Here is a 1,103,981-nt window from a genome sequence, read left to right on the forward strand (position 1 = left end):
GTGGGTGGCAGCCGATCCCTTTCCTTTTCCTCGGGTTCGCGCGCATACCGTTCGCTCGCTCGCGTCTCCATCGCATCGGCGAGAGCCCACCTCGTTCCCTCTCTTACGCTTCGTGGATCTCCGCTGTTTTCCGCGAGTCCCTCGAAACCAATCGCGAGCAACGAAACTCTCCGCGCCCGAGTACCTACACGTTACAGTATATCTCGAGTTTCCTCTCGATGGCGTCCGCGGACGATTACCGAGGAGGAAAAAGTCGCGGTAAGAACTGGCGTGAATGTCGCGATTCTACGGGATGTTCGTCGCGCGCGGCGAACAGTCGATAGAAACGTGGAAACGTTTGATTACGCCGCGTGGGCGTTAAGAGATTTCACGACGTTTCGACAAGATTTTACTGCTTCCATATTATCGCGCACTTTACGATCCTCCGGCCCGAGTTCCGTCTACGGTCCACGCTCGCGATTGTCCACCTGGATGTGACCGGCCGATGTTTTTCTTCCATTTTCTCCGCTCGCGTCTCCTCGTCGCGTTACGACAGCGATCGTGTTATGCGATCGATTACAAACTGAGAGATCATCGTCGATCGACGTTGCGTTATCTTGCGAGAAATCGCGAGGAGGAGAGAAAAAAGTCTCCCTGCCGCGAACTTTGCCGCTCCGGCGGGTTTCGTTCGTGTCTATCTGACGAAAAACAGCAGAAAAACTGGAAGGAAGAGGCAGTACAAAAGAAAACGATGGAAGGAGAAGAAGAAGGAGGAGGTGGAGAAGAAGAAGTCAGAAGTCGTTTTAGCAAAAAAAGAAGCAGAGAAGAAGCTGGTTCGGCCGGAGAGACGTCGCGCGATGCTCGTCCCAAGATCGAGAAGCAGGGCGAGAACGAGCGGACGGGGTCGAGGGGGCGGTTATTATTTACAGCAGTCCGTAAGGCGTGTCACAATGGCATTGCGGGTTTCCTCTTGAAAGTCCGACAATACGAGCGGGATTTATGGAAGAAACTTTCAACAAAACCGTCAATGGGCCACCCTCGCCTACGAGATGGTTTACCTAGCGCATGGGAATGGGCACAAATATTTTCACCATAAATTCTCCTTTTTATCCGCCTGCGCCCCTTATTTACAGTCGTTCTGACCTAATCCATCCCCACCAGCTCGCACCCGGACACGGATACCTTCCCTCTACCTGTTGTTACGACCTACGACCTCGTCGATGTTAACGTTGATGTTGCGACCGGCCGAAATTCCTCTCGCGAATATCCTCGTCTCGCTCCCCTTCACGCTTGTTCGTCGCAAATATTTACGAGCCGATCGGATTAAATCCGGAAGGAGACGCGGAGGACGCGGCTTATCCGGCGACGGCTACGGCGATTGCCGGAAACCACCGGGTAAAAAGTAAAGCGAGCGATTAATAAACGGAATGCACATCAACCCTTTGCACTCCTTTGTTGAGTCACACTTGACAAAGGAAAAAGGAAAATGCAAGTGAAATGTGTTTTGATTTGTATCTGGTTCTTCTTTGTATTTTTTAGTTGAAAACGAATACAAGTTCCACAAATATAAATTACAACAAAGTTTGAGAGCTAAATATACAGGGTGTCTCAGCCAAAGCAGGCCACCTAAATGTCTCTATAATAATGACGCAACTGTAAAATTTGGTAAAATTGACTTTTTATTGTGTTGGCGGGCTCTCAAAAATGCATTTACTAGATGTTTGTAAATCGACATAATGTAAACCGAGGCTGGTATTTATTATTTTATAAATTGAAATAACTTAAAAGTTGCAATAAAAACCCACTATGTCTATAAACTACTCTCATAGAAGAATTAAACCGAATCTTCAATTTTTTTCAGTTGTGTCATTATACTTCCGGAGCAGCGATATCTCCTTTATTTTTAATGGCACGAAAAATATTTATGGCATAATTTAAATGGTATCAAAGGAGGAATATCATAGAAGAGCAATTTTTTGGCCGCATATTTTTTCATAGTTTTTTCGAAGGTCATCGTTATTTTTTTTTATCGGACACACTTATTCTTTCTTACTCCATCTTATAGCGGCTGAGAAAGTACATTTGAATATGCTTAAGTCATTAACAAGATCGAAAAAAATAAGTTCTCCTGATAAAAAGTAACGATGACCTTGAAAAAACTATGAAAAAATGACCGGAGAAAAAAAATTCTTCTTCTACGATGTTCCTCCTTTGATACCATTTAAATTATGCAATAAACATTTTTTTTGTGTCATTAAAAATAAAGGAGATATTTAGGTGGCCTGTGCTTTGGCTGAGACACTCTGTATTTATTATAATTAGTAAACAAAATTGTTTAAAATAAGTAGCAGTCAAGGAACTGTCCCTTGAAGTAAATTTCATATGAAACACTTGAAATAGCAGGGAGTTTTTGGCAACAAAATTGGAAAATAATTCGGAGAGCAAAGGATTAACTCGTTGCCTTACCATTTACTTTACGGTTTTAATGACTAGACCTTTTCTTGTAGATCTTAATTTCCTAAAAAAGGAGAATATTGATTTAAATTGTGTGCTTATACAATCAGTAAAATAAGTCTCCATTCACCCCTTAAAACAGAATAACTTTTTTATAATTATACCAAATGACCTGATGTTTTGTAAGCAATTGGAAGCATTGGTTTACGAAATGATATGCAAAAAAGATTTTCCATATAATTATAATTTACAAGGTTACATGCAAATCGCTACAACAATGCTTGCAATTCGCTGTCTTCAAAATTTTTTCGGTGGTCTTCCACGTTCTTCGTTTCTCACGTCAAAATCGCCATTTTTGAATTTTTTAAACCACTCAAAGCACTGTGATTTACCAAGAGCGTGCTCGCCGTAAGCTTCGACAAGCATTCGATGCGATTCTGCAGCAGTTCTCCTCAAATGGTAACAGAAAATCGGTGCTGTCCGCAAATCGTAGTTTCCAGACAGAAAATTCGACATGTCCAACGCTATTAAAAACTATGCTGTTGTATGAAACTTGTATGGTTGTGAGTTGAAAATCTTTGTCAGATGTAAAAACAAGAAAATGGCGTCAATGATGCGGTTTGGCGGTAACTATATTGACAGCTAGCGCCATGTATGGGCAAATTCCGGTTTCATACAGGGACTGTCCGGAAAGTAATGCGACCACATTTTTTTTGTTAAATCTATTGAACATATGAGTACAAACCTTTAAAATTCTTCAAAGTAGGATCCTTGGGCGTCGACACATTTTTTCCAGCGCGATTTCCATGCTTCGTATGCTCCCTGGAAGACGTAGTACCCTCGTCGCAGCCTCGTCGAGCACTTCCAACCAAAACTTTTCCGTAGATTACGGGGAAAACAGTAAACGGTACTTCTTAGTTAGATCACAACACTTCCTCAACCCTCGTGCAGTCCTGACTTGTCTTCCGCCGACTGCTTCTTGTTTCCAAAAATTAAAAATGTGCTAAAAGGATGCCATTTTGAAAGCGTGGAACGCACCAAAGAGGCTGTGACGAGGATACTGCGAGAGGTTCCAAAAAACGCCTTCCAGGGAGCATACTAAGCATGGAAATCGCGCTGGAAAAAATGTGTCGACACCCAAGGATCCTACTTTGAAGAAATTTAAAGGTTTGTACCCATATGTTCAATAGATTTTATTTTAAAAATGTGGTCGCATTACTTTCCGGACAGACTCTTCGCGAGTCGCCATGACGGCGAAGCGCGATTTAGATCGGCCGGTGGCGATTCTTCCTCTGTTCTGCGACGAGGAACGCATCGTAGATGTTCTCGCGAGGGGGGGATCGGTTACGGGACGCGAAAGTCGCCGGACGGAGGAAGTCGACTATTGTGGAGGTCCTGGGGGATCGTTGGGCTCGTTGGGATCGTTGGGACAGCGCCCGCTGTGCCGAATGTTGACTCTCGGCTGCGGTCAGCGCGACAAAAACCACCCCTCGATTCGACACGCACCCCTGGGCGCCCCATCAACCTCCCGGGTACCCTTCGGGACTCAGGCTCGTCTCGTTCGGTTTGTCGCCCCGGACCGCCGCATTGTTTTTCCATCTATTTCCCCCATAAAATCGCTGTAATTTTATAATTCGCGGAGAAAAACACCGCGGTGGAGAGTAAGCGATCCGGGCTCGTGAGAAAACTATTCGCCCTCGACGTTCGGAAGGGTGAAAGAGCGTAGGGCCCGGAAGTCGGGGTTCGTCGCGTCGGGTCCTGAAAACGTGACGGTGCCTAAATATCGGCAGTCGGCGGCCGTCCCTGCGGGGGCACCTCCGATTTCACTGTGCCGAGGCCAAACATCTTTTCATCGTCCGGATAAAGTATGGGTTCGCCTCTATTCGGTAACGAACCGTTAACTCGACGTAAATGGCCGAGACAACCCTGTCACGGGGGGCGTCTCTCGTTGTTGTCGCTCTGCGAGGAGGATCTCTATTTGAGAGTTTACACCCGAAAAATGGTCTTTTCATGGATAACTTCACGCCGAGTTTGCCAGCGGCGACAGAGCCTTTATTCGGCGTTTCTCTCCGGTGCTCCGTGACGAGGACAATGTTTGCGTTTCGCGCGACAGAAACGTTTGTTCGGGGGCGTGTTGGCTGCGTGTCGTCCTCGAGCGATTCTCTCGAGTCACGAGTCACGCCGCCTTCGGGACCTCCTCGAAGGTGTCGGTTGATTCGTTCGCGACCGGTAGCGAGAAAAAAAAAGCGGCGCGGCGGTGTGACGCGAAATCGCGACCCGCGACTCGCGCGATGTTCACAAGAAGCGTAGTAACGTGTGTAGCGATGTCTGCCGGCGGTGGCCGAGCGGCCGGGCGGCCGACTATTACCGCCGCATGAATATGAATGAGACCGGACGGACCAACGGAGGAGAGAGGAAACCGAAGAGAGGAGGACGAGAGAGCCGCGCGGTCTCGGTCTCCCCCCCCCCCCGCTAGCTGCTGGGGTACGAGTAGAGAGACGAGAAGGAGAGTACTATCCACGGGAGGGAAGAGGGAGGAGGACGCCGGAGGACGTGGAAAGGGGTACGGGGGAGAAGGAACAGGGTACCGGGGGTGACGGAGGGGGAGGAGAAAGATGGAAAGGGCAGGAGAACGCGCGAGGACCGGCATTCAATTAGTCTCCTAGTAATTAGCCGGGAAATCTTCAGCTTTGTCGGCGAGATCCTCTTCCGACGGGATTGCCGAGACCTGCCCGCCGGACGAAGGAGCGGAGGAGCACGGGGGGGGGGGGGACTGAGAGACCGTGCAAGAACGAGTCCGTCGCCGAGTATCGCGAGCGGATCGCGCGCCGCGCCGCGTGCACCCAGATACACAACAGCGGACGGTCCAGTGCGGCGTCCTCGCGGTCGATACCCGAGGATCGAGCTGCGGCGAAGAACGGAGCACCGTCTCGACCGATCGAGTCTTTGAAAATAGCAAAACGGCAACGTTCTAGGAAGGTCGACCGCATTTTGAACGATCGTGACAACAGCTGCCAGGCGATCGAATCTGCGGACTGGAGCAGGGTGTCCTACGAATCCGGGAATCAAACGGTCGTAAACGAGAAGAGGTCCGTGCGACGACGTAACCTTGTCCAGGGGTGGTCCTACCCTCCAGCATGGGTGGCCCCCTAGCTTTCGTGTATCGCGACAAACCTAAATAGGTATTTACTCGCAGCAGCCCACTCGTTCAGCTCGTTCGGCTCCGTCCTCTCTCTCTCTCTCTCGTAGTCGGTCCTCGCGTTACACGGATTCGACGAGGTTCGTTGCACAGGCTCTCGAGCTGCGGCGGCTGCCACCGTCGCACCGTTGTTGCCAGTAAATCACCGCTAAGGGCTGCTAAATAGCGACGCGCTCTCTCTCTCTCTCTTTCTCGGCCCCGGTCTCGCTTCTACCCGGCGTCGAGGCGTGTCCGCGGCTGTGTGTGGCCTCCTGCCTTTTCGGATAATTCGATGTCCGGTCCCGAGACGTCTGTCCCCTCTGCCATCCGACCGTTTCGACCGTTTCGTCCCGAAGCATGTCCATGTCGCGGTCGCCCGCGCTTCCTGTTCCAACCGTGAAACGAGGCTCGAATCGACCGAGAACCGTGCGAAATCGCTCCTTCTGGCCCGTACTACGACCAGACCGATTCTACGTAGACGAGTCTATCCTCCATTTCTCTCACTTTCTCTCACTTCTTTCTTCTTTTTCTTCTTCTCCGGTTCCACACGGGGCGAGGCGACGCGATCGGGTCACCGCGATTCGACCCTCTCCGGGTCGCGAGAGTCGCCGTGGGAAACGGAATTGTTCTGTCGGAGTTCGAATCGAGATATATGTACATATATTTAACAGTAAACCTATCACCACAGATCGAAATGACCGGTTCCAGATTTTTTATTTTACTATTATTGAAATAAAAAAAAATGTGATTTTATAAGAAATTATTGTATCTTATTTAGTACAGCACGTATTATAGTCAAACCTGTTTTTGCGCGGTAGATAGGAACAGAATGAAAAAAACCGCACAAAAAAATATTTACAAACTTCATAAATAGAGCTATAACAAATAATTCTTCGCAACATATTAAGGAAATAACTTTTTTATGCGGTGGAGAGGGACCGCAGAGAGGAACCATTTTCAATAAAATTTTCGGAACGTATACATATGATTTATACGAGTTGACCAAACGCATCTTTTAAATTCTCGTTATTGTTTTTCACAATTCCGACCAAATGCGTTTTTTCAACATATTTTTTTACACGTCATTTACTAAACTAATTCTGCTAGCCTTACAACGAAATTGAAGTCGTTTGGTCCATCCATAAAAAAGTTATTCTGATTTAAAGTGTGTGTTCTGCCCCTAACTGTAATTGAAACATAATTCTTGTATTCAAAATGTGAAGTAAGAAGGGGTGGAATATAATTTCACGATATTGCTGAGGATCGTATGAGGATTAAGTACGCGTACGACGGGTCCAGGTTCGAAAGAAATGAGGGAGAAACGTCTCGTTACAGATGCGTGGTAATTTCCAATGATTCGCGACGAAACGTGCGGGGTGCGGCCCGTGCGGGTCTCGCAAGTTCCCATGGCTTTGGATTACCGCGCCGCATGCTCGTCCAATTCGGTGGAGTTTCCCGATTTCTGTGGAACCTGATACCCATGCGAAGGGTCGTCGAATCAAGATATATCGTTCTCGCGATCGACGTGGAAGCTGGAGGCAGCAGGGGACGGGTGCCGGACCACCATGCGGCCCGATCTCGTTCGATCTCTGTCGAGGGTGCGCAACCCTCGATCTTTCCATCTCTCTTTTCCAACGACGAACGCGAACGTTTCGAATTCTCCAGTGAAGAACGGCGGAACGGCGCGCGACGGGACGATGGAACGCGAGGCCCTGCCGTTTGCTATAATAAATATCGGCGGATACACTTGCGCGGCGAGTAGGCTGGTGCCGGTGGTGTCGCATCCGTGCGGCACGTGCGTCCCATCTCGTCCCTCGATCCCTTCGCAGATGACGCGCGGTTTTTATCGACGACGACGCCGGCGACTGTGACTCTCGTTCCGTGGCAATCGTCGATCGCAACGAAAATTCTCGAAACAGGAGGAACGGGCGTGTGTCGACCGGGTGGTGTCCGGTCATCGGGAAAATGTACTTTAATCTCGTCGGTAGTAGCAGCAAGACGACGCTGCCACCTCGGACCTTAATCCGTTACGAAAGACGTGACTCCGCGGTTTCGCGTCCCTTCCGCAAATTGAATCACCGGCGCGACGCTGCGCTCTCCGCCGCACCGCTCTCCGTATCGATGTTTACGATCCGGAGAGCGGAAGACCGCGTTCTCCCCGGTGCTCGCAAAACAGGCGACCCCGCATCGATGCATTATTTAGCCGTGCCCGGAGGGAAAACGATCGGAACGCGACCGGACATTCGTCGGGAAATCGTGACCCCGGGATTGCGCCGCGCGTAATCTCGTTTCGCGCGATTCCTCGTGCTCTCCTCTTGGTTTTCTCGTCGTCCGATCATCCGAACAGGTACCTCGCCTAGCCAAGACCAGCGAGCACCATCGATCGAACAGTTGAAATTGCTGGACCGGCTGCTGATTTCCAGCGAATGGTTTGGCTAATCCCCCCCCCCCCCCCCGTTCACGTGACGCGTAACGCAACTCGTAACTCGTAACGCGTGACGCGTGTCACGAGCGTGCCGAGCCGAGTCGGGATTCGAGAACGGGGAGGGTGTCAACGAACACACCAGCGACACTTGACTCCGCTTGTCCGAAATTACCCCCTCGGAGAACAGAACGCGGGAGAACCCTCTCCTTCCTCCCCGTCGGCCGATTAAACGGCGTTGCTCTCGCCTCGTTGCCCTCACCTATCCCTGATTACGGTAACGCGCCGCGACCCACGACCCGCATCAATTTCACAGAGTGGTCGTTACAAGCTGATCCTCGCGGTGCCGAATCTACCGATTACTCGGTCAGATTTTTCTTTTAATTTATTAAGCACCGCAGACTCTTCGCTTACGGAGAAAGGGAACTTTTTAGAAAGTGAGAGTACAGGTGAGACCTGCATTAAATAGCTTACAGTCTTTGAAAAATGTATACAAGTCGCAACATTAGGTTCCGCTGTGAACATGTAGACATTTAGGGGTAGTTGGCCTTGTGATCGGATTTTTCTCTTATTCAAACTCTTCAAACGCGTCTTTGAAAAAGGAATGGATTTGAATACAAGTCTCAACATTAGGCTGTAAACATGTCGACATTTAAGGGTAGTCGGTCTCGATCGGATTTTTCTTGTATTCATATACTTCAAACTCGTCTTTGAAAAATGAATGGCTTTGAATACAAGCCTCAACATTACGTTCTGCTGTAAACTAGGTCCATTTCGCATACAAAGAAAAATTAATGTTTTTAGAAATAGAGGGCACAGGCGCGTCATGAATTAAATTTTGAAAACTGAACGGCTATGAACACGTGGACATTTAGGGGTAGTCGGTCTCTATCGGATTTCAGGGGAACAATTGACGAGCGTCGACGAGCGATGGGAGGCGGCGTTTCCATTAGCCTCGGCCGCGGCTTTGGAAAAACGGTAAGAGCGTTGTACGGGTGTACAAGTGCGCGAACACGGGGGTAGGACGTTCCCGTTCGCTTTTCGCCGTTCGCCGGCGAAGTAAGCCTCGGACGAGCTTATTATTTCGGCCGTTAAGAAAATAAACAGAAGGCAGGAAAACACGCGAGGACCGGAGCTTATGCGCGGGGGAACCGACAGAAATTATAGTCGGTCGAGCCAAATGGCTTGAAAAATGCTCGACCACAAATCAAGGTGCCGGTTCGTTCGGCGTGGGAGCCATCTGTCGGTCCGTCGCCGCTTCTCCGTATCGTACGGACGCGCCTATATCCGCGTTCACGTACATACATACACCCACCCGGCCCGTACTCCTAGGCGGTATAGAAAATTATATCTCTGTGTACGTGTACACGTGTACGGCCGACTATACATATATATGTTTTTTGTTATTTTCCAGGGGCGGTCCCCGAGCCGCCGCCAGGGGCGCTATTTCCTCTCATTTACTTACTGGAACGTGTAATTATCTACGCCGCAACGCCGAGCTCTCCCTTCTGTTTTCCCTTGGCAGCTACCTTGCCACCTCCGGAGGAACAAGAACAATTTCCTCGCGCCTCCGCATCACCGACCACCCCGCCAACGCCGATTTTCCGTCGCGTTCCCCACGATCGCAGAAACCGTTCATTGCGAAACGCGCTCCGATCGTTCGATTATTTACAGTTTTTTTCGTTCTCTACACAATTGTTCGATCGCGTCGCGACGCCGAGACGCCGAGACACGCGTAACAAATGGAAGCTTATTTTCTTGCGTCGATACAGTTTCAAGCAAATCGAGGGAACAAATGACGGCGAGGTCAACCTATTGGCCGCGATTGCCGTTGCGATCGATACGGAGAATAGAAAACGTCGTGATGTCGAGCGAATACGGAAGACGCGTCGTTTCGGTGTCCGAGCGTATTGGTTCGGCGGAGTTGTCGCAGGGATTTTCATGCAGGTTATCGAATGGCGAACGGTGGATAGCTGAATTGTGCTTCCATTGATGTCGTCTGAAATCATTCACGTAAACACATCTCGTGTTACGCGAAGTACGGATACACGAATAAACTCGAAATACGAGTGGGGAGAGAGAAGCGAAGCCTCGGGCTGTCCGTGGAGCGGAGAACAGCGGAGAAGCAGAGTCATGGTCGCGCGGTACAGGATTGCCATATAACGACCGTGTTGCACAGTCATCCACACCCCGCACAACACTCCCTGTAATCACGCTGAATCGAGAACCGCGAGGAATACCTTGCGTCACTGTCCACACGCAAAATCGTTACGTGCTAATTAACGTTTCGATATGGTGCCGCGTCGAAGCCTCGCTGCCTCCAATCAGGCTAATTGTGTTGCGATCGTTTTGTTTCGCGGCACTCTCTTCCTTTCCCCACCACTATGTCCTCCTCCACCCTTCGTTTCGTTTCGTTTGCAACGCACAAGTTCCCCCACCTCTTCGAATCTCTTTTTCTGAGCGTTTGCTCCCACCGTTCGCGAGAGGTCTGCCGTCCCACAGCGAAGCAGTTGGTCCTAAAGTCGACAATAAGTAAATATACAAATTTTTGTGTAGGTAAAATTGTTGCGAATGTATTTTTTTTCGTCGAAAGTCAATCCTTTGTCCTATTAGCTAACCTTTTTCGATCAAAAATGAAGGTCATCTTGAATTTTGATTGAGGCTATCCCTCACACGTTCCTCAGGGTGATAATTCACACATTTCCGATTTTTACGTACCGTAGAATGATTGATCTCTGATATGTGATACTATGTATAAATGGATCGAAAAATCGAAATAAATTCCTCTCATCGATCGAATTTCTCTCAACGATTTATAAACGTATAAACAATACGATTTTAGTCGATGAAATACTTGTAATTCCATGACTTTTTTCTTTTTGGTTATAACAGTTGGCGTTCCTGGTGTAGAGCAAGAATCGATGAATTATTATCCAGCTAGCACTGAGACATCTCAAAGACATCTGCAAGACGCCTGCCGCAACACATTCGGACGTCTGGAAGACGTCTGAACGGCTCCAGAAAGTCTCCTGAATGTCTTGTGTTACAAAACGTTCTTTACAGACGACTTTTAGACGTAGTTTAGGCGTCTTTTTATACGACATCTCCGAAAAGACGTCTTATTTTAGAACGTAAGACGTTCAGACCTAAAAACTACGTAAAACAGACGTCCGGATCACTTATGCGACTGTTTCCCAGGAGCGTATGAGGGTCAATCGCCCAAGAATAACGCTGTACGCAATACTGTCGGCTTTTCGGGCCGAATACCCCACTGCGTGCGTCCCATACGTCGCTATTGGTAAAGTTTCCGGATATCTACAGATTCGGCCTCATCTCGAATCGACCGTATCCTGCATCCGGTGGTAGACAGCTCGGCCATTTCGGCCAGAAGTCCGTGTCCTTTTTGCTAATACATATGTACAACCCGTGGGGATGGTTCGCGGGACGAATCTCAAGGGGAGCGACTAAAGAAAATGAATCTTTTCGCTGCGTCCGAGAAGAGAACATCGTTGAAGGGAACGTGAAGGTCCACATATGCCACATCGTCGAATTCGTTTTCTTATGAGCTATAATACTGTTGTAATGAAAATATGTAGTCCCACTTAGTATAATAAATCTTCGATGACCTTTAGAATCCCGGAAGAAGTGACGTTGAGGCACTTTTGTTTTAAAAATCACCGAATACTCTTTTCCTCTGGCCTTTGGAGTTAGAATCATTGGTCGAGTTAGAATCATTGATCACTAGACAGCGGATTTGAAAACATTAGAAGAATTTGGCTGCAAGGGAAATCTATTACGGCTTGAAAGCATACATGTTCTATCAGGTGTACCTCAAGGCTCCCACCTCGGTCCGCTACTATTTATAATTTTCATCAATGATTTGACTACTATTTTTCAATATTGTAAGTACCTACTATTCGCAGACGATTTAAAACTCGTCTGCAGCATCTGGTCCTACGATGATGCTTCCAGATTACAGGCAGACCTAGATCGTTTCAGTGAGTGGTGTTGCAAGAATAGTATAGAACTCCAATGGAAATTCCAATTGAATCGATGAAACACTGAGTTGTCGGCAGATTTTTGTCCAAAGAGATCAGTTTCTGGCCCACTGTGCGACGACAGGAAGGCTGGAATGATTCGAGAACGACCCGAGAAATCACAGAAGGCGTGTTCCGATTGAGAGTCGTGAACTCTGACGGGTCGAGCGGTCGTTTGATTGTAATTGGCGACGGCTGGTGTCCGCAGCGAAGCTGGGATAGATGGATCGGTCGCCTTCTCCCGCGGGAGTTGGCGGCTCTCGAAGTGGTTGCTTTCAAATTATGAAAATGGACTGGGACAAGAAGCTTCTGGTCGGTGCGTTTCGATCGAGGCTTTCGCGAGGAAATATTCTCGAGCGAGCCGAGAACCCCTAACAGTTAACGAGAAAGCCGAGTCGACTGATAGAGCCACGAAGACGCGAAGAGGAGAGGATGCCTGTGGTCGCGCGTGGTCGCGTGGCGGGCCGCTCTACGCCGCGGGATGGTGTACGCCATACGCCGCGCGGTGTTTCCATAGCGACAAAAGCCCGCCGCAGATAGGTCCGAGCCGAGGGAGGGTGCGCGACGGATAAAAGTCTACGGATGAGAGATAAATGTAATGTAACGTAATGTAATGCGATGTAACGAGGGAGGAGGCGTAGCTGGGATCTTGGCAAGTGGCGTCCCATTGTGCCCCGACTAACCGACTCGGCCCAAACAATTTGTCGGCGCGTGCGAGACGACGAGCCCCCTCTTGTCATCCCTAGGCCACCGACGCTGCGTATTGCCTCTCGCTTCCCATCGCTCCTTCTCTCGTCTCTCTCTCTCTCTCTATCTCTCTCTTCGTCACGCCGCGATCTAACGAGACAAGAGACGAGGAGGGACGACCGATCTCTTTTACGGGGTTGTTTGCGGACCCTGTGGGCGTGTACGCGTCATCGTACATGCGCGTCCCGTTCTTTTATCTCCCGAACAAAAGCCGGATCCTCGGTCCCGAGGAATCCTTTCGAACCGTCCCGCGATCTTTAATCCCTTCCCCGATAGAACCGTGCATAATCGGTGACTGCGACACGGTGCCATCGCTTGTAGAACCCTTCCCACGGTGAACCGCTACGCTACACCCGGCCCTGACACGATTCTCCGCGACCTTACGGAAAACGCGCGACAGGTCGTTTCGGTGACACGCGTCGCATCCCCGATCGCGTAAATCAACGGGTTCGTCGACCTGTCCCGCGAGGGAGCTCACGATTCCGCTGAAACGGGATAGTCCGAGAAACGATCACTCGGACTCAACGATATACCGACGCTGACGGAAAATTCCGCAATTGATCACAGAAGGTTAGATCACTGAGTCAGAGATCTCTGGCATTGTACAAGCCGTGTCCTGAGGAGTTATTGTGTAATTGTTCAGCTGATCAATGTTAGCATGTTTGACAGGTTGAAAATAATATAACAGTATTTTAAAATTATTATTACTATTATTATTTATTATGAACGGACCGAGGTCCATTTACACAAATGTTTACAATAGAAGAAAAACTTAACATATAAATTACTAAGAAAGGACATGCATAAAAAAAACTGTTGGTACAAAGGTATAAGTTAATCCTGCGTAATTTTTCTTTGAAAGTGTGTAACGACCCATTAAAATAATCAATACTATTATATAGAGTGTTGGAGTTCGCAATATAATGTCTGCGAGAGCAGACAATGTTTCCAGGTTGACTATGTTTAATATTGTGGAGTAATCGTGATCAAAGATTGACATAGGATTATTAATCTTATGAGAACAAAACCTGAGAAAATGCTGCACACAATATTGAGTACCATACCATTCTTGCAACACCACTCACTAAAACGATCTAGGTCTGCCTGTAATCTGGAAGCATCATCGTAGGACGAGATGCTGCAGAAGATTTTTAAATCGTCAGCGAATAGTAGGTACTTACAATATTGAAAAATAGTAGTCAAATCATTGATGAAAATTAGAAATAGTAGCGGACCGAGGTTGGGAGCCTTGAGGTACACCTGATAGAACATGTATCGGAGATGACAGGCAACTGCGCATACGCACAATTTGAAAACGGTTTGTGAGGTAACTTTCAAGTCAAATGCTGCAAGCTTCTCGATTAAAAGGGAATGATTTCTATTGTTGCGCGTCTAAGAGGTGCCGCGAACCAGGTAGCAACGGTATATCCACGGTGTTCTCGATCGAACCGCAGAATCCGGAATTATTTCGCGAGGACGGTTCGCTCCTCGCACGCTCCGACCTCTCTTCTGCTTTGATGTTCGTTTTACGAGCAACCACCGCGGACCCTGTAATTCGCGCGGCTTTTAAATTGCCCGCGGCAGCTCTCGTAGACGGTCGGACAGCTGCCGCGATCCGATCCGATCCGATCCGTATTCGATTCGATTCGATTCGATCCGATCCGACGGTACGCGTAACCGATGCGAGATCCCGCCGCGTCCGGGTGGCCCGCGAGACTCGACTCAACTCGGTCCGTCCTGCTCTCGGCGAATTCGGATCCTCCCTCCGACGTCTCGGGAACGAGTTCGATGGACTACCGTGCAGTTTCGGAAAGGTAAATATTCCCCAGATGGAACACAACTCGGCACGCGGCGAGAGAACCTCCTGTCTCTAACGACCTCAATTATACTTCGCTTAGGGTGATCCGCGACTCGATGATTGCGGGGACAACCTCGAGTTCGAGCCACCCTGGTCCAAGTTTCCTCGCAGGATCGTCGTCGTTAGCGCGGTCCCCGCTCGCAATTTAACCGTCATTTTCGCGTCGCAATTTAGTGGTACCTTTCTATTCTCCGACGTCTTCGCCGCTCGAAATGGTCGTCGCCACTCGTGATCGTTGTCGTCGTCGCGGTGCTAACCACGCGGAAAATAGGTTTCCGATCGTTCTTAATTGGAAGCGAACACGTCGAACACATCGCCAAGATCTCGGCTATCGATACATCGACCGAGTCGTCCGCCCTTTCCGCCTGTTCCCGCGATCAGACGCATCGACCAGAGGCTAGGCTAATGCCACCTCGGATTCGTGTTCGATTCCCGATCGTATCGACGCCGAAAAGGAGACCCAGGCGGCGACCGATCGCTTCCGATCGCAACGCTGGGCCCCGTCGAGACGATTCGCCAGGAAACTCGGCCCGTTCGCTGGCCGACCTCCGCTAGATCTTTATCCGAAGCGATAAAGTTACCGACCGACACGCGCGGCTACACTCGTCACGAGGGGCGTGCGGTTTTTACGACGACACGGCTACGAACTATTTAGATTCCGAACACTTGTAGATGGTATCGGGATAGCGTCAGGTAGGCACCGATAAGCTCGACTAATTGTCGGGACGTTCGAGGTTCCTCACTGATTCTCGGGACCGGCCGGGAACGTGTCCGAGCCGTAAAGAGCGTGCCAGGTCGTCGACGGAACGGGTCCTCCGCTCTCCGAAACTCCTTGTGTAGGAGTTTAGGGAGACGTGGGAGCTCGAACCTGCGCCGAGAAAGTCGTAGCTGATCAGCGGACGGCGGATCTTCACGCAAAATATCAATTTTCTACCTGAATTGAAGTTTATTTTCTGTCTTAATTCAGTATTGTTAAATTCGTTTGATGTTATTACCGTTTTCAATTACACCTACTCGTTTTTGTTGTAAATCATATAGATCAGGTCTTCCTACTCTCCACACGTATTGCGACGGACTATTCCAATCTGTTAGACACGATCTGCAGTCTTTCCAAGATTCAGCGTCGCGCGAACCTCCCCTCGTCGTCCCGACAGTAACGCGGCGAATAGATACCTCGAAGCGAGCTCCTATGTATGTATGTACGGTGGGGGTACCTACCGATAAACTTAAATAGGACCTCCAGTCGGATTTCAAAGTGTTCCTTGTAAACTCCTCTGCGAGTACAACGCGAATATTTCTACACGATCGAGCGCCTTTCCATAAGTAACCGGTACACTCTCCTCTGCGAGACACTTTGTAAGATTCGTCTCTGACTCTCCAACTCGACAAGGGTCGGTGCAACAAATCTTTGATTGATCTCGATCCATCGGAGCAATACGCAACACGTCCGGACGCAGGAACACAGAAACCGAACCTGGGGAAGGACGAGAGTGGACGTTTAGGGTCGCGAACGAGTCCGCGGAGGGCAGGTTGCCACGGTGGAGCGGGTAGATCGGTATTGGTAGGAAAAAACGGGACTCTCGGGCTCGGACGGACGCCGGAGAAGACAGGAGGAACGCTGGCGAGCGCGAGAGGGTGTACGAGCGGGCGGATGTGTCCGAGGTAATTGAGGCTAGGGGTCATCCGGGTCGCAAGAGTCACGAGTCACGAGCGAGCGGCCGCGAACAATGCCGAGAGAGGCCCTTCTTCTCGTTCTATCTCTTCTTCTCCACGTTGCTTTCTCTGGCGGATCCCTTCTACCGCGCTGGCTCGCGCGGCTTGTTCGTCTTCGTGTTCGTCGTCTCGCTCTTCCTTCTCCTCCTGCTCCTCCTCCTCTTCTTCTTGTTTCCGCGGAGTCGAAGCGATACCGACGAGAGCGGCGAACGGCAATCGGCATCGGTATTGCTCCGCGTCCCTTCCATGCTTATTAGACTCGATGCTAGCAACCGATTAACATTGAAACGAACGTGATTTATCGTTGCGGCATGGTTACGGACGGCCCAACGATGACCCGCGAGATTCGTCCGGGCTCACGGGGTCTCGCGAAGAGAGAGAGAGAGAGAGAGGCCACGGCACCTCGAGCCCCACTCGACTTTGATTTTCTCGCGGGTTTCCGCCGAAACGCGAGGTCGGGCGAGATCGCGTGGTCTCGTCGTCGAAAGGACAATGGCGACGGTAAAAGGAAAGGCTGGACCCGCGCGGGTGGGGATAAAGGAGAGGTCTCCCACGCCACGAACCCCGGACGGGGCAATCGAAGACAAATTAGCGTTGCGTGATGCGCGTTGATTCTCTTCGATAGCGGAACAACGGACACGGTTACGTACACCCGATCGACGTTGCGAGCCGAGCCGGGACCGAAACGAGGGCGAACCCAGAGGAGAAACGGCGTGACGGGGGAAGGGGGACTGACACCCCGAACAACGGCTGTCGTGCCGCAACGTCGACGGCCCTCCGCGTTTAACTTCCACGAGAGATCGCTCGAAGAAGTGCCTCCTCTCGGCCCGTCTCTCGTCTCTCTTCCTTTTCCCACAGCAATTTCTGCTCCGACGATTTACTTCCCCAGTTCTATCCGCGAGGCTCCTCCGTTCGCATTTGGTTTTCGGTATTTTCGGTATCCGAAAGATCGCGTCGGCCCCGACTCGGAACCACGCCCGGAAGCCTCGAGAACGTCGGGCAAATTGAATCGAACCGCGCCGCGACGCCTGCCGTGCGAGAAGCGTCCTTTCGAGTTAATTGCCGGCAGCGACCCGAGGCGAGCCAAACCGGAGCGCGCGTCTTACCTTTACCTGCAATTTACGTACCACCGGTCTCTCTGGATGCGTGTCCTCGTTGCTCCGAGGGTTTCGTTCGAGCCGCAACGCTTAATTAAACACAGCGCGCAAACGAGACCGTCCCGGGACGAGAGAGCGAGAGATCCTGCTCGTTTCCGCTCCGGAGAGCGATTTACTCGCGTTTACTGGACGCGGGGCTCTCCATCCTCGCCGAAAGCGTCCACGATCGAAGGAACAGGCTTCGAAAGGACCGACCGGACTCTCGGAGTCGAAGGATGCTTGTTGAGGTTTGCTCGCTCGCTCGCGGGGCCCCGTGAATTATCGGGTTCCTGTTAGTTGCGTGCCGAGTCTTGCACACCTAGGGCGAGCGGCTCTTCTCTCCTCGCGACAAGACAATTGCCGCGCTTCCTGATATAGTTTGCGCCTCACCAACTGTAACGGACGGAAATTCTTGAACCCGCGTCGCCCGGTAACTCTCTTTCCTTTGTTGCGCGACCTGCCTTCGTTCGGTTCGACTCGCCTCAGTCGCCTCGATCGCGCCTCGCTTCTCTCCGGTTCGCCACGTCTCGATCCACGGCACGGCGCGACGCTCTACGGCGAAGCTCTCGCGTTCTCGTTGCTCGTTTTCGCGAGATTTCGATTGGGTACGATGTTTACGTAACGTCGATCGCTTCGCGGGAACGTAATTTACGTAATCGATCGCGCATCAACCGATCTCGTCGCGTCGCTAGCCCCGACAAAGGATCGGCCAAGGATACCTCTTTTAATTTAATTAAATTTTTTCAAGATTTACGGCCGGATAATTACGGGGCGAACGCGTCCTCGATCGTACGCGCCCCGCTTCTTATCGAGACGGTTTACAACGCTCCGAGCAAATAAATTACACGACGGGCGCACCGTGAACGCGGCCCGCTCGCCGCTCGCCGCCGCGCGCGAGTATGGGAAAGGCGGGGAATAATATTTCGATTCGAGGAATAAGCGAGGTCTAATCTCTTATTCCCCTCCTATCCGTGGCACGCTCCCCTCGCGTTTACCAACGGATACGTGACAGCTTATTTCCCAAAAGAAATGTTGCCAGAGGCTCCCCCTCCGCAAAGAGCGTAACGCGAGGCGCGAGGCGAGGCGACCCGACGCGACGGCAACGAGCTCGTTCTATCCGTCCGCTAATAAAGTTACACCCAACTTCATTTGCCTGTTACGTTGCCACTTGGCCGAATTAGATGGAAACGGGAAAACGAGAGTCGGCTCCCCCTCGACAACTCTCTTGTTATTATCGGTTCCTCCGCGTTTACACGACTTCTGCTCTCGCTCTCCTCCCGTGTCCGAACCTCGGAAATTCGGAGCACGCGTCGAGCCGTGCACCCTCCGCGCCCCGTTTAACCCCTCGAACGGGCTGCGCAAATCGTCGACTTGCTTGTCCGCGTCCTCCGAGTGAGATAGCCCCGGCGGGGGTCGGGTCGGAGCAGATCGAACGGAGAATCCGCCGCGAACGCGGGCAATCCGGCCCGATACGAAACGATCCAGGTAAATCTTGGGGGTGTCTCGGCACATCCTCGAGTTTACCGAGAATTTCGCTGGCTGGAAAATGGCCGAGGGAGCAGGACGGAGCGGGACGAAGCGGGGCGGAGCGGTGCACCACTCGACTCTCCAGACTCTCTCGTCTCTCTCTCTCTCTCTCTCTCTCTCTCTCTGGCGTTTCTCTCGCTTCGCAGCCACGGTACAATGGGATCGATATCCCGCTGGGGGATAAACCCCATAAGCCCCGGCATCTGTAGGCCACCTGCAGTCGAACGTTTCGTCACGGACTGGTCGCGCGTTTTCCCTCTGTCCAGCGAGAACCGGACCAGATTCCAAATATTTGGACGGGTCTAGCCGCGACCGCGATTCTCCTCGGCGCCTCTACAACCGATGTTTCTCGAGGACTCTCTCGTCGAAGCGATCTCGCGATCGCCGGACCGATCGATCTTCCAAACAGATCGTGATCGATCACGTGTCCCGCGACAACCGAGATTACACCGGAAAGTCGAGAAGCTCCCGAGAGGCTCCCCTGCGCTCTTTTCCCTCGGCCGAGTTCTCCGTAATCCTATTGAAAAACGTCGCCGGGCGAAAAGGCGCAGGTCAACCAGCATTGTTCGGCCCCGTCGAACAAGTCGAAATATTTTCACAGCCACGCGCGCGACTGTCGTCAAACTTTCGGATTAGCCTGCGGAACGATCCGGAGAGCCAAAGTCGGAGCCGTGAACGGCGCTCAGAACGGAGTTCGGCTTTTCTTCGCGCGATGTTCACCGGAATCGGTGCCGATACACCACCCAGCGTCTAGACAACGCGGCGATCCGTTTCGTCGCGAAACAGGGGAAACGAGAGTTCCGTTTAGATCGGATTTACGCGACACTCGAGCTGCGCACTCGAAGCGCCGCCGTCGAAATTCGACCCAGAGCGCACCGCTTCTTCTCCGCTCCTCTGCTCCGTCCGCTTGTTCTCGCGTGCACGACCTACCGCGCGTCGTTAATCGCGTCAAGAGACGGCCGACTAGAAAAATCGAGCCTCGTTCGGACGTTGATGGGAGCTCGTCCGAGGACTCGCTGTCCATAACCAGTTCACGTCGGCGGCTACGCGGATTTTGTGGTTCTCGCGGCTTGGTCGAGAGAATGAAAGGGAGAGAGAGAGAGAGCGAGAGAGAGGAGTTTGTGTTCCTCCATGGCGCGCGTTCATCGAGCCCCGTAACGTATCCCCGGCACGGTCGTTGGTAACGCGTTGGCAAATTAATTCAATCAATTAATAGGCGCTTAAGCGGACGAGAGAGCGGCCTGGCGCGGCGCAGTTCACCGCGCCGCTCGCCTCCGCTCGCATCGACGAATAAGCGGGCCTCGGTGGCACCGCCGATATCGAAGTCACCCACGCGAAACGATGCCCTGTGGTTCGCACCTACGCGCACTCGTGCATCCACGCGTATCTACCACGCCGCCACCGACGCCACCGCCGCTCTGTTTCGAGAGCCAATCGATACCGGTGCCATCCTTCGCCACCGCCATTTTATTTCGCGGCAAGCCCTTTTTCCAGCGACGCGGTCGCCCGGAATCGGACTCCTCTTCGCTTTCCTCGTTGGGCCTATGGCGCGTTACTCCCACGGGCAACTTGGGCAAATGCCCAGGGCCTCAAGATCCCAGATCCAAATTCTACGTTTTTCTCGCGAAGTTATTTAGTCGGGGTCAGGGGCCCCGAAATTCTACTTTGCTCAAGGCCCCAACTAGTTATAACGCGCGCTACTGCCTTGAACACCTTAAAATCGCCTGAAGACAGACTTCTCGAGCCTAGACACAGTATGTTCAACGAGGCGAGGCAGCAAACGTAGCCACTCGGGTTTGAACTGAAAGGTTCACCTTCTCGGATCGTCTCGTTGCAGCGACCGGGGACTCGTGTCACATATACGTCCGCGAGGAGCGAAGGAAACGAACCAGTTTCGCGGCGATCGAACGCGAGCAAGTGGAAAGACACCGAGGAAAAGCGCGCGAGCGAGGGGCGGCGGCGGCGGTTGTTAGCGATACAGAGACGCGGGAGGGGAGCCGTGTTCCACGACACGCAGCGCAATCTAAACGAGCGATCGGGATCGGGATCGGGATCGAGATCCGATAATCGAGTTGTTGGCACCTGTGGCAGCGGACATAATTAATGTCGGCTAGGTGCTACCGGCTGCCCCTCTCCCCGTGCTCGGGCTGCTCGTTAATTCCCGGCGGGACATTACCGAGCAAATTAGGCAAGCCAGGTATCCTTCTCCTGCTCGTTTCCGCGCCACTACCGGCGAGCCGCTCTTTCGCTTCTCTCTCTCTCTCTCTTTCGACTCTCCCTTTGTCTCTCTCATTCTCTCTGTCCTGTCAGTTTTTTCGTCTACCTCGCAGCGCGAAACGGTGAATAAAGAGGACGCGAGTCAGGCCAGGAAGTGGGCGTATCACCCTCGGCTTTCCAGAGACGCGTTCTACGGGCAGAGACGAGACAGAGACGACTCTCTTCCCGCATTCTCGGGATCAGGATCGGCCACTCGTCCTCCGCGGTAGATCCGCGTGCCTCCAGGCTCTGCTCGCGGTACCAACCACGGAAAACTGGTGGCGATGTTTCGTCCATCGGTGGGAACGCAACATGGGTGGTAGGTTTAACCCCTTCGGGAAAGACGAGGGGTTGGTAGTCGATGTAACTACGAATAAAAATGATTTTCTAATTCCAATTATCGATCGTAAATGTTGACTATCAAATTTATAGATGCTTCCGGCGCTACCGTTTCGATCGATTACTAATATAGCAATTTTGCTAAAAATTTTACTTCTTTCCTGACGTTTCGGTTCCGTTTTGAACCTTCATCAAAGGTGGAAACTTGCTTCTAAACAAAAATATATATATAAATATAAATTTCAATGATAAGCAATGAATTTGTAATCATATTTGGTCTGGGTTCGTACTTGCTATAATAACTTTATAATGTAAAAATGAACATTGAGAATTGATGTGTGCCAGTTGCTGGTTTGAAACATACTAAAAGTGACTCAAAGTGACCGTATCGAACTTGAACAAAAACTGAAAACATTGAAAAACCAAACCTGTAGACACACTAGTTTGAATACATCCATCGAAAAATGATTTTTGCTTGAAATCAAATACAAATAATATTATAAATACTTTAATGAAGACGTATAATTATGGCGATTTCTAAATATACTATTTACGTGAAAAAATTTACGTGAAATGATGTGTAGCACGTTAAAAGAGAATTTTTTCCGCGCGTGGTATCGGAAAAAACACAATTTTCTCGAAATTGTGCAAGTTTGACGAATTCTTTCGAGGTTAAAAAACGTTCGTACCACAATCTCCATAATTATCTCATATTCTGCAAGGTTTCAGCTTTCGTTTAAAAAAATTTCATCGCTCTATCTCATTTCTATCGAAAGTTCTTTGATTTCGACACAGATTTCGTCGGTTTGGCCCATAGTGCGCCGTCGAGAAGTGACTAGATATCCTTGATGGACCTTGAGGGTGCTCCAAAAACTCTGAAGAGTCACCAACTTCTGGCACCACTCAGTGGTCGCTGGAGACACCGCAACACTTCAAAGAGAATCCTTGTCCCAACCAAGTGGTTTAATTATTTAAATAACCGAACTTCGGTATACGTTCCGAGTTATAATAATCTAAGCTGATCACGCTTGGCGATCCACCCTGTAAATCATCTTGAACCTGCCAAGATCATTAAACAAGAGAAGAAAGATCAGCATGGTTACTGTTTCTTGCAATTGGTGCCAACAATTTTGATACTGCAAGAAATACGAGCTGCTTCTTTCTCTCCGAAGCTGGCAACGACGTTGCATTCGAAGGAGCGCGTTCTTCTGAGGGAAGCGCGTTTTTCTCGGAGCAAAAGCTGGGATACCCTGGAACACGCGAACTCAAGACGATCCATCTTGCCGTTAGCGTACAGGTTGGCCCAGAGTAGGCGTGGATTCCTCTAGATTTCGACGGAGGCAGAAAGAGCAGTGCCCCGGCGATCTTAGCCCGCGTCTAGTCGAAGAAAGACCGTGGTCGCGTCGTTCGTGCGTTCGCACGCAACCGGCTCGACTGGACAAGGCTCGCCTCGTCCGGGCTAATGACTTGGTAATGCCTTTTTTATTCGCGTCGAAACGCTGCCCGTTTCCCCCTGCGAATCCTTGCGAGCGTGTTCTACTTCCTTACCTGGCTCCGCGTTGCGCTCCGGAGTCGTAGTTCCGTGGTCAGCCCCCACCGCTTACAGCTGCTCGGCCCGAAGCTTCATCCCCTAATCGCGCGGTCGGCTCGTGGATCGCGCTACGACGCCGTTAAACGCGGGGTATCCTGTTCTCGGTTAACCGAACCGCCTCGCGGAAGATTTTCGGTCGGCTTGTCTCGAAGGCACGACCATGGCCCCGTTGCTAGCACCGGTTCTCATCAGATCACCGAAGTTAAGGGGCTAGTATAGGCTCGGGTTGTAACTAGAAAATAACTAGAATCTTACTAGAAAAAATGGGTTTGCGATTTTTCGCTTGATGTCCTTATACGAGCAAATTTTGGGCTGGTCATCCCATCAGTCAAAAAAGGCTTTTCTCCTAGATTTTTACTCTACTTTGGGCCCTCGTATTATTAGATATAAACATAATCTCGTTAACCTCATGACCAGAGCATCATGCGGTGAAAATTTGCTCGTTTAAGGACATTAAGCGAAACCGCGCAAACCCATGTTTCGACCCATTTGTCTTGTAAGACTCTAGTTATTTTCTAGTTACAATCCGAGCCTATACTTATCCCAGTGATCGCTCGGTGGAAAAGCCGGGGGTGGCCCAGGGCGCTTTTTCGCGTGTTGTTGACACACAGGTGGTTCGGAACCCACCTAATAAACAGTAGGTCCAACCAATATAAAAGATTAAATGCGAACAGGCCCGAATATCCGGCCCGGTGTCGCTGATATGGAGGGAACTCCGAGGTGTAGCATGCCTCCCCCGTGGAGGATCGCCAACAATGAATGTCTCGAAGGCAACCTTGCCCTCGCGCGGTGGATCACGAGGAGATTGTGGAGAGGGAGAAAGTCGAGCATGACGAACCAGCCGATTAGGCTCGGTACAAGAGTTTATTAGGGTTTATGTACACGGGAACGGCTTGCACAGCAAATAGGTACTTACGCGTCTTCGCAACACAAGCATCAACGATATAACGCTCTAGACTAAGGCTAACCGCCTCGCGGCGATGACAATCGTCGATCAAGCTACCGCGGGAGGTCGCGAGCCGCGCTTCGGAAAAATCACGTCCGCGAACGGAGCGGATCTCGCCTGGTCGTGTCTCGCGTCCCCCCGCGTCCAGTACGGATTCGAAACATAAATAACGATAACGATAACGGTAAGTCATGATAAGGAAATATACAACTTATGTTACACGAACGATGTCGACGATACTACCTAGACCTGTAAATCCACAGCTATATATATACCTATATACATACATTTCGGAGTTTCTCCGTGCGTCGCATCGTTCGAGATCGCGCGCGCGCGCGCGCAATCTTCGCGTGACCGACTCTCCAGCAGCGGCATCTCGACGCTCTCCCGATCGCGCGATCGTTCTCTTCGGTCCGTGGAGGGAGGAGAATAGAGGTGCGAGACGGAACGCAATGCGGCCGCTGTGGGTCGTCGACGGATGATCCGATCGACTTGCTTCGGTTTCGGAGGTGAACACGGACGACGAGGAGAAGGAGAGGGAGAAGATGTGGAGAAGGAGAAGGAGGCGCGGAACAACGCCGGCAAATGGTCCCCAGGTTTTCGAGCCGATCGACGGTCGGCGACGACTACGAAGGCGAGAGGTCCTGCGCGTCTCTGCCGAGGCTGTCGGTCGGCGAGGGGGTTGTCCTCCTCGCGGGCGACAACGAGGAGCCTTGCGGCGTCGAGGACTTCGGGGCGACGGGGGTTGTGTGATACGGGGAGAATCTGTGGTGCGCCAACGCCAGGGCGGAAGGGTAGAGTGGTCGGGGCGCGGCCGGGCTTGTGCCCGGATTCTGCGAGCTCGATCCTGCCAGCTGTTGTTGTTGTTGCTGTTGCTGTTGTTGTTGTTGTTGCTGCTGCTGCTGGTGAGCCGCGGCGAACAGTGTCGGCCCTATCGACGAGGCCCACCACAGGTGGCCCAATTGCTGCTGCTGTTGTTGTTGCTGCTGCTGGTGTTGCTGCTGATGGCTGGTTCCCGCGGGCGACGCTCCCGGGTACACCAGTGCGGGACCCACCAGCTGAGCGTACGGGCTCACGGCTACCGCTGCCGCGGCTCGCAGCAACATCTGAGACCGCGCCGCCCACAGCGCCTTCTCCTCCAGGCTGAGATTGCTCACCGCGCCCGCCTGCAGCTGATCCATCTCGAACGGAAGTCGATGGGGAAACCTCAGCGACTGCTGTTCCGCCAACATCGACTCCATCGTCTCCCTGAAAGGGAAGCTGCTCGATTATGCATTTTTTTCCTCGATCAAGAGCACCCCGGCGCGTCCCATTCCGCGGTTATCGAGAATGGTTGTTCACCCGGCCAATAGAATGCATCACCGGAGGTGTGCGAGAACCCGAAAATGTCGGGTAAACTATTCCCGAAGTTTTTCGGTAATCTCAATATTTTCTCTCTCGAGAGAGAGAGGGGAAAGCAATCTCGTCTCGTACACGTCTAATAATCACGCGAGTATTAACCCTTTGCTGTCGGAGCTATTCCAACTTGGAAATTAAACATTCCTTCAGGCATGGAATAATTCCATTGTATTTAATTTTCTTCATTTTATGAATATGAAATTGATATATGTAGTATCTCGTACAATACTTAAATGTGTAGCAATCGATTAGACACAGCAATGTACAGTAATTTTTAATGCTGACTCTGAACCACCCCTCAACTGCCAAGGGTTAACAATGCGGATACTTGATTCGCGTATACACGGTTCGCGGATTCCGCGTACACGTCGAAAGTCGTAGCGTCTGAGAATTTCCAAGATTTACCTCTCGAAATCGGTGAGCCTGGACGAGTCTCGGAAACCCTTGGCGAACGGGTTGCTGTCGATCTTAAGCTTGGTGATCTGCAACAGGAAGAAGACGGGTCGATTCGTGGGGTGGACTTGGCAACAACCGTGATTTCGTTGATCGCGAGTCCGTTCGATCTAGCCGGGGGCTGGACAGAGGCAAACAGAGGCTTCGCTCGAAAAATTACGTCACCGAACGATAACGACGCCTGTCGGGAAACGAGCGGCCTGGCCGGGCCGCGCGGCCGTTTCGAAACGGTTCGTTCCATCGATCGGGAGTCAACGGCTCGTAAAATTAGAAGAAGGCGGGAAAACGATTCGTCCTGCAGGGGGATGGGGAAGCCCGAGGGAGAAGCGGACGGGAAGGGCGATACCTCGTTTACGAGCCATCGAAATCGTTGTTCCGATCGCGCGATCTCGAAACCGACGCGCCGCGACGCGAGGCTGCCGGATCCTCGCGGAAATCCAGCCTAAGTCGGTCGTTTCGCGTTACCCTGGGGCCCACCCACGACGAGGAACGACGAGGGACGACAAGAACCGACGAGACGCTGCCCGACGGATGCACAGGTGGCCCCGATCAAACCAGCGCCCCCAATTAGCAGCTGGGTGTCAAGGTCCTTGCCGGCGCTTCCGCAAAGGTTCCTCGAGGCCTCGACTTTTCCTTTTCGAAGCGAGCGTCGGCGAGCCAACGCGACGGGCAGAAATCTTCCGGATTCCAGAGAGGAAACCGGGAAGTCGCGAGTCCGGTCTCGCGAATCTATTCGCTCTCGGCGGGACCCGATGTTTTCCGAACCGGAAGGTCGCGTTTCGTCGCAGAAGCGAGCCGCGAGCCAGAAGTTTATTTGTTCGGTAAAAGGAGCCGCTGTGCTCCTCTGGAAAGCCGGAATGGAGAGGTCAGAAGAGGGGAAAAAGAGGGACGACAGAGTCGGTGTCAAGTGGGTGGTCCAATTACCCTACGGTTTCGCGCTCACGAGCAGCACGTGCAGCCTGGTAATAAGACTCTTTCCTTCAAAGCCGAGGCTAAGCCGCGCTAAGCCTGGAGCTGCCTCGGTTTTAGTTACGATTCCGCTGACATCATTAGCCAAACATCTGGCCCACCTCCGCCGTCAGCTATGTCCTCTCGTCCTCCTCGTCCGCCGCCTCGTCCTTCCCGTCGTCTAGCTACTTCCACGACGATCCGTTCCTCTTTCCTTCTCCCTTTCGTTTCCTTTCTTTTCCGTTCTATTCGGTTCGGCTGCGAGTCGACCACCGGTGAGGCGCGAGGCGCGAAACGTTACTTCACCCTTCACCCTGCTCCCTTCGTCGCCTTCCGGCTTGGCTCCGTTCTCTTCTCTCGTTCTCGTCCCATTCGCCTGCTCATTTTACGATCGCTCCCCGCTACCGGAGCGGTAATATCGCAGCCGGCCGTGTCGCGTCGCGCCGGGCCCAGCCGAGCCGAGTCTTTGAAATCGACCCGCAGTACGGCCGCGGTCGCAACTCTGAACGCGAAACTCGCTCTCTTTGATATCGTGCAGCTTGTTTTGTCCCCGCGGGACTCGCCGGGCCGGGGAAAAGCGGAGCGGGTTCTCGTCTGTTTGTCGCTTTTCTCGCCACTGTCCCGGACGGGTTACGTATCAATCGTCGGCGGCCGAGCGACGAGCGTCGATTAATTTAGAGACTCGCGACGCGTCGATGCGCCTCGCTTCTCGCAGCCGCGAACACCACACTCTTTCCGGGACGAAGGGGAGAACACGGCTGGTTCATGGGGATCAAGGAAAAACCGCTCGGGGAAAATTGAGAACGCCCTCGAGTTAGTCGAGGCGGGGACGACCCTGTGCGTCGTCGTTGCGCTCCGGCTAGCCGCGAAGAAGTTATACGATTTCGTTGACACGGCTCGACCAAACGGTTGGACCACTTCCCAGACCGATTTACGGCGTCCACCGTGGACGCGCAGGGTGTTGCTCGCCGTGATAAATTTGCTCGCGGGCCGTGCGCGCGGCTCTCTTCTCTCTCGGTCGATGCCAAACCATGGTCGGCAACGAATAAATCGTTCCAGCCACTGACCGCGAGCCGCCAGATATTTTACTCGGTATCCTGCGGGATACAGGGTCGGGATAGCCGAGCAGACGTCGACAAAAAGACGTTCCAGATTTTTTTCGTGACTCGCGGAGATCGCTAAGGTGCGAATGCACCAGATACTTATTGCTACCGTTTCCTTCCGAGCAAAAACTCCGACGTCCCTCCTGTAACATGGTACTCTACTCTTACAGGTAATTCTAAGTTTCTTATAACGCGGTACGAGTTCATCTGATTTGCATTTCTACGCCGATTTGTAGCCCCTAAAAGATGGGCGTGAAAGAGTTGTAGGTTTACGTATAAAAAGTGTAGGCGTGGTACAATCATTTTGAAGCTGTCCTTGGACCGTGTTATTTCAGCTTAAAAATCTTCCGATCGAACCACTAACAGCAGAATTTTCTTAACTGATCATGCTTCGTGGTCCACCCTGTAGGTGAGCTGGCTTGTTCGCAAATATTACAAATATACAGGGCGTCTCAGCTGAAGGAGGCCACCTAAATATCTCCTTTATTTTTAATGGGATGAAAAAGATATTTGTGGCATAATTTACATGGTATCGGAGGAGGAATATCATAGAAGAACAATTTTTTTTCTCCGGTCATTTTTCACCTTGTTAATGACTTAAGCATATTCTTAACATATTCGCTACAAGGTGCAATAAAAAAAATTATTATAGTTTTCCCAATAAGAACCTTGAAATTGTTCCTCTACGATATTCCTCCTTCGATACCACTTAAATTATGCCATGAATATCTTTTGTGCCATTAAAAATAAAGGAGATATTTAGGTGGCCCCCTTCTCAGCTGACATACACCCTGTATAATATATAAACAACTTACTGTCCGCCGTCACAACGGCGTTTACACGTGTCACTTGTTAGTGCATTCGCAGCTTGAACGTCGGAGAAGGTCGCAGCCGGAAACAATCGGTGCCGATCGCACACGGCGAAAGGAAACGAGAGGTCGTAAAACCGAGAGAGGTTTTTCGGCCGCGAGCACCCGAGCCTGTTCGCGTTCAATGTCCTTCCGAGGCACGAACTAATTTCCTGCGGACGCGAACAAAGAGGGAATCGGACGGATCGCGCGGGACAGGTAGCCAATTACCTTCGGACTGCGGAGCGACGCGCGACGATGAAAATTGAGAGAGAATTTGCGAACGCGGTGGACGACGGAGTTCCCTCGCGGGACAGATCGGTTTCACGGACCCCAGGGAAGAATTTCGCTGGGTCGTGTTTCCGTCGCGATACGCGTCGAGCCGTGCGTCCCCGCGTACGCCTCTGCTTCCTCCTCTCTCTCGTCGTCGGCGTTCTATTTTCGCGCGGCGCGATTTTTCTTTCCTCCCGTTTCGATCGGCACGCTGCGCTGGGGCCCTTTCGATCTCTCTGCCGAACTCGACGAGAAAACAGAGCGTCGCGCGCGCGCGCGTCGCTTTCTCCGCGGAAGCGCCACGAGCAAAATGAAACTTTAGGTAATTGAAAGGGATGCTTTCGCACCCGGCTGGCTGCTAATAATAGATTTAATAGAGACGCGCGTGCACATCGGGGAAGGGGTCCCGTGGCGGGCCACGCTCGGTTCGCTCGTGCCACAATTTAGTGCCCTTTGCGCTAACCGTTGCCACTACCGCCAACTCGGTTTCACTCTCGTTTCGTTCACCCACTCTCCGCCATTCTTGTCGGTTTCGTCGACGATACGTCGATTCGATGATCGAATCAGCGAATCCGCGGGTTCCCGCCCTCGACCGTGGATCGTTGCACAAAGGAAATACGCGCCGAAGCGGAAGCCAACAGTCGGCAAACACGCTCGTGTGCGTGTACTTCGCGGCGAGGAAGGGTTCCGTCTCCCTTCGATGGTCCCCCCTCGAACGCTCCTGTCTCATTCGAACGCGATTATTTATGTTTTCTTTCGTTCGTGCGCTCCGACACCGACGCCGTCGCCCGCAGCCAACTAAAGCCATCGACTGCCTCTTCTTCCTCCGCCTCATCCTCCTCCGCCGCTACTTATGCTTCTGCTTTAGCTTCTGCTTCCGCTGACGCGTTCGCGCGAGACGCCTACTCGCGATACCTGTCCTGTCCTGTCCTCCCTCCCTCCTATCTCCCTTGCTTTCTTATTCTTCGTCGTCGTCGTCTTCCTCTTCTCCTTCTTCTTCTTTGTCGCCGTACTTCGACCGCCATTCGATTTCGAGGTGCACGCCGACGCCACCAGTTTTCTCCCGAGATTTACGAAACGTGAAACGACTTAGCAGGCAGTTGCTCCCGTTTCGGCGGCGAGCAGCTAATTAGCCCGACTATACGGGCGCAAACTGTGTAAAAAGATAACGACCCGCCATTTATTGCCGCGGGAATTTTCCGGCGCGATGATCGCGATTACGATTACGCGGCAATTACTCCCGGGTTCCGCTCTAAACGCGTCCGTCGGGACAGGTCGTGACGACACACCAGCTGACGTACCAACTCGTCATACTTTTATGAGTTTGCTGGATCCAACGAATTGCAACCAGTTGTTTGATTTGGCCGATCCCACGCCCCAACGACTTCTGTTGCCGAGAACCGTCTCCGTTTCGCTGACTGACCTTTCGCGGATCTCGATTCGATCCGTCTTGTTACGCGCGTCATTCGAAACCGCGGAACCGGAGTCGCAGGCAACGTCAGCGCGAGCTACCAAACAAACCGACGAAACTTTAAACGCTCTTAACGATCTCGAGAGAAAGAGGTGTTCCCGTGACGTTTATCGCTCGTCGTTCGACGTCCGCCGACCGAAATTTACGAATCCCTTTCGAAGCCGTTGGCACCCTTCCAGTTAACCGCGTCGTCCCTTTCGTTCCGGCACGGCGTGAACGCGTTCCTTCGAAACAACGTTCACCACGAAATCGAGTCGATCGTTTTTCGTCGTCGAGCGATTGTGTTCTGCGGCCAGCCACGCCTTCCAGAAATCTTTCGACCGTTCCTCCGAGGGGTTGCTGCACGCTACATCTCCGGCCCGGCCGGTTCCCGAATCGGATAACCGAACGCGGATACTGTGGGACCTCGATTATACGAAGTCTACATTGTGCCAACAAATTTCAAATTTAACCTTCCACCCAAGATAAAATTTCATCCATTTTTGTTCTACACTTTACATCAACAGATTGCCTCCTAGAAGATAGCCCCCCACTGGTTGAATTAAATAATTTCAACAGTTGTGCTGAGTTTGTGCTACATTGTGCTCGAATGTTACAGCTATAATATAATGAATAAGACTAAAAATTGAGAAGAACGATTTTTTGAGTAGCCCCCCAATTCTTTCAATTTTCTCAATTGTGCTAAGTTATGCTTAGTGTTCTCACATACAAGGGAAACTGTATGTCATTTTTGGTTTAAATATTTTGAATGTCAATTATTAATTTACCATAACATCTACATGGTATACAAGCAAGTGTGATGTGGCTATGGGGGACGGGCTTTCATTCACGTCTGAAAGAAATGCATCTCATAACACCACATAACAGACACGACGAAGTCAATCGTTTCATAATATGCAGGAAACGTAAATGGGTCACTTTTCACCTTGAAGAACGGTAAATAGCTTTATTATTTATTTATTTATTCGGAAGGGTGTAAAAAAATGTTTGGTCTTGGCCTATGGCGGCCAATACGCCTATACGAATCGAATTGATAAAGATCTGTGAAAAAAGTAGCCTCGAGATTGACGAACCTTGAATTGACCTTGAATTTCACTGTCAAATTTGATTTTTCCTTGCGTGATGCGTCGAACACAAGCAACGCGATTCTATTATTCGAAGACTCGTGTTTCTCTGTTCAATTCGGATAATGTTCTATTGTGTTCTATTGTGACCCAACAACTTTCCGCTCTTCGGCTCGGTAACATTGAGGTTCGGATAACGGAGGCTCGCGAAGAGGAGCGTCGAGGAGCCGCTCGGAAGAGACGACATCGCCGGCGATAAGGAGCTGGCAGAACGGATGGAGGAATAGTTGCGACTGCGACTGCGACTGCGAGCGAGCGAGTAGGAAAGAAGGACGGCAGTTAGGTTATGAATTATGAGGCGCGGGGCGAGAGCGAGAGGGAGAGGAAGAACGAGAGAGAGAGAGCGAAAGAGAGCGAGAGACGAATCGAGATGGCTTAGAGGTCGTTACGAGAGAAGTCGGTAGGGAGGCTCGAGACAAGACGAAGACAAAAACCATCCGCAACGATACGTAGTAGCTCTCGCGCGCGACTCGGAAAAAAAGCTTGGCCTCTGCTAAACGAGCGAGCTCCTCGTCAACGACGACAACGACCGAGACACGATGACTGAGAGGGAAGACGACAACCCCGAACACGATAACGACGAACGATGGGCGACGAGCGAGCCGCGACCAATCGCTTTCGAGACGGTCGATCGAACGAGATAGCGAGTCGTGTCCGAGACTCTCGGCTCCGATTCTCGCGAAACCATCCTCGACAATTTCATTCTGACCGGCGAGCAAACAGAGGAGCAAGAAAGGAAGGAAGGAAGGAACTAGAAGGCAACAACAAGATTTAGGAAGAGACACAGAGAGGGAGCCGGTCGAGCCGAGTCGAGATAATTGCCAGGGCATCTCTTCGCACCTCATCATCGTCATCAACGGCCGCCTCGTTCTCTCGCAGTTGTCGCGCGGTCGACGAGGGTGGCTAACCGGACCACCCGTTAACGCTTTGAGGCGCGGTCGATCGGCACCGTTTTCTCCTCATCGGAGAGAGCTCGGATTCTTCTGCGTTCGTTCGCTGGAAGCCGCGCAAAACGAGTACGGCTCGCACATTTTTCTCGTCTCGCGGCTGCGAGAAAAGGGGCGAGCATTGTCGCGAGCAGAGCGGCGAAGGGAGAGAGGAACGCGTCCGTCGAAGAGATCGGAGACGCACGGCACCGCGACGCTCTTGGAATGCGAACGAACCTCACGTGCGAGCCGGACCACACATGAGGCGCCTGCTCCTAAACGACTATCGTAAAATACGATAATGCTCGTCGTTCTCACACCCCGAACCGGGAATCCGAAGCTGAACGCGGCGCGAGCGCAAGAAGAATCGTCGCTAAATCCACGACTCTCTCGCCGGTTACTAAATTGTCCAGAATTACCAAACGACGCGGGCAACGCAAACGAGCGGGACAGGTTCGATCCTCCGGGAAGCAGAACGATTATTCCAGGAGAAATTGCCCGGTCCCGAGGGCGCGAATGCGTCAGAGAAGAACCGAAAGAAACGGCCAGAGACAAAGCGGAACACTTACGAGCTGATTCTGATAGGCGGTGACAGCGGTGAATATGGCCTCCGGGAATATGAAGGTCTTGTGAGGCTCCTTCTCGAGGTCGGTTATCGGCTTCGCCGTGCCCGAGTCCGGTCGCTTCACCAGATGGATCCTCGGCTGGTATTTGTGCATCGAATTCAGCACCAGCTGGAAAACGACAGTTTCCGTTTGTTAGAACGTAATGTTAATCGTGCCGTCGATGGTTTTCTTAACGCTGATAGGACAACCGACCAGACTTTTTGATATTTTCCATAACTATGTTCAAAAATCTAGTTGGAGCAATTCAAGATGGTCTAGCTATTACAGGGTGACAAGAAATAACGGAGTTAAACATTTCTTATTATAATTCTGTCAAATCGACGAATTTTGAAACACCAAATGATAACAACCATAACATAGACCTTTAGTCATTCATATATTTAAGAAGTTTCGAAGTGGCCACCCTTTGAGCCGATTCAGAGGCTCGAACGTGTTTTGAAATTTTCGGAGAGAATTTACAGGCTGTCAATGCATTATTTTCAACCCTTGCACTTCAATTTATGTTTTGCAATAAGTGTATGTATATCAACACTAAACCCACCGAGCCTTAAAAGCAACTGGTACATGTTCCCTTATAAAAATGACAAGATTGACGTTATTTAGACCTCGTGCAGCTCCTATTGTAGTATGTGTTCCACTAAACACATCTATACAACCATTTCTTATGAATTTAATTTTATTACATGGATAATCATAAAATAAAAATGCTGAAACCGGTCATTTCGACCGGTGAGGGTAGGTTTAGCGCTAACGAGAGCAAAATTATTGGACCCTATCCAGAATCTCCATCACAAGTCTAACACGATATTGTACGGCGAGGAGTTGAAGAGAAAGTTTCCGTTTCTCGCGATTATTATTTTGCACAAACATCCACGATAAGGTAGAATTGTGAAATATTTTCCAAAGCGAGTGTGGCGTATCGATGTCGTCCCCGAAAGGTGAAATAGTTCTAGGTTCGCCACCGACGACGGTGGGTCGACGCGACAGGACGAAACGGAAGAAAAAGTCAACGAATTAGGAGCACACGGTTGCTCTCCAGCATTCCCGACTAACCGCTCGAAAGAATCGCTTTGGCTTCGTCTGGCAGCGCGCAGCACTCTGAATACCAAATGAGCCTCGCGAAGAACCGCTGACCCAATCGGAGGAGTTCCTATTTACGTCAGTCATCCGATGAATTAAGGACCCTGCTGCCGTTGTTGCTGCCGCCGCCGCCTGCCACTGGTGCCGATGGTAGTGGTAATGGTAGTGGTAAACCACGGAGTGGCCGGCGTCACCGTACCAAAGAGAAACACGCGAGTACGTAGAAGAGTCAAGCGGGCAGCGACGCAAAATCACGCGGATGAAAACGATATCGCGGAAAGCAGCAGCCGCCTTGATGCTCGCGGGAATCGAATTGGAACGAATCGAAAATCGGCGTGGTTCGAACCGGTCGCGACACGCCCGATCGATCCGGTCTCGAATCAGAGGGACAAAGATACTCACGTGGCCGTGCCTGTCCATGTCATTGTTGGTCAGCTTGACTTTCTCGAAAGAGACGACCTGCTTTCGTAGCTGCTCTCCCGTAAAAGGCGAATCCGGGTGGACGTAGAGGCGCGCAGGTGCCGGAGGATCGGCTTTCCCGGCCACCAGCCAAGAACTCCTGTGATAAGCGTACCGATACCGCTTGTTGTCCACGGGCACGATGTCCATCAGGACCGCGTACCGACTGTCCGTCTTCAGCCCGTTGAACGACACTCGGCAGGTCGGGAACATTCTCCTGCGAAAGAAACGAGGTGAGAACGGCGCGTTAAAGCTCGCGAAGCGAAACGGATCGGATCGCGAGAAGCAACGTTCCTCGTCGGGTTGGTCGGTAGTGAGCTGGGTCCGGTGAGCGGAGTCTGAATCGGACTGTGAGTCGAAGAAGAGTCCCGAGGAGAGGTACGAGGAGAGAGGGAGAGAGGGAGAGAGAGAGAGAGAGGCCCATTCCCTGGATAAAGCGGACGGTTGAAAGCGGATCGTGCCAATTTTAGGGTTAACGCGGTGACGGCGAGCGGTGTCGGTGGCGCAGTGGCGCAGTGGGGCAGGGAGGGTAGCTGGCCGGAGGATCAGGCTGGCGCGAATGTTTTGCCTCGGAGGCCAAACATTAATACCGTGTCGGGCCCCCCGCTGCTCGACCACTAAAACGCGGGGACACCCGCCGATCTTATCTACGTCTTCTCCTCGGTCCTTGTCGACTCGGTATGCATTCATCCCGCCAGCGCCACGAGTGTGAGTAATGCTTTTATTTATCAAGCCGTCCTTTGTTAATGAATTGAACTCGGCTCGCGGGAAAAGGTGGCCCCTTCGATCCACCACACCCCACCTCGTTCCGTCCCGTCCCGCGATTCCTCGCTCCCCGTTCACCACCGCGTTCACCTTCGTGTTCACCCCGACCCACCTCGTCCGAGAGACCGAACGCGCGCGAGCTTCTCTTCGTTTCTTTCTCCGCGAGCACCACGGAAACCGGGATTCTTTTCGTCGACGCGATATCTCGTTAAGGCTTCTCGAAAGCTTCGCGAATTCCCGCCTTCGGGAACGTTCACGCCCACCTTCCTCTCCGCTCTCCGTTCTCGTTCGGCTCGCGCGCACCTCGGGACCGCACCTCGAGAGAGACCGAGAGAGAGAACTTGATCCGTGGGCAAGACCGCGACGCGGCGATGGAGATGGGGATGAAGATGGGGGGTTTCGGGGAACGGGGGATGGGGATGCGACGAAGGAAAGAAGGCCGCGCGAACCGACGGGGGTGGCCCCGGTTCTGCCCTTCGGGTCTCTGCAAATAACAGCGAAGAAGGGAGAAAACGGCGGGAGAGGGGGCTCCGTTTCGCCGTTTTCACGGAGGGCGGTGGCGAAGGGTCGCGCGGAGGATCGAAGAAACGAGCCACGCTAAGTTGACGGCCGAAGGGAGCGACGAGCAGCGTCGCGACGCAGATCTAATTACTAACGCGCGACTAAGCGTGCAGTGGGTAGTGGAGATCCCCTTCGGGAGACTGCGAGAGCTCACGAGCTTCCGAGCACCGTGGAAGAGTCGGGTATGTTGCCTTTGTGTCGCGTACACTCGGCTACGAACCGCACCGAGCCGCACCGAGGCGGGCAATTAGGCGCGCGTTCGCCGCGTCCTCGTTCTCCTCCTCTCTCCCTCTTTCACTATCGTCCCACCACCCTTTTACGCTCCACGCCACCCGCTTCGCTTCCATTTCCACCCCCGGACACAAGCCGCCCCGCCATCCCTCTCCTCGATACGCCTCTAATTTAACCGCCGAGACTCGACGTTCGACCGCGTCCTAGACACGCGATAATTATCTCCGCGGTCCCGATTACCAACTTTGCCAACCATTTTGCCACTATGATTTCGGCGACAGGAACACGCGGCTCGACTTACTCGCTTACGCCCTGCAGGGTCGGACAACGTTGACCTTGTGCTTGAAACGCGACGTTTAACCCTTCCCGGTCTCGATGTTTCCAAACGTGAAAATTTCGGGTTGCGCTACTTTCGGTTTCTACAGTTTTGCGGGATCGAGCCGAGCCCCCGACTAAACAACCATAAGGAAATTAGCAAAGTCAGTTCCCTCTTATTTCTACAATCCCATAGATGGTAGTAAAGGGTCCTATCATTAAATTTCAATGACCTTACAATGTGTCGTCAAGGTTACCACTGTGGATAACATTTCCCTTGAACGTTTTTCTCGGTCGGCTTTAGTTTGCCAGATAATTGCAAAAAACTGTACTGGTAAATGATCTAGGTTCTGTGATAGGTATAAATCAAAGCTGGGCAAAAATTTTATTGAAATAAAAATTTCGAATAAAGTGAGCTTATTCGTGTGAAAAGTCTTCGAATAAATCCTTCAAATAATTTTCTGCCAGGCCGACGAAGGCGTCGGTAGCCGTGGCAAAGGGCTGCAATAAACAGTGCCGGACAACCCGACGGCCAGTCAGGTATATCGGTGTGTAATTCAATTGCAAAACTTGTTTATTTTTCATAATTTTTTCATGGAACTGACTCCAGCTAGTTCGTGGCGTTCTTCCGATTAAAATGACACTGAACTCGATAGAATTTCGACTGTGTCTAGCGGTTTTATTCGTAAAATTGGATTTGAAAGACTTCGAAGACTACTAGACCACTAGACAAAGTCCAAATTCTATCTACATCTCTGGTATAAATACATTGTATATGAAGTAAGGGAACCAAGGTACCTAGAGGAGAAAGGAGAAGGAGACAGCCAGAGCCAGATGGCTACAGTAAGACGTGGAAATATGGAAGAAGGGAATAAATATTGGAGAAAAGTGGAAGAGAGTATGTGCATGATATGCGAGAGACTCCTGGGGAAGCTGAAGCATGTGGCAGAAGACTGTGAAGGTGTAGAGACAATAAATATAAGTATGGAAAAGATGGTACAAGATAAAAGAGCGAGAGATATGGAGTAGACTGGCTCAGGAGTATCGAGAAAAAACAGGAAAGAAATAATCAAAAGGAGTAAGAGAGAGGCAATATTACATGTAAGACATTAGGATAGATTAACATTGATTATAGGCAATAAGGTATAGAGTATGGCATGGGATATGGATGAATGGGTAAAAGAATGGATGGATGGATGGATGGATGGAAGAATAAGTGACATAGGAGAACTGTAAACCAAGTCCAATTTCTTGGCCGCGAGGACGAAATAAATAAATAAATACTACTACTGTACTGATAAATGCATGGGTTAGGTCACCTTGACAGCATATCTCAAGGTCATTGAAATCGGGGAGGAGGTAGCACATCGACAAATGGATTTGCAAGTAATTTTTACCACGTTTTTATTAGCTCGCTTTCTTGTTTGTCTGTTTGTCCGTTCGGTGGCAAATTTTGCAATTGATTTTAAACTAACTTCCTGATGAGCTAGAGACTTGAAATCGGTTACATGTTTTGTGAATAACGCGTACACTAAAGTCAACCAACAAAAACTGTAAAGGGAAATGTTATTCAGAATGACGAGACCTTGACAACAAATTTGAAGGCAATTGAAATCTGATGGGACGGGGGCCCGTTTCTACAAGTTCACCCGACAGATTTCTACAGAAAATTGTAGCGCGACGGTGTTGTAGGCTGTCGCAGCTCCTCGAAGAAAAGTCAGACAACGAGCCGTTTCTCCACAAAAGCTGCCTTTGGAACGAAGAAAAGCGGGCGGAAAATCGAAAATGTGTTTTCTGCTGGGACTCTCGCGTGTTCTCGATCGCGGGTACAGAAGCGGTCTCGAGGTTGCCGGGTTTCCGCTCTGAGCGCAGCGGCCCGACTAATCGACCGAGGCTCGATACAGCAATTTAACCGGTCGTCCGTCACCGTGCGAGCTTCTCCGTACACCTCTTTTAATTCCCGCCTGGTAATTTCTTGCTCGCGTGCGCGGATCTTTCGAAATCGAATATTGAATTCGAGACAGGAGTTGCGAAACGAGACGTCCGAACGTAGCGGAGCAGAGCGTCGAGAGAGAGAGAGAGAGCGCGTCTTACCTTCCAGTCTTGGTGATGATCATCTCGGTGCCCAGCTCGTTGAATTTGTCCCACAGATCTTTCGTCTCCAGATGACAGACGACGTGTCTCAGCTCCTCGCAGTTGGACCGCTCCTGAAGAAGCGGATTGACGGGCGACGCGGCTTTTCCGCTCGTGCTTCCGGTGTCGTCGGTCTCCGGATCGTCCTCCGCGACGATCGACTCCTGAATCGACGGGGCGCCGCGGACTATGCCGGACACGCTTGGCTCCCTTTCTGAAACGCACAGAACGCCGCAACCGTTTAGAACACTCGCGAGTTTCTCCTTTCGGACGGAATCGCGAAGTCCGTCGGCGTCGCACAGTGCGGCCGCCCTCCGGAGATGTCTTTAGTGTATGAAACAAATGCCGGAAATTTAAAATTAGCAGAACAAACGGCAGGAATCACGTTTGCACAAGTGGCAGAGTTAGAGAGCTCGTCGAAGAACTCACGCGAGACCTGGCCCAATCAATTACTGATTTTCTATAATCAAGAACGTTGTTTTGTGTCCTTTCTTTAAATTTTGAATATGGAAGGTATCGAAGAAGGTGAGGAATATCCATTTGTCCTATTTCTATAAAGAGAAATTTCTATAAAGTCACTGTGTTTTGTGCCCGTGCGAAATCAATACGAGCCGGTTTATGTACTTCTTTAAGGCCTGGTTTACGTTGTATTGTTGTCCACAAGAATTTAAAAGTTGTTGCACACGTCTTGTTGTTACTGAGAGCTCCAATTCAGCTCGAAATTGTACTGCATTTTTCCTTTCCTTAGCTGTAGACCTCATTAATATTGAATGTTGTCTTTTTGACTATTTTTTATTACTACCTTTAAGAGTGTATGACCGATTAGTTTTCTTAGCAATTGCGCGATTAGAGCAGCCCATATCTTTATAAGCATCGATTGATGCTTTTTCTTCACTTGTTAGTACTTTCCCTCTCGGCATTCTCATACACGTGAATCAAATTATAACAAACAGGATTTCTGTGAGTTCTAAAACTAATACTTTTAGAATATTCGCAGTTTTCCGTAGTTCTCCGCTCATAAGTGACTTTATAGAAACTTCGCACTTGTGTTCTGCACCACACAGAAAAAAGTCGAAACAAACGTAAATAGTAAATATGTATGTATAACGGTCTAGAGTGCGCAGTCCCTGTATCCGAGTGTCTAAAAGGCACAAGACCAGATACGATAAATCAACAAAAATGGTGATATTTTTAAAATATCTATGAAAAAGAAAAGATGACTTTATAGAAATTTCGGCCACTGTATTTGTGATCAGCGTGAAATTTCCTATAAGAATCCGTCAAGAACAGACTTTTGTCCACTCCGACCATAAGAACGCCGCACTGTGGCATCGAGGCGGTGCGTTTTCCGTCGACGTTAGTACGCTTCTAGTCGGTCTGGGTCGAAATGATCGAAACGCGTGTACGGAAAAACGCCGTCAGAAGAAGGGAATAACGACCGATAAACCGATGCATCGTCGGTAATTAATTGTTGCATAGTTATCGAGGCGAGAGGAAACGTTCTCGGGTTGCGTGCCGGTAATCTCGAAGGTATCTCGGTATATTGAAAGGTTTCCAGCTGGAAGCGGTAAACGCTACGTAAATACAGACTCGGTCGGCCGGCCGCGAGAATCTGCGGGGATGTTTTACGAGTAAAACTAGCACCGTCGAAGAAAATTGCCGTTATCGCAAGTGGTAATTCGTTGCTAATGCCCCGCTCGACGCGATCCAACGCGAGAAGAGGCGAGGCGAGGCGACGCGACGGTACACGAGGACAATCGCGTCGATTTCGTCGATAATTATCGTCGGATAGCGGAGACGGGGCTTGCATGAAACGTAATCGCGGAATCACGAAGGCGTTGTACACGCGGAGAGACAGAGAGGAGAGCGGTTCGCGGATTCGTTCGCGGCTACCGACGCGGGCGACGCATTTCCGCGTCTTCCCGACCAATTGGAATCCTTCGATCGGATCCGCGATATATTTTCCGGTGGATCTCGAAGTCAACGCGCGGACAGCCTCCCGTCGAATTCATTCGTCACAGTCGCGAACGCTCGTTAGGAGTCGCGAGACCATGGGAACCCTGAAGCCTCTCCCGCGGCAGATCGCAATCAGCGGCGTTTGCGTAATTAATCGATGCCTCGCGATTTTCAAGGATCGTTTGCTTCCGAGCTCTCGACCGATCGGTCCGTCTCCCTTTCGCTCGCTCGAGAGCCGCGGCGCAGATAATAGCGCGACGCCTACGGTAGCGGCTTCCAAACGATAATTATATAATTATCCACTTAGGACCTAGCCGGCTTCTCTCGGTTTCACGGTCTCGACGAGTTTATCGTTCTGTTTTAGTTCTCTATCGCGGTCCGAAGAATTTCGAGCGAACTGATTTCTTCGGGAGACTCGCGCGATTAGCTCCGTACAGCACGGAACCGACACGACAGGTGTACGCGACCGATAACTCGAAACGATCGCGAATAAATGAATAATAAACACCGGGGAGAGCTCTCGCGCGCGAGATTCGCGGCGTCGATGCCTCTCCACGAGCTGACGCGTATTTCGCTTAACAGCACGCTTAAAAATTACTTTCGCTCGTTAGGACGATTCTGCTCGCTCGCCGTAGGGCCCGGAGGGGAAAGGGATCGCGCGGCCGACGGAGGAAGAGAGAAGGAGTAGGCTTAGTCCCGCTCGGGAGGTTACACGTTGTGTCGGGGATCGTCGGACCGCGAGACTGGTCGCGACCGATTCTACTGTATCGGGGATTTCCGCGCGAAGTCGTCGGACCGCGACGGATCTCGGCTAATTGGTCGCTCGACGGAGGCTCGCGCGATGTGTGGTCTAGCATCCGCGTATTTTTATTCGACACGGCGAACGGCGGTGTTAAACGACTGACGAAACGGATGACGAGTCGCCGCGCCGGAACGATCCGTGGCTGCGCGTCTGTCGGCCGAGCCCGACTTTCGAGCAACTTTACGACCGACCTCGTCAAGTGAGTTACGGTTGTGGGCGAGCGTCGCAACGCCAGCAAACGCTGCAGCACGCCGGTAGCGTCGGTCTGAGCCGCGTCCGACGCCGTCGGATCAAAGACGAGCACCGGGACAGATTGAAACGCGTCCGCCGCCGAATGTCCTCCCGCGATCTACGAGCCCGACGGCCCTCCACTATCTTGCTCTCTGCTCTACCCGTTTCCGTCGATTCCTCCAGATTTCCCTCCGAAACGCGGCATCGAATTCGCGCGCGGGTCTCGCCTTTGATTTCCGGTGCTCGCGAGCGTCTCTGCTCGACGACGGCGACAAGTTTACGAGCGGGAGCGCGAGTTACGCCGCGCCGCCCTCAGCCTGTACAGAGCAGCAGAGAGATTTTCAAACGTCTCGAGCATCTTTCGAGCACCGGAATTTCAAGCAGCGGAAAAACTGTCGCGCAAGAGCTGCGCGCGGAGCTCGATCCGTCCACGGTCCGTCCGGTTGCGCCGAAAGCATTAAGCCGTTATCTGATCGCGACAGAGTAGCTCCGAACGATCGATCAGTCTGTCGACAGGTAATTAAAAGAGGCACCTTGTTTGTTCGCGAAACGTAAATTAATCTGGCCGTGACGAGGTGTGTTTTTTTTGCGGGCCGCTCTCGATGGGACTTCCACGCGGCCACCTCGCGCCTCTTATCGCCGCGAAAATACTCTCTGATCGCGGACTGATGCGCGCGGAACACGTCCGCGAGACGAGTCGGGAGCAGATCGGGTCGAGAGTTTTGTGAAGTTGAAGATTTCGGAGCTAGGTATGTAGTCAGGTTTGTTAGATATGACTGTGGTAAGGCGGTACGTGCTTCGGAGAAGTCTGGATCTACTTACAAGATCGTTTAACAATGATTACGTAGCAATATACTCGTTGGAACTTTTGGTTTTTGTTTTGTAGCGATGAAAAACTGTGGAACTGAAACTCATTGATATTGACTTGGATTGGTAGGTGCGTATTGAACTTGATCCAATCGTGACTGGTCGGTGCATTCCGGCTGGCCGGAGCGGCGCGGATCGTCGACGCGTCCACGCACCGGAAAAGACATCGCGGCGATATAATTTTTCTGTCGTTCGCGGCGAGCGTCCGCGTGTTTGACGGGCCTCGATTGGTTTTACTCGAGTAACGGCGCACGATGTAATTCCGAGCTAGCGAGCGAGCGAACGAACCATATCGCCTCGTTCCACGGACCATACGCTCTCGGCTCCTCGGCTCGGTTCGGTTCGGTTCGGTAGTGGCGCGGACTCTGCACGCCTCGTGCGAAACGTACGTTTTGCGCGTCTCTCTTATTGTCCGAGACTTCCGGGAAAGCTTCCTTCGCTCGATCGAAGCACCCTTCGCTCGATCGGCGTTGTCGTGGTTGTTCGGTCGACTCGGAAATTATCCGGCGACGATACAAAATCGTCAACATTCGTCGTGACAAACCCGAAAACGATTTGTTTCCCTCTATCGGTTTTATCGGTTATCGGTTATCGCTTATCGGAGCATAGCGAATGTTTCGAGAACGCTCTACACTCGAAACGAGAGGAATGTTTACCGGTTACACACCGGAGAAACCCTCGAATCTCGGACGTGTCAACGATCGTTTAAGCGAACTGGTTCAGAGGCCAGGTGTGGGCGCCCACGAATTCCTATGTGGGTCGACGAGCGAGGCTCGATCGCTTGGTATTCGGCGAGAACCTTCCGATTTTCAACGGAGACGCAGAGAGAAAGAGAGAGAGAGAGAGATGCAATCGATTATCTATGAATCGCAACGAGAAGTGCCTGCAATCTTATCGACGCGACAGATCGAGTTAAAATTTCCGACGCGAACCGACGAAGCGCAACAACGATGCTCTGCTCGACACGAACGCGATGGGACACGGTCCCCTTTCGATCGGCCGGCGAGCGAGAAATAAATCGCGAGCCGATTGAACGATCAACGGGATGGAGAGAAGGCGAGACGATAAGGGTCGTTACGGTTTCCGGTTATTTCGAGGCGTTCCCCGTAGGTCGGCCTCGGCTACGGCCTCTCGGCCTCCTCCATCTGGCTCCGACGAGTTAATCGATCCCGAGCCGATTCCAACCGGTCGTAACTTCTGGCACGGTCGACGCGGCGTGTCGTAGTTCCTCGCTTAACTAAGTCATTGGCTATTTATTACGGTTGACACTCCGACGAAACCCAATACGCTGGCGTGACATTTTTTTCGTGGTTGGTGGCCTCGCGTGAAAACGAGCTACCGTTCGCGCCGCTCCCGGCCCGTCGCCCCGTCGAAAAATCGGGAATATCGAATCTCGCGATCTCGATTCCACGCGTGATCCTTGGGACGCAGCGAAACTGGATGCAACGTCTGGAAACGAACTAGAAACTAGACGACTCGTTCGGACAAACGAAACGACCACTCGCGAGAAGATATCGAAGAGAATCGGACAACCCATGCGATCGAGAAAGGGTCGATCTTTCGTTTACCTCGAAAGAAGCGGAACGACGACGCGGAGCTTCCTTTTTCGAATCGGCGAAAGAGGGAAACCCGGGAGGGCACCGCGAGAGGGGAAAAGTTTGTTGTCGGTGAGCGAGTCGCGCGAGGCAGCCTCGGAATTAACGATTTATTTAACAATTTGGAATTCGCGAACCGCGGTTTTCGCGACGCCCCGGTCCATGGTGGGGGGGGGGCGAGGCGGCTTCTCGAGGCCGGAGGGGAGTAAGAGCGCGTGTCCAACACACGTGCACGCACACGAGAGCCCGCTGGTCGATTCATCGCGCCGTTTACCCAAGTTTATTTGGGAACGACGGTCCGTTTCCGTGGGTGAATTGCACCGTGGCCAACCGTAAATTTCGTCCGCGGTAGAATCTTCGTGGGCGATTATTCGCCGCGGGCGTCCAAGATACGCGATGATGAAACCAAACACCGAGTCGAGTCGAGCCCGAGTCGAGCCCTAGTCCGAGTCGAGTCGAGTCGAGCTCGGTTCGGACGGACGTCTGGCTGAGCGAACCAGCCACGGTCGTTTCCAGAATTCCGATGAGACACCTCACCTGATCGCGCGAAACGGCCGTTTCGCGCCCGAGGAATTAACGCCCGGTGAAATGACGCGCACCCGGAGCGACTACTACAAGCCTCTCGAAAAAAAACATCGCCCGTTAAATCATTCATTAACAAAAGGAGCCATCTCTCGAGCCTCTCCCCAAAAACCTCCTGTTCCCCTCCTCTTCCTTTTCTACTTTTCTCCTCGGCTTCTTCTCTCTCGCCTCTGTCGTCGACTCGCGTCCTAGCTCGGGACAAAAAGAATCGAACGGAAATGGTTTTCGCGGCGCGATCGCGCGTTCCCGACGCGCATCGGGGAACGGTCGACGACGGGAAATCTCGTCCCGGACAAATGTCCTTTTTTCTGCTCCGGAAAAAAGAGAACGAGACCGACGGGGTAGAGAGAGAGAGAGAGAGAGAGCCGGACAAAAACGGTCTCGTTCGACGGGTTGAACGGCGAAGGGAGAAAAAACCGGGGACCGACGACGTTTATCTCGGTAACGAGCCCGGCAACTCATCCGTCGCGTCACGCTGCTGCACTGCGATGTATTGTTTTTGTAATTCGAGACCGTGTACCGTAATCTTTCGAATCGTATCACCCACACGCCGGACAACCGTTAACGTTTCTCGCCACTGCCGACCGAATCTCGGTTGTTCGTCGGTTCTCCCGTGCCGGTTTGGTCGCGCGTTCCCTAATTTTCGGAGTCCGTTGGCTAACGAGATTCTCGGCTGCGCGACGCAAAGGGAGAACTCACCGTGCTGATGCAGCTTGCCGCCGCCGACGGCCTGTTGCTGCAACTGTCGATGCTGATGAGGCTGCTGGAGCTGTTGCTGCTGTTGCTGCGGAATCGTCGGTGACGTCGGGGTGGTTTGGGACTGCTGTTGCTGTTGCTGCTGTCGGGAATCTCGCGCCATGATGGCCGCGATGCTAAAGTCGGTGGCAGACTGGCGGCTCGACTGGCTGTTGCAGTTGTTGTTCAGATTGTTCAAGAGGCTGCTGTTCGGCGATGGGCTGGAGCTTTCGTCGCCGTCGTCGCGGGTACAGCCGGGCGACAGGCCGCGGCCGGTGGATACCCCGGAGGCGGCGGTGCCCTCGGCCTGCATTTTTCGCCCAAGAAACAGATGTCGAGATTCCTCGTCGTCCTCCTCGCCACCGCCGCCTCCTCCGGCTCCTCCACCACCACCACCGCCGTCACCGCCACCGCCACCCCCGAACGAAGACAGCGTCAAACCGTTTCTCTTCCTACCGGCGAGACCTCGCGACTCCAGCAACATCACCTCGCCCTCTACCTCTCGCGACGCGGCCCTCGGCTCACTCAACTGTTGTCGTTGTCGTCGATTGCGGATCGGTGTGTCGGTCGGCGGGTGTCCGAGACAGTAGTCGGTCTATCTACGCTCTTCCTGACGGGACTCCTCGACATTCTCCCGGAAGATCGCGGTCTCCCGTTGTCGTCGTCGTGATGACGGTGGTGGCGATGGTTCTACTTGTCGTTTGTCGTCTCGTCTCGATGGACGTGTCCTCTCGTCTCTGGTGAAACACGCTGTTGCTGCTCCGGATGATTTTCGGCCGATGAATCGAACGTACGTCGAAACGAACAAGAAAGCGACTCGTCGCGACGCGAGACGTCCCGTTACGTCGAGCCTCGAGGTGCGCGGTGTAGCGCGCGCATCGCGGCGACACCTCGATACGCGTCCAACTCTCGAAGCGCAGCAACTCGTAGCGACACGGCGACGAAGACGACGGAGATGCACGCGCACACCTATCAGGAGAAACACTTGGTAGTCCCGTTCAAAAACGCGAACGAGTCTGCAGGCGTCGGGACGGCACTCTGTCGCGGTCACGAGGACAACGACGACGACGACGGCGACAACAACAGGACATTCGCGACGTCTCTTCGAGGAGAACTCTTCCGGCGGTGGAAGAGAGGGAGCGAGAGAGCGAGACGCGCGCGCAAAGATCTTGATACCGGCTCTTCTCGCGTATTCGGTTCGATGCGTCCCGTGCACGGTGTATATGGTGTACACGACGCGTCCCGTGTCCCGAGCGTCTCGAGTGCCGAGTGCGTGGAGAGCGCTCGAGTCGAGCGGAGAGCGCGGACAGAGCGAGAAACGAGAGAGCGACCGGTTGCCCGACAGACTGACCCGCGCCACCGGCGGTCGGCTCCTCGTTTCGGTCCCCACCCCCGGCGCTTCGCGGCTCTCTTCTCTCTTCTCTGGATCGAGGTACGAGGAGTATCGAGGTACGAGGTACGCGCGCGGTACGAGGCGCGGAGCGGCGACCGGCGGCGGTGGCGGTGGCCGAGGGTCGCGCGGGGCTACGGGACGTCGACGTCGACGCCGACGCCAACGCCAAACCCAAACCCGGTGCCGATGCCGAAGAGCCGAAGCCGGGACAGAGCGCGCACCACTCGACACGGGGTGAGAGACGACCCGAAGAGGGAGAAAAGGCGACTCTGCGGTGGTTCGGTAGGCGGCACCCTCCGGCCAAGCTCCGCCCGAACGATCAGCACCCGGCTCCGCCCGCCGCCTCACTCCTCCTAGGAATTCATCGAGAATGCCTCGACTACCTTATTACCACTGCCGTCTCTCTCTCTTCCCCTCTCTCAATCCCACCCTCTCCCTCTTCCTATCAATCGCCCCTTTCCCCTCGCTTCTCCTCGCCGCGTTTCTTCTCTCGCGATCGCCAACCGGCAGCCAGCTGTCTTCCTAAGCGGGTACACCCGCGTACGGTCTCGCGTACGTACGCTTTCGCGGAGCCCCGCGTCGCCGGTTCGATTTGCTTTCTTTCCGTTCTCTTTCCTCGCTTTCCTCGTTGATTCCCGCGGTCTTGCCACACCGTATACCGATCTCGCCGGCAGGGTCACCGGTCACCGCGGAGGTTGCACCCGTGTTGGTAGCGACGATGGCGGTGGTGTCGGCGGCGCGGCGCGGGTTCCTACGAGAGAGACCGTGTGTTCCCCTCTCGCAGATCCCTTCCCTCTTTCTCGCGAGCACCGCTCGTTCTCCTCGTTCTCCTCGTCCGACTCGCGACTCGCCCCATCGGAACGTCCTCTTTTTCCCCGTCCAGGTTGTTTCTTTCGCCACGGTCGGCCTCCCGTTTCTCCTCGGGCCTTCGAAAGCCCTCTCGCGCGCGAGCTCCGCCGCGGACGAGTAACCGAGGAGGGTGGTACGACATTATGGTTTGGTACGAGGCATTCGGTCGCCCGGCAGCTGCCATTTTTTCTTACCAGAAGGGAGGGGGGCAATTGCTGACAGGGACCGCTTTCCTCCCTCCGACACCCGCAGCATCCGTTCCGCCATCGCCGCTGTCTCTCTATCCGTTTCCCCTGGATACCGCTGTTTTCGCGATTTTTTCCCTGTGTCCTTTTCTCTTTTCCCTTTTCCGGTTTCCCGTTTCCCGTTTCTCGCCGCGACCACGTTAACTCGATCTCTCTCGGTAATCGGCCTCGGCAAAACGAGACGAATTCGACGAACGCCGATATCTCGCCGGGGAAACGCGGGGATCTGACCGAGAACGAAGACAAGCACACCGGCATCTCGCCGGTGGTGCGCGCGTTCGAAAATGAGAAGCCGGCCGCGAAATGGCGAGGCTACGCGCCGCGAGCTGGGAACGCGGGCAGATTGCTCCGGATATTATTATAATAAAGCAGGAAATTGCCTGTGCCCTGCTAAATACGTAGGTAGCGATACGCGGGGATCGCGCGCGATATCATCGCGGCGGATCATTGTAATTACACGGTTTAAGATATACAAAAAAACCGACCGCGATATTATTACGAGTTAGAAATTTCACGCGATTCAATTCCGTTATTATCCGCGAAAGATAAATGTTATAATTCCCGGGGGAGAGCTGTGCCAGAAATGAGCCGGAAACCATGGACCGACGCGATCGCTGCTCGATCAACGAAACCCCCGTCACCCCCCCCCCTCTCCTTGTTTTTTCCCCCCGTAACGAAAACCACCGACCGTACTAATCGCAATGCTCTTCTTTCAGGCCTCTATACGACCACGGTGGTGGCAATCGACGAAGCTCCGTCGATCTCTCGAATGAAAATTTCAGCTCCGGTTTTGCCGGCCATGGAGAGCTCCGCGCGAACCGTCAAAGGGAAAGCCAATGCCGATGTCGAAAGCATCGCTTCCGGTCGTTGCAGCCCTTCCCGGCCGTGGCGCGGTTTTTTTCCAAAGCAACTGCCTCGCGCTCGCAAACGGTTACGGCCGACGTTACGATCAGGTGAATCCGTTTAAATACTCGCGGACCGAGGGAAAACCACTTCAAAGGATCGCGTCAAAGCAGAAGCCTTTCAAGACCCCGAGCGACCGTTACGTTACGAATGTATCTTTAGATGCGAGGCTCCGCTGCCGCGAGCGCTGCCGCGGATCTGTTCGCCGAGGGGATATATTTAGTTGATGTTTAAATGCGCCCCGCGTTGTTATCGATATCTTTCGGCGGAACTGTTCACGCCGCGTCATCGATGTCTTCCGAAACGAATATGTACACAGCAGGTTCTCGCTTATTGTCGATCAAATGTTCTCGTTCGTTTCGGATTTTGCGGAGCGAGTACCTGCTGCGAAATCAAAGTCGCGGGAGGAAGGGACTCGCGAGTTGTCCATATCGATGGGACGGACCTCCCGACTCCCAGCGGACGAGTTCGGGCCGATGGCCACGGTTTGGCCGTGGTTCGCTCACGGGGTTGCCGCCTCGTTTGGGGAGAGCTCGTAATCTGCTTAGTCTGACGCTGATCCGGACAAATCGCCGCGCGGTTACGCGGCACTTATTCTCGTCTTTCGTTTGATCGCGAGGCGCGATCCCTCCGGTTCTACGTTTTGTCGTAGGAATCTGATCGATGACGTTGCCGATCTCCCGGTTGCTATCGAAACGCTCGTCACTGTCCGTGCTCGCCGAGCGCTTCACGTTGGGAATTGTCGCCGAGAACGCGCTCTTCTCGCGAGTCTATCGGAATAGCGAATGGAGATGTGTATTGAGAAGCAGTAAAAAAAAAAGAACGAGGCTCGTATCGATAGCCGTATTCTGTGTGTAGCGCGAACTCGGAACTTGACGGGGCCGGGGCTGCCCAACCGTTTACAAGATTCGCAGTTTCTCTACGCGACGTTTACGTTCGGCCCGTTTCGAATATTTATGTCGCTCGCGATTTCATTTTCTGCGAGCGCTCGCTTGATTGACGGCTACCGAGCTCGCCGGCTCGGCGAACCAAACCTCCCGACTTCATCCCCATATTTTGACGCGGCTGACGCTTAATGCCACGGCGATGTTTAATAATATCGCGAGGAAAGGTTCGCGTAACAAGAGCCACACGGCTCGCGTGACCGATCGGAACGCTTGAAAATCGATTCGACGATCTCTTTGACGAACGCCGCGCCAAAACGCCATCACTATGGCTCGAGGTCGCCTAAACGCGGACTAATTGTATGCTCGTGGTGTTTTCTGAATGTTCAGCATTAATTACAAAATTATCGGTTTTTATGAGTCGTTGAATTTCATTCTGGTATTGCTCTTTTAGTAGAATGGAAAACTACCCTCGTAAGGGTGGTTTATTCAAAATCTGATTGTAACGGGTTATCCAAAAGTACCTTCAGGATGTTGAATGGGAATATCTGTAAAACGCCATGTTTGTTTCTTGTCGCTTTCTTGTATTTCTAACCTGCAATGATGGACAATTTTAACAATGGAGTCGCATACGATTGAAGAGCGTGTTGAGAAGTTGTTAAAATTTATTTTGAAATCAGTGTTCCGTGATTTTTTCGGCGTATATGATCGTCCACTAGAGCAAACAATTCGAAATTTGGTTAGAAAACTTGATGAAACTGGATCTGTTCAAAAACAGCTCGTTCTAATGAAAACGTTGCTGCTGTTCGTGAAAGTGTTGCTAATGACCCATCATCATTTCTTCGAATTGATGTCTGTAAACGTGGTCGATAATTAAATAAAGAAACCAATAAAATTACAAATAGTATGTTTTTTATTTAAAAAAAACTTCCTGTAGTCTATTTTGGATAACCCTCTGCTTAAATAATGTCGTACAACTAAGTATATACCCTCGGAACTTTATAGTTGAAGAATTATTGTTAACAAAAGTTAGACGAATGTCATTACGTTACCTTTACACCGTTTTTGCTACTATTCTCCAGGCAGCAAGTTGGAGCGACGATTTTTTGTTCGTTTATTTCGAACCACTGTGCGCCTCCTTGTGCGTGCGAATGCTTCGAAACGATCGAACGCGCGCGACGACGGAGAAGCATCGGGGAAAGCTTGAAGAACTCCCGAGGGACGAATTTTTTCCGCTTCGAATTTATAAAGTGTTCCCGAGCTTGAAGTAATTTGCGCGACTCGTGGGCTACGCGGCAGGGCGAGGCAGAGCGAGGCGAGTCTTTCTAAAAGCACGAGGAAAGATGAACGTTAATTAAAACTCGGTCCGCTCTCCACCTCGCCAATTTTCTCCGAGGATATCTCTTGAAACCACTTAATCGCTCGACCGCAGAAGTGCCACCAATTTGCCGGCTATACGAAGCGTAGGTTTAGGATTGCCGTGGCGAAGGTGCGACGAGGAGAGACAGAAGGAAGCGACGTCGACGGCGGTGGCCGAAAGAAATGGGTATGATCGCAGTTGGCAACCAGAAGCAGAACCAGAACCGGATAATCCTGAAATCAATCGAGGGGCACGAACGCCTATTAGACGGCGGTTAACCGTAAGCCGAATCCCGCCTCGGATCGTCGTCCAACCTTTCTTAAAAGTCCTCCGCTCGCTTAATTTCGCGCCGTCCGAAATCGTTCAACTTTCGAATAGGGCACGCGAACAAATCCGACAATAATTTCGCTCGGTGAACGCCTCGAATATTTAGCTTCGAACCCTCGATAAGCATGATCGACAGCTCGAATATCTTCGAGACATTGTTTCTACAGGTACCCGAGGTCATTTGAAGAAACTTTTCCCTTTACGAGAATGTTCTCCTCGGATTCGTTAAGGAGTTATTCGCGAAAAACAGGGCTGACGAATAGGGCGTTGGCGATAGGCGAGCTGGGATCCGTCCACTGTAGCCGCGGTGTGATTGGCCCGTGATTTTCGTTAATAACTCCTTAACGAAGCCGTGGAAAACGTTTCCACAAAGGAAAAAGTTACTCGAAATGACGTCAAGAGTCACCTGGATATTAATCTCAAACGAAATTGTCACTCATGCTTTCAATTCCTTCTTATAAAGATGGGTGGAATTTTTACCCCAAGGAACTTATGAGCAGGGATGGAGTGAATTGTTATTTTTGTTTCCAATCAGGGTGATTTTTCACAGTAGTTCGTGATTTTTGTGATCGCTTTTGATTGCCGGAGAGCATAACTGTTCTTCGACCGGGCACCGACGCGCGACATTGAGATTTTGATACCGACCACGCGATCCAATAGGCGTGTATGCAGATTGATCGATCGAGTACGTGGAACGATGGTCGGATTTCGAAACGGTGGTTTTTGCAGGTTCAAAGTCGAGACGCGGGGGCTTTTTTGTCGAGGGTATCGCGCAGAAACGAAACGAACCCAACCGAGGAGGGGCGAGAGAATGAGAGAGAGAGGGAGAGAGAGGAAAAGGAGAGAGAGGAGAAGGAGAGAGAGGACAAGAGAGGAACGGGTATACCGTGGCGTGGAGGCCGTTGCGTTATCCCTCGGGACGAATATGATGTAAATAAATGATGAGCTGCCCTTAAGGGAGTGGATGCTCCCGAGTGAGGGTAAGAAGTGTTATGAAACATAATTAGCGGCCGCCGCCACCGACTCGCGATGATTACAGGGCGGTGAGCAAAAGTCCTGGTGATGGAGAAGGGAGCCGATGCGGGATAGATTTCCTGGCTGGCTACGAGCTACCTTCTTACCTTCGTAACTCGCGCGTCCGTGTGCACAGACGCGCCTCTCGGGCCTCGCATGTGGTCGCCGACCGCACACCACACGTCGCTTGCTTGCCGCTCACCAAGCAACAAGGAGCAACAAGGAACAACAAGGACCGAGGGTGCGGTTGCACTCGATTCGATTTAAAATCGCATGCGACGCGCACCTACAGCCACCATATTTTTGGCAGCGAAATGGCAGACAACAGAAAATGTAGTGAATAACTAAACTTTGATATTAGACATTTTACGAACCATTTTATCATGAAACTAAACCTTAAAACTAAGAATCGTACGAAAGAGAAATTTCTTAAAAGGGAAGAAATAAGAAAGAAAAATATAGTCTACTTCAACTATTCCTGTATACGGTAATAAATAGACTGCGGGTCTTTGTGCAAAATAAAAATGGCAAATTATATTAGATGATTGCAGAAGTTCGTGCCCGATTTTCTAATCGTAGAAAAGTGTGGTGACCATATCTGTGGTTGCAAGGAAAAACGCCGCATGTCACAATTTTTTAAAAATTGAGTTTATGCATTCATTGAGCTTCGTAGTATAGGATTGACGTATTTACCAGAAAAAAGTCATGAAAACAAATTCTAAAGACTTGAAAAAATAATGCAATTTAACCGATTTCCTATGTCGAAGCATTAGTGATGAATAGGTTAAATGGCAATATCTCGAAAGTGAAAGTGTGTGACACATGCGGCGTTCTTCCTGACGTCCACAGATATAATTGAAGGGGTGGATGGATAAAGGTGTCAAGTAACAAGTTGTTTGTTTTCTGTAAAAGAGCTTTTAGCGAGGTGTGTTGTCCTTTTTTGATGAATGAAGATAATAACACAAATCAATTACAAATATATATGTATACAATTGTTATGGCTCATCTCTAATACAAAAGAAGATAATAATCAACGTCAGTCATCAAAAAAAGAGAACATATTTTGTTAAAAACTCTTTTACAGAAAACAAACTTGACACCTTTATCCATCCACCCCTTCAATCGATTAATAAAGCTGTATTCTTGAAAATCTAACCATTGAATTTTATATTCAAATCGGGCACGAACTTATGCAATCATCTGATACAACAAAACAGGAGCCAACAACTGTAATTTAATTCTTTCTTTCATGATTTCAATCAGCAACACACGTTGGTATTCGAAATTCTTTTCACCTGTCCACTGCTTTCGCAGTCTAACAATAAGTTTCGCGTGGGTTAATTATTTACTTGGTTTTCGGCCATTTTTGGTTGCTCGTGGCCCACGGGCGTACCTGTTCGCGTCGCACGCGATCAACAATCGCGCCCAATGCGTGTCGGTTCGGTAGAAACGAGCACACGCTTTCCGCAGCTAAAATTCCGAGTCTGATCCGGAGTCAAAGTCGGTCTTTCCGCTATCGAACTATATACACCCACGTTTCGCCTATGCTCGAGAGCTTTCCTTGGACGTTCGACCGGGCAATTTCGCCGTTCCGACGCACACACTCGAAAAAGCCACGCGCGAACACACTACAGCGGGATTTGCACGTACAACGCTAACCGCCTACGTGCCGGCCTACACAGTGGCGTCGAAGCCTGCCTCTCGTCCACCAATTTTCCACGTTCCACCGTTACACGCCGCTCGATCCGCGCGTTCCTTCCTCCTGTCGACACGGTTTCGGGAAATCGTCAATCTTGCAAGCTCCGCGTTTTTCAACCGTTCCACTGCGGATCGCTCCGACGCGAAACGTGCCGATCGAGTGGCGCAGAGAACGCGACAACCGCCGCACAGTGGGCAATTTGGTCGAAACTCGATTCAAAATCAAAGAATTTTCGATAGAAATGAGGTAGATCGATGAAATTTTGAAGTGAAACTTCTTTGATGAGGGTTACGATTTTCTGATGTTACGGAAGCGATGTTATTTTTTTTAATTAAAGCTGAAACATTGCAGAATATGGGAAAAATAGGGAGATTATGGTAAGAACGTTTTTTAACGTTGAGAAAATTCGTTAAACTTGCACAATTTCAAGAAAATTGTGGTTTTTCCAATACCACGCGTGGAAAAGATTTTTTTTCAACGTGCGACACATCATTTCCCGTAGATTTTTTCACGCCGATTTCAAATCTGGTCTCAAAATTTGCCTACGACCTCAGGATATTGCAAAATCGATTTATTGAAATTCTACACGTTTAACGAATTTTCTCAATGTTAAAGATCGTTCTTACCATAATCTCTCTATTTTTCCCATATTCTGCAGAGTTTCAGCTTTAATTTTTAAAAAATTTCCTCGCTCTACCTCATTTCTATCAACAGTTCTTAGATTTTGAATCGAATTTCGACTAAATTGCCCACTGTGCGCCGTCGCCGTACACGTTTCATAAAACAATGGGAAAAGTACTGTGCAAGGATTAACTCTTTGCTTGAGTTAAGGTGCAAGGATAGTCACGTGACAAAACTAGCAGGTAACTAGAATCTAACTAGATTTTGGGTCGAAACATGGTTGCGGGGCGCGGCTTTTTGTCCTTATTTAAGCAGATTTTGGGCGGTTAAGGATATTCTGGAGGTACAATGGGAGACAAAAGTACGAGAAATTCGAAATCCATTAATATATTGGCAATGAAAACCATTCATGAGTATATATTTTCTTTTTTGAGTGTCTAGTTGCGTTTTTTTTCGAGGTTTAAATAGGGTTTGAAGTGGAATTTTATGAATTCTCCATACAAACTCTGGTAATTGCATTAATTTAGTAAGAATTATATGTTTTGTCAAATTTTCAAAAATTTTGTTGCGTTTTTATATACCTCTAAGGAACATCCTTAAATGAAGGTTAAATGCGGAGCGCTCGACAAATGATTTAACGAGATTATGTTTATATCTTTGTTTTTTTATTAGTTATTTTACGTCGCACTTAACTGCCAGGGTTTTTTCGCGACGGGATCTACAGTTTTTATAAGGTGGGTTCCGAACCACCTTGAGCACCACAGTTTAAATGGCACATGGAATATTTCCAGAGGTGCCGGATGTCTATACTTATCTAATAATATGAGTGTGTCCAAAGTAGAGGAAAAATCGCGAGAAAAATGGCCGCAGATTGCAATGTATTTTCCTGTCACTAAAAGACTTTTTTCACTGATATGATGACCAGAGCAAAAAGGTATTCGGTTCGAAGGGGCAAATGTGGTGACAGGCGAACAAATTTTTTCGAGGTCAGGGAAGTTTTTTTAAATGAACTGAGAAAATGAGAAGAAACATGATTTGAGAAGAATAAATTTCTTTCGACTACAATAATTTAAGGAAACGAATTTGTGTGGAAGCAAACGCGTGAATTTGGCCCGCATAAGGGTGAGTTCATTTGCAAAAAGCCGAATACGATCTGCAAAAGGGTGAACATGGAATGCACAGACCCCGTATCGCTTGGTCGGGATAGAAGAGGGGAAGTGAAACATGTCCATCTCGAGAAAGAGATTGGAAAGCGGTCACACCTCGAGGATACGCCAGTGCGCCGCCTATTCTGTACGTATATGTACGTAAAGTTTAATGGTCACCGGGTATAGTAATTGGTGGCAGTGCTCCGCGAGCCACTATCGGCCGTCGCGTCGGGTAGGCGGATCCTCGATCTTTTTTCAAATTTAACGATCGGCCGTTGAAACCATAGAATGCGCCGACCCCTGTGTTGCTCTCGTGTCGCGACGGATCAATTTACGTGAAAACAAAAAGCAACCATAAAAACCGAACGATTGCACGTGAAACGTTCTCGAGCGGGCGTGCGGGCCCGCTCGGCCAGGTTGGTCGGGCGCGCGCGATTCATCTCGGGCCGCGCGCTGCGCTGTTTTCGAGGCGATGCAATTTAACGATCCTAAACGCTCCGTGAGAAGGAGCTCGCCTAGCTATGGAAAAAGAAGACTCGATCGAAAGGAGGGCGAGTCGAAGGATCGCGATACGCGTAATTTATTAGGGAACGTTCGCCGTTACGTATACGGATCGGTAACGTTCCTGGAGATCGTCTCGTCCCCCGCATCTCTCGTTACCCGGAGATGTGTGCTCGCAAATTTTTACGGCACCTCGCCCGCTTAAGGACTCCTTATCCGAGGTAAAAGTGCGTTACGGTCGCCGTAGAACCGCGCGATCGACCGTCCTAGATACTCGATCCCGAAATTGAGAGGCTAACTCGAAAATTCCTATGACATTCTTTCACGGGTCACCGGAGCCTGCAACTTGTCAGCAAAATAAAATATGTTTGCATTGATTGCAAGACACAGGAGCCAAATAGACATTTCTTTCTTCTTTTAATTACCTTAATTTCCTTGTATAGTACTCGGATAATTTTTGTTTACCCGGAAGACCCGAAGCACAGTCGGGACTCGCGCACCTCTGCTTCTTCCACATCAGTGTTCACGCAGTTCGCATGATCAAATACAAAAATGTTTCAAATGAGAGCATCTAAAAAATGAAAAAAGAGATATTTCTTCTTCTAGAAAATCAGTCACATTGACATTATGAGAGACAGCAAATATTTTTTTGCTTCACAGCATCGTAGCTGATGTCAGGACGAATCCAACGACCTACTGTGTGCCGCGGTTTCGAAAAAAGAAAATGCCGAATGAATCGAGAGAGGAACACACGCGCGGAGGTTGGCCGGAGGACGGGGGCCGGGATCGGAGGGTAAACTCGGGGGCGTCTTCCGTATAAGTATGAAGGGTAGCGGGTTCGCGATGTGGCGTGGCGCGTTGTGGCGCGGCCATTTGGTATGCCGGGCAACGCGACAACATGCTGTGTTATCAGAATTATTGCTGTAGCTCGCGTTTCTAACCAATACGAAGTTAATGCGGCGCGTTAACATTCGTGGGGTGCGCTCGAAGGCTCGCATCCCCGCAAGCTGTGGCCGAACTATCCCGTTTCGGAGGCCGTCCTCCCGCTCCGTTCCGTACCGTTCCGTACCGTTTCGCTCGGTTCCTCTCTTTCTTGGCCTGGCCTCTCGTTCCCCCTGCATATTGCTTTCGCGCACGTACGCATATGTCGCCGAATATCTTACGTAAGGGGTTGACTCGAAGCCGGTGTGTTTCGTCGGCGAACCATCACGCAACCAAGCCGCGGCAAGCCGCGCCGTGTAGCCGTGTCACGTGCCTCGTATAGCCGAATAAACTTTACCAACTATTGAAATTGTCCGGCGAAATTGAGTCGGTCCGGTAAAAAGTTGAAATCCGAGGAACGACGGGGGTTCGATCGAGGGGAAGATCGAGCCTGGCGGAGGATTCTTCGAGAGGAGCAGTTCGAAAACTCGAACCGTTGAACATCGACCTAGTTCCCGGTTCAGCCCGAGAGAGTTCGCGGTGGCATATTCCCCGAGTCGCGGAACCATTCCCGAGTAACGAATCCATTTTTCTCGTGGCAATATCGGATCCGATATCGCGGCAGTAAATAGCAAGGATATTATGCATCGGCCTAATAACGATCGTAATAAACTTACGAGCTACTTTATGGGCCGACCGCTGCCGGATGCTTTCGGCTGTTTGGACAGATGACGCGAATCGTAAAAATTTCGTCGATTTTATTCCGCCGGGGTCTCCGCGCGTCTTCTCCCTCGCCATGCGCCTCTTCGACGAATCGATCGAATTTATCAGCCGACCCACTGTCCCGACTTCGCTCGATAAACTCGAATCACCGGCATCACTGGGGGAATAATTCGTCGAGCGATTTTCAACGGTGTCTTAACCCTTATAACGGTCCGGAAGCATTTCGAGCTCAGCTAACGCCGCGACCAAACTATTTTTCACGAACAGGAATTGTGTACTGAAGATTTTTATGTCATGGAACAAAAACAATCATTACAATGATAACATTAAAATAGGGACGCACGTATTGCGGAATTTGGGAACAGTAAAAAAATGAGTCGGCGTTGATAAAAATTGTGTATGTATATCTTTCATGTGTCTTTCATGCGTCCTCCATGCCGGAAAGGGACATATTGCCGATTAAATGACTTCAACCTTGCTGGCGTTCAGTTTTCTCGAAACTCGGAAAAATTGAGTTCGAAGAATCACGTGGAAAATTAAGTCTTAAACCGAACGTAGTATAATTTGAATAAATCAATGATTCCAATCAATCATTTGGGTTGCACCGAATAGTGTATAAAAAATTGTATAATTCTACACTTGCAAATAAAATAGCGGCACTGGATTACATCCGCCACGAAACAGAAGAAGTTTCCTACGAGACATTTTTGTATTTAAGACAATTTTCAATTTGTAGATCGGAATAATTGATAAATTGATCTGAAATAAATAAAAATCATACTGAATTCTGTGGAGTTTTATATTACAACATTGCTTGAAAATGTTCAAATAAATGCATAAAGATCTGCAGTCCGATAATCACGTCAACAAAGAAAGTTCTGGTTGAATCAGTGTACAATTCTACGAGTAGAGAGGGCGGGAGAAGGAAGAATCGGTGAAATTCGTTCGATCACGCGGCCCGGTAATAATCGAATTGCGACTCCCGGCGAATTTAAGTGTCGGCGGTCGTGTTTAATTCGACGTTTGTCTCGGGCTATCTCTCGGTGAGTCTGCAATTTCTGTGGACGTTACGCGGGGCACCGCGCGTACGTGATGGTTCACCCGGTATGCAGGCAATAATTCTGACGTTGTATCACCTATCGACCTAAGTATTAGGCGGCGGCCGATATAATGACCTATCTAAGGCGAAATAGAAGGGTACAGAGACGCCGCGGGAACGCGCGTTATTACATGCTATTGGGAACTAATTTGAATCAATTTACTTTAGGTGGCCTCTCTCTCGGCGCACTTTCTTAAGTCCGACTCGCGTTTAGCACTCGCGCGCTCGGGCCGGAGCGTAGCCGGCGCACACCGGGCCCGCTAATTCGCCTTTATACTCGGATACTTGTTCCGCGTTTCCTATAAGCTCGATTATTCGCGGCGAGGCAACGCTTTCTCGTCCGAAGCTTGGAAAAACGCCGAGGACAAGGGGGTGCGTATGCGTACAAAAGCGCAGTTTCGAGGCGGAAGAGCGCGGCGGTGCAGCAGCGGTGCAGAAAGTGTAGCAACGCGGGGTCGCTCGAGGATCGTAAAGCCTCGATTCTGCACGGACGTCGATTCGATCTCTAATCCGTGGATTAGAGGCGTCGCGCTAGAAAAAATCGCAACACCGATTTCATTAAATTCTTCACGCTTCTCCCTCGTTCTCTCTCTCTCGAGCCGCCTTCGGTTCCCGTTCTCGTTCTCGTTCCCATTCCCGTGTTCCTGTTCTCGTTTCTATTCCCGATCCCGGCACTCCCCGCGTCCCTCTTCTCGAATCGTAAATCTCGCTATCGGAGGATTTATTGCCTTCGAATCGGGTTCTCTATCGCGTCGAACGACTTATCGCGTTTATTCGCGTGCTCGTTTAGCTACGTGGCCTACGTGGAAGCCGCGTACCTGCCTGTCGATGTCGATGAACGAGCGACGACGCGATCCAGCCCGCGGAAATTTCTGCTCGGTGGCGTTCCGCGCGTTCGATAACCTCTGAGAAATTTCAGAGAGCCGGAGATTCGAAGAGAGAGTGAGAGAGAGAGGAAGCCCCCGTTGAAACTGCAAAATTAATTGCGTAGATAAGCGTGACGGTTACGCGAGGAATCGCGCGTGCCTCAGGATCGGCGAGGAACGGGGATCCACGGTGGCACGAGTCAAGGGTGCGCCAAACGCGCCCTTCGTTCACAGTTCGATTCTCCACGGGGATCGGGATCAGCCGGTAGCGCCCCTCTCGCTCGTTCTTTCGCTCGTAAATCAAGGATTAAGCCGGATGCGTGTAATTCGCAGCAGTTTTAACCGTAAACAGTTTAATCTCGGTCGCGAGTCGAAATCGTCCACGTCAAAACAAGAGATTCTTCACGCCGAGCCGCCGCGCCCCAAGGATTTCGAATGCCCTCCAAAGGGACAACCTCTTTTCCTGGACGGAGGGAGAGAGAGACCCGGGAGAAATAGTTAGCGAACACAGAAACCGTGTAATGCGCGGCTTAACCCTCGAACGGAGGATCCTTTAGCCCGTTTCCACCCACGAGACTCGGATTGGTACTCGAGTTCACTCGGTTACGTCCTAAGCAATTTAGAGAAACAAATTTTTAAAGGTGAAGGAGAGAGCGATCACTAGATGCGGATGCATTCATAGCAAAATGGAGTGGATGAAATAGAAAATTGTTGAAATATTTTTCAAATTGAAGATGTCAATATATGATTTCTTCTCTATTAAAATGATCAAGGGAAAAAATAACATGCAATTTCGTTTCTATTTTTTGCAATCGATGCAGACAATTTTTATGTTGCATAAATATCCGCGGTCTAATGATCACAAATTGGGAAGGTGAAGTATGTCGCCTTGAACGACCTTGAGTAATTAAACTCACTGAATTCCTAGTGAAAGGAACTGTGATCGTTTAATACATATGATAATGAAAGAGACTATCATCGTAGGTGTTTAAAAAGGGGTGGTTCCATTGAAAGGATCGAGGTGATTTTGATATCTCTACAAAAATAACGTGAAAACAATAATTTTGATTGCATCGTGCATTCCATGTCTCTTCAAAGAGAACAAAGATTAGTAGTCCAATCTTGCTGAAATTTTGTATACACACTTACTTCCGAGGACAATAAAAGTACAAAATAAAGCATATAAAAAAAACTTTTCAATGACCACGTTTATATTAAAATGCAGTAAAAAGGAGAAACTCATTTTTTTCATGGTTCTCCATAAGATACCGAATCCAGTTGAATGATTAATAACATTCTTACCCAAAATTTTAAGCAATTAGTTCAATATTTCTTCTGTTAGGAAATTAGTGTCGGAATAGATAGAAAAATTTATTATAAATTTAAATAAAATCATGACACTAGTGACTATAAAAATAATTTAGTTCAGCGCCCCACGCTTTTATTTTTATAGTCACTAATGTCATGATTTTATTCAAAATATTAAATTTTTCTATCTATTCCGACACTAATTTTCTAACAGAAGAAATATTTAACTAATTGCTTAACATTTTGGGTAAAGATATTATTAATCATTTAACTGGACTCGGTATTTTATGGAGAACCAGGAAAAAAAATGATTTTCTCCTTTCTACTGCATTTTAATATAAGCGTGGTTTTTGAAAAGTTTTGTTTTATATATTTCTTTTTATTTCAACGACTACTTGGATAAATATAAAACCAATTTCTTTTTGATTGTACGAATAGATGAATAATTAAAATTCATGAAACGCATCTTTAAAATAAATATTTCCGCCCAGATTTTCCTTTCATAATAGCTACTGCTTAAGTGACCGTCATTACTCCATTCTCTCATACTTCTAAGAATATTCGAGAGGAAGCATGGCGGCGCGGCGCGGCGTCGAGAAAGGCAAATTAGTGTTTTCGTTACGGCGAATGGTCGAGTGTTTTCCTGGCTCCACACGGCGCGGGGCAAGTGTTTCGGATCCACTCGAGCTATCCTCGTCGTAAGCCTCTTCAAATATTACGAGAACCCCCGTCGCCGTGCTCCGAAAAAAGGCTTTCCGTGGCTCCGGAACATCGTCGAGAACAACGTAACCGGCGTTGTTGTTGCTTCGACAACTACCGTCGACGAACAAGCCGAGAGAACAAGACGTATCGCGTTCGTCGTTCGGATGTAGAGTCGACAATCAGTTACGACGCAGTTAACAGTTTATTCGCGACGTTTACGGAAGTCGCTCGTCTCTCGTCGCCACCGCGAGAAAAAGGAAGAGAGTCTCGGTCTCTTCGGACGGCGAAGAGATCTCTCGGAGAGAGAGAAAGAGAGAGAGAGAGAGCGAGAGGTGCTCAAAGAATCTCGAGGAGCACGAAAACGTTGTACTAATGGTATGCAGAGTTTCGAGTTGGGTCGCTCGTCAAACCGGAGAGGTGAAATGTGGCTTCGAGACCTCTAAAGCGTATCTGATCCCGTGGCAGTACGGTGATCCGTGAAACATCTTGTTAGCTCGGTATAAACGGATAAAAGGAACGTCTGTGGAGAGTAGCTCCCATGAAACGAGAGACTGTTCGTTTTGCTCAAACGGTTTCACGCTACGCCTCCTAACGATATTTATTCCGGCGAATGGCCACCTCGTAAAATTATTTATCGACGAAAGAAACGTTTTAACCGCGATCGCCCTCCCACCGGCGCGTTAGTTTGTCGCTGGGAAACGCTATTCGATCCGCACCAGCGAATATAATTACGACACACCGTCGTGGAAGCGCGCGTCTCGCGGACCATTCGCGATGCCCACTCGCTTCCTAGAATCCGCGAGGGGTATACTCTGCCCACGGTAGTAATCGTCGGACAAACACTCGTCGCGATCGCAACAATCTATCGGACTTATTATTAGTCTATCGGACTAAACATTTCGTTCTCATATTTCCATGTCCTCGGAGTTTTATTGGATCCCGTGGTGAAGCGATCGAACACAAGTTCATATAACAATTACTGATAGTTAAGAATTGTATAGAAATTCCTACATTTTTTGCACCCCAATATATAATACAAGATGCCCAAAAAATATATGTCCTTGAAAGAGGGATAGCCGAAGTGTCGTTTGAAGAAACTTTCTCCTTTTCGAAGGAGTTATTAACGAGAAACACAGATACGGACGTTGAAAACTATTTAACAGTAAACCTACCACCCACCGGTCAAAATGACCGGATTTTATAAGAATTGATTGTATAAATCTCTTTAGTAGAGCACGTATTATTACAGGAGCCGCACAGAGTCTAAATAAAATCAATCTTGTCATTTTTACAAGTAGATTTCCAAGTGACTTCCAGTGACCTCAAGGATCACCCTCCCGAAGGACGTGTATCACCCTGAAGATGTCTGATCCAGAGTGAGTAACGCGGGTGCGTAAGTCCTGGTGTCTCATTGTGGACGATCAGACAACCCTCGACGGTTGGTCATCCATCAATTTTCGTCGATCGACGGCGAACCGCTTGCACGATCACCGTTGCTTAATATGTATCCGCTTCCAACGACAATTTTTCTTGTTTCGTTCGTGGCGGAGCGAGCGGATCGTTCGGCGATAGCAGAGAGATAGAAAGAATCGCGACTCGTCTCGCGAAAGGTGTTCGGGGATTCTGAAGAGGGGCGAGAGCGGAACGTCAGAAGCGTTAACGTTCGAGGCGTGTGCGTGGCATCAGCGGACTCGTCGGCGCGAGATATCGGGCGTATTTAGAATGCATCGGGCTTTCTAGAAGGACGTATCCTGCTCGTTTCGTTTTGTACTATCCTCTCCTTCATTTTTTGTTTGCCTTGATCGGAACCCCGTCGGCTATCGGCCGCGTAGATCGCGTATTCTGGTTGCGCGGTGCGTCGATCGAGTCTAGATTGGTGGCAGAGGAGTTTCCAAGGTGGACGAATCTGTTCGGTTCGACCGCGGATCATTATCCGGGAAAAAATGTTTGCATCTTTTATAAGATGGATGAGTCACTTGAGAACGTTTTCCTTGAATAATTCTTAACTCGATTCTTTCGATCTTTACACTGTGTCAAACTGCAGCTACTCATCGTTGTCGTGAATGCATAAAATCCGCAGTCTACTTGTGGTGGTCGCGGTTAAACGCGCGGGGCCGCGAGGGGAGGAAGAAAGACAGAGAGAGAGAGAGAGGAGGTAGAAAATCACGTGAGCGAGTGTGCGTGTGGACGCGAGGTTGGGTGTGCGCGAAACCGTACGCGAGACCAAGAAAGAAAGAGCGAAGGCGTGAGGAAGGTAGAAGAAGAGAGCGCGAGGGGAAGAGAGAGAGAGAGAGAGAGAGAGAGAGACACCCGCGCGCTAAGGAGGGTGGGCTGACGAGTGGCAGGTTGTACCCGGAATACCCACCGCGGTGCTTCGCTCAGTGGGGTCTCCTCTCTTATTCTAAATGCTGGCGAGCCGAGAAGAGGACCGAGCCGATGTTATCTTCTCCGCTGGAGAGGGATAAAAGCTTAAAGGCTGCAGCCAACTACGATGATACCACCGGTATACGAGAGTGTCAGAAGGCTTGAAGCCTCGAAGAAGGCCTGCAACGTATGCTCGCTACGAATGGATATACCGAGTGGGGCGGAGGGTGAAGAAGGGTGGTGTGCGCGGCGGTGACTCGGACGAGGGAGCCCAAAGCGAGAGAAAGAGGTTTGGCCAGATTGGAATGCGGTGACCGGCAGGCTGCGAAGACTCCGCGCCGCGCCGTGCCACCGACAGAGAACGACGAAGAAAGAGAACGCTAGGAACGAATGGCCTAACCTTGCGTTACCCGGCTAACACCGGGGGACACTGACGTACCCCCCGCGGAGGAACGCGCCAGCCTAACTCATACACCTACCGTGTCTCTTGCACCTATGCTCGTTCGAGCGATCGTAACCCAACGTTCCGTGGCGCGAGGCGAGAGACCCTAAACTCTAAACTCTGCCAGGCCGGAGAACATCTCGCGACACTTTCCCCTTTCTCCCCCTTCCTCGCTGTTCGCGTTCTCTCGCCGGAAGAGATAGCGCGAGCCGATTCGAATCGATCGGAATCGATCCCGGTCGCGAGAAGAGAAGAGGGGAGCGGAGAGCGAGAAACGAGAAGCTACGAATAGGCTGGGACTAACATAAGAATCGGCGGAGGCGGTAGATAACGAGGATGATGACAGCAACGATGATTTAATGCCGCGCGCAACTTAATGACCGAGTTGGGCCCTCGGGCCTCGACGTTATTCTTCAGGACCATTCACAACACTCGCCGACCCTGCGCTCATCGTGCGACCCCCCGCGGATTCCGCGCGGAGCTTAACCCCAACGTGCCAATTCATTTCTCCTCCTGCCCGGCATTAGGCTTGGTTTATGGTAGCATTTACAATTATAATCGGCCCATTCGCTGCCGATAACCAACAAGAAATCCACGAAACCTGAAAGAGGTACGAACGACCGTGTCTCGTTCAGCTCTCTCTCTCTCTCTCTCTCTCTCTCTCGCGGCCACCCTTCCACCATCTCCTGCGACTCTCGGTTCCACGTTGCTCGCGCGCTGACCGTCCCTCGCAGCGATTTCGATTCGATTCGTTCCGCTTGAACGGACCACCCCCCCTCTCTGTCTCTCCCCTCTCTTTCGCTCGCTCGACATAAAAATGATTCTCGATGTTTCCGTTGAAGCAATAACCGCCGCTTGGTTCGGGGGATCCAAAGGAATCTATACCTCGAAGAGCGGGTCCCTGGCCGAGTTCGATCTCGATCATCGATTCAACGCGATGAACTACCGTGACGACTCGGCGAACGTGTGGGCCCCCGCGTCACACAGGGCCAGAAAAAAAGGAAAACAAACGTCCGGGGGAGCGAGAAGAGGAGGAAGAAGGGTCGTTCTCGAAGAGGAGAGACGAAGGGCCGGCCGTGTGAAAAGACTTCGGGCAGCAGGTGTCTATGAATTCGAGGAGATGAAAATCTCGCGCAGGTATTTATCGCTCGAAAACCGAGACCACGCCCACACTTCGCTGCCCACAAATCAATCGAGAAACGACAGGCTATGAAACGGCGAGGGACAGCGCGCGGAGGGAAACGCGATGCGTCGGCGTCGGAACGAGCAGGGCGAGGGTCGTCCTCGTCGCTTGTCCTCCGTCCACCGCCGCTCCAGACGACTTCGAAAGGGTAGAGGAACCGGGGGGGACCACCGGGTGGAGAGGGGAGGCGAATCGATTTGTCAAGTTTCGAAACACGGCAGTCGATTGCACCGGCACGACATCGATAACGCTAACGAGAATGACGCGCGATGGCGTCAGAAGCGACAGCCGTAGCCGCGGGAAAGGAGCCACGGACCCGCTACAGTTCCCCAGGACAACGGAAAATCGTATCGAGAACTTTTCGCGTGTTTTTGCTCCGACAAATTTCGGTATCGGGCCTGTTCCCGTTCCACCGATGTCCGAGCGAACGGGCCAACGGACGAACGAACGAGCGAGAAAGGCAAAGGCGAAGCCCGCTACTCGAGCGTGAATCGAAAAACGAGCGAATCGAAACGAATCGAATCGAATCGTCGTACCCAATCTCGCATTGTATACGAGCTACGGGACTGCCTCATTTGTCGCGTTAATAATTATAAGAAGGTGTGACCCTCCTTCGCACGCTACACCTACGGACAGGCGCATTTATAAATCTCGGCTTGCGAGGCTCCGACGTTCTCAACCGTCCAATCTCGTGCTGATTTCGTGAAAGAACATTCACAAGTTGATTCTTTCACAATGAATATATCGTTTTAAAACACGATCCAGATTCCCGACGCTAGTCCCACCGATCGACGAACATGAATAGCGGATCTTTATGCAAAATAAAAATTGTTGGCATCAATTGCGGGAAACCGTCGTCATATGTGAGATTCTTTTCTTCTTTAACAATCTTGATAAGTTCAAGACAATGTATATCGACATCCTTGAATGCATTTTAATACGGAGTTTAATAATACAGCTGGCTCGATCGATCGCGTCGACGATCCAATGACACCCTTTTCCAACGGAAGCGTTTATAAACAGCGAGCAGAGCAACGCTGGACGACCAATCGTCAGCTTTTGTCGCCGTGATCGACGCTCTCACAGTCTCTATGTGTCTCGAACGTAAACGTACGCTCTCGGGGGACCGGGTTGGGAACCTCTGTGCCTTAGGTACGCGCGTATAGAGCCCTGAAACCACGGGGGGCGACGTAAACTAACCGCCGGTTAATTATTGTCCTCTCGCACGGCGGGCCCGGAATCCCTCCTCCTCCTCCTCTTCTTCCTCCAGTGTCCTCCTCTTCCTCCGCCTTTTCTCTTGCTCCTCGATCGTTCGCGAGAGAGAAAGAGGATTCGCTTTTCTCCTCCGGTGAACCCCTTCCCCGAAAGCGAATGGACCACGAATGGGTCTGACACGGGACCTGCGCGACGGTGAATCGGTGCCACCGTAGCCGCAGTACCGACGGAAGCGGGGAACGATGCAGGAGGATCTAGAAGAGCGAACAGGAGAAAAAAATCTTGGGGTGCAACGGGGGGCGATGGGGGGGAGATGGGGGGAGGCCGGGGACGGAGGCGCGCGAGAACTCCCGAGGGCCTGCTAAGGACCAGAACTACCGTGGTAGCATTCAATTAGCCTCGCGGCATGTGAAATATTATTGTCTGGCTCGTTTCATACACTCGATTTTTAAAAGGGGAGAAAGAAAGGCATTACGCCGACCTCTTAACATATTTCACTACCGAATCGTTCTCTCCCCCGCCTCTCCGTCCCGTGTTCGAACCGTGTTTCCACTTCCACTAACTGGAACCCCGGCTGACCCGCTCTTCTCTTTCATTTGGTCGCATCGATCCACGGATATTCTTTCGATCGTTTTTTTCGACCGTCGACGATCTCCACGTCGACGGTCCCAGTGCGGATATCGTTCCCGTCAGTCGAGATTGTCGTTTCCTCTAATGGATCCAGGATAATTGAAACGATCGATTGCCAGACAGCAATAACCTTGCCGAGCGAAACAGTTCCAGTCACGAATCTTGTCGTATCGTCGGAATATTCGTAAACGCTCGGGGGAAACATCGATCGCTGGTTATATTCGAGCCGAGTCCTCTACGAGGTACAAGGGAAACCGGCGACTTTGCGAAACGCTTTGCGCGTCTTCCCGTAGCTAGAGCTCGGATAGCTCTGCTGCCATCTCTGGCCGCCCTTCGCCTCCGCGATTGACCCATCGTTTACGGATGCGCGAGCAAGCGCACAAGCTCCTCGTTACTCGGACGGAGTCCCGGAGGCTGTAAGATCGAGTGGCCAGAGTTTGCCAAAACCGCGAGAAACTATTTCATTGTCAATGTCGGCGCGGGAGCTCGAGAACGAGACATCGGAAAACGAGCGGAGCCAAGACGGGACTTCCTGCTGTCGTCCATTAGTCTCGGAAATAGTCTTTGCCGCGAGAGGATTTGTGCGGTCGTTCTCGAGTAAATATTCCGAACGGAGAAAGGGAAAGAGAACGGGGAGAGAGAGGGAGAGAAGAGAAGCGAATCGATTCCGAGCATCGGTGTGCTCGGCGAACGCGTTTGCAGGGATTACCGCGAGCGGAATCCTTTTTTTCAGAGCTCTGTTCGCGAGAGACTAGATGAGGCGGGGTGAGGCGAGCCGCTCCGAACAAGAGCGTTCCGTTCGACAACGATGGACGGAGGGTGCGGGCTGAAATTGGCGAAGGTAACCGAGCACGCGGGAACCTCGCGACAGGAACAGCGTTGCCGTCGAGTTGTCTGGCTGATTTCCTGCTTCGAAGCGAGCAGACTCGTCCCTTTAGCGATTCCCGAGGGATGGCGGGAGGTTAGGGGTGAGCCGGTTGAACGGTGCCTGGAAACCGAAGCGAGGAAGGGGGTGGCTTTGGGGGCGGGAGTGCTGATGGCGGCCGAGCGAGAAGAGGAGAAGGACCGGGGACGCGCGCGCGGCCGCGCACGCCAAACAGACCGAGGCAGAGAGACAGAGAGAGAGAGAGAGAGAGAGAGAGAGAGAGAGAAAAGGAGAGAGAGAACGCGCCGAGCGTCGGACCGTGTAATTGAGTCCCGTGCGCGATCGCTACTTTATCGACCCCCTTATGCCTACCCCCCTTTCATCCTTCGCTTCAACCCCTTATCTTCTCTTTCCCCCCGACGAAGCCGATTCCTTGTCTCGCTCGACAACCGACGCGCCACCCTCCAACTCCATCTTCCCGATTCTCCACCCAGCCGTCTCACCCCACAGAATCTTCCATCTTTTTCGCGCGACGACGCCCTCTGACACCCACCGACGCACCAAAGACGTCGTCTACGAGCACCGCTATCGCTACGACTAGGGCGACGAGGACGACGACTACGACGATAATGACGACGGTCGGGAAACAGAGGGTGGCGGTCGAGGAAGGTTCGACGCTCCGAAAATTGATGAAAACGAGCTGCCGTTGTTCCGCGCGATTTCACTCACGACGTCTTTGCCGGCCTCCTCCTCCGCGATTCGATCCGTTTGTTCTCGAACAGATGCAACCGAGTCCTCGGACGAAATCGAACGGACCAGGAGGAGGAACGCGTCTCTATTTCGGGTGCGGGCCGGCCAGAAGATCGGGAGAAGGCTGTGCGCCTTCGAGACGGGTAAATATTTCATTGAACTCGTTGCGGGAAACTGTTATTTCAATAAGGTTATCGCAGACAATCCGTCCGAAGAGATTCGCGTGTTACACGACGGTTCGCATCAACGAGTCGCATCTATCTTCGATACGGTTCCGTGCTCGGTAAATTATCTACGAAGTCCAAGTATATCGGAGTCGAGAGTCCCGCTGAGACTCATCGGAGCAGCTTTATTTAGCTCCGGCCAATTCACACCAAAGATGAATCTGCCTCCGCGGCCGCCATCAAGCATCCCTGGCAGACAGCTACGCGCCGTAAAATCCATACGTAGCCGGGCGTCACGGATAGACATATATCAATCCGTGCTAGACGTATATCGGTCTGTGTTTGGAAAAAGGTACGCCCCGCGAACCCGTCGTTCCACCTATGCGTTCGTACCTACATAGTCGAACTGCCAGACAGGTAGACGGACGGATCGACGGACGAACGGACGAGCAGACTGACGGACAGGCTGACGGTAAACGGCCACCGGGCATCGTTTGTCGAAACGTTTCCCGACCGCTTTTCCTTCTTGCCAGAATTTCCCGACGACACGAGAAGAGGAGCATCTCTTCGCGACCTCTCCACACACGACCCTCTCCCCTCTCTCTCCTGGATGGACCCTAATCGCCTGAACACGTGACCAAAACCTGAAGACGCTCTTGGATTTCATCGAACGTTTCCGTGGTTGTAAGAAAAACGCTGCGTAAATTTTATGCATTCATTCGGCTTTAGAGTAAAGGATTTACGTATCTACTAAAAAGAATAATGCAATTTAACCGATAACCTATGTCGAAGAATCAAAACTTTAAACGACAATATCTCGAAAGTGAAAGTATGTTACATGCGGCGTTCTTCCTTACAACCACAGATTTGTGATTCAAGGTTCTCAAGGTCGCCGATTACGAATCTGAATCTTAATATTTCTAGAAACGAAATCACCGATCCAAGATGGAGGATGGAAATGAAACCATTTTGTAATGAGTACCCAATCAAACAACAGACACGCTTCCAACGACAAATTAATTGTTGAGGATTTCGCCACGTTTCTGTGTGCCGTCTCTCCTCTCCTCTCGTCCCGGCGTTTACCTCGCAGCGGTTCCGACGACGGGCACAGGATGCTCCCTATCTCCGAAAGAAAGTTCGTTTTACGAGTTCCCCGCAATTACCGCGCGGGCGGCGCTCTCCCGCGATTCGTCGTGGATAGGAATTTATAGTTATCGTTATCGGATTCGCGTTACGCAAAGCTTAATTACTCTCGGATCGTGCTTTCAATGGGGCCGGCGTACTCACGAACAATTAACTAATTTTTGCGTAATTGCGCCTTGCCGGCACCACTCGCCTATCCCGGAGAGGAGAGAGCGAAGAGAGAGAGAGAGAGAGAGAGAGAGAGAGAGAGAAGAGCGAGGAGAAGGGTTCGGATGCCTATCTCTCATTTCCCGCGAAGCAATTACGGTGAAACCATGATGATTATTTCGAGGCTTTCGCCCGACGAACGATCGATCCTCGAAACAGTCATTAACCGATTGGAAGCGTACGTGCCCGCCACGGGAGTCGGGAACCAAAGGGTTGCAGTTGTTTCTAACGAAATGAAATGGATCCCCGTGCGCGTTTCGAGAGATCGACGCGTTACGGTTACGGTTACGGTTACGGATCGCCTCTCGTCGCCTTTCCCCAGCGTCCTTTCGCGCGTCTTCGCGACCCCTCGTTTCCCTTCTCTATCTCGAGCCGGGCTCGGAATCGGCGACAAAACGATCGATCGAACTCTCCGCTACGTGGAACAAAGAAAGAAATTCGAGAGGAACGACTCGCTCGGAGCAAACAGTTCTACGATAGGGAGAACAAGAAGAAGTGGAAGAAGAAGTGGAAGAAGAAAAAGAGAAAGGAAATTAAACCCTTCGGTCCCGCGAGATCCTTTAAGGTGGCCGATCCGCGTAATAGAGAAATGATTTGATTAAAATGTAAAGGAGGTCCGGACCTTCTGTTTGCGCATTTCACGGTTCGCCTGTAAAAAGCACGGGGGCTCTACCCGTTAGACAGATGGCAGTCGCCGCACTCAATGGCCTGAGAAATTGGATCGCGTTTTAACTCCCTTACGTTTTCAGCTCTCCGTGCTGCAGATACCGGAGTCGGTGCAACCGGCAACAAGCAAACCGGCAACCATTCTTGGAGTACTTTCTACGTGCCTACCGACCGATCCTAATCCCGCGCCCCGAAACAAACGGCGGAAACGTCGAGCGGACGGAACGAGAATCGTCGCCGCGCCTTTTCTTCTCTCCTCTTCTCTCTCCGTCTCATCTCTTTTCTTTTCTGATTGTTCCGGCGGCGCTCGCATACAAATATTTTTTCGCTCGTCCACGACCGATAGGGAAACGAATTTGAACGCGGCGGACGCATCGAGAAATGACCGTCAGCTGGACAAATTGCTGACAGAGGAAAGACGCGGAAGCACGCGAGTCGCCAACAACGAGAGCTAAGCACGCACACCCTAATTACACGCAAACCGACCGAAAGCAATCTCCTTTGCGACTCCGGCCAGAACTGTCCCCCGGGGATCGGCCGCAGCTTTTATCGTGGAAACGTTTCGCGAGTTCGCTCGTGCCGCTCGCCGAGACCAATCGAATCGAATCGAATCGCGTCGAGAGAAATTCTTCGAAGCAAGTAGAAGCTACATTCTCGGCGAAATAATGTAAATTACGTCGTATTCGCGAACGTAACTCTTGAAAAGATCGCTCTATTTTTTCAGATTCCGAGGTTCCTTACAGAGGACCCAGATTCTTCCGACGTCCGAAGTGTTCGAAAGTTCTTTTCTAGATCTAAAATTTAACATGTTCAATCTCGACGATACAAGTATAAACCAAACATCGACGAATTGAACAGGCAAGATCGAGCTGATAAGAAGACAGCGAGTTTCGTGCATTTATAACAAAACGAATAGGTGTAATTTGAAACGGTAAACAAATTAGAAGAATCCGAATATATACTGCTGTATCATTTTCAATCCATTAAACACATACCAAGAGAAAAAATAAATTTCCATTCAGAGATGAGTAACGAGTAAATTCAAGATTTTGATGCATTCACGAAGAAATTCGCTGCGCGAAATGAACGTAGAACAGATCGGAAAAACCGAAAAATACTGTAACGTTATTTTCAGCGTGTCCAGCTGCAATAAAAAACGAAGACTACGGTGCGTATCGTAACTTTTACGTCGCGAATCCAGCACCTGATCCTACATTGCAGTTCAAACGCGCCTTTCTGCGGGGTTACTAATTCCTCGCACTGTTCCGCTTCGGCCACCGGAGGATCGTCGTAAAGTCCCGACGGGTGTGTACCCGGCGGGAGTCCGCCGTGCAAAACCGTGGTGCTTCGCGAGCATACTAAACATTCGGAGGCCGCGAGAGCATCGGTAGCTGCGTCGTCGGCGGTTGACAATGACATCGACTTGCTCCGGCTTGTTTCTCCGCCGGTTTTCGCCGATCTAATGCCCTGCCGTGTCAGTACGCTGTCGACTTTACCGGTTTAACCCCGATTGCGCGCGGATGCTCTAAATAGTGGCTCCTCGTATTCCGCTCTAATCGAATGGAAACATCGTGCCCCCCCCCCGATCTCTCCTCGACGATCTCTCTCCCTACTTCGTTTCCTCCTCGAGGTTTTTACCTCCTCCTCCCCCTTCTCCCGTGAAAAGTAAACCCGGGAAAAGATGGGCATGGGCGTGAAAGAAAACGAGACGGGGAAACCGACGGGGGAGAGAGAGAGAGAACGCGGGGAAGAACGCGAACGCGCGGCGTGGGTGGACAATCCCGAGTTCTCCGAGAGCAGAAGGTGATACGGAGGCACGGTCGAACGATCGTGCTCCCGAGAATGGTAGGGATGAACGGGACTTCTGGTGGGAGCGCGGATCCATCCAGAGCGGGGATGAATATCGCTCGGTGGGGATGCCGATCAACGCCGAGACGACAGGGACGACAGGGGCGGCAAGGGCGACGGGGACAGAGGAGAACAGAAGGGAACAGAACCGGGGAGAAAGAGGGGGCGGAAGGGGGTGACGGTGGCGACGAGGGCGGGCGAACGCGGGCGAGGGGTGACAGAGGGGTCGAGGTACAAACCTGGTGGCAGCAATCACCGTGAGTGGGCGACACGCGCTTCTCTTCTCTTGGGTTATCAGCCTGATGAGCCACTCTCCAACCTCCTTCTCCGCTCGGCTTCTTCTTCTTTCTCTCTCTCCCTCTCCCTCTCTCCCTCTCTCTCTCTCTCTCCCTTCTTTTTCTTGTTCTCTTGCTGTGAATCTCTCTTCACGCTCGATTCGTTCGTGCTCCTCTTCCTGTTCCTGTTCTTGCGTTCGTGTCCGCGCCGAAAGAGACGAGAGGTTGGTTATCGGCGCACGGGAGACCGCGGTCGAAAGTAACGCAGGGCGACACTAAAATTGTAAATATTTCAGATATTATGTGAAACTAGTGCTCCAACGTATACATTGCTGTTTCGATCATATAAATATCCGATTTACTTGCGGTTATACTCACCAAAATGATTTTTCTCAATGTAACTTTTCCTTAGCGGGTTTCAACTGTGATTAATAAAACAAGTGAGGGCTTTTTGCCAGGACTTCGGAGTTTGGCAGTAATTGCTGATCACTGCAGTCGGAGCCAAAGTAAGAAAAAGCTATATATCGACTACCGGAGTCGGAGTCAGAGTCGGAAAAAAATATATCGACTCCGACTCCAACCCTGCCTCTTTTGTTCTTAAATCATTAATAGATTTATGTATACATAAATAAATTGCTAACATTCGATCTACAGTATCGACGTATTGAAAATGTATTATACCTCGGCACTATGTACAGGAGAAACAGTTAAAATTATGGTAGTAGTATTATTCTCTAACTACATATTCCCTGAAAGCGAGAAAGTAACAGTCGTGTTGTGTTGTATCAGAGTTATCTGTTCCATATTCCTAGACTTTAATACAATATTTCAACTATTTATTCAGTTTTATTACAACTCTTAATTAGTTTGAGTACATATTTTTCCAATTTGGAGAGTCAGAATCGGAATCGGAGTCGGAGTTAAGAATTTTGTCTACCGACTCCGAAGCCCTGCACTTTCTTCTATCTGGAGCTCTCCAATTTGATTTTTTAAAATGTAAAACTGATCGTCGCTCGAGCATGCAGTTGGCGTGCCTGAGTAAGTAAAGTCTCGAGACTGATGGACCCAAGTGGGTTCAAAGTCGTGTATCTTTTTCAATAAAAAAAGGAGAGGCTCCGAGTCTCCGGTGCAGTTGTACCCGCGTGTATCGACACACGTTGCTTAAAGAACAACCGCCTGCCGCTAGAATAACGGAAAAGAAAGACAACGACACCGACGACGACGACGACGACGACGAGTTTGCGAGTGGGCGAACCGCTACCCCCGTGAGCAGCATAACTACTCTACTTACGCTAAACGTCTGCTCAGAGTTTTACCATATGACGCTACCGATCGAGTGAGCTCGCTTACCGAGGGGCTGGTAACGATGGCGAGGGACGCGATGTTACCTCTGCGACATGCGGCACCGTCGTATAGACAGCACGGAACAATTTGTATTAAAATGAGCGCTGCCCGAGCACCGACGAGCGATTTTCCGTGAAATCCGTGGCCCAGCAGCCTCCAGGAAAAACAAGGAAAAACGCTTGCCATTCTCCGAACGGAAAAACAGCTCCGTTTAAACCGAGCTCGCGAACACGTAACGCACTCCCAAATTCCGTTCGCGTCGATTTCGATCAAAATTATCCCGCGGCAGGGTCCTTTGCACGCTTTCGGAGCAATTAAAAAAAAACAAAATTGTACTCGAGCTTGAAAGTGAAGGTCAAATTTTTTTTTCGATGTGGAAGTATTCACACTGACTCAGATTCCTTTCGGGTGCCTTTTTTCAGTCGTGAATCACCTAAACCAATGGTTCTTAACCGATGCTCCGCAACATTCCGCGAAATATATTAAATATATTTTGTACAATATATTTATTTTTACGTAAGAAGTTTTTGTTTGCTTTTTGGATCATTAATTTTGCTGTTCCGCAAATTTTTCATATAATCACAAGCGTTCCCTGACTTCAAAAAGGTTAAGATCGATGAATCTAGAAAGACTTTTCGCAACACCACCCATACCGTTTCAGATTGCTAGATATCATTTTAATTTCACATCGGTAGGTGGAAGATTGCTGTAACCAAGATCCGCACACGGCTTTTGTTCATCGATTTGCATCCACGCTGCAAGATGCTCCGTGGCTATGATTTAATTGCAAGATTTTTGCGATATCGACGCCAGCATGGAAGTAGGTGGAGGTTCGACGACGATACCATCAATCTTCCTCCGACCTCCACTGCGGCAACAACCTTCTAGCGACGAGAGAAGCTCGATCGGTGGAATCTTGCGAAAAGCGGTACAAGTCGAGATGTTGAAAACTTCAACTCTTGCGAGAACCAAATAAATCGAATAAACATTCAGCAAATAAAACATGTGTTTTAGAAAATGCATCGATTTCTACATTTGCTCTGACGCTACAATATTTTATAACAAATTCATATATTTAGTAAAAAATATGTGGATGGTGCACATATGATACTTGCAGTCGCAAAACTGTAAATTTAGTGTTTCAAGCAGAAACGAAGGTGTCGATTGCACTAGCAAGTATCTATTTTGCATAGAAGTAGTTATTTTATCTCATAAAAATTGATTTACGTTGAAGTCATATAAACTTTCATGTAAACAGTTATGTAGAAAGTGGAGCGCGAGTAATAGAAGGTTAACGGTTGTAAAATTTGTCTTTCCAGCATTGTGTCGAACGCGTTCGCGCTCGCATCGATCCCGCCAGGCATGCGTGAAGAAAACAGCGTCGACTTTTTCGCGATTACGCTGTACGGTCTCGTGGCTATCGTCACGAGCGAAATACACATCTCGGCGAGCGTGGAACTCGACCCTTAGGATCGTTCGAGAGTCTTTGTCGATCGGTCAAAATCAGATGCATCGGGCACGTTTGCCCCCTGCGGTTTGCTTCCATCGAAAATCCAGATCTGTACGGGGACGGATGCGACGACGACGACGACGACGACGACGAAGAGGACGACGACGACGACGACGACCAGTTAGATGTCAGCCGGGCATGTTAAACGAGTGTGCGTCTCTTGTAGAAGATAGAAGGGGAGAGTCCCAACGCGACGCACGCGTGTACGCGCGATCACCGACGGTGATCAATCACCTTCAAACTGTGGTCGTACAATGCATGTCGTGCCACCAGAATCTTGCCGCTCGAGAGAGCTATTGTTGCCACCCACGTCGCCTCTCGACTTCTGCTCGCCTGTCCACCGCTCCGCGCCACGACATTCTAGTTTCCATCGAAATTCGAGGGATCGGCCGGGCCGGTTGGTATCTCTACACCCTCGAACAAATTCTGCTGGTCCCTCGATCGGATCTCGCCCGGACATCGACTTCCCGCATGCGATTCGGATACGATACGTGCTCCCGATAGACGGAATATCGGGGAATCCGCGTGCGTGCGCGGTCACGGCTACCGTTACCGTAAATCCTGCTCTCCCGAATTGACCGATTCCAAATCTAAAGTCGGGATACGAACGTATAAATATGTGGGAAACGTCCCACCGGGAGATACCCTTCCGCGAGGGTTGTCCCTCGCGGAAACCCGCGATCGAGAGACGAATTTTAAAAGATTCGACCCGCTTCGAACGGGAAGAATGCCGCGCCGTAAAATCTGAGACAAACCCGGCGCTATCGAAGTATGATTCTTGGCTAAACAGTTCTTAATAGGTCTTTCAACAGCGATTTCAATTGTGTAATTGTGTAATATGTCGTCTAAGAATTTCGTTTGAGATTAGAATGCAATAGAAAATTTTAATGCTCTCTAAAATTACTAATGCTCTCAAAATTTTGATTCAAAATTCAAATGAACCAACTATGGTCATGGAAAATTGATCACTCATAAATAGCTGAATGCCCACGCTGGACACAAGCAACCACTTGTCTTCGCTTCTGTCACATATGTGCCGACAAAGCTCCCGTTCTGGCAATCAAAAAACAAATGTCACAGTTCGGAGTTACTGTACTGAAAATCCTCTGAACCCATTGCCCTACTATTTATCTTACGTTTGCTGTGATTGGAACTTCTTTATAGTTCATCATTTCCTACAAGAAGAAGAAGAAGAAAATAATTTGTATCTTTATGTTCTTCAACGACCTACCAAATTATTGCTGGATGTTACTTCGGTGTGGATGGAGCTTTAAAGAAGACGTCGCGCTTAGAGATCGCTCGAGATTTTAGAAACAGCCGCGATAGGCACGCGTGTGCCAGACGCGTATGGGAATATTCTCTGCGTAACTTCTGGTCCCGAGCAACAGACCGGAGGCTGTTCCGATCAACGCATATCAGTGTCTGGTTCGCGTTAAAACTAGATCTTAAGAGCTCGAAAGAAAGGTGAGCGACGCGTGCCACTTATCCGCCGCGTTATCTCTCGAACCCTGGCTGGCCGGATACATCCCGATGTCTATGGCTAGGCCAAAATAGGAACCGTGTATCTTAATGCTGCTGCTGTATGCTGTGGCACGCTCTGACGCTATCGTGTGTCAGAAGAAAAACACGCAATGCGTTGAATAATGTCTAGAATTGCTCTGACTACGCGACGGTGATATAATAAGCAAGAACAAGGACACATTCAGCACAACGTTTATGCTGAGACGAACCTCTTGTGGGTGTACCCATTAACCCCTTCCCCTACGATATCGTGTCTGACTCGTGATGAAGATTCTGGACAGAGTTTAATAAATATGTATGATACTAATATTTCCTTTAAACCGAAATAAAATTCTATTTTGGTTTTGTTAATGTACAGCCATTGAAGAATAATCATACAATAGATATACATTTTCTCCTTTTTCAGGAAAGTATGTGCATGTAAAACAAAGTAGACAAAGTATGTAAAATAAATCGTAGGGCAAGGGGTTAAGGCGGTGGACTCGTTTCCAGAATTGCAAGGGTGCGGGTGCGCCTTCTCATTTCTCGATAATGCAAAGATGGGGGTTTTAAGTAGTCAAAAGCGCTAGATAAAAGGTCAATCTAGGCCGCGATCGCCCTCGAAAGTCCTATTTTTACGTTTATGAAGCATAATTTGCCTTATTCGGCAGCATACAGCTGTCGCAGCTTTATGCAAATAGCTACATGCGTAGTTGTATGCTTCCGAATAATGCAAATTATGCCTCGTAACCGAAAAATAGGACTTTTGAGGGCGATCGCGGCCTAGATTGATCTTTTATCTAACGCTTTTGACTACTTTGCATTATCGAAAAATGAGAAGACGCATCACGCACCCTTCTAATTAACAACGATTTTATAATTCTCCCTTCCTCGATGCTACCCGAAATACACCGCGTGTACGCAGGCTGTAAAATGCAGATCGGGTCAAGATCCTGAGAAGACATAAAAGTCTATCCTGAACCATGTCGTAGCGCACAGGATGACGTCGCGATCGAAAAGCAGTGAAAGGAGAAGAGGGAAGACGTTGTTTGGTCGAAACAACGAACGGAAGGATTTGGAAAGATTTCGCGATAGAATCCCGGGGAATCGATGGTATCTCGAGGGGTCAGCCGAGAAGCAGCCCTCGATGACTGGGACACGGATCTCGCGCCATTAGTCGGTCCGGCAGTGGTTCCATTTGCCAGCGAAAACCAACGGAAACACGGGGGAGAAACGGTGCTGCTAGCGTGGACGAGCGTGGACGAGCGAGGACGAGCGAGGCCGCCCATCGTGCGTGGGACACCGCGTAAAAATGAGTTGTGTCAACGTGCGGCTCGAGGCCCCCCGCGCGGTTGCCACCAGGTGGTCAACTTGTTTTATAATACGTGCCTGTTCGTATACGGGCTTCTACGTGGCCATCTCTTTCCACGTGCTTCGGAATTACACCGTACCACCAACACCCGAAATTGCGCTCGATTAATCGCCGAACCTGTCGCGTTTCGCACCTACGATCGAGCCCGTCTTCGATCCCCGTTCGAAATTCAATTTACTCTCGGAACACCGTGCCGAGGTTTGTCTAAACCCACATTTTCGAGTTCCTCGTCTTCGTCTTTCAGTTTTGTAACAAGAATCAATATCGAACCAGTTAGACTGCGAATTTCATGCATTTATTTGCGTATCTAAGGGTATTGTTCTCAACTCGTTCAAATGGTTAAAGGACAACAGTCACTTGTGTGTGACAATGAGCTTAGAAAATGTCTAATACAGGAAATAGACGATTTAGATAATAGTTGCCGCGATTTAATCCCCGAGAAAGCTAATTATCTAGGAAAACGGATCGGAATCGAGATCGGAATTCCAAGAAGATATTCCGCTCGGAATGAAACGGGAGGAAAGGAGACGAGACGAAGAAGACACGATACGAGACAGGACTCGACTGGAGCGTAGCTCTGCAGCCGAGCGGCTCGCAAGTTTCGTTTCTCGTGGATGCAAGAATCGATTCGAGATGATTAGCGATAATGTCAAGGGAGTCCGGAGGCACGTCCGTGATGAGTCCGTGACCGGCGTACCCTCTGTGTCGGCGTGGTTAACTCGCTCCAGTACGTCGATACGTAACCACGAATCCACCTAATTGAAGTAACCACAAGGCGCACCGCGCCACGTTACAGGCCGATGCAATCGAGGAAACGAAACGGCTGGAAACGGGGAGGGGGAGAAGAGCGGAGAAGAGGGAAAGGGGGTAAAAGAGCAGCCTAGAGAGAAACACGGATGCTAGAGAAAGAGCGAGGAAACGGAAAAGAATCGGAGATATCCGAACGGTCGAAGAATCGAAGAGGTAAAAGAGCGCGGGAAGGAACGCGATCCGGCAAACTACGTCTACCGTTGGGCGACTGCCTCCTGTTTCTGTCTCTGTGCGGCCAGCGTTTCCGTTCGCACGTGCCAATTCCACCGGAGGATACCGACCATCGGATTCTTTGCGCGCGGGGAGATACGTCGATTATTTTGCGGACGCGAGAGGGAACAATAGGTGGGATGAGATCACGGGAACCCGCTAGGCCGAGCTCGGTTTTCGAAGAAACGTTACTCCCTTATGCATAGTATAAATATATTTATGTGAATATTTCGTTATACGTTTGTGTCTACATAGTGTGACACATACATGCTACTAAATGCCACACCTCTCTCTCTCACACACACACACTCTCTCTTTCTCTCTCTCTCTCCCGACTGGATACATGCGAGATGATCGTTGATTCTCGGCTCGATCTAGCAAAAAGCGGCTAGACTTCTCCGTTCCCATGTATATCCAGTTCACGTAACGTTTAAACAAATTTGCGAGAAAAACATTAGGCGGTGAATAGTCAGTTAACAAATAATATACGACGGTCGCTGAATAAATAATACGCAATCGTATCGACCAATAAGGAAGCGTTCGTTCCTTCGGTCGCTCGTATTTGATTTTCCACGCGGATAGCACCGCCCTGTACCGCCGGAATCGATTCGAATCGTTCCGAATCTCGCCGGCGAACTAAGTAGAAATGTGTAGTATTCGTAATTCGTACCCTACGCTCTGCCGATTGAATAGATCTGTTTGATCGGTCGATGAGCGGACTGTGTCGAAGCAGACGCTGATATGTACAAAATCAGATGCCAAAAGTCTTCGAGAGCAACGCGCGCTTCCGCGGAAACGTTCTCGTCCGGGGCGTAGCTGCTGTCTACAATTTCGGAATCGAATCTTTAGGGCAGACTCGAAAATATCTGTATGCTAGTTGACGTGTTCTCGTTCGTTTCGTTACTCGTTATATGCAGTCTGAGATATACGTACGTATCTATAAACCATGTATCTACGATATACCGTGTGTTTATACATTAATCGCTCGATCTCTAATACTGGTCTTGCTTCGAACAATTTTGTCCAGTACACTGGAAATAGAAAGGAACGCTCCGATTGTTTTTTTCTTTTTCTTTCACTTCCGAAAAGACCCGATTCTCGACAAACCCAACGAACGCGCCTCAGATCGTGATTCGCTTGATCCGCGATTACTAAAAAACACGAGAAACACTATTAGTATAGTACTAATCGTTACGACACGAGTATCGATGAAATTTTGTACGACACCGATCCATTCGATGAGTTTTCTTTCGTTTGTAGATGCACTCGGTAGCGAGAATTACAGTACGTGTAATTTAAAAAATTAGAAAATTTTTGTGCGGTTGGGCTTAACGAGTACCCGATCAGAATTTCAAGCTGGATTTTTGCGCGGCCTGTGTGGAATGTGATCGCGATCGTAACGTGGCAATATAGATACATTCGATTAGAGTCGATTGGAATTGTCGCGTTGATGCTAGCGGCTGTTTGCTTTTCTTCTCGACGATCGATCTTTCTTCCCCGAGAATGGAACCATAGAGAAGTACAGTCCCGGTTTTCCTAACAGTGCTGTATACTACGCGTTAGATTTGCCGTTCGTAATCGTTGGAACAGAACAACTTTGCTTTCCCCTTCGGACATGCATCGCTTTCGAAATAAATACCCTTTCTACAAGAGTGCACACTTCCTTTTCTTGACTGGCTCCGGAGGTTCGAGAGCAGCTAGTATGGCTTCGTCAAACACGTTCTTCAAGCCTTTCTGCAAAGTTAATGTAATATTTTTCGGTTAATTGCTCGTATCATCGAGAGCGAGTTTACATCACGCGATACACTATATGACCGGGGATGCATTTACTTGCGTGAGGGCACTGCATTCCACGTATTTCACCGCTTTCAACTCTTTGGCAAGCTTCTCTCCCTGCTCCGCCGATATTGGCTTCTGTTTATTTTTTGCCAATTTCTCGGTAGTGGTGCCGTCGTCTCTTAAATCGATCTGAGTACCAACAAGGAGAAATGGAGTCCTTGGACAATGATGCGTTATTTCCGGCACCCACTGAAACAACATAATCGTGTAATAAACGCTCTCCTACTACTTCCCGTAGAAGAACAGCTAATTTCCCATTAAAACTCAACCTTTTCCTTAACATTTTCAAACGACGAAGGCGACACTACGGAGAAACAAACGAGAAACACATCCGTTTGAGGGTAGCTCAATGGTCTCAGCCTATCATAATCTTCCTGACCTGTAACGTAGAGATGTGTCAATACTCTGAAATATTTTTGAGTTACAACGATGCTTACCAGCAGTATCGAATAATCCTAAAGTGTACGGATCTCCTCCTATCATAACCGTGACGGCATAATTATCGAAAACCGTGGGCACATATTCGGATGGGAACTTATTAGTCGTATACGAAATCAGAAGACACGTTTTACCCACAGCTCCATCACCCACTACAACGGACTTTATTGTCTGCATGTTGAATATTCTCTGTAGTATCTAGAACAGCTGTAACAAACGTACCAACATCTCGTAAGTAGAATAAAATAATTAACCCAACAGCTTCAGTGAAAATCTGTGCAATATGTATTTAGCTATTGATCGCTGAAAAGAATCAAACCAAAAACTGGTGTTTACTACTGACTAAAGTAGCGAGAAACACTTCTGATTTGTTTACTTGGTTGTTTGAACTGACAATTCAAATCAAATATTGTTTTATCGCATGAATCATGTGCGCGCCTACTTCGCCCTTAACCTACAATCACATAGTGGATTCTTTCCTTTAGACCGATCGAAACGATTTCAGTGTTTTCGTATTTATGACGATAATACGCGTACCGTATTATTCACTACATTTGTGGAAAGTTTGTGACTTAATTATTATGCTGGAGCAAACAGCGTATTAACGTATATACGAAGAAAATAGGATAATTACCTACAACTGTCCAACTGTCACTTAAAGGTTAAAATTGTAGCTCATACTCTTAAAACGCAGAAACTGAACAACTTCGATTATTTCGAAACAAAATAAAAAAGAATGTAAACAACATCTAACAGTCCAGATTTATTCCTCTGAACTATTCCACAGTGCTTCACATTTATCTTGGAATACACATTTCCCCTTTATACATACACTGATTCACTGTGCAATGCCCATCCTAAACGCCTAAAATCCGATACTCATGACAGCTCAAGGTGGCTCAAGGCTCAAGGTACGAAAATATATACGGAAAATGATAAAACTACGAAAACGTAAAAGCCGACGTATAAACTTAAATTTGGCATACTGTTAATAGTTTTATTGTTCAGACACGTAGACTATTGGGATAAATAAAAATACTAACCTTGCAAATATATGCACCAAAAAGTACAAGACCGATAAGGCTGCAGCTTTGCATCGGTGTTACTGTTATTGGTTGAATGTCACCACATTGTATTATACACTGTATTTATTAATAATCGGTGATCGGTGCCTTATTGAAATTGAACGTTTTACATTTACACTGATTTACACATTCGGAATTATGAATGATATATGATCAATTAGACATGTGGCGCCACATATTATCTGCAAGACTATACTAATTAGCCAGCAGTTTGGACGTTTTATCGTAGATGGCATAACAGATCAAATTTGAGAGAACAAGGTGAGTACACAGAGTGTCCTAAAAATGTTGCTCGTCCTTGAAAGAAGTAATTCCCAAGGTCATTTCAAGTAACTTTTGTGAAAATGGTCTCCATAGCTTTGTTCAGGAGTTATTAACGAAAAACACGGACCAATCAGAGCACGGCTGTAGATGAATAGGGCGTTGACGTTGGGCGAGCCGGAATCCATCCAGTGTAGCCAGTAGCCGCGCTTTGATTGGTCCGTGTTTTTCGCGAAGCTGTGGAGAACATTTTCGAAAAAGGAAAAAGTTGAAATGACCTCAGGAATCACCCCCCTCAAGGAAGTACAACCAAGTACAACATTTGTAGAACACCCTGTGTAGAAATAAATTAATCACCACATGGGATTTGTTGATATTGTTATCAATCGGCAATTCTGTTGCTTCTTTTACTTAAAAATTGTATATTTGACTAGAGTGTGCTCTTCTTATAGCTGACCCACTATATGTACATATAAATAGATTCACGTTTCCAAAAATTGTCAGTCACTCTCTGGAGCTTAGAGAAGCTCCAAAAACTCTGGAGGTTGAGAAACAACGAAAGTTATTGGCACTTTTAATCACAATAACCAATAATTTATATAATATTTTTCATTTTCTACTAATATAAAAATACAATTTAATTTATCCCCTGTGTCATTGTGTACAGTTTCTTATCTCATCCGGACGTATATTGTTTCAATATTGCACTTCATATCCTAGAACCACTTATTATCTCGCTTCAGGCTTTGAAAACGGTTGCAGCGAACCTGGTTGTACCCAAGACAGACCCAACGTTTTATTTTCTTCTTCTTCCTAAATCATTGAATTCATGAATCATTGAAATAAGTTAAATATGAATATGATTATCGTTTTTTACCTTAGGCTCGTAAATCTCTTGTTTGACAGGGTCATGAAGCTCGTGGTTGTACGGGTCGAAAACTATATAATGAGGATCGTTCACCATAGGTGGATCGTATACATTACTCAGACTTTCCTTCACGCATTTTTTAACGCGATCGCGAAACTCTTCAAAATTATTCTCTAATCTACAATGCAGATGCAATAAAATCATTTAAACAGATCAGATTTGTCTTTGCTAACTCGATACATAGTTTCTATACTTACAATATAGATGCTTCCTGGTTCACAGGAGTCATTTTAATGTCAACTTTTATGAGTATTTTCGTTATAAATTGTACTAATTGCCAGACTCTATTGTTTCTCCTCCATTCTGTGAATGCCCAGGAAGTGCACAACTCTCCAGACTCAGGGTCGATTAGAGGATGAAACATCGGTGTTTGAAACACGACTCTCTAATGTTTTGTGCACACAAGTTCAAATGGATTCCAGAAATGAATTATTGTATATTAAAGGAAAAAATGCTTACAGGACATCCGCCGTCTGGGAAATTTTGTGGCAATGTAATAGTGAATCTGAAGACACCTCCTTGATAGGTTCCTTGCCTACCGAATTGTACGCCAAACCACACTAACAGAAGACAAACGTATCTATTGAATGTAATAAATGTTTGACACTTTCATACGTGTAAGGAAATGCAACAAACAGTGAATTATACACATATTTACATGGAAACCATTATATAAGATGAAGTCAGGATAAGCAAGACCTAAGAACCAATTGATATTTGGCTTAAATAATTTAAATGCATGATCTTGTTCATACATGAGTCCATTCAGAAGAACAAATCGTCTCGAATTATTCAGTGTTACTTACACAGGGAATTTTGTGCCGATGGTATCACATAAACCCCTTTTAGGTCTTGGGAACACAACATCTTACTATGAAAAAGACAATCCCGTGTTAAGTGGGTTCTTACTGTACTTGCGAAGCTCTTTTCTTATCAGTACATTCATAAGTTTAACTTACTATTCGGATAAAATATTATATTCTTGTAAATAGATTGAGTATTCTTTATTGCTTTGCGAGACGGTAGGCCTGTCGATCATTTTTACTGACATGCTCAATTGAGAATCTCCGTTCGTGTCTAAAGGTAACAATTTCCTGAACGAGCCTTGTCTCTTTAGACTATCCTCTTTGTTACCATCAGCCTAACATTAACAAACAGATTATTTAATTCAAATATCGTTGTCAATCCTTTTAATCGAAATGAAGCGCGTATATACTTTGTTATTAATTACCTTTGTGCCCGACATGATGTTATTATTGCTATATAAAAGATGGCGAGTATTATCGATAACGACAGTTTCAAGTAATCGCAGGGCATCCCATTCTTCAACAATTTTTGGCAGATTTGACAGATTCTTCGATAGCAGAAACTAACGTTGAACGAGATACGACGTTTTCTTCGATTTTGTGGGGGCTAATTGCTCCATCTCACCGATAGGCGCACAACATTTATCAACAATGCTAGTCGGTAACTATTGTCACAAAAATCACTGGACCGTGGAAGGAAGAAAGAATATAATTGTTGAATATTTTACAAAAGTGGAAGAATTCCGGAGAGAAAATACTGGGTAAATAATCGTAGAAATCATCTGCGTTACGTATTCGAAATTTGTGTCAATGAACTGAAATTCGTACTCGTTGATAACGTGCCGGATGCAATTTTAAAATGGTAAAAAAAATGGTGAAAGAGTTAACGACAAATTGTAACTTATAGATAGAGGCAGAGATACTCTCTGATCGAGGCAAGAAATAAGAATAATTCACGGTGAAACTGAACACAAACTAAAGGTAGAATTTCTACGAGAACGACAGACAGTCGATAAAGAGGTATTGGATGCAACGAAGGCAAGGAAGATTTGCGCCGAATAACACGAGCAACGCCGACAGGTTCTCCACAATCTCTGAAAAAATCGGAATTTCCGTCTTTGTGAAATACATAAACGTTGATTTATCATCGAAGTCTGACAACTGTCAAATGACAAGCCCACTTCGCAGAATACACTCCAAAGATTGAAATGGCAGCAGAGATAAAGCCCGCTCCAGGTGTAAATCATGACAAATTCAGCACAAGCCGTAAACCCGTACTCTTGTCGAAATTGGAAGGATGCAATGACGATGTTAATGCGGCTATCATTATACCGCGGGAAGAAGGTGTAATTAGCGTTTGCGATGACAGGTAGATAGAAAAAATTCTGTTGATCATTAAAGTCTCGTGTCTTCTTAAACGTTTCTTTCAATCGTTCATGCAGATTCGGCGTTTTAATACATTTTTAATTACAATCGCTTTTCATCGTGCTATATTTTCATCATCAATTCTTCACTTTTCATCGTGCCATATCATTTTTCAGAACCGTTAGAGTTTGGCTGAAACGTGATTCTGGGCAATACTGGCCCAGCGTCTGTCAGTACATGGTTGCTGGTGCAACGTCAATGCATTACACCGTAGAGACTAGACAATTGTTCGTTGGGTTGGATAACGGAACGATAAATGTACGAAACGCAGAATTATACTATTTGCGATTTGCAACATGCTTGATACACATTATTTCCAGGAGTTCATTCTCGAGCAAGATTACAACCGGATGACAGCTATGCGCGAATATTCTGCGCATCAAGCAAGAGTCACAGGTGTTATATTTTCTCCAGATAACGAATGGGTTTTAAGTATAGGTCGAGATAAAATGTTTCAATTACACTGCTCGGAAAGTGGTCAGAAAGTGGGACATTATCAGACCGACGCGTGGTACACTGCGCTGCAGTATCCTTTCCTATGAAAAAGCATTTACAATATACATATCGTACTCGTAAAATCATTTAGAATTATCGTAAATGCATTGTCCTTAACTGGCACAGATTCGATGCTCAATCGAAGCATGCTTTTGTTGGCGATTATTCTGGACAGATAGCGATGTTAAAGTTAGAGGCTAACAATGTCACGTTGATCACTACGTTAAAAACGCATACAGGCAGTATTCACACTCTGGCATGGGATTCCGAGAAGCAGCTTTTGTTTTCTGGAAGTTTTGATCAAAGTATCATAGTGTGGGATATCGGAGGGCGTCAGGGAACGGCATACGAGCTGCAAGGACATCAGTAAGCGAACTTGTGTATGCTACGATGGTACCTGGACATGCGTTTTACAAATGTATATTTGTTTTCGCAGCAACAAGGTAACAGCGTTGTGCTACGCGAGCGCAGAACGCGTTCTGTTGTCTGGAGGAGAAGATGGGGTAATAGTTTGTTGGGACATGGCTGCAGGCAGGAAGGAAACCGCAGCATGGGTAGAGTCGGGCACGTGTCAAGTACGTATTTAGACTATTAATAATTATTCTACAATGTTATTCCGAGAATGTGTCAATACATGATAACACGGTTGGTCATCCAGGCTTGTGGTAGACCGTTTTTCTGGAATATCAAAGCAATGATGGATCAGCGACAACTAGGATTAAGACAGCATCATTGCCGCCATTGCGGTCGTGCATTATGCGCACGTTGTACAGCTCAACGTATAGCAATACCGGCAATGGGATTCGAGTTTGAAGTCAGGGTTTGCGATCCGTGCCACATACAACTGAAAGCGGCAAAGTGAGTAACACCGCGTCAACGAATAACGAAAAGATGAGATGGTTCTTATGATTTGACTATGTGCTTGTTACACAGCCAAACATCTTTAGCATCCTTCCATGACGCGAAGCATAACGTCGTTGGAATGGATCTCGATGCACCGAGACGAAGATTATTGACGATCGGTCAGGATCGTCTGATTAAAATTTGGGATATTTCTGCGCTCCTTCAGTGAACTTCCAAAAATATTCGTTTATAAGCAAGAAAACCAATCAAATCGTAAGATATATACATACATATATCTATATCTATAAAGGAAACTGTCATATTCCAATGTAAAAGCATACTATTCAGAGCCTATTTTTGTGATCATAAACTCAATTTGTTCGATTACAACCGAATGGGTTTTACACATTGCAATCCGAAAAGCTTGAGTCGTCCATAAAATGACTAAACATGAACATCACAGTTTACGAATATCTTATCTTTCTTTTCTCCGAGCAAAAGCATCTTGTATACTCGCCAATCAAAATAATAAATGTTAGCATCTTTTTAAATGTTCGTACGTCGATGGAATATCGAATTTATGAATTTACGAACGACCAAACTTCGTATGTATACATCACATTCGGGTTTTGTAATCAAACTATCCTTGGTGTTTGAACTTGTTATCACGAATTATTGTTTCGACTTAGAATAAGCGTGTACGCAGATTCTGTTACAATTCGGTTAGAAATTCTCGACGAGGATAGCGATCACGAACAGATTCGTTACCAGAACGGGAAAAGTATGGACAGTGTTCAAAGATTGACTGCATCGAATGTCATTTTAAGTTATTCGTTTATCAAGGAATCGAGGCAATTGAACAAAGACTATCGTTGTTCGGCTCGTAAACGACCAAGATCATTGAAAATTTGTTTGGCCTACGAAGGAACGATTATCGCGTCTCTATGCTTCTAGGAAACGCGATTGATCAATTCGCAATGGCTCCGATTCGGCGAATTATTTCAGGATGCGGCCGTGAATTTTGTGTATACGCGACACTTTTCGGGAACTATGAGAAATTTGTAAATTAGGACTATAATATAACCGCGGTGAAAAGTTGTAAAAAACGCGAGTCACTATAGATCCTAGTCGTTCTGTTCTATTTGTTATACTCCTACTTGTTTAATATTATTGCGTATGTAGATTCGTTTATCAGGGATTGTAGATTTGTTTCTCGAATTCTTCGAGCGGTTAAGTATGGGTACAAATTATGCAAAAGCGACAAAGTTTAATTCGTAAATGGTATTCTCGAGAAAACTCACCGATCGATCGATTGGTTTCCCGCGATCGGTGATACCGAGATAACGCGCTTCCATAGAAATACCATACACGATTAGTATACAATTTTTCTACACGTTTGTCACAACGAGAGAAACGCGACGTTTCCAATCAATTTACTTCTGTCTGATCGTTCGCTCTTCTTTTTCCAATACTCGAGCACTGCATTTCGATGTGAAACAAGCTGGTATGCATATCTTGTACCTGAATACGGTATAACTACTATTTCGGAGTAGCGTAGCGGATACAATTTATCTATCGGTTTCGTTGCTGAAAGTCGCAATAAACAGCAGTTGCGGTGACAAGAATAGCATTTGTTACTGGATCGCACTGAAATCTATATAAAGAAAGGGATTTAGCTTTAGATCGCGCGCCGTTTAAGTTGCTCGATGTAAAGATATGTAGTTGACGCAGAAGTATCTATATCGCAGCAAAGTCGTCTGTACTTTTTAGCGCAACCGTAATGTGTGATCCCAGAATTGTTTACGGAACGATATCGCATATTATACAGATTTTGTATGTTGCTAAGAGAATATATGCTTTCGGATAACATGATTATATAAGCTGCGTATTAAATACGTTATACCGCACACATACACGTACACACACACCCGTACACAGGCATATACACCGATATTGTTATACTCGTACCATTCACCGATGTTTTCTACATATAATATATGTATCTACTTGTCGAGAGGAGCAATATTCTAGGTATAGACGTAGGGTTCGATATTGTCCCGTTGCATAGCATGGATAAACCGATCGACTCCAAGAGTAATTTCGAGGCCCCCCAATTTCCGAATCCAGCATCCAATCATTTAATAAAGCTGAGGAGAACGAGCGCAGCGTGATACGCCATCGTAATTGGTACAGAACCAATACGAGATGCAGAAAACGGCGGATCGTCCGATTTGGAGTACTATTACTATTGTTAAATATATAGAAAGAACGTGTTTGTATATCTATGTAAAAATGATTTACTCGATCGTTGAATCGTGACGAGTGTAGCCTCGCCGATGTTGCTGTTGTTGCTGCTGTGGGATTCCCTCTACTTCCCCGTGTCGATGTGTATAATGTCTAAGTTACAGAAAAATCGCGATACACGTCTATATGTATAACGTTCTTCTGGAACTCGTAAAGAAATGAAAATATATTTTCAATGTAAACGATGTATGTACAAGGTCTGCCTGTTAATAGTTATTGGGACGGCGAGTTTGTGTTTGGCGGTGTTGCGATCTGCGGGGCGACTCGATCGGTAAAGACGAGCAGGTCGAGGCGCGCAACAGGTAGCACAGGTGTGCCAAGGTGCGCATATGTACTTTGGTGCGTCGCGACTCGCGACGATCGACGTCACGGGATCTAGGTAGATTTTGAGATCTTTCGACCGGGACCGGGCGATGTTGGACTCGGTTTTTGATCCCTTTAATCGATTCGAATTCCGATCGGAAGGCGGCAGTGAACGGGAGAGAAAGAGAGAGAGACAGAGAGGGGGAGACAGGTAAGGCACAGGTGAAGGAAAAGGAAAAGGCCTTGGAGGAGGGTGGCGGCGCGTAGCAGTCGGAGCCGATCGTGGTCTAAAGCTGCATCGTGAAGAGTAGGTTTTCCACCTCTGCGGCGCTCTCAGTCGCTTCGCTTCCACCTGGCACGCCCGATTCGAACCGAAGCTCTCCGAGTGGACGCGTTAATGTGCCGGTCACCGTGGGGCCCATCCTCCGGAACGATTACTGTTGCTTTTCGTGTCCCATTTCCTATCGTGGTGCTGTGCCGCCGCGGCTCTTTCCTTTTTCCACGTTTAGTCGCTTCCACGACCCGCCGACTTCCTCCGGCGATCCTCAGGTGTGTCACGTCGGTCATGAAAAGCGCGCTTTACGTCGCGGTCGCGTCCGAAGTGCAGTGCAGTGCCTCTTCTTCTCCTTCTGGCTCTTCTTCTTCCTTCTCCTCCTCCTCCTCTTTTCCTTCTTCTTCTTAATGGAGTGTGCCGACGTATAGCCGCTTTTCGTCGTGTTTCTCGTTACACGCACAGGTACGTCTGAAAAACCGTCTTCGATACGTTTTCCGTGTCATCCGACTTCATCCGTCGAGCGTTGCACGCGGTCGGTGCAATCTCAGGGCCCGAGGAATTCCAAATATTTCGCAGCTGTGCCAGAATGTTGTTCCCCTTTGCCGGGAGACGAGCGCAAATCGTTGTTTGGTTCGAGGCGAGATATCGGACGAGACGAGGCAACGATACCGCAGGCGCTCGCGCGTTGCCTCGTCAAGAGAGAAAGAGAAACGTCCGGGTCTCCTCCGTCTCTCTCTCTCTCTCTCTCTCTCTCGTGTCGGTGAAAAAACTCTTTGAATAGCGGTCACGCGGTCCCAGCCTTCGGAAATTTCACGCGTTCCACGGATCGTAATGACAAGGAACGGATCGTGGCATTCCAGCGCGATCCTACCGTACACCAGTACACGTACGCCAGCCGCCAACGTTTAAAGCGTGATAATAGGAACGCCAGATAAGCGGAACGCTCGCAGTCAGATAAAGCCACCTTTAGCCAACGCAGCTCGCCGGTGCCGTGCGATCGACCGACGTTAGAATGTTTACCAAACGAGTCGAGACACGAGCTGCTCTACGACTTCAGGCCGATTTATCCTATCCGCACGGACACGGAACGTGATGGTTCATTCAAACATTCTTCGATGCATTCGAATGTAGGTGTTTATACTATCAGATCGTATTGGAAATTGAACAAACAAAGTATATTATTATATACCGAAACGGAATCGTTCCGTGCCCGTATGCGGATAGCATAAATCGGCCTTACGGAGTTCGCGACACGCGGATTCCGCAAACATGCACACGTGGAAACCGGAGAAAAAATGCGTGCGAACCGAGCCCACGATCCGGCGCAATCCGTAGCCCGGAGAATGAAATTTCTATTCGATTATTCGGAGTAAAACTGGGATGCTATGCGAGATCAGATCACGCGTTCTCGCGTACTCGCTCGATCGCCCGTTGAAGTCTCCAGCGGCCGGTGCTGCATCGCCACGTCCGTTGCTTCGTCTACGTGATTTTCAAAGTCGACGACTTCGACTTCGACTTCGAGTCCAAAGATTCGACGACCCTCTGCCCTCTCGTGTCCGTTCGAGTAGATTCCAGCTAGCCGAGAGCGCGAAAACAGGCAGACGTTTTTGCGAGGGCTTGTCGTCACGGTTTACCGGAAGTGTGTACACAACCGATCCTCCGATCGGCCGTGGGGAAATTATAGAGGCTCTTTCTCTCTCTCTCTCTCTGTGTCTCGAGGTTGCCGCATCGCGAGCAAAAAAGAGCATAGCCATTATAGTAGTATGCCGGGATCGATTGGTTCGTCGACCGAAGAGTTACTCGTGCGAGCATAATTCGAAGCAAATCCGTCGTTGTGTTTCGCCGAACGAAATCGACGTCAGCGACGCGTAAACCGCAACCTGGTGCGCGATCGATCAATGCTCGGCTCCGGAACTTCGGGCTCGGCTTTCTTTCGATTCGAATCGATTCGGAATGCGATCGTCCATCTTTCCGGAGGAGGAAACGGGGACGACGAGAATAAGATCGATCGAGCAAACTCGTCGAGAGGATCGTCGACGGAACCGGAGCCGGAGCCGGAGACGTAGAACGCTGGCAGAAGCTGAATAACCCACTTTTGCGAACAGGTTTATGCTTGTACTGCTTCGACTGTAACGGTGATCGGTCGGACATCGTCGTCGCGCGTCGAAACGATTTTTCTCCGAATGGATAGATCGTCCCCTCGCGGCTAGGCCGTCTCCGATGCGCGTAACTGCCAAAGCCGAAGCCGAGAGAAACAGCCGAGCATGAGCGCGAACCGTGAACCCTAACAGCTCTCGCGTTCCTCGTCGATTCCTCGGCGATTTCTCGCTTCTCGGACGGGGAATCTCCGGCCGCCGCGCCGACGCTATTCTCTGAAAGACAAACATCGCAAAGATTTGTTTATTTCTTTCTTTCAGGCGGAGTGCCGACAACCACGACTTGAGAGATGGTCATCGTCACGCGGGTAAGTGTTTCTCTCACACCGGTGGGTTCGCGAAAGTTTCGCGGAGATCGTGCCCCGCGGTGTCTCTCCGGCGAAGATGCTCGGTGGGAATAATCTGTGACGAGACGCATCGCGAACGTACGCGAGGAAAAGGGAGACACGCGCGCGCGCACGCTCGTTTCTCTCGACGTGTCCGATGAACGATCGAGATTTTACGAAGAACGATTGATCGACCGTGTGCTCGATCGCGCGTACGCGCGCATGACTCCGAATCGGCACGCGGTATTCCGATGTCGGAGCCGACCGGTTCACCTTCGATCGCGACTCGCAATTGATCGTTCGTTGGCCGCGATTCGAAATATTTCCGGGAACGTTTTCGATCCGAGAGAGATCAATCCTACGGTGGAAGTCTTTTGCTCTCGTCCTCGCGAAGGGAACCGGCAACGAAACCGATCGGATCTCCGCGACGGGACGCGTTGTGACGCAAGGTGTACCGAAGCCAGTGGTCGGTTAATTAGGAGTAGTTAACGGTCCTTCATCGCATCGTGAATGCCCTGTACAGCGCGTTAGCATTTCGCGCGAGCGAACCAGCCGTCGTATAACGGGACGCGGATCGTTTTACCGGACAACGCGTTTCTACCATCGACTACTCGGCTCTATTCTTTCCCCGAGCGAGCACGCGTGCGAGCAAACTGCGCCCGGCTGCGTCGCCCTTTACCCTTTCCTCCCTTTTCTTCTCGCCGTGCCGTGGTTTTGTTGCCGAGGGAAACTGTCGCATGGGTTTCCGGCTCGGACAAGTGGGACAAGCATTTTCCCAAGGGAATGGAAATAGCCTCGTGTGCCACTCCTGTCTCTCGTGCAGCCGTCGTGTCGCGGCAGCTACCGAAAGTAAAATCACACGTCGAGATCCAGGGCCAAATCGGAGTTGCGCGCAGGCTCGGCTCGGCTCGGCTCTTTCGAGCTAACGAGCGGATGAGCTCTTCCGATGTTCCGGTGAGGTGAACAATCGGAACGTATACGAATATCAGACGCAACCTGTGCATTCGCGTAGAAGCGTCCGCGGAGCATAGGCTAGCTAGCTCAGGGGTTCTCATGCTCTCGGTCCGTTCAACTCGCTTAGGTCCATATCTCTTTGCACGTACGTTCGTGTCGGAGCTGCGATAAACGATAGGGGCGACCACGAGAGCGAAGCGTATTACGTTATAGAAGAGCAACGCTTCCCAGATGACCAACCAATGGCTAGTCTTTCTCTATCGCAGCTCCAACGCATCCTTCGTCGATCGACGATACGACAAAGATTAACAACGGCTTTGTTGAAACTGAGAATATCTATGGGACGCGGCACGAACGGTAAATACCGGGATAGGAGAAGGTGCAGCGTGCAATGAGCTCGCGTATGCCTAACGTTTATGTCGGAGCTGCGACAGAAGCTATAGGCGACGAAAGCTAATCCTTAGTTGGTCGTGTAGCGAGCGTAGCTCAGCTCGCTTCCATTGAAAGACTACGGGATGGATTTCTCCCGATCGTTTATCACCGCACCGGCATAAACGTGCTGTATCGCCAGCCGAGTATGGTTGACGATACACGCGGCCGGAACCGGTGCCGGCGTTTTGCCAGTCGCGGAACACCGGACGGAATACGGCCAGGGAAACGTTGAGGGAATTCGATGTTTCGTGAAAAGATTCGCGACGAAAGCGAACAGCGTACGCGATCCCTTTCCTCGGCGACGATAACGAGTGACGTTAAACCCAGCCGGAAGCCAGAGCAATACCCGTCCGCCCGACTAACTCGATTATCGTGTGCGCGAAAACGTCTGTCGAGCGACGAGGGACGGAAGACTCTCGTCTCCTTTCGTTTTCGTCCGATCGGTAATCGACGAGAGCGCGAACAAACCGCGAAACTCTCTGGTCCGAGTTATCTAACGGCCCGGGCTGTCGCGATTCAAGCCAGTTTAAGGTTTACAGTTACGGCGCGTGCTAACGCGTCCACCGCGGCTAGCTTTCGGTCGAATTCGGGTCAAGCTCGAGCGCGTTGGCCGACTAAACCGGTCCGCTTTACCCGCGCAAACCTTGACTTTGAGTCTGCTCGTTTAGGATCGCTTAGGCTCGTTTAGTAGGCTCGTTTAGCAGGCTCGTTTCGCGCCTCGATCCGTTTTCCCCAGGGCATCGGTTTCCACGTTAAGCCGTAACTTCTGCCGCGACGTGACGCGTTTTCTCCGATTGATAGCGCAACGGAGCGTTGCCGGCAGGCTGAAGCCCGAAACTGGGCCGAACGTAACCGATCCGGCCAAACAGGATCATCATCCGTGGAAAAATTCATTTGCAGGGGGACTACATATGGATCGAACCAATCTCTGGAAGGGAATTTGACGTTGCGATCGGAGCACGAGTGATTTCCGCGGAAGGCAGGCGCATTCAAGTGAAAGACGACGATAACAAGGTAATCGTTACCTACTTTCCGCGTTCGCTGCCGCCCGCCGTCGCCGCGTTTCTCGATTCATCGGAAAGTCGGCGGCGCGTGTTTCGAAGCGCGAGAAAGTGTGCTGCGGGCTGCGAACTGCCCGGCGATTTCGAATACTTTCGGAGGTAGCGAGGCTCGATCAACGAAAGCCGACGCTGACGTTCAAGCTCGCGCCTGCCTTTGATTCTGACTCTGCCGCTTTTCAGGAACAATGGCTGACTCCCGAGAGACGGATCAAGGCGATGCACGCTACCTCCGTGCAAGGCGTCGAGGACATGATCAGCCTAGGAGACCTCCATGAGGCGGGGATCCTGAGAAACTTGCTGATACGATATAACGAGAACCTGATATACGTGAGTGACCACCGTAGGTCCATCCGAGCGGCTCCACCAACCATGGTCGTGACACCGCTCTTTCCCTGATGCTCTAAGACAACTAGACTGTGGGCAACTCTGGATTCTACAGACAAAAATGGCTGAATAAAATCGTTTTATTTGGCTTCTGTTTCTTGCAATCGGAGCAGAAAAATTTTATTTGGTTGTTGCAGATGAAAATTTGATATATTATATCATTTTAAGATACAAAACTGGTCTTTAAAGTCCTATCTCTAGTTTTTATTCGACTACGTAATTTTACTTTTAACTTTATTTCAACATCCAAGTAATGAGGTTGTCCTGTATTCTGTATTCTTGTTTTGTATGTATGTAGCATGGTGTTTGGTCATAAAGTGGTAATTAATCTTGTAAGTTATAAATGAGAAACGCGAAGACCAATTCAATTTTGTACCGTGATACGGTTAGAGCGGTGTCACGACAGTTCCAGGTAACAAAAAGGATCGAGAAGATCTAAGGAAACGTCTTTTCCGCAGACCTACACGGGCTCGATCCTCGTCGCCGTGAACCCCTATCAGATCCTGCCGATTTACACCGCGGAGCAGATCAAGCTGTACAAAGATCGGAAGATCGGGGAGTTGCCGCCTCACATATTCGCGATCGGCGACAACAGTTACGCGCACATGAACCGATACGGCCAGGACCAGTGCATAGTGATCAGGTATCGATGACGGCGGTGGTGGTGGGTTTTTTGGGTCGCTTTTTTCCCTTCTAGAGCGCAGAATATCGATTGTTCTTTCGGCTGTATATACCCCATATATTTCGCCTTCTCGTGTCGTTGGATGAGAACGATTTGTCAAATTTACGAATGTTTATGTCTTAGCGGCGAAAGCGGAGCCGGCAAAACGGAAAGTACGAAACTAATTTTGCAATATTTGGCAGCGATCAGCGGCAAACATTCGTGGATCGAACAGCAAATTTTGGAAGCGAATCCCATCTTGGAAGGTAAAACGTTCGAGCGCGTTCGATAACGAATGATCGGTGATTCGACTCGATTCTCACGCGTTTCCAGCATTCGGCAACGCCAAGACGGTGCGGAACGACAATTCCTCCCGCTTCGGCAAGTACATCGATATTCACTTCAACGATCAGGGCGTGATAGAAGGGGCCAAGATAGAGCAGTACCTGCTGGAAAAGTCCCGTATAGTGTCGCAAAGTTTGGACGAGAGAAACTATCACATATTCTACTGCATGTTGGCCGGTCTGTCCAAGGAAGAGAAGCAGAAGCTAGAGTTGGAGGATGCGTCTTCGTACAAATATTTGACCGGGGTAAGGTCGCTTTCTCCTCCGCCTTGCTTTACAGGGTGACAAGAAATAACGGAGTTAAACATTTCTTACAATTAGTATAATTCTGTCAAATCGACGAATTTTGAAAAACCAAATGATAACAACCATAACATGGACCTTTAGTATTCATATATTTAAGAAGTTTCGAAGTGGCCACCCTTTGAGCCGATTCAGAGGCTCAAACGTGTTTTGAAATTTTCGGCAATGGGCCGCAGCTCTTCTGACGTCATTCGGTCCCACACCCGACGCAGAGATTTTTTCAGCGACTCGAAACTTTTATGACGTTGTTCGTTCTTCAGGGTGGGAGCATCACGTGCGAAGGCCGGGACGATGCTGCAGAGTTTGCGGACATTAGGTCGGCGATGAAAGTGCTCTTGTTTTCGGACGCGGAAATATGGGAAGTCTTGAAGCTGTTGGCTGCCCTGCTGCACATTGGAAATGTCAAGTACAGGGCTACTGTTGTAGGTAAGCTGTACTAGGGTTTATTCTTGTCAGCCACCGTATAACAGTTATCGTGGCCTGATTACAACGATTCTTCGTCGCAGATAATTTGGACGCCACCGAAATACCGGAACAGACGAACGTGAGGAGGGTGGCGCAGCTGCTGGGCGTGCCGGTGCAATCTCTGATAGACGCGCTCACTCGCCGAACGATATTTGCTCACGGTGAGACGGTTGTAAGTAACAAGTAAATTCTGCGTGGTTTCGTGGCTTCACGGGTGGCTTCTAGATCGAGAGAAAAAAGGCAACTACTATCCAGGAATATCGTAACGCGTGCGCAGGTCTCGACGCTGTCCAGGGAACAGTCGGTGGACATCAGGGACGCGTTCGTCAAGGGGATCTACGGCCGGTTGTTCGTGCATATCGTTAAGAAGATCAACGAGGCGATCTACAGGCCTAAGAACACATCCCGTAGCGCGATAGGCGTGCTGGACATCTTCGGGTTCGAGAACTTCAATCACAACAGCTTCGAGCAGTTCTGCATAAACTACGCGAACGAGAATCTCCAGCAGTTCTTCGTGCAGCACATCTTCAAGCTGGAGCAGGAGGAGTACAATCACGAGGGGATCAATTGGCAGCACATAGAGTTCGTCGACAACCAGGACGCGCTCGATCTGATCGCGATCAAGCAGTTGAACATCATGGCGCTGATCGACGAGGAGTCCAAGTTCCCGAAGGGCACCGACCAGACTATGCTCGCGAAGATACACAAGACCCACGGGACCCATCGCAACTACCTGAAACCGAAGTCGGACATCAACACGTCGTTCGGGTTGAACCACTTCGCCGGCGTGGTGTTCTACGACACGAGAAGCTTCCTGGAGAAGAACCGGGACACGTTCAGCGGCGATCTGCTTCAGCTGATCCACATCTCGTCGAACAAGTTCCTGCAGGCGTGTTTCGCCGAGGATATCGGCATGGGCTCCGAGACGAGGAAACGGGCGCCTACCCTGTCCACCCAGTTCAAGAAGTCTCTGGACTCGTTGATGAGGACGTTGTGCAGCTGCCAGCCGTTCTTCATCAGATGCATCAAGCCGAACGAGTACAAGAAACCGATGATGTTTGACAGGGGTCTCTGTTGCCGACAACTCAGATACTCGGGCATGATGGAGACGATTCGAATCCGTAGAGCCGGTTACCCGATCAGACACTCCTTCTCGGAGTTCGTCGAACGATACCGATTCCTGATTCCCGGAATACCGCCGTCGCACAAGGTCGACTGCCACGCGGCCACCTCGAGGATCTGCCACGCGGTGTTGGGCAGGTCGGACTACCAGCTCGGTCACACCAAAGTTTTCCTGAAGGACGCCCACGATCTGTTCCTGGAGCAGGAGCGCGACCGAGTGCTCACAAGGAAGATACTGATCCTGCAGCGCAACATCCGCGGCTGGGTCTACAGAAGAAGGTTCCTGCGGATGCGAGCCGCCGCGACGGTGGTGCAAAAATACTGGCGAGGTTACGCGCAACGGCAGCGCTACAAACGCATGCGAATCGGTTACATGCGGCTCCAGGCGTTGATCAGGTCGCGGGTGCTCTCGCACCGGTTCAGACACCTCAGGGGACACATCGTGGCTCTGCAGGCGCGCGCGCGGGGCTATTTGGTGCGCAGAATGTACCAGAAGAAATTGTGGGCGATCGTCAAGATACAGGCTCACGTGCGGCGTCTGATCGCCCAGAGGCGGTACAAGAAGGTCAAGTACGAGTACCGGTTGCACGTCGAGGCTCTGAGACTTCGAAAGAAGGAGGAGCGCGAGCTGAAGGACCAGGGGAACAAGCGGGCCAAGGAGATCGCCGAGCAGAACTATCGGGAGCGGATGCAGGAGTTGGAGAGGAAGGAGATCGAGATGGAGTTGGAGGACCGGCGCAGAATGGAGATCAAGAAGAATCTGATCAACGACGCGGCCAAGAAGCAGGACGAGCCGGTCGACGACAGCAAGCTGGTCGAAGCGATGTTCGACTTCCTGCCGGACTCGAGCAGCGAGGCTGCCACGCCCGCTCGAGAGACCTCCGTGTTCAACGACTTGCCCGCGCCGAAGGCGGACCAGCAGGAGATCATCAGCCCCGTGCAAACAGCCTCCGAGGACGAGGAAGACCTGTCCGAGTTCAAGTTCCAGAAGTTCGCGGCCACCTATTTCCAAGGGAACATCACGCACCAGTACTCGAGGAAACCGCTGAAGCATCCGCTGCTGCCGCTGCACACGCAGGGCGATCAGCTGGCCGCGCAGGCCCTCTGGATCACGATCCTGCGGTTCACGGGCGACCTGCCGGAGCCCAGGTTCCACACGATGGACCGGGACACGACCTCGGTGATGTCGAAGGTGACGGCGACCCTCGGCCGGAACTTCATCAGGAGCAAGGAGTTTCAGGAAGCGCAGATGATGGGCATGGACCCGGAGACGTTCCTCAGGCAGAAGCCGTCGCGGTCCATCAGGCACAAGCTGGTCTCGCTGACTCTCAAACGGAAGAACAAGCTCGGCGAGGACGTTCGACGGAAACTGCAGGAGGACGAGTACACCGCGGACAGTTATCAGTCGTGGTTGGAGGCTAGGCCCACCTCGAATCTCGAGAAGCTGCACTTCATCATCGGGCACGGGATACTGCGCGCCGAGCTACGCGACGAGATCTATTGTCAGATATGCAAACAGCTGACCAACAACCCGTCGAAGTCGTCGCACGCTCGAGGATGGATCTTGCTCTCGCTGTGCGTTGGCTGCTTCGCCCCCTCCGAGAAGTTCGTGAATTATCTGAGGGCGTTCATCAGGGAGGGTCCGCCAGGGTACGCGCCCTACTGCGAGGATCGGCTCAAGAGGACGTTCAACAACGGGACGAGGAATCAGCCGCCCAGCTGGCTGGAGCTCCAGGCGACCAAATCGAAAAAGCCGATCATGCTGCCGATCACGTTCATGGACGGGAACACGAAGACCCTGCTCGCAGATTCCGCCACCACCGCCAGGGAACTGTGCAACCAACTGTCCGACAAGATATCGTTGCGCGATCAGTTCGGCTTCTCGTTGTACATTGCCCTGTTCGACAAGGTCTCCTCGCTCGGCAGCGGCGGGGACCACGTGATGGACGCGATCTCGCAGTGCGAGCAGTACGCGAAGGAGCAAGGCGCCCAGGAGAGGAATGCCCCGTGGAGATTGTTCTTCCGCAAGGAGATATTCGCGCCGTGGCACGAGCCGACCGAGGACCAGGTGGCTACCAATCTGATTTATCAGCAGGTCGTCAGGGGGGTGAAATTCGGCGAGTACCGATGCGACAAGGAGGAAGATCTGGCGATGATCGCCGCCCAACAATACTACATAGAATACCACATGGACATGAACGTCGACAGGCTCTACACCCTCCTGCCGAATTACATACCGGATTACTGTTTGACGGGCATCGACAAGGCGATCGACAGATGGGGACATCTCGTTCTACAGGCGTATAAAAAGGTAACCATCGATCATGCTTGGGTTTAATAGCGAACGTACCGTTCTCTAAACCTTTCTTTTCGCAGAGCTACTATCTGAAGGAGAAGGTGCCAGCGTTACGCGTCAAGGAGGACATAGTCGGCTACGCCAAGTTTAAATGGCCCCTGCTGTTCTCTCGGTTCTACGAAGCGTACAGAAATTCCGGTCCGAATCTGCCGAAGAACGACGTCATCATCGCGGTCAACTGGACCGGAGTGTACGTCGTGGACGACCAGGAGCAAGTGCTCCTGGAATTGTCCTTTCCCGAGATCACCACCGTATCTAGTCAGAAGTACGTTCTTTCTTCTTTGAGAAAGATCATTCGACAAGGTCACAGTTGACTAACGCCTGTTTTCTCTCCCGTTTCCAGAACGAACAAAATGTTCACGCAGACGTTCAATTTGTCGACGGTGCGCGGAGAAGAGTTCACGTTCCAGAGTCCGAACGCCGAAGACATCCGCGATCTGGTGGTGTACTTTCTGGAGGGTCTGAAGAAGCGCAGCAAATTCGTGATCGCTCTGCAAGACTACAAAGCGCCGGGCGAAAGTTCCTCGTTCTTGAGCTTTCAGAAAGGCGATCTTATCGTGTTGGAGGAGGAGAGCACCGGCGAGACGGTCCTCAACTCCGGATGGTGCGTCGGCACGTGCGAGAGGACCAACGAGAAGGGCGATTTTCCCGCGGAGACTGTTTACGTGTTGCCCTCGTTGAGCAAGCCGCCCAACGACATACTGGTAAGCGTACGTTTCTGTGCTTTTTAGGCCGCGTTTCGCGAGAATCAACCACGTAGGATCGCGAAATCGATCGTCTTTTATTCGCAGTCCTTGTTCAGCATCGAAGGAACGGAGAACGGCCGAAAACTCTATCCGCAGCAAGTCAACGGAGTAGAACCTCGCGACAAGCCTCATACTCTGCTAGAGTACGCCATCGACCATTTCAGGCAAGTACTCGAACGAGTCTGTTCTAGTTGACCGACAGTGACTTCCTCGACAATGTTTACATCGAAGGAAGTCTATGTCCGTACGAGTTACCGAATAAATTTTTAATATCCTGCAGGACCCCGCCGAAGAGGACAATGTCCAAGGCGCTGACGCTAACGACCGCTCGACGCGGACACACCGACGAGCTGTGGCATCATTCGAGGGACCCGATCAAGCAACCGTTGCTGAAGAAACTAACGTCCAAGGAGGAGCTGGCCGAAGAGGCGTGTTTCGCGTTCAACGCCATGCTGAAGTACATGGGAGACTTGCCGACGAAGAGACCCCGGGTCGGCAACGAGTACACGGACCTGATCTTCGACGGGCCCCTCAAAAACGAAATCTTACGAGACGAAATCTACTGTCAAATCATGAAACAGCTGACGGACAATCGAAACAGATTGAGCGAGGAGCGGGGCTGGGAACTGATGTGGCTCGCCACCGGGCTTTTCACTTGCAGCCAAAGCCTTTTAAAGGTACGAGGAGCGAGCGTGTGAGCGTGTTCGCGAGCGTTAATGCTGCAACCGGAAACGAGCGTTCGCGTTTTTACACGGTCACCTTTTTACCGTTCCAGGAATTAACTCTATTCTTGCGGACGAGGCGGCACCCCATATCTCAGGACTCTTTGCAAAGGCTGCAAAAAACGTTGCGAAACGGCCAACGGAAGTATCCGCCGCACCAAGTCGAAGTAGAAGCTATACAGCACAAAACCACGCAGATATTTCACAAAGTCTACTTCCCAGACGACACAGACGAGGTGAGGCGTCTATTCGGTGTTTCGGCCGCGAAATCGTTTGGCAATCGCTTCACTCGAAACGTTCTCCGTTGCGCAGGCGTTCGAGGTCGACTCGTCCACGAGGGCGAAGGACTTTTGCCAGAATATCGCGCAGAGGCTGAACCTGAGGTCCGCGGAGGGATTCAGCCTGTTCGTCAAGATCGCCGACAAGGTCATCTCGGTTCCCGAAGGCGACTTCTTCTTCGACTTTGTACGCCACTTGACGGACTGGATCAGGAAAGCTCGGCCGTCTCGCGACGGTACGTCTACGCCATTTCGTCAACCTCGTTTATTCTCTTTCGAATGGCAACGATAATCGAAAATTCGATTTCTCCCACAGGTGTGCCACCCCAGTTTACCTACCAAGTGTTCTTCATGAAAAAGCTGTGGACCAATACCGTGCCCGGCAAAGATAGAAACGCCGATCTCATTTTCCATTTCCACCAGGAGCTGCCTAAACTGTTACGAGGTGAGACGTTCGGATGAATTTCACTTTAGTCTGGCATCTCGACGATCAATTTCGCTGACACGCTTTCCGCTCGTTGACAGGGTACCACAAGTGCACGAAAGAGGAAGCATCGAGGCTGGCGGCGCTGGTCTACAGGGTCCGTTTCGGCGAGAGCAAGCAAGAACTTCAAGCGATCCCGTGAGTGGAAGCGTCCCTATCGTAATCTCTGTTGTTGCTTCTACAAGAAAGTTTCGGCTAGGAGATCGTTCTAAATCCACGTTCGTTTTTTCCAGGCAAATGCTGAGAGAACTGATACCCGGCGATGTGGTGAAGGTACAGAGCTCCAACGATTGGAAGAGATCGATAATAGCGGCGTACAATCAGGACGCTGGTAAGTCGACAACCATCGATCGCGTTCCGTTAATCGGTATTCCGATTGATTACACAATTTTCTACGAAACAGGAATGAGTCCCGAGGACGCGAAGATTACGTTCTTGAAGATCGTTTACCGATGGCCGACGTTCGGATCGGCGTTCTTCGAGGTGAAGCAGAGCACGGAACCGAATTATCCGGAATTGCTATTAATCGCGATCAATAAACACGGAGTCAGCCTGATACATCCGCAAACGAAGGTAGTTTCGGATAGAGATGTCGAATTTAGCATCGAGCTCGATTGGCGCGGTTCGTTTCACGATCTCGTCTCGTTTCAGGATATACTAGTGACGCATCCTTTCACCAGAATCTCAAATTGGTCATCGGGCAACACTTACTTCCACATGACGATCGGCAATTTGGTGCGAGGTTCGAAACTGCTGTGCGAGACCTCGCTCGGCTACAAGATGGACGATCTTTTGACTTCCTACATTTCGCTGATGCTCACCAACATGAACAAACAGCGCACGATACGAATAAAGTAAACGCGATCGCGTCTCGCGTTCGAGTTGTCCCGCGAGGAGCGCAAACAACAGAGTGCAACAGAGTCATAGTAAACGCCGGAAGCAATTGTTCATCGTTGTTTTGGCAAACCGTTCTCCGAAGATCCGAAAATTAAACGACGCGGCAACGTGTATCGGTATATGTTTCTACGTAAACGGTCGCATAGTGTCGCGTCAACAGTATCGCCAACTTATACACGTACCCGTGCGCTATAATTACTCAGTGAACGCGGTTGGCGCCGCGTCATCTCATTCTCATACTCATCATCCGCTAATCGAACGCGTTTTCGTTGTTACAACAATATCCGTGGAAGATAAAAAGGACAACCGTGATGCACGTGTACACAAACGATTAGCTGAAAAATTGTATATGATTTATTTACAAATAAGATTTTCATATAGTTTTGTAAAATATTACTTTAATATATAGGAGATATAATTAAAGAAATTCACGCTCAAACGTACTTCCATCGTTTCGAGACAATTTTTGTCGTCGCTACAAACTAAAAACGATATCGATCGAAAGAGAGTATCCAGGTCGACGAACCGATCCTCCCGAAATTGAGCACTAAAACGAAATCTACGCACGGACGCACTTGTATTTTGACATTTATAATAGTAGTACATAGAGTTCCCCGGTGTAACGAATCGCAAAATGATTATTCGTTGATCATCCGTCCAATGATACGAGTAACGATGTAATTATTATTAAGTCGCAATTTATTACTGTGAATAAAGATAATCGTGTTCTTCAGGTACTCGGTGCAAATTTTAATCGTGGGTAAATTCCCATGGAATACATATACCGACATTCCTCTTTCACAATGGATCTCTTTGGGAAGACGATTCCCAAAGCGATCCTATCTCGTTTCCTGCTGCCAGATAATTATATTCGATGCTATCTGGGGGAAAAAGCCCGTACCGATTCGATCGTGTCGAGAAGTCGAGAAACAAACCGCGTTTAACCTAGAACTCCCTGCGCTTTCGTATTTCAATTTCACAAAGTTTCGTGAAATTTCACCGTGCCATCGGCCGTCGCCAAGTGTGAGAAAAATCGAGTTCCCCCTTGCGATTTCTGATCGCGGAGGATCTGGAAGTAACACAGGTCACCAAGCAAACTCTCCACTCTATAGAAATCTGTCCAATTTATTGTAAAACGTGAAACATAAGAGAGACAACAGATGTTTGTCCTTCGTCCTCGATAAGCCGATATGTTTTACCGAACTCGGCGCAACGCAGCGAACTGTAATCTCGACAAAACCGATATGCCTACGATCTCAATTCGTCGATCTTGCCAGCAAAATAAACTGAATTCGGACGATGAATTGGTTGAGAAATAATACTCGGATTGCCGGTATCTATCGCGCAAAATCAATCTCGGTATCGATCAAATCGCGTTCTCTCGCCGAAAATCGTCCATACGCCGTGCGAATACTTTCATCAAACTAATACGGACATTCTTCCGTAATTGCACGTAACTGTAGTCGCATGTAGAAATCAATCGACTCGGAATAAAAGACCGAGCGTCGTGGAAAGAAGAAAAGAGAAAGAATCAACGTTCGATTAAAAAAGGGATATTTTCGATAAAATCCAGAATAAAATATTTGTCTCGCGGAAGTAAAATCGCGATCGACGGGAATTCTAAAATTGATTAAAAGAATCGAATTACGATTTGCCGTACATTTCGACGGTCGATCGCGTCTGTCGCCTCGTCTCGTTATTGCCTGCGCGTAATTCGCTAAAGATTCACATTCGTAGAAAGCTCTTAATCCTAAAAGTGCTATAAATTATTATTTTCTCTCTGTGTAAATCTGTATCAACACTTAAAGCTAAGAGAGGCTACGGTAGGTTCGCGGTATCAACATAGGGAAAGGATACACGGCACACTGTACACGGATTTGGATTCGGATAGGTAGCATCCGCGGGAGATTGAACGACGCGACATCGGTCAGAGGGATGCTACGTCGTCTTTGTATTGTCTGAACGCGTTTCCGCGTAGTCGGCTCGAGGCAACGAGTCCTTCGCGATCGACGAACAACCGTTGTTCTCGATCGCCGGTCGATTGCTCGTGGAAATCGGCGGCGGCGGCGGCTCCTCGTTCTCCTCGGAGTCGGTGCTGTTGTTGTTGTTATCGTGATTGGGCCGTCGAGCACTGGTCTCGCACGGCCGGAAACTTTGGTGACGCGCGGTGCAATTGTCTAGGAAACATCAGAGACCCGGCTGGGGTGGCTGATGCGTATTCCAGGGCACATCCGCGATCGCGGGCGGCATGCTGGCTTGATTGTGCATGGCACGGGGAGCTCGCATGATCTCGTCGGCCGGCGGACAATGCGGCCTGGGACCCGGTTCCGGGGTGTACGTGAACGTCAATCCGGTCGCGTAGATGATCCCGTCGTTACGAACCAAGGAGACCGGCACCTGAGTCGGCTGCCTCACCCAGAGCCACTCGCCCCTGAACTGCGAGATGTCCGGAACCACGCATAGCATGCTCTCCTGACACCTGTACATGGTCTCGGCCTCTACGTCGCCGAACCAGACCTGCAGGTTCGGTGTGAAGTTGTCGCCGGTGAGCTCGAGCATCGCCACGTCTCCGCCGCCGTTCAAATGCAAACTGTGAACGAGCGGGACCGGAGTGACCGGCGACCTGACCGGGCCCATGCCCTCGAAGAATTGGTACTCGGCCTTGTCGGTGCTGATGATCGTCCAGCAGGCGCCATCGTTGATCATTTCCTTATTCGCCTCCTTCGGACACGGAGTCGCCTGGAATTGTATTATGCGTTCCTGCGACAAGCAGAGGTACATGTGGTCGGTATCCTTCATGTAGAATGCGCATTTGTGCAACTGCGAGACGGGATCGTCGGCCTCCAAACTGGCCATCTGCTTGTCCACCTTCCGGATGACCAAACGCGGCAGAGCCATTCCCGTTACCGAACACACCAGCTTCACCGTGCTACCATAATGCACGTACCCGTCCCGGACTTGGAACTCTTCCGACTCGCTCTCGTTGTCGTCTAAAAGATGTATCGTGAACGCACCCCACTGCGTCGAGCTCGCGTGGAAATTGCCGTTCTCCACGTGCAGGTAACGCGTGCTCACCGTTTGCGAGCGCAATCGGTTGAACAACGCGACTTTCGTCCCGCTCGCGATGCACAGGTCCGCGTTCTTCAACGACTGCTTCTTCTTCGACGGCTTCGAGATCACTTTGATCCTTTTACTGTGGAATACCCCGATGTCGTGCCCGCTACCGTAAAACATTTTCACGGAAAGCATAAAGTGCTTCCGCTTGTCCGAGTCGGATATGTACAATGTTTTCGCGGCACAATACTGTTTCCCGTTGTTCAGGTCCAGCTGCTGCATGTCCTGGTCGGAGTTGCCGATCCCGATGAATGCGCAGAGCTGCGCCGACTGCTCGCTCTCACCTTCACGGAGCATCTGCTCCTGCCGCATCCTCCATCCGTCCCCGAACAGGTAAATGCACGGCGGAGGACAGAAAAACCGTTTCTCGTTGCCGTATGATTTCTGCGCGACCTTCGCGTGCAGGATTACGATCACCATGTCGCTCCTGTCACGCAGATAACGCTCCATCGCCTCGCGCGTCAACCGCTGGTCCTGGTGATCCGGTCTGTAGACGCCGGACCCGAATCGAGGGTACACCGACATCACCGAGGTCGGCGAGGGAGGAGATTGCATTCCATGCGCCATCGCGGGCAGTCCGAACTGGTGTGGCATATTTAGTTTCCGCTCCTATTCCCGTTGCTTCAGAACCGTAAAACCCCAAGGTCCTATCCTTGTCGTCCTTGCATGTCACATAATTGCGTCTGCCGCTTATACCTGGAATAAATTCGATTTAGTAGACTCGTCCATTCAATCGTTTTATTTTCTAAAACAAAAATTGCTTCGAGCGTAACAGTTTGGATATCTGAAAAACTATGAGAGAATTCGTTTCGTGAAATTAGAAGCAAACATTCTAATTTGTTTTAGAAAGCCTGGCATTCTTCGAAGAATACGGTTCAAGATTATACGACCCAACGCAAGACAATACCATGTTATTAGTTACACGGGTTTGAATAGTCGCAGAACCTTACTAGTCTGCACGGTTAAAGCTTCGGCGTGAGAAAGATTTTTGTTTTTCACGATAGAAGATATAATTAACTCGAGCTATCTTTCTTTAAGCTAGCTGCCAAGAATTGCTAGTCTTAGTACAGGAAAGAGGAAATGCGCTTATACACTGTGGGAACCGAGTTGAGCTCATTTTTCCTGCATGAATTAAGTCACCCTCGTTCGTACAAGTTTACACAGACTACGTGTACGCGTGTGCCAGCATAAAGATGTTCTGTTACTACTTTTGCACTGCGTTTTCTATGCCGTTCTGAAAAGAATTTTAATCTACAAGCCAAACATTTCTTGGTATTAGGGATGCAATGAAAAAGTTTAGTTTAACGGAGGCATAGTATAAATGGTTGCACGAGTAAAAAAAATGGTGTCCATGAAAAAAACACTTCCTGGTAACATTAATTGTCCGACTACGGTTGCACGCGTGTGCTTCCAACTGTTCATTAAACGCTCTAAGAATAGAAACACAAATACATTGCATAGAATGAACCTGCAGCAGTGGAAATGTTTTACCAAATAAACGCTAAATCTTTTCGCGTTCTAAGCCTCCTAGAACAGTTGTATAATCAATGCTGAACATAATATCCAATACCGGTTCAAAAAAAAAGGGTATAAAAAGGTAAAGCACTCGAATAATTTATACAGACGTGTTAAAACCAGAGATTAAAAATTGTGTTTACTCCTATCTTACATGTTCAGTAAATATAATTCTGCATACATATGTGTATACATATGTATATATAAATATATATATATACATACATATACCCATAGACATATGTATATACACTGTACATAAGTATTAATTCATATATATATATATATGTATATATATATGTATATATATAATGTACATAAATATTCATATATATATATTTTTTTTGTATATATATGTTCATATACATATTGTATATACATATATATGTGTATATATAACGTGTGTTGGACGAAGAGAAAAGAATTAGAATTGTTTTACGAACGAAAAATTGACGCATAGTTTCCCATAAAAAATTCTAAAAACGCTAACAATCGTTTATTTACCTTGTCGGCACAGGAAAGGTTACACCGAATAAAAACAGGTTACGTTCTTGACACTCACCTCATTTTCTGTAACAATTGAAATCCGAGCATAGGTCCCAATGCATTTTTCAAATTGCCGTTCTATCACGAATATCGCACCGTTCGTCGATCTTTCACCATTCGCAAATCCTTTTGCGTCCTCGTCGAGTATTCTCCCTAATCCATTCAAAAAACACCTGTTCACTTTCCGAATTTTCCGAACAGTCCTGCCAACCGTTCAAAATGATTTCGCCTCGCCGCGCGCGCGCGCCACTTCAAATCCAACAGATGAACGCAATGTCCCGGAGCACCGCCCAAAATTAATTTCGATCCTCCAAGTTCCGCGAGCGATCGAACAACCGTAATCCTATCGTTACGAGCCTAACTATAATTCGAAAAAACCAATTCCCGGAGAGCCGAGCGAAACGGCAGAAGACACAACCTCTCCCGACGATACTCGCCAACCAACTAAGTTTGAAACGACACGTAGAGTTATTACTACCGCGTAAGTGGCTGTAACAGGCGCGTATCTACGAAGGACAGGGAGGCGCACCGAAGCGAAATCTTTTTCCCACTGCACAATTCGAAAATTTGTTCTTTTCTATCAGAAAAAACGTACTTGAAGGAAGCTCGTGAAGTTAAATAGAAATATTTTCGAGCAAAAATCGAGTACGCGAATTTCGTTCATTGTCGAGACCGTCTAACATTTTTCTTAGAATTAAAATTTAATTTTTCCACACGAGCAAAATTTTACGATTCTTGTACGATCGAAAAAGTTTCCGGGCTAATCTAGAAAAATTCTAGAAAGAATTCTATGCAAGTTAACAAGCACTCCGGTGTTTAGACGGTTTGTTACGCCACTGAGAGCTGCAGATTCTATTGTTTTAGTGTTGTACAATGGCCTGGTCGACCCAAGCGCCTCCAGTTTCCCCTCTTGTTCCCCACCTGACGTGAGCTATTCCCCTCTACCCCGTAGGTGCCGTGGAATTGCTGCCGCAAAAGGATGTTGGGGTTACCCTGGGGGGCGTGGGAAAAACCTGCTGTGGGAAAGAGTGGGTGGCCTCTACCTCACTTCACTTCACTTCTCTGATGATGACGATACGATATATACACGTCCCGGCTATAAATGTGTGCATGTGCCTACGAAAGACTCGAGGAAACACACAAATATATTTCACGTATTACGTTACGTGTTTGCATACTAGTCACACAAATATTCAAGAAATTGATACGGCGCAATATAGAACGATTGCGTACTAACAAACAAATCAACCTTCCGTGCGTTTATTCCTTAATCCACGTATACAATTGAAACATCTGTAAATTTTAGCCGACGTTCTTTCGAAATATTTTCATTTTAGTATTGTATTAAAATTTCACGCTTTTTTCCAAAATTCATTCTTATCTAATTAGATTAGAAAGTAGCTCCACTTTTATTCTGGCCCAAATATTTCCATAATATTATTATTGCAAGTTAGGTAATTGCTTGATCCCATAACGTGTAATTCGAGCGATCGTGCATCGAGGCACACTTTTACGAAAACCTCTACCATAACAGCGTGCCGATTAGAATGTAAATCATTTTGTAAGATATAACGGAACGTGTTTCACATTCGCGTATATTTATCATTTAGTAGAATTATCGATGCGTTTCGAGCAAATAATTGCAGGATATAACAATAATGTTATACTCTCGATCGGCGAATCTGCAAACGTCGAGTTATTACATGTACAGCTGCAAGTATTCTATCTTGTGAATGTAAATGTAGCGCGCGTAACGCGACGAGCGCATTGTTGCGGTGACCAGCTGACCGATGCGGTACAATGTCGATACGCGCAAAACTTTACCAATTTGCGTATTCGTTGATGCATTATAAGGTAAGCGATTCTTTGCACGTACTATTGGCATGTCTAAAGTCCGCCGGGAAGAAACTATTTTGATGAATAATCAGTCTTTCGATGATTTGTATTAGGTACTACTACTGTCGCTTAGGTTATGAAAAACCCTATTATTCATTATATAGCATGTAGTAAATATACAACAGATTTTACACAATGTAATCTGTATCGATAAAATACTGTTTTTTACAGGTACCTTATCAAACATAATGGGAGTTCACGGCCTTTGGCGTTTACTCGATGCAACAGGGAAGCAGGTTCCCTTGGAAACGCTCGAAGGAAAAGTTTTAGCCATTGGTACATTTAAAAATGTATATTTTATCCAAACCTTCTGTTATTTTACTTTTATCCTTTGTTTAACATAATTCTTTCACCCTGTAGATATTTCCATTTGGATATATCAAGTGATGCTAGGATATCAAGAGCGTTTTAGTAATCCTAAACCAAACGCGCATCTTATCGGATTGTTCAATAGAATTTGCAAGCTACTGTATTACAAAATCAAGCCAGTGTTCGTGTTCGACGGAGGTGTACCAATGCTGAAAAAAAACACGATTGTAAATATAAATTTGTTTACGTTAACCTCTACTTAACTATTTAAACAAACACAATCTTATATTCAAAGTAATTCAAAGAGTACAGCGTACATGCATTAATGAAACTGTACTTTTATCTCGACTATAATATTGTCTGTACATAATTGGTTTACCGTGGGAACCAGGTAGTGAGAAAAGAGGCTCTTATTCTTTTGTGTTCGCAGGCCTTACGCAGGAAACAGAAATCTATGGCCAAGAATAAAGCTTTACAGATGAGAACAGAATTAATAAATAACTTGATAAAGCACTCCGCTGTAAAAACAGTCCTTAATCCGGAAGAAGAGAATGTTAAAAATAACTCGACTCAGGCGATCTTGAGCAGCTTGAATAAGCAGACCACGGATGATATGTTTAAATTACCGGACATGCCGAGTACGAATCCATCGGAATTAAGTCCGGACGACGATTACGATTCGGATTCGTCGACAATCGAGCTGAGTCCACGGAAACAAACGAAATGGATCGGAAATATCCACAACGTGGACGTGGGTAGCACCGAGTTCAAAGCTTTACCACCAGATGTGCGCTACGACATCCTGACCGATCTCAAGGAAACGAGAAAGCAAAATTCGTGGGGTCGTTTACACGAGATGCCCGATGTATTTATTCATTTCGCAAAGTTAATCATTTCGCAAACGATTGTTTTTGTTTCTCTAAAATGTCTGTATCCATCTAGGAGTCACACCAATTCTCCGGCTACCAAATGAAACGGTTATTGAAGCGTAGATTGGTTCAACAGAGTTTAGAGTCCGCGGAAAAAGAAATGGGAGGAAAATCGCTGACGTTGGAGGAATTAGAGAAACTATTGACAGAACAGGGCGTAGACACTGCTAACCGAAACTGTAATTACCGTGTCGCGGGTGACAGTGAGACTAGACTGGTTTACATCAGCGGTATGTTCTTGCAATTTTCTAAAATCTTTCTATCGGCCGTGTCTTCGTGCTCATGAACTGTGTGTTGCAGATAAAAATGCATACATTAAGAATATTAGCAACAACAGTAAACCAAACGACCAAGAGGTTGTAGCTGATAAGGACGAGGCGAAAGAGCCAGTACCTGGCACCAGCAAAGATGTACCAATAAGCGAAAACATGAATGAATACCAGCTCGATGATGAATGGGATAGCGATGTTGAAATAACTGCTACGACCAAGTCTAAATCACCGGCGGAAGAATCGAGTAACGACTCGTACTTCGCAACAGAATGGAAAGAATCGCGACCACCATCTAAAAACTGTTTTGGAAAACACACTATAAACCCTGCGTTGTCTTACATGTTGGAGTATAGCGGATTAACGGAGGCTCAAATCCACACTCTTCTCGAGCAACGCAGTAAAGAAGATGGCAAGGGTTCGCGGGACACCGTAAAAACATCGCTGCAATTCGATCTTTTCGAAACAAAGAGCGGTAACAGCAAAGATAACGAAGACAGTAAAGACTTTACAGAAGTAGGTACCACAGGAGATATAGAATCAGTGAGTATTTCGGAAGTTGGGTTTTCCGAATCGATTGTACAATCTGATGATAACTTGTCGCCTGTCACGATTTCAAAAGCTTCAAAAATAGAGTCAGATGTGGTAACGGTAATCAGCTCAACGGATTCGGATTCGGATTTCATAGAAATAGCAGATGTACCGACGGTAGATTTCGATAGTAGTAAGATCAAGAAGAGTACTTCGCAGGCTATCGAAATAACGCTTAGATCCGATCAAACCATAGAAGATGATATGTTCGCGGACGTTTTTGGAGCACCGAACAACGAGTCAAAGACTGAAGAGGTGGAAGCAATGTCTGAAAATGTATCAATATCTAGTGAACCTTTCGAAATAGTGGAACAAAGATCTCCCGATCACTCAGAGATATTGGAAACCGCTGTTCTAGAGAAAACGATTGTGGAAACGATAAAAGAGAAGGTTCAAGATCCATCTGATACGACGAAAACCAACGACATTGAAACATTGCAAGTCACAGATAATGATACGGATAATAATAACGTTCAAAATGTAAATACACAATTGGAAGATATCGAAGAGGCAGATAGTACAGATGATGCATATAATTCTAGTCAAAACAATGCCGAGATTACATTGATGGATAATAATGCAAACACAAGCGCATGGATTACGGATCCTCCAAACGCGAGCCCTCTTCCAGTGAACGATGATGAATTGTTGTCATTGAAGGTATAATATCATTTGTCTGGGTTTATTTATATTATTCAGTCAAAACGATTGATGCGCTTTGCTTTTAGGCACGTTTAGAAGATGAACAATCAGAATTGGTAACAAACATCGGTAAACTGCAGAGGCAGGGCATCGATATATCGAAACAAGTATCCAGCGAAGCTCAGGTATAGTAATATCTAATATCAATTAATAGATCGCGGATCTATATGCATTTACGCCCAACATTTAAAAATTCCAGCTATATTTCCGAAAACTCCTATGCTCCAATTTGGCTGAAGTTTTTATGACAAAAATGTTGATCGCGAGAAGGATTTTCAGCGACTTGAAATAAAATTTTGTACCATTTCAATGTCATTTCCTACGTTACCAACACAGCTGCGGAATGTAAACAATTTTTCGGGTGATAGAAATTACAATGACCAAAGTTATAAGCTTGGATTAGGTTTTTAGGAAGATTTTATTCATTTGTAGAATATACATATTTAATAAACCGCAGTTATAACTGTGCTGGTAACATAGAAACGCCGAAAACCGTTCTCGCAAGCATGATATAAGTCAATTTACAAAATATCAGCTAATTCGGAGGTCCAGCCGTTTGTTTAAAATGGTTAGAGATGGAGATTTATATATAGATTCGCGATCTATCGGCGATTTAACAATGGAGTACAAAGGGAATCTGCTTGATCGACAGGAACTTTTACGATTATTCGGAATACCATACGTTGTAGCGCCCATGGAAGCAGAAGCCCAGTGTGCGTATTTGGAGCAAGTTTGTCTGACCGATGGCACGATCACGGACGATTCAGATATTTGGCTATTCGGAGGACAATGCGTTTACAAGAATTTCTTCGACAGTACCAAGAAGGTCCTTCGATATCGTTCTTGCGACATACAACACCACTTCAGTAAGCGAGACTGCATATTCTCCAGCAACAGAGTGAAACATACATACTTCAAAGTTCTAGAACAAGGAATAATGTTGTGTTTCAGAATTAACGCGCAACGAATTGATACGATTTGCCTTGTTAGTCGGCAGCGATTACACCACGGGTTTAGCTGGTATTGGACCCGTCACTGCCTTGGAAATATTAGCGGCTTTTCCGTCGGAAGGAGACAATTTACTGCAAGGTTTGACAAGTTTCCGTTCGTGGGTCGCGGCAGGCAGAGCCACGGGTCCTGGAAAAGCTAGTCTGCGAACCAAATTGCAGAACTTGCAAATTCAGAAAGGTGCGTATAATTTTCTCGAATCTAAACGGAGTTCTAATAAGACGAACTATCTTTTTTGCAGGTTTTCCGAGTGAAGCCGTCGTACAGGCGTACCTTGTTCCGAAGGTGGACGAATCAAAGGAAGCTTTCACGTGGGGCAAGCCGAGCACGTTGTTGCTGTCGGATTACGCGAAACAGAAGTTTGGATGGACCAAAGAAAAGTTCAACGAGATCATGAAGCCGATATTGAAAAGGCTGGAAGAGAAACAGGATCAAAAGTTTATAGATACTTATTTCAAACTGCAAAGCGCAGCTCTAAAGTCGATCGACGTGAATCTGAGCAAGCGGGTGCAGAAAGCTGTGCAACGGTTAAACAACCCGAACATGGAAGACGCGACCGAAAGCGTGGAAAGCGTAAAAAGCGCGGAGATCACGCGGCAACCGCTTCGAAAGAAGAGAGCGATCACGTCGACGGAAGCACGAAAGAAGAAAAAGGAGTCGGCGGACACGCGAGAAACAACGGATTCGAAAGCGGCCGAATCGGAAGTCTTTAATGCGTCCGTCGATAAGAAAAATAGTCTGAAAGATTATATACCGCAAAGGGAAAAAGACAAGGCAGAAGCTTTGAAGAAAAAATTGCACGCGATCGAGGTAGTTAGAAAGTCGAAGCAAGGATTGTACAAGACTAAGAAAGTGAAGCGTTGCGTAAGGAAAGTGAAAGAAGAGGCTGGACTTTCGGAAAGCGATAGCAACAGTTCGTAATACCAAAGTACAGAAACGCTGAGCATGCCGATCGTCCACAGCGAATACTTTGGCGAGAGCGTGCTATCGCGGAGCGGTAAGTATTATTTGTGTAAATAATTGAGCAGAAATCTCGAAATGTGTTTTTTCTTTTCTAAATAAATTATATTTCTATGACACGTGTTTGTCGACTTATTTGAGATATAAAAATCAACGACGCATCGTTGAACACAGGTAGCACTTACGCTAGTAGTCTAACAAGAGATGCAATGGATCCACCGAACGTTACGCTTCGGAATGGAGTATAATACACACGTTTCGGTTCAATGTTCCGAATATAGTATAGTTGGACGTTGTCGGTCGTTGTACATTAATTACATTGGTTTCAGTTTTTCTGGTAAACTCTATCCGTTTCGAATGACTATTCTATTAATACTTGTTGAACTTGCTAGCAAGGTATCTAGGAGTATTTTGGCAACTCGCTTGTTTTTAATACTTTATCTACAGGAAATCTGAAAACGTCTCCCTTCCGGTAACAATTCCGAAAGAAAGTTCTACTAGATCGCACAACTCGAGATATTTTCTTGATTGACGCTTGAAATAGCTATTGAAGAATTGATTAAAAAATTAAAAAGTCGACTTCTAAAATAATATTTAACACGCTCACAACTGCGCCCGCATGAAATGAATCATTTTTGTATCACCAGTGGTACATGCGGGCATGAACGTGTTAAATAACAGTCGGTATGTAAAGCGTTAACCGAATCGTTAACGTATCGAGCAACGACTGCTTTCGTTATAAGCTTCGTCTGTCGACGGATAAAACGGGCACGACGCGTATACATACATACATCATGATACTAGGTTCAGTTTCGTTAAATCGTCTAAAAACCGTCGGTTCTTCCTCGCCTCCGGAAATCGGAGACAGCGTACACCTTTCCATTTTGTTTCGACACTGCTGTAATCGCGCTTCCGATCCCAGAGAACGTGCTAACATTATGGCCAATATTCGACAAGTACGCCAATACGTCCGGTGGAAATTCTTTCTCGTTTTGCGCCACCATAGGAAACAACTGAAAGTTTCAAAGGTTCACTTTATTCTTCCGTTCCTGAAGTCCCATCTGTAAAACTTGTGTTTACTTACTTGATGATGAATTCGACGAGTATCGACAGCCTCCGTAATAGTCTTGTTCGCCCAAAGGTTCAACACCATCGCAATGGCGACAGCGGAAGTGATTTTAGTGCCACCCGCGGCGCCGATTACCAGACGAACCTCGCCCTTTTCATCGATCTTTCGAAAAGTTACAACAACATCGTACTCGCATATATATCGGAGAAGGGAAACGCTTTGCCGAATGCAGCGATACTTACAACTATCGTTGGACTCATGGAGCTCATAGGCCTCTTTCCCGGTCGAATGAAATTATTCTTCGACGGTGGAACATCGAAACCATTAGTTATATTCGGGGCACTAAAGTCGTCCATTTCGTCGTTGAATATTATTCCCGAGGACTTCGAACGCAGCATGGCGCCAAATCTGTTTAATCATAGTAAACTTTAAGACGCTGAGAAGGTTAACGACAAAAGCGTTTATGAGTTTACAATAGTGAACGTACACCTGGTTTATAGTGGAGGTTACCGATACAGCGGAGCCATCGGGAGCCAGCACGGACACGTGAGACGTCCCCGAATCCTCCGGCGCGACCGTGACAGCACCGTAGTATTCCGGATTGTTGTGCGTCTGATTGTCCTTGATCTTACTGCGAATCGAATCGGCATAGTCGATGGACGTCAAGTTCTTGACCAATGAGTCTAGACAGGATGATTCTATTAAATTCCATTCCACACCGATAGAGGAAATAGACGTCGAACAGTTAACACGTTCGCTGCCACCAACGAGTTATCTCGTAGGTCTCGTATACTCGTAGTTGGCGCTGTCGTAAAACATTTTATCGCAAAAACCGGCTACGATATAACTCGTATAATTAACAAAGCAATTAAAAATTATCTAAATTCAATATCTCTCCCATAAATACATGTTTTGTATTTTTATTTTACAATTAATTGATTAAGTTGGCGTGGTGGAACCGTTTTTGAAAATGTCGCTTTAAGGACACTGCTACAAGTACGCCATAAATTGTCATTTCGAATCGGATTCAAGTCGATCACGCCGATGCCGACAACGACAACGACGTCCCTCCGTTATCATAACATAATTGACGGCGTAACAAGCAGCAACGGTTTTTATAGGATGGAAAGAGTCAAGTACGTGTAATAGAACCAAGGAGACGCGCGAGAAGCACGCGACCCGTGTGCTATCAAGCATCATCAATTGATTGACGGCGCTCGGACGATAATTAATTATGTGACCGGAATCGCGATCGCTGTCGGTTTCGCGATAATTGAAACCATTTACTGTCGCGCGTCCGTATCTCCGAGCCGCCGTGCGTTAATTATGTCACAACAGAGAAACAATTACGAGCACCCGCTTATCGTTCCCGCTTATCTGGAAGCGGCTTCTATGCTATGTTCAAAGGATTACGAATTATTGACGCAGCTCGACGTCGACGACTCACCAACAGGCACGAACTCTGGATCGGCTAACTCGGTCCTCTTGGCGTAAGCCCATTTGAACGTTTCGACGAAGCGCTGCCACATAACACCCTGGTCGTCGGTGGGTACGATTCCGTTAAGAACATTCATAATGAAAGTTAGGATCGCTCCGGACCCCGGTGGAGGCGCTGTGACAACCCTCATATTCCCTATCTTCGTTTCGAGTGGTGCCGCCCACTTGACTTTGTAATTTCGCAGATCGTCCATCTCCATGATACCTTTCGCCGCTTTGATTTCCTCGATCAGCTTCTCGCCGATGGAACCGTTGTAAAATATATCCGGTCCATGTTCCGCTATCGACTTCAGCGTCTCAGCTAAACGCAGCCTTTTTATCCTGTCGCCTACCTAGCCACAGCAATCTTTCGGCAATCAGAATGATTTCGGTGAATCGGTGGACAGGAAATACTAGTTGCTCGTTACCTTCCACGTGGTGTTCGTAGCCGGGTTGATGAGAATCTCCACCAAAGAGCTCTGCTGCCGTATCAGTTTTTCTTTGTTGGACAAGTAAGTGGACAGGTAATCGTTCACGAGGTTCCCAGTCTCGCACAGGGCGATCGTCGGCTCGAACAAGTCGGACCATTTCAGCTTCCCGTACTGCTGATGAGCTGCCCAGTAACCGGCGAGCTCGCCCGGCACGGCTATCGCTAGGCCACCTTGTGTGTAGAATCATCCCCGAAGAAACTGTTAGATTTCGTTGACCGGTTCGCAGTTGAAATTAATTGAGTCTACACTCACTATACATACAGTGGCTCACGAAAGTATTTGAACGCGCTTTAGAACAGTATAACTTTTGTATTTATAATCGGACCAAACGACCTGATTTTTTTAGAACTTCTTTATTGGAGCTCGTAATAAAGATTTGAAGCAAGTGTTTTGTAGATGTACGGTAGTTGTACATATGCTGAACATTTCATCGAAATCGATTAACATACCCACGAGCTACAAGTGACGCTGTCCAACACCGAATTTGTTCCACAACTACTGTTGGGTGGTTCTTATAGAGATTTTCCCGCTGGTTCTGAATCTGTTTTAATTTTTTTCCTATACGCACACAGTTTTTGAGAAACATGACTTTGAAAAAGAAACATATTTTTCAACTTTACACAAATATTGTGGTGTTATTATAAAAGATATTGAATTGTTCTTTATAGCAAAAGATTCTGTAGACTTTCCCGAATACAGCGATATCAAATATTAATACATTATGATTGTTTGAACATGTTTAAACCAAACTTGACAGGGTGGCTTCTCAAGATAAAAGTCTGCTCTATCGAGTGGTATAGTTCGATTTTCCGCTGGACCCTTATTTTTCGAGACAAATGTAGCCCGTCATACCAAACAACTTTCGTAGGAACACTTTTTTGATAACGACAACGTTTTCCGAGCTCTCCCGCTGATCTCAATACAGCGGGACACCCTGTATATGGCGAGATAGCTTCAATTTAGCCGCTACTCGAAATGATACTTCTGAAAGATAGTATTAAAATGGACCCAGATACCGTTGCCAAGGATTACCAGTGATAAAATAGAAGATCACTCACCGAATTGTGCCAACGTAGCGTTGCCATCAAACATATTCTCCGTCGCTTTCGCGGGAGCCGTCTCTCGAGCATCCAAGTATTTCGCAGTCTTGTTTCGAGCGTCCCATATCGTCATTAAAAATCCACCACCTAATCCCATACTGGAAGACGGTGCGCGATAACGAGATTATTTTACCACTCTCGAATTTGAAATTTCAACGATTTGCCGACGAATTCGCTTACCTGTGCAGAGACGCGACTCCCTCGCACAAAAGCGCGGCTATCGCAGCGTCCACAGCCGATCCATTTTTCCTGAGGATACCCACGCCGATATGAGCGCATTCTTGTCCGTTCGTCGACACTGCAGCCTGCCAAACAAATTCAACGTTTAACTCTGCCCGATACATTTTCCATTTTCCACTTTACCTTCCAGTACTCTCCAAAGTGCGCGTCCGGTTCCGATTCGGATTTCTTCACGAGAAGCACGACCACAACCGCGATGATCACACCTAAAAGAATGGCGCCGATCACTCCTCCGATCAGGAGCTTCTTCTTTCTATGTGGTCTGCAAGAAAACAATATTCGATCATTGCTCCAAAGAAATTTCTAACGATCCGTCGCACAGTGTTTGACCCGAAAAACTGGCGAACACTGTGACAGCTCGTTATTTATGGACTCAACGTCATAGCATTACATGTACAAAATCGTTGAATTCGTGTTAACATCAGCTACAACATTCCGAGATAAGAAACATTTCAACGTTTAAAAAATCAAGGTTACCTCCATTTTCGGTCAAGAAATTTTTTCTTATTTTCAAATATTAATAACTACGCAAATGTTCATGGTGGAAAAGGAAAATGCGTTTATGATAGAAACATTTACACAATTCCCTTAAAACATTTAAAACTCGCTGACAAATGGATGACTACTGCTTCATGAGTTTATAAACGAGGAAAAAAGTGTTGATTCATGATTCCTCGTGTATTCAACTATCTCGGATAACAAAACTATAACGCTTCAGGCAACATTTTTCACGTTGACTTTCTGCCGGCATTTCTGGCCAAATACTTTGCGTCGACAAATATCGATTTTTCGATCGCCGCGCGCCGATTCGTTTGGACTACAGTTCTTATCGTTATCTTCGCTGCCGACTAAAATAACGTGAATAACACCTATTGCACAGATCGATTGTGCCGATTCATGGATTAGGAGCTTGAAATAGTTCGTCGGACTTTAATCACAATTGTTGATTAATCCGTCGATCTCAATGACGATTGATATTTCAGATAACTGCGGGGTATTCCGTTTTTTACCGTTATCCGATTGTTTTGCCAATCGAAGACAATGTAAGAATGCTTTGGCATTTCAAGCGACAGCGATAGACGTTTTCAATGCTTCAGACTGATTCGTAGATCTACCATAAAAAAAACGATGATCTAGGTAGGCAATGGAGTCATCCTTGGCATCGGCGAATCACATACCGGACAAGTGGTGTTGCAACGATTCGAATAAATGAAAATTGCCTACATAGAGGAATGCGTAATGAGTAAACAGAGTACGGGAATTAACCGCCGGGAATTTCCCTCTCTAATTCAACAACGTTTTTTACTCGACTATGGCATTATCGTCGAACAGAATTGCATTACCTATTTAGATATAGTTAATGTCTACATTCGAAGGACGTGGATGAGCAGTCCCATTTTACGCGAAGCGCCATGAAAAATTCGCGATAATTTTGCACGCAGTACCGCATTAAGCCGGGTCTTAGACCAAATTTTATTTGGGGTTCCTTTCTACAAAAATCATAAGTAAAATTCTGTATTTTTATTATTATTCATTTTCTTCTGTACCAAATCCGGAGCCCTCCGAATTATGTGCCTATCGGCGCGCCGTTTGATCGCAACGGTGAATCGACGCTTTTGGCACCTATGTATTTCCGTTGAAATTTAATCTAAACATTGAGTCTAATCGTCTATAAAACTTAGACGTGGCCATACGTCTTCGCAAATGGATCGTTGTCAAATATTTGCTGCGGTAGACTTCAGCATACTTGATGACTCGCGCACACTATTTACTATACTGAAAGAGGATCTAAAAGTCTCAACTCGCTGGAACCGTTTCTCTGTACGTTCGAGAAAAATGGCACGAAAATATTACAGTTAAACGATCGCACAGAGAACACGTCGAACACCGTGTGCGTGAATATTCATACGCTGCACAGCGCGTCGGGACAAGGTAAGAACAAGAACGCTTTCGCTGCGCGGGTTCATCGAAAGCGCGCGGTCACTGAATATAAATTGATTGTGTCGCGCCGCGATAATATTGGGTTTTTGATAACCATCGGAAAATAAAGATTGTTGCGCTGCAAACATCCAACACGTGATTATCGCGCGGCTATGATCTAATGACAATTGCCGTGACATGCAATCGTCCTATTAGAGCGCGGACACATTGTCCGCCGTCTTCTTTCTCCCGATGCCCCGGAACGAAAATAAAATAAACGAAACAAGTATCAAAGTGCCCTAATAAACAACGAGACTTCCCGTAACAAACTAGGTTTGTTACAACATATAGAACATAACCTCCTTGACATACCCTTGATAACCAGAGACACGAAAACGACGAAAATGTTCATTTCATCATAACGATCGCGCAAAATTTCACATAAACCGATTTTACGCCTGGAAAATCGACCAGAGCGTAATCACTGTGTCACGGAGCGAGCGAACGTCTTACGTTTAGAAAACGACCGTGAATCGTTTCGCATCGTCGCACCAGGTCGCACCTTTCGATTAGAACACGATCGTCTAACGTTTACGATATTTTCTATTAATTGAATAAAATTTCTATCCACTTCTGATCATGACGCGCGACTTTCTCAACGACTCGCGGAAACGCGAACGACAGTACACTATGATCGGTTGTTACCGAACATTATTGCGAGAAATAAAGAATAAAGAAATATGTTTACTAACCCGATCATGCTGCGCGTGAAAACACGGCACAGGAGAGCGCTCAACCTTGACTAAACGTTTCGCCAAGCCGATCGTTGTCTCTTATACGTACTCGTTACAATACAGATTCGACTTATTCATCCCCACTACTATCTTACATTTAGCGTATCAAATGTACCACAATTTCTTTGATCTCCATGATAAAGCGAAGCCAACCATCTCCTCGCCATCGGCTTCCGTTCTGTAATCGATGTACCGATCGATCACCAATTCAATTACAAGTTACAAACTATGTTTACCCAATCTTTATTACTCGCTACGGATATTAAAAAATTTACCGCTAATTATATTTCGCTACACACGTCGGGTTTACTACTGGTTTAAAAATCATTCACAAGATACGAGCCACGGTATACTATTTACAACTTTGATTTTTCCGCGCCGAACAATAATTGTGTATACCGTATCTCGGTTAGGGATTCGTTTATTGTTGCACTCTTTCCCGATAAGGGAAAATGTGGTAAAAATTACTTTAACACTGCACGATAAATTGTCGCGTCGCGAACATTTGAGCATACGTTGCACGCGTGTTTTTTTTATGATATCGTTTATTCGTGTTATTAATTCGATGACTTCCATTCTCCGAATAATGAAACAAGAAATAGAGAAAACTCGAGTCATTCCTCTTTTGAAATAGCGCTGGAAAAAAGAGTCGATTCATATAGGACGCGTTGCGTTACCCTCTACCGGCGACGAGCTGAAACTCGTCGTGCAGATGAGTAGCAATTGGTAGCAATCGCTTTGAAAAACGGGCAAGTCATTTCGTGCGTCTAATAGGTTCGTTGTTCTTTCGCAAAAGTTGAGACGATGTCAACCAGGTACGACAGGGCCATCACGGTATTTTCGCCGGACGGGCATTTGCTCCAGGTGGAATATGCTCAGGAAGCAGTTAGGAAAGGTTCCACGGCGGTACGTCCGTAAATCTAGCATAACCTCCTTCGTGTTTGCAGTACACTTCGGAGTGTTCATTCTGTATTTTCAGCGTTGAACACGCCGGTTTTCCTTTTGTACAGTATTTCGATGCCCAGTCTCATTTTATCGCTTTGTCTTTGACGAGTTCGTTTTGTTTATTTCAGGTCGGTGTCCGCGGCAACGATGTTGTCGTTCTAGGCGTTGAGAAGAAGTCTGTCGCGAAGCTGCAAGAAGAACGCACAGTCCGCAAAATATGCCTTCTGGACGAACACGTTGTGATGGCGTTCGCAGGTTCGATTCTAAATCTTATCGACGTTTGTTTACCGAGAGCCTAACCATGTTCTTACTCTTAGGTTTGACTGCGGATGCCAGAGTCTTGATAAATCGTGCTCAAATCGAATGTCAGAGTCATAGATTAACCGTAGAAGATCCTGTTACTTTAGAATATATAACCAGGTATATAGCAGGTAAGACAATGTATGATTCGTCTATGAAAAGAAGGCGCATGACGTCTGTACCTGACTCTGTACTTTGCGCTACACGTCTTAAAGATCCCCCGTTGTCTCAGTGTCGAAACGTGCCCCTTCTTTTCGTGAACGAATGGTTGTTACGTATTTGTTTGCGTGTGAATAGAACGATAAGCATGTACGATATTTCCAGGCTTGAAACAAATGTACACACAAAGTAACGGTAGGAGACCTTTCGGAATATCGTGTCTCTTAGCTGGGTTCGACTACGACGGAGTCCCACACCTGTACCAAACAGAGCCTTCTGGAATTTACTACGAGTGGAAGGTACATCCTTGACGCGATTTTTCAAAATTTTGAAAGCAATGTAAACAAAGCATTTGTTTCTCTGTTCAGGCAAACGCCACAGGTAGAAATGCCAAAACTGTTCATGAATTTCTACAAAAATATTACACGCCGGAAGAAGTGGCGACCGAGAAAGGTTCGATAAAACTAGCTATCAGAGCTTTATTAGAAGTAGTGCAATCTGGGCAAAAGAATCTAGAAATCGCCGTGATGCGACGCGGTCAACCTTTACAGGTATAAAATTTCGAGTATAGTTCGAACCGAGTTGATTTAGAAACATGTTATTTATCGCGAACCTATTTATCGTTGCAGATGTTAGATTCCGATACTATCGAAAAGTATGTTACGGAAATTGAGAAGGAGAAGGAGGCGGAAGCCGAGAAGAAGAAGCAGAAAAAGTGATGTCTCTGTAGCGAGCCGAGCTTTTGCAATTCATTCGTTGTTTCATATAAAATAAATACACAGTGCATAGCTAAAAACTGGAACAAAAATATCGACATTCTTTTTTTATTTATACTTTATAGCTGTGTCCATAAAAATTATGTATACATTTGCGTATATTTTTAAATACACAATATGAAATCGAAGCTGTAATGTACAGCATCTCAATTGTTTCTTATTCGTGCGTGCGATTCCAATGTAAACAAACAATTCCAGAGTTCTTAGAAAGAGATTTTTCTTAGTGAATTTCAATAAACCTACATTCTTTTGTACAAATTAATTTAATACAAATATATTTATAGTTCGAATAAGTGTCTACCACGATGGTTGAACAATTGGAATGATGGGAGGTTCCGTAGGGTTTCCCAGGATTTATTTTCCAAGTCAACCACCGCCCGAATCTCTTTGAAATCACCAGCGATATACATGACACCGTACATAACCATAAATAAGCTGACAATGCCTTGTATCAAGATCTGCAATAAATACATATTATCTCGTACTAATCATGTATTGTATGAATTAAATTCGACGATCGATTAATACTTACATCAATTGGCAAAGTAGTAAACTCTTGTTCCGTTATTCGTAAATAAGAACGATCTACGAAAATGTCAATAGTTAACCTAACATATATAAACATGTGTGTAGCTGAAACGTTAAATACGAAGGTGATACATACGTTGTGCAGCCGAATAAGCAGCATGCAGTATCGACACCAAACCTATTACCGTTATAAATCTATGTAATGCTGAAGCAGGCATCGTGTTTATTGTGACACCTCAGAAATTTCTCGCAAAAACAATCATCTGTTCGATACGAGTTAAACTGATCGCAACGCTTCAGTAGTTCAGTAGTGAAACGTACAACTAAACTGGACTTATGCGCGTGGGAACTGTCATTTTCATATACAACAAATGTATTTCTAAACAATAATCTAAACTTGAAAGAATAAACGTTCTAAATATTATGCTGTCTTTTTATAATTGTTTTAGATAATCCTGTAGATTATGACGAGCAAATGTTAAACTTCATTTCAGAAAACCAAACATTTTTAACTTTTTGTTATATAATCCTGTAGATTTTGATGAGAAATCCAAGTTTTCACTAATTCAAAAGTTATGCGTGTTTAAAGTTGAGCGATTTTAGACGTTTTGACAGATATGGGCGCCGCCATGTTACCATGTATTCAAATATCGTCCAATGAGGAAGGTTGGTCGAGGTTAGGTGGTTCTTGCCGGAATTTGTATCACGTCTTATGCGAAAAACGGCAAGAATTATACACCCCCTTCCAAAAACTAGTGTTTTGATGCGTTTCTCTTATGATTGTTTAATTTTCGGGGGCTGGAAGAATGCACTTCAATAATTACAATAGCGTTACTGAAAATAAAAAAATATGGAGAAGCTCTCGCTGTTGTTCTTGTAGCTACATGTGGATGTGACGCAATAAAAATACAACTACATAGAAAAGGTGGGAGATTTGAAATGTGTAATATTTATTCTGAAAATTGATCACAAAATAATCAAATACAATTTAAAATATCCTGGCATAGACGAAAACTATATCCACGAGCATAGCTTGAAACTTTCGCCGTAGATGGCGTCATGACGGTTCTTTTTTTCATTAGATTCACTATCACGTATAAAAATCAAATATCCATCACAACTGATCACAACCGTGACAGCTGACAATTATAGATTCGTATATTTCGGATTCCAAAATTGGCTGACAATTCGATACTAATGGAGATAGCGTTCAGTCGCGAGGATTTGAACACTTGTTTTAGGGAAAGTTACTGGTCGTTCCCATCGCTGTTTCTGTCACTGTATAAATGGTAAACAATGTGAAGTATGTAGCCGAAGGTAAACGTATCAAATTTGATCGCCCCTTCGCGTGTGCCGAGTTAAACATGTTTGTTTACAGTTGATAATCGTCCGAATAACAACAAACATGATGGATTACGAATTTAAAATGAAAACCCAGAAAGATCGAACAAAAGTGGAAGATCTTTTCGAGTTCGAAGGATGTAAAGTTGGACGGGGCACTTATGGGCACGTCTACAAAGCCCGTAGGAAGGAAGGGTTAGTGGGCTTTTCTAACCTATCTTGTAAAATTGCTCAGCGTATTATTGTCTTCTTTCGCGTTTTATTCCGATGTGTCTTTAACAGAAAAATTCCTTTCACGATAAGAGTATAAATTATATTCGACTGTTTCTGTTTAATCGTATCGTGGCACAATATCAACGTCTTTCAGACATTGTTTTCTGATTTCTCTAGTGTACCGGATGGCGAATTAAAATCTCGACCAGACACAAAGGATTTTGGTTTAAAACAAATCGAAGGCACGGGTCTTTCAATGTCCGCGTGTCGCGAGATTGCTGTAAGTATTCTCTCTTTGCTGCTCGATGTACGGAAAGCCTTCATTTTAATGGAATTTTATTTACAGCTACTAAGAGAACTGAAACATGTTAATGTGATTACTTTAATCAGAGTTTTCTTGTCCCATAATGACCGTAAGGTTTGGTTATTATTCGATTTTGCGGAGCACGATTTATGGGTACGTCTACATTTGTAGGGAAATTTATTTTGTTCGAGCAAACAAATCTATAACAACTTTATTCTAATTTGTAGCACATAATAAAGTTTCATAGAGCTGCCAAAGCTAATAAGAAACCTGTTATGGTTCCAAAGGGTATGGTAAAGTCTTTGCTGTATCAAATTTTAGATGGTATTCATTACTTACATTCCAACTGGGTGCTTCATAGAGATTTGGTAATTATCAAATTGTTCATAAGAGCACGATATTACTCTTTAGAATGACTACAAATGTTTATGGCGCTTCAGAAACCAGCAAATATTTTAGTAATGGGAGAAGGTAACGAAAGAGGACGCGTGAAAATCGCGGACATGGGATTTGCTAGGCTGTTTAACGCTCCTCTAAAACCACTGGCTGACTTGGATCCTGTGGTAGTGACATTTTGGTATAGAGCTCCGGAATTACTCTTAGGGGCTAGACACTATACCAAAGCTATAGGTATAGAATTCACGGTAGAACGGAATTGTCCAGTCGTTTTTCTTACCTTTGTCAATGTTACTTTTATTGTTTAGACATTTGGGCTATCGGTTGTATATTCGCGGAACTTTTGACGTCGGAGCCCATATTTCATTGTAGACAAGAAGATATTAAGACTAGCAACCCGTATCATCACGATCAACTGGATAGGTACAGGATGTATATTATTATACGAACGAATGTTAATTCTTTAGTACGAAATAAAATGTTGGAATTGATTGACACTCAGGATATTTAACGTGATGGGATTTCCTCTGGAAAAGGATTGGGAAGATATCAAGAAAATGCCGGAACATCCGACGTTACTCAAAGACTTTAAAAGATCCAAGTGAGTACCGGTTCGGAAAGTCTCGATCTAAATGGTGTCGAAAATCAAACTTCAACGTGAATGTCTTTTTTTCTCGTAGTTACGCAAACTGTTCTCTGACGAAGTACATGGATCGGCATAAAATTAAACCCGATAGCAAGGCGTTTAACCTGGTACGACGGAACTAAGTATTTCGTTCGCGTTTCTCGTGAACAGCCGACATTATGCGTTTCTTGTTTCAGCTGCAAAAATTGTTAATGATGGACCCCAATAAACGAATCACGTCCGAGCATTCTATGCAGGATGCTTACTTCCAGGAAGAGCCATTGCCGACGCAGGAGTACGTGTCTCGGCTTTTCGACGCGATTACGTTCGGTGTCTGTTTATCCGTCTAATATTTGTCGCATCGTTACAGCATATTCGCCGGATGTCCTATTCCGTATCCCAAGAGAGAGTTTCTAACGGACGACGACACAGAGGAAAAGACTGAAAACAAAGCTCGACAGAACCAACAGCAAACGGTAGGCTTACCCGTTCAATCGTCCCGACGGGTGTTCTCTCAGATTTTCGATAAAATTGCAGCAGCAGAATCAACAGCAACAAGGAAACGGTGACCACAACCACGGACAGAATGCGAAACGAGTACGGCTGAACGGTCCGCACGGGGCCCCGGAATTTCATCAGCATCAAAGCCACGCGATGACCCACCAACAGCCGCCGGGAATGGTTTACTCTACTGCCCAACCAACCCAGCCGTCGAACTTTCATCAACGTTTCTAAACGATCTCTCGATAACGAAATAAAACGATTCGTCGGTTGACTCGTTCGGTCAGTAGATTGCTAATTTAATCGATTACTGTATCCAACTAATGAGAAAGTCAACGATTCCTGTATATTCCATTACAGTATAATAGTAAAATTTTATTTATATATATACATACACCCAGATATACGCAATTTCTGCGTGTGCACTCGAAAAGCATCGTCACCTACTCATTTCCACGATTTCGTTGCGACGTCTTGCGAATTATTGCGATCTCTTACTGCAATTTCTGGGAAAAAAAGACACGAGAACCTGGAACGATTTTATCGAGGGAAGACCGGTCGAAAAGGGAATCGGTGGAAAGAAGCGACAGAGGAAGAGTGAAAATCGGCGTGAAACGAAAGAGAAAGAGAGAGGAGAGGGATACGCGGACGGAGAGAGAGAGTAGGTTTCTCTCCTTTCGCGGGGGATCGACGAGGAAGGAGTAAGACTGTGATTTAGCGGAGGGGGATTACGCATGCGCCGTAAATCATTTCGTAGCATCGGAGCGGTGTGTCGCGCGCTCCTGAAACGCAGTTTCCGCGAATCGGCGATCGACGAAAAAAGTGTGTGTGCGCGCCGCGTCGCGACGTCGCGTGCTACCTGCGTTCAGGATGCCAATCGAGCAAAGGATCCTCCGTTCGTCGCGTCGGTCAACCTGTTGATCGGACTAGTAATCTAAAGGTGAGAAGAACGCATCTCCAGGATCGATCGATATAGTCCTCATCGATTTTCATTTTCATCGGATTCCGAATCGTGTGTCCTGCCGCGCATCGTTCGCATCTGCATCCGCACTCGCATTTGTTTCCCTTATACGTCTGCGCGCGCGTTACTTTGTCCGCGATCCCGTTGACAAGACCCAGCTCGCAGAGAGTGTCACTTTGAATTTCAAACGAAGATACGCGGCCCCCCTACTCAGCCGAGCGTGTACCGCGCGCGTTATTTTCCATTTCGAATCGCGGAGCGTTTTCGCAACGCGTCCAACGATGAATCCTAATCGCGCGCGCGCGCGCGAGTACACGTATAATTAAGCGTTGCCAATCCTACCGGTGAGCTTTCCTACCTAGCGCTCGCACGCGCTGATCGGTTCAATTTTTTTTCACGATATCGCATCAACGATTCGCGTGCGCGCGCGCGCCTGCACCTTTGTGTCGAGGTCGCAAACGTCCGAAGAAAGTTTATAGTCGTAGAGCAACCGAGTACTTGCCGCATCGCGATTGCAAACATGCGGCGTTCAGAACTGAGCTTCGGGCCTCGCGTTACATAACTCGAAATTTAACGGCCGGTGTTTTCATTTCGAAACACTTTCGTTTTCGCGCAGCTTCGACCTTTATTCCGAGAGAAAGAGAAAGAGAGAGAAAGGGTGGGAGCGAGAGGAGAGAAACGAGAATTACAAGCCGCGCGAATATGCACACGGCTGGAGACGTCGACGAGCCTCATAGATGCAAAAGTAAAAGTAAAGGGGGGACGATCCTGACCACCGTGTCTCGCGACCAGTCGGGGCCATGACCACGTTGCGACAAGGTAACCACAGTTGCCTTCTATCGTCGTAGAATGATTCGAAATCCCCGGCTCGAACGATCAACGATCCATGCGCGCAGGTGTGTCCCGCCGCCGGTCCTTCCTCGATCGTGTCTCGCCTTCGAAATATCGGCGGACGTTCCTATGTACGAACGTTGAGACATCACTGGTCGAAAAGTCCTGGATAGAATCGCCGTTTCACACGGCGACGCGTCATACAGCGAGATAGAAAACATCCGGATGTCCCTGATCACGGCTATACATGGACATTTAGAAACAGGCCCCGTCCACGCACGGTTTTTCTCGAAACGGACCGACAATCGCGAAACGACGAGATACCGAAATGGCAGCGGGTCTCGCGCACGTGCGCTCCTACCGATCTCACGGCTACCAACGGAGTCCGGGGTCGCAGCTGCGCGATATCCATTTTCTCGGAGCGTTTCATCGAAAACTCGGCCCCCTGTATGCCCTCGACTTTGATCGTCGGCCGATTTCAGAATCCTCGCGCGTTCCTCTCCGTCCTCTGAGGAGGATCTCGTTCTGTCGCTTTTTCCGGGTTTTCGGACGTGGCGAGAGAGAAACGGCATTGGGCGACAGCCGAAACTTCTTTTGTCAGAAGTGAAAGACGTGGGAAGAGAGGAGAGCAGATAGTAGTCGGCGAGAACACGCGCGCGCGCTCGCGCGATTGAAACAGAACGAGAACGAGAGACAGAGAAGAAAGGCGAGGTCAACAAGGTACCCGATATGGTATCCCGTGTCCGCCGTGAGCGTTATTTCATATAGTATACGTGTGCCTAAATGCACACCTATACGACACACATGCTCAGGCGAATTCGTGCGTACGTCCACAATGGCTTGCTCTCCGGTTTGCCTACTATTAGCAGTCGTCGCGACACGACAAACCATCGAATCGCGATCGAACGCGCGCGCGCCAAGTCGTTTCTCCGTTCGAACTTGGGCGCGATCGCCGCTCGATCGCGAACGTCACCGAAATTTTCACCCTGGCGCCAAAACCTTTTCCTTCTCCTCCTCTCTAGTCTGTCGCGACTTTCGCGTCGGCTAACGTAATCTTTTCCGCCTAGACGTCGACCCACGCCTGCAACCGACGACGATCGATCTCGATTCCGATTCGTGTCGTTCGGTTTCTCGGCGGACGGTCGGGAAGGTAGGCGCGCTGGATTTCGTTGTCGAAAATCTCGTTTCCCGTGGTCGCGACCTTTCCGGATAACCGGCGGCAAAAGTCCGCCGCGAGAGCCCGTGGCCAACACAAAAAACCAGATCGTTTCGTTGATTTTTTCCTCGTTTCGATCGCGGCCTTCCTAAGATGGCCAGCGACCGTAATTGTAGACACGCGAGTGCGAACTTCGAGGTCGTCGGCAGGAACGACGATTGCAGGAAGCTCCGATGGCTTAGTACGGCTGCAGCAAGGCGTACTAGCATGAATCATTTCGTCCAGCTTTTATTGGCCGGTGCGCGCGCTCGGAATTATACTCGCGAATCTTCCTGCCCGATTCCGATTCCAATTCCGATTCCGACTTCGACTCCGATACCGAATTCGAATTGAAATCACGATCGAATTCCTCGTCCATTCCGTTACCATCTACGGGACGCTCGATGCTTCGATCATCCGATCAGCATTTCCGGTGACTCGGAAGATCAGAGCGACGGGGTTTGATCGACGGGAGTCGAATCGCATCCTTTCGAAGGAGAGCCTTTCGGTCTGTTTGCGATTTATCGCGGGTCTGTTTGCATCGTGGTCCTTAATATTCGAGAATCTATTTTTAAACGTGACTAGAGGTATGTGCATGCGTACAGTGACGCAATCCTATGGTCTTTCCCCCTCTTTCTCGTTCTTCCTCTCCCGCCCTTTCACTCTTACTATCTCGCGCTTTTTCTCATTTCCAGCTTCCTCTTTCTCTCGCCGACCGCCTCATCGTCGTTCCTTTCTTCCTTTCCTCCTTTCTTCTTTCCTTCTTTTCTCGGACCCCTTTCCCATGTTTCTACCACACTCTCGATCTCGATCCCGATCCCGATCCCCAATCTACATCTCGATCTCGGCAGGTGTTCCTCACGCGAAGTACGCTATTTTCTTCGGACACGAAAACCGTTTGACCGCGCCGCGAGTCGCACGTGGACCGCTACGCGCCTGTGAAAATTCGCCTACCGGAAACGGAGTGGATCGAACAGATACAGGATAGTCAGTTCACAGAAATCACCACTGGATATTGACAAAATTATTTTTCTACGGTTTTGAGCTTGTTTGGGGTTTTCATTGTTAGAATACAAGTCAGTTTTGTAATTTCGTCGAAAATGTTGATAACAAATAGCGATATTTGAAATCTGTTTTCGCAGATCCTTATAATAATTCACACAACTTAAACTATTCCTGTAGCTATAATTGTTTCCAAGATATTTTATAAAATATATCTTTCGAATGTACTTTTTTAAACATTAATTTCGACCTGATTTGCTACGTTCTGCAGGCTCGGATTGCGAAAGTCTAAACTTTTCATGTATTAAATCTCTAAATATAAAAATCAACTAATCGACTGCTTGACTGAAAGAAATTAATGGATAATTTAGAGGTATTAAGACTGAAACATATATTACAAGATCCTATATTAATAAATTGTTGTGATCGAACAAATGCCAATCCAATAACGTTCAGTCTAAGTTTGCCTAATCCGTAAAGATTATTAATTAAGGTTCGTTGGCATAATTCATTGACAAAGTTAGTTTTTGCTGGTTTGAGAACAAATTTTCTCCAGCTAATTGTGGCGATCGACCATTGTGGGACGACTCGGCTCCCCCGGTGCAGTTGGCATCGTTTCTCCAAGTTCATGAATTCCCTTCGCGTTTATTTTTGTTCACCGAAGGCGACAAAAGTGAAAAAGGCCGTGTCCATTACGGAACGACGAACGATGCGTCATTTTGTTTCGAGCGGCAGGTTTACTTGCCTCGATTCGCCTCGACTCGCCTCGCCTCGCGCACGGAATACAGAACCGGCGAGAACGTTTGTTTTTGCATCTTTCGGGAGGAAATTCACTCGGTTCGTCCTGTTTCAGGCTGGAGGCACGATTTCCACAAATGCGGTCAGCATGGACTCCAATGTTGGTCTCGACTATATCGTGGACAATCCCGATTACTGCGTCAAACTCGCTTCGGGTAAGTCCGAGACGAACAGCACACCTCCAGCAATAAAAGAGAGGGTAGAAATACACATTTCATTTCTTAACGCAGAAATTCTTAAAGCAAATGGGAAAATCAAACGTAGGAATTCAAGGAATTTCATATGGAATTTGCTATATAAACTTCAATATTGTGAATCTCTTTTTTCTTCTTCATTGTGTATCATATAAATTAGTAGACTGCGGATCATTATGTAAAATAAACAATGTTTGCATTGATTGCAGGACACAAGAGCCAAATATAAATTGTATTCTTCTCTTAATCATTCTCTTAAGCTGAAAATAATACATTTCTGTCCTTAAATATGTTTGATATATCCACTGCTTTAAATTGTACGTGGCCATTTTGATCATGAATGCATAAAATCCGCAGTCTAATAATTGGACTGCGGATCTTTGTGCAAAATAAAAATTGTCTACATCGATTGCAAGAAATAGAAACTAAATTCAACGTTGTTTCTTCAATCTAACAAATTTTTCAACAATTCTGTATTTCATCTACTCAATTCTGCTATAAATGCACGAAGATCCGCAGTCTAATCATAATTCAGACACAAACACCTCAAAAACCTTTGACACACTAACAAAATAATAAATTTCAGTTTTAAAAGCACGTGTAACAACTTTCCAGTACGGTCGACTCGTGAAATACTTGTTAAACGAAAGAAGAAAAGTGTGTTAATCGGTACAATACTGATGTAGAATCATTGTTAAAAGTAGAATAGTGTGCGTTGGTCATAACCTTGGTTAGGTCTCATGTTTCTACCCTCCCCTGTGCTTGATCGCGAGTCACATAACCGATCGCTGCGTTCAATTCCGATTTCAGCTTTGGACACCGCCTGTCCCTCGGTGAAGAAACAAGTGGTGGATCTGCTTTCGGCGCTTTGCGTGTACAGTCAAGATGGAAGGCAGAGAGTTATCGACACTCTTCACGCGTACCAGGTGCCGAGCACGTTCAGAACTTGCCAAACTCTCCCGAGGCCTTCCTTCGGCAAACACGAGAACGGTTCTCGGTCTTCGCTGACGCTCGTACGGTTCAACGAAATGTACAATGTACATACGCGAGCGCGTTTTCTACCACAGCACGGTGGGGTCGGAGTGAACTGGTTAGGACATCAGCTTGATAAAATAATTAAAAGAAGAAGAAGGGAGTTCTTTTTGTGATTTTTTAAACGTCAAAATGTATATTTCTTGTATGATAACGTTGTGGCTGACGTTAAACGAATCCAACGATACATAACATGATCTCGAGCCTACAAACAACGCTAATTCCAGCGGCTTTTCGCCAAATACCCCACTGTGCGTTGGGTAATTCGCGGTGTTGATACGCAGCCGCGACGAATCTCCCGGCTTATCGGATGTTGATGTTAATCAACGCGATACAGAAATTTGCGTAGAGCGAGGACGAGCGAGCGCGCGCGATAACGAGAACCGTCTCGATGTGGTTTCGACGAGGACGATGTTGATGAAACGACCGAATTTGAGGGAACGTTTGCAGGAACGCAAAGGGGAACGGTACAGGTTGCGGATCGTGGTGGACGAGCTTCGGAAAGCGACCGCGGAGGATTATCGGACAGGGCTGTTGGCTTTCGTCAACTGTTTGGTGATCTCCACGCCGGTGCTCAAGGATCGCATACGAATCCGCAACGAGTTCATCGGTTGGTAGTGCAAGAACAACAGCTTCCTCTCGATCCGTGAGAGGACAAGCGCCGATCGGAGAAACTGACCACCGGTCTTTTCCGTTTCAGGGCTGAAGCTACTTCCGGTCCTGAACGAGCTGCGGTGAGTACTCTTCGACGACCTGGATTCGCGGTATTAACTGATTAACAGCTTAACATTGTTGAATAATAAATAATAATGAACGTTACGAAAGGGCGCCTTATTGTACCCACACCTTCTCATTTGCACCTAATGCAACGTTAATGTCGCACATGCATCGAGCGCCGTACGCATCAAGCCAGAACCATTAAGCAATTTGTATATCAAGGATTGGTTGACTAACGAGCGAAGCATTCATTCAGCCTGTACAGCGCGCAGCAAATTGCATGCACTAATCCAAATACACTGGTGAACTACGTTATTATACATGGTTGTTATCATTTGGCTTTTCAAAATTCGTCGATTTGACAGAATTATAATAAGAAATGTTTAACTCCGTTATTTCTTGTCACCCTGTAAGACTATTTCATTCTCTCGGTGGCGTCTGTGTAAATAGTACGTGCAACAATTACCGCTACCGTCGCGAAAAGAAAAAGAGCAGGAACAATGGCGCGTCGGGGAAGTATTGCTACAAGAATTGTTTGCCGTCGTCAGTGTGGTGGAGGTTCGGTGATGTTACGGACGGGTACTGCTTATATGTACCAGGAAAACAGAAATTCAGTTTATGGATGGCCGAATTAATTGTACTAGTTACTTTAAATTAATCGAAGAGCAGATTCGGACTTGTACTAGAAGATTAGCTGGAGAAAATTTTATTTCCCAGGCGAGACTTACAAAAGATTCCTTTAGTACGTACCAAAAAACACGCCAATATTGATTGGCCAGTACCTACTAGAAAAAACATTACTAGTTTTGTTACGATCATTTTTTCCATTCGAAAAGATAGTGTTTTATAATTTTGTTTGTTTATAATTCAGTGAAACGAAACATTCTACTTTATACATATGTATGACGCTGTTGACGCTGTTTAAATTCCTGTTCTCATTCATTCTCATGGCGTCTTACAATTTTGTCCATCAGTGTATCCCTCTTTTCCGGGATACCGTCGCCATTGAGTCCCGATAGTTTGCACAGTCTGCAGCGTCGGTGTACGCATCACGATCCTGCGCCTGCCACGTTCTTTCTGTTCGCATTGTTGTGTAAACAATGGCCCGCCGAGCAACTGAACCGCAGAGGAAAAGACACGCGCGCTCGCGACAATTATTTGTGGCGAATCACGATGCGTCGGCTTCGCGTTCGTATCCGTTTCTTTGGTCTCCGTTTAAATCACTCTCTACACCACAGTCTACAGGAATAGTACGATCTGTCATTCCTCCGCGGGATGACGGCCGTGCAAACTATTCTCGATCGAACAAAACTATTCGAACGAGCCGCTTTAACCCCTCGCGCCCTACCATTTTCTTTACATCCACCACGATCAGAAGTTCGTCGTCGTTCAGAATTTCCCACAGGAAACGGAGAATTCCTATTATTTATATACAGTGGCGTACATATTACCCTATGGGCAACTTGGGAAAATGCCCGAGGCTCCAAGATCCAAATTCTACGTTTTTCTCATAAAGTTATTTAGTTGGGGTAAGGGGCCCCGAAATTCTACTTTGCCCAAGGCCCCAACTAGCCATAACGCGCTACTGTTATATATTTTCTCATCTGTTTCGTTCACAGAAGCGATAAGGTAATTCTCGTCTTACTAAATAATCTCCAATCATTTTTAAACAGTAGAATGGCGCCAGTCACCGGTGACCATCGATCGATGTGCTAATAAATAGAATTTCATTTCAAAATGCGTTTTTCTCCGATCTTCGCCGAAAGGGACGCAAACCGTGAAACGAAGGCGGGTGTCCTGCGAGAATGCTCGTGTGGAACAGCGTCGCGCGAGGAAAGGGGAAAAAGAAAACGCGAAACATCCGCCTCGAAGGCTCGAAGGGAGCGAAGAGAGCCCGAATTAACTCTTCGCGCGCAGTGCACCTGCAGCTGCGACTCGCGCCGCGACTCGCTGGAGATGCTACCGCGATCTTCTTCCGACGAGTCAGTTCTCCCGTGCAGTTACAGTTTCTCTCGCGGCCCACGTCCACGGTATCGTAAACGACGCATCCGACCGGCTTCCGATCAGCCTCGATAGTTTCGACTCGGACGATTTCGCGTCGCTGGGTAAGACGCAATCGTACGTGGAGCGAATTCGTCGAAACGATTTTCGATCCCGCGCTCCTTTCTCGACTTTCGCCGCTCGCCGGGGCGAAGGATCGTCGAGCCGCAACGAAGACGTCGACTATTTTCGGGCGTGCATCACGGAGACGGGATAATTCGGCTTCCCGTGTTTCCCCAAACTCTCCGTGCTGCGACGGAATTCTTTCCGGTATTCGGCCTCGCGTTGTGTTTGACACGTGGTCACCGGCGCTGTGGAATTCCTTGACAAAATTGCACTAAATTTATGAATGCAGGAATTAAACTAGATCGTCGTGAACAACTCTGATCCTTTCTGTGATTTAAATGGGCGGAGAACACGTAAATAAAATTCGCGTGGCAGTCACCGTGTTAACGAGACATCATCCGTCCTTGCTCTTCTCGTTCGCACGCGAGGCGCGCGTGCCGGTATATTAGATTATGAGGAACACGTATTTACGCTCCGGCCGTGTAAGAATAAACGGATAACGGATCGCACGTTCCAAACGGAAGCGACACCGATTCATGATTCTGTCAGGTCGCGCGGATGTAACGCCGAAGCGCGAACAACAAGTCTCTTTTATAAGCTACCAGGAAATCGAGAGATTCATTCGCGAAGAATAGGCAGAGAAAACGAGAGTAAGAAAGAGAGAGAGAGAGTGTGTGTGTGTGTGCGTGCGCGCGTGTGTGCGAGAGCGTGTGTAACAGAGAAAAGGAAAGCCGGGGCGGAGAAATTGAAATGCTAGAAAAGACACGTGCGTCGAGTGGGAGACGAAAATAGAGCGAACAACTGAGAAACTCGTAAAATGTACCGGGATCGGGAAGGTGACGGCGATTGTTCTTGCAGGAAAAGCCACGCTCCGGATCTGAGGGTTCAGCTCGACGTGTTCGACGACCAACGAGAAGCCGACGAGGAGCTGTCGAACCACGGGCCACCGGGGATCGACCTTTCTTCTCACGTGGACGTGTTCTACGCGATCCTCGGACAAGTAAGAGAGCGCCGAGCGCCACCAAACCGATGTCTAAATCCGTGGAAAGGTAAATCCGAGGCTCGTCTGCTCCGCAGATCGCGGACACCCCGCAAGAGATCCCATTCCTGAGCGTGCTCCAACATCTGCTGCGCCTGGACCCCAAAGACCCCGCCAGCGACCTAGCATGGGACACGGCGGAGACGTTGGTGCATAGAGCGACGCTTTTAGAAAACCGAGAAGACGCCACCAAGTTGCTGCGATCGCCCAGTCTCCAGGTAATTTTAACAAGCCTCGCTCCCTCTACTACTTTCCTCTTCCACCAACTAGATCTCGTTCCGTTAATCCTTCAGGGACGACATCAGCACATCATACTGACGAATATTTGAAAATTGATTGCACGTCGTGCTTTTATACTTCACCAGTTACATTCTAGAATTTGAACATAGTTATGAAAAATATCAAAAAGTCTAGAACACCAATAGAGTACAACGTCAAACATTACACTGGAGGTTTCTATGCAAAATAAAAATTATCTGCACCGATTACGACAAGAAAAGAATCATTTTAATAAATCGAGACTGATGCATTAAAGCTTTTACATTCTTTTAATTAGTGTTGTATAAAGCTCGAGTCCTCGAAGCTCCAGATCTCAGTCTTAAAGACTAAGTTTCTATAGAAGAACTCTTTATACAACACTACTTTTAATCCGTCTACCATTTTTAATCGCACTGCATAAAATCCGCAGTCTATCGGTCGCGACGATCGACCGTCGTCGCCTTCGAAGGGTTAAGAGGGCGGATTTAATTTTTAGGACTAGTGCGAGGTCTAACGATCCGGTGGACTTACAGGCCGTTTCTTTTACAGACGAATCTGTGCTGTCATTGTAGAGGCAACGAACAGTCTTGCGGAACGTCTCGGAAGGCGTCGCTGCCCGCGAGCAATTCGACGAGCAATCCAGCGACGGTGACGGTGACGAACACGTCGTCTTCCCCGCCTTTGCCACCTTTGCCGCCGTTGCCGCCCCCGCCACCGCCTCTCGATCCATCAGTGGCACCGAACTCGTCGAGCCAAGGCCGGTTTTTCACGCCACCTCCGCCTCCGCCGTTTCTTACCGCCAACGCAACGCAAGCCGATGCATCGATGGAACCGCCGCCGCCCGTGCCCCCGCCGTTGCACGTGGCCCCGGTCGCACGGGCGCCCACCCCCGAGCCGCCGAATAACCACGCGAGGCTGCTCCCGCAACAGGAAATACCCACCCCCAAGGCGAAAATGAAAACCATCAATTGGAACAAGATACCCAATCATAAAGTACCTATTACTACTGCTGCTCCTGCTTGCTCTCCTACGCGACGAGTCGCGTCGCCCGAGCGTGGGCCCCCCACGATTCTTCGTCCACCTTTGAAAATTCAATTTTCTCGTAACACGCGCGCGGTTGCGTAAACCGAGCTTCGCGACGTTTCGAGGGATCTATTTAGATTTATTTCGAGCATTTGCTTCACGCCATTTAGATCTCTGCGAACCGATGCGCGACCCTTGACCTTCCGATTACGCCAACGCCGAACAGTGGGTAAATTTGACCTAACTCGATCCAAAATCAAAGAACTTTCGATAGAAAAGAGGTAGAGCGATGAAATTTTTTTTAAGTTAAAGCTGAAACTTTGCAAAATATGGGAAAAATACGGAGATTACGGTAAGAATGGTTTTTAACCTTGAGAAAATTCGTTAAACTTGCACGATTTCAAGAAAATGTGGTTTCTCGAAATTGTGCAAGTTTAACGAATTTTCTCAAGGTTAAAAACCGTTCGTGCCGTAATCTCCCTATTTTTCCCATATTCTGCAAAGTTTTAGCTTTAACTTTTTAAAAAATTCATCGCTCTACCTCATTTCTATCGAAAGTTCTTTGATTTTGAATCGAGTTAGGTCAAATTTACCCACTGTGCGCCGGCCTTAGTTATTCGAGAGATGTACGTTTTCTCGTTGCAAATGATATTGTACTTGCGCGCAGGTGATCGGCAAGAGAAATATTTGGTCGCTGGTCGCGGACGAACACCAAAACTCTCCCATGGCGGACATAGACTGGGCAGAGATGGAGGGTCTCTTCTGCCAACAAGTGCCGCCGATGATCCCGGCCGCATCCTCTTGCTCTGCTCCCTACGGTGCCAACTCCGACGTCGAGAGGCGACGACGAGAACCGACCGAGGTGCGTATCTCATAAATGGTACCTCTGGAAACAAGATACCAAACAAAAATACGTTTGGGAACGAGTCAGTTAACCTTTCGCTAACAAATAATCGCCGATTGTTTCAGATCGCGCTGCTGGACGGTAAGAGGAGCTTGAACGTCAACATATTTCTGAAACAATTCCGAAGGTAAGAACGACGAGAGCGCGTTAACGTTTCGAGGTATTGTCACCGTGTGCGTTGGCTCGCAGTTCGAACGAAGACATTATTCAGCTGATCAGGGAGGGCGGTCACGACGAGATCGGGGCAGAGAAGCTGCGCGGCCTTCTCAAGATCCTGCCCGAGGTGGACGAGCTGGAGATGCTGAAGAGCTTCGACGGCGACAAGTCGAAGCTCGGCAACGCGGAGAAATTCTTCCTGCAACTCGTCCAAGTGCCAAAGTAAGCACCAGAACTTTCAGTGTGCTCTTCTATGGCCCGCTGCTTGTATTTCATCCGGCCCGCGGCATGATCTTGTTTTTTACATGAAAATTAAATCAAATTACGCGCTATTTAGTCCAGTCAACGAAAAGTTGTAGAGGGAAATGGAAGGAATACAATTTTTAACTTTGGGTCTTTGTTCGGACTAGTGAGGAGGTAAACATACTAAAAGTCCCCACTCCTAGGAGGTGAGCGGAGTGCAGGAGGGCACATAGAAGGTCCCCTTTTTCGGTTTCCGCGTATATCTCGGAAACTATGTATCCTAGCGATAAAACCATTCTACACAAAATTAATGCTGACAAAATGTGCCACAAGATTGATTCTATTCAGTTTTTCGCTATCTCGTATAGTTTCCGAGATATCCGCGCTCAAAGTTCACTAATAAAACTCGTATAAGCATTATGTAAAAGTATCATTTCATAATATAAAAAAATAAACGTTTTTTTGCTCTATGAGAAAATTACCCATTCATATCTTCATGTTTGCTACTTGGTCCGCCGAGCCTAAAATTTTTACAATCTGGCCCTTCCTAAGAAAAAGTTTGCCGACCCCTGTTCTATGGGGATCGATCATTACAAATTGTGCTCTTCTTGATCTTTCTTGCTCTGCCAAAGCTACAAGCTGCGCATAGAGTGTATGCTCTTGAAAGAAGAGTTCGCTGCCAACATGGGCTACCTGGAGCCGAGCATCAATTCGATGATCCTCGCCGGTGAGGACCTCATGACGAACAAGCCGCTCCAGGAGGTGCTGTACATGGTTCTCGTCGCTGGAAACTTCCTGAATTCGGTGAGATTCGTGCTGTGACATCGCTCTAGAAAAGATATTGACCGCGATCGTTGAAAATCAATGTACCGTAGGGTGGCTACGCTGGGAACGCAGCCGGAGTGAAACTGTCGTCTCTGCAAAAGCTGACCGAGATCCGAGCGAACAAGCCTGGGATGAATCTGATTCACTACGTGGCTCTGGTAAGGTACACTTCCTGCTCGTTTATCGCAGAACGGTCGATTAATCTTTCCGAAATGTTGCGCGCCGCAGCAAGCCGAGAGGAAACGGAAGGACTTGCTGGACTTCGCGAAGAGCATGAACACTCTCGAAGCCGCCACCAAGTGAGTGGATCATTTGAATTATGTTTTCGAACAACGAAAGCCGAAATATTCGACAATCACATTTGACCGTTGTGTTTCCGGGGACAAGGACCACCACGGAGCAGCTGAGCAACGAGTTTAACGCCCTCGACACGAAGATCAAGAAGATCATGGCGCAGATCCAGCTCGCCTCCACGGAGGCCGACATACAGGAGCAAATGGCGCAGTTCCTGCAGATGGCGGAGCAAGAGATGAGCCAGTTGAAGCGAGACACGGAGGAGCTCGAGACCGTCAGACGATCGCTCGCGGAGTTCTTCTGCGAGGACGCGAACGCGTTCAAGATCGAGGAGTGCTTCAGGATATTCCACCAGTTCTGCCAGAAGTTTAATCAGGCCGTCGCGGAGAACGAGAGGCGACGGATCCAGGAGGAACAGGTGCTGGCCAGGCGCAAGCAACGGGAAGAACAGCTGCTCGCCAAGAAACGATTGCGTACGGGTTCCTCATTTCTATTATTCGAAGTCGGCCACAAACTCTTGCTTGACCTAATTTACATTTTGTCCTTTACAGTCACGAATCAAGCAGAGACTCCGGCCTCCGAGTCCGAGTCGAACATACTCGATTACGACGCCCTCTTCGATCTCCATACCGGTTTGCCTCAGCGGAATTACAATCGTAACGATGCCAAGGTGGGTAAGCGACGCGCCTTTAATTGGGATTCGTTTCACTCGTGTCGTCTTTCGATCTTTCTCGTCGTAGATGAAAAGGTTGCAAAACGGAGGAATGACGTCCGACGAGGACGTCTCGATCGCCGGGTCGCCGAGCATCCGACGAAGGTTGGGCTCCTGTTCCGGCGGGACCATCGACCAGCAGTCTACCAAAGAAGATTCTACCTACTCGCCAGGTTTGAACCGCAATCAAATTTTAGTAAGTCACGTGAAATAGTCAGTTTCAGCGGTTTTGCTTTCTTGAGTAGACGTGACACCGAACGGTACTCTCCGTCGTCGCAGAAGCCGAATACCCTGCGAGGACGACGATGGCAACTTGATGGACTTTTTGAGGACCTCGGGACAGGACAACGCTCGCGAGAGAAAGTCATGGGGTAGTCTAGGTATAGCTGAATTTGACGATTTCGTCCTCGACGAATCGAGAAAACCGATCGCCTAATTAATTCCGTCGACAGATCGTTCGTGGGCGCGAAGAGCACGCGGCCAGTCTCGCAGGAGCGACCTGCTGACGGCCGACTTTTCCACCGACAGAGAGAGGCCGAGTTCCCCGTCGCCTCTGGTGGAGAACAAGCCCTTCTTACAAGAGGAAGAGGAGACAAAACCCGCAGGGTAACGCGATACAAATTGATTAACGCTCGCATTCTACACTCCTGAATAGAATTAAGTAAAAAACCAACATATATCAACAATTTGAAACAGAGCATCTGAAACTAGAGGTTTCAGGCTTTCAAACCATTGTTTAACGATATCGATACGGCAATTTTTGACGGAGTTATGATCACGTAAAGTGGGAGCAATTTTTCGGGTTCGCACAAGTGATCCCTTAATTCTTTTGAGCAGTTTATAATCGGATATTTCGTATGCATCAACCTAATGCTTATATGCTTATGTCGAAACAGAAAAGCGTGGCGACAGAAGATCGAGGCGTGGCTGTCGGAGAACGAGAAAGAAGATCGCGCGGGCGAACAGCTCCAAAGAAAAGCGCGACAATTGCACCAGGCGGCGAATCGACGGTCCTTCGAAGACTCGGGTAAGCGTCATCTCGTGCGTTCTCTCTATGCCCGATAGATACATACGGGTTTTCTGATCCGTAGAAAGCGAAGGCAAGACAAACACCCCCACCGAAGCGAATTCCACGCACGATCCATGCCCTCAGATATACGACTGGCGTCCATCGGTCGAGAAGACGGATGTGATGCGCACGATGGAGGCCATAGAAGGTTCTTTCGATGATCGTTATCCGAAGTTCATCTACGACAGTTCGTCAGCGAAATAACGTCCGCGTTTTCGTTTCAGAAGCCGAAACGCATCCGTCGCAAAAGGACAAATCTCCCTGGAGGAAGTCCAGCTTGAACGTGCAGAACAGCATGGAGGAGACCGACCCGCGATACTCGCGACGATCGAGATCGAAACTCGGAGGCACGGAGAACGCTCTCGCCTCCGGTACCTTGCAGGTTCGCCCATCCTCTTCTCCTTAATACAGGGTGACAAGAAATAACGGAGTTAAACATTTCTTATTATAATTCTGTCAAATCGACGAATTTTGAAAAAACCAAATGATAACAACCATAACATAGACCTTTAGTATTCATATATTTAAGAAGTTTCGAAGTGGCCACCCTTTAAGCCGATTCAGAGGCTCAAACGTGTTTTGAAATTTTCGGCTATGGGCCGCAGCTCCATTATTATTTGGTTTTTCAAAATTCGTCAATTTGACAGAATTATAATAAGAAATGATTAACTCCGTTATTTCTTGTCACCCTGTGTTAGTTATGGTTCGATCCGTTTGTAAGAATCCGTTTGTTTTCGCAGTCGATCAAAGAGGAAGATAGAAAGCGGAACAGAACGAACGACAACGCGAACGTGGACAGCCAGGACGAGTTGACGATCTACTTGCGGCAACCGTACGGCAGTTCCCAGGTCTCTGGCTCGCGGAGATTCACGAAGTACAAGCGGGGTCTGGAAGAGGAGAAGATCAGCGACAAGATAGAGATCGACTCCGACAACATTGAGACCCCGCCGGCGACGAGGAAGCTGTTTAGTCCGCCGAAGGAGGTGAAGCCGGTCGAGAAGGAGCCGTGCAAGAGGGAACGTTGCAACGGTTCCTTCCAGAGTCGGTGCAACGAGTCGACCAGGAACGCGGCCACCAAGACCGCGAACCATGGCGGCGGCAACAACGCCAACAGCGGAGACTTCGGCACGGGTGAGTAGCCACGCTCGACGAATTTTCCGTGGAATTTCTTCGCTCGTTACAATTAAACGATCATCGTTTCAGGTAACTTCGACCGGTACTCGGCGACCAGGAGAACACGGAGGTACAAAAAGGTGCAGGACTCGCCGGAGAAAGAACTGAAGCAGGACGCGGGTCAAGCGGCGAGTTCGGAATCGTTCGAGGAGAAGCCGGTTCAACGTCCGCACACGTTGCCGTTGTCCGAGCAGCCATCGCTGGACGTAGGGGCGGACGACGCTTCCGGCCACGAGCAGGACTCGATGTTGCGAGCCTGGCAGGAGAAACTGAAACGGCGCGAGGCGTCCTCGTTCGACATCGACGCCGCGCTCGCCGACATCGCTCGTTCCGGCGAGGATCTTCAACGATTGTCCAGGCCGATCGCGTTCACGCGCAGAAACTCGAGGTTGCCGGTCAGCCAACCGCCGCCGCCGGTCTTGGCGGTGACGAACACCGTGTTGAGCCCGGTGATGCAGGAATCTCGGCCTCGGGAACCCTCGATGACGGTCCTAGCGGAGAGAGCCGTCACCAGTCGCGAACGCCAGAGGAGCATGATCGATCCTAGTCAGGTGAAGGAGGCGATTAGGTTGACCAACAACCCGCCCAGTCAGGTGAACCAGGCTCGGAACAGTAGTACGGTGCAAACGCCTCGCGATCGAAGTCAGCTCTCGGACTCGTGCAGAAGATCCACATCCTCCGCGGACGGCGCGATGGAGGAGGAAGAGGACAGCAGCGAGGATCGAACGGACTCGACAAACGACTCGAAGCTGCCTAGAAGGCCGGCTACCAGCCAAGTCTTCGAGAACACGACCAGTGACAACGCGGATGGCAAAGGGTCGCAACCGGTGACGAGCAGCCCCGTGTTTCGAGGCAGATACGTGCCCGAGATCAGCGTCACGAGCTCCCCCGGGCTGCCCTCGAAGACTCGAGATCAAGACATGAACGACGAGGGATTCGAGGAGTCCCAGAGCTTGGTCTCGGAGACTCTCAGTCAAGAAACTTCCTCCGGCAATTACGAGACAGACACGCACGACTCCACACGCTGTTCACCGGCGGAGCTGCGGTTCTCCGCGAACGAGACCGTCCGCGTAGCTCAAAATGGCGACGAGGAAGACGTCCGCGCCAAAAAACCCGTCGATCAACCGTCGTTCGGATCGTCGATCAAGGGATTCGGGAAACGAGGAGGATCCATGAGGCTCACCGCCGAGAGGTCCAGCTTCCTGCCGAAACGAACCAACAGCGTGAAACGAGACAACGTGAACGCGAACGCAGCATCCGCAGCGGCGAACAATCAGTCGCGGAACGAGGTGGAGAGGTCGGGCTCGAGAAGTAGTCTGCGTAGCTCTAGGAGCTCCTTGAACAGCGCCACTTCGGTCAACACCGTGAGAAACTTGGTACCGAATCATGCTCGCCTGAGGACCTACACGTCCGCGATCCGAGCACTTACGAACGACCTCCGCAAGAGCCCGTCGAGCACACCCTTGCCGCCGAAGAACCTCGAGAAGCGACGAACCAACCCTCGCATCGCCGTCACCAGGATACCCGCCAGCAGGAGCAGCAGCAGCGGAAGCAGCGTCGGACCGGCCACCATTACCGCCAGGACGATTCGGAGATCTCTCGGGGTGAGTCAAATTATCGAGATTCGTCTAGGCAGCGAAGTAGGGGTTGCAATACCGGACTGAAAATACAATACCGGTATTTTTTCAAACGTTGTACCGGTATACCGGTATTAATACCGGTATTAGGAATTTTCACGAAAGTACAAAAACACAGTTGTTTAATAGAAAAAACCATTAACTAATTTATTGACTTCATACTTTTGAAATGTGATTGTAAAAATTATAATGCATCTATTGAACTGTCATTAAGCCTTGAATCTAGGTGCACGGTAGTGCACCAGCCAATTTCTCGCACTACCTCCTTTTACACGAAACAACTTAGCCGTTTTTTAGAGGCTTATAACTCGGCACTGGCGGCAGATGGAGAGATGTAATTTCGTACACTTGTTAAATGCTATCATGTCTCAATATTGACAAAACATTAATCTTCCAACATTAGTAGGTTCCGAGATATAGGACCTCAAAAATCGCTAAATTTCTCACTGACTGACTGGCAGATCATCGAAACCTTTTGGATACTTCCCATTGACCTACAAGCTTGAAATTTGGCACACACGGTATTCGGTATACCGGTATTGCAATCCCTACAGCGGAGCGTTGCGCAAAATAAAAATCATCTACCTGGAGTGGAATAAAGATGTATTTTCATTCTGAATATGTTTAACATACATTCAATTGTACCGTTTAAAGCTTCACCTACTCATTTCTGTGGTAAATACATAGAATCCGCAGTCTACCGACAACATGTGTTGGAATTGATGATCGGAGGTTCTAACTGTTCTAACTTTTCTTTCGAATAATGTTTGCAGGCATCGAGCGACGCGCCGAAAGGGAACAAGAGCCGAACGATCGGTTCGACCGGCAGCAGCAACGTCGGGAACATCGCGAGTCAACGATCGCTTCTTTCCCTGGACCGATCGAACATCGAGAAGCTGCCGCCCACGAGGAGCAAGTTGATTCATCCTCGAACCACCGCGAAAAGCCACGGTTTCATGAGACCGACGGCGGCGAGCGTGAACAAAGGCTCGAATCCCAACCTGCCCAGAAGCGTGAAGGGTTTGGTGAAATGATCGCGTCCGGCTCGGGGACGCTCGTCGAGATTCACGCTTCCGTTACAATTTTCATGTCGACGATCGTCGCTCGATCGCAGCCACGATTTAGGGCAATTTTCGTTTATATTCGCGCTCGGCTCGACGCCCTTTCAGTCATCCAAACCGATAGTCGACCGAATTTGCGGCCGTCTTCGTCTGGCTATCGATATTAATTATAATTATTCCTTCCAGTCCCTCTCGGGACGCATTTACAAGTATGTAATATATGTATAAGTGTACTAACGAAACGACGTGTACGACGTATGTAAGTTTCATGGATGATAGCACGCAAGTTGTAGGCCGCGATGATCGTCGGTGAATTAACGAGTTGAATAAACATAATTTAATTTTGTTCGACGCCCAGATATTCTCTCCTCCGTCGAACGAAATCTGTGTCGCTTCTTTGGACATATATTGACAGAACTTTCTACGATACTGGAATCCCGCGGTGTGGAAACAGTACTCTGTTTACCGCGCGTTCATCGGCATTACATTAACGAAACGATAAGTATCTTTAATTTTGTTCGACGCCAGATATTCTTCCCTCCGTCGAACGAAATCTGCGTCGCTTCTTTGGACATATATTGACAGAACTTTCTACGATACTGGAATCCCGCGGTGTGGAAACAGTACTCTGTTTACCGCGCGTTCATCGGCATTACATTAACGAAACGATAGGTATCTACATATGTTACACGACGCGTAAATAATGCTTAGGTACGTACAAAAAGGTGTTCGGGCTCGCGACAGTCAAGGAGCACGAGCACGATACTAAAATACTAGAATTCGCCTCTAATCTGTCGCGCGGACGGATCGCTGGCGAACGAGTCAACGGAAACTGAGCAAAACAAACGAGAGATCGTCGATTGATTCGACGCGAGTCACTCGAAACGAATACGCGTCCGGTCGTTTCGACGTCGGAATGACGAAACGCGTCGAATCGTTTACGCTTTTGCGTCTCGGTCGCGGAAACCGAGGAACACCGGACTCTTCGGCGCGAGGATAAACTCGAACTGTAAGCCGAGCTCGTCGTCCACGATGATCTCGAATTCCCGGATAATCTGCAGAAGAGAAGAGTCGAGTTATGCTTGGATCGCGTGTGACATTGGGTAACCAAAATAGTCCGCGTCGATTCTTTGGTCTGTATCTTTCCCGGAGGTAGCGACTCGCTCGCGCAACTACTGAATCAAAGCCGCGATTTTGATAAACCCAATTAGAATCGACACACGAGAAACGATAGAAGCGGCGCGAACATTCTTGGTCACCCGAGATGAAATCATAGAGATAGGAACCTTAGCCAGAATGAGCTGCAACGCGAGCTCGACGAAACGTTTCCCCGGGCATATCCTCCTGCCGGCTCCGAACGGTGCCACCAGTAACGGCGAATGGGGAGTTATGGGTTTCAGCCACCTCTCGGGCATGTACTCCGCGGCGTTTTTGAAGTTCTCCTCGCTGAGACCGGCGATCCAAGTGTGCAGTATCACCACGGTCTACGAAAGAAAAAGAAGAATCGGTGAGAACGCGTCTCTCTCTCTCTCTCTCGCTGGTCGTTATCCGAGCGGGGAAAATGATATCGCTGTCACTCACTCCCGCGGTAAGATGATATTCGTCGAGCTGAATGGGTTCGTCCAAGATCCGAGCGATGCAGGTTGTCGTGGGAATCACTCTGCCGGCAAACAAAGTCAACGAAAGTGTTAGCGGGTGAAGAGTCGAACGTGCCTAGTTTAGGTGGATGATGGAAGAAGAGTGCCTACCGGAAGGACTCCGTTATGCAGGCGCGCAGATACTTGGCCTTTCGCAGGTCGTCGACGGTCAAGTCGCAGCCGGGCGGCGCCAACGAGCACGCCTCCTCGTACAGTTGTGCTTGTACCTCTGGGTTGCGTCCGATCAGGTCGAACAGGAACACCAGAGTGTTTCCGAGCTGCGAAAATGAAATCGGGTAAGTATGCTTCAACTCTTTCCCTGCTTGCTCAGCAGCCTCAAAAATTGCATAAGATAAAAGTACTCCGGATTCACTACGCTCGATAATAGTGGCGCTAAAATTCATTTATTAATCTGGACAGATAACACTGTCCAACAGCCAAAAAGTATTTCGATTCGATGAAATTCTTACAGAGTTTTTCGAGCTGATTCCAAATATGTTCTTAATTTTTCTTCTGGGCGACAAGTTTTGGAAAATTGAGTTTTAAAACATGTTTAAACGATCATAATGTATTAATATAGGATATCACTGTATTCGGGAAAGTCTACAGATTCTTCTACTTAAAGAACAATTCAATATCTTTTATAATAACATCACAATATTTGTTCAAAGTTTAAAACTCAATTTTCTCAAAAACTGTACGTCTATGGAAAAAATTAAGGACATATTCGAAATCAGAGCGAAAAACACTATAAGAATAACATAGTGGGAATCGAAATACAAAAGAGAAGTTGAAATTTGTTGGACCGTGTAATCAGTAACGCGTTATAACTAGTTGGGGCCTCGGACAAAGTAGAATTTCGGAGCCCCTAATCGCAACTAAATAACTTTGTGAGAAATACGTAGAATTTGGATCTTGGATCTTGATTTGTGTTCGGGGCCTCCTTTTGCTTGGGGCCCCGGGCATTTGCCCAAGAGACGCGGCACTCGAGGCGCTGAAGGTCCGATTAGACTAAAACGATTAGAATCCCGAACATTTCTATTCAACGCGAATTTTCTAGACCTCGGATCTCACCGTGTGAATGCCGGCCGCGATGAAGTCGACGATGGCCGCCTTTTTGTCGCGTATGTCGAGATTCTTTTGTCGCATAATAGACTGGAAGACCGCCTCCACGGACTCGTCTCGGGCATCGTCCCGTTTCTCGCGAATGGTAGTCTCGACGATCTCCGAGATGATGCTGAAACGAAAGGATGCGGAAGCCGGTGACGTACAGGTGCAGTTAACCACCGCGAATCGGTCGAACGGTCTCGCACCTGTATATAGCGTCCTCGCTCTCTATCAGCTGTTTGTACGCGGACGTTGGCAGCAACTTCCAAAGCGGCAATCCGTAAAAGGCGTCGCGCGAGGCGGTGAAGTGAACCCGTACAGCTTCCGCCAATCTCGCGGTGGTCGTCATGGTTGAATCAGGCTTTAGGAAGCCGAGATGTCGACCCAGGATCAACGTACAGGTACCTAAAACAGAAAGAGATAGCACGATCGAAAGTAAAAGCAGCTGGCGATCGAAATTCGAAATTCGAAACGCAGACGGGTTTCCGGTCAGCTTACTTTCCAGTCCCATTTTGTAGGCGAGCTCCTCGAATCCCGTTACCTTGTACCCCGTTCGTCGACGACGAATCAAATCGACGAAGGAGTCGGCGACGATGTTCAACGCCGGGAAGAAACCAAGGACGGTGTTGGCCCCGGTCAGCTCTGACGTAAGCGCGGTCCGAAGATCGTGCCACATTTGCCCCTGTCTATCGAATTGTTCGTTTAAATCGATTCTTACTCGTGGGTGCTCGCGTCGGAGTGGCGATCGCGGGCCTAAATGATGCCGGGATACATTCGTCCGATCGACGAAACTACAGGATTGGGTCATGGTCGAATACACTGGTCGACGAAATTGTAAGACGTACCGTTTAACTCTCGTTATTGCGCGTGTGTATATTATAGATTCAACTCTGTGCACTCGACTGATGTTAATAAATTGCTAAATGTTCAAGCGTGGCACGAGATAATACATTCGATACCATGTGGACGAAACGGACAAGTCGTATGCAGATGAATTTGACTGCAGAATGAAGAGAAATGAAGGGAAAATACAATTGAAACATCAGAACAATTTAAGAATGTGATCACTAGACTGCGGATTTTATGCATTTATGACAAAAATGGACACGTACAATTTAAAGCAGTGGACATGTTACAAATATTCAAGGACATCAAGGTATTAGTTACAGTTTAATAGGATAATTAAAAGAGGAATACAATTTTTATCTGGCTCCTTTGTTCTGCAATCAATGCGAACATTTCTTAGTTTGCATAAAAATCCGCAGTCTAGTGATATTATAGTTTCGTCCACCGCCAGTGTAGATGCGCGCGACCTCGCGTCAGGCCTCGACCTCGACTCGGACGTTCCGCGGTTTCGGTCCGACTACTCACTCGTTGACCAGGCCGAGATTCGTGTAGCGATCGCGCCGCGTCCTCCGGTAGTGTGATATCACCTCCTGCGGAGGACGAAGCGGATATCTCGATGCTCGTCGAAGAACGGCCTCGATATCGGGTCGGGAGAACACCGAGATCACCGGGAAGTTCCATAGTGCCTCTTCCTTGCAGAGCGGCCCGTAACGTCGATGCAGATCTATTCTTGAATTAGAAACACAACGAGCTGAGTTCAAACATCCTATTCCCATCCGAATTTCCGGGGAACTTCGCAGGAACACATCGGACATCGTTCGGCGACCTTGTTGCTCAAGGTCCTCCTTACCTTTGTAAGCGTCGTGGATCTTATCCAATCGATAGCTGCCGAACCATGAGAATATCCACCTGGTGCCGAGGATCGGCAGCGAGTACGGGCCCGGCACGTCCGACACCGTTTTGCAGTTACTCTTACTGCTTCCCTCGTGTTTTTCCTCGGTCGAAGCTGTCGATCGTCGCAAAAAAACTTTACTGAAAGGTTCGACGCCGCGCGGTCGGAGGATCCCTCTTTTTCCCCTCTAGCGAAACTACGCGAGCAACATTTCGCGTTCGAGCTACGCCCAGACATTGCGAGAGGCAGCCTCGCGCATCCGAGACGAGGCTGCTAAACACGCTCTCCGGCTTATCCCTTTTGCTTGTACACTCGTAATGCAATCCTTGCGATGCAATCGTGGCGATTGCGTTCGCGCCGGACAATTGACGGAACACGCCAAATCGATTCATTTCGACGCATCTACGCGTCGCGTCGTCTTGCGTTGCAACTTACAACTGCAAAAGGGACTGCAAGGCGGAGCTTGTGTGGCGGCCTTACTCTCTAAAATTCGTTCGAGGTTGTTAAAGGTCGTATCGACGACTTTAGCCACAATGTACACCCTTGGAAAGTGTAACATAGAAAATTGACACTGGTTTCGTCTCTGCTTTTAAGTAACAGCGGTGTTTTCGCTCATCGTTGTTACGTTTCACGATTTCCGTGTGCGAAAATGATTCTCGATGGTTGCTACCGTCGTCTCCCACAATCGAAAGTGTACCACGCGCGCCGCAGCACGGGCACTAGATCCAAAGTGCCATGATTGTCTAGCATTGGCCGCCGGTGGGTCGTACCGCCTCGTGTCCTTGCGACGCAAATGCTAAAGAGACCCTCGAGGCAGCCATCGCGTCGCGTCGAGGATGTCTCGCAATGTTTGGACATAAACTTTGAACATAGTTCCACGGGTTTCGTGGCCGTTTGGCGCGCTCGTGCGAGCGCAAGAAAGTCGTTTCTAAGGTTGAAGGACGCGAGAACAGCACGACCTTGTCGCGCATAACCGCGAGCTCCACGCTTAGAAAGGGGACCATGACCGTAAGCGCGGTGTGCGGAGCGGCGCGGAGAGACGAGGCACCGAGTCGCTTCAAATTGAAGGTCAAACGCCTTCGAACACGCCTCTACGAGTACAATTTTCTCACTTCCTTTCTCTCTTTCTTTTATTCTTTCTTCGCCGGGTCTCGAACAGCCCGGCGCTGCGCGGCGCGTGTGCACTGACACTGACCCCGCGTAAACGCGATTTTAGAACGTTTTCGCGTTACACGGCTCTCGGTGATGTTCCCTTTCAAGTGGCCACTTGCGAAAATTCGTTCGTCAACCGGACGACGCGAAACTTGCGGAAGCGTGCACGCTTTTTTACTTGCTAGTGGCGCCTCGACCATTTCCGGTTCTACATTATTACTCGACGATAATTACTTGTTTTATTGACTCGCAATACGATCGTCTATAATTGAGTTATTTGATGATGAAGCGAGCTCTAAACTAAAAGAAAAAGCAGCTCGGACCGCAAAGTGTTGAGACGAACGTATTTGAAATTGATTACTTCGATGGAGCAGGTATTTTCAACGCGACTTGAATTAAATTTTTGAGATATGTTTAACTCACCATTTTTCTTGTGGAAGGCTCCAGCCCAGAACCACCAGGCGGGTCGATAGCTGGTGGCGAGGATCAGAACCGTCAGGAGCGCAACGGCGATCAGCTCGAACCAGGCGCTCGAAAGCAACATTTAGGAACGCTACGGCGAAATTCTTGCGTGAACGGTGGAATCGTTCTGTTTACCGGCGCACGGGCCTGTCCTTGTCTCGGCGATTCCCTCGATCCGTCTCGCGAAAGTGTCGTCGAACCAGACACGGCAAACAATCTCTTAATTTATAATCACGACCGTCCGTTATCGCGCCGATAATGAAAGCACGCCGAGAGAGCCGGGGAATCGGTTTGTTTGGCGGTCGCGACGATCCACGCGAAACGCGAACCGGAGAGTCGATCGAGGGAACCGCCGATCCTCGCATATCGCGAGTCACCGGGCGCGAACGATTTCTCAGCCTACACACACACACACACACACACACACACAGCTTGCGAGCGCGGAGTTAAGCGAAATGAAACGAGACGAAACGCGAGCGAGATGAGTCGGGATGCGCGCGAAGTCGCGTCACGCCGCGAATAAAGGCCGAAAAAACTGATGGGTCGCTGGTGCTCAGAACGAGACTGGCTCCCGACGTTATTTATGGACCGCCGTTTCTCCTATATAGCGGGAATACGTACAATGCGTATTTGCAACGCGTCGATAACGCGTGTCCCCGCGATGACCCGGCCGCTCCTGCATCGAGTAGCTAATCTCCGGAGCTGTTACACGGATCGCAGAGCACACGCTCTCGAATATTGTATACGTTGGTACGGCCGATACCGAGCGCGATACCCCCGGTATAATAGCGTGTTTCGTCGGCGTTCGTGCCGCGATGCCTTGTCGCGAACCGCGAATCGCCGCGAGGTGGGGCATTTCGCCCGAAAAACCGGGAAAAAACTATTCCAGCGTTATTTATAGGCTCAAGATTTGTGTTCACGTCGGCTACGATATAACCCTTGAGCTTTTATTGAAAAATTTCTTTTTTAACTTTATGTAATGAGTAGACTGCGGATTTTAGGCATTCATGACAAAAATGGGTAGTTGCGATTTGAAACAGTGAACAAATGAGAAACATTTAAGAACATCAATGTGTGAGTTCATTAGTTCAAAACAGTGAACAAATGAAGAACATTTAAGCACATCAATGTGTTAGTTCATTAGTTCATTAGTTCAAAACAGTGAACAAATGAAAAACATTTAAGAACATCAATGTGTTAGTTGCAGCTGAAGAACATTATTAAAGACGGAAAGAAATTGTTACTTGAATCTTGTTTGTTGCAGTTGATTCAAACAATTTTTATTTTGCATAAAGTTCCGCAGTTTAGTAATGAGGCTCCTAAATGTCTATTTTTTTGCTAGATCATAGAAAGTGGCTGAAAAGTGAGTGTTTGCTCGCAATCGCATAAAAATGATTTTTTTCGAGGAAAATCGTATGTTTTTTTTTTATTTTTTTGGAAGGGCGATGAATAATAATCAATAATATTTGTGTTTTATAGATGTACACAGCCCGTGCGTCGATAATGATAAACGAAATTGCTATATACCTATCTCAGCGATACTATTCGTACGGGACTAGAATGGTTCTTAAAATGAAGAGTGAATATTGAAGATATTGAATAGTGTGCAAGTGCAAAAATATAAATAACATCAATATTATTCGAGTACACGCCTAGGAATTACAAGTCAACACTTTTATACTCTGAATTTGATACTCTATCTATCTATCGAGAAAACAATTAATACTACGTAATGTAGCCCGTCATACCAAACAACTTTTGTACGAATACTTTCTTGATAACGACAACATCTTCCGAGATATGCTGCCGAGCTGATCTGATACTCATACAATACCGTATAAAAAAAATCGCACAAAAAAATCGCATAAGGTTTGACTGTATTATACCAATTTCGTATCCATAAAATTTCAATATAATCATAAGAAATAGAAATATTCTAAATCGGAAGAACTGTTTAATTTTCCAGATAAAATAGCTCCGAGTGCAAAGGGTTTATTAACTAATTGCTATTGCAAGACATAAGAACCAAAAAGGAATGATAATAAATGTGAAAAGAGTGTACCACATTACGGGCGAAACGTTCAATCAAGCGTATAGATAAGATTTTGTTCATTTTGTAATACTGAAAATGTACTTTCGTCATTTTCGGATCGAATGCCCACTGTGCCCATCGATGCACGATCGCGTCGTGTTCCAACGTTAACGCGAACGAGGCACGCGATGTCTATGCGCGAACATTCCCGAAAGAAATTCGAGAATGGCTCTCCCGTTTCGCACGGCAGAGGTGAAAAAAATATTTCCCGTAGACCGTCGAACCGTGCGAGCATCGACATCGAGTCTCGGTGACGAGAGGAACGAGCAACAACGATTCGGCAAACAGAGACTCGCGCAGGTCGTGTGGTGTGTACTGACGTCCGTGATATCTGGGAACGTCTCCGGTTAATTGTGTGCCCAGATAATGAGACGGCAGAACGTCGCCGCGTCGCTGCCGGTCATTCTAATAGCAAACAGCGATTAGGAGACGGCGGATCACGTTGGCAACCGTATTCCACGGGTCTGCTTTCAAAATTCAAAGTTGCGAAACACGAAGGATTTTCGAACTGGCTATTGAGTAAACTAGTCCCCCCCCTCCTAGTTCCCTCGGCAAATCAACCGCGAAATTCTTTCCCCCACCCGTGTGAATCCTATTGTCAGGTATCGTCCCTCCATCGCCGTTCGTTTCTCCCAAAATCGGAGAAAAGACAAGGAATTCAATTCGTAAACTTTTCCTTCGAAAGTGAAAAACTGCTGCGGGACGAGGCAGCATACCAACTCCGGCGAAAGTCGGCGCGAGTGTTTGCCGACTGATTATATCGAAAAGCAAATGTTATCCGTCGCGATCTTCCCCGACGCGCGATAACGAACGCGTATCGAGAAAGTCGATTCGCCTATTCGTCGAATGTTCGCGTGTGCACGATAAATCTCGCTCGAGATTTAAAAAGCTCAATAAAAAAGAGCAAATTTCTCGTTGATCGTTGACTTTCGCGTTACCAAATTGATACGTCCGCTAAAACATCGATTGCAACGTGTCCGGAGCGAATCATTTCGTTTTATCCGTTTGTCTGAGGTCTGAGAACTCGTGTGTGCGCGTCAACCGGTAGGGACGCGTTAATTTCACTTTCGAGATAGAGAATAACGGCTGGGATCGGTAGCGAGCGCGTTTGCTTGCTAGAATAGCGGATCGTTGGAGTATCGTTCGCGTCGGACACTAGCCCCGGATAATTTCTGTTAGCTCGGCGCGCGATGCACCGTGCACCGTCGAGAAACGTCCGAGGAGCCTCGCGAACCCGGAAACACGAGATCCCGTGCAGGAGAACTCGTATGAGATCGCATGACGAGTACGAACGAGCGGGCTACCGGTAAACAATATAATGAGGCGTTCTTGTACTTACAGGAGGGTGAACGTAGCTCCGGGGGACAGTTAAAAAGAGACACCGAACCTGGTCGTGGCCGTCGTTGATCGCGGATGGTGATGGTGGTAATGTTCGGGGCAATGATGATAATGATGATGATGATGATGATGATGTTGATGATGATGCTGATGGTGGTGATAGCGGTGTGGTGGTGGTTCGAGTGGTTTGGTGGTGGTGGTTCGTGGCGACGGTGGTGGTGGTTCTAACGGTGGTGGTGGTGGTGGTGGTGGTGGTAGTCGTAGTGGTGGAATCGGTACCGGTGCTAGTAGTGGTAATGGTGATGGCGCTGGTAATGGTAATGGTAATGGTAGGTGGCAGTGGTAGGGGGCAGGCGGTGGAATCGACCGTAACCGATAAGAAGAGAAATTCGACTGCGAACGAGCGGAAGGACGGCAGAACGGGAGAGCGGTTGACAGATAGGGTACGAAGAGCGAGGCGAAGTTCGATTCGCGAGCGTGTCGCCGCGTCTAACGGACGAGAGCCGGCAGAACACTTGGAGAGCGAGAAACGGCACGGCGGCCGGCGACGTGACGTCGAGTTTTTGAACGCGCGAGCGACGCGACGAGCAAATTCGACGAGCCGCGCGCGGCCGAGCTTCCAAACGAGCGTTAATTGCCGTTAATCGGCAGTTCGTCGTCGTCGCGCTGCGTCGACCGGGTGGAGATTCGATCGGCGGAATCGTGGATCCGTTTCGAATACGAACGGGGAACGGAAAGAAGTGTTCGGAGCGGATGTGAAGGGTCCGTGTCCGTCTCCGCTCCGCTCCGCCGTTACTCTCCAAGAGCCAAGAGGAACTTTATTATCTGTCCTGTTAGCTGTCCTCTGTTTACATGCGCCGACGCGCGGTCTTCCCCTCTCGCGCCGTTCTGGCTCCGGGCTGCTCCGAGCATCGGACTCTGAACGCTGATGCCCTGCCCTGCCCTGCCCTGCCACGCTATGCCTCGATATGCCTTGCCATGCCTCGGTCATCATGCCCATGCCGATCCTCTTCGACTCGCGAAACTGTCGGAGGGGGTAGTTTCGCGACGAGTGGGGAGTGTGGGGACCCGAAGAGAGAACGAGCATACGATACGCGGTCGGGAGATGGCGGTCGAGATCGCGGTTTCGGTCGCGGACTCCGCTTCTGCTTCTGGCTGCTGCTGCTTCTGCTTCTGCTCGTACTTCTGGTTCTGGTTCTGGTTTTACCGGCGAACGAATTTATCAGAGGCGATGCACCGTTGCCACCAGTTGCCACCTCGAGACAAGATTCTTCTCGCGATTGCACACGCTTTTCTTTTCAACCACCTGCGTGGCACGGCCTACGCGCCAGCGCGCATCCACGCGTTTTCTTCGTTCGCGATGAGAGTTCTTTGATGAACGCATCATCGCGAATTGCAAAATTCTTCGAGGCTCGCGAATTTCTTGAATTTTCCCCCTCGCCTGGGCAAAAACGAAATTCGAGGCGGCTCGATACAGCCGATCGGGCCGGGTACACGTGGCACACGTGGCACGCATGGCACGCCTTTACAAGAGTAAGGTGAACGCGGCCACAAAACACGCGCGTGCGAGTCACGCACACGCCTCTACGTTCTCCGCGCTCGACGTATCGCAGCCGCGCCGAAGATGATCGGCCGACGTTGACCAACCAGGAAGCGATCACGGATAACTGGTCGCTCGCCGGAATTCTGTCCGCGGCGATTACACGTTTCTGTGGTCTGTTTTAAAATTGGAATCCTCCTCGGAACTCGTTTAACGTTATGCCATTAAATCAGGAATTTCCTCGGCTCGACTCGGCGCGGCTCGATCTGTCCGAACGTGTACTTCCTGAAACGAGACGAGTCCCGCGGGAGTAACTTCGCGAACGGAGAATGCATGCATCGAATCCTCGAATCGAGCGGCGAATTGTAATTTGCGTCGATCGAAAGAACGCGTCTCCCTGTATGCACTTCTTTTATGTTACTCGAATTCGTCGTACACGGGGATGCCGGTGAAAACGAACGGCAGAACTTCCGCGAAGATATCGATCTTCGGATACAGACTGCGTCCGAGCCCCTCGATCATCGCCAAGCTGAGGATCACGCTGCTGAACGATCCGTCCTGCTTCACTTTGTGTCGAATCATCGCCGAGAATAATTCGTTCATAACCGTGGTCACGTTCACCTGAATCGATATGTTAGTTGATCTCGTATCCAGTTTCTCGAAAGAAGAGACTCCCGACAATCGTGGACGCCTCTTTCTTCGAAAAAAAAGGATCGTAGCGTTTTCGTGTTCACTTTTTTTCTAATTACGTTTGCCTTGCTGTTCAAGTGAGTGTCGACGATCCTTCGCAGCGTGGTCTTGAAACCTTCCGGGTCGGGACACACTTCCGAACTGTGCTCGAGAATGTGCTCCGCCGCCAGTTCACCCTGCAAGCATAAACCGATCGGAAATCGAAGAATCGGATGGAGGTGGATGACGACTAGACTGTGGATCTTTTCGCGAAATCGAAGTTCTTTCTTTCTTTAAACATTTTCGAAAGCTGAAGCGATTACATCGACGTTCGCGACATTTTTTAATCTACCTACCACTTTAGATTGCACATTATGTTTATTATGAATGAATCGGCAGTCCAATGATGACCGAGTACTACGTACTTACGTTACCCATCAATACGGAGCGGAACACGTCTCGAAGATTCCGCTGACATCGAGCGTTCAACGACACCACCAAACCGCAGTCGAGTATGATCAAGCGGGGATAGATCGTCCAGTAATTGCGACCGATAAGCTTCCAAAGCCACGATAGCGTTCCATCGGTTGGCTCGCGATCCGTCTCGACCAAGATGTTGCCGGGATGCATGTCGCAGTGTATGAAGTTGTCCCTGAACACCTGTTGAACGTCGTTTTCGTTTACATTTTCGTAGAATCGAAAGATCTGTTGGGTTGGCAAGAAAGTAATTTCGCTATTTTAAGGTGCAATAAACCCCCATTTTCTTTTTGTTCGATGATCTTTTCCCACCTTTCTGGTAGCTTCACTGCGCTCATAAAACTTCCGGTCCTTATCGGCCAAAAACTGACCCAAGTGCGATTTCAGGTCATCATCATTAGTAAAAGTTTATTGCTTGAACAAAAAAATTAGGTTTTATTTCACTTAAAATACCGAAATTACTTTCTTGCCAACCCAATATAACGCGACCGCCGATGCCGACCATCTTCAGGATCGTTTTGACCCCTATCTTTGCCAGCTTCTCTTGCAGCTTGTGGTCCTCGTATTCTAGGAAGTCCAGGATGGAGGCGCCCTCGTGGAAACTCTCGACGAGTATCTCTCGCTGCGTGAAGTTCGCGTAAGGTCGCGGGAAGACGACGTTCTTCTTCTCGGAGAAGTTCGCCGAAAATTGCATTAGATTCTTGGCTTCCCGATTCATGTCGACCTTGGACCAAAGACAAACAGAGATTACGATTACGGCTAGATAGGCCTAACGAGAGTGGGTGAAAGGGATCACTTGGTTTTCCATTATTTGCGAGAACTCGTTGATGCAGTCGGTCAGGCTGAGCCAATAGAACCTCGGCACGATGTACGTCGCGCATTTGCAGAGTCCTCTCATGATGCAGAGATCTCGTCTGATGCGGAGAAAGTGGAAACGATCGATTAGATCGCGTTAACATCGCGACGCTGCGATATCGCACCTCAGCTGATCCTTGATTCCAGGGTGTAGGATCTTAACCGCCACCGGTTGCAATTGTCTGTGCTGAACTTCAGCTTCTCCGTCGACCTCGTGGCTCGCCGCTCCATCTGAAATTCGTGTACACGATCCCTGCAATTTCTCTCGAGCGAGATCATGCTCATCGTATTTACCGATCAGCCCGAGGAACGATCCGAGTCTCAAGTATTCGGCAACTGTGGAAAGATACGGTGAATGAAAAACACAGAGGCACAACGTACGATTCGTCGATCTCGTCTGTCGGTTGGTCGGCTTATCTTACGACAGCGAAACTTTCTAATTTACTTTGAACGAACGTTGATATTCGTGGGTTTTGCGCTGCCTCGACGCGAGCATTCAAATCTACCCACGCCTTGTACACCTATCGGCCAGAGACGAGACGATTAGACGAACCAACGACACACGTCGCTTTGTCCTCGTTGCGCTGCGCTGCTTTTACCTGAGCGCAACATCCGGACCCGATTGGCGATTTGTTCTCGAACTTGACGAATATTTCCCTCCAACGCGATCCGTAGATCGACTTCAGCAACTGCTCCGTGTAGAACCAAGAATGCGGCGAAACGGTGCGCTGTAGCTGCGCCAGCGTGCGACAGATGTCTTCGGGGAATATATCTTTTCGCGTGGACGCCCACTGGCCGAACTTTATGAAAATCGGCCCGAGAAACTCGATACCTGTACGAGAGTTCGAACGCGTTTAGCGCGGACTGATTAACGCGTCGACCGCCGCGTGAATTTTCAGTGTTCCATACGAATTTGATGAATAATAATTATTGTAGTGTGCGAACAGGGGCCAAGTAGAAATTTCATCGTCCCTCTAATCATCACTGTCCAAAAATTCCAAAACTTTTTTATGTTTCCTAATTACTTTTGGGTGGTTCTTGTAGAGTTTTTTGCGCTGCTTCCGAATCTGTCCTTAATTTTTCTCCTAGACGCACAGTTTTTGAGGAACATGGCTTTGAAAAAAATACATATTTTTCAACTTTAAACAAATATTGTGATGTTATTATAAAAGGTATTGAATTGTTCTTTACAACAAAAGATTCTGTAGACTGTTTAAAAACATGTTTAAACAATCATTAAAGACGGAGATACACCACTTTTCCACCAATTTTTGAGGATATTTTTCAATTTATCTCAAAAAATATGGGTCCAGCGGAAAATCGAACTATACCACGTGACAGAGCAGACTTTTATCTTGAGAAACCACCCTTAGACCACCGCCAGTGGCGCTCTCCATTAGAAACGCCCGTTCTAATAGTGAGCGCCACTGGCAGCAACTCATGTTAAAATTAAAATTATTAATGAAGAATATAAATTTATATTTAGCTCCTGCGTCTTGCAGTTCATGCACAACTTTTTATTTTGCATAAACATGCGGAGTCTAGTTACGACAATCATTTTTAAGTAAGTCAAATGGTGACTGGCGACCACCGCGGCAGCCAACGTGTTAATAAAGTAATTTCCAACGAGAAAAGACGTTTCGTTGTTACTTTTCACAAGAACGCTCGGGAACGCGTGTTTGCATGTGACACGCGTCACCAAATAAGCAACAGTCAGTCCGAAAGCGACAGATCCTATCACGAATATTCTTGCCGCGATTAAAACAGCGTTCCGAAGTCCAGCAAAGAAATTGTCCTGATCCTTGGCCTTCTCCGCGAACATGTCGTTCTCCCGAAACAGCGAGCGTCGATCGGACTCGTAAGAGAGGATCAAAACAGCTTTGACGATCCGCTTCGAACCCTCGCAATTGATCCGCCTCATCGCGCTAGCGTGCCAAAATCGAATCGTGTCCATGTATTCGCGATTCGATTCTATCAATGGACAATGTTCCCGTCGATACCAAACGCGCCTTATCGCGCGGGTCACTCTCGAAAAGGTCAAACGAGAACCCATCGCTGGTTCTTGTGCATATACGGACGAACGCGATTTTTCAAAAGGCCTCCATTAATTAGGCTCACACTGGACACTCGAATACGGTTCAACGTTTCGTAGCGTAGACCGATTCATCGTGAATTCCGACGGAATTCCGATATCCAGTTACAGAACAAACTGTACGCGACCTTTCGGCTCATTAAACCATAATTCTTCGAATAGCTATGATAGACACATATTTTTCAATTTGATTCGGATTCAAGGAGCATTTTCAAGAATCGATTCTTCTTCTTTTTTTGTTCGGTGAATTTTCATGTTCGCGAGAACGTAGCTTCCATATCTGAACGCTGACGACTCCAGTAATTATCCAGCCGACTATGCCGAGCCTGTCAATGACCAAAACGGGAGATCCCTAGTACGCGACAATATTCACTCGTGTTATATCGCGTGAAAGATTATTTATTTTATGTATTTAATTTTTTTTTAAATTGTTTAATTAATTACCGCCGCTATGGTCGCAAGATGCAATGCAACTATCGGCAAGAATGATTTACACTTGAAGATGATTTATACTTGGGTCCAAATGAGAAGGTACTTAGTACTTGCAGTACTTGTTCTGCTCGTGTCGTTGCACATCAGCCTTGTTGTGAAGTCTCTAGATCACCCACTACGTTATGAATATTCACATATGTACGAGGTGACAAAAATTTGTAATTGTTTCGTCTTAACCTCTCAAACCGGTTTGACGTTTGTACGTCAACGTAACCTCATTACCTGTGGCGGTTCGACGACGTATGTAAATATCTACTCTTGTACCTTTCAGCTTCCTTTTCATTAATCTATATTGCACAATATAAACAATATTAATCTTTCAATATTTCTCTGAATACTACGAGCACATACGGTATTGTCTCAATGGTCACGTGGTCGGCGGAGTACGAGTAGGGGATTAGCCAATGAACGCATGCCGCTAGAGTCATATGCGCATAAGTCGGTTAGTAAGTACTTTCTTATTTGGACCCAAGTATAATTAAAATCTAAGTTTAGCGCCATTACAGGTAGCAGCAAAAGATTGAAACTGTTAGCCAAACATCTTTTATCAATTACTTCAAAGCTAGACCGGGGGGGGGGGGTTAATTGATTTATTTCGCAATGATCATTGAACGTCTTCCGAAGTCGCGCGGTGGTCAGTCACCGGAAGAGCTGGAAGTTTCGTCTCGAAATCAAACGAGGCATGACGTTCGACTTGATGCTTCGTGTTCGATTCTTCCTGCTCGCGTAGCTTTTCGCGGACGCGAACGCGCGCGAATTAGGGTGTCGAAACGTTGCGCGCCTGCTCGATTGCAGCAGCGGAACGATCGGCTTCTCTCGAGACTTGTGATTCGTCTCGGAAGTCGTCGATCGTTTTCACTGCGAGCATGTTTAGGGTTTCGGTTGTTTGGTAGACCGCCGAAGAAAAAGAAGAGGCTATATGCCGAAGTGGCCCCGACAAACTGTCGCTGAAAAGGGCAACTATAATGGCCTCGCATCTTCGGATACGAAGTCATTTCGTTACTACCTTGTCACTGTACTTGTCTGTGGAAATAGTAGCAGTAGAAGTAGTTAGTTGTACACATGGGCAGGCCTCGCCGCCCCAACGATCAGCGGAGATGGGCACATCCGCGATTTGCAGTAGCATTGCGAAAAGACCACGCGTGTTACATTAGTCGTTTTTGAACAGAGATCAAAGTTAGCGTTGCGGAGATACTCGAGATTTCCATTAACTTCAATATAGATTGTTTAAAGTTTAGCGTTGCGAATGAAATAGTCGCGATTCAGATTACATTTCATTTTGATTGCTGCTTGAAGCAATATTTCAGAAATAGCAATTTTATAACAGTTCGAAGTTTGTATGATACCGCCTTTTAGAGTTGCAGTAAATAAAATGCCACACTGCACTCTGATATGACTGCTCCTGATAACTCGCAGCCGTTGTGGCTGCCCCTGATCACTCGCAGCCGGTGCTGGCAGTCTTTAATAGTATCACCGATCAGACACTATTAAAGACTGCCAGCCTTATGGGAGTTCGTGTCACTCGAATATTTCGGTGTTCTCTTACGCCCTCTAAGATATATTCTGACTGGAGTGAGAAACAGAAGGCCATCGACATGATCTCGTCGGTGCAGAAGGCTACTGAGGAGATTCTCGTCGGTGAGAAGGCAAATCGTCACGGAACCATATTGATCATCATGAATTGTTACATTCTGTACCGAGCAGATATTTCAGACGATGTTGGTTTCAATATTAAAAGCAAAACTCAAGGACAAAGAATTCCGAGAAATATATTATATTATTGAAGCATAATTTTAGGAAAATCAACAATTCCTATTTCAAATTTTATACGAGACACCTCAGTTTGTAATTTCGAAACATTTCATAAACGAGAATTATTACCTTTCACTTTTTTATACATAAATGTTCCAAGAATCGATCTGGACAGAAATATTTTGAAAAGACTTTAATTTTTTGAATAAATTAATGCGTGCGAATGTTCATGGTTTAAAAGTTATCCTATATTTCGAGTTTTATTGTCTATTTTTACGAAAAAATTAGATGGCAAGGTGGTCAAGGAAGTGCTCGTCAACATCATTAGAAAAAGGAATTGTTATAAACATTAAACAGCCAGATATAATAAATTTATCTGTGAATTGTATCGAATAAATTAATGCGTGCGAATGGTATGGTTTAAAAGTTATTACATATCACGAAAACTATTAGCCACTTTGACTAAAAAATTAGGTGGTCAGATAGCCAAGGGATTGCTTGTGGACATCGCTGTAAAATAGAAATGTTATAAACATTAACCAGCTGGAAATAATAAATTTATCAATAATTGTCACGGCGATCGATATTCGGCAGAGTGGGGGGCGCCGCTCGAGCTCGGCTGAGTGGGGGACGCCGCTTGAGCTCGGCGGAGTGGGTGGCGCCGCTCGAGCTCTCCGTCAGTCAATCAGTCCGGGCGGGGGGGACCAGCGTGAGCGGACGTGCTGCGGGACCAGGAGCGCCCGGAGAACCGGAGGGACCAGAGGTGGACCAGAGGTGGACCAGAGGTGGACCAGAGGTGAACACCACGGCGATCGACATCGATCGATATTCGGCGGAGTGGGGGCGCCGCTCGACATCGATCGATATTCGGCGGAGTGGGGGCCGCCGCTCGAGCTCGGCGGCTAGGCGTGAGCTCTCCGTCAGTCGGGGCGGGGGGACCAGGAGCGCCAGGAGAACCGGAGGGACCAGAGGTGGACCAGAGGTGGACCAGAGGTGGACTAGAGGTCATCTACAGTTACCCTGGCCTACCTTCAACTGTTCATTCAAGGAACAACGGTAAGTTTGATTACTAATATTTTTCAAAGCTTCCTTTGTCTTTTCAAACTTGTCCTTCATACTTTTGAAATTTTCATCGAGACTTTCGATGAACACTATTGAGTCTTCTTCAAATTTATCAATTTTATTCTTTATAAAAATTACATTTTGAGCGTCCCACTCGTATGCAGGATTATAATTGCTCTTGTGAGCTGCTTCGTTGGTTGTTTTCGCACTCGTGTGCGGGGTTATAGTTATTCTCACGAGCTGTTTCGCTGGTTGTATTCGCACTTCTTTGCGGGGTTACAACTGCTCTCATGAGCTGGTTCTTTGATTGTATTTGCACTCATGTGCGAGGTTACAATTGCTCTTGTAAACTGGTTGTATTGGCACTTTTGTGCGATGTTACAGTTGCTCTCATGAGTTGGTTCTCTGATTGTATTCGCACTCATGTGCACGATTATAATTGCTCTTGTGAACTGGTTGTATTCGCACTTTTGTGCGATGTTACAGTTGCTCTCATGAGTTGGTTCTCTGATTGTATTTGCACTCATGTGCGAGGTTACAATTGCTCTTGTAAACTGGTTGCATTCGCACTTCTGTGCGATGTTACAGTTACTCTCATGAGTTGGTTCTCTGATTGTATTCGCACTCATGTGCGAGGTTACAATTGCTCTTGTAAACTGGTTGTATTAGCACTTTTGTGCGATGTTACAATTGCTCTCATGAGTTGGTTCTCTGATTGTATTCGCACTCACGTGCATGATTAGGTTTGCGCTTATGTGCGCTGTTATATTTGCTCTCGTGAGCTGGTTCTCTGATTGTATTCGCAATCATGTGCAAGATTATTATTGTGAACTGGTTGTATTCGCACGTTCGAAGTACTAATTCAGTCAAAGTACGCGAAAATGGTTACTTCTGAATTTCTAATTGTCCACTTCGGAACTTTTACAAGTCCCACTTCAATAAATTTTCAAATCTTGTTCAAAATTGGTATTCCTTCGATCGGAGGTCCCCCAGGGGCTCACTCACGGATGGTGCCGTGAGTGAGTACGGGGAGTCGCGTCCCCGGGGGTTACCCGAATCGCCTATAGGCCGCACCCGTGTGCGGGGTTAGTTTGGCTCTCGTGAGCTGGTGTTAGGTTGGCTCTCGTGAGCTGGTTAGATTCGCACTCGTGTGCGGGGTTTGTTTGGCTCTCGTGAGCTGGTCTTAGGTTTGCTCTCGTGAGCGGGTATTAGGCTTGCACTCGCGTGCTGGGTTCCGTATTGATATGTCTAACTATTATTAGTCTGTTTTAGGTAGAATACACCAAGAAGAGGACACACCAAGAAGAAGACACACCAAGAAGAGGACACACCAAGAAGAGGACACACTACGAAGGGCAGACACCAAGAAGAGGACACCACGAGAAGAGGGCAAACCAAGAAGAGGACATCCCGCGAAGTTTTAGTTTTATTTGCCGAGGGAGGTCCCTCAGGGGCTCACTCACGGATGCGGCCGTGAGTGAGTACGGGGAGTCGCGTCCCCGGGGGTTACCCGAATCGCCTATAGGCCGCACCCGAGCAAGTTGAGTAATTATTGTCTTAAATTCACGTTACTCGTTTTCTTGATTCCGACACAGCCTTCTGCTGTGTCGGACCTTGCTTGTATGCACCAGACCGGTTGGAGCCGGTATTCGGCGTCGATACATTGAGAGGGGTGGTTCATTGAGACCTGTTCACTCGTATTGCCATTCTCTCCGTTCGTAATCCTACCCACGTTACCTCAATGCATTGCGTTGCCTGGTGGCAGGTAGTTGGCAGAGAAATTCTCTGTTCGTCATCCTACCCACGTCATCTCAACGCATTGCGTTGCCTGGTGGCAGGTAGTTGGCAGAGAGATGGTGTTACGTTTGAACACTTCTCACTGTCCATTTCTCTTGGTGAGGACACATCGGGTATCTGCTCTGGCCGGGGCTGGTCTGCAAGCATTGTACGCGCCGCGTCACCTTCGAACTAGAGCCTTCTGCTCTGGTTCGCTCTTGTTTCTCACTTTGAAAGAATCAGAGCCTTCTGCCTGATTCGCCTTTGATCCCCCGTGGATCGGAGACTTCTTCTCCGATTCACACCTTTTGCTCCACAATAATTGCTCGACTTGCGTGCGTTAGTTGTTAAGATTGTATATCGTCGTTCTAAATATGTCGAGTAATTATTGTCTTAAATTCACGTTACTCGTTTTCTTGATTCCGACACAGCCTTCTGCTGTGTCGGACCTTGCTTGTATGTACCAGACCGGTTGGAGCTGGTATTCGGCGTCGATACATTGAGAGGGGTGGTTCATTGAGACCTGTTCACTCGTATTGCCATTCTCTCCGTTCGTAATCCTACCCACGTTACCTCAATGCATTGCGTTGCCTGGTGGCAGGTAGTTGGCAGAGAAATTCTCTGTTCGTCATCCTACCCACGTCATCTCAACGCATTGCGTTGCCTGGTGGCAGGTAGTTGGCAGAGAGATGGTGTTACGTTTGAACACTTCTCACTGTCCATTTCTCTTGGTGAGGACACGTCGGGTATCTGCTCTGGCCGGGGCTGGTCTGCAAGCATTGTACGCGCCGCGTCACCTTCGAACTAGAGCCTTCTGCTCTGGTTCGTTCTTGTTTCTCACTTTGAAAGAATCAGAGCCTTCTGCCTGATTCGCCTTTGATCCCCCGTGGATCGGAGACTTCTTCTCCGATTCACACCTTTTGCTCCACAATAATTGCTCGACTTGCGTGCGTTAGTTGTTAAGATTGTATATCGTCGTTCTAAATATGTCGAGTAATTATTGTCTTAAATTCACGTTACTCGTTTTCTTGATTCCGACACAGCCTTCTGCTGTGTCAGACCTTGCTTGTATGCACCAGACCGGTTGGAGCCGGTATTCGGCGTCGATACATTGAGAGGGGTGGTTCATTGAGACCTGTTCACTCGTATTGCCATTCTCTCCGTTCGTAATCCTACCCACGTTACCTCAATGCATTGCGTTGCCTGGTGGCAGGTAGTTGGCAGAGAAATTCTCTGTTCGTCATCCTACCCACGTCATCTCAACGCATTGCGTTGCCTGGTGGCAGGTAGTTGGCAGAGAGATGGTGTTACGTTTGAACACTTCTCACTGTCCATTTCTCTTGGTGAGGACACGTCGGGTATCTGCTCTGGCCGGGGCTGGTCTGCAAGCATTGTACGCGCCGCGTCACCTTCGAACTAGAGCCTTCTGCTCTGGTTCGCTCTTGTTTCTCACTTTGAAAGAATCAGAGCCTTCTGCCTGATTCGCCTTTGAACCCCCGTGGATCGGAGACTTTTTCTCCGATTCACACCTTCTGCCCCGCGATAATTACTCGACATACTTGCGTAATTTAGTATAAGTGCGTCGCTGTAAGAAAGGGAGCCAGAAGGAATATTGCATTCGTTCTGACTCCCTTTCGGGTCTCTTGTGCAGCAACCTCCTCGTGGTGAGACCTGGGCAATCGGTATTATCCTCTATTTGTAAGACCTTCTAGTGTCTTATGAATAAAGGATAATACCGAGCTAATAGCTGCACATTGCACATTTATAATTTTCGACACGATTGTATTAGTATCTCGTCTGTGATAGTATCTCGTCGGTGTCATTGATAGTTCCGTCGATAAAATAGAAATCTATTAAAGGGGCTTTATCATTGTACAAGTTACGTCAGGATAAGTTAGAGGGTGCTGTTAATACTCCAGCGGCATTGTTGACTATTCATATATTTGCAATTTGCAGATGTCAATGTCAAACTAGACTGGACTGACTGGACAGACTGGACAGACTGATAATATTATAATAGTGAATATAGTAATCTCACAATGTCTCATTCCAAAGGTACATTTATTGAAATTCAAAAGTATTCTAAATACATGTTGTAATTGTTTCTTTACTCATAAGTCAACGAATGCGTTAAATTTATGCGGCGGCGCTCTGAAAAGCTGTTTATCAAAATAAACAAGAACGATAGTAAATAATCGTGTCGGGTATCATTAGTTGAAAACATTTCCGAAAAGAAGACATTAAAACTTTCACTTTCTCGTTTTATGGTGGAATCTGAGCAGGCAGAAAGAATCACCACGGCAATAAGAAGATCAATATCGGTGATAAAGGAAAAGAGGTGTTGCAGAATCTCGACGAGGACAGTTTGGTCTTGCAACAATTTCGTGTCTACGCGGCCGAGTTAGATGACAAACACGATCGATTCGAGAGAATCTTGAAAATTGGTAGAGACATTACTATAGAGAGCAAAAGAATTATCTTTCTTTTACACAGCATAGACAAAGAAAGCATACAAGATAGTATATTGCAAGAGGCGAAAACAAGACTGCAAAATGTTGCACAAAATCAGTTTAAACGAATCGCGCTCGAATTGGAGAACGAGGATGCATATCAATACTTGAAAGCTTATCGCAGCAGTTTAGAAGAATATGTAGAAGCGTTTACTTTCTACCATTACTTGCACAGAAATCATTTGGAGGGCTGGTTAGAATTAGAAAAAATGATTACTTACACAGTACCGGATCAATCTGAAGTCAAAACAATAAATACTTTGGTCACTCCGTACGAATACATCTTGGGAATCGCAGATCTAACCGGCGAACTTATGCGTAGATGTATCAATAACTTAACGCAGGACACTGCTAGTTGCTATCACATGTGCACCTTTGTTAGAAATATGTATACAGGTTTCCTTGGCTGTACGAACATCACTAATAAAGAAATGAACAGAAAAATGTCCACTCTCAAGCAGAGTCTTTACAAAATAGAGAACGTTTGTTACACCATTAAAGTTAGGGGTTCCGAGATACCGAAGCATATACTTATAGAGGTGGCAACGGATAACTATGAAGAAAGCAATGAGGGTTACCAAGTGTATTAATCGCTCGCGTGCATTGTAAAATAATACAAATATTACAATTGTTTACCGGCTTGATTCGTTTACTGATTTAATAGCAGTTATTTTTCATCGTTCAGATAAGTTTCAATCGTGAAATTAATTTTATGCTTTCATCATTGCACAGCTAAATCAGCTAATCTTTTTTTGGAAATTATTTCATCTTTCAGTCTTACGCGTCTCACTCTGTATACGCACATTACTTTGCCCAACAATTATACAATAATATATTTATAGATTCAATAATATATTTCTATACCCAAGACCATACAAAATTGTTCGTAAAATATATATTTTTTGTGTATTCTCGACTTTATAACATAATGCAACACAGCGAACACAAACTATACTATTAAATTTATATAAACAGTTTCAAACTTGTTTTAATGTCAATACAAAAGTAGGTAATCATCGTCCCAGTCCCAGTCACTGTCACTGTCACTTTCACCAAAATGTTCGTTATAGTCTGAATATTCCTCTTCGCTGATCGGGTCATACTCAGATTCATCTACAGATTCTTCCTCAGAATCGTCTGCAGATGAATCTTCTAAATCTGACAATGCGTTTAACAACGATTGTGCTGTCCTACGACTTCGGTTACCACCGTTATTAGCTGCATTTGTCGGTTTAGGTGTGTGTTTGTACTCTTCTCTGTGTTCAGAGCTTATACGATAACACTTTGTACCATAACGACACTCTTTTCTGTTATCTGGAATATTGTAATCAGGATCCACGGGATGACTGTACTCAGCTTTGTGTTGTGCATTTTTCCTACATGGAAATAACATCTGTAAAACACGTTTCGCGATAAGAAAGCTAAACAAAATTACCTGTAACATTTCTCTCTGTATTTGCATTTCTCTCTATGTGTTTTAGATGTTGTATTAGCAGGCACATTCTGCTCGTTTGCTTGTTCCGAAGTGTGAGCATTATTTTGTTTCGTTGTGTTCGATGCCTGCATTTTATTGCTGTTATTGGAGCTATTATAAAGAAATACAACTTCATTTAGTACTGTTTTATCGGGAGATACTGAATATTAATATTAAAATTGGAATTGAACCTAGATGCATCAGTATTCTCGACATTCTGATCAGTTGATTCTATAACAGCTATACGATTTGAAAGATCCTCTTTGATCGTACAAATTTCTTCATTTTTTCCTGTAATTGTGTTATTATTATCTGTCAATGTGTCGTTTGGTACATTGTTAAATGATCGTGCATTATCTCCTTCTCCTGACTTTGAACAGTGCATTTTATCAGGAATCTCACAATTTACGTCTCCTTCCGCCTAGAGTCATTGACAGAAAACTTATGAAAATGAAACTGTATTATTAGCAAAACATTAACTTTATACTTTTCGTTTCATGGCGTTTTCCTTGTTAATTTCCATGGTGGAAGGTACAGGCACGATTTTAAACCAACACTTATCGGATATCAAGGAACAAATATCTCCTGGTTTAATCGACACAGTAGTACCCAACTTCAGAAGTTTCCATCGCGAAGTTTCACAAGATTTCAAGAAACACGATGCAACCTAATGCTAACAAAATGATACCTATAGAAAACTGTATAATAATTCATTTAATAATACGCACAAGATATCAAGTTTACGTTACCGGTGTTATTGTCATTTCATTGTTAGGCGACAAGTTGATAGTTGCCGCATATTTGTCGATTTGGCTTTTTCCTCGCTGAAATGAATTACGTGTACCACAATGACCGCACAAGGAATCAAATATTGACAAATTCTCTGAACGTGAAAGTTTCGCGGTTAAATTTTAGGCACAATTCTCCTACGATAACAAACACCACGTGACATCGCAGATGGATTCACGCGTGCGCGAAGAAACTTTTAAACGTAACGAAAATTTAAATTCAAAAGCGATCTCCGGTCGTTAACTAAGTTTTTTGAGTGTGGCGTTGATTCGTACTTACTTCAGTGGCAACGCTTCGTCCGATGATATTGTCACCGATTTGTAAGTTTGCTTTCTCCACCAAGTCGTTATCCACGCGAAGTATTTGTAATTTTTTCATATTTTCCGCTCATAAAATGTTTACTAAAATTTGACAACTGTTATCTATATTATAAGGCCGGCGACAAAACATGATTTTGTTCTGGCGATGGAGAAACGAAAATAATCGTAGTCGGCCAAGTGTGCAGCGCGATTCAAAATGGGTGTGTATATACCTACAAATATATGTATATATATATCACACTTTCTACTAAACATATTTGAACCATGGATATAGGTATATATTCCTATATCCATGATTTGAACAGATACGCTTTCAAATGTAATTTGACAATTTTGGGGAGCTGTTTGGTTAAGAAACGTACACAGAGGCGCTAACAATTAAAATTTTTTCATTTATAATTACAAAGAATGTACACCTTTACAAACAAATGAAGTGAAATGCGAAGAGAATTAGATATTCGATGCGATGTCGTAAAGCTCTGTGTGTAAGTGTCTCATAAAAAAGTCGTCGAGTAGGAAATGATCAATGAATTTTCCACTTATATCCGTGTGAATGTAATCAGCCAGATTAATCTGCCAATGTAAAACATAATTATCAAAATATCTTCTCGAATCGTTGTATGTATCTGTATCAAGCGAATAGCTACAATTATTACTCTTAATCGTCGTTTTTTAATTTTAAATACGTACGCTTCCGATACGAAGAAATCTTGTTCGCTTTACAGAATGAAACACAAAGCATTTATCCGCGGCAAGATCAAAGTATAATATATATATGTACATATATATATACATACATGCATTATACCGTGAACTGGAATAATGAAATAATTAATAGCATCACCGTTCGGTTCTATGAACTTCGATCAGTGCCAGACGTAAAACAAGACGCACCATTTATTGTATATATTATACATTATGGATCCGTTCTGCACACAATGTAGGAACATCATAAATCTCGAATTCGATCATAATTAAACACAGTTTGGTATTTAACAGGCCATTTTCAGTTTCAGTTCCTCTTGAATCATTCGCCTTATTGTTAGCACACGACAACGCGACTCACGACGTTTAATATAATTCTCACTTTCATGGCTTACAATTAGGTAATTAATTAGTATATCAGCATACACACGTATCACAGCATACCTCCGGGAACTTGCCATATTGTATAAAACGATTAATATTATTACATGCTCGTCATTCTTTAAAAACCAGACCGCTCTGTGTATAAAGTAACACGTTCGATAAAAAGTTCGTAACTAAAAGATACAGTACTTATGTATGTACAACCCTCCTTCGAATATCTTCAAAATCACGGTACCTTTTCGTTTCAGTGAAATTTCATAAATCATCGATTAATGGAACTCTCGTAACATGGAAACAGAATCTTATTAACATATACAGAAATGTTAAGAATACTTTATTCTTTACTATAATTAGATTGCGGATCTTTATTCAATTTTCCGTACTCGTAAATAATTTCATAGAAAAATAAAAAAATTTCGTTTATCGACCACAAGACGTTTGCTAGAAAAATAAAATAAACACACTACAATTAATTCGTGTTGGTGCGCGCATCTTCTTGCACTTAAACATTCTGTTCGTATAATAGAAGCTTAAAAATCCGCAGTCCAGTTATAATGAATCGCATCGTAAAGTAAATTTAACAAATTTTGTTATTGAAAACGAAGATATTATTGCTGTGACTAGTAGTTTCCCACAATGGAAATATTAATTCAGTTGATTGCATTCTTTTCTTTTCTAACAATGTTGAAACATTCTTGACGGATATTATTGTCTAGAAAACTCTGCTTAACTCATTCTTAATTGCGTAAGTCATATAGCTAGCTTGATTACCGTTTTACATCTTAAACTCAATTCATTTGTATTTTCCAGCTAAACGTTTCTGAAAAATGCCCATAAAAAAGGGTGCAAAATTTGCTATCGGTTTTAAGTCATTTCCAGAAAATTACAACAATACAAAATTGTTCTTACGTGTTGCATTACATATATATATTTATATAAATTAATAAATAGTATCGCCGTATGGAATATTCCGTTTGAAATACTGTCTATTATTAGAATATTCGATAACCATTTGTTTATACATTCATACCTCATAATACGTAGAGCTTTGTATCTGAAAACCACGTGTTTGCGTAAGTGTAAATCGTAACACAGATATATATGTATATGTATATTTATCCAAGTATATAATATTCATTGCAAAAGTCATTCATTGCTTTTAGTTTGATGAATCGAATTAAAAAGTACAATGTTTATTTCGCACGAGCGCAGTGATTTTGTAATAAATAGGATTACAGAATAACTTGCACTGTCCATTGATAATTTTCATCGATCGTTCGTTCGTTATTAAAATATGTAATAACATTTCGTAGCTCTCAGATACAAAGTGGCATTTTATGCAAAGTCCTCAACTGATCGTACACCTTCGATGTACTCATTATAGATTTCCAATAAAGCGAACAAGTTTCTTAGAAAACCATTCAAACAACTATGTAATAAAATAAATTAAAGAATCCGCCGTCGGAATCAACTAACGATTTTACTAAGGCAATTTAGTTTAAACGAAGAGACTACGTTTCCGGATTACAATTAACAGAAAATAATGTATACAGTAGGAATATTGAATATACGTTTCTACTAAATACCTCAAACACTTATAACTAACAACATAAAAAAATAATACTAACAAAACTTCAAGGGTGAAATATTTAAACTTTGAACCTAGCCCTCTTTTTTCTTGTATACTACTACTCGAGAAAAGAAATATATAGCCGATAGTAACGAGTATATGCAAATCAGAATACTGCTAAAAATATTTCATATTTACACATTCTTCTGACTGATTACAATGGTTGCATTTCTCGTTAATCTATATTGCAAAAGCATATGTCATTTGAAATCAAGTCTTTAAACGAATGCAATTCAATCTTAATCATATAAAAGTTCTTAATCATACACATAAGCATTTAGTATTAATATCGTTTGGTTCCGATTCTTTTAATTAACAGGACCTTATTGGAATGATATAGTGTACAGCATACAAGATCAAATGTATCTATGTATACATATATACATGTATACACAATTTACTTATTACTTTCGCTGAATTTTCTTACAAAATAAGTGTAACACTATCAAACTGAAATGCTTTCCACATGTAAACGAAAAAAAAAGAGGATGGAGAGCAAGAACAAATTATATGCACCAGGATAATCAACTTACGAAATAAAAAAACGGTGTCTTTATAAGCATTAAGCTATCGGATGCCTTTACGATAATTCTTTGATTATCCATCTTTAAACAGTACTGGAATAACTTTCACTTGGCCATACATAATATAAGTGACGATAATGGGTATATGGAAACTGCATTTTTGAGGACTGCAGTACACGCAACGACGGGACGTATTCATCTTCTTGCTTTGAATGCACATTGTTGATATCTGGTTCTGGCTATACTATAGTACCTCCACCCTCCACTGGACTGACAACATGAAGAGCGTTCCCAACTTGTCCTACTCCTGGCTGCAATCAAAAGTCATACAGATATTTACTATGGAAAATTGTTTTCGTTTGTCCGCAGAGAAGTTCTGTAATTACACAAGCAGTTTGAGAAAACGATTCTGAATTCTATCGAAGATGTGCGTTGAAGAACAGTGCAACGACGGCATATTAAAAGTATTCTTCACACTCCTAATTAGGGCTGTAACTTTCCTTCGAAGGTCGAAGATTTCGAAGTTTCGAAGATCCGCGATATCCGATGTCACCGAATTTAATAAAACTCATTAAAATTTTGTTTGCAAAGTATTATTCTTTAAGTACATTCGTGATATGATCCCGAAATTTATTAATAGAATGCAATCTTTTAAATTTAATTTAATTACGAAAAATCAACACGGAAACTTCAGTGTCAGTCACCGGTAACTGAAAGTTAATATTGTAAACATTTGTGTAAATGGACCTCGGTCCGTTCATAATAAATAATAATAATAAATAAATAATAATAAAATCGTGACATGGTATGGAACTCATAAGTTACAACTTCATACGTTTCGAAGACTTTGAAATTTCGAGCACTTGGAAGACTTCGAAGCTTCAGAACTTCGAAACTTTGGGAAAGTTACAGCCCTACTCCTAATCAGTGGTCTAAGATGCCTCGGCAAAGGCACGATCACTACGAAATCGAGCAAATGTAAATGTACTATACTACTCGGTCCAATGATGCAGTAAACAAGTCAGTCAAGAAAACAATATAAATTGTACGTACCATGCGATATCTCGGGGAAGATTCATCCACGATTCTCTTGCATCAGCCAAAGCATGGTATGGAACATTAATCTTTCCAATCAAAGTAAAAAAATATAATGCCCCACTGGCTTAAGAAACAAGCACAAGCATCTTCTGATATAAAATTATAAAACTGTCACTATAAAAGAAGCAATGCACACTATATATGTATATATGTATATGAAAATTATCACAAAAAATTCGAACTTGTTAAATCGCTATAACAGATAAGGAGCATTGGGATGTTCCGACAATAGAATCGCTTTATGCAAAGCACCAGGAAATTCGATCTAACTTTGTGAATTTAAAAAAACTGATGACTTAGAAATATAATTGTATAAACATGCCAAACATTGCAACCAATATAAAACTGTGGTATAACACAACTATTAGCAGTTATATACATGTGTGTCTGTAATAGACATATACAAAAAGTCCCAACTAACTCGAGCAGCTCAAATACATTGCTTATTACTGATAATAAAGAACAATATTAAAAGAAAAAAATGATTAGGTTTAGGGGGACAAATGTTATGATAATTCTGGTTCCCAAAGTTCTTATCTATTTTTTTCACGACGTTATAGGCTGTTGTATTTGCCTGGGATAATCTTGAAATTTCAAGAAATGTGACCTTGACAGAATTTTCTTAAAAATTTTACTGTTATCATTAGTAACCAAGATATTTGAGGTGCTCCATTTAGTTGGGACACCTATATGTGTATATGTGTATTAACAGTTTCGCCTGGGGCTTCTGCATTGCATTCTATATAAATTCAAGCAGGAAGCAAGCAGCAACGTTTCATTCAATTGTTTCGCTTTATTGTACAACAAGGCAATTCATTGTTTCAACAAAGGATTAAATGTCACATTATTATAATCTGGGACAATAGTTTGACTAAGTAATTCATTGACTTTCTATCCATTCGCTAAGCTAAGCTAATAACACTTTACAGGAAAGAAAGAAGGGTTTAAGGGGCCTGCCCTGTTACAAAATCTTATGGGGCGCAAACAATGTTACTTTCAATGATGCAAACCAAACATAAATATCTCCTATTTATAATTATACTAATGTACTCCTTCGATATTCGTAATGAATATATTTTGACCAGATGATCTTTAGGCACAGATATAAATGGAGGCTCGTACTATGAATGAATGTGCATCTCCATTTCTTATTGTATTATATGTATATATATATATACTATTTACTACTCGTGTATATATGTGTGCTATTTAATCGGAGTGAAAATCGTTTGAAAATTTTCGCGAAAAAAAACTTCAATTCCCTAGTCAAATTCACGATTGCATGCAAGATTAAAAATTCTACTTCTTAACAACACCCAACCAAAATTTGCGCATTCATAGTACTATCCGTCCGTACATTTCTGTAATTGATATGTAATACGAACTACAAGATAATGCTAGAAGGTTCTCAATATTTTCCAATGGCACCATTCATAATATACACTGCTTTGGATAAAATGTAAACTAGGATTTAATTTGTAAATATGAGAAATATAGGTAATTCTCAAATAAAAATCTATCAAAATCAGCACATATTGTATATATATGCTTAAATTGCATATGCATACATATATATATATACATATGCATATATATAACACACACAATGCCGCGAGGACAATATTTCTTAGAATACTCAAGTGTCAAAAAGAGCGTCCACCGCCAAATATAATTTATTAATGATAACAACAGAAAAATTGTCCAAAGCATCATCGTATCTTCAATTCATTTCGTTTGATAGCAATAATGATTGTATCTTCTTGTTCTACTTATATACAAATTGGAATTTGTCACTAAAGAGACCCTACTTCACAAAGTTGCGACAACAGTTGAAGATGGGTTACATCATAGATCGTTAGGTCGCAAGGAAGTAATATTGGTGTAAGGATTGCTATGATGGTGTGGCCTGTGCAGAGTGCTGCTGATGGTGAGAGGACCTACCATTTGACCAGGTCTTGCCCATGTGTAGACGTATCCATCTTGACACGCGGTTACGAAGCAATCTTCCCTAAACACTAACTCAGTCAATCTTTCATGTGCCAGCTTCTTGCACACCAGCGGCTCTAATACCGGGCACTGATCGAACCTAGGGCACAGGGCAGTTCCTATCAACCTCATTGAGTCGTCCATCACAGAACTAACCTTTTTATTCGCACCTACTAAACTTCCACTGACACTGTTCATATTACTACTCGCGTTCAAATTAGCAGCAGCCTTGTCGCCACCACTGTTTTGCATTATTGTGCTATTAGACGCACCACTACCTCTCATTGTGAGGCTAAAGTTCCTTTTATGATTATCACCACCTTTACGTTCACCGAAACCGAGACCAGCTAACCTTTGCGTCAACGAATTGACAGTTGATACTGCTGTATTTGTACTTGTGCTATTGTTACTACTTTCATTATTACCACTCGCGTTCTCTTTGTAATTAACGTTGTTCAAGTTATTGTGTTTAGAATTGTTTAAATGATGATTCGCCGTCGAGCCATTCCCACTGTTTACTGCTCCTGGAGTAGGAAGAATACCAGAACCAGCTACGGAGGGCCGCTGCTTTGTGCACATCGGCTTCTGTCTTAACTCGGCTTCGGTAATATCCCATAAACACAGCTGAGTATCCTGTGAAACGCTGCCGAGCCTGTAGCACGTGCCGCCCGAAACTCTCAACTCTGATCCACAAGAGTTTCTGTTCGAATGAACTCCTTGGGAAGTTGTCGACAGACGATTCGATTTCTCGCAGAAGTGATTGTGATTGTTGTGTGGCAACGTTTCATCGTCCGATCCGCTGAAGTCGGGATCGTGATCGCCATAGGACGTGGTGTACGGATCGAAGGCTACTACGCTTACCCAACTATGGTGTCCCTGACCTCTCGCTACCACTCTCTTCTCGTGGAAACTCCAAATCGTTACAAGATCGTCTTCACCTCCCATCACGACGTATCTTCCATCTGGTGACCAACATACACACAGAAACCCGCCGAAAAAACTTCTAGCCGAGCCCACTAACTCCATGGTGTTATACTGGAACACTCGTAGAAACCCGTCCTGCGAAACTACCGCTAAATTCGAACCGCACGGGCTGAAGGCGAATTCGTTTATACAACATCCTTCTGCACCTATCACCCATCTGTACAACGGATTCCTCGTCGACTTAGTTTTGCAGGTGTAAATAGCATACCCGTCTCCCGATTTGAACGACTGGTAGTGGGGTGCTGTTGTACCACACAAAAGTTCTTCATTATATAAATACAGCTGCCCAGAACTATGCGATACTAAGAAGAGGTTGTTGGAGCCAGGAACCCATTTTATGCATGTTACTTTGCTTTTGTCAATCAACCTCTGAAACAGTTAAGAATTTATATCACAAATGCAATAAAATCCTCAGTGTAGTATATTGGAAATCAACAGAGTCATTCAACAGATACATTCATGACAAAATCGGTTACATGATATTTAGAAAGTTATTAAAATTATTACAGAAGAAAAAAACCTCCTATTTGATTTCTGTCTGTAGCAATTGATACAGGAAGTTTCTGTTCAGCATAAGATTCTTTGGTCTAATATTATTAGTGGTAATTATCAGTGAACTATTATTATCATGTTTCAACACAGATAACACATTGATTTCAACAGAGATTGGCTAAGTGCTAACAGTGTTTACATACGATACTAGAAAATACATCAGTGTAGTAACACCGGCATATCATCCTGGCTTTTATCAGGGTTTATGATACTTTAAATAGTCCCATAACATTAGGATTGTACCAATATTACTTTACAATCTCCTTGTGCATTAAAAATTTCATCCAAATCAAGGATCTACTTTGAGTTATTGATATTTACACAAAATATAGATTACTTACATCTTCATTGTACAATTTGCTTAACTCCTTTTTTATCGGATCGATCAACTGAATTTGTCCTGTTGAAAAACCAACTAATAACGGCGCACTATCTGCAGTCGCTGTTGTCTGATTAAAATTGTGGCAAGTTGGATTAGTTCCTTTATACAACTTCTTGTCCAATGGCTTGTTTAAATCCACAGCCTGAAACATTTTGATTTGACAAATATTTAAATTTGTGAGATTTAAACATTATAAAGCATAAATGGCAATAACCGATTATAAGATTATTTCTCCCAAAATAACTGGCTGAAAGAGAAAAGTAAAAAAAAAAGAATAAAGCGATAAAGACTACATGTAATGATTGTGCATATCTTTTAGACAAATTTATACTTTCCTTATCATAATTGTATCAATCATTAGTAGACAAAGATATTTAATCCATTTTTAACCCATAAGAAAAAGTTATAATTAATGTTATCAAAATTAGTATACTTTGTATTGTCCAAAACATAGGCTGTTCTCCAATCAAAATTAGAAGGAGAAATAAACACACGGTTGTTGCAAGTTTCTTATACCATTTTGAAAAATTCTTTTGGAGTTTGAAGTCGACACAGATATGAGAATATACTATCAATTTATACTAACTCGTTTAAAATACTTAGACTCCCAAAATTTCATTTTCAAGAGTTTAAAATAGCTTTCAAGCGAAAAAGAAAATTTTCCAATTTTTTCAAATTTTACGGTATCCTAACCCCTCGTCGCGTTTCGTAGAAGCTAAAACGTTATGTTCGAGCGTTTAGACACTTGTATAGAGACGAAGCAAGGCGAATGAAATTTGACATTTGTTGATGTATAAAGTAAAAGGATTCTGTGTTAGGTGTGGTATTAGTCCGCAAAGATGGAGTCTCGATACGCGTTTTCCAGGTTATGTTTGAACGAATCCATGCTCGATTAAACACAAATACATTAGCGTAGGGTATTAAACGGCGAGAAAGCTGGTCCTACCTTTTTGACACCGCGGTACACGTAAACGTAAAGTTCCTTGCCGAAGTTGAAACACATTCGGTCACCGAGACCTTGCGTACCCGTGGGGTCCGTTGGGTCCGGTAAAGTTACGAACGACACCCGAACGGATGCGCTTCCCTGACTGTTCGTGTAGCCAACCCTGTTTGGCCTCGAATACTCCGATAGAGTCATTAGCTTGTATGTTCCTTCCCGCGTGACAAATTGTGTTTTCAAGTCCTCCTTCCCTCCTCCGTCCAGCTGCACAGCCATCTTACCACCAGCGGTACGACGGAGGAGCTCATCAGATACGAAAAAATCGTTCGTCCGCTTCTGCACTCCTGCACGTCCGTCAATACCCGTTCGCCCGGGTGCTCCGCGAACTTGTCAAACACCGTACCAGTACTCTACCGTTTCTCAGATACCTCCAAATAGTCCAGCTTACCGGTCCGATGCGAGAACACGGGTAAGGGCGCCTCGAGTTCTATATCGAAACTGCCCGTGCATTCGCGACCCGCAGCTCACGCTCCCAACCTCGTACAGCGCAACCTTCTCTCCACCGGACTCGTCGCGATTCACAATTTCTCTATTTCAGAATCCTGCATATCAAAATAGAAATACATATTATAGAATAGAATAGAATACTCCAGTCCAGCTTTGCGGTGACTTTCAGATACATTTGTCTAATATTTTACATAAACGAACAGTAAAATTTTTAAAAATACGCTCTCACAGGAATATTATATTTTCTGAAGGAACTTGAATCGTTCGTTTTTTCTTCCTACATCGAAGATTTGCACAAAAGTTTACCCGTAATTTAATACGTTCAATTTGAAGCGTTTGCCACGCTGATTTTTGTGCACAATACTTTTGTAAAATACCGAAATCGAAAACGATATTTTTAAATTCTTTCGATGTCTTTGTAGTCTAGTATTTCATAAATTATTTGTATTTGAAAGGCGTGAAACTTTTCTCGGATAACTGAAGTTGAATGATGTTCTCGGATAACTGTCGGAGAATTGAAGAATGACACGGCCCTGTCGGCAGCGTGTTATTAATGCGCGCGCAGCGTCGCCTGTTCGACTGAACTCGTTGGCTCCGAAGGCCTGTCAGGAACCGGATATTTTGTAAACAACCGAGGCAAAGGGTTAATTAATTTTGCCTACTTTTTTCTACTTCCTGCGTTTCTCTTCCGTTCGGGTTATCAAGAACACTTGTCAGTGCAGCTGTCACTGACTACTTTAAGCTCTGAACCGATCGTCTACCAACTAACCGGTAATGCCGAAGTTATTTTTTTTCATAGTATGATAAGCGAATACATACCTGGCCCCCAGTACACGTTTGAATGATATTTGAAAATCTTTCGAGTGTCTCCCGTTTTATCTTGCGTTTTGCAGATTTTTTCGAATTCCGATCTATCGAATCGAAATTAAATAAATGCCGTTACTTTAAAAAGCTCTGTTCGCTGCGATAAATTTATCCATCGAAATCAACGGTCACGTGACTTCTATGATATGGGTGTTCGCTTTACAGATTTCTTCCGGTTTTCCAAATGGCAATTAATCACTTCCCGTGAGTGCAACTGCGTCTCGAAATACTTGACAACATACCGATCGACGAGGCTCTGTTTCGTTGAAAGCAGAATTGCAGTGATCGGTAAGTGTACTAATAAATTTGTTATTTAAGTGGCAATTAAATGAGTGACAAACTATTAAAATTTTCTTCATCGTAAAATAAATCTAAAACGATTAAATTAAAAATTGTAATTGCATGATGAGTGTTTAACTTTGTGATTGAAATAATTGTTATAACATATATATATATACGTTGTAGAAATATGATTAGGCTATTTTAAGTTGCGTTTTACTTATATTATGCTTATCCGTGAATTAGAAAAGTTCGAATGAGTTATATTCAGTTATATTGCGGTGGACATTTTAAATTTGGCGCCCATAACCTATATTTTGTAAGCAAAGGTGTACGTATAAGTAAATATACGTATACACGTGTATTCTGTGTACAGTAAGATACCTGTGTTTATCCAAAAGTTGTGTACTTACCTTATCAAACGTGAATGAAGGTTCAGTGCATCTGTTTGCTAAATACATTTTTTGTAACTTTATAATTTATTTAGTTTGACATTATCTACGGATCAAACATTTTTTCCAAATGTACCTACAATGTTTGATTTCCTCATACTCGTGAGACACTGATGTGCACTGATCTGTGTGTGTGTGATAACAAAAACACGTGTTTACAAGTCTCGTGTATTTTTTCAAATCTCTATAAATACGTGTCGATAATGAATGTAAAAAGTTTCTTGTAATTATGGCACGTGGAAAAAGACCGGTTCGAGGTGGAAAACGGAAATTCAACCGGCACGACGTTCAACCAAAACCCAAGAAAGGCAAGTTTAACCTAAAAGAAGCTTCGTATGTTAAAGAACGCGATGTTAAAAACAGGGAAATTGAGAAGCGTAGGCAAATTTTGGAAGAGGAGAAATTAAAACAAGAAGAATTGGTAACCGATAGCTCTGACGAGGAAGATACGAATCCTTTGCAAGCTTTACTGTCCACGTTTTCAAACGTTAAAACGTTTCAAAAAACTGCTATAGATTCTAGTTCAGACAGTGACACGTCCGATAACGAAGACGATACTGTAGAACATAAGGACAGCAATGAAAATTTGGCAGTAAATTCCGATGACGAGACAAGATTATCCAGTCAGAGTGAAAATGAGGAGATTCAAGTCAGAGAAAAGGACGAAGAAGATCCTGAAACTGCTAAGGAAGACGCTGGGTATCTGAAAGACCCATTTGCCATTCATCTTCGAGATGATCTGAGTGATAAATTTTACGAGGCAGTTTCCAGTATTCCTCAGATTGTAGACACACACAAAATATCATGGCCTATCCTTCGAAATCTTACCTGTGAAATTCCTAAAGCTCCAAAGGATGAAAACGATACGAAACTTAAGCCCAAAGTTTCTATTCTAGAAGATAAACAGTACGCACAAAGCGGTAGCATACCTTCTTTGATTGAAACGGTAGATTGGGACAAATTATATATAAAAACACAAATTCAGGGTAATATTACTAGAGCTAATTACTCTAATATAAAGGATAATGTCAATAAAGATCCATCGCCTTTGACTCCTTTGCAAAAAGAATTATTTTCAGTAATAAACAATTATCAGGATTTATATTATCCTGAGAGGACCTTTTCCAATGCGGATCAAATAAGATTTCTATATTGCATGCACGCAATTAATCATGCACTAAAAACTAGAACAAAAGTGTTGCATCACAATGCAAAAATAGCAAAAGCTAAATGTACAAAAATGGCAGAGATCCCTGACGAGTACAGAGATCAGGGATTAGTTAGGCCAAAAATTTTGATAATAGTTCCCTTTAGACATTCTTGTTTAAAAATCGTAGAGTTGCTGATAGCCATTTTGATTGGAGAAGACAAAGGCGGTTCTGTGATGAATAAAAAAAGATTCATGGACGATTTTAGCGGCAATGAACTTGCGATGCCGAAGAAAAATCCAAAGCCGGAAGACTACGAGTTAACGTTTCAGGGGAACACAGACGACACGTTCAAAATTGGAATCTCTATCACGAAAAAGACTCTAAAATTGTATTCTGAATTTTACTCTTCCGACATTATAATTTCGTCTCTCTTAGGTTTGAGAATGTTAGTGGGAGCAGAAGGTGAAGAAGAGAGGGACTATGATTTTCTAGCATCAATAGAATTACTAATTATGGACCAAGCAGAATTGTTTGTAATGCAAAATTGGGACCATATGGTTCACGTTTTGAACCATCTACATTTGCAACCAAAAGAGTCGCACAAAACAGACTTCTCTAGAGTTAGAAGTTGGTGCGTAAATGGATGGACTAAATATTACAGACAAACGTTGATATTCTCAGGTATTCATATACCTGAAATTTATGGAGTTTTCAACAAGAGGTGCCACAATTATGCTGGAAAAATCAAAGTAACGAATCCTGTTGCTCTTGGATCTATTTGTCAAGTGGTTGTACAGGTTCCACAAGTGTTTCACAGGTTTGAAACTACGAGTCATTTTCAAGCTTTGGAGCAGAGAATGGAATTCTTCACAACGAAAATACTTCCTCAGTACAAAGACAGAATCATGAACCACACGTTGATCTTTTTCCCATCTTACTTCGACTACGTGAAGCTGCGGAATTATTTTAAAAAGGAGGAGTACAGTTTTGTACAGATTTGCGAGTACTCGAAGGACTCGAAAATAGCGAGAGCAAGGGATATGTTCTACCACAGCGACGGTCATTTCCTATTGTACTCGGAACGATTCCATTTCTTTCGTAGAATAAGAGTGAAGGGTATTAGGCATATTATATTTTATGCACCGCCCACGTTCCCCGGTTTCTACAGCGAAATGTGCAATTTGATGCAAGAGTTCAATCAGAATCCACGAGCAGGTTCCGATAGCAACATGACAGTGACCGTTTTATACTGTAAATACGATATCATGCAACTTTCTGCGGTCGTAGGCACGGAAAGAGCACAGAAGATGCTCAGATCGGATAAGTCTGTTCACATGCTCGTCACTGGTGAATGAGAGATCACAAGATTACTTGAGAAGAATATATTTTATACAATTATGTAAATATTTCATGCGTAATACATTAAACAGAGCGAATTTGATGGTGCTTCCGAAAGATACCGTTGACTGCTAGAATTTGTACCATTAACAACAATAAAATGTTCGTTCACATGTACAGTTCTGTTCAATTTCTTTATTGTACAGTTAGAAAATTACTTGAAATAAGTACAACTTCGATCGCATCTCCCAGAAACGATTTTCTCCGTACTTATCGCCTTATCGAACATATATCGGTACACAGTATCAAAACTAAAATCCTCGCGCGTGTTCTCGGAAGGTAATCAGAACTCGGATGGATAATCAAATTTCTGGGAGACGTGGCACTGAAAGTGTTAATAGCCTTTAAAAATCAACGATTACATGAGAGGTTTCATTCCTGAACTGGCAAGTTATCTCGAGAGCAACGTAATCTATAAATCTCCTTTTTAAATCGTTATCTACAAGAAAACGATCAAGTTCTTAGATATAACTAGACTGTGATGTATCGATAGACTTCCGGTAGGCGAAGTGTTATTGGATCTAATGTAACAAGTAGACTGCGCATTTTATGCATTCATAACAAATATGAATAGACGAAACACAAAATTTTGAATACGCTAAAAGAATCTAAGAATATTGTTACGCTATCTTCTCGATGGATTGAAATGATTAAAAGAGTTTAGAAGAGAACAATTCATTTTTTATATCCGATTTCTGTGTATCACAATTGTCTTAGAAAACTTCTATTTCGGATAAAGATTCGCAGTCTAGCGGTAAGCTAATAATGTAAAGTGGTTTCTAGAAAATTCGAATTCCGACGGAAATTTCGTCCGAGTTAAAATGGACCCGCAATCCTCGGGTTAATTGTTCGTTCACCGTGTACTGGAAACGATCAGGTTTCTCGTCGACGAACACTCGATCTGGTTCAACGTCAGCTAGATTAACGTATCAATGCTATTAACAAATTGAAATCAATTCGAACGCTACTCAGTTTCTAAGGAATCTCTCGACGATCGATCAATCGTTCCCCGGACTCGTGTTAGTAGTTAGGCTCTCTCTGGTCTCTGTGTTCGGATTTGTCGTGAAATCCCGCGGAGTCGACTCGGTCAAAGCGCTCGAGGACGTCGCCATGGTTGTTAGAATCGTTAACAAATTTTTTGGCGGCGATGCGGTGCTCGAGATGGTCGTGGCAACTTCCGGTTCCTTGGTCCGTTCACTCTGATCGGACACCGACCTCACCGTCACCTTTTCTAGTTGCGTTTCTGAAAGAGAAAAACGGTTTCAGATGTTTGCTACACGGTGATCGATCGTTTTCATATTTCTGGAGCTACACGAATCAGATAAAAGGTTGTCATGGTGCACAGTAGGATTTTACCCCTTCTTAACAGTATCTTTAAACGGTTTCTCTGTGTTGCGTACACGTACTCTGTTTCTCTTAGGAAATTATTAAAGACAAAGAAGTTCTACTCATTGTAACACTATGAGAGATAATTTTGTACTTTCAAATTCAAGTAGAGATATTTTACTTTGCAGAAAGATCTGCAGGCTAGTTATGCACAAGTGAAATCGTACTCTGGATCAAAGTGTGCTGTATATTTTGGCCTGCCTAGAGCTTCGAAAGAATAGTTTTACCGTTGACGTTGGAGGGGGTGGTAAGAGGGTTCAGTAATTTGGTATTGACGCATTCTGGTCTCGGCCTGATCCTGACAGTGGTCACGTTCACGTCTTTGGGGTCCCAGACGAAGGTATAGTACAGCGAGACCAGTATGGCGCCCATGCTAACGAATATTACGTAGGCCACCACCGTCAGCACGCGCACCAATTTCTGCTTGTGCTTCGACTCGTACAGCTTGTCTTTCCTCTCGTCGCCGGCGAACCGGATCTCGTTGCTTGCCTTATGCTCGCGGATACCCGTTTCCGGGTTCAATTTCTCTGAGTTCAGATTTTGAGTGCTCATTTTTCGCGGCAGCTGCATAATCCACCGCGTCCCCTCCGCGCCTCTCTGAACAGAGATTGAAAGAGGGACACCTCCAAGTATGTTACTGACGCGTTAACAAAAATTACGAAGAAATTCACAAACATATTCTATTCTATTCACTAAACATTCTTTCGATCTATCGGATTATCGTTGAAAATCCAGTTCGATGACCTTCGGATACGTTATCAAGGTCAAAGTCACGAGTAACTTTGCTTACGTTACAAAACAGTCTCTTCATTTCTATCGACGATACGAGGGAATGCTTCAGGATCGAATTGTTAGGTTCGAAAGGACACGTGTTACGATGCAGGATACTATAACCTTCGTGCGAGTTTGAACATCAAAAGTGGAAGCAGATATTATTCAATGAAAATGCATGTGTTTATGTATTTAGTCGCGTGGCGATGATGCATATGCATACATACAAGTAACGTTATTCGTGTCATCGACCTTGACAGGACACAACAAGGTCATCGAGACGATCAAGGTATGACTCTTTGTAAATAATTACCAAAATCCGAGCTCGGACCGCGACGGGTCGCCGGAAGTCATCAAGGGAGCTTCGAGGGAAACATGCCTGCATGGAAATTTCTCGAGGCTCGTGTATTTATATCTTTTCCGGATTGTTTATAGTAATCATCAACGATCAGTAAAGACTGCTTCGTGGCTCGTCCACAGAGAATGCTTCTGGAGGATATTTTCGTCGGCACACAGATCACAGAGCTCCAGAGATCGGATGTCGTTTTTTCACCATTTCCGAGTTCGTTTAGGTTGTCGCACCGTTACGAGGCTTTCGATCGAGAGATTGAGATAAAGAGAGGGGATAGAGCGAGAGAGGCTAGCTCACTGGATAGGGCGTTACCGCAGGAAAACTACAAGCTCCGCGAACCCGATGCAGAAGCGTTCCAGTTTCCACGGTTATGGCCGAGCAAACTACCCCAGAACCACGAACCGAGAGCTTTCGAGGCTTTCGAGGACGCGCCGCGACACGGAATTTTCCTTTTTGTGTCCTTACGAACTATTTCACAATTATATCTGTTCGTTTACTCGCGGATCAACCTTTCCCACCAACGGCCGCTGCTGAAAAACACACCCATTCGACGACATCGGCGCGCTTTCACTGCGCAAGCTCGGGAACCTTGACTCCGGCGTGCTTCGTTTCGCAAGCTTCAAGGGCTGCTCTCGACTTTACAGGATTCTTCGTCGCCGCCGCAAATGCCCTTAAACCGATGCTTCCGATAGCCTTATTAACTCACCAAGGCTCGCATCTATCGTGCAAACATTGCGAACGAAGCTCGCGCGCAGAGCTTTCAGCGAAGCTTGCAGAAAAGTGCGGAATTTTCAAATGTTCGATGATCTTCTCGCAAGGCCTCGCGAAATTCATTGCGAACAGGATTGACGAGGACAATCTTTGTTAAAGCTCGTCCGTAGTATGTGCTTTAGCAAAATACGATTACGGCGAAAGCTCGAGCTTGAGATTTGCGAATTTAACGATCATCTCCGTTTCGAGTTGGAAGGCTTCCGTAGAAGTGACAAAGAACCGATTAAAAATGTTGCGCAAGCATTTTACATAAGCTCGAGCTTGCGTACTGCCACGTAGTTGGCGCGAGAACGCGGAGCCTCGCCACAGGAACACCGTCGCTATCCTCCAGTGGATTTCGCAACGATTGCACCAGCCATTTTCCAACGTTTTACTGTACTTCATCAAATCAACGAAGTAACGAATTGTGTAACAAAGATGGACTCAGGATTTCAAAATTCCCGGTATCGATAACTGCGAGGAACGGAGTTTCTTTTTAAATACTATCTACTTATTCTCGAACGAGCGATAAAAATGATTAAGTGTAATTTAAAATGGTAAAAACATTAGAACAATTTCAAAATACTGTTATCTTATTAAGAAAGAAAATAAATGTATTTCTCTCCAGTTTGTTGCAAGTCAGGTAGAAAATTTGTATCCATTTTGGGGAATTAGCGGATAATCATCCAGGAATTAATTATTCTGCACAGCTCTGCACAGCTCTGGCAGAAAGTAAATGCATTTCCTACAGATGGAGCTGCATCCTAAACCAATGTGCACCATAGTCTTGCCGAAAGATCCATGCGATTTCTTTTTGTATTTTTGATTAACCTCTTGTATCCACATACCGATAATAAGGGTTGAACAATTTTCACCGATAGAGTGAATCTATATCTAGAATACAATATGCAGAAGAATTTTCATATTGGACATTTCAGATGGGACAACCCTTAATATTTATCAAAATTTTAATGTGATCGGCAAGTAATTAATTTGATTACACGACGAGTTATTGTCATACACAGAGCTAGGGGTTGCTTGCATTAGATTTTTCTGTAAAAGAGTGGGAGTAGTCGTGCAAGGCTCCGAAACATTTGGCGATGTGGGCGCCATGTTCTGAGGATGTGCATATGTCGGACGTTTATGATGCAGAGGAAAAATAGCCCGGCGGAACGAAAAATTCGTAAACGTTCGGAGGCCTTCGATTCGAGAGTAGCCGAGGCTCGTTGCACGCAAAGGCGGCGGCGCGCCTTTGTCTTAACAGCGTTGAAACGTCATTCTTCGATCATTCGGAGAGCAAACAGAGACTTTCGATCGAGGGGAAAAGAACGAAATCGTTTCTACTCTACCCGATAGTCTGCTTCCTCGCATTGCCCGAATCCTTCGCCGATTCGGATTTTCATCGCGTTAACCCAGAAGCAAATCGTTCAAATTAGATAAGAGTTAAAGAAGCCCGGCCGCCGAAGCGAAGCCGCGATCGTTTTTAGAAATTGCAAAATCGTTGTATCGATGCAACGTCGAGAGGAAGCCATAATGGATCGACCTGACCCTGTTTCAGTTATTACGCGGACAATACGGATGATCGTCGCGCGCCGATCCAACGGCGATCTTATTTCTAAGGTTTTAATCGCTGCTTTTCATCCCGCCCAAACCGGAACATTCCAATCTCCTCGAATTTTAGCTATACGCGCTGAACACGAACAAAAGAAAACTATGGTCACTCAAAGTGGAAATCGTGCATAATAAAAATGTTATTATTATAAAGGAGTACACATAGTCTAAGGATCTAATCCGGTGATTGCACGATTTTCACTGCGAGTGACTGTATTCCACTGTGAACATGAACGGGAAATACTGAATGGTTACGATGGTGAATTTAATGTAGCTTCGTGTGTGCGGTACATTGTATATTATACACGTGCGAAATCGTTCATTTACCTTTGGAATTCATCGCAATGTTAGCGAGCGCTCGGAACGGTGGGTTCGATTCCAGACGATCGGTGAACTTCCAGTTGCGCGAGGCATTTATGGCGAGCCGATTGAGAGACTCTTTTCTATTCGTCGCAAGATCCGATCGATCGATCAACGCGACTATTCCAACGGTGCTCGATAACTCCTCCCGAGACGACTTCGATCGGTAATTCCTAGCATCTTTAGCGGGCCAAATTTCCGTAACATTTGTCTCCTCGACGATCGCAGTCGTCTTTGTCCGTGGACTTACTGGAATGTGCTCTTCCTCCTTGATGAAACCCTGTGGTTCCTCGGCAAGAATGGTCGTAGAGTTCGCAACAAGGAGCGTCTTCTCGATCCTGGTTTCACTTTCGAGTCTCTCTTTGATCGAGTTCAATTCAGCGGAGTCGTGTCGCAACTTCCTCTGTTGCTCCATCAGAAACATCCTCAGTATCAGCAAAGACTCGTTCAAGTTTCCGTGTCGCTTGTTCAGCGGACTCTTGGCGTCGGCATCGTCGCCGACGATGCGCCCAGCGAAATTGCCGGCTTCTAAAGAAGGATCATCGGCCACCATGAAATTCATGTCAGGGTCACCTTCCAGGTGATTCGGCCGTCGCAGCAGCTTCGGGTCCGGCGGGACCCAGAGGAACAAATAGTACGCGCTGAGGACTATAGCCACGAAACTGACGGAGAACATGTAGGCCACTACGGTGACCAGGCGGATCAGCTTCTTGGGTGCTTTGGTCTCGTACAGGTCCGCGTTCGGGTCCTTCTTGTTGGGGTCAGCGGTCGCTGCGGCGGCGGCTTCTGGTTCGCCCATCCTGCCTCGAGTTTATATCGAATTTCCACGTGTTCCTCTTAGTCGGTCCTCACGTCTCGGTCGTTGTAGCATCCATCTTCTCGCGTTGGTATCATCGCGTGTGATCGACGAGCTACATCCCGGTGGAAAATTTCCAGGGAAACTTCACCGAATGTGCACGCTCGTCTTCGAGGAATCAGTTCGGGAGAGTCTAGGACTATTCGATAGTTCGCACCCACGGTTTAATCCATCAGTGGTCGATTTCAAATGATGCACCACGCACGTCGACTGCTCTTCGTGTGCCTCCAAACGAAGACGAAGACGCGTTCCGGCAGCGCAACCACGCACGACTGCAACTTTCCCGATGAACGTTCGTAGTAAAGCGCCCGTTCCTTCAGCACGTGTTAGGCCCGCGCAAGCGTCCTTACCCGGTTCCAGGCTCTGTGTGCGAATTCTTTATTCGCAGTCCGGTTCATCAGCCATCTCACCTCGACCCTTCCGAGAAGCCCGAGCAATTCTGCTCGTCGTCGGAAAGGTCGCTAATTTCCTTCCGATCGCTCGCGCGGAAAGCTCTCGCCGCACTGCCCAGCGGAAACTTTCGAATTCGCGTGATCGCGAGGGTAAAAGGATGCGTCAACGCCGACCGAATTTAATTCTTGCCGGCTGGTCGAAGCGGTGGTCTCGTCCTGAGATTGCTTCGACAACGTCTGAAAACGTTGCGCCAAATTTCGGTGTTGTTGAGAACCTTCGAATTCGGAGAACAAGAGGTCCGAGAACTTTGGAGTGAATCGTAAATTCGTGCGTCTCTTTTATGTATTACTAGACCGCGAATTTCATGCGCGCATGGTTTTTCTTGCGAGAATGTTCTCCGCAGCACGGTTAAGAAGTTATTAAGGAAAAACGCGGCTACGGCGGACGAGTTTTGTAGCCGCGCTCTGATTGGTTCGCGTTTTTCGTTAATACTTACGTAACAAAGCTGCGGAGAACATTTTCGCAAAGGAAAAAGTGACTTTAAATGACCTCAGGAATCACCCTGTTCAAAGGCAACAATTTTGGGACTTATATGTGATCAGTTAAACGAGTAACAATAAGTAAGAGAGTTACGTATGAGGAAACGTACGAATTTGTGAGTCAGCCGACGATATATTAGTATGTACCTGGAATCGCTGTTCTGGATTCGACGACGGCGAACTCGATGACGCAACGCTGGAATTTCGTGGAGTTTCTTCTGGTCGGGGACTCGCCGTGTACGACAGATTAGGGACGCGTTGTTGACTGCTCAATACTCTGAAAAGTTGAGTCAACAGGTCGTTCGAACCTTCGAAACAAGGTATCGGAATCGCCGATTGACTGTTTTGTTGAGCAATCAAGGAATTCAGTGCTGGCAACAGTGTCGGGGCGTAAAGCAGCACCGCTAATCTACAAACGATTAACAGCTATAAAGAAACGAACCGAGGTATTTTACTCCAAATTCATCCTTTTGTAAATCACATACATACAATACAAATTTGTTTTTTCCGGCTACTTTAACGTTATTCCGAAAGAAAAAATGTTATTGTACATATGTAATGATACTTAAGGAAAGGAAGGATACTTCAGGAACAATCAATTTTATTTGATTAAATTAATTTAAGGGAACTTTGTGGCAGAATTTGAAAAAGGTTGAATTTGGTTTGCGAAAGGGTGAACTTAGAACGCGAAATCTGTGATAGAATGAAAGAAATAAAGCGCTTAGGAACGTAGACGAGTGAAATAAAATTTTTGGCTCGAACCGCAACAATCGAACGGTCACTCCGTTCGGATCCAGCACCGGATTCGATAACGCAGGTTGCACCATCGGAGTGCAAGCGGTGTGCACGTTGCTTCTCGGTGTCGGCACTCTTTTCTGCGTTCGAACATTCTTCTGAAGCATTCTCATTAAATGCCTGGCCTGATCGTTCGTTAGACCGGTCCTCTCCTGTTGCAACTTTCGGAGACGATTCTCCTCGCGTCGCGCGAAAGTGTTTTCGAAGCACTTGATCCGCTTGATCGCGCGTTTCTCCGCGAGATTGTCGCTTGAATCTCGTACTATGCTCTCGGGATTCCGACCGGAGTCGTCTTGATGAAGTTTTGACTCCATCGTCGATGGCAATATCGACCCGTTAGCATTAAAGCCGCTCTGCTTATAATCCTCGTGTTTGACATTGGAGTCAATACAGCGCGACGTTTCCGGTTCGCGTTTCTCGTCGGACCTCTGGCAAGCTTCCATCAACGCCTTTTCATCGACGGTGGCACCGACGATCCAGATATACAATAATTAAAAACACGCCGCCGATTAAAACCGTAGGATCACTAAATCTCGAACCAAAGCACCTATACGCTAGTTCGTTCGACTTCATTCTTTGAAATGGAGCCTAGATATATATCATTCTCCTATTTTTGTTCGTTACAATGGTTTACATATCAGCCAACTCGAGATTTAACGATCCTTTAATCTTGATCTTAATTTTGGAACAGATTACATACATTTTTCATCGGAGCTTGTGGTTTCTGCGTATGAGCGGTGATCGAGGATTTCCCGGAACTATCGGCCATGTTGGTCGCGTCGCGTTTGTTTCCAGAGTCCAAGATAATGTTGTTGTTCGCGCGTAGACTCGTGCCCGTGTTTCCATTCGGGAAAAATTGATGAACTCCGGGCCTATGAAGCGTTTGGTCGCGTCTCGAGTCATGGGCCAAGGGTGGAGAGTCTTCTGGGAGAATCACAGCAACGTTGTGCGTCGAGCAGACAGCTGTGGAGTCATTGTTCAATATTTTTGGCCGGCACAAGTGGCTTCCGGGGTCTCTTATGGGATACACGTCGTTCTGCGAATTCTAATAAACAAATTTTAATATTTTAAATTTGTCAATCTAAAAAATTCCACAAAATCAAAGAAGGAAATGATGAAGAGAAAATAATATCCGCGAGCACAGTTTACCTGGAAAGTGTTCCTGCAGTTCCTCCAGTTCGCATGATCCACAGTCGAATCTCTTCCTCTTCTCGCATGATGCCTCCTCCGCGTGGAAACATTAATTTTCTCTCGATTTAGAGCGTCTTGCGAGCCAACGGTGGTCTCTCTTTGACGTCCCGACGAATTCGCACCGTTACACCCGTATTTCTTCGCGAGTGAGCATTCCTTCCAGTTCGTCTGCGACTCGGAAACATTCGATTCTCAAGTGTGCGTACAAAATGGGACATTCGAGAGAGATTAATGTTGGCATACCGTTTGACGTGGGGGAGCGGTGTTGCGTGGCATCAAGGGGAGCAGCATTTTCGTTCTGGTCAATTCTCTTTCCATTGCCGCGTACCTTTCTTCCATCTGTCTTATGTATTCCAACAAAAATTGGTCGGTTGTGCTTCTGTAATTCCACGAGATAAAAAGACACTAAACCTAATCATCGCCGGTTAAACGACCGGTTTCACATATTTTATTTTACAATTATTAAACATTTCTCCGTTGGACATGATGATACATATTTCTCTATTCAAGCACATGTTAGAATCAAATCAATTCAATTGCGTCAACTTTGTCAAAGCATTGATCGAAAAGAAACCTCGGGTCTGTGCTGTTTCTTAGATCCTGTGGTTTTACCATTTCTTAGATCAAGGCTTTACTTTACTGTATTTCAATTAATTCCCAAGATTACTCTACAAGTTTCAAGGGATTTTTATACTAACATTCGAGGCGTTCTAAGATAGGGATCATCGAGAACAATAAAGTTCAGATCAAGCGTGAACCCGTCGTTTCTGGAGAACGGAACTCTTGTCAGCTGTGCGGACGGTGTTCCCTGTTGCGCTCGGGTAGCCAAAAGTTGTCGAAGGCACTCGTTGCGTCTCCATTGTTCGCTTCGATCGTCCACTGACTCCAGAAATATCTGTCTTCCGAACATACTTGTAAATTTAATTGATACACGGGGAATTTCGTTAAGTTTCGGTAATAGTCGAAAGTTGTGTGCGTTCGTTTAGGCTATGTGCTGTCCATCGTTTGTTTTTTTTTTCTTCGTTTCGCCGGCGAAATTCTGCCTGCGAAACTTGAAGATCGCCGCGATCAACTTTCGACCACCTAGCGAGTCTTTTTACTGTTTCATTCGAGAGACTCGTATCATTTTATTCTTATCAATTCCTTTATCTAATCGTTGTTCGAAAAACCATTTTATTTATTTTATTCTAGAGATAAACGACGACCAGTCTCTGCAGAATGAAAATTTGGAAACGGGAAATACATTTAATTCCGGTTTAAATCGTTTTACTGAGTTGAAAATAACACAACAGTATGCGTAATTTCTCAATGTCCGACTCTGTGTATTTGCTCTTCTTCCGATTCAGCTCGCATTCATACATTTGGTATTCCCTAATCGTTAGGGGCTGACTTATTTTACACCATTTTTCTTGTTCTTCCCCTCGCGAACATTGTGTGTTCTTTCACACTCGAGCGGGGGAGCCAACTAGGAGTTGTTAGTGTTCCCGCGCTCCAAGATCTGCTAAATATTTACTAAACGGGCACGTATCTTGTCCGTGTAGCTTCGAGAATAGACCGATATTTTTAGAGGGGAATATCTCGGGCCTGATTATAACAAGAAACGCATATTGTTAGTGTTAATCGACTTTCGTTGTCTGACGAGTCTGCTCGTGCGATACGCGTCGTACACGCGTCCCATTTTCTACGATCGATTTTGTCTAGAAATAGGAACAATAGTTCGATATGTACCCGCGAATCCGAGTCAAGTTCGATATTCGGGTTTTATTTTTCAAATTTCTAATGTGCTACTCAAAAGCTGGCCGTCAATAATATTTTCTAAACCGACTTCGGAAAGAGGAGGTGGCTATTCGATTTCTAACATCAACAAATTATCACATTTTTTACATTTCTGTACTAATTATAACAACCGCAAGAAGACATTTGTCCGGGGCGCGAAAAGGGGGCGCCATTTTGGCTGTAACTGTGAGAAAAGTAAATACCCAATTAATAGAAAATTTGCTTTTATTAAAATTTAAATAAAATGATTTGATTTTTATCGAAGATAAAAAATATGTACCTTTATTTAAAAAAGGGGCGGCAATTTCAGAGCGGGCGCTGCAGGAACGTTTATAACATTATAAAAATTTAAACATATGTAAATAGCGTTTAGAAAATGTCTAAATATAAAAATGTTACTTCCCGTTCAAAATAAAATTTCTCAAAGCCTGCAGCAATGAAGAAGACTTTCGGATTCGTGTTTAGCCGATTGAAATCTATAAAAATGGTTCTTACTGCGGTTATCGAAACGCAAAATTGTTATTGAGTAGTTATAATTGTCAGATTTGAACCTGCGCTCGCAGTGGCTCGCAGTACATACACACTATCCCGTCGGTACGTAGCTTTGTCATGGACATTTTCATCTTCCGTGTCACGTGGCAGTGTATCATAATCGGTCACATACATATACAACAAAGTGGAGATTAGAGAATAAGGTCCGAATCGTTTTCGCTATGCGTCAGATGAAACGGATTAAAGTATTCCGTGACTGATCGGTCGGAAACTCTACTGCTGTCTGTGAATAAAAATACAAAGGAACGCTGACGCAGCTCTGGTTATGAAGGATGTAACAGTTCCGTTTTATCATTTGGTGCACATTGTGGAATGGTCAGTCTTCTCCGAAATCCGAGTTCGTCCGGTACGGTAAGTACCGTCAAACAAATGTCTGGACATTCTGTCACAGCTTGATCGCATCATTTCGCTGTCATCGTTGTTGGAATGTAAACATAACCTCTCCGCGTCGCTTCTGCTGCTCTATTTACGAGAACTTTAGACTTAAATAGGCTTGTGTAAGAGTCTCCATGCTCTAAGACGTTGACTGCCATGTATTACTCGAAAAGAGTCAAAGTGACACAGTCGATGGAAGCAAAACTGGAATATTAAAATTTATTATGGCAAATTTAACCACTCTGTAATTGGGTTATTTTCCAATTAAAACCTGGTCAAAGAATAATGGCAGTCAATGCATTCTTCAACAGTGGTTTTTAATCCGAGGGTTTGTTAGGGAGCTGTATTCTTCGATTCGTATGAAAATATGGACGACGAGGAACGCTTCGTGCCGATGTTGCTCGAAGAGAACATGGACTTCCCGAAACTGGAAACTGTTCCCATTGTGTCAGTTCCTCTCATACTAGGCGTGAGCATCGTATTATATGGAATAATCGGATATCTTCAAATGTTTTCCTATGGTATCACGAGGTTTCTTTCTTTCAGATCTGTCTAGAGATCACGGGAATTGTGTTTGTGTGCGTTTGGCCCGAGCAGCAGAACAAATGTGACACTTATTTTGTATATTTGTATCTTCACTGTGCCTACTGGTTGATAGTCATGCTAACGGATCACCTTCTCAAAAAGAAACACCATAGCTTGCGTGTCTACGGGTACCTCGACTTTTATCAGTCAACATATCAGAATATAAGGGCACCCCTGTTCATAACGTCATTGTGGGTCACGTGTTACTTACTGTTGGCCGTCGTTCTGCATCATACGCACAAAGGGAATTACGAGCAATACTGTAGAGCATCGGAGTGGTTCACTCCTTTAAATTATATCTTATTTCTAACAACGCTAGAGTTGATGATCATAGTGCCAGTATATGTACATTATATTAGTAAGTATACACTAGATCGTTCTGCAGGGCTTGACGACTGTTATAAAAATTGTAACGGCTACTTTGTTTCGAGCCCTGCCTGCTAGAAAATATGTGGTTGTACAGGACCTTGTGGAAAATGTGATTATTTTAATTTGTAGAAAGAGTTCTAAAGTTCAACCGTTTGCATCCGCCACCAGATGTCATACGAGAGGAATGGATGTCGTCTTTTAACCATGATAGTTACGGAGAAGTAGGTTACCACCCTACGAGAACAAACTTGGAGGAGTTGCTAGAGAAACAGGCAGACTTGATAAGATACTTGCTAGATTACAATGTTACTCTGAGCCATAGAATGATGTCGCTGGCAATTAAGCGTAGAGCACCGGAGGAATAAATTATTTATGGAATCTACTAACTTGTTCATTAATCAAACGAGTCGATCAAAGAAACAGAAGAGAACGATGAATCGAATTACGCCCTGGTCTGCGAGACCGGTGCGAAGGTTTAGATCAAAATAATCCGTATGTATATAAATCGTAAATGGTAAGACTTTTGCAATCTTCCCATGTTTGATTTTACACGTTTCACGTTCACCGCACCGATTGTGTCGTATTTATTAAAGTTCGTGTAACGTTCTATAATCTCTGTGATAAAAATGTATATGCGTAACTACGATTCGAATAAAGTATACATATATTTTTTGATTGTACGATAAATCGTCGTGTCACTTCACTGATGCAACAGCCAGTCAATACAACGGTGATTTCCTTGAAAACAGCGTTTACTCTTTACCAATACATTACAAAAGGTGGTGCGATGTGAGACACGAGAAATTAATTAGTTGATGTCTTGAAAAATGCTCCTGCTAGGCGAAAATGGATGCTCGATGCAACGATGGGACGTCAATCAACACGTGTATAATAATGCTTCTGTTGTATAATTTAATATTAACATTATAACACAAGTCTATATTTATACATACTTTTTTTTTATACATTTGTATACGTGTATATTCCTATAAATGCCTAATAATACCTATTTTACGTAGATGTAAACCCAACGCAATATGTACGCAGAGACCAAGGAGAATGTTTCAAAGCCTTACGCATTGGTCCGTTAATTAACGCGACGCAATTAGCTTCTACTGCCCACGGGACACCATGGAACACGGAAAATCGAGCACGGTTTCGGTGCGCGGTTTTCCCGGTAGAACGACTCGGAAACGGTCGCATTGCGTCGAAACAAAAGGGAGATACGTTCGCAGGAAAGCTCTACGTATATTCCGCCAGGCTTAGACTCGTTACACGCTATCGTACGTACGCTTTCTTTTTACGGTATATAAAACTAACTTACACGTATGGAACACTCAATTATACAACGCTATAAAACGTACAAGCTTGTACTCCGTCGAGATTTCCTAGACACTCATGATCGCGACGTTTCGCCTCGCTCGGAACGCGAAGCGACCGTATCTATCTATCTATCTATCAACGAGGTGGTGTCGACGACACAACAACTTTTGTTGTTCTCATCTCTGAAAAGTTTGTACTACGCTTAGGCCAGCCATTTCTGCTGTATGTGTGTGTATGTGTACGTGTGTGTCTGTTTGTAAAGGTGACCGATGAAAGCATACGTGCTCGATCCCCTGAGAAACTATTCAAGATGCGAAACGAGTTTTCATGGAAATTGCAAAAGAGGGCACATTTTTCTAGCAAGAAACTTTCTTTAAAGGGTCTAGCTTTGGCCTCTGAATGGAACTCTTTGTTTTCTTCTAGGTTGTTGGACCCTTTTGAGTAAAATTGGAAAGTAACCGTAGAACTACCGTTCCAGTCAGAATATCAGATTTAAGACTTTTCAATAACAGTAGAACTATCGATGCAGTTGGAATGTCAGATTCAAGACTTCGTAACGATACAACGAAAAATCGTTTCCGCTAGAAATTTGCGCCTGCTACTCAATTGTCGTGACCAATTTTTTTCTAGTGTATCTTCGATACAGTTACCGAGACGATCAAGCATTAGTACACAGTGCAAAAGTTCGTGCTCGACTTCGCATTACGATACACCAAGGAAACGGGCACCAACTATTGCACCGCAGCTAATACAAAGTACTTCAAACATCTCGCACCTTCGACAGCGTTTTCTATCGTTACAAGTGAGCGAGATACTCGAGGTGCTCGAACCTATCCTTGCACCAGACACGCTGTACGCGTTTGACGTATTACGTATGTACATGAAACACGTTAGTCCTTTTGTCCCGAGATTTTATGAACGTACGCCGAGTGTTCCTCATTATTGTCGTAACTAGAAGTATGTCAGACTTCTCGTTGAAAAACGAAAGGGCATTGGTTTTCCGAGAGGGAGAACTAATTGCGCGGTTGAAGACTTGCGTTCACGAAATGAAGAGAGAAAGAAAGAAGGAGAGACAAGGGCTACGCTTCCGAAAAGCCCTATGCTTCGAATTGGCTGAAATTTTGTAAATAGGTTCTCATTTTTTAAAGAAAACGATTGCGAAAAGGATTCCAGTGCTATAAACGTAATCCAAACTTGTAACTTCGGTCATTGTAATTTCTGTCAAGCGCTGCGATTATTTGTTTTAAAAGATTCTCACTCATTACGTTCGCGTGTCGGCAAGGTAGGGAATGACATCGAAATAGCGAACAATCTTTTTTCGAAACGCCGAGAATCCTTCTCCCAATCATTATTTTTGTTAAAAAAAACCTGATTGCGAAATTGTAGCCAATTCGGAGGGGTTTACCGAAAGTTTAACTAAGAAAAGAATTCCCTACGGCTGATCCGCGTGCTTCGGCTACTCGAAGATCCAAAAAGCGCTAAACCGAACGAGAGAGAAAAGATATCCATGATCAAGTACTGCAAAAGCGACCGGCCGTCGACCTCGATTCGCGCACGATCGTTTTTTCCGCTTCGATCGGCCAGCACGCTTTTCATCGCGTCAACTAATTGTAAGGTGCGGTCTAGACGAGGTTCTCGTTCGCTGCTTGTTTCACCGACAAATCAGAAGCTTGGTTTGACGAGATAACCTAAGATAGTATTTTTGTACTCGCGCACAACCATTTTCGAGGAAACTGTCTGATTCGTCGATGAATAGAGTAACAGAGAAAGAGAGAGAGAGAGAAAATTGTCGCGAATCGCTGGGCTCTTCGTGCGCGATGTGTGTGCTCTCTCCTAACGAGGACTCAAGGATTCTGCCCAATCGAGGATGGAATCACGCGTGCGTAGCTCTCGCAACGTTCCCGCTCAGCGAGGGCTACTCCTCGGCCTCCATCATCTTCAGCATCCTGACCACTTGGGCGTGCTCCTCGAGCAACCTCGCGAATTCTCCTCTCCTGGTCTCTGCCTCGACCTGCATTTGCTTGATCCTCTCTCTGGGACCTCCCGGACTGTCCATCGGTGTCTGCGTCGACGAGTTCTTCGAGCTGCTTTCGTTCGACAGACCGTCCATGTCCGAGTTCTCGCTCGATATCGAGTGCGAGTCTACGTCGTCCACGATCAGGCTGCAAAAAATGAAAACATTCGATCATTTGGTCCGGCATCAATTTTCAATAAGCCGTTCTTTTTGAATGTACTGAACGCGTGACATTTAGAGCCGTCAAGACAATTTATGAGACCAAAAATGGTTGGACAATATTTTAAAATACCGTTGTTTTTATTACTGAAATTATTGCACGATTTCTGGCTGCCATATCTCAACAAATCCAGTAAACTGATCCACCCAGCTTCGCTGGAAAGCTGAAGTGGTTTGATCCACTTGTAAAAATCCAATTTTCATTCAAAGCATGTGCCATCTATTATGATACTGACGGCAGATATTTCGCCAATTTTATTTGAATTTTGGTCACGTCCGAACTCGACGTTATAGGGCAAGGGGTTAAACACGTGTGAACAATGTTTGAAGCCAGTGGGAAGATAGCACGGATAGCACGCGTCCATCTTTTTGAAAACGATCAAAGCTACACGAGAGCTCGAACTTTTTGAATGTTTCCGACTCGAGTTACGGATCGAACAGATTCGGATTTCCCGGTAGGGAGGACGTAATTTTCGTAGCTGGTCCGAACTATCGACGTTCCGCCCTGCAGCATTGTAGCCGTAACAATTGTCGCTTGCGTCAATGTTACGTCATTGGTACTGAAGCACGTAGCCCCAGACAATGGATAACGGATCGAGACTATGTACGATTTTTCGCGGTCGTTTCGGTCAAGATTCTCGCACTTGCCCTTTAGGTTGGAACGCGTCGCGCGAGGGGATGCGAGAGGGGGAGGGAAAAGAGGACACTCGAAAATTCGGAAGTCTCTTGCGTCACGACCCGCGACCATAATCGTTCGAGCTGCTCCTTGTGATACGGCGCAGCGTCCCGACAAACATTATACCAGCCAACTGGACGAAACTATCGTTTGTTTTTATGTCTTTTCACTTCAAATTGAATCGAAGTCAACGTTTTAGTACATTACGTACTGGTGACGTAGTTTTAGTGAATAAAGAGTTGCGCAGTCAATCAATGTAGCAAAAAATTACGGTTTAGTTTCCGAGATCGTTCTTGCGCGAATTTTTGTACGGAGTATGTTTTGGAAAATATTTTTGTCTACTGATCGGAAATAAAAACTTGAAGTTGTTTATTAACCACATGTAGCTATGGTCCGAACCAAAAGAAATTAAGAATCATAATTTCTGACAAAACGGCGGCGTTTTGAAGTCGATTCGATTTTGATGATATTTTTGCATTGGGATATAATCGCGTTTATAGTGAGTGCAGATTTTTAAAATACAAGAGACCATGCAAAGTAGTAAGTACAGTAAAAATGACAAATTTTGTGATTCGTCTAAAAAGTTTGGTCACGAATGCGCAATGTAGGTACTCGTGAGGATCAGCCGTTATCTTTTCAGATGAAATTTTGGGTCCTGTCCAGATGGCTGCAACTTATTGCTAGAGACCTTCGAGAGAGCGCGTCCGTTATTTGTGAGCCAAACCGAATTGATAGCGCATCAGGATGATCATATAATCTGAGAATATCGACTGGCGCCCACGCAAACTTTTCCGCGGAAGTAGATTACAGAAAGGTCGTATTGGAAATTTACTCCCACGAAAATTCTGGAAATAACAGACTTCTGTTGCGCACGATTTGCAGTCGCGTTGCACTGTAGCACGCGTGCCTGCCACGATGCAACGAACTATTGCACCAATCGGGTATCGACGGAGAAACATTGATGGCGTTTTGCTCTTTGATTCGTTCCTCGGTAAATAACATTTTTCAAATAAGAAATTAGATCTGCGCGGAGCCCAAACCACGGTTTTACTATTCTATTTACCAAAAGCTCTGGGATATTTAATAATCATGCTGTACATGTTTGAAAATTCGATTACGTTATTATATTAGTGACTTGTTGGTTCACGATTGGAAGTGAAGTTGATAGATTTATTAAAAAATGCATAGTCATGGACCACAGGGCTTCAGAAATTATGGAATAATCGTCGGTGGATAATGTGTTGATAGCTGTCGATAACTATCGATAGAGTAAATAAACTGCCGATAGTCTTCGACAGCGACGACCGTCGACAATTGTCGATAACGTAAATGGACTATCGATAGTTTTCGACAGCGATAATCGTCGACAGTATCATCGATACTTCTCCAGCACTACTATCCAGTCAATTTACTGTTCCAGCGACGCGCTTTTCTCGTTTCGATCCCGTTTCGCCTCGTTCATCACACGGTTTTTTTATTTCCCCGCCGCCTTTCTACCGTGAAATCATTCCGGCGCGAGTTTCGAACGGTTCGAGGACGAAAATTGGTTGCTTCGTACCTAAATGCGCCGTAGATTTCCCTCCCCGACGTCATCTTGGATGTGCAACGTCAGCTGACGGTCCTGGAACAGAAAATTCGTTTCAGTTGTAGCCTTCGAACGAATTTCTAGATTGCTATGGCTACAATTTCCCGGTGTAGCTTTTTTCGCCGGTTTACGACGATCCACTTTAAATAGAAATTTCCTACATTAATTTCAAACTACTCATTTAATAAATTTATTTATTGTATGCAAAAATTCTCACGAAATTCGGTTTTCATATTTTTCAACCGTTCCAAACAGTCTGAAGAGACTCGAGAACAATAGCTGCGAGACTACGCAGCTATTGTGAAAGTTTAAAAGTTTAAACGACGTAACTTCCGAACTTCTATAAGAAAGTTAGTTTCGAATTTTTTCGTGTTTCGATGTTGTAAAGAATTTTCAAGTTTTCATATTTTGTCGAGGTAAAAAACAAGTCTGTAATCAAAGGATTCCCTTTGTGGATTTTAGAAAGCGATTTTTCGAGACGCGCTTCGCTACGTTCAAGTATAAAAAAAGATACAGTGTTCACGTTTTTTCCATCCCCTGACTGAACACGACCCCTTAATTGCGTTATCGAAGAGAAGGTAAAAGTGCTCGGAAACTTTCCGCTTACTGCTGTACATCGCGGCAGAGATTAATTTTTAAACTTTGACAAAGAATTCAGACCACCCTTGAGCCACGGTGGCGGGGTTCGTTTTGACCCGGCGCACGATGTCCGAACTATTATGGGAGTCGGCGGGAAATTAATAACTTCTAAACTAATCCGTTTTCAGCCTGAGACCCTCATACTTCTTTAACGAGAACACGAAGGCACGTCGATTAATGAAACAAAAAAATACAACGTTGTTAAAAAAGACTAAGTAATTGAAAGTTCTTTTGCTTTCATTAATTTACATATGTATTCAGTAAAAATTGTGGATAGGATTACATGCTACGTTAAAACATTCTTTTGAACATCATACTTCGAAAATTGAACTGTTCGATCGTCGAGAGTGCTGCGATAAGAAACATCTCACCTTTCGAGGGTTAATTGAAACGAAAGGGTCGACGATGTGTCTGGAGTTACGCAAAAAAATTGATCGATTTTCGATCGGGAAATTGTGTCCCGAGATAGACCGAATCGATCAGAGGTCGAACGCGAGGTGGTATGGAAAGGTGTAGAGCGAGGAAACGGTCACGAGGAAGTACGAAATAATCGTTATCGCGTATTATATCGAGCGTGTGCACGATGTGCCCTTTCTCTCTCTCTCTATCTATCTATCTCTCTTTTCGATATGTATGTGCTTGCTTGTTGTCTCGAAATAAACGAGGCGTCTTTTACGCACCGTGTCTTAACCAGAGAGGCGTGTAACGCGATCACGCATGCCTGGACAATCGAGCCACTGTAATCGTCTTAGCGCAATAGCCAAAATGCTCGTAAATCATTCGCAGCGGTCTTAATATCGTTGCCTCGCTCTCGAACGAGATGTTTATATTGCCTCGGCAACGACCAGCGAACCATTGCACGTGCTCCGCTCGCCTTCCGATTCAATGAAATCGTCGTTCATACTATTTATTCACCCCCGACGAATTTAGTTACGAATAAGACTACCGTTATGATGTACAGTCAATTTTAACCGTCCGTCAGCAACCTGGCTCGTTCATATCCGGTGCGGAACACTCTTGAATTGCTTTCTTTCGTTTTACGTATATTTAAATAGCGACTTCAATACGTGTTCCAGTACGCAGACGGCACGTCGATAAAAGGGAGGTTGAAATTCTACAGATTTTAGGAAAGGAGTTAGGAAGGAGTAATAAAAATCGTGCAACATCTACACAAGTTGAATCTTGACATTCGTCAAGACAAAATTGTTATAAAATCCATATTTAATTTTATATAAAATTTCTTTGACGCATCATTTAGTAAATGTTCTAAATTCGCGAGATTTACATTCACTTTTCGAAAAGTTGTATCATTTTACGGTTCGGCAGCGATCGTGTTGACAAAACGAACTCGACAACCGTGCGATCGCAATCGAAATCGACAGTTCGTAACGGGATTCGAACAAGGAAAACTGGAAGACTGCTCGCAGACGACACGTGCGAGTTTACGCCGAAGAAGGACACGGCTCGCGGCGTGAGTAGCATTTACACGTGCACGGTCGAGCGTCACATCCTCCTACGTCACGCGAGACTACGATAGCCACGATAATATTTTTCCCGGTAAAAGTTGCACAAGATCGTAACACTCGTGGCTCGTCAAATAGATCACCATCCCCTTGATCAACGTCTCGAGAATCTATACATATATCGACAAAACGATGATCGGCAGCGCGTAGGTAGAGCTGGTTGTTCTTTCTAAAATAGGAACGCGAACGCAAATCCGTCTCGGTCGGAGCCTTGGCCCCATAGAGCGGTGCTTGCGTCTCTTTCGTTAATAAAATGGTTAATTAAAAGCCACGTGGCTCGAGAACCGTCCAGTTAACACTGAGTGCCACGTCGGTCACATATCACCCACACAATCTTTCTTACCGAAGCGATCTATTAAGTGAAATTAGTTTTATCAGTAGACTGAGAGGATTTTATGAGTTTATGATAAAAATGGCTACGCACAATTTAAAGCAGTGGTCATATGAAAAAGATTTAAGGACAACAGTGTATCAGTTTCAATTTAATAAGATGATTGAATGATGAAACAATTTTTTATTTGGCACCTGTGCCTTGCGATAAATCTTAGTCTATCTATTCTTATATTATTCAATTAGTTTTCATTTTGTACGAGTTTTATGGGCATTTGTGTGGAACCTAACGAGTTACTAACCTATTTTGTTTCTTACTTCTAACAATGAAGAATGATTGTTCTATAATTTTTGACTTTTCAAGTTTAGACAATTTTCATTTTGATTAGAGATCAATTTTGAACTATTTCTCAGAGTCAGTGTACCGATGTCGGGTCCGGGAGGGTTAATTCAGTGTATCCGAAACGTCGAGTGTCGTTCCTGGTTTGTGCAACGCGAGGAAGAGCTTGTATCGGCAGAAGCGGTTGAAATCGTTGATTAGGAGTCGCGTGGTCCGAGCTGAACCGTCGAGATCTTAATAAGCTATCGCCTTGGGAATACGTTTGGCCGAGGATGACGACGCGCGGTGGCTAATTGCGATAATAAAAACATCTAGAAAGATAAAGAAAGAGGCGGAGAGAGAGAGAGAGATAGATGATTGGCTATTGTTTCGCGAGACGCGTCACCATATGAGCGGCGAGGCTACTCGAGAAAAGGTAAAACGCAATAGCAACAATGCCACACGGAATTTTCTTTATTCGGTAGAAACCGGGAATTGACCTTCGCGAGCCGGAGCGGAGAGGATCGAGCTCGAAGAACGAGAGACGACGACGACGACGACGTTACGAGTGGTTCGCGACCTTAGACAATGCGCGCGCGAGCCGCGGCACACGAGACACGAGACAACCACGAGCCGTGACCACTTCTTCTCTCCTCTAGACTATAGAGGGAGACAAAGAGGGCAAGAAAAAGAGACCTAACTCCACGGCGAGGGCCCGGCGGCGAAGAGAAAAGTAGCCCGGCCGACTCCTCGTATTATTACACCGGATAAACGTCAGAGCCGTTTAGAACCAGTTGCAACGTCTCCACTCGAGATTCCTGCGTCGATTTCCAGTCGAACATTTTCGCGACGGTGCGACGGGAGAGCACTTCGCTCTAATTGCATACCAGATCGCCTCGTCCCGTCCCGTCCCGCCTCGTGTCGCCTCGCCCCGTCCTGTTCCGTCTCGTTCCATCCCGTCTCGCCTCACCTCGGGATCAATTGGAATCCGAACCGATTTCGAGCGGTCCCGCTGCACAGTGGATGCGGCCGGACTTTGGTCAGACACGGGTCGCGCGGCCCCACCGGAAGATCCACAGATCCACCAAGACTATGTCTTTGAGCGACCGTGGCGGGAAATTTCATATCGGATTGTGTTCAACGAAGTGTCAGTGCACGAGATATTAATTGAAGAAGATGTTTCGAACGTCGACCAGCCACGGAATTGCAATCGGGGGTCGTTGATGTGTCGGGAGTTGACAGCGAATCTTCAGAATGCAAAATTGTCTCGATCGCAGAGAACCGATAACAATGTTTAACGAATCGAGAATAGGATAATATTTATTTCTGTCATAAATGCATCGAATCCGCAGAGTCTAGTCATGACAGAAAATTCCACAGAGGACGCGTTCGACTGCACGATTCAGTTTTCCCTCCGTACCTCGAGGAAAGACCAACTAACACAGGCTCATTTCGAAGACGCACCCTTCGCAGCGAGTACTCGGATTTCTTTCAGAACGCTTTCCGTTGTTGATACATTTCGTGGCGGGAAATTTCACGACAGTCGATACCCACCTTGGACTACCTGTGCACGGTTCAGTTTCGTCCGTGTGGCTCCGGCTCGGCTGCCGCGCTGCTGGCACAGATATATATGCACGTATGTATATATATTTTAGGTGTTTCCCGTCGTCGAGAGAACGGATCGAAGCGGAGTCTCGTACGCCGATGAGAAAACGGCAAACTCGGAGCGCGAGAGAGTAAATGGCTGAACGGTCGAACGAACAGAAACTGGCAGAGTCGAATCGAGGAGGCTAATTCCGAAAGGAGGAGGCGACGTTCACCGCTCGACGGATTCGCGCAGACTGATCAGCTCGGTCCCTCTATTGCCGCGCGCTACAACCTCGACCACAGGTTACCGCTCCACCGGAGAAGGGGATGCAACCGATAAACGTTTTATTTCGTGGCAACCCTCTCTTCCCCGCCCCCGCGCTCTCGTCATCGGTCGACGGTCTACGGCACTCTACGGTCTTTCGCTGTTTTCATGCACCCGACCAGGGAACGTGTGTTCGCCAGCATGTATCGATCCCGATCCCACAGCTATCGATCGACCTTGCCGATCGACCGCGCTTCTCATGCGGATTCTAGCCCAACAGAACCGGGAGTCGTCTTCGGACGCTTCTCCTCGGCACATCCCTCGCGATGCTGCACCGAATCGTCTCGGAATGGACACGGATCTCCTTGAATCATACCACAGAAGTCTTTTCATTTAATAATCTGTTTAAGGAGTCCTCCCATTTATTTAAATTACTGTAAGATTGCTTCAAATTGTACACGTATACATATAAAGTAGAGATCCCTCCGTCTGGTCTCCTTGAACCATACCACAGAAGTTTTTTCATTTAATAATCTGTTTAAGGAGTCCTCCCATTTATTTAAATTACTGTAAGATTGCTTAAAATTTTGCACGTATATAAAGTAGAGATCCCTCCGTCTGGTCTCCTTGAACCCCATACCACAGAAGTTTTTTCATTTAATAATCTGTTTAAGGAGTCCTCCCATTTATTTAAATTACTGTAAGATTGCTTCAAATTTTACACGTATACAAAGTAGAGATCCCTCCGTCTGGTGAACCAAAATTATCTGAATGTCGATAACAGTTTTCTCCACATGCTATATTTAGATTTTCCTCTATTCACCAATTTGAAAGAATCGGTCTCATCCCCTTTCGCGAATAGAACACGATATTTCGGGAGCGCGCATATTTGAAATATCGCGGCTCAGATGCACACGAAAATAATTGATCTTTTTCGGGTGGCTGAATCACGGGCCCGGAGAGCCGTAGGTTGTCGTCCGATGGAAATGTTGCACGGTTCGCCGACGCGAACAAGTTCCCGCGAAATTAGTTGCGCTTCTATTTCCGCGCTTGCTTCATTTTTAACTTTGGCCAATTATTCCCAACCGGCTGCCGAGTCTCCGGGCGATCGATCGGCATTGTCGCGGCTCGGCCCGTCATCGATTTTCCACGTTTTCCTCGGAGACAATTAACGATTGTCCAGTAATTGTTTTTCTCCGTGATTGTGCCGAGCAGCGTCACCCGGCCGATATACCCGGACCGAGGGAAAAAGTAATTTGCGATAGAAAATTGGATTACGCTCGAGGGAGCCGGCGGCCACTCTTTCACTATGTTACTCGGCCGCGGCTTGTGCGGCTCGGGGAAAACCTCGCCGTGCTGACAAACTTTCCGAAAGAAAGCCGACGATCCCGCCCGATCGTACCCCGAGCCGGATACAGGCAGCTTATTTCATCCGAGACACGGCGAATGAATCATTCCCGATGACGTTCGTGCCTCTTCCCGACTTTCGATGTTGCACGGATCTCGTGCGCAACGAACCTGCAGATTCATGGAACGCGAATAAACACGGAAAATCCTCGCTGCCTTATGCTAATTCGGCAGAGCCACCGTCCATCAAACGATCAATTACTGGTCTTCCTCTTCTTCGCAGTTCAGACAATCATTCATCGAGTCGATCGATGCCGCGAAGTAAATATAGTGAAGGTTCGATCCAAGAAAAACCCTCGGGTCCGTGCTTTTTCTTAGATCGTACAGAGTTCTACTATTTTTATTTGTGAAACCACTAAGTACAAAATTATATGAAAATGTCACAAATAGGTTGGCGAAAGTCTCACAAATAAATGATGAAAAATACAGAAGTCTTGCAATTAGATTTTTGTATTTTTCTGTTTCAGCGACGCACGGCAGACGTTTTTATTACTCGGTAGATTTAGCGTGAATAGATTCGATGAGGTGCTCCGAGTCGAAAGAAAAGCAGCTTTATCTCGAATTGCTCTCTAAATGGAGTGTTTTTGTTCCCTCTCGATAGCGGCCGTGATTCGGACATCATTTTCTCGTTTGGTTTATCTCTGAGTGAACATATTAACGCGTCGGCTGCCGAGCCAACTGCCAGTGAAATTAATACAAGACCGAATTCATTGTATTCGGTGAAACCAGAATTGAAAAGCGAGAATCTATGGTCGCGGATCTTCATGCATTATCGATGTTTATTACGGTGCCCATTATTTATGAGAAATATTTTGCCTGATAAATTGTATGTACTGATTTGATAAAGTAATCCAGGAAAGTTGCAACTCGCAGCAACATCCACAGTCTATTAATAATAAACAAATATCGTAATACATTACGAATATGCATATCGTGTTATGACAGCATTAATTAGGAGTGGCTCTCGCGCCGGTCTGGTGACATTATCTTGATTGACAAAGTCCGCGATGGTAATGAATTTTTCAATAGTAAACTCGCACGATAACACTGCCGACCCGTTGTTACGAGACCCGACGTCTCCGGTCATACGTTCCGTCTGGATCGTGATCGTTAGATCTTATCCATTCATAACAAAAATGAGTACGTACGCGAAGTCAGCATACTGCTCTACACAGTCTTCATCGTTGAAATACAGTAAAGCTTCAATGTAAGAGAAATCCTCGACTCCGTGCTGTTTCTTACTACAGCTCCACCATTTTTTGGTGACCGCGCCGAACGTAGAAAAGGACTGCGCGACGTCGAAGCCGCACCACGTACCGTCAATTAAACCACTAAATAATACAGTTCACATGTATATCGTGTTTAGTGTAATTTTAGTCTAGCAATCGCAATCATTGAATCGACGTCTGGCGGGGTCTATAGGTGATCCATGGATCACGAGGTTGTAGCGTGGCGGCGGATTTCAGGGTCGTCGCGAAACACTAAACGGACCAGACGAAAACCATACAGCTCCTGCGAGAATCCGGTGGTAAATTATTTCGGTTGGACGCTAATTTTGTCGTGGTATGCTTTGCCGCACAGAGAGAGAGAGAAAAAGAGATAGAGAGAGAGAGAGAGAAATCCGCGCGGTGGTTAACCACCGTCGCGCGTCGAGCTTCAAGCCTCGGGCCTGCACAGGTTTTGCATTCCAAGTTCACCCTTTTGCAAATCCAGTTTTGCTACAAAGTTTCTAAACAAATACGTTTGTGAAATATATATTATTCACGTGATTCCGACTCGATTATATGGACAATAACATCTTTTTTTGCGCAACAATAACTTCTCACAGAATGCCGTTGATGTAGAAAACGAATTAGACAAATTTGAGTTGCAAAAGGAGAGTAAAATCTGCAGCGAGCTGGGTTGTCGCCTCTTCGCAACGTTGTGTGTTACGCTCCGTGTGTTGTGTACGTCGTTCCAGGCTCATCTCGACTCATCCCGTTCTTTTCTTTCTGTTCGGATCTCTGCTCAGCTCGGCTCTGTTCAGCCTCCTTTTCTGACTCTCTTTGTCCGCCGCTTTCGGGGGCATTTGCTCGTCGATTGGCTCCCTATTTTCGCTCGTTAAAGTCAATGTTCAATGCACACGCCGACCCAGCCAGGGTCAACACCTCCCTGGAGGCTGAGAAAAGCTCGCCAGCGTGCTGTGCTGTGCCATGTCGGCCGGTCGCAATCCACCCGTGAAAAAAGCTGCTCGTTTCCATGGGGAGTCGAAAAACCCGAGCCACTCTTTATACACACCGTGTCGTCGTTCCCTGGTTCCAGCGTATTTTTATCCGGGGAGACCCCGTAACAACGCTGGGGGTGAGATCTGCTACTGTTCCGAGCCAATAACCTCTCAGTCGTTATCCCTGCCTTGGAATCCGACCGAAAAACTGAATGGGGTACCTCCTTACTCGACAGCTGATACAGATTGACACAAATTATCTGGACGCTGTGTATATGGTGCATAATTATGGCTAGATACTTCAGGTTCGTTAGTTGACACGCCGAATGCCACTCGGCGAGGTCATAAAAAATAGTACACTGCCCGAAATTAGCATAAAGCCACCTGATTTTGTGGTAAAATCTTATAATTATGTCGTAGTAATGAGAAGCTGACGCACTAGGATTAATAAAAAACACCATTTACACGATTACATTCATAGATATATTATTTATTTACAGAGAAACGTAAAGTTATATAGTTTAACAAAAAACGAACTGCGAAATTTACATAAAGCCACACGCTTTTTAAGTAGATAACATCAAGATTGTCGAAAATTTCTTCTATATTCACAAATTAATACTTAGTATAATTGCCATTTCTTCGAATAACGTCGAAAATTCGATTAGCCATTGATGAAATCAAAGTACGAAGAGTTTCTGCTTGGATGGTTGTCCATGCTTCGTTCATCGCAATCCATAATTCTTGCTTTTCTTGCAAGTATTCCCGAAAGATTTTCAATTGGGTTTAAATCTGGCGATATTTTTGTTGTCTAACCACTCCTTTGTTTGTCTTGATGCATGAATTGAGGCGTTATCATGCTGATCTAAAATGCTATCGTGCATCAGCTTCTCATTACTATGACATAATTATAAGATTGCACCAAAAGATCAGGTGGCTTTATGGTAATTTCGGGCAGTGTAGAACTATACGATCTAAGAAACAGCACAAACCCGAGGGTTTTTAAACGAATTTCAAGATGTTCGAAGAAAGAATCTTTTATATTATTTTGCTTAAAGACTTAGTTTTGCATTTATTATTGTCTGTAAAACCTCAGTCACAATTGATGAAGATTTCCTGGTACGGAATTCGCACAATTTTCGCAATAGTTGACTCGAATTCGAAAGTGGGTCTGCTCGACGCGGTTGGAGCTCGAATTTCTCTGTTCAACAATTTTCAGGAAACACGCGGAGTGGTTGGAAACTACTGTTGCAAAATATAGCGGATTAATTTTGTAACATACTCGTCCAACCAAACTGCTTTCGAACTGATTTAAAATTGCTTTCAGACGCGTGCGTGTACCGGCGGTCAGGTTTACGGTTTACACGAGAAAGCGAAACAAAGATTCATTTTCTTGGCTGATCAAATTAGTCCGCTACCACTGAGACAATCAAAAGACTCCGAACTACGTCCGACAAGATGAACGCTTGCCAAGTCCAACGAGCAAAGTTTTCTGTAATAAATCACATCGTTTTTCGACACTCACGAGACGTAACAATTGAATTTATAGCACTCTTGTTTTCTAACAGCTAGGAAATTCTCACGGACGCACCTGTGCGCGTTTCAAACATTATTACATACGTCCTTCACTTATTAATATAATAAGTTATTGTAATTGCTTTAGCGATATTTTGAATTCTTCGAAGAAGATTGAATCATCGCATAGCCTTGTATACGAGCTCGTGTGTCCGTTTACGAAAACCGCCGACAATTAACATAATTGTTTAAAGATAACTTGAATGCGTTCAGAAAACAATGACGTATTCTGTACTCTGTGCCAATACCTTCGTTATTGCTATTAATATAAATCTATTTAAAAATGATATAGTCTGATCAGCGAAGTCGCAAACAATTAACTCTTCGTCTGCAACCTCCGTTTGATCGAAGATTAACATTTGTGGATTTCTCCTTTGTTTTCTCCAGATACATGGAGCATTCGGTGGACTCGATCGCGTCAATGTTAGAACAACGAGACTGTGCTTATCGATCCTTATTTCGAGCATCGACCCGACGACCGTGTCGAAGCTGTTGTCCAGCAGAAAGGACAAGGTGCTTCTTTCTCGTCTCGGGACATCGCGAAAAAAGCATTCAACGAGCCCCTCCGGAGACGATAAAATAAATAAAACGGCACGCGAAAATAAATCGCAGCCTTTGTTATCTGAGTCGCGGTCTACGCCGAGAGATCGTGAGGAGTTGATAGACGGGTCGTGCGTCAGCGATAATGATCGTGGAACAATGTCGCGACTCCGAATCGGATCGGATCGGGGGCGAAAAGAGAGCCCTTGCGACGGCGACCGTTCAAGATGAGAACTGTCTCCGAGATAACTATGTGCGTCAATGCTGATACCGTATCTAATCTAGCTCTCCTCGTTTTTGCATAGATCGTAATCTCCGATCGTCGTGGGAAGACGTGTTCCCTTTCGACGTACAGAAAAATCCTCTTTCTCTCTTTCTCTCTCCTCGGGGGATGGTTTCTCCCCGAGGGAAACTGATTCCTTCGGTTCGCCGTTCGAATACCCGACCGCTCGTTTTCATTCTACAGTGGATCCAAAAAGTATTCGAAATTTCCCGGTCTCGAGAAATTGTCTAACAGACAGTACAACAAAAAGACAGTTTTTATTCCATTAAACAGTGGAAACAATCGTGCGTCAATTTTCAAGACGTCGTTGTAAAGGGGAGGCATGAATCCTCATTCACGAAACAAATTTTTTAATTTTATTACAGAGGTTTTCAATTTGTTGAATTTTGTGAGGAAAAATGGGTCTTCGATTAATAGTTCGTCCGCTACATCACGTAAAAATATCGAACTCTGGCCAGCCGGGGTGGGGGTAGCTGATTGTACGTCATCGACTCTCGGAGCACGAGTTGTCCAGGCCAGAATTAAACTAAATACTTGTTTAGGAGAAAGTTGTGCATGTTAGATATTAATGATTTAATTGATATAACTAGTTTCAACGTCTGAAATGATTTCTTTTCTCATCTTTGTCGAACTTTCCATACTTACCGGTCACTGTGCAACGCGCGCTGTATCGTTAGCTATACGAAGCCTTAAAATACGGGACAACCGTCGACCGACGGAGACCGACGCGACGCACCGTATCGTCGAAGCTATGCTCTCGCGAATGCGAATACGTCAAAGCCGTCCTTTGTCAAGGCCGTTGTTTCGCTCGTGAGACTAGAACTTTTCCGGATCGCCGGCTAAACGAACGAGATTGTTTCCGCGAACTGTTACCGATGGCCCTCGAAACCGTCCTCTCGACTACCATGATGCATTGGGTCACGACGATTTCCTCCCAGATTTTTCGATGACCAAACATAAAATTGGCACCGTATACTGTGCTGGACAATATACACCATTGGCGCGGTGTGTAATTTTTATGCAATTAATCCACAAGCGATTCCAGTGCGTTATACAGGATGGTCCACGCGACTTGCACATCTCGAATATTTACGTCAATTGTAACGATATGAACAAATGATATACAGTCGGTGTAAAAAGTGTTCGTACGCCCTTTAAAACAGAATCCCTTTTTTATAACTGTACCAAACGACCTGATTTTTTATAATCAATTAGAAGCATTGGTTTACGAAAAAATTACAATTCACAAGGTTGAATGCAAAAATAAAAAAAAGCATTCTTTAATACTTTTTTATTTGGGCCCTTGATGAAAATTTAAAATGTATGTTTTGTAGATCTATAGTAGTTACACACATACTGAAAATTTCATCGAAAAAATGACACGCATCGAAAGATGTACGATTCTGTGTATTTTTAAGCAGAAACTGGTCAAAAGCCGTGTAAAACTAAGATTTTCACCATTTTTAACTGCTTGTGTGTATGCTAATTGATTTCGATGTCATTTTCAGTATTGTATAACTAACATAGATCTACAAAACATATATTTAAAATTTTCTTTAAAGACCCAAATAATCAAGTTTTTAAAAATACTTTTTTTATTTTTTCATGTAAAATTATAATTTTTGGAAAATCTTTTCCGCGTATCATTTCGTAAACCAATGCTTCCAATTGATTATAAATAATCAGATCGTTTGGTACAATTATAAAAAAGTTATTCTATTTTAAAGGGCGTATGAATCCTTTTTAGACTCACTGATATACAAAAGTTGCATGTTAAACAGGGGGAAATATTGTGGTGTAAACATTTGTCATGTGCGTGAAGGCCTTCCGGACATTTCAAGGTCACCTTGAGTTCTTTAATTACAAGAACATCAAAATTTCGATAATATCTCGTTAACTAACATTATATTTATTTTAAACCGAATGATTTCGTCAAACACAAACGGAGGTACACAAACACAGTAAACTCACGTTAGATCGATACACGTATACTGCGAAGAATGCGTATATCGATAGATGAATAGACGTCATCCAAGTTATCAGCCACTCGATTAACCTTTTGCATACCACTGTTCCCAAATGGGAGCAGAACTCTGCTGATTTTTTCCTACGCCCACTGATTCTTTATTTTTATTTCGGATTTTTTTTATAGCACACCTTTATTACCGAGTTGCACGCAAGCAAATTTTCGATATCGACCTTTCGCTAATAACGTTACTAAAAATTGTCCCGTTTGTCGTTGTGTTTCTGTACCGTACAGTCGTCGTCACGTTGATTGCAATTTTTCCAATTTTTACCAACTAATTAACACTTACTTTTCTCTTTTTAATATTAGGTGTGCAAATAAGTTCCTTCCCCTTTTTTTCTACGATCATGACTTCTGACTGAAGTCGAATTACTTCTCAATGCTTGGTGCCATCTGAAAGAATGTTCCTTGACTTTTAAGAAGAGTCGAGATGACCGCTCTAAGAGTTTCCAGTCCTATGCAACAATTTGAAGCAATATGACGTGCGAGAAGCATCATTTGCGTCACTACTTCACTACTCTTTGCATTCCAGCTTAGGAAGTCAGCTGTTGAAGTTACTGAAATGGTTTGTGCGGCACTGGGAGAGAACGCTGTATCTTATAGAACTTGCAAAAAGTGGTACGAAAGATTTAAAGCCGGAAACTTTTATTCGGAATGCGACGATCGTTCAGGTGCACCGTGAAAGTATAATGACGGTGAGTTAGAGGAATTGCTCGACGAAAATCCGACCCAGACGCAAGAAGAATTGGCAGAAAGATTGGGAGTCATCAGACAAGATTTTATTATGTAACAAAATCTTGAATTTGGAAGAAAAGAGGAAAGAACTTATTTGCACACCGAATAGATAACTGTACAAAAATTTATCTGAATGCGAGGAACATTTAATGTACAGGGTGGCCCAAAAATCACTGGACCATTACATGGATTTAAAATGATCAGACGTTATTCATTACCACGCTTATATTAGCTTTCCGAGTTTTTATATGCGTCAATCTTGTAATCGAATTTTAAACCACTTCCCGATGAGCTAGAGACTTGAAACTTTAAACATAGCTCAGAACTGGATGACAATGCAATATTAAAAAACAAATTAAAGAAACTATATATAAAAAAACTATAATATAATATATAAAAAAGAACTTCTTAAAAACCACGCTTATATATTAACATGCACTAAAAAGGAGAAAATAATTATTTTAGACATTGGTGACTATAAATAAAAGGGTGGTGCGCCCACGAAGATTACGTCAATATAGTTTTGCGCTGCACGCTTTTATTTATAGTCACCGATGTCTAAAAAAATTATTTTCTCCTTTTTAGTGCGTTTTAATATAAGCGTGGTTTTTAAAATGTTGCTTTTATTTTTGTTCCCTACTGTTTAATGCCACTGTCTACAATCAGACGTTCCATACGCAGCAACCTAACAGAACGATTTAGTAACTCTTGGGTGACACGATAACGCGCAACATTTCTCCAAAATATCTCGCTTCCCCAAAAAACCCGTATGTGGCCCTCGAAACAGAAAATAGCCAGCGGAGGGTCTAAATGAAATGACGGAGAACCGCAACGACCTTGAGAAGGGCTGAGCTGATAGGTTTAGCTAAATTTAAGTAGCCTCGTTTCCTGTTTGTCTTCCCTCTCTGACAATTGCGTGGGCCGCAACATTGCCTTTTCCGGTGAAAGCGTTCCTCCTCGGCGAGAGTGTTCCACAGTCTGTGGACGATAGACTATAGACGAAGTAAATTGCGCAGAGACTGTAGTATCGGCCAACGGAAAAGGGACTGACAATAAGAAAACGAGACCTTGGATTCGGAACCTGACTCAACGCCGCAGACATTTGATATCGAGGTTAAGCGTTTCTCTGTTTCTCAGTTCCCTCGCATCGCATCGTCTCGTCTCGCCTCGCCGCGGAGAAAAAAACGGGCGGTTTGTTTCTCTTACGCGAAAATCGCGAGGGAAGCGAAAGAGATTCCTCTCATACCGAGACAACACTCGCACACAGTTCATAAATTCGCATTTCTTCGAGGCTCCTCGTCGATTTTAATGAATCGAAGCCCGCTCTAGCCAGAACATTGAACTTCGAACTTCTCTGGCAGCTAACCAGACCAATATTCTTCCTACGATTAATCCCTTACACTCGGAGACTCTCGCCGGATCATCGAACGGCTACAGTGGCTGTAACAAGTATTCGTACATCCTTTAAAAAAATTATTCATTTGTGATTGTTGCGAACTTTAGTACAGTTAACGAGAAGTTGTAGACGAAAATGGAAGGAACACAATTTTTAACTTTGGGACTTTATTTGGACTAGTTTTCCGCTTATATCTCGGAAACTATGCGTCCTAGCGATAAAACTATACTATACAAAATTAAAGCTGACAAAATGTGCCACAAGATTGATTCGATTCAGTTTTTCGCTATCTCGCAGAGTTTCCGAGATATTCGCGCTCAAAGTTCACTAATTGTGCTGAAGAGTTAGCTAGTCAAATAAGGCAAAAAACGTGAGGCAAACATTTCTTTTTCACAATTAGTGAACTTTGAGCGCGGATATCTCGGAAACTATGCGAGATAGCGACAAACTGAATAGAGCCAATCTTATGGCACATTTTGTCAGCTTTAGTATGTTTACCTCCTAACTAGTCCAAACAAAGTCCCAAAGTTAAAAATTGACTATTTGTGAAGAAGTGGGAATTTGTCTAGAATTGAACGACGATAAAATTGAACCAAACTGCTCGAGTTTTATCGAGACGTTGGCGTATAAAAAAGGCATCGTAAGATGTGAAAAATCTTTGAATTTAGTTTCTCACAATATTCGCCACTTTCTTTTGCACAAAGAATATAAAAATCTACAATAATCTTGCGATTGGTGGACAGAATCATTAATTTCTAAAAAGAATTGAAAGTGGGCACATGGCTATTGGCATAAGGGTTGAAGATTCAGGGGAGTTCACAGGCCCGCGAATGAACCGCGCAGGGCCGTTTCGAGTGTGTGGACTTCGACGAAAGTTTTCAAAAGGCTAAAGAGCTGTCGCTTGGGACCGATCGAATTGGAATTTCCGCACGTGGACGCATAACGAATTCTTCGGAGAATAAGAGTGCCGGGAATCCTTTCCGCCCGAGGCAGTTAGGAACATCCGGTCATGCCACGACGTACGCTGAAACTCTATAAGCTGCCGAAGAGTATTTTTGTCCGTGGATATTATCGATTGCATATACCCCTGATTCGTTCTCCCTCTTTCTCTCTCCCTCTCTCTTTAGAGCGCGCGCGCGTTTACCGCTAACGTACACAGCGGATCAAAAAAGTATTGGCACGGTTGCTTTTTCGACAGCGACCATGTAAACACAAAGAAGAGCACAGCCATGCCATATACGGTTTCTGCCATTCCATCGCACGCGGAAATATTGCGCTTAATAATTTATGATTCAACGGTATGGTAAAAGGTGCGAACATTCCGGGAGCAAAAACGTATTGGCACAGTTTTTATAGTGACGATGTCGATGGCACAGCGATACAATACAGATTTTCCACTATTTTTTAAACAACGGTGCTCAACAATTTATTTAAAGCAACGAAAAAACATACAATTTAGATTTAATGCACTTAGGTCCACGATGATCGAACTAAATATTGGACCCCAAAATTATTTGACTAAATGATTTCAAAGAGAATTAACTTGAAGGGTTGAACGATAAAAAAAGGCAGAAGATCCATGTATAATCGCTCGCGGAATTTGTGTCTAGTGTTTTCATTCCTTTCACTTGTTTATTACTTCTTAAATAATACGTCATCGGTATGTGGCCGAAGCGGTATATTATTTCTGGGCGCGATATCTAGAGCGTATCGATATACCACTACGTTTTTAATGCACGCTATCGCAAAAAGATGAGTGCGCCAACACTTTTTCGATCCATCGTGTCGATTCGCGTTTCTTTATTTTTCTACCTACGCGTGGCTTGGTCAAGAGATTCTGAAGCTGCTGAACGAGACGCGCGTGTATATCTTTCCCGTTTACAAATACACCGCTGTGCTCGCATAAATAATAAATTATTTCTTCGAGAACACGTCGATCGAAAATAAATTTGTACAGAGTATCGATTGCACTCTCGGAAAATTGCTTTGGGATAACGTGCGGGAAATAAATTTGTATAGAATATTGATTAAATGAGGCTACAAATAGGGCGGATTTTCTGCGGAAAATTCAGCAATGAGTAATTTTCTACATTCAGCGCAATAGAAGAACTACACGATCTATGAAACAGCACGGACCCGAGGGTTTTTCTTAGTTCAAGACTTTACTGTAAATATTTTTCCAGATTTTTCAAACAGACGGTTTCATTGGTTCAATGTTGCTAATCGCCCAGATTCCAAGAACCGTTCGTCTCGCGTTCCTCTCCGCCTAATCTGCGGAATGATCGCGGAACAAGGGTTGAACCGCAGTCCTAGGCTCGTGGAGTGTAATCCGCGAAAATTCTAGCCTTGTTCGGGGATCGATCGAACCGTTTCTAGTTCGAGAGGGAGAGAGAGATTCGGGAGGTATCTAGTTCCTGGAGGAAAGGCAGCCGGCGATATCGATCCTTGTCGCGGAACCAGAAGCAGGATATTTTCGAGCGAAGATCCCGGTCGATCTTCTCTCGGTGCTGAAATCAGATTAAGGGCGAAAAGTCTGCCGCGATCGAGCAGCTAAAGCTAAAGCATCGGCTGAAGCATCGGCTAGAGGCGGGTCGAGGCTAGGCTAGGCGAGGCGAGGGTTCAAACTTGGTAAATTCGACGGTGAGTGACGTGTCTCGGCAACGATTGTGATTCACTGCAATGCGTCACGGTGAATAGAGAATCTTATTCTTGGCCCCATCGACGCTCATTGTTCCCAGTCACCTACTTTCATTTGCCCAATTGTATCATTTGCTTCGCGCGTCATTCTATGGCGTGCCGCGGATTACGCTCTGCAATGGTGTACACTATGGTGACCAGATTCTCCGTCTTCGAATCCTCTTGCTCTCTTCTAACCCGTTGCACTCGGAGCTATTTTAACTCGAAAACTTCCGTCCTAGAATAATTTCATTCCATATTCATCATTTTTCTTTGTATAACTTTCAACAAGAGGTGTCATTTGCGGTTAAATTGGCCCGAAACTTCGTGACTGTTATTATTTTAATGCGGAACACAACCGAAAAATCTGTGATGTAAATTTTAACTCATCGATTTGACTAAAAAAACATCGAAAAATAACTGTTCACCTTGTTATTTTATCGGATTTTTACCACTGTGTCAATTTGACACCGAGGTACAGATTCAGTTCGTGAAATGAGGGATGTGTGATGGTTAAATCAACAGATCAGATAAATCTATGAATATGAAATTGATATAATACCTCATACAATATTGAAATGTTTAGCAATTGATCAGATACCAACATATTTAATAATGTAAACAATATCTTGAATAATGGTGCAGCAATTTTTGATGGCGATTCTGAGTCCTGAGTACTTCAAGTGCTCGACTGCGAACCTTTTATGCAAAATCAAAATGTACATCTTTATGCAAAATAAAAATTGTTTGCATTGGTTGCAAGACACAGGAGCCAAATAGAAATTTCGTTTTTCTTTTAATTGTCTTAATAAGCTAAAATTAACACACCGATGTCCTTAAATCTTTTTAATTCGCTTGCTTCTTTAAATTGTACATTCCCATTTTTGTCATAAGTGCATAAAATCGGCAGTCTAGTAATCTCTCAGCAGGTACCGGATTAAGTCGCGTGAACCGTCACGTGATCGGGTCGTGTAGCGTCATAGAAGGGGAAGGGCAGAGTGGGAGACAAGTCTTGATCTGGCGACACTGGTCTTGAAGCATAGAATACAGGAAAAAATGGAAGACTATCTTCTGTGCACAGGCCCTTATATCCAGTATAGTTAGCGGAAAGTTCGGGCAGTTTCGCTCGGCGTGCATGAAATTTCTGGTACTCTTCCTCCGGGTTCGAGCTCCTCGTAAATTCTCGATCGTTTTCCGCCTTGTACGGTAAACAACCGTTGGCGAACGCGCTCCGCGTCAAGCGAGAGCAACGTTTATTTTTAAGGAATCTCTTGGTTCCTCCTAGCCCACCCGCCCACACGGCTGAAAACTTCTTTCGCGAGTCATCGAGAGTTTTCCTAGCCGGCTGGTATTCCGTAGCATCACGTACTATAAATAGTTTAAATAATAGCGCGATGCCTTCGCCGACGAGGCCCCGGTTGCCACTGCAAGTACAAATTTTCCGCGAGAAGCAACATTTCCGGACCTGTACACAAAATTCTCGGTTCTCCTTCTTCCTGGATTTCACTAAAATAAAAATGTAAAACATTGTCTGATCGATTGCAAGCAGTGCAAGTGACATTCATTTTTTTCTTCTGACTAATTGAATTATTACAAAATAACAAGGCCTTGATCTTGTAATACTTTTCGGATGGTCTGTTATAAATAAAATGCATAGTTTATGATACTTTCGTTGACCATTGCGGTTTCCGATCGTGAACAGATATTTAATTCGTTTCGCATTCATCGTCATGTGACGCAGTGCGTGCAACGAAGCCGAATCATTATTTCTATTTCGCGACAGCAGCGGGAGCAAACGTTTGCTCTAACGGGCTGCAGTCGACGCTGACCCCTGGACCTTGGACGAGTTCATGCACATTGCGAAACGGTACAGTGAGTCGTCCGCTCCAGTACCATCTCGAAAATCGACGTGTTCGATGACTACTCGTTTGTACGCGAAATCGTATCCTGCGAAATCGAAGTGATTCGTTATTACTTTTTGGGGGCTGTCTCGTGTAAACGAGAATTTTGTACATGTAGTACATTATGTACTGGAATATACTGCACTTTACATGAATTAGATCAACGAAACTTATTCAGAAGCGAGAAAGGCATAAGTAAAGCACGTCTTTACGGTTTGAAAAATTGAACGATTCCATGAACAAACAAACAACGATTGCATAAACAAACTGAAATTGAACCGATCGTTCCTTGTGTTGAATTCATTTTCAACAGAATTTTTTAAAAGTAGAAATTAAAGTTCACTGTCCTCTTATTTTTCATGCGTCACACGTCTGTTGAAGATGGACATGTAAGTACGTCTACCCAGCAAAAGAAAAATTGTCATCTTTTTACGAAGATTTTACCTATATTCGACAAAAAAATCATCATCTCCGTCCAACGAATATGGTTACGAGTAGATTGCGGATCTTTTAATTATCTGATTAAGGTGAAACTAATACACTGGTGGCCTCAAATCTTTTTAATACCTCCATAAATGCATAAAATCCGCAGTCTGGTTATGATAATTGTACGTGAAAACTAAATGAGGGCTAAATCGGGAACGCCGAGGGGCGGAAACACGCGCCATGTAGAGGGAAAACTATCTTTCCGTTTGGTAAATTAGGGCGGCCCGGTGGGAGTAGACGCGGAGGATCGCGGAATGTAAACGGTATAAATTGATTGTTACGCCATTGGGTTGAGCTGTCAAACACGTGGGATCTCGAAAAAGCCCGCGAGCCGCGCGACCTACCACCGCCATTTTGGTTGTTGAGATATCGAAGAGGTTCTGATCTTCTCTCCCGTGTAATCTCGCTTCGCGGCCGCTCCCAGCAGCTTTCTCCGTCTCTTTTTCTCGCTGTGTGCGGCTGTTATTGCGAACGATTCTTCGGAACGCGAGCCGAACAAGGATAAGCTGGTAGCTTCGAGCGAACACGCTGGCTAATCGTAAAGGCGGAAATTAAAAGGCGCGAGAAGCTTCCCGGCTGAACAAACAACAAGAATATTCCTCCCGCGCCGTCGCGTGTCGCGTCCTGTCGCTCGCGATAGATTCTTTGCCCTGTCTCCCCCCTCTCTCACTCTGTCTCGCTCGCTCTCTCAGTTCTCTCTGCTCTCCGAACGATTCCTGCAGAGATATCCGTGTGTCCGACGACAAATACCAGCGGCATACGCTCGATATCCACCCTGAATCACACGTCGAGAGAGAGAAAGAGAGAATGAAAATAGGGAGGGAGGAAAAAAAATCGTTTCCACGCCTCTTTTCGAGAGAGCAGCTCGTTCGACGAAGTGGCCGGTTTACAAGATTTACAATTTCTCCGAGCGGAGTACGCCGAAATGGCGAGTACCATTGAACGGCTCGCGTCTGCTATTAAGATCGATGCTTAAAGCGGAAAGCTTTTAAAGCCTCGCGGATACAAGACTGCGAAAGAGATCGTGCCACGAGTTTTCATCGGCGGCTACAGACAACTTTACGACCGCTCGTCAAACGACCTCTCTCTCTCTCTCTGCTTCCCCCGCCCTCTCGGAACGATAAAAAATTTCGGGGAACCAACCCCGGAGATATTCGGAAGCTTGATTCATCCTCGCGTAACCGCGAACACCGTAATCCTCTCGTAAAAGTGGCAACGAACCGCGGATCTTGCCATCCCGGCGAAAGTGAACAATACACTTGCGGTTTTTAAGGCGACCTTCTATTTATCGCTTTTCGTAAAACTTCCCTTACTGCTGGCAACCCCTTGCCAGCTTGCGTTATTGTAGCGAGTCGGATAAAGTGCGATAAATTCGTTCCTATCCGACCGAAATCAAATTCCATCGGAAAATTGCAACAGGAGCGCTTGCATTTTAAAGTAACAGTTTTATTAATCAATTATATGCAATTGTCGACTAACTTTTTACGAGCTGGTAACTAACAGTTGTCCGTTTTTACTAAAATAATCCTGGAAATTGGACACCACGTTACAGCTAGCATTTACGACTATCCGCTGCTGTGTTTATCAATTTTTTGAAACACAATTTTCAACAGAATCTGAGTAATTAAAATGGCAAATTTGATACTCTGTAGAAAATCGCGGAGAGTTTCGCGCTACGAGATTTGCACAACTAGCTTGAAATGGCTGCCGCGGGTTCGAAAATGGTGACGACTCGATGCTCGCAAGTCTAATCTCTCTATCTAGCAATATTCGAGAAGCTTGTACACGAGCTACGATACGAACAAATGATTCCTGTGTCGTGTTATGGTTCGAAGTTCCCTGTGTTGACTTTATTAGTCAGCTACAAACGTGCGCAGTTTGACTCGCGGAAAACTAGTCGATTCGGTGAAAAACATATTAATAACACGTTGACACTGGCGTTGGTCATACCTGTGCACACTGCGGATGCGAAATAAAAATTATGGTAATTGCAAGAGACATAGGAAGCACATAGTAGTTTAAATTATTAGTTAACACATTACCGATCGGTGATTATTGCATAATTTTGAAAAATTTATGGTACATGGCTAAACACTTTTTAATGGAAACTTTAATAGCAACAGCAATTTTCATTGTCAACTAACAAGTCATCCTCAATAACGTTATCCAATAGTTTTCATTTAAGATTGCAATGTGAAAGAAAATTTCTATGCTTTCTTTTGGTACAGCACAGTTATTGAAAATCCTATTAATAGGCTTCCGGTAGGTAAAGTGTTAATTTACATTCACTTATTTACCACGATTATTTTATTACCACTTTTATATTAGCTTGCCGAGGTCCAGTCCGCGGTCCTGTCATAAGTTTGTCATTTCATCGACTTTAGATTAAAATTCTGTGGAAGTATTTTTAAATCGTAATTTTTAGCACTACAAGCGATTAAAATGTTTCACCTTACAAAACCTGACAAGGCTCTGTTCATTTAGATCTTGTGCAATTTTTATTACAATATGTGCTTGGATAAAGAAACTTATCGAAACAATTTCCATGTAAGCAATTTCATTATTTCAATACTTGTAAAATATAGAACCAGTCATATTTGACCGGCAGCGGTAAGTTTAATGTTAAAAAATCGATTTTTCGACCCGGTTTGCACGGGGTAGCCTCCTCGGTTGGATCAGAGTGAATAATCGAGCGTTGCTTCTTTGGCTGGAATAAAGAAATCCGAGTAAAAGACGAAGCCAAATCGCTATATCCGTGTAACAAAGCGAAAAGTCGATTCGCGTCCGAAAGCAGCATTGCGCTCCGCGTTGTTATCGTGCAGGGCGTGCAGGTGCAAAAATAACCTAACCGGCTCGGGTCTAGCTTGACCGGCGATGGAAGGTAATCAGTAGCGAAGCTCAGGTAACGAATGACGAGGGGAATCGTCATTGCCGTCGTCATGGTGAATCGATGACGAAGGCATTGCTTCGCGCCACCGGCTCGATAAACCCGCGGCGTACCTATGTATGTACATATCTATGCATGTAATGGAACGTCTACGCAAGAGCCTTCTCCCTATTTGGGACGAAAAATGATGCTCCATCGCGCCACGTTCGTGTCACGGAATCCGTTCTACTTGGTTCTTCGCTTTCACCATTCAACAAATTATTTCAAAATAAATAGCACAATTCAAAGAAATATTCTTGCATATCATTCCGATCAAAAAATGCTATATATAAAATTCCATATTAATTTAATACTATTTTAAAACAATTCAACATTCAAACATTCAATCATTCAATATTTCTGTTTTTTCAAAATTACTACAACATATTTAATTTACAGACGCGATTCAAATAAATCTTGAAAAAGATCCAAACTAGGATCGAAACGTTGATTTTGTTTGACAATTATAAACGATCGAACCGCTGCGCCGAAAACATTTAAAAATTTATTTTAAAACAATATTGAATTCTATATAAAATTTCTATAAATTAAATTTAGTTTATTCGGTTATTTTAATTTTAATAGTAATAATATAATTAGAATGTCTGCAGATTTATTCATTTATTCATTCACTGTGTATCTCCGGTTTCTATGTAGACATCTAATTTCACTTTTAAACAGTTTATTTTAAATTAGTGTTCTTCCAGCATGTCGCATTTCTGAGTCAGCTCAAAAATGTCTTAACAAATACAGGTAAACAATCCCATCTCCCATTTTACAAGAGGAGCGTAACACGTGCTAGAATCTAGCAGCTACTGTCGGTTCCCGTCCAAAGCCTAGATTCTCATTGGAGTGTCCGGGTTCTAGAGAACACGTTGTAGAAAATAAATTCGGGAAAGCGGAAAATTTCAGAGTGGGAGGCTGAGTCACCGGTGAATAAGGACCGACGGTTCAAGTCCAAGCCGAGCAACGTCCAAGAGACAAAATTGTCACGGAAAAGTTTTGTCTAGCACGGTGAATCGATGCTCGAACATTTAAGTCGGCAAATAAGACGGACGCGTCGACGTACAACAGCGGGAATAATATTTGTTCGTCGCGTTTTCGGTGGTTCTCTTTTTTTCTCTCGTGATGCACGCGAGAAACGCGAGACAGGAAACTCTGGAATTCATGGCACAAAGGTAACTCGGTTGCCCAATATTCCGAGCTGACGTCAGTGCAGGGTTGTTGGCGCCACTGTCCTATGACGTCATTAGGGGTGTATTCGGGGTGGCAGGCGGGGTGGTCGAGCGTCAGAGGCGTAGGGTTCAGAAAGCAGCGATAAGAATTTTTCCAATAACCTCTCCCCCGGACAAATGAAATACCTAGATTTTTTTCCAGCGCAAACTGGCTGATATTGTTACCGGTTGTTCCCGGCAAATATTATTACTCGCGAAACTCTGCGTACGCGTCGCAAACTTTCGAGCGGCCGACGCGCAAAGCCGAGAGCTCTTTCAACGTTCTCTGCTCGAAATTACCTTTCTGCCTGTTCAATTTGAACAGGTTCCAAAACGTTTACGAACAAATCAATTTTCTAAACGCGTGCTCTTGAATATGTATTAACAATTACGATCGTTTACCCTTGATATTGAACGGTAGGCTAATTTGGACCTGCGCCTATGTTCGCACCACCATGTGTCTTGGCAAAGAAAAATAGTTTGAGTATTATTAATGGTATCATTGATCGAGAATTATGCTTTGGGGTTGGTTTGACCGTGTATCTCTCGGAAGAGCAATGTTTACGGTGTTATTAGCGGTGCTAATTCACTGTGAATTGTAAATTAGATCCAACCTAGGCGCTAGTCCAAATTTAGCCGCCCCTATATCGTGCCGAATGAAATTTGTTAGTACACCAATTTTCACTGGACTGTGGATCTATATGCAAAATAATAGGCACTGCGTAAACATTGATTTTTCTCTAATTTTAATGCGTCGCTAATAAATACAATTATACTATAATCATAAAAATCGCAGCAATTTTTCACCAACTACAGATCAATTCATCTTTCAAAGTCTAGCTCATTCCAATTAAAAAAAAATAAATTATCTGTAAAATGTCTGTCTTTTTAAACATTTTGAAATATAGACGTATGCAGACTTTTGCGCCCGACTGTACGAAAATTGATTTTTGGGGATGCTTTGGCAATTTGTTCGCCGGGGTACGGACTCGGTTGATCGACTATGCTATTCCAGATGATGGAAAAAGCAGCAACGACGGAAATGTACTAACGTATTCGGCGAATCGAATCTAAGCAGCAGCCGCCGCCGCCCAGACAGAAATGCACGACAGCACTTCCACCATCGTGTCGCGAGAGATGAATTAACGGAGGTTAAATTTAATCGTGGCTTCTCGTTCGACGCTTTACATTGATAAGAATAGCTCCATTCAAGTCGTGAGCTGCCACGGTTTTCGAGAGCCACGAAATTATTCCTTATTTCCTGTTTATTTTTCGTGCTGCTCTCGATACGGAACTGCCCGTTCGTTTTAGATGGATCGATCGTAGGGAATCTCGCTGCTAAAATTACTGGCCCGATCCAACCAATTTCGAATTTCTGTTTCTGCTCCGCATTCTTAACCTGTGCTGCAGTCTTCTCCAAAAGTAGATACACGCTTCGATACACAAACCGTTCCGTCGGATTTATTCCATTTGATTCTCGCCGTTTCGTCTAAGATATTTCCTGCGTGGTTTAGATGTACGAAGTTTATCACGGATTTTTATGCAGAATTAAAATTGTCCAGGTCGATTTTCCGGGAGTTAAACGAAAATTTATTTCCCCTTTTAACACTGAACCTACCGAGGCTTAAAAGTAACTGGTACATGTTCCCTTATAAAAATGACAAGATTGATTTTATTTTGACTTTGTGCAGCTCCTATTTTAGTATGTGCTCCACTAAAGATATCTGTACAATAATTTCTTATGAAATTATTTTTATTATATCAATAATCGTAAAATAAAAAATCTGGAACCGGTCATTTTGACCGGTGATGGTAGATTTACTGTTAATAATTGTTCACATCAGACAATTTGTTCTAATATTCTCACAGTTTTACATTTTTAAATGCACGCATAGTAATGTAAAAATGGTTTTAAATAATAACTAGACTGCGGATTTTATGCGTTTATGACAAAAATGGGTAAGCACAATTTAAAGAAGTGGAAATATTAAAAAGATTTGAAGACATCAGCGTATTGGTTTCAGCTTAATTAGATAATTAAAAGAAGAAAGAAATTTTTATTTCACTCCTGTGTCTTGCAATCAATGCAAACATTTTTTATTTTGCATAAAGATCCGCGTCTAATGATAACAAAGCAATTTTCAGGAGCGGCTTGGTCAATAATATTTTTAGGCTGTATGTACTGTTGTCGACCGATTTGAAACTTCATTTTAACTTCTAGGTCGGTAAACGTTTCGGTCAGTCCTGATTTTTCTAGCGATGAAATTTCATCGGGAGGATACATGGAAAGGTCGCGTCGCGAAAGCTTTGCACAGAGTGTAACATCGTGAAGAAAATTATTGGCTGGTGTCTCTTATGCAGAGAGAGAGAAAGAGATACGCCGATATTATGAATCAACAGACAACTAGATACAGTCTCCCCTCCCTGGAACCAATAAGTCACGATTTCCAATTAAAGCTGCCTGTTCCAATACATTTGAGAGCCGTGTATCGTCGAAATCGCGGAGCGCCCGTGTCAGTCGGCCGCGTAACAACCGATTCATTGTCACCAAATTGTACCGCTTTATCCGCGCTTATTCATTCGTGCGATTCAACGAACTCGAACGAATGGCTTGTCATAAAAGTGGCAATGCTCCAGAAACGTCATCGCAATTAACCGGCGCGCACGAGGCTCCGCACCACTCCGGCCCGAACACGAGCCCGTTACTCTTCACCGTCCATAAATACTAATTTCTAATAGGTATGATGAATTTACAGCCAAATGGAAAACGTTTGGATCGAACGAGTCTGGCTCGACGAACGATCGAACCATTCATTTGCCAAATCGATCAACACCGTAAGATTCATAGTAGAGACAATTGATCAAATGCTAGGTATACGTTCCTTTGTAAGAGTGCTATCAATTCTTGTCATTGGAAAGAGGGAGCAATCTCACTTCAAGAATTTTCCTTTTACATTTTAAAAACTTCTAAACAAGGAACTGAGTCACATCGGCAAAATGTTGGCCGGAATACTGAATCATACAGGGTGTCCCAAAATGTTGTGCATATTTCCTTGGAAAGGGTGATTCCCGAGGTCATTCGAAGTAACTTTTTCTATTGAGAAACTGTTCTCCGCGGCTTCGTTTAGGGCTACATATTAAGCCGGTAGACTCGGCTTATGACTATTTTGCTATAACTAACATTCAAAAAGACTTTCAGTCAATTTAAATATTAGTTGATTATTGCCCAACTCTGGTTCAGACTTGTAACTTGTTCCCCTCACTTTAGACAAGTCTGGTCTCTGTAGCTCCACTCTGATTGGTCCGTGTTTTCCGTGAATAACTCCTTAACGGAGCCGCGTAAAAGATTTCCGCAAAAGGAAAAAGTTACTTCAAATGACCTGAGCAATCACATTTTCGGGACACCCCGTGTAGCGAGAAGTTTCCGAGCTCAGTTTTCCACTAATAAATTCTGAGAGACCGCTCATATTTTACGATGCAATGACAGGGTTCAACGACAAATCTTAAATGTACCAATCTCTCGACCAGTGCCAAAAGGATTAATCGGGAAATAATCTGCTCTACCCACGTCGAGGATGAGTGGGCGGGAGAGCCTTTACATCAGCATGTACAGGGTGTCACAAAATTATATGTCGTCGACACCATAGCGCGATTCTACACCCCCGATTTGGTCGAAAATAACGTAAGAAACCCCCCGCAAAATTGATCTTGAGCGTGAAAAACAAGGGAAAAAATCCAAAATTTCTTTTAAGGATTAAGATTTTTTAAATTTTTATACCAAAATTTTCCCTTAAGATTTAAGATTTTAGATTTTAAAAGAAAATTTTGCTATAAAAATTTTAGAAATCTTAATCCTTAAAAAAGTTTTGGTTCTTTTACCTTATTTTTCACGTTCAAGGACAATTTTGCGGAGGATTTCTTACGTCATTTTCGACTAAATCGGGGGGGGGGGAGAATCGCGCTATGGTGTCCACGACATACATATAATTTTGTGGCACCCTGCACAACTCGATTCGTACATGATGCAGCGAGACAAGCAAGGAGTTATTGTAGCTGTCTTCGGAGAGTGATTCTCGATGAAAAAATAGTTATTTGCGCGGAGAGTTGAGGTTCGTCGGGCGCAGAATCGGGTCGTGGAACGTCGTCTCCATCATCGAGATCGGCTCGTGACTGTTGGCTCGAAAATTCGAGCGAAAAACTCTCAGCCACGCTCGATATGAAGCAGCCTGTGCACGCTCCGACGCTTACGTCCGTAGTCGTGTCCGTATTCGTGTCCGTATCCCGCTTTCTCGGCGATTCATTGTCGGTGATACGCTGCACAAACGAACACGGATCCCTCTTTTTATTGTCGCGACGGCGTGACGTCAATTCTCTCTAATCTTGGCGCTCATTTCTGAAAATCATGATAGCGCCGACGACAGGCCAACGCGCGCGCGACACGGCCCGACGGACGTTTAGAACGATCATCGGTTTCCTGATTACGACCCTCCTCCGTTTTACAAACGATTTCGCCTTGCCTCGTCCCGCTCCGCCTCGCCCCGCAAGCTTTTCGGTTTAAAAACCTCGCAGCGCTCTTCGCCGGAGAGAAAAAAAGAACCGAATCTTCGATCATCTCAGATTGGAAACAGGAAGCTGGTAATTCCTTCTGGAGACTCCAATCATCTTTATTACGCGGAATCGATTAAACTTTATCATCAGTTATCATTATATCATCTCCTCTAACTGGATTTTCCTTTAAATTTCCTAACTCTTCCTCTTAGAATCAATCGCACAGCATATATTTATTACAGGCAGAGTTGGGCAATTTAATCAACGATTGACGAATAAATTTCTACTTCAATCGCTCATCGCAATTAACAATTAATCTCCTAGTTTAGTCGTTAATTGCGGTTAACGATTACATTCCTCTCAATTGCAATCGTTAATCGGATAATTAATTAATGATTAACTGCTGAAATTTTGAAATGAAATACTGAATAAAAACTATATGGACACTGGAAAAAATGTAAACTGAGTTTAGGTGTATTGTCATTTGGTCTATAATACAATTTATTAATATAATTTATTTTTCATCAACGATCGATGATCAACTTCATCAATCGATGAATCAGTCCCCGACTTTTTCGTCGATTTCTTTTTTCAATCAACGATTGACGATCAACTTCATCAATCGATGAATCAGTCTCCGATTTTTCGTCGATTTCTTTTTTTAATCGTACACATTAATCAATCAATCTTGATTAAAATGTTAATCGATTAATGCCCAACTGTGATTACAGGTAAGAACACAGGATGAGTCACTTAACTGCACCGCCAGAATTCACTCGTAACCCAGTCATTGCATAACCAAATGTGTTTCAAACAATAGTTCCTTTATATCGAGTGAGACATGCAATGTGATGATTAGTTTTTTAGTGTCTTGATATTTTATCGAGATATAAAGGCGACCTTGGAAGAATATTTAATTCGGAGTAAAAAAGAATTAAAACGTACATGGTGACAAAGTAATGGTTACTGAGATATTCTTCAGTGAAAGTTTATGGAACCTTCGACGTTTTTGTTTGTTTTTAATCATTTTTTGATGAAACTTATTTCAGCAACACGTGCGTGACGCTTTTCTGATTAAAATGCTACCCAACATGTGGCACTGTTTGAATCGTATTTACTTGTTTAATCCGCGATTATCCGATTTAGTCAGTGGAACGTGTGTGTTCGGATAATGGAGGTTGCACCGAATCGTGGATTAAACGAGTAAACATGATGCAAATTGTATCGTGTTTGGGCTCGCTTTAATCGGAGAAACGTTGCAAATCCATTAGCGAAAGATTCGCAAACAAATGATTAAAAATGAACAAGTTTTGTCATTATACTCTTCCACCGAAGATTCGCTGAACAAGTTTTATGAAACCCTCTACAGTATTTATGCCAGCCAAGATGGAGTCAGTGAATTCTTCTAGAATTCTCCTTATCCTCGACATTTATAATATTTCCAACTTTAGCTACACAGAAACACGTTGAACGCCATGTAAATCATATTTAACTCACTATTATCCTTCATCAAACAGTTGCGAGAGTTAAATATCGCTGCAACGAAGGATCGGAGATCTTATTTATAGACATACAATGTAATAAATAGACCGTGGATTCTATGCATTTATAATAAAAACGAGAAGGTGCAATTTAAAGAGATGGGCAGATTAAAAGAATTTGAGGATATCACAGTTTATTGGACTCTACATCTTAGAATTAAATTAAATCGTTGTTTTCGAAAGTGGTTAAAATTAATAACTATAGGTATACCACTTTCAAAAACAGATACTGTGATACTATTGCTTGCATTCGACGCGAACAATGTTTATTTCGCATGAAGGTCAGCAGTCTAATAAAAATATGTATCCCCGGAGATTTATTTTTCCAATTCGGTGGCCAATAAATTAATGTCAGAGGTTCCGTTACCTAACACGTCGTTTGCAAGCCTGAGGAGGGATCCAAACAGGTGAAGATAAACGTAGGTGGCATTTACGGCCTCCCAAACATTGCTACAAGTCGTCTTTTTGCGTCATCGGATCAACAACGAACGACAGTACGCGTCGTTAAAGATAGGAACGGGTTCTGGTAAATTAATTACAACGGCTTTGATTGCCGCGCGTCGCTCGCGCAAACACGATAATCCCCCGATTATTACAATGCATTCTCGTTTTCCTCGGTGTCGCGTCGAATCGGTTTCAAGGAAAACCCAAGCGTTGCAACAAAGAAGCCAGAAGAGCGATGGATGACGCGAAAACGTACGCGTTCATTGATGCTTTTATTATCGATTTGCGTGGTTGCTGTATTAACGACCGATATTACATAACGACAGCCAAGGTCGAGGTCCGCGACCGTTGTCTCTCGAAGGAAAGAACCTCTTCGGTTTTCTTCTGCGATGTTCGATCCAAGATAAACGTAAATGACGATCGCTATGTTTTCAGAACTCGCTGATCGGGAAAATTAACGCCTACGACCACGGAGATCCCATCTACGTATCAGAATCAGACGGAAACAACGATTCGAGACCATTATGTCACTTTAGGTACGTCAGATTATTTATCTTTTTTTTATATTCATATTTTTACGGTTGAAAATGATCGAAAAAACTTTTGAAAATTATATGCTATTCAAATATGATATAGAAGATCAAGTTCAAATATAAAAGACTCATATCAAATATAGAAGAACTGGCAACCCTACCATCTCGGTTTCCTAACCGATTTTAAATTTTTTAGGATCCGGGGAGGATTTGGCGAGGATTTCTTTTCGACGTAAGGATGACCAGCCCGATTTATTCAAATGCTAACATTTATTAACGTATAAGTATAGACAAAATAGGCATTGCGTGAATATACAGTACACAGTGCGTGCTACAGACATACGAACGTGCAGTGTGAATCGAATATAGGAACATCGGAGCAATGTATTATCTTGAACGATTAATTTTTTTTCTCAACGAGGAATGCAGGCGGAAACTCGTTCGCGAACTTTCCGCGATGATGAATGCACGCGCGCAGGATACGACTCGGTTGTTCGTCTCGTTCGTAAGTATAAACTCGAGCAATAATGCCTGGGCTAAATCGTATCGACTTTTTGTCTGGTTCGATGCGACCGTTCTCAGCTGAATAATTTCTTATATGCTTATTTTCCTTTGCGAGACGCGCCCTACATTATTTACGAGTTCCATTGTACCGAGCATAGCGTTCCTCGATGTCGGTCGAGTAATACGTCAGAAAGGACACGCAATGAAAGAAATGGAAATAGAATAAATAACAGGATGCGGCCGGCTACGTTTCTAATATGAAAATCGGCTCGGGACGAGGGATCGACAGCGATCCCTTGGATCCCTTCGATTTCTGACGCGTTACTCGGATCACGCTGCGCTTACAACAGATGCGATTCTCGATCACAAGATATAATTAGTAGACTGCGGATTTTATGCATTTATGACAAAAATGGGCACGTACAAAGCAGCGAACGAATTAAGAAGATTTAAGGACATCTGTGTATTAATTTCAGTTTAACAAGACGATTAAAAGAAGAAAGAAATTTCTATTTGGCTCCTGTGTCTTCCAATCAGTGCAAACATTTTTTATTTTGCATAAAGATCCGCAGTCTAGTAATTAGTATTTACTCTGCAAATTTCAATACAAACAATCTCGAAAATTTTTATTCGACCACAAATAAAGGTCACCTTCATTTTTCTAAATGTTGAAATGAACTTTTTATCTCATAATGTCGTAGCTGACGTTAAGACGAAGTCAACGACATATAATATCCTGATCTTGATCCTGCAAATAACGCTGTGATAATTTTTGCAGACTTCTTAGGCGAAAACCGTGGCGTGGACGAAGGTCAAACTGGACCACCGTGTCGAAAGCGATTGAGAATCGCGTCCAGTAGAACCGTAGCCTAACTAGCGCAATGAAATATGGGTGAAGTCCCCGGCAAACCAACGAAAATCGACGTTCAGCATCGATCGACTGGTTGCCGTGTATAAATTACCTATCGCCGACGATGAAATAAATAAAGGATGCGGATGACGCGAGGTTGAGGAGGAAGTGAGAGAGAGTGAGACAGAGCGAGAGAAAGCGAGTGAGAGAAAGAGATATTCGAAGCGATTGAAATCGGAGAACATTCAACGGGACTCGTACGTGATGGGCAAGTATTCATCTTCCTCTTACTCGCGGCGTAATGAGATGCGACCCTATCGATTAACAACGTCTCCCCGGGAACGATTACGCATCTTCGTCGCCCCATTCGAAACTCTCCTCCCCGCCAGACACCACCTCCTCGATCTTAGGCGTGTTCTCGATGTTGTTTTCGCCCCCGTGCGAATTTCCTTCCGCTCCTTGGGGCTCCTCGACGAACGGTTTGTCCATCTCGCCGTGCTCCTCCTCTTGCGCGTACTTCTCCTCGATCTAAACGAGCGAACGATTTCCAGATTTAATCCGTAATAATTAACGATTACAATTATAGTAAACGAGACAGAGATTCTAGCAATGTAAGCTCGAGCGATATTCGTCGATTCGAGAACTCACCTGTGACTCCTCTTCGACGATCGCCTCGTACGGTTCCGCCTCTCTCTCCTGATCGGTGATGTCGCTCTCGAGCGGATCGTCTCGGCAGCAATCGACATCTTTCACTAGCTCCGTGTCGTCGAACGCAGCGTTCACTAGCCTCTCCTCCTCTTCCTCCTCCTTATTTCGGACTTCCTGGAGGTGTTCCTCGACGATCATCCTCTGCTCCTCCTCCATTAAGGCCGCCACTCGAGCCTCTTCCAGATGCCTGAACAGAAAGAATCAATATTTCATCGCGGACGATCCGTAGACCAAACACCTGCGACTACGTAGGGCAAAGAGCAACGAGCGGGGAGTGCAAAGAGCTCTCTCTCTCTCTCTCTCTATTTGGAATTACCTTTCCACCTCCATTACTCTCTCGGTTTCCACCCGATCGGCTTCCGTCTTCTCTTCTTCGGCTTGCCTCTCAGCCGCCGCAGCTTCCTGGTCGCGAATCTCGTCGAGATGCGCCACTCGCTCCTGCGCCACCTGCAGAGCCTCCCATGCTTTCAACTCCTCCAGCTCCAGCTTTATTCTTTCATCCTCGGCCGCCTGCTTCTTCTCTTCTATGGTCCTGCGGTCAACGTTACACATTGCAGCTTTGCTTTTCGCCCACGGAACAAGTCTCCCTCAACATCTCCTGATTCATTCTCACGAGGGAGCATATTCAAGTTACGCAATTTTAACGATACTTTGGTCAGAGGTAGTCCTTAGATTAAAAATATTCGACACTTGTGTTTTTACATCGTTTAAGGTCGAAAACACATTTTATTAAATATCTTGCAAGGGAACCCAAGTGTCCGACTTCGATTTTGATCATCTTTTGCGAGACGATGGTATATATGGATCCCTAATGATGTCTGCGAAATATTAGATGCAGCTACTCAATAGTTTTAAAGATATAAACAATTGAACTTCCACGAAATTTGCTCACGAGTGTGGGTCATTTTGTTCTAAATGAAATATGTTGTAGTCCATGTGAAATTATGGAGGGGTTTAAGTCATCATTCTGCCGGTTTCGAATTTTTTTAGAAATGGCAGGCCTTCAAAGTTTTCAATTTTCGCCCATTTTGGCGAAAACGGGCCTCACTTACGAATTTTTATGTGGGGATCTGTTTGTCCGATTGAGCTACATGTTTTTCTGTTTTATTCGGAAAGGATTGGGCTATTACAAAATAATTTTCTCAACCTCGAAAATCAACTTTACAATGTCGAAAAATTTAAACAAATTCTTTTTTTACGTTTTTTCCGATGAGCGGCCGGAGCGATTGAAATTTTGAAAAAAATATGGTTATATTTCTTGAAGTTTCCCCTTTAAAATGTGCCGCTGTTCGTTTGAACAACATCTTGAGAATTCACTTACTTGGCCTGATCGGCAGCTTTGATAAGGTACTTCTCTATTTTCTCGATGGCGTCCTCCTTCTCTTGCTTCACTGCAATAAAAACGACGCTCGTCAACTCGTATGGCTTTTATCGCTAGAACAGAGTCGATCATTCGCGTATCGAGTAGTAAAGAATAGTATAGAATATAGAAAATCTGCGCGCGCGATCCGATTGTGCACCTTCTGAACGGACAGGGGATCAAGACTTTTACGATTGTTTTCGTGCGTCGACGGCCTCGATGGCGTACGAATAGGGGACACGTAATGTTACCACGTGACAGGACGTTCCATGCGACAACGAACAGGAGACATACTCCACAAGACAACGATTTTACGACCAGCACGACAACGATATAAATCTTACGAGTATACTCGCCCGATCAGCCATAACCTATGATACCTTCAGGGGTCGTTTGATTTCTATCATCGGCCAACATACCGTTCTTGTCTTCCGGCTGGCTTTCGGCCGCTGCTTCACTTACGGGCTCCGCCGGCTCTGAAGCTGTTTCCGGTGCAATCTCTACTTTCACTTCCGGCTCGGGTTCCGGTTGCTTTTCCTCTAGAACTGGCTCTGGAGCAGGTTCTGGAGCAGGTTCTGGAGCAGGTTCTGGAGCTGATTCTACAACTGGCTCTGCAACTGGCTCCGGAGTAGGCTCTGGAGCAGGTTCGGGTGCTGTTTCCACAACTGGCTCCGCAACTAGCTCCACAACTGGCTCTGGAGTCGGTTCAGGAGCCGGAGCCGGAGCCGGAGCTGGAGCTGGAGCCGCTGCAGCTTTCTTAGCCTTCGCTTTCGTCGCCTTCGCCGACTCTCTGGCAGGCTTCGGAGCCGGTTCAGGCTCTTTCACGGGTTCAGGAGCCGGTTCAGGCTCTTTCACAGGTTCAGGCGCAGGTTCAGCAGCCTTGACAGGCTCCGGTTCAGGCTCAGCCGCTTTGATGACTTCCGGTTCTTTCGCCGGTTTCTTCTCCGGCTCTGGCTCCGCCTCTTTCTTCGGAGGTTCTGGCTTCGCGCGGGTCGACTCCCGCTTCTTCTCCGGCTTCGATTCCTTCTCAATTTCTACTATACGCACTACAAGATACGGTACAACGTTGAGGATCATGCGGTTCATGCGGTCGACGGAGGTCGGCGTCGATGCACGTCTATCGAAATGAATGTTTCCAGTGGAGTGTTATCCCATGGGCAACTTTGGCAGATGCCCGAGGCCCCAAGCAAAAGGGGGCCTCAAACACAAACATTGAACGTTTCAATGGAAAAGACCGTCGCGTTCCGCGAACGACTGCGACAGCAGCAAATTAATGAGTGGAGCTCTCGCTGATTTCACAGTTACGCTGTCGATTAGACGTGAAACGACCCGTGGAACGATGAGAGGACACGTACCTTTCTTGAGCGCTGCCTCGTCCATATCAGGCTGTAACGCTCGCACTAAAATTGGTCAGATCACGTGAGAAAATTGGGTAAAACGAATGAAAGAAAGTGTGTTCGGGGCTACGCAGGTCTTTGTATCACAGAGAAATCTACTGACCCTTTCGCAGCTCTCTCTCCGTCATCGGCCCGTCCGGCGCTATGGGATACATGAAACATAAACGTTCGGTTAACGGGGCTACGGGATCGATGCACAGCGAACGATCGTATTACGCGCACACCCGATGGAACGACGATTATGAAATTAGTCGGTGATAATGTGGACGCTGTGGAAAAAGTGTGTTCGGCGACATGTGGCACGTTCGTTAGTTCGTTAGCGAATGTTAACACACCAGCGAGAGAAGCGAAGATGAGTTAGAGTGTTAGAGAAACGTCGAGTTCGATTGCTGTCGACGATGAAAGTCCCTTGTTTCCTGGATCATGACGCAGTGCGATCTTTGGAAACGATGGAGTCGACGACGAACCAGACATCCATTGTTCTCGTCTCGATGACTTCGCGACGATTGATCGATCGATCTGACCGAACTGGTTCGGCCGGTATCATCGTTGTCCTCTTCTCCGTTCGATGCGATCGCCGTTAACATTAATTGCGAGCCTTCGCTCCGTCGGTTCTGTTTTAGTCACCGAAAACCACTCAGCGTCGCTTTAGAGACATGAAACAAGTCGGCCGACCTGGTTGCTGGTACGCAGCGCACTCGACAAGCCGCCGGACCCAATTCTCCTCGCATCTATCAGTGGCGTACTTTAAAATCAAGCAGGCTCTTCCATTTTAGTCTACCGGCGATTATTCCCCAATTTTTCAAAATCTGTGCTCCATTTCTGAGGATATTTTAGTAGCTACATCAACGACAATAGTCAAGTTGAATGGGTACGCTCGTCCGGAATACCTCGAAGCATTATAAAATAAATGGCTACAAATTTTTAATAAATGTGAAATGGTCACTTTTAAAGCGTTTCGCTAACTAGACGATCTCCCTATAGTCCAGTCAACGAAAAGATGTAGAGGGGAATGGAAGGAACACAATTTTTAACTTTGGGTCTTTGTTTGGACTAGTTACGAGGTAAACATACTAAAAGTCCCCACTAATACCAGGTGAGCGGGCTGTAGGAGGTCCCCTTTTTCGGTTTTCCGCTTATATCTCGGAAACTATGCGTCCTAGCGATAAGACCATTCTATAGAAATTTAAAGCTGACAAAATATGCCACAAGATTGATTCGATTCAGTTTTTCACTATCTCGCATAGTTTCCGAGATACCCGCGCTCAAAGTTCACTATTTTTATTATTTGACTAGCTAACTCTTCAGCACAATTAGTGAACTTTCGGCGCGGATATCTCGGAAACTATACGAGATAGCGAAAAACAGAATCAAATCAATCTTGTGGCACATTTTGTCAGCTTTAATTTTGTATAGAATGGTCTTATCGCTAGGACACATAGTTTCCGAGATATAAGCGGAAAACCGAAAAAGGGGACCTTCTAGGTACCCCCCTGCACTGCTCACCTCCTAGGAATAGGAACTTTTAGTATGTTTACCTCCTAATTAGTCCAAACAAAGTCCCAAAATTAAAAATTGTGTTCCTTCCATTTCTCTCTACACCCCCCCCCCCCCCTTATGAGCATTCATTGACTGGACTACTACTGAAAACGTGAAAACCCCAGCCAAGCTCCCCTAGTAGACCCGATCAGATGATCCGAGATCGATCGACACAAACGTGACGTTAGCTCGCAACTTCGAAAACTTGTACGAGTGCTTCTATGCCCACCATAATCCATCGGTCCGGGAACTTTCGAGCGCGCGCTGTAAAATAGAGCACGAATAGAAGCTTACCTCGCAACAACGCACTCGTTTGCTAGCCGGCCCAGTTAATCCCCCGATTTTCGTGCAAGGGAAATAACTGACGGAATAGTCGACATATAGAATCAAGGGTACGTCTATTTTATTATCGGATATCTTTCTGGCATGCTCGAACAGATTTACGGACAATGAACTTTCGTTTTTCGGCATTTGTTTTGCGGCCGGGCGAGAACTGGTACGGACGGTTAGTGACTCGACGGTTGTTCGGAGGGACACAGGCGCCGAACGATCGTGCAAAATTTGTACATCTCTTCGATTTCGTCCGCGCCGGAAACATTCGCGGACTCTCTGGTACACCTCGGTAGCTGCGCGGCAGAAACACACACACGGTGGAGAACGGTTGTCGGAGATATTCGTGGTGTATACAGGTTTTGCATTCCAAGCTTGCCGGTTTCTGTGCAGATCCTATTCAGCTTGTAGCAAACCAAAGTTTCCGTTTTGCAGAGCAAATTCTGATCAAGTCTGGCAATCAATACAGGCAATATTTGCCTAAAAATCCGCAGTCTAATTATATTCAATATATGCAGTACAATTTTTCATCGGACACTTTGTAGCTTGGGAAAACAACTTAGACCTGCGGGTGAATTTTATTTACAAAAACATGGTGAATACGGTCCGTGGAGAGGGTGAAGTTGATTTGCAAAAGGGTGGCCAAGACTCCGAAAGAGTTAATTTGGACTGCAGAAAGGTGAATACGATCTAAAGCAGGGGCGACGAACTTCTCCGCCGGGAGCGACTGAACCCCCACTCTTCCACCTCCGTTCAGCAGCCAAGTAGAGGGGGTAAGCCGGAGGGAAGAGTGGGGATGGGAGCCACAACTGGCTCGCGAGTCGCCAGTTCGTCACGCCTGATCAAAAGGATGAATTTCGAGTGCAAAACCTGTATCAGAAACGGTAATTAAGGTAACGGCGCGGGGCGATCACTCCTCGGCGGGTTCCTCGTCCCCTTGATCCTCCTGTTTCGGTTTCGTCGGATCCTCGTACAGCTCTGGAACACGATCCCTCCACCCCTTGCCTGAAACGTTCAAAAAGAGCCGAACTGGTGGTTCTGCGATTTTTAGCTGCGTGTGCGTGTCCCGGTCGTCTGGTTCTGCCCGACACTGGAGTCCGCCATTGTGTAAAATCTTGCTCACGTTTCCGTTTCCGATTTTTTTCGTTCACACGCTGTGTATCGTCGATCGCTCCCGGTAAACGCAATTGGAAAAGAAAAAAAGAAAACGATCATGCGCAAGAGAACACGGAGCGAACAGATAAAAACCGGCGCTCTACGATACGTCTTCTTCTCAAAGTAGTCACAACGTGTAACAAGGTGAAGGGGTGGCTACGAAGGGCGACTACCAACAAAATACCAAAGGAAAAGAGAGCAAAAATAAAGAGAGAGACACTTGTTGTAAACGGGCCAGGAACAAAAAACAAGAAAATAACAGGAGCCAGCGCACAGCACAACCAAAAAATTTGTCAGACAGTTGCGAGTCAGTGGCATTCATCCCAAAAAAAGATGGCGGCGGCTAGGAAAAAGATACAATAGATAACGAGCGGGGGAGAGAAAAAGAGAGAAAGAGACAAAAATAACGAAAAAGAAAGGTGCACACAACGGCGTCACATGGCCGCTTTTATTTCTCCAAGAAAAAAAAGAACGTTCGCTTCGAAATATATATGTGTTTCGCAGGTGACGCGCGGGGAAGGTCAACGCCGAATAATTCGCTGTGTTTCGTCGTGTTTCGCTACTGAAATAAAAAAGAACAGAAGTCGCAGAGAGTGGACGTATGCAGTATTATTCGTAATTACACCCTCCTCGCGAGCGTTCGTTTCCACCCTGTGCCTCTAACTACGTGTTCCTTGTGCGGATTCGGTCGGTACAGTGTTCGAAAAGCGTGAATCGTTCGTTCGTGGCGTCGCGTCGTCCGCTCTGGTCTCGGTCGACAAAGGAGAAAGATTTCTGCGTGGAAGCGTTAGGGTGGTCCTCCGTTTTCAACTTTATCTTCTCATGATTCCGAATTGCGATACTTTGCGAGAAAGTAATGCAAACTTTGAAATTTCAGAGAAGCTGTTACAGTCTTGATCTAAGAAAAACGAATATCCCCTCCGCTGCCTCGATCGCCGAGGACCATCCTAGCGCGTGTACATGTGTCGGGTAGACCCGTGCTGTCCAAGCTGGAGTGCAACAACAATGATAAACAACAGAGACCGACGAGATAGGAGATCATGCTTGGCGTGTTTCGGTTCAAAAGTAAAACTGTGAAAGTAAAATAAGCCGAAAATAATAGTTCGCGTTCGAAGAAGCTTAATTTGTTAGACAGCACGGTAGTGAGAGACTGTGTGTGTGTTTGATTGGTCCGTGTGTGTGTGTCCGTCCAGGTAGCCGATCGTCGTCGTTGCGTTGTCGTTGATCGTTGGTAGCGTGACTACTCACAGGCGTTGGCAGCCGCCTGCCGATTCTTTTTGTAGTAGCTCAGAAAGTTAACGTCGTTCTTGATATCGGAGGGACGCAGATCGGCGACCTTGAAGTACGGCCTCCTGACGGACTGTGGATTACCAGCGACATACTTGACGCAAGCCAGCGTTCCAAAGTCACCTCTTTCCGGTACCTCGTACCAGGAGATCGGTTCCGGGTCTTTCTTCGCGATGTTCTTGCCCGACAGAAGACGACGCACGTAATCTCCGCTGCGCATACGCTCGGGCACGATCTCTTCCAAGAAGTCGCTAGAAATTCAAAAGGTCCGCGTGTTACGTTACTCGACAGGGACCGTATGGGCCGACCACGACGACCCGGCTTCAAACGGTCGTCGAAATAACTCGGAATATTTTCTTTCGACCGACACAGTTACGAAGAACCAAAATAACGCGCGAGAGTTCTAGGCTGTGAGACGGTTCCACTCGACTATGCTACCTTCGATCTCCGTTATATATCTGTTCTGGTATTGGCTTCTTGGCGGAAAGTCCGCTATTTATTGCTACACCAATTTTACAACGATTCTAGAGCCGATAAATTATTCTCGGTCTTCGCAAGCGTTCAACACGTTCGCTACCAGCGTTTGCTTCATCGCACGCTCTCAGCTTCAAAATGTTTTATTAAGTCACCGTCTTTATAAAGATCGAAATGATTTACCTGGAGGTCTGGAACGTGATGTATAAAATTGTACTATCTTTAACCCCTAGCACTCGAGTGGTAACTCAGAGTCACCATTAAAAATTGCTGTTCCATTATTCAATATATTGTTTATTTAGTTTAGTACCAGTGATTAGTTTCTTGTAGATCGTGATTCACTAAGCAAGGAAAATATCGATATAAATTATGTTCTCCAATAGCTGTATATTAACAAAACCAAAACAGAATTTTATTTCGATTTAACACCGGTTCCAGATTTTTTATTTTACACTTATTGAAATAATAACAATTATTTGATATAAGAAATTATTGTATAGATGTCTTTAATAGAGCGCGTATTACAATAGGAACCGCACAAAGTCTAAATCAAATTAATCTTGTCGTTTTTACAAGGGAGCATGTTCCAGTTACTTTTGAGGCTGTTAAAGGAAATTATAAATATACATTTTTATCAGAATCTGTTCACAAAAAATGAAAATAGAATGGAATTATTCTAATCTCCTAGTGCAAAGGGTTAAGCTAAGTCACGATGGCGGAGGCAATCGACAATAAGCACAGTTGAGCCACGAGCCTGCCTCGCGTTGTTTACGTTTGTTCCGATCGAAGTACCAGGAGTCAGGCTCGTGTTTCTTGGTTTTGCCCCAAATTTCTTACGACGAGTCTCACTCGATACAGTAGGTGAAGGTATTAAGTGGACTGCAAGATTGCGGACGTCGTGTGACGATGGTGGCGAATGTGTTGAACAACCGGAATTGCTATATCTCAGTTTCGAATCGCGGCAAAGGCCAATATCGGTGTGGGGTCGAGCGTTTGACAAGTATAGTGATCGATTGTAAAGGGAGAAATACCTTGCTACGGCTCGTGGGACGAACACGTGTACCCGTCGCAGAAGGGAATCCACTTTCGCGCGTATTTCCCTCGCCTCATCGTCAAAGTACTGCGAAGAAACACACACACACACGTGAAATATGTACGCGTCCAGCGAATTGTGTTAGCGCTGTGTCGCGCTCGCAGAGACCGATTAGTATTTATTATTCGATTAGTTCCATCGACTGTGACTCGAGTCATGAGAATTATTTATTCGTGAGAATGATTCAATAGCACCAGGGGAGACCGGGGTCCGTCGTGACGTGATTCGCATTTCCCGGACAACAAATCTGGCAACTTTTCAATGGAACCTGAGAATATTTTAAAACCACTGTACCAAGTTGACAGATTTGTTCAGAAAATTTCAATCATGTTACAACTCGCTCTCCCCAAGTAGTAGTAGTTAATTGCATATACATGGTGGTCCACGCAATTGTTTCAAGTCATAACTCCGTTATTATTGCATTTACGAAAAAATGCCAACGGAGAAAGATTCGAAGAGCATTCTATTTAAAGAAATGATGCAATTGTTAATTGCACATGCACTGCTGCATCTAAAAAAAATTTAAAGGCCTACAGATGTAGTGCTCTTCGAATCATTTATCTTTCTCCTTTGGCATTTTTTCGCAAATGCAATAATAACGGAGTTATGACTTGAAACAATTGCGTGGACCACCCCGTAGTGTTCCCGATTTCTCAATATTTTTCCATTTCTCGAGAAATGAGAAATAAGACTATATTTCTCGAGAATTCTCTAGAATTACACCGACTAGTATATGTATTCGTTCATTTCCGAAAATATGTTATAAAATAAAAATGAGATTCATAAGAATTTTCCTAGATTTAAATTTCTCGAGAAATACTGTAATTACTCGAGAAATGAGAAATAACCAATTATAAAATTTCTCGAGAAAGAATTCTCGAGGAGGAACACTAATTGCATACGAGAGAGAGAGACAGAGAGAAATATAGAAGATGAGATCGAGCGCCGGACAACAGCTCGTCCAGCGCTCGAATCGAAGTGTATTAATCTTGCACTCGTATTCTACTGATTCTGATTATGTTTGAAACAGACGACGCGGTTGCCGCCGATGAACGAGTGGTGACGGGCCAGGCGACCAGTCAGACGCAACGACCAACAGATCACGACGATGACGATGATGATGATGGCGGATGAATGGAGGCGATGGTTTTCCGGTGACATGGATGAGACGACTCGACGGGTCTCGAGTGTAATGGCCACGAGGTTAGAAGGCTGTTTTCGATACTGTGGGGAGGAAACTTACGATGCGATCCCTGGACTGAAGATACTTTTCCGTGTAGGACTCGGTCGAGGGCCTCCAGAGGTTCCGTATCCTGTTGATCTCGTGCGCGATGACGCTGGGTCGCACGCGTGCATGAACTCTTATCGGTATCAGGCTGCGGCTACTATCATATCCGCCGTGGTACACGGTATGGTAGGGCATGTGGATTACGGTCACGAGCCTTTTGTGAGCCACGTATGGCATGCGAGGAATGCTTCTCAACTAGAGGCACGATACTCTGCTTTACTAACACGTCGATCATCGACCGTCATCGGTCGCGTTACGTTCCCAGCAGCGGCGTCAGGCAGGAGGCGTCAAGGCGGTTGGCAATTAGCGCGAAAACAAGCGTGCGATCCTCCAAAGCGTGCCTTGTGCTCTTTGTAACGAGATCTTAGCGTGTGCTCCATAACTCTCGCCAGGTGGCAACGATGGCTGAAGCGGAGGCATTCCGATAGGCGACCAGCGAAAGCGTTGCAACGATGTTACGGTCAGAACAGGGAGAGGAATGGTGGATAAAGCGCAGGTCGATGAGCATGAGCGGCGATCGCGAATTAGTCGGAAAAGGGTCGTTGCGGTTTCTAATTGATCGAAGCGATCGGTGCAGCGAACAACAGAGCTGTATGTACAATGCGTTGCACGTTTTTGGCGTCGTCCTCGCTTTCAAGCTTTTTCGTATATACGGAAGAAGTAATTCACAGTTCAAATATCTACTCCATGAGAACATGTTTTAGGAAATTCAGCCTTCAGAGAGCTCAAGGCTGAAGTACCTGTTGCATACGTCGCAACGCATTGTACTAAACGTACAAACTTTGCTGTTTGCGTAAAGGCGAAAACACATTCACCCCTTGCCCTACAATCTATTTTTTCAGTGATTATAACTTTCTTTGTAGGTCGCAATTTCCTAAGAAAGGAGAAAATTTGTATCTATTGTATGACTACATGTTCTCCGATGATTATACGTTAACGAGACGAAAATAGAATTTCATCTCGGTTTGAAGGAAATTAATAACTAGACTGCTGATCTTTATGCAAAATAAAAAATGTTTTTATTGGTTGCAAGACACAGAGGAGCCAAATAAAAATTTCATTCTTCTCTTGATTATCTTATTAAGGTGAAACTAATACACTGGGCGCCATAAATTTCTTTATTACCACTACTGTTTTAAATTGTACGCACTCATTTTTGTCATAAATGCATAAAATCCGCAGTCTATTGATAACATACATATTTATTAGACTGTTCCGAGTCTTCATCGCGAGTCTGACCAGACATTGTAAGGCAAGGGGTTGATATATCGCTTCACGTGGAATCACTTGCTGTCGGGTTAACGCATCGCCCTTTGTTAATAACGGAGTGTGAAACCTCAAGTGATGCGACAACGCGGTAATTAAACTAAGAGAGAAATTTTATATGAAATAACAAAGGATGCTTTAACGGGTTACCATGGGTTCCTCGACAACTCATTAGACATTAGACGTTTTCCTCGACATTGTGAAATGGTCGACAAATGATTTGATCGACACTATCAAAACAGTGTCGGTCAAACGAGTTGTCGACGAACCCATGGTAACCAGCTTTAAGGGGCTAGTACACCCTCAGATGTAACTAGAAAATAACTAGAATCTTACTAGAAAAATGGCTCGAAACATGGGTTTGCGCCCAGAAGTTGTTTGACCTTATTTGAGCAAATTTTGGGCTGGGTGAGGGCTCATTCTAAAGAGGAAGGTTAGATGCACAGCGCTCCAGTCATGAGGTTAACGAGATTATGTTTATAACTAATAATATGAGAGCCCAAAGTAGAGAAAAAATCTAGAGAAAAAAACCCGCAGATTTCAATGCATTTTTCTGTCTCTAAAAGACATTTTTGACTTATGAGATGACTGGAGCGCTGTGCATCTAACCTTCCTCTTTAGAATGAGCCCTCACCCAGCCCAAAATTTGCTCAAATAAGGTCAAACAACTTCTGGGCGTAAACCCATGTTTCGAGCCATTTTTCTATTAAGCTTCTAGTTATTTTCTAGTTACATCCGGGGGTATACTACCCCCTTAACGAGGTAACGGCGTGCGATTCGACGTGTCGTGACATTAAATTGTGTTTCCGCCCGAAAAAGCGGCCGATCGGAATCGACGATCACGCGCTTGTTGCGTCGAGCGGTTTAGCGGTTAAGCGTTTTGCGGTTAAAAGCGGCATCGCGGCGAGCAAATTGCGGCCGGTCTCTCGGTTTCACTATGCGAAAGAGTATTGTGCGTTTCGGTACTTACCTGGATGACAGTGGAGAGTGGTAGGGCGATCGGTCGATCCTGCGGTCCGGTTTGTCGATCGTGTTTACAGAGAGACGATATTTTTGTGCGTTTAATCGATATTCGACGAGATTGGGCGAAATCCGGCGGCGGCAGGGGGACGAGGAGTCACGTGGGAAGCAGAATAAATAGAAAGAAGAAGAACAACACCTGGTTAGCGAGTTTTGCAATGATACAGAGACCGATCGTTTCCGCATTTCTTACATTTTCCTCTCTTTATTCTCTTTTCTGCAATATTACGTATATATGTCCCTTTCTGTGGATCGTCGATCGGTGTGCCGAATACACTTGATACAATATACATGTATGTGTGTCTGTGCGAATGGATGCGCGGTCGAACGATGTGTACGTGTGTGTGTATTACATTCGTAGAACGATATTATAGAGCGAAACGAGTTTTCCGTTTTCCCCGCGAGCAAACAATTTGGCCAATTGTCGCGTTGTGTGTCTAACGAGATGGCGAACAGTGGGTTAGTCACGGTTAGTGATTCGGTACTAGTGTTGTATAAAGCTCGAGCCCTCTAAGCTCTCAAAGCTCAGTCTTAAAGACTAAGTTTCTATAGAAGAACTCTTTAAGACTGAGTTCTGGAGCTTCGAAGACTCGAGCTTTACACAACACTATTCGGTACTCTCCCAGATCTAGATTCCACATCGAGATTCCAGATCATTCGGTCGGAGATCTCTCCTAGATCTACAAAGCGAGCGGTCGCGTTCTCACGGTGCATCCTCGGCCTCGCGCTTTCCCTTCTCACGACTTCGGCCAGAATCGCACGATCACGGCTGACCGGCACGCGCTCGCTCCCCTAGTTCACGCTGTGACAATTCACACTGTGCTCGCCTACGAATCTTTCCGCAACAAGAATCCTGTGCTTCGGAAATCGGAAAAACTCCTTTGTTTCTCGGAAAGTGTTTTACAGAAAGATCCGTAGTCCAACGACAGCACACTTTGCACGCCGAGCAAATATGTATTCGAATACAGAACGTTCGATCCGTGAAGCAGAAAACAATCCCACGCATACAATCCATAATCGGACAACGAGGCAAAATATTATAAAACGTGTTCTCTACGGTGGATGCGTCGAACAGGAGAGGGAATCGGTTAAAACTGTAGAAATTAATTGGTGTCGCGTTTGACGGGAGAGGCGCGATCGCTATCGTGCCGTTTAAGCGTTAAAAAATGAGCGATCTTGGACGGCACCTAATTGGATTAGCGAGATTAGCTTCAGAAAACGTCTAGATACATCTAGGGGGTACAGTTTCGGTACGATGCGTGTCAGAGATACAGTACAGAGACAATGTGCATGACAAACGACGGAAACCTCGATCCTGTCTGCCGACGACTCGCGATTCCGATTTTAGCGAATGAGAACGTGAACGTCATATTCAACTTTTAAAATGTTAACCCCTTGTAACTGGACTGCGGATTTCATGCTTGATAAAAACCAATTTGAGAGTGGCATTGTTCTCGACTTACTGAAATTAATTTTTATTCTGCATAAACATCCGCAGTCTAGGAAATCGTAAACGACAAGGAGGTCCTAATCGCAGACACAGAGACAATCGTAAGGAGTTTTAGGACACGGTCCATTAAAATTCTGACTGCGATGAACGCGCACAGATCCGCGGTCTAATTATAAAAGCCAATTAATCGAGCGTCGACAGACAAGAAGGGGGGCGTGTACGTTTCGCCGACGTGGATGACCTCCAAGGATTTCGAAAACGGTTCGCGCGATATTTCAACCCTCGACCGGTCGCGTGCCATCCGTAAGAATATTTCACGGTTTTCGAACAAATTAGTGTCCGACGAATGAACATTGACCGATCGCCGGTTGGTGCGATGCCCGTTTTCCACTTGGCTACTTCGATTGTACACGTAATTAACACTTTATCTGCCGGAAGCCTATTAATAGGAGTTCCAATAATTATACTGTACCAGAAGAGAAGTTAAAAATAATGTTTTACATAATAATACCAAACGAAATTGTATTGGTTCTCGATTTAAATTGCTGTCGAAGGATCTATTAAAAGATCCTTAGCCGTGGGCAGTAGATTTGAACAAATTTTTAGATGTGCTGGTAGATAATGTGTTAACATGTCGAAGTAGAGGACTGGCGATCGGCAACATTCGTTCGTGAAGCCTGCGGCGAGAACTGGACAACCACTCTAATTGTTCGAAAAAGGATCCCTCTGGGTCGTTTATGTTGGCGACTAATGTTTTTGCTATTTTGCTATTCTCAAGAATCTTCCAGAAGGTCCTGGAACACACGCATCGAAATGTTTGAAGCGTTAACAAGGGAGAAAATAAATTCAAGAGTGAAATTTCGCTTCGGAGCTAAACGACCCTGGTCGCAAACGTGAAATGTTGACACAAGTGTTGATTGGATGGATGCGGTGTTGGAGAAGATTTGGTTGGATCTCCGATCGGCGAAACGAAAGCATCGTGGGGGCCAAGAACGGGGTCGGGACACGTTTAGACGCGGTAGGAGAAATGGCGGTAACTGGTGCCACCAGGCAGACGGCCGGAAGTGCTGGTCTCGTATGAGGAGTGATAGCCTCCAGGACCGCCGCCGGACGATGTCCTAGATGACCTCTCGGTCGAGTACGATCCGTACGGTCCGCTCTCCCTCTTGACGACGCTCTCTTGGGTGTAGCTTGTCCTCTGCGGACGTCGACTGTACGGATCCGTCGAAGAGGAGACGTTCGACGAGCTGCTGTTGGTGTTGGTGTAGGCGTAGCTGTACTGCTCTTGGGCAGTCCTCAGCCCGGCTTCCGGATAGTCACGGACCACGTAATGCCGAGGAGTCTATAGATTCGGGTTACACAAGGTCAACAATTTGGAGATCAGGCCTCGACGGAGAACAAAACCACTCGTTTCCATCCCTCTTTCCGTTCGCGCTTCGCAGCCTTTCCCTCCCCAGATAGCACCGGACATCCTTGGCAAGACTCGTGGATGTCCTTGAGACTTCAATTTCGTACCTTCTAGGAATCGTCCATTTCTTCTTAGCACTTAATACAAAGATGGGGTTTGTCAGTAGTCAATAGCGCTAGATAAAAGATCAATCTAGGCCGCGATCGTCCTCAAACGTCCTATTTTTACGCTTGCGAGGCGTAATTTACATTATTCGGCAGCATGTAACTGTCGTAGCTTTATGAAAATGCAATAATAATGTAAGTTACACTGACGGATAATGCAAATTACGCCTTGTAAACGTAAAAATAGGACCTCTGAGGGCGATCGTGGTCTAGATTGATCTTTTATCTAGCGCTTTCGACTACTGAAAACCCCCATCTTTGCATTATCGAGAAATGAGAAGGCACATCCCGCACCCTTGCAATCCTACAAACGAGTCTACCCCGTTAACCCTTTGCACTCCGAATTATTTTTCAATTTTATTGCCAAGATCTCCCTACTATTTTAAATGTTTTATTTTAAATTTACTTCAAAGTACAGTTCCTTGACTGCTACTTATTTTAAACAACTTTATTCATTAATTGTATTAAATATAGCCTTTAAACTTTGCTGTAATTTATATTTGTGGAACTATTTCTTTTAAACTAAAAAATAAGAGATGAAATAAATTCAGGAAGAATTTTTCTTTCTCTGATGTCGAGTCACAGTTGGACAAAGGAGTGCAAAGGAGACGAATTTTCTATCATGGACTCGCGGACAAGCTCTCCTTTAGAAACGAGTCTACCCCTCTTACCCCTTAACTCTTTGCCGTGTCAACCGAAGCACTAATCAAAATTACTAGTACTACGATCCAAATCAAATCCTGCATTACTAAACGTCTTTGTCATCAGGTCTCATATCTAAACGTCTTTCGGCTCTGTTTTGACAAGTTCTGCAAACGTCCAGAGAACGTTCTGAGGATGGCCCCAGAAGATACAGAACGTCCGACACTGACGTACATAGAATGTCTCTGTGCTATTTGGGCCAAAGCGATTAATCGCACGAAACGCGAACGTTCTACTCTACTCCTCGATTCGGTCTTCGCCGAAAGTATCGTTGGGAGCTTGGATGTTGGGATAGTTTTCAAAGGCACCCTTACTTGAGTGCCATTTTTGTACTACCTATACATATTCCTACTCCCGAGCTCCCAACGATAGTCGATTCTGTTCTCCGTTGCGGAACAACGTGTACTGGAGAAGAGGACAACGTGTGTCACGGAACAATGGAACCGGCAGGGACGATAACACGCTGATCAACGAACGCTGCTTCGACGGATCGGTCTCGTTTCCGTTTAGTCACGGCTAAAACGTGGATTCTCCATTTTGATTCTGTCGCTTCGTAACGTTTCCCTACGGAACCGGACAGTTAATAACTAGACTGCGGATCTTTATGCAAAATAAAAATCGATTGACATCCAAATTGCCATTTAACTACTCAATTTGTGGCAATTGAACTAATTGAATAGCTGTTTCATTGAGGATATCGGAAAGACTAATGTGTCTACACGAGATATCATCGAAAGTGAATTTTCAAAAATTATTAATTAGAGCTGGAAGCGAAATTAATTAGAGCCTAAAGGCACATGGAACCGAATAAATAATTTCTCGGGTCAATTATTCGAGCCGTGTCTATCGAGGTCGCGACAGATCGAAGTGACATTTGAGTTTCATTCTCGAACGGAAATCCGGACCGATCGTCGGAGGAACGTTCGAAGGGATAGGGTGGAGAACGAGAACGTTAAGTACAGTTACACAGAAACAGCGGATCGGTGGATCGTCAGCCGTACCGGTCTTAGAACGGGGAGAAAAGAGAGTAACGGAGTATGTATATCGATAAGGTGTGTATCGCGATATCTATCTGTAGACACACAACGTGCGGGCCAATTATAAACGCGGAGCGGTACACGTATGCATTAATAATGTCTCCTTGTCGAGATATTCAGGACGCTCTCGGAGTGTAACGTTGAGCAACTGAACTCGCCCTTGCCAAGAAACACATGGATTACATTGCGCGATCTGCCTATGTCGTATATTAGTGTCCTTTGCTCGTGTGTCGACGCCGCGACGCGACGTGCGGGCTCTCTCGGTGTCTCGTTTCGACGGTAGCGCCTACCTCCAACCAGAAACCTTCTGCACCGAAGTCTCTTCTACATTCCGCCTCTGTCTTTGTGTTCATCTTCGCGAGCACCTACTCGTCTTCTGGCTATCGTTGTCGCATTCGCGGTTTACCCGAAACAGCTTTCGCTGAGATCGGGCCCGACGAGTTCCGCTTCTCCGAGAAGCTGGACGAATTGGTGAAACGAATTTCGAGAAAATTGAAATCGGTCGGAACACACAAAGTGTATCGAAAATCGTGGTCAAGCCGGTCGACTAGTGACTCTAAAATAAGCTCGGCAAAAATAAGCCGACAAAGAGGAATATCATTTTTTCGATTCACGCTTCATTTCCGAGAAGATCGAGTTTAAACGTCCGACGCAGGAAGTAGAATCGGTAGGTGATGGTCAGACGCATCAGTCGACTCCTATCGATTTACTCGAAAACGGAGCGTCGAGCGAAAAAATATTATTCCTTTCTGCAACACGTAGAGTCTCCACCCGACCGCTTGTTCCACGATTTCGGAAACACCCGGTGCATATACATATATAGCAAAGGAGGGAGAGAAAGAGAGAGATGGTCGAGGCGCGATTATTATAGTACCTACTCTCGTGGCCGGCACAACGCGCCCTGTCCGCGCGTTTGTTTCAGGAATGGGATCAGTAAACGCACCTTTGAAAGTCGAAGAACTTTATTTATCCGTCGCGTGTACAAAGATAACTGAAAATAAACGGACGCCACGCAAGCAGCGCTCGCCCGACATTCGGGATAGGTATAGTGATTGCATGGGAGCAACGCGTGCTAAGGAGGTACGAACGGTTCACGCGTGAAACGAACGTTCGTGCATCGGTGTGGAAAGAAGAAGCCTAAAGAGCTAGAAAAAGGCGACCGTTACGCGACTCCTAGCTACCAAGCGAGTCCCCGATGTTCCGAAGTAGTTGTTCCGTGAGACGAAGCATAATCGGATGGTCTTCCGAAGTCCCAGTGGTAGATGGACAAAGATTCTGTCCCGCCGATTTTTTCCGAGAGAGTTACGTTGGCACGGGGGGCGGGGCTTGTCGGCGAAACGCCCCTAGAATCGGTACCAAGTGGGCGTGTGGAGGGCCATTAGTATTCTGGTGCGACCGCTTGCGGGCGTGTGGGCGTGTCTCGAGGCTCCCGGCTGCCTGGAGAGCACGCCCTTCTCGAACACGTGGCCCTTGGTGGCCAGTTCCGTGGCCGCGTCCAGGCTGACCTTCGAAACGGCCCCGCCCTCGACCAGTTGTCGTTTGTGCTCCTCTTTGGCGACGTTCTTCCCACGCACCACGCCCTCCTTGTCCTTCAGGGTGACGTACTGATAGAACTCTTTCTTCGGATCCTGCTTCTTGCGACCCCAAACGGTGAACGGGTCCGGTACCAGGGACGGCCGCGGAACGAACGGTACCTTCTCCCACGGGAAGTAGTCCTGTTTCTGTAAATGTGATCGGTTCGGAACGCTCTTTTCGCTCTTTTCACCATTCTCATCTCTCGTATCTTCTTCCCCCTCCTCGACCCTCGACCTCCCCGACGCTCCTTTTCGACGTCTTCACTTCCACACCGATCCTCTCCTACCCACTCTCCCTCTCTCTCTCCCTCTCTCTGCTACAGGTTTTGCACTCCAAATTAATCCCTGCGCAGATCGTATTCACCTTTCTACACTCCTAATTAACACGTTCGCTGCCGAGCGACATTTACAAAAACGGTTCCACCACGCCAACAAATTTTAATTAACCCTTAGCACTCGAATGGCGACTCTGAGGCGCCACTAAAAATTGCTGTACTATTATTCAGAATATTGTTTACATTATTAAATATTTAGGTATTGTACGTGGGGTTATACCAATTTCATATCCATAAGAATTGTTTAAATCATGGGGAACGGAAATATTCTAGGTCGGAAGAAATGTTTAATTTTCGAGTGGAAATAGCTCCGAGTGCAAAGGGTTAATTGTAAAATAAAAATACAAAACATGTATTTATGGGAAAGATATTGAATTCAGATAATTTCTCATTGCTTCATTAATTACACGAGTTATATCGTAGTCGGTTTTTGCGATAAAATGCTTTATGACAAACCTAAACGCAAACTTCGATCTACGAGATAACTCGTTGTTGCCAATTTGAATTCCAATATCAAGATATTTGTTTCAACCCAGATCATTTTTGTTCTGTGTCATCTTTTTTACATTATGCACATCAAATCGAACCTGTTTTCTTATATAACAGTTGAGCTTTTTATAATTTATAACGTTAAAACTGTTTTGAATAATGGTATGGCAATTTTTAGTGGCGCCTCAGAGTCGTCATTCGAGTGCAAAGGGTTAACTCTTTTTCTACAGGTCTTATTCGCTCTTTTGAATAATTTAAACACGCATATTTATAGGACAACTTGATTGGCGAAAGGGTGAACTTGGAATGCAGATCCTGTATCGAACTCTCGTCTACTCTCGTCCGTAAACAACGCGTCCGGTCCTCGCTCGTCAAGGACACCTTCGGACAATGTCCTTGATATTGGGGAAGGTCGAGGGTACTGCTAGATTTTGATTTTCGGTGAGAGATGGTACAATCCCGCCGATGCAGGGCCGTTTTCATAAAATAGGTGGAATCAACTCTTTGCGCTCGAGGCTGTTTTAAAAACCAAACGTTGGTTCCACTGTGTTCGAGGAATCAAAGGAGGACTGCCCGGAAAGTCTGTCACGTGGCCTCGAATTTGGATTAGGAGAGATACTGCATTTATTTACCACAGCAACAGGTATGTTTTACTAAAAAACATACCTCTTACTCTCGCGTGAAGTTCAATTTTTTAAATTTCAGGAATCTCGACCAAGCCGTTTGGCCATTGGTTATGTGCTACGACTGGCTCGAACGATCGCAATGGCGCGTTCTACAGGCCGGCACTCAGATCCCAATAACCTTGAATTTACAACGTACTTCAAGGTCATCAAAATCGGTGGGCAAGGCCCTAAGAGATTGTCGAACTTTTTAACTTATTAAAAGAGGAATGTGTCCAAGATTTCGGAGAGCCGATAAAATCGAGTGATCGGGACATCATCGAGCGCCGATTTTCAAACGTTTAATCTCGCATCCGATTCGAGGTTTCCGATCCAAGATCCAACGCGTGGCCGCGAGCAGATCTAGAGCGATTTCTGCGTCCTCAGACGTTCCTCGAGAAAAAGCCTGGATATCGTTTCCGTTTCTCGGGTGTAAAAATAGCCCGCGCGTCGTGAATGGTGCAGGAGGAACGCGATGGCTGCGCGAGGCTCTCGTGTTCGAGGTTCGCCCCCGTGCATTCTCCGGACCCGTAGGTCCACGGAATCCCGCGGCAACCCTCTTTCTCGCGCCTTTCCACAAATATCGTTGTATCGGCGAATTCCTTGCGACGCGGCGCGACCGTTCTGAATCATTCCCCTAGAATATCGTTGGTTTCTTGCCGCCTCCACCTCCTCTTCCGGTGGATTCTTTGGCTTTCCGCGCGGTTGTTCTCCGTGTAGAACGCACAGATAATAATCCTTCGAAAATATCGTGTCGAAAGAGCGCGGTTATTTCGTGATCCTTCTCGTGTGGGTAGAATCGTAGCAGCGGCCAAACATACAGAGATACACACCGGTATGTCGAGATCTAATTATAGCCCCGGGGGAATCGAGAACTCTCTTTCTCTCCTTGGTTGGATGAGCGATATTTAATAAGACCGTTCGAGTTACATCGTCGTGTCTGTGTGGACTATTTCGAGCGGAATCGAGCAACGACTGAGAAACGTTCGCCGTAGCCGAACCAAACCGAACCGGATCGAATCGAAAAGAAACACACCGTTTGTCCGCGATTACTACGTTGGCGACAAGCATTAACTATGTATGCTCGGCAGAGAAATCACGGAAATTATGACATATGAATTTCCGTGAGTAATTCTGGGCCGCCGGTGGTGGGAGCGGACGTCGCTGGTAAACTCGTCAGCCTAAATTAGGACAGAGTAACGCAACACCGGCTCTCCAACCGGATCCCCCTCTACCGAAACGAGGAAAGACGGGAAAATTCTGAATATAAGAAGCAGGGTCGCGTGTCGCGGCGATTTCTCGTTGTTCCCGTGTCGATTCAACGACCACGGTCATTGAAATGGCACTCGAACTCGAACTCGAAGGCGGAGGCCTCGCCGAGAAATCTTCCGGGGCATAGTTTCGATCACTGACGGGGGGGAGGACCCAGGTATTTAGGTCGGCTTTCAGCTCCGCGCTCATTGATTCACGATCGACAATGGAGCCGAGAAGGGGACGCGCCGCTGCCAAAAATCTTCTCCCAAAAGATTAGCAAACGCTCCGGCTGAATGACTGTCGTTCGACGACTGTCAGATCCGGACCGGGGAAAAACAGCGAATCGAACACACACAATTTTCCTGTCGAAAGAGCCGGGTTAGTCGCGGCGGGTCGTGCCGCGGCTAAGTTTAACGCAACCGAGTCCCGGAAAATGGCTGCAACGCTATGAATAGTCCTCCCTCCGACTCCTTTGCTCTCTCGCGATCACTATTTATAACAATTTTCCGATTTTCGACCAGCAGAAACCGGCCTCGCGGAGAGACGCCTAGAGCTTCTCGCGCCTAGCGGCTCGTCGAGAATCTCTGTCGCGCTCGATCTTAAACGGCAGAATGCATTGACACCTGAAACACTATGTGCCGGCGGCACAGCTGCCAAACGCCCGCGTTATCACGGGCGTCAAGCCTGTGCCTGTCTCTGTGTGCGCATACGAGTACAAAACACGGGTTGAAAGACGAACAACAGAGGGGATGCTCTAGACCGGTGGTCTTCAAAGTCAAAATTCGTTTCGCGTTATCTTTAGACTGTGGATTTCTATGCGAAATAAAAATTATATGAAACGGGACTTCGAGAACCCAAAAATAAATGCATCCACGTTTTTAAATTCTTTCAAATTGCATCTACTACTCCTTTTGGATGTCTGATAATTAATCATTTCCATGATTCTATAAATACCCGTTATGGCTAGACTGCCGATTTCATGTGTTTATAATAAAAATGTCCAGCTGTACTAAATTACTAATATTTGTTACGTCTTTCTCAAATTTATCAAAATTATTGAAAGAAGAAACACATTTTAATCCAACTTCTGCTTCTCTTAGATGATGTAGATCATTTTTAGTTTGCATAAAGATCCGCAGTCCAAGTTATTACTCGATTCACGTGTACGGAATACAAAAATAGACCGGAGCATCGACGAAGCAAGCATTACACGTTAGTAATCGTGACAACGGTATCTTTCCAATGATATTTCGATGCACAACTTCCGGCAAAGTTTGAAGACCACTGTTCTACAAAACAGATCATACAACGGGGTGCGTTCCGTCCCTCCACACGGACGGATAACTCGTACCAGAGCTTGTTTCGACGTAGGTGCGTGTCAGATCCGTAAACTGGAAGTTGCAACGGTGCGGTTACACATACGAGTTTCTGTCGAAAACTTGTTAATCACGTACGGTAACCGTATTGATGCGTGTGCACAAGTATAGAGTAGACTGTGGCGGCGGTGAATCGTCTCGATAAATAATGCTCGCAATAGGTCCTCGATTTTTATTATTCGTAGAGGAGAGACACCGGGCGAGACAGCTTGTTCCGTGGTCGGGTGTTGTATCAAAACGGCGACAGTAATGGCGACAACGGTAGCAGAGCAACAAGTAATACAGTGGTCGGAATACAGTGTGGAAGTAGAGACTTCGAAATGCATCGAACTCGATCCGAGCCGACAGCAACAACGATCCGCTTTCGATCGAACTCGAACGGAAAAGCGTGTGCGCGTGTTCGACTGTGTGCGGCTGTCGTCGATCGATTTCGCGAACGAACGGCTGGTGATCGAGGCTTGTCAGTCCCTTTTTGTTTTCGTCGATCACCGGAGAGCCAACGTTTCGCCGTTCGACGACATTTCAGAAAACGTAACAACACACACGGTGTGACACAGCGCTCGGAGAAGTGAAAAATATCGAAAGCAATCTCAAAAGCGTGTGCTAGACAGAGGACAGTGATTTTCTCAAAAAAGAAAAAAATACAAAACTGATAGAGGAGAAAAACCCGAAACAAAGAATGATCGAGCGAACGAAACGTTGAGATCCCGGATCGGGTAGAGAGTCGTGATCGGGGGGGGGTTGGGGGAGGGGGCAACTTCGGTTAAAGTGTTTCCGTGTCACACGGGGCTCTTACTCGACGTTAGTGCCATCCAACAAAACATTATTAAGACATACTTCATCGCGCTCTTCAAATCCCGAATGTTGATACTGACCGTGACGCTGTAGGACGAGACGTAGGGCCTCGTGTAGGGCCGCCGGGTCGTGTAGAAGTCGCTCTCGTAAACCATTTTGCCTGTCGATGCTCTCTCTGTCGCTCTCTTACTTTCTTCTCGTCTCTGTTCGTTCTTCTGCTCGATTGAGAAATTCGCTCGTTCGTCGGTGATCGGATTGATTTTGGTGTGACTTATTTGGGTGTGATCGGGTGATTAGACGATTGCGGTGCTGTTCGAATTGGTGTAGCGGTAACAACACAACGTGCGCACCAGGGTGAAAGATCCGCTACTGCGGCCGCGGTGAAGGTTCGTACGGTTCTGTTCGTACGGTCTCCTTCTCTACTCTTGTTCGACTTCTACCGCGATCGCTTCTCACCCCACCTTGGTCCGTCTCTTTTCATCACGGGCCAAAAGAGAGAGAGAGAGAGAGAGAGAGAGAGAGAGAGAGAGAGAGAGACCAGTGGCTGCAAGCTCTGCTTTACCGTGATCCTCCACCGAGAGCAGAGACACCTCGCAGAGCATCGTCACCACCCCGATTGCATCATCTTCGACGCGCAACGCGGCCTGATGCATCGAAAGAAATAGAATCGTGTTAAGGTTGCCACTGGCCGCCCTCTTTCATCGACTTCCCACGATCCTCACCTTTTGATTCACGGTCCCTTCTGTGTTCCTCGATCTTCGAGGACCCTTGCGGACGCGTGTCTTCGCCGCCCGTCACTTCCACCGTCCGCAAACTGCTCCATTTTCTGCGTACTTTATGCGCTGGTTCAACCGCTTCCCGTACCCCACTTTCTCCATCTTCATGGTTACAATAATCTAGAGAGTCATCTACACTACTGTGCAAAAGAAAGAAGCACCCGGGCATATATTTAATAGAAAAAATCAAATATAAGAACACAGTAATAATGTATATTAATGTTTTCAGCGCACTGGTTCGATTTGATGCTGCATCAGATAGTAAGTTTTGAAAAAGGATTCCGCTGTTTAATTGAATAGTTCTGAGAATATATGTGTTATCGCGGATTATCTAATACTTCAAATGCAATAAATCAATCATTGTACAATACAATTTCTCCGTATAGATATTGTTTGTCATTATATCTTATAATTATACCGGATGCTTCTTTCTTTTGCAAAGTAGCGTGTAATAGTTGTATGTATAAAGTGCGCAATGGTTTTCTTGGAAATATACGAAATGTACAAATACACGAGGCGCGTCTTATACTTTTGTCCACCGGCGCAGATCCTTGACGACATTCCAGATGAAATAGAAGTGACTAACATTCGTGGTTAGTAGTTAAAGCGGTTATTTATAAGAGAAACAATCATCCGTTTACGGTTTCACCGTGTTTGCTGTACAGCTTCACGATTTCGTAGCCTCGTCTCGACACCCCGATGCATGTCGCTCCTTTTTATTTTCGTCAAACGATACACCATCGTTTCAATGGCGGCGAACCATGTCAAGGTGCTGGAAGAAGTCATCGAGTACGAACGTGCTTGAAAGAACATGATCGCGGGCTGCGATTGGCTTTTATTTTCGCAACGAATGCGCGCCGTGACCTTCGCGGCGACTCCATGCACCGGTACATCCCTAAATCGCGCTACAAAGTATTATAATTATAAACGTATGTCTTAATACCGTAGCTATACGTTGTATAGAGACATAACGCAACTTTGAGCTGTTTTCGTTAAACGTGGAAACGACACCGCCAACGTTAGGATTGTTTGTTTAAAATGGTAACAATAGACCGGATTGTCCCTACTGACATTCGTTCCGCAGCGGATGTCAGGCTGGCAGATCTCCAGCGATTTAGGCTAAATTCTTCGGTTGGAACCGATTCTGCTATTTCTTTGTTGCAAAAACATTAATGAACCCCTTGATTTCCGGGTGGGATAACCCGAGACTGCTCATTTATCCCTGCCCTATTGGGATTTAAGTGTCGTTCGTAACTGATCACTTGCCAAAGGAGAGCTTGTCCGCGAGTCCATGATAGAAAATTCGTCTCCTTAACCGTTTGCACTCCTTTGTCAACAGTGACTCGACATCAAAGGTATACAGTCAGCAGCAATATTAAGTGGACACTCTTAAAAATCGCATAACTTTTTAGAAATTGGTCCAAAGGACTTGAATTTTTTTAAGATGTTAGACCGGCTAATTCGCTAGGGAATAAATAAACAAAAATTTATTACGATTGCAATTGGTAGGAATTATACAAAATTTTAAAAAATGATGTTTTGTCAACTTTTTTATCTGGGCCTGTAACGATAATTTAAAAAATGCGTTGAAAATCTGCGACTTTCACCCTTAAGCTCTCCTCTTTAAACGTATGTAGCTCATTGCAATGTTGACCGATTTCCGAAATCTATAAAACGCATTTTTTAAATTATCGTTACAGGCACCCGCGACAAGTTTTAATTCGTTCGGAAGAACAGCGGCAATATCTCGAACAGATATTTTTGTAGCCTGCCAAGTCGAAGGCTATAAATCTTATGGAAGCGGACCGGAATCTATTCACGTCGTTCGGAGCTGTAATAAGGAACGATAGGCTATTAGAAACACATACATTCGTCTTCTAATATATTAGTTTGCATATCACAACCGCGCGAAGATAACGCATCGAAATGCAGCCAAACGTTAATGTGCAAATCATCCGTCCGAACAAAATTAAGGGAGATTCCCAATTTCTTTAAACCTTGTTTAAAACATACACATTAATAATCACGACGAGACACGACTAACATAATAATATAAACGTTGTACTCTGAATACTCTGAATTTTATATATATGCTTCAAGATTTTTTTAAAAATCGACTTTGCAACCAAAAATTCTGAAATAATTCACAGTCGCGTGTGCTATTAAGTTGAATGTTCATGAATTTTTTCGTAATTTTTTGTCGAGCGGAACGGAAGAAATAAAGCATAATTCATTAAAACTGTATTCACCCTATAATTAGCCTTGCGGTAGGGGTAGCGACTTGAAATTGTCACAGAGGGTTTTCTTTGGTAGCCCTATCGAATGATCCAACCAAAAATCAATCTTATTCGGCTATACCGTTACGGTATTCGGTTATGTGCGTAATTAATAATGTTCGTATTTCGGCTGTGAGGGCAAATTATTAAAAAGGAATCGCGTCGCGCTCATTTTTCAAGTCTTCCAAAATTGCATGGAGTAGACCTGACCATCGGTCGGTAATGTAGGCGCAACTTGAGTTCGCACGCTTCGGACTGTCATCGTCGACAGCGTGCAAAAGTTGTGGTACACGACTGTACACGACTGCTTTTCCCTGTAGCCCTGTAAGAAGTTTGCTCGAGCCGTTCTCGCGACGACAAAAGTTTCGTTATCGAAAACATGCAGGATTAGATCGTCGACGGCCGACGGAGAAACGTCGCATTTCATGAGAAGCGTTCGACGTTCGATGAGCGTGACACGTTCGGAAAAACGGGGAGCGCACATGTTACGAATCACAGCTGTCATTCCGGGAGAGTAAACAGAAAGGGTTCTCGTCCTCGGATTGCTCGAGACACGACAATGTCCGTAACCGAGGAACGGATTCAAGAATTGAACAAACGGTTCTTGGATTTCATGAGCAAAAACGAGAATGTGGAGCCGGCCACGAAAGAAATTTACGACGATCTCCTTGACGAGGTTCTGATGGGGTTTGTTTTCGACGTGCATCGTACCACGAAAACTGGCAGTTCCGATGTCGAGGAGGGCATACCCGACGACGAATCTTATGCCATTGTAGGTGAGTGAATCGAACAGGTATTTCTCGAAGGGGTTGCTCGCCAGGGTACCCGTTGCTCAGGTTATGTTCGTTTATTGTAGATTCCCCGGGGCTGGACGTGTTTGGACAGCACCCTGTTAAGAAGTCCCAAGAATGCAACTGCCCGAATTGCGACAGGGGAGTCGCGGCTTGTCGCTTCGCGACTCATTTGGAAAAATGCATGGGCATGGGACGGAACAGTTCGCGAATCGCGTCGAGACGTATAGCGAACAATTCGAAGGATCTCAGTAATTTCGGTGGCGTGATAAGCGACGACGACGACGACGTTGACTGGAGTTTAAACAATGACAAACGTAAGCGTAGGAAAGACCGCAACGGTATGAAACGGACGAAGCAGCAGAAGAATAATCAAAGAAACGGGGAGAACATGAACGAGCATGTTCACAGTAGCAACGAGAATTCTCCGTCGAATTACGAGAACATGTCCCTGGAAGACAAAAGGATTCTGTTGACTCAAATCTGCGGAGTGATATCGGAGCACACTAAGAAGTTGTGCACAAGGTCTATGCGTTGCCCGCAACACACAGAGGATCAGCGGAAAGAAATGAGAGCGAACTTAGAATCTGGCAGTAACGCTCAAACCGGTCAGGATAATCTTCACGTGGACGTAGATACCTACGAGGAAAACGACGGGCAAAATCTAAGAGAAGCTCTGGCGCGTTGGGATCGTGAAGGCTCTAGCCATTCGAGTCCTGCAGACTCTACGTCTACTACGTCCACGTCTTCGATCAGTAGGAAACGAGAAACAAAGACCAAAGGCAAAGGAAAGGGATCGAAACGTGACCGTGGATCACCCATTTCACAAGGCGACTAAAATGAATAGTGTATTTTATTTATTTTTTAACCATGTAAGCTGACTAATGGAAGAAGTTATCTAATAATAATGTTCCTATGCTTGTACAAAGCTTCCAGAATACATTGTTCAACCCAAGATGTAGCCAAACTGGTAATACCTTTCCAAATTCATTTTTCATTGATGTACAATAAACAGGATTCACAGTTTTGAAGAGTATGTATAGAGCAAAATACAGAACAACCGTGAAAATTGCAATGAAATCATTTTTTCAAGTTTAGAGTTTCTTTTTAAACTACAATACTCCTATCACGAAGTGCCATGCCATCACCCATCTTCAATTTAAGCCCTCGTGCGTTCGAAAATTCTTACGAATGCATATTTTAAATTTGGTTCATTTCTGCGCAATTATCTATCTCGTGTTTCTACGCACCTTTTTCATTAAATATTTGTTTCTGTGTTGCTTATACCTTTTATGGCGCGAAGTTTGAAAATGTTTGTTTCTGTACTGTAGCACCGACTCAGTATAATAGTAGGTAACAGCTTGAAAAGTTTCCTCAAAGATGTCGCCATTATTCTCTGACTAGAATTTGTTACTTGTGTTTGCTACTATTGTTATCTTGATTATCAACATATAAATCAGAGTTAATAATTGAATGTAGAAGTAAGTAATTATTTGTGTTCTAAAATAAAAGTTAACACGTTCGATTATAAAACAATAAAACGTTCTTTATTACTCAGTTGATGTTCTATATGTAATATAAACAGAGTTTATGTGTATAAAAGTATACACATGTATCAGAAAATCAAACAGCACAAAATTCTGTGCAACCAAACGAATATGTTTGATATCTTTTGTCCAAGTAAAATGAGAGAATGATTATGATCGATATATATAATTATTCAATTACCTCCATGGTTTGTGCATTTCATATGTAAAAGATAATATAAATATTGTCGAATAGCTTCGATAAAATTGTTTCGTTGATAGACAAACTGTACAATGAAGTATTTTGTAATCTTGCTAATGATATGAAGTACGATGATCAATCGGCTCTTACTGGAACTCTTGTATGTACAGTAGAACTATTTTGATAAATGTATACTTGTGCTAAAATTGCGATATCGATGATAACTTGAAGAATACCGCACACTTCAAATTGAATGGGAGCTTCTTTTAGAAAGAAATAACAAGTTTTAAATGCATCGCCTAGTGTCCACATAGTAACCATGATTATACTGAAATCAAAATAAAATTAATTACACGCGTAACGATTCGTTCCATTGTCCTGTCTCGCGAACAGATTTACTGCACCTTACCTCATGCCACTAGTTGACTTATTTACAAAATTACGGAGAAACTGGGGTACTCCCAGCATAGCTTCTGTTAATACTGCGAGCAATCCCATAAATTCAACGAATATCGGTACGTCTACTAACAGATATGTCACAACTCCTACCACCGCAGCGAATAGCAGCATAAAATCCAAATACGATTGAAAATCTGTCCATTTCCAAAAAAAATTTGCATCTAAATCTATTTAAATTGAAGTTTAAAATAATTCGTAAATACTACAATAATGATAAATAAAGCAATATTAAGATTAGAGTTTTTTTTATTATTCTTATAGTTCGAAACTTACCAGCGAATACGTGTTCTCTGGTTTTTATTATCTGATTTCTATTTTGTACACTGACACACAGTTTAATCATAATGAACATAGTAATGATCATAAATACACTTTGCAATAAAAGGGGGACTTCATAGTGTTTTCCGAACCTGCGAAAAAATATATGAACTGTTATCATTTGTTTCAGAATATCATTGTTGCTGTATAGTGTTATGGTTATTTGTTTGTCAAGTTGAGACAGAAAAATACAAACCAAAAAAAAATTCGTAGAGTGTTGGCTATCAGTAGTGTAAGACATACATAAAGGGAAAACCCTTCTGCATCTTCTGTTCTTTTAATTTCTCTATACTGTGGTATGTATGGTATAATACCACCGAATATAATTGCTCCAGAAGCAAGCCAGTTGGCTAGGTCTTTAATGGTCAACTCCCCATAAACATTATTCATTTTAGTGGAATGTTTCTTTTACCTACATAACATTTCACTATCTACAACTTATCACATGTGTGATGACTTAGGTTATACCACCAATAATTTTTACTGTCATATCAGCAGCGGATCGGTTAGATTAAACAAGCCCGTCTCAATTATTCGAACTCTGACAAACCCCATCTCGAAGTGTTACTTACAAAACAAAAAAGTGATTCACTATTCTAACGTCATCTCTTGATTCAACCTTCATTCTTGTTAACAATGCACAACAATTAACATACTGCGGCAGTAAACAGATATATTATATGTATACCTTCGAAACCCAAATAAGATATATATATATACATACATAAATATGTGCATATAAACGTATAACCAAACGCAATTTCGAAACCTTATCTAAATAAACATACATCAATATTTAATGGCCGACCGTAAACTAAGAGGAAAAAAAACACCCCGATACATATTTATAATAATATTGAGCGCTTAAACTGAATGAAAGAAATTGAAATTTCGTAACCAATACAAAGATAAATTATTATTTAATCGTTGTTTATTAACCGAAGGTGGCAAGAAAAATCAATAACCAAAACTTTATTCGAACAATCGTTTTATTCGTGTATACATATCGATGAAATGAAATTTATAATATGTAAATATATATTAGTTGTCACAAAAAGACGTTTTTGCAACGATACTATTTTTTCACCCAACACGTTGAATAAGAAATGCAGTTAGAACTGAGTCGAGTTACTTAGCAACTGAAAGTAAAACAATTTCCAGCAGGTGCACATATATTCACTGTGTATTATGGTTGTCAGATAGAAGTAAAAACGAACTGATTCACATGTCGGTAGTCAAAATTCACAGTGCCTGCAGTATTGTTCTCGACTTTGCGTCGATTTAATATGAAATAAAGCAACAAAACAGTGAACGAACTACCCGAAATGACGAAATGGAATAGAAGCGAAACCAGTCTGAAAAGTAGTGGTACGAATGTAATAAGGATGTAGAAGATGGAATGCATAAGACACGCACAGGGTAACCTGAAAATTTATAATACAGTCTATTTACGTATATAATTTCGAATCTTTAGCGTACAATCATAATGGGCAGAACTATTTCGAGCAACTGACAACGTACAACTCGATGAGCTCGCACTTACGGCGCGTTCTACTGGCAAAATGTGTCATCGACTCGAGAAACAAAAACTGTGTGACTAGAAGAAAGCAATTCTACAAGCAAATCGAATGTAAGCCGCATTTTACGAAGAGAAAGATCACGGATGATCTGATCGATCGATTAGCGTACGACACTTTACATCATCCAGCGGTAAATTAATCATACATATAACAGTCATTAAGTTGCATTCGATACGCGGAAATGTTCGTATTGTACCATTCCCGGCAATTTTTAAATAAGTATGATGTCAACTCAAGTCTACCCGTAAATTTTCGTTGTTATTGAAGAAGACAAAGATGTAGTCTTGAAACAAGATTTCTTTGAAAAAAAGAAAAGCCTTTTCAGGTTTCTTTACGTTTTCGAATTCTCTAATGAGTGTGTGTTTCGATTAATGAACAGGATGTTGTGCAACTGCATTACGATTCAAGATACTCGTGCCACGACGAGGACCAAAGGTATTCTCCCGATTGCTATGATCATGATTCGATTTGTCCACAGTCGAGTCTACTGCACGATCATGTAATTTGTTCAAGATCGCCAGGATTCAAACCGAATAAATACCAGACGATTCAAAAAGGCAATCACGACATGGGCGAACGATGTACGCGGACAATTTCAAAAGATGAGGATATAAGATGCAGGTGAATGGCAAGCGTATATTTTGTTCTCAATATATACATATACAGTAGCGGACAAAAGTTTAAGACCGCTCTATAAAGAAGACGATAACTTTTTTAATATTGTACTATACGATTTGAACTTTTTTGGGAAGCTAGAGCAATTAGTTTACTAAGGGATGTGAAAAGAAATTTTTTCAAAAATTGCAATTGATCGGAATTGTTGAAAAAATACTAAAAGTTGAATTTTTAACTTTTTTATGAGGGCCTATATTGAAAATTTAAAAGATACGTTTTGTAGAGCTGTGTCAATTAAACATATTCTGAAAATTTCGTCAAATTCGCTCGACGTTGCAATGAGCTACAAACATTTAAAGATGGTAAAAATTGCAGATTTTCAAGATTTTCGGCAATAAATCTTTAAACGTTTGTAGCTCATTGCAACGTCGACCGAATTTGACGAAATTTTCAGAATATGTTTAATTGATACAGATCTACAAAACGTATTTTTTAAATTTTCAATATCAGCCCACATAAAAAAGTTAAAAATTCAACTTTTAATATTTTTTCAACAATTTCGATCAATTGCAATTTTTGAAAAAATTTCTTTTCACACCCTTTAGTAAACTAATTGCTCTAGCTTCCCAAAAAAGTTCAAATCGTATAGTACAATATTAAAAAAGTTATCGTCTTCTTTATAGAGCGGTCTTAAACTTTTGTCCGCTACTGTATACATATGTATATTCTGTACTAATTTCGCTCGATTATATGTATATAGATACACGGAGGATTCGATATATTATGAAAGTATTTCCGATATTCGAACAACAAAAAATAATCATGTTTCGGTAAGATGTGACGAGGATTGCAAAGCAGCCCGCGTAACCGATAATAATCCGACCGGAAACCCGCAACATTCCGGAAAATGGGAAGAAGCGAAATATGTGAATTTTGTATATGAAATTACGCGCGAAATACTGCACGATCATTTGTATACTGATGATCAGTTGCGAGAGGTATTCCAGAGGCATATAGAAAAAAACAAAGAACATCTGAACGTGGTCAGACTTGCACCTCAATTTTTATTATTCAAATCAGAGTTAGACAATATTTAACCCCTTGCACTATCGAGTCAGACTCGTGATGAGTCTGATAAAATTCTATTTTGTTATATAAGCACTGGATAAATATATAAATATATAAACTTTCTACCTTTTCTAAGAAATTATGAAGAATTTCCACAATCACTGTAACTGTAAAATAAATTATAGTTCAAGGGGTTAATACGATTGTGATTAAAAAATCGGATTTGACGAAAGTCATTGTATTGTACAAACTTTGATTTAAATGTAATGTGTCTATGATTATTCGTGGAAAGTAACGTGCCGTCCAATCCTGTACAGAATAGAATGATGTTCGAAATTTATCAATTGAAAAACGCGTTGGACATCGTGGACGAACTGGGTGACGAAGATATCGTTGTTGAACAACCTCGACCGCCGACACCGCCGAAAGTTCTAGACGAGAATAAAGTTCTGGAGAAATTAATGTCGTATTGCTCGGACGAGAACTCCAACCGACGCCAATCAACAGCCAGCAATAAATCAGTAGTATTAGTCGATGCGAATCCTGAAATGATGTTAACCGAAAGAGATGTACTTACATCGCTGATAGAATCCGATATCAATCCGGACGATGCTCAGAAAATCTATAGAAGGCTGTTTTCTAAAAGCAAAGAATTTACTCACGGATTTGCAGACTTGGTACCGTCGATGAATTTTTTATGACTGAATAGCTTACGTAGTCAGCGTAATCATTCGTTATTAGCAAACTTTATTGTTCAGGTGAACACAACGGCACGATCGAATGACAGCGATGCAGAGAGTGTGAACGATCGACTTGATCCAACGTTCGAGGAAGCCTCTGATTCGAATAAAGCAAACGAACAAGAAAAAGGCTCAACAACGCAGGATCTTATAACACAGGCAGACAAAGATCTGCAAGTTTAAAGTACAAAATTATAGAGAAAATTCGAGCTTCCAAGGCAGAACGTGAGCGGAAAGATAAAAGTTGCGCTCGTGTGCAAGAAAAATATTGATTTTATTTGTTATAGTTCCTTTTTGATAGAAATAAGTTCTGCTATCGTTTTTACATCAGTTCTTCATCATGTTTGTACACGACAGTATCAACAGAGACAAACTATTTCGAAGAAAAATACAGATCGTAGGTACACATTATAATTACAATATATACGCGGTTCATTTCAACAATGTATATATACTATACATATATATTAAACGTATATATTACAATTATGAACATACGTTTACAGATTTTTATAGTACAGTTACCTCGGACATTGCATAGGTAGATGCTGTTTATGTTTGTGTATGCGTTGTATATTACACAAAAAAGTACAAATAAGTTATAAAACTAAAGTGGATGTTCTTCATTGATAGTACATCCGTCTCTTATTAGTATTTGTATCGTTCGAAATGGGCTAAAGCACTTTGTACTTAAATTGTACTCTTCACTTACAACAAATTATATATGCTTACGTGAAAAAAACAAAAATGTGTTTACAAAAGCGAATCGAGTATTGAACGAAAGGCAAAACAAAATATTGCTCGTTCCTATAAAATTGCAGTTATACTCTCGCGTAAATGACACCCCCCCCCCGCCCGCCCCTCAAAATAATAATAAAAGCTGCTATTAATTTTCTCAGCAGTAACATATAACTAAAAAAAAAAGATATCGTGTAAAAATAGACATTGTCTCTTCGTTCGTATGTAATATCACTAATCGTTTGCTACTTTGCAGTCCATACTTTTACTTTGTTCTGTGTAGCAACAAAACAGTCACTTTATAAAAAAAGTGTCTGTATTGTTCTTCATAACGTGCGTAATAAATTATTAATATTGTTATAGAGTTGACTGTATTAAACAGTTACTAATAGCAAAGAATCGTTTTCGGGATTTCCGCGAAACAAATCCATGAAGTGGATTCAAAAATAGAATTTAGAATTTCGAAAGAAAAACTACAGTCCTAAAGTCTGTTCCTTGAGAGAGGAGATACACATCGATGGTCACGATAGCTGACCATTGAGCACCTAACTCTCCGATTGCAAAAGCGAGTAGATAACTACTATGAATATCCGTGTAGCTCAAATCTCTTTCTCCGACCAGCAGGCTATAACGTAACTATAATATTCTAAAAAAAAAAAAATCAAAAAATAGATATTTTCGTTTCCTCATCAGCTGCCGTCTGACGCGTTCGAGGAAGAGTCCTGAAGTTCCGGCACATCAGGACCTCTGTTTAAAATGTTCAAGAGATCTGTTATATGAGTTATGGTAAAATCTGGTTGCGGATCTTCTTCTAACAATCGTGGTTTATCCGAGATTGGAATCCAGATTGTAAATCCGAAGCCCGCCTTTTTCCCACCTAAGTGAAAATAATCAATTCTTTAACGACGTTCGATGATAAAATTGGATAAGAAACATTTCAAGCAATAAATACCTAGAATATCAGTTTCTAATTTATCACCGACCATGACGCATTTCTCTGGCTTAACATTTAAAAGTCGGCAAGCTTTCGTAAATATTGGTCTCTCCGGTTTTTCGTACGGTAAATCTCCGGACACCAAGATAACATGGAAATATTGTTCCAATGATAATTTATGTATCTTTTCCCATTGTGCGTTCGAAGGACCGTTCGTGATCAGTCCTAGTCTGTACTTTATCCTCAGCTGTCTCAGCATTAAAATTGTATCTGAGGATAGCGCTAAATAATAATATCGAAGATACAACCATCTTTCGTAAACTCTGCTTGCTAAGTACGAGTACTTCTCGCCGAGTGCTTTACTCCATAAGCTTATGCGCCAAGTGTCCAATGTATAAACCATATTGTCAGGACACTTTCTAAACAGTTTCAAATATAACGTTGTAATCTTGACAGATACATCTTCAGGTATGCCATACTCTTCTGTTAGTTCCTCAGCCAGCTGTAGATAAATTTAGAATAGTTCTTGTTAGATGTCTGTCCAGCTCGGAAGATATTTCGAGCGATATTACAAGAAAATGATAAACAAAATACAAAGTACATACTAAGTATGAGCATAAGTATATATAAGTAAGAAAAGTATTGAATGTGGAGTTGACTCGAATCACTTAACTAAAGGTCTGGGGAAAGAAGAGGATACAAATGATCAGCTAGGAGATTAGGTCACTTAATTCAGTTTTGGATGATTACCTAGAAAATGCATTGATTCATTGAAATACTCGAGCCGATTAGTGGACACTCGAAGTGGCACCCGCGGTCGTTGCTGTAATCACAACAAAATCAGTTGTGCCAACAACAAACTTGCAATTAAACTTATCGCTGCATCTGCTACGCCATAAGATTGATCTAACATTAACAATTATTTTGGCACGCTCTAATCATTTCATTCACTGTAATTATTTCATTACGACAAATGCTGGAGGGATAATAACTTAAAAGAGAGAGAGAAAACATTTTATAAAACAAATCTATTTAATAAAAAGATCATTTGTTATTTTACACAATCACTGATCATACATAAGCATATTTCTTTCTTTTTCGTATATATATATACATATATATGTATACACGTTTTGAAACTACATCAATGGTAAATACATATCTAGTTCGTAAAAAATTTTAGTAGCCTATCGTTTTATACTCTTACAAGAAATATAAAAATGTGTGTCGTGAATCGAAAAGTGTTTTCAATATATCTCAATGTTCAAAGCCATATTCGATTCATATAGGTATTCATTAACTCCGTTGCTTGCCAGAAAACTATTTCTAGATATGATTGCTAACTAAATTTACATTTGAGTTACGACTGCGTACGGTTTCACAAAATTGTAGGCAGAGAGAGAGAGAGAGAAAGAGAGAGAGTAGCGTATAGAATTTGACGAAACAGAATCATTGAGAAACCGACCTATAAATAAACCTGCATTCTAAAGGATATTAAACAAAGTGTAAAGCTCGTGTTATTCAAATTCATTTCTTTGATCGTAAAACACAAATCGTACTTCCGTCTTCGCGGTAATTTTAATCTCCGAAAAGATGTTTTCCAAGCTCCATCATACGATGATTTCTGCAAACTGTCAAAGCTCCACATTTCTTCAGAACAGAAGCAACGTTTTGATCTGCTTTGACTAAATGGCATAAAAGATCTTCGAAAGCAGATTTCACATTTGGCTGGAGGCTTCCTATTTTGACTTTCTTAAGGGTCTCGATAATTTCCTCAGCCCAACCTGACTCTAGAGCGAACTGTGAGAGCCAAGGAACTACTTTCAGAACTCCAGCCATCGTTTGCATTCCGAGGAACCACAGTTCCATTATTTCCATCCATCGTTCTTTGTACGTTATAGAAACAACAAGTTCGGTAGGATCGTTGCTCTCGTCAATTATATAAGCATCCCAGAGAAATCTTATAGTTGCTTGAATATACCGACATATGGAGAAATCATTTTGCTTAATGCGTTTCGCCTGTTGCTTCAACAGGAGCAACCCCAGAACCGCTAAATGACCATGCAGAACTAAATTCTCTGGAATTTGCTTGAGCTCCGGGAGATTATTAAACATGAACTTCAACAAAGAAACGAACGTCGGCGACTCTTCTACTAGTTTCGGTTCTAATACGGTGATGTTCATTAAAACGTTGCAGGTAGAAATCATGGCTGCTCTTGAATCTTTCATCGCTTCTGACGCGTAAAGCTCTAAATCTTCTCCTTTTTCTGCTTCCTTCAGTGCCTTTAATCTCTCTGCTTTCGGCACTGGTGGTTTCTTATAATGGACGATAGTCCAGTGATAAGACAAACATTCGAATAAAATTTCCTCTTGTTTATGACGGAGTAGAATTTCCCTAGCATCCTCTTCAACAGTCAAGTAACACAGACCTGGTAGTAATAGTCGCAATAAATCTATCTCACTCAATGGATCTTGCGGAGCTGATTCTTCCAACGTTACTCCTTCATCGTTTTTGGCTTTAGCGTTAGTTTTAGCTTTCTCCGCAAGCTTCCTGTTTCGATAAGCGTAAAACGTATCGTTAGCGACTGTTAAAACATAAGGCAAAATCGCGTAAACCTGTGGACGCATGGCTTTGGTTTCTTGGGCCAGCCAGGCAGCCAACACTCTTATCACAGCGCAGATAAATACTCGTTCTTTCATGTCTGTAACGTCTTTCTTTTTTGAGGCAATGGTCAGGAAACCTATAATCGCAGAGAACGCTCCTTTCAGCGCTGTGTACAACGACTGTTTTTCTTTCTCTTCCAAATCCAGCTGATCGGTAGTGATGTAATTAAGAGAAATTTCGAGAATAACAAAGCAGGATGTAATTAAATCGACATTCTCCATGATAGTTTTACGTTGCTTGCCTTCCAGGAGTATTCTAACTTCGATAGATGCTAACTGAATCAAGAGTAAGAAAAAGATTTTTGGCTTCTCTTTGTCTGATAATGTCCATTCGGGACCCAGGAGATCCATCATCGTTGAAGCGAGCTTCAATGCTTGACCTTTACCAACTTTTGATCCAAGAATGTCCGACAAAGCCTTGTGGATGCTGGCTGGCCAAGATTCCTCTTTGGAAGTCTCAACGATCATATCTTTCCTACAAGACATCAACAAAGCTTGTAAAATCGTGCACAATTCAAATTTCCTTTGAGTGTGATCTGTTTCAAAGTCCAGTGCAATTTTATTTATAATCGTATGAAAGGGTGCATTGTCTGTTGCGTCCCAAGCTTCAGGGCCAAATCTTCCAACCAGCATAACCAGGATGTTCAGGGCCTGATCCGTTTGAAAACTGTTTTCCGCGTAAATATCACACATCTTCGATATCGCTTTGTGTTCGAGCAGAGTTTTCTGTCCTGGAGGATACTGCGCGATGTTTTGTAAACACGTGTAAGCTTCGCTGACAATAATCAACATGTCGTCGGCTGCGTCTTCGTCCACTTGAGAAACAATTTCCAACAATGCAGGCACATGGACAATCATATCTGGATGAGATGCTAGTTCTGGTTCCCCACAGAATGCAGAAAGTATGGACAATGCTACCGACTTGTATACTTGCGGAGGGCAGTCCACAGGAACCGTTTGAGTGGACAATAATGCTTTCAGAAACTTGGATCCAATGGCTTCGAATAACATCTTTTTAACTGCAGCTGTACAATCTTTACCATCCACCAATTTTGTAACCATGAAAAGTGCTGCAAACTTTTCCGAATCATTCTCGACAGTTTTTAATATGGCCACACACTTCTTCACACTTTCTGGAATACTCATTTTGGCAATTTACTTGTTACGATCGATACGATTAAATACTTTCTATTCTCTGTTATCCTCTAGAGCAATAATTCCTCCGACAAAGCCTTGACTAGCTATCGACTAGACAGATAATGATTTATTGAATAGTTTCAACAAGGTTTCACTGAAGATTGCATCTTTCACATGGCACAGCCAAAAGCCAACTGGCAGTACTCCCAGAACAAACCCCTTGGGACTAGCCTTGCCCTTTGACACACTCACTTAGCAGGATAAAAATAAAGCTCTACCACCACGAGCGTTATTCCACAAACGTGGCTACATTACCAGCCAATGGATTATTGCCAGTGTAAGGTTAATGACGCTTTTCAATCTCTTATAGCACGAAATGATATGCCAGCGCAGTTAATTATAGTATTATGCGTGTGTTCTTTTTTCAATTAAAAAGAATCCTTTACGTCGAGTCGAATTTGTCAAATTCTGTCGGAAACTATTTTACGCTCCGATAGGATACAAGAGCATAACCTTTTTCGTTAAGAGGCGCACTGCACACGAGTTTCCCGAGTGAGTTTCGATGCACACAGTACGCTCGAACTGGTATCTCAGGATCGTGAAAACCTTCAGTAACGTGCACGCACGCTTTTTCTACGTTATGTCGAGCGTCTGGACAGTACCAGTAGGTCGAAAATAACCGTCCGAGAGAAAGCTCTATATCAGGGAGTCGGCTCGTGTTACACAGAGGCTTCTATTTTCGTGCGATGTTCATATCCGAACGGAAGTGAAAAGAGAGTAGGTGCGAACATAATCGTCAGAAAGATTCTTCGAAATGTACATATACGTTGAAGAAAACAATAATGCAAAATATAGACGAAGCGAATGAATGATCGTTATATAAATAGACGCACATATTTCTCGGTGTCCTGGTCAATACATACAAATTTTACATACTGATCGTTCTCTTTTGTAAGTTATACACGACATTATTTATAATGTGTTAAACATACCTTTCGGCACGTTTGATTGTCGCCATTCCTAGTCTTGATGAGCGTGTTGTCCAAATCGAAAAACACAGCGCTTATAGATCGATTTGACGAGCAAAGGTGCTTCTTATGGAAAGTCGCCATTGTCATCGGTAAGGTGAATATGCTGTTGTTAATTCGATGATGCTTCGACGGAGAATCGCGCATAAAAACATGTGATGATGTTCATCGAACAACTCCCCTTCCGAGAATACTTTAGGAAGGGATATATGAGAATTATTTCGATAGTCGGCCGTCGCAACGGACTGTATATATCCGTCTTGTCTCGACCTAATACCCTTCGTTCCTGACCTTTTTCCCTTCCTTGATTTCCTTCTCTGATCATCGAACGAAGAGACATCTTTGATGGAAATGTAAATCATTGATCGTCGATAAACACGCGATCTAATTTTTTAGAGTCAACCACGCGAAAACTCTACTCTTACCAATAGAGTCTGTCAAAAAATATTTAAAAACTACTTTCCGCAAAAGTTACTCGAAAGATGAACACAAAATGAATTATACGAGTAATCTGACACTCGTGGAGAGACTGGACAATTATACAAGGTGTCTCAAACCATTCGTCCACTCGTATTAAAATGGGAAAGAGACAGTGGTTTTATAAGAAATCTAAAACGATTTTCTGACTTATAATTAGAATCTAAATTATCGAACCATCGCCCAATATTTTGTTAGGTATGAACGGGTAGTTTGAGACACCCTGTATACATCAGTATACATGGTGTCAACAACTATACTATTGGGTAGCAGAGCGGCCAGAGCCCTGAGGCAGTTATATTGGCGGGAATGTATCGAAATAATCTTACCGGACAAAAAGACTCCAGGACGTGTCTTACGAGTTACAAAATATACACAAATACACTTGTTATACATTCATTTTTCAGAATCAAATCATATAAATTTTTTTAAATTCTGCGGGGTGCTCAAGGAACCCCATTTCATCTACCCAATAGTAGATACGTTACTGTTTTTCCGCGCAGCGCCTCTAGCGGCCATCCATCGTACGAAGAATGTTGGGCACAATCAGGCACAATCGAAGCACTGCTGTCTAGTCAAGAAGTCAAGTAACGGCAGTGGCTCTGAGTCACTGATGCCAAGGCTGTGGTACTGTGGTACTAAACCATACCCCCACCATAGCCTACTATTGCCCCTACGTATCCTTTCCAACGCGCCCGCGCGCTACACTACCAGCGTACCTCTGCTGTATCCATAGAGGTACGCTGGTGAGTGTAGCGCGCGGGCGTGTTGGAAAGGATACGTAGGGGCAATAGTAAGCTATGGTGGGGGTATGGTTTAGTACCACAGTACCACAGCCTTGGCATCACTGCTCTGAGTGGATCCAAAGAGTGGTATTACTGGCACGATAACCAATGATTTTGGCGCAAAGCATGATTTAAATTGCTGAGCTCTGAAATTCTTGCTTTTTTATATTTAGGAAAGACAAGATTTTATTTAAAAAATGACAGCGGCAGCGACTACAGCCACTCTCCGCGAGAGCGATGAAGAAGTTGACGATTATAATCCACAAGCGAAATTAGTAAAAACTCTCGAGGTGAGTCTATAACCCAAAAGTAAATTTAGCATTTTGAAAGATGTATCTGCCAGATCGTATATATTATTCGCGAAGCACAAGAGATCTGAAGAACCGCTCAGTAAATATATTTACTTTCCAGAGGAATGGTATAACAGCAGGGGACATTAAGAAACTGGAGGAAGCAGGTTTCTATACTGTAGAAGCTGTAGCTTATGCTCCCAAGAAGCAGCTGATTGGCATAAAGGGTATCAGCGAGGCGAAAGCGGACAAGATATTACAAGAAGCTTCGAAATTGGTTGTTATGGGCTTTAAGAGCGCCACAGAGATTCACCAAACTCGTTCGAACATTGTGTTCGTAACTACTGGCTCCAGCGAATTAGATAGACTATTGGGTGGTGGTATAGAAACTGGCTCAATCACAGAAATTTTTGGAGAATTTAGATCAGGGAAAACGCAATTATGTCACACATTGGCAGTCAATTGTCAATTACCTATAGACATGGGCGGCGCTGAAGGAAAATGTCTTTATATCGACACAGAGGGAACTTTTAGACCCGAAAGATTAATCGCTGTGGCAGAAAGATATAAAATTGCAGGGGACTCTGTTTTAGACAATGTAGCTTGCGCCAGAGCTTACAACACAGACCATCAAACTCAGTTGTTAATTCAAGCCAGTGCTATGATGATAGAATCTAGGTATGCTTTGCTGATAGTGGACAGTGCAACCGGTCTCTACCGAACAGATTATTCGGGAAGAGGAGAATTGGCTGCCAGACAACTACATTTAGCTAGGTTCCTCAGAATGCTGTTGAGAATAGCCGACGAACATGGTGTCGCTATTATTATTACCAACCAAGTTATGGCACAGGTCGATGGTGCAGCAAGTATGTTCGGTGGAGATCAAAAAAAGCCAATTGGTGGTCACATTCTAGCACATTCAAGTACTACAAGACTCTATTTGCGCAAGGGAAGGGGAGAAACAAGAATATGTAAAATATATGGTTCGCCTTGTTTGCCTGAAAGCGAGGCTATGTTCGCTATCAATGCAGATGGAATTGGAGATGCTAAAGAATAATTCTATACTAATGCTAAGCAAAAAATATAGCATAAAATTTTGTTTGATAAAAGTTTGATAAAATTGAGTTTGAAGTATTCTCATATATCATATATATCATATCGAGCAAGTTGTGAATAGGCGATATTTCGAACTCATTTTTCTTGATAAAAAATGTCCTGTGGAAAAATTTCATTCCGTTTACATGTTTTATTACAACAAGTTCTACGACTTCTTTTTTTCCCTTCCCGATCATGGGAAGACCGTGAATATTGAAACGTCCTGTATATTTATTTATAATCAAAAACTGAGTCAGTGCCTTCCTTTCTATTTTTGTATATTGTATAATAAAGAGATTTAATAATATCAGTTACTCGAAAAAATTAAACAATTAATGATGGTAATCGCGTGAAATATAAGTAGAATTTAATGAAAAAAATATATGGTAATTCATTTCGTGTAAATGGTGTTATCTGTATAAATAAAAATATATATTTTCTACTATATAATAATAAAAGATATTGCGAATAAAAGAACAAGATTCTGTTTGTTTTCTAAATTTTTCGATCTGCGAATTTTGTTTATGGAAGATGTTATTTTCAAATCAACACGATAAAGATTGATAAAATTAAAGATAAGGTTCGTTGAAACGACGGACACCTGCGGACACCGCAGGAGGAAGAATTGGAAAATCGGGACCAGTTCCAGCTTGTCATTCCGCATTAGCCTCGGTAAAGTTCAGATTTTTTGCACTGGTCTTCACGCGGTAAATAAATAAATACTGTTCTTTCCTTGGATAGAGTATAAATACATAAATATATAGTTTCGGAACTAAATAGCCTATCTATAGAAAATTTTGGTATCTCTGGTCTCTGGTATGGCCAGTTACTTCGGGGGTTGTTTTAAATTATAAATTATAATGTTCCATTTGCATACGTGGGTTCTTCGCCGGCAAACGATCCTTTATAAAAAAATATTTCACGACTTTGCGCGACATTTTTGTAACGGTGTTCCTTCACAAAATAGCCATACTGAATCGTTTCCATGGAGAAGTAGAAAAATTAAACATTTCAATAAAAATTTTCATTTCTGGTAGGTTATGTGTTTCAAATGATTTCTATAACTGTACGGTATATGTAACAGTTCTATGGTATTTACAAATTCATACTATTTAGGGTTATTGAATGTCAGTGTTTCTGGCAACTCAGTTAACCTTGAACGCTTTTTTTTATAGAATTATATTCGTTTCAAAATAGAGCATTCGTTTAATTTTATATCAGAAACGGTTTTGCCGTCTACTTGCTCAGTTCGTTAATCGTAAATCGTAATTTTATATTTCAGTATGAGACACCTCTACACGAAAATGAGTGACGAGACTTCTTTATTTACTTTGCCAAACAACCAGCCCATCATTTTATTAGAATGCGAAACAGCATTCAACGCTTTGACAACGAAAGAGAAACTGTATGCGCATTATTTAAGCCGAGCTGCATGGCACGGCGGTCTTATTGTGTTTGTACAAACTTCTCCTGAATCACCGCTGTTATTCGCTCTTTTGCACAAAATTTTCATATCAGAAAACGTGGGAGAATTGAAAAAATCGGCGCTCGACGCCGGTGTTACCGAAAAAGAATTTGAGGTAAGTTCTCGACAATAAATTTCGATTTTATTTATGTACCATTAGTTTTATAGTCTTTGAAAATAGATGTATGTATGTACAGGGTGTTCGACAACCTAAAATTCTCAATCAACTATTACCAAACACCCTGTACATGTGACGAAAATCATAACTGATTGTAACACAGCGTGATAATGTCAATTTATCGTGTGAAAAATTTATAATAAATTCCACATATGTTTTCAGGGTTTCCTAGTGTATAATTGTGGTGTATTTGCTAACGGCGGTAACTACAAGTCTTACGGAGACAGTAAAATCATTCCTAACTTGCCCAAAGAGAAGTTTGAGACCATAATAAAAGTTTCTAAAGCGTACAAGGATAATCCTGATAGTATAACAGATATATGGAATAAAATTCAAGACATCACTTATGGAATACAAGAGAAGCAACAGTCTTTAGGCCTAGGTGAAAAAGGAATTACAACATATTTTTCTGCCAATTGTACAGACAAAGATGCCAATTTGGTCAACGAATTTATGCAACAGAAGGGATTAGAATCTTACAATGCGAGATGCTTTAAAACAGTAGCTTCTGACAACACAAATTCCTACGAAATCAGATTAGCTTCTGTGAAAACCGATGAGGATCCTAAGATTACATTGCCGGAAGAAACTTTCAAGGATTCGAAATTTAGGATCACACGAGGAGATTATAGCAAGCTGTTAGACGCAGTTGTCGATAATTTAGAAAAGGCGTCTGAGTATACCGCGAACGACCATGAGAAGAATATGCTGAATAAGTATATAGACCACTTTAGAACAGGATTATTGCAGGATCACAAAGATGGTTCTCGTTTCTGGGTTAAGGACAAGGGACCAGTTATAGAAACATACATAGGCTTTATCGAAACGTACAGAGACCCTGCTGGCCAGAGAGGGGAATTCGAGGGATTTGTAGCGATGGTGAATAAAGAAGTGTCCGAAAGATTTGCGGCTTTGGTGAATGACGCAGAGAAGTATATTCAAAAGCTTCCTTGGGGCAGCGATTTGGAAAAGGATGAATTCTTAAGCCCCGACTTCACTTCCTTGGATGTTCTAACATTTTCTGGATCCGGAATCCCGGCTGGGATAAATATTCCAAACTACGACGAAATTAGACAATCCGAGGGATTCAAAAACGTGTCTCTCGGAAACGTAATCCCCGCGAGTATGACACTGGAGGTGATACCATTTTTGTCGAAAGAGGATCAGGATATTTTGAATACCTACAGACTTCTCAGTTTCGAGGTGCAAGTAAGTTTGCACGAGCTTCTTGGTCATGGAACGGGTAAAATGTTAAGACAGCTGGGACCTGATTCGTACAATTTCGATAAGGGATCTGTGAAGAATCCCTTAACGGGAGAAGTGATAGACAAATTCTTTTTGCCAGGCGAAACATATGATTCGAAGTTTGGTCCGATGGGATCATCTTACGAAGAATGCAGAGCGGAAGCTGTTGGGATGTATTTGTGCATGGAGGAAGGTGTGTTGAAGATATTCGGACACGAAGGATCAAAAGCCGAGGATGTAATTTATATAAATTGGTTGATGATTTTGTGGAACGGCTGCGCGAGAGCTTTGGAAATGTATCAACCGGTTACCAAGAAATGGTTGCAAGCTCACTCTCAAGCGAGATACGTTTTGCTGAGAGTATGCCTCGAAGCCGGCGAAGGTTTTGTTACCGTCGTTCCTACCGAGGATGGGAAGAGTTTATTATTAACGGTAGATAGGACCAAAATCCGGACTGTTGGGAAACAAGCGATCGGAAAGTTTTTAACGAAATTGCAAGTTTACAAAAGCACTGGCGACGTCGAAGCGGCCAGAGAGATGTACGAAAAGTATAGTGAAGTACCTGAAACTGGAGAGATGCCATGGGCACGTTGGCGAGACATTATTCTTGATCATAAAGAACCTCGAAAGATATTTGTACAAGCGAACACATTCGTAAATGGTATTTACTTAATCGTTATTTATTTTTTTATGACAATTTTTCATTGTGCTAATTTGTTTGTTAATGTCAATCAGGTTCGGATGGAGTACAACTGAAGAATTATGAACCCAGTTTCGCTGGATTGATTCAGTCTTGGATGGAAAGATTCCCTTCTCCAGAAATCTCGCAAACTCTCATTGATTTGTGGGAAAAAGATAAGGAACACTTCACACTTGACGCTAACTAATTTGGCCATCAGTAAAACTACGCATCGTTACATTCTTCTTTTTTTAATTATACGTGCTGTAATAAAATACGTGTATGTATGAATGGATATACATACACTTAACAACACTACTAGCTATAGGTTTTGATAATATTCTCTTTTGGAATGATTTTGTAACGAATGAAGCATTTGAATTATAACATTTAAATTATACCGTAGTATTTATTTTCCAAACCAAAATTCTGACCTCGACCTGGAACAGTTTTGAAACAAATATACTCTCACCTAGAGATTTTGGATTTTTTTTGCAATTATTTCGACGAGAGGGAGAATGAGAGAGCGACACAACTGCGCATGTGCACTATTCGCCGAGTTGGCGGGAAAATCCTGAAGAACGTAGTTTACGGTGGTTTACGGTACAATATGGTGTCGGAAGAGACGTTAGTTTCGTGTTTCTGTAGTTTAGGCTGCGATGTTCCAGAAAAACTTGTCGTCGACAAATGTAAGTTATTTATTAAGTCAACTATTTTCATTATTAAATTATTGCTATCGTAATTTCTCGTGCAAATAGATTTTTACCAATGACTGCTTGATAAGTTCATCGACGAATAAAGTTGAAATTAACTTAAAATCTTGATGTGTGTCCATTGCTATTTGCAATTACTGCAATTCTTTGTGTTATTATATACGATTTAACATTTAGTATATCTTTAATATGTTTAAACTCGTCACTATCTTTTATAACCTAATACAAAGAAAAATGTAATACACACATAATATTCATATATATATTTATTATTCGTATAATGTTTCCAATAGTTGAATTATATGTATATATCTACGAAGTTATAAGTATTTAAGCTTGAACTTGAAAAAGAACATTTTCAATTAGGTCTTCAGCTTTGCCATGATTATGGCATCGATGAAGAAGCATTTGTTGAATTATGGATAGCATACAGTATTCCACAATCTCTAAATATTAATCCATCTCTCGATGATCTTGATAAATTTGAGAAAGAGGAATTAAAAAATAATAAGACAGACTCTGATGAAATGGTTCGACACGCAGCGTCAAATATGGAAATTGATGTACAAAGTAATGAAGAAATCATGTATCCTTTTGTGAGTTACAATGGAAATGTGTAATGCTCGATTTTTTATAATTGCTAAATGTTTTTCTTACATGGAACTGTCATATATTATTATAACAGTAACAATGTGTTAGACATATATAGTACTGGACAACCTGTTGTATCGAAGGTAAGTCCTTTTACTTCTAATTCATTTATTTTATATTTTTAATCACTTCTAATTAAGTATCCTTTCAAATTATGATAGATCCTCGTCTGATATGATCAAAAACTGTTTTAAAAAACTATATACATACGTAGTGAGTTACTAAGCATGATCAGCTTAGATTACTCTGCTGCTAGCGGTTCGATTGAACATTTTTTTAGCTAAAATAACATGGCTCAAGGAGAGCTTTAAAAAAATGGGTGTCAAAAAATTGTAGATTAATCTATAAAAGACTGAAGATGAAAAACTCTGGAAAGAAGATGTTGACAAGAAATTTGGTGCAATCAGCTTAAAGCTCTCTTTGAACCATGTTATTTTAGCTAAAAAAATTTCCGATCGAACCGCTAGCAACAGAGTAATCTACGCTGACCACGTTTCGTGACTCACCCTGTATAATGTATTTTAAACAATAATTTTTCTGTCGCTTTATACGAGGATCTACTGCATATTTTACATCAAACTATTTAAGGGATATTTATTATTTTTATCGCAAAAAAACGTAGGAAAATAATTTAACTGTTTCAAGTAATAGCAATGTTTAAATATATTTCGAAAATATTTCACTCTACATATTTACCGGCTACGATTGGAAGTAAGGCTTCAGATTTTCGGTCTACGCCGACCTATTGTTAATCTTCGAACAGGCTACTTTGATGATTTCAAAAGCTGCCTGTTCCCCTTATTCTCTCTTTCAAGAGGGAAAGGTCTCCACCCCTGTAATGGCCTTCCGGCAATGTTGCCAGATTTATGAAACTACTCGTTCGGTACGAGAAATATAAACTATTACGTAAAATACAATTGTTTCCATGGGATTGCTGCTAATTTTTGAAATAATTCACTCGAATACATTCAAATTTTTATAGAAATTCGCCGCGATCGTAGCGTACAAAACATTTTATCGAACTCCGAAAGTTACAACGAAGAATGATCTATACCAAAAACTGTTCTTCAGAGCACGATATGTGTAGATTTTCTTTTGTTACAAATTGTTTTCAATTTTTTCAAATTTGTAATGAGAAACAGCTGGTTTTCACGAACACGGTCGCTTGTACAAACAAAAACTCTTACATTTCCGTTACACGCGTATCGAGTTTATTCTACAGAAAGACAGTTTTTGACTAACTTAAAAATGGTACTAAAAATGATAAAAAGTTAGTAGGTTATCGTGGAACAATGCGAAATTGTTTTATGTATATCGTTGAAACAAGGACGCGTTCTATGTGGAACCTCAACCTTGGCATTGCAATGATTTACTCGCTTTGGCAACGCTGTCTCACATTCTTTATGGTCGATCTATGGTCTATAGTAGCAATGACGTAAGATTTCTACCTGTGAATCTAATTCTTCGTGAAACGTCCAGCTTTCCGTGTAACAAAAAGAATGTTCCTTAGCGCTGTATTTCCCTTGTAAAATACGTTACTTCGTTTCTTGAACGATCCTCAACTTTCGAAGTAGTACGATGAAGTTTATTGTTCATACGAACGTGAATAATTCTTCATTTTAAATTTTTCTACGATCTCTGTCGTCTGTTCAAATTTATTTCATTACAAAGAAAAATTGTTCTAATAATTCTATTATAGTTTCACAAGAACTGTTTACTGTTCAAAATTTCAACCGCATAATTAAACTCTGGAAGATGTTGTATAAGCCGTAACGGCTTTGTCGATGTATTTCAAACGCAATTACATAACATTAGTTGCATTTTTATTCGTAGCATTAATCAAATTCGTTGTGGATTTAGATTCGCAGTTTAATTTCATCATTTTCTAATCAGCGAAAGACTCGCAATCTAGTTGCAGCGTACGTGTTAATTAATCGTTTTCGTAGAAACTCAATTTCTTCGTGAAAATGAAAAACTAACAAAAATTTCAGCAAAATTACAACGTCACGTTGTCAACAGATCGGTTAGAGCGTGCATTGTAAATGAAAAATTCTTGTATCTGGTCGAGCTTACAATCGACGTCGAGCGTTTACGGTACGAGTGAAATTTCCGACTCGATTCCCAGGCAGGTGGTTTCTTCTCCCGAAGTGAAGCGTCGTTGTAGGATCTCGTCGAGGCACCGTAATTCCCGCCAGAAAAATCGTCCAGGTAGATCGCCGCCATTATCCCCACCTCTCTCGTTCCCAGTCTCCCACAAAGGACACGTTCCCGTGGAGGGGGATAGTGGGATTCGTTCTCATTGGCGGAAAAAAGATAGCGTTCCTCGTTGGAATCACGAAGGAGAGGGATTCTCCTTCCATCTAAGAGAGCTGACCAGATTTCTTCAAAGGGTACGATTTCAGTTTTCAAGGACCCAGACTCCATTATCATCCTGATGCGCGCGTGCGCTGTCTCTCTTTCTCTCTCTCCGAAGAATATTTTCGAGCTCGAAATGTTTCCCTCCGTCGCGTGCTTTTCCACGATCCTCGAGTTATTTGAAAAATCCGCGGCAGTTCGCGGGATCAATTATTCTCCGATATTCCCGCAAAAGATCGTTATATGTGTTCGAGTATCCCGATGGCGTCGAGTCGACGACGCCACGGACTGTCTGTCAGCGCGTCACGCGGATTCGGAGTGTATCGAAGTGGTTCGCCGGTTAGTTGTGTATTTATATGTAGTTCGCTTTCGTTCACTTTCGTCCGGGAATTGTGATATTATACATCGTCTTCGATTTCTCAGAGAATCGTTGGTGCGCGGCGGCATGTTGTAACTGGGGGGAAGTTGTGCGAGCCAGTGCATTACATCTTGAAACGGTCGACCGGAGCGTCGGCCATCATGGAATCCGATTTGTGTGAATTTCATACTCGAAAGTCATTCCGCCAATCGTACAACGCCTCGCGTCACGGCGGCGACCTGTTGCTGTTGCTACTGTTCGCTAACCGCCACTGTTCGCGTTTCTTTTCACGTTTTCGGCTCGGCTCCGCTCGGCACCGTAGAAACTATTGTCGTTTAGACCCCGTCTCGTGTCAAACGATCAAGCTCGAAGGAACGGGACATACACCACGCTTCGGGTAAATCTTTTCTTTTCCTACAATCGCGCGAACCATAGTTTCTCTCAATCATGAAACGATAGAAATACTCTCGCGCATCCGGAGAATTTATGGATAACCCGGCGCGCTATCTTTTTGTGCACATGTTTGCACGCGGGCTAGTGTGCGCGCGAGAGAGACAGAGATAGAGGGAGGGAGAGAGAGAGAAAGAGAAAAGAGAGAAAGAAGTTCGTAATTCCGCGTGTGTGTATATGTGTACGTGTGCGTGGACGCGCGCGAGTGCGAATGTCGTCGACCGTTCTGTTGAGTCCTGAGCGCGTCGCGTCGCTACAACCTGTTGCTTCGATCGTGTCACATGTTGCTGGTTCTCTTTCTCGTGATTTCTCACGCTAACTCTGTACCTTCGTTGACCGAATAATAACTCGGAAGGTAGTACACGAGATCGTCTCTCGAACACGAGATTTTTCTGCATCGTCTTCCCGACTGATAATACCTATTTTTTTCATACAGACGCGTATATACCAGAACAGAGCATGTATACATGTCTGACTGTGGGTAATGTGCGTACACGATTCTCTTAAGATCACATACGCGCGCGCGCGCGCATAATCTGTTTTCTTGATATTGGGTATTTAGCGCGGGTTGAATTTTTTCTACTAAAAAATCTCCTCAGAAAAGCGATGAAAAAATTTCGTTAAATGACTGTACATACAGTCTGTCACAAAAATCTACATACGCTTGCCTTTCGTGTATACGAGGTATGCTAACAAAGGCTTCGAGCGTTTTATGGCCATCGATTAGTCGAAACAAATCAAATTCGAAACATTTTACGGCGTTTCAACGAGAACAGGAATATAAAATAGTTTGTGGAAAGTTGCCACAGATTTGATCAATTATTACACCTGGTTTACAGTAAATTTCGAAATTAAGAGAACCGTCACCGTTCCCAGAGTTCGTTTCATTTGAAATAAACAAGTTATCCAACGTGCATCATTTTAGTTGTCTCTTATTAAATATGTGAAATTCAATAGGCATGTGTAAACTTCTGCAATCGATTCGGTTCTCAAGCAATTTTTTGCCGCGTTGCCTGTGGTTCGCTATAATTTATGAATCAGGTACGTTCCAGGCACTATCTCGCGTTCCACGAAATACACGATAATGAGACGATTAAATATGGTCGCTTGGTATACGCGAGATTCACGGCTGGTTGCATGTTCGTTGGAATCGCGCCGCACGGATACGAATCTATAATACAACCGTTGAATTTCTCGAGCTTTACTCGGTTGGGAAGATCGGTTCCTTAGGGAGTCGCTTGCGTCTACTAATTAAGTGCAATTGGCCAACAACGACGTACGCTCCCTCTCTTCTTTCTCTCCGCATTGGCTCGAACCTATGGTACTCTTCATTGATTTTGCACGCGTCGTGCGAAAAATTTGAAAGGCTCTCTTCTTCGAGGGGAGAGAAGAAAGGAAGGATCGATATATCGACGCTCGAACACCAATTCGAAATCTCCAACGGATTATTTCCGTGGTCGGTCGGTTACAACTGTATCTGGTAAAAGCTTCGCGTTATTTCCCACGGTATCTTTGTTGAGAACAGTGGGGCGAAAGATTGCCAGGGGCGGTTAGTTCGCGGAGAGAGGGATAGAAGGAGAAATAGTCTCTTCTCGGTGTGTTATTCGTCGGGCACGATCGGGGTGGGGAGGGGGGAGGGCAGAGAGCTAGCCTCGCGGTGATCGACCCAAAGTTTTACATGATCTGGTACAGCAAGTATCGTTCGAATGAATTTCCCCGACACTTCTGGTCGTCCCTTCGAACGAGACTTATGTAACGCGCGATTCCGTGAGTGTAATTGCTCGATACTTTTCTTTCGCTTGTCCTTCCAATCCGAAGTCCTTCAATTCAAACCATTCGTTTCTTTTCTCTTGTTTCCCGTTCAAACGAAAATATTTCGATTTTATTGCCTCTCAGGTTCTTCGGTTTACAAATAATTCCAACTAAGGTTGAAGAGTCTGAGAAACATTAAAAATGAAAATATTTTACTTCTGACAAAAAACGAGGAGAAAGAAATGTGAACGCGCAGGAGTTGATAGACTTGCTGGGAATATTCGGACACCTTTTTATTCGAATTTAATGGTATTGAACGCGAATTACAAGAAATGGTCTGAACTTGATTGAAATAATACGTAATAAAGGCGAGCGGCAAGATCGGTCAGGTTAACAACAGTTAACCCTCTTTATTACGATGAACTCCTGAACGCAAGCCACTGTGACTATTTATATTTCTCCGCCGTGGCGGTATCGGTTCAAAATCTTCCCTTGCGTTCGTTTGTTCGAGCCATTTGCCTTTCGAAGATTACCAACAGTCGGTGGTAATAGGTAACCGGCAAGGAGGAAAGAGCAGGATGCAAAACGTACCTGGATTTGCTGAATGAGTGAAGGTCTAGTGCACAGATGATCGAGTTGTGACTAGATCCACACTCATTAAGCACGTTCAGGCCCATACATCGCAACCTTACCGACGATATTCCACAGAAAAAAGAGTTGTTCACGCATATTATGCAAAATTGTACAGACCGAGCACGATGCAAAACAGATGATTCCATAGACGAGTATGAATGTGGTGCACGTTGAATTCCATTTCGTGACTAGATTCCTACTCGTCTACGGTGGTCCGTTTTTCTCTCGGGATTATGTACACGAAAATTATGATTGACCTTTCATTTTCAGTGACATAGTTCTACGATCTTTCGGCGGCGTGTATCTCATTTCGTGTCTTCTCTTTTTCCTTTCAAGCAAATTAAAAGAGCAAGAAGTCCGACACTGGAAGCAGGGAACGATAGTAAATTACGAGCAGTAACCCAAACTTTTTCACCATCGACGTACACTGCCAAAGCGTAAGCAAATATAACATCGAAGAAATAGATTTCATGATTCAATCTTTGATAAACCAGTTCAGATCTTTGCGTAAAACAACATTTTTTGATTTCTTTTCTTAACATAAAATCCGCAGTCTATCGCGCGGTTCGACCGAATATGTAACGGCATTAACGTGTGATCGAATTGATCGTAATAATGTTGTAGGAACGTGCCCAACCGTGCTCCGAGTATCAACGCCAGAGGCGGAGTTCTCCTGCACTTTGGCCGAAACGTGGAGGCTTGGAAGAACCAGAACGAGCACGATATATCGATCGGTAAAGCCGATAATCCCCATGTGCCGAAAGATGTGACTTACATGTACGAAATGTTGTCGAAACAAGGGGCCACGCTTAGCGCCAGTTGTGAAAGTTTCGGCGGCCGACTCTGCCACCTTTGGAACGAGATGGAGCCTGCTAATTCAATCGTGCGTTGCGTGAGAAACGTGATGTGCGTGAGCCAAGTAGCGTTTAGAACATGGGGCAGAATATCGACCTCGATCGATGAATCAGGCGGGAGGAAGATCGTTTTGTTGGAAGGTTGCACATCGAAACTCGGCAACAATGCGCCTGTTATCCGGTTGGATCTCGGCTGGACCAAGCACTATTCAGTTTTTCCGGGGCAAATAGTCGTGGTGGAGGGCACCAACACGACAGGGAACGCTCTGTTGGTGAAACAATTGTTCGTCAAGGGTTACGCACCGCTCGCCGAACCGCCGAACTTAACGGAAGACCTGAAAGTATACGTTGCGGCTGGACCGTTCACACCCGCCGACAATTTGAACTATCAACCCCTGTGGGACCTGATGGAACGCGTCAAGGAAGACGAACCAGATGTTTTAATACTGATCGGACCTTTCATCGACTACACGCACTCCGAAATTAAGAAATGCACCATGATGGACACTTTCCACGATTTTTTCGACAAAATTTTATCGAGAGTTATGCAATGCTTGCAAGGGTACAGGATTTGTTATTAACCTCGCAATGGCACACTGGAGACTCTCGGACAGAATTTTATAGTCTTGAATTACACATATGCCTAGAAGTATTATAGGGAACTTTTGCAGAATTTGTAGGAAGATCCTACATTTTGTAGTCCGAGAAAATAGCGTGCCTTTGTTAGGGTGAATATCGTGCTAGTACTTTCCAATTTCTGATTGCCATTCATTTTTACAATGTAGGAAACGCACGCGGGTCGTTGTTGTATCCTCTAACCGTGACATTCATCATGATCCGGTTTACCCGACGCCAGAGTTTACTATTTATACGAATAAAATTGGATCGAATGCTACGAATCTGTGCTCGATGCCGGATCCGTGTATAATAAATGTGGACGGTCTGCATATAGGGGTGACTTCTGTCGATATTGTCAGGCATTTGGGACAGCAGGAAGTATCGTAAGTTGAACGGAATGTTTGGGTCGCAAGAATTGCATCATCGATCGAAAATTTAATCGTTAATTCTATTAAGGGGGTAGACTCGGTCTAGGATTGCAAAAGATAAATCTAGGTCGCAACCGCCTTCAAAAGTTCTACGTTTACGTTTCCGAGGCGTAATTTGCATTGTTCGGCAGCATGTAGCTGTCGCAGCTTTATGAAAATAGCTACGTGTATGCGCAGCTTCATACTTCCGAAAAATTACGCCTCGTAAAAATAGGATTTTTGAGGGCGATTGCGGTCTAGATTGATCTTTTGTCTAGCGCTTTTGAGTACTCATCCCGCACCCCTGCAATCCTGGAAACGAAAGTCTACCTTCTTTAGTATACTTTAAGTTTGGTCTGAGCAATGCGACTAGAAGTTTAATACAGTATCTTTTTTAGAAACATCTCTGGCATGGATCGATTGGGTCGTTTAGCAGACCACGTGTTGTCTCAATCAACATTCTACCCTTTGTATCCACCTTTTGCTGGTTTGAACCTTGACACAACACTTTGGAAAAAATATGGTTTCTTCGAACAACAACCGCATATCATGATTTTACCCTCTGACATTAAATACTATTGCAAAGCAGTGAACGAATGTCTTGTTTTAAATCCGGAACGATTGCAAAAATATGTATACGCGAAACTGTGCGTACGACCGAACACCGACGGAAAATGGAATCCGAACAATGTATCCTGCGAGATCGCAAAAGTTTGAGAACTGATCGTTTTTATTTAGAATATAAAATTTACCTCTTTTACACAGTACAAAAAGTTTATTCTTATGCGGTTTTGCTCAGATTTGGAGTGCAGTTAATAAAGAGAATACTTGGTAGTCGATAGTTTCTGATTTTCCGTAATTTTATCATGCTTTTCTTTATTTATTTAATAACTTGAACGTTGCCCCGAAGGCTTTCGATCACTGCGACGGTGATGGAATTACGTTGTTTTTCCGTTAGAGGTTAGCACCGGATATACTGGTGGGAATGTGATTTTTGTCTGGTTTCGTAAACGTGTGATGGCGCCACACGCACCACAATCAGAATCATCGAGTTTTCTGCTTCTAGTGACTTGTGGAGTCGGCCATTGCTACAATATTTTTCTTGTGTTCAAAAATATATAAACGTCGATGGAGATACGTGCACGATTACCGATTTCAAAGTGAGTTGTACAATCAGTTCTTTGTATTTGCTTATCTGTTCCATGGTGTGGTTCCTTGGGGAAGGTAGGTATACAGGCATCGAGGATCTGCCAAATTTTGTTCCGCCATTTTTGTTACGAATTCGTTTACATGTCGCTGTGTATATCGCAGTTTTTGTTGCCGTTTTTTTAATGTCGTGGTTCATTTGCAAATATTTCCTCTAATCTCATCGCCATGTTCTCGAGACTCGAGTAACATCCTATATTCCCTGATTTCGGAGTTAGGTGCGCGGGTTTCACAACAAGGCTGCTATGGCCTTGATTTTTTTCGACCAAAAAAACGTGAGTTATGAAATCGAATGTGCGACGATAAACGAGAGTTCGAGGCTTTATTCTTATTCAATATCTCGCAATTTGTCGACTGATATATCAATAATTGAACGCACAATAAACTATGCGAACAGGTCCAAATATCCATTCCGTTTTTGAAAATACGTCGAATACATATATCGAAAGATTAGGATCTATTTTGACTCCAAAACATGTGGTTCGTGACGTGCGTTTACATATTGACATACATACTACACTACAAGCTACTATGTTCATGAATAAATGCTTCCAGGCTTCAATTTCGTCGTTTTCTGTAACAGTACAAGTCTACCACATATTGTTAAGTTAACGCCAGTGTTTTTCAATTTAATTCAACTAACTTGAGAATCTGCGATGCCAATGACTTTCATGTGGTTGTTGTTTAAATGTTTATTCCAATATTTTACATTGTATTTAAATGAATGCAATATATTCTTACAATTACTTCCGACTATACCGACCGATGTAACGAGTAACGAGCGAATTTCTCTATTACCGACCATTTGCCTACTCATTTTGGAGGATCCCTTCAATTCAACATAATCAATTAATTTACACTAGGCGTATGAGTATTCTGATTATATAAGTCCGAAATATAAAAAATGAGAAAATCGATTGTTTCTAGTAGCTCATAATAAAATATACAACATTCTGTGTCTCAGTCTACTTCATATTGTATTGGGTGTTCATTAAAATTCAGTAGTAACATTCTTCCAGCAAATATCTTATAATTATACGAGCATCAAAATGTTTACAAGCGAAACATTACTTAGAAACATGACATTATATAGGTATGTATTTCTTATTTCGACATTGGAGACTTTCGATAGTGTACGAAAGCTTCTTTAGCGAAATATGACAACCTTCCGAGCACATTCTACAAGTCACAGATAGGCATATCGATCCGTTTAGTTTGTAATCTACCTGCATCGACTCTAGTTGTAGTTTTACCGGACGTTTCAGTGTCATAAGCTTCTTATTAACGTTTCCTTCTTTTTCCAACGAATATTACCTGTTAGGAAGTAAATCGCACAGCGACGAGCAAATTACTTTAAGAAATAGATAAACAGGCTTGCAAAAGTCTTATGCAAATATCTTCTCTGATTGCCCGGCTCGTTTCCCGTATCGAATGTATCAGGAAATGTCGAAAATACGCAACACAGAGTTGCGTAATGATTCTCGCAACGGATAATCCATTCGAAAACATTCGTCAGACAATAGGTGCGCGATCGTGGTGTTGTATACTTACGTTCGCGTACTGAATTCGTGGGAGATATACGTTTCGCTCGATTCCGCGTTCACGTTTCTCAAATCAACGCAATTTCGCCACGGAGAGCCTGTTGCTTTAATTACGCGCTTCGTTTTTCCGTTCGCTTCGACAGTCGTCCTACCCCTTCACAATTTTTTTTTTCAGTTTCTCATTCGTTAGGCGTTAAACACGGTCCGCGCAAATTTTCCGTATTTCCTTTAGCATCCGATGTTGACAGCCGTCGCAGACATTCGATTAGACTAATCAAATAGACTGTTTGATTTTCCGCTTAGCATCGTAGCTATAGTCGGTAATAACTTTCGATTAAATAACTCTCGTCTGTATCGGCGGATTTCGCTTCTCGACGGTACGGAGAAATGGGATTGTCGCAACTGTTCTGCCAGTTTTTAGAATGGTTGAATTAACCCGACCGCCATTCTCGTTTCTCGTTTCTTGCCGGGTCCCGGTATAACGAGATCCACTTTTCTCAATTTTTCTCGTATAATTTTTTATTCGAAAAATCCGTGGAAGATAGTAAAATATCATATACATATAATAACATGTAAGTATATTGTTGATTGTTTTATGCCCCATTGTCGCTGTAGAAAAATGACAATCGACAACAATTACGTTAACCGGTTAAAGCAGAGGCCCGATGAGAGGGAGTCTAGTTGTATACATATGTATGTGTTAATATTTTTCTCCGAACTATTCTGTCCACACAAGTCTCTTCAGGATCGGCTTCTGCAAGTTGAATATGTTCCTTGTTCCTTCGCGAGCAGAGCGTGGTGCTGCTCCCGCAGACGAAAAGTTCGGTGTCTACGCCGGTGGGCTGTTTTGGGCGTGCGACGGCTGTGTGCAAAAACTGCGGCAGTCAAGTTCAAGGCCACCGGTCCCCTCCTCCTCCTCCTCCTCCTGCCGTCGGCCGACTAGCCGCCGCCTCCAGAACCTCCGCCGCCACCGCCTCCTCCCTCATCACCCTCTCTCTCCCTCCCAGCCCCTCCTTCCTTCGTCGTTTCACCAGCACAGCCACCGCCCCCGTCTCTCACACCCACGTAGCCTACCATCCTGATATATCTACACGTAGCACGCATAACGCCAGTAACGTATCAACGCAAACCCGGCCGCCGGACAGCCGAGTTCCGAGACGAAAGGGAAAGGGAAAGTGTTTTCGGGCTCGATCGATTCACGCACCTGCCTTTGAAAATTTCTCGCACCTACGTTCAACTCTGCTCCCGGTACATACAATAATTATGTGCCCGCCACGCGATAGCATACTCGATGGTCGCTATTGATTGATACCGCTTTAAAAAAAAAGAACGAAGAAAGGGAAAGCAAACGGTTTCAAGGTGACTCGATATACATATGTACGCTCCAGAGTTAATGTCCGATTTGCCGGGTGACGTTCGCGACCGATATCTTCTAATTATCTGTGCGGGAGGAGGGGGGGGGGGGATGGTAACAGCTGTGCTCAGATTAGAGTGACCAATGATTTCACTGTTTTGAGTAGGCTTTGCGATCCGTTACCGATATTTCGGTAACGTGGCGGGCGGTCGCCTGTGTGCTCTCGCTTGATAGCGATCAGCTGATACACAGAGCTGTCTGCGGTTCGGAAGGCTACGATGAAGTGGGTGGGTTCAGACCCGTGTTTTCCATGCAACAATGAACAAGTATAGGTTAAAGTAATCAAGTCGTCGTAGATTATAAAACTAGCAGGTCAAGATGTATTTCTACGATTTTTCTAAGATAGGATATCAAAGTTTTTATCGTTTATATTTAGCCATTTGGATAAACGAAGGCACGCGATAGATAAAGATTTGTTTATACAAGAAATCGTAATAGGACAAGGGGTTAAAGTCACACTTGAAATCAGCTAGCTCAGTTTCTCGGATTGGAGCAGCCGAGGGTAGTTTTACAAAGACAGTTTCTCATTCCGGCAAATAAATAATTCAGAATCAGATTCTACGACGTTAAAAACCCGCGAAACCATTCTGTTTCTAATGAATAATGTGTAATTAACAAAGACACGAATTTCGACCGTCTTTTTTTACGATTGTGGCCCACAATGCGTCGGTTCCGTGCTCGCGATGAAATAATTAGCAGGGTAAAGGCGCGTTTCGCGGATTCGTGGCAGTCGGTGTTAAGATCGGCTCGACTCGGCTCGCGTATTACCGTATCCTCGTCGTATCGGCCGTCAGTCGCGTACGGCTCGTCGCACCGTGAACGTCGTGTGCCAGGAGGTGGTGTGTACGTGCATATGTGTGCGCGCCCGCGCGTGCCTGCCTGTTCGTGCTCGGAGTTCACCGTACAGGGTTTTTCGTGAATCGTTTATGCTTTTCCCTTGTGGACAAAGTGCGGGAAAGAACGCGACAGTGTGTCCCCGTTCGTGTCAGTGAGAAATCGAACCATACCGATTACCATGGATGCCTGGATGTACGATGTGGTAAGTGGCCCCGTCGTCACATAACCTCTCTTCCCGTGTTCGATCTCGTGGCTTTGTTTACGTGCTGCGCGCGCGTTCTCAGACCGCTGCCGTGCCCGCGATCACAACGTTAATCGAATTTCCGTCCGGAATCGTTACCGTTTCCAACGGTAATGTTCGTTAGATCGACAAAAAATCGCTTATTCGTTTCTTCTCGTTAGAAAAAAACCGAATTTGTTTCCCGAGGAACAACTCGTCCTTCGATTTGACACGAACACGTAGTTTCGAATCGTAACGACTCTGGAAGTTTGTTTTTGAAGTTGTTTATTCTCGGCCATGAACAAAATATTACACAGAACGTTATTGACACGCTCCCTTTGCTAGCACTGTTCGTCGTTAAATATTTCATCGAATGCAACTTATCCTTTACCTGACAATTGATTTTATTAGGGGATTTTATTAGAAAATTCGAGTACTCAGATATCTGAGTATAAACCGGGACAAATATCCGAACTGACCCGAACCCGATTTTAGGATCATTTAGGACCATTTTGCGAAATAATTTACCTTGAGTATCTGAACGGTTCTCCGCACGTACATAGCAGTTTCAAATGCACCTGTGCGGTTATGTTCGGGATCGTTTGTTTTTCGATCGCGCCGGAATACGTATTATCTTTGCTCGCGCATCGTCACTCTGCGTTAGCGACAACTCGGTTGTAACGTGTTACGACGTGTCTGTTAGGTAACTTATCCCGCGACTCGCCGATCGTTTTTCCAAACCTGTCCGTTTTGAACCTGTTAACCGTTCAATACGCGTTCGGTGCCGCATAAAAGCGAACGAAAATAATCGGACAGTGTTGTTACATATTTTACGATAAACTGCACACGACACACGGTATAATCGATGCTCTTCAACGATTACTGGCGCGGCAGTACTATCAATGTTCTCGATAACTGTGCATAGTCTACTCCATTTGAAATTATCTACATCGCCTTCAAGCAGGTAATATCATACTTGTAAATTTTTTGAAACGGTTATATCTCCGATTATATATTCCGAAAATATTTTGAAAAAATTCTATATGGTAGCCGCGGAACGTCGCACGGTGTGAGATGTCAGCAAGCTAGCTTTACCGAATTAATAATGTCGCAGTTTTCGGACATTTTGAATCCAATGATACTTATTCGCTGCGCTAATGGGACGGTACTATCGAACACAGTTTCAAAAATGAAAAAATAAATAATATAAATAAGTTAAACAATGAATCAGAGTTATTTCTTGGTTTCCAATAATTTTTTTCCTTATAATTCTAATACATATTTATTAGTTCTTGAAAGATAATTACTATAATGTCTGCGGTTGTCAGGAAAAAATTTGGGATTATGCATCAATTGAACTTTACGGTATAGGATTCACGTATTTACCAGAAAAAAATCATGAAAATAAATTCGAAAAGCTCAAAAACATAATGCAATTTAACCGATGTCCGAAGATTAGGATTAGTGATGAGAACTTTAAATGGCAATCTTGAAAGTAAAAGTATGTGACATGCGATGTTCTTCCTGACAACCACAGATATAATGTAGACATTTAACGTACAGTAAGTAATAATTTTTTGCCTGTAAGAGAACATTCGATTTTTGAATAACTTAAAGATTCCTGAATTCACACACTGTGCGTAACGGATACGAATGTGTTCGATACATATATAAATTACAGCTTGAAATCGCCAGTTATTCCTCAGGAGCTGAAATATTGAACGACCACGGTAGAACGCGAATGCCGAGATGAAAAACTTGTTTGTTTTGATGAATGTCAGTTACCTAAACGGACGACTCGCGTCGAGCAGCAGCTTTTAGAAATACCTTTTTTCAATCGTTCCGAACATACGATCGTTTATTGGTGTATTTGCTTATTTCGCGGTATAACTGTAACTAAAATATAGGGTAAAATATAAGACCGATATTTTATTAAAGTATTTATAACGATATTTGTGTAGACCATACATTTATTTAGAGTAGAGAAAAATTATAAGGTCCGCGGCATTCGAAGTTACCTGTACTTTAAAATGCGGCAATTTTTAATTATTTGAGAATTCGATTTTTGAAATTTTTGGACACTGCGCGTCGGTTTCCGCGATAAGCGTCGACTCCACTTGAAACCGGAGCGGCGTGCTTCGCGGTGATTAAGATTCCGTTTAATGAATGCGTAACTGCCGCGAAGATGACTATCTATGCTCCGTTTATAATAATTCCAATTGTCTCGTGACAATTGACTTTTGCACGCGTCGACGATAACGGCCATGTTAATAATTTAGCGGCTATTCGAGCTTTCTCTTCAAAGATTCAGCGTGAATAGGACGACTTCGTTTTAGGGAATTCGTTGTACAAAAATCACTCGAAAATGTCATTCTCAAGACAATGAAATTTGAGTAGCTGTCGAGTAGACGCGGACTTTGCTATATCCTGATTGAATATAGATAACGTAATCGGGGTTATTATAAATGCTAAAATAAAATGAGAAAACAGTGTTTCCTTCGTTCAAGGCCGTATTCGACCCGGTGTAAATATTGGTTTTCTTGTCAACATTATAATTTTCTCGTGAAATATTTTCCGTCTTACCTGAATATTGTACTCACCTCTGTTCCATGATAATAGTAGCAGTTGATGAATTTAATTTGTCCGATAATAATATTTTTGATAATAATGATTAAAAAACTAGATTACGTAATATGGGGAAATCTCTGCTATGTCAATGAAATCATGCGCCTCGATTTTTTGCCCTTATACGAGCATATTTTGAGCTGCACAAAGGTTCATTTGATAGAGGAAGGTTCATCGCGGCGCGCTCTGCTGATCACATCAGTCAAAAAAGTCTCTTTGAGACAGAGAAAAATGCATTGAAATCTGCGGTTATTTTTCTCGATTTTTTCTCTACTTTGGGCACTCATATTATTAGATATAAACATAATCTCGCTAAATCAATAGCAGAGCGCGCCGCATTTAACCTTCCTCTATAGAATAAGCCCTCGCCAAGCTCCAAAATTTGCTCAAATAAGGACAAAAAATCGTTGTAGGGCATAGTTCCCCCTTAAATCTAAATGAATTGGAAGTTACCCGTATTAGACATACAGTGAGATGCAAATTAAATTATATAAATAATATGAAAAGTTATATAAATAATATAAATTATATGAATTTTACGAATTGTGTGTGTGTGTGTGTGTTCGAATGTATTCGAGTTATTATGATATCGAACCGTCGTTGCACCCTGAGAAATGCCGAGATTATGCAAAATGAAATTTTTCTTTAACGTGCCGGGGGTTTTTTGAAGTGGGATTACAATGTCTATTCATTAGCTATTCGTGCGCGAGTGAGCGAGAATCGTGTAACGACGTAAGCCCATAACTTGCGTGCATGGTGTCTGGCCGGTTGAGCGCGTTAAAGCGCTTTGACACGCACCTACACCCACGCGACACTGCTCTTACACAATTCCACGTGCGTAAGTCCTCCTCGTGGAAGAACGGCGGAACCGCGAATGTTTCAGCGACGCGTGCATCAAAGTGCACCGGAGACGACCCTTATTCTGCACGCTCTTGAAATCAGCCGGTGTCAATGTCAGAGTCAAATTGTACCGTACGACGTCGTATACACGAAACAAATTTTTCAAAATTATTCGCTCATCTCTACGGCGACCATATTCTCTCGGAGAAATCAGGAATCGCGTTAGGGTTTGACAGGATTTGACAAATGTTCTTGAAAGTTGTCGAACAGATTTCTGACTCCATTTTCAAAAAATTTGTAGACTTCCGAGCGTAAACTTCTGCGTTAGTTTCTAATCTTTTGATATCAAAGGTTATTGCTCGACCCAATCTTGGTTTATCAGCAAGTGAAGAAAATCCCGTTTCGAAATTTGGGTATCATCTTCACGAGTTCTAGCGCTTGAATCATGTTCTTCCTACATTTCGCAGACATTTTAAACGGTGTCTGCAACTGTGTAGCCTTTTTTCATTGATAGAGCACGCGATGCCAAATTGAATCTCGTCAACACCCTCTTTTTGATGTTCTTATTCAATTGGAAGTAAAATAACAATGCAAAAGGTTCTTAGACGATCGAGTAGTCTGAAAAATTTGAAAATGGCCGGGGAATGTGGCCAGACCTTGCAGCTCCGAGTTTTAGAATTTGAAGAAGTGGCTGTTCGTGGAATTCGCGAGCAAAATTTCGCACAGGATGGAGCGAGATACATGGAAATGGGAACTAGACGGAGGCGACGGAACCGGGTAGCTTTGACACTGCAACGGAAATAAAATGCCGGATTCCGGTGGGGAGGATTCGCTAGCAGTCGAGGAGAGCGAGACCGTTGAGAAAGCTGATGAACACGAAAACGAAAAAGAAAGAAAGAGAGAGAGAGAGAGAGATGGAAAAAAAAGAAGAGGAAAGAGAATATTCGTCGCGTGGATGCGTCAGCCGATATTTTCGGACCCTTTTGACTTACCTTGAGTTAGAGAAGCTTTCAAATCGCTCGGAGTCGAAGACTCGACCTCCGTTCAACCACGGACACTTGGGGCCTTTATGGATTCCCATTCGCGATGGCGGAGATGGATTTATTTTCGCGACGAACGCGCTTCACTTTCGTGCTATTTTAACCGGCAGGAACGCCGGGATCCTTTCGCTGAACCGTTGCGAATATCTCGGGCACAATGCTCGGCTTTTGCACAGGGTGTCTTTAAACAATTGATACATTGCATTTCTAAAGAATCACTTTAAGGATGAAAATAATTCTCTATTTATTCGCTGCTCCTCACGATCGATGCAGAACATCTTTATTTTATTTTTATGATATCTTTTTATCACAAATCTGACACGATAGTAGGGGTAAAAGGTCTCGGCGTTCTTTTATCAATTTTTAACTAAGCTTTCACTTGTTTGACCATGCCATTTGTTTGCCCGAGAAGTATTTCGGGACAAGCCACTATTATAAGAGAAAGTTAGGGGAGGCAGCGATGTGGAAGAACTCCAAAAAGGTCTAAAGATAGTGTAGGATCCTAACTAGCCGAGGCTCGCGATCCTGATCATCGGAAGCGTACGAAAATTGAGCAGGCTCTCGCGAGACTGAGAATTTGAGTGAAAGAATAGAATATAATAGAATGGAAGGGTCGTAGCCTCTGCGAAAGATCATCCCCTAAATAAACGGAGTCTCGAATTTGTTTTCTTCTTTTAAGTAGTTTCTGGGTGGGCGATCCTTCGTTTTTGAATGACGGAGTAACGCCGCTGATCGGCTTCTTATCAATGATGAGCACGGTGGGGGCGAAGCGTAAACGAACGTTGATGATTGGCCGAAGCTCACTGGTGCGCAGACTGATTTTGCGTTGAACGCTCATTGGTTAATCGTCGGCTTTCGGAAGTTTGAGGCTGCGAGACACGTTGGTGACGTCACCTGAGAGAGCCGGACCAGCCCTAACCTTGGACAATGCACGAAACGAGCAATAATCTCTTACGTGCCGTTTCCTTTATTCCCAGCGACTTCGTGCTCCGAAAGAAGTAAATATCCTGCGTCAGAGAACGAAACGGAAAGCGAATATTATTTTTGCCTCGATCCACTACTACGTATTTCCGTTCAGTTTTTCCCCGTTACGTTCACCTCGGTTATCTTCGGTCCTCGGCCAAAATACTTTCCTCCAAGTGGCCGAAAACAGGGTATTTTTAATTTTGATCACGAGAGCTTTATCTGCAAAATTCAATATACAAAAATTACAAGAAATTTCTTTTCGGTGTCGAGACGAATTCAACGACCTTCTACATATACCTTGAGCATTAATTAAAATCAATTGCAAAATTTGTACCGAACAAACAGACGGACAAACAAACAGACAGACGAGAAAGCGAGCTAATAAAAACGTGGTAAAATGACGCTGAAATAATTTTGGCCGAAAAAACGGATTTCCAGCTCAGCACGTGAGTCACGGCATTACCATACATACCGGCTCTCGTTTTTTATTGGATAAACTCGCTGTAAAAGCGGGTGAACATAGTCGTTACCGAAGCTACCTGGCCTTGACCGCGACCCAGGGTCTTCATCCTCGAGGAATCGATTCCGTTCTCTGAACTTCTAATTTTGTAACCTCCCACGCGTGTGCCCGTGCAATATTTCAACTTCGCGATCATCGTGATAATTCAGCGTCGCGACGACCGGACCGCACAATCGACTTGTTGCCAATGCGTGTGCGTGTGGCGTCTCGCGTAACCAGCTTCTCTCCTCCCCCGTTTTTATCGGGAATCAGTCTCCGCGGAGGAAGTAAACACACGTTGTAACGCGCAAGAAAATACGATGTCGGGTGTTCGGTTCTCGATACCGGTCTTTGATTTCGCGTTCCCACTCGCCCGTTATCAGGACTCGATTGCGTAACGCGAGCCCAGAATCAACGAAAGTATCGGCCGGCTTGAAATCTAGACGTACCACGATTCAAAAGTTCATTCTTCGGCCGACCCTTCGCGCTCTTCAATTTTATTAGCACGTTCAATGATCACGCCATTCCTTATCTAACTTTAGAACGCAATTTTTATTGCAATTGATTCGATCGAACCGATCGCTGTTTGAGTTTGTCGAATCCGAAAGGATTAAAAAAGCAATCGCAATGATAAATTGGAGCAACTCCATTTTTTAGTGAAACTGTACTCTGAAGTTCCACATATTTGTGTACAGGGTGAGTCTCCTAACGTGACGATCTCAAATACCTTGTAAGTTTCAAATAAATCTTGAGAAGGATCCAAATTAGGATCGACACGTTGCTTTTGTTTGATGATTAGCAAAATTGCTTCATAATTAGTAATAAATAAATAGACTGCGGATTTTTATGCAAAATAAAATTTTTCTAAGTCACTTGTAAGAAATGGAAGCTAGATAACAATGTATTTCATCTTTCAATAATCTTCACAAGTCGAAAATAATATAACAACATTCTCAAATCGATCTAATGCATTTACAATTTTGTTTTTTTCCCATTCATTTTTACCACAAATGCATAAAATCCGCAGTCTAGTAATAAACGATCGAACCGTTGCTTCGAAAGCATTTAACATTTATTAACTCGTAAGTTATTTGTTGTACAAAAGAAATGTTCAAAGAAATGCTGCGTGGTTCCTATGGGGACATACAGTGCTGCGATATGATTTTTGTTACTTCGATTTTGTATCGAGATATGGAGCAGTCACAGTTTATTAAATTAAATGCCCAATATTTTTGATCGAATTCGGATGAAGCACAAAATTCTGCGTAAAAAGAGTATTGACCTTCGCGTATCGTAAAGCTAATAGTTAACGAGATATTATCGAAATAATTTTCCATGTGTACTTATTCAAATTGAGGGTATCAGTTCCAGCACCTACTAGTTTCCAGGTAATAGCTATTATACATCTGGGAAATTATATCGATCATATCTCGCTAACTATTAGATTTATGGTATATGAAGGTCAATACTTTTTTACGCAGAGTTTCGTGCTTCCTCCGAGTTTAATCAAAAATATTAGGCATTCTATTTAATAAACTGAAGGCGACCTATATCTTGATAAAAAATCGGAGTAACAAAACCATGCAACAATTGGTTGAGCATTTTTTTTTTTTGCACAACAAATAACTTACGAGTTATTTGAGATCGTCACGTTACGAGACTCACCCTGTATATCTTCAATTATTTTGGAGTAAGAATTAAGCAATTTTTATTTTTACGTTTGAGCGGTTCGGTAAACCGAGTCAGAACGGACCCGGGCATCGGGGAGGGTTAAAAGCGCGGAACGGTTGATGTTTACGCAATTTCGGTTGCACACGCTGCTTTTGCCGCGTGTGTGGACATGTACGACATCGGTTACGACGCGATAGGACAAGCATTCCCCGGTTTACTTGAACACGGGACCGATCAATGCCGGCTTTTTCATCGTGGGCATACGAAGAAAGAGGGAGAGGGAAACGAGTTCAATTTCCAACAAAGACTCGCGATCGCGAGGGGAGCCACCGGTTGAAACGAGGCGAGGCGAGGCGATCCGAGTCGTCCGTTTCTTTTACTTTGACTCACCACTACCGGCCAGCCTTTTTTTCTTGCTTACATAATCGACCTGTTTTAAAAAGAGGTTGGACGAGTCTCGCCGCCGCGCACCTTGAGATTTTCGATGTCGCACGACTCACGGGAATCGCGAGCTTCCGCCGCGGCAGGATCGCATTTCCGTTCGATTCTTTCTTTAACCAAATACCGATGGCGATTTATTCAATGAGTCAACTCCGGAAATCGATGCAATTTGTTTGATGACAGTAAACGTAAATAGTTTATGTTGATTATTTCAATTCATTTCAGTGACTACCCAAATCCCAACAATCAGGAAAGTTCGTGCCTGATTCCTTTTTGTATTTTAATCCGAAAAGTTCTCTTTTTCACCATGTTTCGCCACACGTTTTATTCGTTTCCACAATGCATATACTATATTAATGAATGAAATCGAGGGAGATTTGTGGAGAACTTTTCGGGAGAAGTACCCACTGTTCCACGAGCACTGCAAGCTTTTCATCAGGGGTCAGAAGACACGGTGATAAACGATATCGGTGCTTACGAAATGTTGGGATACTTCTTCGAACAAGACTCGGTCTATACTCGGGAGCCCAAGGAAAAATTTATTTGTTTTTTATTTTATTAACTATGATGCACTTTACCAAAAAATCTGAAAAAATTAGAAGCATTGCTTTCGACAATGTCTCACTACAGAATTTTCAGAAAATTTGTATCTCTGAAACTTCTATGGGAAACATGCATTTTTTACTAATTTTTGGAAAAATTTTCAGTTTATTTCTAATATGTTTGCCTAATCTGAGAAATACACATTAATAATCATCATTAGAACCACGTTCATTCTACAATTCCTCTTGTGGTGGGGATACCGACTCGAAACTTGGTTGGTTTGCTCGAAAGGATCAATTCGCAAGCTCGCAACACGCGCGCTCGGCTGGCGCGGGCGCAGGGTGCGCTGCCGATGGTGGTACTTCCTGTTGTGCAGGTGAAATAATAAGCGCGATCGTCTCGATTGGGTAATTAAGCGCCGTTATCGCGATGGAACTAAAATTACGGGTGCGATCGATATTTGGGTCACGGCCTCCTCTAAAAACGGACAGCCTCCGCCGATCGGTGGGCACACACGCTCTTTTTTCGGGCGTACACGCGCGAGCGCGAAACCATTCGCGAAAACTCGGTTTGAAAGAGCGCGGCGGCCTTGATTTCGAAGACGAATCGCGCACAGAGGTCGCTCGCGCGCCGCTAAATAATACAGCTAACGGTTCCGCGCAACTTTCAAGGCACCGGGATCAAGTTCAATATGCTCCCACAAATCCTAGGCAATTCGAACCCTCTCCTCGTTAAAACAAAGTTCAGCATCGGTCGATTAAACGTTTCGTTACGGGGTAAAAATAACCCCCGAAATCGGAGTTGGTAAACCAATTGTATAAAACGTCTTGGAGAAGGAGCTAAAAGAAAATCAAAACGTAGTTTCGTGTTGATTAAGGATTTCTTTACCGACTATTTTGAAAACGCTTTAAAATTCGAAGTGAATTTGAAAACACTGTAAAAACAGAGGAGGGTAGATGCGAGGGATGATTCCTCAAGACAAAGTGATATCTCAAGTACTTGTCTTTTCCCTTTAGCGAGCCTCCTTATTTCATTTTCCAATAAAATATCGAATTTATAAGATTAACAATACCGACCACCCCAACGGATTTCGCCCTTGGCAAAGGGCTAACTAACTTCGTCAGAGAGAAAAGACCCAGGGGGAAGGCGAGCAGCGCAGAGGTGTGAGAAAGCAATAAAAAGATAAATTAAGAGGAGTATGTAACGAAGCGAATGGAGAGATAGAAGAGAAACCGGGCGAATTCTTAGGCTTCGTGGTCGCGGTTGGTCCCCCAGGATTCACGCTACAGTTCCTCGTGCGGGGACTGTCAAAAGCTGTGCAAGGAGGTAGCCGAGCACCGCCACGATACGGAGTAACCGAACACGAGGAAGCTGAAACGAAAGAAGACGCGAGAACAGACAGAACGAGAGACGGAGAGAAAGAGAAAACTAAAAAAGGGACGTATAGAGATGGAGAGAGAGAGAGCTTATGTGTCTGCTGTGGCCAGAGGGGAGGGTGTACGTTGCGCGCGACAGCGACAGCGATGGTTAGTGAGAGACGGGGCAAGACGATGATGCGGTAGGGTAGGGGAGAGGGGGGGCTCAAGGTCGCGGCAGTCGGCTGTTTCCGTCAGAGTTCGGGGGCTAAAACTGTGTTGGCGCGCGGTTCTGCGGCCTTCGCGAACACACGACTGCTTCTCTCTCTCTCCCTCTCTTTCTCTCCCCATTCTTGTTTCGCTGTGTCTCCGTCGCTCCCGCTTTAGCTAGCAGAAAAGTCAAGTTCAAGGCTAGCCAGATAGCAAGGCGCGCACGATACGTTCCTCTTTCTTTTTCCATTTCACGGCCGTTCCTTCCGTCTGGGTTTCGGTAACCGCTCAATCGAACGCCAGTGGAACGGGTTAGGGACAAGGGAACGGGACGGGACGGGAAAAAGGAGAGCCAGCGGAGTCGAGGCGTCCCGGTTACGCAATCCTCCTTTCTTCGCCGTTTCGGACTCTCGTTTTTCTTTTCTGGCCGAAACGATGACCGTGTTTGTCCCGGCCTCGGCCACCATTGTCTCTACCGCGCCCGGGAAAATGACCGGCGCCGGTTTTTAATTCTTCTGGCCAGGATGCCTTTAAAAACATCGTATCCAACTGTGCCCAGACCTCCATTCGAATTATTACTTATCAATTTTGTCAGCGCAGAGTGAATGCGCGTTTTAAGACCCCTACCCGATATGCAGTCGGCATTCTTGGAAACAAATTGCTTAGAGATAAGAAATGTCTATGTACTAACAAATTGTTATAAGTACTGTTCATTAAGCACAATGGTCGGCCTGTTCCTCACTTTCTAAATGACATGTGAATAATAGTAACGTTTAAGGAGGTAACTACTGGCTTTCAATGCCTGCTTATTCAGACAATTACCCTGGTTCATCCAAAAGTATCGACATCGCAAAAACAGCGAAATATGTATACATTTGTTTTGGTAAAACAGCATTTTTTCCTCAATTTTTCCAATTAATGTTCGAGTAGGTTAATTTAAGGATTTATATTGGGTTGGCAAATACATTCGAGGATTGATCGGACGATTGAAAACTAAAAAGACGGAGTTACGGAAGAGCTGGGTCAACGTGGACCCAGGCGCCGTCATGCGAGGACTAAGGCCATCCGCGTGTTATTGCGCTACGTCGTCGATTATGGTCGCGGACCATCGATATCCACGTATTAGCGCTGGCGCGCGCGTTCCTGTCAGTTTTTAATCTCATTAAACCGAACGTGGGAGCAGAGTAAGCGCCGTGACTACCTAGTCAAGTTCGAGGTCGACCAGACATGCTTCTCGATATCATTGCCTTTTTTAGTTTTCTCTCGTTTCCCGTCTGCATCGCTCTTCCTCCTTGCGGCCTCTGCTGGCTCCTGATATAGCGTTCGATAGAACGCTTGATATCCACTCCGTTTACTTCATACCCGCCGCGGCACTCTCATACTTGGCCTTGCAGTGGTTCAAAGGGAACATTTTAGCAGGAGAAAGTCATTCTCTTAGTATCATACTGTATCCTACGACTTCAAACAACATAGTGTATAGAATTAGGTCACCAATGGTCTCCGGTCATCGCCGATCGGTGGCTATCGCGTCGAACACTAGGAGGTCGCGCACAGTATTATCTCACGGTGCTTCATACGGTGCCAAGCTTCGCTCGTGTGGGAAGACAACTATCATCTATCGGGGAGCCAAGAAACAATACCATACTGCAGTGGTTCTTCAACTTATAGTCCGGGGCCCCCTCTCTTGGACAACATTTTCTTTGCAGACCCCATCCCAACCCTAGGCATTTTACGTAGTTCTTGAGACTTAATTTGAAACGTGAAAACGTGGAACATTTTGAACATTAAAATGATTTGAATGACCTTTTCTTCTTAGGAAAAGTATCTGGTAATGTTGTTGGGACATCTGCAAAATTAAGTCGAGTGTTGAAGGACACTGAGAGTGTGCCGGTATATCTTAACGGTCCTCTGTTCTTTGTCTGGTCTTTGTTCAAATTCAAAGAGGGCCTGAGTAATAAATTATGGGTCCACCAAATCTGTTTCTCCCGAGTGGACCCAACAGGTGTTCTTCTTTCCTCTAAAACTTTCTCTTTAGCTTCACTCCAGTTTCGGCTTGCTGACTATACAGACGGTTTCTGACTAGTTTTTCTTCGGTCGAATAAATAACAGATACTTTGAATTCCTGAGAGGTATTGATTGTATTATTGGGTTGGCAAATAAGCTCGTTCGGGTTTTTAGAGTGGAATAAATCACGAGAACCGAACGAACTTATTTGCCAACCTTATATAAATACCCATTTCCATTAAATGTCAAAATTCAAAATTGTTTCGCGGACCCTCAGAGGGGTCCGCGGACCACAGTTTAAGAGCCACTGCCATACTGTGATGAAGCTTGCATACGGTACTGCGACAAGATTCGCAGTTGGCAAGGAAAAATTTGTGAAAAGCGACATTTTTTCAATCGCTACATACCGTATTGAGGAGGCACGTTTACCGTGACGAGGCCAGACGAAACGTGACGAGGAGAGGCTCGGGAGGAGAAAGGGGGCTGCGAGAGGAGAGGAGTGGAGACGCGTCGAGACGAAACGCGAAGTCTAATAAAATCGATAACGCGTGGTGCGCCTCTTCGAGCGAGGAGGCTTTCGCCGTTATTCCCCTCGGCGAGTGGTCGCGCCGCGATTCACCGGGAATTAAAATGATACGCGCGCGCGCGGCCGAGAGATATCGTTTCGCAAACGTCGGTACCGGTCGCGATAACAGTGGGACGCCGGCTGCGAGGCGCGAGATCTCTCTCGACTCCTCCGGAGCTTCTTCTCTCGGCTCTACGGAGCTGCTCGCAGCCCCGCGCCGCATAAATCTTTCCTGTCGGTCTCCCTTTCGTATTACTCGTAAACGATCGCAACTGCATCCCGCAGAAAAGTCAGGTTCAAGGCTAACCAGATACTCCGCGTGCTGCTCTTCTTCCTCCTCCCCCCCTCCTCGGCGGCGTCGTCATCTCCTCCTTCGTTCCTCACCTCATCCCTCTACTCATCCTCCTCGTCCTCCTTCTCCCCGTACATTTAATATACGACACCGCGGCTCGAGAAGAGGGAGAGACACGCTTACGCAATCCTTTCACCGTTACTTTGTTCGCCCTACCTACCGTTCGCTTCAGAGAACCCCCTGATTTCAGCCTCGGAGTTTTTGGAAATTATTTCACCGAAAGGGCGATGGTAGAAGAAGGCGTGGCCCCCACTTTTACATTGCTAACATCTGATTCACCACTTGAACTCATTGGAATTTATCCTTAACATGTAGCAAATTAACCCATTTGCATCATAAGGAAGACTGAAGAATCTTATCATTAGTTCTTTGAACAATAAAAAGACGTTTCATTATATTTTGGTACACGCTAACCATGCAAATTGGTTAATCATTTCAATAAATTGGACGTGTTGATATCCTTGAACTCTGTTAACGCGTATTCTTTAAATAGTACATTCATAATTTTGTCACGAATGCATAAAATCCGCACTCGTCATACACAGCCAAGTGGTTAATAGCAAACACCGGGCTCGACCGTTTGACGAGTGCCGGGTCCGTCCCGGACGGTTTCACTTTTACCGTGGTATAGTAATAGCGCGACGTTGCTCGCCGAGTTCCAGCCTGTCCCGCTCGATTTCGCGAACGCGAGAAAAAAGGCTAGCCGGTCATAGAAAGTAAAAGGTATTTTCGCAATTGTTCGGAGTCCGGTTGCTGCTCCATGTTCCGAGAACATCGACAGCATACCGCGCGCTCGACCGGTGTTTTCTGAAGTCAATTCTAAAAATGCTTGCGGCGTTGGTCGCGCTTAAAAATAGCGGCGAAGGAAAAAAAAACTGCAGCCGACGACTGCAAGGCGGACCTGTCTCCCTCGGTTTTTCGGGGACGACGCGAATTCGGCTAGACTCCTCGCCGTGTTTCCTGTCTAAACACACCGCGTTCTATTCCCCCTCGATTCTCGACTTAACGGAATTTTGCTTTCATTCAGGTCTGCATGATGTCCGGCGCGGGCACAGAAGTCATGGTCGGTAACAACCGCACCATGACGAACATCAAGCAAGAAATCGAGAATCCCACGACGCCCACCCAAAACTACCAGGTCTGCTCACCGACCACCACTCTTCAACACCAAGATGTACGTATTTCTGTAGTCCTCCCTGTCCCGCGATAATTTACGTAATTTTCATTGTTTTTATTGGAACAAAATCGCACGTGAACTTCAAATACCAATAAATATGTTTGCGAAATCAAAATGTGAGAAGTTCAATCTGTGCTTAAGGGGGTAGACTTGTTTCCAGAATTGCAAGGGTGCGGGATGCGCCTTCTCATTTCTCGATAATGCGATGGGGTTTTTCAGTAGTAAAAAGTAGGGCTGTAACTTTTCCGAAGCTTCGAAGACTTTGCATTATTCGGCATCGTAGATGTCGAATTTTTATGAAAATAGCTACATGCGTAGCTGTATTCTTCCGGATAATGTAAATTGCGCCTCGTAAACGTAAAAATAGGACTTTTAGGAAAATAGAAAAACCCCAGCTTTGCATTACTATCAAGAAATGCGCATATTCCGCACCCTTACAATCCTGGAAAAACAAGTCTATCCCCTCAAGCACACTTGCAATGATTTTCTGATAGATTACCAATGGAAATGTTTGTTTCAGGCGATCTGTAGCAAGATCGAGATATCAACGGATTACGGGGGTGGCGGAGGCAGTCCTGGAAGTCCGGAAATGCATCATTGTTCGTCGACGACGCAGCCCTTAGGAACACCTGAGGTACGATGCTCGATTCGATGTGTTAGAATTATTTCGCCGTTCGTCAAACTGAGAACTAAATCTATGTCGTTTTAGGAAGGCGTCAAAGAGGAGGATATGATACCCAGAAGACTTTGCTTGGTATGCGGAGACGTGGCCAGTGGGTTTCACTATGGGGTTGCATCCTGTGAAGCGTGCAAAGCCTTTTTTAAAAGAACTATACAAGGTAAGATGAGTTTCTTCGCACTTATAAATATTCTCTTTTGAACCGTCTTCCAGGTAGCACCATTTGATGGATAATAATTGCTCGGAGCCTCTCTACCCTTAACTCTGCTGTGTTCACTTCAACGTTGTTCCTGTCTCAGGGCGATCGAATAAATTAAATTATCATTCACATTCGTCGGACGAAAAGTATAAAATATATTCACTTCCTTCTTTAAATCAAACTAGAACAAAAGGCTGATCCTTTTCTAAATTTTCGTGGTTATTTTGTCACAACCAACTCTATAGAATTATTAACAAAGAGCTATAGAATCAAAAGAAATTAACTATACATCGATTATACATTAAATCATCAGACTGCGGATTTTTATGCAAGATAAAAACTGCCTACATTATGTACATCTGTCTTCTCGTTTTGCATTTGGTCTACAAAATTTGTTATAAGTGCACAAAATCCGCAGTCTATTTATTACCGAGTGTGTACAGTGTTCAAAAGAAAATTGTCGTTAAGCCTGTGAGGTTGTCGATAAAATATTGCTTAATTAAATTGAAAAAGATTGCAAAACGCGCTTATTCGAAGCTGCTAACTCGTGTCATGGACGCTGGTGCTACCTGGGCAAGGACCATATATATTACGATAAAATAGCGAGTAATTTTACAGGTAATATCGAGTATACGTGTCCAGCGAACGGCGAGTGCGAGATAAACAAACGCCGGAGGAAAGCATGCCAAGCTTGCAGGTTTCAGAAGTGCCTTCGACAGGGCATGCTGAAGGAAGGAGTCCGGCTGGACAGAGTTCGAGGTGGCCGGCAAAAGTACAGAAGATCTACCGATCCCTACACCCCGATCAAGACGGCGCCGTTGGAAGGTGATTCTCTTTGAATCCTATTCTCTGAACCACCTTGTTTTTTAACCCTCGCAATACTGACAATCCTGCAGAAGACAAGTGTTGATGATCCTTCGCTTCTGCCGAGAACCAGTTTGAATCGAGTTTCAAGAATGGATATCATTTATTTCTGCATCGCTGATAAACTAGACTGCGGATCTTTATGCAAATTAAAAATTGTCCAAATCAATTGTAAGAATCATGAGACAAATAAAAATGATCATTCTTCCTTTAATAATTTCAACTAGATGAAGATAATACATAGCCATTCTTAACCCTTTACACTTGACGTTATTTTCACTTTAAAACCCGGACATCTCTTATTCAACCTGAAACATTTTCATTGTGCATACATGATTCTTATCGTTTTGTGCATATGAAACTGTACGCGTTTGTCCATACCACGCAGAGATTTCTAAGCAATTGGTTAACTATAAATAAATTCAGTAACGTAACAATTGTGTCGAATTATGGTATGGTGATTTTTAGTGACGCTTTAGAGTTGCTTTTCGAGTGTAAAGGGTTAAATTAATCCTTTTACTGTTCTAAATTGCATCTACTCATTTTTGTAATAACTACATAAAATCCGCAGTCTACCGATAACACCGTGTCCAACACCAAAGTAATGTTGCGTTTCGGTAACCAGTAACACGAGTATAAACATGAGTTGAACATCGGTAACGTCAAGGGTCGAGCTGGACCCGACACCGTGTATGGCGAGGGTTAATATCGGTAGATTCATGTAGAACAACATCGTGAATTGCAACAAGACGTACCTGATTAAATCTGGTTATTTTGTTGTTTCTAGCAAACATAGGGACAGGAGCTTCTAACGAAATAATAAGTAAGCTATCTCGGCTCCTCTCAATTTGCTTTATTGGATGGTGAACAAAAAAGAAAAGCGCGGTTGTTATTATTCTCGGCACGATAATTCTGTTTCCGGTTAAATCCGCGTCTCATATTCCCGTGCAAATGTGCGGAGACCGAAACGATAAACGGTTTTATATCTATTGCTAGATAATAAAATGCTGGAAGCACTGGCCGCTTGCGAACCTGACATGCTGCAAGTCTCTAATCTCTCCCATACCCTTGACACCGATCAGAGGATCCTCGGACAACTGTCGGATCTGTACGATCGAGAATTGGTTGGGATTATTGGTAAGGCTCTTGTTTGTGGCAATCAATATGCAGAAAAATTTTATTTTTGCATAGAGACTTGCCAGTCTAATAATTAGGATTTAAACGATTCTTGGATAATTCACATGTTCCTGTTGATCGTAGGTTGGGCGAAACAAATCCCAGGATTTGGTACGTTGGCTCTGAATGATCAAATGCGACTGTTGCAAAGCACGTGGGCCGAGATCTTGACATTTAGTCTCGCTTGGAGGAGCATGCCGAACAACGGTAGATTAAGGTTCGCTCAGGATTTCACTCTCGACGAGCGACTCGCGCGCGAGTCCCACTGTACGGAGCTTTACACGCACGTAAGTTGATTTGTTAATACACTCCTCAAAAGAATTAAGGGATCACTTGTGCAAACCCGAAAAATTGGTCCCAATTTACGTGATCATAACTCAGTAAACAATTGCCGTATCGATATCATTAAACAATGACTTGAAAGCTTGAAACCTGTAGTTTCAGATGCTCTGTTTCAAATTGTTGCTATGTTGGTTTTTTACAAAGTTATGGAGAGATGAAGACAACATTGTCGGTTAACAAAAATTTTGTGCAACTTTGGAACATCACACGGGGAGCAACAAATTTTTTTGATAAATCGCGTTAATATCATTTCGAAGGGCTATCTTCCCTGTGTAAATTGTGTGGTTGTTGAATATTGTGCGATTTTTTTTAGTCGAGTTATTTTTCGGGTTCGCACAAGTGATCTCTTAATTCTTTTGAGGAGTGTATGTTTTACGCTAGAAGTATACTCGTACGTTCGCTAGGATAATAATGTTTCTTTGTCGGCTCAGTGCATCCAGATCGTGGAGAGGCTGCAACGGTTGGGGCTGACCAGGGAAGAGTATTACATGTTGAAAGCGTTGATACTGGCGAACAGCGACGCAAGGTCCGACGAGCCACAGGCGCTCTACCGTTTCCGTGACGCAATATTGAACTCGCTGTCGGATTGCGTTGCAGCTGTGCGACCTGGACAGGCACTCCGTGCAACTCAAAACATGTTCCTAGTGTTGCCGAGTCTCAGACAGGTGGACGGTGTCGTCCGGAGATTTTGGGCGAGCGTCTACCGAACGGGGAAGATACAGATGAACAAGCTGTTCGTGGAGATGCTGGAGGCCGCTTACTACCGATGAAGCAAGGCGCGTCGACAACAAATATTGCTTCTCAAAACCACAACAAATTTCAAAACTGGAAAAGGGACTCTATACAAGAACTCTGTGTATACCGTTCGACGCGGACGGTCAGCGTTCCACTTACTCTGGCAACGAGTATGGTTTAGACCGTGACTTCAACACAGTCGTCGAAACTCGAGAACGGGAGAGTGAGAAAGAGAGAGAACGAGAGAGTGAGAGAGAGAGAGAAAAAGAGAGAGAAAGGAAAAGCAAATCGCGTTTTAGGGACGTAGGCAGGCACACGGTCTTTCGTTGAAGTAACCAAACTTTCCTTTTCGAGTACCCCTTTTACAGGTACGGAGAAAACTAAAACTTGATGTTATTTCAGGATAGGATACGGTATCTAGTCTCGCGCTAGGTATGCGTCGTCTTGTGTCAAGCGAGATGCTTTTTTTCCCTGGGGCTCTCGCTTTAGGATAGTTCTATAAACGAAAGTCTGTCCGATCCGGGCGGAGCAACCTACCAAATAAACAGAGCAAACAGAAAGGTATAGAAACGAAAGAACACGTACGTTTTCGTTTGCGCGCGTAGAGGACCCACCGACGCGCCGGTGTGGTCGTAAAAATCAAAGCGAGAAAAAAGGGAAGTGTAATTATACCGAATTGGTGGACGCTTCAGCCATATTTCGAGACAACCAGGGAATACTTTTTCGATGTCGATGTTCCGAGTATTTTCTGCTCGTAACTGCCGTTCGGCCTTAGTTTTCGAAATGTACGTGATCGCATTTTTTGGGGACTTTAAAATCACCCGAATGTCAAAGATTAAGACGAATTCAATGACTGGGAAAAACATGCTCGGAATGTCGACCTTGACGTTGACGATCACCCACAAATGTTATCATTATCTCCATATTTATTTCCTGGTATGAAAAAGTCACGGTGGAAATTGTGTTGCAAAGTTATTGTCACGTATTCGCAATTTTATTTTATCAAGCTTCTGCACTACGAGTTTATCATCCACAACGATCGCAGCTTCTTTGTCATTTATAATTTCCCAAACGAGAATTTCTATTGTTTGTATTCCTGTGGTTTCGCTAATCGCGTAGTATCGATGCCAGGCGCCGATGAAATGATTGTCGGATTATTCCAGCTTACGACATTTCATGGTGATTGAAATCGGTATGATGTCGTCCCCTCTTCCACCTAATTACCTAGGAAAAGAAAAAGAGTGTGTGTGAGAGAGAGAGAGAGGAAGAGAAAGAAAGAGAGTGAGAGTGAGTGAGTGAGAAAGAAACGAGAAGAGGAAGTAATCGACTGTGGGTATTTGACGTTACATACATATAGTTAGCATCGTGTTACCAAATGACTACCAGAGTTCAATCAAAAAAGAAAAGATTCGACGCGCTGGCTGCAGTTATTTTAGCCACGTCTTCTCTCCGGCGGAGGGGGGTCTGTCAATTTTCGGGGAGGACTGAGGGGAAAAAAACAGAGAGGACGGTGACTCTTATATTTTTCATAAATTCGTCGACGAGAGAAGAGTACGTCGTTTTGTACAGTAGAGTAATCAAACAAAAAGCTGCACGTTTTAATACCATCGAACTCGTATCGACCGGTGCGAGATGTAGAAAAGAAAAACCTATTGATGTGCGTGTAATACCGTTGCATTGAGCATCCATAGTTCTAGTTCGGCGAGGGAGAAAGAGAGGGAAAAAGGAGAGAGAGAGTGTGCGTGAGAGAGAGAGCGAGATGAAGAATTTAGTATGCGCCGTTGTACAAATCGAACCAAGTTGACGCGAAAATAAGAACTAAGCTGGCCAGTGAACAATGTAAAAAGGTTAAATAAAATTAAGCAAAAGAATGGCTGGATCGTTCTCTATGTCGGGCCATGCTGGTACTATGTTTTATTTGTTCCATGCTCGAAGGAATGATACCGTGCGTGGGCGTGAAAGACAAATTGTTTCGGGAAACGAAATCCCTGGCCTGGTCGCCGGGTTCTCTTGGCAAAGAGAGGAAGATAGATAGAGTAGATGAGAGAGAAAGTGAGCGAAAGAAAGAGAGAGAGAGAGAGTCAGAAGAAATTTAATTGATTGTTGAAATGATCGCGGACAAAAATGAGAGATGTTATTCGCGCGTGCCACACAGAGAGCGTAGGAGAATATATATTATATTATATATTATTATATTGTATGTATTCAGGGATCTTTATTGTCTAGTTACTACTGTTACCGGGACAAACCGCGGCGCACGCGGCCCCTGCGCATAATATATCGCTTTCCTCGAAGCGTGTGTGCGAAAAAATTGAAAATCGGTCGGACGTCGTCTCCGGAGCTGCTACTCACACGCAAAAATTCATTTGTTTACGAGGGACACGCTTTTTCGGAGCAAAATTCTTCAGCGAGGTTTTTCATTTTCGGTTCCCGCCGACTCTTCGGCCCGGCATTTCGTTGTTTCGCGGACGTATTCAAACATACAGAGAAATTCCACTGTCCAACTTTTGTTTTGCGTTCCGGTAAACAACGGATGGATCTTGTTGGTTTCGTGAAAATTAAATTTAAAAATTCTGAAAGTTGGATGCACTAATATTTTTCGAAATTAAATCTCTTAGGAACCGAAGGGACGAAGGAAAATGCTGTTTAGATTCGTGTTCATTGCATCTAGGTCTATGGGAACGATCCATCGGTTACCGAAACGCAAAAGAATAGTTGAAGTTGGACAGGCTTGTTGATAACGTTGTGGATAAATGACGAGATGATATTTTTATTGTAATTAAACGTTGAAATTCTGCCAACGAGCCGTGGGGTAGGTCGGAACCCGGCAGTTTCTGCGGATAGTCGTGTAAAAATGTTTTAGAGTGCAATAATATTAGGAGACACGCGACTGGGATGCATTGGTTCCGTCGACCGATCGGTCGCCACATCCTTTTCAGTTTTCCCTTCGTTTCTGTGTCCGCCTTTTCGGCCCCCTCGAACGTTCGAAGCTTTGTTTAACCTTCTTCGTTTAACAGAAAATAATTTTTCTTCGTCAAATCTATCGGCTTCGCATTTTTATTGACCCCTTGGTCGAAGATTATATACAAATTTCAACACAGATCCGTTAACACGTTGAGTGCCACGCGTATTTTATGCGTCCGCACGACTTTTATTTAGTGTATTCTTAAATAAGATCAGCGTTATTAATAGCGTTTAGTTAATTGATAATGAGTTTCTCATGTTACACTATAATCTAGTTAATTTCTGCATTAATATAATAGATCGCTGTTCAGTGGCATTAATTTTATGGCAATCATTTTTTACTAATCCTACAGCGTGTTCAACGTGTTAAAGGTGAATGTTGTTTTCTTCTTTTGAGTTGAAATAAAATAGACATGCGATAAATGTTATTCTCTTTTTTCTTCTGTGAAGTTACCAAGGAAAAAGAAGAATCGTAGCTGTGAACAAAATCACACGGCAAGGGGTTAAGAAAATTTATATTTTGGAGAAATGGTGGCGTAGGAATAGGTGCAATGACATCTACGTGAATTAGAGAAACAGTTTAAAGAATATATTGAACAAACTGATGAGTGGACTGCGGATTTTATGCATTTATTATAGAACTAGGTCGGCGAAATCAATACGATATTGTCAATATACTATTTTGAGTTTATTAAAACTGTTCAGGAAAGAATAAACTCTCTATTTGGTTCTTGTTTCTTATAATAGATACAGACTACTTTTATTTCGCATAAAGATCCGCAGTTTATTGATAAGCATTGGCGATGGTACTGTAGTTAGGAAGGTCAGTTTAACACTAGGTTTTGGGACCCGTCGAAATAACGGGTTCTTAAAAAAATTCATTTCTTTGGTTATATGTTATTAACACTAAACCTACCGAGCCTTAAAAGTAACTCTTGCATGTTTCTTTATAAAACTGACAAGATTGATTTTATTTAGACTTTGCGCGGCTCCTATTGTAACACGTGCACTACTGCAGATATCTATACTATCGTTTCTTGTGAAATCAGCTTTATTATTTTTCTAATAGTAAAATAAAGAACCTGGAACCGGTCATTTTGACCGAAGTTGGTAGGTTTAGTGTTAAGCAAAACGACTAGAAATTTGTAGACATACAGTCTTATTATTTTTATAAAGTAAAGAGAGTTTTTTCAATGCTCTGTAAACCTAGTGTTACGTAAGCTTTCAAATGCACCTTGTTTCTTCTCGTTGCTTTCGCATAGCCGGCGAGATTTGTCACAGATCTGTTTTGAGATTTTCCACATCTTTCTGGAGATCTTTTCGCGACGAGATCGGATCGACAGGGATGCAGACGGTCGCGGCACGATGTTACCTATGAAACGTTGAACCGTGCGAGCGGTTGTGAACGTTGTATTTACGGTTCACGGTGTGACGTGTTTCCCGTGTGTGACGCGCGATCATTGCGGGCAAGGAAGAGAGCCAGAAAGAGACATATTTTTACGGATCCTAAGGTGATTAGGTTGTATTGTTCACGACTTTAACGAGCATTTTCTTTGTGTACGTTTTATCGATTCGCCGTCAGAGGTAGAATCATAGTCTCAGGGTTTCAGACAAACAAAACAAACAACCAACAAATGATACAAATTTAGACACGTATAAATAGATAAGGCGCGCGAGTATATTTGTGGAGCAAAAGATTATAATAGTAACGATAATAATAACGATTATGATGCTGGTGATGATGATGACGAGAACGATGAGTGATGACGATAATGGTGATGAGGATGAGGATGACGATGACGTTGGTGGCAACAATAATGATAAAGAATATTAATATTAATATTAATGATGATCATGATGATAATAAAGATAACGATAACATGGAATGTACGAAGATGACTTATTACCATCAATTCGATGCGCTCGTGACAACAATGATTAGATAAGGTACAAATTACAGTGACTCCCACTAATGTTCGGACACTCTTAAAAACACCGTAACTTTTTAAATATTGGACTATGCAATTCGAACTTTTTTGGAAAGCTAGAGCAATTAGTTTTACTACAGGATGTGAAAAGAAATTTTTTCGAAAATTGCAATTGGTCGGAATTGTAGAGGAACATGTTTAAACAATCATTATGTATTAATATTGGATATCACTGTATTCGGGAAAGTCTACAGAATCTTTCGCTGTAAAGAACAGTTCAATATCTTTTATAATAACATCACAATGTTCAAAGTTGAAAAATATATCTTTTTTTAAAACTCAATTTTCTCAAAAACTGTACGTCTGGGAGAAAAATTAAGACAAATTCGGAATCAGCGCGAAAAACTCTATAAGACTCTTATAGTGGGTTCGAAATACTTTTTGGCTGTTGCACAGTGTAATTAGATCTATACCGTAGGTGTAGAGGTATTACTTTCGGCCAGGATTTCGGTGAAAAAATGTGAGGAGCCTCCGCGAGGCGTTACTTTTGCAAATAATTGGAAAAAATCGGTTGGTTAACAGAGGATAGGATCGATTATCCGGCAGCTTTGCTCGCCGGCAGCGATCCGACGCGGATCCATCGCCGGAAGAACGAGAATAATCCGTCGTGGTTCGTTAGGTACTGTGTAACGAGCGGGCGGATGGGCGAGCGGGCGCGCGACTATCTTCTCTCGTCTTTTTCCCCCGGATTTTTTTGCAAACGACTAATTCGCCGTAGGACGAACGGAAAAGTCTGCATTAATTCGAGCCTCGGGCGAACAAAAGACCGAGAGGACACGGTAGAGTAGCGTTGAAACGATTAAAGCGATAGCGCGGAGGCTCGGTTGTTACGGGAAACAGTGGAGAAAGAGACCGTTGAATGACTGCGAACCAAAACGTTCCTGCTGCTACGGCTACTGCTATGTACAACCGTTGCTGCTGTTACTATTACAGTGTTCTCTCTTTCTGCGGACGTGGGAGAGGGGTCCTTGTAAATAGACGACGACCACCCTTTGTCCCCTGCAATATGCCCCGTAACAATAAAAATCTCTCGCGGAACTCGAAGGATTTCGCGGACCACCTGTACACTCGCGTTCATGGCACTTGGCCAGCGCTTGCTTGGACACCGCGGCGTGCACAAGACGATGCGATTATGTGGCCAACATCTACAATCCAATGGACGAGGATCCCAACGTTAACACGCCATGTGCAAGCCTACATGGCACGCAAAATTGGTCCCATTTCACATCTGGTCTCAAAATTTGAAATCAACGTGAAAAAATCTACGGGATAATGATATATAGCATGTTAAAAAAATTTTTTCCGCGCGTGGTACTGGAGAAACCGCATTTTCTTGAAATTCTACATGTTTAACGAATTTTCTCAACGTTAAAAAACATTCGTACCGATGATATCGATGATTTGGAAAGCACACAAATCATATTTCTTATCTCAATTGAAACGTACATACATCTTTTTTATTTACAAAACTGAATTATCATGGTCGTGTCCGTCTTCACTGCACTCGATACGAATTCCTCGTTGGTCGCTGCAATATTCAAACAATCACAGTTTTACCATCCACAATGAATCAGAGACGAATCATCTAAAGCGAAAAACAGTAGATTCGTTACCTGCCGCGGCCCCCATCCTTCTCGGCATTGTAGAACCACCTAAAGCTTTTCTCGACGTCCGTATTCAAACTTCCGCGTTTCTTGGACCTGACGGGACCGGTTCGGGACCGGTTATCTTTCCGTGGATCGGGCCGATTGCTCGGAGATCCGGTAGCCGAGGCAACAATTCGTGGGATCACAATGCGACTCGAAAATTCGCTGTCTACCTCCGGCTTCCTCGAAACCGGAGGTTCTCTTATCTTGCCCCGATAGGGGACGACTTTCTGGATGCTCCGGTGAGTCGAGGAGCCGCCATCTTTTCGGTGAACCGGCTGCTGGCCGAGGGAACCGTCGCCAGGGATCTCGTTTCCCCGAATTCTATCAGTATGAACGCGACTCTGCACGATCGCGATTTTTACGTCGGTCATCTCTGGGTCACTTGTATTCGGAGTGCCGCGATACTCCGCAGTATTCTCTTGATCTTCGGAATTCATGGCAGTATAAACTAGAGGGGAATCTCCTCTGTTCCTCGCAATTTCAGTTCTCGTCGGAACGACGGAGCCCGATTCCTTTATCCCCACAGCGCCGGGAGTGACGTTCATAGTTCCATAATCTCGGATCCTGCTCGTTGAAAAATCGCTGCCGAACGGCGTAACCGGTGTATCGGACTCTGATACCGGCGATGTAATTGGCTGTGCGTCTTTCTCGACGATGGCTCCGGCCACGCTCGATTTACCCGCGACAAAACCACCGACCGCAGCCTCAGCCGCAACCGTAGCCACCTCCGCTCCTCGGAAATGATCGGAGCTTCCGTCTTTCGCGGAACCGACCGTCTCCTTTCCTACGGCTGCCATCTTCCCTCCCTGATGCTTGTTAACCGAATCACTCTCATTCAATGCCACGACTTTCGTATTCTGCCAGCTTTCATCTCCTTCGATAATAGCCCTAGCCGCCGATGACTCCTCCGAGGACATCGCGGTCGTCGAGATCATTGTATCAAAGGGTGAGGAGGCTGTTGTGTTGTACGTATTCATTTCTTGGTGCTGTTGTGTCGTAGACCGAGGGTCCATAAGATCATCAATTTTTGCGAAGCTTCCATCTTCTTCAATAATAGCCCTAGTCGTCGATGATTCCTCTGAGGACCTTGTATTCGGCGAGCTCGTCGTTGTATAAAAGGGTGAGGCTGTTGTGTTCAACGTATTGACTTCTACAGAGTCTACAAGATCATCTTCCTTGCCCACTACCGAACTATTAATGCTGTTTAAATTTGTCATGCTTCTGTCTCGCTCGATAGTTGCACCAGTTGATGATTCCTCTGAGGACCTTGTATTCGTCGAGGTCGTCGTGGTATAAAAGGGTGAGGCTGTTGTGTTCAACTTATTGATTTCTAGAGAGTCTACAAGATCATCCTCCCTGCCCACAACCGAATTATTAGTGCTTTTTAAATTTTTCAGGCTTCTGTCTCCCTCGATGGTTGCACCAGTTGATGATTCCTCTGAGGACCTTGTATTCGTCGAGGTCGTCGTTGTATAAAAGGGTAAGGATGTTATGCTAAATGTATTCATTTGTTGTTGTGTCGTGAGCTGATCCTCCTGCTGCGAGTCTTCGTCGATTCTGTTATTAGCCAGCTCGTCGTAGTTCTCGAATGTTTGATTATTAATGTTTTTGAAATTTCCAAAGCGTTTATCCTCTCCAATGCTATCCTGGCCCGCTAATGACTGCGTTGTAGAGCTTCCGATCGTGTTTACATCGAATGTTGAGGATGTAGCGGTGATTACAGATGAGTCGATAGGATTCGTAGAGGAATCCAAGCGTTCTCCGTCTGCTTTCGTTGCGCCCGAAGCTGCAAAGCTGATTACCTTCGGAGTATATGCACCAACTCGATTACTAACTGAATCATCGCTCGAATCGTTCTTGTCTGATGTAGAATTATTAAAATCGGTCATGTTTTCCAATCTTTTCTCTTTATCGATGCTGTTCTGATCCGTTAATGACTGAATTTTATAGGTTGTATGGAACGTTGAGGACCTAATGGTGATCGAAGATGAGACGATAGCATTGGTAGAGTAATCGAAGCGTTCGTCGTACGATTCCGTTGTATCAGAAGCTGTTAGTCCGATTTCTGGCACGCGAGAAGCTTCTTCGAGGCCGGGCGGGTTGGTTAAAGCAAAACTTTCGGAGATGTGATTCGTTTCTGTTGAATCGGTAGCTGGGGTACCGAGTTTCTCGGCTTCCTCTGGATCCTCTTCGAACTTATTGACGCTCTCGCTGGTAGAACCATCCCAACTGTCGAAATAAAGCAAAGAGCCAGGTCTGAGCCGTTCAACATACAGAATCAAGAATAACTAAGTAGTCGAAGATGAACCACGCTCGGGAGTGAGGAGCTACGAATAGTAATCGAAGTCGCTGTTATTTCTGGAAGTACTTTGAAATATTGACAGTGCAACAGTCGCGAGAATTTCATTCCTGAACTAATGAATTCAATCTAATAACTTTGAGATCGTGATTTAATCATAGACAAAACTATATACAGTTTATCTTGTAATGGAGCAGGATTATGAAAACGAAATGGTTCTATTTTGCTAACTTAATGGAGCACGGAGGATGACTTAATATTATAAAATTGAATGTACCTCGTTTTTACGAGAGTTTTGGTGCCGAGGGTTAAACGCGAAGGAAAATATTAACGGTAATTTAACCGTCGATTCGAACACGTCTTGTATATTTTCTGATACGAACCTGCCGGTGGTTGAAAAGATGGCTGGCTCCGTGATATCGGAGGGTTCCACGGTTTGAAAGTAAGCGACCGCTAGAATTCTGAAAAGACGACCCAGTTTCTCTCTTAAAATCGAGCCCTCGGGTTGCGCCCTTTCCAGGAGCAACAGTCTCCGCCAGTCGGAGCTCAAAGCACCAAAGGGCAGCTCGGTCACCGGGGATGTGAACTTGCCAATCATCGTATCGATCGACGGCAGGTTCTCCGGATGGACTTTTGACAAATAGTCTTCGAGCTCGCCGATATCGAACCGAGTGCAATCGACCGTCGACACTGTCGACGAACTTGCTCCTGTGAAGAGAAAATTCACTGTATAGTTCGTCTCTCTCCTAATTAACTGCTACGGTTTATCTACTCCTAATCTACGTTGGCTCGCAAAACGCTGAACCGACTGCCATCGTATCGGGCCAACGAAGTACACCGATCTTCGTGCAGAATTGAAATTTTTTCAATAATTTTAGTGAGTTTAAAAATGATTTCATTTCATACATCAACACATTACCGGTGATCGTTGCATAATTTTGAAAAATCTGTGGTACATGGCTAAACACTTTTTAATGGATCCTTCAATAGCAACAATAAATTTCATTTTGATTATCGAATTAAAATTGCTTCGAGTGCAAAGGGTTAATGTAAATACTGTTAATTCTCTTTTTTGTAGAATGTCTTCCAATTCGAAGGGACAGGGGTCACTTACTATGAAAAGCAGACACGATCAAAGCCAGGGAATAGATATGCACACGCGGAAGAACCTCTCGCATCATGATCGCTGCGCTAACTGATCGCGAGTCCGACTTGCATATTCTATTTCGTCGGGATTAGCATATTTTGTGAATGTTCGCGGATTCCTACGACACGTGACGAATTCTGGCAGGTAGTGGCACCTGTGACTATGCATGGGAGAAAGACGAGGTCGTCCCCGTTAACGCTAAACCTACCACGGTCAAATTAATTATTCAATTTCTGACGATTTAATTGAATAGCAGGACTGATGTGTCTACAAGAAGCGATACGGCGATATTTACTTCTTCTATTTTAAATTCCATCTACTGGGTAATTTACTTTAGCGATTCCTCACCGATCTCGATGACCTTGAAGTATCGTTAAAATGTCATAATTTTGAACAACTTTTCCCTTGTACATTAACGAGTCTCAGACTCGTGATAAAGATTTTAACCCCTTGCCGTACCTTTTCTTTTACAGTTACAGTGATTAGAACGTCTTTGTGCACAAAAATGTCGTAGAAGGGAAAAGAAAATGTATATTTTTTGTATGGCTATATTTATTTGAATGCTTAAATATTGATTACAAACCATTTCGTCTAAAATCAAACGCGTAAGACATTGTAAAAAACCTTCATCACGAGTCTGGCTCGTCAAAGTACGGCAAGGGGTTAACAAAGTCTAAAAATATGAATGTTACGCGTTTCTTTTAGATGAAATAAAAAATTTAGTTCGTTTGTAATCAATCTTTAAGCATTCAAATAAATGTAGCCATACAAAGATATATATTTTCTTTTCTCTTCTGCGACACTTCTGGGTACAAAGTCGTTTCAATTACTGTAACCGCAACGAAAATGTTACGGCAAGGGGTTAAAAAGCACAACGAGAAAGCATTTTGATGGTATTTAGGGTAGTATTTATCGTTCGATTCTCGGCGCGTCAACTTAATTTCCCGGAAAACAAATGAACTTTGGAAAACGCGGGGAACGGATTACTAGTGAAAAGGGAAACGGGCCGATAGCGCGGTTATCGGGAGAACACAGTTCCGAAGCAGAAGCAGAACAGCGAGTTGACTCATCCGGAATCAATCGCTGACTATGCAATGCAACCGGAGGGGGAGAGCCCGACCGAGCAGAAGAGGCGACGAGGAGGGAAGAAGCGAGAGCAATCGGGAAGGAGGTTGCGAAGGAAAGGAAGCAACCGCGCAGGTGAATGAAACGAGAGTAATGCAACCAATTAGTAAGAATTAGCATCGAGCCGCTGCCGGGCAGAGGGTTGAAGAGACGACGTCGGCAACGAATGAGAGTGGGGGTTGTAGATGGTAGAGAAGGGTAGGAGAAGAGTAGAGGGTTGCGCTGTGCACTCCCTCATCCCTTCGACTGTGCTTGGTGAAATAATTACCAGGCGTCTCTTCGCCCACTTCCACCGACTTTTCCCTCCCTCACTCTCTCTCTCTCTCTCTCTCTCTCTCTCTCTCTCTCTGTGCTCCCTCCTCAGCCGAAGCTGCCGTCTAACTCTTTCCCAGTTAAATGATTTCTCCGTGAAGCTTTCCACCGGGTAGCAGAGTGGTAGCCAGCTACTGCAGGCTCTCGCCGGCTCCTCCTCCCCGTCGCGGCTGCCACACCGCTACCCAAGAAGCATCTCGAGAGAAGCTAAAGTAATCCTGACGAACGATCAGAACCGTTGGAGCGTCCCGCTGTTCCCGCTATTCCCGTATTCCCGACACGAGGAACACTGAACGCGCGCTCGCGTTCCGCCCCGTGAACCGGCTAATTTGTTCCCTCTCGCGAAACAATGCGCGGCTAATCCGGACGCCGAGTAATCGCCGAGAAATGATAAGCGATGGGAGCGAATTTGTTTTCCCGGGGACTCGCCGCCCACGCAGTTTCCACTCGCGATTGATCGACCTTATTTGTCGATTTCCCCCTCCATCTCTCTATCTCTTCTCTAGCTCTCTTTCTCCCCTCCTCCAACGATGAACTCAATACTCTTAATAATCGAATTTCAGAACTCGGGTAAGAGATAACATAGCCGTGTGTTGTCAGTTGCAGACTGATCTCGCAAGATACGTACGCTCCGTGCCTCGCAAGTTGTCTCCTGCCGGGAATTCGAAAGGAATGCGGCAACAACCCGTCCAATTGGGTTATTCCACTCGCACTTTCGGTTCTAGCCGAATTATTGGCTAAAGTGTGTGACGTCACGGACCAACCATTGGCTGCAAGCGAGGGATCTCCTTTGCTCCTGTGCCGCCGTCTCGAGGGACAACTTGCGAGGCACGGAGAGTACTTGGGATCGCGAGTTTCTTGCGAACGGACGCGATGAAATAGGAATGGGAAGAGACACTGTGCAACAACCTCTCGCCGCCGTCTAAGACGGAGAGGGTCATTCGTTTCTCCAGGATGTACCCCTAATCCGTTCCGCAGCCGGCGAAATTGTTGACTCTAATAAATGCGAGACGCTTTGTTGGCCCGACACACGGAACACGGCTCGATAACAACCGTACGGATTGCTGCCTAATCGGTCGACTTCCGGCCGACCCTCCTCGCGAACTTGAGGGCGGATTCTCGCGTAACTGGTGAAAATGTCGGGTAGAAATTAGTACGTTTCTCCTTTGGTATGTAATTCGGTAGATTTGTACGCGGCGCGGATGCAGATCGAAGTTTCGATTCTCTAGGATCAATAGTTGACGAGTTATTGTCGCTTAAAGTTCAGCATTTTGGCAGATAAGGGCGCCGCCATATTGGCTTACAGCCCCCCACCTCGATCTAATCCTAACCAACTCGGTAAGCGGCGTGCGGCCATCACTACAAACCAATCTGTCAAAAATGTTGAACTCTGAACGACCATAACTCGTCAACCATTGATCCTAGAGGATCGAAACTTCGATCTGCATCCGCGCCGGGTACAAATCTACTGGATTACATACCAAATACATCATAATTCGTGGGAGAAAGGCACAAATTTTGAGTCCGGTGAAGTAAAGACCAGCCAAAATGTCGATTTTTGTTTTATTAAAATGTTACGATATTTCGAAGGAGTATTTTTGAGGTTCTATAAGTACTTTTATAAAGTACAATATAACAGTCGATTTTTTTTATCCGTTTACACCAGACGGTCCCCTTCAGTCTTACGTCATTATTTTGAAAGCGCATACTCCGACTCTCAGAAATTAATTTTTACGAACACGAGAGATATAAAAGTGTACCACATTTTTAGTCATTATTTCAGAACCCGGCTCTCCCAACAATCGATTTTTCTTCGCGCGGTTTTAGTTCTTGTAATCCCCGGAATATCCTTACAAAATGGTTTACGTAAATTCCGCGAGCATTAAGGGAGTTAGAGCGAGGACAAGCATACGCTGTCCGGCAATGTAAACCGATAAAACAACCGTGTAATTTCTTCCCGGATGTAATCTCTTTTACGACTGGCCTGTGGATGTTTATGCATTTACAGCACGTCCGGTCATGTAATATGCAGTAAAATAAAGATCTTAATAAAGTTTAGCAGTTTGTATACATTTTTATGAACCGAAAATAAAAGACAATTAGCGCGGGAAATAAAATAAAATCGCGTTCGCTCCTCTTTTCGCGACCGAGCGTTCGTGATTGCAAATATACAAGATAAACTGTATATATAGAAAAAACGTAGTGGCTCGTCGCTAAAAATATAAATGTTGTTCTAGATTTACCGACGATCCGGTGACCGCAAGATATTTAATTGACGCGATGAAACGTGGAACGGTGAAAACATCAATTTTGAAACCGTTCAAACAATTCCATCAGCGGCATTTACTGTTTTCGTCTAATCTCAAATTGACTGCAATCTTGATCGATTGTGATCATTTTTTGCTGTTGTATAGGTAATTTTTCAAGTATCGGATATTTAGTGAAATACTTCTTGCATGTTATCATAATTTTAAATGAAATAAGAAATATATAAAATATCTATTGTTGGCTCACGCTCTAAGAAAAACCTTTCTTTTTTTTATCACGCTTATATTAGCTTGTTTCCTTTACGATGAAGAGGAAAAATATCTTTAAGTCCACTCCAGAAGGGAGTAGTGTGGGACTCGAGGGATCAGATGGGCGGATCCTCCACTACCGATCACGCTAAGCGATCGTAGGGTTCCCACTCTGCGTATAATCTCCTACAAATCGTTTCGACGCATCGGCCATCAGGTCACGTCTTTCGCAGTGGGTATATGAGTGATGTGTACATGTATTCCAGTATAAGAATGGCACACCTGAAATGACTTGTTTTCAGGTAACGTGATAGCAGCGTGTCTGTAGTTTAATGAACGGGTCAGGCGGCAAGTGGCCAGGAAGAAATCAGATACAACGATGGATGAAGTTATCCCAATTAGCATGGCTCTGCGTGCACGCGTCATTTACCACCGTTTTATATTTGCAATATGCGCGATAAAGGTGTAACGCCTCGACTCGAGGGTCGTATCTCGCGGCAAGATTAATCGACGAGGCTGTTCCGCGGTCGCGACCAGGTAAATAAAGGGCTCGTAATTACTAGCTTAATCCGTATCATGGAACGATAACGGTTGTTTGTAGTAAGACGACGACGACCACGAAAGAAAGAGAGATAGAGAGGGAGAGGAAGAGGGAGGGAGATCGCGCAAGAGCCCATGAAAAACGCGATGGAGCGTTGCGGGACCCGAAGCCGAAGAAGCTGAATCCTGCGTCGAAGAGAGCGCGAGAGTTTGAAAGTTAAATTTACGAAAGGGCACGTTTCACGGTTGCGCCCTTTAAGGCAATATCCAGGGCAAAGTACGCGCTAGTAGGCCATTACAAAGTTATAATAGTACCGGCAACCCTCTTACGATGTTCGGAGCCCCGGCCCGGCCCGGCTCGGGCAGCGTTTTGACTTTAAAATGAAATAGTCGCCGCGACCCGCGCCAGTAAACGTATACAACGGAAGTTCCTGCGCTGGAGCCACGCCGAGAGGCTTCCACCGGGGGCCATTACACCGAGTGGAACGTTTTTCCGAAAGCCACGGTCGCCGAGTAATTCCTAATGGGCCGTGTAACGCCGCGGATTCGCCGGAACGAGCCACGCCGTCCATCGCCACCGCCGACGCCGCCATTCTAATTGGAGATCTTGCCTAACCAAAGAGAGACTCGCCAGGATTCTTCTCCTCCTCTTTATCCTCCTCCTCCTCGTCCTTCTACTGCTCCTTCCAGCCGATTCATAGCATCCGAAGTCCAACTTGTTGCCCGCCCGCATTCCCATCGAGTCCTAAAGTCTGCGAGAGACTTCTCGTCGCGTCGGCGAAAAGAAAAGCTCCCGATCCTTGCACTTTTCTACAAAATAGACGAGTCCACGCTGAAAAGCGTGTAGAGGAGAATGGGGCAACCACGATTAGCAGGCAATGATCGTCAGGACCATTATTATTATTATTAGACTGCTATAAATAATGTAAATGAACTAGGGTATGGTTATTAACTTAACAATACTACTACCGCACGCTCTTATCAACAGTCAAACCTTCTCCCACACTCATACCAACCTCCAACCTTCTCTCTTGCTCACACCAACTGCCTCGCAATAATTATTACCAATACTGCGGATCTTTATTCAACATAAAAATGTTTTACTAAGCTCGATGGCAATGTATTTCTTTTCAAAATGATGTGAACAAGTCGAAAGGAGTGTAACAGCTGGAAATCTCGATAGACTTCCGGTAGGTGAAGTGTTAAAATTTGACCAGTGTATGGCACTTTCAGGAATAGCTCTGTAGCTGGCTGTTCGCTTCGAATCCCGAGGGATAGTTTGAAACTCGCAGTCGCTGGAAGCCGAAACCGATCGTCTCGAACATCGCGTGTATGTATCGCGTAGAAACGATCGCGTCCGTCTCGGTTCTATCGTAACCCGGATAGACGGTTTCTCGAGAGGCAACACTGTGCTGCGAAGACGCGCGAGAATCCGGCGGAGTGGTGTAATCATCTTTGTTCGGTGTCGTCCGCGCGAATCCATTCTCGTCACGTCGAGACAAACGGGCGCAGTTGACTCTCCGTCTGAACCTTCGGCCCTCCGAGCAGCCCCTCGCCTTTCTTCGCACGGATAAGAAATGAAATTAAAATTCTCGGGGAGACTGAAACGTCACGTTCCGCGACTGCCGTCTCTCTGTCTCTCTTTTCTCTCTGTTGCTTCTCGCTCGTGAATCCGACGCGATAGCACGGATAGACTTTAGTGCAGTGTCCGCGAGAATAGAGGCGCCCACACGTTCGAGCTGCCCAAACGCGGCGAAAAGCCCTTTCGAAGAAAGTGTACCGATAACCGATATAAAGTCAACAGAACACCACGCGAGAAAATGGATTTTATTATATTAAATTGTTGTCCGAAGCAATTGTAGCTGACAGAGGAAAATGTTAAATAGAATCGTCAGGGTGTCTTAACATCTTCGTGATCGGTGGATGTTTAGTAGATAAGAAAATGGATCCGGGGGCTGTTGGATCGCTCGAAGATCCTTCCATTCGATTCGAGAAAGTTTCCGGCGACTCGGCGAAACTCGGCGAAACTCGACGAAACTAGCCGCGGCAAAAGAAAAATCGGGTCGAGGAAGGAAACGGGATATTTTTACGACGAGGAGTAGCAGTTGTCCTATTCCTCCGTCTCGGAAAAAGACGCTCCCCGACGTCTATTATTCCTACTCCGGCATTGTTGCGGAACCTGTGCTAGAAGCGAGCAAGCAGCTCCGAGGTCCGCCGTGAATAGTCATCCGCGGAAAAGGATTTCTCTTAATTTCCACGCCGGAGAAAGGTGACTGGGCGGACGGGAAAGGAGAAAAAGCCTCGTCGCCGGTTAATTGGAATCGCCGTCGCCGAACTTCGCGACCCCTCGACCCCGAAAACCATCGATAGCGCCGTTCTGCGACCTTCCTCTTCAGCCTCCAACTTCTTCATTCTTCCCTGGCTTCATTCGGCATGGCTCGCTGCCGAAAATCATCGGGAACCAAGCCATCGTCAGTGGAAACGACGACGAGAGTATAATTTAAACAAAATATTTTCATTCGTCAGGGAACAGAACACAGATAAGCAAAGATAATTAATTATTCAGGATTAATCGAGTCTAAAATTTGATCTAAAAAATCTAGATCCAGTAATTTGCCCTCGGCGCACTACCCTCAGGAGCAACGATGTCACGCCTACGAAATATTGAACATAAACAAGACATCAACTGAAATTGAAATCGAGAGCAGTTAAGCCACGCCCACTAACGACGATCAGTAAAAAATCGTCGGAGATACCGGCTCAACGAACGTCGAATGTGGACCAGGCACGCGTGGAGGTGAAGGGGCGTGGTTACGGGCCGCTAGAGCCCCGCGACCGAGTCTTTATCAAGCGGTAACCGTAGAACGGCTGTTACTCGACGGTTTCATTTCTTTGTTTCGTTGGCCGAACTGTTCCCACTGAATTGAATCAAGGTAGAAAAGCCTTCAAAGGGAAATTTTCGCAGGATCGTTGGTCGCGGTTCCTGAGGCGAGAGCGCCGTGTTTCTATTAACCGAAATAAAACGGAGGAACCGTGACAGACAGACAGACAGACAGACAGACAACGGAACGCAATATCGTGAGACCACCGCGGTCGAACGCCGTCGACGCGGAGCCTTCGCGAATCCTTTTCGAAGCGGAGTTCCGGCGTTAAGCTGCCTCGGGAAATGAATAAAAATTACATCCGCGACGACTCGCTAAATTTCTCGACGCGGCTACAAAAGCAATCTTTTTACTCGGCCGTCCGGCGAAAGATTAACCGAATCTACCAAACAAGAAGATCCTCCCTCCACCTCTCTCTCTTCTCCACCGCATTCCCCTCCCCGTACGTCGAACGAAGGCGAAACGAAAAGACCGACGCTCGACCTCTCGGTTTCTCGGTTCCTCCGCGGTTCAACGAGAAAATTTCAATTAATTACGGCGACAGGACGCGCGCCCCGTACAATGGCGGAATGCCGGCGTCGAGACGTAAACCGGCACGACGACGATGAAATCTTCCTTTAACGCAATCTCTCCGCGACGATCGTTAGCATCGAGGGGAACGTCGCTAAATTGTTGCTGCGTAGACGACGACGACGACGACGGCCGGGACGCAATATCCTCGGGCTGGCATTCTTGCGAAGCGCTCCGGGAAAAAGAGAAACGACCCCGCGGAAAAGAGCAGTCGGAATAATAACGATTCGCGGTTACCCTATTTCCGTCGCTGAAAGGAGCTACACAGAAAAGCGAGCGGAATAATACTTCTCCGTGAAGTCTTAAACTGTTGTGTCAACTATTGAGCCTGGTACTCGCTGTTCCTCCATATCGGCGAAACGAAAAATTCAAACGTCTTCCACAACCCCTTGCGCTCGACCTATTTTCACTCTAGAATACAATCGTCCAGAAATTCACTGGTCCAGAAATTCTATCCACTTCTTCATCGAGGACAAGCAAAAACGAATGCACTTTCTCACGTGCACGATACTAATTAAGTAAACACGTTACTAATGCCAAGACGATTTATTTTCTCTCGTAAAACATGTTTCTTTCTCGTAGCTCCAGCGAAATTCGATAATGGGTCGACCAAGATAATTTTTAACATTTTTACCATGCTTATATTAGCTTGCCGTGTCGAGTTGTCGTTGTTCTATGCGTCAAATCTTGTAATCGAATTTTAAACCTCTTCCCGATGAGCTGGAGACTTGAAACTTTAAACGTAGCTCGTTATCAAAGTGGGTTATCAAATCTGTTCAACGAAAAAAATGATCACATTAGTTTTGTTCACAAAAATCGATTTCTTGCGAAATCCTGAGGTCGTAGACAAATTTTGGGACCAGATTTGAAATCAGCGTGAAAAATCTTCACGGTCGCTCCACGCTTTCATTTTTATAGTCACTAATGTCATGATTTTATTTAAATTTATATTAAATTTTTGGGAGAACCAGGAAAAAAATTATTTTCTCCTTTTTTGTGCATTTTAATATAAGCTTAAAAAGTTTTTCTTATTTTTCTTTTTAAAACACCCCTTCATGCAGATTAAAAGCCTAAAATTTACCTGTTGTTTTCTCAGTTATTACTCGAGATATTCAGATGAACTAAATGCGAGAATGAAGCTGCGGGCGTGCTTTATTAGGTACAGTTTTCTAAGAATTTTGAAGCAGTTATTACGGGTGGGAAAAATTTGTTTCAGCCAACATTTGTCTTCGCCAACAACCGTTTGAGTGACCACCCTACAGTAAATCAAGAATAATGTTCCGTCACGTAACAACGAACATAAAACATTGTTAAATAACGATATTAAAATCGTAGGATTAACGATCGCGTTGCGGGATCTTCGTCCTGCGGAACGGACGCGAAAACAAGGGACTCGCGAAAAACGAATGGCATTCTGTTCCCCGCCGTTCGTCACCGGCGGTTCTTGCAGCTTTTTCCGTGGCTCGTCCTTTGGCGACGGTTTCAGCCCGGTTTCTTTCGCCGTTCCGAAACTTGCCTCGGCTCGTTAATACCTTCCGCGACCATAAATTCGTCGGGCGTGCTATTTTCTATCGTATGAGGGATGGCGTTTGTCGAACGGACGAAAATTCCCCCGGGTTTTGCTCGGACCCGTTAATTTCCACGACGCACGCGACTCGCGAGCCGCAAATCAGCTTTTTCCTCGATCCGCCGTTTTATCAAAGCGCGCGTGATCGTGCAGAGTTGCGTCATGTGTACGCGAGATTCAGGCCAGTGCAAAAGTTTTAATGGCTTTCCTATAACTAACTTGACTGTGTGTGTATATGTATTTACTTAATGCAGCTAGTTGATTTTATCCATTAGAACAAGCTCTCGAATATCTCTAAAATTATTTACAGTACCGGAGAATACTTCAAACGACAGTTGAATGGTATCGAGGGAAACGTGACACATCACTCATAAAGTCTCCGGTCTAACTAAGAAAAACAAATTTTTTTTTAGAAATTCCACTTTATTCATCAACATACTCTCCTTCAAGAGTGATGCATTCATTCCAACGCTTCTCTAACTTTTCGATGCCCTTTATGTAAAACGATTTGTCTTTGCTCTCAAAATAAGTTTTAAGTTATAGACCCAATACATGATACCGAAAAACCGAAAGTTTGGGAGATGTTGTAATTTTTTTGGCTATTTTTACTCTTTCATTATAAGAGTTAAAATATCTAATGTTACAGATGAAATATTCCTGAGAGTCGGTACACAATAACCGACGTCGGGACCGAGGGGTCGAAAGCCCATCAAAAGTTTCGCTGTTGCGACTAGCCTTGTTATTTTTGGCGGGGGAAGTTAAAGGCGATTTTCTTTCTATTTTCGTGGACCAATGGGACGGGAGATCGTTGACGGTAGGTTTTTGTCGCGATTACGTCGTCTGAGCGAAAAGGTTAATTGTATTTGTGTTGGTACTTGGCGTGTTAGGTTGGTAAGTTTGGCCATGGGGGTGGACGGGGGTGCGGCGAGGGTGGATCGTCACCGGGCCAAACGCCTAGGCGACCCTTCCATCTTCGGCGTTAGTAAGTTTGAACCGTTCGAAACGTTTCGTCCCTCGTTTGCATGTCGATGCCTGGCTGCCAGCCCGCCAAGAGCCGAGAGTCGTCGAGTCCTAGATCCACAGGACGATCCGTACGTGAAAGTTTAGTCCGCGCCCGCTCTCACGATGTAAACTCGGCGTCGAGCACAGGTACACGTTCCTCTTCGTCTCTCACTCTATCTATCCCTCTCCCTCTGTCCCTTTCACCCCCTTCGGCTCTCCAGGGTAAGCTCTCTCTCTCTCTCGTCGGGATATATACCGTAGGTGAGACGAGACGCGGTCTCGTCGGGATGACGCCTTGCAATTTCACGCGATTACCGTAAGGCTCTTCCAATTTGCCGGGGAACTTGGTCTTGGGCGCTATCGTCGCTTCCCGGTGCTCTCCTAGATCGATAGCCTGTGTCGTTTCGACGGCAGTTGCTTCGGAAACAACGTGACGCAAACTTCAGCCCTTCGGCTCAGCAAGGGTACGCGTGTGGGTCCTTGCCAAGGACTTCTACGTAGCTAGAATACTCAGAGACTGCCGGGACTCTTCGACTAGCTGCTCGAGTGGTTCGGTCCACGTGGCTATTGCTTTTCTTCTTAGTCTACAGGTTACCCTCGACCCTCCTTGTATGCTCCTCAGGTGAATAATCAAGAATTATCCGATCCTAAATACAATGCAATAGAATCCACGGACTGAAAAGGTTGAATTGTTCCCTGTTGGACTTGGACTGTTGAATATTATTGCAGATTCTCGAAGACTGTTGAGGACTGTTTTGAAGGCTGCAGAAGATTCACCAGGAGTCGGAAGACACACTGTGTCTTCGATGTGTCACGTTTCGGTTCATCGCTGACCAATAAGAAAACAGACTTGCCGATGAACAATTAAAGAACGAAAAGGAAAAGGCTCCGGATCGAATTCAGGTGGCACACCGTATCAGAACGTTCCACCGTTTCCCAATATTTCGCTACAACTATATCTGAGGGGATAATTCCTGCCCACGCAGCACCCGAGGAAATTCTTCCAGCGTAATTTCCCGAAAGTGGTGCAAGGGGGTTAAAAAGACAACGTCGCCGGAGCGGAGGAAATCGGTGGTGAACGGATGACGCGGCGCCGGACCCCGGCCAGAAATGATTTAAGGGTTGTTATCGGGAAACGGGGCTGCGGCTCGGACCGTCCGCGTCAGCGGGAACGTTCGTATCAAATTCGTAGGGTTCGGCCTCGTGTCCCTGGCCAGCCTGAACTTCGGGGTCGCCTGAAGCGTGGCTCGGTGTGTTCCCCGACATCGACCTCGTCCGACGAGGTTGTCCGACGGGGTTGTCCGACGGGGTGTATCTCGAGCAACCGGGATCGAGAATTTACCGGAGCGCACCGTAGCCGGTCCCGTTCCCGATCCGATCCACATTGGACGCGACGATGCTCCTGCGCGCGTGTCAGTGTCGCCGATGTATCGTCTATCGAAGCAGGTTCACGCGCGACCGCCTCGAGGGGCAATGGCGAGTGATGAATCGGTGATTAAGATGACCCGTCTTCCGTGAACGCGTGTCCTCGCAGCCACAGTCGAACGACCGATCTATCGATCGCGCTAGCCACTCTCCTGCACGCTCCATCTCGCTGCTCTTCCTGATCGATTCCCTCGCTTCCGGTCTGCGACCTTGCTTCTCAAAAATGGCTGTGCGCAGTCGGATGGGCTGGTCAAATCGTCAAACTGGTCTGTCTTCGTACCATTCGCCCAGATAGCACAGGACGTCTTGAAAACGTCCATTTTTTAGGTCTGAAAGTCTTACGTCGTAAAAAGACATTCAAGACATCTTGAATATCCGTCGACAGACGCCTTCAAGATGTGTTTTTGCTATTTGGAGACGAGGACCTCGCAGAGAACACCCTGTGGGAAGTTTCACAAGGGTAGTTATTGTATAGGGTAGTGAATCATGCTTCTTCTGTTCTGCCGAACAAAAAGTTTCGAAAATAATCATGGAATAGTTCACCCAAGAGGATACATACCTGTGATTTTATCCAGAATTTTTTACTGCAAACTCGATTGACAGAAAATTCCAGAAGCTCCAATTGCTGACTTTTAGCATTGCTCGATTTTCCTAATCGATTTCCTCTGTTTCAGGTCTGCGGATGTGCTTGCATTCGCATTGCTTCCCGAGAAATTAACCTGTCACGCTCTTCCAGATTTGCGTTATTATAAAAAAATCGTCGTTACTACAGCTTCCGCGATACACCGTGCGTATCAGATATGGGAGTTCGACGAGCCGTCGTCCTAGGGTCTTAGAACTGTAGAAGCCTACTTTGCCAATAGTCGTATAGGAGTTCGAAGGGCTGCTCCGCTCTCGAAGGGCCCGAGGAATGCGAAGTTCCTAAGAACTTGGGAACGATCTTTGGAACTAAAGTAGTTCCGGGGGTGTACCGAAGATATCTTAATGCGGACGTGACAGTTCGTTGATACTTCGGGACGCGAATAATTCAAATATTTAACTTAACCTCGAAACGGAACGATACTGTACGCTCCGTCGCGTCCGGTGCCGGCTCGATATTTTCCCAGGAGCGCCGCCGTGCCGCGCCGCTTCGAAAATATTTCTAATACTACTGACAGTGTCTAAAGCACGAGATATGCGTTTCCATAAAATATGATCGTTCGAGAAACGAGTCCTGGGCAGATTCCCGCGTATGAAAAAAAGATTGACTTCGTTCCCGCCGGATCGCTGAAATAACACGGTGTGCAGGCACGGATCGATGCGGGTTGTCACGGTTCCTTTCATCGAATGAAGGCCGCGGGACAACGAAAATGTCTTTTGAAATATCGCCGGAATGCCAGCAGAAATAGAAGAGGGGGACGAGAGGAGGCGAGAGAAGGAGAGAGAGAGGAAGAAGATAGGAGAAGGGAGCATACGATCCTCGAGAGTGGTCGAGCTGACAGAGTAACCGGGTTGGCAACAGCCTAGCAGGATCAACTGCTCTTCCGGTAAGGGATGCGTTGGCCCGTGAACTCGCCGATAACGCAGAATTATAGTCTCGGCTCTAGCCCAGGCTCGGGGGCCCAGCCTTTCGGCGGCAACCGTGCGACTCCCTGGAAAACGCCTATCACTGCACGTAGCGAGGCGTGAGCAAGGGGGCGAGAGAGCATCGTGTGTCGACTCCACACGCGTGTGTACCATTCTACCTAGATATACCTTCCACAGTCTCCAGCCGCCATTACGGTCGCCTTTGTCCGACCGGTGCAGCAACGGCGCAACCGTGCAACCGGTCTCTGTGCACCGGACTGTGCGTCCCCCGCCGGGATCGTCTTCGTTTTTCACCAACCGACAAAATTGTCCGCGAACTCCGAGCACCCGTGCACTCGAACGGTCAATGTTACTCACGATAATGCAACGATAACGGCGGTCAACCGGCCGAGAAGAGGGAACAGGCCACAGCATACGACAAGAACGGGATAACGACCTTCTGATAAGCGGATTCTCTCCATACGATAAAGAAACCGAAGCTTGCCGCCGTCTTGGGCTCGTAAACTGCACCCCACTCTGTCCGTTGCCAGACATTCGCATGCATACACGTTAGTTACTGTAGTGCTCGATAGTTGAAATAACTTTCTTAACAATTCGGTCGATGGTATCGAGCCGCACACACGCACAAAACAATTAAACAACTTTTGAACACAATTTTCTCTAGTTTAACATTAAACCTATCGAGCCTAGGGTGCTACTTTTCGAGGATTCGAAGGACTCGAAGGAAGGGAACTTCGAAGTGTGCAAAGTTTCGAAGTATTGAAGTTTCGAAGCCTTCGAAATCTTCGAATCGTATGAAGTTGTAACTTAATCAATCTTTTATCTGTGGTGGCGTATTTTTTTCGAAATGTAGGAATGTCTGTAATTGTATCAAATATAACCTAGCAGCGAAATTTCGAAGTTCAAAGCCTCGTGCTCTAATAATTCACTATGAAGCGCAGGTTCGAATTTTCAAGCTTCGAAACTTCGATTCTTATCTTCGATAGTTTCTGAAATCGAAGTTTCGAAGCTTCAAAATCATCGACCTTCGGAGGAAAGTACATATTATTATGGGACAAATTAAATTCATCAACTGCTGCTATTATTATGGGACAGAGGGAGTATGAAATAATTAAATATTTATAATTCCAATAAAATTTGAAATAAAAAATGTGAGACCGGTCACTAGCGGGTAGGTTTCGTGTTGATGAAAATGAAAAGTGATTTATTAGCGTTTTTCTCGCTGTAGGACCTACAGTCTAGACTGTTTCCTTGTATCGGGCATTGTCCGCGCGATAGAGACGCTTTCACCCGAAGGTTTCTTGCGAAATGGTAAGCGACTCGGTTCCTGACCGAAAGTAATTATGGCCGATGTAATTCGGCGCGGCGGCCGAGAGTCAGCCCTCCATTTAATTTCCTCCGAAAACGTCACGGACGCGGCGCGTTAGCACCGAAAGATGTTATCTGTAAGTTGCACGATAAAACTATACGCGGGGGTGGACGGCAGAGTGCACATAACGGTATTCCCAGCCTCGTCCCTTGGTCCGTGAACTCGGCCGTCCATTACTCGGATCCGCCATTAAATTTTCTCCAAAATTACTCTGTATAGATGAGTCGATAGTCGCGGGCAGAGGGGGAAGCGCCGTTAATTTCGCTCCCGTAAATTAAGGCGGTCCGCGATTACGACCGCACGCTGCCAATTAGACGATTCGGACTGAAGGAACGAACCTACCTCGTCACAGGGATTACGGAACTGTTAAAACGAGGCGAGCGAAAACTTTCAAACATTTTAAATATTACATACTCGTTCGCGAGTACGAATTTTACTAACTGTTGGAAGTAGACCATATCGAGTTTTTTCAAGAATTTAAAAGAGTTAGTTGACAGGAATGCCAAAGAATGTAATAAATATACTGCGGATCTTTAAGAATTTATAAGAAAATGGAGTAGATGAAATTCAAAATTTTTGGAAAATTTTCTAAATTGAAGATGTCAATGTACAATTTCTCCTCTGTTAAAATCGTGAAGGGAAGAAATAACATTCAGTTTGGTTACTATTTTTTGCAATCGATGCAGACAATTTTTCTTTCGCATAAAGATCCGTAGTCTTGGATATCCCGGAAAACGTTGTCGTTATCAAAAAATGTGTTCCCACAAAAGTTGTTTGGTATGACGGGCTACATTACGTAGTATTAATTGTTTTCTTGTGGGTGGAGTGGTGGAGGACATTCCAAGGTCACCTTGGTCAACATCTACAAAAATTCGATCCCATCATTTTCATAATCCATTGCGTCGTGTACCTTAAAAACTTGAATTAATCGTAACCGTTGTATCCGGAGGTGGCACGTACTGTTTCACATCCTTCGGTGTAAAACCGCGATTATTTTTGCACTAATAATTAGGAGGCGCGTCGCGTACCACGACATTGTCTGGAGCCGAGGCGGCGCGGCGCGCAGCGTCTCGACGCTAGGATCAATTACCTGTGACGGATGGAACAGACGGAATTCGAAGGAGATTTGCAGAGCGGGGAGAACGCGCGACGACGCTCTCGGCGATGAAATAAGTCTGGCAGTTCCGCGCCGTGCGGCGCGGTGCACGATACGAAACCAAAACTAATTTCCGCGAGGAAGTCGGCACGCGGAGACAAAGAGCCGCGAGAGGTAAATGAGAAGACGCGGAGGACGGAGGACGAAGGACGGAGAAAAGTAGGTGGATCGAGGTAGCTCGACAAATTACTATAATCAACCTCCGCGATGGAGTAACAATTACTTACACGTGGTGTCACTCCGAGTACCGAGGAGTCGAAGGGATCACAAGAACCAGCTGTGGGCCAGAGTATGGCGAACAGGATTGCCATCTGCGAGTGCCGCCAGGCCCCTTACCCTTCCGTCCTTCGCCCAGCTGTGCCGCGGAGCCCGCCTTTGCTTCCCCCATTCCTCCCACTAACGCTGACGCGTACCACGTGGAGCAAGCTAAAAGACCTTCCTAAGAGAAGCTTCCTAAAAGACCGTATGTGTGACCCAAGCCAAGCCGTCCGTGGCGTCGCGTGGAACAAAAGAACACCCTTTATTTTCCCTACCCGAAAAGTGGGGGAAGCAAAGGCGGGTTCTGCAGCACAGCTGGACGAGGGGCGGAAGGGTAAGGGGCCTGGAGGGACTCGCAGATGGCAACCCTGATGGGGAAAAATCCTCCCCGCTGACTCTGCATTACCCCCACCATTTCTCTGGCCCCTCTCCTCTGGTTCCTGTTGGATTATTAATAAGTTACCAGCACCATGAACTTATTGTTCATTCCAGATGAAGGTCGGGGGGCGGGGGCACAGTATGAAGTCATATCCACTAAAACCCCACCGATCAGAGGCCTCCTGGTTTCCTTCTTCCCCATCTCTCATGCCGGAGATTATGCGCTTCCGGTGACCGGCAGCCCCCCAGTTTACCTGGGACACAGTGTTTATCAGAACCGATTAGAGGTGCCATCGACAGCTGAACAGAGAAGACGATTTCTCGGAAGACGGTGTGCTGAGGTTGGTTCTGGTTAAGCAATACAGCACCCGTTCCGTGAACGGGCACATGGAAACAAAACGTAATCGCTTGGTAAGAAGGGTTGATCTAGGACCGACTCGATTAATTCACTCCGCCGAGCGAATTCACCGACACGGCCTTGGCGAGATCTTGCACCGATGAACGAGGGACATTGGTCGCGCCACAGACGAAGCGAGATAAAAGGACCACACGGCTGGAATAAGGTAGCAGAGCGATTCCGAGCCCGATAATTACGACGCGGTTGCGCCGCTGTCGAGGCGCCGCAACCCCTTCGATAAATAACGAATAATGCGCGCCGCAACGGTGTCGCGTAACCACCCTTGCTGCCGATAAATGCCGAGCTCCGGGGATCAGGACTAACCTGCGAGGGCTCTCGATATCCGCGACACTGCAACCACTCGGAACAAAAGTTTGTCTTTGAACTACGACGAAATCGATGCTGGGCGTCCGTTGCCCTGTGGGGCATTTAACTAGGCCGAAACCACGCCCACTCTGGGAAGTATATGCGCGGTATTGTCGTTGCAGTTTTCAGAGTCAGATTTTCACGAAATATTCGATCTAAACGAGTCGCGAACCGAGATCGCTCTATGGGGCACTGGCCTGGCTCAGTCGAAAAAGGGAGTAGCTAAACCACGCCCACTTAGGGCGGTGTATACAGAAAGTTATTGGTCTTTTCACAGCTAGAGTTTTCGGATCAAAATGGAATATGAACCGAGACAGCTCTACGGGACGCTGTCTCGGTTCCACTGAAATAGAGAACAATCAAGCCACGCCCACTCTCTGAAGAGAGTACAAAGTTTTTAGAGAATGTCGAGTTCTAGAGTGTACATGGGCACAGAGTATCCGCCTTAATGTTGCCCAGGCTCCACGGAATCAAATTGCAAAACTAAACCACGCCCCCTCAAGATACTCTTACACGAAGAAAATGAAGTAGCCCCGTCCTTCGAGCGTCTCCGTGTCTGCAGAGAGCTGCTAATTGGCAAAATGAAAGAAGAACGAGAGGCAACCTCTATTCCACGGGGCGTGTGACGTGGGACGAGCATTGTCGGTGGCAAACAGAGGCGGCGGTGCTCGATTTCCCGCGGATTAATCGCGCGGCCTCCGGTTCTTTCCGAATGGAACGACGACGACTCAGCGTACGAAAATTTTCAATTACGCGCATTTTGCTCGGCGGTGTCGACGTCCACGCGTGACACGTCGCCGGCCCCGCGAGGCGCGAGGGGCGGCGTCAGGGGCAAGATAAGGGCTGGAGGAAGAGGCTGGGGGAGAGGGAGCAGAGGCACCGTCGAAAGGGGACGTAGCTGGACGTTGGAGGAGGAGGATGAGGAGGAAGAGAGTGGGGGGGAGGAGGCAGGGGGTAGAGCGGTTTTCGAGAGGGTATGGGTTCGGCGTAGAGACAATAGTAGGCGGACAAAAGCGTGATATACGGCGACCCTCGGAGCAGTGGTATTAAAATCATATTTTTAAGCCCTCCATCCTACAGCCGCCTGCCGGACCGTGCCGGCTCGGGTCGAGTCGGGTCTCGTTTCGTCCTGTCCCCTTTCTCTCTCCTGTCCCGAGCCGGACCACAAAATGGCGGTGGATGGGTGGTGTCCCTCCGCGAGTCTCTCTCGCGCGCGCAATACCTCTGGATTTAATTGGATTCGTCGGCTGCAATTAATGTAGCCTCATCGGTCGCGGAAAGGTGTTCGTTCCGAAGAGCTGTCGATTTCTTTCTGCCATGTCGCCGCGTTTCGCACCGTTTTACCGCTCCCCCCTCCTCTTTTTTTTCACCGATTGATCCAAACGAAACGAATCATCGACGCGGGGACGCGAGATTTTCCGCCGGTTGAAAAACAGGCCGCGGAAATTGCTCGATTCGATTCCGGCGAAACAATTTAATCCGGTATTTATTCCGTCGAGAGCGCGCTCAATCGAATTCGTTTTGAACACCGATCGATCCCCGCACCGCCGTTATCGTTCTCGTTCCCGTTGATCCACAATCCACGGGAAAGTTTCTGATAAGAGCACCCGCCGCGCCGATCGAAATTTGTAAGAGCGACGGGCGGGGGGAAAAAAAGCTGTGCGGGGCTCGTGTCAAAGGTTCGAGTAGGCGGCGGCGTCCATTTTCATTTGGAATTCCGTGTACACGTCGCGTCGTGTCGCCCGGCCGTATCCTCGAACCGGCTGGTTTATTCAACCCTCCTCCAGGCCTGATTTGAAGTCCTTCGAAAGAGATGATACGCGCGAGGCTGGGCGAGATGCGAGCCACGAGCGAGGCCTTGAATGTGGCCCCGTCGCATTTGCACGCAGGCACGCGTGAAATGAACACCTCTCTCCTTTCTAACCCGCGACCTACCGCAGACGCGTATATTTCATCCCCCGCTATCATTATTTCAGCGAAGGAGCAACGGAGACGGCCGTGTCGCCGTCCGTCGGAGAGAAAGGAAGATGGATCACTCGCTCTTTCCCTTTGAGCCACCAAGAAGAGTCCCGGCTTAGTTTCGTCGCGGATGGAGGCTACGCGATTCACGACTTTCCGCCGCTTCCATCGCGTTCTCAGGGAACACGCGGATTATCAATTACTTTAGCCACAAACATCACGGTTTTCAGGTCTACGTGCCGCGACCGTGCATTCCCGCTCGCGTCCTTCAACATGCCACACGAATCTTCCGGCGAACTGCTCTTTTGAGATATGGAGGAACGGCGGACTGGAAGTCCTGGATAATCGCATTTCACTCGGCCCGACCATCGATGGATGAGTTACACTTTGTTTGCCCATAGGCGGCTCTCCTATCCCTTGTCCGTTTTTTACTTCATCGTATATACCAGAATATGTATACAGTAAAGTCGGGTTTATTGTCCAACAGCTTGTGTTCTGCACGGACAGTGATCGCATATCGATATTATTTTTTTATGACTGCGTCTACCGCGCCGCCCGCGCCGAGAGTTCGAAAGAAAGCCGAACGTAGAGAAGGACAGCATGACAGTGGAGTGGGTAGGCATTGGACAGTGATCGCGTACCCGATCCGCGGACAGGAAACGCGACTTTACTGTACCAAGATATGCCAGAATACTACACTGTATATTATACTGTTTATTCAAATATAATCGTGGGCATTACTGTTCTACTTTGTGCGATCACGAGCAAATCTATTCATTAGCGAAGAAGGTACCCTCTTCCTGCCAGTGCCGGATTAGTGACACGTGACATTGTCGGATGCGTGGGGAATAGCGTGGTAGAAGGGGAAGGTAGAGTGGGGACACAAGTCTTAATCTGGCGACTCTGAGCTACGGCTCACGTCGGCGCGAGCGTGAACACGAACGCGGATACACCTTGAGCTAGGGACTCGCGGCGGATGCACTTTGTCCGAACTTTTTAAATCTCGTCCCGTGTCGGCGTCCGCGGGCTAACTCGCAGAACGACCGAGTTTCGCGATACCGAGATGAATTTGCTGGTCCCCTGAACGTCGTTATACGTACTCTCCGCTCTCGCCCGTCCCACCCCCCCCCGCCGCCACTTTTCCACGTTTTCTCGCCTAAGTGTTTCGTTCTGTTTGTCCGTTTTGTTGTTGCCGGCCATCTTCTCTCTCTCTCTCTCTCTCTCGCAGGTCGCGGAACGACCGCCAGTTACGTCGAACCCTGCACGCCGGCAAACTTTGCGATCCCGCTCTCCCCTTTCTATTCTTTCCGCGTTTCGCCGCGATATTTCTGTCTTCCCTTGGCCCCCGCTCGTTACTACCCTTTTCCACCGTTGCGATTCCCGTCGAACTCGCAATTCCCCTTCGCTGGAACAACAAAATTTTGCGGTTCGCCGAGCCACGCTCCACCCTTCCGCCCTAATCGAACTTTTTAGAAATTCTTGCCACCGAGTTGAGGAAAAATTATCTTTCGAAGTCTCGTTGTATATTTTTGAAAAATTTTACCGGTTTATCAGGATCAAACATGCGATCTAATTAAGTCCATTATTAGTTCATTACCGTAGTCGGATCGCAACGTTTCAGTTCGCGTTCGACCGTGCAATGCGATGTAATTGCATGAAAAATTTTCCAAATTTTAATCACCACTCCGGCAAAAACACTCTCACAATTTCGAATTATAATTATGAAATAATCCTCTCGTTTCTATGTATGCGAAATATAATGGTTGTACATTCAAACGTGAAAGTTCCGACATCGTTACCGGTTGGAATTTGGAATAGAACACTGTCTCTGTTGGACTGATTTTTTTTTTCAACAGAGTTCCACCGACTCGTCACTATTGGAACATTTATGTTAATCCTGCCTCTTTTTTGGTGTCATTCATTGTCTCCAAATTTCATCCCCGAAATTATCGTATTATTTCTTTCTACCCCGAATCTCGAATAATCAACCTTTTTTTTACTGCATGTGTCTTGTGTTTCACTTGCTAGAATTATTAAAGAAAGATGGAAGTGTGTATGTGGCTCCCTCTTTTCTTTTGCAATCGATACAGAACATTCTTATTTTGCATAAAAATCCGCAGTCTAAACATGTCTCCCCACTCTACCTTCCCTTCCGATCTCAACGTTCCTCAATCGTTCCCGCTCTCTCTAACCGAAAACGTCGCGCGTCTCTTGACCGGTTTTCGCGAGTAAGTCGATTCGCTCTATCAACGGGATTCACGGACGCTAAACGTGAATATGTCGACTATCTATCAAGCTAAACTCATCTTATTATCATCTCACGCTCTTTATTATGCGTTCTAGTCAAAACGAGCTGTATTTTGGCATGTTACATCTCTTGTTTTGTACATAGTTCGTTGACTATTTCGAACGTAAATAAAGGTGAAGTTTGTTTCTCGATCGTAATTGATTGTATAAGAATGAATGATTTCGGCGCTTTAAAGCTGGGAATAATATTAGTGGTTCTACATTTTTTAAAGCTGGGAATAATATTACTGGTTCTACATTAATGTAGAACCTTGGGGGAATAAAGTTTGTTTCGACTTGAAATTACTTGTTCTACCCCTTCTAATCCGTACCATACATATTTATTATAAATCAACATTTATTTATTACAGTTCAGAATCTTCATCGTGAGTCTGTCACGATATTGTTGGGCAACGGGGTTAAAACTAGTACAAAAGAGAAAAATTCGCGAACCTGTCAAGTCCCAGTTTACTTGCCATTCGTGCACGATTATTCCAGTGAAAATTCGAGGTTAACGGAACGATCGCGCCAGATTTCTTCGTGTTTATCTCGGCGCGGTTTCAAAACAAGCGGGCGGTCAGTTTTGGAAGAGGTCGGGCATCCGATCGAACTATTTACTCTGGCCGGTCGGGGGTCTGGTTATTAAACGATACGCTATCGGCGCTCGGTGCGGCGCATGAAACGTATCGACGTGGCGCGTACCGTTGGTATATCGCAGCGAAAAAATCGTTATTAAAACCATCGAGTCAGGATAGTTCGCGTAAACCCAATTATGAACTCGACACGGCCAATTTCATTCCGTTTCCCCGGCGGATCGGGAAAAATATTTGAAACGCCGCCGCGCCGCGCCGTGCCGGTGCGTGTGCCGCGTCGTCCAGTCCCATCCCAGTATCTCTTGACCGGTGTAATTTTAAACCATTCGCGATAGCGATCGGTGGCCGATACACCGACACGATATGGTTCAACAATTGGCCGAGCCCCTGCGTAAATTGCACCGTCCCTGCGTCGCTACCGCTGCCATTACCACACTGCAGTTGCCGGAAGTGGCCGCGAAACCATTCGCAAAGAGTCGATATATATACATTATATATAAACTATATACATATGTATACTATATAAGGGGACAGATAATAAGAGGATTCGTTTACGACGCGTCGTAAAGTAGGACGAACGTTACCAGCTGCGGACCTCGTAAATATCAGTCGGCGGTGTGTGTCCCGGCTCATGAATTTATGGACTGGTCCGCGATATCCTTGATAAGAATCGGCAAGTGACCAGTCATCGCCTCGTATTCCACGCGCGCGAACCTCTACCACAAACGAGACATAGGAATAGACCTGACACCCAATGTATTTCGGTGTCCGTCGGTTTTGGGGCGTTAGCGCCCCACAGAGACCCCCCATTACCCCCCCCCCCATTCAGTATCAACACCCAACGTTACCGATAAAACACGATTTCTAAGCATTATTATCACGGTGGTTTCGAACTCGATATGTATGTACAATATGTATTTATCGTGAAATGCTTGCGATGATGGGGGATTAATGATTCACGAGTAGAAATTCTGTGAAGTATCTGGATCCTCGGTGATTCGCTAACTATGGAATAAAATAAGATATTGTGCATTTACAATCTTTGTATGGATGTTAAACCAGCAGAAACATCATAGGTGAGACTCAGTGTTGGGCAAAAAATGAATCAACGATTGACGACTAAATTTCTACTTAAATCGTTAATCGCAACTAACAATTAATCTCCTAGTTTAGTCGTTAATTACGGTTAACTTATTAATCGTTATTGAAGAACTAATTTTTTTCGACGTTTTTCTACGAGAACCTAAAAGTTACACTTCTTTTACTTACTCTTATTCTTATTCTCAAAAATGCAGTTGTAATCGGCGTAACTATAAAATAAATCGCCAGCCAAGTGGTCGGATGAAATTGTCTTGGAACAAATGGGCAAGTGGTTGTAGTCCCGGGTCGTAACAGGAAATCTCGAATCTCGAATCTCGACTAAAGCTGGCCGGGTAATCCGGGGACTATACAAACAACCACGGGGGACGAAATCGCCCTTAATTATATGCTAACGACCGATCTCGGTGAGTCGGGAAGAGGGGTGGTTTTGACTTTGGCCGGCCAAAGTCTTGCACAGTCAGTCAAGCTCGGCCAAGTTTCCGTCTCGACGCGGCTCGGCTCAGCTCGGCGCGACGTTACCACGCCAACAGCTTCAATTACCGAGAGTCCTTTTAATTAATTTCTATTATTAACCGTGCGACGACGCGGTACCGGGAGAGAAAAATAAAAGAACGCCAACGGTAAACCAAGAGGGAAACCCTCCGCGGAATGGAAGCCAACCCCGAGGCGGCTTGCACTCTGAAAGAAGTTGGGGGTGTCTCGCGTTCGGTACTCTCTGATTCAGCAACATTGCTAGGATTCGAGAGCAAACCCGCGGATTTATCATTATGCATTTATGCAGATAGAAATTAATATTCGAGCCCCTGCGCTGGCTACGCTTTTCCTCTCCCCCTGCGTATCCTTCGATTCGGTCGATCGAGATTTCGAAGAAGGGTAGACTGTCCCTTCGGGTTACCAATTTGTGAGTTTGTAAGTTTGTAATATATACAGGGTGACGCACCTAAGATTTACAGTCAGCCACGAAAGTATTTGAACGCACTTTGAAACAGTACAACTTTTTTGTAATTGTACCAAACGACGTTCTGTAAATTAGAAGCATTGGTTTACTAAATGATTTGCAAAGAAGATTTCCCAACAATTACAATTTACAAGGTTGCATGCAAAAATAAAGAAAGCATTTTTTAAAACTTTTCTATTTGGGCCCTTAATGAAAATTTCAAATATATGCTTCGTAGATCTATGTTAGTTACACACATGCGAAAAATTTCATCCAAATTGATTAACATACGCAAGAGCTACAAGTTGGTTCTTTACATCTTTCGATGTAAAGCTTTCGAGCGTGTCGTTTTTTCCTGCGTCCACCGATTCCGATGAAATTTTCAGCATGTGTATAACTAACATACATCTATAAAAAGCATATTTTAAATTTTCATTACAGGCACTAATAAAAAAGTTGTAAATGGTGCCTCTTTTACTTTCTCATGTAATTCTTAGCAATAGCAATTTTTTCAAAATCTTGTCATTTGGTAAATCAATTATTCTAATTGCTAAAAGAAAATCACGTCGTTTGGTGTGACCATAAAAAAATTATACTGTTTTAATAATAAAAAGGAAAGTGCCTAACGGATTTGTAAAAATCCCAAAATGCTGTAAACTTGAAAATTGTGAAAGCATTTCTCGCACTCTAAAATCTACCTAATGTTATTCAGTAGTTGATTGTATCTGCGAATCACGTGCACGATGTACAGGTAGACAGTGACCGTGTTAAAATATTTTTACGCCGCTCCAGCGCGTTGGTCCCACCGAAAACACGTGAGAAGGATCGATATTTGGGTATCGAGAGACACGAGTGAGTCTCCGGGCCAATCGCGGTTACGTTTCCGGTTGCAAAGTGGCTGGCCGAGTCCGGGACGGGCTCACGTGCCGTATTAAACATAAATTATTCTTGGTCGGCGGCGTTTTCACTCGGTTCTCGCCGCAACAGGAGAGAGCTGGGAACTCGGAAAGAAGGTCAGTAGTACTTAACGCGGCTTCATTTGGAGGATGGTGGTCGCGGGCTCCGCGACAACGTGATTAAACTTTGGTCCAAAGGGGTGGGAAGGGGTGGTAGAGCAGCCGCGCGTGCAAAACGTCCGGCTCTTTCGAAACTACGTCCCGCGGGGGTTAGCTTTCAAGGATACCAGGATCGGACCGGGCCGGGCTGGACAAGTTCTTTCGCTCGGTCCTCTTTAAAGCGTATTCATACGTGCCCCCGTATGAATACGAACGAGCGACGAGCGGAGAGCCGGCCCACCCTGCCGCAGAATTTCGGCCGGATTCGACCGGGACGCGAATAAAGGTAGCCGGCATAGACTGATATACAGGGTGCCGCGCACAAGTCTCGGGACAAGTCTTGCAAAGAAATGCATTTATGAAGAAATTAGTTGGGCAAAATATAAAACACCAAAAGATTTGAAAAATTCAAGAATGTTGCAACGTTGCTTTTAATGTTACAATGTCTATAAGGGATGAAATCAATTTTTATGCTTTTTCTGCTTCTCACAATCAATGCAAAACATTTTTATTTTGCATGAAGATCCGCAGTTTAATAATAATTATGTAATTATATAAGCGTAATTATATTATACATTTATATTAAGTACAAAGCCGACTACTGGCGTCAAGTACCTCCTTTTTTTATGTGTGCCACATGGCTTATTACTAGCGTGCGGATCTTTATGCATTTATGAAGAAATTAGTTGGGCGAAATGTAAAACAGTGCATCTGCAGTCTACTTATTACTGTATAATTAGTGTTGTAATTTCATCCGTTAAATAAATGTGAATAGAGCTCTGTACATCCACGCTTTTTATTCCGATATAAGGCGATGGCTCGGAGTCAGCTATCGCCGTATTTCGGATCAGGGTACCTATGCGGCTTGACTAGATGATCTAGAACCTAGAGACCTGGAAAATTCTACAGACATAACATTTACAAATATAGAGATTTCAAGATCTGGGGACCTAGTCCTTGATTTTAGAGATCTAGGCATTTAGAGTTCTAAAGGTATACAGACCTAAAGATTTAGGGGTTTAGAAATTAGGGTTCCGAATCGTGATTGTACAGATTCGAAAATAGAAATATAGAGGCACAGGAGTCGAAGTGGAGAGGCACAGATAGAATAAAGTCGCGCAGTCCCGCGTAAGTGGTTAACGAAAACCGTGGCGGTCCGAAGTTTTCGCGCTAATCCGAATTTACGGGCGTCCGTCGTTGCAAATCATGCAACCGGACCAGCCGCCTCCGGCGCGGCGGGTCAACTTATTGGTCGAGCATCGAGTCGTTCCATCCCCCGGATTACGATCTGTCCAAAACGCGTCCTCTTTTGGAAACCGATCCCTATCCGAATCTCACTTGATCCCCGTCCAGCGGGGTGGAAGCATGTTGGCAGCTGACACGTTTGTTTATTTATAGACGCGCCCTACGGCACTGCCAGCTCGCGATACATATTCCCTGCGTTCGCGGGAATCTCTTACGTTTATTCGATCACGTTACTCTCGCCTATGACACCGGTCCACGGGGAAGAAACAAGGGAGAACGTCGAAATTTCGTGTTCCTCAGTACGTAATCCGCAGACAAAGGTGATATTATGCACAGCCAATTCTCGTGAATACAGCAAGATAAAACTTCGCACAATCATTTCGACACTGAGCACTCTGACAGCGCACGTTCACAAACAACTGCGCGACGATTCGAGGCAAAATTTGAACTGTGTAACCATTTTGCAAGTATAAATGGCAAGACCATCGTACCACGGGTTTTAAAAAAAATACATTTTCGAGGTTTCGGCCACGTTTCGGCGATTCGGGACCACTGGTGGCGGTGTGGTTCGAGAGGAGAAGAGGATCGGTGTGTTTCGTTCGCGGACAGTCGGTCGTTCCACGAATTTATCGATTCGCTCGGTTCCTTTCCTCAGGCATTCTTGGCTGGCGAAGAGAGGTATACGGATTGTTGGAAGGTCGCCAGAAGGCCAAACGCTACTCCAGGTGGAAGGCCGGCGAGGGTTGCACAGAGAGAGAGAGAGAGAGCGCATCTCGAGCAAAAGATTCCCTGTGAAAAAGAGGGTAACGCGAGAAAGGGGCGAGGAAGGCTAGCCTGGAAGAGCGGTGTACTGCGGAGAGTGGCAGTAGAGCAACACAGAGAGAGAGAGAGAGAGAGAGAGAGAGAGAGAGAGAGAGAGAGAGAGAGAGAGAGAGAGGAAGACCACGAAATATTTGTCAATCGCGAGCCGGGAAGACCGGTCGGGAAAGTCGATTTAACGCCCGTTAAGGAAGCAATTCCTTTAAGAAAGACGAGCCTGGGAGGCAAGGGTGGCTAGGGGTGGCGCGGCCTGGCCTCCCCGGGATCCTCGACCTTCGTGGACTTACGACCTTTCACCGGAGAATCGCTTCCGTCCGCCATTATCGGCGGACGAATGGAACATCAATAACCAATTTCGTAAGACTAATATCGCGAAAATTAGTTTCCCGGGGTCCCTTTTCCCTCGTCCTTCTCGTTCCTTATACTCTCTCCCCTCCTGCTTGTACCTATAACCTTCGTTACAAGGTCTACGACCTACTCGGAGAGCCTCCGCCGCAGCTCATGCTTTTCTTAATGTCCATCCATCGGAGGAGCGATCGTGAATCTACTCTTTTATCGTCGATTCTCCGTGCCACGTTTTCCGCAGCTCTTCTTCTTCTTCCTTCTTCTTTTTCTGTTGTTCGGCCGCGAAACGATAATGCCGCTTTTAATCCGCGTCGCCCGGATTTACTCGCGTGAAATATTCGAGACAGTCGATCCTGCATCCCCCCCCCCCGGATCAATAGAACTCTCTGTGTTGTGATCGAAAACAATGCTAAGTAAATTTCTCAATTAATCCCGCCATTTTGTCGAGTAGCTTCCGATGGCTGAGACGAATCGAATGGTGGAGCAGCGCGGCTTAATCTATCTGAAAATAATTTAAATGGACTGTATTTATGTGTAGTTTATGCAAGCGAACAGACTTTTCAAACAATTGTTTTTGTAAATTTATTGCACGTTTACCGTCTTGTAAAATACACATATACAATTTTATTTGTCAATACAAATAATAATTGAAATTGTATTTGTAAATAACAATTAACTTTATTATCTTAAATAATTCTATTTAGACAACAAATAGACAACATTTAGACAACAAATAGCTTGTTATTTAAATTTTTATTGCCCAACACTGTGTACAAAATATATATTTTAGATTTTCACACTAAGGGCCCAAATAAAAAGGTTTTAAAAAATGCTTTCAACCTTGCATGCAACCTTGTAAATTGTAATTTTTGGAAAATCTTTGTTTGAGATCATTTAGTAAACCAATGCTTCTAATTTACGAAACATCTGGTCGTTTGGTACAATTATAAAGAAGTTATACTGTTTTAAAGTGCGTTGAAATACTTTCGTGATTCACTGTAACAACATTGAGTGAATACTTCCCGAAAAGAGGCTTCGCCAAAAAGATTTCAGCCGGTTTCTGCCAGGATAAGTAAAAATGGCGGAAGTTCCGTATTCCGTAAACAAAATCGAATGGAGCCGCCGGCTTAAACCCTGCCCTAATTTGGCGTGTACTGCATCGTATTTCATTTGAACCAGGGGGGATCCTTGACATCCATCTCCATCGTATTCAATTCCGGGCTGCGAACTATTCACGGGAGAATTCGCGATTCGTCCGGCAATCAGCGTCCACCTTCATCCCGGCGGACGATGATGGTCTCTCGTTCCGGAGTATGCGGCCGAAAAGGGAAAAAGAAGATCCCGGTTGGGAAGGTCCGCGTTTTCCGTCGGAGCATTTTCTCCCTGCGACGTCTACGGGGCTTCTCTTAATTATAAATTAATTATTCGTCGAGTTATGGTCCGATTCTCGGTTCCTTTCCCGTCGTAATTACTTCGAGATCGTCTGAACACGCTTGATCCCCCTCTCCAACCCCAACCCCTATACCCTCCTCTTCTTCCTCCTCCTCTTCTACCTGGGTACTCGTTTTTCGTTCCTTGATTTTTCTCCTCTTCGCTCTCCGGTATTCGGCGAACGTTCCAACGAATCTCAGCTTTTGCTCGGCCCGGGGAACCAATGTTCTTTCCCCGTGACGTCATCCTCGTCCAAAGAACGCCCACGCGGTTCGAGGCTCTGTCTTTTCAGGACCCGTCTCGAAACCAACGAGCAACGAATTCTTCATGCATTCCCCGTTGTTCGCGAGTAGACTGTACACTGTACACATTTATGCGAAATAAAAATGGTCTACATCAATTATAAAGTGAAACTTCTTTGCTGAGGGGGCTACAATTATCTAACGTATAGAATAGTTTGGCAAGTAACATGTTCACAATTAATTTACTAACTTTAAAGACTTCATTGGTGAACTTTTAAGATTGTAGAATGTAAAATGAAGCCTTGGCTACATTCCTATTTCAGTTTTATGCAGGTTTGATGCTTAAATTGTCAGATATTAACAAATTTTGGAGAAGTGGTATGTTATGTATGTCTGTCCTTGTCGCACAGTTCGACTCTCCTTGCAAACAGCCCGCGCAACAATTGTTAATAACTAATTGACCAGAGTTAATTTTTGAACATTTGCAATTGGATAACATATAATCAACCTCCAGCTACCATTACATGCGGTTTCTCATCGGATTTTGTTCCGACTGAAATATTTATAAACAATTATCCAAACCCTTGTTCTAATCTAACCTGAGAAATTTTGACAGGTGTCAAAAATGATCAATTTCAAGCGATCAGGTACAAAGGTACTAATTTTGAGTCCGGCAAAGTAAAGTTCACACCCCGTATTTTTTAAATTCTCAATACATATAGGCCCACAGAAGAACGTTGTAAAATGCAACTTTTAGTATTTCTTCTACAATTCCGATAAATTGCAATTTTTGAAAAAAATTCATTTCACATCCTGTAGTAAAATAATTGCTCTAGCTTCCCGAAAAAAGTTCAAATCTTATAGTACAATATTAAAAAAGTTATCGTCTTTTTGCATGTGTTATTAGATCTTACCTTGCGAGGGTTAAAATAGCTCCGAGTGCAAAGGGTTAAAGTTCCACAGTATTGCCAATAAAACAGAATCGAGTAGAACTACATAGAAAAGGGGTTGACGCGCGTTTATGGAGCATCACGGAGAAGACGTTTCGTGGGGGGATGTTTCTCATTTCCGCTTATAGAGGATGCGAGGGAGCCGACGAAACACGCGGACGGATTAAAATTCCGTTCATGTTAGGTTCATTTTTTGTCGGGACGGGGCGGTGTGCGGCGTGGCGCGGCCGACGTCGGCGGCGGCTATAGGGCGCACAGGGGATTTCCCGGCGGCGGGGAGGCTTGCATCTTAAGCGATTTTTATGGCGTGTCTTGCCGTGTAACCTAGTCAAGCCGCAAATTTATTTTCCGTTGCGCGGGAGATACGTTACGCTCGACAGTTTGTATTTTTTCACGTCCCACGATTAAAGCACGGAGCCGCGCCCCCGTAAATTGGATCGGTGGAGAGGGCCCATAAATTCGATTTCCACGGATTTAATGGAAGACGAAGTTGATGTACGAGCCGGCCCGACCCGGCCCTACGGCTGCTTTGCATACCTCCGTCGGCAAGCTACAAACATCAAAGGTCAGTCGCGAGATCTTCGAGCGCCGGCGAACTACATACTCGCGCGATAATGGAAGAAACAAGCCGAGGAGCGACAACAATGTTTGATCGACGACAAAGGGACACGCGCCTCTCCCCGGCGAAAATTGCGTTTCAAAGGAAAAAATGAAAGCGCGGGGACTGTGTTTGGCAAACCGAGTTACGCTGGAGCCTCCCACATCCTCGCTGCACTAATAGCGAGACAAAAGTCGTCGGGTAAAAGAATTTTCAGATGGCGGAACACTCGTCCTTTCATACCAAATCTTATTTATTCGGACGAGGCGCAACAACATTGACACGCTGCTTTAACATTTAAACGGCTCGTATATCTCTTCTTGACTGTTATTATATTAGGATCCTTTTGCAAGATGAAAAATTTGCGCATTAATTGCGGAGCTAAATATAAATTTATACTTTTTTATATTTTCTCACACAGTGGCAGCTACTCTCTACACTCCTTACTATGTATTATATTATCTTGCGCCCCACGTTTTTCGTTTTAAATCTTAGAAGTATTTTCGAAGCTATTAAAAATGCACAATCACTTTTCAGGACTATCTGTACGGGGTTAGGAATCTGTATGGCGCGAGGAAAAATTATTTTATACTTTATAGTCCGTTTTAAAAACGTGGTATTTAAAAAAATTTTTTGTTTACAGAGAAATTTTTATGAAAATCAATAAAATTTCACAATTACTTACGCAGTCAGAGTTTGTTCGTTACATTTTGCACTGAACACATGCATAGAGTACAATTACACCGCAGTACAGGGTTAACATTAGAATACATGTACACAGAGTGAAGGTTATGCATCGAAATAAATGTATCCATATTAATATTAATTTTCGTTTCTCTTCTGTGACGTTCCAATCACTGCAGCCGTCGAGAAAACGATACGGTAACGGGTTAACAACGTGTTTAAAATCCTAGTCGTTTGAATGCTCGTGCACAGGATGGGCGAACGGGAGAGGGAAGAAGGATGCGGAAGGTGGCGTCGCAGATACGCGTCGACGTGAACAAAGAACCCCACGGTAGCGTTACGTATGGCGGATACTCTGTCAAGTTTCGTTCGCGGAATCCTCGTTCGGTTCCTGCTCGTTTCGCGAGCCGCTGATAAGAAGGAAGATATAAAGGGGGCGAGATTACCGCAGAAACGGTGGTGGGGGGAGAGGGGTTAGAAGACGTGGAGAGAGAGAGAGAGAGAGAGGGGGTAGAGGAGGGGGCGGTGAGGCTCGGTTACTCGATGAAACTGAGTTTCCGACGAGAGCTCCGCGCCACTTTTCCTGCTGCTACGTGTTGCCACGAGCTACGGCAATCTCACGATTCCTTATTCATCAACGCCATCGGACAAACCCGTGAAATTTGCATCCGACACGCTCCTACGTTCCTCCGCCGTTTACACGCGGCCCTCGACCGACCCCGCTTTGTTTCCGCCCCTGAACGTCCACGGATTCTCTTTTTTGTCTTCGCCGATTTCTTCTGTTGCAAATCATTCCCGCAATCTCGAAGCTGCTAATCTCGAAGCTGTTAATGTAATTAATATACAGAGTGTATAACCCAAAAATGTTGTGCTTCCTTGGAGGGGGTGATTCTTGACGTCATCTGAAGTTTCCCTTATTTTTCCCTTAATATACACTCTTTTTTTTAGTAATGTTTGATAAATAGAAACTGTAAACAAAATATCGTGCATTTAAGGGTTCACAGGAATCATTCCTTCCAAGGAAGTACATTTTCGGGACACTCTGTACTTTCAGACTGTGCGGTACTCGAAGCAAAGTATCCGTGAAGCGGGAAGGAGTTTTGTTTACAGTTGCAGACTAAGGTATTGAATTCGTCGACGACAGCGAGGTCGAAAGGGTTGAAAGTTTGCGGAGGGCGCGGCAGAGGTTGTGGAGTTTTTGCAGGGTTTTATAGGGGGGAGTGGCGACCCCACGAGCTAAATAAAACCTGCTGGATCTTAGAGGGTTTGACTGACAGATTTGATTCCCCCCTCTGGCCTATCCCGAGGCTAGATTTGATCGAGTTTGTGTTCGTTCCCCTGTTTCCCGTCCTCTCTTCATCCCTCTCACTCACTCTCTCTCTCTGTCTCTATCTCTCACTCCGACGATTGTTGTCACAGCTACCCATACACAGTAGACGCGTTCTCGAGCGTGTCGTCGTAAGTAACATTTAAACATTTATCCGGACGTATCGTTCCGCGGAAAGTAGGGCGTCTCTCTTGATCGAAGAGGGATCCGATGGAACGAGAAAACCCGATCTGCCTCCGTGCGTCCCCTCGAGCGAGAATCTTTTTTTCCATCGGCGTTTCCCTCCCGCGAAATGTCCAAAGCCCCTTCTCCTTGAGCTTTTATAAATTTTCGATTATGCTAAACGATACTTTAACGGTCTCCCGAGATCATTCCGGATCATTCTGCTGACTGAATTCACCCCCTGATTTCCGACAACCCCAACACCCTCGTTTAGTCAGGAAATTGCGGGTGTGTCTCTTTGATCGTCATTTGAATGCGTTTGCGGGGCCTGTCATGCAATTTTCAAGTATATCCTCTCGACAGAGTTCACAGAATTATACAGGGTGGTCCACGAAACTCGCACTCCCTAAACGTTTCCGTTACTTCTTGTAGCAATATGAAGAAATAAAGGTGAATTCTTCTAGATCGAATAATAAATTTTATGATTTCGACGCAGGTTTCGATCATTTCTAGAAAACCAGCAAATGTGCAGTTAATTAAACATGCTTATCCCTGCGCCGAAATCATAAAATTTATTAAATATGAAGAAATGATGAACACAAAAATTGCACGGTGTAGACGGGGAAATATTGCTGTGTAAACATTTGCTATGTGCGCGAAGGCGTTTCGGAGGTTTCAAGGTCACCTTGACCTCCATATGTTTTAAACCTAGTTAAGGAGGTATTGTCAAAATAATTTTCAATGCTCTATTTCAATCATCTTCTTCGAATACAGCAAAATGAATTGTACTTCTCCCCGATTTTCATCAGAATGAATGTTCTGATGGAAAAGGCGAGGCTCATCCAAATGAGCGATGCTTTAGAGATCTCGACAGTTTTACTGGTGTATAGGGACATTCACAAAATCACGAATTAAACGGATTCTCCTGTAAAAGGGGTGAGCAAACGACACGCGATACGTTGCCGAAGCCCCTCATTTCCCTCATTTCTGGCTAGCTGTCCTCATCGTCTTTCGCCTTTTCTTCGACCTTCTCCTCCTCCTTGTCCGACACAACCCTTTCAAGTTGTTCTCGCAGTTTGGACGACGCGCTCGAGATACAGTTCATCGTCGTGAACAATGCTCGATTGTAGTTATGGACCAGGTTTTGCTTGAACAGCTCCAATCGCGTCGAGGTGTTCTGCAAACACAGAGAGAATTAATTTTTTGAGAAACCTTAGGAATATCGCGCGACTTTCTGTTGTTACTTCAGGACAGGTTTCCTCGTCGCCCGAGGCCGGCGATATGGTCGCCAGGATCCGCTGATAGAAATCCTCCACGTCGTCGCTGGAGCCCCATAATCCTTCAGCGTGCGTCCAGTAAACCAAACCGGCAGCCACGCCGCTCTTCAACAGGAACAACAGCGTTCCGCATAGTCTTTGACCGAACGTCTTTGGCGGCGGTTTCGGGGGACAGTCGCAGAGCTGTCGAATCAATTAATCAGCTAATTGTTTAATTAGTAATGTCATGTTCATATACTTTATCATATTAGTAGACTTTATGTGTTCATCACCAAAATGAAGACGAGAAAGAATTGACTAGCATTCAGTGGCGTGTTATAGCATGCCAAAATGTAGCCCAAAAGGGGGCCCCGAACACAAACCAAGATCCAAGATCCAAATTCTACTAAAAATTTTCATACTCAAACTCTAATTTGGGAAAATTCAAATATTTTGTATTTTTATGCAAAAGGTTTTCATGGATGAAGGAGAATTTATTTCACTCTTTATGCAACAATAAATATGTACATAGATGTTTTTACAATTGTTTTATTTTCTCCAACGTGAAAATTGGGATTAGGGGCCTCGAAATTCTACTTTGCCCAAGGACCCAACTATGTAAATAGTTATAACGCGCCACTGCTAGCATCAGTGTATTAATTTCGACTTGGTAAAGTTAATATTACTGTTCCAAATATTTTTCACATCATTAGATTTATTTAATAAATTATTTCAATATTGTACGAGTAAATTGCAACAGTTTCACATGGCCAAAATGGAGAAATCATGGAAATATTTTTAAGCAGATCCGAGTGCGACTGATTAAAAATATGCGTACGCTGTAAACGCGTAAATGTTAGCAGCCTACCCATGAATAATGATTTTCTGGAAAATGGTTTCATTGGTTCAATTTTCCTCGACGTTGTATTTTCTATTGGTAGCCTAGCGAACGAGAGCCGCGTGTCCCATTTTCGACAGCGGCGAATGTTTCGACAGTACGTTCCCGAAAAACACTTGAAAGCCGTGGCAAAAAAAAAAACTCTAAGCAAGCCCCACATACAATATGTGCCCACAGCACTCAAACGGTTAACAATGTTACGACCGTTTGTCGGGACGATTGATTCGCTGGCCTCAGCAGCTTATCCGGGTCCTGCGTTTATTACGTGAACTGCAACGCGCCGTTGTTACCACTTTGTCACGGTGACAGCGTTCGTTAGCGTATAACCATTCGAAATTCCGAATTCACGTCCGTTTCGCCAGCGAGAGAATACACTGTTCCCGCTCAAAAATTGTTTCATCGCTTGCTCGATCAACATTCAATTTGAATCCGTGCGCGGACAAAACTCGCGCGGATTCTTCGGCGTGCTTGAGCGGAATAAACGATCATTCAATCCCGGGAAAAACACGTTCCCCTAAGAATTTTTCGCGTCGAAACGTTTCCACGGAAACTCGTCAAACTTTTAAAAATAGTGCTTCGAGGAACGTACGAAGAATCGTTTAATTATTGGCTGTTGCAAAGCATGCAGTTGATAAAATCGGGTCCCATGGAAATCACCGACACAGATTTCTCCGACACGGTTTTCACCGACAACATTTCATTAATTTTTTATTAATTAATTAATTAATGTGGATGAATGAAAATCAGTGGGAAAACGAAATATGAAACAGAGTGTTCTTGAATTAATTAATTAATAAATAAAAAATTAATGAAATGTTGTCGATGAAAACCGTGTCGGAGAAATCTGTGTCGGTGATTTCCATGGGACCCGATGAAATCAGTAGACGCAATAGAGGTCAGTATTTTTATCGTAGCTTCTTTCTGTACCTTTTAAGAGTTAAAAACCTTCGTTTCTGATCGAGAACAACGCCATCGAAGAGCAACACAGCGAGAAACCTCCGAGTCCAGGTCTCCTTTCGGTGAGGAAGGGTTGGAACTAGCTAAACGCTTCGGCCTCGGTTCGTAAGGTCACGTACGTACGTGTCCCTAACAAGTACGCGAACTCGAAACTGTCCTCCTCCATTAGAGACCCATCGGCGCCGCCGTACCTGTGTACGCCGGACTGTCGGGCTAATTTCAGGTAAACGCAGCTACGTATCGGCTAACCAATTCCGTACAGGTGCTGGAGCACCGTTGCCATCCCCCTTGGCACGGCACGTCAATATCGCGCAAAGACAGCTCGTCGCTCTCACACGCTGATGTCAATGCTCGGTGCGGGTGCTGGCAACACACGGGAACGCCACGCCGAAGGTCCCTTGTTAACGAGTCGACGCAAACCCGGACGGAATCTCATTAATAGTAAATACCCTGTTTCGGTCGAGTAGAACCTCTACCCCGCCAACAATCCACGAGCCACTTCCCAAGGAAATCTCAAGATAATCCCGAGAAAACGCGCTTTTCCAGTTACCCTGTTTCGCAAACGCCGGAAAAATCGCAGACGAAAATCTGTAATCTACCAGGGGATGAAAATGAAATTCCTCTTCAGGGAAACTGAACTGGACGGTCGACACAACATGAGCCATTAGCCAACATAATTATGGGCTGCTCTTTATCCTTACTGGACTCAAAATTTGTGCCTTTTTCCTATAAATTATGATGTTAAAACATCCTCATCCCCAGAAACCCAGCGCTACCCCTAGCTGGTATCTTTCGAAAATTTTTGTTTTCTTAATCGGAAGATCCCTTATTTACGGGTTCGTTACCTTGGGAGGACAGGTCCTCTGCATATCCTTCCTGCTGCAGACTTTGACGGCGACGGGCCTAGGGGTCCAAAAAGGTGTGGATCCTTTTCGTGGACAGGGTTGGCTCTCGGCGTCGATCAGCTTCTGGATCTTCCTCGGTCGTACGCAGGTCTCCGGATTCGACAGGTTGATGGTCTGAGCGATGCACTTGGTTCCCCGCTTCATTTTCGACAGGTACGCAAGCCGGTGGAGTGCAGCTCGAAGGGGACGGGTCCTCGGCGAGGATTAGGGGGTAGGACTACATACACTCTGTAATATTCCAACACTTTTAAAAAGAGGAGACCTTAATTTTGTTAAAAAGAATTTTTTCCATTTTGGGTTCCATTTTGCTTTTTATCTGGGACTGTATCGAGCAAGATCAATAGGTAGACTGCGGACCTTTCGCATTTATGGCTGGTGGACATTTTGAAAGAATACCAAAGTACAAAGTAAGAGTTTTTCTTTATTTTGCATCTACGAAGTCTGTTCCCATTAAGAATTCTATATGAATACACTTTCTTGATATGTACAAAGATTGGAAACTGTATGAAGATCCACAATCTCGCAATAAATTGTGATTGAAGTCGCGAACTCTCCGATTATTATGCATGAAATTAGTTTTACGAACGTGTTAATAAATGAATAAAACGTAAATGTCTCTATGTTGCTTCAATATTTATGCTTGCACGTAATCCCATCAGCAGACAAGAAGGAAAAATGTTTGTAACAAAGCTGACATAATAAATACGCGTCTTTCACGCATAGTTAAACTACCCGCGTGTGCAGCGCTGCGAATGGACGCATGCGAGTTGGACGCGTCGCATAGTAAATCGCGGTAAATTCCAGCTTTAGTCGCGTCGGCGACGGCGGCGGGTCAAAAGACTTTCAATAAGGTCGGGTAGCATGGGGAATCAAACATCGGGTCCGAGCAATTTTTCCGTGTTTCGAGGTTTTGAATTTTTCAGGCTAGGGAAGCTCGCCGGTCCGAGAAAGGGCAATTTCCTTTGGCAGTCGCCGCCGACGTCGTCGACGTTCACATCGTTCCTGTGTTGCCACCGCTCTGCCATCGCTCTGCCACCGCGCTGCCGGTGGCGTTCCTTACAAACTTACGGAATTTCGAAAGATTACGTGCATTCACTTTGCATCGTATAACCTCCCTGGGAATAATTTATCGCGGCCGGAAAGCAGCGAGGGACGGGAGCGTCCTCTCTCTCTCTCTCTCCCTCGATTCTTGTGCACACAACACCCGAGGATTTTTTTTTCCGACGGTAAACCGACCGTGAGAGACCGCCACCTCAAATTTTCATCGTTTCCCCTTCAGCGCATGTCGCCGCAATTTTATCCGGTGCCGAATGATATCAAGGTTAGCTGCTGGCCTCTGCGGTGACACGCGACGATCTCCTCGGGACAACTTCAGGAGCGACGCACAGTGATCGATTCCTCGATTCTAAGTGGACAAAATTCAAATTTTTCGTCGTTGATATTTTTTCTAATGGAATGGGGTATTTTTTAATACATCAATCGATGCAGCTGGACATCCGTCATAAAAAAGTACTAACCTATTTATAGCGAAAAGTTAATAGTTCAGGAGATATTCGAATTTAAATAACTCTAAAATACCATTACTGTCGTGTACTAAGACGTTTCACGAGTAAGTAAACGCTAAACGTGTTCTCTTAAAAAATGATGTTGAAGTTCCAATAATTTTTGCAACTCGCGCATTCGTGCGCAACATTAAAGAAGCACGGCAAGAGCTATTAACCTCGTTTTAACCTTTCTATCATTGCAAATTTCAGTGTATCTACACCTACACGAACGGGTTAAATCAGTAATATTTTGCAGGGTTAAGCCTCTAGCCGATGGGAATGATCTAACGTTGTTGACGCAGTATAGGCGATTAATTTAAGAGCAACTCGGAGCAGCTCGCCTCTAGGCGCAGGTGTCCTCTGCAAATCGGTCCGTAGCGTCGCGTTGCGTCGTTCCTCGGGTCCGTTCGAATCCAAAATGATTGCGCCGTTTGCGAATGAAAAGTACGCGGCAATTAGACTCCTCGATAGGATCCGCCGCGCAATTTCGCCTCGGTCCTCCCGTACCGACTTCCTTTCTCTCTCTCTCTTGCGTGTTCATCGGGTGAATTAATGGACGAGAGAGGGCACGCTTATCAAACGGATTTTATCAATCGGAAATGCCGGTCGCTATTGGAAACGATATTCCTAGCGGCTTTGTCTCAGTGCTTTTTTTCACGCCGTCCTCTCCCTCTCTCCCTCTCTCTCTCTCTCTCTCTGCCTAGCAGGGCGGGATCCTCGGTGCGCTAAAGTTGATTTATTAACGTTTGATTTATTTCCCTATCGATTCGAAATGCTTTTACTACGGCGAGCAAGATAGCCGCGTGGCCCGTTCGATATACGGCGAGGCGATCGATTTTTCAACCCTTCGTACCCGTCGGCCATCCTCTTCTGCCATTCCCTAGCGACGATCACCGATGCATGTCCCTGTTCCTCGTAGATCGCCGGGCTCTCTCATTTACCAGAGTAATCGCGGCCATATTTTTTTTTTTGAAAGAGGATCTAAGGGCGCCGGTCGTGTCTATTAATAAGCATATCGAACCAGTGGGATCCGACGATAAAACGTGATGTATACCGGCTCGATTGCTCGAGCATCGCGTGGCAGCGACCGATACGAACGGCTCGCGGACAAGAACAAATCTCCTACGAAATATTCCCGGCGCCATCGGCAATTTTTCTTCGAGGTTGTTAATTAAGCTCTTCGCACACACTACCTTCGCGCTGCTCGAAATCTCCCATCGATCTTGCCACTGGCTCCGGTAAAGTTTATTCCAAATCAGGATCGAAAATAGCAGCTTGAAATAACTATATAAATCCGATAAGAATGCAGGCTGCCTCTTAAGAATTTTAGTGAGACGAAAATTGCGCAACGATTTTCTTACATTACACCCCAATCTTCCACCTCTGTTCGTCAGACAAGTAGAAGAGCAACTCTCTCCTCTGTCTATGAAGGAAGAGTGGGGATGATCAACCCCTGGCTTAATAGATCCAATAAGTTGAGTATAATACAATATTTTTAAATTCTTCAATCGTTTTTTAATAAATGCATAAAGTTTACAGTCTACTGAATTATCACGGATGAGGAAATGATTAGGGGATGATCCAATAGGTTGAGAATAAAATACAATATTTTTAAATTCTTCAATCGTTTTTTAATAAATGCATAAACTCTGCAGTGAAATGAATTATCACGGATGAAGAAATGATTAGGGGATGTGATCGGGTGAGATCGAAGACGCAGTGGTTTCTTGGACAGTTAAACAGTTTATTCAGATCGAAACTTTACGTAGTATATACATATGAGTTAGTAGACGATATGGAGTTCTGATATGAAATCACCTATACAGTGAACTTAAAATATAGTTGTCGATTTACACGGACCTCGCGCGTGCCACATGCTGATTATGTACATTCGTTTTGTCTCCAAAAAGGTTCATATGCGTGCACATACTTACACATACACACCACTCGCTCGCTTTTGCGGTTCCTACGTTAACGATATCGGAATCGCTTCGACAGAAAAACGGGTAAAGATACTAAAAAACGGAGGTGGAAACGTGTAGATCGTCTCAGGCTCTCGGCGGTACACAGTGAACCATTTCCTCGATCCAGGTCGCTTAAAAAAATCATTGGAACACTCTTTGGCGTCGAATTATTATCAAAGCGCTATTCACATTCACGCTTTTCACTAAAAGTATTCGGGCTCACCTGTCCAGTGAATGAACGTGGATTTTTATTAAACGGAAACACAATATTTATGATGAAACTTTGTGATGAAATTTGCGCTGTACGTGTACAGTTCGGAGCAAAACTGATCACGCACACTATGAATGGACCGAACGACTTCAATTTATCTGTACGGCTAGAAGAATTAGTTTATTACATTGTGAAAAATAATAGTAAATTTTTACAACTTTTTTAGCTGGGCCAATAATGAAAATTTAAAAGATGCGTTTCGTCAACTCGTATAAATTATATACGCTCTGAAAATTTCATTGAAATCGGTTCATTGGTTTACGAGTTATAAACGATCGAAAATGGTAAAAATTGCAATTTCGCCAAACCTTCAAGATTTACCACTTTTGATCGTTTATAACTCGTAAACCAATTAACCGATTTCGATGAAATTTTCAGAGCGTATATAATTTATACAACTTGACCAAACACATCGGTTAAATTTTCATTATTGGGCGAACTAAAAAAGATGTAAAAATCAATTTTTACTATTGCTTTTTAGCCATTATTTTCTTCTAGCCTTACAGCGAAATTGAAGTCGCTTGGTCCATTCATAAAAAAGTTATTCTGATTTAAAGTGTGTGTGATCAGTAGACTGCGGATCTTTATGCAAAATAAAAAGTGTTTGCATTGATCTTGTGTCCACAAGAGCCAAATAAAAATTGTATTCTTCTCTTAATTATGCTATTAAGCTGAAACTAACACATTGATGTCCTTTAATATTTTTTACATGTCCGCTTTAAGTTGTACGTACCCATTTTCGTCATAAACGCATAAACTCCGCAGTCTAGTGATCAGTTTTGCTATTAACTGGACAGTTCACCCTATTATAAGAGTCGCCAGATTGAGATTTGTCCCCTTCGACGACGCTGTTCCCCCACGCTTCCGCCACAGTCCGGTCACGTGACACGTTCCGGTACTGGCAGAGAGGGGGTACCTTTTTCCCCTGATCTGGCGACTCTGTCCTATACGTATGTATGCCTAGAAGTGCGTACGTGTATTTATTAAACGATCACAGGAAATAAATAACGGCGATCTCTCTTTCGGAAACCGTTCTCGCAGACTTGAAGTACATATCGTAAATCGGCAGCTGGATCGGGTGAATGTGTCACCGTGCGATGTTCCCTTTCGCAGGGATCGACGAAAACGAAACGTTTATTGAGCGTTATTTCGCGCGAGAACATTCGGCTTGCGCGCGTCGATTTGAAAAACGATTAGATCGGATCGGATCGCGACACCCGGACGTACAAGGAATTAGGCTGAGTTCGTCGTGGACGTGAGAAAACTTGGGCAATCGTGCAGATCGCGGTACATTTTCACTCTGTTCCAGTCAGCTCGATCTTGCAACAATCCCGAGTAATTTTTAGACTCAACAAAAATGTTCTCACCGCAGAACAATTCTCTTATTGCAGGTCTGTTACATTGAAAAAAGGACATCGACGAGTTTCATAAAAAATTTGTCACGTTTTCTGCATCTCTACGTCACAGTCGAGTGACATGTTTAGCAAGATGAGCAAAATTAGCCGAGACGTTGAATTTTGGACCTCGAGCTGATTAAAATCACAGAGATGGATCTTGATCCGCACAACAACCGGAAATAGCGATCGCGCGTCGATCAGGTCGCTTCTTGCCGCGCGGCAGCGCACAGTGGTTCAATATGCGACTCTAGCTGAGCTGAATTATTTTCGCTTCTGCTTTTTATAAACAACAATAATTGGACCTACAGTCGATTAATATTCGAAGAATAATCTGCACAATTTTTGGAAACTGTTCCTCGGAATATTTCTGCTTTTCTTTTCTGCTCAGTGCCGCCAGACCGGGGAAATTGAGGGGAATACGGCCAACTCCTCTCTGTCATTGCTGGGTTAGTCACGTGGCATTGCGACGCATGCACGACAGAGACGAAACGCGTCACGTGGCCAGGCCGTGGCGGAAGGGAGGGATGGCGTCGTAGAAGGGATGAGACAAGTCGTAGAGTGGGAGACAAGTCTTGATTTTTTGGCGACACTGGCTTTATTCAGGCTACCTACAACTCCTGGCAGAATGTTTCCGATCGGAGGCATTGATACGGATTTTAGAGAAGACATTCACAATTTAGAAGTGTAAAATCTACGGGAAATGATGTGTCGCATGTTAGAAAAAATTTTTTTCCACGCGTGGTATTGGAAAAACCACAATTCTCTTGAAATTGTGCAAGTTTAACGAATTCTTTCAAGGTTAAAAAACGTTCGTACCACAATCTCCATAATTATCCCATATTCTGGAAAGTTTCAGCTTTCATTTAAAAAAAATTTCATCGCTCTATCCCATTTCTATCGAAAGTTCATTGATTTTTACACAGATTTCGTCGGTTTGGCCCATAGTGCGCCGCATTCCGTCACTGGCGGCAACTCATGTCGGGCAAAGATAATTTTGTTGTTTTTCATTCTTCAGTTAGCCCCTTTGCATCTCCCATCAGTTTTAACTCAATGAAGTAATATTTTATACTTCTAAATTGTGAATGTTTTCTCTAAAATCCGTATCAATGCCTCCGATCGGAAACATTCTGCCAGGGATTGTATTAATAAAGCCTATTGATTCGTCCATTTGTAAATTTTGAAAAAATTAATCGATAACACTGCGGAAATGAATAATCTCGAGCGACGTAAAATTGTCGACGTAAACTTGAAATTGTTAGCTCACCAAGAATTGCATTTCGACTCAACGTGGAGCGTCGCGATCGCTCGTCGACCGTGATGTTCGATAGAAAAAGTGTTTTGTCCATTGATCGATTTATTCCCTCGATCATAATTCGAATCGTAAAGCGTGTCTAAGTTCTACGATGCGGGCGAGAGTCGAATTCTAATCGGCGAAGATCGTCGAGCGTTTCTGGGAAGCGACGACCTGACAAACGTCGCCGTTCTGAACTCTTTGGGGATCGAACGATCCTGTCTCGATCGCGTCTCGATCCCGAAGAAACGCCTGCCACAGCCCGCAGCTCGTTTCTCGGATCTCGCGACGTCCGGAACACGCGCGCAGAAATTCATCAACGATACATACTTCTGTACAACGATACGACATTAACTAACGAGCAACGACTTTTTCTTGTAGCTTATCATTGTGTCTGTCTGTCTGTTGTGTGTTAGTGTGTTCTTCATTTTTATATTCATGTTGTTTTGTTTCTTCGTTATCCTATTTCTTTCTTTTTTTATTCTCGCTCCCCACTTCTCCTCTGAATATACCGAAAGAAGAAACGCTCGTCGACGTTAACGACAACTTCACGTCTTGCACCCTTGCGATTTTCGATCTGATATACCCTCGCACTCCCTCGCGTGTTTCGCCCCCTTTTCTCTTCGTCAGGCCAAAAAATTCAGTCAATATCAATGATTAAATTCATCTTTCCCTCCTCAATTTTGATTTCCATTTTTTACTATTCCTCGAAACGTCTTCAATTTCAATTTCCAGTATTCCCTAATCGATTTTCATGATATGTAATGGAATAGGATATGTAATAATTGATATGAAATTGGTCGTTCAAGCTGATTGTTGAATATTTGATGCTGGTCATAATTAGTGAATTAAAGTGGAGATTTTTTAATGGGCGAATCTGGCCCTCGTCACGTTTCGCACGTTAAAATTCAGAGAAAGGGGACGACGAGAGAGAGAGAGAGAGAGAGGGAGGGAGGTAGAGAGGGTGTCTCGGACGAAGTTCGCGTCACTTCATTCTCCTAGGAATATACTTTGTCACTTTTCGTCTCTTGGTTTTTTTTTCTCGCTCCCAGTTTCGCCGTCAAGCTTCATGACTTCGCCGAGAAGCGTCACGTGGAAGACCGGTTTTTCTGACCTTATAAATTGAATTTTTCAGCCCCCGAGTATATAAAGGCTTCTCTTCGCCGAGCCGAGCCGGCCTCGCCTAGTCTCGACTCTTGTTTCTACCCCTCCTATTCCCGTTCGTTCCACGGGAATCGAATCAAATTAGGAGGGCAGTCTCGGTGACAGTGATTCATTCCTTCCTATCCTCCCAACGAGTGATTCGGATTCGGATGGCTGCCGCTATGAACACGTACGTACATTTATTTACAGGTAGTCGAGCTGTCTCCGCGCCACGGATCGGTGAAATACTGTTCCGAACGGCAAATAGTCGGTTTCAGTCGAAATCGTGCGTGGAATCTTCGAAAACAAAACATTTTAAATCATCCACCTGGCCGACAACCTCGTACAATCGAAATAATCGTTACGCTACAAATCTTTCTGCGTACTATCTTTCTCGAGAGCAAGCTACATACTTCTTCGAGCCACTAACTCGTTTCTCTTCGTGAAAGTAAAATCAAAATACCTTTGGAATCGCAAATCCTTCTGAAATCATTTTCGAGGACAAGCAGTTTCCTTGTCAGACTGATTCCTCGTTGCTAGATTGCGTATCTTCAAGCAGTTGCAGCAAACTTGAGTATATGAAATTGAAAATTGTTGAGAAATTTTTAAAATTCGAGATGTCAATATATAATTTCCCCTCTATTAAAATCATTATGGGGAAAAATAATGTGTTCGATTTACAGTGTTGCAGAATACAACATGTTTAACCCTCAACTGATAGTACAGCATAATAAAAATGTAATTCTGAACGTTTCTATTATTTTATGCATTACATAAGAATATTATAATCAAAGAAGTTCCTCGCAGTTTCGTATTTCAGTGAATTCACTTTTCCAAAAAATCCTCAGTTTAATTAATTCACGTGGCAAACAGTAAACAGCCTGTCCACTTTGAAATTGGACGCGCGAGCTTATAAAATATTTTATGCAAACCAAAGTGGGTTTAAAACAACGGTTGAAGTATTTTCACATTCGAGGAGATATAACCGAACGGACCACACATTTTTTCGGAGATCATTCGGCGTTACGTATGTAAAAACAAACACTTTATTCGTCGCGTCAGATTATTCGAATAAAAATCATTTATCTCGGGCGCGTCGGGCTACCGCAGCGAAACTGTGTAATTTCGCGTAACGGACTATTAAAATAGAACTTATGTAATATCCGCGCATCGAATAGTCAACATAAAAACATTTCGCTCGCGGACATTTTGCTGTCTATTTGAAATACTATTTCATCCGAGCTGTATGTCATGTACTATTTCAAATATTTTTTTTTCCTCTGGAAATTTTACCCATCTCTCGCTCGGCAGTGACGCGTCAGCGCGCGTGTTAATGGAAAATGTTTTTAAACCAGTATTTTATTTAACAGCTCCGATGGGCGCGAACCATCTGTCGGAGGACTCGAATAATGTTTCATTTAAAAGAATACCCGAAAGAACATCATTTCATTTTCGAAATGTTTTTGTTTAACTTCGCTGATCCGTTCCGGGGGCAATCTAAACGTTGAACATTTTCGAATGAAACATTTCATCGCGTTTCATAAATTAGAAGGGAAATTTCGCGAGATATTATGCTCCCTTGAATTACAACCGCGCGTTCCCTTCGCTCGATTTATTTTCGGCGCGAAAAAAAGGAAATATTCGAAATACAAGATTACAGTATTTTATTTGACGCGACAGAAAATAAAAATGGTTTATTTTATGCATCGGAAATGAATGGAAATATTTATCGTCCAGATTGTTAGAATAAATCTTTAAATCTAAAATTTTGTTTATCTCCGAACACCGGATAGAAATATGCCACGCGGTGGAGGGGATGGGCAATTCTCTTAGACCCTGAAGCTCCCGTTTTCTTAGATCACGATTATTTCGATTCTGCAGGATTCTCGTAGTCTCCGCTGTCAAAACGGTAACAGCATTTGTTATTCATTTCTGAACATTGTTAAAGTACATTTTCATACGCCCCCACACACAATCCGACCCTGTACCTTTTTACCACGTTTTTTGTTTGATTGTTTCACGTCGCTTCTTCAACTGCTATGGTTATTAAGCGACCCTGTACCAAACTCAAACAACCTTCTAGATTGTTTCTTTAACTTTACCAATAACCGAAAGGTTGTTAAAAAATTATTACGAAGAAAATCGAGTGTGCGAGGTGTTTTCCGAGGTGTTCTTCGAGGTACACTGCCTGCGAATCGATAATTCCCGTTCGAAACGCAACAGCCGCAGACGTTCTTATGGGCGTTGCAGAGAACAGAATCTCTTGTCTCGTCGCGAATATTTTTTCCGGCGGCGGGGTAGATTGATCAGCCTGAAGGGTGCTGTTCACGCCCCCGCGAACAACTCGGCAAAGTACCATCGCATTGTCTTTCGAAGGCTCGCCCCCTCTCCTTCTCCGGCCTTTCTCCGTTATTTTCGTTGGGTTGCACTCGCGACCGTACCATCGCGTATCTCCCTGCCGTTCCGCCATCCATCTTCATTCCAGCAACCGGAAGAGGAACGATAGGGGTTGGAGAAGGGAAGGGGCGCGTCGTTCGAGCATCTTTTCTCTTTCTTCGGGCTGAGACGCGGGTTTATTTACGTCCGTTCCAATTCGCCGATCGGAGCTGCTTTGCCATCGAGAATTCCCCGGCCCGCTCCCCACCGTACCGTCTCGTTTCAAACCCAGGGTGCACGCTAATATTCTCGATAACGATTCGGGCCTGGTCCGGGTCGCATCGTCGCTCGATAGTCGCGTTTTCCCGATGTATTACCGTCGCCGTTCGTTCTCGGATTTTTCCGCGGAGCATTTCGCACGGACGCGTCTCTCCCCTGAAACTTGAATCACGTACCTCTCTGCTGAGAAACACCGGACGGAGTTAACTGTGCCACCCGAATCTACTCGTAACCTACTTGTTGCGCCAGAAAATATTTCGAGCTGAAGTTGTTGGACATTATCCGGTACACACGATGTAACAATTAGCTCTTTTAAGAGTTCACTTTGTTGGCGGACCTTGAATTTCTATTTCATGATGTGGAATTCGAAGGAGCATTGAATGCCGAGTAAAAATGTATCAAGGTACATACGGGGTGGAAATTGTTAATTGCTAACGACCACGTTGCATGTCTTAATTGACATACAGGAGCTTTCGTTTGAAACTTTCTCTTATGTGATCAGTAGGTTATGAGTAAATTCGTGTGGTATAGTTAAGTGAAGCCACCTTGTATACGCGGGAGAGGACAAGGATCGTCGGATCGGCGGTCGGTCCTGGGAGAAACCGGCCCGAAGAGAAATCGAGGGAGAGAGAACAAAGTTTCTCATCGGAGAGAACTCGAGAACTGGCAAGTTTCCACCTAATTCTTCCGCGAGCGGATCCTCCGTCCGTGTGCTCTCCTCTCCGCGCCTCCTCCGAGCAGAAAGAAACAACATCCTGTCCGACACTACGAGGGAAACGCTCTTCAAACAGTTTCGTCGGCCGGGAAGTTCCCGTTTCCAACGCGGCGTTCGTTACGACGCGGGATTGTCTGTAAAATCGTCATCGTCTTGCAATTGACTTGTTCGCAGTTCGATTTACGCACGGATCATTAGAAAGGCGACGTCTCGGCTCCGATTGCACGATTCGACGCCGAGGAGGCGAATTCCAGGGTCTATACTAGGCTCGGACACGGTTTGCCCCGAGGGGCACTGCTCTTGCTCCGTTAAGGGCGGGACTAACGAAGCCACGTCCACTCGGGGAGCGTTTCTTACAAGTGGAGGGGAATAGACCGTCCTCTACCCCTCTCTGTATGATACTTCCTCTGAAAAGTTACTCTAGAGCAGGCGTGGACACGGTTTGCCATTTGGGACATTGCTCCGGCTCCGTTAGCGGGAGCAGCAAAGCCACGCCCATTGAAGGCGGTCTTTACACAGAGAATAAGATGAACAGTCTTCCATTTGTGATTCTGAATAGAGGTTCATCTAAAAATGTGGCTGTAGAACAGCCTTGGTTCTATAGAGCATCGCCTTGCCTCTCGATCAAGCCCAGTGAAGCCACGCCTACTTGAGTTATCCTACGCTCGAAGTACAACGTAGTCAACATCCCTTTCCTCCTCTGACGCTATTTGCGCCGAGACGTCGCCCTAGATCAAACATGGACAAAGATTGCCCCGTGGGGCAGGGCCCCGGCTCCGACTCAACTCAACTCAGCGAAGTCACGCCTACTCGAGGTATCTTACGCTCTAAGCACAACGCAGCCATCTTCCTCCTCCGACGTTATTCCCGCCGAGACGTCGCTCTAGATCAAAAGTGGACAGAGATTGCCCCGTGGGGCAGAGTCCGGGGTCTCACGAGACCCAACCCAGCGAAGCCACGCCTACTCGTAGCGTCCTATACGAAGTGAACCATATAGTCTTGTGCCGACGACGACGACGTCGAACTCGCGAGTGTCTCTCGTTCGACGAAACTTGCCCCGGGAGCAAATCGGAACGCCCCCGGGGCGAAGAGCGATTGCCTGGTCTAGACGCAGCTCTCTGGCAGCCTGTTCGCCATCAGTCGCCGCTTGATCGCCTCGCCGTCCAGACATTCCCCGGCGACGACGACACCTTGGCCGGCGCTCATCGCGACACCTTGACCGCCGCCAAGCACCATCCCCTGGCCCACCATCATTCCCGTCATGGGCATGCTCTGCAGGCTGGGTATCGTGCTTCTCGATGGTAACCTCAGCTCCGTCGGCCTCCCGGCGAACTTGTGGCAGAGCTCGTCTATGCTCGGCGTGGGCCCCGGCGTCACCCAGTGTCCTGGAGGATAGCCACCCGGGTAGCTCGGAGGACTCACTTCCACCAGATTGCCCTCTGCAACAGTCAACCGACAGAATGGTGTTTTAAGGGATTGGTTGGGCATCGTGCAGTGACCCCTCCCATAGTCCCTCCCCCGCTCCCTCTACAGTCCATTCCCCTAGCTCGTCCTCTACTTCATTCCCCAGACCCTCTTTAGTCCCATTTTCTGGTCCCATTCCTAGTCCCCTCCTTAAGGGGGTAGTACACCCTCGATTTGTAACGAGAAAATTACTAGAATCTTACTAGAAAAATGGCTCGAAACATGGGTCCGGTACGTAACGTTGTTTGATCTTATTTGGGCAAATTTTGGGCTGGGTGAGGGCTCATTTTAAAGAGGAAGGTTAGATGCAGTGCGCTCCAGTCATCTGATAAGTCAAAAAAGTCTTTTAGAGACAGAAAAATGCATTGAAATCTGCGGGGTTTTTTCTAGAATTTTAGCCCAAAATCTGCTCAAATAAGAACAATAAGCCGGGCCCCGCAATCCATGTTTCAACCCAAAATCTAGTAAGATTCTAGTAATTTGCTAGTTTTGTCATATGGCTATCCTATCGCCTTAACCCTTTTACTAGTCCCCTGTCTAGTCTTTTTTCTCTAGATTCTTCACTAGTGTGTGTTTTACTTGGCCCCATTAGCAATGAAAAGCAAGGCGGTCCACGTTCCAATCGCCCGACGCCACGAGAATCTTTATCGGAGACTTGTAGTGCTTGTCGTGCAATCGTTTCGCGCGTTTAGCGCAAGCAACAACCGGCGCGGTGTAAACAATCAACCGGGTACTGCGAACTCCATAGAGAACGAGGTGCGCGCGCGTTATTACAGGGAAACGTAACGGGGTGAACGCGTAATTAATCTAATCGCGGGATTCTATTTGTAGACGCGGGGCGCGTGTAGATTCTATTCAATTACCGCGGCTTACAAGGTCTGCGGGGCGCGCTCGTTGCACGATGCAGGGTGCAGGGTGCCGAGACGCCGCTGCCATATTTCATCGTCAACAAAGGGGATCGAAGCAACGGGCCACACGGGCTTGGGTCGCCCGGCTAGATGCGCTGCGAAAGCATTTTCTGTCGTTGCGGGTACGGACTCGACGCGCGATCGCGTCCGCTCCCGAGCGGAACCGATGCCATCGTCCCCGAGAAAACAGAGTACGGATACGATACGGCGCAGCGGCTCTCGCGATACTCTCGCGAACCCCCGAGAGAGAGAGAGAGAGACTTCCAGAGAATATTCCTAAATATCTTCCACCAGCCGTGGCGGCTAGGCTCCTGTCTCTATTTTTGCGGCGACACTCCTCTCCTCTCTCCTCCCCCCATTGTGTCCTTCTCTCGAACGCGAAGTGCACTCGAGCGGATGAACGCCGGCTTGCGATCGATTACGGTGCGCGTGCTTCTGAATAAAAAAAAAAGAGAACTCCTTCCTCCTCTCCCGCGTCCGCCATCCTACTCGCTCTCGAAATATTGCCGTCGCGAACCTTCCGCGCTCCCAAACTCGATCGAGTTCCTCGTTACGCGTTCGCGACCTCCTGTCGCTTCTTTATTATTAAGTTTCCCCGCGCTAAATACCCGGCCACGAACGTTAGCCAACTCTCGAAAATAGCTTGCTTGTCTACCGTCGAATGTAGAATGCAATATTCATCCCCTTCTGCACTGATAGGATTTTTGTTCGACTCGCACTTTTGGTGCCAGTCATTTTCATCCCCGTACCGAAGTTAAACATTGACGTCGACGGAGCTGATCACTGAGCTTGCGGGTAGCTATTTTGATAGACAGCTTGCGAACAGGAAGAACCGAGATTTAACGCGGATTCTATCGGATTAGATCATCCCCTAAGTAATGCAGATTTATCTTTCATAGCCGCTACACGGAGGAGTTCATGTATTTGAAATAGAAATGGGTTGGTGCACTTTAAAAGAGGAGAACATTAAGCAGCAAAATAAACTCGTATTCGTTTACCTGTACCGACTCGACTGGTTGGACAAAGTATATATATCACACTATTCCGCGGGAGTCCTGGCAAACGAGGGGAAAAAACGTTTCGGAAAATATCAAAGAAAATTCGTTTCACATATGGGACGACTTGGCACACACACAGTTTTTCTTTGTTTGAATTGAAAGTTTCCCGCGCACGCCCATTGTTCCCATGGTAACAATTGAATGTTAGAAATCGAGGAACGTATACGACGTTTAACATTCTATTGTGCGCAAAGCCATTTCTCACCTACTTTCCACGGCACGCGCGGACCGACTAAATAGAAGCTCTGGCGACGCGAAACTGCGAGTAGCCGACGACGACGACAACGCAGGAGGGTAGAATATCCGCGCGAAACAGCAAGTAGAACTAGGCCGACTAATTGTCGGCGGCGAGAGAGCCGCGCAAACCGGTTTCGCTAACCGGTGCCATAGCGGAAACTCGTTTTTCGTAGCTAAAATTGTATTGTTGGAGGTTTGACAAAATTTTTTAGCTAACTGTGCAGCGGAGGGGATTAGAAAAGGGGCCAGGGGAAGGATGGGGATGGTACTAGAGAAGGGGATTAGGAATGGGATGGAGGAGGCACCACAGGTGAAGATTAGGGGGATTGGGAAGGGGACTAGAACAGGATCTAGAGGACTGTAGGAGCGCCTAGAGGAGAGGACTAAAATGGGACTGAGGAGGGACCAGTGGAGGAGATTAGAGTTGGGACCAAGAGAGGGAACGGGCCAGGGATTAGGAAGGGGACTAGGGTGGGGACTAGAGGAGCGCCTAGAAGAGAGATTTAGGAACGCGATTGACGAGGGACCAGGGGAGGATATTGGAGAAACTTACCGAATTTATTTGGTATAACGTCTGGATCAGTTTCTACGGTTTGTTGCGTGTTCTGCAGAGGATACTGTTGGGGTGGCAGTTCGCTGAGTTCCGCTGGTTTTTCGTGCCGTGGTTTCGATACTCTGTCCCGTCGCACGCGCACCGCTACCACCAGAATGATGAGCACCAGGGTGACCAGAGCACCGACCACCACTCCGATCAGCGGGGACAGCGCGATCCCGGCATCTTGCCCTTGAACACACATAAATTCCAGGACGATTAGTGCGGCAGACTAACAAGGTTGGCGAGAGCTCGGCAGGCTGGGCGACGCGACGCTTAAACGACCGGCGTAATTAACAAATTCCGCTCGGTCGCACAGTTTCAGTCAGCGCCCGATGAAATTTACGAGGGCCTGGGGATTGACAAATGAACAACGGCAATTTATTTAAAATTATCACCGACGGTAATTAAACGATGCACGGGACCTGTAATAATCGGCCGACCGATCGGCTCTCCTCGAATAAATCGTAATATGTCCGTGCATTATTAAACAGGTAATCGCGGGACCGTCCAAATGGCGCGATAATAATCATTATGAACCGGCCCGGCAAGCTTTCCGAGAGACGGTTGTTCGCGTGCCACGGGTATAAAATTACCCGCAAGCATGAGCCCGCGCGCCAAATCCCTGTCGAGCAATTAAGCGGCCGGATTTTCTTGCGGTTCCTCTTCTTGTCCGCTACTTTGCGGTTTCTTGTTGCTCGTCAGCCAAGAAATCGATGGTGAAACACGATGATTAAAAGTACACAAGCTAAGAGCGACTTTCCTCACCCCGAGAATTTTCATTATAGTTACACGCCGACAAGAACGTACTTATTCGAACGCTAATGAGTCCTTACACCTTTAACAAACCTGCTGTGATATTTTCACTCTGGCGAACAAGTGCCTAAAGTACTAGGAGACATGTTTATTAACACTAAACCTATACCACTGCCGGTCAAATGACCGGTTTATATATTTTTCATTTCATAATTATTGAGATTATGAAGCTGCTTACGCGGAAATTGATTCGGTAAAATTCTGTATCTAAGCGCATATTGTTGTAAAAATTGCAGAGAATCTAAATAAATAGAGCCTCGTCATTTTTGCAAACTAAAACATAATCGCTTTTAGTTCTCGGTAGGTTTAGTTTTCACGCACGCGATCTTCTCGACTGGAATGTTGCTATAATTTGTACGAAACACAGTGGCAAAAATTCTAAAATAATTCACTGTTATGCGTACTATTAGGTAGAATGTTAATGAATTTTTTCGTAATTTTTTGTTGAGCAGAACGGACGAAATAGAGCCATAATTCATTAAACAGTGCCGACTTAAAACTTGTCACAGAGGGTGTTTTTGTTTCCGAACAAAAATCGATTTGGTTTGGGCGAATTTTTCAGCATCTTATTCTTCTTTGTAACCTGAAAAATCATCCCTGTAAAACCATTCAAGGAGGTTGAACTTGCAATGATGTACTAAATATCATCCCCCTCGTTCTACTTTCCATAAAAATTGGAATTTCCACGAAGAAGTAGAACGCACGTGTAAGGCAGGGTGTTAAATTCTTCAGCAAATTAGTTGCGCAAACTGTTGCGATCGCTGAGGGGGTTGAAGCCGGTAGCGCGAGGTATCAGTCGCTCGTGTATAGGGGTTGCTCGCGATCCGATTCCCTCGCGGCGCGTGGAGTTGTCGAAACGCTTGTCCTTTGATCCGGCAAAGGCTCGTTAACCGCGTAACGGTGCGGTACATATAAACGATGCGTGGAAAATGCCGGAAAACACTCGGCGCCCGGTATAATCGGGTTTCGGGAATGTTCTCGAGTTCCCCCTTCAGCTTTCACCTAATTTGAAGCAACGCGAGAAAGCGCGGCCGAATGTACGCGCGTACGTCTCTATTCTTGTTTCGCGCGTTGACTCGAGTGCTCTCTCCCTCTTTCTCCCTTCACTGTGCCTCTAGTTCTCCTTTTTGTTTCGGTCTCTCTCTCTTTTTCTAGGCAGCTCTGTGTGTATTAAATACCGCGTGTACACAGCCCTTTTTCTCACTTTGTCGCAATCAGACCGAACCAGACCGGAATCCATTGCGAAGCCGGCGCTCGCCCGAAAAAACGCAAATTACAACGAAGGATTAACCACACTGTAACCCATTTTTTGGATGATGATAGATAACAAAAAATACGTTTTGAATATTTTTCTGAATGATACAGAGTGCTTCATCACACTATATTTAATGCTGAAGAATCTGTACATATTTTTAGAAGTAACACGTAAATCTCAACATTGTTCGTCCAACAGATCCAGAAGTCACATCGCCAGATCTTAATGAAGTTCTAGACACATATTTCTCTTTAGCATCCATCGTTTATACTCGGGGGGTGAAAACAGCCCTCAAAGTTTGGAACAATATTTGGTCGAATATCTCGGTAACTATTAGAGTTAGAGGGGTAGTTCAAACGGGAAAGTTCTGTGTTTTTTAGTGAGGAATCCAACCGCGCAAACTGATTTCGGATATCTTAATTTGTTCGTGAAATACATTAAAAATCACACTTTTGCGGAAGTGTATTTCCTCCTTTGATCATCTCAAGACACGTCTAAAATAGGATAGCAATGTCCTTAAAGTTTTTCCAGTGTTGCATTCGATCTGCTGATTTTAGTCAAATCCGCAGTCTATTCATAAAAGATACACGGCTTCCGTTTCGAAGTACTACACATAGAAGCTACACCGCTGAGTCGGAAGAAGCTTGGGGCGCAGGCGCGCAAGATAATCAGCGGAAATTCTAGAAAAACGGGGTAGTTTCGCCCCTGGTCAAGTCCTCTGTGACGTGGTCGCGTACTCGTGGAGTCGAGAATTAAAAAAGGCTCGCCAGGGAAAGCTAACGAGCGCGGCTCGGCTCCGTTCCGCTGTCCCACTTAAATTGCCGTGCGAGTGGCGCACAGCTGGCCAGCTCTCGCACTGCAAGAAAACAGTTTTGTTAATTATCCGACGAAAGCAGCAGTCCCGATCCCACGCTCAGCCACTATCGACCAAAACTGCCGGTGAGAGAGAAAGAGAGAGAGAGAGAGAGAGAGAGGGAGCCAAGCTCCCCGAGTCCGAACCAGCCAAGAATTAACCCGAATCTTGAATAAATCGCAACCAAGTATCGTTCCGGAGCCGTGTTATTGCACGCCGGAATTCAAACTTCGAAATAACTTCTCCGGGCTTTTAGCACCGGCCACGCTTCAATCTCTCCCGTGGATATTTCCGCGAGGGAGAGTTTTTTCTTTCGGAATTACCGGTAAACACTGTTTCGATCCGCCGCGACGCGACGCGATGATGGTTCCCGGCTACCATTCGTGCCGGCTGCGGTTATCGTTGTCTTCGAGGACTGGCTTTAGCCTGCTTTAGCCTCGATGTTCTTCGCTCTATCCCTTAAGCCTCTCCAGCAGGATTATTTTATCCACGCTTCAGATTTTATACACACCGAATTCGTTATTTTTACACGGTGGTAATTAGACTGCGGATTTTATGCATTTACGACAAAAATGGGTACAGCTGCATTTTGAAACTATAAATAAACCCAATCTTGCTATTTTTATGAGACGACCTGGCAGTTTTAATTAGCTGGGTAGGTTTGGTATTAAAGAAGCACATTTTTAGTTACAATAATTAAGAATTGACGAACTCACTGCCGCGCAGTGTCGCCAGACGAGGGGACATTGAATCAATCATGTCTCCAGACCACTGTGCAACGAGTCACTCGAGTCAATGGTTTGTTACGAATCCTACGAGTGAATAAGAGAGAAAGTGTAAAAGGCCAAAAATCTTAGAAAATTGAAATCTTTACCACTTTTGGTCGTTTATAACTCGTAAACCAATTAACCAATTTCAATGAAATTTTCAAAACTGTATAATTCATACAAGTTGATCAAACACATCTTCGAAATTTTCGAAGATACTATACCGAGTATATACTATACTACTACCGAGCGTCGCGCGGGGAGGTGTAATGGTTAAATTTTTAATAGTTTATATCTCCTAAACGCATAGTTTTTTTTTAAAATTTGTTTTTTAATATTGCATTGTCACCTAGTTCTGAGCTATGTTTAAAGTTTCAAGTCTCTAGCTCATTGGGAAGTGGTTTAAAATTCGATTTCAAGATTTGACGCATACAACAACGACAACGACAACTCGGCAAGCTAATATAAGCGTGGTAATAAAAACGGAAATATAGAGAAGTGCTGTATACAATCACCTGTACATAGTCGCTACTCCGAACACAGTTCTAACAGGCTGCCAAACAGCCGAAGGACGTTGATAGGAGGAAGTGCGTGCGGCTCGCATCGAGTGTTCGCGCAAATTGCCCTTGACACCGCGTGTCAAGGCGATGGCTATGGAGTATGGTGCTCAGTTTCAATAAGGATCCAGGCGAGCCAGCTTTCAGCTAGGATCCGCTCGGCGTGTTGTAAGGCACACGCCGAGCGTAATGGCGCGCGTGCCGCCGAACGTTCCTCAGATTACGGCCAGACACGGAACGGGAACGGGACGGAACAGGGGACGATATAGGTGTAGAGCAGCGCGGGAAGGTGGGAAGGGGGTAGGAGAAGGCAGGAAGCAAGGGCACCAGTGCCTAGGGTGGCTGATTAAACCTTGGGTTTTATGGGCATTACGCGTCCCAGCGAAATACCTTGCCGCGTCTAAGTACACGCACACAGCCGCCTGACCGCAATCTATTTACATACATACATAAACACACCTGTATTATGCAGGACGCGTACACAGGACGATAGCTGTATACATATACTGTATGCTGTATGTACGCGAACACGCGCCGCGTACGTCCGATTCTCGCTCTAATTCCCAGCCGGCCTTGTCGAGCAATCACGCCTGGCCGCAGGAGCTGGTGAAAACTTGAAAATCTGACGAGCCACCACCGGAAGGTCCTCGGAATCCTCTACTCACCAACGGTCCAACAAGCTCCGACAAATCTAACCAATTCCGAAGGCAACGCCCGCTCTCCGACCACCCGTTAATTCCGATTTATCTCGCCGAACTGTTCTATTTAACCCTATTATCGTCCTCGTTGCTTAATATTTCATAGGTACAGATTCATCCGGAAGCTAGGAAACAAATGTGTATTGTTGAGCGCTCACAAGAAAGTCCCCGGGACGGCACACAGTGGGACCTCTCGTCCAAATCGGAGACAAAATCAAAGAACTTTCGATAGAAATTAGGTAGAGCGGTGAAATTTTTTAAAAATTAATGCTGAAACTTTGCAGAGTATGGGAAAAATAGGGAGATTATGGTACGAATGTTTTTTAACCTTGAGAAAATTCGTTGAACATGTAGAATTTCAAGAAATCGATTTTGCAATAGCCTGAGGTCGTAGACAAATTTTGAGACCAGATTTGAAATGGTATTGGAAAAACCACAATTTTCTCGAAATTGTGCGAGTTCAACGAATTTTCTCAACGTTAAAAAACGTTCTCACCATAATCTCCCTATTTTTCCCATATTCTGCAAAGTTTCAGCTTTAATTGAAAAAAAATTTCATCGCTCTACCTCATTTCTATCGAAAGTTCTTTGATTTTGTCTCCGATTTGGACGAAAGGTCCCACTGTGCGGCACAGAGGCAAGAGGGGTCTATGCTTCGGCCAATAGAAGGCGCGCTCCTTCCAAGCTAACCAATCGGACGCGCATTCTTGTTCCACGTCACCGCATTCCTGCCACGGACTTTCTTGTGAGCGCTCAGCGACACACATCTGCTTATTTTTCCGCTTTACACGAGAATCCCCCTTAATTTCGACAACAAACGAGCTTTCCGAGTGAGAGCTCGTGTGTCCCGAGTGTTCCCGAAATCCGAAAACACGGCGGAGAACACGTCGAGGGAAACACGAGGAACATCTCTGGAACGAATCTCATGTTTTATCGGTCGGGTGTTGCTTGCTATCGTGGCAGACACCCTCGCGAGGATCCACGCGGCGGATCGTACAGGAAGATCTAGCTAGGGGGTCTGGAGAACCGTCGCCGGAATATATGAGACGCGCGGCCCGTGAGTGACAGGAAAGTCCTCGAGATGGGCGTAAAAGTTCCTCGTAAAAGCACCGCGTCGCGTCCCGTCGCAACGCGCAGCGTGAGCGAGTCAAGACGGTTTTAGTCGGGAAGCTAGATGGATAGATAGATTTATTGGAGCGGGTACCGTGTCCCTAGGGCGTAGGGAGAGGAACGGGGCCGAGAGGAACGGGGGACGCCCAAGAGATGATAATAATTCCGGGAAAGACAGCAGAGTCGCGCGGCGTGCGCAACGGTGTGCGCGACGTGCCGGCAATAAGAGCACGATAAATTTGCACGGGCGATATTACCGATACAAATAATCTCGATGATGCTAGCGGCGCAGGAACACGCTTTGGCAGACACCGCGCCGTTAGCTGGCACGTTGTAACGATAATTCTCCGATTAATTACCGCGATTTAGCTGCGCGCGGGCCCCCGTCACCGTCGCTCGCGACCGTATATTCTTCGAAAGCGGCGACGGTTTCTCGTTAAAGTTGCACCGGGAGCCTCTTCCCGCTGGAACAACGGGGAAATATATTCGACGCGGCGCGTTTCACGACGCCCAGACACGGTGTTCCCCTAAATCAGCTAGATAGTTGCTCAACCCCCACCTCGAAGCAACCACTCCGACGCGGTCCTCAACTTGTCGCCTATTTTTCGGCCCGTGAGACCTCTGACCGGTTAATCCGAATCATATACGCAATGAGTTCGAAATGTATTTACAAATTGTACAATACTATAAGCCTAGACTAATTTTAACCTCTTCAGCCGTTACTTTTTAAACCAATGGCCATAAAAGGCGTTAGGTAGCGGCCAAGTTTGAATAATTTAGCCCTCCATGTAACTCTTTAAAAATTAAATAGCGTTCTCTTTTAAACTAATTTTTACAAACGCTTTTTTCAGTATCGCAAGAGGTATTTCTAAGCTAACGAACTTGGCCGTATTTTGTTCGATACCTCACAACTTTCTACAGCCATAGGAAGTCGGCTCCTGTTTGCAGGATGTTTTTGTTGGGTACTAATTCATCAGTAATAACTGTGGCAAGAGTTTGATACCAAGAACGTTTATTTTACATACCAGACTGGAAATACATCAGTTTAAAGTCCAACTTTGCAAAAACTAGGGCGGACTTACTCCACTGCACCTTATATCGACAAGGTATGAAAGTTTAATTGTTTATATCTTTAAAACTATTGAGTAACTACATCTAATATTTTGCAGACATCATGCAGGGATCCATGCACCATCTTCTCGCAAAAAATTATCAAAATCGAAGTCGGACGCTTGGGGTCCTGGCCTTGTAAGATATTTTTACATGATGTAACGTCTCCAAAAACCTTCAAAAATTTCTCTTCCAAATAAAACTTCCACAGATCTGAAGATTGAAGCCTCCTGTTTACACCGACACTTTGAAAATTGATCTTTGATTTTGTTTCACGAAGCAAAAGTCGGGAACAAGTTTTGTCATGTGAAGCACGGACATTTTGAAACGAGAATTTTAGATCGTGCACCTACCAAACACCAGAGATCTTATCGTGTCCTCTCAAACGGGACATTCAAATTGCCAGCCAGATATAGGATGTCCTCTTACAGGGGACAGTCGAGTGCAAAGGGTCAATTAAATGCATGGGAAATGAAAGTTTCATTAAGTCGGCTATGAACGAATATGAATATATATTTGGTTTTCGGGTACGTTAATACTTTAGTTTGATAAAAATTAAAAAATCAAGAATTTCGTAAAAAGATATTTAATTTAACTCTTGTTTCCGAGATGAATTTTTATGAAATTCTCTTGGTACAGGTTAAATCCTTGCAAGACACACGCTTCGAGCACGAAAACACCGCAAACAATTCCAGAATATTCGTTTCCTCAGAACATTTCCCCTATGTAGCAGGCAGAAATGAAAACAACAACCGAAATGGAAAATGTGCACGGACGAGATATGCAATTTTTAAAAGGAAGGCAAAGATAGATTATAACAGCGCACAGGACTGAAAAGTTTCGCTCGAGTTATATTGCTGAGCGATCTAAAAACAATCTCCGTGTACAAAGAGCTAGACACATTGCTGAACGATTCATTTGATCCATATTTAAACCGTGATCATTTTATAAAGGACTCGTTTGAAAACTAGGAAGCTCTAGTTTCATAATCCATCATTAATTTAATTCTAAGCTTTTTTCTATGTTGTAGAAAACGTTTATCTCGAGGATGCTGTACATTCGAACGTCTGTGGAAGCTTTGAAAATTTCTTTTCGTGATTGAAAGCACAATTGATTTGAAGAACGAAGCTTCTCTTTACAAGAATACCTTCAAAATTGGTGTACGATCTTTTTGAGTACTTTTATCGAGCTCTGAACGAGAGGTGTGCCGCCGGTTCTTCATTTTGCTCCACAAAACAGTGAATAAAAATCGTAGTTGAATGTTTAAGGAGTCGTTGTAAAGAACTCTTTAAATCTGTGGAAGTTTTGTTTAGGAGAGAAACATTTTTTAAAGTTTTTGGAAAGGTTTGAATTCGCTGGAGAATTATGTAGAACATATAATTTGACTAGTTGCAGGAAAACAATTGTACAGAAACGCAGCGTTAACACGTAAGGGGGTGGTAGTGATCATTTAGGCGAGCTCTCGGGGCCGTTGCGTTTAAGGGTGAAGGTAGGAGGGTGTGGGGTGTGGGGGGTAAGAGGTAAAGCATCCCATCCACGGGAGCGTTCAAACAAATGGGTTTCCCCGAGCGGCGAACGTAACCGGCCGGACGAGAACGGTCCCACGGTATTATGTTGGAGTCCACGGAAAGATTGCTGGTTCAAAGGCGGCGTGGCGGTGGCCGGGTCGGGGTTGGTCCTGTAATCACGACCAACCGTTTTCGCTTAATTCCGGACAGTATTTAGAGACGGGCTTAGGGCACTCGAGAATGGGTCGTTATGATACTTCCGGTTAGGCAACGGCTCGGCTCGGCTCGGTTCGTCGCACCGGTTAGAGGGCTTGGTTTCGGCCACTAGCGCCGCTGGCCAAACCGTTTGAGGAGTTTCCACGTTCCGCACCGCACCGGTTGAATTGCCGGATAACTAGTCTCCGCGCGACGGTATAATCTACACCCGGAATATATTACGCGTCACAGAGAATATTTCTTAAGGTATTAGCGGTGTGACTCGCCCTCTCGCTCTCTCTCTCTCTTTCTATTTCTCTTGCTTGCTCCCGTTCCGCGATAATAATCGTTTCACATCCGACGGGATCTCCGCTACCTCCTGTCGCTTTAATGGAATTTAAAGCAGCCTCTCGCGACCGTCTTCCGCCGCGGAACGATTCCACGAGAAAAGATTCATCGCACGGGCCGATCTTCCAAGCTGAACAACGCGATAAGCGATTGTTCTTGCTCCGAGACAGCTCTTACGGGATATCCGGCGATCAAAACGGATGAATCCTGGAGCCTTCGCCGATGCGCTTGCTAATCAGTGTCCCGTTATCTTTAACGGTTCGAATATAGGCGACCTGCATAGAGTTCCTTAACATTTCGATCGTGCTCCAATTTTCTTTTAACACGGCAGACGTCGAGCTTATTTTGTCTCAAGTTTCGTATCTATTTTTATTTAAACTCGGCTAGAAGAATATTTTCGCGATAGAGTCGTTCTTCTTGATATATTCGGTTAAATGTATCCTCTTGTAAAGTGTGAGAACTGCGGATCTTTATGCACCACAAAAATGTTCTGCATCGATTGTGGCGCAAGCAGGAATAAAATAATAATTGATTTCATCCCTTAATGACTTTGTTACGCTAAAAACAACATTACGATAGTTTTAAATTTTCCTAATCCTTTATTGTTTTATATTTCACCCAACCAGTTTCTTCGTAAATGCATAAAGACCCGCAGTTTAATTATAAGTACACATCTTTATGCAAAATCAAAAATTGATTTGTTTTCTTAATATGTTTCATAGCCTGAAAATTGTTGATGCTCTTAAATTCTGTCAATCTTTGTATTTATTCGAATCGCACCTACCCATTTGAGACTCCAATTCTTCATCTATGGGTGTCAATACTCGGAAGGTATTACTTTCCGAAGTATTTCCATGACATTTGCAAAAGTATGCCTGGCGTGCTTACAGTATATAATAATTTATTTATTTGCCTCGCTTGGGTGCAGTACATATATGCATGAATTTTTTGAAAATTGTATGCCCGCGCAGAGTGTTCGACTACGACCGGTTAATATTTCAACGGGTTGATTCTCAAGCTGAAATAAGACGGTGTAGAATCACCCCCCGGTATAGATACCTCGTAGAATCACCGGTTAAAATATTTACAGCATCGAGTATCCTGTATAATGCATAATCCCTCCTCTTTTTAGTTCACATACTAGCTAACCCCATGTACAATTTAAAGAATTTCTGGCGAGGGGATGCTAAAGCTTCAGTAGAACAGGACGACATGTAAAGGACAGGAGACAGAGAACTATCGTCATCCTTAACGGCGAACCCGCCTATTAAGGTGAACCAATCACATTCTGTACGTCAATTGCAATAAACTAGTGCAAAATAATAATTCTATACCTCGGTTGTAATAAATTGGAGCAAAGTAAAAATTCTATGCCTCGGTTGTAACAAAAACTGGAGCAAAATAAAAATGTTCTACCTCAATTTGTAACAAATTGGAGCAAAGTAAAAATTCTATGCCTCGGTTGTAACAAACTGGAGCAAAATAAAAATTCTGTACCTCCAGTGTAACAAAGTGGAGCAAAATAAAAATTCTGTATCTCAAGTGTAACAAACGGGAGCAAAATAAAAATTGATCTCCTAATGTATGTACTGTTTCGAGCTTTCGCTACTGATTTTCGATAAAATCTGAATAACTCCTATTACACTATTACACATCGTTAGACAGCGGATTTTATGCGGATTCTGCAAGAGTAAGTGTAATTGAACACAGTAAAAACATTGGAAGAATTGTAATATTATTTTCAATCTACTAAACATATTAAGAAAGAGAATATTTTACTATTTTCCTCCAGTTTGTTGCAATCTAGGTGGACACTTTTATCTTGCATAAAGATAAAGAAGAAACAAGACCGCTAATAATAAAGAATCTTTCTGGTTGGGTCTATAATACAAATGTATCCAAACCCAACGGCAAAACAAGCTGTACAGATCCGAAGCCACTGCAGAATGAAAAATGTACGATTCAGCATAAAGTTTGTAGGAGACGATAGTCTCGTTGGGACAGCGACAGACAGCAATATCTGAGAAACGGACTACAGAGAGAAGGAGAGAGAGAGAGGGAGAGAGAGAGCCCTTTTAATATCTCGGGTCCAGGGTCGAGGAAGTAATTCTCGGGCGGCGAGTCCCGTCTAATCCGCGGCGAGATCGATCGATCACCGGGGTACAGCACTGGAAAAGAGAGACCTCTCGCGTGAGCGTTTCATTAATTGAAAACGGCTGCCGGAACGTAAGTCGTCTTAGCCCGTGGGATGGACAGGGGGTAACATCGATTCGGGGTTAGCCTTACGTTCGAATTAATCCAGGTGAGCCGAAGTTAGATCTGGCTTCAGCTAAGCTGGGCTTTTTGGTGACTTAGCCGACCACGTGACACCGAATCTCCGTCTTAGCCGGGTACCGGATATACGTAGCCAGCAACCAGGGTATAGTAGCCTAACCGATCCGAGACGAGCCGACTTTCCCGTTTCGCGGGGGTGGGAAACGTTCGCCTAACGTTCGGCCAAGGTCCTCCCGGTAAATTCCAGCATTTGCCGGATGACCGGGGGGATTAGGGAACGTTTGCCAAAGGCTCGCTGGCTCGGGAGAGATCCTTCGACGACTTTCGTCGCGGGCAAATCCTCCGTCGGCTCCCATCGGCGGACCAACACGCCGAAAAACCACGAAATTTTTACTGCACGCCGCGACGAACGCGACCGCATCCGCCGTTTAGGAAGTTCGCAAAGCCTCGGACCACGACTACCCTCGCGGATCACGTTTTTTCCCCGCGGTAAGACCGATTAGCGATCTAAACTTCGATGAACTCGAGTTCGGGATCCTCGGCTGACTCGGCCCGAGAAAGGGATCCTGCCCCGAGGATCGACGGCACAAGGACCGGTTTATCTTTAGTACTCCGGCGCCAGACGTTTCTTCGCGTGGAACTCGATTAAACTTCCATTGCAACTTTTACGAGACATTGTCCGGGCTTAGGAGGGTGTACGACGGAGAGTCTAGCGATCTTCATTGCCCTCATCCCACTGCGATGGCCCTGCCGCGAACTGTTACAAATCGGTAATTGATTCGGCTTGGAGTCATTCGACAGCGGTTGCGTCAGTCACCCGGTTGTTGCCAGAGAAAATTGTCTGCTCAATAATCGCTCGACAATCGTGACTAGATAGTGGATTCTAACACACTATACTATAGTCCAGTCAACGAAAAGTTATAGAGGGAAATGGAAGGAACACAATTTTTAGCTTTGGGTCTTTGTTTGGACTAGTTGGGAGGTAAACATACTAAAAGTCCCCACTCCTAGGAAGCGAACGGGGTGCAGGGGTGCACGTTAAACTTAAACCACCTTAAACTGTAGGTCCCGTCGCTTAATAACCATAGCAGTTGAAAAAGCGACGTAAAACAATCAAACAAAAGGGGGCACGTGGAAGGTCCCCTTTTTCTGTTTTCCGCTTGTATCTCGGAAACTATGCGTCCTAGCGATAAGACTATTCTATACAAAAGTGAAGCTGACAGAATGTGCCACAAGATTGATTGAATTCAGTTTTTCGCTATCTCACATAGTTTCCGAGTTATCCGCGCTCAAAGTTCACTGATTGTGAAATAGAGACTTTTGCCTTATTTGACTAGTTAACTCTTCAGCACAATTAGTGCACTTTGAGCGCGGATATCTCGGAAACTATGCGAGATAGCGAAAAACTGAATCGAATCAATGTTGTGGCACATTTTGTCAGTCTTAATTTTGTATGGAATTAAAACTAACATAACCATTCGATGGTTATGGTTAGACTGCGACTTTCAATGAAGAATAAAACTTCCAGTACCGGGTTAGTCACGTGAAATTGCGACACGAACACGGACAGAGACAGATCGCGTCACGTGACCGTGGCGGAAGCGTGGGGGCGTAGCGTGGTAGGAGGGGAAGGTAGAGTGGGGACACAAGTCTCATTCTGGCGACTTCGGTGAAGAATAAACAACACCGATTTCGCCGTTATAAGTTACTGATTTATCTAACAATCTGGTGCAACCGATCAAAATGGTACACAAATAATGATGAAATTATTATTAACCAGTCGTAGTACCCGAACGAGCAAGATATAGAACGTTTTCCAGGATCGTTGCGGAGATCGTTCGCCGGAAACATCGATCGGCTGCGCGATGCTCGTCGCTTCCGGTCGGAATCGTTCGATAACGTCGCGCGTTAGCGTCCGCGATGTTTCATTGCGGCGTACATATACCGGAAACGCGCGTCGCGTCGGGTTTGATCGGGCTTTAATTGAAGTAACGTACGACGCCGGTTCGGAGCTCGGTACCCGCTTCGGGAATCGCGCGGGTGAGGAGGACAGACGTGTATCGGCGTTGGCGCTTGCGCCCACGAGATGAATTACACCGACGCGACGCGCGACGTCGCGCCGCGCCGCGCCGGGGTTCGATTACGCTAACGACACGCGTAAACACGCGAAACGGCACGCGCCAGATCGCTGCAAACCAACTGTCGTCGCTTCTCTGTTAACCGCGCGACCCGGCGCGCACTTGTGCGATACGAACGTGTCACGATCCGCGACCCGTTCCCGTTCCCTGGTCCCGTTCCGGCCCTGCGAGCCGGAATCGCGGAATTCGATTTTGCCAGCGCGTTTACCGGCCAAACGAACCACCCTCCATCGGCAATTTTGGCAGCCGCGGTTCGATGACCCCCGTCGTGTTTCGTATAATTTCATCCCTGTTTTACATCCCCCACCTCGAACCACGCGGTCCGCGGTCGACCATCGCCCGCTGATCGATCGGAAATCTCTTGAGGATCGACGGTTTACCTCGCCCCGTCTGCCAGAGTTTTCAGCAGGAAAAAATTTGAAATTATTATCGGCTCCAGATGCGAGTCCATCTTTGCTGAAGAAGCTCCTTCTTTGCGTCGCAAATTTTGATCGTTCATTAATTTCTCTATGATTTTCTATGATTCTATCATTGAAACAATTGGCTTGTGATAGCTAAAATATGATATAAATATTCTTCATTCAATTTTGTCGAAATGTCTTGCAGATACTGCATCGAGAGTTGTTCCTGATCTTGTTTTCGCTTCATTAGGATCATTCACCATTTCCAATATTAATTTATTTCTAAACATTACTAGACTGCAAGAAGTTTCACTTCTGCCGCGCGTGGTTGTGTTTTTTCATAAAAAAACTCTTTTATATTTATATTATTATTTATATTATTTCGGGCGAAGAGAGAGAGAGAGAGAGAGAGAGTAGCACGATGAGACAGGTCTGTTCAACTCACGGCTCTCGACCCACATTGGGTCCGTTTTTCCACTTTTTCATTCCGCTAAGGGGGGAGGTGACGTTCCTCCACTGTTTAACACGATCGACGGTCGTACCGTCTTAAGGGGGTACCCTAAGTAGTGGGGGAACGTATATAACAGATTTACTATACTAGTCTATAATAAAAAGTAGAGACAAATCAGGACGATCAGACGAGAGAACGTTTCTTTAATCAGGATTAATAAATGCTACAGACTCGTACCGATTAAGAGTCGTCATGGAAGGTGGGGCGTGTGCGTTGCTGAACAGTCGACCGCGTTCGGCTTAATTCCGGGGGGCTGGTTCGCGGAGTTCGAAAGAGAAATCTGGGCGAATCGATTCGGCGGCGTGCACGACACGCTTCCCGGCAATCCCTGACGAGGCGGTATCGCGTCTGAGGTTGAGGCACGTCAGCTGCATCGACTTCTCAGAGTCGTATCAGATTAGAGAGGATCGCGGGATTTCCCCCCGGAAGCGAGGAGAGGGCGCGTCGTTCTTTGTTCCCGCGACTAGACGAGACGAGAGACGAGACAGACTACGGTACTGTCCACGAAATCTTTTGCGGCTTGACTCGATTTCGGCAGCAACGATTCAACGTTATCGGTAGGTAGCGAGAAGCACGCCTCGGAGCCAGAGGATGGAACGTTCTCTCCGGGCTGATTCGATGGATCGAGGAATCGGTGTCGCGGTTTCGGGGGAGCCGAGGAGGAGGAAGGCATAATTCGGATATCCGGGAATGGTAGCCGTCGCTCGCGCGAACTCCTCCGGGGCACGGAGAATAATTTTGGCAAAACCGATTGCCCGCGGGTATTCGAATTAAAGCGAAATCCTGAGAGGGAGAAGGAGGGAAGAGAGTAGCAGAGGTCTGGGTCGCCTCTGCGTTAGATAAAGGGTTCCATCGACACTAGCGGAATTTCGGGAAGCGGATCGCACGATAATTGAGATTAGGGTACCTGGCCTTAAGCCTTTCCGTGGCTGCGACGATCGGCCAATCCCCTCGATAAGCGTTTATTATGGACGAGATTCTCAAGATCCGCGAGTATATCGCCCGTTGCCTTCTCCTCTTCGTCTCTTCCCTTGCCCTCTTCTATGCGTCCGTTCCTTCTCCCGTGACCCCGGAGCCCCTCTACAGGCCAATCCTCTTCGGGTCACGGAGATTGCGCCGGTAATTGCTCCTCGATTTCACCTACGTACACACGGCTTTCTATTGTTGCACATGAGAGCACGATCTCCCTCTCTCTCTCTCGTGTGTACACACGAGTATGGCTACGAGAGCGCGTGGAGCCGACAGATAGAGAGGGATGGAGATAGGGACGCGCTTCGCGCCGGCAATCACCGACCAACTCTCGAGACTGTTCCGGCTGATTGCAATTAAGAGGATACCAAACCGTCATCGACGTCGATACTTGACCGTTTCACATTAGCATCCGGAGAGCATCGTCTAGCTCGTAAAACGGATCAACCCTTCACTCGACCACGCGAGAAACGACCAGCGAGACTTTGCCGAGCATGATCGATCTCCTTTTCCGAACATACGTCACACAGTGAGCCGGAAACCCGTTTTTCCTGGCCAAATTTCAGCTCGGTTCTAGGACCAGGGTAGAGTGCCCCACGGGGCAATTTCGCCTCGGCTCGTTGGCCCCGGGAGCAAATCCAGTCGTTTCATCGTACGCTAAACGCGATAACGATCGATAAGGTCACGGGGGCCGGTTGTTTTGCGGGCAGGAAATTTCATTGAACGGTCCGCGAACCCTCGGGACAAGGGCGATTCTTGTTCCTTTTTGCCGAAGGCCGCTGGTTAACCCCTTTCTTGGGGCCGGTGCGTCGGAGGAATTTTTTTTCCGTTCGCTATACGCAACGGAACGAGCATCGAATTAAGGAAAGCAATTACAGATAATGGTCCCTACGGCACCCGCCGGCGGATCTGCGCGGATGTCGGGGGTGCGGAAGGGTGGGCGAAGAGGTGAAAGGGGACACGGTCGCGAGAGAAAGAAAGGAAGAAAGAAAGAGGGGTCGGGAATCGGGAGAGACAGAGGTAACGGTAGGGAAGAACCCATCCACGAAAGATAGGAATGTACAGGGTGGTCATTAAGCGGCCTGCGCCCTTCTCCGCCATCCCTTCCCACTCTCTTTCTCTCTGTTCAACCCTCGGTCTCGCTCTCCGTCGCTCGGCCGCTCGTCTTTTTGGACATTAAGCCGTTTCGCGTGCGGTAATTTTCCCCGGGTCATTTTTGCCGCTCTTCTTGCTCCGTCGTTAACTTCACTTAGCTCTGTTTACCCCCCCGACGTCATTTTTCTCTGCCCCCGACCACGGTCGCCAAAGTCTGCTACGCAGCACGTTTCTCCTCTCTCCCCCCGCCTCTGTATGTCTGTTGCTAGTCCCTATCAAAACGTGGGAGTTTTCCCCTTGTCAACTTATTTCGTCGCAGGTCGAACTACCCCGCTTTCACCCCTTTAGCATAATTAGCGTCCTGGCCTCTCTACCTCGGACACTGACCGTTCGATGCAATGTCTCACAAAAATTAGAATAATCGACGTGTGGATTCGGCTTCGTCCCATCGTTCATCCGTAATCTTGTTGATCAAGCGTATGGTCGAATTAATGAGCAAAACGTTTATTAAATTAGAAAGACGCAAATCATCGTAACAGATTCATTTCGATCTTCCTTCTCAATCTTATTTTTAACGATTTGTATGAGAACAGCGAATAACTTGGTCTCCTCATATAAAAAATTTAGAGAATTGTGTATGATTAAAAACAATGCGACTTACTATGGTTGACTTACCGGAACAATTACACCGTAATGTCCACGGTGTTCGTTCAGTTCCAATCGCAGCAGAGACATGAACATGGCCTAACCAGAAGAGTAATAACGCGTGAAACGGTTGGCGGCGGACACATCGGTTGATAAACCTCGGTGTCGCGGTCGTAGACGAGAGAAAAGTGTGCGCGAGAGAGATAGAGATAGAGATAGAGAGAGAGAGAGAGAGAAAGAAAGGGAGAGACACGGGCGTAAAAATGTAAACGATTTGTCGTGGTGAGCGGGTAGTGTGTCACTGGGTGACGTCGTGTGTACACGCGCGATCGTAAATATCAGCGTGGCGTGGAGTTTACAACGAGGTAAAACGGAGGGCACCAAATCAATTGTCAGTAAAGTGATTTACGGTCGCGGCGGCGTCTATCAATTTGCGAGGCGGGGGATGCGAGCGAGTAGAGCGAGCAGAGCGAGCGTGGGACGACGACGCGGGCGTAGTACATCGGCCTCGCCTAAGCGAGCCTAGGCAAGAGCCGGAGAGCCCTCGCCCTAGCCTTGCCAAAGCGCGAGCTACCAGCCGCCACGACTCCTCGTACATCAACTTCTCGACGTTCAAGAACAAACGACCATTACTTACCCCCACCTTCTACATCTGTCTCTTTCTCTCCACTTTCCCCACCCATCTCTCTCACTCTCTCCCTGTTTCTCCTTCCATTTATCCGGCTCTCGCAAAGGAAGGACCCCCGGCTGTCCCACCTTGATTTTAACGAGCTTTTCGATTAGCTCGTCCCGCAAGTCCTGTCGATTTTTAACCCTCTAAATGAACCATTCGGACACTTGCGTTTATTGCAGTTCTGTAATCTGTCTTTTGCTAATTTGCTTTTTTATCACGATATGAGAAATTCTCACCAAAGAAGGGCTTGAAATGAATGTTAAAATCATGACCATTATTTTCATCGTTATTCCGACATATATTGGGTCGGCAAGAAAGTAAAACCGAATTTCTTTATCCAAACGATGAACTTTAATCCATAAAATATTTTCTTATTTATTCTCTTTTGCAACAGATCATCGAACAAAAGGGAAAATATTATCGTATTCATTAAAGTTCATTGCTTGAATATAAAAATTGAGCTCTATTTCACCTTAAAATACCGAAATTACTTTTTAGCCAACCCAATAGCAATGTTTTTTCATAAATTACCTAGTGAAATCCTTTTAATCCTTCCGTTTTGAAACTTTCGCACACCGCTGTACATTTGACATGTGAGATGAGAGACCCGTGATGCAGCACGGTGCAAGAGCTCGTTAAAATCGAAGTCGGACAGTTGGGATCCTTCCCTTGTCAGACCGCATTTGATTATCTTTCGATTCGCCCTTCCGAAGAGAGAGTGAGAGAGAAAGAGGCGGTGGGGGATGGCTAGAGGGTGGGATCTGAGAGAGTCACGGCTACTTACCATTAAAACTCCCCTCGTTGGAAGTCGATCGGTGAAACGACAGGTTCCCTAATGAACGGGCCGAAAGTCGATTAGCGCGTAATTAGGACATTAGCTGGAAACTCGCGGCATTTAAATACGCCGGCTTCTCTCGAACCTCCGCGCACCACCCCGAAACCCACCCTGAACCTTTGCGTTCTTCCGCGTCGCCTTTTCTATCTCGGCGGACGATCTGGAATTTCTGGGGCGCGGCGCATTTCGCATTTCGCATTTCTCGGCGAGAACAATCAAATCTGCGTTTCTTAAACAATCAAATACATGCTGTCCTTTAAACGATTCATCCGAGCTACTTCTATACGTATTTATCAGTAGACAGCGGCGATTATGCATTTATGATAAAAATGGATTGGTCGAATACGAAATTGTGGAGACATTTGCAGAATCGATTGATGTTGTTATTTTATTCTTGGTGTAAGAGGAAATGTGCATTTTCCGTAGTCCACTAACGAGGGAAGGACCCCAAGTGGCGGACTTCGATTTTGAATCTTTATAACTACACCTAATATTTTGCCTACATAATTAAGGATCCATATACCATCATCTCACAAAAAATTATCAAATTCGAAGTCGGATTCTTGGGGTCCTTCCCTTGTAAGAAGTGTCTTATACAGGGTGTGCAAAAATTCCTTTAACATCCGGAAATGGCAGGTTGTTCCTGAGATATCATTCGTAGCAACATTTTCCTTTGTCCGCGGCTTTGTTAAGGAGTTATCAACGAGAAACACGGACCAATCTGAGCGCGACCTAGACGCGTGTTGGCACAGTCGGCCAATTGACAGTTGGCGCGCCGGGCCTACTAGGTCGCGCTCTGATTGGTCCGTGTTTTTCGTTAATAACTCCTTAACAAAGCCGGAACGCCACTTTTGCAAAGGAAAATGTTGCTTCGAATGACCTCAGGAACCTCGCATTTCCGGATGTTGAAGGAATTTTGAGACACCCTGTAGTACGGCACTTGATCGCATCTCTAGTTAAAAGCGACGTGAGGTCCCATTGTCCAGGATTCTCGAAGGAAACGGTTTCCAGAAGCGATCCGCGACGCTGCACCGGCTTGCAGTAGCGCAAGCCGGTCGCGGCCGCTGCCGTGCGACCTAAGTAGCGTGACGTACACACACAGAGAGCCGGAGAGAGAGTGAGAGAGAGAGAGAGATACTGGTAATGGGCGTGGTGCATTCGTCTCGGTGTGTTGTCTCGGGGGTGGCGATCCGTCTTGCTTACCAGCCCCGTCGCTGACACCACCCACTCGGGAGGGCCGGGAGGGAGAGGTGGGACGGGAGGAACAGCCGGCATCCGTTTCGTAGCCGGTTAGGAACCCGCAGCCGGAAACCCAGCAACGACCTTGCCCGCTGGATCCCCCGAACCGTTGTTAATCTCTGGGCAATCGGTGCCGGTCACTGTATCGATCAACGGTCAGCCTAACGCGGCCCGTTTCGCCTTGAACGCGCGTTCCTCGTTCGATTAAACTCACGCGTGACACGTGATTTTTCATTCTGTCGCTTAGCCTACCCTCCTCTCTCGACTCCGAGCTACTTTTTTTTTCCCATCCGTAGAGAACCGCCCCTCTCCTACGTAGAACAACGCAGTCTTTCGTTTCCTCCGTGTCTCAAGGACGCGTCGAACTATGCAAACGAGAGGGCGATTAGCGTCTGCTGCGTAACCAACACGTCGAATCCCGCCCGCGTCGTTATAGTCTTGCGCAATTGGTCACGCATTAATCGTCAAGCTGACGTCTCGATTTCCCGATTAATTGACGGGGCCAAGTGCCGCGCGAGTTTTCCGCGGTCCTCGCCACTCGCGATTCTTGTCAACGCCCGCCCGCGAGTTATCGATTGCGACTGTTAATTGGAAAATTTGTATCGTGTCCTGTCGCACTTACACTAGATAGTTGTCAATAATTTTCATTCCGTTCAGCAGATGTACGTTTCCACTTTTCGGTCCGTTTTTCTTACTCAAATGGACAAGTAAAAATTTGGAAAAAAATCAGACACGCAGCAGCTACTAGGATATATAAAACAGAATTTTTTCCGAATTTTTGGTCGAGAGCCGTAGGCGTAACAAATCGAAACAAATCGAAACGGCTCGCGGTCGTCACTACAAACGAATATGGCGGCGCCCTTACCTATCAAAAATGCTCAACTTTAAGCGACCATAGCTCCTCAACTATTGGTCCTAGAGGATCGAAATTTCGATCTGTATCCGCGCCGGGTACTAATCTACTGGATTACATAGCAAATACATCATAATTCGTAGGAGAAAGGTACTAATTTTGAGTCCGGTCAAGTAAAGTTTACGCTATTACCTTCTTGCTAATCTCGGTGAATTCCGATTGACGAAGATTGTTGGAGAAATGGGAAAAATGAGGAAATGGACGACTTACCGGTTCGTTTCTCAGCATCTCGATAGGTGACCTCGTGGAGGTAGACCGGCTTGCTTTGGCCCTTGGCGTTAATCGCGTAAACCGCGACGTGCACGCCTGCTTCAACGGTCGCCTCCAGTCCCGTCAGGAAGAAGCTCGGCTCTTCGGTGTTGGACACGTTGAACACTGGGTGCAAGCTCGGCAAGGATTGAACGTCGCCGTGGTACACCTCCAAGATGAATTTCTGGGGCAGGCCTCCGTCGTAGCCCGCCAAACACTTCACCTCCACGCTGGTGTGCGTCTGGTTCGCCAGCGTGCAGTTTATCACCGAAAACGGTTTTCCTGAAACCAGCGGGCGACATTGTTCAATCGTTATGGACGACGATCTCAAAATTATTTTTCTTAGGCATCTCACAATTAAAGAATTTAGGTAGTTTGTCGAAATCACCCAATTAAAACATAGTTAACTCTCTGGAGGCCGTCTTTCACCTCCAATCACTTTCTCTAACGACCTTACAATTGAAGAATTTAGTGAGCTAGTGGGTTTACGGCAGGGGTGCATAACTCGCAGCTCTGAGAGCGGCTCATGAGCTGACAAGCGACACGGGAGCCGTTCATGAGCCGTACCTCGGACGTATGGAAGGGGAACCATGTAAGTGTGTGAGTCTCACCCGCGAGACGGGAGAGCGTGTACCTACGTGTGCCAGCCAGCGGGACGCTCCCAAATCGTCCGGTTGTGCATGCCTCTGGTTTACGGGTTTAATATTTTTAATTTATTATACTTGTTAAACTATCTAAATTGATTTCTCTCTGACTCCATAAAAATGACCAAATACTTGGACAGACACGTCCCCATTATTTTTATACAGCAACATTTTTATTTTAGTCATTTTTAGTGCTCTGCAGACCCAGTGTTAATGTAATATGGACACGTGTATTATTTTAGAATGTGTCTCCTGTTAATTGTAATTAGTTGTTTTTTTAAGTAAAATGAGTGACGTACGTTTAACCGATCGTTACCTAACCGAGCCCATAAACGTTATTTAACCACGTACAATTCAGAGGAACGGAATTTTTTTACATTTTTCTAATATTGCAATATTGCCCAACAGTGGACACAGCAATGTCGAGCGCTGGACTTCGATCAGAAAAGCTAATAAACGAGTCGGGCTAGTAAAAAGTATTAATAACGTAAACCGGACGGAATTTTGCAAGTTACTGAAAATTTCGGCTCCGCAGATCAACCGTCGAAGTATCACGCATGGAAATATCACGGGATTAACGAGACCCGGTTAATAAAAGTGAAAAGAAGTGACTGGTTGGTAGAACGTTATTCCTGGAATAGGCAACAGGCGATGTTTGCTTGGGGAGCACTTCGAATTGCTCCCAGGGGCAGAAGTGTTCAAGAACGACTGACGCTTGAAAAAGAACAAACTTTCAAAGACTATCTATCTTGCTCTCTTTGTGTAGAGTGGCCTGAATAGGTGTGGTTGCTTTACTCTCGGCTGCAACGAAGCTGGGACGATGCCTCACAGGGCAATGTGTATTCACAAGTGTTCACAAGAAACTTTTCTTCGATCGGAATTTATAAAGTATACATAAAAATCGTGTGTGCATAAATACAGGGTGGGCCGGAAATCGTGGTACAACCAGGCAGGGGTTGATTCTACATGCGAAAATAAGTCGAAAGAAAAGAATAACATTTTTTCGTTTGGCAGCTCATTTTCGAGAAAATCGAGTTTGAAAATGCAGCGAATACACGTGCTATTGCATAGGAATCGAGTGCGCGTCTGACCATGATCAACCGATTCTACTTTCTGCATATTCTAAAGCACGCGAACCTGGCGGAACTTTAAACTCGATTTTCTCGAAAACGAGCCGCCTAACGAAAAAATGTTATTCCTTTCCTATCGATTTATTATTACATTGTATTCTCAATACATAGTGGATCGTAACATGAATGACCGTGGTTTTGGTAGGCGTGGCATCAATAGCAGTGGTTTAGTAGGCGTGGCTTAGTAGGCGTGGTTTAATATGATCTTGATTGATTATTAGTCAGAACAAAAAATCTAGCTTCTGAAATCGCGATGACTGGTTTCTGCGACTAATTTATTAAGTGGGCGTGGTCTCGTAGCTCCCAACGGAGCCAGGTAAGTGCTCCAGAGGGCAATCCCTGCTCTCAGCTATCCCAGACGACCCAGCTGAGCTATTTAAAGGCAAAACTATTCACTGACGAAACATCTAATGAAAATACAGACTCCACAGTCTCAAAAATGGACAATGTTTAATTCGAACTAAACTTGGCTTTAATAAACGGAGGCGCATCGTGTCGTGAACCATGCCAAACGTCGTAGCTAGGATTAATGCGGGCACAGGGGAAATAATATTCGCCAGTGATTTGATTCGACGCTCATTCGCCGACCAGTGGCCTGGCTACGCTACAACGATAATCGTTTGCGCGTTGAGAACGTTACGACGGAGTCTCCTCTTTTGCTCGTGTTACACTCGGAGTAAGAGAGAGAGAGAGAGAGGATGAGCCGGGAGCGGTGGGATCCGCACAAAGTAACCGTGGAATATTGCAGAGCGACCGACGGCGGTCGGGCTACGGCCGTCCACAATCGTAACGTTCTAAAGAGCCAGCCAAGACTGAAATCCTTTACGAAGCAATTTCACGCGCCGAGTCGTTTTAATATTCGGGAACTTCCGGAACGTCAACTTTTTCCACCGCCCACGCCGGAATCCGCGAAACCACCCCTCCGCGCACACCGCCTCCCAGACACCGATGATTCCTCGACTCAAAGTCGACTAGACTCGACTCCACAGTGGACTCGGAACTCTAATAAGCAAGGTGTTTCGCTCACAGGAAAATTTCAATTTTTCTGTCTCGCCGACTTGTCCCTGCGTACGGTTCTGTAATCGCTCCGTTTTTATCATCTCCTTGTTGCCTAATTATGCCTTTGTCACTTGGGACGTCCACTGAAAATTCAATTTTAGTCCTGTATATAGCATCAATCCCGCTATGCTGTTTCAACTGTGCCTAGGAAAGAATTGCGTGCGAGGAGGAACACGATGACCAGGTTAGAAATATTGTCAAATCGTGAATGCTGCAGATATATGCTAACAAGTCAATTGTCTGTAGGAATGTACAGTATAAATAGTCTATTTTAAATCGTGTCCACAATGTTAACAAATAGAACATATCTACTAACCATTAGAAAATCTCTCGAGCACGGAGCAAGGTGTTGGGCATCTTGTAAAAACGACCCTGAAGAACGCCTCTACTGTTTCTCACCGCTAGTCGTGTACCGCGAATTCCCGCAATTGTTAGCACCATCCGAAAAGCGGATAAGTAGAATTGCAGCGATTTCTGCAGTCTGCACCACGCCACCGACAATAAGACCGTGTCATAAAGCGGTTGGAAGTCGTAGGGTCGGAGGGTCGGGATCCTAACGGCTCTCTCGCATCGCGTTGTATGACATCGCATTGCATCGCATCGCATCGCGAATTCGCGAGGCATCCGCGTGCGCTCGACTCGGAAGCTGGCCCCAGTCGTTCTTGATATCCGGCGCGATTTTTGTTATCGCGCTGCCTCGTTTGTCGCTCTTTGTCCGGTAATATTTCCCGGGTACTTTGTAACCCTCGAAGGCTGCACGCTCTACAGGTTGGGGCCGAACGAGAGCGAGAGGAAGGGAGAGAGTTGGCCACCCCGAACGCGAGAGAGCCCCGCTCTCTGGAAATCAAGCTCCGGCTGGGTCCCGGGTGAAAAATGTTTGCGCGTCTACGAGTGGCAAGGATTTAGTGTACCGGGATAGTAATGGTCACAGAGATGTGTCCCGCTGTGTTTCTCTCCCTCTCTCTCCCCCTCCTTCCCATTCTCTCTTGGTCCTCCTCGTTCCCTTCGACCGTTCTCCGTCGCGTTCAATTCCGTCCCGTCGGCTCCCCGACTGCGCTGATGCAGTTTGCGTCCTATACGAAATTCTTTTCCCCTTCCGGCAGTCAAAGCGCGCCGTTGCAGTCGTGATTCGACGCGCGATGCACCGCGATGCAACCCCCGATACAGCCGCCTCCGATGCGCCGCGTATTTTTCTTTCCCACTCCATCTCATCGTTATTTTTTCCCCGTTCTTCCTCTTCGTCTCTCGCTCTCTTGTTCGAAATAAAATTTCCTTTCCCTTAAACAGACAGCGGAGCCATGCCGCGACTCGCGAGAAAATAAATATTGTTCGGCGTTTCCGTCGGCGCAGAAAGCGAATCTCTCGGTCGCTTTTATTTCGCATTGCGTCCTCCATGTTTCCCACACCCCTTTTCTCTGTCTCGGTCTTTGTTTCTTCTCTCGTCAATCTATTTACGCATCGTGCGCCTTGATACCTTGCCACGCTCCGCTGGCGGGTCCTTGGTTCGCGTTAATCGCAACCCCTCTCTTGTCTCCGCCGCCATCGCGTTTCAACGTCTTGATCGTTTTAAGAGACCCCCTTTTCCTTTATCGACTCCGAGCGTTTGTAATCAATTCCTCCGGCGGAATTGTAAGTCAGTTTGTGGATAGCGGTTCGCTCGGAAATTGTTGACTTTCTTACGCCGCGTATCTCTGTTTGTTCGGTCTGCGAATAAATTCGGTGCCTTTTTATACGTAGCTTTCTTTCGTGGGGGAAGTATACGAGATTATGCTTCGAAGTATTCACTACTATTTTGTAGTTTTCCTGTCTGGTTGGCAGATTATACAGAGTGTCTCAAAATTCCTTCAACTTCCGGAAATGGGAGGTTCCTGAGATCATTTGAAGCAACTTTTTCCTTTGCGAAAATCTTCTCCGCGGCTTCATTAAGGAGTTATTAACGAAGCCGCGCAGAACATTTTCGCAAAGGAATAAATTTCTTCAAATGGCCTCAGAAATTATCCCTTTTAAGGAACTACAAGTTTGGGACACTGTGTATAATTTGATAATGAAATCATTTTAATCTTCCCATCGTTTTGAAATGCACCCAGTCATTTCTCTCAATAAATACATGAAACAAGGTTTAATTAATTATAAGCTTGTTTCTGCTGGCATATCAGAAGGATTTCCACGCGAAGGATTCGGCGGAAAGCGAACGAGTGCGCCTGCAGTTAGTATAAAAAGATGTATCGAATTTTGCAAGGGTTGCGTTCTCCCTTCCGACCTTCCTCTCGCATCGCGTCGGTTCAATTTATTTTCATCCGGTCCGGTAATGTATGTACGGGCGCGCCGATTGAAAATCGCGTTCTCGATAAACCGGTCTCCTTCTTTTCAGCTTTTTCAGGCGAATAGCGGGCAAAATGGATTCGCGGGGCGGTTGCTTTGCGAATTTTTTTCCGTGTTCACGGTTCAAAGGCATTTCGAGCGGCCCCGCGTTGCGTTATTTAATTAACATCGGGGTTGGAACGTTGTAACAACGTTTCCGCATCGGTGATTCTTTTACTTCATTCCGATATATCGTATTGTGCATTCTCGAAAATCTCCTGGAAAAAATCAGCTCTCTGGGGAGAGAGAGAAAGAGAGAGAGGTTCGAACAATGTGCTCGAGACACTGTTAAATAACTGGCTTAAGTTTCTACGAGTTTTCTTCCATACAAGCCACGGCCGAGCACGATTTGGAAATAACTTTGTTTCGTCGAGAACATTGTGGTCTCTCATTTTCATGTCTCAAAAACAGAGCTGGGCATTAATCGATTGAAATTTTAATCAAGATTGATTGATTAATTTGTACGATTAAAAAAGGTAATCATTGAAAAATCAACGATCGATCCAATCGATTGATGAAGTTAATTGTCAATCGTTGATTAAAAAAGGTAATCATTGAAAAATCGGAGACTGATTCAATCGATTGATGATGTTAATCGTCAACCGTTGATTAAAGAAAGAAATCATCGAAAAATCGGAGACTGATTCTATCGATTGATGAAGTTAATTGTCAATCGTTGATTAAAAAAGGTAATCATTGAAAAATCGGAGACTGATCTAATCAATTGATGAAGTTAATCGTCAGTTTTGATTCCGTGTTTCATTTCGAAATTTCAGCAGTTAATCATTAATCAATCATCCGATTGACGATTACGATTGGCAGGAATGTCCGACTAATTTTATCTACGTTAACCTATTGGTTTACATTTGCGCACATGCGAATGCTGTCCAGTCACGGCATTAATCGTAGCGTGCCTATTAAACGTTAACCTCGAGCATATTTTTTATGGCCGTTTATGTATGTTTATCTTAATTCATCTCTCGACTTATTAATAATTGATGGAGTCTTGCCATTGGACTGCGGATCTATTATGCAAACATTAATGTTTGCCGGCTAATTTATATAGTTTTGTCCTGCCAAGTTCGAGATTAAATAAAAATCAACGTTGTTGACCCTTTGACTACAAAAGGCGAGTGTACACGACCTCATGGATAGGAATTGTCTGATCACGACCAACCTATTCTACTCCCTGCATACAACTATACAGGCTGTTTGCGAAATCGTAGTATAACCGGGCAGTTTATCATTTTTTGCTCTTTATCTGTTTAGTGAATCCTAATAAATTTTGAACATAATTAATTACATAATTTTTACTATATATATAAAAAAAACTGGAGTTTCTAGTTGCGTTTTTTCAAAGTTCGAAGTGGAATTTTATGAATTCTCCATAAGAAGACGTGTTAAAATGTGCATACTTTAAGTTGCTATAATTCTTAAACGGTGCAGTCAATCGAACCCAAACTTTGGTAATATTGCATTAATTTAGTAAGAATTATATCTTGTCAAATTTTCAAAAATTTTGTTGCGTTTTTATACATATACCTCCAGAACATCCTTATTTCGTATCAGAAATGTAGACGGGCGTGTACGCTGTGACAGCATAAAATCGTGGGTGTATAATTGCGCCCATAATTATGAAAGTGGTCCAAGTAATATATTGCTTATGTTTCAAGATATTTAAAGGAAAATGATATTAACACTAAATAAATTCCACGCGATATTGAAATAACAAGCACTATCTAACGGTTCATTTTCTACAATATCGAAGAATTACACAGAATCAATTTAGTTTCAAATATAATGTGATGAAAAATAATTGACGAGCTCATTTTTTCGAAAGTTTGACTTGCACCACTCTCGCAATTACGGGCGCAATTACCGCCGAGCGTTGAACAAATTTTTCTGCGATTTTCGCGGGAGAACGTCGATCGCGTTCCTTGGGAACAAAAGGCTCGGGCGATTGTTGTCGGCCGGCAAAATTCATTTTGCCGGGCAAATATTCCCGGCGTACGAACTCCGTGGGAGTTAACACGTGACTCGTTTGGTCGGCATCGGACGCGTATTCGTCAACGTCAATACGCTTTCGGCAGGTCGTCGCGTCAACGTCATTGTCGATCACGGTTTGCGGCCCGGGGGCAGAACAACGAGTTCGGGGATGGGAGGGGTGGTTGGTTTGAAAAAAAAGATGTGTAGGCGTGTGCAGGAGCGGACCGCGTCGCGTAAAATCCGCTCGGGGATTAATGTCGGTTTACCGCGCGATGATTGGTTGCCGGGGCATTGTACGCGGCCGCGATAATTCCCGCATATCTGTCAGGATTTTGACCGTGCGCGCGCGTTTCGACGCGTAAAAAAAGCCCAGGTCCTTCGGATAATTGGCCGGTGCTTGAGGAACAATACCGGGGGCTGAAGCCAGCCGCGTTTTCCCGCCGTTTTCTCTACGCTGCGCCGACTGGCCCTCGCGATCCCTCAAAGGGACGGAAAAAATAGAAATGGGCCGCGAGAGAACGCGGTTGGGGAAACGCGAAACAGTGCGGCGCAGTAGCGGAGCAGTGTCGGATATCGCGGTTAATCTGTTTCGAGTTTTGGTAATTAACGAGATATTAATTAACTCGCTTTGCCGCGATACCATTCCGCGTCCAAACGCGGAAAATAAACACGCTCGTCTGATGTTTGCCAGCGCAGTTACCGCGACGTGACGCGACTTTTCGCTAATTTATCGGCGATATGCTGCATGCTGTATATGCCACAGCGCAGTACGCTCTGCGTTACGCTCGTTTACAGAGCGACTCATTATTATTTGAAGCCAGCTGGAAAACGAGAGGCCCAGGTACGCGTGCCACCCACTGGAAGTGTTAAAACTTGTTTATTCTTTTTTATCCCGGGCCCTACTACATTGTTTAGTGGTTATAGTGATTAGTAGACTGCGGATCTTCATGCGAAATAAAAAATGTCAGCGTCGATTACAAGAAATAGAAACTAAATCGAATGTAATCTCTTTCCTGAATGAATTTAATAGAGGAGAAATCATATATCGATATCTTCAATTTTTAAAATTTTCCAACAACTATCAATTTCATCTACTCAATTTTGCTATAAATGCATAAAGATCCGCAGTGTAGTGATTATAAATTCTTCGTCGTGCAGAATTTCGTAGAGAGAGAAAGAAAGTTTATATTTATTTGATGATTTCTCCATGCACTGTACTTTATTTCGGTTTGAAGGAAATTAATGTCGTTCATATTTATTAGATGCTCGGTTCACAAGGGTCCTGTTTCAGACCGAGGGGTTAAAGTTGTAGAACAAGCATAATATTCTCGGAGTACACGAGTTTCCTTCGCTAAAATTTTAACGAAGTACAAGAATTTCTTCTGCTTTAGTTTGACTGTTTCGTAGTGTAGATACAGAGCCGCTCCACTCTACCTTCCCCTTCCGCGACGCTACCCCACTACGCTTCACGTCACGTGACTAATCTCGTACTGATGGAGATACTCGAGAGAAACAAAACACTATCGCGGGAATATGTAATACAGATTTCTGATCGGCATCGAGTCGTTTCGTTCCAGTGTGCGGGAACGGTTGGCGGTCGTAGCTTAACAATCGTGCGACAGGTTTGATTAAAGATCGCTTTCCAACTAATTGGAAGGATCTTTAGAGTCGGGACAATCTCGGTCTCGAAAGGGTAAATAATTGAGGCGTTAATAGTCTCGGTGGCTTGGTTCGGTCTCGAGGGTGCCAGGAATTCGACGGTTCCTGAATAATTTACGCACGGAGGACTTTCGTGTCGAAGTAGAGCTGCCGCCGACATCTATTCACCCCCTTCCTCACCATCGATCCGCTAACCTTCGGAATCCTGAAGCCGAGGAACGAGTACAGTACCTTCTTTCCTTCCGAATATTAGCTCCGACGGAAAGCACTGTCCATTCTTTAAAGTCGACTGTTCCCTGTCGGCCCAAATTGTCCTGACAAACCGCCCTCGTGTGTTACAACTTGCTGTACAATGTACCGCGAATGAAACAGCGAGTCCTGTGCCGCTTTTTAATTTCGTTATTTCGTGTTTCACTTGACTTGGCCATTTTACATATCTCGCTTATTTCTTATCATAGGAAAAAGGTCGGAAAAATTTTCCTGAGGTCACTTTATTCGAGATTTCAAGGTCATCAAAGTTTAAAAAAAGAAAACAATTTCAACGATGTGTGATATGTTGACCTTCGCGCGACCTTAAACGAGGAAATGACGAAACAATTTGTTTGGATAAATTGGATCAGTTTCAAATGAATATAGTATTTTATCGATAATTATCCACTAGGGATACTATTCTTTGACTTTTGCCGAACGTAGAGAAGGACAGCGCGGCTCGAGAGGCCTCGGTCGCCGAGAAGTGTAAACATCACCAATCTAAAACAAAACTTCTTCATTACTACGTTTTTATTAGCTCGCTTTCTTGTCTGTCTGTCTGTTTGTTTGTTCGGTACAAATGCAATTGATTTTAAACTAATTTCCCGATGAGCTAGAGACTTGAAATTTTAAACACAGCCCAGAACTGGATGAAAATGCAATATTTCAAAAAATTTTTTAAAAAAGCCTATGCGTTTAGGACATATAAACTATTAAAAATTTAACCGTTACACCTTATATTTTATTTTCAAAGTTGTACAGACACTGTAAAAAAAGTAAATGGGATTATTTACTATTTAATACTTCATTTCATACTTCTCGGTGACCAAAGCCTCTCGAGCTTCACGGTCCCTCAAGGGGGTACACCCGGCAGAAGTGGGGCTAGTTCTGGGACACTTACCGGCCAGACATTTGGGACATTTATCGATGAAATACTGTAAAAAGAATCGTATGAAATGGAAATATTCCAGATCGGAAGGAAAATATGGTATTCGAATTAAAATGTGCGAATATCGTAGCATTGATAATGAATCTGACAAGTATTTCTTACAAGAGGGATGGCGAGAGAGAGAGAGAGAGAGAATGCGCGATGGAAGGGGTTTGAACAGGCAGTAGTATCAGGAGTGAACAATCGGGTTGACGGCGGCTTCTCGGCGTGTTCGGGCGGTAAAGATGATTTCCGTGGAGGTCGGCTGGCACGCGTACCGAAGCAGCCCGTATTTTCTGAGCGGTTGATCCTTGCCGTGAGGTTCTCCTCGTCGCTTTGCCGCGTTCGGTGTTTACACGAGACTGGCGACGGTACGGGGCGTGCGGTACGGAAACGCGACGCAACGGGTCATAGTTTCGTAGCGTAAACAGGCTCGTTTCTGGCCTCAGAAAGGATTTTAACTCGATTTGGGTGACCGCCGGTCGACTCGAGGCGAGAGAACCAGGGAGAAGAGCGAGGGCTCGTTGAAGCACCGGCACGAAGCACTTCTCTCTCTCTCTCTCTCTCTCTCTCTCTCTCTCTCCCTTTCGGAGAGGGTGAAACGGGGTGACGGTGTGACAGTGTAACGTTTACCCTCGATCCGGTAAATACTCACCGGCGGCTACCAGCTGGAAGAGACACGGTCTCGCCTGTGTACCGACAAAATTGTCCGCCCAGCAGGACAGAGTGCCGTAATCCAGTTCGCTGGTCGGCGTGTACTTAAGCACGCTCACGCCGCTCGACTTCTCCATCGAGAACCGGCCGGGCGCGACCTCCAACGTCTCCCCGCTGTTGTTGAATTTCCATCGGAAATTGTGCGCCGGAGGATCGGCCTCCACCTTGCAGGCGATGTCCAGGGACTCGCCGCGAGACGCCCCCACCACGATGATACGGTCCTCCTTGCACACCGGCGCGACTGTAATCCACAGAATAAACCATCGTTAGTATACCTTCCGCTCTATACTTACATTCCTCGAAAAACAACTGGCCACGGGATGCTCCCTCCCCGAACCAGCTCCCACGGTCATGCATGTATATACAGAGAGGCTTTGCACTCGAAATTCACAATTTTGCAAATGACATTCACCTCTTTGCAAACCAAATTCACCCCTTTGCCGAATTCGTCGCGTTGCAAATCAAATCGACCCTTTCGAAATTCAAAGTTTTATCGCGTGCAACAATGGACAGATGTCAGATACTCATTTAACGGTATCGATGTGTGCGTAGTATCATTTTGTATCGTGTTATTTTATTCTCGTAAATGTGGCTCGATTCTCCTCGCAGGGAGAATAATGTGACCGGGTATAAATTTTGAAGGGGATACAGTTACCCTCTCTCTGTCTTTACAGGATTAGCCACGTGACCATGGCAGAAGCGGGGGATGCTCGCAGAGTGCGAGAGAGGTCTTAATCTTGCGACACTGTTGACACGTGCCTCGTGTAGAGAGTCACGTTGAAGTCCCCTGTTGGGGAGAGTCACCTGCAAGATCAAATTGATTTGCAGAAGGGCGAATTTAATCCGTAAAAGGGTGAATTCGGTCTGTGTAAGGGTTAATGTGGAGCCTGCGTAGGTTCTGCGAAGAATCGTGAGGAACTCGTGAGCGCGGGAAGACGATACACGAGCTCGGGGTTGGAGAGCAAAGCCCCATTGACGGAGGACGTAGCAGGACGTACGAGGACGTCGTTGGCTCGTTGGGCGAGGCAATCTTTGGGACTAACTTTGTCGGAGGGGGTTTGTCGACAGATCGGAAGGCATGTTGTCGTTAATGGGTTTCGAGGACGGGGTCGCGACCGTTCCGAAAATTGTGACGAGCCGGTGAGGGTGGATCCGGGCTGGTCGGCTGGTTGATCAACGTTCCAATCGCTTTTATTCGTTCGAGGAGGTTTGAAGCTGGCAGCTCTCAGCCTCGGAGCTCGCAGTAGCGCGTGACTCCCAGCAATGGCTGCACCGTTACGATGAAAATTGCGGCAAATGAAAGCTACAGAGAGCTCGGCCGCGGCGCGAAGCGAGGCGAAGCGAGGCAAAGCTAGGCGGAACGGAGAGGAGCGTAGCGCGGCGGTCAGCTTATTGCCCCGGTTTTTTTCCCTCCTCTCGACGGCGATAAACGTTCGCTTGTTTGCTATTCCTTTTATTTAGTTACCGCGCGCGCAATTCGGTAAATAGCAGTTGAAGTCAGGTTTCGAGTACAAAAGCGTCATCGAGTGCCGGGGCACGGTTCTTTCTCCGTTCGATAGCTTTTGTTCCATTCGATTCGTCGCCGCGCCGTGCATCGATTTCAAAACCGTCCGATCGCTCGCTCTAGCTCGATTCAACGCGCTGCAACTTGCGCACTCGCGTTCAACAGAACGAATTAATTCGCGCTCGCCCAGGCCGTCAAGTCCGGCGCAAATAAATACAACGGAATTCGCAAACAACCCCGCCGACAAAAGCTTCCACTGGAAACTGACGCGACGACGATCGACAAAGGGCCCAGAGCGCGCGATCCCTCTTATCAGGCATTTTCGCGACCCGTTGCCCTCCGAGTTTTGGCAGATCTTTGTACAACTGCATTTAAGCGTTCAAATATCCATACAGGGAATTTTTCTGTTTTCTTATACAATATATCTAAAATCCATTTCTTCTTGAACACATCTTGAATACATTTCTTAAATCAAACATACAACAAAAATAGCAAGAAATATAAATCCAACCATTCTTACGAAGCAATACATGCAAGTCACTTCTGATGCTTGGTATATATAGGTTTAAGGAAATTTCAGTCACCGGTAGCTGCGAAGAAAATCGTACGGCAAGTGCTTGAATAAATACTATTATAATTCTAGTGGTGTTGGTGCTTCGAGACTGCTCGAGAGAGCAAACATGCTCGGACTCGAAGGAATCGTGGAACGGAGGGAAAAAAAGCACGCGAGTTCGATGGTGCTTCGACGACAATGAGCTCGAGAGAACTCGAGAGTCGCCTATCCTACTGTGCTCGTCTCTGAACGACGTTCGAGGAGAGCGTGGGTACGTTTATTCGCCCGATCCTCGTCTCGAAAAATTGTCGAAGCACGTCTCGCAATTTTGTCACTAGGGAGGGAGGAGAAAGGAGCATGGAGAGTGGGAGAGAGAGAAGCAGGGAAGAGAGAAGAAGAGCACCTTCTTCCGGAATGAAATCGTTTCGCGACCGACGCGGAAGGATTGCCGGCGCCGTGCCGCGTTTTCCGCGCGATATATATATTTCCCCTCGTTCATCAGCCGTTCCTGCCACTGCTATCTATCTCCCTTTTGCATCCGTCTACCTTTTCACTTTGCGGCAGAAGAGAGATAAATAGACGGACGGTATCTTATCAGCCTGGCTCTGCTCTGTGCTGCTCTGCTATGCTCCGCGCGGAATCGCGGAGAGGACGAAAGAATTTCCAAGCGGAGACCAGAGGAGGCGATATCAACGACTGTATTTCGGGCTCGATTATCGGCCGGGTAATTTCACCGAGCAGAATGAGCTCGCGAGTGCCGCGGACAACCTCGTCTCTAGGCGAATTGAAAGACGTTGCACAATCGACCCTTCGGATCTCTTAACCCTTCGAAAACGAGGATGGTCGGTTTCTCTCTGTACATATTGTACGATGTTAGGGATGTTACTGTGTTGCGATTCTAGAAATTAAATGATCGAGTGCGTAAGTGTCTAATAATTTGAACAAACTGATGATTTTATGCATTTATCTACAAAAGATGACTGTTCTTCTTTAACGTTCTTAGTAAATGTAACGTTGCAGACATAATACAGTCGAACGCTCAAGCCGAAGCTCTAATCATGATAGTTAAGATTTTTATGCGAAATAAAAATTGTCTGCATTAATTAATCATTTCTCGCATTCTTAAATCATTTTTAACCGACTTCGAAAAAGGAGGAGGTTACTCAATTCGATCTGTCAATTTTGCGCCGCCTCCGAAAAGATTGTATTGTATTCAAGTTCATACTTTTTAGTGCGTTCTTTTTATCCTTCCTACAGTTTCCAGTTGCACCTACTAATTATTGCTATAAATGCACAAAATCTACGTTGTGTTATGATAGTATAGAGCAGTGGCAAGTCTCCGCGGTGTGTCTCGAGAAAAATGACTGCAGCACCAACAACCGCATAAATCTGTACGAGCATCTCAGCCGGCCATCATTCTCGCGAATGGTCTCGCCGATTCGCGGGAACTTTTATTCGATGAGCCGAAACGTTTAAACGATTCTCGAGTGTTAATGTTCGGGGTCCGTAAAAATTCGACGAGGAGGAGGAGGAGGAGGAGGGAGCAGTGAATCGTCGATGGACGTACATACACGGCGGCGTCGAAAACTAGCCTCTCGATATTTAACTGCGGCCGGTGACGGCCTCGTAAAGGTCGAGGAAACGAGCTGGGGATAAGCAGCAATCTCTCGTGGGAGTTTCTCGGATCGAAGCAAGCGAGAGAGACAGACAGAGGTTGGGAGACCCGTGTCCGGATTTAGTTTCCCGGTTATTACATCGTCGCGCCACGTCTGGAAATGACATTTGCTTTAGGCCATTCACGTCCGCACGGGGAAACGAGGTTTTCCCTTCTCGCGGTCGGGGATTTAAATCGATTCCGATCGAAGCTTTAACGAGAAAGTGCCGGGCCGAGAATTGCCAGATTTTTCGAGCGATTCTGTCGAGGAGCGACGAGAGGAGAGAGAGAGAGAGAGAAAGTGTGTGTGTGTGTCGCGCGCGTGTCTCTTCGTCGCGTCCAGTATAAACAGACTCGAAAATCGGCCGGACGCAACGGCAGCGCATGCTATTTTCTCTTTTTCGTTTTTTTATCCCCGGGGAAACGCGCGTTACAAAGCGGAATTTACACCGTCGATGGCAATTATCGAGGGAACGGCCGAAAAAATTCCGGAACATCAGAGGGTGCAAGCGAGCGACCGGCTTTATCAATCCCACGCGGTACGCGTCGCGCGTCGTGTCGCGACGCTTCCTGTCACGGATGATAATTAAATTTCATACGCGTCATTTAAAAGCGCGGGGAGCAGCGCCGCGGTCGCCGATTCTGATCGTTAATTTCGAATTACAGAGTCCGGCGCGCTGCCAGCCCCTGCGCCCGCTAATGACGAACGCAACTACACTGTCGCGCACGTAATTACGCTTCAAAATCGGCCGGACCACAATCGAAATAAGATTTCTCTAACCGGCACCCCTGTTTGCTGAAATGTCCGATTTGCGATGGTGATGTCAAACATTTCGTAAATAAATCCTCTTGGTCGAATTTCATCTTTTTTGCTAGTCTGTGGTCCGTGACTGACGACTTTTTAATGGATCCTTTCGATTGTGAACCAACAAGTCATAATGGGATTATCATATTATTACTTGTGTGTTAAATGAATGTGTTAAATCGTAATCCGTTCCTGATGTTTGAACTTATACCGAACAGGACGTATACCAAACCAACGTTTCCCATAAGAAGTAATGTGAAAATGATTAATCCGTTTTACTGTGATGACTGACTAACTCCTATTGATATTATATCTACTTTGATGGGGTTGTAAAATAATTTAAACACTGTTTAAACACATAAATAAAATAAAAAGAGATTTTATGATAGATATTTACAGTCGGTGTACAAAGTGTTCGTACACATTTAAAAAAACGAGTTACTTTCTTAAAATTGGACCCAACAACTTGGACCACAGAATAATTTTAACCGTACTTGCTATGTGTAAACTGTTTATATTACGTGTTAAAATTTGTTACTGTATCCCATGCTGCCAGAAACTAAACTGAACCATCAATCGTCGAAAAATCGGCGATTGATAGAATCGTCAATCGTAGATTAAGAAAAGGAATCATCGAAAAAAAAACACATAAAAGCACGTAAACAGAATTTGTATTATGGACCAAATGACAATACACCTAAACTCAGTTTACGTTTTTTCCAGTATTCATACAGTTCTGATTACGTATTTCATTTCGAAATTTCAGCAATAATCATGAATCAATTATCCGATTGACGATTAATAAGTATTCGTCAGTCGTTGATTAAATTTTTGCCCAACTCTGTCCTCGAGGTTGTAACGTGGGACACGTTAGGGTAAAGATCATTGGCGGAACAGAAGTAGGTTCCGGAGGAAAAGTGGGCAAGTTTGCAGGGAGCGGGTGATCGAGCAGGCTGCAGGATGACCATGGGAGGACAGTGATTCTCCGACGATCGTCTTTTAAATTGGGGATATTCAATTTGTATAGGGGCCGCGAGATAGAGGGGGCCGGGAATCTGACGGCTCCCGGGGCCGCAGTGCGGTCGGCAGTATGCTCGACGTAACCCGGGGAATTGGATATCAAAAATGTAGCTGGAACTAAGTACGCCTGAAATATTCAGGTGAAACGAGATCCTTGGGTGCAGCCGATTCGGAATAAATACGCGAGCAGGTTACCGTTCTACAGGCTAGAAGAGCTCGTTCTCTCTAGCTAGCTAGGTGGAGGTAGCTAGAGGCTAGGTCCTCGTTGCGTCCGGGTGAATAAGGGGGCTGCTCGTTAACGAGTGCCATGGAAAATCCTCGATTAACTCTGCCCGATTAAAATAAAGCACGGCCCCCGGGGCAGCTCCGGAGGTCTCCGGAGGTCTCCGAGGTCGGGGCGTGCACTCTCGTGACGGTGACGGTGACGTATACTCACACTTGACGCGAAAATGAAGGGGCTCGCTCCGCGTCTCGTTCAGGTCGTTCGTCGCCGCGCAGACATACTTGCCGGCGCTGCTCCTCGTCACGCTCTGCAGCACCAGGCTCTGGTTCGACCAGATTATCCTCGCCGACGCGTTGTGCGCCAGGATTTGATTCTGAAACCACCAATCCGACATATTACAACCAGTTACACCGCACACCAGTACTCACTTCAAATCCGAAGAACTGCTTTAGTTTACCGGATAATATTTCGCCGTCTGAATGTAAGAACTAAGTAACTTACAACAACTAAGATACATGAATATTACGCAACACTACTGAGCCAGTAATGTTATATGATGAATTTTCCAATAAACTTCACTTTTGTCATCAACTGTTCTCTCACATACAATTAAATGTATATAGTTGATTCCAATAAAAGTGAAAGTTAATAACGATTTACCAACAAGGTATATTCGTAAGAGTGGACTCAAGAACATATTATGACTTTTCAAATTTACCGCCTTACATCGATTGATATAACCTAGATCGGTTTCAAATACGTTTGTACATCAGTATCTTGACAACAAGCATGTACGACGCACGCAACACACGTGTCGCACATTTATCATAAATTTATATTCCCCAAAGCAAGTGAGTGTGTCTTTATGAACAATATTTCTTACATTAATTTCTTACATTCTTACATAATTGTTAAAATAAAATGATTAAAGGGAATAATAGTACTGAAATAGTGATTCCTCCTGCAATCTTTTTGGATGTATCAAATAATTATTCTCCTCCCGATTAATTCTTAAATTAATCTCTACCAAATACTGCTACTCCCATGTGGAAGAGTCATCTTTAAATCATGCACATGATACAGTAGCAGGTCTGCAGCACTATAATCCTATCGATTGTTTAGGAGACCACCGCGTAAAGCCTGGCTTTGTTGAAATATGTATAAACGAACCATAAAAACTTGAAAAAGATTAACCGGCGTTTTTATCGCGACAGCCCGGCTTCGATCAATTTACTTTCTGTTGTTTCGTGTTTAGACCGACTTTGCACGGCCAGATCCCGATCGCGATTTCGTTTCTCGTTACCGTGCAAGATGAATCGGCAATAAACGAGCGGCGAGCGGTCTCGCGACGTCCTTCTGACTGATTTCTCTGCTGGTCGCGTTATCACTGGGGTCATTCCACGCTAAATCGATCAGTGAAATTAAGGGGTAGCTTAAATCATGCTTCTCTGTTCAGAGGGGCGCGCACTCGCGAATTTTTATCTCGGAAACCATTCATCGCGAGTCGGGTTCATTCTTTTTTTTTTGTCATTGTCGAGAAGGGTTATCGGATCGTGCAAACATTTTTGTCGACTGACAAATTAATTCTGGAATAATGAAAATGATCGACCAATTCTTACGCTTGCCCTCCCGAACAATTTAAATATGAAACGGGCTTTTTTAATATAAAAATGACAAGATTGATTTTATTTAGACTTTGTGCGGCTCCGATTATAATACGTGCTCTACTAAAGATATTTATAGAATCAATTCTTATAAAATCTTTTTTATTATTTCAATAATTGTAAAATAATAAATCTGGAACGGGTAATTCTGATCGGTGGTGGTAGGTTACTGTTAACACATTACCGACCGGTGATTATTGCATAATTTTGAAAAATCTATGGTACATGGTTAAACACTTTTTAATGGAACCTTCAATAGCAACAGCAATTTTCATTGTGAACTAACAAGTCACCTTGAATAACGTCATGTAATAGTTTCATTTAAGGTTGCAACGTAAAAGAAAATTTCTGTTTTCTCTTGGTACAGCACAATTATTGAAAATCCTATTAATAGGCTACCGGTAGGTTTAGTATTAACAATAAGAAAAGGCCCCGTTTTCCCGAAAGGGTAGTTACAGACAGAAAGATAACAAAATTTATTTAATCACTAGACTGCGGATGTATATACGAAATAAAACTCAATTGCAAACCATAGAAGCTAAGTAGGAATTTCCTTTCCTCTCGAATGATTTGGTGGAATTGAAAACTTCATATTGCCATCTCCTAATTCTCCTAGCCTTCCTTACTGCTTCAGATTTCTTCCACAGTTCCATTTCATACGGTTGTCCCATCGAGGGAGATCGCAGTCCCGAAACAAATAAACAAAATCAAAGGAAAATAATTGTAGCAGTTTCTTTCCCACGCGTCCTCGGAAAGCTCTTTTTTCGTGGGGTGATGGAGGTACGTGGCCCTCGTAGAAGCGTCAGAATTTACGAGGCCTCGTCGGGAACGCGTTAAGACGACGCCCGAACGAAACAGGGGACCGTTTCGGGGTTAATGGATCGAAAGGCTCGGGGAGCTTTCCCTCTCGAGGCGAAAGTGGAGGGTCCGACCTCCCCAGGATCCGCGAGGATTAAAATATTTCGCGGTGGCGCACAGTGTCTCGTCCAATGAAAAAAGGATCAACAATTCGATGTGTAAGATCGACAATTTTTTTCTAAAATTGATACTGCCCCTGACTCTGTTTTTTAATTTCATTTGTCGAGGACTGGGGGTTACTCCAAAATAAAAAGGACACACGTACATTGTGTAGTTTCATATAAAAGTCGTGATGTTGCACACTGCACTGACAAAAGGCGAGTGGTCCATCAGAAGAAAGTAAAACACAACAGGATCACATGAAATAAAACATTATCGAAACTCGCTGAAATAAAATATTATTGTGTGACTCTTACGTCACTCCAACATCATTTTGATAGAATGAGAAAAGATATTAAAAGATTTCTCTTCAAGTTTTGAAAGAACATGTATATTTTTTTAATTTACCATTCAATTCAGATTTGTATTTCGTTAAGGTGCTTCACTCGAAAATCAATTAGTTTAAGAGTTACGACTTTCTCCCCGAGCTCCCATATAAACGCTGTGTGGCGGGGAGGAAGAGAGCGAGGGAAAGGAAAAAGGAGAGAGGGTGAGGGGAAAGTAAAAAAAAGAATGAATTGGATTTTATCGGTAGCGGGCCCGTCTGCGACACATCGCGATGGCGCCCCGCCGCCGCGCCGGAAGCCACGAGTAAACGAAAGAATTAGAGGCGAGCAAGAGAGCAAAAGAGCAAGAGAGCGGGACGAGGGCGCGTGGGTGGGCGGAGAGAACCCGAGCAAGCCACCGTGCAACCTACTCGACCAGAATACTGGCTGCACTCGTGCTCGTTAAACCTCCCTCGTACCTTCGAATTCTTTTCTTTGGCGGCGAGCCTGAGCTCTCGCGCCCTCGACGCATTAGTACGTGTACAGAGAGGAGGGGATCGGAGGGGGGATCTCCGAGGGAGAAAGCGATTCGTTCGAAATACAGCCGCCGCTCGAGGAGAACGATTCCGAAACGTTCCTCGTTCACGGTAATAGTTGTTAGCCGCCCCCAGCCGCTGCGCTGTACCGCGATGGCGAGCTTTATGACACGCTCGCGGCCCGTTCCGAGGCTGCCTCCACTTCTGCTTAAAACGATCGAGCCTCCACCGCGAGACTCCAACGGGAGTGTAGTCGTCGAACCTGTTCCGGTTGCCCGAGCAGAGTCGCCAGATTAAGACTTCTCTCCCCACTCCACCTTCCCCTTCTACTACGCGTTTGGTCTCTGTTGTGCTTGTGTCACAATGTCAATGTAACCTTTTTGTGTGCGAGAAGAGGATCTTCAGCGGATAGAGCCCCAACTCGAGCAAACACGGCTACAGGAAGGATTCCGAAAAAATGCGTCGTCGGCAAGGTTTGTTTCGGTTCGACGACGTAATTAGCCGCGACTAGGCTCAACTCGCCGATAGGATTCGCGACAGGAGAGAGGGATTAAACAGGGGGCTCGGTTGCGATCCTCGTTTAACCCGGCTAAACCTGATTAGCAGAAGGAAAGTGCTCCGTGTAGCTGATCCTCGACGTCAACGATCAAAGGATCAGCTCGCTTTCGGGGAAACTGTGCTCCGAAATCGAATTAATAACGCTAAACCAGAACCTGCGACGCGATCCTTGAGACGATTCGCATTAGCGCGCGCGCTCGCTCGCTTTTACAGGCTCGTTCCATGCTGGGGACATTCGCCATTTTGGTTCCGTGGATATCGATAGCTTCCTTGGTCAATATAATATTTCTCCGCGAATTGGACGAGCCAGAATTTTTTGGGTTGGATAGGGGTAGAAATTGCTCTCTGGGGCACTGGTCTCGGTCCGTCGGGAGCAGTAAAGCCACGCCTACTTCAACTACCGAACATAGAAAACATTTATCGTGGTCTTCAGAGGAGGAAACTTAGCCGCCGAACCTAATTCCGTCGGAGTAATGCGCGACAGATCGAACATTGTTTTTTCCCGAGGGGGTTAAGCTTCTCTTCTGGATCGGGCCGGACTAGATCGCTATCGGCGACATCCGATTACGAGGAATTCCTTCCCGCGAGGGCGTGTCCGACAACAAAACCTCGGAATATCTGGCTCGTCCAATCTCGCGGCGAACGGCTATCCGAAAGATTCATCGAATTTCTTCTCGCATTTCGATCCCGAAAGATTCGTGGCTCGGCTCTTCGGCCAGCACGCCGAAATTCTACGGGAATTCGGCAGCGGGTAGCCTCCTCTTTCGGCGTTCGCCGCTTCTGGTCGTCTCGGCGCAGACGGAGAAAAAATGCGAGCCGAGGGGCCACTGAAGAAAAGAGGCTAGAGGAGCTAGGAGAGCTAGAGAGCCGGGCGTTCATTCCGGTCAGACGGCGCACTGATTCCTTGAAAAATTGCCAACAACTCGTGGCCATCCTTCCATCCTTCCTTCCTTCCTTCCTTCCTTCCTTCCTTCCTGCCTTCGTTCGTTCGCTTTATCCCCTCTTCGTCACAGACCTCTCTCCCCAGTAGCTTCTTCTAAAGACGCTGCGGAAACCATCTTATCTCGCCTCCTCCGCTTCCTGCGATGGTCATCTGCTATACGTCACCATGATCACGCAATTAAAGGCCAATTTCCTTCACCTCACCGAAATTGCCGATATTTTTACACGGTTTTCAATAATAAAATCACACGGTTGATTGTGACCTCCTTCGCGTGCGAAAACACGGATTTGATTCGGTAACGAGTACTATACAGGGTGTGTAAAAAATGTTGTACTTCCGTGAACGAGGTGATAGGCTACGGATCTTTATGCAAATTATAATGTTCCCTTATAAAAATTACAAGAATGATTTTATTCAGACTTTCTGCGGCTCCTATTACAATACGTGCTCTGCTAAAGGTATTTACACAGTCAATTCTTATAAAATCATTTTTATTATTCCAATAATTGAAAAGTAATCAATCTGGAACCGGTCATTTTGACCGGTGGTGGTAGGTTCAGTGTTAAAATGAATATTTATTACTAGACTGCGGATCTTTAAGCGAAATACAAATTGTCTGCATCGATTGCAAGTAATAGAAACTGAACTGAATGTTATTTCTTCCCTTAATGATTTTAACAGAGGAGAAATCATATATTGACATGTTCAATTTTTAAAATTTTCCAACAATTTTGAATGTAATCCACTCAATTTTGCTATAACTGCATAAAGATCCAGTAATAACTTTTTCCTTTGCGAGAGTATTCTCCAGGAGTTATTAAAGAAAAGCGTGGACCAATCGGAGCGCGGCTATCACGTTTTATTCGCGTTTTTCGTTAATAGCTCCTCAACGGAACCACGAAGAAGATTTTCGCAAAGGAGAAACCTGCTTCAAATTACCTCAAGCATCACTTGTCTCAAGGATTACATTTTATAATGTTCCCACAATGGATTGTCGATAATCTGTCTGTGGAATTATCGGATAACCCGGTGACGACGTGGAAAACAGGAAAGTGTAGACGAAGAAGGTATCGGAGGCTTGATATCCGTGATAAAACGGTGATCGGCGTGTTCCGGTGGCGGGCGCATATCGAATGCCGGGAACGGCAACAATCCCGCGTAACGAGGCCACAATGGCGACAACGTTGCTATTCATTCGTCGCACGAATCCTAGCCGGAACACCACCACCGGGTAACCGAGCCACCCCCGCGCGGGGGCACGTTCCCGTTCCAGTCGATTCGACTCGGTAGTCTCGGGGAATAAGATCGCGGACGGGGATAAATAGCCCGGCTAGAGAAGAGAAGACGGCGTTCGTTCCGACCGACCGGGAACTATTATTCTTGAAAAAGCATTTTACCGTACCGGATATACACTGCTATAGCTGGCACGAGGGGATGATTAAGAAAAATGGCTAGTTACATACTCCGATAAAGTTAGGGGATCGATCGGCGCGAAGAACGCCGGCCCAGACTGAACTTCAGTCTCGCCTTTCGAGCGCCGGCCAATTAAAGTCTCGGCTAACTCGACGGCCGAGCCGATTTATTTATTTAATGTTGGACGGCGATTTAATACACCCGTTTTGTCCGATCGTATTGTTTCGATTGTATTTTGAGAGGCTCCGCTTTGAAAAACGTATTTATTTTTACATCATTAATCCTTTCGGACGAGAATTCGGTAAACAATAAGTTAAATTAAGAATGTACATCATTTTTTAGAATTGAAGGAGAGCTTCAATTTTTTAAATGAAATGCTTGTGTATAGTCCAGTCAACGAAAAGTTGTAAAGGGAAATGGGAGAAACATAGTTTTTAACTTTGGGACTTTGTTTGGATTTGTGTGTGTGTTACGGGGTATATATACTAAAAGTCTCTACTCCTAGGAGGTGAGTGCAGGGGAGGTATGTAGAAGGTCCCCTTTTTCGGTTTTCCGCTTATATCTCGGAAACTATGCGTCCTAGCGATAAGACCATTCCATACAAAATTAAAGCTGACAAAATGTGCCATAAGATTGATTCGATTCAGTTTTCCGCTATCTCGCGTAGTTTCTGAGATATCCGCGCTCAAAGTGCACTAATTGTGCTGAAGAGTTAGCTAGTCAAATAAGGCAACTTTTTCACAATTAGTGAACTTTGAGCGCGGATATCTCGGAAGCTATACAAGATAGCGAAAAACTGAATGCAATCAATCTTATGGCAAATTTTATCAGCTTTAATTTTCTATAGAATGGTCTTATCGCTAGGTCGCATAGTTGCCGAGATATAAGCGGAAAACCGACAAAGGGGACCTTCTACGTGCTCCCCTGCACTCACCTCCTAGAAGTAGGGACTTTTAGTATGTTTACCTCGTAACAAATCCAAACAAAGTCCCAAAATACGAAAGCGTGAGCCCAAACGAATTGATACGTATACGACACACTCCTCTCCAAGACCGCACAAGGTCAGACATGGTAGAAACACTATAAGGTAAATTCAGCTCTCTGCTGAACTCTAGATCGTTTGTACTCGACTGTCTAAGACTTGCGCTTGTTTACCTTCGCCGACTCGAATAGTTGTACGCAGTATAGAAGCAGCTAATCCGATTCTTTACCGTCGTTATGAAGTTCGAGAAGTGGAGGATCGCAGGAGAGGTTAAGAGGCGATCGCGCGAAGGATTCCGTTTCGCGAGAGCATAACTCTTGCTTTTCGTGGACGGTCCGTGCGCCGGTGATCCGTTCGGAATCTCTCATATCTTCTAGCCGTGCTTAGCTCTGCCTCGAGGCGAGCCAGTTCTCGGTAAGTAGAAGCTACGAGGTAGGAGCTCGTATCAGCGAGGCAGCGCGCGAAATTCTCAGCTCTGGTCTTTACCTCTGGCGAGCAACGAGCATAGAGCAGTCCATACGACGGAACTCGTCGAGCGAGCTAAAGTCTGAAATATCGTTTGCCGGGTGTATAACTGGTCGTTCGGCCGTAAACCGTTCGCGGAACGATCGGCGATTAGGCGATACAAGGTTTGGGAGAGTAACTGGCGACGAGAACGATCGGGCCAGCCCAGGGCACGTCGATTAACAAAGTCGTCGATAACGGAGGGAGTTCGGAGGTGGTCTCGGGCCCTGCCCAGAGAGCTGCCCGGCTACCGATGCTAAAAGTTTCCGTTTGAAGCCTGACATGGTTTGCCAGATGGGGTTGGGTGGGGGTGGTAGGTCCGTGGTAAAGGGCGGAGGGGAAAGGAGGGAGCCAGCCACCGGTTTTATGCAACGGGTCTAGCCGCAGGAAGAGGCAGTTGGAACGGAGCCCAAAAGCCCGGGAGCTTCATTTTGAGAATATTCGGAATCCGGAATAAGGGTGGAATTACTCGTAGCACGTGGTACGTACAACCGTGCCGGTACAATGGGCCACGGCATTGTCTCGCACGTCGCCGTTACATAAAGTAGGTGTTAACCGTCCTTTCGCGTACACCGCCTCACAACCACCCCTACACCGCCCCCTTGATATTCCGTGCACGCACCCTTCCAAGGTTACCTCCCTCGGAACCAAGTCCGACGGGAAATGGATGAATCCCCGACCCTGTGTCCCGCAGATCGGCCGATAGAGCCGCGGTGTCGCTGTCGTCGACACTGTCCTTCCTCTCTGCTCTCGTCTACCTCGTTCTCACTCGATCACACCTAACTCGATCACCTCGAATAACTTCTAAATTATGAGTTGTACGAAAGGATTATTTCTACAGATGTTGCTTGGAACAGTTGGAACCAACCAGTTTTTTAGTATTCTTTTGGTATAATACAGTTATTAAGAAACCTGTTAATAGTAATGAAGTGTAGAAGCGGTAAGAAAATTTTTCTCAAGCATAAAACCATCGTTGAAACGTTAAGTCTGTGACGGTGTAAAGAAATAACGGACCATCTTACTATCATTAAACAGAAACGAAAATATTGTTGGGTTGAAAGATAGCTCCGAGAAAGCAGCAGGATTAACCATCAACTTGGAGGGTTGTTCTGGTGGAACGAGTACTGAAAGGGTGGATGTTTTATGAGTCGAGTTGAAGAGGCTCCTTTCGCGCGGGAGTCCTAGAGTCGTAAAGTCTTAAAGTCCTTAAGTTTTACACTCATAAAGTTTCTAAATTTTAAAGTTCTAGAGCCTGAAAGTCCAGGATTTCGGAAATATTCGAATCATAGAATTACTCAAATTATAGAATTCTAGAATCCAAGAGGCCAGGGGCGTGCTGATCCTAGAAGTCTACTTTAGTATAGTCTACTTTAGAGTCTAGAGTCCGAGGATCTTAAGGTTCTAATGGTCGATGATCTTCTAGTTGCAAAACTTCAAAGCCCGCAGGTCTCAGAGTACCAAAGTCCCAAACTCTCTAAGCCACAAATTCTCAAAGTACCACACTGTCAAAGTCCCAAACTCTCAAAGTCCCAAGATCTCAAGATCCCAAAGTCCCCAAGATTCAAAGCCCCAAGATCTCAAGGTCCCAAAGTCCCCAAGATTCAAAGCCCCAAGATCTCAAGGTCCCAAAGTCCCCAAGATTCAAAGCCCCAAACTCTCAAAATCCCAAAGTCCCAAAGTTTTAGATTCCCAAGGTCCCAAAGTCTCAAAGTTCTAGAATCCTAGAGTCCAGAGACCTAGATACCTAAACTCTGTGGGTAAAGATCGCACAGTCCCCACACACAGAGGCTCCAAAGTCCCAGAGACCCTGAATCCGAAGGTCTAGAGCGCTGGTATGACTCGAGCAAACACCTGTCGCCCATAAACAAGCGTTATCCTTTTCGCCAAACTATTATAAACCCCGATGCCGCTGTTTACTTCGCCGCCACCAGGGATACGGCACAATTAATCGCAACAGCACGACACAACGGCGGTAGGAACGAGACACGCGCGACAAACAGTGGAAGATCGGGATAAAGACAAGCGCGTGGCTGGGGGTGTTCCCCCGTCGCGGGGGCGGCTGGGCGATAAAAGACAAACGGAAACGCTCGAGTTGGCTACAGGAAACGGTATCGTTCTATCGTTTCTACTCCGGCGGAACGACGAGCTGGAAAACAGGGGTGGAAACTCGAAAGGCTCGGGCGGCTAGAGACAGACACAAGGGAGAGAGAGAGAGAGAGAGAGAGAGAGAGAGTACGGCAGCAGCCGGTGGGCGGAATGGAAACATTAAAGTTTCGCAGTTGCCTTCTCAAAGCGGACCCGATGCAACCGGTTACCGATACGTCGAATCTCCGAACGCGCCGAGTTTTCCGGATTCCAGGGGCTCGGTGACTCGCGGAAACCTCCGCGCAGCGCCGAATCGACCGGAAAAGTCTCCAACTACTTCCGAAACGAACGTTCCCGCCGAGAACACAGCCTTTCAATGTTTCTCGTGCTGTGGATGTCCGCTGTGCAGACGTAAACGAGGACACAAAATTAATTAGCCGTCTTGGAACCAGCCCTAAGCGGATGGGATATTCGAAAACTGCCAAGGTCCAACTCCTGAGGCTGATGGATCGATCCCCTGGCAGAAAAATAGTTGGGGCAAAGAAAAACAGTGTTCACTGTTGATGCTTGCGAGCGTAACCGTGTCCTTCTGGATCTGTGGTCTCACAATATTTAACCAGCGTTTTATTCATGTCGCTCATTAGGGGTCAGAAGAGAACTACATTCCTCAAAAGAATGAAGTTTCCATGATCATAACTCCGTCAAAAATTGCTGTATCGATATCGTTAAACAATGGTTCGAAAGCGTGAAACCTCTAGTTTCAGATGCTTTGTTGCAAATTGTTGCTATGTTGGTTTTTTACAAAGTTATAGCGAGATAAAGACAACATTGACGGTTAACAAAAATTTTGTGCAATTTTGTAACATCACGCGGGGAGAAACAAATTTTTTGGATAAGTCTCGTTAATATCCTTTGGAAGGGCTATCTTTCCTGTGTAAATTGTGTGATTGTTGAATATTATGCGATTTTTTTTATTCGAGTTATTCAACATTGAAGTAAATGTTGGCTTGTTAACTAAAACTGGCTCCAGAGAGCGAAAAAATTATCGTAGAATCCTGCGCAGAAAAGCAATAGAAAGAGCGTTTCTTTCTCTTCAAGGCACTTCTTTTGTTTTTTCCAGGCGAACGTCAGATTGAAGCAGAGATTCTGTCGATTCTATTGAGCACCGCACGAACTCGCTGTGACAATTTTTTAGCTATGGCAGCTGTGTTTGAAGTTAGTGATTCGTAGAAATTACCGAGGACATGCGAAACGTTTACGGGGCCCGGTGACGGGAAGCCCGGACTTATTAATTTTTCCGGAGTGCCTCGACCCTGCCGAGGCGTTTAACGAAACTCCTCGAGCGGCTAAATCGAAGATAAATCCCTGGTCTTAACCGAGGCTTAACCTATGCTAAGCGGGCTGAACCCGGTCTCGCTCGCTTCGCCTTACGCGCAGACTCGTTCGAAGCCGACTCGCATAGATTACAATGCGAGCTTAATCGAGTTAGCGCCTTCTCGATGCCCGCGAACGGGTCCGTTCATCGATCCGAGCTCAGAATCGTCTCGTTTAATCGGATTCGAGTCGGGTATCCGTTCGACGAATCTCGACTAGTCTTCGATCGCCGCTAACGGAACCACGACTCATCCAATGGAATCGATGCGCAGGGTTACAACGATCGCAAACGATCCACCCTTTCGTCTTTCCTCGGTCGTCAAACCTCTGTCGATCACCTGCAACGCGGTTAAGCCGTTTCTTTCCAAGTTTGCGAATTTACTGCTCCGGAGATGGCTCAGTTAATCCTTGTACGCTCCTCGGGAATAGTCGGGAGAAAGATCCCGGGATAATCATCTTCACCCAATTCCGTTTCATACTTGAACACTCTCGCTGGGAATCCAACCACAGAAGTTCATTCAATCCCAGAAGAAAATCAATGTGATTTATGAAGTTAAAATTGAGAAGTTAAGTTATACACGACGTTGACAACTAATCAGCACTTTTCTATGTCTGGACAAATCAGTCTGTGAAATTATAAAACAAATTCTGGTCTGTCAGACATGTGTCAACGTCGTGGTTGATGCCGTGTCATTAACTTCAGCGATTTTGTATGAAGAATACAAGAAGTATCTTCTCAAAATTCAATTTGGAAGATGCACCGCATTGCTACGAAATTTGTGCCATTCAGCCCTCAGAACTCGTCAGTTGTTGGCCAAACACTTGATCACCGTTCTTCCCTGCCCCCCTACTCACCTGACCTTGCTCCTTGCAACTTTTTCTTGTTCTCAAACTCAAAAGACCCTTGAAAGATAGAAGATTTTAGACGATTCCCGAGATTAAGGCAAATGCGACGAAAAAGCTGAAGGATATTACAAAAGAAGCGTACCAGGACTGTTTCAACAAGTGGAAACACCGTAGGGATAAGTGTGTGCGTCGGGAAGGAGAGTACTTTGAAGGGGACCCACACATGTAACTACTAAACAAAGTACATTTTGTTTTATGACGTCAGTCCACGTATTTTTTTAACAGACCTCGTATCTGGAATCTTCTAACATCTAAGTTCAAGTGAAACGAAGGAAACGGGTCATTCGAACATTTTCCTTTGTTCCAACGTATCGAGGAGTAGCTCGCACAGCCATGCGAGTTCGAAGTAGTCTAGTTGGCGAGAGAAGCTCGTGCGACTGAAGGTCGTAGCAGGGGAAGAAATCTTGATCCGGTCTGTCGTTTCGTGCCACCTTCCCCGAGTATTCAAATGGCCTCGTTCCGAATCGATTTCGAATTATCTTCGGCGAACGGATTTCGCCCTCGGGGGATGGGATAAAAGGGAGAGTCTGTCGGTGTAATGGAGGAAATGGTTGAGAGACGAAGAAAAACTTGCGTAACGAGAGAGGGGGAGGCAGGGAGCCAAGAAGAGAACTAGAGAAAGGGGAAAAGACAGGGAGAGAGAGGAGGAGGGAGAAAAAAGGAGGGAAGAAGACCGCGGGAACTTTTATCGAGCAGCAGAATGCCTGGGCGGAAAACAAAGAACGATTTCGAGGGACGTCTCTCGTCCGATTAAACGGACGCGGCTGCATTTGGCAAGGTCTTCGACCGACTACCGGCGAGCCGTGTCCCGGTTTTATCTACTTGTTGGCTGTAACTCCGCCCGTGAACGATCCCCTCCGCGGACCACGCCGATCCCTTCGCTAATTGAAACACGCCGCTGCCCTCGCCGAATCACCCGCCACGCGAAAACTGAAACGGCTCAACGGGTCTACTCTGTTCTCGAGATTGCCTCGACTCATTTCGCCGATACTTACCACCATTGCCATAATACACCCCCGCGAACGCACCGGTTACGTGTAGCCTGACTGAATTAATTACTCATTTTTGTAGAAAACGATTGCCTAGCCCTGTATATTTAATGAACTATTGCGAATTAATTAGACGAACACCTGCTATCTTAGGAACGATTGCAAAATTAATGTGTCCACAAGAAGTACCTTCAGAAATATCAGATGATTGCATAAGTTTTCGTGCCGGATTTGAAAATAAAATTCAATGGTTATAATTTTAAAGAATACATTCTTTTCTAATAGCAGAAAATAAATGTGGAAAACGCGCATAAATGTAATTCCAATTGTAGAAAATAAATGTAGGAAATGTATTAATGTAATTCTAATTCTAGAAAAGAATGGTGACTATCTAATATCTTTTACACATGCGCCGTGCAGTACAGTGTGCGACATTTATGAAAATTGGCCACGAACTTGTGCAATCACGTAATATATTTTTAAAAATTCATAAATGACGATATAATATGGCCCCAGGAAATGAGATGGGTGAAAGAGTACTCGAAGCGGTGTTTAGAGGAGAAGACGGTAAACAGCAGACACAAGGTTTCTGATGATTTACCGCGCAGCCAGGCCGTCTCGCTCGGTTTTTTTTCGGGGCGCGTCGTCACCGTTTCTGTCTCCACCTTGCTGTCGCGTTAATTTGTCCAAGAGAGTCGGGGATTCTTGAACCAAACGCATTCGTTTTGTCTCCTCGTTAGCCGAGACAAAAGGGATACGGCACAAAAGATAACGAAACTAGCGCTCTTTTCATCCGGTCTGATTAAACAACTAAGCGCAGCCGCCGGTGCCGTTCCTAACCGTGGATCCGGCTCTGATAAGCCGTCAGTCTCGTTCTGCCGACTTCCCGCACCTCCGTAGCGTTGTCAATCCTCACAAAGGAGTATCAGAGTCAAAGGATCTCGGGTAATAAAGAATACCGCGTTATTGTTCGACGATCCGCGGAGTCTCTCACCCCCGAATCTCGAATCTCGCGCGTTCGAGCCGAGAGACGTTCGACGATGTTCTCGCGTGTTTTTACGGTGGCCCCATACCCGCGCCTCGCCTCGGCGCAAGCCGTGCCGAGGAGAGGATCTTCCTGGCCCTATCGCTCGACTCCGGAACGGATAAATTTGTAATAAAGACGGGCCACACCGTCATATCTGCGATCGTAAAAGTTATCGGGTACAGCATGAGACGCGCCCTCCGGTGACGTGCTCGCAATAGTAGAGAATCTATCCCGGTTTTATTCGCGACCGGGCACAAATCCCCCGAAACGATGTTTCGTTTAATACCCGGCGCAGCGACGCGCGGCGAACACGAAACACAGTTGCGTTTTGGACACCCCGGCTCATCTTCGAACTCCCCGGACAGAAAAAAATTTTCTCAGTGTTACTGTCAAGGTCATCGAAGTTTTTTTTATACGGGACTACATGCTAGGTCTACTAAAAAGCTATTTACTTTTTTTTGATTGTTAATTAGATGAAAGAAAAACGAAAACACACTCGAATTTACCTCCCGCAATTCATGTATTTTTTTCACTATTGTGAGCAAATTATTAAGGGTAGAGAAAATATTGTTTTCTAGGGATGGGGGTTGCAAGCCTTTCGGGTGCATGTTTGTTGCATTTTCGAGATCTTAAGGGTCGGAAAAGTCCCGTTGGTTTCGGGGGAATATTTGCGAAACGTTCTCGACCCGCAGTGCGTTAATTCCGGCGAGTTCCTGCCGCAGTGAAAAAAGCAAACAGTCTTTTTCGCAGAGAGCTGTCCGCCGTTAAAGTCGCGAGACTCGGAGGTCGGGAACGTTGTCGTTCGATCGGGTCCCGGAGCGCCTTCGAGCGGAAGAGACAAGCTTCGGGGGAGGTAAAAGGCGAGGTTGCTAGTCCAAATGATTCGAAAGAATTCCGTTGACCGTGGACCGGCTACACGATTCCACCGAAAATTCCGTTATCTCTGCCGGGGAGAAGAGCCCCGCTAGATCGAATTCTAGCGAAACGTTACGTTTTCCGGTGTACTCTTTCCTCTCTCTCTCTCTCTCTCTCTCTCTCTCTCTCTCTCGTTTCCTCTCGACTCCACCGTCGCGTCTGGTCTCGAAGGCGACGAGTTTAAGCGGAATTCCGGCACGGCAGCTCGAGATCGCAGCCCCCGACTGAAATTGATTGATGTACCGCCTGCCGAATCCGACGTAGCCCCCTTTTCCTCCCCGTTACACCTCTCTCTCTCTCACTCGCTTCGTAACCACTCCGCGTTTTCGATTCCTCCGAACTCTGCATTAAGTCCGGAGACTTGTCGAGCTCTCTCTCTCTCCTTCTTGCTCTCACCCTACGGCTGGCTTCAGGCGGAAATGCACTCGGCCGATTCATTGCGCGGAACCCCATTACCCTCGCCTGGTACCGGCGACCGATCCGTGTACAGAAGCAATAACGTCGATTTGAAAATCATATAACGGTGCAACCGTGCGGAACTTGAACTTTCGTCCATTTCCTCTCTTTCTCTCTGTCTTTGTCCCCCTCCCCTGCGCTCTTCGCGCCTTCTCTTCGCGCCGCTTCGACGACAGACAGTAGCGAATTTGTCCGAAATCAAAATGAATATTTCTGAGGCACAATCTTATATAAGTCAATGGATTTAAAGAAGAGGAGGATGTTTCTGATGTTGTCATTGCTCAGTTCAAGATTTGTCTCTCCTTCTTCGACGCTGTTCCCCCACGTGTCGCAGTGTCTCGTGACTAATCCGGTACCGGCAAATAGGGGGTACCCTTCTCCCCTGAATTCAATTCACCCGAAGAAGAAAATTGTACTGCAGCAGAGCTGCACACGATAAAAATTAATTCCGATAGAAAAACAAGCCCGAGCAGTTCACGAATAAAATACACCCTCTAAAATTACCAGAGAGCTTTTCTTGATTCTCCGCGAACGATCTCGAACAAGTTCGCCACTGTATGCCAAATGGACCCTCGACCTCGACCGCGGCCGTCGAGTTTCCTCGATCTCGCGACAGGGCCGACGCTGTACAGTGGCCCCCTTGAACGAGATTGGGAATTTTCGGAGAGGGCCCCGTGAAAAGCGAGCGGCCGTCCATTCGCCGGCAACGACGACGTCAAGATTACTAGCAGCAGTGAATCCACTCCGCGAGAACGAAACCGAGAGAGGGAGAGAGGAGGAGAGAGAGAGAGCATTTGATCTTTCAGCCTCTCGTATCTGGCTAGGTGGACGCGGAAGACATTAATAGGGTTCTTCCGGTTGTCTAGTCGGTCGATCCACTTTCAGGCGAAGAGAGACGAACTGCTTCGGGCTCGGCCGATTGGCTCGTCGATGGTCCGCGCACCTACAGAATCTCTCTATCTCTCTATTGTCCTCGTGAATGGCGGAGCCAGTCTAATCACTGTACCCCATTACACAGACTGTGTGTCTTTCTCTCTCCGCAATTCTTTTTTCTCCCTCTCTCTCCCTCTTTCTCACTCGACTAACCTCATACCCTTTGGACCGCGCGCATCCCTTTTCCCGAACCGTTTCTGCAGGCCCGTTCCGACCCGTTTCGCTCGTTCGCCAGTCTTTCTTCGTCTTTACGATCGCCATTCGAAAGGTTACTGCCGCCGGCAATAGCTCGAAGCGTTTTTTTAAGACCGATAGTTCGAAATCCTGGCTCGATTGCTACCCCGGGGATTGATTGCCAGATAGAACGTGCCAACGGCCTCTTGTAATTCCCAGGCAAGCCTTTCTAATCGACAGAGAACGACCCCGGGCTACGCCGCGGAACTTCTTCCGCGACAGCTATTCGTATTGCGAAATCCGTGGAAGAAAACCCGTCAGATGGGATCCAGGAACGTTCGAATTCATCTCGTCGCTTACATCCTCACGGACCAGAGAAGCTCTGGGATTTTCTGGAACACTAAACCTCTCTAGATTTGATGATCAGTTGGGGGCTCATAGGTCTGCACCTTGCGTAGTGCCAAGAACAGGCTCGTGGTAGTGAGCTGGAGGATACAGTTCCCCTGAATGCGGAAAGCGGACCAGCGGAGGTGCGATGACTCCGGCGGAGGAAATGAGCGAGATGGGTCTGTCGAAAGGCCCTGGGCTGTGGGGTTTTAGTGGGTATGGGTAGGGATTTACACTCCCAAAGAAAAAGATAGCACACGCGTGCTACAGGGTCTGTCCGGAAAGTAATGCGACCACATTTTTTTTAAAATCTATTGAACATATCAGTACAAACCTTTAAAATTCTTCAAAGTAGGATCCTTGGGCGTCGACACATTTTTACCAGCGCGATTTCCATGTTTCGTATGCTCCCTGGAAAGCGTTATCTGTAGCCTCTCGTAGTACCCTCGTCGCAGCCTCGTCGAGCACTTCCAACCAAAACTTTTCCGTATATTACGGGGAAAACAGTAAACGGTACTTCTTAGTTGGATCAGAACACTTCCTAACCCCCCGTACAGTCCTGACTTGTCTCCCGTCGACTTCATCTTGTTTCCAAAAATTAGAAATGCGCTAAAAGGATGCCATTTTGAAAGCGTGGAACGCGTCAAAGAGGCTGTGACGAGGGTACTACGAGAGGTTCCAGAAAACGCCATCCAGGGAGCATACGAAGCATGGAAACCGCGCTGGAAAAAATGTGTCGACGCCCAAGGATCCTACTTTGAAGAAATTTAAAGGTTTGTACCCATATATTTAATAGATTTTTTTTTAAATGTAGTCGCATTACTTTCCGGACAGGCCCTGTACGTAAACAGAACATAGATTCACTTTAGTTCAATGAGTTCTCAAACAGAGACGGAACGCGTCGCGTGACCGGGCGGAAGCGTGGGGGAATCGCGTCCCAGAGGGGGAAGGCAGAGTGGGGAGACAAGTTTTAATCTGGTGACTCTGCTTGTATATTTAATAAACAACGGTCTTCGTATCGATACAAGGAACACAGAACGTAACAGAGTTTCCGAAAACTCTGGTACATTTTTCGAAAATCAGCCATTCCGTTTCTAACGCGAATTGTAGTGAAAATTTTCCAACACATTTCCCTCGGTCGTCGACCGGCCGGGAACACTGTCGACCCAAGGCAAAGGAGAATTACTGGGAATTGCATTACTTATCGAACAATTCCCGATGTCTCGCGGACCGGCGTTTAACGAGAGCGGAAATCCACGGACTCTTCATTCGCTTCGATAAACGTAATTGCGCGCGTACCGAGCGCACAAAGACAACGAGGAATCCAGAGAGTACTTTGATCGTTTCTACCGGCTATGCGAATCCGCGAGCCTGCACACTGCGCACGATATATCGTGTAGACTTGATGTTCTGGAGTCGGGAAATGTTCGAGTTTGTCCTAGCACGCTGTTACACGTCGTAAAGCCGAGAACGAGATCTCGTCGATCGCCTTTGGGGATTCTCCAGTGTAGACACGATCGAGGACGGGGACGATGCAGGCGATGTCCTCTTTACGGTCGTCCCGCGCTCCTTCATTCTTTCCGTGACGAACTGCCGCGACAATTCTTTAAACGGCCACAGCTCTCCCAGGAATAGCCCGTTAATTTACTTGGATCGACGACTCGAGATCTGGATCTCCACGATCTTTACGAATCCTTTATCTTATTGGGTCTATAACTTAAAAACCGGAATTTTTTTAGGAAATTTGAGCGTTTATTAAAGAAAATCTTGTACAATTCTGTTATTCAGTGTATTGTCCATCGAAAGTTACAACATTTCCCCATCTTCCTGGCAATTTGTGGATGCCATCCCAAAAAAAATCGGTCATCTTTTGAATCGAAGAACGAATCGAGCCAATTTTTGATGCCTTGGACTGAAGTGAAGCGTATTCCGGAAAGTGCATTCTGCATCGACCGAAACAAATGGTAGTCCGAAGGCGTCAAGTCTGGACTATATGGCGGGTGGGGCAGAACTTCCCATCCGCTATTTTCCAAATCTTCCAAGTCTCTTCCAAGTCGCGGTGAAGCATGGACAATTGGACACTCCGATGCTAACACCATTTTCTCATCAAATTTTTATGTTTGCTTGTCCCAAAAGTTTTCAGTCGCTATAATATTTAATATTTATTTGCGTATTTTATTCAGGGCTACGAATAGCAGCTGTTACAATGACAGCATGCCACCGTAGCCTAATTAAGATCGCTCGAGCAAGTTGGTTCCAACAATTCTTATTAAATCAGGCATATTGTTCCTCGTAGCTTCGCCGCAGCTTTTTACCACCGAGAAATGAAAGGTAGCACACACCTGTGCTAGCATACCCGTGTCTTTTGGACCGCGAGACCAGCAGAATTTACCAGAGTACCCAGGTTTCAGAGATTACACGAACTACAGAAAAACTATTTCCCTTTTATTCCATAAACGACGTCGAGGTTTCGAGACCCCCGTGTTCTTCGGGACTGTCAGGACACATCTACCTCGAGAACCCTTGATTTCTCAGAGACCGGTAAAAATTTTCTTGTATACTGATTTTTGATCTCTAATCTCGTTCTCTTTCGCTCGTCTCGTTCTTCACGTTCTGGCGGAGGATCTTTCAGCGGATACGCGTCGTAGCTCACGAGAAATGCCGAGCAGAGCTCTGCAGAGCGGTGCAGAGCGGTGCAGAGCGAGAGTTAACGGTGGCCTGGCGGCAGCTGTTACATCGTAAGAGATTCCCGTCGAAATTGCATCTTAAAAATATGATCCGACTTCATTCCGCGGCAGCAGCCGTTCCAGGCCCTTCCTCGTCCCTATGAAATGCTCTCGGCCGGCTTTTTGGTCAGCTCTCCACGCCCTTTACGATTTACTGGATGCAGATCCAACCGGAATCTCGATGCTGCAATGCGCAATGGCCGAACCACCAACCCAAGATAATAATTGAACTTTTAATAAATAGAATCAATTAACCTTTCAATAAGTGACTTTTCAATCACTCAGCAAAATCTAGAATTTTCTATTACATTAACAGACCGCGGGTCTCAGAGAAATCAAAATTTTATGCATCGATTTTAAGAAGCAGGAGTGAAGTAAAAATTCTTTCTCTGTTCAATAATTTCATAATATATCATTCACCATGATTTTCACAGGGAAGTCGCCAAATCACCAGGTATGCCATTGAATATTTTACCACGTTTTTATTAGGTCGCTTTCTCGTATGTCTGTTTGTCTGTTCGGTAGAAATTTTACAATTGATTTTAAACTCACTTGCCGATGAGATAGAGACTTGAAATTTTAAACATAACTCAGAACTGGATGACAATTTCTTTCTAAATCTTACAAGTATATTCGTAGCTTTTAAAAATTCACAATCACAAATTTTCAGGACTATCTGCACGGGGTTAGGAACCTGTATGGGGCTAGAAAAAATGATTTCATACTTTTTAGTCCGTTTTAAAAACGTGGTATTTTAAAAAAATTTATTTTAAATAATTTCTACGTTTGGCTCGGTCTTTGAAGCTCAAAAAAATAGTGTCCGTCAACGAACTTTGCAACCGAACCTCCCCGAGGCTTTTGCAACTATAGAGGATGTACTGTATAACTATAATAACAACTGACATCGTAAACTACCGCTCCAGCCCGATATCGGCGGGAACACTGCGCATCGAGTGAATTAAATATCGTTAAATTGTTTCGGTAGCAGATTAGCCGTGTTAACTAACGAAAGAGCAACCCCAGTAATATTACCCTGCTAAATATTAAAAATCGTAACGCTCGCGATCGTGTTGCAGTTGCTGCGAGATCGATGAGAGCAAAAGGGCTCCGCCCTCGCATGAAGATCGCAGTGTGCGGATTACGCAGCTCGCGTTGTAAATAATAGAGTTTCACCGTGGCGCAGGGTTTTTGTCACACGCGGTGGATTCTTCTCCGCGAATCCTCGTGTGTTATGCGGACGTCGCGGGAATTTGTATAGCGTCCCGACGCGACGCGACGCTTCTGTTTAATAAGGTCGCGCGATAGGACAAGCGAAATGAAACGGTCTTCCGCTTCGAGGACCGTGGGCGAAACTTTGTTAAGAAACACCGACGATACACGGCTGCCTACAGAATTCTACGAGACTCCCCGCCCCTCCCCTCTGTTCTTAGAGATTTGGACAGGTTTTGTACTTACGTCGTGTATCCACGTGAGCTTCGACCAGGGCGGGTTCGCCCTTATGTGGCACTCGAAGTAAACGTCGTCGCCCTCCTTGATGTCTTCCGGGCTCAGCGTGGATCCCAGGTTCAGCGACACGATCGGCGGATCTGCAGGCAAAATAGAGTTAATTAGGGCCTGGGACCTTTTAACCCTCCGTTAATAAACCCGAGCGTAGTCGCTACCCGCTGCGTCCCGAGCTTGTTGCGTTCGAAAGTTTCCTAACAGCGTCGAAAATTTTTCTATTAACTCTTTGCACTCCAAGCTGTTTTAACTTCACCAGCCAGACGCATTTCCGTCGACACGGAATATTTCCACGTGTTTCTTCTTTGGGACGCTAATGAAACTCGGCGCTTTTAACTGATATTTCAAACTGAAATTTTCGAGAGAGTTTTGTTGACTACGAATGGCGCTAATGTCACCCTGGTTTTGAGATCTGGTAATTTTTGGTGGGGCCTCCCTGGACATAGAATTGGTATACTTGCAACTCGGAAAATTTACCTGCCTGTGACCTTGAATGACCTTGGATAATTATAATGAAAGGGACTATCACCTTGACATCTCTAAAAAGAATAACATAACAACGTTGTTGTGGTGTTATTATTTTTTTTTTTGTAGGTGGGCGCGTCAAGGACTTGTGAAGGTCGACTTTGATTTTTCAAATGGGACCGTATATTTTTTCCGCAACAATAAAAAGAAAGTACTACCCCTGTATGTCGGCAAATGATTACTTGAAGAGAAATTTTAATTTAAATATTGCTAGGTTAATCAAGGTGGTAACATCTGGCGAGGCGCTCTGTATAATAATAATGTACAGGATGATTCTGTGAACTGGAACAAGTATAACTGCTCCTTTTCAAGTAGAAATAGAAAAAAATGATAGAGGAAAAAATCATATGTCACAATACCCGTCAGGTGCAATTCTATGTTTACTTATTAAAGAGCAGTAACTTTTGTCCCAGTTCCCAGAATCACCCTGTATTTTATGTACAAATTAATTTAATTAATTTCTACTTCAGAAGACTGCACATCTCTCGTTTGATTGCAGGAATTTGTTCGTACATTTTTATTCGCATTCTTCTGCAGAAGGAGCAAATAAAATTTAATGAAAATTGTAATTGCCGTGAACATTTGAAGTGTGCACGTTGAAAGTAATGTTTTTTTCACTTGGAAAAGATCGAGTTTCTTCGCTTTGAAACGAATTTCAACGAAGGCCACTCTTCCGGGTGCTGTCGACTAAAAGTTTGTGTTCGTTATGCATTAAAAATGAAACGATGCAATAATATAATCACGGAAACCACTGTCGACGCTCTTTATCATTGTCTACAAGCATCTCTTGAGTAGCAAGTTGTCCTATGATTTATTGGAATGGTAAAACGAACCATTATTACTAAAATTATTATTTATTAGACTCTTTAGACTATTTTATTAGACTATTTTTTGACGTATAAAAATGAAATAGGTTTGAGAACATCTCAATAATTATTAGACTGCGGATTTTATGCATTTATGATAAAAATGGCTACGCACAATTTAAAGCAGTGGTCACATTAAACAGATTTAAGGACATCAGTGTATTAATTTCAGTTTGATAAGATAACTAAATGATGAAAGAAATTTTTATTTCGCACCCGTGTCTTGCAAACGCAAACATTTTTTATTTTGCATAAAGATCCGCAGTCTAGTAATTATTAACTTCAAGCCCTGTTTGGTGTAATACTATTTTACCCAGAGTTTGTCGCTTCATCCGAATTCGAGAAAAAATACTGGGCATTCCATTTACGAAATTGAAGGTGACCTCCGTGTCTCAATAAAATAGATACAATAAATAAAATAAATAAAAACCGTGGAACATTTGTTTTAAAAATGTTGTCGTACAACAAATAACTTCTTGTCGCTAGGCGTTCTCTCGCGGAAGACGAAGAAAATGGTTGACCGTCGAAACAGCGCACAGGCTCTCTTCGGTGGGCACTTCGTTTCCGGTCTGTTCCCGTGTCCACTTCAATTTGGTAAGTGGCCGGTCCGAGGAACGGTGCGCCAGCGATCGAGACTAAGACGACAGTCGATTCCGCTTTCCCTTTATCTTCGAAGTTGCCTCGCTCCGGTATAATTTAGTCGCGAGGAAACTCGGAAAGTTTCGGAGCCGCGGGAAAGCGACTACGATTGAAAAATGTTTAAGACTCTCCGGACAGGTAACTGCGCTTTAACAAATTTAAGGCTCGCCGACTCGGAACCGCCGAACTTCGTTTCGCCGCTGGTCGAAAATTCGCTTCTGTCTGGGCAAACATTAAAACACCAAGTATTTGTAGACATCAAACGTCTCGGTCCGTTGAAAGTCGAATGAAGGTGCATTTCTTTTTCGAGATGTGCAGTTTCGTATTTGATCTGTTCATTTTACCACGTTTTTATTAGCTCGCTTTCTTGTTTGTCGTGAGTACGTAAAGTCTGCTTCGGTAATTATTTAGAAAAGGGTGCTCCTCGTCGATTTCGATGTCCTTGAAAATCGTTGTCAAGGTCATAATATTGAAATCGAACTGAAATCTCGTGGTAAAAATCAGTGTAGAACGTCGTGGAGGTTTTGAATGCGAAGCGGAGCAGCCCTCGAAATCGTACGAAGCTTCGCCCCGTGTTGTCGGTCTTGAACCCGTCGTTGCCAAATATGAACGGGGCCGAATAAATTCCCCGGCCAGCCGATAAACCGGGCGGCTGGCCATCAGCCTGGGCACGGCCGGCTTCCGTGCAGCAGGTGTGTCCGGTGTAATAAATAAAAATAATCTCGTAAAAAACGTATATATTCATGGGCCTGTGATCCCGCACAGCAGCGCATGGCGCGCGCGGAGCACAGCGTTCCGCTTTTACGCGCGGCGATGAATTCGGCTGCGACGCCAACGACGCGTACCGACGCCTCTTCGAGCATTCCGGCTTTGCGGCTGGTCGCTTGATCACGCGAGCACACGGGGACACCGAATATTCGAGGCGAATCAAGCTAAAGTTCCGTTCAGTTGGCTGGATCACTCGCCGAAAGTCACGCATCAAAGCGAAGAGTAATTTCGAACTGGCTAGAATCGGTCGGATCAGCTTCAAATTGCTTTAAGCCGGCTCAGACAGCTTCAAATGAATTTATTACAGCTGGAGCAGCTTCAAATGAGTTTAATACAGCTGGAGCAGCTGTGAACTGGCTTAAGCTGGCTAGATAGCTTCAGACGGGTTTGAACAGTATCTTCAAACTGGCTTAAGCCGGCTCAGGCAGCTTCAAATGAGTTAAATACAGCTGGAGTAGCTGTGAACTGGCTTAAGCTGGCTAGATAGCTTCAGACGGGTTTGAACAGTATCTTCAAAGTGGCTTAAGCCTAATTCCAGCTGCTTCAGACTACCTTAAGCCAGTTCAAACTGTCTTAAGCCGGCTCAGGCAGCTTTAAATGAGTTTATTACAGCTGGAGCAGCTTCAAATGAGTTTAACACAGCTGGAGCAGCTGCGAACAGGCTTAAGCCGGCTAAGATAGCTTCAGTCGTGTTTGAACAGTATCTTCAAACTGGCTTAAGCCGGTTTGAAGAGCTTCGGATTAGTTTAGGCTCCAGGTGGATTAAAGCCAGCTGGTGCAGCTTCCAACTGGCTTAAGGAGAATTCCAGCTGCTTCACGCCACCATAAGCCGGATCGGGCAGCTTTTTAAATGGGGATTTGAAAAGATTCTCCTAAACCAGCATTAACTGTTTCGTATTTTTGTAAAGAGTAGCTATGCAGTCAATTTGTTAATTAAAAAAAAAGGAAGTTGCATACTTTTTTTTTATTTCTAGCTTGCAGTGACGTCGCATCGTTTGGGAACGAGGAATATACGAACAATTTTCGCCGCGGCGCTCTGGAAACTCGAAGAAAGGGCGAAAACGACGCCGGCTGAAGAAACAAACTGGCAATCCGAGCCGTTCCCCTAACAAGTACAGAACACAGCACGGTAATCGCGGACGAAGAAGAACTTTTAACTAGAATTCATTAGAGCCTCGTCAGGCCGTGTACCGGTATAACAGACATCCAGCATCGAACGTTCATACCGCGAGGCACGGGTGCCGAATAGCAGCTTCATTTTCGTCGCTATACGTTCGCAATTTCGCAAGCGGAGCAGCATAATTTCTCTCCATTAGCTTTCGAGAGCGCGCTCCCGCGTCTTCATTCTTTTCCGGTCGCAAAAGGAAAGACGGACCACCGGGTAGCAAGCGAGAGATAGATAGAGAGAGAGAGAGAGAGAGAGAGAGAGAGAGCCGGATGCCGTGGAATTATCTTAATCCGAAATGCTTCACGGAAGCTCAGTTTTTCCTCGGTCGGTTGCTAGCTCCGCGTGGGACCCTGATCTCGAAATTCTGAGAACCGCGCAGGCTAGGTAGGTCCTCGAGGAACTGCCGGCAGTTTTCCATGCTCCTTGTATCTCTCATTTACCGTCTTCATTAGTTTAATCATACCGGCGGCCCCCTCTTATCCTGTTTTCTCTCTTCGAGGAGAGTTTATTCTTCGGGCGTTCTCGTAGGATTTAATCGCGCGCCACGATAAATTTCCTCCCTTTCCGGGTGCCTTTTCTTTCTCTCTCCCGCCTCGCGTCTCGTCCAGAGATACGGAGAGAGAGACGGTCGGTCTTTCGAGAGATAGTATTAATTAGCTCGATCGCGTCTCCGCCACGTCCCCCTGATCCTTCCGTTGTTTTTTAACCCTCAAGCCGTCCTCCCTGCATCGTTCTCCCGTCCATTGTTTTTCGTAGCTCGTGTACCTCGGCGAGCAGTATTCCTCCTCCGGGATTGCAATAAATTCCGCCCTCCGCGTGCACACTCTTCACCCTTCACCGTTCACTCTCCTCTAGCCTCTCTTCGTCCCCCGACTTTTCATTTTCTTCCTCGTAGCTCGCGGATCGAGGCTTCGCAATGAGCGGGAAACGAAGCGCGCCCGTGCCACGAAAAAACATCGACTCTGACTATGACTCTCTACTACACGACGGTCAACGTAATTGGACACACAAAGGGACGTCGTTCTACTCTTCTACCTGGCCATCGTTCTGCATCGATGTTCACGATAATCGAATTTTTTCTCGCTGAATTTACTCAAGAATTCAATTCCCACTCTCCGACACTTGTCTACAGTATGGCGAAAAGTCGTTCAGAATTATGAGCTTGACAGCATACTTCAAAGCCATTCGAATCGTTGAGGAGGACTATTGGCTGCTCTTTACTTTACCGGACTCAAAATTTGTGCCTTTCTCCTACGAATTATGATGTAGTTGGTGTGTAATCCAGTAGATTTGTACTCGGTGAGTTTTCCATCCTCGAAGGGTAAGCCGGAAATAGTGGAGGCATTAGAATAGTGGGTATCGGCGGGGGCTTTCGCGAAATCGTTGGATGATCGAAAAGAAGATCGCGGATCTCACGAATCCATCGCATCGGCGCGGCTCGTCCGCTTTACGAGCCGTCCGTCCCCGTATGTCGCATATATATTTCTTTTTTCCACGGCCGCTTTACGATCAACCAGATTACCGAACAGGTTCCGTGTAGGCGCGCAACGATCGGTCCCGCTGAATTTCGGCAGTAATTCGCCGGAAATCCGGCCGGAGGCCGTTTTATTGTCGTTGTAAAAAAGGAGAACAGCGCGGTGAGCCTGTATCTCTATGTCTATGTGCTTGCGTCGATGGGTGGGCTCGTACTCAACGTAAAAAGGCTCGTAAATCGGCCGATTTCACGACGGGGGCTCGACGGAAGATGAGACTAGGAAAAAAGAGAGAGAGAATTGACGCGCGGCGTCCCGACGCGAAGTCGACGCTACACACCGGCCTCTACTTGGTTTACGAGGCTCGACCCTGGTGCGTATGCATGCATCAAGGAACCGATTGCGGCCCGAACCGAACGAGGAATAAGTTTCGAGCCCGGAATCATCGAATATGCATTTAGCGTCACGTGCCGATCGTAAAAGGCCGACCGAGGGACGCTGAACAAAACGGAGCTGAGCGGAGCAGAGCGAAGCGGAATCTTGCCGCGGAAAGATCGACGCCCAGAAGATAGAATACGGTGTCTGTATAGGGTGTCCGGCAAACAATGAAAAAACAACGGACAACCGATTAGGAAATAATTCTGAACGCAAAAGTGAGACGAATCTGAAGAATACAATCTTTTCATTTGACGTTCCGCTTTCGAGCAAAGGTCGCTGCACACTAAACCGCCCTACAACAGCACCGACCAGCGTTTTCAGTGGCGCTCACCACTATAACGGTCTGGGTTAGGTCGTTCGACGGGTTACGGCGCGAAGCTGCGAACGGCCGCGCTACTGGCGAGCGCCGGTGAAAACGCTGGTCGGTGCTATTGTGAGGCGGTATAGTGTGCAGCGACCTTAAATCGAGTTTGAAAATTCAGCTCTGATGCGTCTGACCATCATCTACCGATTCCACTGCTTGCTATACTAAAGCACGCGAACCCGACGGATTTTTAGACTAGTCTTTCTCGAAAAGAATGCGTCCAACAAAAAGATGTTATTATTTAGTTTCGGCCTCACTTTTGCGTGTAGAATTACTTCCTAATCGGTTGTCCATTATATGCGGGATACCCTGTATATTTATCGGCTACTTACAGACGATGTCGATCTTCCAGGATTTCTCGACGAACAGTCCCGTCACGTTCGGGTTCTCGGCCCTGCAGGTGATCGTCTTCCCGTGGTCCTCCACGCCGGGCTCGAACTCCACCATGCTCACCGTTCGGTTCTCCGAGCGCTCCTCCTGCGTGACAGATCAAATGCTCTCTGTTAGGCTACTCCTCCGAGCAACTGGCGAACTAGGTACTACGACAAGATATTGGGTTGTTCGGAAAATCTCCGCCGATGTTTGGAATAAGCGATAGAAATGAATTTCTCTCAACGATAACATTTACCAACAAGAGAAAAATTTTCAGTTACTTATAATCCTTATTCGTAACCAATACGATTTTATTTTATGACTCTTTTTCTTTTTGACTGTAACAGTTATGGTCCCTGTTTTTGCCTTTTCTATAGTAAAAAAAAAACATTAAATGTCAAAAATGCACTTTTTCGTTCTTCATTAAATTGACGCCAAACAAAAGCGATTGAAGCTATGTTCATGCTGAATAGATTCAAATATTGGCGCAAGCGTCATCTATCAGAAAATGTATAATATTGTTAAAGGTTTATAAAAATAATTCAATGTTCCTAGAGTGTTCTTGTGCCATCTATCGGAAATCGGCGAAGACTTTCCGAACAACCCAATAATTAGAGCAAAGTCATAATCTAAGGAAAACCCTCGGGTCCGTGTTGTTTCTTAGATCATGTAGGTCTACTATTTTTTAAGGACAGTGTTTTTAGTATGACAATTACAATAGTCGTTAAACGCGGCAGTTTCCCCGCGAAACATTTAATGTTTACCGTTGAAAAAGCGAGCGAGGCACATTTTTATGAGAGAATGGAGAATAAGTGGGAGAGGGGAGGATTGTCGCGGGGATATTTAGCCACGGCCAGCGTTGATCCCACGAGCGCGGGAAGCTCGAATGTTTTCGCTCGAAGTGAAACGAATGCGGCGTATAGTTTCAGTCGGCTAACGGCTGTACATTTTTCCATAACAATTGAATATTTCAGCTGCCTCTGAAAATCTTGAGGCAATAATGCGCCCCGCGTGCCCGTCGCGAACAAAATGGAGAGAAAGTCTAGAGGCGGTTGGCGGAACGATACGGTTTTCGATCCTCTTCGAGCGGAAACGGGTAAGTCCGCCGTATGGTTACGGAAATTACAATGGCGCGGCGCGGCGGACGTCGTTGTTCCCGGCCACACGGGGAGAATCGATGGCGTTCTTACCAAGGATTTATTCGACCGCGAGGAAAGTCGGACTTTTCGAATCGAGGAACAAGCCCGTAATTCAACCAGCCTCGAGGAATCATACGTCGAGAGAGAGCCCGCCCTCTTGTATTCCGTTCGAACCCGGAACTCGAGCCCCGAAAAACCGAACCGAAACTGCCATACTTGATATTTCCAATAATGAAACTACCGAAACCGGTCCCGAGACCAATATCTCGTTTTTTTACGATAGGGAAACGGTCAGAGAAAAAGAGTATTCGGTTCGAAGGGGCAAATGTGCTGATGGGAAAAAATTTTCTCAAGGTCAATTCAAGGTTATGGAAGATCTTTTAACGTTTCGCATTCGAATGGTGACTCTGAGCCGTCAGTAAAAATTGCCATACCATTATTCAAATCAGTTTTAATATTATTAAATTCGTCTGTATTCTGTAAATTGGGAAAAGCTCAACTGTTGTATGAGAAAACAGGCACAAGATAAGAATGATCTGGATTGAAAGAAATGTCTTGATTTTGGAATTAAAATTTGCTGCGAGTCCAAAAGATTAAACGGGACTACATATTTTCATTAGAACAGTCTTATAGCTCACAAAGAAACAAATTCAACGATGTGCGACATGTTGACCTTCAGCTGACCTTCAATGTCAATTTCTTTCCGACTTATTTTTCCCTTTAGAATCGCCGAATTTTACCGATTGATAGATTGCACCAGTTACGAACTTGTACGAGTCTGTTACGAGCCTGTACGCAAGGTTCCACCGTGTCCATATTTGATAGCGTTCCGAGGACCCTAACCCACGCAATTAGCCAATCGTCAGGCATAAACGCGTCCGCAGGACTCTGTAGCGATTGCGTGTCGACTAATCCGCGGCGCTTGTTGCGTATCGGTCGTTCATTCACGGAAAACAAAGCGGGTGCGTGGTTACGGGCGCGAGGGTGGTGGCAGTACAGGGGAGGACGAATCAGGGATCGGTTAATTGGCAATTAGCATGCGGTCGATGAAGATATCTGGAGTCGACAGGTGTGGCTGCTTAATTCAATCGGCACGGCTCGGTTCGGCCCGACCCAATCGTATCTTTCAAGCTGCCTCCAGCCGAGCTCTCACTGTCCTCCCCCAAGTCTCGAAACTCGCGAAATCGGATGCTGGTCGAATCGCTCGATCCGAATTCCTTTTCTGAAGAGTGAAGAGAGCCCTGCGAAGGAAGGACCTTCACCATTTTGATTTCACTTGTATAGGTAAATAAAAGTGCTACTAGAGAACACTTCTGGATAATTAACACTGAACCTACCGAGCGCTAAAGGCGAATAAAATGTGTTCGCTTACAAAAATAACAAGACTCCATTTATTTAGATCCTGTGCAATTTTTATAACAATATGTGCTTGGATAAAGAAATTTATCGAATCAATTTCGATGTAAGCAGCTTCATAATTTTAATAATTGTGAAATGATAAATATAAAACTGATCATTTGACCGGCAGTGGTAGGTTTATTGTTAACAGAAAAGAATTGAAAAGGGTTCTCTTGTGTTTCTATAATCCGCGATATTTTAACATCGCACAAGATGAAATACAACGAACGCGACGATAGCAATCAGAGCGTATTGCAGAACGAAAAGTGAAGTAAAAAATTTTAATTAAAACCGATGTCAGGACAACTGGCAGACAATACGTCGCAGTACATGACGAGATATGTCCCTTTAATTGTTTGTATGTTTGAAACGATCACCTAACTGCGGCAAATATTTTTCAGGTGCTATTAGGAAGCCGTGTGCCGGCACCGTGCAAAAGCTTGTTAAAATCGGACAGTTGGGGTCCTTCCCCTGTCAGCTGGGACTCTCGATCGTCTTCTTCGTCCGACCGGAACGCTTTCGCTGTGTTTCTGCGCCGTGAACTTCTCCCTCGGGAGAGATTCGCCGCCGAGAGGTATAGTTATCGGTTCCCCGGAGCGTTTCGACCTTTTCAGTTCCTCCTCTCTCAACAGTTTTCTCTTTCTTTCATCAAGAGAGAAAGAGAGAAGTCTTCTTCGAAGTTCGAACTCCTCGCGTCTATTTTTCTCCACGGAAAATCAAGTCGGCCACGATTTAACTGTGTCCTTGAGACCACACATACTTTCTCTCTCTCTCTTTAACCGTGTAAATCGTATCGCGAAACTGCTCGTTAGTGGCCGACGAGGCTCGTTAGCTCGGAGCCGATCGTTTTTCAATCGCGAGAACCACGGAATCGCTGACGAGTATCGGGCCAACTGTCCGTTGATGGGGAACAGGGAGACGTCGAAAACAATCCTCCAACGAGCCGAGGGCCACGGGATTGCTCTCGGTCGACGTCGGCCAATTTCGTGTACCAACGAAAAATCCCGTCGGTCTTCTCTCGCGAAAGCGATCCCGGGAGAAACAGGCAGATGAGGCGTTAAAGAACTGCGCGTGTACAGTCCGCATGAAATCCGTCATTTCTCTGATTCTACTTCGCGCGAGTATTTCGGCGATTAGTAGACTAACGGAGCTTATGCGAAATGGACGTTGTCTGCGTGAATTGTACAGAGCAGTAGCCATATAAAAATTGCATTCTTTCCTCAACGATTTTAATCAGCTGTAACTATCACGATTTTTACATGGTGGGTATATGACATTAATGTTTGTTACTATATATGTTTTCTTGTATTTTAAAGATGTGTGGATATTTGAAATACATAAAGATCTGCAGTGTAGTGATTAGACACTAAAGAGATCGCAGAGCAGGCAGCGCTTAGGTGCTGATCCAACGAGCTTGTAGAGCTTGTTGGATACAGTGCTCTAAAATGGAAATTCCTTAATCTGTGTAACTGGAAAATACGGCCTCGAAAGAGTCGCATAATATGTCACGATTAGACTGCGGATCTTTATGCATTTATGGCGTCAAAAATTCTTCGAAAAAAATGCTAGAAAATAAAATTCTTCAGGATTTAGTACGCTTTTTATTTATTTCAGATCTACACAAAGGCTACTACCACTGACAATAACATTAATTAATTATTTATTTATTGATGCCATAAACCTAGTTTGGTTTATATAGAATACATTACTACAACACTTTACAAAAAAATAGAGGAGTATATAACATAATATGTGTAAAGTGGAATTATGTAGTATAAACGGTAGGCGGTAAATCCTAATCTTACATTTTTTGATAAAGTTAAAAATAAACATTAGCGCTGTAATGTCTCGTACGCTTAGAAAAAAATTAATACTGTAGGGAGGATAGTGTTTTGAATATAACATTTTACATGATTCAACTATGCCTATAAAAATTGAGAATTGCATGAACATCCGCAGCTGGGTAAACTTTACTTTACCGGACTCAAAATTTGTGCCTTTCTCCTATAAATTGTGATGTGTTTGGTATGTAATCCAGTAGATTTGTACCCGGGACGGCTGCAGATCGAAGTTTCGATCCTCTAGGATCAATGGTTCAGGAGTTATGCTTGCTTAAAGTTGAGCAATCTGCAGTGTTGAGAATACTGAGTATCCAGTATTCTTCAGACGCAAAATTCTCTTGAATATGATCCATACTTGGATGGAAACGTTGAGAAAAATTTTTTAAATTGCAAAATTGCTTTGTCTTGATTTCGGATCGAACCTGTGCGCCGATAACATAAACTAATTTCTATTAATATTAATTTTGTATCTCAGTATGTTGATCATACAACGAGAGCTGCTATATTATGGCCTTGAACCCACAGATAACGGTAGAGTAATTTTTTCGGATTTCTTGGGCCGAATGCCCGACCGTGCTCCGTTCCGCTCGCATCGGGCTGGCTTGTATCGGTTGACACGCTTTGAAACGAAATTCCGGGTCGAAGTAACTGCTCTTTTTCTGTCGGGTAGGATGAGGAAGAGGATGAGGACGAGGGCGGCGCGTCGGTGGAAGATAAATAGAAAAACGGGACGGAGACGTGCGAGAGAGAGAGAGTCTCGTCGTGCGGAGCGGAGCGGAGCAGAGCAGAGCGGAGCGGCGCGGCGTCAGAAGCTGCCGGTAAAATTCACGCTCGGTGGAATCCGGCGCGGCTCTTTAGAAAGGATTCCGGAGCGTTAGCAGGACTCGAGGTCCTTTCGAGTCCGGGCTAGCAGGAATGAGTTTCCAGCAGATGTTGCCGACGTTGCTTACGGTCCGCCTCTCGACCTTAATATAACCAAAATTAACCATACCCCCGTGCCGTCGAACTCGTTCCGCCATATTCTTCTTTTCCCTTTTTATCTCCTCCTCCCTCGACCGCCCTTCTTCCTCTGCCCTTCTACACCCCTTCTGCTCTTTCCTCCGCACCCTCTGGGCTTCCTGGCTCTCTCGTTTCTCGCCATCTTGCGCCCTACGGAATTGGACCGAGCGACGACGTCGGCATTCAAAGGCAGAGAAAGAGAGAGAGAGAGAGAGAGAGAGCGAGAGAGAGAGAGAGAGAGAGAGAACCGTGCATGATACAACGGTGCGCGGAATTATTATTTTCAAAAATTACATCGGACGCTCCGCCAACACCGAGAACCAGAGAGAGTACTGCGAAGATCGTTTACGCTCTCTACAACCAGAGAAGGCCGGCTAGTCGACTAGCCGACTTTTCCCCTCGAGGGGAAAACTACTCGAGAATATTCGCATTCAGGAAACAAAAGTTCGGGGGGACCGATAAAAATTACCTTTTGATTGCTTTGCCAACTGCGGGAGACACTCGGAAAAAATTTTCGGTATCCCACGTATTCTACCCTGACTATTACCTTTACCACCCCTTGTTTCATTCTACGTTACGTTCTACGAATTTTATTAATCATTTGTGCGAGTACATTTCTGCTCGCTCCACATTCCTTTCTAACATTTCTACGTTAAACATTACTTTAAATAATAACCCCAAGAGCAAGTACTAGATTGAAAAATTCATTATGAAATCTGTAGCTATGAAGTTTTGAAAAATTATTAAAACGTGGACCCATTCCGTCGCACTCAAACGATTATCACGTGCACTTTTCAACAGAGACTATCTTCATTATTTCACAGAGATAAATTCCCCCGTCATTCCCAATCGTCCGCTTCCACCATTTTTACGAAGCAGACGTAACGCGAATGGATGACAGGTGACTCGTTGTAATAAGACGAAGCAGCAACCCTGAATAAACCTCAAGATCCCGCTGTCTCCCGAGACGGGAGCAGAAAGTTCGAGCTCAAGGTGTCTTAAGGTGATTCGTTAGTTTTGATGAAAATCACAATTTACACCTAGTACACGAGTCCCCGAGATACGACGTCGTCATGCGAGCGAGGCAACAAAGATGATAAATCCGACGATGCTCTCCGCCCGAGCCACCCTAAAGATGGCTGCTACTAGTAACCTGTAGACAGCTACTCTGCATTTTTCCTGCACGAGATAACCCCGTACGTCGTTCGCCGTTAATGTCTGGGGGAAATTCGCTGAACGAACGTGCTGATTCTCTTTTTATTTGACACCTTCGAGGCGACGTTCATGGCTCGAGTCTTCGGATAAGGAACGTCGTAAATTAAACGTATCAACGTCGATCGGCTTTAATTCGGCCATCCTTGACATTTTTATTTGTTCAATTACCGATCCGTGCGGATGATGGCCTTCACAGATTTGTAGATTGCGGATTTTTAGATCATGACCTTCAAATGACCTTCATTTCCAAAAATCTGATCGGCGGCCTAGAACTCAGGTCGCAGATTAATGAAACAATTAGCATGAAGGTTCGCATAACAGGATAACAGGAGCAGAAAGATCTTTCTCGGACGCGACGCAGACGCGAATAGAAACGTACATTTGCATCGAGTTGTTTCGTGCCGTGGCGTAGAGATCGAGACGAGCCGGGAGAAGATCGTTTCCGGGACGTCGGAACTGATAACCGTTCCCGCTGATCCAGTATCGGCGAGAGCACAAATTGCGCCGCGGAAATGGAACGTCGATGAGGAGAAAGACTCTCTGACGCGGAGAGCCGCGGTGCTTGGACGGGTTCATGGAGCCATAACTACTACCAGCTTCCATCCAACTCCGCGCGATACGTTACGAAGTTAGAGAAGCCCTTTCAGCCTGTTCCCGAACAGGGAACAGGGAACGCGCGCGAGCGGTCTTGCGAAGTGCGCGAAAATCGGTGTCTAACCTGACACGGGAGTATTTGATGCGCCGATGCCGATAATGTATGTGTCAGAAAGCTGCCCGTTTATGCTTATTTGTTGAAACGCTGCGATAAGCTGCAGCCCACGCTAAAAGAACCCAACCACTGCCTCTGGCTAGACGCTGTCAAATGGATCTCGAGCTGGCTTTACTTATTCGCCGAATAAGCTCAAGGCTACTCTGGTTTGCTATCTGCACCATTTGTGTTACGCTAATTCCTCCCATTTTTTATTTGTTCACATTTGTTTCTATATCCAGTCTGCGTATTCTTTGCCTCGCTATATTATCTTTGCACCCTTCCATTTTCCTCCCTTTTATTTTATTACCACGCTGATATTAGCTTGCCGAGTTGTCCTCGTCGTTGTCGTTGTCGTTGTATGCGTCAAATCTTGTAATCGAATTTTAAACCGCTTACCCGATGAGCTAGAGACTTGGAACTTTAAACATAGTTCAGAACTGGATGACAATGCAATATTAAAAAACAAATTTTTAAAAAAACTGTGCGTTCAGGAGAAAATTTTTTTTAATATTAACCGTTACACCGTGGTTTTTAAAAAGTTTTCTTTTATATATTTTTTTCTGATGTTTTCTCTTCTTCTTTTCATTTATCTGTATTTTCTCCGTCCTCTGTTCCTCCTCTCGTTTTTCTGCCTTTTATAACTAGGATGTGAGGGGAGGATTTTATGTTGATGGGAAAAGAGCAGAAGATTTTGAGAGTATTAATGTATTATTGCTACTGTATTGGAATTATTAGTGAAAAATATAAAATATGTAGCTCTTCTATTTTGCATAAAGAACCGCAGTCTAATTATAATGACCTTCGCGTTTCGGTTTTTAAATCAACTGTTAATGAGAAAGTTATTTCGAGGAATGTTTGTTCTGCTTGTCTAACGAACGGACATCTCCATTCTACATATCCAGCCTGCATACCACTCGCATAGCTATAGTTTGGTCTCATTCTACTTGTCCGACCATAGGCCGTTCGTATTCCACTTGCGTGAGTATAGGCCTTTCGTATTCTACTTGTCTGGCCAAAGACCGGCCCATTCCACTCGCCTGATCGTAAGCCCTCCATATTCCACTCGTCCGACCATACTCGTCCCTATTTCATTCGTCTGATCATAGGTCGTCCATATTCCACTTGTCTGATTACAGATCGTCCTACCTTAAGATTACCTTGATTCCAAAAATTGCTGATATTAACGAACTTCTACCTATGCTTCAAACGGCAGCAATCAGAGGTAGCTTCAGAGGTAGCAATAATAACGTAACAATGTTTACTGCTTGCACACCTTGAAAGATTAACCTTGTGCACAGACGAAGCAAAAATTGATTTACCCCTTGCACTATGATTTATTTAATAACATTTTCTCCATTCTATTCTATTACTTTTCGTCATTTCCGAGCTAACTGTTATTGAATAAATCTATGAATGAATATCTTGATTATATCATTGAATTTGACATGTTCTGTCGATTTCGGATAAAATACATAATTGTCTATAATATTCTGCTAAGAGAACAAGAAAAATTCCAAATCATTTTATGCCTAGATTTAGTCTAATCCGCTGTACTGCTAATTCCAATACAATTTGGATAAAAGGCAAATCTTAAATCCACTTCCTAACTTCGGATACAATCTTCACGGTGGTCCGCTCACCGCTGCCCGACCACAAAAGGTTCGTTCACCCGTGAATAATGCTAACAACAATCTGTCACGTGGAATTCCTTAGGGGGTTCGCGGGAGCTGGACCGTTCTTCCGATAACGGTATCGATAGACAACTATCGAGCATGTGCACATTTCCTCGATCATCGAGATATCGGAGGTCCGCGGGAATTCATTAAAATTCCCGGGTGTTTCCCGAATATTCGATGACACGCTCGGCCCCATCGCGGAATCTTCGTATATCCTAGCGAGCGGAGCAGAGGTAGATCCGAGTAGAGCCGACTCGTGCGGTGTCCACGTCAAAGAATTTTAATTTGGTCGCGCGAAAGTTCGTTCGGCGGGTTCCAGCTGGTTGGCCCCGTCGTCACGGAGACGGCTGTTTTGCTCGAATTAGAATTCCGCTGCGTTTCCATCGGTGGCTGTCGTTTACTTCGTTAATCAGTCCGTGTAACGGAGTCTCGGTCTCTCTCCGCGGGAAGAGAGGCGAGAGAGAGGGAGAGAACGAGCGAGAGAATATTGCGACTGGTGGCGCACGGGATACGGCGGGATACGACGAGCCGGAGCCGTCGAGAGGCGAGAGAGGACAGGAGAGGAGAGGAGAGGCGTCGTTAAGCGTTGCGGCCACGGCTTGTTAATGAACTACGCGAAATTAATTAGGGCCGCGCGTCAGCGTGCCGGAGACAACGGCTCGACTCTCTCCGCTTCGCACTGCTTCGCACTGCTCTGCTCCGCTCTGCTCGAATCTGCTCGGTTCAGCGTGCACGTGCGCCACAACGTTACATCTGTGATTCCGGATTATCGATAATGCGTGGCGCCCCCGGGCCGCGTCCTCTCTCGCGCCTAACCATCGCGCCGTGATTTAGGTCCGCGCTCTCCCGTATCTGGCCGCTCGCTCGGCCGAACGGGAGATTACCTCGGACAGCGGCAAGATTACGAGCGATTCCCCAGGCCTGTGCTACAAGTCTTCTCGGGTTCTAACAATCCGCTTCCAACACCCATCCTCATCCCTCTACCTGTGATGACTTTAACCCCTTGGTTCTCGCGCGCGTGACCATCCTACCGAATTGGTCGCCGTTTTCTAATTTCCCGGTGTTCGCCCCTGGGAAACCGTTCTTTCTGATTAACAACGAACCCCCCACCACAGCCGCTTTAATGACCGGTTTCGGATTGTTGATCTCACAATTATCCAAGCCATTAACAAGGGAAGGACCCCAAGTGTCCGACTTGGATTTTGGTAATTTTTTGGCAGCGCATGGGTCGGAAAATAAAAATAAAAATTGGTTGGTTTAAGTTAGGTTATTTGCAAATTCTGGAGGAGATCTACAATGGGAAGATTATGCGATCAGAATGAGTTTGGATTAGGTTGGGGGAGAGCGGAGAAGGGCGATCACGCATACGTAAAATCCAGGAATAGTCTCTCAAATAAATATAAAGCGTGTCTTAAAATTCTTTCAAAATCCGGCCTGGATAGGCTGCATCTTTTTCTGTAAAACGAACGGTTTTCGCGATGAAATTGAGAAAACTGTCGGAACAAAATGTGTACATCACTTTTCGAGAAACGAAGGTGACTTCGGTTTTCCCGATGAAATTTTGTTTAACCTTTAGCTACCCGCGCTGGGGTGTGTAAAAAGTACATCGATACAATAATATATGTACTGTTCAGAGCACGAGAGAAAACTAGCGGGAGGGGAACGGGGCAAGAGGAACGCAAAGGCGATCTTCTTAACCCCTTTCCCTGTCCGCTAGTTTTCTCTCGTGCTCTGCACAGTACTCAGTCACACAGTGATACATGTGGTGTACTAAATATTCAGGGCGCGGGTAGTTAAAGAGGTTAATGTCATATGAAAGCGTGGATCAGGACGAATTTACTCATACGTAACACGATGGTTTCCAAGCTCATGCAAGGTCGGATCTAAGAAAAATATATGTAGATCTTTTCTCGTAAAATTCTATTCATATCTGAATAATTCTGGTTTTCGCGATCGCAGGTGGTCAGACTCTTTGTAGGCTAGTTAGATCAACGATTCCGACTATGGGGTTGGATGAAAGGGAGGGGTGCCGTAGTGGTGCGGTGACAGAGAGATCGAGGGACACAAAGGGGGCGGTAAGCCGTTAAAGGGGTCGACGATAAGGGTACGTCGTGGCTCGTTTTCGCGGTGACGATGAAGGTGGCGACGTGCCTTCTTAAAATTCGCGGCGCGGAGGCGGGACGGTGACGCGGCTTCTAAGCGGCAGATAATAAAATATAGGCGGGGGTTCTCGCGACGGTAAGAGGAACGGACGATCGTTGGTTGCTGGGAATCCTTGGAAAGAAAGGGTATTCGTGGCAAGAGAGCTGAGACCTTTACCGGTGGGGCTAAGAGAGAGAGGGAGAGAGAGGGAAAGAGAGAGAAGAGGCGAGGATGAGGTGGAGCGTAGCCGAGGACAGATATTAACGTAAGCAGATCCTACGAGCGACGGAACACGTAGACCACTTCTATCGCATTACCATCCTGATTATCCTATATAGTCATCCGGGGGCTGTCTTTAGGCATTCGCCCGCGAGCTCCGCATTACGTGGCCCCGGCCAGAAAGCGTTTCGTTAGCGAGCCCCGAGAAAACTGCGATGGAGCCGCGTGTAATCGCGCGATATATTATCTTTATTCCCTGTCCGCCGCCGCATCGGTGCGCTTAAGACCGTATAAATATTTCGAAATGAAATTCCGCAACGAGCTTTACGCGCGGCGCACCTTCTCTCTCCCTTTCTCTCTCACTCTCCAACATTTTCTCTCCCTTTGCTTTCGACCTGCTAGTCGCCGTCGTCGTCGTCGTCGTCGTCGTCGTTCGCAGTCGTCGCGAGAACGTTCGAGCGCCGGAAATTAGAGCGGCCAGGAAAAAAGTAGAATATAATTTCACCGGTCGGATAACAGTTTTCCGCCCTTCACAGTGCCGCGCAAATGTGCGTCGGGCACTCCTCAGCCGACGGAATAGGTGCAACAGAAATGTGCAAACGCGATTCCCTCCGCCGCAAACGGTCGCCTCGTTCTCAGCGAAAAGCCCTTTACCGCTCCTAGAATCCAAGTTCCGGTCTACGGATATTTTCCACCTGTCGCGGAACGCAAAATATCGAGGCGCGAACGTAAAGGGTGAATTTTGAAGAATACCCATCTGGAAGGTCATTTGAAATTTCAATTAAAAATTTTAATCGTGAAAGATTGATTAATGAAGTTAATCGTCGAGCTAGAACTAATGCTAAGAACAGTATTTCATTTCGAAATTTCAGCAGTTAATCATCAATCAATTATCCGATTGACGATTACAATTGAAAGGAATGTAATCGTTAACCGCAATTAACGACTAAACTAGCAGATTAATTGTTAATTCCAATTAACGATTAAAGTAGAAAATTCGTCAATCGTTGATCAAATTTTTGCCCAACTCTGAATACATTTCATGTAAAGCAATGACGGTGACTTAGGAATTCCGGGAAGTATGAGCTTGGGAAACAAAAATCTCTTTTGTGTACCGGAGTGCGAAAACCAATTCCAACGGGGCCACCCTGTAGAAGTGAAATAATTCTGTCCGGTTAGAGTCGCGGGTCCCCGCGTCACCGGTTGCACGTTGCACGTTGCGCCGCGCGGGTTCTCGCGCGCGCAGATGCACCGAGGCGTAATTTACGGGACGGACGGACAGTCTGATTTAAATTTAAAGGAAGTGAAATTGGAATACCTTAGTGTCAGGACGCGTTGCCGTATTTCATCCTAGCCCGCGTCCAGCGCTCGAGTCATGCGGAGGACGAGTAGGGGGGTGGAAAGGGTTCGAGGGGGTCTGAAAGTGTGGAGGTGAGGGGTCCCAGAGCAGAGGGTGCGGGGGGTACTGGTTAATTAACGAGCACCGACCGAACGCGCCGGCTATAATAAGCAGCTTAGCTGTTAATTAAATGCCGCGCTGCCTTTTGTTCCTCCGCCGGGACACGACAAATTTCGTTAAGGTGATGCGCTAATAATTAGAAAGCGATAGGCGACCGGATTATCGGGCTCCAGTCGGCCGAGCATAATAGTCGTCTGCTTGCTCTCGCTACCGACGGGGAATATTTTCGGCTACCGACGGCGACGCGACGCGACGTCGGCAAGTTATATATCCGGCCCGTCGATATTCCGCTAATTGAACCCCGTGTCGTAAAGTTGTCGCGGATAATCGAATTGCCGCGACACCAAATTCGACGCCGGACGAAGAAAATTCGTCGGCGAGAGCCCATTGTGCTGTCTCGCTTTCAGCAGGATCCCCGGAAACTTCGAAACCGAGCCATTATACTCTCTCTAATCCGCTTTCATAATAATTACACGGTGGATCTTTATGCATTTATCGTACGTGCAATTCTCCAAATATTTTTATTCTGTCCGCGAACACGAAGAAATTTTTCCACTGTTTTCATAAAATTCTACATGGACATGGAAATTCTCTACGTCCGCAGTCTGATAACTTTTTTCACTTTTTTCGAACATTCAGTCTTGGGAAATACGATAGAACCTCGATTATTCAAACCGTGACTTTTGCAGTTAATTTCAAGTCCCCTTTTTCGGTTTTCCGCTTATATCTCGGAAACTATGGGTCCTAGCGATAAGACTATTCTATACAAAATTAAAGCTGACATAATGTGCCACAAGATTGATTAGATTCAGTTTTTCGCTGTTTCGCATAGTTTCCGAGATATAAGCGGAAAACCGAAAAAGGGTACCTTCTACGTACCCACCTGTACCCCCCTCACCTCCTAGGAGTGGGGACTTTTAGCGTGTTTACCTCCTAACTAGTCCAAACAAAGACCCAAAGTGAAAAATTGTGTTCCTTTCATTTCCCTCTACAACTTTTCGTTGACTGGACTAGGCTCCGAAGGAATTTGAATGAAAATCGAGAACGATCACTCACCGTGGTGTGCTTCAGCTGTCTTCTCCTCCCTTTGTACCACGTGATGACAGCGGGAGGCCTGGATCCAGTGGTTTCGCACTCGACGTCGTACCGCTTTCCAGCCAATAGAGACTCGGTTCCGACTCCCTTTTTGCCGGGCCTCCTTATAACGACCGTCAATGGTTTCACTGGTGGAAAAATAGAATCACCGGTTAATCCATCGTCATCGTCGATGACGGGAACCGTTCGCGAACGGCTCGTTCAGTCACACAAGCACTTGCACACAAACACGGACACCGTCACACACACACACACACACGGACGATCCGTTTCGGCGGTATAATACGCCATGCCCCCTGCCCTTTTTCTCGAATCACCGAGTCCAGCAATCACGCGGTCCAACGACGCTAATCGGCCGCGATAATTAAAGCGAACCGATAATTAAGGCGGACAAACTCGTCGGGTACAGTGAGAGCGGGGGACAGGGGAGGGGCAGGTACGACGCGAGTTCGATGCAAATTGTGTGCGGTCGATTCGACCTGCTGTAAAACTGGCGACTAATCGATCAATCACCAGTCATTTATCATTTTTCGGCGGGCTGAACACCCGGTTTTTGTGGCCGAAATTATTCTAGCGTTATTTCAAGGTTTGAGGTTTTTTTACGGTATGCTAGATCGTCGAATTCGTATCGATAACAGGTAGAATATTATTTTGTATAAAGATTCGGAGTCTATTAACCTTTAGCAGTCGAAAAATTACGATAAAATTCAAAATATTGTTTAGATTATTAGAGATGTTGCTATCTAATCAATTAATAAACATTTAAATATTGTATGAGGTGTTATATCAATTTCATATATCTCCACAAAATGGAAACAATGATATAGAATGGAATTATTCTAACAATAAGTCGGAAGAAATGTTCAATTTTTCAGTGAAGATAGACTGCAAAGGGTTAATAATTGGTTTCACTTTCAATTTTGCAGTCTTCTGACAGATGGCCCAGCACAAACATAATTAGGTGATTAGGCAATTAGCCTAGGTAGGCTAATATTTTGGATTTGGAAGCTTCGAAGGGTTAGCAATTGAAGTACTATACAGGGTGTCTCTATTTTTAATGGCAGAAAAACAATATTTTTGGCATATGGTGACCTTGAAAAAAACTATGGAAAAATAATCGGACAAAAGAAATTGTTCTTCTATGATATTCCTCCTTCGATACCATTCAAATTGTGCCATAAATATTTTTTCTGTCATTAAAAATGAAGGAGATATTTAGGTGGCCTCCTTCAGCTGCGACACCCAAATATTTTTTCAAAGAATCAATTTTGGCCTCGAGAAACGGGTTACCAGCCCACTTTGGACTTGTCACGTGATTCGTGTACAGTAGTTCCCCGCCCCTTTTGTCCCTAAACGTGGGAAGAAGACGCAGGAAGCAGCCGGGGAAATTATTCAACGATTTCTTTGCGGGGGCCGCGAGAGTGCGATAACGATCATCGTTCGCCGGTAAACATTGATTTTCCCGTGCGCGTGTAAACGCGCGGAACGACGCCGTTTCCACCAGTTTCCACCGGTTCCAGCGGCCAGGCGACGATCGCTTTGACGGATGATAAATCCGCGTCCCGAATTGGCCAATACCGAGCCAGATACGATTCGCTCGCGCGTGAAATATCAAAACTATGAGACGCGATGCCTCCCGGGCAAGGAAATCGGAAAATCGGCTTTTTGGCGTCCTTAAAAAAATTCAGTAATTCCAAACGCCGACAGCGAAACCGTCCACTGTTCTTGAATACTACACATTTTTTTCCTGCGAGCTTTTAACAGGTTAACACACAGGTTACTAAAACCTTTTATTTTTGCTTTCGCATGATTTTTATTTGTTGATTTTTAATATTTCTTCTAAGTTTCGCCTAACACAGTTTCGATACAATAGGGAACGAATGAATCGTGTTATAGTTATAATATTAGTTATAATATTATGTTATGTTATAGTTATAATATTAGTTATAATAACGATTAATAAGTGTTCAATCGTTAACCGGAATTAACGATTAATAAGTATTTAATCGTTACCCGAAATTTTTTAACGACTAAACTAGGAGATTAATTGTTAATTACGATTAACGATTGAAGTAGAAATTCAGTCGTCAATCGTTGATTAAATTTTTGCCCAACTCTCTCACACAGGTTGTGCCAAAAATGTACTTCCTTGAATGGGGTGATTCCTGAGGTCATTCCCAAGTCTCCCCATTCGAGTCGAATCGGCTCATCGATAATGAGTTTCGATATTTTCCTGGACCGTTCTTTCAACGCGGACGTCTCCTTCCGGTCGTCCCGTTTCCATTCGTTCGTTTATTCGTATCGCTCGGCCTCGTTACGTTAGGGACGGCTGAAAATCGCTTTTCGATTTGATGTTAACGAGCCTGGCCGCTTCCGCGTGGCACATTTCGAATAAATTTTGAAAAATAATCTCCGTTAATTAATTAATGAATCTCCAATACGATGGTCGAATAAATAAAATTCCGATCAACTGCCACAAATTAATTTGTACACCTGATGAAAAGTGGAAGTTATACTCTCGAAACTCGAACCCACTAATTTGCGCAATAAAAAATCGATGTTACTCGAGTCTCACCCGCTTAAGCGAAATTGGTCGGTCGGATCGCGCCGGATGGCGCGTCGCGACGCGCGTTACAAGTTTTTGAACGATCGACCAGGGAATCGCGTGATCCCCCCCCCCAAATATTTGATTTGCCGGATTTTTAGAATCGCCGACCTTTTTTCGATTATCCGGAATCTCTCAGCGATCTCTCCAGCGCCGGCAGCGGTTCGCCTCGTCACCGCTCAGAGGGTTTTTTAATTTCTCTTCTGTTTTTTGCCTCGCCAGCCATGAGATGAATACACACACTGGATGCATGGTCACTTGGCGCAGGTCGCGAAAATCAAAGAGCGGAGCATCGATCAATCCTCTCTCCCTCGCCTCTTTTCGGCTGGACCGTCGCTTTTTCTGCTTCTCTCTTTCCGGTTTCCCTCTAGCTCACTCTCTCTTGTCTTCTCTCCTCTATGCACAGGGTGTACCAACTTCGTCGCGATACAAACGTCCGTAGCCGTAATGAAAATTTACGAAATTTCCGGGGAGCCTTTCAGAAAGTCGAACTTCGCCGATCTTACTGGGCTCGCAAGGGAAAATCCCCGACCCAGAAAATTGCGAAACTTTAGGGATACGTAGGGCTCTCGTGTAGCTATATATATTCCGCAATTTTTGTTTGCTGCCCAAGTTCGCTCTGTGGGGCTAAAATCAAAGTTTCGAAATCCGGATAGTTTTTTTACCTTACTTTCTGACGGCGAGATTGCGGTTGCTGGTATACAAGCTTTTAGACAAAAGTTAGTCTTTTAAATTATATCTATGTTGCAGAGGGTGACTCTCTGTGGATTTTTCTCTTATTAGGAGACTGCGGATTTTATGCATTTATTTAGAGCAGTGGACATATTGAGAAGATTCAAGGGCATCGCTGTATTAGATAATAGAAGAAAGAAATTTTAATCTCTCTCCTGTGTCTAACAATCAATGCAAACATTTTTTACTTTAATCCTTGCATTTCTTGCAGATATACGTACTACGAGGATATTAATTTGACGGAACATACTTAAATAAAATAGAGATTATATATCGGTATGAATACTTACTGTGTCTAGACCGTGGATATCGATGCTAAATGAAAATTGTCTGTCTCAACTGCAATATATGTAGGAGCTATTAGATGTACAAATTAATTTATAACCCTCATGTTGAATCAATAGCAATTTCATTTCAAACTTGAATCATATATCAGCTATATTGGAAATACATTAATTGCAAGTCAGAGTAAATGTGGGTATAATGTATGCGTATGTACAGAGTCGCCAGATTAGGAGAATTGATTGGAATTAAGGGGAAAAAGTCTCGTGACATTGTGACGGAAGCGTGGGGGAATATCGTCGGAGAAGGGGAGAGTAGAGTGGGGATACAAGTCATAATCAGGCCACTCTGTGCACAATTTGTACACCTAATATACAAGGGTGTCCCAAAATTCGTGGACATCCCGAAAGGGGGTGGTTCCTGAGACCATTTCAAGCGACATTTTCCTTTGCAAAAATGTTATCCGCGGCTTTGTTTAGGAGTTATTAACGAAAAACACGGACCAATCAGAGCGCGACCTAGACGCGACTTGCCACAGTCGGCCAATAGACAGTTAGCGCGCCGGGCCGACTGTGGCAACTCGCGTCTAGCTCTGATTGGTCCGTGTTTTTCGTTAATAACTCCTAAACAAAGCCGCGGATAACATTTTTGCAAAGGAAAATGTTGCTTGAAATGGTCTCAGGAACCACCCCCTTTCGGGGTTTTCACGAATTTTGGGACATTTTGGGTCTAAAATCCACAGTAGAACAATGACACAATTTAAAATTAAGAACTAACAATTTAGAAGCGAAGTGTAATGACTAGACTGCGGATCTTTGTGCAAAATAAAAAAATGTTTGCATCGATTGCAGGACACAGGAGCCAAATAAAAATTGTATTCTTCTTTTAATTATCCTATTAAGCTGAAACTAACACATTGATGTCCTTAAATATCGATTACATGTCTACTGTTTGAAATTGTACGTACCCATTTTTGTCATAACTGCATAAAACCCGCAGTCTAGTGATGACGTATGAATTCATTTTCCCAGGGAACAGATTACGACATTTTTTGGTGAACGAGGAAAAGGCTCGACCAACCAGAGAAAGGTCGCTGACTGGATGGACACCCCGTGCATGTATTTCCGTGGGCATCCCCCTTTCGTTTCGGCGCTGGTCGCGCACCCTCTTTCGCTGTCCGTTTCGTTATCTCTGCGCGCGATGCGCGGAGATATATATATATATTTTTTTGTTCGTTCGTTCACCGCTATGATGGGTGTTCTCGTTCGCCAATAACGGATCTTCAATTTCGCTGTTGGCTTCGTCGAAATTTTCGTGACTCTCGGAAGCGCCGATAATTCAGCGGCGATCAATCATGGTCCGGTCGAGAGGTCGAACGGTTTTCTCTCTCTCTCTCGACCGATCGACGATCGTCGACCGTTTTCCCGGCGCGCAACTCGGGGGTGTCTTGTTTTCTTTTTGCCGAACGGCAATTTCGTCGGATCCCGTAGGCGGGGATAAAGAGAAAGCGGAAAATCAACGGGACACTGGTAAATATTTTCGAGAACCGGTCGGGGCGAGAGTTCCCTGCCGAGTAGACCTCGAAAACGAGACAGCCTGTGCTCGATACGATCGATCCGAATCGACGAAAATACATCTGTATTCCCGCGAGCCGATAAATCGATTGCTTCTCGTATCGTATTGTTGCTAAGTGTTTGGATACTTAGAGGAATCGATTCGACAGCTTTTTGGTATCGGAATGAGCCAATAAATCGACCGTTTTGCTTCCGGTGCTGCATCATTCTTGCCGAGCGGTCTCGATAGTTGGACAAATGGAATCGAGAGCTGTTTAATATCGATATGAGCTGGTAATTCAATCCTTTTGCATCTGGCGTTACATTATTGCTCGCGAGTGTTTGGATACCTGGTGGTGGAGCTTGTTTAGTATCGTTGCTATTAGACTGAGTATACAGGGTGGGGCATTTAAGCTTAAAAATAATCTGATGTTACTAATTTCCTTATAGGTGGAGGCGTCAAGGTGATACGAAAGTCAAATCTGTTTTTTTTTTTTTAATGGAACTGTATGGTCTTTTATTTATAGACAGCGGATTTGATGCATTTATAACAAAAATGAGTAGGTGTAATTTAAATCAAGTAAACACATTAGCAGAATTTAAAAATACTAATCTTTCGCACAGTAGTGTATATATAAACGAAATTTTCCTAATCAATTGTGAGAAACAGCGTGGTGCTCTCAGCGTAGTAACGTTGGAACACCATGTTGGAAAGCGTTAGGCGAATCGTTTCTCATCCGGGAGTCTCGCTCGCCCGATGATCGTCCCGGTTGAAGCTGCCAGCGCACGACAGATAATTGATCTATGAATTTTTCAGTTTACTCTCGGAATTAGTGTTTCGTCGTGCGGGGTTATGGGAAGGTCGTGAGTTAACGAAGAATTCTAATTTTGAGATAGCCCGAGGTTGGCCCGGGTTCGGCTTCTAGCAGACTCGAATGAAGAAAGGGAGAGAGTGAGAGCGAGAGAGAGAGAGAGAGAGAGAGAGAGAAAGAGAGAGAGAGAGAGAGAGAGGGGGATGGGATGGATGAGCCGGGTGGGGCTCCAGGCAGGATTTAATATATTTCTCGTCTTATCTTGCCTTATCTTCCCTTAAAGGCGATTCACAGCGGCGAGGGAGCAAAGGATGTTGGCCCACTTTCGCTGTCTCGTAGATCTTATCGCTAATGCGGGACAAGATATGCTCCGGGTGAGGCTTCTGATTTGTTAGCCACGCGATAAGAATTTGTATCTACTTCTCGTCTTTATTTCATTCCTCTTTTATCGGCGCCTATGCCCGGCGTCGCTCCTCGGCCCGAAGGGATTCCCGTTGCCACCGCTTCCGGTTACCCTTACACCAGACTTCCGCGCCCTTATTCTCTTTTTCTTTTTATCGTACGATACACTCGTTTCCACAAAATAGCAGAAATTAGTCCGAAAACTGTCACGAAATAAGTCAACCCTTTGCTCTGACTAGAATTATTTCTCGTGTACCTTCCGACGGATCAAATGTATTGCGGATCAGATAGCAATTGTTGAAGGTAATTGTTACTCACAGTTCAGCTCCAGCGTGATCGAGGACACCTTCGGCTCGATCAGGTCCGTGTTCCTCGCCTGGCAGGTGAAGTTCGAGCCCAGGTCCGAGCGACTGATCAACTGCAGCGTTAACCTGTCAGAAAAATGCATAAGAAACCATCTCTTGAAAATATGTTTCCAAAAATTGACAAACGAAGCAGTGAGTGGTCCTAAACATCAATTATATGGTTGCAAGGATGATCAGCTGTCCGAGGGTAGAGTTGGGCAAAAATTTAATCAACGATTGACGATTAACTTCATCAATCGATTGAATCGATCGTCGATTTTTGGATGATTCCTTTTTTTAATCAACGATTGACGATTAATTTCATCAATCGATTGATTCAATCGTCGATTTTCGATTTCTCTTTTTAATCGTACACATTAATCAATCAATCATGATTAGAATTTTAATCGATTAATGCCGAACTCTGTCCGAGGGTTAAATAACAGGAAATAATTTCAGCGAGTGGCAACTACAGAAAATTAATCCATTAAGACTTGACACTAATGAGAGAAGCAAGGTCTACTAAGGAAAGCTTCGCTTTCTGTTTCGAGAAGCTCGTCTTTTTCTAGAAAACCAGCGAAGCCGTACCTGTTCTCTATGACGTCACCAGCATTTTTCTCATACTCCTCGTCTTTGACTTGGCCGTTGACAAGCCACCGTACCATGGGCTCCGGTTTTCCTGCAAAAGTCAATTAATAAACTGTAATGGACTTGACGATGAACGCGGGGGGGCAGGGAAAGGGGTAATAAACAAGTTTGCTCAAAAATTACTTTATCAGGGGAACTATTGGCGTAAAGTTGTAGCGCGTTTCTCTTAGAAAATGTCTGTGTAAAGGTTGCTGCCTCCGTCTTTTGGTTCTCGAGGTACCACCACTCCCGCTGCGATATTGCCTTTATTTTAATTGCTTCTTCAGGATGTCGTCGCCTGGACGACGTTCAGTGGGGATAAGAACCGAGAGAGGAGGACCCTTTAGGAATTTACTATGGAGAGCCTCTTAAATGTAAAAGGCGGTAGAATACTTATACTTAAAGTAAACTGAACTAAACCGAACTTATTCCGCGGGGATTATAAAACCATTAATAACACCAGGATGAAGGGTTCCCTGCGAATTTTGTTCTGCGAGGCGCAATGAAGTTATATAGACCACGATCCCGACAGTTCCGATCTGAGCAAAACGTGAAAGATTCTGAGTTATGCTATCTTAAGTGTATCTTATCGTTCCAGTGTATTATGTACGGTGTTACGAACAATGATAACGCAGATTAAGGATTTGTGGATATGTGTGAGAACAATTTAAAAGTGAAAGGGCATTGACCTCTTCTACTAGATAATTCCATAGGGCGGATATCAGAAATGCCCTTGTGGATTTTAACGAGTAGGTAGGTTCCATTGTCGTCCAACAATTTATTAAACATTTTTAACTCGCTGGGACCCTAAATGAGAACCAAGGTATGCATCTGTCACTTGATACGTGACTGTCGCGCGCCTGTGTGACGTACGCATCGTATACTTTTGTTAGAAGTGTTGCAGATTTTTAGAAAGCGGATTTTTGATTGTTAATAACTAAATAACGAAGCCGAAATCGCAATTTTTTTATTTTTCATTTTCGTCTTATATGTATATTATCGTTGAGAACCACCCTTAAATTTTCTCCCCCTGTAATCGAACACCCTGTATATGTACATATATGTAGAGTTGCAAAGAAAAATTTTACTTGGTGGCAGGTCAATTTTTTAGTAAAATTGTATATTCGTCGTAGTTTTAAATATTTTCATAATTTTAGTCCACAAGAGATTAAATATTATAGATTCTTGCAGTTCTGCCAGCTGTGGCGATGGATCGAGCGGACAGAGGGAGATTGTGGAAGATGTTAGCGTAAAGGGTGGCGAGTTTCGCTGGGAACTTTTAAATTAGCCGATACCCGAGAGTTTTCGATGCGGTGCTCCAGACAAAAACTGCGGCACGACTTCACAGCCGGTCGGCCCGGCCCGTCCCGATAACTGTATGCCGTTATAGTTTTCTCCGGTTTCTCCGGGAGATCGATAAATATCAATTATAGAGAGACAGGCGAGCACCGGGGCTCCGGATCAAAGCGGCTGAAATATTAAAAGCGAAACCGGATCGGCTGCAATTTCGACGACTCGGCCCGGATTCGAAAGTTCGGGCTTTACGGGCCGGCGAAAAATACTTTTAACCGGTCTCGGCCGTAAAGCGCCGAATCTCCTCCGGATTTAATCGGAGTTTCAATTTTCGTTATGATCGACCGAGAATGCTGCCCTCGTCACGCGGATATCTTTTAACACTAAACCTACCACCGCACGGTGGTCAATTTGGCCGGAAAACGTGGAAAAAAGTCGATTTCTAAATTTTGCGTGTGTCATAAAATTTTTTGTTGTCCGTCATATGTAGTTGAAGATCCGAAGAATGTTGTTTCAATGTTGTTTTTTCCATATCCTGCGGTTCTCATTCAAACAGGACACTCTGTATAACATTGGTATCGGAATAAATCCAAGATTCCTCTTCCTCTAAGCATTGCTTATCGCCAGCAAATAAAGATTGATACTGTTCACTGAATGTCTCGCTTGAAGAACGCACGTAGGACGTATGGAGGCGCGAGAGTTTACACGCGTTATCGCGGCGTGAATTGCAGGTGTGTGTGGCGAAACAACATTTCATATGCGGCAGCCTAATAAATAAGGGTTGGAAGTCGGAGTGAGAGCGTGGGTGTTGGAGCAGCGATCTCTTTAACCGGGGTGTCCCCCCGCGGGAAAGAGCAACGTTTATCGGGAATAAATGGTTCGACGAGGAAAGAGAGAAAGCAAGAGAGAGAAAGAGAGAGAGAGATGAAGGTTGCGGGTTTGGATATATCGTATCGAGTTCCATTCGAAGGAACATTCCGTGGATAGACTCCGTATTATATCACGGATTTACATATCTCCCTCGAATAATACCTCGGCTCCGTGGCTAGATGCATATTTTTATTGGAAAAAGCTGCCGGTTATGGTGATAAAACGGCTCGAATGATATACGGGCATTATAAGAGTCAGGTATGCGCCGGTAATGGGTCAGAAATCATAAAGCGAGAAAAAGCGCGGCACCGGGAGCATAGAGAGAGAGAGAGAGAGAGAGTGAGAGTGGGGTGTGGTGCGGAACGCGCGCGTCTATCGAGCTCTCGGAACGGTGAAATTCCCGGTGAGGGAAAAGGCACCGAGAACAGCAGCCAGCCAGGCCGGGGAACGGTTTACGTCCCTCCTTTCATTGTTATTCACGATGGTGTACGGTGCTGGGAATCGCAATTTAATCAGGACGACGCAACATCGCCGCGACACTTAAAATTGCAAGCCTTGATCTCCGACGGAAGCGCGCCTAGATTAGCTCCGGCCGTCATTGTTATTCACGATGCTCTCGCGATCTAGATTGCGTTTTAACCGTCTCGTTGTTTCCGATTCTCATCCCACCCCTCTGTCTCTCGTTTCCTTTTTCCTGCCACTTCGCTTTACCCACCGTCCACCTCGCTTCTCTCTCTCTCTCTCTCTCTCTTGCTTTTCTTTCTCTCGCTCCATCATCGATCAGAAGGCTTCTGGTCGCGCAATTAGCTCGCGCGCCGTGATACCTTTACTGTCCGTCAACCCTCCGCCTCATAATCGCACGGAATTTTAATAAAACAGATGCGCGTTTAACCCTTATGTCTAGCAAGCTTTGCGAAGAGCAGCAGCTAAATAATATACAGTCAGTCTCGTAATTGATGGCTAGGCAGCAGTTTTACGCATTTATCACAAAAATAGGTGCAATTCGAAACAGTGAGAACATTAGACGAATCTAAAAATACTGTTATATTGTTTTCGACTTATTGAACATACTAGGAAAGAAAATAAATTTTTATTTCATTTCAGCTGGTTGCAAATCAAGTAGAAAATTTTTATTTTGCATAAAGATCGGCTAGGAAAAAACTCTCGTCTGGGATAAATGAAGTACTCCCTCTGTCCCATAATAATAGTAGCAAGTGAATATTTAAACGGGAATTATTGACGAATGCAGCTTTAACTAAGTTAGGTTCTAGCATAAAATTGCGAAGCCTTCAATCAAAATCAATGTTTCATGTCATCTGTCATTTGGTTAACCTAATTATTACGAATTATACACTCAAAATAAAAATCAGGAGTAATATTTTTAATTTATTGTTTAATGTAACCTAGTCTTTTGATAATAAATGTTGCGTTCTATATTTATTTTCTTTTGCTACTAATATTAGTATGGGACAAATTATGTAGTATTATGGGACAGAGGGAGTACTATTTAATTTTTCAGTGACATATTAGGTTGACTTGCGGTAAGAATATAGAGGTCTTGTTGTGTAGGAGATTTTTCACGGGGGCTGGAGAGTGCAGGACGTACGAGGGTAGTTAATTCGTGAGCGAAGCCGTGAGGTCGTTTGCACGAGTGCTTAGGGACGAGAGCGAGGTCGCGTGGCTGCGGAAAGGGAGAAGGGTTAGTCTCTCCTCGGATTTAACTCCCTCTCTCTCTCCCTCACTCTCTCTCTCTGTTTCTGTTCGGTCTGAGTAAGGTCTGGGAATGGCTTCGGTACGCCCCTGGCGTTGACTTTAACTGTCGGACTATATTCGAAGTCCCCTCTCGCTTAAAACGACGACAACACCGACGCTATCTATGCGGCAGGAGGCACTAAAGTGCGGATTTTAATCCGCGGATACCGGACGATATCTTGCAGGATTAAGCGAGGTCCGCAGCTACTCGGCCACATCTAACAAGTTTACCGTCGTCGGTTCGAACTCTGCTTAAGGCAAATACCCCTCGCTAGGGCTTGAGACCCTTGCCAGATTTCCTCCTTCGAGAGTTCTACGACGACCTACCTACAACGCCCTTAGGAAACCTCTTCGTCTACGCCTGTGCTTCTCCTTCGCTTCCTCCTACCTCCATCCTCCTACTCCTCTTTCTACTTGAGCGTCGTCCCTATTCAGGACCTCTTGATTCGGGATCAATCGATCAGCCGAACTTGCACTTCCTACTCAGTACAACGAATAATGATTGCGCGTCGCTAACTATGAACCGCCAGGCGTCGCCGTTTATTTAGAAGCTCGCGAGACTTCGGAGCAGACTCATGACAATTCGCTATTCCACACCCTCGTTTCTTAACCCTTCTGGGGTGCAATAATGACTTCCTTATAAAATTTATTACTAGACTTCGGATTTTTGTATTGTACATATTAGGGCTGTTACTTTTCCGAAGCTTCGAAGATTCGAAATGCACGAAATTTCAGTCTTCGAAACGTATGAAGTTGTCACATTTTTACGTAAACATTCGCAGTCTACACATCAATGAAGAACTTTCTAAATATATAACATGTTTTGAATTTATATTGAAAAATCATCTGCAGTCTACTCACGAACACCGTGTACTTTACCACAGATGTTCGTTCGAGATCCCTATCCGTACATCTGCTAGTCAAAATTAATGAGAACCAAGTACTTGTTTGAATTACCAACGACAAGTTTAATTTATGCAGCGGATGAGACATGTTCCAAGGGATTTCAATTATTATATCCACGGTTTCGATTTTTAAAGGGATTTTAATCCTGAAATTTAATAATAATGGTCTCGTCGGGATCTGTGTCTCGAATACGCAAATTGGAAAACACGTCTTCGTCGTGTTCGCTGTTTCAGTTAATGCGAATCGCGATAGTAGAAAAGAAGAGAAAAGGAGTAGACACAGTCTACATTTTTTATGCAAATTTTCTAAGGAAAATTTGCTACAACTAAGAAATGCTCCTATGTAAGAATAAAATATAAAAACTATTTGTATATGTATTTTCTCTACAAATTCTCTACGAATCCAATTTTCTGCGGATGTTTATGTAATTTTCAATTTTTGTAGAGGAATTTTAAGAATGTGGAATAAAACAGAATTTTATTTCCAGTGGTAGTAGCCTTTGCAGATCTGAAATAAATAAAGATTGTACTAAATTCTGCCGAATTTGATACTGTACCCTTTTTTGAAAATTTTCAGAAGCCATAAATGCATAAACATTCGTAGTCCAATAATAATTTTGTGCATCGATTGCAAGAATCAAGTGTTGCACACAGACACTTATTTCTTCCCTTAAAAATGTTCATAAATTATATAATCGTGTTTAAACAGGGCGTCCCAAAAATTCTGCGCAATTTAACGCGTTCGACAGGAAGCGCCGCGCCTGCCCGATAACCGCGACATTCGGGGGCTGGAGTGGCCAGGCGAGAGCGAGCAGATTTGTGTTTGAGAACAGCGACAGAGGAAATTCGCAATATTTCTAATGGACAAAACGCGTGCATCCCGGAATAGGTCGGCGCCGATACGAGGGCCTGCGCGTCATCTTTGCGCAGTCGTTTTGCCAGACGTGTCTCTCTTTACCTCTCTCTCTCGAATCATTTTTAATATCTCTTATGGTGCCGCGAGTTCCGGTTTCGCGGAGGGGATTGAGAAATAAATATCCCCCTCTTCCTCGGTTCGTTCAGCAGGCCAATATGCCGCGAGAGCAGATTGCGATCCCGCGACATTATGCGTACCCCCCGGGGAAATAGGCAAAGTGCATCGCGCTTGATGACGCAAAAGAGGACGATGAAAATAAAAAGAATGTTGAAGAGGACCGTGCCCTCCTCCCTGCTCTCGCAGAATAATTATTCGAGTAAACTGGCTTACTCGTTCCGGCGGTCACGCCGTTCGGAAATAATCAAATATTCACGCCACTCCGAGCGAACCGAATCTGGAGCGGTCCTTGACCTTTGGACCATGTTTCGCAACCCTTCCTGGCCCACCGCCATCAATAACATTTTCTTCTTCTTCTTCTTCTTCTTCACCCAATTTTATATTGTATCTTTTTACAAGTCGTAGAAAATTTCGTTAAAAAAAATCGTACAACAATTGAAGCGGTGGATGGATGAAGGTGTCAAGTAACAAATTGTTTGTTTTCTGTAAAAGAGTTTCTCGCGAGGTCTGTTGTCCTTTTTGATATAATATATAATTTAATATAATGTTATGGTTAATCTCTAATACAAAAAAATATAATAATTATCTTCATTCATCAAACAAGGACAATATATTTTGTCAAAAACTCTTTTACAGAAAACAAACTTGACACCTTTATCCATCCACCCCTTCATTTATTACTTTGTTGTACAACATTCTGAATGTTTAGAATAGGAAATGCATTTTTGCAACCGCTGTGTATGGAAGCTTGAAGAGAATCGTGCGTGCGCTTTCGATACTTCATCCCTCATGGATATAGAAGAGCTGATAATTGGAAAAAATTTATAAACGAGGAGCGGAAACGAAGTTCAGCATCCCCGCCAGTGAAATCGAGGGAAACTTTCGTTTTCCGAGGGTGGATTGTAAAAAAGGAGTGGAGAGGAACGTCTCGTCGTAGGAAACAATCAAATGTCCCGCGATTTCGAGCGCACGAGCGCGTTCAAGTGCTCGAGCGAGAGTAGGAGAGAGAAAAGAGAAAGGGACCGAGCGCATTTTTATTCTTTCCAACATATTATTTCCGAGCGTTGAATTCGGACCGATTCCAAGTCCGGAGTGAGAACACTTTCTCGACGGGATATCCCGTATGCGGAAGGCGAAAAAAGGAAAAGGGAAAAAGGAAATTTCAGTGGATCCTGGTCCGGTGCACCTTTGGCGAGGGAGCCGTGTGGAGATAGGCGAGCGAACATCTCACCTTTACGCGCGTATACATCCTCTCGGAGGAGGACCCTCGATTCTTTCCGGGCACGAAGTCAAGTAATTGGCAATAAATTTCGTGGCCGGGCTGAGTCGTAAAATTTTCTCGCCGCTATTGCCATAAATTATAGATAACACGGAGCCCCGCGCGGAGGGGCGGAGTTAGGCTTAGTTGTAAATCGCGAATAATAGAGCGATCGAGAGAATGATACGGATGTCCGACAGGGCGGACCGCGCTCCAGAAAACCAGCCTGATCGATTGCGCTCGACTTCTCTGTTTATTAACCTTTCAACGCCTCTGGAAACACCGGAAACCTTCTTCCCTTCACCCAGATTCAATCCTTTTCCTATCACTCATTTGTCGCTAATTAAAATGATTACAACAACGAAATAAAAATCCGCAGTCCAGTCACTAACCCTTCGCGGACATTATTTTTGGCACACTTTTCGATCGTATATTTTTACCACGTTTTTATTAGCTCTCTTTCTTGTTTGTCTGTTCGGTACAAATTTTGCAATTGATTTTAAAACAACTTCCCCATGAGCTAGAGACTTGAAATTTTAAACATAGCAAAGAACTGGATGTGACAATGCAATATTTTAAAAAACATTTTTAAAAAGCCTATGCGTTTAGAAGATATGAACTATTAAATTTAACCGTTACACCTCCCCTGTTGTGTTCCGTATTGTTTAACATTTTCTGCGAGTAGGAACAGCTTGTTTAGAAATTATTTGCGATCACAAAACGGTGTAAGTTAATGTTTTGTACAATAATTTTGAGATGCATTTTAACAGTCTGTAAATGCTATGAATGCACAATAACAATTTCATAGAATAAGTTGCCAGAGACAGAAATAATTCAAGACCCGCGGTAAAACCGACTGGAAGGAAGAGGGCGAGATTTTAGCAATATTGTCCCGAATAATAATAACGAGACGCGTCGGGACGTCGAAGTCGAAGTTGCCGGTTTCCCGACGGAAGAACTCTCGGTAGACGGGGATACGTGGAATTGGGTAAACGGCCGCGACTCCGCGAACTTTTTAACGACGCCGTGTGCGGCGCCGTCGACTTGCGCGAGGGGGTAGTTTCAGTCGGGCAAATACGGGGGCCGGGGATCAACGCGTCGGGCACGAAACTTTTCCTTTTGGTACGGGATCGCTGGTGAATGCTATGCGACGAGATCGAACGGCGGCCGGCTCTTTAGTTCGCCGCGAAATCGCCGCCCGGAAGAGAGACTTCGATCGGAAAATAGAGGCCGAGAAAGAGAGAAAGAGAAAGAGAGATAGCTCCGGAGGAGGGAGCAACGCGGAGTCAGTGGTGTCGCCAGTTATTAGATCAGGCAACTTTTTATCGACGAGCGGGAGGCTAAGTGAAAAGTTCCACGTTCGGGCGGACGCGCGGCGACGCGACGCGAAAGGAAGTCCTTCCTCGAGAGCAGGAAGGGCGGAACAGCGGAAGACTCGATGGGAAGAGGAGCCGGGAGGCGAAGGGACGAAGGGAGAGGGACAGGACGGAGCACGGGGCACTGAGGATCAAGCGTTCTCCCGAGCGAAGCGGCAGAGGAAGCGCCGAACTACCAGGGTTCCGGTGTTTACTTTGGCAACTGGATCTAAATTTCTGTTTATAACTGCGGCAACTTCTTCGTCCGCCTTAAAAGATTATTTCCTACCCTCTGCGCCCCTCTGGCCTCCTCTGGCCCCCAGGTTCCTCCGGCCCTGCGGCCGCCCCTTTTCAACCCTCCGCAGAGTTACTCGCAGACGTCGTTCCCCTGTCGTGTGAATCGATTCCGACGCGGCCACTGTTAACCATCGGACTTCCAAATTCCGACGACAGTTTCATCAGATCGTCTGTGCTCCGACAGACTGTTCCAAAAATGGGCGAAATTAAAATGTACTTGGATTGAAACATTCGGAAAAGATGGGACTAAGAGGTTGGTTACCTAAGACTAAAATCAGATAATTACTACATCTCATCCTAAATAATTTTTGCGAAGGTGAATTGCTACTCGCGCCGGTTTCAGAAGGAGGAATATGCGAATCGCAGGAGCAGAATTATAGTCTTGAGGTTCGTTAACAATAAGAACGAGTCCTCGTTGCGCATCGAATCATTAGCAGAGGGTAGAGGCAACCGAGTGGGAGCTAACGGTCGTACAAGTACACGTACAGAATAAACGAGAACACGAGAGAGGAGCTCGGTCTTGGGTTGTTTGCGCAACAACAGTGTGTCCCGTGGTCTTCGTTTCCCTCTTTAAAGATGATTTACAATTAAATGAAAATTCTAGGCTCTCCTCTCTCGTTCTAGCCGGGTAGAGATCGTTCGCAGCGGTTCCGCGGGCGTATTGTTAAGGATAAGCCGATCTTCTCGATATTCAATTTATACGCCGCAGTGCGTATGATCGATGCGCAGCGTCGATGCAATTCCCATCGAATCTGCATACGGCAATATTCCACGGCTTCGAATTTCGATGTATTCATCGAGCACCGGCATCGACTAGGAGCATTGAATCGTAGTACACACCGGTATTTGTACCATAGTTATCCGGAGCTCGGCCCATAGTTTGGGTCGACGGCGGTTTTCGCGTTTTCAACCGGATCTCGAGACTCGTTTTTCATTGTGCAGATCCGTTTTCCAACCCCCAGAACGAACCGTCCGACACGATTATTCGAAGGCACCGCCGGGAGAGTTCGTTCGAGAACTATTTCTCGCGATGCTCCCAATTACGTTGAATTCGCTAGTTTAGGCGCCTTTAACCTGCCCGCTCACAGCTACTATAACGGTTAGAACCTCTTTGTTGGAAAAACACAATTGCCTAAATAACTCGCTCGCTTTCAACGATAGAAAATCCGATGTTTCGAATTTTTTACCGCTGGAGGCGTCAAGATAGTACGATGGTCAACCCTGTTGTGGTAAATGGAATTTTAAGACGAATACAACGATCTGAAGGCTCTTCAAGGTTAACCGCACCGTCGTGGAACATGAAGAGGGTTTTGAGGAGAGTTTTTCGAGCTGTCTTTTCGGTGTTCGTAAATTTGTTTTCCCCCGGATCCGGTCTGGCGATTTTTCCGACGCGAAGAGATTTGCAAATCGGCGAAATAACGGGAAATTTTCCGCAGGGGTAGGGCCAACGCCCCGGTACTTTCGGTACTTTCGTATATTCGATGATTTATCGGGCACCCTGTGCGAGTTCCGACCGCGCACGTTCCGGATCCCCGAGAGCTCGCGGCACTTCGTCGAAGATTTGCAATTCAATCGAAAGCCGAACCTCGGAAACGCTCGTCGCCAATGTGAAATTACACCAGCGCGCATACTTCACCGATTAAATGTTAATTCACGACCGGCGACTTTTGCCACTCCTCTCTCCCCCTTTTTTCCTCACCACCTTTTCCCCCGCAGAGCATTTTTATCGGGCTTCCCCGGCCCTCGGCAAGATCGTTCGCGCGCGCGAGAGTCTCGCTCGGTGTGTTTATATCCGTGTATTCGCGTATCTGTACGCCGCGCGTGTCCGTGCATCGACGGGCGGAGAGGTTATTTACGCGAGAAAAATGATTTCGAGCCGCGCGATACCAGATCCGCTTATTCAAACGAGAAACGACGAATTCCATTCTCTGCCCTTTGAGCCTCGTAAAAAATTCGCGGACCCCGCGTTTTATTGCGAGAGGCCGCTGCTCGCAATATTTATATGGACGCTTTGTTTGCTCCGTCAGGAATTCGATATCGACCACGGCGTTTTGCGCTTCTCGCGATTCCCCCCCACTCCGAAACAAACTCCCTTTCTCTTTCTCGCTTGCTCGGTAAGAAACGTTGTCGCGCGACACAACGCTCGCTGGAAGCTACAGGATGCACCAGGACTCGTGGACGCAACTAAAAGCAAATGACTTGTATATGTATATTTATATGCGTACACGAAAATCAAGATAAAATCGTTATTCATATGTTACTCTGGGGTTGTGGGCGTCACTTTATCCGTAACAGTGCTAACGCACATGTTACGGGACAATTGCATTTGAATTAAAACAATACACTTTACACATGTGTGTGTACACAAAAATCAAGTTAAAATCGTCGTCCATAATAAATATAAAAATGTACGAAAATATACAGGCGAGGAGCATGATCCACGTGTTATGGCGCAGCCTGTACGGTATCGGCATGTCCGTAAGGAGTAGGGTGTGAGGGTTAGCCTGGCCGGACAGTCTAATCTTCATAAAGTGGAAGAGAATCGCGGGGAAACGGGCACGATGGCCGGTGGTATGAAACTCGAAAACGAAAACCGGGGATTCTTTCTAACGATCTCTCGCTCGGTTTCCGGCGGGCGAGATTTATTGCGCGCGTCGGGTCGCACGAACAGCGCAATAAAAACGGCGGGCCGAGGCTGGAGGAGAGAATCGCGTTCGGGGTCGGGCCGGCATTAAAAGCGAGCGTCCCTGCTTCGACGTTCATTTAAATTCGCCGGGCCCGCTTCAAGCCTGGAAAACTAAAGCGTACAGGCACAGGCAGCGTTAATTATACGGGAGGCGCGCTAATATTCTGCTGCCCCACCCTCTCTCTTTCTCTCTGCGCACCAAACGATAAATATTTCTCGGCGTCCTCGACGACGCTCCGTCAACACCGATTAACCGTAATTAGGTGGCAGTCACCGGCTGCGACGGACCTCAGGAGAATCCTGAGGAGCCGATCTATCCGAGATCCGATACAAATAATCTTAATGTGATTTCCTTAACCTTTCCAATAAAAAAGAGGGAAATATTCAATGTCTTCTGCAAGACGAAAATTTTATACCTAATGCCATTTTTACCACGCTTATATTAGCTTGCCGAGTTGTCGTTGTTGTTGTTGCATGCGTTAAATCTTGTAATCGAATTTTAAACCACTTCCCGATGAGCTAGAAACATGAAACTTTAAACATAGCTGAGAACTGGATGACAATGCAATATTAAAATACAAATTTTTTAAAAACTGTGCGTGCAGAAGAAAATTTTTTAATATTAACCGTTACACCTCGTCGCGCGATAGCGCTCCACGCTTTTATTCATAGTCACTAATGTCTAAAAACATTATTTTCTCCTTTTTAGTGCATTTTAATATAAGCGTGGTTTCTAAAAACTATTTTTCATATATTTAAAAAAAAAATTATTTTGTTGAGCTTTGAACGAAAGATGCAAACTTTACAGTTTGTTCCTCATTTCGGATTCATTGAGAACAAACAGCGTATAAATTCCTAAACAATGTAATCATTCTTTAATAGAATAGAGTTCGCCACGCCAGCTCTGATAAGACACACAATTTCGCTGTTGGCGCAGACTAGTTGATTTCCACGCGTTTGAAAAATGACTGGCAGCCGCAAACGCGCAGTTTAACGATGGAACAGGTGTTCAAGGGTCGGTTAGATTCCCGGAGATAGACGGTTGATTTCTTTAATCGAATAGTTTTTGCAAGAACGCCGCTAATAGTTCCCCCGTTGAAGTGGTTGATATTCTCGTGTTTGAAAAATGAAGTGCTACAAACGTATATATAGCGATCGAATAAGGGCGGTGCGAGGGTTGGTTAGGTTGCTCGTTAGCCGTCCAGTGCAGCTCGAGTAATAGCAATATGTAGGAACCGCCGCAAGGTGCAAGAATAATCGTTCTGTGAGGAACAGGAGAAGAGGAACTCACCCCCGGTGACGCGGCAGGTCAGGGACGGTGTGTCGCCTTCCTCGTAAGGTCCAGCCGTCCCGTTCACTATCCTCCCCCATTGATCTAGAATGGTCGGCTGTTCCGGCGGCACTGTAACAGAGAAGAAAATCCTTGTCAGAACTGGCAAAGCCGGTAGCATCGTTGCTATACAACGGTCTAACTCGATCGAACATCGCCCGAAGTATCTGGGCTCCCGTGGCGGCCGCCTGCTACACGGAACCGATCCGATCGGATCGAGTTCGGTAAGTACTCGATCGAATCCGAGTCGATTTCAATATTCGAGTTTAGCGTCTGCGGTATCGGACAGACAGAAACAAAAACTGTGCACACGATCAGGCTGTTTTACACCGGGATATCCATTGTTTCACGAAAAAATGTCGGAACAAAAGCTGCGTGGTGTTATTGTGTCTACCAAACTGTATAAAAAAATGTTTCTAAATGCGTTTTGTTTTTTAGATAACTGTGCACACACAGGTTCTTGTTCACACGGAATAAGATCACCTACAAATCTGTTCTATTCATTGTTTCGTGAAAGAAAGGTCAAACGAAAACTGTATAATATTAGTGTGTCTACCAAACTGTAAAAAGACTTTTTTAAGAAATTCTTTTAATAAAAATTCTTTTAAACCCAGTGTTAAATAAAGAGAAATATCGCAATGTAAACATTTCTAGCGATAGTTGCCATTCGAGCGCAAAGCATGAAAATGGAACGTTCTGTTTGTTCTTCGATATTTTACCCCCTGGCTCGACGATATTAAATGGAGGATGTAGGTTCGAATAGGAAAAAAGGGAAGGAAGGAAGCAAGCAAGGAAGGAAGACAGCGGGCAAGATAAATAATCTTGCGCAAAAATGTGGCGATACCGTTCCCGCAAGCCGAGACCGGAATAATAAACGAATTTTTTCGTGACATGTAATTTCGTTTGCGAATGCCATCTCGACGCGCGATCTGCTCTGCCTGCGGGGACCGAGCCAGAATCTCGATAACTGCTACCAATCTGCTCGACTCTCGGCTTTAGGTCACTGGGTCGGCCGTCTACAATTATTTAGCCCGACTTTAGCCGCATCGATTCTTCCCCCGTCGATTTCTCAACGACTCCAAGAAAGGGAATGCCCCCCTCTCAACGCTTAATTTATCGGTGGCTGTTTCGCTTCTCAGTTTTCAAAGATGCTGTTTCCACCATGTGCGATCTTAGGCCTACTTTCAGCCACAAACTGTTTCTGAAGGATTCAGGGATGTTGCCTACCCATTGTCCTGACTTTAGAGAGTATTAAAAGATTAATTCCTAGCAGACTATAGATCTTTATGCAAAATAAAAAATGTTTGCATCGTTTGCAAGGAGCAGGAAATAATTTTAGGAAATCGTTGCTGACGTATCGGTGGACTGAAATGTTTTTTATCTTTTTAATCGACTTTGAAAAAAGAAGGTTACTCAATTCGAGTTTTGTGTAACTTTTTTTCGCTTTTTTTCTATGTATGTTCACCGATTACGCCGAGATTGATGGACCAATCGGAACGAAACCTTTTGCATTTTGTAGGGTATGTCTCCCGAGTTGTCCCTGGAAAACAAATTTTGCATTTTTTCATTCTTTGTGGTTTTTATTGCAAATAATCAATAAGACTGAAAACCCATTCTACGCTGTTCTACAAATTCTGCTCGTTAAACTAAAAAGTGTGAAATAAAAAAAATTAAACCGACTTCGAAAAACCCACTGAAAAATGCACTAAAAAGTATGAAATAATTTCCATTTAATTGATGTGAATACACACCAACTTAAATACAATAGAATCTTTTCGGAGGCGGCTGATTTCATTGGAATATGGTGAACTTGGAAATCAGTAGGTGGGAAGAGAAGATACATTAATATATGAAAGCATGTAGAATAACTCAAGGATTTTCGTAATTTCCGGTGTCGAAAATTTTCCATTTTGCGCCGCCTCCGAAAAGATTGTATTGTACTTAAGTTCGTGTGTATCCACATAAATTAAATGGTAATTATTTCATGCTTCTTAGTGGGTTTTTTCGAAGTCGGTTTAATTACTGTTTCATATTTCACCTAGTCATTTTTATCACAAGCTGAATAACGTTCTTCAATGTCTAGAACATTTCTAAATTGCACGAAGATCCGCGGATCCAGTTAACAGTCGCATCGAGATATTCGGAGTTTGTGTAAAGGAGCAGAGACGCAGCCGGGCCGATCATTTCAATTTTTATTGAAAGGGTTTAATACCGAGGAAGACGATGTTCCCGATGGTGCGTTTCATCGTTGCATACGCCATCGATAAATCGACGTTGCGACGCGACGGTCGTCATTGTCCGTGGCGGTTAAGACGACGTTCCCGAGCCGTTCGAAGATAAATCGATTCCCGAACAATTACCACCCCCGTAATACAGAAACGCTACGGCAACAGAAGTCATGCTGCTCTGCCACCGGGATCTACCATCGTCTCTCTCTCTTCTTTCTTGCGCAGCATCGCTGCTATCCTCTTTCTCGTTCGTGTCGCCTATCCGCCCGTGACTTATCATCCTTTTTTTACTGTCTGCGGCAATCTTGGATTATCCTCCAGCACGACGGTTTCTCCGAAGGAATGAGCCCCACCTTGCCGCGTCCCGTCGCGCCGTCGTGAAAAGGACTCTCGGAGACGCACTCGAATTTTGTCTCGCAGACGCTCCTCGCCACGGGGAAACCGTCAGATGGCTAATTATACTGGGTGTCCTCGCCTAACTCGAGCACCTTCACCATCCAGCTTATTCTTAGCTACAGAAACGCCACAGTAAAATACCCTGCTTCCAACAATTAACGAAACACTGAATATAGCAATCGCAGTTACATAATGTGCATTAAAATGCTATAATATCCTTAAGAAAATCTCCAAAAACTTTTTTTTCTACCCTTAACAATTTGCTCATAATTGTGAAGAAAATATATGAAATGTAGGAAGTGTGTTCGAGTATTTTCGTTGTTTCTCGATCTTAATATTTTAATTAGCAACCGTGAAAAGGAATGATAAAGTTAAGGGTGTTTACCCTCGTATTATCCTTGAATGAGGGATTAACGAGTTTTTTGGGGATTATCTTTCAGCCTGAAAGCATTGTTTGTGGTGCCTCAAAGGGGACACTCGAGTGTGAAGGGTGGAAGAGAGTCTAGTTGTGTTCTGAATGAAACGAGAAAGAATTTGTTAAACGTTGATCATACACAACCAAGCATCGAACGACCGAACGAACAATAAGGTTTGTTCGAAATTTTTCGAGAATTCAGTAGCCTGAACAATACATTAAAAAGCAACAGCGAGCTCCCGTGCAGAGCCAATTAGCCGTAACTTTGCAGCGGCGAGCAATCAACATTCGACACCGTAGAACGCTCGAGCGTCCGCGCGGATGATTATTTAAATTCGCGAATTTCCATTTCTATAATCGTAATTGTAAGAACAGTAATAACAATGAAACTTTATTGTTCCCTCTGCTGGTTACCATTTTCCTCCGAGCTGTATATGTTTGTGCGTTTCCTACTTTATTGTTACGTATTAATTCTTAATTACTTATTCTTTCGAACCCGTGCGCGCTGTTCGCGTATTTTGTTTTCCTACACACTCGACCACTGCAAAGCGTCCTACGACTCCCACAGGTGCTTTCGTTCCACCTTTAATCGTGATTACAATATGAAACACAATGCTTTGCGGTATGGATTTGATACATGCATACACGTCGTGTAATTTGACGTTATAACGCGCCATTGTGATTCATGCAGAATGGTCTCGCATGGTTTTCATAGGAAAGTGCCGTTAACGATGAAACGAGACTCCGAGAAATGAAAATAAAATTGGTGCCTTGGAATTCTATGCTGCGTGTACGAAATAGGGAATATAAACGACGGGTTCGATGTTCAGATTGCGAAAGTTTCGTTTCATCTGAAAGTCACGGAAGCGAACTGCGGATTTTATGCAGTTGCAACTGGGCTCAGATCTTTATGCAGTGCCGCCTACCTTCCCCTTCTCCGCCGCGGTCCGGTACAGGCAGAGAGAGGGTAACTCTTCCCCTCATCTGGCGACACTGTCTTCACGCAAAACAAACATAATAAATTAAAATTTAAATAATGAGAGAGAAGAGAAGAAAGAGAAATTTGTGTTTCTTACATTTGATCTCGAGCATTTTCGTTGTCGCGGAAAAATCCGCAGTTCGTTTTCGCATTTTCCGGTGAAATTTCAAGAAGACAGAGCACAGAGGAAGCAGAGGGGCGAATGTTCGCGGAAAATCTTTTTCTCTCGCTCCGACAATAATGTCGGCATGGTACGCAACAGAGTTACAATGGCAAGGCTCGCGAAATGTACGGAACGCAAAGTTGTGCGATACATCTTTATTCTATATTCCAAGCGCGCCAAATATTTATAGTACACTCGCTGCACGCTGTCCAAGCCGCCGCATATAGGCATAAAATGTGGTCTTGGAGACCCTTTCGACACGAGTGCGGAGTAACGGAGCGCAGGTGGAACGAGGCCTTACCTTCTAGCACCCTGTTATGTACCCTTTTTTAATGTCGAACCGTCCGTTAATTCAGCGAAAACTTATCATCGTTATTAACCGCAAACGAGCTCCGACCATTTTCGTATTCTCCACTTTTTCTTTTTTAATCGATCTGGTTCATGCAATAATCCTCGCATCACACGGCTTATGAATTATTCAGTGAACATTTTTTCTGTGTATGCTTAAAACATCCATGAATAGATACAGAGTTATACAAGGTGTCCCAAAAATGTTGTTCCCTTGAAAAGGGAGGTTACTAGACTGCGAATCTGTATGCAAAATAAAAATGTTCTGCATTTATTGTGGGAAGCAGGAATAAAAGTTGATTTCATCCCTTAATGAACTCGATACATTAAAAACAACATTACAGTATTCTTGAATTTTTCCAATCGTTTGCTGAGTTTTATATTTTACCCAACCAATTTCTATATGTATACATAAATGCATAAAGATCCGCTCAGTAATTTTTACTAAGTTAAATAAATAAATTTTTACCAAGTTATTAAGTTCAATAGTTACTAAGTCCACTATTAAAGTATTGTTTCCCTTACGAAAAAGTTCTCCCCGCGTGAAAAAATCTCCGGGAAATGATTTGTCGCATGTTGAAAAAAATTTTTTTCCGCGCGTGGTATTGGAAAAATCACAATTGTCTTGAAATTGTGCAAGTTTAACGAATTCTTTCAAGGTTAAAAAACGTTCGTACCATGATCTCCATAATTATCCCATATTCTGCAAAGTTTCAGCTTTCATTTTTAAAAAATGTCATCGCTCTATCTCATTTCTATCGGAAGTTGTTTGATTTTGACACAGATTTCGTCAGTTTCTCGCCCACTGTGCGGCGCTCCGATTGGTACGCGTTTTTCGTGAATAATTCCTTAACAAAGCCGCGGAGAACATCATCGCAAAGGAAAAAGTTACTTCGCATGATCTCGAGAACCACCTGCTTCAAGATTTTCCGGGATTTTTAAGACACTCTGTAGGGGGCGAGCGTTTAGCATCGAATGGGAAGAATTGGTAGGGAATTCGGCGACGCGAGGGCAATCTTTCGCCAGGTCGCGATTCTTTTGGCCGTGGCGGGATCGATAAGTCAAACCGGCGGACGTTTTAATTATGGCGAGGCCGGATATTGCAAGGCACACGGAAACGAAGGTAACACGCTACAGATTCCCGTTAATTTCAGGCCGGTGCGCGGTGCCTGCGGTGTGAGGTGCCGCCGCGCTGGTTCTCCACGGTTGTTCCTCCGCGAACGAAATCGAATCGGGCGGACTCCTTCGGTGTTTTTATCGGCCGCAGAGATTTGAATTATGATCGGTGGACGGTCGCGCCCCGGCGCGGTATCGGTGGCCGATTAATCTTCGATTATCGCGCCGGATTTGGTCATTAAGGGACGGGCGCAGGCAGCCCGAAAGAATCGTAAAATATGATCGGCTTTTTCTCGGGGAACTGCCGCGACGGGAACCCGCTTTGACGGCGCGGAGCGGAGCGGTGGCGCCTCCTCTTCCTCGCTTCCGTTCGCCCCGGGAAAAATGGTAACTCCGACACGGAAATAATTAATGTTCCGCGAAGATAGGAGAAGCTCCGTGAAAATTTGATTCCACCTTTTTCCTTCGTGCCGTACCGTCTCCTCCTCTTTCCTCCTCTTATCCTCTGAGGAAAGAAAAGAAAGAAGATATATATATATAATATATATGTATATAGTTAGAGAAGAGACGAGGCGCCAACAATTTTTTCCCAGGCCTCCGCGGAGGGGCCGCTGAGATCGATCGATCACGGTTTAATTACTGTGGCGTGCCTTCGTTTAAAAGTTAGGCCAACTCCGCGGAACGACCGGCGCGCCGCGCACAGAGCCTAAGTGGTCTAATTCTCGGCCACAAAATGGCTGTCCTCCGGCTCCCCGGTAGCTCATTAATCGAGCCCGTACCAGAACCACGGATCTCCGCGCGCAGCTCTTTATCTGCTCGCGATCGTGGGAAAACGAGTTCGCGTTACCCACCGACGCCGACGCCGACGCTAACATAGACGCCGACACCGACGATGGATTCTGTTGGCGATCGATCAGCTCGCTACCTCACCTTCGCGTTGCATTCTTTCCGCGTTCCCACCAAGATCCAAACGAACGCTTCAAACCGTAACTTGCAATTTGAACCACACAGCTCGGCCATACCGTCGATCATCGAATTGTTAGAGACGCTTGTGTAAATTAATGCTAATGACTAGACTGCGAATCTTTATGCGAAATAAAAATTTCTTACCTAAATTGCAACAAACAAGAGTGAAATTGAAGTTTGTTTTTCCCTATTATGTTTAGTAGGTTGAGAATGATATAATAGTACGTTTAAATGGTTCTATTATAATATTTTTGCTAATTTAAATTACACCTACTGATTTTCGTCATAAATCTCTTTCGATTGAAACGATTAACTTAAACATGACAATCAAGTTGCATTTAGATATTTATTAGTAAAATTGTCAGAAAATTGTGGAACATAACATCCGACGTAATTCAGCACGATTTTGATTTATTTCGATCAGTGTCGCCTCTGTATCTTCAACAATCTGAAAGGTCCTCATCGAGATCCTCAATCCGAAACTGAATCTTCTGGCGTCTCGAACCCTAATATCCAAGATCATCCTCAAGATTCTCATCAAGGTACTCAATTGAAATTGAATCTTCTGATGTCCCAAACCCTAATTTCTTCGATCACGATGTACACGAACTTGCGTACGCATTTTCTATGAACTTTTATATCTGCTACAATTCGAAGGGATTTTATCCAGCGAAGGTTTTACCAAGATTCTCATCAAGGTCCTCGATTGAAATGGAATCTTTTGGTGTGTTCAGCCCCAATATCCTCGGTCCTCGATCAATTTCACTTGTAAATATATCTCGTAGGATCCGAAGGTGCTCGATCCAGCGAAATCTTTCTATTTCGCAGACGTCCAGAGCCCGCGTCATCGTCCCGACGCGAGGCGAAGCAAGTCAAAGCGAGTTGCGAGGCGTCGCGACGCACGTTTCTCCTTCGCAGGAGCGTTATCCGACGCCATACGTCGTCCGGATAACGCGCAGGGGTGCGAGGGTCGGCAAGAATAATGCGGCCGTTTTCCAGAAGTCGTCGACGAGAGGGGTGAGCTGTAGGAGGAGGAGGGCGAAATGGATTCTCGCGAGTTTCCATGGGATGGGATATGGTGTTACGGGGCGAGAAGGGGGTCCATGCCGGAGGGGGAGGGTACCACGGGCCAGGGGAAAACGGCTCGGGATACGAAACGACGGGCGAAAAAGTGGCCGCGATTCGTATAAAGTGATTTTAAGTGAGAGTCAGCTCGCCCCGTTTCTCTCACCGGCAGAAAGTTCGCCCCGGCTGAGATATGGCTGCAAATATTAAAATCTGTTGGCCGGTCGTCAAGCTTTCCAACCTGGGCCGTGTTCGCCCGGCGAATCAGTGGTTGCCATTTCTCTTCGCGGCCGACTGTTTAACGATTCTGGAACCCCGTCCTTTTTACGCCCGGCTATCCCCTCGCTATCCCGACAGGATGCGGATTTTCATGGTTCATTTCGACGATGACGCGAGCCACCCCTCTACCCCTCTGTCTGGAACCGGCCATTTCTCTCGCAGGGCCTTAATCCGAGCGATTCTTGGACTGTAAGAGAATTTATGCGGACGAGATCAACAGACATAATTGAATTTCGTCCGAAAAATTTGGTGGTTATTATACGGTTTTAAAAGGAACGTGTTCTGACCATTAATAGTATGCTGAGTAGACTGCGGATCTTTATGCAAAAATTTGTACCGAACAAATAGACAAACAGACAAGAAAGCGAACTAATAAAAACGTGGTAAAATAAAAAATGTTTGCATTGATTGCAAGACACACAGGAGCGAAATAAAAATTTCTCTTTCTTTTAATTATCTGATTAAGCTGAAGCCAACACGCCGACGTCTTTAAATTTCTTTAATATGTCCACAGCTTTATGTCCATTTTTCTAATAAATGCATAAAATCCGCAGTCTAATGATGAGTAACAAAAGTAATAGAATGAATCAAGCCAAATCGTATTATTCAACATACAGTGTCGTTCATGTTGGTTTTACACTAGGACCCAGCGTCCATTCAAAAAGACAATGGAATTTGTGGAAGAGGTTTTTGAATAATTAAAGCATTGGTATATAACGGCGCTCCGCTTGTTCTTTAATTTGATTACACGGAGCGGTTCTATTCGAGTGCCACTGCTGAATGAAGATTGATGAATACCGTTGATGGATGTTTTAATAGTAACTAGATTATAGAAACAAAATCGTGTTACTGCTAGGAGGAACATGTAAATTAATTCTGCAGCGAGATCTCCATTAGGAATCCATTACTTGCGACAACCCCTTACGAATTGCAACAAATCTGTGCCGGAAACTTCCTGTTTTCGGACTTCATCTATTTTTTTACACATTGTGACTGACATTCGCTGAATTATCATTTGGACTGAATTAATACATTTAGTAGGAGAATTTGTTTCCTCATTACTTCGTTATATAATCCAGACTTGAAATCAGCGTGAAAAAATCTACGGGAAATGATGTGTCGCACGTTAAAAAAAATTGTTTTCCGCGCGTGGTATTGGAAAAACCACAATTTTTTTGAAATTGTGCAAGTTCAACGAATTCTTTCAAGGTTAAAAAACGTTCGTACCACAATCTCCATAATTATCCAATATTCTGCAAAGTTTTAGCTTTTATTTGAAAAAAATGTCATCGCTCTATCTCATTTCTATCGAAAGTTCTTTGATTTTGACACAGATTTCGTCGGTTTGGCCCATAGTGCGTCGCGCCGGTTCACCGTTGAAAATAATGGAATAAATTCATTTGTTTGTAGCGGCGTTGTAATCTGACTGAAGGGGGAAGCTCGTAATTTCGCGATACAAGCCGGCGAGATTTGAAAGTTATAATTTCGAATTTCGCGGAGGATTTCGCCGGCGGAATGGAGACTCGAGGAACAGAGGGAAGTTGCCGGTTTCGGAGCCAGGGTAACGAACTGAAAGCCACTGTGGAAGAAAGTTGGCGGACACGCGCGACAATGTCGGCCGCCCCTTGGGGTGTGGGTGGCCGACGCGAAGGACCCGGAGGAAGAATGGCCAAGCAGTTTTCCCAGTAAGAAACTTGTTAGGTCAGACGTATTAGCAGAATCGAAGATATATTGCGCGAGCCGTGGAAGTGCTGCAATCGCGAACTGCTGCGAAACGGGTCGCGATCGTAATACTCGTTTCGAGCGACTCGACGCGAAGCTCGGTGCTCTAATACTTCCAAGAAATTATGACGGCATATTTGTTACAGCCGAGTCACGATTTTCCTTGTTGCCGCGTGACGAAATTTCCTCGCATTTAACTTCGACTCGATCAATCCCGAAAACTAGACTGTTGGCTGGAGAGCTCTCTCTTTCTCTCTCTTCACTTTCCGAATCTTTTAATCAAGATTAAAGCAATTACGAATTCCGCGGCGCAGGAGAAACGCTCGAACTTAAATTTCAATGCTCCCGGGAATTTCAATCGGAACGTCCTTGGTCTCTTGGACGAGAACGCATTCGAAGTTCGCGGAAAGTGCACTTTGAACTTCTTATTCGAAGGTATTCGTGCTTGGGAACATTCACGGACATCCGGAGAGACTTTCAGTAGAGAATCCTGTCGACGTTCAACATTGTCAATCCTGTTCTTCCTGGAGGACTCTCTATTTCGCTCGAAAAACCTCGTAAATAACCGGAAGCGATTCTACTTTTTTTCTCGGGAGCATCGTTTAGCCGAGGAAACATGCTGCAGAAGCGTACCGACATTATGAAATCGTGCTGGAAAATCGGTCGAGCTTCTGCAACCAGATTCAATTACCCGGAAATTGTTCTACGAGAAAATGTTTCAAACATTTACTTGGTACCAGAGTCGGGCAAAAATTTAATCGACGATTGACGAATAAATTTCTGCTTCAATCGTTAATCGCAACTAACAATTGACTGTGTTGGATGGATAAAGACGTCACGTTTGTTTACTGTAAAAGAGTTTTTAACAAAACATGTTGTCCGTTTTTGATGAATGAAGATAATTATTATCTTCTTTTGTATTACTTAGTATCATTCATCAAAAAAGAACAATTGTGAAGCTACCAGAGAGATGGCAAAAGATCAACGAACAAAATGGAAAATATTCCATTGATTAAAGTTCATTGTTTGGATAAAAAAATTAGGTTCAATTTCAGCCCTTTGGTACATTAGCACAAGAATAAATATTTAATATTCAACTGCATATATATGGGTGTCGCGGAGGCAGAGAGTAGGTTTCAGGTCTCGCACAAGGTCAGCAAAAACGAGGACACCAGTGTGAAAAGTCCCGACAGAAGTTCCGCATCCGGCCGAGTAATCTGTGATCGATACTGTCGCTCGCGTAACCGATTAAAAGTGTTCTGTGTTGATTCGTTGACGGCGTCCGAGCGTGAGCGAGACAGTAAGAGAGAGTGAGAAAGAGAGGGGGGAGCTTAGGATTTATGGAATACACTTCCGCGCATAATGATTACCGTTCACCGCGCGGCGAACAATTCTTTATTTGCATTTTTATTGTTCGGCCCGCGTATTTGGAAACAGGACCGACGACCGGACAAATGCACCGCTAAATAAACGCTCTAATAAATTCAGCCGGGGGTGGCCGGCCGCGTATCCGGGCCGCATCGACGCGTCCCGACGCCCACGCAAACATTATCCTAGCCTCAGTTTTCTACGAAAAGTCGCCGAACCGACACATCGCTGTACTTTTACATTTTTCGGAGCGGACTCGGAGTAAAACATACTTGAATCACCCTTCATTCGCTAATAAGTCCGTACGTTCGCTTCCTGTGGTTTATCATCGCGATATGTGCTGTTTAAGGGGGTAGACACTTTTTTCCAGGATTGCAAGGGTGCGAAATGTAGGCTGGAAATAATGCACTTTGATACAATGCGGGATCATGTGGAACTCGAAAGATATCCTTCACCAAAGATTGACAACTTTGAAGATTCTCTCTCGTTTATCGAGCATTGTTATCTCAATCTCTCTTTTCTCAGTGGTATTCTGCTTCACAAATTATATATCGTGAAATATATATAAATAGAAAGATTGACCTATTCGGAGTGATTTGTTCTGTAAGTTTCTCATTGCATTGGAATTCAGCTGAGTAGATTGATCTGCGTTTGAATTGAAATATTTGGTTAGTATTTTTAAATTATTAAGTTTTTTCTTTGTTTTCTAGTTCGTGTTTTTTTCCTTATTTAATGTTTAGCAATTTTACATCTGTAACAGGTAAAAACATGCTTTTAAAAAACACTGAGCTATTTTCATAGCAACATGCTGCCGAATAATGCAAATTACGCCTCCTAAACGAAAAATAGGACTTGAATCTAGCGTTTTTGACTAGTGAAAAACCCCATCTTTGCATTATCGAGAAATGAGAACACGAATCCCGCAACCTTGCATCCTGGAAACGAGTCTACCGCCTTAATGGCTGATTGAAACCGTGTATAACGCTGAAAGTCGTGTAGAATCGATAGAGAAAAAGTTTCCTCTTAGCGGTGTTAAGCCGTCGCCGAACCAACACACCGCATTACTTTCAAATTTTTCGGATCCGACTCATCGAACCAACACATCAACCTTTCACTGGCTGTGTTCGTCGGGAAGAGCTGTCGTCAGTACACAAAGCGATCTTCTTTTAATCACAAGAGACGGTCGAATAAGAGCGACTGATCTCGCCGCGGTGGTAGAACCACAGAAGACAAAGGTTAAGGTCCGGGTTAGGATGGTCGGTGGCCCGTTCACCGGAAAATCCTCGCGCGCTTGAAAACGTCGCCGGTAGCATCGCCGGCATACGAAGTGGCGTTCGGTAAACATGCCGCTTGGCTTTTCAACTCGCCGGGGCTTGAAGCTTGCGAGGCTTATTCAAATCGTCCGGGCAAGGGTGAGCGTCGGCTAGAAACCAACTAGTCCAGTCCGGGGACCAGTCGAGAGCCGAGCGATGCCAGAGAAGACTCTCTTTTTTCCTGGATCGTGCCTCCAATCTTCTCTCGACTTCTTCAGAAAAGAGAGAGAGAGAGAGAGAGAGAGAGAGAGAGAGAGAGAGAAAAAAAAGGAAAGGAGAGATCTGGTGGGAGCCGCGAGCCGACACGGAGGCGATTACTATTATCCGTGCCCGAAATAACACTCGTCACTATTTCACCCAGGATCGCAGGTTCAGAGACACGCGGAGCGTTCCTCTTTGGCGCGTTAGCGTGGGAAGAGAGGAACGAGGAGAGAGTGTGCGAGTAAAAGAGAGAGAGAGACGATTAGCACCGGGAGAAGTCGTTCGAAGCGATCGTTTCTATTCAGTGGGTTCTCCATCGCGGTGCAACGGGCGCTTTCGGAGCGATGCAATGGCGTGCAAGCTTGCGCCCGCTCCGTTCGGCGCGCCGACACGCAGCGATATAACGTTAAACTCGGCTCGAAGCGTTATAATATATTAGCTAGCTCGATTCCTCGCTCGTCGGCATTACCATACGTAGCGGCGGATTCGCGTGATGGAAGTCTTCGCGCGTCAATTGCCAAGGCCCTATTGAGAGAAATACCGCGCGGCGCTCGACTCAAACTCGACTCGACTAGATTTGAATCGACTCGACTCGACTCGTCTAGACTCGGACTTGTGTGCGAGGCGTGTGCGCGTTCACGCTGGAAAGCGACTATTAAGTCAGACAACTGGGAAGCGTGTTAAATTTCAAGGGAATGGTTCCCCAATAGTAATAGCCGAGTGGTGTCAGACGAGCAGAAACATTATCGTAAGTGGTGAGAGAGACTCGGCATGGTCGGACAGCCCAGCTTTAAGACCCGACCGAGTAGAAATTGGAGTAGACTACCCCCCTCTCTCTGCCGTGTTACTCTCACCTCTTCAATTTCTCCCTTTCTCTCTCTCTGACTCTCTATCTAGGTTCTACCCTCTTCATCGACACGCAGACCCCCAGCTATCTCTCTTTATCTCCACCGGTCGCTGTTTCTCCGGCGAGCAAGACCTTCGCTCCATTGATCTCTCCGGCTTTGATCAGCACCGTAAACGGCTCGCCTTTCCCCCGGCCGTTTTTTTAAATATTTAAGAATCCGGCCGGATTAAATGGGCGTCTCGCATCCACCACGCTCCAATTAACACTCCCACGCGATGTCTTTTTCGTTACGGAAACCGGTCGAACTGCTGAGCGCCCTCGTTCCAGCCCTCGAACCTGGTCAAGATTATTCGCAGATATGGAACTGCCGCGGCGGGAATAGTAAAAGTGACCCATTTCGAATTTTCTGCCTGACGATCGTTGAAACTGGGAAGTTTCGTCTCTGGAAAAAAATGTTTCTTGCAAAATTGACGAGCTGCAAGAAAATAATAAGTAACTGTGTATTAATGTCATTTATTCAGCAACGATCATAGCTCGTAATTTTTATAAAATCTCCGTGCTCCCTTTAATTTTCCTCTGGGAATATACGCGAGAGAGCTGAATGCTGTTACGATTCGTAGGAGGCAAAGTAGTTCAAAAAGTAATCACCGAGCTCTGAAATGTTAATATTTTTGTGCTTTGGCATTCCCAATTAAATTACTGCAATTCCACAGAACTTTTAGAGTAGTTGCTCTAGAATCTTTCCGTGGTCATTCCAAGCGTAATTTTGGAAACGATGAGAAGAAACAGTCGGCTTCAGTCCGTATTGAGCTGCGATTTCCCTCTTATATAGAGATCCCATAATATCTCAAAAGTAATTAGCTTGATGGTTGTCAATGAGCTGTCAAATAAAGCTCCCGTTGACGCCGAACTAAGCAACGTCGACCCAGAAGCAAATCCAGCGACGATTCGGACGTCTCCGAAATTATCCCTCGAGTTTTACAAATCTATTTGCAGCGGCTATTGACCGTTTCATAATAGGGCGATCGGAAATCGAGCCGTGGCAGAGATGTCCCGAAATAATCGGAGTTGCACTTTGCTAATGAATGGCGCAATGACTTCGTCGAAGTATTATGATACAGGAAATGCTAAATACGGATCGGTTCGTCCGTGGTATGAGCGTCACCGACGACGTCGAGACTACAAGGACAAGGAGGAGGAAGAGGACGAAGAGGAAGACGAAGAGGACGACCTCTTTGTCCGTTCCGGCGCACCGTCCGTTTTCTTTCCGCTCGATCGTCTCCTTTTTCTGTCGCTCGGCTCCTTTCTCCGGAGACCCTCTGCCTCGTCCACAGGCGGCGGCTGCTTGTTAAATTTTTACGGCCAGCAGTTTTTGCGAGGACGACTCGCGAACAGACGCCTCGCGTCATCGGTTAGCCTTGTCGTCCGGAATTTATGACGGTCGACGGTCGGCCACCGTGGCCCCGTGTCGTCGATACGTTTAATCGTCGCGACTGCGCCCACGAAAGCGACAAAAATCGTGTCCAATTGTGGCGAACGCAGTAAAGACTCACGTCCAGTAAACCCGACTCGCAAAAGGCTGAGCAAAATTCATATCTCTCTGCTAATTGTACATTATTAACACTAGACTCACGCATAACTAAAAATTACTATTTTACATTACTTCGTGAAAATATTAGGTGTGCAAATAAGTTCTTTTTCCTCTTCTTCTCCCAAATTCAAGATTTTCTTACATAAAATATAATAAAATCTTGACTGGTGACTCCCAATTCTTCTTTGTTGAATAATTCTCCCTCTCGCGTTATTGTGAATCAATTCACCAAAAAATCCGGTACTGAATTACGACTTTATTAGAAGGTGAAATATAATCAAAGTTGTGTGTAAATATTTGATGATATGGAAAAAGTGTCCGAGCACAGAATATACACATTCCTGCAACGATGGTTGACGATTTCCCAATTGTCTAACATGGTCCAGCATAGTGAACATTTCGCGCGCCTGTTACGCGTTCTTCCGCCAGGTTAATAATTATTTCGCGGCAACGACGGGCCGGATTGTCGCCCGGTTGATTTCTGGCTGACGGTCGTCGACGTTGAAATTCCCCGAAAACCGGTCGACAGGTAAATTCCAAATTTCCGGGCTTTTTAACTGGTTTTCCGCGGCGTTTGACGAACGAACGAACGAGCGAGCGAGCGAATAAGCGAACGGAATGAACGAACTGGCTTGCCGCCGCTCTGGAGTAGAATTAAGTCCTAATGGATTACGTCCGCTGGAAAGCCCTGCGCCTCGGATTAAAATCCATCACCCGTAGATACTATTAAACCTTTCGTAGAATATCCTCCTTGACGGATCACCGGATGTACGGTCGCGCAAGCGCGTGCTCTCCTCGTGTCACACGTCGACAAGACGAAGCACGGCGTCGCCGCGAGGTCCTTGGATTTCAATAAAAATGTCAAATTTTATTTTCAAATTCGCCCCCGAGAGCGTCGTCCGCCCATCGTTCATGTTCCTTGTCAGCCTCGCGTCCTCGTTCTAGATCTTTTCCATCCTTTCTCGCTACTGGGAGACGTCCAATCGCGACTGCGGCGTTAGTTTTCCATGAAAACTCGATCTACGGCTTCCCGTCACACAACAATTGAATACATACCGTGTCGACGTTCTCGGGGAATTATTTCGAGACTCGTCGCGCGATTTAATAGCGTGCGGAGCGTGGCCAGAGATGAGAGGGACAGCAAGAGAAAGAGAGAGAGAGAGAGAGAGGTGTCGCAACGCTCTCGTTCACGGCGAAGCAAATATCGCGGTGACGCGTTACAATGCGCGTTCCATTTGTTTTGATACGAATTACGGGCCCGCGGATGTGAGGGATTACCCGTTAAATAGATTCGGCCGATCGGCCTGACGATCGTTATAATAATTCAAAGCGTTCGTTACCGGTTACGCGCGATATTCTCGCGCACCGACGTCCGGTCATCTAGCAGAGTTATGGCCCGCTCGATTTAACGTCATAATTCTTACATTGTTATGGAAATTTCCTTTAACTCGGCTAATTACCGAATCGCCGGCCCACTCGTTTCCCAGGCCCGCCACCAGAAACATAGCGAACACGGTACTCGAGAAAACTGAACGCGAAAACACAGTTTCCGACTCTCAAATTTAGGAGCTTCTTTCAAGATCTTGGCAGTTCTCATTATCGTTCATAATTGGGACGTTTAGCCCTTTTCGATGAGTATTAATGCTGTTTTGCCCACCCATGTATTACATACGCCTAATGGGACAAATATATCCTGTTGTCCATTATACAGGAATATACCAGTCTTAATAGATCGAAAAATAAATCATACTCCAAAGTTTCAGAGATGTGATAATCAAGTTTGACAGCAACAACGACGTTCGCTAGACATGATTTCAGGGCTGTCCCGGAACCGCGCCAGCGAAGGTATAGCGCCGGCAAACAGAGGTGTTTAATCGCGACACGTTCCCGCAATCCTCGGTCGCGGAACTGGCATACATATATGTATCGTTTTCGCACGGTCGAACGAGACCGAGAGCCAGGTAGCAAGCAGGCAGGCAGGTGTTGTCGGCGGCTGGTCGAGTATTTTAAAACAGCGCCGCCCCCGTGCACCGGTGGCTCGTTTGAATTTTAGAACGATAGTGGAAACTCGTGTAGCCCGCGCGAGTCGTGAATTTAACTTTCCGGAAGGGAAGGGTGGGGGAGGGCGAAATAGGCGGTGGCGCGAATTAATTCACGACCTTCTGACAAACCGAGTTCACCAGCCGAGGCTGTGTGCCATAGTGTGTGCTTCTCTTCTGCTACTACCACCCCCCCCTTACTCTACGAGGACTGGACACGCGTTACCAACATCCCCCCCATACCCTATCTGTTCGAGCCCATGGGAACTGGGTTTACGATGCAAACGATGCCAAAGTCCTCTCGTTCCTCAAAGATTTCCTCCTGAACACGTTCACGCGAATATTTTATCCGTTTGTCTCTGCTCGACAGATTGCATTCTGGTTCCAATTTGCCATTTAACCTTTCCCTTTACCGCCTCCTGTCTCTGCTCTTTGGAAATGCGTTCAGGAGAAACGTCGCGTCTTCTGGCGAACTTCCTGTTGTAATTAGGTGTCCAAAAAGGTTTCTTGTGTACGCGTCCTCTTCTTATTGTAGTATGATGTTACATGAGAGAATGAATGTTATTCCAGACAAAATTGCTTCGACTAGAATGGGCCATTTTTGTAATTGCAGGATTGATGATGCTTAAGACCGGTTTGTTTATTTATCAATTTTTTAGATGCATTTTTGTAGGTACTTCTTGTAATATTAGTCTCTTTATCGTTGCTAATGTAACAGTTATAGAAAAAGTAATTATACAGGTTGGAATTTAGTTGTAATGAAAAAAGTCTTTACATTTTATAAAAGAGATAAAATGTTCAAGTTCATTTTGAGACAAACTCTGAATAGTTTCCTTGATTTCTGACTGTTCCACTTGCGTCCACAGTGGAACGGTAAAAGTCATATGTCCAGTTAATGGTTGAAAGGTATCGAACAGCAGACACAACTTCTATATTTTCGTGTGTCATAGAATTTCATTTGGAAGATTGTGATCGAACGTTTGAGAGTGGCGGCGAGAGGACGAAATGGGAGGACGCTCGATTTTCGACGATACCGGCCCGATCATGGATTGAAAAGTGGCCATAAATCTTCGTAAATACTTTACGCGGCGCGGATCGGAGCGGAGATCGACGGAACGAGCGGGAAATTTGATCGTGGTCACGGGAAAGGGTCCTCTCTCTCGATGGAGTCGACAGAATTGAATTTACGGAAACTCGGCCCGCTTGATTAAGCTGCTTCGCGACCGGCTCGTCGATATCCCTACGATTTTCGAGGGGCTACCGAACCACGGGACCACCCGTGTCGTTAACCTCGTGATACTAACGCGACTCGCATGTAAAGCCGGATCCATTTATATCGAATTCTCCGCACAGAAAAAAAACGAGAAAGAGAGTGGAAGAGAGAAAAAGGAAAAAAAAGGAGACACTGACCAAACGCTCCGGGGGCAGTGTCACGAATTCCGAAAGCCAACCGACCGATCGTATTCACGTTACATCCTTTGATTTTATATCGCGACGATTCGAGATGCGGTCCACGTGACTCGCATACATCATAATAATTTTTGCCGTGCTCGCCAGCTGTTGGGAACATGCATAAAAATATACAGTAGAGCGTTTGCGTTTCAAGAGATTGTGCACACCCGAGTAATATTTTCCCCCGATGCTCTATTGCATCAATTTAGGAAATGTTCACTCTCTGAATTCGAAATTGTTATTTTTCAGCTGTTTTGCTATTATAGCTAGACTGCTGTATGCTAAATTGTCCATAATTGCAAGCTTAGTCGGTTTTATAATGAAAAAGAGTCTCTGAAAAAAGTGGTGGACTTTAATGTACGATGTTGCGGCAGAGTGAACACTTTAGAATTTACTACGTATTTTGCAGTATAAGACGACGAGAAGATGATCATGCGATACGGATACAATTATTTATTGTACACATCGATAACCAATACGTTGAAGTGTTTTTAATATACAATAAAAAATATATTGAACATGGTAGTTTGTTTATTAAATCCTACTACGTTTTACGTTTGTTATTTTTAATTTTAAACATGTCTTTTTTATTTTTGATGTATTGTACTTATATAAGTGTGCAATAAACTCTTGTACAACCACTATTTTGCAGTAACAACGTTATTATCCTTTACACAACTTCCCTTTTCTTAACTTCAACACTTTTGTGCCGCCTGGATTATCATTGAGTTTTCGACAATTTTCGATATTTTCGATCGTTTGACTTTTCGTTGAGTTTCACTACTGAATATCTTCGAAATTTTTCGACTGTCAGGCTTGTCGTTGAGTTGTATTACTGAAATTCGTGCCACCTCCTTCGATATCATATTCTCCTAATAGAAACTACGATTCGAAGAGAATTTAAAGAAGATGGCGCACGCAGATTTTGACGTGCGAATTCGCGCGCAATGACGTCGCTGTAATCTGCGAGATCGATCGGCCCGGGGTTCGTATATTTATTGGGTTTAATTTTTCCAAATAACGTTTCATCGGTCCCGCATCGATTCAAGTTAAATACCCAATGGGCTGCCCGGCGTTTTCTATATATTTACATCTATATGTATATGTATTTTTTTTCATCGGGCTTTTGGTACAGCGCTGCTGAATATTTCAACGGTTAAACAACGTCGATTCGCCGAAATTTCGTTTGAAAATGTTTATGCCGCGCGTCGCGCAAAGGCTTCCGCTATTTCCAATTTACAACGGCCGGTCGCGGGGACAGAGGAACCAGATTTGCTCGACGAGCAACCGGAAATGTAACTCGGCGAACCGAATGCGATTTCGAATGCGTCGACGAGACGAAGCCCAGACTCTATCCAACTTCTCTCGATTTTATAATCGGAAATGCTCCAAAAATGCTGGCCAATACTTCGAGTACACTCGACACCATTTCTGGGAACTGAATTCGATCATTGAATCATCGATGGCGCGTAAAACGAAGAGAATGAAAAGAAAAATATTGTTGACGATTATTTCGAAAAAACTTTTCGCAGAAGTATATGGCTTGAAAGATTAGATACAACTTTCAATCCAACTATTTTTTTTAATATCTTTCGAACACTTGTATAAAGTTCCATAAAAATCGGCGTGTATCAGTCTGATTTTACATAGCAAGTGGTTGAAAGGTCGCAGACAGCAGAACACGAGAATAACGAACGGAATCAGTGCGCAAATGAAGATCGGTCATCGCACGGCACCAATGTGAATGGGATTAATCGTTGACCAAGAATTACGAGCGGGGCTTTCTCGCTGTGGAGTTTTAAAAAGGTGAAAGAACCGCGATCGGGACGATGGGTGGTATAAATTCCGATTGGATAGGTAACTCGGCCCAATGAAATAATTGTCTGGGCGAGTTAATTCTCGAAGCGATCGGAGCTATTTAAACGCGACCCGTGGACCGTTCGCAAGAAGGGAGGAGAGTGCTCTCACGTTCTCGACAGAAACGCGGTTGACTTTCAATAGGCGACTTTCATCGGGGAAGCGTTGCTGGAGTGCATCGGAGCCCCCGCGGGACCATGATCGAAGAGGTTAGGGCGGAGAGAAGAGGAGAGGGGAAATCGCTCGAGCAGAGGAGAGCGAAGGGGTGCCGCGCTGCTAGGTAGGGAGTTGTAATGGCAATTACCAGTGGTAATCAATGGACCTCGCTCAGACCGTGCCGATAATTTCAGGGCTGGCTGGAAAATAGGCGGCCCTGTGTAGAGTAGCCGGCCGCTTATACGCGCGCCTATATGTATATCTCGCTCGCTGCCACCCTTGCTACCGCTACCAGTGACGGCCATTCAATTCTCTCTGTTGCGGGCTTTCCAGCAATTTACTCCCGCGAACCTATCCCGCAGCACTCGCCCCTGCGGAATATCGCGAGGCTCCAAGTGTCGGGTTTGTTTTGCCCGCCAAACGCCCACAGAAATATGGAAAAATCGCTACCCGATTACTCCAACCAACCTCTGCTAATTCAGCACCCTTTCGAGCCATCTTCTTCGTTCAAGCTGTTTTCTACTGATTTTCGTAAGACTTGTAAAAATGTTAGGAGTTTCAAAAAATTCAATCCAGTCAATAGCACAGATCTCCAGCTAAGGATTTATTTCAGTAAATACAGTGCTTTAAAGGCAGCCCAAACCATGACTGATTCACCTCCCTGAGCTCTTCGCGACGTGATCTTTCTTTCCTTCCTCAAATCGTGCCAATAATAATTGAACCCACCAGGCCATCAAGATCAAACATTTTTTCATCGCTCCAGATCACATGTCTCCACATGCTATTTTTTTGAATGAATATTTCGGCAAGTTTTAGTCTAGTGTCTAGTTTTCGCACAAACATCTCTGATATTTAAACCTTCCAGAATGTGCAACCCACTTTGACGTTTGTTGTCACCTAGTATTCACAGCACTGTATGTCGATAGCCACTTCGAACCATTAAATCAGCCGGAGTGATCAATAGGGGCGAGTAGCCTAGTTTGGCCAGCGTCTATGTGTAGAACCACAAAGAATCTTCAGAAAGAAAAATGCCTACATTATTGGAAGAAAATTCTCCACCTCCCGAGTGAACGTCTTGAATCAATGTAACGCTCGAGACAATTTTTCCAGCAAATTAAAAGGAGGCACTTGGTGTTACGTCCCGGAGTCTGACTTTCGCGAAAACTATCGTTCCGCGACCCATTCCCCTTACTGGACGCTCTCAAATGCGATACAACCTTTTGTCCACGCGGCACGTTACGTCCGACGTCTGACTGGGAACCACGACTTTCGCGAACATGCGTATTCTACTTAACGCTTACAGTAGATTCGCCCCAAAGCGGCGGACGAGAACAGAGATAACTGAGACGGCACGAATCTTCGCAGGGAAATATCTAGCAACTTATCGGACAGTTGAGTATAGCGATCGGTGAAGACAGGCAGGCTTCCTTTATGCGAACTGCTTCCGTTGCTCGCTGACGGCTGCAGTCGAATCAGGCTGGATCGTCGTAGGAAGGACGATGATCCTCACTCGTCCTGGGAAGATCACGTCGTCGGTGATCCTCGGTTGGCGGGAGATACCCCGCTGTTGTCCTCCGTCTCGCGTTCGTTGACGCGCACGAGCTTTCGTAATTGATAGCGACGAACGCGAATTGAATAGGAGAGTATTGCAAGCGCGAGGATGTAGGGAGAAGAACTAAGCGAGACTCACTTATTAAATTAATAACTGGGAATATATTTGTAACGTATGAAATGAAATTATAATGAACTAGAAGCGCGTGTTATAGCAGGACCGCTCAAAGGCGGATGAGAGCGAGGACTCGTCGGAGTCTGGACCGGGACATCCAGGAGGCGGCGAGCCTCGCTGGAGTCTTGAACGAACGTGACAGACTGGCTGTCCGAATTGAACTGACTGAACTCTTTTTAGGATCGTGAGGTCGAATACATAGGTGTCTTATTTTCTACCGGATGTCTCGTTAGACATAACGCTATGGATGTTATGAGAAGCGCGCGATTAATGATTACGGTGAATGCTACGTGATACTGCTACGGGGAATACATTAAGATATGATTATTATACAAGGGTTAAGATAAGAATGGGTATATGGTATGAGGTGAGAATCGGATCTGATGAACGGAGCGAAGTATGACTACTTATAACTAATCAATATTCTTAATAATTACGGTTACAATATCCTACTCTTATTGGCTATGCTTATAACCTATGGCAACACGTCGGCAGACGTGACACCTCACCCCTTGGGGAAATAATTTTCGGCACGAAAATTATTTCTCATCCTCGGAGTCGAACGTCGCGGTTCAACGTAACGTTTCATAAAATGTCGTCTTGGACTCGCATCGTCAAACATGTCGGACGAGTCGTAATCCATCGTAGAGGAAATAGGGAAGGGTTGACGCGTCATCGTCTTCGCTGAAAACGTATATCGCTTGCGACTTATCGGCTGTAACACAAACATCTTAGATTTCGGAGAGTTTACAATATGCATGTTACGCTTCGCGGCTATCGCTCTAAATGTAAACGTTTTTGATTTCACGGGTTTCGGTTTCGTGCGAATGACTCGGTCTGTCTTGTATAAGCGGTCGCTGGAGAGGTGAGATTTATCGTGATTATCGCGCGTTGAACTTTGAATATTTCTCTTCTTGCTGAGATGGTCGGTACTAATTATGTTCGTGACCTCGTCGCAGCGGGAATCGAGAGAATATGAATTGGAAAGAGAATTAGATGAATTGGGACGAAGATTTAGGATTTTTAGATTTGGATTGGACTTGGGATACGCGTTGGTATCTAAAATGGAAGAATCGAGATTCAACAATGAATTCGGTTTTGAATTCGAAATAGGAATTGAATCTGAATTTGAATGATACTTGTTCGTATCGGAATTAGTAGAATTGAGATTCAACGATGAGTTCTGCTTTGAACTCGAAATAGAAATTGAATCTAAATGGGAATGATACTTGTTCGTATCGGAATTAGTAGAATTGAGATTCAACAATGAATTCGGTTTTGAATTCGAAATAGAAATTGAATCTGAATTTGAATGATACTTGTTCGTATCGGAATTAGTAGAATTGAGATTCAACGATGAGTTCTGCTTTGAACTCGGAATAGAAATTGAATCTGAATTTGAATGATACTTGTTCGTATCGGAATTAGTAGAATTGAGATTCAACGATGAGTTCTGCTTTGAACTCGGAATAGAAATTGAATCTGAATTGGAATGATACTTGTTCGTATCGGAATTAGTAGAATTGTGATTCAACGATGAGTTCTGCTTTGAACTCGAAATAGAAATTGAATCTGAATTTGAATGATTCGCTCGCGAATCTGGATGCTCATGGGCATTTGATATAGTAGACTGAGAATTTGAAATTGGGATTGAATTTGAAATAGAATTCGTAAATTCTGACTCCGGATCGGCGATTTCCACGATACTTTCTACTTCCTCCAGCTCCATGTTCGGCGTGGAGAGTTCGATCGGTTCGCTCGTGGTGTTGACGCTCTGTATGTACGCTTTACCGTCGGAGATGCGCTTTGAACAATTCGGAATTATAACGCCGGGCGCGATTTCGCATTTTCGCAGGTAACCTATCCTAAGTCCGGCGGCGTTCATCGCTGTGTATACCGCGGCTCGCGGTTCGGTATGGCAACTCTCGCGTGAGATAAAAGGAAACTCGTTTCCTTGCCATGTCATGCACCGGTTTCTATACGAAATGTCTGCGCCTTGGACTAAGAACGCAGATCCAAGAACTCCATCGGATGGAATTGCAGATGAATCTGGCACAACTTGAAATTCTACGGGCGTACCAGATATTGTTAAACATACGGATCCTACAGTCGACACGATTTCGTCGGTAATGCCAGACATTAGAATTTTATTTCCCGTGTCGATTACAATATCGGGCTTTAATACTGAGGCTCTGATCAGGTTCGGTTCTGATCCTGTGTCTAGCATGATCTTAATATCTTTCATCAACTCGGGGATCATAACAATTATATGCGGAATTGCGGTATTGTCGCTGAGAGTTATTCTCGTTACTCTCTGGCCCTTTCTGTGCTCGGCTCGGTTGCGATTATTCAAGCGAATCGTTTGAGAGGTGCCTCCTGTCGTGGACTCGCGGCGGACAGGAGGCTTGGTCCGTTTCCCGACCGTTCGGTTTCGCGTTTGCGGCATTCGTAAATATCATGCTCGGACGTCTCGCAATAATTGCAGTACTTTGCTGGTGCAAAAGAGCTCGCGTAATCATCTTCGCGGCGTTGGGAGGAGGTGTACGCATCGTGATATGACTCGAGATGACATTCTCCGCGTGGTCTGTTTGAAAACAGGTCGGCACGCGTGCGATAAGGAGAGTCGTCGCGTGGCCCATCGTGGTATCGGTCCGGGCGATAACGGTCGTCGCGATAGCGCTCGGGTGTCGGACTACGGTCGACTCTGAAGTTGCGATATTGTTGTGCCGAAGAATCCCGATCGTATGAAAATGCGTATACGTCGGATTGGCGACTTCGGTAGGAAGAATATGATTGATCGAATCTCGGGTTCGACTGTGGGTGCTGCGGCGACGTCATCCTATCGGGGGTTCTGTCGCGTGACGCGTCCGAAAATCGTACTCGTTCGTCGAATCGTTCGTAACGGTCTCTGTCTATTTCGGCCTCTTTATATAATTCTATCGCTTTATTGAATACGTGATTCAGTGATCCGTGCCGAAGGCGCCGGATTTCACTTCGGAGGTTCGGGATTAACCCGCGGATGAAACTATCTATCGTGAGATCGTCTACGTTCGCTATGTTCGGTCGATCGCGATCGCAGTCGAGGATCGCGGCGCGGAGATCTTTTACGCGGCAAATGTAATCGAGAATATGCTCGTTTTGCCGCATGAAAATATTTGCCATCTGACCTCGGTAGTGGTCGACGGTGTGACAGGTGCCGAAAACGTCTTTGAGACGGTTGCACAGTTCGGTTACTGTTTCGACGTTTTCGTCTTCGATTGCGGTATACGCGATTCCGCGGAGTTTAATGATAATCAATTTCGACAGGGTTCTTTCCGCATGTCGAGGAACGAGATCGCGGGCGCGCTTGCAGGCTCGCGTGAATTGCAGCACAGAAATGTTCGTGCCATCGAATAAAGGAATCGAATCTATTGCGGCTTTTATAACTAGTCCCGAATCTTCTCGCTCAGGCGAGTAATCTCTACGAGTTGGCATCGGATCGTCTTGAAGAGGCGTTGCTAACGGGTGCAACGGAAAGTTAATCAAATTTTCTGTTCGCTGAGAACGCGTGTTTCTCGTTGGGTTCGCCCTTTCGTCGTGGTGGTTGATCGATCCCACCGCTGCCACCAATTTGTTACGTCCCGGAGTCTGACTTTCGCGAAAACTATCGTTCCGCGACCCATTCCCCTTACTGGACGCTCTCAAATGCGATACAACCTTTTGTCCACGCGGCACGTTACGTCCGACGTCTGACTGGGAACCACGACTTTCGCGAACATGCGTATTCTACTTAACGCTTACAGTAGATTCGCCCCAAAGCGGCGGACGAGAACAGAGATAACTGAGACGGCACGAATCTTCGCAGGGAAATATCTAGCAACTTATCGGACAGTTGAGTATAGCGATCGGTGAAGACAGGCAGGCTTCCTTTATGCGAACTGCTTCCGTTGCTCGCTGACGGCTGCAGTCGAATCAGGCTGGATCGTCGTAGGAAGGACGATGATCCTCACTCGTCCTGGGAAGATCACGTCGTCGGTGATCCTCGGTTGGCGGGAGATACCCCGCTGTTGTCCTCCGTCTCGCGTTCGTTGACGCGCACGAGCTTTCGTAATTGATAGCGACGAACGCGAATTGAATAGGAGAGTATTGCAAGCGCGAGGATGTAGGGAGAAGAACTAAGCGAGACTCACTTATTAAATTAATAACTGGGAATATATTTGTAACGTATGAAATGAAATTATAATGAACTAGAAGCGCGTGTTATAGCAGGACCGCTCAAAGGCGGATGAGAGCGAGGACTCGTCGGAGTCTGGACCGGGACATCCAGGAGGCGGCGAGCCTCGCTGGAGTCTTGAACGAACGTGACAGACTGGCTGTCCGAATTGAACTGACTGAACTCTTTTTAGGATCGTGAGGTCGAATACATAGGTGTCTTATTTTCTACCGGATGTCTCGTTAGACATAACGCTATGGATGTTATGAGAAGCGCGCGATTAATGATTACGGTGAATGCTACGTGATACTGCTACGGGGAATACATTAAGATATGATTATTATACAAGGGTTAAGATAAGAATGGGTATATGGTATGAGGTGAGAATCGGATCTGATGAACGGAGCGAAGTATGACTACTTATAACTAATCAATATTCTTAATAATTACGGTTACAATATCCTACTCTTATTGGCTATGCTTATAACCTATGGCAACACGTCGGCAGACGTGACACTTGGCACGTTAGTTTCCTTACTACTTGCACAGTGCACCGGTTGTACCAGGCGACGATTCGGTCGTAACGTGATTCCATATCGTGGACTGCATAGAAGCGAACGATCGTTTCCATATCCGCTTAAAGCAATTTTTTGAGTGGCGTACGGGCCGTTCCGACGGCGACTCCATTGTAGCCTGGTATCGTTCGACGAATATGCCTCGATATATATTTTTTATTTCACCGAAGGACGTTTGCGGTGGTCCAAGGGACTCGAGACCATTCGAGGGCTCGACGTAACGACGAACGACGTCTCCGTCGGTTTTCCAGTTGCGAATCGGCGCGAAAATGGTCGCGTCGCAACATTTGCGGCGGCCGTTTCGCGATTTTACGCGAACGCTCTTGCCTGGAACGACGCGCGACACGTTTCCGGTCGGCCCGAAAAAATATATCGGAGGGCGCCAAGCTTTTTTCTCCCAGCGAGCGAACGATGAATCGACTAAACAGAGCGATAGCGCAGGTGGGAGGCAGGAAGTGGGATATAAACGTAGGTGTGACCCGGCGCCGCGTTACCTCGCTGATAAACCATCGAGCACGCTCTCCGGACGTATGCAGCGAACTTCCAAAATAACGAAAAAGTAAGAGGAATATCCAGGTTGGCTTATCCGAGTCCCCGGCCCGAGAACGAATATTCCCGGCAAAAATATCGTCCGGCTTAATCCGCGAACGATCATGGCCGCACACCAGAGTCGATACCGGCCGCACCCACAACGCGATTCCAACGCATTTAGGCGAAGTACACGTTCGGTCTTTATCCGAAAGCAAGGATGGTCCCCTTGCACTGCATTTGCAAGCTGCAGGACCCGCTGGTGCCTCCGAAATGCATCAAATCCGATTTTCATGGGGATGTTCTGGTTTTCGATTTCTGCAATTTTTTTCAGAAAAAGTATTGGACTTCCGGATATGGGAATTTACACACGTATTTATCGGTTTCTCGTGTACGTGTATGATTTGTTTGTAGTAGAAATAATCAATGTTATGCGAGTTATATATTTTTGTATCGAGTACGTATAATAAAATTTGTTAAAAGTGGAGCTTTTGAAAGTGGATGTTGAAAGTGGCATATATAACAATCTTATACGTGAATGAGGATTATCTTTCCACACAGCAATATATTAAATTGAAAGATTTAAAATGTTTCGAACGTCGTGTTAGACCCAGATGGAAAATACGTTGCTCGAAAATAGCACACATATCAGTCCAATAAGTAGATTGCATGTTTGTATGCAACATCTTTCTGCAACGATTCCAAACTCAAGTCGAGTAGAAACTTCCCTCTTCTCCTTCAATATTTTTAATAAGCTGAAAAAGTAGTATATTCATATCTACAAACTCTTTGAGTGTTCCTTGAAATTTAATTTTGATTTTCTTCGTAAAATGTTACGAATGTCGACTCGTTTCGATGAACTTCAACCTCTCATATTTTAGCAAATGACTGGTTCCGATAGTGTACGATTCTTGCAGGTTCATCAATGATCACGTGCGCAGTCCGAGCTCGGAGAGAAGTGTTTCGGAAAACGAGGCCTTATTTTTCAGGGAATCCTAGTAGGTTCTGTTCGCGATGTAGCGCGCGCGGTGCTTGAAATTGGGTAATTATTTAGATCGCGAAAATCGTATTTCCGGGCGAGGCTCGCGCTCTCCGTCGAGCAGATCGTAAAGTGCTTTGTAATTTTCCGCAGCTTTCGCGCGCACGCACGCACGCCACGCCACGGCACGGCCACTCCGCCCCTTTAATCTTTTCAGCGGAGATTGCGATGTGTACATTTCCTAGGATTTAAGATGTCCGTCCTTTCATTGCTGTTCGCAGCAGCTCTTTTAATGGATGATCCGCGTAATAAACGGCCGCGGGGTCTTCTATCTTACATCCCCTCCGTTCTCCTTTCCGCTAATATTACTCTCCATAATTCCTCTGAAACCTTCTGGAATTATACTTTCACTTATAGAGAACGTCGATTTACAAATTCCGTTAGCAATTAGAGAAGAGGCTAGCCTCTTCTTCTAGTTCACTTTGGAAAATTTATCATCAAAGGGTTGATTCTGGTTAACCAAGCCTGGCAGAACATTTCTGCAAAGGTAAAAGTTACTTCGAATGACCTGATGAATCACCCTTAATCAAGGAAGTACATTTTTGTGACAGTCTGTAGCACGTACATAGCTTTCTCGAAATTCAGCGTCGATGCTCTCGGAAATTGACAGGGGAGCCAAGGCAACACATCTCTATCGCAGTTTCCAACGAAGTTTCTTAGAAATCGAAGGCAGCCCTTGTCGAGGCATCGGTTCCACGGACAGGATTTCAATGTTAGAGTTCTTGCAATTTCGCCGCAGGGTTAGAACCAAGATGAGGGAAAAGGAGGGGGTGGGGTGGTGCGCGGGGTTCCGAAAATCGTGGGTGCGCGACCGCCGCCGGCGCGGATTTATGTGGGTCATAAATTCATGCGACTCCGCGGACCGTTTTTCCGATCTCGGACCCCGTTCCCGCCAGGTTTCCGCCGTCTGCCCCTTTTTAACCCTGCGAACAAACGGGGCAGAGACGCAGAGGGTAGGAAAACGCGTCGGCCTGGTTCCCGGTGTGCTAGCCGAAGCTTTCACGCCTTTTACTCTCGTCACATTCCGCGCGAGTTCGCCCATCTTCTCCCCACATTCTCATTTCGCCAGCTATTCTCGGGTGCGGTCTGGCCCGCACCCCCTTTTCTGTCTCCGACGAAAATTTCCAATCCATTGTCATCGCGCCTAGGCGGTTGCGCGACTTTCGTCTCTCTGGCCGCTGTGTCCCCGTGTGTCCTCGTTTCCATTCTTCTCCCGTAGAATGGCGTTTTTGCCCGAAAGAATGCGAACGCGCGTATAATCGGTCGGTTTAACTCGATTTCCGTGGGCGCGGTGCGCGAAACGGTCGCCTAGAAGCATTAGCAATTCCGCGTGGCCCTGAGCCGGATTATCGAGAACGAGCTAAAAAGCGAGAAGAACCTGACTGGCGTGTTGCACACCGGAAACTCGAGAGAAGTACTCGCGATTCAATTTATACGGCTCGTGAAAGGACAGTGCTTGCTGCCACGGGCCCCCCGCGCGCGCTCGCGCGCGCATGGGGTTAATTATCCTCGCCACAGAGAGGCTCGATTATGTACAGCTATCCGGTGGCCAATAGAGCGCGGCCAACTTTTTCTCCCGGTGCCGTTGTCTCTCCCTCTCTCGCTCTCAATTTCTCTCGCTCGAGCTCTCGTTGCCCTCTTTTTTTTCCCCCCTGCGACTTCTCTCTTACTATTTTTCCCCATTAGTCGACGCGTAGAACATAACCCTACAGCAGCGCCGGCTGGGAAAAGGGTTGCCGACCTCGAGACAAACCACCCCCGGTTCCGGTACGTGTGCGCGGGGGAGCGTGTGCGTCGGGTAAAAGCCCGGAAAAAATTGCAGCTCAACGCTTTTCAAGAGAAATTGCTGCTCGTTGGGAGAAAGACGAGTTGTTTAACGAAACGTCGCGCGTCGCGTCGCGTTGCGCGCCGCGGACCGAGATCGATCTCCGCACCATGGAAATCGAAAATCTGACCGACGAACATTCACGAAAGAATTGCTCCTCCATCGCCCGATAACAGATTACCAAATTTTTCGATTATCCGGGCGTGTAGAACAATAATATACTTACTTTACGTCGAACAATATAGATAAGTCCGTATATCCTCATTCTTCTCGAAGCTAATAACTTCCTTTGACGCGCGGAGGTTCCCGATTAGAATTTTACGCCGTCGCAGACGGAGCCCGATTAATCCCGCGGCCGGAAGACGTATCGATTCGGGAAAAAATACGTTGAGACGATTTTCCGCCCCGCAAACGGGAACAGAGATTTTCCAGAGGAAACGCTAATGCAACCGGAAGACGGCGCACAGTGAAATATAGTCGGAAGGGATGAAACGAGGGAGACAGGCCGGTGCACGCGAGGAGGGGAGAGGGTAAAGCTGGCGGAGAGAAAGAGGAGGACAGAGCGAAGGTGCAAGGCCGAGGAGAGCAGGACGCAGGAGGAAACGGAGGATGAACTAGAGGGAGACGGAACTCAGACAGAGAGACAAGGAGACGGAGAGGAGGAAAAGGGAGACGGAGGTTAATTAAGGGAAAACTTAACGACGGGGTTTGTCCAGCCCGGTCCATTTCTATGCGCGGCTCCCTCCTCCGTCTTCCGTCGACCGACTTTTACTCGAGTTAACGCCGAAAGTTCCGCGTGGATTTTTGAAATTCTAATTCGACCGTCTAATCTACTCGGGCTCCGTCCCCGTCTCCGCCCCTCCGTATATCTCGCCCTGCTCTGCTCTGCTCTCGATGTCGGCTCAGCCGCGACAAGGCTCTTTCGCCTCAGCTTCGACTAGAGTACAAGAGGGATTCTCGCAGCCGCAGCAGGGCCGCAGCAGATCCGCAACTACTAGTCTCTAGCACGAACCTCCTTCTCCTCGGAAAAACCTCTGTTCCATCATTTTCCTTCTTTTGTACAGGCTCCTTCAAGGTTCGGGGATACACAAACTGAAAGTCCTATACAAAAAGCTGTACACCAATCTATGAGAAATGAAGATACTTTTCCAATCATTACATGTGCCTCTTAAAATATTGCATCTTTATCACAAGAAGAATATTTCATACTCTATAAAGACGTTCAACTCAGCATCTCCAGCTTAATATCCAAGAAGAAGATAGAAAAACATTTTCTGCTGCATAAGGCTATCCAACAGAATCTATGCCACACAAAGCATCTATGAGGATATCTGTACAAGAAGTTCTGTTTCAAGAAGTTCTATAAAGACATTCAACTCAGCATCTCCAAGTTAATTATCCAAGAAGAATACAGAAAAACATTTTCTGCTCCATAAGGTTACCAAACAGAATCTATGCCACACAAAGCATCTATGAGGATGTCTGTACAAGAAGTTCTGTTTCGACAACGAGAGAACAGGACAGAGAGAGATATCTAGCTGCGAGGTCCGATTTGGTTGGGAAAAAACAGCTGAGAAAGCCGAGGTCTAGGGTTGGGTCAGTCAGCAGAGCTTATTAATCATTCCAGTGAATGGCGCGCGACTGGGTTTACGGGACATCGGCGCCGTTTGTAGACGAGGAGAGAGAGCTTACTTCGCCTGCGATCTTGGTTTCGGCTCGCTGAACTATGCGTGTGCCGACAACGCGGCGTGATAAACTGCCGGCCGCTAACTACGCGAATTATTCCAAGTAGACGACAACGTCGCCGCCTCTGCCCCTGCCTCTGCCTTCTCTTGCCAGTTACCGAACAACTTTCCCCGCAGATCTCGACCCGAATCCGTGGACCCGTGAAACGAGCAGAACATTCCTCCCCCGAAAAACCGATTGTTGCGACTGGGAACGAAGAAGGGGAAACGCGAACCAATTGTCTTTCAGCTGAGATCGAGCAAACCACTCCTGGGCAAGAATTTTCCGATTCTAAGGGCATTTAGTTTTTGCAGTATTCGTCGTTCGAATTGCCGTTTGGTCCATTGCGGATGTTTATGCAGTTTGCAATTTTTGTAGACGAATTTTAAGAAACTCGAATCAAATGAAAACTTATTTTCCGGGGTAGTAGCCCCTTTAGATCTGAAATCAATTAAACTCGTACTAAATTCTGTTATATTTCGTATCCTAGCATTTTTTGAAAATTTTCAACAGCCATAACTGCACGAAGATGCAGTTCACGCACACGTGAACTAAAATACTGAAGCGCCGAAAATAATTGTAGCAGGAACTGTGCCGGTCAGCTTCGATAAGTGAAATCTCATTTCTTCGTAATCAGTAAGACTCTGGATTTTATCCATGTCTCCGTTTCCATTTCGTTCTTTTTAATCGAGCCTTTCTTGGTCCGCTTAATGCAAGAACGCTCCCGGAAACGCTAAAGATTCCCCAGATAGGGCCAAGCGTGTATAATTAGGTTGGTCGAAAGAAATCCCTGTTAATTCGAAGGAGCCCCTCTCACGCTGCTCTCGCCGTGCGCTCGCATAATTTAGATACCGAACCGCGCAAAACCGAACCTCGCTGCTCCAGGGCGTGGACCTTCGTTACCCGAGCCGAATTAAATAAATGGGATCCCGGGCTCTAATCGCTTTTCGATCTTAATTTGTATAGACCCCCTTTTGTTTTCTTAAAGCTTCGTTAAGCTCCCACGGATCTCCGACGATTCCCACTGAGAGAATGGCAGAGTACAACTGCTTCCCATGCTCGGATACCGTTGCTGATTCTATCGGGCTCTCCTAGTCCCCTTCATGAACTTGTTAACGCACTGTCTGCCTACAGTCGTTTGATAGAGAACTAAAGAGAAGAAGAACTAAATCCTTAGGGAATAAACTTGCTTTTGACGTATGCCTTACAATTTTTCAATAGTGCAAAACCATAATTACCAAGAAAAGAGTGCAGAGTTTAATATGCATTAGACAACAAAGCAATCAATTAAATTTTAAAGCAACTATTTGAACAAACACATATGGTTCGTTTTTCAATGAGAATTCCAATCGGCTTGAGCGGAAAGTTCAGCGTCGGGCGCATACGCCGGAACGTGTTAATGTCGAACAACTTTTGTTGGAAACATTTTTTGGTGCAACAAGTAGCTTGCGAATAAATTTCGGTGACTCGGCCAGTGCGTCCGGTACCATAACACCGAACAGTATAAGAAAGGGACAAGTACAAAGTGCATCGACCACGTGAAAGAATCGGGAGCAGGGTGCGAAACCGCGAAATACGTTTGCATATGGAACGAAGCCAACTTCGAGTTGCTTTTGGAAGGCGCAGCTGTTGTCGACGATCGTTGAAATTAGTAATCATGGAGTGCGGAGTGTTTCAGGGTCGATCCTACAGACAGACACGGAAAGGATGCGTGAATGTTCATTTATTTTTTGTTGGACCACGTGGAAGGTTTTCGACGGTTTCCTCCGAGGGGCGGAAGGAGTAAAGAAATCACGCGATCGATTTCGGGGGACGGTCGATGCCAGCCATTAATCTTTGGGACATTCATTTAACCGCGCCAGGGCTGCCCCTCGTTCAATTCCCCACTAATTACATTCGTATTCGAGAGCGGAACTGGTTGTGGCAGCCTGGTTACAGCGGGGAGGCGGCTGCGAGCACGGCCAAACAGGTGGCAATACTCGTCGGGAGTCTCACGGGTCTTCTCGCGGGGAACTAACGTGATTACCGTTCGTTTTTGGCTAGCCACGTATACACACTTGAACCTACCGATGCGTCCAACGCCGAACACCCTTCTCCGTCTTTCTCCTTCAAAGACCACCACTGAGTTCAAACCCTACTTGCGAACTCCTTTCCATCTGTGCGAACGAGTCGCTTCCCCTCGGAAATTCAAACGTCTTCCTTTTGCAGATTTATTTATGTCCCGGCGCGTATCGGCCCGTTGTAGGCTCTGCTTCGATCTCTGCTCTACTCTTAGCCTCTGTTATGCTTTTTCTCGTTATTTCTATCGAGATTGTACTGTTGGATACAGGAGCCTCGGTCACTATCGTCAATTTCTACAAAAATGTTTGGAAAGTTATTGGCAGTTAAATATTTCTCATATGCGATCAAATCAGTTCGAAATTGCGTTTACGACAAAAATTTGTTGGTAAAATCTGAAATTAAACGATTTAATAATAATTATCAAGTCATCCCATAGGTACTGTCTTATTTTTTAAATTATCAAAGTTCAAATGTTGACAACTTCTCGCGAATCGGAAATTCAGTGTTCGAACACTTTCTGGATCCACCGTGTGTATGTAGTTCGATGTTTTTCAATTTTTTTGCAGCCAGGATTTCGAACCAAAAAATCGGAAAAAATTCTCCAATATATATCCGGACAGATGGCACGTGTCACATTTTTTTCCAGGATTTTTATACAACTCTCGACAAAGTTACAGCCGTCCAAACAATATCCGATTCCGTTCGGGGGAATCGATGGAAAGGTTCGAAGGAACGGAACGAGGGCGAGTATCGATGATCCGATGACTCGTTTCCGAGTATAATGACGTCTGGCATAGGAAGGATTCGCGTCTCGACACGCAGGATTCGCTGGCGTTCAGTCGCGGCGAGTATGTGCTGCGTCGCCGTAGCGTAATGTTTCGCAAATATTGACGTAGAAATCGGCTCTTCCACGTTCCGCCCCCGTTCTGGCCTCGTTTCAGCCCCTCCTCTACGCGGCGATCTGGCTGCAGACACCTAAATTGGCTCGATACATCCGACGAACGTGGAGCGAGTACATAACTCGATAAGTACACAAAATTTTCCGCGCCGTACTACCGCCCACGAATATTTCACCGAGAATACCGTCTGCGCGACATCCAGCCTGCGTATCGCAGCCCCTGCAAGCCTCTGCGACCGTCTGCAACCGTCTGCGAGCCCCTGGCAACCTCCACTCGAGACGAGAATCTTTCGTCCTACGATCTGCTCTCGGCGCACGATCCTCCAATCGATGACGATTCTATCTGCGATCGCGATTCTCTTTCCGCGAATTATCCACCAACGACGCGACATCCCTTCGCTAGTGTAAAATTCGATGAATCGTCTAAAATTGCACGGTGTTCAAAAAATTCTGATCTGGACCAGGCCTGCCATTTTAGAGGATTAGTATAGAATATATAGTATAGATATACATATAGTAGAATATATAGTATAGACATACATATAGTATAGAATAATATAGTATAGTATAGAATAATAATATAATATAAATAATATAGTGTATAGAATAGTATAGAATACCTATATGTATTGCGATTGGGGAATTAGTTTAAATTCTTCAATGATCTAATCTCCAGGATTATCCATTCATTTTCTTGCAATGAATACAAACAATTTTTGTCTAATTATAAAATTTTATTCTTCCGAAAAGGTTCGATTTGAAAGAGTGAAATATCGTCCGCGTGAATCGTTAAGATTTCCTGTCCTAAACAATGCGAGTTCCGGCTGAATTATTTGCCCGCGTAACGAACAATTCGGGAAATAATTGCATGGGTGGAAACATCTACATAACATATACAAACGGCTCACAATTTAAATTTGTTTCAGCTGTGCGCCAGCGCTTGTAATTGTAATTGGATATATCAAACGTAATCGATACACAACATATACCGGGGCTTGTAATTGCAGTTGAATACATATGAACCATAAATCGATATTTAAAATTGTTTGAAAACGTACTCTGTAGTCTGTAATAGATTAATACACAAGGTATCAATTTGAAGCACAAATGTAGCAAACGTGTTTCGCTCTCGCATTTAGGTCACGATGATTTCCCATAAAAGGTTTATCAATTTCACGCAACTGTCGATGAAAAATACTGCAAATTTACTAAAGAGCACTTTGAAGCTCGATTAATCCGATGTTCATAGAACATTGCCTCTTTCACCGTTCGGGGAAAAAAATTTCCTGCTTTTCTTTAATTGTCTAAATATAGCTGTTCGAGATAAAATTTTATAATGCATGCCCTAAGGAAATTTTTATTGTATCATTTCATTTTATGTTTTATTTAATCCGATCATATTGAAACTTCCATATTTATTGGATAGGCGACAGAACATTGCTCTTGAATTTTTTGGTAGCAGTCACTCAAACGGTTCCTTGCAACCCTCACCCCTAAAAAATCAATTTTTTTCTACCCTTAATACTTTGAAAAAGTATAAAGTAAAAGTTTACGAAAAGTAAATATTTAAATAAATATAGCAATCATGTATGCATTAGATTTATAATGCTCTTTATATGTACATATATCAATATATGTGAAATTGTTTGCCAAATATTTTGTATTTTTATGCAATAGATTCTGATGGATAAAGGAGAATTTATTTCGCTTTTTATGCAATAATAAATATGTAGATGTTTTTACAATTGTTTTATCTTCTCCAACGTGAAAAATGGAGTTAGGGGTCGCGAAATTCTACTTTGCCCAAGGCCCCAACTAGTTATAACGCGCCACTGGGTGTGCCACACGTGCATTTTCGTATTAATTATTAGAACTAAAGTATAATACACCGACTGATTAAGTGATAACCTGACAAATGACAGTTACGGCTGTTTACAACGAGTCCCTAAATTCCGACAATTCGAAACCGTCCTAAGTGCAACCGATCTTATTAATGCTACAAAACATAATGGCATTCCGAAGGAGCAGGGTTTCGGAGGATAGTCCCCGAGCATCTCTCGATAGTCTCGTGGAGCTGCGTCTCTGTGGCTCTAGCACGGGCTCCGCGAGTCGGCTATAGAAGCAGCAGCAGAACTAATTGCGCTGCATTTAATTAAGCCGCGGATTATTTCCTTAACGAGGGCAGATCTCTATTCTTCCTTCCGACCACTTCAGCGGCAGCCTTCGTTTCCATCTTTTACAGTTTTCCATCTCCGGCGAGGGACGACTCTGGATCTGGATCTCCGCGCGACAAGCCTCCGTTTTGTTATCGCTTTCCCTCGTTTCTCGTACCGGCATCATTATCGCCGCGGAAAAACCACTCGTCGATGCGTTACACTGCCGCTTCCGGTACATCGGACTATCCCGACAGTTCTTCTTTGATTCGCGGGTGTCTGCGTTCGCTCGCTCCACGAGGAAACTGTTGTCCGTCGCACACTTTTGTCTCTCAAATATTGTGTCTATAACTTGAAAACCGGAATTTTTTTAGGAAATTTGAGCGTTTATTAAAGAAAATCTTGTACAATTCTGTTTTCAGAGTGTTGTCCATCGGAAGTTACAACATTTCCCCATCTTTCTGGCAATTTGTGGATGCCATTCCAAAAAACCGGTCATGACACGGGTGTCATCGAATGGTGGAATCGGTTGGACGGAAGATCGTAGCTGGATTTCCTCAAACAAAAGCTGATACGCTGCGCTTCCTCGTCTGCGGAGATCACTCCTTTCGTTGCGTCGAATATAAGCCCGTAGGGCAAAGGGAAATGGAAACTGGATCCCCAGTCCAGCCAACAAAGTTCCCGGAGTCGTTCGGCCGAGGCAAGAACTAAGAAGCGAAGTGGAGGAAGAGAGAGAGAGAGAGAGAGAGAGAGAGAGAGAGAGAGAGAGAGAGAGAGAGAGAGAGAGAGAGAGAGAGAATGCAGGGTATCGGCGGCGAGTATCATCGGCGATAGCAGGGGAGGTCTAGCGATATGAAAGAAAGGGAAATGACCGATAAAAAGGTGGGTCGGCGTGGCAGGGGCGCGGCGGAAGGTCGCCGGTTACGAGGGAAAATCCAGTGAACGGACGCAATCTAGGAACTCTTGGGAACCAATCTCCTCTGATGAAAATACCTCGCTCAAAGCGGACGGTTCCCGGACCCGGTCGGGGCCAATTTCTTCCGTGACTCTTTTTTGGAGAGTATCGCGTGCAAGCGGAGAGCTCTCCCCTCTCCCCCCTCTCTCTCTCTCTCTTCTCTCTTCTGGCTTCGAAAATTTTCTCCGGAGAGCGAAGACTCCCAGCAATAGTGCAAAGAGCGTCCTCGCGGCGCTCGTGGGCCGTGTAATCGTTTTTGCCGCCGCTGGTGGAAACTCTAAACACGGATATCGCCCGGTTCCTTTTCATCGTTTATTACCCGGCGCGGAAAAAAAACCCGAAGCGGAATATTTTCCGCGCCCGCACGCGAACGCGAGCTATCTTCTACGCGGGAAATCCGCAGGAAAGCCGAACAGATAAAGATCGAGCAATTCCAGGTTAGCCCCGGAGCTCTTCCTGGGACCTGCACTGCGACATTTATGCCGTTCTCACCCTCGGCTTATGCCTTTTCCTGCTTCTTTCGATTCGCCCTGCCTGTTTCCGTCGTTATCCCTTCTTCCTTCTCCATCCAGAAACTCTCACTCCCTCTCTCTCTCTGGTCGCCGTTCCCGCTCCTAGGGGAGCGGAAGAAGCTGCGGGATTGCCGCGAAAGATGGATTCCGGTATCGGAGGATCGGGGCCAGGATTTTTCTGGTTATATTCCTGCCGCGAGCTATACGGGATATCCCGAGATTCGAACGTACTTCGCCGGGGCGACTGCTTTGAACAGCGTCCATGAAAGTTACAACCCTTGCTCTGCCGGCTCGTGGTAGCGAGGCTTTACGATCGATTGTTCCCCCGATCGGCCAACTTGCAACGTCGCCTCATCTCGCGCCCGCAACTTATCCCGGAATACTGTTCGCGCTATTCAGGAATAAGTGAAAGAACCTACGAAAGAGAAACCAGAGACAGACCTACTCGAAGAAACGTTCGGGAGACCCCCGAGTCGCCTAACAGAGTTTCTAGAGAGATATTAATACGAGTATTCCAAATTATAATGTTCCAGTTCAATTCGTGGTTTAAACTGAAATGTGTATTTTCCAGGTAAAAACAATCAGAAAGAGGCAGAGAGTGTCCGTAATCAGATAGAAAGAGCACTGCAATTTTCCTTAATGGACACGTTTTTCGTAGTATTCGAACACTGTAGCTTATAATATCCAGTTAGATTCGCGATGAAGATCTACTAGCACTCTTCGTGATGAAGCTCTACCGATAATGATCAAGGTCTACTGAACGCGGTGACTCGCGTAATTGATCAATTATCATTTAAAACAGAATTACATTTTCCAGATTGGACCTGATAACTCGAGCTTCTCTGATACCCTATTTCTCTATCAGGTTGTTGCATATGAAATGTCTGTAACTATAATGAACCATTCTTTTCTCAATAAAACATTGATTTACCGTAAATGGTAATTCACATGTTTAACCATCGGCGAGGACGTAGGAATAAGATCAATATGAATTTTCTTTCTTCTCGGGAACATTGAAAACAGCAAAGAAAATCGCAATATCAAAGGTTCGCTCGGATCACAGCTAAATACATAAAGATTAGACGCAACGAATACTGTCGTCAACGAAGAAATCTCGCACAGCAACAGCGTTACCATCGAGTATTGATAGCACGACGCGTTGATTCGACTCGCGGATTACAAGCCACTTCCGGTGGTCGGCGTTTTTTCGCATGATCGACGAAAGAGAAACATCGCGTCGTTGGGAAGCAGCCTCGAGTTTCCTCGTCTTTCGAGAGGGTTTTCAAAGTTCCGAGGAGTCTTTAACTCGCGAGCACGTTCCTGGGATTAAACGAAAAAGCGTAAACAGCGAGTCGATGGGGAGAGAGCGTCCACGTGGGCGTCGCGTCGAACGTCGCGACCCTGCGCGTCTCGTTCCCGTCTCGTTCTCGTCTCGTCGCATCGGACGATCGAGGGGTGGCTGGTGCGCGTCTTCGATTGGCTCATGCATTTTTCAACAGTCGCCATTTGTTTGATCAGACTTAGAGCTCGCTGAGAACTGCACTTTTCGCTCGACCTCGGGAGAACGACGGGACGCGTCGAGACGCGACGGGCTGCGACGTCGATGCACAGTAGGCAAGAGTGTGTTTGCGCGCACGCGTCCCCATGAAAACCCGCGAGAATGCCTGTTCCGGAGAGAGATTCTCTACTGCTGTCTCTCTTCAGCTTCCTTCATCCTCTACCGCGCATCGCCTCCTACTCACAGTGCCGCAAACTATCCGTCCTAATGTTTGCTCTCATCCTCGAAAACGAAGAAACACACTTTCGTGGGACGCGCGCGCGAACTTCCGGCCTGCTCATCGATTTTTTTTCCGAGCCGGCACCCTCGCGCCACGACCTCCGAAGAGGCTAATACGCCGTTCGAGGGTCCTTTTCAGCGAGCCGCTAAATTTGTTTGACACCAGAAATTACGCCGCGCCTTTTCAAAGGCTCATAAAAGCGTCGCTTTGATCTTGATTAAACTCTTCCACCGCTCGCCGCTTGTTCTCTCCCTCGATGAGGGCCGGTGAACAAGCGCGGAACGCCGCAGAGTCGGGCGCCAGCCGATCGAAAATCGATTTTTGTAACATTGTCAATTACAACGATATTCATGTTACCTCAGTGAGAACTCGTTGTATTACGGCGGATTCCATTCTTCGACGCTAAACCTACCACCAGCGGTCAAGATGACCGGTTCCAGATTTTTCATTTTATAATTATTGAAATCGTGAAAATAATTTCGTAAGAAATGGTTGGTGGAACCGCACAAAGTCTAAATAAAATCAGTCTTGTCATTTTTGTACTTTAATTTAAAAGCTTAAAATTTAAAAAGCTTTCGTTTAATTAGTGAATTTCATGTTATATTTATTTTCTAATCAAATTGTGGTCTAATCAAATCTAATCAAGTGGTCTACACAGTTGTCGCGTTTCCATCCTACTGAGATAACAACACGATAAATTTTTGCGTTTTGCAACAGTTTATAATTTTTTGGTCTGTAACTGTTTAATGAATCCTAATAAATTTTGAACATAATTAATTACATATCATTTTTACTATATATGAAAAAAAAACTGGAGTTTCTAGTTGCGTTTTTTCAAGGTTTAAACAGGGTTTGAAGTGGAATTTTATGAATTCTCCATAAGAAGACGCGTTAAAATGTGCAAACTTTAAGTTGCCATAAATCTTAATCTTCTTGATCTTCTTATCTTGTCAAATTTTCAACAATTTTGTTGCGTTTTTATATACCTCGAGAGGTCTATCCGTAATTTTATTTCATAATTTATCTCGTTAGGAACAAATACGCTCCGCCGGAGAATCGCGTTTTCCTTCTCAATTTATCTCAGCAATCTTTCATCCCCAAAGTTTCCCAAATACAATCCTGAAATCATGAATCACGACTCACCGATCACGGTGAGATTGTACCGAAAGCTCCGAGTCTGTCCCTTCCGGAAGTCGACCCTGCACCTGTACGTAGCTGCGTCGTGCCTCTTGATGTCCTCGATCACCAGCACCGCGGGACCAGGGGACGCTGTCCGGAAGTACGCCCTCGGGCCGAACACTCCCGAATCCGAGGAATGTTGCGCCTTCGTGACCGACTTCTCCCTGGCGTCGATTCTGCGAATCAAAAGCAAAATAATCTCTGATCAGACGATCAATTCATGCCAGAAACCGACTATTACGAACGCGACGAAATCGATCCCAGCGATGGCAGGTCGCCCCTGCCTGGGGAAACAATAACAGACTGCATACATACATATATATCGGGTGCTTGTTTTGTATCCGGTTAACGCAATATAAATGTAATTTGCCATTTACCCGGAGATTCGCGGGCGGAGCAGCCGAGAGCTCGGTAATATTTGGCAAATAGGATGCGATTTTGCGTTTGTAAACGCAATAAACGTTATTACGCGGACGCGTCCGGTTCCAATCGGACCGCGCGGCGCGCCGCGCCGATCGATAACGGCCCGGCCAATTGCAACTAATCTCACTTTTATCCGGCTGAGCTAATAAAAATATAAAGGGAGAAAGAGAGGGAGGGAGCCGTGAGCGGAAACTTTATCATTTAATCGGTCCCTTCGGGAGATGCCTCTCCCCTCCCTGTCTCTTCCTCGGACTCGTTGTCTAGGAAGAGGCACGTTCGATGAGAGAGCCCAGAGACTCTGAGAGAGGAGAGAGGGGATGAGTCTTGGGGGAGAACGGAAAGAGATACTCAATACCATTGTTCGCATTCCCGGCTACTTCCGCGGAAACTTCTTGCTCACCAGCTTTGTCTTTGTCGGTCTCCCATTTCTCCCTCTCTCTCTCTCTCTCTCTCTCTCTCTCTCTCTCTCTCTCTCTCTCTCTCTCTCTCTCTGGCGAAGTTTTTTCTAGGAGAGGGGCGCTCGACTTGCACGGGGAATCCCAAGAATTCGGGGAACGGGCCGCCGGCATTCGATATGTATGTGGGAGACGATCGCAATTTCCGGCCAATGAAATTCGAGTGGAGCGCGGAGGTTTCATTGTAAGGGACACCAGTCTCCCCGACGGGAAAAGGGCTAAAGGGTAGAGGACGTTTCGAGGGTCGCCGCTCGAAAAACTCTCTGTTTCATCGCGATTCATCGAGTACGCGGACCACACACACCTCCCGGCCCGCGTTCTCTGCGGCTTTGTCCGTGCTCGCGACACCAGAGAATATAATTATTTCGAATCGATGGAATAATTATTGCGGGGGAGTGGAGTGCAACGAGCGAATGGGACGAGATAACGCAATTGAATCGCGGCCCTGTTATCCGATATTTCGCGCGCCACTACGTCCCGCTTCCGATTCGAAGAAAAACTACCGCGCCAATGCGGATTCTGAGCCCGTTTCGAGAACCGTTCCATGGTTCCTGCGCCCATGCGAGGCGACCATAGACGTAAACCTTTGCACTCGATGCTGTTCTCGTCATTTTTTCACTTTTTCTTTCTTCCAACCTAAAATATTTCCATTTTGTTTTCTGTTTGAAAATTAATTCTTTTGTAATGATATGAGCCGTTTATTTTGAAAGCGGCCTAAGTCCATTTACATTTAAATTGAGATATTTAATAGTTTGCGCTTCAATAAAATCTATACATATAAAAAGAAAGTGTCCTGACTCACTGACTCATCAACGCCCAGGCTAAACCCTTGGACCTAGAAAGCTGAAATTTTGCACAGAGGTTTCCTTTATGATCTATACAAGGAATAAGAAAGGATATTTCGAAATTCAACCCCTAAGGGGGTGAAAAGGGATTGCAACGTTTGTATGAGGAATATTTTATTTGTGGTCGGATTTGCTTGAAACTTGGTCTTAATACTCTTTGATATAATCAATCAAACACCTATTTAGGCATTTTAAAAAATTCAACCCCTAAGGGTTCAATAATAATTTTTCATAAAAATAAGTTTTATTCCGCTGCTTGAGAGAGATAAACCTTTCGCAAATGGGACGTGTTTAAATGAAAATTCGTGAAAATTCAATTTTGACAGATTTGAACATTCTGTAAAAATTTCAAGTGGTATTAAACATCTGCGATTTCCCATTAGTTTTGTCGAACACCATAATCTACGAATTTTAAACTGCACTTTATCAACGTCTGACCATTGTCCGTCAACACTGTTGCGCAGCAGAAGTTGGCGACTGCCTTGGACGAGGATTAGGTGACAAGTTTTGCGAGCGCGAAAGCGTATACGACGGTCGATGTACTCGTTGACATGGTAAACGTCATGGCGCGCGTCAATTTTTAGCGAGAGACCGGCTCGATGAAATTTTCCCCGACGAAGTGGCCGGCAGCGCGGCGGCACTGAGGCTAGGGCGAGGGCTGACAGCGGCGCGTACAAGGCGGAAGCGGATCGCGAAATAAATGATGGAGGATGGAAGACGATGGGTATAGACCGGCTAAAACGACGGAGATTGATGAACGAGAAGCGTCGCCTATCGCCGCGGGATTAAAGCACGGCTAAAATTCCCTCGTGTTCTCTCTCTTTCCTTAGAACAGTGAACGGACAAAAAATCAAATATTCCCTCATTAATTCGCATCAACAAATTCGCGATCCCTATCACGAATTACATTTTGTCTAATGGCCCGATTATATTAAAGTCGCGAAGAAGAGAAAACACACGAAGTAACACATTTTCCTGTTTTCCAATGTAACTCAGTTATGCTTTCGAACGTCGGAGGTTAAATACCAGTTTTTCTCGGCTATCATCGGTCTGATAGCTTCCATCGCAACGCAAACACGTAGCCACGCTTAGACATTTCTAGTTTCAGTGCGAATTCCTGCAATTAAGCCGGGTTAGTTGCCAGTGCAGCGGCCTCGTCTTGGAAATTCAATGAAACTTTCGAATGCCTGCGTGAAGCGACGTTAATAAACCCTCGCGCCGCGTCGCCCGTAGCGGGGAAAACTCTGCCCGTTTCTGTGATATTCATTAACGGATACCGTCGCTAAAAACGTCTGGATCGGAGCCCGTGTTATAGTCGGCGATAAAAAACGAACGTGGCCGCGTAAAAAAAAAGAGGAGGGAAAGAGGTAGAATGTCAAGTGAAATACTGTTATGGAACGAAGGTTTAATGCGCCATAATTATGTAGCATTAGCTGGTAGCATATAATGCGGCCAGCAGCGCCGTAATTACGTGCTCTCGCGATTCTTCGTATTTACGACGCGGCCGTCTTGACGGTCCATAAAGTTAGCCAAAGTCCCGTGGATCCGGCTCTGTCTTTCTTCCTCCGTATGTCTCTGTCCTTGCCTCGAGTCACCGTGCTTTCGGCCGAGCATAGTGCCTCAGCATCGTTCACCCGGATCGAGAATCATCTCGATATTTTCTCGAAACAATTCTTATATTTTCCTTGTGGTCGCTAACAACCTTGATGTTGATGCGACATACATAAATTATTAGATTATATATTTAATCAATCAAAATTAACTTAATGGAGTTACTACGTAGTCTTGTAGATTTTTATGAGAAAATGCTGAAAATCAAAGTTATAATGCCAGGCATTCACTAGTTCAAAGTTAGGGGTGTTTAAAGTTGAACGATTTTGAGAACTAAGTGGGTCGCCGTGTTGGTATATACTCAGCACACAGCGATGTCAAACCAGAATCATTTTGTTCTCTCGATGAAGAGTTTAACTGGACAATGTGGACGAGTCGAGTCTGATTTCGCTCTCGCCACCAATTATAAATGTAAAAATTGGATAGGGGAGTGTGTAACAGATTCGCGCGAACGAACGTTGTGAAATCCGATATGTGGGTCATATTTGGGCCGGCAGTTAATTCGAGAGCGTGGAAATATTTCAACGAGCTCGGTACGGCGCGGCGGTTTCCAATAAACATTATTGTATCGCGTCTTCGGCTAACGTGGAATAAATCGACCCACTTTGACCGCGGCCGTACAGAATCGACGTTGGTTCGAACAACATCTGTCCCGCGGGGTAGTCATCCGACAATTCTACAGACATTTATTTCTTCTGTTCTACATCGGGGCCGATCGTTGAAACCGGTTCATCTTCTTTTCAAACCGCTCTGCGGCGCACGGCGAACACATACATATACCGGTTTCAAAACGATTCGATTCGATTCGTTATAAAACCCGAGAGGGTTCCGTCGAATAGTTGTCGACAATTAATGAACCTCGTTCGGATTGGATTCCGCGATTTAAACATCGACGTTCTGTAATTCCAAGTTTCGCTTGCTATGAAACCTGGGCCGCTCTCTACACCGTTCCCGCTTACTCGCGAGCTTCGCTTACTCTCGCACTCGCGCGGAAACTTTCGCCCCCTGCGAGGGAACTTTTAAATCTCTCGCGATTCGTTCGGCCGAACAAAGCCGGATCGACGTTTCCCGATTGTTCCTTCGAGGTGCCTCGGGATCGGGGGACACACGGAAATCGACTCCTTTCATTTTCAATTATCCCTCCGCTTCGTACCAACGCGGAAAACGGAACCCCACATCCTGACAGAAATTGGTATACCAATGATGGACCCCCCGATAATTTAACAACCCATTCATTCCATTCTTTTAAAGTTGGCCAAAAGTTATAACTAGACCGCGGATTTTATGAATTTATTGCAAAAAGGAATATGTGCAATTTACAACAGTGGAACGGTTAAAGTGAATCAAGAATGCCAATCTAGTAGTATGAGCTTGTTAAAATGATTAAAGTAAGTAAGAATAAACTGTTTATCTGGCTCCAGTCCCTTACAATCCATCCAGATAATTTTTATTTTGCATAAAAATCCGCAGTCTAGTTATAAGCCCTCAACGAACACAAATACATTAACAACGCTCTCGTTTAATTCAGATGAATTCTGTGGGAGATTTTAAATATACTTTAATCAAACATCCCAAAGGTCATTCAACGAATAATATTTATTACAAACACAATTGTAATAGAAGAAACATAATACAAAAGTACATCTGAACAGAACTGTGTTAAAAAGAAGAGTCGGAATACGCTGGCTTGATAAATCGATATTTTGTGTCGCAAAGGAAGGATTCTCTGTTATTACCACGTTTTTATTAGCTTGCTTTCTTGTTTGTCTGTTTGTTTGTTTGTTTTTATAAACAACTTGAATCTATATACTGTGTGATTAAACTCAAATGGAGCAAATCTATCTACAAATTTTTTAAAATAAATATAAATGTATTACGTGTTCGATAAATAATGATTGAAATAAACATTCACAAGTGCAATGAAGAACTAAAACTTAAATAATAAATAGTAAAACAGATTTAAGGATGTTCTGGAGGTATATAAAAACGCAACAAAATTTTTGGAAAATTTGACAAGATATAATTCTTACTAAATTAATGCAATACCAAAGTTTGGGTTCGATTCACTGCACCGTTTACGAATTATAGCAACTTAAAGTTTGAGAATTCATAAAATTCCACTTCAAACCCTATTTAAACCCTGAAAAAACGCAACTAAAAACTCAAGATTTTTGTATATATATAGTAAAAATGATGTGATTAATTGTGTTCAAAATTTATTAGGATTCACTAAACAGTTACAGAGCAAAAAATTATAAACTGTTACAAAACGTCAAATTTATCGTGTTGTCCTTCTCCTAGACGTACAATTATTCGCAAAAGTCACTTACAATTTTTTATAATATGAAGACACTTTGATTAAAAACTAAATATAACATGAAATTCGCTAATTAAACGAAAGCTTTTTAAATTAGCATATTGTTTAATGCAGAATATACTCATGAATGGCTTTCATTGCCAATATATTGATGGATTTCGGATTTCTTGTACTTTTGTCACCCATTGTACCTCCAGAACATCCTTAACATTAACTTTCGCATGAATCTCTCCAAAAATTTTCTGGCGCGTAGAAACCGGAAGACATTGGGAGTGCTCTTGAAGGGGGATGAAAACGCGTCTGCTGGTTTATCGGAAGGCGTAGCTTTCTGGGTGCTTCGTTCTCGATAAATATTTGACGAGTTCGCTCGAATATCGAAAAGGTATCGGCGCTTTGACCCCCGCGAGATAATGGTGCAAAGAGCGGGCGGAGATGCGTCGCGTCGCGGAGATAGACTACGGGTATCTGTGCGAGGTCTCGCGACAACGAGCGAGACAAGTGCCAACAAGTGAGAGAAAATACTGTAATAACAGGGAGAAGTATCGGCCCGGTTTTGCATCGCCTTATCGACGTGCTCGTCAAAGGACAGCCCGCGTATTTCCCGAGTGTCGTCGGGCTTTCCCGCCGAGAACGGATTCAATTTACGTGATTTCCGAGCGGTGCCGAGCCGCTCTACTCGCGAGAGCACGGTTTTTCCTGTAATGGAACGTTGCTCGCGTGCCTCCCCGGCCTGAGATATTGCGGAATTTCTACGAGATCCGAACCGACAAACGGAAACTATGAGATGGCTGATGAGCAACCGAAGAATGGCGAAGCCACCTGTGCCACTCGCGAACTATCGCGTCATTCTTGTTTCCCTGTCGCGAAATGCTACCCTGTCGGATCGGTGCTCGCGGCTTCTGCAACGAATTGCGCGACACTCGCACGGGGAATTAAATCCGAACGGTCTTGTTCCCTTATTTCAGTCACTCTGTGCTGTTTGGGAATTTTTTTGCGAGGGTAATGCTCGAGCCATTGAAACGAGATTTGGTAGAATCAGCTTTCACATCTTCCACTGTACAGTCCATGTTTTTTCGTGATGAAACACAGTGTAGTTTTTGTGTGATATTCATCGGGACTCACCCCTGCGTCGCGCTTCAACTCTCGCTTAGAAATCATGCTCTTCAGAATTTTTACAAATTATTTGAATAAAAATACCACGTTTTTAACACGGACTAAAAAGTATAAAATAATTTTTCCTAGCCCTATACAGGTTCCTAACCCCATACAAATAGTTCTGTAAATTTGTGATTGTGAATTTTGAATAGCTATGAAAATACTTGAAAGATTTAAAACGAAAAACGTGGCGCAGGGAGGTGTAACGGTTAAATTTAATAGTTTATATCTCCTCAACGCATAGGCTCTTTAAAAATTTTTTTAAAAATATTGCATTGTCATCCAGTTCTGAGCTATGTTTAAAATTTCAAGTCTCTAGCTCATTGGGAAGTTAGTTTACATTTGTACCGAACAGACGGACAGACAAGAAAGCGAGCTACAATAGTAATTTTTGTAATTATGCGGCGCAATATACGAATGTGTACTGAAGGCGCGTGTAAAATTTCCGAAAAAGTCGTCGCATATTTTCGGAGAAAAGAATTCGTTTATAGGATCATTTATATGTTGAAACTTGCAAGACCAACTTGCGTAAATTTAATTAACCACCCTCTGATTTGAATCGCTGTCGCCGGTTTATAGAGTTGCCAAAATTGCGGGCCATTATGGTTTTTATCGATGGAGGGCCAAGTTCAAGGGGGCGAGGCCACCCTCTGAAAATTGGCACCCCCGGAGCTATCTCGGAAGCTATTAAAGACGAAAATATGGTTTGTACAGTAAAGCTGTGCGGTCCTTCGTGTATAATAACACGGCGAAGATAATTTCGTAGAAAATTAAAAAGTGCACAAAATAGAGGGGTTAGCCACCGCCGCCACCCTTATCTTGCGGCCAACCCCTTTGATGATAGTGCTTGGCGTGCGGTTGGTGCCCTTTAACGGGCACGCACTTAGCCATCTTTGTTTATTCATTGATTGTTAAACTGCGCCAATTACCTGCTTGCCAAGGAAAACGAAAAAGAAATATCCCCACCGGAAACTTGAATCGATTTACATTAATTCACATTCTGTTAAGCAGTCGAACGAAATCGGAACGAAATGAACGTGCATGCATTTATCTTTGTTTATACACTAACTTTCCATCCAATCAAAGTTAATTCATTTCATAGAGAACCGGAACGAAATAAAATACTGTAGCTGTTGAACTTTGTCGAGAGCGTCATAGCACATCAGAATTTAGACAATGGATGCATCGTATCTGCGATTTGCTTAATATATTGTGCTTTTGAAATTAATAGCTGTGAAATTGTTCGCGTTGATATAACTATGCAGGCTCAAATGACTGCATTCGAGAGAGATTCCATTCTCTATTAAATGCCGCAGGTGTTCTACGCGATATCGATAAAGGATTTTTTTATATACAAGGAATGTTTATCATGTCGAACAAGAAATGTCCCCCCAATGAACGAACTAACATTTTCCATGGACAGATAGAAAATTGGAGGAAATAAAAATTGCCTGCGTCAATAGCTAAAAATATAAACACAGCAGAAAACTGTTTTTCAATAGATTCGATTAAAATGGAGATGGATTCGGAAATTCGATTGGAAATGGAGTATTGATCATTTTCCAATTCATTGAATCTTCTTACGCAGTCTACACTTTTTCACTAGCAAACCTATAAAAAATCGGTTGGTACTATTTTAACACGTTTTTATCAGCTCGCTTTCTTGTCTGTCTGTTTGTTCGGTACAAATTTTTTTAGAATAATCCGGTATTGTCGACGTAGCTTTTTCTTTCCTCCGACCGTCGCCGTAGTCCGGCAAAGAACCGCGGACAAGTTTTAGCAATAAAAAAATTTGGAGCAATAGAGAGGAGCGAGCGAAAAGGAAAACTAAACGGAAGTCAAAAAGAGAAAGCTCTGCGCTTTGAGCCATGGAAGGAGAGAGAAGAGAGGGAGAGGGAGAGGGGAGAGAGAGAGGAGCAACGATGCGAATCTACGCGCAGAGCACTCGGCCGGCAGTAGTACGTCACGATAGCGTCAGCCGCAACTATGCGTCCCGTTCCGATATGTCTGACTGCATGTCGTTATTTCTACTGAAATCCGTCGCGCTATCCGTGGACCGCTCCACTCGCGCACAGTATGCGTTCGTGCATTTGCGCGCGTGTACACGCGGACCATGCCCCGGAAATATTCACCGAAACCAACTTCCATTTCGACGGGACTCATTGTCGCCGACAGCACGAACGCGAAAACAAATAGCAATCGTCGGGGATACGAGTTAACGTATACAAACAAATGTTCCTGTCGTGCCTGCCTCGACGGAATGCTCTTTCCGACCCGGCCTTGACGGACGCGGAACCCTCGCCGCGCCCGAAAAACCTTGCATTAGTACAATTAGCCGTACCCCTAACTCCCTCGACAAAAACATTATAAGCGGACCGCGAGTCTCCACGCGCAATAGGAAAACGTTCTGCGTTCATTTCGTAGCTTCGTCATCTGCTTTTGCATTTTTGGATAATTTATGTATTTATAACTCAAAGCTGGAGAAAAAGAAAAATAACGTCACTGTGAAAAAATGTCTATATTTATTTGTTCAAGGTCATTTTGTGTTTTCAACGGAATGCCATATTTTTGTTGTGATATTGCGAAAGCGGAGAACATAAAACAGGTTAAGTATACGTCTGTGAAATGACCTTGAGGTAATCCAAGGTTGAAAAAGTGAACATCCGTAAAATAAGACTTGGCTCGGGACCCGTTTACGCTCGGCCGAGATCTATCGACGGTGTTTTCCCTCCGGGGAGGTTGATGCTCGCGATCTAGAACCGTAATCTGGGAACGGCTCTCGGACGCAGCTGCGAGAGCGTCTTTTACGATCGCTTTTTAATCCCGACCGGTAGTCAAGAGAGCGGGAAGTTTCGAGCGTCATGAAAAGCAGCAGGTAGCCCGGGCGGTCCGGAGCCGGTCGGCTAAAATTAATTCGAGGACGGCGAAGGAGAACGTTCGTTCGTTTCGGTTGTCTCGAGGAACCCGAAGTTTTACCTCCTGCCTCTCACCAAAGGATACGCGCGCGCACACCTTGAAGAGGCGCGAATTCCGCTCCGTTCGTTCGCGCGACAGCCTGCCACGTCGCTCTTCGCGTCGCATTAACGTCGAACTTTCCACGGGCCCCCTCAACTTTAACCCGATTCGGCGCCCCCATCCCCTCAGTTTCCCTTCCTCTTGGCATATCGGCGAGCTTAAATCTCTCCGCTCGATTTTTGCGCTCGTAATCGCAACGACAACACGACCCGCCACCCGCTGCGAACGCAACGACGCATTATTACAACCGACGTACCCTCCTCAGCGACAGGAACACACCCCTTCCTTCTTTCGCTCGCTTGTCGACTCTCGTCTGTCCTACCACGCGATCTTCTCCACGCCCCGCTGCGCTGTCTCCCGGGTCAATTTGACGCGATTTTTAGCGATTCTGAACGAGCATGCACGGTTTTATCCCTTCAGCCCTTTGCTGTCGATCGCGGTAATGTTCGAACGCTCTCAGAAGGACAACAGGGTTTTTTAACAATGTACCATACCACTTGAATTTTGTTTTTGGAGAAGTCAGAACAGTTGGTTTGCTACACAACGTGACAAAAATTTTCGAAAAAAAAACTGCAAATTGTCGGAATTGCAGAGAAAATACTAAAAGTTGCATTTTCCAACTTTTTTATGTGGGCTTATATGGAAAATTTAGAAAACACGTTCCGTAGATCTGTGTCGATCTTGTAACGAGCTACAAACGTTTAAAGATTTTCGCACTCCAACTGCAGTAATTCGAAGGATTATTACATCTTTCAATGCCTGTCGTTTTCTCCCGCATCAACCGATTTCTATGAAACTTTCACAGTGCATATAATTGACACAGATCTACAAAACGTACTTTCTAAAATTTCAATATAGGTCCGCATAAAAAAGTTGTAAAATGCAACTTTTAGTATTTCCTCTACAATTCCGACTAAATGCAATTTTTGAAAAAACTTCTTTTCACATGCCGTAGTAAACTAATTGCTCCAGCTTCCCAAAAAGGATCAAATCGCATAGTCCAATATTTAAAAAGTTACGGTGCTTTCAAGAGTGTCCGAATATTAGTGGGAGTCACTGTAGCTTGAATGACTCCTGCTTATCAATGTCCGTTACCGTGTATTTTCAGTTTCGCGGAGTGCGGAGCCAAGGTGTGCGTGTTTCTCGAGTCAGAGTTCGCCCCGGAATTACCGAACGCTGTCTTCGCGATTCGTCCTCTCGGTAAGGAGGAAATATTCCGTCGGCTTTTACGCGGACAGGACGTTGTTCGCAGCCGACTCCTCGCAGTCGGAATAGAAAAATGTGGCTCGTAAAAGGGAGAAAGGGAGAAAGAGGGGTGGATACGAGACGAAAAGCAAAGCACAGGGTGGTCGAGTATAGTATAGCTCGTCCGGCTACAGCCGAGTGCATGCATAAATGTCTGAACCTCGAAGACGTCTGTCGCCGGGGGTGAGAGAAGAGCTCGTCGACGACGGTGCGGTCGCACGAAAACGGCTCGGGAAATTAGCGTGGCCATAAATAAACAGACATACAATATTCTCGAAGGAAACGCGTTGGGGGGAACCCCCCGGAGTAAACGGTGGATGGGTCTCCATTTATTTCGCCGCTATTTATCCTTTGCCCGGAGGACGTGCATCATTTTTACGAGGGGGAAAACGCAAGCCCGCTGCGCGGCTAAAGTCGAGCAAAAAGGAACGATGCGGCGTGGCGTGGCCCGAGCTCAAGCTCGCGGATGGAAGGCAGCGTCGTAAATGGGGCAAAATACTTAAAAAGGAAAAACGAGCGAGTAGACCCGGAGCACAAGCGAGAGCCGTTTGCTCGCGAAAGAAAAGGAGAACGTCGTCGTCGTCGTCCACGCGTTCCTCGCAATTACGCAGCGTGTTCCGTTGCGCAACCAAACGAATCCTGCACTGCACAACCGCCTCTTCCGCGTCGCACCGGAAGCATTGTAATTGACAGGAAGTCCCGAACTCCGGGGAAAATACTCGAGACCACGATTCGACAAGGTGTACTCGACGTCGTCGCAGAGGCACGGAACTCGAACCTCGTCGCCCTGAAGCACGGCGTCGAGTTCGGTATGCGAATCCGAGTCAATTACGATACCAGCCGAGAATACCTGTTCACTGTTCCGAGGCACACGCGACCCGCTTAATGCGTTCCTTCGTTTCTCGCTAGCGAATTGCCGATCTTTCTCTTGGAATTCGGCGAGTTCTGATTCCAATAAATGTATAATAGTTACTACACTGCGGATTTTATGCATTTATAGCAAAACTGAATACGGATTAAAGGAATTACAAATGAAATTTAATGCGTTCCTTCGTTTCTCGCTAGCAAATTGCCGATCTTTCTCTTGGAAATCGGCGAGTTTTCATTCCAATAAATGTATAATAGTTACTACTCTGCGGATTTTACGCATTTATAGCGAAACTGAATACGGATTAAATGAATTACAAATGAAATTGTTAATGAGGAAAATCAATTTTTACTTAGCTCTCGTAGCTTGCAATTGTAGGCTTTCGCGAAAGGCTTGAATGTCTGATTGAAACAGTTTCGACTACTCCGGCGGCTGACGGGAATCGTCGAGAGGCCGATCGGACGCAATAAGGAGCCGCGTATCTTTCTTCCTCAGGCTGGTTCGACTGCTCGATCCTTGCGTCGAGTAATACGGAATCGATGTCTGTTTTATGAAACGTTTTATCTCGCCGCGCAGCTCGCCTTCCAATATTTCGCCTCGTTCTCGCTGCAGCACCTTCGCGACCCTCTCGATCCTTTCCCGATCCGCTTGGCCCCTCTCGACCCCTCCCGTTTCACTCTTTCCTGCTTTCCACTCCCCTCCTCGACTCCTCTTAGCCCCGTGTTCTTTCTTCGGAAGCAGCACGTCAGCCCCCTCGGCCGCTTCCCGCTCCTCGTAAAAATGCTACACGGCCTCCGGGCACAGGGTAAATAGCGACGGGATAAATATATGCGGCTACCCTGTCCGACGCCGTTTTACGAGCCGCCCTCTTCCTCGAGGTTCTTCCTCGTTAGTTAAGTTCCACGCGACGACTTTCCACTGGACAACCCGCGCCCCGGACGATAACGAACCGGCACAGTCGGCCGCATCGACTTTGGCGACGTTTTGTCAGAAAGATTTCCTCCCGTCCAGATTTATTCAATTTGCGTTGCCCCCGAAGAAGAACGCCATTCAATTCAATTTGAAGGCTTGTTACTTTATAGAAAAAAAATTTTTTCAATGTATTAAAGTTGGAAAATTGAATTTGGACCACGAAAACATCGAGCCTCCTTACAATTATGAAAAAACTTTATTATAATTTTCTACAAGTTTCTACTATGCTTTTTATCCTTGCGATATATAGAATACGATGTTGACCTTCTGACCTTTAACTTCACCTTCACTACACATAAATGCATAAAGATCCGCAGTCTATTCATAATAAATTTACTATTGTGAACAAATAGTTGTGTTCACAGTTTCTCTTTATCGTGTACAAACTAAATTTTATGGCAGAACGACGGGAACGTCTGCGAGCGTCTAATAGAGAGGGATGTGTGTCGACGAGGAAAGAAAGGAAGAGAACAGCTCTTCCTGGTTTTGCTCGAAATGGAAGGAAGATGGGTCCGACGATTGCGGAAGCCGACAGCTGACTGTAAGACGGGAACGATCGAGTCCTCGTTGTATTTCTAAATAATCGCGACGAGCAGCCCTGTTACTCTTCCCATCCCTGTTTTTCATCCGCTGTCTATCAGCGCCGTCCAAGCCATCGGGAAAATCCTTCTTCGGACGGAGGGGGATGATGGAGGAATAGAGAGACGGCCGATGGAAAACGTTACCGTGGCTTTAGCAGAATCTCCCGGGATGGAAAAAGTGCAGCCGACAAGTAGGACTGGATTTGTCGCGAAAACGTTCGCGTTTAGATATTTATAATGCGTGCACGTACATCCGAGCGTCGCAGACGGTTCTCCGCGGATGCGACGCGCGAAATCCCTACCGCCGCGAAGATTTATCGACCTGGCGACGCCGCGTAAAATAATCATTCCCAACCTGGGGAAAAAAACCTCTCTGCTCTATTAACGTTGCGGTCTCGCAGTCAAAGAAACCCGGCTTTAATCTCTCATCAAAATTACAACGGTGCTTTTGTCCGGATCTCCCGCGCGTTTTATGCTAATGGCGATAATAATTTGCATCTCGTTATTACTGTTATTTGGTTTCGCGTTAAAGTAAAGGAAAGCACTGTTGAGTTTATTTTTCGTAAGTTCACGTGTGCTGTCCGTGATAATTAGATCGCGGGTCGTATGCATTTATGGCAGGAATTAGGGGATGCAACGTCGAAAAGTGAACGTGTTCAAAGAATGTAGAAAAATTAATATGCTTTCCAAATTTTTCTCAACATTTTTGCTCACCCGCTGAAGGTAGAAAAGAACAATTTTTCGAATACTCGGAAACCGGACAATTGCAAATTACTCGAACGAATCCACAGGCAAATAATATTGGCGCGTCGACTATATTTTGCGAATTTTTTTCGAAAATTCCATCTGCTTGCCGAGGGGAGAAATAAATATTTGGCGAACTCGGAAATATCGAGACGCGAGAGGATGAAAATGTTTAAAACTGCATAACTTTGCGTTTTACTCCGTGGCTGTGTAAAATATTTAAATGAACCCACAAGCAAATGGCGATGCGAAAAACGAGGAGCAACAACGAGGAAGGTGGAACGAAAAATTTCAGACGAAAATGCAACGTGCAAAGGGTTAAGCTCTCTCGTACATTTGCAATGGCGAAGGTCTGGAGATCAAAGACGGTGTAAACGCAGAAATCCACGGGTCCAATTATTATTATTGCGAATCTCCAGAGTGGTTTTTTTTTCTTCAGGAGCACCGGTTAACCGGATTCCCGGTGCGTCCACGTCCGATTAGGCACGCGGGCGCTTAATAGCCGCGCGAGTGCCGGTTTAACGAGGGCAAACAATGCCGCGGCGCGTTGTTTTCCGAAGACTTTAAATTTCCGTGCGTTCCCCTGTGGCCCTCCGGCGGGTTCTCTCGACCCTCCTCCCGAACCCGAACCCTTTCAACGATTCAAACCCTCGGCGGAGGTTAAATGCTCGGAATTGCTCGAGTCGGGAACGAGGCGTTGTTATACAACTACGACGCGTCACTATATTAAAGCCTATTTACATGCGGGCCGCTGCCGCCGCCGCTGTACTCACCCCTTCTCGAAACAGAAGAGGGGCTTGCCACGCGGACCAATTCGCTCGAATTGTGTTCAGCCTCGGGAGAATTTTACCGTTGCGTAACCGAAGTCGCGAATTGAAATCTATGCGAGTTCCCCGTCCTGGCCCCTGACCCTTGGAACACGAACTTATCGGCTCGCTGGGAAATCACGCGCGCGTTTCGAGTCCAGTTTCTCTCCCTCCTTGATTACAGAACCATCCTGACACCAGAAACAATCCCATCTTTCTCAATTAGATCTTGGTCATCGATCGATAGACTTGTAGTCCAGTCAATGAATGCCCATGAGGGGGGTGTAGAGGGAAATGGAAGGAACACAATTTTTAACTTTGGGTCCCTATTTGGACTAGTTAGGAGGTAAACATACTAAAAGTCCCTGCTCCTAGGAGGTGAGCGGGGTGCAGGGTTTTCGACTTATATCTCGGCAACTATGTGTCCTAGCAGTAAAACCATTCCATAGAAAATTAAAGCTGATACAATATGCCACAAGATTGATTCCATTCAGTTTTTCGCTATCTCGCATAGTTTCCGAGATATCCGCGCTCAAAGTTCACTATTTTTATTATCTGACTAGCTAACTCTTCAGCACAATTAGTGAACTTTGAGCGCGGACATCTCGGAAACTATGCGAGATAGCGAAAAACTGAAAGGAGTCAATCTTGTGGCACGTTTTGTCAGTTTTAATTTTGTATAGAATGGTCTTATCGCTGGGACGCATAGTTTCCGAGATATTAGCGGAAAAAAGGGGACCTTCTACGTGCCCCTGCATCTGCTCACCTCCTAGGAGTGGGGACTTTTAGTATGTTTATCTCCTAATTAGTCCAAGTCTACCCCTTTAATGGAATGACCCACATTTTGTATCGGGAATAGATGGAGCATCAAATGTACACTAAAACAGCTGGAAAATCTGTTGCGACAAACAATAATAAAACCAACAAAAATAAAAGGATTTAGAAAGTCTGTTGGTCTAAACAGCAAGGCTAAAGTCGGGAGCGAATTGTTCTTTATTGAATACCCGAGTCGATCGGGATCGAAGGTGCAAAATAAAAGAAGAAATTGGGAAATCTGCAGGGATTAAGAGACCGGGCGGGGGGAGGAAGGGGTTAAAAGGTTAATCGTAACGCAGGTTCGCACGCTCGTAACAAGAACGCTGCGCGTCGGGGCGAGTCGGAGCCGGAATATCGGCCGATAAGCCGACTGGTTGGATTGGTCGGGTATGGTAGGCAAGGCTTGGGTATGGCAGGCAGGGTACGGAGGGTGAATCGAAGAGCGAATGTTGTAGAGGGAGGCAGAGGCAGAGGATAGAGGTAGGGGAGTAAGAGAGGGTACACGGGGTGGAATAGCTGCCGGCAATTATAACGTTGTACGAGGCCCGAGCAGTAAATAATGGGTTTTGGGCTTGTCCGGTATTCAGCCAGAGCGTCAATCACCCTCAATCAGTTAGCGGGCCTGGCTGCGACCTAAATCAGAGGGCGGCCAATGAGAGAGAGAGGTAGGGTGGGACAGAGAGAGAGAGGGAGGCTGGCGAACGAGAACACGGCCGAGAGATCGAGATAAACGCGGAAGGACAGAGGGACGGCCGAAGTGGTTGATATCGGGAGCTGGGCCGCGATAAGGCCGATCCTCTATGACAAAGAGGGAAAAGCGGCGGGAAGACAGTCTGCGAGGATGATTGAAAGGATCCTGGCGCAGGCATAACTCGCGCCCATTCGCCATCCTCTTCGCGAATCCCGAAAAACTGAACAAAATTCGTGTTGCTAGCTCGTCGGACTCCTGAGTGCTCCCATTCGATTATTCCGGGTCGTGCCACAATTATAGGGTAATTGTTCCAGCAGTCAGCCATCCTAATTCATTAAATACCAAATTTTTACTTTTGAATTCATGCTCCAAATGGTTGGTATTTATATTTCTCTGACAATGGAAGGACCCCAAGTGTTCTACTCCAATTTTGATAAGCTTTTGTGAGGCGATGGTATATGGATCCCTAATGATGTCTGCAAAATATTAGGTGTAGTTACTCAATATTTTTAAAGATATCAATAAACAATTGATAAACAATTGAACTTCAAAAACTTGAGCTGCAAATCACGGTATATCAACAAGGTATGAAAGTTTAATTGTTTGTATCTTGAAAACTATTTAGTAACTGCACCTAATATTTCGCAGACATCATTAGGGATCCATATACCATCGTCTCACAGAAAATTATCAAAATCCAAGTCGGACACTTGGGGTCCTTCCCTTGTGAGATTCAATTTTAAAAATTGATACGATCAATTGCAAAAATATCCCCGTTTGGGGGATGGCGGCGCTTGGAATGTATTATGATCAGTAGACTGCGGATCTTTATGCAAAATAAAAAATGTTTGCTTTGATTGCAAGAAGACACAGGAGCCAAATAAAAATTTCATTCTTCTCTAGATTATCTCGTTAAGGTGAAACTAATACACTGGTGGCCTTAAGTCTTTTTAATACCTCCACCGTTTTAAATTGTACGCACCAATTTTTGTCGTAAACGCATCAAATCCGCAGTCTAATTATTAGCATACGATTTGCATACGAAATAAAATGGTTAAGCATCATTCACAGCCTACAGAAGCTAACCACAAAATCTTCTTCATTAATTCTACCATGTTGGACATAGTACATCGACATTCTTGAATTCTTCGATAAAAGTAAGCTCGCAGACGGGGATAGAGGAACAGGTCTGGTTAAGATGACTGCACGAGAATGTTCCGATTCGTTCCACTAATTTGATTGGAACTACGTACGTGGCGAGATGGCGTTGTGGAGAATATTCTCCGTAAAATTTCATTGAGACGAGCCCCGCCTGGACGCAGTTGTCCGGTGCCCGATAAATTGCGCGCATTGAAAATTCGACAACGGAAGTCCGCGGCGCGCTTGGCCGTCGGTTAATTGCGAGTTCGAAGCTGACCAATTAATTAGCGCGGAGCCAGAGCTGCGGCGCGCGCGCGCGCGCGTGATCGTGAAACACGGCCGTGTTCCATCCTCGGCGTCCCTCTTCCGTCTAATCTCCAGCCCGAAATTGTATGAGCTACGAGCGGATCGCATCTGGCGAATGGAACCGTACGAATTGGAGGCTCTATCGCGCTTGTCGAGCAATCGCTCGCCGCTCCGCACTGCTCCGTACCGCTCCGTGCTGCTTCGTACTGCTCCGCACCGGTCCGCGTTGCTACTCACCGCTCTTGCCGAACCGTTATCATTACCGGCAGCGCCTCGTATTCAATGCGAGAGCCAGACATCGCAGCCCCCTCGCCGCCGGTTCGACAATTGAGAAAGTTGTGTCGTGTCGTCCGACGAGGCAAAGGGCGGCCTCGATTCTATCCTCGTTGACACCCTCTCCTCCTCCTTCTCCTCTGTCTCCCTCTCTCTCTCTCTCTCTCTTTAGCCGAACCTAACAATGCTCGTTGTTATCGGTGACGCAGTTTCTGCCCCGAAAATGGCCGACGTGTATATTCGAAGCAGAGAGCGACGAGACGAGACGCGTTTGTTATCAACTTCGAGACGTTCGGGTTACAATTAGTCGCGGACCGGCAAGCAACTTGCTCGTGGATCAATGGGCTGCCAGAATTTTCCCTATCCCGCGGATCTACTCATTCTCAATCCCCGTCGCTGAAGATTGCTCTTCCGTGGGGTCCACGAAACTAATTTATTCTGCAGGCCCGCGTTTGTTATCAATCCACGGGTTGAGGCAATTCAAAGAATTAGAGAATGAGGACGAAAACGTGTTGATGCAATTGAAAGTAGTGAAGGAATTTAAAGTATTGGACAATGGGGACGAAAACAAGTCGATGCAATTTAAAGTAGTGAAGAGATTAAAAGAATTAGAGAACAATGAGAGAAACAGGAGTTGAAGCAATTTAAAGCGGTGAAACTTTTCATATATATTATTTTCAACTTCCACTTTCTTAACTTCTCCCGGTTGTCGTGGCGCAGTTGAATTTTCAGGTATGATCGAAAAGAATTCAATGCGAAAATTGTTTCTTCGGATAACTTGGAAGAGAAGTTAGAATATTTTCTCGGAGAACTAGACCGTGTGTATTGAAATCTGAAATACCAGGATAATGATAATTATATGTGCGTAGCTGACAGGTAGCTACATGTATTTTTCGAAAATTCTTCTCTGAATATGTATGACCTATTTCGTACTTGATGTAAAGAAAATCGAATAAATTTTATGCATATCGTTAAACTTAAAATTACAGCGCGTAACACAATATTCAGAGAATTTACCACTTCTCTGTGATCATATTTCTCTTTGATTCGTATATGAAAATATTTTGCGTATAATAGGATGTTATAAATATGGAAGATACTGTCAAAACAAACCTCGGTAACAAACGTGCTAATCAACTATGTTTCATTCATGATCTCATGCTTGGAGCAAATACGTCCAGTGCAAAACACCGTAATATACTCGATCTACCTAGAATCTGCAAAGTGCAATAACGGTGGAAGACCACTCACCGTCAATATTAAACATCCCCACTCTCTATTTCATGCAATAAAGTGAATCCAATGGACTAAAAATTGCTTCGATCGTATGGAATTTTTAATGCACCATCGGTATCGATGAACGTGTCGTATCTTCGGTAAAAAGGGTGAAGGTTCGCGGAGGGTGCACCGAATGGCAGAGGAGTAAAATGCATTGGCGACCGTGTGGATCCGGTGGAACAGATAGAAAATTTAAAAGGAAGATCAGGGACAGCCCGGGACAGAAAGTGTACACGTTACATTTCCGGGTAGCCATATCGATTCGACGATTTTCGCCAGTGAGACGTGTATAAGCACGCTATCGAATATCCGGAGTACGGAGCGGCGTCGCTCTGATTGGCGAAAAGCTTCCTTTTCACGGGGCCGGGGATCTAGAGAGAGAGAGAGAGAGAGAGAGAGAGAGAGAGAGAGGGATAGAAAAAAAGGACAGAGAGAGGAAAGAGAGAGCGCCCGTGGGAAAACCGTGGCGGGTAATACCTGAAACGGATTTAAACGTGTCTGCGATTACCATCGGCTGGCCCAGAAATGGCCGCCGTCGCCGCCGCCGCCGCCTAAAGAATACTTTTGCCGGAGGGGCGAATCAAAGGGCGAAACGAATTTACCTCGACGGCCCGATGTATCCGGGCAATTGGATTCGGATTTATGCGCGCGGATTGATCGAGCTGCGAAACGAACGGTGTCGAGTATACGGGGAAGGAGCACAGCGGATACGCGCGCGTAAAAGTCGATGAAAATCGATGGAGCGGGGTTCAGCCGAGACTCCGGGATTAAAGAGTGCTTTTTAAAAGCTCCACCCATCCCGGCACCATCGTCCCGTTTCATCCCCGTCCTGTCCCGTACCGTCTCGTCCCATCAAACGTTTTTTACATTCTGCTGCTTTACGTTGAATAATTCGACCTTAATGTATTCTCGTCGAACGACACGCACGACCGACGCGACGCACCGGTAAGTGTGCACGACGTAGTCGGAAATTGACCATTCCAAACGGCCAATGAAATTATTATGACGACTCGAAGCGCCGTGCAACGACCACTGCGAATTCCACAGTCTGATTTTTCACTCGTCGTGGTTAATCGGTCGCTTCATCGATTAAACGCGCAATCGGGCCACGCACAGTGCTCCCAGGTTGCTAAAACACGTGGCTACACCTGAAGACGCTCCTGGATTTTTTTACCAACTTGTGATTCAAGGTCTCAAAGTCTAAGAAAACTAAATGGCCCACTCAATATCGCGGTCATTTAACCCCTTGCCGTACCATTTTCTTTACAGTTGCAGCGATTAAAACGTCTCTATGCACAAAAATGTCGTAGAAGGGGAAAGAAATGTATATTTTTTGTTTGGCTGCAGTTATTTTAATGGTTAAATATTGATCACAAAAGAATAAAATTTTATTTCGTCTAAAATGAAACGCTTAACATTCATATTTGGTAGACTTTGTAAAAACCTTCATCATGAGTCTGGCTCGTCAGAATACAGCAAGGGGTTAATACGGCCTTTGTGGAATGTTTTTGCTCTTGTAATTGTTTTGGAAATGAAGCAGACGTTCAATTTTATATCATACGAAAGCGTGTGCTAAAACGAATTCATTCGTACACGACATAACGAACTTTAAGGCCAGAAATGGACCGTTTTCAGAAATTCATTTTCACGGTTTCGGCCACAGAGCTGGGGAAAATAGTATTTTAAATAGTAAATAATCCTATTTATTTTAAAGTATGTGTACAACTTTGAAAATAAAATATTTTATTGCATGCAGTAATTTCTGAAAATAAAATTTATTTGATGCAGTAATTTCTGAAAATAAAATAATTTATTTGAGGCAGTAATTTTTGAAAATAAAATAATTTATTTGAGGCAGTAATATTTTTGAAAATGAAATAATTTATTTGAGGAAGTAATTTTTGAAAGTAGTATTTTATTTGAATAATATTGGAAATATTTCTGTTTTTTGTCTTTATTTTCAATTTAAGTTTTAAATATTGTTGCTGAACATAATGGTTCGAATTCAATACATTTATGAGTGTAAATCGTTTTTTAACGATAAGATATATTGTATGTTTATGCAGTTTCCCAGAGTATTATAACAATTCAAAAAGTAAAATATTTTATATCGTGTTTCTGATTGTTAAAATAGAAATATTTTATTTTGTGGATCAAATTGTCGAAAGAGAAATATTTCATTTCAAGGTTCAGGTTGTTAAAATAGAAATATTCTATTTTCGAAATTGTAAATCTTATTTAAAATACTATTTTCTTTCAGCAAAATAAAATCTAAAATATTAAATAGTATTTGAAATATTTGTTTAGCCAAATAATGCCCACCTCTGACTGTATGTTTATGCGGTTTCCCAGAGTATTATAACAATGCAAAAAGTAAAATATTTTATATCGTGTTTCTGATTGTTAAAATAGAAATATTTTATTTTGTGGATCAAATTGTTGGAACTGAAATATTTCATTTTGAGGTTCAGATTGTTAAAATAGAAATATTTTCTTTCAGCAAAATAAAATCTAAATTATTAAATAGTATTTGAAATATTTGTTTCGCCAAATAATGCCCACCTCTGGTTTCGGCTACGTTCTGACGATCTGGGACTACTGCGCGACACTTAAGCGCGACGAACCCGCGAACGCTTCCACAGCTAGGACGCCGAAAGAGAAATCTCGGGGAAACAACCTTTGGCAATCCACCAGCGAAACAGCCCGCGAACACAGAACCGGAAACGGAATAAACGGCATCGATCCGAGAAAAAGGAACCCGTAGACCGTCCCAGCTTGTTTCGAGAAGGTTCGGCCGCCTCTCTTGCTCGCGGCGAGCATTAAGCCTCCGCTATACCTGAATTTTCCTATTTTCTCAGCATTTAACGTTTCATATTTGTCTCGTTTTAATCTAATGCATTTCTTCGTTTTTGCTCTTCCGATACGGGCACGCTGCAATAAATTTCTGCACCGCAGTCGTTCGGTTCGCTGCGATAACGAAGAAATTATTGAAAGTGTACTATCATGTGATAAATAGACTGCGGATTTTGTGCATTTATAACAAAAATGAATGAGTCGGAAACACAATTGTGAGCACATAAGAATGTTATTGTTTAGTGATAACCCCTTGCACTATAATTTATTGTACGGTTACAGATTGATTAAAATATAAATATAAAAATAAGAAAATGTTCTACCTCGGATACAAGCAGTTGAGCAGATATTTATTCCCGATTCTAGCGATGGGGAATTCTAAGGAATTTCTAGTCTGCGAGTTGGAGAGAGCCTCGGTTAAATTTTTCGTATTTCGACGTCGCGGTTCAGCTTTTCTCGCGGTGCACCGAAAAATAAGGTTGTTACGTGTTTTGATCAGCGTTCTTTAGAAATAATTGCGCTCGTTACGGTCGGAACGTGTCCCATTACCGTGCGTGCACTCGGCACAGGTACATATATACATATATAGGAAGGTAAGTCGACGCGCATAGATTCGCGGCAGATTCCAGCTTATTTACATGCAAATGTAAAAATGCGACTTGCTGGTGCTGGCTCATTCTTGCACGGAGTCTGGCTGGCACCCTGGAGGAATGGCGGTTGTTCTAGCATTCGTAGGAAAAAAAGGGTGGAAAAGTAGCGGGGCGGGCAAAAGGATTCGATGGAGCTTTCGCTGCCGGATGGAAACGAAACAGGTGCGCCGAGAACACACGGTAACGAGAATCGATAATGGGGCTCGAACGAAATCGTGCCTTCCACGGGATTCGAGAGAGAGACCCCTTCTCTCTTCTCTCTCTCCTGTCGACTGCCGCGTTTGACTCCTATCAGTCAACCGGCTGCTCGGATGCGATTCCAATCGAAAAGAGATAAATTGGACAACGATGCTTCGAACGAGATTCTTTTGATACCGTGATTCGTTCTTTGAACGCGAAGGATGCCCTGAAACCATCGCTACATCACACACTGTCTCCCACGATATACGATTGTGCCACCGATCTGAAACTCTGACTTGGATCGCATCTCGTTAGTGATTGGCCGAATCGATACTATTTCCATGCCGGAAGCCGATCGAGAATTAATCGGCCTGCTATCTCCTGCTTTTCCAGTTCGAATCGACGCGACGCGACGCGACGCCTGTTCATCGTTATTCCACTCCCGTGGCTTTAAGAATACTGTGTTGCGATTTCACGTAGCTCCACATTTCAACACTACCGAGGAGCCTGTCAAAATGACGGATTTCGGAGTTTCACAAATCGCGAAATTACAGAATATTTTAAATGCAGATTTTTTAAATTGAATCCTGTCACTATGTACTATAAAGGAATGTACATCAGCCTCGGTTTAAAGAGAACGTACCCTTCTGTTGTTGCAAAAATTGTGCAAATTCAAACGTCCACGCAGACGTTGAACATTTTTTTCAATGCGTGAAACCAGAGTTGTGTGAAATCATGATTGATTGATTAATGTGTACGTTCAAATCGAAAAATCGATTGATTCAATAGATTGATGAAGTTAATCGTGAATCGTTGATTAAAAAAAGAAATCATCGAAAAATCGACGATTGATTCGATAGATTGATGAAGTTGATCGTCAATCGTTGATTAAATTTATGGCCAACACTGCATGAAACCTAGGTAGATTCAAAGATTGGAGTCTGTTCCAGTAGATTGTGATTGATATATCGGAAATATTCGATAAAGGTCCGCAGTCTGTTTACTAGTAAACCCGTTCTCTTCTACGTTCGAAATTGTCGTGTTTCATAAACGCATAAAGATGCACAGTCCGGGCGATCTTCTAACGCGGAGCTGCTCATAATGTCGTCTGCTCCATAAACATTTCATGGAATCGCTTCGGAAAATTCTGGACGCGGCTTCAGACCCGCCGAAATGCATATGCAATGTGTCGCGTGTGCGAGTTTTAGGAGCGCCGTTAAATAAATTCTGAAAGATCGTGCAGACGATGGACACCGCGCGACAGGGACTACGCCGAAGTAATTCATCGAGACATGGCAGAACCGCGTCTCTCTTCCTGTCTCGTTTGGTCTCGTCTCGCGAGTATACGGCATCCGCAATGCTAATGAACATAAGGCAGTTTTTAGTAAATAAATTAAACTTGCGTACCCAGACCCGGACCCGGCAGAGACATAAAAGCGGTGTGTGTCTCCCTCGGTGGGAAGGACACACTATCTCGTTCTTCTTTTCCGCGACCGTTCTTTCTTTTCTCTTTCTCTCTCTCTCGTAGCTATCCTTTTTGTTCGTTGTTTTTCGAAGCGACCATAGGAAACGGCGAAAGGGATGTTCAACGTATTCCGTGAGAAATTATGAAAAATAATCCCCGAAAATTATCATGAGAATAGCGCCGCGGCTGTACGCGGAGGTCTAGCCGAACAACAATGCCGTCTGGTCCCATCTGCATAACAATGTTTAGCCGCAAAAACAAAGCTCCGTGACGGCACCGGGCCACCGACGCGACGGTAAAAAAAAACCCCGTGATATATTAACTGGAGCCCTCGCTTTTCGACAGGCCCGTCGAATTTCGACTGGAATCGCTTCGCGGAACGATCGAGCGGCTTGTCCGTTCCACGTCATACTAGGCGGCCCTTTGACGTCTGACAGAAATTGTTTTCAAGTTCGCTGCAGATTATCTGCATCGCCAGATTAAACTGGATATAATTCAAGGGTTATCACTAGACTGCGGATTTTATGCATTTACGACAAAAATGGGTGCGCACAATTTAAGACAGTGGAGGTATTAACAAGATTTAAGGCCACCAGTGTACAAGTTTCATCTTAAAAAGATAATTGAACGAAGAATGATATTTTTATTTGGCTCCTGTGTCTTGCAATCAATGCAAACATTTTTTATTTTGCAGATCCGCAGTCTAGTTATCGAGTTCAAATAAATATTTCGTTATATCTATCGTAAAGGTGTTAATAAAACATGTATTAAAAGCAATATTGCAAATTATCACATAAACTTCGACGTTTCGATCTTATTTTGAATCATTTTCAAGGAATAATTGCGTCTGAAAATTATTGTATATTAAAATAATATTATACTGTATTTTGATTATACTGAAAAATAATATTTAAATTTGTTGAAACGGTGAGAGGAGGACGAATATTTTTGTTGATAAACAGGACAGGAGTAGAATCGCGCATGCAGTGCCGCGAAACGCAGCGCATCGATCTCGTCGGGAACGCAGCGCGGTCAAACGTCTCTGTTATCACGTCTCGGCGGGAGACAAGGAGGAGGAGACCCCTTTAATCGAGCTCTGAGCAAACTCCGGGAACTTTCCGCGTATTGTCGTTGCACCTGCAGCTCTTTCGTTCCCGTTGGCCCCCGTAACTTTCCGCGAGAACAAGCGCGAGCTCCGGTGCTGGCGCGCGTCACGCACGCTCTCGTCGCGCAGAATTTTTCGAGTTTCGTCGAGCTCGCGAACAGGGAGAGGAATAGAGAAGAATAGAGAGAAACGAGGAGAAAGAGAACGTAGTTGGAGGAAGAGAGAGAGAGAGAGAGAGAGAGAGAGAGAGAGAGAGAATGCGTTCCGCTGGTACACGACGCCTTCCGAGAATACGTCGCGCGTAATGCGATAATACCGGACGTAAACGGTCGATGGCACACGTCGAGGAAGCGTATCCTCGAATTTAGCGTCTGTGTTATCGCGCGCCATGCTCCTCTCCTCCCGAATTACGGCCACGGTCCCTTTAATCGGGCACGAAGCGGGCTGCATCGCTGTGCATCGCTGTGCATGCAGCTCGGAGGCTGCACGCTGCATCTTCGCCGCGCGAAGCAACCTCTTAGATTGCTCGTGGCGAGCTGCAGGGCCGATCGTGCTCGTTAATCGTTATCCTCGCCGACACTGCACACGACGTGCGTTATTTCCACCAGCTATGTGCTAACTGCGAAATCTCCAGGTCTAGTACCTCTCGAAATCATTCCGTTCCAATGCCAACTGTTACGCGAAGTCTTATTGCAAGGGACACTATTCAATTCGTGATAAAACTGCACTGTTCCCTTTGTATGAATCGTGCACATAGGGTGGGGCAGTTGAAACAGGTCATCTGAATAACTTGCTCTCGAAGATAGAAGGAAATGCATCGAACTTACTTGGTGGGGTCAAGGCACGGCTTGAAAACAGTTATGATATCGGTTTCGGTCCTTCAAACAGTTATGGAGGACCGATATTCTAAATAAATGTTATGAAGGATCGAAATTTTCGTTGATGTCGGTTTCGATTACTCCATACAGATTCTAAGTTCTACGTTTCAAGTTATAGCAATCAGGGCTTGAAACGGGTCCAAAAATAGCTACTAAAATTAACCCTTTGCACTCGGAGCTATTTTAAATAAGAGAATTGAACATTTCTTCCTGGCTAGAGTATTTCCATTCTCTATGATTTTTGAAATTTTATGGAGATTAAATTGGTATAATACCTCATACAATACCTAAATGTTTAGTGATTGATTAGATACTTTTTTGAATAATCGTACAGCAATTTTTAGTGGCGCCTCAGAGTCGCCAATCGAGTGCAAAGGGTTAATAACTGTTATATTTTGTTTTATAAGTTGTTTTATTATAACGATAGATATAAGTATTACATTATTCACTATTTTTATACATTTGACCTTTAGAAGTCGCCGCTATTAAATAATGCTTTATACAAAACTTGTGGTTATTGGTTCAGTTTCGCTCCTTACTGTACGTTCGATCGTGATCTTGATCTGGATCGCGCGGTTCCGAGGAGAAGCCGACGTAGTTCCGCGGCTCAATGATAGTGCTTGTCCTTGAGGGGCGAGCCGGCTCGATGAATTTGGGTCGATAACGAAATTCAATATTTCCACGGTGATGGCCGAGTACAGGGTGGCGATGGTAATGCGGCGCAATTCGGCCGCTTGGGGCCCGTGTTAATATTTAGGGTTACTGCCCGTGAACACGCCAGCAGCGGAGTGCATCACGCACTTCCATGCAATTCTGCCGCGAACAACCCCCCTCCTCTCTCTATCTCCGTGCACCTCCCTCGCTCCACCAATGGTCCCGCCGCGTCGTAACTTTTTCGGGCTTTCAGCCGTTGCTGAAATTATTGACCATCCAGACGAGACGATGGCTAACTTTTAAATGGAAAATTCGCTCGGTCCGTCGCGTCGCTTTGTCGAAAACTCGAATGCCGCTGTTCTTTGCGCTTTATCTTTCACTAGTTTCACTTGTTTCTATTCCAAGACGCTGTTGCATTCAGTTCAGTAGAACCGAAAGAAAGACGATGGCTATTCATCCAACCTGAGCCAGGAATAACAAGAAAACAGATAGAGCAGAGACGGGCTCATCTCACAGTTCGCGTCGACAGCAGTGACGCAATTATAAAAATCGCAGTGTGTACTTAGACAATGAATAACCCAATTAAAAATATCTAGCGATTGATGGTTCAATAGAAACGTAGAAGTAAAGGAAAGCTATTCATCAAATCTCAGATAAAGAATATCCCAAGAGAGACAAAGGCTGTCGTCAGACATGATTTATATCGACAGCGATCTGGTTAACGTAATTACCAGACTGCGGATTTTATTATAACTAAGACACAAAATCGAAGGAACGTCTTGTGAATTTAATGCTACTGGTACATCATGTACTATTCAAATTTCTCTTGTAATTGACGCAGACAATTTTTATTTCGCATGGAAATCCACAGTCTAATTACACTATCCATAAAAATATTTAGACAGCAAGTGATAGCGTAAAGAATGTTTGAAAATGGTTTTCGAATAAAACGGTAGACGGGCGAAAAAAGGTAGAAGACATTTTAGCAAGTCTATGGCAAAGAGTACAAGAAGAAAGATAAAGAAGGCCGTCAGCTGATATGATTCGCACCGACAGCGATCCGGTTAACGTAATTATACCGTCCATAAAGATTCTTGAAAGAGAAGGAAACGACTCTGAGCGACGGCGTCTCGAAGGTGAAAGAGGGGCGGGGGAGTTAGGGAGTGAAAGGCAGCACCTTTTGTCCGGTGATCAGCTTCAAGGCCAAGAGAATAAGGGGAAACCTTACCGAATGGTCTGCACAATCGGAAGTCCCCATAGTTCGTGTGCACGGGGACGTGTCTAAGACGCTCCTCGACCATTTGTTGTCCCCGCGCACTGTATCGCGGGGAACTTATCATCCTCCTGGACAATATCTATCCATCTGCTATCCTTTATCGACTGGGCCGATCGATTTTCGGCTGATTGCCACACCATCTATGCCATACGTGACGTCTCGTCGATGAACTCCCATCCTCAGCTCACGTACACACGCGTGCGTCTTCGACCGCAGGCGTTGCGACACTTAAAGAGGATCGGACCTTCATGATTTTTAGGAAGTTGCTGTGGACACGTTCACACATTTTCCGTTAAAACGACGAGTACATTTTAACATGTCCCAGTGCGGATTAATCGTGGATTAAACGAATGAGCGTGTTGGGTATCATTTTATCCAGAAAAGCGTCACGAACATGTTGGCGAAAGTTTCACAACGAAAGAAATGAAAATCTAAAAGTGACTCGGCCTGTATTTCATCGTGTAGGATCCACGCCCGATGAAGCAGATATACGAGGACTAACAATAATGACAATCAGCGGAGGGTTTGCTCGTACAGCGAAGCGGAACAAAGAGGGGAAATCGAATCTACGAGGATGGGGGGTCCATGGGGGAAGAAATAATCCTGACGAGGTCCCGGAAAAAATATCGGGGATCGTGGGGGATTCAGTGAAATGGTCGCGAAGATGGGGATGATATCTTGGTCGGCGAAATAAAATCTAGCCTCACGTACGCGCCGGCCGTTTTAATACGGGTCCCGGGGCATTGGATGTCCGGGGGGTTCCTCGTCTCATGTTCGTGGAAGCTGGACGACGTCCAGGCTTCTCTGAGGGTGAGAGAGGATGCAGGACGTCGACTAGGGGCGGACGTGCCTCGCCGTAATTCAACCGGATAAGAGAGAAGGTGCTGTCCCGGGCCGGGGGCTGGCAAAGTCCACAAGGAGCCCCTTCGTCCCCGGTACACAGAGGACGCGAATGAGAAAGCCGTGTAAAAAGGATCCCCGGGATTAAGATGACAGCGAGCGGCCCTGCCGGCCGCGATCCAGAGAGCAGCAGCGGGGGTCTCGACCACGAACGTGATTCCTACTGGCGAGTCTCGATAGGTATACTTTCTTCGAAGAAGGAACTGCCGCCACTTAACTCCTTCGAGAATCGATCCTTCTCAAGGTAAACTGTATGCCGGACGTGACGTACTTCGATTCCAGCCCATTTTCCTCGGGAGCCATCGCCCAACTCATCGGGCCGACCATCGATTCCATCGAATCGAACGACGCAACCCGACCGGGGCCGATGGAATTCAAAGTTTCATTTCGAACAGATATATCCGGCAAATAAAAAGATAATATCCCGCGGTGCTCTCCCTCTCCCGCGATCTAACGAGCTGATGGATTCCGCGAGGATCGAGGCGAGATCCGCTCAATCCGATCCGGAGGACAGCCACCCGCCGCCCTATCCCGTTGGTTCTTGAAATTTTTTACAGGCGGCCACGTCTTCCGTGTTCGTTACCTAGCCCCCGACGAATTAATTAAAATGTCCGCGGGTTCGGAGAGAATGATCGAGCGATCCTAGACTTCGTACTTCGCCGCGGCGAAGTTTCATTCTCTCTCGTACGTTTCAGCCGCTTTAATTGAGGAACTGTCGCAAACCTCCATTTTAGGTGTTCCTACGTTAAGCGATGTTTGAACTCGTCCGCGCGGTCGTGTTTTAATTTCGAAGAAAATTTCAAGCTTTCGGTGGAAAGGATCTTGTAATAGGAAATTCGAACTTCGAACCCTGTCTGAAAATGTTTGAACGCTTCCGATGGTATCGAACAGTTCACCATGTTCGAGAGACTACATACCGTCACACAATCAGTGAATTATAGCAAGTGCACTGACCTGTAACGAGTTCGTCTTCCCAGGTCATTGAAGGTCATTCAGTGCCGTTCAAAATTTACACGTGCGGACCATAGAGTTTGCCAATTTTGTTTATTATGCGAATAAGATACTTTGAACGGGATACCCAGTATACATTCCACGAGAATCACCTGTCGACTAGGAATTGGTCTCTACGGCAGGCAGCCCGCTGGAGAAGACTCATCCGGAAGTACTTCGGAATTTTCGAAAATTCGAAACGTCCAGTCGATCGAGCGAAGTTTCCCAACCGCGCGGAAAACTTCTTTCGTTCCGGCCACGGGAAAGGCTTTCGCGCGATTTCCATACTTTCCGAGGCTTCCTCGTGGACTCAAGAAGAAGCCGAAGAAGAGATTGGTGCAAAAGGGATGCGCGCGCAAGTTTCTTTAAGATTCGTCGAGGACGAGGCGTTGATTAAGCGTCGCTCGTTTTCCTCTCTCCCTTTGTGTCGCCTTTTTCCTGGAACCTAGCTCGTTAGGGTGCTACCCGCGACTGGATAACCCCTCTCAAAGGACTCCTTGGTCTCCTTCGATAACAAAATCATTGCAGGTCTTCCTGCCATCTTGGATATGCCATGCCATACGACAGTTTCGATTTTTACACTTCGAGAATTCCGCTGCGTGTCGTCGAACTTCATTCGACGAGACACGTGGCAATGTTTCAGTGACAATTTCGCTGAGAGATTCTACACTTCCACTGGAATTTCTATTAACAATTAAGAATTCATGTTAACAGCAGTACAATTGAGAAGTTCCATAGAGCTCGCGAGAAGCTCTTCTGCCACTTTGAACGAACAGCTCGAATCCTGCGTGACGTGACGCCATAAAACGCTAGGATGAATCACTCGCCATCTGAGCCGGAGGAGTCGAAGTTCATAAATTCACGGGAAAGATATGCAGAGGATCGTTTAATTCTCAGGCATCGTCTAGACATCGGAGAGCTCGCTAGAGCTCGCGTTTGAATTCGTTGGTAAGCGGTTATTCTCCGGCATTCTTCTTGCAGGTTCCCGGGCGCTAGATGCATCTTATCTCGCCAGGCCTGAAACTGTCTTGAAACTCGTGCGTCGGTCTGGAGAGAGATAGCGGGGAATTGTTTGGTCCCCCGAGTGAACTAGGATGTGTACAACGGTGGTTAGAAGTTGCCGGGATACTTCCGAAACGCGGCGGCGTGGGTGGGAACACCGCGATTTCGGCATCGACGTTGCGAGAACACAGAGTCGAGAGACAAAGAGAATGGGGGAGAGAGCAAGAGATGGCGGAGGTGAGCAGACGCTTGAATTGTAAGTCGAAACCTGCCACGACGTAGTACTTCGAAACTTCTCTGTTCCTTGTAGTAGACTCAACTATCCAAATTCCACCGACAAAGAAATAATAAACGCTTACGACACCGTGGCACGTATAGAGACGAGCCCGTTCGCCCTAGATTGCCCTTCCTGCTCGACCCTTGAACCTTCCTCCTAATTAGCAATCCTGGAATTCGGTCTACATCGTTCCCTTTGCGCTCCTTCTCTACAAAATTGCAGTCGAAGTTATGAATTTCACACACTTCGAAACTAACAATTATAAAATCAACAAAAGGTAAAATTGGAGGAAATTGGTTACTGGGAAAGGAATGTTACAGTTCGTCCCTGTGACTACTCTAATCCTTTATGCAAAATCAACATTTTGTGGCACCGATTAAAAGACTATCTCCCAACTCTACTTCCCCCACGCTTCCGCCCACGGCTGGCCACGTGACCCTTTTCCAGTACGGGATTAGTCACGAAGTGACGAAACGCATCACGTGACCGGCCGTCGTAGAAGGGGAAGGTAGAGTGGGGGGACAAGTCTTAATCCTGCAGATGCTAATGAATAGACCGCACTTGTTGGATAGAATTTTTCTTTTCAATCGTGTCTCGTTTCACCAGAAATCGCCGGTATCGTAAAGCTGGCCGCGAAGAATTGGATTGCAAAGAATGGTGGTATTCAGCGGATGCGTCGCGTCGGTGCAAGGTAATTTGCAGGGTCTTTGGGAAACGAGTCCCCGACGAGCGATTATTCGGAATCATCGATCGTCTCGGGGGCTTCATCCGTTCGTCGCGGAACAAGGGGTAGACTGGCAACAAAGAGCGGGAGTTATTATTATTCCTGGGATCCCTCAATCCAGTCTTACGTGCTCAATTTGTAAGTTCGTAAGGAGTAATGAGTAGTCGCGAAGGGGGCACGGTTGAATCAGAGACTGAGAATACCTTGGAACTCGGTGGAAGTTCGAAGGCACCGGTGTGCCCTCCTCTCTCTCTCTCTCTCACTCTTCCACCCCTTTCTACGACTATTTCCTTAATGCGAAACTCTACTTCCCGTCATTGTTCGATATCTTTGCCGCGCAGGTGAAGAAACAACTCCGGGCTCGTCGTCGCTCGTAACCAGAAATCGTCGGAAGGAGCTTTACGGTTCGACGTTGGGAGTTCGCGGCGCTGCGAGGCGGCCGATTAAAGGGGAACAGAAATAGAAACTATCTTCTCTTCTCTCTCTCTCTCCCAATCCTCTATCTCTGCGTCGCGTTATCATATTTACGCGCCCGTTAAATTTCGAACAGCCCCAGACACAAAGAGAGACAAAGAGATAAAGCAACGACCAGTGTTGCACCGGCCGGCACGATGAAAAACCACGGACAATTATGAACGTAATTTTTCGATTTCCAGCCGGCTAACAGATGCTCGCAACTGCTCCTGCAAAAATTATAATGGGCGAGCACGGGAAAATGAGAGAGCAGGCTTGGCCGTGTGGCGGGCGTAAAAATCGCAATCTAACTTTCTGTAAAGTCAAGAATAAACATTGGTGTGTGGAGATTAAACTAGCTTTTAAGTAGGATATTAGCGACACGTTATATTTTATTTTGCCATCGTCGCGCGCGTATTCGGAGCGCGGAGCAAATTAAATGTTTTCAAAGCCGGGCTTTTATTCGTGAATGCAGCGACGATTCCATCGATGCAGTTTTTCTGTATGAAAGAATATTGGACACTTGTAGCCACATATCTACGGTTGTCAGGAAGAACGCGGCGTGTCACGTACAGTTTTGATCACTGATGCTTCGACATAGGACATCGGTTAAATTCTATTATTTTATCGAGTCTTTCGAATTTGTTTTCATGACTTTTTTTCTGGTAAATACGTCAATCCTATAGTGTAAAGCTCAATAAATGCATAAACTCAAATTTTTTGAAATTGTGACATGCGGCGTTCTTCCTTGCAACCACAGAATATAATTGTACAACAATTAGGTGTAAAGACTGCCGCAGCTGAATTCTGTACCTTTGGAAATTACGTGCAAAGTTGACCTCGACCGGTTCTTCTACGGTCAAATTTTTTATCGTTGAAGGTAAAGAGTCTCAAAGCAACCATGGGTCTCGAGTCAACCGCTTCCTTACATAAGCGTGGTAAAAATGACTGAAGTTTCGTGAACTATTTTATTCCATATGTCTACGGGGTGTTTCAAAATTGTGTGAACTTGGAGAGGACGATTCTACATTAACGAGAATTCATATAAAGCTCAAACTGATTCTTCCTTCGAACAGTATCGAAACGAGGACGAGGTCTCATCAATTTAGCAGCGCGGGGCGATTGCATTCCCGGCCAAATTGGAGATTAAAGACGCAGAGTCCGCTGGGAAAAGGCGAGCGCAGAAATTCGAGGATCGCGGGAACACCGTGTAGACCGCGTCTACTGGAATCTCCGCGAATGATTAATAACCCGGACCGTTTTATTCGCGGCTTTCCCGGGTAGGGAAGAATCCGGGGCGTTAACTTACGGTCGGCGCAGATATTTGCATACGTGCCGCGCGTAATTACCGCGTGCAAACATTAGGTTCGCAAAAAGTTCGGTGTACACTTGTACGGGTGCGTTCGTTGATGGATAGAGCGGAGAGGCGATATTTCAGAAAGTTTTTTTCCGGGACGTCGCGAGTCACTTTTCGCAACGCATCGTGGCCCATGGCGGCACGGTGCACCGTGTGCGCCCTGGGGAGCGGAATAGCGCGAAATCTGGCGCGATCGCGGCTCTTTTTTTCGGCTGAAATCATTATCGGCCCGTTACCATTAATAATCACGACTCCCGTAACAACGTCCCGCGAGACACCGATCCGACCGCGAGAGTTTCGCTGTGCGCGCTTTTTTGCTCCCTCCCATGTGCCAAAACCACCCTCTAACCCTCTCTCAACCCTCTCACTCTCGCGTTCCTCCCTCCTCTCCGGACACGTCTCGTTGCCGCGGTGATGCAACCTCGTTTAATTGCGAAACATTTCCGGCACAATACGAGGCGATGAATCAACGGTTCGCGGACTCTATTCCTGTTTAATTACAAAATATTCGCGGTATCCGGCGACCGCTTCGTCTCTGCCGTTCTTTGACGCAGCCGTAATCACGTGGACTCATTATTTTTCTTGTCCGCGCGAACCCGTCGCGTGTTTTTAGCGTTCTCAACGTTGGAGAAGGTTCGGGTGCTATGGGCTCTCGCGTCCTCACTGTTGTCGGAGCGAGCCGGTAATCCGCATGGATTGCATATATCGCATATATATCCGGCGATTTCGATCCGAAAATTGAATCCGGAAACGCTCTCCCCGCCGATATCATTAACCGTCGAGCGACCGGAAGAAAATACGCGGCGGACCGAAAACTCCGATTCCCTCTCGGCTGGATGGCTCGCGGCCGAGATACGGGCCCGTAGCTTCGTCAGCGCCGCGAATTTGTTTAATTCCGAGGCATCGATCGATCCAGCCCCGACTCGAGTACGACCTAAATTAACGCGTGAACGGGCCGAGGCGAAAACCCCCTACTTGCCCCCGGACAAACCCGATTTTATGTGCGCTCGAAAGATGCAACTTTTCAGGAAACACGCAGTCAGCCTGCTTTTTCTATCCCTTAACCCGGCTACGCTTTTAAAAAAGGCACTTAATAAATTGTTTTGGGTCCATTTGGACCAATATCAATTTATTTCAGCCAGGCAAGTGCGGCCCGACCTAAAATTTTGAAACTGTTGATGACAATTTATAGGTTGTACGCTAGGGTGGACCTTATTTTTCGACCATGAAATTTTGGGCACGACTCCTCTCAATATTGTTCCATTTCATGAAAAACGGATGTGCCCAAAGTTTTAGATCAATCGGACGGCGGGAAGGTGTGCCACATTAGGGTGGATCTCAGCTATACCTGGTGAAATTCTTTTTGCGAGATTTTGTTCAGGTTCTTCTAAACGTTCTTCTTGTTTTGTCATAGTCATAAGCCTTTCCTTCAAATGTTCCCATTCATATAAAATTTAAGTCTTCACCTTATCCGACCAACTTCATCTTTTGCAGGAATTATTTTCTTATCCGATGGCACAATTTCAGGGGAGGGGACGTGAACAAAATCTCGCAAAAATAATTTTACCAGGTATAGCTGAGGTCCACCCTATATGTACACTCCAAATTCACCCTTTTTGCAAGTCAATTTCACGTTTCTGTAAATCAATTTCACCGTTTTGCAAATCAATTTCACCCATTAAGAATATTTAGAATTATTTATTCGCGCGTTTCGATTAAATTATATATTTATTTAGATACACGTGAAGGGTGTCATTACTGCGAGGGAAGACTCAATACTCAATACGCTTCAATAAATATGTATTTTCATTTCTAAAATTTATTAATCAGAAAATGGCTACGCAGAATCTACATATCTACATTATTCTACACACGGTTTTCGCACATTACAAAGTTAATGAACTGGTAATTACCTTTAAATAAGTATTTGATGTACATCATTGCAATAAATAAATTTAAATAAACAAATTTGACTAAATTTGATCTCATGTTTTATACAAAAGCTTACTTAAAAATACTTTATTTGTAAAAGGTTGAATTTGATTTACAAAAGGGTGAAATTAATTTGCAGTAGGGTGAAATTGATTTGCAAAAGGGTGAAATTGACTTGCAGAAGGGTGAATTTGGAGCGCGAGACCTGTACAACTGGAATTAATCGAAATGCAGTGTGATTCCGTATTGAAACAGACATATATGGATATTATGATTCCACATTTTTACAATTATTTATCTGCCGGCCGATTTCCCGATATGTTATGTGCAATTAGTAGCACATATATGAGCGAACCACTATCTTCAACGTTAAAAAATAATAAAACTGCGGGAAGGTCAAGATGAACAGACCAGCGTGTGCACAATCAATTTCAGAAATAATTACAGTTCAACAAATTCAACGAAATGTTGAAAAAATTACGTTACTGAAGAACACTCCCAAGTTTCTTCGGAAACAAAAATGAAATAGTTTTATATTCAAATAAAGTTAACTTGAAAAAAAACAACTTTTGTACGTATGTTATTTTGTATATGTGTAACAGCAACGTTAATAAATAATATGTGTTTCCTTTTTATTTCGAGTCTGCTTTTTTCTATTGCGGCTCTCGAATTAATTTATAATACATAATGAGGCCCTTGATGGTGAAATGAGGGTATATAGAAGATACAGCAGTTAAACATTCGTATATTCTCTTAATAATTCAACCAGTTGATAAATAATGCAACATTATTTTCTAATTACAGCTATTCACCGACCTATGTCATTAAAATCCTCTGACGGCAATAATCAATTCGAGCAGAACGATAATCCCAACGTAAGTAGTAAACCATTAAATAATACACGAAAGTCTGTGCAAAACGTTAACGAGCTATCGCTTTTTAATGAGTCTGAATCAACCCCATTATCGATTATACTTCGACAAAGTTGCGACCAGCTATTCATTAATTTTTCATTAGAATAGATTTTCGTTTAAATTCGCGGTTCATAGTGCAGCAAACATTTTCTATAGGATTTGCATCAGATGACCGGGACAGCCAGTCCAACAATATTACTATATTCGAACTTCCATTCGACGCGAACACTGCTTCGATGTTTCTGGTCGTTATCCTCTTGCAAATCCATTTGCTTCCACTTTGATTAAGCCAGCGCAAGAGCGTGTTAATGTTTTAGATGTACTCCCGATGGAAATTAAATTTTTTACAGGTACGTTAATTTTTAGTCAGCTATCGCCAATACGCTTTTTCTCGGGCAGGCTTCGTGTAAAAAGCTCCGGATCGTTCGGCGAGTAATAACGGAATTTTCATTCGTATTTTCGGAAAAAAAACACATGAAAAAATAATTGCGAAAGTTAGTCTTTTAAAATGTAGTTAATCTGATCGTGGAACTGGAAAAGGGTAGATGTAAATGTGAGAATGAGGTCAAATTGGGGATTTCGCTGGCGTGTCTGACCATTGCCTGCCAATTCTACTGATTGTAGATACTGAATGCTTGAGAAGTTCACGATGAGAGCCCGACGTATTTTCAAAGGTTTATTAGATTATCTTCTCTGACGTGTGTATGTTCTTGAGAATTTTAGCCTTCCGAATTAGATTTTGTATAAAATTCTTAAATAATGGAAAAATGAACAAAATGGTCTTTCTTGACGTACACAAATTATATGTTTGCAATTTCGGGAATTAGGTGTACAATTCTGATGCCAGTAATTTCCTCGAAGAATTAAAATTGCTATTGAAGAATTGAACGAAAGATCAGCAAATTGATGTTGACGTACATAATTACTTGTTTACAATTTCGGAAATTGGGCGTACAATTCTGATGCCGTTAGGAACATACACATACACACACACATACACTATATGTACATATATGTATAATAAATATATATAATAAACTAAACGCAATTGGCATACATTGCTCTATAATAATGACAAAACTGCATTTCTTTAAATTTTGCAACAGTTTTGTTTAAATATGTACTTCAATACAGAAGTTGACTAAAAAAATTTCTCAGAAAGCCATATTTATAATTTTAATATTGCTAATAGAAGAAATGAGGAGCAAGTCATCTTGACTCATCCGGTAGTTCTAGTGTTAAAATAGGTATTGAAATAAGGTATATTGAAGAATTCAATGAGAGATTAAAACATTGCGTCTGAACATTTGCGATACAAAATGCACGATAACCATAATAATATCGCCATACACAATCAAATTTGTTTGACTCGCAAAGAGGCGGGAAAATTCGCGTCGGAGGGTGCGAAAGCTCTGGCCAGCTGAGACAATCGTCGCCTCTCGTTACGGGAAATTCGCGGTGTTCTTTGAACGTGTCCGATAAACCGGCGGAATGATTTCGGTACTCAGTTTTCCGGTGAATTCGCGGCGGGGCTGTTTTACGAGGTTCCGTCGAGCGGCTTTTTAACAGCCGCCTAATTCGTTTCCGCGGCGCGTTCTCGCGACCATTGTGCCGCGGCTGGGTCTTTGCGAGGAGAAGGCGAGGTGGTTCCCCGGGAAAAAACTTTCTAAGAAACGCGGCGTTTCACGAGTTCGCGCGCGGCCCTTTATTTCCTCGCGCTCTTAGCTTCGAGCACGAGTAATCCAGCCCCGGCCAGTCTCATTTCCCTTATTTTCCTCCCTTCGTCGCTCGTTCCTCGTGTCTCTGTTCGCAACCTCTGATTCTCACTCGTTTCCACGAATTTGCCCCGAGTTTTCTTGGCGCACGCACGCGCGGCGCCCAATCGAGTTTACACGCGCTCTCGGGACTTTTCTCTGCTTTGTCTTCTTCTTGGCCCGTTCTTTTCTCCTCCTTCGCCCTCTTCCGCCGTGCGGGATGATCGCGATTGCGGATTTTATGATTTTAAAATGGATTCGAGTTAAAGCAATTTTAAACGGTAGAAAGATCAAGAAATTTCAAGCGAGTTACTAGCTTCAATTTGTCATGTCTGCGGATTTTTATGCATGATCGAAATATTGCGGGCAGCAGGATCTAAATAATAATTCACTCCATCGCTTAACCGATTTTTCAAGCGTAGTTTTATAAAGACAGTTGCCTATTCTATCAAGTAATACTACCCCTTAAATCGGTCCCCTTGTAATTAACACATTACCGACCGGTGATTATTGCATAATTTTGAAAAATCTATGGTACACGGCTAAACACTTTTTAATGAAACCTTCAATAGTAACAGTAATTTTCATTGTTAACTAATAAGTCACCTTTAACCCTTTGCACTCGGAGTTATTTATCTGGAAAATTAAACATTCCTTCCGATCTAGAATATTTCCATTCGCTAGGATTTTTGAAATTTTATGGATACGAAATTGGTATAATAGCTCATACAATACCTAAATGTTTAGTAATTGATTAAATACCGATATATTTAATAATGGAAACAATATTCAACCGAGTGCAAAGGGTTAATAACGTAATCTAATAGTTTTATTTAAGATTGCGATGTAAAAGAAAATTTCTATGCTTTCTTTTGGTACAGCACAATTATTGAAAATCCTATTAATAGGCTTCCGGTAGATAAAGTGTTAATAGCGCGTAATTACCAGAGACACGAATTTCGTCCACCTTTTTGCGATTCCAGCCGACCGTGCGTCGCGCGGACTCGATACTTTTGTTCGGCGTCGGTTACATTTTTCGTTTCTTCCGCAGCCGCTCTCGCGTTTTCTTGCATACTCGGTGAACCGGGTCGAATGCATACTTGTGCGACGCGACGCAAACCCGGCTCGTGATACCTTTTTAAGTATACACCTGTGTGCGCGGTGCATAAGCGTGTCTGTGAGAGAGTGCACGCGGCTTTCACAGGCCGCACGGGAAAATACCCTCGGCGCGGAGAAAGAGAAAGGGAGAGTGAAAGAGAGAGAGAGAGAGAGAGAGAGAGAGAGAGAGAGAGAGAGGGCGCAGTCTCTCGCGTTGTGTTGTTCCCCGGGCGTATTTAACTTAAATGTCGCGGCCCCGATGAATAAGAGCGAAACCGGGCTCGCGCGACTCCGTTTCTCGAACCACTAATTCAAACGATCGTAAACCGGGACGGGGTTTTTCATTCGACGACCGACCGCGTTCGTGTTTCGCCTATGAAAGGGAAACGACGAAAGGAGGAGCACCGAGACGCGATAAGCTTCGTCCGCTTCGCGGCTTCAAGGTTTTCAGGTTCCCGCAGATTTATCTGACGCGTTCGTCAAACGATCCGGAAGATTCCATCTGTTTTCTCCCTGGGCCAATCGGAAATCTTTTCCTCGCCGAATGGGATTCCTCGCAGCGATTAGCGCGTTATTAAGGAGATTTTAGCGCTAGATCCTAGCTTTGGAGGTCTACAATACGTCTGGGCAGTTGGTGCTCCGAGAGTCGAGGATGTAGAATCTGTTATCCCCACCCGACCGACCAGCGAAATAGTGGTGGTAGCTGATTCTACGTCATTGGCTCGGACCTATCAACGCCACAGATATGTAACACAAGAATCCTACGGTTTACCCAAAAAATTGTCAATTCCTTTAACAATTTTATTAAATGATACATATTAAATTAACATCTGCAACATTTTTAAGAAACTTCATCCACTCAATTGTGCTACAAGTTCATAAAAGCCGCAGTCTACTATCTACTGCTAAAGTGTTGCAGTGTTTTATTCGGTAGGAACGTTGCAGTTATTCGAATATCTCAACAATCGCGCTGCACCAGCCGGAAATTGCTGCTGGCGAACGTGTCGAACAATAATTACGATCAAATGAAAACATGGGATGGAATATGTTTATTTACAGAGATATGTTCCATAAACTTAAATTATTCATTTATTCGTACAATGCAACAACAAAAATTAGTTTCATATTCATCAAAGTTGTATTATAACTGGAATCAATACTGCGTGTCCAAACCTACCCCTCATTTCTGTTTTCAACAGTTTCAATCACAGTTACGCTCCCGGATCAGAGTCCCAGTAGAGCAGAAGACTACCTAGTATCTGATGGGGAGCATCGAAATCGTAAGAACCGAGATCGAATCGCCGCGAGTAATCGATTCCGGTGGCACTCGTTTTGGAGCGTGTGGCAATTATTCGAACTCGAGCGAGTGGAAGCGTGTCGAGGCGAGTCGAGGCGAGTTGTGCGTCGCGTTTCGTCGAGGAGAGAGACATACACAAACACACACACACACTCTCCCGCTGGATGAACGACGACGACGAAGAAGAAAGGAACGCGATTGGCCATCGGCGTGTTCTCGTGGCTCGGAGGGAGGGGGGATCGAGGTGGTGTTCCGAAACGAGGTCGCAGCGGATGATCCGACCTCCGGACCCCAGGGGTAACCTTATTATGCGTTTCTCCGTGACTCCGCCGCTTTGCACGGATCCTGCAAAGTGGCGAGGGTCGCGTCAACCGAATAACCAGACCATAAACCACCAGAGGCCAGGGCGGAAGGATGGGTCGAGCACACCGGGCTCGGGCTCGGGCTGGCTGGTTCGAGCCCGTTTACGTCACCCGTAAACCCGACGGTCCTGCGGATTTCGACGAGCAAATACACTCGCGGCTATGGTGCCTCGTAAACCCAGTCAAGACGCGAGCTGACGCACCGTTTTCCACCGTCCGTACCTCGAAAAACTAAGATGCGCCTCGTCCATTCCCTATCTCCTCTCTCTCTCTCTCTCTCTCTCTCTCTCTCTCTCTCTCTCTCTCTCTCTCTCTCTCTCTTTTCTTTCCCTCTCAACTTGCGTTTTTCAATAACGTCCGTGTTCCCATTTGTCTTTTCCCTTAGTTCCGTACTTTCCAGACACGTCAGCTAGTTCGACGTTATGATTGCAGACAGAGAAATAGAGCGATAGAAACGGGGAGAGAAATAAATGGCTCCGACGCCTGTTTTCCTCGTTAAGTTTAATACGTCGAACTAGTACATCACCGCGCCGCCGCCGCCGCCCCGTCGCGTCGGTCTCGCAAAGATTGCAACGCCACTCTCGTGATAGACCTTTCTCTCGCGTTCCGCGCTTCGTTCATCGAGCGACGGAAACTATAGGCCGAGATTGCCGACGATACACGGATACGTAAGCTAACAGGCGGGACTGGGACGAACCTACACCAGCTATTTTCCCGAGTGACAGCGATTTACGAATGACAGGCGCAATCGACGCAAATCGGGCCTGCTCGCTCTGTCTGAATTATTTCAGAGGGTGAAATCGAGCCAGTACCGTGTCTAGGCATCGAGATCCGTTGTACACGAGGTGTGCCTTTTCAGTCAGTCAAACATCGAGTATCTTTATGGAGTTGTCGATCACACGGAAACATGTTTCAGGTAGAAATTTCATCGATTCGAGGGATGCATAATTTGTTATGATTTTTGTTTTTGCATTTTTATTTATAGTCATGTAGTTTGACGTCCTTACGAGATGTTAGGAGTGATGGGACAAGGTTAAATTTGTGATGGATTCTGTTTCTTGTGTTCCCAGTCATATTGAGTAGCGAACAAGGTCAAATTTTGTGCTGCATTGAGTTTATTGTGTGCCTATCACATTTAGCAAGGACACAAGGTCAAATTTTGTGATGGATTCAGTTTATTCTCTTCTTAATCAAACGAGAAAACACGCGACCGGCGTCGTTTCTTGGAGTCTCAGACGTGGTCCCGTGACTAACAATACTTTGAGAGACGCGTCACAACCTTTGCCAAACGAAAATGTTCGCTAAAATGGGGAAACAGAGTGAATGAGAAAAAGCAAGAGAGGAGAGAGATGTGCGTCTGGTTGTTCGGCGGTCTCGCGCCATAATACCTGGTTAGCGCGAACAAAGTGGCGCAGCTTGTGTCAAAAGACCGGTCGGCGTGGGCGTATCGCGGGCTTTTAAACGAGCGTGCACTTTGCCTTATCTATTCTTTTTATTTTTTTGCTCGTCTGGCAGCGACGTGTCCGGGCGAGCGGGAAAACTCGAATCGAAACCGAGACCGAGGGCGTGCTCCCTCCCTCCTGCCCTCATTCACTCTCTCGCTCGAAAGAGAAACAAAGAACTCCATAGAATAGAGAAAGAGAGAGACAGAGAGAGAGAGAGAGAGAGAGAGAGAGAGAGAGGACGAGAGCGAACAACTGCGAACTGTCGCGAGAGGAAAATTACGAGGGGCACGAACGCGCCGCCCGTTAAATTAATAGTAATTAGTTAACCGGACGTTTCGGAGCAGCGAGCCCCGGTGAAAAATTGTAACGGCCGGTGATAATAACCGACGGCAGTTCGGGACGATTTATAAATAACGCGACAGCGTCGAAGAGAATTACGCTCGCGTTCCAACCGTATCAGATATCCGTGGTCGCACGCGACACCGGACGCGTGTTTGCTCTAAATCGAGCGTTTCAACCCCACTACTCCCCTCTCTATCTTTTACCGTCTCTCTCTCTCCCTCTCGCACTCGGGTTCCACCCTCTCTTATTTCTCGTAACCGCTTAGCCGAGCCGCACTTAACTCTATCGCACACGCGAAACGTGCGCCGTGCGGGGGGTGGCGAAACCCACGGGGTGGGGAGGACGTAGTCTGATGGAGGGAGGCTGCACGAGCACACACCGGTGTGCCCGGAAGTAACTCGTGCCACGCTACTATTACTGTAAATACGCCGAGTGTGTGTTTCGTCCTGCCCCTCTAAGCGAGCGGAACTTTACGTGACGCACCCGCGATGAAAACTGCAGACCCGTTTTATGGAATCGGCCCATCGGAGAGCTCCTGCTGCTCTGCTTCTGCTTTTCCTACCGTCTCTTCTCTCTCTCTTTTTCTCTCCCTTTCTGGACACGCCACGCCCCCAGCAGGCCGTGTTTTAACGAATTAGAAATTAATGAACGGACCGGCTGAAAATCGTCCGTGATGGGATTACGGTAACGCCGCAGGGGTACGAGCTACGAGTTCAACTTCGCGCTTGTTCCTACCGTCCGAGAGATTATTATTATTATTATAAACGACTGGAATAATCCTTTCAGCGCGCGCGGCCAACCCGGTAACAGGTAAGGTGCATTTGTTCTGAGTGACGAAAATATTATTGAGCGAACACGCGCCATGCCACAGTCCATTTATTGGGTTGATCGCAAAACGTACAGTTTAAACATTTAATGTAGGGGAATGTTTCAACATTCCCTCTTCACGTCATGCTGTGAATTAATTGTTCTAACTTCTCAAACAAAAATCGAATTTCAGGTCCGATATTAAAAAAGTTACCGTCTCTTTAACAGCATCCCAATATTACTGTAAAATACTGCACGTAATTTACCATAACTACATAGTTTTATTGCACCCGCACCCATTAAAGCTCTTCGTCCCTTACAAAACCGTACCGAGCTACTTACATCTAAAAACCATTAGCTCGGGAGATGTTTTAATTCGAACACCGTCGTAATAGCATTAAAATAACTCCGTGGTTAATGGTTTTCGGTCCCTGTAAGTGGGTCGGAAGTTTTTTGTACGGAATCGCGGACCGCGTCAACTAATGCGTTCGCGAGACGTTCCTGTATACGAGACATTAAATATCGGGAACAGCTGGGAACATAACTTTTCGCTTTTGTACAGGGTGTTTCACTTAAGTGTCTCACTCTCAGAATATCATCTTTAATTTTGACAGAGTACAACACTTTCAAGGTTATTGATGTTTTTCTTTAGAAAATAACTAAATAAATTTTGTTTGTAAGAAGAATGCAGGCTGTGCAAAGTGTCTTTCGTAGTACAAAGAATATATCGAGATGGATTGATCATGAAATTTTCAATTACTTACTTTTCTTTACTGTATCTTTGTGCCAAGAGAGACATTTAAGTGATACAGCCTGCATAGACTATTATGAAGGTTTCGAAATTGTTGGTTGAATGAACTTTCAATGCCTGCGCGCTTATTTTCGAGATGAATCATGCCCCGGCCTGAGTGAGAGAGAGTAAGGGGCGGACCTTAATTAAAAGACCGGCGATTGGCAAACGCGTATCTGTTTCCACTTTCCACTCCCGCAAGCAAATGCTTGCCTGAACTTCCGTAAAATCGTACGTTTCTATTACGAGAGGGATTCTGCATAGCAGGCAGGGGAGAGACTTGTGCGCGCAACGCCGCGGCGCATTTAATAAATTAACGTCGTAATTCAGCCCTCCCGGCTACCGGTCTCCAGATATTACGACCCTTATTTGATTCGGAGTTCGTCGCGGCTCGCAGCCAGGAAACGCGAATTTCCTTTCATCGATCCTCTCCGCGGGAAATCGCACTCCTCCTGCTTTCCAAAATCGCCCTCGGAAAATCCCTCGACTGACACTGTCACTTCAAATTACCCGTGAACTGGCTGCTTTATGGAGAACTCCTCCGAACAAAATTTCCACGACACTGAAATACTCAATGAATAATAATAGTTAGTGTTCTCGAAAAAGCAATTTTTCGTAATTAGTTGATCGAACCGTTGCGCCGAGAACACTAACATATTATTCATTTAACAACCATACGATCGATAATTCAAACAATATTTACTGAAATACTCTTTTAACGTAACGACTCGTTTTTTCAATCAGTTGCTTTTTCATTCGAGATAGAAGAACACGAAACGATAACATGAACGTTTTTTAAATTCAGAGTGTAGTGCCAGAAACTAGTAGACACTGTCCTGTTTAGGGCAATGTTACAATAAATAATAAATGATACTCCCTCTGTCCGTCTGTTTCGAACTCTGTTCGAAAAATTGCGAAGCCTTCAATCAAAATCAATGTTTCACGACATCTGTCATTTGTTTTGACACATCTTTCAATTTTTAGATTAACCTAATCATTGCGAATTATAACTATTTTTCTAATTTCATACCCTGGTCGAAATCAATTGTTTTATTTAGTTGAATATCAACCCGTTGTAAAAGTAAGATGAAAAAAAACAAGTTATGCTGGAAGCAATGAAGAACGATGGCTCCAATAATTTTAAGCTTTAAGGGATCCTTCCTATACAAGTTTAAAATGCAGTAACAAAATTATTGAAAACTCCAAAAACTATCAAAACACTCAAACTAAAAATTAGGAGTAACATTTTTAATTTATTGTTTAATGTAATCTAGTTTTCTGATAATAAATGTTGCCTTCAATATTTATTTTCTTTCGCTACTATTATTATGGGACAAATTAATGTCATCAACTGCTATTATTGTTATGGGACAGAGGGAGTATTAAAATTTGAAGTTACTCATTTCCACGAATTGTCGAAACATAGACAAAACAGCACAATCAAGATAACGAAAGAATTCTCAGTTTCCCGATAAAAAAAATCTGGAATTTTCCTTAAAACTAAAACTCACCCCTCTCAGGCACGAAGACAAAGCTTCGAAAAGAATGAAATTTTGAGCGCCGCGGATATTGTAACTTTTCCGTTGTCGGTTGCCACAGTTTCCGGCGTCTTTTTGCGGAGGAAATGCCATCGTTTCGGAAGCGACATCATTTCGGAAAAGCTGGAGGACCCCGGCACGGGGCCGGTTATTACGCGGCCGCGTAATAACAACCAGAAGGACGCGCCAGCTCCGAAATGCATACTCTTTCTGGTTTGGAATCCCGCGGCGTCGTTTCCCGGGACGAAAATCACGATACATCGAGTCGCCGGCAACAAACGTGGGAAATTTCCTGGCCGGCTACGCGATATGAATTTCCAAGCGGCCTCCGAGAGACAGAGAGAGAGAGTTGACTGCTTCGAAACGGTCGCAAATTATTCCCGCAGCGCTCCGGATCGATGTACTGGACGTCGCTTCCGGTGAGAGTGTAACTGTCTCTGTTTCGAACCTCAAAAACTGTCCACGAATGCTTCTGGAAACGTGCGACCGTACAAAAGAACGTTCTCTCTTGTAAAACGCCGGTTGCGCCACCGAAATATTCTCGACCCGTTATCGCGAAATGACGTTTGAGGATGTCGCACGATTTTTTCAAGCTTTTCACTCGTTGCGGAAGTCGGTCTCGGACGGTTTATTTAATGCTGTTTTCAGAACCTCCCTTTGCCTCCGAATATCTTCAAGCTTTCTCAAAGTATACCGAAGCAAAGTGGTTGCTTGTCGATTTTCATTCGAAAAATATACAGGTTGGAGCACGTAAGATTACTGTTTTTATTTTGGTAAAAATGTTTCAAAGAAATGTTTAATGGTTTCACGAGGAACGCTATTTGACGTGAAGGACATATATGAAGGGAAACTTTGTTTTCTTAAATGGAATGAAGGATTTTCATCCTAGTTTTTATAAACCGTTGCATGCTAGTTATATAAGTAGCATAAAGATGATTAAAAACGGAATAAACCGAATGCATCACAATATTTCTTATTCTCTATATACATTAATACACTGAAAATTCATGAAAAGGGAAATCGTATTGGTGCAAAACGCTGCGCGAACCATCCCTTTGATGTGCAGAAAAATGTACATTCTGTTAAATTCGCTGTTGAAACAATTGAATCGAATTGATACTTACAGCATTTTCCACAAAGAATTTTATCATGTTAGCATTATTGATTACCACTTACAAAGGGAAGCCCCATTTAAATTGCACATTGCAGGATTACCATTGAAGCATAGAGCATATTTGTCAGTTTGTCATTTACAATGCGGACGATTACAGAGAAATTGAGTAAATGTTAAACAGACTATGTTGGGAATTTAAGATTGATGTCATGGAACAATATAAAGGTTGATCGATATAACATCCACGGTGATAAATCGTTAATTTATACTTTGCGAGGCCACTTTTGGCTTTTAACGTGGAACTCTTCTGGGAGACGAGCTGTATGTTTGTTACGAGAGTTTCCATTTAGAACGCTAGCAGATATTCATTAAAAACGATTTAAATATGAACGAGCTTTAAATAAATGCTAAACAGATAATACAATTAATCGACGGACTCGAAATTTCTCTTCCACCGACGTATTTTTGGATTATACGGATCCTTCTCGTTTCTGCTAACGAAATTGACCTGTATGCTATCATTTGTTACGTAAATAAATCGTGACATTATTGATGTCACTTTATTTTTCCTTTGGGACATGATATGTTCACTGTTTTCTCTATGCGCTCAGATAAAAAACCTTATTATTACCCAAAGAACAATATTGTAACGGTGTATATTTGTCCTTACAAATATTTAATGCTTGTAGACCCACAGGAACGAACAAATTGAACGAATGATCGAGGCAAGCTCGTACCGTCATTCCACGTACCAGTCCATTCATTTGTACAAAGTATCACAGCGCAAAAGAACATTCAGCAGATTAAAAAATGTTTACAAAGCTGGACGCAGATTTGATACCCGTGACGAGGGAAAAAATGTTTACGGAGAATAAAAGCTTCTGCTTAATTAATTGCTATTTGTATCGATTTTCTGCTTCAGCCAGTCTATACTATATGTTATTCTAGAATGGCCCGAGAGTTCATGGGTCCCATTTCGTGCGGCACACTCGAGAACAACAAGATACGAATTTTAGAACGGTCCTAGATTCGATCAATTTTATGAGGTCAAATAATAGCTCGGAACCATCCCCTAAGCGTGTCATATCAAACAATACGTACGCAGTATGTGATTCTCCCGAAATTAGTTCGAACCGTTTGAAGACGGAACTGGGCCATCGATCGGAGGTTATTGCCATTTTCCGAAGGAAATTCTTTAAAAACCGAGTTTCAAATGTCGAAACACAATACGACTACAGTATACGTACACTGGCTGATGCAGAAAATCGATACAAACAGGAATTAATTAAGCAGAAGCTTCTATTCTACGTAAACAATTTTTTACCTGGTCGCGTCCAGCTTTGTTAACACTTTTTAATCTGATGAATGTTCTTTTGCGCAGTGATATTTTGTATAAATGAATGGAATGGTGCATGGAATGACAGTGGACTGACGTATATAACGTTGGTACGGACAATAGCAGCCTGCCTCGATCATTCGTTCAATTTCTTCGTTCCTGTAGGTCTACAAGCGATCAACTATTTTGTGCGGCACACCTCGCCGCGCCGCACAGTGGGTTTTGACCTAACTCGATTCAAAATCAAAGAACTTTCGATAGAAATGAGGTAGAGCGATGAATTTTTTTTTAAATTAAAACTGAAACTTTGCAGAATATGGGAAAAATAGGAAGATTACGGTACGAACGGTTTTTAACCTTGAGACAATTCGTTAAACCTGCACAATTTCAACGAATGTTCTCAAGGTTAAAAACCGTTCGAACCGTAATCTCCCTATTTTAGCCATGTTCTGGAAAGCTTCAGCTTTAATTTTTTTAAAAATTCATCGCTCTACCTCATTTCTATCGAAAGTTCTTTGATTTTGAATCGCGTTAGGTCAAATTTGCCTACTGTGCGCCGGTCAATCTCTAAAATTTTCTATCCCGATTTCCAAGTATCCGCGGGAGATGTTGGCAATTAGGGTAGCTTTTCTGAAATGTTCCAGGTTCACGGGGTCATCGTCGGAGCAAAGTGGTTGCTCCTGGAGGGATGTGGGTGGCCGGAGAAGCCGGTCCTTGTAGGGTGGCCGGCGATGTCGTAAAGATAATTGAAAGACGAAATTAGAGGGCAGGAGCGGAATAAAGTGATACGATTAAAGCGACGTATACGAAGTAATCCTGCCGGGCACGTGGAATCTGGTCATGACGTAAGCGGATTAAGGTATTAAGAGGTTAAAGTTGAGAAGCTACAACGACTGATACGGCTCTTTCCGTCTTGTCAAATACCGCTTAAGTTAATCGCAGGATCGGCCGGCTGATTACCAGCGATCCGCGTGCGCCCGCGCGCACGCGCGTACTCTCTCTCTCTCTCTCTCTCTCTCTCTCTCTCTCTCGGCGACAGAAGGGAGCTTGTATTCCCGATGAATGCCAGAAACGAACAACTCTCTCTCACTCTCTCTCTCTTCTCTCTCTCTCTCTATCTCTGGTCGCTCGTTAGCAAGATTTCGAGACCCGATACCGAGCCCGGGGAAACCAGGAGAGAGCTCGAACAACGACAGAACTTCGAGCCGACGACGCCTGACGTTGACGTACGCAGCGTAAACGAGAAATTGATTGATTGGGAAACTTTCTTACGCTCAGATGAGAGCGAGAGAGAGAGAGGGGGAGAGGGAGTGGGGGCAACTAATATCGACGCCAGTCGCCGCGAAATCTCATTACCAGCGGAACTACGGTTCGGCAAACATACCGAGCGCATAGCGAATGCGTCTCGCGAATCCTCTCGCTCCTTTCCCGGGAACCAGACGTCTCTCGATTAGCATTCATATCGATCTTATCTTTCTTTCTCGTATTACTTTCGTTACTCGGCCTCCTGCTGATCCCTCCCTTATTGATGGAGCACGGTTTCTCCAACTCTGCCTTTGTTTTCCTAATCTCCTTCTCCTATTCTTCTTGGTTTCCCTCTGTTTATTTCATCTTTCTCGTAGACAGTGTCCTTTGCGACTCTCGTTCTTTTAGTTCGTACTTTACCTTTCTCTTGGACAAAATGTTCTTTTTTTGTCTTTCTCTTTTCATTAACCCTCAGACAGCGGACCGTTCTTACAACTGTATAGTTGATGAGGTCAGGAATTATTTATTACTCTTCATTCGTCATTTTTATTTTAACGTGTTCTTGCAGATATGTTGGTATTTTTTACTGTTTCGAATGTAGCAGTGGTTCATTTAATTTGAAAAACTGAGTAATTCAATAACGATTTTTAAATCTCCCATTCAATTGATTATCTGTTAATGTTTTTGGAAAATTTCTTTATCGAAGTAGATATTATAAAAATTGCGTAGAATCTCGGCGGGTAGTTTACTGTCAAACACTTTTTAAAGGTGCCTTATCTACACTCGATTTTCTCGTTGCACCAAATTACACCGTTTTCAATCTAAATTAATCACCAGTAGTTGAGTAGCTAGATGATGCTTTCAAGTGCCCGGTGAGAATGGCTTGAAAAAGCACCCACAACCAAGGGTTAATGAGTGCACTAAAATTTTACGAAAAGCACACGATGTAAAGCTAACGTGCACTTATCACATTTCCCCTCGGGTTCCTTCCAACCTTCCACATTTTAATCGAAAGAAAATCGCATACAAAGCCGTGAAACGTCCTAAACATCATCAATTACAAAAATTGTAAAGATGTTCCGCTGTCCGAGTTCTACATATTAATCAGTGTCAAATACAACCATTCGCACATTTTTTCTCTCCATAAAATATTTTTGTTCGTCAACAACAAGAGATCAATTCTACTCGCGCTTTTAATTCGCGTCGTTTCTACAAATGGGAACGCGGTGTGCACGATTGAACAAATCGCTTACATTTGCGTGCTGTTCCCGTGCGTTGATTAACCAGTGAAAATGTTTAAAAATAGCGTAGAGATGCTAAACTGTTGGAAATGGCATTTTACATGAAGACGCACGCGATCTCTCCTAATGAATACTAAAGATAAGGCCGATTGTTCGCGCTCATTTGATCGAAGCCCTTCAGGAAGCTTCCGCTGACATTTACGAGGGCGACGGTGTTAGTATCCGCGCGAACACCCAGTGTAAAAGCGGGGTCGTCGGGTGTAGAGCGAGGGATGAATTTAGGGGTAGGATGGCCCATATACGGGGAACTGCGAGAACGTGTTAAAATCAATCGTGGCTCCCCGGATGGCTTGCGACCGGTTTGAACGGGGCCGGTGTTTATTCGTCGCGGAACAACGTTTCACATATTCATGGCTGCGGAGTAATAAGGTCAGGCGAGGTCTGTGCGGACGAGGCGTCGAACGATCGCTCGCACATCGTCGCCTCGCTTCTCTTTGCCTCGCCCTACACCTCGTTTCTCCTCGGTTCTGTGCGTCTCGCGTGAACGTCTCGATTAAACGGGGCAGGCGACGCGGTTCTATTCGCGACGCTCGATTTACGAGCGGCCGATAACGAACGGCCGTTTCGTGGCCTAAACTACTTCGTTAGCGGCTCGTTCGGCCGGTTTTAAGAGTGCCCGCGGAAGCTTTAACGCGGCCGCTGCACAGTAGGCCGTTCCGACAAAATCGCTGGAATTAAGTCAAAAATTTTCATTATATGTATAATTGACAGAAACACGAACTTTCGTCTGCGCCGAGAACTTGTTGGAAAATAGACGAGAAAGGAGAGAGTAGAAAGAAGGAGGAGGCAGAGACGCCAGTCTCCGCGCTCAAGTTCGATCGGATACTCGCTCTCCTATTCGCGGCCGTCGCCGTTTAAAATATCTACGCGAGCTTTTCAGCGAGCTTCGCCAGGCGTTAAGCTGAAACTCCATTAGTACGAAACGGCCGTAAAACGCCGCGCCACACTAGTAGATATGGCGTGGCATGGTGCGGCGCGGCTGCGCTCGCTTTGCGCGCCGCGGAAACCTTTGCCGTGGCTTTCGCGTTTTGCTCGAGTTCCCGGCAAACAACGCCCGAAAAGAAAGACCGCGAGTGGAAAAAGCACAGGGCCGCAAAAAAAAAAAGAAGAAACAAACTAGCTCGCGCAAAACTTGCCCGTCGTGTGCCATTCGAGAAACTGTTTTCCGATGCGTCATCGATGCTATTGCCTTTCTTCGTCGAAGTTCAAGCTTCATTTAGAAGCTTCTCTTCTCTCTCTCTCTTCATTTGAAATAGTCTACAATGATTGTCTCCTTCCACTGATAATGATCAGGTCCGTCAATCCATTTACAGGCTACATATGCGATGATAGACAAACAAATTATCTCCAGGTCACTTTTGTCGAAATTTCAAAAACCATTAAAGTTTTTTTAATGAGACTACATATGGACCGTTCATTTTGAAAGTGGTGTAAGTCCATTAAAAAAAAATGAGATCACATAATTTCTGATGAATTTGTTAGCCTTCGCATGACCATCAAGCGTTAAACTTTTATTCGAGTGATACCTGCTGCTGGCGCCGGTTGAGGTGACTGATCGTGGCGCTTGTCGTTGCCCGAGGGTACACAAAAGTGTAGAATCGTGAAAGTGCGGCTTATCGGTCGCGATTTCCTGCTCAATAATTCAATTACGAGGCTGGCGTAGGCGATCGTTTCGCGCGGGGCCGGATACGGATCTGTGCTCGTTAGCATTCTCAAGAATCGCGGGGCCGCGCGCGGAACGATAACGCGAAATCTGCTGTAGCCGCGGGAAGAGAGGCCGGAACGGCCCTTATCCGAATTTCATTGTCTAATAACAATAAAGGACGGGATCCAGCGACAAGAGTAATAAAGGTGGCGGTTGCGTCGCGGAGAAACGACGCTCGGCGTACGTGTAACGAACGCGTAATGGCTCGTACGGTCGACTCGGGCTGGCCCGCGTATAGAAACGTCGTCACGACGATACAGAAACATCCTCATACGCCCTGTTAAATCCCCCCCCCGTCCCCCTTCTCCCCACTTTGTTGAAACCCCTCTTCCGAAAGCCCCCTGCAAACCGAGAGCGCACTTGCCAACGGAACGCCGTGGTTATCTGTTCCCGCGCACTCTGTACCCGAGTCGGGCACTTTTCGGGGAAAACGTCGACCAGAAACTTGCTCGACGTTATTCCGACCACGACCACAGCCACGACCGCGGCCACGACCACGACCACGACGATGGAACGGAGCGACGCCGTGGAAAATGGAAAGGACACGCGCTTCCTGTGAGCAAGGACTTTCGACAACTTCGCGCCGAGCTCGGGCCACCTGCCGCTGCATTTTCCGGTCCTCGATGCATCCGCCGGCACCGTTTTATTATTATTAGCAGCAGTAGGTTGTTGCATATGAAATGTCCGATTTTAGAGCGCGAATGTACGCCAACGTTCCGATCAAAAAATACCACCAGAATCTACGAGTTTCATCCTTTAACACATTCGATGTTAACACAATAGGGTATAAAATAAAACATCAAACGAAGAAATACAATTTAATAAGAAATTTACAACATTTTCTTGTTCCCTCTAATTTCTATAAATTATCTGCTCGCGTCAGCAGCACGAACAACTGTCCAGCCCACAGAGGAAGAGCCGGCCGAATGTAACGAGCTGGAGGAGAAAGAAAAGAGCCGCGATCGTTCCGCGTTTCTTATTCATCGGGGCCTGAAGCGTTCCGTTTTTAATACATTTACCGAGAGAGGGGAAAGGTTTCAGAACGGACGCGCGTGAATTCGCAAGCAGCTGCTCTGTATCGCGGGCGATCCCGCAAAATGGTCAATCGGAATATCGAATGACGAGAGCGTATCCCGTCGGACGGTGCAGAAGCTCTCTCGCTCGGCTGCTCGGATACGTTATAGATCGTCGAGAGGTTATTGCGCGTTGTTAGGGGCTGAAAGGGTGTGCGGTGTGTATGCGAGGACGCGCGCGCGCGCGGTGCGCCGTTCAATTCGTAGGGTAGTTAAGGGCACTGACGTAACTACTGCAGCTAATGAGGCATAAACAACCAGGGTGCTGGCTGGTGCCTCGACCCCGCGTCCTAACCACCGAAAATCCCGCTCTCTCTCTCTCTCTATCTCTATCGGCCGTCCTCACCCTCCATCGCCTAACCAACTATCTCCGTTCATTTTAGTGGCCGTCTATAGTTTAGTCACTGTTCTCGTAAACTAATAATATCGGCGCCGCAGGACGGTCCTTTCGCGCGGCCAGCCCCGAATTTATCCTCCCCGACCACGTACGCTATCCGACTTTGCCAGGGCGAAAGGGATCCTCGTTCCGGCTAATTCCGCTCGAAACTTTCCTCCTTGCCGCCAGTTCCTGGCACCCCTAACGTCCAATTCTTTCGCTCCTTAAGAGATCTGCTCTAGACACCGCGAAAATTGCTCGTTTTCGAACGTTCCCACCCTCGGAACTATCTGCGATGGGTAATTCCAGTTCTCGACGCTCTCCTAACAAAAATTTTCCGTCAACTCTTCGCCTCTGCCCATGATAATAATCGCGGTTTTTTATGCGAAATAATAACATTTCACTTTGTCGATCGCAAGAAACGGATGCTGGATAACATCTCATCATCCAATGATCTTAACAAGTCGAAAACAGGGTGACTACATTAAAATTGTAGCTCGACGAGCTACCATCACCGGTCAAAATGACCGGTTCAAAATTTTTTATTTTACGATTAATGGTATCATAAAAATAATTTTATAAGAAATAATTGTATACACTCAGTAAAATAAGTCTCCGTACACACTTTGAAACAGAATAACTTTTTTATAATTATACCAAATGTGACCTGATGTTTTGTAAGCAATTAGAAGCATTGGTTTACTGAATGATGTGCAAAACATATTTTCTAAAGGTTTACAATTGATCAGGTTACATGCAAAAATAAAAAAAGCATTTTTTTAAACTTTTTTTATTTGGTTCCATAATGAAAATTTAAAATATATGTTTTGTAGATACAGTAGCGGACGAAAGTTTAAGTCCACTCTAAAGAAGACGATAACTTTTTTAATATTGTACTATATGATTTGAACTTTTTTGGGAAGCTAGAGCGATCAGTTTACTAAAGGATGTGAAAAAAAATTTTTCTTAAAATTGCAATTGATCGGAATTGTTGAAAAAATACTAAAAGTTGAATTTTTAACTTTTTTATGTGGGCCTATTTTGGAAATGTAAAAAATACATTTCGTAGATCTGTGTCAATTAAATATATTCTGAAAATTTTGTCAAAATCGGTCGACGTTGCGCTACAAACGTTTAAAGATGGTAAAAATTGCAGATTTTCACGATTTATTGCCGAAAATCTTGAAACATCATTATTTCCTCTGTATGCAACGCGATAGTAACATGTCGGTGTAGCTACATCGTTATGAAGCAATCTTGAAAGTGGTTTCAGGAGCAAGCAAAGTGTTTCAAGAACTTAAAGAACGTTGACACCAAGCGTGTGTCGCGCCTGATCGACAGTCGCATCCGATACAAGTAGAGCCTAACGCAACACGGGGCTTGATTTAGCGCGAAGAGGCTGTATTTTTTTAGGGAAACCGCGGGGGAAGTAGGTCGGCGACTGGAGGAGCGATGGAAAAGAGAGAAAACGTCGCGATATGGTTTCCGCGAGCACAGGAACGGTTCATTACAACCGGGGCTGGTACCTCGCCGGTGGTCGAAAGCTCAGCTCAAAGAGAGGAGGAGAGAGTTCACGAGAGAGAGAGAGAGAGAGAGAGAGAGAGAGAGAGAGAGAGAGAGAGAGGGCGAGAGAGGTTACTCTCTCGCATACAAAGAGAACGTACGACCGACGCGTGTAGTGGCGTGTGAACGTGAGGCAGAACCGGCTACGTAAACGACGATGGAGCACAGACGACAGCCAAAACCCGCGAGCGTTTTAATCTACCGGCCGGCAAAGCTATTACCCGCTACCGGTGGAAGTCATTTCGAGATGGTACACGTTCGTCCGACTTCCTGCCAGCCGCGGTTCCGCCGCGAGAAACAATGGAAATTAGGACTTTAACCGTCGACCCGTCCCGTCCGAAATCCATATGTTATCGCTTTATGCGGGGTAATCGTCTGTCATGTTCCCCCCTTTGCGGAAACAACCGGATAAACGAGCGACGTTTTCCCTTCGCGAATCTTCGTGTTTTCCCTCTACTTTGCTCCCGCTACCTCGCGCGCGCACGATTGAACGAGATCAACGAGATCGACGAGATCGACGAGACGCTCGCGAGATCCCCCATGAAACGTTATGACGGAATAAACCTGCCCGATGAATATCGGTCAGCTATCGGGACCAGCGAATATACGAGCCGCTTCTTGGATTTGTCATTATCGAGCTGCGCGTCGCAGACTACATAAAACACCAGGTTATAGAAACAACCCCCCCCCCCCATGATTCTGCAACCAAATTTAGATCGGTGTCTAGGTTGGCTCCACAGTGTCATTCGTAGTCGGTGGATATCGGTGATAACTAGATTGCGGATTTTCATGCAGAATAAAAATTGTGTGCATCCAAAAAGTATCCGGAATTCCTCGTTTAAACGAACCGCGCTTGAGATATTGTCAAAATCATTTTTTTTCTAAGTTGGTACATCTATCAGTTGTTTACATGTCACTTTTAAGCGCCATCTGTTAGATAGTTTGTGCGTAATAGCTTCGCAAACAAGTTATTGTTTGGTGTACTCCGCGAATTTCGCTATGTCGAATTTAGTTGAGCAAAGAGTTAATACAAAAACAACGTTAATACCGTTCCGCAAACTCCGTATTCACCTGACATGGCCGCGTGTGACTTTTTCATGTTCCCACGACTCAAGTTACCACTTCGCGGGAAGCGTTTTGAGACGATTGAGGCGGTAAAGGAGAATTCGCAGAAGGAGCTGAAGGCGATTCCAAAATCGGCCTATGAAAAGTGTTTTGAAGATTGGAAGAAGCGTTGGAATATGCGTATTGCTTGCGATGGAGATTACTTTGAAGGGAATAAAGTAAATATCGATGAATAATTGAACTGTTTTCGTTTTATTGACAAATTCCGGGTATACTTTTCTTAATAATTCTGAGTAGAACAGCTCTGAAATCGAGGCATCCACCTTTTGCAGGTGGAGGTCTAGAAGACATGCGAAGGTCAACTTAGATTTTTAAAATGTAACCATACGATAAGGATTTGAATTGCCACGAAATCGTCAAAAACCGTCGAACCCCGTTCTCAGTGGTAAAATAAACTTTCTCGGTTATCCGATAATTTGGATTGCGACCGTTTCCGCCGAGATTCACCCCGTGCCATGATTAATAAAAAAACGAAAGGCAAAGGTGGCGAGAGTCGAAGCAGGAACGAGGAGAAATAGTTTCGGTGCGGACGATGAGTTTCCAGGGCAGCGAGAAAAAGTTCAGTTGGACTCGGTTTGGTCAAACCTACCCGGAGCGTTCGCGACTCATGGGGTTCGAAATAGAGAGATCAAACGTTGATATAATCGGGTTAAAACCGGTGGCAAACGTAGGCGTGACGGTCATGACGACGCGCGTCCTACAAACATCGGAATATTGATAGATTTTAAAAGCGATACGAGAGCGAATCAGAGCAGAGTAGAGCGGAGCTGAGCGAAGAGGAGAGGCTCGGTGCGGCGAAGGTATCGCGTCCGGCTATCCATTATATATGCACGTTTCGCGAGCACTAATCAGAGATCGAATGAAATTCAACGCATTAATGTAGTCGCGGACGCGTCGGGAGTACGCTGTGTTTAACATCAGAATCCATTACACGAATTACACAGAATCCAGATGGCACAGGGCGCCCGCCCGCGCCCGCGATGACTAGACGGAAAAATGTGTCGGGAAGCGCGGGCACCGTGATGCGCTCTCGCGTACCGTGCGCGCCAAAGCTTTACGGTTTAATCACGGTGCGTCACGAGCCTCGTTAAACCGATTACCGATACATTTGATATTTAAATAAACTCCTCACCTACGGAACTGGCGAATCATTCAGCGCCGGCCACCGCCGTCGTGATCCCTACCCGGACGTTTCGAGATTTCAGCTCTACAAATCTACCGAACACCATAAAAATCATAACTAGACCGCGAATGTTTCGTGTGACCTAAAACAATTCTATGTCGCTCGTGAGAAATGAGAGTTGGCTGAATATATATATTTTTTTTTTTTTTAAATTGTTTATTTATAAAGGTCGCATTAACATCGAGGTCATTAGCGACCACTTTTGGTATACAGTTATAAGTACATTCTTTTGTTATCGCAATAATACATAAGTGTAAATATAATTAAATTTTGTAGTGTAGATCTACATTTTTGAGAAAAGTAAGAACGCTTGTAATAATCTTTTGGTCGTTGAGGCATTCACTCAGATTGGGTGGAATGTTGTGGGCTTGTCGTTGTGTCTGAAGGGCTTATTGAAGGGGTTATTACATTCTTCAATTCTGCCAATGTGTTCCCCTTGTACGTCCATTTTTATTCACTCCACCCAATTGCAAAAGCTGAAAATACCGTAACAACATTCCTCAATTCCTCTAATGCCTTCGCTAATGTCTTCCCCTTTTTTACATTCATCCATTCCTGCCGTGAACGCATTAAAGCGGCATTACGATCATAACGATAATGGCAGGAAATGTACGAATTTGTAAAACGCGAGAGAACATAATCAGTGAGTGTCGATGGTATTTTTGCCACTTACACGTGCACACATTACCGACTATGTACATACATATTTGATCTACTTTCATATTCACAATCCGGTAACTTAATCTACGGTGCATTTTAAATATGCTCTTCGAAATAATCACTCTAATTCATACTATTTTCGCAAGGCTTTATATAAAAATGAATGGAACAGTGTACTTTGCAGAATGAGAAGTGTTTCATGGAAGAAATTATCATTAATTTTCTTAATACATATTACAAAATCCTATAAATGCATAAAGACACTGGACCTCCGATTCTGATAGCGTCGAACGAGCAGGGTTCGGACTTCGCGTGCAGCCATCGGAGAGACGAATCGCACTCGTCTACAGACTGCCACGTTCAATATTTTCTCGAGTGGAAGCGGGTCGAGAAGTTTACGCCTATCGTATACAACTTGTACTCCTTGACTCGGTGAATAATTTCCCGTCGCCGTTACAAGCCGCCACGAATACCTCCGTTGCCGCCGTCGCGTCATTGCTGCTGCTGTCTGTCTGCCCTCTAACTTTCGGATTCGTCGAGACAGTCGAGTCATAATGGCGAAATGGACGGCGACAAGCGTAAGAGTCCTGGGGAACTTTGCTGTCGAGCCTCTTCGTCTTCCCGAACTCTGGAGAAACCGCGAGCCCGAAGAATTCGACCGTCGATCCTGTTGGATCTGTGCGAAACTCCGTTAGCTTTTTCTCATGAATCATAAGCACCGTCCAATGATTGTGCACCCGGTTAATTATAGAGAGTGGAAGTACGAATGGTGTATGTTAGCAGCCAACCCCATATACACTGCCGCTCAAAAATGTATGGACACTTCCTTAATTCTGATAATTACCTGAAAGAGTTATGATATCTTTGATAAATTTGATTACCTTGCATGTATTCCAGTTCGTACAGTGTTAGAGAACATATTTTATAATAATAATTTATTAAAATTTATTAAGAGTAACTGGTGCATGTTCCCTTATAGAAATGACAAGATTGATTGTATTTAGTTAGTATTATTTAGTTTATTTAGTTTAGATGTTATTTATAATAAAAATATACATTATGTATCACTTTCATGAACCCGGTAAGTGTCCACATACTTTTGAGCGACAGTTACAGCTAAATAACAGAAGAATTGAAGGGGTGTATGGATAAAGGTGTCAAGTAACAAATTGTTTGTTTTCTGTAAAAGAGTTTTTAGCGAGGTATGTTGTCCTTTTTTGATGCATGAAGATAATAACACAAATCAATTACTAATATATATATTGTTGTAGTTAATCTCTAATACAAATAAAAATAATAATTATCTTTATCCGTCATTAAAATCACACGATCGCTAACATATTACAAAAAAGAAGACGGATTGAATTGAGCGCCCGCGAAAAACAGCTCGGTCGTTAACTTCTGCTTATCTGTGTGCCCAGTTTTGTTAATAAACCCGTTTTTCCTCACGGTTTTTCCTTACAATTAACATCTCGACGACGCGAGTCGCCGCTTCGTCTTCAAGAGGCGAGGTTTCGTGCGTCGCTTAGCCGGAACGACTCCGAGAAGAAGTTTCGACGTGGCTCGTTCGTTCACGCGAACTTGTTGCGTGTGCCGCGCGATTAGACGGTCGCGGTCGCACGAAACCGAAAGAAACAAAGGGTGAAACGAGCGGGACCGGCTAGTGACCGAAGCGAATCAGGACGGCAGTGTGTTTCGAGAGGATGAAAAGCATCGCGCGAGAACTCCGAGCACCGATAACCATGAACGTCACTGTTCTCTCCCTCTGCTCTTCTCTCTTCCTGAATGGGTATCGCGTCCGAAGCGCATCGGGGTTACTTCGAATTAAATAAAACCCGTAATGGTGCTCGCCGCTTATGAATAATTCAGTTATCGAGCGAGGACACACCGCTACCCGTAACTTCTACCTTCCGCTTGGCAAAAACCGTCGCCGGAAATACGCTTCGAAAGCGTCGAAAGATCCGAAAGAACCGCTCTTTAAGAAGTCCGCCTATTATCGCCGCTCGAAACAATAAAAATCATCTTTTTGCCCGCGGCCGAACGTTTCACAGCCTCCGAGAGCCGTTCCCGAAGTTGGGAACTGTTGTTCCCGAGATAACTCGCGAACTTCGAAGCGCGCGAATTAAGATTCAAACGTTTGCTTGTTGAAGATCGTTAAAGAAAAGAAGAAATTCTAATCTTTCTTTTGTTTCTTGCCGAAGTCGCCAGATCAGGGGAATTGGCGCGAATTACGGGGATAAAGTTACCCCCTCTCGGCCAGTACCGGATTAGTCACGTGCCATTGTGACACGTGCGCGACAGAGATGAAACATGTCACGTGACCGGGCCGCACAGTGATGCCGAACGCGAATCTAGCTGGACAAATATCAAAAATTGAGAGTTCTTTCTAATGAAACGGTTGGTAAGGGTTAATGATCATTTTTACTCGAACAAGTGTTGTAAAATGCTTTTAAAGCAGGTAGAAAGTGAGCTTTTACGGGTGTCAAACCATTGCACGCGCCAGTCGTGTTTCAAGCGTTCCGAAAGAACATTGCCTTCGATTTTTTACGTGGCTATTTCACTTTCATGGATATGGATAATTCTAAGAAAGGTATGTACTTATATATTTCACAGAAAAACCAATAATATCTACGTAAATAATTGAGTTCCGTATCATTATTTGTAAAGCATTATATTTTCTGTCTTAGCAAGTTGCATTACCTTTAGGTAGAACGATTGTCTTCTATGAAATGATGCTTGAAGATTGTGCTTGAATTAACAGGAATGGAACAACGAAGGGATTTTCCTTTGCTAAAAGAGCGAAGAAAGTTTATTGCGTTTTTTTTTACGATCGACGTTAACGTTAAGAAGTTCCAGCAGCCGTGCCTATCGGTCTGTATACGATGAAAGAACAAGTGTCGTTTTATAGCAAGTTCGAAGCTGAACCTTGTATAGACACTTAAAAGCCATTAATACAGTTACTCTTCGAGTTAAACGTTTTATCGAACAAGTTAAAATGGATTGAAAAGAATAAAGTTCGGCGGCGAATCGTTATCCTAGTCGGTGTAGCAACGGTTTTACGAGCACTTCGGCTGAGAAGCTATTACGGTGTGATGAGGAACGTAACTCTGATAATTCTCCTGCTGTTGCGGAATTAATTGTTCGCAAAACATTTCGAAACATTTTGAGAAACTGGTGGGGCAAGTGTCCTGGACACTAATCGATATGCTCAAACCTCGGATCAAAGAATATACTTTTTACTAGACAGTCGAGATCTGATCCACTTTTACGCTCATTTTTAGAAGATCGATAGCAAAGTAGCGCGAAAATCATATTTTAAGAATGCTAGGGAACGAACATTTTAAACTTTCATCAGTTCTTGGACGTCGACTCAAATCACGTAGAAATTATAGATCTATTTTGGGGAAGATGAAGTTCTGTCACTTTTAACCTGGAATATCGAATGAGGCTATTTTACACAACCAGGATCGAGTAGCAAAAAATGATCAACTATTTGGGGGTATGTTTCTCGACAGCTATTTACGATGTGTCACAAATTTTTAGAATTATAAACTACGTGAGGAACTTAAAACGTTTTATTTTTGTATCCAGTGATTAAAATGGAATCAGTTTTAAGGATATTTATTACCTTTCGTAAATTTAACCATCGCCTTTAACATGTTACAGCAGCAGTTTTTGTGGTCCTTCAGTTCCTAATGGTTTGAACCTGAAGGAAATTTGTCGTTCAAGATCACGGAATGCAAACAGGGTTTGATGGATCGAGGAACGCACCGTTTTCCGTGGCGAGCTGGTGAACCGCAGTCTCCGCAAAAATCCGTGTAATTGCCGCGTAGACTTCACAAAGGGTTCTGATGGCGCGGGGGTGATTCGAGGGTGTTTGATCGGAGTGGAGAGCCATATGGTCAAAAGAGAGAGAGAGAAAAAGAGGGAGGTTTTCGTTCGTAAAACCGACGGGACGCTGCGTTTCAATAAAATTTCACGAGTGCTCGCACCGTTCTGCCGCCTCTTTCTGTCTATCTCTTTCACCTGGCGCTCCGGCATTCACGCTCGAGTGAAAGCGGCCGTTCCGTGGGGGACTCGTTAACGGGCAGTAGTAAAAGTAAGTGCAAGTCAGACAATCGGAAGGAAGTATCCGCGGCGGCCTCTAAAGCCGCTTATTTATTGGGGTCCGGTCAGGGTGAGCTAGCTGGTTGCGTGGAACGGAATCGGGTTGGTTGGACGGTCGGCGATTCGCCTGGGAACCAGGTGTCTTTTCATCCGGGGGACGTTTATGCGCTCCATGCGGAATTCGAGCCAAAGAGAGCTGCGACACACGCGCGTGCTGTTTTAAATCCTCCAGCCCTTCGATGAGCATAAAACGCCAACGCCATCTCCCATCCGCTGCTTCTCATTTCCTCCCTCTTCTGTTAGGGAGGCGTTCCCCCTCTCTACCAGTACCGTATTAGTCACGTGTCATTTGACCTGGCGAAAGAGTCGTAGAAGGAGAAGAGTGGCAGAGAAGTCTTAATCAGAGGCTACTCTGCGCACGGTGTGTTAAAAAGTCCCGTTCCCCGAACAAAATTCCACTACTCGAAAATAATGTGTGTTTAAAAAAGTAATGACTCTATTAGCGCTGTGCACCTCCCTTCGAGCTTACTTATTAAAGGGACCCTCCAGCTACCTGCTGTCCTAATTTCAACTCCCTAGCTGCCCTCAGCCTTTTAGCGAGATTAGATGCATAATGTGTAATTCTTCCGCGACAAATAAGGTTATAAAAAGGCTCGCGAAACCAGGATAACGTTGTCCGTTTTGCGAGGGAATGGCGTTGGGGATCAACGCCGTGATTCGCGCGCGTTATCACGAGCAACGACGTTAAGGGAGAGTTTATGGTCGGACGTCTTTCGTTTGCGGACCACCGCGGCCCGCCATGGCCCGTCGTCGCGGCTTGCGTCAACATTTTTTACTGGCGCGCGAACACCGGCTCGTAAAAGCTCCTTACAAAGTTCGATCGGCACCGCGCCACGTCGACAAAGGGCATCGTTAAGGGACGATATGTCCCTGTGACCGGCGACTTCGGCCCTTCGATTTTCCCGGGTCGTTATCGCCCGCGATTTTAACGGCCGTTAATCTTTCACCGTGCACGCCGCTGAATCGATTCGAGCTTTTGCTGCGACCATTCTCGGCCGATTGGGCTTTCGTGTGTCACCTGCCTACAGTGTACCGACAACATGGCGTTTTTTCTGTTGAATGCACGAGGTCGATTATTATTGTTTTCGCGTAGACCAGAGAGAAATTCGAACGTTTTTCATCTAATTTGAAATATTTTCGTTGTATACGAGCTTTTTCATTTTGTCCATACCAAAATGAATATAGTATAGTAATTTTTAGAGTCTCCAAATTAAGACTCGTCTCCCCACTCTACCTTCCCCTTCTGCGACACTGTTCCCCCATGGTCATGTGACATTGTGACACATTTGCGACAGAGACGAAACGCACCAAGTATCAAACGCTAGCCTAACGTTGTATTTCCGGAGCCAATGAACTCTATCACGGAATTGCGATGTCACGGTGCATCCATCTCTTTCTCCTTTCTCTCCGGGACGACTAGCTTGTACCACGGAAATCAATATTTAGCGTTCATCGAAGCGAAAGCCATAAAACTTGGCCGGGCGCGGCGATTAAGGAAATGGGCGGCAGGCAGAGCCAGCCCGGATACTCTATCAAGGATATGATCTCTCTCGGGTCTGCGGGAGAGCCAAGGAGATGGAGATTAACGCGTTAGCCGATCAACGCCGGGGGAGGATCGAACACGGCCGAAAAAAACTTGCACGCCGGGGATAACCGTTCGTTATTATCCTGGTGAAGACGAGACAGCCGCCCTCCGAGAAACAGCTGCCAAGCTGACGGCGCACTCTAGCTCTCGCGAAATTATCCGATGGACGATAAGTGGATAATCGCGTCGATTCAGCCCCGATCGAAACGCCCTTTATATTTCATACGAGAATCGAGCGAGGCACTCCGAACCGCAGAAGCTGGATTCAACAGAGACGCACTATGTTTTTGATGAACGATCCTCCAGCATTTCCCGCTTCATCCATTTTTGGTGGATAGTTCTCTGGAACATCGTGTCAGATTCGTTGGGAACGTTTTAATCGACGCGTTACATCTCTGCTGCATGTCCTAGGGAAAAAAGTATTCGACCATCTATAAAATCAGCTGAATTTTCCGAAAGATCAAGGTCCAGATCTCGCAAAGCAGGAGGAGGGGCTCACCGCAGTCGGACAAATCGGAAAAACCGTGTGTTTCAATGGCGACTTCACCCTATTTGTAAACGAAGCGTCGGAGGCAGTCGGCGGGGCGAAGGGGTGTCCCGGTTCGTTAAAACTTAACGCCGGCCACTTTCGAGGACGCTCGAATTCCCAATTGGCCTCGTTCCGAGCGCGGCGCAAGATAGCGGCGAACAATTAGCGACGCGCGAACGAAAATACCGGGACGAGGGGAGTGGGTGGGCAGCGACACTCCGTCACGGTTCGCTCGTCATACCGCGGTAATTGGAAATATTCGGTATTTTTTCGGGCGAGGCGGTTTTCCCCCCGGTCCCCAAATGTGTGACGCTTTTCAACGGACGCGATGGAAAAAAATCGGAGGGAAAAAAATGGATAAAAAGAGGAAAAACAAAGCTACGGGATCCCTTAACGAGCGGAACGATCTCTCCGGCGATGCGCAGCGTCGCGCTGGACAGGGGGGCGTGCATTTCGCGCGTAGAAAACCCAGCCTGCTTCCAGAAACAAGCGCGTATGTTTCACGTGTGCACGCGCGCCCGAACTCGTCCTCGTGTTCCCCGGAAACGGATTACCCCGCTACGAAACTATTTACCGATTTAAACGTCCTATAAATCTCCCGGCTCTAGTTTAACGGAGATTTTACTCGAGGGGACGAGCCCGGAGAGGGTGAGAGGGCGCAGGCCAAATTTATCGCTTTATTTAAAGGGCCGCGGGACGCGGACTCGGTTTTGCGCCTCGCAAACGCTATTTACCGTCTTCACGCACGCCAACCCGCGAGCGGAAGAGGACGAGTCTTATCGCCGAGGCTCTAATAGGCTAAGGGACACGGACTCGCCGCGGAACCCTATCCCCCGATCAAATATTTACGATACCGATAGCGGACACCGCTGTCCACGTTGCCAGTTGCTCGCCCGAGGACAGGCTAATAATTGCCTAGACGACAGCACGGACGGACGGCGTGCCTAAGCGAAACTAAACGCTGTCGTCTCTTTTTCGTCGTTCATCAATCCGACCGCGGTTCTTGCTTCCCAAGATTTCACGGTGCACCGTGAAATATGTGACCACAAATGCGGTAAATAGTGCGTTTCTTTTAAATTAAGTGGAGTGGGGTAGGTTATTAACAGTAATTGGTTATTTTTATTATAATATGAACGAAAGCTTATATTTATTACGAAGCTTATATTCTTCTTATATCATTCTTTTCTTGCCCCGTAGCACTTGAAACAAGGTTCGAAAGCATTTTTAACTCTCAGAGGCGGACTTGCCCCATTTTCGATGCAAGTGCGTCCTAGTTGACACTTTGTATGTACAATATCCTATCAAAATGATAATTTTCAAGCAAAATTAGAATCCTACATAATACTAATTCGTCAGTAATAACTGTGGCAAGAGTTTGATGCCAAGAACGTTAAGTTTTTACATACCAGACTGAAAATGCATCAGTTTAAAGTTCAACTGTGCAAAAACTAGGGCGGACTTACTCCACTCCACTTACATTAAAATCACATTTTTTATGAATGGCCCAATCGATTTCAGTTTTTCTGTCAAGCTTGCAGGATTAGTTTGATAATTATTTAAAAAAGAAATATATATGTTGTCAGCGTCATCAAAATCGGCGAGGGGGACCCTTCCCTAAATAATTACCGATAGTTTACCAGGTGACGTGTAATGAAAATTTTAGAGAAGTTTCATCTAGTCGGAATTGAGAAAGAAAAATTTGTTTTCTCTGGTAGAATGTTCATTGTGGTATGATAGCGATCTCACCATTTTCATCGTGCGAATTCCTCCGTCTACCGGAGTCCTCTAAATCACTTTGACGGCTGGGCGCTTCTCCAAAGAGAGGACAGCCATAGAAAGAACAGCCAGGTCTTGGATGATAGTCATTGATTTACCGGCTCGAGTGAAGACACGGTCAACGACGAGCTTGACGACGCGCGTCCACTTTGCCACCGCGGCAACAATTTAGTGGCAGCTCGCACGCCAGCCTCGCCCCACCAGAGCTCTCTCTCTCTCTCTCTCTCTCTACTATGAGTTATCATCCTTCGAGAATGCTTGTGCATCTTCCGAAACATTAATCTTACGGGAATCCGTGCGCGTTGCGGCCCATGGGGTGCCCTGCATGACGGACACCCGGATAAAGCTGTTTTCGGAAGAGAAAGCAAAGGTAGAACCGTGTGGGCGGGTCCAATACCCCCTCCAAAAAACCTCCGTCTACCTCTTAGCTTCGGATTCGTGTAGACTCGTGTCCATTGTCGCGAAGAAACCTGCATTGTTTCGTAACCACGCAGACAACCAACAATGAACTCAACTTGCAAGGTAGAAAATTATTGTGCGCAGGATTTACGAGCACAAATGCGCTTCAATCTGTGAGTTGAATGACTTTTGAATTCACAAATATCTGATTCGAAATAAAACGTCGTATGTCATGAAAATATTCCAGCTCAGTAGAACTGCTCAAATTCTCCGGTCAAAATAGAACAATTACAACGCGCGAATGGCCACGAGTTAACTCGCTCCTGCTGTCAAACACAGTCACCACAGAACTCGGTCTAGCCTCGACCGATCTAGCACAGAAGCCAGTGTCCCTTGTTGAAGACGAGTAACTTGGGAAGTGGAAGGTAACGGAAGACAGAGAAAAGAGGATTAGAAGCGAGCCGTCCAGGAAATACGACAGCGAAAGAGGGACAAGAAACAAAAGAAATAAAAGCCACCAAAGTATAAGAAGCTCCACAATGAGAAATTTCCATAAAATATTACAAAAATTTATTTTCCTGTTCCTAAGAGACCTAAAATTCTCGACGAGATTCGATGTGGTCCTCAACTTTCCTGGGAAAAAATATGTAAGAGCGGTCATTATATTTTTAGGATGCATAGTGGGTTTTCCAAGGAAGTGGTGTCCCGTTGTTTATCTGCAAGGCCTGGCGGAACGTTGTCGCGGTTCACGTGCGCGAAAGAAACCGCAGCAATTCGTCGCTCGTGTTCCTCTCGGCCGGTGTTCTAACCCTGCTTCGAAAAGAACGACCGTCCGAGAATAAAGGTAACGCGAGTTTTATTCCCGCTCTTAGTCACCTTCTCCTTCCGGTAGCATAATAAAACCCCTTTTACAACCCCTCTTTTTCTGTAGCCAGCCATCTAGCCGTTACTCCCGCGGAACGTTCCGAAGCGAAGCGAAACGCGGAAACTATCCGCTGTCGCTTTCGCGGCATGTCTCTCTCAAGGCTAGTGCCCGCGTGACTCGTTCGCAGACATAATAAAACCCTCCTCGTCTATCCTCGATCCCTGTTCCGCCGTTTCTTCTCCATTACCAGGCCTTTCCTACAGCTGGACACGTTCCTTTAAGGGTTTCCCGTCGTTTCTCGGCCCTAACAAACGCGGTCGGGATCCTCGAGACCGACGCAGCTGTCGCAAACATAATCGAAAGGCTGTACTACGGCTCTTCGGACGGACCAGGATCTTTTTAACGCGTTCTGGAGTTCTACTGGAAGACTATGGTACCCATTTATCTACTAACAATTTCTTAAGAAAATTCTGTGAAAGCAATTTCGTTCATACTCCAACAAATTATTTAGAGGAATTTAATGTTCTTCTGCAACATTCACGAGATTTTTCTGCACACCACTTTCGGAATAAATATTCTAGACGGTAGAAGAGGGGGCAATTTCTCTACAAGCTATAAAATACTTTTCTTTAAAACTTCTCGTCATGCCGAAACGCATCCCAGGAAGAAAAGCGAGTCACGCGGTGTATTCCACGGTCCCGCGAGGGCCTGCAGCGAAGTGTATCACGCTTGTCACGTGACCAGGCAGGTAACGAGTTCCGCGCGAGCGTGGCCCACCTCGCCGTCCCACGTTCGCCGAATGCACCGAATGCTGCACGCTGCTGCACCGAATGCACTAACATGGGCTAATGGAGTCGCGTTGTCGGCGAGCTACTGTGGTCCATGTTGCGCGATCCCGTCGACCTCGAGATTAAGGCCGAGGCCTCGAGCAATTTGTTTCGCTAATGGAAACTCGGTGGTCCAGGTCGCCACCGACGGAAACTTTGATCTCTGCATGGTCCCCGGAAACGGCCAGGTTCCAGAAACCCACCGCGATCGTTCGTGACCATTTTTACAGGTGGTCAAATCAGTTTTTTGTTTTATGATGCAACGATAGTTCAGTCTACGAAAAGTTGTAGAGTGAAATGGAAGGAACACAATTTTTAACGTTGGGTCTTTGTTTGGATTAGTTAGGAGGTAAACATAAAAGGTCCCCTTTTCGGTTTTCTGCTTATATCTCGGAAACTATGCGTCCTAGCAATAAGACCATTCTATACAAAATTAAAGCTGACAAAGTGTGCCATAAGATTGATTCCATTCAGTTTTTCGCTATCTCGCATAGTTTCCGAGATATTCCGGAAAACCGAAAAAGGAGTAGGGACTTCTAGTAGGTTTACCTCCTAACTAGTCCAAACAAAGTCCCAAAGTTAAAAATTGTGTTCCTTCCATTGTTTCAAGTCGAATACAATGACCTATCATGAAGACCGTGCAAGGTCACTCAAGGTCACTGAAGAATTCACTTCTTTTGCACTGCTGTTTACCGTTATGTGGGTGTGAAATCAATCCTTGTTTTGTTTCTATATAAGTTTGTAAAACAAAGTTTCATTTCGCGTCGAGTTCATTAACGCGAGTCAATCGTCAAGTTGTCTAGCCGATTAGCCTCCTCTGGCCGATAACGAATCGCAGACGGAGCGTCCAGGGCTAATTCAATTGGCCGACAGCGAGAGAACCGTGTCCCGTGGCTCGGATTACGCGATGGAAAAAGTAGTTCGGCCCTGCGTTCTTTCCGTTCCGGCTCTCCGTGTCGTTCCTTTTTCGAGGGAACCCGACGCGGAGGAGGAGCAGGAGGAGAAGCCAGGATCCGTCTGTCCCGCTCGAATTCATTTCACGCGTTATAATCTTTAATTAAGGCGAGTTTTCTACGGCGGCGCATAATACGGGATCGTTAGACGACGCCGGATTCACCGAGAGCTGTTCGTTCTCGCTTTTCCTGCGCTTCCTCCAATTTAGACGCCGCCCTCGTTCCCGTTTTTTCCGTCTCGCCGCTGCCGGATTCTCCTTCCCGTGCCCCTCCGCAGACGGCAAGACGATGTAGCGGCTTCGCAGCGAACATCTCTGCGATTTCACCATTCGAAACTTTCGCCGTGTTCGCGCTGATTCTCTCGCTACGTTCTACGATTGTCTGGACATCCTTAGTTTCGCACAAACATCGCCCTTTTGACTCTGCCATTTTCCTGGGCTGCAGGGCCTGATTCTCTTCGAGGACCTGTGTTGAACTGAACAGTGCTTTTTTCAGAAAGGAACTGTAGGTCTCAAGTCAATCGTTCTCTTAAAAAAAGCAACTTTCAACTAAACTATCTTATTTCATTTGTCTATAGAGTGTCCCGAAGTAGTGGAGGGGACGATTCTACACGAGCGAATGAATGGCTTCGCAGACGAATAGAGCGACGAACTCGAAGAAGTAGTTCCACTTGAATTTTCCGGGCGGGATTCGCGTTTCCGGTGACGTGGGCTCGTCGAATCGACGTCCCGCGACCTGGCCAGCTCGCGGTTGTAAAGTTCCGTTAACGACGGAGCCGTTGTAGAATGTTTTTCCCGATAAGACCGAGGAAGGGCGCGTGCGCGTGCGGTGTTGCGCGAGTCGTAAGCATAAAACACGGTTAACCGGCACGGCAAGGCACGGCACGGCGGCGGCTGCAGCAAAAACGGACCTGGGCTCTTTCGAATGTATGCACGGGGTCGAAATTAAAGCGGAAGAAAATGTGTCCCTGGGAACGGGAATAAATTCGCCGCTCGCCCCTCGTCTCTCTCGCTACCTTCTGACGGAGCGACGTTAACGTTTGTTCCCTTCTGTTGGTTATTTTGCTGGCGGGAGCCGCGCGTCGTAAAGCGACGGGGGCAAACTTTTTCAACGAAATCTCCGCAACACGTGTGCCGTTTATTCCGAACGGGACATCCGAGCTGCTCCTTGCTCTCTCTCTCTCTCTCGCTCTCTTGTTCTCCGTGGGGCCAGACCTTTATAATAATGTTACGCCCGTCCGACAAAACCGAGGCAGATCCGGCTCGTTACCGTTACGATCACTGCCTTTCGCGTCGCATCGCATTGCATCGCGTTCCTACGATTATTGGTTGCCACTGTAACCCTCCTTCGCTGTCTCTGCGATCGTCTTCTTTCGACCTCGTTCACCGGGAATCACGGGAATCGCCGTAGACTCCGAAACCCCATCACCATTATTCGAATTCGGTTCCGCGTAGTTAGGCGAACCGTTGCGTCGCTGGGATGCTCGAATAGAATCACCGATACGCTTTGCTTCCTTTCTTGGGGAGCTGTTCTTTCTCGTATACGCCGGTAACGATCGAGGCACGACGAGATATTCGCTGTTTATATATCGCTTATAACACGACCTCCGTGTAACGTGCTCGCAGAAATTACTACTGTCAATACTGTGCGATGCTCTTCCCAGGACAGTTGATTCTGCGTTGGCAGAGTTGGGCAAAAATTTAATCGACTATTGACGAATAAACTTCTACTCATACTTACTTTTAATACATACTTTTCAACAATCATACTTCCTTTTAATTGTAATCGTCAATGGAATAATTGATTAATGACACTGTCCAATAAATTTCAACTTTTTTTATGTTTCCTAATTACTGTTGAGTGGTTCTTATAGAGTTTCTTGCGCTGATTCCGAATCTGTCCTTAATTTTTCTCCTAGACGCAAGACACAGGAGGCACATAGACATTTACTTCTTTTCAGAATAAATTTTTTAATTGTGGGCAACCTAACATATTCACCGACAATTTTCAGATTTCTTCGTTGTTCGAGATTGTCCAATATTATTCCACATAATTACCTTTCTAATATTGATTCAGCAAAGCAAATATGATCTATGCACAGGAAATATGTGCGTACATTAATGAATCACTAGAGACAACATCCTCCACTTTCTTTCGAGAAAACATTTAATTTTTCAAAGCAGATCGTGCCGGCTAATCCAATAAAACCTCTTCATGTAGGACCAAGCTGTTGCGTTGGTAGGAAACGTGTTTAATATTTCAAAGCGTTCCGCTTTGACGGATCCAATAAAACCGTTTTATAGAACCGGTCGGTTCTCGGTTTTTATAGAACAAAGCACCCATCAATTTTTCAAAGCATTTCGCATTCGTCGACTCGAATAATGTCGGCGGGAGAGCTTGCGTATCGTAGAAACACTGTGTGCTGTTCGCCTTCTGATTCCTACATTGATAATAATAATAAATATTTTCGGGGTAGCTGCGGTGGGAGAGTGAGAGAGGAGAAAGAGAGAGAGAGATATGGACGAGGCATGAATCGAAAATTGGAAGTTAGGAGAGTGCGACAAGACCCAGTGCAACCGCGCTCGGAGCTGTCCGCCCGTGAATGCGAGGAAATTGGAGAGTTCTTCTCGATGTCCGGGGAATCTGTTCCCTTTGCCGCGCACCTTCTCGAATCATCGCACGTTTTCGTTCCTCTCCGAAACTAGTTCTCGCACTGGATCGATGCCTCTCGAATTAACGGCTGCGAGGGATGGATAGGGACGGAGAACGGGAAAACCAGACAGAGAGAAAGAAGGCAGAAATCTATCCCCACTGAACTGTAATTAACCCTTCATCTGCGTACCGGGTCGTTCTAGACCCGGACCGTCTCTGTTCTTATTCCAATCACTCCCAACAACAGTTTGAACACTAGATTCTGTTCAAACTTGACCATTTTGCTTCGTTCGAAAAAAATAATAGTAAAAATCACATTGGATGATGTTCTAGGAACATTGAAGAATATTCAAGAATTTTAGGGCATTTTGAAGCACTACAATCTGAAGACAATGGCTTCTAGAAAAGACAATCTAGGAAGGGCAATATTGTATTCCAGAAAAGAAAATTTTTCTTTTCCATTTAGTTTTATTTTACATCCTGATGATTAATTGAAATAAACTTTCCTTTTACACAGTCTACTTGGGGTTGCCAGAAATGTTTTATCCAAATATAGAAGAAGTAATGAAAACTGCAATTATGTATACATGAGATAGGCTCAACATATTGGAGTTCAAGTACAGGGTGACAAGAAATAACGGAGTTAAGGTGTACCAGGAGTGGGACCGAATGACGCCAGAAGAGCTGCGGCCCATTGCCGAAAATTTCAAGACTCGTTTGAGCCTCTGTATCGGCGCAAAGGGTGGCCATTTCGAAACTTCTTAAATATATGAATACTAAAGGTCCATGTCATGATTGTTATTATTTGGTTTTTCAAAATTCGTCAATTTGACAGAATTATAATAAGAAATGATTAGCTCCGTTATTTCTTGTCACCCTGTAAAAGAGGTACGCAGCACATTTTAAACTTTTTTATGCAAACAAAGATTTTTGAAAATTCCTATAGGTACGTAAAGATCAATATATTCAAATATAGAAGATCTGGCAACCCTACAGTCCACTGTCTAACGTTTGAGCAGCCCATTTTCCTTCGAACCATCCGGTTGAGAATCGAACGGGGTTCCGCGATCAACAGGATTGTTTACAGCGAGCGATAAAGTTTATCGGAGGAAACGTGTCGGAGTGTTTGCTCGTCGATGCAACGATTCGGAAATTAGCCGGATTCGTATCTCGCCGGATAAACTTGGCCCTGGTATCCGAGTAATTGTTGTCGATTCGGTCGGTCGACGGGTCCCGGACTCGTCCCGTACTCGTCCGGCGCTGCCGCGGCTCGGTGCAACGGGCTCGGGTCAATAATAAAACCCCCGTACTAGTCGTGTGCCCGAGTCCCGGTGCTCGGCCCGCGCGGCTCGGTATAACTTCCGTCGTTCACGGTATCGGTTGAAGAGAGCCGTTCGAACCTGGCGACTCTCGTGCACATTTAATGAGACACCTGCTGCCAGCCGGCTCGACGGAACTTTTTAATCTGCCTCGGCCGTGTGTGCATACTTTTTCAAAACACGTCGGCCGGACGGTGTTGCGAGATTTTCAAGTTTAATGCGGCGTGACTCCCCGGGGGGGTCGACGACACACTGGATAAGGAGACGGTTTCTTTGTGAACCCGCCGCGACGTGCTATTGTTGCGCTGTTTGCCGACAGCCACTTCGTTGCGACCGCGAACGCGTTTCAATCTTGCCCGGAACCGATTGTCGGCCACTTTGCGAGGGGAAGCATGGAATGGACTGGGTTGAGCTAATTTTTTACTGACCTTGAGACTGTCGATTCTTTAGCATTTTCTAAGAACGAACGATATTAATTAATCTGAGGTTTCTTGTGTATTCTTATTGTGCTTTTGTGAATTTATGGTAAAAATGGATAGCTAGAATTAGAAACAGTGAACATATTGATTAAATAACATTTGCAACCCTCTGAGCTCATTAAAGCTTTCGTTTCTTGTGCTCGATATGTTTATTTTACTACGTTTTTTATTAGCTCGCTTTCTTGTCTGTCTGTTCTGTACTTTGCAATTAAACTAACTTCCCGATGAGCTACAGAACTGGATGGCAATGTAATATGTAAAAAAATTTTTAAAAAGCCTATGTTGCATACAAATCCGCCGTCTAATAATCAAGTAGGATCTTCGTAGAATCCTCGACTTTGATCTCGTTACATTTGCAAAGCAGTCGTCTGTATAACTTATGAAGACACAAGTTATTAACGGTTTGGTCATAGGAATCCCATCAGAAATGAGTGGCCACGCGTATCGAGGATCTTCCGACGGACGAGGTCGGGCCGGGCCGGGCCCGGAGAAATAGAAGGTTGAAATAGCAGCGTACGTGCTCGAAAATTCCGGGAATGATCAACGCGCGGCGCTTATCGGCGTTCCATCTGGAAAGCGGGGAAACAATCGGAACAGAGAGATAGAACTCGGCGAAATAGCCCGGTGCTTATCGCCGATACGATAGAGAACGCGGAGCGGGAAGGGGTGCGGCGGTGGGGGGGGGGTATGGAGGGGGTTTCAGCGCGCGGTATGCATCGATTAAAAGTAACTGCGTTCGCCGGGCTATTCAACGTGAATTATCAACGCGGGTTAATTGATTCCTAATCACCGGGAACAGCGGCGAGTCATTTATTGAAACGCCCCGGCTCGTATCTCTTTCAGCCCGGCTGCGGGGCCCCCGGTTTACGAGCTCTCGCGGGGTTTCGCTGAGTGGAAAAGTTGACGCCGCGATACACGATTCCCTCTCCATTCTCTCTATTTCTCTGTCGGTCCGTTTGTCTTCCCTTTCTGTGCGCTGCAGGATCTTCTCATTGATTTCTTTTTTTTTTTTTTGTACAAAATTGCCGATGCAATTTCGCTCGGTGGCACAACTACGAAGTGAACAAAGTCCAGCGGAAACAAAGTCCGCGGACCGCGTCGCGTCGCGGCGAAACGTCAAACGAGCGTTTCAGCCGCGAGGCCGGCTGCGCTGCTCGTTAATATTCCACCTACATTTAATTTAGCAGCATAATTAATTTCGTGGTGCCGGGGACACGGCTCGAAAGTAACACTGGTTTTTCTTTGTGTCAGCTCTGCGCGGGCTCTCTCTCTCTCTCTCTCCCTCTCTCTCTCGTAGCCGCAGGAAACTTTCCAGCGCAAAGCTGGCTCGAACGACAGCGAACACATTGAATCCACGTTCATTCGGGACGTTGCGGGACGTGTAAAACCAACCCCCTCTCTCTTGCACACAGGGCTGATTCTCAGGGAGCAGGAGGGCAAGGGGCGAGAGCTCGTCGACGCGCATTCAGGGACTCGCGTTCACGAGGAAAACGCTTTCCGATTGAATCGAGTTATGCAAAGGACGGCGTGAATTTTCCGCGGGAGCGGCGGTTTTAGGCACCAAGGCAAGAATACCTCGGAATCACCGTAGCCACCCTTCGACGATCTCTTCCTGAATAACTTTCTAACGATTCCAACGCGCGCGCCGCGCCGGCACGGACAGCCTCGGCGCATCGTCTCGTCTCGTCTCGTCTCGTCGTGTTTCGTTTCTCTCGCGAAGCGGCCTGATTCGCGAGCGCCGCGTTTCCGCGACCTGATTAAACATCATCGCTCAAAGGAAAACACCGAGTCGAGATTTCCTTTCTCCCGGGGAACTGTAACGACCGTCGGCCGTTTTAATCACTGGCGCGCGCGTCTCTTTGCCACTGCGCGCCGTTCGAATTAATTAACGGAAATGAAAAATTCTCGTCCCGCTGCTATGCCGAGACCCGGTCGAAGCGGAGCCCGTTTCGACGCTGCCAGCCAATCGCGGATCTCGCGTTATTGTCGATTCTACAGAAGTCGTTTCAACACCCTCACCGCCCCCGCGTTCTAACCGGATGCTATAATTCCGAGACTGATGAATATTTTCGAAAGACCACTTCAAACTTATCCAATTCGGCTCAGCTTCTTCATTTCAATAATGGATTAATAGACGAATTGAATAAAATAATGGGTAATAATAAATAAAAATGGGTGGGTGTAGTTTCAAACAATTTTGTTTATTTGGAGTAATTTTTACAACCCAATAAAATTATAAAATAGAGAAATATCATCGAATAAAATGCAGTCGTACAGAACCGAACGACAAACCATTTTCTCACAAAATTTCTGAATTAATTGAGTGAAATAGGATTGAAGATTGATTGAGATATCACACCAGGGAGATATTAATTCAAAGTCCAAGGATCGCGACGAAAATTGCGAAGTTTAATCTTCGCACTCGATCTTTCGCCTATCGGTTTTTCGTAGCTTACAGTGTTGTCCAGGTTCGAGAAATGGGAAACCCTGGCATCGTCAACGGGAGAACCATCTCTCTCTCTCTCTCTCTTTCTCTGGGCTTCCGGCGGTGACACGTTTGTTCCGTCGTCGGCTGTACACAGACTATACACGCCTGGCACCGGTTCCACGGTGAACCGTTGTCGGTCCCGTGTTCACCGTTCGCCGCAACCCGAACCGAGATAAAAAGTTTCTCCGGTTCGGCCGGTGTTGTTGTCGCCAGGATATATCCCGTCCCACGATCGATATTACACCAGGAGCACACGTGTTTTCTCGCGCGTGTTAACGACAAGATATTGCCGCTAATATAAAATCAATGGAATCCTGTCGGCGAGTAACGATCGACGGTCGCCAGAGATAAAAAGAACGTTAGGAAACGGCCACTTTATACCCGGGAACCCTTTCTTTCAACCCCTCTGCTGGCATTAATATTCGGACATTCAAAAAACTTTTTTAATGTTGTACGACTCTTTCCGTGAAGTTAGAAGTGGAAAAATAATTTGTAAAGAAAATTCTGAAGGTTGTTTTTCACAACTTTTTTATGCGGGCCTGTATTGGAAGTTTGAAAAGTACGTTTTTTATAGATTTGCATTTCAACTTTCGCGTTAATTGCTCCAATACTTTGTCCTCGATCGCATCGACCAGCTGCGGAGACTGGGAAAAAATGCATTTTAAGAAAAATCTTCGCATTACTAAAACTTTATAGCCACCATTTTTACCACGCTTATATTAGCTTGCCGAGTTGTCCTTGTTGTTGTTGTTGTTGTATGCGTCAAATCTTGTAATCGAATTTTAAACCACATCCCGATGAGCTAGAGACTTGAAACTTTAAACATAGCTCAGAACTAGATAATAATACAATATTAAAAAACAAATTAAAAAAAAAGAACTGCGCGTGAAGGAGAAAAAGAAATTTTTATATTAATATAAAACGTCACACCTTGCCGCGCGACGCTCGGTAGTGCGTCATCGCGTTCAACGATCCCTACTCCGCGCGCCAGCACTCCCTACTCCACTACGTGTTCCCACACTCCGACTCATCCCCACTCCACTGGCCCACTTCGCACCGAAGGAACTCAGTGTGGTTGTGGTGTTCCGTTCATTCAATTCCATTTCGGACTTTAAAAACTATTTAAAAAGGAGAAAAATTTTTTTTTAGGCATTAGTGACTATAAATAAACGCGTGGAGCGCCCACGAAGATTACGTCAGTATAGTTTAGTGCTCGACGCTTTTATTTTCTCCTTCTTAGTGCATTTTAATATAAGCGCGGTTTTTAAAAAGTTTTTCCTTATACATTTTTTTTATCGTTCCAATTCAGCCAATGGAAAATTAGAAACAGTAGCGATGAATTGATTCTAAATTGCAAAACGGTCACGCCATTGTAGGATACGACGTGGACAGTCCCGTTGCAGGTTCTCCGGTTGAAATCACGACCGGTATCGCGCGTTGACAAACGATAATACACAATTGAACGGTCTCGAGGAGGCGGCTGCAATCTTCGTTCGAGTTGAACCTCTCGCGTCGTTTTCTTTTGCGCTTACGTTCTCTCTGGAAGCGTCTCGCGAAATGGCGCGGCGCGGCGGACACAGTGGACGTTTACAGATACGTCGTACAGTGTGCGGAACGGTACGCCAATATTTTCAGTAGTATCACTCGACGTCCGAACCAGCGGGCGAAAGAGCCAGTCGAAAAGAAAGAAAAACCCGTGGCCTGGACACAGAGGAGTGGACACGAGAGGAGACCAATGTCCCGTGTTTCGGGGTGAACGGTCAAAGAAGAAGTATGTGCCCGGGAAAGCACGTGAAAGATGATCCACTGTTCGGACGTGTACGCGCGCGCTATACCACCCTCTTCCTCCTACCACCCGAACACGTGGTTATGTCGAGATCCTCTGCCACTGTGCCGTGTTGAATTTATTTTCGTTCGCGAACACGCGTCCCGATTCCCCACTATATCCCTGTCACGATGTATTAACCTCTTTGCTTCACTGCTCAACTTGCACACCTAACCATCCAGACCTGTGTTCTTCTGAGACCCGAAGAGAAGATGGAGGAAATTTTTTCACCCCTGATTTTGTTTCCCAGAAGGAAAAGCCACAATTTATATTGATTGTATTCTCGCGTTTTTATGAACTCTTTGTCGAGGGCGACTCCACATCAGAGGAATGTATTTGGTTCTTTGTTTATTTCTTGAATTGTATTATTGTTTAGTTAAATACACAAATATAAATTACAACAAAGTTTCATTACTATTTAATATAATTAGTAATCAAAATTGTTTAAGACAAGTAGGAGTCAAGAAACTATCCTTTCAAGTAAATTTCCAATGAAACACTTTAAATAGTAGGGCGTTGTTGGCAACAAAATAGAAAAATAATTCGGAGTGCGAAGGGTTAATGGTTTAGCATATCGATAACGGGGAAATTTTAATTTATTTGAAAGAAATTTTTGACGTACCAAAATGAATCCTTCGGACATGTCAAGAAAATCTCATCCCTGTGATCCAAATAAAATAGAGTTATTCGTTTCTAAAGAGAAATCTTATTCAGAACGGCGACCCTGACAACATATTTCAAGGTCATTCAAATCTGAGGAGACCTCTACAAGTTCCCCGATAAAATTGCAACTGATCGCTGAATGTTTATTGTCTTCTACTTGGTTAGCGGAACCGGAACAGAACGTGTTTCAGCCTCGTTCAGCAGAGCCTGGAACTTGATTACGCGTCGGCGCGTTCGTTCCCGTTGTGCTCGACGCGCTTGTAATGCGAACGGGAATCGACGATGTTCCGCGTCGTCGAGTCGCGTATATGTATACGCGTGCATAGATCGCTTGAGAACTGGAGCTGGATTTCCGATGATCAAACAGTCACCGCCGCGAATAATATCGATTTTCGTAGCACCGTTCGGGGCTTGTTTGGCACCACCTTGTCGACGCAACTACGCGTCCTCCTCACGCGGCCTATTCCGTGTTATTAAAGTCTGCGCTCCGTTCCAGCGACGCAATTAATTCTTGAGTCGACGCGCTCCAATTAAATTGCGTTTGGCCGACCCGCGCCCTATATCAGACCGACGCGAAGTAACTGCGTTCCCGGAAGAACAAACCCTCCGTGGCTTTGGCCCGTTTGTGTACGGTTTCCTAACCTTTCCCGAAAAATGTTTACTCCGTGCCACGACAAATTGTCGCAGTTACCCTTGAATGACCTCCATACACTTCTCGAAACACACATATCAGAATGTAAATAAATAACAAATAATAAAATAACCATGTCGTTCCATTAGGAATAGCAGAGTTGACTTTGAGTGACCTTGAGTGACCTCTATAATAGGTTATTACTTCATTTAATAAAGCAGCGTTGACCTTCATATCTCCTTGACGCCTCCACCAAAAAAATTAGCGACATCAGATTACGAGACTCTCGACACCAAGTGAGTTTGGTCTCTGGTCAAAAGCAAGCGAGTTATTCAGGTGACCTGTTTTAAATCCCCCACCCTGTACATAATTGAAGCGTACGATGCTGAAGCAAGTTCTAAAATACTTCGGACCGCTAAGGGCTGAAGACATTTAAAAACAATTAGGTCAGTTACTTCCCAGGCCAATCCTCAACCGATCCCCTTGATCTTTTTGCACACGATTCTCCGTGGTCGCTGACCAAACTCGCACCAATTCGAACCTCGCACCGAGATTCCAGCGCGGCTCGTGTTTTAGCTAAACAGCGGTGGCTCGATTAGCTAAACTCTCCGTAAATAACAACCGTGGCGAGGGAAAGAGCGTGTTGCAAAGTTGCGAAAATCGTTCGCACGAGAGAGAAAGAGAGAGAGAGGTTTTCCCGCGGACGGATGCTATCGTCTGAACGTTGAGGCCGTGCGCTTAAACAACGGGAACGTTCTTCCCACGAGCGTTTAACGAAATTACTTTGAAACACGAAGAAGTACGCTTCGCCCGATGTTCCAGCCACTTCCATAGCTGGACCATTCTATTCTCTCTCTCTCTTTCTTTCTCTCCCAGCAGTGTTCTCCCTTCGACTGGGTGGAGGAGTCTGCTCTCTTCTCGGACGTCCCGTTTTCCGTCTCTGTTTCTTCCGTTCGCCCATTTTTTGTCGCCGTCGCACCTTTTCCTACACACCCACCGATTCTCTCGGTCGACGGGCTTTAAAAACGAGTCTCTTAAACCCGTTAGAATTACACTGGTCCTTGGTCTTTTCTTTCTCTCTCTTTTTCTTCGGTCACCTCTTCTCTTTTACTGCTTTCTTTCTTCTTCCGGCCGAGACTGAGACTGCCCCCTCCCTCCGGCCGAATTCGATTCAGCGTTGTCCAATTCGGAAACTCCATTTTCAGAAGTGTCTAAAATGACACGATGTGTCCAGCCGGCTTAACGTAGTCAAGAATGCCCTCCAGCTGATTCTGACCGGAAGTGATTCGTTCGATAGCTTACCAAGAAAGGACCGTTTCCACCAGGTGTCAGCCCCAAACCTCGCGGTAACGGTAGTTACGGGGAGTAAAGGAAAACCCAGGTTTTGCCCCAGTAAAAACTCTTTAAAAAATCTGACACATCTAGCATGTCGAGTCACATATCCGAGAATTTTTCCGATTCTTTTCAGTTACAAACTCTGGCTGTGAAAATTGAAAAACCGGAAGAAGTTAGAACAAATACAGATTCCATAGTGAAGCTTAAGAGCGACTACCTTGGAAATTAATTGAATAATAAGGCATTGGCTGCGTAATAGTGAAAAAAAATAGAAAGCAATTTTTCCGACGCTTTTCTTTTGAGAACCTCTCTAAGCTGTACTTGATCTTTCTCAATTTGACCAGCACTGCAGCCCACCGTGGCGTTGGTCCTAGCTTGGCGGAGCTTCCTCGGAGTAAACAGAGCCAGAATGGCTGGCTGATGCGACGTAATTATCGCTACGTGGGCGGAGAAAGCTTATCTGGTTAGACGGCGCTCGTCTTACGTTTCTTCTCCTTTCTCCGGAGAAGGTAAAAGTCCTCCGAGGAGATTTCTTCGAATGAGCGACGACCGTCGTCCCGTCCCAGAGAGCTGCAGCCTCCGTAGTCGTTCTCTGGTAGTCGTCGCACCAAGCTACGCCCGAAAGTACTCGGAAATCGGTATGCCCGCCGCGAAACAGTCCTTCGAAAATTTAGTGGGACGTTTTACGAGCAGCCCGGTAATTTGTCTGCCTCGCCACGCAATTGCTGAGAGAATATCGTCGACCGGTAAACGACCGCTACCTTCCCTCCGACCGCGTTTAATTCGCTTTCGTTGTACGACTCTGCTGGTTACTCTCGGCCACAGTAGCAAGAGTCAACGTTTGCCGTCCTGATCTCGGCCTCCCAAGTATCTTGGACCGTCGTAAACATTATGGTTGCTGCTGTTATTATTATAACATCACTTTTATTAGGCTAAATGCTACGCGAACGCGGCATCTTTGCCGGAAAATGAAAACGCTCGGAATTCATCGCTGGGAACAGACGATAAACAGAAATGTTGTTCCTCTTTACCACTACAATCTATTCGCGTTTACCCAGACAAAAAAGAAAAGCGACGTATGTACATTGTATATTTATGAATGTATGCTTACGATTATTTTAGTGACTAAATACCCATAACACACACAATACAATGGAATATCCAGCACAGGACATCAGAGCGCGGTAGTGGGAATCGAAAACCGAGCACATTAGATTTATTAAGAATAATATTGAATTAATTTATTAATCCTTGCACCACGCAATCCATGTTCGGTCGAATCACAAAATCATTTCCATTCTAGTGTATGTAAAAAGTATTTATGCACTCGGATATAACTTAAAATTAACTAAAATCGAATAACTTTTTGAAATTGGACGAAACGGCTCGAGCATGCTCGAAATGTTGGAAGGATTTATTTACCAAGTAACGCTAACCGGACCCGCCGAATGGGTTTTTGCACCGAGGTGTTCAATTCGCTTTGAGAGAAGGTGGTTAGGGGTCGCGGATATTATCCTCGTAGAAACTTGGCGAGCGCGTCGTCCATTATACGATTCCAAGGGTGACTCCGTCTACCGCGGGTCCCGTTTAATTACAAATTAACAGGTTTAATCAGGAAACTTGCCGGGGCCGAGTAGCCCCGTATTTTCGCGTCAGCCGCTCACGGGGGCCTCGATTCCCGCAATATTATCACTATCGGCGAGGCGCAAACACGACCTATAGTCGACCGCATCGTTCATCGCCACCTTATTGGCTAAACTTGCCAACTAATTTTATTAAAACGCCACCTCTCACTCCCTCGAATTTCGTTCACGCGGCTTCAGTTCCACCCCACCGACGGCTCCTCGACTCCAAAAGACTTTCGGAGGGAGGGAACGAGGGTTGCGTTTGCACCCTAAACGCTTTATGTCTTATCTACCCTCCGCCAATTGACGCGCTCGGTGTCATCGAAATAGGGGTCGATCGCAGTTCCGAATAACTAAATATTTTTAAAAAATTAAATACAAAAAATCAGTTAAAAAATTATGTATTAACATATTGTTTTCGGGCGGGTTTTTCATCGATCCACCCCGTAAAGCGGGCAATATTTTCAGATTCGTGCTTACAGTCGCGAAACGATTAATAAATATAATTATGACTAACTTTATAATACAAGTATTTTTAACTTTATGAATTTTCAGGGTAATTATTTTACTTTTGAATGAAAAGAATAATTTATTATGGTTAAAGGTACTTATAATTTGATTATAAAATTTAATTATATGTCTTTTTAATGTGCACTTATTATTAAATTAATTATTATAATTTTAATATTATTCCCTTCAATAGTATTTCTCCATAATTTCCATAATTTTTACTGTACAACGCGTTTCAAGAGAAAGTGTCTCACGCTCTCTCTACCAACGGTATGCAAAAGACGCGTTTAAGCGTCTCCCGCAAACAACGTGTTAATAACAACGCTTAAGATGGCTGACACCTGGGAGAATTACTCTGTATTAATTTTCTCCAAGAAACAAGATTATACAGGGTGAGTCACCTAACGTTGCCACTTGAAATATCTTTGTTGTTTTTAAAGATACGTCGAATGTCTGAAGGACAAAGTTAAATAATTCAGTGGGACATTACTAAATCACATTATACTACGAATATTTTTATTTTTAAGTGATTTTTTTAGAGATATCAAGGTCACCCTCATTTTTTTTAATGGAATGAGGTATTTTTTAATACATCAATCGATGCAGCTGGACATTCGTTGTTTTATTTGACGTATCTTTACAGACAACAAAGATACTTGAGGTTTATTGCAAACCATACTTGATTAATGAGGTACATTTAATCAGTTCGAGTGGCAGCATTTTTCTAATATTAATATTATAATTGCGACCAGTCGCTAGACCAACATAGGTAGGTCCAGCTCAACCGCGTATATTTTTTAATTGAATTCAGTTACATCGGTGGGGTAGTGGAATTTTCGCAGAAATAAGTACCACACGCAGCATGCGGTCGTGTACGAGCGTGTCTGGCAAACGCGGGACGGCGTCTAACGGTGGAAAAAGCGTTGGCGAAGAAACGGAGCGGCAGGTGTGGGAAGTTCGCGTGCCAAAACGCGGCAGCCGCTCGATGTTTATTTACTTTCGCGTGGAGTTCACGGTGCGGTGTGCACGTAGCACGGAATATCGTAGTAAATTACGGTATTTGGGACGTTTACTGCTCCGTTGTTTCGCCGATAAAGATCCGTTCGCCGTGAAATATCCCCCGCTGTATCTTTTCCGTTCCGCGAGAGTGGGGGGGCTCCTTGCAAATCATTCCGCGAGACGAATCGCGGGGGCCCTGCCGAGTGGATTTTTCCCCGTCGACGTCTTTCCGACAGCGAATTTCACCGTCGACGATGGTCGTCGCTCGTTCAACCGGCAATAACAAGCCCGGCGTACCAACAGAAACAGCCATTAGCGAGTTGCCCCGACCCGGCCCGGCTCGGCTCGGCCGATTCGACACTGCCGCGAACTTTTATTGAAACCGTAATTTATGGAGAAAACACATCTGCGTAATAAAGAGCGGGTCATTAATTTTTCTGCAGCGGCAGCCGTTCGCGGAACGCCCGAAGTAATATTTTCATGCGTTTTACTCTCGCGCCAACGCCGTTTTTCTCCTCTCCCCTCCTCTTCTCTCCGCGCCGCGACTACAGCGTTCATTGCTCACAGCCACTTAATGTTCCGTTCCACGGACGAAACGTTTAAATCGCGACGGACTTCGCCGCTCTTTTAACAGCCGACGGTCTCCTTTGTCGCTGCCATGCCACGCCACCCCGATTCGCACCCCCGCGTTCGCCCGAAATCACCTTTTCCGCTCAGTGACTTGGAATCGTAAAAAGCTGAACGATGTTCATGTCTTTGTTAATTATACGTTATTCATTACAGACAATACGGTTTCAAAGGGTTCTCCCGCACACATTTTTGCAAATCGGGCAAACGACTAGTTTTTCTGCGAACGAGACGATGTTACAAAGAAATGATTAAGAATTACAAAGACGATAGTAAAAATTGCTTTGCGTCTTCAGTGTTCTATAAAGATAGGGGTAGTTTTAAATGAGTGCATGCAGTGTTTAGGAATTAATTTTGGAAAAGCTACTGGGTGGATCGATTTGCATTTTGGTTTACTAGAAAGGGAAGACTTTGATGAGTATTTTAAACAATTGATAGAACCGTGAAGTGTGTTCGATGTCCTATCTTTATAGGGGTAGTTTAAAATGAGTACATACAGTGTTTAGGAATTAATTTTAACTTTTCTTATTTAAGCTTATAACGAAAATTTAAAACATGTGGAACACACACATGCTGAGAGTTTCGTCGAAATTTATTAATTGGTTTACGAGTTATAGAACGCGCTATTTTACTGAAAAATGAAGTACATTTGTAAAATCTGGACTTTTTTGTACGAAGTTACAAAATTTCTCTCGTCGGGAGTAGCGAATCGAACGTATACGCTCCGCACAGTCTATAGAATACTGTACCAGCCTAGCAGGAAGTAAAAATAAGACGGAAAGGAAGAATAGAATTTTTTCGTTCGAAGCTTCGCGCACGAGAGAATCGAGTTTGGAAATTCGTCAAACGCGCGTGCCATTGAATAGAAATCGACCGACGCGTCCGATGAATTTTGAAACACAATTTTCTCCTAAATGAAAGTTCGAATGAAAAAGATTTCAATTGCAATTTTAAAAGTAGGTTTTAAATTATGTTTCTTTTTTCGGAACTTTTAATAAGTTATGAATATAATGGCTATACTTTGAGAGTTCTTTGAAGTTTTTATTGCTTCGTGTCTGGAGCACTCAGTTCTGTCATAAACGCTTAGAATCAGTGCACCGATAACAACCGAGTGAAACTTTCGGTCCGACAGAAAAATTATGATCTCCATCGGGGAGATTACGAACAACAGAATAGTTATAATCACCGTAGGGGTGAAGCGAGTAAAACAGATGACCGAGGAATGATTGTTAGATGATGGCCCATCGTTTTCGGTATTCCCGTACGACGGGAATATCTCCGCTCGTTTGAGGGATCGGTTTTTCCCAGTGGCAGGTTCGAGGAGGAGGAAAACGCTCGGCGCGCGTTCCTGTTTCGTCGTGACGGCAGCCGTTCTCGTTTTCGGTCCTGCCCTTTCGCGATTCTCGCTTTGCACACGTAGCACGTATCCGGAGCCGACCCGACCCGACCCGTGCCGGGATCTCATCGTTGCATCCCCCCGCACAACCCCATCCACCCACCCTTCGGCCCCGTTTTATACATTTTTCTCATCGCATTCGCGTTTCGCGTGTCCGTGCCAGCGACCGGCTCTCCCCGTCCCGTTTTAAATCTGCCTCGATGATGTATTGTCCACCCACTGTTTGTTTGCCAGCGTCCTCGGAAAAGGTTACAAGTCCTTAAGAAACTGAATCGTAAAATGGACGCAGTCTAGTTATGCATCTACGAGGTGTGTTAAAAAAATGACGGGAATTTTCGTTTTTCCGATAAAATGTTATTTATTTGCCTACATGAATGTTATCCTCTTCGAAATAGTCTCCATTAGATATTACACACTTATGCCAGGCGCTTCTCCCAATCCCCGAAACACTTCTGGAACTCGATCTTTGGGATAGCTTTTAGCTCTCTCAGCGATCCGCTTTTAATCTCATCCGTGCTTGAAAAACGACGGCCCTTTAGGTTCTCTTCAGTTTTCGGAACAAAAGAGGTCACACGGAGCCAAGTCTGGTGAATATGGAGGCTGGCGCTTCGTTACAGTGTTGATTTTGGCCAAAAAATCACGAACGAGCAATGAAGTGTGAGCGAGTGCATTGATCTGATCGAAAGCTGGCAATAGACTAAACATCGAATACGACAACCAATGTACAGGGTGTAAAGGAATTATATTGTAAGCTATATTGCGTCACCCGGTATATTGTGTTATTTACGTTATCAACGACAAGCAAACATCAGAAACGGTCGAACAGTCGAACAGTCTTGTCAAATCCGTCGCCGCGAAACGTTGAAATAAAGTTGATTCGTTACCGTTTAACTGTTGGCCATCTCTTGCAATATGTCGCGGCTACAATAGGATGATTCTACACCCTCGATTTGGTTGAAATTGAAGTAAGGTGCCGCAAAATTGACCTTGATCTTGAATTTTAAGGTTAAATTGTTCTTTTTGCACTTACCCTCGCGACAAGTAAAATACGATGCGATCAGTAAAGAATTGTTGATCTTTTCACCATTAAATTCAAGATCAAGGTCAATTTTGTGGCACCTACGTTCAATTTCAACCAAATCGAGGGTGTGGAATCATCCTACGGTAGTCGCGACATTTCTTTGCACCCTTTACAGACACTTTTAAGAACAACAAAAAAGAATGGCGAGTGTCGGACTGATACAACTCGCGAAATTACAAAATTCCCGTTGTTTTTTGAAGACGTCTCGTACTGCCGTTGTACTAGGGTTCGTTAAAATCAAAGTAGAACAATCGGCTTTGCTGTAGCAGGCGTGAGGGAGGGGGGATCTAGGATAAATCGGAGTACGTGAGGTCCCTCGAACGCACGCAATTTCTCCGGGAGCGTGTTTCCTCGGGTTCGAGGAACGTCTGCAGGCAAATGCGAGCACCCCTCCTCCCACTGGTCTTTTAAGTCGTCGCGTCGATAATTCAAAGGTGAACGGAATCTCTCTCTCTCTCTCTCTCTCTCTCACATTCGCGCGCGCGCAACAATCTCTCGCTCGTCCCTTTTCAATCTTGAATCCGGGAATTCCAATACGTGCCGGACAGACCGGTAAACGTCCGTGTGTCCCGTTTGCTGGGACGTTCGCTTGCTCGCTTGCTCGCGCAAACACGGCCATTCAAGACTGTTTTCTGATTACACCGCGCCGACGTTTTCTTGTTATGCTCCCTGACAGTTTCTCATTACAGATTACGCGAGCCGCGCCGCGCCGTCCGCATCCGAGTCCGCAGTCGGCGTCGCTTTCTCGAAAAACGACGTTCTTCATCGCACTCTCTTTTTTTCCTACTTTTCTTTCTTTCTTTCTTTCTTTTCCGAGAGCTATTGTACTCGCGCAAGCCGCGTCCGTGCAACTGTGCTCAAAGGAACGCGGTGTTTCTCGGTTGTCGCGCGAGACGACAAACCTTCGATGCTCGTCGACTTGCAAGCTACGAGTATTGCAGGCTGCGGTGTTAATTGTTGTACACCCGGGAAAATGTTGGCGCTTTCTAATCGCGAGGAATCTGCGTGTTCCGGATGCCATAGGAAAGTAGTAGTCTTAACTGGGTATCTTTAGGAATTAATTTTGGGAAAACTACTGGATTGGATCGATTTGCATTTTGGTTTACTAGAAAGGTAAGACTTTGCTGAATATTTTAAAAAATTGGTAGAACCGTGAAGTGTTCGATGTCCTACAAAGATAGGGGTAGTTTTAAACAGGCGTATACTGCTTTTAAGAATTTATTTTAAGAAAACTTTACGCTGGAATGATCTAAATTTTACTTGTATAAGAAGGCGAGACCTTATTGATTATCTTGAAAGATTATTGGAGTTATAAACAAACACAGCCCACAATATAATTTTTGTAATGTGCTGCAATTTACCAACAGAATTAAGTTTATACTCGAAATTGAACTCTTTTGTCGTATGCAGCTATATTAACAAAATGGCAATAAACAGCGATTTTTAATTGCCCGAATAAGGAATTATTATTCCCATCATCCTAACAAGTGTATTAATAGGACACGAAGGTATAAACGGGCAGACAACCTCCGATGCAATTTCTGTTCCAAGCACACCCGGAGGATCCCCTTAAATCATCTGGTAAACGCAGCAAGGTAGATTTACCATTCGCGTTCGGATTAACCGTCTACAGTAACTATAAAGCTCGGAAAGTCTACGGTAACATGATTCCGCGTCGGATGGCTGGGCGCCGATGACGCTCGAAGACATCCGTCGACTCTTCACAAGGCTGAATTTCCCGGGGAGCGTATCCGGCATATCGGCCGAATTAATCCGACGTATTAAATTTCTGTTTAATTAGTTCCGCGCGTCTGCGGGGCGGTAACTTAGTCTCGATGCTCAGAGAAGCTCCGCGTTTCGACTGCTCGATATACAGGGTGTCCAAATTCCTTTTGGTCAAAATGTACCAGCATTCAAACAAAAATGAGACAAAAAAAAGTAAAAACAATAGACAATAGACTGCTTTCTTGTCCAACACCCCATATAAACAAGGATAAATTGTTAGCTTGTGGATCTTTATGCAAAATAAAAATTCTCTGCACGAGTTGCGACGAGCAGAAAATTGTTTCTTTCTTTAATCGCTTTAACAAATTAGGAACAATATATCAATATTCTTAGATACATTTAATCTTGCTTTATAAATTCGTAAAATTCACAGTCTGCACATGAGAGTTGTATCTGCAATATTTCCGTTTAATTTTATTACAACTGTTGAGTGAAGCATTCAAGAGCCAATGTTTTGACAACAAATTCGTTTCTCACGTTTTCTTGTGGAATATGTTGGCAATATTTAGTGTTAACGAACATTACATTCTATATTATTGTGTGTTCACTTATATTATTCCTGTAAAGCGAAATAAACCCAGAAGGGTTCAAAATGCTTACAAATTGAAAGAAAAGGATATGTTGGCGAGGTTCGCGCACAACTGGGACACCCTGTAGAATTGGGCTCGCCAGCCTAACCTCGCGGATATGAGTCCCATGGCCGTCGCCGGGCTCGCTTAGACTCGCAGAGACATTTTAACGAGGCTTTTCATCTAGCTGTCAGTGGCAAAGCCGGCCTTTTCCGAAAACCGACCACCTACGTTTCCCGTCGGGGCTCACCGCTTTGTAATTACGATCCGCCATTTTCACCGACCGGAGAAGCACAGGGGAGGGATAGAGGTGTAGAGGTAGTAGGTACGCGAAGGGATAGAGAGGAGATCCGCTCGTCGTTGAAAGACAGAACGCTGGCCAACGAAAGTCCGTAGAACGCTAATTATTATCGGTTCGGCGATTCATTTCAATGGAGTTCATTAGTAGCCGGCGAACACCGATGTCCGGTCCGCGGTTCAACACCATCAGAATAGGGAGAAAAAAAAGAATCGGAAAAACCAAGCTGCCGACAAAACGCTCCCTCGTTCATCGTGCCTGTGCATTTACCTCGGGACTGCGTCTGCGGGGTCTGCTTCTTTCGAGACTTCTACACAAACGATTCTATGTATCAAATATAATTTAATTCATATATAATGGTAATTATAATATAAAAGTAATGTATTCTATACTTTAACAATGTAACAAATACTTTGAACAATGGTCCTCGTTTGCGCCTAAGGGTGGATTTATAGTGGAGCAGCGAGGTAAGCTGTGCGGTGAAAAAAAAAGAAAAACGATAATTTTTCTTTGGTATGTGTCGAAATGTTGTCACGAATGTTGGTTTCTTTTCACCGCGCCGCTATCATCGATGCTCGCCGCTCCACTGTAAATGCACCCTTAGAGTCGCCGCTCGAGTGCGAAGGGTTGGTCACTGCAGCGAAGATAAATCGTGGAGCAATAAAGCACGGAAACTGAAGATTACACTTCATCTTCGAAATGAAACTACCGGAAGCACCGTAAAGAAAAATGCCGGGAGCATCGAAAGTTAATTGGCGAGCTACGCGAGCTAATGGACACCGTCCATTGTGCAAAGTCCTCGAACCAGGACGCACAGTTCTGCACAATCGTGCTCGATCGGGCCGAGCAGGCAGCACCTGTCGTTTCCTCGGAGCATTTATCACCGAAATGGGATCGCAGGATCGCGGGATCTGGATCGTCCCCGAAAAACAACATCCGCTGGTCGGCCTCCAGCCGAGACAAGTTTGATGAAATTCGTTTCCGCACGTTTCCTTCCCCTCTCGTCGCCCTCGTCGCTATAAGCTGATGCATTTAACGGAGAGGGAATGCGCACACCCCCGCAGTGAAAGTTGCACGAGCCAGAGGCGGCGTTGGTTTCGATGGAGTCCGGACACCGGAAACGGGGCTTGCTTCGAACCAGGAGAATCGTGGTCGCCGATTAACGCACGTCGACCAGGGAGCTGATCGGTTGCGGTGCACCGGAAGCAAAGCATAACCGGGCGAAATTACATTTTTTATTTGTTCCGTATCGACCCGCCTGGCATCCCCATATTAAGCACTGACCCAATATCGGGGTAATACTGCGCTCCCGATAATTTAATATTGCGTTTTTATTAACGGCGAGTCAATATCTACGTTTGTTTTTCCAATATTGGATAGTTCGCGTCAACTTTCCTGGCATAAACGAACCGCACCCTCTTACACAGTATGTCCGGAAAGTAACGGAACTTTTTATATAACAAAAAAACAATTAATTATTTTGCCGACATTATTCCTCTTCGTTCTAAATACATCCCTTCCGCATAAATACACCGCTGGGCACGTTCAAGCAATGCCAGCATAGATTTTTTAATTTCATTTTGCGGAATCGCCTCAATGACTCCGTCACAGTACTTTGGAAATGAATAACTTTCATGGCCAGTTTGAGTTTTGGAAACAGTCACACGGTGATGAATTAGGCGAATACGGAGGATGTTGGAGCACACAGATTTGTTTTCTCGTCAAAAATTCACGAACAGTGATGGTTCTGTGAGACGTCTTAGCGTTGCCTTCAACAATAAATAATATAAAACGTAGGTTTCAATCTCCGCGGAGCTTTTCAAGGTTAGTGCAAAGTCGAATATAAATATCATCAATGTGTACTCTTCTCTGTACTCTACAACTTTCGTCTGAAACATTTTTCCGTATCACCTACGAGTAATGGAATGTTGTTCAGCAAACGGACTTCCGAGCGCAGTGTGCACATGAAATATGTATCGGTGACGGGAATGATGCTCGCGACAAAAGTAAGAGCGTTCCAGTTGTTGATCCGTTTCGGCCTGGGGTATCGATCGGCGGCGCCCTTGTTTTCCCCGTTAATTCCGAGTCTCTCGTTCCACGAATAATTGAATAACGCCGTTCGGGCGCAGCTACGTAATGATTTTCAAAGCTCGCCAGTGTAAACGCGGCCCCGAACAGGCTACAATCTATCGGACGCGTAATTTGTTTCGCGTACGGTCTTTGTGAATCGATTCCCCTCCGGACCCGTGCCTCACCCCGCAACGTTCTAGGCTCGAGCGTTGCGGTTGTTTCCGCGCTGCCGATGGCTTAACGCCAACCATCTAATCATAGCTGCCGCGGATGATCGAAAAATCGCCGGGAGCGCGTTCCTTGTTCCCAGCTGGGATCCGATTCGAAACTGGAGAAACTACGGCTTACGCGATATTTTGCGTTTTTTGCCTCGTGGCGCTCCGAGTAGTATGCGTCGGTATTAGTCAGACACTGCTCCGGTATTCCTGGTGTTGCTATGGTCAGTGCTGTTCTCGTCTTTTTGCGACTGCATAATTTTTTAGAAGGAAAAGAGAAATAAAACTAGAATTGTACTCCAGTTTAACGAAAAATAATAATATAGGAAATAGAAGAAATGTCAGCGTTGCAGGAATAGTCCGCTCCTGGGTCAAATTAAGTGGAACAAGGCGGTTCATCCGATAGGAAATTATAAAGGCGCAGCGGCAACGAAGAATCTGACGTGTTCCACGCGATGCCCGATGCGTTTAAAGGCCCCCGGAGAGCCGTGTCCCGCTTTTCTCAGCCGTATACTGGATGCGCTGTCCGGCTGGCATCGCGAGTGTGCATTGGCGCGGAATCGGCGGGGCAGGAACGCGTGCGCGACATCGTTTACGTTCGTCGCGAACGGTCGTCGACGATCCAACGAATGGCCGACGTCTCGGAGACTGGTCGGCTATTCCCGTGGAATCTTCGGCGAGTGGTATTTTTTACTGTCGGTCGTTACGCGCGACAATACGAAGAATTAAAAATTGTGCCGTTTTCACGGAGAGACAGAGGAGGAGAGCCCTCGAGAAGACTGTGTCCGCGTAATTAACGTTGAATTTAAAGAGACACTTAGGCGCAAAAATTTTTTCTACACCAGTGCATACAGTGCCGGAGCCGGCCAGAGAGAATCTCTGTCCCCGCTTTTCATTTCCCGTTCTCCGGCGCCACACCACACCGGTACAGCGCGGCACGCCACGCCACGCCACGCCACGGAACGCCACGCCACCCTTTCGCGAAGAACTCCTTAAATTTTACAAAACACCGACGCTCGTAGGCAAACGAACAGACAGACGGATCTACGCTCGGTGCTTTCTCTTCTCTTCATTTCTTCTCGCTGATCTTATCCTCCTTTGCTGTTCTAGAGCGAGCGTGCTGCCTCTCTCGTCCTTTGCTCGTCCCTCCTCGGCTAGATTTAAAGTCGAGGCATTGTCGCTGCTTCTCCACAGCGTAACGACCTTTCTACCCGCCTCTACGACGGGTAACTCTCTTTCTCTCACTCTGTTCACGTCTCTTTTGCTACTCGTTCGCGTTCTAGGCCTCTCCCTTGGTCGGCCGTGTTCGGGGCCTCTGTGTCTTCGCCTCGTTCATCCCTCTTGACTCTCGCCTTCTTTCACCCTGCTCCCTTTCTCCCTCCTACCACGCTCTCTGAAGATCGGCTCGAGTGGCTCGACGTTTTGCGTGTCCCGGCAATTATACCTTGCACTCGTTAATCTCCCCCACCGTTCTCTCTTCCCTCCACTCTCCTTTTCTCACTCGATCTCTCTCTCGCTCTATGTCCACGTTCCCCCCACCACCGTGGCAGGCTGTTGTCGCTCCGCTCCTTGCTCGAGCTACACGACGGACGTAAATGCACGCGCCCGTTCCGTCAACCTCGTTGTCTCGCGTGAGAGAGCACTCCGAGTACTTTCGCCTCCTAGCCTCCACTCGGTCTCCCCCTTTGTCCCGTCGACGGTTGATGCGTTCAACACACTCGACGATTCGAATATTTTAGATCCTCGCCGCTGCTACACAAGTCCCTGCCGTGCCGCCCGAACATTATCCTCTCCGTTCCTCTCCGCGACACGCCCCGACGCGATTCACCGATTCTCCGCGTTTCATAAATGGATCAATGATTTTACAGTATGTGAAAATAGTAAATAGGTGAACTTTTACCCTGAGTATAAGGGTTAAACAGAAGCGCTTGGAACAGCGTATCGAACACACGTCCGAAAAGTGGAGCGTCGCGCCGAGCGAACCGGAAGTAGACGAAGTGTCTAGGACTGCGTGAGACAGCCCGTGCTCCAATTTTTATGAATATACTTAGTGCAGTTGGGTGTTACTAACACGCTGTTCTTCCGTTTCTCAGTTCAACCCGGTGTTCTTCCTTCCTCGCTTGAACCGGCACCGAATAAATATTTAGAGTGTTCCGACGTAATCGAAGGTCTCGAGATCATTGTACAGATGTTAAGTCCTTGGGAAATCATAGACACGAATGACCCACTACTGTTGCTAAAAGAAATAATAAAACAAGAATAAACAAATGGGATTCACTTGGTACATCCAGGGTTTATTTGGAACACGAAACCACCGTGCGTGAATGAATGATAGTGACCCGTCGTTCAAATAGACAGTGCTATCTTGAATTCAGGAGAGGAATTGAGTCATGCCCGGCTCAGACTCCGTAGAATAGGAGAATCTCGGTCGGGACAAGCTTGGTCCCTACAATAAATTTGGGAGGTATTTTTGCGAGACACGACCGGTGGAGAGATCGTTCTCTCCCTCCTCCCCTTCCCTCTTTCTTTACGCAGTTACGATCCAGAGAGAAAGCGCAGAATTTAGCTGAGTTTCACCGGGACCGAAATTTAAGACTGTAATGCCACGTTCGTATAATTTGAGGTCTCGGTGTGCAGCATTCGAGTCGCGCGTGCCCTTAGCGTCCGGCAGGCTTGAACGCGAACATTATTGCAGAGCTTAAAGCTCGCGTGCCTTGTAATCTTGAGCAGCGGGAACTATATAATGTGGCAATTGCCAGCTCGTTTCGACACCGACCTGCCCGGCGTCTGCTGCTTCTTTTCTTTTTCTTTTCTTCTGCTTCGATCGGAAATTGGATCTCGCGGTCCGCTTTAAAGAAGAGACCTGGACTGATTCGACGAGCTTCTGTATTCCTGCCCCGCCACGTTCGCAAATTCGTTAACATCTTTATAATTTGCAACGAGCCCTATGTAGGGGGTGAAAGCAGGCGTCAAATTCAGATGTAAAACGCTGGGTAGATGGCGAATTCACAGAAGCATCGCGTTGCGAGGGTGGCAGAGGGTGCAGTTGGGCGCGCAGCCTCTCACGATGCAGATAGGATCGGGAGGGAGAGAGAGAGAGAGGGGATGGCGATGCACGCTCGCATAAGTAGATGCACGCGCCTACGTTCGGCCGTGTTCGACTTGCACACAGATTATCGAGCGGGACTGTGTGCGTGTGCCACGTTCCGCCTGGCGAGAATAGCGAGCGCGGTCCTCGAGCGGTAAATCAGGGATTTCGGGCGGTACGTGCGCGTTCTGGAACGTGGCCGATCGGTACCGGCGGTTTCGAACCAATCCCGGTTGCAATTTTCGGCCGAGCCGAGTACGCGTGTTCGTTTGCAAGGCGCATCCCATACCTTGCCACCGGAACGGGAACCAGAACGGGAACCAGAATGGGAACCGGGGGTCGTTGGCCCGACGAGCGCCGCCAGAGTTACGCAACTCGCGGACGTTTTTACGACGCAGAAACACCTCGTGGCGAACATGACAGCAAGCCCGAGAATCGAACGGGTCACGGAATCACTGTCTCGAAAATTGCCCTGGCGGAACGAACCCCCTCGAGGTCCCGATCTCCGCAAAATTTGTCTTGCATCGATTTTCCCTGCCGCGCTACGAAAATATACGCCGACGAAATTAACCCCCCTGAGATCTCCGCGAAATTTTTCTTGCACCGATTTTCCCCGTCGCGCTCCGAAAATATACGCCGATGAAATTAACCCTCCCGAGGCCTGCCGCAACATTTTATTTATGTCGATTCTGCGCTGCCGGGTCGGGAATACGACGAAATTAACTCTCCCGGGGTCTCGCGGATCCTATCATTTCTCATGAAGTTACATTATTTTGGACATTGACCGTTTCCGATTCAAGAGTTTTCTTCTTAACAACCTCCACCGGCAGTCGAGTAGACTCGCTATAGTTACAGAGTTACTTAATAATTGCAAGTTTACATTTTCTCCAAAGTTCAAATACTAAAATAGCAGAAAATTAGTGTTCCATTTCGGTTCGAACAAATCAGAAAATACACGAGTGTTTGAAATCGTTTATCGATCTGTTAGATGAACTTAATTTCGTTGGGATCTTCTAGATTTTTGTCGAAAGCTCAACGATGCAAAGCAGTATCAGAATGCACGATTAAGCTCGAGCATCGCGAATCTAATTCTGCATAAGAAGCGAGGCCAGTCCCGTGTACACCGAGCGGTTACTAATAATAATTTGATGGAATAACGGGTGCGTTTCAGGGAAATAATCGATAAATAAGTTTGCGGGAAGTTTCCGCGAAGGGGTCTAAGATAAGACGCTGTCGAGTAACTCGTTAGAAAGGCGGGCCAGAGATAAATCACCTGTTTTATATGCGGACCTAGCTTCCGCGCGCCGTGAATGTACAGACGAAGTTTCGGTAATCGATAAACGCACTCGTAACTCTTTGCCTGCACCATCCTCCTCCTCCCCCCGACCCTCTCTTGCCCTAACGTAATGTCGAAAATTTATTAAAACGCTGGCGAATTTTACGAGCGTGTAAAACACCGAACTCTTTTCGCGTCCCGTCCATCATCGTTTTACGCGGATACAATACCGATTTATGGAATGGCTAAATCTTTTACAGATTTTCCCTCGACAGTTCTACGGCTTCCTCTTTTCGGGCCGTCCGCCATCGTTGTTGTCCGTGTCGCGATCGATGTCGATATCGATCGAGTTATCGTTAGAAAGAGGCCGTGGAAAGTATATCCGATTAGAGTCGATCCGACTGGAAAAATAAATACAGGCTGATCCGCAATACGGCTGTCGAATAAATACTCGGTACCCATAAACGGAAACTGTTACTGAATTTTATTCTCGTAAGAAACAAGTTTTGCATCATTGCGCGTCGATGGAAACACTCCGCAAGAGTTTAGGAGAGTCGCAGACTTTGATGGGTGGAATGGAAGTGTGCATCAATTGCAAGAAAGAGTAAACTTAAAACTATAACAAAAAAATATTTTAATTATAATATTTTTAACACAGATTATTTCATAAATTAAGATCATAACCTCTGACCTAATTCGAATCACTTCCCGATTTCGGTGCCATCTGAAAGAGCGTTCTTTTAGTTTTATGAAGAGTCATGATGAGCGCTTTAAGAGTTTCCAATCCTATGAAACGATTTCAAGCAATATGGCGTTCGAGAAACATCATTTGTGTCACTTCTTACTCTTTGCATTCCAGCTTAGGGAATCAGCTGTTGAAGCTACTGAAATGGTTTGTGCGGCACTGGGAGAGAACACTATATCTTACAGAACATACAAAAAATGGTACCAAAGATTTAAAGTCGGAAATTTTAATTGGGAAGACGACGATCGTTCAGGTGCACCGAGAAAGTTCGAAGACAGTGATTTAGAGGAATTGCTCAACGAAAATCCGATCCAGACACAAGAAGAATTGGCAGAAAGATTGGGGGTCACCAGACAAGATTTTATTATATAAAATCTTCAATTTGGAAAAAGGGGAAATAACTTATTTGCACACGTAATAGGTCCAACAGGATTCTTCGTTGGAACAATACGCCGTGTCACCGATAAAAATCGTATATCCGATTAAAGTTGATTCGACTGATTCGCATGAAAAATAAATACGAGCTAATCGGGGAAGCGTTAGTCGTTCGAGCTCGGTCAGGGACACGAACGTATGTATGTGTGCGGTGAAACGGTCGCAGTCGAATCCACGAAATAATCAGACGCGGCTCCGGGTTCGAACATACAAGGACTCGTCGATTAAATATTGAATTAATACGAGCCATGAAGCGTCACGGGACTGTTTAGACACGGACGACCCAGTTCCGTGCTAAACTCCTCGTAAAATCCGTTTATCGATTTCGCACGTTCGTGGGGAAATTCGATTTTCTCGAAACCGTGGCTCGGCGCGCGGGCGGCCCGGAACGAAACCCCGGTAGTTGGATATCAAGGCTGTCGCCACTTACCTTATTTTTCCCGGAGAGCTTTCTACTTCAGGACTACCGCACTCACTCCCTCTCGACCTCTCTCCTTCTCTCTCTCTCTCTATCTCGGTCGTCAAATCATTTTCCATTCTATTTTCAAATATAAACGCGCGTATCCACTTCCCTTTGACGGGGCCGCGGAAGTCTTCCGCGAATCTGAGAGGCCAACCCCCCGATACTCCCGAGCACAAACACAAACAACTGCCAACTCTTTGAGATCGCTGGCACTCGGCCCGTTGCCAATGGAAATTGCTTTAACCGCGTTCCCGGCTCTTGACGACTCAAAAAATTCATTCTTTCTTGCTCGGTTTCGATCCACCCGCGGAAACACTCCGCACGGATGTCGTACAGATTTACGGAGCTTTTTAGGAATGTTCCCGTAGGTACTTTCATCTAGCGGAATTCAGTCACATTAATGAGCCCTTGATTAGTCACGTGTTCGGTCACGCCGGGGTTTGTCAGACCCTGCAGAAAAAATCTCCAACAATTTTTATTATTATTATTACAAGACTGTTATTCGACGTTCGCTTCTTGCTCGCCGTTCGATCGTTTTTGATGTTTTCTTGTCGTTGATAACGTAAATAACAATATATCGGGTGACGCAATATAGTTTTTGCAATATAGCTTACACTTTGGACGTCCGTTGTGATGGATATGCAAAGGCGTGCTTTTCAAATGAAAAAGGTGTGCTTTTTTTCAATTCTAAAAAATAAATTTTTGTATAAATGATTAGTACGTCCATTATCCTTTGGACAAGGGATGCTTTCGAGAATTCCTCGCCGGCCCCGGTAGCCATTTTGGATCTGCTTGAAGTTCTACAGCCGGTATATTCATCTACGTAGCAAAAGTCTTCGGGAAACGAAGTTTTTAAGCCGAGGAAATCCGCGGAACGAAGTCTGTTAATCTGTGTCTTTACAGACGAGTTCCCTGGGAATCGAGAGACCGAGTCTGAGGGCTCGAAAAACAGAGACGACGGAGACTGGAGCCCGTGCAGGATGGCAGACGCGGACCGCGGCAGCAATCTCTGTTATTTCAATATTCTTGGCGACGGTAAAATTGTTTCGGAGTCGATATTGAATTTCAGTGTCACCGGTAGACCTCGGCGATATATTCGATGCACAAGGCGTGCACGCAGTCGCCACCCCACGCGGCACATAGAAAGAGAGGGAGAGAGAGGGAGAGGGAGAGTGAAAGAAAGAGAGAAGAGAGGATGAAGGGTAGGCAGATAGTTACTCGGATACTCCGGCACCATTAGGCATTCAGGCTCGTTCGTGCAGACGGCTCCCGAGCTCTCTTTATCTAAGAATATTTGTTCAGGCGAACTCGTTGAAATTGAAACGGCCAGATTCGCGGTTGCTCTCGATTCCCTCTGAGGCTTTTTCCCTCAAAAGTAACCAACCCCCTCGCCCCACCCCGGACCACTGTACTCGGTCCGGGCCGGTCCGGACCGACCTTCTTATTTATTTCCCTGCATCCAATTAAAGGTTTCAGCTCGAAGATAGCTGACGGAGCCGGAGCCGTAGCCAGATCCGAGACCGCAAATTAACATGGATCGCGTTAATTGTCCTCGCGCACGCTCCGTCAGACAAAACGAGTTTCCATCGCTTTTCCCCGAGTAATTACGATGAAATCGTCTCGCGGCGAACCTCTTTTCACGCGGCTCTCCCCACTCCCTCACTCTCTCGCTCTCTCTCTCTTTTTCTCCGTCAGTTTCCGTCTCTGTCACTCGGCTCGTCGCGTCGCCCAGACTCCCAGAGACTAGCTCGGCTCGACTCGGTTTCCCTTCCCCCGGCTGGCCTAGATTCGGTTTCGTTCGTTTATTCGACGTATCCACTTCTGTTTAACTTCATCGTCCCCCGGGTCACGGCAAGTCAAGCCACGAAACCTTATTACGAATTTCACGCATCTCTGCTAAAGGCTCGATTCGAGACTCGACTATGGTCTGGCTCTAACTCGAACCCCAATCAGTTGGAACACCGTTGCAGTGTGCCAGAATCGCAAAAAGCTGGCCAGAATGCATGTCCCTGTTAATCACGCATTATTAAATATTGCGCTGCGGGTTCGATGCATTTACGGTGTGACTTGCCTGTTGAAATTAGTATTCGCAAATCGTTATTTCATTTATTGAGCGACATCTCTATGAGAATTTCCAGAACACACTTTGGTAATTATTTACTTTCAGGGCTTCCTCACCGATTTTGATGAAATTGAAATATGTTATAGATTTCTACATTATGAACAACTTTTTCCTGTACATGCTAGCGCCGCTCGATTTTAGTTTTCGAGATATTTGCGAAAAACTACAACAACATAATTGAATTACAATTTAATTCAATTACAATGTATTTTATAATTGTACACCATTGCAATTACGAATTACATTCGTATTTAATTGACTGAAGATCTGTATTATAAATTACAACAGAATTGAATTACAATTTAATTCAATTACAATGTATTTTATAATTGTACTCCATTGCAATTACGAATTACATTACGAATTAATATATACACACACACGAATCCTGCGAACTGTTCGAGGTAGACGGTTAAAATTTCACGAAAATTGATTTCTGGAGATGTGCAACGAGTGCCACGAGTGTGCAAAAATATTGATGACTATGTGGCGAGTTCAGTGCGATTTGACGTGGAAATGGCGCGTGCTGAAGAGCGAGAGGGGGCGGCGCGCATCGGGGGAAAAGCCGTGCAATCAAATTAACGCGGTTAGCCCTTTCGATCGGGACACTTACTGCCACGACTGCGATCGTTTATTGAAAAATCCGGCTGGTTTTAATTTTATTGGATCCCTATTTGCCCCGCTTTCAACGGCCGGCAATTGAATTACCGAAACATCGTCGACTTTCGACCGAGCCTCGTTCGACGGAGACTCATAATGTAATTGCGCTCGTCGGAGGCGCGCGGCGATCACAGAATTTTATTTTAAATCCCACTCTCTCTCTCTCTCTCTCTCTCTCTTTCTTTATTTATATTCGCTCTGTCTCGCTCTGCCTTTTTGCTCCCGTCGCACGGAGAAACCGAAATTAAATTCGTGTCGCGCGATCGTGCAACTGAAAGAACGGTTCACCGTGGGAGATATACAAATGTTTCTCTCATAACGCGATTCCGTAGGCTCTCGAAAAACAACGGCGCATACTTTTTTGTCCGGTCTATCGTGCAGTCGCATTTTGCCGCGGATCTCTACCACCTCTGACGGAAAATATTCGATGAAAATCGCGGTCGTTAAAAGAATTGTTCCGACGTATATTAAAAGTAAAAAACGGTATTGGGCGTATGTATACTCGAGTAACTTGATAGAAGAACCAATATTGTTTCAGAGATATATGAAAAATGTTATAACACTTTAAATACTTCGAACAAATTCCTCAATGTTTATATATGCCATTGACCAAGTTGTAATGTAGCCACGTAAAAAATTGTCCAATCTTCTGACAGCCCATTGTGCAGTGGCAGGGAAAAAAGGCTAGTCGACGCCGGTCCGGATAAATATTTCCCGTCTGTTCGCTCGATGGCCAAGCATTTCGTAATAAAGACGTCCGACGGTTCGAACATGGGGTTCCTCGGGCCCCCATTGTGGCTAACGTCTTTTGCGGTGGTTGCGGAGTTCTTTTGAAAGCGGAGGAATCCGTGCCGGATACCTTTCGCGAACGAGGCGTATTAATTTCGTCGCCGGTCCAACAGTCGCAGTCGGAGTCGGAGCCGCTGAGAGAAGCGAAGAAAAGGGAACGAGATCACCGGGCGAGATTATTATACGCGAAAGAAAGGAATTATTCTTCCCGCGGTCTTTTCATCGGTCGGCTTGTGATTTGTATCCTTTGGCAACGAGGGCGCGGCTCGTCAAAAAAAAAAAAGAGAGAAAAGGAAAACGAGAGCCCCGTTCGTTCCCGTGGCGTGGCGTTCGCGACAATCCCGAAAACGAGGGCTTCATTCAACGTGCCGGAACGGAAAGGCAAAGGGATAGACCTTATCGGGTCCCGACAGCTTCGCTTCCGCCTCCGGCGACCAGCTACTTTGCTCGGAGATCCTGTCGACGCCTAGTTACCTAATAATGCTGCGCCCTAATGACGCTGGCTGACGAATTTGTACGCTTTTCTGCAGGTTCGATCACCCAGAGGACTCTCTTGCAACATTTCTGTGCGTAAAATACTGTCACGTCGCCAGAATGTGTGCTAGAACGTGTGCTAGAATGTGTGTTAGAACGTGTGCTAGAATATGTGCTAGAATGTGTGCTAAAATGTGTGCTAGAATGTGAACTCCAACATATGGTACAATCTGTGCTAGAACAGGTGCTAGAACGTGTGCTAGAACATGTGCTAAAATGTGTGCTAGATCGTGTGCTAGAACGTGTGCTAGAACGTGTGCTAGAATTTGTATTTTGTATACGCTCGTGTTGTCCAACAATCCCGAAAGAAACTTTCGGGCCAACCTAATACAAATTGGTGACGTGGTCCAGCAGTTGGCCAACAGTCTCGTGCAACATGTTCACGATCAACGGTGTTTCCGGATTGAAAACACAGAGGAAAGCCCTTAGGTTGGGCAAGACTCGCCTTTCCCTCGGCTTTTTCTAATCGCATCGGTGCACCAGTCGATCGCGTTTAATCCGCGATTAAACTGTGTTTCAGGCGCCATTAAGCCGGAACCAAAGGACACTGGGACCCGGGATCTCGATTCCGGGATCCGGCATCGGGATATCGGTCCGAGATAGACGCGCGATCGATTCTCCGTTTAAGCCGGGCCTTGACTCTTCGGCCATTCACCGGTTTCGCATCGTCCTCGCTGCGTGAGCGCGAGCTTTACCACTGTCAGCCCGTCGCGTTCCTCTCTGCGCATGGTTTGTAACCTAACGTGTAGCCCCCAGGTTCCAACCCGGGTCCCGATACACGGGATATCGGAGCCCGCCGCGCGTCCGAAACAGATCCCGGATTAGATGAAAACCGATCTACGCTGGATCGACTATTTTTGCCGGAAACGGTGTTACCCCCGGAATCTCTGCGACGGCCTGTTTGTCTCTGCCAACCTACGCTGCCACGATGACCGATCGCTCGCGCCCGGATTCTTCTTCACCTTTCAACCAAATTTCCGTTTTTCTATTCTCGACAATCGCCTCTAGACTACGGACTTTTTTGCGAAACAATTGTCCACGTCAATGGGGACAAACACGAATGAAATAAATATAAATGAATTTCTTCTTCGAGAAATTTACAAGTTGCACAAAAATTCGCAGTTTAGTTACTTCATAAAATACCGTAAAACATACTTTGAACGAAATTCCATGTTTCGCGAACGGTCTCTTCGCGATCACAGGTGAAGATAGTAATTAGGCGACTCCCGTATCATGTAGAATCACAGAAAAATCTGGCTGGAAGGATGGAACGAAATTGCGTAGCTGGATCCTCGAATCCTCGAGGAAACCAGCGATCGAATTAAATTTACGCGTAGTGCCTGCTGTCTGGATTCAAGTGTCGTTAACAGCGATTTAACGAGAAAGAGGTCGGCGAGAGAGGAGGGTGTGGCAAAAATTGAACAAAACAGCCTGTCGGAGGATCGAGGGGTTGGTGTCGGCAGCGTGTGTAGAAGAGGGATGGAGAGGAGAGGAGAGGGGTTGCGATCGATCGATAATCTGGTTCGCGCGTCCCAATATGCTCGTCGATTATAGGATCGCGCGTATTCGGAACGTGGGAGCGAGAGCGAAAATTAGACCCCGTGGTGGGGAGGAAAAAAGCCGGCGGAACGATTGGCTCGAGCGAGTATATCGCGGTATATCGATGAATTTCTACGAGGACTGTTAAAGAGGAATAACAGGTTGAGCCGAGGATCGAGGTAGGAGGAGCGAACCGTTAATATCGAGCCCGGTGGTCCAAGTGAAATTATAAACGGCTACTAAGAGGGGTTAATAACGCCGGCTATAATTCTCGCGCTGGCTTGCTCTTATGGCGCAATTAAACCTTGATAATGAATCGAATCGATAACACTCGAACGAGGGGCGCCGGTCTAGAGCTCTTCTCCCTCTGCCTCTCTCTCTCTCCTGGTTTCTCGTGGAATTCATTAGGATACGGGTAGCGGTTCCGCGTGACCTTCAGCCACAGTTTCAGCTTCTTCTGGAGGCTCTCTGCCCTCCAGAAATATTAATTCCCGGCGACGAAGAAGGACCTCCGGCGTCGCGGCTGCCATTTCGATCGTCCATTTCCCGGGACTCGAGCGGTTCCTCGGCATTTCAATTACAAATTAAACGTTCGGCCCGTTCCCGGGCGAAGATCCCGATCCATCCCGCGATTTCCTCGACAGCTTCGGGGGTGGCTCGGTCTGCCGGTGCCGGGGGATGAATTTTTAAAAAGCTCCTGGGGAAACCGGGGGAGTGATTTGAAAGTTTCGGGGACGTCGAGTAGAAAAGTTTTGAAAGGGTAGAGCGTGGATGCCGAGGAGCAGGACGAGGTACGAGGGACCCGGAGAAAAAATGAGGAAACTAGGAGGATCTGTAGGCTGAGGACCGAATCTGAGACCGAACCTGAGAGACTGGGGCTGAGGTGGACGTCGCAAGAGATTGAACTCGCTGTCTGCTATGTAGAGACGCTCTATCAACTCGCTTTCCGCGGGAAAACAAAGGAAACCCCCGAGGAAAGTTTCCCGCCGTGCCGCTCGCTGCGTCCGCTCGCCTAGGCTACGGGTATTTACGATAAATCACGCTTATGAGATTTAAATCGCGAAACGAGGACGACCACAGCTGCTAGTACCTCCTCCTCCTCCTCCCGACGACTATAGCTAACGCCGTCGTGAACCGGAACAATGAATCGGGAATTATCGAGGCTGCGAAACACCTGCCGAGCAAGAAGCTGTTTAGAACGGTGCACGCTGAAATTACAACAGTCGATTGTGTTTCTAAGGGTGCATTTATAGTGGAGCGGCGAGCATCGATGATAGCGGCGCGGTGAAAACAAGCCAACATTCGTTACAACATTTCGACACATACTAAAGAAAAAGTACATATGTATTTTCATTGTTTTTCTTTTTTTTTCGCCGTACAGCTCACCTCGCTGCTCCGCTATAAATGCATACTAATACAAATTTCTTATTGATACTAGATGTAGCTAACCACTTGGACAAAATGATCGTGGAAAGTCTTTCAAATGATTCAATTAGTATATACAAGATGGCGAGCACTGTCACTGGCAGAGATTACAGGATCGAGCAAATTAATTTTATCTTTGTAGCTACTCGAATCTTCAATGTGGAGAATGTTTCCAATAACCACAAAAACAAATGTAAGCTTACAACACACGACTCGTGTTGTACGTATTCAAATAAAATATTAATATAAGATTCCCGAGATCGAAACGGGGCGAATTGGCGAAAGGAACTGATTCGGGAAGGGCCGATTCTAGGACGGACCGTTCAGGCTGAATAATTGAGCGGAGGTGGCAGTAATTCAGGCAGCATTAAATAGAGTCGAGCCGGGTGCGCGCGGCATGCACGCTGTCCTGTTACTTCCTGCTCGAACTCAGTATAACACGGGATGGGGGGGGGGGGGAGACGTGTTTCCTCGTGTCCGAAGGCAGCGCGCAACAAAATCGGTGGCTCCGTCCCCCGCGCGTACCCCCTCTATCCCGTAGGTAACGCCGGCCGCAGATACATAATGCATACGCGGCCGATATTATTTTTCCGCCGGTAGTATATCACGCGAGGAAATTACAAGACCGCTTCAATAAGTAATAAATAACCATCCGAACAAAGTGGCTGGTGTGGGGGCCGTCCCGTAGCACGGACGCCCTGCCACCGGCGGCGTTTTCCCTCCTCTTTCTGTTCCCTCCCGCGATTCTTCCCCCCTCTCGCCACCCCCTTTCCGCCCCCTCTCTCGCCCCTGTAGCTCGTATTGTTAGCACGATGATACATTGGATTCCCCAACGTTCAGTCCCTTCGGATACACAAGCTCGCTCGCCGCAGCACACTATGGTGATAAAGCGAGCGAGAGAGAGGAAAAATGAGAGAGAGAGGGAGTGGAACTTTAGGAGAGAGACCTCCGAAGAGAGAGAATTCACCGATACCAGCGGCCGGAACAGCTCTCAACCCTCTGGCCCTCTCGACACGCTCTTTCGCGTTCTCGAATTTCACCCCCGAGGAGCAACAACGATTTTTCTTCCGTACCGGCCTCTTCGGCGACGCGCTTCTTTCGCTCGTGTTTTCTGCGAGCACGGTTGTCGTGCTCCTGTCGCGCCGCGTCTGTTTTCTGCGCTATAACCGTGTAACGCTGGTGCACGCTTAATTGCCGCTGTTTTCGAGCAATTAGGTCGCTCGAGTGCTCGACGAGTAAACAAATATGCGTCTGGGAAGGATAAGTATACAGGGTGTAATGAAATTATATGCTCCGACTGTTGTAGCGGGATTCTGGACCCGCGGTTTAGTGGAAATTGAGGTGACCTTCCGAAAAATTTGACCTGGAATCTCAAGGTTAACACTAAATTTACCGAGCACTAAACGCGGCTAAAATGTCAGCTTTGCAAAAAGGTTCAAGGCTCTATTTGTTTAGATTGTGTGCAATTTTTATTACAATATATGTCCGAGTAAAAAAAACTATCGAATCAACAATTTTGTTTTCATTGCATCGTATTCTATTCAGCGCAAAACCAGAACAGTATCGAACCATTCTATCACGCAAAACTGGAATTGAATGTTTTGCCGACACCAGAACGGTGTTGTGCCGATAAATGGCAGACAGCCTTTAAGTATCCTCCCTGTTTCGATAGAGGGGCGGCTGACTTATCCGCGACATACACAGCGATCGATAAATGACGAGAAAGGGAAGACAAAGTGGACACGGGAAAGGGCCGATGAATATTTCAGCTTCTCGTAGAGCGGAGCGGTCTACACGCGTTTCCGTCGAATCCAAATACACCATCGGACGTACGGTTTACACGCTATCGTACCGAGAGCCCTCGACGTCTCATTGACAAGTTGTTTTTCTTCTCGATGTATACTGTATGTCTAAACGCGATCCGCTGGTCGTATCTCGTTCGAAGAATCAGCTGCTTCGCGCGAATTTTACTGTTATTCATAATTTCAATAATGTACGATATCACGGGTAGACTGCAAGCTACATAGATATTTATTTCTCATTCTAATCAACATTATTATAATTTCATTTGCATTTTGTGGATTCTATTCGTGACATTCCAAGATGTTCATATTATTTATTGTACGAATAAATGAAGTGTATATTTTTAGAGACTTCGGAAGAATGTGAAACTATTGTTGCGTTATTCTTGATTTGTTAAAATGATAAAAAGCAGAAAAAATATGTAGTTTTTGTTTAGCGCAATGGTCTTAGCAATGGGAATCGTAGCTTCCTTAGATGGCAATCGATTTAGAAAATTTCATTTGGTGAAAATATGTTCTGTTGTCAGCTAATTTTGTTCGGTAGGCCTGGTCGCAGAGAAAATATCTTCCGGTGACGGGCCGGCAACGGTTGTTTCGATGCCGTTTCCCGTCGGTGCTCTTTCCGGGGCTTTCCCAATCTAGCCGGTCTAATTTTTGCCGCGTCCGACGATAAATCTTGGCAATCAACGCGTACACCGTCGGTCGTTTTTCTCCTCGTGAATGGGTCCTCGTTAACCAAATTGGACGATCGACACACCAGTTTCCGGCGTGGCGCGGCACAGCTAGCGGCAGCGGCCGCGTGTCACGGTTACGATCCGATTACACGGGCCGTTCGTCCGAGTTGAAATTAAAATGTCGTTCGTCGCTGCGACGAAAAACGAGAATCTTGATTCGGCTTCGACGAACCTACCAGCGACACCGAACATTCTCGAACTGTGCACCCTTACGGATTACAGCTGCGTTTCCGAATCGGTGTCTGTCTGGCTCGAAGAATTCTCCGATACATTCCCGAAAAATCAACTTCCGCGTATCGAAAATACGAGGGTCCGCTAACGAAAACGGACGTGGCAAAAACGGGTATAAATATTCTAGTGGAAGTGGACGGCTCTAGTCAGACATTTTGCATCCCTGCAGAACATATTGATTTCCTGATTTTACGACGACATTATTTAATATCGTTGAACATTTATAATTAGACAATGGATTTTATGCATTTATGACAAAAATGAGTATGACAAAAACGAGTAGGTGTAATTTAAAACTGTGAAATCCTGTGAAAGAAAATATACATTTCTATTCTATTTATTTTGCACAAAGATCCGCTGTCTAATTATAATCAGAGTACGGCAATAATCAACTAATATTTAAAAATGTCTAATAGTCGTTTTGAATGTTAGTCATAGCAAACTAGTCATTAGTAAAAACTTTTTGATTAGTTAGTGATAACTAAATGGCAAATAATTAGTCACAGCTCTAAGTAATCGTTAGCTATTGCTTATTAGTGAATTAATAGTTGATGAACAGTCGTCAATCTTTAGTGATCAGTCACTATTATGCGATTAACATACATTAATATTATTAACACATTACGGACCGGTGATTATTGTATAATTTTGAAAAATTCTATGTTACATGATTAAACACTTTTTAACAGAACCTTCAATAGCAACTATGAACTAACAAGTCACCCTGAATAACGTCATCTAATAGTTTCATTTAAGATTGCAATGTAAAAGAAAATTTCTATGCTTTCTTTTGGTACAGCACAATTATTGAAAATCCTATTAATAGGCTTCCGGTAGGTAAAGTGTTAATTTAAAAAAAAAAATAAAAAGACTATTAGTCATTTTTAAATATTAGTTGATTATTGCCCTTCTCTGATTATAATTTTTCATTACCTGTTTTTATAAATATATTGTGATATTTTTGAGCAAGTGCATCATTGCTTTAAATGTTGTTTAATACCTGGTTTTAGGTACCGTGAAATCTTGTTCGATCCTCGAGCATTGTTAAAAAAATTGTGCATTTTTAAGCTTCGTAAAAATGATCAGCTTCAGACATTTACGTTTTGAGAATTAAGTTGTGCCACTTGGAATTCTAAAAAGTGACTCATGTTCGAACCCTCTCTGCAATGTAGGAGCCAGAAAAAAGTAATTAGAAGCGTAGCTAAATTGGAGGAGCGTCTATCCCGTAATTTGTTTCGATTTTCCATGCCCGGTGCAGGAGATTGTGTGTGTTGCCGGTCGTCGCAGAAACGCGAGACAGTCGAGTGTTCGTTTCGTTTTTCATTTCTTGGTACTACACATAATATCGGTCCCGAGAGAGGTTCCTACAGGTCGATACTTGGCAAGACACGGCGTATTATTGCCATTCCTATTTACCCGGTTAAACAGGCCGGGGGACGATACCCCCTGTGCTTGTTCTGTCTGTCCCGTATGTACACTGTATACAGGATCCACGGATGGAAGGAGGAAAGGAAGGAGGGGGGGACAGCACAGGGTACACGGTGCAAAATACACCGGGACCGTTCACCGTATCCTTGCGACAGACGGAAACTTCTTTGGAGGCTAAACGTTCCCGGTAATTTCGACGCTCGATACGATACGAGTCCCGAGGACGATCGCGATACTCTGGAAGGAGGACTCTCTTCGCTCCGGCTCAAAATTAGATTTCGATGCCTGAGATTCTCCTTCCCTCTACACGCTCCCCCTCTCTTCCCTCCCGCCACGGCTTCAACAGACGATAAACAGGTAGTCCGGGCCCTATTATTTTCCAGATAAACACCGGTGTTTGTCGAGCTCCGTCAACAGACGATGCTCCTACCTTGCACGTCGAAACTCTGTCTATAGTCGACGATCGCGGCCGAGCCCTGGAAAAATGAGTCTGCGGAAAAAATGGAGTTGTGTGCTCTGAATTTGTTCGAGTGGGAGCTCATTTTTGTAAGCAATTACAAAAGGATAAAAATCATTACAGTCACCAGTATTTTTCAAGAGTAGATATCCACGGTGTCCGAAAGTCTGCTCCCTTAACCCTTTGCACTCGAAGCAATTTGAATTTCAAAATCGAGATATTTGTTTGAACTCAGATAATTTTTGCTCCGTGTAATCTTTTTTACATTGTGCACGTCAAATTAAACCTGTTTTCTTATATGAAAGTTGAGCTTTTTACAATTTATAGAATACAGACAAACTTAATAATGTTAAAACTGTTTTGAATAATGAAGTGGCAATTTTTAATGGCGCCTCAGACTCGCCATTTCAGTGCACATGGTTAAATTTGTTAAATTTAACGAGACATTCTGACCAGTTTGTAGAGATAAATTTCTTTCCGGAGAAAGCAGGGAAAAATTTCGTTCGCCAATCACCCATTGAATTTGCTCGCCAGCATGCGGAGAGAATTTCGAGTGTGTTATACGACTGCAGGCTTAGGTCGAGCGCAAGGGAGGCCGCGCGTACGCGTGCGCGTCACAAATGGATGGGTTCACGAGAGAGTGCGTATATTCTTTTTTTCCGTTTTACTTTCCTCAAAATGTTTTGCAAACCGGGTTGCCAGCGCTGCGAACGGTCGCGCAGAGAATGCCTGAGCTTGTGTCGCACACGATGGCGTCGTCGGTAGGACTGCGACTCGCCATAATCAAAACGAGCAATAGCTCGGAGCCAGCCGGCAAGCAAGCAAGCCAGCCAGCCAGCCGCTTATTTTATGGGTAACGCGTTTCGTCGTCGCACTTTTATTTTATTTTGTGATTTGCTGCCGCAACGTATTACTCCGGTCGCGCGACGCGTCGTATTGCGCGTGCATCGCGACCCCCGTTTACATCCCCTGCGGTTCAGTGCGACCTGCACTCGTAAGGCTGCAGCTCACCGGATGCAATTCTTGATCGTATGTGCGCTGCACGCTGGTCGTCTTGTTTCAATGCGCTTTCAACGCCAAATCCACCGTAAACCGGCCACAGGTTTTTTTAATTTTGTATTCATCGGTGTTCGGGAATTGTTGTTCGAAAAGTTAGTTCTACTTTATTAAGGATGTTCTGGAGCTATATAAGAACGCAACAAAATTTTTGAAAATTTGACAAGATATAATTCTCACTAAATATTAATTGCAGAATATGTATTTGGGTCCTTGACGCGTGTCAGATTTTTCTCAGAATTTCTAAACATCATTAACGCGGAAAAATAGGCCAAAAACTGGTTTTTCTATTTTACCCGATAACTACCCTCCCGATCGAGATACAGGGTTGAAATTTTACTCAGTACATTTTTTCTTGACCTCAAGGTCACTTTTGAAGCTCGGTGACAGCTTTGTGGGCTCCGTTAGCTGGGAATCTAGAGCGAGTCGAGCGGATAGCGTTCTTCGATTGATAGCGATTGGGAATAGAGATAGAAAAAGATGTTCCCGGGTATTCTCGGTATTTCTGCGCAGGGTCGGAATGAATTCATCAGGGCGGCGGAGTGGTTGTTCGCCGGGGAACCGGCGGAACAAAGGCAATTTGCGAGAGCGCGCGCGCGCGCGCTGTATAAGCCACAATTATTTAGATATTTGTGCACGGAACGATTACGACGGCATAATTTCAGTTCCGGACCGTGTTGCGATGAAATTAGATTTTTAATTACGTTCCACCGCTCGCGGGACTGACTGACTGACTTTAATAACGTTCACTTTCGCGCTCTGGCCGGTGCGCCTGCAGCTCGGAGCTTGCGCGCGCGCGTGCTCTCTCAATTATTCTCGAGTTCCCCGTCCGCGCGTTATTATATTTTAACTGGCTGTTGCTCGTTACATCGGCCGGTTATCTTCTTTATGTTCCCTTAGTACACGTTACCGAGCGCCTTGCCCTGCTCTTCTTCGCTGAACCTTGTTCAACCTTGTTCCGCTCGGCTCCGCTCCGCTCTGCTTCGCCCAGCTTTGGCCAGCTTCGCTCCGCTCAGCCTTGGCTCGCGAGCCTGCTCGTTATGCCCCCGGATTAACGTTCGCCCTGGATTTCGACGGGTTTTTCGATCCCGCTTAGACCAGCGGAACGTAAAAACTTTCAATGGCCGTTGTTACACGCCCCACGGAAATCTCCGATACCAAGAGAGTCTCTCCTGCGCTCCAGCCTCTCCTACGTAGCCGGAGAAGAGTCGTCGCACTGCGCACGCCGTTCGCTAAACCGTTACCAAGTTTATCCAATCTCGTTTTATTGCTCGTTTAATTATTTCGTGTTGCCACCGCCGAGTTTTTAATCGTCGGTAGAACTATTTGATATAACGATTATTAACGATTCACCTTATTAGAATGGGGTTCAAGACTGCGCTGGAACAGGATTTTCATTATTCCTTAAGAAAGCTTTAAGGGAGCATCCTAGGCTCTGTTCTCTATAATCTCATTGCTCGGTCAACACTAAATCCACCGTGTATTAAAAGTATCTCGTAAACGAGGAAAATTAATTTTTAATACAACAGGACAATATTTTCCATTATTTTTCAGAAATAGGAAGAGAATTGTGACGTAAAGATTTTGTATTAAAAATAACCTCTTTGTCGTTTTTCCGACTACGATCGCTTAATTCGTGAAAACTTACAGATCTCGTCGGCGTAATAATAATAAAGACAATTTCGTCGACTGCCTCTTCCGATTTCAATAAACTTCTCGTTTCCTGGCAATTTATCGAAGTATGTTCGCAATTGAGCAGCGTCTCGTGCTCTACGTTGATCAGATGCTGCAAGAAAATGGGGAGCAACGAAAGACGGAAGCGCAGCTCTTGCTCTAACGAAGATTCCCGGGTTTGATATCAGGATATTGTGCGGTATGAAATAAATCGACGACGTAAGAGAGACGTAACCAACTGATTTCTGCCCCGTACGTCCTACACATATTGCCTGGTTACTTTTATATGGGCTGCAAATAGCGTTCCTGAACCCTTAAAACTCAGTCAGCTGTTCAGAAATAAAATCAATACGATCTTCTTCGTAATGTAAAGAACATTTTGTAAAAAAAATGAAACCGACTTCGAAAAAACGCACTAAAAGTATGAAATAATTAAAAAGAAGATACATTAATATGTGAAAGCATGTAGAAGAATTTAAGGATTTTCGCAATTTCCAGTGTCGAAAATCTTCAATTTTGCACCGCCTCCGAAAAGATTGTATTGTATTTAAGTTCGTGTGTATTCACATAAATCAAATGGAAATGATTTCATGCTTTTAAGTGCATTTTTTTAGTGCGTTCCGAAGTCGGTTTAATTTTCTTTTTAGTGAAACGAGCAGAATTTGTAGAACACCGTAGGATGGTTTCCCGGTTTTATATGCAACAAAAACCGCAAAGAATGAAAAATGCAAAATTTGTTTTCAAGAGCCAATCGGGAGACATACCCTACAAAATGCAGAAGGTTTCGTCCTGATTGGTCCATGCATCTCGGAGTAATCGGTGAACATACATAGAAAAAAAGCGAAAAAAAGGCACATACAGATCGTATTGAGTAACCTCCTCCTTTTTCGAAGTCGGTTAAAAAGACATTCCATAGCATCAATTTTTACAAATTAATTTAAAAGGGGTTTGCATGAAGATCTGCATAAAAATATGCAGGAAGAGTTTTGGTCCACCGTGAAACGTCGCGAGGAATATAAATATTTTGCGCTTTGAAATATGAAAAAAATTGAGGAATGTGAATTTCTGTCGTTCCAGAATGCAGAGGCGAGATAAGCCATGGCGGAATACGCGGAGGTACAACAGCTGTCGCGAGGTTGGCGTGATTTTTGCGAGCACAGTGGCCGATTGACGCGGCCGTGAGCAATAAGTCGGTGACTGGTTGGCGTGCCGTTTTCGCCGGCATGGCGCGGCGCGGCGCCGCTGCGATTCGTGCGAAGCGAATCGACTCGGAATCGATGCCGTCTCTCATACTCTCATTAAGGTAATGCGTTCGTCAAAGGTCGCCGGCGTGTGCGGGCCTGCGAGAATCGGGAAGCGTACGTTGCCAGCAAGCATCCAGCAGAGCTAGCTAGCTGGTAGCTCGCCGCGCTATAGCAGCTCTATCGGCTCTATCGGTCAACAGCTAGCAGCGGGATTCGAGCAGTCGAGGGAACTCGGCGGGCCAGCGATATCGATTGTCCCGCCGATATTAATCTCGTTTGTCCAGATGCAGCTGCGGCGACAGACCAGCCGGTCCGCTTTGACCCGCTTTGACTCGCCCAGCAATCGGAAGATGAAACAGCCCCGGCGAACACCGTGAGAAAATAATTGTTCAAGGTCGAAGAGACCAGCCCCCGGTGGCCGTTTGTCAAATCCCGATCAACTCTGCTCTCGCGAATCCGTGCCTACAGAAGAGAAGAGACGAGAGACAGAGAGAGAGAGAGAAATCTCTTCAGCGTCACGAAACACCACGCTTCCACGGCCGTGAATTAAAGCGACGACGCTTGCGAATCCGCGGCTCTACAGCATTGTTCCGAGTTTCGAGTTTGCAGTTCGGCGCTGCAGTTATCGAACTCCCGGATGCACTTCAATCCTGCGGTGCACGCCTCTCGCCACGGATCCTTAAAGACAATTCCTCCTCTAATTGCTCCGCGAACTTTCCGTCCGAACGGGGAAAAAATACTGCCGCACTCCCAGATCCCGAGCCCGGGCCGCGAGATATACGAGTGCGGCGGATGCTATAGTACAGCGGGACACCGCACTTCCATTTTTCAACTTTTAAGTCTCCCGAAGATTTACTATACCTTCTTTTCATCGATCACTGTTCGATGCTTCCGATTCGCAATGCGGTTATTTCTTTATTCAGACCGGTCTCGAGAGAGAGTCTGGCTACCTATTATTTACGTGCTTCGGGCATTTATGAAATGTGTGTGTTCAACGCAAGGTATGATGTTTTTGTGGCGCCTATAGCGAAGAGGAAGTTTGGTGTTCATTTTTTACAATTATAATTTTCCCAAATGCACGTCACGATGTTTATGGGTTTCTGATATTTTTTACGAACATTTTTAGTCAATCAGGACGGAGGAGATCGTGTCTACTCCGATCAAATCGCATAATCGTGTATGACAGCTAGCGATTGCCGCGAAACACCGATTCTCCGTTTGGCCCATATAGGATGATCGAGTTTTCGAGCGCACAGCTCAGATTGTTTCGGCTCGGTAACGCAACGGTTGTTGCCGGTAGTTGTTCATGGTATTGGTCACGCATTAGTAATTGGCAATTTCCAGCCTTGCCAAATCGGCGCAAACTGGCGCGGCGTGTTGTCGCAAGGGAATAGGCTACGCTGGACACCGCGCTCACCGCTGCAAACACGCGAAATTCGAGACCGGTTAACGTCGATGAATTCAATTCCTCCGTGGATATTTGTCCCACGAAGAACGATCCCTTTCGCTGTTGATTTCATCCCGAGTGTACTCGATCACTCTCTCTCTCTCTCTCTCTCTCTCTCTCTCTCTCTCTCTCTCCCTCTGTCTCTCTATAATTGACAGCAATCTTTTTATCACACTTATATAGGCTTGCAGAGTTGACGTTGTTGTATGCGTCAAATTTTGAAATCGAATTTTAAACCACTTCCCGATGAGCTGGCGGTTTGAAACTTTAAACATAGCTAAGAACTGGATGACAATGCAATATATAAAACAGATTTAAAAAGAAACTGTGCGTTCAGGAGAAAAAAAAATATTTAAATAATACGTCATCGCGTTCAGCGATCCCCACTCCGCGCTCCAGCGCTCCCTACTCCACTACGCGTTCCCACTCCACTGACCCACTTCGCACCGAAGGAGCTCATTCGAATAGAAAATCAAAAACTATCCTATTGATAAAAATTTTAAAATTAATTCAAAGTTTATCCATTAAATTATCTCAGTCTTGATCTTTCAATTTTCAATCGCGAAGCTCGACGCGTTCTCCGCACGAATTTTTGACTGTATCTCGCCATCGAATGTAACGAACCAATCGGAACCACACGTCAAAGTCCTGAATTCCTAGATTCATTGTTTCTAACTAAAGACTCGTTGTTATAAGCGACGAGGAACATTAGTCGCGGAGGCAATCGTTCCCGCGAATAACAGGCTGCAAGTTGTTATCGTCGCGCTCGAATTAAAGCATCGTTTACGGAAATTTTGGTCGTGTTCGCGCCAGGGAGGGGCGGCTCTAATCTCGGCGCGGCATCGACAAATGGATTCTCGTAATTCTCCCGTCGATTTACGGAATTCCGATTAACTCGACTCGAACGATTCACGGCGACCAGAAAGCGGCGCGGCCCATTTCCGTTCGGACGGGGCGAAACACACGAGCCGCCTAATTCCTTTGTCTCGTGGACGTCCCCTAATATCAGACATAGTCATCCCGAGAGCGGTAATATCGTCACTGTCATCCTGGAAAGACCGTGGCCCCAGTCTTTACGCGGAAGCCCACAGAATCTGAACTTCGTTCTACAGGAATCGCGCGTTTACTGTCAGGGGTCGTCTGTGCGATCACTGTCAAGTGCCTACCCATTCCACTGCCGGCCAACGCCGCGCCGCAGAGCGGCGATGATTGATCTCATTGACTCGAATGAATCGAATCTCTTCAAACTTCTTAATTTTCATTATTTTTTTATGGGACTTTCACTATCTTATTTCTGGCATTTTTCTTATTAAAATGACATCAAGCACGATATAATTTCAATTGTATTTAGTGGTTTAATCGACGGTGAAAGTTACGGGCGCAAGGAAGGACAGCGACAACGCCGGACCTTTGAACTGTGCCGGCGACTGTCCGCGTCTCTTTCTTTCCCATACGCTGTTCTCCGTTGCGTTCGAAACTGTCATCGTCGATTAAACCACTATATACTTGAAATTATATCGTGTTTGGTGTCATTTTAATCGGAAAAATGCCAGAAATAAGTTAGTGAAAGTCCCATAAAAACTGGCATTACATTGTGAGAACACGCGGGCCTTTAAACTGTGCCGACGACGGCCATGCGATCCGTATTTAATGCTGTCCTTCTCTATGTTCGGCTTTTCGATTGAAGTCTCGGCGCAATCGGCGTGGTAGACGCAGTTATAAAAAATGTATTATAATAAATTATAGGATAATAATTGTAGGATATCGTTAACGAGATAGAAGTTATGATTAGCGAACGAATGAAAGAAGTTGTAAGGCAGCAACATGCAAGTTCGAAGTAGAAAGCATAGAAAGTGCTTAGAAAACGATGTCGAATTTCGTCATTTTTCTGGATGGAGAGATACAACGGGCGTTTGGCACTGTCTCTAATATCTCTGCTTTATCACAACCGGCCATTCAGTCAGCAGCCCGAGCGATCTAACAGTTGCATGGAATTTATTCCAAACGCAATAATGTAGACTGACTAAATTGGAGTTTCGCGAGCCCGGGCTATCACATAGAGAATCAAATGGTTTCCTTGGTCGGCGGGATCGAGTGCGGGTAACAATCTTTCCGCGGGCTCCGGTGGATTTGATAAAAATGCACCCGGTCTGGCAGCTGCAGATCCTGGATCAGCGTCGAGCGGCTCGCGTGCTCGCCCCTTTTTCACCTCGCAAATTGTATTTCGCGTTTGATCGCGAACAGCCCGTCCCCGGTTGGCCCGCGGCGCGATGCACGGCCGCGATGCACCGGTTTGCAAATGGGAGACGACGCGATATTCAGTGGATGCAGAGTGAAAGAGAGTGAGAGGGAGAGAGAGAGAGAGAGCTGGTGAATATTTATCGTCGACGCGGCGGTAAATAGTTTTCGTCGGTGATAATGACGGCAGTTTTTTCTGGTTGAAAAGTCCGGCATCGCCGCCGGTAGCTGTCTCATTTACGGGTTTCTGCTCTTGCACGCTTCACTCTCTCCCTCTCTCCGCTTCACTCTTCTCCTGTCGTTTCCTCTCGAATTTTCGAGACTGCTCCGGGCTCGTCACTTGGGCCAGATATAGCGCTCTCGACGTGGCAGATATGCCAGCCGGTGTGGCTGCTTTCACAGACGGCAGGCGATAGAAAACTAGGGGAGGAGGCGCGGGAAACGTTCTCGTCCGAGAAATTATCATGGATAGGCCGCGCAACGCCCCACCCTACGCTCTTCTCTGCGTACCAACGGAATACGCAGCTGGTCCGGGCTACAATGCCTCGGCGTGTTGCATTCATCCATCGCAGCCTCTCGGTTGTTCCTCTTCTCATTTTGCTAATTGCAAAAAACCGGCTACCGTTCTGCCTTCAACGTTCGCCGATACTCTCGAACTCGGACTCGTCCTGGAAATCCCGTTTTCGGGAACCCAGCCCTCGCCGCGCGAACGCCATTCCGCGAGTCATTCTTTTATGCGCCCGAGCCTGCTGCCAGGCTCGAACATCACCGGATATCTGGAAAATAGACGCCTCGCGATCATGGGATTCGAGCACGCTGCTCTACCCGCAGCCCGAAATCCCCCGGCGAGTGGGACTCTAGAGGCTTTGTCAAATTTCGTCAGGATTAAGGTAGTCCTGACGACTGGAATTCACTGCCTTATTTTTTGTGGAATTGTGAATTTATGTCTTCACGTGCAACTCGGCGATTCAACTTCGCTCTCATCTTTCTCCTTTCTTGAAGAATTCTTCAGTTCGTTGTATCGTGTATACAGGGAAGGGGGACAATAACTTTGTCCACCTTGAATATTTCCGGGGGAGAGACATCAGTTCGAGCACCTACTTGCTTCCAGATAGTATCTTGATCCTTGTCTCTTGGATTCTGACAATTTCAAAATATCTGCTCTCGATTCTTCCTCCCAGATTCCCAGCTGAATTTTCCGAACGTTTTAAATGGGGGCTCGCTCGATCGAATTCCACGTATCGCTTCTCCATTCACTTTTGAACGCCTCGCGGCTGTATTTACTTGTATATTTATATATCGCGCGTTTCGCGATTCTATTCATTTCTGTCGGCCATTTTCATTTCTGTACATACCATTTCTAGTTTATAATGTATTCATTTTTATCAGCATTTCAATTCCCATTCCTTTCACGTTCCTCGCATCTACCATTCCATCCAATCTAACAAAACGCAGAATAAAACATGTCGAATAATATATGTGCGATCGTACATTCATATTACGAGAATATATATTAGTTTATGTATGGAGTCGTTTGCGGCTCTGCCTACATATATTTTGCATGTGCTTCCTCTATAAATACCCGCTTGATTTTTGTGACAGGAAAAACGTCAAAGAAAACATCTTCTGCTCGAAGAGGCGAATATTATGATAAACGAAACATTTTCTTCTGAAGGTGGTGTTTCTAGAGAATTCATCACATTTTAATCAATGATGCCTATCCCTTGGAGTTAGTTCCCGTCAAGGTGAATAGTTTTCTTTCGACGTATTGCGGATAGAGGTGCCTCTTCGGCTTGACATTGTTTTTGAGTGGGTCGAGAGGTCCCATAAAGTTGTCCGGCAGACCAAGAAGTGGTCGATATTGTTGGGAAAAGAGGGGGTACAGATTTTCTGATTGCGGAAAAGAGCATCATCGTCTTATACCGAAAGAACATAAATGCACACGACTCAACACGAACAAAACTGGTGAACTGACACGTCGAAGCAACACGGATGGAACACCCACCGAAATCAATCGCAAACGCAGCCATGGTATTCGGTACAGAGGAAAAGAGATAGGGAATAAAGACAGATAGAGAAGTGGGTAGTTTCGGCGACGCGAGACGGGTCGAACGGTTCGACCGGAGGGGCGGGCCGTTATCATCGAAATTCTCGCGAACGTCTGACAAAGTAGTTGCTTCGAATAACCGGCTAATGGTCGCGAAGGCTGAGTAGACGGCGATATAGAATCGCACCGGGAGCATTTCGCAATGGTATCGCGGCCAACAAAGGGGAAACCCTTTTTCACTAATGAACCACGAAACGCGGCAACGTCATAGAAATACTTTGAAAGGGGAGCCGCACAGCTCGCTCTTTTGTTGCCTCTCCCTCTCACCCCCTTCCCCTCCACCCGCCCCCCGTCCCCGACCTCTCCTCTGTCCATTCCGCCCACGCCAACGCCCACCATCTTCATCTTCTGCTCCTTTTTTCCGCCGAAACCACCCCGCTGGCCTCGCCATCCCCTTTCGCTGCCATCACCTTTCCCTAGGCTCTAGCTCTCTCACCCCGTTCCTACGGACTATCGTGACCACGTTTCAAACCCCGAGGTTCCGTTCAACACTCTAGTCGATTCGATTCGATTCGATTCGAGTCTCGGTTCGATAACCGATAGACGACGACGACCCCTATTCGATAGACCCCCGAAGACCCCGAAGGAATCCGCTCGATCGCTCCCGGGCTCTGTTAGGACTAGACTCTTAGGCTTTTTAAATCCTCTGTTCGCAGGGCTCAGCTCCCTTGCCACCGATTCTCATCTTAACCCTCTCGTTACCAATCGGCACTCATCAAAACCTTGCATTTCCTAACTGTTTACTTAGCTTCAGTTTCCCATTACCCCTCCGCACTTTTCACAAGAAATTCCCGTAGACCTTCCGATTGAAACGCGAACCCAAATAATGTAAATTGTCTAAAATCGATAGCTCCAAATCAGAATACACCCTTTAATTGAATTTATGCAAAGTAAACATTTTCTAGTTGAATCGGACCAAGTGCACTAGACATTTATTTTCTTTCTTAATATGCATAATAGATTCACAATGATATATACATAGCAGTACTTTTAAATTAATTAATTACGTCTAGTTATTTCTGCCGCTATCTAAAGTCGCCTGTCAATCAATGGTTAATAGCTCCAGCGAATTTAAAATAAACTGTAATTCTTCTTCCTCCTGGTCTGTCAATGTTCACTACAGTCTGCACGAGTTAATTATAAACAGATTATTTCAGTATAACAGTGCACTAGAACCTGCGAGTCACGGACCAGCGAAAACTGTCAAATAATCTCTCCCAGGCACCGCGTTAATAAATATCCAACGACGGAACGCACTCGGCAAAGCGAGAGAGAGAGTCCCTTGCACACGCGCGCGGTCACAGTAATCAAAGGGTTAACAAGGTCCTTTGAATATCGCGACGCCCCCGCGGATCTCGGTGGATTTCTCTCAGTCCTCCTCCACTCTGTACCATTCGCGGTTAGGGACACGGTCCGCAGAAAGGGACAGTCCTCTCTCTCTCTCCCTCTTTCTCTCTCTCTCATCCAACATAACTGGGAATTCGATCGAAATCGCCTGGTAAGATCTCCGGAGCGTCTATTAGTCGAGCAGTCGCCTAGCCGGGCCAGATCCTCGGTTTAAGTACAAGGTTACCAGGTTCGCGGGGGTGGTTGAACACGGTGTAAGGGGGACGACGGAACGATTGACCCGGCACTCGGTGAAATTTATCGTAAAAAAGAGCCCCCGGAGTCCTCTCTCTCTCTCTCTCTCTCTCTCTCCGCAACGGCTTTCAGGCCCTTCCAGACTTCTTCGCTCGGAAAGGATTCGTCGACCCTAATTCCCGAGCGTCGAACGAAAAAGGATGAAAGTCGACGACCCGTTTTACGCTTTCGGGAAGCCGAATCGATATCTCGGTGGCTCGGATCCAGACGCGCCGATCGGTTCAACGGGTTCCACTCTCTCTCTCTCTCTTTCTCTCTCTTTCCTTTGCTATCCTTCGCGACACCCTTCTCGTCTTTTCAGCCGCTCTCGCCGAATTACCGTGTCGCGCGAGTTCGAAACCTCGAGCCCTTGTACCCTCCTTGCCCGGGAGAACCCCGGCTCGTTAAAGCCGTATTAATACGCCGGGATTAATCAGCGTGAAAGGGAAAGAACGGGGACGGACGGTTTTATATAACACGCTCGTCGCCGTCGTCGTCTCGCGACTATCAAACCCACGGATACGTCCTACCACCCCTCTTCCCTCCTCGCCATCTCCCTCTCAATTTACTTAAGGAAATATTCGAAGAGATTGCGATACTTTCGGGAACGTTTGCTCGTCATGCCACTGTTAGTTCGCCCCGAGAAACGGGGATAATCGTTTCAGCGAGACTCCGCACTAAAGTCTCGAGGAATTATAATAGCTATACATCAAGCACTAATTTGTGATCAATTTGTAATTACTAGACTGAGAATGTATTTGCAATCTCCAGTTTTATAGACAAATTTTTAGAAAGTGCAATGAAATAAAATTCTTTTTTAATGGCAGCAGCCTTTTTGTAGATCGAAAACAAATAAAAATCGTACTAAATTCTATCGAATTTGATGTTCCGGCATTCTCTGAAAGTTTCTATGAGCCATAAATGCATGAAGATCCCCAATTTTTGTCATAAATGCAAAACCTGTAGCAGAGTTGGGCAAAAATCTAATCAAGGATTGGCGATTAACTTCATCAATCGATTGAATCAATCGTCGATTTTTCGACGACTCCTTTTTTCAATCGTATACATTAATCAATCAATCATTATTAAAATCTTAATCGATTAATGCCCAACTCTGGCCTGCAGCAATAAATTATCTGCACACATAGAACACACATGTATTATAATATGCCCTTTTCAACATTGCTAATGAAATACGAAGATAAAGCTGATGTAATCAAGAGACCCGGTCTAATGGCCGTATTCAGCGCAGAAGAGGAGAATATATTGGTAAAATGTATTCACATCGCATGAGTGCTACTGGTTTTCCGATACACCATAATTTACCTTGAAATGGTGTCCAAAAGTTAGTTAAACATTGAAAACGCGGGCCACCGTTTATTAACAACAGGCCGTCAAAATAGGACAAAGAGCATGTTCCATGTTTCTCATGAAATATTTACACAAAACAATAGCTGATCAAAAATTAATTACTTCAATGAAAAATTAGTTTTTCACCTGATGAAGAAATCAATGAATTAGCAGCAAAGCGAGTCGGACGTTTTACTAAAACTTGATACTCTCTGAAATGATCAAAAGCTAGTTCCTCAACGGTATCACTCTCTACAATCACTTTCCCGCTTCTTCATTGTCGCCGTTAACGATCCGCAGGAATTTATTCCGGGGCAAGACGCGCCGGAGAAAAATCGGATGCGGATAGGCCGCGCCGCGCCGGTTCAACAGTCCTGAATGGACGATGAGATCGGCGAAATTCTATGATTTCGCGGCGCACGTCCGCGAAGCTACATCATGAATATGTAAAGCGATTGCGGTCCGTCACGTCACTGCGTCACACCCGCCCATCCCCCGTGCTTCTCCACGAGACCGAACTGTCCTGAATTATCCGGTCCGAACGTTCTAAATTATATCGTCCTCGATAAACAAATTACTCGTTAGCGCCGATAATAACAATCGGCCCCGGGGCGGTGCGACCGGCTGCGGGGAGGTTGACCGGGGGAAACTTTCGTTTAATTAACACGACGGGATCTTCCGCTTTTCTCCGTGTATAATAACGCCGCGGCGAGCACCCGAGAGAACCGATACCACCGCGATATACAATTTAAATCTGTCGAACGATCGAGCTCTCTCTCTCTCTCTCTCTCTCTCTCTCTCGTTACCTTCGTTTTTCCCCCGGGGTTGCTCGATAGGTTCGAGGACAAGCTCTCGAACGGGTACCTCTTTTATCGGCGTTTAACTCTTTCGCTTGGTAGTCGCGCTCGCTAACAAGGCTGCCGCGGTAATTTGTTTCGATGAATTTCGGGGGGGATTTCTTCCGCGGCTGTGTAACGAGAGCCGAGCTGACTGGTTCGCTCGTTTTTCAGGGAAATGAGATTCGGAATCGCTGAATCTCTAATGTCTTTGTGGGAATTTGTTAAAATCAAGTGTCTAAAGCGTATTATACATTCTTTAATACGGATTCGAAGCGGTTAATCAATAACACAATATACAAATGAAAATTTTCCCACCTCTTTCAAAACATTTTGTTCGAGAATATCATTTTTCAATTGCTGTAACGTCAACGATTTAATTTCCAGCGTGATTAGAGCACCGTCAGTGCTTCCGTCGGATGAGCAATTCATTTTTTCCACTGTCTGGAGATTCTGCAGTGAACTGTTGCGGAACAGATTTTGATTAAACGAAGTCGAACGCGTACCCGTCTCCGACGAGGTAGATTACCGGTTAACGGCGGCCGATTTCGGTGCGGACGGGCTCGGTCGATGGGCGATGACTCCCCGATGCAGCGAATAATAACAGTTATAGATCGGCGGTGCTCGTTTCGTCGCGGGATCTCGTTGGATGTTCGCGCGACGGGACGCGGCGTTCAGATCACGATCGTTGGACAAGCTCGTCCGTCACGCTGTCCGCTTTTTTCACTGGCTCCGGGCTAGTATTCTCTTTTATTTTTTTCCTCGGCTCGTTTTTTTGTCGCGCGCCTGAAACCTCTCCGAAAGAGTAAGAGAGAGGGAGAGAGGGAGAGAGGGTACGTGGTGTGCGCGGGGACGACAAGTGTGACGGAACAGCGTCTATATAACACTTTTATATTGGAATCCATACGAGCCTCATAAATCTATCGAGCGAGCCGCGCGTTTCAACGGTCCGACGTACGAGCGAATAGAGGTAAATCTGCCGTCGTGAGGGAGTTTCGAGCCGCGATCGTTGTACCGTGAAAATCGTCGAGAAATCACCGGTGTCTCCCTCTCTCCTCTCTCTTTTCTCTCACTCCACCCTCTCCCTCTTTTTTCCGCTTGCCACCGTACCACGTATCTCTCGTTCCGCGTTCCCCGGTTTACATTCTGTCGGGCACGAATCTCGCATACGTGTTTTGATATTGTTGAAAAGTATCGGCGGTGTTTCGCGACGCGACGCTCCGGCTCCGACGTGTCCTCGAGGAGCAGGCGAGTCGTGAAACGCGCTCGTTGCACAAATCCGACGCGCGACTCCGGCCTCCCGTAATTTATAGCGCACGTTAGACACTTTCAATGGACAAGACGAGAGCTGCTTTCAATGAAAACCCACCCACAACCGCCCTCCCATCTACCCATCCATCCATCCATTCATCCATCTAGCCGCCTGCCTGCCTGCCTGCCTGCCTGTGCCGCCGCTGGACGAGTCTCTCGCTTCTTCTCTCACTCTCTCTCCCATCTCCTCTCCAAACGCATCAACCTGATTTGCGTTCCGCTGAAAAGACCGCGGAACAATCGATACGAGCGATCGATATCTGTCGGATGAACGTCTTGGTCCCTCCAGTAAGGCACCGCGCGCCATTAAATTTTGATGCGGCGAGACGCGATCCTTCAACATCGTCAGACGACCGTGTATCTTTGCTTCGCAGTCGGCTTTGGAAAATTCGGTGCTATTTGCTCCGGGCAACTGGGTACTTCTAGCTGGAGGTGCTTTCAGGTGTTTGAACATTGTCAAACTACTTATGATTCGTAACAATTAGAAGACATTTGCGGGTATGGACACCATTTTGAACATTCATTACGATCAAATTATTTTTTGTTCATCAACCTTCCAATCGGTGTTATCCATCGTATCACTGTATTTTCATTAATTAGTTAACCACTATAAATTTTTCTCACTGAACGTCGTCTGGAGGTCACAATATTATGTATCATTGGATTCGTCTTGACCTTAGCACTTTACCTACCGGAAGCCTATTAATAGGATTTTCAATAATTGTGCTGTACCAACAGAAAGCATAGAAATTTTCCTTTACATTGCAATCTTAAATGAAACTATTAGATGACGTTATTTAGGGTGACTTGTTAGTTCGCAGTGAAAATTGCAGTTGCTATTGAAGGTTCCATTAAAAAGTGTTTAGCCATGTACCATAGATTTTTCAAAATTATGCAATAATCGCCGGTCGGTAATGTGTTAGTTATCATATCCTGCTGACAAACAAGTATAACCTTAACCCTTTGCACTCGGTTGTCCCCTCTGAGGCACCACTAAAAGTTGCTGTACCATTATTAAAAGTATTGTTTACATTATTAAACATATCGGTATCTAATCAATTACAAAACATTTAGGTATTGTATGAGGTATTATACCAATTTCATATCCATAAAATTTCAAAAATCATAGGGAACGGAAATATTCTAGCAAGGAAGAAATGTTTAATTTTCCAGTTAAAATAGCTCCGAGTGCAAAGGGTTAAAATTTAAAAAAAGCTGCATCTAAAAAATGAAAAAAAATTCTTAATGAGAAAGATCGAATGGAAATACTATATTGTAGGCTGGAAGAATGTTCGAGTTTCGAGTTAAAATAGTTCCGAGTGCAAAGGGTTAAGTCCGCCCCATCGAACCAGACATTTTCACAATTTCCCAGTTCTCGCTCTGTGAAAAAAAGAAGCTTAGCTAGGACACCCTGTATATGCCCGCGGAACGAGCCCATCCGATGGGAAAGCGTTCAGAGCCCGGTAATTGAGGTTTAATTCGCGCGACGCGACGGTTCTGCGCGACCTTTCTTTTTACGCTCGCCTAGAATTTTTGTTCCGTCCGCGCGATGAGCGTAGGCCGTTCGCGCGATATTTCACCCGTCGGATTTTCCAAACCTGCAAGAAAACCGGCACGAGTAAACCAGGAAGCGAGAGAGAGAGAGATAGAGAGAGAGAGAAGAGAGAGAGGTTCGCGAAGAATGCCCCTGGGTAGAAGTTGCTCTGTTATAGAGCCCGCGGAGAGCTGGGGAAAAAATTGCAGGTGCGAGAGCTGAAATTACGATTTTTCCGCGGCCGGTCCCTCCACGCCTTCTCTCTTTCTCTCTCTCTCTTTCCTCCCTCGCCGCGCTATAAATTTATGTGGCAACTTTCGCCAGGAACCAAATGCACACAGATCCGGATATTATATATAGCCGGAGCGAAGTCAGCGAGGCGGTAGTTTATCCCTCGGCAGACACCGGCTAGACATTATGGCCAAGGGAATGTACCGAGGGCTCGTCCTTTCGGGGATCGACTCTGCTATACTGAAATCCTTCGAGTCGTTTCGCGGAAATTATTTACGAGCGACCGTCCGCGATCGAACAGAAACCCGCGAGAGATCGAGACTAGTTCGGAACTAGCACGGCGTCATCATAATTTTCCTAGCATGCGAGCATTGTAATTGCCAAAGATCTTTTCGTGTAGCCTTGAAAGAGACACATAGTGGTTTAATTGACGATGAAAGTTTCGGGCGTAAGGAAGGACAGCGTATGGGAATGAAAGAGACGCGGAGAATCGGCTGCCCGCGGTCTCTCTTTACACACGCTCTTTTTCTACGTTCAGCCCGGTCTTTGAAGCTCAAAAAACAGTGTCCGTCAACGAACTCTGCAAACGAATCTTCGGTTTGGGAAAAAAAGGTTGGGAAACACTAGGATAGATTTTCTGAAGAGATAAAGTTTCAAGATGGAAGCTCTCCATTTTACAGGCGGAGGCGTCGAGGACATATGAAGGTATGATGTTCTATTTACATTCTGATAATATGTGTTTCAAGACGAACACAATAACCTTTCAAGATCTATCACACTTTGAAAGCGAAAGCTGGAGTCGGGAGCGGAAACGACGCTTTCCACTTGATTTTCCGATCGTCCAAGCAGAGAGTTGAAAGGGGTGCCGCGACCAATCCGGCGCTGGAAATGTCGCGCCGCTTAAAAGATAAACCGCGGCGCGTTTAAACTTTCCTGGGATCGCAGTTCATTGTTGCCGGTAGTCGGAGCAGTACGCGGCCACGGGAAGAAACACGAGAAACACGGCTCTAATGGACAAGCGTAAATTCTCCGCGGTTGTCGTCGTCGCCGTCGTCGGATGGAATGCTAAAGTGGCCGGGTCGCTAATTTCCGAGCGCGGTTTGCAAAAACCGGCTAATTAATTTTGCGTTCGCCTCGTCTCGACGAGAGAGAGAGCGCGCGGAGACAGAGAGCGAGAGAGAGATGATACGAGTTTCGCGTCGGGCTACACGCGGGCCGATTCCCCTGAATTTCGCGGGCACGTATAGTCGCCGCGCGTGACAATAAGCGGGAACAAGGATTCGAGCTTGTCCCGGAGTCAGGCTCGCGACGTTTATGCAAATGCTAGCATGTGCTCTCGAGGAAAGTTCCTAATTCAATTCGGTTTCGCGTACAAGCCGGTTACTTAACGCGTCCCCGCGAAATCCATCCGCGACGCGATCCTACTGGCTGAATCCTCGTTCTCGTTTTTGTGCGAAATCGGTCCCAAACCAGCATACTAGATTATAATTTTTAAGGTACCCGCTTCCGCTGTTTTGACTTTCGTATATGTAGTTCATAGTTCTATATTTTACATCACGCATGGGCAAATTTTTGCTCGATCGAAGGCATTTTCAAGAACAAAGTCAGCAGAGGGGCGTCTTGTCAGCCGTCCCGGGAGGGGATTGATTTTTAGTGGGGGAACCGACCACCTGTTCCCTTTAGTCTCACACTACCCCCTTCAGGGGTGACCATTATATATATGTATAACGCATGTTTTGACCTCTTCCTTCCAAAAAAAGGTCTCGGGAAATGGGGAGAACGATTTTTTAAAAGTGCCTCGTGTCCCCGGGAAGAGATGTAACTGCCAGACAGAGGTCTTTAACATTACAAGGACCGGGCGTCCGTGATTTTCATTTTCCTGGACGCTCTCTTTGATCTTCGCCGCGAGTTCTGGGTCCCGAGATTCGTTCTCTCTACGACGGAATATGAAAAAAAATGCTGCGCGATAGCGTCTTTTCGCGCGAATGGCGCGGCGCGGCGGCCTCGTTGAAATCTCGTGACTCGGGACCATAGACTTCTCGCGCTCTGGCATCGTTCTCCTTCTCCTCTTTCTCTGTTCTCGTAAGGTACACCAGCCGGAACAAGGGTAACAACGAAAGAGTAATGCGCCCGTGCGGAGACGAGAAAGGCGAGCTATCCTTGTTACACGAAATAAGTTCCGCGAAGCAGCTTGACCTCGTTTAAATAATATATTTCTATCTGGAAATTCCAAGGGGTCGCGAATTCCTGAATCACCGGGCGCAGATGTTGGCCACCGACGTCGTTTTAACGCTGCATCGTTACCCTACTTTTGTTTCGTCTTCGTTACCGACGCCTTGCTCGTTAAGTGCGCGGCGACGTGTTTTCCCCGCAAACTCCCGCACACACTAACACTATGTACTCTCTCTCTCTCTCCGGTTTCTCGGTTTAACGGCTCGCCGATCGCGCGCGATAGTAATTCATCGGCTGTCGGGGTTGTTCGCGAATTACCTACTATTAAGGACAACATGCGGAACCCCGTTTACGAGCCACGCGTACGCGCACGCCGCGAGGAGCTCGCGATCCACGCCCCTCTGTCGATTGGATTCACTCTTATCTGCTCCCTCGACAACAAATCTCTCGAATTCGAACAACGAAAATCTCGTATTTCACCTGCATTCGTAATGACAGCGAATCTTTATGCAAAATAACAATTTTCTACCGAAATTGCAATTATCTCCAGTGAAATAGTAATTTATTTTCTTTGTTAAAATAATCAACAGGTTGAGAATACGATACTATAAAAGTATTTTTAAATTCTTCTAATGTTTTGCTGTTTTAAATTACACCAACTCATTTCCGCTGTGTAATAATAACTCACGGATTTTGTGCATGTATGCGGCCAATCGGAACGCCCGAGGAAAAAGCATCCGGGCAATCGACCGAATTATTATTGGCTGACAGAGCATCCAGATCCTTCTAGAAGGATCTAGTCGTGCAAACAGGAAGTCTGTTTTTGTATCCTGTCAGTCAATAAATAGAGCAACCGCATGCTCGTTCCTCTCTCTTTGCAATCGCTTATTCAAGCGCGATCGATCTCGGCTTTATTCGAACGACCACGCGGAGATCAACGCAACTCTGCGCGAATAGAACCGCTTTAACTCAAACGAGCGCTCAATAAAACACATACGCGTTTAATTGTGTAATTCTGTCGAATCTCTTAGGAGAAAAGTTCTTTACTAAAGTGAACGTACAACACACGTGCGCGCTGCGTAATTTTGACCATCTCCTAACTCATTTTACAAGTTAACGGGAACTCGTTCATCTCGCAACGAGTAATTCAAACTCGCTTTTGTTCCAATCGTGAACAGTGTAACGTAAAACGGTAAGAGTTATTCTCGAACCGTTGAACACGTTAAGAAAATATATTGTTTAATTCGCTCTAGTTCGTTGCAATTCAGGTAGAAAATCAATGAAGACATTGAACCAATTAAAATATCTTGTTCGAGCCTCGTGTTCCCTGAAAAGGGGAGCATAAGCGTTCGAATCGCAACTCGTCTCCTCTCGTGGCACCAGAAGAAGCTGGCGGTGCTTTCGCGTGGGCGTGGACGAACAGAATTAATTTCGCAAGGAGAGGAGAGGACGGAAACGCCGGAAATCTCGGCTGTCGTCGGACTGCGCTGTAATCGAAGGGGACGATCTCGTCGTGGCTTTCACCGGGTGATTACACGCACTCGTGAAACACCGATCTCCGACACTCGCAGAGTGTTCTGCGGAGGCGTTGCGAACCTGAGGAGGACGACAAAGTCAGCGAGGGAAAGAGAAGAGGGTAAGAAGAAGAAGAAGAAGTAAGAGGGTGATTTCGGTGTTGGTTGGGCTCGAAGAAGGCTTTCTAGGATGGCGATGACGGGTCCGGGCCAAAGGAAATTAAAGAAAAAGGAAATAAGGAAATTCAGGTGGGGGCAGGAGTGGAAACGGAAAGCAGAGAGGGAGAGGGAGGCACAAGGAGAGTTGGGGGGCTGACTGAGAGAGAGCAGAAGGGCACGAGGGGATGGGAGTCGCTCTCGAGGTTGGCCGTTCCAGGGCGACGCGACGATTTCCGGATGATTATTCTCTTCGTGGCTCGGTTTTTCGCGAAGGGTACCTATTACGAGGCGGCTGTGTGAAACGGTTGAAAAGAGGCCTGCCTCGACGGGGTTAAGATCAAAGGAAGTGGCTCGAAGCGGCGCTGAAGGGTCGGAGGCTGCTACTGGCCGTAGAAAGAACGAACGAGCGGCCGAGACTCGAGACCAGAGACCGTTCGTTCCATTCCGTTCCCCGTTCCGTTCGCTAGGTTGTTCCTTCGTTCCTTCGTTCCTCCGTTCGTTGCCTCTGAATAAGGGGTCGGAGAGAGATTCAGCGGCGAGCCAACAGGACCAGAAAACCTAGTAGAGCTGGCATAACCGTCTAGGGCCGCAAGGGTCACCGTGGAAAAGGACCGCCCGTATTCTACACGCAACGTTTGCCTAAACAACCCGCGAAGGGCCGGCCAATCCGATTAGCTTCTGCCCACTGACTCGATCTAACGAAGTGACACGCATCGAGACGTCTCCAAGGACCTCGCCATCCTGCCATCCTCCTTGCACCCTCTTCTTCGTGGACATTCCGCTACGAGGATAACCTCCCAAGTCCATTCGCGGAGACTGTGGTCGTCTACCTTGGAATAGGAATGGCTATTAGTCTTGAAAGAGCAGACGCTCCTGACCACTGCATAGTTAAACGTCGACCTCCTAAATCATGTTTTTAAAGCAATTTCTCTCGACGATTTCTTCTCTCGGCTTTCTCGTTGAAAAATATTTGAGCACGGAATATAACGCACGATCGTTAGAGTACAATGTGAAATTGACGCAATACAAACTCCGCAGGCTCCGCCATTCGGAATGGGAGGCTCAGGGCAGAATGAGACGAATTTGAATGAAAATTGCTCGCTCTCGTTCGATATCCGTGAAAAATCTGTCAAATTGACACGAATGGACGAGAGTCAGAACTAAAACCGGAAAAGGCGGAAGCATTATTCCAGAATCTTTGGTGTAACTATTTCCGGCAATGCGGCAGCTATTCCGAGTCATCGAATTTCGGAAATAGGAGGCCGAGAATCTCGCGGTGAATCGAGACGAAAACGGGAGAGAGAGAGAGTAGTCTCGCAAACGCGTCGAAGCGAAAGCTCGCGGCAGTGCACGTGTCAGAACTCGGCGTTAAAGCCGACTTTACTTAGAGCAGGGTTCGTACGGCCGCGATGCATATTTATGAATCACCGCCGCCGTCGACGTCGTTCGTCGTCGTCGTCCTCCTCGTCGTCGTTGTGTCGTCGTCGTGTCGAAAGAACCGCCTTCGTTCCAGACGATAACATCGATTATACGTCGTCCGATATTTTCTGGCAAAGAAATACCTGCATCCTCTCCTCCGCGCCTGTTCGCAGGAATCGCTTCGCGAATCATGGTCTCGACCGTCGATAATTCTATTTACCACGAGTTCATCGACTCTTCGTAGACACGCGTGCAATTTAATTTTCCGGTAAAATGTTATTTTGAGCTGTTCGATGCGAAAATGGTCCCAGTCAATTTTTTATTAGAATTATTGCTAGTCTGCGGATCTTCATTACTGAAGACATCTTTACAATTTCAATCATGATTTCGATCAGTTAACCGTTGCTATAGTATACGTTTAGTGTTATAATTGAAGAAAATACGAGTTCACGCTATTTTTTCTTTGCTGTGTTGGTGAACAAGCTGAAAAGTGTCTGTACATTGGTTGTCGTATTCGATGTTCAGTCTATTGTCAGCTTTCGTGAAGCTTACACGTGTTTTTGTACGATCAGCGATTGTTCTGTAGCGAAACAATTCATGGCTTTTGCGCCACAATAACGCACCTGCTCACTTCATTGCTTGTCCGTGATTTTTTGGCCAAAACCGACACCAAAGCCTCCATATTCACCAGACATGGCCTCGTGCAGAGTTGGGCATTAATCGATTGTAACTTGAATCACGATTGATTGATTTTTTCTTTTCTTTTTATTATGATTGATTGATTAATGTGTACGATTAAAAAAAGAAATCATTGAAAAGCGACGATTGATAGATTGATGAAGATAACGATTGAAGTAGTAGTCATGAATCGTTGATTAAATTTTTGCCCAACTCTGGCCTCGTGTGACCTTTTCTTGTTCCCAAAAATAAGGAGAACCTTAAAGGTTTGCCATTTTTCAAGCACAGATGAGATTAAAAGCGCATCGCTGAAAAAGCTAAAGAATATCTTAAAGATCGAGTTCCAGAAGTGTTTCGGGGATTGAAAGCAGCGCTGGAATAAGTTGTGTAACATCTAATGGAGACACGATTTTGAAGGGGATAACATTCGCGTTGACGATTGAATCAAATTTCTTCCGAAAAATGAAGAATTCTCGTTACATTTTGAACACACCTCGTAATGTCTGCTCGAGTCCACAGCGGAAGCGGCCGCAAAATCGTTGGAATCTTCGGGGCACAGTGTCCGCGCGTAAAGGAGGAATCGTTCGCGAGCGTAACTCGCGTACCGAGCAATTCGAACGAGCTCTTAGCGAGTACTCTCGCGAGGTGAGCGTCTCTTAGGACGTTTGCGTACACCGCGGTTATCGTCGCGGCGCGCAATGACCACGAAGTTCTAACGATAACGACTGCGTCGAAGCTTCCGCCTGACCACAGGGTCTTCTACTTTCCGCAAAAGGGTTTCGAACGGGTTGAACGGGTTAAAGGGAGGCTGCGAACGAACACCGGACGCGATAATATGCGTAGAGGCTCGTTCGAAGACCTTGCAGGATACGGCTGTCGTAACAATAATTATTTACGGCGCTTCTAGGAGCTGCCTTGTCTCCCATATATGAGCTGTACTGCCAGTGTTACCACCGAATTGAAACAATTTTACTACTGCGAAAATGTACACTGCGGCTCATCCTGCTGTTTGTACTGGCTATACTCTCGGACAAGACTTCCTGTAGAGAAACATCACGATAATGCAACATGATGGGTTTTAACGCATTATTGTGCATAGAAACTTCCAGAACGAAGAAATGTCCCTTGAACATTAATAATAAAAATATATCCTTCCCATTTTTTTTTACGACATCCTCAGCCCCGTAACAATTTTCATGACAATTCTCAAAAATTTGTTGAATGATGAAATTCTTGTCGCCAGGGACCGTTATAACTAGACTACGGATCTTTGTGCAAAATAAAAATTTCTTAGCTGAATTGCACCAAACTGGAGTGAAATAGACATTTATTTTCTTCTCTATTGTTTTTAGTAGGTTGAGAATAATGCAATGGTATGTTTAAATTTTTCTAATATCGTTGATGTTTTAAATTAGACCCATTCATTTTTGTCATACATGCATAAGATCCGCAGTCTGGTTATAACCAACAAGAAAAAAAGTCACGGAATAACAAGTATTTCATCAGCTAAAATCGTCTTGGTTACAGATAAGGATTATAAGTGACGGACAATTTTTTCTCGTGTTGGTAAATGTTATCGTGTCGCTTCTCAACCGATGATCTCCGAATTAAAGAAGATTTGTAACATTGCCGGTAGGTAAATTGTTAAGAGATGATGGTTGCCACGTCTAGAAGAGGTCTTGCTCATGCTCAGATTCATACTCGGCGGAGTCCGCGTTGGTAGCGCCGATAATTACCGAACGAGCGAGTTCCATCGGGCCAAAGGTAACCGGTCGCGAGGTCGGATGACGGACAGGTGTAAAATTGGACTGCGGTAAATCTTAGGCTGCTGTCGGGCATAGCTGGCTCGCTGAAACATGGATTAATTACGCAGCTTGACAGTGCTGCGGTCGGCCGGTCGGCTGCGACCGCCGACACCGGTTGACACCGGGGGCTCGCTCTCTCGCTAACGGAGATCCTCCTGATTGCGAATCTCTTCCTCGTCCTTTCCGTGGCCGAATCGCGCGGAAACGGCGCCATCAACGTCCGCGACAATTCCCAACGGCCCGTGACTGCGGTGGATATCGCGAGATAGAATTTCGGATGAGCTCGGCGCTCGCGGACGCTCATTAATAGACTGCGGATCTTTACGCGAATTCAAAATTTTCCGTGTCATTTGATACAGGAGCTAAATGGAAATTGCACTCTCTCGTTCCATTATGTTGAAAATAACGTATATCACGTATTATGAAATTTGTCATCTCTCTGTTTCAAATGTTGCCTATTCGTTTCTGTCATAAATTCCGCTAAGAATATTCGTCGATTGTGAATTGGGCCTCAAGTCAGCTTTAGCTAGTTGACTGTGATTAATAAAGTGCTGTGATCACAACCTTAAATCTTGCGTCACCGAATCTTTTGCAAAAGAAAAAATGACTTGGCAGTATTTTTATAAAAATTGCAACATTCAGCTCAAGTGATTCAACAAGATTGTACATACACGGTTTGTCGCCACCGTGTCGCGTAAAAAGTGGCCAATCTAGACCGACAAAAAGCGATCTGATCGGGGCACGAGTGGATACAAAATTGCAAGGACTCGCCAGGAATAGATTATGCACTGTCCGGCTTTCCCAGTCGATTAGAATCGCGCGACCGATCGAACGAAGAAGTATAGCCGTCTCTCGCGCGCGCGAGGCGTGCACGCGTACTATTCGTCATCCGACTGGTAAATTACAATGCGCCGTGTGCAGTTCATTGTACCGCTGGATGCGTCTATATACCCGCTTTATTACGTAATTTCAGTCGGCAAATTATTACAATTCGTCCCGGCGGTTTGCACTGTTAACGATGTTTGTATTATACCTACCCGTACACACACACGTGCAACCGCGCGATGTGCTGCACGTACACGTACACACAGACGCAGAGGACGTAGACATTGTCGCCGGGTAGAGCGGCGTTGCACGCGTGAACGAGTGACAAATAGTGCAATCGATAGAGGGCCCGCCTTTGGTATTCAAATCAAACACTTTGCGCGTATCTACATTTATAAACGTCTATTATCGTTCGCTGGATAATGAATCGCCGATTGATTACCATGCAATCAATGGGACGCATCCAATAAGTGCAACGGGTCATTTAGCGCGGGTCCGTTTCTATCGGGAAATGACTTCCTACGGCGGGATCATCAAGCCAAGAAAATGCGATCATTTCCGCATCATCGAACCAAATGCTTCGCGGAAAAGTCCCTTACCGATGATTTTGAATTTCATCCAGATGCACTATCGACGTTTCTGCATTAGCATTTTGCACAGATTTTTATGGGAATAATCTGAATTACATCAATTACATTTATAGAGTACTAGCCCTCCTTATAAACATTATAAACAATTTTATCGGATTATGTTTATAGGATTATAAACAATTTTGCGGTAAGTTTCTCTAACAAATGTCCACCGATACAGAGGTGTAGATTCACCCCTAAAACGGATGACCATTACTTTCTATACACCCTGTGCATAACAGTAGATTTACATAACAGATTTTGTGCAACATGCATAAAATCATAGAACGTAATATAATATTCAGAGAGTTCATCACTGGACTGCTGTTTTTAATGCACTTATGACGAAGATGTGTGATGATGAGTGATGAATGAAAATTACTAAAGCTTTATTTAAAGTTCTTTCTTCGAAGACTTGCAGTAAAGACCCGCATAGTTTTAATTTCATGCGACTTTTACGAGCGCCGCTGCGGCAGTGAACGTGTTAATAGGATTCAATCGAGAAAAACGGGAAGCTAGTTGCGTCAGGGAAAGGATTGAGTTCCTCTTGGACCGCACTGCGTCCCCTGGTGTTCGGTGACGGGGGAGTCCCAATGCGTAGGATTCGTATGGCGGGCTGTAAACTTCCCGTAGCTGGAAAATAAAGACCATGGATATCCCGCGTGGGAATCGTTCGTTATTAGCCGGCCGGCAATAATTTTCCCTTATTGCCGCGTAAACGATGCACTCGGTGGCTGCACGGCGTGCGGCCGCCGCAGAGGGAGAGTTTAAGGGCTGCTTCGCCACTAGACACGGACACGGGACCGGAAGAAGAGTGCCGGAGAGTTAGCGCGAGAGAGGGAGAGAGGAAGAAAGATAGTGGGGGGCAGTGTTTCGAGCCGGGTAATATACAGACACCATTTTTAAAGTTAAGTATCGCCAAGCAACGCGATTTAAATGGAGATGGACGAGAGACCATTGCCGGATGTGGACCGCCGCTTCACCGCAGGCTCTTTTCGTCCCCCGTTCCTCCACTCGTTCTTCTTCCTCTCCGGTTAGCTTTCTTCTCACCCCCGAGAACACCTTTTTTCTCTTCGTTAGTATCTCTTGGCCGTATCTCTCCTCTCATCCCGTCGATCTCTCGATTTTTCTCTATCTTTCACTTTTAATGACGTTTGAAATAAACCAGCAACGTTTCAAATTCTGAGATTAACGCACCCCCTGTAAGGGTAGTTTTCTAGAAACAGTTTCTCATCCTAGCAAATACATAAGTAATACCAGAATCAGATATTGTGAACCCAAAAACCCCTGAAACCGTTCTGTTTGCAATTAATAATGTGTAATTAAAACAGACATGAATTTTTATCAGCTTTTTGGAATGGTTGTCTCTTTCCTGGTTCCTTGGCAATTCCTTTAAGACTAGACTCTACTCTTCTGCTGTACTCGGCTCGATGTAACGACCCCTCTACGACCGAGTCAGACCCGGCGAGCGTTTACCCCGGAGCGAAGCGGAAATAAAATCTCTTCGATCGGTGTGTATGAACTTTCCACGGGAACCAAGTCGCCGACAAAGTCTTTCCGCCCGAGCCGTTCAAAGCAACCGGGATTCGCCGAAATCTGCATCGACCGCTTATCTTGATAACTGGCTAACCATTTCTCGGGTGTCTTTCGCCCTAAGGAGACTGTATATAGCTCTCCATGGTGTCGTTGTTACTTTTGTTGCGTTTGTCCTTTACGGCTATCGATCGTACTACGATAATGTGACGGGGAAAAATCTTACGTCAATTTTTATAGCCTCATCGTACAGAAGCGACTTCAATCTTTTGGTTACTCGTGGTTTTAGAGGTGGGAAAAAATTGTTCAACCTCTCAGACGTTTGAATTTGCAGTATACACGATTTTTAATATTATGTACTATTGTAATATTTAAAGATCAACACTTGATTGACCAATTTTGTCCAATTTCTTCCTTCGATAACTATTATATCTAAGAAAATTCTATAACGATTATTTAACACTAAACCTACCACCACCGGTCAAAATGACCGGTTCCAGATTTTTTATTTCACAATTACTGAAATTCACAATTAATAAAAATGATTCCATAAGAAATGATGAAGAAATGAAAGTTCACCATATTCCAATGCAACATCTGTCATTTGGAAAATTTTCAATTTTGCGCCGCTTCCGAAAAGATTGTACTGTATTCAAGTCCGCGTGTATTCACATAAACTAAATGGAAATTATTTCATACTTTTCAGTGCGTTTCGAAGTCGGTTTAATTGGTTTTTATAAAATTTTTTAATTATAAGGGAACATGTTCCAGCTACTTTTAAGGCTCAGTAGGTTTAGTGTTAAGAACGAATTCCGGACCTAATAAAATCGATCAGATTCGGCAATTACATAAATGCCAGTTCATCGCCCAGAGTCAGATACGGCGTAACAGATTCTGGAAGGTGGCATTGCGGCAGCGTATTTCGGCTGGCACAGTCGGTTTTAATCATTCTTTAGAGGAACATCGTGGCCGTTGGTTCCAGGCCCGTCGCAGGCCCGGTACATTTATGCCGAAAGCGTTTATCGCGGGCACGCCGGCGCCGTATATCTTTCTGACGCGCTCGAAGCGTTGTCCCCCGCTGCTACAGATACATTCGTCGGACTCATTTAATTTCGTTCACATAGCGCCGTTTATTTAGCCGGTCTGCCTCCTTCGGCCTGACTCTGCTGGCGGCTGCTCTTCCCGGTTCTTTTCTCTTTTTCTCTTTTTAGGGGGGGGGGGGCTCCACCCCTCGTCCCTGCGCCAATGGAAAATGTAACCGGGACCTGGGAATGGCCCTCTTCGCACCTGCATCTCGCCAATGCGGAGATCCATAACTCCTCGGTCGGGGGCAATTCGGTCGATTCCCTGAATACGTAATTGCCTCTTCCTCTTCTGGCTTCGTCGCACGTTTAACCCCCCCCCCCCTCGACGCCCCTCTGCTGCTACACCCCTGTCCCCTGATGTATCGCCGATATTGCGTCGCCGAGATCTCGAAACCTCCAGAGAGTACGAGAGAGAAACAGAGAACGAGATGGGAGAAATATTTCGAGAAATTTCGACGGACAGGAAATCCCACTCCGATCTACAGAGATCAGCCGTGGATCGACGATTTTACTGCACCGATTGGTACGAAGATTAACGGTGCGACTAATTCATATATTTTTAAGGGTAGTTCTTGTTGACACATTAAGCTTCATGATGTTCCCAATGCGACAGTTATTCGTTTAATTCACAATTGGCAACAGTCAAAAATGTTGATGCACCGCGTCAAAATAGATCCAGGCATCGCTGTCGGATAATCAAGGTCCTGCTGTATCGTGTTCAGTAAACAAATTGATCTTAGGATCTGTTCTGGAGGATCATCCGACTCGATCACATCGAAATCGATAATTGCGTCGGTGAGAATCGTACGCAGTGGCACCGCAGCCTAATCCGTCTAGGTTTTCCTTGACGAGAGACCGACTCGGCAACATATCCTCCAAAGACGCGTCCTTCCTCGAAAAGCTTCCTGTATAGCCATCCTCGTGGAGGATGCGGAGAGAGCCCGCAGTCGCACAGACGTAACTCGGGGTTCAGACTTTTATCCTCAAAGGAATCGCGAGGGTAACGCTGAGCTATGCATCCCGCCGCGTCGCCCGTATACTTTCCCATCTTCCACGACCATTTGCTCCTCGAAACCGACCGCCTCCTCCTCCTCCTTCTCTATGGCGTCGGGGAAAGAATGCGTCAGATCACACCGGGAGGAACGCGTCCTCTCCCGGTGCACACTCGAGGCGTGAATAAACAATTTTCTACCTTTCTTCCGTAAATCTAAAAGTCGTCGATTCGCGAGATACCGATCCCAACGAGAATTCGAACGAGAGCTGAGATTCGGTCCTCGGTGCTGATTAATGTAATTGCACGAAATGGATCGCCTTCGGGAATTTCATACAGGAAAAGTGGAAGCATGTTTTGATTGTGCTTGACGTAGTCTGTCAAATCTAAAGAGCCAATAACAGGAGTGGCTCCGGAGCCGGAAGACAGACTTTTGTGTAGATTTATCTCCGGCTGGAGTACTGGAGGACATGGGACCGCAGAAGGGGTCCCTGGGCGGTGGGGTTTTAGTGCGTATGCCTTCTTCTCTTGTTTTTCTCAGGCAAGGTGAGCTCCACACTACCCCCCCAACCTTCATCTAAAGAGGGGGTGGGTGGGTGTTTTTAAATGCATTTTCCCCACCACCCTTAAACAGAAAAAGGCCTGTCGAACCTAACAAGCTCGAAGAAACCGGAAACGTCCAAGTGCAACGTGTCCGATCGATTGAAAGAACAAACAGATGAAATCATTGAGGGAAACCTGGTGAGCCAGGTTAGAATTGACTCGGTCGCGTTACCAAGAACTGAAAAGAAACCGACGTGAGTCAGGAAATCTGAAGAAACCGGAGTTAGCTCCAGCGAGAAACGCTAGAAGGGTCCAGGGGCGGCCCTTCGGACGAATGGAGGCTGCAGCCGAAGCCCTTCGCAGATTCACCGGTTTCCGGTTACTACGTGAATGCGAGAGGAAGCATAACCGCGGAGGTTAGCGTTCTCCCCGACGCCCGTAAACCTCCCTGCCTTCGGAAAACTGGAAAGGTTACTGGCTCGCTCCAGCAGCTCGGGGATCAGCTGTTATCGGTAGCCGGGTAACTGGTCGGGGGGCTCGTTCATCCGTCTCCCTCCACGTAAGCAGAGAAATATCGTCGTCGACGTTCAGGGCATTGTTTGCCGAAAGGGCCGACGTTATCGCGCACTACGGGAAATAAAAGGAAGTAGTCGCGCGCGAGTTCGCCGAGCCCGACGAGGAAGTTTACGCGCGCGCGCGCGCTCGGGCGTGTTCCGGGAAAACGGCCTGCAGCGATTTCGGCCCTGACCATGTGCAAGAGGCAACGTTTTTATTCGACAGACTCGATCAAAGGCCCCTCGCCCAACGAAAACACCGCTGCGTACAAAGAAAAAACAGCTTTGCAAGGAACTGCGTCGGGGCAACGCGAAACGAGGCGGATCGTTGGCCCTGCGATTCCCGAGAACTCTTTGTTGGATTCGATGGAATTAAATTTTACGGTTTGAACTTGCTTCTTCGATTTTTTCGAAATCGATCTGGCTAAATTAATCTTTCTCGTCGATACTGTAGATTCCTCCAAACCCCCCAGATCACGCCTGGCCAATTGGTGCTCCGGGAGTCGACACGCAGCTGGGTGGGGTAGCCGATTCTACGTCAGCGACTTTCGGAGCACCAATTGCCCAGGCAAGTCTTACGAGGGAAGGACCCCAAGTGTCCGAATCCTACTTTAATAACCTCTTGTGGAACGATGGTATATGGATCTGTAATGATGACTGAAAAATATTAGGTGCAGTTACTCAATAGTTTTAAAGATATAAACAATGGAACTTCAAAAACTTGAGCTGCAAATCATGGTATATCAAGAAGGTATGAAAGTTTAATTGCGACCTTGATTTTTTGTTGAAAATCGATATTTTTTAAAATTTAAATAATTGCAATTTCTTGTCGGTTAAATACTGATTAACTTTGGTACGAAACACTTTTCTGTCCAACCATCCGAAGGGGCTGAAAGATCGTGGTGACTACTTTGTGCCGCAGGCTGTACACCCAAAGAATTAAATGTGTTGAACAATTCCTCAAGGATGCGTCTTTACAATCTCGACATCTATAAATTAGAAATATCAAAATTATTTTGACAGGTCCCGTAAACCCAATGTTAAGGAAGTGGAGACGAAAATGGCCCCCGGAAGAGAATCAGCACGTGATATTTCTGCGCGAGAAACAGTGGGAAAAATTGAATCGTTCCAAGTAATTACCAGCGATCCGATGCACCAGTCGCCATCGTTCGCAAGGAAAGTTTTTTCGATGCTCGAGGAAAACGACGGCCAATGGAAAGACCGAAGAACGGGCGCACGATAATCGACGTCCGACCAGGAGTCTCCCTCCCTCTCTCTCTCTCTGGTTCTCATTGGTGTTCTCTTTCTCCCAGCCGTGGCTATCCTGTGGCTTATGTTCGCCGTAGAAGACAGGAAGGAAAGGAAGCTCGCGATAAGGGTAAATGTACTTAACCGCGCAAAGAGAGAGAGAGAGAGGCTCTCTATCGTTCGCGATGGCCGACGGTATGTCGAAGTTTGTGGCCGCGAAGATGCCACTGTACGGGCCTCGATCGCCACCTATAAAGCACAAAGATCGAAGATATCGGGCCGCGGCGGACAAAGTCGACCGGAAACCTTAAAGGCGCCGTCGGTAAACGTTCGAAACACTGCTCCTTTGACTCGCTGACTGAAATGACTCCTTCGCGCCGTTCGAAAGGAGCTGTTACCGTGTCCATTGTACTGGAGATCTTGTCGCAGCCATTCTTACCGCAGCGAGTCCATTACGTAGTGGGGGTGAGCTGAATTTGGTGCATCGACGAATCGTAATAAATCGAAATAAATGCACAATGATTTTAATTCAGCAGCATATATTTTTCAGGGAGAAGAGGATGAGAAGTCAGAGCTTGATAAGCGTTTTTATCGAGGAAGATTATAGAAGATAATCGAAATGTTTTCAAAATTTTTAATCAATCATTAATGGCAGAAAAAATTTGCGAATCTAACTTTATAATCAATTTTCCCGATCAGTATGCGAGAAAATCGAACGAACTCGATCACATATAGCAGCTACGCTGTATTTATTTTAGGTCTATAATTTTAGGTCAGTCCTTAGGGGTAGAAAAAAAATAATTGGCCGGAGAGTGTGTACTGTCGCAATAGAATTCGGATTTCAAATAGTGTCTGAGAATAATGTACCTCGATTTTTAGGGCGGTGGACAGAGAAAACTGGCCGGCGGACGATGAAAATCCTGCTGTCGTCGAGCTGGCAAGTTTATCCTCCGAGCGAATAGTCGGCGCGAGTAGAATCGAGGCGGTTCTCGGCCGCAAACCGCGACGAAACGGTGGGACAATTTACTGTTGATACATTCGGGCCAGTATCGTGCTTACCGGTAAAATACGATGCGGTTCTGCCGTAGAATTATAATTGCGAAAGTTCGGCGCATAAACTATCAGTTGGAATTTCGCGGAGGGCGCGTAAGTGCGCCGGAATAAGTTCCAAGTGCAACGGTGAGCCGTAGCCAGAAAGAGGTGCGATGTTCCGTATCGCGGGAACACGTAGCCGCCTTGTACTCGCCGTATACCCGGCTTCCAGCTAATAACGGACAATTCCCCGATGAAATCTCGGATCGTTGCGCACTCGTAACTCGATATTTACGAAGCGCCGTGTCTCTCAACGGAACTGCGCTATCTCTCTCTCTCTTTCTCTCGGTGTTCCTATCAGCAGAGCAGATTCAAACGCGAACGTAAACCCCACGCCAGCCACTAACGTCAATAATATATTTGAACGAAAATATTTGCACGGCCAACAGGTTGTTTCCTCGATCGACCTGGTGCACGCAACAAGAATAAAAGCCAGCCACCACACACCGGCGACCATCAGGAGATAACGGCGCAAGTTCCACGACCTCCGGAGCCACCGAGGTCAGAAGTTCTCGTTATGGGAACGTATCGGGCCCGGCCACTAATCACGAACGATTTCGCCACGGAATCCCGGTGTTTGCGCCCCTGTAACTCGATATTTACGGACCTGGAAAGCTCCCAAGCTCGGCCGAGCAGGCACACTTCGCGACACGCGCACACAAAATCTCTATTCTACATTCGTCCTTTCTCTGTCGTTAGAAGAAAATACGGAAATTTATTCTGGAAATAGAAGCTCCTCTGTGGAAGAATTGGCGTTTCCCTAAGGAACCCGAAAAATCGCAGGTGAACACCCTTACGGTGTAACCCTTTAAAACTTTCCGAGCCCTGAACCAGGGAGAGCTCGGAGTGCATTCGAGCGGTCGAGCAACCAGGCCAAATTGAAAATGAAGGAAAAAAGCTCAGGCGGCTCGAGCAGTAAGAAGTAGCGCGTGCGCGAGCGTGTCCACCGCCTTCATTTTACTTTCCAAGCACGAAAATAAATGCAACAATGGACGATAATTGCGGAACGCGGTTAAAACGCGCGAGAACCGTCCCCTGGAAGAAAAACCTGGGGACCTTGTGCCCGCGCGAGCGCGCGTTTTCCTTTTTCTCCGGGAAAACCAGCGCCGTCAACCGGATTTACGCGAGAGCAATAACAAGATTTCTCGAAAAGTTGGCTCTCGTTTGCCCGTCTAATTGCGTTACACGCGGATCCGCTGCGACGCCGACAGATTTCGCGAACCGACGCTGTTAGTGTCCAGCCACGCCGCGCTCTAGCTACTACGTACAATGTTCTTTCTGTAACTGTGAAGAGGATCTCTACCATAACTGTTAAAATGTTAGGGAACCCCCAGAGAACCAATTACCGAGCTGACGATGTGTGGAAGAAAGAGGTTGCATTTTATCCAATTCTTGATTTTCTTTATGAACCTTTCACCATTGTATTCGTCTCTTTTTTCTTCTTAAAATGACACCCAACATGATATACTAATTGCGACCATAATTACTTGTGTGACAAGCGATTAAAGTTTCGGACATTTATAATAGCGAAATGAATTCTGTAATTGTGAAGTTCGAAACTTGAATCGTTTGTTACACAATTAAGATCGTAATTATATGTATCGTGTTTGGTGTCGTTTTAATCAGAAAAACAAGAAGAATGCGATGGCAGAAGTTTCACTGACGAAAAATCCAAAATTAGTCATTTTTATTTTTTCGTTTAAAAGGCTGAGCTTGCTCGAATCCTTTAAAGTTTACGGAAAGCCTCGTACCTCGGAGCTTCTTTCTTTTCTTCTCTACCGAATAATATAGTACCTTTTCTATAACTGTGACGTCGCAGGCCCGAAGTTGTCACAGGTACTATAATACAGTTAATATAGTAGAGCTATTGTTTGTTTTATACAGCAAGCTTCGACTCGATTGAACCGTTCAATCGTACATACATTACGGTATTGTAAACATCCGGCACAAATATGGAATATAGCAGACTCGGTAAACACCGAGCATCGTATAACGGATGCGTTCGAGTTTGAAAGCGCTGCTGTTCGATTCTTTATTTTATGGAAGAAAGATTGTTCTCGGCTCGCGAAGAAATACTCTCTGCGCGTGCAGAACATCCGCCAGACTGTCATTAAATTGTGCGAAGCGTTTCAGACAGATTGATCATCATTTCGAGCAGTGACGAAGTCAATGAAGCGAATACAAACCTTAAACTATTATACATATGAACATACTATATTATATGTATGTACCCGGTGGTCTGATAAGATTTAGTACTTGAATATCTGCGTTATTTCTGGAGATAAAAACTGCTTTATTAGCAAAAGTTGCCTAGTATTAAGAGGACTATAATGTGGCGGTAGAGACTTTTTCATGGGTGGAGTAGTTTCAGAGACTTTGAGGTCACCTTCACATATTTTAATGGAATCGTATGGTCTTTTATACGGTTGCTGGTGCATCTCTTCTTTATTATTCCTTTTACGGATACCATAGAAAAATGTATAAGGTGGAGTGGGCGAAGTCCGCCCTAGTTTCTACAAAGTTTGACTTTAAACTGATGTATTTTCAGTCTTGTATGTAAAAACTTAACGTTCTTGGTATCAAACTCTTGCCACAGTTATTACTGACGAATTAGTATTACGTAGGATTCTAATTTTGCTTGAAAATTATCATTTTGATTGGATATTATACAAAGTGTCATCCACGACGCATTTGCCCCGAAAACACCTTTATTCTTGGGCGACATCTATATAGAATAGTTCATACTAACTTATACTACATTAATAAATACAAGCTAGAGAAATTTCGCTCATATTATAATAAAAATAATCAATTACCCCACTCCATCTTATATTCTCCAGCTGGAAACTAGCGTCTTACATAGTGGCTAGGAGTTGCGAAAGAAAGTGGAGGAAAATATTGAAACAACCTTGAACAGAGCCCGTCACACGGTGTCGTGTCTCGGGCATTATTTTCCTGTGATTTCATTGCGTCGGCATGGTTTTTTCCGGGGCGTCAATCATGGCAGGTTGGCTGCAATAACACCGAGCCAGCGGCGTGTGCAGGTGCAGTAACAATAACAGCTGCGTAACATTGGACCTGATATCAAATTCCTGTCTCCGCGGCCAGACGAAATCGATAAATCGAGAATGGAAAACGAAGGAGAGATATTGAAATTAACGTTTACAGGGGCACGAAACCGCTCCGGGTGCGAGCGTCGCGTCGTCGATCGGTTAACAATTCGCCGTAAATTCGACCGCAGATTGGTCGCAGTCGACGCTGCAAACAATCGAGATATCGCGGGCTCGATCGATCACAATCTAACTACCACTAACTTTGTGACTGCGTTTCTCGATTATTACGTTAGGCAATTTCATACCCGAAGAATCATATGGTAGGTGAGAACATTCGCTGTGTTTTGTCACATTTTTTAAAAATTTTCGATCGGTTGCGAGGGCTTGGAAAAATTGTTCTATGGACTACATGGGGATGAATATCTCATAATTTTTTTTAAATTTTCGATCGGTTGTGAGGGCTTGGAAAAATTGTTGTATGGACTACACGAGGATGGATATCTCATAATTTTTTTTAAATTTTCGATCGGTTGTGAGGGCTTGGAAAAATTGTTGTATGGACTACACGAGGATGGATATCTCATAATTTTTTTTAAATTTTCGATCGGTTGTGAGGGCTTGAAAAATTGTTTTATGGACTACATGAGGATGGATATCTCATAATTTTTTTTAAATTTTCGATCGGTTGTGAGGGCTTGGAAAAATTGTTTTATGGACTACATGAGGATGGATATCTCATAATTTTTTTTAAATTTTCGATCGGTTGTGAGGGCTTGAAAAATTGTTGTATGGACTACATGAGGATGGATATCTCATAATTTTTTTTAAATTTTTGATCGGTTGTGAGGGCTTGAAAAATTGTTTTATGGACTACATGAGGATGGATATCTCATAATTTTTTTTAAATTTTCGATCGGTTGTGAGGGCTTGAAAAATTGTTGTATGGACTACATGAGGATGGATATCTCATAATTTTTTTTAAATTTTCGATCGGTTGTGAGGGCTTGAAAAATTGTTGTATGGACTACATGAGGATGGATATCTCATAATTTTTTTTAAATTTTCGATCGGTTGTGAGGGCTTGGAAAAATTGTTCTATGGACTACATGGGGATGAATATCTCATAATTTTTTTTAAATTTTCGATCGGTTGTGAGGGCTTGGAAAAATTGTTTTATGGACTACATGAGGATGGATATCTCATAATTTTTTGAAAATTTTCAATCGGTTGTGAGGGGTTGAAAAAATTGTTTTATGGACTACATGAGGGTAGGAAAAAATTATTTTCTAAACTGCTATAACAAGACACGCGCGAGTTCGCAGATACTTGGCACATTTCGCGATCGAAGTGCATGTGACGGGGCACGCGTCCTCCACCAATTATGGTCGTCGGAGGCGGAGATCGCGGAGGCCCGCGTTTCATAGCGATTCCGCGGGCGTCAGTTGTTGGATGTGGCGCGGGGGTGGTTCCCGGCGGAATAGTAAAACCGTATTCCAATCAAAAGTTATGTCGCGCGGGTATGAACGGCCCTAAAGACAGCCATGAATCCAGTAATACATTGGTCGTGCGACGTTCGCAATAACCTTGGAAACTACTGGTTCCAGCGACCGGAAATATTGGCTCGACGTCGGTATAAAGGACGCCGGATTGCATCGCGTTACGGTCTCCTTGAAATTAAGCAGTACGTCCAAATCCATCCCCCTTCATCCCCGAAATAGTCCTACACTAGTTTTTCTCTTGCGATCTCTGCAGAAAATTTTTATTTTCCATAAAAATCCGCAATCTATACGGTGTGAGTCACCTAACGTTGGCACCTCAAATATCTTTGTAGTTTTTGAAGATACGTCAAATGTCTGAAGGACAAAGTTGAACAGTAAAATGGGGCTCATACGATGCCAAAAAGATTTTTGTTTTTATGTAATTTTTTCTGGAGATATGAAGGTCACCTCCATTTTTTTAAATGGAATGAGGTATTTTTTGGAATATGACTTATTTATTTGGAGCGTGCTGCATAAATGGATGAACTATTATACTACAACACTGGTTCATAACCGGTGTTCCGCGAAATATATTAAATATATGTAATAATTATACTGCGGATCTTTATGCATTCATGAAGAAATTCGTTGGATGAAATATAAAACAGTAATAGATTAGAAAAATTCAAGAATATTGTAATGTTGGTTTCAACGTAACAAAGTCATTAAGGGATGAAATCAATTTTTATTTTATTTCTGTTTCCCACAAGCGATGCAGAATACTTTTATTTTGCATAAAGATCCGCAGTCTAGTAATAATATATTTTCTAAAATATATTTATTTCTACGCGGGATGTTCTTGTTTGTTTTCTGGATCATTAATTTTGGTGTTCCGCAAATTTTTCATATAATCGCAAGTGTTCCCTGACTTCAAAGAGGTTAAGAACCAGGATTAAGAACTAGGATCATTTATGCATGTATTTCCGAGGAGCATGCGAGGGTTAAAGTGCACGATCAGCTTTAAAAGCGAGGCGATTCATTAAACATGTGGACGCACACAATATATCGTATTCATCGGACGATCTCGACTCGCATAATGTTTTCCGCCGCGCCCCCGGGGCCGGGATTGATATTTAATACGCGCTTAGAATGAAACACGGTCCAGCGAGGATTTCGGGGGAAAGAGAGAGGATCGGTTCGGATCAGTCGACCGACTGGTCGGTCGCAAATTTATGCCGATCTTTAAAATTCCGATCCGGTGCGGTCCCGGGCAGACGTGACTCGCTCGCAATCGCTCTGCGAATTTCACTCAGTCCCGAATTCTCGCTTCGCGGAAAATCGAGCCGTGTTCCCTCCCACACTGACGCATCGATGACGAGAACAACGCCTGGATGTTCATCAACGGCCGTCTCGTCGACCCGACCAACCATAACTCGTCTCATTTCGGCGCGCCGCGACTGAAAACCCAAACGAAAAAGTCGACACGGCTGCGGCGCGGCTCGCGAGAAAAATCCATACGGAAACTTGTTGTTGTACGTGCAGCATGCTTCAGGACTTTGAGAATCGCCATTTCGAATTCTTGCGAAGACTCTCTGGCACTTCAAATTCTGGGAGATTCTCGAAATCTTGAGATATTTAAGATAATACACATGTTGTATATCTCGAGGAACAACGATGGTTGCAAGTATCATTGAAGGAATTAATGATAAATTAATATACGTTATGAAATAGGTTAAATATATCTGAAATTTCCAAACATAATTATACAGTAATTGCGAAATTATAAATGAGCCATAACTTGTTATTTTAAAGTAATTTAAAGCGTCGAGCGAAAGTGTATAGAGCGTTATTTGTACAACTATTTCCGAGGAACGTGGGACGGTTAATATCGCGCATGGAACGTGCTAATTAATATTATGTATTCGCGAATAGCAACTGTTAGGTTGAATTATAGATAAATTCAATTTCAGTGTATCAATTTTACGCATCGGTCAAAGAAACAAACAATTATATATTCGCTTTGTGCCATTTATCTGGTAGTTGTATCATGACGAATGAAAGGAACAAACAGAGTAAAATATTTCTGTTATTCGGTAAAAACAATTAAACACGTCGCTTTAGTTGGGTCCCATGGAAATCACAGACACAGATTTCTCCGACACGGTTTTCGCCGACATTTCTCCGACTCCAGATTTGTCCGACAATAGCTTTGGCCGACAACGAATTTAATCGACAACGATTTTGACCGGCAACGAATTCGATCCACAACAACGTAAGACGACCACAGTACGCATTATCATACAGTATTATCACACAGTATTATCATACAATATTATCATACTGTGTTTCAAGTCGTTGTGGATCAAATTCGTTGTCGGTTAAAGGCGTTGTCGGACAAATCTGGAGTCGGAGAATCACCAATTGTCGGTGATTGCCATGGGACCCGCTTTAGTTGGATCTAAATGTTTTTGCTGTACTGTCAAAAATTACAAAGAGGTCACCTTGCCACCTGGACGCGTGCAGCCGTAATCAAGAGGGTTGGAAGCCTTGCTGGGAGACGCGTGGCTGTCTGGGCCGATTCGACTCGGGCCGAGTGCAAAAGTGAGAGCAAGAGAGAAAGAGAGAGAGAGAGAGGGGAAAGGGTTGCTCGAACCCGATACGGCAGGGTGCTTATTGGTGGGTGGTGGCGTGCAAGTCGAACGAGGCTACGCGGGCCGGCATGCAACCTGCCCTAACCCGTTGCCGACACTATCATCCCACGGAATAGATTATAGAATAATACCGAGATTCGAATCACATAATGCCCGCGAAAGCTCTCTCGAAATCGATCCCCACCCCATCGCGTCACGCGTGCCCCCGTCGCGCTGCACGAAACCCTAACTCCCCCCTTTGAGGAACCCCTCTGTTTAGCTCCCTACACTCTCTGCTCTCTCAGCGTTCTGGATTAGCTCTGTTCTGGATATCTCTCGGAGCGATCGCGAGAGAGCCTTGCCACCTGATTTTCTTCCGCGTTCTCCAGATCGTTCGCCGAGATTGCAAAGTTTCGCAATGTATTGCGGCCACTATTGCGCTACCGATATTATGCCAGCTACTGCGAGAACCACTATTACAGGCTGGCTCGCGATCGGAATGCTTCGATGCCCCGTTTACTCGGCCGAACTCACCCGCGATAAATTCGGATCCCTCCAGGTTGGGAATGGATGCGATGTTTGGATGATTTAGACACTTGCGGGACAGCGGACGGATGATCGTTTCGGCCTAGCCGTGATCTAGCTTGTGTGCTCTTCAGGTTGTATACACTCTATCTGTCAGGTGTGTACAGGGTGAACGAACCGGCTTGATCTCCTCGAACACCTCTCTAGGTCTTATAGTCTTAATGATAACAAGCTGTGGGAGGTAACGGAAAATAATTCTCAAGGTTATATTTCTCGTGATTTCAAGGTTGTCGATGTTCTTCTTTAAATGGGAGCACATATTCTCGTCGTTATGGAGCAGTAACTGATGATTTATGTAACGCTGTACATAAATTTCTTTACATTCGTATCAAAAGTTCGACGAACTTGAATCGACTCTAATGCACAATTTTCAATTTACCGAAGCTATTAAGGAACCAAGAACCTTGACGTCGCAGCAAAATCCTCGATCAATTATTTACTGACCACCAGATAAACAAGTTAGAACAGCAGGAGTTCGGCCGAGAGCCCCCAGACACTCGGACTGGTCTAACATCAATTCTCATTGTCGTGAATAATCGCGCCGGTGGTTTTTCGACGATTACTCTCCCGATACCGGGGCGTTCTCTAAATATCGCGGAAAGTACGGGCGAAGCGAATGGTAGCGGAAACGGAAGTGGATCACGTTCGGGGAGTAGCCTTGAACAGATGAATTACGGTGGAGTCGGGCATCGAAAATCCATAAGCTTCGAAAAACAGGGGAAACGAGGTTTTACCGGGAGTTTCTTCTTCGCCAATTAGACGAAACGAGTGGCTGGGAGCGTGGCGGGACTCTCGAATTCGCCGATAAAACTGGGTGGCGAGAAAAAAAAATAAACGCGTTTCGCCGCGGCATACGGTACACTAACGCCGTACGTATAGCGCGTGCGTGGATGTTGGTGTGCGGGTCGAATCACGAATGCTTTTCGCATTGTCGCGAGAGGAACGGCCGGCGGAACAGTCGGTTTACACAGTGTCAACGATCTTTCGCGTTGTTTCGCGGTTCGCAGGGAACAAGGAGGGCAGTAAAACGTTTTACGAGCGACCCATACAAACTGCGCGCGGCCACGTTAAAACAATCCACGCCGCGTTACAATTACAACAACCGACGGAACCGTTGTTCCGCGAAATCCACACGCGGATACGAGCATTGTCGCGCTCTGATCCGCTCCGTTCAGCTAGCTCCGCTCTGCTCGCTCTGCCTGCTCTGCTCGTTCGCGGATCACGCGATTCGCGGTCCGGAACACCTCTCCTGTTTTCTCGCTATCTCGCCTCGACCGGAATTTTCGTTACGGCCCCGCGCGGATGGACTTCGCCGGCAACTTTTTCCATTAATCGGCGAACGGGGTCCGCTGAAGATCCAATTACGGCCGCTGGAATTCCGCCGGATTAAAGACCGGCCTGTCTAACGCGGTCGCATGATCGTAAACTGCGGTCGCTGCCGATCTACGCGACAACGAGACGGTTTCGCGTTTAGCAGCCTCGGGAACGTTCGGCTCCAAAAATGGGGAAACTTGACAATTTATCTCTTATTGCAGTTAACCTTGCGTGACCACGAATGACCTTCGTAATAAGCCATTGTCAGAATGTAAATGAACAATTCCATGTAGAAAAATAAAGTTGACCTTCACGTCAAGGAAAAAAGACACGCTTGCCCACGTAGGGTTGAAAAAGTGATCGTCTTGTTAATTGCAAGTAACTGCGATATTCATTGCCACGGCGGCATGGAAAAGCGAATCGACGATCGGATCCGATTCAAGGGCATTTTTGACCGGCTTATCCGACCGAATCCTTTTGCGGAGATGATGGTCGGCGGTTCGAGGCGGATCGAAGGTAAGAAGAAAGTTAGAAAAGGGAAAAGTTCGTGACGGTGGGGCGAGGAGAAGCGACGCGCGTTCCACTACTGGGCACACGCGATCTCCTCGTGACGCGATCGTTAAACGGCAAAGATAGAAAGAAGAGTGGTCGACAAACAGAGTGGGCGCAGCGCGCGGCGAAATCGTTTCGCCAAGAGTGGGAGAGAAACAGATAGAGAAAGAAACACAGTGAGAGGGAGAGGGAGAGGCAGTAGGTCGTCTGCAGTTCCACGAACCAGTTAGGAAAGGTCGAACGGTCGACGGAGGGCTTCCGGTGAAACCAGACCGTTGATCTTGGGGATTCGTCCTGGGATTACGTGCCGGGTCGAAACTGGCCAGGGATCTTTGCCCTCGGTCTTGGCCCCGGATTCCTAGGTCGGAACCCATTGCCTCTCGCCGAGAGAACTCCATTCCAAAGTCCCGATCGAGAGAAAGAGAAAGAGAGAGAGAAGACAGAGAGATAGAGAGAGAGAGAATCCTAGAACGTAGGAGTGTGTGGCCGAACCGCGCGAAACTATTCTCGCAGATCGGACATAAATTTCGTTCGTCCTCTATTCACCCGTTTTCATTTTCCACCGGTGGCTTCCGCGGCTCGCAGACGCGATCCCCCCCACCCCGTGTCCCCGAGATTTATTCGCTCGCGATCCGAGCTAATGGAGAGCCACGAACCACCACTCGGAAATCTGCAGGTTGTACCATCCGCTGCTCTCTCGGATCGAGAGGAGCCTCGATTCACCGAAAATCTTCAGGGCGAAGCTTTCAAATTTCGCACAGAGAGCAGTCGCAGCCTGCGCGGGGTTATAGGGCACCATGATGGTCAAGGGTCACAGAATGTCGTGTCGGTGCCGTTCGTCTCTGAAAAGAACTGGTCCACCTCTGCTGCAGAGTTTGATATTAAAAAAGTTGAATACTAACTTCGCGATCTTTTTGTGCTCGCATAACTGTGACTAATCCAGTACCGACGGGGAGACAGAGAGGGTAACTTTCTTCCCCCTCTGCGTCTCGCAAAGCCGGGGCGAAGGACTTTTCGATTGTCGTTTGCGTGAAAAACACGCGGGTTCCACGGTGTCCTATATTCTTCGGGTTTGGGGCAGTTTTGTGATCGGTTCTAGAATAGTACCGACAGCGCCCGCTACGGCAAACACAGTTAGTGTCGCTGGCAATCAACAACGTTCGCCGGAGGTTTGCGCTGCGTTCGCACAATAATTTGTACTCGGCCAGAATCGGGGTTAGCGCGTTTACAGAGATTTAACCATTATTATACCTATGTACCCAGATCTAATCAGATTTATAGTTAACAGGCATAAATCTGATTAATTGTAATTACTGTAATTATCGGTGCTCCGTGGTTCGTGCGGGTATAAATCACTCGCGTTACAGCCGCGGCGCGCTCGCGCGGATACCGGCGCTGCACGGGAAAAATAAATGGACGCCGAGGGTCGCGCCGCGGCGCCGGAAACTGCGCGGCGTTGCGCTCGATTTCACCAAGATCAACAAGGGAAAAAGCGACCCTTTGTTTGCCACCGGCACGGTGGAACGGAAATTTCGTTAACTTTTCATTTTAATTCGAAGCGAAATCGAGCGAGCGAGCGAGCGAGCGAGCGCCGCGGCTCTATTTTAAAAATCCGACAACGCTCGGCACGGATGAATCGCTCGCGAAAGGTGCATCCACGCGATTTATAAAAAAAAAATGGGGGAGCGAAAAAAGATAGAAAAACCGAAACGACAAAAGACGGTCAGTCGCGAATCCGTGTCCCCATTAAGAACCACATAAATCAGCACCGTGTCTCCTACCCGTGTTCATCCCTTGCAGTCTATTTCTCTCCCTATATCTGCTCCCTGTGTAGCATGGCGGTCGATTCTATGAATCATTCCACAAAAATGCCGGAATCAATTGTTCGCGATTCTTCCATATTTCACCCGGCGAATAGCCCAGCGTCGAAATTAACTATTTAACCACCCCGTAGAGCCCTGCAACTTTGATGTCACCCGTTCATTACCATTTTATCGGCGGAGTTTAGAGTTATTGTTTCACCATCTCTTTGTGGACCGAGGCTTTTTCTTTATGCCCAGTCTACCGTTTCCTCGACTCCCATTTCTACATTTTCCTTTTCATTCGTTCCGCGATAATAGCGGTATCGCTACTTCGCAATTCTGCCATGTTTTATTCGCGAACGAACTGTCCAGGTAGCAACGTTGAAATCACACGCAACGATTCTGTGGTTTTCTCTAACTTGTTTGTACTCCATATTTTCCAGAGTGGACAGAACATTAGCGACAAAATTAGTAAATTGGAAATTTCACTCTAGACAATTTCTATTTTTCACGAAGACCCGCCGCATTTGTAACTGTTTCAATCAGAGCAGATATGTAGACAGTTTGGAACAGTTATTTTCGGAACCTTTCCAGCCTCTGGCCAGAACGTGACGCGACGCGATAAACCGCTGACGCTAAATGCGACGTCGACGAAAACTCTCTCCCATCCCGGGTGGGATAGTTGCACGCATCTAGAACCATAACCCCCATAAACCATTCAGCCCGTCCTTTCGGACCCTCGTCGAATCGGCGTCGCGGCAGCATTGACCCGCGATCGTTATCGAACGCCGATACGATCGATTCTCGCGGCGCAGATGCGGATAGATAAACTGCAGAAATTTCTACAACACGATTTTTATTAGACCAGCAATGTTTCTCGTCGATATTGTTTTTAGGTAGTTATCCCAATTTCACTTGTCCCTTGCTCCGCCGTCGTGTCCACAATGGCAAGTTAAACGGTCAATAAAGAAAGGAACTCGTGCGAAACCGGTTCGATAGTATATCGCAGGATAGATGAATGAAACGTGTCGGTTCGGAAAAAGCCGGCTCGCGATCGCGGTTTAAACGACGGGACGGATCGAGGGGCTTGGAACGAACGACCTTCGAGGCGGTAGACGCGTTTTATAGGGGGGACGCGTTAATTTACATTTTCCTAGCGGCATTTACGAGAGGAACGCGCGACGGCCGCCGCGTCGTCCTGGAATATGGCGGCAAGAATCGACAGCGCATCCCATAAACGCGACACCGGTTATTACCCGCAGCGAACAGCGTACACGCGTCCCGTGTAATCGAACGATACCATAAATTTCGAGTTGCAGCTTATCCGCCATACTTTCTCCGAACGACGTATTCGCGGCACAATGAAATTTCCTGCCGCGAATGCGTTTCCTATCATGGTGAGATATTAGATTACCTTCGTGCGCGCGCGCTCTCTCTCTTTCTCTTTCTCTTCGGCGGTCTCGGGGGATTTTTTCTCTCGACCTTTGCGGCGAAACGTTCATTATATCGCGATACGTGGTTCATGGTTGTTTTACCCGACGCGCAGAAATTGAAACGGTTTCCATGGAGGCGTTTGGAAAAACAGCTACGGCTCTCGGAACCCGGGAACATAATACGACGATCGAATCGGGTCGGGCCGAGTCGGGCCGTTAGGTATAGCGGTGGAACAATTTCGAAGATGTTCCCCGCTCTCTGGTTCGTATCACGGAACACCGTTTACTATTTCGAAACAAGATCCACAGCGTAATGTACATACGTATACGCCGTGCACGCTGATTAGTCTCTCCGAGCTGCCATTAACGTTTCATCCAGCCTAGTTCGGCTGCGAGTTACACAGCTCCTAATCAACCATTTCCCGATTCTCTTCCGTTTGATCCTGTTTTCGATGCTACAGCATTTTCTCTCTTCTCACTCTCTCTCTCTCTCTCTCCAACCATGGCCTAATCGATCCCTCTCTCTCTCTCACTCCCTCAACCCCGGTTTAACTGCTTCACAGGGGAACTATGCGTTTAGTCGGACGTAAATTATGGGCTAGATGCATGGACCCCGAGGTCGGGTTTCGCAAGGTGACCCCCTGAGATCCTAATCCGCGTCTTGACCCTGTAACACCTTCCCAGCCCCATTCGCCCTGAGCGTTTAGCCATACTCTCGATCCCGCTCAAGTACAGGCTCCCGACGAACCCACCGATCCTCCAGGTCCGCCTTAACCCTCAACCCTTAACCCTCTCCACACCAAGGTGCACTTGTTTTCGAACATTGATGCCAACGAGAGAGTAAATGCCTTCGGGATAGAGCCACCCTCTCGTATGATAGACTGACCACTCTTGGTACGTCATTACTCGAACTGACGAATAAGTTTGATTTATTATTAGATTAATTTCTAAGGTAGTCGTTCCGAAGCTTCAATCTGAAATCTGTACTTTTCCGAATTCTTTCTGGTTTTCCATTTTCTACAACCAGAGTTTGCAACTTAAAAATCGAAAAAAATTCTGGGATATAAGGTTCGATATTCTGAATGCGTCAGACTTTTCGAAAAAATTTTAGATGCAATTAAATGGGGAAATGGGGCGAAAACGGACAAGCTACAAGGCTGATATTTGGTAGAAAGGGTTCTTTCGACTTTTTAAAAATCCGGTTTACGAAATTTTACAGATAAAAAACAAGACATATTTACAACTTAAAATAGAAGTTTTCTTCTTATTATTTATTTGTTGCTATTTCCATAGCATTTTTCATCATAGATATGTCTTGATTTTCTTCTTCGTCACTTTTTTAACATCGCAGTCATCTTCTGTAGAATAATCTTTATATAGTCTTGATAATATCTGTCCGGATAACTTCATAATGTCAGTTCTTGTAGCTAATCGAAGAAATTTACTAGATAAGAATGTTGCCAGACCTTTCTACGGTATATTCCACTTTGCTTTGTACTTTTTGCTTACATTAATATTATAAGTGTTATGTATAAATTTAAAACCGTTTTTTTTACTGAAAAATCGGTTTTCGAATTGCATAATTTTCTTTTAAAAACCGGTTTTCAAAACCTATCGTCGAGCCATTCCCAAAATTTTTCCCCGACAATTATGCCCAGACAATTTTGCGGCCGATGTTTTCCAACAACTCAACGGTGTCAAATCACCTGGAAAGTCCATGAGAATACACTTTGCACATTGCCCATAATTTAGAAGTTATTCGAGGTGATCGAGTTAGGTGGCTCAGTCTGTATAACCGTCCTGAATCCCTGGTTCAGGTTGGTGCACACGAGCCGGTCTTCCAAAGTGATGGGCAATCACGAAACTATTTCGAGGGCCGTCCCCGCAGGTTCGCATTTATTCGGACAAAGGTTCTCGGGGTCGTTGCAAGGAGAGGGCACACGCGTAAATGTTTGGTAACAGGACGCGATGAAGTAGCGGCATCGGCATCGGTACCCCCAGGACCGGTGCGTGTGTCGTTTACCAGGTTGCCACGAGAGCCCTGGGCCCCACTCTGACAGCGTACCCTGTTCCATGCACCATGTGTTTGGCGGCGAGCATAGTTCGCATACCGACCCTTCCTCGCGCTACCGGTATGTTATAATTAGTGCTCGCTGCGAGAGCCACCGAGCCAACGACCCAGCGCCGTTGCACGCAACATTGATATGTCCACGAGCTTCCGAATACTTCCCTAATGAGATGGCCTCGCAAACAACAGGCCAAGTGCTCCTGTGCCCCACCTGCAACCACCCCTCTCTCCTCTTTCTGTTTCTGTACCGCGGAACAGGAATCTCTCGAGATGACACGAGGTGGTTCGGTAAAGTTTCCTCGTGACCAGCCTGTTTGTCGGCTTGATGCTATCAATCGGGATATATTTTGGATCAGTTTAGTGAGAAATTTGATGAAGTTGCGCCTCTGGCTTGAGGCGCGGTTCCAAAGAGAACTGCTGGTTGAGATTCTACCTATATCTATTCGTTCTACCCATTAAATACCAAATTTGTATTTTAAAATTTTTGCTCTGAATGGTTATACCAAAGCTCTATTGTTTTTAAATCATGTTAATACATTAAAAAAAACTTTTTAAAAACCACGCTTATATTAAAATGCACTGAAAAGGAGAGAATAATTTTTTTAGGCATTAGAGTGACTATAAATAAAAGCGTGGAGCGCTAAACTATATTGACGTAATCTTCGTGGGCGCTCCATGCTTTTATTTATAGTCACTAATGTCTAAAAAAATTATTTTCTCCTTTTCAGTGCATTTTAATATAACCGTGGTTTTTAAAAAGTGTTTTTATGTATGAAATAGTAAGATATAGAAACGCAAGATATGGAAATGCGCGAGATAGAATGAGGGGATGACTCCGAGAGACGACGTCTCTTGATGGAGTCCGAAATTGTCTAAATGGAACTGAATGAACGGAACATCACACTGACAATGAGCTTCTTTGTTGCGAAGTGGGTCAGTGGAGTGGGAACGCGTAGTGGAGTAGGGAGCGCTGGAGCGCGGAGTGGGGATCGCTGAACGCGATGACGTATTATTTAAATTTTCTTTTCTCCTAGACGCAGTTTTTTTAAAAATTTGTTTTTTAATATTGCATTGCCATCCAGTTCTGAGCTATGTTTAAAGTTTCAGGTCTCTAGCTCATCAGGAAATGATTTAAATTTCGCTTACAAGATTTGACGCATACAGCAACGACAACGACAACATCGACAACTCGGCAAGCTAATATAAGCGTGGTAAAAATGGTATATTTTGACATTTGATATTATTTTAAATTTCACCTAGCCAATGTTGTCATAAATGCAGAAATCCGTACATTTCCTTCTGCATTTGATGAAAATCAGAATGAATATGATAATATTTCGCCTGTTGACAAAATCTTTGTTTTAACCCCGGGCGATGATTAATGTAATCAATTGTAATAACGATTACATATTATAATTGGAATGGTCGGTTGTCGATTACAATCAACGATTAACTTTTCAATTTAACTGATGTATGTTTGCCCCGTCAGTAAAGTAAGTATTTAATCGTTGATTAGATGGGGATATATTTAATCGGTTATTGGTTTAAGCATTAATTACTGAAATTTCTGTTTACCACAAATAAATATTTGAGGAAACAACTATGAAACGTTACAATATATATTTTACACGATTTTACTAGTAAATATTTACCAGTAAACAGGGCGCATTGAATTTCAGTAAACGAAGACGGACATTTGTAATGGATAGCCTGCGGATTTTATTCATTCACGACAGAAATGAAGTGAAATGCCAAACGGCATTGAAATTAGAGGAATTGAAAAATGTCAAGATATTATTTACAGCTCATTAATATTTCTAAAAGGAGAGATTCACTTTTCCGTTTCCGGCAAATGAACGCAGAAAATTTGTATTTCGCATAAGGTGCTTAAGTGTGTCATTCATTGCAAGGATCATTAATTCGGCTGACTCGCAACTACTCAATCAAAGAAGTATGAATCGACCGCTATACAACTCTGCCTCATCGTAAACATAAAACGGAAATGCTATTGATTTTTACTATAATGCAAATATCCTCTCGTATTTTTAATCGAGAGCATTCAAGTTTCTAGAAAAAGTCTCGTTCTACAATGTCACCACATAAAAATGGGAACGAATCGAAAATATCTACCGCCGAGTTTCTCGCGGTAAAAATAAAACAGAAGGTAATTTCCGTTCAAGCAAATACATACACATTCTCCACGATTTCGCAAGCAAGATCTCGGGACTCTATCGATCACATTCTAGCGCGAAATGAATAAGCAGAAATAATACGAAGCACATAGCTGACGCGTGAACACAGCGGGAGACAAAGTCCGGGGAGCCGATGGAACGACAGCGGGAACGTAAAACGCGGGAAATTGTTCCGCTTGGAACGGACCGGTTAATATTCCGCAGGAAATTGCTTGTCCAGCTACTCCTCGACTGATCGAGGCAGTTCTTTGATGTCCGAGTGGCGTCGGGCCGAGTCGGGCCGAGTCACAAGAAGTCGCGCGCGGCGATGCAATTTGCATTTCGAGATCCGATTATTACGGGGCGATTTAAATTTTCATAAATAGGCAATTAACGCAGAGAGAAATGGGCGCGACACCCAGCGGCTGCGGCGGCGGCGCCGTAGTGGTCCGACACTCGATTCGAATCGCTGAGGACATTAATTACGAAATGACTGACAAACGCAGCTCGAACACGTCCTCTATAGTCGCTTTCAGCGCCTAGCCTCGACCTCCGGGCGTCGTTTCCGCTTTTGTACCGTGGTCGTCGAGCCCGGGCCGTTTCGCTCCCGTTTCTCAACGGACAGGCCGTCGACGACGATCCACAAGTGCGCGGCGTCGTCGTCGCGATGCAACGAAGGTGCAAACAACGATAATCTCGTGGAAAGCGTCGAGGGACGAATAAAGAGCGGATTAAACCGCCCCTCCAGCTCGGGTCGGAGCGAGGAAAGGCTGCCGCTTCTTCTTCGACCGTAATCGTTACTTTCGATGGTCTGCGAACCGGTATAACGCGAGAAAACACCTTGCCGCGTCTCCTCTCGTATAGCCGGATGTCTTTATCGAGATGGCATAGCTAGGCGGCGTCTTTCAATGCAGAGAAAACGGACCGATTGGCACGCCGGACCTTTGAATTTCGTTAACTCCTCGGACCCGACATCTTTTATTGAATTTATTTAGTTCCGTCGAAGCGCCGCACTTTCCCCGCCATCGATCAGTCGACGATGTTTTTCTCGAAATAAGAAAATCTCTATCCCTCTTCTTCTTTCGAAGTCCCCCCCTCGCGTTAAATGTGGAACGAAAGTCAACGGCTTCTAGAGGTTTTCCGTTCGAAATGAATCGCAGGAGTCGAGAAGATATCAATTAATCAACGCGTCTCGTGGAAACGCCGCAGGACGATCGGATATCTTCCGACGTTGCAGTTACGTCGATGCAGTTGCTCGGGAACCAGTGGAAGCCTGCCTCGATGCGACGCGACACGACGGTTATCAATTATTCGCCGATAAAGCTGCCATTCAGAATTTCCGGGAACCGGAGGCCGGAGCCCACAGCCCAGAGCACCCGCGAGCCTCCCGCTCATCACCGGTGTCCCTACGACCGCCAATTGAAATTTATTGACACGCTATAATTACGTGCCACGAACTCGATTATGCGTCGCTGCGATCCTCATTAGGCGTGTACGCCCCGAACTGCTTTGCCGAGGAGCGTGACGGACGCGACACGATCAAGTCGTCTCTTTGACTTCGCCCCAACAACGGACGTGTCATTAGAACAGAACTGTGCCCCGGCTGGACAGCTGCGGATTCAGGTGCGCCGCGCTGCAGCCACATCGAATCTTATTGTTCGTTCTGAAATCGCGAACGTGTCGCTTCGCTGTAATACAGTTTTTCAGATTTTACTAACTTCTTATTTCTGGCATTTTTAACTTTTCTGCGGTACAGTTTTCATGAGTTTCCCAGTTCCCATTTTTATTTTTGTCAACTTTTATTTTCCTGCAATACATAGTTTCTAAGATTTCCTCAATTCCCAGAGGTATGTATTGAATTATGTACATTTTGAAAATTTCTCCATGTTTAAAATAAGAAATTAAAATTGTTTAAAATGTTTCCATGTGTAATTTAATTATTTATTTCGTTTCGGAAAGCACTTTCTCGCTATTTCGTAAAGCTTTTTTATGCGGTCCCCCTCCGCCGCGTAAAAACAATTTTCTTTGATATGTTGTGAAAAATTATTTGTTATAGCTATTTATGAAGTTTGTGAATATTTTTTGTGCGGTTTTTTTATGCGGTCCCTATCTACCGCACAAATACAGGTTTGTCTGTACTCAGAATCCTGAAAAAGATTTGAGTACATGAGTTAATTCCCCTCAAAGCTTGTTTTCGTGTTTGATTTTACATTGAAACCTTCGCTCTCTCTTTCTCTCTCTCTTTTTTTAAACCCATAATCCTTCGCTCTCTCTCTCTCTCTTTAAACCCACAAACAGCCACAATCCAATACTACCTAATACTCTTTGTTAAACGGCTTTCGCGTCAGTTTTTCACCTCGAACCAATAATAATATTATCGCCATACAAAAACCAAGGAACCGGAAGAGCAATGAAGGCCATCGTCAGAGAAACCGCCGACAAATCCACAAAAATAATTATTTCCTTGCAGCGTTAATTGCTTTCGGTTAACGCACCGCAACCTTCGACGTTTCACGGAGATTCAACGCAGAATTTGCATAATTAAAAAGTACAGGAAGTAGAGAGAGACTCGGAAGGATAAGAAGAAAAAGAACCTTTGAAACGTGTTAATCGGAAAATGCTCATTCCCCAGGCAACTATCGTAAGCAGCCGCTTGAAAAATGATTCAACTGCTGGGATTGCTGTACCGAAATCTGCAGCTGACTGCACCTCGAAGAAGCGAACGGCCGCGGCGTCTAAACCGTGCGAGTTTAATTGCGAAACTTCGACGAACTATCACGCATTACGGAAAATATCGAAAAACCAAGGCTAATATCGCCCGGCCGTCTCGAACTTCCAGACTATTTTTGTTTAAGGCTGCCCTAACAGCGGAACTGCTGTTCGGGAAAGCTGTTTGAACTGTTGGCAACGAAGTCGACCGAACAATTTGACAAAATCCTCGAAAGAAATTCTACTAATGCTATTCTGAATTGGTAGCTCCAATTTTAAGAAACAATATTTTTATTAATTATTCTCTAAAATAATGTAACATCTTCCTCAAATTCTTCGAGTCTCTTTCATTTAATTCTAAATGCATAAAATCCTCAGTTTATCCATCACAATTTCCGAGCAAATAAAACCAAGCAAAACCGTCATCGAGAAATTTTAAAGGACCGTTTCCGACACGTAAAACATTTGCCCAGTTAAAGGATGATTCGAACAGAAATCGTGCAAACACATTAGGCACGCGGTGACATTTTATGATAATCTTTGTACCTTTCGGACTCGTTCGGATAACAAAACGGGGGAAAAAATTGACTTTCCGGTGGAACGTCGCTAAATCCTCCGGCGGAAACCCACAGTGCGGTCTACGCGCTCTCTATACCGATGAAATAAAACGCGAACGATTGCGCCCGCGGCGCGTGGCATCGCGAGAACGTTCCCCATTTCCATTCCCGTCACGGACGACGTATCGGTAAATAAGCCTGCCACGTAACCAACGATTAATCCGTATTGCGAATCCCTTCGATATACGAATCCCTTTCGACGAGATCCGCACGCGGAGGACAAACACCGCGTTCCCCGACGGAGCGCAAATAAACGTTGAAAACGCTTATCCCCCAGGTTCGGTTCGGTTCGTGCGGATTCCACAGAGCACCGTTGCTGCGTCATAGAACTGGAACGGCCCCGCGTACTTTTAACCCCGTTCGCGTTGTTAGCCTTCCGACAGCCGCGTCTCGAATGTCAACGCGACACTGTCACTCGTTATGTTCCGAACACCTCATTGCTGTCCTTAAATTCTCATCCCCGTGTCCCAAAAAATTCGTACAACTTCATAGAACTCGTAGTTCGTTCCTGTTCCTCCAAACCTTTCGCTCCTGCTTAAATTCACCGATTTAATGACCATGTAACACGTTGTCTACCTAATATTTTTGTTAATAGATCTGTGGTTGATGTACCTAACGCGAGAGACAAGGAGGAAAGGCAAGGACGATTTCGCTTTCCCGATCTCGAGCCCGCGGTGTTCGAGGCTGGAGAGGGTCGCTCTCAAGACAGTCGGCTTTAATTGCGCGCCGGGCCGAGCGAAATTATCGCGCGGAAGTCGCGGCGAGTCCAATTTAAATCGAATCTCCTCGGGCGCGACCCGCGCCTCGTTCTCGGCTCGGGCTGGCGCCTGGAAAAATCATAACGAGTAATCGGCCGAGATAATTGTCAATTAAGAGGACCCTTGTTCCCGGTCGCGTCCGTTTCCATCTCGAAAGAGAAACTCTCTGTGTCCTGGTGTATTGTTCCGCGCGGGGCACGGTCATTGTTTCTTCGATCGAGAAATCGCTTGGACGTCTCCGGAGAGAGAGAGAACAACTCGCAGGTTTGCGAACACGTTTAAATCGAGACGGCTGATTTTCAGGTTCGTTAGAGGGAATTATAGGTGCGCGATGGGGCGAGATAATTATCAATTAAAAGTTTTCCGCGACCGACTCGATTAATAATCGTCCTTGATCGGAGTCGAGCAGCGTCGTCGTCGTCGTCGTCGTCGTACTTGCTCCAGAAGCCGGAGGACCTCGTCGAAGGAAATCCGGCCCGGGAAATTCTCGGAAATTCAGGGAAATTCGTGGGGAGGGAAAAAAGGAGCGGACCAGAGCTCGTCGTGCTTCGAGAATCCCTTTATGAGAGGGCCTGCCGGCCGTGCGGCTGTTATTGCGGCCAACTCGGAAACAGGGGAACATCCCGCGCGTCTGCGAAACGGAATGCAGAAAGGAATTTCGAGTTCGAGTGGCGAGCGCCCGCCAGAGCACCAACGAACAGTGACGTACGTTTAATATCGCGGAACGGACGCTGTATCCGGAGTCATGTTGCTCGGCCGAAGGGCCACCGCCATATCACGCTAAAAAGAGAACAAGATGCGCCAAGGTGCAACTGCATATTAGCCGCCACCAACGAATTCCGCGGACGCCGAGCAGTTTTCTCGAGTCGAATTCAACCGGGCCCCTTAAGGTCTTTCGACTCAGAACCTTGAAAAATTCCATTTTTACTTTCGCATTTTCTTACAGCACTTTACTCTCCATCGTTCAAGAAGTTTTTAGATTTTTTTGAAAGCCGAAAACAGTAAAAAATGTTAAGATTTTCCCAATTCTCATTCTTATTTGGTTCCTTTACTTTTCTCTACAATACAACTTGTTATTTTTTTATTTTCCTACAACATATAGTGTTTAAGATTTTCCTTAATTAATTATGATTGATAATGATTCCTCTCACTAGCTGAAAAGTATCTTTCAAAAATTCCGAGAAAGTGCCTCGGAAAGGCCTTGCGAACAGGATGTCGATCGCGATTACACTGTGGATTTTTATGCGAAATTAAAATTATCTGCATTAATAACAAATTACCCGATTACTTTTGTTAATAACTATAACAAGTCGAGAACAACGGAATTTCTAAATTCCTCGAGTACTGTAACCATTCCGATTCCTGTCACAAATGCATAAAATCCGCAAGTCTAATCATGATCGTTTGAATCATGGTTACGTTTGGAACGGTTTGGAATCCACGACGTAATCGTGGATTTCCTTGGTGACCGGATTGGTAAACCCGTTCCTCGCATCAATACATAAATTAACGGGCGAGGATAGCAGCTTGGTAGAAACCAGAGAAGGCCGCCGCGACAGCCTTTTACAAAATGGAAGAACAACCGATTACTCACGTGTACAGGGGTACGCCAGCCTCGTCCTTGAACCAGAAAACCATATGCAGGGTGTCCGCTCCGGGTGGAGTGATGTCGCATGGCAATTCCGCTAGCTTTCCTTCCACGACGCTGATGTTTACCAGTGGAACTGCAATAGAAATTCCAATGTTAGAGAGAAAAAAGCTCGAACGTCTCCTCCGGAGCATCGAATAGATTTCGCGTGGGCGGGGTCTATTCGGAAACGCGGGGAATCTCGGCGAAAAACACGCTTGTTTGCTGACGAACTATCGTTTTCCCGGTGCGGTGGGTGGAAGACGAGAACGATATGGAGATTCTGGAGGAGTTTGAATATCCCGGGTGGGCCAATTTCTAAAGGGAAATACACCCCCGATGATGTTGAGCATCTGCTTTTAAAAACGAGGCTTTAATCGTTTTAAGAAAAAGATAAATTGTTTGTATACGTGCAGATTAAAAGTAACTTGAAAAATTGTGCCTCAATTTCGAAATAGCGTCGTATCACTTCGGAATCGGCCCGGCGCAATAACAATAACGCGATTCGGTCGACGTCGCTGACAACTGCGCGAGATTTCGGTGAAAATACGAGAACGAGGATCGGATTCCGGGAGTAGGTAGAGCTACACTTTTGTTGATTAAACCGAAACGATTTCGTAGATTTCCGGATCGGTCGAGCAGCGTTTCCGATGCAAAACCGGAAGTCCGCTCCTCCTCTTGCCCCGGGGGGTCGCGCGGTTTATGCTCGTTGGCAACGATCGGCCGCCGTTAAGCCAGACGTTACCCATCGAGCATGAAAATATCATAAAGACGGATCCGCGCGCGCAAAGTCGTCGTTCCGCCGACGATTCCCGGCTATAAAAGTCAGGCGAAGTCGTTTGCGCGCGTTCAACCGCGAGGATTGCCCACCGAAACGTTATACCCTTCGATATCCGAGAGAGAGAGCGAAAAAGAGAGAGAGAGAGAGAGAGAGACTCGACTACCGATTCGAATCGAACCGGAATCGCGAAAACATTGACGAAATTCATATCGATGTCAATTATACGATATCCGGTGCAAACAGACGATTTTAGAGTTCCTGGAATCTAATCCGGACATTATTGACTTGATAGGATGAAAAAGTACCCTCAACGAGGATGTTTGCTCCGGCAAAATCGAAGCACGGCCCTCTGCGATTGCAAAAACATCGACGAAATTTATATCGACTTCAATTACACGCTATCTGCTGCGAACAGAACAATCTCACTGCTCTCAGAATATTATTCACTTGTCAAAATGGGCAACTACCATTACAGAGAGTGTTTTACCACCAAAATGTGAAAGTTACGTCAATTATATTCGGTGAAGACGTACGATCTTACAGCTCCTGTTGAGAAACCTTACAGAATTTTTCTTTCTCTGTTTTTGTCCTTCTGGCCTCTCACTCACTCACGCGCGCTCACACTTCCATCTATACTCTACATTCTCAACTTTCACATACAACACAAACAATCATCACTCACATATCGAGCAGAATGAAACGGTGTGAAAAATCGGAATAAAAACGCAGGACAACCAGAGTTTACAGAAGCGGCCCGCAGAGCGTGGCGAACGATTAAAACGTGATCGCCAAACGATCGATCCGCGTCATCGCGGAAGATTTATGAAAATACTTGGTCACGCTGTCGTGTCGCGGTGATCAACGACACGACACACTGGCAGAAGTTCCGGATGAGTTCGGTCCTCTGCCGAAAGTTCGACGGGAAAGTTCGCTAAGAGAGAAAAAGAGAGAGAGAGAGAGGGGGCGAGATCGTCGCGTCCATGAGTTTCGCTTTTTTTTCCCGGTGACTTCGGTAACTTCTGTTCAATCTTCCCCGTGGCACGTGTGTCGCCCGACTCTAATGGAAAAGAAGACCCTCCGACGTGTTCCACGCACTCGACTCGCCTCGATTCCGGAGGAGAACAACGCGCAGAATTCGTTCGCAGTCGCGTCGAAACTTTCGGAACCCGGCTCGGTTTAAGGGAAGACCAACTTTTCTCCTGTTCAATTAACCCTTGATTCCCGAGCCCCGAGAGCTGCGTAAACACCGAAACCGACTCTCCTTTACGAATTTATTTGGACAAACAATAACCGTGGTGGACTTTTTCTGGCGTCGCACAGTGTTGCGATCAATGTTAATTAGCTATTTATACTTTTGTATATGTATATATTCTACAGTAAATTTTTATAATGAAAACTAACGGCGAAAGTACGTTTTATTGTCTTAATTAATTCCGTTGATTATATATATTACGAAGAGGTTATGTATGCAATATTCAACAATCAAAAGTAGGCAATAAACGCCAATACGCGGAAAATTTTTTGTTGGTAGCATTAGAGCAAACTAAATTTTCTTTTCATGTAAATTTTAAAATGCGGAAATATGCGGAAGTGAACAATATTTATATTTTTACCACGCTTATATTAGCTTGCCGAGTTGTCTTTGTTGTTGTTGTATGCGTTAAATCTTGTAATCGAATTTTAAACCAGATCTGGAAAAATGGTGCAAGGAATCCAGAATACAACTCGACACATCAGTCTTGCTAGAAGTTCTGGATTCTAGTTTACCAAGGTTTAAACATCATTGGGAATGTAGCGGATGCAGCGAGAGGGCACTCGAAAATTCTACGCAAATCCCGGGTTTGTCGAGTCGTCTTGGAAGCATCGGCTGGAAGGGTTCAATCGGTGATTCCGGTCGATAACGAATACATTAAATGCGTTTGAAATGCTACACGAGCCCTGGACCCACCATTAGCACGCCCGCTGGACGATTCGAAGCGGCGCGGCGGCGTGGCGTGGCGTGGCACGGTGGCCACCAGCACCTCGGGTCTTTGAGGGTTAATTGCGGACGTGTTGCGGAATTCCATTAATCGAAACGGCTTTCGGGGCTTCTCTGGTATTTAAACTACACGCGGACACGCGCGCCTTATTCGCCGCTGATCGATGCTCGCCGACTGTTCACTTTCGTGTCCACCGGCGTGGAAACGCCGCCGTCTAAATAACTAAAATCGATAGAGCTCAATCGAATCCGTATTGCTCGGACTGCTAGAGCAGTAAAGCTTCACGCGACACAATGAGCTGGACACACGTTCTTCCTGACCAAAATTCAATTTTTGATTAATGCAAAATAAGAGATGTTAGAATCATTTGCAAGTCTGTAACGATCCTCTCATAGAAACTAAAAAGTCCAAAATGCATTTGAAAGGGAAAGAGTATAATTCAAGATAAATTACATTAATAAAATGAACAATTGCCCCGCGCACGGAGCTAATAGCAAAACCGCAATGGCCGGTGGAGCGTTCTAGCCAGAATAATCCTCATTTTTCGATCAGCCGAACAAATAACAAGTTCGATCTGAGAAGTAGTTACCCGGCTGGCATAAAACGGCGCTGATCGGGGTAGGATCGCAAGCACGGAGGGTTGGTTCTCCGGAGGGAATCGAAATATTCGGATGCGGACACAATCGAACCGGTCCACCGTCCTGCCACTCCTGTACAATTCGGTTGCAGAGCGATATGTAAAGCGCAGTCGGTCCGGGATTAAGAGATCCGCTTATGAAATTCGGGTTCCTGCGGGCTGCCGTAAACCGGCCGCAGCCCGGCCCGTGGTTGCGGAGACGATCGGCGGCCCCGGCCAGGTAAGTGGAAAGCTCGAGGGTTTGATATCGCCTCGAGAAGGGCAATTCCTTTGAGAATTTCCGGTAGGCTATCTCGAAGAAACGAGTTTCCATTCGATTCGGTCCGCCGCTTTCGTTTTCTCCACGGTGGACGACCGAAACAAGAATCGAACCTGTGCAGCCACCCCCTTCTTACCCCTTTCCTTCACCACCCCCGTATGGCCACCCCCGGTGTGCTCTTTCGGGCGCGGTGGACTTTTTCGTCGACGATCTATCCGCAGGAAACAGGACTGGGTCCCGCATCGTCGAATCTGATTTGTCGTCGAATTTTCTCTCTCCGTTGCTCCGCCTCGTTCCCCGACCAGGTCCGTTGTTTATCGAGCGTGGCGAGGCGCGCAAGGAACGCGGAAAATTTTCGTTCGCCAACCACACGAATCCTCCGACTACCACCGACTCCGTGATTCTAACTCTCTCTCTCTCTCTCTCTCTCTCTCTCTCTCTCTCTCTCTCCCTCACTCTCCATCTTTGTCTCTCAGGGAGAATCCCAGCAGCAGTTCGGGCACCGACGAGAAGACAAGCGCCGGGATTAGCATACGTTTCGTATCTATTTTCAAGGGTGAACCCACCGCCGCGCAGACGGTTATAAATATCGTTTAAGGCGGCCTCTTTATCATATAAACGCCGCCACCGTGCTAACAACCACCGCTCATTTGAATTCCTGGTTTTTCCCTGTCGCGACCGGCTACAGCAACAAGCAGCTACTCACACCGATGTCCCTCGACATGCGACGTGGCGAGCTCTAAATTAGTATGAAAATCATTTTGTTTAACTACCAAGTATTGGGTTGGAGCGAAAGTTCGTAGCGTTTGTAAATAACATATTTTACATTCTGTTCTATTAATTTTTTGACATTTTCAAGGTAACTTCTCGTGTTATTGATCAAACGTATGAATAAATAACTTAATTTTATCGTCGATTCTTAGTTTGCAAACGCTACGAACTTTCTTTCCAACCCCATATTAATATTACACCTGATGGTCAAATGACAGGTTTTCTATTTCTGATTTTGCAATTGGTGAAGCTGTAAAGATGCCTCCACTGGAGATGATTATACTTCTTTATTCGCGTTATGTTGGCTTGAAACGAACGTTCGCAGCGTTCTTAATTTAAAGATAAAATTAAGATAGTTATTCATAGATTTGTTCAATAATGTATTGTCTGTTTTATTACTTTTCGCCAATTTTTGAATTATTGCAACTTCGTGGGATAAAATTGTATGACATTGCACGAAGGATCCTTTCAAAGGGCGCAGTCTATACGTCTATACTTTTACATCCTCGGATTGTAGATTTTTGTAAAGCCTTTTACAAAAACGAAATGAAAAACGAAATGAATGAGTGACGTCAGTTTTTGTTCCACACATCGTCCGATTTCAAACAATTTCACAGAGTTCACAATAAATTTTTTGGCTATTCATTTCCAAATAGTTTTGTTGAGGTAGTTGTTCTATTTACAGCGACCCCTGAAAAGTCGATGTACGATTTTTCATCGCCGTTTCATCATATTCTGAACGAAAAGAGAGGTAAACATTCTAGCAGTGCGCTATTACGATCTCCATCAAGGATTATGATCTCCATATGGAATAACTTCTCCTATTATTCTCGTAATTTACGAAATTCCTTATTCACTTCGTTGCTTTCACCATTCTACCACAGAATGATACAAAATTCAGTCCATAGACCTCGAAAATGAAGAAAATAGTACAATTTAATAAATATTATAGTTCTAATAAACATTGAAAGTTGGAAATTTTAAGAAGACATTTTCACGAGAAAAAATGCGTCTTTTTTATGCTGTGCCTTGACGTTCCTATTTAATATTTTCTCTCGCTTCCTTTTTTTTTAGTTGTAGCAGATTTTTACGATAAGAAATTGTATCTTGCATTATTAATTAGTCTGCATAACCTATTAAAAGTCAATGCTGAACTAAATGGAGAAAATTTTAAAAATTCTTTATAATCGGTAAGGGATATCTTTCAATTCCCGGGAAGTCCCACTTTCTAACAAATTGGAACATTTTTAGTAAACCTTCCTCTACATAAACGTGTAAAAACTATTTCTATATAAAACTGTTAATGTTACGTCGCGTTCCCTTCCACTTTACGGACTATATTTGTATTCTCCGACCAAAAGAATTTTAGTGCAAATTTCATCCCGATATCTCTTATGGTTCAAAAGTTACAACAAAAAGTCACTAAATTTCTCGATCCGGACCAATGTGCGTCGTGCAACCTCGTAGAGCAGATTCTTACTTTCTGGAAAGGAAGGGTGAAGAACCAGGTCTTTGCCGGATTCGTTATAATTTCATGCCGGTATTTTGTGGGCCGCGATTTAATGCTCGCTTTTTGCCCGCGAGCTCGATCCCACCGCGCGCCGCGCCGCCTGGCGGTTTTTCATAACCGTCTCGCTTCTTCTTCCCTTGGAACCCGCGTAATCTGATTAGTCCCGAGCCACCGCGCCACCCCCGCAACCCTCTGCTGTTGCCGTAGCCGTTGCGTTGTCGCCGGCACCGCAGCCGCCACTTCCGTTTCCTCGAAATTAACTAGAAAACAGCTCGGTTTAGCCAAACGACCGCGAAATTAATGGAGGCTTGGTCTCACGCCGTCCGTAAGAACCCCGCGGACAATGGGATCGAGTTAACGACGAAGCAGCCGGTGCTACGACAACGGCATACAACGTACAAACAGCGGTTTCTATCGTTTTCGAGCTCTGTACCCTCGGTATTCGACAGCGATCCTCGAATAACACTGTCCAACAGCCAAAAATTATTTCGGTTCTCACTACGCGATTCTCATAGAGTTTTTCGCTCTGATTCCGAATCTGTTCTCCATTTTTCTCCTAGACGTAAGCACAGTTTTTGATAGAATTTAGTTTAAAGAAGACATATTTTTCAACTTTGAACAAATATTGTGATGTTGTTATAAAAGATATTGAATTGCTCTTTACATATATGTTTAAATATGTTTAAACAATCATAATGTATTAATGTTCGATATCACTGCATTCGGGAAAGTCTACAGAATCTAGTGCTGCAAAGAACAATTCAATATCTTTTATAATAACATCACAATCTTTGTTCAAAGTTGAAAAATATGTCTCTTTTTTAAACTCAATTTTCTCAAAAACTGTACTTACGTCTAGGAGGAAAATGAAGGACAGATTCGGAATTAGAGCGAAAAACTCTATAAGAATCGCATAGTGAGAATTAAATAAGAAAAAGTTATAATTTGTTGGACCGTGTAATTAATCCGGGGTAGGGTTACACAAGAGAAACCTACCGCGGTGTTTGGAGAATGCCGCGGCCATGTTATCGGCGAAAATTCGTGCGGAATTGCTGTTGCGAAGCAAATGTCTCCAGGAAATAAAAGAGACACGTTGCCCATCAGGTATTCACGGTAGTCCCGTAGAGGTATCCTCGAACTTGGCGAAGTCGGTTCTCGCGTTCCGGTAAGACCGGTCGCAAGAAACTGTAGAACCGATTAACGCGACTTCTAATTTGCTGCGTCCGCTGGCGATGCCCCTCGAGTTAACGCTGCTCTCGCCGAGGTAGAGAATGGGGCGGGCTGTGTCGGCCGACAATGAGCATAGACAATGGCGCTGCTGATACGCTGCTTAGCACGAGGTAAACGGAAGCGGACGAGGACACGAGGACAAGCAAGAGCAATAGCAAGAGGACAAGAGGAGCAGGAGGAGCCGAAAGGGGTCTACTGCAGGGTGAGGAAGAGAGGGTGGCCAACTCTGGAGCCGGAGAGCTAACCCTGGAAACTTAGCAGAAACGTCGGAGGGGCACTGAGCACACTTAACTCTCCGTAAATAACGGATTCAACCGTTCTCTCCCTCTCTCTTCGCTATCTTATCTCCTTTTCAGGCTCTCTCTTCGCACGTTCTGTCGCAAATCCATCCGAGCTCGCGAATTGCCGCCATAATGTCTGACTAACAACCGATCTTCCTCTGCTCGAGTTAGTTTGCCAGCAATCCGGCGCGAGAGAGCCCGGCTTTGACGATCGCGACGTTTGCTCTGCTACAATGAACCCCATTATCCCCTCGGTGTCGCGACGCCCACTGCTTCTGAGAGACACGCGGAGAGTAAGGGAGAGAGAGTAGGTCCCTTGTCTCGTCGACTCGGCCTGTGAAAACATCGCAGGATGAATGGTCCTCGGGCGAGCACGGGTCGCGCTGAAAGCATCGATCTTGCACGGCACGATGCATCCCGACCGTTAATGCTCGCGACCAATGTTTCTTGTAAACTTCGCCCGACGCTCTTTCTTCGCGACACCGCACCGCGCGACCCCGATACACCACGAACGCTTAGCGGAAACTTCCCCGACGGATACCAACCCCGCAACAACCCTCCAAACAATGTTTTCCGACGGTAACTTTAATATTAGGTGTGGAAACCGGTTCAGGTCAAATGGACACGCTGCTGTCTTCCCGAGTTCCGAAGCTATAGTGATTCCAAAACGCTGCTTGATATCGAAACTCCTTTGTGTACAAAGAGCTGTAGCTCTGGAGATAGTTGCTAGCTTACACAATTTTTTAACATCTTTTAATCACGTGTACTTGTTCCTTTTAAATTAAAATTAAGTTTAAATTTCAATTATTTAGTAAATTAAATATTACATTATTATAAGAATCCCTCTAAAATAGGTTATTATAGAAATTCTTCTGATATATTCATTTTAACTTGAAAATCCCCGCGAAAGACCTCGTGAGAGTTTCGAGCACAACTTTGACGCAAAATGTGACTACGCCGTAGTAAAATACCGACGTCACATTTTTCACCAGAATAATTTGTCTTTGCTGGACTATAAACCGCTAGAGCTCGCGTATAAACTCGGCTGTGCGAAACTGCGAAATTCGCACTACTAAAACAACAGTGTTATAAACTATTACGGCTATAGCTGGGCTCTATCACACCCCTGCCTGCCTAGTCAAAGATTAATCCTCGCGAGGATGAAGGAACACTAATTAAAATGCACTAAAAAGGAGAAAATAATTAGTGACTATATATAAAAGCATGGAGCGTCCACGAAGATTACGTCAATATAGTTCAGCGCTCCACGCTTTTATTTATAGTCACTAACATCTAAAAAAAATTATTTTTTCCTTTCAGGTGCATTTTAATATAAGCGTGGTTTTTAAAAACTTTCTTTTTTATATATTTTTTTAGCTTTAACAAGAGAAATAGGGTTGCAAGGGTGCGTGGAATTGTGCATCCCCTGCAGGCCGGTCGCAATCCCATGTTCTCCCCCATGGAATCTCGCGGGCATCGGTGGTGTTTCGCGCAATCGAGGCCGGTAGTCGTCACCCACTCGAGGAGAGAAAGAGAGAGAGAGGGCCGAGAAGGGACCAGGTCCTCGGACAACAATGCTGTTCCCGAGGGATAAGGCGCTATTAATAATTTCGAGGCGACGTCGTTACGCTTGGCGTGCGAGGGTGAGCCTCGAGAGGAGCCGAGAGGAGCGGAGAGGAAACGGAAGTGGGGTAAGTCGAGCGATTCGCTCGACTCTCCGGGGACCGAGCTCTCTCAATTAGCCTGCTCGCCTGCAACTGCGATTACTCCCGCGATTACGCGGCCGAAACCGCTGCGCGAGTAGAGCAGAGTTTGTCGAACCGTTTCGAACAATTCCGCGGAACCACCTAACCCGTAACCAATCCGGTGATTTCTGGCTTTCATCTTCGGTGAAAAAGCCCGAAAGACGAATCCGTTTTCAAGTAACATCCTCTAAGGAATCATTTACATGATATAAAACAAGGGTGGCGAACAGGCGGCTCGCGAGCCAGGTGTAGCTCGCATCCCCACTGTTCTCTTCGGCTTAGGCAAAGGAGAGTTGCCCCCTTTACTTGAAGAAGAAGTGGGAGTATCATGCCCATCACTCTGGCTTACGGGTTAGGTCGGAAGTGGGAGAGTTGCTCTCTTCCATAGCGGGAGAACTCTCATAATTGGAGCTCTCTGGCTTCCGGCGAAGTTAAAAGTATTATTAAAAATAGTATTAAGTATATCTAGAATATTAGGCAAGTTCCCAAAATAAAAATCCTTTACTGTCGGAACACTTTCCCCAAAAAGTAATCCCCTCGAAAACAAAATGAAAATTTATTATACAACCCAGTAAGGATTTATCTCAACACTGAAACTAAGTAATTATTCCATTACCTGCGCACACATGTTCCACTATTTAGTGAGGATAATCAAACTTCTACTGTACAGCGCATTAATATTTAATATACGTCCAAACAATTCATCCAACACATTCGCAACTCCGGTCTTATATTTCGCCAGGTATAACGTTCTTTCTCTCCCGGTGAATCATGAACGAGAAAAAAAGAATTACTCGCAGCAACAGCGCGAAACGAATAACAGTGCGAGGGATTCCAAAAAATCGAAACAAAAACAGGAAATATGAAGGGGTTGAGCTTGCGCGAGTGGATCGAAGGTTTTACGAGGATCCGGTCGAAAATTTCCGGAAATAGGTTAACGTTTCATCCGGTGACAACGGCTGGCACGTATCTATTATTTTTACGCGACGTACGAGACAGAGCCGGGCAATTAATCCGGCCTTTGACGAATTTTACGAGGATCCGGTCTAGAGGGGCCCGGCACGCTCGTAAACGTTCCAATTAATTTGACGCGGTTCCGCTCCGAGCGGGAAGGAGAAGAGCAAGGCAATACTAAGCGGAGAGAAGACGTCCCGCCTCTCTTCAGCGTCTACTGCGCGAGATCTCGATTCGTTCGCCAGGATCTTCGCAATCGGGACAAGTTTAATTCCTGTGGTACGAAGTCTGCGGCTCATGGTGGTTCACCGTTCGAGACGAAACTGCTTCTCGTCCCGTTAAATCGAGACAATGCGCGCAGGCCAGCTTTCTTCGCTTCTGTTCCCCTTTGTTTTACGCCAACACCGCCTCTCCGACGTCAGGGGCGCTAATACAAGAGGAAACACGCGATTCAACTGATTTTTACCATGTTTATTTATACATATTAGCTTGCCGAGTTGTTGTTGTATGCTTCAAATCTTGTAATCGAATTTTAAACCACCTCCCGATGAGCTAGAGACTTGAAACTTTAAACATAGCTCAGAACTGGATGACAATGCAATATTAAAAAACAAATTTAAAAAAGAAACTGTGCATCTAGGAGAAAAAAAATTTTTATATTAACCGTCACACCTCGCAACGGTAGTACGTCATCGCGTTCCGCGATCCCCACTCCGCGCGCCAGTTCTCCCCACTCCACTGGTCCACTTCGCACCGAAGGAGCTCAGCGTGTTTGTATGTTCCGTTCATTATTCCGATCTGTAAGGGCAGTTATTGAGGAAAATTGAAAAACCAGTTTTTGGCCTATTTTCCCCATTTCATCATTCCATTTCTCATTCTATCAAGCCATTTTCAGATCTTTTCGTTGCGAACTGGTTGTAAAAAATTAGAAACATGGTTGTTTACGATTTTTATTTAGTTTTTATGGTAACGTTTCTGTAGTATCCAGAGGGGGTTGGTCACGATTTAATCCGACCATTAATAGTATTCTACGTCCATTTTCTAAACTCCAAAAAACTCGTATGAACTGTTACCGATTTTTTAATAAAAGCTGCTTCAAAGGACCTGGTCTATTTTTGAATTTGAAAAATTCCGATTTTTTATTTAGTGTTGATGGTATCGTTCCTGTAGAATCGAGAGGGGATGAATTTATTTCGCAATATCTTCTGCCAACTGAAAATATCAACGATCACGATGTCCATTCATACTTTGACGAGTATCGTGAAAAGCTCGCAGATAAAGCACAGTGATACGAGAAGCGTTGATAAGATTTTTTAAGCGGATACGGCGAAATCGTGGAGTGGTAGGTGTGGCGAGGAGGGGCCTCGTGTAAAATTCCGCGTTGTTCCAGGGAAAAGGCGACGTCGGCTCGCGAAAGACGTGGCGTCGCGACGCGACGTCGGCCGAGTACCGAGGGCTTACGCTTTATTGCGTATTTACATATTTTCACCGAATCCCCTCGACGTTTCATAAAATTCAACGTCTTTACAAGGGTCCGGGCGATGGCGTTCCCAGGACGCTTCGTCGACACTTTATGCCTTTGAATTTCCGCGACAAAGATTCCTTCTCCCTTCTTTGCCTGGCGGTACGGTCTCGAGTTCTCGAGTCCTGTGCTTCTTCGCGACTCGCGGGGAATCGTCCCCTCTACACCTTATTTTTCGGGTGGATCGTTTCAGCCAGAGGAACTCCTCCGCTCGAACGAAGAGACTCACGGGATTTCGGCGGATTTCAATTTCTTCGACGTCAGTCCCGTTTCTAGCCCACACAGTTTCGCTGGTGATTCCGATTAAGGGGTTGTATACGCAAATGTTCAGCAGAAAATGCTTTTGTTCCTGAAAAATGAGTCGTAGGAATATTCTGAAGGTCCTCCTCATTGATTTCGATGACCTTGAGGTATGTTGTCAAGGTCATCGTTCTGAACAACTCTTTTTACTTTGAGTTTGGTCTGACGTAATTGTCCCCACTTTGCACTCTGTTCTGTGCCGAATGAATTTCGTGAGCAGCGCCTAAATAAATGACGCTAAGTGCCCGGAAGTTTTCGGAGGGGGTTGTTTTCGATGTGAACGCGGCCTTGCAGAACGCTATAGCTAGTTCACGTTGTCACGAAGTCCGACGGTAGACTGAGGGCTCGGTAATCGCGGTGTAAACAACTAGAGACCCCCTCCCCGGGTTCCCTCCAGTTTTGCTATCGAGTCATTGTTTAGCCAGAGGATAAAGCCAGAGGTAAATTCCAAACCAAATTCCAGGGGCGCTGCATCCGAGAATTCTTAGCTTGTTTGTACACCGTGAAAGCCTGCTGCGAGGATCGTGCGAAACGCGTCATTATGGAGCTTGCACCTTTCAACTCGGGGGGTACACATTTATTATCCTATTTAGGGCTTTCAGCTATTAATGCCTCGACACGGAACTTCCGCGCGGAATCGCTTCTCTCTCTCTCTCTCTCTCTCTCTCTGCCCTCCTCTGTAGTTCTCTCTTTCTCCCTCTCGCCAGAGCGATCGTCTTTTCTTTCGCAACCCTGTTGTCGTCGCGATAACCTTATTTCACCCGACACGCATATTTCTTCGCATATTTGCGGGCAAGAAGGATCGCACGGTTTTCTAGGGAAATTGTTACGCGACAGCTGCTTGTTTATTTCTAACACGTTTTGTTCTAACCCTGCTATTGACTTAACGAGCGCTGAATGCGAGTTCTGATTTATGAAAATGTGTAAACAGGATTTATCAGGTTGTTATATACGGAATGTACGATTTTTCCCAGACACGTCAAACATCACTTTTTCCCTAAATAAAACTGATTGATCAAAGCAAGCACCATTGCGAGCAATACACAATACGGACCTTTGTGGAAAATGAAAATTTTCTCCCGGAATTGCAACACACAAACTAAAATCTGGTTTCTCAATAGGGTTAACAGGTTGAAAATAGTTTTAAACATTAACAGTGCAGGAGTAATGTGAAGAGAACTACAGATTTTTATGCCAAGAATAGAACAAAAAGATATATGTAGAAAGTAATACAATAATTTTTGTATTTTTCTCGGAAAATATTTCATTTTGTTCGAAAATCAGTGGAACAATGCCGGTACGGCCCATGGTGGGTCAAACGGCTATTCCAGCGAATCAAATCCAGCAAATTAACAGAAATCAAATTAATCCATGTACGGAATTTGAAAGAATACCGGAACCAGCGAAATTTCGATGGAATTTCGATATATATATAGGACAACAAATATAGAAAAATATTTTAAATTCAGTCTGTTCAGTCGTCGATCAATCAAGCGTAAATTAGAATAATCATTTATTAACGTCGTACAATATTATTTTAACATTCTGTTTGAGAGTTTAAAAAGGTTTTCGATCCGAGCGATGCAGTAATGACGGAAAAATTGAGGTTGTCATTTCCTGTGTCTCCTATTAACACCGAGAAAGATTTCTATCAATCATAATGACAATATTGGATGCACGTGGTGATCCTTTGCGAAAAATATACCTAAAGTGTGTAGTCATTTTGTTTTATACGGGGCTTAATTTTTATGAAAACTGAGCCGCAAGTCGCAGAGATGTAAGTAGATATAGTCTTTCATAGTCAGACTGTGCTCAAGCATATAGGATAACGTTGGTGCGTATACAATTAAAATATTCATGAAACACGCTTAAGCTTTGAGACAATTTATTTTCTATTGTAGTTGACCTCGAGTGACCACCGAAAGCCTATTTAATAGGATTTTCAATAATTGTGCTGTACCGAAACAAAGCATAGAAATTTTTAAATGAAAGTATTAGATGACTTGTTAGTTCAGAATAAAAATTGCTGTCACTGTTGAAGGTTCCATCAAAAAGTGTCTAGCCATAACCACATATTTTTCAAAATTATGCAAGAATCACCGGTCGGTAGTGTGCTAATAAACCTGTTTTGGCTTGTCCTTACAAAATTTTAAAAAATTTTCCAACAATTTTAAATTTAATCTACTCCGCTTTGCTATAAAACCATAAAAAACGGCAGTCTACTCGTTACCAATTGCAAGTACCGAATTGATGTCACGTCGGACGTTGAGCCTGGACGTTAAGTCCACACAATGGTAATGCAACGGCCAGTAAAACGCATTATATCTCGCTAGAGCAGGTGTCCACGAAGGAGCAGGGAAGCTGAGGTGAAGCCGAGATGTTGGTTTGGGTTTCTGGGGTGTTCCGTCGAGTCGCGCGTTGCGTCGCGCAGGACATACAGCCTGTCTCGCGACGCGTCGCGACGCCTTGGGTAGGAGTCGCGTCCGTGGATGTCCGACGTCGGTGTTACAGGCTGTGCATTCGCCGTTGCATTGTGCAAAGCCGGCGCCCGGCCGCGAGACACTGAGTTACGAGCCACGGAAGGGAGGTCGCGACCACTTCCGGTTGTAATGCAGTTTGCGCAACAATGGGAGCCACAATAGGCCAAGGGAGGCCCACGTAACGCCGTGCCGCCTCTCCCTTCGGAGACGTTGCCCTTTGACCGAGGATCAAAGCGTTCGCTCCCTCTCGAACGTCCGACCCAGCATTATCCTGCTCGACCCTGCTCTCCGCTCTGCTCTGCTCTGCGAGGAACTGTTCTACCCTGCACGACCCTTTAAACGACGGATCCGATCTTCCCGGATTACGCGCCTAATGAAATTTCTTGTTATCCCGTGTTTGTCCTTCGACGTTCCACCGTAACGACCTGGCCAATGGAATCGCTAAATCTTACTCCGCCGGCTAACCAAGCTCGGTCAAATGTAAACTGGACTGTGTGTTCAGTCTTCTATTTCGGCGGAATTTTCTTGTGTCGATATTTTTTCCTACAGTGAGTGTAAAAAGTATTTATGTACACCCTTTAAAACAGAATCACTTTTTTGAGATTCGACAGAACAGAGTTTTTTCGAGATGTTAGAATCGGGGACCAAACATAACAGTTATTATCAAATTTTCTACGATAAAGATCATTAATAACAAGTTGATTGTTAGTGAAATTTAAGATAATGTACACAAAATGATGAAAAAATATCGATTTTTATACTTTCTGGTTACAAATAACTGTTATTAGTGTCCAAAAAATTGGATCCTCCTCGATAACTGTTATCGATGAAGAAAAACTGTCTCGATGAACCACTTTTGGTTCGTTAGATCTCACTTATTAAATTAGACTTCATTTTTGGAGTTCAAGGTCATTTGAAGGGCATGTGTCGTAGTAGATATCCGAATGTACATTTTCATGATGTTCTCGCGATGCTATATGAAAATACAGACTTTTTCTGTAGCCATTAATAAGCCTACTAAGATATCATCTCTCGATGCCAAATTCAATTGCGCTGTAATATACCGGAGTTCCACTACGAGGACAGACAGGCCGTCCAGGCCGGTTCGTCTGTCAGGCGATAATCGTCCGTGAAAATGCGGCATTATTTGACTGGCACCGGTTGGGAAACTCGATTCGCCGGCACTCACCGCGAATTCGGAATCCAGGTTTCTTGCGCGAATTACTTTGCCGGGAGTTTACAAACGTTATTTAAAGTTTCGCGAAGAACATTCGCAGCCGGGTCTCTAGTCTATTCGTTGGCTCCTCGTGCTCTTGCTCGTCGCTCGCGTTCGTCTTTCCCCCTCCGGAACGAATTGTTCCTCGTCTTTCTGGGCCGGGTCTTCCGGGCTTCCTCGTACCCAGCCTCTGGAGAGAGAAAGAGAGAGAGAGAGAAAGATAGAGATAGAGCTCGCGCGCCATTTCTTAATTCAGGATTAATTCAATTTCACGCTGTCGGCCGACGTCCACGTTTATTTCGCCATTGATTCCGCTTGGAACTTACGCGACCGTCGCAAACAAAATACGAACGCACACACAGCCGCCGCCGCCGGGACTGTTCCCGGGGAGTTTCGCCCTCTGGAATCGACTTTTTTCCCAGCCCGAACAGACTCGCCAATCCTCTATCTCCTTCTTCTTGTTCTTCCGCGTCTTTCCGGAGACAATTTCTCCGCGGAGAGAAGGGCATGCAGCGTTTCGATGACAATTCCCTTCGACCGCGGCGATAGATGAAACGTTCCGCCGCGCCGGAAAGAATAGCGATCAAAATTTCGCTAGGGAAAAATCGTTTTTAAAATTTTCATCTCGAGCGGGGTGAACGTGTTCAAGTCGATCTTGTTGGAACTCGTGCGAGAGATCGTCCTCGAAAAAATATTGGACGTGTATAGTTTTTTATCGGCCATCGTTCACGTTGACGGGATGATGACAGCACTCGAAGTCCGCGGTGGACACAGTTATATTTTTTACGATGCTGTGTCGGGCATTTTCTTTTTGTTTCAGACCGTGTCGGCCCCGTTATCGAACAGGCAAGTTGAACGCGCGGAATCGTTCCGGAGTCTGTAATATTAAGGAAATCATATATTGTGCGAAATAAACATTGTCCGTGTTAATTACTGGAAAAGGAAAATACATAGACATTTATTACTCCTCTTAAGAACTTTTTAAAAATTAAAAAGTTGTGTGACATTCCAAAATGTAAAACTTCAAGACAGCTTCTGAAATTTCGTCGATTCAGCTGTGTTTTTAGAATACAAAGTAATTTTCCCGACGGTCTCTATCCACACACCGTAAAGCAGCACTATTGCGGTAACAAAGGTGTATCCGTGTCGGTTGAGTTACATTTATGTCAATTTCGCGAACCGAACAGTAAAACAGCAGTAAAAAAAGGGACGAGTAATACCGATTTCTTCGAACACTCCGGACAGATGTCGCCATGAATGTTTCCGCGTGGGAATTGTTCGCTAATAACATAGTGGTTTGACGAGCATTTCGGTGATGAATACGTGTCCGGTTTTAGTCCGAGCGTCACTTATTCCGGCGATCGGTCGGTCTAATGGTTTTACAACGTCCTGGATTGTAAACGGTTCGTTAAATCGGCGCTGGGCTGTTGTCGGTGGGAAACAACCAGACATTCCGCAGATAGGATTCGCAGGAGAGTTCGGGTCGCCATTGTCGGCGGCATGCGGCAGGAGGTTTGATCGCGGGCGGCGGTGGTAGTGTGGTAGTGGTGGTCCATTGATGGCAGATTCGGTCCCCTATCTAGCTCGCCTCAGCTTCGGTATTTGCTTGTTAAGTGACAGTATTGACGCGTGCAACAAGCAAATATCAATATGTCGTCGGCCGGCGTACGTATGTACGTCCACTAATCGAGGATCGGTTAATTGCTTTCGTTCGGACGCGACCTATCCCTTCTACTCTCCTCTCAACCTGGTGACTCTGTGCTTGCTCGCTTGCGCTGCGCTGCGCGCTTTGCGCTTTGCGCGATTACCGGTGTCGCTCGATCGAGCTAGATGCGACACTTTTATCCGCTGTGGCCCGGTTTATCAATTAAAGCTCGATTTAACCGAGTAACAAGTTAATTAACGTCTAGCTTGTTCGTGCAAAGTACTTAACCACCCTCGACTACGGCGACAAGACGGATCAGCGTTTTTCATTATAGCAGTCGTTAATTAACAGTGTCGCATTATCTCTCGATGGGCGCACAGCCGAAACTTTTCGAGGCCCGCTTGGAATTTATGAACGACTCTGCCGCGACCCAGTATATTTCGCACCGGTTATTTTTCGTTTCGATGAATATCTTCATAAATACACACAGGGTGTCCCAGAAATTCATTTTGTGTTATAATAGTGATTCGCATACGGTTACAATTTAATTCGATCAAATTGTAAGGAAAAGCTGTAAGGAAAAGCGGGTTTATTAACGTACTTGGGCACACGGAGAACCAAATATTAACGACAGACGTGTCTTCTGTTCTTTGCGATTCTCTATTTTTATAAATTTTCCTGTATATAGGGTTGTCTATTAATAGAGTTGGCAATGAGAAACTTGTAGGTGCCACGTGATACTCGTACTACGCGCTACACGGCGTTAAGAGTGGGGACTCGGAGATCCCCCTGCACCCCACTGCCTGACGTCACTGCCAACTCTCTTCGGCGCGCGAACAGTACATACAACTCTATAAAATTTTTTAATCATAGTTCAAAGTCAAATTGTTACTTTCCAGCCCGTTCTTTCCCTCTTGTAGAGTACTTTCCGAAGAGAGACAGACAGGAAGCAGAATGCGAAGAGGTTTCTCCGGCAGCCGACGCATCAGTCTCCCGGAACAGGTCCGAAAAAGAAAAAAGAAGAACTGTCCGAGCACAGTTTGAGGATCGCATATCGCCGGCGAACACGCTGGCCGTCGACGAATTTTCCGTGTGGCAGCTCGATGCCGACTGACAGACCGTTAAACGCTGGTATTAGTTTATGGAAATAACAAGCGCGAGCTGAGTCGATACGTAGGGAAATCGCACGGGCACAAACGGCGTACAACGTCACGCCGTGTCAGGAATATCAGAGTGCGGATAAAGCGTTCGCCATAGAGAGAGAGCAAGAGCGAGGTAGAGAGTGTACACCGCGGTGCGACGGTTGTGTGCCATAACCGAGGGTAGCATAGCTCTCGGTGGTGAACGCTAGTCTGTCCGGTTATTCGCGTTATGCCTACGCAGAATGAATCGTGACGTTATCACCGGCGATGGAATTAATTATCGGAAAGCGCGAACGGTCAATTATTCACGGTTTTAATTAGCACACCGCCGGACGGACCGCGTCTGTCCGGGGGCCGATCGAACGTTGTCGTTTCCAAGAGCGCTACAATGTCATCCGCGGGGAACATCCCTCGCAGCCGACCGACTTCGAAAATCGCCTCACTCTGTCTCTCACTCTCTATCCACCTCTATCCGCCGCGAATGCGACGCGACGCGTCAAATGGAGTTTCGACGTTCCCCGGCCGCTTATTTTCCGTTTTGCCCTCGATCGTTTCGTTAGCGCGGAATAAAACGAGCCGCGATGTCGCGCGCGCTCTCGCCATCGCTTCGTTGCAACTTCCGTCGAAACTGAGCGATAACGGCAGATGCGCAAATTGATCCCGCCTGGGCTGCGTGCACACACGCCTATACACAATATCTATATGCGCTCGTCTATGTATATCTATGCATACAGGGTGAGTCACTTAATTGTACCACCTGGATTCACTCGTTTCAAACAGTAGTTCCAAAATAGTTCATTTACATCACCGTAAATTATTAAATTACCGTTGCTTTTTGATGATTTTATATTTTGTCGAGATATCAAGGTGATGACCTTCAGTTTCTTTTTTATCAAAAAATTTGATAATCAACCCTTTGCACTCGGAGCTATTTTAACTGGAAAATTAAACGTTTCTTCCTATCTAGAATATTTCCATTCCCTATGATTTTTGAAATATTATGGATACGAAATTGGTATAATACCTCGTACCATACCTAAATGTTTAGTAATTGATTAGATACCGATATATTTAGTAATCTAAACAATATTTTGAATAATGCTACAGTAACTTTCAGTGGTGCCTCAGTGAGGACAACCGAGTGCGAAGGGTTAAAATTTGCGATTCGGCTCTAGCGGGTTGAATTCCAAGTAAAAAAGTTTTAAAGTACGCAGGGTGAAAAGGTAATAGTTACTGAGATATTATTCGGTGAATGTTGATCGACACTTCAGTGCATCTTCGAGAAAGTTCAATGACAAACATGATGCAAGTTGTATCGTTTTAATCAGCAAAACGGCGCAAATACACCAGGAAAAAATTCCCAAAAAAATAAAACATTTTTTCTTGTCACACTCCACCAAAGATGAGCTAAAGAATATCGCGGTAACTATTAGTTTTTCACCCGCTGCGTCACCCTCAATACTTTTATACTCGCCATTCAATGCTCAATACTAAAAACTGAAGGTCAGATTCATATCCCGATAAAAAAGTGAAGTATAAAACAACTCATTGTCATCGTATGTATCGGTTAACGTGCGAAAACTTTTGTTTGAAACATTTTTCGACGCAACAAGTAGGTTATGAGCAAATTCAGGTGGTACGGTTAGGTCAGATCACCCAGTATATCCGTGCGTGAGTGCGTGTACGGACGTGTGCACGCGCGCGTAACACGCCGATCGAAAAAGTGGCTGACATCGCACCGACGCGCGATATTTTCGCTGAAGCGTTTAACGAAAGCGAGATCAATGGATCGCTACGGCAGATTCGAGATCGACGTATTTCGCCGCAAAAAACCCGCACAGAATAGAGAGAGAGAGAGAGAGAAAGAGAGGGACGGAGGTTGGACGCGTGTTTGGACCGATAGCGTCGCGCACGGAAACGGTCTTTTGTGCGGGATTCGAGTGAAATCGATCGCGAAATAGGTTTTTCACGCTAGTTACGGGTCACTTTGTTTTCAGCCGGTCAGCCGCGCTTCGCTTTCTATGGTCGAGTAAAATGGTTCTTCGCGATGCGCTTCGCTGCGCATTTGCTTCCCAAGTATACTTGCCGGCCGAGTCGGAAGTGACCGACACGTTCGCCGTGACTGTCCTTCAGGGATAGCAAGATCAGTGTTCCGAAATTTTTCTACAAGATAATCCAAGAAATAGTAACCCAACGAAAACATCCTGTAGACACAGGAGCCAAGTTCCTGTGGCCGTAAAAAGTCTTGAGATCAGACAAAATACGGCCAAGTTCGTTAGCTTAGAAATAATGCCGACTTCCCTCAGAAAACTGTGATAGATGGGTAGTAATTCTCTGGCCGCCGCCAGACGGCGCAGGGTCGTAGGTACCGTACGTGTGCGAATGAGATTGTGTGTACTCGGGCACACTGCTGAATTACACACAAACTCATTCGCACACGTACGGTACCTACGACCCACGCGCCGTCTGGCGGCGGCCAGAGAATTACTAGCCATCTATCACAAAACGTCAACGTTACAGAGATGCTAAGTCGGCACACATGTATAATGCACCGTGGAAATACCTCTTGCAATACTGAGAATAGCGTTTGTAAAAATTAGTTTAAAAGAACGCTATTTAATTTTTAAAGAGCTGCATGAAGGGCTGAATTATTCAAACTATAATGTTCACCCAGTATTTGATAGTGCAGCTATATTTCTCTGTGCATCTGCATCGGGTTCCTCGTTCTGGGTCTCGGTTCTGGCTGGTTTCCGTATCGCTGGCGTCGCGACGGGACGCGGCAGATGCGTTTGCGTCCGCGTCCACAGCCAACGATGAACAGTTGAACAGTGAACAGTGAACAGTGAACCGACTAGCAGACCCCAGCGAGCCATGACTGCACGTGCGCGCATTTCATCGAGATCGCGGTGCACCGTCGCGCGAAAAACTCGGTTGATGCAGCGATGCGACCATTAAGGCGGTCTCGGTTCAGCGTGGCTCTGCCGCGAACGAACACGTTCAAGTTTTTCGCGGATACGAGATCGCGCGATCTCCCTCTCTTTCTCTCTGAAGCCAATGACAGCCATCTCCGAGCTCGATCGCGACCGAACGAGCATACAGGACGCTCGGCCGACGCCCGACGTAACGATAATTAGACGGGATACACCGGTTGTGTCATTTCAAATTGACGTATCCGTTTTACAATAACTTGTGCAAGAGACGCGGGCCGTTGCTCTCCCACGTATCGCGTACAATACGTTTCAATTACGTACATCACGCCACTGAGAACGGTTATTTTCATATATACATACGTATCCGCGAGCTGATTTCGAAGCTACACCGCCGAGCTCGTTATCCACCGCATCATCATCTGCTGTCCTTGCAGTCCTGTGAATCTGCTAATTTGTCGAATTTCAGAAAATTCACTGTACATCCATACCATCCCAACCATCTGGTTTTTTAATTAATTGTCTTTCAAATATCCCAGATTATCGGACCGCCGTGTGACACCTGACTGGCGTCTTGTGACTCGTTGACATTGTCCTGAATGTCGCATTTTTCAACATAATTCTTAAATAGATCTCGAAGGCAAACAAATTTGTTTAATGTTAGTAGTTCGAGCTGGGGTGATGCCAAAAAGCTGACAAAACTTTAATTAAAATTGTCTTCAATTGAAGAAATATTATTATATAAATGAAAAATGAAGTCAAAATCTGTGGTATAGTCTCCACAGTTTTTTCAACACGTTTCATAATCAACATTTGAAAATCGTAAATTGTCAGCGAGTGAAATCTATGTTGTCGACCTTGAAAAGCTGTGTGTTTTCATACGTCACCTTCGTACGAATGTTGATCAATCTATTAAGTAAACCAAAATATTTTTGGTATGCACAAGGTGCAAGAAGGTTACGTGCGTAATTGCTACAATGAATCTTATCTGTTTTTATTTGTGTATTACGGAACAAGTTGTTTTGATTTACTTTTGGCTTTTATGAACCGCGATACGATAGTGAATGTGTTGAACGTAACTGGCACACATTCTGTTCAACCGGCACAAATTTCGCACATAAATCCTCAGTCTATCTATCAGTCACGTTTACCAGGCATTTCCAGCGTAAATTTTTGGAGCCAATCAGAGCCCCCGTGTCTCGTAAGCCGCCGAGCGATAGGTGCCAAGTGGTTCGAGCATTGTAAACGCGGTGCGCGTGAAAATTGCGGGCTGTTAACGCGCGATTAGGGTCTGCCGCGTCTCATTGGCGATCGGGTGGAACGTCTCGATGCGTAATCATGGGAGCCGTGAGAGATAGGGGCGAGAGAGAGACAGAGGGAGGGAGGGAGAGGAGAGCCGAAAGACGGGTTCGCCAGGCGTCGATGCGCCTAGATGGTGCGGAACAGTTGGTTTACGAGCTGGCACACTTGTCCTACGGTGGACTAGCTCGCACGATAATTTGTGTTATCGCTCGTAATGCCGAGCCACCCTTCGCTCGAACAATATTTCGTGTCCCCTGGGTCCTGGTTACGAGTTACGAGCCTCTCCGTCTCTCTCCTCTCTCTCACTCAGCTTCAGTCCTCTCCTATCATTTTTTTCCGATCTCCCGATTCCTGGCACTCGCTCTATTTCCGCGACACCTGCCCTCCTATATCTCCTCTCTATTTTCTCCCTTTCCTTCTCCCTCGCTTTGCGTTCCCTTTCACTGAAATGTATTCACGGCCGCGGAACTACAGGATGATCCAAAAATTACTTCACTAGGAACAATCAATAAAACGATCCGAGCGCATATTCTAAAAGGAATGCCTAAAAATTTGAAGATAAATACATTCTTCTTATTTTTATAAAGTAGAATAGTATTATAATTACCATGTGTTAAATATTTCAATACCGATTTCTCTGATCACCTGGCGTTCTATGTAAAATTCTGTCCATAAAAAAGGAATTTCGTGGGAGCACGGCAAGAGAAAGAATGTAAAGGTGACGACCGGTGATTCCTCGTGGCCGTTAATGACCTGAGCCGGTTCAATAAACGGGGCACCGTCGCACGTCGCGTCACGACGCTTGTCGGTGTGACGCAATTGTCGACGGTGTAACCGCGCCGCGCACACCTTTACACACCTGACGCAACGGTTTGCGGCGTCGCTGAGGTAACGAGAAAGATACCGGAACAAACGAGCCGGAAATAAAGGCTGGACGTTACAGCTCGTCACTGAGGCGGATTATGACGGAACGAAAAAGAAGCCTCGCCAACTGCCTCTGGAAACCTGGAAAGCGTGAAAGATCGCTTTCCTGCGCGAAAGTACTTTCCATTTAATCGCAAAGTGCTCTACCCCTACTCTCTCGCTCTCCTCTCTTTCTCTCTCGCTCTACGAGAAACCCTCCCAGGGGGACAGGGAAGTGTAGAATCGTGCCGGGAGGAGCCGAGAGGAGCCGAGACAAGATGCCGACGGGGGGCTCCACCCTACTAATTCAATCAGAAGATGTAATTAACTATTTTGTTCCGGGAGCAGACTTTTCGCCGCGATCTTGCCGCTTCGACTGCCGATATTTTAAGTGTTTGCTCTCTGCGTTGTGAAACGGTCACGTATCTTTCTAATACACTTGTCTTCCGATACGCTTATTCTATCTTCAGAATAGTTTTATTCTGCTTACTTTGTGGTCGGAATGGTCGAGCATGTTTCTTTAGGTTTTATTTAACTTTATATTGGCTAGATGGGCCAATGAGTTCCAAGCAAATATTCCTGTTCATCGGTTTACTTCGACTTACAATATCACATTAAATTACAGACTAAGAAGTATCTAAAAAATCAGACCTGCAACTGAAAGACTGGTTGCGAATTTATTTCACCCTTTAATACTACCTTTCAATTTCATATTTTTCACTGTTTTATATGCCACCCAGTTAGTTTCTTCGTAAATCCATAAAAATCCGCAGTCTGTCAATGAGAAATCGTATTGTTGGAGAAGGGTTAATCACCACTCCGTCAATTTAATACATTCAGCTTACGATTTTATATTAAAACGGTTTTAACCCAACACTTCAGTTTAAAAATATTCACATGTATCCCTCGACGTTTTATTGGACCCTCATCCGCCCTTTTATACAACAAAAATATTTATACACATTTTCATTAAAATTCATTTGTTAAATTTTCAGTAAAACTCCAATGAATGTAGGTTGTGAAACCGATTTTAGGAAGATACATAAAGGGGGGCCGCATTATCACCTGTTCCTCTGGTGTATTGGTTCGGCACGCTGCTAAATCGCGATTTATGGGAACGGTGGGCCTCGCGCAGAGGGACAGAGGGGTGTCCCGTTTAAACGGAGATCGATCGCGGCCGGGCGACCGATTATTTGCCCCGCGATTGTTAATTGAGTCGTCGGGGAAGCTTCCGACGCGCATAATTTCATTCGGGACGCGATGTTATCGGAATCGGTGGTCGGCATAGTTGGAAGAGCCAACGGGAAGTCTATGCCAGTTCTCGTCGGCGCCGTTGCAATTCTTGGCCGACCTGAATCGTTGGGAATATTAGACGAATCATTGTAATTAAAAGTAAATATGCCGGTAACGGAGAGCTCAGCACTAGACAAAGACCGTCCGATAGAGATAGGAGCCGTCTCCTCCTGGTGAAAGAGCCAAAGAGAAAGACAACCGAAGAATAGCGAAGAAAGAGACAGGGAGAGAGAGAGAGAGAAAATGAGAAGATGGTGGCGAGAGCTGAGAGAGGATCGGCTGAATACCCCCGGACAATAATTGCGAAACCCAAGAGCCGAGAGCTATAATAATAATAATACTAATAATGTTTCCAGGCGAGCCGAGTGGCCGCCGGATCATCTCGGCCGATTTTACGGCGGGGCCGCCGATGTAATTCCGTTGAAATTTTTAACGTAATTACGACGGGCCTGGATCGTTCGATACCCGTTGGCCTAACTGCAATTCGGTTAAAACGCGCGCGCGCTCCCTGGAAAACTGTGACACTGTTCTCTCGGTCGAACGTCCTTTCTTTCTCTCTCTTCCTTCCCCCCCTCTCTCTCTCTCATACCTTACGTAATCGGATGGAATCGTCGGCCGTTTCGCGCGTTAACGTTACGAGAGGACGAATAGCTTCACACACTTACACCACCATCTCTCTCTCTTTTTGCATGCTCAGCTTCTTATACGAGAGCTAATCTCAAAAATGGACTCGCCATTCTTGTTCGAAGATTAACCAAGCCCCGCTCGAATCTGCTCCCGAATTCCGCGGCTGCGCCAGAATACATCATCTTCCAGTGCACGACCGATTAACACATAATTATGCCGACCCTTGAGAAACAACGCTGGCGAGTATAATACCCTAAGTCTGCCGTACAGTCTCCTCTATATTCCAAATAATTAAGATGAGATTCTTTCTCTTTGGTTCTTCCATGGTTAATTAACACTAAACTACCAAACTCTGCAGTGAAGACTAAACAATTTCTCTAGAATATATTAGGTTGGGGAAAAAGAAATCCATTATTTTTTACGTTATCTCAAGCGGAGAAATGATGGATTTCTTTTTCCCCAACATAATATTTCTATAATTTCAAGAATTGTACAAAATTAATTGCGTAAATTAATTCAATTTCTTTCTCGGTTCTTTTTAAAAATTGACTAAGTAACTTGAATCAGTAACTAATGACCTAAATTCAACATTTTACATTCTTCTTTCATATGAATAAATATTCTCTTCGTTAAACGAACTCTGCTCAGTTCGCTTCTGTGTACAAATTATACTCTCGAACAAGTATACGGAGATTGTGGACCGGCGTGCACCGCTCCGGATCCATAAAAGCTAAATGAAAGTCTCGACCTCTTTGGGAATCCATGAAATCTTAACCCCCCGCCACGGAATATCGAGCCAGTCTTCGCCATCAACATTTCAAGCGGAGTCTACTTAGTATGAATGCCACTCGTTCCTTGAAGTTTTTATCGGAGTCGATGTAGACGTACGGTAAATATTAATCTTATTCTTCCCGAGAATTATTCACGATGAAGCTGTTCTAATTGTTCTCGTTGGGAAAGGAATTGCACAACGAGAGAATGAACGTATAAACTACGCGTTGTAGCGTGTGTGATAGCTATTATGAATCACTACAAATTCCTCCAAAAGCCTGTATAATGTGAAATATAATTATGTATACATATTTTGTATGCATATTTAGTATACTATGTAATATATACAATATAGTGTATAGTATATGTATAACACAGTATACATATAATATAGTATATACATACAATGTATAGTACAGTCTATAATATAGTGTATAGTATATGTATACATAGTACAGTCTATAATTATAATGTATAGTAGAGTATACAATCGAGTGTGTATGTTGGGATCTGTAAATCCTTACGCAGAATAAAATTGCCCAGGTGTCATTGAACCGCAAACAATACAAAATATGATCGAGCTGTATTTTTTAGTACGTTTCAGAAAGTGTTTAACAGCGACAACGCCCGCAGTTTAACGATCAATATACCAAGTCAGACGAATTAGTTGTTGTTTCGAGAGATGCACACCACAGTACGTCATCCCCTTCGATTCGCCAGCATTCCGCACGAATTCCTGTTTTGTCTAAACGCGGAGGGAACGGTTCGTTTACAAACTGACGCGTTCTGCCGCGTTAGTTCAAACAGGCCGCGCGGTTTTCCAAACATCTTAAGCCGCCCGTTGTTCAAACTATAACGTTCCGGTTAACCGCCCTGGAACATTAGCTTACCTTCACCACTTTCCCCAATTCAAATACACACCCTCGTTCCAGAATTCATTTATTAATGCCTCTTCGTTAATGGGATACAATGAGGTATCTCGCCATCGCCCGAGATACGAGCGAAATATTGAATAATTCGAACAATTCATTAGCTGGACTCAAATGGAACAATTTTGAAATAATTATAATCCTTTGTCTATCCTCTCCTACACCAATTCCAATTTTATTTGTCAAAGCAAAACCATTCCATTTTTTCTGAATAAATTTTCCCCCAAAAAATGTATTAGCTACAGGTTTCTATAAAATTCTGTCAAACACGAACGTATCATATAAAGTACAATAAGAAGCCACAGTATGGTTAAAGTCATTTTTAACCGAACGCTGTTCACAGTTCTCTCTTTAAATATTGGAATGAAAGACAGCCGAAGGGGAACTGCGTTTTAAATAATTCGTAGAAAATTATCTTCTGCAAAAGGATCCACAGGGTCTTCGACGAAGAAATCACGACATGGTCCAATCGTGTGTTTTTGCGTCCGCAAACTAGCCTGACATAATTTCCCCGCGAACGAGTGGAAGAACCGTGCTCCCGAGTTCGCTCTTTGGATTTATTTTAGCAAACCGCGTTGACTGCGTCTCGTCTCGCGCTCTCGGCTCCGTCTCCAACTTTCTTCCCGAGGAAATTATTAGATATTTACAGTAGATGGGAGAAGATACGCATAGACGGATGAATATTCCGGCAGAGTCCTCGAGCTGCAAGATTAACAGAGCCCGGCGAACTAACTTACCGCCGCTTTATTTTCACGGGAAATAGACGGGGAACGTTTCCGAACGAAACGGTCTCCGCTCCTGAAAATGTCTGGTTTCGTTGCGAACAATATGAAATCTACCCCCTCTTCCTCTGCCCCTCCCTTTTTCTAATATCGTATCGCAGTACTCGAAGGATATCATCAAGTTTTTCATTATCAAACTGATCTTATTTTCCACATTTAGTAGACCAAGTTTGAAATGTGCAGAGCCGGTCGAACTCGTTATTGAACAGCAAGTAGCCATAACTCGTCATTCGTAGTCAAGAGGTTGAAGGGAGGAGTCAGGGGGGCATCGATTCCGCGGAACTCAATTTCAAGTTGAAAAATGCAGTTTTGTCGATCTAGATTCTACCTTTCGGAACATCGGTGGTTGGAGAAATCCGCCGCCAGAGAAGAAAAAGTTTCTCGGCGGCGGCAGCACGGAACTTCGCTTGAAACGACGACGCTCTCGAAGCCTATAGCTGCGCGACAGTTTGCTTATTTAAGCTCGGCTTAAGCAAAGCTCTCGAACTTGCCGAAATGAGTGAAGAAGGGGAGAGGAGAAGGGGGTAGCGGCTGAGGAACGGTGCAATTTACCAATCGTAAGATCGAACTTTCCAACGTAACCCTCCGACCGTCTAACTACCGCAATTTTCGACCCGCGTGTGTACACATACGCGTGCCAGCGTGTATCCATCGTGTAAACTGACCCTTCTCCGAATTCTGGATGCAGCCGCCGACGCCGACGCCGCCGCGTTACTTCGTAAATTGCATCGGCTTCCACTATCGATTCCAGTCGTCGTCGGCACCACCGTGGAAAACCACCCCCGTGTTACTCGCACGCGTGAATCTCTGTGCGCGATCGACCGCGATCTACCGTGGCGGTATTCCCGCGAAATTAATCATCCGGAAACCGGACGGAGGGCTGAAAAAATACCGCGCGAAAAATCCGATCCCTTTAACACTTCACTGACCATTCTCGGAAAATCCAGAAAAATCAAAAACTGAGACCGTTCCACTAGATTTCGTATTTGTGGATAGAAATTATATTATTGCATTCTCATTATATACAATTTGCACATAAAAATAAATTCTATTGTGCTATGATACCACAATATACATAATAATAATTAAAAGTGACAAAATTCAACCAGAGTTGCGCAGAATTACAATTGAATTACTCCGGGAATTATAATTACAGAGTAATTGAATAACATTTTGTAGTTCAGTTATATTGTAATTTATAATTCAGATCTCCATTGAATTAAATTACAATGTAATTCATAATTGCAATGGAGTATATTTATAAAATACATTGTAATTAAATTACATTAACTACGAATTACAATGTAATTAAATTAAAATTAAGAATTAAAGAATAATAAAGTAATAGTTAAGAAGAGGTTGAAAATTATTATTTATAAATTTATGATATCTCAACAGAAATAACTTCTGCGCCACACATTTTTTAAAATTTCAAACATAAACATGAAAAGCAGAAAATGTCTCTACTTTACCTAGGTTACGATATATATTAAAGGAAAAAATAACGACAGCCTACTAATGAGACTCATTAAACAAACGTTAATATTATATGTAAGTAAAATACATTATGCAATAACAAAAAAACTGAAAAAAGAAACGTTTTTAGCTTACCAGTAACCAATAATAGGATCACTTTGACTGATTATAGGTTCATTTTAATTATCAGTCAGCTTAAAATTAGTTTTTATGAATACTCTTTTTTCAAAGATCTTGTCACTAAGGTTGCTTGATTTTGGAACTTCTTCAAAGTTCTGGGCAGTAATCAGGAGAGCTGTATTTTAATTATATTATATTTCATATATTATTATACAATATTTATTATATTGAACATAATATTATTAATATTGACTAAATTACATTTTTGAGCTAGTGGGATTTTCAGTGAATTGTTTGTTAATACAGGAACGCCGTAATAGTCGAATTAGAACAGTGTGCCTCTGTTATTATATAATTTTCGTTAAACTTCATTACCATTTTGTCGATCGATGGACATTTCGAGGGGCCCCCAGATCCGATAACAAGAAAATTGATTTTCCCGGAATAAATGTCACTAAACATCTGGATCGTGTGTCGGAGTGCAGGTCGTGATAGAATTTGGTTTGGTTCGGTGAATATTTTGTGTCGAAACAACCGACGACATAATACGAGCACCGGTTGCTGCTTTACCAGGATCCAGCTATGCTACTCTCTCCACAGGAGAGGGGAGAGGATGCGCGAGGAGAGAACGACTTGATGCCGTCAGCTCAGCCCGACGGTATACAAGGAAGTACACTTAGAGCTAGAAGACCAGGTTGAAGTATCGTACAAATCTTACCGCAGGGGTCGGCACACGGAGCTTCCGATATATATTTCTCGCGGGAAACGCATCCGCCCCGATGCGATGGCCGAACGATGTCGCCCGAGAGCTCTTGCGCGTGCCCTCGGGCTCCTCGCCGGCTCCCGGAACTGTTCGAACCCTGTTCTACCGAATATTCCACTGGAAATTGACGGTGCGCCTCTAATCGATACCAACAATTAACTCCTCTAAACGTGGCAAATTAAAACTCAAATGGACAACAACATTTTTGGTACACATCATACAGGGTTAATCTAATGTTTAAGGATTCCATTTTTTTAGGGTAACTCTTGGGAGGCCTCATCATTTGTTTAAATGTGGTACCTCTCATTAAACTGAATAGCATTTACTAAAACAAAATTGTGAAAACAGAAGAATTGAACGGTGTTGTTATAGCGACCGACTTGTCCAAATTATTAGAAGTGGAAATGCATTTTCATTTCACTTCTGCCTCGAGCAATTGACCTGGGCGATATTTATTTTGTATAAAAATTTGTATTCATTACTAGATTGAAGATTTCATGCATTTATGAGGAAAATGGGTGGGTCAAATTCAAATCAGTGAAAATATTCCAGGGATTTAAAAATGTTATGGTAGCATCGTTGATTTATGAAGATAATTAAAAAAGGAAATTAATGTCTATCTAGCTCTATTATTTTGCGATGAATGCGTACCATTTTTGTTTGCCACAAAGATCCACAGTTCGCAGCAGTGCGATGTCATTAAGCCAACCAAATCGTACCAAATCGATTAATTTATTTAGCAGTGCAGGGAACGATCGCATCGATCCGCGCAATTCGTACGGATCGTGGAATTTCGTTGGAACAACGATACTTGAACTCTCACCGTTCGGTAAGCCCCTTTTGTCAGGGATTACGAACTCATTAAACACCGTGTGTACACCCGCTGAACGTTGAACCGTGAACGGTGAATGCGGTCCCGCGAAATATCGCGCGTTCGAAACACCTTGAATTATTCAACGCGCGCATTTGTCACCGAGGCGGTAAGCAGTACATGCCGGTGTATTGTTAGCGGAATTACGGAGCCCGTCATATTCGCTTTCTCGGCGAATTTTTCCACCGGAAGATAGAATCGCGTCCGAATGCAAATTGACCCAGAACCGCGTGCGATCCTTGCTGTACTATTCCGCGAAGGTGGACAAGCTCGAGGACTCGCACTGTGGAAATATTATCTTTGTCGAGCTTATCGGCCCCCGGTGCCAGTGATTTCGATGCTCGGACCCGCAGGACTCGCAGAACTTTCTGCAGACACCCCGGTCGTATTTGAACGCTGCGAACGTTCTATAGTGCGGTAATACCTGAGCGATTCTGCGCGAGCAATTGTTTCCATTTCCTCTTATTCATGGCGATTTTATATTCGAGGTGCCTCATTATTTCTTCCACACGACAAGTCAATTTTTGTAGAAATAATAAATGGTTGGAAAGAGTTATTTAATCTCTAAGGAGTTACCAGCGAAAAACACCGATTCCGATCCGGAATTCTTAACAAAGTCGCGGAGAACATATTCGCAAAGCAAAAAGTTACTTCAAATCACCCCAAGGATGATCCCTTTAAGGTAGCACAACATTTTTTGGACACCCTGTACTCCTCCCTACATGGAGTATGAAATATTTGTTTGAAAAAAAATAATACCGAAGAGAGATTAATGCAAACATCCAATGTTAACGGTTCAGGATTCAAGCAGAGATTCGAGAGATAATTGAATAACGAAACGCAGGTTTTTGTGAAAAAAAAAAATGACAAACGTGTTCCCTTGTCAACGATCGAAATGCATCAATTGCCAATGGGAAAACAGTTCGATCAATAAACATCAAATGCGGTAACGCCGGTGCAATAACGCAGCTAGTAAAATGACGCCGGATTACCGAATTCACCTGTTCCCGAAATCTAATCACGGAATTTTTGTTTTTTTGTTCACGGATCCGTGGAAATGTTTTTTTGTTCGCCGATTGAATGGTGGAAACGGATGAATTATGCTTCGAAATGGGACAATGAGCGATTTCACCCGAGCACGCACTCGGCACCGATAGAAATAGGAAATAGGAAATAGTCCGGGGTATTTGCCGAGTACTATGCCGGACGATAATTGCGTGCCGGCACGGTTCGGTTGAACTGTACGCGCGAATCTGCGCGAAACGAACGGGGGGAACAGTGTTTTGCGCGTTTGCGTAGTACGTCGATTACTATCGCGTCGAATAAACAGAGAAAGAGTCCGGCGAATCGCGAGGATTGATAACGAATACGCGGTTCGCGAGATTGCTGTGGTTTTATCCTTCCGGCAGGGTCTGGAGAGCTCCGGTATAATAATAGCTGTACATAGAAAAATGATTTATTAAATATCCTCGCGGATGAACACGTTTCCACGCTGATGGCGCGAGGCTTTGCACACAAATCTGTCGGTAATTGTTTCTCTTTTCCTGTTATTGGAGCGACATCATTTATTTCCGAGCGCTGAGGAGCTGGAATGGGCAAATAAATAAACAACAGCTTTCTCTGTTTCCACGATTACCTTGTCATCCCTGCTCCAACAACGTTTCTTCTCCTGTGTCTGCAGGGTGTATAAATCGATTGAATCAAACGTCGATTTTTCGATGATTTCTTTTTTTAATCGTACACATTAATCAATCAATCATGATTAAAATTTTAATCGATTCTCTGGATAACTTAGGTCAAGATGTATCCAACCACCTATAATACTATGACCTTCGCCTGACCTTGAGTATACAAAATTCATAAACACTCATTATTTCCGACCCATCTATCCATTTTTGTTATAAATGCATAAAATCCGCTTGAAAAGCTAAAAACTAGCGTTGAATGATTGTTTAACAGGTGAAACGCGTGTCCCGCTTCGTCCATGCTAGTTGCAGGCGAAGTTTGTCCAGCATAGTATGTCCGGGCTCTTATTATTACTCGTGTGTGTGTCCAGGAGGTTGATCGGGCCGCGTGTAACCGCTAGAATTATTAATCGATCCCCGGAGCAAGCGGAACCGATAGACTGTGTCAATTTATTTTAATTAATATCCGGTCTAATGGAAAATGCAGGTTGACGCACGGCCCGGGAGCTAAGGAACAAAACGATATTCCCTCAGGAGAGGGAACGAGTGAGAAAGAGAGAAAGAGAAGGGTGGCGGCAGGGATCCAGTGTAAAATCGACGATTAGTTTTCCTGGTTCAATCTCGACAGCTGCAGCTGGCATTCTTGGCAGAAACGCTCTGCTGCCACGCCGGAGAATATCAACCGTGAACGATGCTCTGGACAACTCGAGGAGCGGAGAGCTAATAGGCTGTGCAATTATGCTCTGCAACCGATTTCTTCGGGACACTGGCTCCCTGGTAAACGATTCTTCTAGTATACCCTATTCTACCGGTGCGAGCCTAATGCACGCGAATCAACACACTTCTGATTTGAAGTACGATCACAATCCTGGTTTTAAAGGTTAGTAGTATCAGGTCGTTAACCCTCGGGCTTCTGCGAGTTCTAGGCCTATGCCGGAGTCTTTAGCAAAGAACAGGAGTGGATTGAGTCCGGAAAAAGAAGCAGCCAGGAGAAATGCAAAAACCGGGGCCCTGACTGTCCTCAAGGACATTAGAGAGCGAAAAATCTGAATAGAATATGACATACCCTCTTGTTCTGGCACTAACAAGGAAGGACCCCAAGTGTCCGACTTCGATTTTGTTAATCTTTTGTGAGACGATGGTATATGGATCCCTAATGATGTCTGCAAAATATTAGATGTAGTTACTCAATAGTTTTAAAGATATAATCAATGGAACTTCGAAAACTTGAGCTGCAAATCATGGCATATCAACAAGGTATGAAAGTTTAATTGTTTATATCTTTAAAACAATTGAGTAACTACGCCTAATATTTTGCAGACATCATTAGGGATCCATGTACCACCGTCTCACAAAAAATTATCAAAATTGAAGTCGGACACTTGGAGTCCTTCCCTTGTAAGCGATTTCGAGCTAACAACTTCAAAAGAAAAAAAAGGAATAGCGAGTTTCTCATTTTTAACCATTTGCACTCGGAGTGATTTTAACTCTAAAATTAAACATTTTTTTCGACCTAGAATGTTTCCATTCCCTATAATTTTTTTAATTTTATGATACAGCAATTTTTAATGGCGCCTCAAAGTCACCATTCGAGCGCTAAGGGTTAAATTTACAGCGTCGTCTTATATCGGAATAAAACGTACAATAGCATACGGAGGGTTAAGTGTGAAACTTGACAGATGTGTTTGAAATTTATGTTTTATTTGTCAAGTTTCATACTTAACGCCAGATACATTGACTACCTGATGAATAATTCGCACATAGTTATTATTCTGCTACTGCTGACGTATTTATCATTTTGTATTATGACATGAATCGACCGAATGCATATGTTGTATACATATGTACGTGTTGTATTTGTACACTCGGTCGATTCATGTTATGATACAGTAGGACAAAGTGAACCGGTCAGTAACACAATGTCACCATCATAACGTGTACGAATATATCCGTGACTGAGTGAATAAAATATTTGACTGGGGGGAAAGGATGATATAATTATTTTAGATAAATATTGATCTGCTATACATAGGAAAAGAGGTTAATAATGTATGATTAACAGAGTTACGGGAATTTTGCGGAGCTTTTCGCTTTTGATTCCTGTGGACGGTGTGTACGCGGAAACGGGTAAAAGCGCGAGGTTGTTCCACTCACTCTCTCTCTCTCTCTCTCTCTCTCTGCGGGTCGAGCGGTGCTCCGGCAGTTTATAGTAAAAAAGTAATTAACCCTTATCGGGAGGCTTGGGTGGAATCGGGTCGCGCTTGTCGAGTTGAGTCGAGTCGGGGCGAGTCGTCGATACGCAGATTAAGCCGAAAGAGGGTCGTCCCGTCCGCATTCCATTAAACCAGTCCGGGGCTCAAAGGAAGAGTCTGGTTCGAGTTTCGTGGCGCGGTGCGGAGCGTTTCGAAGCGGTGCGGGAGAACCAGTTAAAAGGCACGGACGATGTCGCTGCATTTGGCTCCTTTACCGGCGTGTTTCCTGGTTCGTGTTTTCTGCCGGGCCCTCGTTCTCCCCCTTGGGAGTCCCGCTCCACGATTCCGACAAACAATTTTCCCTCCGACTACTCTACCCCCGTCTCCTCCCTCATTGTTGGTTCCCTTTCTAACGCGAACTGTTCTCTCTATTCCTCTCTCTCTCCCCTCTCTCTCTCTCTTTCTCGGTCTCGTGCTTTCTCTCGCTCGCGCGCGAGCTACGTAGCTCCATTCAAAGTCCACGGGCAAAACGGTTACTGGAATCGTACTTGTTGAGCCGCTTAATGGGTCTGAGAGCATCGCGAAAGTTGCTCCTGCAATTTTTCACTCGGCTAAGTCTCCGAAACTCCATTCGATTCCAGATTGCTCGACTTGTTCGAAGTTTGTCGCGCGCGCGCGCACCCTCTGACAACCCCTCCCACTCTCTCTCTCTCTCTCTTCTCAGCGAAACCATCCCCTCGTTCGCCTAACTCTTGCTCCTTTGCAACTGCGTCCCCATGTCTCTGACCCGATCGTCCTGCGGAGCACGACTGCCAAATGCACTGTCCTGTCGTGTCGGTGCCTTATGTTGACACGTGAGCACTCCCACGGCTGAATCCTTTGCTCTTCTAATGAGGCTACCCGTTCCCGAACGAGTACGTTGCGATTTACAATGAATTCTCAAGGCCACAATATTCGACAACCCTTTCGGCGTTGTTTAACACATTACCGACCGGTGATTATTGCATAATTTTGAATAATCTATGGTACATGGCTAAATACATTTTAATGGAACCTTCAATAGCAACAGCAATTTTCATTGTGAACTAACAAGTCACCCTGAATAACGTCATCTAATAGTTTCATTTAAGATTGCAATGTAAAAGAAAATTTCTACGCTTTCTTTTGGTACAGTACAATTATTGAAAATCCTATTAATAAGCTTCCGGTAGGTAAAGTGTTAAAATTTTGTACATGTTCAGTGGGAGAAGGTAGCCAGGGGATGGTTTCGGATGGCGAGACTTTATCATTATAAAAGATTATCTCAAATTAAGAGCGCTTACCTCCCCGCATACGGAACACCCTGTTGTTGGTTCTTCAAAAATGCATAAAAATAATAATGCGAAAGTTGCATAGAGATAATACATAATTTAGGAGCGACAATTGCAAAATTTCAGAGTTATTTACCTGCGACTCGTTCAGAATCTATGATCGATCAAGAAAAAATGGTTTTGTTGCGATGGGTTATCTGGCAATAACGAAATTCGAAGCCCGTGATACAGGAAACCGGCGGAAAGCTCTTTTATTCGATGTGACGGCGCATCTCCCTAAATACGAATAACTCGGGAGAACGAGGAAGAAACGGGAGGAGCGGCAAACACCGGCGAGCAAGCGAGCGCTCGATTATCTCGCGAAATTGCCCTTCTCCGTATTTGCATCCGTCGCTTTGAGCTGGTTGATTTTATCATTGATATTTTATGTAAATAATCGCGGCGAGAGAGCTGGGTAGAGGGTGTGTGCAGTCGCAGCGAGCGGGGGGGATGGATATGACTCTGTTCTTGTAGGAAATTTCGAGGCGCTGATAAAGCTCGTATAACCGGAGGCCGCGGTTTACGAGGGCGCGGTTTAAACGAAAAATAAATTTCATTAAAACTCGCTACAATTCCCAGTCGTCGAAACTTTTAAATGCGATCGGGTTTCGCCGTTCGCGTTCGCCGGTCGATTCCCACTGAACTTGCAGGAATTGCGCCGTTATTCCGGTGTTTGTGTTTCGGAATGTTGATGCAGTGATACAGCCAAATGCAACGGGAAACCTTATGAAGACCTTATAAACGATGTCTTGATTAATGAAACGATATTCACGATGATCTTGAAAAACTATGAAGAAATAAATTGTAAATTGATCATAATTACTCTACAATATTAAACACAGTCAACCTGGAAGCATTGTCTGCTCGAAGAATAGTATCCGACCAGAGCTTTATTTTTAATTTAATTAATTAGACTGCGGATGTTTATGCATTTTCCAAGTTTTGTCGACAAATTTGAACACAGTGGGATGAAATCGAATCCTATCTTTAATGGGAACAGCCTTTCTAGATCCAAAACAAACGAAAATTGTATAAGGTTCTATCGTATTTTATATTCTAGCCATTTTAGAACATTTTCATAAGCCATAAATGCATAAAGATCCGCAGTTCAATTATAATATTGATTGTCCCTCTCTCTCGTTATGCAAATCAATTTCTATGTACCTGAACGTGTTTTGAGATCTATGTTATAACAGGATTTCAAACACTTAAATCCAAATCCACATATGAATTAATAAATCCTATAAATCGCATTATTGCAAACTCTAACACACTATATAATTTAATGGGTCGTTTCACACATTCGAAAGAAAATTACGCACGATTATCTGATAATACCATACCTGTATTCGAACAGTTTTTGAGCATGTCTCCTCTCAGTTAATTTATGTCAATCCTTTTTTACTCTATTGTAAACGCTTGTGTAAAAGGACTACGGGTCCGTTTATAATAAATATAGCAATAATAATAAATATTGTTTGTGTCATTAAAAGTATAGAAGATATTTAGCCTCCTCCAGCTGAGATACCCTGTATTTTTCGTACGATGGGTCTTATAATTTGATGGTCCGCAGTAGTCGAAGGTTGACACTGTCAAGTTTGACAGCGGTAGGGTCGATGCCCATCCCTGCTAACAAGAGGCCATCGTTTATTACGAAATTTCTCGGTAATACTAGGCTGAAAGCGCGGCTAGGAGAGAAAAAAGAAGTTCGATAATGAACCAATTAGAGCGTGAAACAGAGAGAGGGCTGAAACGAGAGAGAGGGAGTTGACGTCGCCACGAGGCTCTGAGGCCTCGTAGGAGAGAGCAGGGAGAGAAAATCGGGAGAAAAAGCAGGGATAAAGCCGATGGGAACTGGGCGGGTTCCTTATTCACGGCGACGGGACTGCGAAAAAAGAGTGTTCCCATTAAATGTACGCGAGAGGGAGGAAAAATGGCGCGTCTATGGCGAGAAGCACATGTACCTATATACGAACGAGAGAACGTGGCAGTTTCCATGCTGTGCGCTGTGCGCCGCGTTTGAAACGGGCCACTCGTCGAACGAGAGAAACTCGACGAGGTTGGAGCTCGCCGAGGAGGAACGAGAAGGGCCGAGGCTTTCTTCCAGAAGAAACGAAATAATGCGAGAGCTTTCTGGCACGTCCTCGCAAAGTAGACCCCTCGAAACTTTCCTCCGAAGAAAGCCCAACGAGAGAAAAGAGGAGTGACCGACTGAAAGCGGGAAGAGCCAAACCGAATTAGGCTACTAGAGCCGAGTCCGACCGGGTCAACGAACAAAATTGCTAACCACCGAGATTCCTTCCATTACTGTTCGAACTGTCAGTCGCCCGAATGCTGCATCGTCCTCTTGTTTGCCTTCGGACAATTTGAAAGCTGGATTACTTCGTAATAACGCCACTCTGTTATTCACATTTGAAAACAATTCTTTTGTTGTACAGGGTGACAAGAAATAACGGAGTTAATCATTTATTATTATAATTCTGTCAAATTGACGAATTTCGAAGAACCAAATAATAACAACCTTGGACCTTTAGTATTCATATATTTAAGAAGTTTCGAAATGGCCACCCTTTGCGCCGTTACAGAATGCTGTTTTCACATATTATTTATTACGCGAAGTTAGAAACCGTGCGCCACAGCTTCCCCTAGGGTTTCATTCGCTCTTTGATCCATTCATTGCTTTTTCTTCGAATCCGTTTGGTCCCTTTGCCCATGTCCTTTCCTTTTTGTAGATCTTCCGTGTGCCCTTCCGTTTCACTGCTCTTCTTTTAATAAAAACGTATCACCGATTGAATCTTCAGTGATATTATCAGCCCCTATAACTTCGGTACAGTGTGAAAACAAATAGAACTGTAAAGACAGAGAGTGGATAGAAGATTTTTAGATTAATCTCTGTCAAAACTGATTAAAATCGGTAAAAAAAACCCCGGGTTTTTTTAACAGATAAATCTATTTCAGTCGAATTTGCTCCTATTAAAAAGTCGATGGAACGCCGTTCCGAACTGCATTTTTATTAAAACGTTATATGTATTTATATAGATTGGAAATGGTGAATGATCAGGGAAAAATTAATCCCTCCGTTACGAAATCGATGGAATATTATTCTAAACTGTGTTTTTATTGGAACAATATATGCGGATTGTGACCTCGCCATTACAAAATCGATGGAACACCATTTAATATTGCGTTTTTATCGAAACAATGTAGTGGATGGAAAATGGACACAGTGAAATCAACTCTACTTTTAGGGAATCGATGGAATATTATTTTAAACTGTACTTTTATCGAAGCAACACAGATTGCAAGTGAATGATGTTCACGCTAAAATTAACTCCGCGGTAGTTCAAATTATGACTTATTCACTTGTCTCCCAAAATAATCGTTGCGCAGGTTACCACTTGCATATTGCACGTGTTATAAATTTCTAACACGATAAAAGTAATATTTTCCATCCAAATTTATCCTTCCTGATTTCGGTTTTATTCATTTAAACGTCAGAATATTTGAGCGAATTTTTGGGGTTGATATTCGAAGAACTACCCTAAGTTCATTTTACCGATTCTGTCGCGAAGAAACAGTTTTCAACGTACAAGATGGCCAATAAAACGACTACGTATAAACAAGCGAAACAATAGATGAGCCAGTCGTTTTGTTCGAGCGAACAGAGAACGGTGTTCAAGAATTTATTCCGGTGCTTAACGATATACGGGCACACCGAACAACTTACAAATTAGCGGACCTTTTACCGCGTCGGCACCGCTCGCGACCGAGACGAATGGGAAAAAGTCGATTCGTCGGACAGAGCGATGAATAGGCGAAACCAGAACAAGTGAGAGGGGAAAGCGAGAAGGTGAATGATCGAGAGGTGAATTAATTGCCTAGGCTGGTGCTCCTTCCTATTCAGGGAACTTTGAACTCGAACCCTGCCGCGCCGCGCCGCTCTGGGGCCGTAATTTCTTTTCACGGACGCGGACCCGGGAAACTCGTTAATGAATTCCTTGTACGGATGTTTGCTGTCGTGGAAGCTTCCTGCCGATAAATGTACGGCCGATTTTTACGCCGTGTTCCGCCACCGGTCTATTCCGTTTTGATCATATCTCTCCCGCGTATCCCGTATATCCCCAAATGGTCTAGCCCTAAATGTCCAATGGATCTGAAAATGTTTTAAAGATCACTCGTTTTTGTTGTAGGAGAAGCGGCAACTTCAAAAGAGGAAGAGTTTCTAGAAGGAAGCTAGAGAGTTTCTTGATGCGACAAAAGCATCGTCGTCTTATACGGAAAGAAAATGTAGATCGCAGTGAAAAGTGATTTTCAAGTTTGATGAAAAAATCGTCCGGGCGCCAGTGGCCACCATGGAACTAACGAATTACTTACGAGCAACTCGGCCGCTAATTGACAGCGGGATATTCGAGCAAAAAGCACACGTTGAAATCGCGTAAATCTGCTGGTAATAGCCACTGCTAATACGACGGGTTCAGGGTCGCCGAGGGTACGTGTGTAGAACACGGATCGCGGACGTGCACGGGTGAATCGAAACGGTGGCGGGTCCGAGTTGTTAATTTCGGAACGATAACTTTCCGGTGAATGTCACAGATTCCCGGACAAAACAGCCCTCTATGTGTGCCCCTCTCTCTCTCTCCGCGGGTGGGCAGTGCTTGCGCATTAACCCGACGGTAATGAAGCCCTGGGATCATCGGTGGCATCGCGAGCGACAGCTTTTGAATCCGGCACCGCGCGGGTTCTCTAATAGGCGAGAGACCTCCTCTCGTTTTCGGCGGGACCGAGACCCGACACCCACGCTCTACGCCTCCCCACACGCAAAAACACCGGCTCTGATACCTCCGACCACCGGCGAACATGTTGAAAGCATTAGGAAGTTTCTTGTGCGGCGAGCAACCGCCCCGCCAGAAATTAGAGGCAATCATTCTCGGCTTAACCGATCCCGCGATTCGAAACGTTTTTACACCTGTTACCGCCCTCCTTAACCGATCCCGGACCGGTTCGGCCCTTCTAATAAACCGGAACACAAGGAAGTTACCTGCTAGGTGAAATCGATCAGTTTCACCGACATTCCCACGCGCTGCGCCACTGGATTCGAAAGCTGCTTTTCGTGAGCAAAATTGCATTTTTCCTGTTTTATATTTTTAACAAATTTTTGTACACTGGGGCTCACGAAAGCGTTCCGACGCCCTTCAGAACAGTATAACTTTTTAAGAAGCTTCTTTTGGCGATTAGAAGCAATTTTAAGACCTTATTCTACACGTCAAAATCTGGAGTGAAATAAATATTTAATGCTTAATATGTTTACTAGATCGAAAATAATGTTTTTGCTGTTACAAATGCTCACAATCCTTGCAGACTGTCTCTGTGAAAAGTGACGAGCAGTTTCATGAATTTTATACGAATTTATAGGGTCGTGTTAAGACCGTTCGTGGTCAAAGACTGTGCCATGTTCGAACGAAATCGGGAATAGTGCTCGGAACAGCGCTCGACTTCGGATGAAGCGACCCCACACCATTACGACGCAGACCACCGGAGATGAATAGCAACACGAGTACAAGATGCACCGTCAATGCCATCGTTAATGCTATTATCGACAAACACAGCGAACCGGTTCCGCGCGAGAGCCGTTTCAGACGTTTCGATGTTTCTCTGTCGAGTCCATCGTTCGAATGGGACTCGATCGAAGCTGTACGTATACGCTGCTGTCCATAAGTATTTCGACTGTGCAGTTGGTTCCAACCTCAGGGTTCTGTGCGCTGGGTTAGCTCCAGTTTCCTGCGGAAGCGACGCTCGATCGAGTTAGGCATCGGCAGCGGCAGATTATCCACTCTCTGTGGGCGTGGCCTCGTTGCTCTTGCTTTCCGAAGAGCTGGAATGGGGCCTAATAAGGCAGTCTGTGATTAGAGCTGTTCTAGAGCAACCATTCAGGGGAAATATCGACTAAGAAAGAGGCGGAAGTGTCTGTATTGCTTTCTTTCTCTGCAACGTATCGGCAGTGGGCGTGGCTTCGTTGTTATTGTTCCAGATGCAGCTAGGATAGTGCACGATAAGACAAATTATCATTATGTTTGTCTTAGAGCAACCAGTCAGGATGAATAACGAAAAAGAAAGAAGTAGACGTGTCTGTGTTACTTCCTTTCTGTGTAACGAACCTAAGGTGGGCGTGACTTTGTTGCTCCTGGTGTAGTCAAAGCCGGAAGTACCCACGAGAGCACTTTGTGACCTCGCCTGTTTCATAATGTCACTCTCGAAGAACTAAAATAAATTATCCACCATTTTCTCCAACAATTAGTACAGAGTGCTGTAAGTGAGCGTGTCTTCGCTGCTCCTTAATGCAAGGTAGTTAAGACAGTGCCCTAGAGAACAACCTGTGTCCTCGTCTGTTTTAAAGTGTGGCTTCAAGTAACATTGCTGAAGGAAATAGATTACCATCTGCTATTTTCTCTTACAATTAGTATCGAGTGCTGCGAGTGGGCGTGGTTTTAGTGCTCCCTAATGAAAGGGAGTCCCGGCAGTGCCCAAGAGAGCTTTCTCTGCCTTTATCTGTTTTAAAATGTCGTTTCCAATAACATTAAAGAAGCAAAATAAATTATTATCTACCATCTTCTCTTACAATTAGTACAGAGTGCTCCGAGTGGGCGTGGCTTTATTGCTCTCTGTTACGACTGTCGTCAATCTGTATCAATCCGACCTTGTCCGCAATGAATTGAAAATACGAAGCTAAATAAATGTACAGCCGCAAAAGATTCAGCTCTCTCCATACAGAATATTTCGTAAACTTTGCAATTCTGTTTGAACAAATTCGCAAAAATGGCGTTCAAAGAAGGCCTCTGAACGCGAACGCCAGTTTAAGGACACGGAAGGTTTAAATTGGTTTGAATGCTGGCGTCTGAATGCTCTCTGGACGGGTATAGCATAGTTTTGATGAAATACGTCGCCCGGATGGAGCACGAATTTATTTGCGGGTCGAAACGAAGTTTCAAACTTATTAATTCCTCTCAGCGGGAAATTCTGGATTATCCGGCCGGAGGAGATGAATACTTTCGGAATAAATTTCGTGTCTAAATTAAAAACTTCAAAAGAAACAGTATTACCTGTACGCGCGTCGTCTTTATGAAAATCTGCGCTTATCTTTTTTCCCCTCCTCGTTTCGAGTTGAAGCCACGCTCGCCTAGCTCGCCCCGTGCTCTCTCGGCTCACTCGAAACAAGAAAACTTGCGCGAAATAAATGCTGTGCCGCAGAAATCCTTCCCTGTACGTCGGCGTTGCTTTCCCCATTGAACACAAACCGGGATTCCATCGATGAATCCCCGGAAACGTCGATCGTTTTCTGTGTTCAGTTCAAAATGGACGATGTAGTTAGCATTTAATGAAGCGTTGTTACCGAATTTTTATACAAATTTGCAGTAAGACATCAGAAGTAAATGGGGAGGTATTGAACGTTTGCAAATTGCAGTAATAAAACTAGGAAGGTGTTCCCACGAGCCTGTACAAATTGTATTGCGGTATTTTCAACTGATATTTTTTAGTAAAATATTTAAAATATCCTTCGCCGTTTAAAATAATGGTAATTTAGTCACTCTTGCCTTTTGCCATGGGTCACCGACGTATTAAATATGTCACACAACTCATACATAAACCGTAGATTTTATGCACTTATGATAACATTGCCGAGGAGAAACATAAAGTAGTGGAAATATTAGAAAAATGTAAAAATACTGTCATAATATTATATTTGCAAGCTGCTGAAACGATTATTGTTGGAAACAAGTATCTATTTGCTCTAGTTTCAGAGGAAGAAAATTTCCATTTTTATTTAAATATTTATTAATGTATTTTTTATTAGAAAAATCTATTTGTTGAGATACTCTTTCAAGTTGATAATGAACCTGTCAAGAGAGGATATTACAGTTTTAAAATGGAATTTTAGATTTAATTCGCAGAGCGTGGTAGATTATTAAATTTTGTTGTTCATGCATAACAATTCAAATAGGAGTTCTTGTTACGCTTTGCATATTTCTGCAATAATAATTGAATAGCAGTTTTATCATATCATTCATTAAACGTATTAATTGGAATGAATTCGTGGAACCGCCTTTTCAATTTACTTCTAAAACGACTTATTTCTAAGATTATTTGAATGTTGCGGGGTTATAGTATATTTATGGTGTTCACTTTACATCGAACGACAATATCATCACGGATCGATGTCGAGAGGTCGATATTAACAGTTTTGTCGAACAATAAGCCCATCCATTCGGAAATTTACACATCTACAGAGAAGCCGACTCCATCAGCCATAAAATTCTTATCTCGGAAATTGAATCTTTCTAGGAATAAACGATCTTCTCTGCCGGGGACTAAGCTTTATCATCGGTGAGCGGTAGAATTTCATAATTCTCGCTATACATCATGATTTTCCAGCCTTTAAAAGTGTCTTTTATTTAACGTCGCTCTGGAGAAGCCGATAAATGTGACCAAATTGAAATGGTCATAACTCCGGTAAAAATGGACGTATCTGTACGATTAAAAATTGGTTTGAAAGCTTGAGGTCTATACTTTCGAACGCTTCTCCAAAATTCTAGCTGCAACATTTTTCAGCAGAACTATACTAATTAGATGCATAGTACTTTAATAATCGATATATCGATGTACGAAGAGTTAACGAACACCAGTTTTCTTGAACTTCCCGTCTCGGAATATGGAAAGGGCTAAAATGGCAGAGTTGCGCAGTCCAAGATCTGTGTAAGCAATAGTCAGCCGTACCATTTCAGGCAACAATGATAATTTTCCGAGGAAAAGTGGTCGTTGGTAGACTTTGAGCAACCGTTTCGCGTTTCGTCTAGCTCTCCGGTTGTTTCGCAGACACGCCAAGGCATTCGTAGCAGCAACCTTAATCGGCGAGCCATTTCTCACGCTAACGAGCCGAAGAATCGCCGCGGATCCGTGAAATGGCATTGTTCTGGCTCGGATTGCGCGCACCCGGTTCAACAGAAATCATATTTCCCGCGAAACCCGCCGCGCGCCGCTGGACAATAGGGTCTTCCGGCTTTTCCTCAGCTGTTTCTTCGACTTGCAAGGAACATCATCGAGTCGATAACAAATGTGAAATTAACAGTCAACATCACCTGCTGAACCACGCTGTTTACCGATAAGAAAATGTACGCAAAATCTATTTTCGGCAGACTCGCAAGCGTGCGAGTTGTTATCAGCTCAGATGACTAATATTTGAGCGAGATTCTTCGTTGGAGTTTGTCTCCGTTTAATCTGTCCAGGTGAAAGGTGAAACATTCGTTGGCCGCGTTCGCGGGACACGTGGAACGGAAGCGTGTAAGGCAAATCCAAATACTATAAATGTTGTCGCAGTTGCCGGCGCGATTGTTCGTCGTTGGGGTGCGGTAATTCGTATGACGTAGCTTGTTGAAACAGTCCGAAGCCTAACACAATAAGACCGCGCAGCCGATAACACGAAGCATCGCAATTTCATTTGCAAGCTCGACGCCAGACTCGAGACTCGCGGCCGGGCCGTGTCCCAAAAGGGAATAAGACTATTATTGGTCCTGTCCCCGGCTAATAAGTTGCGCCACGTCGTCGCTTTGCCTCGTCCTCTTGCCTCACCCCTTGCCTCTCGCTTCGACTCCCGACGCAGCATGCTTTCTTGCGTGCACCCCTTCCGCACGGCAAATTAAATATTTGTTTGCCTCTTCACCGCCATCCGTTTAACGCCGAGGACTCTCGAGGATCCCGCCTGCTACATAAACACCGAATTAGGCGACTATGCCAGATCAAGACTTGTCTCCCATTCTACCTTAGCCCTTCTACGACGCCACCCCTCCCCCAGTTCCCGGCGCTGGTAATGACGGATTATTTATTATTTGATCAGATGCCAAAATCAAAAAACCATTAATTTCTCCGACCAATAGAATAGAACCGATACCGTAACCTCCACTTATAGAGTAACATCAAATTATTGCATTTCCCCCGCGTGTCTACTCGATTAACAGTTTTTCAGCTCGCGAACAGTTCTTTCGACCCCCATCTGCTAAGTGGTTCGCAGGAACAAGCTTTCTTGTCTGAGAAGCGACGAATCTAAACGAGTTAGGCGATTATTTCGCGCAGGACGATACCCGGCCCGGAAAGGGGAGGTTCTTCTTTCGCGGAAGGGTAGTTTTAAAGTTTTTACACAGGGAAAAGTTGCCGGTGGAAGCCTCGACCCATTAATACGTTCATTAATCATGGCTCGCGTGGAGGACGCAATAAACGCCGGGACGATTATTTGCCACTTTTTCGTTTTCTGTCTCGGCGGGGTACAGAACGCGGATACTTACCGGCACATGTACTGTGTATACGTGTAGATCTTTCCGACAATAGCTTCGATGACTCGCGGCTCGATGACTCGCCACCGTGTACGCAAGGTATTTTCCGTTTTGTCAACCGGGTATGCTCTCCCTATTGTTCCCCGGTACCGTGGATCGTCCGCTCGACAAACATAAGAGCCTCTTCAAGAGAATCGATACCGTATGATTTCGCCCGTGTGTGCCGTTTTCCATTCGAACGATAACGATCGACGGGGCCTTTCGAACGATGACGCATCGACGCATCCTGCGCCGATCAAACTATTGTACAGAGTCATGTAACAATCCATAACCATACTATCGACCGTGAATCTCGGGCCGCGCCGCGCCGCCTAGATCCGTCTCGGAAACACGGTGCCCAGCTTTTTAGTACGCGGCTCTCACAGGTTCGACGCTCTCCAAATCGCTTACCAGCCTAATTACTAGACTGCGGATTTTATGCATTTATGACAAAAATAGGTACATACAATTTAAAGCAGTGGACATGTTAAAAATATTTAAGGACATCAATTAGTTTCAGCTTAATAGGACAATTAAAAGAAGAATACAATTTTCATTTGGTTCCTGTGCCGAGCAATCAATGCAAATATTTTTTATTTTGCATAAAGATCCGCAGTCTACTAATTACCCATTTCTGAATTAGTTGTTTGATCGCCACAATTCTGATTTCGTAATTGTTAGAATTAACATTTTCTTGAGGTCTTAAGATTATTCGTTCAAGCAATTTCTTTTCAGTATTTATTATTAAACAATTCCGACTTCTATAAGGAAATTATTTTGCAATCTGATATTTTTAGTCTCCGTGAGTTGCACTTCTTTTAATTGATTAATTTGCGGTGATTTATTACTTCGCAACAGTGGTCACTGCTAAACACTTTTGCGAGAACCATTTATCATAGATGACGCGTGTCTTGCATGCACTCGGTTTTCGAAAATAAAATTGCTGATCATTCTTCTGCGCATACTTTGTAAGATCCAGTGACATTCGTGGAAAAAGATTCATCCGTTTTTCTATGAAAATTGTCAAAGCTACTCGGTATAGTCTCGGAGGGTGCAGATCGAGCGTCTTTGACAATTAATTCTGTTCGACAACAGAGGCAATAATGTTTCCATTAAAATAAGTTTATCCAAGGACATGTGAAATAAAATAGTTTACGAAACTTAAAAGTCGTTTTCTTAGAGAACGGTTGACACGAGATAAATGTTTCCTTTGAGACTTTTGTTCGTTGCGATCAGTAAAAATAATTTTGAGATTCATTTTTGTGACAGATCCCCACCGATCCAGAGATGCAGAGTCACGCTATAGTGGTCACGATATATAATTTTGAAAGACTTTGTACAATCTCCTCAAATTAACTTCACAAACAATGGATTGTAAATAATTTTCAAACAGCTTACAAAGATTTCGTTAATGCATCGGTAGCGGAATGGGGCATTGGGAATTCGAATTAATCGCAAGATAGTCGCATTCGGTGCTCGATGCTTAGCTGTTAAGAGTATTTGGCAATTGACGCACGTGATCCAGAGGCGATGCGAATTTCCATCGGCATAATTTCGCGACAACGTTGTGTGCACTGGCTCCGGAGATCAAACGGCATTTACGATCCGCTTCCGCGAATGATTTCTATTCGTTACGGACGCCGAGCAGCAAGCATCAGGTTCGAGCATAGCGTTATTGACAGAAGCATTGTTCCCCGAGTTAGACAAGATTGGAAATTACAAGCGGCGTGTGGGGATGGAATGAAAATTGATTGTTTAATATTGCCGGGCGCCGCGGCGGTTCGAGAGAATATTATTATGCGAAACGAACGGACGCAGCATTATCGCTTCGTTCTCCGGAGTGTCGTTATTTAAGCAACGCCGACCGATTAACTCGTCTGTGCCGGCGCATCAAATATGCAAATGCGTCCGTAAGATTGAACGATACCGAACCGTTGCTTTATCTCGAAATCCTTATCGCTTAACACTCGCTCTCGGCCGAGAGTCTAGTTTATCCGCGTTGCGGCAGAATCACCGGAAATGCGCCGCATCGCGCATCGTTTCGAACGGTCCCGCAAATTACGAAATGTCTCGGAAACAGCTCCGTTCAAAACTGTTCCAAACGAATTTTAGTCTATGCCTTTTGCATTATTGTAAAATATGTACTTTACGCGTATTTATATTATCCGACAAAACAGCATGGTTTAAAATATGTTTTTGGATAAGAGTAATAAATAATGTCTTATGTAAAAATTGTCTTACTTCATTGCTTGGGACTTAATAGGTTAACTATAATAATATTTCACGGAAGAATATTGCATACGATAAAAAGTTGTTCATTAATTTTTGCGCGGTAAACATTTGTTTATGAATGGCTTTTAAAAATGCTTAAACATGCAGGCCAGAAACTGCTGCACTGTGAAAATAATCGGGGAAGAAAAATGGCGATATCTGATCGGATTAATGAACTAAATTTAATTATTATACCGCAATTGGGAAAGCAAATAGACCGTTCATCGCCTAATATTAATGGATTAAAAATTTCATATTGACATTCTTATTATCGGTTTAATATTCCCGCCATTTAAATGAAATTCCGCTTGCCTACTCAATTTTGTCATCATAAAATCCGCAGTCTATTAATAATGCAGCTCGATTAAATAATTTCGTATATTTTATAGTCGCGACGCCAATGACTCTCTACGCGGGCAAATATTCGCGAGGAATTTTCCACGTAAATCTGTCAAAAAAAAAGATACAATCCTGTGTTTAACTTTTTCTGGAAAATATCGTTTCGAGACGAAAGTCAATTTAATATTTCTGTATGTGCCGGATGCATTTTTGTTTGACGATGACATCTAATATTGAATTAGGTGGAGAACAAAAAACTTCCTCGCAGGGTCCGCTTTCATTGAAAACAGTCTGAACAAATATAGACATTTAAATATTTCCAAACGAAGATTAAAATCGTTCAGACAAGAATATTTTTAGTTTGTGGATTTTGTACTGTTTCCACCTTTCTGGAACACTTATTTTTTCCGGGTAACGCCATAAAAAAAGTGACACGTTTGCCATTTCTGTTTCTGTTCCACTAGTTTTTAATCTCTGCTTCTCGCTCTGACAAATTTACAATCGAAACTATAGGAGATATGAAAATACATTTTTCTATCAAGACGATCCTTAAATCGCCGAAACGCCTTCGCGCGGGTAAAAAATGTTTACCTCGCAATATTTCCCCCTTCATACCATGCAACTTTTGTATACCACATTTTTTCTTGTCATTTTTATTAACCCTTAGCGCTCGAGTGAACCCTTAGACTCGGAGAATCACCACTAAAAATTGCTGTATCATTATTCACAATATTGTTTACATTATTAACACATTACCGACCGGTGACTATTGCATAATTTTAAAAAATCTATGGTACATGGCTAAAAAACACTTTCTAATGGACCCTCGAATAGCAACAGCAATTTTCATTGTGACATAGCAAGTCACCCTTATTTCTGGGGCTCCGTAAACCTAGTCTTAAGTATTGTGAGAGGTAGTATATCAATTTCATATTTATAAAATGAAAAAAATCATACACAATGGAATTATTCTAGGCCGGAAGAAATGTTTAATTTTCAAGTTAGAATAGCTCCGAGTGCAAAGGGTTAAGTCTTTTAAGAGTAGGTTTATGGTTAAACCGGACGCGGTAGTGTGGGAGCAACGATGCAAATAGATTCGGAAGTACAATAGACTAGCTCAGAACTACCGGGAAGCTCGAAATGTCATTTCGCCGGAGAATGATTTGATTTGGATGACTGGCAGTCCCGTCGTCGTTTTCGCTGGAAAATAAAATGTGGTCGAGTGCAGCGAGTGCAGCTGCGACGACAAGTCCGGCAATCCCGTTTGCTCGCGGCGACTGGTAGACAATAATTAACGATCGGCCTGTCCGCGGGATTTACTTAACGTTCCATCGGACAACGAAACGATATTAAAGGCGGGTCGCAACGGGTACGCTGGTTGCGTAATCCGTGGACAAACGGAATCGCTGGAAGCGTCTTTCGCGCGAGTGCGGCTGGCGGTGTGTGTCTATTGTATTGTATATATGACGGATTATCCGCGAACACGATGCAACGGCGCGATGCGAATCGCAAACTCTCGGTGTCGCCCGTTCCCTGTTTTTACATGATGTCATCGGCATTTTTCGCGCGACGCTATAACGAGACGGAAGAGCATACCACCGCGCATAGTGGGCCGAACGCGTTTTCGGTGACTGAAATTAAATTCTTCAAGATACATATTTTCAACGAACTTTTTAACACATCACCGACGGCGGACTTTTAAATAAATAAAAATTGTAGGAAATCATCTCCCTGGTTTTTGAAAGTTGAACACTACGACTACCGGATGGATTAAAATGGTTCCTGATTTCTTCTAGTAGAACTATTAAAATTATAAATATGTTTTTCTGAGAAATTTTTTTAGTCAACTTCTCTATTGAAGTACATATTTAAACAAAATTATATAAATTTCAATTATATTGTATTTCAATTACGCATCTGATTAAAATACTTAGTAATTGAATTAATCGAAAGGTTTGAATTATGTAATTCAGTTACGACGTAATTGAGAAATGCAAAAAATGTTCTCCGCGGCTTCGTTAAGGAGCTATTAGCAAAAAACACGTGCCAATCAGAGCGCGGCTACTGCGGACGGATTCAGGCTCGCCCAATGCCAACGCCGCTCTCCGATTGGTCCGTGTATTTCGTTGACAACTCCTCAACAAACCCACAGAGAAGATTTTTGCAAAGAAAAAAGTTACTTTAAATGACCTCTTGAATTTCTTCTTTCAAAGATATACAACATTTTTGGGTCAGTATATTTTTGATTTCATAATGTCCTTTCCGCTGTCGAGAGAAAAATTCAACGACCTATGATATTATAACCTCAAACCTCGAAATACCGTTCAAATACTTGTCTAAACCAGAAAAAAACGGGTTTCTAGCCCTCTGTGCGACACGAGGTACAACGAGGAGTGCATTGCGTGCCACCGACGATATTCGGCGAGGAAACATAACCGCCGACATTGCAGGGCTATTTGCAGTGGTCGGATTGTGACAGCCGAGTCGCCTTAATGCTCGTAACGTGCTCCACTAAACTGGACGAGTATCCTGCGAAATACGCAAGAGGCGAACGTGCTCGCGAACGAGCTGTGCAACTACTTGCGCGTACTCGATGCACCGAGTTCGACGTCGAACGATACGCGACCTGGGAACGATAAAGGAGCCGATCGATCAGCGTTCGCTGATGTTAACAGCGTCACAACTTGATCAGAATAATTCAGTGGACGAGCACGAAAATTTCAATCATAAATGGAGACCCACTCATTATTATTAGACTGCTTCAATTTGTTATTCCTGTGAATATGTAAATAATTGATCAAGAAGGGACTTAATATCCTGATAAGAATGATTAATTAGAGTCGTAAGAAATACTGCACTGTACATTATACCATTATAATGACGTAATTTAATTTGTTTTTCAATATTTAACTATGTTCCACCAATCCGACCATCTTGAAACATTTTTATATGTTAGATAAGCAACAGAACATTGTTCTTGAATTTTTTGGAAGTGGTCACTCGAAGGGTTGCTTGCAATTCCCACCCCTAAAAAATTAAATGATTTTTTTCTTCCCTTAATAATTTGATCACAACGGTGAAAAAAATGTATGATATGAAGGAGGTAAGTTCGAGTATTTTCGTTCTTTTTTTATCCGAATATCTTAATTAACAACCGAGAAAAAAAATGATACAGTTAAGGGTATTTACCCTTATATCATCCTTATACGAAGGGTTAGCGACTTAAAATTTTAGGGGGTTATCTTTCAACCTAAAATCATTGTTTTCCACTCAATATCAATAAAAATTGTGGGTGGGGCTGCTGTTCTTGCCCCTTCACGTCTTTATATCTTTAGCACCGCGTCGTGATTCTATATTTATCGAGCAAATCGTGAAGAGGAAAAGTATAATAAAAACATTTGATAATGAAACAATGGTATTTGAAGATGGATGTACCAGTTGAAACATTTGGTATACGCTCTGATTCGTCACAAGATTTGCTGCTGTCGTCAGTTTTACGGAAGATTAGTTATCTAGAGTTAAATACAATCGTGCCGATCCACGTGTAAACAACAGGATTCCTCGAAACTTACTTCACTGCGGCGCCATTGTAAATAGCTAATTTAAAACAATTCTTACATTTCTCAGTCAGATAGACTTTCTATGTATAGCCCGTTATTGTTTGATAATGAAAAACACCTTTATCATAATTTTTTAAGCGAACGGTTGAGTTTCGACGCTTTGTTTCTTCCGCAGTTTTTGTCCTGGCGATGAATAGAATACGATGCGATCAAAAAAAACTCGTTGACCTTTTGACCTTGTGATTCAAGGTCGAAATTAATGTTGCGGCACGGTTGTTTTCTACTGCCAAACAAGATGATTTCGCACCGTGTTCGAAAAGCCCCGGAGAATTCTCAAAGGTTTTACTTTAATTTTCCGAGTTTCTCCGTCGGGCGTCATTGAAAACCTGCTCTCCCCCCCCCCCCGGTGCGAGCGCCATGGCTGGCGGAATCGGCCGCGTCGGCGTTATAATTGCCAACAAATAACTGATTTAAATTCCGCGAAGCGCGAGCAGGAAATTGAGCGTCGTGGCCGAGCGAACAATGGCTAATGGCCCTAGGTCCCGCGATTGCTTGGTGGCCTCGGCCACGGGAATCAATAATTAAACTTCAATTTTCACGGCATTACCCGCACTTCTGATATCCGAAGCCTGGTGCGTTGTTCTCCGGCCGGAGAACCGAGCTCTCGTGCGAGCACCGGTTGCATAAACTATGGAGAATATCGCCGCGGTGTGCGTTGGGAAGTCGTCAAACGAGGGAACGCGATACACTGTTACCAAGAGAAAGACAGCGAGGAGAATGAGAGGAGAGATAGGAGGATGGGAAAGAGAAGAGTTTCCTAACGGTCGCAGTTATCGTAAAACGAATATAACGCCGTTAAGCAAAGACAATACACTTTTCTCGGCCGGTTCGCGGTTCAGCGAACTAAGGGACTATAATTTTCGTGTCCCCGGATATATTAACCGTGCTTCGTTTATCTTTCCGACGGGTCCGCCGGCTCGCGATAATGGATGGAAGAGGAGAACCTCTACAGAATTACGGAAATCCATTCTCGCGTTTTAAAAGGCGCCGGAGAGGGATCGGCCGAAAGGAAAGCACACGGCGAAATCGTCGGGAAAGACAAACCCCTACTTCGACGAGCCGCGACACGGTGGTCGATTTTTCGGAAAACTGAGACAAAAATCAGTATCACTTGAATATTCAACACACGGCGAGGCACCCAACTTGGTTTGTTGGAAGTTGATGTAAGAAAGCTGCAGCAAAATTAATTGCAAAAAGGACCATGTGCCAAAACTTAACTTCTTTCAAAAAATTATGATAAAGTCGTTCGCATTATCAGATTGATTTTGTTTATAATTTGAACCTTTACTAATACTGTGCGCGTCGTTCGGAACCCGAAAAGATTTTTAAAGGGTCTCCCGACGTTCGATTTCGCGAATTCGTCGACTCGACGATAATCGGCAGGTAATTTCGGCGATAGCGATTTTCGTGGGCCATTTCGAGCGAGAGAAGGAGAGGAGGAGGATCGAACGTGGAATTACCGATCACGTATATAATATATCATGTGTCACGTATCCGTGGTCAATGAATCCGATTCAGTAGAGCTAAGTGAAACGCTGTTATCGGCCCGCACGAGGGGGAACCGTGCTTCCGTATTATTATATTCCGGCCGTGTTCGATACGAAATAACTGGCGATTCACGGTGTATTAACGCGCTGAGAATACGGACGAGAGTCGTTTTCTCGCGGACAATGTTCCAGTCGTTAGCAATTCCGTCACGGAGATCGAACCCAATCGTTTCCACGCGTTTAGTATTATGTGTGCGCTGGTATTATGGCGAGCGCGGGAGCAGTCCGGCCCATAAATATTTACCCGTATCAACTATCAACGCATCGCGATAGTAACCTCCGCGAGGTCCAGTATATGGCTGAACTGTGTCCTCCTCGCGAACACTGTTTGCGCCAAGATCAGAGATACGGGTAAAGTTGCTACATACGTAGTACAGATTGGATAATTTCGAAGCTTACAATTAGAGGAAGGACAACTGTGTTTCTCTAACGCAGGGATTCTTAAACTTATGTAGTCCGAGGCCGTCCTCTTGAACAACATTTTTTTTGCGGACTCCATCCCAACCCTAGGCATTTCACGTCGTTCTTGAGACTTTATTGCTGGCTCAATAATCTCATACGTAGGGATGGGATCAAAAGTTCAATATGTACTCACGAATCCTAGTCAATTTCAATAACCAAGTTCCATTTCATGGGTTTCGATTACTACTCAAAAGCAATAATGTTTCAATGATTCTATTTGAGAAGTAATCATTTTATACAAACTGATAACTAGATTGGGGATCTCTTTATGCAAAATAATAAACGTTTGCATTGATTGCAATGGATACTGCTTCAAGGGATATCATACCATGCAAAACCACTCATACTGCAAAATTAACACTTTACCTACCGGAAGCCTATTAATAGGATTTTCAATAATTTTGCTGTGCCAAAAGAAAGCATAGAAATTTTCTTTTACATTGCAGTCTTAAATGAAACTATTAGATGACGCTATTGAGGGTGTCTTGTTAGTTCATAATGAAAATTGCTGTTACTATTGATGGTTCCATTAAAAAGTGTTTAGCCATGAACCATAGATTTTTCAAAATTAAGCAATAATCACCGGTTGGTAATGTGTTCAACATATTTAACATCCAACATTATCCAAAATCATAATTTTTGATAAAAAAGATTTTCTTAGATTTAAATAAAGTTTTAGCTTTTATAACGCAAACGTTCAACGTGTATATTTTCTCAATTCCGCGCAAAAATACCTCTCGGCCAGAGCGATGCTCGCTCGTCGAACGCTCGTCGGCAAAGGGCTACGTTGCATCATACACTTTTGTGAAACTAATTAATTCAAAAATAAATGTTGACGCAACTGCGAATCAGTGCACAATATTCATATTCTCAAAACACGCGACGTCGTACACGCAATCAGACATTGCCAAATATAAACAGTTTTGCTGGAACCAGCAATCACAGACGTTTACTTTTACACTTCGTTGGGAATGGTTAAGTTTGCGGGAGGTCAAAATGACGTCCGTCTACTTCAATGTACAATTAGAATCTTCTAATTAATTATTCGTGAATGTTTTTTATTTCCAGCGACGCACATCTCTTTATGCACATACAAACAACTGCAATTATTTCATATTTTCCAGTACTGTGGAGATTAAATAGAGCAACTACTTTTAAATGTCTCCATGAATAAAAATTTAGTGGGATGTGGTGACAAACATTAATCATCTCCAGACAGTAAATATTAATATTGTCTCGAGATTAAAACGAACCGAATGATCGTTAAAAGGTCGTTGACCGTTATGTGCCCGATACACGTGTCGCCTAAATTAGCTCGACACTTTCAGTTTCATCGTAATAAAGTAAATGAACGAGATATTTTGGTAATCCCGTTGATCTATGTAAACAGTGTGAACCTTGAACATAAATGTCATTGAATTGTGCTTTAATTTACGCTTCCTATTACGCGATCTTGGGTCTATATCCTTGCTATAGATACCGGTATCGCTCTAATGGCTTGTTTAACATATCTCGTATGCTAAGTACTGAAAACGCTGCATCCACTAATAACAGTGCAATTTCAAGAAGTCTAAGGCCACCTAGTTTCTTTTTAGGTATTTGCAAAAATATTTAGGGGAAAGTTGTTCAGATTGATGACCTTGATTTAAAAAAAAAATCCCTGCAAGTTCTAAAATGATAAAAATGATAGAATAGTTTGTTTACTAACATAATGTTAACACTAAACCTACCACTGCCGGTCAAATGACCGGTTTTATATTTTCCATTTCACAATTATTCAAATTATGAAGTTGCTAACGTTGAAATTGATTCGATAAATTTCTTTATCCAAGCACATATTGTTATAAAAATTGCACAGAATCTAAATAAATAGAGTCTTGTCATTTTAGTAACTAAAATCATTTTAATCGCCCGGTAGGTTTAGTTTTAACATACGTCATAATTATCTAATAAGTTAAATGCACATTTCGACACCGTTTATATTCATGATGTATTGTTCAAGAACAATTACTATCGAATGCTGATCGAAGAGAATCGATGGATTCGGGAAAATCTCGTGGTTTCGGGAAGCTCTCGCTTGGGAATGTCCGATGAGACTCATTCCTAGTTCCCCAGCAATCGATGATCGGGACGATCGAAGGTGCCGCGCGATTAGCCGATTCGATTTAATTAAGCTGTTTCATGGCTATTAAGCTGTCAGAGATGCGCGGCAGACAAAGAAAAGGCATTGTCTATCCTGGAGGAGTGGAAGGGGAGGGGAGATGACAGTATCGAGGATCATTACGGAAATTACGCGGCGTCAACGACGATCTTCACCTTGGTTCCGGCACGATAATAATCATTTAGGCTTGAAATCGAAGGAAATCGTATGGTGCAAAAATCAGACGTTCAATTTTCAGTAAACTTGTATTTGTTAATTCCGATATTGTATCTACGTATTTTCATATTACGTGTATTTTACAATTTTCGTTTACTTATGCGTCACGTGCGAAATACACTACCAGTGGATAATGAAATTGGTTATTTAGACAGATAGCATAAACAAACAATCGCGACAAAAAGACGAAAGTTTGTAATCACTATAGTTATGCAAAATAAACATTTTGTATCCGAATTGCAAAAAACAGGTTATGTATTCCCTATCTTAATGATGACAATAACAGACTGAATGTGTGACAATAGTGATAAATCGTTCCTGTATTTTTACTGTTAACTCCTCAAAAGAATTAAGGGATCACTTGCCGTATCGATATCGTTAAACAATGGTTTGAAAGCCTGAAACCTCTAGTTTCAGATGCTCTGTTTCAAATTGTTGCTATGTTGGTTTTTTACGAAGTTATAGCGAGATGAAGACAAATTGCAATCGGAGAATTCGCGGAAGAATCGTGAAATTGCTCCAAGGAATGGCTATCGTATAGAGGACTTCATTTCTCCGAATATGTACTTCGTTTTTCACTTCGGCTCGGTGAGAAGCGAGCTTTTTGGCGATCAGGCGTCGAGGATGATCGGACGATAGTCGAAGGATTCGCGGAGATAGTCCTGGCCGATTCCCTGCGATTTCCTCGGGGAGGCGGCTGGCAGACAGAGAAACTATGGCACGACTATGACGCGGAAAAGGGCAACACGGTGGGAGACGAATTATAAAAAGACGTTCGACGGTGAGAGGCTTTACAGTTACAAGTCGTGCGCTCGTTGGTTGCGAGGCTGTACCTCGCCAGGCTATCACCTGCCCTATCACGCGCCTCGTATTGTGTTTATCTCTCTGGGTGTGCACATCCGCACGAGGGAGTGCGATATATACTAGCGTTTGATCGATCGTCAAGCGCCACGCGTCTCTAGTCAATCGATTGTCCGGTGATATTTTCAGGTAAGGTCAACGGCCGGCCCCCACGCCGACATTATGCAATCTGACAAGTGCGCCGATCATGATCGCGAAAATCCCATAACTGTCACAGTTCGCGCCGGTTTACCGAAACCGCGGAGAAACGGGGAGTGTCTTACGGGCAGGAGTGATCCAGGGGAATTTCTTGCCGGTTTCTTCTTCGTCCCTTGTGATGTAGGATCGCGTAGGGTTCGTAGTGAAGATTATCGATAGTGTACCTTGTTTGTTTTTCTTGACGTTGAATTAATCGTGGTTGAACGATCGGTCTCTTTCTTTTGGAGATCACAGTAGAATGTACAATATTCTTCTCTAGTAAAAAGTCTGTTTAACAAAATTGTGTGAACGTGTTTTATGTTGCAAATAATGTTATACAATATTTTATGGCACATTATTTGCAATGATATTCGGATACTTTTGAAAACACTTGACTTGACTCGGATTTCTTTATTCAGAAGTAACGAAAGTTCGTATTCAAAGAGATACAAGATATTTATTCGATAACATATTTTTTAAATTCGATATTGATGAAAAATTTTAAAAATTGAAGATGTCAATACAGTAGGACCTCGATTAACCGATTTGATCGGCAGACAAACAGCCCTGTTAAATTAAGGCCCGATGGATAATCGAGACCCGAGGAAATAATTAAATGTTCATTATTAGACTGCGGATCTTCATGCAGAATAAAAATGTTTTGCATTGATTGTGGGAGAAGCAGGAATAACATAAAAATTAATTTCATCCCTTAACGACCTTGTTACATTAAAGGCTACGTTACAACATTTTTGAATTTTTAAAATCTTTCACTGTTTTATATTTCGTCCAACCAATTTCTGTATAAATTCATAAAAATCCGCAGTCTATTCATTATATTCCAAAATAAATTTTTCATTTTTGGAAATTTCTTTCCCTTCATAATATAGTCATATTTAAACGCACATTTGTTTATAACCTCCGGTTAATCGAGGTCCTACTGTATACGATATCTCCTCTGATAAGATCATTAACGAAAGAAATAATATTCGAGTTAGTTTCTGTTTCTTGCAATCGACGCAAACAATTTTTATTTAGCACGACGATGCGCAGTCACTTACATAAATTGCCTTTGAAACAGTCGGTGGAACCATTATCTACAATAAACAGTAACAGAACTTTCATGGACGAGGAATAATAAGTTTCTAATCTCGAAGATATGAATTTCTTTTACATTCATAGAGGTGACTGTTTATTTCGAGTATACTCGTCATGCGGGATAAAAATTTGCATTTGCCATCAAGTAAGATTTCATTCATAAAATGGAGCGAAACAGTTAACGATTACTATACCGTTCGACTATCGATCCGCGCATTATTTTCTCGATTAAAAATCTCTTTGAATAGAGGAGCGCGCGGTTGCACGTTAGCGTTCGCGTCTGAGGGTCGTCGGAAGCTTTATAAAAGGTCGGGCAACAATGCGCAGCCTGTTTGTCCGTCGGCGATCGGAATTCGGAACAAAGCGGTTCCGGTTCCGAAATTCGCAACATTTTTTTTCGTGCGAGGCTGTGAAAATCGGCGGGTGGAATCCTTGCGGTTTGTCCGCGGCCACGGAAGAGCGGAGAAGCGGAGAGTGTTCCTGCAGCAAACCGGGGCGAACAATGAAATATTACTAAATCGTGATTAACGTCGCGCTTCGGCTGGCTCCGCGGCTCGAGGCGGGATGATAAAGCGATCGTTGGATTTGCAAACTGGCTGTAAAAGTCCCGGCGCGCGTCGGCGTCGTTGTCGCCCGGGAAACGAAAACGCGAGTTAATAATTAACGTTCTCGCGCTTGCACACACTTTTTCCGCGGGGTTTGTCGCGTCAAATGCGCCGGTGATTATGACAGTGGTATAAGTCGTACATATTTTGCGTCCGGACATTTACAGTGTCTCTCGCATTTAAATATATAAAAAACATATTTTTCCGTTACGTAGCAACAATGGTTTCGCGAAACGTATGAATGGACTGCGGATCTTTATGCGAAATAAACATTGCTTGAAATCGAAGCTACACCGCTTTCACAATTACCGACAGAAATATTAATTCGCGTGCTCGCACGATACCCGGCGAACGCGGCCACGTTAATTAGAGGTAAATTAATTAACACGGCCGGTTAGTTAGATGCGCATTAATTCGCTCGGCTTCCTAATTTATGCGAATATTTATTTCAGCGTGATTTTAATGCGAGGGGGTTTACGTAAAACCGAACCCGAGAATTAGAGTTTCGACGCGTGTAGCGCGTTGCGAACGCGTGGAACGACGAGCCCGAGAAAATAGACGCATCGGGAACCGACCTGAGTGGCTTTTTATTTTCCGGGCGAGAAAGTCCGAGTGCAAGTGTGTTTGCACGCGATCCGGCTGATTTCTGTTACGGCCCTGACTTGGATCGGCCGGCAACGGATATGGACATTAGCGGATAGCAAAAACCGGAGACCGCGAACGAAACGCGAATCCGCGAGTACGCACGCGAGCGATTGCTAACAAGGACCATGCCGATTTTAATGGTGGAAATGCCAACCATTAAATGTGGCTGATTTCCAACGGTTGCGTGGAATACAAACCAAATAAAATATTATTTCTTCTTCCGATAACTTTAATACGCTCCTCAAAAGTATTAAGGGATCACTTGTGCGAACCCGAAAAATTGGTCCCAATTTACGTAATCATAACGCCGTCAAAAATTGTCGTATCGATATCGTTAAACAATGGTTTGAAAGTCTGAAACCTCTAGTTTCAGATGCTCTGTTTCAAATTGTCGCTATGTTGGTTTTTTACAAAGTTATAGCGAGATGAAGACAACATTGACCCGTTAACAAAAATTTTGTGCAACTTTGGAACATCACACCGGGAGCAACAAATTTTTTTGATACATCGCGTTAAAATCATTTGAAAGGGCTATCTTTCCTGTGTAAATTGTGTGGTTGTTGAATATTGTGCGATTTTTTTTATTCGAGTTATTCAACATTGAAGTAAATATGGGCTTTTTAACTTTAACTGGCTCCAGAAAGCGACAAAATTATCGTAGAATCTTGTGCAACAAAAGTATATTGTGGTCCCTGCGGGCTCGCTTTTCGCCTAAGGGGTTCACCGTGTGCCCTGAGGCTAATTTGCTCGATCACATCGCTCAAGCGATGTTTTTTTGTGTTTAATATACTCTAAACACGTCTCGCAAATGTTGAATATGTTCTAAACATTTATCAATTCATAATAGCTTCAGCCCATGAGAATAATTCCTGTTATTCGTAATTCTTTGGCAGAATCCGTAACTAGTACATTAGCTTTTTCCTCTACTCGTTTCCACTGCAAAAGCATAAAATTAAGTCTAATTAGGAGAAGTTCAATAAGTTTCCAATAATCGTCATACCGGCGAATGTACATATGCACATAAATAATAACGGCAAAAAAAGGTCGAAACAAAGTTGTAAATACCTGAGAATGAGTCGTTTATTCTTATCTTATCAGGTAGTAAACGACAGGCGATATTTATCTCTAAAGTTTTTGGCTCGGGTAGGTCGAGCAAATAGTCCGTAGCGAATCAGTTCGTAGTCGCGTGACGAGTTGTCTGGATTCAAATCGGTCCAATTAAGTCTCGCGACGCGACGTTCGATCGTCGACTCGGTGAACGACACCGGCGAATAATTGCTGTTTTATCGGTCACAGGATGTCGTACCACGTGAATGCGCAACCGATGTGCCCGCACCCGTACCTCGGGCCTAGTCTCGCCAGTGTTTGCGCCGGATCGCAATTTCTGAGCTTCATGACACTCTTGAACACCTTCGTCAACGACCAAGACACGATCTCGCAAATCTGCGAGCGAGTCAGACCTGTCAGCCCTCCTGCTCCTGTTTATGACTTCATTGTCGTCGGCGGTGAGTACTGCGCACTGTATTTATTTAATTGTACTAATTAATTTGTAGGAAATCGCTTCATTGCAACTTGATCAGATTTTGCAAGATACCGAATTGTCGAATTAACTCAATTACCTTAAATTATTGAAATTACCTTGAATTAACTTAATTTCAAAGAAATCTCTGCGAGGCTGTCACTCTAATTTCAATGCGTAATCATAATTCTTTTATGTAATCCTAATTCGTCCCTATCCGTAGCTATTTTACACATTTGTCACTTTAACTTGATTTCAACGCGGTTCATGTAACTTTAATTTGAACTCACCTCACCTAGTTTCTTTTGTATCTTCAATGAGGTAGATTTGACATTTAGCCCCATCGCCCTTTCAATCACATTTATTTTTATCATTGCACGAACTTTAACCCCAGAGACATTTCGAGCTGCGGAAACGAGGACAGAATGTGGGTCGGAATGGCCGAATGTAAATGTTTCCTTATGTTGATCGTAGATTGTTGCTAACAAGATTTTTTAATGATTTCGGCGCACCGATTCGATCAATTGTTGATCAAACAGGGCGGTCATTTTATCTGAAGACATTGAAATGTCTCGAGATATATGCATCGGATCTAAACAAGTGGGTAATGAAAGTTGTTCGTCGCGAAGGGGGACATCCACTGATACAAACTCGACCCCCCATTGTCACACCCTGGGGGTGGGGGAGGGAGAAGATACAAAACTTAAATGGGAACCCCCATTTTTCATTATAGTATCGAATATACATTCGAAGTAACTTTTCCCTTTGCGAAAATGTTCCCCATTTCTAATCGCAAATCAAAAATGTTAGAAATATTGAATATTGAAAACCACAATTTTTCTATCATTTCGACAAAAAAATTCGCCTTGAAAATCTTTTAATCTGGCTCTTATCGGAGAATTTACACAACAGTTTCAAAACTCCTACGAAACGGAGAAGGAGTGGGGGGATTGCAATATGTAAAACTCATTTCCGCGAGCATAAGCGAGAAAAAAGGAGCGCGTTAATGCTCCGGCGGAAACCGGGTTGCAGCAAAGTCTCATTTGAATCGGTGATTGACACTCGAGAGAGCGTACTTTCACGTGGAAAACCACGCGTAGCAGAGGGAATGTTCCTAAATGATTCGGCGGGGAAACTTATTTGGTGGTATCAATCGCAACGCTGTAATTTTGCATGTCTTAGGGTGTCGGCGAACGTCCGTATTCCGTTCGGCGAATAATTAAGGACGTTTCCTTATCGATCAGATATGGGATGGTTATAATATCACACCGGCCCGATGTCGGGCAGAAGATTATCGGTCGCGGGACACGCGAATAATTAAGAGCAGCAACCAACCAGCGAACGTTAATTTAAACGTCGTCGGACGACACAGAGGAGAGAGAGAGAGAACTGAATGTTTCACAGGACATATCGATCGTTCCCAGTGCCTGTGTTATTCATCATCTCGCGAAAATCTGTCGACCGCAGGAGAGAGAGAATGTTGTGCCCTGCATTCCGATCGGCGAATCGCTCGAGCGTTTCGCGTCGCGCGAGTTCGTTTCCAATGCGGTTCCAGCTGAGTAGAAATAAAGAATTAACCACTCATACGCTAGTTTTCGTCTATGATACTTCCCCGGGAGCCGATCTATTACTGGATTATTATCACTTTATCGCCAATCCGCGAATAAATCGATCACTAGCTCTGCGAATATTTATGAACGCTCGTAATTCATTGACCACCCGTTTATTAACGGATATTTGGAATAACTGCTGCGACACTAAACAGAGCAGTCGAGTTAAATGATACGAATTGTCTTATAAAAATAACTATGTTTGATTTATTTAGCCTTCGCACGATTTTTATTACTATATAATAATCACTAAAGAAATCTGTAAAATATGTAAAATATAAAATCTGTCTGGGTTGACTCCAGTGTTGAAACTGAACTAAACGACTCGTGATTTATTCAGAAGGCGGAGAGTTTATTGAATGATTACGGATCGCTATTGAATGGTTCGTAAATAATTCACGAATAAACTGGTCAATAGTCTCGCGAACATTTTTTCCACGTAAAAATCAATACAGAACAATTTTTATTTTGCAGTATACCAATCAATAGACGGCGCATTTGATTAATTTATGGCAAACATTAATGGGTGTAATTTAAAACGGGAAAAGCATTACCCGTGTTGAGAGCATCAATGTGGCATTTCCAACCTTTTAGAATCAATGAAAAATGAATGAACTCTCTATTTAGCTTCTATATTTTGCAATGAATGCAGAACATTTTCGCATGAAGACCTACTGATAAAATCTTTAAAATCCAATATTGAACGACCTTTGTAAAAGTCGTTTTTAGCGATTGTTTTATCTGGTCTGTAATGAATATTTTAAAAATTCAGTGTAGGTCAGTGCTGGGCACATTTGCCTCGAGTGAGGCAAACCATCCCCTCCGTAGCGGCCACTGTCCCCTTCCAGTAAGCGCCGTTACCCGTTGGTGGGGCAAGCAAGCGTGTGTGGGGTATATATTTGACTCCAAATAAGAAGGTACTTGTTCTGCGCATGTCGGTGCGCGTCAACCTTATTGTAAAAGTCTCTAGATCAGCCAGTACGTCATGAATATTCATATACCAGGTGACAAAAATTTGTAATTGTATCGTCTTAACCTCTCAAACCGGTTTGACGTTTGTGCGTCAACGTAACCTCATTGAATACCTACTCTTGTACCTTTCCGCTTTCTTTTAATTAAATTATATTGCACAATATGAACGATCTCCCAATATTTCTCTAAATACTACGAACACATGGTATTATCTTAATCAATGGTCACGTGGTCGGCGGAATACGACTAGGGGATTAGCCAATGAACGAGTTCCGTTAGTGGAGTCGTAAATTCGTCCGCTAGAAGTACCTTATATGGAGTCAAGTAATAGGGTGGACCTTATTTTTCTACCATGAAATTTTGGCCACGATTCCCCTCAATATTGTTCCATTTCATGAAAAAAGGAGCGAACCTAATGATTATCGGCAATTACACAGCGGCGGTGGTTGTCGATATAGTTTCTGGAAGCTTAACGAAGCGACGCTTCTCAAGAAAACAGCCGAGATTGATTTTAACGAATGTAACGGCCGCGATGTGCGGCTGATTGCGGTAAAGTAATCAAACATTCAAATTAATCGGCTTCGCGATGTTAATCTCTTGCCGGGTAGGCTTCGCAGGAGTTTAAGGACGAATCCGAATAAAATAATTCGCCGAGAGGTGTCGACGGTAACGAGAATAAAAGACGAGAATCGACAGCGAATATGGTTCGTTAGCCTTTCTTATATTTAACGAAGACATCTTCTCTTTTCATGACCTGTTTCGCAAAAATAACGTTGCAAATAAAGTACAACATTGACTATTTGAATGAAAAATATACGTGGCTTGTCTAGTTGAAGCGCTAAAAATGGTTAAAGTGGAAAATTGTTAAAAATTGTAAAATTGTGTTGATAGTAATTCCAAGAAACAGAAATTTAATGAAAATATCCTCGTTTTAAGCTGAAAATAGCGTAATAGTGATTTGAAATTCTTTCAATATTTTTCCAGTTTTGTCATAAATGCAAAAAAATATTTCGCTTCTCAATGTAGAGAAGTATATCTATTCCTAAACATTGTTTACCGTCGAAATGTTGCCGGAACTAGCCACGCAAGCTGACATTCTTAAATAGCTTCTTATCAGCGACAGATACACATTGTTTTTTTGCAGACGTCGACATGCTAATCAGGTTTTGTTCGCAGCGATCCAAGTGTACTCGTGAAATTGCAAATGTTCTTGCTCTCTCTACGTTTCCTTTTCTGTATGCACCGATTACGCTCGCACAAGTGACTTTAATTTATGGCGGGTACGGCGATTATTAAAATATTAGCGTGCGGGCAACAAGGGACCTTGCTAATCTTGCAATTACGAATTACGCGTGTTTATCGCGGCGAGTTCCGTGACGTGTGCCTCCGAATTGTTCGATTTGTTTACAGTTCAGTTGTTCGCCACTCTGGGAGCTAAACGAGCACCGAAATGACTCTACAGGGCGTCCGAAAAATTTTCTACTTCCTTGAAAGAGGTCTTGAAGTAAACTGACATGACTTTTTCAAAAAAATTGAAAGATTTGTAGTTTTCCGAAATTGTTTATTATTCCCTATCATTGCAATTAACTCTGACGTTTAAAAACCCATCTAAATAACTGGTCTGTAGTCTTGTAAAGATTTTAAAAATTTTCTACCAACTTGTCGCTTCGGTCTGTAAACAAGAGATTGCGAATTGTTCGTTTCGAAGGTGGATCGGGACACCCGGTAGACGGTAACCGGGGAACGTTAATTTTCCACGATCATAAACACGGTTCTCTTATTCGAGCGTATTTATTTCTGGGAACTCAGTATCGTTATTTCGCATGTAATTTATAGTTTCGCGGGCGCAAAGGGAATTACATCCAGTTCATTGAAACGCGCTCCTGATTGATTAGAGAATGGTAATTGGAGCAATACCCTCCGACAGCCTCCCCCGCTCTCTCTCCGTGTATTAGTTGCGTTAAACGCGATCGATTTGACTTAATTGGAAAGTAGGGCCGGAAAAGAGAGTGGGCGGAGCGGTAATTGGTGAAGTTTCGGGCAGCGGCGCGACGAGTTAACTCGTCTTGCTCCTCGATGAATGAGCCGGTAAGGAAGCCCGCGACAGGCCTACAGGGAAAAAAGAGCCTGGTAATTGGATGTTTTACGAGGCGGCTGACGAAATCACCGAGCTAAATCTTTATCTGGGCTGTTTAGCCGGAGCAACAACGCTAATATTAATCCTGCCCCGGTTTCTCTTTCGGTGATTATTGTCGGCGCAACCGTGAAGGCCGTTTTTACGCTCGCGCGACAACGCGAGCGCCTGCCAGTTCTGCTCCGCGGACTCCAAAGACGGCAATCAGGCTTGAAATTTGCAAACAGAGAACCTGGGCAACCTGCGCCGTTTATTTGTCTCAAAACTCTTCGCAATTTCCGCTCCAAAAGTTATTCAGACGCATATCAAAACTGTTCGCGAAGTCTCGTCACTTTTTTTTCAGCACAGTGGTATTAGTAGATCTCCGTGTGAGATAGAAATGTTCAAAGGAATACCAACTAAACATATTTGTCTCTTGAGTCATTTAATAAGTTGAAAATAATTTAACGGTACTCGTACTATTTTTTAATCCTATTACATTCGTTTGAACAACTCAACTTTTTCTGAAACGGAGAAAATCCGTCATCTAGTAATTGGACTGCGAATTTTGTGCATGGCTGGTTGAAATTTTACTTAGGAAAAATTCAAAGAATTTAAGAACGTCGATTTAAAATTTGTGAAACGTATTAAAGGGAGGAATTAATTTTTAACTTGGTTCCTTTGTCGTTTGAAATTAATGGAGGACATTTTTGTTTTGGCGTTGTGGCAAGATTGAAAGAATTTAATAACGTCGATGCGTGATTTAATATAGCTTTAACTCGCTGCTGAAGTTGTAGAACCAATTGAACAACTTCTCAGAAAATGCCAAATCATTTGCCTTCCATATTTCGAAAGACTGCATACAAAACAACTTTCTGATCCACAATAAACTAATTAGAAATATAGATTGTAGACTGCTCTCTAACCACGGCCACATTAACCAGTTCTCTATGTTTTTGGTGTCACTTTATCACGCGAAGCATCTTCTTAATGTATAGTTTAATCAGGGCACTCGAACGTTTCGCCAAACAAATGCAACTAAGATGAAGAAACTGCACTTACAGATCGCAATTATAATAATTGTATAGGAAGGAAACGTCGAACGAAATTGATGGATAGATTTCGAAAGTGTTGCAGGTACACATATCGAGAAACCACCTCGAACAGTTTTATCCTCGGTGTCAATCGTCTGGTTAATTAGATTACTAGAGTTAGAAAGTTCACGATGACGGGGAACGGAACTTAATAAATTAAGATTTTAATTCCTCGACCGATTACACGCCGTCCATTAACTGGCTCGATTTTTTCGAATTCGGAATGATCCCAGAGCGGTGCAGGTAACAGCGAGAGAGCTAGACAAATGCTTATTGCCAAGGATAACTTGTAGAAATGAAAAACCGACGCGAGATACGGCGATGACGGTCGTCCAAAGCTCCTGCGTGCGGAGACACGCCTTCTGAATCTAGCGCACGCAATAAATTCAATGAATTCGTTAACGATTGCGCAGATCGTCAAAACGACGGTCTACATAACAAGTTTGCTCAACGCTGCTAACGATTATTACACCGTGTCACAATTTATTACTGTATTACTTGCTGGAAAGTATCAAAAACGAATATGTAGTTCGGGGAGTTCATTATTTATGCGGGTGATTATGAAACTGATCCAAGTCAAGACTCGACACAAATCGATCGTGTTGCATACTATGTAGTAGATTGATTTTGTTATAACTAGACTGCGGATTTTATGCATTTATGACAAAAATGGGCAAGTACAATTTAAAACAGTGGAGGTATTAAAAAGATTTAAGGCCACCAGTGTATTAGTTTCACCTTAACAAGATAATTAAAAGAAGAATGAAATTTTTATATGGCTCCTGTGTCTGGCAATGCAAACATTGTTTATTTTGCATAAAGATCCGTAGTCTAATTATAACCATACAGGGTGATCCACGCAATCCTGACAAGCTCTATCTTTGTCGTTTTGGTTGAAATTGCGAAAAATGATAAAGGGGAAAGATAACGAATGGTATCTAAATTCTCCTTGCTAATATGTACAAAAAAGGTACCAAGAGCATTCAGACAAAAGTGGACAGTTAACAAGATATTTTGACAAATTATTATTTAGTGTATTGTATATTTTAAGAAGTGTTTACTATGATAAACACAATTTCCAACGGCGCAACGTTTCCGCGTTTACGCGAAGGACAAACGGAATTATCGCGACCCGGCCCGACCCGGGTCCGATCGTAATTCGACGATTATCGCGAGGGAAACGCGACCCGACGCTCGCTTTGCGAGATCGCTCGGTCGTTCGGTGTTTAGACGCGATATTAATACGAACTGTTATTCATTCAGTGGGCCAGCGTGATTATTGCGTCATTAATTTCATTTCGAGTTCGCGCTTCACCGCTGTCTCCTCCCACCAACGAGCCACCCTTCCGGCCCTGGCCGCTGTTTCGGTGCATCGTTGCAATGGCCTCTATTCGGTGCACTCGAAAAGTTCACAGACTGATGTGTAATAAAGGCGAGCGGCGAATTAAATTTTATTGGTCAGAGGCGCGCTATTGCAAAAGTACTTGCGCGGCAAAATTTCTATGTTCGAGCAGGAACTGTGATTTTGGTAGCGAGAAAATTGCACTCGGTTGGAAGGAGAATTTTGAGAGATTTTTTAAGGAGAACTTACAAATTTTTGTTTATAGAAAATTGCATATTTTGATAACTCACTGCAACAACTGAGTGAAATATTCTGAGCAATATTAGGAACTTATCGAATTCAACAGAACAATGTGAACAAACGACTTCGCAGAAATCGACAAAATTAATTCCGAAAGAGGCAAAATGTGTGCGACAAATGATCGGGAGGGTGCAACGAAAATCCCGGCGGCTAATAGGTCCGAAAGAAATCCGGGATTGACTGCGAGCGCAGAAGACGCGTGCAGATAAATGGTCCGAGGCAAAATCGGGGGCAGAGGAAGCGTCGTTGGGCGTCGCGACGACGGGAAGCGTCCCTAACGAGGCAACGATGACGACTCAACCAACGGAATCAGTTCCACCGAAAACTTTCGCGATCGCAATTGAATTATCCGGCCGGATAGAGGTCTTGAAACCCGATTAATCTTCTTTAGACGACGCTCGAAGCAGATGGCGTCGCGGCGCTCGCTAATAACTGACGTCCGTCCGATTAATTGGATAATGAAATGTCAAATGAAATTGGTCGAACCGTGACGGTGTTGTAAGAAATGCTAACTTTGCACCCTTTCTATATGCTCGGGGAAACTCTGCGGTCCGTGTCTAATGGGGACGTTCGGTAAATTGACGTGACAGAGAATGTTCGAGCGTGACAAGGGGACGCTCCTCCCGTCGAATAGTAATTGAAATTTCGGCTATTCTAGCATCCAGTAGAGCGGCGAAGTTACGTGCGGCTCCGTAATTATTATTCAAAATTTAATTTTCACAAGTCACTTCCTCCAAATCGGACACCACGTTTTCTTCAATTTACCTTATATTTTCCCTCAGTTCTACATATATTCAGTGTAGGATTGATTCTGACTCCCTGCACTCGGGGAATTTTCTCAGATCACCTAACAGTAGCTGAAGCTGAAACGTCTTTACGTATTTATTTATTATTTAGAAAAAATAGAAATTCAATCTTTCTAAGTTCTCTAGAAAGAATTTTAGTATTTTATTTTAATTGAAAGAAGAACGCAGATTATTCCGATTGCATTTCTGAAGATCTCTCGCCGCTGAAGTTCGAAGCAGATTTCGCGAGAGTTTTCTAGCGCGACACGACGGAAAAAAAATCGGCGAGAAAGGAAGGCGCTGCTGTCTAAGGCCAATGGAAAGTCTGCGCGACAGTCTACGGTGAACAATCGTATCAGACACAGCGATTCGATCTCTTCTTTTTGCCGATGGGTATCGCTGGGAAGGGTACCACTATGCGAGGCCGACGCACAAAGCAACCATGCTTCGCCTAGGCTAGGGTCAGACTGCTATCCGTAGCAGAAAGTGTCCTCCGGCATTAGATAAATTACACGACGACTAACAAATGTGGTAGGTAGCACATTGTTCCACTAATAGCGTAACTACCTACATTTTTCCTGTTATCTGACACTGTTTTCGCGTTTTTCACTCGTCAGTTTTACCCGGCTTCTAATTGGGAAAAGTTGTAATTGTAAAGAACAGTACTATCTCATCTTTATACTTGATATTCTTGCATACATCTTCTTCTGACAATTATTAAACCTGTAAGAAGTGCATAAGCAAAATGAGCAATCTAGGCAATCTTTGGGAATTTGTTTAAAGGAAAGTATTGAGTATTAAAATTTCAAAGTTGGCACGTTTGTTCGTCAATATCTAGAGAATGTACTCCATTTTTTCCAAGCAATAATGACCAACGGAATTTCTAAAAGAAAATACCAGTGCATTTTGTGCAATTTTCAAAAGAATGCGGAATAAGTCGAAACTGCTTTCAATTCCTCCAAATTCTCGAAGCTTTCCCAATGGAGTAGCCCGGTAGAAACGACGCGACAAGATCGAAGGATCGAAGAATGGAGGATCGACGAGACTCGTTACCGAAGCAGTAGGCGGGTATCGTTTGGTGTCGGTATCACAGTCCCCCCGGTAAAGACGATGAAATATGAAATTCGCTGAGGCGCGTACCGCGGAATAGTTTACGGTCCGGCGAGCCTGTATTTGCATAATCTCGCCGAATATTCAGCGTATCGCGCGATGAAAACGTTATTTGCCCGGTGACACTTTGCTCGATTATACCGGGGCTGATTTTTCGCGTTTTTCTTTTCGCCGCGGGCTAATCGATGCGCCGTTGACCGCCCGCGGACTCGCTAAAAACCCCCCTCTGCACCGCAGCCCGCTTTACGTAGTTCCGAGCGAATTGTTTTCAACGGGTTCAATCAAAATTTCATTGTTCGCGATCTTTCTCGCGGCGATTCTCCTGCGTCGCAACTTTTAATGCTCTCTATGCCGCCGCGCCCGGAGCTCCGGGAACCATTTTGCACCTTGGAAACTCGCAGACATCGAAAGGATCTTGGGATCCGTCGCGATCGGGAATTACAAACGTAATTAAGCCCTCGACGAGGTGTGAAAGATGAAGTTTCCTAATTGGAATATCAGTGTCGTTTTTTGAAGTGAAAACTTCTTTAGAAGCACCGCGTACACAATCGCTGGGCAGTGAATGAGTCTGATCCGTCACGCTCCGAGGTGAAACGCTATTCGGGTAAACTCCGCCCTCCGTGTTTAGCTAAGCGAGCGAGAAACATAGAAGTTTTCATTTCGATGGTGCGGTCTTATGCGCACGGTATTGGTCTGTTTTTTCTTTTAGATTGAACAGACTTCGCAACGCATTTAAAAATTCCATTCAGTAGAACCACAGCCTTAGACTCTTCGTAGAAGCATAAATAACGTAGCTGCGTTAGCGTGGCGTCGAAGTTCGATTCCATTGTAGCCGCGTCGACGGAACGGAAACGAACTGCGCCGGACGCGCGCGTTTCGTATCGAAATGCGTTTCTCGTGGGAAAATGACGAGTCGATCTAGAAAAGAGGGTGCGCGGGGGTCTGTGTGGCGGGGGACACAAAGCTAACGGGAAATCGTGGAAAATCGAGGAAAACGGGCAGAGGAGTGAGAGAGAGAGAGAGGAGAGTGTGGGTGCGTATCGATCGAGACCGATCCAGACTCCTTTCGTCGTCCGCGTGTAAAATCGCTCGGCCGCTGGCCGCTGGCCGCTGGCTGCGGCAATGCGATTATGCAACCGTGACGACCGCGTTTTTGCCATGGCAAACCGTTTTCTCCCGATCTAACGTTACTGTCACGCCGATACGCTCGCCGTTTCAACGAAAAAATGACACAGAACGCGCGCGCGCGCACCGCACCGCCGAAAAAACGCGCCGACAACGGGAAACTCATTTTCTTTCTTTTCCTGCGAGCGAGATCGACCGGTTTTCTTTCGGTGGGCAACGCTCGCCGGTCGATACGCTATTTACCAAGCACACTGGTCGATTTTGCCAAAAGCCTGGACGAAATTCGTATCTGTAGTTGTTCGACTGCGGATCTTTGCGAAACAAAAGTTTTATAATTCGATCGTAATTGAACACGGTTCAGTATGCGAAATAAAATGTTGATACACTTCATTTTTTACGTACACAAATTCAATTGTTTGAAAATAACGTCTACATATTTTTACGTTTTTGTTGCATTGGGTTGTAACATGAATACCTTCGAGTATATTCGGTATTTTTACTGTTAATCTCATCCCGTATAATACCGAATCAGAATCGTAATGACGATTCCAGAAAGACTACCAAACACGGACCACATTCATCTCTTTTAAATCGAAATGTAATTTGAATGAAATGAAAAATAAATTGAAGTGCGAATTTCGAAATCTGTGAATTTCGAGTGTGAAGCTTGTATATACAGGGTGTCTCAAAATTCCTTCAACATCCGGAAATCGGAGGTTCCTGAAGCAACATTTTCCATTGCAAAAATGGCGTCCACGGCTTTGTCAAGGAGTTATTAATGAAAAACGCGCGTGTTGGCACAGTCGGCCCGGCGCACACTGGTCCACGCGTTCGATCTAGCTGTTCATTTGGTAAAAAAGTAACTTGCCCAAATCGATGTTCATTGAATGCATATTGCTCCCTAAATGTCCATGACATTCGAAAACTAAAAATTGTGATCAGAACAAGCATATAAAAATCAGCATTTTATGAATCCTATTTGCCACCGAAAAATTACCTCTTTTCTTATTGATACCCTGGAGAATCTATTTAATATTATGTGTCCATTTTTGTTGCAAATTAATAGTATTTGTCTGTATTTAGATTATATCTCTTGTACTAGTACTTGTACCTTGCGCATAGGCCTTGGCCATGGCGCCAGGTAAAAGCGGTCACCCAGGTAAAAGCATGCGCCGTAGGAACGTGTTCACCATCAGATTCACGGTGCTCACGCGGAAACACTGCACCCGATGAAACCGGAAATACAGTGATCAGAATCGTACTTTTCTCCTCGGGAGGGAAACGTAACGATGCACACGACGCAAAAAAAACCTGGCGCGGCTCGGCTTCGAAATACACTTATGTTTGAACGGAACATCACGTCGCTGCATTCTTTCCACAAGGATTCCCGGAACGATTCATCATAGAATTTCAAATTATGTGGTTCCCAGAACTGACAACGTTTCTTGTCGATCGATTATGTGGTCTCACGTAACCGACACAATCGCAGTCACGTCTTATCGCCTCGTGGCCGATAAGACTGCCGGTGAAACTGCAAACAATTAGAAACGCATCGTTATCTCACCTGCAACGAACGCGCCTCGTGTTCATTTCTTCGCGAGCCTAATCAGAAACAGAACATTAAATCGTTTTCACGAGTAGGACCGCTATTATACGAATGACCTATAATCGATAACATAAATGGAGTTCTACCGTGATAGTATGACAATTTTCAGCGGCTCGTTGGAGTCCCAATTCCAGTGCAAGGAGGTTCAAGAAAATGAAAACACGACGAGAAATACAACTCATCAATCTCACAGACCCAATCCGTGTACTGAAGGGTCAAGGAAAAAACTTGTGCAAAAATGTCGGCGGATATTTCATGCGGTCGCCTAACGACAGATACGCAAATCTCGAGCATCCTGAGCACGCAAGAATGAAATTAGCGAGACGTAATCCCACGTTTCGCAGACGTCCGTGTCTCGTTGCGTAAAAACCGTAAGATGTGTATCGCGGCTAGACTTTCCAAAAGACTTTCTGAAATCGGGAACGCCGATCGTCGGTTGTGCTTTATAAATTCTTGCTTTCACACGCCAGGGCAAATAAACTAAATAATACGATTATACGTGTGCATACAGAGCTTCTTGTGGTCGCGGGACACGCGTTCCGTTTCAGCATCAGCCAGCGGAACGTTTAACCGGATCGCCTTGTACGCGTGAAAACGTCGAATCATTGTATCGTAAGGAAACGATTCGCCGGGGATCGCGTGTGCACGATGCCGCGGTCTGTCGTAACGGAGAATCAAATGCAACCGCCTGTAAACCCAGAAGTAGGCTCGAAGGCAGGCACATAATTAGCTTCCCGTTCGAACGTCCCGCCGACCGTGGAATCGCGGAAGCGAACGGGAAGCAACGTGTTCGATTTCTTCGATTGTGCTACGAATCTTCCAGACACGTATAGGTAGGGTTGTCAGAAATGTTTTATCCAAATATAGAAGAAATAGTGAAAACTGCAATTATGTATACATATATGAGATAGGCTCAGGATATAGGATTTCAAGTAAAAGAGGTACACAGCACATTTCAAAATTTTTTATTCAAACAAAGATTTTTGAAAACTCCGATAGGTACGTAAAAATCAAGTTCGAATATAGAAGACTCGTATCAAATATAGACGATCTAGCAACCCTACGTATGGTCGAAGAAGCGCTGCGTCTAATGACTCAAACCCCAACTTTCCGCGTTCAGCCGTTTCGGAGATCTCAGACTATGAACAAACAAACATTCACATTTTAATTTATATAGATTCGCATGTTTTTTGCAGGTGGAACGGCCGGTTCTGCGGTGGCATCAAGGCTCAGCGATCATCCGGAATGGAAAGTCCTTGTGCTGGAAGCTGGCCCGGATGCACCGCCGGGTACAGCGGTTCCCAGTATGGTGGCAATGTTTCTGGGTACGTTTCCCCGTTGCGTCGATTTAATCCTTTCGGTGCCAAATGGACAGTCTCAATTTCTTGTTAACCCTTTGCGGTCCTAGCACCGGTCACCGTTCTCCAGCTAGACCGCATTTATTTGACCACTTTCAAAACTATACCACATATCATCGTACCATATCGTTTAAAACATTTCGCGGCATACTCGGGGTTGCGGGATTTCTTTCGTAATGTCTGAATTCACTTGAATGCTCAAATACAGGGTGACAAGGAATAACGGAGTTAAACATTTCTTATTGTAATTCTGTGAAATCGACGAATTTTGAAAAACCAAATGAAAGCAACCATAACATAGACCTTTAGTATTCATATATTTAAGAAGTTTCGAAGTGGCCACCCTTTGAGCCTCTGTATCGGCGCAAAGGGTGGCCATTTCGAAACTTCTTAAATATATGAATACTAAAGGTCTATGTTATGGTTGTTATTATTTGGTTTTTCAAAGTTCGTCAATTTGACAGAATTATGATAAGAAATGATTAACTCCGTTATTTCTTGTCACCCTGTATAATTCTCGAATATAATCGTTATCTACACAGGCAGCGACATAGACTGGAAATATCAAACAGTGGACGAGGAGAACGCGTGCCTATCGACAGGAGGTTCCTGCAGCTGGCCAAGGGGTAAGAACCTTGGAGGAAGCTCGGCTCACAACGGCATGATGTACACACGCGGACACGCGAAAGATTACGACAACTGGGCAGCAATGGGCAACGAGGGATGGAACTGGGAACAGGTGCGTAGAAAATCGGAACGTACCTGCTACAAATCACCCATCAGAAAACTCACGCAGTCCCACGAGTCACGAATTGCGCCACTACGAATCGCGTGCCGTTCGCGGGAAACCGTTTGCCAATCCGGCAGTCTGATTCACGCTAATAAACTGCTGGAATTACGAGCGCGACACCGATTCCTTTTTTCTCTTGTTCCGTTGCCTCTACCTGTTGACTTTAGGCTCTGCCACTGTACAAATCTTTGCGAATCCTTGGCTTTGTTCAAACGCACTTCAGGCGCAAGCCTCGTGACGTTATTACACCGTGTCATTGTACTACAGAAATAATTGCCTTCGCTTCGAGAACAATATTTATGCTACACATTGAAGATCTTCAAACGAATGACCTAGCAAGTATAAGTTGCAACATTGAAAATTACTTAGATTATGCATATAGGTCTTCGATCACTTTTTCCAATTCTTATGTGGTCCGTTAAATTCTAAATTCTTTTGTCAATAGCCTGAGCTCCATTTTAATTGTGTACAATGATTCTAGTAGAATCATAGATTAGGATCAAAGATTACTTGAAATGGTCGTTTATTTTTAATTTCTTCAATCTGATGGGCAGTCTACTCAAGGTGGCAGTAGAAAAATAAAGATTCTCGAGTACAGTGCTCAATAAAACGATGACCTTTTACGAGGTACGGTGCTATGCCGCAGGTCCTGCCATACTTCACGTGCTCGGAAAACAACACGGAGATCCCTCGAGTAGGCACTAAATACCACAGCACCGACGGCCCTCTGACCGTCGGCAGGTTCCCTTGGATACCGCCCGTCGCGGGCGATATCCTGGCTGCGGCAACTGAGATAGGTTACCCGTTGTCCGAGGACCTGAACGGAGACCAGTTCGTCGGGTTCACGGTCGCGCAAATGATGCAGAAGGGAGGCGTCAGACAGAGCGCCTCCACAGCATTCTTGCAACCACTCCGCTACAGAAGAAATCTCCAAGTTGCCCTAAACGCCACCGCTACCAGAATAATCATCGAGAACTCCAAGGCCGTCGGCGTCGAATACATTCAAGTCAGTATAATTGCAACACTGTTATATTCCCAATTCTAAATCTACTAAATACAGTAAATCCTCTATAAAAAAATATTCCCTCCACTGTAGTAATCTGATCTCGGCTCGGGTATATCGGTGTGAACGACTACTAATGCGACGCGGAGAGTCGCAGTCGCCGGCACAGTTCAAAGGCCCGCGCGTCCTCGCAATGTAACACCAATATTTAATCTTTTTTATTATTACTTATTTCTTATAAAACTTTCATCAATATTTTCGTGGCGTTTTTCTTATTAAAAAAAAGACCAAACACGATATAATTTCAACTGTATTTAGTGGTTTAATTGGCGATGAACGTTTCGGGCGGAAGGAAGGACAGCGTATGGGAAGGAAAGATACGCGGAGAGTCGCAGAGGCTTCGGCCGCGCGCGGTCTCTCTTAAATTATATTAAAATGCACTAAAAAGGAGAAAATAATTTTTTTTAGGCATTAGTGACTATAAATAAAAGCGTGGAACGCTAAACTATACTGACGTAATCTTCGTGGACGCTGCACGCTTTTATTTATAGTCACTAATGTCTAAAAAAATTATTTTCTCCTTTTTAGTGGATTTTAATATAAGCGTGGTTTTTAAAAAGTTCTTTATTTTCTACTCTTTATAGTATTTTTTAAATGGAACGCAAGATATAGTAATACTGGTATAATACTACCGAGCGTCGCGCGGTGAGGTGTGATATAAATATAAAAATTTGTTTTTCTCCTAGACGCACAGTTTTTTTTAAATTTGTTTTTTAATATTGCATTGTCATCCAGTTCTGAGCTATGTTTAAAGTTTCAAATCTCTAGCTCATCGGGAAGTGGTTTAAAATTCGATTACAACATTTGATGCATACAACAACTCGGCAAGCTAATATAAGCGTGGTAATAAAAATAGTGTCCGTCTACGAACTCTGCAAACGAACCACCCCGAGGCTTTCGCGTTTATGTGTGTTAGTAATTTCCTCCTAGCCAAAATAAGCCTGTAATTATAAACTTTCACTTTCTTCTAGGAAGTTGTGAACAACAAACTCGCTTCTATCATTGTAACCATGTAATAAATTGTACTGTTAATAAGAAAAAAGAAGTAACCGTACAATCGCGAAGCTCAATCGAGCGCAGGTGTCGTTATCTCTCTAACGTTGCAAAGTTATGTATCGGCTATGGTCGACGAGTATCGTCATCGGCGCCGATGACAAATTGTTCCGATTATACCGGCGGCATAAATCCATCAAAATTGTTTTTTTCTTTATCGTTGTTCCTGTTCTCGAACGCTCAACGATTTCCTGTTTTCGTGACGTTGAGATAGGAGTTCCGGGCTAGGTTCAAGGTTTTCGAGAAGTGTGTAATCGATATACGATCCTGTTTCAGAGCGGTCAACTTAGGGTCGCTAAAGCTAATCGAGAGGTGATCGTCTCTGGCGGCGCTGTCAATTCGCCGCAGCTGTTGTTGCTCTCCGGGATCGGGCCAAAGGAACACTTGCAAGCCGTGAACGTCAGCGTCGTCAAAGATCTACCGGGTAAGCGGCGTTTCAGACAACCAGAGCCGATGCGGTTTCGACTGTTTGCTCGATCCGACCTGGCGAAATTGCTCCTGGCACTAGATTTGCTCGGGAAGCCCTCTACCTGATGGTTTATAGCATTTTAAACTAGACAGAATTATTTAGAAAATTTGTGCTTGAATTTTTTATCGAGGTCGGTGGAATGCGTTGATAAATCGTGAATCATTTTGGAATTGATTCTGAGGAAATGCAACGGAGTACAGTCTTCTTCTTTTGCACGATGCTGACTGATCACTTGTAATACACACACCATTTTTCTTTTGATGAAGTACCTAGATATATTATTATTAGACTGCAGATTTTACGCACTTATGACAAAAATGAGTAGGTGTAATTTAATATAGCGAAAATATTGGAAACATTTAAACATACTCTTATATCATTCTCAACCTACTAAACATAATATAAATTTTTATTTTGCATAAAGATCCGCGGTCTACTTACTATTTTTGATAATAAAAACCTTTTTGCTAGGTCAGTACAAAAATTCATCCCCGATTCTTTGTTGTATTGCGTTTTAATACGAAATCGGATACGAACTTTTGTACAAACCTAATAGTTGTATAATACGATGGAGCTCTTCATGAACCTTGGCGTGTTCCGCAGGCGTCGGCGAGAATTTACATAACCACGTGTCATTCACGGTGTCCTTCGACATCAACGAGCCCAACGAGTACGACTTGAGCTGGGCAGCAGCGGTGGAATACATTGGCTTCCAAAATGGACCCATGGCTTCGACAGGTCTGTCTCAAATGACTGGAATTGTCTCTTCCTCGTACTCCACACCTGATGACCCAGATCTCCAATTCTTCTTCGGCGGCTACCAAGCTGCTTGCAGTACCACCGGAGAACTTGGTGCATTGATGAGCGATGGCCCTCGCAGTATCAGTATCTCGCCCACCAACCTTCACCCACGAAGCAAAGGTAGCTATCACGACAGTAGTCATATAAAATGTTATCTGGTTCAAATATGTACACGCAATTATTTCCTGAAGTATCATGGCAGGAAATATTTCAGTCGAGCGTTTTATAACGTCAAAGGAAACACACCACGATGGTAATTATTTGATTTTGAGATGACCTCCAAAAATCCTTTGATATTCACATGCTAATTTTTAAGCGGCAGTTTACGTTTTGTGTTATGTATATTACTACAGCTGACAACGATCCGTTTTTCACACGTATGTTCTTTGCACTTTTACTTTTCATAAATCAATTTCAACCTTCTCTAAGTGTAACAACACGAGTTTTCTATGCCAAATAGGTATTGACAAGTTACAGTTGTTAGTAATAACCAGTTTTCCGACTAACAAATCTTAACTAATTTTAGCTATGCTCTTAGTCCAGTCAATGAATGCTCATAAGGAGATGTAGAGGGAAACGGGAGGAATACAATTTCTAATTTTGGGACTTTGTTTGGACTAGTTAACATGTACTAAAATTCCCAACTCCTTTTTCGGTATTCCGCTTATATCTCGGAAACTATGTGTCCTAGCGATAAGACCATTCTATACAAAATTAAAGCTGATACAATGTGCCATAAGATTGACTCCATTCAGTTTTTCGCTATCTCGCATAGTTTCCGAGATATAAGCGGAAACCCGAAAAAGGGGACCTTCAGTAGGGACTTTTAGTATGTTTACCTCCTAACTAGTCCAAAGAAAGACTCAAAGTTACAGATAGTGTTTCTTTCATTTCCCTGTACAACTTTTCGTTCACTGGACTATCTGTATAATTAACAACCATATGTATTCCGACAGCTGACAACCACCCGTTTTTGAAAAGTTATGTTCCACTCGTACTCTTCATAAATCGATGTTAACCTTCTCGAGTGTAACAACACGTGCAAGCTTTACGAGTTTTCTATACTAAATAGGTATTGACATGCTGCAGTTGTTAATAAATATTGAGAATCGAAGATTTCAGTAATAACTAATTTTCCGACTAACAAAATTTAACCAATTTTAGCCATTGCTCTGTAAAATTAAGAACAAGTAAATCTTATGCGGAGATATTACTAAGATCATTTGAAGCAACATTTTCCTTTGCAAAAATGACGCCCACGGCTTTGTTAAGGAGTTTTTAACGAAAAACACGGACCAATCAGAGCGCGGCTACGCTGAGCGGGAGCTGTCGCCGAGTCGGACTCCGTTCACTGTAACCGCGCTCAGATTGGACAATGTTTTTCGTTAATAACTCCTTAACAAAGCCGCTAACTCCATTTTTGCAAAGAAAAATATTGCTTCAAATGATCTCAGGAATCTCCCATTTCCACATGCTTTTGAGACACCGTGTATATAAATTAAACTTCATTATAATTAGATTTTATGCATTTACAAATCTGGCAAATTTTAACTGAGCAGTTTAAATCTCCTTCACCCTTATGTAGCCAATCGCGTGTCCCCGGGTTCCCATTTACTGAATTTCTTACAACAACTTGTTAGTGTTCCTCTAAAAATATTACAAAATTGATGTGAATATCTACGTAAATAGAAGTGAAACTAGTGCTCCGCAAAACACTCGTCTGAAACACATTCCAGCAAGTTTGCCACTCCGGGAAATAATCGCGGGGGGACATTTAAACCGAATTGAATGTACATGTATCGAAATGGACGATCGTCCTCGCTTTACCGGAATCAATATTACAAGCGAACCGTCTTTCCGCGTTAGGAACACTTCGGTTGGCCAGCAACGATCCCCTCGCTAAGCCCATAATCCATGGAAACTATTTGAGCGATCCGCTGGACGCGGCTATTCTCGTCGAGGGAATTCAGATCGCCTTGTCGTTCGCCAACACCACTGCCATGAGGAAACACAATATGACGCTTTCGACCACGGCTCTGTCAAACTGCTCGCAGTATGAGTTTCTCAGCAACCAATACTGGGCCTGCGCCGTGCGACAGGACACAGGTCCTGAGAATCATCAGGCAGGATCCTGCAAAATGGGCCCAGCCTACGATCGCATGGCTGTCGTTGATTCTAGACTCAGGGTGCACGGTGTCAAGGGTCTCAGAGTCGCTGACACGTCCATCATGCCGCAGGTATAGTACTCTTTCACTTTAGAAAAGTCTCCCTCTTGTATTTAACACCCCCTCTGTCTCGAATTATGATTACATACACCTTTATTAATTGTGAAACGATTTAATTATAGTACAACTTTAGTCTTATTTTATTTCGAAATTGTAGTATAACTTCAGGTTGCTTTTGTCTTAAATTGTAGTATAACTTCAGTCTTGCTTTTGTCTTAAATTGTAGTATAACTTCAGTCTTGCTTTTTTCTTAAATTGCAGTATAACTTCAGTCTAGCTTTTGTCTTAAATTGCAGTATAACTTCAGTCTAGCTTTTGTCTTAAATTGCAGTATAACTTTAGTCTCGCTTTTGTCTTAAATTGCAGTATAATTCCAGTCTTATTTCAGTCACAAATTGTAGCTTGCATAAAATGTTCGGCGAGGTTTATTTTAATTAAGTTTATTATAAAGATTTTGTAACTTAAGCTTAATTAAATTCTGCATGATTTAAAGTATCGCGCGCCGCATTAAGAGCTTCTTCGTTACACTTTAACGTAATTTGCGCCCGAGTTTTTCTTCGTTCGTGTGGCTCAACTTGTGACGATTTTGTTTGTTGATTAGCGGTTAATTGGGTCGGCGCATTTATGCATTCAGAGCAATGTTATGTTTTAATTTTCTTGCGGTTTGACTGTTGTCAAAGACATACTGTTGGAGTATAGTCACCTGTTTATTCGGTTAGATTAATTTGTATCGATTAGGGGGACGTAGTCTGATTTGAACTGACTCGTAAATTGGATGCAATTTACAATTTATAGTTAATTAATGTTGTCTGTAACACTGCGCGTATTCGTGTTTTTCACGGTGTAGGGGATTCAATTACTAATTGGATTTAGTGTCTAGTTTATTGGCAGTTTATACTGCAAATATTTGTTTTGGAAACGTGAAATGGCTGAATCTGAGAGTTCGTACAATGATTCTATTTAAACAAATTTTATTATAATATATCATAATATGAGACAAAGGGAGCGTTTACGGTTAAGAAATAACGATTATTTGCCTGACATACCATTTCGAGAAGTTTCAGACCAAAAAATAATTTTTTTTCTATTCCTACCAATAATAGACGTAAAATTTTGAAAAAATTACACACTTCGAAGATAATTTCTAATTATCATTTGGTTTTGGAAAGAGACCCCTTCAAAGATAGGGGTTCCATCAGTTGAAGAAACAATTTTTCTTAGGCCTGACGAATGACCTAAAATTTTTGAAAAAGTACTTCAAATAGAGCTAACATATTATTAACATAATAGAGCATTGACAAATATCAGGACGACTAATCGAATCCGTTCTATTGGCATAGGTAACATCCGGCAACACGGCTGCACCGGCAATAATGATCGGCGAAAGAGCAGCCGCGTTCATCAAAGCTGACTGGGGCGTTGGCGGAACGCAATGGTACGGGCAGCCTATCCACATCCATACCCGTATGGGCTCGTATAGCCCTCCATGGAAAAACTCAGCCCCCCGGAAACGCTATAATTAGTCACTAGCAATTTGCCATGTTCCGTAGTTCCCGTTCCACGATCGACAACTCGTTGGATCTATTGCTTTGGGGGATCAAATACGTCGACTGGGACCAGGGTGTCTGGTAATCAACGATCTCCGATGAATCTAGTCCAAGATATTCCGGCGAGTGTCGCAAACGATTTGGCCGCGAGTTTACCGGTGCCAAGATGGCGGCGAAAGTCACCAAAGAGGCGAGATCATCCGAGCAAAGGACAATGCTCTCGCCGGCCTTTCTCTTCGCCGCCCGTGATCAACGTGATCCAAACAAGATCGAGGGCCGATCGACTACCGTGGAACGGAAACTCAGCGAACCAACTGTTGAACATTAGCGTACCTCCCGTTGCCTTAATTCTTTCTCGCGCGTTACCAAAACTGCGTCCTATCACAGCGTATATCGAACTCGAGTCTCTCATTCGATCTCTCACACTCTGAACTTTGATCTTCCATCGAACTCGAGCCTTTCTACTGATCTACAGATCCACTGCGTCTGTGAAATCTGGAAACTCTACTGTTCACATAGCCAATTGCAGAGACAGAATATTTTCACGTAGATCTAGAAATCTAGGAACTCTTCAACCCCTAACTGTAGTCTACCGTTTGTTCGAATTTGATCCCGCGTAGGGTTCCAGAGATTCCGATCGAATGCGCTTGTGAAATGTGGGAACCTTATTTAAGATACAGGATGTTTTTCCACTGTTTTTCTTGTACTGGGAATTTGCAATTGATTTCTCAAAGGAACTGTGAGCGAATTGATCCATGCACCGTTTGGAGTAACGTTTCTTTCTAGGATCGAGACCTCGGAAGGAATTACAAATAAGTCTGCGGACACGTTGTACATTAAGTCATGCTGTGTAAAATATTATTCGATGATGTGTCTGTTACATAAATGAATTATTGTGTATGTTGTACTCGCGTGGGATTCACGTCAGCTTTTACGTAGCTACAAGATTGCTGAGATGTTTTCGTGAGTTTCGTTGTATCGGGTTGATCGACAGTGTTTTTCACGCAGTACAAATTGTTTACCTATTGCTGCGGTCGTCGAATTCGTTTTATCATTTCTCGTGTACTGCATTCCTAAAGAATCATGCTCCATTTGGAAACATTGGCTCGGACATGCTAATAATAATCATTGTTGCAAAAGGCTATCACTGTATTTTTGAATTTATTCTCGTTCCTGGCTTATCGGCTGTCAATGATTAATAAAATGTATGCACTTGGTTTCGTAATCAAAATTTGTAGTGCAAAATCACATAGTGCAAGAAACTTTCATTTGTTTAGAAAATAGCAATTGTCATAACATTCTGCCCTTAGTCTGTTAATAAAAATAACAGAAATCACCAGGTGGAAGAAACGAATTTCATTTATATAGAAAATAGCGACTGCCATAACAATGTACCGTTGTCAATAAAAATAACAGAAATCACCAAGTGGAAGGAATAAACAAGTTTTATTCATTTAAAATAAAATGCCATAACAGGCAACTGGAAAACACAGAATACTAGAACGGAAAAGTGAAAAGACAGATATTGCATATCTAGGAACTGTAATTATAGCAACTACTCATCGCGTCTAACACTTTCACAATGTTAATGCTATAATAAAATCTAGCCTTTATCTCAAACAAATTCAAATTTCTCGATGAAAGTGCAGTAGTGCAATAGTAGATACGTTACTGTTTTTTCCGCGCAGCGCCTCTAGCGGCCATCCATCGTATGAAAAAGGTTGGGCCCAATCGAAGCACTGCTCCCGTGTGCTCTCAGACCAGTGACCTAGCTCGGACGTATGGAAGGGGAACCCACTAAGCGTGACTTGTAAACAGAGCACGAGAGAAGACAAGTGGGAGGGGCGTGGGGAAGTGGAGAGCGCGCCGGAGTGGTCAGACTGCAATAACGTAGACGCCGTCCCCACTCTCACACGCTTTCGTGGGCCCAAAGCGCTATTTGACTATTTTGAGAGCGACAGAGCGAGTCCGATGTATACAAAACGGACGAGACAGAGCGAGCGATCAATCAATTGCCATGGTCGGCATAGATGGCGTAGAAGTACATATACAGGGTGTCCCAGAGCAAGTGTAAGTCCCGGAAATGGAAGGTTCCTTGGGTCATTTGAAGCGACATTTTCCTTTGCAAAAATGGCGGCTTTGTTTAGCAGTTATTAACGAAAAACACGGACCAATCAGAGCGCGCCCTGGGCCGCCGCGCCGCGCCACGCTTGCATCAGAGCGTTGGCGATACGCCGTAACATCGCGCGAAGGGCCAGGGAGCGCTCTGATTGGTCCGTGGTTTTTCTTTAATAACTCCTAAACAAAGCCGCGGACGCCATTTTTGCAAAGGAAAATGTCGCTTGAAATGACCCAAGGAACCTCCCATTTCTGGGACTTACACTTGATCTGGAACACCCTGTATAGTATGTTTGTAGCCACGCGTGAGTCGAAAAGTGTGCGAGTGTTATCCGCGAGACTAGGGAGCGTAGACTCGTATTCGGTGTAAAGGAGCCCTCGGAAAGGGGCAACTGAATTAAATATATTTGTTCACAGTAAATCACAGTAAAAATATGCTGTCTGAATGTTTTTGAATCCTTTACGTGTACACCTACAAAGAAGCTACATACGAACATGTGATTAATGCCCCCTCGAAACAAGCAAGTTCCATCTGATGCATTTCTTCCTAACACCAATATCAGCCGAGTTATTCACGTGGCCTGTTTCTGGCGCCTCGCCCTATATTTGTACATATGTTACAAGAAGATTTAACCCTTACCTTAATACCCCGTTACCTGGGTGTTCTCTTTTTAAACCTCCTTCAACGTTTTCGCTGACTTTGTTCAGCAATTTTCCAGCAATAAATTTGATCTTCCGTTCGATGATGGCGCAAAAAATTTATATACAACAATAAAAAAATTGTACTAAAATTTAATTTCAAAGTTTGTCAAGAACAATTCAGACGCGGCACACAGAGTGTTAACTATACTTCCGAGGTCTCGAGCTCGAGTATGATTTGTAAAGAGGATTGCAAAGAGGAAAATGCCAACAGTCGAATAGTTTTACGAGCGTAATGGCGCAGGAAACTAGTTAGGAAATGACGGTTTCCCCGCGGACTGCCCCTGCGTGGCGCACGATTGTAAATCAAAATGTTGTAAAAAAACCGTTTTTATGGTAGAGCATAGGGGGCACGAAATCGTTCATTCTCGTCATGACGTGACAAGGTTCGTCCCCTGCAGCGAGTCGGTTACCGTTCTCACGTACCATCGAATGTGTAATTTGTCAATACCGCGAAACACTAGATAACAGGCGACACTTAGTACGCACTGACAATTACAACCGCTTATCGTTTTCGCACTTGTCCCCGCGCATGAATGTCAACCGTATAAAAAGGAAACCGTGAGGATTGTCAGTCAGACAAGACTGTGGTTTCCGGGGCTTTCGGATCTTCTGGCAACATGGTACGTCGTTATTTTTCACTCGAAAATATTCTATACGATGTTCTGAACATCACTATACTCCTAGCGGTATTTTTAAGGGTTGATTCTGTTGAAGGAAGTACAACTGTTCTGGAAAGTTGACCCATAATCACAGAGGTTGAAATTTGTTACTGTTCTTTCATACAAATTTCTTTTGTTCTGATTCCAATTTCTTGTACTGCGTAAAAGTACATTGTTTTTTAAAAATGGGGTGCTTAAATAGTGCACAAATAGACTGCGGATCCTTATTCAAAATGAAAATGTTTTGCATTGATCGTGGGAAGCAGGAATAACATAAAAACTGATTTCATCCCTTAAGGATGTTCTGGAGGTATATAAAAACGCTACAAAATTTTTGAAAATTTGACAAGATATAATTCTTACTAAATTAATGCAATTACCAAAGTTTGGGTTCGAGTCACTGCACCGTTTAAGAATTATAGCAACTTAAAGTTTGCACATTTTAACACGTCTTCTTATGGAGAATTCATAAAATTTCACTTCAAACCCTATTTAAACCTTGAAAAAACGCAACTAGAAACTCCTGTTTTTTTTATATGTAGTAAAAATTATGTAATTAATTATGTTCAGAATTTATTAGGATTCACTAAACAGTTACGTAAAAGCAAAAAAATTATAAACTGTTACAAAACGTCAAATTTATCGTGTTGTCTCTCACTAGCATGGAAATGCGACAAGTGTACACCACTGAATATAGCTACAGAGGATACAGTATTCGCAAAAGTTTAATGCAAAATATACTCATGAATGGCTTTCATTGCCATGTATTGCTGGATTTCGAATTTCTTGTACTTTTGTCTCCCATTGTACCTCCAGAACATCCTTAACGACTTTGTTACATTTTAAAAGCATCAATGCAACATTCTTGAACTTTCTTAATCTTCTACTGTTTCATATTTCACCCAACCAATTTCTTCATGAATGCACAAAGATCCGCAGTCTAATCAAAAATATTGTGGAGTTTTGATTGCAAGTTAAAAAATTGCTAAATATTCACTAAAACATTGGCAATGTTTAAAATATTATAAATTTTATCGTCAACTTTTTAGGGGTTACCATGAAGACGAAGCTTTTCTCTATTGTCATAAAAATATAGTGCTCTACAAAGTTTAACAATTGCTCGATTTTCATTGGAAAATGTCAATTGTTGAACCATTACTTCATAAAAAAGATCGAACGTTAAAAAACTAAACAACAGCCAAATTTTCACCGAGAAATAGCTGATTCGATTCGCGGTAACTTCGCGAAGCAAATTGGATTTTCAGGAATTGTTGTACAGGGGGCCACTTTCCTCTGCAGAACCATTTCGAAACGTATCGCGGAACAAAATTGTTTAAACTCTGTATTGTTCTTTGGATTTGCACAATCATTGTTCAGAAAAATATCAACCTCGGTTTCCCTTTTGTTTCTTGTTTATTTCCCTGATACATGTTCCGGTTTCTATAAGTGTTTGATCGTTATGGTATCTCTGACTTTGGTGAAAAAACTACACATTAAAAAACGTGTGGGCAGAAAACGAACACGTGGATTTGTTACGTAGAAAATCGTGTTTGTTATTTTTATGTTTTTTAATTTTTAAGTCAGTACGAATCTATTGTTCTGTAGCTATTGTTCTGTAACTATTGTCTGAACGTCAATACGTGACGTAGAAAATTATGTTTATTGCAGTCTATGAGCGTCAATATATGACGTAGGCAATCATGCTTCTTACAGTCTCTCTTAAACGATTTGGGAGGAGCACTTCCGATACCGCTATGCCTTGCGCCCTACACTGGTGGGCCCCAGCTCACCGATGTGTGCCCTGCTGGCAGCACCAATATGTTTCTGACGGTGTTGAACGCTGTCCTTATCGCGAGTCCTGAGATCGGAGATGCGTGTGGTCGCATCGAACCAGTCTGGAGACCGAGGCTCTCGTACGACTTCATTGTCGTTGGCGGTAAGCCCTCTACACGAATTTCTATCGAATCAGTTGCACATCTTCTGTATTTGTACATTTATTTTGCTACCGATCTGTTGTCAATCTGTTGCATTATTGTCCAGCTGGGGCAGCAGGACCAGTGGTAGCTTCAAGGTTGAGCGAAGTGTATGACTGGTCGGTGTTGCTGGTGGAAGCGGGTCCGGATGAACCGGCGGGTGCAGCAGTACCCAGCCTTGCTGTACTTTATCTCGGTAAAGAATTAACAAAAGTCCCTATTACCATAGTCCTGCACCGCTGTTAGTGAAGTTAGGCTACTTCAGAGAAGGGAATATTAAGAAAATGTAGACATCTGATTTTACAGGTAGTGAACTGGACTGGAAGTACAGGACAACAAACGAGTCGTTCGCTTGTCTGAGTTCCGGCGGCAGTTGCTACTGGCCACGTGGTAAGAATCTTGGCGGATGCACGATGCACCACGGTATGGCCTACCATAGAGGCAACAAGAAGGATTTCGATAGCTGGGCGGAGGCCGGCAACGAAGGATGGGGCTGGGATGATGTACAGTATTCATTAGCTTCTTCGATTCTAGATCCTCTCTAAAGAATGATTCCTTCTATCATGATCGTTCTTAACAGGTTCTACCGGTCTTCAAGAAATCCGAGGACAACAGAGAGATCGGCAGGGTGAGCGCAAAGGACCATGGCGTTGGAGGACCCATGGTGGTCGAAAGGTTCGGCATTGCCATTGTCATCCTCTATTTCAGTGCTGCCCTACCTCTTTATCACCGCGGACCGGTGAACGTTTGATAATTTTACCGCGGTCCGCTGAGGAGATGTTGATTGTGTATAGTTTAGATTGTTTTGATTTAATAATTTTAATTTCATTGTATTTAAATAATTGTACTTAATGTTCTCTTTGAGCGGCCCGGTACCATTTGATCCACGGACCGGTACTGGTCCGCGGCCCGGGGGTTGGGGGGATCATTGTTCTACTTCATCCTTATTCTGACCGTGTCTGACGCTCGGCGTTGACAATCCCTATTGATTATTTGTTACAGCGGCTAATAATCAACGAATGATTCGTATTTTCGACAGATTCCCCTGGCAACCAGAATTCGCAAAATCAGTGCTGGCAGCAGCTGAAGAGACCGGGTACGGAGTCACCGAGGACTTGGCCGGCGATAAGTCCACCGGTTTCACGGTCGCTCAAACGACCAGCAAGAATGGCGTGCGACAAAGTAGCGTCACCTCGTTCATCAGACCGGTCAGAGATCGCCTGAATCTCGATGTCGCTATCAACGCTTTGGCTACTAAGATCAACTTCGTCGGCAAGAAGGCCGTCGGTATAGAGCTCGAAATGGCAAGTCACTATACCGAATCCTTCACAGTTACCTCAGAACCTAGATGAAGCAGCAGCTAACTTCGTTGATTGTGACAATAATGATAATGATGTCGTGCAGAACGGAAGGACGCACCGCGTCCAAGCAAAGCGCGAGGTGATCTTGTCAGCAGGATCGATCAACTCTCCGCAGCTGTTGCTGCTGTCAGGCGTCGGTCCCAAGAAGCACCTGAAGGATGTCAAGGTCCCCGTGGTCCACGACCTGCCTGGTGTTGGCGAGAACCTGCATAATCATCAATCCTTCGGTGTAGACTTCACGGTGGACCAGCAGAAGTTCAACGGGCTGAACCTGGACTCCGCTGAACAGTACGCATACAACCAAACCGGACCCATGTCGGGCACAGGCATGTCCCAGGTGACAGGAATGGTCGCGTCGAAATTGACCACTCGCGATGACCCGGACATCCAGATCTTCTGCTCTGGATTCAAAGCTGCGTGCGGCAGCAAGTCCGGTTCCGATGGCTCGGGAATGCCTGTCAGGTTCACGTCCGTGAACGTGCATCCGACCGCCAGGGGTCAGTTCATTGCCAATCTGAATCTGAACTTACACGTCCTTTCTAGACACTGGTAGTTTGGATGCAACCATAGGCTTCATTGATGTTCGCAGGTCGCCTCACGCTTCGTGACAAGAACCCCCATAGCCACCCCATCATCTGGAGTAACGACTTAGGTACCCTGCACGATCGACAAGTGATCGTCGATGGTATCCATGTGATTATGAACCTTGCCAATACAACAGCGATGAGAAATGTCGGCCTGAAAATGATCGATGAAGTCGTGGAACAATGCGCTCATCACGAGAAGTACAGCGACGACTACTGGATGTGCGCCATTACCTACAAAACCAGACCCGAGAACCACCAGAGTGGCACCTGCAAGATGGGTCCGGCTAGTGACCCCATGGCAGTGGTCAGCCCGAGGTTGAAGGTCCATGGAGTTGAGGGACTTAGGGTGGCCGATGCCTCCATTATGCCCCGAGTAAGTTCGACAACAAAATAGCATTTATTCTGAATTTAACTCCGTGCTAATAGCTCTATATGAAACTAAACGATCACATCTTTTTAACAGATGGTGTCTGGTAACCCAGTGGCGACGATCACCATGATCGGTGAACGGGCTGCCGAGTTCATCAAGAAAGATTGGCTAGCTTAAAGAACAGACATGGTCTACCTCGAATCAAAATATGTGTCGCATTAGAATTAATTGCTTAAATGTGTTTTAATCTTCGGAAATGAAGCTTTGATATTTACGTATAAATTACTTTTGTATAGCATAAAGAGACGGCGCTGTTTCTACCCTGCCGAGAATTCCTTGATCTCCCAATCGGAAACTCAGCGAACCAACTGTTGGACATTAGCGTACCTCCCGTTGCCTTAATTCTTTCTCGCGCGTTACCAAAACTGCGTCCTATCACAGCGTATAGCGAACTCGAGTCTCTCATTCGATCTCTCACACTCTGAACTTGGATCTTCCATCGAGCTCGAGCCTTTCTACTGATCTACAGATCCACTGCGTCTGTGAAATCTGGAAACTCTACTGTTCACATAGCCAATTGCAGAGACAGAATATTTTCACCTAGATCTAGAAATCTAGGAACTCTTCAACCCCTAACTGTAGTCTACCGTTTGCTCGAATTTGATCCCGCGTAGGGTTCCAGAGATTCCGATCGAATGCGCTTGTGAAATGTGGGAACCTTATTTAAGATACAGGATGTTTTTCCACTGTTTTTCTTATACTGGCAATTTACAATCGATTTCTCAAAGGAACTGTGAGCGAACTGATCCATACACCGTTTGGAGTTACGTTTCTTTCTAGGATCGAGACCTCGGAAGGAATTACAAATAAGTCTGCGGACACGTTGTACATTAAGTCATGCTGTGTAAAATATTGTGCGATGATTTGTCTGTTATATAAATGAATTATTGTGTATGTTGTACTCGCGAGGGATTCACGTCAGCTTTTACGTAGCTACAACATTGCTGACATGTTTTCGTGAGTTTCGTTGTATCGGGTTGGCGATAATCGCTGATTATCGACAGTGTTTTTCACGCAGTACAAATTGTTTACCGTTTGCTGCGGTCGTCGAATTCGTTTTATCATTTCTCGTGTACTGCATTCCTAAAGAATCATGCTCCATTTGGAAACATTGGCTCGGACTTGCTAATAATAATCATTGTTGCGAAAGGCTATCACTGTATTTTTGAATTTATACTTGTTCCTGGCTTATCGGCTGTCATTGTTTAATAAAATGTATGCACTTGGTTTCGTAATCAAAATTTGTAGTGCAAAATCACATAGTGCAAGAAACTTTCATTTGTTTAGAAAATAGCAATTGTCATAACATTCTGCCGTTAGTCTGTTAATAAAAATAACAGAAATCACCAAGTGGAAGGAACGAATTTCATTTATTTAGAAAATAGCGACTGCCATAACAATGTACCGTTGTCAATAAAAATAACAGAAATCACCAAGTGGAAGGAATAAACAAGTTTTATTCATTTAAAATAAAATTCCATAACGGGCAACTGGAAAACACAGAATACTAGAACGGAAAAGTGAAAAAACAGATATTGCATATCTAGGAACTGTAATTATAGCAATTACTCATCGCGTCTAACACTTTCACAATGTTAATGCTATAATAAAATCTAGCCTTTATCTCAAACAAATTCAAATTTCTCGATGAAAGGAGGAACGCAACTTGGCGAACACTTTTCCTATACTTTAGAGACTTCTTCTTTCATACCAACTAATTATGGCAGTTCTAAGTACTACTTTCGCTAGCTAATTTACATACCACAGTTCTTGGATAACGGTATTCAATGCGTCTTCGATACTGTTTGCCGTTTATTAAGTCACTCAGTCATGATACAATAGCAATCAACTAATTCAAAGATTTCAGACTGGACCATTGAATTAAAAAAAAATTACATACAAGTGGTCGAGTGCTATAATAGATAAATGACAAAAGAATTTGAACATTTATACGACTCGTCAAGTGATTCAGGATGCCAATAGCCAACCAACTTCTGCAAACTTTGTAGGCTGGTCGAATGAACTAACAAAGCATCAGTGCCAAAATCAAATTACTAGACAGTTCTAACATTTACAACCCGTTCTAAGTTGTGCAATCGTTAATACTTACAAAGCGTTCGTATAGTTTCCCTCGCGATCAACAATAGACACACGACGAAGCTGGACGATGGGATTGCGATTTATAATTAATTCACAATTAATTATTGGGCGCATTACCACCTTCACTGCCAGACAAGATAAAGATCACCCAAAATCAAAAAGTACCTACTTTATATTCCCGAAAAGAAAAAGGAAATTGTTATTCCATTGATTGTACAATACAGTTAGGAGCAACACTGATCACACACACTTTAAATCAGAATAACTTTTCTGTGAATGAACCAAACGACTTGAATTTCTCTGTATGACTAGATAAATTAGTTTAATAAATGACGTCTAAATATCTCCTGAACTACTAATTTTTCGACATACATAGGTTAGTACTTTTTTACATCGAATATCCAGCTGCATGGATTGATGTATTAAAAAATGCCTCATTCCATTAAAAAAAATGAAGTTGACCATCATATGTCCTTTACGCGTCCACCTACAAAGAAGCTACGAACATCTAATTAATGCCCCCTCGAAACAAGCAAGTTCCATCTGATGCATTTCTTCCTAACACCAATATCAGCCGAGTTATTCAGGTGGCCTGTTTCTGGCCCCTCGCCCTGTATTTGTTCATATGTTACAGGAAGATTTAACCCTTACGTTAATCTCTCGGTACCTGGGTGTTTTCTTTCTAAACTTTCTTCAACGTTTTTCGTTCACTTTGTTCAGCAATTTTCCAGCAATAAATTTGATCTTCCGTTCGATGATGGCGCAAAATTTATATATAACAATAAAAACATTGTACTAAAATTTAATTCCAAAGTTTGTCACGAACAATTCAGACGCGGCACACAGAGAGAGAGAGTGTTAACTATACTTCCGAGGTCTCGAGCTCGAGTATGATTTGCAAAGTGTATTGAATAGGAAAATGCCAACTGTCGAATAGTTTCGCGAGCATAATCGCGCAGGGAAATAGTTAGGAAATGATGGATTCTCCGCGGACTGCCCTGCGTGGCGCACGATTGTAAATCAACATGTTGTAAATAAATAGTTTTTATGGTAGAGCATATCGGGCACGAAGCCATCCTTCATTCCCGTCATGACGTGACAAAGTTCGTCCCCTGCAGCGAGTCGGTTACCGTTCGCACGTACCATCGAATGTGTAATTTGTCAATATGCGAAACACTAGATAACAGGTGACACTTTGTACGCACTGACAATTACACACGCTTATCGTCTTCGCACTTGTCCCCGCGCATGAGTGTCAACCGTATAAAAAGGAAACCGTGAGGATAGGTTGTCAGTCACACAAGACAGTGGTTCCAGGGCTTTCGGATCATCTGGCAACATGGTACGTCGTTATTTTTCACTCGAAAATATTCTATACGATGTTCTGAACATCACTATACTCCAAGCGGTGTTTTTAAGGGATGGTTCTGTTGAAGGAAGTATACTGGAAAGTTAACCCATAATCACAGATGTTGAAATTTGCTACTGTTCCTTCATAGAAATTTCTTTTGTTCTGATTTCAATTTCTTTTACTGCGTAAAAGTACATTGTTTTTTAAAAATGGGGTGCTTAAATAGTGCACAAATAGACTGCGGATCTTTATTCAAAATGAAAATGTTTTGCATTGATCGTGGGAAGCAGGAATAACATAAAAACTGATCTCACCCCTCAACGACTTTGTTACATTTTAAAAGCATCAATGCAACATTCTTGAACTTTTTTAATCTTCTACTGTAACTTCGCGAAGCAAATTGGATTTTCAGGAATTGTTGTACAGGGGGCCACTTTCCTCTGCAGAACCATTTCGAAACGTATCGCGGAACAAAATTGTTTAAACTCTGTATTGTTGTTTGGATTTGTACAAGCATTTTTCAGAAAAATATCAACCTCGGTTTCCCTTTTGTTTCTTGTTTATTTTTTTGTACAATCAAAACTTCTAAAAAATTCAATCCGGGGATGTTGTGTTCCCTGATACAGGTTCCGGTTTCTATAAATGTTTGATCGTTTTGGTATCTCTGACTTTGGTAAAAACTGCAGTTTCAAAAACGTGTGGGTAGAAAACGAACGCGTGGATTTTTGACGTAGAAAATCGTGTTTGTTACAGTCTTTGAGCGTCAATGTGTCACTTGGAGAATTATATTTTCTACAATTTTTATGTCAGTACGCGTCAGTATTGTTCTGTAGCTATTGTTCTGTAGCTATTGTCTGAACGTCAATACATGCCGTAGAAAATTATGTTTATTGCAGTCTATGAGCGTCAATGTATGACGTAGGCAATCATGCTTCTTACAGTCTCTCTTAAACGATTTGGGAGGAGCACTTCCGATACCGCTATGCCTTGCGCCCTACACTGGTGGGCCCCAGCTCACCGATGTGTGCGCTGCAGGCGGCACCAATGTATTTCTGACGGTGTTGAACGCTGTCCTCATCGCGAGTCCTGAGATCGGAGATGCGTGTGGTCGCATCGAACCAGTTCTGAGACCGAGACTCTCGTACGACTTCATTGTCGTTGGCGGTAAGCCCTCTACATGAATTTCTATCGAATCAGTAGCACATCTTATCAATTTCTATATTTATTTTCGGTCATTCCATGCCAAATCGATCACTTTTTGCAGGCACCATCGTCGATTTTGTTCTAAAGGGGAAACTTCAAGAAATATAACCATATTCTTTTCAAAATTTAAATCACTCTGCCCTCTCATCGGAAAAAACGCAAAGAAAGAATATGTTTAAATTTTTCGACATTATAAAGTTGATTTTCGAGGTTGAGAAAATTATTTTGTAATAGCCCAATCCTTTCCGAATAAAATAAAAAAAAAATGTAGCTCAATCGGACAAACACTTCTAGAGATAAAAATTCGTAAGCGAGGTCCGTTCTCTCCAAAATGGGCAAAAATTGAAAACTTTGAAGGCCTGCCATCTCTAAAAAAATTCGAAACCGGCAGAATGATGACTTCAACCCCCCCCCCCTAATTTCACATGGACTACAACATATTTCATTTAGAACAAAATCGACGATGGTGCCTGCAAACAGTGATCGATTTGGCATGGAATGACCCTTTCCTATCGAATCAGTTGCACATCTTCTGTATTTGTACATGTATTTTGCTACCGATCTGTTATCAATCTGTTGTATTATTGTCCAGCTGGGGCAGCAGGACCAGTGGTAGCTTCAAGGTTGAGCGAAGTGAATGACTGGTCGGTGTTGCTGGTGGAAGCGGGTCCAGATGAACCGGCGGGTGCAGAAGTACCCAGCAATCTTCTACTTTATCTCGGTAAAGTATCAACAAAAAATCTCTATTATCGTAGTCCTGCACCGCTGTTAGTGAAGTTAGGCTACTATCAGAGAAGGGAATATTAAGCAAATGTTGACATCTAATTTTACAGGTGGTGAACTGGACTGGAAGTACACGACAACGAACGAGTCGTTCGCCTGTCTGAGTTCCGGCGGCAGCTGCTACTGGCCACGTGGTAAGAATCTTGGTGGATGCACGATGCACCATGGTATGGCTTACCATAGAGGCCACAAGAAGGATTTCGATAGATGGGCGGAGGCCGGCAACGAAGGATGGGGCTGGGATGATGTACAGTATCCATTAGCTTCTTCGATTATAGATCCTCTCTAAAGAATGATTCCTTCTAACATGATCGTTCTTAACAGGTTCTACCGGTCTTCAAGAAATCCGAGAACAACAGAGAGATCGGCAGGGTGAGCGCAAAGGACCATGGCGTTGGAGGACCCATGGTGGTCGAAAGGTTCGTCATTACTGTTGTCATCCTCTATTTCAGTGATCCCCAAACTTTTCATCGCCGCGGACCGGTGAACGTTTGATAATTTTACCGCGTCCCGCTGAGGAGATGTTGATTATTTATATTTTAGATTGATTTGATTTAATAATTCTAATTTAATTGTATTTAATGTTCTTTGGGCGGCCCGGTACCATTTGATGCACGGACCGGAGACCATTGCTCTATTTCATCCTTATTCTGATCGTGTCTGACGCTCGGCGTTGACAATCCCTATTGATTATTTGTTGCAGCTGCCAATAATCAACGAATGATTCGTATTTTCGACAGATTCCCCTGGCAGCCAGAATTCGCAAAGTCAGTAATGGCAGCAGCTGAAGAGACCGGGTACGGCGTCATCGAGGACTTGGCCGGCGATAAGGTCACCGGTTTCACGGTCGCTCAGACGATCAGCAAGAATGGCGTGCGACAAAGTAGCGTCACCTCGTTCATCAGACCGGTCAGAGATCGCCTGAATCTCGACGTCGCTGTCAATGCTATGGCTACCAAGATCAACTTCGTCGGCAAGAAGGCCGTCGGTATCGAGCTCGAAATGGCAAGTCACTATACCGAATCCTTCACAGTTACCTTAGAACCTAGATGAAGAAGCAGCTAACTTCGTTGATTGCGACAATAATGATAATGATCTCGTGCAGAACGGAAGGAAGCACCGCGTCCGTGCAAAGCGCGAGGTGATCGTGTCAGCAGGATCGATCAACTCTCCGCAGCTGTTGCTGCTGTCAGGCGTCGGTCCCAAGAAGCACCTGAAGGACGTCAAGGTCCGCGTGGTCCACGACCTGCCTGGTGTTGGCGAGAACCTTCATAATCATCAATCCTTCGGTGTAGACTTCACGGTGGCCCAGCAGAAGTTCAACGAGCTGAACCTGGACTCCGCTGAACAGTACGCATACAACCAAACCGGACCCATGTCGGGCACAGGCATGGCCCAGGTGACAGGAATGGTCGCGTCGAAATTGACCACTCCCGATGACCCGGACATCCAAATCTTCTTCGCTGGATTCCAAGCTGTGTGCGACAGCAAGCTGAAGACCGCTGACTTAGTTTCCGATGGCTCGGGAATGCCTGTCAGGTTCACGTCCGTGAACGTGCAGCCGACCGCCAGCGGTCAGTTTAATGCCAATCTGAATTTTAACACATTACCGACCGGTGATGATTGCATAATTTTGAAAAATCTATGGTACAAGGCCAAACACTTTTTAATGGAACCTTCAATGGCAACAGCAGTTTTCAATGTGATCTAACAAGTCACCCTCAATAACGTCATTTAAGATTGCAATGTAAAAGAAAATTTCTATGCTTCCTTCTGGTACAGCACAATTAGTGAAAATCCTATTAATAGGCTTCCGGTCGGTAAAGTGTTAAATTACACGTCCTGTCTAGTCACTGGTAGTTTGGATGCAACCATAGGCTTCATTGATGTTCGCAGGTCGCCTCACGCTTCGTGACAAGAACCCCCATAGCCACCCCATCATCTGGAGTAACGACTTAGGTACCCTGCACGACCGACAAGTGATCGTCGATGGTATCCATGTGATTATGAACCTTGCCAATACAACAGCGATGAGAAATGTCGGCCTGAAAATGATCGATGAAGTTGTGGAACAATGCGCTCATCACGAGAAGCACAGCGACGACTACTGGATGTGCGCCATTACCTACAACACCAGACCGGAGAACCACCAGAGTGGCTCCTGCAAGATGGGTCCGGCTAGTGACCCCATGGCAGTGGTCAGCCCGAGGTTGAAGGTCCATGGAGTTGAGGGACTTAGGGTGGCCGATGCCTCCATCATGCCCCGAGTAAGTTCGACAACAAAATAGCATTTATTCTGAATTTAACTCCGTGCTAAAAGCTCTATATGAAACTAAACGATCACATCTTGTTAACAGGTGGTTTCTGGTAACCCAGTGGCGACGATCAACATGATCGGTGAACGGGCTGCCGACTTCATCATGGAAGATTGGCTAGCTTAAAGAACAGACATGGTCTATCTCGAATCAAAATATGTGTCACATAAGAATTAATGGCTCAAATGTGTTTTAATCTTCGGAAACTGAAGTGTTGATATTTACGAATAAATTACTTTTGGATAGCATAAAGAGACGGCGAAGTTTCTACCCTGCCCAGAATTCCTTGATCTGCCGAACGAAAGTGTTCCTCTAGTTTATTTATACAGTAACAACGCCGTGCCCCAATTCCATGTAAACTTCGCGCTTAAATTGTTCTACGGATCAATTTCTATCAGGGATCAAACATAACAGTTATTCTAAAATTTTCTACGACAGATTGGTAAAGATGAAGTAAAACTGTTTCGATTGCTCGAAGCAGTTATCGATGAGAGAAGTTCATTTCGATCGATCATAACAGTTATCAATGAGAGAAATTTATTTCGATCGCTCATAACAGGTATCAATGACAGAAATTTATTTCGATCGTTCACAACAGTTATCGATGATCGAATTTCTTTTCACTTGTTCATAATAATTATTGATGAGAAATCATCGATAATGAAATAAACTTCTCCCATCGATAACTGCTATGAGCGATCTAAATGAATGTCTCTCAACGATAACATTTACCAACAAGAGAAGAAATGTTCGGTGAGTTATAATCTTTATTTGTAACCAATACAATTCTAATCGATGAAATACTTTTTGGTTCTAACAGTTAGGGTTCCTGATTTCTATACTTCAAGAGGCCAGTTCTTTCTATATTGTGCAGTTCTTTCTAGATGCAGTTTCGAGAATCGAAGCGACACGTCGTGAAATCGGCTGGCAGTTTTGCAACGTGCGCTTCCGCGAAGCGAGCGAGCGTGTAAGCGCGAGGCGCGCGCGACTTTAAGGAGGTCAAGAGCGCCTCTCCTAGCGCTCGCGGTTCCACAGCCTCTGCGACCTGACCTCTCTCTCTCTCTCTGCCACCCCTTCTTCTCTTATTCCTTCTACCGGTCCCTTTTTCTCTTAATCATCCTGCCAGACAATATCTCCGCGAGAGCTCGAATCCTTCAATTTCGGATGCATTCGGCGGCATTGTTATTAGTTTTAATTAAACCACGTTATTACGTTTTATTGCGCTACTCCCTCCCCCTTCCCCCGAGCGAAATTAGTTTGCCCGTTTCGGTTCGCGTTATGGCTGGCAATCTTTTTACCGGTTCCGAAACCTTGCAAGCCCTCTTTCTCTTTCTTGCTCTCACTCGCTCTCTGGCTCTATCTCTGTAGCGTCCCCGGGCAAATATGTATTCGCTTTCGAATGCAAGAGTTAGGAGTTCAGGATTCTCGGGAAATCTCCCGCGGAGAGGGGCTTAAAGTCTTCGAGTTTCAGTGTTTGACGAAGGATACGTCGACGACGACGACGTCGCCGGCGTCGTCGTCGTCGGAGCAAGAGAACTTTTGCTTTATATCGACTACTCGGGATGGATAAGCACCGTTTACGGAATAACTTGAGACACTCGGACTCGTACTGGTAATGATTTCTCTTATAGCGCTCGACCCGAGAAACAACCCTCTGCTTATAGAGCGAACGGAGTTAGGCCAACCTAGCACTTAACCGCTTAGCCATTCTCGACGAGCTACCGTGGATGAATTGCTAGAGCCACTAGCATAGATTAACGATTTTACATTGGAACAGTCTCTCAATCGTTAAATGAAAACCTTGATACAATGAATGCTTTTTATTAGATTAGAATGGTCGATACATAATTGTAAGGACAACATTTTTAATCCGCTGCTGTGTCTGATTTTTAGTTTGCATAAAGATCCGTAGTCCAGTCAGCATTTACAGCGTCTTATTCTCGAATGAATCGGTCGTGCAGAAAAATTAGCGTTGGCCCCCGAAGAAGTTCCAGAAGAGCAGAAGTGAGGGAAGGGAATGGGGGCGCGAGCTTTATGGATTTCAGCTTGAGATTTCTTTCGCGCGGAAGGCAATGGATGCCACGGCCGTTGACAGTCGTTAGCTGGTGCTCGAAACTATCCCTTTGAGTGGCCGAAAACCCTGGGATTACTTCGTCAACGGAAACTAATTAGTACAATTCGGAGGGAAGGAACACGGAACGAGAAGTTCTTCTTGTTGCGGTCGGCTCGAGTGCCGTGGCGATATATATATATATGTAGCGTGTACAAGTTCGCTCGATAATAGCCAACACCGAAAAAGGTTGCGTCGGATAAACAGAGAGAAACGGGAGAGAGAGAGAGAGAGAGAGAGAGAGAGAGAGAGAGAAAGAAAAGAAACGGGCTGCGCCGAGAGATATGGGACTGCGAAGTCGACTGCGAATACGTTAATCCGTGGAAAGTTTATGCATTCAGGGCAACGAGCAAAGTAGTCCTTGATTTCTGCTTGCCTTACGGTGAACCGCCTGCTTTTACATTCACTCTGAAAATGGCAGCTCGGCTCGGTCTAACGCTCCCGGAATATCGCCGTACCTACACTCTGTGCCCCCCGCCTATTTGCCGAGGCAATTCCAATGTCATCGCAGTTGTTCGACGGCTGCTTCGTATCGTTCCATCGATATTTCTTGCGAAACTGTTCGGGAGATCGCTATCGGCCTCCCTCGCCTCGATGTGCCAGCCTCTCCTCGATCCTCGAGGCGCGTTTTAACACCTTTCCTTCGTACGAGCATCCCGTTGTCTAGATCTCACAATCGATTATTCGTCCCATTTTACAGAATTCCACTACCGAGTCATCGAGGCATCACACAATCAATATGGTTAATCGAAACAGAATTTTTTTCGAGAGAACGATCGAGTTTTTATTGATGGTTCCTTTTGTGCTATTTATTTTACTTACATATAAAAAATTGTTGACCTATTTTGGCTTGAAATTCAATTCGTAGAGGACATATGTGGGTCAACTCTATTTTTTAAATTAGAATGATACACTTTTCTACGTACTATCTAAGAAAGCGTTTTAAGTACGGTGACCTACGACTCAAGGTCATTCAAGTTCATTGAAGATCAACCGCAATGGAAAATATTTTACTTTGAGCAACTGAAAGATCTTCCAAACAAGTTTAGATTGTTTTATTAGACCGTGGTCCGTTGTGCGAAATAGAATTGTTTCGAAATGATTTATAAAAATCAAAGTTTTTCTCTGTTCGCATTCGACATAAACGTACAAAACCCGCAGTTTAGTTATTACACTGTTTCCGATACACTGCGGGCATGATCCAGATATGGCGATCCCTCGATCCGTAACGGATCAGCCATTCGAATGAAACGCGTTCGGCATTCGTTTTCGGCGGGCAGCGCGGTTTATCAGAGGCTTAATCGAATCGAGAATCGAGAGTGGCTTAAGCGGAGACCACTTGACGCAGATTTCGTCCAATTTGTCGCAAATTCAGCGGGAGCATTTAATTAGCAGCACACGCGCTGCGTCCCGGTAAGCGACACTTAATCCCCGGACGATCTATTAACTCGAAACTATGGAATTATTAAAGCGGATCTCCTCGCGAGAGGACTCGCGACGGATTCGCGACGCGCCGGCTTTCGTCCCCGCTAACCCCCCGCCCTCTCCTCGAGGACGCAGAAACACTATTGTACATTAATTATCGTCGGCTCAGTGCGCCGTAAAATTCCGAACGTTCGAATCGTTCGGCGTGACTGCAGCCACGGTATTTGTCCGGGGGATTTAATTGAATCGCGACGCGGACCGTCGATCGACCGGTCCCCGGTCGCTTCGTTGATTCGATCTTCATTGCACCTGCATTTCTGGTGAAAGTAGAACTCTCCGTGCACCGGAGGATGCGCTGGGTGATTGCTGTACATATTTCCACTAAAAGAATGAGGCATTGTAAAAACTGCAGTATAGAATAAGACACATAAGTTTGTTCAATTGTCGAGCAAAAACGGCTCGGCACGGAACCTGTTAAAAAATGTTTTTCTTCAGAAAAATGATCACGCAGATGATCACTTCATCGCATGATACACACCTCCAAACAGTTGAAGAAGTCGAAAACTGCCTCGCAGACTTCATCGAGTCAAAACCGCCATCTTTTTTTTTCGCCAAGGGATTCGTCGTCTGCCCGAGAAGTGGATGAAGTGTGTAGAAGCACATGGAGACTACTTTCCCGATTAAAACATACTTGTATTTTAAGTAAGAAAATATTGAATTTGACGAAAAAGGCCGAGAACTTATTTGTACATATGTATACCTAATATTATGAATAAAATTAATATGACCGACGCAACGCGGCAGTCAACATGTTAAAAATCGGCTCGCACCGAGAATCGCGAGGTATATATCAGTCGAGGTGCAAATTGACGGGCTCGGGACAGCGCGGGCCGACGGGACAGTGTAGACTATAACGTAAACAAATTATAAATAAAACATCGAAGATCTTGGGGTAGACGAGTAACAGCTCGACCACGGTGTACAGCATTCGCGTTGTCTTGTCGCGTCTCGTCGCTTGTCCCCGTCGTCCTCTTGGTCGTCGACGACTCGTTGTCGTCGTGCCAGCAGCGTAACGACTGCTTTGAATTTCATGAGGGTGCGAATGAATTCATGGTGGGATGGCGGGGCGGTTTACCCCGGAGACTCGACGACTTCAAACGCCTCCCATGACCCAGCTCTTCCTCTCCCCTTCTCTCCATGACGCCGCGCCGCGCGCCCACAAATTTACAGAAGTTCCCGTCTAATTCGGAAAATAACAACGATTTTTCCGCTCCTGGGCCCTTCGAGAAACCGGACGACGTTCAGGTGAAATCCTGCAGTCTCCCCCGTCGACTATGATGCTGGATCAACCGTTCCCCTTTAGTCGGAGGGAATTACACCGAAAGTGGATCAATTTGTTCCCTTGCCTTAATAAAAAATTATATATACTTTATATGTATTCCTGTATGTATAACAGTAATAATTTTACTGAAGCGCTGGAAAGTTATTGAGAATAATGATCGGTGAGAAGGTCCCTTTTTCAAATAATAACTGTCGTTTCAGTTAAATTTTTAAATTATTCCATTCGAAAATGGTCGAATTTACACATACGAGTGGCTTTAACAATTTGATTGTGTTTAGGACTGTCAAAAAATATTGAAATGGTTCTTTCATGGTCCCGTCATCGTAGGAGGAACTCGGAACCCATTACGTCGCCCCGGACAAAAAGATAAATTGCCGCCCCTTAAGAAAATATATATATTTTTTAAATAAAGATACATAGTTGTTATTTTCACTAAAAGTCAAATCATTTTATTTAAATTTTAATGAAAGCATTTATTTTAGTAAAAGAAACTTTTCTGTTAAGTGGGTATTTAACACATCAATATTTTTCTCACACTTACAGACAAAATGGCGCCCCTAAATTTTGGCGCTCCGGACAAATGTCTAGAGCGGGCCCTGTGCTTGCAGCACGACCTTGCCTGACTTCGTAAACGGTGCAAATTAAACAAAGTTAACTCGTTCTTTCGGAAATACAACGTTGCGAGATTTGCGTATAAAGTGGATCCAGTTGTTCTTCGTTAGAAGTTAGCGGGCGCGACTTTGGCGTAGTAGGAAGAAGTCTGTGACCTTGGAGTACATTTTACATCTGCTAAGAAGTTTTGGAATTGTAGAACAAGTGTACGGTCAGCTGAGGAAGTGAAAAGTGCCCATATATTTCAGACCATTGACCACATTTGCTTGGGAGCTATCGGGGGATAACATCTCACTCTTATAAAAATATAAATAATGTAATTTTTTCAGCTTTCACAGAGAACTTTCATTCTGTAGAAGGTTCTCTTGAATTTGTTTGTAGCGATTTCCAATCACAAAAATTGGAAAAGCTTTCCAAAATGTGTATCTGCCATCCGATTGATTTTTGGAATGTTTACACAGAACCGAAAATGGTTCAAATTCCTATCATGCTGCAGGTAACGAGAACTTCGCAAACAAACGTTTTCCTTGATAGGCAATCGAACGAGTACATCGTTGATTAAATTCACTTGAAGGGTGTATTCTAGCCGTTCGTTTTTCATCGATTATCCTAGCGGTAATTAATGCAGGAAACGAGTGAACAAGAATGTCGATGAAAAACAATAATAATAAAAAGATCGAACTTGAAATTCAGGGGAAAATCGACCGAGTGGGCCGTGCTCGTGTCCGAGAGAGCTCGGGGGAAGGTCGACCGAAAAAGAAGTTCTCGACGGGCCGGTCGACTGGAACCATCGATTACGCAAAGTAGTCCAATGAAAGAGGGCATTTAATTGCCGGACGGGCTGCTGGGAGTCGAACTAATCTGTCCATCGACCCGCTAAAAAACAGCTGCTGGCATTTGGCATTTGCCATCGATTAGGAAAACTCGTCGCATCGATCCATCAGAAAAGGTTCGTCGAATTGCCCTACCACTGCTCGACGAAGGAAATTAACCTGTTAGCGTCAACGTGTTTCAAGCATCATCGACAGCGGAGATATTTTCGACGGACTCGGACAAAAGAATCTTTAGTTTGCATAAAGATCTATTCATAAACAATAAAAATTCATATTCATAAAATAAGAGTTTTCCACCTGATTTGAAATTTATTTTCTTTCTTCATACGTTGGAAAGGTTGAAAGTAATGCATACAACAGTATTGTTAAATTCTTCTAATGTTCATACTGTTTGAAATGACTCATTGTTGCCATAAATGCATAAAATCCGCTGAAGTCAACTCAAACCCATTCTTTTCTGGTCTAAGAAAGCCCATTTCGAGTCGCTTCCGAAGATCGACAGAAAAGATCCTCCGGAAAGATCCACACGAACGAAGGAGAAGCTTACTCGCGGTTCGAAGCGTTTCCGCGAGGAATCCGCTTCATCCGCGCGACGTCACGCGCTTCGCTAATCCGAGGAATCCTCGCGTGTAACGCTCGCAGCTCCTGATGCGTGCAGCTGCTTTGTTTATCGGGGCTTTTCGCTGGATTCGCGAATGATCGCGAACGATACGCGAATGATCGGCTCGCTAAACGCCTCGGTTCGACGTGCACGCACGAACGCGTTCTCCGAAGAAGCTGCCGAGAGACGCTGTGAGAAACAACAGAAGTTTTCCTTCGAAACTGCAAACATTTGTCCGGCAACCTTATTCCGGAGAACTTTCTCCGTGGATTAGCAAAGTGGATACTTACATAATTTATTCTGGAAATGTCTCCGGGATTGCTACTGTTTCCTCTGTACGCTCTTAGGATTGCGCGACGATCTTTTTACACTTTGTGGCAGTTTTTCCGAACTTGAATTGCGTGGTTTCTCGAGTGGTTGGAATTGGAGAAGCGTTTTGAGCGACGTAACTCTGTATTTGGATTTTATTCCCCAGAACGTTTAATGCTTTTGAGATTCAGTCAACTTTGAGGGAAGATCGTTTTATCTCCACCCTTTTACAAGGCTCGTTTTCATGCAAAAAGCTTTTGTACGGATCTCTAACATGTCCTGTTTATTTTTACATAATTTTTCACGCGTGTTCTTGTAAGTTAAATACAGCGTTTCAAGAATTTCAGATTTGTTTCCAGCTAAACCAGATTGTTAGCCTCCCACGCAAGTACTTGTTTGAAGAAACCGTTTTAAATTCTGTGAAAATTTTTTCACCCTCCCTTAAGCGTTCCAGGGCATGTACCATGAGCCGTATGTAAACCATAACGCGCAAGAGATGGAGTAGAAACAGCACGAAATTGCTCGGACAATGATTTCCACCGCTCCAACGAATTTCTCCGGCCGTTCCTCGAGGTTCTTGTGTTTTCCACGGATTTTGTATGGAGCAGGAGTTAACGCGCGCTTTGGGTATAATAAACCTGGCCACTCGATGAACACCTACCACCTCGAACCGCAATATGGTCGAAGCAAACTTTCCGTTTCTATTATTCTTCATTTTTACGACACTGCGACCACGCATGCAATTCATTCATGAACTTTTCCCCTGCGCTGCATTTCAATCCGCGAGTTGAACCGTTGGATTACCGTGCTTGGGTCTACTATGACCTAGAGTTACAGTGACTCCATTCAAATTCTAATTTTTCAACTGCCAGTTTCAACGATCAGCTACGTGTATCGAGCGATCAAATTATTAGAGCCACAGTTGGAGAAATATTTATTGCCTGTTGCAATTTAGTGTTTGTAATGGATGATCGAATTGTTAGAACCACGTAGTTATCACGTTCCCTGCCACGTGTACCACCAATGGTACACGTTACACAATCTATTCAGGTCGCGTAGACGGTGTCACGAATTGTGATGCCCAGGTTTATCTGAAATTTAAAAACTCATGATTTTTTTCTTGTTCCTAGATAAATTATCTATCGTGTAGCATAGGGATTTTAAGAACAAACCATTTTGTACAAATGCGGGGAAAATGAAAATGAAAGGTCAACAATTTCTTTTTCATCGAAACGCTAATTTGTGCGACGTCGTCGATGGCAGCATGGCTTCCTGCAACAATGGACTCGTTTACAATCTGGATGTCCCAACCCAGTGAGCTAGTCGGTGTCTTCTAAAAAGCGAAAGGTTCCGTTGGTCGTCACGATCGTATCCGACTCGCGTAATTTTCAGCGCGGTCGTTTTGCACCGTCATACCGCATCCGACCGTTGAAAAATCCTCGCCTCGCGCCGCCCCGCCAGTAATGCCGGTTATTAAGAATAATGATTGTCGAGCGGAAGTCTAGAGACTGGCACGTGAATACATATTCATGAGAATAAGTGAATCGACCAATATCTTGCCGGGCCGCCTCGCCTCGCCTCGCCTCGCGGTCGCTTCTCTCCATTTATGCGGGAAACGTACACAGACGGCAATTTCTCGAGCGTGCTACGCCGCGCCGCCCGTTTTACCTAGACGCTCGCACCCGTTCGCTCGCGCGGTCAATACGAAGCGGACTCCTCTCGAGACGCTTCTCGCCGAGCGGTATTCGAGCGCTTCGACCACGAGAGCAGCGAATTCGGGATATTAGCCTGTGAGAGTCACCCTAACTCGGGGCCAATCAGTCGGAAACACTGCACGACGTCGCCCTGGTACCGGAAAGATACCTCATCAAGGTGTTTTGAGTTTAATAGGACACTTGGTGGCCGATGATGTACCCTGAGTAGGCGTGGCTTGCTTGTTTCTTCTTTCAACTTAGGCTGGACAGTGCTTCACAGAAATATGTTTGACTACAATCATTTTACAGTGACGTTTGAAGATAAATGTAGGTAGAGAAAGACATAAAGGACCATCCACATTACTTTCTACTTCTACAACGAACCCCGAGTAGGCGTGGCCTCGTGGCCCTTTCCTCCAACTCACTCGTCAACACAGCAGCTCACAGAGCTATCTTTAACTACATTATTTCTAAAGTAAGTTCAGAATAACCGTAGCCAAAGAAGTCCATAAAAACCATCGATACTGCTTCCTGTCTCACGAACGTCCTACAAGTAGGCGTGGCTTTGACTCCACCAGGAGCCGGAGCGTGCCCCACAGAGCAATCCTCAGCCGCTCTACACCTGTAGAACAGCATTTCCTTGAAAACGCTGTGGAGCATTTGAAAAATAGGCTTGTAGTCGTATGGCAGGCAGGGTTGTGATCGCGAGCAGCGTCTCCAGGGTGGCCAGATTCGTGGGCAAACCCCTCCCATACACCAGCCCCCCCCCTTTTCCTGTAGGTTTTACTACCGAGGTTTCCGCGGCCATCAGCGTCGCGGCGCAATATTTACGGCCTTGCTTATACCCTACGGCTTACACGCGTTTGCATTATTGACGCGGTAGGTAAGAACCCGTTCCCTCGAGCCCGACCATCGCCGGTAATGGTTACTCCCTTTCTCTCTCTCTCTCCACTCTCTCGCTCTCCGTTGCTTTCTCCGTTTCTTTCGCGGTCGCTCCCTGTCTTCCCGAACAATTTCGAGATGCTAACGCTGTATTTGCACGCGCGTTTACTCGCGACCGCCTCGGCGCAAGAAAATCAAGAAGAACGTACGTACGCACGTTCCGCCGGTAACCAGGTTAATTACCTATCGCGTTTCCCGGCCGCTCTTCCCCAGGAATACTAAAAGCGAGACCAGGCCGCCGCATTCGATCCCGGCCCTTTTCACCGACCGACGCTGGCAACGGCGGCTTTTGTATTCCTCGTATCGTGCTTTTTAATAAAATTCCGCCGCGTTATCTCATGCCTTTAATTTCGGTAACCGATACGGGCTCGCTCGCTCTCTCTCTCTCTCTCTCTCTCCCTCTCTCTCTTTCTCTCTGTCTGCACCGGCTCTGATAATAAAGTTCGCGAACTCGTCCCGGTAAAATTGCTACCCGCCCTCGTATACCCGACGAATACCACCCCGAGACAGACTCTGCCTTCAAAGAATCTATCTGCGCGCCTCCCGAAACCATTTTTGAGACGCTTGTCCTGATTTCAGGCGATGGGAAATTCGTGAATGTTGAATTAGAGAGGAGGGTAGAATTATGAGACGTCGAGGTAATGAGAAACATCATATCAGAAATATGAGAAAGCATTATTTGTGCATGTGATCGCTGCAAAATTTTCTTTCTACTTGTAGTTATATTATCTATGACGATTTTAGTTTATGCAATTTTCAAGTTTTGTAGAAAAATTTTAAGGAAGTGAAATTAAATGAAATCTCAGTTTCAGTGGGAATAGTTCTTGTAGATCCAAAGTAGATAAAAATTGTACTAAATTTTGTCGAATTAAAAATTCGAGCATTTTTTCAAAATTGTTACAAGCCACAAATGCATAAAGATCCGCAGTGTATTCAATCATTTTAGATTTGCTTTATATTAAAAAAGTGAGAAAATCAATAGATTCCATATAAATTTCCTTTTTCTACGTTTGATTGTTCCATTTATCTCTATCCCGGAATATCTAGTTTGAAAAATAAAATGGTTATCTCACTTTGCTATCCTCTCCTCTACCGTTCGATATCGCATTTGCCTTTCGCAGCAAACGGGTCATCGGCTATAGAATGCTACGACTGTCAGCTGATCTCTTAAAAGTTATACTAAGGACCTTGGCAAACGACTGTGTTACGTTTGATGTCTTCGTTTGCGGAATTCTCGACGAGCTGGCTAACTAGACGAACCTATTACATATAATTCGATCAAGTTGTATAGTACGATCAAGCATCATAGATGTCAACTCCTTCTGTCTATAGAAACTAGGCTCTTAACAGGTCTACGGAGCTCTAAAAGCAACTATGTATTTTACATTGCATGATAAAAATAACGAGAATGTGTCAATCCAAAGTTCTAACCATTTTTTTTATTTAATCCACACAAATAATCTACAGTATTATCCAAATAGTCTGCACACGAACAAAGCTTTCGATCAATACCCAAAAATGATTATACTTTCATAGCTCGTTACCGAAACAATACCAACACCAAAATTCATCCTAACATTGACACAGCGAATGTTGTTTCGTTTGCTCATCAGGGTCCAAGATGCACCGCTTCAAGATGCACCGAGACTCGAGATGCACGGACTAAGAAAGAAGACAGCCCCGACAGCATCGGGCTCACTAATTGACGGTGGGATATGGTAATCGTTGACGTAGCTGCTGTAGAGGAGAGCGGACGTTTACAATCGAGATTACAAACGGTATTTAAATTTCGGCGTCGAAGCTCTCGTTCGAATTGCAAAGCGCGTTTACGCGTTACGGCTCTGTGCAGCCGCAATTACTCGGGAATACCTAACTGCGAAGACGACGACTGCTAGGGATTTCGCCTGGCCTTCAAATCCTAGTCGTTTGCAGAGGTAAACAAGCTGGGCGTTGTATTGTCCCTTGAAGGGTCCTTGTTCGACTGAATTCTGCGATTTTGTGCGAGCTAGTCGCTGTTGTTCTTAAAAATTCAAGTGGGGAGATCACGTGAAAGCTAGGTTGATATTTCAGAAGCGTGATTGGTGTTCTGGTAACACCATACTATTTTTTAAGCTGGAAACCGTGCGATGGAAATTTTTATATTAATCATTTCTCGACTTACATAACTTAACACTTTTTTCATAAAGAATGACGAGCTGCATCGAATAGTAAATATTCCGTTTTGTCGATCATAACGTAATTAATTAATAGAAATTAGTTTATGTTATCGGCGCACAGGTTCGATCCAAAATCAAGACAAAGCAATTTTGCAATTGAAAAGATTTTTCTCAACGTTTCGATCCAAGTATGGATCATATTCAAGAGAATTTTGCGTCTGAAAAATACTGAATATTGTACTGAGTGTTTCACAAGATCAATAATAACCGCAACATAATTTTTCACCGCATCGAATCTTCACTGCATCGGATAGTGCAAGGAAAAATAGATGTTTTCACTTAAAAACCCAAGGTGGTGTTGAAATCTCCGAAATTCTTTCATGCACATAAAAGGAACATTGTTATTGCCATATTTTAGTCGTCTTTATACAGAAAAACTATGGTTAATAGTGTTTCTTCATACTTTTTAGAAACAGCGGAGATAACGCTGTGCTAATACGTACTGGACCACCCAGTATAAAACGCTGAGGGTGAAACGTTCGGAAAATGTTTTTATGTCGGCACGAATCATCGCTGCGAGAAGGAATGGAACATCGGTGGTCCAAGTCGAAGAGGATCGATCGGTAATCGAGCTCTCGAGCGAGTGTATTGTTCGGGGGATGGAAAAATAAATCGATCCTACCGCGATTGGGTCTCTCTCTCCCGGCTCGTCTGGAATGCGAACGGCGTGGAGTCGGCAATCGCGCGTGGATCCCTTCCGGCCGATTAAGCCTCGCGATGATCGTGATTGGATCTCGCAGGAAGTCTGGAAGAATCAATTATCCTTACGAGATTCTAGAGACTCGAAGATTCTCCGCTCCTAAGTCGGATCAGCGCGTACACAGCGGTCCACAATAGGCGGTTGTTCCGCTGCTTCAGAGTTTAATTTGTACACGGAAACGGCTCGAATGAAATTAATGGATCGCGTGGAGAATTAGACACTTATTTGCGCTCTTTCTTGGAACATTCATCTCGCATTTTACTTCATATACTCTTTTCTAAAACAATGACTAACGAAATAAGTTTATTGACTAGTTTTCTATGAGTGTATCTTTACAATCTTAACACTTTACCTACCGGAAGCCTATTAATAGAATTTTCAATAATTGTGCTGTACCAAAAGAAAGCATAGAAATTTTCTTTTACATTGCAATCTTAAATGAAACTATTACATAACGTTATTGAGGGTGACTTGTTAGTTCAAAATGAAAATTGCTGTTGCTATTCAAGGTTCCATTAAAAAGTGTTTGTATCATTTACCCTAGATTTTCCAAAATTATGCAATAATCACCGGTCGGTAATGTGTTAATAATTGTAAGTAATAAACCTGGTGTGACACATGAGAATAAAATAATTTGTATCGACATACAAATTACTGTACAAAGACTTTGTCGAAGTCACGAGACGTGATGGCATCGCCGGGTATACATATTCGCCGCAGCTAAATCCAGATACGGGACGCGACGACAGTGCATGATCCAACGAGGCGAGGATCGTCGATTAAGACCTCGTTGCTAGGAGGGCAGAGTCTTTGTCGTGGTCGTTTCGCGATGGTTTATTGTTTTCGCGCGGCGCGGCGTGGGCGGTGAGGTAGCCGAACTTTTTTCCCCCTTTTCCTCCGTCTTCATTCAGCGGTCTGGAGTTTTTTATGCCGCGGGATTTACGCCTGCAGCTTTATTTATTCACGCTTTAATTACCGTCCCGGGGCTTTCTGCCGCGGCGCTATGGGGGTGGGCGAAGGGGGTGGAGGTGCGAGGGAGTGAAAGTGGGCGCGCGCGGGCACGTGGATGCACTCCGAAACGAGAAACTTCAGGGTGGCACCGAGATTAATGGGCTTGGTTAACGTTCTTCGTTCTACCTCCCCCACTATCTCACCCCCTACCCCTAAAAACTCGCGAGTAGGGGTGCGACGCGCGTGAGAAATTTGCGTCGTGTACGCGCCCGTGTATACACATATTCGAAAAGGCGAAAAGAAGAGTCCGCACGGGAGCGAGAAGGCAGCGAGGCGGAGAAAAGAGGGAGAGGAGAGAATACGATGAAAGTAACAGGGACGAGTAATGTCGTTATTCATCGGGAGCCCGGGTGTTTCCTACGTTGTCTCGAGATGACGTTGGCCAGGGCTTTTCAGGCTCTTCTTTGTTCCAGAAACAAACGGCCGACCCGTGAAATACTTGACTCCATTTCATCCCTCTTTACGACCCCGATTTCATCCTTCGTATAAGTCGGTTTGAGAAATTCCGTCCAAAAATTTTATCGTCCTACGAAATTGCTTTCTTCGGGTCGGCCCTCCAGAACCAAACTTATCTTCTCTTTTTATCCAGCCGAGATTTCGCGGGGCGAATTCGATTGTTTCGACGATCTCGATGTTTTCGAATCGTACCCTTGTTATTTATTTACCTGTTTCTCGTCGGGCGAGCTTGTTAGATTTTCGAAATTCTCGAGCTTCAATTGACAGCACGATGATTAATTGCGCGTTGGTTATTGTGCTTTTTGTAATGGGATTGAATAACGGATCGATTTTTAATTTCGAAATCGCTTGTAACCTCTGTCCGTTTACCCGCGGCGATGCTCATCCGGTTCGCGTGTTGATTTGACATATTTTACAATAATTTTGATGAAATATTCAGCGGAGTTTTACGCGATTCTGAAAATTGTTTCATTAAATCTTATTTGGCGAAAAAGCAGAGGGAAGTTGGATTTTACAGTTTTGTTCCGATATGACGCGAACGCTCGGGTCCGGTTCCCGCCGTAATTCGGGTCACCTTAAAATAATTTGAAGGGAAATCATGATGGCTCGATCTGGGAAGAGTCTGCGACGACAATGAAGATCGCGATGATTCGTCACTGTCGTCGGGCAATCACGTATTTAGAAGGGAGCTGGATCATCTAGCAATGACTCGACTCACTATCTCTTGTCGGTAGGACGTCGACAGCATCGAGGCCTTGAGGTAAGAGGCCTCGCAGGTAAGCGGGTGGCTACACCGGTGGCAACGGTGGATTTAACAAGCGATGTTATCTGCTCGGATGAATGCTACCCCCTTCACAGCTCCCTGACCCCCTCCGTCCACCGGCTGGCCTGAGACCAGTCGAGACGACACCGTGAGAAGAGAGAAGAGAGGGACTCGCCTCGATCCTATCTTCCTCCGGGGCTACTTGCGTCGTCGACGGAAACTTGCGTCTCTCCATAGTCAACGGGAGCGTCGGGACACCGTCAAGGCCTCCTCGGGCTTTTCTCTTTACAAGAAGAGCCGGAGCTACGAGAAACGCTGCTGCGAACGATTCCACACTCTCTGGAGGCCGGCCTGGAACTAGCATAGCAAGCTTCGCAGAGACTTTGCTTCTGCGATTTTCAAAACTGTTGCAATTCCATGTGGTAACCTCCGATTCCACATTGCTGAAAAATATCCTGATAGATTCGACCTTGTTTTAATTAACATTAAACATACCACTACCGGTCACATAACCGGCTCCAGATTTTTTATTTCACAATCATTGAAATTATAAAGATGCTTTCGTGGTAAATGATTAAACAAATACATTTAATAGCGAAGATATTATAATATGAACCGCACGAAGTCCAAATAAATTTAATCTTGTTATTTTATTAACATGTTGGATTGACGTGTTCATAGTAGGTTTCATTTGGGTTGTTTCATAATAGGTCGTTGTACTAGTTTTGGAACACACTATCAGAATGTAAATAAATTATATTAAATGCACACACTAAAAAGGAGAAAATAATTTTTTCAGACATTAGTGACTATAAATAAAAGCGTAGGGCGCTAAACTATATTGACGTAATTTTCGTGGGCGCTCCACGCTTTTATTTATAGTTACTAATGTCTAAAAAAATTATTTTCTCCTTTTCAGTGCATTTTAATCTTTACTAGACGCACATTCCGAGAGAAATGATGCTCGGCTATTCTGGAGGCGAGCGAAGAACAGCGTATCTCGTTAACTCCTGATTGCCGAAGCATGTCGCGCAAAGTGTTCGGAAATAATGCGTAATTGCATACGATCATGGGATCGTGGTAAACGCGGCGGCTCTTGGCACGAGTTCCCGATAATATTTATTCGAAAAGGTTCTAAGTAGACATCAGAACGGAAGTGTTCGCTTCGGGGGATTCGCGAAAGACCCGGGGTTCGAAAGTTTCTTCGTCAACGCGCGCGGAGTTTCAGCCAGCCCCGGTCGGACGTCCCCGGATGACTCGCTTTAAAAGGATTTAGCGCCGGGAGTTTCGTAATAACGACGCAAAGTATGATGTATCGCAACTAATTTCGGAGGATCGTGCGTGCAGACTATCGACGCGCGTTCGGCAACTGTTTGGCTGATCTGCAGCCGAGAATTTGAAAAAAATTCATGGACATGCACGATATTGTAACCGATATTAACCGAAAGATGTGATACCAAAGATGCGAAAACCAAAGATGTGCACTTATTCATACATCATTCTGTAACCACTCGTCAGCATCTCTAATTTTTCGAATTTTTAAAAACTTTGGTAAAAACCGAGTCTACACCAAAAAATTCGGAAAAAATTCGGAGTCGTGTATGCAATCAGGTAGAATCTCCGTGAATTTTTTCATCATTTTTCGTTGACCAGATCGGGAAAAATAATTCAGTAAACCGTGCTCACTCTTCAACTACCCTTTATGGTAGCGGTAATTTCTACAGATCCACATTTTCCCGTATATTTTCATTACAAATATTTATGGGATGGCCTGTTTGAGATGCTGCACCCTGCGGGAGGGTAGGGGGATGGATAATCGCGAAAATACTGACTGGACCTTTACGCGATGAATGTATCTCGGCGGTATGTTGATCGACTCGATTCGTATCACGTGTTCAGCCGCCCACGCTCTCTCGGCGCGACGTTTTCCGATATTTGCTCCGCGGTTATAAGGCATTCGCGTGTATGAAACCGCAAATAAGAAGACGGCGAACGCACGGAACACCGCCACGGCGAGGCACAGCCAATTACCCGACTGCTGGCTGCCCGGTTTGCTCGTTTTTGTATAAACTTTCGCTAAACAAACTTTCCCACTTAACGCCGTCACGTGAATCGAACGGATCACGGCAGAGCACAGAGTGCAGAGTGCATAGAGTGCAGAGGACTTCGTACGGGGCATATTCCTCGAAAAATTTACAATGGTGTAAGATTAACACTTCATCATCAATTGCGAGACATAGGAGCCTAGCTGAAATTTTTTCTTTAATCATTTTAGGAAGTTGACAATTACAAATTGAGATCGTCCAACGTAGGAGCCAAGCAGATCTTTCTTTAATAATTTGATGAAGCTGAAAATGACGAAAATTGGGGGAATCTAATTCGATTAGTCTTAATTAGGGGATTCAACTTTCTAACTTTCGGGATCCCGACCCGAACCCGAACCCCTAGCCTTAATATACGTATTTCGTGACTTGCAGTAGAATCGTTGATCGTTGTATAGATCTTCGTGGTTTTTTTAGGCACAGACCATTCTGGATCGTAGACGTCGCGGATCCATCAGGCTCGACTAATGAACCCAAGGACTAATTACTGGGGCCGTATTAATCCGCTATCGCGTTACTTTCGAACGGGATTATCGCGGAACATCTCTTTGGAGGAACGATGGAGACTAATTATGATGGAATGACTCGCAACTCCGCGAGACGCGTGCGTCTGTTCCCGACATCTTTCGGAGGGGGTGGAATGCACGGTATTCGAACGGGGGTCGCCATACTCCGATGAAATTATGCGAATACTTAATCAAGAGCGGTCGGTTTGCTCGGGTGGTGTCGGATAGCGACATCCGAATGTCTTTTTAGTTCAATTCCATTCACAATTGTCGAAACGGAAACCTGTCTGCTCTTAATAATTTTAATGTAGTCAAAAACGTTCGAGAAAACAGGAACAGATTTTTAAAAAATTTTTATTTCATAAAATTCCGCTTAAACAGAGCAGTTATTCTCTTATGTAATAAAGAAATAAACGCGTTCAATTTACTGGAAATCGATGAAAGAAATATCTTCGACTTCAAAGAGATAATTTCATTTCGTAAAATCCCATTTAAAGACATTAATTATTCCGGCAAATAATAAAGTAATAAACGCGTTCGTGTTGCTGGCAAGTGATCTGAGAAAGGTCTTCGAGTTCAAAGAGATTGTTTAATTTTTATCATTTATCTGGAATCATACCTTCTTTGCAGCTTTATTACACTGTTACGAAGAACTTCGACATTTTCTTGCAGGTGAACGCATTTTAGAAACATGAAAACATAGCACTTTTTATTCAGGATAATATAAAACACGAATTTCGGTTTAATTACACTACGACTTCACCCTGTGCTGAAAATACAAGGTTCCGGGTGGAAACACCATTTCATCGAACGCTTCGAAATAATTTTTAGTGCTTTAAAATCAATGTGATTGGCTGCTGGATAAATTAGTTGACGATACAAGGCTAAATATCGCAAGGGTTTAACAAACGCTTGCCGATAAACCGTCTTTAAATGCCGAACTTTCCCCCGCTTGTTTTTACGTCGTTTTTCCATTCAAGCCGCGGCATAGTTCTGCCGTGGCTCAGCGCAACATGGTTGGCCTGAAAAGATATTGCACGTTCCAGAAACGGGCGGTATCATGTTCCCAAAGATTGCAGAAAAAAAAAGTCGACTTCCACCCCGGCAGATTACTGCAATAACACTGCGTTCTTATCAACCTGCATCCGTTCTCATGGCTATTTTTCATTTTGCTGGGGGGCAGGGGAGGGAGTGGCGAAGGGACGATGAAGAGTTTCCTTTGACGAACTTGAGAGGTGAACCACCGCGGGGCGGGGGGCCAGAGGAAAATCGAATTCCATCGGAGTGCACCGAGTGCGAAAAGTAGCTTGGCAAAGTACCCGCCTACTTACACAAAGCTTCTTTCAACGAGAAAATTTGCATCGGGGGACTTCCTCGAAGCTGCTAGCCCCCGTCGCGACTAATTACTCGTTACAGGAATCATTAAGTGCAATTACGCGTGTCGCGCTGTATCGGCCTGGCCCGGCGGCACCGTACTCCTCCTATTTCTCCCCGACAGCAAATGCTAGGAGATCTCGCCTCGTTAAACCCTTGCCCTATGATTCCTTTCACGGCTGCCATAAGCAAAACTTCTTTGTCATTAACGATTTCCTACGGGGAAACTCTCCGGTCGGATACGAGGCGCAACATCGCACGGAATTATCGAAATTCGCGCCCCTGCAAAGTTTCAACATCATTTTAATTTTAAAACTTTCTACCGATTTTATGCATTTGAAGCTGATTCAATTTATGCAATATAAAAAAATGTTTGCATTGATTGCAGCACACAGGAGCCAAATGAAAATTGTATTCTTCTTTTAATTATCCTATTAAGCTGGAACTAATAGGTTCATGCCCTTAAATATTGTTAACATGTCCACAGCTTTAAATTGTATGTACCCATTTTTGTCATAAAAGGGGAAAGATCATTTTTTGTTCCCATTTAATTGCGTCATAAAAAGTTTGAAAAGATATCCGATATATTCTAGATATCGAACTACGTATTAGAGAATTTTTTACGAATAAAAAAACGATTGCATTCGTTTCGACTGATTGGACTTGTTAAGAAAATAATTGTCTACGTAACTCCTGTGGCTTGTAATTAGTTCTCTAGTCGTAAGCATCATATTCGAGTGTTGTTCCGATTTTTTGTTTTCTTCGCCGATATTCCATTTCAGCCGCAACGATATGATTTTGATGAATTGAGTAATAACATTTTTGCACGAACATCCTCAGCCCAGCCACGACTCTATCAATTTTTCTAACATTGCTATCAAACTCGGAAGACGTAAGTGAGCACGCTAGAACGAAGGCGACGCGTTTCAAGAAAACTTCCCGGCGGCGCAGAAAACAAAAGAAGAGGAAACGGAGGATCGCGTGACCAAAGGCTTGTCGCTCGACGTTTCCTCGCTAGCTAGATCGCAGACGATCGCTCGGGGACTGCGAGAAGATTTCCCGAATTGGAGATATGGTTATTAACCAGTCAGCTCGCCGAGATAGCCGATCCGTATGTAATGAAGCTTTTTCCTTTTTGTCGGTCCGCGTTGTTCGTCGCGTGCGGAGACCGCAACGGCGAAACAATCGGCCGCAATTAATCATGAGATAAGTGTTGTGTCGAAAAACAGGATATCGCGTAACGAGCTTTCGTATAATCTTGCATACGTAAGCAGCAGATTGCTGGTCGAAGCTGGCTCAGTCAGCGGGTTCTGCACTTTTGCGGTTCTATGACCTTTTCAGATTTAATTGCCGCCATTTGAATTCACCGAGTCATTTTCAGCAATTAGCCACTTTTGTTTCCCTTCGGCCTGCAATGTTTCTCCGATTCCTATCTTATAATATATGCCACTGATACTTCGGATATCAAATTGTTTCTTGTGGTATTTCTGTAGTCGTTCGAATTGTGGCGCTTTGGATCTTTAACACATATTTGCTAGATAAAAATCACAGAAATATTAAAAAATTGGAAAGGGAGGTTGTAAATGCCTTGAAATGCTAACATTTAATTGCTTTCTTGGAATTTTTAAGATTGTTCTAAGGGTGATTCTTTACGACCCCAAAAAAAATGTTACTGTTAAAAATCAGACATTTCATATGCAACCTAATAGTATCAATTGTGTCCTTTCACATTTCCAGAACCGTTCAATTTGTGTCTTTTTACGGTCCCAACTTATCTAATCGCAGTGTTCCTTATCGTTTTTCCGGTACTTGTTCGATTCGGATCGATCAAAATTCGCCAGTGGAAGGTATACTAACTGGAACAGTGTACCGTAATGGTTAAGTACTCTTGTTTCGGCGAAAGACGATACGCTCCCCGGTTCAGGTCTGACAATCAGAATGTAGGGAAGAGAGCATAGAGAGGATCCGTTGCAACGTTGGCGAGCTGCACACGCGTGCACCGCAGAGACCGGCGAGACCGCCAACCCATTATCATTATTATTGTTATCGAGTGAAACGCGATATTCTGAGATCTGTATCGGGATGATTACGACCGGTAATGACTTGCAGGTTGATTCGCCGTTGTGCCAATCGATTTTCGATAATCCTTCAAAGGGAGCGGGCCGATCAGCCGAGGTGCTTTATCATCGGCAACGCTGCTCGTTGCTACTCGAGAATGCGACCGATCGAAATAGCACTCGGCGACGTCCAAACTTTACCCGAAATTTCCGCCTAGGAACCATTGTCGATGAAACCACCGCGTCCGACAAAATTCGTGGCTCTGCTAATTATACTCTATTGATTACAGACTGAATTGTTTGCAGGGGTTTTGGTAGCTGATTTCGGGGGTAAACTATACTTTACCGGACTCAAAATTAGTACCTTTCTCCTACGAATTATTATGTATTTGGTATGTAATCCAGTAGATTTGTACTCGGCGCGGATGCAGATCGAAGTTTCGATCCTCTAGGATCAATAGTTGAGGAGTTATGGTCACTTGAAGTTGAGCATTTTTGGTGCCGCTAAGAAACTGGAAATATGCTCAACTTTAAGTGATCATAACCCCTCAACTATTGATCCTAGAGGCTCGAAACTTCGATCTGCATCGGCGCCGGGTACAAATCTACTAGATTACATACCAAATATATCATAATTTGTAGGAAAAAGGCACAAATTTTGAGCCCGGTAAAGTAGTGATTTGCTAGGACAAATTGATACTTTATTATACTTAACTTATAATATAACTTATAATACATTCGATTTTTCTAATGTCTACAATTTTATATTGGACCCATCCATTATATTTTTGTTACAAATGCCTGTAATCCGCAGTTTATAAAATAGTTGAACAAATGGACTCCTAAAATTGGAAAGGAAACATATTTTAATAGAAAATGTCTCTTCAGTTAGTCATTTGGTGAATCTGTTAGCTATTGATATCCTTAAATTTCTTTTAAACTACCGCATCAGACTGTAACCGTTCATTTGTCAATATTGAATTACGATTGGAATGAAACGTAAAAATCCCGGCATTCTCGTACGCTATAAAAATGCACGATTAATCGCCGAACAAATACCCGTATTGAAATCTGATATATATCGTTCGAACCGATCATCCGCCATTTAACATGTACGAGTGGTGCATAACGCGTATCTGAATCGAATATAAGCGTACACCCACCTAATTCGAACTTATTTCGCAACACGACAATTCTCGGATTAATTCCCGGGCTGTTTTATGGAACGGCACGGCGGCGGTGCAGCCGGCACGGCACAGCTTTTAATTATTTTTCGGGGGCGGTGAGCCGATGATAACTATCGGCCGATAGGCGCGCATTCTCCTGGAAAACTGGCGCAGATATTGCGCCGTGGTCTCCCGCGTACGACTGGTGGTTATCAATTAACAAATTCCTGGGATCCCGGTAACTACAATCTCGTTTCGGCTCGTGTACAGCCAGTGAAATTCGCGAAAAGCGAAAGACAGAGAGGAGAGGGGGGTGAAATCGGTCCGCGCAAGACGAATAATAGGCGAGAATCGTTTTTCTCGGTCCCGATCAAATTGCAATTGTCGAGGCGAGCGCGATCGTCGAATGGGAAACGCAATAGCGGCGTCTTAACAATCTCGATATAGCCTCTCTTTGTCCGCTGTTTCTCTTTTTCTCTTATCTCCTTTCACTGGCGCTTCGCTGTTACGCTTCTTTTCTTCGCTTTGACTTTCGCCACGCGCGATCTAATTGAAATGAAGTGTCTCTCACTCGATGGGAATACCATCCTGCTACTCGAGGATTAAACGTGCGCCGTAACCTTGAACGGATGTCATCCTAAATAAAGTAAGCGGGAGCAGCACTGTATAATCTGCGCACCTGAACGATCGTGAGATTCGCAATCCGGTCGAGAAAGTATATGGTTTCTCTCTTTCGTCTCTGTTTGCGTAGTTGACGACGCTGACACGGAATGAATCGAATTTTGGAGATAGAATGAAACATTATTTGAGATTCAAATGAAAAGATCATTTGGCTATCCAAATAAACTTACGATTTGTTTCAAATTAGCCAAATTGAATAGTATACAGGATGTCCCGCATACAGTGGGCAACCGATTGAGAAGTAATTCTACACGCAGAAGTTAGACGAAGCTGAAGAACACAATTTTTTAATTTGATGTTCCGTTTTCGAGTAAATCGAGCTTGAAATCGTCTGACCAGGACTTGGCGTTTCTACTGCTTTTTTTTCTCAGAAAGAATGCGTCAAACAAAAAAATGTTATTGCCCCTGCATTTATTTTTCGAATAATTGATTTCGATGATGCCCAAAATCCTGGTACAGATTCTAAAATGTATTGCGCGAGAATATTTTTTGGAAAAGTTCCCGGAAGGTTCTTTTCGTAAAAATTCCACAGCATCGGATGTTCTGTTGACCGAGACGTATACAAGTTCGAACAGAATTTGTTTAAAGTCGGAAGGTACCTGTTTATTTCGAGCCTCGGCACAAAGCGTTGGAGAACAGTGACTGTTGGCGCACGATGGATCAAGCACCACCGAGAGCGACTTTTGACAAGTTGGATCGAGCAATTGGTATAATGCTTGACACGAGGGTGGTCCGTAGAGGTGGAAAGCAGTATTGTTGGTCGCATGCATAATCCGATTTGATTCTCGGGGTGCGCGCAAAAGGGAGCGGCGCGCGATCGGGGTCGCAAACGAACGAACGAACGAGTGAACGAGTGAACGAGGGAACGAACGAATGGAGAAACGGATGGGAGAGGAAGGAAGGAAGGAAGGAAGGAACGGAAAAAGCAAGAGAAAAAAATTGGCACGTTAATGACGAAGAGAATGGCTCGTTTGGGGCGAGAAAAAGGGTACGAGGCGGAGGTTACGCCGAGCGGAAGGAAAGTAAAGTTACCGAGGGGCGTACGCCTTTCGTTATATATGGAACGCCGAGAAAAGTGGGTCGTTTGCAGCGCCGCTTATCGTTCGGAGTTAGTGGCTTGGAAACGGCGCAGCTTTTTTCGCCGATACCTCCTCTCTCCTCTCGCACTCTTTGTTTCTCCCTCCCCCCTCCTTCGTTCTCTCTCTCTCTCTCTCTCTCTAGAACGATCACCGTTTCGTTACTTCAATTATGTTGAACGGCGCGAGACATTGGTCAGTAGCTCTCGACGCAGAGTGGCCCAGAATCGCAAACAGCTGTGTCAAAATTCATTTCTCTGTTAATTACACATTATTACGGATTTTATGCATTTAAGATTGAAAAATCATTGCCCTATTATTTTAAGGGTGGCAGTGCCTTTTTATTTATTCTCTTTTCACAATGGAAGCAAAACAATTTTGTTCCATACACTATTAATGGCTTATTTCCTAGAATTCTTAATTGAAAGATTATATTCACTCGGATGTAGAACGCGGCATTAACGCCCGAGACGGGAATAAAACCGACCGACATGCTATTTCAAGAGATTTGATCTTGACTATTACTTATTTACCGAATCAGATATAATTCTGTATCCTTTTCGGTGCATGTAAAGCGAGTATTCGCTCGCAGACCCGGTTTTAACGAATTTCGCGACAGGAAAAATTTTGCGAATGAATTCCACCTGTTTTATAGAGACGGCCCACTGTGCGACGGATTCGTCAGGTTTCTACCGAGGGTCCCAGAGAAAACAGGACGGTTCGCTCCCGGTGCTTTATAAAATGGATTAACGCTAGCCGGTTTTCACGAGCGGAACACGGAGGTCATCGCTATTACGAAAGTTTGCTTGGAAAATAACGAGCAGCCCTGGAACAATGGCAGCGGGAATATATGCGCTCATTACATAAACCTGCGGCAGGAGTTTACGGCTGGCAATTAGCGGGCTCCGCCGCGTATCCGAGAGATCGGTTATCGGGCATTCTTCGCGGTCGCCGCGATTTCCCCTCGATCGCCGATATACATATTCGTAGACTAGAACACACAAGCCTCTACAACCTTTCCAACAGGCTTTTTTGTTCTCCACTGCTCCACCATCATCGAAAGGACGCTCTTAATTAAGCCTAACTGTTGCGTCCGAGAAGCCGCAGCCGCGGATACGCGAACTTTTTAATGCACGTCAGTCGTAAAAGTCTTTATTACCCTGGAGTGGGAATATTTTTCAAATATCCCGGCTTCGCGCGGTTTATGAATGTTAATTACCGGGAGAGCTAGCATTCGTGCGGAAATACGGTGGCTTCTTACCGATATTCAAATGAAAATATCTGCTAAACTATTCGCTTTCCAATGTTGCGTATCTACTAATTGAAAATGCGATCCCATTTAATCTGTATACAATGAATCACAGTGATGCTTGGTCAGTTTTAAACATCACATACGATTTCCGTATTCTAATTCCCACAACTTTTTATGTGGGAATTACAGTGTTCCCGTGATTGATGTGATTTTTGGGTATGCGGATGATGTGACTTTTTTATCCCCACTACTAGGGGATTCCCCCTTGGGCAGTAGATGGCACTACGAAGAAATTAAGGTAATAGGGTGTTTAAATTGGAGTTTTATGATACCCAGTTGTTTACCCAGGATCGTCGTTTACACCTGGAAAAGTTATCCAAGAAATCTATGTTTGGCACACGTAAAAAGACGTAGTACCATTTCGTTTCGTGAGACTTCATGCCTCCGAGGTTCTCACAACACAATCGCGGGAACACTGTATCTACATTGATCTTAAAATCCGCAGTCTAGTGGTAATTAATGAATGAACTTGAACCAGCTTCGAGACCAACATATTATATTATCATGTAGATCAACGAATTCGTCGTGAAACCAGCTACGAACCTACCTGAATAAAAGCATAGAATTCAACATAAAAGAAATGTTGGTGTTAGCTAACAATACTTCAATCCCTTGATAACATTCTATTTTTCTGTCATCGATTCAGCCATTGAAACACAGATACAAAATAGACATCGATTTCGAGAACCATGAAACAAATCATAGAGCAAGGATTGAATAGCGACCTAATATTTTAAGAAAAGTTTCAGTGGTTCGCCGGAGGAAAAACTACGGGTTCGGCTAGAGCAAACACGCGGGGACACGGTTTCTGTCTATTAATTCCGCGTCGGGTGCCGTGTCCATCTCCCTCCCTCTGCGAACTATCGGTTATTTTGCCCGGTGATCCGGTTTTTCGCGAGCTCTTTTTGCAGGTTACATTTTCGTTTAATTTGCGGCCGACCGGGGGAGAGAACCGTCAAAGGGAGAACGTCAAAGGTCGGCCACGGTTGTTTTTAGCCAGAAATATGGATCGGCCGAAGAATAGCTCTCTCGGCGGATCGATCGTTTTGATACACAGTCCCCCCCCCCCGCACTCTCGCTCGCTCGCTCGCTCCTCTCGCGATTAAATGAAATTCGTTCGTCGAGGTCTAACGGCGAGAGGGGAGCATGAATTATGAATGCCTAGCGGATCCGTACCGAGGATTCAATGAACGAAGGATTTTCGAGAGCCACGCGATACCTTCGGGCTTCTTTTCACTAATTTCCTCTCGATCCAGGCGCGCCGCTCTCTATCGTTTCGATCACGCTTAATAATTGAACGCGCATAACCGGGACATGGTGCTTCTGCTCTCTAGGACGCCAGTCATGAAATCATTATCGAGTTCCTTTTCATTATTGCGGCTTCCTCATACGCTGAAAAATGTACCAGGAATTTTTTCCTCGTTTTTTTAATCGAGAGCTAACGATACACGTACCTATACGCTCTCGAGAATGCGTTCGGTAAACTTCGGGGATAGTATAACAATTTTTCTGCGCGAAAATAGCATTTTTTCCGGAGTTGCGATTATTTGATCTCTCGACTGTGCGGGTCGATTTTTAAAATAGGTCACGTGCGGGTTTTGTTAACGTTTTACACTGGTCACACTTCGATTTTTCTTTGCTTTTATATATTTTAGTATTCCTGAAAATTTTGATGTAAACAGGCGATTCTACTCGTGATACCCAGCTTGATTTCACAAATACAGTACTGAAGCGTACTGTTTCTATAAATAATTGGTTTGCAGATTTTCCGTATTTATAATAACAACAATACCGGTGAAGTGTAAACCAGTAACAGCATTAATGGTTTTGAAAATGTGACAATATTATTTTCAATTTATTTAAAAATCAATGGGTCAAGTCAATTTTCATTAACTCTGTTCGAAAGCAATGCTGAAAATGTTTGTTCCGTGTTAAAGGTCGCTGGTTTATTCACAACATTTTTAGCGCAATACTGCACGGTTAACGTTGAACGGATAAGTACCAGCAATTACTAAACGACGAATGAAATTTCATTGATCTAATTATCCGCGCTGTGCGTACGTTTATTGCGAAATTAATCATTGCAATTTGAAACGGAACAGCGGAGAATATTTTTAAATAGCTGCGAGGCGCAATATTTCACTCTTCCGAGGCAATAGATAATTCTTTTTTTAACACGAGACTAATCGATACATCAAATTCAAACGCGTCGTGTCTCTATTTATTAACCTTTGTGGAATATAAAAACAATTTTTACATCCGAAAATAGCGATATTAATCGAAAGCTAGGATTGTCCAACAATAACGCTGTACCAGAAATATACGATGGTTCACAAAAGCGTTTCTAGTTTCTACACAGGGATAAAATTAAATTTTATCGATTTTCGAGCCCTTGTATGGGTAACCAAAACATATAAATAAGTTTGTCGCTGTAATATTTAAACATTTTTACACAAATATTTCTTTCAGCCCGTGTTAAAAAAAAAAAAAACGCATCCATATATAAATCGACACGCCCGCACAGACATTAATAATATTTCGCAATATTGTTGCCACCGAAAATAAAATTTCGAGTCATCGTATATGATATTACGGCGACTGTGAACCTAACTTTGATTTTTGTGCGGAAGAATACTCGATTAGGTTAATTACAAAATATTACCGACACATAGATATTTATTACTTTTCTTAATAATTTTAATGAGCCAAAAATACTACAAGTACCGAATTGATTGAAAATTGAGTATCGACAAGATACACTAAATTACGATCAATCATTTAAAAGAACGTTGCATATAATTGGCTTCTATTTAATAACAGTTGCAAGTATTTGTAGTGATTCGCAATTATACCGATTCCGTTCAATTACGAATACGGACGCATATATGTTGCAACCAAATATGTACAACTGCTACTAATATGCCAAATTTCATTATTCTTTGTATTATAATTAGACTGCGGATTTCATGGATTTATGACGAAAATAGATACGTACAATTTAAAACAGTGGAGGTATTAAAAAGATTTAAGGCCACCAGTGTATTAGTTTCACCTTAATAAGATAATTGAAAGAAGAATGACATTTTTATTTGACTCCTGTGTCTTGCAATCAATGCAAACATTTTTTATTTTAATTTAAAAATTATTTAAAAAATGCATTGACCTCGACAAGAAAAACTACTCGCAAGAAAAACGCTGGGCAAAAATTTAAAAATAAACATTTGCTGCTTAATGGCTGAGGAGATGTAGCTCCTGACACTATTTAAATCGACAGCTCACAATTTTGATAAAGTGGGCGATTTCATACCGTTTAGGGGATCACAGGCGATCAAGTTAGCAGAAGCGGGCTGCTTTCGAAGGCAGCGGGGGTGGAAATTATTGCAAAGGGGAAATTCGGGGGGTTCGGCTTGAAAAGGGGGAGCTTTTCACGAATTTTGCCGGTCGCTTAATTTCACCGAGGTTTCCCGGACGCGGACCCTTCGAGCCCTCGAGTAGTTTAGGGATCTCTCTTTCACCGGGATATCCCTGAAGGGTATCTCGCCTGGATAGAGTAGCGCAGCAGCGCTTTATTTATTTTGCCAACATTTTATCCGTTTGCCAGGGGGGTTGGAACAGCAATTCAGGAGAGGCCCGATTTCGAATTGGGGCGAAACCGTGGCCCTTCGTTCGACGAATTGGCCCCCGGTTCTCGGCAACACGATTCCACCCTAAACCATTCCCTCCACTTATCCTTCTTCCGGCCAATCGAACGTTAACCGTATTCTTTCGAAATTCTTTATTTTTCTTACGTCCCGGCGAGCGTATCTCCCGAAGCAAATCTGGCTGGCATAGTCGGGCAAAGCCGCGCTGACGTCCAATTGTTTGGAAAACAGAAACGAACAACCCGATGAAACATGCCGGAACGACTCCGGCCGCGACAATAGCGACGATCGATTTCCTCTTCAACCGCTGCTCCTTCTTTTTCAGTCTTTCTCTGCTTATTAGGTGTACGCAAAAATCTTTTATTCCCGAATAAAATTGTTTTATGATTTTTATGTTATTTTAATAGCGACGTGTACGCAAAAATCATTCATTCCCGAATAAAATTATTTTATATTCAAATATTACGCCATCGTTTTATATACTTTTGGACACTTGATACCAACTTGATAACAACTAGATAGCGGATTTTATGCATTTCTGACAATATTGGGTAGGTGCTATTAAAAATATCAATTTCTTTTTCGGCTTATTAAAATTATTATAGTATGGAGGACATTTACTTAAACTTTACTTTATATTTGACTTCTATATCCAATGCGAGACATTGTGACTAAGCGTGGCATAGTGAGCAGACAAGTCTTAATCTGGCGACTCCGGTCTAACGCGTTAGAAAAACAGAGGACGTCAATAAGCGTGTGCGGATCACAATGCGGAAAACTCGCAACAGTATAAAATCACGAGGATCACCTCTGCACGGAAAGTGTTTTCGTCGTTCGACGCAGAGCTTGAGAATTCTGTCACAATAAAAATCATCGATTTATTCCATCATGCTTTAAAGCAGCTCGAGCGCCGGCATAAATTGCCGGCGTCGATATCCGTCGTGTTGAAATGAGAGAAGCGAAGTAAGAAAAGGAGGAAAAAGGAGTAAAAAGAGAAGGCGGGGCGGGAGAAGAAAGTAAATAGGAGTCGAGAGGGTTAACCGCGTGACGCGTAACAGCTGACCCTAGCAGAAAGCTGAAGCGGAAGGTGGAACAGAAGGCAGAGGTTTTCGCTGGTACTCGAGTCTGACAGCGGTCGATACTCGCGCTTTCGCAGTCGGTAGTCGGCAGTCGGTGTCCGAGCCATCGACGGCTGTTTTGGCATCGATGGTCTCCCTCTCGGCTCTCGTCGCGAAAAGAACGGAACCGCTGCTGGCCGGATTAAAACGAGAAGGGCAATCGCTTTTTCCTGGCTGGAACGTCGATGCCCGTCGATGCCCGTCGATGCTTCAAACTAATAGCGACCGACGTAGGATACGTGTCCGCGTATCGACAGGCAGCTTGTTATCGGCTTCCCTCGCCGACGGGAAAAAGGAAATTGGTATTTACGCGGGAACGGGTCCGAACCGAGCGCGCGCGCGCGCCCGCGCGATCTATGAAATCGAGGATTTTTTCTGTGATTTTTTTTTGTAACCCCGTTGTCTCTCTTTTTTTCAATCGGCCGGATAGGTCGGCCAGATCGCGATCCAACGTTTATCGCACAGGTGATTAAAGGTATAATACGAGCCGAGCGGACGCGGACGATGTAAAAACGCCGAGCGAAACTCGAAACACTCGATTGTCCCTCTGGCTCGACGCATCGATACCTCGAACCCCCATCCCGCTGGATCTTCGTGACTTTCAACCGACAGGGGCGACATTATCTGCAGTAACAGCGCTCTGATTGGTCCGTGTTTTTCGTCAACGCTGAGCACATTTTCGCAAAGGAAAAAGTCACTTCAAACGATCTTAGGAGTCACCCTTTTCAACGGAGCACAACATCGTGGGACACTCTGTATAGCGATGACGATTATATCCGTCACAACCACTTTTAACACGTCCACTGCTGTAAGTTGTACAGGGTGTACAAAAAGTTATGGTCATCCGTCCAAGGGGTGAATCTACACCTCTGGATCGGTGGAGATTTGTAAGAGAAACTTACAAATTTTTGTTTTTACATCAATACCTTCTAGAGAGAACCTGCGGTTCTGCTCGGTCCCTTTAAATTTCGTTTGTCTCGAGGCACGCACACGATTATGTTCTGTTTCATCGACACGGTCGGATGGACTGTAGGCTTTTGTCTACACGTATAACTCCACACAATCAAATTTTGCAAGGGCTTTAACAGCTTATATCTCAATAACTATTGAAATATATTACAATATATTACAATCAATTACATTGAGATACATACACAATCAAATTGAAAGAATTACGATCGATAAAAATCCTTCCTTCCTTCAATAACTATTTGTTTGCGACGTGTGGCTTCTTTCAAACATTTTCTCTTCTGGATGAGTGGAAGGTGTTGATGTAAAAAACAATTTTCTTTGTTATAACCCCTACGACGGATGACCATTACTTTTTATACACCCTGTACATTTTTCTCATGAAGTCTATTCATCGGTGCTCAGCGATTTTCGTCCACTAGAAATAACCGTTGAGATGTTTCATCGAGTTAAAGATCATCACCGTGATTGTCATTAGATAAAACTCCGGCTGTATACAGGCGGCACATAAAATATGCATTTTCTTGTGGAAACGGGAGATTTAGGAAGAGCGAGCCGCAGATATATATATAGAGACGACAGGCGGCGGCGGCATGTCGTATCATTTTGTCCGACACTGTATGCATCGCGTCGAAACGGCCGGTGACACCGATCGCGCGGAACAAATGCGCAAATATTGTCGCGTTTCGTAAATCGCAAAAACAACGGCGCTCGTCAAGCGGGGGGATTTATGCATGGTGGTGGTTCCGTCGCAGTGACCAACCGTCGCGTCCCGTCGCGTCGTCCCTGCGTGATCCCCGGTTACCAACCCTTTCCATCCTGTTTCCGCCGTATCCGGTTCCGGTCTCGCGTAGATGCACATGTGCATCTGTGATCCTTCTCTTCCCCACCCTCTCTCTCATCCTCTCTCTGTCTCACCCCCGGCAATTCCGCTCGTTTCGATCGTTTCGTTTCCTACCGCCAGCTCGTTGATTCCGCGCGGACAGGAGACGTAGGAAGCGGGCATTTCGCGCCGATAAAACAAGCACGGACCTTTATCCTCTAATCATCGATATGCACCCCTCCTATCACCTTGCCGCTGAACCTGCGCAATCTCCAATCCACGAATCTGCGAGATACAACAGTGAAATGTGCTCGTTCAATTTCATACATTTTTGGCTCTTTCATCCCTTGCCGTATCAGTTTCTTTACAGTTACAGTGATTAAAACGTCTTTGTTCCCAAAAATGTCGTAGAAGAGAAAAGGAAATTTATATTTTTTGTATGGCTATACATTAATTTCAATACTTAAATGTTGATTACACACGAATCAAATAGGTAATTATTAGACTGCGGATCTTTATGCATTCATAGCAAACTTGAGAAGACGAAATTGAAAATTACCGAAAAATTTTCAGAATTGAAGATGTCAATGTATGATGTCTTCTCTATTAAAATCATTAAGGGAAGAAATAATATTCAATGTAGTTTCTGTTTCTTGCAATAATATACGGGGGTGTGTAAGAGCATTTCCTCACTGCCCTTAAACGAAAAAAAGGTCTGATTGAGTCTGGGTTAGATCTGAATTAGGTTGGAGTGGATCTTTTAAGCAACCACATTAACGATAACTGAGTGGTACTTCCAAAACCTCTATTTCATTATCAGTTCTAAAAGGTTCGCTCGTTATATAGTTTCTTTTCTCCGATCCCCTCAACATGTTTACAAAAAACAGTAAAAAGACCAAGCTTACGCAAACGTTGCCGCGAAACGTTCACAAATACGAAAAATTCAATCCAGTAGTAGCAAAAGGTTCTTCAAAATGTGTAGCTGTGTAGCTGTGTAACATATTTAAATTCCATCAAAATCGGAGAGGAGTGCCTCTTTGTAATTAATTAACAAAGTTAATTTCATTTAAAAAGAAAGGCGTAACATTCATATTTTATTAGACTTTGTTTAAAATCTTCATCACGAGTGTGACTCGTTAAATGCGGCAAGGGGTTAAAGCCTGGATCCACGTTGACCTTGGGTATCAAAATTGATTCATTCAATTTTGTGGCAGCTGAAGTAAATTTGCTGTTGCGTTGGGGATAACTAAAAGGCGAATACCTCTACAAAAAGTATCCTTAAAAATTTATTTTTAGAATTGTAAACGGTCCTGAACATTGTCAATTTTCTACAACTATCTATGCCTTTTCGGAAATGTTCAGTGGCCGCTTGAACGGCTAGTTACCGAATGGTAAGTCTTTTCAGGTTCCTTTCAGGTTCGATACCCGAGGTAAGCGGTTATCGAGCGCGGCCTTGTTTCCCGCGCTTTCGTGAGCGAAGGAGGATCGATCTGGCGCTCGAATAACAGTGGGATGAAATTTTCAGCGGACAGCTTCGTCTTTCGGAACACGTTCGGGTCGAAGACGGATTCCCGGGCCGATAAATTCGTCCGGCGGAACGAGACGCGTCCTCGCCGTAACGCGTCCTGTTTTATCAATCATTTCACTCGGCCTGGGAGAGCTCGCTGGCGATGGAATTGAGTATCTTGCAAGCATTATCTGGAGTAATAAGCTCTTTCGCATTTCTTGGTCATAATTTGCCTAATCAATATATGCTCCATTTTGTTCTGTGATCTCTTCTCTTCATGATGTGATCCCTCCTGTTTTTTGTATCCTTTTATTAAATGACTAACTTACGTATTTACTGTTGTCTGATTTAAGATATTCAGTGGGAGCAATTTAAAATCGTAGCACGATTTATTAAGAGATTGGGATATTTTTGAACTTTTTTCCTGTATGGCTTAAAATAATCTTCTTACGAATTCAAGGTCTATAGACACACTGCCAACCAATTAAGATAACATAGGCGTGCGAATGAATTTATAGTCGTTTCCTCGTGATTCTGCAAATGACTTGCAAACATACATATGTGCTAATCAAACTATCGATAAGAAAGATAAATTTGCATTTAGATTCTGTCGCCTGCAATCGATGCTTAAAAATTTTATTTTGCATGAATATCCGCAGTCTAGTTATTCGTATACTATTTTATGCATGCATGACAAAATTGGGTAGGTGCATTTGAAAACAGCAAAACATTAAAATTATGAATGAAGAACATAATGTACTTAGCTCTTGCATTGGACGCAGATAATTCTTATTTTGCATAAAAATCTGCAGGTGATACCTGCACGCTTCCGCGAATAAAATAGGTGTGAAACGCATAAATTTAGAGGTGTGTTGAACGCAACGAAACAGTTTTTTGCGAAATCTGTGGCAGGTGTACGGTCTCTTTTGTTGCTTATCTCGGTAACAAACATATTGAACTTGATCCCATCCCTCGCAGGAACGATCGATACGGTCTCGCGGTCGAGTTAACTCGCCGAACGTAGGCGAGCGGAGAGCCCGAGAGAGCGTTGAATAACGAGCGAGATCGCGGGAAGAATGGCCCGATCCGATGGAATCGTTTAAAGTTAATTAATGATACCGGAGCATCGAGGTTGCATCGAGCAATAAAGCGTCTTGCACGAACGAGCAGCACAATGGAGGCATAATGGAAGGCGATCGACAAAAGGCGAGCCGAGCAGAGCCGAGCCCGGTTTATGATCGTTCCATAGACCGGGCCTGTCCGCGCGTGTGTCCATTTACATTAAGGCTCCTTACAAAGTACTTACAACGAACACCGAAACCCCGCCTCTCCTCTCCACAATGTTTTCTTGCAAAACACTGTCCTACCAAATTTCCCTTCACTCCGGACTACCGAAGAACTGCGCAACTTGACAAGGCTCTATTCATTTAGATTTTCTGCAATTTTAATTACAATGTGTGCTTGGATAAAGAAATTTATCAAATCAATTTCCATGTAAGCAACTTCGCAATTTCAATACTTGTAAGACGTTTAGTGTTATGGTTAAAATAATTGCAGAATAAAGAATCGCGGACAGTATATTATTGTATTGGGTTGGCAAATAAGTTCGTTCGGTTTTATAGAGTGGAATAAATCATAAAAAACCGAACGAACTTATTTGCCGACCCAATACAATAATATACTGTCCGCGATACTTTATTCTGCAATTATATTGTAATTAAAGTTGCATAAAATCTAAATGAATAGAGCCTTGTCTCATTTCTGTAAGCTAAAACATTTTACTCGCTTTTAGTACTCGGTAGGTTTAGCGACAATGATGCTGAATGGAAATTGTCAAATAAATCTAGATAGTTCAGTCTTGTAATTTTGAATCGCACACAATCGAGCATCGTCATTAATAACGACTGCATTATGTCTCCGCGAGTTTGATAATTTTTCTGCGGCCGAAGATAGCCGAAATTCCGCTTAACGCGCGGACAATCGCGCGAGGGTGCAAATGCAGCGGCGGCATAATACGCGCAAAACGGCCGGCCCGCACAAAACGGAGATTAATATCGCCGTAATTCGCTGGCCAAATATTTATTTCGTGTTTAATTAATCGTTAGCTTTTAATGGCTCAGCCATATTTCCCGGCTTGTTTGGCCGTCTGGCTGTGTGGCCCGTGGCTCGTGGCCCGTGGACCGCGGCTATTCTATTATAAATTATAGCGGAATACTATTAGGTGCCTCTGGCGTTGGCCGGTTTTATCGGCGACCACGGTGAATTATCGATGCTAACCTTACTGGCGAAATCGAGGCTCGGGAATCCGGTTCGTCTGATAAAAATCCTCGCGCCGCGATCCCGCGACCTCGATCCTATCCGATCCTCCCGTGTCCTGAACTCTAGGACACTGGATGTTGTGTACAAATTCTGTAAAATTATAAATATCAGTAATGAATTCTTTCACGAGTAATTGATAAGTGGATGGATTTTTAAAAACGTTTCAGACGTGAAATGTGATCGTCCAGCTCTGTCGAAGACGATACAGGGTGTCCAGAGAAGCGAGCCAGAGGAGAAAGAGAGAGAGAGAGAGGAAATCGCGGGACGGCGAAGACGAATCGTCCGATTCGAAGAAATCTCGAGGCCCGGTTGCTTCGCGAAAGGAGGTCGAGACAGTATCGTGGCCGAGCTATATTCCCCTGTGGAGTACGCGGACGGCTGCCGGTCCGTAGTCACGCTAGCACTACTAATTGCATGTCCGACCAAAGTATATCACTACCACTGCCACCCCTTATTCCCGGGCAGCGCACCGAATCCGCTCGTTTTGTCTCGCCCGCTCCTCGCAACTCCTCGCCTCGTCTTGTCGTGTCTCTCGCCCACCTCTCTCTCTCTCTCTCTCTTCTCTTCTATACAGCTCGCCGATCATGTATCTCTCGCCCTGGAACTGCACCGCGCGTTTCGTCGCTCGCGAAACTTCTGCCAAACGGCTGTTTCGATTCATCCTAGTTTCGCGCGGTGCGCTCGAGATCCTCTTTCTGCCTTTCGGCGTTCGACAGATGGTCTGTCGACTCCGATTTGCTATCTGGTTCTGTAAATAGAGGTTCTTTGTTCCTTTTCTGATTTTAGAATATTTTCGACACGCCGAAATTCACGTTGGAAGACTCGGGATTATTCTTGCGTTTTGATTCGGAGTTGCAAGAGCACAGTTCGAACATTTCATTTCTCGAGGCAATTGAATATCAACTGTCATCTAGTTTGATTGTTAAATTGTCCAATCAGGAACCTCTCGTTCTGAAACCTTGAATTTTCCAGTTGTGAAACTTTTAATAGTGAACCTCTAATTTTGATACCTTGAATCTTCTAATTTGAAACTGTCAATTTTCCAGTCCTGAACCTTCAATTTTCAATCCTTAAATTTTTCAATCTTGATCCTCTCAACGTATAATTTTTAAAGCTTGAATCCTTGAAACGTTGAATATGGAATCCAACCCGTTAATCTCGAACCTCCGGACCACGAACTTACGAAAATATGGGAGTGGGAAAGTGTTCGGCAATCCGTGAAATAATTCTGTAACCCGGACTATAGTTGGCGTGCGCGCGAATTTACTCTACGCGCGCGCGAATATTTATGTAATGTCTCGCGTCCCCGAACGGACTGCGGACATATAATCGGATAACCTGTCAAGTGGTAGTTTACGCGAAATATTTACGAGCTGGCGAACACGCGTGGCGCGTCATCGACCAAAAAACCCATTGCGACTAACGAGCCGCGTTCAAATTTCAAATAACTCTGCCATCGATCTGGCGATGCCCGATTCACCAAGGGTAAATCGTGCGAACATTTGTCAGGATTCAGCGAGCTCGCGGGAACAACTATGCGACAGACCTTGGCTGGCTGGCTCTTGTTTATCTCGCTCCGAGAAACAACTTGCTCTTTCCAGACAAAATCTTAGAAGAATCTTCGGTGATTATGAAGAGAGGAAACTAAGATTGTGTTTAAGATTAGAAGACTCAAGGTTGATCAAGATTCAGATTTCCAAGTTCCAGCAGAACGCATGGTCTTCGTTACTCTGCACGCAAGTTCCGTAATCTCTTCTGCGTATTTAGCGCGACAATTAAAATCATTCCGGTTTTGCAAGCGTGAAGAACATGCAAGTACTTCTATGGCAATTCGTTCATACACTCACTGCAGTAAACATCAATTGAAGTCTCGTTAACTTGATTAGCTTCGAACGCTATTTATTTTACAAATGAACCGTTTAATGCGAAAATGGTGTAACTCAATATTTGTCTGGATTAACAACATCTCTCAAGGGTTTAATTTAATTACTAGACTGCGGATCTTTATGCATTTATGAAGAAAGTGGTTGGGTGAAATATAAAACAGTAAAAGATTTAGAGATTCAAGAATGTCGCAGTGTTACAAAACAATTTTATTTTGCACAAAGATCCGCAGTCTAGCCATTACATAAAACAACTGTTAACTGTTTCGACTTGCACCATTTGTTAATTAAACGTCTGAAATAAAGTCAATCGAGGTAGCAGTGTTTCTGTTTCTCTGATTAATTCAAATGAACGATGATCCACTACCTTTTTATCCGTAATTAATTTTGCAAAGATCGACTGCGGCCGTCGAGCAAAAATAGCTCACTCGTCAACGTGCAATTTTTATCAGCGATCACCGTGTTACACGAAGAAGCCGAGCGAACAACGGCCGCGTTTATACAAGTACAACAGTTTCGCTTTAATTCCGCGAACGAGCTACTTTCGTATTATTTGGCCGCCCGCGCGCGCGTCGCGATATCCCAGTCCCCCTCGAAATCTCATTACCGTTCCCGGTTTTTATCCCCGGCTCGTTTTCTACATAGTTCCAACTGTAACCGCTCATCGCTTCGTGTCGGTTCGCGCCCCTTCGATCGCGATCTCGTTTCGACGATGCAAGAACTGGAGCCTATCCGCGAGAGACAAAATCCGCGATTGTCGTTTCAGTTACCTCCGAAACCGTCATCTCGTTGACATCAGTGAAAGCCTCGCTACGCTGCTTCGTTCTTGCCGATCGTTTTATTCGTATCATCGTCGAGCCCAATGAATGACGGGTCACGGGTTCAGGCCACAAATGCTGCTGCAATTTCGCAAGTGCATTTTCCTTGTCAGCTTTATTGATGTGTGCAGTGCCTATTATTGCGGAAATAAACGAGCTAAAACTGAACTCGGAAGAAACAATTATTATTAACGCTGGAACTACCGAGCCTTAAAAGTAACTGGTACGTGTTCCCTTATCAAAATGACAAGACCGATTTTATTTAGACTTTGTGCGGCTCCTATTGTAATACGTGTATGTAAACTTTACTCTGAGACGGTTCTGGGGTGAGTACCGTGGGGAAGAGTTGGGAAAAAATCAACTGATATTTAATAATGACTAATAGTCTGATTGATTGTTAGTCAAAACTTGAAAAAAGTCAGTTAAAACTTTTTGATTAGTTAGTCACAACTCTATGTAATCGTTAGTTATTGCTTATTAGTAGACTGCGGATGTTTATGCTAATGCATATTTATATAGAAATCTGATAAAGCAATGGGACTTAAACAGAAATATGTTTTGCGATTAGAGGATTCCAAAAATATGTTTTTTATTTTGCACTTTTTGCATAATGCATATGTTTTGCATATGTCATGCTCATATGAATCATTTATCTTGTTAAATTTATTTAATCTATATAATAAGCACTCGTATCATAACCGAATAGCGTCGATAATAGATAGTTTCTTACGAAATCAATTTTATTATTTTTCTAATTGTAAAATGACCAGTCATTTTGACCGGTGTTGGTAGGTTTTAATTTAATCATTTGTGATCGTATTTTTAAATTGTGGCGCCTAAGGCTCAACAAGAAAAATTGTTAATTAACGAGCACTGCATCAACATAAATGACTATGAATGTTGAAAGATCCAGGGGAAGGAAACCAGCCCAAGTGGGCACGGAGAGTAACCATCCTCCCCGCGACGGAAGATTTCGCCGCTTGAATTTCTATAAATCGATTCCAAAATCCATTTATCGTTCGTCTCGTTCCGGATGCACGTCGACCTGCTTTATGTAAGAGCGGAATCGTGTCGAATTCTGTAGAATGTACGGTCCGTCAACGCGAGACACGTCCGATACAGGAGAAGTGCTCGCGTGAGCCTGTAGATAGCGTGCCTCGTGAAAAAGAGTCGTGAAAATCGGAGTCTCCTGTGGTCCCAAAAATATGCTACTATTAGGCGCTCTCCGGGTCCTAAAATATTGAAATGTTTCAAACATGGGGAACCTCGAACCATGGAAATGTTGCATAATTCCTGTATCTTTACAGTCTCGATAATCGCGAATTAAAGCGTCCCATAGAATCGGCGAATAAAAAGTAGAATTATAATCTCAGCGACGAGGAAACGCGACGGACGAGACATCGGAATAAGAAAACAGCTTAAAAAGGTTGGCGTCTCTGCAGGTGCTGCCGGCTGGATAAATAAAAAGGAGAATGTCTCTCCTCTTACGCAACGCTTGCCCGTTCCCCGATAGTTCGCCGCCGATTACGGGTGTCCCGATGATTTTCTTCCGTGGCAGTTGGTAATTAACAAAGCGGAACGAAGAGAGGGGCATTAATCGGCAATTTGTCGGGTCAACGCTCGCGAGCCGAGTTAAACAGACGGATCGTCGTTCGTTATATTACCAGGGGAAGAGCAAGAGAGAGAGAGAGAGAGAGAGAGAGAGAGAGAGAGAGAGAAGGAGGGAGAAGTGTGCCATAATAACGAGCAGGCGAAGATGAATACATTAATCGATTGTTCGCGCTCGGCTGCCGGAATAATCGCGATGTATGTCGGCTGAATGAAGCGGCAGAGGGAAGAGAAGGGAGAAAAGGTCGAAACGCGGCTGGAAAGAGATAAACGACCTCCGAGAGAGGAATAGCTGGGGCTTGCTAGCCTGGCTGGCTAGACAAGAAGAGGTTAGGAGCCCCTGTATCCAGTCTCTATATCGCGAAGCACAGCCCTGTCTCTCCCTCTCTCTCTCTCTCTCTCTCTTGAAGTATATGGATTTGCCGGTGGAAAATTTCAAAGCGGAGGAAGACATCGTTGGTTGCGGTCGTACAGTTATTCCAACATTTCGGAAGCTCGTTGCATAGTTGCCCCGCGCCGGGAACATCGCGGATAAACAGAGAAAGAGAGCAAGGGAGAGAGGAAACGGATCCCGGTGAAATGGGAGAACGAGGATGCCTTTAACGAATTAGTTGTACGAACGATATCATAAATTCGGGGATAACGAAGAGACTGCCAGCCGGAATATAGGGCAAGCCCGTCGGATTAATCGTGAAGAGAAGGCGGCCAAAGAGGAGGAAAGCTGTCGCGCGAGGGCTCCACGACGTTAGGGGGGGTGGCGAAGGGGAACGCGAAACGCCCGGGAAGATAACGCGTGTCAGGCATCCGGAGGTAAATCGTGACTTCCGCGAAATTCGACGCGAGCCTATTCCGGCCCGTGGCTCCGGGAACACGAAAGTACTCGTGGCTTCGGACTAGGAAGAACCCGCCAATGATATCCTGCGGTGCGCAGTCGCCTTTACCCACAGTTGCCCTATCCTCCGAACCTCGAGGATTCAATCTCTCATCGGAAACTCGACTTTCGCCCGTCGATACCCTAACCGGCCATTTTCCCCTCCATTATCTAGCGCTCGTCTCGTCGAATGTTATCGTTGTAGCTTCATCTCTCGTCCATTCTTGGCCACCTTTGCTACTTCAGCGTCGCCTATGTCTCCCAGCTGTTCAACTCGGTGGATTGTCAATGGACTGCGGTTTTTATTCCGGTTTGACTAACTTTGTGTAGACGAAGTTTAAAATACTTGAAATAAAATAAAATAATAAAATATCTGAAATCAGCGTGAAAAAATCTACGGGAAATGATATTGTGGTACTGGAGAAACCACATTTTCTTGAAATTGAAATTGTTTGCTGGCGACGAGTAGAATTCTGGCAGAAGTATTACCGAGAAAAGCGCGCAGATTCCTCGACAGCTCGGGTTTGCCACGGTGCATATCGATAATAAACTCGATATTCATTGACTCGTGGCACGCAATCGCGGGGAAACGTCTGTGCGTGAGCGTGCTCTCGAGATCCTCGAAGGATGGTTGGGATCGTGTAGTGGCTGCGTCGGATCGACGAAAGAACGATCTTAGCAGGCTCGATAAAGTATGTACTCGCGTTGATCGGGGTCCATTTTGTACCCTCGGTCTCGGCCTCGACCTCGGCCAGGTGATTTGTGTTTGTGTACCTGGCGTTATGCGATGTGTCTATGTATCTGGCTCTCTGTGTGTATGCGTTCACTGTTCGTGCACCGTTTCACCGGTGTTCTCGCAGAACGATGCACGGTGAACACGTGAGTTAGCTGCGAGTGGGTGCTCGAGAGCGCAACGCTTTATTAATGGTTCGCAAAGGGCCGAGTTACACGAATTTCTCTCCCAAAGTCCGTTATTTCGAGCGGGCTAAAGCCGCCGCGGAGAGCGGAGACGCGGTCGAGCATTAAATAAAAACAGAGAGCCAAGAGAGAGAGAGAGATAGAGAGAGAGAGAGCAGTGTTAAACTACATCCCACGGCAGCTACACGTAAATTAGACGGCACAATTATCGCGACGATGTGAATTATTCTGACACCGATTACAGGGATGCGGGAGCTGTGCAAACCGGCCAGACGCCTTCGATACTGAGGGGAATGTTCCCTGTATTGGTAAGAAAATATGTACCTCTGTAAATCGAAAACCTGTTCATATTTTCAAGTAAGAGCACTATGTATTTAATTTCTACTGTTACAAACAAGCAATCGAATTACAGTAAAACCTCCATAAACGCAAAAAGGCTCTACACGATAAACACAAAAAATATTACTAATGCGACGCGACGCGGAGAGTCGCAGTCGTCGGCACAGTTCAAAGGCCCGTGCGTCCTCACAATGTAACACCAATATTTAATCTTTCTTATTATTCCTTATTTTTTCATGAAACTTTCATCAATATATTTGTGGCATTTCCCTGATTAAAATAAGACCAAAGACGATATAATTTCAACTGTATTTAGTGGTTTAATTGACGATGAACGTTTCGGGCGCAGGGAAGGACAGCGTATGGGAAAGAAAGAGTCGCAGCCGCTTCGGCCGCGCGCGGACTCTCTTTACACGCGCTGTCATCTACGTTCGGTTCGGCTTTTGAAGCTCAAAAAAATAGTGTCTCGTCTACGATAAATGCAAAAGAATCCCCCCGAGGCTTTTGCGTTTATACTAGCGGATTTGCTGTATAAAGAAATTGGTGAAATATAAAAGAGAAAAAGATTAGAAAAATATAATTACGTTGCTATGATGTTTCTAATGAGATAATTATATAACTAACAAAATATCTCTGCACGTTGTTTAATTGTTCTCTACAGTTTATAACAGTGACGTACGATTTATTCCACCGAGGAAGAATATTTTTAACATACCGAAAAATCCTCGTCCAAAAAGGACCGAAATGGAACTGAAAGTCACAGCGCCACTGTAAACACAAAGAAAGAAATTGCGAGTAGCTTCTATCCTGGCTCTGATCAAAGCTCTCCCATCTGCTATCGTAGCCCCAAGATAAACCTATCTTTACAAAGAAAATATTCACCATCATGAATAAATGATTCGCAACTATTTATTTCCACAGAGCGAAGTACGAATATAGGTATCTGCACGTAGATCCGCTGTCTAATGATTACATCGCGTTAACGAAGATTCGGTTACATGTAGTAGTTCGGAAATTTATACAAATTCAGTGTGGAATCTACATTGAAGGTAGCATAATTCTCTTTCTCCACGATTTTCAGGATTCTAAATTCAGTCTTTGATATATCTCCGAGTTCAACCACAGGTTGTTGTCGCAACGTAACAACGTCTGATTGGTAAAAGCGACACAGTGACCGCGGTCTCGTGTCGATTGCATTGATTACATTTGTATCGTGACAGAACGATGGCTGTCGCGTGTCGAGATTAAACTTCATTACAGGGATACGGAAAGATTGCGATCGCGACACGCTGCGGGAAAGAAAGAACATTGGTCGCTGCTGGCTTTTGACACTTACGATCCTCGTTCTCGACCCTCATTTAAATGCTGAACAGTTTCCACGCCATTCAGCAACACGGTAGGCGTCTTTATAATGATCCGAGAAAGTAGAGCACACACGATACAACATAACAGTACATTACAAATATTCACAAAATATTTTAATTACTTCGTTCGCTTTAACGGGAAATTCGCAGACAGTTTTTGTAAGAAGTTCGTTTCGTTCGTCGCTGGAATGATAAATGGAAAATCGAAACTTCCCGGAGACACGCTGTGTAGATAAGACTTTCATTTTTTCGCTGAATCTTCCGAAGAGAAAGATTCGAAGAATTTTCGAAAAATGAGAAAAGAAAATCGAACTTTTTTATCGGCCATCTCCCTTAAGAAGGCCAGACAGTCGAATGAAAAATGGGGTTATTCTTGGGAACGAAATAAGTCACAGACTTCCCCATGTGGTTTCTTTTGACTTGGTACTTTCGAGATACTTTTTGTTCAAAGTTTGTTCCATTCTCTGCAGTGGAACAGGACCGTGTGAAAAATCGGAACATTCCGGAGACATAAGATCTGTATTCTGAGAGTGAGTTTCTGGGAAGGAAGATCGGTACAAGATTACTAAATTGGGAACAAGAAGAAGCTGTTAAATGGAGCAAGAAGGAGATCAAAAGGAAGAAAATCGAATTTTTAGCAAGCCTGTCTCGATAAACAGACTGATGGCGAGCACGACGCATCCGAACGAAACTGTCTGCAAACGGGGATGATTAACTACCCCTGCAGTTCTCAAGCGTGGATTTCCGGGCGACGCGACGGGGCGGCGGCGGTAAGCCGAGGCGTAATTTGCTCGGCGACGATTCGACTTCGAAATCTGAGTGGATCGACCCGACAGCCAGCGTCCTTTCATCGGTTCACCAAACTGTGCTTCAACACCTGCGAGATCGCGGCTCAAAAAACCATAACCGCATTACAAGTTCGGCGTCGAGAGGACTCGGCGTCTCGCAGAACCGTTCGATGCGGTTAACCTACTGTTGTACGATCCAGTTTCGATTTTTCGGGTTGTAACCAACCATTCCACTTCGTTCGACACTCTCCGCACTCGACGATGTTCAAACAGAATAATTTCTACCGCTTCGATCTCTTCTCGTACGATTATTTTCGTGGATATATGTATATTGGGAACATAAAAAAAGATGAAATTTGTTGGACAGTGTAATTTAAAGAATTGAAATAGTGAGTAAAAAAGTAAATTCGCAGGATGCAAGAGCTACATCATCCATTTATCCTTAGTAATTTCAACCTGTCGAAAATAGTGCATCATATAACAATAAAATTTTTTTTCATTCTACAGCTATATTTTAAGTTAGCAGATTGAAATATTCGTGGCTAAAAGGTTTTATTTAAAAAATAGAACAGCCTGACTCTATTGGCTCCTTGTCAATGTCTGTCTTCACTAACGCCGTTTATAGAAACTGTTTCCAACTGATATTGGTCCGGTCAGAAGCTTCACAGATAGTTAAGCACATATTGTATGCCGGGTATGTTTGACAACATACACGAAGCATATTTAAAGAATTCTCCAACTACTGACACTGTTAGTTCCCGTTTGAACCTCTGTAACCCGTCACTGTGAGCCGTTTCCTAACTGACATTTCATTATCAACAAACTATATATAACATAGTTTGTCCAGCGATTATTCTGTGACGGATGGACAACTGTCTACTTCGGTTCTCTGTCTACTTCATCATGTAAATAATTTATCCATCCCGTTATACAGTGGTGTATTGTACCCTTTTCTATAGAAACGTTTCGGTACGTGTCCGACACATTAATTAATTAGAGAAGCACCATCTGGCTTGCATTTCCGAAAGAAACGCTGGGCAATTGTCGGCTGGATTTTGTCGGGAGGTGCACATGCCACTCGACCGGTTAAGAATCGCATGATCTCAAGGGGCGGCGTCATTTTCTCGTTCGGGGTTAATCACCCGTTTCATTCGCGCTGATTCACGGTCCGGCGCTGAATTTCAGGCGTCCATGGCTGGATATCTATGCAACGGGCTAAGTGAACGAGAGCAGCAACGACGAGAAGAGAGAGGAGAGGGGAGGAGAGTAACAACAAGAGTGGCGAGGGTGTGAAAGAAGGAGCGAGAGCCAGTGGATTTATTGCGAGGTTACCGAGCCGTGAATGCAGCCGGACGAACGGAGAAAACCGCAGGAAACTCTGTCATTGACCGTCGGTAATTTCTCTCTTTCTCTCTCTTCCTTCCTCCCAGTACCACCCCCGATCTCCCTCTCTGTCTCTCTCTTCCTCTCCCTCATCCCCGTTTTCACGATAATTCTCTGTTTTCTCGCTCGCCCCGTGTCCGGCATTCGCCGATTTCTCTTTCGCTCGCTCGACCACGAAATATTCGCTCCTCGTCTCCTCCTCCTCCGTGGAATTGCGTTCGTTCCGAAACATTATCAACTCGTAGGACAAAGCCGTATGATGGCTCAGCTTTCAGCCGACGTGAATTTCATTCGGCCGTGTACCCCCACGCTTTTCCCATCCTCGCCACCGCCCCTCTCGCGTTTCAGAATAACCGCGGCGCGTTGGAAGTGGTTTATCCGGCTGATATCTACATCGCGCATGAAATATTCCCTGTGAACGAGTGTCTCCAAAGCGACGCGGCGCGCGGCGGCTAGCTGAAAGAAAATTGAAATCTCGATCGGGAGGAAAAAACTCCCGTTCCATTACACTTATCGCAGCCTCATCGGGGCTCGTCCCCCTAGAATGGCGTACCGATGGCTTCCATGGTTTTCCGGGGAATGTCGAACCTCGTTACCGATGCGCTTCAGCAGCCATACTAACCGGGAGAGTGTTGGTCGATCATTGACGGAATTGCGCACTGCTTTAAATACGACTTCAGCTTTGTAAATGATCAGAGTGCGCAAAATCTAGTAATTGCAAATTAACCAGAGGAATGATTGACAGAATTGTAACGGATGGAGAGCACGATCTATTGGATAAGTTATTTAAATTGAATCATTCGGTATTCAATTTGTAAAACAAAATGTAAATGACATTAGCGCTCGCGAGTCTCTACACTAAAACAATTATTACATTACTATGCCTGCGTCTAAGAAATTGTTTAAGAAACATACGCGTGGAAGGGTTAATACGTGTGGAACAGTTAACCCAGTTAACACTTCGAAAGTCTTGGTTTTCGAATGAAAAGTACTAGTATTAATTTTGTTAAAATAGTGTTGACGCTTGGTACAGAATGTTGGATCCACTGTAAATAACAATAGCGAGCCATAATCCCGATAATTTCCAGTGTGCGTGATAATTTCAGAAGTGCAGGTGTCCGTTGGAAAATTCAGTAGAATCGCCTTATAATCAGGCTGTTAAGCCAGGGTCGGTAATAGTCGAGTTCCGAACGCGAAATAAGGGACCGTGGCCCGAGTCAAAATTTGATATTCCTCTAATTAACGTCCGGAGAGAACCCGGGCCGGGGTTAGGAGACGGAAAGGGGATTCGCTCGGCTAGCCAGTATCACCGGAGCCAGTGGAAATAAGCGGAATATGTAGCAGGAGTCCGTGGCACGTACACGGGCTCTTCTCGGGGGCTCGGGCTTGGAACTGAAGCGAGGTTAAACAGGATCCTAGGCGGTTCCTCGCCAGCGCCGAATCCCGCCACTCCATCGTTCCATAATTGAGCTTTATCACCTCTATTTCGAGTAGTTGCTCCTATCTAATTTTCTACCCCTTCGTTCGGCAGACTGTGTCTCGGCCCCCGGAGTTTGTTCAGTTTCCGAGAGAAAGAAAAAGAACGATCGTCGACAACCTCGCGCGACACGCAGTAGTCGATTTGTCTAGAAATTGGAAGGAAAATCATCAGTTCTAAAATCAAATAATCTTTTTCATTCTTGTCCTATTTTGCATACTTATCGAAAACTGTACCAATGTACGGGGCGAGCCCTGGTGTAGGCGAAGCTTGCCGTCAGACGAAAATGTTGGAAGATTTGAAAAATGTGAGAAATGTGTGCACTGAACGGGTCGCATATTTCCTTTTGTCACCGGGATTTGATTCGTTGTATCTCTCTACGGCGAAGAATTCAATTGTGTTTGAGTTAGATCCGAGCACGCGGCTCTAGAAATAGTATTTTTAATGGTAATCGTGCATGTAATAGCAAAATGATGTTAATCGTGTAAGAAGGGAAGAATCCGGAATTCGGTAAGAATATTATGATTGTATTTTTGTCTTGGATAGAATTCCCAAGAGCGAGAGCAACTTTTGGCATGCAGGTCACGCGGCCCCATCGTTCCTTCAGCTGGACGTAACAGTATCGAGATCGCATGCTATCGAAAAAAGCTCGGATCTTGCCCCAGTTACCGTCTCTCCCCGTGAAAATTGATTCCACGATGACAAAAGCGTCTGCCTTGTCGAGAAAAAGTACAAGCTCCCTGGCTCTTCGCTCGAACTGCCTCAGCTCCGTCAAAGTCACTGACAGACGCGTCTCTTATCGACGAGTCCTTCTACTCCCTTGGGTTCCGGAGTGCCCGTCGATTCCTCGGCATAGAATACTCGAGATCATACGTCGCGTCGCGTCGCGTTCGCGCGTAGTATGTCGGTCAACGGGGATTTCTCACCTCCGCGTCGCAAATCGAACGTTTCGAGTTGCAGTACAGAGCAATCGTCACGATTGTTCAGGGTTCCGGAGTTCCGGATTACAGGATTCTACAGGATACAGGATTACAAGGTTCTAGGATTCGTCATTCTAAGGTTCAAGGGTTGAAGGTATAATAATTCGATTATTACTCAGGTTCAGTGTTGAACCCGTGAATTCAAGTGATTTAGGACTAAGACTCAGTGGGTCAATTGTTCAAGGCTTCAGGGGTTCACTGTTTCAACGGTTCAAAGATTCAATGTACCGAGTCTTCAGGTTCAAGTCTGCCACTCTCAAAGTTTAATATTTAAAGGTTCGAAGCTTCGCGCACGTCATAATTCCGAGCACTCGCAGATTTAAAATTCAAAAAGGTCCGCGAAGTGGGATTTCGTTAGCCGCAGACAACAAGTTACCGAATCCGACCTGTCGAAAGTTGGTCGCACGTGTTTTACCACGATTCTCGCGATTTCACTTGCTAATATTCGTTGTATATTCATCCTGACCACGGAGTAGTCTGTTAGTTCACCTGGGCCGGAGCGTGGATCGGTAACAGGAGAATCTCCGGGCTCGGTACGCGCTGTAATCAAGCGACACTCGATCTCTCGCAGGTGTATCGCGTCGATCGGCCGGATCGATGGGTGGTTCCGATGTAATTCCGAGATCGAACGGCCTCGGGAGATATTCGATTCCCGGGCACGACTCGGAAACGAAGAAAATCGAGGCGTTCGCGTGTTGCATGATCAATGGACCGGGTGTATTCTTCGCAGAGTGAGAGAGAGAGCGCTATTCTCTTTCTCTTTTCTTCGTGCACCGTCGTGCTACACCGAGGGATTAGGTTCGCATGTTTTTATTTCCGAAATAAGCACCGTTGCCGGTCGTTCGATGGTAGTTGGTCCAATAGGTCCGAGATATAACGAGACGTGCGACGCGATAAAAGCGCTCTTTGCTTTCAATTTCCAAGCAGTTTTATTTCGGTCACGCCTCTTACGTATCGAGCGGGAGTCGGGCACGGTGCTCCGCTCTCCGTACACGATGCTTTTCAATCCAGTTTCGCTGAGAACACGACCAGCCGAATGGAGTTAGATTAGTCGCCGAAACGAAGAGAGAAAGAGAAAGAGAGACAGGAGTGAGAAAGAACGCACGGACCCTCATGTTTAGCTGCATTTCCCTTCCCCGCCACATTGCTTCTTTATATGGTCCCTCCGAGCCAGACCACTCTGCTCAAAATCCATAGAAAACATCGACTATATGCCCGGTGTTATCGTTTGTACCTCGATTGGTACCAACAGGACAATTCTAGAGACTCTATGAGTGGTAGGATTTGACTATGATTCAATGGTTCGAGGTTGGAAAGGTTCGAGGCTCAAAAGGGTTAAATATTCAGAAACTAACTCGATCTCGAAGAGCTCGAGAATTGATTCATTACGCAAGATTTCAAACATTTTCGAAATGTACAGATAGCCCAGTCACCAGATCGAAAAATGTCATTTTGAGAAACATTTCCTAATTTTGAACGCCTGTCTCTCGATACCTATTGGGTCAAAAAATACGTTGGAACAGTGAAATTTGAAGGAAACTTAATGCTCTTTTCAAAAATGAAAAGAAGAAGTTCGTAGGATCCATAGTTTTTGAGTTATAGACGATATACCAAAAACAGGTAACAAAAATCGTGGTTTTTTTCCCCCTCCCCAAGTTAGCACAGGGTCCTAGAGGTCGAAAATTAAGATTCAGAACAAAATTTCATTAAGTTCGGAATACTTTCCAGGTAAAAGTACCTGGCGACTGGACTAAGATTCTATAAATGCATAATGATCGACCGTCTCACCCCAACGTCTATCTTCCCACCGAATCGATTGGACCGCAGCGTTGATTTGACTTCGAGGGTCGAAGCTAAGGGACACGAGTGACGAATGAGGGTTAATAAACAGAAGCAAATGGTAGTGGACAGTCGTTTACGGCCGGCGGAGTATATTACAAGTTCATTTAGGGGGAAATCTGTCACCGTAACGATACAATGGACGACGAAGGTAGCTGCTGCGGAGGGGAGAAACGCGATACCGTCGACGTCGACGAGAACGACGACGACGAAGAGAAGAACGAGAGAAACGCGGTCGGTCCGAGGGGAGAGAAACGGGAGCTGCGAGTTGGTCCACTTTCCTCGGTCTCAGCCCCGGGTCCCTCGTTCGTGGTCGTAGTTTCTTCGACTCGCGGGACTGTGTGTAAACGTCGTGTGTCTCGATCGGTCCGTGAGCCCCGGTTGAATTCTCCGGGCGAGGGGGTTTGCTTTCCATCCCCCCTGGCTCCCCCTCTCATCCTCCTCCCCGCTCCTCTCCCTACCCAAGCAGTTCCATTCCATCGAAACGGGATCGTCCGATTCTTTCCTTCGGCAAAACGATCGTACCGCGGGCTGAGTCGGCGAAATATATTTCACGGCGATCCGGTAAGACGTGCCTGCGACATCGTTGTTTTTTGACCCGGTCTCCCCCCTCTCTCTCTCTCTTTTCTCCTACTTTCTTCCATTCTTCTCCCTACCCCTCTCTCCATCGACCGGAGTTCCCTCTCCTTCTTTTTCTCTTTCTCTTGTACCCGCTCCGCCACCCCCGCGCGGGGCAATTTTATCGCGCACCGCTCAATGTTATTGCGGTGTTAACAGGGTGCTTAAGGAAAATTAACCTTTATTGCACAGACTTTTAATCCGCCAGTGCTCCAGTTGGCCGGTCTTTAAACGGCTTAAGCGGTAATCGACAAAAGGATTGTTTAGGATAATGACCCAGCCGACGAGTGTTTGGATCGCCTCCGCACGGAATGGTCGGTATAAAGTAAAGTGCTGTTAGGTTAATCCCTTATTATATATATATATTTCTCTCTCTCGACTTCGTCTACTCCCTCCACTCCCCTTCTCTTGTTCTCTTCGATGATCCAATTACGGGGAATCTTCTATAACTCGGTCGCGAGCCGATCGCGAGAACATTACCCAGGGTGCCGGTTATCTGCGATAGTCTGCTAGCTACCAGCACAGGTTACCGGTTCGTCTGTGCCGTAAAGCACAATCCGGCCGAGCGGGTAAGTCGATTGCAATCTCGAGCCGATCTCCTTCGACTCTAATCCGCCGTGTACAATCAGCCGCCGCGCGAGGACACCTGGCAAAAGAGGATACCTAGACTTTCGAGGACGGTTAACCCCTTCGCCGCTGGAACAGCGTACGCGCCCCGGAAAAGTAGCTGATGTATTCTAGTTTATTAGAAATATTTTGCTACTAATTTAGAGTTAATATCCCAAGCTGAAAATGAAGGTGACCTTCATATCTCTAAAGAAAATTACATAAAAACAGAAATTGTTTTGATATCTTATGAGCCCCATTTTACCATTCAACTTTGTCCCTCAGACATTCGACGTATTTTTAAAAACAACGAAGATATTTGAGGTGGCAACGTTAGGTGACTCACCCTGTACATTGTAGACAATTCTGATCCGACGGTGTAACCAGACAGGGCATTTCTCTTCAGGGAGAAGAAGAAGAAAAATATTGAATAAAGTTTCTCCAGACAATACTTTGTATTCGAGAAAATTGGCTATGAAAGTTCGTCAGATTCTCGCGCAGTACACAAGAAGTAGTATTGACAGGTTATGGTCAGACGCATGCCGCTTCCTCTTCAAACTCCAATAGCACCACTAAAAAAAATCGTTTATCGACTTTCGAGGAGTCTTTTTACACAGGAAACTTCAATCTTCAAATCCGTAATGGGTGTAGACATGAAACCTCCTTCCCGATTACTTCACAATATCCACCTAATCATTTCTATCAATTTTCATCAAGGATTCAAGTGTCCGGTAACTCGCAAACAATTTCTAATAAAAAAATCTGCATCGCAAGCCTGACGCAATACAACAAAACGAGGGGATGAGAACGAAAGAAAAAATTCGTCCCGGCCCCGAAGCGCCGCAGGAAAAATTTTCCCATCAAACTGTGAAGAAATCGCGATCGAGGGGGTTAATCGCGGTCGGGGAGTGGAAGCCAGTCGAAGCAAGGGCCGCCTCTGGTAATACACGAGCGGTGTATTGGTACGAGTAAGAAATACGCGTGTGGGTTCTCTCGAACGCGGAGCGTCGCGTCGCGGGCGTCGGCGTCGGGCGTCGGGGACGCAACTTTGGTCCTATCTGTCAGTGGCAGGCGAGGCAAGCCCCGAGGACATAAGGAACCAAAAGGGTGGCACTGACTGGGAGAGGGAGTGGGCAGACGGAACCACAGTGAAGAAGGACGGAGACGGGGAAAATTGCCGCTTAAACATGACGCGCGCACCCTGAGAGTCAAACTGCGAGTTTCCGAGCGCGAGGAGGCTGGTTCGCCTCATCGAAAGTCCCATGCACACCCTCGGCCCCCCTCGCTGAACTCGTTCGATAATATTGGATATGGCACCCCCGTACTCGTCCGCCCACATAACCACCGACTCTCTTCTAGACCCCGAGTCGACCAATATGCGGTAGAAGTTATGTGGTGTCGCCTTATCCCTACCACCGAGCCCCATTCGACTACCCGCCTGTACCGGGAAGATGCTGAGTTCTCGAGTTTCTTAACTTTTCCTTACTTACTTCCTTCCTATCTACCCTTGCTCTCCTCCTCCGCTCCGTCCTTTCCTTCCTTCCTTCCTTCCTTCCTTCCTTCCTCCCTTCCTTCCTTCCTTCCTGCCTTCCTTCCTTGATTCGTCGTCCTTTCTTCCGGTCGTCGCCGTCGTCGTCGGTGTGCTTTTGCCTATAAAGTCGGTCTCGTCGAGAACTTAATATCTCTAGGCGTGTCCCGGGCAACGTCGGACGGAATTTTATCAGTGAATCTGCGCCCGTTCGATTGCTTCATCGATCACTCTCCCGTAAATTGCCAATAACTCTTCTGCGCCGCCTAGTGTATGTAGTTATGTTTCGCGGTCGTGCCTTGACTACTTTCAGAACTAATTTATCGACGGGACCCGGCGAACAAGCTATGCCTCGACGCCTCCTACTCATCCTCTCCTCATCCTCGCACTTCTCATCTTACGCTATACCACCGCTATATTTCTCGATTATCCTCCGGCCCGGAATTTCTTCTTTGATAAGGAGAATCCGAAACGTCTCAAAGGTGTCGATCAATGCTCAGCTCGTTCTGAACTTCCTGAATTACCGGCCCCTCCATCTTCCTCTGACTATCAGCTGTTTTTTGTCCACCGGAAGCTTGTTAATTGGCTTCAGGAGCTGCGAAATCTCCCTTTCTAATAAATCTTCAACTGCAAGTCACTCCATTTTTAATACTGCTTAATATCACATAGATATACACCGTCTACCAATGACAATACATAATGAATTATCTCCACTCTCTCTCCCTCTCTCTCTTGCGTATCTTTTACCAAACACCGCAGTCAAGCGGAAACCATCGATAAAACGAACGAATTAAGCACGCGGGAATATCTGCCGAAGCGCCGTGCCGATAGGATGTTTAAGGAAGCCATGGAAAACTCGAAAATACCGTGGACCACGTTGTTCAATATTGAAACGGAAGAGAGGGGATCTATCCTACGCCGGATCGAACATTCCGTGGAAGCTGTTCGACTACCATATATAGTATATTCGGGAGCCGGTTCGCGTTATCGATGCTCTCGGTAGTCGTTGGTTTTCGTGGGGCAATTTTACCGCGTTAAAATTACATATGGAAACGAGATTACTTATAGAGGCTGGGCCGATATGGCGCGGGGCACAGGTTTACATAGACGGCGTTATTGCCGGGGTAATTATCCACGCTGTCCTCTTTTTCCGCTTTACGGCTAGCCCCCATAAAGGGAGCTGACTACGTGCTTTTACCACCTTAGGGGGCGTGTCGCTGGGGACGTTGCTCGTTCGGGCAATAAAAAAGCGCAGCGCCGTGTGATCGAGGCACACACGATCCTACATCAGCCCCGGAGAGTGAGACAGAGAAGCAGAGAGAGAGAGAGAGAGAGAGAGAGAGAGAGAGAGAGAAACGAGAGAAGGAACAGCTTTAATGCCAGTGAACCGGCCCCGGGTTTTGTCCGCGTTCACACACACACACATACAGTAACCGCACATAACGCTCGCCGACCGATGACCTATGCGTTTTCTTTGCCCTTTCGAGCCATTCTCCCCTGCTTTCGCAAAGCTTTCGCAACGATTTACCTATGCTCTCGCAACGATTCAGCTATGTGTGCCTTTCGAGCGATCAACAGCTAGCTAGCGAGATTTCGCGCCATCAAGATCACACTTCCTCGATTTCTGAGCCGTTTCTTGCGCGACCGCGATGTCCGGCACCGTAAACATACCGCTGAATTCATCGGTGCATGTTTCAGTCGGGTAAATAGACGGGAATTACAATTTCTTTGTTTATATTGTTCGCAGTCTACTCGTTAATCACTCACTAATTTTCCAAGCCCCTTATTTGTAGACTTCATACTTAGGCTTTAAAAACAACAGAGGTATTTGACGTGGCAACGTCAGGTGACTCACCCTGTACAATACATTTTTATCAGGGAGGATAACTGCACAGCCAGAACCTTCTTTGCTTTTGGAGGCGTCGGTGAAAATGTGTGTATAATCAGGGTGTTTCTGGGAGATTTCATAGAAAAGGACTTCATAGATTTTGGGATTAATATGTTCAGTTGTTCAGTGAAAGATCGATTTTAGGAGTTATTGGAAGGGGAATTTGGATTATGTCATTTAGGTAAGCTTTAAGTCGGAAGGATAAGGGTTTAGGAATTACAATTTCGTTTCTCCCCGTGCGCCACAACTAGATTCATAAGAAAAATGAGTACATGATATTTAAAATTGTAGAACAATGTTTGTTTTTAACTATGACACACCCAAGGTAAGAATATTTTAAAAATTGCGGATGGTGTCGAAGACAATACCTTGTCATTCAGTTAATTTCCAGGGCGGTCGCTCTTCAGCTTCAGTATAAAATCTGTATTTTGTCTTGTTTTTCATTTTTTACAACCGGAGTTTGCAGCTAAAAAATCTGAGAAAATGTGTCGGATCTTTTTGAGAATTTTTAAAAAACTGGGGTAATTAACCTTACGGGCGAGGTATGGGGTTCAAACTTGGTAGAGAGTACTAGAGAGGATTCTTTCTTGATGAGCTATCGAACGAGCCATTTCCGGTCGAAATGAAATTCGTTCTGGCCAATTGTTGGACAGAATATTAAGAGACGATAATTTGCTAGTTGCAATAGGGAAACTTGATTGAGTCGGATCTTTAGGGTGCTCTCCGAGTCCCGATTTCCCGAGCCGATTTTCTCCCGGCGTGCTCTTCGTGTCCCGGACGATCCTCGAGCGAGTTTCGAGCAGCAATCTCTGTGTGGTACACCTAAATACCAGAGACCCGTAGGACGAGAGCGGGCGCGCCTCTCGTTGATTGGAATCCCGCAAGGAGATATGAGAAGCTGATTAGTTCCATGGCTGAATAAAGGACAATGGTTTAGCTGCGCTATGAACGAGGAGAGATAGAGAGAGAGAGAGAGTGAGGGAGAGTGGCGTCTCTCGCACAACGAGCACATATAATAGGTTCCACGCCGCTAAAACTCGCTGTCGCGTCCCGACCGGCTGCTCCATTGCATCCGATTCATCGTCGACGGATCGTCGACAGATCGCGACGTGTCCATACCCGCTAAACATAACATACCGTTCGTTCTCCCGGCCGTGTTCAATCACCAACGAATCGAAACGCCCTCTTTTCCGCTCGCAAAATGGAGCCATTGTTTCGTCGCACAAACGTCAGCGTCAACGGCTAATTATTCAGGAGTCATCGCGGGACAGATCATCACCGATCGGACGATGAATAATGTCGGTCTGTCGACGCCGGGACTCCGCTGGGGAAAATCATTTTTCCGGTCCCGACCGTGGTTGACAGGTTCAGCGGCAAAAATGTTTTCTTTGTTTCAACACTAGGTTTACGGGACTCGTTGAAATTGTCGGTTCTAATAGTTCTAAATTACGGTCATTGAGACTGTGGAGATGTCACCATTCTTTTCTACAATTAGAAAATCGTGCTCGATTTGAAAATAAAATTTAATGATTAAATTTCAAAGAATACAGCTTTATTAATAAATTATATTAATCAATTATTGATTGTCGCCAGTCTTTTCTACAATCAAAAATTCGGGCACGAACTTATGCAATCATCTGATATAAAGAATGGCTAAAAGTTTTTTAGAGTTGGAGAAGAGAATCTAAAATATTGTAAAATTGTTATATTAAAAAAAAATTGTCTTCATACTTATAACATCAAACAAGCACATTATTTTTCTATCAGAGTCATAATAGTGCCATATTATTCGAATAATTTACAGCAGGTGAAAAATATTATACTTTCGTCCAGGACTTCGACGGAACTTATCACTGTGGGACGCGACATTTGGATTCGTTTGTTTTCGATATTCGCGCGTTTGTTTCGGCGGACCAGCGTCTCAGGAAATGGAAAACGGTGACTTACGGTCGCACGAGCCAACGTTTTCTCGTAAATTCTATGTTTTCACTGGTTCCCCGTGGCCCGTTCCTCGTCGATATCCGATCCGCGCGAACTTGAGGAATCGAGGCTATTTTTGATACGTCTTCTCCGGAGAAATAATTGTGCAAACCTATAAGGACATCTCTCTGTTATGCAGAAGCAGTCACCTAACATTTTCACTACAAATATTCCTAGCGCTTTACGTGTGGATTTATTATTACATTCATTATTAGACGGTGGATCTTTGTGGAAAATGAAAATTGTCTGCGTCAATTGCAAGACACAGTATAACTAACATAGATCTAGAAAACATATATTTAAAATTTTCATTAAGAGCCCAAATAAAAAAGTTTTAAAGAAAGCTTTTTTTATTTTTGCATGCAACCTTGTAAATTGTAATTTTTGGAAAATCTTCTTAGCAAGATCATTTAGTAAACCGATGCTTCTAAACGCTTACAAAACATCAGGTCGTTTGATACAGTTACAAAAAAGTTACACTGTTTTAAACTGCGTTCAAATACTTTCTTGATTAACTGTTTGTAGTAAAAAAAAGCGCAAGAAATATCTTTTCCTGTGTCATAATTACAGATTTCTCGGGCCACCACAAATCGTCCATTAAAATCCGTTCGACATCGTGCCACGAATCTTTCCAAAAATATCGTGAAAGACGTCGAACTCTTGCTCCGGTGCTCGTCGATCTGGAGATCGGGAAATTGGATTTTTCCGATGGCCAGGTCAGTTGGAATTCAATTGAACCGAGCAGTTTCCGTTCGTAGAAGAGCACGCGATTACGCAACGCTATTAATAAGCATGTCCGAGCGATGTTACGAGCGCGGGGTGTACGAGCAACGAATGTATATCATTTTCGAGCGAATTTACTCGGCGGCCACATGTGATATTGCAATAAATTAAGGAAAGTTATTAATAGCTCCGGTGCCATGACACGCGATCGACGCTCGGGCTCTCTCTCTCTCTCTCTCTCGTTTGCGGGTTCGCTACACAGCAAAGAGTAAGAGTGTAGCTGGTCCGGGTGGCTTTCGAACGATACTCTTTTGACTTTTCGTCGGTTCACGTGAGCTCGTTGACGTCCGCGGAAATATCGACGATTGGCATTCACGAAAGGCTGGGCCGAAATTCAGCGCGAGCGATTCGACAGAATTTGTCGAGCACGGCCTCGGCCCACGGGTAAAGCCAATGTTCCTGGCACTAACGAAGCGCAAAGACTAATTATCGAATACCAAACGCAAATTACCGTAAATGCCGCGTTAATATGCGTATATATTCGCCAGTGCTGTGGCTGTGCGCGGGTCCCACACATGTAGAGATACGTATAAACACAAGCGGAAACCGGGAGTCCGCTGTCGATGTTTAATCATCGAATCACCGTAACAAGTTCAAATTCGACTGTAATACGAGTTTATCAGCGAACCGCATCGTCGCCGATAGTTCCTCTGCCCTCTCTCTCGAAGCCGCGTAAATTCGTTCGATGCGGGCGTGGTATTGCAATGCAAACAACCACCAGCCGCCCCCCCCGGGATAACCGGCAATACTTTGGTTTGCTTCGTTTCAATATTAAAATTGTACGGGCAATCCTCTTACCCTTAAATACACGGGTCACTCGAGCCTCTGAATGAAAACGCGGCCGGGCCGCGCACGCCGCACACGCCGCCACCGCTCGATGTTAATGGGATACACCGGAGGATCCCCCTCGACCAATCGATAACAATGGATACGAATAATAAATCAGACATCGAGCATGCTGGCCAGCGATTCATCCCATCCAAACGGTAAACCCTTCAACGGTTTCGAAATGATCGGAGCTTCCCGCCACCGTTCAACGCGTCAGGTTTTCTCGACAACATTGTCTTAAATACATATTAAAATGCACTAAAAAGGAGAAAATAATTTTTTTAGTCACTATAAATAAAAGCGTGGAGCGCTAAACTATATTGACGTAATCTTCGTGGGCGCTCCGCGCTTTTATTTACAGTCACTAATGTCTAAAAAAATTATATTCTCCTTTTTATACTTAAAAAGTTTCTTTTATATATTATATATCTTTTTATTTTCTACTTTTTAAAGCTTTTTTATTTGGGCCCCCAATGAAAATTTAAAATGTACAGTTAGTCGAATTAATATTCGGACGCTCTAATAAAGACGATAACTATTTTAATATTGTACTATACGGTTTGAACTTTTTTGGGAAGCTAGAGCAATCAGTTTATTACAGGATGTGAAACGAAATTTTTTCAAAAATTGCAGTTCATCGGAATTGTAGAAAAAATAGTAGAAGTTGGATTTTACAACTCTTTTATGTGGGCCTATATTGAAAATTAGGAAAATACGTTTCGAAGATCTGTGTGGATTAAACATATTCTGAAAATTTCGTGAAAATCGGTCGACGTTAATCTTCCAATGAGAATTGAATGGTTCTTTGATTTTGTATTGCGGTGTACGTGCAGGAAAAGGTGAGGACAGAGTGTTATTTGCGAGATTTGGGGCAGTAAAAGGGTTGGTCCGAGGGTGGAGAATGCGTGGGCGCAATTCTGGACTCGAGGATGCCCGGTATCTAACATCCAGATTCCGGCGCCTAGCCTCCAATACCGATCGTGTCGTTGGGAGCATCGGTGGGCTGACATGTCAACACGTTCTGCCGTTAATGCAGGTTTCGAGCGGGCCCGAGTACACCGGCCTCGATAAGGACGGTTTACATCGAGGGGTTGGTTAAGGAAGAGTTACGAGTACGTGATCCTGAGTATCGAGTATCGAGGGAGTTCGGGTCGATGCCGGGTACCGCTTCGAAATTAGGAACACGTTCGCGTTTAGCCGTGGATCGCAGGCTTTTCCCATACCGCATGGTGTGCTCGAAACCTGCTTTGCGTGGGCAAAATTGAATTTATCACAAGTTCCATATCTTCAAGCAATTTCAACCTTTAAAACCCCAAAAATTAACCTATTAAATAAATCAGAAGGTAATTATTTAGAAAAGGTTCCTGTTGGATTACCAAATTTGTTCCACAATTACTCTCAGGTAGTTCTTATACAGTTTTTCGCGCTAATTCCGAATCTGTCCTTAATTTTTCTCCTAGACGCACAGTTTTTGAGAAACATGACTTTGAACAAAAACATATTTTTCAACTTTAAACAAATATTGTGATGTTATTATAAAAGATATTGAATTGTTCTTTACAGTAAAAGATCATGCAGACTTTCCCGAATACTTTTGCAATTGAAAAATATCCTGAAAAATTGGTGCAAAAGTGGTGTCTCTCCGTCTTTAAAGGTTGTTCAAACATATTTAAACAATCATAATGTATTAATATTGGATAACACTGTATTAGAAGTCGACGAGGACCCTTTTATGAATAATTACCGAAATTTTAACGTAACGTAATGTTTGTTTCAGAGCGCCAACTTTTCAATTTCCTTTCATGAAACAACAGGGGTCTGTAATTTGTTTATCCGCGCAGCATCATTTCGTTACGTTCCGTCCCAGCTGTACATATATTTCATCCGTAATATTTCACATCCGAAAAATTTGGTAAGCTTCGAGTCCATACAGAAAATTACAACCGTGCCATGATATTCATCAAAATTCCCGCTTCGGTTTTGTATTTGCTTTCTTGCATTATTATTATCTCGCGGAAAAATAATAACGCCGTGTTATAATTTACGCGTAGGTTCGCGCGTTTCTCACCATGGCAAAAAATACTTCTGGGGAGATGATATTATTTCACGATGGGAAAACAGAAAATAAAACATTTAGCACACAATAAGCGTATAAAGAGAGGGGGAGAGAGAGAGAGAGAGAGAGAGAGAGAGAGAGAGAGAGAGAGAGAGAGAGAGAGAGAGAGAGAAAGAGGGAAAAGATGGTGAAGTATGTGTATGGAGAAAACACGAGATGAATAATCTGAAGATAAACACGATAAATAAAGGATTACGAGTAATGAAAATAAATTACCTGCGCAAACAACGGTGAAGGCATTATTACTCTATATGCAAATCAAAAGCTACGGTGAAGAATACTGTTTGTTCGTAATATGTCGGATATCATACGGTATTGTGTGCGTTTGACGGGGCAAAAAGTCCGATCGGCACTTTGTTATACGAAATTATAAAGAATAGCGAAAGGGGTTGGACGAATCACGTTTATTTATTAAAATTTGTTCCTGTTCCCGTGAACAAATATTATATTACATTTGGTAATTACTAGGCTGCGGATTTCAATCATTTATAACAAAAATGGACTGCTCAAATAAAAAAATACAGACAATAGAAGAACCGCATGATGTTGTTATGAAATGCATATTTATTTAACTTCTGGCTTTTGCAATTGACTTGAACAATTTTGATTTCGCATAAAGATCCGCAATCTATTCGTGATATACAGGGTGGCTCAAAATTCCTTCAACAACCGGAATATACCTATACATAGATGACACGTTCGACTGGATTTATACATGAATTTTCATCGTGCTGTGCGCGAACAAACCAAATTTTATTAAGATCTGTGGCACGCGGAAGGGTCAAAGGAGACTCCCCTATATTAAATTCGAGCTTTCTAATTTCAGTGCCAGACTCGTGGCGGAAATGTAGAGCTGAATTAATTAAATATGCACGTTATTAATTTTCTTAAAACCGAAATAAAATTATATTTTACTTTCTTCAAGATATATTCCTATATATTCCTTCAAGATATAAAACTTCAAAAGTTCAATTTTGGCAATGAAAAATGGCTTTCGCCGTGCAACCGGGGAATTCGGATCGTTGCGCGTCGGTAGTCAACGTTCTGCGACCGTGGACGTTATTAATAATAACAATATCAAAGCGCGGGGAAAGCCGATGTTTGCGCGGAATTTGCCCGTGTGTCCGAGCGATACTTGGAGTTTCGGAAGCTGCCGGTTGCCGGAGCAGAGGTAAACGGAGCAAGTAGCCGTCCAAGCAGTCGTTGAACACGTTGCCTAGTATCGGCTAACAGTCCGCGAGGGTAGCGATCATGCTACCACTCGCGCGTTTATTGTCGTATAAAATTACAATGCGAATCGACGCCTGGTCCCGGTGGTTCTCCGGTTTCCCAATGGGAAACGTTTTTGTCTAGCCTTGTCCCCGCCATCCCTCGCCCTCCTCATGCTTGTCAGCAAACCGAACAACAAGAGCATTCTTCGATGGAACTTCTCTGGGTTCCATTAACCGCGACAACCATCTCGATTTACGATTACCACGGGAACACGTTGCAACGAACACCGGATCGAGTTAACCCTCGTGTACAGTCCTCAGAAATCGACACGCTGGGAGATCTTTGCCGATGTTTCCGCTCATTCGCGATCGGAATGTGCAGCTCGTTTAAGTCGAACGCGTCGATTTTAATGAAAATTGCCTGGGGCGTTTTCCGTCGAAAAATATTTAGCACGTAGTCCATTCGATCGGTGATAATCTTTATTGAAGGGGTGGAAACTATCCTCACGTTGGGGGTTGGAAACGTTTGTTGAAGTATCTCGGGAACTAGACGGTGTAGAGTAACGAGACTTTCTTTGCATTGTAGGTATTTCAATGGGGAACTTGATAACATAATGGAAGTGTAGAAAAAATGATTTGATCATCGATTTTATTGGATTATGTTTATTAAAACGATACTAGAGGCACGTCTTTACACGCCGAAAGAAACGTCGCGATTCAGGAACGTCAAAAACAGAAGAGCAACGGTCCTATGAACAACTTAGGGTCGAATTGCTTCTAAAGAAATAATAGATTAATTTTGTTCTTTATTTATGAAATAAATTCAAACAGATTTTAATGAAAATTGTCAGAGGGGTAATTTCTATAAAAAAATATCTAGTACGTAGTTTCAGGTTTCAGTGATGATCTTTATTGAAGGGGTGAAAACTACCCCCAAATTGGAGGTGGAAAACGTTTGTTGAAATATCTCCGGAATTAGAGGAAGTAGGATGACGAGACTTTTTAGATTGTAAATTGTATTATCCTGCGAAGAGAATGTACCAGGTTAAGAAATTGTCGATTATGGTCGTTATCGTACACGTCCACGCGTCTTCGGAATCGCGGTACGTCTACTCGGGCCGATGGAATCAATATTCGTTCCCGAGCCGAAGGTAACTTAGAAATATGAAATATATCGCCTATCCTAGTTCCAGCTCGCAGCAGTTTTATATAGACCGAGCCGAGTTGGACTTCCGTTTCCCGAAACGTGTTGCACGACTGCATCATCGATGCGGTCTAAATTCGAACCGTCGCGTCGTGACGCGTCCCGTCGCTCTCTGCGCTGGTTCTCATATTCTGTGATCGGAATACCTGATCCTCCGGAGTATCCGACGGCGAAGAAAGGAAACAACGGAATGCCATAAGCACGATTCCACGGGACCACGATAGCTAGACAACCGAGGGATAAAAGTTTCGATATTCTCTCGATAACCGGTGGAGTCTACGAAATAGCTGCGGCTGACTGACAAGTGCCTGAAGAGGGAATAAAGCAGGTACTCGCGCGAGAATGTGCCGACGGAGTCGTTCCGAACCGGATCCGAGGTTCCCGTGCATAAGGCCTGGCACAGAGTCCTTTGCACTCGAAATAGTCCTGAGAATGCTTAGAGAGGTGTATGAGCACCAGTTGGCCCTCGACGTTTCTCTGAAAGGGAATGCTTTTTCTCTCGCGCTCAGGTTCAATCTTTGAAAGCTGAGAACCATTCTAGAAAATATAGTCGCGGATATCTATGCAACATAGAAATTTTATTCTTTCTTTAATGATTTCAATCAGCTCGAACCAACACATCCTGCTCATTGGATGAATTTAAATGCATAAAATCCGTGTTGCTCTATTATTCGGCCATTTTCACAATTTTTTATCATTTTATAACTTTTCCAAGTTCTCATTACAGATCGGTAGATCAAGTGTTAAAGAAACGAAAGTGCTAGGTGAACATCAGATGGAAGAAGAGCTCGAGAACATAGTCCGGAGGCTGCCAGAGAGTATAGAATCCTTGCAGCTAGCTGCGAAGGGCATCGCGCCGGTAAATCCTTTCCGCGCGTAGATCCGTCTCGCCTGGCGGTTGCCCTGGCGCTTGCTAGTCTATGTATAGGTAATATCGAGTGGGCGCAAAAAGCGTTCGGCAAACTTTCAATCAATCGTCCCGTATTGGAGTAGTAACGGCCCTTGTATGGGCGGACAGGCGGCCCGGTCGAGCTTGCTACACGGTAGCGGCGGGCGCGCAGTAGTCGTGGATTTATTTGGTCAGACAGGAAACAGCGTCGCTTTACCGCAGTGGGGGAGCCAGCGAAACCGAGAGAGACAGAGACAGAGACAGAGACAGAGAGAACCGGCAGCTCAACAAGAAAGAGAGCCAACAACTGAACAAGAGCGAGATAGAGCCAGTTAGCGAACTAGATAGAGAGAGAAAGGGGACAAAGAGAAAGGAGGGGGAGAGCTTGCGCGCACGAGCGCGGATTTCATGGATAACGCCTAGGTACAGGCCCAGAGAGAAGCGCCGGTGGATGGGACAAGAGGGCCGGGGGGGGGACACGGGGGAGGGTGGGAGGAAGCAAGGACCAAAGGACGAGGACATGCATATTAATAGGGAAACAAGTACCGAAATGTCTGACCACGGTGAACGAGCCGTCGTCGTTGTATCGAACGTTCCATCCCTCTCGTCCACTTTACCCACAGCCAGGGTGTGGGGGGGGCTTTGAGTGGGTGGGCCCCCCCCTTTCGTTCCTGTGTAACCTCGTCGATCGCGATTTCTCTCTCCCACTCTTTACGAGCGGTTCCACCGCGTTTCCTGTTTCAATTCCAACATACGGCGCCGTGTTGGTGGGGGGAGGGGCGACAACTCGCCGCTGATCCTGACGAACGTCACGCCAGCCAAACGCTACCGACCCCGGGATCGATTAAAGCGCAGATCAAATACGTCTACCGTCCACGTCCCCCGTCTGCACCGAAACGATCCCCGGGTATAATCAGCCAGTTAATTATCGCCCCGTTAATAATGTCGCAGGAGACGTCGATTGGATACCGGTGGCCCTTGACGCTCCGCGTGGCTCCGCGCGGCTCTCCGGGGCCATTTGTGTTCTTGTCGCGTGTCCTGAACCGCTCGTCTGCTTCGCTTCTGTAAAGCGTCTCTCGGTACTTGTCCACACTTTGCGAAAGGAGAGCTGATTCGTATTTTATTAAAATTGTAATCGTTTCACGTATTTTTTTATACGCATTGATTCGGTGCTGGGTCAAACAATTTCCAAGGTCTGGATTTACCCAGCCCGTGCATCGAGGTCTTGACTGATTATTTACTGTTCCGTTGTTCGCTTAATTTAACTAGTTTACGCTAGAGTCGAGTGTACTAGACGTGTACCTAAATTGTACCAAATTTCAATTTCGACCCGCCGAGGTCTTCAATTATTATTTACAATTCTGTTTGCATAATTTAACCAATTTGTGGTTGGACTGCGTGAACAACGTATACAGGATGAGTTCATACGAATTAACATCTAAAATGGCTCGTAACCTGCCGGTGGTATCAAGGAAATATTTCGACGAATTCCTTTGCAGTTCGTGTGAAAATTATAAATGGAAAATTCATTTTCGTTTATAGAGAAGTGTTGTATCTTGACACTCCCCCTTCCCGCTGAAGTTCCTTCATGTTGCAATTGAGTTATGATGGTTTTGGACATCGTATTATAGGATATTCGCCATGAAATTAGCCGATACGTTATCAAGAAGCGGTAATGCGAGCGACTTTAATAAAAGCAGACGTTGCTTCCCCACCCTCTCCGCAATTACTCGGTTGGCTGGCTTATAAGGGCGATGGTAATAATAATAACGATAATAATAGTAATAATAGTAAAAAAAAAATAATAATGATTAGCGGTATTTATTTTTATTATTAGCCGCCGGCTAATAAGGGGAGCGGGTCCGCCGGGTATTCATTAATTAGAAAGGTACCGCGCGATGCATACAAGCGCACATTACGCTCATCGAGGATGGGAAAGAGCAAGAAAAGTGGTGGCGAGCTCTCGCCGTTTCTTTTCACCCTCCACGTTTGAACGGTTTTATTAAAGTACGAGGGTCGGTCGGAATTTAAAAGTAAACCGCCGGGAACCGCCCCTGTTCCGAGGCATGTTCATGCGCGTGCGCGATCGCAAATAATAACAAAATCCCCCTCCACACAATGGTTTCGATTCTTCCTCTCTTTCGTCTGGAAATCCGCCTTTTGTTATGTATACCGAAAGTCGCAAGATTTGAATTTTATTTTCAGAACGCCTTCGCCGCAATGTTTGTGGTTCTTGCTCGGGTCCCGGATCTCTGACGAGCACTCGAAGCTTTCTTCTTTGCTGTGCAAAGTCTTTCGATACGCGGAGGGCTCGTTACCACACCGAGTTCTGCGTATTCGTGAGTGGGAGAGACGCGAAATAATGAGAAGGATTTCGTTCATTTTCATAGAAAGAGTTTTAAAAATATTAAAATATTTTGAACGTATCGAGCCTGTCAAGAAAGGAAATTCTTTAACGTATGATACTCATTACTAGACTGCGGACCTTTATGCAAAATAAAAAATGTTCACATTGATTGCAGGACACAGGAGTCAAATGAAAATTGTATTCTTCTTTTAATCATCCTATTAAACTGAAAATAATACATTGATGTCCTTAAATATTTTTAACATGTCCACTGCTTTTTTTATGTCATAAATGCATAAAATCCGCAGTGTACTCATTACTAGATCTTTATGCGAAATAAAAATTGCCAAGCGGAACCAAGTTTCTTCCTTTCTCAATGACTTCAATAACTAGAAATACCAAGTGTATTTAATCCTTTTATTTGTTCATATTGCATCTACTCATTTCTGCCAGAAGTGCATAAAATCCATCTTCACATTACAGAACGTTACCCATAACAACGAGCCTGCCATTTCCAAAATAAAATACCATCTCGTTGTTACACGTTGTACCTTCGTGAAATTTACCATAACGTATCTCCCAAAACTCAATTATAATAAGGAGGATCCGCGGGAAAATGAGAGACGTTAATTATATTTTTGAATTTTCAATTCTACATGATCCTACACATACGTGTGCTCATTATCACTGGCCATGGAATATTGCGAACATTTCCTGAAGTGTACAGTAACTGTCAGAATTTCCGATGTGTTTGTAGACTAAATTCAGAACGGAAGTTACACACGGAAAATGTACAGGGTGGTCCGAACACATTTCTGGCATAAATTTACAAAATCCGGAGTCTTTTAAGGTTCTATACTTAAAAAAGAATATAACAAAAGAAAATTTGATTTTTTGGACAAGTTGTAGGAGAATCCCCAACTTAAGGTGAGCGCTAGTGGAACGAATTCAGTTAGAAAATATTTTCGGCCGAAATGCCGCACGGTGTCTGCGCGTTTCCCGTCGTCGGTAAGAAAAACAAACCCGGGACCGAAGAAACTTTCGCGAACGTTAACTAGCGTGGCAGCCCGGGCTCTTCTTGTTCCAACGAGGACGAGTAGGACGCAGGGACGTGACACGTAACCAGGAAATAAGGCGCCATCCTCTTTCAGACGCGCGGAACTTGCCCGCGGTCTGGAATTTCGTGAAAGCCCGTGGAGAACCGTAGATAGAAAGTGGTATGGGGGTGTGAGGAACACGAGGATGAGGGGTTGCACGGGGTTCGTTCGGTCGGTCGTTCGACTAGCAGCCGGGTGTCGGCGGGTGTCTGCGAGAGAGCGAGAAAGAACTCGCGGAGATAGAGGGAGTAGCTGCCGCATAAATTAGTGGTGAAAAGTTAATTGGAGCGGACACTGGCTTGCGTTCGCACTGGTACAAGTTACACCCCTACCGACCACCCACACTCACCCCCGCGTTAGCCGCGCTCTCGCGAGAACCCGTCGCACACACCCACTAGTCGCAATATACGAAACGCGGAGGACAACGAACGATAATAAATTGTTGTATTTAATAAATGGCGCTCCTCGCCGAATCTACTTTCTCGGATAGGAAGCCCTGAAAGTTTGTACGATTGTGGCGATTCGTTTCGAGTTGAACAACCGGAGCTCTGTTTCTTAGCTTAATTAATCGTGAACATCGAAGCCACGCCCACTCGAGTAATTTTCCATGGAAAAGCACTAAAGCAACGACTCTCCTGTTTCTCTCTTTGATGACATTTGTCTTGAAACGTAACTCTAGAATTGGCGTAAGCACAAATTGCCGTATAGTGCACTGCTAGAGCAGTGTTTATGAATCGAGAGCACCGAGGCCACGCCCACTCAAGCCATTTTGCATAGAAAAGCTAAAATAGAAGCTATTTGTCCTGAAACGTGACTTCAGAGTACGTATGAATGCATATTGCGCGGCGTGGCACAGATTGCCCCATGGGTCGTTCCTCTAACAATCCTTCTCAGCCAAGAGAGCAGTTTAGCCACGCCCACTCATGCAATTCTACACAGGCAGACCAACAGAGCGGCTAACTTTGTTTCTTTTGGAATGAATATGTCGAAAGCATCGTTCCCGAAGAAAAGAGCGGTCCAAGAGCAAAAATCGATTACGGCATCGTTCGATGAAGCTCGAGCCCCGGCAGGAAAGTCGCAGCGGGCGATGACGCGATCGAATCGCTCCCCTGACCGCAGCCTGTGGTTCGACGTGTTCCGATTTGACAATAATTACGAATTCGAGATTACAAATTTGCGCGAATCAGCGTGTTTGACCGGACCGATAATTCAGGACACTGCGGCCGATTTTCGGAGGGTATCGGCTCTGGATGTCACGTTGCGCCTCTCGCGGATGTCAACCGGGACAGGCGCGTGCTCGTTCTCCGTTTCGTGCCGCGGTTATGCCGCCGGTTCCGCTGGCCGAAGCCGATCCATTTTTACCTCGAACAGGGTGTGCTGCCACGCCGCGCCGGTGTGCTCTCGTTGCACGGTAATTCGTTCAGAAAATTAATGGGGTGTCGAGCGACGATCGAGCACGCTCGAACAATTTCGCCGGCGAGGCCTCTCAGCGTCCGTCAAAGGTGCGCGACGTTGATCGATCTCCGAAAAGCCAACGACGATGACGAGAACGACGACGATGTCGACGACAACGACAACGACAACCGACCCCCTCAGTCGCTCGATCGGTTCCTTTCGGGCTTGCGGGATTCCTGGTATTCCGGTATGCCGCAATAACGACAAATTTCGCAAAGGATTCACTCGGTGGCCAGCTGCTCGTTAATTTAGAACGCTCCGAGCCACCGCCGACTACTCCGCACGCTATAAAACGCTTCATTCCATCCTTTGAGCCGAGATTCGAGCGATACCTGAAAACTATACCTTGACTAAATGGCTGCGGTGCTGCTGGCGGCTACGGCTCTGTTAATCATTATTAGACTGCGGATTTTGCTGCAATTTCAAACAATCAGAAAATCCGAAGAATCCAAGAACGGCGATATATCATCCTCGATTTCTTAAGATCATTCAATTGAAAACAAAGTTTGTGGCATGTATAGAAAATTGTAGAAGCAATTCAGATCGACAAGCTTCTAAAAGCTTCTAGAAGCATAGTTTGTAGGCGGCCGACGTGAGGCAGCGACGTAAGGGGAGCGCGCGAAAAGACAAATCGCGCTTAACGATCGTTGTTGATTTCACGTTCGCGAATAGTAACGAATTCATATAAATAGAGGGTTCACGGAGGGACTCGGGCTATTTGCTATTCCGAGAGAGAAGCACATATCCTGATATATTCCTAACGTCATGGCTACAAGTTTGAATATGACATCTAGTTATTTTTTTTTTACAACTCGCGGTGCAATCACGAAAATCCACGATGCACGGAGGTACACGGAGATGGTCTCTTTTATAATTAACAGTGATATGGATTCGGTGCAGCTTTTCGCGATTCCGGCCCACAGTGTGCTACTCGATACCGAGCAGAGGGTTGCGGGCTTTTGGGTCGCGGGTGTGTACCATCGACGAGGATCGATCGGTTCGATTGTTGCGCTAACCTCGCTGTGTCCACCCCCTCTCTACACCCCCACAGCCCCCCCGGAAACCCTTTTGCCAGTCTGGCCAACACCCCCCGGGGGCTCGGTTACCGCCCTCCGTTGATCCCCATACTTTTCCCCCGAACAATGCGATTTTTACGAGTTCCGGAGAACTTTACGTTACGTTACGGCCGCCGAACCGGTCTAGCAAAACGCCGCGGTTAATTAAAACCGTGTAATAAGCGGTCGACGCGTCGAATTTATCGTGCCGAGCCCCATTTTTCGCGCCGAGTTTTGCGAATACACCCCCACCAGCCGAACCATTACCGAAATAGTGCGATGCTGACCACCGCGGTGCTATCAAACAACATTTCCGGCTAGACAGCGGATTTTATGCATTTATACCAAAAATGAGTAGGTAATTATCGTAGAATCTTGTGCAACAAAGCAATAGAAAGAGCGTTTCTTTCTCTTCAAGTCACTCCTTTTATTTTTTTCAATTTCATTAACATTTCGATATGCCAGGTGTTTCTGAAAATGTGCTTAAAAAATGCACAATTTCCATTGTTCCTTTAACTCGCTGTATCTCGGCGAGAAATGATCGTAATACCATGATCCGAACGTCAGATCGAAGCAGAGATTCTGCCGATTCGATTGAGTATCCCATGAACTCGCTGCGACAATTTTTTACCTATGGCAGCTGTGTTTGAAGTTAGTGCTTCGCAGAAATTAGCGCGCCACGTACAGCAGCTGCCTGACATGTCTGAATACGCTCAAAATCAAAGAACTTTCGGTAGAAATGAGGTAGAGCGATAAAATTTTTTAAAAATTAAAGCTGAAACTTGGCAGAATATAGGAAAAATAGTGAGATTATGGTACGAACGTTTCTTTAACGTTGAGAAAATTTGTTAGACATGTAGAATTTCAAGGAAATTGTGGTTTCTCCAGTACCACGCGCGGAAGAAATTTTTTTTAACATGCTACATATCATTTCCCGTAGATTTTTTCACGCTGATTTTAAATCTGGTCTCAAAATTTGTCTACGACCTCAGAATTTTGCAAGAAATCGATTATTGTTCCCCCTAATATGTCATACACCATCTGGAACTATCGTATGCTATTATATGGTACCCTACGGTAGGAGTAGTAACGGAAACCATTTTCAGGACACTGTTCCCAGGACGTCTGGCAAATCTCTTATAATAATTCGTTCGGTGGAAAAGCGAGGAAGTGTATCGCGCCGGCGAGTGGAAAACCGAAAGCGCTAATGGTATGCGCAACGATAAATCCCGATTAAACAAGCGTCGGGCCAAGAACAAAGCGAAGGATAGCCGAGCTATCCCAATCTGCCGGGAACTACTGTGTCAATAAGAGAGCTCTCTCCTCGTCCGCTCGATCGGGGATCCGATGGGATCGGATCGTATAGAATTCTATTCAGCAGATCGGCATTTAGCATTTATCAAGCGAAGCCGCATAAACACGATTCTTTGTCGGTGATGATTAAACTTTCCACGGCCGGCCGGCCGGCCGGAACAATGGGCATTTAACGAGGGGGAAATCATGCGGTTCGGTAAAAAACACAAAAAATATTTTCACAGTGCTACGGCTGCGGTACGGCGCGAACCAACGGTGCAACAGTGGTTAACTTTGCGCGGGGAATAATTAGTTGGCCAATAACTTTGATTGCGCGCCGATGCATTTACATTTTAGGCGCGGCCGCCTGCGACTCCGTTATTATTTTCGCGTAATGAGTTATGGCGCGGTGTGTCGGTTTTTTCCATTTTCAATTGATACAGAGCCCCCCGTGTGAAAGTCGTGCCTCGTCTGAACAAACGACACGGCTGAGCCCGTTATCACCAGTTTATTTAATTAGCTGCGAGCATGGTGCACAAAAGTTGTGCATCCGATTCAAACGACGATGTTTTAGAGACCGAATGCATCCTGCACCTACGATAATGTATTTACGATGATAGCATATACGGTATGATAGTTTATGAATTACACTTCATCAGCGTATGATAGTATGAAACGCAAAATGCAATTAGAAAATGTTCTTCCCTTTCGAACCGAAGTAAAAGGGACGCTTGATAAGCAGTGAAATCTTCCTGCGAAAGATGCCTTTTCAGCTTGATTGCAGTCTGATTATCTTGACTGGCAATAAAAGACAAAGACTCGCACAGTAGAGCGCGTGCCTGCAGAACATAACGAACCGGAGTTTTTCGCCAAGGAGGTGTTTATTCGCGTATTAAAACGAAGACGGCGATAAACTGCGAAACGGTCGTTGGAAGTGCAGTTTGCCGGACCGAAACCGGTTGGTTATCTCCGTAGCTTGTAACGTTTCGGACATGGGACGGCACACGGTGCCATTCGTTGCCTGGTTGTTCTGCGGCCGTTGTAAAGAAGCAAGAAAAGGATCGGAGGCCGGGGGAACAAAAGCCAAGCCGGGGCGAAGAAAAGAACCGGGATAAAGATCGTTAACGGAGAGCACGGCGTTGCGGAGGTCCTGCACGATGAGGAGGAGGAGGACGACGACGACGAGGCGCCAAAGAATAGAGGCGAGAAAGCGAGATAAGCGTTTACGAGACGGATGCCCGCTCGGACAACGATTTCAAACAATCGTTCGAGCCCTATCTGCTTCGTTCCGACGCCGAGCCCTTTTCTCTCCGCGGGCCATTCTCTCGGTGCAAGAAAACGCAGGGCTTTGAAACGTTTCCACGATGGTTTGACGTTTCGTCGCCGTGGGATTTCCCTTCCACGACCAGGAGCAGCTCGAGCGTATCATAAATCAGCCCTTCGCCGATATGATAGACTGTGGGCACGGTTAATACGGTATGATGGGGCCACAGGAGCTTGATAATGGATCAAAGTATCATACACGATCATGTGAGCTATCATACACTACATATAGTAGGTCATCCCATAATATGTTAATTTTGCAAACACACCTTTAAGTTTGTTTCAGGTATTTTCAGAACATCTGACATCTTTTCAACTGATAAACTTCGTGATTCCTGTACAAGGTCTCGAATTTTATTCTCGTCTGTCTGTGAGGAGGACGCCCGGAACGTTCCTCGTCTTCTAAACAAAAATCCCCATAAATAAAACGTTGAAACCACTTCCTGCAGGTACGAGTTGAAAGCGCACTTTCTCTCCGTAAACAACACGTATGTTGTTCGCGGCGATTGTTACTGAACTTCCTTTCCAAAATTCATATAACATGCGATGTCGGAAATGCACGAACTTATGGGATGACCTAATACTATCATAGGCTGTCATACACTATTATAAAGTATCGTACACTATCATAGAGTACGAACCGGTTGCACACACGATCGTAAACGCAGTACACAGCCGTGTAGCTGGCGGGAATGAAAGGAGTAGTCGTAAAACAGGACGCGAAACGTAACGAGGCGAGCGTTCTCAACATTCGAGACGGCGCGGCGCGGCGTGTTCCATTCGTTTCTCTTTGTTAGTTGTGCACGAGCGAACGACGACGTTACCGGGTGTACTTTGTTCGATTTCTCGGACCGTAATAGACTTTAAATACGTCTACGTTCTTTCCCCGACGATCATTTGATTTCGCCCGACCGTATTTCCTTTCGTTACTCCCTTCCAGAGAGCACGTCTCCGATACGAGCCAGCGCCGCCCCCGTAAGACGTCCGTTTACGAGCCCGTTACGTACTTCCGTTAACCGAATTATCCTTTCCCTAGCTTACTCTCTTTCTCTCTCTCTCCCTCTCTCTGTGTGTGTGTGTCTCTCTACGGGATCGACGCATCCCTCCGCGAAGAGAATACCTGCACGGGGGATAGAGTTCTCCCGATAATTTGACTTTAATCGATATTTATCGCGTCGGATCGGGCCCGCTTCCACTCGTTTCAAAGTGCACTTTCGTTGTCAAGCACCTGCCGATAGCCTGGGAAAAAAGACCGGAAGCTCGTTCGCCGGCAGTTCGAACCGGCGGCGTATCGGTGGGCAGGGAGAGACGGGGAACTTGAAAGGAAATGTCCGATATACTGCGCCGATCCGACTGTTGCGTACCCGCGATCTTCGTTATAAGATAACCGAACGCGATTCTGATCGCCCGATAACTGGCTGGCTCGCTATTTATCGCTGCAGACAGATTGGCGGGCTGCAGATTGCGGTACGGTTTAATCACTATCCGAAACCGTCAATTGTTCTCACCATTCTGCTGTTTCTATTGCGCGCGGTACCTCGCCATTTCCAATTCCGTCGAAACTGAAAATTATCATTGCCCGTGACCGTAGCGGCGACTTCATCCGCGGTTTGGAACCGGAAACACTTTCGCTTCTTCCACATAATTTCGAAAGCAAATTTAATCAATTATCATACTAATACTCGTAATCCTTGTGGACGAGGATTCTTTTAAATCATTATGCAAACTCTAAACTTTATTAATTGTTTTATAACAGAACAAACGGAGATGTGATCAATGTTTGTTATTATTAGACTGCGGATTTTATGCATTTATGACAAAAATAGAAACGTACAGTTTAAAGCAGTGGACATATTAAAAAGATTTAAGGACATCGATGTATTAGTTTCAGCTTAATAAGATAAAAAGAAAAACGAATCTTTTATTTGGTTCCTTTGGCTTGTAATCGATGCAGACAATTTTTATTTTGCATCAAGATCCGCAGTCTAGTTATTATACACATTTTCTTATATTTTAAAATTGTGCACATGCCTAACATGTATTAAAAGAAATTAATGTCTCAGCATCTTCTGTATCCCGCAATTAACACGGACAATTTTCATTCCCCTTAATATCTACAGCGATATTACTTGTTTGCTTACTCCGTTGCGCTGAAAAACAAGAGGCAGAGCTGAATACTCGCGGGAAATATTCACCATACCGTTGTGAGGCATGCATTCGGGTATTCGCAGCATCGTTACAAGGTATTACACGGGTCAGACGATTGCAAACGAACGAACGAACGAACGGACGTGTTTCATCGACGCAAGATCAAGGCTAGTGAAATATTTGGTTGGTTTAGAACGGTTTGCTGCCGTGCATATTTGCCCCGGTAAACACGTGCCGTACACGTGTGCGCGGCTCGCATAACTTCGCCTTAACACTAATAATCGGATATCCGTACACGCCCATAAATCCCGGCATCCCAATCAATTTGAAATATTCGCGGTGCTCGCCTGGCTGTGGATTTAATTGGTCTCTTCGGTCGGGATCGCGCCGATTCGACGAAACTCTCTTTTCTTTCTGCACGAAAAACCTCGTTGCAATGATTCCGCCGGTATAAAGATGCTCAATTAATTGTTCTAACGTCCGATGGCAATTTAAAATTATTATTGGACTGTGGATTTTATGCGAAAAGCGACAATATCTGAATTTATCATGTATCGTACCGTATCATTCAGTACAATACAAAGAAAGAAATGCAGGATTTTTGTTCCTTTGTTTTAATTGCAATTTTATACCAATAAATATTTACCTTGTTTTACGCTCTATTTAATTACGCTTTTGATATTTTATTTTATTCAAATTTTTATTAAATTATTCGGCTTTTATTTCGGGATGTCAAAACGCGATTTTCGCATTATCTTTTTCTATGAGTTCACACTAGGCCGAAGTATCTCGGAATATCAATGAAGTATGGGGCGAAGGAAGTGTCAACGAATGCACAGCTTTATATTTTTAAATAATATTAATTTCTCTGTAAAATTAATTTTAATACCATTCCTCTCAATAATATACAAATCAATTCTCATAATAATTTCATGTTACTATTAAACAATATTAAATTTTCTATAAAATTAATTTTCATATTATTGTTTTTATTAAAACAATTTTGATAGAATTGTTTTTTATGTAAGTTATAACTAGACTGCGCATCTTTATGCAAAATGAAAATTGTCTTCATAAATTGTACAACATAGGAGCCAAATAGAAATATAATTTTTTCTCTAATGATATTAATTAGCTGAAACGAGTACATTGATATTTTTAAATCCTTTTAACCTGTCCACTGATTTATATTAAATATTACACGCTTTTGATACTTCAATAAGATACTATATGCTACCATACACTATTGTAGAATGTCATACATGTTGTATTGTTTGGAATTACATGCTTTTATACACCTCTGTATGATATTATATAATACATCATCATAAAATATTTTACAGTATCATACGTTACCATACATTATCACATAAGTCCTGATACTATTTTGCATCTTTTAATTTTACAGTAAAAGTCTCGGGGTCGCGAACGAATGAATAAAAGAGCAGAAAATTATATGAACGATTTAACACAGTTTCTGGGGCGATTCCGCTGACAATTAGTCGCGTAGTGACAGCGAAAGCATTAAAACGGACAAAACGAGGACATAATCGTGGGAGCCCATTCCGAATAAAAGCAACTATGACTCAGTCTATAATTATATTCCCCAAAGCCACGAGTGTCTTAAAATATTGCGACAGTATATGTATTCAACGCGTTCAATCCATGATTCCCGAAACGATAGAGGTAATTTGGACCGTTGAAGGTGTTGAAGGTTGGAAGCGAAGAAAAATAGAGGACTGCCTTGTCGCGAATTCCGTCGTCGGCGGCTTCGGCACCTTCGGACGCTTGCGAAATATTAGTTGATATAAAACAGCGAGAAGAATATTTCGTTTGAATCGATTTCGCCGCGTGAATAAACTTAATTGGATTTCCTGCGCGGATCGGGGGATGAACCGTGCGCCAGGATAAACTCCCGACAGGACACGGGCTCTGGTTCTGGCTCGCGGTGGTGGCCAGTTGTTTTTCCACGAGCTCGAATTCCAGTCGAGCGTATCGCTCTCTCGCCCATGGAAATTCATGATTTCCCGGTGCCCATGCGACAAAACCGAACACGAACCAAACTAGAACCGAACTGGAGAACCGGGAACCGGTGAAAGAGAGAAAACGAGTGTTTCGCGGAGAGAGGGTGGGGGTGGAGGGTGAGAGAAGAAGCCTGTTCGTGCACCGGATACGTTAAATATGTATTTCGGCGGTGGAGGGGTGTGCAAGACACGAGACGAGAAGGGACCAGCCGCACGGTCGCGGCACAGAGCCTGATTTCGAATTCAGTGGAGCGATCGTTGAAAAAGGACGAAATCTCCTGGCAGACAAACAGAAGATTGCCTATACGGTAACCATCCGGCGTGCACGAACAAGACGCAAACCGGAAAACGAGAAAACGAGCCACCGGTATAACCGTTGCTTCTAATGTCCCGCCGAAACCGACCAATCCGCGCGACAGCTATCCTAACCCTTTGTGGCCTTAGACACGCGTTCACCGTTTCATCCTAGCTGGTTCGCATTCGTTTCACTCGGACAGTTTTGTCTTTTATCTTTAGACAGCCCTCGCATCTTAGCAGAATGCTACCGCATTTCGGCGAATACGAAGTCTATCGATAAAGATGAAAGAATACGCACGTTTGATGACTAGACTGCGGATTTTATGCATTTATGATAAAAATGGATACGCACAATTCAAAGCAGTGGTCTTATTAAAAAGATTTAAGGACATCGGTGATTTAGTTTCGATTCGATAAGACAGTTAAGAGAACAAACAATTTTTTATTTGGCTCCTGTGTCTTGCGATCAATGTAAACATTTTTCATTTTGCATAAAGATCCGCAGTCTATTGATGACTGTTACAGAATAGGTACGTCTGATCACAGTTACAGAATATGTACGTTGTATAATAAGAATGTAAGAATATTTCCATTCGATAAAAACGAAGCAATACATGTTGACATGTAAGACTAACTGGAGCGAAACGCAACAACGCAAAGGGTGGAGGTGGACGACGGGGAGAAAACAAAGAAAAACGAAAACAATTTGTATCGCGGGAAACGAACAAGTAATTGGAACGATCGTTTGATCCCTTTTACAATTTCACGTTGATTCAATTTCCGTTTTACGGGAATATCGGCGCGCATTCTATTAGGTCGACGCGATGCGACGCGTATGAAATATCGTGCCCGCCAATTTTACGATACGTTAACAATATTCGCCCATTCGATCGATACAAACGAATCGCTATAGTCCCGGAGATTATATGTTCCGAGGAGATTACACGCCTTGGTTACCCTCCGTTGGAAAAATAATTAATTTACCGCGGAAATTTCGCTGATGTCTTACGCGCGGGCCTTGGGAAACTGTTATGGCAGCGATTTCGGGTCTTGGAACGATCAGGGGTATATTATACTGAATAAAAATTGGCTGCATATGTTGCAGGAAACAACAGTTTGACAACAAAGTAAGTGGTATTTCTTCTGTTAATCATTACTTATATGTCTTTTCTTTTTGACTGAAAAAATAAATGTTTTATTTTATTGTCCCTGAATTTTGTGTTGCATTCTTCATGAATTTGTGGTCTTTGTAGAACGATCAGTGAGACTTGCACATTTAGGTGCATCTGTAAATAAATTAATATAGAATGATTGCGAGCATAGAGCTAAATTGCATGCTTATCTGAAATCATACAAAATTTGATGTTCTGAAAGCATATAATAAATGCTTTAATATTAAGCCCTTTCATTCATCGTAAGCTTCTGATATTTTCATTTTATACGAGTGTATTAACTTTATTCATATGAAATTGAACGCATTCAATCATTGCACACTTGTAAAATTCGTGTGATCACAGACACATTTAGCAATGAGAGAAACGCTTGGAACATTGAAAATATTAATAACATTTCACAGTAATTACACTCGGTAAGAAACAAACATGTAAATAATGATTTTAGTTTCTTTGTAGGTTGACTTCTTTGAAGCCTCATTAATAATTAATGAATGAGGCTCAAATGTCCAATTAACTATTTAATTTTTTCATTCTGCGACACATTTTTCGATTGACTTCTTTGAAGCTTCATTAATAATTAATGAATGTGGCTCAAATGTGCAATTAAATAATATTTAATATTTTCATTCTGTGACACATTGTCCGGCAAATTTGTAGGTTGACTTCTTTTATATAAGCCTCAGTAATAATTAATGAATGTGGCTCAAATGATCGATTAACTATTTAATTTTTATCATTTAGTGACACTTCCAAAAAAGGACTGTTACCTCGTTTCTCAAATGAAAAACCCATTGTGGGATCTTGTAGATTTAGCGTGAAAAATCCTTTACTATATCATACGAACATCATTCATTTCAATTTTTACAATGACCTGAAATTGTATTAACACTTTTGCATTTACGTAGCCAGCCTGGATATCGAAATGAAATTTAGCAAAATTTAGGTACGCGGCGGGTACGCGATGATCCCATCGCGAATTAGTCGAATGAAGCAAACAACGGAATTGCAAATAATGGTGGAGGGGAGAGAGAGAGAGAGAGAGAGAGAAGGGGAACAGGTATTATTCGTCATAAATCTAGAAGCTCGGTTCATCGAGAGATCACGCGAATGCGAGCGGTCCGACGAGCGTATATGTATACCGTTAGGATCAACGTCGCTTATTACTTTCGCGAACGACACCGCGTCTCACAATCGCGGATCCGAGCTCCCCGGATAAGCGGAGCGGATTCCGGGAACGGGTGAATGCGGCCGCCAGAAGAAAAGCATCAATTTCCGCCCGCGGAAAAATCGGAGATCTTTCCGCCGAACCTCCCCGGTGACGAAATGGAAATTGGACGACTACATCGACGAGTTTCGCTTACCCTTTCGTATCCTGGATCCTGGATCCTCTGGATTCTGGGATGAGAGGGAGGGATATATATGCCGCGAAACCGTCCCATACGAATACCCGTGAGCCTCTGGCAACGCGTGCTGTAACGTCGACAAGCCCGGAAAGACAGATCGATTTCAATAATGCATTCCTTCTCGCTCCGGGAAACCATCATCCGAGCATTTCCACCGTGTTAAAGCCATCCCGTTCGCAACTTTGGTTAAACGAATATTTCTCGGAATTTTTCGGTTTTCCAGATTTCGAGTTCCCTCCCGGACGAAAGTACTCTGAACGTACCCCTAAACTCTAAACGAGCTAGATACGGTGACTCCCACAAATATTCGGACACTCTTAAAAAGCCGATAACTTCTTTCCGATTGGATTATACGATTCGAACTTTTTTGGGAAGCTGAAACAATTAATGTACTACAGGATGTGGGAAGAAATATTGTTGAAAATTGCAATTGCTCGGAATTGTATACATAGTACTAAAACGTGGCGTTTTACAACTTTTTAATGTGGGCCTATATTGAAAATTTAAAAAATACGTTTTGTAGATCTGTGTCAATTATACGCACTGTGAAAGTTTCATCGAAATCGGTTGATGCGGAAAAAAGCGACAGGCATTGACAGATGTAAGAATCGGCAGTTATAGGCCGAAAATCGTGAAAATCTGCAATTTTTACCATCTTCAAACGTTTGTAGCTCATTGCAACGTCGACCGATTTTGACGTAATTTTCAGAATATGTTTAATTCAAAAAGATCTACAAAACGTATTTTTTAAATTTTCAATGCCCGCATAAAAAAGTTGTGAAATGCAACTTTCAGTATTTTTTTTACAATTCCGAGCAATTGCAATTTTTGGAAGAATTTTTTTCACATCCTGTAGTAAACTAATTGCTCTAGCTTCGCACAAGAGTTCAAAGCGTATAGTACAATATTAAAAAAGTTATCGCCTTTTTAAGAGTGTCCGAATATTTGTGGGAGTCACTGTATCTATATCTGCTCTAATTGTTTACTCAAAATTCCGAATTGTATGAACTAGTGAATTTATGAACTAATTAATTTATGAACTGATCTGATAGATAGTATTACAAAGATGTGTAATACTTTAATAGTAGGGGTAAACAATTGATTTAGCATTGATTATTACCTTAATTTCAGTAATGTTTCCTGTAACATATAGAATTCCTATTAAACATGTATGGATACCTGTTATCTATCCCAGGAGATTGTTACTCCTGATTATTCTCGATGTATCATGGGATATCAGTATCGAAGTTTGATAACAAATTGATACGGTATGCATGTTTGGTAATAATAGTTTAAATAACCCAGCTACATCCATTAGTAAAATTATCCAATTAGTATATAGCCAGATAGATTTGATACACGTATTTGTATTTGTAATGGAATGTACTTTACGACTCGGACAATAAAATCGAAATTCATAAAAATAAGAAATTTTTAACCAACTTCTTAATAAAAATTTTTGAACATTTTAAAATACTGTTAAATTAATTTCGATCTATTAAGATATTGAGAAAGAAAATAAATTTCTATTTCGCTCCAGTTTGCTGCAATCCAAACAATTTTTATTTCACATAAAAATCCCCTATGCACCGATGAATATTGATGAATATGAATTAAGATTTATTACGAATTTGCTTTATTGGATTTATTAAAATTAAGAATTCAAAAATAAATTCTAGACAAGAGTCTGCGAATAATTACCATGTTCACAGCATGACGTAGTCCTTTGAGTAGCAGTTTCTATGGCGAACTTTCCCATAGCTTCGACCAACCAGGTGCCAACAATGTCCACGTGGGCTTGCACCTCACGCGAGCCAATAGACAATGCACCGAACAGAACAAGAGAATGAGCCAGAGAGATAGAGCGAGAGAGAAAGCGTGAGGGGTGAGAAGAAATATGAGATTCGTGGAGAATAAATTTTCCGTTGGAATAAATACCAATGGACACGCCATAAACGTATAAATATTAGCAAACACCGAACTATATCAAGCGCGATACAGCAGCTGCACACCAAATAAAACGATCCGAATAACTTAAACTGGAGCGGCCGGCGTCGAAACTTTCGGCAGGCGGATTAAAATTTGTCGACATTTATCGGCCTCGATGCTCGGATTCTGCTAACTAGAGCCCCGCAATATTGACCCTTAGTTCTAAACGTGACAATACCTTATCGTTCGGAAATGATTGAATGCACGAAGAATTAGATGTACGAATTAATTCGCGGATCTTGATGAGTCAGTTGTAACTGTAAATTAGGCACAATTCTTTCAGTCTTCGAATTAAAGGTTCATTAATTACTTAGAAATTCGCCGGCATACCCAAAGTCGCCAGATTAAGGCTTGCCTCCCCACTCTACCTTCCCCTTGAAAATTAAACGTGATAGAAAAATGAAAATTAAACAGGATAGAATTTAATATGATAATATTTGGATATGTAAATCATTAATGATTTAATAAAGTTCTATGTTAGAGATATAATTATATGTAAATTCAATTTGTCCCTGTATAGACTTTACTTCTGTCCAAGTACTATCTTAAATTGGATTTAATATGTCCAACTATAGGTTAGATTTATTCTCGTTAATACAATTAAAATATTAATCCAAACAATGACACAGTGGAATTTTAAATTACTTTACAAAATCTGAATTTTATGTTAAAACTTGAAGAATTATTTTTCTTCATCTAAACTGATAAAATTAAAGGTATAAAAAAATGCTATCCAGGCTTAGGGCATTTCAGCTTAGTTCTCGCCGTAAGAAAGAAGAGGATCGCTGGCGCGTCGGAGGATCGTTTCTCCCAGTGGTGGGCGATCATCGCGAAATTCCCGATTCGCAAACAATCGGTTGAAAATTAAGCGGGTGCCGTCCGGTGTCGAATAAAATTACAGGAAATTCTCGGGCGGCAGCCGTCGCCAGGAGACGGGTACGGTCGCGGCATCGGGGTATTCATTTTAATGCGATTTAATATGTGGACCGCTCGGCGGAGCACAGTTAATTGCGATTTGTTCGTCGAACGTGAGATACTCGTCCGAACTAATTTCAACTTCTCCGCATTAAATGCGCGCGGTGTGTGCTGCTCCCGATGCGTCGTTCTCTCTGTCTGTACACCTCTCCTCGGCTCTCCCTGTTAATTTTTACCTTTTACCGTTTCCCGGTTATTCGCGCAAACCATTCGCCATTGTTCCTGGAGGCCGCATTGTTTCTTCGTCGATTTGTCGCCGATAACTCGCCGCGCGATCTGTCCAGACGGGAAAGCCTCGAATGGCTCTCTTCTCTCTCTGGTATCGAGATACCGATCGGCAAACTTTTATCCAGGACAGCAGCCGATAATTCGATCGAATCCGATAGCCGTTCATATTCTACGGAACGGACAGAGACGGATCGAATTTCAATTCGCAGCCAGGGAGTTTGCGAAATGGACGTTAATCCCCTGCCGACGCGAAACGGCGAGAGGCGACGCGATGCATCCCGAAACGAAAGTCGAAACAAAAATCAAGTAATCGAATCCTTTGGTTGGAAATCAATTCTTCCGCTACAGAATGCGCTCGCGAATCCGGGACCAGATGGAAACGCAGAAGGCTGACCGCGACTATTCCCATTTAGCCTGCGAAATATAATTTCTTCCACTGTTAGGAAGAGGATCCAGGATCTTGCAGAAGCTCGCGTTTCCTTCGTTATAGCTGAAGATTTTCCCCGATTTTCCCTGACTTCTCCTGATCTGCTGAATTTTAGCAAACCTTGTACGTCTATGATGTCGTATGACTCAGTTTTGGATAACATCCAGAGAGCACTTTCCAGTGTATTCTAAATTTCTCGATCTAATTAGTCGTTCAAATTTGGCTATTCCCTAAATTAAATTTCCAATAATATATGAAATGATATCACGTTGGAAATGATTATCACTACGTTTTTATTAGCTTGCTTTCTTGTCTGTCTGTCTATCTGTTCGGTAAAAATTTTGCAATTGATTTTGAACTAACTTCTCGATGAGCTAAAGACTTGAAATTTTAAACATAGCTCAGAACTGGATGACAATGCAATATTTAAAAAGAAAGTTTTAAAAAAGCCTATGCGTTTAGTAGATACAAACTATTAAAAATTTAACCGTTACACTCGGTACTCACTCTGACCCATCCCCACTCCACTGACACGTTTTTCGTTTTAAATCTTACAAGTATTTTCATAGGTATGAGAAATTCACAATCACAAATTTTCAGGACTGTCTGTACGGGGTTAGGAATCTGTATGGGGCTAGAATAAATTATTTTATACTTTCTAGTCCGTTTTAAAAACGTGGTATTTTTTAAAAATCTATTTTTATTTAAATAATTTTCTATTCAAATATGATTCGACATAAAATTTACAGAGATGCTACGAATACAAATTTTCAGACCCGTTAAATTTGTTACAATTATCAGCAATCTGCTCGTGCCGCCTAAAGAGGCTAATATTTGACAATCCTAACAATAAGACAAATAACTAATACTAATAAGACAATCGCGAGCAAAGGATTAATAATCCTCTATGAAAACGGGATTGTGCGTGCGAGGATCTTGCGCCGTCTAATAATAATAATGAGACGGTGGTATGCATATGGGTTATAAGCAGATTTAGAGGGCCCGGAATTCAACAAAAGCCCCGTCTCCTTGGATTTTAGCGGAGCGAAGCTAAAATAAGACAGTATGAGATTTCATTATAATTCGTAGTCTCTCGGAAATTTTTATGAGCTTCAAATTCGTAAAGGTCGACCCGGGCTAATAATAAAAACGGCTCATCTATATGAAAGTGGAATAAGGTTAAATGCGCTGCGTTTTATCCAAATGCTGTGTCGCTGCGGAAGTAGGGGAAAATTGTGAAAGTTCGAGTGCAAGCGGAATAATTCGTCCGTAAGGCAAACCTAATTTCTAGCGAAATCGGACTTCGAATAGAATGCAGAATTTGAAGAGAATTCTTCCCCGTAGAGGAGCTCGAGAGGACGGTGTTTTCAAGGGGACGATTTTACCCCCCAACCTCCCTAAAAGCATACCGCGGGACGAACAAAAAATAGGTTTGCGCGTTACGGACGAATTACTTTACTTTCACACGAACTTTCACAGTTCCCCGAGTTTCCGAGTGTTTTCAGGGTTAAATGTGAAAGTCGCCGAGTCCCCCGCACTGTCGTTATACTCATTAGCTGACACGTCTTCTTGCACCGACGAATCAAAAAGTTCCGTTACTATTTCTATCATTAAAATATGGAGTGAATACCCATTATTCTTTTATGCATTCTGCACCAGCCACAGACCGCCGGCGCCGCGGTCGTTATGCATTTATTGCTGGTAAAACTTTTCAAAGGCTCTAAGAGTTGACTAAGAGTTATTACAACATTTTGCACAGTGTTATTCCAGTCTCGATGCACCGTATTCCTCGACCCAAGAACCGAAGCTCAGTTTAATACCCGTGAACCTGTCTATGCTAATTAATTTCCGTAAGCATCTGTCTATTAACAGCTTGTAAAACTTGCTCCGAAACTTCGTGACTCGCGTTGCCTTTATAGTTCACATTGTTTTGGGATTTCAGTAGAATTCGTTCGAGATACGCGTCGAAGTTCCGATAAAAATATATTTCTCAAGTAAATCATTCTTTACTATAATTGTACTTCGAATTCAAAGAAAGGATTCTGACTCGATATCGTACAGCAAGGGGTTAATACTCTTAATAAATTTCTACACAGCTTGATCGACCAATTCACCACTACCAAAAAGAAATGGCCTCGTTACGTTACGTCCGGAATTATAGACCGCTTGTCTCGATTGTTTTTCGATAAAACAGTCGTGTCCGCGGTGATCTCGGCGCAGTTCAAATTACACGACGTTCCGGTCGGCGTAAAACAGTCTTAACGCGAGACCATAATTTTTATATTAAGAGTCGAGTGTGGAGCGCGTCGAGGAGGGCGAAGACATCTGAACCGTCACGCGTAAAATCTTTATAAGCAAATAAACCGGCTGGGCTCGCGGCATTTAAAGTTTACGATAACGGAAATATGTGCATCCGATCGAGTATTCGAGAGAGGCGTCGCGTCGCTTGTGCTAATAAAACCACCGTGGCGGTTTAAGACGCGCTTATGAACCGGCGAACGGACTATCCGGCGATGGGTCGGCTGCGATACGGGCGTAAGTGGCCTCTCCGAGTGCCTTGAAAAATAATGCTTCGACCAAGCTGCGAAAGCTCGTCGTATATCGAGTTACCGGGCTTATTCTGTCCAGTTTTACGTCGTCCCGGCGCCGGCTCTCGTAGCTTAGCCCGAAATTTCTTTCCCGCTTTATCCGAGCTTAATTTATCGCCGCTAGCGACGTCTTTGTAGTCCTGCGAACACAGGCAAACGCATGTACACACGCCAGTGTATCGGTATGAATTCTCATCGGACGCATCATTTCCATTTCCGGGGTCTCCTGTGCTCGCGCGTGAGAGCGTAGAATAGCGTATGATAGCTTGCGATACTCTATGATATCTTATGATAATGTATGATAGCCTGTCACATTTGTATGATTATTTATGATAACATGCAGCGATATAAGATATTGAAGAACAAATTAATTCTAGGGGATTTTTTGTGATTAAAGAGTTAAATAAATAGGAGAATATTGTTTATAGTAATTTTGTTCATACATTGGACCATCATTGTTCAATTACTAGAATGTAGTGTTCATTGACTGGTATTTTCTATATTTTTTATTGAACGTTTAATATAGAAAAATAATACTAATTTCATTTTATTTGTGTTCATTTATGTTTGACAAATGAAGTATAGGGAGCCATTTGGCATATATGAGATTCCTTTAATTCACATATTTGTTTTTTAAATACAATATCTTCCTGAACAATTTTTTAAATTTTCATTCACTGGTGCAGTTACCCTATATGAAAATGTATGATATTGTACAATTTCTTACGATTGCGTGTAATAATGTATTATAACTAGATAGTTCATAAATGGTAACGATATTTAACCAACTTCCCAGCTTATAATAATGTGATCTTTAACACTGTATAATAAAGTATGATAAAATATGATAATCGAGACGATTATTTCGAGTAGACAATTAAGGTGGACACGTATTCTAACGAGCAGAATAAATTTCTCAGCTTCGTAGTTTAAGAAATTGATACGGATTTAATGATGGACACGATCGATATGGATTGCCGGTACATCTTGGACAAACCTCAATTAATTCAGTGTCACCATACCCTGAGACGAGGGTGGTTGTCACGGTTTCCGAACGACGGATTAATTTCCGGGCTACAGGCACCGAGATCTTGATTATTTCGCCGGAAGTTTATTCATCGGCAAACACTCCGTGTCGAGATCCACGCGACCTGACAATTCACTCTCTCTCTCTCTCTCCCTCTCTATCTATCTATCTCCCTCTGTTACTCTATCTCGTTGGGGGTCTCTTCGCGCGGTTCGAGATGCCCTTCTGTTTTCCAGCACTTTACCGCGCGTCCCTCTCGCTTCTAATCCCCCTTCCGTTTCGATCGCGTCGAGTGGTCTTTGTATTTACTCTCGTCGTCGGAACGACGTTGTTACCTGTCTCGAAGGTACTCCAATTATTTGAAGTCGTCGCACAAAAACTCTGAGACCAGCGCGGGAGGAGGGGGAGTTTCGGCGGTCATTGATTCTTTGCTGTCTTGTTCCGGTATCTTCTCGATACGTTTCAAGAGCGAGGGAGAGAGAGGAGAAGGGCCGACCAAGCTCACTCTCTCTCTCTCGCAGTTTTTGTTCGTTACCCCCGAGAAGTTTCCGCATTCTTCGGATATCGAAGCGGAGTCTCGGCCTCGGTCTAAGAAACTCTTCCAGAGGCCATTCCGGACCAGTTTAGTGGCTCGTTTTTCCCGATCTGGTAACAATGCCGCCGGCGGAGATTCATGGCCTGCCCCGGGGAAAACGGTATAAAGACGGCCCGGCCCGACTCGGCCGGCAAGGACCGCCCGTCACACCAACGACGACGCGCGACGTATTCGTCTCTTTCGGCTCCCGATCGATCCCCTACAACCAACGACCACCTATAATATCGTTAACCCCTTCACGACCAAAGACCAGGTCCCACGCGGAAAATATCCGCCAGCTCCTACACAACGATTTCTGTCAAACCTCGAGAAATTGAATTTACAGCATTTGCATGCAGAAGTTTCTTCATTCTCGGAAAATTGTTGATATTCTAACTGTGAAAAAAACGGGAAATTATTCAAACTTGGCCGTTACTTTTTAAACCAATGGCCATAAAAGGTGTTACGTAGCGGTCAAGTTTGAATAATTTAGCCTTCCATGTAAGTCTCTAAAAATTAAATACTGTTCTTTTAAACTAATTTTTACAAACGCTTTTCTCAGTATTGCAAGAGGTATTTCTAAGCTAACGAACTTCGCCGTATTTCGTTTGATCTCACAACTTTTTACGTCCGCAGAAACTTGGCTCCTGTTTACAGGATGTTTTTGTTGGGTCCAGTATTACAAGTATCAATCTTTAATAAATTACCTAACACATGATGCTCGTATCACGCAGCATTCCACACAATCATCAACAAAGTATCTGGTACGTACAGATATCGTCGTTGGTGGCGGATCGAGTAGCGCTGAAAATAACGGCTCTGCGTAACGCCGAGGCGGATCCGCGTAATATTTGCGCAGCATCCTCGAAACGTTAGTGTACCGGCAATATCGAGCGATAATAAATTAGCAATGAAATTATTGCGTCGCGGGTGCAAGTATTTGCGTGGGCTACTATTTACCATAACAGAAAATTATAAATTCATGAGAATAAAGTGGTGCATTAATTATGGCTGTCAGTTACAGTGATCGGTGCGAGCGCGGTGCGGTGGTCCGAGCTGCGAACGGTCTCTATCCGCGAGCCATATTTCCCCGAAACCCTGGGGATTTCCTGGATTCCTCTGGCGGGCATCGATCGGTACGCGATGTCGATCGCGATCGGAAATTGCTTTCGACTCGCCGCCCACGCCAGATGGACGAACATATTTAATCGAGAGAGAGAGAGAGAGGGAGAGAGAAAGAGACTCAGTCAGAAAGACAGAAAGAGAGAAGTATTGATGAAGAAAAAGAAAATCGTTGCCCTAGGACCGGCGACTGATTGCGGAGCTGAGAGGAAAGATATAGAAAGAAGGTTGGAGACGCGGAGCGCGAGAGAACTAACGAGGGAATACCGGCTACAGGAACGAAATTACAAGGGCCTTCTAACAATAACAGTTCCCGGGGAATAAAACCGCTGTTCCCTTTCCTGGGACCCTTTTTGATATACTGATAACCTCGGGACTGCTAATTGAGCTTTGTCCTTTCACGGGACCCATCTCTCCATTTCTTAAGTCCATTTCAACGATAGTGGACATGTTAAAAGTATTTAAGAGCATCAATGTATTAGTTTCAGCTTATTAGGATAATTAAAAGAAGAATATACAATTTTTATTTGGCTCCTGTATCCTGCAATCAATGCACACGTTTTCTATACTATACTATATGATTTTTATAAATTACTATAAATGTTACTACATACCGTATATAATAAAAACCTAAGGTCTAATAGCCTATGATGGCCGAACATATTTAATCGAGAAAGAGGTAGAGGGAGAGAAGAAAAGCGATTGGAAAAGAGAGAAGGATAGATGAGGAAAGAGAAAATCGTAGCCCGAGGACCGGCGACTGATTACGGCGTTGAAAGGAAAGATATAGAAAGAAGGCTGGGAGACACGGAGCGCGAGAGAAGCAACGAGGGAATACGAGCCGGAGGAACGAAATTACGAGAGCCTTCGAAAAGCAACAGTTCCCGGGGAGTAAACCGCGCTGGATGGTCCATTTCCTGGGACTCTTTTTGATATTCGACAATAAAACCGGCCACGCCTCGCCGAGGCTGCTAATTGAGCTTTGTCCTTTGACGGGAGCCGCCTCCTCTCTGTTCATTGTTACTTCAAGAAGCTACCCGGAAAACAAAACCGTCGCGTGCCTCGTCATGAAAATTGGCTGATGCACACTGATGCTCGAAACTCGGCGACCAAACGGGATCCTGCTCTTTCAAGCTTTTTGTTGTTGCTTTGACCAGAAAGCGAGTCCCCGGTTACAGTAATTGATAGCGCGGGAGAAGAATGTATCCTGTATAAATTGCGCTCGTTCCATTGTTCTCGCAAGAAATTAAGTGGCGGAACATCGTGTGCCCGATAGCCGAGCTCCGAAGTTTTTCCAAGAACAGTAAGAGAGAGAGAGGGAGAGAGCGATTGTCAATATCTCTTAGCTGTGTTCTCCCTTTGCTCGCGTTGCACGGCTGGTAATTGATATTTAATATAGTTCCGGTGAACTTTGCTTTCAGAAGATTTAAAAAAGTTTCCGGCAAGTTTCCCGCAGGCCCCGAGGAATGCGCGCTGCAACGCGTCGCATAAATCTCCGGCCGGTCTATTACCGCTCCACGTTCCAGCTCGAACGTGCGGATTAAATACCCGCGAATTCGCAACGGTTCCGCGAGAGACGATCTGTTGCGACACGGTTTCGCCCGTGTGGAAAGACGTTTATTGCGGGGGCGGGCTTTAGCTCGCGAAATGACGGATTGCGCCGCGTTTCTCGCCGGTTCTGAATGTGGAAACCGTTTTCTAGTACTTGTTTTTATTTTCGTTTCAGGATCACTGAAAACAAGGTTCTACCCGTTTTGTCAATTTCCATGCAGAATGTGTGTCTATCTGTGATTTTGTACCGTTTCTATGTGCGAACGCGATGTGCTGCTTCTATTATTAAACGAAATTAAAATACAATATATATATATATATATAATGCCGAGGAAGAGTGTTGAACGCCGCAATATCATACAGAATACAACGTTTCATTAAACATTTTTTTGAAGAATGGATATGCAAACCTTACGGCGTTGAGTACAATGAGAGAGCCTAACGAAGAAATATGGCATTTCATTATAAACCAGATGAAACATCGATGACTGACAATATTAATAGACATTTTAACCAAAAAACTAGTCCAGCGCTTGAATAAAACGCCAGTTTCAAAGAATACCGTACAAGTTCAAGTTATACCGTAAGGGCGGTATCAATAACTACTCGCCAACATACAGAACTGACTACTAGGGGCGTGCGAGATTCCCGAAAATGTTCGGGATTCCTGTAAAATATCCGGGATTCCCGAAAATATCCGAGATTCCGGAGAATTTTCGGTATTCCCGAGTATGTGCGGGATTCCCGAAAATATACGGGATTCCGAAAGACTCGGGATGGTCCCGACCGGGATCTCGCACACACCCCTAATGACTACGCTTCCACACAAACTCACCTTTTCCTCTGTACCTACTTAACCTCGCGAGACAACAGGCTTCAAACTCGGCCGTAGCACATCACACACAGAGTCGCCTTATTATTTTGCATACACGCGCGGTCGCGTCGAGTGGGTTCTAATTCAGCCCCTAAACGAATTCCGAGTAATTAGGGCGAAGTGTCGAGCTAGGCGTCGGATAAAAAACGATTTAATCGTGAGAGGGAAGGAGAGAAGATGCGTAGGAGTTTTCACGGAACGCCGGTTGATGAAAAGTCAATCGAATCGGAAGAGCGGCCAACGACAAAGTAAATCGCGATTTTCCAGAGGAAATTGGGTATCAGAAAGAGGCGATAGCCATCGGTCAACTTGCCCGCGGACGATATATCAAAGTCAAACGTAACAGTCCCGAATGCGGGACGAAAGAATACGAAAAGTTCCGGAGGCCTGTAGAATCGAGGGATTTCTATCGTCTAATGGACGACAGCTCGTGGAAATAATAACGGTGTCCGGTGAATGTGACAGTGGCGTCCGATCAAAATTCATACCGATCTATCCGCGTATATATTTCTGTTCGCATTCACATGACGCCGCCACCGCGTCGTATGAGCCCCATTTTGCCATTCAACTTTGTCCTCAGACATTTGACGTATCTTTAAAAACAGCAAAGATATTCAAGGTGGTCAAGTTAGGTGAAATCCTCTGTATACCACCTTCCAGAAAATGGAACCGTACCGGGCCGTGACGTGTCGTCGCGTCGGCGCTTCGAAAAAGCAGTGCCCCTCGTGGGAGCCGTTCGAAACTTTTAATCGTGGTGCAGGACTCGTTAATCGCCGGGCATAACTTCGATTTCGTCGAGTGTACCGACGCCCAGCCACGGATTTCCTCGGGTACCTCATCGAACCAAGAACTACTTGGCGTTCGTCGAGGCTTGGGCCGTGAACTTTTCCCGTGCCGTCGAACTCGCACACGGGGCACACGTAATATATAACGTATTGATTCCTTAAGCGGAGGGGGGTCGGGAGAGGTAAAGAGGGCTCTGGTATCGATATCGCGACCAAGATCGTAAAAAGGGGGAGGTTCATATTTATACGCGGCCGGTCGAATTTTCTAATTGGGGACCGGAGAGGCTCGGCCAAGTCCCGGCGAAGGCCGAAACTTTTCCCATCGTGCTACTTTCCGCGGAAGTCGATGCAGATTGTATCGATGCGGGGACGACGACGGTTTGCGGGCAGAGAAAGAAAGAAAGAAATAGAAAGAGTGAGAGAGGCTCGTTTTTAAGGGAGATTCGTGCTCGCTCTCGAACTTTATTCCGGTGCGGTTCGCGCAACCTCCATCCCGGCGGAATCGCGTCCCGCTTATTTTCCGCGAGTCTCGCATTCACGGCTTCCTTTTTGCCCGGCAACCAAGGGATCGGACAAGAGGGAAAAAAAGAGCAGGAAAGAAACAGAAAGAAAAAGGGAGAAGCAACCGAGAGAAAGAGAGAGAGAGGGAGCACCGACGAAAGGGAACGGAAGCAGGATCGTCTCTCGCTCGGAGGGAAACGACCGAATCTATATTGCTCCTTCTCTGGAACTCTCCGGGAGAACGATTTTTCTATTCCTTTCGCCTGCAAGTTTTCCCTATTTTTTGCCTGGCCGTTTCCTTCCCTGATCCGCGTTACGAAACCTCCAAGAGCTGCGAATCTGCGAGCGAGTTTCGCGCCGAGCACGTCGGATATTTTCGAACCGAACGCGCCACCCTCCATGCTTTTCCTCGCCTCTGCCCATTATGCGAATCTTGCGATTCGACTGCGGAAGGGGTCCTTATTTATTACTTGATCAGGAATTCGTTGATACTGTTGCGCAGGCTTCGGCTCCGTCTTGCCGGAGAACACATTGCAATTATAAACACAGAACAATAACACTTCTTTATTCTCTATCAAACGGACAATGTCAAATGAGCAGACTGCGGATTTTATGCATTTATAACAAAAATGGGTACGTACAATTTAAAACAGTGGAGGTATTAAAAAGATTTAAGGCCACCAGTGTATTAGTTTCACCTTAACAAGATAATTAGAAGAAGAATGAAATTGTTATTTGACTCCTGTGTCTTGCAATCAAGACAAACATTTTTTATTTTGCATAAAGATCCGCAGTCTACTAATAAGGCTGCAATGAGTGGCGCGTGCTCTCGCTTCAACGACTCGAGAGGATCTGTTCGTCTTTCTTCTAATCAACAACAACAACCTTGTTGTTCGGATACCACAATATCGATCCGACAGACGACTTCTCTCGATCTCTGCGATATCTTCAGAATATCACAGGGGGAGGCAACTTCATCTCAAGTCGTCGTAACAATAACCAATAAATCATATAAAATAGAGACTCCCTCTCGAACTCTATTATATAGCACTTCCGCTTAAGCAACTATGTTACGAGAGAAATTAATTTTGAAAGATAGGCGAAGAGTGGTGAGTTTCGCGCAGCGCGTCATCAAAGTATAGTCATTCTCGAACATTTAAAAAAAAATTCCAATTGAATCGATGAAAAACTGAGTTGTCGGCAGATTTTTATCCAAAAAGATCGGTTTCTGGCCCACTGTGCGTCAGCTCGCGGACATCCTTTCCCCTTGTTCGATGGAAATAATCCCGGCCACAGTGGCCGATCGGACCGGGACACTCTACAGCTCGCGACATATTCGTAAACCGGCGAATACGAACGGAGGAAAACGGAGGCGGGCTATGAATACGTCGTTTCATAGGTGCGAATTATTCATGATGCGTAAGGCACACACCGTTTTCGATGGATCGATGTTGACGGTGCCGCGTGGCGAAAGCCAACGTAATATGAATCTGGTAATATTGGAGCGGCGGTTGCCATCCGATCGGAACATGGCACCGGCGTTTTCGTACTTTGCCACTGCGCGACGCCGACCGCATCGCGCTAGATTGATGTTATAGAGAGAGACTGTAATATCGGCAATCGTGCCGAGGCTTAATGTCATACGGAGACTGGTAACGAACAAGCGAAATTCGACGCGGGCGAACGTCGAAAACGCGGCATTAGAAACCTTCCACCGGAAGGGGAAACCAATCCGCGTTAACTGCATGGTAGCGCGACCCAAACATGGTATCTGCGATTAGCAGTGACGATTTCGTCCAGCCTAGACGAATGTCCAGCTGCATCGATTGATGTCTAAAAAAATACGTCATTCGATTTAAAAAAATGAAGGTGACCTTCATATGACCTTCATATGACCTTCATTCCTCAATGATTCTTTAATCAGTTTTGATGGAGACCATTTGACGAACAGATTGTCAGAATATGTAATTATGATTGAGAAATACAGAAATAGATTGCCGACGGTAAAGTAGAAAGACTTCGAATGAAGTGAGGCAAAAGGAAGACAGATAGAAGGGAAAATCCATTAATAATGTCCTCGCCGAAGACTTATTGATAATCCTATCAATACATGCGCTATATTAAGTAGAAGTACATTGAAATTAGGTTACATCACTGACAGCGGCATGTACCACCGGAAATAAATTGTTATCGTTATCGGTTAATTCATCGGGAACTCCTAGATCTCGATAACCGATTTTCAGTATTGGAAGTTCCGGTATCGGAAGACTCATTTATTTCTCGTTATATGAAAATAGGTGCTTGAGAAATTATTCAACAAAACTTCTTTGGGTATACATATAAAATGGAGGGACACATCCAAAATAGTGGTCTGCAGACGTAACGTTAAAGCAGTAAGAAAATGAAGAAAATGGATTTAAATAATCGAATCATTTTTTATGTAATAAATCGTCTAAAATTGACGATTCTAAATGGGAATACCGCCCTGAGAAGCTTCATTCAAGAAAGGAGGACTAATTTAGCTGCGAAATGGGGTTGCCCTGGGTTTAAGCAGCCAGGAAGGGAGATGATGATCGCGAGTCGCAGTTGTGACTTGTAGGATGGAGGAGGAGGAGGAGGTACGGTGTATCCGTGGATTTTCGCATGACAATGCTTGGAATATAACGCATTGTGTAAACAGGCAGCGAGGCAATCTGCGAGGCGCACGGTGCGTGAATCCTGGACATTCGGCGACGACGAGTCGGCGTCAGGGACGCGACGCGTCGCGGCGTCGTCCACATCGTAATCGTCATCCTCCGGATTCAAGTTGGTTGACGCCGCCTAACCATGGACAATAGGACTACGGCCAGTACGACACCATTATCCGCCTCTCGCGTCTATGACAACCCCATGAATTATGCAGCGTAGCGTAGACGGATACGCGGGTCGACCCTCCTCTGCACGCTCACGCGCTGCGAATGTTGTTCCATTACCGAACCTACCGCTGCTTTCAGCCGCACGATTTACCCCCTAACCTCGAGAGCTCGTCCCCTCGATTTATGCTTGTTTACCGATCGAGACACCCCACGGCATCCTACATCCTATTCTTAACCGTTCCCGCTCGTTCCCCGACTCTCCTGACTTTATCCTAACAGGAAATACTTCCAGGAACGTGATTATTCAACGGTAGACTCGTCGGTAAGCTTCGTTTCCCGAAGGGTGACTTTATCAAATTCCTCGGGAAGTCTTTCAGTGCGTTTTAATACGTGCAGTCTTGTGTTTACTGTTCTTCAGTTCTACTTCATTCAATTGGAATTGTTGGCCGTTCCATCGTAAGATCAACGTACGCTATCTCAGACTATCTATCATACTCTATCATAGAGTATTATAGGATAGCGTACACTCATCATAGTCTGTCGTAAGCAAACGTACACTCGCCATCGGTTATCATTAGACTGCGGATTTTATGCATTTATGACAAAAATATGTACGTACAATTGAAAGCAATAAACATATATTCAATAGATTTAATCGGAGGAAGAACAAATTTTCTACGTGGCCCCTGCGTTTTTTGAAATTGATGTAGAAATTTTTTATTTTGCATAAAGATCCGCAGTCTAGTTATAATACAGCATTATCGGATACCATACTGTACCATTATTTCTCATACACCCTTACGGTATCAGATTGTAACGAATTACAATGTGTGCCACGAATGTTGCGATTCATACAATGAATACCATGGATAATGATACAGACAGCCACAAATCCAATGTGGACTACTTTCTCCCGCAATTCCTTCAGTAAACGCGTTAAAATCACCGGCAGGTGGTCCGCGAAAGCTCTCCGAGCACAGGCTACTAATTCTCGATCTGCGACTGCATACGGACCCGCGGTACAATTGCCAGGTTCAACAAAATATCAATTTTCAGCCTCTAGGGGCGTAAATCTCGAAGGAGATGGCGTGGCGATTCGACCGCGCGGGAATTCGCGTTTATTAAAACGTCGAGCGCCGATTCGTCAGGGACGATAGGGGGTGCTGTGTTCAGGTGATCGTCTTAATGGCGGGGTTCCCATGAGTTACGAGCGGGCAGGTGAGTCGTAGGGTATCGGGGCCGGTCACGAATCATCGCGTTTCTTTCCGCGACCGATCTTTGCTCGGTGGGCCTCTGTAATCGGAACGCGACGGTCGAGCGGTTTGTCTCGGATGGTTATCGTGGCGGTTCCAGGTGGCCGGAATGAGCGTCGGGGTTGCTAATTTTTGAGTTACTCGAACTAGGCATGGCAGCGAGAAAGAGAGAGAGAGAGAGAGAGAGAGAGAGATCGTCGTCATCGTTCTCACGTGTCCCCTGGCCGCGCCGTTTTTCTTCGGGTCCCAGTTCGCTTTTTGCCCACCCCTTAATCGGCACGCGTTATCGCGCGTGTTCCCCGACGATTAACACGTGTTTTTTCTCTCGAGCTCTCGGCCCGACTTGGACTAGCAAGAGAGAGAGAGAGGGAGAGAGGGTCGTGCAATCTTCGCCTCAATATCGATCCCAGTACAGGCTGACTTGGCCGACGACCCTCGCTGCTCCCGACGCGGAACGCACGGCCCGAGATATCTGATTACATCGCGGAATAGTCACGAACCGAAGCTACGAGTCCGAAGACGTAGCACGAATTCCAACGACTTCATATCTCCGCGCTGTGAATAGCAGCGTGGCAGGGTGAGGCGAGGCGAGGCGAGGCTTGATTCGGTGCAGCGAGGCTTCGAGGCGCGTGCACGCTCCTCTTATCTAGCTTAATAAGTTGATTGCGACGTCTTGTGAGAAGACCAACGATCGTCGAAACGGGCTCTCGCGACGATCTTGATCCTCGCTGGTGGTAATCGAGGCGATTTACGCGCGGAACGATTAAGGGGGACGTAAATGTTTTCGGTAGATTAGGCGAGACCAACCGCCTCGACTCGGCCCACAGACCAATTCGCAATTACGGAAAGGTTCTCTCCCCCTCTCCGTCAAGCGCGTGCGCGTGAGCGCTTGTTCTCTCTCGTTAGAACGGGCCGATGACCTACGGATAATAATGAAAAATGATACTGAGAGTCGCGTAATAGGCAGTCATTGCTCCCGGCGATAACAGGACGGATACAGTGTAACGTTTGAGTCGATATATCCCCGCAGGATTCTTGCGTGTTTGTTCAACACAGCGCCGGTTCCAACGGTCATCCATTTGCCGAATAGATGACTCCTTAGGGACTGATGCTTTTGCCGATCCCTGTTACCCCCCCTGGATGCGACGGCATCCGACTCGCTAACGATTCCGACGTTTCGTGAGCTAATTTCCTGATTTCTAGCTTTTATTGCCGGGAACGCCACCGATTAACGGCCACGGTAAACGACGATCGCGGTCTCCGACGCTCGGTCTCCGTCAGGAAACCAACGTGAGGCGAACGATACTAAAGTACGTTTAATAGGTGCATGATACGTCCACTGGACGATAGTGCACGCGATAATTGCGCTTCTTGATTTCAGCGTTCATTTGTGCGTGACTTGTTTCATGTCCTATTAGGTATCATCTGTCTTAGACTATCATATGGTATTACAGGCTATCATAATCTAATATACAATATTATAAGCCATCGTAGAGTATCACAGGCTACGAGACACCATCGTTAAACGTCGTAGGGTATCATAGAGTATATCTATCATAGCCTACGAGGGTAGTCCCAGAAGTACCCGACCTTGACATATAGCTGGCGGTTGTTATTTGAAAACTTACTATAGCCAAAAGTACAATCTTTATAAAGCTTAAGTTTGAAGTCTGAAAACGCAACGTTGTTTAGTATTTATTTAACAGCCACCAACAGCATTTAGCGAGAAAGAAAGTGTTGTTCCATCAGGACAATGCACCAGTTCACACATCCGGTATCGCGGTGGCCAAAAACAATGAGTTAAAGCTCGAATTGCTTCCTCACGCACCCTATTCGCCAGATTTAGCCTCCTCAGACTATCTTCTCGTTTCAAACTTGAAAAAATGGCTAGGTGGGAAAAGATTTGCCAACAATGAAGAGGTGGAGTCTGCGGTTGATGGCTATTTTGAGGAGCTCGACGGATCTCACTATGAACAGGGTATCGAAGCTATTGAACATCGCTGGGAAAAGTGTATCGATCTAAAAGGAGACTACGTTGAGAAATAAAGTTATTTTTTCCCAAATTGTTTGTGTTTTCCTTGTTAGGTCGGGTACTTCTGGGACTACCCTCGTATTATAAATCATTCATATGTTTACCTCTATGTGGATCATATTCTACGTCACCGACCGTTTGTCGCAAAATAATATTCAGAACCTGGACCTACCCAGTATTTCAACGAGATGAAATTTATAATTGCATAAAATCCACAGGCTGGTTATTACCGCAGATCGTCCTTACAAGGTACCCATCGGGTGTAGCAATTTGTATCCATCGTATCGTAGCCTTTCGCGGATCGTATAATTTCCATTTCGAATTTGCCGCAGCGTTCGAGGGCGTGGATTACCGGTGTGCTTCCGATCCGTGACAGCCGGGGGAAAAAAGCAGCAAAGGTCTCTCTGTCCCTTGTCGGCCCTTTCACCGTGTCCCTTTTTGTCGAGCTTGCGTTTCTCTCCCCGCGTGTCCACCAGCCACGCTATTTATCTCGCGGGCACTTGGCGTCCGCTGTCATATCGCTTCGGCCCGTTAATACGCTATTTTCCGTCTTGCTCTCGCTCCACGAATCCCATCGACTCCGACGCTGATATCCGCGCGAGCGTTCCCCTCTTCTTTTTCTCTTTTATCCAGCAACGCACGCTCGCGAGACCCGCTGCTGCCATTCGCGCGACGGGGTTTCGAAAAACGTCCTCGCGTTTTCATCGACCGTTTTCCCGCCGGAAAAAGGTAGCCGCCGCGCAAAGAACCCGCGATGAAAAATTTCCACGAGCGTCGTCAAACGCTCTCTCCCACCCCCCGTACCCGCTCCGGCGATCTCTAAAGCGGCCAGCGCGAACTTGTTCCCCGTGATCCGAGTTTTCCCCGTTTAACGGGACATCGCCATAGAAGAGCGCGAAAAATCTGGCCAGGAGACTGCGAAACGCGACACGACGACCGTATCTCGAAGACTTCCGGCCATACTTAACAAATTTTTAGCCTCGTCGCTCCTGCTCGTTAAGTTGAGCTTGCGATTTTGTTGATGACACGATTCGGTAAGATTTAATACGACTTTATACAGTTGAACACTGACATGATTTCGGAGAAAATAGTTTACTTTATGTATGTTAGTACGGATCAGTTTCAACCCGGCGTTAGTTAGATGGGGTCTCACAGACCCCAGAGATTTTAGATTGATTGTAACATTGTATAGATGTTTCATTAGTTAAGTATTTTTGAATAATGAAAATTTAATTTCGTGGGGATCTGCGTTTTTACTCTGATAAATCTACACTCTATTTCTATACTATTAATTCTATACTCTGAAAATCGCACGTTTCAATATTTCGGTAATGAGGGTACGTTGCAATTGACGAAAAACATTTCAACAATGACCACGAGCAATTCAATAAAAATACTGGAACCGAACGTGTTAATAAAACCGATCGACACGACGCAAACGCAAGATAAACAGGTTCTTGGAGACAGGTAGGTACAATCGTAACCCGAGATCATCAGCACCGTTTAGCTCAAATTGTTTCGAATCTTGTAGACAGCGGAGCAAAAGAGGATGGAATTCGTCTGGTGAGCGCGAAAAGAGGGCGACGACGACGACGACAATACTTTGAAAGAGAGCCGTCTGCCGATAATTCGAGTAGAATCGTGGGGTGGGTATCGACTCGTCGTCGGCATCGTTCTCGCAGGAAGACAGACATTTATTTACCGGTCTGGATTTCGCGATACGGTGAGGGGCGGGGAGGGGATTATTTCATAAAAGCGAATATAGACTTTATTCAAGCGCGCCGACTTGTATTGGATATCGCGCGCAACCGAGGGACAAAAAGAGAGTGCCCCTGTAGCACAGTGGAAGGAGAAGAAGGAGTAGGAGGACGAGGATGAGGAGAAGCGTGCTCTTAGCCGAGAGTAAATTCGTATCCCGGCAGATCTGCCGGTGCGAGATCGGGGGCCACTAGCTTATATTCCCCCTCTCTGTTCATCCCGCTGCTCGTCCTCCTTTTTCAACGCCGTAGCGTGGCGGGGTGAAGCGAGGTGAGGCGAGGCGGAGAGAATCGGTGATAGGAAATAACCTGAAATCGCTCGGCGAGACAACGCCGGAAGCGAAATCGGTTCTGTCGACAAGATTCAATCCCGCCCCCGCGTCAACTCCCGCTGCGAGATCCTTACTACCCCGAGATTGCATGTGTCGACAATACGATCCTCGAACTGTCCGAGGCCCCCCGAGCCGATGCTGCACGGGGCTTTCAAGGACGACGACGTGATTCTCGAGCACCTCCAATTAATCGTCCAAGGGGACACGCGATCGATCGATCGCGGCGCCAAGCCACGCCGCGGATATCTCGCCAAGGGCGATCGAGAGGCTCGCACCACCAACACGGCCCTTCGAGAGGAGCGTGTCCGCGAGAGCCCCGACCCGCTGACAGTTATAGGACGTCTCGTTTGTAACTGTCGACGCGACAGGATCGAGCTTAAGCCCCTGAGATGCGTCCTGCGAAAATCAACCGGTCAAACCGATGACGGATCCAGATGCCATAGGAAATATTGGATTCAACGCCTCTCAAGAGCACAACGACCATACTCGCAGCAGAAAAAACTGAACGAATGGTTCCTTCGAGAGATGAGACGTGCCACAGTCTGTACATAGATTAGCATACACTATCATTCACTCATAATGGGCGATTGCACGTTATCATAGCCTGTCATGTGCTATCATAGGCTATCAGAGGTAATCATAGGCTATCATACGTCATCATGGGCGAGTATACAAAATTATACTTCATCATTAGACTGCGGATCTTTATGCATTTATTGTAAAATTGAGTGGATGAAATTCAAAATTGTTGAACCGTTTTAAAAATTGAAGATGTCAATATATGATCTCTCCTCCATTAAAGTCATTAAGGGAAGAAATAACATTCAATTTGGTTTCTATTTCTTGCAATCGATGTAGACAATTTTTATTTTGCATGATGGTCTGCAATCTATTCATCGTACACTATCAAAGGCTTTTTTTAAATGATGACTTATTTATCTACCAATAACACTTCTCTTTTAGTCGGAAAAATTATTTTTGTCCGCGTTTGTGCATTCCAAGCCACAGTGAGACGCGAAGTGCCTCGGAATCTCGCAGCAATACGAAATTTGCATCGCTTACAGGCCGGTCTAGTGCGATACAAACGTTACTTAATTTCGAGGGGTGTATTTCGTGGTGAATGTAGTCGTTTAGGTGAGTTCGATTCGAGGCAGCGAAAAAGAGGATCACGCGGTCGTCTTTCGCCTCGGAGCCGCGCGCGTTTTATTTATCGACGCAGAACAATCTGCCAGCGGAACAGAAAGAGAAACACAGCGAGAACGGGAGAGAAAGGGAGCGGGTAGTAGAAAGACAGCGGAAACAAGGGGGTATTATTGGCAGGAGGAGAGTAGCTCAGGGAGAAGGAAAAAGCCGAGGGTCCAACGAACGAGTGGCTCGAGTAAATTAAGAAATGGAATAACCGGGGAAGAAGTCGGCGCTAGGAAACAGGTTGCGCGAGAGCGTGGGCCGAGGAAGAGACCTAGCGAAAAGAAGGGAGCGGACAGTGAAGAGAAGAAGAAGAAGAGCGGTGGAACGGAGGAGGGAGTAGTGTCGGCGAAAAAACCAGAGAGCGAAACGAACAAGTCCGTGCACAGAAAGGAAACTGCGGCGGATCGGTTCGTTAAACCTTCCCGGAGAAAGAAAAGTCGACGAGCTCTCGATACGCTGGCATGCCGGAGTCCTCTTCACCCCTGAAGGTTGAAGGTGGAATGTGTGCCTCCTCCCTTCTCCTGCTTCTCTTCTTCTTCTTCTTCGTTCGCAGGTGCGCGCCCCTTACGATGGGAGAAGACTCGCGCGGACGTCTCTACGTGCTTTCGCGCGCGACAATTTCCGCGGGCCCTCGTTCCCTCAACGAACAAAGAAAAACAAGACCGCGCACCGCACCGCGAGCGCCACCGTGGAGCACGTTGCTTTCAAATGCGGTTCTAGATGAGCAAAAGCAAACAGATGAAGTATTTGCGAACGTCGTGTTCTCAGACAAAGATATCCACTACGAAGAATGCATTTCTGGATTATCAAATACTGTCTACCTATCGCTCGTTATCCTACAGTCGTTCGGGAGTTGATATAATCAACAGTCAACACTTTATTTTTTAGTGTCTCAGTCGTTCAATTTATTCATCCAGAAGCTAGGTTACCTTTGGGTAGTTAAAATGTTCATAACACCGGGAAAATTGATAAATGTGTGTACAGGATGGAGTACTTAATTATACGATTATAAGTGTGTGCAGGATGGAGTATCTACTACGTTTGCTCCACCATGCATGTATAACGTTTATAAAAGCATCCGTGCAGTAGTATTCAGTTCTCGTCGTACTTTGATGAACACATTAACTGAATTTAAGCACAACTTGTGCCGTTTTCAGCTGGTAACCGCGAAATCGATTTTGCGCAGAGCGTTAGTGATATAATATTGCAAAGAGACATTTTATAGCATAGAGTAAATGCCTGTATAAAGCCATCAGAAAAATGTTTTTAGAAACAGCATATAGAGTCAAGTCCAAAAAGTATCATTCGCACACGCATTTTAAAGAATATTTCTTAGTTGTTCAGAACGAAGGCTTGACAACATATTTTAAGATAAGAACCAAATTTATAAAAATACTGTTATATTATTTTCAGCCTAGCAGATATGTTACGAAAGAAGATAAATTTCTAGCTTGTTGCAATTCGGGTGGAGAATTTAAATTTTGCATAAATATCCATCGTCTGGGATAAGGCTGTAATTTATTCCTCACCGTAGGCATAAAAATATTTTTGGCCAGGATTTCGGCGAAACTTGCTACTGTGAGGCTCTTGATCCGGTCGAGCGCTATCAAAAGGAGGGAAATACAGAGAGAGAAAGAGAGAGAGAGGGAAGGGGAGGGAGAAAAAAATAGAGAGAGAGGACTCGACCAAAGGTGGCGGCAAGGGGCTCGCGAAACCAGCGAAAACCGAGACGCGGGGGTGTGGCGAAAGCCACGAAACTTGCGGCGCGGCCGACTCTAATTTGCGGTAACACGATTTCGTTGAAGGGAACGCGATTAATTCTCACTCCGGTAAACAGCGTATCTCTGACGCGGAGCGGAGAGCAAAGCGAAGCGTGGATGTGCGTGTGCGTGAACGTGTGCGGGCCTACTACGTCGCCAATGGGAAACGAACCGCCCCCGCTAATGAAAGGACTTCATTATTCCCGCGGATAACTTTATCGATGACACTTCTCGCATCGGTATTTATCCGAGCGGGAACGACGGTGCAGAGAGAACAAGAGAGGAGTGGAGAGGAGGCGAGAGAGGCGAGAGGAAAGCCGACGAACACGCGCAATAATAAACGATGCCGTCGATAATTGTTGCGTTACAGGAATATATTTACCGTGTATCGCGCGAGGAACGCCACTCTTTCTCACTCTCTCTCTGAGCATCTCTCTCTCCCTCTCTCTCTATCGCTCTCTCGCTCTCTCGACCCCCCGTCGCCACGTATATCCTCCCCGCGATCATATTTTCGACCATTATTACCGCGTCGAGTTATTGCCGCGGTATCAATAATTAATAACGAGCTCGATCCGTCGGTACCGGGAGTCCTGGCGCGGCGAGAGGCGAGAAACGCGGCGCCGCTGCGCGATGCACCGATGCACCGGTGCACCGATCCCGCTGGGAGTGTATCGCGCCGCATTCCGCTCCCGGAAGGAGCTCGGTCCTCCACAAAATTAAAAACCTCTCCTTATCCACCGTTCTCTAACAAATACGTCTCTAATTCCGACGCTGATCGCTAGACTGCCGATCTTCGTGCGAAATAAAAATTGCTCGCGTCGACTGCAACAAAGAAAGACCAAAAATCTTTCATTTTTTAACAATGTTCATTAGACGCAACGTATGCATGTTCTTAAATTTCTTAAATCTGTCTACGTTTTCAAATTTTTATCGTAAGTGCATACTGCGATAGTCCACGACTTTCTTATTCTGTTAAATTGTTTTAGTAAATATTTCATAAAGGAGGTACGTCGGATTTAATAAAACAGTTTAACAAAGAAGGTATGCAACGGAACAAATAATGGTAGATAACGCGTTGAGCTTGTAAGCTTGCAATCTGCTAGAGTATTTACAGTCTTAAGAGAGGAAATCTTTCTCTTCTTGAAATTCTGGTAAAATACTTAATGATTTAAAAGTAGAAATATTTGCATAAAAATCTGGCGTCTAAAATGATCTATAATGATCTAGCTGGGTTGATTTTGGAGATGATTAAGCATCTACTTTCGTTCTCTTAAATTTTCTTTTAAAAAATACTTTTCCGTAGGTATCAGGAAAGTAATAGAAAACCGGAGATGATTCTTTATACGTTCAAACATCTCCGCGGAACATCAAAAATTTTTCTCGCTACCGAAACCACAGTGGTCTTGAAAATCGAGTCTCCGCTTTGCAACGACACCATAATATTTGATGTACGATTTTTTCTCGCCGTTTTATTACACCGCGAACGAACTACCACTGTAGTAACTCGTGATTGGACTTTTACACTGCTCGATGGATTCTAACTCGTATTCTTAGAGAAATCAACCATAAAACATTTGCTATGAAAAGGAGACTTCGTTTTTTAAATACATAGTGGTCCGCGAGAGAACTTTTCCTCGCACCGCAGAGAGATTTAAATGTATAAAATTCGCTTTAGATCTCATTCTCTGAAGCCCGGAAATATCCTCGAAAAACGCAGAAAAGCTTTAATTTGTAAAGCGAGCACAGCTAGATTACTGTTCAAATTTTTTTCAAGAAGATAGAACAGGTTGAACAGCGTCAGCCTGTCCGAGGATGTGTGATTATCTCCGGTAACTCGTTCCGAAACAGACACAATTATTTTATACCGAGAAAGCAAAAATAGGAACGGCGTCGTCTACAAGCTGGAAGTGGAGAAACATGAGACGTGAAGATGTTAGATGCAATATCAAGAAATTGATATGACTGTGGATCTTTATGGCACGTGCAAATTTGTAAAATGATGGGGAACCGATGTCTATTCTATTTTTATCAAAAACAAATTAAATTTAAATTATATTAAAGTTAAGATTCATCGATTTATTCAATAACATGTTTTCCATGCTATTACTTTTTGCCATTTTTGAGGTAAGTTATCGTGTTATTGAATAAAAAATATATGAATGTGTTTATTTTATTTGTTTAATTTAACACTTTACCTACAGGAAGCCTGTTACTAGGACTTTCAATAATTGTGCTGTACGAAAAGAAAGCATAGACATTTTCTTTTACATTACAATCTTAAATGAAGCTATTAAATAACATTACTGAGGGTGACTTGTTAGTTCACAATGAAAATTGCTGTCGCTATTGAAGGTTTCATTAAAAAGTGTTTAGCCATGTACCAATTGCCAATGTGTTGATTGTAATAGTGTTCTGAACGATACATTCCAGTGCTGGAAGTTCAATATCATCAAGACTGCAATAAATGCCTAACATGCACAGTCTATTGATATCTAACCAAACGAATGACGATAGAGCAGCCGGCATGGGGCACAGCAGTTGCATCGGATCGCGTTAAATTGGATCGACGCTTCAGTTTCCGAGGAAAATGGAGATTCCGGTGGTCGCGAGAGGGAAAGGCTCGCGGCGTCCAAGATAGTCGGCGGATCGACCGCAATCAAACTCGCGTCACCTGTCCTTTGACCCTCGCGCATTGTCTTCGACGCCGAAGTTCTCCGACTTGCAGCGGGTCCGTTGAACAGCGCCGGGAATTCGATTAAGCGCCCTGTCCCGTGGCTCGGAGGCGTTTGCCTCGATCCGCCCGTTCCCGAAATCGCGCAATCGCATTCCGTCGTTACCGCATCGCTTTAAAATCCGGCTCTGATTGACCAAAAATCAAAACGAGCCATCCGACAAGATCTGCTCGGACTCCGGTCGAAATACTCGGAATAATTCGCTTCTATTATACATTATCATTGAACCTACCAAATGGTTTTGGTTCAATTCAAATGTTTTGTGCAATTTCTATTGTATGTGTTTGAATAAAGTTTCAAACTTTGTAATTTCAAGAATTGTGAAATGAAAGACATGAAACCGGTCGTTTGACCGATACTGGTAGCTTGAGTGTAAATTAACAATCTTAAGATGGATGGGATGAACAATGGCACGGGATAATTCTGTTTGCAAAACTAAGTAAAATAGAGTGTGTAAAATTTTTTCAGAACTCGCTTCGTTTCCGAGCAAATCGAGTTCAATCATACGCGTGCTGTTGAATAGAAATCGTCTGACGCGTCTGATCACGGTCGACCTATTCTACTTCGTGCGTATACTACATCACGCGAGGACGTCGAATTTTCAGCAACCGATAAAATGGAAAACTTGATAAAAGAGATGAACGAGAAGAATGGAAGTTCGATAAAGAGATCTATATTTTTAACCATTTTACTGTTTCGAGTTCGAGCTGCTCATTTTGCGTGTTAAACTGCCGGGAACTCGGGCCTAATTCGGGCCGGGCCTCTTCGAAGATGCTGTTTAGCCTCTGCTTGATCTCCGACTCATTCAAAGTCGACGAACGGCCGCGAGAAGAATATGGAGGGGCGAGGAAAAGTTGCTTCCCGCTCGATCTCGCGCCGAGTTTCCGAAGTTGGTGGATTCGAGCGCGAGTTTCGGGAGGCACGGAGCCCGTTTATCGAGAAGTTGCGACGCGTCCTACAATCGCATAGATGCTCGTGAGCATCATCGCCGGGCCCGGGACATTACCGACGCGACGCTTCTCAGAGAGAGCCTCGTGTGCTCCTGCAACTTGCTCTCGGGCACGACGACGAACAATCATTGCGCCTCTATCGATGTGCCCTGGCGCAACGTGCTCTAGAAACCTCCCATTCAACTGCCGGAACATTTCAACTTTCGAATCGCAGAAAAATTTTGGTTTCTCATATTTATTTAGACTGCGGATTTTATGCATTTATGACAAAAATGGGTACGTACAATTTAAAACAGTGGAGGTATTAAAAAGATTTAAGGCCATCAATTAAGGCCATTAATTGGTCGTGATTAAATGCCATCTGGATCGTCAGTCGTCCATCCAGGGATCGCGAGGAACGTCGGCAGCATCTCCGAGGTTTGCAGGCACCGTCGTAACGCGAACGATGCGTCGCACGGTGAAATCAATGTCTAACCGGGGTGGTGGAAAATTCAAATCCTACGTATCCGTCAAATTTGATTACACCTAGCTCTGCACTCGACGTCGCCGGGATGTGTACGAACCGTCTTGGGAGTACAGGCGATACAAGCGAGAGAGAACGAGACCGCGTCTCCTGCATGTATTCGGTACATTATATAATGCCAGGGGAATACGTGTCGTCCTTTCTTCGTATGGACCGAGTCGACAGTCAGACATCGGTGTCAGTGAGCGCGTAAATCGGTTGCATCGCTGCAGAACGATGCATTACGTACCAATACGCTGCAGTACGCAGCAATACGCTGTAATTCTCGACGATGCATGTTTCCAATCGATTTCGGCGAAACGTTCGTAGAAAATTCTGTTCCTACTAAATTAATCATCTCGAGACAATTTGTGATGAATTGTTTATAAGTAGACTGCGGTTCTTTATGCAAAATTAAAATGTTCTGCATTGATTGTGGGAAACAGAAGCAAAACAAACATTGATTTTTCCCCTGATGACTTTGTTACATTAAAAACATTGCAATGTTCTTCAATTTTTGTAATTTTTTACTGTTCCATATTTCACCCAACCAATTTTTTTCATACATGCATAGAGATCCGCAGTCTATTAATGAGTGACGACGATCTTTATTAATCTTGACGCATGCTATTCTAAATCACGCATTGGGATAATAAATTTTGTGGATAAATAACTGTGGGTAAATTAGTTTTAATATTTTTAGCACCTTTTCAACATGTACCACCGCCAGCGTAGATAACATTGTCGACACTAAATTATTTAAAGAGATGCAAGCGTAATATATAAACCGATGGAGATCCACGTTATTAACGACTAGACTGCGGATATTTATGCAAATTTTATGGAGCTGTTTATTTAAAATTTGTTACGTGGTTTTACGGGGTGTGGATTCCAATAGAATTTACTTTAACTGCATAACAATTTCAACGGAGTGAAAGTGGAACAACATTGTACTCGAATTTATATCTCTTCGTTCTTCGATTTCCAAAGATCTGTACAACCTATAAATACATAAAAATCCTCAATCAGTAAACGATGTACTCTTCGTTTTTCAATAAATAAATTCTGTGGAAAAACCTGGACAGAAAATGTAACACGAAGTTTTTTCAAACGAGGTTTCGTTACCGCGAGAAAACCGAGATTGAAAATTATTGGTAAAGCAACCGCGTCTGTTTATGGCTGACCCTATCTACTTTTCGTGAGAACTCGGGCATGTGTGTACGGAAATATTCGAAGCCTCGCATGAAAAAGTGTTGCATTTGTTTTTTGCTATTAATTAAAAGTTGCTACGCGAAGCGAAGATAATATCGTTGGTATAACCTAAATTATTCGGACATTATTTACCCGAGCGTAATGTATTTTATCAGCAAACTTTATGCGATTTAACAGAGCTTAATTTTCTTGACCAAAAAGTTCTGTGGAATGAAAAGCATTGCACTGAATTTCATAAATTCCTTCGTCCTCAATTATTAAAAAATTTGTATTCTTCCCCTTTCTTTTAATAAATAAATTCTAAAAAGTGGATAGAAAATTATTGGTAGAATAATCGTGTCAAATATAAATAGAGTGAAAGGGAAATAAGTCACTTAGCTTTATAATATCCTTCAAATTAAAATTATTGATAATTTCGCAGAGAGAATTATCGATACAATGTAACCGTGTCTGATTACGGCACAAGCGTGCTATTTTATCGAGAACGCAGACCCCGTATGAAAAAACATTGTTCCGTGTTTTCGGATTATTTTTTTCCTGTAGAGTCGCTCCGTTCTCGGTTGAACCATGAATGCATCGGGTCAGCTTTGCGTTCGAACGCACGCGGTTCCGATTCGTCGATTTATTACGTACGTACACCTTGCCGAAAAACTGCAGCGGTCGCCTGGGGCGAATCTGCGTCCTAGATACCGACGAGCGTGGTGAATAAAACCGGGAAAATAGTAACGCGAAAATACCAGGGTCCGCCGCGATTTTTCCCAGATTTTTTACAGACGGACATTCGACGACGAGGAATTACTCTGCTCGTTTACGGGGAAATTCTCTACAGTCCAAAATCTAGACTCCGGACGGGACAATTTTTCTTGCGTTTGCTCGAACCGGTGCACAATGTATCGATGTTACTACTATTGCGTGTGCAAATTAATTAGTAGCCCTCACAATTCGAACTTTCATTTAAACAGGAATTTGTTACTCATAAATCATTTGTAAGACGAACGTATAGAGAAACTATTGGCGATTATTTTCGAGACTTGAATGTATTTTGCTCGTTTATAAACGAACAATAAATCCTCGAAGAAAGAGCCACGCGTTAATTCGTAATGTACTTTGCTTGTTTGTAAACGAACAATGCATCCACGAAGAAAGAGCCACGAATTAATTCGTGCACCTATTAAAATTGCATTCGGAGTTATACACAGTCAGTCACATAATTAATGGCACGTATTTGAAATCGGAATAACTCTTTACTAACTGACGTTCCTCGGGTAAGCTGGATTAGTTCACTGGATGATGTATAATGTATACTTTGGAGAAATTGCGTTTAGTCTACGAAAAAGATATAAAAAATTGCTTTAATCAACTATTTTATCTGGTCTTGTAACGAAAGAATATACATCTCTAAAAGATTTATCAAAATTATCTAGACTGCGGATCTCAATGCAAAATAAAAATTGTCTGCGTTATTTTCTCCCTTAATGATTTTGAAAAAGGAGAAATCATATGTTGACATCTTCAATTTTTAAAATATTTTAACAACTTTGAATATCATCCACTCAATTTTCCTATAAATGCAAAAAGATCCGCAGTCTACTCATCGCCATTGCCGCTGTCAGCTCAATTATCTCCAGTTAAATTGTTATCCGCAAAAACCAGCAACCCGGTTGAAAAGAACAAGTTCCCTCGCCCACTCATTTCCTTCCAACGAATCTCCACCCTTTCCCAGCACACTTCCGGCCCCACCGCGATGTTGACAAACTTTCTGATCCGGGCGCGGCAACTTCAGCATCCGAGAAAAAGGTCGGACGCGTATATTTCGCCGTTGCAACAGGAGTTGGAGCTAGAATCTAGCAAAGAGGATCAACAGAAGAAGACTCACCAGACTTTTCGTCGACGGCGGTGGCGATCCCGGCGACGTAGGAAACAGCTTTCGTTAGTACAACGAACACCAACACTAGTACACTCCACATGTTCACTGGTTATTCCTGGTCAGTTTCGGCGAATATCCACGAGCCTAAGGCGAGCCTAGGGCGATCCTCGCAGCGAGACTAAGACAATCCTTACGGCGAGCGTAAGGCAAGCCTGATACAATCCTTGCAGGGAGCCTAAGGCGAGGCTATAGCAAGCCTGAGGCGAGGTTGAAATTCGTCAGGGGTCCGAATCCTCTCGAGGTCCGAGCTTGTTACAGCCCTCAGCTCTCGGATCGGCTCGCGTTGAGTGAGTTTAGCGCGGTGCAGGGATGGTTTGCGATCTTTCGCGCTGTAGGCTCGCTCTCTCTCGTCATCGGCGGGCTATCTCGGCATGGCTGGCGCGCCGTGCTCGTTTTGGGAACGGCAGGAACGTTCATGGGCTCGTGTCCCTCTCGGTGACGCGCGGAAAGCCGAGGGCCAGGCGCTCAGCACCACGTTCAGCAATTGCAAACGCGTTGACGTTCGCTCCGGGCTGATCCTTTGGCGCTCTACAGTATCCTGTGGGTCTCACCCAGCTAGGTCTCACCTCATTCACTAAGGTCGCACACCCGGGTCCTACGTTCAGCTGTTAGCGTTTCCCCTGGTTAAGTACTAATTACGCGAGGACACTTAATGCGACGCCACGGCACGCCGCGAAGTGGACACGATAGGATGTATCCCCTATGCACGCGCGCGGTCCGCTTGCTTCTTTTTTCCGCCTCCCTTTCATCCACTCTACGCCCGTTATTAAAGCGTCGGACACGCGTAGTAGCCTCTGGCCCGCTAGAAAACCTGGCGCACTTTCGATCTAACCGCGCGCCGCTGCTGCAGCCAATAACCTGCAACGACGAACATGATACCCGCAATCACCGGTGACCATGGTATGTCCACCGAGGCCGCAGAATTTACCGCACCAACGGCCACCGTCTCGTTCAGAAAATAACCCCCGGTCCGAACCCCGTCGCGATACACTGGAACACCGTTCGCTGGATCGTTTCACGGAACTGGGAGCTTCTTCGAATCAGAATTGCCGATTGATACTCTTCCTTTAGCTTCTACCGCTTTGGAGATGTTGGCAGATTAGGGGATGGAAGGTCCCGTGTGAATAGGTTGGTTTGCTGTCGGGTTACACTGTGTCATGTTAATTTCAATGGCGTTGGGGCAACAACAAGCGAGTTGAAAGGTTAATGGTGGTAGAAAAGTGTCGAGTAGATTGACGGGTCTCTCTACACGATTGTTCCGTAATGTTGATTAGCGATCGGCGAGGATTCAATCAAAAGTTGTTGGTCAAATATAAATATCTTCCTGGATCCTTCACGATTCTTTCCGGTACAGGAGCAATGAATAGTAGAAACGTTGAACCGATTTTCCTTCACGATTTTCCTTATCTTGCGGTTCAAGCAAAGTTGACACAACCGTCTCGAAGGAATCAAAGTCTCTTGCGATCGATGAACGAACTTCTTATCCCAAGATACACGATCAAATATCCCTCTCGATAGAACCGAGTACCGCTTTCTACACTTGAACTGTGATCGATGTATGCTATCCACGGTAGCGAGAGTCTTTTATCGTCGATTTGTCCTCGAGTGCTTGCTGTCGTTTTCCTAGAGTGTATACATCTCAGTTCCGTGATGGTTCATGGTGTAATTCACGCGTTCCCACTGTATTTAATTAAAATATTCACTGCGATTCTGCCGCAAGTGTTGGCGAAGGATAGTCATTCCCGTTATAGTCGCAGCGTTCGATGGAATAGAGCAGCTCTTCAGGTTAGCCTAAGGGTAGATGCGGCAATGATTGATTGGTCTTCAGGATCGATTTATCCTCCAGTACCTGATGTCTACTTTAACGTGCCAGCAACGTCACGAATTGCATGCCCTGTGTGATCCTCACATATTCCTGTTGTATTTAGCGAAATGGATCCATCCAGCGCGGAGTTCTCTGTCTAGATTAGCCGGACGGTGAGTAGACCGACGACGCTACAGGGATAGATGTCGATTGTGTTCAAGATCGATTCATCCTCGAGCACTTGTCTTCTTCGCCTTAACGCATACCTTCTTCTGCAGCCCCGTTCAATCAGTACATCACGTATTCCGGTTGGGTTCAGCGGAATGGGTCCACTTTGCAATTCCCTCTGTAGATTCGGTGAATGGTGTTTGACGAATAGACTGACGAGACACTGAAGCAACAATAATTGTCTCGACGTGTACTGTTCGCTGTTCAACGTCTGATTAAATCAGCTGTACATTCCGAACCGACTGTAACACAGATCTATCCACTGTGCAACCCTCCCTGTGTTCGAATGATCCAACGGGTAGTTAAGGAACAGATCAACGACGGTGCATCCGTAACATACTGGCACGCAGAGGCTCGCGACACTCTTCTCTGCCGAGGGGCCAGCGTTGTTGCAACAGCAAGAAAGACAGAGAGAGAGCGAAAGGTTCGCGCGATTAATCAGCGCAGGTAGCTCTCGGCCTATCGGCTCGCTTGAAAAACGAGTCTCGCTGCGGAGATCTTCGATCACGCCGGGTCACCGCAGATTTCCGGCTCGTCTGGATCGGGTCCAAGGGAGGAAACGTGTGCAATCACGCTATACACTGTCTCCCTCTCTGTCCTCTACAGCATCGTTTCCCGAACACTGGCGAGATCGATCCGCGGGAAAATCGAGGGAACACCGCCACTGGATCATCACACACCGATCTTGAAAATCCCGAGTCGCGCGTGTGACACTAACTCCGGAGAAAGCGTCGTCAACGGTGCGAATATTTTGCCGCGCTTTGTCGAACGGACGCGCGCGTTCGCGAGCTCTCGATCGGAACGATCGCGAAGAAGCACTGAGCGAAGATCGCACCCGAAGAACTTTCCCGACGTCGAGGAAGATCGTCACGTGCGCGCGACGAGAGCTGCAACGCACCGATTTCTCTTTCGGGATGTTAAAAGAGAGAATAGCATAGAGGGCTGCCGGAAGTGGGACACTATGCGTGAGGCAGTGGTCTGTTCTCGCACCGGTTGAACGGGGTTTGTCGCGAATGGGCAACACGAGGCCTGGTACGCGGATATATGCGCGTGACGACGGACCCTGACGGCGCACGTCGACACCACGCAAGCACACGTGGTCCTCGACCGACGGCGGACGGCACACTGACGGAGAAGACGATCCAACGGCGCGGCGACGGACGCGCAGCCTGCAAAACCTCCCGAGGAGGCGGTGGTATCGGAGGAAAAGCACCGGGTGGGGAACGTAGAGGGGACCAGTGGGTGCTACAGGGTGTTAGAGGGGGTTAGAGGGTGCCAGAGGGTGAGAGGGGCTGCTAGCCGGCCGAACGGAGTGAACGCCGTGCACTCTGTGCACCCCTGCACTCTTGCGCCCCTGTGCAACCCCCCTGGGCGGAGGATGCGCTACGATACACCGGCCCAAGTCGGGAGATGTTTGCCCTCGACGGGAAACGCGTTCGAATAACACTCGTCGCCGGGTAAACAACGCCGAAACCGATACGTAATCGAACACGCACATGCGTTCACGGGAACCACCCACGAGGCTCGCCCAGCCACCACCCCCCCTCTCGTTCAGGCTTCGATGATACTGACTCGCTGGTGGAGAGCGCGCAGCAAATCTAATTAGGTCCGTCGGGAACGCAACATTCAACGTGTACAACAAAGTTTTAAGGTGCAGACGCATTAGTATCGCGTGCTGTCGCGTTACATGCGGGGATACTAACAATGGTTGAGGCATCTCAAACATGACACCTGAATGACTCGTTTGCTATTGGTGATGGTTAAACTTGCTTGGCTACGACGCACTATGGGCCAAACCGACGAAATCTGTGTCAAAATCAAAGAACTTTCGATAGAAATGAGATAGAGCCATGAAATTTTCTTTAAATGAAAGCTGAAACTTTGCAGAATATGAGATAATTATGGAGATTCTCTGGTACGAACGTTTTTTAACGTTGAAAGAATTCGTTGAACTTGCACAATATCAAGAAAATTGTGGTTTTTCCGTTACCACGCGCGGAAAGAAATTTTTTTTTAACGTGCGACACATAATTTCCCGTAGATTTTCTTCACGCTGTCCTTCACGAACATTTAAAAAAAAATTCGAATTGAATCGATGGAAAACTGAGTTGTCGGCAGATTTTTGTCCAAAAAGATCGGTTTCTCGTCCACTGTGCGACGTGGCATAATCTCTCAGTTGACCTTCAACGATTTTGAATGACCTCGACTTGCAGGTTATTGTACGAACTATATCATTCCACATTTATGTTGCGTACTTCACAAACAATTTGTGTTTCGATGACAATATCCATATTTCAACTCAATTTGATGAAATTCTGACTCAATTAGTCTCGAAAAGTGAAATTAAAAGCTATTTGCTGGTTGAAATGACGTTTTGTGTACCTATAACATAATAAAAATCAAACGAATACGAGTGAAGACAAATAACAGAGAGGACTCCGCTTTTGTATTGTTTTCAGCAAGCAGAGTATTATCCTTTTTACCATTGTTGGTAAACAATTTACACTCGAACGTGTTATATCTGTTATCGAGCTTTTCCAATAGAACTCAATTCTACTCCACTGATATGACAGTAGAAACTACTGTACCGTGTGCTACAGTAGAACACGTAATGCATTTCGGAAACGGAAAGTTTAATCTTCGCTCAACTGGTGCTGATAATGGGTCACTTGTGGTGCATTAAAAAATTTTGTTAAGCAAAATTTTTAATTTAAAATCGCAAAAAAAGAAATAGAACAAGTTTTCACTTTTGTACTTATTTATTTACATTAAAAAAAAAATACAAGTGTATACAACAACTCAAGAGAGCAACTGCCAACGATATATTGAATTTTTGAGATTTTCTCCAAAACGAAGTACAAACAAGCAAATCTGAAGTTTTGCCATTTAAATTCGGGACACCCTGTATATATATTTTTTATTAATCGACCTTGTAAATTAACACGTTGACTTTCATATCGCTCATACTTGGGTAACCTAGTTATTTATGTTTGTTGCTAATAAATTTTTTATTTCAACCCCTAATGAGCCTCGAAAGACGTTACGTTGACATACCATTTTTCATTTAACACATAAAAGTTGGTAATCTAACGGTAGTAAAATAAACGCTGGTAGATCGAGACTGAACGAAGTAGTATAAAGTAGGATAAACGAAACGGTAGTAAACTAGCTAAGAAAAGTAAGAGAGCGACATAAAAGTTGAAGAAACGAATACATAAATCCAAAGTATCCACATTAATAGAACAATTTATACAATCTTTTTTTTTTGATCCCTATAATAGAAAAATATTATTCCATTTTTCTACATCAGGAAAATTGTCATTCTACACACTGTAGAAACATGTTTCCAAAGAATGATGAAGCAGTGAATGCTCCTAAACACCGCGAATCCTGTAGTTACAAGAATGATAGTAAAATGAATTTATGAATGCTTGAAATTTAATTTTGATCCGCAAACATTCGCGTGGCTCAGTCGAGATTCGATTCCCCGGGATAAATCGAAGCCACGACGAAAATAACGCGGAGCGGATAGTACACACTACACACGCGTATCTCCGGTAGCGTTCCAGCTAGTTTGTACTGTTCGTTTGCACAGCTCTGTCGCCGGTTTCCTTTCCGGGCGGAATATTTTCTCGATTCGCGTTACACTGGCGCGCACCTCTGCGCAAATATTCCGGAAGACATTTCGCGGGGGATGCGATTGAATTCGGTGTACCGCGTAGAAAATTCGAAAACCCGATCCGTGGCTTCGAAGAAGAACCGTGGACCAATAATAAAAACTCCATGTAATATTGTGTAACGAACTCTGCAAAAATCTACATTCATTTCGTAGAAAATTCACATTTCCCTATTAGAATACAGTCCTTCAAAGGGGTGATAGTCCTTCAGGTCATTTGAGGGAACTTTTTCCTTTGCGAAAATGTTCTCTGCGGCTTCGTTAACCCTCCGAAGAGGGCGGAGTCATGTTTGACTTTGATCCATCGCAGCGCGCTCCTCGAGAGCGGTGCCGCACACATCGACGAATTCGCAGTTACCCGCATCCGAACAGGACACTCAAGATACACCCACGAATTCCTGATAACCAAACAAAACCCACCAGAGTGACCAACAATATCCAACATATCCTACTTGAATGTTCTAAATTCTCTTCACAACGACCCAGATTTTCCATCGAGAATTACCTCAAGACATTGGAAACGTCCTCCTCTTTTTTCAATCTGTCGATATACATATAAACTGTTATGAATTTTTCTTCTTTTTGCTGTTCCCCACAACAATGTTAACATTAACCGTAACCCTCTCCACAAATAACATGTAAGATATAGAGGGTGTTTAGCTACAGATGGGAGAAAATTTAAGGGGTGGTTCTCGACGATAATATAAGACGAAAATGAAGAATAAAAAAATTGCGATTTCGGCTTCGTTATTTAGTTATTAACAATTAAAAATCCGCCTAAAATGCTGCAACACTTCTAACAAAAGTGCACGTTGCGTACGTCACACAGGCGCGCGACAGTCTCGTATCGAGTGACAAACGCATGCATACCTTGGTTCTCATTTGGGGCCCCAGCGAGATGAAAATGTTGAAAAAATCGTTGGACGACATTGAACCTACCTACTCGTTAAAATCCACAAGGGCATTTCTAATATCCTCCCTATGGAATCATCGAGTAGAAGGGGTCACAATGCCCTTTCACTTTTAAATTCTTCTCACACATATCCACAAATCCTTTATCCTGCGCTATAATTGTTCATAACACCGTACTTAATACACTGGAACAAACCACACGTATGCTCTAGCACTATTTACAATATCATACACACGCACTACGAGTTTACGGAAAGTACAAGTTTAATGAGGGGAATGAGAGGAGAATGTAAAGAACTGGTAATCCTTTAATGTTTAAACACTGCACTTCATTGAACTTGATTTACGTCGCGAGACTCGCTACGGAAATCTTCGACGCGTGCGAGAAGAATCGTACGTACAAGCTAGCACTCGTATGCACACTGATTCTCACTCAAACAATAAAGTAAATCATAGTCCAATGGGATAATGGAGAATGTAGAGACATACATACAATTAGTACAGCACGTTTTCTTTCTTTCCTAAGGAATTACGAACGAAAAAGAAGTTCAATCCACTGTAATCACAAAATAAATCATAGTACAAGGGATTGATATGGTGAATTTTCCTCGAGAGCCTGAGGGTAGGGAGCAAAATGGAAAATCGAGTAGCGGAAAAAAAACGAAGAACGTTGGTCCAAATCGAACATAGCTCTCGACAGTCGCGTTTGGGTGGTCCGCGGACAAGTGCTTGCTTTCTGTCGGGCGCCGAAGACGGTTTATAGTGTTCGGGTAAAGGGATGGGAATTCGAAGAGCTGCAAGGCAACGCAGAGGAGATCGAAATAGGGTGAGAGAGGGGGAGCACGAGGACGAAACAGCCGTACGGGGAACCAGATGCTCCCTGATTCCGGCGTGTCACGGATCATGGTCATCTTAAAAGCCCCTGAAAGGCAGCAGTGACTTCTCAAAGCTATCTCCTCGATGCTGATGGGGTGGTTTCACTCGATGCTTGAATCGCGCGTTTCCTCGATTACGCTTATGCAAAAATGCGAAAGGATTCCTCTCCACTAGCTGATTAATCGCGTTTCTCATTACTAGACCGGATTTCATGATGTATGAGAAAAATGTGCAGAAATTGGGTGAAAATATTAAATTTCAAAGCATTGTCATATTATTTTTCACGTATTAAGATGATTAAAAACAAGAAATATAAATGTAGCTTTAATATTTTGCAACGAATGCAGACAATTTCAATTTTGCATAAAAATCGACTGTGGCATAGTCATTTAAACGATTCATTCCGGTTTTAATACTGTTAAAAAGTTGAAGATGACATCCATGAATTTTTTTAATTTTCCCGCTGTATCGCAATGCACCCGTTGTCGTCATAAATGCATAAAATCTACAGTGGACTCATTACTAGCCTGCTGATTATTATTCGAGATAAAAATCACAGAAGCTCTTTTAATAACTCTAATAAGCCAACATCAATATTCACTCCGTCTGCATATGGGGTCGTTTATACTGACGACTAATTTCTTTTTGAAGATAATATATAATGTTTGGAACGTGTCAAATGTTTGAAGCATTAATGGGAAAAACAGTGTGACCCACGGACAGTTAATACAAATGAATACAATTAATAAATGCATTAATTTATTTGCATTTATTTATGATTGGTGTTTAATCGAATATTAGTAATTCCAACAATTTACAAACAAAATTCCTAGCCCTTTCTCGATTTAAAACTTTCAGAAACAGTAGATCTTTTAATAATTCTAATGAGTCAACAATAATATTTCTCTTAACTAATTTCTTTTTGAAGATATACGTCAAATGTTCGAAAAACCAAATATGAAAAAATAAATATTACCTACGGGCAGTTAATATTGTACGAATAAATATCAATAGTATGTCTGACACGTCTGCATTTATTTATGATTGGTGTTTAATCGAATGTTAATAATTCTCCAACAAAATTTATTTTCCATACAAAATTCGTAGCCGTTTCTTGACGAACTTATTAATTATTTACAAAGCTATCTGTTCGAAGAGGGGGTTGGTTTCAGCCAAAGCTTGAATCACGGGTGTCCTCAATTACGCGAGAAGTGTAATTACAAAAATCCGAAGGTATTCGCGTTACTCGTTATCGGCGACGCGTTTGCTCGATAAAGGTGGCCACGACAAATTAATAACCGAATTCCATCTCTCTAGTACGAGGACTGGCCTCGATCTCTCGTTCGATACATTCGTTTCATTCAGGCCAGTTCCTGTATCGTCGGAATTAAATCTGCAGCTTGACGTTGCAATACCTTCGGCTACCAAATGCGATAAACGACCGCGACCGGCTCGTTGCTCTATCGATCCGGATCTTTCCTGTTATCCCACAGAGACTGTTCTGCCGGTTTCAAACTAGCCTGACCTTTACTGTTATCTGTTCGCTAGTATTTGCTGGGTTTAGACGGCTTTTGACAGCAGGTACCTCTCTCTCTTTCATTTTTAATACATTCTGCTTGCTCCGGTTATTTTCGGAACTTCTCTAAGTAGATAATTATAATCGCGTTGATTAACTTGTCACCTACATTTTCGTGAATTATTTGTCAAGACTTAATCCTTGAACAATACGCATTGTTTTTCATGTATTAATAGACGGTGGATCTTTATTCATGTATGTGCTAACTTTCAATCAGCGGAGGAGATGTTTTCCTGAATTAAATTTTTATAAAATGGAAACGGGAAATTGACATCAGCAGTCTAGATATAATAATGAAGTAATAAAGAGTTATTAACGAGATTGAAGAACAGCAAATATATTGGAATTCTGTAATAACAAATGTAATCAAAATTGAAATACAGATGGAAATTGTCAGTGATCTCACACAGAAATGATAAAATTATGGATTATAAATCGCAAAAATAAATCGTCAATTATTAATATATTTAACATTGTACGTGTTGTACAACGCTGCAACAATAATACGGCATTCTTTACTACACAAATACAAATGTTGTGTAAGCCAAAGAATTTTTTTATACTGGTGTAAGCTTGTTATTTAGTTTGTTCGACGCCGAGTTATGCAAATGCAGCGAAGTACTCTGTCGGAAAGTGGCCAAACAAACGCGAACTAGCTGGAACAAAACGGCAAAAGTTGCTGGGACCGCGAAGGGTTGAACGTTCCGATTCGTTGCGATCGGGGCACGCGATTAAAGCGCAGTTTCCTTCACGCGACGCCGTTTACCCGATCTTCGTAAAAAGCCCACACGAACGCGGGCAATTTCCGAAAATGACCGACCACTTTCCGAGGACTTGCAGCCACCGTCGTCGTCGCGTTACGACCGAAAATCATTGTCCAGAATGTCCGCCATGAGCATCGACGTCGAACATTTACTAATTCAATGTTATTTCATCGATCCGCCGTGTTAGAAAGTTCCGAGATTGAATTTTTCCTCGGACGTAGAAGTCGCGTGATCTTTATTTTGCCGGCTGAAGTGGCTAGCGTGAACCTTTTTCTATCGTACATATTAATTTTATCGAGTTTCGCCGAGGCGTTCGTGAGTATTACTGTTCGGAGCTTAATATGCCTTTTACCGAACAATGCTTGAAATGGAGAAAAGGGATTTCCTGGTTCGAGTAGAATGAAAACTGCCATAAAGTGGATGTAGAATGACTTGATAACATGGTCTGCCATTTGAAATCTTCTTTGTGTCCCCTCAGTTCAGGCTAGATAGAGAATTAATAATGTAAAATGGAGCTTTGGAAGAGTATTAAAAGATTTATTCTTATTACTCGATTTTTTGAGCATTTTCTCTTGTGAAAAGCTTAGCGTAATAAATGAATCCTTGAACATTAGAAATTAAAAAGTTTCGGGATTAACAAAGATTAAAAATGTACCCAAATTCTGATGCAACAAAAATATACATAAAATAGGTATTATTGACGTGTGAAAATTTCTTTAAATATTTCTATCACAAATTGAGAATCCCAATTTTTTATTTTAATTTATTTTCCGCTCTTTGTACCGTCAGAGACGCCCAAGTGTTCAACAAGTTTCTTCGATCGACCACGCGCGGCAGTAGCTACCAATCACGACTGGTTTTCCACGTTATCGACAGATCTTCATACATGGATCTCTCTCGATCTCCTCCTCTCTTCAAATAAAAATTGAATACAAATATTATTACCTTGTTTTTCTATCTTTCCCTTTCGAAATCTTCTAGCGAAGTATATGTCATAATTTCATAAAAAACAATTAATGTTTTATGTAATCTTGTAAACTTAGTCATTCAAAATATGAGTTACGGTATCGCTATTTCTGGCACTGTCCACTCTATTTTCGGTGACGGGGTTATTGACCTTGTCCGTTGTGTTAATCGCCACCAAAAAAAACTTTCATTATTTCAGTAAAAACATAAAGGTCAAAAGTGAAGGCTTTGATAGATTTCTGTACCTCAAGGTTCCAGAATATCTCATTGGAGACTGTAGAAGATGAAAAAGTACGGAATCATTTGAATAAAAACGCAGCTACTTTTCCAGTTTGATTACAGTTGCTATGGAAACATTCAGAAGGAACAGAAAAAACATAAAATTTTAAAAAATACTAGAAAACAGATTGAAATTAATTAGGAAAATGGTTAAAGGACATTGGAGAACGCTGGGATGGAACAGGTCGATAAAACGAGGCTGGCGTGGGTGTAGAAAAGTTTTATTAACAATTAACATAACGGGTGACTATGCTACATACTGATTAAGCTCGACGGTAAAGCAGGCTACCGGGAAGCAGCACTGTTCGCGATAGTCGAGTTTCGCGAAGGCTCTCTTCCACGGCAACGAGGACATGGTTTGTACAAAAGGGACGCGCAGGAGAGACGCAGCTTCGTGGATTCCTGGATCCGTGTAAGTTTGTAACCTTCTCCAGGAAGAACGACCAGCTCTCTCTCTCCTCCCCTTCTCTCCCTCTCAGTTCGTAATCTTCGCGGGGACCTCGAAGCAAGCGATCGTGCTGTTGGCGTCCTTCATCGCGTAATGTATCGTCAAGGAGAGCTGCGGACAAAAATGAATTGCACCGCGTATTAATCCTTGATATCGGCAGATCGGTGAATTTTCCTCGAACACATTAATTATGGGCGTATTAACCCTTTGCATTCAAAGGGTGATTCGGAGGCGAATAACAATTCTTATAGCATCATATCGATAAAATTCAGAACATCTTACATATAAAATGGAAATATTTCAAGCCGGAAGAATAATTCGGTTTTCGAATTAAGATAGTTCCGAGTGCAAAGGGTTAAGAATGCGCACGTGTAACCATCGTGCACGATAGTGCGCGGCGACAGCTACTTTCTGCTGACCCAAGAATTGCGACACTTGCTCGGTCTAATACTTTCGATAAACTTTCGGTTATCCAGCTGATAAACCGGCGCGTGCTTTCGTCAGAAACGCACGTGTACCGGATAGGACGAATTAGAGTTGGGCAAGAATTTTATTTAAATAAAAATTTCGAATAAGCTGGGTTCAAAACCCACTTTATTAGAAATTTTTATTTATTTAAATTAAATGTTTGCCCAACTCTGGACCCAGTTGATACATTTTTCAGTTTTTCTTTTCTGCAATTTTTTGTAAAATAATTGCAAATATAGTGATTGGACCATGCAGAATTAAACTGTCTGTTCGAATATGTTCTAGGAATTTTTGAAATGGATATGTTTCCTTTCAGAATACACGCGCCGATTGGAGAGACAGATATGAGCGTAAGCGAAACGATTTTAAACTAGAATACATTGCAGATAATGCGAGTTTTGAAATATTACTGATCTTGCAATAGTACACGCAATCAGACAATTTCAGCAAAGTTTGCTGTATATTGGTTCTACCTACTACTTGTGAAATAGTGGTGAAATATAAAGTTTTCTTAACCCTTTGCACTCGAATGGCAACTCTGAGGCGCCAGTCAAAATTGCCATATCATTATTTGAAACAGTTTTTAAAATATTCAATTCTTCTGTACTCTAGAATTTGCTAAAAATTCAAATATCATAGGAGAAAACAGGTTCAATTTTATACGAATAGCGTAAAAAAGATTATATGCAATAGAAATCTTCTAGGTTGAAAGATACGTCTTGATTTCGGAATTAAAATTGCTTCGAGTCCACAGGGTTAACTTCGTTTGGATGCCTGAACTTCGTAGGAAAATCTTTTCTCAAGAAAGCTGTATGGAGACCCAAAAATTGTCAGGAAACAGTAATCTAACAACTACTCATTCGAATATAGTGCAGTCTTTGCGCGGATCTTTATACAGGTTTCCATTTCCCCAGACATTCAACTGAATGTTAAAATTTCACAGTGAAAGAGGCAATATGGAGTCATTTAGGAGTTCCAGGTGCCGAAAAAGGGGTTAATGAACAACCTAGAGGTTTATGGGTTTCTCTGACAACGACGACTATGAGTGACTTAAAGTTCTCACCGTAGGGTAGATGGGCAAGATGGCGAATTCGCGTTTGTAGACGTAGTGGGTGCCGGCCTTGAGCGTGCACGACTCGAGGTGTGTGCCATCTTCGTTGAAAATGTTGTCGCAAGCGCTGGTACCGTCAACGCCGACGAACGGCAATGGCACGTTGAGTACCTTGGCGTACACGGAGTTCTTCATATCACTGGCATCGTGGTCGACCACAAACTTCTCCTCCACCGTTGCTTTGGTCCCGCGTTTCAGCTTACACGGCGGGTTGTCGCAGCCGGATATCTTAATCAGATTGGTATCTGCTATCGGCTCTCCTGCGAAAACAGTGATCATTCTTATTTCTGACGTCGAACAACAACTATTCTTCGCGATAACAAAGAATCTTCAGAAGATTATATATTCTCGTAAAATTTCATTCTTGTCGAAAGATTCAATGAAGTTTAACAACGTCTACTTTTCCAACAGGTTTAAAAATTGATTTTTAGTGTAACGTATTCAGGAAAAAGATGCAATGAAGTTTAACAACATCTACTCTTCTAGCAGGTTTAGAAAGATGCGGAATAAACCACTATGGTTGTTTGTAAATAATTAATAACGAAGGGAGTACCGGAGATTGTGAATTATTAGGTTGGCAACTAAGTTCGAGACCTCCACGTTATCTCAAACAAAGTCGTTTATTATATATTTTTAAGCGCGATTTTAAGTATCAAACTAATCGAAAATTCAGAGCTTTCCAGTGATATACAGTATACAGTTCAAAGGGAATGGTCAATGAATGAGGTTATAATGATACAATAAAAGAACTACGAAACAAAAGGTCGCGAATTGAGTTGCCAACCAAATTAATGTCGTAATATAAAATGTAAGTAATATCGCCAAAAGAAATTAAAATTGTAAATTCGTAAAAAGTGTAGTAGCAGTTCTTCTCGATTGTCAACAACTGAAAGTGCCTGATCAGCGAACAAGTGACGCGCCAGGTTGGGTCAGAAAGAGAGAGGACAATGACCGAGCTATTGGCGGACTTTCGCTATTGATGACTCGAAACCGAAGTCGAAACTGCAGCGTTTTTACTCTCGAATCGCTGTATGCATTGTTTTAAATACACGCTCTCTTGAATCTGTTCCCACCTGTTGCAGAACATCTTGTATACACATGACACGTTGCATAATTGGGATCACTTTCAATGGATCACCTTGAGATCAACCCCAATTTATCTCTGATAAATCGTTCAGTTAACCCTTGCACGGGAATTGATTCAATTTGTCTGAAAAGTTGAATCACATGTTTGTTCTCCTTTGTTATCGATACCAGAACTACTGTGTCTGTGTGCATTGCAACTGATTTGTACTGCGTTGTCAAAATGACAGGTCAATGTTGCTTTTGAAAGGCTGAGATATAAAAGAATGTTGCGAATTAATTTTCCCCGGTAATACATTTTCAAACTTAAATGTAAATGTTTACCAAAATTCTATCATATAAATCGAGTGAACTGCATTCACTTCACAAATTTCACGCAACGGGAAATTACTCGTCCACAACAGTGTTCGTTCAGTGTTCAAAATTGAATCGATTTAACTTCCATCGTTCATTTAATAACAATGTTCCACTCGGTTACACTTTCCAGCCAACAAAACTCGCTGATTAAGAGCTCCGCATCAACACCGAACCGAAGCACCCACACCATTCATTAAAAACAATTTTACAAAATTCCTTGCAACAGTTGCCGTTCTACAAAAGCGTTCAGCGGATCGACGTACGCGAGTTTACATAATCCAAACAAATCGGAGTCTCCAGCCAGCAATTTCCACAAACGTTTAAACGAATCCGTCAGTCATGAAATAAAATGAATAAAATCTATTGTGATACCTAGAGCATGGTCGTCATTATTAGACTGCGGACTTTTATGATAAACGTGTAGTTCTACTATATTTCTGCGACCTCGCCGACTGCGCCAAACGTAGAAACCACGTTTTTATTAGCTCGCTTTATTGTCTGTCTGTTTGGTACAAATTTTGCAATTGATTTTAAACTAACTTCCCGATGAGCTAGAGACCTGAAATTTTAAACACAGCTCAGAACTGGATGACAATGCAATATTAAAACAATTTTTTTAAAAAGCCTATGTTTCTTAAATCGTAGAACTTTTTCTTAGATCAAGACTTTACAGTTTAGCAATTCACGCAAAATTGTCTGCATCTCATTTGCGAGAAAGAGAAATAAAAATATACTTTCAGTTTCAATAATGTCAATAATAACGTGAAAATGTTGTAAAAGTGCTCCGCCTCGAGTAGCACAGCTAACAGGTTAATACATTTGCAATTAATCTAATTATACTTAATCCTGACGAACACTTTCGTTGTGCAGGCTGTCTACAGTTTAATGGGAACCGCGTGTACGATCGCGCACGGAGATAAGTGAAATCGTTTCCTGCGGATATCTCGTCACTTGTAGTTTTAGCGAACCTGTACCTACGACTAGCATGATCGTAGTATAATCGAGAGGACGTTTTTTCCTAGCGGCGTGGCGGGTCGAAGGTTGTTCCGCCTCCTCGATTCTACGGGCTTCATTCAACAGCCGTCGAAAGTGAAACAGGCAGGCCTCCGTTTCAACAAGACTCGCGTGCCATTTAATTATCCCGTAATAAACATTCACGTAATCGCACGGAGAACATCTAATCCTCGGGCGAGCATTACTTCGTCATTAGAACAGTAATTGAAAGGACACGTGTCACTGGTTTTTTCAATTTATCGTCAACCTGATCGCATAAACGTGTTCATCGAGAATTATTCAATCGGATTTTTTACAGAGCTGCGATTTTCTGTGGATCGACGAGTTAAACTAGATATATTTGAGTAGAGCAGTGTATATCATGATAAAAATCGAGCGAGGTCTGAACAAACTCAGTCTCGTAACTTTTATAAAATTACATAAAGAGCTCACGTTTGCGATAAAAACCGTTTATATAAAATACAGTACAGGTGAGTCACATTCGAAGTAAGAACCGTGCAAAGTCTAAACAAATATACTGCCTTTGTGCTTATAGAGCACAAATTTACAACAAAAAATTGTAAACAGATACAGACATGTTTTTTTTTCATAGGTATAAAACATTCACCTCTCTGCTCGGCTCTGTAATCAACGTTCACAGAACAAGGTAGAAAAAAGCGTACTCTCTTTGCAACCGAGTGAAACGTTCTCCGGAAAGAAAGTCCTTTCCCTATTAATTTTCAACATTCGTCACATCGATAAAATAGGAGAAAATTTGCAATTTTCAATGACCCGTTGATTCTATCAACCTACAAAAATAAATGGCAGAAAATTTGCAATTATCAATGACCCAATCGATCCCGCAACGAATCCGAGTGTAATGAGATGTTCGTGCGATCACAGATTAATAAGTTTGACGATGGTTTACGCACCACTCCCGCACTTGTAGACTTGCGTGGCGCAGGCGACCGCGAGCAGAACCGCGAAAACGAGAATCGTTTCCCTCAGCATGGCGATATCTGTCGGTGAAAGTCTGTCGATTGCGGTGTTGTCCTCGGAGAAGATTCTGTGGGCGATGAGCTATCCTGGCTGTGTCCTCGCTCGCTCCAATCAGCTCCAAGCAGCTCCAAGCCGGACTTTCGACTGCGAGCCACCGCGGGATGCAACGTTATGGCTGGTCATTCGTCAAAGTTCGCTTTAAATGGATCCCCTGCCAAGGCGAGAGTGGCAACAAGGTGGGGATGAGGGGCAAACTGTCTGCCTTGGTGGAAAGGGAATCTGTAAATTCATGACACATACAGACCGACACATGCTCGACTATTTTTCTAAGGCATTCGCTATGTTAATTGGTGGAACGCAAATGGCGCGAATGTTGCCACCTGAAATGTTGCAGGAAGCAAGAGTATGTTGCGATGTTCTCAAATGATAGAGGACGCTCGACTTTTTAAAGATACGTGGACGGTTTTTAGTTGCTGATCTTATTTATTTACAGAAAAAGATGTTATCTTGCACTGCTATACAGTTCGCGTTGCTTTAATTTTTTAATCATGTTTGGTTATTAACTGGGCAATGATTTTATTCGAAATACTGGGTCAAGATGGATACGATGAAACCGGTCCAAGGATATTGCTTACGTGGGATGTTTATTTTCTTCAATATTGCAGAGATGATTACTTTGTTTCTGTTCTGCTACTTATCAATTTTATATCTGTTGTAAATCAAATGCATTAAAATTTAACTAATCAGCCTTTTCTACCTAGAAATTTTACAATTTTTCATATGCTTTTTACCACGTTTTTATTAACTCGCTTTCTTGTCTGTCTGTTTGTTCGGTACAAATTTTGCAATTGATTTTAAACTAACTTCCCGATGAGCTAGAGAATTGTTAAGTGTTTAAATGATTTCACGAATATTTCTCATTTCTTATGTTTTGATCACTGTGACGTCGAAGCTGTTGAGAAGTCTCGTGTACATTGTACAATAAATGATAAGAAGAATTTAACTAAAAAAGAAACTTGTACTTCAAGACCAGAAGTTATTTTGAAAAAAATTCGTAGAAATCAGTTGTTTTCACTGTCGCTACACGAGAAGCCCCCCCTTCGACCGACAAGAAACTGAAAACGTACATTTATCTCGAAAAGCTAATCACAGGTGTAATCCTATAAGGATACACTGTATCAGACACGTTACTGTCATCGCAAATTTACTGCATTGATTGGCGAGTGCGTTCGAAATTCCATCTAATCTGTTCGCCACCCCTCGCGACAGATATACACCGTTTCTTCGGTGCGCATCTGTTGACATACATTATAATTATTGCAGCCAGGGCAAGCGTACTGGTATCAATTTTCACGAAAGTACGATCGCACTGAGTGCACTCGAACCGCAGAATCGTCGCGTGCAAAAAGATAAGGTTCTATCGGTCATTCCTAATGGATCGCACGCACCAGGAAGATAGAACAGGTCCGGCTCTTTTACAGTATTCGAAGCTGACGAGGTCGTCTCCTCTCGATTCCAATAACGATTGTTTTAATTTCGATGCTCGCCTGCTCGTACAGCGATGGCCGTCGCGGCAGCTCGCATGTCCAAGCGGAAATGAAACGGACCCCGAGGAACAAAGACCAGGAAATTAACAACGCTATCATCTCGAGCCTTCCCGCAAATGAACTTTCTCTTTTTTGTCTTGCCGCTGTGACCCCTGGGTACTCTGTCGAACACCTACTCGATAACCTGCGCACGATTCAAAATCTCTGTTTTTCGACGTCACGTTTGCAAATTTGTTGTGCTGAAACCACGAGAGCCAGGCGAATTTTTCTTACGTAGAAACATTTTATACACTGTGGAGAATATAATAGTATTTTTTGTTGCTGTCACATTATATATAATTTAGTAATCTGTACGTGTTATTGAGAGAAACGCAAGAATTTTGTGTTCGAACATTTTTTCTGCTATAATCTCTGCAGACCAGAGTTGGGCATTAATAGATTAACATTTTAATCATGATTGATTGATTAATGCGTACGATTAGGAAAAGAAATCATCGAAAAATGGACGATTGGATCAATCGATTGATGAAGTTAATCGTCAATCGTTGATTAAGAAAAGAAATCATCGAAAAATCGACGATTTCCATACGTTTGTTAATTTATTTCGATAAATGAGCGACCCTTTTTCATGCAGAAACTGATTAGAAAATTTGCGAAACAGATATTGTTTCCGTTTGGGGAACTGATACACATAGCTGGTATGATTCTCGGCCCCAGCGATCGGCTCTTATCTTATCCCGGTTTGCACTGAATATTAGTCAGAATTTGAGTGCAAATGAGTGCAAATTTATGCGGTATTATCGCTGGTATTTCTTTCACACTTTGCGGTCCGTGAACGACAGTCGCAAAAGTATTTATGGATATCCTGTGCGTTCGCATGCGAACGTGCTTAACGCGTTTTTGGAACGAAAACTCGCTTTCCTATAATTAGGAGAAAGGTCTATTTTGGCCCAGTTTTGCAAAAGCTTGCTGCAATTTTTCAGAACTCGATGAAAGGTATTGCTTAAAGATTAATGAAATGAGGACAGCTTTGTTGATTGCTCGTTGTGGAACACTTAATAAGGGAAAATGGGAAAGCGAGTAGGTCGTTAGTTTATCACAGAGTAATTATTTGCAATGTGAGCACGCGGGTAAACCAAACCGAAAACTAGTCAAACCGAAAACTAGTCATCCCGAAAGTAATTATGCTCGCGCTATCGTTTCCACAGGAACGGTAAATACATGCACGACCTTCGCTCCGCTAGACCCATGCTAACGGAGTTACGAAATTTCTCTGAAATCACATAACCGTGACTACGGATATAAACACAGAGCAAAGGTACGAGCAACGCGTGATCCTACGACAAGCTAACTTACACCAACGTTATTGTTTTTTTAGGCTACTGTGCCGCTTCAAAGGTGATGTTCTTATCTATCCGGAGCAAGTATTAGTATCATAACAACCGTTATATTTTAAACGCTTCTGATTGGAATGCACGGTACGAAATTAGAACGCTTTAATACGTTCGGTGATAAATTTGAAAAAATTCCACGAAATCAAAGTTAATTAGTTAACGAGAACGATGGCTAAAAGTTGGATACCGTGATAGATACTATTACTGAACTGTAGATCTATATACAAAATAAACATTTTCGGCATCAATCTCAACTATCGAGAACCGAATAACAATTCTTTTCTTTCTTAAATAAAGTCAATTAGCTGCCAGCAAACATTTTCATTTTTACCATAAATTCATACAGTCGGTGTACAAAGTACTCGTACACATTAAAAGAACGAATTACGTTTTCAAAATTGGACCCAACAGCTTGAGTTTCTTTTCAGACGTCAGAAGGATTGGTTTACTAGCTAATGTGTAATTAATTTTTCATTTAAATTGTTATTGGTCGCAATTGAGAAGGAAATAGTAAGATAAAAAATTTAAACCTCGGGGTCTTTACTGTTCCCTTCGTAATTGCGACCAATAACAATTACAAAAAAAGATTATTTACACATTAGCTAGTAAACGAACCCTTCCCTAACCCAATTTTGAAAAATGTATTCGTTTTTAAAAGGTGTACGAATACTTTCTACGCCGACTGTAAAAACGTTATTTCTAATTTCTAATCTATCGGTGACTAACTTCTAATCGATCTTTATGCTAAATAAAAATAGTCTGCATTGATTACAAGCCACAAGAATCAAATAAAAAATTGCTTCTTCTTTTAATTATCTTAATAAGCTGAAACTAATACACCGATGTCCTTAGATCGTTTTAATACGTCCACTGCTTTAAATCGTACGTGTCTATTTTTCTCATAAATGCATAAAATCCGCAGTCTAATAATTACATACTACTATATATATTACTATGACTTTGTATTGTTAATCACACGTAGAATATTTACATTGCATGAAGGAGTGTTGAGAAATTCGCGAAAATTCGATACAGATTCGTTTCACTTGGAATCGAAAGAAATTTCCGCGAGTTTCTCGATGAAAATATAAATTCGCATAAAGATTCGCAGGTCTGGTGATACGATAGCAAAGACGGAACGTGATCGCCGATGAACGTCCCGAAGCGGCACGTTCCGCGGGCGCGATAACGGCAAAACACACGTGGTCGAGGAACTCGAAACGCGTCGCATGAAATAAGAAGTCGTCTAGAATACAAACGAGGGATTGTCAGTGACAGTAACCTTGTGGCGGAGAGGAGGAATTCCTTGCGAGTCAATGACGATGCTCGGCGTCTTTCTCGCTCTTGTTTCTCCATCATCAAATCGTGTATCCGAGATTCGAGATCCAAAGGGCGAATAAAAACGAATTTTTATTTTTACGACTTTATGAGAACAATGGAAGAAGATAAGAAGAAGTACCTTGAGCAATTTTTTAACAATTGTATAATACAATGACATTGAAAGAGGTACCATTTTGGTCGTTGATATATGGCAAAATTCAAGGAATAAACACCTCGATCATGTTTTTATAATTGTTCAAAGATATTAACAGATTTACAATTTTACGACCTGTAAGTTGACAGACCAGTTTGCAAAACTGATGGAAAATTTACGCTTGCAACTTCCATAACTAAACGATTTAGCATAAATTCAGGTTTCGACGTGAATCGCTTGAACAGAATGTAAAGAATGACTATCCCAAGCAATTTTTAAATAATTTGCAAGAACGATGTTGCTGCCAGAGTAGACTGATATGTCAGCGTTTAACCAGTCATTTGCATTTCAACAGCGAAGTCTCGTCGGTGTAGCGCGGCTCTGAGAAAGGATTCGGCCGGATCATCCAAAAAATGATGTTACCCTTCTCTGATAGGCAGCAAAATCTCGTTAGACAAGGTACAGGCCTCTACAGATGTCTTAAAAATTTGCTGACTGAATACGGATTAAAGAGAGGTCTGTTGACAAGTACGACGCCGCAGTTTTTCGTTAACCAAACGCCGGATGATGATGCAGAAATTTAATTGCAAGCCGCCGTTTATTCGACTGGCGATCAACAAGTTAATCGAATGATTGCGCCGGTCCTGGATCGAATTAAAAATGCGTTGCAAGCCTCTCGGACGAAGCCAATTTAAGCGCAATTTAAACAAAATTCAGACGGATGCTGCGACTGGGACTTCGGCTGCGACTGCATCCGCGAGAGTCCGGCTTCTGTGTGTACATAAGAATCAGGGTATGACGAACCTTTCTTGGAAACGCGCCGCCACTAGAAAAGAAAAAACGCGGCTGATCATAAATATAATTATTCATCCAGCTCACGAAACGAGACGACGTTTTGCTAGTCTCAGCGCGTACCATATCTCCCGGCGAGAAGTAATTCCGCAGTCGATTTCCTTGACGCTACGCTTCCGTACGCGATCTCTTCTTCTTCTTCTTCGTCTTCTTTTTCTTCTTCTTATCCGTTCAACGTAATTACACACGCGACGTCTTATCCCGGTACATCGAACGCGACGAGCAAATGAAAAAAAAAAAGGTCAGACACTCCTTGCGAACGCGTGACGTGCCTCACGGCTATTATTCACTCGCTGGGAATTATCGAGATGCATAATCGACCCGATCATAATTCCACACTGTCGTCGATTGTTCCTCGAAATGGTCAAGATTGCGGTGATTCACCTATTTATCTAGCGGAGTTTGTCTTATTTTATCGGCTTCGAACGGTTCGAGGAAAAACGAGAATCTTTGAACTGTGGAGACAGTAAATATTTTCTACTAAAAGAATGTATGGATTGAAAGTAAAATGAGGAAATATTTCCAGTAAATAACGAAATAATATTTAAAAATATTGTCTGTTGAGATAAACCAAACAAAACGACATACATATTATTTTAACCATTATTTTTCAAATAGTTTATATGGGTAATGCCCGAGTCTGGTAAAGATGTTACGGTAAATGCAATACGTTTGCTCTTCAATCATTTCTGCACAACTGACAAATGTAAAACTGCTATTTGTGCTATCATTTTGTCCCGCTTGTGGGCCCCAATATTTACGTTTACATTTCGAAAATTCTATTGAAGTAAATATGGTGGATGATATTCAGTACATTGTACGTACTGGCATGTCATAATATGTTGACATATTAAAAAATATTCATTTTCTTCCGTTTAATGTACCAAATGAGGAAAAATAGTTGATGCTATCTTTTTGTCCCGGTGTGTACAAGAATTTATCAGAGACATTAATGATAGAACACTCCCAGATAGACCAGATTGAAGCGATTACGCCTGTTGAACGTTTTTGTGCTCATAAATCTGGTATTTTGCCACAGTGGGAGAACGTTAAACATTGGTTAATAACAGAAAGTCTCTTCAGAAAAACAAACTGGATTCCCTGCGATGATCTAGCAGGTTTCCTGGATCTCGGTTGAGAATCGAACGCTTCGTCGTTGATCGAACGAAGAATGCACAACCGGATCCTGCAAGGTCTCTCTTTCTCCGTGCAGCATCGCTGATGGCAATTATCTCATCCCGACTAATTAGAACACCGTCTACGAGTATAACTCGATTCGAACGGCGAAGCAACTGCGTCTTAATTTTCCGCGAAACTTCGATCTCTCCTCGAAGACGCGTCTTCTTTCGGTAGGTCGGAAAACGACGAATGGAAAGCGAGTTCCGAGCCGGCAAACTCGATTAGCCGACGAAGTTTTTCGCGCACTTGGATCGAATTATCAAACGAATGAGTGGCGCGTTTGAACACGGCAACCGTGTTATTTTCTCGTTATGCATACTGATAAGATATCGGTTTCGTTACAATAACTGGCGGACCACCAACGTAGAAATCTGTTTAGGTGAAACACACGATCATCCAACGTGGTAAGACTGTGCTCAGTTGTCGGAGCTTATGCTGCGCCGATAATCATTTATTGATTTTCGAATGAAACGTATCCTTTATTGGAAATTCTTTCGAGTTTATGTTCACAGATTTAAGATCCTTACAGACCTTGTAAGCAATCAGAGACTTAAGATCCGCACACATATTGCATGCGATGCATTTTCCTGTCTACGGTTCTGAATTACCGACTCTGTAGAAAATTCTCTGGTTACAGACGAGATACTATCACCAGCGACGAGATACTATTAAAGACTGCCAGCCCCTGTGTTATTCAGCGGGACCGGTAACCGATCGCGACGGGCGCGGGGATAACGTGGAACTTACAGTGATCTGAAATACCACATCGCTAAAAGTTCTACCAACGACGAGATACTCGTCAAATAGAAGAAGAATGATATAGTATTTACCCATTCTGTAATTGCCTTATAATACTATCACCGACGAAATACTATCCCGTCTCTTTACCTAAATAGAACCAGACGATATATGACATTGTTCACGCCCGGGGCAAATCAGCTTGGATAATACATATATTTTGATCTGAAGGAAGGTAAAATTGCAAAATGTTGTGAAAGACAATAGGTATAGGAATAGAATTTATTGAAAAATCAACATATTTATTAAATGTGCAGCTATTAGCTCGATATTATCCTTTATTCATAAGACACTAAAAGTTCTTACAAATAAAGGATAATACCGATTGCCCAGGTCTCACCACGAGGAGGTTGCTGCACGAGAGACCCGAAAGGGAGTCAGAACGAATGCAATATTCCTTCTGCCTCCCTTTCTTACAACGACGGACTTATACTTATATACAGACTTATAGAGCGTAAGAGAAAACCGAAATATTCGGGTGACACGAACTCCCATAAGGCTGACAGTCTAGTACGATAGCCGGACTCTATCGAAATGGAACGGTCAGCTAGTAAACTAGTACATGACGTTGCAACACACAATTTCACAACGCATTATCACAGACGAGGTCTGTGCTAAAATGCTTGATAATATCGTCGGTGGCAAAGGTAGAAAACGTTATGTCTGTAAGGTAGAAAATGACACTAAAATGAAAGGAAATTTTTTTTCGAGTCGCTGAACATCCCTTGAGGATCCCTTAATCTAAAGAAACATGTTTTTAGCGCAATTTGATTTTTACTGACTTTTGGAAGTTTACCCGCATACACTTACTCTCCGAAGGTATCGTTTCTGTACCAGTTTGAGCATTTTACCACTCGGAAGACTGGCGCTAAATTCCGATATCACAAAGCAAATAAGTCTTGCCAAAATTTAAGCGATACCCTAGGAGAAAAGAGGAACGAATCATTCGTACCAAATTCCTTTCCTACTTTCTCGATATAAATTCATGAAAATGTCTTTGTCCGCTATTTTGCCGAAATGCTGCCTCAAGTTCGAATGTATTTAAGTACCAATTCTTTTATATTCGATTTATTTTTGTGTTCTGGAACTATCGATTTGTAGAAGTGCTCTTCCTTAACAAATAACTATTGAATTTCAAGAGATGGTGCTACATGTCCTGCAATTGTGACCCCTTCATCTCTAAACAGATTGATTCAAATTTATTCAAATTATCACCGCTTAGATTACAATGTTTCATTACTAATTTCAATTATTGATTCCACACGGTCCTCAATTTTAAGTAGTGTGAATATTTCGCTACCCTCCCCATTAATTTTATGTCAAATTCCATTAAGTTGCGTGTGTAAGTCATTTTCAGAACTCGAGCCCACAAGTTCCGCGATTTTTCCAATCGAAGAAACAACAATTATATTTATTTTCGAACATGGAAGATTGTCATTTTAATTATCAAGTCTGAAATTTGATTGTTACGAATTTCTCTCGAAAAGGATAACCCCAAACAGCATCTGATTCGACGATAATAAAATCGACAGAGATCGACATAACAGCAGTCCGGAGCAAAATTCGAAACAAGAAGCATTCCCACGTCTCCTAACGCTTGCGCGTACGTTCCAAGATCCATCTCTAGAAGAGACGTATGTTCATCACTGAATAATAAAACTAAGCTCGCGCACGGAGTTTCGATTTTATTCCCGCGTCAGTCCCGGAAGCTTTTCGAACGAGCCGGTGCACATTGTTCACAAAATCGTCGTAAATCCCGCGAGGCTTAATGCCTCGCGACACAATTTCTCCGTAGCAGAGTGGTCCATCCTCGTCGACAGCCGGAAACGTGCATCCGACACCAAAAAGGTATCTAGGCCGCGCCAGTATCAGCGGATCCGTAGCAAAGAAAAAATCCTTCGCTCTAAAAGCTTTTTAAGAACTCTCTGACGCACGTCGACGGTGGAACACGTTAACGTAAGAAACGCGGATCTTGGCGGGAAGACAGCCTACAGATCTCTCGCGATCAGAGTATATCTTTATGTCTGTATATTTGTATGTGTATACTGTATACTGTATATGTATATATCTGTATATCTTTATCTCTGAGCCACGATCTTGAGATCACAGTAGGATTCCAAATTCTCAATCTTTGGGTCGCAATCCTGCGGTCACGGCGGGGTTTCAGATTACAGATCGCTGAATTACAATATTGCGGTCATAATAGGAATTCAGGTCTGTAAATTGCGATCTTGCGGTCACGGAATCTGTGATCGATCTTCTGATCACGGTGAGTCATCAGACTGGAGATTTCTTGAATCAGAAACAGTCGATTTTGCCTTATCAAAAACCAAGATCACGATTCTGTGGTCACAACAGAATTTCAGATTCTTGGATTACTATGTTCGGCTGACGATGGGATCTCAGACTGCAGATTTCTGGATCGTGAACTCGGTAGGATATCAAACCTCAATCCTTCGGATCGCAATCTTGCGGTCAAGGATCCCGAAGCTGGAAGAACGTTCGCTTCTCGAACGGATCGTTTCAATCAAAGGGAAAAGCAATTTCGGATCGATGAAAAGTGCATCGACTGCAACATCGTGTCGCTTTCATCGCGCGAGATGATCTATTACATCGTGGAAGCGCGAAGCGATGGCGAGGCGATCCGAAGCGACCAAACTGTCCAAGTATTCGGCAAGCGTCGAACGATTCGCGGTTTGCAGTTGTAGCAGCGGGCCGAGATCTATTTTCGAACAGGATGTATTTATAACGAACCTTACCTTTCGAGGGTCGAACCACGTGCCGGCACTCGCGTAAATGGAATTGCGAGACCGTCGTCGTCGTCGTCTCGACTCAACCTCCTTTCGAACCGATAACCGGGGATCCAAGACGAATAATGTGCATCCACTAAATCCAACGGACCGGACATCAATTCCACGGAATCGCCTCGAAGTCGACAAAGCGCCGATTTCTTCTCGGTTCATCGAGGAATGCGGCTTGATGTCCGTATCGAGGGAAATCGATCGCCGTTATCCTTTATCTCTATGGCCAACAGGAAACTTTCGAACTTAAGGACTTCCACATATAGATGGATTTCAGAAGGTTTTAAACATTGTTTTCAAGGAAAGAATCGCTGCTTGTCACTGCAACTGACGTATGGTCTCAAAGCAGAGTTGGGCAGAAATTTAATCAACGATTGACGACTAAATTTCTACTTCAATCGTTAATCGCAATTAACGCTTTACCTACCGGAAGCCTATTAATAGGATTTTCGATAATTGATTAATTATTAACACTGCTTCAATTTCGAGATGAAATACGTAAACAGAACTGTGAAACATCCATACGCTATTTTCGACTCATTCATGTTTGTGCCGTTTCGACTTCCCACTACTGACTTACATTTTGATTTTAAATGTAAAATTTAAATATTCTTTAGCTCCGTTTAAGCAAACTGCAGTAATCGAGAACGTTGAAAAGCAGTGATAAAGGGACTCGAAAACAACGGCGCAATAATTTCTGCGAACTTATTAAGAACGCGAGTAATGGAGATTGCGATCCGGTTTAAATCCCTTCATTCGTGTCGCGAGACTTTTTCCCGAAGCGGGGAGAATAAATGAATTTCTGAACAGTTTCTGTATTATCAACGATTGCACCGGGGCGGCACTTCGGGCTTTTTCACGCGGACAAGTGCACTCGAAACCGCGGAAAACTCGCGTCGTAAATAGCAATACGCGTGATTTAGTTTTATCTCGGACCGGGGGCCGCGACATAGCTCATTCTAATAGCCGCGACCCGCGATTCGCAGTTCGACGACATAAATTCGCCGAATCCACTCTGGACGCTTTAACTTGCGGTTAATATTTACGCGGTCGACTTCGCTGGACCGCTTTACGAGCCGGTGCTCTCGTTGATCACGCTTATTATCGAGCGATGTGTGAAAGCTCACCTCTATACGGTCTATCGCGCACCTTTGTACCACCAAACTATATGGTACCTTACAAGAACCTTTCCAAAGAATAAGTGTTAACCCTTCCGGTGAAGAACATTGATTTATCGTCGTTTTTCTTGTTAAAAAAAAATGTTGCACCTTGCCAATTGTCTTAGTCGGTTACCCAAATGACTAAATCACAGTTAACCCCTTGCCCTACGATTTATTTTATGGTTTCAGTGATTAGAACTTTTTTGCAGATCGTAATTTCCCAGAAAAGGAGAAAACTTATGTCTATTGTATGCCTATATGTTGTCCAATAGATGTACATCAACAAAACCACAATGGAATTTTATTTCGTTTATAGGAAATTATTGACATACGTTGAAGTGTACTTCTCCTCTTAACTTGAACATAATCTGAGAATATTATTAAATCTTTCTGAAACTTTTACTGTTTTGTTTCTCCATTTAACGAGAGAATGCAGGGTAATGGGAGCAAAGATCAGGATCGAGGATGTAGTGAGCGGGAGGAAAGATAGAAATGTCGAAGAGTGGTTGGAGAAGTTGAGTAGAAAGAGAGAACAGAGAGCGTAAATACACCAAAGAATATATCAAACCAGAAACAAATGTTAGGGAATAGGAAAGAATGCAATAATTAGGTTAGTAATAATTAGGACAAGAGCAGAGTAGATCAGGAATGAGTGAGACAAAGAAAAATAGTGAGAGGAGGTATGGTAAAGTTAGATTAATGTAAACCAAGTCACATTTCTTATCGTTAGCTGCAAGGCTGAAATAAAGCGAATACATACTGTTTTGTTTCTCGCTTAACCACGTCTGCATAAAACCAGCAGTCGCTATCAGAAACGTTCGTCTCGACAGATCGATATAACATTCCCGCTTCACACTGTAGAAAAACCGGTTCAATTCGAAAGTTGAAAAATGGACTTTTGGCAACGGAATGCTTTCAAGAGAGCCCACAAGCAACGGTGTCGCAAGGCGTCAGCCGTATCTTTTTCCCGGCGTAGATGCAAGAAGCTCGTAAATAAACGCGCTTCAGCTTCGCTCCTCGACGAGACGCGATATCGACGAGGAAATCCAACGGTGGGGAAGCTAATTCGCCGGAACCGAGTTCGAATTCCTGTCCCGCAAAAAACTGGACCACCGTCTAGCTTGCCGCGCTGGCACCATGGGAAAATTGAATTTCGATAGGCGCGAGACGCGGGAATTAAACGGGACGCTAATGAGCAAGCGTGCGGAGGACGCGTCTTCTGTCGGTCTCGTGGAATATCCGAAAGGAACCTCGTGGGAAAATTGGGAAAATGCCACACGGATTCCTGCTGAATCGACCGGGAATAATTTTCGAGTCAGAAAATGGAACGATCGAGATTATTTAACCTTTTTATTAGAAATGAACATAACAGCTACGTCAAATTATTCTGGGTCCCATCGCACTCTGGTATTCAGAACAATGAGGACGCGGACAAAAGCTCCATTCACAGATTTATATGAAAAATATAAGAAACAGGACAAAGAAAATCTACTGAAATCACCAAGAAGCAAGGTCTATTTAAGGGCGAAAAGTATTTCTAAAACTTTTTTCGCGACAGGTCCCTACCCTGGATTGATTGGGCCCTCAATGAAAATTAAAAATATCTCTTTTGTAGATCTATGTTAGTTATACACATGGTGAAAATTTCATCGAAATCGGTTGACGCAGAAACAGATCAAAAGTCGTGTAAAACTACGATTTTTACCATTTTTAACCGATTGTAAGTATTGTAACTCGTGTGTATGTTAATCAATTTCGATGAAGTTTTCAGCATGTCTATAACTATAACGTATATCTACAAAACATATATTTTAAATTTTCTTTAAGAGCTCAAATAAGAAAGTTTGAAAAAAAGGCTCTTTTTTATTTCTGCATGCAACCTTGTAAATTGTAACACCATACTGTAACATTGTAACAACAAATTGTAAAGCGAAATGGACCCATTTAAAGGTCTGAAGAGCTTCAATAAAAAAAACACGAGTTATTTATCTCCCATTTTAACCCTTTGATTGGGTGATTTACCAACTATGAATACATTCAATATATTATTTACCGGGGTATGCAACCCTGTAAAACAAAGATTTTTTTAGAGAACATTGAGCTACATTTTAGCTTCATTTTCGTATTTTTATATTACATAAAGTTACAACGTGGTGGACTGACAATATATTTCGGAAAATATACCGAAGAAAGTTCAATTTTTCAATGAAAATAGTCTCCCAAGACAATGTAGAAGAAGGATTCCAGCGATTTTTCAAATGGCTCGCCGTGTGGTGGGTCGGAAAGGGCTTCTTTGACCCTGTGTCCAGCCGGCATTAAATCATGTACGGCGTTTCCAGCGTGGCCTGACGGAAATAGCGTTATGGCCTACGCAAGAAGAAACGTTGCGAGATGGGGGATGATAGGGAGGGGCTCTTTGGAGGAGCAAAGCCAGTGGATACAGAGTACAGAGGAGAACCAGCGACGGCCGTGAGAAGAGGAGGGTATCCTCGCGGAGAAGAGGAATCGGTCGAGAAAAAAGAATTCCTTGCGAGAGGGGAAAGTAACAGGAGGAAAAGCGGTCGAGACGAACGAGAAGCGCCGAGAAAACCGAGGAAACCGACTAAGGGTGCGATCCCACTAAATGCGATTTTCCATGGAAATTACACAGACGTTACAATTCTTTGCGTTCGCCTCGCAACACAATTTCAACGAATTTTAAGATATTCAGGAGTATGATGTTCAATCAGCTTTGATGGCCTGCATCTTGGTAACCAATGGACATATTCAAAAAATCCATGCTGCGTTTAATGTAGTAAAACGAAGCTGCTTAGATGTGCAACTACAGTGCTTCTGAACCAATGCGTCGCGGCAAAAATGCATTAAAAACACATTGAGGCAAGTAACGAGGAAAATTTCAACGTTGCGAAAATTGAATTTTTGGAGTGTTTCTGGAAAAAACACACCACCGTGCGCTTCAAAACCAATACGTTGCGACGGAAATGGTTCAGATGCAGTTAAAACGCGTTGAAATAAGCAACGGCAAGCAGCGTGAGTCTGACGCGATCGGAAACTGCAGCCTGCAGAACTGTAGCATGAAGCTCGCACTCGGAACGAACGGATCGGCGAGAGGTGCGGCAGGAAAGTGGCGAACCGGGAGGATCGCGAGACTCCGAGAGCATCGAGGAGGGTTGCTCCTTTTCTAACGGGACAGGTGCATGCCTCTATTTCGGCGAACCCGATGGGAAATGTTTTGTCCGACCTGGAATAAAATCGCGGCATTCCTCCGCTCCGGTCCGCTTCTGTTCAGCCCTCAGCCTCTGCTCCTTTTAGTCTGTTCGGATCCCTGTTTAGCTCGGCAGCAAGCGGGAATTGCGGCCCGCGAACATCAGCCTGCTTGCAACCGAGGAGCAAAGCTCACCTCCCTTCTTCCTCGGACAACGATGCAATTGCATAATATTTCCTTTTGATATCTTCACAGTCTCTTTTCTCCGAATGCTCTCAGTTCCGCGTCTACCTGACGATAACGATTCCACAACTATGCCACTCGCGATTCTTTCACATTCCTCGCGTTGTTCCAATCACTCGGGCCATTAGCGACGCGCCATACAAACGCTTGCATCCTAGGAGAAAGCGTGGTTCTATTGGAATAGAACAAATACAGTACAATACAATAGAACGAAGAACCAAATACATTTGTTTGTTGCATGTGAAATGATATTCAATTGACAGTGACATCCAACAGCTTTTTTCCTAGACGAACTTCGTGATCAACGAATTTCAAGTTTCTTGATTACAGTATAAGTTAAATTTTGTGGTTATTCACGCTCTAATTTTCAAGATTGTCAGCTTTGTTCTGCATCTCATTTTATTCATTTTTATTATAAATGCGTACAATCGAGATTTTTTCACGACTTCTTAATTACAAATTTCTTCTTAATTAAAACTTTTAGATATGCCTCATGTATGATAGGATGCTTCATGCAAAATTAATATTTTCTATTTGGATCTCAACAAACTGCAGTAAAATGTAATTCTTAATTATGTAATATTTTATGTTATTATATACATATTTATTATATAATTCAAACAGTGAAGTCATAACAAGAATTCAAAAATATTGTATTACTTGCAGCCTATTAGGAATATTAAAAAAGAAAAGAATTTCTTTTTACCTTTTATCAAAATTATATTACATAATTACATAATTATATTATATATAATTCTTGTATAATAAATAAATAATTATATATAATAGTTCTTATAATAAAGAAATTCTTTTCATTTTTAATATTTCTAATAGGCTGCAAGTAATACAACATTTTTGAATTCTTATTATGACTTCACTGTTTGAATGCATATATGTATAATATTGTTGTTAAACGTTCCCCAAATGTTCCCGTCTTTCATAATTTCTCCTATATTATCGTTAGACACTGGAGAAATTTGTATTTGTCAGAACTTAACGAGCTAGACGCAATTTTCGCGATTCTCCTTTTCCTGTTCGCAATTTTTACACGCCGTTATTAAATATTCCATAGCACCAGGTTCCCGGATCGTAGAAAGATGGTCCCTGTTAGGCTCGAGGCTGCTTATTAATTCTGCTTCGCTCGACGAGGACTCGGTTCGTCGCGGACGGTAATGAATTCCTCGCCGATGCGTTCAATTTAGCGACGGTGACGAGACACGTAGCTAGAACGCGAAAAGAATGCCAATATCTTCTCGTAAAAACTCGAAGAATTCGGGAACGCCGAATTCTTGGCGCCTGCACGTCCGACGGAGAACACCGCGTCCCGGCATTCGTGCTACGCCTCTCTCTCTCTTCTATTTTTTCCTCTTTTATCTTCTACTCTCTTTCATTTTCTTGTCTTTCGTTTGTCGTTTCACCGTCGTTTCTAGTTCCCGCGCAATCGTTTCTAGTCGCGCGGATACGCGAGCGTAATTACGAACATCATAAGCTCAGAAAGAATGGACAAATTACCCTGCTGACATCTGACAGCGCAAAAGCAGTTGTACAATTTGTAGAAAAATTGTTGAATTCACAACAAAGATTCGCAAATATTGAGTCACTTCTTAGTTTAAGTTAATGAGGTATAAGATCCGGGAAAGTTACTGTAATTTTCGCAATTGCCAATATTTCTTAATAAAAAAAATGGCCAAATATGTTTCAAAATATACTTTTTCGGGCACGACAGGTTTCATTGTAAAAGGTTCACACTCTTCGTAATGAAAAATTCGCTAAGTACAACTTTGTAAGTCCCTCGAACAACAGAGAAATATTGGTTCTGCAGAGGCCGCGGGATGTCTACTATATCTTCAGCAAACTCCAGCATCTTGCAATAAAAAAATTAGCAGGCAAGCATGAAAACACAGCCTGCCGCACGCAAAAAGATTTACCGCTCAAACATCGCGAGTTCCGCAAAGAAAAATACACAGAGCACGGAAAAATCCGCTTCCTGACGTGCTGTAAGCACGACAGGAGCGTGTAACGCCGTTCGAATGTAATCTATTCGAACGCTGCGAGCGTCCCTAGCGAAACAAATGGAACAGTCGGCATCCAAGGGTTCCCGGGATAATCTCGGAAAAGCGGGATAAATAACCAGACGGCCCGTAGACCGAACAGTTTACACGTTTATATTTGGCTACCGATGCATTCTGCGATATTCCCGCGGGTTTTGCGAGACAGAGAAAGGGAGAGAGAGAGAGAGAGAGAGAGAGAAAGTGCGAGTGTCTGCGAGAAGATGCGTCATCAGTTCGCGAGGCTTTATCGCGCGCGCCACAAGCGGAAGTTCGCGAGGACGTTTTTCCGAGTTTTGGCTGGTGGCACACTAACGAAATTCAGCCGGGGTGTAACGACGCTCGACAAGGCCGCTATTACGCGAAATTCTGAGCTACGACCTTCGCGCGATCACTGTGGTGTAGGTCTAACTGCTTCCAGGAACGGGCCGACAACTGCCGACCCAGATACTCAGCATTCGCGAAAACCGTCTCGAATTTTGCGAATCCGCTCGCCAGAAAACAGGAATCGCCGAGGAAATGATTAGTTTGCTTATAACACACGGTCGTTCTTTGATGCTGGCTCTTACAGGAAAATTGGTATGCATTTGTCTTAATAATTGCTGAACATCCGTTCACGGAAAAACAGAATAAAAGGCAAGTATACTCACGAAGAGGGTAATATTATTATGATAATGGGCCTCGACGTTCCCGGCTCGACGTTCTTCGTTTTTGGTTCTTGAACGGGGACAAAGCACAAGCGGAGACGAAGCATTCCCATGGGACTCGGTCATGTGACGTTTTTAAAGCGTTCAGAGTCGACTCTCTGTCAAACGAAAGTTTATCATACAGCGATGTTTTTTTTAAAGCCCAAACACATTGCTCTATTTAGGTAATCCTGTGAACGAACGTGCAGTTGCGTAAACAAAATCGTCAAGTTGAAAGCGCGACTAATTGTTTTAATCATTCGTTTCACCGTTGGCAGCGTTCTCTTGCAAAAGAAAGTTTGAACGAGCTTATTTTGTTGCGGTACAGCTCTCGCTTCTGCTCTCTGTTCTGTTTGCTACCCTGAGCCTGCAACAATAATTGTTTGAAACGTTCATTTTAACGTGGGCTGGAACTGTCACAACGAAGGAGAATAATTTTTTTAAAAATCGTCTAGAGGAGTTGAAAATTTTTGATAAGTTGGATTTGATAAGTTTGGCCTGCATGACAAATTTTAAAAGTATTATATAATTAGTATTAAGTTATATTAATATTATTTTAAAAAAAAATCATCGTCAACTGTTTCTAGCTCACCGAAGCGATTAACCAATTTTCGTTGTAATTCTATCCGCAGATCCGACGAATTGCAATTTCCCCAAAATTTGATTTAGCAATCATTCTAGTTTCTAAACAAATTTCAAGTCGCCCGGTCTAGTTCTGAAAAAGTTGTTCTCAAAGCGATTATCACAGTGGATCGCGCGCCCGCTAACTAATACAGTGATTGCTCTGCCGAAGACTATAACGTGTTCTGTGCAGACTTTCGAACGGTCCAGGCTTCATCGCAGCGGGGTAAAATCAATTTTGGCCTTGCGCAGCTTCGGGCTGGCTGCGTATGAATTTCGAAAGCGCTTAAATAAAGAAGGCACCGCGCTCGCGACGATAAACGGAGGCGGCGATGAATAAAACAGAACCGTTCCCCGACGAACACTTTGTTCGAGAGGTTGTCGCAGCGGCTTCGCGGTTCTTAATGCATCGATAAATCTCGAATGCCGCCGGTTCGTTCGTTCATTCGTTTGTTGGTCTCGCCGTGGTGAACACGTGTGCACAAGTCGCTCGATCCCGTCACACGTTTCTCGCTCGCTTAGGCTGCAGACGCCTAAGCACCGCGCCACTGTGAACACACATACTACTCGTCGCCGAAATTAGAATCGTCTTTTCATCGATTTCATTCCATGGAAATCTCCCTCGTGCAATTCAGCCATCTGCTGGATAATTTTTCCGATTTCTTTTCCGATACACTAACGTTTTTTTATTTTCTTTGAACCAATACACCGTAGCAATTAATTAAGCAAATTAAAATTGTCTTTTCATCGATTTCTTTCCACAGAAATCTTTCTCGTGCAATTTAAGCATCCTCCTGATAATTTCTTCTGATTTTTGTTTTGATACAGCAACATTCTAAAATTTTCTTTGAACCAATGCACTTAACCCTTACAGAAATTACTCATGTCTTCTTCGAGTAATTTCAATGCAAGAGATTACATAAATTAAAATATTTAAACGGTTGAATTGTATCGATGCAAATTGCAATTGGTACAAATATTTTCTCCTTTCCAGAAGAGCAAGTTGCTGACTAAATTTACGAGCAGGGTTAATACGGAAACGTCAACGATTTGATGAAGAGATTCTGTTGGGCAACTTCGTTCAGGAAGTCTACTCAACTTTCAAGGCAAAACGAACCACCGTGGGACGACTGTCGAGCAATCTAGCTGTTTTTCTTCGGGCAGCTCTCTGTCAGCGGATGGTATCGGTCCGAAATGGTATCGCGTGACACGAATCTGTCAATCTAGACACGAGAGTGACTCGTCTGGAAAGCAAAAGTTTTCGTCGTCCGGCACGCTCCGCAAGAAAATCAAGAAATATTGCCTGGGTAATCGACGAGGATTCTCGGTGGGATTGGACTCTCTGACATGAACACGAGACTGAGAAAATGCAATTCTGGCGAAGAGATAAAATGCAAATATTTGGTCATCGCATAAGTCTGTTTCTTATCGCACGTCCCGCGCGGGCACCGTGTTTTGTTTAGGCAATCGTCTCACGGATTTCTCTCGTCAGTCTAAAATGTACATTCGAAATATTTCAAACGACGTTTAGCATTTAAGGAAAATCACAAACTGAGCTCCTAGAAAATTTCTTGTGTACGCCGCATGAATTTCAAAAAGGTAAGCAAGCAGAAGACGATGTCACATTAATAAGGGTGGTACTTTTCGAAATATAAGTAGATTTTAAATAATTGTGTTAAATTTTATTGCATAAAATTTTAGTTAATTCTTCTGTATCATTAGTAAATTTCATGTCATATGTATTTCTTAGATTTATGTCAAAAAAATATCATGTTTAATTTGTATAATAACTGCATTTATATTTAATTGCATTAATATTTCGTATTTCGTTGATTCTTGAAAATTAGTTTTCTTTTACTTCCTTTTACTTGCCTGTGTTTCGAGCAAAAATTCGAATGAATTACGAATCAGATTTTAGGAGGAAATATGAAGCTGGAACGCTGCGAGATTCTTCACGATGTTCGTGATTTTCATTTCGGAAACGCGGCAATTTGTTCGTAGACGAAGCGGCTAACTAATCGTCGGTCACGGCTGCGAAAGCTGCGACCCCTGTCCTGTTTCGAGACCGCGAGGTCTCTAGGGTGTTAACGAATGTTTCCTATTAAACGAAACCACACGGGCCGCTTGCAATAATTAGCAGCGGCGGACTGTATGATTCCATATGGGGCATCGTTCTGGGATTTCTGACGATTCATAGAGAGAGATAGAGATATAGAGAAAGAGAGAGAGAGAGAGAGGGGGGGAGGGCGCCGCCTAACCCAGAGAGACCTCGAATGCTCGAAGGGTGCCGGAAAAGCCTCGGTTCTCGTGAATCATGGTGGCCACGCGAAAACACCATAAAAATAATATGGTTGTGTCACGATAGGCCAAGCGTGACTCATCCTCCCACACGGCTCGCTGGAACAGTCGATCTTACTTCTCGAGACTCGATCGATAAGCCATGGGGGCCATGGACTAGGGTGCCCCATCGACTGGGGTGCGCCTACCAATCACTCACGTGGAACGCGCATAGCTTAGGATGCTAACATTTCTCAGTGTTGCGAGATGACTGTTCAGATTATTGAGCACTGAGATCCATTGGATTGGTTATTGATAAAGTTAGACAAGCAATTAATTACTAGTCGAGTTACTAGCAAAATTGTTGTGGACCTCGACCACTCTGTATAACCATTGCCATTACCATTATCAAAAATACAGGAGCACAATGAACATAAATGTCTTTTGCCTCGTAGAAAATTCTTGAGGAAGACAAAAGGGTCCAGAATCATCAGAGATGTACCACAAAATGGCCACTTTTAGTGGTCCATAAATCCAGCATCAACCATTACCAAAAATACAGGAGCACAATAAACATAAATGTCTTTTGCCTCGTAGGAAATTCTTGAGGGGAGAGAGAAGGGTTCTAAAATCATCGAAGACGTTAGAAAAGTGGTATCTCAAGGGGGTGAACACTCCGCGTTCTTCTTCGAGGGTTGGATATATCTCTCGTTGTATCTCGAATTAATGGTCCCAGAGCGAAAACTGAGATCGATATCTCGCGCATCCCCGTTCGAACGAAGTGTGTCAGGCTCAGCCATCGCGGGCATAAATAATAGAATTACAGAGGAGAAGCAATTGTCGTGAATTACCGCGAAATTTATGGTGGCTGGTGGGTGGTCCTTAAATGGCACTATCGTGGTCCCGCGACTGCCGCCCGCTGCGAGAGGAAAGAGACAGAGAGGGGGAGCGTGTTCCCTCTTTTTTCGTCGCGATCAATTCGAGAAATGAAGTTATTATCAAAATTGTCGAGAGAGAGAGAGAGGGGGGGTTCGTGGCGACACGTGGACAGGATGCGTCAGCGTTTAACCGCTAAGCCAATATAAATCCTACGTCCTGTCCGACCGGTGTCATAACACTCTACTCCTCCGCTGACAAATACGAGCCTCTATATATTTTTTAATTAACACCGACGATCGTTAACCGGCCGGCAGAGTTTACTGCGAGCGGGTTGCCCATTCTCGATTTCCTGCGAGATAAATCGTCCACATGCGGGCAACGAATGCGACGCTTCCGGTCGTGGACCGCCTAGCTCTCTCTCTCTCTCGACTATCCTCTCTTAGATGTCTGATCTCTTATCCCAACCTCGTCTCGGATCGAATCAAAATTTCGAGTGGCTCGCGCGCGGTTAACGACATAGCAGCTAATTCCAATCGAGACGTTCAGCTCGCGTTTACCGTCTTCGAGCAGCAGACTCCAAATGAGCGGTCGGGCTGATTGCCCCTACGCTGTTTGCTACCAAACGCTGCCAATCTTACCGAATTTTCTTGTTGAATGCCGCAAACATGGTACTCGCCTGTCGGCCGCTGTTAGACGAAATAGAACTTCTCCTCTGCTTCTTCTCCTTCTTCTTCTTTTGCTTCATCTAGACTGATCTTCAGCTAGCTGAAGTTGTTTGGTAGCGTCTCTATCCAAAAGGACAATCTCAAACACATCTACACAGTGGTGGCTCTACTTTCTACAGTGAAATAATTTTCTTTCTAATTTATTCTTGTGGGATCTTGCAAAAACAATTTAGCAGGACTATTTGTAATAACATGAAGGGTTCAACTACCACCTGTGGATGGATTAAATCCTTGAATTCGAGTTTTAATTAAGTGTCTTGAGTGATTCACAAAAACGACCTCGAACGGCCTTCAAAGACCAACATATGAGCGTTCATCACGCTATGGTCTGGGTTAGGTTTCGTTACTCATGGAAGGTCCTATAAGCATATCTGTAATTAAACAATAGACTCACTATAAAGAACAGGCTTGTAGGTCCTGAAAAAAAACAAACACAAGTTAATGAACTCGAATCGCATCGACTTACTCATCGTTTTACCTCGAGTCTACGACTGTCCAGAAGCAGTAAGAGAGTTGCTCTTATTAGTGACTCAGGCGGACAGTACGTGTCACGTCCTCGCTCCGAGAGAGAGAGAGGGGCGGTGGGGTACGTGCAAACACGAAACGCGTGGCGGTGACTAACGAGAATCGAAACGAATCGATATTAATCTGAATGCGGCGATACGTAACGGCCCGGAGGCTCGGTGTCCAGAGCCATTAATATTTATATACGAAATCGCTCTGGTATCTCTCGATCGCCACTCTAGTTTCCCGCGGCACATTCACTTTTTACTGCTCGGAAATCATTGCTGGAAAATGCTCGAAATTATAGCCGTTGATATCTGCCGCGGCAACTGATTGCTGATCAAATTTACCTAGTGCGTGCGTTAATCATAATTATTAATATTTTCACTGCGTCGCGCTCTTCCTCAGTAGGATGGACCTTATTTTTCAGCCATGAAATTTTGGGCACGCATCCCCCTCCCCCAATATTGTTCCATTTCGTGAAAAAATGATATTTCCAGAGTTTTAGATCTATCGGACGGCGGGAAGACGTGCCACATTCGGGTGGACCTCAGCTATTCCTGGTGAAATGTTTTATGCGAGATTCTTTTGATCGATAACTTTTTTATGGAAAAAGTTGCGTTTGTTCGACGGGCATTTCATATGCAACAAACTAATAACGGGATACGAAAAGGTTGTTTCCGTTTCCTTCCACACAGTCTGAGGACCGTATTCAGTTCAGCCCTTTCCTGCTATGTTGGTCGTATGGGAAACGCCGGTAGAGGCGAATCGCCTGTAATTCGATTCCGTTCTCGATCCGATCCGATTCGATTCGATTCGTTTCGTGCGGAGGGCGCGATTCAATTAGCCACCGGCCGACCCGAAAACGGCCGATCCTAAGGGACCACGTGGAAAAAAAACGTCCGCGCCACGTGTTCCTTATCACACGAGTCCATTGACGGGATTTCGAATCGCACCGCGTCTCTCTATCGAACGAAATTTTCCAGTCGATTCTCGAGCGTGCTCGTCGCAGCTGCCATTAAACGAACCCCTCCGTCATCGAACCACCAAACGCTTCGTCTCTTCGAGTCTGCCGGACCTCTGCACGCACTGCCACGCACCTCTGTTCCTATTTCTCTGTCTCTTCTCAGTGTATGGGTGATAGCAACGTTAACCCACTGGCCTCTACACTCTTGCTTTATTTATTTTAAGCCGGGCGCCGTGGAGACATTTATAAATATATTTGATTCGGTTTAGATCTGATCGAAACGCAGTCTTTGGGGTTTGTAAGTTACGAGGTTTCAGAAAATTTAGTTCGCGTAAATCGGTGGTACAACATTTAAAAAATTAAGTCATCGATTTTGGAAAATTCTTTCGGTGAACTTGGCAATGTGTCGTTCAAAGCTCGATAAAACAACTGAACAAACATGTGTAAAATTTGAGGGGTTCGTCGGAAATCTACAAATCCGTGGTAATTTTCGAACGAACTTTTTATTGACAATCGAGGAAAAAATTGTGGAGCTCCATGAAATCGTGCTCCATCAGACCGTTGGAATCGAATAAATCAAAAAATTTGCTTCTGTCCAAGCTACAAAAAAATGATAACGAAAAATCATACATCGATATCGAACAGTTCGTTGTAAAGGGGACCTTTCAAACTTCTAACCGGAGATCCGTATTTCACGCGTATCTAAATACACGAGTACACGTGTGGTAAACGAAAATCGGATCTCAATCCGTGTAATTTTTAATACCCGTGTATTTCTGTTTCACGGGTGCACGTGGCACGCGAAACGTGTTAAGAATCCGTGAAAACGGATCCATGAAGAGAGATCCGTGTACACGAATCCGTTCGGCACGTTCGAGTCCGGCGACATATGCCTTTATGTTTTTCGATCGAATTCTTCTCGACTGATGTTAGAAGCGGCACGTAAGCGTTGATTCCAATCCGGACAAAAATGGTCTAAACTCCTCGCAATCTTTCGAATTTATAAAAAATCATTCGACCAAAATCTATGCTCACCATCCTGCTCGCATCCTACCGCGGAAGTATTCGTTAAAAAGTAAATTGCCGGGGCTCGACGCTTTAAAACGAGTCTAGATTTATCATCGTGCGATCTTTTTTTGCGAAATTACAACGGTATAAATATCGCGAATTTCGCGTTCAAATACTTTATGGAAACAGCGTGTCATTTTCTAAAAAAAAGAACGTGATTTACGAATTTCCCGCGATATTTTATTGTGGGATTCGAAAAATCCTGCTATATTTTACGCGCGTTTCGAACAATCGCGACCCGGCGTGAATGCAGAAAATCTGCAGCGTGGAGAATCGCCGGCGAGGTTTCTGTAGCTTGCTTGGAGAAAGAGGAGGGAAAAGAGAAAATTCGCGAATCCTGATCCGTTCGCGTGGGTGCGCGGTCGGTCGGTCAGAAAGAGGGTGTCGGTATCCGACGAGGGAAACGCGGCGTTACCGAAAATAGATCCTCCGCGAACCGTACAACCGCATTAGAAACGCCGCGCGCCGTTAGTGCTTCTCTGTGAACCTCGATAACATAGCGCGAACCTCGCGCACTCGAGATCCCCGAGCATTCCTCGAGGCCGTAAACCTTGCCCCATACATATTCTAACAGCTTCGCAGCCAATATTCGTTAAATTTGTTCCTATGAATCTAGTTGTGCATGGGCGGAAATCTAACGAGACGTAAATTAGCACATCATCCTCCTAAAATCAAGTAATAGGTCCCGGGGAAGTGGTTGTATCTACTAAAATTGTTAATATTTCTTATTGAAAAAATTGTGATACAATCTTCAATATACGGCCTGTTGGATGCGGAAAGATTTATTGAAATAACTTCGTTCGTTCTCCAATAAAAAATTTGCAAAATTAATCTAGCTACCAGCAGTGGTTCAAAAAAGGTACCTCTATGGCGGGTACACTACTTTGAGAATTATGCATATTTTCTAATGAAAAAATTAGGAGAGGTTCTTGAAAACACAGGCTTTCATATACAAGAAGTTTAGTTGCAAAAAGGGTGCACACTTCCTAATGAAAAATTCGCGAATTTTTACAAAATTCCGAATACAAATAATTGTAGGGGCAGCGGATGCAAGAAGGACCTCCAGAAACCTGCTGTCTCTTCTGCAGTTATTAATATTCCTCGGTGAAAAAATGATGAAAGATCGTTAAAATCACACCCTTTCAAACGCAGTAAGTTTCATTCTGAAAACTTGACAGACTTCTTTTTAAAAAATTCACAAACATCGCGTACTAGCACCTGGTCAACCAAGCCGAACAGGTGGCAGCGCGAAAAGAGCATTTTTTCAACATATTTATTAGGCGTCATTTACTAAGCTAATTCTTCTAGCCTCAAAGAGAAATTCAAGTCGTTTGGTCCATTCGTAAAATCATGATTAGTTTTGCTCCTAAGTGTACATGCACCGGAAGGTAAAAAAATATTACGAGGATAATTAATAGAAACTCGGGTCGGTACTTGTTCGTCCGGTTGGCATGGCCTGCTGCGTAACCATCGAGCGATCCATCAAACCGTTGCGCAGCCATTGGACCGACACGTTTGTCCTTTCAGGGCGCATTTCTGACCCTCGTGGCCCTGGTGGCCGACTCCACCCTCGACAACCATGTAGCATTTCTGGCCCCCCCCCCCATACGCTCGCGTAATCGCCTGTACGATGATACGCCAGGAACTCGGCTCGCGTTATTCCACCGAGGCGCACACCGAACCCGGCTCCCATCCCCCTTTCGAATTGGACAGAGGGTGCACACTACGCACGCTGATGCGTAACGTTCCCATTCTGACGAGAAGTCCTGCGTACGAGCACCCTTCGCCAGTTTGCCTCTAAGTCAATGGGTGTCTTATCGAATTTTCTGACACACAGACACCCCTCGCAACACACAAATCCTCGCCAATTGATTCTGAGCTGATCCTAGAGCCGCAAATTTCAGACTTTCGATGTTTGCACGCCGACGACAGCGAGAGTAATCGAGCCATTATTTTACAAAGAGCAGTGTTTGTTCCGGTAACATTTTCAATGGTAATCAAAATTGGTGGATTGGATACATTAGCATTCAGATTCATTTATACGTACTCTATTTTGTGATGTGAGCAATAATTTTAATTGTTAAGCGACGCTCCTTGAGAACCAAAGATTTTATTGTGAGATGAGAACACATTTCTTGTGAATTTATTTAGAAAGGAATAAATTTGAATTTTTTAAAAGAAAGAGAGATTACACTGTAAAATTGTCTAGTCACTTCTGGGCCACCCTGTATGTAAAATACATCTTCCATTTTATATTCTTACATTATTAAATAATCTGATCTTATGTTGCTTCCACTTTTACTTGTTATGACAGTCAATTTGTTAATTATTTATGTTTGTATGTCTAGTGTTACTGAATATTACGTTTGAACAAATTTTATATGGAACGCGACATGACATTTTGACGTCGTTGTCACTGTAATTCCAAGAATGTTTCTCGTGATACAATATTATTATAATTATATATAGTTCTGTAGTATATGTAGAGAATTTCCACGAAATCATAAAGACTCGTTTAAAGAGACAAGAACGGAGGAGCCAAGATTTATCATAGCAATCATTTTTGTCACATTCTCCGCCTCGCAGAGTCCAACGAAGTTTGAAATTGTTCTTTTTGATTCAATCCAATTCATGTGAAAGGTTATGTCATCCTTATGAGTAATGTATGACGTGGCAGTCGGACTGCTAACCCTTAGGAGAGTGACGTTCTTGGAAATTCCGTGGAGGCCATTAGTATTACGAATCCATTCAGACCCTTGCTATCAACAGACTGCAGATTTTATGCATTTACAACAAAAGTGACCATGATATAATTTAATAAAATATTCTATTTTGTGTTTCAGATTATTAAAATAGAAATATTTTACTTTGTGTTTCAGATTATTAAAATAGAAATATTTTACTTTGTGTTTCAGATTATTAAAATAGAAATATTTTACTTTGTGTTTCAGATTATTAAAATAGAAATATTTTATTTTGTGGATGAAATTGTTAAAATAGAAGTATTTTATTTCAGATTGTTTAAATGAAATACTATTTTCTTCAAGCAAAATAAAATCTAAAACATTAAATAGTATTTCAAATATTTTTTTCCCCAAATAATGTCCACTTTTGCTTTTGATCAGTTTCTGTTTAAAATCCACAAAATCGTACATCTTTCGATGCGTGTCGTTTTTTCCTGCGTCAACCGATTTCGATGAAATTTTCAGTATGTGTACAACTAACGTAGATCTACAAAACATATATTTAAAATTTTCATTAAGGGCATTGTAAATTATAATTTTTGGAAAAACTTTCTTGCATATCATTTCGTAAACCAATGCTTCTATGATAATTGATTATAAAAAAAGTTATTCTATTTTAAAGGGTGTACGAATACTTTTTACACTCACCGTAAGTAAATAATTTAGGGCTGTATAGTCTAATATGAAAAAGCTATTGTCCTTTCAAAAGTATACCAATACTATTTTGCTTCACAGTAAGTTAAAATAAACAAAAACAATCTGTACTTGAAAGACACAAATAAATTTGTAGTTAATTAGAAGAGACTCGTAACAAAATCACCGAAAGAATTTGTGCAATAGTTCTAACCACTAATTGTAAAATCATATACGGGAAGAGCATACGCGACATGCCACGCCGTAGACAAATAAAAATGGTCATTAGCTCCATCCACGGTCCACAGAAAGCGCAACCATTCAATTAACAGGCAATTTCCACAGTTTCCGGGAATCCCTTCACCTAGATCCAAGCGCGGTGCATCGTTAGCGCGGATGCACAACGATGCATCTCCACGGGACGCGGTTTACGGGAGCGTTCGGTAGCATTTCGTGCCGCGGCCGTCGTTAAACGAGTGCGGGTGCGTAAACGGGGAATGGGTGCCAGTCTATATGTATACACACATATACTATATCTATAAACGACTCTGTGGAATGATGTGTGCGTAACCGCGTGTTCTCGAAGCCGAAGCGTGCGTGTTCCGTTTGAGGAGGGTGCTGGGCGAGTGGGGGCAAACTACACGCGTGTCTTCGGTTTTGGTTTTAGTTCCGTGGCAGTCGTTGCCGACGACGACTATCTCGAACGCGACGGTCCCATGGCTCCCATAATCGCGGACCTTGATCCAATCCTCCTCGAAACCATCAGCTAACTCGACCACAATCACCCTAATCAATCTCCGAACTCTGGACACTGTGCCTTCTCAATTAAAAATACCAAATAACAGTTCTACAATTCGCTACAAAATATTCCAAATTTTGCGCCGATTCGACAGCTGCGACTGAGTGCATAAAGTGCAGGAACCTGCGGGGAAGTGTATCGAAGTGGGAGCCACCTGATTGTCCTGAAACTGAAGTCGAGACTAGGAATAATATACCAAACGGAGAGAGAAAAGTTTTCCGGAGATCGAAGTTGAAATTGTCCGGGAGAAGGATCCGCGAGACAACCGTGCAAAGAATTTCGACAAAGCGAGAAATATTTAAGAGGTGGCCCGAAGAAAGCCGGGCCGACTGAAAGGGGGCGACAAAGCCGGGTCCGAGTGTCGCTTAGACGCGAAGAAAAACGCGAAGTCGGCTCGTTTTGTTAATCAAAGGACGTCGTTTCGGCTCGCGGTTTGACTAATAACGAGCATGTGTGCTGTCCCCGCGGAGAAAAAGTCGGGAGGAAGTTTATAGAAAACGGAGTCTGGCCGACGACAGTCGAGAGATCCTCGTTGAACGTTTCAGAACCGAGAGGACAGACTTTTTCACGATGAGGAGAAGTTGGCGCTGATGGGGATTGTTGAATGATTTTTCAAAGAGACTGAACAGAATGGTTTCGTTGTTCGATTGCGTCGTCGAAGTGATCGCGAGCTCGAGGAACCGCGATTTAAAATATTGTGGGATCCATTGAGTGAGGTTTCTGTGGATCTTCGGTGATCCTGGGAGATCCTGCATGCTCCTGTAGGCTCCTGGAGGGTTTTGGATGCAGCCTATTGGCCGAGTTTCACGCGTCACCTCGAACACCTGATTCTCGCCTGCTGCTCCGAGATGCGGTGCACGTCGGGACACGTGTTTCTGACAAGTTTGCTGATACTACTTCGAGCGCGGCGAGCAAACGCGGCTACCGAGGACTCGCCTGAATTCCAGAACAAAGGTAAGTCGATTACCGTAACGATTTTAGGCTCGTATAGAGGATTTAGATCGACGGTGTTCCTGAACGCGACGCGATCTCTCGCCCGTGTTGCGGAACTCGCGGAAACTGAACGTTTACTGGTCGTTCCGTTGTTTATTCGCCGAGGATCGAGTTGTTTCTCCGGAATTCTTCCGGGGAGAGTTGGACGGGACAAAGGAGAGGACATATGAGACGATCGGTTTATTTTTTAAACCAGAAGTTCTCGAAATAAATATGAATGGAATAATCAAACATATAAATATGAAGAATTTCATGTGAAATGAGCTAAACGTAAATGTATTACGAATCTCGCAGAGCTTTTGATTTCTTTTTTAAATGAAGGCATGTCCTGTATCTTCGAAAGTTGTTAATATTTTTCAATGAAAACATTACGATAGTCTCGTTGACAGATTGAGAGAAAGGCGAAGCAGCGATCTTGTAGTCAGAAGCTTATTTCGACGCGAACGAGCACAGTGACCTCGGCCCGATTTAAATAAGTTCGAAGTTAGGTTGCCTATCGAACAACGACCGGAAGGATTCAAATAGACCCCGACACCCGCACACATCGTCCAACAAAAGTTTTCAGAGCTGCTTTTCCGGTCTTTAAACACCTGACCGGATCGAGGACATTGTACAGAGTGTCCCGAAAATGTATTTCCGTGAGAGAGGCAATTCCCAAGGTCACTTGAAGGAACCTGATGGCCTGGGGAAGCACAGCATTTTTGGGACACCCTGTATTTCCTGGTTCTATCAATTTTCCCGGACAAGGAATACGGCACAGGGCTCGTCTTCTCGGCTAGGCTCGGGTTTAAGTTCTCGGTTGGGCTCTGGTTTAGGTTCGCGATTAATATTCGCCGTGGGAGAGGCTCGATCGGTGGTCGATCGTTCGCCGATCCGTTCGAAAGAGAACGACGGAAATAGATTGCGATCGCGTGACGTCGTTAGTATACACGTTGCTCCAATTTGCCAGGATTAGGTGCGCTCGCGAGCCGAGATAATTGCGTTATCAATCTTCGACGCCTCGTTTACCTCGCGACTGACGTGCGTCAAAGACCGTCGACGGCCCAAGTATGCGAACGTATAGTTCGCGAACGAGTTCCGCGAACGGGGCCCCACGAATTCGCTTGAACCGAGAGAAAGAGACGGATCTACCGGAGATTTTTAGGTATTACGTTGAAGACTCTTTTCATGCGAGATCGATTACTCATGTCCGGAAATTTCATGCGAAATAAAAATTGCCTCTATTAATCTGTTCATGTCCCGCAAAATGACGGATTTCAGTGTTAGAAAATGAATTCTGCCCGGCTAATTATGGCACTCGAACCACTGTGCGACGATTACCAATTTAGCTGTCTTCCGCCGTAACTATACTTTGGCTACCGACCAAAACTATCGGCCCTGTTTACACGGATTTAAAAATGAGTTCGATCGACGTGCAACTGCGAGTTAGGAACTGTAATTTGTTGACTCCCGCAGCTAGGTTTATGTTGTTACTGGGGCTTGTTGCTTTAATAGGCTCGCAGATGATGTAGAAGACTCTGTCAGTGAGAATTACATTGCAAATCTTTGTGCAAATTGCTGTCCATTAAAAGTATCTCGTACAACAGTGTCAATGCAAAAATCGATAGCCTATATATGACAGTTTAAATGAAAGACAATTCTTTCCCCGATAAAAAGATCTTTCCAATGATCCGTTTCAATCCCGATATGAAGTTTCCAAAGTAGACTTCTTGCGATTTAAATGAAATAATAAATGCATGAAGATCCACAGTCAAACCCTGACTGGGTAGAGGGGAAAGTATTATTCGTTGAATTAAAGATGAAACGAAAAGTTACGTCGAAAGTATTAGGTCATTCCGTAAGTCGCGTCGTTCCTCGAGGCGTGAAATTCTTACGGTTTAAGCTTGCAATTAGTTTGAATCACTTATGTATTAACCAGCGTTTCAAAGCTTGACGCTTTATATTGAGAGACTGCTGTCTCGTTTAAAGCTTTCAATGGTTTAATATTAAACGTTTGCTAAATGATTCGGTTCATCGAAAACTGTGTTCCGAAGTACATTTTTTTTCTACTTGTTTTGCAGTCCGAACACATTTTCTACGTATGAATAATCAAGTTCTAAATGTGTCGTCCTTAAAATTCGTGCAGCATTCGATGCTGAAAGTGAATTTTTTAACACTGCGACCATTTTCAAATGGAAAATATCGTTTTGAATCTGTCGAATATAAATATTAAAAGAATATAATTGACTTGAGATATAATTTGTTAAAGTTGGGTATCGAAGATATATTATTTTCGCTTCATTAAAATATCAATTTACATTTACAGTGAAACGAATTAATATTCGGACGCTCTAGAAGAGACGGTAACTTTTTTAATATTGGAATATACGATCTGAACTTTTTTGGGAAGCTGGAGCAATTAGTTCGCTACAGGATGTGAAAGGAATTTTTTCAAAAATTGTAATTGATCGAAATTGTAGAAAAAATACTAACAGATGCATTTTACAACTTTTTTATGGGGGCTTATATTGAAAATTTAAAAAATACGTTTTGTATTAAAGTTTATTGCAGTTAGAGGCCGAAAATCGTGAAAATCTGCAATGTTTAACATCTTTAAATGTTTGTAACTCATTGCAACCGATTTAATTCGTTTCATTTAGCTCCTGTGTCTTGCAATTGATGCAGAAATTTTTTATTTCGAAATTCACCGCGGATATCTGGTTAGCTGCGAACGCTGGTCGGGTTCCCTGGCGAAAGAATTCGCGCGTGCGACTTATTTTTGGCCTTGTAAAAAGGCGCCGCTTCATTTTGATCCCGTTGGCCCATCAGTCACTGCTCTCGTTCTCCGCGGCGCGGCCAATTTCCGAAATATATGAAAACGGGGTGAAGCGCGAGGGTGGCTGCACTTGCGATGCATCTCCCAGCGCAGTCAACTCCCAGCGGCCCGCTTCGAAGGATTTAGTGACACTACTTGATGCAACCAGCCATAAACTACATCCGAATGAAATTTTCACTGCTGAAACATCGCTAAATAATCGCCTTGTGCTCGTTCGACCAATTCTTTCTCAATCCTTTATATTTAACCACTGTTAAATAACATCTAAAATGATTTGCTGAACGCTTCACTTGAATTCGTATACTGACATCGTCATTTACACATGTGGTTATTTATTTTCATTTCTAGCCTGTAACATATTTGTTTTTCCAACTGTTTTGCCTTAACTGTAGGTATCACTGCTGGCTGATATTCTCTGTTTTGTTTTTTATTTATTTGCAAACATTCACAGTATATTTTCGTTGTTCTTATTTCTTAAAACATTAAAATACACCTCCCTCTACAACTACATAAAGAACAGAACACACTGTTACTACTATTCGATCTAAAATTGCTGGAATACCGGCGAATACCAATATTAATTTAGGAAGTATTAATACTGAAGCCAGGTATTAATAACGAAAGATGATTTTCAGGCGAACATTGAGGAAATTATTGCATCGGGAAGATCGCCGAAAGTTTTCGTGCGAAAAGGAATGCGCCGAGGCTCTTCGGGGGCTTTTAAGCGAGAGGATTCAAGAAAGAGAGCAAGGGAGAGATAAAGGGAGGAGAGAGAGAGAGAGGACTTTGAGGAGGAATTCGAAGAGGCTCTCCGCGGCGCGGCCCGAATTCCGGCTTCCGTCGAAAATATAAATATGTTGGCTGTCGTCGGTACGCATAGATCCGCGGACGATTCCTTTATTCCCGTGAAAATATTTAGAGTGGGAAACGTAAATACGGGGGCGGGCCTCCAATAGACGATCCATCATCGCGCCTGTAGGTATTGCCCCCAGGAATCCTTACATGTTTGTTTAACGGCGAACGTCGGCTTAAACGCCTTCGCGAAAGCAACACTTTCCGCGAAACGAAAGCACATAAAACGCGCCGCTCTTCCTCGACCCCCTTAATTGGTACGCTGCTTTATGACGCGTTTTAACGTCCTCCTGCGGATAACCATATTCTAACCATTTTTTTTCAAGCGCGAGCTTTGAACCATCCTGATATGTTCATTCTGGCCAAATTTTTTCAGGAACAGATCTGGGGCACCATTGAGCTCCAAAAGTGATATTCAACGCTTTCTGTTTTACAATATTTCATAATAACTTCGGGACCTCGGGCTCTTCTTCTTTCTACTTTTTGTCAACCGGGTTTCTTAATCCCTTGACTTAGAATTCAATTGAAAAATTTCAGATCAACATAGACGAAAAAATTCCATTTTTACCACAATACAATCAAGAAACCTGTAACTCACTGTCGGAATATGTATATGTTGATTAGTATTTAGAAAAATGTTATGTCTGTGTGGAGCTAGAGTTGTGCTAATTGAATTACATTGTATTTTTCAACCTCTTCGTCGTAATTCGTAATTAATGTAATTTAATTACAATGTATTTTATAACCGTACTCCAATTGCAATTACAAATTACATTGTAATTTAATTGAATGAAGATCTGAATTATAAATTACAATATAACTGAATTACAAAGTAATTATAAATTATTTCGTAATTATATAATTCCTGGAGTAATTCAATCGTAATTCTGCACAACTTTGTGTGGGGCCCGCTAGATAGTCTCATCGACGAGTCCTCTAGCGGGTGTAGGACGAAACGCTCCTTCTTCTCTCCCAGCTTTAGCCAAGAACCTAATATTTTCCTTCGGAGATTTTTAAGTACGTTGGCACCCAGCAAAGGACTGGAATCTCTGAAAGCTTGCGTTTGGTAGATCGAGGGTTGTGTATCGCGATAAATTCGATAAAGCCCGCATATTACTCGAACGATGACCGAAGGCTTTTGAAATTGGATGCACGCGGCAAGTTCCGCTCCGGTTCAAAGAATCCGGCGAACTAGAAAGGAGTGTAGTGGATGTACGGAGAGAACGAGAGCCGGTACGAAACTATTCGGGACGCCGCAAACAGCCGGCCCCATAAAGCGGACGAACTTTCAACACAGCGAAAACGGACGAGCCGCGGGGGTTCCCCAGGCCGCAGAACGTGCCGATGGAATTACCATACAAAGTGATCAGACGGGAGACGTTCGTCTCTCAAACGACCCCTACAGGCAGAGACAAGACGAGGGATAGCCGCGCGATCATCTTTAATCTCGCGCATAATTCCCGCTATGGATCGGTCCCGGGATCGACCAACTGGCTATCTAAATAATTACTGCTGTTCCGGCATCGCGTGATCTCACTCCCTCAACTTCCAAACGGCTCGGTACTTCGTCAAAACGTAATTTCTCTTCATTTGAATTGTCTGTTATTACTGGTATTCTGGGTTTCGAAGTTGTCTTTGCACGACTATGAATTCAATGAATTAATTCGTACAGCTGATCAAATAAAGTACAATATATAGAATGAAACAACTATCCACGAAAGTTAAAATGATTCATGATGAGGGATGTGAATAATTTTATACGCTTAATGAAATTAAATCAAATACAATATATAAAATGAAACGATTTTTCAAAAAGGTTCAACTGATTCATTGTGAGAGCCACGAGCTAATTTGTACGTCTAATTAATTGAATGCCAAGCATCGCCGAGTAAAACAAGTCGAAAACCTGTCGAATAAACCGCTGGAAAAAGAGAATTTGTTCGATGTCCCCGTGATCAGTCAAAAGTGGTATTACGTTCGAAATTTGACAACCCTACACTCGGCTAAATTAAAGATAATTAAGCCCGTCCGGGGCCAATTTATGCGACAGCGTTCCAACACATTTGTACGTTGGTGGGGCATTTATTCTTGTGTCACAATAGCGCGGTGGTACCGCAAACAAAAGCAAGAAGACCGAGCGCAATAATTACTGGCCCGGATATTCCAGCGGGCGCGGATGAAATTTATTGATCACGTTAGGCGACTCGCCGCGCATACATTGCCGTGCCGGGGCACGGGGTAACGCTTCCGTTCGACGCGATAAAACATAAAACCGAATGGAATAATGCCGGGGCGGTGTAACGACGATACGTCAACATCCGAAAAGTTTCCTCGGCTCTCTCCCTCTCCCCCAGCCATTCTCGTAAAACTCGGGGCGTTTAACGGCGCCAGGCGCCAATGATCGTCGAGCGATGGAAACGCCAAAGAAACGGGAACAACCATCCCAGTCGAAACGCGTAGGTGGTGACAGTTGGAATTTTATTGGAAACCCGAACTTCTTCTGGATAGGAGAGCAACAGGTGTTGCCGGCGCGCGGCCCGCTAGAATTACGCTAGAACCGAATTGACTGAAACCAGGGTCGACCCAAGGTAGATTAGAGCGAGATACAGGACTGTCTCGATAGTTGTCGCGCGCCCGGACCGTGTCGCGACTGCTAACGAGGCCTGGCAATTACGTTGTTCTTGATCCTGTCGCTCCCCGGCGAAATCGATTCATTTTATATCGCGGTTTCTTTGATTTTATTCCCTGTACAAACTAAATTGTACACAATCAACCATTTGAACACTTTTAGCAAATCATTTCATTTTATACTGCACTTTATTTAATTTTGTTAGCTGTACAAATTAATTCGTACCTCTCACACGTATGATGTATTAGAAATAATTGTTTGGAATAATCTTTTTTCTGTGAACTGTATGAAAAATAATTGTCCGAAATAATGTTTCTTGGAATATTATGCACGAGCAATGAATTATTCACGAACAAATGATATTTCACGCTGCCGGCAGCTAATGCGTTAATTGATCCCGAGCATTTTGTACGCACGGAAAAGCAGTATAACTACAAAACAAATGAAACTGGAATCGAATAAACCCGTTCCGCACATATTGCATTCCAAAACGTCGCAAAGCGCCTTGCACGTTCGAATGCATATTCATGAAGCTAACTCAGGAATAATATCGACAAACGAGACAAAAATTGCGCTGTATTACCTTCCACCTAGCATCATCTCCATTATGCAAAAAACAAGCAGAAAGACATCGACGGCACTGTTCCGCAAAAACGCGCGGACCCGACCCTCTCGGTCATTTCATACTACGATGGTTAATTAGACTGAGGATTTTATGCATTTCACCGGCGAGAGCATGCAGCTAAAAACATTGTATGAATTAACGAGTATTGTCACGGCTTACCATTTTTACTTTCGTCTTGCTGGAATTATTAACGGAACAAACATTTCCGTGCCAGTCATTATAAAAGGCAAAGGTGAATTCTTCTCGATCGAAAATTTATTATATATTATTTATAAAAGGTATTCGCACATTTTTCCATCCGTTTGATAAAAAAATATTCCAAATTTTTATTTTGCATAGAGAAAGAAGATTAATCCACGCAGCACACAATGATAAATTTCTTTGTAATTTTGACTTATACAATCAAGCTTTATAATCATCGGCATATTTGTGCTCTAGTTTTCCGAATCGATGCAGGTAAAATTCGCAGAAAAATCGGCAGGCTAATGGCGACCCTAATCGAAGCCGCGTCACAGGCCGCAGACAAAGCTCGCACAAAGCGGAATTAATTCGCGGATTTTTATCGGCGCCAATCTATTTTAGAGCGCCGATCGCGTCTCGCGCGCTGTCGCGCAATTTCCTGCCCTTTGTTTCGCTCGTCGCGACGAACATGTTCGCGCCTCGCCTAACCGGAGGCGTCACGATGTTACTATGGACCGGATCTATGGCATTCCTCCGATAGTTTCCGCTCCCGGGCGCAGCTATAGTGAGTTCTTAACCCAGGCCCATTGCCCTGTAAAATAGTACATGCTACAGACACTGTCAAACTGAAAACACATTTCTTCTCCACAATACTACCAATTCAAACATTAAAAAATTTGATTCTTTACCAGTTCCAATTTACGATTATCGAAATTGTAACGATGCCTCCATGGAGGATTATTTAACAAATTTGTGTTATTTAAAAAGTGGCTAATATTGGGTTGGCAACTAAGTTTGCGACCTCCACATTTTCTCGAATAAAGTCATTTATTTATTTATTTATTATTTACCCTAAACCGCAAAATTTTAAACTGTAAATCTGGCCCTGAGAATTACCAATTGAATAGGTTTAGGGTTAAGAAGTGTCGGCAACTCAGCTGGGACATGCAAATTTATGGTACGGGCGGATGAAGTATCGGAGTTATTGGGTTTTGTAGATAAGGATTCTTGATTTCTTGTGACAGTTAACGATTTTCGCGCAGCACGTCATCAAAGTATAGTCCTTTGCGAACATTTTTAAAAAATTCCAATTGAATCGATGAAAAACTGAGTTGTCGGCAGATTTTTGTCCAAAAAGATCGGTTTCTCGCCCACTGTGCGTCGGTGACGAGCCAGGGGCGGCGTTATCGGGGTTGCTCGGGGAGGCCACTTCGTCGAGGTTTTCGATTTTCCATCCGGTACAGCTTTTTCGTGTTCCTCGGGGCGTAACGCGTCGCTGAAAGGCGAACGACCGAAACCAGTTTGTCTTCTCGACAGAGCGTTTCGTCGCTGCGTTACACGCTCGTGCTCCGATCTCGGAGCCACCGATCCTCGTACACAAACATCCGCGCCGTATCCCGTATCCACGTTCACGACCACACTGGTCGATTACGCAATCTCACCGTGCGTCGCGTGTCGCTTCCTCTAAATTACTCGCAGCTAATTGACTTTCTGGGCCCGCGGCGCTAGCGAAAGGTTTATTACGATTTTTGTAGAACCGCGCAGCGCCGGGGCTGCTACGCCTAATTTTATCCCCTGTCCAAACAATCGTTCCTTCGCCAGGTCGAATCTTAGAATAGAATTCCGATAGAATCGGCAGATTCGAAGAAAGAATATGCAGGTTTAGTATAGCTAGCGTTATGTAAATAATGCTCGAGGGTAAGGCTTGTTATTTTTGTATCGCGCGGGTTGGGAAACCGCGCTTCCGCCGGGCGCCGTCTATTTTCGTGGACCCTGTCCTGTCCCCCCTTTTTCCCTTTCTCTCCCCACCTTTTTTCCCTCCGGCTTTCTATGGTCCCCGTTTACTTCCCCTCTCCGCAGCACGGACGCCGTATACGTCTTTCGCGAATCGAATCCGCGGACATCCAAAAACACCCATTAAAGTAATTTACGAGCCACGAATATGACGAGCGGAATAACGTGGAAATATGAGCACGGCTGCACAGTTCGTGCTTCATGCTTCATGCTTCCCACTCGATTCGTAAAAACGCGAACGAATTTCGTGTAACTAGACCGCGCACTGCATGTGGTATCGGCGATTTTAGAGTGCATATGTGAAGCGGATTTGTTGCATTTAATTTTAATTCTAGATTATTAAATTCCATCAATAAGTTAACTAAATTCCAGATAGAATTCGCAGTTCACTGATCACAATGGTGCTTACTTTATTTAGGAGGAAGTTGTGTTTGTAACGAGCACGTCGAAAGTTAGTCTCGATTTCGAACATTGGAGAAATTAAAGTAATTGAAGAGTTTTCGCGCATGGGAACTCGGAGAAATAAACTTTTACGAAATGAGCTATGGATACAGGAGTGCGCATAAAGATTCACAAGTCTATTCATTACAAACGAAACTGTTTTAACGACCGTCGAGTTTGTTTCTGGTAAATTTTACCTAGCTGGAACGGTTTTTTCATATTTTTACGGCGTGAATATTTTGCGAGCTGCGCGCAGAGCGAAATTCGAGGATGAATCTTTTAGTAGTGTTAATCCGGGAGAGACGGTTGTCTACATAATGAATTATGCTGCAAATACACATTGGTACAGACGGGCAAGGTTCACTCAATAGGACAATCAAAATTTAACTAGCTTAAAGATCGAAATTAAAGGATTGCCAAATCTTTGCTGAAAGTTCTGTAGGTCTTTTCGTGATAATTTTTTAACGAATCCCATCTATTTCATAAAAACGACCCAGTGTGCGCCGCCGCTAAAAATAATTTCGCAAACCTAAGATTAGGGGATGGTCGCGCGATGATTTTCGCAGCCGTTCGACACCTGGCGCCTTCAACACGGCGCCCGTCGCGGCATGATTCGCGACTTTTCCGGGCGCATGATCCACGAGGTAAACTTAGCATCGTCTGCGGGAGGAAAATAGCCTCGATATGCCTGGTGCGTGGGAACCGGTGTTAACGCACACCGCGGTATGCCATTGATAAAAGTCGGCCATTCTATCTTGGCAACGGCTCGAACATCCGGTCCGGTCGAATCCTCGAGAGGATCTATAGATCGTGGCGTATACTGTTCTCTTCGTAACTGTGAAAACTTCGGATCCGCAGAGTCACAGTTATAGAAGAGGTACTGCATTCTTTGTAGTGTTCTGAAAGTAGAGTACAAACATGGAACTCGTGCTTAAATTTGTAACAGTTACAGTAGAGATGTTTTTCACAGTTACGGGGAGAATACGGTATACATATATCCAGCGTAAGCATCGTGGCAACGGCTATTCATTTGTCCAATTAACAGCGGGGGACTTTAATCGGAATGCGCGCAACGGCCGATCGTGTAACGAGCATAATAGCGAGCCAAGAGACGGTGCAATGGTGCAACGATGCAACGATGCAACTGTTCAGAGCCGCAGAGCTATAGTTACGGCTGCAAGGGAACCGCTTCATTAGCGGCACTTTCTCCTGTGTTCCGTGTCACCCTTAACGAGCCACCGAGCAGTCGAAAAGGGCTGACACCCCCGCAGTTAGAGTACCTTAGCCCTTTAGGTTAACCGCGTTCGTTCGTTGAAAAATTGTTAGCACGCAACCCCCCTTTTAAACGCGCGCTCATGACTCTCTTTGTGTGTGTTCCAGCGCCGACTAGGCTCGTGTGGGCTAGCGAGGGCGAGGACGTCGAATTACCCTGCGACATCACTCCACCCACGCCAAGTGATTCTGTCAACATGGTGCTCTGGTTCAAGGATTCCGATGGAATACCTCTGTATAGGTAATCACACCTTTTCACACTTACATGCATTAATCATGGGAGATTAAAGACCTTTTACTACGTAAGTAGTGTGAACCGTCCAATGGACTTGATTATTAGTTGCTGCTACTTTTATCTCGGTAATAGTTGACTATCTTGAACTCTACGTTTTTCGGAACATTTGTTATTGTTCTATTATATTTGGAATTGCTTATTATTAATATTAATATTAAATCTATTAGGTCGAATATTAAGTCCAATATTAAGTTCAATATTCAGTCCACATTTAGGCCAATATTAAAGTCTTATCTTAAGTCCAACATTGAATCCAATATTAAGTCTCATGTTTAGTCCAATATCCAGCCCAACGTATCTAACTACAGTGGATGTCCAAAGTATTCGTACACCTTTTAAAAATTATAACTTTTCCATAATTATACCAAACGACCTGATTTTTTATAATCAATTAGAAGTATTGATTTACGAAATGATATCCAAAAAGATTTTCCAAAAATTGTAATTTACAAGGTTACATGCAAAAATGAAAAAGGCATTTTTAAAACTTTTTTAATTGGGCCCTTATTGATAATTTAAAATATATGTTTTGTAGATCTATGTTTGTTATACACATGCTGAAAATTTCATCGAAATTTCGAATGTACGATCCTGTGGATTTTAAGCAGAAATTGATCAAAAGTCTTGTAAAACTACGATTTTGACCTTTTTTAACAAATTGTAGCTCGTGTGTATGTTAATAAATTTCGATGAAATTTTAAGCATGTGTGTAACTTCTGTATATCTACAAAACATATATTTCAAATTTTCATTGAGGTCTCAAATAAAAAAGTTCTAAAAAATCCTATTTTTATTTTTGCATGTAACCTTGTAAATTATAATTTTTGGAAAACCTATTTTGCATATCATTTCGCAAACCAATGCTTCTAATTGATTATAAGAAATCAGGTCGTTTGCTACAATTATAAAAAAGTTATTAGTTTTTAAAAGATCTAAGAATACTTTGTACACCCACTGTATATCCGTCACGAAATCGTTAAAATCGTCGGCTATTAATATAGCAACTTACTATTTCCAATATATTCGGAAAGCGCACATCATTTTAAACGAAAACACAGGAACCCAAAAATAGCAATGACCTCTCGGAACTTACTCTCTGCTTATTCGCCGGTCTGCAAGAATAGCGGAATGATAGCATACGCTGTGTACAATGGAGTATACTAGAACGAACTAATTAGTACTAGAACTTCATTCGTTATAGCGCCTGTTCGTTCTGGCGTACACCGAAATACATGTACTTAAGCGCAATCCGTTCCGATTCCACAATCCAGGCTCTAAATTTTAGACCAGTGCCAATTTGCCTATTTCAACCGGAAAGATCTAATAGAGAATGATAGATCCAAGCGCGAAACTCATGTATTCAACACAGTCTCACGTTCAAAATCCCACATTAAATATAAATCTAGTCATGCTCTAGATTCTGAAACAAATTTGCCAGCCAATACGAATTTAGCGATCTAAACTATTCTAAACATCCAAAACGATCGTAAAATAATATTCACATTTATCCTCGTCATCCACTGTCCAGATAGTTCAGACGTTTATACTGAATCATAATTGATGATCATCCTGTTAAAAATTGCAATTGCATCAACAAGAAACGATATAATTTCATTCAATCCATACACTTAGATTGCTATGTATCTATTGTCCGTCCCCTGTTAGAATATGCTTAAATTATATGCTCTCCGAAAAGCTTTAATTACGAAATCATGCTTGAGAGAGTGCAGCATCAGTTTCTCAGGTCTTGTTCATACAAGATAAATAACGTCAATCTTTGATCACGATTACTTTACAACATTAAACATAGTCAACCTGGAAACATTGTATGCTCGAATAATAATTATGCACTAATAATAATAATAATAATAATAATAATAATAATTAAAGTCTGAGGATCAGAAAGGGGGGAACTTCACACATCTCGTTCGACTTCTCGCGATTATTCCGCGCGCAGATCTTCCTGTTTCGCACCGATTCCGAAAGAAGAATGTTCCGGGGTCTCGGGATATCTCGGTCACGCTTAATATTCGCGGATGCCATTGTTCTGAGATCGCATCTAGAAATATCTCGACCCAAGTGCCACCGGAATAGGGTCCGCTCTGCACTCTCTCCTCTATTGTGCACCTTTAAACGCATTGCGGTCGCCCGCCGAGAATACTAGCACCCGAAATCTGGCCAACGTCCTCTCTCTCTCTCTCTCCTATGTCCCCTTCCCCCTCCTAAGCACACTGAATCCCGAAACCGGAATTACTATATCCGGATCCGAAACACACTCTTCGGAGCCGGTCTCCGGGACTCGAGCAGAGAGCGCGCGATTAATCGCGCGGCTCACGCCACCCAGAGAGATATATATCGAGAGGCAGAGATAAACAAACAAGCGGCTATCCTTTCCGAGTTTCGTTGGTGTTTGCCGTTTCGGCGGCGAAATTTCTGAATGACGACACGCCACGGGGACGCGCGCGCGCGCGAAAATAGATCAACCGATCGAAATTTGCTGCTGACAAATCCAAGCGCGTCGTTCTGTTCGTTTATTTACGAACACCGGGGCGAAAGCAACTTCGATCGTAACACGAGCTCTGATGCATTCCCACGATGCATTGAGACGCCTTGATATTGGAAGCATTCGATTGGAAATTTGGCGGATAATGTAGTGAGAGAGAGAGAGAGAAGGAAAGGGAGCGTTTCGTCCTGCAAGACTCGGCGGTAAGGCGTAGTAAAGGATCAGGCGGTAGGGGGAAAGGTGTTTACTATTTTGTCCATATGCTGGCAAGCGTAGGAATGTTAGTTGTTTATTAAATGGTTAGATATCTGATAATTAGACTGCGAATGTTTATGCAGTTTGCAATTTTTGTAGACTATTTTAAGAGAGAAACTCGAATCAATTAAAATCTTATTTTCCTACATCTTTTGAAAATTTTCAGAAGCAATAATTGCATAAAGATCCGCAGTCTACTGATATAATTGAACAGCTGATTTTTATGGGAAAATAAAAATGTTCCGAGTTGCAACAAACTGGAGTGAAATCTTGACAACGTTGTTTTTGTAGCTACACTGACGTTTATGTTAAATAATGATTCCTAGCAAGGCATTATTATGAAACAAGAGTTAAATTTAGGAAACGATTTGGTCCATTCGATTTTGTGGATTTTTTTAAGGAGTATGACGATGTTTGGCTGGTTAAAGTGCGAACAGAGAATGTCTCGGAACGTTTTGATAGAAGGTTTCATTGCTTCCGGATTCAAAGAGGTTTGTTTCCCGTCGGGAGAAAGCTTAGCGTAAACACCGGTTGGTCGGTTTCGGTGACTAACTCTAGCACGCGAGTTCTATTCGCGGCGGGAAAAAGGCTACTTGGCAAGCGTGCGGTCAGCGAATTTAGATTCGCGAACCGTTGACCGTTACGCAATGTCGAGGAGGAAATCACGATGCCGACCGACCACGACGACAACGAGGCAGCGGAAGAACGAATTCATTGTCGATTTTCTTGACAATCGCGGAAAATGGCAATCAGCTCTTGGACGCGCAGGAAAAATATTTTTAGACTTTGTTAAGATTTTTTCGTATATAGACATTCTTTGGCAGCGGACATGACTATTGTTGTTGTAAAATACAAGTATTTATCCACACATTTTTTAAAACTTTGTCTATCTCGAATCGTTTCGACCACCATGAGTTCCCGCTTCTCGCTCCACATCGGGTTCCCATGGTTTTTTCCTTGCAACGGTTATGGGGACGCATTCGGCGCAAATAACCGAACCCGTAAAGTCCCGGAGGAGCCACCTGCTTAGCGTTCGTCTCGCATGTCGCTCGTTTTCTCCGTTGTATCTTTTTACGAGCATTCTTTGACAGGGAGCGTGCAGAGGCTGGGCGAATGTCTTCTCGCGTTTCGGACCCACGTGTTTTCCACCCTTTTTTCGAAGAAACGCTTTCTTATTCGAGCGTAGTGACGAGCTGTGATCCAGAAACCCGGAAATGTTGACGGAATTCCAAATGGGGCTCCACGTTCTTTAATAATTCCATTCCTCTGTCCATAAAGTTGCCACGAGATAAACTGCTGCGCATCTACCACACGCAGGGCTTCTACTCATTCTTCTCCTAAATGCAGAAAACACGGAATCTAATTAATAATTGGATTAATCTCTCTCCAATTTTAGGTTAACAAAGGCAGTACTAAAAATATACGATAAAATGGATAAAACTCGCCACATCTTTGATATTTCTCGACAATTTTCTAGTGATTTCTTCCTAAAACCTATCATTTAAGTTTCTTCATTGAACAATTCAATTTTTGAATATTAAAAATTACGTATATGTCAGAAGGGCTTAGTTGGGGCGTGGCAGAAAAAAGGTTGGGAAACACTGGTCTACAGTGTAGGCTCTATAAAGTAAAATCGTTAATCTAGTTTCAATAAATTATTTTCTACAATTCTTTTCATCAAAAGGAATCATGTTAAGGACGAAGATTTTCCAACCCTCATTCAACCCCATTCTCCCATCTTGATTGATATCTCTCGCTATAAAAAATGAATACAGTAGTAAGACATCAATGTGATGGAAGTATTAATGATTAACTTAAGAAATTCCTTCTCCGAGAACGTGAGAGATTCACAATAAAAATATTGAAAGGGAGGATAAATGAATTTCCCCGCGAAATAGGAAAAGCTTCGGCGAATCGTGTGTCAAATTGACGCGGAGAACGAATGAGGTTTAATGGACCGTGGGTTTCTTGTTCGGGGGTTGAATTTTTCCCGTTGATATATCTTCGTTTTGATCGATGAACTGCAACGCCGGGTGCATTGACGACGTTTGCAGCTTGGACGCGAGGAGCGGCGAGGTCTCTTCGGCGATTCACTGGGCAGTCAGCAACGATCTGGGCAAGAGAACCTTCTTCCAGATCGGCGACGGGCAAAGGGCGAAGCTGAAGATCACCAAAGTGACCTTCGAGGATCAGGGGATCTTCCGATGCCGTGTAGATTTCATCGATTCGCCGACAAGGAACTTCATGGTGAATCTTACACTCGTTGGTGAGTACGGACACGCTTATTCTCTACGTTGTAACCGGACGCTTCCTAAGTGGACCGTTATCTTTCACGGAATATCGGAGGGGGCGAAAAAAGTTTTCGCATGAAAGTTACTACACAGGCTACCCGGTGGGGCAGCGAACTTTTTGGCACGAATGAATTTTGTCCGCTATTAATCCGAGAGATTAATTCGAGCTTCTTCCTCCTTACCGAGGAACATTGTACGACCTCTAATTTCGCCCGGAACTTTGTTTGCGGAAGAGCCGGAAATAGGGGACACCCTTTTTTATCAGACCGAGCTTAGGGGGTGAAATCGCTGAAAATTGCCACCCACGGTATCTTCGGGACCGTTATAGATTAGGGCACAATTTGGCGAAGTTGCGCGATGCTTTGTAATAATGGGAGCAAGATAATTTTCTAGGAAATTAGGGACGAGAGTAAAACGGAAGGACCTACTCAAACTTAAATTTATGTCCATTACATGCTCTTGCATTTTCCACACTGTATCTCTCAGCACAGAATTTAATTTTTTTAGTCTCGAGATATAATTTATTCACCTAATAATGCAGATAACGTGACAGTGAGCGTGTTAAAGACGCTGTTCAGTTGATCTATCATTTCGAGGCGCAGTTCGAGAGACGACGGTCCATTTAAGCTCGAATTATCATAGAATTATTCAGCTAGAGTACAGGAAAGTATAATAACTATTAAATACACTGTTCAGTGAGTCTATCATTTTGGGACACGGCTTAAGAGCGTCGACGGTCCATTCACACACACTGGCATATTATTCTAGAATTATTCTACTAGAATACAGGCAAGAGTAATGGCAGTTAAACACGTTGTGTTTAAAGATATTACGGTCCATTTACATTTGAATTATTCTGGACACATTCTACTAGAATACAGGCAAGAATAGTATTAAATACGTTGCGTTTAAAGACATGACGCGGTACATTTACGATGGAATTATTCCGGAATTATTCTACTAAGACCCAAACGAGTGTAATTAAACAGTGGATTTCTAATTTTTAGACAGAGTTAGATAGTTCATTCACTCTTCCGAACCATTCTAGAATTAATCTAGTGGCCTACAATGAAAACTAGCAGCTATTAAACTCATTATTCAGCATATTCTGCTATATTATAGTACATCATAGTATATTCTACTATGAACCGAAATTTCTATAAAGTCACTGTGCTTTGTAGTGAATTCTTATAATTATGCCTTATTATTGTTCATTGTTCATTCATTAATAAATTCAATTCTGAAATTGTAACCGTAAAAATTCCACAGGCTCGAAGCTATTGCCAGGTTTTATGCATTTTTGACAAAACACCGAGGGGGTATAATTTTAAACAATACAAAGATTACAGGAGTTTAAAAGTCTGCATCAATTAACAAAAAACAAGATTATTTTAAAAGTAAGATGGAAACCCACAAGCTATGTAGCATATTATGGTATATTCTAGCATAATTCAATCTAGCATTGTTCAAAAAACAAAGGTGCACTCACACGCAATTTCCTACACACAGCAAGTACCCGATGGATCAAAGACAGCAACAAAACTGTGACTCTTTTGCAGACAAGCCATCCAAGCCAGTGATATACGACGCACAAGGGCGCGAGGTGACAGGAGTAGCTGGGCCCTTTCTCGAGGGCTACAACCTAGCATTAATCTGCCAGGTGTCCGGAGGTAAATAAATTTTTCTTCCCAACATAACAGTAGCCTATGTTCGAAAACTGATTATCCACGTTCCCATGAAACAAATCGCTGCATTTCAGGAACACCAAAGCCAGCGGTGACGTGGTGGAAGGACGGCGAGCTGCTGGACAGCGTGGTGGACACTATGTCGATCGGTTCGCCGCGAAAGTTCACGTCGAACCACCTTTTTATCGGCAAAGTGACGCGGTCGTTGCGGGGCGCCAAGCTGGTCTGCAAGGCGCAATCGGCTCCTATGGCTGAGCCGATCGTCAGGGAGGTTCCTTTGGACATTTATTGTAAGTACCTTGCCGATCATCGTCGATTGTCGACGATAGGATCACTTCAGTAAAAATGAGTATGATCTACGACATAAGTACATATACAGGGTGTCTCGGCTGAAGGTGGCCACCTAAATATCTCCTTTATTTTTAATGGCATAATTTAAATGGTATCGAAGGAGGAATATCATAGAAGAACGATTTCTTTTGTCAGGTTATTTTTTCATTCTTATTTTATTCATTCGTCTTTCATTACTTATTTCTTTTTATTCCATCTTATAGCCACTGAAAAAATACATTTGAATAGGCTTAAATCATTAACAAGATGGAACAAAAAAAAGTTTTCCTATGAAAAAATAACCGGACAAAAGAAATTGTTCTCCTATGATATTCCTCCTTCGATACCATTTAAATATTCTTTTTGTGCAATTAAAAATAAAGGACATGTGTATAGGTGGCCTCCTCGTGTTAAACAGAGCTGACTTCCTAGTAAATATTCTTTATCAGAAGCATCTTCCTGCACAAAAAGAGCTGTTTTAATTCTACTTTGGCAGATACGATCATCGCAGCAGAATTTTCAACTTCTTCATTTTTTTTTGCGAGCGTTTTGCGGCGCCGAGCGACGACGCGTTCGAAAAAAAGCGAGCCGGGACCGATCGCAAGTCGCAACATCTGTTCGAAATAAAATAGAACGAGTGCGCGCGCTGCTCAAGGTCGCTTCTTTGAATTTTAACGCGTGCTAAAAGCGATCGCGAACCACGAGTTAAGGAACGAGCGGTACGATTCGACGCGCGCACGTGCTACGCTCTCGTTTTATTGCCGTTCTGCCGATAGCCACTGCCGCGAATGCCAGTGGAAGAGTTCGCGATGCGAGTTAGAGAGTTACGCAAGGCTATTATCTGTCAGTGGTAGCACTGTCTTGCGTCGATCCTTCCGGTATGCTATAAAACCATCTAAATCGGATCCCTAACAAAATGAAACTTCCTAAAGGAAGGAGAACCGTCGTTCTTTATCCTGACAGTGTCCTGCAGCGTTGCGAAAGCGACCGACCCGCGAGAAAGAAATTTAAATATAGCCGAAGCGAGTGACCCGCGGCGGAAGCCAGATGAATTCCAACGATTTCGCGTGGACCTTCTTAACTCCTTTGACGGTCGGATTTCGTGGAATCGTCGTCGAAAGTAAAAATACGCGGCTCCCTCGGCACTCGTTATTTTCGCTACGCTGCGAACTGTGCGCGATTACGAGACCCAAACTGCAAGCAGATCTTCGCGCATTGGATCCTGAAATGTGGAGCAATCGGCTCGAAAGAATCAAACTTTATCGTTCAATATGAAAGTCTAGTATCCACAAACGAAGACCTTGATGCAAAAATTGAGAGAAAAAAACAATACAACAAACTACATACAACTTCAAATGCAATTTTCTAAAAAAGTAGATTTGTCAAAATGGAATTCGAAGCTTGCACGTCTCTGATTGACTTCCAGTGAAGCCGGCTGTGGTGAAGATCATCCTGAACGACGACCAGATCTTCGCAGGCCGGCCATTCGCAGCTCGCTGCGAGACTTGGGGCAGTTCTCCAGCGGCCAGGATCATTTGGAGGTTAGGTGAGCAGGTGATAGGAGAGCCGAACGTGTCTACGACGCAGAGAAGTAATTCCACGGTCAGCAAGCTAGCTCTGGTCCTGAACAAGGACGACGACGGCAGGGAATTAACCTGCAGAGCCGAAAATCCCAGATTCCCCGGCGGAAGCCTCGAGCAAACTAGAGCCCTGAACGTCGCCTGTGAGTACACTCTGCACATGTCCAAAGTGACGTTCTTCATCGTTCCGATTATAAGAGAGAGAAAGAGTACATTGTCTGTCTTCGGTTGTTCCGCGCAGATACCCCGGTCGCCGCCGTTCATCTAGCTACTGGCTACGCTTTGGAGTCTTTAAGGGAAGGCGATGATCTGAAGTTGGTCTGCGACGTGCAAAGTAACCCACTCCCGACCAAAGTCATCTGGTATCATAACGTAAGTGGAACAGTCTTATGGAGAGGTCGTCTCGGCCGATATCCTTTGGGAGAGTAACTGAAGTTCGAAGTTTCGAACTTTAGAATCTGGGGAGAATGGAAATGTTCGGTTGAGTGATAAGTAGACTTTATGTTATGCATTTATGAAGAAAATCGATCGGAGGAGCACGTGACGGTATAAACATTTTTTAAAATTTAGAGCTTTTCGATACACTGTTTTCAACGTATTGAACACATGACCTTGAATGACCTCCATAATTATAATGACCATTCATAATAGTTCATTGTATTATTTTTGAAACAAACTGTCTAGACTCCTTGACATCTCTGACTATTAAAAAATCAGAAAATTGAATCATGGAACTGAAAATTGCTTGCTAAAAATGAATATCCTGCTCACTCTCTTATCTCTAAACGCTTCAGACGTGAACAATGCACAAAGAGCTGACTAATACCGAACGGGAAGCTGAAAGAGAAACATCTCTAGACAGACCTTGATTTGGTATGTTTATCCAATGCAATCAAAATAAGCAGTGGTTTCAGATAACACTGCGGTGAACCTGTTATACTCAGTCTACTGTATTTTCACCATCCATCTTGAATGACGTCCATCTTGAATAACGTTCATTTTACACGAAGTCAATCTTAAACGATGTTCATCTTAAATGACGTCTATCTTAAACAGCTTAGTGCAGAGAAAATAAATGAACAGTCGCAGTATTCGGAATTTCCTCGGAATGTTTGCTTTCGATTATTTAGAACGCTTTCGTTTGAGGCAGAGTTTTGATAGGATTCGATAGAAATTAGTAGAATAGGAGGATGGATCGACGAGACACTCGGATTCTTACAGTTTATGGTTTCTGTTCCAGGATAAGCGAGTGGAACATGACGTGACCGGCGGAACGCTGATTGCTTCGAACGCGTTGACTCTGAGGGTGTTGACTTTGGCTCATGGGGGCGATTACTCCTGCGAAGCGGTCAATTCTGTGGGGGTAGGTCGCAGTCGGCCCCTCTTCGTCCACATGAAATGTGAGTTGCTTTGCTTAACACACGTATAGTTTCTAATAAGGACATCTCCAAACTTGAAAATGATTAATTACGTCGTTTTTCAGTAAAAATTCGAAGATAAAATTAAAATGATAAGTTAGAAATTGCAAAAAGTAATAGAACAGAATGGAGACCATGTTATCGGATGCATGTCTTAATTTCATCTTTGAGTTTTAGTTTGAAAACGTTACCTGTCGTTCCAACGCAATATTTAGAATCCACGAGTGAAGTGACGTCTAGACTGCGGATTTCAAGGATTTATAAAGGTCGTTGCACAACAGACCGCACTGCCGCGCCGCACAGTGGTCTAAACGGGCCATTTAGCTGTACAAAATTGTTCTAGCATTATTTTAAGACTTAAAGCCGTAGTTCAGTAAGTCATTGGATTCGTCTTGACATCAGCTACAACAATATGTAATAAAAAATAATTAGTAGCATTTAAAAAATTAAAAAGAAATTTTTTTATTGGAATTTATAGAGTATCGGTTAACGTTTGTTGGAAACATTTAAGTGCTTCAGAATCACAAACGACAAAAGATAGCAAAAACTGATTCCAGTAAAAGTTATATCGTATTTTTAGGCCCACAAATCCATACAAAAATTTTCTACAAAAAATCATATTCAAAATGTAACCAAAATTATAAACCTTCAAAATTGTTTTCATAAATTTAGGGGCCCAAAAATACGATATAACTTTTACCCCAACCATGTTTTGATATCTTCTTGTCGTTTGTGGCTTACATAGAAGAGAATCATAGAGATGATTCGTAACATATCGACATTGGATTACTAAAAACTCTCTCAAATTCGCCGGAGCAAGTTGGAGAAAATAAAATTGATTTTTTAGGACACTCTAGACTTCCATAAAGAAGTTCCAACATGTTCCATCGTGAAGCTTTTTTTGCGAGACTGTCAAAGTATAAATGTTATATACGTTTGAAGTATATTTTCATTTTTAAGCAAATAAACAATATATTTGAGTTTTGTACACACGGTTCATGCTGGTATCCATCATAGAATGAAAAATTGCCCAAATATTTGCACTACTAGATATTCACAACGAGTTAAACTAACGGATAGTGTGGTGTTGAACGACGATGAAGAAATACGAAGTTGAGAAATGAGTTTATCGTGGGGGCATATTTTATTATGGGGTGATAACAAGGGATAAAACATCAGTGATTCTTCTTATCTGGTACTTTACTCTCATTTATCGTAGCGGGAAATTTCCTGCGGATTTCCATTTTTCGAGTTTTGTCCAGCTAAATGGCTCGTTCAGACCACTGTGCGCTGCCTGACCAGCACCGCACCACCGACGCCGTTTTGGGTTTCGTCTAGTTTCTGGGTTTTCTTTCTAGTGTGCAACGACTTTAATTATTTGAAATGTGACGGAGCAAATTAGTATTCCGCATAAAAATCCGCAGTCCAGCGACGTCCGTTAGTGTAGTGTCCGAGGTCCTGACGAGTCTCCTGTTCTTTCGAAAGACGCGCCGAGGTGCAGAGTGGGTTACGAGCGTCGGGAGATCACAGCGGGTCGTCGGGAGACGGTGTTCTTACGTTGCGAGGTCGACGCGATCCCGACGGACGACGTCAGGTTCTCGTGGACGTACAACGCGACGCGCGGCGACGTGTTGCCGGTGCAGAACTCCAGAGCGCAAAATAACGGGCTCGTTAGCGTTCTCGAGTACACTCCTACCGCTGACACCGACTTCGGGACCCTCGCTTGCTGGGCAAGCAACAGCGTCGGCAGACAAAGGACTCCTTGTATATTCAACGTCGTGCCGGGCAGTACGTATCTTTGGAATCTGGAAACTAGAACGAGGGAGAACCCCGCCTAACCGTGTACCCTAACACATGTTCAAACCCCATCTCGCTACCGTGTGCGGTTCGTCGAATCTCGACAAATATTGGAGGTTGCTTGTTGCTGGCCAAGGTCGCGCGAAGGTCACTCGATCGAGTTCCACATGGCATAGCGATCGTAGTTGACCCTCGGTCGATTTTAGTTCTATTTTCGGTCCACTCTCACAAGACTTCTCGTTAGAAAATTAAATTATTTTATCATATAATCTTTCTAGGAACTTCGACATACCCTGAACTAGTTTCTCTTAGAAAAGCTTGTTAATTAGAAAGAGGAACTATTTTGCCAACTGTACGGACCTCGGCAGAATTGTCCCTTAATCGGAGAAACGTCTGAATTTTCGCAGAGACACCGCAGCCGCCGTTCGACTGTTCTCTGCAGAACGAGACCAGCTCGTTGCAAGTGAATTGTGTCCCCGGCGCGGACGGTGGTTCGCCGCAGTACTTTTTGTTGGAAGTTCGAGGCGGTCCGACCGTGGTGCAGGTGAGCACAGCGACCTTGCTCGCGCCTCAAAGCGACCAGGGCACTGTCGGCGAGGTGCCGGCCCTGTACCAAGAGAAGAACATGCGACCCAATTTCCAACTCCACGATCTCGAACCCGGGTTCGACTATACTCTGTACGTGTACGCTGTGAACGGTCGTGGACGAAGCGAGCCGGCACTGTTGAGACATGTCAGGGTGCCCGATTCAATCGGAGGAAAATTGGAGAGGACCGGGGTCTTTCTTGACGACTTGAAGAAGGCGCTGCCCAGTGCTAGCTCCGAGAACCTGATCATCGTGATCGCCTTGGCGGGTACAGGTAATTCACTATCGTCTTGCTCTTGAACTCGCTCTCTGGTGTGTGCTGATGTCGACGCTACTAAAGGAAAATCGGGTCTGAGGGATTTGGGGGCTTTTTTGTGATTTTGCTAGAAGGGTTGGATTAGTGTCTCTTACGATGAAAATGTACTGTGCAGTAATGTACTAAGAAATGGAGTATATTTAACACTAAACCTACCGATCCTTAAAAGTAAGTGGAACACGTTCCCTTATAAAAACGACAAGATTGATTTTATTTAAACTTCTAAATGTTTAATTTAGACTCTACTAAAGACATCTATACAATCATTTCTTATGAAATCATTTTTATTATTCAAATAATTGTAAAATAAAAAATCTGGCACCGGTCATTTTGACCGGTGGTGGTAGGTCTAGTGTTAATGAAGGTTACCTTTCGGTATTGGAATGACGCGTTCGATTGCTGCCACAGATCGTTACCATTGGTCCCGTCTTGAGATCGCGAAATTTTTCCACGGTTTCGGTAGTCGGCGCACGTAGTTTATCGAACGAGTGTTCTGCTCGTTTGGTACCTAAACGCGCCGTTGTAACGACTCTGAGCGACGGTTTGTGAAAAGAGGATCGCTTTTAATTAAAGGTGCGGTGGCGTTGATCCTGATCGGAATCGGCGTGGTGATAGGACTATCAGTGTGTAGGCGGAGGAACACGTCTCCTGCGAAGGATGGCCCCGACGATTTTACAATCCCGACTTATGTCTCCGCGCAGAGGATCGAGCCGAGGATCAGATACTCCGGCGATAGCAACAGGCGATCTCAAAGGACGAGTTTATACGTCGAGGAGAATCGCAACGGTAAAACACTTGACATACTTCAACATTGTACTTGCTGATTAGATTTTTAAATAATCTTGTAATTTTATACAGTCGTCATCATTGTCTATAATTAATATTATAAAAAATGATAGTATATATGACTATACAAAATATTCAGATTATTTTAAAATATAACCAGCAAGTATAAAATGTTTTAAAACAATAATTATAGAAAATGGTGATGACTGTATAAAATTTCAAGATTATTTTAGAATTTAAATCTTCGGACATTTTATTTGCTGGTTACATTTTAACATGAACTTGAGATTTTACATAATTTCCAGCATTTTCCATAATTATTGTTTCGCAACATTTTACTCGCTGGTTATATTTTAACACATAATCTTGAGATTTTATAAAGCCACCAGCATATTCCATAATTATTGTTTAGCACCATTTCACTCGCTGGTTATATTTAAAATTAAAAAATGTCGAAGAGTGGAATTTCGGCAGCAAAAAATCGCATTCCAGATCACTATGCAGAGCGCATCATGCGTGCCCCGGTGAAAGTCGAGTGGAAATTACAGGGTCGTCAATACATTGCTGTTTCAGAACCGGATTTGCTGCAACGGGTGGAGATCGACGTGCACGACTAACGTTACATACGGAAGGATGTTGCATTTTGTACAGCCAGGTAGAACACGCTTCGACATAGACGTTCGCCGTGATGTATTATACACGCTTCCCCGGACGTCCTGTCTGTAGATACAAACGCGGCCGGAAGTGCCTATTTTTGTAAGACGGGTAAGACGTGTGGCTTGATAAGCCGTGGCTAGAACCAGAAAATCGAAAGCGGAAGAAAGAGAGAGAATGAGAGATGAAGATAGAGAGAATGAGAAAATGTGTGTGAAAGAGAGAGAGAGCTAGTGCATTATTGCGCCAGAGATATCCGGTGATCTAACACTATTTCCAGAATACCTGTACCTGTGCTTTGCGATCGTGCTCGCGACAGTGTCCGTGAAAAGCGTCGCGTCTCGCGCGCGACCGGCTTTAAAGCTTTATTTATTACATCTCGCACTTTGTACTGCACGCGCGCGCGCGCCCGTTTCTCGAATCGTGCGACAGTCGAGAGAGGACGTCCAAGTATTATAATCAAGGGACCGTGAGCCCTTTTTTCCCTTAGTAGGCTTCCTCCTCGCACAGGAAGCTTTATCTCCTTCTTGTAAGTGTAGTCGATAATTGAACGCGCAAAGTGTACAGATATTTTTACAGTTCCACCCCCTCGTAAACGTAAGTCTCGATTCCTGTGTACCATTAGACATGGGCGTTGTTTAAATATTTAGAGAATTTAACGAAGATCCCGGAAATAGAAAAGGGAATTATTTGTCCAGATTAAAAAATGCATTTTTACACTAACGTATTCAATGTACCAAATTTATTTGGATCTACGAAATACTAAAACGTCAACCATCTAAATGTCATCATTACGCCATGTATGATTTTTTCAAATTGTCCTGTCGTCACATTATTTATTATTCATCAAAATTTCAATAATTATCATTTGCATCATTTGTATCCATATCGGTTAATTTTCTAGCAAGCTTAAATATTTACCAACCCGCAATTAACAACTAATTTCATTCCCTACACCAGAATATTCACTGATAATAAATGTACTATGAAATTTTATAAAAAATAGCAGCGCATCTATTAATTTGTATTTCTTTAACACGTTGAATGCTGCGGTGTCACCGATGATCAGCGCTACGGAATGATTGACATAACATTAATACCGCTGAATACCAATTTATTATAATAATGCCGGGATTAACTAGATTATAACGTTCGGTTCGAGCTTCGTTATCAAGTAACTAACAATTGTCATTAATGACGCTGATCGCTTCTATAAATAAAATAGCTGATTGTTGTGTGATTCGCAGCAGATGGGGATGTGGAATTCAACGTGTTAAATTCCATTAATTTCATAGAATTGTAGTGTTCGCGCGATTGTTGGGAGAACATAGATTTCTTGGATAACTTTTCCAAGTTTAAACGACGATCCTGGGTAAAAAACGGTGCTAAGCGGGAAATTGTTGCATTGTACTAATGCTATTCCATACCAAGTATCATAAAACCCCAATGTAAACACCCTAATACCTTAATTTCTTTGTAGCGTGATCGACCGCCCAAGGGGGAACCCCCTAGTAGTGGAAATAAAAAAGTCACATCAATCGCGGGAACACTGTATTCACTATGGAAAATGTTCCAAAAACAAAACACAGTACTAAAAATGATAAGACTGCGCATTTTTATGCAAAATAAAAATTGTTTGCATTGTTTTCACGAAATAAGAGTCGAATAGAAATTTAATTTCTAACCCTTTTGCACTCGGTTGTCCTCTCTGAGGCACCACTAAAAATTGTTGTACCATTATTCACAATATTGTTCACATTATTAAATATATCAGTATCTAATCAATTACTAAACATCTAGGTATTGTATGAGGTATTATATCAATTTCATATTTATAAAATTTCAAAAATCATAGCGAATGGAAGTATTCTAGATTGGAAGAAATGTTCAATTTTCCAGTTAAAATAACTTCGAGTGCAAAGGGTTAACACTAAACCTACCGAGATAAAAAATGACGTCATAGAATTTATATGTATAGGTTTTCTGTGATTTCGATTATAATATGTGCTTGGCTATAAAAATGTGTATTACCATTTTGAGTGAAAGTGTCATTATAATTTCAATAATTGCAAAATACGAAACCAGAAACCGGTCATTTGTCCGACGGTGGTAGGTTTAGTGTTAATAATTGTAATAAGCAGTACCAGATGCGTTGACACCCTAAAATTCTCTTAATATACCTACTGCTTTAAATTGCAACCATTCATTATCGTTACAAATACGTAAAATCCGCAGTCTGCTAATGAGGAATAATATTCTTCCCTTAAGTCGTCGGCTGCTTTCAAGTAGTATAAGCCCATGTCTGACCACAACGGTACGCTCCACTGGCGCCGCAGGATCCTCGCGACAGAGGATTCTCTCGAAACCGAAACGCTTATCAAATACTGTACATATACGTTACTGTAGAAATTACGTGCAATTGTATTATTGGCGAACGGCCGAATAAACATACGTTCAACAGACATACCTCGATCGTTCTCTGTGTGCGTGAATGTGTTTTATGCCTAGCAATTCGCGGGCGCGACAGCTAGAAACAATCGGTGGCCGCGGTGTTTTACGACGTTCAACAATTTCGAGCAGGCCAATTTTCCTGATAAAATTCCGCATGTTTAAGCGTGGTACGTGGACGCGCCCGCCCGCGCACGCACACGGACACGTTATTCGCGTTATCGGCGTGAAATGTATGGCGGATGCTTCAATGGCAGCTGCTACAAACAATTTTGGAAAACGCGCGTCCTCTCTGTCTCGGCCGTGACTCCTGCCCGTGGTCGTTTAGATTCGACCGGGAACACGAGATTCTTGTCGCTCGATTACACCGATATAAATAACGAAACAAGGGGACTCGACAACACATCCGGTATTCGTAAACCACGCGATGCCACCGCCTGCCAAAGTCAACTGCTCTACAGTTTGAAACAACGGTACTCGAACCAACCCCGTAACGGCGGGGCCATCTTTTGCGTTGCAGGATGACCGTTTGACGGGAAAAACGAAATTCAATATGTTTTTGCATCCAGTGCTAGGAGGATCGCGGCAAACAACGGTCTGCGAAAGGGAGGAACAACATTCGCGAAATTGGGGACAAAAGCTGCCGGCTTTGACTTTTTTCGAGATTGTAAAAATGCTGCTTCGTTGCACCGTTATTGAAGGTAAATCTGGAGAAGTGGATGTTTTTCACTTCTGTGTGATTCATAGCAATTAGAGGAAGTGGTTTTTATGATTTTCACAATTTCTAACAATGCTTTATGTAAGTACTGGGAGAAGTGGATTTGTGTCTGACTGCTGCACTTAATATATGTACATACAGTGAGTCAGGAAAGTATTCGAACGCACTGAAATGGAAAGTTTCACGCTTAAAAAATGTGAATCATATTACGTCTTGCAAAAGATGTATTTTAAGAAATCTTGTATCAAGATTATACATGTTAAATTTATAGTCTCTCTGATAACGAATTTGATCGACAACGAATTTGATCCACAACGACCTGCGACGACCAAACTGTAACCAAACTGTAAACTGTAACTTTTAAACTATTTCGTAATGTTGAATGAATAATTAGGAAGAAATTATGTGACGTGGACTGGACGGAAATATTCGTCATTAATACCGCGCGTATATGCTGCGGCGTCTGCAAACGGTTCCCGATACAACGAGAGTAGCTTGTTCGGTTTGAACTGTATTCGAGGATCGGAATCGCGGTTCGCCGCAGCACCTCCTGTCGGAGGCTCGCGGTTCCCTCAGGAATTTCGGGTTCGTACAGGCCATTCCGGAGGAAACCTCAAGGCGCCTCGAAGTGACCAACGAGAACTGGAGTCGGCAAGCCGCGGCGTATCGCGGCTAGGCGTCGCCATCGATGTTCAAAATGTCTGCTTCCACAGATTCGCATCTGAGGACACATGTTTCGCGTAGCCTCCACTCTTCAACATTTCTGCAAGGTCCTACTTTCTCATTGTTTCGCTCGTGTTTTGCTCTTCTTGCCCTCGATTATACAGGGTGGTCCGCGCAATTGGAACAGGCTGTATCTCCTGAACAGTTGAAAACGGAAGAAACTATCAACAAAGTTATATTTCTGCATCGCGATGCAGCAGAAGAATGCAAATCAAAACGAAAATAAGGACGAATCCCAAAAAATCAGGATATCTGATCATCTTAACCCTACGTCCTCTATTTCTGAAATCTGTCACTTGTTGTTAATCATTTTTTCGTGGTTACGGGAACCTATTTCGAGAAATACACGATAACATGGCGCATCGGAGATTCACAAGTTCCGTAGGATAGTTTCAGCGCGCGATTCCCATCGCAAAACAGTCGTCACGATGAAAACGCGAGATAGACACCGTGGAAGTGCACGCAAAGTGGGACGAAGCGGGGTCAAGAGGGTGGAAAATTTACGGGGAAATAAATTCGGAGCAATTTTCTTTTCTGATCGGGGGAACCCGGGAGAAACCGGAGTGTATCTTATCGAGGCGAATATCAGAGGCCCGGGAAACTCTATCCCCCAAATAAGGTTCGACCCGAGTCAAATGAACTTTTCGTGCGGAAGGGTTTCAGCTCGCAGCTCGCAGCTGGTGCAATCTCACCTCGTCCCTCTCTCTCTCTCTCTCTCTCTCTCTCTCTCTCTCTCTCCTTCTCTACGCTTTCTCCTTCTCTCGATAGCGCTCGAAGACACGGAAGAGACGCTGCCGTAGGAAGGCAAGTTGGCTCAAGTCGCAATATTTGAGGAATTCTACTCGATTCCGGGCCGAATTTCGTTAAGGGCATGAATTAAGACCCGCAGGAATTCGCGTCGTGACATACTGGGTGTTCGTACAGTTCCTAATGCACCATTTACGAATATCTTTGTTCATTTAATCGAAAAATTTCTGTTTCCATCAATAAATATTGGATGTACATATTGTGAGGACAATATGTACATTCGCAATAGAAATTTAAATAGATGAATTTCAATAAAATATAATAGCAAAACTGTTCGGGATATCCGGAAAAACAGCAACCGTCAATATTCCAGTCATCGACGCAGAGGTTAATTACGAATTTCAAATGGTAAAGCATGAAAAACATTGCTTTTCCAATATAAAAAGTTTCCAATACCATACGCAGAATAAAGCGAAAAGGTATGTATGCACAATACACCAAAAATCTGCTGATTTAATTACGTTTTCATTGTTGGTCCATATAAAATCACTATAATATTACTCATGCAGTTCTCAAACGAACGACATTCTCTAACTTCAACACAATACTATGTTACTTTTACTACAACATTTAATTACTCAAAGCAAAGTCGCGTGACGTCGTAAAAGTGGTACAATAAACAACTACCAAACTGTGAAATTAATATAGCATACGATACAAAGTAAATTAGCTTTCCCGTTGGAAAACGTAACGTATATAACATAGAACACAGTGAAAGGTGGAACGCGAATAAAAAAGTCAGCTAATTAAATTGGAACGGTGCATATAGCAATGGCATGGGAATTTGCTTTCAAACGGCGCTATCTTTCATTTTGCCCTGTATCCTGATTGCACAGCGCTAGAAAATATCATTTTTATAAATACAGCGCGAAATTGCCAGCTCGGAGAACTGTCTAGTTCGAACGAAATTCGCAGAGTTTTTAAATAAAAATTCCAGGACAAAATTAAGGTTCATAGATTTATTCGATGACATTACATTTTATTACTTTTTGCCATCTTTCGAGGTAAACTATCATGCTATTGAATGAATATTTTCACTTTATCTGTTTGAATTTTTTAATTTAAAATCCAGACATACTAATGGGGAACCATTGAAGGTACAACTTCTAAAAACCGAGTGTCCAGTGCTTACTCACTGTCAACCGACGATAGACCCGCGGAAATAGATAGCCTCGCAAAAACGACTGGAAAAAAAGCGAAATAAAATAAAAATAACGACCAATCGTACGGGAGTTTTTCGCAGGATAGATCGTCGGGGAGAGATGAATGTTTTCGCGAGTTGTCAAGTCGGTTTTCACACAGAGAAAAGAGATGTGAAGCAGTGAGAAGGCTTGTGTCGAATAGAATTTCGCGCGTCGTCAAACTTTTATTCCGCGTCTTCTCGCGGCGAGTGCATTTCATTACTGTTGTCCAATGCAGCCGTTATCGGGGGCCATAACCGAAAACTATAAATACCGGTAGGGGAACGTAAGAAAGAGGAAGAGAGAGAGTGGAGGAGGTGGGGGAAATATCGATTCGCGTTTCGAGGACGACGCACTGTGTGATATTTCGATCATTTAGGGGAATTAAATTCGTAACATTGTTCCTTTTTTTATCATGTATTTTTTTAAAAGTACTCGAAGAATGATCACTAGACTGCGGATTTTATGCATTTATGACGAAAATGGACAAATTAGAAAGATTTAAAGACATTAGTGTATTAATTTCAGCTACATAAGACAATTAAAAGAAGAAAGGAATTTCTATTTGGCTTCCGTGTCTTTCAAGTACCACTGGCGATTAATGAAGTTTCACTATTTGTATAGACAGAAGAGTTTACGCGAGATTCATTTCTCTCTGAATGCGATGAAAAATTGAAACGAATGATTTTGGGTTACGAAGATATTGCTTTCAATGTAGGAGTAGATATGCAATTTTTAAAAAATTAACAATTCCGGAATTTAATTTTCCAAAATGATCGAAATATCACACTATGCGACGGCTGCAATTCGCTGCGAACGATAGTGGCATTCATTTGATGTCATTCGGCGGAGCGTGCGAACCACGGGGCCGAGAATTAATTAAATTATTTTCGAGCGGGACGCGATTTGCCCGGTGCCTACGGTAAACAGATTCCGATGGCCACGGTTCGATTAAATTTCAGCCGAATTAATTGGTGAAAGGGTGCTACGGGCGCCCTTATCCACCGTCATCGACGCCTTTCGACGCTTTTCGCCGATCCTGCACCGGTTGTCGAGGAGCCTCGAGGGGACTCGAAAATTCAATTCTCTTATCGAGTCGCGGAAAAAGTCGCAAAGAGTAGACACGACGTTTTCCATGTCTCCGGGATGAGTTTTCCCAATTTCTAAAGATTCGCTCTTTCCCCTTTGTTCGAGGGTCCGCCGTCAAATCGTGGAAACACGCGATCACGCTTCTACCAAACTGCTTGTAGCATACGTTGAGACAGTCACAGCTCGATGGAATTCAGCAGAATGATAGGTGAAAGTACGGAGAAACGAATCGCGAAGCCACTTTGTAGATACAAATTCTATCTAGCTTTAACCATCGTTCTTTGCTCAAGAATGCCCGTCAGCCGATTTTGAATGGAAATGGCTCGTTCGATAGCTTACCAAGAAAGAATCCTTTCTTCCAAGTTTCAACACTATACCTCGTCTGTAGGGGTAGTTACGAGCAGCAAACGAAATCCCACTTTCTGCCCCATTTTCCTTATATAATCGCATCTAAAAATTCTAAAGAAAATCTGACACATTTAGCATATTCAGCCACACATTCGAGAATTTTTTCAGATTTTTTAGCTGCAAACCCTGGTAGTAAAAAATGAAAACTGACTTCACATTGAAGGATTTCCTCTCCCCACTCTTCACGGTAACGGCAATATGACTCATGAATTATGATTTATACTATCTGCAGAGATACGTATCGGAAATGAAGCAAGAAAGGTATTACTAAAGAATTATTATACTGAATGGAACCATAAGCCGGCCATTACACGTCCCACCGAACGAGTTAATGAAAATTAAGTTTCTCCGCTTTGACGGTGATCACGCGCCCGTTTCCGATCGAATATTAACAAACCGGTGGAAGTTCTTTGTGGCGTTGTCTACATTGGCGGCGCGAATTCATCTGTGCATCGGGCCGTGGAGTTTTTTAATCTCGCGAAAACAGTGCGGAAACGCGCTTTCTAATTTGAAGGAGAGCAGGTTGCGCGCGGCCCGAGAGGTTTCCCGCGTACGTTTTCGGACGCAGACGATAACGGTTCGATTCAACGTGTCTGTTTGCCCGTGGCGGATGCAATCGCAGCGAGGATTTTTCGAGGAATCGGCGCCAACGGAAATATAGCGGTTAATCAAAGTAATGGCAGTTTTTCAAGTCATCCGCTTTAATGGCCTCGCGCGCGGGCGGCCGTCGCGCGTTGTATCGAGCGCGTCGGCTCGGAATTCGGTCTGCGACACGGCCCCGAAAATTGGAAATCGCGCACTCCCCTTGATTACCGGGACTAATAATTGACGATCTACGCAGGAAACCGCCAACCCGGTTCGAATCGTCCGTTCGGCACCCGTTCGCCGAGCCAGTTTAATTCGCCAGTTGTAATTTCGTTGTTTCCGCGGTCCGTTTCCCCATCCGCGAAAAACCGTCCGAAAGAAATCATCGATCCACTCGCATTTTAGGCTAATTTACACTTCTTCGATGTCAATACATATGGGTTGGGAAAAAGTTTCTTCGTATTTTAATGCAGGAATGAATCAAGCTTTTTTCACATTTTAAATGAAGTTTATTAAATCGAACATGTGCCGTTTTGATCGACCACCCTTTGCCATTTTTGAGGTAAAACCATAATCCCGTCACTGTAGAACTTCTGTGATTTCTGGGCGAAAAACTGCGACACGTGATTTTCACACGATAAAATCAAAAAATGTAGAAGATTTGCAGTTATTGAAAATTTATACAACTTTTCATTTGCTTCACATTTAATTATTTAACAACGTTCATTATCATATTTGGAACATAATTCATATCACGAGTGTCATACGTTATTATAGGACAAAAGGTTAACTATCACTTTTCTAGTTTCAACTTGTCAGATATATGTAAGCAATCTGTAAACATTTTTCATACTTGGCGGTAGAGAGTATGCGCAGGAAAACCACCAATCAAATGGGTGCAACATCTACCCTGCCTCCTCCGGAAAAGAAAACACTCCCCTTATGCATAATGCTAGCTCACGCTCCATCCCTATATTCCTATATCCATGGATTTTCACAGGCCTCTTTTGTAGTCAACTTCACACCATTAAGAGAGTTCTGTAGAGACCGAAAGAAATGATAGTCTGAAGGCACCAGATTTTTCTACGGTCTATCACGCTTCGAGGTAGACATCAGCCAGAGCGTACCGTCAGGCCAATAAGCTCCAGTTTGTTAGGTGAGATCACGCCCGGGTACGTAGTACCAATTAATCGACTGGCCACGCATTTCGTGTAATTACCAGCCAAAGACTGGCCATCGGCGTCGCACTTTGTGCGCGTTGCGCGTTGCGCACTGCCGCCGGTTAACGCGTTGTTAATTTGCATTCGATGGTCTTGTAAACGACAGTCTCCCGTCGATAACGAACTTGGACTTCTATTTGATCGGATCTCCCGGTGAATTCGACGGTGTCGGCTGAATGACCAGCCACCGCGGACAATCGCGTCAGAAATACCGAACGAGTCGCCGCGACCCGACCGACCCGAGAGCATTATCATCGATGCGACGCGTCACGGTATATCGAATCGATTCCCGGGGTCGAAACATTGAAACGCCACGGGCAGCGCTGGAAAATCTAATTACGGGACGATATAAAAGGGATTAACATAACGCCCGGAACCGTTGAAATTATCGAGAAAGAGGGACGGGAAGGGAACAGGCTTGTAAAAGCGAATTTTCACTTTTCGCTGTTGAAGCTTGTCCATGAGAGAAGCTGTGAAGTTTGTTCTTGTCCGCGTCTCAAAATGGTCACCAGAAAAGAGTCGTACACCACCTTTATGTTGTCTCTTCTCTCTCAATAATTTTATCCCTCCGTGTACAACTCGGGCATTTATGTCGGGAGCGAAATTTATTCAATATCTTCCCTTCCAATATTTATTTTTTCCCATCAATGCTTTGAAACTTCGAACAATTGACTCTTCCACGTTCACGCGAAGAACTACACGATCTAAGAACCAGCACGGACCCGACGGGACTGTACTCATTTTTCAATATATAAAGTTCCGCAGCCTGTGAAAACAGTTAAAAATTTGTTGCGCGATCGTCAACGAATTAAACCGAGAGCAAAATTCCCGTTTCCGGGAACAGTTTCTGCGCAGTTTCGGAGCGTTGCGCGTAGAATAATAATAATATTTTTCTGATGGCATCTGTTCACGGTCCGCCGGATGGCCATATCGATACCATCGTTCACAGTTCGGCCCGTTGTTCGTTTCGTTTCGCAACAGAACGGTGTAGCCATGTACCTACACAGCGAAACGTCGCTTGTGTTTTCCACTGGACCGTCAATGTCGCTCGGAACTGTGTCGAGTGGCAGAGTCGTCGCGATTGTTACCGAAGAGTGGATGGCAGCAAACAAAAAAAAAAGGAGAGCATGAGAGAGAAAGAGAGCGAGAGAGAGAAACTAGGGTGTACGAAAGCATTTACGGCGGCGTAGTTTCAAGAGCCCCGGCAGATATTGGTAACGAGGGACCAACAATGGTTATAATGTTTTACGAGGCTCTCTACGTCCAAGCCCGAAGTCCCTACGACTCGATGAATGGATCTGGATAGCGTTAGATAAGCGAACCGTACGCGGGGAAATGGTTTGCGGGCTGAGAGACGTACCCCTAAGTACGGCGGAACGACCGAACTACCCTCGTGCCTCTGCGCTGGAGCACGCATGAGTGCGTATCTGTGTGAACATTACGGCTCGATAGTATAATATTAGACACTTTCTTAAACCATTAGCTCTTATCTCGATTTTTCATGTCGCCAGCATTTTTTTTTTTAATATTATGTTGATCACATTTAAATTGGGTCTAGCAGACAAAGAAAAACACGAAACTTTTGCCTGAAACATTCTTTCAAGAAATGTCATTTTATGTCCTTTATGTAACCTTCAAAATGAGTCTAGGCGAAATAATGTTTTCACCTTAGGACGTAACACTTGCTATCGTCATCGAATTCTTCACTCGAAATATTCTGAATGGTACGTCTGGAAATCAGCTCGGGTTTTCACGCGAGTCAAGCGAATTTTGTGAAAAATATTTTGTTGATCGCACAGTTATAGGAGAATCTCCCCGTAAATCGCGCGTCCTCTGCGCGCAATTAATTCGCCTCTACTTCGAATTCATTTCCGGTAGCCGTTGGACTAAAAGGAACGATGGCAAATCTTTTTCTGGTTGGCAGGATCAGAGAGGAGGGGTTATCGATGCCCTGGTCTGAGGAGGATCGAGAGGAACGAGAGAACCGTGTCGCGTGGAAAGTCTGCGTGTCGTCTAGGCGTCGGAGCGGTTCCCCCGAAAGATTGAGAGAGTGCATTCTATGTGTCGCTTCGATTCCCGGAGAGAAGAAGCCACCGATGAAAAACTCCGCAGTAAAAAGGACGAGAGGGCCAAGAGAGAGAGAGAGAAAGAGAGAGAGAGAGAGGGGGGAAGGAAAGAGAAAGAATTGATTTGATCCTACCGGAGCTGGCAAACCGTGACGCGACGAGCCGAGCCTGAGTCGACGATCGGAAAGGTTTTCTGTGACACGACGACAACGACGACGAGCTTCGACGATTCTTTGTTCCCTGACGACACCGAGTCCCATCTAGAATCGCCCGCAATACTCTTAAACGTTCTATACATATATGTACCACGGGACACTGGAGGTCCGACAGCGGCGGTCCCTGGAATCCCGCAGACTCAAAGTCAACGATTGCCCCAGCTCCGTTTGCTCATCGTCCGCTGGAATTCGAGCGACTTCTACACTCGCCGGCAAAAATATTGCACACCTTTTATTAGATTCTCGGCGATTCAAAATTGTCCGAGTTCTACGGCCCCCCTCGCCACAAAATTAACACCAATTACTATTCTCATCGTTCTGCGTGGTTTTAGTCAAATCTTTCAGATTGAACAGTGTTCAGGTTTAAAGGTTCGTTAACTATTTTGTTCCATTTGTCTCTCTTTCTTTAATAACTTTAGAATAATTCCACAAGGTAAAGAGTTGAGAAAACAAATAAGATAGCGCACATTGATTTTCCAGTTTTAGCGTCAATCAACGCTATGTTGCCAGAAAAATTTATACTTATCTAGACTTTAATCAAACTTTTCAAATTAAGAGCCCATTTCCTCTTACCCAGCGGAAATTATTTGAACCAAGAAAAGAGTAATGTTCGGTTCCGCTAATTACCAGCAGCGCCTCATGAAATTTAGATATCGCGTATCGAAAAGAAGCAATGACTCGGCACGTCGCGCCTCGAACGAGATTCCAGGTCACCGAGGGGGTTGTCACTAGTTAGCTAGTGTTGTTAGTCGCGCGAAAGTGTCGCCGCATTTAATTCTCTGTTTCCGGGTCTCCGGTCGTCTCATTGACTTCCACTTCACGTCCACGCGTCACATGCCAAACGACTACGCGCAGTCATTTGCGGTTTTTGGGTCAACATTGAAATCCACTTCTCTCTGCCCGGGGAACTCCGGGCGCAATGTATCCTCGAACTAGAGGCGTCGTCGCTCGCCCCCCCCCCCTCCTCTGCCCCCAGCGCCCGATGCCGTAATTACCGTAATTCGTTAGCGAGTCGAAGAAAATGCCGGGATCGATTCACAGTTGCAACTCGGACGGACCAGCGAACTCCAAACTGATCGCGTTCATTATTTTACTATTATATCTTTCCGAGTTCTCTTCCATTTTCTACCTCCCTCGCCGTTGCTCCTTCATTTAAAAAGGAATTGTAGAAAGTATTTGTTTCTCTCTTCATTAAGTAACATTTTCATCTAAAAAATAAATGAATAATAATGTACAGAGTGTCCCAAAACTGTGCATCCTTGAAAGGATTGATCCCTGAGGTGATTTTAAGCAACTTTTACCTTTGCTACAATGCGCTCCGCGGCTTTGTTAAGGAGTTTTTAAGGAAAAACCACGGACCAATCAGAGCGCGACTGTTTTTCATTAATTACTCCTTAACGAAGCCGCGAATAGTATTTTCGTAAAGGGAAAGGTTACTTCAAATGAACTCATGAAGGTATCAGAGTTGGGCATTATTTCGATAAAAAATTATTTAAATAACGATTCGAAGCTTCGAATGAATCCGCTTCGAATAAAAATTTATCTATTATTCGTCGAATAAATTCTCGGCGAATAGAAAGTTATTTAAATAACGAGAGTGGAATAAAAGATATTTTTTTACTCGAACCTTCGAATAACGAATAAAAATTTTTTATCTTTTATTCGTTGTTCGAAATTTTTGTTTGCATAAAAATTTTGCCCAACTCTGTAATGAATCTTTCAGGCTGTTGAAGTTAATATTTGAGGAATGTAACTAAATTTCTATAAAATTGCTGTGGGAACGTTTCGAAAAATAATTCCGAACGGACTCGTTGTCTAAATCCTCGACAATGAAACCTGTATGTACGCTATTCCACTAGCGGAATACAGGTAGACGAAGTTTCACTGTAATTGAATTGTGGATTGTTCGTATTTATGGTCAAAATCTGCACGCGAAACGTAGAACAATCGAAACTTCGGAAGAATGTGCAACTACTGTTACATCCCCCTCGAGTTACAATAGAATTTCGTTTATCCGCACCTGGTTTATGTGAGCAAGTTCTTGTTATATGAACTCATAACTGAGCCTCTATTATCTGAACTTCGAGCGTAGTTTCTGTTGTACGAGCACAAGTGTAGATAAACTGACTTTCCGTAAACAATTGAATGTTTAGGTCGAAATTGGTGCTCGACCTTAGTTATCGGAGCGTCAACTCGTCGAACTAATAAGAGGGTTGGGGTAACTAATGAGCCTCTGTTATTCGGGCGGTCTTGTACCCTAAGAGATTTGGATAAACGAAATTCATAAACTAGCAGTAACAATATACTATCGATAGTGAACGATTGACAGAAATATAGAAATAAACGCAATACAAATTTTGCTTTTCTTTTCGAAAGCTCTAAGGAAGTTGGCAGACATAAATATCTTGCAAATTTATTAAAACACACAGTTTATAAATAGACTGTCGATCTTTATGCAAAATAAAACTTTTCCAAGTCTATGATAAAGTAGACTGCAGATTTTATGCATTTATAACAAAAATTGGTACGTACAGTTTAAAAAGCAGTGGATATATTTCAACAATTTAAGAACGTCAACGCGTATTCGGTTTAATAAAATAATTAAAAGAAGAAAGAATTTTTATTTGGCTTCTGTGGGATCTTGGGATCGACGCAGACATGTTTTATTTTGCATAAAGATCCGCAGCCTAATCGTAAGAATCCAAAGTTACATGAAAATTTATTATCTTTTCCAATTTTCTTGAAAAGTAAAAAATACTATAATAATGTACTTTTTCTGTTTTCTAGAAGCCGTGAACAAATAATTTTGTACACCTAGTGCGAAGCGGACCACTGTGCGGCGATTAGAACATTGTTTGCAACGATCGGGAGTGTCGTGAATATTCGTCGAGGTTTTTACGACTTCGGCGCGCATATCTGGTCTTTCTTCTGGCGGATAGGACGGTCGCGAAATTGAACGAGACTGCTGAATCGTGCCGGATGCTTGGGCCCCAAGCTTGAATCGAGGGATTCGCAAATTCACCGTAAAATCTTCTGCAAACGGGGGTAACGGTAACTCATTTCCGTTTCATCGGGAGTTCCTCGTTCGAATTAAAAGTGCTCGGTGGGTCGGCAAACGAAGACCGAACGGATGGCAGGGTGGCAAGGGGGTGAAAAAGGATGGTGGATTAATTAACGTGAGGTAAGGTAACGTAACGTAATTACGTTCTCGCATTGTGTGAGATTCGCCCTGGCGACGTTGCGTCCCGTCGCTTCGAGGCCGAACCAGACCCCGGGAAACTTGAGACTCGAGACTTGAGACACATCGAGTGAATGGACCCCGATGACTGGCTGCCAGGACGTGCTTTTCTATTTCCAGATCCCTGCGAGTCGAACGTCCTCACGAATAATTACACGTCTTTCGACTCCGCGGTCCTCTTGCCATCGGCACACTATCGGAACTTGTCGAATACCAGCGACTAAAGAAACGTTCCGTCTTCGCGGCCCGTTGAGCACACTGTTTTTTCCAAAGAAAGTTTTCCAGTGCCATACAGTTTTATTCATTCAGGCTGTCCCAAAAATGTACTTCCTTGGCAGGGTAGATCCCCGGGGCGATTTCCAGCAACTTTTTCCTTTGCGAAAACATTCTCCGAGGTCTTGTTAAGAAGATATTAACGAAAATGTGGCAGATTCCGAGCCAGTATCCGCCCACTTTAGCCGCACGCTGATTGGACCGTGTTTTTCATTAATAAGTCGAAGACAAAGCCGCAGAAAACATTTTCAATCAACCCTTTGAAGGAACAGCAACATTCTTCTATACATATACGACTTCTAAGGATTGAGACCAGACGGTAGAGATGTTACAGCTCCGTCGAAGAACGTTTCCATCTCATTCTCAGGTATCTACCGACCCGTAGTACTTTACGGACGGTTCCTTAGTCGCTGTCGGATCGATGACTCGATGATCGTCACCTTCGTTCCCTGTGTTAATTTCATCCGGTAAATTTCGGATCGGATTGCTCGAAATTTCGAGGAAAGGGAATCGAGAGCGGGTGACGTGCGCGCTCTCGCGCGATCCTCTCGGGGAAAATTTCAATTTCCAAGCGATCGTTCTTACGGCTCCCCCGGGCTCGATCCATCCCCTTTTCCATTCCCTTTTTCCAACTCGGAAATCACTGTAAACTGCGCACGTAGAGCGGCAATTAATGATTGCCCCGATGAAACTTGGTCGCGGTAGAGCGGCAGGGAGGAGACCTCCTCTCTCTCTTTCGTGTTCCCTGGCTTCTTTTCCTCCCGGAGCCGAACCGGCCTGATTTCGAAGAGGCTTTGACGGGCTATCGAATCGTTTTGCTCCTCTCCTCTCTTCCTCTTCCGCGAGACTCGCGTCACCGACGAGGTACTATTAAAGACTGTCAGCCTTATGGGAGTTCGTGTCACCCGAATATTTCGGTTTTCTCTTACGCTCTATAAGTCTGTATATAAGTATAAGTCCGTCGTTGTAAGAAAGGGAGCCAGAAGGAATATTGCATACGTTCTGACTCCCTTTCGGGTCTCTTGTGCAGTAACCTCCTCGTGGTGAGACCTGGGCAATCGGTATTATCCTCTATTCGTAAGAACTTTTAGTGTTATATGAATAAAGGATAATATCGAGCTAATAGCTGCACATTTAATAAACATGTTGATTTTCAATAAATTCTATTCCTATACCTAGTGTCTTCCATAACATTTTGTACTTTCACTTTCCTTCAGAACAAAAGGTATGTATCATTCAAGCTGGTTCGCCTCGGATGTGAACAATGTCATATATCGTCTGGTTCTATTTAGGTAAAGAGTGCGGAATCACCGACACCGACGAGATAGTATCTCGTATAAGGCAATTGCAGAATGGGTAATGTGAGCATGCTATACTATATCATTCTTCTTTTACTTGACGAGTATCTCGTCGGTGGTAGAACTTTTATCGATGTGGTATTTCAGATCACTGTAAATTCCACGTTATCCCCGCGCCCGCTTACTGGTCCCGCTGAATAGCACAGGGGCTGGCAGTCTTTAATAGTATCTCGTCGTTGCTTGCGTGGAAATGATTGCTCCGCCGATATATGTATACACCGCGTGCGCGAAACATGAACACGCGAGACGCGAGACGCGCGCACCGAAAGCCAACTCTGTGATCTTTCCATTAAAATTTCGATTAAGCCCGAGACGGAGAGCATCGACGCGACTAGTATCGAAACTCCGAGATTCCTGGCCTCTTCGGTATCGATAGCACGCAGCCCGAGCCCAGCCACCGATGAAAAATTCTCCTTGGCGATATCTATCTCGCATAAATTGCCTCGTTCGACGGGAGAGCCGTGCCGCCCCGGATAGAAGAACAATTTCAAACTTCGGGCTGATCGGTATGCTAAATTGAATCGAGGTTTTCGGTACAGGCCGACACGGATCTCTCTGCGCTATATAACATCCAACACCATTTCCAGTCGCTGTCCTGAACTCGGATTAATTACTTTCCGAAAATGTCCTGTTCACGAATTATTACTGCACTGCGCACATTTTGAATAGAGATATAAAAACGTAAAAAGATCATAGATTAACAAAGCCGACGTACCATTTTGAACATGTAAAATGAACTTTTTCCTAGCTTTATTGCAATCGGTATAAAATTGTCCTGTGTAAAAATCGTATTTTTTGCAACCAACGTTCTGTCAGTTTTGACTTTTCCAAATGCAATTTTGGTCGGAGGGTCTTCAGTGGTGACGTTCTCGTTACCGAACAAGATTCTGTAACGCGTTACTACATCGTTACAATCCGTTGCCAGCGGATATATCCGCGGGAATCGTTCGTTTCGCAATGGTCTTGCGAGAGGAACGGACCAGACTGCTAATGGGGAGGGGAGAAGGGGAGGAACCGGGACAGAACGGAGCTGACAGCGAGTTGCGGGGGTGGTCCGTTCGTAAAACAAGCTGTCGCTGCGCGAAGTGGATGCTTTTAGCCGACGCGATGCAACGCGCCGTAAACCGGCAGGATTGGATTTCTTGCGGCTACGTCCGTTTTCGTTCCGCTGTCTGGCCGGTGACAAAAGCGGAATTTAAAACTGACCCAAACAGAGCACAGCGGAACGGAGGTGAGCGAAACGGTGCACAATATAGGGCCGAACCGGCCGCGGCCTAAACGCTACAAAAAGTCCTCTCGTCATCGAAGTGTCCCGATAAAAATAGTATTGCAGATTCTAAGCTCAATACTACAATGAAACTAAATGTCAAATTAATTTTCATGCGGACAGTCTGCTCGATATTCGTGTTGTTCAAATGTACTGTCTAGACTAGTCATTGTAATTGTAACAATTTTCATTTCGATATCTCCAATATCTTTCGGCTTGTACTAAATTAAAAATGATTAACAATTTGTAACATTTATATCCAATTCACAGTACTCGAGTTGCGAGATTGCTTGGTTAAATTGAACACAAATGAATTGAACGCAAACAGCTTGTTTACATTGCAGCCGAGTGAGGGACCAACATCGATTCGCAATATCGAGATTAAAATATCGGTAATTATCTAGAAAGGGGTCCTCCTCACTGATTTTAACGACCTTGAAATATGTTGTCATGATCATCATTCTGAACAATCTTTCGAGTGGCGAATTCTGCCATTTCAAACGAATTTTGTGTGACGTTTCAAACAACGTTCGTGCGTTGTCGCGCAAAATGGGAGGCTCGAACAATTTCCATTAGGATGATCGACTCGGCTTGACGGGTTCGAGAGTTGCGAGGCGGTCCCGTCGCTCCTCGGACTTGTCCCCGGAGCTGTCTCGGGCTCGGGCCGCGTGCGCCTCGGAAAAGTTTGAATTACAATCGCCATAGGTGTTTGCGGCCGGTGCGATGGAGCCAGAATTTCAAATCAGTCCATTCCGAGTCCTCTGTCCCCGGGGTGTATCGAGCTCGCGGCGCGCCTGCCCGCGGCAAAGTTGAAAACCGTGTCCGTCCTCGGTATAACTAGTTCCCTTTCGGAGATTGGATCGTTTCCCGCGACCGGCCCAGCAGCGATCCGGCGCCGATCATTTTTCACCCGGGGCCGAATATACTTTCCTCTCAGGATCCTCTGGAAACGCAGTTTTACCGACCTGGATTCAATCGGCACCGCGTCGGTCTTACAAATATTTGCCGTTTCCGGACGGCTTCCGGCGGCCGGAACTGCCTCGACAGCACTCATCTTGCTAAGAGGCTCGTTCGTTTCATCGGCCACCAGCCGAATCCGGAGAGACTGTTCGATAGACAGCACGTGCAACATGCTACCGGGTCAACGGAGGTCCCATCGCTACCATAGATTGCGACTCTGTGTCGAACTACATATAGCGGTCGACCCTTACTGTACAATAACCTGTCGGACTACTGGCGAGGATCTATTAGGTGTACAAATCAGTTCGGTGCCTTTTGAGCATACTTTTGTTCTTTATTTATAAGAAGAAGGAACACGCGTTACGTTTCGAAGCTTACAAGCTTTTTCAAACGAACGGAAATTGCTTGTCGAGTTACACCAAGTTCCTCAGCAAGTTTCTGTTGTGAAGAACGCTTTTTTGATGATTTCAGCGCACTGGTTCGATCAATTGTTATACATAACACTATTTGCAAATTTTCACAATATCTTTATTTCAACGTTTCGATCTTCTTTTAGATAATTCTCAAGAAAATTTTTAAGAATTGCGTCTGTAAATTAGTAATAAATGCTATATTTCAAATTGTGTGAATTTAAAACAAGAGGAACAAATGTTATTTACTCTTGCTTAGTGAAATAGAGAATAATTTTTCATAATGTAAACTTTAATGAGACACGTGTTGATGCTAAGGCAGTATATATGGTATTCTGCAGTTTCTGTTGTGTTTGACAAGGATTTTCATTAAATAATTCCTCTAATTCCTCGTCCTAAACTTTTTTTTGGCACTTCACTGCGTTCTCCATCGCTGAGATAAAAATTTTCGCTGAGAAACATTACGGCCGAGAAAATTAAGGTGACCTTGATTTATCTAAAAAAAAGTACACAAAACGATAAATTTTTTGGGATCCTATGAACCCCACTTTACCATTCAACTTTGTCCTCAAGATATTTAATGTATCTTTGAAAACAACAAAGATATTTGAGGCAATAACGTTAGATGACTCGCCCTGTCTGTAAAGACGCCGAACTTATTTGTACACCTAATACTAAATATGAATATAGGGTGCCAAAATCGTTCTAAATTTTGATTTTGTTCTAAATGAAATATGTTGTAGTCCATGTGAAATTGGGGGGGTAGTTTTCCTTATATTTTTTCCCATAATCCTTAAGTCCACCCCACACAGTGATCCTATCCATACTTCTTACCATAAACCCTCTTTATCCCTCCCAGATGGAAGAAAAACACCACCTTCTCGTTTTTTCCATTGAGCAGCGACACCTTTTTTGTAGAACATATAAAATTCGTATAAAAACTAATATCTATAAATGAAGTCATGATTAAAAAGGTGTTGCTGGCCAAGAGTGGTTATTAATATTGTTCTCCAGGTATAAATAAGATTATTTAGTCGTATACAATCTGCTGGTATTTTCTCCTCATTGTGACGCCAATTTTTATGGCTCCATCTTTTTCAAGGGCTCATTTTCAAGGGGAAACCTCAAGGAATATAACCATAATTTTTTCAAAATTTAAATCACTGCGCCCCATCATAAAAAAAACGTACAAACAGAATTTGTTTAAATTTTTCGACATTATAAAGTTGATTGTCAAGGTTGAAAAAATTATTTTGTAATATCTCAATCCTTTCCGAATAAAACTAGAAAAAATGCAGCTCAATCGGACAAACAGTTCCCGAGATAAAAATTCGTAAGTGAGGCCCGTTTTCGCTGAAATGGGAAAAATTGAAAACTTTGAAAGCCTGCCATTTCTAAAAACAATTCGAAACCGACAAAATGATGACTTAAAGCCCCCCTAATTTCACATGGACTACAGCATATTTCATTTAGAATTTTCATTTAGATTTGGCATGGAAAGAGACCCTATGGCAACTTTCTTTCAGAGCAAAGTGTACCTTTTCTACAAGCGGAGGCGTCAGGGGCATATGAAGGTCAACTCTGCTTTTCTAAATGCAAAAACTGCACTCAAAGTGAATACAATAATCTAGTATGAAGGTCGTTCAAAGTCGCTCAAGGTCAGCGGCAATAGAAAATAAATTGTTGTTACAAATGCATATAGTACTGTCCGAGCCGAATGTTGAAATTCTCCTGTAACCTCCGCGAACCAGCGGCGGCGACCTTGCGATTCAATTGAAATTCGTGCTCGCGTTAAGAGCATTTCTCGAAGCGGAAAAAGGGGTCGCGGAAGAATCGCGGAAATTCCAGTTTGCCAGCTATGAATGACAACGCGTTAGTTGCAAGAACGCTGTCAACGCCGCGTCTCGTCAAGCAGCGTGCTTCTTTCCTGCTGTTATTTCCCGCGGTGTTTGCAAGCTTGGTTTCTTCGCGCGGCGGAAAAACAATTTCGCACGCGATGATCAAAAAATGTTGCCGCGACGAAACGCTGCGCCGTGCCAGTCCGTTGCACACTGAACATACTATACACGCGTCTGCACGCCGGTCTGCACGCGCAAATTGCATTCGTCAACCGCGAAAACTTGCGGCCGAGTTATTACGTTTCAGCGAGGTGGTCCCGAATCAGGATTTAATTCAGAATCGCCGCAATTATTGGATCGTTGCATATTGTTCTAGTGTTAAAAAATAGATTCGTAATAATATCATTCATGATTACGCAAATTCAAACTACAACTTCGTGAAAAAAGATCGTAGAACAACCTAACTCCGATCATTTTGAAGCTTAAAATCCCAGCTTTCCAGTAGAAAAACATTTGTAACTGCTCCGTTAATGAGGAAGGATATTCCTCGTTCCAAACATCGTGTATTCAAACGTCTCCGCAAACATTGAAGGACTTCAATCGAAACGACCGTGGAGATCAAGACCGTGCGGTCCTGTTTACAACGACCTCTGAAAACTTGATTCACGATTTATCGTCGTCGTTTTATTAAGCCTTGAATGAAAAGCGTGCCGGAATTCATCGAGCCGGTAATCGAGGTGTGCAAAATTGAAGAGGACGCTGGTTCCTCGACACAAACATCATCGGTGCGCCGCGCCGTCTCCCGTCGAAGGTATGTATCTCCGAATCGACGTTCCGATCGCGTCGCTCCATCGCCTTGAAATCGTTCTCCTAGGATCAGCCAGACAGGTGGCTGACCGGAAACGCGGGGGACGCTAAGGAGCAGACAAAAGTGAAAGAGAAGGACGGAAAGAGGCGGAGAAAGGGATAGAGGGAGAAAAGCAGAGAGAGAGGGGAATATCGGGGAAATAAAGATAGACGGCGGGGATTGGTAAGAAGGAAAAGCGTTCTTAGCCCCCGGGGGACTATTATGCAAAGTGGGAAACAGATGCACGGCTCTCAGGAGCCTCGATGCTCTTATTTTTCGGGGGCCGGCCAGCAAACGTTTCTCTTCCTTTTCGGGCAGGGACACCGGAGAGAAAAAACTCCGGCCTGTTCTCTCTCAGCCTCTCCGCGGGGGTGTCTGGTGTCTGGCTCTCTCGTGAAATGCGGCTTTCTCTCTTTCTCTCGCTCGCTACGGAACGCGCGACAGGAACGTAGGTTTCCTCGCGGAAGTCGCAAAGTCTCCCCCGGACGTTCAGAAACATTCGGACTTCTAACGCTGCCGCATAAACCAGACCACGACTACCCTTTGCTGCTGCTTGAAGCTTGCTTGCCTGCTATACCATCTCTGTCTCTGTCTCTTTTTCTCTGTCCTCTTCGGCGACGCTTTCCCTTTAATCCTCCGGCTCCCTCTTCGCTTGCAATTGCTACCCTATCTCCCTTTGAAACGGACGACTACTCCGAGCGGAATACAAACGAGCCCCAACGCATCCGGCAAAAATTTCGAACAGTTTCGATTGTACGCGTCTCCCGGATGCAGAACTGTTGCATCCGGGATTATAGATTGCTCTCGCGGCAATGTTTTGATGAAGTAGTTACAAGGAAGAGCGATCAATTTTTTCAGGTAACACTTTGTCTACTGTTCGAGACTTTAAGCTTGTTTTATGCACGTTGCAAGAGTACGTCAGAGGTTTTTACGAGCTGAATCCGGGCCGGAGGTCGTCAGCCATCGTGTCACCAACGTCGACCTTCGAGTACCATTCTGAAATATTCATAGACCCCGATCGTCCTTGCTAATTGATACCCCCCGCGTCTGGATCTCACGGTGCCAACAGGTGTTCGCCCCTGTATCCGGCTCTATTCGCCGGAAACTGGCGAAGATCGCAGAGATTGTTCACTAAACCGCCTTGGAATCGCTCGCAATTTATGCGAACCACAGTCAAATTAGCGGTAAGTACGCTCGGGAACTTTATGCAAAATAAAAAGTGTGTGAATCGATTGCAAGACAGGAGCTAAATATAATTTTTGCTGTATTCATAGTTCTATTCTATTTCATTTGAATAAATTTTGTGCAGCAATGTATAATAGATCAAGATTCGATTATCGCTTCTTTCGCCGACAGATAAGATCGACATACTAAAACGGAAATAGTTTATTACTGTCCTTAATATTTCATCGTTCGAGTGTAATGGATATCTTTTTCGTGGCGACAGCTGGAACAAGATCCCGTGCATCATCCGCAGGCTCTTCCTTTTCACCGTCGTTCAACTATTCCCCATATATACGGAATCGATCGGATTAATCGGAGCCTCTTTTCCCCACACTCTCTCTCTCTCTCTCTCTCTCTCTCTCTTTCTCTGCCTCTCTTTTTTGCTCCTGCGAGCTCAGCGCGTTCCTATTTGCATTTCACGCGCTTCATCCTTCTAATTGCAGCTCTCAATTTTTCGCGAGCCACGTCGAATCCTTTCCAGCGTGTCGGGCTTTCTTTAATCAAATAGACGCTCCGAGTTTTTAATCCGAATTTCAAATATTCGACAATATTTCACCCGGTTGAACCGTAAAATTCGGGTAATCCCTGCGCAATCGGCCGTGCTGAATGCCCCCCGGTGTTCGAAAACGCGCGCCGACGCGAGCTTGCTGTTCCGGAAGTTGCGGAACGAAAGAAACGGTCTTCGTTAAATCGTAATAATCGTTCGCCTGGAACGGTCCGTTTTACGGCCGCCGTTTTACCACCAACTATGGCCCCGGCGATATCCTATGATTTTCGCGTTAAATAAACAGCCAACGCAAGACTGACCCCGTTTTCACCGAGATACGCACACACGCTATTCGCCCGGCTAAACGAACGGCTGCTGTCGTCCAATAAGCCTTTGCGATCCCAGATTTTTCGAAATACTCGTCTAGGAAATCTGCGTCGTGCATCTTAGGGTACGCGCACTGTCCGACTTTCCAAATGTGTGAATAAGACCGTCTCTGTGACAGTGTTGAGCATTAATCGATATTAAAATTTTAATCGTGATTGATTGATTAATGCATACGATTAAAAAAAGAAATCGTCGAATAATAGGCGATTGATTCAATCGATTAATGAAGTTAATCGTCAATCGTTGATTAAATGAAGAAATCGTCGAATAAATCGGCGATTGATTCAATCGATTGATATAATCGTCAATCGTTGATTAAAAAAAGGAATCATCGAAAAAAAACATAAAAGCACGCAAACAGTTGTTGAGAATATTGATCGCGAGTCTGTTTCGATATTGTGAAATCGGGAGGTTTAATTTCTGTGGTTCGATCTGGTTTTCCACGAATGGTTGTTAGCCCGTGGTAATTTTCTGCTTACACAGAGTTCCGCGAAAGTTCAATTCCGAAACCCGTTTAGCTGGCCTTTCGTTCTAACGCGTGCTTTATCATTCCTTTTTAACGGGGCGGGCGGTAGGATAATGCCGTTCCACGTTCAAGGATCGCGGGGAACGGAATCGCGCCGCTTTTTCTGTGTCCTTCGTAGCAATTGCGTTGAATTGCCCCTTTCACCGGGCGAGATTAAACGCCCGCTTTGAAATAGAAGGCGAACGGGCGAGCGTGAAAAATTCGACTGGAAACCGCGAGTACAGAGAGAGGAAGCACACGAGCCGAGCCGACGAAAATTAATAATTTCCCGCGGAACGGAACCGCAGCTTGTCGCTATTATGCGCTTCCGCGCCGAGCCACGGCTCGTTTCCCGAAAAAGTGGTTGATCGTTAACGAAGCGCGACCCAGATACCAGCGAGAGTCCATAAATACGGCAGATCGATCCGGAACGATGATCATTTTACACCGACAGCCACCGGAACACGCCGATTCAACACGTCATAATAATTCTAATGATCAAAATATGTATCTTTCACCGCTGTTTGGATGAGTGCTTGACAAAAATTTCATCGGTCGTCGACGCGACACGGGTATAACGTTTCATCTCGTCGCAATGAAATTATAATCATTTTCCGCGTTTCGTCCTCTCGCATTTGCGCTTTTCGTTATTCACGGCGAATTAACTCTTGAAATTGAACGAAATATCGCGCGGACACTCTACGGCGGCGGACCTCGTAAAGTCGTAAAGCATAAGTATTTACGTTGCACGCGCGCGGAAACGGTGAACAAGCGCAAATCGAGCGTGTGCGGTTACCGCCCGCCCGCAAGACGGTCCACGTGAAATACCGAGGCATCCGGAAAAATATAACGTCGGTGAAATTTCACGGAGCTACTGCGGTCGTCCTTTTTTCTCGGGAACGCAATCTATCGATCGTACAGTCTCTCGAAACTGTAGACCGAGACTGGACCCAAAATTGAGGGTAAAGATGATGGTGAAGATTTTAGAAAAAGACAGTTGGAAATTAATCAATACGGGTCTCTTCCGATACGGGACGATGCCTTTCGACGTATTTCGAATAAGGAAACGAAAAGAAGCGTTTGAAAACTGTGTCTCATCTTCCTATCCTTTTCTCTATACATAATTTCAAAAGTAGTATAGGACAGGAAAGACTCCTTTCTATTTTTCAAAAGAGAACCTGTTTATACTAATATGTAAATAAAACGTTCATTTAATTAAAAAAGAAAGTACGACCACAGAATTCTATAAGATAGTATAATAATATAATATGTATCGTATATTTTTGTGATAGTTGTACTTTGGGAATTCTTGTTATGTTAACACTTTACCTATCGGAAGCCTATTAATAGGATCTTCAATAATTTTGCTGTATCAAAAGGAAGCATAGAAATTTTCTTTTACATTGCAATCTTAAATGAAACTGTTAGATGACGTTATTGAGGGTATCTTGTTAGTTCATAATGAAAATTGCTGTTACTTATTGATGGTTCCATTAAAAGGTGTTTAGCCATGAACCATAGATTTTTCAAAATTAAGCAATAATCACCGGTCGGTAATGTGTTCATATGTATTTACTAAAAGGCGATGACCCTTAAATGAATTTCTTTCATCCCGCTCCGAAAACGAAAGTCTTGAACTGAGCAAAACGATGTTGCGGGCCACAGTGTCCGTTTTGCGGCCGCCATGTCACGACTTACGCGCGCAGACTCGGCCGATAGCGAACAAGTAATTAAATTGCACACTTCGCTCGCGAATTTCCGCGCGGCCCGGCATGGCCCGGCGCGTGACTTGACTCGCGGATCGTCGGCGAACTATACGATGCCGAACAATTGCATCGTATCTCCCGGCGAATATACGAGCCGCCACGCCGTATCGTATCCTGTCCTATCGTAGAAATTATTGATGTCGCACCCTGCTGTACGCTTTTTACCAGCTCACGATCCGGCCAATTCCGAGCGCATTTCATCCCCTAGTTCTATCAGTTCGCGATCCGACCATTTGCCTCCGCTTCTTTCCGCTGTTATGCTCGACCTGAAACAACCAAAAACCCTCGAAAACCCGGGCTTTTCGGTCGACAATTCCTGCAATTACTAAAGTCTCTTCTTTCTTTTTAGCTTTCGTCCTTGAGAAAAACTCAATGTTCTAGGAATTTTGCTAGACTGGTGTACAAAAGCCTTTTCTAACATTTTTTACATCTTGTTTTTTGTTAATTGATGCAGACTTTTAAACTCCTTTAATCTTTATATTGTTCAAAATTATAGCCACTCGGTGTTTTGTCAAAAATGCATAAAATCTGTCAGTGGCTTCCATCCTTTGGTATTTTTACAATTTCAGAACTGAATTTATTAATGAATGAACAATGAAAGGGATGGAAATAATAGAATTTCTTTCGATAGAACGATCTCGCAAGAGTGGCACTCGAACCTGTTTAACGAGAGCCAACGACGCTTCCTCGCGCCTGGCGACCGGAAGCTGGCAACGAAAACAAGATGAGCGGAGTTTCGTCGCGATTTCGTTGGTTGCATCGTGAATGAAACTGGCGTCGCCTTCCGGGGGCCAGGGAAATTCGAACGTGAAGGAATCGCGGCGGTTGGCCACGCGAGACTCCGTCGTTAACAAACTTTCGAGCGAACGGCGACACGCAACGACGATGGCCGTCGTCGTTGCTGCTATTGGCAGTCGCATGAATAGCATTAACTGTCAACGTCCCGGCGCGGAGCGTCGTAAAACGGCAACAGTTTCTTTGTTGCCGATTCAACGCGTTGCTGTCGCTAATATCGGGCTCGGTAATAAATTCGTTCGAGTCGGTGCCAGATCACTTTTTCGCAACAACATCTCTGTTGATTTCAATTGCAATGAATATTGTAACAGGAAAGCTTGGGATATGATCAATACGTAAATCTTGCCATCCAGATAATCAATTGCAATTCAAAAAATTAAAACTATTGAAAATGGCTCCGGCCCTCCCCCGCTCTGAAACACGTGAAAGGTAGAACTCAATCCGATTTGATCGACTTTTAAAGCTTTTCAGCGCAGCCTTCTTACAAAAAATCGCAGGAGATAAAATACTGATTTGCGAATACTACATTCAACAGACAGTCAGCTTACACGTTCATTCGCTGGACAGGTTCACTGAATTAAAGGATGCTCGTTGTAAAACCGACATTCTGAAACACGAGTGAACCAGTGAAAAGATCGCATCAGCGCGGAAACTCCTCGGCGATCTTCTCGGAGATCCAGCGATCTAGAATCGGAGAGTAAAGCATCGCGACGTTGGCGTTGCCAGAAGAAAGCAACGAATGCAATTGTCGACGGATAAGTACTGGTTTGGCTCGGATAGCGGCGAGAGAATGGAAAACGGTTGAGTCTGGGGAGAGCGAAAGGAAAACGGTGTTTTCAGGGGCGGCAGAGCGCGTGGAAATTCTTCTCCTCGCCGATAGACGCGAACAGAAGTTCTGTTTTGACTTTTCGACGCAGTCGACGTCGGCTAGAACGAGCGGTTCTCCCAGCGAAATCGGCTTTTCCGGCTTTTCCAGCTTTTCGTTTAGTCTGCGAAGCGCTCGTCTCGTCTCGGGTGTCTCTTGCTCTCTCTCTCACACACTCTCGCTCTCTCTCTCTCTCTCTCTCTCTCTCTCTCTCTCTCTCTCTCTCTCTTCGTTTCAACGAAGTTTATCAAACGGACTACGGGGTACGCCAGCTGACGTGACATCTGAAACAGAATTACACGGAGCAACGTAATCGGAGGCACGATCAACTCCCGAACAATGGTGGTGCGTTCTTTATGGACGCGACGGCATCCGACGAATTCCACAGACGTTTGCCGCGTCGAATCGGATTTCGAGCGATGCCAACCGTTCTACTTCCCGCTTTTCTACAAGCCATGTTTAGGGTAAACATAGGAGAGTGTCTTCTGAATGAGAAGGGGGTATTGCTTCAATTGTGTTTTATTTTGTAAAACGATTAACGACATACGATCTTTTAATATATCATTTCAATACGCTCCTAGACGATCAATATTTCCATCAATATTATTGATCGTGTAGGGGCTACTTTAGTTTCATCAACATCGGCTTGTGTAACTTGAATATATGTTCCCTGCAAAATATCGACAACGACGGCTACTTGTCCACGCGAAATTAATTACACTGATTAAAGACTAACCCCAGCCGACGATCTTCGTCTCTGATTTCAACTCGAAACTATCCTGTCGAAATTTAACCTCGTTCGCCTTGTTAACAACGTTGACTGCAGGCCTGTCACGTGGCCGCCAGTGGCAACAGAATCCTCTATTTTTAATATATTTTAAAAACAAATTAAAGCTCCAACAAATGTCCAAGATAATTTATAAAATGGAGCAGTAGAATATACTTATTTTTAAAAAATTTTAGAATGTCTTAACCCTTCGCGGTTGGCAGATTTCGTTGATTAGAGTACCAGCAGGTCGGAGTAAATTCAGCACAATTATTATTATACTTTTCCGTACGGGATACCCTCTGCGGTCGTTTTAAGTTTATACATACAGGGTGTCTCAAATTTCCTTCAACATTGTTCCTGAGATCCAGAACGGTAAAAATGCCTAGGCTGCTGTCCGCAAAGGGTTAAAGTTGGACTGTTTCAGCTCACAAAAATGTGCACAGTGCAATTATCATAAACAAATTGCGAATATCTACAAAAGTTTCCGTTTCGAAGTGGCAATTCTACTGAAACCCGATTAGCTAATATACTCTGGTATCTTGTAAACGCATAAAGATCCACAATTACACGGCGCTAAACAATCGAAACCATTCGATCAATCAAATAACATCCTCCCGGAATAGTTTCAACCAGTCGTCAATGCGTAAACTTGCGGAACATTTGTGACGGTGACGTCGCTCGTTAATAAACAATAATCCGGACGCGTGTATCGATCGTCGTGTGGAGGGCTGGTTGCATCGCGATGCAACGGGATGCAACGGTATGGGATGTAGCGCGTTTGTAAAAGCGTCGAGCAGTAACGGCAGTAGGTAGCAGCAGCACGTTGCAGAGCGTGATGCTTCAAAGCTTTCATTTCGGGGCAAAGCGGACCCGGAACTGTCGGCTTATTATCGTTTCCGTAAAGGGAGCATGGTCCTGCGCGAGATTTACACGAGCCCCGGGCCGACTATGCCAAAAATTCTCGCTTCAACGAATATTCTCTCTTTACGGGGAACGCCGCGCCGTCGAGCGGAAGAATGTCGGCCGCTTGTTTCTCTCGCAGCGGTCGAATCGCTGGATGAGAACGGATCAGGATAATCGTGCGCGTGCCATTTAGTTCCGCGCGATTTTATCTATCATATCCACGCGATTCTCCTTCTCGCGCTCCCTTTCTCTTTTGCCCTTCTATCCTCCTATCTTTCTCGAATTTATTTCAGTAATTTAGATACCGTGTTCAGAACCGACGATTTCGATAATACAGCCGTTCTCATAATTGATGGCACACGCTTTAAACGCGGAATAACGTTCTCATAAATGCACCCAACCACTGCAGTTTCGTTACTGCTTTTCTATCTGGGCTTGTAAAGAAAATTTAAAAACTGTATTTTGTAGATGCATGTAAATTATACATATCTACAGATTGCGAGTTTTATGTATTCGTGTTAAAAATGAATAGGTGCAATTTAAAACGGTAAAAGCATCATGAGAATTTTTAGATATGTCGAGAATATTTAACTCGTGCAATTTTTATTATTTTGACTTGGATAAAATTACTCGTGTACTTCGAATAGCAATAAATATCGGTGTAAAATTTTATTGCATAAGGTTGGGCAGTTTTATTGAAAACAATTCGTAAATTTTGGTAATACGTGGCAATCGACGCCAGAATACCTGTAAATGCGATGAATGCACAATTTTCGCATTAAAAAAATTTCGAGAAATTAATTCTCCGCTTTTTTAATCAACTACAGGCCGAGAAAAAACGAAACCATGCAGGATACAACAATCGCAGAGTCCATCGGCGTGAATCGCGACCGGTCTACGTGATTTCGAATGTATCCAGAGGCTACGTTCCGCTCCAGCGGCTATTTGGATTAAATGCGTGCCGGCCGATATTTGATACGCGAAATTTCGCCGTGCAAAATCCGTTTCTATGACAGCGGGCTCGGGGCACTGACACTCGCGCGTCCAAACACAGAAGATCTTTTTACCGGGCAAGTGAGCAAAGAGGAAACGTTTTCTAGCAGCAGCAGCGGCAGCGGAAGCCGCCATGATTTTCCAGCTTCGGGATTGGTTGCCAGGAAATTTCATTTTCATAAGTTATATCAGAGTCGGCGTTTGCTGTCTTCCGAATCCGAATCCCGGGGTGTTTTCATTATCCGGTTGAATTCGGCGGCCTGTCGTCGTGAAATTCAATTATCGAAGAGCAAAAAGACCAAAGATTTTCTCTCCTCCCCCATTCACGGGAGATGTGGTCATTTTGAGAGAACGTGCGCCAATTTAATGGCAATTAGAACCAATTAAACCTATCCCGTAATTACGTTATTAACGATAACAATGGCCGACGCCGACGTGTTTTATGTTCCAAGGAATCGTTCGTTCGCTCGTCTTCGACTCCACTCTTTTCTCTCTCTCTCTCTCTCTCTCTCCCTCTCCGTTTTCCTTATTTTATCGCAATTACGGAAGTTCCCGAGAAAATCCCGGTTGTTTATGTCGATAGGAAAGCCAGAGGAAGATTAAGTTCCCTCTCCGGTGGGTCTTCTTGCTTTTTTCGGGCGGACAAGCGTCTGCGGAGGAACCGGCGCGCGGCGGCGGCGGCGGCAGCAGTTTAAAAACCGCTGAATAACGAAACGCTGCGCCAGGACGTGTACGGAAAAATCGCTTCGCGGCCGCTGGGAAAGGCTGTTCCGATGCGCACCCATGGTTTTCCCTTTTCTCACGTCCCTAAGGATCCTTTCGGTAGCCGCGAAACGTCGCAAACCCGACCAGTGTCACCAGACCAGGGGAATTTACTAGAATCAAGGGGAATAGAGTTACCCCCTCTATGCCATTACTGGATTAGTAACGACGCAGACGCAACCGCATCGCGAATTGAATGCGCGCATCACGTCATGTGACCGGTCCGTAGCGAGAGCGTGGGGATATCCACCGCCGGAAAGTAGGGGAGTAACGTTGTAGAAGGGGGAAGGAAGCACTGACCTAGTTAGGACATTATTTGTACAATGTAATTATAAGACTGCGGATTGGAACTGTTAGGGTAGATGCAATTTAACATAGGACGAGCATTACAAGAATTCAGGATGCACTATTTCCAACCTTCATTATAGAATATTATTATAGAATAGAACAGAAAACTGTGAGGACATTCTCGACCAATTAAAATTATTCCGCTTCAAGAATGCTCGGTTTCATACTTCGTTTTTCGAGCTTTATCTTTAATTTGATAAATAATAATATAGATTGTCCCGCACATTTCTGAGGCAAATAAATTTCTACGTACCTGAACGTGTTTTGAGAACGAGAGCAGGATTTCATACAATGAAATCCAAATCCTCATATGGAGTAATAAATCCAATAAATCGCATTATTGCTAGCTCTAACATACTTTATAACAATATTGATTTTTTTAATGGCACATTACAGGCATTCAAAACAAAATTGCGCAATACTATTTGTTAATCATACCTGTATTTGTTTAGTTTCGCGTGTGCCCATTCTTATGTAAATTTTAGGTTAAGACTTTCTTTTTGTTATGTTTTCTTTTTGTTTTTATCAGTTATACTGTGAAAACTGTATACATTTGTATAAAAGGACCTCGGTCCGTATATAATAATAATAATAATAAAAATTATTAAAAGATAGAGTATGTTATACTCGCAACAGGAGTACAAAGTAGAATTCCAGGATCGCGAAATTATTACATCGAATTGAGCAGACACTGAATCATGCCATTTGCACAGGGCAACAACAAATATCTAATTGCCGCCAGCTTAATTGCTAAGAATGTCGAGTATTTTTCGAGAGCAGTCGTAATGTACGTGCGTTGTTTCGATAAGCCGTCGACTGTAAAGCACGCCACCTAATTCAAGGTGTCATTCGGCCGCTTAATTGCTTCCGCGCAATTAACTTGTCCTAGCCTCGCTTGGCGCGCTCCAAAGGATTAACAAATTCCGTGTCCGTGCAGCAAATTTAACCGCAAAACAGCCGCGTGTCTCGCGGACCGCGCCGCAAACGACCGGAGGGAGGACGCGACGCGCAGCACCTCGTTTCCCCACGAAAACAAAAGGGGTGGGAGGGGAAAAAAGACTGTTTAAAATTCGCCGGATCGAGCAGTTCACGCGTTTCATTCCGTCGATCGCTTTCGATGATCGATTCGCGTCGACATCGGCCCTCTGTCGTCGCTCAACGGATAACACGGGCAAGCGTATCAAATTTTTCATAAACACTCGACGCGAATCAACTTTGATAACCGATCGGTGGAACGTGATGGAACACGGGGGAACATTGTGCGCGTGATTTTTATAATAATTTTGCTTTGCGAGGGAAATCTGATTCTTCCTAACCGATTTTTTTCATTTTTTTTTAAAAGAAAACCTAGTTGATGAGAAAGTACATTTGATTATGTCGAGATTATGTCCTTCAGATGACTTTGTACACCAGTAATGTGTTGGAGATTAGGCCAAGGACTCGTGAAAGTCAACTTTAATTTTTTAAATGGAACATAACATTTTTAATATAATTTATAAATTAATATCGTGAATTTTTTCTCAAAGCAGCTCCACATCAATCACCTTAATTAAATATTGCAGGAAGAAGAAAAGAGTGGGAGAAGGTTTATTATTTCCGTACTGAAAATTATTTATGAAAAATGGTTGTAACACTGTCTAAAAAGGCTTGGGTTTTTAAGAGAACATGAAAAAGTGATGGAAGAAAACATGAAGACGCGTGCCCGATTGTCCACACGAAGTTAATAACGGAGGGAAAAGAATTTGTGACTGGTCCTAGGTCGAATTGACCCAATTCCCCTGCAAGAGTTAATGGAGGTAAGACCTGAGAGAACCCTTTAGGAATTTAACATCGAAAATTTGAAGAGACTCTCAAATATGAATCGCTGGGAGCTGAAAGTGGACGTGACGCTCGCTAAAATTCTTACGTTCTGACATAATATTTTCATTATTCCATTCCCCATCCAGAGTTTACCAACACATGAAAGTCCACAAAGCGTTCCTTTCACATTTCGAAGATAGTTTTGTTAGACTAGCATTTTCGTCTTCGAAGAATTTGAATTTCACGTTGCCTGAATTGCGCGTCTGCGGTTAGAAATTGACATAAGGAACTGCAGGGTGCGAATTTCGAGTGTTTTCCCAGCTCTTGTGCCTGAAGTGGCGTAAACTGGTCTTGACTTAGGTCCGGGACATTTTGCTCAAGTTATTAGGGAACCTCTTCCCAACGATCCAGCTATTTTTCTGATCCTACTAAAATAAAAGTTTCCGTTTCTCGTATCAAAATACTGATTTAATTTCCTTTCTATAACACTCTTTAATTTCCTCTATCAAAGAATTATTCACTCGTGCAATTTTAATTATTTTTACTTGGAAAAAATTACACTTGTACTTCGAATACCAGTAAATATGTGTGTATAATTTCGTTGCAAAGGATTCGATAGTTTTTCTGAAAAAAATTTCAAAATGTCTAGCTGCCTCTGGTAGCTGCAATTTACGAAGAAGATATTTTCATGTTCCTTAAAGATCTGCTAAGCCTGGTGACGACAACATCCAGAAGCATCAGGAGCCAGTTAGATTATCAGCCACTTCGCGATAAGCCGACCCGAAAAAATCGTGGTTACCCGACGACGTAACAACGTGCAGGGAGAGAAACAGCCTCGGGAGACGAAAAAGAGGGGGTGGCAGCCCTCGGAAAAGCGGGATGCAACGGGGTAAGGGCGGTTTCTAATAACGCATGGCCTAGCCGATTCCTCGGACGCCCTCCGCTTGGCCGGCATCCGCAACAGGACGTACACGCTATCGGCTTTATTTACTTTTATCGCGATCCCCTCCATTCTAAGCACGCCACTCTCTTCCATTTACTCCTCCGTGTACTTATTTTCTCGTTTTTGTTCGCCGACCACCATCCACTCCGGGACCAAGACTTTTATGGTCCAGACTGCGTCGCAAAGAACAAGACCGATGAGGGCGGAGGTCAAAGGAGATAAAGGAGGGTTGCAATTTTTACGAGAGGCCAGGCGCGCATCGTTTCTGAATGGACCGCGATTTTCTCCGGGTGCCTTCGCAATTAACGAGCTCTCCCTCTCCCTCTTTCTCAACTATTCCCAATAATAATTTCTCCCGGATCGATTTTTCCGGTTAACAGGCGGCCGAGATGCCCAACTTCTCTCCCGTTCAATTGTCTCGATGTTTTTTCACCTTTTTATCCACCTTTCCGTGATAAGAGAATTTATAATAATATATTTAGAATAAATGTGCCACGGTTACGAGGGCCGGAAACAATTCCGAAAAAATGATCGTTGACCCCTTGCACGATTTATTTTTAAAAAGGGCGAATTTCTGCTATACAATCTGACGCACGATTTTTTTTATATCCGAAGTACTCAATTTTTAGGAAACGTTTGAAGTTGATCCTAACACAGGGCAATAATCAAAATTTTTCGAAATCCGCCCGTAGTGTTTTAGTTAGAACATTCCTATTCGTAAAATTAAACTAACTTCCAATCACAGGCATTCCGATCTTTGACAGCGAGACCGGATAGCAGTCGGTGTTCCACACAGCAAACGAGGTTTTGAAACTAACGAATTACTCCACAGTTTTGTAACATTTTTGCTTCCGAAAAATTGGAATCCAATGCTGCGAGCGATGTGTATATTCCTTTAGAAACGCGAAAAGCTTTCTCCCTTTTATATTCCACAAAAAAAACCTTCCTAAAATTTTATAATTTAACCCTCTCGGTGTAACATAGTTACAATCATTTTGCTTAATGTTTATTTAAACCTTTTCGACTCAAAAAAAATTACCTCTCCTGAAAAAATGCATTGTGAAAAGAGGTAGTTACGTATCAACATCGTTGCTGCATTACCGGTACAAATTCATAACGTATTAAACGAGCTCCGATGAAAATCGATCCGCCAATTACAAAAATCGAAGTTTCGATAAAAACGCAAATCCCGTCGCACCATAGTAAATAATCTGTAACATCGTTATTTCGGCGAGTTCGATCAGAGCATATTCGAGAGGAAAACAAGTCGATTTTTCAAAGCTGTTAGCTTGGAGCAAGAGAAGTCACAGCAATAATCTCCATAAATGACCGAAAATCGTCGTGACCGTCCTCTTAATAGTTTAACCGTACAGCGCGGCAAGCGTTGAACGATTACAAGTTGGAAATAAGCTCTGCAGAGGCGAAAGTAACGTATTCATGGGGGCGTTAAAATATTCATTGGACGCGGCCGGAAGGAATAGTAATTTCTTGCCGCTGCGTACGCGAGCGGATCTAGTTACGTTATCGAGATACAAACCGATGCGATTTTTTCGGAGTCAGGCTTTGTTGTTCGGCTAGTGTATCGGAGGCTACGGGAGGGGATAGAGATAAGCTTAATAAAACACGGGTGTACAGACCGTGCTCGATATCTGGAAATTAACGGGATCATTAACGAGCTTTTTACCCCAATGGAATCGCGAGGCCGCCGCCCCGCGCTGCTTTCGTTCAGAGAGGAGGAACAATTCCGCGATCCCGGATTATCTGTACTAGATAGTTTTCCATAATCGTTAGAACGAATGGGCCGCCGATAACGAGCATCATAGATACGCGCACGACCGTTGAAATCCCCTTCCAACTCTCTCTCTCTCTCTCTCTTTCTCTCTCTCGGTACAGTATTTCACGGTAGATGTAATATAATTAGAGCATCGAGCGTTTCCAATGTGACGAACGGCCATCCGGCTCGATACCAACAAACTACAAACGACCGGGCCAAATGCGTCGATTTAGACCGAACGCAAGTAAATCGTTTCGACTGCCTCTATTATTCGATTCAATTATCCTTGTCGTATTCCCTCTCCCGATATAATTCTGTATCAAGCCCCGCCACGCCATACCGGATCTGTTATATCCCTTTGTTTACCAATGATCCGCGAGCGGCGCAGCGCGACCAAGAACTCGCGCGATCACGATTCTCGCGAATCACAAATACTATCGAGCGCCTTCTGAACGTTCAGCGTATCTGGGGATTCTTTTCAATTTTAAGACAGTTAAGTGGAAGTTAGAAGATAAGTTAGTGGAAGTCTCATAAAAAAATATGTAATGAAAAATAAAGCATTTTTAATTCGCAATACATTGTGAGAACACGCGGGCCTTTAGACTGTGCTAGCGACGACGACATGCTTCGGCCACGCGATTCGTATTTCATTCCGTCCTTCTCAATGTTCGGATCTCTACTGAATATAAATTCAGTATTTTAAACTCTGCATTTTCATCCATTAATATCTTATAGAAAATTTAAGATGGTATTAACTCGGTAAAATAAGTCTCCGTACACCCTTTAAAACAGGCTCCTTTCAAACTTTTTCTTTTCTCGATAAGTGGGAGGTGTTGATGTAAGAAACAACTTTAAAAACAATTTTCTCTTCCAAATTTTTCTCTTACAAATCCACCGATTCAGAGGTGTAGATTCACCCCTGAGACGGATGACCATTACTTTTTGTACACCCTGTATTTTCGAACTCGCCATCCCAAAACAGGCACACAGTACCAAGAGAAGAACGAATGGTGCGCGAAAATGTGCGATAAAGCAGCGGTTTCTTCTAAACGGCATAAAACACCAGGAATCGGTGGATAGGCACGTTTCGACCGAAACAGCAGAAAGAATGTTGACCAGCGGGAACGTGCAAAACGTTCGACTGCGCGCCGCGAAAGAGAGAGAAAGAGAGGCGAGAGGAAAAAGTTATCGTGTCGCAACGACTTGTACCGGATTCTTTTCGCTGCAGCCGCGGAAGTATATGGGAATAAAGTCACTCGTAAAACCGCGCGCGGTTTCCGTATCTCCGGCAGGCAGGCAGCCTGGCAGGTTCGCTTAACGCGTTTTCACATATTTGTCGAGCAACGACGCCGATAATTCGCAAAAACGTGGAAACGTCCCCGTCGTTATTTCGCTGTTGTCGCGGTGGTTGCGCGCTCGCGTGCACGCCCCTCTGCAAAAAGACAGTATAGCGATTCCGAAAACGACCATAACTACGATCCAGGCGAACGACGCTCTTCCGCCAGTGCCTCGATAAGCGAATCACGCACTCCAAACGCTACACTTCGCTGCAGTTTTCACAAATAGAAGGGCCAACTATTTTCAGTACAACGTTTTAAAAGATGCGATTAAACTCGTTCCACTTTGTTGATATATCATGCACGTGTTTGTTGTTCATTTGTACACTGTCGAGCCATTTTAGTCGGTTTTTAAAAACAATTGGACCGTTTGTTTTGAAAGTGGTGTAAGTCCATTTTCTCTTGTTTCGAGAAAATTAAAGGTTAGCATATTAGTCAATTTAAAAATATGTATAAATTAATTATGTCAAGTCCGGCAATATATTTCTACTTATTTATCAATATGTAATTTGATAATATACATTTTTTTCAGGCTAACTAAAATAATATATATTTACGGGCTGCAAATAGACTTATACCACTTTCAAAATAAACGGTCCACATTAATTGCTTTTTCAATTGCGTTTGCAGTTGCTGTAAACACGTAGAACAGTCACGGCGACTCGAATCGAGGGGAATACAGTAACGTGGCGAAAGCGTGGGGGGATAGCGTCGTAGGAGGGGAATGTAGAGCGAGAGACAAGTGTTGATCTGGCGACACTGACAAGCAAGAACAGCTGAGAAATAAGGGACAGTGGTTTCAGGGGAATAATTCGCTGTTTGGCGGATTTGCCTCGTCGAATTTTGCTCGCACCGCGATCCGGTATAATCACGGACGATAATTGGACGTCCGCAGGAGACATCCGGCAAGTTTCAAACCAGCCGGATGATTGGTTTCCGAGATATCGTAACAACCAATCCGACTAACGTCGTTCTGAGAAGTGCACATTTAAAGTTTCAAGCTCTGTCGTAAAGTATACGAGAGGGCCGAGCTCTCTGCCCCGAAGCCAGCGGGGACACGGATACTTCCAATTTGTCTATAATTCTCCGGGATTATATTTTCCCGATACCGGAACAGCAGCGAAAAGTTTCGATTTTTGAAACCTTCGAATCGCGGGACTATCCTCTCCATGACCAGCCAGGCAGGGAGAGGAAAGAGAGAGAGAGAATAGGCGGGGGTGCAGATTAATTAAAAACTGCACAGACTTCCTCGATATTGCGCAGCCGTAATTTTTGTCATGCGTCGACTGCCGGGAAATTGTCGCAAACAAGGGAAAAGGTAGAAGAATAGGAGAGGGGGGTGGAGTAGCGCGGTGTACACCCGTGGCAGCCGGCGAAATTCGCAGAGGCACGGCGACAAGCTGCATTTTCTGGAAGGGCGTGGTGCGTCGGTGATTGCATATGAGAGGCAACCGCAAAATGCAGGCTACGCGGCCCGTTCTGCACGCGCCATCGCCTTTCGCCGTTTCGCAGGTTTCCGACGCTTCTACCGCCGTTCCGCGGGACTCTATTTGCATAAAGAATACCGAGCAAATTCGGGATTATAATTTTTCCTCCCCGAAAATCTCACTGCCACATACGGGACGAAAAAATCAGTCGGAATCGTACGCTGCAATTCTGGAACGTCAGTTTTAGCGATGGCCACTTATGTATAATACAATGTATGATATGTACAATGTATAATTCAATGCATAGTATAAATGTATAATACGTTATAAGACGTGTTACTGTTTACTTACTTGTGTACCGTCTCAGTACGACAGTAATGGTATTTTAGAGTTATTTAAATTGAAATGTCTCCTGATCTATTAACTTTTCGACATATATAGGTTAGTATTTTTTTATAACGAATGTCCAGCTGCATCGATTAATGTATTAAAAAATACCTCATTACATTTAAAAAACAGAGTTGACCTTCATATCTTTTTGACGTCTCCACCTATAAAAAAATTAATGACATCAGATTACGAGCGCATCGATATCAAGTATGTTTGGTCTGATGCATTTTTTTCTGTCTTCAAAAGCAAGCGAGTTATTCAGGTGGCCTGTTTGTCGTGAACCACCCGGTATACGATGCATTATACATATATTATTATTATGTATGTTTATATATTAATAATACTGTATTATTATGTACGTTTATTATGTACAATGTACTGTACACTGTGCACACACAATGTGATATACAGTGTATACGTACAGTGCAAACTTACATTGTAAACATGCAATGCGTACATATATTGTGAACATTAATGTGGAGGCTCATTAAACTGAAGTTATGAAAACATATTTTCTTCCAGTACCACATACGGTATCGTCAGAGAATTCCTCGATTTCCAAGGGCATTGTTCAGAGCATCCCGTTTGATTGATCCCAGAAAATAATTTCGTGCATCTGCTCCTTAGAAATACTGTTTCTCGTGCACCGTTCGAGCCAATAACAATCAGGAAGCCGGTCGTGAATAAAATTCGCCGCGACCGCGATTATTTATATCTTGATTCAGTCTCGAGAACGAAAACTACGAGTGGCAATCGAAGTTGAAGCGTGCTCTCCCTCGAAGTGCGCGTCGCAATTATTTTCAACGACGCGACCGAGAAATGGAGAACGAAACGGATGGACGGTTCCGGGAGAAATGGCCTCGTAAACTTTTCCGGAGAACCGTTTACCGATCTCGATATTAGTTCCACCGAAATCGGTATTCAAATAATCTACTTAATACGTTATTTAATTTCTACGTAGCTAAACTTATTGAATATTAATATAAAATATACTGAAAAATCAGTTTTATATGCGTTCCGGAGAATCCCACACAATTTCAGCGAAAAATCAAGATCATTCTAATTTTTTAAACATCGACACTCACTTTTAATCTCAGAACGTCGAAGCTGACGTTAAGACGAATCCAACGACCTACCATATCATGGCGTTGACCCTATAAATAACTCTAGAACAGTTTTTCCCGTCATAAATGCACGAGGACTCGGCTCATCATTCCTGCTTTTGTAGATCGAGGATCTGGTGCATCGTCAGACGAGACGAGATGAGAACTGCGCGAGTTAAGATCCTCAGGGTGTCGTTCTCGTTGCAGTTCAGCTACCGGGCCATTTGCCATTCAGCTGTTCGCCGTGGCACAGCGTCGTCGTGCAATCGCCACTGAAACGACTCGGCGCGGCGCTTTGGTACGAAGGCCTATCGTAAACCGCGACGCAACGGTTCCTAGAATCGCGAACAATGCTCGAGGAAAGAAGAATGACAGGGGGAGAAGCAAAGTAGACCCGCGGATCTACGCGTATCGCGGAACTATAGCGAGCCAGACGGTGATGGCTGGTTTGGAAATGGCGACGATATCGTGCCGGGCCCGTTGCCTTGCGCTCTCTTAAAAGTGGCGAGACTTGCTCTTTCTTGTTTCCTGTACAATCGTTGAATATGAATGAGCCACGAACAGCACACAGTCGCAGAACAAAGGCTTAGCGTCTGTGTCAATACGCCAGCTGTGCACGCTCTGCAGAAATTTTGGAAAAACTGCACAGGTCACGAGCGAAGTATATTTCCCATATTTTTGTTTGCATGTTCAATCTTTGACTAGCAAATCAAAAATATTGTTTGGTGCCGGAATATACGGCGAGTGTAAAAGGTATTCGTACGCCCTTCAAAATAAAATAACTGTTTTATAATTGTATTATAATTGTCCTCATTTTTTATAAACAACTAGATGCATTGGTTTACGAAATGATATGCAAGAACACATACTTTCAATTTTCATTAAGGGGCCAAATAAAGAAGTTTTAAAAATTGTCTTCTTTCTTTTTGCATGAAACCTTGTAAATTATAATTTTTGGAAAACGTTTTTTGCATATCATTTCGTAAATCAATGCTTCTAATTGATTATAATAAATCAGGTCGTTTGGTACAATTATAAAATAGTTATTCTATTTTAAAGGGCGTACGAATACTTTTTACACTCGCTGTATATTCCGGCACTAAACCATATTTTTTCCTAATGTTTTAACCATTCAATATTTTTCGTTCTCCCTAATACCGATCATAGCTATAGGCGTGCTAATAAACACACACTAGGATTTTCGCCGATACTTTCCACGGTTTCTTCGAGTTCTCCTTAGTTTGTCAGTCCCGTCCTTTCTTTCTCCACGTTGAACTAGTATGTATCCCGCTCGGAGGAGAGCCGTTAATCCGGTCTTAACGTCCGAATAGGTTACTAATGGCGGCGCTGTATTTTTCCAAGGCCATCGAACCTTTGTGCGAGTATAATTAAGCGAGCTTTATCCAGCTAACGAGCGGACTGGACAACAATATTAATTAAACGAAACGTGTAAGGGAAGAGAAGAGAATGAACCCCGTTCGTTGCCCGCGCCTCTTTCCCGTCCCCGAGGTTGCCGTTATATGTATTTAACATGCTTTCAACGCTTCTATTTACCTCGTTCTCCATATTTATCCTTTTGGTTCGCTTGAGCTGGCCGGATGGGGGATATTTTTAGAAATCCAAGCGAGAGCGCATGCTGCGGTTGCCACCGAAACGAACATCCTTCGCGGAAAATTGAATATTCAATATCCGAGAGCTGGCTGGCTCGCCTCGATTACCAATTCGCTCGAATTTCGAAGTCTCCGAGATACACGCCAATTTTCAGCCGCTTCGAAAATACACGGACGACCTTGTCCGAATCCGCTCGCCTTGATCGACGCAACCCTAGACAATTAGGATTTGGCGACTGAGGAAAATGTGCGAGAGAGGGGACGAAAAGGAGAGGGATTCTCTGTCTCTCTTTCTCGTACTGCGAGTTTTTATTAATAAGCGTTCTCTCGTCTCTTCAGCTTTATATCTCTATTTTGACATTTTTCAAACGCGACGCAAATGTTGAGCGAATACAACCACGTTGTACTCGTCTGGTAACTCGTAAGGTACACAACGCCGTGAATTTAGCTTTTCCGCAAACATGTTTCCCGTATTGTCATCGCTGATAAATTACTGGATTTTTGAAGAATGTCTGTAGCACTGTGTGCTTAGTGGAAAAGGGTGAAATAATGTAATAGTCGTTGTTTATATGCAGTCTACTGTTCTCAGCGTAGAAACAGAGTCGTAAAAATACAGGGTGGTTTATTTTGCGCATGATAGTTGCAATTCGTTTAATATATTTAATCGTAGCATCTTACAAATAATTATGTTTCTTCTATCAATCGTATTTGCTGATAATAAATTTTTAAATGTATTATATTCCCCAAAGCAAGTGAGTGTGTCTTTATGTGAACAATATTTCTTACATTCAATCATTCAATATTTCTGTTTTTTCAAAATTACTACAACATATTTAATTTACAGACGCGATTCAAATAAATCTTGAAAAAGATCCAAACTAGGATCGAAACGTAGATTTTGTTTGACAAGTAGCAAAGTTGCTTTATAATTCGTAATAAACGATTGAACCGTTGCGTCGAAAACATTTAAAAATTTATTATCTTACAAATACCTTGAAATTTGAAATATACGAAATAAATATTCGTTTATAACTTTCGATCAAAAATAAAATTTATTTACTCCTTCTGTTCCATAATAATAGTAGCAGTTGATGAATTTAATTTGTCCCGTAACGATAGGGAATAACAGAGGGAGTATCTAATTTATATTTATGTATCATTTTGAGCAACACACCAAGCGACCGATTTAATATGAAAGCACGAGCAGTCCGTTCTCTACGAAATTGATGATAGCAGGACACTTCAGAGAATCGTATTTCCTAAACAAACTCGAACCCAGCGAAACGAAGCTTCAAACCCCATCCACAATTACACAAAGCGAACTCCAACGATCGAAAAATCATAAATACCGTAGCACCCGGCGAACCCCCAACTTATTCGAATTTAGTTCGACCGGGAACGAGCCCCGAGAATGACACCTAATGCACTCCGGTAATTTGTTCCGTGACCTAATTCTGGCCGGCAGCCACTCGAAGATTTAGTGCGATTTAATCCACCTGTTGGCGAAATAAATCTATCCAGAGGTCCGATTCGATCCCACACCGCTGCAGCCGTTTCTAACTTTTTGAATTTCGTCCACCGAGTAAAAACCTCGGAGACGGTAAATCTTCGGCTACGACGTTTCAGACAGAGAGGAGAGAGAGAGAGAGAGATCGGGCCATGTTTTTTTTGCGGTCCGATGAGAATTACTTTATCGTGTTCCCCTCGGTCGACGTCTAATCTCCTCTTCGTTCTGCCCACCCACGTTTGTACAGGGATGCATAGGCGGTTGGTAATTGGCGGAGAGGGATCGTTGTTGGTTCGCACTTCGCTTGGAACATTTGAACAATTTCCGAAAAATTTATTCAATGGAACAAAAATTGGAAAAGTGAAGAGCGTGAGGATTTTTATGAATGAACTAGAGGAGAGTTGTTGCTCGCTCGCTTCGCGAGCTTCGCGAGCTTCGCGGGAGGGTTAGTGGCACGCATTTTATTTTAACAGATGTCGATAATGTAAATTTCTATTGAAATATTGATTAAAAGCTGCGACGTTCTATTGAAATATTGATTAAAAGCTGCGACGTTCGCTTTTTTGTTGTATTGAAATATGGTTCTAAAAGCACTTTTAGTTTTTCCCGAATTTTCCATTTTCCGGGCAACTTTTCCAATTTTTTAAAATCTAAAAACCTGATTCGGACTACAACGAACATTTCTAAAAAAAAAAATTAACCAAATCGGTCCAGCCGTTCTCCCGTGATGTCGTGACCAACGAACAGCATTTGATTTTTATTATATAGATAGAGAGAGAAGAAGAAGATAGAAGATAGAGATAGAAGATAGAAGATAGATGAATTAATGTTTTCTTCAATTGCCTTTGGCCAAAGTGTTGAAGCAGGCTATTCCCGCGAGAAGTCGAGTGTTCAAGTATAAAATTCCAAAAGGAGAAGGAAGTATTCGCTCAAACCTTTATCGGAAGGTGCAACGAACAGCCTTGCATCGTGTTGCATCGAGCCGCTGCGCTCGCAGCGCCAGCAAATTTGTTCTGTAACGGCGACGTGGGACGGTACATTGCTCGGCTGCTTGCCGTCACTAATTATTTCCCGTAACAAGCATGAAATATCCCCACGGGTGCACGATGCCGTTGACGATGGTCCCGCAGGGGTGTTACGTAAGATTCCGCCGTTGTCTAACCTCCTACACTCTTTTCCTCCCTTCCCACCCTTCTCGTGACGTATACCACCCTCGTGGACTCAGAACTGCACCGCCATTTTGTCTCGGGAAGTATCAGAAATATAAAAATTGTCATTTTCATTTTATCATGATTATTTAAAGGTTTTGATATTATGAAAGTGCAGAAAATACAAGTTCAGACCTTCAGGTAGTACAAGATTATTTTTGTATGCAGAATATTTTTAGTTTTATTTTTGAAGATCCGCAGCCTAATAATTACTAGGCTGTGGATACTATACATATATGTACATAGAAAAGAATTGAAGAATACATTATTTGCAACCTTTTAAAATTATTAGGAACTCATTATTAAAGAAGTCAATTTCTATTTAGTTTTCGTTCTTTGCGATTGAAGAGGCTGAAATATTCACAGTGTACTGTTTGTCTACAGGGTGTCCCAAAATTCCTTCAACAGCCGAAAATGGGAGGTTCCTGAGATCATTTGAAGCAACATTTTCCTTTGCAAAAATTTGTTTAGGAGTTATTAACAAAATATACGGACCAATCAGAGCGCGACCTAGACGTGCGTTGACACAGTCGGCCAATCGACAGTTGGCGCGCCGGGCAGACTGTGCCAATTCGCGTCTAGGTCGCGCTCTGATTGGTCCGTATTTTTTCGTTAATAACTCCTAAACAAAGCCGCGGATAACATTTTTGCAAAGGAAATTTCGCTTGAAATGGTCTCAGGAACCACCCCCTTTCGGGAAGTTCACGAATTTTGGGATACCCTGTATATATCGCTATAGTCTGTTCCGTATGTTGTGTATATCTCCTCCAGTGTCTCGATCGTGCTGCGCCGATGCGACGCGAGATACATATTATCAAACGGAATCGACCAATAGGAATACGACGTGTTATTCGATACCTGTATAATACCATAGCATAATAACCACGGATTGATGCATTGGTATTAATGAGCATGTCATTAAATCTGTCCCGCCACTAATTGTTACTGCTAATCCACGTACTTTAAACGCTTGACGGATTACGTTAATATAGAACTATTGCCCATTACTGGTTTCCAGATTGTTTGTTTGCCCCGTCAGCGTTCCACAGAATTCGTTCCGTTTGATCCGTTTCATTCACTGTTCTTTTTGCTGCAATTCAATCGCGTCATCTCTCCATTAGTGACATATCTCCCAGATTCTCCAGTATTTTTCACCTGAAATTTGTCACAACTTCGCAAAGTTGGTTACAAACTGAATTTAAATCACTCGTTTGTGTCTATTATTATACAATTTCTGTATATATAAAGAAATAAATATATTTAAAAATTGCCTCAATAAAATTCAATTGCATAATAATATGATCGCCTGTATTAAATTTAATTACCATACAAATTAACTATATTTTAAAATTCATGCCCTCCAAGATTAACATTTACCATAAAATTATTTTAATTTCACTAAAATGTTCTCTATAGAAGCCTCCTCACTTTTTAATTGCATCAATTATTCTATTTTAATTATTTGAAAGGCTCGAGGGGTTATCGATCGGTGTGCAGGAAAATTTGGTGAAAATATGAAACTTGAAGGATTCAATTCAGGGCGGGAGAAACGGGGTTCGAGCGTGTAACGGTCGGTGATCGAGTGACAACAGCCGATAACGATTTCGGAATCGCCAGGAAAACCGGGTCGCGGCAGCGTCATCTTCTCCATTGTCCCGTTTGATTACGCCGGTCGTTCGTCAGAAAATATCCCCGCAGTTAGGACACGCGGGACCGGGGAATGTTTACGTGTTCAGCGATTCGTTTTCCAAGGGGAAACAATGACGGGCGGGCGCGTTGCGACGCGTTGCAACGCCAGCAACTCGATCGGATCGTGTTACCGAACCCATTAGTTGCGACGACAGAACTTTCCTGCCAGTAATCACGCTATTGTCCGGCGCATTTCATCCTGACAAATCCCAGTCGCGAGCTGCCGCCGCCGAAAAAACCTCGGGTGAGATACGAGCCATCGAGATCCTCCTGCTCCGAAACAACAGATTCCTTCGATCTCGTTACTCTCGAGAATACGGTCACCACTGGACACCTTGTCTTACGCTAAATTACTATTTCCGAGCACGCCGGTTACTTCGGTAGCGTCCAGACAAGCCCTTGGGAGCCTTTGTTCCCTCAATTGCGGCTAGATGCTTGTCTAGGATTTTCTGCACTTATTGCGTCGCGCTAATCTCTTGGAATTCCGCTTCAAGAACGAGGATTTGCATTATCTAATAATTTCTTGCGGGATTATTGTTCGACAATGCTACCCAGCTTTTGTAGAATATTGTATCTACAGGCTTTTGATAAAAATGTTTTCAAGGGAATCGGTTGCAAAAATTCATCAAATCCCAGAGATACTGACTGAATAGGATTAATCTAACGCGTCTGACCATAACCTGCCTGTTCTACTTATTTATTGTACTTGGAAACAGCGAGAATAATGTCAATCGGATTCCAAGATTTAAATATCCTTCTAGCATTGTGTAATATATTCTTGTCGGATTATTGTTCGACAATGTTTCCAAGCTTTCATGTTTTCAAGGGAATCGGTTGTAAAAATTCATCAAATCCAATTAATACTGGTTGATCTAACGCGTCTGACCATAACCTATCTGTTCTACTTGAACTTGGAAACAGCGAGAATAATTTCTCAATCGGGTTCCAAGAATAAAATATTCTTCAAGCATTAATATATTCTTGTGGGATTATATTCGTCGTTAGACAGCTAATTTTTATGCAAAATCAAAATCGTCCAAATCGGTAAGAAACGGTAGCTAAAAAAAAATGAAAACGTGTTAATTCTTAAATTCTTCTAATGTCTACAGCAGGGTACTTTCCCATGCCTTGCAGATTGTTTTACCAGATTGTAACTGGCATGAATAATCTCATTCTAAGCTGGTCTAATCCTCAATTTCCATTCTCAAAGAAGGAATTTACAAGATTAATTATTCGTCTCTCGAGTTTTTAGCATTGCGCCAATATGACATGAAACGAGAAATTAAGTGGATTTTAAGATGCGGTAGAATTGAAATTAGATAGAAATAACATTCAGTACGAATAAGATTAATACGAAATAAGATTAAGTAGAAATGGGGGACGGGCGACGTCACTTTTGATCGATCCGGAATGCTGGGAAACGTTGGCGAACAACCGCCAGGAACGTTGTCGCGGTTTTCCGCGGAGAATTTTCCTCGCGCCGCAGTTTCCGATGTTCCTCGGCCACCCGGAACGCGATGTTAATTCGACGAAATACGCGAGCGGAATAATAGCTACAGATTCGACGCTCGTGCAAGCAATTTCGCCAGTATATTATGTCGTTTCGGCTAGCCGGTGGGAGTTACGCGATAACGTCCGCTGAAAAGCGACCGCGCCGCCGTTCCAGTTAATATACAATTGCGGGAAGGACGGATCTTTATCGAGTCTGGATTCGCGACAATAAATCCCACGGCGAAAAGTTCAAACGCCATGAACTGCGGAGAACCGGAGTCTTCGATCCTGTATATCATATACTTTTTCGTACAATGCATAACATAAATGTTATTCGAGGTGATCGAGGTGCCTCAAACATAGGCGAGTCCATTTCCACTGGAACATAGTCTTCATTGAAATCATAGTGTCCTTACTCCTCGGCGAAGGGTCTGCACTCCATCAGCAAAGAATTTCGGTGGAAACATAAGGGGCAGGACTACAGGATTGTATATGTTTCTCGTGAAATACGTTTCAGAGCCAGCCAGTACAGCTAAGTCGGGGCGAGCTGAAGGCATCCGGCGGGAGCCCAGTTAGGGCCAGTAATAAACTTTCAGTGGCCTTAGTCGGCCAGTGGACTAGCCCCCTGAAATTCCGGTTTAAATTGAAAATTCCATGGCGCGGAATTCCCATGGGGCATGTTAACGTGCGTCGTAAAGTCGCGTCGGAAGTAGAACGACGCGACGCCGCGTGTGAGCAGTGAGGGGGGGGAGGGGAGTCCGTCGATGAGACGGACATTGTCCAAGACACTCAACCCGTTCAATCCGACGAGATCGTGATTACGTCGACGGACGACCGCGTCTATATATCCGATTTACCGTGATGGAAGGGGCGAGGAGGGTTCGTCGTGACCCATGCCGTCAGAACCATAGAGCCAAAGCTGGAGCTACGGAGCCAGAGGAGAGTTAGAGCTAGGAGGCAAGCGCGCCAGGGCTGTTATATCCAATCGCGGGCTAATGAATATTGCTGACCGCGCGGGGAATCGGATTTACCTGGGAGAACAGGTGTCGCTCGTACATTCCGTTAGCACGCACGCACGCTCTCGCAAACGCTTCCAGCCGAAATGCGTCGCGACAATAATGCAATATTATGTGAAACGCGGGACACCGTCGGCCGTCGGTCTCCATTGGCCGACTACCACGCCTATCGCCGGCTAAACCGATCGAATCGGATGGAAGCGGCCCACAGTGGGTAAATTGGACCTAACTCGATTCAAAATCAAAGAACTTTCGATAGAAATGAGGTAGAGCGATGAATTTTTTTAAAATTAAAGCTGAAACTTTGCAGAATATGGGAAAAATAGGGAGATTACGGTACGAACGGTTTTTAGCCTTGAGAAAATTCGTTAAACTTGCACAATTTCAAAGAAATATGGTTTCTCCGTTACCACGGGCGGAAATTTTTTTGTTTAACATGCTATATATCATTTCCCCTTAGATTTTTTCACGCTGATTTCGACGAAAACATGATTTCATTAATTTCTTGTCACAAAAATCGATTTCTTGAAAAAAGCAGAGGTCGTAGACAAATTTTGAGACCAGATTTGAAATCAGCGTGAAAAAATCTACGGGAAATTATATATAGCATGTTAACAAAAAAATTTTTCCGCCCTTGGTAACGGAGAAACCACATTTTCTTGAAATTCTACATGTTTAACGAATTTTATCAAGGTTCAAAATCGTTCGTACCGTAATCTCTCTATTTTTCCCATATTCTGAAAACTCTCAGCTTTAATTTAAAAAAAATTAATCGCTCTACCTCATTTCTATCGAAAGTTCTTTGATTTTGAATCGAGTTAGGTCACCCGCTGTGCGGCCGCGCGCAAAATAATGCGCTGCTGGAGCCGAGATGCTCGCAGAACTGTGCCCGCATCTATTGCGCGCCTGATCACGTTCCAGAAGATTTCACGCCTGCTCATATCTTTCTATTTTCTGTCTCAAGAAATTTCGGCATTTCTGGCACGATTCGGTCGTTTAATTCTTGATATTATCGGCGCTAGTAAAATTTGAAACATGGATGTATGAAATGTTAGACTTGACGTGGTTTTAAATTACCTATATTTACTTCGTTTCAGATTTGACGTATTCGCCGAGGCTGTGAAAAGCCGAAGAAGAGGGGAAGGGGTGGGGGAAGAGGAGCTAGAGGACTCGCAAGTCCGAGTCTATTAACTCGGAGACTGTATAATAGGATACAGAGCTCTCTAGGGCTGTGTACACGGGGAAACCGAGGTGCTCCGGTGTTATACGTTTACCGTGTTAGCTGGATATAGTATTGAGTTGACTTGGGGCGCGGCCGTCATATTCGCGAACATCCATTTCCGCTCGACCGTGCTCGGCGCCCGATGATATGCGCGCGGCCAGGATCCTCGCGCGATCCTTCCATTTCCGGTACTCTTGTAACGGCGTTTCGTTTCTTCTCTTTGTCTCTCCCCTCCTGTTTATAACCTGATTTGTTCCTCTTATTAAGGAACCTGTTTGCGAACGTACACACGCTTTATTCCGCCTCTCCGACCTTTGTCTCATCCGACGGCGTGTTTCTGCCTCGCGATCCCTCTTCTGCTCCGTTCCAAACCTGATCCACTTCGTGATCTTGTAAATCTTTTTTCCTCTCGCTCTTCCATCCCCTTACTCTCTCTCTCGCTCTCTCTTTCTCTCTCTTTCGCGGCAGTAGGAGTGGCAATTTCTTTCTCTGTTCTGGCCTGTTCTGTTCTGTTCTGCACCGTCCTCGTTCCCTTTTCTCTTTGCCTGCATCGACTCGTCGTTAGCACTGCGGTTCTTGTACTTTCTTTATCGCAAATGTTTGTCGCGCAGCATCCCTTTGCCGCAAATATCTCCCGCGATTCCTAACTAGCTTTCAGCTGGTGCTCGCAGAATTACGTTATTGCGTGGATGCTGATTATGTTCGCGCTGAGATTGCTTCGGATAAGAAGACGCCCACCATGATTTATGCTTCTCTCTTTTTATAGCTGTATTAGAATGACGGCTTTGTAATTACACTGGCAACACTGAAGGACCACTGAATTTTTCGTTTAAAAATCGTCCCGGTGTTCAAAGTATTCTAACTTTATGGAAAAACGTTGTAGAATATTTCTTCTGGTCTCATTTGAATGCTCGATAGATAGTGTCTTCAAGATCGTATGAGAACAGTTTGAAAGATTCATTTTCTGATAAAATATAGCGTAATCATTTCTTCGAGGGCTCTCCAGGTTTGAATAGGCGGTGGTCTGATCTTGACTGCAGATCGTGTCGTAAATCAAGAAATAAATGCACACGTTGCCCGGGCGCATTTCTAAAGCTAGGTTTCGAGTTCTCCTGGCGATAAATAGCCTATGAAGGGAGATCTTTCACCTTTAGTTTAAACCCTGGAAAATTTAGAAAATTCCAACGTGGATACGTTCTAAAATTCAATCGAAGAATCCCTTGAAAATCGAATGAGACTTTTTAACACGATCTAGTGATTTATTTAAAACCTAAATGGACATATTACGAAGTACCATCCTCCATATCTTATTTAAGTCCCCGAGCATTGAGAAATTCTTACGAGGACGGGTTCTAAAAATTGACTCGAAACTTAAATTCGCCTTGCGGTGTTATAATGGTTTTACATCGAACTTATTCCTCATTTTTGTTGAATAGAGAAGTCCAAAAAATCATCAAATATATATAAAGCACCGGCGGGAAAGTTTGCACAGGTTCCCAATATTGGATGCAAGTTTTTATCAAATTCGGCTGTACTGAAAGACTGAAAAATTCACATCGAACAGTTACGTATAAGCTGAAACTTTCGTTCGAATAACGTCGATAACGTTCTCGTGCATTTCGCGCACACCGAAGAGTTCATTTGCCCGTAAGCAAATAAATGAATAAATAAACATCGGCAGGAGGGGTTGAACAATCGTGGTCGCGTAAATAATGGTTATCGACTCGTCGACGTTGTCCGACGTCGGTTAAAAAGCCGCGCTTCTATCGGCTCATCCATTTTCGTAACCGGCGCGGCGTTTCGAAAGTCTCTTTCGTTTCTTGTTCGCTCGATACACATGCATTCGATTCACCGTCGCGTCGTCGGGTTTTGACGGCACCGCGACGCCTCTTTGTTATGCCCTGTGAATAGAGATGAATAGGGAGGGATCGAGAGAGTGGAGGAGAAAACAGAGCAAAGGAAAGTAAAGAACCGCGAACGCGTCCAGTTTCGTGGCGATAAATAACACTGACCGGCATCAATTTCGCATTTCGATACCCAGGAAACGATGCTTATAGATTGTGCCTCCTCTCATCACTCTCATGCTTTGAGAAATTCAATTTTTAACAGAAACTCTGATCTTTTATTTGAAGAAATCTTGAGGTGTTTCACTCTGGATAATTTTCAATATTCGACTTTTGGAATTTTTTCTGCGTTCACCGTAAAAGACATGCGAATGATTTTTACATAGAAAAATTCTTTAGACTGTCCTAAATATAAAATTGAGAACTTCGGTCAATGATTCTGGCTTCATAACATTTTTTAGACTGCTGGCTACGAATGATTTTTACATAGAAAGACTCTTTAGACTGTCCTAAATATAAAATCAAGAACTTCGGTCAATTATTCTGCCTTCATAACATTTTTGAGACTGCTGGCAGGGCACTGAAAGTGTTAAAGAAAGAAAAAAGAAAGAGAGTAAAGGAACAAAAATCTGTCGAAGATCTTCGGTGCGTGTATGATCCATCACAGTTTCTTACCCGACGAAAAAGGTGTTTCTGCTCGTCGGGTGATTCCATTGTTGCGCCACAGCCGCACTTTTCTCCGCGATGCATCGTTGCAGCGACTGCATTCGACTGCGTTCGTCGCGCTGAACGTCGACGGGACGTATCGGTATGACGCGCGTTTTTCCGTGACATCGAAAGGAAGCAAGAAAGCTTTTTCCTGGATAGGTTGCCGGGAGGAGCGGCAAGAAAACCGCTTTCCACCGTCTTTCCCGTCAATGGGCAATCGGTGTCGCCGGCATGCACGCGGCCGCGATATTTTCGCTAGACGTTTCTCGCCATAACGCGGCCCACACGCGAGACGCATTAGGCGAAGACGCACCCCCGCGATTCGCACTTTCAGCCGCCCCATTATCGACGCCATTCACCCTCGATTATCGACACCCCCTTCGGAAAAGTCTGCGCATAAAGTATTCCGCAAATATTTTAGAAATAATTATAATTAATTTTAATTTTGGAGGAATCTCGTGTTTGATATTAGTATCGTTAAAGACTAAAAATTTGTGCCTTTCTCCTACGAATTATAATGTATTTGGTATCTAATCCAGTAGATCTGTACCCGGCGCGGATGCAGATCGAAGTTTCGAACCTCTAGGACCAATAGTTGAGGAGTTATGGTCGCTTAAAGTCGAGCATATTTCCAGTTTTTTGACGGCGCCCTTACCTGTCAAAAATGCTCAACTTTAAGCGACCATAGCTCCTCAACTATTGATCCTAGAGAATCGAAACTTCGATCTGCATCCGCGCCGGGAACAAATCTACAGGATACGTACCAAATACATCATAATTCGTAGAAGAAAGGTACTAATTTTGACTCCGGTAAAGTAAAGTTTACCCTCGTTAAACATGTAGAAATTCACAGAAAGAATTAAACTTAAATTCTTCTTTGTAAATGAATAGGATTGAAATCAATGAAAATGGCGTCGTATTGCCAAATATTAATGAGTGTATGAAGACTGTCATCTGTCCTACGATGTGTCCGGGTTTCGAGTGTAAGCAAGAAGCAGCGGCATTACAAGCGCAGCGATGTGAAACTTTTAAATTTGAAAATTCATGGGAGAAGATGGGAGACAGACAAGATAGATCTGGCAAACCGTTTGCAGCACGTATCGCTAATCCGGGGTTTAGCGCTTTCTCCCCGGCATCATTTGTTTCGCTAACAGTCTTCACGGTCGCGATGTATCATTACACGCAACGTATCCCGTTCGCGCGACGCGAAAAAGGTTCCACGAAGAAAAGTCACACATTCCCGGGGATATTACGCGCTATACATTACAAAACCGGACAGTCGGATTTTCCGAGCGTTTATAGCGTCCTCGCGAGCTGCCGCGCCAAACGGAACAAAGCAAACAATTTCATTCGGAAATATTCAGATTGTTTTTAGTAATGTCGCGGCGATGAAACCTACGGATAAATTGTTCGACCATGGTCTCTCCATGATCTTGTTTAAACATGTTTAAACAATCATAATGTATTAATATTGGACATCGCTGTATTCGGGAAAGTCTACAGAATCTTTTGCTATAAAGAACAATTCAATATCTTTCAATATCAGCGCGAAATCAGCGCGAAAAAAACTCTATAGGAAGCACCCGACAGTAGTTGTGGAACAAATTTGGTGTTGGACAGTGTAACGAGCAAATGGAGGGTGTAGAATATAGAATATAATTTCTAAACACCGTGTATGTTAGCGTGGGGCGCAAGAGACGGGAATGTTTCGTGGAGCACAGAACCGGGAATAACTATGACTATTGAATGAGAGGATTATGGATTGCTTGGGCTACGGTCTGACTTCGCTTTGGCCTGTTTCACTGGCTGACCTTAGCGAGCCCTACTTCCCTTACCCTATAAAGGGGAAACGTCATTTTACACGTCACGTGAAATCGCATGCTATCTTATAATAATGATAATAATATATATATGTTATATATAATATATATCTTATAATAGTATAATACATGCAGGTGAAGTGAATAAGAAATTTTGAAAAAATTGTTATCGCTCCAAATTGTAAAAAATAACTACAAAATTATTTTTCACCGCTTTTTATATATGGGCCTATATTAAAATTTAGTCATTAGCGTACATGAAGTCACAAATATACGAGAAACGGAGCTACCACTTCAAAAACGAACCCAGCGTCAACATGGTCCGCTTCATAGAAGGTTTATGGTATCTCGGGAGATCCGGTTCGGCGAAAGGGGTAACGGAAAACGATTTTTCCTTTTCCATCCGTGGTGGAGGGACCGCGGGAGCAATTAACGTAGGGTTTTCCTTTCGCGCGGCCTGTTCACGCGAACCGCAGCCTCTTGGGGCCGAAATTCTCGAATATTTTTAAGGGAAATTGCCGGGAGCGCGAGGCGGCCGCGAATAATCATTTCCAGCTTGTTCCCGACAACGACGACGACGACGACGACAACGTCGACGAGGGCGGAGAGGCTAGGAGACCTTCAGGGGCCTCGGGTGATACCGTAGGCAGAGCACGAAGCCGCACAGTCCGCCAAATAAAACAAAGCGTAGCCTGAAAGTGCGGGAGTTCACACCGCGACCGCAGAAACGGCTGGCGACCGAGGCAGAAATGTGTGCCCACCGTCGTCCTCGTGTTCCAGCTCCTGGATTCCAGAATCCCTCGAGCCCCGACCGACCAATTAACCTTCCTCTTGATCCTCCGCTTATTCTTCTAATTACCAGCCTCCGGCGCTAACCTTTCGCCCTGGAAATCTCTTTCCCTTTCGCCAAGCGCGCGCGTGTACAAACCGTTCGAGTATCGCCTCTCTTGCTGTTCGATTTCCCTCTCTCTCTCTATCAGTTGATCACGTAGTTGTACACAAGGGAATGGAGATTATTATACTTCGGAGGACTCGCCCGAGTGGCCCATTGAAATTTTATTCGACGTTCGTTGCGCGCAGAAATGGCTAGCATGGAAATTGAACTGTGTGAACGTCCGAGGGAAAGTGAACGAAACGTTTTAGATACAAGTTTTGTTTTCCTTTCTTTGTTCTTATCAAGCATTTGCAATCTTGCGTGACGTTCATGTGGAAAGACCGGATCCGGGGCAACAGTCGTTCACGTAATTTTCACTATTTTTACTTGAAACACATCAGAAGTACACTTAAAAGACCTATAAATACGTGTGCAAAGTCCTGAACAGCCAAATATTTCTTAGGCAAATTGACTTTGAAAGTGACTCTTTAATATTTCTCAATGAAAATGCGTTCATCTCAATCCAATAAAATGGCAGCTACATTTAGACACGAAAAAATGGGAAGTCCGGATAAAAGTGTGCATCCTAATACTTCCTTGAACTAACACAGGACTTCGGAAGAAGGTAAAGGGGACATATTCTTGTCGGAGAACATGACATGCGAGCACCATTAGTGGCAGCAAAGGCTCCGGGACTGGTCCCGTTAATTTATTCAACGAATATAAGCCGTTGAGTCCTAAAAGACGGTTAAACCTAGGGGCTGCCCGCGTCCCCGCGATACATTATGCAGAGGAACGTCTCGGCGAGTAGCCCCGTCCGCCGGATTTTCGGCTCGTTTATTTCCCGTGTAAATATTAAAGCCGAAAATATCCGATTTCGAGGGGAATGCGAGCGGGCACATCCCGCGCCCTCTCTTCTCTCTTTCTCTCTCTCTCTCTCTCTCTCTCTCTCTCTACGCTTTACGCCAGGACATGCCACGCCATGCCGCGCCGTCATTCTCCCCAAGGCATAAGCCCGGCCGAACGTATAGCGGCACGTGTATCATGCATATATTTTATATTACCATCGCTTTCTCACCGTGAGACCCGCTAAAGGAACACTGCCGACCTCTTTCACGACATGCGCGACCAAACGGAGACAGAAATGATCGATTTTTCTAAAAAGTGAGACTACAATCAGCATGACTCGGAAGTTTAATCTTTTTCGCGAATCACTGGATCGAATAGGCAGTGTTCGGTTTCTATGAAAATTGGGCAAACGTCAGCGTGACTCGAAAATTTAATTTCTTTGCACAAGTAGGACAAAAATCACTTGAAAATTTAATAAATAAATTCAATCTTGCTATTTTTAGAAAACAATATGCACCACTCGCTTTTTTACTTGGTAGGTTTCGTGTTAAACGTTCTAAGAATCTTTCAACATTGCTGAAGAGGAAAATGTTTTTACATTAGAAAATAAATCCAGGATTCCCCGGTCGTTCGGTGTAAATCCGACAGCAAAGGTACGAAATCCTGACTGCAAAGGAACAGTGACAGCGCAGCGCAGAATAGTCAGCTCGACGGCAGAAGAGGGACTGTCTTTCCGTAGGTGCGAATAAAAGCCCGGGACAAATGGTGTTAGGCTGTTTGGAATGCTGCGTGGGAGTTGCGAGCGATAAAAGACTCGATCGTGCTCGGGGAAGATGGAGGAAAGATAAACGTGGAGTGCATTGTACTTCTCGGCTGTTATCGGCGCTTATCGGAAACACCGGTTTACGCGAACGGTTCACCAGGTGTGGGGTCACTTTTACCTCGGGAGAGAGAATGTTTTCACCGACGTTGTTTCCAACGGCAACGATTTTGATGATATTTACTCGGCGACGATGTTTTCGTCGACGTCGGGCTCTTCGGGGATATATGCTATATGATTACCTTTCGACGCCATGGGGATCCAAAACATATTGTTGAGAATTGGTCGTAGTTGAAGAAAAAGAATGTTCTCTCTTGATCTTCATTATGCAACCCTGTAAGCCTAATAAAATAGAGTAAATCTAATTAATTAGCTTTATTTCAATTTTTGTTGTACAACATTATCTAACATCATGTCCAGCAAAACCTTGGTAGCTTGCACCCAGCAGTAAAAATGATTGGCATACAAGAAATAAAAAGTTTCTTTAACAAAGTCTAACAAATATGAACGTTAGATGAAATAAAATTTGATACGTTTGTAATCAATATTTAAGCATCAAAATAAATGTAGCCATAGAAAAATATACATTTCTTTCCCTTCTACGACATTTTTGTGCACAAAGACTTTTTAATCACTGTAACTGTAAAGAAAATGGTACGGCAAGGGGTTAATAATTTTGAAAAATGAGAAAACGGCAACTGTTTCGTATGCATAAAACGAAGGAGAAGTCTCATAGAATGAAAATATTCTGAAGAAGTATGTTGAGTGCGAAGAGTTAGGGGAATGAGAAAAGTGTGGCTGTTGAATGTTGATGAAATCACGTGTCAGGGAAGTGATAGTCGCCGAAATGATTATCGGAGAGTGAAGAGCTATCCGACAGGTGACACAGTGTCGGGTTTCAACGAGGCGATCGGAGCAGAGCGGAGCAGAGCTGATCAGAGTTGAGCTGAACGAAGCTGAACGAAGCGGAGCGGAGCAGAGCAAAGCGGAGCGAAGCGAGTAACACGTCGCAGGCTCCGATAGCAGTCGCAATATCGTGGCAACGCGTTGCAGCGTGGGTGAATGTCTACGGGATCCACTTGGAGGCGGTGGACCGAATAAGAGCTTATCGATCCAATTTCCAGGGATCAACCTGTGAGAGCGTAGAACCCGGCGCAGAGCGCAGCGCTGATCACGTCTGGATTAAGGCCACCTTAAGACTTCGGCACGCGTCTCCTCGCATCCGTAAGCCGCCTATAACCTGCGAAGACCGACACCGGATCTCTACCCAACAGTCTCCTCGTCAAGAGGCGACCATTTTTTCCGTACCTCGTCGCCCGAGTAGTCGTTCACTTCCGCCGAGGCAACTTCCTCTTCCTCCTTCCTCTCTTTCTCTCTTGGAGTCTCGCGAAGCCTGGCGAAAACGAAACAAGTCGACGAGACCCTACGGCATACGGGTTCAGACCGGGTTTTCAAATGGGAACCCCCTGTCCTATTTTTCTCCTGTTCGTCATTAGTTCGTAGATCTCCGTTACAGATTCACATTTTTGCAGATGACTTCACGGAACATCTTCCTCCGTCTTGTTCGAAGTAGGTTGCCCTAGTCGTACTCCCTAAGAAAAATTGTTTCACTCATTTTTGAAAAATTGCATTAATTCATTTCTGTCATAAATGCATACAATCTGCAGTCCAATTTAGACTAACAGAATAGATACACTCCCAACTAATTCGACCGCAAAAAAGCGAAAGGTTTGAGACACGATAGAGACACGTACAAATTTCTTCGTTATCCCACTAATTTTCGAAAAATTGTATAAGTTTATTTCCGTCTTAAATGCATAAAGTACCGCACACACTACCGATCCGTGCGACCGTTGAATGTTTAAGACAGGAGCACGTGGTCGCAGAAGTTCGCGGCGTTCGGTGGCATTGTTTTTCCGCGGTGGAGTTCGAGTTTGCGCGATTCCGATTGAATCGATACCGGGCCAGGTAAAACAAATACACCGACGCGAAGTTTAATTGCCGTCCGGAGGGTGACGTCCTCGGTTTTATTCGATCGGCCAAGCAAATCTAATAAAATCGTTCCGCGCGACCACAAACGAGCTCGCAAATACCATTCGGTAATTAATCCTGTCGCGGCTTCCGGTCGGCTTCGAAGCACACCGGTGGTGGGCATCGCCTTGAAGGAAACGGAAGCAGAGCGAATCGATTTTTCTGTAATCGATTAGATGGGGAACGGTTCGAAAGATGTTTCGCGCTAAGGAATCGGAGATGCGGAATACCTTCCGCATCTCTTTTCTTCGCTGGTTCTCCTCCTCTTCTCGTGCAGATGGTAATTCCGCGCACACGAATACAGCCGGTATTGTGTAGCATGAAACCGGAAATGATTCTCGGTATCTTCCTCCACGAGCGCGACTCTGCCGGTCGTACGGCTGCGAATTTATTTCTGCAAATTAGCGGCGGGGCCTGCGTCTTCGAGATCCCGAGCGAGGAACGGAAACCGGGCGCCCGCTTTCACGTTCACGACGACTACAAACAATCCTACACCCTGTATCTCAGGGGCTTTTCGTATCGAGCCTCTCCTTCGCCATTTCTTTCTCTGTACCAATCTCCATCTATTTTTGCTCCCTGTATCTAGCACTTCTCGCGCATCAAAACAATTAGCGCGACACTAACAAGGGAAGGACCCCAAGTGCCCGACTTCAAATTTGATCATTCTTGTGACATGGTGATATATAGATCCCTAATTATGTATGTAATATATTAAGTGTAGTTACTCAATATTTTAAAGATATTAAATAAAAGATAATTGTCTAGATCGTCAATTGAATGGATCGTTTTCGACCTAAGAGATGTTTGTCCACGCGGATCGAGCGTTCGGAGGATCAGTGGAGGTCGACGTACATGATCCATCCGAACAGATGGCGCGGCTCGAACGAAAATTCGGATATCAATTTTTTTCAATATTTGATACCGTGGCTATCCGTGATCCGTTTTAAACTCGGCCCGGCCCGGCCCGTCCAGCCCCGCTCTGAAGCTTGAATTGATCGCGCGTATAAATATATCTGTCCGTAGATTCATGAGCGGCCGACGAATATTACTATCTAGATTTCGGCCATCGTTCTTTCGCGGGCGATCGCGCAAAAAAATATATTCCCAACGTCCCGCGCCGCGTTATTGCAAAATTTCCTGCTGACAAATTACGTCGATATTCTAAACGACCAGGACAATAGTGTGGCGCGATCTTACAGATTTTTCAAAGCGAATGAAATATTGACGGCAGGAATATGAGACACCAAGTTCGTTTTTCTCCTAAAAAGAATCATTTAAAATTTGAGAAACTTGAATGACTTAACTGCAATTAATGAAGAGAAGCTTCTCCTCTTTGCAGCGAGCTCTAATAATTTGATCCACAATTTTCTGTCGCGATTTTATTGCATTTTAGATGATAAGCGTACGTAAGTGCACGCAAGTGTGCTATTAAAAAGTTGCTGCGCCATCGAGGATGAGCATTCGTCGTCGGATTAGCACATTATAAATTCTCTCTGTCTCGCCTTGTCGACTGTAATCCGACGTTGGTCGGTTATGGTCGCACGCAGCGCAGGAAAATATTCGACGTCGACTAAGAATCGATGAGGGTCCGCGGTTGTTGCACGATGCACCGATGCACCGACCGTGCATCGCTGGCCCCTGTCAGATCGGCGTCCTTTAAACGAGGGGAAGTTACATGGTCTGTGAACAAATCGATTTTCTGCTTCTGTTCGCTATCGGTACAAGCCAGACCGAGCCCGGGCTACGTTCTTACGATATTAACTCGACCTCTGCTAAAGAAATTCAATTTAACCTCGGCCTGTTATCATTATCTCGTCGACGCTGCGGCACGGCCGATCCATAGCTTTTCGTTACGTATTCATTAACAGAGAAATTACATTTTCTTGATCTATTTTATTGAATCCTGCCGCGCAAACCCACGGAAACGGCTCTGCACAAATTGAAGATAGAATTCCTACCGTTTTATTACGTCATCGATCACTACACCCCGTGGATTTTTATGCAAATTGAATTTATTATTATTAGGTGCGTATAAAATAATTGATGGTCTTCACAATCAATCAAACGTGGAGCTTAATAGTATAGGTTGAATGTATAGAGATCTAGAGTCCATTAAGAACGAAACTCTGGAGCCTGGTATAGCTCGCGGGTAATTAAATGGATCTCGGTGCACAAGAATAGAAACGATTCCGAAAACGTATGAATTTATTAGGTAAAAGCACCAATAGTGGACACTTTAAATCAAATTTTCGCTTGAATTTTCAATAGATATCATCTAGTTGCTTTGAGAACCATGATCCTTCAATTTTTACATTCTATGACTCTTCTTCTTTCGATTCCACTCATAAAAATCGAAATTGATTGTGTTGAACATTTTTTAAAAATTTTTTAGCAGAACCCCAAAAAATCTGGGCAAAGATTGTTTCGAAATTTTTCGACATACATACGTTAGTAGTTTTTTACAACGAATGTCCAGCTGCATCGATTGATGTATTAAAAAATACCTCATTCCATTTAAAAAATGGAGGTGACCTTCATATCTAAAACAATTACATAAAAACAAAAATGTTTTTGGTATCGTATGAGCCCCATTGTACCATTCAACTTTGTCCTCAGACATTTGACGTATCTTTGAAAACAACAAAGATATTCAAGGTGGTCAGGTTAGATGAAATACCCTGTATAGTGTTTTTTAAACAATTTTTATAAATAACTTGGCGCTGGGATACCTGACAGGTAATTAGAAAGCTCCATAAAAGAATCGAAACAATGTCGAAAACGTATGGATACGTTCCTCCGGGTATGGTTCTCGTCGGATTGACTCAATGACTCCGTCTCTCTCTTTCTCTTCCTCTCTCTCCCTCGGAGAGCAGAAACTATCGAAAACTATCGAGAAAACGAGCGTTTTCGAGCGGCGCGGCCCGGAATTGTTTCGTTCGGCCGACGCGCAATTACATTCTCACTCAATTGCGCGCGTTATTCGAGAAAACAATATTACGAGCAATTCCGCCGCGGGATCAACGGCGAGCACAATGACGCTAGGTAAATCTGCCTCTCTCGCAATGAAACGTTTCGTAGCATTATTACATTTCAGACTTCGCCGGAGAGACCGTTTCCGCGTTTCCCCATTGCAGAGCGCCAATCTTCCATTTACATCATCGCGTTCCTATACCCGCTCCCTCCCCTCCTCCTACCAAAGCCGCCTCGCGTTTAATTACGTCCCGTGATCCACCTTGGTCAATTTACTCGACGTCTAATAGCTCGCGGTGCGTCTTCCTGCGAACTTCTTTCGCCTCACCTCAGACAATACGTAAAATCAAACGTCTAGAGCAGCCGGGCCAACCCAAATGGTTTCACAAGCCACTTTGATGACGCGTAACGTTACAGCGGGCCGTACTTTGGGGAAACATGCTTTTAAACAATGTAATACAAATACAAAATGAATAAACCTTTATTGTTATACTATGATTCAATATAATTAGCTCTCGAGTCTTAATGAATGAGATATTTGTTTATCCTTTCTTCCACTTCATTTTGGTAAATGTATATTAATGTTCGACGTTGCACATCTTTTGTTAGCTGGTTCTCTAAATTGTCATCAGTTAATGAAGCACGTGATGAACTCTTTGTAAATTTCATCTTGGAAAAAAAATGTTTCACAAACATATGCGGATCCAAAAGCAGTTGCAACTTACAACTCGTTGTGCAAAACATCTTAAATTGGAATATCTCTCGGATGTAATATAAGTATTGTGACAATATTAAATTTTGATGTGGACGCAAAAATTTGTTTCATTTCATTGTTGCACTGTAACTCAATTATATCAAAGATATCAAATATAGGGAGAAATGCAAAAAGCGGTGCCCTGACTGTCCACAAGGACATTAGCGAGCGAGAAAAGGGCTCGTAGTCCTAGACGTATGGTTTTTTTAGTGGGTATTAAAAAAAGAGATATATGTCTCGTCTTAAAAGAGTACAGAGGATCCATTGTCTCGTGGATCTCCAGTCTTCGGCGGCCGGAGAAGGAAATCCGAAATATCGTTCACATTTAATCCGCGGCTCGGCCGTCGCGGTGGCTTTGTCTCCTCGTCGGTTTTACTTCGAATTCAACGGCGGAGGGGAGTGGGCGAGGGGGGAGAAACGTATAAACAAACAGAGAGGAGGAGGAGGAGGAGGAAAAAGTAAAGCGGAAAGCGATTTGAATGGAAAAACAGCGAGCTCTCTCGGTTGAACCACGGCGAATAATATATAAAGGGTGTGGTGGGGTGAGAAGGGGAGGGTAGAAAGAAAAAAGAAAGAGCGAACGAAATAAAAATAGAAGAGGAGGAACCGGGGGGAAAATGGCAGCAAGGAGAACCGAACGAGGCAACGGGATTAAAGTGGTAAAAATTCGAAGACCGGCCGATTAACTTGTCGCTGGGAGAACAGGGGACGGAGTTGCGAGCGACACGAGTCGATCGTTATTGAAATGGTTATCGATTTATTGCCAGCGATTCGACGGGACAGGCCGAGCTGACGCAGAGAGGGTAATTGCGACAGGCAATCGGCAGTCTGCGGGGTCTAATAATTGAAAGTCCGGGTTAAAGGCGGTGTTTGCTATGACCAGTCACCGGGATACGCCAGGGATTTCGAATTATATTCGGTGGGCTAAGTTTGACACCGATACGCTGTGCAAACTTTCCCCCTAACTTCCCGGAAGCCTTACTGTAAACGTAGCATATATAGCAGAAGTGGAAACTGTGAGATTTAGACTGCGAATTTTAATCTTCTTCGTATTGTTAGTTTATTGTTGGTCGGCGATAGTTAGAGGCTACATCTGTCGATAGCAGCTTCAGCAAGTTGAACGCGGCATCTTGTGCGTGAACTAATGATTTGCGACTGAACGAGCTGTCAATATTAGCTACTTCGTGGGATAATCAGCTCGATCCACATGTCGCGCAGACTGCCACTGTGAATATATGCGTCATCGAGACTGGCTACGATATCGATCTCTCTGCGAGTTCTCATTTCCTGGCCACCTGGGATTCCGGACACTCTAATTTTTCATCCTCATCGGCGCTCTCGTTACCGACTCTCTTTGCAAGAGCTACCGAAATCCGCCGTATATCCGGTAATCGGCTGTCAGAGGGTTTTCCAGATTTCGGGGACTCGACATATTGATTCTACGTCGTTCGATCTGCTACACGGAGTCCTGAGATCTCCAGGGTCCATCGGCGACATTTAACATAGGCCCTCTAGGATCCCGCAGGGTCCAGTGTCCTTCGGCTACATAAGTCCCCTTTTTTTTTAGGACAGAGGAAAAAATTCTTTTACGCACGACTCCCTCCCCCCTCTCCAGTTCCATATAAGGCGGTTTAGGGGAAGAATGTGGGACTCGGCTCCGCCAACAGTGATAGACGGCGGAAACAGGACTAAATCCTTGCCCATGCCCACTAAAACAACCTCTGTTCAGGGGCCAATTTTATTGGTGATTATTAGCGGCCCTTAACAATGAATTAATTAATTGACAATGCGTTTGAACCCCTGCTAAACGATCATATTCCCTTTCAATGCGCCTCGTCAATAGGGTTGCCAGATCTTCTATATTTGATATGAGTCTTCTATATTTGAACTTGATCTCCTATATCATATTTGAATGTTCAAAAATCTTTGTTTGAATAAAGAAGTTTAAAATGGGCTGTGTACCTCTTTTTACTTGAACTCCTATATTTTGAGCATATCTCATATATACATGTTCATATATAAATATTCTATATTTGGATAAAACATTTCTGGCAACCCTATTCGTCGATATTATTGATAGGCGTATTGATAATATTATTGATCGTCTAGGGACCCCTTTAAGCTAAAGACAGCTCGCGAGGAACTGATATGAGTTGCGCATGATGCGAGGTACCTTGTCAATAATCGTACACGAATTTTTGCTGTCTCCTCCATTCAGCAGTTCTTACTACAGACGGCGTTGATTAAACTGGAGTTCCCAATTCAATGTTCATGGTTCCCGCGGATAAATCAATTTTCATTTCGGATTTCGAGCTATTCATTCATTCAACATCGCGACAGCAAGTGAATAGTACTCGGACTGATCCGTGGAGCGTACACTAGCACGTATATTTCGGAACGAAATATCTTTCCCAAAGCTTTGCCGTACGAATTTTAATAACACACACCTGTTTTATTCATAAACGACGTTTCCGTTCCCGAAGAAACTGATGAAAATCCTCCTAAAATGTAGTAAAAGGGAGAATTCCCTTCGCAAAGCTATTTCGAAACGAATACCAAAAAAGGTTCTTCGAACCCTGCCGAGTGGCTGCAATTTGTACGTTTTCTAGACCATGTCCAACTTTGGTTCTCCACCCTGTTTCTTATAGTTTAAAATGGATTCCGAAAAAAATTGCAGCGGTTCAAAGTCCGATAATGGTTTAACCAGATTTTTGATCGAGTCCACAAAATACGTGATTCTCGACTATAGTTCTACGCTTTGAAAGTTTTTTTACAGAATATGTGATCGAAAGACGTCTTTGAGAATTTACGTAGTCTTAGAATTTGTTCTCTTTTGCGGCTTCAAGCGAGGACACGCGGTCACTTTGGTACGCATGCCTCGAAGCTGTTTCTCTTGCAGGAGGTCCGCTCGTCGATCGGATAGATTCTGTCCCGTCTGTTCGATCCAGCAAAATCGTTCGATCAATCGCGATCTCGGCTGACTGGCCGAGAGAGAAGATTCGCTAAAATTTTCCATGTTCGCGAATGATACGCTCGGATTGCAGTGGTATTCATTCCAGCCTCGAGCCAGGGAACTTTATGAGTCGGGATGTTTAATTTGAATTTCAATATCTTCCTGAAACAATTCCGAATTATCATGGCCCGGGGCGATCCGTGGACGTCCATCTTGCCTAAATGCTTGTTCGCCCTCGTCGACTTTAATTGCCGAGCCGAGTCTGTCTCGTTCCTATCGATTGGTATCGTTCGTATCGTTCGACTGCTAACCTCCCCGGCTACGGTTCGGCTCCGATCCTCGAATAATGTTTGCACACTCGAGGACCAGGTTAATTAACTTGGAAATCGCGTTGCCTCAAGAACCCGCGGAAGAGCAGACCATACACGCGCGAACGCTATAATTGGCTGGCCACTGTATTTTTGGGGAAACAAATACTTCGATTCCGACTTCGTTCAAGGTAGTCCAAAATGTACCTTGCACTTGGGAATTAATTATGAAGGAATCACATTGAAGCAGAAACAAGAATTCGGAAGTCTATAAGATTGTTAATATTATAAACATTTAAGAAAAATTATTATACTAGATCTGTTAAAAAAATACGTCCACGTATTTTTTGAACAGACCTCGTAGTACTCTGAGTCTATAATGGTCCCTTACACCGAGCGTCAAGCGGTGTACTCGCAACAGGATTTCTGTCCGCTCTTTTTTCCGACGAATATGGAATCTTTGAGGTTGTGGAACATCGAAGGGTAGAGGAGAACAGGTCGAAGACACGGGGGGATCCGTTGTGAGATCTTTCGAGCTCGTTTTCCCCGCCTTGGTTGTGTTGCCAGCGCGCGGTGGTCTCGTGAAAACGCTCTCCATCTCTTTCCCCGCTCGTGTCCGCTATTTCGGTGGTTGTGTGTGCTTTTTACGTTGCATCACGCAGCCTCTTTCTCCGGCGAAGGTTCCATCCCTTGTTTCGACGGTCGTTTTCTAGGCTACTCCGACACTCCTCCTCCGTAGGTTCTCGCGCGCCCCAGATTTCAGCTTGGAACAATAAGTAGGAAGACGTCGACTCGAAGGGTTTTACACGGCGTGCTAAAATCGGGCCGAAACCGACGTTTGTTTCTGCATCTCCGATGTCGCTACAGGATCCGCAAGAAACCAGAGGCGAGGGTAGAAATGTGAGATGGGGTAAAAATACGAGACACCAAGATTTCGACCAATACACCGGTATTTTTCATATTTCACACCGATATTTATCGAATTTATACTGTTCTCTAAGTGACTACCGATTTGCAGATCGATAAACTAATTCAACATGTTGAATGCTTCGAAGGTCACCAGTGAACTCACTATTGATTGTCGTATAATCGCCGCTGAATATTAATCTGACAATACTCAAATTAACCAGATTATTGTGCAGGAATATTAATTTGACAATACTAAAATTAACCAGATTATTGTGCACAGTGAAAACTATACCTAATCAAGCATGTAATAATAATTATTGCTAGACAAACAAGAGGTATGTGACAGTTACACAGGATCATTGTTACACTGTCAATTAAATGACTAAATAAATCGCCTTTTAAACAGTAATATCTTCTCGCCGTTCGATCTTCATGCAAAATGTAAATTGTCTTGTCAAACAGCCTGTGTTCTGCACGTACAACTATCGCATAGCGACATTATTTTTTTATAACATCGTCTACCGCGTCGGTCCCTCCAGGGAGTTCAAACGAAAGCCGAACGTAGAGAAGGACAGCATGAAATAAGGATCGCGTGGCCGAAGCATATCGGTATGAATTACTACTAATCGAATGTACGAAAACTTCTTTATTTTATCATTATTTTTTTTATAGGACTTTCACCAACTTATTTCTGGCATTTCTCTGATTAAAATAACACTGAACACGATATAATTCCAACTGTATTTAATGGTTTAATCGACGATGAAAATTTCGGGTGCACGGGAGGACAGCGTATGGGAAAGAAAGAGACGCGGACAGTCGTCGCGCCGCACAGTGGGTAAATTTGACCTAACTCGATTCAAAATCAAAGAACTTTCGATAGAAATGAAGTAGAGCGATGAATTTTTTTTTTAAATTAAAGCTGAAACTTTGCAGAATATGGGAAAAATAGGGAGATTACGGTACGAACGTTTTTTAACCTTGAGAAAATTCGTTAAACTTGCACAACTTCAAGAAAACGTGTACCACAAACGAAGGTATCAATGTTAGAACGAAATAGTTGAGGAGTGACGGGCTTGTCGGTTGATTTAAAAAGCCGGACAGCTAAATTTTCATCGGGTGGCCAGCGCGAATCGAGTCTAGCAAGTCTCCTATTTCGTATTGTAAAGAGGAAGTCGGGAGAGCTGCCACTTGCCGTGCCACGCCGAACCGGTCTGAAAACCCAGGAGGGAAATCGTACAAGCAGGAAGTGCTGCTGGCTGGAAACGCAAACCGAAAGTTTAACAAACCTCCGAGGGCGCCGCGCGCGCGCGCGCTCGTCCGCGATGGCAAACACACGCGTCCCCAACAACCGAACAGGCTTTGTTGCCGCGGCGTACGGCAGCCAATCATTTTTCGGCTCGGCCGCAACGTAGCAAAGTAACAACTCGATCTCCCGAGGGTCACCAGCGAGTCCTGTACTCGTCAAAGTCGCCGATCCGGCTAGATGAAAGTCGACCTTTGCGAGAACACTCCAACGAAATGTTTCTCGCGGCTCTAACGTTCTCTGGAACGTCGGCGAACGTTGCTTTCTTGCTTTCAGACTGGACAATTCCTTCTGCCATTCGTGTACCTACATCTACTCCTTCCAAGGTGTTTTTAAAATTAAATTTATCAAGTCAAATTTGTTTAATTATTTGGTAAACATTTATCAAGAACTGCATTCCTCGAATGGAATAATGTAAAAGATTGTGAATATTTTTTTCTTTTGCAAGGAACATCTTCACAGAATTGTCCGCAGCCTCCATTCTTCGTATCCCGTTAGGAACACTCGCATTTTCGTAATTTAAATTCATGCAAAACAGCTTAATTATGGAAGCTTTGAACTCGTTTGCACGCTTTGGTTGCCTACACAAAGCTTACAGCGTCCCCATATAGTAAAGGTTGCAGTTGAATAATAAATCATGACGGGAAGTTGTTGCTCATTAATATTGTTCATCTAGCAACGTCGACAATACACGTCGCAATTGTTAACTAATAAAAGGCGAATGTTTGTACATACATCTTGAACGCATTTTTGCGTCGGTCGCAAATGGAACAATTTTGTTTCGCTGGAATTTCGCGCCCTCTGAAAACGTACGAAGATAATTAGCCTCGCGATGTCTGAATTATAATGGTAATTATAATAATGGCAACACTGCTGTAAAATGGGTCCACGTCAACGATTTTAATTACTTTGTTGTAATCAATGTTTATGTAAATACGTTACGAAGATGAACGTTCATATTACCCATTTTAATTTCACCGTGAAGCTTGCTGAAGGACTGTCATGCAACTCGCGAATGAATAATTTTAGTGAAAATACTGTGTTTATATAAATTTCCATTCAATTTCTCCGTTGTAATTAATGTTTATACAAATGTTATCAATTTTTCCGGGGTACTTCGTATAAATTGTAATTTGTCAGTCTCGAAGGTAGACATGAAAATATTTATTAATATACATACTGCTTTGATACTGTTTTGACGTCTCACGATTTCGAGTTATGTTCAATTTGACACAATACAATTAATGTGATATCAACAATAATAGCATACACACGAAGTCCACCGCTTCGTATTTGAAGCAAGGGAAATGAAATTAATGTCGTGAGTAGTTATCCAAAATTATAACACATGGATATGCTATTCGAGTTTACAACAATACCTTTGTTCCGATTTGATGGGAGGATGCGTTTCATGCACGAGAGTATAGTCTGCGGTATAAATGCTGGTAATAAACGTGTTAAATTAGAGTTAATAACAAGTTAATTTCAGAACCCAAAGGTATTTCTTTATTTTCTATAGTTCGTGCAATCCTGTTAACATGTTAAACATTTATCCTATTCAAATCGAAATTATAATAAATTGCACTGTCTCGTTGCGAATATGTAACCATTTTGCCATTTGGCCATTAGCAGACACTTTCGATTTATAAAATTACAAAAACATTACAAGTACTTACGAACATTGTGACATTAGGAAAACGTATCGTAAGTGATAAGGTGGGGTCTCACAGACCCACCGAAATAATATATTGTATTATAGAAATAAATACCTTTTTCATAATTATAAGATTAGGTGTTGCTTAAGAGGCTTGCAATTTATCAGAGTAAAAACGCAGATCGACGAAGTTAAATTTTTATTTTTCAAAAATACTTAACTAATGAATCTAAAATCTCTGGGGTCTATGAGACCCCACCTAACTAACGCCGGGTTAAAAATAAAAAATTCATTTTCACCTAACCCCCTACTCAAAAGAATCGTCTTTGAACATTATTAAGTCACGCAACAGTTATCTGTAAAAGAAAAAATTGCGCCAAGCAAACTGGTGGGGAAAAATGGAGCAGGCTCGTTGCGAAACGAACGGTAAAGCGACACTCGACAACCATAACTCAGAACACAGTGTGAACAATGTCCCGCGGAGCAGTCGCGCGAGTGTTTTCTTTAAAATTCAATCGCGGAAATCCGAGCGGATTGGTCGCGATCGCATTTTCAACGTTGTATAGATCGTATCCCAGGGATGTTTCCCGCTCCGAACGGAATCGGCAAGTAATGCGAACGAGTTCGTGAGACATCCTCAGAGCGGATGTACAGGGGGAGGAGAAAGATAGAGAGAGAGAGAGAGAGAGAACAAGAGAGGTAGCAAGAGAGAATGGACAGAGCCTCGGGACAGAGATATGTAAATCCAATTCCGTGGCCGAGCAGGAATATGCGCCCGGAACAATTCGACTTTCAAACTTTCCGGTTACCGACTTGCAAAATGCTTCGACGAGTTACGCACGGCAGAAATCGATGGCGATTAGAATGGATTCGTGAAACTCTCCCTGGAGTAGAGGATTTTTTTCACATGAAATCACGGTGCGCAAAAGTTACCCTCTCTCCGCCAATACCGGATTAGTCGTGCGACATTGTGACGCATGCACGACAGAGGCGAAACGCGTCACGTGACTGGGCCGTGGAGGAATAGCGTCGCAGAAGGGGAAGGGCAGAGTGGGAGACTAGTCTTAATCAGGAAACTCTCCACGTGACTGCGGGACCCTGCTGTACCAAAAGAAAGCATAGAAATTTTCTTTTATATTGCAATCTTAAATGAAACTATTAGGTGATGTTATTAAGGGTGACTTGTTAGTCCATAATAAAAATTGCTGTTGCTATTGAAGGTTCCATTAAAAAGTGTTTAGCCATGTACCATAGATTCTTCAAAATTATGCAATAATCACTGATCGGTAATATGTTAAAACATTCATTTTCTTCGGTTTAATGTATCAAAAATGAGGAAAAATAGACGATGTGCTATCTTTATATATTTTTTTAACCAGCTGTAATTTCGCAAAAACTAAATTATAAAAAGCATGAAGATTCTACTTTCGTACACCACGATTCATTTTCCCCCGAGATATTTTTACACAATGTAACGGATGAGAATCTGGAGGCCCATTTTTCCTAAAAAATGCGACAAATTTAAACCACTGTGAAAACATTGAGACATTTCCTCGTGAATGAATCATCCACAGATTTGAAGATTGATGCTTTTACAACGAAAACTTGATGTACGATTCACAGAATTCAACTTATAAAAGTCGGATCACAAAATTAACAAATAATCTGTCAAATTCTGCATTAAATTTCCACGATAAATTCATTTCAGCAAAAACTATGGTTTTAAAAGCTATATTTCTACATCAATATTTCGTAATTCGAGACTTTTCAGATGTTACACTCGGAATTTTTGACTTTTGCCTACTGGATCGAACACCGTGCGGGATTCGCCGATTTTCGATCGAGTTTTCACGTGTATCGCGTTGCATTATTTTGCGCCCGATGCGCTGGGCCGGTGAAATTCATTAGCAATGTATCTCGCTGCGTCCGCCGATCAAAACGACAAGTAATTCATGAACGTGATAGTATCCCGGCGATTCCAATATCGCTAATTTACGGCGACCGGTTCGATGGTTGCAGTTCGCGACACAAAGACACAAGAGAGGATATGTCCGCACAGGGGAAAAAAACGAGCCGATTACGACATTTTATTCCGTCGAGGCGAGCGTGGGCGGTTCCATTCGCAAATTATCCAATATTTTGCGTCTCCAACCGGTGGATGCCGAATAAATTGCGAACCGGTTGTCCGACACTGAAAAAACAAAGAGACAAAAAAAAATCAACACAGGTGGACACGCGTGTATATACCGATGTTTAACTAGCACAGGGCGAAAACAACGACAATATTTTCTGGCGGACATGCGGAAATCATCGAAAATGCCATAACATTTCGCCCAGTTACACGCGACGATTGTAATAAAAGCAATGACGGCCATCCACCGTTACGTGTATGCTGTATACGTCCCAGATGCTTTTCCGTTTACATGAAACAATGGCGAGCGGCCGCTTCGGCACACTATTTTTCACGCAAGAATCGAGTCGAAATTGTTTATACAGCGGGCTTCCCGATCCACGGTGTGTCGCCGGGAAGGGGATAATTCCGCGTAAAAAAACATATCGAAAACTCGCGGGGAAAAATAGGATTATCCGATTTTGCTTTATTTTTCACGTTTAATTGCATGGAAAAATTCACAGGAAATATTGCCCGCTGCGTTCGCCGAAATCCACAGGGTGGACAGCTCGTTTCGAATGAAACATCGAGGAATCGCGTTACTTGGTTTCGAAAGATCCATCGTGGTGCGAAATAACATTTTCTCAAAGTCATCGACGCATTTTCGAACGATATGATATTTTCATATTTTTATCAGTAGACTGCGGGTTTTATGCATCTCTAACAAAATGCTGTTTTATTATTGGCAACCTATTAAACGCATTAAAAAAGGAAAGGGAAAAGTTGAATGCCCGTTTTTCGCATGTTCCAACGATTGAACAATTTTTTTTTCATGCAATGCAACAGTTTCGGAGACACCTGGCACGCGTATTTCACCATACGTTCGCGGAATATTCGTGAAACGGTGACCACCACCGCCACAAAGGATACTCGTCACCTGTACCGCGCGTTCGCGTTCCGCTATTCTACAGGGAAATCTCGAAAAATGAAAAAGCAAAGTCTACGAGGACCAGAGTTGTTTCTTAAGAGGCTTACGCGATTAGATCCGGCCCCGTTTTCAGTGAGCGAAACTTTTTCTTTTGTCGCGCATTGTCCGCGAAAGGAAGGATAATCGGTAGCGGAAGATGCGCTTCGATGCGCAATTAACGGGGTATTCTGCTTGTGAATGCCATCTTTGTTTTGCCAACTGTGAGGAATTTTTCCCCGGAGAACCGTTCAACTATCTTTTTTAACTATATGATGCATCCTAGCTAAAAATATTTTCAAGAAACGGGGACAGTATCGATGACGATATCTCAACATTAAATTTATTTCCAGGATGACCGCTTCGTCCTAAATGCGTCAGACTTATTTTCGAATTTTTAGATGCGATAAAATGGGGAAAATGGTGCGAAACCTAGGTTTCCTTTAGCTCCCCGTAACTACCCTTACAGACGAGGTACAGGGCTGAAACTTGGTAGAAAGGGTTCTTCCTCGGTAAAGTAGAAGATCTACTTCGAAGGGTAGAAATAGTTTTCTAGGCATCAAGATCGCTATTTCGAGTGATATGCAACGATCAATCCAATCTCTCCTAGTTTTTCGTTCGGGATCGGTAAAAGCAGTCACCGTCCTCGCGGAATGAAACGCGTTAATGAAAAAGTCGTTCCTCACGAAGGATCTCCAGCTCCAGCACCAGCTCCGGGGAGAACAGGTACGATGAAGTTCTTAAAATGTCGCCGGTTGGAAGTCCGCGTTCCGGAAACGGCCGTCCTATCTCTACATCCGCGCGCGGCGGGCTGCACGATTTATGACTGACTCGACTTCTTCCACTTTCATATCTTCCTCCTTCTGGTACCCGAAACTCGCGCAATCTCCCGCGAGCCAGTCGCAGATTTTCTTCGTTTCTTCGACGACGCAACAGACGGTATTCCCTCTTTCAACGTCCCACAGTGCTGCGATTCGAGGTGCTAGCTGGACGAAACCTTCTTTACGACTGCTAATGCAAAGTGTGCGGGTACAGTAGGACCTCGATTAACCGGATTCCGATTATAAGCAAATATGCGTTTAAATATGATTATATTAAGAAGGGAAATAAATTGAAGATCCGCAGTCTACTTATAATCTTTATAAGTCTGTTCTACATATATTTTCCACTTTTTTTCTCACGTATAATCACCCCCTCCACGTTTATACCGTCTTGCGACACCCTGTAGACATGTGGAACGAAATAGTTTACGAAACTTTAAAGTGGTTTTTTAAGAGAACAGTTCACCCGAGACTCATGTCTCCTATGATACTCTTGTTTCCCACGATGAGGTTTGTTTCTACACGATACAACGAAGAATTAGCTTTCTACACCGCGGAGAACATTTTCGTAAAGGAAAAAGCTGCTGCAAATAACCTCCGGAACCATCGTTTTTTCAAGCCTTTCCGAGATTAAGACACCCTGTACAGCTCGTAGAATCTACGATGCACAAAACCCGTTTTAAATCGACGAACTGCCAGTTACAGTCTGGGAAAGTCGTCGGGGGTCGTTCGCACGAGCAATTTGCGGAGATTCCTGCGGCGCTTCTCCTAATCAAGGATATCTGTGAACTGAACGAAGAGGTGGGGGTGGGGGGGGGGAGAGGTATCGAAACGGATCAGCTGGTAGGAAAGGGGTTGAGTTCGTAAGGGAGGGGACGCAGATGGAAAGCGAGGCGAAAAGGGATTGCCGATGGAACCGATAAAAGTGTCAGGCAGTAACCGAACCGACGCATAAGATTCCGGGGAAGTTTGAGAAAGGGTGCGGGGGAAAATAGAAGAAACGAGATGGAAACGGGGCGGAAGAAGAGGTATTCGCGACAGAAGATAAATTTTACGACGCATAGACTACGACCTCGTAAAAATGCCGGGCGACTTTAATTCTATGACACCCGTTCCGACGGAGCGAAGCTCCAGGCCGCGTGTCTCCTCTTCCTTTGCGCGACTTGCATTTAATTGCGACCGGATGTCTCCGGACATCGGCACGAACGATTTCGCGAGCCAATACCGCGAGAACTGAATTCTCGGGCACAATACAATGAATCCTGTTCACACTGCGGTTCTGTGCGCAAAATAAACACGGTCCCTGCATTCATTGCGAGAGATAAGAGCCAAATACACATTTCCTTCTTTGAATAATAATTTTGTTTCGTCTAATCCAATTAGAATCTCGCAATCAAAATCATTAAACAATTTGCCCATGTTTCTAGGAACGAAAAGTTCATCTTCCCTCTCCGTATTATCGAGCCCTTTGCGCGACAGCTTTGCTTCGCATTGTTTTATGTAGCTGGGCGGGGAGGAAGGGCGCGGCGTTTCCCCCTTAAACAATAATAGAACCATGAAGCGCTCTCGGCGCCAACCAAGCACGCTCCGGCGCTATCGCGAAAGCCTCGGAGTGTCGCTTTAACGTTCTCGACGCTGCTCCGGAGCAACGGCGTTGCGAGTGACGGCTACGAAATTCAGGAATTCACCCGGAAATTACAGCGACCCACGAGCGGCGATTTATCGCGGCATTGTTAACCGTCGAACGTGGAAGGGCACCGCGTAACCGCATTGCCGGACCAACGGGAATCGATAATGCGAGCCCGCGAGAAACCGACGATCTCCGGAATCGATCTACCAGCCAAGACGCCTCCTGTCCACTGACAACGTCTCTCCTTTTAACGCGCAGCAATCCCTTTGCGATTTCGCTCGAACATTTCCCCAACTATTCCACAATCTAATTCTCGAGGGAAAGTAACCCGTAGAACTCGAGCTACGAAGCAACTTCCAGCGCAGAATTGTTATTAATTTTATGCATTTATGACGAAATTGAATAGCTGCAATCTCACACAATGTGAGGATTCAAAGAATTTAAAATTAATCTCTGAAGAAAATTCTTATTTTGTATAATAATCGAAATCTAATTGCAGTAAATGGGGAACATTTTTATTTCGCATGAAGATCCGCCATCTCTTTATGGCAATTCCTCTTGTCAGCTATGCCGAAGAACACTTTGGTTGTTTCCAGTGTGGGCTCAGCTTAAACCGACTTTCTCAAAATGGTATTTTTCTGGTTTTCCGATACACTGCCCGGTAATTTTCACACCGGAACTGCCGGACTGGACATTATCACTGGACGTTTTGTTGCACACGAGTGCGCTGTTGGGACCGCCACAGCTCCGTTCGTATTTACACCGATAATTATTTAGTGTGTATCGATGTAACAATTCGCTCGCATTTGTAAATCTGCGAATTAAGTACATTAATTGCGCCACTGGATTTTCGAACTCCACTCAAGGCATTAATTATTTTTTATTTCGCTTATACCGATCGCGTTTTCAAGCAGACAGTTTGTGGAGAATGGATTTACAATTAAATGCCCGCTCATTTATGCGATACAGTGTAATTAATTCACCGTTCGCAGCCTTATTTTTACCGACGCCGTATTTGGTCGTTCATGTTGGCAACTATTTATTTAAAGCATTAACGGAGAAGTATAAATATCGAGAAGAAAGAAATTCAAGAGAGAGAGAGAGAGAGAGAGAGAGAGAGAGAGAGTGAAATATTTCTCTGGACATAAACAATCCTAGTAGTTTAACAAAAATAAATTAATACAACTAGGAAATAGATCAAGTAAATCCTGTTTGTTAGTACCAGCAAGAAAATTGGCTTTCTTTTAAAAACAGGTAACTGAAAATTTCGCGATCCTGAAGTTTCGTTCGCATAGTTTTAATCTTCTCGGATGAATCTTCTTTAGCAAAATCTCATCCAAGTGTCTTGTAAATCCGTAATATATTACAGCCGCTTATCAACGATGCATCCCACGCAACTTCGCCGTGTTTTTATTTCACGCCGGGAACCCACATCGCGTTGGGCCGATCGATATCAGCAACAACCTTGCGGAAAGTTTTGCAATTACGTGCCTCGCGAGCCTAAGTGAAAATTTCCCCCGCATCGTCGACGTTGCGTTTTTACCATTTCCCCACGCGCTCTTCCGGACTGTACAAATTCCACAGTGAACGATCGATCGAAAGACCGATCTTCCCGCGCTGCAGTTTATATTAAACATTATTTAGATTTTACACGGAACAAGTGTTGCTATATTTATAGAGCTCTTGGAAAGCGAAGTGGAAATCTGAGATCGGTTCTGATTTCGAAAAACATCCCCAACTCAAATTGGACGGGCTGTAAAGAGTGAAAAATAAATGGTTTTCATACCTGAAACTGTACAGATTCGAAGATTGAAGCTTTCCGTATAGATCCCAAAAAATTCGATAAACGATTTTCCGTTGCCGTTTGATTGCGCTATGAATGAAACGCACCCGCCGGCAACCGAAATGAATACGTGTTTGCGCTGGGCTGAACAGAATTCGGTAATGGCGGATCAAAAGAAGCGATGAATCACGGGAAACCGGTTACGAGGCTCGATTGAAAGTTTCGCTTTATCGGGAGCGAGCATCGGCGACGAACCGCGCGATTAATTATGGGACGCGTTCGTTCCGTTCGGCCGCGCAGAAATTAAAACGCTTATAACACGGTAATGCACGAGTGTGTAACGAATGCCCCGGTAACATGCATAATTACCTCTAATTTAGTGTAATTGTGGGGGCGCAGCGTCTAGCGACCGACTAATTTGTAAACAACCGGACGACTCGATCGCTTTGATTAGCGGCGTTTAACCGACCGGTTTATGAAGAACGTCGTGTTATTGTCGCGCCCGAGTGTCTATCCGGGAAAATTAGAGAAAACTCTGCCCGAGTTCACGCTCGGATAAACGTGAGCTGCTCCACACAACCAATGAGAACGTTGCACAGATACAAATATAATCTCGTTACCAACAAGTGAACGGAAATTCACGGAACTCGGCTCGCTTGTTATTTAATTCGTGGCGATGCTCGGAAAACGGCGAAACCTGTTTTGAACGCTCGTGAATGAAACCGCAAAATTGTTAATAATTACCAAAATTCGTAACTGTTGTTATTGCTGTCCTAATTCGTTCACCGGGTGTAAGTTATTTATTCCTGTCAGCCCTAACAACTTCATTTGTGCAGATTCAAAATATAGTTGCAGAGAAAATCTTTGCGAGTGAAGATCATTCGAGGTCATGTCGAAGGTCGTGTCCCTAAACAATGTCTTTCCCATTGCTGTGAACGGTCCTAAGCATTGCCAATTATATAGCTATAAAAATCGTCCGTTGTCCGAGGGTTAATAGAAACGATTGTTGCAGTATGTTTTACCGGGACATGAAGTGTTCACCGACGTGCAACGGAAGTGTCTCGTCGTTTCGAAAGTGCACGGCCAGTTGAAGTAAAACAGCATTTTTCGGCCAGCAGCCGTGCACCGTTTGCACCGTGCACCTCGGATGAAAGTCTCGCGAAAGAAGTTGCAACGTTCAGAAAGTTCCAGGTCCGCCGATGCACTCGCTGCAACGACAGACGTGCATCCCCACGGCGAAGTTTCATTCGTCGATGAATTTCCAAAAGGTTTCCCCCGACACTCGAGAAACGGCCTGCCACTCTTCAGCGAACGTTGCCGTTTGTTTGTGTGATCGCTTGCTCGCAGTCAATTGGTGAGTCAATTTCAATAACAAACTTTCGTTTCGCATACTGCGAGTGGTAGACAAGTCTATTCAGGTCCCGATAATTATGCGTGCTATGCACTCGATCTATGCAGGCCAGTTTCGAACCGTGGAACAACTGTATGCCGGTTTCGAAAACGTAATTGAAAGGAGGCTTGCGGAGATCTTTATTCAGCTGCTCGGCACGCTGTTGTTCTGAATTCGACGGAGTAAAACCAACACGCCTTGGTGAAAAAAATCGTACTATAGTTTTCAGCTCGAAAATATTTTTACACAAGCGAACAGATGAAACGAGCGAAAATTGTTTCCTGTTCCTCCGGTTTGATATCCCTGAATTGAATTTCATAGGAAGCTTATTGTTAGTAAAATTACGAAACACAATAGAAAATTGAAGTCTCTTTCGCTCTTACAAATTCGACAAGATCACAGGTTGTATGAAATTTTTTTGCGAGTCGTTTTAGAACAGCTTAGTAGGCCAAGGTCTCTCCTTTACAACGAGCTCTCAAATATTGATCTACGATTTTTTTCTGTCGCTTTACAACAGTTTAAATCGAAACAATGCGGCTGGAATTAAATTGACACTGCAACGGTGCACTTTCGACGTTGCAGGTTCTTTGTCGGTGGTCGAATCTCGGGCGGCAAACCGCCGCGAGAGATCGGAACGGTGGCGTTTCGCCGATTCCATTCGGCTGGCATTCTACTCGAACGATCAAAGTCTGCCGTCGTCGTTTGCGGCGCGAGCAAAGTTGCATCGGGTCCGTTGCACCGCGACCATTGCACCGCGCTGCAGCAGGGAACGGCACACGCGTAGACGTATTATCGCGCGGCCGGCAGCAGCAGCAGCAGCAACTGCCGGCTGTTCTCCTTTACAGATTACACGCTCCTAACTTGGACGGTTAGCGCCGCCATAAATCCAGCAGCGCGAACCGGGAGAAACCCGCTCATCGATGTACAAGTATCCCCGGCGTCTGTTACGACTCCCGCGAACATTATGCCGGCCGCAACATAAGCGCGCGCAAACTTCCCGAATGATGCACCGTCCAAGTTTCTCGCGGATTTTCACCGATGGATCTTAATTCGGCCAGATGCGCTCCGAGCGGGACGACTCGCAATCGGGAGAATTGACGAGGACCGATTTACCCGCGTTGCAAACCGGCGAAACTTCCTCCAGGGTGCTGCGAGGAAACTTAACGCGCCTTGCGAATCTGTTTCGCGAAACCTTTCGTCGAATTAATACCGGCTGTTTCTGATCCGATTCCCCAACCCGAGAGAATATGCGTAAAATGGTGTTCAAAATGGGAACTGAGGACCTGTTCTTAGAGAATGAAATGCCAATATTGCTTCAATTTCCCGCGGTTGACTTGGACAATTTTGATTTCGCATAAATGTTCGCAGTCCCTTGATCGACGCTGTGCGTCATTCGAACATTTCCCAACAGGTTCCACAGAGGGAAAGCAAAGGAAGGGCCAGCAGAAAAGTCGGAATCGAAATTGACAGTGTGTCGGTCAGTCGAAATTCAAACTCACCCTCGTGGAATCTATCGAAGGAAAGACTGCCAACAATCTTGCGGAGGGATTTTGCGTAAGATCGTTTCATTAGCAGCCGTCCGAGTCCCGGGGCTATTCCCCGCTCGTTTTCCTCCGCGGCCTCGTCTAATCCACTTTAGCTTAACCAGAACTTGGACGGACGTCTGCCCGATCCGCTTTCTACTTCCTCGTCTCTGCATCCTCGCCCAATCGGTTTAGCGCGATTTAATAGCAGAGTCGCGCTTTGAATCAATCATTCGATAATCGAGGAGAGGGAGCATTGCTTATCGATCGTACAGCTACTTCGGAATCGGTCGCCTACCTTCGACCCATCGGACGAATTATAAACCGAGATACCGAGTTGCCGAGGAACGATGCCCGAAAGTGGTGTTTCTCCGTCTTTAATGATTGTTTAAACATGTTTAAAGTAATTGTGGAACAAATTTAGTGTTGGACAGTATAATCAGTATTTTCGGCCGCGTTGAATTTCATTTAATTCGCGTGGCTCCCAATGAACACATACGGCAAAGCTAGCAGTCAAAATTCGACGAAAAATATGAAACGCAATTTTTGCAACTGTTCATTTCGGTGATTCATTCAGAGCTAGAAAAATATTCGATCGGCCCGTGAAGCGAGCCATCGCTTTGTCCCGGAGAATTTCGCTCGGTGATCGTTTGCGTCTAGCTGGTTTGCCAGAAAAAAAAACCAGCAGTTATGCCCGAGGGAAAGATGGGAACGGCCGGAAAAACCGCGCGCGACTTCGTCGAACGAAACCGAATAAAAGCAAAAGCCTCTGCTCCGAGCTCGCGGTACACGCAGTGTTCTCCGGTGATTGGAAAGCGGGCCAGGGGGAGAGATGGGGTGGAGGTACCGGAGAAGCATTTTCAGAACAGAGGCTCCGGCGCGCGAGCATAATGCACACCGTGAGAAAAAACGGCAGCTTTTGCGCGAGCTGAAGAACGTTCGATCACCGGAGAAATTCCCAGCCGCGAATCTGTCTGCCGCCCCGTCGGCGAATTCCAGACGAACGCGTGATTGCTATTCTGCCGGAGATGATCAAGGTGAACTAAAGACTACCGGTCAATTTTCACTCTTCACTCTCCACAAAAATTGTATGCATCGATTGCAATAAATGGAAACCATGGAGAATATATTTTTTCTCTTATATTATACACCCTAAAATTCTTTTAATCTCCCAACTAAGGGAACGCGCACAGTGGACCCGTTTTCGCCCGATTTGGCCGATGTTCGACGCATCTGTCTTTCTTTTTCAAGAGTGTGAAAAAGTCCACTGTGGGCGTTCGCTAAGGTGGAGTGGGGTAAGCCCGCCCTACTTTTTCTAAAGTTGGACTTTAAACTGATGTATTTTCAGTCTGGTATGTAAAAACTTAACGCTCTTGCTATCAAACTCTTGCCACAGTTATTACTGACGAATTAGTATTATGTAGGATTCTAATTTTGCTTGAAAATTATCATTTTGAGAGGATATTGTACAAAGTGTCAACTACTATGCACTTGCCCCGAAAATGGGGCAAGAGGGTCTCTGAGAGTTAAAAATGCTTTGAAACCTTGTTTCGTTCTCCAATTCTACCAACGTATTCATAATTCATTCTGTTGATAAATGGATAAAATCCGTTTAGCAATGCCATCGAGAAAATGCCTTTATTCTACTTTGACTGTACTGTACAGCAGCACCGTACGTCCTAAGCAGTTAAAGGGTTAAAACAGTATGAATAAACAATTACTCCTGGCGTTGCATCACTTTGTTCCCTCGCGTATATCCGCCATTTATCAAAAGCCATCTCGAACGCGCGAAAGTTTTGTCGCTGCAGGCGGCTGCGGATCTGTTCTTGCGATCCGGACACTCTAGAGGAGAGAAGAGAAGAGAAATGGATTACTCGGACCTGCAGAAGTCTGCCGATTCGCTTCCTCCACGGTTTTTTTCCGGTTGGCGGGCCGGCCCGTTGCCGTCCCGTCGCGTTTCTTCCGATACGCGTTTGCATCTTTCGAAAGTTTTCCGCGAGGCGCGCGACTAGTCGCTTTAAAAGCGTCGGATAAGAAGGAAAGCTTCGGAATTATGGTAATCCTCTAGGCTGTCACTGGAGCCGAGGGACGCGGCGCGGCGTCTCGTGGAGAAGGAGACAGCCTTGTATATCCTCTATTTCGGAATTCCTTCGACGAGCCTCGAAATCTTCGCGATTTGTTAGTCTAAACGATCGTTTTTTCCTTGCTGCTGGCGAGCGTGTTGCTTCGGATTAAAACGGAAGTTTACGATTTTGCGACAGAAAGAGAGAAATATTAAAAGGAAGAAAGAAAGGGAGGAGGAAGCGAAGATTCTCGCAGCGGAAGTTAAGCGCACGCGTCGCTGTATTGGCCCGGTTACGAGAGAGCGCTTTTATCTTTTCGTTCTTTTCTAACGGGCTCGTTCTTACGCTTTGTCTCGTCCCCGAATGCTTTGCGTCTTTCGCTTTAATCCGCTAAAAAGGCGATAAATGTAGCGAACGGGAAACGGTACAGGGTGGTTAAATGTGCTCGCCCAACCAAATTGCCCATCCTCGTACCATTCGATAGCATCCCCGAAGTAAACCCTCTGTGGTAAATTTCAAATCCGTACCTCCACTACAAGGGTAGTTACAGTTGTAGACATAGTTCGTTATGGTTAACATTTCTCCAAAATTGCTGACTTTATATCGAAGTTGTCGGACGACCAAGTTCATATTATTATGGCAGTTGCGTCTTACTATGGTCACCATCGTATATTTTTTACAGATTTCTCGGAATAGGCGAACACGTTTAAGCAAATTGAAAATGTCTAAAAATCCGGAAAGAATGCATATTTCTCACAGAAGTTTCAACGATATCAATTTCATAAACATTCAATAGTGTTCTTATATGTTTAGTTTCTTTCACATTATTTTGCAAAGTGTACATCGTAGTTGATAAAGTAAAAAATCGAATTTTTCGATCCTTTAGTTTTCTGCCGGACGAGTCCGAGCGCAAAAGGGAAAACGGCAAGGAAACCGGCTCGCGCGTCGAGCCTCGGCACGGTTCCCTCTCGTGCGGCGAAATTCGCGTGGTCGTTTGTTAGAAATAATCACGTTGCAGGCTCGGTTTGCCTCGAGTTCGCCGAGAGGCCCGTACTCAAAAGCTCCGCGGAAAAAATCCGCTCGTGTACTTCATCTAATCTGGCACAAGTGCGAGCACCGACTGCGCGAATGCCGTTCTACCTTTGTGCTAACCCTTGCAGCCGTGCAGTCGTGCAGCTTGCACCCGCGAGCATTGCCCACGCTTTCCGCATTCAATTGGTTACTGTTACGCCTACGCACGCGGTTCTTCCTCGGGAAGGTTCAGATCTCCGTGACGACTCTGTCCATTATTGTTCCTAATAATTACATCCGTGGAATAATATGTCTTCGCTCTTGCAAAACCGCTTGGGGAATTTTTATGTCTGTATCTTGTAACAGAGACACTGGATTACTGAGCTGTTTCCTTGATTATACTAGACAAGCTATTTTGATGAATCAAACGACAAGTTGTAAGGTAATGTCGACTGCATTTGTGGGATTTTTTGCAAAATTTTCTATTATCTATGAAAGGTAGAAAAAAATTAGTTTTTGAATTACTGAAATGGTCATGAGGGGTGAAAAGCTTTGATCCTTTATGAATGTTTTTTTCGATCATTATCATTATCATTAATCATGTTGAATTATGAAGAAAATGCTCCTGGAAAGTGATTAGACTCGAACGACGGATTAACTCGTCACTCCCACTTAAGAATGTAATAATAATTAGACTGCGGGTTTTATAAATTTATAAGAAAAGTGTGTGTGTGGTCAAGAGGGATTTAAAACAGTAGAGTGAGAGTTAGAGATTATCGATATGCAATTTTCAACATTTTAACATTACTGGAGAAAGAAGACGTACACCTTGCGATTAACGGAGACAATTTTTATTCTGCATAAAGATTACATAGAGTCTAATGATAAACAAATAAGTATCGTAGAATCAATTGCGTCACCGCGTTGCGTTCCACGGAACGAGGAGCTCGAAAGCGAAATCGATGGGCGAGAAGTTATTTCGCGGTACATCGGCGGAAAGTTGACACTCGAAATCGGTCGTTTCGTATGCAACAACCTAATATTTTCGAAGAGAGAAAGAGAGAGAGAGAGAGCAGGGTTGTTGACGAGGGTCTCGTCGCATCGGGCGCAGTTTGTAACAGCTTGAAAAAAGAGGAAGACAAATTTCGCGGAAAAGCCAACGACTTCGTCCTGGTTCTCTCTCCTCTTCCGCTCGGCGAATCTCCCGGAGCTATCCTCCAAATAAAAATAAACTGTCGTCGAGCTCTCGTTCCCTCTCCCTTCTAGATCCCTTTGCCGAAAATCTTTCGGTCGATTCGCTCGATTCAGCACAGGGCTCGGCGTGGCGTGGCGGCGGTGGCGGCGCTATTCGCGAGATTTCGTCAGTTACTTGGAATGACATACAGCACCGGTGATTCCTGTGTATCCGGTTACGCGGCGCCGGTTATACTATATTCCGGAGAGAGAGAGAGTCGAGGACTTTTCCCTGGGAAATTCGAGGAGAGACCGCCACGAACACCCATGCGGAAAATAAAAACCGGGTTGCGCCCGCGTTCACGTTCGCATTCGAGTGGGTACAGCCGTCTGCAAATTTTCAAGAAAATCGATTTTCTCGCCCCGCCAGAAACATCGGCGACGAAATCAACTACTGTGGAACCTCGATTACGCGAACCAAACAATGTTGGAACAGTTATTCTTAATTGTAATGCTGGGTTAAAATTTTATTAACACGTGAAGGGTCTTCAGAGAACCGCTGAAAATTTAGAGCGATCTCACACAGACCCACTATAAAGTCCGCACAAATATTTAGAGCATCCTCGCAGTACTATACTGTCTAGTTGAGGATTAACCTTTTGCGCTCCAGCCTAGTGACCCATATAGTACACCAACAACTAATAAAAGAAATACGGTTGCTGCAATAAAACAAAATATTTATTCTTTAGCTACATTAGGGTGCGTTTATAGTGGAGCGGCGAGCATCGATGATAGCGGCGCGGTGAAAACAAACCAACATTCGTGACAACATTTCAACACATACTAAAGAAAAAGTACATATGTATTTTCATTGTTTTTCTTTTTTTTCACCGCACAGCTCACCTCGCTGCTCCACTATAAATGCATACTTATACAAAACAATGACTTATACTCCAACAAAATGAAAATTTTATGTTTCAAAGTTCATGTTTCAAATGTCGCATTATCGGCGACAACGGAGTGCAAAGGGTTAAGCACAAGTCCCTTGTAGTGAGAACGAATTTGAAATTGATACTTCGTTGATTTTTCAATTTTTCCTGGAATCAGACGCGGGATACCAAGAATAAGTGACTCGAATTGAGGTGTGTGGACAAGTTACCCTCTCTCTGCCAATACCGAATCAGTCACGTGACAGAGACGAAACGCATCATGTGACGGGTTTGTGGCGGAAGAGTGGGGGAACAGCGTGGTGGAAGGGGAAGGTAGAGCGGACAGACGAGTCTCTCATTTCGTCAGACGCACTAAATGTCGATAGAGAACACGACACAACTTTTTTCTCACGCACACATGGTAGATACGTCCCTGAAAAGAACCCGTACAAGATTGTGAAGGTCCAAAAATGATGATAATAGAACTGATTCGAAGACCAAGAAGGTAGAAAGAATTTTTCTGGTCGTTCAGTTGGATCTACGAGGCGAGAGCGACAAGGCCACGGTGTGTTCCGGTGCAAAAGTGCCGTTTCGTGTTTTCCCGGCATTTGCGGGTAAATTTGGAGCGCAGGCGCCTGCTAATTCGCCGCACCCGCTGTAATTACAGTCCGTCGGTGGCGTTTTAGGTCGGTCCGGTTACCGTGTCGACCGCACGCTTAATATAGACACAGTCGTCGCGCGAATCGTTTGTCGAGCGATTCGGGAACCGGATCCAACTGTGATCGGGCCTATACGGGCCGCGCAAAAAACCTGTCGAGCCTCGAAAGACAGCCTTCAATTTGTCGCTCGAAACCTGTAACTATAATGTTAGATATCGACTGTTGAAATTGGTGCGCCGTTCGAGCGCCGCGCCGTCGACCGTCGCGTCGTCGGATCGATATAACCCGTCGACGTTTCCGGCTGACGGCCCGTCAATTAATTTGCCTTTTAGCATTTGCCTATCTTGTCGTTTCGCTGTTTACTGTAACTGTCTGCTCGGCCGTTAGTAGATCATCCTGTCACGAGGTTTAATACGATACGCGGACCGATCCGGAATCCATCGTGGAATATCGGACCTGATTCTGTGGTGCGAAATCGGGTCGAAACAAGTTTTCGGCGAAAGTGTACAGGGTGTGTAAAAATTACAGTCAAGCCCAATAGGCACCTTCATCCGAAATAGAATGAAAGCCGGTATCAAGTCACCATATTATATCGTTATTATTGTTATAAGTGCGTCAGATAATTCACTGGTGTACAGTCACCCGGCTAAATGAACCAACAAGTTAAACTCTGTCGACGGCTCGGTAAAACTCGACCAATTTTTCGGGTTCCGAGGTGGAAGTTGGCGCGCACGCACGCGCGCGACGAGTTTATTATTATTTATCCGAGAGGAGGGCTAATTGCGCCTAGAATTGCAGCACGACAGTATGGCCGCGCGCGTCCTGTAGAAAATTTACAAATTATAATGCACGCAAATACGAGCTCGATTCCAATTACCCGTCGACGCGTAGGCAGGATGCAATTTGTATCGAGCATCGCGGAGCGAAATTATGTGCGCCACGCTGATTTATATGTAAATGCGCGCGGCGCGTCGCCTCGTTCTCTATCGGGTTAGGCCGCGTCCGTGCGCAAAGTCGCTTAAATATTAAAAAAGAGAAAAAAAAATGAACGACAGAGACGACGCGAGAGAGGGTGGGAGGGAGAGTGAAGGAGGACAGATCAAGCCGAAGCGATTTCCCGGATCGATTCTGCTTTGCATTCATCGACGTCGTCATCCCGCGCGTCGCAACGACGGGCGTCGACGCTCGATTAGCCGAAACTTCATCAAAGTCGCGGTAATCGTGTCACCGAGCGCGACAGATATTCTATTTTCGCTGAATTAGTTAGCGGTAACCAATTACAGGAAAAATTCAATCGACGCATTACCGTAGCCTCCCCTCGCCCCTACCTCCTCCCGTTCCCGCTCTAATCGCTTTATAGATTTATCCCCTAACCCGCCAGGAAATCAGCCCCGTCGTACCTCTCCATTCAAGAATTCACCGATGAAAGATCCACTTTCGTCAAGGAGACAAGAAGGTGAACTCTGTTTCTTTTTTTTTTTAGAATGGAACGTTATGGTTGTTTTATTTACACTCTTATAGCGTTTTTCAAGACGAATACAATGACCTAGCATGAAGGTCATTCAAAGCACCAGTGTATGACGCTGAAACAAGTCCTAAAATCTGTATTGTAGAAGAGAGAAAATCCACTTGGTGTGCGCGGAAGTATCGGTGTGTGCGGAAGGGTTAATCTGGATGAGTTTGCGGGTGCGAGAAGACGCGATTAGAATTTTGCTGGCGGGGCGGCAAGACTGCGTCGTATTCATGGTTAATATCGATGGGACAGGTATTAGGCGAAGTCTCGACAGGATGCTGGGGCGGTATGTATACATATTTCCAGTTAGCCTGACGGGAACAAGGTGCGTCACCGTCAGCTGTCGGACTCTCGAGTGGACGATACCTAATACGAACGGTTCTCGTACGTTATGGAACACTCGATTGGTACACGACGACGTGCCAGCTCCTCGGTGATCGAATCCTGTCTGATACTAGATATTAAGCACTCTGTCTGTATATGTATGTCTGTCCGCGTGACTGCCTCGATTCTGTCCGATCGCCCGTTCGCTTTAGCATCGGTAAGGGGGGGGGGGGGCATATCGAAACTCGGCCGATTACGCGAGCAGGAATGAAACACTCCGAAAAATTACAAACAGCAATAGAAGTCGGGAACAGAGGGGAGCCAATGCACGGAAATCTCGAGCTATTGGCAATAATGCGGAGTTTCGCGGAGAAGAAAGATCGTAAAGGGAATTGCAAGGTACTGAGTTACGGGCCTCGGAAACTAGACCACTCGATCGAACGCCCCGGCCCGTTTCTGCTCGCGGACAACGTTCATATTCGTAGATCTGCTGCAGAACCAATGAAATTCGGTCTAGGAGGATAAGCTTGGACCAGCGGCCCCATCCACAATTTTTATCGATATTGTGTGGAAAACAATGATTTTAGGTTGAAAGATAACTCCCTAAAATTTTAAGTCGCTAACCCTTCATATAAGGATGATATGATGGCAAATACTCTTAACTGCATCATTCTTTTTCTCGGTTGTTAATTAAGATATTCAGATAAAACAAAACGGAAATACTCGAACTTACCTCCTTCGTATCATAGACTTTTTTCACAATTGTGATCAAATTATTGAGGGTAGAACAAAATCATTTAATTTTTTAGGGGTGTGAATTGCAAGCAACCCTTCGAGTGACCATTTCCAAAATATTCAAGAACAATGCTCTGTTACGGATTGGTCGAACATAATAATAATAATTTTTTTTAAATGAAATATTATATTTTTTTCTTCGGAAAAATAATGGCAAGTACTGAGACATATCCAGAAAGGTGTTACATGATATTATTCATGAGTTGATTAAAGGTAAATTGTTAGCTTACGTTCTGCTTCGACCGACGGCCGATAGCCAGCAGCCGCTGAATGGCACCGCTGAACCATGCTTATTCTCCTAGACCCTAGCTAGAGATTTGTCTGTCTCAGTGTCGCCAGAATTACGTGTCGCATTTCGAATTCCAACCGGGCGAATCGGTTCCTCGCATCGAATTCTCTTGATCACCTGCGTTGTTTATACGTTTAATTAGATTTTATAGCCGCTATTATGTTAATTAAAATCATACGTTATTTTAATATCAAATTTCCCGCTCTGCGGCGCATGAATGAATTAATAAGGCCGTTCGTTGCACGCAATCGATCCCTCCCGCTCTCTCTTCCTCCACCGAAAACGAGGGAGCATCGTTCCCGATAAATTATAGAAAGGATCGGTACACGGTTAATCCTTTGCCGCTCTTCCGGCCAGCCGACGTCCGATTAAAACAAACGATAAATACTGTAAATCCGGTTGAATTTTATCGGCGGCGCGCACACGCGTCGCCAATTTCGTCGTCATTAAAAGAACGAGAAACGGTCCGTGACCCGCGTCGATAATTTCGAACCGACCCGTCCACCTTTCGAAATTCGTCGAACAAATTATAATCATTTCACAGACACACTGCTGCCCGGTTGGGGCGTTTCAATCCTCACGGTAAATTCAGAAACAACGAGCATTCTAGTTCTAATCATAGCTTTATACAAAATCTGAATTCTGTTTTTCAACAGAATTAAAATATTAATCGTTCCTCAAGTTTCAAAGAATGCAAATGTGCCCCTTAAGGTCCCCGCGATCCCATTTTAATAAACACGATTCTCCGGAGAAATGGATTCACTGATTCAATTTTGCTGTTCAACGTTGCTAAATGAATCTTGCACTCTCCGCGCACATAAATAAACAGAATTTCTACAGTTGTTTCTTACAGTTGCGTGGTTCCCCGTAAACGTGACCAAATTCTTCGATCCGCCGAGCGGAGCCGGCCGGCGAAATTGAAAAAGCCCGATGAATAGTTTAGCGTCTCGCGTGTAAATAAAAGGATTTATTCATCTCGCGGGTAACGTTTACCAGGAGGGGCCCGGGCGTTTTGGATTTCGCGACGCGCGAGGCTGCCAGCTCCGGTGAAAATAACAGGAATACCCGTCGGCGTGGTACGAGAGCGCGTCGTTTCCCATGACGATAACGATAATACCGTGCTTGCCCCGCTACAAAGTATAACCTAATTATCTGTCCGACACGGCGGTTCCTGGATGCTCCGCGCTACTGTAATACGCAATTGCATTCGCAACGGTTGCCGGCCCGCTTGCATCTTCATTATAGAGGCGAATGCACCGCGCGCATTTGCTTACACTCCGTTCCACGACGCGTTGTGACCGTCATTCCCCCGAAACGACTATCAGTTTGCTCGTGTTCGCTTTTAACCCGACAAAGTCTCTCTTCTTCGTTGATCCACGGCACACTGATCCGGGATATATTAAAGAGAAGGCGACGGACAATTTTTAGGTTAAACTTCACTTTAGAGGACCAAAGATTTTCAACTTTGTTTATACAATCCCATAGATTTTGATGAGGAAATGTCAAAAATGTAAGTTTCGATAGCCGGAGTTCAGTGGCACGAAAGTGATGAAGTTGGCCGATTTCAAGCGTCTTTGACAGGTCAGAACGCCGCCATATTGCTTCTGTACTTATCTCGCATAGATATATCCACATTCTACCTTTTCCTAGCGAAGCTGATTCGAAAGTCATCGCCAGTTTACCCGTCGCTCTTCTCTTTTCTACTCTCCGAAGGTACGAAACTCCGGGCCGTATCCACGTCGTACCCATAAACCGGGATCAAAGAATGCATAGAGCCGTAGGGCACGAATCCGCGAAGTTTAATGCAGTCCCGGGCACTCCGGGCGCAAGTATATGAAAGTATACGCGGCAAGGATACACCACGAAATCTCTTTTATAATAGCGTACACCCTAAAGCCGATTTGTTGCCCGCTTCGAGCAACTTTCGCGAGATACGGCACGATTAAGGGCGAAACTTTCTGCCGACCTTACCGCGGAAAGGATTTCACGCCGCAGACATTTGCGCCTAGAAAACTGACTGACTCGGGACGGAATCGCCTCCGGGAAACTAAACGGCACCGCTCCACCATTCGCAGATACCGATACTGACTCGCGGGTCCTTTGAAGCGCGAAAATACTGTAGTTTTAAGGGCCGTGCTACGACGGTTGTGTCGCCCGCCGATTTTCTACTGTGGCACGTCTGCACAGTTAGCGTTGTGCTTCTCGTTCTTTTGAAAGAATCGCAACTGGTCCAATAATTACTGTGGCTCATCTGCACAGTTGTGCTTCTCGTTCTTTTGAAAGTATCGCAACTAAAGATCGAATAATAACCACAAATTTTGGAAGCCAATTGCATCGTACTTATTTTTCATCTACTGCAGGACGCACTAAAGAAAACTACATACTTCCCTGATAACAAATGTGAGTGTTTTTGAAAAAACATGTAATAGTTACGTGACAAAAAATAATTTGAGTAAACTTTACTTTACCGGACTCAAAATTTGTAGCCTTTCTCCTATAAGTTATGATGTATTTGGCATGTAATCCAGTAGATTTGTACCCAGGGCGGCTGCAGATCGAAGTTTCGATTCTGTAGGTTCAATGGTGCAAGTTGAGCAACCTCTGCAGTGTGTTTTACATAGAATAAATTCTATTTCATATTTTAATAGAGTGTGGTTTATTGTATACCCATATTCCAGTGCTATCATTTTGTCACACAGGAGTAATCCAGTGCTGGCAGAGAGGGGGCAGCTTTCTCCCCTGAATTCGAGTCGATTCCCCTGCTCTGGCGACTCCGATCCCTTGTTAAAAGCAGGTTCAGCGGATCTGCTCGAGGGACAAATGGTTTCGCGGCGCGTTCGAAACAGGAAAGCGGAGAGAACAGATTATGGCAGGGAGTCGAAATACGCGGCTGCCTATGCCGGTTAAAGGAACGTTGAAATTTCGACGAGAGGTTCGTCGGCGTTTCGAGCGACGAATCCGCGCTCGTTGTGCAACCGGAGAGAGAGAAGAGATTCCCGATTAAACCTGAATCCGAGCGGCGCGGCGCGGCGGTCCTCTCTGCAAAGAAAACGCAAAAATTTTCCGCGTGACCTCTCTTCCTCCTTCTCCCCCTCTCTCCTCTCTCGTTTTCCTCTTTCCCGATCCATTGAAACGCCGCAAACGAATTCGCCGTTTCTTGGTTTCCGTTACCGGTACGCTTTGACGGCGGTGTTTAGCGGACGTAAAAACTGTCGCCGACGCAAAGTCGAAAAGTCCACGCGACGAAAGGCAAAGCGAGAGACGAACAAAAAGCGAAATCGTTTCGCCCCGATGGAATGACCGGAGCCTTGCATCTAGCCTGTTCGCGGACCAAACCAAACCAAACTGAAGAGAAGCGAAGGCCGGTCCTTTTTCCGCGACCCCTATTTATCCTGTATTCTTCTCTGAACGGGTCAAAGGAACGCCGACCACGCGGACGCGAAAGGAGAACGCAGGCCGATATTGCTGGCAAAAATTGAAAAATTCAAACGACGTTTTCTACGCCGTTTCCAGCAAACGGGAATTAATACGGACATTTTCATGTCGTGGGACAACGAAACTAGGTCCTCCAGCGAAAGAGAGAAAGAGAGAGAACATGTCTGACACGCTCGGTCAATGCAAAATGGAGGTTAGACTTTCGAATTGTACCCCCACAATCATATGTATATTAGTTTATTTGAACAGACAGACATATCTTTTTTCTAAATTATTTAAACTTCCTCACTAGCACATTGAACTATGTCCATAAGTCAAAATTGTTCAAAACTGTTGGTAGAATCATTAATTTATCCTAGCAACTTGTAATGATATTTTTGAAAATGATCTGCTAGAAACTTGGAATTTGAATGGAATGCTTTAAACATCATTATAAAATATTGGGTTGGCAAATAAGTTCGTTCGGTTTTTTTACATTGGTATTATATAAATCACAATAACCGAACGAACTTATTTGCCAACCCAATAGATTTCCGGCATGCGCGTGAAGATACTAATTGCACAGCAAACTAAAAGTAAACATTGATGTCAAGGGATGTTTAATACAGTACCTCAGAACGGAATAGAACGCAGAATACAACAAATAGAATACCATCTACGATGTTTCCGGTACCTCGTGTTTCTGCTAATGTTCGTTACAGACCCACAAAGACTACTATACCGTCGAAGATTTCAGAGACACAAACAAATTTCTTCAGCAAATTACACTTTGAATGTTCGCTGCATCGCTCGCCTCAAGAGTTTCTTCCAAACTACCACAGGAACGGCGTCTACGACCGACGGTACATCAAGGTAGAACCGGGGAAATGTCTGCGAGCCATTTAAACCTCCAGTCGGGAATATCCGAAAGTTTCTACTTCGCTTCTTGCTGAAAAAATTGCTCGACTCTTCGGACTGCGGGAGAGGAGCCATTTTACCACGAAAAAATTCGCGCAGCCTGATTTTCAATTAAATAACAATGGACGAGCCGGTCGACGCGTTTGCTACCAGCATTTGTTTCACTTATCTCTAAAATGGGGGCTGTTTTTTTATTTATTTTTTTATAAAGGAGCATATTCCAATAACTTTTGAGGCTCGGAAGGTTTAGTGTTAACATTAGCTGGTCCCAAAAGTTTCTTTCGGAATGTGTTTCTTTGATATCGCTAAGTAAATAGTAGGTTGTCCCAAAAGTTGGTATTCCATTCATGCACATAATGCCAATTCATGTTAGGAAGTACTAACGCATTAACATAAAGATCATCGCATTGTTTGTATTCATTTAGCAACAGTAAAGGAACACATTCCGAAAGGAACTTTTGGGACAACCTAATACAATGTTATAAAACAATTTAGTCAAAGAGTTCCTCCCTCGGCACCCTCCCCCAATCCGAAACCTAACCGAGACCAACGAAAATTCTGAGAAACGCTAAAAGAGACCGTCTATTATATGTCTAGAAAAAAGTTACTTAATATATCGAGATCTGTAACGCATTTTAATTTCATCAAAAACAAAACCACTTGTAAATAATTACCGCAGAATTTACAAATCAAGAATCTAGAGTTTTGTATTTGACCGCTCCAATTTTGTTATGACAGCATAAAATTCATCGTCTAATTATTAGCGTAAGCTTCAGCCGAGTCCTATCAGCTGGAACAAGGGATCGCCGAAGGGTTAATCGATCTGGCAAATATGTGGTTCAATTTGCCGGGCAACAATGGCGATCGCGTGGCAGAGAGAGAGAGAGAGAGAGAGCTTCTGGGACAAGCTAATATTATTTAGCGTTTCGCGAGAGTAAGATTAACGTTCGGTGGAGTAGTGGAAAGGGTTTCGGTGAACAAAGGGCGGTGCGGCGCCCTACGGGAGAAAAATAGGTGGCGCGGAAAGGAACGTGGGTGGAAGCTGTCGCGAAGTGAACGAGCTAGCTGGAAAATATCTTGGCCACACATACTGGAAAGGTCGAGAGCCGGCCGCCACATAAATGCCACATACTGTACATATCTCGCGGCGGGATACGGTGCACGCGTGCGGGAAAGGGCGTGGGTGGCGTGAAAGGGTTCGCAACGGTGAACGGCGAAGGGCGGAGGGCGAAGGGCCAAGGGAGGGGTTGGGAATGAAAACCGAGCGAGCCGGAAGACGGCTCGTTACGGCGGCTTAAAGTGTTCGCACTCAGCTTACACGTAGCTCATTAACGATCGAAGAGCCGACGAAATAATTAATTCCTCTCGGCAAAGAACCGCCACCGCCCGTGCCGCTTGTGCCAGCGGCTCTGCGTGCATACTTTATGTGTAATTCATTTGACGGTGGCCGTGACCGGGGATATCTCAGTCACCGGACTGATCAAACGGGCAAACCCGACCAATGGAAAATGAAAACCACCGGGAAATTCCCTCGCCTTTACACTGCACGCGCAAAACGATGATATACACCGTCGAACACACTGCCTCGGCGTTTCTATAAAGTTATCTTTAGACTACGGATTTGAAAATTGTTGTATTCACCGTTTCCACGGGTTGGGATATTTTATCGCGATGATAGTTGCAACATCAACTTATAACTGTACAGGGTCATCCGTTTTTAAACGGCCAAACGTTAACCAGCTGTAGAAGACCCCAAATGGAACAATTTTTACCCCTATCACTTTTTTTGTTTCGGCCTTGATTTCCAGATAATTGCAAAAAACCATCATTTTTTGAGTTTACATAAAATTAAATATCTCAGGATTCCAATGATGAATCTTGATGGTTTTTCCTTTGTTTAGTTTAAAATAAGTAGGGGCATCTTTTTTATTGAATATACTTTTCTGTATGACCTTCGGATTATGGTTTTTTTGGCGTGGGCACACCGTGGAGCCTGAAAGAAATAAGTTGGAAAGTGTGGAAAATAAAGTGTGGAATAAAAACCATGATGTTATTGCGTCCTGTTTTTCGTTAATAACTCCTGAACGAAGAAGCGGAGAACATTTTCGCAAAGGAAAAAGTTGCTCGAATGTCCTGAGGAATTACGCCATCCAAGTATGTACATTTTTGGAACACACCCTGTATACACATTTAATCAACATAAACTTCTTCCTTCTTCTAACAAATTGTAGAGCAGTATTTTATGAAAACGGCCGCGCTCAATGCGGGATAAAGGAAGAATGAATTTGGGCCGAACAAACGAACGTCGCGATCCGTTCCACCTTACAAAACTTTGGTCCGCTGTTTGCCGAAGATTATTCGATGGCATCCAGAGTATCCTGCAACTATTTCATAGAAATCCGAGCCGCGCCACCGACTATCCGCGGAATTCCAGGTAACGTAATAAATATTCCTTCGAACTAGCTTGTGCCCACACAGTGCGACAACGAAGATTTTTATACATGAACATATTCAGAAAAGCCTCATTTGTTCATAAACACTCACCAAAACAAATACGTAACTGAGCATCAATTTAAAAAGAAATTTCATAACCTAAATTACGCATTTGAAAGAAAGTCCTTTTACAAAGTATTGAAAAAAATAATGGACAATTTGCAATGGATCATTTAATTCAAGGATCATTATTTTTACACCCTAATAGTTTTTACAATTATTATATATTTTTTATTTTATTGACGCAGAAAATGGCCTGTTTATTAGCACTATTAGTTATTTTCGCGGAGGTTTTCGAGTCGAAGATTGTGGGATCGATATCGGCGACGGCCCGGAAATCGAGCATAAATATCGGGGACGTTCGCACGGCAAATAGGATAGGCGATGATATCGTAATCGCGGCATTTGCGCGACACCCAAAGGTTTTGGCCCAGGGTCCTGATTCTGGTCACGAACGCTCGGCGTCGAATCGCTGGGCCGAAACAATAGCAACTGGCCGTCACCGTTGACGTTATCGCAAATACTTTACCGAGCGGAAATGCTTTCCCAAGCTTCCGCGGGCCTGACGAAAATAATTATCAAACCAGCACGCTCTCGCGATCCCTGCCGGCCACTCTGGGGATTCTTATCTCGCGCTCCTCTCGACTCGTTAACGAAGATTAATATTCCTGCGAGCTACCTGCGGTTGAGCAACAAGGACATTTTTCCGGTGGCGTCTGCCTCGATCAAAACAGCGCGGGGACGGCAAAGAGAGGCGTCTTTTACAATGAACACGTCGCTCGGTTGAATACAACCCACGCAATATTTTTTTTTATACTTCAAAACCGATTTTCACGTCAAGATGACAAGTTCTGATATTTATTTAAAATTTTTGATTACTTGGATCGTGAAGATGCATCCAATTATTCAATAAAATATTTCTTTCCACATATATTGGGTTGACAAATAAGTTCGTTCGGTTAATTACTTATTATTCGGCGGCCAAAAAGAATTTTATCGTTTAATGGTGTTAATCTGTATTATTTGGGTTTATTATAAATAAAAAAAGTTATGACTGAACCAAGTGCTGTGACACATAAATTTAAAATACATTTCTAAAAGTGGAGTTAATCGATTTGGCCTGTGAACGGTTCATTTAAGGCTGTGATGCACGATTTAATGCCCCTAGGAAGATGTTCATAATCTTGCAAAAATCCTGGTCGGCGAAGGGTCGGGCTAATTAACGCGTTAAGGTGACGGATGAACAGATCTGAAGCCCCGCCGAGGTGCAATAGCTCGAGGAACGAGAGGAGCAAATGGTTTTCAATCTTCGAATCGAGCGATAACAATAATCCCGGCCTAGTCAGCCGCCGCAAGCTCGTTAAACACGGTGACGTTCTTCGATTTTTTACCCCATTGAAAGTGGAACCCTGCAACGACGAGAGACTCTCGACCAAGAAAAAGGAGGAAAAGAGAAAGGGAGAGAGAGAGAGTAAGTTCGGTGTAAAATCTGTTCCTTAATGGAGAATGGAACGGAGCTGTTTGCGTAAATGTCGGAGATCGACCGAAACGCGACAGCTCGTTACGAGGGCTCCTTTTGCCTTCCCGCCTTTTAAACTCTGCCCGAGGATTTCTCCGGCTAAAGAAATAGTTTTTTTCTCCCCGCGAGCAAACGGGTACGCGTACACGCCATCTCGTCCCACGTTGATTCGTGTCCCTCGCGCGCAGTCCCTTAATTAAAAGCGGAAATGACGTCTGGACGGGGCATAAAAAGCTAGCCAAGAGAGAGAGAGAGAAAGAGGGAGAGGGACAGCGGTCGTCAACCACGAAATTACACTCGACCGAGTGGATCGTACCACGGCCCGAGGTTTTCTTCGATCAAATTAGACGGGGAAACTGTGATTTTAATTACTCAAGCGCGCTGCGTCCCTGCGAATCTTTCCGCCATTAGCCGACCTTGTTTTCAACTGGTACCTCGACCCGCGAGCTGTCGATGCTAATATTCCTTCAATGCGACGAGCACCTTGCGTCCCTTTCACACGAAATATCCAGTTTCACATGTTTACCTAATCCAGACACATGTTGTGTCTGACCTGACCCCTTGTCATACAATAAATTAGACTCGTGATGAACAGTTTAAATCTTAATGCAAAATGGGTAATGATTTTTTCCCAAAAAGAAATTGGTAATAAAATGAAACCTGAATACCTCTTAAATCATACTTTATAAATGAATATATGACTCATGTAATTGTTATTATTCTTGTATGTGTGTGTAAAATCTGTCTGTAAAATATTGAATACTCCCTCTGTCCCATAATAATAGTAGCAAGTAAATATTTAAACGGGAATTATCGGCGAATGCAGCTGCAAGTTCAAAAGCAAAATCAATGTTTCATGACATCTGTCATTTGTTTTGACACATCTTTCAATTTTTAGGTTAACTTAAAAACATAACTATTTTGCTAATCTCATCCGCTGATTGTTTTATTGTTTTATTTCAGTTGAATATGAACCCATTGTAAAAGTAAGATGAAAAATAAAGAACTTGTGCTGGAAGCAATAAAGAACGAAGGCTCCAATAATTTCAAGCTCACGCATGTAGGCAAGCAAAGCTCCGCAGCCAAGGGATCCTACCGACAAGTTTAAAATGCAGTACCGAAATTATTGAAAAATCCAGAAACTATCTGAACACTCAAAATAAAAAAATTACGAGTAATATTTTTAAATTATTGTTCATATAATCCAGTTTTTTGATAATAAATGTTGCGTTCTACATTTATCTTCTTTTGCTACTATTATTATGGAACAGAGGGAGTAGTTCTTTTGAGAATAATTCTCGAACATTGATCATAAAATGCCATTCGGAAACATACTGTATAAAATTATAATTCTGATTGTCTTTACTTGAAAAAAAATGACGTGTGTACTTCAAGTACCCATAAACGTGTGTGCAAAATCTCTCTGCAAAATGTATAACAGTTCTTCTAAAAAAAATTCTTAAAAATTGATAATAAAATATAAAATGGCATGCATATAATATCACTTTAAAAATGGCATGTCGAGACAAGTTTGGAACAAGATTGTTCGGAAAGTTGACACGACGAGGAGACGGGTGTCGAACAGTAATTTTCGTGATGGTTCCGAGCGGCGATTTCGACGGTAAAATTGTGGAACGATCTGCGACACGGGAGCCTCGCAAGCTGCGCGCGATAACCGAATGGGATTTCGGTGGCGGAAGCAAAGTACAACGGAAACATTGAGTGCGCGCCGGCGCTGGTAGTATGGCGGTTCGTTAACGGGAACAGTGGACAATCGGAGACAGAAAACGGTAGAATTAGTGGGCCGTGGTTTCGATAGACGAGCGTGAATTAAAGCTGACGTAATCGAGCCGCAGCTCGCGCACGCGTTCTCCGCATGCTATCTCGCGTTCCGAAACGTATGTGGTATAGTATTCGTGCGCGCACGAGGAAAAGAACGACAGGACACCGATGCTCTCGAGTTTCGAATCCACTTTGACGAAATAACGATCATCCTGGATCGCACTGCCGTGGATCGATCGCGAATTTGGTTCGTTCTCGCACTGGCAGACGGCGGCAGTTTTCGCAAAACAGATAAATTTACCTGTATTTTATTCCGATTCTTTTTTCTTTGTACCCGTCGTCGCTCATCCTTATCGAAAGATCCACTGCATACTAAATCCCTGTCAAGTCTGAGCGGCCGTTTCGAATGTACATGGTGGCCCCGTTGAAATCGGACTCCCGAATATCTACGACACTGTCGCCGATATCGAAAAATATTGCCAACCAAAACCGAAACTCGCGTAAATTCGACAAGGTAGCTTTTGCACGATCTGAGATGGTCCCCTTGTCTGTTTACGTTGTTTGTCGGCCCACGTTTAGTTTCGTTAATGTAGCGCACCGTGTTATTTCACTTGTCTGACCATTCGTCCACTTGTTCCACTTGCTCGGTCTCAGATAGCTTCTATTCAAAGCTCCGAATTTTGTACGATGTTCAATCACATTCCAATCGTTGGACTTCATAGTCTCAGATGTAACACAAATTTATAATTACGCAAGAAAGCAGAATTTATACGTTGTCATTGGTCTGCAGCAAGAAGTATATTATAAGGAATTAATTATTCACTGACCGTATCTCAATTTGCGTGCATGACTTTTCCCCGTCTAGATCGGCAATTCGTCGCACCGTGCATCTTGCAGCGGAGGCGCATCTGCAAATCCGATATCGTGGAAACAATGTTCGCGATGCGCGGGCCTATGCGGTCCCTTTATCGCGTTCAGTATGCGGAGCGTTCGGTTCGACGACGTGGATTTCGAAAAATGTCGCGTCCCGCTAATGGATCGGGGGAAGCTGGCGGGCAGCGGATTCGTTTCGCATGAAAATTTCCGGCGACGGTGTTTGCGCGAAATACTCTTATATAAGCGAGGCCGCGGGTTGTCGCGTCAAGAGTTCCGCGTTAGTTCGTTTTCGCGCGCGCGCGGCACGCGAGAAAAATCTCGATGCGGAGGCTGCCGTCGACCGAGAACGGGCCACGACGCGTAATTGTCGGCCGCCACAAATGGCGCTCGTTAGTCGGCCACCTGCCACTGTTTACCGGACAAACAAATCGTTTGTACGGCCCCGTTTTACCGAGCCCAGTCATATTTTATTCCCAATGAACGGACGTTTGTCGCACGCGCGCGACGCGACGCGACGCGACAGGATGCAACGCGATGCATCGATATCGGGAGGCGCGAACAGATGCGTTTCTGATCATCGATTGGCCCATTGTAACGCAGCACCGGGTACACACGCCGATTCTCTCGCAAATGAATATTTTCGGCCGCGATTAACGTCCAAAATGGAGGGACACACACGGACATATACAGAGCCAGCCGCCGCACACATACACGGTCTCGTCTCCCATTCGGATCGCTGTTCGTTGTTCGTTGTTCGTTGTCCGCGATCGTAAACCAAGTTACCCAGGGATAAATCGATCGGTTGATTAACTGGCGCGTCGCGTATTCGATTCGATTCGATTCGATTCGACTCGACACGATTTGAATAAAAGGCGAAAGTAATTCGTGATTCTCGGCTCGATTGAACGCCAATCGATCGCGCCGATAAATTTCCGCCCACCTCTAGCGGCACCGTGACGAGCCGCAGCCATTGCTGGTACCGACCAGAAGGAATTTACCCGTTTAAAAACATTTCGAGAGCTATCGATTTGCTCGTCGATGAATCGGCTGGACCGTGGGAAATAAATGTAGGAGCGAGATTTCGAAGATTTTCTGTATGCGTGTAATTATATTTGTAAGAGTGTATTATATGTGTGTGTGCGTGAGTCAATCGATGCGATACATCGATCAGCGGTGTAAATAAAGAGACAAACGAAACGCATGAACCAAACATGACAGCGAGAAACATAAAAAAAGACGCGTTCACGCAGTTACGGAGATTCTCGAAAAACACGAATAGATATTGATGTAAAAGTTTATACGATACGATTACGATTACGGGAGGGAACACGACGAATTACGGCTACACGATTTACTATTGAAGAGTTTACGTTTATTCAGTTACATGTACATTTATTGTTATTCTCAGTTGTGTGCTACTTTTCGTTCAACAAATATTTAGAGTTTAATATCTTTACTCTTACATAAATGTATTGATGGGTTCCAAGTTCGATTTGGAAAGGATCACCTGGACCCTAGATGTCCTTCGAGTTCGCTCCTAAGTGTCTGATCCGTTGCGTGGGCGACTGGAATCTTCAAATCTTCAAGGTTTAAGTTTGAAACGAAAGGAGATATATTCCAGCTATGTTCTAGTGTGCTCCAGTATATTCTAGTATATTCAAGTACATCCTAGTACAATACAATTTTCGAATAAATTTCAGTTCCACTTGGATCTAGCCTAGACTCTAAGATCTAATTTCGTCTTCCGTGTTAGCGTGAATTACTCTCTCCTGGATTTCCATAATTTCATTGCCACCTCGGACTTGAACGAAGTTTTTCCTCCTCTCGCAGAGCATATAGTCTGGCTCAGGCCTGGGTTAAGTAGACTACGATAATCGCGAGTCTTTCTAGACGAGTGTGTGGAAGTTGACGCTGTGTTCGTTGATTAGAAGATTTGAATATAAAATCAATTTACCATTTAGCCATCTAATACGAAAATGGTGCGAATCTCTCTCTCTCAATGGAATTAATCATTGGATAATGACGAATTAAGTAAAAACAACACAGTTAACGTCAGGTAAACATCATGCAGCTGAACTGTAGAATTGTCTAACTGGAAAAATAGGGTGGAATTCCGTACCATTCGCATCGGTGGCTGCGTTGAAGCACGAAACGCGTTCGCGAAGCTGGCGAACAGCCGGAAACAGGATCTTAGGATGCAAGGCTTACATATGTATGTATAGTAGCTATAAGTTCTGTTTGGCTCGAATTCCCGCGCGACCACGAATTTCCATAATCGTTCGCAATCTATTTATTCCGTCTATTTTTCGCGAGGTCTCCGAATCTGTTTGCGAGAAACCCGTAGAAACGAAGACCACCGCGCCGCACGGCGAACCGATCGGAGAAGGTTTTAGCAGCCGGGACAAGACAAGAGAGAGCGTTCACTCATTTAGCGGGATCGAACTGTACGACGCAGAGTTTCCCCCTAACTCCCCCCGAACAGTCACGGTCAATTCGTGGACAAAGAGGGATTAGCATAGGAATTACTTCCGGCCGGACGATAAAGCCCGGGCAAAACCTTCAAAGCCGGAACGAAGGTCGTTCCGGAGAACCGAGAATCCGAGGACCGAGTGCACTGTATTTCTAGGGACGGAAATTGGCACGCGCTGTCGAACCATCCGGGATCGAGGGGGACAAAGGGGCACGGGGAACGAGTCACTCCATATTATTCCAATTCCTTCGGTCGACCCCTCCATCCCCACTACGACGCGCTACGAGATCCGTCGAACCCTGTCGGCTCGATCTTCCCCCATAGAGACCCATCGGAAAGCTTGCCGAAATTGTTTTACGATACAGCACAGCCCTCTTTGAGGATCAATGCTCTAGAACATCTCAGATTTTGTTTCTATTAAAGGATTCACGAAATGATTCCAGACTACGCCAGGATAAGATCAGGCTCGTGTACCGTTCTTCTGTTCTTCACCTTGAATGACATTCATAATATATGTTATTTTATTCGTCTTGGAACGGTTTATTAACGAACTGAGGATAAACGTTAGAATTTGAAGCTACTTGAATTAGAATCAGAAAACATCGATCGACCCATTGGCCAATCAATATTTGGCGGTAAATATGAACCGTGAAATATCCAAGCAACAAAAGTTTCCGCTGTTCGTATACCATACGAAGTTGTGGTAAGTTATTAATTGGCATTCAATCTACTTTTGATGTATTTTAAACCTTTAACGTTGAGAATTTTGTGGTAATTTGCAAAATTGCTTAAGTAGTAGCATCAAATCGAACCAGTGCGCTGAAAACATTAATATACGCTTGAATGGAAGCTTTCAGATGGCACTTTCTGTTAGAGACACCGGGGTTTAAAACGACGTACGAAATCGCATCACAAAATTGCATCAAAAAGCATTGCACACAAGCAACAATTTTCAATTAGCCTGAAGATTATTAGGTTGTGCAGGAAATTTCGGCGTATCTGATAGGAAATCGAAGGAGCAGGGAGGTCTGGTCGTCGAGGTGGAAATCGCTTCCGGCGAGTCCGTCTGGTTTTAACGAGGAATATAATAGGACTCGAAGCGACGACGACGCGACGGGTCTCGAGCACGTGAAAACGGGTTGCGAGAATAAACTCTATTAGAACCTGGATGGCATTCAATGAAAGAGAGAGAATCAGAAAGATAGGAAAGTAAGAGGGAGAGCAAGAATGAGAAAGTCCAATAGAAGTGGAGAGATCGGCGCAAGATTTTCAACGGGGAGCCGAGAGAACGGAAACAGCAGAAACAGTGCCGGGGCGAGTCTCGGGGTTGAACCGAGAGAATCCCGATGGCAAAGACGGAGAGAGGGGGGGTAGAAGGGTGGATCAAGAAGAAGCACCGGGGAATATTAACGTCGCGATGGCGGCACGTTAATATTCCTTGCTTTATATCGAATCCGGCGAAAGACAAAGTGAAAAAGTTTCAGAATGCAAGTGGCGCCACTTCCGCCCTGGCCCCCTGCGTCGCGCTTCCCTTTATCAGAGATCCGGTCCCAGCCGTCGAGACGAATCGAATTAACGAAGCCTCCGCGACGATACGATAATTAGTATCGCTTTAATGACGCTTCTGAAATGGCTCCTGCGAATAATCCGTTTCCAAACACAGGGTTCGACGGAACATCCCTGAATGTCTTCCGGACATACTTGCAATTGCATCTATAAGTTCTTCCATGCGTGAACTGAATTTTAGTAAGTTTGCAAATTGCTATCACGACTTTTTGCCTGACTGCATTTTTACATTGATGGAGACTAGATTAAATTTAGTAGCACAGTGTTAAACTTTTGGGTAAACTTTACTTTACCGGACTCAAGATTAGTACCTTTCTCCTACGAATTATGATGTATTTGGTATGTGATCCAGTAGATTTGTACCCGGCGCGGATGCAGATCGAAGTCTCGATCCTCTAGGATCAATTCTTGAGGAGCTATGGTCACTTAAAGTCGAGGTATCTGCAGTGTTTTTGACAGGTAAGGGCGCCGCCATATTAGTAGTGACGGTCGCGCGCCGCTTACCGAATTGGTTGTGATTAGGTCAGGGGGGGGGCAATGACCGGCGGTTCTGCTTACCTGTCAAAAACACTGCAGATTGCTCAACTTTAAGCAGGCATAACTTCTGAACGTCGGGTACAAATCTACTGGATTACATACCAAATACATCATAATTCGTAGGAGGAAGGCACAAATTTTGAGTCCGTTGAAGTAAAGAGCAGCCGAACCGTTTACTGTACGCGTATAAAAAATTAGTAGGATAGATGTTTCCTGTGTCTTTATTGTCTCAGTCTTCTCTATAGCCAGCGAATTCAAAGAGGAATTTATGTGAAGTCGCAATAAATCTTGCATGAATATATTAGTTAGTGCTTGTCCGAAGTGACTGAACAAGTATCTCTTGCATCCTCTCGCGATTGCGAAAGTTATGACTAACTTGCGACTAAACTCTTCAGGCAAAGGACCAATTTTGTGCATCGATTGCAAAAACAGGCAGGAATTGTGTGTGTTTACTGCATAATTTTAATAAGTAAAAGAAACAATATATAATCGAATGCGTAAATTCTCCAATTATTTTGATCGTTTCCATAAAATCTGTAGTCCAATTATAACCAAAAATCTGGAAAATTGCCTTCTAGCTTGCAAGATCGCCTAAACCCGTCTCTTTTTCCAACTGCGGCGGCATTCCGAGTCCCAAAAAAGTTTCGCTGCGTATTTAATCAGAAAATACGATCGAACCACGCTCCCCAGTGTCGTAGAAAATGCAAAGCCTCTGGAAAAACAGCCAGAGCAGCTTGTTATTCTTCGTTCTTCCGTCGGAGCATTTTATTCGGGGTTCGAGGCGGAGCGTGTTTTGAAAATTCACCGGACGAATAGCTCCTCGGCACATTCTCGGCCCGCTTTTACACCGTTCGGGCAACGTCCCTCATCAGCATCCTGCAATCCGGCATTTCCATTCCTCGGTTAACCGTGGCTGGTCTCGCAGTGTCTCTTGGTCCTTGCGTTTCCGCTTAGCCAGCTATTTGCCGACGCCTCGCGAGAGATTTTCTCGTTTGTTGGCTCGATACCTCCAACCCCTCCTCTTGCACAATGAGCTAGAAACCTGTTCCTTGTGGTCGAAATAAGAATTTTTGAAGATTCATATTTGCAAGTAATTTTGAAAGTGGTGTAAGTTCATTTTTTTTTTAATGTGATATACATATAAGTCAGATCAGATCAGAGATATATAACCTTATGTACCTCCTGTGCATCACTAATATTTCAAAACACTGCCACATAAAGAGCATAAATAAATAATAGCAATATCTTGTGTTAAGTTTAACAATATATAAATATAATTAACGTTCGAAATAAATAATACTACTCCTGTTTTATTTCTTGATATTATTTATAAACAAAATTGGATTAATACAAAATATATTTTAAGTGATACTTAATTTTTCTTAATTGATATTAAATGATTTTTACACACAATTGACTAATTATATATTATTATATTAGTATATTATTTTAGTTAAATTCGCCTAGAAGAAATTTATATAATCAAATTACATATTCATAAATTAGTAGAAATATTGCCAAACTTCACATAACTAATTTATATTTATGAATTGACTAATGTGCTAACCTTTAATTTTCTCGAAAGAACGAAAAATGGACTTACACCACTTTCAAAATGAACGGTCCAATTTTTGTCATCTAATAATAATCGTAAAAAAATTATTCGACAAAACAAAAGTCTGAAAATTTGTTCATACCATAACTAGACTACGGATCTTTACGCAAAATGAAAATTGCCTGCATGGATTGCAAGAAACTCGAGCCAAAGAGGCATCTGATCCTCGCTCCAATCATTTTAACAAGCTAAAAATAATAAATTGGCAGTCTTAAATCACTTCACCTTTTCTACTGCTTGAAATTGCACATTTTTCCAGTAAATGCGTAAAATCTGTCTAATATCCTTGAACCTTGAAACAACGCTGAAATAATTTTGAGTACAAAAAACGAGTTTCCGAGGTTTGCTATAAGACCTCTCTGTACAATTCTGCTTCTGTCTTCTTCGTCGCCTTTTCCTCAGATTTTGCTCTCCGCCGTTGTCAACGTAGAATCGTGCTCCGGGAAATTCTAGGGCGACGGAGGAGCGCCTTGATATTACAGAGCCGCCATAAATTATAAGGCTTTGTGTTTGAAGCGTCTCCTTATTTACTCGTTTCGTTCGTTTGCCCGGCCCACCTGCCGACAGCATTCGCGAGTTCTCCGCGCGCCTTCACGACCCGATTCCGTATCGAACTATTCAAATTGGAAATAATAATCGAGAACCTCCCAACGGGTCACCGTTCCCGTCCGATGTTAACGGAGAGAAATAATGGCCGGCTCTGCGAGGCCAGAGTCTTCACAACACTTTTAATGGACGTTGAAATACCCCACAGCGGTGTTTCATGCGAGCTGGTCCCGGGATTCTGGATCATCTTTGCGTTTCTGGTTTCTTTATGGATATGGGAGACGACTTTAGTATTTCATTACGGATTATCATGGACCATCGTCTTTGCGGAAATTTCATTCAGTGGTGAGAATGTAGAGGATTCACCCTGTAAAATAAGCTCAAGTAGATTGTAGTTCGATTTTTTTTCACAGAGTTACAGTTGTTCAAATATCGACGATTTTTCAGAAAGAGGATCTGCTTTCACACAAAAACAGTTTCAAAAAGCCAATCGAATAAATTGAAAGTAGAGACTTCACCCCCTGCTAAATGAGCTACACTATCGTATGATTTTTTTTCAGAGTCAAACTCAATCCAAAGATCAACAGTGATATTTTAATTTCCAGAAAAGTTAGTTTGCGAACTTAGAACTGTTTAAAATACCGCTGAAATTCTCGTTTCGCTGTTTTTAAACGTTTCCATTACGAATGCACAAACATCAGTAGTTCAAACATTAATCCGTAGCACCCGGAGATATTTCCTCTGAACGAAATTTTTTATTTAGATTTATTAGCTGTTTTTCCCGAACTTTGATATATTACATATCCTGTCTGGTCATACATTTTTAATTCCGTGCACCATTTTTGTTTACCAAGTATCGAGAGGAGATAAATATACGATATTTTCTGATTGTACTAATTTTTCTCTATAATTGCAGTCCTCTTCTTGTCCCTTCCGAAGGGACGTTCGAGTGGTTGCTACGTCTGCGATGTCCATTTACTGGGGACAGTCGAGCTCGTTTAATTACTATCTGCCTTAGTGATTGTTGTGCAAACATACTTCCCAGAACCAAGTTACGCTATTTCATAAGGCACATGTAACAATCGGAAAGAATAATTTTTGACATTTAAACTGTTGTAACTAGACTGCGGATCTTTATGCAAAATAAAAATGTTCTGCATTGATCGTGGGAAGCAGGAATAAAATAAAAATTGACTTCATCCCTCAATGACTTTGTTACATTAAAAACAACATTACGACGTTCTTAAATTTTTCTAATCCTTTACTGTTTTGTATCTCAGCCAACCAATTTCTTCATAAATGCATCCGCAGTGTATTTATAACCAACTTTTGTTGGCTGGCGCGTCTGACTATGGCTAACCAATACTACTTCTTGTGAATACAGTCGAACCTGTTTTTGTGCGGTCTTTTCTTATGCGATTTGTTCTGTGCGTTTTTTGTGCGATTTTTTTCAAAGAAGAAAGAAAATTGTTTCGATAATATCTCGTTAACCATTAGGTTTAGAACATGTGAAGGTCAACACTTTCATACTCAGAATTTGATACTCTCCACCACTCCACCCACAAGAAAACAATTAATACTACGTAATTTAGCCCGTCATACCAAACAACTTTTGTAGGAACACTTTTTTCATAACCACAACGTCTACCGAGATATCCTGCTGATCTCATTTCAGCAGGACAACCTGTACACAGGGTTCAAATGACCTCAGGACTTCTGCAGGAGTTTTGGGACACCCAGTATGTATTGAATTATGTACATATTGAAAATTTCTCCATGTTTAAAATGAGAAATTAAATTTTTTTAAATGTTTCCATGTGTAATTTAATGATTTATTTTGTTTGGAAAGCACTTTCTCGCTATTTCATAAAGCTTTGACATATTTTCTAAGTGAAAAAAGAATTTTCTATTTATGAAGTTTGTGAATATTTTTTTTATGCGGTTTTTTTCTGCGGTCCCTATCTACGTCGGAAAAACAGGTTTGACTGTACTAGTTTCTCATTTTATAAAAAATGTTATTCGTGTTTCTAATTTTAGCAAATAGAATCATTGCATGCTAGTTCGTATGACCTGTCCTAACCCGATCTGACCCGACACCTTGTACGAAACCCATTATTTAACCAATGATGGTAGATGTGGTGTCGACTAAAGCCTTTGATCGACGTAGCTCTTGTATCGCGGTCATTCGCTCGCGTCAACGGCATTCGCACAGGAATATCAAAATCGTGTTAGTGCGGGAAGAGGTGGCGAAAGGCGAATAAAGATAGCTGCGAAGGGCAGGGTCGATAAAAAGGAAGGAGAAACCAGCTGGAACAGTACAAGGAAAAAAAGGCTGTCCGCGTTTCGACGCAATCATTTTTACGACGCCTCTAAAGCAGACTTGCCAACTCACCGCGTTCGCCCGATATAAATTTAAATTATGCCCGGTGGAAGAGCAAGTCTCTCTCTCTCTCTCTATGTTTCTCTCTCTTTCACTCTTATTCTCTCTGCCTCGATCGTCCGCGCTGGGTCAAGAGAACTGCTGCACAGGCAGCGAGCGCGAATAATCGAATCCATAAAGTCAGCAACGTAGCCTGCTTTATGTTCCCTGTCGACCCGTCTGCCTTCTTCCTCTGTCCTTTATTGTCGGTTACCCCCACCATTGCCAGCCTCTGTTCATCCTTGTCTCGTGTCCAACATAGAATACTCCTTGTACATGTAAAGTTCAAAAGAATTGTTTTGAGATTCTTTAATTAGATTGTGACACTTGGTGAGAGAAAATGATGTGTGCCAATTTTAATGTGTTACTTCCAAAAATATATAGAAAATCTTCAAATTTGATTCACCATTAACACTGAACCTACCACGAGGGGTCAAACAGAGTTGTGCAGAATTGCAATTGAATTACTCCAGGAATTATATTATAATTACGAAGTAATTGAAGTACATTGTAATTCAGTCATATTGTAATTTATAATTCAGATCTTCACTCAATTAATTTACAATGTAATTCGCAATTGCAATTGGAGTAAAATTATAAAATACTGTGTAATTAAATTACATTAATTACGAATTGCGATGTAATTAAATTAAAATTGAAAATGAATGAATAATAAAGTTATCGGTAAGAGGAGGGTGAAAAATCCATGTGAAGGTTTCAAACAGAAGAAATTTATTATTTACTAGCTGTATCCGGCCACGCGTTGCTATGGCTCAGTCAAGCTAATTATTCCAGAAAATTCTAGTACATAATTTCAATACTTCTGAAATAAAAAACTTGATCGCTGGTGGTACGTTTAGTGTTAAGGTGTTAACTGTTGGGTGATTAATGGTCCTGCGAAAACGAGGACTAGTGCGTTCATTTCGCAGCAAAGGATCGCAAGGACGTCGTGCCGTCGAAGGATAAAAGATTGTTGAAAGGAGAACACACAGAAACAGTCGGCGGCTCTCGCGAGGTTTAGCGGGTTCGAGCGCAAAGAACCGTCGCCAATTAAGCAAACAAGTCCTCGGGAAAGAAAGGTCTTAATTATTTAAGCGCGGGAAGATGCGGCTAAACTATGATAATCTTGTTTACCCGGCGGTTCGTCTTTTCGCGAAATAATGTCGGACGGAAAAGAATAAGAAGAAGTAGTGGGGAGGAGGGCCGGGTAGCGGTTCTTGCACGGTGATTGCAAAGGGAGGAAGCTCGCGAGGAAACGGAGAAAAAAATAGTTAATTAAGGCTCCTTTTCTTGATACGCGATAGCCGGTCGGTGGTGTGCCTCTCCCCTCTCTCCTCCCCCACCTCTTGGAAAACGAGCTTCGTTAAATCCTTCTCAGGCTGGCCGTTACGAAAGCTCGGTGAATGCCGGGCCAGCAACGGCATTCACCAACGGAGAAACCGTGTGCCGGTGGTCATTACTTTCCAATGACAGGAAATCCTTCGAAATGCCCCACAGTCGGTCCTGTGCAGATCAAGAGCCGCTTTTAATACTCCGGCTCTCGTGGCTGATTAAAGCATAAAGTCGCCGTTCCGGGTTAATCGGGAACAAGAATTCGAGAACTTTCTTTCTGCGGTGACGCCTCAAGAAAATCATTGAATCCTCCGCCCCTTGAAGAATAAAAAGCTTTTGTGTTACCCTCGGTTCTCATTAGAAGAGTTACACACCTGGTACAGTTTTTAATGGTCTAGACAGATGGTCTTAACAGATAGACAGATACTTTTGCTAAAAAAGAAGGTCATTCAAATCTTCTTCATGTTCAACATGTTTCATGTTTCCACATTTTCACGTTTCAAATTAAGTCTCAAGAACTACGTACTATGCCTAGGGTCGCGATGAGGTCCGCAAAAAAATGTTGTTCAAGTGGGGGGCCCGGACTACATAAGTTTAAGAACCACTGGTCTGGAAAAATGTGCTGTTCTCGGTGTTCTATAGAAAACTTTTACAACGAATCAGCTTTTTAATATTGGACTTGAATTTCCTTTTGGAAGTTAGAGCAATTAGTTTACTACATGACGTGCAAAATATATTTTGAAAAAATTGCAATCGGTCGGAATTACAAAGAGAACACTAAAAGTTATTGTTCACAAATTAACTATGCGAGAAAATTTAAAAAATACGTTTCGTAGATCTGTGTCAATTATATATGTATATGCTGAAAATTTCCTGAAAACGTCGAATCAGCTCGTCGCCTCCAGTTGACAGACAAGCATACTCATATCTGTCTGTTAGGTTTGAAGCCGATTCAAAGGCTTGATCATTATGTCAAACTTCCCAGAGCCTGTTGGTGACCTAGACGATTCTCCAGCTAGCAAAGGCTTGAAATGCCTTGTCCCCTACGAGCAGTTATCCTCAAAGAGCCGGAACCTCAAGGATAGGAGAGGGTGGAAGAGAGAGAGAGAGAGAGAGGGGCGAGTAGGGGAATGAGGAGTTCTAAGTTCAGCCGTGTAATCAGGAGAACGATCGAATTATAGTTACTCGGCGGAAGCTGATTGCTCGACCACAGGTCATTATCACGGGCACGTGTGCGCGACTATCCGAACGGCTGGGCGCCGGGGCGGACCTTTAATTGTTGGCCAGCAATTAAACGTTTCCTTTCGCGGAACGATAGTTCCTGCGCTGGGCGAGGATAAATAAATGGGATGCGGATGGAGAGCCCCCGCTCGGGCTATGTTCGGGCTCGGTTCGGGCTCTGCGAAGGCCCGGCGCAGTTGCACGAAAGAGAAGAGAGACGAGTACGCAGGCATCGCGTGCAGTTTCGCGTGCATCGCGCGCGCGGGAGTTTAATTTCGACAAATTGTTCCACGTACGTTCGTACGTACGTACATACGGACCACAGTCTGTTTCCAGGGTTTAGTCTCTATCTCTTTCTCTATCTGACACGCTATCTTTCTCTCTTTAGCTTTCTCTTTCTCTCGCGGACCTTTTATCGATCAGCAGCTCGCCGAAGCTTTTTGCCGCACTCGGAGTAATTACAATTAGAGACCGAGCGTCGCTGCAGCACTCGACTTCTGCTTCGATTCCCGTAACAGCCTCGAACTTTAAGAAAGGATAATGAGTAGCGACGAGGCAATCGATGGGCGACAGCCTCTCGTCGACGCACGGTCGGCTATTCGCAACGATAAACCGGGAGGAACTATTCTAGCGCTGTTTCTAGGGTCAAGGCCGTAATACGGTAGGCCGTTCGACTTGTCTTAACGTCAGGTACAATAGTCGGAAATAAAAAATTAATATTAATATTTGAAAGAGCGAAGTGATCTTGAACTTTTGTGGAAAAATTGTTCCTCCAGATTTCATATTTTAAAGCCCGCGAATTTTGTTGGAAACATTTTTTTGCTGGACTGTCGAAAACTCGTGGAAGTAGATTAAGTCGACGTATGGTCAGACAAGCGACCTACAAGAGCTTCCTGGGCTGTTTAAAATTAATTCCCTCGTTCATGAATATTAGGACCGAAGTTGGCTCTGTGAAGAAGCATGATATTTTAATCGGTATTGTGCAACCTGTGCTGGATTTTTAATATTGTTCTACCAAAAGTATGCATGTTGGTGCATGCGAATTTTATTTGCGGAATTATTCCGCTCACGTTCTTTCTACACTTGTGTTTTATTAAAACCAGTAGAAGAAGTGAAGAAATTATTTCTTTCAGTGAACTCCCCTTCTTTGTTGTTTCAGAGTTAATTTTTGCTTGTTACAGAAAAAGGAACAATTAATATCATAACGTATAATCTCGTAGAATTTTTCTCGCAGTATCAACAACTTTGCACACAAGTTTTCTGAAATCTAAAACATTTTTCTATGAAGTAAACCAAAATTTATTGACATTCACAACAATTACTACAATAAATCTTATCTCTTCTATTTATATATTACTAAATCAATTGTTCTAATTTTGTATTTATACTTTTATACAGACCAATGTAGCAGACATCGTGTTAGGATCCGAAGATTCCAATTCTCAATTGTCATTTTCCAGAACATTAATCATTTAGGATTACTCGTTACGTTGCACATTAATCAAAATATCCATCACACAATCAAACAGTTTGAAACCATCTCGACCACAGCTTACGTTCCACGAATCAAATTGAAAAGCAGCGCTGTAACAGAGAAAGTCACCGTTTTCCTCTTGCGAAGAAACTCCACCGGGAAATCTCGATTTTCCTGAGCCCACGGTTCTGTCCATCCTGATCGTTGTCTTACAGGAAGTATCAAGGCTAGCTCACTGACCGTGGAATTGCCGTAGTGCTCGACACGCTCGCATGCCTCCTAATTACCCTAACTCTGTCCTCCACCTTACCCTCCATCCTCCTCTTTAACGAGTGGCAACGATAACTTCTAATTGAATCCGGAACCTTGTTGTGTCGAGCGATCGCTTATCGATCGACCGACCTGAGCGGACTTCAATGAACAATGCTGCAACACACAATGCACCAAAATCTCCAAGATAATACAGAACACGAAGGTGGTAGCTTCAATTTTTATCAAAATTGCCATCCTGGTTTCTCAAGAACGTTAATTGCGAATTCCTTGTATCTGATCGCAGGAGGAAATAAAAATTCGACTACTGACGAAAATGATGACTCCCAACTAGGGGTGTTCGAGAACCCGAAATAACGGGAACCCGATGGTCGGGGGCGAGTCGAGAATCGAGTCGAAAATTTCGAGAATATGACATAAGACATTCTTGAAAAGAATTCGTGATGGACAACATTCTTTCACTTTCGAGAACATCTAGAATAAAAAATCCGAAAACATGAATGTATTAATAAATGTGAAATGCTTTCGGCGCTACGGTTCGATCGTTTACTACTAATTATGAAGCAACAGACGCGATTCAAATAAATCTTGAAAAGGATTCAAACTGGGATCGAAACGTTGATTTTGCTTGATAATTAGCAAAATTGTTTCATAATTAGTAGTAAACGATCGAACCGTTGCGGCGAAAGCATTTAACATTTATTAACAGCAAATACGATCGATAAAAGAAACATATTTATCATGGATGGCGAAAAATGCGCGTGTTCACTTGAATCAACCCAACTAATAGGGCCTAAGCGGGCCACGTGCTACTTCCGATTAGAAACTGAATTCTTAGAAATTATATAACTCGCTGCATCGCGTGCAAGAGCCACAGTATGATCCAATTTTCGGAAATCCCGATAAATTCGAGAATCTCGAAATTGTAAGGTACCCGTCCCGCTCCCGAAAAAATTTCGTGTTCCCGACCCGACCCGATATTTCGGGTTCTCGCACACTTCTTCTCCCAAGGCGTCACGCAACGCGACGACGTCCAGTCAGCTAGTTAACGCCGCGGCGAGGAGATTAGGGATTTTTATTAGGAAATTCGAAAGACGACGAAGAACGTTAATGCGACGTTAGACGCGCTTGTGGAGGTTAGGGGGTGGGTCGGCGAGATTTCGCCCGGTACGATATCAGGTAATTTCGCGTTTGCTCCGAGAGTCGTTTCGGGGAAACGGACACGGACATGGATGAGGAGCCGCGCTCGTTCGAGCGGCTCAATTTCGCTAAGTAAGTAAAAGGATCCAGTGTGAAGGAGTAATAACGTTTACCCCTCCGGCCTCGAGGAATTTTCTTCTTCTTCTTCCTCTTCACCTAGGTTTGCGCGTTTTCGTCTTTCTCCTGGAGAGAGAGAGAGAGAGAGAGAGAGAGAGAGAGAGAGAGAGGAAGAGAGTTGGTCCAGAGGTCGAATATACGAGCATTCGGGCGTACAGCCCGCGGATTTCATCACCCTCGGCTTCATCTTCCGGCCGGATGACTTGGCCTGCCATTAATTTTCGTAAACCCCGGCATCCCGCCGCGCCAATAAAGCGCAAATTCCCCGATTCACGGTGGATTGTCGTGAAAATAATTGCTCGATTATCAACCAGCCGCGATAGAACCTTTTCTTCCCTTGATACATACGCCAGAGCCCGCTTGCTTCCATTCTCATTGTTCGCGAGCAACGCACTCGGCCTCGAACAAATATTAGCCTGTCCCGAAGGCTCGTCTCGATCATGATGCCTGTGCTACCCAGTCAGGATTGTTTTTCACTATTCGCTACCATTGAACCTTTCGCATTACGATTTTACATGTACTGATTCAATTCGAGACCATTTATTTTCTATTGCTGTTGACCTTGAGTGACCTTCAATGACCTTCATAACTGTATCTTGAAACACACTGTCAGAATGTAAATAAAAATGGTTTGCATCAAATACAATAAACGGGAGTCACATGAGAATTGATTTCTTAATCGAGCAGTATACTTAATCGACCCGAAAACTTCAATCATATTAGTAAATAATCTTATTCGCGGTTATGGTCGCCGAAAGCTCGGTGATCTTGAACGATTCATTAATAGATAGACTATTAATTCATAAAAATTCTTTATTAATATTAAATGTATAATGAATACACTGTTAAAAAGTCTAGCATTCTACTTATTCGGAAAATTTCGTCGAGAATGCAGTATCATATTTATTGACAGCTTTCCATTCAGAAGTTGCAAATGAATGGTGGCGTAAACTCTCCAGAAAAAATATGTTACGGCGTTTCAGCTTGAATGTTAAAAAAAAATCATCGTTATATCTCATTTCTATCGAAAGTTCTTTGATTTTGACAGAAAATTCAACGGTTTACCCCACCGTGCGGCGTAACACCATCATCGGATCGGTCTTGCGACCGCTAATAAGCGAGGGGACTCGCAATCGTCGGCCGCGCGACACAGATAACACAGATAACGCGGATGGCACGGATAATATGGTTTCTCGTAGGGGTGGGGGAATCGATGTAGCGATCATTGGCCGGAGATAGCGGCCGAGCATGTTCACTACGGCCGGCAACTTAATATCGAAAGCTTCGCTGGGAGCCAGAGTTACACCGCAAGAGACTATTTGAGGACGGCCGATGTCGTGTTTCGGCGTACTAACTCTGTTTAAGCGCGCTTACTCGAAATCTTCGACTACCGCGCTCTCTCACCCCTGTCCCGATTCCCTCCTGCATCGCTATTATCCCTTCGAAACGCGCCGCAGTTATCGGCCACCCTTCATCGACCCACCAAAAACTCGATCTCGGTGTCCCGCCGAACATTTTCCCACCCCCGACCCCTTACAATCATAAACTAACGCGTGCGATAGCAATCTAGCTGTTTTACTAGGTCATTGCGGAAGTCCCGATATGTTTCTAATTGATGGCGTTATTCCTGTAACAGGGGAATTGCATTGAACGAATCCACGACCTCAGATTTTCTGCCAAGTTAGATGGATTAGTTTACGGGACGATATGTTTAATAATTTCTCACTTCGTCCGGTGAAGACAATTTTAAAAATGTGTTTCCAATTATTAGTAGAATTAATTTATTTATGTCAGCGATTTAAGAAACCAGCTATAAGGATGAATCGCAGACAAACGTGTTATCGATTTGACAATTTCTCGGCACTAGAGCTTCGAAAAAACTATATGGGTCAACTTTTTTGAAGGACTCCGATCTCGCAGATCGCCCGCAGCGAAATTCCCTCTTTCCCAGGCGGCGGCAATCGGATTCGCAGTGCTCCCCGGATGCGGCGAGGTGAATACGATACACCTGGAGAGATTGATCGGGCTTAATAGTCTGTGCAAAATATTAAGAGCTTCATTAGTAGAGAGAAGTTCCGCGTCTCTGCGCTCGTTATTGGTTTATATTTCCGCGAACGCTGGAAGTCCATTAGAGGACTGAGAAAATTCCGCGCGTAATACAGCCCCTCCGGGCAACTCGGGCTCGTTCGAGCTAAAACGCAGAGCGCACGAACGCTCTCGCGAGCTCATCCCTGCGATTTACGCTCCTCGACAAAATGATACGTGTGCTATCTTTAATTCCTCGAGAAGACTGCATTCTTCGGATTATATTAATTTCATTTTGCCAAGGTTCGCGATACGGATTTTTCCCTACGGTTGAGAGAAAGCTTTTCCTTCGTGTATATAGTTCTTTATAACTAGACTGCGGATTTTTTGTGCATTTATCATGACAATGGGTGTGCCGTTGAAAGCTGTGGATGGATTAAAAGAAAATTTCAGGTTATATCAATTTATTTATTTTATTTATATGCACCTCTAAAAAATATTGTATAAAACCAAAAATTCTGTTGGTATGAGCCCAATTTTATCATCCACCTTTGTCCTCAAGACATTGAATGTATCTTTGAAAATAACAATGATATTTGAGGTGATAACTCACCCTGTATAGGCGTGTAGAATCCCAAACAACATTCTATAAATGTTATAGCCAGGGACCATAACTGTTATAACCACTTCGGTCGCTTATAACAGTTGTCGATGAGAGAAGTTCATTTCGATCGCTCATAACAGTTATTGTACAACTGTTTATTTACAACTTTCTTTACAAATTTATGTACAACTTTCAAATGGTAGACAATACATTATTTCATAAATTTTTTATCGTAGAAAATGTTAGAATAACTGTTACTTTTGAATTCTTACACACACACATACACATTGTATAATTTCATCCAGTAGAGTCTCGGTTAGAGTCTGGCGCACGTCGTCGTTTGAAAACAACTCCCGCAGTTCGATTCGAACGAAATGATATCCGAACTCGCGATCAAACCTAATCGCCGCCAGTTGTTTTCGATAGTATTATGGGGAGACGTCGCGACGCGTCGCGTCGAGTTCCGGGGGCGCCGTTGCCTCGCCGACTCCCAGCCGAAAACTTTCCTCTCGGACCGCAAAATATCGGCAGTTGCTAATTATCGTTAAGCGCGACTCGCGCGTGTTTTTGTCAGCTGCGTCGTTCGAACGAGTCGAGTCCGATAACTCGCCGAAACAATTAATCGCGAACCAGAGAAGAAGTCGACGGGGATCGACAAACGCATCGCGCGATCACTATGTTTGCGCGATCTGCGCAATTCAATTGTCGAAGACAAGTTATGCTCGTTGCGACAAATTCAAATCGCTAAAAAATTTTATTTTTTAACCACTTGCATCACTTCCCTTATTCCACCCCTTCGAATTAATATAACTATTAGATTATATAATTAATAGGCTGCGGATTTTATGCATTTATGACAAAAATGGGAGGGTGTAATGTCAAACAATAAAGAGACTACAAGAATGTAAGAGCATCAATGTATTCCTTACAACTTAATAAAAACACTAAAGACAGAAACAAATTCCTACTTGGTTCCTATGTCCTGCAATTAATGCATACAATTTTTATTTTGCATAAAGATCCGCAGTCTAGTAATTAAATAAACCGCACACTTTGTATTAATTGACTCGACGGAGTTTATTCAATAACGAGAAAAGCACAAGCAAACCACGTCTTTACGATTTGAATGTAACACGTCAAATGAGGATCATTCGGGCTAGAAAATTGAACGATACTATGAACAAATATACAAACGGTTCCATAAACAAACTGATATTGAATCGATCGTCCCTTGACTGGAATAATAGATTAATTTTGTTTCTCAAAACATATTTCAACAATAACAAATAATCGTTTGAAATAATGAGCTTTTTTAAAATACTTCATTATTTTAAAAATTCAATTTTTGACTGAATATGTCGATCAAAATGCTGTTTTCTTTAACCAATAAGTTTTATTTGGAGAAAACTTGACGAATTGGACAAGTACCAGATAGTTCGAGTGGTAAAAGACGAGGTCTGCAGAATAATGCATCCCTTAAACGGGAAGTTGTAAGTAGAAAGGGGTATCAAGCTGCCGCGTTTTATTTACGCGTCGAATTACCGAGAACGGGAGCACACGAGAGCACGGGGTAGAGAAAAGATGAGGGAAGAGGAGAAAAACCGATGGCGGGAGGGTAAAGGGCGCGCGAAACGTGACAACTGCGATGGAAAGATAAGAACTCGTAGGGTGTAAGAGAGCCGGGGAACGAGTACGCGGTCACGAGTGCGAGAAATATGAAATCTTACGGTGTCGCTTGGCGCACACCGCCTTCGCCGAGAGTCACGTCTAACCTCGGAAAAGCTTTTCTCTCCTGAAACCTGTTCTTTAGAATCGCGTTGAAGATTCATGACACGGTCCCCTAAACATCCTATCTCTGGATCATAAATTCGAATCGAGGATCTTGATACCCCGGGCTTTCTTTGCACTAAAAATAACGCCTGCTGTGTGTGCTATGTCCCGTTGAATCATTGCCTGTGATCATTACAAATCACGTATTTATCTGCATTGTTGGTATGTGAAACTAATCATCTGTTCACGAGCATCTAAATTCTATTTTTGGGACGCTGACGTATCTTCATAAATACATATTTATTTATTTTGGCGAAAACTACACTCGCACTGATTGAAAAGGGTTCTGCATTTTCTGATTTTGAGTCGTTTCGAAAACTTGATTGTGCTATTTCTCGATTGTGGCATAATCAGCACATAATTTCAGCATAGCGAATTTGTCTATCATTTTCTAAAAACACAACATATTTATTTATTTTGGCGAAAACTACACTCGCACTGATTGAAAAGGGTTCTGCATTTTCTGATTTTGAGTCGTTTCGAAAACTTAATTGTGCTATTTCTCGATTGTGGCATACTCGGCACATAATTTCAGCACAGCGAATTTCTCTGTCATTTTCTAAAAACGCAGCCAAAGGGTTCGGACCGGTCGAAAAGTTTCCGCAGCAATTTCTCGATTGTCGCATTGGTCTGTTCGAAAACCTCGCGAATCGCGTTCGCTCATGGCAGCGGATAGAAAAGGAAGGCGACGAGGGAAAGCCGTGTAATACTGTTTAAATATACGCGGTCGTTATCGTCATCAGACAATACGGAATGTTTGCGTTACCCTGTGCACCGTAGGAAATGGAGGATCGGTAAACACGGCGAGATCAGTGGAAACGGAAGAAACAAGAAGAAACAAGGCAAGGTATTTACGAAAGACGCGCGCGCTCCGAATAAAAAACACGATGCCCAAGGTTCTCGCATCGGCAGTTACATTAATATGCCTGGAAAGTTTATCCGACTGTTAGAGCTAGCTCGTGTCTGCGCTCATGTGGAACAGTTTTGTCAACTAGACGGATTACCGGTCCGTCTGGGCCCCGGTTTTGTGTCCCGTTTCGAGCAAGGCAACAGGAATTCACCGTCGCACTAACCCCTCCCCGCTTCTCTCTCTCAGCGGAGAATGCACGATCAGCAAACACTATGCCATAGAAGGGGGATTAATGATCGTATCGTTTGACGTTCGTTGTTTCAAAGTGGAATGGCGTCGCGCGAATGCGCCATTGTCGTCATTCCCTACCCTCTTTAGCGTGCATAACAGTCGACGCGAAAATATACGGCTGACCGAAAAGTCAGGAGACTAGTAAATAATGATTATCGTCGCTGTATTAACGTAAACTCCACTGGCGGATCGTTGTGCAGGTAATACTGTGATGTTTAGTGTAAACAACATTTTTAAATGCGTTTTTTACCACGATTTTATTAGCTCGCTTTCTTGTCTGTCTGTCTGTCTGTTTGTTCGGTACAAATTTTGCAATTGATTTTTTCTATCTTCGCTCATATTAAAGCACAAAGCTTCTATTTTCTCGTCCTTGATCCTGTTTTCTCCTAAGATGCTTTGTTACAAGGAAAGAGTCCGATAAAACGCAGGTGGTTTGTTACCGAAATTATTTAAAGAATTTTCGTCTATAATTTCTTAGAGCATTTTCATTTTTCATAAAAATCCGCAGTTCGGCGAGGTTGATTTTTCGTGGATTTTGGCGCTGGCAATCTGAGCCGGATTAAGCATCGACAGGTCGAGAGAACGAGGAACGACGCGACGCTCGAAACTCATTCGTCTGATTGCTCCGAGTTTGAGCCCGAGCGGTGTGGCGGGAACCCGTAAATCTGATTCCGAATCCATTTTTCGCGATTGATGCAATGCAAATCTACTGAGAAACGATTCGCGCAGCCGTTACACGAGAAAAACTCGATCGTATAACACTCGAGCCGTAATATTTCTTCGCCGGCCCGTAAAATATCACAATCCTCGCCGCGCTTCGGAACGCTGTTCGAATAAACCTTTTCCCGTTTAAGGGCAGACAAGGGGGATGGATACCGGTTAACGCGTAATCGAAACCCTCGGCTCTCGTTCTTCTAACAAATCATTATAAACGCGCCATACGTCTGCCTACGCTTTGTTTTTAAAGTATATCCCCGGGAAACCCACGCCCACAACCACCCTCCGCGAACATATGTTCCTTTCATTCAACATTTTTACCTTCTCGCCGTCCCGGCGAGTTTAAACATTTTCATCGGACTGTTCAATTTTTTCGGAATATTTTCTTTCGTCTGGTTGAATGAAGATTGAATAATATTCCGGTACTTTTGTTCGCGATGATCCTTTCGCCGGGTTTGTTTGACAAAAATTATTATAGCTCCTCACCGGTGCGGTGGAAATCGCGCGCTTGAATATTTTCAGGTTGCAGTTATTAAAATTATCAAGTGGCTTTTCCGAGGAAATTATTGAAAAAATTTACAAAGCGGTCGCTTTCAGCCGTTCGACAGTTCGATTCAGTCAATTTCATGGACTCGTGAAACTGTTTCGGGAAATATTAAAAAAATATATAAAAAAAAAACTTTTTAAAAACCGCGCTTATATTAAAATGCACTAAAAAGGCGAAAATAATTTTTTTAGACATTAATGGCTATAAATAAAAGCGTGGAGCGCTGAACTTCACTCCTCAAAAGAATTAAGGGATCACTTGTGCGAACCCGTAAAATCGGTCCCACTTTACGTGATCATAACTCCGTCAAAAATTGCTGTATCGATATCGTTAAACAATGGTTTGAAAGCTTGAAACCTCTACTTTCAGACGCTCTGTTTCAAATTGTTGCTATGTTGGTTTTTTACAAAGTTATAGCGAGATGAAGACAACATTGACGGTTAACATTTGACAACATTTGACGCATACAACAACGACAACTCGGCAAGCTAATATAAGCGTGATAAAAATTAATTGAACTATGGAATAGTATGAGAAGGCAACAAAAAACAAAACGGTGAGAAAAATAGTGGCTAATAAATGCAATCGTTAAAGCGAAGCTGATTAGATTTCAATTTCTAAATTTGTATAAATCTCTTCAATCCTTTAAAATCGATTTATAGATGGTTGACTTCATTTTTTAGAGCGATTTTTATTAACCAAATTAATGGAGACGTACGGCAAGTATTCAGTGCATCTGGTCATTCGCTGAAAAATCGACTGTTTCCACCAAATGGTGGAGCACCGGCAAACTTCCTGTACAAATAACCCCAGGATTTAGTCGGCGAAAATCGCCCGGAAGAATAGCCATTGTTATCCCGACCGACAATGTTAAACATTAGTCCCGATTACTGGTTAATGCGCTCGGTAATGATTCGCTGGTTCCGAAAAAGCGAAAGGCAGTCTAGCGTGCTGTGTTCCGGAGTCGGGGGAGGTGGGAAAGAGGGGGGGCGATGAGCGTCTCGCATAATTCGCCTCTGAACGGTTCATTAATCGAGGTAATTCTGATCAATACAGTATCAACGGCGAGAGTGTATCGTTAATCATCCTTTCTACGGAATATCGAATAGAGAACCGGGACCGTCCATTTATTATCGGTCGGCCCATTATTCTACGTAATAATCGAGTAAAATACATCGGGCAACAAACAATATCCGTCGTCGCGTACACGCATCTACCGTCAATACCGATAAGTCGGTAGCCGTCGAGTTATTAATTGATGAGGAAATTTCAGCGCCTCGCGAATCCCGTCGAAACTTTTGCAAAAGAGAGAGAGAGAGAGAGCGAGAGAGAAAGAAGGGTCCACGACGCTCTGTAAAAATGCCCTGGGAATTCAATACTTTTACGCCGTTAGCCGTTCGACGGGAAGTTCGCGAACTTCGGGACCGAAGTTTCCGCGCGTTCCTTTAAAAAGACGAGTTACTCTCTCTTTCTCGTGTTCTCTGCGCCCCTCTTTCTCTCTCTCTCTCTTTTCCGCGGCGCTAATGCTTCTGGTGGACGTACATATTTATTATTCGAGCGCCAAGATGAAGACTCGCCTCCATAGTATTCTTTGTGCGCCTCTCGCCTGCACGGATTTACTTTCTTTCGCTTGCAGCCGCCTCTGTCCCCCACCCCACCCCTCGATAGCTCTGACACGCCGATGGAAATCCCTCGACAAACTTTCGAGACGATACTCTCTTCTCTTCCACTTTATCCCTCTCCCTTTCTCTCTCTCTCTCTCTCTCTCTCTGTTCCACTCTATCTCCCGCTCCTTCCCTCTCTCGCGCGCTTTTACTCTTTCTCTAGCCAGCAGCCTTTCTAAAAAGTTGGGTCGCCCGTTCGTGAACTGCTTGCGAATCCCGACTTTGGCCAAAGTCCGATTGATCTTCGAAGGCTTTCAACGCCGACGAAATTGTTTCGCGATTCCCCGATCAACTCCTCTTATATTTCCGAAATTATCGCGGGGAATCTTTCGCTCCTGCCGCAATTTGTTCGCTGGGAAATGCCCCGCGGATCGCGAAAATGCTCTCGGAAGGGCAGCGAACTTTTCCGATTCGATTCTGATAGTTTCTGGTCTTTTATTGATCGAGCTTGTCGATAGAGTGCACCGAATTTTCGTGCTCTAAAACGTTGAACGAAAATGTTGGAAAATCTTTCGACTCTCGACAGTGATTTGTGCTGAATAATCAATTTAGCAGGAAATCGGGAGTTCTAGAGCTTTTGAATTAAATATAGATTGTGGATTCTTATCTCATTCAAACAAAGAAAACAAATGATTAAATCCTGGCTAGCATCACAACATCACAAAGCTTGTTAGAATGTGCTATAAAACTTGAAAAATGAAGAACTTATAGCAGCCGTAGATGAGTATCTTAGAGGTCTCGAGGAAAATCATTTCAGAGCTGGGATAAATGAATTAGAAAATCGCTGGAAACAATGTATTGAGCTTAATAGAGAATATATCGAAGAATAAATATATTTTAACTCATTATTTCATGTCATTTAATTGTTAGGCTACGAAATTTCTGAATGACATGGTACACAATTTAGTAGCACGACAAATTGGCCTCTGCAACAATGCAGCTTCAGCAAATGTTCACTGTTCGAAAGACAAGTGTACTCTATCGTGTTCGAATGTCTATTGCTGGGCTAACAAAACATTTGCCTTTCTATTAATTAGTGTACACGTTAATGGTAAACCTATACAAGCGGTGGTAATGCTTTGAATATAATATTGTGTTTATGGTCGTTCGACTGCGTCTGAAACGACTCGACAAGCCAATGATCGTCGCGAGGGACACAGCTACTTGCATTAACGAGCAACAATTCTGTTTCACATTTCGCATTTACATGGAATAACATTCACAGGTAACAAAGTCTGGAAAAACATTTAATCGGAGAGCTATCCAAGTAGTGCAACAGCCGCGAGCGCGGGATGGCCGGGGGTGTTTTGTCTGGGGATTATACTAAGCTCTCGAAGAGCATATCGCCCCCAACCCATCGTTCTAGGATTTTTCTCGTAGTAATACTATTTGTCTGGCTGTCAACTTCTTTGTCCTGAATAATTCCTTCGGAGAGAAAGATTACTTCAATTTATTGCGTATCAATGTTCACCTTAATTTTGTTGCATTTCAAGAAAATGTCAGCCTAAGAAAAGCCCAGGTAAACTCTGCTCAACTTCCTCAGACTTACATACGATTTGCCTATTCGCGGACAAGTGTCGCAAAGCGGTCCGGAAACATTTTTTCTCGGCCGGGGGGCGGGTGTCCAGGGTCACAAATCACTGGGTTGTCACCTCGACGGGATGTCTGCTCGATTCGAGTCAAGGAGCCGAGCAGAAAGAGGCGGAAACAGTCTGGGACGAGAGAAGGGGTACGAAGGTAGCGTCGTCGTCGTCGTCGCGAAGGGTTGCCAGCTCTTGCAGAAGAAGGGCGGATTGCACGCTCAGCCCGAGGCGGACACGCAGCCTTCCTTTGAATTACGATCGCGTAAACTTAGTCTCTATTAAAGTCATAAATTTCAGATTCAATAATACCGGCCGGCCCGTCTCGACGCGTACACGCGCGTTTTTCCGGCCGCAAGTTCTCTCCCCGGCAAGGTCTCTGAACGTTGATCTCTCGACGAGGATTCAGCTCGACGCTGGAGAGCGTCTCTGGTCTCTCACACACATGCACGCGGCAAAATGTCCCGCTACTTGACAAATTGCTGCGGCCCGGAATTCGGCACTAATCCATTCGTCGTTACATCTCTCGCTGTGCGCGATCGCTCGAAGATCGATATCGCTGCTGGCGGCTTGCCCTTCGCGGAGGATCCTCTGGCAAACGCAGCTTCGCTCCCGCGGTGAGAAAGTCCTTGCAGATGTCGACGACTCGTTGAGTATTTCTTTCTTTTATTTATTTGTCGAACTCAAATGATGCACGGCGAAGAAAGTTATATTTATTCTACCCAGTTGTCTCTTTTTTTATGTCGATCAGAGTGGTCATCAAGCATTTTATCATAACGACTTTTTGTTTCAAAGAAAAATCAATACATTCGACATCGCAAATTACAAATAAATTCTTAGTGTATCAATTTCAGCCCAAGAGTAATATTTGCGAATTTTAATCTCGCAAACTAGATGTTCAACCAACTTGTTGTTCGTTTTTTATGTCAATCAAAAAGGTTTGCTTTGTAGTCAACATTTTACGCCCGAAAAGAAAAGTCAATTTTGTAACGTTGGAGATTGCAAGCAAATTTCACCTGGAAAGACTGCCGTCAGAAAATGTCCGAGAAAGCGTACGACAATATTTTCGAAGTTTAATTTCGTTTGAAGGTGAGCCTGAAACAACGAAGTGGATCAGTAAAAGAGGATCCGTATGACGTGACGCGATTGTCCGGAGGGTCGGCGGCAGTGTTTTTAACCAGAGGCTGCCGCGACTGCTTTGAGAAATGCGGAAAGGTGTTGCGGTGGAAATTTAACGAACCGAGTGACCTCTAACACGCACCGTTCAAAGGATCCCGCAAACCAGCGCGAACATTCGCGGTGGCATTTAGTCTGTTTGGAGCTGTGTTGCATCAGGCTGGAGTGCCTCGCCGTTTACGGCATATCTCCATTGGAAATTAAGTAGGACGCAAACCACCGGGGGGTGGACGGCCCCGGATAAATTGCAGCGTCGCCCTTTAATCGATTCACTTGGCCGAGGGGAATATTGAACATCTCCTGCTCGACTCTTGATGTTACTAAGGACACTTGCTCAAAAGCCATAACGACACGCAAGGGCCTTTGAAAAAATCGCAATTTTTATAAACAAATAATCGCACAGAAGATTGCAAAACAGAAAAATGAAAGATGCTACAACCGGATTGTGAATATCATAACTAGACTACGGATTTTTATGGCTTGTAAAAATTTAAAAAAAATACTAGCATATTAAATTCGTTAGAATTTAGTACAATTTTTATTTAGTTTGGATCTTAAAAGACTATCCCCACTGATAGTAAGATTTTATTTGATTCGACGCTTCTCTCTCTCTCTCTCCTTAACGCTAACCGTACCGTAATCATTGAAATGATAAAGAAACTTCCATTCGAAATGATTCACTAAATTTCTTTATTCGAGCACGTATTATTATAAAAATTGTGAAGAATCTCAATAAATTCAGTCTTGTAATTTTTATGAAACAATATATCTGTGGTTGACAGGGAAAACGCCGCATGCTACAATTTCAAAAAATGTCAGTTTATGTATTAATTGAGATTTATTAATAGTATAGGATTTACGTCTTTATCAGAAAAAAGTCGTGAAAATAAATTCGAAATGCTTTAAAATATAATGCAATTGAACCGGTGTCCTATGGCAAAGCATTAGTGACGAAAACTTTAAACGGCAATATCTCGAAAGTGAAATTATGTGGGATGCGGCGCACATTGGGACCTTTCGTCCAAATCGGAGACAAAATCAAAGAACTTTCGATAGAAATGATGTAGAGCGATGAAATTTATTTAAATTAAAGCTTCTAACGTTGAGAAAATTCGTTAAACTTGCAGAATTTCAAGAAAATTGTGCTTTTTCCAATACCACGAGCGGAAAAATTTTTTTTGAACATGCTGTACTTCATTTCCCGTAGATTTTTTCACGCTGATTTCAAATCTGGTCTCAAAATTTGTCTACGGCCTCAGGATATTGCAAAATCAATTTCTTGAAGTTCTACATGTTTAACGAATTTTCTCAAGGTTAAAAAACGTTCGTACCATAATCTCCCTATTTTTCCCATATTCTGCAAAGTTTCAGCTTTAATTTAAAAAAAATTTCATCGCTCTACTTCATTTCTATCGAAAGTTCTTTGATTTTCGATTTGAACGAAAGGTCCCACTGTGTGGCATTCTTCCTGACAACCACAGATATATCCGACACATTTCGTACGTTAAAATTAATCTACAAAACTAGTTTCGCGTAAAATTTAAATCAACACGAATTATTTCATTCTTCACTGACGCATATTTGTAGCCAAAATCAAATAATACGTTGAAATCTGAATCTCTGGAATGAAATGGTAAGAATAAATTTTCAAATTTTTCAATCACCGTGTTAAAAACAGACAAAAATAGCAAAGCCTGTGCTGTTTCTAGCAACAGATAGAAACCAGTTTTACCGTAGACAGAGCACCCCGTTTATCAATAACAATGGCGGTGTTAAGCCGGCTTTTGTCAGCCGGCGCATGCAATATGGGGACAAAGTGAGGTTAGCTCGGTTGTTTCGCTATCGCAGGATTCGGGGAGGACGCGTGTAGACGGGGATCCGAACAACACCGAGGCTTCGCCATACCGACATCAGCAACATCAGCAACACGAGGGGAACACGAGAGCAGCAACAGCCGCAACGCATTACAAGCTAATAACGAAATGTCTGGCGTCCGTTTGACGCGCGCGCGAAAGTCCCAGCCTCCGCGCCGGCTCGCGCGGATCGAAATCTCGCCGATGCGAAGGTTGCGCGCGAACAACGACGCGAGGCTAACTCGATTATCATCCCGAGTGTAATTTCGGTGTTGCGGTTACCTTCATTATCCCTGTCGTTGCCGTTGTCGCGCGTTTCACGCGGCAATTTCGCCAGCACGCGCAATCGCTTATCTAATCGCTGGGCCAAAGGCCTCCGTATCGCACACCGCGCACCGCACCGGTTGGCTTTGACGTCTGCCCTCGAATTCCTCGGCCTATCGGCGTCGGTCCGACGGGATCCGACAGTGTGTGTATCTATTTCCGTTGTCATCGGGATGCAAAGCATTAAGGAACGATCCTCCGGGTTCTCCGGAATCTCTCAAGTATTCTCGTCTTCGAGCCCGTTTCTGCGGCGAATTTCGCAATTTTTTCCGGGAAAACTATTCAAACTTCCGCGATGATATTTTGCACACATATTCGATAGTATTCGAAGTACATGCGTGATTTTTTTCAAGGAAAAATAATCAACGTAAGTCTTTCTTGGAAGAATTAATGTAGTTATGGTCTGAACTACAAGAGAAATTAATATCTTGACTATTTACAAAGTGGCGGGGCAAGCAGACAAAATTTTAATCAATCTCCGTCAATTTTTATCTTTATTGCAAAAATGTTTAAACATATGTATGATGCCACTTGCACATTAAATTAAATTAGAGACTACGGACTAGTACCTTCGAATTTTTTCAAGTTTTTCAAGGGCCTAAGACAACGAGAAAAATCAAAGCGGATTCATTGAAAATCTGGGAAAACTAAAGTTCGCCAATCTTTTGCATTTAAGCTTGTGCCAGTAATGGATATATATATTTGACAGAAAAAGAGATGCGACTATGAACGGACGCCGTTCTGCCAGTCAATTAATTTCGAAATCGAGCAGAAAACGCACAAAGGGAACGGGGCTCGAGGAGTTATTAAGAACGCGGCTCTATTTACATTAGAAACGGGACGGGGAAACGGGACAATTAGCGAAACGGCTGGCTGAGACGGAGCTACCTTCAAACATTCATTTCCCCCGGGCTCGTCTTTCGGCAAATACAGCCGGCAGACACCTGAGAGAAGTCGCCCCCGATAACTTGTACAGTTTTCGAAACGAGAAGAAACGCTCGGAAGAAATGTTGTCTCGCTTTCGGGGGCAAGCTGAACGATCAACGGAACTTTTTCTCGGATCGCTCGGGAAAATTCGGGAGATGGCATCCCGGTTTTTAGATGTCGTTCGTTCCTATCGAATTGACATATTTTTCACCGGTGCTGGGCAAATAGCCCTGCATGTCAAACTGTTATTCGAAGAATCAGCTTACTTCAACAGATCGTTCGTAATTCCTAAAATTCGCTCCATCGAAATTATATTAATCTCTGAGCAGAGGTGAAATACTATATCATATTTAAAAATTTTATTTATCCTAAAAAATAGTAGTAAGGTTGCTCAAGTCGTAGCCCTTAAGAAAAAAATCGTATAAAACTTAGGATTTATCAAATAAACAGAAATTAAATGTGTTATTCAAAACTTGTGTTAATATTGTTGTTATTTATTATAACGAAATTAGAAAATCTATATGCTTCCACGTAATGATCGTATAGCAGGTCGTTGAATTCGTTTCGACGTCGCCTACAATATTATGAAATTAAAAATACCCAGTTCCATTAAAAGATATGACAGTGACCTTGATTTTCTTGTTGAAAATCGAGTATCTTTTAATTTAAAAAATTGCAATTTCGTGGGGATTAATTTGCGCCGCACCCTGTATGTATTTGGTTGGTGCGTTAAAAATTCAAGTGGTACGACTTGTGCAACCTAATCCTGCTTTAAATAGCATGTATAATTTCAAAAGTAAAATATTTTTATTTAGAATAAAATATTTCTATATTTAAGTGGCAGAAATTGATGGAAGATTTGGGAGCTCGGTGGAATTAACGGAGACGCTAACAGAGAGAATGCACACCTCGGGATTAGAATAATTAGCGGCATACACGAGCCGGTGCGGTGAGTCGCGTCGTCGGCCGAATTGCAAATTCGGCAAGTTTTATCTCGGGACGATCGTCGAAATCCGTGAAAAAGGTGGAAATCGCGGATGCGGGAGAAAAAGGCGAGCTACCGGAGACTGTTCCCAATCGAGAATCGAATCGACCCGGTTAATTTTTCGATTTCGACCGATTTCCGGCGCGATCTTGTCCCACGGAGAGGCGGCGCGGTGCGGCGACCGGCTGTTCCGCCTCTCTTTCCCTCGGAATCACGGTTACGGCCGATTTCTGTTCGCGAGCGGGCAAAATTCACGGAAGTTGGCTAAACGAGTTCGGAATACGGCTGTTAATCGTAAAACTGCTCGATTTTCTTCACGCTCGGACACCCGGGCGTTTCAGGGGAATGTTTTTTCAGTAGTCCGCCTAACTTCTCGTCTTTCGTAAATTAGATATGTGCGCTCGCGCGGCCGCCGTTCAATCAATTCGGCCCACGTACCGCACAGGCGAAAAACGTTTCCGATATTCGTTTCGCCGATTGAAGCTCCCGCATCAATGGCCGCCGCCGACAAGATTGCCAATCGAGAAATATTTGCGAGATTTTTTTTCCCCCGCGTTCGGGAGGGGCTACGTAAATAACCGACGGCCGAGCGAAGAGGACGTCGGAAACGAAAATACTCGACCCGGAGACGAAGACTCGGAAATGAATGGGGAATAACGGGATACTTTCTTCTCGGTTCGAACAGGCTGCGTTAGAAGTCGGTGCTTTGTTGCGAATTCATTCGACACGGGAGATGGCGAACATCGATATGACCCCGGTTGCCAATTTGTCGTTACCCGAGCTGGAGAAAATTTGATTCGGGGTATCAAGGAGGAACGGAGAGCAGGAATATTAGTTTGTCTGCTGGTGGTGATTGTGTCTTCGATTTTAGTCGATTTCACTCTTCAATCTTTACTGTGTGAGTGTGTTCAACCTTCATTCTTTAATCACTGTTCAATCTTCATTCTTCATTCACGAATGTGAAAGAATTACGAAAGAAAAACAATATGAGCAACAGTAAAACCATAACTTTTCGCAAGCTGCGTCGTCTGAAATTCTCGCAGTCTTCAACCACCCTCCGAGATAATCGGGACCGCGAGAATTTAAAAATCTCGGGCGACGAGGTTCGACCTCGATCGATCGACTGCCAAGTTCGCTCTCTCAATTAATTGCAGAGCACACCGCCCCGCGCCGCGCCGCGGAGGAGCAGATTGCACTGTAGGAACGAGTTTTTAGGCGAATGATTAAAATTCGGCCGTGCAAAGATGAGAATTCGCACGACGACGGCTGTATGCTAGCAAAAGTGAAAGAGAGGGAGATAGTCCAGCCTTGTCTATGGAGTCCGCTGTCACAGCCGGCGGATTCGCTTTTGGGTAAATTGTCATTTAGCGTTCGTCGCGCGGAGCAGCGCGCCATTGTCTCCGCCTCCCATTATTATTCGCCGAAAGTGAATTACAACTACTAATTAATTTACCGAGGCGGAGCTGTGCGCGCTCGGCCGACGCTCGTTACGGTGGCCAATGAATTGGAATCGTGAATGGAAGGAAAAGTCATTCTCCCGGCGCAGGACGACGGAGGTTCGCCAGTAAGAATGCGTAATTCACTATTCCCGATCGAAAGATGTCGTTAATCAGCTCTAATTGGTCGGACCGGGCGTCCAACATCCCTGATTATTGTGTTGGACAAACATTTTAGAGCCACTTAAAAATTCCGCGTGTAGGGTAAGGTTGCTCAAGTCGTACCAGTTGTTCGAAGAATGGTTCAAATTGAAGAATTTGAAACGAAAGGATTGCGTTAGTGAATTACCAGAGGCTATTTTTACCGAAAGGAATGTGAGCGGACACAATATTGAAGGAATTTTAGAGAACTTTATCAGAAATATTGAGAAACATTGGAAAATAGGCAACAATTATAACGATAGATTTCTGTGAAAAAATAAGACTCGGTTAGAATCGACCATAGTATTCCCCTTTAATGAGATTGACATTCACGAACTTGAACCCGCAAGAGTTGGAAGGCCATTAGAAAATTTTAATGAATATAGTATGTATTAGATTAATAATTATTATATTAATAAACGAATAATTAGTATTGTAAATTATGTTTTATTTACTTTACTCAAATATTTAAAAGTAATTTTTACACAAAATGTCAATTTTTTCCTCGCACAATAATTAATTCGCACTAGAACTGACTTCTAGATCACTGTGCGACCCGTTAAAACGAAAGGGTTGACCTTGACGCAAGACGCGTTTCGCCTCTGTCGCGCATGTGTCACGTCACATGACTGCTCCGGTACTTGCAGAGAGGGGGTAACTGTATTCCCCTCAATTTGCAAGTGAGTGCGAACACTTTCGTCCTGCACTGTGCATATGCGAAGAAACCGTAGAATCACGTTGTACCAAAAATTCCGGAAGAGAAAATGGCAGTAATACCTTGAGCCGCAAAAGGTTAGGATCCCAGCTGAAAATTCCGAGAGACCCAGCAGTATATTCGACTGGCTCGTACGGTGTTCCTGTTCCTCGGAGTCGTCGGACGTCTGGTCGGTGGCTCGTTTATTGGAAACGGCGCGCGCGAGCCGCGAGGAATGCGAACGCAGCTGTAACGAGGAAACGAATGGGTCGATCGATTATCATAATGCCGTTGTTCGGACGCGGCCGATCATTCGCCTGCAGGTCCACGACCGGGTCCGTGGATCCTTGCTTGTCGATAAACTTTTGCAACTCGACCCGGAGACCGACCGTTAGATCGGCCAGTGCAATTTTAAGCTCGGGGAAACTTTGGTGCGCGTTTGTTCCTCCTCCCCTTTCGGTTTTATTGGATCGTTCCCGAAGAAAGGAAGAAGAATATCTGGAGGGCGGTCGCGCCGGAAGGTCCTCGGGAATGAACGACACCGAAATCGACGATTCCTGTCAGGATTATTGCGAGCAATTATTGCCGGCCGCTCGTGCTCCCCGGCGACAGATGGGCCCGAACCAGCCCAATGGCCGATACATTATCATAATGTCCCGATCCGGCTGCATCCCGCGGCCTGAATCGCTGGAGATCGATTGCGATTTAATCCGCCATCCTCCTACGCGATCAACCGATCTCCTAGAGTACCGAGCTACAAACTTACTACAAGATTGATACAAGGAGCAGATGTGTATGGACAATTGTAAGTTTTTCGAGAATCATTCTGTCATAGTAATTGTCAATATACAGTGGGTGTACAAAGTATTCGTACAACTTTTAAAAACGAATTACATTTTCAAAATTGGACCCAACTGCTTCAGATTTTTTCAGTCGCTAGAAGGATTGGTCTACTAGCTAATATGTAAATAATTCTTTTTTTAAATTGTTATTGGTCGCCTAGCAGAGGAAAAAGTATAGGTCACGATTTTTAAATTTTTTATCTGTGCCTGTAATGGAAATTTGAAACATGTATTTTGTAAATCTAAGTAAGTTATATACATGTACAAAGTTTTATCGGAATCGTTCCAGGTTGTTATTAAATATAATTAATTGAATATAACCAAAATTTGTAAGAATTTGCGATTTAAATGAATCGCAAACCCTAAATTTAAAGATTTTAATATCTTACACTGCCCACAGCTTTTTTATATGTTTTAAATTTTCATTACAGGGTCAGATAAAAAATTTAGGAACCGTGATCTTTACTTTTTCCTCCGCGAGTGCGACCAATAACAATTTTTAAAAGAAATTATTTACGCATTAGCTAGTAAACCAATCCTTCGAACGTCTAAAAAAAAACTCAAGCTGTTGGGTGCAATTTTGAAAAAGTTATTCTTTTTTAAAAGATGTCCGAATACTTCGCACTTTGTACA

The 1,103,981-nt window shown here is 44.5% G+C and overlaps 40 protein-coding genes and 1 long non-coding RNA gene across 75 annotated transcripts; 20 read left to right on the forward strand and 21 right to left on the reverse strand.

The window, feature by feature from the left end:
• Positions 1 to 23,561: 23,561 nt before the first annotated feature.
• Positions 23,562 to 47,232, reverse strand: LOC143210460 (uncharacterized). Of its 2 annotated transcripts, none has more exons than XM_076427355.1 (6): positions 45,630 to 47,232; positions 38,859 to 39,111; positions 34,836 to 35,109; positions 33,297 to 33,461; positions 25,987 to 26,063; positions 23,562 to 25,431 (listed from the first exon to the last, which is right to left on the reverse strand). In XM_076427355.1, the coding sequence occupies exons 1-6, from the start codon at positions 46,147 to 46,149 to the stop codon at positions 24,810 to 24,812; spliced, it is 1,911 nt and encodes a 636-aa protein (XP_076283470.1). In that variant the 5' UTR covers positions 46,150 to 47,232; the 3' UTR covers positions 23,562 to 24,809. The 2 variants fall into 2 exon arrangements, with proteins under 2 accessions (XP_076283470.1, XP_076283469.1); XM_076427354.1 differs by having other exon boundaries at positions 23,922 to 25,443; positions 45,630 to 47,231.
• Positions 47,233 to 80,922: 33,690 nt separating this feature from the next.
• Positions 80,923 to 84,242, reverse strand: LOC143210344 (cdc42 homolog). Of its 3 annotated transcripts, none has more exons than XM_076427122.1 (5): positions 84,047 to 84,242; positions 83,003 to 83,210; positions 82,835 to 82,944; positions 82,557 to 82,754; positions 80,923 to 82,460 (listed from the first exon to the last, which is right to left on the reverse strand). In XM_076427122.1, the coding sequence occupies exons 2-5, from the start codon at positions 83,178 to 83,180 to the stop codon at positions 82,371 to 82,373; spliced, it is 576 nt and encodes a 191-aa protein (XP_076283237.1). In that variant the 5' UTR covers positions 83,181 to 83,210; positions 84,047 to 84,242; the 3' UTR covers positions 80,923 to 82,370. The 3 variants fall into 3 exon arrangements, with proteins under 3 accessions (XP_076283237.1, XP_076283239.1, XP_076283236.1); XM_076427124.1 differs by lacking the exon at positions 84,047 to 84,242 and adding an exon at positions 83,836 to 83,974; XM_076427121.1 differs by lacking the exon at positions 84,047 to 84,242 and adding an exon at positions 83,638 to 83,887.
• A 698-nt stretch (positions 84,243 to 84,940) lies between these two features.
• On the reverse strand, positions 84,941 to 87,027 carry LOC143210340 (protein crossbronx homolog). Its single transcript, XM_076427116.1, has 7 exons — positions 86,509 to 87,027; positions 86,237 to 86,418; positions 86,084 to 86,148; positions 85,737 to 85,837; positions 85,475 to 85,662; positions 85,227 to 85,395; positions 84,941 to 85,162 (listed from the first exon to the last, which is right to left on the reverse strand). Exons 1-7 carry the CDS (start codon positions 86,521 to 86,523, stop codon positions 85,079 to 85,081), a joined length of 804 nt encoding a protein of 267 aa, XP_076283231.1. The 5' UTR covers positions 86,524 to 87,027; the 3' UTR covers positions 84,941 to 85,078.
• Positions 86,685 to 90,726, forward strand: Wdfy2 (WD repeat and FYVE domain containing 2). The gene is made up of 8 exons (XM_076427108.1): positions 86,685 to 86,844; positions 86,991 to 87,452; positions 87,625 to 87,766; positions 87,829 to 88,034; positions 88,130 to 88,369; positions 88,440 to 88,578; positions 88,662 to 88,861; positions 88,937 to 90,726. Exons 2-8 carry the CDS (start codon positions 87,292 to 87,294, stop codon positions 89,073 to 89,075), a joined length of 1,227 nt encoding a protein of 408 aa, XP_076283223.1. The 5' UTR covers positions 86,685 to 86,844; positions 86,991 to 87,291; the 3' UTR covers positions 89,076 to 90,726.
• A 709-nt stretch (positions 90,727 to 91,435) lies between these two features.
• Positions 91,436 to 106,155, forward strand: Ck (unconventional myosin-VIIa ck). 7 transcript variants are annotated; one of them, XM_076427064.1, is made up of 21 exons: positions 91,436 to 91,529; positions 94,145 to 94,191; positions 96,496 to 96,609; positions 96,837 to 96,983; positions 97,499 to 97,683; positions 97,846 to 97,967; positions 98,035 to 98,291; positions 98,609 to 98,774; positions 98,855 to 98,985; positions 99,091 to 102,246; positions 102,312 to 102,556; positions 102,635 to 103,001; positions 103,083 to 103,201; positions 103,318 to 103,714; positions 103,813 to 103,995; positions 104,072 to 104,273; positions 104,354 to 104,482; positions 104,563 to 104,659; positions 104,755 to 104,852; positions 104,925 to 105,094; positions 105,173 to 106,155. In XM_076427064.1, exons 2-21 carry the CDS (start codon positions 94,174 to 94,176, stop codon positions 105,377 to 105,379), a joined length of 6,510 nt encoding a protein of 2,169 aa, XP_076283179.1. In that variant the 5' UTR covers positions 91,436 to 91,529; positions 94,145 to 94,173; the 3' UTR covers positions 105,380 to 106,155. The 7 variants fall into 7 exon arrangements, 6 of the variants coding, with proteins under 6 accessions (XP_076283179.1, XP_076283178.1, XP_076283177.1 ...); XM_076427063.1 differs by lacking the exon at positions 91,436 to 91,529 and adding an exon at positions 91,566 to 91,664; XM_076427062.1 differs by lacking the exon at positions 91,436 to 91,529 and adding an exon at positions 91,689 to 92,189.
• Positions 106,156 to 106,929: 774 nt separating this feature from the next.
• Positions 106,930 to 110,752, reverse strand: Su(h) (recombining binding protein suppressor of hairless). The gene is made up of 2 exons (XM_076427091.1): positions 110,610 to 110,752; positions 106,930 to 109,228 (listed from the first exon to the last, which is right to left on the reverse strand). Exon 2 carries the CDS (start codon positions 109,124 to 109,126, stop codon positions 107,606 to 107,608), a length of 1,521 nt encoding a protein of 506 aa, XP_076283206.1. The 5' UTR covers positions 109,127 to 109,228; positions 110,610 to 110,752; the 3' UTR covers positions 106,930 to 107,605.
• Positions 110,670 to 124,445, reverse strand: LOC143210326 (glutathione hydrolase 1 proenzyme). Its single transcript, XM_076427087.1, has 10 exons — positions 124,306 to 124,445; positions 121,757 to 121,895; positions 121,574 to 121,698; positions 121,352 to 121,491; positions 120,231 to 120,463; positions 119,774 to 120,155; positions 118,814 to 119,009; positions 118,569 to 118,734; positions 118,342 to 118,488; positions 110,670 to 118,270 (listed from the first exon to the last, which is right to left on the reverse strand). Exons 1-10 carry the CDS (start codon positions 124,311 to 124,313, stop codon positions 118,082 to 118,084), a joined length of 1,725 nt encoding a protein of 574 aa, XP_076283202.1. The 5' UTR covers positions 124,314 to 124,445; the 3' UTR covers positions 110,670 to 118,081.
• Positions 112,083 to 117,374, forward strand: Mus201 (rad2 superfamily protein mus201). The gene is made up of 10 exons (XM_076427070.1): positions 112,083 to 112,447; positions 112,661 to 112,765; positions 112,850 to 113,025; positions 113,229 to 113,663; positions 113,741 to 113,957; positions 114,028 to 115,247; positions 115,316 to 115,414; positions 115,942 to 116,155; positions 116,241 to 116,477; positions 116,539 to 117,374. The coding sequence occupies exons 2-10, from the start codon at positions 112,678 to 112,680 to the stop codon at positions 117,216 to 117,218; spliced, it is 3,366 nt and encodes a 1,121-aa protein (XP_076283185.1). The 5' UTR covers positions 112,083 to 112,447; positions 112,661 to 112,677; the 3' UTR covers positions 117,219 to 117,374.
• Positions 124,446 to 125,052: 607 nt separating the features above from the next.
• Prosalpha4 (proteasome alpha4 subunit) lies at positions 125,053 to 126,673 on the forward strand. Its single transcript, XM_076427118.1, has 6 exons — positions 125,053 to 125,253; positions 125,421 to 125,547; positions 125,610 to 125,723; positions 125,917 to 126,050; positions 126,120 to 126,302; positions 126,381 to 126,673. The coding sequence occupies exons 1-6, from the start codon at positions 125,152 to 125,154 to the stop codon at positions 126,468 to 126,470; spliced, it is 750 nt and encodes a 249-aa protein (XP_076283233.1). The 5' UTR covers positions 125,053 to 125,151; the 3' UTR covers positions 126,471 to 126,673.
• Positions 126,479 to 127,488, reverse strand: Emc5 (ER membrane protein complex subunit 5). The gene is made up of 3 exons (XM_076427125.1): positions 127,192 to 127,488; positions 127,060 to 127,112; positions 126,479 to 126,985 (listed from the first exon to the last, which is right to left on the reverse strand). The coding sequence occupies exons 1-3, from the start codon at positions 127,271 to 127,273 to the stop codon at positions 126,806 to 126,808; spliced, it is 315 nt and encodes a 104-aa protein (XP_076283240.1). The 5' UTR covers positions 127,274 to 127,488; the 3' UTR covers positions 126,479 to 126,805.
• A 651-nt stretch (positions 127,489 to 128,139) lies between these two features.
• On the forward strand, positions 128,140 to 130,825 carry Cdk8 (cyclin-dependent kinase 8). Of its 2 annotated transcripts, none has more exons than XM_076427094.1 (12): positions 128,140 to 128,372; positions 128,434 to 128,591; positions 128,787 to 128,889; positions 128,956 to 129,066; positions 129,141 to 129,281; positions 129,354 to 129,543; positions 129,618 to 129,732; positions 129,812 to 129,910; positions 129,990 to 130,062; positions 130,132 to 130,229; positions 130,305 to 130,410; positions 130,472 to 130,825. In XM_076427094.1, exons 2-12 carry the CDS (start codon positions 128,461 to 128,463, stop codon positions 130,667 to 130,669), a joined length of 1,365 nt encoding a protein of 454 aa, XP_076283209.1. In that variant the 5' UTR covers positions 128,140 to 128,372; positions 128,434 to 128,460; the 3' UTR covers positions 130,670 to 130,825. The 2 variants fall into 2 exon arrangements, with proteins under 2 accessions (XP_076283209.1, XP_076283208.1); XM_076427093.1 differs by having other exon boundaries at positions 128,141 to 128,358.
• Positions 130,826 to 135,277: 4,452 nt separating this feature from the next.
• On the forward strand, positions 135,278 to 149,788 carry Form3 (FH2 domain-containing protein formin 3). The gene is made up of 24 exons (XM_076427069.1): positions 135,278 to 135,377; positions 136,227 to 136,342; positions 136,899 to 137,058; positions 137,149 to 137,182; positions 140,130 to 140,271; positions 140,349 to 140,528; positions 141,118 to 141,561; positions 142,259 to 142,453; positions 142,561 to 142,622; positions 142,685 to 142,873; positions 143,527 to 143,698; positions 143,770 to 143,877; positions 143,948 to 144,018; positions 144,107 to 144,486; positions 144,565 to 144,683; positions 144,754 to 144,898; positions 144,971 to 145,105; positions 145,178 to 145,331; positions 145,622 to 145,752; positions 145,817 to 145,942; positions 146,019 to 146,176; positions 146,535 to 146,925; positions 146,998 to 148,571; positions 149,378 to 149,788. The coding sequence occupies exons 1-24, from the start codon at positions 135,311 to 135,313 to the stop codon at positions 149,636 to 149,638; spliced, it is 5,514 nt and encodes a 1,837-aa protein (XP_076283184.1). The 5' UTR covers positions 135,278 to 135,310; the 3' UTR covers positions 149,639 to 149,788.
• Shd (cytochrome P450 family 24 subfamily A member shade) lies at positions 149,191 to 159,990 on the reverse strand. Of its 3 annotated transcripts, none has more exons than XM_076427089.1 (11): positions 159,193 to 159,990; positions 155,723 to 155,852; positions 154,106 to 154,261; positions 153,781 to 153,979; positions 152,908 to 153,095; positions 152,616 to 152,814; positions 152,377 to 152,539; positions 151,414 to 151,580; positions 151,247 to 151,325; positions 150,952 to 151,149; positions 149,191 to 150,720 (listed from the first exon to the last, which is right to left on the reverse strand). In XM_076427089.1, the coding sequence occupies exons 2-11, from the start codon at positions 155,841 to 155,843 to the stop codon at positions 150,604 to 150,606; spliced, it is 1,587 nt and encodes a 528-aa protein (XP_076283204.1). In that variant the 5' UTR covers positions 155,844 to 155,852; positions 159,193 to 159,990; the 3' UTR covers positions 149,191 to 150,603. The 3 variants fall into 3 exon arrangements, with proteins under 3 accessions (XP_076283204.1, XP_076283205.1, XP_076283203.1); XM_076427090.1 differs by lacking the exon at positions 159,193 to 159,990 and adding an exon at positions 156,383 to 156,502; XM_076427088.1 differs by lacking the exon at positions 159,193 to 159,990 and having other exon boundaries at positions 155,723 to 156,437.
• A 1,145-nt stretch (positions 159,991 to 161,135) lies between these two features.
• LOC143210348 (putative aarF domain-containing protein kinase 2) lies at positions 161,136 to 165,878 on the reverse strand. Its single transcript, XM_076427127.1, has 9 exons — positions 164,383 to 165,878; positions 163,332 to 163,564; positions 163,178 to 163,253; positions 162,858 to 163,068; positions 162,674 to 162,791; positions 162,362 to 162,601; positions 161,830 to 162,105; positions 161,481 to 161,597; positions 161,136 to 161,352 (listed from the first exon to the last, which is right to left on the reverse strand). The coding sequence occupies exons 1-9, from the start codon at positions 164,783 to 164,785 to the stop codon at positions 161,149 to 161,151; spliced, it is 1,878 nt and encodes a 625-aa protein (XP_076283242.1). The 5' UTR covers positions 164,786 to 165,878; the 3' UTR covers positions 161,136 to 161,148.
• Positions 165,879 to 171,632: 5,754 nt separating this feature from the next.
• On the forward strand, positions 171,633 to 173,141 carry Trax (Translin associated factor X). Its single transcript, XM_076427115.1, has 2 exons — positions 171,633 to 171,961; positions 172,189 to 173,141. The coding sequence occupies exons 1-2, from the start codon at positions 171,946 to 171,948 to the stop codon at positions 173,004 to 173,006; spliced, it is 834 nt and encodes a 277-aa protein (XP_076283230.1). The 5' UTR covers positions 171,633 to 171,945; the 3' UTR covers positions 173,007 to 173,141.
• A 108-nt stretch (positions 173,142 to 173,249) lies between these two features.
• LOC143210335 (uncharacterized) lies at positions 173,250 to 175,097 on the reverse strand. Its single transcript, XM_076427109.1, has 6 exons — positions 174,959 to 175,097; positions 174,640 to 174,714; positions 174,378 to 174,557; positions 174,082 to 174,311; positions 173,852 to 174,001; positions 173,250 to 173,792 (listed from the first exon to the last, which is right to left on the reverse strand). The coding sequence occupies exons 1-6, from the start codon at positions 175,055 to 175,057 to the stop codon at positions 173,411 to 173,413; spliced, it is 1,116 nt and encodes a 371-aa protein (XP_076283224.1). The 5' UTR covers positions 175,058 to 175,097; the 3' UTR covers positions 173,250 to 173,410.
• A 336-nt stretch (positions 175,098 to 175,433) lies between these two features.
• On the reverse strand, positions 175,434 to 185,665 carry LOC143210323 (WD repeat-containing protein 20). Of its 3 annotated transcripts, XM_076427083.1 has the most exons (5): positions 184,191 to 184,775; positions 183,204 to 183,386; positions 181,282 to 182,679; positions 179,296 to 179,366; positions 175,434 to 178,553 (listed from the first exon to the last, which is right to left on the reverse strand). In XM_076427083.1, the coding sequence occupies exons 1-5, from the start codon at positions 184,458 to 184,460 to the stop codon at positions 178,544 to 178,546; spliced, it is 1,932 nt and encodes a 643-aa protein (XP_076283198.1). In that variant the 5' UTR covers positions 184,461 to 184,775; the 3' UTR covers positions 175,434 to 178,543. The 3 variants fall into 3 exon arrangements, with proteins under 3 accessions (XP_076283198.1, XP_076283199.1, XP_076283197.1); XM_076427084.1 differs by lacking the exon at positions 179,296 to 179,366 and having other exon boundaries at positions 175,437 to 178,553; positions 184,191 to 184,771; XM_076427082.1 differs by lacking the exons at positions 175,434 to 178,553; positions 179,296 to 179,366 and adding an exon at positions 185,511 to 185,665 and having other exon boundaries at positions 179,376 to 182,679; positions 184,191 to 184,786.
• Positions 185,666 to 185,949: 284 nt separating this feature from the next.
• On the forward strand, positions 185,950 to 191,882 carry LOC143210320 (U3 small nucleolar RNA-associated protein 25 homolog). Its single transcript, XM_076427075.1, has one exon. It carries the CDS (start codon positions 186,516 to 186,518, stop codon positions 188,790 to 188,792), a length of 2,277 nt encoding a protein of 758 aa, XP_076283190.1. The 5' UTR covers positions 185,950 to 186,515; the 3' UTR covers positions 188,793 to 191,882.
• Positions 189,477 to 195,210, reverse strand: LOC143210336 (uncharacterized). Its single transcript, XM_076427110.1, has 2 exons — positions 194,033 to 195,210; positions 189,477 to 190,078 (listed from the first exon to the last, which is right to left on the reverse strand). The coding sequence occupies exons 1-2, from the start codon at positions 194,862 to 194,864 to the stop codon at positions 189,834 to 189,836; spliced, it is 1,077 nt and encodes a 358-aa protein (XP_076283225.1). The 5' UTR covers positions 194,865 to 195,210; the 3' UTR covers positions 189,477 to 189,833.
• A 166-nt stretch (positions 195,211 to 195,376) lies between these two features.
• LOC143210325 (uncharacterized) lies at positions 195,377 to 199,381 on the reverse strand. Its single transcript, XM_076427086.1, has 7 exons — positions 198,538 to 199,381; positions 198,083 to 198,218; positions 197,798 to 198,007; positions 197,349 to 197,693; positions 196,616 to 197,097; positions 196,001 to 196,262; positions 195,377 to 195,550 (listed from the first exon to the last, which is right to left on the reverse strand). The coding sequence occupies exons 1-7, from the start codon at positions 198,747 to 198,749 to the stop codon at positions 195,383 to 195,385; spliced, it is 1,815 nt and encodes a 604-aa protein (XP_076283201.1). The 5' UTR covers positions 198,750 to 199,381; the 3' UTR covers positions 195,377 to 195,382.
• Positions 199,382 to 200,038: 657 nt separating this feature from the next.
• Positions 200,039 to 202,305, forward strand: LOC143210341 (transmembrane protein 192). The gene is made up of 4 exons (XM_076427117.1): positions 200,039 to 200,518; positions 200,880 to 201,011; positions 201,089 to 201,485; positions 201,626 to 202,305. Exons 1-4 carry the CDS (start codon positions 200,480 to 200,482, stop codon positions 201,859 to 201,861), a joined length of 804 nt encoding a protein of 267 aa, XP_076283232.1. The 5' UTR covers positions 200,039 to 200,479; the 3' UTR covers positions 201,862 to 202,305.
• An 80-nt stretch (positions 202,306 to 202,385) lies between these two features.
• Positions 202,386 to 211,988, reverse strand: LOC143210346 (uncharacterized). The gene is made up of 3 exons (XM_076427126.1): positions 211,679 to 211,988; positions 207,287 to 207,349; positions 202,386 to 204,981 (listed from the first exon to the last, which is right to left on the reverse strand). Exons 2-3 carry the CDS (start codon positions 207,319 to 207,321, stop codon positions 204,735 to 204,737), a joined length of 282 nt encoding a protein of 93 aa, XP_076283241.1. The 5' UTR covers positions 207,322 to 207,349; positions 211,679 to 211,988; the 3' UTR covers positions 202,386 to 204,734.
• Positions 211,989 to 238,661: 26,673 nt separating this feature from the next.
• Positions 238,662 to 264,143, reverse strand: LOC143210322 (uncharacterized). 4 transcript variants are annotated; one of them, XM_076427078.1, is made up of 13 exons: positions 264,008 to 264,142; positions 252,632 to 252,670; positions 250,351 to 250,590; positions 249,046 to 249,134; positions 247,502 to 247,791; positions 243,333 to 243,371; positions 243,188 to 243,232; positions 242,720 to 242,878; positions 242,252 to 242,689; positions 241,794 to 241,863; positions 240,789 to 241,004; positions 240,413 to 240,659; positions 238,662 to 240,292 (listed from the first exon to the last, which is right to left on the reverse strand). In XM_076427078.1, the coding sequence occupies exons 1-13, from the start codon at positions 264,080 to 264,082 to the stop codon at positions 240,110 to 240,112; spliced, it is 2,130 nt and encodes a 709-aa protein (XP_076283193.1). In that variant the 5' UTR covers positions 264,083 to 264,142; the 3' UTR covers positions 238,662 to 240,109. The 4 variants fall into 4 exon arrangements, with proteins under 4 accessions (XP_076283193.1, XP_076283192.1, XP_076283195.1 ...); XM_076427077.1 differs by having other exon boundaries at positions 242,252 to 242,878; XM_076427080.1 differs by lacking the exon at positions 264,008 to 264,142 and adding an exon at positions 252,875 to 255,143 and having other exon boundaries at positions 242,252 to 242,878.
• Positions 238,779 to 264,013, forward strand: LOC143210347 (uncharacterized). The gene is made up of 3 exons (XR_013009237.1): positions 238,779 to 238,915; positions 250,138 to 250,310; positions 260,115 to 264,013. It is a non-coding gene; the product is annotated as an uncharacterized LOC143210347 (long non-coding RNA).
• A 3,395-nt stretch (positions 264,144 to 267,538) lies between the features above and the next one.
• On the forward strand, positions 267,539 to 268,725 carry Sgf11 (SAGA associated factor 11kDa). The gene is made up of 2 exons (XM_076427113.1): positions 267,539 to 267,755; positions 267,836 to 268,725. The coding sequence occupies exons 1-2, from the start codon at positions 267,539 to 267,541 to the stop codon at positions 268,606 to 268,608; spliced, it is 990 nt and encodes a 329-aa protein (XP_076283228.1). The 3' UTR covers positions 268,609 to 268,725.
• A 570-nt stretch (positions 268,726 to 269,295) lies between these two features.
• On the reverse strand, positions 269,296 to 270,665 carry LOC143210343 (solute carrier family 66 member 2). Of its 2 annotated transcripts, none has more exons than XM_076427120.1 (4): positions 270,472 to 270,665; positions 270,231 to 270,367; positions 269,908 to 270,091; positions 269,296 to 269,826 (listed from the first exon to the last, which is right to left on the reverse strand). In XM_076427120.1, exons 1-4 carry the CDS (start codon positions 270,663 to 270,665, stop codon positions 269,634 to 269,636), a joined length of 708 nt encoding a protein of 235 aa, XP_076283235.1. In that variant the 3' UTR covers positions 269,296 to 269,633. The 2 variants fall into 2 exon arrangements, with proteins under 2 accessions (XP_076283235.1, XP_076283234.1); XM_076427119.1 differs by having other exon boundaries at positions 269,908 to 270,124.
• A 782-nt stretch (positions 270,666 to 271,447) lies between these two features.
• LOC143210332 (uncharacterized) lies at positions 271,448 to 276,454 on the forward strand. 6 transcript variants are annotated; one of them, XM_076427103.1, is made up of 7 exons: positions 271,448 to 271,643; positions 271,750 to 271,985; positions 272,235 to 272,290; positions 272,369 to 272,476; positions 273,231 to 273,513; positions 273,856 to 274,215; positions 274,297 to 276,454. In XM_076427103.1, the coding sequence occupies exons 1-7, from the start codon at positions 271,601 to 271,603 to the stop codon at positions 274,459 to 274,461; spliced, it is 1,251 nt and encodes a 416-aa protein (XP_076283218.1). In that variant the 5' UTR covers positions 271,448 to 271,600; the 3' UTR covers positions 274,462 to 276,454. The 6 variants fall into 6 exon arrangements, with proteins under 6 accessions (XP_076283218.1, XP_076283216.1, XP_076283222.1 ...); XM_076427101.1 differs by having other exon boundaries at positions 272,235 to 272,476; XM_076427107.1 differs by lacking the exon at positions 272,235 to 272,290 and having other exon boundaries at positions 272,334 to 272,476.
• Positions 275,706 to 277,025, reverse strand: LOC143210804 (N-acylneuraminate-9-phosphatase). The gene is made up of 3 exons (XM_076427996.1): positions 277,011 to 277,025; positions 275,969 to 276,452; positions 275,706 to 275,893 (listed from the first exon to the last, which is right to left on the reverse strand). Exons 1-3 carry the CDS (start codon positions 277,023 to 277,025, stop codon positions 275,706 to 275,708), a joined length of 687 nt encoding a protein of 228 aa, XP_076284111.1.
• Positions 276,376 to 281,047, reverse strand: Neurochondrin (neurochondrin). The gene is made up of 2 exons (XM_076427076.1): positions 276,701 to 281,047; positions 276,376 to 276,452 (listed from the first exon to the last, which is right to left on the reverse strand). The coding sequence occupies exon 1, from the start codon at positions 279,758 to 279,760 to the stop codon at positions 277,529 to 277,531; it is 2,232 nt and encodes a 743-aa protein (XP_076283191.1). The 5' UTR covers positions 279,761 to 281,047; the 3' UTR covers positions 276,376 to 276,452; positions 276,701 to 277,528.
• Positions 281,048 to 281,996: 949 nt separating this feature from the next.
• LOC143210337 (DNA repair protein RAD51 homolog 1) lies at positions 281,997 to 283,791 on the forward strand. Of its 2 annotated transcripts, none has more exons than XM_076427111.1 (3): positions 281,997 to 282,128; positions 282,215 to 282,331; positions 282,453 to 283,790. In XM_076427111.1, exons 2-3 carry the CDS (start codon positions 282,239 to 282,241, stop codon positions 283,386 to 283,388), a joined length of 1,029 nt encoding a protein of 342 aa, XP_076283226.1. In that variant the 5' UTR covers positions 281,997 to 282,128; positions 282,215 to 282,238; the 3' UTR covers positions 283,389 to 283,790. The 2 variants fall into 2 exon arrangements, with proteins under 2 accessions (XP_076283226.1, XP_076283227.1); XM_076427112.1 differs by having other exon boundaries at positions 282,018 to 282,049; positions 282,453 to 283,791.
• Positions 283,792 to 283,954: 163 nt separating this feature from the next.
• Positions 283,955 to 287,392, forward strand: Dppiii (dipeptidyl peptidase 3). Of its 3 annotated transcripts, none has more exons than XM_076427073.1 (4): positions 283,955 to 284,098; positions 284,709 to 285,006; positions 285,232 to 286,975; positions 287,050 to 287,392. In XM_076427073.1, exons 2-4 carry the CDS (start codon positions 284,710 to 284,712, stop codon positions 287,199 to 287,201), a joined length of 2,193 nt encoding a protein of 730 aa, XP_076283188.1. In that variant the 5' UTR covers positions 283,955 to 284,098; position 284,709; the 3' UTR covers positions 287,202 to 287,392. The 3 variants fall into 3 exon arrangements, with proteins under 3 accessions (XP_076283188.1, XP_076283189.1, XP_076283187.1); XM_076427074.1 differs by having other exon boundaries at positions 283,995 to 284,133; XM_076427072.1 differs by lacking the exon at positions 283,955 to 284,098 and adding an exon at positions 284,177 to 284,459.
• Positions 287,393 to 287,519: 127 nt separating this feature from the next.
• Dnapol-alpha73 (DNA polymerase alpha subunit B) lies at positions 287,520 to 296,618 on the forward strand. Its single transcript, XM_076427085.1, has 7 exons — positions 287,520 to 287,682; positions 288,073 to 288,292; positions 288,392 to 288,440; positions 294,242 to 294,342; positions 294,530 to 295,321; positions 295,545 to 295,760; positions 296,183 to 296,618. Exons 1-7 carry the CDS (start codon positions 287,535 to 287,537, stop codon positions 296,499 to 296,501), a joined length of 1,845 nt encoding a protein of 614 aa, XP_076283200.1. The 5' UTR covers positions 287,520 to 287,534; the 3' UTR covers positions 296,502 to 296,618.
• A 166-nt stretch (positions 296,619 to 296,784) lies between these two features.
• On the forward strand, positions 296,785 to 324,139 carry Err (estrogen-related receptor). Of its 6 annotated transcripts, none has more exons than XM_076427097.1 (9): positions 296,785 to 296,944; positions 315,141 to 315,287; positions 315,811 to 315,924; positions 316,000 to 316,129; positions 316,772 to 316,993; positions 317,820 to 317,855; positions 318,029 to 318,169; positions 318,293 to 318,495; positions 318,982 to 324,139. In XM_076427097.1, the coding sequence occupies exons 2-9, from the start codon at positions 315,147 to 315,149 to the stop codon at positions 319,318 to 319,320; spliced, it is 1,326 nt and encodes a 441-aa protein (XP_076283212.1). In that variant the 5' UTR covers positions 296,785 to 296,944; positions 315,141 to 315,146; the 3' UTR covers positions 319,321 to 324,139. The 6 variants fall into 6 exon arrangements, with proteins under 6 accessions (XP_076283212.1, XP_076283213.1, XP_076283210.1 ...); XM_076427098.1 differs by having other exon boundaries at positions 296,871 to 297,008; XM_076427095.1 differs by lacking the exon at positions 296,785 to 296,944 and adding an exon at positions 297,015 to 300,984.
• Positions 324,051 to 329,867, reverse strand: LOC143210317 (uncharacterized). The gene is made up of 3 exons (XM_076427071.1): positions 328,569 to 329,867; positions 325,851 to 328,115; positions 324,051 to 325,765 (listed from the first exon to the last, which is right to left on the reverse strand). The coding sequence occupies exons 1-3, from the start codon at positions 328,781 to 328,783 to the stop codon at positions 325,699 to 325,701; spliced, it is 2,547 nt and encodes an 848-aa protein (XP_076283186.1). The 5' UTR covers positions 328,784 to 329,867; the 3' UTR covers positions 324,051 to 325,698.
• Positions 329,868 to 352,435: 22,568 nt separating this feature from the next.
• LOC143210474 (uncharacterized) lies at positions 352,436 to 370,562 on the reverse strand. The gene is made up of 3 exons (XM_076427369.1): positions 366,452 to 370,562; positions 363,740 to 363,955; positions 352,436 to 363,672 (listed from the first exon to the last, which is right to left on the reverse strand). Exons 1-3 carry the CDS (start codon positions 366,653 to 366,655, stop codon positions 363,487 to 363,489), a joined length of 606 nt encoding a protein of 201 aa, XP_076283484.1. The 5' UTR covers positions 366,656 to 370,562; the 3' UTR covers positions 352,436 to 363,486.
• Positions 370,563 to 370,720: 158 nt separating this feature from the next.
• Positions 370,721 to 902,222, reverse strand: LOC143210469 (MAM domain-containing glycosylphosphatidylinositol anchor protein 1). The gene is made up of 14 exons (XM_076427361.1): positions 898,993 to 902,222; positions 689,403 to 689,532; positions 523,047 to 523,258; positions 481,397 to 481,507; positions 468,618 to 468,708; positions 468,004 to 468,116; positions 461,261 to 461,427; positions 447,326 to 447,470; positions 440,709 to 440,839; positions 419,612 to 419,771; positions 413,581 to 413,880; positions 402,871 to 403,191; positions 381,712 to 381,942; positions 370,721 to 378,930 (listed from the first exon to the last, which is right to left on the reverse strand). The coding sequence occupies exons 1-14, from the start codon at positions 899,081 to 899,083 to the stop codon at positions 378,596 to 378,598; spliced, it is 2,538 nt and encodes an 845-aa protein (XP_076283476.1). The 5' UTR covers positions 899,084 to 902,222; the 3' UTR covers positions 370,721 to 378,595.
• LOC143210470 (glucose dehydrogenase [FAD, quinone]) lies at positions 747,648 to 774,263 on the forward strand. Of its 4 annotated transcripts, XM_076427364.1 has the most exons (10): positions 747,648 to 747,841; positions 751,534 to 751,742; positions 765,010 to 765,138; positions 765,714 to 765,910; positions 766,608 to 766,967; positions 768,354 to 768,501; positions 769,150 to 769,467; positions 771,214 to 771,584; positions 772,913 to 773,007; positions 773,123 to 774,263. In XM_076427364.1, the coding sequence occupies exons 2-10, from the start codon at positions 751,535 to 751,537 to the stop codon at positions 773,202 to 773,204; spliced, it is 1,908 nt and encodes a 635-aa protein (XP_076283479.1). In that variant the 5' UTR covers positions 747,648 to 747,841; position 751,534; the 3' UTR covers positions 773,205 to 774,263. The 4 variants fall into 4 exon arrangements, with proteins under 4 accessions (XP_076283479.1, XP_076283478.1, XP_076283477.1 ...); XM_076427363.1 differs by having other exon boundaries at positions 747,648 to 748,045; positions 772,913 to 774,263; XM_076427362.1 differs by having other exon boundaries at positions 772,913 to 774,263.
• Positions 774,408 to 782,376, forward strand: LOC143210473 (glucose dehydrogenase [FAD, quinone]-like). Its single transcript, XM_076427368.1, has 9 exons — positions 774,408 to 776,559; positions 778,312 to 778,534; positions 778,639 to 778,767; positions 778,878 to 779,074; positions 779,152 to 779,246; positions 779,611 to 779,875; positions 779,976 to 780,429; positions 780,522 to 780,892; positions 780,983 to 782,376. Exons 1-9 carry the CDS (start codon positions 776,557 to 776,559, stop codon positions 781,064 to 781,066), a joined length of 1,821 nt encoding a protein of 606 aa, XP_076283483.1. The 5' UTR covers positions 774,408 to 776,556; the 3' UTR covers positions 781,067 to 782,376.
• LOC143210472 (glucose dehydrogenase [FAD, quinone]-like) lies at positions 784,355 to 788,946 on the forward strand. Its single transcript, XM_076427366.1, has 9 exons — positions 784,355 to 784,391; positions 785,342 to 785,564; positions 786,196 to 786,324; positions 786,437 to 786,633; positions 786,711 to 786,805; positions 787,127 to 787,391; positions 787,492 to 787,960; positions 788,283 to 788,653; positions 788,744 to 788,946. Exons 1-9 carry the CDS (start codon positions 784,389 to 784,391, stop codon positions 788,825 to 788,827), a joined length of 1,836 nt encoding a protein of 611 aa, XP_076283481.1. The 5' UTR covers positions 784,355 to 784,388; the 3' UTR covers positions 788,828 to 788,946.
• An 8,107-nt stretch (positions 902,223 to 910,329) lies between the features above and the next one.
• On the reverse strand, positions 910,330 to 915,764 carry Npc2b (Niemann-Pick type C-2b). The gene is made up of 3 exons (XM_076427061.1): positions 915,517 to 915,764; positions 912,104 to 912,411; positions 910,330 to 910,683 (listed from the first exon to the last, which is right to left on the reverse strand). The coding sequence occupies exons 1-3, from the start codon at positions 915,593 to 915,595 to the stop codon at positions 910,600 to 910,602; spliced, it is 471 nt and encodes a 156-aa protein (XP_076283176.1). The 5' UTR covers positions 915,596 to 915,764; the 3' UTR covers positions 910,330 to 910,599.
• Positions 915,765 to 944,022: 28,258 nt separating this feature from the next.
• Side (motor axon guidance molcule sidestep) lies at positions 944,023 to 973,312 on the forward strand. The gene is made up of 12 exons (XM_076427060.1): positions 944,023 to 945,141; positions 955,897 to 956,029; positions 960,896 to 961,107; positions 962,692 to 962,802; positions 962,892 to 963,107; positions 964,574 to 964,870; positions 964,969 to 965,099; positions 965,968 to 966,127; positions 967,631 to 967,933; positions 968,350 to 968,802; positions 969,418 to 969,630; positions 970,204 to 973,312. Exons 1-12 carry the CDS (start codon positions 945,036 to 945,038, stop codon positions 970,245 to 970,247), a joined length of 2,379 nt encoding a protein of 792 aa, XP_076283175.1. The 5' UTR covers positions 944,023 to 945,035; the 3' UTR covers positions 970,248 to 973,312.
• Positions 973,313 to 1,103,981: the final 130,669 nt, after the last annotated feature.

This window comes from Lasioglossum baleicum, chromosome 7 (assembly GCF_051020765.1).
Source record: "Lasioglossum baleicum chromosome 7, iyLasBale1, whole genome shotgun sequence".
Lineage (NCBI taxonomy): Eukaryota > Metazoa > Arthropoda > Insecta > Hymenoptera > Halictidae > Lasioglossum > Lasioglossum baleicum.

Bases quoted from the DNA above. Each gene is read 5' to 3' on its own strand.
- LOC143210344 (XM_076427122.1), bottom strand. From the start codon at position 83,180: ATGCAGACAATAAAGTCCGTTGTAGTGGGTGATGGAGCTGTGGGTAAA. The intron at 82,945-83,002 runs GTAAGCATCGTT...TCTACGTTACAG, and splicing joins AGGATTATTCGATACTGCTG to GTCAGGAAGATTATGATAGG. The intron at 82,755-82,834 runs GTTGAGTTTTAA...ATGTTGTTTCAG, and splicing joins TTGAAAATGTTAAGGAAAAG to TGGGTGCCGGAAATAACGCA.
- LOC143210470 (XM_076427363.1), top strand. From the start codon at position 751,535: ATGTCGTACCACGTGAATGCGCAACCGATGTGCCCGCACCCGTACCTC. The intron at 768,502-769,149 runs GTAAGCGGCGTT...CGTGTTCCGCAG, and splicing joins CGTCGTCAAAGATCTACCGG to GCGTCGGCGAGAATTTACAT. The intron at 771,585-772,912 runs GTATAGTACTCT...CTATTGGCATAG, and splicing joins ACACGTCCATCATGCCGCAG to GTAACATCCGGCAACACGGC.
- Prosalpha4 (XM_076427118.1), top strand. From the start codon at position 125,152: ATGTCAACCAGGTACGACAGGGCCATCACGGTATTTTCGCCGGACGGG. The intron at 125,254-125,420 runs GTACGTCCGTAA...TGTTTATTTCAG, and splicing joins TTAGGAAAGGTTCCACGGCG to GTCGGTGTCCGCGGCAACGA. The intron at 125,548-125,609 runs GTTCGATTCTAA...TCTTACTCTTAG, and splicing joins CGTTGTGATGGCGTTCGCAG to GTTTGACTGCGGATGCCAGA.
- Shd (XM_076427089.1), bottom strand. From the start codon at position 155,843: ATGTTGCTTTCGAGCGCCTGGTTCGAGCTGATCGCCGTTGCGCTCCTG. The intron at 153,980-154,105 runs GTAAGGAGGACC...ATTCAAGAATAG, and splicing joins GATCCACGACGCTTACAAAG to ATCTGCATCGACGTTACGGG. The intron at 152,540-152,615 runs GTGCGAGACCGT...CTTTCGTTTCAG, and splicing joins AGCGAGGACGCTATATACAG to CATCATCTCGGAGATCGTCG.
- LOC143210323 (XM_076427082.1), bottom strand. From the start codon at position 184,460: ATGGCTGTGCAGCTGGACGGAGGAGGGAAGGAGGACTTGAAAACACAA. The intron at 183,387-184,190 runs GTAGGACCAGCT...AAAATGTTTCAG, and splicing joins TGTACCGCGGTGTCAAAAAG to GCTGTGGATTTAAACAAGCC. The intron at 182,680-183,203 runs GTAAGTAATCTA...TAACTGTTTCAG, and splicing joins GCAAATTGTACAATGAAGAT to AGGTTGATTGACAAAAGCAA.
- Sgf11 (XM_076427113.1), top strand. From the start codon at position 267,539: ATGTCCGTAACCGAGGAACGGATTCAAGAATTGAACAAACGGTTCTTG. The intron at 267,756-267,835 runs GTGAGTGAATCG...CGTTTATTGTAG, and splicing joins CGAATCTTATGCCATTGTAG to ATTCCCCGGGGCTGGACGTG.
- LOC143210469 (XM_076427361.1), bottom strand. From the start codon at position 899,083: ATGTGGAGTGTACTAGTGTTGGTGTTCGTTGTACTAACGAAAGCTGTT. The intron at 461,428-468,003 runs GTGAGTAACAAT...TTTTTCCACCAG, and splicing joins GATCACGCTGGAGCTGAACT to TGAAACCATTGACGGTCGTT. The intron at 413,881-419,611 runs GTGAGTATACGT...TGTGGATTACAG, and splicing joins CCTTCATTTTCGCGTCAAGT to TCGCGCCGGTGTGCAAGGAG.
- Ck (XM_076427064.1), top strand. The intron at 98,775-98,854 runs GTAAGCTGTACT...TCTTCGTCGCAG, and splicing joins GTACAGGGCTACTGTTGTAG to ATAATTTGGACGCCACCGAA. The intron at 105,095-105,172 runs GTAGTTTCGGAT...GTCTCGTTTCAG, and splicing joins TGATACATCCGCAAACGAAG to GATATACTAGTGACGCATCC.
- LOC143210336 (XM_076427110.1), bottom strand. From the start codon at position 194,864: ATGGGCGAACCAGAAGCCGCCGCCGCAGCGACCGCTGACCCCAACAAG. The intron at 190,079-194,032 runs GTAAATGAACGA...TTTCTCTTTCAG, and splicing joins CATTGCGATGAATTCCAAAG to AAACGCAACTAGAAAAGGTG.
- Dppiii (XM_076427072.1), top strand. From the start codon at position 284,287: ATGTTCCATTTGCATACGTGGGTTCTTCGCCGGCAAACGATCCTTTAT. The intron at 285,007-285,231 runs GTAAGTTCTCGA...ATATGTTTTCAG, and splicing joins TTACCGAAAAAGAATTTGAG to GGTTTCCTAGTGTATAATTG. The intron at 286,976-287,049 runs GTATTTACTTAA...AATGTCAATCAG, and splicing joins AGCGAACACATTCGTAAATG to GTTCGGATGGAGTACAACTG.
- Npc2b (XM_076427061.1), bottom strand. From the start codon at position 915,595: ATGCTGAGGGAAACGATTCTCGTTTTCGCGGTTCTGCTCGCGGTCGCC. The intron at 912,412-915,516 runs GTGCGTAAACCA...CTGTTTTCGCAG, and splicing joins AGTCTACAAGTGCGGGAGTG to GAGAGCCGATAGCAGATACC. The intron at 910,684-912,103 runs GTGAGAACTTTA...TTTTGTCCGCAG, and splicing joins TCTTGCCCATCTACCCTACG to CTCTCCTTGACGATACATTA.
- LOC143210346 (XM_076427126.1), bottom strand. From the start codon at position 207,321: ATGACGTCGGGGAGGGAAATCTACGGCGCATTTAG. The intron at 204,982-207,286 runs GTACGAAGCAAC...CATTTTTTGCAG, and splicing joins GAAATCTACGGCGCATTTAG to CCTGATCGTGGACGACGTAG.
- LOC143210325 (XM_076427086.1), bottom strand. From the start codon at position 198,749: ATGTTCGGAAGACAGATATTTCTGGAGTCAGTGGACGATCGAAGCGAA. The intron at 198,008-198,082 runs GTATGCCAACAT...TCCGAGTCGCAG, and splicing joins CCGCTCCCCCACGTCAAACG to ACGAACTGGAAGGAATGCTC. The intron at 195,551-196,000 runs GTACATACTAAT...CAACGTTTTCAG, and splicing joins ATCCAGAACAGCGATTCCAG to ACGTTGTCGAAGCAATCTCA.
- Form3 (XM_076427069.1), top strand. From the start codon at position 135,311: ATGGACTCCAATGTTGGTCTCGACTATATCGTGGACAATCCCGATTAC. The intron at 137,059-137,148 runs GTTGGTAGTGCA...TTTCCGTTTCAG, and splicing joins AATCCGCAACGAGTTCATCG to GGCTGAAGCTACTTCCGGTC. The intron at 144,899-144,970 runs GTTTGAACCGCA...TTTCTTGAGTAG, and splicing joins AGATTCTACCTACTCGCCAG to ACGTGACACCGAACGGTACT.
- LOC143210473 (XM_076427368.1), top strand. The intron at 778,768-778,877 runs GTAAAGAATTAA...CTGATTTTACAG, and splicing joins CCTTGCTGTACTTTATCTCG to GTAGTGAACTGGACTGGAAG. The intron at 780,893-780,982 runs GTAAGTTCGACA...TCTTTTTAACAG, and splicing joins ATGCCTCCATTATGCCCCGA to ATGGTGTCTGGTAACCCAGT.
- LOC143210472 (XM_076427366.1), top strand. The intron at 786,634-786,710 runs GTACAGTATCCA...CGTTCTTAACAG, and splicing joins AAGGATGGGGCTGGGATGAT to GTTCTACCGGTCTTCAAGAA. The intron at 786,806-787,126 runs GTTCGTCATTAC...TATTTTCGACAG, and splicing joins GGACCCATGGTGGTCGAAAG to ATTCCCCTGGCAGCCAGAAT.
- Err (XM_076427095.1), top strand. From the start codon at position 300,961: ATGGATGCCTGGATGTACGATGTG. The intron at 300,985-315,140 runs GTAAGTGGCCCC...GCTTTCATTCAG, and splicing joins ATGCCTGGATGTACGATGTG to GTCTGCATGATGTCCGGCGC. The intron at 315,288-315,810 runs GTACGTATTTCT...TGTTTGTTTCAG, and splicing joins CCACTCTTCAACACCAAGAT to GCGATCTGTAGCAAGATCGA.
- LOC143210335 (XM_076427109.1), bottom strand. From the start codon at position 175,057: ATGAAAAAATTACAAATACTTCGCGTGGATAACGACTTGGTGGAGAAA. The intron at 174,002-174,081 runs GTTCAATTCCAA...TCTTTATAATAG, and splicing joins GAGAATACTGATGCATCTAG to CTCCAATAACAGCAATAAAA. The intron at 173,793-173,851 runs GTAATTTTGTTT...ATTTCCATGTAG, and splicing joins TACAGAGAGAAATGTTACAG to GAAAAATGCACAACACAAAG.
- LOC143210474 (XM_076427369.1), bottom strand. From the start codon at position 366,655: ATGAAGCGGGGAACCAAGTGCATCGCTCAGACCATCAACCTGTCGAAT. The intron at 363,956-366,451 runs GTAACGAACCCG...TTGATTCGACAG, and splicing joins AGAGGACCTGTCCTCCCAAG to CTCTGCGACTGTCCCCCGAA. The intron at 363,673-363,739 runs GTAACAACAGAA...CTGTGTTTGCAG, and splicing joins ACGAGGAAACCTGTCCTGAA to AACACCTCGACGCGATTGGA.
- LOC143210341 (XM_076427117.1), top strand. From the start codon at position 200,480: ATGGTCAGTCTTCTCCGAAATCCGAGTTCGTCCGGTACG. The intron at 200,519-200,879 runs GTAAGTACCGTC...AGGGTTTGTTAG, and splicing joins ATCCGAGTTCGTCCGGTACG to GGAGCTGTATTCTTCGATTC. The intron at 201,012-201,088 runs GTGAGCATCGTA...TCTTTCTTTCAG, and splicing joins CAGTTCCTCTCATACTAGGC to ATCTGTCTAGAGATCACGGG.
- LOC143210320 (XM_076427075.1), top strand. From the start codon at position 186,516: ATGGCACGTGGAAAAAGACCGGTTCGAGGTGGAAAACGGAAATTCAAC.
- LOC143210326 (XM_076427087.1), bottom strand. The intron at 120,156-120,230 runs GTAACGAGCAAC...TGCTGTGGCTAG, and splicing joins CTACGAACACCACGTGGAAG to GTAGGCGACAGGATAAAAAG. The intron at 118,735-118,813 runs GTACGTTCACTA...ATGATTAAACAG, and splicing joins ACCTCCACTATAAACCAGGT to ATTTGGCGCCATGCTGCGTT.
- LOC143210460 (XM_076427354.1), bottom strand. From the start codon at position 46,149: ATGTTGCTGGAGTCGCGAGGTCTCGCCGGTAGGAAGAGAAACGGTTTG. The intron at 33,462-34,835 runs GTGAGTATCTTT...GTCGTTTTCCAG, and splicing joins ACATGGACAGGCACGGCCAC to CTGGTGCTGAATTCGATGCA. The intron at 25,444-25,986 runs GTAAATCTTGGA...ATAATCGAGCAG, and splicing joins AGGCTCACCGATTTCGAGAG to CTTCCCTTTCAGGGAGACGA.
- LOC143210332 (XM_076427101.1), top strand. From the start codon at position 271,601: ATGACGAAATGGAATAGAAGCGAAACCAGTCTGAAAAGTAGTG. The intron at 271,644-271,749 runs GTACGAATGTAA...TCGAATCTTTAG, and splicing joins AACCAGTCTGAAAAGTAGTG to CGTACAATCATAATGGGCAG. The intron at 272,477-273,230 runs GTGAATGGCAAG...ATATGTATATAG, and splicing joins GATGAGGATATAAGATGCAG to ATACACGGAGGATTCGATAT.
- Dnapol-alpha73 (XM_076427085.1), top strand. From the start codon at position 287,535: ATGTGCACTATTCGCCGAGTTGGCGGGAAAATCCTGAAGAACGTAGTT. The intron at 287,683-288,072 runs GTAAGTTATTTA...ATTTTCAATTAG, and splicing joins AAAACTTGTCGTCGACAAAT to GTCTTCAGCTTTGCCATGAT. The intron at 295,322-295,544 runs GTACAGGATTTG...TTTACAATGTAG, and splicing joins GTTATGCAATGCTTGCAAGG to GAAACGCACGCGGGTCGTTG.
- Neurochondrin (XM_076427076.1), bottom strand. From the start codon at position 279,760: ATGAGTATTCCAGAAAGTGTGAAGAAGTGTGTGGCCATATTAAAAACT.
- Emc5 (XM_076427125.1), bottom strand. From the start codon at position 127,273: ATGCCTGCTTCAGCATTACATAGATTTATAACGGTAATAGGTTTGGTG. The intron at 127,113-127,191 runs GTATGTATCACC...ACATTTTCGTAG, and splicing joins TGCTTATTCGGCTGCACAAC to ATCGTTCTTATTTACGAATA. The intron at 126,986-127,059 runs GTAAGTATTAAT...TATTTATTGCAG, and splicing joins TTACTACTTTGCCAATTGAT to ATCTTGATACAAGGCATTGT.
- Cdk8 (XM_076427094.1), top strand. From the start codon at position 128,461: ATGATGGATTACGAATTTAAAATGAAAACCCAGAAAGATCGAACAAAA. The intron at 129,067-129,140 runs GTACGTCTACAT...TCTAATTTGTAG, and splicing joins TTGCGGAGCACGATTTATGG to CACATAATAAAGTTTCATAG. The intron at 130,063-130,131 runs GTACGACGGAAC...TTCTTGTTTCAG, and splicing joins ATAGCAAGGCGTTTAACCTG to CTGCAAAAATTGTTAATGAT.
- LOC143210343 (XM_076427119.1), bottom strand. From the start codon at position 270,665: ATGAATAATGTTTATGGGGAGTTGACCATTAAAGACCTAGCCAACTGG. The intron at 270,125-270,230 runs GTAAGTTTCGAA...CAATTTAAATAG, and splicing joins CAGAGAACACGTATTCGCTG to ATTTAGATGCAAATTTTTTT. The intron at 269,827-269,907 runs GTAAGGTGCAGT...TTTTGATTTCAG, and splicing joins AAGTCAACTAGTGGCATGAG to TATAATCATGGTTACTATGT.
- Wdfy2 (XM_076427108.1), top strand. From the start codon at position 87,292: ATGGCAGCAGAGATAAAGCCCGCTCCAGGTGTAAATCATGACAAATTC. The intron at 87,453-87,624 runs GTAGATAGAAAA...ATCATTTTTCAG, and splicing joins ATTAGCGTTTGCGATGACAG to AACCGTTAGAGTTTGGCTGA. The intron at 87,767-87,828 runs GTACGAAACGCA...CATTATTTCCAG, and splicing joins TGGATAACGGAACGATAAAT to GAGTTCATTCTCGAGCAAGA.
- LOC143210337 (XM_076427111.1), top strand. From the start codon at position 282,239: ATGACAGCGGCAGCGACTACAGCCACTCTCCGCGAGAGCGATGAAGAA. The intron at 282,332-282,452 runs GTGAGTCTATAA...TTTACTTTCCAG, and splicing joins AATTAGTAAAAACTCTCGAG to AGGAATGGTATAACAGCAGG.
- LOC143210804 (XM_076427996.1), bottom strand. The intron at 275,894-275,968 runs GTATTTATTGCT...ATTTTCACTTAG, and splicing joins ATTAGAAACTGATATTCTAG to GTGGGAAAAAGGCGGGCTTC.
- LOC143210317 (XM_076427071.1), bottom strand. From the start codon at position 328,783: ATGATTGGCAAGTTCACATCCCCGGTGACCGAGCTGCCCTTTGGTGCT. The intron at 328,116-328,568 runs GTTCGTATCAGA...TTATTTCGACAG, and splicing joins ATCTTTTCAACCACCGGCAG to TTGGGATGGTTCTACCAGCG. The intron at 325,766-325,850 runs GTAACGAATCTA...TGAATATTGCAG, and splicing joins AAGGATGGGGGCCGCGGCAG to CGACCAACGAGGAATTCGTA.
- LOC143210348 (XM_076427127.1), bottom strand. From the start codon at position 164,785: ATGGGTTCTCGTTTGACCTTTTCGAGAGTGACCCGCGCGATAAGGCGC. The intron at 163,254-163,331 runs GTAAAAGCAGCG...TCTGGCCGATAG, and splicing joins GGTCCGGATGTTGCGCTCAG to GTGTACAAGGCGTGGGTAGA. The intron at 162,106-162,361 runs GTTATATTGGGT...CCAACCCAACAG, and splicing joins TGGTCGGCATCGGCGGTCGC to ATCTTTCGATTCTACGAAAA.
- LOC143210322 (XM_076427077.1), bottom strand. From the start codon at position 264,082: ATGGTTTACGAGAGCGACTTCTACACGACCCGGCGGCCCTACACGAGG. The intron at 243,233-243,332 runs GTCAGTAGATTT...GACCAATTTTAG, and splicing joins GGAGAGAGAGCTGCGAAAGG to TGCGAGCGTTACAGCCTGAT. The intron at 241,864-242,251 runs GTATGTTGGCCG...TTTTTATTGCAG, and splicing joins CCAGCCGGAAGACAAGAACG to TGAAGCAAGAGAAGGAGGAC.
- Mus201 (XM_076427070.1), top strand. From the start codon at position 112,678: ATGGGAGTTCACGGCCTTTGGCGTTTACTCGATGCAACAGGGAAGCAG. The intron at 113,958-114,027 runs GTATGTTCTTGC...TGTGTGTTGCAG, and splicing joins TAGACTGGTTTACATCAGCG to ATAAAAATGCATACATTAAG. The intron at 116,156-116,240 runs GTAAGCGAGACT...GTTGTGTTTCAG, and splicing joins CGACATACAACACCACTTCA to AATTAACGCGCAACGAATTG.
- LOC143210340 (XM_076427116.1), bottom strand. The intron at 85,838-86,083 runs GTAAGTAACACT...GTCTTCTGTTAG, and splicing joins ATCGGCACAAAATTCCCTGT to TGTGGTTTGGCGTACAATTC. The intron at 85,663-85,736 runs GTAAGCATTTTT...ACAAAACATTAG, and splicing joins TCCCAGACGGCGGATGTCCT to AGAGTCGTGTTTCAAACACC.
- Side (XM_076427060.1), top strand. From the start codon at position 945,036: ATGCGGTGCACGTCGGGACACGTGTTTCTGACAAGTTTGCTGATACTA. The intron at 956,030-960,895 runs GTAATCACACCT...CGACGTTTGCAG, and splicing joins GATGGAATACCTCTGTATAG to CTTGGACGCGAGGAGCGGCG. The intron at 965,100-965,967 runs GTAAGTGGAACA...TTTCTGTTCCAG, and splicing joins AAGTCATCTGGTATCATAAC to GATAAGCGAGTGGAACATGA.